At 54.1% G+C, this 1,023,600-nt stretch overlaps 311 protein-coding genes across 311 annotated transcripts; 153 read left to right on the forward strand and 158 right to left on the reverse strand.

Moving 5' to 3' along the window:
• Positions 1-4,739: 4,739 nt before the first annotated feature.
• PG985_005944 (uncharacterized protein) lies at positions 4,740-6,502 on the forward strand (the record flags this gene model as incomplete). The annotated part of the gene is given in 4 exon segments (XM_066825713.1): positions 4,740-5,502; positions 5,519-5,800; positions 5,826-5,894; positions 6,012-6,502. The coding sequence occupies 4 exon segments, from the start codon at positions 4,740-4,742 to the stop codon at positions 6,500-6,502; spliced, it is 1,605 nt and encodes a 534-aa protein (XP_066685320.1).
• A 3,704-nt stretch (positions 6,503-10,206) lies between these two features.
• PG985_005945 (uncharacterized protein) lies at positions 10,207-11,529 on the forward strand (the record flags this gene model as incomplete). Its single annotated transcript, XM_066825714.1, has 1 exon — positions 10,207-11,529. One exon carries the CDS (start codon positions 10,207-10,209, stop codon positions 11,527-11,529), a length of 1,323 nt encoding a protein of 440 aa, XP_066685321.1.
• A 1,001-nt stretch (positions 11,530-12,530) lies between these two features.
• PG985_005946 (sulfate permease) lies at positions 12,531-15,343 on the reverse strand (the record flags this gene model as incomplete). Its single annotated transcript, XM_066825715.1, has 4 exons — positions 12,531-13,281; positions 13,353-14,797; positions 14,860-15,005; positions 15,064-15,343. The coding sequence occupies 4 exons, from the start codon at positions 15,341-15,343 to the stop codon at positions 12,531-12,533; spliced, it is 2,622 nt and encodes an 873-aa protein (XP_066685322.1).
• Positions 15,344-18,808: 3,465 nt separating this feature from the next.
• Positions 18,809-20,395, forward strand: PG985_005947 (cell cycle arrest BUB2; the record flags this gene model as incomplete). Its single annotated transcript, XM_066825716.1, has 2 exons — positions 18,809-20,163; positions 20,272-20,395. 2 exons carry the CDS (start codon positions 18,809-18,811, stop codon positions 20,393-20,395), a joined length of 1,479 nt encoding a protein of 492 aa, XP_066685323.1.
• Positions 20,396-21,206: 811 nt separating this feature from the next.
• Positions 21,207-22,042, forward strand: PG985_005948 (uncharacterized protein; the record flags this gene model as incomplete). Its single annotated transcript, XM_066825717.1, has 3 exons — positions 21,207-21,398; positions 21,469-21,543; positions 21,593-22,042. 3 exons carry the CDS (start codon positions 21,207-21,209, stop codon positions 22,040-22,042), a joined length of 717 nt encoding a protein of 238 aa, XP_066685324.1.
• A 169-nt stretch (positions 22,043-22,211) lies between these two features.
• PG985_005949 (uncharacterized protein) lies at positions 22,212-23,785 on the reverse strand (the record flags this gene model as incomplete). Its single annotated transcript, XM_066825718.1, has 2 exons — positions 22,212-23,546; positions 23,606-23,785. 2 exons carry the CDS (start codon positions 23,783-23,785, stop codon positions 22,212-22,214), a joined length of 1,515 nt encoding a protein of 504 aa, XP_066685325.1.
• A 1,292-nt stretch (positions 23,786-25,077) lies between these two features.
• On the forward strand, positions 25,078-25,917 carry PG985_005950 (uncharacterized protein; the record flags this gene model as incomplete). Its single annotated transcript, XM_066825719.1, has 2 exons — positions 25,078-25,809; positions 25,870-25,917. The coding sequence occupies 2 exons, from the start codon at positions 25,078-25,080 to the stop codon at positions 25,915-25,917; spliced, it is 780 nt and encodes a 259-aa protein (XP_066685326.1).
• A 6,622-nt stretch (positions 25,918-32,539) lies between these two features.
• On the forward strand, positions 32,540-34,788 carry PG985_005951 (uncharacterized protein; the record flags this gene model as incomplete). Its single annotated transcript, XM_066825720.1, has 3 exons — positions 32,540-33,151; positions 33,345-33,570; positions 33,647-34,788. 3 exons carry the CDS (start codon positions 32,540-32,542, stop codon positions 34,786-34,788), a joined length of 1,980 nt encoding a protein of 659 aa, XP_066685327.1.
• Positions 34,789-36,103: 1,315 nt separating this feature from the next.
• PG985_005952 (ThiJ/PfpI family protein) lies at positions 36,104-37,309 on the forward strand (the record flags this gene model as incomplete). The annotated part of the gene is made up of 2 exons (XM_066825721.1): positions 36,104-36,704; positions 37,104-37,309. The coding sequence occupies 2 exons, from the start codon at positions 36,104-36,106 to the stop codon at positions 37,307-37,309; spliced, it is 807 nt and encodes a 268-aa protein (XP_066685328.1).
• Positions 37,310-39,038: 1,729 nt separating this feature from the next.
• Positions 39,039-40,701, forward strand: PG985_005953 (FK506-binding protein 4; the record flags this gene model as incomplete). Its single annotated transcript, XM_066825722.1, has 4 exons — positions 39,039-39,137; positions 39,252-39,704; positions 39,762-40,437; positions 40,496-40,701. The coding sequence occupies 4 exons, from the start codon at positions 39,039-39,041 to the stop codon at positions 40,699-40,701; spliced, it is 1,434 nt and encodes a 477-aa protein (XP_066685329.1).
• Positions 40,702-41,874: 1,173 nt separating this feature from the next.
• PG985_005954 (kinase domain-containing protein) lies at positions 41,875-42,905 on the forward strand (the record flags this gene model as incomplete). Its single annotated transcript, XM_066825723.1, has 2 exons — positions 41,875-41,886; positions 42,114-42,905. 2 exons carry the CDS (start codon positions 41,875-41,877, stop codon positions 42,903-42,905), a joined length of 804 nt encoding a protein of 267 aa, XP_066685330.1.
• Positions 42,906-43,367: 462 nt separating this feature from the next.
• On the forward strand, positions 43,368-44,600 carry PG985_005955 (kinase-like domain-containing protein; the record flags this gene model as incomplete). The annotated part of the gene is made up of 1 exon (XM_066825724.1): positions 43,368-44,600. One exon carries the CDS (start codon positions 43,368-43,370, stop codon positions 44,598-44,600), a length of 1,233 nt encoding a protein of 410 aa, XP_066685331.1.
• A 448-nt stretch (positions 44,601-45,048) lies between these two features.
• On the reverse strand, positions 45,049-46,872 carry PG985_005956 (DNase I-like protein; the record flags this gene model as incomplete). The annotated part of the gene is made up of 2 exons (XM_066825725.1): positions 45,049-46,347; positions 46,444-46,872. The coding sequence occupies 2 exons, from the start codon at positions 46,870-46,872 to the stop codon at positions 45,049-45,051; spliced, it is 1,728 nt and encodes a 575-aa protein (XP_066685332.1).
• A 946-nt stretch (positions 46,873-47,818) lies between these two features.
• On the forward strand, positions 47,819-49,544 carry PG985_005957 (WD repeat-containing protein; the record flags this gene model as incomplete). The annotated part of the gene is made up of 3 exons (XM_066825726.1): positions 47,819-48,021; positions 48,220-48,843; positions 48,956-49,544. 3 exons carry the CDS (start codon positions 47,819-47,821, stop codon positions 49,542-49,544), a joined length of 1,416 nt encoding a protein of 471 aa, XP_066685333.1.
• A 716-nt stretch (positions 49,545-50,260) lies between these two features.
• PG985_005958 (E3 ubiquitin-protein ligase ubr1) lies at positions 50,261-56,837 on the reverse strand (the record flags this gene model as incomplete). Its single annotated transcript, XM_066825727.1, has 2 exons — positions 50,261-50,521; positions 50,652-56,837. 2 exons carry the CDS (start codon positions 56,835-56,837, stop codon positions 50,261-50,263), a joined length of 6,447 nt encoding a protein of 2,148 aa, XP_066685334.1.
• Positions 56,838-57,884: 1,047 nt separating this feature from the next.
• On the reverse strand, positions 57,885-58,303 carry PG985_005959 (ubiquinol-cytochrome C reductase; the record flags this gene model as incomplete). The annotated part of the gene is made up of 4 exons (XM_066825728.1): positions 57,885-58,047; positions 58,101-58,166; positions 58,224-58,240; positions 58,301-58,303. 4 exons carry the CDS (start codon positions 58,301-58,303, stop codon positions 57,885-57,887), a joined length of 249 nt encoding a protein of 82 aa, XP_066685335.1.
• A 561-nt stretch (positions 58,304-58,864) lies between these two features.
• PG985_005960 (Partner of Y14 and mago) lies at positions 58,865-59,470 on the forward strand (the record flags this gene model as incomplete). The annotated part of the gene is made up of 1 exon (XM_066825729.1): positions 58,865-59,470. One exon carries the CDS (start codon positions 58,865-58,867, stop codon positions 59,468-59,470), a length of 606 nt encoding a protein of 201 aa, XP_066685336.1.
• Positions 59,471-60,404: 934 nt separating this feature from the next.
• PG985_005961 (uncharacterized protein) lies at positions 60,405-62,732 on the forward strand (the record flags this gene model as incomplete). Its single annotated transcript, XM_066825730.1, has 7 exons — positions 60,405-60,887; positions 60,948-61,145; positions 61,304-61,528; positions 61,585-61,679; positions 61,739-61,966; positions 62,013-62,501; positions 62,726-62,732. The coding sequence occupies 7 exons, from the start codon at positions 60,405-60,407 to the stop codon at positions 62,730-62,732; spliced, it is 1,725 nt and encodes a 574-aa protein (XP_066685337.1).
• A 576-nt stretch (positions 62,733-63,308) lies between these two features.
• On the forward strand, positions 63,309-64,250 carry PG985_005962 (uncharacterized protein; the record flags this gene model as incomplete). Its single annotated transcript, XM_066825731.1, has 4 exons — positions 63,309-63,672; positions 63,744-63,832; positions 63,890-64,072; positions 64,149-64,250. The coding sequence occupies 4 exons, from the start codon at positions 63,309-63,311 to the stop codon at positions 64,248-64,250; spliced, it is 738 nt and encodes a 245-aa protein (XP_066685338.1).
• Positions 64,251-64,508: 258 nt separating this feature from the next.
• PG985_005963 (inosine-uridine preferring nucleoside hydrolase) lies at positions 64,509-65,991 on the reverse strand (the record flags this gene model as incomplete). Its single annotated transcript, XM_066825732.1, has 3 exons — positions 64,509-64,857; positions 64,916-65,658; positions 65,944-65,991. 3 exons carry the CDS (start codon positions 65,989-65,991, stop codon positions 64,509-64,511), a joined length of 1,140 nt encoding a protein of 379 aa, XP_066685339.1.
• Positions 65,992-66,602: 611 nt separating this feature from the next.
• On the reverse strand, positions 66,603-68,284 carry PG985_005964 (uncharacterized protein; the record flags this gene model as incomplete). Its single annotated transcript, XM_066825733.1, has 2 exons — positions 66,603-68,100; positions 68,154-68,284. The coding sequence occupies 2 exons, from the start codon at positions 68,282-68,284 to the stop codon at positions 66,603-66,605; spliced, it is 1,629 nt and encodes a 542-aa protein (XP_066685340.1).
• A 742-nt stretch (positions 68,285-69,026) lies between these two features.
• Positions 69,027-72,670, forward strand: PG985_005965 (DNA repair protein rev1; the record flags this gene model as incomplete). Its single annotated transcript, XM_066825734.1, has 2 exons — positions 69,027-69,274; positions 69,331-72,670. The coding sequence occupies 2 exons, from the start codon at positions 69,027-69,029 to the stop codon at positions 72,668-72,670; spliced, it is 3,588 nt and encodes a 1,195-aa protein (XP_066685341.1).
• Positions 72,671-73,073: 403 nt separating this feature from the next.
• On the reverse strand, positions 73,074-73,634 carry PG985_005966 (WSC domain-containing protein; the record flags this gene model as incomplete). The annotated part of the gene is made up of 1 exon (XM_066825735.1): positions 73,074-73,634. The coding sequence occupies one exon, from the start codon at positions 73,632-73,634 to the stop codon at positions 73,074-73,076; it is 561 nt and encodes a 186-aa protein (XP_066685342.1).
• A 1,036-nt stretch (positions 73,635-74,670) lies between these two features.
• On the reverse strand, positions 74,671-77,073 carry PG985_005967 (uncharacterized protein; the record flags this gene model as incomplete). Its single annotated transcript, XM_066825736.1, has 1 exon — positions 74,671-77,073. One exon carries the CDS (start codon positions 77,071-77,073, stop codon positions 74,671-74,673), a length of 2,403 nt encoding a protein of 800 aa, XP_066685343.1.
• A 289-nt stretch (positions 77,074-77,362) lies between these two features.
• On the forward strand, positions 77,363-78,376 carry PG985_005968 (uncharacterized protein; the record flags this gene model as incomplete). Its single annotated transcript, XM_066825737.1, has 3 exons — positions 77,363-77,494; positions 77,554-77,637; positions 77,720-78,376. The coding sequence occupies exons 1-3, from the start codon at positions 77,468-77,470 to the stop codon at positions 78,374-78,376; spliced, it is 768 nt and encodes a 255-aa protein (XP_066685344.1). The 5' UTR covers positions 77,363-77,467.
• A 592-nt stretch (positions 78,377-78,968) lies between these two features.
• PG985_005969 (mitochondrial thiamine pyrophosphate carrier 1) lies at positions 78,969-80,117 on the reverse strand (the record flags this gene model as incomplete). Its single annotated transcript, XM_066825738.1, has 2 exons — positions 78,969-79,910; positions 80,085-80,117. 2 exons carry the CDS (start codon positions 80,115-80,117, stop codon positions 78,969-78,971), a joined length of 975 nt encoding a protein of 324 aa, XP_066685345.1.
• A 1,631-nt stretch (positions 80,118-81,748) lies between these two features.
• PG985_005970 (uncharacterized protein) lies at positions 81,749-82,906 on the forward strand (the record flags this gene model as incomplete). Its single annotated transcript, XM_066825739.1, has 1 exon — positions 81,749-82,906. One exon carries the CDS (start codon positions 81,749-81,751, stop codon positions 82,904-82,906), a length of 1,158 nt encoding a protein of 385 aa, XP_066685346.1.
• A 1,036-nt stretch (positions 82,907-83,942) lies between these two features.
• PG985_005971 (mitochondrial 37S ribosomal protein mS42) lies at positions 83,943-84,867 on the forward strand (the record flags this gene model as incomplete). The annotated part of the gene is made up of 2 exons (XM_066825740.1): positions 83,943-84,147; positions 84,218-84,867. The coding sequence occupies 2 exons, from the start codon at positions 83,943-83,945 to the stop codon at positions 84,865-84,867; spliced, it is 855 nt and encodes a 284-aa protein (XP_066685347.1).
• A 1,530-nt stretch (positions 84,868-86,397) lies between these two features.
• On the reverse strand, positions 86,398-89,057 carry PG985_005972 (PH domain-containing protein; the record flags this gene model as incomplete). Its single annotated transcript, XM_066825741.1, has 3 exons — positions 86,398-88,707; positions 88,770-88,985; positions 89,055-89,057. 3 exons carry the CDS (start codon positions 89,055-89,057, stop codon positions 86,398-86,400), a joined length of 2,529 nt encoding a protein of 842 aa, XP_066685348.1.
• A 6,988-nt stretch (positions 89,058-96,045) lies between these two features.
• PG985_005973 (Transcriptional regulatory protein pro1) lies at positions 96,046-98,193 on the forward strand (the record flags this gene model as incomplete). The annotated part of the gene is made up of 2 exons (XM_066825742.1): positions 96,046-96,166; positions 96,299-98,193. The coding sequence occupies 2 exons, from the start codon at positions 96,046-96,048 to the stop codon at positions 98,191-98,193; spliced, it is 2,016 nt and encodes a 671-aa protein (XP_066685349.1).
• Positions 98,194-101,036: 2,843 nt separating this feature from the next.
• PG985_005974 (uncharacterized protein) lies at positions 101,037-102,452 on the forward strand (the record flags this gene model as incomplete). The annotated part of the gene is made up of 1 exon (XM_066825743.1): positions 101,037-102,452. The coding sequence occupies one exon, from the start codon at positions 101,037-101,039 to the stop codon at positions 102,450-102,452; it is 1,416 nt and encodes a 471-aa protein (XP_066685350.1).
• Positions 102,453-103,059: 607 nt separating this feature from the next.
• On the reverse strand, positions 103,060-103,831 carry PG985_005975 (Shr3 amino acid permease chaperone; the record flags this gene model as incomplete). The annotated part of the gene is made up of 2 exons (XM_066825744.1): positions 103,060-103,643; positions 103,759-103,831. The coding sequence occupies 2 exons, from the start codon at positions 103,829-103,831 to the stop codon at positions 103,060-103,062; spliced, it is 657 nt and encodes a 218-aa protein (XP_066685351.1).
• Positions 103,832-105,248: 1,417 nt separating this feature from the next.
• Positions 105,249-106,277, forward strand: PG985_005976 (uncharacterized protein; the record flags this gene model as incomplete). Its single annotated transcript, XM_066825745.1, has 2 exons — positions 105,249-105,903; positions 105,976-106,277. 2 exons carry the CDS (start codon positions 105,249-105,251, stop codon positions 106,275-106,277), a joined length of 957 nt encoding a protein of 318 aa, XP_066685352.1.
• A 161-nt stretch (positions 106,278-106,438) lies between these two features.
• PG985_005977 (zinc metalloprotease) lies at positions 106,439-107,959 on the reverse strand (the record flags this gene model as incomplete). Its single annotated transcript, XM_066825746.1, has 1 exon — positions 106,439-107,959. One exon carries the CDS (start codon positions 107,957-107,959, stop codon positions 106,439-106,441), a length of 1,521 nt encoding a protein of 506 aa, XP_066685353.1.
• Positions 107,960-109,112: 1,153 nt separating this feature from the next.
• PG985_005978 (uncharacterized protein) lies at positions 109,113-111,093 on the reverse strand (the record flags this gene model as incomplete). Its single annotated transcript, XM_066825747.1, has 2 exons — positions 109,113-110,495; positions 110,554-111,093. 2 exons carry the CDS (start codon positions 111,091-111,093, stop codon positions 109,113-109,115), a joined length of 1,923 nt encoding a protein of 640 aa, XP_066685354.1.
• Positions 111,094-115,471: 4,378 nt separating this feature from the next.
• On the reverse strand, positions 115,472-117,977 carry PG985_005979 (uncharacterized protein; the record flags this gene model as incomplete). The annotated part of the gene is made up of 7 exons (XM_066825748.1): positions 115,472-115,667; positions 115,711-115,771; positions 115,877-116,036; positions 116,090-116,420; positions 116,464-117,134; positions 117,186-117,250; positions 117,338-117,977. 7 exons carry the CDS (start codon positions 117,975-117,977, stop codon positions 115,472-115,474), a joined length of 2,124 nt encoding a protein of 707 aa, XP_066685355.1.
• Positions 117,978-118,536: 559 nt separating this feature from the next.
• Positions 118,537-119,608, reverse strand: PG985_005980 (uncharacterized protein; the record flags this gene model as incomplete). The annotated part of the gene is made up of 3 exons (XM_066825749.1): positions 118,537-118,889; positions 118,961-119,297; positions 119,447-119,608. The coding sequence occupies 3 exons, from the start codon at positions 119,606-119,608 to the stop codon at positions 118,537-118,539; spliced, it is 852 nt and encodes a 283-aa protein (XP_066685356.1).
• Positions 119,609-133,001: 13,393 nt separating this feature from the next.
• PG985_005981 (cutinase G-box binding protein) lies at positions 133,002-134,908 on the forward strand (the record flags this gene model as incomplete). The annotated part of the gene is made up of 2 exons (XM_066825750.1): positions 133,002-133,560; positions 133,815-134,908. 2 exons carry the CDS (start codon positions 133,002-133,004, stop codon positions 134,906-134,908), a joined length of 1,653 nt encoding a protein of 550 aa, XP_066685357.1.
• Positions 134,909-137,101: 2,193 nt separating this feature from the next.
• Positions 137,102-139,783, forward strand: PG985_005982 (Diphthine--ammonia ligase; the record flags this gene model as incomplete). The annotated part of the gene is made up of 1 exon (XM_066825751.1): positions 137,102-139,783. One exon carries the CDS (start codon positions 137,102-137,104, stop codon positions 139,781-139,783), a length of 2,682 nt encoding a protein of 893 aa, XP_066685358.1.
• Positions 139,784-139,953: 170 nt separating this feature from the next.
• On the reverse strand, positions 139,954-142,176 carry PG985_005983 (triacylglycerol lipase; the record flags this gene model as incomplete). Its single annotated transcript, XM_066825752.1, is given in 6 exon segments — positions 139,954-140,199; positions 140,217-140,617; positions 140,720-141,143; positions 141,204-141,232; positions 141,332-141,908; positions 141,979-142,176. The coding sequence occupies 6 exon segments, from the start codon at positions 142,174-142,176 to the stop codon at positions 139,954-139,956; spliced, it is 1,875 nt and encodes a 624-aa protein (XP_066685359.1).
• Positions 142,177-143,669: 1,493 nt separating this feature from the next.
• Positions 143,670-145,851, reverse strand: PG985_005984 (tyrosine-protein phosphatase cdc14; the record flags this gene model as incomplete). Its single annotated transcript, XM_066825753.1, has 3 exons — positions 143,670-145,204; positions 145,265-145,588; positions 145,824-145,851. 3 exons carry the CDS (start codon positions 145,849-145,851, stop codon positions 143,670-143,672), a joined length of 1,887 nt encoding a protein of 628 aa, XP_066685360.1.
• Positions 145,852-147,014: 1,163 nt separating this feature from the next.
• Positions 147,015-147,419, forward strand: PG985_005985 (uncharacterized protein; the record flags this gene model as incomplete). Its single annotated transcript, XM_066825754.1, has 2 exons — positions 147,015-147,055; positions 147,125-147,419. 2 exons carry the CDS (start codon positions 147,015-147,017, stop codon positions 147,417-147,419), a joined length of 336 nt encoding a protein of 111 aa, XP_066685361.1.
• Positions 147,420-147,823: 404 nt separating this feature from the next.
• On the reverse strand, positions 147,824-148,861 carry PG985_005986 (heat shock 16; the record flags this gene model as incomplete). The annotated part of the gene is made up of 1 exon (XM_066825755.1): positions 147,824-148,861. The coding sequence occupies one exon, from the start codon at positions 148,859-148,861 to the stop codon at positions 147,824-147,826; it is 1,038 nt and encodes a 345-aa protein (XP_066685362.1).
• Positions 148,862-150,985: 2,124 nt separating this feature from the next.
• On the forward strand, positions 150,986-154,548 carry PG985_005987 (uncharacterized protein; the record flags this gene model as incomplete). Its single annotated transcript, XM_066825756.1, has 3 exons — positions 150,986-153,468; positions 153,540-154,228; positions 154,286-154,548. 3 exons carry the CDS (start codon positions 150,986-150,988, stop codon positions 154,546-154,548), a joined length of 3,435 nt encoding a protein of 1,144 aa, XP_066685363.1.
• An 890-nt stretch (positions 154,549-155,438) lies between these two features.
• PG985_005988 (eukaryotic phosphomannomutase) lies at positions 155,439-156,450 on the forward strand (the record flags this gene model as incomplete). The annotated part of the gene is made up of 3 exons (XM_066825757.1): positions 155,439-155,567; positions 155,668-156,122; positions 156,198-156,450. 3 exons carry the CDS (start codon positions 155,439-155,441, stop codon positions 156,448-156,450), a joined length of 837 nt encoding a protein of 278 aa, XP_066685364.1.
• Positions 156,451-156,984: 534 nt separating this feature from the next.
• On the reverse strand, positions 156,985-157,626 carry PG985_005989 (uncharacterized protein; the record flags this gene model as incomplete). Its single annotated transcript, XM_066825758.1, has 1 exon — positions 156,985-157,626. The coding sequence occupies one exon, from the start codon at positions 157,624-157,626 to the stop codon at positions 156,985-156,987; it is 642 nt and encodes a 213-aa protein (XP_066685365.1).
• An 873-nt stretch (positions 157,627-158,499) lies between these two features.
• Positions 158,500-161,497, reverse strand: PG985_005990 (uncharacterized protein; the record flags this gene model as incomplete). Its single annotated transcript, XM_066825759.1, has 2 exons — positions 158,500-158,830; positions 158,901-161,497. 2 exons carry the CDS (start codon positions 161,495-161,497, stop codon positions 158,500-158,502), a joined length of 2,928 nt encoding a protein of 975 aa, XP_066685366.1.
• Positions 161,498-163,187: 1,690 nt separating this feature from the next.
• PG985_005991 (condensin complex component cnd2) lies at positions 163,188-165,986 on the forward strand (the record flags this gene model as incomplete). Its single annotated transcript, XM_066825760.1, has 4 exons — positions 163,188-163,297; positions 163,362-163,977; positions 164,036-165,610; positions 165,711-165,986. 4 exons carry the CDS (start codon positions 163,188-163,190, stop codon positions 165,984-165,986), a joined length of 2,577 nt encoding a protein of 858 aa, XP_066685367.1.
• Positions 165,987-167,110: 1,124 nt separating this feature from the next.
• PG985_005992 (High mobility group protein B3) lies at positions 167,111-169,702 on the reverse strand (the record flags this gene model as incomplete). The annotated part of the gene is made up of 8 exons (XM_066825761.1): positions 167,111-167,968; positions 168,046-168,185; positions 168,242-168,469; positions 168,559-168,613; positions 168,688-168,861; positions 168,926-168,959; positions 169,021-169,212; positions 169,428-169,702. 8 exons carry the CDS (start codon positions 169,700-169,702, stop codon positions 167,111-167,113), a joined length of 1,956 nt encoding a protein of 651 aa, XP_066685368.1.
• A 4,170-nt stretch (positions 169,703-173,872) lies between these two features.
• On the forward strand, positions 173,873-174,948 carry PG985_005993 (uncharacterized protein; the record flags this gene model as incomplete). The annotated part of the gene is made up of 3 exons (XM_066825762.1): positions 173,873-173,971; positions 174,113-174,132; positions 174,780-174,948. 3 exons carry the CDS (start codon positions 173,873-173,875, stop codon positions 174,946-174,948), a joined length of 288 nt encoding a protein of 95 aa, XP_066685369.1.
• Positions 174,949-177,159: 2,211 nt separating this feature from the next.
• Positions 177,160-181,204, reverse strand: PG985_005994 (uncharacterized protein; the record flags this gene model as incomplete). The annotated part of the gene is made up of 4 exons (XM_066825763.1): positions 177,160-177,597; positions 177,663-178,205; positions 178,273-180,281; positions 180,352-181,204. 4 exons carry the CDS (start codon positions 181,202-181,204, stop codon positions 177,160-177,162), a joined length of 3,843 nt encoding a protein of 1,280 aa, XP_066685370.1.
• A 5,366-nt stretch (positions 181,205-186,570) lies between these two features.
• Positions 186,571-186,861, forward strand: PG985_005995 (uncharacterized protein; the record flags this gene model as incomplete). Its single annotated transcript, XM_066825764.1, has 1 exon — positions 186,571-186,861. One exon carries the CDS (start codon positions 186,571-186,573, stop codon positions 186,859-186,861), a length of 291 nt encoding a protein of 96 aa, XP_066685371.1.
• Positions 186,862-188,552: 1,691 nt separating this feature from the next.
• Positions 188,553-192,803, reverse strand: PG985_005996 (uncharacterized protein; the record flags this gene model as incomplete). The annotated part of the gene is made up of 3 exons (XM_066825765.1): positions 188,553-189,479; positions 189,542-190,123; positions 190,179-192,803. The coding sequence occupies 3 exons, from the start codon at positions 192,801-192,803 to the stop codon at positions 188,553-188,555; spliced, it is 4,134 nt and encodes a 1,377-aa protein (XP_066685372.1).
• Positions 192,804-196,054: 3,251 nt separating this feature from the next.
• Positions 196,055-199,660, forward strand: PG985_005997 (uncharacterized protein; the record flags this gene model as incomplete). The annotated part of the gene is made up of 7 exons (XM_066825766.1): positions 196,055-196,118; positions 196,181-196,314; positions 196,391-196,735; positions 196,792-196,858; positions 196,924-197,867; positions 197,893-198,281; positions 198,331-199,660. The coding sequence occupies 7 exons, from the start codon at positions 196,055-196,057 to the stop codon at positions 199,658-199,660; spliced, it is 3,273 nt and encodes a 1,090-aa protein (XP_066685373.1).
• An 8-nt stretch (positions 199,661-199,668) lies between these two features.
• PG985_005998 (uncharacterized protein) lies at positions 199,669-200,211 on the forward strand (the record flags this gene model as incomplete). Its single annotated transcript, XM_066825767.1, has 2 exons — positions 199,669-199,901; positions 200,184-200,211. 2 exons carry the CDS (start codon positions 199,669-199,671, stop codon positions 200,209-200,211), a joined length of 261 nt encoding a protein of 86 aa, XP_066685374.1.
• A 1,072-nt stretch (positions 200,212-201,283) lies between these two features.
• PG985_005999 (Non-specific serine/threonine protein kinase) lies at positions 201,284-203,504 on the reverse strand (the record flags this gene model as incomplete). Its single annotated transcript, XM_066825768.1, has 3 exons — positions 201,284-202,171; positions 202,226-203,392; positions 203,466-203,504. 3 exons carry the CDS (start codon positions 203,502-203,504, stop codon positions 201,284-201,286), a joined length of 2,094 nt encoding a protein of 697 aa, XP_066685375.1.
• A 2,359-nt stretch (positions 203,505-205,863) lies between these two features.
• PG985_006000 (uncharacterized protein) lies at positions 205,864-207,282 on the forward strand (the record flags this gene model as incomplete). The annotated part of the gene is made up of 1 exon (XM_066825769.1): positions 205,864-207,282. The coding sequence occupies one exon, from the start codon at positions 205,864-205,866 to the stop codon at positions 207,280-207,282; it is 1,419 nt and encodes a 472-aa protein (XP_066685376.1).
• A 523-nt stretch (positions 207,283-207,805) lies between these two features.
• On the forward strand, positions 207,806-209,418 carry PG985_006001 (NUDIX domain-containing protein; the record flags this gene model as incomplete). The annotated part of the gene is made up of 4 exons (XM_066825770.1): positions 207,806-208,027; positions 208,286-208,451; positions 208,538-208,588; positions 208,697-209,418. 4 exons carry the CDS (start codon positions 207,806-207,808, stop codon positions 209,416-209,418), a joined length of 1,161 nt encoding a protein of 386 aa, XP_066685377.1.
• Positions 209,419-209,766: 348 nt separating this feature from the next.
• PG985_006002 (ctr copper transporter) lies at positions 209,767-210,901 on the reverse strand (the record flags this gene model as incomplete). Its single annotated transcript, XM_066825771.1, has 4 exons — positions 209,767-209,884; positions 209,966-210,053; positions 210,458-210,641; positions 210,800-210,901. 4 exons carry the CDS (start codon positions 210,899-210,901, stop codon positions 209,767-209,769), a joined length of 492 nt encoding a protein of 163 aa, XP_066685378.1.
• Positions 210,902-212,192: 1,291 nt separating this feature from the next.
• On the forward strand, positions 212,193-212,944 carry PG985_006003 (3-hydroxyanthranilic acid dioxygenase; the record flags this gene model as incomplete). The annotated part of the gene is made up of 3 exons (XM_066825772.1): positions 212,193-212,224; positions 212,286-212,410; positions 212,484-212,944. 3 exons carry the CDS (start codon positions 212,193-212,195, stop codon positions 212,942-212,944), a joined length of 618 nt encoding a protein of 205 aa, XP_066685379.1.
• A 374-nt stretch (positions 212,945-213,318) lies between these two features.
• On the reverse strand, positions 213,319-216,294 carry PG985_006004 (uncharacterized protein; the record flags this gene model as incomplete). The annotated part of the gene is made up of 1 exon (XM_066825773.1): positions 213,319-216,294. One exon carries the CDS (start codon positions 216,292-216,294, stop codon positions 213,319-213,321), a length of 2,976 nt encoding a protein of 991 aa, XP_066685380.1.
• A 1,404-nt stretch (positions 216,295-217,698) lies between these two features.
• PG985_006005 (uncharacterized protein) lies at positions 217,699-218,952 on the reverse strand (the record flags this gene model as incomplete). Its single annotated transcript, XM_066825774.1, has 1 exon — positions 217,699-218,952. The coding sequence occupies one exon, from the start codon at positions 218,950-218,952 to the stop codon at positions 217,699-217,701; it is 1,254 nt and encodes a 417-aa protein (XP_066685381.1).
• A 770-nt stretch (positions 218,953-219,722) lies between these two features.
• On the forward strand, positions 219,723-220,666 carry PG985_006006 (uncharacterized protein; the record flags this gene model as incomplete). Its single annotated transcript, XM_066825775.1, has 3 exons — positions 219,723-219,857; positions 219,969-220,213; positions 220,510-220,666. 3 exons carry the CDS (start codon positions 219,723-219,725, stop codon positions 220,664-220,666), a joined length of 537 nt encoding a protein of 178 aa, XP_066685382.1.
• A 1,302-nt stretch (positions 220,667-221,968) lies between these two features.
• Positions 221,969-222,749, reverse strand: PG985_006007 (40S ribosomal protein uS19; the record flags this gene model as incomplete). Its single annotated transcript, XM_066825776.1, has 4 exons — positions 221,969-222,038; positions 222,109-222,405; positions 222,501-222,577; positions 222,729-222,749. 4 exons carry the CDS (start codon positions 222,747-222,749, stop codon positions 221,969-221,971), a joined length of 465 nt encoding a protein of 154 aa, XP_066685383.1.
• A 1,247-nt stretch (positions 222,750-223,996) lies between these two features.
• PG985_006008 (uncharacterized protein) lies at positions 223,997-226,342 on the reverse strand (the record flags this gene model as incomplete). The annotated part of the gene is made up of 1 exon (XM_066825777.1): positions 223,997-226,342. One exon carries the CDS (start codon positions 226,340-226,342, stop codon positions 223,997-223,999), a length of 2,346 nt encoding a protein of 781 aa, XP_066685384.1.
• Positions 226,343-236,054: 9,712 nt separating this feature from the next.
• Positions 236,055-237,401, forward strand: PG985_006009 (uncharacterized protein; the record flags this gene model as incomplete). Its single annotated transcript, XM_066825778.1, has 2 exons — positions 236,055-237,296; positions 237,357-237,401. The coding sequence occupies 2 exons, from the start codon at positions 236,055-236,057 to the stop codon at positions 237,399-237,401; spliced, it is 1,287 nt and encodes a 428-aa protein (XP_066685385.1).
• Positions 237,402-239,112: 1,711 nt separating this feature from the next.
• Positions 239,113-240,901, forward strand: PG985_006010 (uncharacterized protein; the record flags this gene model as incomplete). Its single annotated transcript, XM_066825779.1, has 2 exons — positions 239,113-239,350; positions 239,433-240,901. 2 exons carry the CDS (start codon positions 239,113-239,115, stop codon positions 240,899-240,901), a joined length of 1,707 nt encoding a protein of 568 aa, XP_066685386.1.
• A 433-nt stretch (positions 240,902-241,334) lies between these two features.
• On the reverse strand, positions 241,335-242,834 carry PG985_006011 (uncharacterized protein; the record flags this gene model as incomplete). Its single annotated transcript, XM_066825780.1, has 1 exon — positions 241,335-242,834. The coding sequence occupies one exon, from the start codon at positions 242,832-242,834 to the stop codon at positions 241,335-241,337; it is 1,500 nt and encodes a 499-aa protein (XP_066685387.1).
• Positions 242,835-244,427: 1,593 nt separating this feature from the next.
• PG985_006012 (PHD-finger domain-containing protein) lies at positions 244,428-245,789 on the forward strand (the record flags this gene model as incomplete). Its single annotated transcript, XM_066825781.1, has 1 exon — positions 244,428-245,789. The coding sequence occupies one exon, from the start codon at positions 244,428-244,430 to the stop codon at positions 245,787-245,789; it is 1,362 nt and encodes a 453-aa protein (XP_066685388.1).
• Positions 245,790-246,389: 600 nt separating this feature from the next.
• PG985_006013 (UTP--glucose-1-phosphate uridylyltransferase) lies at positions 246,390-248,567 on the reverse strand (the record flags this gene model as incomplete). The annotated part of the gene is made up of 3 exons (XM_066825782.1): positions 246,390-247,680; positions 247,753-247,925; positions 248,469-248,567. 3 exons carry the CDS (start codon positions 248,565-248,567, stop codon positions 246,390-246,392), a joined length of 1,563 nt encoding a protein of 520 aa, XP_066685389.1.
• A 3,262-nt stretch (positions 248,568-251,829) lies between these two features.
• PG985_006014 (uncharacterized protein) lies at positions 251,830-252,588 on the forward strand (the record flags this gene model as incomplete). The annotated part of the gene is made up of 2 exons (XM_066825783.1): positions 251,830-252,363; positions 252,451-252,588. The coding sequence occupies 2 exons, from the start codon at positions 251,830-251,832 to the stop codon at positions 252,586-252,588; spliced, it is 672 nt and encodes a 223-aa protein (XP_066685390.1).
• A 187-nt stretch (positions 252,589-252,775) lies between these two features.
• On the reverse strand, positions 252,776-253,840 carry PG985_006015 (uncharacterized protein; the record flags this gene model as incomplete). The annotated part of the gene is made up of 2 exons (XM_066825784.1): positions 252,776-252,982; positions 253,070-253,840. The coding sequence occupies 2 exons, from the start codon at positions 253,838-253,840 to the stop codon at positions 252,776-252,778; spliced, it is 978 nt and encodes a 325-aa protein (XP_066685391.1).
• Positions 253,841-254,284: 444 nt separating this feature from the next.
• Positions 254,285-254,985, reverse strand: PG985_006016 (acyl-CoA N-acyltransferase; the record flags this gene model as incomplete). The annotated part of the gene is made up of 2 exons (XM_066825785.1): positions 254,285-254,529; positions 254,601-254,985. 2 exons carry the CDS (start codon positions 254,983-254,985, stop codon positions 254,285-254,287), a joined length of 630 nt encoding a protein of 209 aa, XP_066685392.1.
• A 709-nt stretch (positions 254,986-255,694) lies between these two features.
• On the forward strand, positions 255,695-257,535 carry PG985_006017 (uncharacterized protein; the record flags this gene model as incomplete). Its single annotated transcript, XM_066825786.1, has 3 exons — positions 255,695-256,270; positions 256,364-256,553; positions 256,613-257,535. 3 exons carry the CDS (start codon positions 255,695-255,697, stop codon positions 257,533-257,535), a joined length of 1,689 nt encoding a protein of 562 aa, XP_066685393.1.
• A 293-nt stretch (positions 257,536-257,828) lies between these two features.
• Positions 257,829-259,291, reverse strand: PG985_006018 (uncharacterized protein; the record flags this gene model as incomplete). The annotated part of the gene is made up of 4 exons (XM_066825787.1): positions 257,829-257,871; positions 257,924-258,257; positions 258,314-258,735; positions 259,107-259,291. 4 exons carry the CDS (start codon positions 259,289-259,291, stop codon positions 257,829-257,831), a joined length of 984 nt encoding a protein of 327 aa, XP_066685394.1.
• Positions 259,292-260,107: 816 nt separating this feature from the next.
• On the forward strand, positions 260,108-262,300 carry PG985_006019 (RNA exonuclease; the record flags this gene model as incomplete). Its single annotated transcript, XM_066825788.1, has 1 exon — positions 260,108-262,300. One exon carries the CDS (start codon positions 260,108-260,110, stop codon positions 262,298-262,300), a length of 2,193 nt encoding a protein of 730 aa, XP_066685395.1.
• Positions 262,301-263,299: 999 nt separating this feature from the next.
• On the reverse strand, positions 263,300-265,321 carry PG985_006020 (Peroxisomal targeting signal receptor; the record flags this gene model as incomplete). Its single annotated transcript, XM_066825789.1, has 2 exons — positions 263,300-265,071; positions 265,120-265,321. The coding sequence occupies 2 exons, from the start codon at positions 265,319-265,321 to the stop codon at positions 263,300-263,302; spliced, it is 1,974 nt and encodes a 657-aa protein (XP_066685396.1).
• An 854-nt stretch (positions 265,322-266,175) lies between these two features.
• PG985_006021 (RNA recognition motif containing protein) lies at positions 266,176-267,482 on the reverse strand (the record flags this gene model as incomplete). The annotated part of the gene is made up of 3 exons (XM_066825790.1): positions 266,176-266,620; positions 266,691-267,045; positions 267,371-267,482. The coding sequence occupies 3 exons, from the start codon at positions 267,480-267,482 to the stop codon at positions 266,176-266,178; spliced, it is 912 nt and encodes a 303-aa protein (XP_066685397.1).
• Positions 267,483-268,587: 1,105 nt separating this feature from the next.
• On the reverse strand, positions 268,588-270,175 carry PG985_006022 (helix-loop-helix DNA-binding domain-containing protein; the record flags this gene model as incomplete). The annotated part of the gene is made up of 3 exons (XM_066825791.1): positions 268,588-268,946; positions 269,003-269,983; positions 270,055-270,175. The coding sequence occupies 3 exons, from the start codon at positions 270,173-270,175 to the stop codon at positions 268,588-268,590; spliced, it is 1,461 nt and encodes a 486-aa protein (XP_066685398.1).
• Positions 270,176-280,778: 10,603 nt separating this feature from the next.
• Positions 280,779-281,970, reverse strand: PG985_006023 (uncharacterized protein; the record flags this gene model as incomplete). The annotated part of the gene is made up of 2 exons (XM_066825792.1): positions 280,779-281,733; positions 281,804-281,970. 2 exons carry the CDS (start codon positions 281,968-281,970, stop codon positions 280,779-280,781), a joined length of 1,122 nt encoding a protein of 373 aa, XP_066685399.1.
• A 1,309-nt stretch (positions 281,971-283,279) lies between these two features.
• Positions 283,280-284,973, reverse strand: PG985_006024 (uncharacterized protein; the record flags this gene model as incomplete). Its single annotated transcript, XM_066825793.1, has 4 exons — positions 283,280-283,366; positions 283,445-283,518; positions 283,591-284,877; positions 284,949-284,973. The coding sequence occupies 4 exons, from the start codon at positions 284,971-284,973 to the stop codon at positions 283,280-283,282; spliced, it is 1,473 nt and encodes a 490-aa protein (XP_066685400.1).
• Positions 284,974-285,709: 736 nt separating this feature from the next.
• On the reverse strand, positions 285,710-287,420 carry PG985_006025 (uncharacterized protein; the record flags this gene model as incomplete). The annotated part of the gene is made up of 4 exons (XM_066825794.1): positions 285,710-286,690; positions 287,166-287,192; positions 287,240-287,346; positions 287,405-287,420. The coding sequence occupies 4 exons, from the start codon at positions 287,418-287,420 to the stop codon at positions 285,710-285,712; spliced, it is 1,131 nt and encodes a 376-aa protein (XP_066685401.1).
• A 1,951-nt stretch (positions 287,421-289,371) lies between these two features.
• PG985_006026 (uncharacterized protein) lies at positions 289,372-290,157 on the forward strand (the record flags this gene model as incomplete). The annotated part of the gene is made up of 1 exon (XM_066825795.1): positions 289,372-290,157. The coding sequence occupies one exon, from the start codon at positions 289,372-289,374 to the stop codon at positions 290,155-290,157; it is 786 nt and encodes a 261-aa protein (XP_066685402.1).
• Positions 290,158-290,928: 771 nt separating this feature from the next.
• Positions 290,929-293,061, reverse strand: PG985_006027 (Vacuolar membrane amino acid uptake transporter fnx2; the record flags this gene model as incomplete). Its single annotated transcript, XM_066825796.1, has 6 exons — positions 290,929-291,299; positions 291,407-292,262; positions 292,342-292,419; positions 292,486-292,552; positions 292,612-292,712; positions 292,795-293,061. The coding sequence occupies 6 exons, from the start codon at positions 293,059-293,061 to the stop codon at positions 290,929-290,931; spliced, it is 1,740 nt and encodes a 579-aa protein (XP_066685403.1).
• A 1,810-nt stretch (positions 293,062-294,871) lies between these two features.
• On the forward strand, positions 294,872-297,997 carry PG985_006028 (uncharacterized protein; the record flags this gene model as incomplete). Its single annotated transcript, XM_066825797.1, has 3 exons — positions 294,872-294,985; positions 295,606-297,731; positions 297,976-297,997. The coding sequence occupies 3 exons, from the start codon at positions 294,872-294,874 to the stop codon at positions 297,995-297,997; spliced, it is 2,262 nt and encodes a 753-aa protein (XP_066685404.1).
• An 863-nt stretch (positions 297,998-298,860) lies between these two features.
• On the forward strand, positions 298,861-300,585 carry PG985_006029 (uncharacterized protein; the record flags this gene model as incomplete). Its single annotated transcript, XM_066825798.1, has 1 exon — positions 298,861-300,585. One exon carries the CDS (start codon positions 298,861-298,863, stop codon positions 300,583-300,585), a length of 1,725 nt encoding a protein of 574 aa, XP_066685405.1.
• A 577-nt stretch (positions 300,586-301,162) lies between these two features.
• Positions 301,163-302,225, reverse strand: PG985_006030 (uncharacterized protein; the record flags this gene model as incomplete). The annotated part of the gene is made up of 2 exons (XM_066825799.1): positions 301,163-302,014; positions 302,064-302,225. 2 exons carry the CDS (start codon positions 302,223-302,225, stop codon positions 301,163-301,165), a joined length of 1,014 nt encoding a protein of 337 aa, XP_066685406.1.
• Positions 302,226-302,611: 386 nt separating this feature from the next.
• PG985_006031 (TBC1 domain family member 5) lies at positions 302,612-304,844 on the reverse strand (the record flags this gene model as incomplete). Its single annotated transcript, XM_066825800.1, has 4 exons — positions 302,612-303,846; positions 303,903-304,045; positions 304,098-304,570; positions 304,737-304,844. 4 exons carry the CDS (start codon positions 304,842-304,844, stop codon positions 302,612-302,614), a joined length of 1,959 nt encoding a protein of 652 aa, XP_066685407.1.
• A 1,064-nt stretch (positions 304,845-305,908) lies between these two features.
• PG985_006032 (uncharacterized protein) lies at positions 305,909-307,222 on the forward strand (the record flags this gene model as incomplete). The annotated part of the gene is made up of 2 exons (XM_066825801.1): positions 305,909-306,440; positions 306,525-307,222. 2 exons carry the CDS (start codon positions 305,909-305,911, stop codon positions 307,220-307,222), a joined length of 1,230 nt encoding a protein of 409 aa, XP_066685408.1.
• A 257-nt stretch (positions 307,223-307,479) lies between these two features.
• On the reverse strand, positions 307,480-308,430 carry PG985_006033 (GroES-like protein; the record flags this gene model as incomplete). The annotated part of the gene is made up of 2 exons (XM_066825802.1): positions 307,480-308,163; positions 308,416-308,430. 2 exons carry the CDS (start codon positions 308,428-308,430, stop codon positions 307,480-307,482), a joined length of 699 nt encoding a protein of 232 aa, XP_066685409.1.
• A 120-nt stretch (positions 308,431-308,550) lies between these two features.
• Positions 308,551-310,181, forward strand: PG985_006034 (uncharacterized protein; the record flags this gene model as incomplete). The annotated part of the gene is made up of 2 exons (XM_066825803.1): positions 308,551-310,045; positions 310,171-310,181. The coding sequence occupies 2 exons, from the start codon at positions 308,551-308,553 to the stop codon at positions 310,179-310,181; spliced, it is 1,506 nt and encodes a 501-aa protein (XP_066685410.1).
• Positions 310,182-316,690: 6,509 nt separating this feature from the next.
• Positions 316,691-317,484, reverse strand: PG985_006035 (60S ribosomal protein uL1; the record flags this gene model as incomplete). Its single annotated transcript, XM_066825804.1, has 3 exons — positions 316,691-317,125; positions 317,197-317,396; positions 317,466-317,484. 3 exons carry the CDS (start codon positions 317,482-317,484, stop codon positions 316,691-316,693), a joined length of 654 nt encoding a protein of 217 aa, XP_066685411.1.
• A 1,357-nt stretch (positions 317,485-318,841) lies between these two features.
• Positions 318,842-320,295, forward strand: PG985_006036 (uncharacterized protein; the record flags this gene model as incomplete). The annotated part of the gene is made up of 4 exons (XM_066825805.1): positions 318,842-319,108; positions 319,189-319,682; positions 319,778-320,083; positions 320,133-320,295. 4 exons carry the CDS (start codon positions 318,842-318,844, stop codon positions 320,293-320,295), a joined length of 1,230 nt encoding a protein of 409 aa, XP_066685412.1.
• A 188-nt stretch (positions 320,296-320,483) lies between these two features.
• Positions 320,484-321,071, reverse strand: PG985_006037 (uncharacterized protein; the record flags this gene model as incomplete). The annotated part of the gene is made up of 1 exon (XM_066825806.1): positions 320,484-321,071. One exon carries the CDS (start codon positions 321,069-321,071, stop codon positions 320,484-320,486), a length of 588 nt encoding a protein of 195 aa, XP_066685413.1.
• Positions 321,072-322,896: 1,825 nt separating this feature from the next.
• On the forward strand, positions 322,897-323,515 carry PG985_006038 (uncharacterized protein; the record flags this gene model as incomplete). Its single annotated transcript, XM_066825807.1, has 2 exons — positions 322,897-323,032; positions 323,148-323,515. The coding sequence occupies 2 exons, from the start codon at positions 322,897-322,899 to the stop codon at positions 323,513-323,515; spliced, it is 504 nt and encodes a 167-aa protein (XP_066685414.1).
• Positions 323,516-325,637: 2,122 nt separating this feature from the next.
• PG985_006039 (uncharacterized protein) lies at positions 325,638-327,600 on the forward strand (the record flags this gene model as incomplete). Its single annotated transcript, XM_066825808.1, has 5 exons — positions 325,638-325,838; positions 325,914-326,026; positions 326,120-326,302; positions 326,362-326,686; positions 326,770-327,600. The coding sequence occupies 5 exons, from the start codon at positions 325,638-325,640 to the stop codon at positions 327,598-327,600; spliced, it is 1,653 nt and encodes a 550-aa protein (XP_066685415.1).
• A 1,266-nt stretch (positions 327,601-328,866) lies between these two features.
• PG985_006040 (C2H2 transcription factor) lies at positions 328,867-330,750 on the reverse strand (the record flags this gene model as incomplete). Its single annotated transcript, XM_066825809.1, has 5 exons — positions 328,867-329,485; positions 329,543-329,773; positions 329,833-330,591; positions 330,664-330,697; positions 330,738-330,750. 5 exons carry the CDS (start codon positions 330,748-330,750, stop codon positions 328,867-328,869), a joined length of 1,656 nt encoding a protein of 551 aa, XP_066685416.1.
• A 1,396-nt stretch (positions 330,751-332,146) lies between these two features.
• On the forward strand, positions 332,147-333,187 carry PG985_006041 (uncharacterized protein; the record flags this gene model as incomplete). Its single annotated transcript, XM_066825810.1, has 2 exons — positions 332,147-332,155; positions 332,489-333,187. 2 exons carry the CDS (start codon positions 332,147-332,149, stop codon positions 333,185-333,187), a joined length of 708 nt encoding a protein of 235 aa, XP_066685417.1.
• Positions 333,188-333,625: 438 nt separating this feature from the next.
• PG985_006042 (uncharacterized protein) lies at positions 333,626-335,403 on the reverse strand (the record flags this gene model as incomplete). Its single annotated transcript, XM_066825811.1, has 6 exons — positions 333,626-334,361; positions 334,412-334,533; positions 334,592-334,811; positions 334,870-334,927; positions 334,995-335,211; positions 335,401-335,403. The coding sequence occupies 6 exons, from the start codon at positions 335,401-335,403 to the stop codon at positions 333,626-333,628; spliced, it is 1,356 nt and encodes a 451-aa protein (XP_066685418.1).
• Positions 335,404-338,924: 3,521 nt separating this feature from the next.
• On the forward strand, positions 338,925-340,130 carry PG985_006043 (uncharacterized protein; the record flags this gene model as incomplete). Its single annotated transcript, XM_066825812.1, has 3 exons — positions 338,925-338,998; positions 339,059-339,106; positions 339,176-340,130. The coding sequence occupies 3 exons, from the start codon at positions 338,925-338,927 to the stop codon at positions 340,128-340,130; spliced, it is 1,077 nt and encodes a 358-aa protein (XP_066685419.1).
• A 1,302-nt stretch (positions 340,131-341,432) lies between these two features.
• On the forward strand, positions 341,433-344,011 carry PG985_006044 (uncharacterized protein; the record flags this gene model as incomplete). The annotated part of the gene is made up of 4 exons (XM_066825813.1): positions 341,433-342,467; positions 342,543-343,070; positions 343,136-343,742; positions 343,854-344,011. 4 exons carry the CDS (start codon positions 341,433-341,435, stop codon positions 344,009-344,011), a joined length of 2,328 nt encoding a protein of 775 aa, XP_066685420.1.
• Positions 344,012-345,686: 1,675 nt separating this feature from the next.
• PG985_006045 (uncharacterized protein) lies at positions 345,687-346,577 on the forward strand (the record flags this gene model as incomplete). The annotated part of the gene is made up of 3 exons (XM_066825814.1): positions 345,687-346,200; positions 346,307-346,388; positions 346,469-346,577. The coding sequence occupies 3 exons, from the start codon at positions 345,687-345,689 to the stop codon at positions 346,575-346,577; spliced, it is 705 nt and encodes a 234-aa protein (XP_066685421.1).
• Positions 346,578-347,298: 721 nt separating this feature from the next.
• On the reverse strand, positions 347,299-350,049 carry PG985_006046 (uncharacterized protein; the record flags this gene model as incomplete). Its single annotated transcript, XM_066825815.1, has 3 exons — positions 347,299-349,266; positions 349,327-349,914; positions 349,996-350,049. The coding sequence occupies 3 exons, from the start codon at positions 350,047-350,049 to the stop codon at positions 347,299-347,301; spliced, it is 2,610 nt and encodes an 869-aa protein (XP_066685422.1).
• Positions 350,050-350,514: 465 nt separating this feature from the next.
• PG985_006047 (uncharacterized protein) lies at positions 350,515-351,039 on the reverse strand (the record flags this gene model as incomplete). Its single annotated transcript, XM_066825816.1, has 1 exon — positions 350,515-351,039. The coding sequence occupies one exon, from the start codon at positions 351,037-351,039 to the stop codon at positions 350,515-350,517; it is 525 nt and encodes a 174-aa protein (XP_066685423.1).
• A 2,522-nt stretch (positions 351,040-353,561) lies between these two features.
• Positions 353,562-355,413, forward strand: PG985_006048 (Dynactin p62 family protein; the record flags this gene model as incomplete). Its single annotated transcript, XM_066825817.1, has 2 exons — positions 353,562-353,872; positions 354,018-355,413. The coding sequence occupies 2 exons, from the start codon at positions 353,562-353,564 to the stop codon at positions 355,411-355,413; spliced, it is 1,707 nt and encodes a 568-aa protein (XP_066685424.1).
• Positions 355,414-355,919: 506 nt separating this feature from the next.
• On the reverse strand, positions 355,920-357,046 carry PG985_006049 (40S ribosomal protein eS7; the record flags this gene model as incomplete). The annotated part of the gene is made up of 3 exons (XM_066825818.1): positions 356,807-357,046; positions 356,345-356,427; positions 355,920-356,277 (listed from the first exon to the last, which is right to left on the reverse strand). Coding segments are annotated over exons 1-3 (600 nt in total), but the record flags the coding sequence as incomplete, so codon positions are not given.
• Positions 357,047-357,889: 843 nt separating this feature from the next.
• On the forward strand, positions 357,890-358,393 carry PG985_006050 (uncharacterized protein; the record flags this gene model as incomplete). The annotated part of the gene is made up of 1 exon (XM_066825819.1): positions 357,890-358,393. The coding sequence occupies one exon, from the start codon at positions 357,890-357,892 to the stop codon at positions 358,391-358,393; it is 504 nt and encodes a 167-aa protein (XP_066685426.1).
• Positions 358,394-359,238: 845 nt separating this feature from the next.
• On the forward strand, positions 359,239-360,482 carry PG985_006051 (oxidoreductase; the record flags this gene model as incomplete). Its single annotated transcript, XM_066825820.1, has 3 exons — positions 359,239-359,443; positions 359,535-359,763; positions 359,831-360,482. The coding sequence occupies 3 exons, from the start codon at positions 359,239-359,241 to the stop codon at positions 360,480-360,482; spliced, it is 1,086 nt and encodes a 361-aa protein (XP_066685427.1).
• An 864-nt stretch (positions 360,483-361,346) lies between these two features.
• On the reverse strand, positions 361,347-362,192 carry PG985_006052 (uncharacterized protein; the record flags this gene model as incomplete). Its single annotated transcript, XM_066825821.1, has 1 exon — positions 361,347-362,192. One exon carries the CDS (start codon positions 362,190-362,192, stop codon positions 361,347-361,349), a length of 846 nt encoding a protein of 281 aa, XP_066685428.1.
• Positions 362,193-362,811: 619 nt separating this feature from the next.
• PG985_006053 (uncharacterized protein) lies at positions 362,812-365,171 on the reverse strand (the record flags this gene model as incomplete). The annotated part of the gene is made up of 2 exons (XM_066825822.1): positions 362,812-365,018; positions 365,132-365,171. 2 exons carry the CDS (start codon positions 365,169-365,171, stop codon positions 362,812-362,814), a joined length of 2,247 nt encoding a protein of 748 aa, XP_066685429.1.
• A 1,975-nt stretch (positions 365,172-367,146) lies between these two features.
• PG985_006054 (glycosyltransferase family 69 protein) lies at positions 367,147-368,439 on the forward strand (the record flags this gene model as incomplete). Its single annotated transcript, XM_066825823.1, has 1 exon — positions 367,147-368,439. One exon carries the CDS (start codon positions 367,147-367,149, stop codon positions 368,437-368,439), a length of 1,293 nt encoding a protein of 430 aa, XP_066685430.1.
• A 3,065-nt stretch (positions 368,440-371,504) lies between these two features.
• Positions 371,505-373,754, forward strand: PG985_006055 (WD repeat domain-containing protein; the record flags this gene model as incomplete). The annotated part of the gene is made up of 2 exons (XM_066825824.1): positions 371,505-372,709; positions 372,761-373,754. 2 exons carry the CDS (start codon positions 371,505-371,507, stop codon positions 373,752-373,754), a joined length of 2,199 nt encoding a protein of 732 aa, XP_066685431.1.
• Positions 373,755-375,858: 2,104 nt separating this feature from the next.
• PG985_006056 (uncharacterized protein) lies at positions 375,859-376,780 on the reverse strand (the record flags this gene model as incomplete). The annotated part of the gene is made up of 3 exons (XM_066825825.1): positions 375,859-375,953; positions 376,155-376,241; positions 376,531-376,780. The coding sequence occupies 3 exons, from the start codon at positions 376,778-376,780 to the stop codon at positions 375,859-375,861; spliced, it is 432 nt and encodes a 143-aa protein (XP_066685432.1).
• Positions 376,781-378,491: 1,711 nt separating this feature from the next.
• On the forward strand, positions 378,492-380,924 carry PG985_006057 (uncharacterized protein; the record flags this gene model as incomplete). The annotated part of the gene is made up of 7 exons (XM_066825826.1): positions 378,492-378,659; positions 378,725-378,748; positions 378,812-378,859; positions 378,918-378,970; positions 379,052-379,623; positions 379,688-380,307; positions 380,385-380,924. 7 exons carry the CDS (start codon positions 378,492-378,494, stop codon positions 380,922-380,924), a joined length of 2,025 nt encoding a protein of 674 aa, XP_066685433.1.
• A 303-nt stretch (positions 380,925-381,227) lies between these two features.
• Positions 381,228-382,875, reverse strand: PG985_006058 (uncharacterized protein; the record flags this gene model as incomplete). The annotated part of the gene is made up of 2 exons (XM_066825827.1): positions 381,228-382,660; positions 382,740-382,875. The coding sequence occupies 2 exons, from the start codon at positions 382,873-382,875 to the stop codon at positions 381,228-381,230; spliced, it is 1,569 nt and encodes a 522-aa protein (XP_066685434.1).
• A 1,010-nt stretch (positions 382,876-383,885) lies between these two features.
• PG985_006059 (uncharacterized protein) lies at positions 383,886-389,456 on the reverse strand (the record flags this gene model as incomplete). Its single annotated transcript, XM_066825828.1, has 1 exon — positions 383,886-389,456. The coding sequence occupies one exon, from the start codon at positions 389,454-389,456 to the stop codon at positions 383,886-383,888; it is 5,571 nt and encodes a 1,856-aa protein (XP_066685435.1).
• Positions 389,457-391,834: 2,378 nt separating this feature from the next.
• Positions 391,835-393,622, forward strand: PG985_006060 (glutathione synthetase; the record flags this gene model as incomplete). Its single annotated transcript, XM_066825829.1, has 4 exons — positions 391,835-392,124; positions 392,183-392,252; positions 392,315-392,457; positions 392,512-393,622. 4 exons carry the CDS (start codon positions 391,835-391,837, stop codon positions 393,620-393,622), a joined length of 1,614 nt encoding a protein of 537 aa, XP_066685436.1.
• Positions 393,623-394,388: 766 nt separating this feature from the next.
• PG985_006061 (DnaJ-like protein subfamily C member 7-like protein) lies at positions 394,389-396,670 on the reverse strand (the record flags this gene model as incomplete). Its single annotated transcript, XM_066825830.1, has 3 exons — positions 394,389-394,629; positions 394,686-395,847; positions 395,935-396,670. 3 exons carry the CDS (start codon positions 396,668-396,670, stop codon positions 394,389-394,391), a joined length of 2,139 nt encoding a protein of 712 aa, XP_066685437.1.
• Positions 396,671-398,823: 2,153 nt separating this feature from the next.
• Positions 398,824-399,802, reverse strand: PG985_006062 (uncharacterized protein; the record flags this gene model as incomplete). Its single annotated transcript, XM_066825831.1, has 3 exons — positions 398,824-399,242; positions 399,303-399,700; positions 399,768-399,802. The coding sequence occupies 3 exons, from the start codon at positions 399,800-399,802 to the stop codon at positions 398,824-398,826; spliced, it is 852 nt and encodes a 283-aa protein (XP_066685438.1).
• A 1,860-nt stretch (positions 399,803-401,662) lies between these two features.
• On the forward strand, positions 401,663-404,294 carry PG985_006063 (uncharacterized protein; the record flags this gene model as incomplete). Its single annotated transcript, XM_066825832.1, has 3 exons — positions 401,663-402,514; positions 402,575-403,813; positions 403,875-404,294. The coding sequence occupies 3 exons, from the start codon at positions 401,663-401,665 to the stop codon at positions 404,292-404,294; spliced, it is 2,511 nt and encodes an 836-aa protein (XP_066685439.1).
• Positions 404,295-405,494: 1,200 nt separating this feature from the next.
• PG985_006064 (uncharacterized protein) lies at positions 405,495-406,065 on the forward strand (the record flags this gene model as incomplete). The annotated part of the gene is made up of 3 exons (XM_066825833.1): positions 405,495-405,590; positions 405,691-405,839; positions 405,906-406,065. The coding sequence occupies 3 exons, from the start codon at positions 405,495-405,497 to the stop codon at positions 406,063-406,065; spliced, it is 405 nt and encodes a 134-aa protein (XP_066685440.1).
• Positions 406,066-406,865: 800 nt separating this feature from the next.
• PG985_006065 (esterase) lies at positions 406,866-407,732 on the forward strand (the record flags this gene model as incomplete). The annotated part of the gene is made up of 1 exon (XM_066825834.1): positions 406,866-407,732. One exon carries the CDS (start codon positions 406,866-406,868, stop codon positions 407,730-407,732), a length of 867 nt encoding a protein of 288 aa, XP_066685441.1.
• Positions 407,733-408,381: 649 nt separating this feature from the next.
• On the reverse strand, positions 408,382-409,021 carry PG985_006066 (DNA-directed RNA polymerases I; the record flags this gene model as incomplete). The annotated part of the gene is made up of 2 exons (XM_066825835.1): positions 408,382-408,784; positions 408,978-409,021. The coding sequence occupies 2 exons, from the start codon at positions 409,019-409,021 to the stop codon at positions 408,382-408,384; spliced, it is 447 nt and encodes a 148-aa protein (XP_066685442.1).
• Positions 409,022-409,589: 568 nt separating this feature from the next.
• PG985_006067 (glycoside hydrolase) lies at positions 409,590-412,075 on the reverse strand (the record flags this gene model as incomplete). The annotated part of the gene is made up of 2 exons (XM_066825836.1): positions 409,590-410,719; positions 410,776-412,075. The coding sequence occupies 2 exons, from the start codon at positions 412,073-412,075 to the stop codon at positions 409,590-409,592; spliced, it is 2,430 nt and encodes an 809-aa protein (XP_066685443.1).
• A 627-nt stretch (positions 412,076-412,702) lies between these two features.
• Positions 412,703-414,600, forward strand: PG985_006068 (general alpha-glucoside permease; the record flags this gene model as incomplete). Its single annotated transcript, XM_066825837.1, has 3 exons — positions 412,703-413,359; positions 413,433-413,573; positions 413,671-414,600. The coding sequence occupies 3 exons, from the start codon at positions 412,703-412,705 to the stop codon at positions 414,598-414,600; spliced, it is 1,728 nt and encodes a 575-aa protein (XP_066685444.1).
• Positions 414,601-415,546: 946 nt separating this feature from the next.
• PG985_006069 (uncharacterized protein) lies at positions 415,547-417,343 on the forward strand (the record flags this gene model as incomplete). Its single annotated transcript, XM_066825838.1, has 1 exon — positions 415,547-417,343. One exon carries the CDS (start codon positions 415,547-415,549, stop codon positions 417,341-417,343), a length of 1,797 nt encoding a protein of 598 aa, XP_066685445.1.
• A 706-nt stretch (positions 417,344-418,049) lies between these two features.
• Positions 418,050-420,707, reverse strand: PG985_006070 (nuclease (SNase-like); the record flags this gene model as incomplete). The annotated part of the gene is made up of 1 exon (XM_066825839.1): positions 418,050-420,707. One exon carries the CDS (start codon positions 420,705-420,707, stop codon positions 418,050-418,052), a length of 2,658 nt encoding a protein of 885 aa, XP_066685446.1.
• A 1,525-nt stretch (positions 420,708-422,232) lies between these two features.
• PG985_006071 (superoxide dismutase) lies at positions 422,233-423,222 on the reverse strand (the record flags this gene model as incomplete). Its single annotated transcript, XM_066825840.1, has 5 exons — positions 422,233-422,273; positions 422,334-422,430; positions 422,494-422,645; positions 422,711-422,890; positions 423,198-423,222. 5 exons carry the CDS (start codon positions 423,220-423,222, stop codon positions 422,233-422,235), a joined length of 495 nt encoding a protein of 164 aa, XP_066685447.1.
• Positions 423,223-427,273: 4,051 nt separating this feature from the next.
• Positions 427,274-432,647, forward strand: PG985_006072 (CNH domain-containing protein; the record flags this gene model as incomplete). Its single annotated transcript, XM_066825841.1, has 3 exons — positions 427,274-430,894; positions 430,948-431,607; positions 431,673-432,647. The coding sequence occupies 3 exons, from the start codon at positions 427,274-427,276 to the stop codon at positions 432,645-432,647; spliced, it is 5,256 nt and encodes a 1,751-aa protein (XP_066685448.1).
• A 906-nt stretch (positions 432,648-433,553) lies between these two features.
• PG985_006073 (uncharacterized protein) lies at positions 433,554-434,735 on the forward strand (the record flags this gene model as incomplete). Its single annotated transcript, XM_066825842.1, has 1 exon — positions 433,554-434,735. One exon carries the CDS (start codon positions 433,554-433,556, stop codon positions 434,733-434,735), a length of 1,182 nt encoding a protein of 393 aa, XP_066685449.1.
• An 849-nt stretch (positions 434,736-435,584) lies between these two features.
• On the reverse strand, positions 435,585-440,136 carry PG985_006074 (uncharacterized protein; the record flags this gene model as incomplete). Its single annotated transcript, XM_066825843.1, has 3 exons — positions 435,585-439,363; positions 439,440-439,815; positions 439,876-440,136. 3 exons carry the CDS (start codon positions 440,134-440,136, stop codon positions 435,585-435,587), a joined length of 4,416 nt encoding a protein of 1,471 aa, XP_066685450.1.
• A 4,438-nt stretch (positions 440,137-444,574) lies between these two features.
• Positions 444,575-445,576, reverse strand: PG985_006075 (uncharacterized protein; the record flags this gene model as incomplete). The annotated part of the gene is made up of 2 exons (XM_066825844.1): positions 444,575-445,204; positions 445,271-445,576. The coding sequence occupies 2 exons, from the start codon at positions 445,574-445,576 to the stop codon at positions 444,575-444,577; spliced, it is 936 nt and encodes a 311-aa protein (XP_066685451.1).
• Positions 445,577-446,096: 520 nt separating this feature from the next.
• On the forward strand, positions 446,097-448,592 carry PG985_006076 (uncharacterized protein; the record flags this gene model as incomplete). The annotated part of the gene is made up of 4 exons (XM_066825845.1): positions 446,097-446,497; positions 446,555-446,707; positions 446,769-446,931; positions 447,075-448,592. The coding sequence occupies 4 exons, from the start codon at positions 446,097-446,099 to the stop codon at positions 448,590-448,592; spliced, it is 2,235 nt and encodes a 744-aa protein (XP_066685452.1).
• A 55-nt stretch (positions 448,593-448,647) lies between these two features.
• Positions 448,648-450,889, reverse strand: PG985_006077 (uncharacterized protein; the record flags this gene model as incomplete). Its single annotated transcript, XM_066825846.1, has 5 exons — positions 448,648-449,403; positions 449,463-449,496; positions 449,550-450,446; positions 450,532-450,641; positions 450,746-450,889. 5 exons carry the CDS (start codon positions 450,887-450,889, stop codon positions 448,648-448,650), a joined length of 1,941 nt encoding a protein of 646 aa, XP_066685453.1.
• Positions 450,890-451,448: 559 nt separating this feature from the next.
• Positions 451,449-452,376, forward strand: PG985_006078 (uncharacterized protein; the record flags this gene model as incomplete). Its single annotated transcript, XM_066825847.1, has 2 exons — positions 451,449-451,612; positions 451,683-452,376. The coding sequence occupies 2 exons, from the start codon at positions 451,449-451,451 to the stop codon at positions 452,374-452,376; spliced, it is 858 nt and encodes a 285-aa protein (XP_066685454.1).
• A 610-nt stretch (positions 452,377-452,986) lies between these two features.
• On the forward strand, positions 452,987-454,832 carry PG985_006079 (quinate permease; the record flags this gene model as incomplete). The annotated part of the gene is made up of 3 exons (XM_066825848.1): positions 452,987-453,119; positions 453,218-453,543; positions 453,645-454,832. The coding sequence occupies 3 exons, from the start codon at positions 452,987-452,989 to the stop codon at positions 454,830-454,832; spliced, it is 1,647 nt and encodes a 548-aa protein (XP_066685455.1).
• Positions 454,833-455,290: 458 nt separating this feature from the next.
• Positions 455,291-456,304, reverse strand: PG985_006080 (uncharacterized protein; the record flags this gene model as incomplete). The annotated part of the gene is made up of 1 exon (XM_066825849.1): positions 455,291-456,304. The coding sequence occupies one exon, from the start codon at positions 456,302-456,304 to the stop codon at positions 455,291-455,293; it is 1,014 nt and encodes a 337-aa protein (XP_066685456.1).
• Positions 456,305-456,871: 567 nt separating this feature from the next.
• Positions 456,872-457,846, forward strand: PG985_006081 (uncharacterized protein; the record flags this gene model as incomplete). The annotated part of the gene is made up of 1 exon (XM_066825850.1): positions 456,872-457,846. One exon carries the CDS (start codon positions 456,872-456,874, stop codon positions 457,844-457,846), a length of 975 nt encoding a protein of 324 aa, XP_066685457.1.
• A 678-nt stretch (positions 457,847-458,524) lies between these two features.
• On the forward strand, positions 458,525-460,157 carry PG985_006082 (transporter; the record flags this gene model as incomplete). Its single annotated transcript, XM_066825851.1, has 2 exons — positions 458,525-458,935; positions 458,997-460,157. The coding sequence occupies 2 exons, from the start codon at positions 458,525-458,527 to the stop codon at positions 460,155-460,157; spliced, it is 1,572 nt and encodes a 523-aa protein (XP_066685458.1).
• Positions 460,158-461,646: 1,489 nt separating this feature from the next.
• Positions 461,647-466,417, forward strand: PG985_006083 (WD repeat domain-containing protein mip1; the record flags this gene model as incomplete). The annotated part of the gene is made up of 4 exons (XM_066825852.1): positions 461,647-462,228; positions 462,503-463,003; positions 463,074-466,135; positions 466,192-466,417. 4 exons carry the CDS (start codon positions 461,647-461,649, stop codon positions 466,415-466,417), a joined length of 4,371 nt encoding a protein of 1,456 aa, XP_066685459.1.
• Positions 466,418-468,063: 1,646 nt separating this feature from the next.
• Positions 468,064-469,939, reverse strand: PG985_006084 (uncharacterized protein; the record flags this gene model as incomplete). The annotated part of the gene is made up of 4 exons (XM_066825853.1): positions 468,064-468,266; positions 468,425-468,558; positions 468,621-469,247; positions 469,305-469,939. The coding sequence occupies 4 exons, from the start codon at positions 469,937-469,939 to the stop codon at positions 468,064-468,066; spliced, it is 1,599 nt and encodes a 532-aa protein (XP_066685460.1).
• A 1,061-nt stretch (positions 469,940-471,000) lies between these two features.
• PG985_006085 (alkaline phosphatase) lies at positions 471,001-472,956 on the forward strand (the record flags this gene model as incomplete). Its single annotated transcript, XM_066825854.1, has 3 exons — positions 471,001-471,003; positions 471,156-472,323; positions 472,385-472,956. 3 exons carry the CDS (start codon positions 471,001-471,003, stop codon positions 472,954-472,956), a joined length of 1,743 nt encoding a protein of 580 aa, XP_066685461.1.
• A 1,473-nt stretch (positions 472,957-474,429) lies between these two features.
• On the forward strand, positions 474,430-475,020 carry PG985_006086 (uncharacterized protein; the record flags this gene model as incomplete). Its single annotated transcript, XM_066825855.1, has 2 exons — positions 474,430-474,682; positions 474,890-475,020. The coding sequence occupies 2 exons, from the start codon at positions 474,430-474,432 to the stop codon at positions 475,018-475,020; spliced, it is 384 nt and encodes a 127-aa protein (XP_066685462.1).
• A 995-nt stretch (positions 475,021-476,015) lies between these two features.
• PG985_006087 (uncharacterized protein) lies at positions 476,016-477,059 on the forward strand (the record flags this gene model as incomplete). Its single annotated transcript, XM_066825856.1, has 1 exon — positions 476,016-477,059. One exon carries the CDS (start codon positions 476,016-476,018, stop codon positions 477,057-477,059), a length of 1,044 nt encoding a protein of 347 aa, XP_066685463.1.
• A 990-nt stretch (positions 477,060-478,049) lies between these two features.
• PG985_006088 (uncharacterized protein) lies at positions 478,050-479,960 on the forward strand (the record flags this gene model as incomplete). The annotated part of the gene is made up of 1 exon (XM_066825857.1): positions 478,050-479,960. The coding sequence occupies one exon, from the start codon at positions 478,050-478,052 to the stop codon at positions 479,958-479,960; it is 1,911 nt and encodes a 636-aa protein (XP_066685464.1).
• Positions 479,961-482,135: 2,175 nt separating this feature from the next.
• On the forward strand, positions 482,136-483,176 carry PG985_006089 (uncharacterized protein; the record flags this gene model as incomplete). The annotated part of the gene is made up of 3 exons (XM_066825858.1): positions 482,136-482,234; positions 482,662-482,850; positions 482,928-483,176. The coding sequence occupies 3 exons, from the start codon at positions 482,136-482,138 to the stop codon at positions 483,174-483,176; spliced, it is 537 nt and encodes a 178-aa protein (XP_066685465.1).
• An 808-nt stretch (positions 483,177-483,984) lies between these two features.
• PG985_006090 (uncharacterized protein) lies at positions 483,985-485,853 on the forward strand (the record flags this gene model as incomplete). Its single annotated transcript, XM_066825859.1, has 2 exons — positions 483,985-484,555; positions 484,673-485,853. The coding sequence occupies 2 exons, from the start codon at positions 483,985-483,987 to the stop codon at positions 485,851-485,853; spliced, it is 1,752 nt and encodes a 583-aa protein (XP_066685466.1).
• A 400-nt stretch (positions 485,854-486,253) lies between these two features.
• On the forward strand, positions 486,254-487,759 carry PG985_006091 (uncharacterized protein; the record flags this gene model as incomplete). Its single annotated transcript, XM_066825860.1, has 1 exon — positions 486,254-487,759. The coding sequence occupies one exon, from the start codon at positions 486,254-486,256 to the stop codon at positions 487,757-487,759; it is 1,506 nt and encodes a 501-aa protein (XP_066685467.1).
• A 505-nt stretch (positions 487,760-488,264) lies between these two features.
• On the forward strand, positions 488,265-490,332 carry PG985_006092 (uncharacterized protein; the record flags this gene model as incomplete). The annotated part of the gene is made up of 5 exons (XM_066825861.1): positions 488,265-488,808; positions 488,914-489,434; positions 489,478-489,826; positions 489,950-490,047; positions 490,144-490,332. 5 exons carry the CDS (start codon positions 488,265-488,267, stop codon positions 490,330-490,332), a joined length of 1,701 nt encoding a protein of 566 aa, XP_066685468.1.
• Positions 490,333-490,598: 266 nt separating this feature from the next.
• Positions 490,599-491,408, reverse strand: PG985_006093 (uncharacterized protein; the record flags this gene model as incomplete). Its single annotated transcript, XM_066825862.1, has 1 exon — positions 490,599-491,408. One exon carries the CDS (start codon positions 491,406-491,408, stop codon positions 490,599-490,601), a length of 810 nt encoding a protein of 269 aa, XP_066685469.1.
• Positions 491,409-493,465: 2,057 nt separating this feature from the next.
• PG985_006094 (BNR/Asp-box repeat protein) lies at positions 493,466-494,617 on the forward strand (the record flags this gene model as incomplete). The annotated part of the gene is made up of 1 exon (XM_066825863.1): positions 493,466-494,617. One exon carries the CDS (start codon positions 493,466-493,468, stop codon positions 494,615-494,617), a length of 1,152 nt encoding a protein of 383 aa, XP_066685470.1.
• A 170-nt stretch (positions 494,618-494,787) lies between these two features.
• PG985_006095 (uncharacterized protein) lies at positions 494,788-495,835 on the reverse strand (the record flags this gene model as incomplete). The annotated part of the gene is made up of 5 exons (XM_066825864.1): positions 494,788-494,862; positions 494,918-495,103; positions 495,167-495,288; positions 495,345-495,452; positions 495,517-495,835. Coding segments are annotated over 5 exons (810 nt in total), but the record flags the coding sequence as incomplete, so codon positions are not given.
• Positions 495,836-498,402: 2,567 nt separating this feature from the next.
• On the forward strand, positions 498,403-498,675 carry PG985_006096 (uncharacterized protein; the record flags this gene model as incomplete). The annotated part of the gene is made up of 1 exon (XM_066825865.1): positions 498,403-498,675. The coding sequence occupies one exon, from the start codon at positions 498,403-498,405 to the stop codon at positions 498,673-498,675; it is 273 nt and encodes a 90-aa protein (XP_066685472.1).
• A 2,579-nt stretch (positions 498,676-501,254) lies between these two features.
• Positions 501,255-502,871, reverse strand: PG985_006097 (uncharacterized protein; the record flags this gene model as incomplete). The annotated part of the gene is made up of 1 exon (XM_066825866.1): positions 501,255-502,871. The coding sequence occupies one exon, from the start codon at positions 502,869-502,871 to the stop codon at positions 501,255-501,257; it is 1,617 nt and encodes a 538-aa protein (XP_066685473.1).
• A 4,597-nt stretch (positions 502,872-507,468) lies between these two features.
• Positions 507,469-508,582, reverse strand: PG985_006098 (uncharacterized protein; the record flags this gene model as incomplete). The annotated part of the gene is made up of 2 exons (XM_066825867.1): positions 507,469-508,024; positions 508,158-508,582. The coding sequence occupies 2 exons, from the start codon at positions 508,580-508,582 to the stop codon at positions 507,469-507,471; spliced, it is 981 nt and encodes a 326-aa protein (XP_066685474.1).
• Positions 508,583-510,471: 1,889 nt separating this feature from the next.
• PG985_006099 (uncharacterized protein) lies at positions 510,472-511,212 on the reverse strand (the record flags this gene model as incomplete). Its single annotated transcript, XM_066825868.1, has 2 exons — positions 510,472-511,074; positions 511,144-511,212. The coding sequence occupies 2 exons, from the start codon at positions 511,210-511,212 to the stop codon at positions 510,472-510,474; spliced, it is 672 nt and encodes a 223-aa protein (XP_066685475.1).
• A 509-nt stretch (positions 511,213-511,721) lies between these two features.
• On the reverse strand, positions 511,722-512,062 carry PG985_006100 (uncharacterized protein; the record flags this gene model as incomplete). Its single annotated transcript, XM_066825869.1, has 2 exons — positions 511,722-511,800; positions 511,863-512,062. 2 exons carry the CDS (start codon positions 512,060-512,062, stop codon positions 511,722-511,724), a joined length of 279 nt encoding a protein of 92 aa, XP_066685476.1.
• A 237-nt stretch (positions 512,063-512,299) lies between these two features.
• Positions 512,300-513,358, forward strand: PG985_006101 (uncharacterized protein; the record flags this gene model as incomplete). The annotated part of the gene is made up of 3 exons (XM_066825870.1): positions 512,300-512,339; positions 512,537-512,731; positions 512,913-513,358. The coding sequence occupies 3 exons, from the start codon at positions 512,300-512,302 to the stop codon at positions 513,356-513,358; spliced, it is 681 nt and encodes a 226-aa protein (XP_066685477.1).
• Positions 513,359-513,785: 427 nt separating this feature from the next.
• On the reverse strand, positions 513,786-515,113 carry PG985_006102 (uncharacterized protein; the record flags this gene model as incomplete). The annotated part of the gene is made up of 3 exons (XM_066825871.1): positions 513,786-513,904; positions 513,989-514,392; positions 514,446-515,113. 3 exons carry the CDS (start codon positions 515,111-515,113, stop codon positions 513,786-513,788), a joined length of 1,191 nt encoding a protein of 396 aa, XP_066685478.1.
• Positions 515,114-515,959: 846 nt separating this feature from the next.
• Positions 515,960-516,786, reverse strand: PG985_006103 (uncharacterized protein; the record flags this gene model as incomplete). Its single annotated transcript, XM_066825872.1, has 2 exons — positions 515,960-516,673; positions 516,745-516,786. The coding sequence occupies 2 exons, from the start codon at positions 516,784-516,786 to the stop codon at positions 515,960-515,962; spliced, it is 756 nt and encodes a 251-aa protein (XP_066685479.1).
• A 1,049-nt stretch (positions 516,787-517,835) lies between these two features.
• PG985_006104 (uncharacterized protein) lies at positions 517,836-519,050 on the forward strand (the record flags this gene model as incomplete). Its single annotated transcript, XM_066825873.1, has 2 exons — positions 517,836-518,435; positions 518,502-519,050. 2 exons carry the CDS (start codon positions 517,836-517,838, stop codon positions 519,048-519,050), a joined length of 1,149 nt encoding a protein of 382 aa, XP_066685480.1.
• A 654-nt stretch (positions 519,051-519,704) lies between these two features.
• On the forward strand, positions 519,705-520,370 carry PG985_006105 (plastocyanin-like domain-containing protein; the record flags this gene model as incomplete). Its single annotated transcript, XM_066825874.1, has 1 exon — positions 519,705-520,370. One exon carries the CDS (start codon positions 519,705-519,707, stop codon positions 520,368-520,370), a length of 666 nt encoding a protein of 221 aa, XP_066685481.1.
• Positions 520,371-520,934: 564 nt separating this feature from the next.
• PG985_006106 (uncharacterized protein) lies at positions 520,935-521,619 on the reverse strand (the record flags this gene model as incomplete). The annotated part of the gene is made up of 4 exons (XM_066825875.1): positions 520,935-521,203; positions 521,279-521,344; positions 521,398-521,496; positions 521,520-521,619. The coding sequence occupies 4 exons, from the start codon at positions 521,617-521,619 to the stop codon at positions 520,935-520,937; spliced, it is 534 nt and encodes a 177-aa protein (XP_066685482.1).
• A 1,304-nt stretch (positions 521,620-522,923) lies between these two features.
• On the reverse strand, positions 522,924-524,783 carry PG985_006107 (uncharacterized protein; the record flags this gene model as incomplete). Its single annotated transcript, XM_066825876.1, has 1 exon — positions 522,924-524,783. The coding sequence occupies one exon, from the start codon at positions 524,781-524,783 to the stop codon at positions 522,924-522,926; it is 1,860 nt and encodes a 619-aa protein (XP_066685483.1).
• A 1,134-nt stretch (positions 524,784-525,917) lies between these two features.
• Positions 525,918-528,289, reverse strand: PG985_006108 (swi-snf complex subunit; the record flags this gene model as incomplete). Its single annotated transcript, XM_066825877.1, has 2 exons — positions 525,918-526,235; positions 526,403-528,289. The coding sequence occupies 2 exons, from the start codon at positions 528,287-528,289 to the stop codon at positions 525,918-525,920; spliced, it is 2,205 nt and encodes a 734-aa protein (XP_066685484.1).
• A 1,741-nt stretch (positions 528,290-530,030) lies between these two features.
• On the forward strand, positions 530,031-531,612 carry PG985_006109 (Curved dna-binding protein (42 kDa protein); the record flags this gene model as incomplete). Its single annotated transcript, XM_066825878.1, has 4 exons — positions 530,031-530,064; positions 530,309-530,494; positions 530,581-531,381; positions 531,434-531,612. 4 exons carry the CDS (start codon positions 530,031-530,033, stop codon positions 531,610-531,612), a joined length of 1,200 nt encoding a protein of 399 aa, XP_066685485.1.
• Positions 531,613-532,906: 1,294 nt separating this feature from the next.
• PG985_006110 (uncharacterized protein) lies at positions 532,907-537,218 on the forward strand (the record flags this gene model as incomplete). The annotated part of the gene is made up of 7 exons (XM_066825879.1): positions 532,907-535,014; positions 535,299-535,377; positions 535,649-535,754; positions 535,806-536,179; positions 536,260-536,690; positions 536,759-536,915; positions 536,976-537,218. 7 exons carry the CDS (start codon positions 532,907-532,909, stop codon positions 537,216-537,218), a joined length of 3,498 nt encoding a protein of 1,165 aa, XP_066685486.1.
• A 1,847-nt stretch (positions 537,219-539,065) lies between these two features.
• PG985_006111 (Pumilio domain-containing protein) lies at positions 539,066-542,647 on the reverse strand (the record flags this gene model as incomplete). Its single annotated transcript, XM_066825880.1, has 1 exon — positions 539,066-542,647. The coding sequence occupies one exon, from the start codon at positions 542,645-542,647 to the stop codon at positions 539,066-539,068; it is 3,582 nt and encodes a 1,193-aa protein (XP_066685487.1).
• A 6,147-nt stretch (positions 542,648-548,794) lies between these two features.
• On the reverse strand, positions 548,795-549,883 carry PG985_006112 (uncharacterized protein; the record flags this gene model as incomplete). The annotated part of the gene is made up of 2 exons (XM_066825881.1): positions 548,795-549,661; positions 549,719-549,883. 2 exons carry the CDS (start codon positions 549,881-549,883, stop codon positions 548,795-548,797), a joined length of 1,032 nt encoding a protein of 343 aa, XP_066685488.1.
• Positions 549,884-550,916: 1,033 nt separating this feature from the next.
• On the reverse strand, positions 550,917-553,892 carry PG985_006113 (Pep3/Vps18/deep orange family-domain-containing protein; the record flags this gene model as incomplete). Its single annotated transcript, XM_066825882.1, has 2 exons — positions 550,917-551,001; positions 551,080-553,892. 2 exons carry the CDS (start codon positions 553,890-553,892, stop codon positions 550,917-550,919), a joined length of 2,898 nt encoding a protein of 965 aa, XP_066685489.1.
• Positions 553,893-554,778: 886 nt separating this feature from the next.
• Positions 554,779-556,268, reverse strand: PG985_006114 (uncharacterized protein; the record flags this gene model as incomplete). The annotated part of the gene is made up of 3 exons (XM_066825883.1): positions 554,779-555,413; positions 555,485-555,825; positions 555,895-556,268. 3 exons carry the CDS (start codon positions 556,266-556,268, stop codon positions 554,779-554,781), a joined length of 1,350 nt encoding a protein of 449 aa, XP_066685490.1.
• A 1,413-nt stretch (positions 556,269-557,681) lies between these two features.
• Positions 557,682-559,100, reverse strand: PG985_006115 (uncharacterized protein; the record flags this gene model as incomplete). Its single annotated transcript, XM_066825884.1, has 4 exons — positions 557,682-558,217; positions 558,276-558,811; positions 558,878-559,004; positions 559,070-559,100. The coding sequence occupies 4 exons, from the start codon at positions 559,098-559,100 to the stop codon at positions 557,682-557,684; spliced, it is 1,230 nt and encodes a 409-aa protein (XP_066685491.1).
• A 4,249-nt stretch (positions 559,101-563,349) lies between these two features.
• PG985_006116 (uncharacterized protein) lies at positions 563,350-564,638 on the forward strand (the record flags this gene model as incomplete). The annotated part of the gene is made up of 3 exons (XM_066825885.1): positions 563,350-564,279; positions 564,343-564,533; positions 564,587-564,638. 3 exons carry the CDS (start codon positions 563,350-563,352, stop codon positions 564,636-564,638), a joined length of 1,173 nt encoding a protein of 390 aa, XP_066685492.1.
• Positions 564,639-565,705: 1,067 nt separating this feature from the next.
• Positions 565,706-567,091, forward strand: PG985_006117 (uncharacterized protein; the record flags this gene model as incomplete). Its single annotated transcript, XM_066825886.1, has 2 exons — positions 565,706-566,927; positions 567,033-567,091. The coding sequence occupies 2 exons, from the start codon at positions 565,706-565,708 to the stop codon at positions 567,089-567,091; spliced, it is 1,281 nt and encodes a 426-aa protein (XP_066685493.1).
• A 308-nt stretch (positions 567,092-567,399) lies between these two features.
• On the reverse strand, positions 567,400-569,553 carry PG985_006118 (PX domain-containing protein; the record flags this gene model as incomplete). The annotated part of the gene is made up of 3 exons (XM_066825887.1): positions 567,400-567,495; positions 567,567-569,310; positions 569,444-569,553. 3 exons carry the CDS (start codon positions 569,551-569,553, stop codon positions 567,400-567,402), a joined length of 1,950 nt encoding a protein of 649 aa, XP_066685494.1.
• Positions 569,554-571,409: 1,856 nt separating this feature from the next.
• PG985_006119 (uncharacterized protein) lies at positions 571,410-572,905 on the reverse strand (the record flags this gene model as incomplete). Its single annotated transcript, XM_066825888.1, has 4 exons — positions 571,410-571,862; positions 571,942-572,576; positions 572,715-572,782; positions 572,877-572,905. The coding sequence occupies 4 exons, from the start codon at positions 572,903-572,905 to the stop codon at positions 571,410-571,412; spliced, it is 1,185 nt and encodes a 394-aa protein (XP_066685495.1).
• A 2,321-nt stretch (positions 572,906-575,226) lies between these two features.
• Positions 575,227-576,712, reverse strand: PG985_006120 (uncharacterized protein; the record flags this gene model as incomplete). The annotated part of the gene is made up of 2 exons (XM_066825889.1): positions 575,227-576,459; positions 576,518-576,712. The coding sequence occupies 2 exons, from the start codon at positions 576,710-576,712 to the stop codon at positions 575,227-575,229; spliced, it is 1,428 nt and encodes a 475-aa protein (XP_066685496.1).
• A 2,721-nt stretch (positions 576,713-579,433) lies between these two features.
• On the forward strand, positions 579,434-580,267 carry PG985_006121 (V-type ATPase; the record flags this gene model as incomplete). Its single annotated transcript, XM_066825890.1, has 5 exons — positions 579,434-579,459; positions 579,519-579,531; positions 579,605-579,738; positions 579,841-580,025; positions 580,113-580,267. The coding sequence occupies 5 exons, from the start codon at positions 579,434-579,436 to the stop codon at positions 580,265-580,267; spliced, it is 513 nt and encodes a 170-aa protein (XP_066685497.1).
• Positions 580,268-581,396: 1,129 nt separating this feature from the next.
• On the forward strand, positions 581,397-582,367 carry PG985_006122 (1-acyl-sn-glycerol-3-phosphate acyltransferase; the record flags this gene model as incomplete). Its single annotated transcript, XM_066825891.1, has 2 exons — positions 581,397-582,111; positions 582,174-582,367. 2 exons carry the CDS (start codon positions 581,397-581,399, stop codon positions 582,365-582,367), a joined length of 909 nt encoding a protein of 302 aa, XP_066685498.1.
• Positions 582,368-584,432: 2,065 nt separating this feature from the next.
• PG985_006123 (mold-specific protein MS95) lies at positions 584,433-585,461 on the forward strand (the record flags this gene model as incomplete). Its single annotated transcript, XM_066825892.1, has 2 exons — positions 584,433-584,465; positions 584,535-585,461. The coding sequence occupies 2 exons, from the start codon at positions 584,433-584,435 to the stop codon at positions 585,459-585,461; spliced, it is 960 nt and encodes a 319-aa protein (XP_066685499.1).
• Positions 585,462-585,952: 491 nt separating this feature from the next.
• Positions 585,953-588,106, reverse strand: PG985_006124 (uncharacterized protein; the record flags this gene model as incomplete). The annotated part of the gene is made up of 1 exon (XM_066825893.1): positions 585,953-588,106. One exon carries the CDS (start codon positions 588,104-588,106, stop codon positions 585,953-585,955), a length of 2,154 nt encoding a protein of 717 aa, XP_066685500.1.
• A 1,238-nt stretch (positions 588,107-589,344) lies between these two features.
• Positions 589,345-590,616, forward strand: PG985_006125 (AUR protein kinase; the record flags this gene model as incomplete). The annotated part of the gene is made up of 3 exons (XM_066825894.1): positions 589,345-589,440; positions 589,509-590,471; positions 590,539-590,616. The coding sequence occupies 3 exons, from the start codon at positions 589,345-589,347 to the stop codon at positions 590,614-590,616; spliced, it is 1,137 nt and encodes a 378-aa protein (XP_066685501.1).
• Positions 590,617-590,938: 322 nt separating this feature from the next.
• On the reverse strand, positions 590,939-591,876 carry PG985_006126 (peptidase M76 family-domain-containing protein; the record flags this gene model as incomplete). The annotated part of the gene is made up of 2 exons (XM_066825895.1): positions 590,939-591,166; positions 591,232-591,876. Coding segments are annotated over 2 exons (873 nt in total), but the record flags the coding sequence as incomplete, so codon positions are not given.
• A 649-nt stretch (positions 591,877-592,525) lies between these two features.
• Positions 592,526-594,008, forward strand: PG985_006127 (glutamate 5-kinase; the record flags this gene model as incomplete). The annotated part of the gene is made up of 4 exons (XM_066825896.1): positions 592,526-592,565; positions 592,668-592,966; positions 593,023-593,293; positions 593,347-594,008. The coding sequence occupies 4 exons, from the start codon at positions 592,526-592,528 to the stop codon at positions 594,006-594,008; spliced, it is 1,272 nt and encodes a 423-aa protein (XP_066685503.1).
• Positions 594,009-594,523: 515 nt separating this feature from the next.
• Positions 594,524-595,462, reverse strand: PG985_006128 (uncharacterized protein; the record flags this gene model as incomplete). The annotated part of the gene is made up of 5 exons (XM_066825897.1): positions 594,524-594,775; positions 594,858-594,889; positions 594,957-595,166; positions 595,244-595,361; positions 595,439-595,462. 5 exons carry the CDS (start codon positions 595,460-595,462, stop codon positions 594,524-594,526), a joined length of 636 nt encoding a protein of 211 aa, XP_066685504.1.
• Positions 595,463-595,785: 323 nt separating this feature from the next.
• PG985_006129 (nucleolar complex-associated protein) lies at positions 595,786-597,798 on the forward strand (the record flags this gene model as incomplete). The annotated part of the gene is made up of 1 exon (XM_066825898.1): positions 595,786-597,798. One exon carries the CDS (start codon positions 595,786-595,788, stop codon positions 597,796-597,798), a length of 2,013 nt encoding a protein of 670 aa, XP_066685505.1.
• Positions 597,799-598,575: 777 nt separating this feature from the next.
• Positions 598,576-602,073, reverse strand: PG985_006130 (uncharacterized protein; the record flags this gene model as incomplete). The annotated part of the gene is made up of 5 exons (XM_066825899.1): positions 598,576-598,773; positions 598,829-599,332; positions 601,231-601,777; positions 601,907-601,957; positions 602,018-602,073. The coding sequence occupies 5 exons, from the start codon at positions 602,071-602,073 to the stop codon at positions 598,576-598,578; spliced, it is 1,356 nt and encodes a 451-aa protein (XP_066685506.1).
• Positions 602,074-605,303: 3,230 nt separating this feature from the next.
• On the forward strand, positions 605,304-613,303 carry PG985_006131 (ubiquitin carboxyl-terminal hydrolase; the record flags this gene model as incomplete). The annotated part of the gene is made up of 6 exons (XM_066825900.1): positions 605,304-606,196; positions 606,248-608,963; positions 609,014-609,377; positions 609,435-613,025; positions 613,089-613,145; positions 613,206-613,303. The coding sequence occupies 6 exons, from the start codon at positions 605,304-605,306 to the stop codon at positions 613,301-613,303; spliced, it is 7,719 nt and encodes a 2,572-aa protein (XP_066685507.1).
• Positions 613,304-615,572: 2,269 nt separating this feature from the next.
• On the forward strand, positions 615,573-617,228 carry PG985_006132 (uncharacterized protein; the record flags this gene model as incomplete). Its single annotated transcript, XM_066825901.1, has 1 exon — positions 615,573-617,228. The coding sequence occupies one exon, from the start codon at positions 615,573-615,575 to the stop codon at positions 617,226-617,228; it is 1,656 nt and encodes a 551-aa protein (XP_066685508.1).
• A 527-nt stretch (positions 617,229-617,755) lies between these two features.
• On the reverse strand, positions 617,756-618,982 carry PG985_006133 (mitotic checkpoint regulator- MAD2B-interacting-domain-containing protein; the record flags this gene model as incomplete). Its single annotated transcript, XM_066825902.1, has 1 exon — positions 617,756-618,982. One exon carries the CDS (start codon positions 618,980-618,982, stop codon positions 617,756-617,758), a length of 1,227 nt encoding a protein of 408 aa, XP_066685509.1.
• Positions 618,983-619,756: 774 nt separating this feature from the next.
• On the forward strand, positions 619,757-622,327 carry PG985_006134 (SIN1-domain-containing protein; the record flags this gene model as incomplete). Its single annotated transcript, XM_066825903.1, has 3 exons — positions 619,757-619,779; positions 619,840-622,132; positions 622,205-622,327. The coding sequence occupies 3 exons, from the start codon at positions 619,757-619,759 to the stop codon at positions 622,325-622,327; spliced, it is 2,439 nt and encodes an 812-aa protein (XP_066685510.1).
• A 1,600-nt stretch (positions 622,328-623,927) lies between these two features.
• PG985_006135 (uncharacterized protein) lies at positions 623,928-624,639 on the forward strand (the record flags this gene model as incomplete). The annotated part of the gene is made up of 2 exons (XM_066825904.1): positions 623,928-623,978; positions 624,202-624,639. 2 exons carry the CDS (start codon positions 623,928-623,930, stop codon positions 624,637-624,639), a joined length of 489 nt encoding a protein of 162 aa, XP_066685511.1.
• Positions 624,640-625,175: 536 nt separating this feature from the next.
• On the reverse strand, positions 625,176-626,535 carry PG985_006136 (uncharacterized protein; the record flags this gene model as incomplete). The annotated part of the gene is made up of 5 exons (XM_066825905.1): positions 625,176-625,502; positions 625,606-625,704; positions 625,817-626,280; positions 626,348-626,408; positions 626,506-626,535. 5 exons carry the CDS (start codon positions 626,533-626,535, stop codon positions 625,176-625,178), a joined length of 981 nt encoding a protein of 326 aa, XP_066685512.1.
• Positions 626,536-627,181: 646 nt separating this feature from the next.
• Positions 627,182-628,615, reverse strand: PG985_006137 (uncharacterized protein; the record flags this gene model as incomplete). Its single annotated transcript, XM_066825906.1, has 5 exons — positions 627,182-627,417; positions 627,488-628,211; positions 628,314-628,385; positions 628,452-628,472; positions 628,565-628,615. The coding sequence occupies 5 exons, from the start codon at positions 628,613-628,615 to the stop codon at positions 627,182-627,184; spliced, it is 1,104 nt and encodes a 367-aa protein (XP_066685513.1).
• Positions 628,616-629,878: 1,263 nt separating this feature from the next.
• Positions 629,879-632,252, reverse strand: PG985_006138 (uncharacterized protein; the record flags this gene model as incomplete). Its single annotated transcript, XM_066825907.1, has 2 exons — positions 629,879-632,075; positions 632,245-632,252. The coding sequence occupies 2 exons, from the start codon at positions 632,250-632,252 to the stop codon at positions 629,879-629,881; spliced, it is 2,205 nt and encodes a 734-aa protein (XP_066685514.1).
• A 4,603-nt stretch (positions 632,253-636,855) lies between these two features.
• PG985_006139 (uncharacterized protein) lies at positions 636,856-638,484 on the reverse strand (the record flags this gene model as incomplete). Its single annotated transcript, XM_066825908.1, has 6 exons — positions 636,856-637,449; positions 637,505-637,805; positions 637,865-637,945; positions 638,060-638,187; positions 638,280-638,352; positions 638,414-638,484. 6 exons carry the CDS (start codon positions 638,482-638,484, stop codon positions 636,856-636,858), a joined length of 1,248 nt encoding a protein of 415 aa, XP_066685515.1.
• A 1,571-nt stretch (positions 638,485-640,055) lies between these two features.
• Positions 640,056-640,371, forward strand: PG985_006140 (uncharacterized protein; the record flags this gene model as incomplete). Its single annotated transcript, XM_066825909.1, has 2 exons — positions 640,056-640,182; positions 640,226-640,371. 2 exons carry the CDS (start codon positions 640,056-640,058, stop codon positions 640,369-640,371), a joined length of 273 nt encoding a protein of 90 aa, XP_066685516.1.
• A 5,834-nt stretch (positions 640,372-646,205) lies between these two features.
• PG985_006141 (uncharacterized protein) lies at positions 646,206-648,261 on the reverse strand (the record flags this gene model as incomplete). The annotated part of the gene is made up of 3 exons (XM_066825910.1): positions 646,206-646,466; positions 646,522-648,181; positions 648,239-648,261. The coding sequence occupies 3 exons, from the start codon at positions 648,259-648,261 to the stop codon at positions 646,206-646,208; spliced, it is 1,944 nt and encodes a 647-aa protein (XP_066685517.1).
• Positions 648,262-654,809: 6,548 nt separating this feature from the next.
• PG985_006142 (uncharacterized protein) lies at positions 654,810-655,556 on the reverse strand (the record flags this gene model as incomplete). The annotated part of the gene is made up of 1 exon (XM_066825911.1): positions 654,810-655,556. The coding sequence occupies one exon, from the start codon at positions 655,554-655,556 to the stop codon at positions 654,810-654,812; it is 747 nt and encodes a 248-aa protein (XP_066685518.1).
• Positions 655,557-656,232: 676 nt separating this feature from the next.
• PG985_006143 (uncharacterized protein) lies at positions 656,233-658,165 on the reverse strand (the record flags this gene model as incomplete). The annotated part of the gene is made up of 3 exons (XM_066825912.1): positions 656,233-656,622; positions 656,734-657,901; positions 658,026-658,165. The coding sequence occupies 3 exons, from the start codon at positions 658,163-658,165 to the stop codon at positions 656,233-656,235; spliced, it is 1,698 nt and encodes a 565-aa protein (XP_066685519.1).
• A 617-nt stretch (positions 658,166-658,782) lies between these two features.
• Positions 658,783-660,455, forward strand: PG985_006144 (Rad9-domain-containing protein; the record flags this gene model as incomplete). The annotated part of the gene is made up of 6 exons (XM_066825913.1): positions 658,783-658,896; positions 658,979-659,116; positions 659,187-659,334; positions 659,387-659,605; positions 659,656-660,233; positions 660,288-660,455. 6 exons carry the CDS (start codon positions 658,783-658,785, stop codon positions 660,453-660,455), a joined length of 1,365 nt encoding a protein of 454 aa, XP_066685520.1.
• A 146-nt stretch (positions 660,456-660,601) lies between these two features.
• On the reverse strand, positions 660,602-661,615 carry PG985_006145 (alpha-tubulin suppressor protein aats1; the record flags this gene model as incomplete). Its single annotated transcript, XM_066825914.1, has 1 exon — positions 660,602-661,615. One exon carries the CDS (start codon positions 661,613-661,615, stop codon positions 660,602-660,604), a length of 1,014 nt encoding a protein of 337 aa, XP_066685521.1.
• A 642-nt stretch (positions 661,616-662,257) lies between these two features.
• Positions 662,258-664,106, forward strand: PG985_006146 (uncharacterized protein; the record flags this gene model as incomplete). The annotated part of the gene is made up of 5 exons (XM_066825915.1): positions 662,258-662,373; positions 662,712-662,772; positions 662,829-662,940; positions 663,008-663,156; positions 663,219-664,106. The coding sequence occupies 5 exons, from the start codon at positions 662,258-662,260 to the stop codon at positions 664,104-664,106; spliced, it is 1,326 nt and encodes a 441-aa protein (XP_066685522.1).
• Positions 664,107-664,591: 485 nt separating this feature from the next.
• On the reverse strand, positions 664,592-665,355 carry PG985_006147 (uncharacterized protein; the record flags this gene model as incomplete). Its single annotated transcript, XM_066825916.1, has 4 exons — positions 664,592-664,679; positions 664,884-664,926; positions 665,014-665,193; positions 665,268-665,355. The coding sequence occupies 4 exons, from the start codon at positions 665,353-665,355 to the stop codon at positions 664,592-664,594; spliced, it is 399 nt and encodes a 132-aa protein (XP_066685523.1).
• Positions 665,356-666,713: 1,358 nt separating this feature from the next.
• PG985_006148 (uncharacterized protein) lies at positions 666,714-667,649 on the reverse strand (the record flags this gene model as incomplete). The annotated part of the gene is made up of 1 exon (XM_066825917.1): positions 666,714-667,649. The coding sequence occupies one exon, from the start codon at positions 667,647-667,649 to the stop codon at positions 666,714-666,716; it is 936 nt and encodes a 311-aa protein (XP_066685524.1).
• A 666-nt stretch (positions 667,650-668,315) lies between these two features.
• Positions 668,316-668,930, forward strand: PG985_006149 (uncharacterized protein; the record flags this gene model as incomplete). The annotated part of the gene is made up of 1 exon (XM_066825918.1): positions 668,316-668,930. One exon carries the CDS (start codon positions 668,316-668,318, stop codon positions 668,928-668,930), a length of 615 nt encoding a protein of 204 aa, XP_066685525.1.
• A 376-nt stretch (positions 668,931-669,306) lies between these two features.
• PG985_006150 (uncharacterized protein) lies at positions 669,307-670,023 on the reverse strand (the record flags this gene model as incomplete). The annotated part of the gene is made up of 2 exons (XM_066825919.1): positions 669,307-669,797; positions 669,957-670,023. 2 exons carry the CDS (start codon positions 670,021-670,023, stop codon positions 669,307-669,309), a joined length of 558 nt encoding a protein of 185 aa, XP_066685526.1.
• A 1,025-nt stretch (positions 670,024-671,048) lies between these two features.
• On the reverse strand, positions 671,049-672,961 carry PG985_006151 (uncharacterized protein; the record flags this gene model as incomplete). Its single annotated transcript, XM_066825920.1, has 4 exons — positions 671,049-671,625; positions 671,681-671,762; positions 671,816-672,520; positions 672,589-672,961. The coding sequence occupies 4 exons, from the start codon at positions 672,959-672,961 to the stop codon at positions 671,049-671,051; spliced, it is 1,737 nt and encodes a 578-aa protein (XP_066685527.1).
• A 2,306-nt stretch (positions 672,962-675,267) lies between these two features.
• Positions 675,268-676,972, forward strand: PG985_006152 (uncharacterized protein; the record flags this gene model as incomplete). The annotated part of the gene is made up of 4 exons (XM_066825921.1): positions 675,268-675,439; positions 675,502-675,879; positions 675,955-676,132; positions 676,219-676,972. 4 exons carry the CDS (start codon positions 675,268-675,270, stop codon positions 676,970-676,972), a joined length of 1,482 nt encoding a protein of 493 aa, XP_066685528.1.
• Positions 676,973-677,364: 392 nt separating this feature from the next.
• On the reverse strand, positions 677,365-678,291 carry PG985_006153 (uncharacterized protein; the record flags this gene model as incomplete). Its single annotated transcript, XM_066825922.1, has 1 exon — positions 677,365-678,291. The coding sequence occupies one exon, from the start codon at positions 678,289-678,291 to the stop codon at positions 677,365-677,367; it is 927 nt and encodes a 308-aa protein (XP_066685529.1).
• A 2,639-nt stretch (positions 678,292-680,930) lies between these two features.
• On the reverse strand, positions 680,931-682,447 carry PG985_006154 (uncharacterized protein; the record flags this gene model as incomplete). The annotated part of the gene is made up of 6 exons (XM_066825923.1): positions 680,931-681,071; positions 681,143-681,418; positions 681,469-681,581; positions 681,646-681,757; positions 681,815-682,074; positions 682,135-682,447. 6 exons carry the CDS (start codon positions 682,445-682,447, stop codon positions 680,931-680,933), a joined length of 1,215 nt encoding a protein of 404 aa, XP_066685530.1.
• Positions 682,448-683,440: 993 nt separating this feature from the next.
• PG985_006155 (Bccat5) lies at positions 683,441-685,142 on the reverse strand (the record flags this gene model as incomplete). Its single annotated transcript, XM_066825924.1, has 4 exons — positions 683,441-683,624; positions 683,687-684,480; positions 684,543-684,694; positions 684,776-685,142. 4 exons carry the CDS (start codon positions 685,140-685,142, stop codon positions 683,441-683,443), a joined length of 1,497 nt encoding a protein of 498 aa, XP_066685531.1.
• An 802-nt stretch (positions 685,143-685,944) lies between these two features.
• Positions 685,945-688,197, reverse strand: PG985_006156 (bifunctional catalase-peroxidase Cat2; the record flags this gene model as incomplete). The annotated part of the gene is made up of 1 exon (XM_066825925.1): positions 685,945-688,197. One exon carries the CDS (start codon positions 688,195-688,197, stop codon positions 685,945-685,947), a length of 2,253 nt encoding a protein of 750 aa, XP_066685532.1.
• Positions 688,198-691,816: 3,619 nt separating this feature from the next.
• Positions 691,817-693,601, reverse strand: PG985_006157 (uncharacterized protein; the record flags this gene model as incomplete). The annotated part of the gene is made up of 2 exons (XM_066825926.1): positions 691,817-693,347; positions 693,411-693,601. The coding sequence occupies 2 exons, from the start codon at positions 693,599-693,601 to the stop codon at positions 691,817-691,819; spliced, it is 1,722 nt and encodes a 573-aa protein (XP_066685533.1).
• A 1,076-nt stretch (positions 693,602-694,677) lies between these two features.
• PG985_006158 (uncharacterized protein) lies at positions 694,678-696,084 on the reverse strand (the record flags this gene model as incomplete). Its single annotated transcript, XM_066825927.1, is given in 3 exon segments — positions 694,678-694,809; positions 694,871-696,063; positions 696,075-696,084. 3 exon segments carry the CDS (start codon positions 696,082-696,084, stop codon positions 694,678-694,680), a joined length of 1,335 nt encoding a protein of 444 aa, XP_066685534.1.
• A 4,263-nt stretch (positions 696,085-700,347) lies between these two features.
• PG985_006159 (uncharacterized protein) lies at positions 700,348-701,841 on the forward strand (the record flags this gene model as incomplete). The annotated part of the gene is made up of 1 exon (XM_066825928.1): positions 700,348-701,841. One exon carries the CDS (start codon positions 700,348-700,350, stop codon positions 701,839-701,841), a length of 1,494 nt encoding a protein of 497 aa, XP_066685535.1.
• Positions 701,842-705,300: 3,459 nt separating this feature from the next.
• On the forward strand, positions 705,301-708,881 carry PG985_006160 (uncharacterized protein; the record flags this gene model as incomplete). Its single annotated transcript, XM_066825929.1, has 2 exons — positions 705,301-705,607; positions 705,676-708,881. 2 exons carry the CDS (start codon positions 705,301-705,303, stop codon positions 708,879-708,881), a joined length of 3,513 nt encoding a protein of 1,170 aa, XP_066685536.1.
• A 2,149-nt stretch (positions 708,882-711,030) lies between these two features.
• On the forward strand, positions 711,031-711,658 carry PG985_006161 (SCF complex subunit Skp1; the record flags this gene model as incomplete). Its single annotated transcript, XM_066825930.1, has 2 exons — positions 711,031-711,186; positions 711,311-711,658. 2 exons carry the CDS (start codon positions 711,031-711,033, stop codon positions 711,656-711,658), a joined length of 504 nt encoding a protein of 167 aa, XP_066685537.1.
• A 2,329-nt stretch (positions 711,659-713,987) lies between these two features.
• PG985_006162 (dual specificity protein kinase FUZ7) lies at positions 713,988-715,709 on the forward strand (the record flags this gene model as incomplete). The annotated part of the gene is made up of 4 exons (XM_066825931.1): positions 713,988-714,281; positions 714,344-714,501; positions 714,558-715,089; positions 715,149-715,709. The coding sequence occupies 4 exons, from the start codon at positions 713,988-713,990 to the stop codon at positions 715,707-715,709; spliced, it is 1,545 nt and encodes a 514-aa protein (XP_066685538.1).
• A 600-nt stretch (positions 715,710-716,309) lies between these two features.
• Positions 716,310-717,318, reverse strand: PG985_006163 (Histidinol phosphatase or a related phosphatase; the record flags this gene model as incomplete). The annotated part of the gene is made up of 2 exons (XM_066825932.1): positions 716,310-716,940; positions 717,200-717,318. The coding sequence occupies 2 exons, from the start codon at positions 717,316-717,318 to the stop codon at positions 716,310-716,312; spliced, it is 750 nt and encodes a 249-aa protein (XP_066685539.1).
• Positions 717,319-717,912: 594 nt separating this feature from the next.
• Positions 717,913-719,852, forward strand: PG985_006164 (myosin heavy chain; the record flags this gene model as incomplete). Its single annotated transcript, XM_066825933.1, has 3 exons — positions 717,913-717,963; positions 718,081-718,620; positions 718,713-719,852. The coding sequence occupies 3 exons, from the start codon at positions 717,913-717,915 to the stop codon at positions 719,850-719,852; spliced, it is 1,731 nt and encodes a 576-aa protein (XP_066685540.1).
• Positions 719,853-720,693: 841 nt separating this feature from the next.
• On the reverse strand, positions 720,694-726,138 carry PG985_006165 (Phospholipase; the record flags this gene model as incomplete). Its single annotated transcript, XM_066825934.1, has 1 exon — positions 720,694-726,138. One exon carries the CDS (start codon positions 726,136-726,138, stop codon positions 720,694-720,696), a length of 5,445 nt encoding a protein of 1,814 aa, XP_066685541.1.
• Positions 726,139-727,800: 1,662 nt separating this feature from the next.
• PG985_006166 (recombination protein rad52) lies at positions 727,801-729,535 on the forward strand (the record flags this gene model as incomplete). Its single annotated transcript, XM_066825935.1, has 3 exons — positions 727,801-727,808; positions 727,865-728,520; positions 728,577-729,535. The coding sequence occupies 3 exons, from the start codon at positions 727,801-727,803 to the stop codon at positions 729,533-729,535; spliced, it is 1,623 nt and encodes a 540-aa protein (XP_066685542.1).
• An 875-nt stretch (positions 729,536-730,410) lies between these two features.
• Positions 730,411-730,656, reverse strand: PG985_006167 (uncharacterized protein; the record flags this gene model as incomplete). The annotated part of the gene is made up of 1 exon (XM_066825936.1): positions 730,411-730,656. One exon carries the CDS (start codon positions 730,654-730,656, stop codon positions 730,411-730,413), a length of 246 nt encoding a protein of 81 aa, XP_066685543.1.
• Positions 730,657-732,629: 1,973 nt separating this feature from the next.
• On the forward strand, positions 732,630-733,050 carry PG985_006168 (uncharacterized protein; the record flags this gene model as incomplete). The annotated part of the gene is made up of 2 exons (XM_066825937.1): positions 732,630-732,694; positions 732,888-733,050. The coding sequence occupies 2 exons, from the start codon at positions 732,630-732,632 to the stop codon at positions 733,048-733,050; spliced, it is 228 nt and encodes a 75-aa protein (XP_066685544.1).
• Positions 733,051-733,755: 705 nt separating this feature from the next.
• On the reverse strand, positions 733,756-734,812 carry PG985_006169 (uncharacterized protein; the record flags this gene model as incomplete). Its single annotated transcript, XM_066825938.1, has 2 exons — positions 733,756-734,573; positions 734,644-734,812. 2 exons carry the CDS (start codon positions 734,810-734,812, stop codon positions 733,756-733,758), a joined length of 987 nt encoding a protein of 328 aa, XP_066685545.1.
• A 3,942-nt stretch (positions 734,813-738,754) lies between these two features.
• PG985_006170 (uncharacterized protein) lies at positions 738,755-739,981 on the forward strand (the record flags this gene model as incomplete). Its single annotated transcript, XM_066825939.1, has 3 exons — positions 738,755-739,153; positions 739,215-739,823; positions 739,883-739,981. The coding sequence occupies 3 exons, from the start codon at positions 738,755-738,757 to the stop codon at positions 739,979-739,981; spliced, it is 1,107 nt and encodes a 368-aa protein (XP_066685546.1).
• Positions 739,982-740,422: 441 nt separating this feature from the next.
• Positions 740,423-741,145, reverse strand: PG985_006171 (uncharacterized protein; the record flags this gene model as incomplete). The annotated part of the gene is made up of 1 exon (XM_066825940.1): positions 740,423-741,145. The coding sequence occupies one exon, from the start codon at positions 741,143-741,145 to the stop codon at positions 740,423-740,425; it is 723 nt and encodes a 240-aa protein (XP_066685547.1).
• Positions 741,146-742,062: 917 nt separating this feature from the next.
• PG985_006172 (uncharacterized protein) lies at positions 742,063-743,929 on the forward strand (the record flags this gene model as incomplete). The annotated part of the gene is made up of 2 exons (XM_066825941.1): positions 742,063-742,400; positions 742,468-743,929. The coding sequence occupies 2 exons, from the start codon at positions 742,063-742,065 to the stop codon at positions 743,927-743,929; spliced, it is 1,800 nt and encodes a 599-aa protein (XP_066685548.1).
• A 454-nt stretch (positions 743,930-744,383) lies between these two features.
• Positions 744,384-747,266, reverse strand: PG985_006173 (uncharacterized protein; the record flags this gene model as incomplete). The annotated part of the gene is made up of 8 exons (XM_066825942.1): positions 744,384-744,662; positions 744,794-745,383; positions 745,448-746,001; positions 746,106-746,254; positions 746,313-746,693; positions 746,757-746,804; positions 746,860-747,019; positions 747,082-747,266. 8 exons carry the CDS (start codon positions 747,264-747,266, stop codon positions 744,384-744,386), a joined length of 2,346 nt encoding a protein of 781 aa, XP_066685549.1.
• A 1,334-nt stretch (positions 747,267-748,600) lies between these two features.
• Positions 748,601-750,402, forward strand: PG985_006174 (uncharacterized protein; the record flags this gene model as incomplete). Its single annotated transcript, XM_066825943.1, has 4 exons — positions 748,601-748,883; positions 749,070-749,200; positions 749,258-749,279; positions 749,336-750,402. The coding sequence occupies 4 exons, from the start codon at positions 748,601-748,603 to the stop codon at positions 750,400-750,402; spliced, it is 1,503 nt and encodes a 500-aa protein (XP_066685550.1).
• A 1,250-nt stretch (positions 750,403-751,652) lies between these two features.
• On the forward strand, positions 751,653-752,352 carry PG985_006175 (Ubiquitin-conjugating enzyme/RWD-like protein; the record flags this gene model as incomplete). Its single annotated transcript, XM_066825944.1, has 4 exons — positions 751,653-751,687; positions 751,768-751,928; positions 751,993-752,016; positions 752,096-752,352. The coding sequence occupies 4 exons, from the start codon at positions 751,653-751,655 to the stop codon at positions 752,350-752,352; spliced, it is 477 nt and encodes a 158-aa protein (XP_066685551.1).
• A 1,405-nt stretch (positions 752,353-753,757) lies between these two features.
• Positions 753,758-755,592, forward strand: PG985_006176 (putative asparagine synthase; the record flags this gene model as incomplete). Its single annotated transcript, XM_066825945.1, has 4 exons — positions 753,758-754,984; positions 755,044-755,327; positions 755,379-755,483; positions 755,550-755,592. The coding sequence occupies 4 exons, from the start codon at positions 753,758-753,760 to the stop codon at positions 755,590-755,592; spliced, it is 1,659 nt and encodes a 552-aa protein (XP_066685552.1).
• Positions 755,593-756,701: 1,109 nt separating this feature from the next.
• On the forward strand, positions 756,702-760,056 carry PG985_006177 (rhodanese-like protein; the record flags this gene model as incomplete). The annotated part of the gene is made up of 4 exons (XM_066825946.1): positions 756,702-757,330; positions 757,395-757,424; positions 757,476-758,748; positions 758,803-760,056. 4 exons carry the CDS (start codon positions 756,702-756,704, stop codon positions 760,054-760,056), a joined length of 3,186 nt encoding a protein of 1,061 aa, XP_066685553.1.
• Positions 760,057-767,849: 7,793 nt separating this feature from the next.
• PG985_006178 (uncharacterized protein) lies at positions 767,850-768,161 on the reverse strand (the record flags this gene model as incomplete). The annotated part of the gene is made up of 1 exon (XM_066825947.1): positions 767,850-768,161. One exon carries the CDS (start codon positions 768,159-768,161, stop codon positions 767,850-767,852), a length of 312 nt encoding a protein of 103 aa, XP_066685554.1.
• A 7,951-nt stretch (positions 768,162-776,112) lies between these two features.
• On the forward strand, positions 776,113-777,506 carry PG985_006179 (uncharacterized protein; the record flags this gene model as incomplete). Its single annotated transcript, XM_066825948.1, has 3 exons — positions 776,113-776,253; positions 776,308-777,163; positions 777,241-777,506. 3 exons carry the CDS (start codon positions 776,113-776,115, stop codon positions 777,504-777,506), a joined length of 1,263 nt encoding a protein of 420 aa, XP_066685555.1.
• Positions 777,507-783,846: 6,340 nt separating this feature from the next.
• On the forward strand, positions 783,847-786,766 carry PG985_006180 (binuclear zinc transcription factor; the record flags this gene model as incomplete). Its single annotated transcript, XM_066825949.1, has 6 exons — positions 783,847-784,042; positions 784,111-784,432; positions 784,494-784,710; positions 784,772-784,952; positions 785,010-785,131; positions 785,189-786,766. Coding segments are annotated over 6 exons (2,616 nt in total), but the record flags the coding sequence as incomplete, so codon positions are not given.
• A 1,175-nt stretch (positions 786,767-787,941) lies between these two features.
• On the reverse strand, positions 787,942-789,846 carry PG985_006181 (uncharacterized protein; the record flags this gene model as incomplete). Its single annotated transcript, XM_066825950.1, has 1 exon — positions 787,942-789,846. One exon carries the CDS (start codon positions 789,844-789,846, stop codon positions 787,942-787,944), a length of 1,905 nt encoding a protein of 634 aa, XP_066685557.1.
• A 2,849-nt stretch (positions 789,847-792,695) lies between these two features.
• PG985_006182 (uncharacterized protein) lies at positions 792,696-793,796 on the reverse strand (the record flags this gene model as incomplete). The annotated part of the gene is made up of 5 exons (XM_066825951.1): positions 792,696-792,845; positions 792,899-793,015; positions 793,042-793,441; positions 793,491-793,572; positions 793,640-793,796. 5 exons carry the CDS (start codon positions 793,794-793,796, stop codon positions 792,696-792,698), a joined length of 906 nt encoding a protein of 301 aa, XP_066685558.1.
• An 862-nt stretch (positions 793,797-794,658) lies between these two features.
• On the forward strand, positions 794,659-795,385 carry PG985_006183 (uncharacterized protein; the record flags this gene model as incomplete). The annotated part of the gene is made up of 2 exons (XM_066825952.1): positions 794,659-794,779; positions 794,844-795,385. 2 exons carry the CDS (start codon positions 794,659-794,661, stop codon positions 795,383-795,385), a joined length of 663 nt encoding a protein of 220 aa, XP_066685559.1.
• PG985_006184 (uncharacterized protein) lies at positions 795,382-795,876 on the reverse strand (the record flags this gene model as incomplete). The annotated part of the gene is made up of 1 exon (XM_066825953.1): positions 795,382-795,876. One exon carries the CDS (start codon positions 795,874-795,876, stop codon positions 795,382-795,384), a length of 495 nt encoding a protein of 164 aa, XP_066685560.1.
• A 1,251-nt stretch (positions 795,877-797,127) lies between these two features.
• Positions 797,128-799,654, forward strand: PG985_006185 (uncharacterized protein; the record flags this gene model as incomplete). Its single annotated transcript, XM_066825954.1, has 2 exons — positions 797,128-799,518; positions 799,580-799,654. 2 exons carry the CDS (start codon positions 797,128-797,130, stop codon positions 799,652-799,654), a joined length of 2,466 nt encoding a protein of 821 aa, XP_066685561.1.
• A 1,189-nt stretch (positions 799,655-800,843) lies between these two features.
• PG985_006186 (Histone H4) lies at positions 800,844-801,409 on the forward strand (the record flags this gene model as incomplete). The annotated part of the gene is made up of 3 exons (XM_066825955.1): positions 800,844-800,853; positions 801,037-801,174; positions 801,246-801,409. The coding sequence occupies 3 exons, from the start codon at positions 800,844-800,846 to the stop codon at positions 801,407-801,409; spliced, it is 312 nt and encodes a 103-aa protein (XP_066685562.1).
• A 557-nt stretch (positions 801,410-801,966) lies between these two features.
• PG985_006187 (uncharacterized protein) lies at positions 801,967-802,552 on the reverse strand (the record flags this gene model as incomplete). Its single annotated transcript, XM_066825956.1, has 2 exons — positions 801,967-802,279; positions 802,368-802,552. 2 exons carry the CDS (start codon positions 802,550-802,552, stop codon positions 801,967-801,969), a joined length of 498 nt encoding a protein of 165 aa, XP_066685563.1.
• A 406-nt stretch (positions 802,553-802,958) lies between these two features.
• On the forward strand, positions 802,959-803,638 carry PG985_006188 (mitochondrial 54S ribosomal protein mL60; the record flags this gene model as incomplete). The annotated part of the gene is made up of 3 exons (XM_066825957.1): positions 802,959-803,008; positions 803,262-803,491; positions 803,586-803,638. The coding sequence occupies 3 exons, from the start codon at positions 802,959-802,961 to the stop codon at positions 803,636-803,638; spliced, it is 333 nt and encodes a 110-aa protein (XP_066685564.1).
• Positions 803,639-804,138: 500 nt separating this feature from the next.
• On the reverse strand, positions 804,139-804,972 carry PG985_006189 (RNA recognition domain-containing protein; the record flags this gene model as incomplete). The annotated part of the gene is made up of 3 exons (XM_066825958.1): positions 804,139-804,541; positions 804,652-804,791; positions 804,907-804,972. The coding sequence occupies 3 exons, from the start codon at positions 804,970-804,972 to the stop codon at positions 804,139-804,141; spliced, it is 609 nt and encodes a 202-aa protein (XP_066685565.1).
• A 705-nt stretch (positions 804,973-805,677) lies between these two features.
• Positions 805,678-808,418, forward strand: PG985_006190 (nucleoporin NUP82; the record flags this gene model as incomplete). Its single annotated transcript, XM_066825959.1, has 2 exons — positions 805,678-806,028; positions 806,085-808,418. 2 exons carry the CDS (start codon positions 805,678-805,680, stop codon positions 808,416-808,418), a joined length of 2,685 nt encoding a protein of 894 aa, XP_066685566.1.
• Positions 808,419-810,366: 1,948 nt separating this feature from the next.
• Positions 810,367-812,047, forward strand: PG985_006191 (uncharacterized protein; the record flags this gene model as incomplete). Its single annotated transcript, XM_066825960.1, has 2 exons — positions 810,367-810,421; positions 810,498-812,047. The coding sequence occupies 2 exons, from the start codon at positions 810,367-810,369 to the stop codon at positions 812,045-812,047; spliced, it is 1,605 nt and encodes a 534-aa protein (XP_066685567.1).
• Positions 812,048-813,388: 1,341 nt separating this feature from the next.
• PG985_006192 (uncharacterized protein) lies at positions 813,389-814,150 on the reverse strand (the record flags this gene model as incomplete). The annotated part of the gene is made up of 2 exons (XM_066825961.1): positions 813,389-813,817; positions 813,893-814,150. 2 exons carry the CDS (start codon positions 814,148-814,150, stop codon positions 813,389-813,391), a joined length of 687 nt encoding a protein of 228 aa, XP_066685568.1.
• Positions 814,151-815,138: 988 nt separating this feature from the next.
• PG985_006193 (uncharacterized protein) lies at positions 815,139-818,325 on the reverse strand (the record flags this gene model as incomplete). The annotated part of the gene is made up of 4 exons (XM_066825962.1): positions 815,139-815,347; positions 815,423-817,898; positions 817,968-818,154; positions 818,246-818,325. 4 exons carry the CDS (start codon positions 818,323-818,325, stop codon positions 815,139-815,141), a joined length of 2,952 nt encoding a protein of 983 aa, XP_066685569.1.
• A 1,638-nt stretch (positions 818,326-819,963) lies between these two features.
• On the reverse strand, positions 819,964-821,105 carry PG985_006194 (uncharacterized protein; the record flags this gene model as incomplete). Its single annotated transcript, XM_066825963.1, has 2 exons — positions 819,964-820,392; positions 820,488-821,105. The coding sequence occupies 2 exons, from the start codon at positions 821,103-821,105 to the stop codon at positions 819,964-819,966; spliced, it is 1,047 nt and encodes a 348-aa protein (XP_066685570.1).
• Positions 821,106-822,412: 1,307 nt separating this feature from the next.
• Positions 822,413-823,930, reverse strand: PG985_006195 (uncharacterized protein; the record flags this gene model as incomplete). Its single annotated transcript, XM_066825964.1, has 3 exons — positions 822,413-823,167; positions 823,232-823,621; positions 823,804-823,930. The coding sequence occupies 3 exons, from the start codon at positions 823,928-823,930 to the stop codon at positions 822,413-822,415; spliced, it is 1,272 nt and encodes a 423-aa protein (XP_066685571.1).
• Positions 823,931-824,564: 634 nt separating this feature from the next.
• PG985_006196 (uncharacterized protein) lies at positions 824,565-827,024 on the reverse strand (the record flags this gene model as incomplete). Its single annotated transcript, XM_066825965.1, has 3 exons — positions 824,565-825,776; positions 825,851-826,300; positions 826,884-827,024. 3 exons carry the CDS (start codon positions 827,022-827,024, stop codon positions 824,565-824,567), a joined length of 1,803 nt encoding a protein of 600 aa, XP_066685572.1.
• Positions 827,025-827,438: 414 nt separating this feature from the next.
• PG985_006197 (uncharacterized protein) lies at positions 827,439-828,695 on the reverse strand (the record flags this gene model as incomplete). The annotated part of the gene is made up of 2 exons (XM_066825966.1): positions 827,439-828,055; positions 828,128-828,695. 2 exons carry the CDS (start codon positions 828,693-828,695, stop codon positions 827,439-827,441), a joined length of 1,185 nt encoding a protein of 394 aa, XP_066685573.1.
• A 1,412-nt stretch (positions 828,696-830,107) lies between these two features.
• PG985_006198 (uncharacterized protein) lies at positions 830,108-831,313 on the forward strand (the record flags this gene model as incomplete). The annotated part of the gene is made up of 1 exon (XM_066825967.1): positions 830,108-831,313. One exon carries the CDS (start codon positions 830,108-830,110, stop codon positions 831,311-831,313), a length of 1,206 nt encoding a protein of 401 aa, XP_066685574.1.
• A 50-nt stretch (positions 831,314-831,363) lies between these two features.
• On the reverse strand, positions 831,364-832,048 carry PG985_006199 (uncharacterized protein; the record flags this gene model as incomplete). The annotated part of the gene is made up of 2 exons (XM_066825968.1): positions 831,364-831,530; positions 831,589-832,048. 2 exons carry the CDS (start codon positions 832,046-832,048, stop codon positions 831,364-831,366), a joined length of 627 nt encoding a protein of 208 aa, XP_066685575.1.
• Positions 832,049-832,564: 516 nt separating this feature from the next.
• On the forward strand, positions 832,565-838,936 carry PG985_006200 (separin; the record flags this gene model as incomplete). Its single annotated transcript, XM_066825969.1, has 1 exon — positions 832,565-838,936. One exon carries the CDS (start codon positions 832,565-832,567, stop codon positions 838,934-838,936), a length of 6,372 nt encoding a protein of 2,123 aa, XP_066685576.1.
• Positions 838,937-845,906: 6,970 nt separating this feature from the next.
• On the forward strand, positions 845,907-849,375 carry PG985_006201 (uncharacterized protein; the record flags this gene model as incomplete). Its single annotated transcript, XM_066825970.1, has 2 exons — positions 845,907-847,054; positions 847,107-849,375. The coding sequence occupies 2 exons, from the start codon at positions 845,907-845,909 to the stop codon at positions 849,373-849,375; spliced, it is 3,417 nt and encodes a 1,138-aa protein (XP_066685577.1).
• A 1,247-nt stretch (positions 849,376-850,622) lies between these two features.
• On the forward strand, positions 850,623-852,910 carry PG985_006202 (uncharacterized protein; the record flags this gene model as incomplete). The annotated part of the gene is made up of 6 exons (XM_066825971.1): positions 850,623-850,700; positions 850,756-850,895; positions 850,983-851,276; positions 851,339-851,773; positions 851,846-852,102; positions 852,171-852,910. 6 exons carry the CDS (start codon positions 850,623-850,625, stop codon positions 852,908-852,910), a joined length of 1,944 nt encoding a protein of 647 aa, XP_066685578.1.
• A 353-nt stretch (positions 852,911-853,263) lies between these two features.
• PG985_006203 (uncharacterized protein) lies at positions 853,264-853,840 on the reverse strand (the record flags this gene model as incomplete). Its single annotated transcript, XM_066825972.1, has 3 exons — positions 853,264-853,387; positions 853,491-853,681; positions 853,715-853,840. 3 exons carry the CDS (start codon positions 853,838-853,840, stop codon positions 853,264-853,266), a joined length of 441 nt encoding a protein of 146 aa, XP_066685579.1.
• A 487-nt stretch (positions 853,841-854,327) lies between these two features.
• Positions 854,328-855,503, forward strand: PG985_006204 (ebp domain-containing protein; the record flags this gene model as incomplete). The annotated part of the gene is made up of 4 exons (XM_066825973.1): positions 854,328-854,607; positions 854,767-854,903; positions 855,026-855,260; positions 855,364-855,503. 4 exons carry the CDS (start codon positions 854,328-854,330, stop codon positions 855,501-855,503), a joined length of 792 nt encoding a protein of 263 aa, XP_066685580.1.
• Positions 855,504-856,036: 533 nt separating this feature from the next.
• PG985_006205 (uncharacterized protein) lies at positions 856,037-856,907 on the reverse strand (the record flags this gene model as incomplete). Its single annotated transcript, XM_066825974.1, has 3 exons — positions 856,037-856,090; positions 856,164-856,734; positions 856,798-856,907. The coding sequence occupies 3 exons, from the start codon at positions 856,905-856,907 to the stop codon at positions 856,037-856,039; spliced, it is 735 nt and encodes a 244-aa protein (XP_066685581.1).
• A 436-nt stretch (positions 856,908-857,343) lies between these two features.
• On the forward strand, positions 857,344-858,344 carry PG985_006206 (3' exoribonuclease; the record flags this gene model as incomplete). The annotated part of the gene is made up of 2 exons (XM_066825975.1): positions 857,344-857,507; positions 857,603-858,344. 2 exons carry the CDS (start codon positions 857,344-857,346, stop codon positions 858,342-858,344), a joined length of 906 nt encoding a protein of 301 aa, XP_066685582.1.
• A 226-nt stretch (positions 858,345-858,570) lies between these two features.
• On the reverse strand, positions 858,571-859,514 carry PG985_006207 (uncharacterized protein; the record flags this gene model as incomplete). Its single annotated transcript, XM_066825976.1, has 2 exons — positions 858,571-859,316; positions 859,466-859,514. 2 exons carry the CDS (start codon positions 859,512-859,514, stop codon positions 858,571-858,573), a joined length of 795 nt encoding a protein of 264 aa, XP_066685583.1.
• Positions 859,515-860,551: 1,037 nt separating this feature from the next.
• On the forward strand, positions 860,552-862,327 carry PG985_006208 (uncharacterized protein; the record flags this gene model as incomplete). The annotated part of the gene is made up of 1 exon (XM_066825977.1): positions 860,552-862,327. One exon carries the CDS (start codon positions 860,552-860,554, stop codon positions 862,325-862,327), a length of 1,776 nt encoding a protein of 591 aa, XP_066685584.1.
• A 459-nt stretch (positions 862,328-862,786) lies between these two features.
• PG985_006209 (uncharacterized protein) lies at positions 862,787-864,566 on the forward strand (the record flags this gene model as incomplete). Its single annotated transcript, XM_066825978.1, has 3 exons — positions 862,787-862,818; positions 862,896-863,162; positions 863,219-864,566. 3 exons carry the CDS (start codon positions 862,787-862,789, stop codon positions 864,564-864,566), a joined length of 1,647 nt encoding a protein of 548 aa, XP_066685585.1.
• A 1,221-nt stretch (positions 864,567-865,787) lies between these two features.
• PG985_006210 (uncharacterized protein) lies at positions 865,788-867,055 on the reverse strand (the record flags this gene model as incomplete). Its single annotated transcript, XM_066825979.1, has 4 exons — positions 865,788-866,401; positions 866,467-866,653; positions 866,723-866,796; positions 866,887-867,055. 4 exons carry the CDS (start codon positions 867,053-867,055, stop codon positions 865,788-865,790), a joined length of 1,044 nt encoding a protein of 347 aa, XP_066685586.1.
• A 3,057-nt stretch (positions 867,056-870,112) lies between these two features.
• Positions 870,113-871,732, forward strand: PG985_006211 (uncharacterized protein; the record flags this gene model as incomplete). Its single annotated transcript, XM_066825980.1, has 1 exon — positions 870,113-871,732. One exon carries the CDS (start codon positions 870,113-870,115, stop codon positions 871,730-871,732), a length of 1,620 nt encoding a protein of 539 aa, XP_066685587.1.
• Positions 871,733-872,069: 337 nt separating this feature from the next.
• On the reverse strand, positions 872,070-873,111 carry PG985_006212 (NmrA-like family protein; the record flags this gene model as incomplete). Its single annotated transcript, XM_066825981.1, has 3 exons — positions 872,070-872,504; positions 872,593-873,009; positions 873,079-873,111. Coding segments are annotated over 3 exons (885 nt in total), but the record flags the coding sequence as incomplete, so codon positions are not given.
• A 1,887-nt stretch (positions 873,112-874,998) lies between these two features.
• PG985_006213 (uncharacterized protein) lies at positions 874,999-876,014 on the forward strand (the record flags this gene model as incomplete). The annotated part of the gene is made up of 2 exons (XM_066825982.1): positions 874,999-875,163; positions 875,232-876,014. The coding sequence occupies 2 exons, from the start codon at positions 874,999-875,001 to the stop codon at positions 876,012-876,014; spliced, it is 948 nt and encodes a 315-aa protein (XP_066685589.1).
• Positions 876,015-876,772: 758 nt separating this feature from the next.
• PG985_006214 (uncharacterized protein) lies at positions 876,773-877,734 on the reverse strand (the record flags this gene model as incomplete). The annotated part of the gene is made up of 3 exons (XM_066825983.1): positions 876,773-876,870; positions 876,930-877,365; positions 877,429-877,734. 3 exons carry the CDS (start codon positions 877,732-877,734, stop codon positions 876,773-876,775), a joined length of 840 nt encoding a protein of 279 aa, XP_066685590.1.
• Positions 877,735-878,963: 1,229 nt separating this feature from the next.
• On the reverse strand, positions 878,964-884,656 carry PG985_006215 (acyl-CoA ligase-like protein; the record flags this gene model as incomplete). The annotated part of the gene is made up of 4 exons (XM_066825984.1): positions 878,964-879,630; positions 879,686-884,296; positions 884,395-884,417; positions 884,597-884,656. The coding sequence occupies 4 exons, from the start codon at positions 884,654-884,656 to the stop codon at positions 878,964-878,966; spliced, it is 5,361 nt and encodes a 1,786-aa protein (XP_066685591.1).
• A 1,843-nt stretch (positions 884,657-886,499) lies between these two features.
• PG985_006216 (uncharacterized protein) lies at positions 886,500-889,022 on the forward strand (the record flags this gene model as incomplete). Its single annotated transcript, XM_066825985.1, has 1 exon — positions 886,500-889,022. The coding sequence occupies one exon, from the start codon at positions 886,500-886,502 to the stop codon at positions 889,020-889,022; it is 2,523 nt and encodes an 840-aa protein (XP_066685592.1).
• Positions 889,023-891,101: 2,079 nt separating this feature from the next.
• PG985_006217 (Cyclic-AMP phosphodiesterase- class-II) lies at positions 891,102-893,695 on the forward strand (the record flags this gene model as incomplete). Its single annotated transcript, XM_066825986.1, has 2 exons — positions 891,102-891,146; positions 892,205-893,695. The coding sequence occupies 2 exons, from the start codon at positions 891,102-891,104 to the stop codon at positions 893,693-893,695; spliced, it is 1,536 nt and encodes a 511-aa protein (XP_066685593.1).
• Positions 893,696-894,160: 465 nt separating this feature from the next.
• Positions 894,161-895,057, reverse strand: PG985_006218 (uncharacterized protein; the record flags this gene model as incomplete). Its single annotated transcript, XM_066825987.1, has 1 exon — positions 894,161-895,057. One exon carries the CDS (start codon positions 895,055-895,057, stop codon positions 894,161-894,163), a length of 897 nt encoding a protein of 298 aa, XP_066685594.1.
• Positions 895,058-895,910: 853 nt separating this feature from the next.
• PG985_006219 (uncharacterized protein) lies at positions 895,911-897,533 on the reverse strand (the record flags this gene model as incomplete). The annotated part of the gene is made up of 1 exon (XM_066825988.1): positions 895,911-897,533. The coding sequence occupies one exon, from the start codon at positions 897,531-897,533 to the stop codon at positions 895,911-895,913; it is 1,623 nt and encodes a 540-aa protein (XP_066685595.1).
• Positions 897,534-898,584: 1,051 nt separating this feature from the next.
• Positions 898,585-901,374, forward strand: PG985_006220 (uncharacterized protein; the record flags this gene model as incomplete). The annotated part of the gene is made up of 1 exon (XM_066825989.1): positions 898,585-901,374. The coding sequence occupies one exon, from the start codon at positions 898,585-898,587 to the stop codon at positions 901,372-901,374; it is 2,790 nt and encodes a 929-aa protein (XP_066685596.1).
• A 196-nt stretch (positions 901,375-901,570) lies between these two features.
• On the reverse strand, positions 901,571-902,926 carry PG985_006221 (uncharacterized protein; the record flags this gene model as incomplete). The annotated part of the gene is made up of 3 exons (XM_066825990.1): positions 901,571-901,924; positions 902,034-902,496; positions 902,556-902,926. The coding sequence occupies 3 exons, from the start codon at positions 902,924-902,926 to the stop codon at positions 901,571-901,573; spliced, it is 1,188 nt and encodes a 395-aa protein (XP_066685597.1).
• Positions 902,927-904,263: 1,337 nt separating this feature from the next.
• PG985_006222 (uncharacterized protein) lies at positions 904,264-906,555 on the reverse strand (the record flags this gene model as incomplete). The annotated part of the gene is made up of 1 exon (XM_066825991.1): positions 904,264-906,555. One exon carries the CDS (start codon positions 906,553-906,555, stop codon positions 904,264-904,266), a length of 2,292 nt encoding a protein of 763 aa, XP_066685598.1.
• Positions 906,556-907,474: 919 nt separating this feature from the next.
• Positions 907,475-909,993, reverse strand: PG985_006223 (Dual specificity protein kinase lkh1; the record flags this gene model as incomplete). The annotated part of the gene is made up of 5 exons (XM_066825992.1): positions 907,475-907,708; positions 907,768-907,855; positions 907,914-908,385; positions 908,440-908,787; positions 908,856-909,993. 5 exons carry the CDS (start codon positions 909,991-909,993, stop codon positions 907,475-907,477), a joined length of 2,280 nt encoding a protein of 759 aa, XP_066685599.1.
• A 5,651-nt stretch (positions 909,994-915,644) lies between these two features.
• Positions 915,645-917,330, reverse strand: PG985_006224 (Tricarboxylate/iron carrier; the record flags this gene model as incomplete). The annotated part of the gene is made up of 5 exons (XM_066825993.1): positions 915,645-916,334; positions 916,404-916,498; positions 916,565-916,698; positions 916,846-916,995; positions 917,254-917,330. 5 exons carry the CDS (start codon positions 917,328-917,330, stop codon positions 915,645-915,647), a joined length of 1,146 nt encoding a protein of 381 aa, XP_066685600.1.
• A 2,071-nt stretch (positions 917,331-919,401) lies between these two features.
• On the reverse strand, positions 919,402-921,552 carry PG985_006225 (uncharacterized protein; the record flags this gene model as incomplete). The annotated part of the gene is made up of 1 exon (XM_066825994.1): positions 919,402-921,552. One exon carries the CDS (start codon positions 921,550-921,552, stop codon positions 919,402-919,404), a length of 2,151 nt encoding a protein of 716 aa, XP_066685601.1.
• A 2,277-nt stretch (positions 921,553-923,829) lies between these two features.
• Positions 923,830-925,874, reverse strand: PG985_006226 (uncharacterized protein; the record flags this gene model as incomplete). The annotated part of the gene is made up of 5 exons (XM_066825995.1): positions 923,830-924,078; positions 924,130-924,255; positions 924,313-924,393; positions 924,454-924,631; positions 924,682-925,874. 5 exons carry the CDS (start codon positions 925,872-925,874, stop codon positions 923,830-923,832), a joined length of 1,827 nt encoding a protein of 608 aa, XP_066685602.1.
• Positions 925,875-927,426: 1,552 nt separating this feature from the next.
• PG985_006227 (uncharacterized protein) lies at positions 927,427-930,516 on the reverse strand (the record flags this gene model as incomplete). Its single annotated transcript, XM_066825996.1, has 7 exons — positions 927,427-928,215; positions 928,271-928,513; positions 928,577-929,240; positions 929,297-929,566; positions 929,622-929,699; positions 929,760-930,114; positions 930,195-930,516. The coding sequence occupies 7 exons, from the start codon at positions 930,514-930,516 to the stop codon at positions 927,427-927,429; spliced, it is 2,721 nt and encodes a 906-aa protein (XP_066685603.1).
• A 1,496-nt stretch (positions 930,517-932,012) lies between these two features.
• Positions 932,013-933,338, reverse strand: PG985_006228 (uncharacterized protein; the record flags this gene model as incomplete). The annotated part of the gene is made up of 5 exons (XM_066825997.1): positions 932,013-932,215; positions 932,278-932,647; positions 932,710-932,948; positions 933,069-933,142; positions 933,226-933,338. The coding sequence occupies 5 exons, from the start codon at positions 933,336-933,338 to the stop codon at positions 932,013-932,015; spliced, it is 999 nt and encodes a 332-aa protein (XP_066685604.1).
• Positions 933,339-934,059: 721 nt separating this feature from the next.
• On the forward strand, positions 934,060-937,488 carry PG985_006229 (uncharacterized protein; the record flags this gene model as incomplete). Its single annotated transcript, XM_066825998.1, has 4 exons — positions 934,060-934,476; positions 934,535-935,124; positions 935,192-936,716; positions 936,784-937,488. The coding sequence occupies 4 exons, from the start codon at positions 934,060-934,062 to the stop codon at positions 937,486-937,488; spliced, it is 3,237 nt and encodes a 1,078-aa protein (XP_066685605.1).
• Positions 937,489-938,271: 783 nt separating this feature from the next.
• Positions 938,272-939,208, forward strand: PG985_006230 (casein kinase II subunit beta-2; the record flags this gene model as incomplete). The annotated part of the gene is made up of 3 exons (XM_066825999.1): positions 938,272-938,331; positions 938,409-938,654; positions 938,744-939,208. 3 exons carry the CDS (start codon positions 938,272-938,274, stop codon positions 939,206-939,208), a joined length of 771 nt encoding a protein of 256 aa, XP_066685606.1.
• Positions 939,209-940,562: 1,354 nt separating this feature from the next.
• Positions 940,563-942,017, reverse strand: PG985_006231 (pap2 domain containing protein; the record flags this gene model as incomplete). Its single annotated transcript, XM_066826000.1, has 2 exons — positions 940,563-941,718; positions 941,827-942,017. The coding sequence occupies 2 exons, from the start codon at positions 942,015-942,017 to the stop codon at positions 940,563-940,565; spliced, it is 1,347 nt and encodes a 448-aa protein (XP_066685607.1).
• Positions 942,018-944,637: 2,620 nt separating this feature from the next.
• Positions 944,638-945,566, reverse strand: PG985_006232 (uncharacterized protein; the record flags this gene model as incomplete). Its single annotated transcript, XM_066826001.1, has 4 exons — positions 944,638-945,000; positions 945,073-945,232; positions 945,290-945,384; positions 945,492-945,566. 4 exons carry the CDS (start codon positions 945,564-945,566, stop codon positions 944,638-944,640), a joined length of 693 nt encoding a protein of 230 aa, XP_066685608.1.
• Positions 945,567-945,715: 149 nt separating this feature from the next.
• Positions 945,716-947,505, forward strand: PG985_006233 (carbohydrate esterase family 4 protein; the record flags this gene model as incomplete). The annotated part of the gene is made up of 5 exons (XM_066826002.1): positions 945,716-945,885; positions 945,958-946,134; positions 946,195-946,367; positions 946,450-947,357; positions 947,422-947,505. The coding sequence occupies 5 exons, from the start codon at positions 945,716-945,718 to the stop codon at positions 947,503-947,505; spliced, it is 1,512 nt and encodes a 503-aa protein (XP_066685609.1).
• Positions 947,506-948,215: 710 nt separating this feature from the next.
• Positions 948,216-949,100, reverse strand: PG985_006234 (Protein FMP32- mitochondrial; the record flags this gene model as incomplete). The annotated part of the gene is made up of 2 exons (XM_066826003.1): positions 948,216-948,645; positions 948,709-949,100. 2 exons carry the CDS (start codon positions 949,098-949,100, stop codon positions 948,216-948,218), a joined length of 822 nt encoding a protein of 273 aa, XP_066685610.1.
• A 752-nt stretch (positions 949,101-949,852) lies between these two features.
• PG985_006235 (Bli-4-like alcohol dehydrogenase) lies at positions 949,853-950,812 on the reverse strand (the record flags this gene model as incomplete). The annotated part of the gene is made up of 1 exon (XM_066826004.1): positions 949,853-950,812. One exon carries the CDS (start codon positions 950,810-950,812, stop codon positions 949,853-949,855), a length of 960 nt encoding a protein of 319 aa, XP_066685611.1.
• Positions 950,813-951,573: 761 nt separating this feature from the next.
• On the forward strand, positions 951,574-952,463 carry PG985_006236 (uncharacterized protein; the record flags this gene model as incomplete). Its single annotated transcript, XM_066826005.1, has 2 exons — positions 951,574-951,807; positions 952,032-952,463. 2 exons carry the CDS (start codon positions 951,574-951,576, stop codon positions 952,461-952,463), a joined length of 666 nt encoding a protein of 221 aa, XP_066685612.1.
• Positions 952,464-953,767: 1,304 nt separating this feature from the next.
• Positions 953,768-955,016, reverse strand: PG985_006237 (uncharacterized protein; the record flags this gene model as incomplete). The annotated part of the gene is made up of 2 exons (XM_066826006.1): positions 953,768-954,407; positions 954,514-955,016. Coding segments are annotated over 2 exons (1,143 nt in total), but the record flags the coding sequence as incomplete, so codon positions are not given.
• Positions 955,017-961,822: 6,806 nt separating this feature from the next.
• Positions 961,823-963,486, forward strand: PG985_006238 (uncharacterized protein; the record flags this gene model as incomplete). The annotated part of the gene is made up of 2 exons (XM_066826007.1): positions 961,823-962,121; positions 962,181-963,486. 2 exons carry the CDS (start codon positions 961,823-961,825, stop codon positions 963,484-963,486), a joined length of 1,605 nt encoding a protein of 534 aa, XP_066685614.1.
• Positions 963,487-966,886: 3,400 nt separating this feature from the next.
• Positions 966,887-969,921, reverse strand: PG985_006239 (uncharacterized protein; the record flags this gene model as incomplete). The annotated part of the gene is made up of 2 exons (XM_066826008.1): positions 966,887-967,139; positions 967,199-969,921. 2 exons carry the CDS (start codon positions 969,919-969,921, stop codon positions 966,887-966,889), a joined length of 2,976 nt encoding a protein of 991 aa, XP_066685615.1.
• A 2,190-nt stretch (positions 969,922-972,111) lies between these two features.
• Positions 972,112-973,449, forward strand: PG985_006240 (V-ATPase subunit C; the record flags this gene model as incomplete). The annotated part of the gene is made up of 4 exons (XM_066826009.1): positions 972,112-972,388; positions 972,448-972,542; positions 972,602-972,693; positions 972,753-973,449. 4 exons carry the CDS (start codon positions 972,112-972,114, stop codon positions 973,447-973,449), a joined length of 1,161 nt encoding a protein of 386 aa, XP_066685616.1.
• A 324-nt stretch (positions 973,450-973,773) lies between these two features.
• On the reverse strand, positions 973,774-974,826 carry PG985_006241 (adenylylsulfate kinase; the record flags this gene model as incomplete). The annotated part of the gene is made up of 3 exons (XM_066826010.1): positions 973,774-974,142; positions 974,375-974,627; positions 974,819-974,826. 3 exons carry the CDS (start codon positions 974,824-974,826, stop codon positions 973,774-973,776), a joined length of 630 nt encoding a protein of 209 aa, XP_066685617.1.
• Positions 974,827-975,321: 495 nt separating this feature from the next.
• On the reverse strand, positions 975,322-975,664 carry PG985_006242 (uncharacterized protein; the record flags this gene model as incomplete). Its single annotated transcript, XM_066826011.1, has 2 exons — positions 975,322-975,525; positions 975,647-975,664. 2 exons carry the CDS (start codon positions 975,662-975,664, stop codon positions 975,322-975,324), a joined length of 222 nt encoding a protein of 73 aa, XP_066685618.1.
• A 729-nt stretch (positions 975,665-976,393) lies between these two features.
• PG985_006243 (adenylyl-sulfate kinase) lies at positions 976,394-977,458 on the reverse strand (the record flags this gene model as incomplete). Its single annotated transcript, XM_066826012.1, has 3 exons — positions 976,394-976,423; positions 976,477-977,189; positions 977,338-977,458. 3 exons carry the CDS (start codon positions 977,456-977,458, stop codon positions 976,394-976,396), a joined length of 864 nt encoding a protein of 287 aa, XP_066685619.1.
• Positions 977,459-978,866: 1,408 nt separating this feature from the next.
• Positions 978,867-979,313, forward strand: PG985_006244 (uncharacterized protein; the record flags this gene model as incomplete). Its single annotated transcript, XM_066826013.1, has 1 exon — positions 978,867-979,313. One exon carries the CDS (start codon positions 978,867-978,869, stop codon positions 979,311-979,313), a length of 447 nt encoding a protein of 148 aa, XP_066685620.1.
• A 2,536-nt stretch (positions 979,314-981,849) lies between these two features.
• Positions 981,850-983,183, forward strand: PG985_006245 (Alpha/Beta hydrolase protein; the record flags this gene model as incomplete). Its single annotated transcript, XM_066826014.1, has 4 exons — positions 981,850-981,948; positions 982,008-982,088; positions 982,142-982,198; positions 982,416-983,183. The coding sequence occupies 4 exons, from the start codon at positions 981,850-981,852 to the stop codon at positions 983,181-983,183; spliced, it is 1,005 nt and encodes a 334-aa protein (XP_066685621.1).
• A 117-nt stretch (positions 983,184-983,300) lies between these two features.
• On the reverse strand, positions 983,301-985,088 carry PG985_006246 (uncharacterized protein; the record flags this gene model as incomplete). The annotated part of the gene is made up of 1 exon (XM_066826015.1): positions 983,301-985,088. One exon carries the CDS (start codon positions 985,086-985,088, stop codon positions 983,301-983,303), a length of 1,788 nt encoding a protein of 595 aa, XP_066685622.1.
• Positions 985,089-985,620: 532 nt separating this feature from the next.
• PG985_006247 (ribosome biogenesis protein MAK21) lies at positions 985,621-988,949 on the forward strand (the record flags this gene model as incomplete). The annotated part of the gene is made up of 3 exons (XM_066826016.1): positions 985,621-986,364; positions 986,432-987,576; positions 987,632-988,949. The coding sequence occupies 3 exons, from the start codon at positions 985,621-985,623 to the stop codon at positions 988,947-988,949; spliced, it is 3,207 nt and encodes a 1,068-aa protein (XP_066685623.1).
• A 1,412-nt stretch (positions 988,950-990,361) lies between these two features.
• Positions 990,362-995,613, forward strand: PG985_006248 (Clathrin heavy chain; the record flags this gene model as incomplete). Its single annotated transcript, XM_066826017.1, has 4 exons — positions 990,362-990,448; positions 990,534-990,905; positions 990,966-995,201; positions 995,251-995,613. The coding sequence occupies 4 exons, from the start codon at positions 990,362-990,364 to the stop codon at positions 995,611-995,613; spliced, it is 5,058 nt and encodes a 1,685-aa protein (XP_066685624.1).
• A 901-nt stretch (positions 995,614-996,514) lies between these two features.
• PG985_006249 (uncharacterized protein) lies at positions 996,515-997,310 on the forward strand (the record flags this gene model as incomplete). The annotated part of the gene is made up of 3 exons (XM_066826018.1): positions 996,515-996,587; positions 996,906-996,978; positions 997,049-997,310. 3 exons carry the CDS (start codon positions 996,515-996,517, stop codon positions 997,308-997,310), a joined length of 408 nt encoding a protein of 135 aa, XP_066685625.1.
• A 5,637-nt stretch (positions 997,311-1,002,947) lies between these two features.
• PG985_006250 (pyruvate carboxylase) lies at positions 1,002,948-1,006,818 on the forward strand (the record flags this gene model as incomplete). The annotated part of the gene is made up of 5 exons (XM_066826019.1): positions 1,002,948-1,003,215; positions 1,003,293-1,003,412; positions 1,003,483-1,003,544; positions 1,003,615-1,006,470; positions 1,006,525-1,006,818. 5 exons carry the CDS (start codon positions 1,002,948-1,002,950, stop codon positions 1,006,816-1,006,818), a joined length of 3,600 nt encoding a protein of 1,199 aa, XP_066685626.1.
• A 1,314-nt stretch (positions 1,006,819-1,008,132) lies between these two features.
• On the reverse strand, positions 1,008,133-1,009,048 carry PG985_006251 (small nuclear ribonucleoprotein B and B'; the record flags this gene model as incomplete). Its single annotated transcript, XM_066826020.1, has 5 exons — positions 1,008,133-1,008,269; positions 1,008,328-1,008,721; positions 1,008,782-1,008,853; positions 1,008,944-1,008,952; positions 1,009,025-1,009,048. 5 exons carry the CDS (start codon positions 1,009,046-1,009,048, stop codon positions 1,008,133-1,008,135), a joined length of 636 nt encoding a protein of 211 aa, XP_066685627.1.
• A 607-nt stretch (positions 1,009,049-1,009,655) lies between these two features.
• PG985_006252 (60S ribosomal protein uL5) lies at positions 1,009,656-1,010,273 on the forward strand (the record flags this gene model as incomplete). Its single annotated transcript, XM_066826021.1, has 2 exons — positions 1,009,656-1,009,794; positions 1,009,865-1,010,273. Coding segments are annotated over 2 exons (516 nt in total), but the record flags the coding sequence as incomplete, so codon positions are not given.
• A 1,282-nt stretch (positions 1,010,274-1,011,555) lies between these two features.
• Positions 1,011,556-1,014,472, forward strand: PG985_006253 (uncharacterized protein; the record flags this gene model as incomplete). Its single annotated transcript, XM_066826022.1, has 2 exons — positions 1,011,556-1,014,018; positions 1,014,173-1,014,472. 2 exons carry the CDS (start codon positions 1,011,556-1,011,558, stop codon positions 1,014,470-1,014,472), a joined length of 2,763 nt encoding a protein of 920 aa, XP_066685629.1.
• A 998-nt stretch (positions 1,014,473-1,015,470) lies between these two features.
• Positions 1,015,471-1,020,107, reverse strand: PG985_006254 (C2 domain-containing protein; the record flags this gene model as incomplete). Its single annotated transcript, XM_066826023.1, has 3 exons — positions 1,015,471-1,016,823; positions 1,016,880-1,019,843; positions 1,019,916-1,020,107. The coding sequence occupies 3 exons, from the start codon at positions 1,020,105-1,020,107 to the stop codon at positions 1,015,471-1,015,473; spliced, it is 4,509 nt and encodes a 1,502-aa protein (XP_066685630.1).
• Between the last annotated feature and the right edge of the window lie 3,493 nt (positions 1,020,108-1,023,600).

Below are 1,023,600 nucleotides of genomic sequence, written 5' to 3' on the forward strand. Positions count from 1 at the left end.
GGTCGGAGGCCATCATGAATAATGGGCTGCATCATGATTTGTCTGCATGCTGTCCACCTTGGCGTTTCGTCACCCCATCCAACGGCTTGGCACGATCCAGGCGACAAGAGACATGATGAGGCCCGTGTGGCCGGTCAAACTGCACCGAACATTGTGTCCCATACAGGAAAACCCACATGGGCGATCTTACCGAATCACCTTACGTGAGGAGACCCTTGTTGCTCTGGTTCGTGATTAGCTTCCACCCCCAAGCCTGGTTGACGAATCCAACAAAGCACGATGCAAGTTCGATACGATGCTTCCCCCACCAAAGAAGCCACATTCTGAAATGGTTACTACTACGGTAGAAATACCTTTCGTGGACCTCGCTTTGGCTCTCGAGTTGTATATTTTCTATCTGCTCCTCCATGTTTTGATATTGAGTTGTCCGTGGCCTGGGTAGGTAGGTATGTATATTGTAGTTCGGCTCTCTTGTCTAAAGGAAACCCAAAAATCAAAAAAAGAACATCGCAGGCCCCGGTGCTGGTGGAGTGAGTGCTACTTCACAAATAAAAATATCCGCAGCGTTCGGCAAAACTGGAAACCCTACTTTTGGGCTCGCCCGATGGGGCCGGTCCTGTGGTCAGACGGAGCTGGCAGCCGGACGCACGTGAGAAGTTGATACTCCAGAGGGTGAGATTATCCACCGCCCACCGATACGTCTGAAGGGTTCTGATCCGCACGCGTGACTCGCTATCTTCCCCTTGCTTCCTCGGAGGATGACCGACCGACCGCTCACGCGAGTTGGCCAGATTATTTCCGCTATCGAACTCTGCTGTTGTTCGTTGGTTAATGCTGGCGGCCGCGCCGGAAGTGGTTTATCCGTATCTGTTCCATCTGCGTTCGCGCAGCATGGCAACGGGAAAGCCCACAGACAGCTACTGCGGGCCGTCTGCATATCAACCAACGTCGAGCGCTGCAACCCAAGGGTGTCGTGGGCATACTCTCTGAAAGGGCATGGCCGGTACAGGGATTTCGCCGGTGGTCCATGTCAGACTTGTATGCAAAGTCGAATCTGGGGGGCCTGGTGTGACAGGTCGCCGCCACCGCAGCGACGCAAGCGGCAGTGGGGGCTCGGTGAGACTTGATGTATGCGCTGAGCGTACACAAATCCTGGTATTGAAGCTGGGAGCTCAGGTGTCTAGCGTATGTTGAATCGTCGTACAATTAGACTCGGCAAGGTTCGGAGCCGCAAATTTGCTAAGTTAGATCCCAGACATGTGTAAGGCTAGAAGCGGCTGGAACAGCTGGGCAGCTGCCCCCATTCACCGAATCCACAGTTAGCCCGAGAGCGAGATGGAGCCCCCACACCGCCGCGCCTGGTATCAGACAGAACATAAGCGTTCATGATCTGGGTTTCCTTCAGTCTGGCCTACATACATGTGTAATGCAATGAGAAATTCCTCCGCGGCAGATTACTGACAAGTGGACATCGCCCTCAGACCGGTGCAATGAATAACTACCGTTCGGAATCCCGATGTGCACATTTCAAAGCCCGCCCGCCTTAGCCGGGGATGTCACTGGCCTCGACCTGGAACGCTGTCAAGATGGCAAGCCCATAACTAGTGCTTAGAACAGCGGCTATGAGGGTCGCCCATTGTGCTGGTGGCCAGGAGACCCGGAATGGAATGACAGAATCATGACGATAAACTTTGGTACACCGACTTGACCGGTTTCGTCAAACCCGAGCTGTTGAGATGGAGCAGCATACTTTAGCATCAAGGACAGGAGTTGTCAGGTCGGCTAGCCACAGCATCGAGCCCCATTCTTCGCGAGAATGGGCGTATCGTTCTGCGCATGTGCCAGCCTGCCTACGGCGGAGACTGTCAGACTTGAACACCTTACCACCAGGAAACCAGTGTGGGTGCAGCTCTAAGGGTCACAGACTACATCTACATGCCAGCACGCTATGGGAAGAACCTCAAAAGCTGTCATGCCTTGCATCATCAACCTCAGCGCTCCGGATGGCTGCATCTTCGCAGCCAGAACACTTGACACAGGTGTTCGCCAAACCGCATGGCAGGAGGTGTTCATCGGGAGCTGACTAGAGTTGCCAACAGTGGGGAGAGCGGCAGCCTTGGAAACGGCATGTTGGAGGTCTTAAGGAGAGGAGAGAGTCTGCTTCTGTGTTCAGCCTGTTGTGTCCACGGTGCCTCAAAGGCCTCCGCTCTATGTGCTTTATCCCCAGGAGACCAAATGCATTCCTCCCCACCCCGAGCTCGGAACTCGGTAATTGAATCTCCTGAGCACACTACGCTGTGCAGCTATTTTCCCTCCAATAAGCCCGTGGGTGTGATATGAGGCCCGGGTTCTGTCCGACCCCCACCTACCGTCATGGATGTGCCCGCTCTATACCTATACCCCGCATACGTGTGCTTGGCTGCTCGCTTTAACCCCCCACACTGGACTATCGGCCACATCAAGTACGACCTGATACATATGTAAGTACATACACGCCCTCGCGTCTCCAGGAGCGTTAGTCCATCAACCGCTGTCGAGTGTACGCAGGTTCGGGCTGCCAACCTCCCTGCCGGGCTTTGGGGAGGCAGCGCTGCGCATTCCCGTAGTTGCAGCAATCTGCTCCACTTTCACTCACATACCCCCTCAGTTATCGGGCACGTCAACTAACGCATGTACGGCTGGATGTTGGATAGCCCGACAGACAAGGTACAGGATAGCTAGCAACTGAATAAGCCCGCACAGGTTGCTGGACAGAGGTTCACCACAGTACGCTGGAGTGTTCAATGACGTGGGAATTACATGGCAACTCGCGGTAGTGCAGGACGTCCCGAACACTTAAGGATGGTCCATAAGTTATATGTTTACTGGATCTCTTGGAAGGACGAACCGATCGATTCCTTTCTTCTACGTACGGACCGAACTTGAACTGATGATTTCACCTGAGACGAAAAGGGAGAGGATAGATGGTCCTTCTCATCCGTCCTCTGCAGACTCCGCAGCGTCGTAATGCAATGCCACATTGTCGGGGATCTGGACGGCACTACACGGACATGACACATCAATGATGGGTCATTGATAGGAGGAAAACGGGGTACGAGACCATGCGACAACAATACGATCAATCACGCACCCCAGACGACGGGTATGTCACGGCGTCCTCGCAGCTGAGGCAATCGTGCCAATGTCCAGCTTAAGAGAAGGCACCCGCTGCTGGGCCATCAGAAAAGCTTCCCTCGGATGGCCGCGCCGAGGGAGGAAGCAAACACCTTACCTACGATGATCGTTGACCGATGTAGCCAGAGCACGAAGCCAATGGCCCCCTATACGACCTCGTCAACCCTGCAAGGCTGTCCGCTCAGCCAGAGAACACAATCAGCTGGGAGACGTTGAAGGGGTAGATGTAGCCATCCACGATGCTACACCACTCGCTTGTTCCGTTGTTCGGCCTTGCCTAAATGCGCATCAGACGACGAACACACGAGATGCCAGCAAACAATCAATCAGGCAACGTCAACTTGGTGAAGCTCTGGCCTGGTCGAGCCGAGTGCCTGCCGCTTACGTACCTGGCCTACTCGCGAAGTAGGATACGTGCGTATGCATGCTCGACTTTGTGTATATGGATGTGTGAAGGTATGCACTAATGTATGAATGTGCAGTTACATACATCATCAATGTGATGTGGGCTGGGCGTGACTTGCTGCATTGATCAATCAGAATCAGGGCACAGGGGAAGCATGGCGGTTCGAGATTATGATATCTACATACTCCACGGAAAGGGCGGAACCCACTGCGTGGTGTCGCTTAGTGCTGCAGTGCTTTGGGGCGATGCTGTTCTCATGCTGTTCTCATTCTGCTCACCATCATCTGGGTGGCGTTTCTTTTTCTTGTCTTTCCTTTTCTTCCTTTCCATATTTCGTCCAATCAGCCAATCAACCGGTCAGCTCTCGAAATGCTTTTGTAGCAAACACAGTGGCTTGCATATCGGTGAGAGGAAGGCTCCACCAATGCGCGTGGGTTTCGAAACGGCATACTCTACGCGTCGCCTTCTGATTTGTCTTGGAAATCAAAGATTGCCTCCCCGTGTTGCTTGTTTGCTCATGTGCCCGATGTTGTCCTCCCCTTGCTGCTTGCTGCCCTTGCTCTTGCCGAAAATGTTCTTTTCTCCAGGCCCTTCTTTCCGTCGACAACCGACCAAAAAGCGGGGCCTCCACCGGTGAGCAACGAGAAATGCCATCTTGCCATTCACGCCATCGTCGCATCGAGCAAGCAGAAAACAGGCATAGCAAGCACGCATGCTCCGTACTCGGTTCTTGCCTGCATATCGTACGCCTCGAACCTTCTGTGACCAGCCGTCCGCCTGCCAAAATCAGATTGATTGGCATCCTCCGTTACTGCGGCAGACTGCCTGCTTTTGCTCTCACATCGCACAGCGGGACGGACTTACCTTGGGGTGTGCTGGCTTCGAGTAGCAGCAAGCAGCAGCAACAGCAGCAGCAGCAGCAGGTCAATCGCGAGGCACAAGTGGGAATGCTGCTTCCTTTTTCTGGGGCGTCCCCAAGCAAAAATAATCTCACCCGCAGTTGGGTTGCAGCAGACCGAGGTAAGGCTCATGATCATGTTGATCCAAAGTACAAACCACTTGGCTAACATCATCTGCCTACTTTATCTTGAGTGAGCCTACCTCTCCAGCGTGACACGAAGTCATATCAGTGCAGTGCATGGGTTATTAGCACTTCGACATGGATTTGACCCCCAAGGCCATCCAAGAGGTTGTACATCCAACCGTGGCCTTCTCACCGGAGCTTGAGGATGGGGCTCTCGACAGCGGTCATGATCCAGCTGAGCTTACGTGGGCCAACTCCCTCCTGAACCCGTGCAATCGGATAGATAGTCTCGATTACCCAAAGGATGTCCTCTGGCGAATCGACGGCTGCGCTGGCCTGGGGACCCAGTATTACGCCATCCCGCTGTTCATCGCTCCGATTCCTCCCATTCGGATGGACGTCTTCATCCCCGAGAGCCAGCCACCTCTGCTCCGCCATCAGCTTGACCTCAACCTGGCCTTCCATACGAAAGACTCGGAGAGACTGTCACGGCTCGCAATCACCAGGCACATAATCCGAACCTTACACCTGTGGGTCGCCACAGAGTTCAAGGACATCAGAGACCTTTGCGGATTCACCGAAGAACGCCGTTCGGCACCCGCCTGGTATTCGAAAACCTGTCACTGGACATCCGCCAGATCCATGTCAAGATCGGTCCAACCACTATCTGGAACGTCAACTGCTGAGCGTGCCGCAGCTGGCGGCGATATGGGGCAAGAGTTTAGGTTCCCGGACGAAGTCGACTTCTTCGATGTGGACGTGGTCAAGGTACTCCATGATAGCGTATGCCTCGCTCGTATCCAAGGACAGCTCTACATCTTCAAGGCTCTCACAAGCGGTGCCAAGTACCTCTATCACGAACTGAAGATATTGAGTAACAACACCGCCACACTCCAATGTGATCCCACGGCCAGTCCACATTGTTAAGAAGACCTGCCATTTCGGGGCGGAGAAAGCGATTGCCGGCTTCACCACAGTGTACCAGCCCAAGGGTAGTTTTCGGGACATCTTACCACAGGCCCGCATCCACGACCAACTGCATGCTGCCAAACAATTCAAGTGGTCCATACAGCTGACCACGGCCATCAAGCATCTACGAGACACGACTGGCACATACTATCCCGATCTCCGGCTTGACAATGTTGTTCTTTCGGCGAATGATGATATCATCATGGTTGATTTCGAGCAGCGAGGGGGTGTGGTGCGAGTTTGCCGCCCCAGAAGTGAACTCGGTCGAGTATGTCCGTCTTGTGGCCGTCCAGGAGCGCATCGCGGAAGATGTGCGTGAAAGTATTTGGACATCTTGAGTGAGTTGGTGTTGAACTACGGATGCCTCGATGACGATCAATACAAAACCCCGAGGATGGGTACAATCTCTCATGGGTTTGTTTCAGCCCAATTGAACAGAAGCTGCAGAGGTCTACATGCTGGGCAGAGTGCTCTGGTGCATCTTCGAAGGCGTTAGCGGCCCACAGAAAGCCGCCATATGGCAGTCGTACCGGCTAGAGTCCGATCTGGAGTTCCCCGAATACCCAGCGGACACCTCCAAGTTGCGAGACCTGATCGACCGCTGTACTCGGGGCCGGCGGGAAACCCTCAGTCGCATGGTACAGCGACAGGAAAGATTTGTGGTTCTCCGCAACCAGCCTGCGACGGAACAGACTCATGACGGAGTTCGGGCCGCCGCCCGCACGTTTTGGGAGGACGAGCTGCAGGTTGCAGAGGACTTCATCGCACTGAGATCAAGAGAGAAGGCGGGCGGTACGTGGAAGGACAACTACTATGACCGTCCTACCGGTCCGAGATCTTGGCCGAGCTGGAACGACTTCGAGAGAAGCTGTGCTGCTGAGAACAACGGCTCAACTGAACGATGGCAATTTATTGCCAGTGTAAAATAGTTTTATTTTATGTCGCTACCTTAAATTCCGAAGATCTTGTTACCTTATCTACCACCAGTGCCATTAACCAATACGATCAAGCTGGGCTGACAAGCAGCAACAACAAGCGCCAGTTCTGTCGGGCTCTTGTATCGACGGTTTGGGTTTACATGATGGCTTTCTTTGCTTTATGTGAACACGCAGGCTCATTTTCGGGACACATAACACACCTTCTACGTGTTCTATGTCTCGACGAGACCAGATGCTATGCCTTCTGCTCACAGTTTTACTTCCTCACTTTTCTCAGAGGGTGGCGCAGAAAGTACACGCGATTCACATGCTGAAGAGGCTCTCCTGAAGCATATCCCATTGTAGGCAGTCTCGTTTGAACACAGTATATGATCACTTCTTCCACATGCTGCGGGCCCTCACGTCCAGCGCGTGTTGTGGAACGAATGGCAGTAGATTGCGAGATGAGTAGCTGTCTCAGTATGTGCTTCTTGTGAGTCCTGTTAAAGCCGCCCCAAAGGAGGAGGTTCAACCACGAATCTCGCGGGTAAGACAACCTTCCCAATTTTCAATGCCATATTGACCTTCTACACCATACTCACTTATGCTCTGCAGTCTCTTTCCCCTCTCTTGCTGGGCTTTATCCGTTTCGGCTTGACAATTCAGTCGCTGAGCCCCCAATGGGCAATCTACATGTGTCCAAAGGTCAATATGACATCCGGCGCAGTCAGACCACTATTTCAAAAGGGCGGCTAGGAATCCGCCTACCTCGTAGCTGCGTACGGCTTCGGATATGTTGGAGTACTATACTCAAGCAAGCCAACCGAGTAAGTGTCTTCTGCATAGCTGAGCCACCCCTGGGAGCTTAATTTAGATTTCCTCCTACACGACTAGTGACTGACTATTTATCTGTTACGATTAAAAGTGTCTATAGTTGAGTCCGCCTTGGCGTGGAGAAGTTCTATGAGGGTGGCCGCCCTGGCCGGATCCTGGGGTCCCAAGCCTGGGGCCTGGCCAGATGGCCATCCGTCCCATATTTCAGACAAACAAGACTATCTGTCAGGTGGCCGCTTCGGGGGCCAAAAACATGGCATAACGTTGTTGGAACTCTGACCGCTTGACTCAGCTTTACAGCTCGGAGTTGTTGGTGCAGTCCCGACATCGCCTGCCTGGACTGCTGTGTTTGACGACCCCAGGGTAATGTAGTTGGTATTTCCACATCATGCATGCCTGTGCATGGCCGGTGATGACGCCAGATAAACCCCGAGTCTTTGATAATCTCCCGGCATGAATCTAGATCGTTCACCACCCTTCCTTCTATGGCCTTTGGCGCAACCATCAGAAGTTCGGTGTCTATCCCGGGAGTCACGGCCCAACATATGTAATTGACGTAGTCACAGGCGCTTAAACAATAACATGCCCAATGGTTTGATAGCAAATCAAACGTCAAGTGTAAGACCGAACCCCATGATGCATCGGCATGTCGACCTCGCTGTATAGCCAATCGGAAACGAGCGTTCTTGGCTGGTCGGGAGCGGACGGGGTTGTTGGCGAACTTGGTTCATCTCGTTATCAACAATCTGCAAGAGTTAGGAGGTTGAGAGGCACATATGCCTAGCTGTCCCTCTCTTCTGCTGTCTTATTAGTTGCAGGATCCCGTTCGGAGGGGTTGCCAGCGGGAGCCTGGCCCACAAGAGGTGCATAGGAGTTATACGCTCCTTTGGAGGTTTCAGCGAGACCCTCTTCATCGAGCTGTTCTGCCTATCCACTATTTCCAGAACGACGAGGATGTTGAGGAAAGCCAACTCTTCAGGTTCCTGATTGGAGAAGCAGAAGATGACCAGGGCTCAGCCTCACGCAGCAACCATGGCACAGACTTTGAGTGGCGGCAAGGATCGCCGAGGACCAGCAGATACACGTGTGGGTAGAAGATGTCATAGAAAGCCATCCAGGGAGGGAGGCAGGGGAGGCAGGCACATGTGAGCAGGACACAACAGGGAAAAAGGCAACAGCAGGGCCGGGCCGGAACCTCAGATGGAGCCTGTTCCGGGCTGGGGGAGAGAAGGTGTATAGTGTGGCTGCTACGTGGTCGCCCTGGGTCGGCTATCACGGACATATAGATGTACACTTCAGACGGGTTGGGTTGCTTTTCGTCCTGTAGGAGGAGCAACCGTAGCCCATTGCATATCTTAGAATGGAATGAAGAAACAATAGAATAGTGTCATGAGAACAGCATTAATGGTGGTAGCAGATGGGGATTTTGGCAAGAGGTGAGAAGAATGAGTATGCGGGCGATTGATGTGAAGTCATCCTATGTCGTCCTATCGCGCTTGTTCGACGACTAGCCGCGACGAGTGAGAGAGTAGTTGGGGTTTGGACCAACAGTTTCTAACATTTTAATGGTTCAGGTGGTGGAAGTGGTAGTGGTCGGTGACACGGCCGTTAGTCTACATCTTAAAGGGTACGGCTATTTTTATCAGGGCGGTACAAAAGCCGGGCAGAGAAACCACGCCTGAGCTGAAGTACCGAAGCGGGGTGGATTGGCTGGTGGGTGCTAGACACCAAAGTACATTAGGTATGTACTTAGGTACCTAATGAATGAACCTGCCTAAGATATTTTGATCCCTCTCTGTAGTAGTACAAAGCCGACACAACACAACACCGTGACTGCAATCTCGGAAAACCGTTGCCTGCCATGGTCCTCGCTCTCATTCTTGGAGGGCTCCAACATGTGTTATCTCCAACTCTCTCGTCATGCCACGAGCGTCCTGAGAATGGGATAGAAAGGGAGTAAAAGCCTCGCCCGGTCACTTTATGGGCCGCGCCAAATGGGGTAGGTCGGCCTCTTATGCGGCCAGGCCAGTGGCTTGGGGGGCCGAAAAACGACGGCCCTTCAGACGCAACGAGCGACAACTGCCTGCTCCCAGCCAAAAGTAGGCCGCATCCAGCGTGGCCCACGGCCTTTATACTGCTCATTCGAGGCCTCAGCAAGGCAGAAATGGGAGGGTTCCAGCAGAAACCCAGTAGGAATGCCGCGTTTAGTCGCTTACCCGCCAATCAGCATCGCCATGGCGAGGGCGCAGGGCGATGCAGCAAGACCCAAGGCTGCAGGGCTGCTGCAGGGCTGAAGCTCGACATGCTCCAAAGGGAAATTCGGCTTCAACGTCGTCACTTAGCCGGGTCGCCAACACCGGAGCTCGACTATTACTCCTGACTCCATCATCGCAACCTCACTAAACATGCCCTCAACAGCTACCGCCAGAATACAACCCTCGGGTTGACTCATTGGCTCTTCGCTCTTCTCCGGTGGTGCACGCGGGACTGCGAAGTCTCTGTTAGTCGGCCAAGATGCGTCTGGTCGATGCAGGCAGGCATTTGCAATGCCCTTCTCTTTCTCCATCAAGAGTCATAGCGGCATCCGAGGCATCGTCGAGATTGGTTCTTGCAGAATATGCATGCCCCCTTTAAGCCAACATGCACCAAGTGGTCCTGTGGTCCGGTCTTTGCACTCCATTCCCATGATATCAGGGGTCTCCCTATAACATCTGCCCAGTATGCTGCTCCCATCTTGCGGATATATATATATATATAGCACTTTGTGTGCCCACCCATATCGGCCAGACAGACTTCTATCCGAGACATCGAGCATCAAGCATTACTTCCTCATGACTCCACCATTGCCAACCGAACGCTTCAGTCAGCTTTCCATCGAGAGTATGCCGCCCACGACCCGAAGCCGGAGCCGCATGCAAGAGCCCGACGACTCGCCTGCAGCGTCCGAACCTGATTCAGAGGAACTCGGCTGCAATGCGAGTGGCATTTGCACCTTTCCCTCAAGGCTCACCTATTCTCTCGATGAACTGGACGAAGGCACGCAGGCTGAGGTCGCCTCAATCATGTTTCACGACCCTCCCAAATGCATCCTGCAGGAATGCGTAGCACGAGAAGAGGGCTTCATCGTCTTTCAAGTTGCCGAACTTGTGCAGCATTCTGTCCGGGCCATCCAGCCAGGGACCAAATGCGACTTTCCTCCTTGCAATTGTGAGGAGCATGCCCGGACCCAACGCCCGTGCCGCCATATGCTCTGGCTGTTTGATCAGATCACGAACCAACTGGTCCCGACACAGAGAACACCGCTCACTTTGACGAAGGGGGGCTATCCTAGCGAGCTAGGGAGTCTTTACGACAGGATTAACGAGTTTCACGCCGATATGATGGCGGAAGCTCTGCACTCACAAGAGCCGGTGGACACCGAAGATGACAACCGTACCAATCCCCATCGAGTCCAAGCCATAAGGGATATGATGGCTTCTCTCGATGCTTCTCCAGTTGACGAGTACCGCCCTGATCTCTTCGCCAATCCTACCAAAGGCAAGAGAGTCATCAAGGCAAGGGATTTGGAAGGCACCATCTTCCGCATGCTGCTTCGAAACGACTCCTTCTTCCAGTACTTCAGGTCATCTCTGAAGTATGACGAACTTCTCAGAAGCCCTCTAAAGAAGCTGCAGTGGCGCATGGAGACTGCAATCGCCAAATTCGACGCTTTTAGGTTGGCACCTGATCGACCTTCTCACGGCAGATTCAAGGATGCCCAGTGGTGTGCTGCACACCTTTCGGATGTTGACAGGCAGATCAAGTCCATCGTCTTGAATAAAGACCACCCCTACACCAATGCAGAATACTACGGAATCATCACTCTGCTGATCCACATGATCCAAGAGGTAATCAACCGCAACGACAACGTTCCCCGGGAGGTCAGGGCCCGACGAAACCTCTACTCTGTCCTGCTTGGTGACAAAGACCGTGATTTTATCACTGGAACCTTGAATGATATCCCGTCTGAGCACCTCTTCCCCTTCACGGCTGAGATCAACGGTATCATCGACACACTCGGCCAACTTGGTTACGGTGCACCAGCCACATACATTGGGAAGCTGCGCAAGATCATTACGCACGCCCGACACTCAAGTGCCCGTAGCCCCAGCGGCTCCAAGCGTCCATCGGGAGGACAGGATAGCAGAGCCAAGCGTATGAAGTAGGGGCTTTTCAAGAGCCGTCACTGAACCGCTGAACTGCCACTCGAGCGATACTCGACACCTCGAAGAGCTGGCTCTTGGCCGGGGGATATGGGGGGATATGGTTCACTTCATCTGTCGATATATTCGTCATTGTTTTGCTTCACCCTTTACTCATCTCATCACCGCTTTCAACTGTCTCTTAATGCCTTTTTTGTCGCTCTTTGGAAGCCTTCTGGAAGCCTTCCTTCATGTTTTCATCTCTTTACACCCGCACTCTGTATCACTGTACACTCAACACATCAAAAGCACATCAAGACCACATTGAACACTGGCTGTCCCAGTCAAAACTTCACAAAATCGAAATTCCCGAAGACTGTATTAGGAACCAAGGCGGCTAGGGCAACCTACTCTCTATATAGATTGAATCATTCACATGCTTTTGTATGAAACCTCAGAGGGCTGAAGCCCACATGGTCACACTTTGTCATTGTCGTCATCATTGCCACTATCATCAATGTCACGGGCATATCACATCGCATTGTAGAAAGCAACGATGCTCGTAACATTTCAAACTACAAATTGCGCGCGACTTCGCCAGTCGCAGGTATATCCATCCCAACCATCCCGCGTTTGGTTTCCAACCCATTCAATCTCTCGCACAATGTACAATTAAAGATGTGCCAAACCCAACCAGACACCTTGGAAGACCATCTGAGGTCGAGTTTCCCATCCCATGATCGATAACCATACACTCCGCGCCACGCCATGCCATGCTAACGATATATATATGTCATATACGAACGCACCAGTCCCCTCTTCTTATCAGGAAGGAGGGGAGGAATTACACTACCTGCCAGAAAGGTATTAAGCGATAAGCAAGTGTCCCACCATGGAACATGAGCACCTAGAACACGCCACCCATCTGGCAGACAGACATCTTCGAACGAAAAATAAAGCAAAAGAAAGCCGTAACTTCATCAAACGAAGAGGCAGCAGGCAACACGTGCGTGCTGGCCCTCCTCTTAGGCCGGCGGTGGTATCGTCGGCTGATCGGGCTGCTGGTGTGGCTGCGGCTGCTGCGGCACGGACGCCGAGGCCTGGCCGCCGCGCGCCTCGACGTTGGCAATGGCGCTCTGCAGCGCGCTCGTCAGGTCGATGTGGAAGAGCGGGCGGTTGAGACCGTGGATGGCGACGCGACGGGGCGTCTGGGGCGACAGGCCGCCGCTGCTGTGGCTGGTGCTGGCGCCCGCGTGCGGCAGCTTGACGATGTTGTTGTCGTCCGAGGCGCTGTCGTTGGGTAGGCTGCTCGTCTTGCCCGGCAGGGGCTCGGCCTCGCCGCGTTCGATCACATCGATGTCGTCGCCGCCGCCGCCGCCGCCGGCCTGCTTGGTGGACCGCCTTCGGTGCAGCGCCGAGATCTCCTTTTCGTTCTCGGCGCGCTCGGCCTGGGCGGCGGCCGACGATTCGCCGCCGATCTCGGCAACGCTGAAGATCGGTTGCCAGCGGTGGTGCAGGCCGTCGGCGCGCTCGGTCGGGTATCCGAAGCCGGCCGAGACGAGGGCGCGCTTGGTCCAGCGGTTGGTGATGCAGGCAATGTGCCAGTCGACCACCTCGGGCGTCGTGTACCGGTCCAGTTGGTTGCGTACGTCGATTAACTGTTGTACCGCCGTCACGTCTACGTTGTTCACTGAACTGAAATCGAGAATGACGGCCTTGAGCACCGGGAGATCGAGGTTTTCGACGTGGCCCTTCTTAGGACCCGGGTCGTTCCATCTGCGAAAGAAAGCATTGTTAGCATAAAGGATATCGATTAGGAATGGGGGCTATGGTTCAAGGCGACTTACGGCCTGTCTCCCGGACGGGCGAAGGTGTCCAACTGCGTCCGTCTGGTGTTGGCAAAGATGTGTGCGGTAAGATGCTCCAGGGTGTGGCCGGCATTCGGGTAGTTGAAACCTTCGGAAAAGCGGTAGATGAAGACACCAGGATGGGGGCTGGCGACATTCACCTCGGGGTTTGTGCCATCTCTGTGATCCACGGGGATGAAGACGTTTCGCGTAGGAGGAGACAGGCTTTTGTCCTTGTCAGCCTGGTCGAAGGTTCCATAGTCTCCGACAACCTTGCTGTCGTGGCCGATGATGTGGTCACCAAGAACGGAGTGGACCTGGACACGCCCGAGGAAGCGACCCTGCGTCCGCAACACGCGGAAGAGGTATACAGCAAAGGCGAAGGCGATGGTCGTGTAGATGCCCGTCTCAATGGTGGTGAAGACGGTGACGATCACACCGGTAAAGAAAATGATGACTTCCCAGGGCGACACGCGCCAGAACCTGTAGACAGTATTGGGCGGCGTGATGAGATCGCCAACAGCGTGGATGATGACAGCCGAAAGCGAGGCGGAGGGGATGTAGAAGAAGACAGCTGGGAGTGCGTAGATTGCCAGCAAGACGACGCAAGCTGTGATGACACCAGCAAAGGGCGTACGCACACCGGCCTTGGACTTGATGGCTGTGCGGCTGAAGGAGCCGGTGGCGGCGAATCCGCCCAGGAACGGGCCAATGCAGTTCGTAACCCCAATGGCCACCATTTCCTGCGAGGGGTTGATGGTGTAGTTGTTGACCCGGCCAAAGGATTTCGAGATGGCAATATGCTCGATAAGGAGTACGATGATGGCGGCCGGCAAGTCCGAGATGAATGATCCGATGATCTCGGCGTTGATCGTGGGCACCTTGGCGTGTTGGAAACCTCGCGGGACGACGCCCAAGATCTTGAACTTGGGGTTCTGTCGGTGGTGCATGTTGACAAGCCAGCTGATCATGGTGTACAGCAAGATGACGAAGACGGTGCGCAGTGTCGATATGAAAAACCACATCTTCTGACGGGAGGGGTTCTTCTTCGCCGCGGTATTGCACGCGATGCGAATTCCGTACAGCATGGCCAGTGCCGTCAGCCCCATGGCCGCATCGAGTTTCGTGCGGGGGAGGCCTTTCAGGGTATTGATGATGACCATGTAGGTTGCGTCTCTAGTCGAGAAGCCATCAATGCCCATCATGCCGGGAACCTGGCCAGCTGCGATGTTGATGGCGGATCCCGTCATGAAGGCAGCCAACGATACCAGGGGGATGATCTCGACGATCCAGCCCCAGCGAATCAGGCCTATGAAGAGCACCACGGCACCTGCGATGATGGCCAGAGCCTGTGCAATGACCCAGGGCTCATCCTTATACTGCGGAAACTTATCAATGGCACTGAGCACAACATTGCCGGATACAGTGGACATGACAGCAACGGGCTGTGAAGGGCGGTTAGTAAGATGGCCACTGATAAGAAGTTTGTGAGGGGTGTACTACTTACACCAATAGTGATATCCTTGGACGTTGCAAAGAACCAGTAGATCAGAACGCCCATGAACGAAGAGTACAGGCCGAATTCGACGGGGAGCTGCGCAAGTTTAGCATAGGCCATTCCCTGCGGAACGACGACAGCGCCGATCGTGATGCCTGGATTCGGGTCAGTTCCTCATGTTCTCCTGAATGCAACACCAAAGTGGGCACATACCTGCTACGAGATCGCCGATGAGCCATTGTACGTTGTAAAAGGGAATCCAGTAGAGGAAGGGGAAGAGCGACTTGATGTATGCGAGGACCTCGTCACCGGTGGGCACCAGCTCCGACAACCACTCTACAGACGTAGGCTGCTCTTCGACGAATGAGTCTGTTGTCTGAGTGGAGAATACCGACTCACCCCTGGTGACATCGTCTCGGGCGCTCTCGGGGGCGTCAAGCTTGATGCCCAGGACCTTGGCCAGGCCGTGGCCTATAGATGCGGCTGCAGGCATGATGAAGAACCCGGGGACCTGTGACACAGAAGGACACAGAGAAAGCACCTTGCTTCTGTCGGACGATAAAGGGAGATGCCGCGTGTCTTATGGTGTTGCAACACGCGAGGCCCCAGCCTGGAGCTGAGATGGATCTTTGGGGTATCCGGCCAGGGTTGGAGTGATGATGTCCCGATCTGGAATGAAATAGCTGAGCGACCCGGGTGTGTGGTCGATAGTGCCACGCGCGTGGCTTGGGGTTAGGGGGCAGAGAAGCTTGGTGAGCTTGTTTGAGATGCAGATGCGGTCGTTCGCTAATGACGCCGAGCTGAGCCGAGCTGAGGTATCAAGATGGGATGATAGCGGTAGGCTCGTTGCTTCTTCGGGTAAGAGTTGCCTAGACCTCGATGGATGCCCAAGAGGTGTGGAAGACGTGATGCGACCTTGTCGATGAGCACAGCAGTAGTGTGGAAGACGCAATAGCACGTGCTAATACAGAAGCTGAGAGAGACGAAGAGGTCGTGGCGGTTGGTCGGTTGATTGGTCGGTTGGATGTATCTGGCTATTGCCGTAACAGGAGCCTCTATCTAATAAGAAGGCAGTATCTGGGGCGTAGGACTGGCAGCGGCCGAGGCTTGAACAGAACCAACTTGCAAAGCGGAGAAAAGGGCGAAGGTATCTTGCGCGGGCGTTTGAAGGCCTTGATCTGAAGAAGTAGACAGAGTTTCCGAAGCTCACTAGTAAGCTTCTTATTAGTATTGTGGTTGTTATGGCCGACTACTGGGGCGGCCGGGAGAAGCTGAAGCTGATTGGCCCGTCACAACTAAGATCGAGGATCGCCACGACTTAACCAACTCAGAAAATGGAGGCTCCGGTCTGCCAGGCAAAAAGGCTGGGATGTCGGTGTCGTAAAAATAGGCCCGTTCTCGCTCCTGCTCTGGATGATATAGCTGAGGGGGAAATGTCCTCGGGGGGCCGTACGGGGTAGGGGATCACGACACTCCAAGGCTCTGCTGCAACCACGGCCTGCTCACTTTTTCCAGCTGCACACATATAAGTGTTTGTAAGCTTGTGCAGTACTTGTAGTATATCAGGTACCCCGTACCAAGAAGGGCGTTTCCACAGTTCGGTCTTACCCACCCTTGCAGGATTGAACAATGGATAAAATTAATGGTTCGTTGGGTGTCAGAGCCTGCCATTGCGCAATCGCATCCCCATGCAGTCCCAAGGGCCAAGGCTTAGTGGCTATCGTAGACCTTTCCCAAGACTGTAGTATATTTCTCATCAACCGAGAAACCTGCCATTGAACGGGCCTGCCCCATTAGAAAACGACGCACACCAAAGGGCAAAGACGTGTGATCGAGCAAGATAGTAATTGGTCGGGCTGGGCAGCCCGTTCAACCCCGTCCAGAAGCAGCCGACCGTCCCATGCCTCTGCCATGCCTACCGTACATGCCCCAGCTCCAGGGCCGACTTTTGTCAAGGGCAGGCATCGATATCCGAGGGAAGATGGATGGATCCCCTTGCCTCTCTAATGGGATGGATGGGGAACCCAACCAACTTTAGATGAGATCAGACCGTCGTCATGAATAGCGGTGCGAGAGATAAGTAAAGTCGGCCGCCAAACACTCGCTCGGGGGAACCAAATTCTAACGGCAGGCAGCTCTGCCTGCTCGGAAGGTTGTATACCCAGAGCTCCGAATTTCAGACCTTTGCCCTCTGTCTTTTTCCTTCTTCCTTCTTCTTTCTCTTTGCGTTCCTCGGAGCTTGTGTGCTCGAAAGTGGACAGCATCGATGATCGTCTGCAGACTCTGCCCTGGATACGGCAGGACATTACATGGTCGATTTCGGTACGTACTTACATACACTGACTGGCAGCTTTCCATCAAATGCTCCGGGGGATGGGACTGGAGGGGGCCAGCTCCAGCCTAGTTCGGCATCCGCCTTGGAGGCGAGGAGGGACAGGGCGGCAGCGGGTCCCCGTAAACTTGAGGTGGGAGGGTGGCACCTCAACGGGCGGGGTCACGGGCCATCTCCTGACCCAAGCGTGATGTCGCAAGAAAAATGCAAATGATGCCATCGACTAATACGTGGTACCAGCATGATACTATGCTCGGGCTATCATGTAGTGCGCCCCTTCGGCACAATTTCGACAACGCCTGTCGTGACGTACCGGAGCTGCCTCAGTCCCTTTTAGGTCCCCTTTAGAGTGTCCCAAGTGGATGGCTCGCCCAAGACTCCGCTGCCCATGGAGTCATGAGCGTATGAGACTAGGAAGCAAGTGGTTCGAAAGCATTGTGCGGCCACATCAGGCCAGAAGGTATTGGTACGTCCAGTCCGTTGTCGCCTAGCCTGCTCCTGGGTATGGATGCGACCTCGAGCAAGTACTGTACATACACACCTGCTGAGGCGATGGTGGTAGAAGGCATCCGGCAGACTGGGCACGCTGGCTGGGCAGACGGAGAGACGGCTGTGCTGCTGCGTGCGGTTGCTGTTGGCTGTCCTTGACTCTCTTGACAGTAAGATGCCCTCGCCCAAAAATCTCTACCCGCTCCACTCGCCTGCCAGTAGCCCCGGAGCTAGATGAGTAAGGCGATCTCTAAAACAGATCTGTACCCAAGCTGCCAGGCACGGCCGCCAGAGCCGTGAAAGAAATGCACTGGGCCATCTCGATTGCATTGCGGGCATATTTCATATTTGCCGGAGCCATCGTCCTTTACATATCTAGTTTTGTCGCTGCCTGTCCGTTGCTACTGTACGTTGGCCAGGAACAGAGGCTTCTGATTCGACAGACGCCTGGTGGTGGTCAATAAGATATGTACATTATGTACATACGGATACCTCTGACCTGCCCAACCCGGAATGAACCCTCTACATACTGTACCACGAGGCATGAACCAGAAGGAGGTGCCTGCGGGGCGCGCGGGCGCAGGCGCTTTCCCCTGACAAACCATCTTTGTCTTTCCATTGATTGATTGACGGGGGACAACGGACAAAACTACCTACATACAGAATCATGATTGACCGTTTTTTTTTTTTTTTTCTTATATCGCCAAACTCGTCGGGGAGCGGGCAAGTCGAGCTGGCCATGAGATGAAAGTTGCAGAAGTTGAGGTGAGCCAACACGAGAAAGCGCGTCTTTTTGAAGCCAGGTAATTTTAAAGAGAGGCAGGCAGAGAAGGCAGGCAAGAGAGCTGTTTAAGGCCCGTCCGTGTAAACACAACAAACTCCTAGCCGGCCAACCAGGTTGCTAGCTTCCAGCCTCCCACTTTCAAACAATACCATACGCTTTGCTTTGCTTTGCTCTGCTCTGCTTTGCGCCGAGAAAGTGACACGACACCGTAGATCAATTGAGGGCAACCAGCGACGACATGTCTTGAAATGACCAATGCCATCGTCCCCCACATTGGAATTGGAACAGGAACAGCATCACTATAAGCTGCGCCCCCCAAAGCCCGTCCCCCGCCTCGACTGCTCCCCTCCACGATGCCGAGCCCAACTCGCGATTCCTCCTCCTTCCCGACCCTGGCGCCGCATCTCGTCACTGAGATCAGCGCCCCACCATCGCCGCGCACCCATCGTGCTCTGCGCAAGCTGCAGTCGGCGCACAACCTCGGCGCCGCCGCGCGCACCACGGCGCAACCCTCCCTCATCTCCCAGCAGCGCCTGCTTCACCAGGAGCGCAATGCCTCCCCCACGCGCAGGCAACCCTCCACCCGATCTCCCCAGAGGAACCGCGCCAACAGCGATGCCGCCTCGCCCGGAAACCTCCAACCCGCCATGTCGCTCAATCGAAAGCGCTCCGCCCTGAGCAGGACCTCGGCCGCCGCCGATAACATGTCGCTCGAGCGCCTGATACGCGAGGGTCCCCCGGATGGCGACGTCAAGGGCGCCCTGGAGAGCACGCGACTGAAGGTGCTAGACCAGGGCATCAAGGCCGATACCGACGGCATGGTAAGAGACTACAATGGATTCGATTACTTTTATGCTAATCATCATGTCGCCAAACCACAGTCCTCGGTCCGCATATACGTCTGGCTCATACTGCTGGATGCCCCGGTCATGGGCACGGATGAGTATCTGTCGCTCATCCACCGCGGCGCCTCGCCTGCCTACTCCAAGATCCGCAACGACACCTTCCGAACCTTGACTACCGATCCCCTCTTCCGCCGGCGCGTCAGCGAGGCGAGCCTGATCCGGCTGCTCAATGCCATTGCCTGGAAGATGCACGACTCGCGCGAGGTGCGTCGGCCGGCCAGCAGCCGCCAATCGCTGCCGGCCACCGACAGCCGCCCCGGGAGCCGCCCCGGGAGCCGCCCCGGCAGTTCCCGTACCGACATCTCCATGACGTCGGCCTCTTCGCCGCTCGCCGGCGGTCGCACCAGCCGGTCCCGCGCCCTGACCCTGACCGACAGCTCCGAGACCAGCGTGGCCGAGTACTCATCGGGCACCTACGTGCAGGGCATGAACGTGCTGGCCGCGCCGTTTCTGTACGCCGCCCGCAGCGAGGCCGAGGCCTTTGTGGCCTTCGACCGCCTGCTCACCAAGGAGTGCCCCGCTTACATCCGCGGCGCCATGGTCGGCGTGCACAAGGGCCTCGCCCTCGTCGACAAGGTTCTCGCCATCGTCGACGCCCGCTTGCACATCTACCTCGTCTCCAAGGGCCTGTCGGCCGAGATCTACGCGTTCCCCTCGGTCCTCACGCTGTGTGCCTGCACGCCGCCGCTGCCAGAGGTGCTGCGACTGTGGGATTTCCTGTTCGCCTACGGGCCGCACCTCAACATTCTGTGCATCGTTGCCCAGCTCATCATGATGCGGAACGATCTGCTTGGTTCTAACAAGTAAGTGAATAATTACGGCGGGTTGCTGGTTGCTATCGCACACGGTGACTCGCCGCCCATCGGAAACACCGTAAAACAGGGGCCGAGCTAATACGTGGCCCATAACAGCCCCAACAAGCTTCTACGGTCATTCCCGTCCTTGCACGCGGACCAGATCAAACGGACCGCCTTGGCCATCGTCAAAATGATACCCGACGACATCTACGCCGAGATCGTGACCCACGCTCTATGAAGAGAGTCTACAAGTGCAAAGCTTGTGAGGCCTATGACTTGATGACGAAAAACAAAAAACAGAGACGAGAGCTCCGAGAAGGGGGACTCCAGCACACACACACACACACGATTACGAGGCAGGGGTACGTGGGCAATCAACGGAGGCAGTCAGTCTATAGTGTACAATATTGTGTTTTGCATTGCCGCCGGTTCACGTTCAAGGGGTGGATTTGCCACCCTAGGGAGGGGGGGTTAAAGGAAGGGAAGGGGATACGATGACACTAATGAATGACATGACGAGGCTTATGTATGTACCATGATTGATTAATGAAAAAGGGGGTGGGTAGGCTGGAACAACTGGGTACATATTAGATTCTCGGGCCATGTGTCTGTCTCCCTTATGAGTATTATACATGTATGGGTAGTCCTCAGCGCGGGCTTGTATCGGAAAACAAGGGATTCGAACACTATTGTTTTGAAGTGAAACATCTCCCCCCCCCCTCCAGGGACTGCATGTTCAAACATTGTGATATGACAGTACCATCGTGTCGAATTCCATTTGCCTGCTCCTCTCGTAGAAGAAATACGGCTGCACGGTGACACGTTTGGAGTATATATCATCATCGGTTGTCATTGTAATGTATGTTGTATATCACCATCTACCTCTATCAAGTTTGTTCTCTCTATGCTATTCTGTTGATCTATAACATCGCCTCCAAACCCGCGAACTTTTCTATCGTCAAGAAAACAACAACAAGACTAGGCTCTAAAATTCTTCGACCAAACAAGCAAAAATTTCCGTACCGAGTACCAATTCCCCTACAGCCACAATGCGTCTCTCGGCTATGTTCGTTGTGCAGTCCATCAGCGGCCTGGTGGCTGCCATGGAAAAATACGCGCCGCTGCCCAACGTCACTCTCCATCAAAGACAGGCGACGGGCTGCGAAGGGACGTACGGCGCGGGCGCACAGTTCTGCGGTGGAGCAAGCAGCAGATTCTGCTTCAAGCCCAATCTTGGCCAGGTCCGCCCCCGTCATTGGAACAGGCGACGACGCTCTTGTGGGAGACACCCATAACTGACATAGGCTGTAGACTTGCTGCCCCGACAACGGCTACTGCGACAAGGGCTTTTATTGTGCCCCAGTGGCCAAATATTGCTGCGCCGAGGTGAGATGAGTTTTCCAGTATCCGGGGGAGCACTGAGTTGCTAACGTAGCGATCCTGTACACAGGGCGAAGATCTGGTGACGTGTGCTCGCAACGCTGGCTTCGTACTTCCGGCTTCCTTGGCATGCTCGACGGCGGGGTATGCCAGCGCCGGCCTAACCACCGGGGTCACAGCGGTGACTCCGTCCTTGCCGCCGAGTCCTACCGATATCCCTCCCAACTTTGGCGTCGTGACCACGGCGGACGTGGCTAGCGTGCAGACAGTAGACGAACAGTCGGTGACGGCTCCTGAACCAAATGGGGGCGACGGGTTCACAGCGCCCACCACCATATTCGCCGGCACCAGTAACTTTGATGTACCAAGTGCCACCACGATCTCGAACGCCACCACCACTCCGTATATACAGGTATCCGCTGCAGGAAGACATGCAATGGCCAGGTTTGGAACCTCGGCTCTAGTGTGGATTTCTGTGGCGCTCGGGGTTCGAGTCGTGGCCTAAAGATATCCGCGGAGTCCGTGAAAACGCACCTTGCGATGCCACAATGTAAAACGATTGGATAATAGCAAAATAATGGATCTTTTAACCTGGACCCCATAATGCCCGAGCTTCGAGCAGCTCTCAACCAATTGGTATATATTTGTAATTTTCCGAATTCTGATTGCTCTTCTCAGTAAGCTGGGCATCCTTCTTGGGCCCGTTGAAAGGCACCCGCGAAGAAGTCTTGCATCGCGACGTAGTGGTAGAGAATGCCACCGAGTACGGCAACGTGCCATAGGTTGTGGGCATTTCCAAAGTAATCGAAAGCTCCGGGGCACCAGCGTTCTGGAACCTTGCTTGCGTAGATGCAAGCACCGAGAACGTATACGCTAAGGGACTTGACCAAGTTGGAGCCGGTATAGAACTCCCAAGCCCACTCGGGACCTCGGGTGAGGATGATTTGGAATACTGGGAGGAAACCAGTCGCACCAAGTCCAACGAAAAACCCGACGCGCAACCACGCCATGTCGGATCGGTTGAAGAAGGGGTGCCATGGCATGACAACACCCAGAATCCCAAGGGCGCCAGTAGCCACAATGTACGTCCAGCGACTGATCGGTTCACAGTAAAAGGCCGTATACTCCGTCGTCATGATCGAGGCCGCGATCAACAGGGCGATGCCTGTATAATCAACGCATGCGAATCGTTCGAGCAGTGTTTGGTCGGCCACGCAGTTCATCGTATGCCATATTGTACTGCAAACGAGGCACTTGCAAGCCGCAAAGAAGAAGATGGCCGCGATGAAGACGTCGGTATTGGAGCTGAGAGAGAAGTTGGGCGATGTTGGGTAGAAGTAGAAGGCGATGGCGAGGACCAAGACGAGGCCCAACGCGTGGGTCCAGATGTTGACGCTCTCGTTGGAAAAGTTGAACATGGAGCGAACACAGCCCAGCTTGGTTTCGCTGAAGCGATATCCCTTGAGGATGTGGGGGTTGACTCTCCAAGGAACGGGTAGTTCTTCGTATTTCAGAAGGCCGTGCCTTGCGCGGGCAACGGCGTGCTGCACATGCTCTTCCACGGACTCGGCGGCACGCTTTGCTCTTTCGATGCCTTCGTCTACCACGCCTCGCGCACGCTCGAGCCCCTCGTCGACAACGCGGCGACCCTCGTCCATCAGACTGCCCGCGGCCCCAGCAGCGTTGGCCAGTCCCTTGTCTCGGAACTTCAGCGCTCGTGTTTCGTAGTCGGTGAGCATGGCGTCCATTAGTTCGATGCCGACTTTGGCCTTCTCATTGACAGACTCGGCCGCTACCAGGGCTCCATGGTACCTGGCATCTAACGTTTCGACCATGACTTGCAGCCTCTTCCGTCCTGCGCCGATCACCTCTTCCGAGACCTGTGAACATCTTGCGCGTACTGTCTGTAAAGTCGCATATGCTCTTGATATGCTTCCGTCAAATGTGCCCTCTCCAAAACTTTCCAGATACTCCAGGCGTCTTTCCAGCTCCGACAGGAATAAGTCGACCTGGCGGCAGTCAGCACCTAAGCATTCCACAAGTTATACCACAACGCGGATCCACAAACCTTTAGTAGCAACCCCTCTTCGCCGTCCATGATGTGGTTGACTATCGATTTGCGCCTGGGAATAAAGAACGAGTGTCGTCTGCGTTGACGGGGCGCAATGTCGCCGGAGGGAAGGGCGGAAGATGTAGCCTCGGCTGGGTCCTCAGAAGCGCCTAAAGCGAAGGTCGATGTGCAGGCCATGGCTATGGCGGTGGGGGGAAATGTGAGATGCAGATCGAGAAGCACGGGAGATGGGGTGCAGCGGTCTATCTTATGTGTGTACCGAAGGGCCAAGGCGGGTTAACCGTCACTGCCACGGGCGGACAAGCCCAATACAGAGCGAGTATGCGGAGTTTGTATACGTCAATTCGTTGTGCCGTAGTGCCGATGGATTGGCGCCGGGGAATTTGTGCCGGTGGTGGTTGGTTGGTGACGTCTCGTGTGTGCAACGGGCCTTGGTGCTGCTTGCCAGAGGACCAATAAGACGAACGGGACAGGCGGGTGCTGGTCTTGTTCTGGCGTTGCGGGAGGATGTCAGGAGGAAAGAAAAGGAAAAGCCAAAAGCAACCACGGGGTCCAGTCGCCCTGATTCACATGCATAAGTAAGGCAAGGCAAATAATAACAAATCCAAGCACCACCTGCTGGGCATGAGAGGGCCAATTGGTTGGCGGGGGCAAACTATCTCAGTCTCTCAGTGTTTCGTAGTGGGGTCTCGGAGCTGTCGGATTCAAGCAGAGATTGGTGGTTCAAACTCAACAATTTCAATGCGGTGGGTGAGATGTCCTTTTTGCGGCAGCAACACCGAGTCTACAGGCACCTGCAGCAGTGGAAAAATAGTCCAGACAGCAGGCGCATGTGTACATGCTGATTTCTACATCACGGATATAGACCTATATGTAGATATATGAACGTCGGTCGGGATATCGGAGAAGCCTCAAGTGCAAGCCTCATTCCAAGCCAGAAGGATGGAAGCCAAATGCAAATGTCGACTCTTCAATTTGATTGATGTTCGAAATTGTCTAGTTCCTGGTACGGTTAGCGCTTAATGTGGAGACCCACTGTCCTTTGACCCCAACTGCGCTTTTGGGTAGTACCCCGGTCTATCAATACCTAAAAGACAGCACCAATCAGCAAACAGCCCCGCTCTCCACAGGCAAAAGTAAAGCTTAGTAACCAGCCGAATCACTCATGAGTGTCCGACGTTCAGTTGATGCTGGGAGCTGCATCGACACTCTACATCGGCGTTTTGGTTCATCTTAGCCGAAGGAAACACTTGCCGCTTCTCAATTTCGACTGCAACGCGACTTCCATGGTTCCCATCTGGAGAATAATCTTGTCGGTGCCCACGTCGAACATCTCCTGAATCCAACCACGGCAAACCGCCTTCACCGACGCCTCTTCCTCCGGGGGACAGCTTCTTACCAATTTCCTTCTACACGAACAGAGTACCGCCTTGCAACATCACACACGCACACACGCGCACTCAGGCGCAATGCCGACCGCCGATATGGTGACAGACCACAATCTGGTGTCGGTCCTTGACACGTCGCGTGACGCGCGCCAGCAAGCCCTCGCCCTCGTTGATCAAATCTCAGCGATTGGACCGCTTGAGAGTGCCTCTGCCGCAGACCAAGCCGAAATCTCAAAGCAGCAGAAGCTGCTAATCACCAGTCTCGCCCGGCTTCGGGGCTTGCACCGCTCCGCACAATTCAAAGGCCGGCACGTTAAGCAAGAGACGGCCGGTGCGCGTCAGGAAGTCGATCGTCTGCATCTCTCGCTACAAAATCTATATTACGAACAACGGCATCTGCAAGGGGAAATCGCGGCTTGCGAGTCGTATGAGTCAGTAGTCACCAAAGCTTCTACACTTATCCACCATTCGTCCACTGCGACGTCAAGCGACAATCCACCGCCGGGCAAAGTTGCCTATACCCTTGACGCTACTCAGCTTGCGCATGAGCTAATCCAGTTGCAAAACAGCCACACTTACCAGCAGCTCCCCCTAATACCCGTCGAAGAGTTTCTTGCGGCTAAGCCGGAGCATGCGAACGACGACGAAAATGCTTTGATGATTGCTCGGATCGAGCACGAACGCATCGAGCGCGAGACCCTAGAGCAAAAACGCATGGAGCTCCTGAAACGGAAGCAGAAGCTCATCGCCGACAATAAAAAGCGAAAAGATGACCTTGCTAACCTGGATAAGGAGCTCGAGAAATTCATTGACGTGCGTACCCTCACGATGGCCACTGGCTTTACTGTGTATTTGTGCTTACGGATTGTACAGGCGGCAAAACCCATACAGAAGCTCTTTGAAAAAAATATTTCATCATGAGTCTTCAGTTCTCACGACAAACCGTACAAAGGAAAGTCATTGCCTTACATTTGGCGAGCCGGATTCCAGGAAGACCATCGACGACTCTCCGGCTAAGCATCCTTGTATAACGATAAAATGCAGTGCTGTTATACGCACCAAAACCCATGGTTGCAACGATAGTCGGCACTGTAGCCATGCTCGGTAGAACGCGAAATTGGTCACTCGGTAGCAGAGCGTGCTCTCGCCCGGGTTTCGGGTGAAACTCATTGTTTGGTGCGACCATGGCCTATTTGAACACAGGAACAATCCACTTCCACAAGCAGGCACACCTGGCCCGTGTTTGTATTGCGAGTATGCCTTGCTCCCTGTTGGGAAGAGGGGCGGAATTCATGCCGGAAGGGTTTATGGGGTTTGTCTGGTGCAAGCTCGACGATGGTTTGACGGTGGATTATGGGGATGGATGCCGGTCTTTCGGTATCTATCCGTCACGCATCAAGCCATTTCTGGTAGGAGAGGAAGAGCTCCGGATCACTTGGCATACAGCCAAGAACCGAGAATCTCCGGAGCTACATTCAATGATGTTCGTACTCGACTCAGCCCTCGCTAGGTTCTTGAAAGGTCGGTGTGCACCAAGTGAGGGAGCGACGAGATATCGGCAGCTGGTGGTATCTGATAGTGCTTAGACGAGAGAATGGAAATGCCGGACGGTCACCAGGCTAGCAGCCACTCATTGGTGTTTTGAGGGGATCTTGGATCCGTCCAGCGCACAAGATGGAGTTGGCATATTTGCAATGACACACATGCCCATCACATGGATACCTGATTCGAGGTGGTGATGGGACGCTCTGATCAGTTGAATATGTATGTATGTCCTGCCCAGCAACCAAGTGCAAGATACGGTAAGTCCTGCTGATCCGACTCGAATAAGTCGAGCGGTGTCGAATGATTCGACCACGTGCTAAATACTGCCTCTGGATTTAGCGAGTCTTGAGGGAGAATCGTCATCGTACCTAACTCTGAAAAGGGATAGGAGCGTGTGGAGAGTCTTGGATCTAGTGCCCAGACATACAGCATGCTCCCAACCACGGCTAGTAGTACATATGACAATGTATGTAGGTATGTACGGTAATGTACAGACGCAACCGGCTGGTGGCTTTTGTCCTCATGCCATGTTCATGGCTAGGGAGATTTATTCATTCATTCCAGACGACACATGCCTCTTGGAGGGGATAGCTAGACGTACTGTACTGGCCGAATCGGGCAAGCCGTTAGATCAAGACTTACAAGCAGTGGCCCGGGTGCCGACCCGCCCGACGCTCTGAATACGACCCCAGGTGCCTTAGGCTGGTCATGCCAATCCGCCTCGCGCGCGCGCCGGGACGCATTGTCGGGAGGTAATGTCGAGCTGCCATCGGAATCTGCCTTAGCCACGATCTAGTCTTCTGATCTAGTCCCAGCGTCGACGGACGACGGACGAGAGGCCAGTCAGCCAGTCGAGCTAGAAACCTTGCGGGTAATGAAGGGTTGTCAGCGTGTTACCGAAAACAACAAGCTCTCATGTTTTCCCTCTCTACCGTTTGATTAGCCCCATCCAATTTGCAACCGAGGGAATTTTTGGGCGAATCAGATCCGCGGGTTAAGCACGATGGCGGATCGAATTTGGGGAGATGAAATTAGCTAGCACATCTCGTGGGTCGTGGGCATGCTGCAAACTGGGGTAAATGAAGGAGTGGAATGTTTTCCTTATTTCATTTATGATTTAGATAATAACAACATATTTTTTTTGTTCACGTCTGCCCGATTGCAGGATTCGCACAATCTTAGGACAAACTCGATGTTTTCCTCGGTCTCGGGCTCGGTTCTCCCTTGCTTATGAGGTAATGTAGCTAGTGCGCGCAAGGGAATCTGTCCTTATCCCCATAGTTCCCAGTGTCAGTCCCCTTTCCGTTCAATTCTTGTGGCTGGGTAACGTTGGCTGCCTCTTTTTTTTTTTCTTGTCCCTCTCCTCCTGGCAGTGTGACATGAATCAAACTAAACCCGCAGCATCTCTGACACACTGAGACCATTGGATATAGCGCAACGCAACGCAACATGCAGATCCCAAATCCCCAACATGAGTAGTGTCACTAAATCTAGGCAGACGAGTTATTCTTGGAGGAGGACGGAGTTTCTAGGAGTTCTTTTGCAGGCAGCCGTTTAGCAGAAGTGGGCACCTGGATCTTTTTTTTTTTTTTTTGACCCCCTCTCTCTCTCTCCATCATTATTCTTACTGGAATCCTTCTGCAGCATGCAGGGCGGATGCGATGCCATTACTGGTTGGTCTCGCGGCGTTCGTTGCCTTAGTATGTAGCGAAGTACGTCGAAGGAATCCCACAATACAAACCCCTAAAAATACCACACTCCACAGGTTTGGGCACTGCTCGCAGCGAGGCTCCTTTGACGTCTCCATAGCTATGCATTGTATATTGTATAGTGCCCAGTGTAATTGGAAAGGAGAAACGGCATAGCAAATATTCTGCCACCCCTTTGTTGATGATGCAGCTGTCCGATTGAAATCGGCCATTACGCGTGGACAGCAACGAAGTGCGGGACCTCGCAGTCGCAGATGGCCACAATGCAGGTGTGAGGTGCTGTGTGCCCCAGGACGTGTTGATCAAAGCACTGCCAAGCCGAATGCTTTTGTCGCAAAGCGATACCGACCCTCTGGCGAACCAAAAAGCGAAGCCCAATGATAGCCGCCAGCGAGCGGCGGTGGGATGGTGGACGGATGAGAACCCCAGGTGGCTAAGTCACCGCAAAGCCACTCCAAGAAGCTTGGCCGCTTGGCCTACGTCGGTCAGCCAGAGTTGCATGCATGTGTGATGTCGAAGTGCAGTAGTGAGATCCCACAACCCAATCCCATTGAATTCGAAAGGAGCAAGCAGTGGCACTGGGCATGGGATCCGTACCCACAGGGTCCTGAGTGGGCATGGCGGGCATGGCGGGCTCGCGGTGGGTGTGTGATACATGCACATAGTGCCAGCTTGGCATGTCGACATACTGTATCAACTGTCCACTATTCGACACGGTGAACCAAGACAGATAGCCATCGGCTATAGCAAACATTTGGATCGCCAAGCAGAACTACTACTATCGCGACGACTATATCGTTATTAGTCATGCTAGTTCCCACTAGACGACGCAAATCCATGGGAGCTATAGAATACCGAGATGGGCGCGCACTTGATAGTGCTCTAATAGTAATGCCGTGAGTGGAACATCCATGTGAAAGGAGTACATGGCGTACATGCATAACAAGGCTTCGAGGCCAAGCACTTGAGCGACCGTCGCGGCATGGAAACGCAGGCGAAGGCTGAATGAGATAAAGAGGACGACATGCTTGCAGGATATAATGATACCCTTTCCTCACTACTGAAATCGTGATGGACAATTTGAGAATAGGGCATACAGTAATGTAATGTAGGGACCCCCACTTGGCCCAAACGGCCCTTACTAAATACTATTAATGTCCGCTTGCATTGCATGCAGTTTGAAGGTAATGTGTTAATGTACATTAGATTGTGGGCTGGCCTAGAATTGGGCAATGAAACAGGCGGGCCAACGCGCACATGCACTCGTTCTCGCTGCATTGTCGCAGCCCTCCTTCATTACACCTTACAAGAAACGAGAGAGGGAACACAGGAGGAGCAACGAACAGACATCATCATCCAGCAGTAGCATCACATCACCCGATGGTCCGCAGCCGACACTGCTCAGCCTGCCAGCCTACATGGATACGGCTACCGGAGGGATTCTGGCGTTGTAACAATGACGGCAGTACGGATACACCTTCTGACAACGCCTGACAGGGCCAGTACGCAGCACCGGCATGGCAAGATTAGTAGACGGCCGGGCGCCGAGGAAGACGAGACAACTGTCAGAGCATGTCGACCGCGCACAACCTCGGCGTGGTGCCAGCATCTGGGGTGGTTGTCTCTGCTGATCATGGTTGATCTTGAACCTCGCAACATCTGTAAGTGGTGCTGAGGAGTGCGCCCCCCTCCCCTTACCTGTTCGCTTCAAAATAGAAGTCGCTTGCATATATGGCTTGGTGGTGGGTGGCTCATCCCTCCCTACACGCGAGCTTGCGCTTGCTAGGGGCACAGCCAAGTGCCAAGGATACTTGTCTGCCCGGCACCCTAAATTGGCCTGTCTGCCTTACGGCTCTCGTCAGCAAAAGGACAGGCTATCGTGACTGTTCCCTCTGGTTGATGACACTTGCTCTGGATTGCCACACTACGCGTACGTACGCAGTTGAGGCTATACCATTGATTCGGAGTGAGAGTGACCAGTTGGTGATGAGGTATGATCCCGCTTGCGTGCCACAACCGCATCGAGGCACCCTATCAATTGCGCTGGAGACCGAAAACGTCATACCGGCGCGTCAGCACACCGTAACCGAGCTGATGGCAAGCCAGTCAGCCAACAAAGGCGCGGAATCTGTAACCGCGGGGGTGAGGGGGGGCCATGTATGAAGTTGGGGCTGGTATCATATTGTCAGTTCACTCACAGGAGGCTGCAGCAACTCAGCAGCAGCAGCAACAGCAACAGCAACAGCAACAGCAGTTTTTCTTTAGTTGTCAGGAACCAAGCTTTGGTCGCCCAGTCTGAACTCCGTGATTGGCTGTCGCAGCAAGGGGGCGGAGGGCTCGTTCATTTCATTCCATCCATCTGCAGTCGCCAAACGACCCGACCGCGGATCCCGAAAACGACAAGAAACCTTATTACTGGGGAATTTCGCTTGCGGTGGCATGATGATACTTGTGCATGCTTCTGCTTTTGCTTCTGCTTTTGCTTCTGCTGCAAACACTTTCATTGTTCTTCATACGGCACGAAGCGGCCTTGGCCCCAAAAGATTGGATAAGTCAGTCTGTAGCAGGTAGGCTAAGGTTGTTTTAGGGGACGTCAATCACTGCCAGAAAACAAAACAGACGGGGCTCGGCCGCCCCCCATGTTCCAAATCACCTTAAGCACGCCCAAGTATGAATGCTGGCATAAACATACCTGATTGCTGTGTCCAGGCTGGTGCAAACAATACAGTGCGTGCATACTGTACAGTGTCATTTATTTAGCGTTTTAGTGAGATAGACCCCCCCCCTACCACCAACAGGCGGCTGTGGCACGCTAGAGAAATAAGCCAACACCTCTCCTCAACATCCCAGTTCGCTCAATGCTAATGCCAGCAGCAACAGCAGAATAGCAGCAAGCAGAAGCAGCGAAAGAGAGACCATATCACCCTGCCCATACCTGCCGCATGGCTATGGCAACCGTAGCAAAGTTTAAAAAAAAAAAAAAAAGAAGAAGAAGAAGAAGAAGAAGAAGAGTCCACCTCATCCTCCAAGTAAGTCCATGAATCAATCGTCTCAAGGGTGTCCCCTTTTCATCGTTTCCGTACGGCTTCGACTACAACTACAGCTAAACAACAACTAAAACTACCACCATACCCGACCGCCCTCCCCGACCGACAGAACAACAGCTAACCTCGGAGCGCGTGAGCAGGAAAAAAGAAGAAGAAAAACAGGGACCCCGTCTCCAGCTTATCCTTCATTCCCGTAATAATTATCCCCTTTTGGGCACCCCGTTCTGTCGTCTACATATTCAAATTTCCCTGTGCCCCCCCTGCTACGTTCCTAGCTGTGGAACCAGTAAGAACATCGATTGCAAGCAGAGTTACTCTCCACGACGGTACCTGCCAGTCAGCCCCCCCAATTTTAATTATTGCCTGCCTGCCTGCCTACCTACCTACCTACCTACCTACCGCGTGCGTGCTACTTGGCCCAATACCGCGCGCGACAGAGGGAGTGCAATTGAAGAATTAACTTCGACGCGCGTGTCAACCTGGAACTTGCAGGTGTTTCTCCAGAAAGGGAAGATATAGCGACGAAAACGAGAGGCGAGGTTGGAGCCGAGAACGCACGACTCAGACTCCAATTCCATCCATCATCAGTTTCCTATCCATCTCCAGCGGCCCGACAGACAAGACAGAAAAAGACGCCCGCGCCGCTTTGAAAAGCCTGCATAGTGCAGCCAGAGTGCAGAGTGCAGAGTGCAGAGAAGGACCGCAACCAACGAACACCGCCCGCTCCAGCCCAGACAAAAAATAGCCTGCACAAATATCCCCATCCCCTAAGAAACTAGCCTGGCGAGCCTGGGTCCTGCGCCCCGATTTCCTGCGTACTAAGAGCGAGTACATGCCTCCCCCTCTAGCCGCACTGGGATTGATCTGGATCTTGAACTGGGCCGCACCCTCGAGCAGTCGGTTTGTACCTACGAAACGGCGAATTACCACCCCTACCTCACATACAACCCACACCTTGTTTCCTCCCCGTCCCTATCATTTCCCGTACCAACTGCTCGATTTACTGCGCTCTCTCCCCTCCACATTCCATTTCTTTTCTCTCTCTCTATCTCCCGCTACTGCCTGTACTGTCTGTACTAGACCGTAGGTAATCAACACGCCGGCTTCCTCCTTCTGTGTGGTCTCTTCCGCTCCTTTTACCATTCCCTTGACCATCACCACAGCTTGTCGCGCGTCGAGCCTACCTACCTCGCAAACCCCTTCTGCCGGACACGCACAACGCCAACACCACATCTTGCCGCCATGACTATCTTCGGCTGGTGCACGCGGCGTGCAGGAGGGCTGGCTATGCTGGCTACCATCTCCCTGAGCTACTGGGTCATCACACGAGAAGCCGCGACGCCGGGTTTGGGCTACATCAAGTACTGGCAGTCGAGCTCGCTGGGCATCGCTGGCTCTTCTGTAGCCTCTGCTGACGCGGCCGCTGGTACCACGGGAGCCGGATTATGGACCGCCGTTTTCGCCTACTACTGCCTCTTCATCCACGTACTCGTCACCTGTTTCCCGATTCGCTCCTGCTGGTCCATCTTCGATCTCACCCGGAGCTTGAAGAAAATGGCGCGCAGCAAGGCTCTTCGGGACATCAAGATGTCCCACCATCGACGACGAGGCTCCTCTACATCGCTCTCTAGCTCCGAGACGTTGACCTCTTCCCGAGATGGATCCGCATTCTCCTCGAGCACTAGCAGCGAAGCTGGCGATTTCGAACTCGATATGTATACTGATGGCGATGTTACCGACACCGACAACGTCATCCACGCCATTGTTATCCCCAACTACAAGGAGGAAGTCGATATTTTACGGGAAACATTGGAAGTTCTTGCATCTCATCCCCAAGCACGATATACGTATGATGTAAGTTTACCTCCCAGCTGGTTCACGCAGCGCTGCACCTTCCTCACCATTAGCGACGACGACGACGACCGATAATACACGCTACTGTCTGCGACATACGCCGCAGAGGTGGGGGATAATCAATTGGAGTTGCTCTGGTCGCACAGGTGGCCGCATGAACGCAATTGGGCAATTGCTAATAAATCTGTGATAGGTCTACCTCGGCATGGAACAGCGCGAGCACAACGTCGAGCTCAAGGCCATGAACCTGATTCAAGAATTCGCCAAGAAGTTCCGCTCCATCGATTTCACGCTGCATCCTTCTGATATCCCCGGCGAGTCTCCTGGAAAGGGCAGCAACATGGCATGGGCTGCACGCAAACTCAGTGAAAAGTACCCCCTGGCTATGCGAAAGGATGTCATAGTGACAGGAATTGATGGTAAGACGACCCCCACGATGAGGAAAAACCACCCTGTTATCTCGAGGACGAACGACTAATATGGTTTGATAATTAGCCGACAGCCATTTGGCCTCGAACTATTTTGCTCTGCTCACAAGCATGCACTTGTCGCACCCGGAAACCGCCACCACAACCTTATACGCTGCTCCTATCATTTTCGACCGTAACGCGCACAACATCCCCGCCGTCGTCCGTGTTGGCGACATCCTCTGGGCTGGTGCCGGTATGTCTGGCTTGTACAGCGGTTCAACGATTGCTCCTCCTACATCTGTCTACTCCGTCCCGCTTCAGCTGGTCGATCGTGTTGGTGGTTGGGACAGCGATGCTGAGGCTATCGGCGAGGATCTGCACATGTACCTCAAGTGTTTCTTTGCGCTGAATGGCAACCTGACCGTCCGAACTGTGCTCAGCCCGGTGAGCCAAACTAATGTCAAGGGCGACGGGGGCGAGGGTGTTGGCGGAGTCTACAACGACGTGAAGGCACGATACAAGCAGGCCCTGCGCCACATGTGGGGTGCACTCGACTCCGGCTATGCCATCCGCAAATTCGCCGAGGTGTGGCAGGAGAGGAAGCACACTTCCAGAGCTTTCCGCCCGCTTCACATGACCATGAACGACCCCTCTGATGATTATATCCCCCAAATCGATGGCTTGAGCCCGGAACAGACCGTCGAGAGCGGCATCTTCTCCGATGTTACCACGGATACCCTGAAGGACCCCAACTGGGAGCGTATGCTCTACCTGGCCCACCGCATGTTCGAAGCCCATTTCCTGCCCGTGCAGATGACCATTCTGGTTATTGCATCCACTCTGTACACCTGGGTCACGGAAGGAAACTCCGACCCTCACGGACTTGCCTGGATCTTCGATATCTGCAATGTGCTGCGTACCCTTGGTTTCATGGAAGTCGCCTTAAATCTCTTCCTGTACGAAAGGTTCCATAAGGCCAACGTCACCAACCGTGAACGCGAGATGAACGAGGCCGGCATCGCCAAGGGCATGTGCTTCTCGCATCGCAAAGTCAGCCGGAATTTCGTCGACTATTTAATGGTTCCGCTGGTTGCGCCGTTATACGGCGCCATTCCCGGCGCCCAGGCACAAATCTGCCACTTTTGGACACAAGACCTGGTTTACACCGTGAGCAAGAAGGTGACGAGGCAAAGAGCCAAGTCGTTATCAGCCTCGGCCATGGTATAGCGGGGTTGTTCGATCGTGTTTTTGGGTTTGGGTGTATTTCTTGTCTAGGTCGAATTCAGGCAGAGAACTGTGACCATGACCTTTTTGTTTTTTTTTTTCCTTCTTTTCTTTATTCGATTCGCTGCACACCATTTGAAGACCGATCCCGGCGACGTTTAACTCGACCTTTATCGACAACGGCTCCGAGAAGAGTGTAAATAGAGGACATGATGTTGATATGCATGGCATGGCATCGGCATTGGCATTTCTAGATATGGGGGGGTAAACTTATCTGGGCCCTACGGAGTTCTCGGAGCAATTTGCAGGAAAAACGATGATTTCACATCGATCCTGCCGGCATTCGTTTTATACGGCACGAAGGAAGCGAGGCGCCACTGGCGAAACAATCGCACGGATCCATGAGCAACGAGCACGACCAGCTCGACGTAGTCATGCGTGTCCACACGGGCAAGGGGGCTAGCCCGGCAGAGTTCGAAGAGGTTGTGACGCGCTCGAATGGGCAAACACGTCATCGTCTTCGAACTAGCCCTATAATATCTAATACTTGTATAAGAGCAGGAATGCGACGGACAACACTGTTGGCGGCAGCATCGGGATGGATCCATCGAGTGTAATGGAGAGTCTCCCGACAAGTAGCGGAACTGAGGGTTGATCAAGCAAGACCCGGCTGTACAAAGATAAAGAATATCTTGTATCGTTCGAGAACTCGATCTTAGGCAGCCTTTGTGTACATATGCTAAGCTCGTCTCGAGTCGAATTGATAAGACATGAACAAACCACAATACGATGATACATGTTCAATATTCCAAAAGTGTGTGTGTCTCTCTCTGTGTGTGTGTGTGTGTGTGTGTGTGTGAAACCAGATGGATGGAGAAAAGATCAAAGTGAAAATTGTAACCAATAGAAGACTTTTCTGACCAAATCAGCAGGGACTGATAATTCCTTCGAAACGACGACGGTGTTCGCAGGGATCTTGATGTTTGCAGCGAGTAGAAGTGAAGGTGGCATAGCCCAACTCCGAGACTTCACGGAGTTACTATCCGAGCAGCCAATCATCTAACACCATTCCTAGATCCCCACCCCGAGTCACGCTCAAGGCCGAATGCAGCCGGTGATATGAAGCGCACCGTAAAGCTTCGATGCCAGTCTCGAGATATATATAAAACCAGTCTCGTCAACCTGGGAGTCTGATGTGGGCAAACACATTGCATCGCATCAACACTGTTAGTAATACCTACCAAAAGTTACCTCACGTCCTTTCTGTTAAAATTTGGCCTTCCCCTACATTCGCTCTTGGGAGCATATACAACCGATCATGGGCAAGAAGAATGCTGTCCGCATTGGAGTCTTTATACCCACCGAATGCCAACTCCTAGATGCGGCATGCGTCGATATCTTCGGCACCATTTCACACGAATACATGTCGCTGGTCGCGGGTCTCGTACCCCAGGCTGTGATTGACCTCGCGCCGTCGGTGAAGATTTCGTACATCTCCGGGGGGCCTGCCCGTATCACAGAGCCCACGGCCTCCTCGGAAAATGGGGCCGACACCGCCAGCAGCAGAGTGATACCCCTCACGTCGGGCATGAATATCCTGCAGACGCACCACTACGCCGAAGCGGCCGTGGCGCCCGGGCAGCTCGACATCGTGCTCGTGCCGGGGCCGGACCCCAGAACATCGGCTTTCGAGGCCGGCGCCATCGACTGGCTACGGCGCCAGGGCGAGGCCGAGACGACGGATATCCTGTCCGTCTGCACGGGCATCTTCGTTTGCGGCGAGGCGGGCCTACTCAGGGGCAGGACAGCGTGCGGGCCGCGCGGGCTGCAGGACAAGATTCGCGACAGGTTCGGGCCCGACGTCGTCTTGAAGGGTACGGAGCTTCGATGGGTTCAGGACGGCCGGTTTTGGTCGAGTGGTGAGTAGGCGCATCTATTCCCCTTTCATGCTTCCGTCGAAAGGTCGTTCCACCGCACAAAGCCCAAATCGAAACACAAATAAAAAGGTAGACCAGCTCCAGCCAGCATCAGTGGGAAAGCTTTCGGGGTTGACTCTCAGTAACAAGGGCCCGGGGTTGGTGGCTTATATGTGTTCAATGTTGGTGGCGGGCTTACAGGCTAGTGCCCGAGCCTTCCGGAATATCAGATGTTGAGGATCTTTTCCCTTGCTTCTCATTTGTCCACGAGGGCAGTTTTGGGGCCAAAATCTGCGAGCCTTTCCCTCCTTCTTCGCATTTCCCCAATGAACCAACGGAGTGATCAACCCGCTTTCAGATAGCTTGCTGACGACCCGGCCGTTTTTTTCTTGTGTGATGCAGGTGGCGTGACCAATGGGAACGACTTAGTAGCGGCTTATGCCCGGCAATCCAAGCACTTTCCCAGACCGGTCGTCGAGGTGGCCCTCGCCATGACAGACACCGGCGATCGAGCGCAGAGGTACAGCCAAGGTCAGGCGAGCTTCGTCTTGGGCATGGTACGCAACATCCTTGGTGCGGTCTTCCTGGGCTTCTGGCGTCGAAAGTGATGTTGAGGAAGGAGAGAGAGCGAGATAGAGAAAGAGAGTGTGATTTGGGGTAAACCGGAAACAAGTTGGGCATGTAAATGCGGTGTAAGCTTTGTTGGGGGCTGACGGCCGGAAATAGCATGACCTATAGGTTTCTCATGTATCCAATGCCATGATGATGGCTCGTTCACGTACCGCTTGCCGGTAGTTGCATGACGAATAGATTCACGATTGGAGATGCGGTGGGTTGTTGGTGGCGTGACCTACAGCACTAGACAGCCAACTCCTCACCTCGACAGACTTATACAAAAGAAAGCAGCGACCTATGGTGTAAACCAAAGAAAAAAGAAAAAAAGAGAAAAACGAAAAGAAAAGAAAAAAAAAAAAAAAAAAAGAAATTGCTTTAGGCCCTGTTCTGGTTTTGAAACAATAACTTCGCAGGGAAAATCGTATTAACAGCTGCGTACCCCGTCGATTCCCTCGTTGGCCCTCAGCTTATAACTGCCGGGCTCTCGATGCTTGTTTGTAGGATGTAAGGTTGTCCGGAGATCCGCAAATAAGGCCGAACTAGTCGTGATTTAAAAGCACCCGTCCACACGCCCATATATCAAATTCTACTCTAGAAAACATCAATTGAATTTGTCTACGAAACGTCCCTGCCATTTTTAGTTTTTATAGCTGTCAACGCTGGACTAATGAATTATGAAAAACACTAGCAAGACATTGATTGATTTATGCCAGCTTGCTCGCCCATTTGCAACTATCCCACTGTTAAGTGAAATGCTCACCACCGAGAACCGAGTACCACCGGATGCGCTCAGAGGGACGGTGTTCTATTCTATGACAAGATATCCTCAATAGTCAAGATCGCGCCTAAGAACTTTGTCCACATCAAGGGTCTATGGATAGGAATCTAATCTGGTCTGACCCGTTGAACTACAGAGAAACGTCAGATCAGGTCAACCTAGATTGATCAGATCAATTTTGGCAGGCTGAAAATACACGACGAGATGATCAGTTGCAAACGACATCCCACCTTAATTGCCAATTGCAGGCTATTGCCTACCTGCTGGGCGCCTGAGGTTGCACATGGTCCAATCATATGGCGGTGAGCAAACATTCCCGTCGGGATAGATAGAGCAGCAGCAAACACCACTGCAAAGGTTTCGCCTGTACCAGGTAGATACCTGCCTACCTACTTTCAAATCGATTTTTCTTAGAAAGCTCCGGCATAGAAGTTGCTAGTGCCAATGGAGGAGAAAATTTCTGTGATCGTATGTCTTGCCCGAGTCAGGGGTTTGAAGCTCATGTGTATGGAGGGTGATGGGAATGCGAATGCGCAAAGCTGACTGCCAGCCGCCTACCTTCTTGAACGTTTGCTACCTTATGTAATCTGGAGCAAGCAAACAATAATGGATGGACCCTGGACGAAGAAAAAAAAAAAAAAAAAAAAAAAGTCGTCACTGGTCACTGCGGTTACCACCTTGCGCCCAGCCCATCGATAAGACCCAGTTTATACGTGGGTCGAATTTTTTTTGGCAGAGCCTCGAAGATAGAAACCAAAAAAAAAAAAACCGACGAGGCTTCTGCTACCATACCTCTCCATCGTCTCATTGAACATCCTTCTTTTTTCCTCTCTTCCTCCCCCAATCGAGACAAGGAATTCCACCGACAAGATCATTCGCTTACAGCCTGCCTTTTCTATCTACCAATTAATTCTGTAACTGCAGCCTGTCAAGCTCTCTTCACAATGTCTGGAATGAAGACTGTTGCCCTCTATGGCCTGGAGGTTCCTCCGGGAAGCATCCTGATTCCCGCCATGATGGAGGACAGCTTCCCTGATGCTTCTGTAAGTCGACCCATCCTCCTCAATGCCCCCAAGAAGACATGCCCGGAAATGGCGGTTGCGCCCACTTGCGCCCGCTTGCAGTTGCGCAATCCAGTCGACTAACACGATACCTAGTTCCGCATCACCATGGCCGCTCTCGACCCCACCGAAGAGCCTGAGGCTGACGAGGATGGCAAGATCCCTTCCATCCCCCGCTCCACCCTCAAGATCGTTCGCCAGAGGTACCCCGACATGGAGGACGAGGTCGATGATGAATACCTTGAGTCGCTCGTCCGTGGCGGCTCTGACGATGATGAGGAAGACTCCGACGAGGAGGAAGAGGCCAACGGTGGCCCCAGCGACCCCTCCAAGTCTAAGAAGGCCAAGCAAGCTGCTGCCCTGAAGAAGCTTATTGCCGCCGCCCAGGAGGAGTCCGACGAGGAGATGGCCGACGCCAAGACCAACGGCAAGGCCAAGAAGGGCAAGCAGCCCGCCACCTCTGATGACGATGAGGACTCTGACGATGACGAGGATGACGAGGATCTCGACCTTGAGGAGAACGTCATCTGCACTCTCGACACTGAGCGCGTAAGTCATTGAACACGCCCGCGTCCCCCAAATGACCATGTGACTGACCATCAGCAGAACTACCAACAACCCCTTGACATCACCATCAGCCCCGAGGAGAAGGTCTTCTTCATCGTCCAGGGTACCCACACTGTCCACCTCACCGGTAACTACATCGTCGATGCTGATGACTTTGACTCGGATGAGGAGGATGAGGATGAGGATGAGTACGACGACTTCCCCGAGGAGCTGGAGGCCATGTACGGCGAGGGCTCCGACGAGTCAGAGGATGATGAGCTCGATGGTCTTGAGGACCCCCGCGTCATGGAGATCGATGACGACGAGGAGGCTCCCAAGCTGGTCGCCGCCGATTCCAAGAAGGGCAAGAAGCGAGCTGCCGATGAGGAGGCCGAGACTCTCGATTCCCTGATTGCCAAGTCGGATGCCAAGCTCAGCAAGAAGCAGCAGAAGAAGCTGAAGAACAACAAGGGCGACGCCGTCGAGGTTGAGGACAAGGCCGCCAAGGAGTCTCCCAAGGACGCCAAGAAGGTGCAGTTTGCCAAGAACCTCGAGCAGGGTCCCACCGGTCCCGCTGCTGAGAAGGAGAAGGATAACGGCCCCAAGCCTGGTATCAAGGTTGTCCAGGGCGTCACCATCGATGACCGCAAGATCGGTTCCGGTCGTGCCGTGAAGAAGGGCAACAAGGTCGGCGTTCGTTACATCGGCAAGCTCCAAGATGGCAAAGTCTTCGACTGTAAGTTTTCCCCGTTCGTTATGCATAACCGGCTTCATGATCGCTAACCCGCTTCTAGCCAACAAGAAGGGCAAGCCTTTCCAGTTCACTGCCGGCAGTGGCCAGGTCATCCGCGGCTGGGACGTTGGTGTCATGGGCATGTCGGTTGGTGGTGAGCGTCGCCTGACGATCCCTGCCAACCTTGCCTACGGCAGCAAGTCGCAGCCCGGTATCCCCGGCAACTCGACGTTGGTGTTCGATATTAAGCTGCTGGAGATCAAGTAGACTTGATGTTTCCAAAGCTTCTCGCGCGGTGTAAATACAATGGGTGCGGCGTTAATGATGTCAGCGTGCCCATTTCCTCGACGGATGCCCATCTGGGGCTGTACTCTATTCCATGGCGGCTGTCTCGATGGACAGCCGGATATCTGGGCGTCATAATTTCCTTGTCACTATTCACGATTTTCCTACCAACAAACCCTGCGCTGTGTTAAGGTCTCCGACCTGCGCGGGTCTGCGAGGATCCGGTCCCGAGGACACGGTAGGCAGACATTGTCACAAGGGATGACGAGCTCTGCATTGCATTAAAGGCGTATGAAAAGTTGCTTTTTGGGGTCTGGGTTTCTCTTACTCGTGCTTGGTATTTTCCTTGCCTTGTTTCCTCGGCTAGTGCAGATAGATTCAGACCAAGAATTAATCAATTACCTGCCGTGTAATATCGTTTCACATCTGTTTTCCCAATTGCAGTGTAGACAGTCTACCTAGGCTCAAATTTAAATGGTATCAAGTACTTGGGCATCTGACGTGAGTCGAGACTGCGTGCGCAGTGTCGGCTGGTCTCCTGGTGGACGGCTTTTGATGGCGGAGGGAGGAACGACCAAGAAACACTTGTACAAGCCTGGCACTGAAGGCAAGGACAACATTGAAGCGACTGCTTCCCTACATGGCATTGGCTTGCCCCTTGCATCCTTAGACGCCCTTGGCAACTAAGTCAAGTAGGAAGGTGCTGACTGGGACCCATTACTCCCAAATCGTGATATCTGAAATAAACCATGAGTAAGTAAGCATGATGCTCTCCCGCCCTTCTAATCAAACGAACATCCATCTTGCGATTCTCCGCTGCTACGGAGTCAGCAGGATTGCGGTTTTTTTCTTTATCAACGCCCATCTGTCATTTTATACAGTCGTTATTGTCAACAGTATTGTTCAGCCGCAACGCCTTAACTGCGTAGGCCGTCCCATGATCGACTGTAGCCATGAAACGCAACACTGCTGCGCTCAGCAGCCGCCCGCAAGTAGATTCGCAGGCAGTCGAATCCTCCTCGTCATTGTCTGCGACGGGCGAGCCACCCAGGAAGCTGCAACGGCAAGGCTCGAGGATCAGATCAGTTCTTCGCTCCCTGACAAACAGTGGTAAGTACCCGCCCGTCTTGCAATCAGGGTGCAAGGCCTAATCCAATGCCGCATCAGGTACTTCATGGCCTGAACGTGCCAGTCCTCAGCCCAATGCGCCGTCGCCAGTATTCGAAAAAAAGCCAACGTATGATCAAGACGATGGCCTGTTCAAGCGTCTTCCCTTTTCGGGGTTGCAGTCTCCGTTCAAGCCCACCGCCACCATCATCCACCGCAAACCTTCCAAACCAAGATGCTCTATTCGTTCTATGGACAGGCCCCAAGAACAAGATGTGCCACCGTAGTTCAGTGGCCTGGAGAATGGCCTCGGCACTGGCAACCCGGAATCGTCAATATCCAATAGCAACAGCAATAGCAACACAAACTCGAGTGGCAAATACTCAGGGCATCCCATTGAACCCACCGTCACGCCAGCAACCTCGTTAGACTCCAAGGTCTCGTCTCAGGACACCAACTCGGCAGAGAAGAAGCCCAAGGCTGCCAGTGTGCTTCGCCGCGAAGTTGTGCCCGAGCTTGGCTCCAGCCCAGACTCGACGTTGGAGCCAATCGAGGAGACTGCCCTGGATCAACTGTGCCCCACCGTCTTGACCGTCGAGAAGGCCTCGGCTGCCAAGATCTATCTGGAAACCTATTTCAATGAAACACTCGTAAGAAACAGCCCGAGATCCCTACGCCTTCAGCTCCTCGAGGCGGACCTTTGGAGCAGACGCGAGGAGCTCAGTCCGCCCGAGAAGAACTACCGGCATCGCTTGTTCTACAAACAAGAGACGGACCATTTGCGCGAGACACGGGTACTGAAAGCAAAGAGCACCGGTGTGATGAGAGGCTTACACAATGAGCTGGCTGATAATTATGACGTGGTGAAGATTCTGGGCAAAGGCAGCTTTGGTGTGGTCAGGCTGGTCAAGGAGAAGACTGGTAACGGTTTCACCAACCAAACCCCGGCAGACAAGAAGTCAGTCTATGCCATGAAGGTGATCCGGAAGTCTGCAATGCTGCGAACCAGCCAAGAGGGACACTTGAGGGCGGAAAGGGATTTCCTGGTTTCCTCAGAGGGCTCACGATGGTATGCATGAACCTCGAACAGCGGTACGACGATGAAATACACTAACATGGCAGCGTGTAGGATTGTGCCCCTGATCTCGAGCTTCCAAGATACTGCCAATCTGTATCTGGTCATGGAATACATGCCAGGGGGTGACTTCCTCGGTCTACTCATCCGCGAGAATGTGCTGAGTGAGCCAGTGGCCAAGTTCTTCATTGCCGAGATGATTCTTTGCATCGAAGAAGCACACTCTCTGAGTTGGATACACCGTGACATCAAACCGGACAACTTCCTCGTATCAGCTGCGGGCCACCTCAAGATTTCCGATTTTGGCCTCGCCTTCGACGGCCATTGGTCGCACGATACAAGCTACTATCACACACATCGCTACAGCCTTGTGCACAAGCTCGGCCTCACCATTGAGGGCGATGCCGTGGACCGGTCTGAAGGCTTCCAGGGCACGCTCAAATAGGCGCAGAACGTGGCCGAGGCAATGCGGAAGCATGAACGCAAGGTACCAGAAGATGGCTCCCCTGCTGCAGATCCGGAGGAGCCTCTTCTGAATTGGCGCAACCGTTATGGCAATCGACAGTCGGCTCGATCAGTCGTCGGGACGAGCCAGTACATGGCACCCGAAGTCATCCGTGAGGGCGAATACGACGCCAGATGTGATTGGTGGAGTCTCGGTATAATCCTATACGAATGCATCTACGGTCACACCCCTTTCCTGTCGGAAGAGGGCGGTCGTCAGGAGACGAAACGCAACATAGTCAACCACCAGAACACATTCGCCTTTCCGCCACGGCCAGTCGTGTCACGTCGCTGCATGGATCTGATGGCCAGCTTGATACGCGAAAAGGAGAATCGTCTCTGCTCAAAACGCTACCATACACGTGATGCTCAGCCAATTCCCGCCCAGCCTTTCCGTTCGTGTCGTCGTCAGCCGAATCGCGATCATGCTGGCCGGTCGGTCTACTCCCACGATGCCGAAGAAATCAAGGCACATAAATGGTTTCGCGGCATCCCCTGGGACAAACTGCATACGATACAACCGCCGTTTGTGCCAGAGATCTCTAGTCTTGAAGATACACATTATTTCGACGAAGAGGAGCCCATTTCGGACTGGTCGGAATCGCAGCCGGATACCGATTCTTACTCTTTCCCATCCGATGCTGGCCCCGGCATGGGGGATGGTACGGCACTCTCTGCCGCGCATGATCCTGCTCGTCTAATGCATGGATTGACTGCTAACTTGCCTATTCTACAACCTCCTGTAAACCCCATTGTCGCGAACCGGTATCCACGCCGGCTAGAGGCGGTGCAGAGACATTTGGCGGCGTACCCCAAGATGGTGCGCAACATGGTCATGCACTTCGTCGAGACGCCCTACGACTCAACACGGCTGAAGCGCATCGATCGAGAGATTGAGACGCTGACGGCGAACCCGCAGGAGGTGGAACAGCTCAAAAAAGTGGTGCGCACCTACGGGCGCAAGGAGAAGAAGAGACCGCGCGATCGGCTCCTGCGAGATCGGCACACGAAAGGCCTGGTGCTCGAGGTGCGGAAGCAGAGCGCATTTCTGGGCTACACCTGGAAGAGACGGGGCAACAATGTGCTCGGCGATGCTCAAGATGATGCCGTCGGTGGGATGGTGGGCGTCGTAGGGAGCTTGGAGCTGGGAGGTACGCCAGCGGCAGCCTGGCCACCGCGGCGAATCAGATTATAGAGAATGCGTGGGTGATGGCTTCAACAGGCTGGCGGCCCTCGCTCTGTGACGAGGAGATCTACAACGGGTGGGATGGTCGTGTTGTTGGTGCTGAGGGCGTTGAGGGATACGAATCCTTCTACTAAGCATCAGCCATTACCAACATTGGGTGGGTGCGTTGCTTTTGCTCGAGAATGGGAATTTGAGCACGAATGAAGGATGGACTTCATTGCCACTGTACAGTAGAAGCAAGTTCTGGGAGGAGGTAAACAGACTTAACGCCGTAATTATTACCTAGTCATTATTCATTAATTGAAGCCCCTATCCAGCCACCTATACCATATATTGGACTGCGTTTTCTCGCGCGACATGGTGTGGTATGTGCCTACAAACATGTATATCGTTTGCCGAAGAGTGTTGGGGCCATGTGGAGGTTTGAAAGGGAGAGAGTATGTTGGCCCTAGACCTCTCACACCCCCGACCAGCTCTTTTCTTCACGACCCTCCTTCTTCATGAAGCCGGCTCCTCCAGCACCCGACGCGTGGGCCTTGGCGTTGGTGATCTCCCATTCGAACTCCTTGAGGGCGCGCATCTCGGAGCCGACGAAGAGCAGGGCGATAAGCCCGTCGATGGTGCCGGCGACGAGGCCGAGGCTGCTCAGCAGCATCAGGATGAAGGCGACGTAGTTGTGGGGGCTGAACCAGACGCCGACGTAGCAGGCGAGGGCCACGCCCACCCAGGCGAAGAAGTGGTGGCCGCGCCAGCGGCGCTGGGACCGCTCGCGCGCCGCGTAGGTGTGGATGACGGCCAGAATCTCGTCGTAGGTCGAGGGCGGCAGCTGCGTGACGGGCTGGGCGGCATCGCGGAGCTGCGCCTCGTACGAGGTGACGAGCAGGTGGTCGCGCAGGGTCGTCGTGGACTTCTGCTGGGCGTGGCGGAGCGGGAGGTGCGAGTCGGATGCCGTCGGGGTCTGCAGGTAGATGCCGGCCGTGAGGAAGGCCTCGGGGATCTCAGTGGCGCGGGTTTCGGCCACGGAGGTCGCGTCGCCGCTGTCGACGGGTTTCAGGTGGTGGTCGCTGTTGGACTTGTCGGCGAGGCTGCTGTCGTTGTTGTTGGTGGAGGAGGACTTGGCCAGGGCGGCAGTGTTTTCCCGGGACAGGGGGTCGGAGCCGGGCGAGGGCTGGGAGGAGTAGTGCAGGACCAGCGTCGCCTCGACGGAGAAATGGTCGCTCAGGCTGCAGCCGAGGTCCGGGTGGCGCTGCAGCATGCCGACGCGGGCGTCCTTGACGACCCAGCCCCAGCCGGGGTTCTCGCCCTCGGCCGCGCCCGACGAGGCGAAGATGTAGTCGAGCCGCTGGCCCTTGGGGTCGGACGTGTCGGGGGCGACGACGACGTCGGCCGGGCGCTTCTGCTGCTTCTTGGGCCAGCGCCAGCTGTTGTAGGCGTTGTTGCTGGTGGCGCCGTTCTCGCGGACGTTGAACTCGGCCGTGGGGATGGGCTTGCGCCGGGCCCGCTCGGCGTCGTGTTCGGCGGACCCGAGCGACGAGTCTGGGTGCAGCACCCGCCACACGTCCCGTACGGGCGCGTGCGCCGTCAGGATGCGGTGCTGCAGCGAGAGCGGCACGTCGTTGAAATCCCCCAGGGCGACGACGAGGTGGCCCCGCGCGGCGGCCCCGCGGACGAGCTTGGCGAGCTCCCAGGCCTGGGAGAGGCGGTGCGCCGAGTAGGTGTCTACGCCTTTCTGGTGGTTTTCGTAGGCAGGATGGGTCTAGAAAGGAGACGGGTCAGCCTTTTCTTCTTCTTCTTCTTCTTCTTCCTCTTTTTCAATGCCGTTGTACGGAGTAAGTTGACTTGGATGGCTCACGTGAGTATTGAACACCTCGACCACCTCCTTGGGTCCTTTCCCATACCGGATCCGCGCACAGGCAACACCCTTGCCGACGAACCAGTCTCCGCGGAAGAAGGCGGTCGGTCGGCCGTTCAAGGGGTACCGAACCATGGAGCTCTCTTGTATGGGCCAGCGCGACAGGATAGCGAGGCCGCCGCCGAACGCGCCGCTATGGTAAAACTTCCCATAGGGCAGGATGAAGCGGGTGGCGCGGCGGATGGCCTGGTAGTCCTCCTGCGTCCAGCATTCCTGGAGGCCCACGATGTGCGGCGCCGGGTCCGAGGCGGCGAGGGCCTGGCCGATGGCGGCGAGGCGCGAGACGCGATCTTTCGACAGGTAGAGCAGTCCCCAGCAGTTTAGGGTGATGATGTTGAGCTCTGCAAGTTCAGAGGGGAGGGAGTCCATGACGGTGGGCGTGCGAGAAGTAGACCTCCGATGTGCGAGCGGGACGGTCCGGGGATACCGGGTTGGTGGTTGGAAGGGGGTTATTTTCTTCAATATTATCACGTGTAACACATGCAAGAAGGAAACAAGTCCAGACGGGACGGGTGGAAAAGGTATTTGAGACTACTTGAATGTATAGAAAGCCGTTGAACGACTTTGACAGCTCAGGGGACCAAGTCCAAAAATCCAGATCCAGGGATTGGGCCTTAAGATAGACAAACCGGCTGTTCATCTGGTCTACAATAAGGTTAGTTCCCAGGAGCATGGCTGCACGTCCGGAGATGAGGTTGTGACGGGACAGGGGGCCTCGTGGTGTCGACGTCAGGCATTGGCAGCAAGGATGCTGGATGCTGGATGCCTGCATGTTACGCATACCGAACGACCCTCTATTTTCCAAATGAACTCAGCGACCCCCACTAGGCTAAAGGTTAAGCGAAGCCACGCCGGAACTGTCGCTGAACAGCCTAGGAGCCTAGACAGCGCCCAAACGTGGGTCATTTCAGCCTTGTCCCCCCCCCCCAATTCTTATGTACAGCAGGCCCCCCAGTACCCAGACCCCCCAGCACGCACACGTACAGAAGTAGGTACGGTAACGGTGCTGGTCTCTACCAAATTGGAAGTTAATTGATTGATTCCATTAGCACATGCAGTGGGACAAGGCTGTGATCTTTGAGCTTCTGCTTCACCCAACATTTGCATTTCGACACAACAGAAGGGCGATTTGCTCGACCAAACCCAGCCAGAAAACCAAAATTGGGTTGACAACTGCTCCTAGTACCTCATTCTCCAAAACAATTCGAGGAACCAGCCGGGTTTGCCAATCCATTCCGGTCGCGATAGTCCTGGACCCTCTATCAACGCGAATATACACACAACAAGGGAGAGACGACCCAATCGAGTTGCGCACATGGCAGAGCCGGACACATCAGTGGCAGATGTGCCAGTAGCTGCCCCTCCTTCCAAGCGGCGCAAAGTCCACCAGGAAGATAGTGCAGAGTCCACCCCGCGATACGATACCCCCGACGTCAAGGATGGGCAGGACGACGACAAGGACTCGGACGACAAGGCCGCATTGCGCGTTTCGATACGGGAGCGACGGCCAGAGAGCCCGTCCGCCAGCAGGAGCCCCAGCCCGAAGCGTCGCGACGACAATTACTCTTCGAGCGACCACGACACATCGCGTAGTCGGTCCAGGTCCAGATCGAGGTCCAGATCGCGCTCTACTTCCCGGTCGCGCTCCGACTCTAGGTCGAGGTCCAGGTCGGAGTCCAGGCTGCGATCCAGATCACGGTCGAGGACGAGGACAAGGTCGCCCACCGTCTCGCGCTCCATCACTCGCTCACCCGTTTCCGGCGACCCAACGCCCTTTCGCACACCCGCCGCCGATGCCGACGTCGATGTAGCGTCCGAACCACCCCAGCCGCGGCAGCCCACGAAACCCAACTTCAAGCCCCGCCTCGTTCTTGGTGGCCACCGCAAACCTATATCCCAAGTGCGCATATCACCCGACGGGAGGTGGATCGCCTCGGCATCAGCAGACGGCACCATCAAGATATGGGAGGCCTCCACGGGAAGGCACATAGAGACACTAGTGGGACACATGGCCGGCGTGTCGGCGGTGGCGTGGTCGCCAGACTCCAAAACCCTGGCCTCGGGCTCCGACGACAAGGCCATTCGCTTCTGGGACAGAGTCACGGGGCAACCTGCAAGGTCGAGACCTTTGCTTGGACACCACAACTACGTCTACTGTCTAGCTTTCTCGCCCAAGGGCAACATCTTAGCAAGCGGAAGCTACGACGAGGCGGTGTTCCTGTGGGACGTGCGCGCTGGACGGTTGATGAGGAGTTTGCCGGCGCACAGCGACCCAGTCAGCGGCATCGATTTCAGTAGGGACGGGACCTTGGTGGTCAGTTGCAGCACGGATGGTTTGACGTAAGTTCTTGGCCCCTTTTCTCCCTTCATCCCCGGGCCCTTCACGAAAGAGGCGGAAGAAGAAGAAGAAGAAGAAGAATCTAGCTAACAACTGCCGCGCCCCTAAACATAGGCGGATATGGGACACGTCCACCGGCCAATGCCTTCGCACCATGGTTCACGAGGATAACCCGCCTGTGACATCGGTCTGCTTTGCCCCCAACGGTCGCTACCTCCTTGCTTTTAGCATGGACTCGTGCATACGCCTCTGGGACTACGTGAGCGGCCAAGTCAAGAAGACGTACCAGGGCCATACCAATGCCGGTTTCAGCATCGGCGGTACCTTTAGCGTGGTAGACGGGAAGGCCTACGTCACCACGGCCTCGGAGGACGGAGATATCGTACTCTGGGACATCAAAACCAAGCAAATCGTCCAGCGTATTGAGAAGGCGCACGACGGTGTCTGCTTCTGGGTCGATGTGCACGGCGATACCATGGTCAGCTGTGGGCAGGACGGCAAGATCAAGGTGTTTCGGCACCGCGGCCCCCTCGAGGAGAGCAGCAGCACGCCTGCCGTGGCTGCGAGCGACGACGTCCCCAACGGCACTGGGGTCGCGAGCGGCCTGGATGGGACCGATACCATGGACGTGGACCAAGAGGATCAGAGCCGGAGCATCTCACCCCTGAAGACGGATGCCGAGATAAAGAACGAAGAATCTTAAGACTTCACAAAAACAAGCCGGTTATATTGGCAGTCAGAGGCCGCCCATACCTCCATAAGTAGGACGTATCCACTGATCATGATAGTCTTTTGGGTAACTAATTAGGGGCATGAGGCCATCAATAGAATAACGGCTCACTAGCTCGAATCCTCCCCCTTGATCTCGATAATATCAAATCAAAGTTAGAAGCAAGCTGGTATTATCACCGATTAGAAGAGTGACGGTCGGTCTATTGAACCCAAGAGGAAGTTATCGGGAAAAACCCTCATTCCTCTGTAAATTGCGAGAAAGTGTAACATGATCTGTGTACCTAAACCCAAGACAAATTCAGTCGTGCGTACACTTACTTCCATTCCGGGACGCCATCCGACTCCAGGCATTAATGAATATATGCCACTGAGAACGAATGGAATCGGAGACATGCATCCCAAAGCATGACTTCTATGAAGTTCTATACGCAAGAAAAGGATATCAACGTCATCGCTTGCATTCCTCACGACGCCGCCGTATATATAAGCTATCTGGGTCAGCCCAGATCACGATCCCGTGCTCTCGACCGACATCGTCACCATGCTTCATTTCCGACAAAGCTCAAACAAGTCTTTCTCGTGCCCTAGAAGTTGCTGTTTACGACCTCTTGTTGGAATGCGTTGGATATGAACGCATAATCATTACTGCCCCGAGAAGGGAAATGAGAACAACGAAGGGGATCCTAGTTAAATCGTCTCCCAGCCGCCATTGTTAATATCCGCTTCGAGCTTACGACTAATAAAACTCGGTACGCCGTGGCCGAGCCACATGGCGCGGATCATGGAGTCGTAGCGGCGCTGGTTGAGGAAAAGCTGGCGGCCGTGGCGGAGGCCGACGTCCACCTCGCCGTACTTGTCTATGTAGGGTGCGTTGCTGAAACTACCGCTCTTGCGATGAAGGTAGAAGATGGCGCACTTGCGGATATTGATGAATATTCCCATGTTTCGCTGACACCTGTTTACGAACGGGGGTTAGCAGAGGAGCTTTTGGCCTGGCGACTCTAGTTGCACACGACTTCAGTGCTGGAGGGGGAGAGACAGGCTACTACTTACTTGAATAGCATGTGTTGCTGGGCACCCCTATCTTCTTAGATGGCTTGTCGCCCGGACCAGGTTCCTTGTAGTCCATTATGCAACACATGGTCTGCCCACAGAAGATGTCACCGCACATGAGGCAAACAATCGGGTCGGCAAGGTCTCTGCCCGTCTTGGGGCAACGGCGGCGAGCGCACTCTTCGATCAAGGTATCGAAGTTCTTGGGGAGTCCAATCAGCTCAAAGATGCCCGGATGACTGACCTGGGCCGAGGGTGGCAGGCGATGCGGGGCCTCGAGGCTGTTGTCGATCGGGTTGAGCGGTCGGAATGCAGTCTGGTGTTTGATCCAGCCTTGAGCAAGCCTTTCCATCTGCTTGGGCCAGCCGTAGTTGGCACCGAGAGGTGTCAGGGCTGTGCACATCTCGTCAAAGGATGGGAGACGCATCGCAGCTGTCAAACGCGAGAGCTCATCCAGCTCAGGGGCCGTGGGAACGTAGCTGTTGAGGTCCACCCCAAAGTTGACGTGGAGGAGGATGGCCGTCTTTCGTAGGAAGACGAGAGCATATCGCTGGACGAAGGCGTAGTAGTTGGACAAGTTGTCGAAAGTCGGCTGCTCAAAACCAGCATTGGGCAAATCGTCAGACAGCTCAGGGTCCTCGCAATTGCTGTTGATGCCAGCCAGGGTAACGGTGTGGCAAAAGTTGGCAAAGTTGTTCAGAGCTGTGTCTTCAGTTGATCGATTGCCCATGTGTTCGAGCCACTTGCCAATCGGGATATTGCGTGAGATGTTGTACACCACCTTGACAATCTCGGCGAAGTAGCACAGACGGATAAGGTCCGTGATGGCAATGTTGTGAGCAGCTGCGACACCAAAGACGCACTCACACATGAATATAAAGGGATCCTGGCTCAGCAAGGGCGGATAGTCCTTGGCGGGCTGCAGACTGTTCGACGAGTCCCTGCCAAAGTACTCGGATATGAAGAGCTGGCAGTGTTGCCTCTCGCTATCCTTTCGGAAGTCGGCCTCCATTTGGTTATCTCCCCCTTTACGAAGGCCACCGATGGAGATGTAGGATGAAGTCGTTTCCGACAGGATGCGTAGTTGTATCAATACTTGTTCGGGAATCTTCTCGATCAACGTCATTCCGTACTGGGCCTCGAGACCACGCTGCTGGATCTCGGTAGCAGAGATTGAATAGCCCACAGTGCGGGCCATCGCCCCCCCACCTACAAGCTCGTCATCCTTGTCTTCGCCATTCGGGCCTGTATATAGTTTGTTGTTTCGTAGAGTGTCTCGCAGGCGTCGGTAAGCAGACATAAGCTCCTTGTCGCCATTTTGAGCATCCGAGGGGCTTCCTGAACGTACGCTGGACTCTGGAGTCGCCGCAGAAGAAAATGCGTCGCTGAACGGGGTACTAACCGAGACAGATGGTGGGCGGCTTACATTCCATGAGTCCATGACCAACTGGGATGACCCCTCGACCAAGCTATCCGGCATGGCGGAACGAACATAGTCTGCGAAGGCATGCTGCAACGAGCCTCGAAGCCGCGGACCCATGTGAGAGATGATGCCCATGTGATAGTCAAGGAACGATGCAAACCCGTCCTGAGATTGCAACACGCCGGGATAAGACTCCTCCTTGCCATCCCAAGAAATCGGTAGGAACGCATTGCCCAGGGCTTTGCAAAGAGGACACACGAACTCCAAGCGCTCAAGAGATTCTGGATGGTGTCGTGCAATCTGGTGCACATGGCGACGTGCTGTCGCTTCAGTATACATTTCGAAGCAACTGAAGTGCATGATATGGCCGCAGGAAACAGCCACTGGACCAGGCCGAGAAAGGTTGGCGGGTACCCCTTTCCCGAGCCCCTGTTTCTCGGTAACAAACGTTTCTCCAGCGGCGTTGATCTTCTCAATGGTAACACGGTTCTCGTGGGCCAGACCGAATGGGCGTATCTCCTCCGCTGAGCGATCAAGATTCTCCGGGGTTTGGGCGGCCTCTCTCACGAAATCGGCATCTTGGAAATCGGTCTGTCGCAGAATGTGACTTTCCATAAACAGACCGAACGTGCCGTAGAGTCGACCATCATCTGTATCTTCCTGGCACAGAATACAGGTGCCACGGGGATACTTCCAAAAGTTCTTCCGCTCTTCGACCGTCTGCTCGTCACCCATATCGTCTAGGTCTTCATCGCCCCAGTCGATGTCTCCCTGCAGTTCGAGAAAGCTCTTTTGCTGTTGCTGGAACTGCGCCATAACCTTGGCTTGCCGATCCAACGCCGCCTTCTTCTTCTTCTCGCGCTCTTCTTCGGCGAAATGAGCACTGGCAGGTGATGCTGTATCGATCCTGTCAATGGGTATACCCAGACGGGTATAGGCGGTGTCGAAGTGAACAGGCAGCTTCTGCCTCATTCTCTTGAGTATGAGATTTATCTTGGGATGGCAGGCCTTGAGCTCTTCCTTGGCCGACAGCAGCTCGAGGAGAGAGACGATGGTCTTAGCCGCCGGGGCTTCAGGCATGAAGTTGCTTCGCCCCTGGCTTGTGAGAGCTCTGTAGACGAAAGAGTTCTCTGTGGATGCATTGTACTCGGCTGTCTTGTCTTCCGAAATGGCGATCAACACGAGGTGTAAGACCACCTGGACGAAGGTCTCTACTCGGGTGTAAGGAACTTTAGGCGTGAACTTTGGTGCGACAAGCGGATACAATAGTGAGTAGTACACGATTTGTGCAAACATGCCGGTGCCGGTGAAACTTGCCAGTTTGATGAACGCGCCGGACTCGATAGGTTGTAGATGCGGCTCATACACAACGTCTTCGACAGGCTTGTTGGTCTTCTTGGATATCCAGTTTCGATACGCAGCCTCGGACTCTTCTCGCTGGTTCTTGTTGTAATGGGCGATGTAGGGGTCGATGTTCTCGATGTATTGGGGCTTCAACTCAAATGTGCCATTATCTGACACTCCTTCCGGCGCCTTGAAGGTTGCCACTTCATCCAAGACCTGCTGGAAGTCCTCCTGCTCATGGAACTTGTCTGGGAGCTTTGTGCAGACCTCGTTGAAGGACAAGGGTTTGAAGCAGAGGACATGGGAGATGTCGCGGCGCATGGCCATTAGATGCATCTCACGTTCGTCTTGGGTGATGAGCGAGGTCCTGTCACTGAGTAGGACGATCAGGAGATGGATCATGTCCTCGATTACATCCAAGTGTTGCGTTTCGTCTTGCGCAGAAGAGCATTGTTCAAAGAACCCCTTGGCCCAGTTGTCCATGCCAAACCGATCGACAATGGATGCTAGAACCCTGCTTGGGTCGCAGATAACCAGTGCCGTTTGGAGGAGGAAGATGTCGCGGTGGTGGGTAACGTTGCGATGGAGGATATTACGATAGGTGATGGCTTGATGCCGTAGGCTTATGCCGTTGCGCACCCACATGCCCGCCTTGATCTGTGCAAGCCAAACGCATACTCGCAAGGGGTAATCGAAGGCGGCCATCAGATAGTCTTCGGGTCCGTACTCGCGCCTTGGTAAGGTCTTGCGGCCCATCGTCTTGGGCTTCATCTTGAGCTCCTGAGAGGTAAAGCTAAGCACCGAGGCAAGCTCTTGAGCAGACATGTTCTTGCCACACTCAATGAGCCACGATAGAGTGTAGTGAAGCGCGTGGTGAAAACTGATGGGCTGCTCTTCCACCACGAATTTGACAACGTCATATTTCGTAGACTCCCCTGCAAACTCGAAATCCGTAAGAGTCTTGAATCTGATCTCATCCTTGACCTCGGCTTGAGTGAAGCGAGCACGTTCTGCGCCAATTGAATTGACGACGACACTTTTAGCCGTGAGTCGTATAGCCCGCGGAATGCATTGCATGTCGTGATCAGGTATTTTACGGAAAGAATCTGCAAGCATTCTGCACAACTGGTTCATTTCTCGCGTCATTAGAGAGGCCCCAATCCAGCTGTCGGTTTCGTACTCGACGTGTTCACCAATCGCTCTAACATTCGGACAAATGCCCTGATGAAGTTTGACCAGGTCAAGGAACTGGAGTAGGTACCGCTCTTCTGTCCTCATTCGCTCTTGCACGTGTGGCGAACTGAATAAGTACCTCATGTCCACATAGAAATGATACATACGTCGGTTTGTGACCGACCCTGTGTCGAACCCAAGGACGGCACTCGATGATACATCCCACGGATGACCAACCTGCCTAGTGGTCAGGAAAGTATATAGAATGGCCATCAGAGTGGTGAGGAAATTGCCTCTTTCCACAACCTCGGCAGTGATGGATGGGGCAGTCAACATCTGTAGAGAGATGTTGATGATAGAGTGGTCTGGCTCGCGATCCCCAATAAGATAAAGCTGTGCCAAAGTCGTGTATAGAGCAGCAAACCGAAGTCCAAGGATGCGCTTGAACTCGGGGATAGTAACGACCGTCGATATGTAGAGAGCTCGCAAGTCGTTCCGGACCTTTTTCCACAGCCGCAAGTCGAACAAAATCAGCCAGTCCAGGCGAACCCTTTCAAAAACATCTTCATATGGCCGGCTTTCAACGTTTTCCAAGTATGCGGCTGGCGTCTCAACCCAATACCGTCCAGGCCTAGGTGGATCTACCTTGTCCGCCTTGGCGTGTCCAGGAGTCTTGGGCACCTCGAGATTTACCTTCGCGTACACCGTTGGTGCTATCAAGGGCTCGGCGGTATCTGAATCAGAAGGTGTTAAATCCCGATCTCTGGCGTTGCGCCTTGGCACCGGCGGCGGGGGCGGAGGCGGGGGGTATCCAGCAATTGTGGCTTCTTCTTCTTCAAGAGCTTCCCCTATAGGGCCTTGCCGCCAATCAGACATGTTGACATCTCCTGCGGCTCCTGCGCCAGCGTCTATCATCATGACGTCTCCGTCATCCTCATCGTCGCTGATATCATTATCTTCTTCGGCACTCGGCGGGGTCTGGCCATCGTCGTCGTCGTCGTCAGAATCATCAAGAAGGGCTGCCAGATTTCTCGGCATGGCCGTAATACCAACAGGCAAGGTGCCGGTCGCATCGGCGAAAGCCATCATTCTGGCACGGGTCACAAACAACCGCGCGGTTTCTCGCTGGTAGTGTTGGTACTCAATCTTCTCCTCGTCCTCGATGCCGATGTTGGTGAGACTTGCATGGTTGGCAGGGCTCCCTTTCCGCCACGGCATTAAAAGCTCCTCGCAAACAATCTGACGGAGGATACTCCCATCTCCCCCAACGGAGCAGCCGGCGATATCATTCAACCAGCTCACCATCGAACCACACATCTGTTCTCGGAAGGTATCCCTCGACGACCGGATTGTGACGGTAACTTTAATCTGCTCCAATATCCTAGCAACATCTAGAAGGTGCGAAATGTCAGGGTGGTATATGAGGATACTACGTCCCATGTTGTCTGTTTCGTGGGCTCTTTGATACCCATCGGCGGACGACATGCGGCAGGCCCTGGCCACCTGTTCCTGTACTTCCACAACAGTATGTTTTTCATCATTCCAGAGGATGACGGAGTATTCTCCCGGGGAATCGATATCGCCGCCGCAGTACGTGGAATTCAGTCGCGACATCTTCTCGTCCTGCTCGATCGAGGTCTTGGTCTTGGGCTGCCTGAGCTGCTCCGGCGCACATGAAACGACATCGCATATAAAGTCTATAGCTCTGGCGACCGTCATGCGAATGTTGTTCAGCAGAGGCTCGGGCAGGCCTGCTGCCTCTTTGCCCTTCCCTTTGGCCTGGCCTTCGCGTTCGGTGTGAATGGTACAATATAGCGGTCGCTTCCAGGCCTCGGGGTCACCACAATCACAGCAGCCGCTATTACCGGGGGATATGCTGATGCGAACCATGTGGCCCCTGTGATCTGTGGAATCAAAACACTTGCTGCAGAGGCAGCATGTTTCGTCGGCGCCGCAGGTCTTGCAGGAATAGGTGGCCTCGCCGGCGCGGAAGATGTGGCCGCATGCCTTGCCCCTGGCAGCTTCTGTATATTCGGCGCCTTCTATTGCGCCCTGGGCTTCGCTAAGCTTCAGACTGCCACTGCTGGGCAGCTTGCCGTCGGGAAACAGCAGGCGCATGTACTCGGGCTTGCCTCCAGCCATAGACCAGAAGAGGTTGGAGAGGAGATCGCGGGAGGCGGCATCGGTGTATCGGTAGACATGCCGCTTTGGCAGCTCTATCAGATGCTGACAGAGCTGCAGCTCTTGTGTAGACATATTAGCCGTGTCCATGGCTAGGGAGGGGACCTGGTAGGTCGCATGTGACGTCGGCAGCTGTGGATCTCGGGCTCAAGGTCAACAAATTCTTGATCCTTCTGATGGTATGTTTTCAAAGACAGTGCAGCGCACATAGGCTGATTGGCAACAATTAATTGCACGTTGTTGGCATCAAAGAAGGAGAAATGATGGGTAGGTGACGTGACGTCGGTATACGTGCTACTGAGTGTGGTGTTTAGCTTTCTGGTGGTTAGTGCTGGCACATTTGGGGGGGGTTCAGCTTGGATCAGGCCGTTCCAAAGCTTCAGTGTTGGTGGGGGTTTGCTGGGTTCCAATGCTGACGGGGGACGTTGAGCTATGGATATATGTACCCTCTTACATAAGGTGCTTCTTATCCATTGATGCATTTGTCATGCACTGCAAGCGACTCGATCAATTTTCCCGGATGATAAGTATATAATTATGAGGCCGTAATGTTTCATCGCAAACCTCGGTTTCATTTCTAATCAACAATGAACGACGGTCCTTGGCTACGTACCTCAGGCGGATATGACCCGGCACCGCCTTATCGATACCATAGATCAGCTACAGATGCCTCAAATTCAAACATGCACAAAGAGAAGGACCCGACAGCCAACATTCACAGCAGCGTCGGTCTCTTCTAGGTTGCCAGGAACGCGGAAGAAAACGAGGTTATTATTGGCCATGGAGCCGGTGATGTTCGCCATATCATGTGTCGCCATTTCCAGGTACTTGATGTCACCCACCACTTAATCACTATTATCTATTTGAGGATCGAGGTCGTAATTATACCTTACGGCAAATGACCAATCGGACTTCGTATAAGAGCTCAACGGAGTCTTAAACAGGCCCGGTAGAATTGGATATTATATCACAAATCGGGCTCGAAGCATGGTGTCCTCCCACACCCATCGTGTAGTAATTCAATGTTTGCGCAGAGGCGTGTCTTTGGTCGTTCTATAGGGTACAATTGTACAGATGGGGGCTGGATTGCGTCCTCCCGTGGTTGCTTCCCAGCTATCTTCGAACTCTTGCCTGCGTCTATTCGTCCTCAGCTTCCTGGACGTACTTGTGTCGGATGTCCTTCCATTGGCGCTGCGAACTGTCAGCCGGGTCTATTCTGAAATTGGATTGGGGGGCGGGTATGTCACTTACGCCTCGGTTCATGCTGTCCCAGACCTTGTCCGTGCCTTGGTTGTAGATCCTATTGTACCGTTAATTCCTGTTGCGACTCTTGCCGGCGCGCAAAATACGTACAGCTCGAAGCCGAAACCGGCAGCGAACACGGTTCCCAGCATCTGCCAGTTGCGGGCGAAGAGGGCGCTGCGAGTATACTGTTAGATTACGCCATCGTCGTGTTCGGGGAGTCGTTGGACGAACTTGTAGATGGGCTTGACCTGTTTGCGCGATTAGTCTTCTCTCGTCATGTAAGCGGATCTGGGCGCATGGGGCCGTACCATTTTGACTGATTTGCGTAGAATCGCACTCTGTTTCTGGAGAAGGGGTGGTCGTGTGGTCGGTAGGGTGTCAATGGCGACTCAATTGACTTGACTTGGTAGAGAGTGGAATCGTGGTTGAAGATGAGGCTCCGAGGACTCCTTCAATGGAATTTGGTCATGGGGATTGCTGACGTTTGATTGGTCAGAGCTTGCCGGCTCCACCCAGCCAGGCTTAAGCGGCTGGGCTTTTGGTAGCACGACAAATGCCCTCCAGCCCTTTCCGGACCGTACAGCTTGGGCAGTGAAATAAGGTGGGCTGCTTCAGTGCGTCTGTCTACCATTCACTTTGACGACCCCTCCAAGCCCTCAAGAGGGTCGACACGGCCTGGTTCCCTGGGAAGTACATAAAGAGCGATTCCTACGTGTATGGCGCATCTTTCAGTACCTAATTTGTGAAGAACTTTATTTGCTCTCTTCCTTTTATTTCTCCGATAACGATTTGCCAAATTATTTCACCCAATCTCGTTGGGGCAGCTCCGAAAAGCACCGTGGGAGCTTTACGTTGCCCTCGCCAACTTCACGATGCCTTCAGAACCTGCCAAACCTTCCACTTCGGGCATTGTTACCGACGAAGTCAGTGGCGTGCGCCAAATCCCCGAATCAGTCCGTGCGGACGGAAGCACTCGAAAAGCGATCAAAATCAAACCTGGGTACCGTCCTCCGGAGGATGTCGAACTCTACAAGAACCGCACCGCCGAGTCTTTTCGCAATCGCGGAAAGGGCGGCATTCCTGGCACAGAGGGACTAAAGGATCAAAAAGTCGAGCTGCCCTCGGCGGCAAGCAACAAGAATGCCAAGCGAAGGGAGGCGCGAAAAAAGGCCAAGACAACTGACGAACCCAACGACGCCGACAAAGCGAAGGATGCTGCCGAGAGCAAGCCAGAGGACGTCGATCCCGAGGTCGAGAAGGAGAAGAAAGCTCGTAACCTGAAGAAGAAACTGAAGCAGGCCAAGGACCTTCAGAACAAGAAGGAGGGAGGCGAGTCTCTTCTGCCCGAGCAAATTGCCAAGGTCATCAAGATCAACGAGCTTATACGCGAGCTCGAAGCGCTTGGCTTCGATGCCGATGGCGAGGCGAAGACCAAGGGCCAGGACGAAGGCGAGAAGCCGCAAGAGGAACAGGGATGAATCGCCTGTCCCCTGGTTACCACTTGACGTGTGAGGGCTACACGACGCAAGCTCTAGCCTGGATATCAGGCCTATGAGCTTGTAGTTTTGCCAGGACGCTAACGCCATCCTCAAATACCTGATATGCCACCATCTGATTGCGGCTCAAAAAGTCTGATCCAGACTTGTGGTCGTATAATTGAAGAACAGATTTCGCACGCGCATTCGACATACTGTTCTTGGCAAATCGAGACAATCGGCGGCATATCTCAATTCGCGAAGTGGTCACCACAGCCTATGCGTCAAGGGTGAGGCCGTTTTGAATGGTGGTGATAGCTGGATGGGTCCCGAATCGATGAAAGGGTGCATTGCCAACGAATGCTATGACAAATCGGATCAGCAGTGGGCTGTTCGTCATTCTGCAGGTCCAGCGGCACGACCCCTAGACCCCCTGGCTTGATATATATTTCATGCCCCGATAAAATCCGGCTTTTTGGAAAACGAGGTTCGAGACGGAAGAACTTGCTGGCAACTTTGGGTAGTGCGTAAAAAGAGTGTGCAGATATCTTCCTCGGTATTGGATGTTAATGAACCATATTCGGAATCATTTGATGGTAATCATGTAGCTGTAGCTAAATGCATAGACTGTACACAGCATCAAAGTTTGGTGACGTCCCAACATCAGGAATCGCGTTTCATCGCTGTCCCCTGGAAACACCCTTGCTTTTTGTTCATGTCAGGGCGCTTCTTGGTAGGCAGCACCAGCTGGTTGGGCAAAGTTTGGCAGGGTCGGCGCTTTGGGTTGGCGTTTATCTGGAGTTGATGCGGGGCGAGGATCAGTCGGACAACATCGCGGATACGCGTCCTGCGAGGCCTTACACGTCACAAATACGTCTTTTTGAGGACATCCCAACCGATTAATCAAAAATTTGTCATAAAAAATTTGTCTTCTACTATGTTCTCTCGGGTGAACGACCCTGCTATGCTCTCTCGGGTGCACGACCCGACTCGGGCCAGGCTGAGGAGAGACATCCGTGATGCAGTCGATGAGATCGGCTCTGTCGACAACTGCAACGTCTTCGCGACGATAGAAAAACCCGAAACTTGTACTTCACCTCCCGGACTGAGGCAGAGGCTTCGTGACGCGCTCGCGTTATGGTTCTCGATAGGTGCTGCCGGTGGGCTGGACACGAATACCGTGGTCTACGATTTCGGAGACTATAAAAGTGGCCAGGCACTTGCTCTAGGCGCGCTCTCGCCTGGTGGGGAGACGACTCAATTCCATTGTCTTCGGAACGTGGCTGAGGAGCTCAACTGTGAGGTTTTCCTCATAAAGCTGAAGAGGAAGGACACTGGCGCCCAAAACTACGGATATGATTACGGTGACATGCCTGAATATGAAGGATCCGAGGACGAGTCCGAGAACGAAAGCCCGCCAGTAAGTAAAACCGCCATGTCTTTAGGTCTAATAGACAAGCTAAGGTGTCATTCTCTACAGGATCATGGGGTGGGCTATAATATCACCGAAAGAACATGGACAGCAGAGGTACTGGTCGACTGGCGAAATGGTTTTAAATTTGACGACTATCCTCTCACGGGGGACGTCGTAGTCCAGGACGAGTTTGATATGGAGGAATACGATGACGATGTTGATGAAGAGATGGAGGACGTTTGGGAGGGGGGACCGCATGATCCTGTGAGCCAACCTTCCTAGCCATGGAATTACACCTTGGTCCATTCTGACATCAAGTGCTTCAGCAACGAGGCTTTAGTAGGTGGTTCACATCCACGGTGAGTAGCGCACATCGACCTCGGTTCCGGTTTATTGTCCAACTATGCTGACGGTTTCCCTAGGCCGCACTCATCGTATCGAAGGCCGCATTGCTTGAGTTCTTGTCCGAGCTGTCTTTCCATGACAACAGTAGCTCGTCCTGCTCGCAGCTGGTCAGTTATATGGCTGCCAAATGCCATGATCCGGAGCATGGCCAACGCCATCTCTATGACCTGTTTCGGCTCTGCTCGGAACTATCAAGCGGTCCTAATCAGCTACAGTCACTCGATGAAGCAACCATCATCGAGGTGCTCCAGTTATGTATCCGCCATAAACGCGCGCAGCTGTTCGATTTGATAAGCAGCAACATATCCATCACATTGTCGCCAGCTGGGTTTTTCCCTGGGCAGGCGAAAATCTTCGAAACGTGGAGATTCCGATAGGGGCGCTAATACCTGCGTAAGCCTGTCCGTCGTCTCAGCGATTACTGCTGCACTCGGTACTAACGATGATTGCAGCATCCGCCGTTCTCTCCCAAATACACATCGGTGTGGTGATTGGTACGCCTATATCGTTAGCCTCCGACCCTTGGACGACGGTGCTCCCCAAGAGCTGCGAGAATTCGCCCAGGCTGCTTTGAGTGAGGCGGCGCTTTTCTGCTCGCGCGGCGAGGTTTTTGAAGCAGACGGCGAGCTGCTTGTATCAATAGCCTACCGATACAAAGACTTTGCATGGTTATTGGACGAGTATGTTGACACCCACCAGCGCGTGTACAACAACTGACAATATTAGGATTGCCCCCATCGTACAGCAAAGAGCTGCAGATTTCGCCTTTGCTGCGGTTTTCTGCTGGGCACTCTACGATGCAGCGACACGGGGAGAGTTGCCGATGGACGAGTCCTTAGAGCTGTTACGGAGCTTGGTAGTCAACATACACGAGTCTTTTGATATCCTCCAGCTGGTCAGCGTTCCGGTTTACTGTGAAAGGGAAACACAGGCAGTCTACAATGGTACGCCTCTACCACCGCCACCTGTCTCATACGAGACTCTCATCAATACCATCAGACTCATGATCGCCATCAAGCCTGAGGACGATGTGCGAAAGTTTCTCGCCAAGATCACGGAACAGGTTAAACTCGTGGACTGGAGAGACTTCACCGAACTCTTTCTCCCATTCGTCAACGGCTTACTGGGGTTGGCTGAGTTGCATTCAGCGGATCTGAGAGACTCCCCCTACGCCAGCCTCGCTCGCGAAATCGTCATGGAATACTGGCAGCAGCAGTATGTCGGATTGGCGTCGCAGCCGCAGACACAAGCAGTCCATCATCTGAGTATAATGCTACTAAATTGTGGATGCCCCTTTTGCCTAGGAATACACGGGTTTTTCGTTCAGACCCCGAACCAACCACAAGCGCCCTTTATGACTGTCATATCCGACCGTGCAGGGCTAATGCACCTCAGCACAGTGATCAAGAAGTGTGCCGGCTTCTGCGACTATTCCATAGAGCATAATGGGTTACACTGCAAATGGTGGCTTATTAAGAGGGGCTTTCTGTCTCGGGAAGAGCAAAGCAGCCGCATACAATCCGGGCGAGCAGTCTTGGGCAAGATCAATCAGTTACAGTTATCGTTGATACTTGGTGAGCAGCGATATGAGCGCCTTATGGGGGTGCGAGCACCCTCGCTGGTTCCTTCGGTGGAAGTATTAACGCATGAGGCTCCGAGCCCATGCAATTTTCTCAGTCACGGACTCCCTTGACACCGAAACATTATAGTGCTCTAGGATCTCGACTATATAGGACATTCATGAATAAACCATGTTGGATATGCCATTGGGAGCCTGTAAGCCAAGCGCAAGGATCGCCATACCTCGGAAGGGTTCAAGCCTTCTTGGCAAAGCGAGACCGCACTCTCTCCACAAAACATCCGAAATCCCCCACCTCGGCCGGCACATGCCACCCGACGTGGATCTGCCTCCCTCTCTTGATCGCTTCGGCTGCTTCTACGGGATGAGCCACAAACTCGAGATTCTTTCCAACTACCTGTTCATTCTCTTCACTCTCTGCTGGGTTACTTGGTATCGGCAATATGGGTTCAACTTCCAAGACTCCTGGCTTGTTGTATGCTAGCAGCAAAATATCACGACCTGACATCCTCGACGTGAAGACCTTCTTTGAGTGGTATGATGAGGAGCACATACCCGAGTTGATTCAGACCAGCGGGTTCGATTCTGCCTTCCGGTTCATCGACCTCGACCCTGGCTCGAAATGGCCCTACCTGGCCGTCTACCCTACCAAGGACTTCTCCTTTTTCAAGTCAGATGAGTTCAAGGGCATGAAGTCGCTACAAAGTGATAAGTTACCAGGGACCGGTGCTGCTGCAGAAGTCATGGGCTCGGTGTCAAGGTTCGACCAGTTGGTCCAAGTCTACGACCCGACCAAGAAGGGACCCGGTAGGTTTGGCCCAGCAGCGGATTCCCTTGACAAAGAGTGTTAGCCATCAGGCGATGCTAACATCAGGAAGGGCACACCAAGTGCATCATCTCCGCACAGATGAAGTCCCTCTCCGGCCCCGCCGTCGAGGAGGACATTGACGCCTGGTACCGCGCAGAGGTAAGCGAAAACGCAGAGGCCAGTGGAAGTTGCCGCCCGCTCATGAACTGTTCACAGCACCTTCGGCTCATCGCCACATACGAGGGCTATCTCCGAACCACCAGGTACAAACTTGCCTTTTCTGCGCAACTCCCGCCCTCGGCGGAGGATGAGGCCAAGCCGCCTGTCTGGTTGGCGCTTCACGAGTTCGAGACCGAGACGGTGGACCTCGACAAGCTGCGCGAGCTGACGGCAACGGAGGTAAGTGCGAGGCCATGCGTAGTCTTGTTTATAAAGTGCACCAACCTACATATCTTGCTGACCACGATACATATAGTGGACTGACAAGATTCACGAGACGACCAAGGGTATTTACGTCATGTACAAGCTCGCTAAAGCTTTTGGCACCCAAGATCTGTTTCACGGGGTTGAGGTGTGATCCCACGTTGTCCACGTAGTAAGATATAGGCGGCCTAGCCCCGGACCTGCATCAAATGAAGAAGATCCAGCTCATATCATGTGGCTGGGTAGATGATCAATTTCCTGCATTATTACGATGCTACGTGACTGGCTGGCCATACTGCGTATTTGTCTTGATTGTGATTGTGGAAGAGCAGTAGATATCTATGCTAAATCTAGCTTGCGCCATTCTAGTCTTTCCCAAATTGCAACCCGCACTCTAGGTTAGGCGCCTCGCTCACTTGGAGCCGTTCAGAACCTTGGCATTCACCTCATCAGCCCTCTGCACGCACTCCTCGATGACCTTCCAAAACATGGCGATATCCAAGCCCCTCGGTATCCGCACGCCCTCCTTTCCAGGCTCGAGCAGGGTGGCGACCGTCTGGCCGGTCTTGGCCCCCTTGAGCGCGTCTTCCAGGCTGCCCTCGGTCTCCACCTTGACGTGGAACCGCTCCTGTCGTCGCTCGCCCGCCGCGCTCTTCGGGTCGAAGTCGTAAAAGGGAATTTCGTACTCGGTGCCGATCAGAGCGATGGCTACAGCCAGAGGATCATGCAGAGGCGGGCCTTCCACAATTCCAAACGCATCTCTGCTCTAGGGGTTAGTGCTGTCCATTGCATGAAAATTCCCTGGGCAGTAGAACGAACCTGTAGGTGCCGGCAAAGAAGTTCAGGAGCTCCACCAACATGACCCGGAGGTCCGTCTTGCCGCGGCCCTCCTTGACGGGCGCGTCGGGCCCGTACAGCAGCAGCTCGTTGACCTCCTGCGTCGCGAGCACGAGGTGGGTCAGGTCGAGGGGGATCAGGGTGGTCTTGGCGGCAAGGACGGGGTTCTCGAAGAGGGAGGCGGCGGCCTCGGGGTCGATGAGGATGTTGAACTCGGCCCAGGGCGTGTAGTTGCCGATGCGCTCCTTGCCGTCGACGCGGCCGAGCACGGCGGGCGTGAAGCCGCCGCCGAGGGAGCCGCCCATGATGCTGAGACCGCGGATGTGCGCGGCGAGGTCCGGGTGCCGCAGGAAGAGGGCGCCGATGTTGGTGAGTCCGCCCGTGGCCACCAGACACGCGGTCCCGGGCTCTGTCGCCCGCAGCGCCGCCGCCATGGCGTCGACGGCGTCGACGGAGCGGTCCGCGGCCGTCTGGGGGCGCGGCAGCAGCTCCGTGCCGTCGAGCCCGGACTCGCCGTGGATGTCGGTGGGCGCGTGGATGGGGGCGCGCTCGAGGGCGTGGGCCGCGCCCGGGTACACCGTCACCTCATGCTGCTTGCCGATGGCGGCGAGCACCGACAGGGCGTTGTTGGTGGTTTTGTCCAAGCTGGCGTTCCCGTGGACGGTGCTGATGTTCAGCAGCTTCAGGCCGGGATGGTATGCAGCTAGCAGAATGGCGAAGGTGTCCTGTTGGGCGGGTTAGCGAGCTGCCTGCGCCGCCGACTCATGCAACGGCCTGATCTTTTTGGCCACAAAAGAAGGTTTGGGCGGCTCGGCTGTCATGTCCCGTCATCTTGCCTTTGCCGAGGCCATCCCAAGTTTGGCTTCGCTTCAGATGGTATTAGGCGCGCTGGCATCTGCCGCCACAGCTTCTTCCGCCGATTCTACCCATTTCCCTCGGGCTCTCCTATGACCTCAAGAGACAATGCATATGTAGGTTGCTATGAGATACGAAAGGCTGAAGAGACTCACATCATGACCGGGATCACAGTCCAACCAGACCGGTACCGGAGCCGACATGTTCTGGGGTTATCTGCCAAGTACGTTACCCTAATATGAATGCAAATGACGTCCCGGTAGCTTCGCAGATGGACGAGTTTGGGATTTCAATGTTAGAGAGACTGCCGAGAGATGGGAGCGATTGTCTGTCTATTATGGCTGGCAACTTGTCCACATTTCCATCTGTATTACACCTCATAGTAGCAGCTGCGGGACCCAGCAAACCGTCGGAAGCCTTAGTGCGGGCCTGTCCGAGACCCCGATCAGGTTATCAGCACTGCCGATCAAGGAATCCCGGCGACACCGCTCCCTAGACAATATTGGTAACAGCATACAAAACTGGTTTGGAAAATGTATCATGATACATTGTGTGTTTTGTTAGTACTGAGACATTAAGAGGTTATCTACGACACGATAGGCATATTACTATGTACGTATACGCTGTGCAGTCAGTATTGTATGCTATTACCAGTGACAAATATGTCACGTTAGTCGACAGGGATGCATTAACATGTAGTCTCTATCTTGTAAAGTTAGTCGGCCATCGCAAGTCGTGAGCCCAGAGAGGGTGGTCAAGACAGATCCATAGACCCCATGTGTAACCAGCTCGGCCGAGGTGGTAGAAGCAAGAGTTACTTGCCAGCAGTCTTCCGTTGCTCCATCACTCGCATGACGTCGGCGACGTTGTTGGCATCTCCTTTTCGCTTTTTGCCTCCCCTCTTCCGCTTTGCCTTGCCATCGCCACCTCCCTTGCCGTCTTTGTCATCACCTTCATTCCCCCATTCTGACAGCTCGACCTTGGAATCGTCAAGGTCTGCCTCGTCCTCGAATCTACTCATTCCGAAGCCCATATCCATATCCTCGGCGTCGCGATCCACGTTTTGCAACATCTTGCGATGACGTTCTGCCTTGGCTCTAGCCTCTTCGTCGTCCTCATCTGAAGGCTTCGGTATCGCTTTGAGGGACGCTGCCCTCTTGAATGCAGCCGCAATCGCTGGGTCGGACATGGACGGCGCTTGAAGTGTCTCAGAAGAGACAAGCTTCGTCTTCGCGTCCTTGAAGTAGTTCCTTGGTTCGGATGTCGTAGCTGGAGGGGGAGGTGGAGGCATCGCAGCCCGATCTACTTGCTCCGATGGTGTTGCGCTGTCCTTGGTGATCTCCCCTTCGTCCTCGTCACTGCCTTCATCTGAATCGCCGCCGAGGCCGGCTAAGGGGTCGTAATCATCGCCCACGTCATCAAAGATGTCCACCTCCTTTTCGTCCTCTTCCTCAGGCTTCGGTCTGTAGATATCAGGTACTTCCATGCCCAGCGGTTTGGCGTCTTTATCAGGCATCATTGCCTCTCTTGCCTTGGCTTCAAGTTCGGCTTCCGCCTTGGCTTGATCCTGTGGTTGGATCTTGCGAATCTTGCGCTTCTCGTGTCCATCTTCATCCACCACGATCAGTACCTCCCTCTCCTTGCTGTCTCTCTCTATCCTGGACGAGCCTGGTGCAGGCTTGTTGCCAATCTTCTTGAACTTGTCCCCAAGGGCGGATTTGCTTTTGGCATTAGCGGCGTCTCTTGCTGCTTTGAGTTCAGCCAAGATCATGTCTCTTGTCCGCTTCTGTCCGGGTTTCAGCCCTCCTGTGGCAAAATGACCTTTCTTTGCCTCTTTCTCTCTTGCGATGGCTTCGATATTGGCAGACTCCAGCTCCTCAAACGCCTCGTCGACGTCTTCCGCCTCGGCAGCTTCTCCTTCTTTTTCTTCGTCTTCTTCGTTGTCGGAGTCTGGTTCGTTTTCGTTTCCCCCGTAGACATTCTCCCCTTTGCGAACTCGCTCCAGTAGTTTGAAATCCAAGCCTTTGACCAAGTGCGTGCTGGAAAGATCGCCGCCGGCAATCTCGAACCGTAGTCTGTCGAATGTCTCCTGGTCAATCTCCTCCTTTTTTAGAGACTCCTCCAGTGCCTTGATGCGCACAGCTCTGGAGTCTGCCTCTTCGTCCTCTCTCGCTTTCGTTCGGTCCACATAGCCAGCTGCGAGCTTGCTTCCTTTCGGGGCGGACGTTCTGTGCTTCTTTTGCGGCTTATCGGCTTGGTTCCTTTCCGCCAGTTGGCGCTGGAAATCGGTTCGGCTGAATCCTACAGAACGACTAATCAGAGGTTAGCATGTAGACCAAAAGAAGAGGATCGGGGTGTATCGCACGGTGTCATAGGAATGCTGGACTTCTGCCGCGAGCCGAGCGCAAGGGAGCGCGCCGGCGTGGATTCATTGTTGTCAGCGGTTGGTTTGGGGGTGTTCCCTCCGACAAGCCGCCTGAATTGCTCGTTGTTCATGGCGAATTATCGCAACCGGCGGAGATCGTCGGTGGAATCGGAAATGTAGAATGGCTTTGCGTGTCGAAGGGCTGGCTTCCTTCCCCCAGAAAATGACTTTGCGACAAATTTATTGACGTTTAAGTTGAAGATTTGGAAGCATGTAGGAAGCCATTCACTACCCATTACTTTATGGTGGGGGCCCTTCTGTAACTAAAGCACTATATTTAGGTAAACTAACTGACCGGCCATCAAAGCATGCCTGGGCAGAACATGTGCTCATAACGCATGGCCTATCTGAGTGCCCCAGGTTCCAGACGTACGTGAAAACGATAGCAATTTAGGACTGTCGCATTCTATTTCGAGATCCCCTTTCTTTCGGACCATGACTATTTTCATATTGGCAATGGCAAATTATGCGTAGCTCAAGCTCGTTGGGGTCACGGGATGACGTGTAAAGGTGATCGCGTCGACCCCCACCAGCTCTCCCTGCCTGGACGCGTTTCTAACTTACACCCCATCATTCATGCATTTGAAGCCATACCGAGTATCGCGAACATAAAGAAAGGCCCTGATTGGCATCTTGGCAATTTTCAAACGGTCTTTACTTGCCGTAAACTGCTTGATTGTCTCGTGAAATACAGAGCATCAATCGCGGAGCATACTCCTGCATCATGATACATTCCCCGGCCTTTTACAAGTGGCAAACTGGGCGTTTTCAACCTGCAACATTTCTGACTCACCGGAATTTTCGTTGGTGAAAATGGGCAGCCGTCTGGAGAAGAACTCGAACGCTGTGCGCAAGCGTATCCAAGGGCATACCTTTTCCGATGAAGGGGGCGAGGAATATGAGGCGAGCGCCTTCGGCGGATTCAACGACTATTTCCGTCGCAAGAAGATCAAGCTGCAGAATCTAGACTCGGAACTCCGGGCTTCCGCCAACGATAGTCCCCAAATATTCAAAGGTGTGGTCGCACATGTGACTGGCTATACTCAACCTCCTCTCCATATGTGAGTTGACCGAGACCATCGACCTTGTTGATGTCCAATCTGACTTACAATTCCAGCCTCCATCGTGAACTGGTTCAGCATGGTGCCGGCTTCTTGCAATATCTCGATTCCAAGACCATGGCCACTCACATTATCGCATCACATCTGCCGCCCAAAAAGATGGTAGAATTCAGCAAATACAGGATTGTCAGACCAGCCTGGGTCGTGGACTCTATCCAGGCTGGGAAGCTTCTACCGTGGTCAGACTATCGTGTTATTGAGGAGACCCCAAGACAGAAGACGCTGAAGTTCGACGGGACGAACCTCGCTACTCAGGCAAATACGCAGACATCACCACTGGCTGGCTACCGGGAGCAATCCAACAACAGCTACTACACCAGCCAACTAAAGGGTTTTGCCGAAAGTATAGATGGAGCCAATACTCACAACAGCTCACCGGCCCAACCTCACATACACACGCCTTCTAAGTACCAGGCTGTAGGCGCCCAAAAACCCCCTTCGGCACTTGCAAAGTCAGAAACCAAGAAAGACGAGTCCAGTATGCCGCAGTCTACTGATACCTCTGCCGAAGGAGACGAAATCAGTCTCGTGCAGCATCCCGATGCACAAGAGGATGCGACAATGCTAAATGCGGATGTTCCAACCACCGAGCAGGCGAAAAGTGCGCCTACTGAGATTTCGAATGAGATGACCTCCGAAGAGCACAATGCGGCATTACTTCAGGATCCGAGAATGCGAAAATCTTCGACTGCCAATCCGGATTTCATCAAGCAATACTATGCCGAAAGCCGTCTTCACCATTTGTCGACGTGGAAAGCCGAGTTGAAGTCGAGAATGCAGAAACTTGCATCTGAAAAGGGGCCCCAAGCGAAACCCCGGAAGAGATCCGCAGGCGCGCGGCGTTACATCATGCATGTCGACTTTGATAGTTTCTTCTGTGCCGTTTCCCTCAAAAGCGCACCCCACTTCGCCGACAAGCCCACTGTCGTTGCCCATGGCGCCGGCAATGGATCAGAAATTGCCAGTTGCAATTATCCAGCACGGAAATTTGGCGTGAAGAACGGCATGTGGATGAAGAAGGCCAGGGAGCTATGTCCCGAGTTGAATGTTCTGCCATACGACTTTCCAGCCTACGAAGAAGCAAGCCGCCTCTTCTATGAATCCATCCTCGAAGTTGGTGGTGTGGTCCAGAGTGTCAGTATCGATGAGGCGCTGATCGACGTAACTTCGGTAATACTAAAGGCAGCCGGCTCTAGTGGCGGAGGTGTAGACGAAGGGAGCATTTGGAGGGAGCAGGAGAAGGCAGATCAGATCGCACTGGATCTTCGTGGCCTGGTCAAGGAAAAGACCGGCTGTGCCGTTTCGGTTGGCATTGGCGGCAATATCCTCCTCGCTAAAGTGGCTTTGCGAAAAGCCAAGCCGGCAGGTCAATTCCAAATAAAACCTGAAGATGTACTTACCATTCTTGGGGAGCTCCAAGTCAACGATCTTCCAGGTGTTGCCTATAGCATTACGGGCAAGCTGGAAGAAATAGGGGTCAAACTTGTCAGCGATATCCGGCAGATTTCCAAAGAGCGTCTCACCGGAACCCTCGGCCCCAAAACCGGAGAGAAGCTTTGGGAGTATGCCCGTGGAATCGACCGGGCAGAAGTGGGTGACCAGCCTATCCGGAAATCAGTCTCGGCGGAGGTGAACTGGGGAATCAGATTCATCAACCAGGAGGAGGCTGAAGAGTTTGTGCTCAACCTATGCAAAGAGCTCGAGCGCCGCCTACTCAACGAACAGGTGAAGGGCAAACAACTTACTATAAAGATCATGAGGAGATCTGCCGACGCTCCGTTGGATCCGCCGAAACATCTTGGACATGGCAAGTGTGATACGTTCAACAAAAGCACCGTGTTTGGCGTCGCGACACACGATGCCCAGGTGCTCGGCAAGGAGGCGGTCATAATGCTGCGCTCCTTCAAATTCAGCGCCGGTGACCTTCGTGGTCTCGGCGTGCAGCTGACTAAACTAGAGCCCCTAAAGACGTCAGCAGCCGCGCCGGATGGTAGCCAGAAGCAACTCAATTTTGGCAATTATAGAGCATCGACAACTATAACGAAAACGACCTTGGACCCTATACAAGATGCCGGCAGTCCTGAAAAGCCCAAGGCGGCGCCTGGCCACGGCGGGCCAAACGACCCTATCATAGACGGACCCCTGACTCCCCGGAAACCCAAAGGAAATGCGGTACACCCAGCCTTTACTTTGGCGAAGGTCAGCGAGAAAGACGACAAGGCGAGGACCCCACTGAATATAGGGGGCACGCAATTCGTGATTCCCTCGAACCCCGACCCGGCCGTCCTGGCAGAACTCCCCAACGACATCCGCGCCCGTTTACTAGCTCAAGCCAGCCGATCCTCCGAAAGCAGGGAGCCGTCGCCCGCTCTAGGAAGGTCCAGGACCCAGAGCCCCGCCTTGTCGCCCGACGAAATTCCGCCTGGATTCGACCCCGAAGTTTTCAGTGCCCTGCCGGACGACGTGAAGATGGAGATCCTGGCCTCGTACAGACCGACACGAGCTGCGGGAGCGTCATCGCAAAGCCGCCTACCCCAGTCCCCGCGCAAAGACCGCCTCATTCAGCCCACAAAGAAGACGACCCCGACGAAGCGCGGCCGGCCGGCAGGGATGCCGTCGCTGCGCACCCGAGAGCGCCAGGCCGACGCGAACGCCAAGATCGTGCAGACCAACTTCCGATCCCTCAAGACCAACAGTGACAGTAACAGCAAAGATAACAATAACCATTCAGGTAACGGCGATGAAGGCGATGGTGCCACCGCCATCGAAGGGCCCGACATGACTGATGACGCCTCGTGGGAAGAGCTCGATCCCGAATTCCTGGCCGAGCTGCCCGAGGACGTGCGGAGAGAAGTCGTCGCCGAGCACCGGCGGATGAAGGCGCAGCGCGTCGGGCTGGACATCCGAGCCCTCGAGAACAACCGCAAGCGTCTCTTGGAGGAACTGGACGATGACGAGGAAGACTTGGTCCTCCCGGGCGGTCAGACCACGCTGAATTTTGGGCCGAAGCCCGCCAAGGTCGCCTTCACAAGCTCCGGGCTCACCACTGTAGCCGAGATCACGGATATGTTGAACGTCTGGTACGAGTCGACAGCTGCCGAGGGACCTCACCGTCATGATGCGGAGATGTTGGAGAAGTACCTGGCCAGAGTCGTGCTCGAGGAGCGTGCTTTGAACAAAGTTGTGAAGATTGTGAAATGGCTTGGCTACCTGAATGATGCAGACGTATCCAACAGCCCTGGCAAGACGGCTTGGAAGGCGGTGTTGCAGGGAGTGAAAGCCGCGGTGCAACAGGCAATGCATAGTGCCGGACGAGGCTCCTTGATGGGCATATGAAGCCCGCCACGTTGGACATCAAGGAGTGGTCTAGTTACGAGGTAGATTTATGAGCCACGAACATGATACCAGAGAAGAAAGAGGGTTCCGAGGTTATCCTTGAAAATTAAGATTCTAATTGAATCGTATCTGTATTCTATGGACCAATGCCCTAATTCTATGAGAGCGATGCTAGCCCATAGCCTCCTCTGTTCGGGTATCATTTTGTCTATAGCCGCCCAACGCCACGAGCTGACCAAACCCAGTTAAACACCTTCAAACACCATTCGCAAATCCATGAGAGAGAGAGAGCAGATATGATACGGCAACCCCAAGAGAATAGAGGGCGCCGGTACAGCATCATAACAGAGGTCAACGCCAAAGAAAACAGCAAATGAAACCAACCCTACTTCTTCCATGCCATTTACAAGGCGGCCAGGGAAAGAGCCATGCCTCTAGCAAACAAGATGGCCCAGATCACGCTAGCGGCCAAGGCGGCAGCCGAGCTCGTTGAAGACGTGGTCGAGGTGGGACTCCTGGTGGGAGTAGAGGAAGTGCTGCTTGCAGACGATGTGACGGTGCTGTTGTAGATGCTAAGTCTGAGGTTGCCACCACAGGACATGTTCTTGTTGGCAGGGCACGCCATGTCACAGTCGCTGTCGTTCCGCTTGGTGGACCGCAGGTTGATCTCGTTGCCGCACCAGCATTCGCGGGACCACTCGAGCCCGGCAAACTTGTACTTGTCGCAGAAGTCCAGGCACATGGGCACCGTCATGGAGTCAGGCTTGACGTCGGACTGGTCCTTAAGAGTACGACTGGTGGAGCCATTAAGCCCTTGCGTCTCCGAGAAGCAGCCGCCGTAGACATATTTGGAGCTGCCGTTGAAGATGGCAAGGTCCGACGCGACGGCAGTGGATGAGTAGAGGGCAAGCATCATGATGGTGACGAGGGAAATCGCCATGCGTGAAGTCTTCATGGCAGCCATGTTGATCAACGGGTAAGTTCAACAGTAAGTAAGCAGCTGTAGTAGTAGTGGAAGACCAGATGGAAAGGAAGAATAGACTAATGTGTGTCTTGGGAGCAATGCTGTGACGAAGTTGTGTGTTTCTGGTTTCCGTGATAAGCAAAACACTGGATGGATGTTGGATCAATGTAGAAGTGCAAAGTATGAAGAACTGGGAGAAGTTTGGAAGAAGGTCGTCGAGAATTTGACGCCCAAGAATCCCAACGAAGATAAAGACGTGCACTCGAGTCGACAGCGAAGGGACAGCAGAAGGAACGACAGTCAGCTTTGGGAAGGTGGAAATTGCGGGTGTCCTTGGCTGCCACCCGTTGAATTCTTATATGCTGGAGGAAAGAGTATGAGACCATTGACTTTTTTTTCGTCGGGTCGAGACGCTACACCTGCATTGCCGATTGGACTAAAGTCTTACCAATACTAATCAGCAACGGCACGCAGCTGCCGTCAAGTCAGGTACGGAATGGAGAACATGAAGGAAGTCACCAACCGATAGGGAGCTGACCCGGAACTGAGCCAAGAAGAAGGAAGACCTACAGTAGCTGATGCCTCGAGGCCCAAGATGGTCCGGTCTAGAAGCACGCTAGTAAAAGCTAACGAAAGCCGACTTTGTGGCCGATGCACTCCATCAGTCAACCGTCACCCGAGCACTTGGTAACTTCCAAAGATTCAAGCCAAACCTCTCTACACCTGAATAAAATGCTCAAGAGCTGACGTCAACGAACAGAACTCGCTGATTACCTCTGTATATGTAATCATTTGTGCCTGGGTATCACGGCTTCCCTTATTCTATGTACCCAACCGACCAAAGCTCCACGTCACATGCCACATGCTTCATACAGTCGTACTATTGATACAATCATTGGAGGCTTCAATCCACTCCTGATTCTTATGCAGTTGAGGATAATGATGACCATGCCCACGCAAGTCACCGTAATAACCTAGAATGCAGTGCCTACCTTGAGTAATGTTACCTTCCAATGTACAATATAGAGAAACATTACTAATTGTGGCGGTCATCCCGGATGCCCCAGCTGCCAACGAGCCTCATGGCTTTCTCGTCGCCATTGATTAGTCGCTCGTCCTGCAACGCGTCCGACAAGCATCGCCAGGGATCGCGACTTCCACCCCATTTCAGGAGGTTCTCCTTCAGTCGTTCACCGTTGGCTCTGTCCAGCGCACCGCCATTCTGCCCGGCCGAGAAGACCACCCTCCAGACGCGCTCCGAGAGGACTTGGTCGAAGAGGTAGCTGTAATAAGTGCTGCCGTAGCCAAACAAGTGCCCGAAGAACCCTTGCCACCGGGTCCCCTCTGCATCAGGAGGCAGCTTGCCGTAGGTGCGTTGCAAGCTATGATAGATCTCAGTGGAGTCGAAGCTGGCTCGGCCAGACCGTAATGCATGGTATTGTTGATCCAGCATGGCCATGATGATTTGGTTTTCTCTATCCGATGCCTCGAAGCGTTTCAGAACCTGCAGTCGCTCCGACACCAGTTCGTACGGCAAGGGCTCGTCGGTTTCGTAGTGCCGAGCAAACATTCGCAGAACCGTTGGGTCGGCGCAGAAGTGCTCCATCAAAGTCGACGGCAACTCGGCGAAATCGGTGGCACACCGGGTTCCCGCCACATTCTGGAGCGACGTGCGTGCGAGGACGGAGTGGATGGCGTGACCCATCTCGTGGAAGAGCGTCTCCATTTGGTAGTAGTGAAGGAGGGCCGGCTCGTTCTTCGACGACTGCTCATGGTGAAAATCGCATATTAATGCGATGGTCGGCAATTGCTTGACAGAACCCGCCTGTTTGGACACATGCATGCCGTCGTTCGCCTCTGTAATGGCCGCATCCGTTGATGCCTCCTCTCGCCTGTTGGAAATGGCCTGTGCTGCTTCGTGGATCTCTTGTTCCGAGATCTCCCGGGAGCAGCGCACGGTGAAATGGGCAGGATTGGGCGACTTGTCCGCTCGATAAAACAGATCACAGTATAGTACAGCGACATGGCCATCCGTATCCGAGACGACGTCTAGGCGTCTCACATCAGGGTGCCAGGTCTCGCCAGGCAACGTATCTCTGGGCACGAGCCTGATGCCATACAGGCGCGTAAACAGCCTCGAGAGGCCCTGCATGACCGTCCCAAGCGAGAAGTATGACGAAAGAATATCATTTCCGCGCCTCCGCGATCTCATGTCCCTTCTTATGCTCTCCATGTAGTAGTCCTTATCCCACGGCTGTAGGTCGATGGCACTGGAGGCGTGAACATTCTGCCGCTTGGCCTGCATGAGATCTGATATCTCCTGTTCGACCCTCGGGCCGTTGTGCTTCGCCAAGGCCAGCAAAAACTGATGGACAGACTCGGGGCTCTTGGCCATCATCCTATCCCGCAAAGCCAACTGCCCGTAGCTCTCAAAGCCCGATAGGTTAGCCAGCTCAGCTCTCAGCCTCAGCATGGCCTCGAGTATTTGGACTGATCGGCCTGAGGCGGTCCTGGTTGCAAAATAGATGGCTTTGCGGGTGTCTTCATCGTGGACACTGCGCAAAGCTACTGTCGCGGCGGGAGACAATGATGGTAGGTGCGTGGTGCCTCGGCGGGTGTAATCCTGAGCTATACGCGGATCCATGCCATGGAATTTGCTACTCGGAAGTACTATTCGGTCCTGCTCTGGGGTCATGTCTTCGACGAAGGCCGAGCCCAACTCACTGATTTGCTGTGATATCTCGACGAATCTATTGCGCGATCCCTCGGGCAGATGGATGGCTGATTTCATAAAGTCCTGCTGCAGAAGCTCGCCAACAGTTTTCTCCTCTTCGGTCCAGCTAGATACCACCTCCGGGTTGCCCAAAGCCGTCCCCAACTGCTCGCTCAAGCCGGTAGTGGTATTCAGCTGGTTCATATATTGGTATACCAGCGCCCAGGCCTGCGAGGCAGCCTCCTGGATTCGTCCATCTGGATGTGTCACCCGCACGAAGTCGGAGACATCCAACACTCTGCACAGCAGGTCGCTGAGCCGGTCCATGTCCCGAACCACTGATTTATACTCCTCGACCGTCGACGCCGCCAGGACCTTGTCGACCAGCTTTTGCGCTCGCTCTAATGTGTTGTTCGCAAATACGATGAAACCCTTGGGCGACGTAAGGTATTTGTTTCTGAAGAGGCCGACATTTTTGCCGGTTAACGCTCGGCTAGACGGCGGCTCGAACTCTTTGAAGGTCTGGGGCGAGTCGAAGAGCTGTCGCAATACGGAGTCGTCATATTTGGCACCCGGCTGCGCATGAAAAGCAGGCGTGTTTGCGGGATCGAGTCGCGCTGCACCAGCAGCTGCCCCAGCTAGACAGCGGCGTTGCTGGGGTCTGGGTGCTTGTTGGACTATGCATCTTGAACAGGCCCGCAGACCAGAACGGGAAGCTTTTAACATAGTGCTACGAATAAGAACGCAACATTGGGCACCTGCTTATAAGCCACCGAGAAGGTGGCACTCTAGGCAGGACGGGGGGGAATTGTACAGAGAGGAGCGACTCGGATTAGAAACTAGGTAGGCAGGCAGTATTTACAGAACGTGTCGTCGCAGTTTTGGATGTTGAATGGCAATCGAGGTATATCGAATGACGAGTTATCGGAGCCGTCTCTCTAATCGTCAATTTGGTGTGCAAGCAAGCAAAGCTCCAGAAAAAAAAGTTACCGAATCGGCTGTCTGGCCGGGATTAGCCGCCAAAAAAGACATCACTGGTGCCAAAGCTTGGAACTGACGTTTGACGACCATTTGAAGTTGACAAAAACCCACCTACTTTCACTACCAATTGAAGGGCATCATGGCTTCCAGAGTGCTGCTGCGACGGGTAAGATGCCAATTGGAATGCCTGTACTTCTGATCGATCTGCTAATAACCATGGTCCAGCGCGCTGCCGCTCCTTTAATGGCCACGGCTCTTGTCGGAGCTTCGCTAATTCCCTCGGTCGCACTGGCAGAAGCACCAGAGGAGGTACGACTTCCCCCATCCCCCCCTCGCCAGCAAGCAAGCAGTAAGCCCCGATGGGTGTACTCACAATCGTTGTTTTTCGTAGAACCGATCGAGAAAGCCCATCTACGATGACTACGAGGCCGCCACGCCGCTTCCCACTGTCTCTACACCTAAGCCATCGCCATTCTCCGATACGATCCCGCAGCACACATCCGAGCCCGAGGTCATCACGCGGCCCCATGGCCCGACGCCCACAGACCGGCTCGCCGAGCAAATAGGCAAGGCGCGGCTGTTTCTGTACCAGCAGGCGACGACGGCCGAGGACGCCGTCAACGCCGCCATGGACCGGGCCTTCCACCTGGAGAAGTCCTTCACCTCGACGGTCGCCTCCCTAGCGCCCCCGCGCGAGAGCGGCGAGAAGCTGATGCCGGGTCTCGTCTACGTCCTCGTGGCCGGCATGGCCGGCAGCATCGTGACGCGCAACCGCAACGTCGCCTTCCGCGCCGCCCTGCCGCTGGCCCTCGGCGTCGGCGCCGGCTGGCTCGTCATCCCCGTCACCATGAATAACGTGAGCGGCCTGCTCTGGACCTACGAGCAGCGCTTCCCCGTCGTCGCCCAGGCCCACCTCCAGGCCCGCGAGAGTATCAAGCGCACCTGGCACTCCGCCAAGATCCACTCGGATCTGTCCAAGCGCTACGTCGACGACAAGGTGATGACCGCCCGCGACACCGTCGAGGACTGGGTCAAGAAGGGCAAATAAGCCAAGCCAGAACCCAAGCTAAAAATGAGGAGAATCGAATGGGCATGAGTTGAGAGCACGCATATGCGTTGCTGGCAAAGATGGACCACAGACTATGCATTCCTTCGAAGGCAGACGAGGTGGAAAGACTGCATGCTATCCTACAAAAAGCAGCTTGTAAAGCCTGTATTATAATGAATAGACACAGCATTTTCTATGTTCAAGAAGGCATAAGGTATTCTGAAGATTACATGGCTTGTATAAAAGTGTGCCTTGATTTAAACAATTTTTTTGCCAGCCTTAATTTCACCAATATGGACGCCGATTTGCGAGCCAAACAGGCAACGTTGGACAGATGGCTTCGGGGTGAGATCGGTTTTGTGGATATATCGATATTACTAGTTCCCACTCATCGTAAGTTTGCAAGGAGCATCACCATCGGGATGAATTATGTCTTCAAGCTATCGAGGCTATTGTTTGTACACCATACCCCAACCTTTCTATGCCTCTATATTTTGGATTTACCCCCAAACTGAAGTATACAGCAGTACAAGGGCCCCTCTTGCACTTACGCCTCTCCATTTGAGCATGATGCACTTTATTTCGTTATTAATCACATTTTTTCTTCATGCTGATGTCCATTGTCGATCATGAGACGTAGAACTCGCTCATACGTCCACATGGTGACCGCACTTGCCGGTGCTGCCTTGATAAGGCCGACCGTCAAGCCTCGATACAACCCTCTGAAGCCCTCTCTGGCGACGATGGACCGCAAAGCCGCGACCATGCCGGACTCGTACTGTGGGATGTTCTTGTGTACGTAACGGACACGCGTTGGGCCCTGCACTTGAATCCGCTTCCGCACGAGGTCGAGGGGGAAAACGCCCGTCTTGGCCGCCACGCTGGCAACTACGCCGGCCGTAGCGTCGCCGCTGCTGAAGGGGAGGTCGAGATTTCCCAGAGGCCGTCGGAGCCCCTCGTACATGGCGAAGAAGAGGCCCATATACGGCACGATCTGCGCGATGCCCGGCCCGATGCCGCGGAAGAACCCCTTGATGCCCTCATCCCGCTGGATGTCACGGATCGCACGCCAAAGACCCGTGTAGACGCGCTCTGTGCCCTGGGCCGCGAACCGCGTGCGCAGCAGATCCAGCGGGTACGTAGTCGCGGTGGCGGCGGCGCCGGCCGCGGCCCCGGACACGAAGCTCTCGACGCCCTTGGGCAGAGTGTCCTCCCCGAAGGCGCGGTGCATCAGCATGGTGATGGAGCGGTACGAGGTGAATTGCACGGCGGCGTACGAGACGTACATGAGCTCGGCCGGGACGTTGCCCTTCCAGAGGCCCGGGACGCCCTCATGGCGCAGAATGTGGCGCAGGGTCGCGAGCGTGCCCTTGTAGATGGGCGAGCCGCTGGGCAGGCCCGAGTGCGAGAGCGGGTCGGAGAACGAGTGCGACTGGAGCTGCAGCCGGATCTTGACCACGTCCAGCGGCGCGATGACGAAGCGCGAGATCAGGCCTGCCGTGGCGCCGGCGGTCACGACTTGCCATCGGGTGCCCTATTTGTGTTATTTTTGGATAAGCTTAGGTTGAGGGAGATATCTAAAGGGCGAGAGGGAAGTATAAAGAAAATTCGGGGGGGAGAGAGAGAGACTAGTAGTTGGTGTCCCGTGTATCTATTTGCGATCTCTACGTTTGGGCTCGCAACTCTCTCCCCTAGCTTGCTGACTCACCTCATCTTGAAGACGTTGGCCGCTCTTCGACATACACCCACACGACTGTCCTTTCAACCCGGACGAGGGCGGACGGTGGCTGGTCGATGCTGTTGATCACGTTGACAAGTGCAGCAAAGCGTAAAGAAAGTTGATGTCGCAATGTCTTTCAACCGACTCGAACGCCGTCACGAGGTGGCTTTATTGGTACAGGTGGCCGAGATTGTTCTGGCTGCTGGAGTAGAATGAGATGGAAAACTCTCGACCGTGATCTAATTTAAGCGTGGCTGCTGATCACTGCAGTGAAGGGAATAAGGGCTTCTGATCTCGGACCTGACGCGCAGGCCTTGAGCAAAGCTTACTACCTGTTCGTCGTACATGCCGAATAAGCTAACAAGCAGCAATTTCTATCTGGCCACGGCGATATATTGAGTGCAGCATGTATGTGCCGCACTAGCAGCACATAGATCGATTGCTCTCTGCTCAATTCGGCACCGTTCGAACAAGTTCAGCGCAGCGCAGCGCAGTGTAGTGCAGCACGCCCATCGTCAATAAACTACCCCCCCCCCCAATCCATCCCTGCTCACCCTGAAAACTGCTACCTACCTCCTACGTGGTACGCTGTTTCGTCGGTCGACTGCCATCGATTGCTGGGGTAGTGACGTACCGTACTCAGGGATCCCCAGGGATCTATCCCCACGTAGTTTACGCACTGAATCTTCCAATCTCGAAGCTACCTAACTTTGTGCTATTTTGTCTTGTCCCCTCCAGCAATTGAATTTGGGTCCAGCAGCACGTCAAGGGAAGTGAAACGGTAACGGTAGGGGATATTATACCACCATGTACATAACTGACAGTACCTGACATCCATACAACCTTAGGTAGGTGCCATACCTATATAGTTCAGCCGCACGTGGAAGAATATCATCTCAGACCACCTGCAATTACCAGACTGTCTTGCAAAGCTCTGCTCTGTCTGTTAGGTAGGTAACCTAGGCACACATGCGAATGCGAACGACTTTGCACATGCAGTCATGTCGTTATATTTTAGTGAAGTGACATAAGACTGATCTCGGCCCTCCTTCCCCTGGATCTCTCTTCCCCTCTGGAACTTCGTCTTTCCTCGTCCCCGACCCCGATAGCCCCACCTCGACCTGCATGCTTCACTCACTGTACTAATACCTATTACTCCGCGTCTCTGAACGGAACCTAGCCACGCCCGTCAGCACTTCCACTCGCCCGAAGACAGGCCTCTTATTGGCTAGAGGGCACATCGGCGCTGCGGCACTGCCCACTTGCGCCCATACGCTGTCTGAATCGCTCCTAGTTTCCAGAACCCTGGGTATCTCTTCTGGACAGACGGGTCGCATTACTACTTTTGCATCGGCTCTATCCCCCTTCTTATATTCCAATCATTCTCGTCAAAGATCATTTTGCTCCTGTTCTCGAGAAATCCCCAAGTTGCCCGCAGGAACAAGCAACGTCACCATACGTCGCCTGAGAATCAGTAGTCAGGTGGCCCTCCATATTCGACTAAGGGTAGTTGCATGTGACATCAGGTCGACGCCTGGTTGCAAGTCGAGTCCGCAGAGACCATACTCGTTATAATCAACCCAGGCAACTGTCTGTCTCATTCTGGCCCACGACAGTTCTCTACTCCTTTTCCATCTTCAGTTTAGGCCAATATGGCAGAACCAGCCATTAAAAGCCCAGACCTGCGCGAGGTAGTTGGTCCTGTCTTACTCTCTCTTCCCCCGGCCGCCATCGCAACGCAGGTGTCAGAGAGCGTATTGCCCCTCTTAACACCCATTCTCAGACAGCGAGTGCAACTTCTGTCTCCGTCGAGTACTGAACCATGGATTCGCCTGCTCTGCTACGACCCCGCAAAGGCGGCTAAGCTGGCAGAGATTGCCAAGAGCGACCGGCTCGAGGCGCATCCTGTCAGCGGCGAGGTCGAGATTGACTGGGATTACGACGCCGAGACGCAGTACCGAAGGCTGGACGAGGAAACCCTCCAGGCGCTTGTTGCCCTTAAAGATATGGAGTTGGCGTTTCGACTCGTTTATTGCAGCGGCGACCCGACTAGCCAAGGCTGGAAAGTCGGTGAAGTTGGCGTCACCGATGCCCCTTCGCCCTTCTCCTCCTTCAACGGAGTCTCGAGTGTCGCAGAGGCAGATCGGCAGTTCAAGGAGTCGCACACAAAGAAGGACGTACCCGCACCCCAGACTCCACGCGCCGCACTTCAAGTCGCAGTACACGAAAATTACGATGACGACGACGATGATTACTGGGCCAGATACGATGCGACGCCAGCTCGTACACCAGCTGCCAAAGGGTCTCCCGCCCCCATGCCGATGCAAGCTGCGCAAAGCACGGTCCCGACGACCGACGAAGACGATTACTATGCTCAATACGATTCGGTGCAGCCGGCAATGGACGGCCATGACCCCGACGAAGAAGCGAACCTCCAAGAGTTGACACCGCCACCCAGCGCCTTACCTAAACCAATCCCGCAGCGACATAGCGGGTACAGCGACGAGGAGGTAGAGCTGAACGAGACCAATGGCGCCTGGACTCTTGCTGAACCCCCGAAATCACCATCGCTCACTTCAAGGGCCGTAGAGGATCCCAACCTCGTGCACCCACGACCCGAGTCTAGCGCGAGCTCCAACGGGTCGGTCGAGAAGCTCGAGGCGGCGGCAGAGAACTTTGGCGTCCAGCAGCACATCTCTCGCAGTGTGAAGAGCCTGTACATGCTGGGTCGGGCTTCGGGGATGGATCGCGAGGAATTCGAGCGGATTGTCAAAAGGGAACTGGAATTGCTTAAGGTAATGGAGGACTGATGATACCCGGTAAAGGGCTGAGAGCTGGATAAGTAGGCAGTGGTTGGTGGGGATATCCGGTACTGGTGGTATGGTTATTCGTTCTTGTACGTTTTTTGCATATCCTGGCGCAAGGGCATCAAATAGGGAAAGGTTACCATGGCAGTGAGGGAGTCAAGTCATTATCATCAAATATATATCTCTCTCTCCATCCGAACTCGTGATGAACTGATCACTTTTGAGATGTGCTGTAGGAATAGACATATGTATTGTTTGTAGAGGGTTCTTTTGCTACGAGTAAGCACGCTGTGTTGAATTGCACGCGTACGTTTCTCCTGTAGCCCGTTAGGTAAGGCATTCCCAACAAAAGCCAGGCCCTCCCTCCGCTGGTTCTCTCGCAATGCACTAATAGCAATAAGGCTTATGCCTGGTGCGAATCTGTTGGACAGGAGAGCCATAGCTTAGGTAGGTATGTACAAGGTGGTAGGTTCATTGGTGCTACGCCGCAAAGTACTTTAACCTATGCTATCATGTTTGCATGCCAGGCAACGTAATGTGATATTCAAACGTGTGCGGCTATATACAGTCAACTATCGTGCCCAACAGGAAGTATAGAGATTCGAATCGAGATTCCCATAGTGTTCCAAGCGATCTCAATCAAAGTATCACGGTCATTATACCTGGAGGAACAACTACACTGAAGCCACACGTTTTGCGATAGAATAGCTTCCCGACGGGGAACACCAGAGCCTACCGAGTCATAAAAGAAATCTCGAAATACATTATAGTTCAAGATGCATGATCAGACTTGGTGATTCGACCTCCTGTAAATGGATCAATTGACTGTCTTTGTCCAGTTGTGAAGGAGGAGCTACTTGAGCAATTGATGCGAGGCTCTAAGTTAGCTACAAGTACCAAAGTACCCCCGATTCGGTTTCGCGCAAGGGTCTCCGAATTGAAAAAAAGTGACATCGAGCTTCTTGAACTCAATACCCAGCGCTTGTAGATTGAAGGACGACACACCACCCTCCCCCCGCCGCCTCCCAACACCGACACAATGTTCAAGCCCAGAGTGCGGATACCTCGAGTGCGCATTGCGCAGCCTCAGCCGTTGCTGCCGCGGCGGTCACTTCACTCTGTGCCTACTCCGCAAATCAGCGCCGCCGTGGGCGTCCCGGGCTTCTTATCCAAGGATGGCTTCCACCTCGCCTACACCGACAACATGCAGCACTTGGTGGACAAGCTGAATGCCCTCATCGGAGGTAGGCCTCCCTGCGTCGTCATGCTGCCTCAATTAGCCCACTAAACGGTCGTGTTCTTTCTTCCTTATAGGTACCGAGATGGAGCAGAAATCCACGCTTCAGATCCTCCAGCAAACCGCCCGAGAGCCTTCTTTCGCCCCGACCTTCAACTACGCCTCCATGCTGCACAACAACGACTTCTTCTTCGGTGGCCTGAACTCGACGCCAAACGAGAAGCCCATGTCCGTGCGACTGCAGAAGGTCCTGGAGGACTCGTTCGGCTCCATCGAGACGCTGCAGCGGGAGATGCTCATCACGGCCTCGGCCATGTTCGGCCCCGGCTTCGTGTGGCTCGTCAAGGACGCCAAGGCGAGCAAGTACCGCGTGCTGGCCACCTACCTGGCGGGGTCTCCCTACAGCGCCGCCCACTGGCGCCGCCAGGGCCTCGACATGAACACGGTCGAGGGCCCGTCGTCGACGGAGAAGTCGGGGGCCGCCGAGGAGTACATTGCCCGCACGCAGCTCGGCGCCGGCGCCTCCAACGGCTCGCGCTGGAAGAAGACGGCGCCCGGCGGCATCGATGTCATCCCCCTGCTGTGCGTCAGCACCTGGGAGCACGTGTACCTCCGCGACTACGGCGTGGCCGGCAAGAGACAGTACCTCGAGAACTGGTGGAACGCCGTGGACTGGACCAAGGTTAGCGACCGCGCGCAGATCGAGAAACAGCAATACTCGTCGTAGGCTAGACTTCTCGGTGCGTTGTTGTCGTTGAGGCGAGAGGAAGCCAAATAAAAATTCAATTAAAGGGGAAAATAAATCTCTTCAGGAATGGATCTGGGCTGTAAGATACGATCCTGGTAACTAGCTACCTCGGTAGAGGTCTTGTGTTATAGATAAATATGTAACATGTGTATTATCTGGCAAATCTAGTTCAATGAAACCACCATGAGTTATGCAGACATGTACTGTACGGCGAAGCCGTCAGAAAGATCATGATGGAGATCTTTAATGGTTTTATTCATTCATTACTGGATGGAAATCGAATCGGTTATTATTTATCTGGGATTTAGGGAAGCTTCATACTCCGGGCAAATTTTTGTCAAGTAGTCAACGGTCTCTACACGAGTTTCAAGAGCATGTCTAGATAGAGAGCTATGCCTGTACGTAAACAGTAGGCGCCTTGTTTGAGACTGTACCCATTGTGGTATGCCTTAGATCATATTGGCTTATGAACAGCCGAGTTGTATTGATTGGCATCTTCTACAGCGCAAAGGTAGCAGTATCAGTAGCCTGAAGTCCTGCTCGGCCTACGCAGCCCGTTAAGTGTCTCATTATCTAAAATGAAGGAAGTTCTGTGGTTTTGGGCTCCAGCAATATCCTCCCGGGGCAAAAGCTCACGGCCATAATTTTGCGGAATCCGGCTTATTTCAAATACCCTGCTATCTAGGTAGAGAGACACTTGATGGTGTAGATAAGTGCTAGTTGCAGCGGAATATTCAGGTCTATCTGCCAAGGACGTTTCTTATATTCTGCCCAAAACGTTCATGTGCTGGCCTAATGGCCATCAAGGCTGGACAGGCTGGTCTACACGTAAGTTTGGCATTCTCTAGTTGACGTTAAGTTAAAAATATTGCTCAGTTGATCTCTTAACGGCTGGTATGAGGGAAGCATATTGGGTGGCATTGTGGTTTGGTTAGAATAAGAATCCCTTGTGTAGTAGGTAGTGTGCCATGTTCACTTTAGACATGCTAGAGGTATAGCTATAATTCCTATTATTCAGACTACGTAGGTACTACTTGTTGGTAATTATCGCTAGAAACGAGTGTAGTGCTTAAATTGCAGCGATGAAGAAATCAAGTTCATGGCTGGAAACAAAACGCACGTGTGTAGAATAAAATCAAGTTGAATTCGCTAAAATAAAAGCCCCAAGAATGCTTGCGCTTGCTTGCTTGTTCTGCCAGTATCGAAAAGCGAGTACTGGCTCAGAATGGTATCATATAATGTATGTAAATGTTTTGTGCTTTTGCCCAGCATCATGGTCATGCCCGGTACCAAAGCCGTAAATCAGACCGCAAAGGAAAAAGAAGAAGAAGAAACCTAGTCGGGTTGTGTGGTATAGTGCAAAAGCAGAGTTGAGAGAATGGATAAGAAAAAACAACCCCAAAACCCGCGATGAAATCAGATATCCGCCCATCGTTACGATCGTTCGTCACTGTAGCTCCTGTCTCCAGTTTCATCATCATCATCTCTCTCCCTCTCATCTCCCCCATCTCAGATCATGGCTCCGTTCACACTGATCTCAAACCCCTCTCCCTTCTGCTTCAGCGCTTTGGCGAGCATAAGCTCCCGCATCCAGTCGATGCGCTCGTCGCGGCTGCGCACGGCGAAGTGGTGGGTCTTGCCCGTCCCGTTGACGCCGTCAGCCAGAGCGGCGGCGGCGGAGCTGTTGCTCCCGAGGCTGCTCTCGCGCTTGTGCAGGCGCGCGGTGAGGGCCTCCTTGCCCTGGGGGATGAGCTGGAAGGCGAAGGCAGCAACGTCCTTGTTGTCCTTGCTGTCCTTGGAGCGCGAGATGCTCATGGCCTTGAAGGCGGCGTTGAGCTTGGAAGTGCTGGCCAGCGACGAGCAGGCGATGGCGTAGTCGTCGATGTCGATGTACTCGAGCGTGTTGGCCCGGCGTGTCTCGGCGTCCTTATGAATCGCCAGCCGCGTGCCCTTGAGCGTCGCGTAGTGGTCGTGCCACTCGTGTCGCAGCATCTTGGTCTTGCGCTTCCGCACGGGGCCCTGGTACGAGATGCCTTCGGCATCCCGGATCGCGGTCGGTTCCGGGCTGGTGGGGCCCAGCGGCGAAAGGGTGCGCTCGAAGGCGGAGCGCTGTTGGGGCGACCAGGGATACTGCGCACGGGGAGGGGCATGGAGTGGCTGCTGGGGACGAGAAGGGACTCTGGGAGGCGAATTCTGCGGGGACCTCGGCGAGCTCCTTGTCGGGCTGGTCTGTTGTGGTGGTTGGTGCTGTTGCTGTTGCTGATGCGGCATGGTGCGAGCAACGGGGGTCGCTGCGTTTTCCTCGAGAGGTGCCATGGTTTGAAAGGTGGATGGTCTACGAGATGCGCGCGAAAAGGTTCGGACGGGAACTGAAGGACCAGCCCTGTACGACATGTCGGGTGGGACTGACTGTGACGCATCTCGCGCGACCGGTCCTAACGGGACGGCTGTGACTGGGATATCCATCTCTGAGCAAGGGGTGCCGAATCGATAAGGAGCGACTGGTGTTTGCAGCTCAGGCGAAAGAGCCTCGGCCCTCTCCATGCGATATGGGGTGAATGATTGCTGGAGATGGGACGGTCCACGCTGCGATGCCCTCGACACCGTCTGCCTTCCGGGAATAGAAAGCTTGGGCAGGGTGCGAAGTCCCTCGTGTGGTGCTTGTGTACTGGAGTAGAGCTCAAATGGAGGGGTTGGGGGCACCTCGCCTTGGGAGGCATCGCCGCCCTCTTGGTGCTGGAAGTCCAAGAACTGCCGGACGTTGTCCTGGGGGTCTCGGGATTGGACGTTTCGGAGGGCTGCTTCCTGAAGGTACTGGAAGGGGCTGACTCCGGCGCCAGGTCCGAGGACATCGGACGATGCCACCACGGAAGGCACAGCGTCGGACATGGGCCGCAGAGCCTCGGTGGAAGAAGGCCGATTGAGGGCCTTTGCGATGGATGCGTTACCAGGGTCTCCGGCAACAAGAATGACTCCGCCGATATTGTCGGCGAAGGGGTGTTCCTTTTTGAACTCGTCGATCATGCGCTGCTGTTTCCTCCACGTCTTGCAAGCCTCGCCCTTGGAGCACTTGTGAGGCTTGGGGATGACTTGTTCGATGCCCACGATAGACACCGACTCGAGCGGTGAGATGATATCTTCGTGCGATGGCCTGTTCATGCGCCGCTTGCTATGTCCGCGGCTGGGCTTTGCTGCGGAATCGCATCGCTCGAGTCTTCTCCGTTCTTTCTTGGCCTCTCTGCTCTCCTCGTTCTCAATGGGCGTGGTTGGCCGAGAGCTCTTTTCCTGGATGCCCCGTAGCTGCGAGACATGGTGCCAGAGCTTCATCCTGATGCCAAGCGAGCCGATACCCAGCTCCTTCAGATCTTCCGATTTCAGTGTCATTAAGATCGCGCCCGTAATGTCGTTTTCGATGAACTTTTCTGCAATGTGCGGCTCAACGCCAGCATTGAGCATCCATTGTGCCACCTTCTCCGGCTGCCAGGACGCCAGGTTTTCCGTGTCCAGCTCTTCATGGGTAAACTGGAACGGGCTGCTACGCATCCGCGGCGGCAGCGGCTCCTGGGAGTAGTAGTGAAAGCGTGAATCCGCATCAAGGGGCTTGGGTGCCCTTGGCGTGATGGGTGAAAGAGAGAGCGCCTCCTCGTATTCAAAGGAATTGGACGACGTCGAGGATGCGCGGAACAGATGCGGGCCTCTAGGTCCCTCAACCGGCTTCAGCGGGTCGTATTCGATGGGATACGCCTCGCGAGTCCTGCTCGTCCTGGGCGTGTGTGCCTCCTCATAAGACGACAGTGTCGTCACACTTTGCTGACCCGACTGGAAAGAGGCGGGGGGTCAGTAAACAAAACCCCGAAACCCGAAAGAGCAGGTCTTCTTACAGAGTTCAGGCTGAGTCTGGGTGAGTTGTTTCCATCGTCTTCTTCATTCTCGCTGATTATATCATCGTCTTCGTCCCAGTCTGTGTCTACAATCTCGGTGGCTATTGAACTCGGCCTTGGCTCTGGGCCCTTTAGACCGAAGAAGGAATCGTGTAGGCGGGTTTTTTGTTGCATCTCCCGCCGCGATTGCTCGCTGGCCATGTAAGATTGTGTATACTTTGGGAGAATATCCGGTATCAGTAAAGAGAAGGCGGCGAGTCGCGATCCGGTCCTGGGTTCACTCACCATATTTGCTTGCTATAAACCCTGGGTGTTGCGCAGAGCGTACGCTTTTTTGGTATCAGGCCGTTGCCGGCTTTACTACTATGTTCTAGAATCGATGATATACGGGATAAGAAAAGACGAAAAGGAAACAAAAACCCGGGTATAGTCGAGAGATAGAGTGGACGTCGCAAAGAGAGGAAAGAGGGGCTTTGGGGAACACGGACGGCAAGTTGCGGATAGTATATGTATCAAACTGGGGGACTTTGGGCTTTGGGCTTTGAGCTTTACAGCGGTACGGTACACAGCAGCAGGCGACGAGGCACGCACAACAGCACGTTGCAATAACGTGGGAGGCAATGCTTTCAAGGTCGGATAATGGGACAATGTGATTTGTTTCCTCGCTGTGTCCCGAGAGCACAGTTCACAAGAAGACCATCTGCAGCACTGCATGGTACGACGAGGGGGCCAGTTTACTTGGGTGGTTCCAGGCGATCTGGCAGGGTTCCGGGCCTGAGCCAGCTCCTCATTCGCTAAGAATAGCATTGTCGAGCTTGCTACTCTGCGAGGAGCGAGAAGCGAGGAGCGAGTGTTGGGAAGAAGCAAACGGCCGCTAGATGCAGCGGCACTGGGCTCGCAAAGAGTGGCTGGTTGGTTGGCAAGTCGGGGAGCTCTATGGGGTGGAGGTGGTGCAGAAGCCTAGGCGCGCTGTGTGATTGGGCAGGTAGCACGGAATCACCCCAGAAATAGCCGTCTAAGCGCTTGGCCATGCCGACCAGGGTGCCTAGTCACGCACCCGTCCACTCGAAAGAGCAAAGACTTTCTGAAAGACTTCCAGACTCCCATTGCCTATCGTCCATGTGTGGCACTCGTAACCAGAGGGGCCTGCCTGTGGCTGTGGTGTGGACTACAAGTTGACGACGAATCCCCTCCCCCAGTAACCCAGTAACCCAGTAACCCCCAGCAAGTAAGGCGATCAGCTCCTCTCGCCAGATGCCGTTGGCCGACAGTGTCTTGATTCCGGCTCCTCCTCGCCCAGTGATACAGCTGGCTGTGAGTCACGAGACTTAGCGGTGAGGGCCCAAAACTTGAATCGTGAGCCTTGTTTTTTTTTTTTTTTTTTTTTTTTCTCCTTGCCTTTTTTGCCGGTGTCGACGATGGAGCCCCATAGAGGGACCGTTGAGGAGCGGGCCGTCCTGTTGTCTTCGACAGAGAAGCTGCTAAAAAAGCCTGTAGCTTGGGGTTAATGTCGGTCTCTGGGGAGTGATAGCACCGAATCCGAGTCTTAACGGGCCAACCAAGGCCACTCCATTTTCAGTAATTTTTTTTCTGTTCCTCATGTTAATCGAGAGCTAGAAGGGCAGGGGTCCAACCCAGCCCCCACCAATCATTTGGCAGGATGCACTTCTTGAGTGCTGACCGCATACATTTCTCAAAGGGGGGGGGGGCGACACAGCGCTACCTCTAGGGTTCGCTGCTATTGGCTCTTCCCCGTCGGTTTGCAAGCTAGTAGCATATGATCAGTGTGATCCTCGTTCCTCGCATCCTCTGCCTCGCATGATGCTACCCGTGACATCGGACTATGTAGCCACTCCCAGACCCCTACAGTATAGTAGTAGCCTCTGTAAGTGATAATGCTAGCTGAGGTGCTAGCTTTGCGAGCTACCACGGCCTGGTTCGGTCCGGCCTAGTCGTTCCTACTACTACTACTACTACTACTACTACTACTACTACATACTTAGCAGCGACGGTTTAAAGCAGAAGGATCATGAACGGGCCGTTAGCAACGGATCAGTTCTGTGCATTAGGGTTGTCGCGCGAAGCCCGTCAATGTGACTCTAGATGGAACTAGTCGTCGCAAAACGGACGAGGGGAATCTCATTTTCGGGGACCCTGTGAAAGTCTCTGCATACTTACTACGTACAGTCGTAGTCGTCGTCGTAGTGCCCCAAAAGTCCATATCTCGTTTTCCCATATCATGCAAGATTGACATGGAAATCCCTCAACGCTAAACGGTTCTATTGACAGGACTACTCGTCGTCTGATCTAGCAGAACAAGCTAAAGCACGAGTCCCTGTCTCCCTGTCCGAGTCGAGTTTGGCACTTTCGCAACTGCTACCTCGAGCCCTGCAAGAGACAAGATGTGATTCCCGCCTTGCATATTCAACCCCATTCCGCGCATTGATTGCTATTACATATACTGGAGGACGATAAGTGGTGGCAGTAGCAGGGTTTCGAGGCTGCTCGTCCGCCTCCGCTACCGACAGTACACCGACCGCGACTGGAGAAGGAATGATCTTACTGTATCGTAACCCGAACGTCATTATCCTTCACCGTCTGCTCTCCCCTTCCTTTTTCCTTACGGGGGAACGTCCGGGACCGATCTTAGCTGAGGACCAGTCACCGACTGTATCCGGCGGGCTGACGGGGTTCCCCTCAGCTCAGCTACGCCGGCCCAGGACACGTGAATATGGCCCTGATGCTTGGGATGGACTCGCGATGCCACATCTGTCTCTGTCTCACGCACCTAGATGAACTTAGACTCTCGGACTGCCTTCCCGCGCTCTGGCACTGTCTCGGCAGGGTGAGCCTACTGGCGGTCATGGTCTGGCCCCTGGCCTACCCGAATTACAGGCATTGCCCAATGGGATGCGAAGGGGCGAATGGCCCTATTCTAGGGCGAGGATTCCCTGCGAACGCGGACCCTCGAACTGCGCCGGACACAGCATGCTTTGTCCAATTTCCAATACAGGTCATGTTATGTGACTTCATTTAAAAAGAGTGATGGAATTCTCGCCGACTGCTTTAGCGGTCACCAATCGCAGAAGTCGTGACAAGAGTCGAACAATGCGCCGCAAGATAGATCCGTGATCAACAATGGCAAGCAGATGTATGGCATGAGCGGGTTGGGCACCCGCATAGCTTTAGGTACCGAAAGGTAGCATTCTTGCTTTCTACAACGTATCACCCACCTCTACTCGGCAACAATCTCCACTTGTCATTTGTGACCGAGCCAGGGTTTTCCTCCTGGGGGGGGGGGGGCCTGCAGGGACGGGGAGGTTGAGTGCTGCTCGGAAACACGGACCACAACAAGGATCCAGGCCAGCCCTGCTTATGATGATTTGCATCCTGCTGTCCTTGGTTCCCGGTCCGTCATCTGGACGGTGGGCTGCTCTGATTATCAACCTACCCAGGCAGCATGTGTGTGGTGGGATTCACACACCCATTCACTCACTCACCATAGTATGGTAGTGGGCATTGGGGTTGCTTGAGTTGCTTGGCCAACATGCCTGGCGTCGAACTCTGCTACTGCTATCGCTGTTGTCAAGATTGATACATTTCGGCCGGCCGTGTAGGAAACCATGGAAGCCGGACAGACTTGCCGAACCTCGTCTACCCGTCTCCCTTCCTCCTCGTGTGCTTTGCGCCACAGGTGGTATATCTGTATCCCTAGAGGCGGTCAACGAATGATTCACAAGCCGTTGTTGAGCACATGACCGGAGTGTCTTGACCAAAAATCGTGCATTGGACCTCATCAATGCAGAGGGCGCTGGCAAAGTACCGGGCTGTATTCGGCCGGTCAATACATGCAAGCTGCTGTAGGATGGCACGTAAGTACATGATGTTGTATAACGTACTACCGACCGATTTAGCCCAGGTTGCCATTGAGAGGGCCATAATTAGCCCACAATGATGACGGTAGGCTCGGGGGCTAATTAGCTGCAGACCAAGGTGTGGTTTCTTGCCGCCAAGCTTGCTCTGTCGAGTCGGTGTGGGTGTGAGTGTGTGTGCTGTGGTGGCCGAGATTATTAGCCCACATTGTATTGACGTTAAAGATTGGGAACCTGGGTTAAATTTAGAAAATGGTTGCTAATTTGCTCGCTTGGGGGCCAGCCGGCATATCAGGTGGGCAGCGAAGGGACTTTCTGAGCACTTGCCCGTCCTTGAGGCCCTGAGGTTGTACTCAGTCGTCTTGCATACGATGTGCCCTATCTCACCTGCATCAGTCACATTTCCACAGCAGCACAGGAAGCCAACGGAAAGAACAGCAAATATGGGGGGGATCGTCTTGAACCCTGGACAGGCAGGCAGAGACAAGGCAGGCCTGCGTGCTTGGCATACTGCATACAACGTACCTTGTCTGCCCACTGCTTGGTTTCTCCCTTGCTGCTTGCTGCTTGATGCCAAAGGCTTCTTCGCTCTCAACCTGCCCCCTCTCATTTTCGCTCGCTCTTCTCTGCCCATGGCTCTGGCTGTACCGCAGTACAACCGGTTTTCCACCAGGCCCCATCCCATGATTCCCATCCGTCTCCGCTCCCTACAGACAAGCTCCGCTCGAGCTCCAGGGGCTAGCCATCTGCACTAGCCGTGTCCTTCCCGTCTCTGCATTCAGATTCGTCCAAGTTTATCCCCAGCTGGCCCCAGCTCCCTTGCTCGTTCTTCTCTAGCTCCCGCCGGCGAGCCAATCTGAGCTCTCAAGTCGCTTCTTCATCACAGATGCTAATCGGTTGGTCCCGCCGAGGGCGCTAATGCACCTACCAATATCACACAACGTCGAATCAGCGACGCTACATGGCAAAGCCAGGGGACTGAGTAACAGAGGGGAAAGAGGGACAGAGGGAAAAAGGCAGCCACTCTGCCCTCTCCCCTCCCATCCCCATTCATTGTATGTACCACTGCGTATGTACGTTCTCGCTTCGGTGACAAGTCGTATTGACTCTACACGTACAGCACTGCATGTACCACGACCACGTTACATGCCTGATCTGATGGCCGAGCAGGGGATTGCAAGTAATCGTGGGCGAGAAATGACTGGCTGCTCCAGTAGCCAATACCGTCGCTGATTCTGCGCGACGGGGTGCTATTGGCCAAGCTAGCATGTTGCGCAGGGCCATTCCACAAAGTGCGCTGTGTGTGTGTTCCAGAGCCAGGAGCCACTGACCAGGCTCAACAAAACCCAGGTTCAGTCAGGCGTGAGAAAAGCAAGCTCGGCACGTGTTTGCCCGAAGTTTTTCTTTCCTAGGAACTTGGTTTTGCCGATGCATCCCACCTGCTGAAGGATGTCGTGAGCGATGATCAGCGCCTGGTTCCGTCCGCTCCACTTTCCCGACTTTGGGCGTGAATGAATTCTCGGAGAACCAGTGTGACAAGGCATCACGACATGTTAGCCGGAAACAGAAATCAACGCTAATATGTGGGACCTACAGTATAGCATGCAGCATACTACAGTACTTACTGCCTTACTACCTACTACCTACTACATACCAAGCAGAACCAAGCACCAAGCTACCTCCAGAGTGCGTGCTGGGAAAGAGTCTGACATGCAGCTTCGCGAGCACAGTCCAGGTCCGTGCTGTGGGCATACATACGCTGTGATCGGTGCAAGGGGTTTTTTACCCAGGATATGTAATGTATGTACATGGTACATAGCATCTGTATCTCGCCGAGCTCAGACTCCATGGTGGCACGCACACTTCCGAGAGACGGATGTGGGGTCGTCTACGAACGTACTCGTGGCTCTATTCGTGCCGCCGGCTGGGTGCTTGGCTTACGAACACCTTATGGCAGCTGCTAGGTAACTAGTCCCGGGCAAGCAAGAAGCTACGGTAGCTCCAAGACTCAAGCGTAACGGAGAGGACTTGACAGTTGAAGCGAGACATCCAAACCGCTTCGTGCTGTGGTAGTCACTTCGTGGCCGATATTTGCGCCCCCGCCCGGTATTTGGGATCAGCATCTACCCTTGTGTGCCTTTTCCAGTAAACCGAGAATTCCCTATGGGCTCCCTACTACTATGGGCCCCCGGCCTCTGCACTGCAAGAGCGGGCAGATGAAGGTCAGGTATCACTGGGGTAAGTGAGGTCAGGGCTTGCGAGTACACCTGCTGTATGTGCTCACTAACAAGCCTACAGGTGTTGCTTGGCTGTTGGTCGAATATGACATCCTGGGGACTGCATGATGCATCAACGGCCGGTCGAGCGGGCTGCCTTGCTCTAACGAGCGAGGTGGTCAGCCACAGAAAACCAAAGCTGGTCACTTTTACAGGTCTACATAGTTGCTCGACATCCTGGCAGACCCCCCTGCACCTATCCCTGTCTGTCCTTGCAGCAGCGTGCTTCCGTAGTGCCACCCACCCACGGTACAAAGACTTTGTCCGAGATGGATTGCTATTCTCAGCCGGGGTGGTTGGCTAGTGCACCCACACTATCTGCGGGTCCCATGGCATGGCTCTTGAAAGTCCAACCTCATTGGCACCTCTGGGCGCATACCTGGCTCATGTCACCTTGTCCTATCCCAGTTGGGTAGTCGACACTGACGGATGTGTATGCATGTGTTGCTAATTAGGCCTGCAGAATATTGGGCTAATTTGGGAATTAGTCCTTTTCGCTCAATGTGTCAAAAATAGAACAGGACTTGTGGTTCGTGATGCAAGCCGATGTGGTCAACGAAGACGAGGCCACGATATAAGTCTTCCACCGCCAGGCCGTCCAGTGTAGCTGATGAAGGAAGTGAAGAGCAGAAGATTCCAGTGTCGTCCCAATCCCGAAATCACCATCCTCCCTCTTCCCTCCGCCATCCCCCCCCCCTAATCCTCTCTCCATCACCAATACCTCTCAAACGTGAAAGGCAAGCTGGACTTGCTTGGATCCTGTCACTCATTCGACGAGGCATAATCTAATCTTTTTTTTACCCCCATTTTCATCACACTGGCTGGGCTTGCCCGCCTTCATTTCCACTCGAGATCTGCTCCGGGGCTTTTGGACAGCCGAACTAAGAAAACTTACCACGCAAAGAACTAAAAGAGGTCCCTGGAGAGTATCCTTACCACACTCCCTGGTTCGAATCTGGACCCCCCTGCTCGACTCGGCAAGAGGACCCCAACACCGAGGCCCCCACATCACACCTTCCAAGACGCAGGTACTTCTGTTCGTCCTGACTTATAATACAAATGTCATCTCTACCCCCCAACTCCAGAGAAGGCCTCATGAGAGGAGCAGCAACACCAGCAGGCGTCAACATGGCAGTCGCACAGCCAACCAAGACGAAGGCAACTTCAAAGACCTCTAACAACAACAACAACAACAACAACAATGCAACCCAAAAGGCAAAGACACAGATGCACCGCCGGTCAAGAACAGGTCCGTGTCTCTTTTCTCGTTTTTAACTTACACACCACATGGCTAGCTTCACTATACCGACTTATGAACAAGCCGGTGTAAGTGAACAGCCTGAGAATGCACATACGAGACTAACACATAGTCAATGAATAGGCTGCTACACTTGCAGATTACGGCGCAAGAAGTGTGACGAGGGCACGCCCATGTGCACGGCATGCAAACACCTCGGTCTCGTCTGCGAGTACAAGAGGCCCATGTGGTGGAGTAACAACGAGGCGCGAAGACAACACAAGGACGACATCAAGATGATCATCAAGCGGAAGAAGCTATCAGAGAAGGCCTCGCATGCCACTATCCAGACTTCCGTTAGCTCTCCGCCCGGTCTCTCCCATTCCCTTCCTACTTCGGCCACATTCTCCGATCCCTTGGACCGCACAAGATCGGCCTCAATCGATTCACACTTCTCCTTCAACTTCAACAGCCCTCCGAATATCTCGAATATCTCGGACTATGGCTCTTATACCCCTCAAATACACCAACATCCGGACATGATGTTCTCCATGTCGCCTTACGAGATTGACGTAAAGACGGAACGGCAAATGTTTGTCAATGACGTGCCAACCCTGCGGGAGTCAACCATCTCTACCTTCAGCACGTATCACACGCCGCCGCCTCCTGGGACGATCCTACCCTCTTACCCCCTGGGTGGCGAATGGACCGAGCAAATCTACCAAGAGCGGAGAGAATCACTCACGGAGGAGAACCTCAACCCAAATTTCTTTGACTTCTCCCACGGCTCTGCGACAAACAACGGCCAAGTAGACATCGAATTAGACGAGGGTGACCAGCGCTTGCTGGACCACTTCGTCCAGTTCGTCCTGCCCACCATCTTCCCCATCATCGAGACCAACCAGCACGGATCAGTAGGATCTGGTCTGATCCTGCCTGCGCTTCAAAACAACAAGGCATACCTCCACTGTTGCCTGATGGTTGCTGCGCAGCACTACAAGGCCACCGTGAACATCCAGTCGGATGACATTGACAACGACATCATGCGCCACCGACAAGCCACCATCATGGCGCTCTGCGCTGCCCTCAACCAGGACGAGAACCACCAGCAGATCCTCGAGGCGACCCTTGGTCTCATTTTCTTCCAGTGCAGCGTCGGGCGCTACGACGACGGTCTTCCCGACATCCCATGGCACCAGCACTTTGAGGCTGTCAAGTCTCTCGTCGCCAAGCTCGACCTGCCCCGCCTGGTTTCAGACCCCATTGAGCCGCTTGCCCAGACACCGTTCAACATGACCCTGACAGCATGGATCGACATCTTGGGAGCTACTATGCAAGGACGTGCGCCGACATTTGCGCACACCTACCGCGACAAGCACCTCTCCTCGACCAACTCTTCCCTTGGGCTTCGAGAGCTCATGGGCTGCGACGACCGAGTGATGTACCTCATCTCCGAGATTGCCTGCTTGGAGGCGCTCAAGCGCGACGGAATGGACGACATGACCCTCTGCCAGCACGTCTCGTCCCTTGGCGAGCAGATTAGCCTGACCGAAGTGGGCGACATCGAGCCCAAGATGGCCTTCAACGCCAACGGATCGCTGAGCCCCAGGCAACTGAGCCGCAACATCAGCAGCGCTTTCCGTTTGACTGCTCGAATCTACCTCTGCAGCTTGGTTCCCGGCTTCTCCCCCAGCCAGGCTAGCTGCGTCGGCTTGGTCGAGAAACTGACCAATGTCCTCCAACACATCCCCTCTGGCGCAGGCGGTTTTGACCGCAGCCTGGCATGGGTGTACTTGGTCGGCGGATCCGTCAGCCTTCCCAACTCGTCGTTCCGACAGCTCTTCGAGGAGCGCATCGCACAGATCGGGGATATTGTCAACTACGGCAGCTTTGGTGGCGTGACCACTCTCCTCCGGGACGTCTGGCATCAGGCAGACAGCTTTGCGGCCAGCCCCAGTGCGACCGGATCTACCGAAATCCCCTACATCTCCTGGAGAGATACCATGCAGATGAAGCAGTGGGACTACCTGCTGATCTAGCCGCGCCATCATCTCTATCTTCACAGCTGGGCTTGAAGGGGATAATGGGGCGACAGGGCCTGCACGCAACCCCTCTTCGGACGCCAAACCACCTTCCATTCTTTTTCACTACTTAATTACGACCTCTACAGCACTCTTAGAGAGAGGATGCCGCAAGGCACACTATGGGGATTCATCTATATGGAGCGACGACACTACGGACTGGGATCTTTTCCGTGAGCAGCTGAGCTGGGCGCTGTCACGATGGGCGGGAATAGTCATTGCTACGGGTTACGAGGAGACGGCCGATTTTCTCCACTTTGCTGTTCACGATCTCTCTTCCACACACACACACACACACACACACACACATACACACTTTGAGGATCGTTTATTCTCTCTACCTTTCACTCAAGATACCACGGCATTGCATTAGGGACAGGAGTTTTTTTGTGGGCTATATAGTCTAGCCATTTTCGGGAATCAAGAGCATATGGTCTGGATGAGGGCCCTGGTATATCTCTGTGGCCCCTAGGAAGGGGGTATTTTACTGAAGGGAAGCTCCGCTTCGATAGCTCCCGCTCTCTGCTATAGTAGAAGTATAGCAAATTTGAAGCTAGTCATCTCGTCGAGTTGCGACTCCGAGACGGAAAAATTATGTAATAACACTACAATATACCCAATTTTTCAAAAAAGATACCTAGCAACTTGACCACATCTCGACAAGCAATTGTGACTCATTTTTCCTTGGACGCCACCGATACGAGAGCCAAGGGTTCAGTTCAATTCGGTCCAGACCAGTTCAGTTGTATGTAGACTGGAGTCGCGACGGCCCGCCTCGGTGCATTTTTGATCGGGTCCGAACCCAGGGCAGAGAAGAGGGTGGCGGCGAATCAAGCCTCAGAAGTGGTGATTGCCGGGCAGGTGGAGGCCCAGGGTTATTCAGAGTCCAAGTCATGTGGTAACGCCAACGACGGATCCTCACTTGTGACTGTTAAAAAAAAAAAAATCCTGCTATGGTGAACCACTTACTTGCTTTCACGACGTCGAGATGGGAAGTCGGTGAGAGCCCAAGTGAGCGGTCGGGCAAGGTTAGGCGACGCTGATGATCACAAGCAGGCAGTGCAAGTGCTTGCCCGCCCGCCCGTGTGTGCGTCAAGGTATGGTGTGCCGTTTCGCTTCCCCACCGACCTGCCGATGTGTTACCTGCTTCGAGTTAGGTGAAGTAGGTACAGCCTGTGCCGTACCTCTATATGTAGGGAAGGCGGGCGATATTGATAGCTGTACCCCAGAGTTCGATCACGGGACGCATGAAATGGCTGAAGATTCTACGCCGCCGTCCTGCAGGTTTTTTGTGGCGGCGGTCTGCGTAGGTGTGCGATAGTGATCAATGCATCATTTTTCCCCCCCTCTCCCTTTCGCGCCTACATATGGATCAAAAAGTTTGCCAGATGGGAATGACGTCTTGTGGGTGGCCTCCGTAATCCCTGGCGAGCTTAAGTTAACACGATCCATCGCCCTATAGAGGCCTAATCTAGTGGGCAGTGAAAAGGTCGACACCGGCAAACCGGCTTGCCAGGCTCTTCGAGAAACCAAAGGCAATGGGCGGTGGGCGGTCTCACCTTGGGCCCGACGGGAACCGCAAGAATGGACCCCTTGGACAGGAATTGCTGTGCACAATATACCTGCATGTAGATTAAGCTGAGGGGAGGTATACGGCGGCATGCCTAATCCAGTCAGCCAGCAGCCAGTGCGGTTGAAGATTGAGGGCTAATTAGCCCAGGTCCAGTTCCCTGCTTGTTTAGGTAAGGCGGGAGGGTTCGACTAGAATGCTGCAAACGCTCCCAGCCAATCAACCAAAGCAGCTGGCGCCAATCTCGAAACACCTGCCTGGCCGCTGGATGGCCTCTCAACCACTACATCTCCCGACATCGTCTCTTGCCGCTGCGCGTGGGCGCTTCGCGATGGCCTCCCGTTCTGTACGTCGCCCATCTTTTCCCGACTCGGGCTGCCTCAGTCCAGTCGCACTGGTCTGCAAGAGCGCAAGTGACTGGGAAATGGGACCGACCTGCCGAGGCCATCCACAATCTGCACCTAGCTTGGCATGGGCGATGCAAAATCAAGAGATCCCGTCCCAGCCATTGGAGGGCGCCTCTGCCTTCTCTCCGTCTGCTTCTCGGATTTCTCTTTCGTTTCGTTGGACAAGAATAGCTCTCTGCTGCCCAAGTTCCAAGTCCATGTCCAAGTCTTACCCGAGTCACCTGAGTTGACGGAGCTTCATCGATGATTCAGCAAAACTGACCGGACAATGACGGGCCTGGGTCGAAACAAAGACGTCCCAAGATCACGCTCCGTCGTTCGACCTGGCCCTTCTCTCTCTCTATCTTGTGCCCTTGTCGTGACTTTGCAGGCTCCTTTCTTTGTCTTCCGTCTCTTTCTCTTACACCCTTGGACTCAAGAACAATCGCTTTTATGGTCTTGTCTAGCCGTGACTCGCCTGCTTGCCGTTGTTCCATAATATCTATACAACCCGTCACCCACTACCCCCTTGCTCTTTGAAGAAACCCCGAACCACCTACCCTTCCCCTTGTAGAAGAAAACCACAAAACCCTTTACTGCCATAAACCAGCCAGTTCTAACAACTTCGACTCGGACCTTACCGTCCTTGTGCTTCGCCAAGATATCTATACACCTTGTATCTCGGAACGGCCTCCAGTTTTCGAGGCCTTGAGCAGCTCCATTCTTCACCAGCATCCGCGGATCCGTGTTGAGCACACACATACAAACACAAATACGCACACATATAAAACTATATAAACATGAGAAGGATACGAGGTGTGCTGCAGGCCTGCTCGCTCGTAGCGATGCTCGGCATCGCTGCAACCAACGCCATGTCTATATCGCCGAATCCGATCTTCGAGAGAGCCGACACTTGCGGCAGCGGCAACTTGGCCAAGTGTACGCAAGCTGGGCTGCCGGGCAACTTTTGTTGCGATAAGCAGTCTACTTGTATCGCCTTGGCGGGACAAACCACAGTACTGTGCTGTCCCAGCGGCCCGGACGGTTGCAACGTCATTGCGCCCATCGTCTGCGACCTGAAGCTGCAGGATCCAGCTTCGAACCCAAATGCCCAAGTCAAGACGACAGTCCTTAATGGGAAGCTGCCGTCGTGCGGGAGCAACTGCTGCCCCTTTGGCTATTCGTGTGGGGACGATGGGAACTGCATCATGGATAAGGACCAGAGCAAGAAACCCCAGGGAGCAAAGCCGGCCCCGACATCGATAGGGGCGCCCAAGTCCCCCGTGCCCTCGCCCACGTCAAAGCCGCCCGCATCTGCGACTTCGGGTACCTCTCCGAGCACCATCGCCACAGCAGCGCCGGCATCTGGGACCAAGCCGGAAGCTCCTGGCACGTTTCCCACCGGCGCTGTGATCGGTGGAGTAATAGGAGGCATACTTGGCTTGAGCGCCATCATTGTCGGCTTTTTGTTCTATAGACGCCGTCAACAACAAAAAGGTGCCAGCGATAACAGAAGTATCGCATCTGGACGTAACACCAGCTCCTCGAATCACCGGAACTCGGAGTTCCATTGCAGAGGCCAGCCCCAATACCAGGGCCCTCGGGGCATCCACATCAGCAAACCTCTGGGCACGACGGTGCAGGGCCACCAATGGTACGACGAGTCCATCGCGCAAAACACTTTGAGCAACCGCTCTACGCCCATGTCGCAAGCCCAGGGGGCATTCCAGCCAACGCATCATCGCCAGGTGCCCCCGCACCCGAGCGAGAATCCGTTTATTTCCAGGAGCAGTACGGGGACGTGGGAGAGCGATGCCCGGAGCCGCCACATCTCGGCCGAGCCGCCGCCCCTGAAGCAAGGTAGCCGCGAGGTGTCACCAGACGGCATGTTGGCCCCGGGACGTGGGACAATCAACGTAGGATTGGACTTGCATAATGGAAACGGGAAGCGGATGAGCGACAACAGCTTCGAAGAACACGCGTTCGAGCATGGTATCGGGCAGTACTTGACGCACGGAAACACCTACGATAGGAGCAGCACCTCGCCGGCAGACAGGGACCTCGGCCGCGAGAGCCACTACCCTGATGAGTATGAGAACCAGATTCAGGAGGAGCAGCGGCCGCCGATGCCGCCACTGCCGCCACAGCATGCCAACAACTACAACGCCGGTAGAAACCTGACGGCGCCCGAATCCAGAGACGGGAAGCGACCGCAAACGACATGGGAGATTATCCAGCGCCAGGCGGGCGGCGGGAGTTGATTGAATAGTGAACATATAAAAGAGGAATTGGGAGACAGGAGCAATCCATCATCAGTATGGATGTTCGTTGCATTTGCATGGCGTTTGATTTTTGGGGGTAATCCCCCCCTCCTTTGGCCAAAGGAGTTGGGGATGGGAGTGCAAATTTATGATACCACTGGAAGCATGTAGGCGTTTGGTTGGGTTTACTCTTTTCTTGCACATGCCTTTGATGATGAGGTTGAGCGAGTATGGTCGGGATCAAGGGGCCAAATGCTGGGTATTTGTGTCCTCGACATTCGCTTGCTTGGCCCTGATCACTTATGTACATACAGCGTCAAGTATTTATTCACGCAGTGAGTATATAATTATATATCGTATACGACTTTACATTACTTATATGCAATCATCCCTCATCACTTGTCAACGTGCTAATCAACACAGTCGAAGACATGATTTCTCTTGATTAATTGTCGTAGATTTGATATACAAGGCATCTTATGGGGCAATAGTTAATCTACATCCAATATGGGCAATGCGAAAAACGCAATGATATGCCCCATTGCTGCCTAAATACCACGAAGGCCCGAGCCAGCGGCTATTCGAATCGTGTTTTTAACCACTCCCTCTACTGCTTCTTCTTGGACTGGGAGCCAGACGCCTTCTGCTGCTGTTGCTGCTGGACGGCGTCGGCCTTGTCGAGGCCCTCGCGCTCCTCGCGGTCCTTGCGCTCGGCATACCACTGGCCGGCCTGGAGGACGAGGATGCCGACGAGGACGAGGGCGAGGATGGTGTTGCTGGCGGCCATGACCTTGAGGGAGTCCTCGCGGCCGAGGATGACCTCGCCGGTGAGGGGCCCGTCGACGGTCTGGGCGAAGCCCTCCTCGTTCCAGATGCCGGCGCTGATGGTGCGCAGGCCCTTGACGATGTTGGCGATGTAGATGCCGACGCCAATGAGGTAGAGGACCAGGGAGGCGCCGTCGAAGAGCATGTTGGACTCGGAGGGCTTGAAGAGCTTGACGAAGAAGCCGAGGAAGCCGGTGCCGATGGCGATGTGCAGGATGCGCGCGATCAGGGGCGGCGACTGGTGCACAAACTTGAGGTGCACCTCGAGCTGGTCGAGGAAGGCCGCGGGGACGGGCTCAGAGGTCCATAGCAGCGGGAAGTCGTAGGGAAACTGGGAGAAGATGATGCCGAGGAAGAAGCAGGTCGCTGTTGGTGGTGGACACAACGAGGCGCACGGATTAGAGAACGGTACTAACGATCAGGTTCCATGGAAATGGGAGAGAGATGGATGGAAATTGCTATGCGGATTGATTATACTCACGCCCAATGATCAGAAAGGTCGCGAAGGAGCTCGACCCGCTGTGGGTGTCGGGCTTTGGCGTGTTGCCAGGCATGTCTGGAGGCAGTGGCGGCGGCGGCGGCGGCGGCGAGGAGGTCTGGGTTGAGATTTGGGGAAAGGAAGAAAATGGCCGGCCTATGATGTATTTGCGGGCGCGCCTTTTGCAGGGTTGCGCGAGGGGGGGGGGGGCTTTTGGGGCTGGAGTTTAGTTTGGAGGGTTCTGGTTCTGGCAAGGAAAGGCAAGGAAAGGCAAGGAAAAGCGCAAAAAGTCAAAAGTCTACCAACTGAAGATGACTTGATTAAGGCTGGCTAGGGCCTAAGGTTAGAGGAAATAGTTGCTCAGCAATTGGTTCTTCTGGAGATAAGAAGCCAAGATGCCAAGCCTAGAACCGTCAGATTGCTGTCTCCGCATCGTCCATCTTCTTTCTACTTTACCTCTCTCTCACTACTTGCCCAAGCCTGGCCGGTTTTCAGCTTCCCTCACGCTTATCAAGCTGGGGATGGGCAATCATTCCGATTGATCCTGCCGTACAGTCGGTCTGCACATGAATTACTAACAGCAGCAGTGGGGTCCAACCGAGGACTCTCCATGACTCGGCTGCTCGGGTTGAGCAAGACAACATATTGTGTAGAGAGTAATCTGCTACCACCGGATGCATGCATGCATGCGTGCATTCATCCAATTGGCAAAGCATCTTGTCTTGATATACTAGTAACTACATTGCTCTTGCATCTCTTTGGGTGGCACGATAGGTGTTATGCTGCTGAAGATTGCTGTGCACCATCACTTGCAAGCTTGACGATACTACAATGGGCAACATATGTATTATAACAACAAACTCCTGAGAGTGCAAACGACCTCGTGCTAAGTCAGCCAGCGTAAGCTGCTTGTTGCCAGTCTTGAGAGTCCAATACACCGTATGCTTGTGCAAGGGTTTATACCATAATACGGATAGTCTTCCACGTCCTTGTCGGCTGATTGGGATCCAAGACTCGTGTATAGTCGTGGGGAAGACCGAACAAGCGTGCCTGGCCTGCTTACAACCTGCGCCGAGGTCATACAAGATGCCGGTATCCCAATAGCACAACTACACGCAGCTTGCGCCAGTGGCCTCTCTCTCTCTCTCTCTCGCCGACCAGCTTGCAGGCCGAATAGATAATGGACGGGCTTGGTTTCTAGTGGTACAAACACTCGAGCACGACAATGAAGCTTCCAACCGCCCCGTCGCCCTGTGCACACTGCCTTTTTTTTTCCCCCCATGCACAAATAAGGTGACTCCCAAGTAAGGGTTTCTTGTCAATTGCTTGCCCTGCTTAAGCACCCAAAAGATCACCGGCTTGCGCGCAGACGTTCTCGGAATCAACACGCGCACGCACACGCACACGCACACGCACCAGAGAACACTAACAGAAATCCCCGGAAACCGAAAGCGCATACGCTCACGACTCTACGAGCGCCACCTCGAGTAAACATGAATGGCGCTCACCCGGCCACCGCCGGTATGGCACCCTATCTGGAGGGACTGCTCCGCAGTGCTACTGGAAGAGGACGCTATGTCTATCCTCTTGCACCGGGCCCGGGTCTCCGAAAAGGGGTCGTGAACCGCATCCTGTACTACAGGGGCTCCTTCAACCCGCCCCACGCCGGCCACCTCGCCTCCCTGAAGCACGTTGTCAAGCACTGCGGCGAGGACTACAACGTGGTCGCCATCGTGGTGGAGATGACCCATGACGAGGACCTCTGGCTCAAGTTCAGAGGGCAGCCCGACGCGTTGCTGCTCACCAGCCACCAGCGCCTGCTGTACTGGGAGGAGGCGCTTCTCCGCGACGCGGACCTGCGACATCGATGCTGGGGCATAGGCGGCTACGACTTTTGCGGCTGGAGATCCGGATTCGAGGGGCTGGTGCGCGAGAGTATGGCTAGGAGCGAGTTTGATGTCCGGGTCGTGCACTTGGCTGGCGGTGATTACATCCGCCCCGATGCGTACTCCATGGAACGCTTCCGCGGCCCGACTGACTACATCATATCAGACATCAGCAGACAAGTCGAGTTTCAGGATGCTCAGGAGCGGATGTTCACGCTTGCCGGTTGTGAGCCGTGGGAGAAAATCTTCGGAATCCACCAAGGTAAGGGGGAGAGAGGCTCGGCCCATCCTGATTTACATTAAATTCCAGTGGCTAACTTGGCGTCTCCCTCAGGGGCGGGGGTCTGGAGCTGTAGGAAGCGTGACCATCCGGCATATACAGTCCGCTTCGTCAGCGCCAAGGAGCCGATGAACCCCAACCCGAGCTCGACGGCCGTCCAACGGGCCATCAAGACCAGCAAGCCGGAGGCGCTCGACGAAAACCTCCGCCGCAGCGGTGCGCTCAGCCACCATCTCCTGGCGAAGCAGATTGGGGACAGGAAGGAGGAGAAGGAGACGAGGAAGAAGAGGGCCGCGGAATACGCAGCTTACGGCAACTCGATGATTTCTTACCTCTGTTCTATAAGAAACTGGTAGAATAGAAGAGATTCTTTCCCCGTTGATATAATGACATGGACTTCTTATAATAATTTAACAGGAATATTAACTTATCCTTTCTAGAAGAGCTATGGCTTGTTTGCGCTGTACATAATAGGGGTGACCTTTCTGCATAAACTATGGATGATACAGACAACCCCTCAGGAAACGGGGAAAGGCAGAACCGCGACGCCGCGCATACCATCCGGGCTCTTAGCCCGGACGCCGAAGATGACATTGTCCTTGCTCAGGTCGACGGTGACCTGGTTGACAAGCCCGACGTCCATGGCATGGGTCCAGAACGGCGCCGGGGTGGCGCGCCAGACGACCTCGTAGCTGCCCACGGCGCCGCCCTCGCCCTCGCCCTCGCCCTCGCCCTCGCCCTCGCCGGCGGCCGGCGGGTCCCAGTAGAAGGTGCTGTCGTTGCTGAGCTCGGTGGCGTTGACGCGGACGTTGCGCGGCGTGCCGGGGGACTGCGCCAGGCTCCAGAGGGCGGCGCCGTTGACGCGGGCGACGCGGGCGATGAAGTCGAAGTCGCAGAACTCGGGCAGGTCGCCGTATTGCTTGCCCGTGGCCGCGTCGACGCGGACGTCCTGGTGCTGGTGCGCAAAGTCCTCGTGGGGCTCGGTGAAGCGGGCGGCTGGGTAACCGGCCTCGAGGAAGGGCCGGTGGTCGCCGCCGCGCAGGTAGCGGTCGAGCCGGTACACGACCGACACGTTCATGCCCGTCGCCGCGTTCTCGGCCACCTCCTTGACCAGCCGCGCGAGGTTGCGCGCCGGCGTGTCGCTCTCGCCGCCGATGGTGAGCCGCTGCTCCCGCTTTGCCGCGTCCTCGACCGCCAGCGGCGGCAGGCCCTGCCCGAAGAGCCGGATCGTGTAGGGGTCTACGGTGCCGTCGTCGGCCTTGGACGAGCCCACGATGTCGTTGGTGAACATGCCCTCGACGTTGGCGCGGGGCGTGGCGTTGGCGTACGTCTGCGCCAGGAACTCGGCCCCGTAGAGGCCCTGCTCTTCCCCGGCGACGGCCACAAAGGCGATGCTCGCGCGCGGCCGGGGGTAGCCCGGCTGCGACATGATGCGCGCCAGCTCGAGCGAGATGGCGACGCCCGAGGCATCGTCGTCGGCCCCCGGCGCGTCCGACTCGTAGTCGAGCACGTCGGAAACCCGGCTGTCGTAGTGGCCCGACACGACGTACAGCCGCTCCGGCGACTCGGTGCCGTGCAGGGTAGCCACCACGTCGCTGATCCGGACCGGAAACAGGATGCGCTTACCGTCGGCGGGCTGATCGTACCCAACGACATCGACCGTAAGCCGCCCATCGCTGGCATCGGCGTACTTCCGGAACTCGGATGCAATCCAATCGCGGGCGGCCCCGATGCCGCGCGTGGTGCTGTTCTGGGTCGACAGCGTGTGCCGGGTGCCGAACGAGACGAGCTTCAGGATGCTGGCCTCGATATTGGCCGGGTCGACTTCAGCGAGCATCGACTGCAGCACCGGTGGCGGTGTCTGTGGGACATTGAGGCCTCCCACCGTAGTCGGGGGCCAGTTGACGGCTGCGCAAGTGAAGATTGACGGCGCCTCGCTCTCCCGATGAGTGAGGATGCTCAAAGGGTTCGGCGTAGTCCCGAGTGGCGTGGCCGCAGCGGCCGCCACCTGAGGAAAGAGGATGGCCTGGAGTCTCATCGTATCAAACTGACTCTTTGACCAATCGGCTAATACAAACAAGTACAGTTACACGCAAGTACTTTGGATAGATATCCTCGAATCAGTCGGCGGGAGATCTTCAGTGCTACCACTCGAAGCGGCCCATCAACTTTATAGTCATGGGCGTACATCTGGTACGTGATCGGATCAGACCCCTCAATCGCAACAGCATCATCGGTAATCTCGCTGCAGCAAACGCAACGCATCCCTTGCCTAGAAGGGCAGCACCGCCGCCATTGGCCAATCAGGAGGCGGCGGGAGCGTATCTGCCGGTGCGAATCTGCGGAGATCCGAGTGAAAGAGCCGCTGGGGGAAATGACGATTAGTGGAGGGGCGCTCGTCCTAATGAGGAAGCTGGGGTTGGCGGCAGGCGATAAATAACTTGGAGGCAGTAAGTAGTCATGGGGTCGGGTCGCTCTTGTCCTGAATCAGTATGCTCGAACCGGCCAAACCCGGGGTCTTTCTTGTACGTCGTCACGTCGGCCAAGAAGGCTCGGGAGGGAGAGAGGGAGAGAGTCATTGCGAAGTTTGGAGCAAGGACGTGCAATTGCGGCAACACGCACTATTAACATTCATTACCGATATCCACGGCGCCATCTTTTCTCCATTATTGCAGAATATCCATCGATCAACCCAACTCCTCATCAAGGGGTATCGGCCCTCTGGGGCATCTTTGCACTTGTAGTGCTTTCCAACAAAATAAAACCAAACCAAGGAAACAATAAATAGAAAACGAGTGTTGAAAAGGGGGAAGGAGGTCGTAATGTAACCCGTACTTTTCGCTTGTAATATATAATACACACAAGAACGGATCAAGAGAGCCCGAAACGCTCGACGAGCCAGCTGGCACTGCAATGCGAAAGACACGCAATGCTGTCGCTCTCTCTGTGTGCCTCGGGCAGCTGAAGGGGAATAATAGCGTTGTATCAGCGCATAGGTCTAGGCTCCGTCGTCCAATCGTCTGCGTAAATCTCGTATGAATGCGCCGAGAATCGAATCAGTCGCTCAAATAGCAGAATGTAGCTTGCAGGAGAAAGACGAAAACAAGTTCAGACGTTTGGCGCGGCTTGATCCCACCAGGGTCAAGGCTTCACTCGCCCTCGTGGTGGGGATCTCAGGCCAGGCCATGCAGTCATAAGTTCACCCCGGCTTCGGGGTGTTTCTTAGACGGCTTCACCGGCTTCTTCAGTGTAAGCTGGCTCAGGGACAGCGTCCGAGCAGCTCGTTTGCGGCGGCCGTCCGCTTCTTCCTCGGTCAATTCCTCGCCAAAGGCGCCGAACCCATGCTGGGAGTACTCTTCGTTGGGCGTCTTGAACGCTTCAGACCCGGAGAGCTCGTCATCCACGTTGGGAGTTTGGGCTTCTTCCTCATCGTCGTCATGCTCGAACGTAGAGTAGGCGGGGCCGTTCGCAGGACACCCTTTACTGCTGGCCCGCGACAGCAATCGCAGTTGCATGTTCAGTTTGTTCACTTGGGCCTCCAGCGCCTGCCGTGCTGAGCGCTCCGTCTCGATCATGGCCAGAAGGGTTGCGTAGTGGTCCGGAGTGAACTGACCAGAAAGGTCACGGCCAAGTGTGGGCAGACTAGTCGCCCCCCGAACTGTGGCCGTGGAGATGGGCCGGTTTGCAGGCGCGCTGGAGGTTGGTATAGAGCCGATAAAGGTGTTCTCGTCGCCGAACGAGTCGTTGGAGTCGCGGGAGACATTCTCACGGGCCTGGTTGGCGGCGGCGGCGGCGGCGGCGGAACTCGTGGTGTAGGCAGAGGAGTACGGCCTTAGGCCCGAGGGTGGGGCACGTTCGGGAACTTCGGGGTCCTCGTTGACGCCAGGGAGAAGCTGGAATAGCTGATAGACTAGTTTCTCCAACTTCTGGTTGCACGTTTCCAGATTCGCTATTCGCTCCTCGATGCTAACAGCCTGGGTGATCTTCATGCCGACGACGGTACCAAAATTAAAGGGTTGGGGTGGTGTCTTGGGATCGGATTTCGAGGGGGATTCCGGCGGGTTCGCAGACGAAAACCCAGTGTCTTCATTTGCATTGGACGAGGTCGGCGAAAGGAGGCCCTGGGTGTAGCTCTCCCTCCAATACCGGATCTCGTCGCTGCGCCGCCTCGGTAGCTGGCCGCCGTCATCCTGCAACTGCGACAGGCTTCTCGAGCGCCGGTGAAGCGTCAGGATGTCGCTCGTAATGGCACGGCCAATATTACTGGGGTCGTCGTCGGTAATGTCTTGATTGGCCCGGCCTTGAGCGCTAGCCGGCCGTGGGGACAAGCCCTGGAGATCTCCAAAATCTTTGCTCTTTGTATTGAAGAGTCGGCTCGTGGTGGTGGCCGCCCGCTTCCTGTACTTCATGGGTTCGGCCTGCAGAGAATTGCGCGCGCTCTCGATCGCAATCATGTCTTCGGGCCCGACCGAGTGCGATCGCAGAGCTCTGTCGAACTCGGTGATGGGCAGTGATGCCGATCGTTTCGGCTCGCCCTCCTTGGCCCTAGCTCCCCGGCTTAGAGACGACGGCTCCTAAGCGGGTTGTTGTTAGCCGGTGGATAGTGATAGCTCGCAGGCTACTTGGACTCACACTTCTTTGCAAGCCCGGCTCATCGGGGTGGTCCTCCTCGTGGTGTGCCTCCAGCGAGCCGCCATTGCTTGCGTTTTTCTTCTTCTTGCGACCGAACAACTTGCTGAAGGTCGAGCGCAAGGTCGACTTCTTCCGTTGTGGGGCATCGTGCTCTGCGTCTGTGTTATTGCTCACGCTCGAGTACCGCAACGTACTCGTCCGGGTGTTGCGCTGTCGCGCGGGGCTCCCCGAATTCTCCGAGGCTTGGCCCGTCCCTGGTTGGTTCCTGGAGGGTGTCCTCTCTTCGGGTGATACGCGGGCATGACCGGCTGTGCTCTGGCTGTCGACGACAGACCCGCGCTCCGGTGGCGGTGCCAGTCGATTTGGTCCTTCGGGACCCAAGGGCGTGACAAGCCCCGGTCCAGACTCACGGATAGGAAACTCGCCATCCTCGGCAGGGTCGGGGATCGGGATAGGTCCGGATATTTTGCCACGGATGTTCGACTGGCCTGGCTTGGGGCGACCAGCGCTGGACGGCGACTTCAAGAGGCCGCCTTTCATCCTGTTCCTCGGCAGATGGGTAGATAGACAAGTGAATGGGAGAGGCTTAACGCAACCTCGGGCGAGGGGATGTGAAGGGCCGTAGATAAGACAGATGACGTCCAGCTCGATCCATCATCAGTCCCAGCGATATAAGGCAGAGAAAAAATGAAGCGAGTGAGGGGAGCAAGACTGGCCGGTCCTTGCTAGTGGCTCTGACAGTTAATGCGATCCAGCCTGGTCTCCAGCATCCCACATCGCCAGCAATGCAGCTCCCGAGAACGATGGGCACGTATGGGCGTGCGAATCAAGAGCACTGCACGTCTAGTTGGTTGGCCATCCAGTGACGGAGACGAATGAAGCTTAAGAGGGCTCGGGTGGGCTTCTATGGATGGGGGATGGCACGGAATCAGCGATGGTTTATGGGACGAGCAAGTAGGGAAGAGCCCTGGGCCAGCGCATCACGTATCATAATGCATTTCTGTTACGGCAAGGAAGGGGGCGCGAGCGATGTCTGTCAACATGGATCCCAACCCATGAAACAATGCAACCAGACTGGCAGGTTCCGAGAGGTTAGAACCGCAATGGAGATGCGACCTGGATGTAGGAAAATAACTGGAACCAGGCCAGACAGACATGGCGCTCCCGGAGGTATGCAGGTAGGGTACATGGAATAGGTACCTAGGTATCATGATAATCCCATCTCATCCCATGTGCGCATGTATGTACAGATTCCACTCAGTCAAAGAAGAAGAAGAAGAAGAAGCTAGCAGGCTAGCTACGTGTAGGTTCGGACGAGCCAGGGACCCCTTTCGGTCCACTCTAGCGGGAGTGTCTAATCCTCTTCGCGACAGCTGGGAATTGGGGGATTCTACTGGCAGACTCGCCGTCTCCTCTTGATGAGTTGGTATGTATGTCGTGCCCGCCCGCGTGCCAATCTGGCCTATCCACGGTAGCGAGAGCGTACTGAGCTTGTTGCTTGGTGGAGAGCCGGCTACAGGACAGTGGGGCTTCGGTGGGCTGGTACTGGGCTTGAGGGCTTGTACTTACTTGGCACTTGGGCTTGGGGGGGAGGGGCTTACAGCTTGCAGGCGGCCAAGGTCTGTGTGTTGGGTAAGATTGCCTGTCAACAACCTGCAGGAACTGTAACAGGCTGACCCTTCGGGAGGAGAGACATTCTCCGGATTGGTCGTGCACGCCTGCGCTTGGCAAAGCAAATCATGGCATTACGAAGCCCGGCGCGCTTGGGAGCGAGCGTGGCCTTTCTGTGCGACAGATGTCTGGGAAGTTCAGCTTCGGAAATATCAGTGTTAGGAATGGAATATCAAGTAGACAGACGAAGGGGGGGCCGTGCGTGCCATGTGACAATAGCGCCCCCCATCAGGGGCTGCCGAGATGGGGGTTGCGCCAAAGCCAACAAATCTCCATCAGAATTTGGGCCGGATGCCGTTCGCTGGCTGCAAAGGCCGAATCGAATCCAACAGACAGGCGAGTCACAGGCGGCATGCCCGGCTCTTGGGTTACCCGATTATGAATCTCCGTGCATGCATACCTTAGGTAACTTACTGGCGCATATATACCACCCACTAGAAGGTGAGGTCGGTTAGAAGTCTCAAAGTCTCGATGCAACGGAGGGATGTGGGCAGAGAGACAAAAACCCAAACAGCAAAGTGCACCCTCACTGACCTCACTGACCTCACTGACTGACAGACAGTCACGGCACGTGTGGGCAGCGTCAACCCTAATTTAAAGAAAGTCCCTACTAACCCAGACAATAATTACCGCTAATATACGTTTTATTTTGCTGGTTCGGAAACGCGTCGATCTAAGACACATGAGCCAGAATAATGGGTTGTTTGGAGTTCTAGCCCCCTTGCCCCCGTGGAGGGCAACATACAATGTGTACAACTACCTAACCTACCCTCCGTGTTAGCCCGGGCAGAACGGAATGTGGTACGACTTATTGGGCGAGGTATTAGTAGGCCGGTCCACGACACGACGACACGACGACACGACTCAACTCGACTCGCGTGCGTATGTGCGTATGTGCGCCTGTGGCCGCCTGGATCGACTGGACTCGTCAACAATGCCATCACGCTTCATCTTGCCCATGCATGATTCATTCGGTTATTGCACTCGCCAGAATGTTTGTGTGGTTTATACGAGGCAGCCGGTCTAGCTACAGTACCTGAGTACCTGCTAATCCCGGGCCTAGCCTCCTCGATTACCACTAAGCGCTTATGCACATGTAGGCGCTCAGGACTACGAAGCAGCTACCTATACATAGAAGGCAGGTCGCCGGTGGCATTCTAGGCCACTTGTATGTGTATCTAGGCTGTTGAACTGGAGGGGTCGGGATTCTCAATACATATTTGGCTAAACAAAAGATATATCCGTATATCCATTTTTCGTCCTATTCATAGATACTGCATCAGTGACCTGCAACGCCGCTGCAGATGAATCCTTCGCCAAGCATCAAGACGTTGGGGGCTCTTAAGAATACGAATACATCATGCATCTCTGACTCTTGGTTCGTGCCCTTCAGTTGCGGCTGTGGCGGCGGGACGCACGCCAAATTGCACGCATATCTGACCTTTGGCACGCCAGTCAAACGGACATTGTCATAGCACCCTTGAAACTATTTTCTGTCGTTCCTCTGGCCGTCTATGCGTCAAACTCCAACCGCAGAGTGTACGTAGGTCAGTCGTGGCAGTAAGTAGTACCCGAAACCTCGGTATTAGGGCATCCACAGCATGAAAGTCACTGTGGATTTTTTCTAGTTTTTCTGATGGTTTTTCTTCATCCTTCTTTTTCTTCTTTACGTATCTTCTCTTCATCGTGTCCCGAAACCCTGGGCATGCGTAGAAGCCTGGTTTTTGGACAGCGGGAGCGCACGAAAACGTGTTTGATCAGCCGTTCTCCTCTTTCCTGAAATGGACACGGTCAAGAATCCCAAGAGATTCGCAACACGCCAGGGATTGCGCCTTCTGTTGCGTCCATTCGAGATCTTCTCCCGTCACCGATGTGTATCAGGGTCTAGGTAAACAGGGGAGACTTGTTTTATGTGACATAGGGCTCTTTTCAGCCCGCGGTCCACTCTGACTGGGGCCGTTCTGAGATGTCGGGTCAGTCTCTGTAATTAGCACGTATTACGCCGGATGCACATACCTACATACTCACACTATACTCTTCTCCTCCCCTCTCGACACAAGGACCGAGAGTGTTTTCTAACCTGCCTACGGTTTTACCCCGTGTGGCTGAGACCTACAGAAGCACGCATGTATTATGCACGACTCACACCGCACAGCGTCAACAACCAAAGCTCTTTGGCAAAAGAAAGAACGAGAGAGAAAAAAAAAAGGGAGGGAAGGGATCCCATAGGACAAACCGCTCCATCGCACTCTCTGTTGCGTCTGTCTCTTGTTACAGGCCCAGCACCAATCCGCGGCGACAAGACAGCAGCCGCCGCAGCAGATCCTGGGTCCAGCCTTCTGCAGTCATCCTGCGAAAGCTGCCGCTGGCACCCGATTCGGCCCCCAGGAACATACTGCAATCAATAGGGGGGCCGCTGCTGCCCTCCATGATGGAGAGGGGAAAAGGCAGGCTGCGTGTCCGCTAATGCAGTCTGGAAATGGAATGGCCTGGGGTATACCATCGTCGAGCAAGCAGCCAAGCGATGCAATGCCTGCCAGCATCCTCTCTATCTACATGGGGTTTTCGGAGGTATTCGTGCCTGCAAACGACGACCAGTTGCCAGCCGGCCACCCACGCACCAGATCTCGCCAGGTTTGGTTGCTTTTCCGCCGCCGCCGGTGGTCATGGTATTCCGTTTCGAGGTAGAGTGCAAGGTAGTAGGTAATCCTTCCCTACCTCTGTAGTCCCAACGGTTCGACCCCAGACGCCCCGCTCGTGCCATGGTAAGTAACTACCAACCTGAAACAGCATGGATTGCCGATTCCGTCATCATCTTTTATTGCCTGGTCCCCACGAGGATCTTCTTCCGCCAGCTAAGATTGGTGGTTGCCACATTCTCAGCCAGCCATTCCCTGGCTGGGGTAAGCGACCTTGCACGTTAGCGTATTAGTTCATTAACGCGCCGCCTGGGTATGTGCAACTACAGTATGATTGTCCAGAGTTTCGCGTGGCCCCAGTGGAGCGAAAAATCTACGAGCTGCATGATAGCACCAGCATGCTGGGTAATATGAGAGCACAAAAAAAACCTCCGATTCATGCAATTTTGTGGGTAGGGATGAGGGTGAGGGCGACACTGGATGAACATGTCCTCCAATCTGAAGCTCGGTGGGTTGCCTTGCATGAAAGGCTCACCGCACCCTCCGTCGGCTTCCTCGGTCGCGAATTACCACTAGCCCGCCGTCCTCCACCTACGAGTCTGAGTTTATCAGTATCCCAGCGAGGCGAGGTCTGGATACCGCAGGTCCGCGTTCTCCTCGAGCCACTCCATCCAGTTCTTGAGGAACTTGCTGCCTCTGGCAGCCAATGTGATGTGATCAGCAGCGAACGTAACATTTGTCTGTATGAAGGGGCCAGGGAAACAACCAAGAACTACATCAGGGCATATCCAGAGTAGCAAGCAGCTTGGAATTGTGTGATGAGCGGGCAAGAAATATAACGACTCACTTCTGAACGGTATCTGAGTCGCCGATGATGATAAGCGAGCGCTTTGGCCTTGTCATGGCAACTAAAACCTGGCATCAGCTTGCGTCCTTTTCGACTTGACTAATGAATGAGTGACTCGGGATCGGCAACCGAGGCAACTCCCCCGTCTGCGTCTAGGCCAACTTACCATTGAGGCGGCGCTTCTCGCCTAGGAAACCAACCTCACCCTCACTGTTGCTGCGGACCAGCGTGACGATGATGGCCTCTTTCTCACGGCCCTGGAACCCGTCTACGCTACCCAGCTCAATGCCCGGGAACTGGTCCTTCAGAGGTGCGAGTAGAGCGACCTGGATGAGACGTCAGTCATTGCCGCTCAATTAACAAAATACCGGGTACGCACTTGAGCGTTGTATGGCGTCACAACAGCAATATCCTCTGGCTTGACACCGGCATCGACGAGCTTCTGCACGTGCTGCTTGGCCAGCGCCGCTTCGTTTTCGTTGCTCTTGCTATCACCGAGGAGCGATTTGACACTGGACTTCCTTCCCGTGTCTTCTTCTTCGCTTTTCTCGGGATAGTCGCCACCCTGTGTGTCAATGAACACGACGGGCTCGTTCGTGTCTTCGGTGTCCTCAACACCGGGTAAGTCGTTTAGCAGGCGCCCTCTAACTCCATCTGCTGCTTCGAGCTTGCCATCGTAGAGTTCGTCTGAGGGGAAATCGCATGATTTTCTCGTGCATTCGATACTGTGTCGTAAGCATCCTCTTGATGGACGAGCCATGCAAAGATAGGAGCCTATCAAATAGGGTGGTTTCCAGATTCATGCCCTTGATGATCTTGTCGCCGTCTTTGACCACGACTTTCGTCTTGGAGTTGCTAGACTTGACTGTTGGAGGCAACTGCAGGTGATCTCCAGCACAGATGGCCTTCTTTGCTGCAAGCAGCGGCACCCAGCATTGGGCTTCGAGTGCTTGACTCGCTTCGTCAATGATAATGACATCGAATGATTCGTTCTTCAGCTGAAAGCCACCGGCTCCATGAAGAGTGGCGAGGACAACTTTGCTGCCTCTGATCAGATCGCTGACACACTGCCTTTCCCTAATCCGATACTCCTTTCGCAGATCCTTGAGATCAGCATAGATGGCCTTGCGTTCTCTTCCAGTCCGGGTCTTCTTGATGGATGCCTGCTTGGCATCCATCTCGGCACGCACGTCTTTGACAATTAGCCCTGCTTCCGAAGTTGTGGTCAATATGTCTAGAGAATGGTTTAACACCGACGGCAAGAGCCTGGCTGGGTGCCCAAGACGTAGTATGGGTAGTTTATGGGGCGACAGGCGCTCAACAATGTTGTCTACCGATATATTGGACGGCCCGCAAACCAGTATGCGCAGGTTTCTTTTGACCATCTGCAGGATGAGTTCGATGAGGGTGTGGGTCTTGCCCGTCTACAGTAGGTCAGCCGATGTATCTCAGCAGAAACCAACAGGGGCTCCTACTCCTGGCGGGCCATGGATCAAGGCTATCTCTTTCGAAGCCATGGCAAACCGAATAGCATCTTTCTCTGCGAAGGGGTCAGTACTCGAGTTTTCACACTGCAACGAAGGGCTCGGTGACGAAAATCCGAGCCTTCACTCCTCTTGTAGCTTACGTGAGTTGTTCAGTGTTGGGTCAATCCACTCGATGCCAGCACACTCTGGCCCGGAGGTTAGGCTTGACGGGATTGATGAAGGCGAAGACAGCCCAAACAGGACCCGGGTGAACATGGAGTATTCCGACTCGGTTTGCTTCTCAAGTTCTTTCATTGTCTGGTTCATCCGGCGATATGTGACATCGTCGGCCAACTTGACAATCCACAGCCTCCCCGAGAAAGAGACATCTTCCTTGTCCTCGTCTATGGCAATGGCCACGGCCTCTCTCTTGGTTTTGGTGACGACGCCACGTGCTCCCTTCTTTTCCAGCTCCTTGATCTCTCGTTTCTTGGCGCTGCCGGCCGGCAGCTCGGAGACAAGCACGATGTCACCGGTCCGTATGCCGTGCTCAGGTAGCTCGCCCGTAGTAGAAGTAGCACTGTCTGGGCCCAACTCGAGCACGGTCTTGCCGCCCAGGCCAGTACGCTGGGCCGAGACAACAAGGTTGGTGATAGCGAGTCCGGCACGCTGCAAGGCGGTGGGACTGGTGTTGTTTATCAGGCCGCTGTTTTCCTGAAGCTCACTCTGCAACTCGGCATCCAGAAGTGCAAGTTGCGTACTCGCAAAAGCCTGTATGTCAACTGGCTTGGCAGGCGCCATACTGTGCAGCCAATCTCAAATGACAGGTTTATGCTGTTACGGGTGCAGACTTCTCTAGGATCCAACGGTCTCGATGCGCTGATGTTGACTTTAAGCGCAGTGGTTCCGACCTACAAGATTTCGGAGCTCCTGCTGAGGAGCTCCGGCACAGCACGCTGGGTCCACCGCATTCAGCTAAAGTAGGTACCTACCTGCATGTAGGTTTAGAGGTAGGCACCTACTCAAGCAAAGAAGACACAAACCTCACAATGGTGAAGCCATGGATGATAAAGGCATGTGGCACGCGCGCGTCTCAGACACGACATTGATACGTACTTAGTCAGTATTGCATCTCCTCGTCCAACTAAGTAGGTCGGGTATGCGTTTGGGGCGTTAATTTAGGCCTATGGCGAATGACATCATTGCAGCCCCCATATCAGCCAGTCAAGCATTGATGTATCTTCAAGCTCTATGCATACTTACATTACATATGTGTAGCTGCATACGGCGTGATCCCCTTCTTGTTAAATTCTGCTATAGTCGTGTTTCTACCTCGGCTTGATCTATGCTTGATCGGCATTTATAGCTCTGGCCGTGAGCTTGTGGGATGAACAACCACCACTATAATGAGAGACACTACCATCAACGCCATGGCGATCAAAGACACGAGGACGATTGTTAGCCTCGCCGCTGGGAACTTCTTCTTCAGTATCCATTGCTGGCTTTGGAAGTATCTCTGGTAGCCTAACAGCAATATCAGGATACTGATTCCCAGGAATGTTGCGCCCAACGGCTTTCCTAACCGGCGAATGGTCTGCAAGGCCGCATCGTCGCCTTCAGCCAATGATACATTGAGCCGGAATAGCTGGGTGACGGCGATCCCGATGGAGGCAAATGCCAGACTGGTCCGCAGCCAGGCCAGAAAAGTACGTTCTGTTGATTACAACTAGATATTAGATGACGACGAACGGCAAGCGGTAGACAATATGTGGTTTGCAACAAACCTAAAGCTAGATGGTCCCGTGCGACGCTACCCTTGTTCTCGAGCTCGATAGACCAGATGTTCCTCCAGAAATATGCCCAGGAGTTTTCGTCTCGGTTGCCAGCCTCGCCTGGATTTGGCCGGGCGTGCCCATCCGTGTTCTGTGCCGGCGCCTGGGCTCGGGAGTTGGTCTTGTCGATCCTCGAGTTCGACTGGGTAGATTGGTAATTCTTCACATGCTTTCCCACGATGCCGGTCGTCTCGTCTGCGTTCTCGTCGTTGTTGTCGTGAGGGTAGAGTTGCGATTGCGACATGGTATTCGCGCGATGGATGCCGGTCTGGACTATCGATATTAGCCACTGGCTAACTACTTAACCTTCATGCCACGGTCGGTGTCTGGACGTGCGACGTGCCCGTCACATCGGAAACTTCAAGCCACCGGGATGCCACGCTATGGTTGAGTCGGAGAGTTTGATGGACGGGCACAAAGGGCCGCCGTAGTACGAACCTCGACAATCTCGTTGAGGCGTTCCTGAGTCGACTGCTGCCGCGACAGCCTGGGGGAACTGGTTGGCCTGTTTATTTTGCTGTTGTCTTGCGAGGAGGAGCGGTGCAAGATCGAGACGGGCGACGCCCTCGAGCTGCTTTGAGCAGCTTGGTGCTCGGCCATGTTAAGCCACTGCGGGTTGCAATATTGGGGCGCCCAAGCTGATCACGCCATAGCCCTGGAACGGCTACGTAGTTGAAAGAGGGCTCGGCGTTGAAGCTGGCTGATGCTTCACGTGCATATGATGTGCTGCAGAGCCCACCAATTGCCAAATTGAAGCTTGCGATGGTATCATTTACCAACGGGTGCGTGGGGGGGAGCTTGATCGTTCAAATCGGATTTGGCGAGTCGTCATACCGCACTTGCAGAAAAGGCACAGGGCCCTTTGAGCGCCAAGGTCGAGCGAAGTACCGAAGCCCCCGGCCCCACCAATGCTGCATGACTGGGATCTCTTAGCCCACGATGCACCTGATATACTCCCGTCGCTATGAGCAACTCAACGAGGTCTCACGATATTGTACTTACTCACCACCGTCCAAATTATCGCGTGGGTGTGTTCGAGTTGCTGTAATGTGTACCTGCTATCTGATTTCTCAATCACTGGTTGGTGATCGCCCAAGGCTTTTGGGATGGAAAATCCATCAATGTGTATCAATCTAGCAGGACATGTCCTGCTGTGCTGTTGTACTTGCGAAAATGACACAAACAAGGCTGATGACTCCAGTGGTATTCCAGCCGATCTTTTGCTATAGGAATTTCTTACCTGAGTGTTTCGTAAGGGGTAACTACCGGTTGTATTCACGTAAACGAAACCCCTGGATACTAGCGACCCGTAATTACATCACCCTTTCACCCGTATGCCTAACCAGCGGCTCTGAGTACCCAAGCGTTCTATAGAATCTGTCCCAAGCGTGTTCCCATCTCAACTCCTGACGTTGGTAGAGAAGTATGTATGGTAAAGGAGTTCGGAACCTAACCCGGGGTAGGCGATGACCAAGTGTTCGAGCGTTCTTGAGTCTACGTACGTACTGGCCGAGAGATGTACATATCTCTCGGCCTAATAAGCATTTACCCATCTAATATACAAGACATAACTACTGGAAATCTAAAGGACGGTCATCTGCGTTACATATTAAGCCCACAGCTGTGTCTCTACACGAAAGGTTGCCCCCAAAACTTCATAGTAAAGGGTCATCCTTTAGCAGCTCTACATCTGATAACTTGAATACTCCTTTTCATATCAACAATGGTACTTGAAGCCATAAGCAATCTATACTTGGCGGTATACGCATATATATAGTGGCGAGTTGTGGTGTTGAAGGTTACTGATCATGGCTGGCGAACAGTTTATTCAACGTCCATTAGTAGGTAGGAAATATAGCAGTACATAGCTACCTGCAAGCCTTGGGCATCAGCGTCTGATTCAGCTCTGGAGTGTTTGGTACGTGAGTAAATCAGTATGCAACAGACCTACTCATTGACCAATCCGAGTTTGTTGGACACAGGCCATGTCAGGCTGACGCTCATGACAGAGTGTAGGTTCAATAACTACCCGAAAGGGGGTATATCCCATAGACCGACATGTCGTTCGTACCCCACGGGATATATGTTATCTTGCTAGTAAGAAACTATTCGCAGTCCCGGATGCTCAAGTACAACTAAAGGAGCCTATCCATAGTTGTCGCGGTCGACATGGCTTTCGTTTTGATTACGAACGCCATATCCCCTCGTTTCTTTTCGCTTGCCATTTCTGCCCAACTCAGACCGGACCGAACACTGCAGTTATCCCGGAGCGTATGCTACCCTTCATCACAGTACTATAGCGCTGCTGTTGTTATAGGGGCCCCATGACTTGCCAGTAAGACTTAGACCTGCGTTGGACTTCATCCGGGCTACGGCCGGCTAGGATACAGCACACGTAACTCGCAAGCTGGACGGCCCTCAATTCGGACCTGCACAATCACTCTAGACCATATTAAAAGAGGCATGCCATAAACGCATAAGAGCAGGTGGATTTGCTGAAGGACGGAGGGCATTATTGCAGTACTACGACTACCTGGCACAACTTCGTGGGCGATGATGATCATCTTGTATTAGGTAGTCTTCATCCTCATGCGTCAAGCTACTCAAACCCAAGGCTCTATGCGAGCAACACAGCTCATCGGATACGAGAACCACCGCCCAGGAAGTGAGGTAATCACATGAAATTCCGTGGCTGACGTACAAATATGATATGATAAGCCTGCAACACCGAGAGACTTATAAGTGGGATGGATCTGTCATATAGATCTCATGCGACAGCTCAGCAACCATGAACCACCTACTCAAAGATCCGATGCATCGAGACTATGTCAAGCCTCACCTGGCGGGTTCATATAGCTTTCATGCACCTGGCAGTGACGCCCAAACGGGCGCCATGGGCATATCCGTTATGCAGACGGCGCAAGGTGCTACTCAAACAATGAATATTGGATCAGGTTACTTCTACTACTACGTAGCTACACCTATCTAGTCGTAGAGGCGGTGCCTAAACCCCAAATAAGCTGATGGGAATTCGGACGACATCAACGCACCCCCACGTCCGTACCAATAGCTCGGAGAGTATTCCATATTGACCGATATGAATTATTTGACAACAGACACCAGCAAGCGTACATCGTCACTGCGGACCTCCTGTGTTCAGCACTCCCAGACCTTCCAGACCAACCCAGCCTTGATGTTGTCAGCTCATGGGCTGGATGTACCTGGAAGATTTCGGTACCTCGTCCAGAGGTGTGAGACAAAAAAAAGACAAGCCTGACGACGTATCGGGAACCTCTCTGGTTTCACTTGTTGGCACAAAGCCAAAGCGCTGTCGCAGAACTGGACAGCATGTAGAGACGCCCTCCTAAAGACGCCAGACGTTCCTTTTCCTCTTACCTCTTACCCGCCATGTGCAAAACATCGATGCGAGAAATGATGCGTCACGACACCATCTTCGCCCCCATTGACGAGGGACTACCACCAAGACGAAAAGGCTGGGGGTAGAGTCGTTCTTTCGTCCGTGGCAGGCCTCTACACAATCACAGGCACGACAGCCAGTGGTGACAAGCTGACACTGAAATCAAGACGACAGCAGCATAATTGGCCTATCCTCGCTCCCAACGAAAAGGAAAGGCTTCAGAGGAGCGATTTGCATATTGCTTGTACGCTGATGTCATATCTGGGTTTTCCCAAGCTGACATGGCAGGCCCAATGAACATCAAAGTCAAGTAACTTTCGGTTCACAGATCTCACTCCTGCCGTAACAAGTACTCCTCATCTGCATGCTAAAACCACTTACTTAGTGAGATCTGATGCATCTCATCCGATTGAATCATGAAAAGAGGCCTACTGCTGCACTAATGTGGCCGTACAGTAGGTAGCCTCTCAGCTGCGATAAGCAATGCATACCTCCTGCCTCCTTACATCCAGCACCAACGCAGCTGAGAGGTTAAGAAAACCCCGCCCCCTCTGGCGCATAGTTGTCAACTTAGAGTGCTTAGACGAAGTAACGGGCGCGCCCGACAAGCTAAGCCGCGGCCAGCGGCGCCATACGAGCACATACTCGCTCATCCGTACGGTGCAAGAAGGCTCAGGCATTGGGTACTTAAGTATGCAGCTAGAACGACAAACAAACAATACCGACAGAAAACATCGAGATGGGCGAATCAAAGACCCGGGGCTTCGATCACCCCGCTGCAGCGATCCATGGTGGTGTGGTATGGAGGGATAGGCAGATGAGCATTGCCTAGTGACGTTCTCTTGTGCTTTCTCTCGATTGGCTTCCATCATGACATGCCCTCTGACGTCGATTTCCCCCATGCTCGGGCCATCCACGTTTGGTTGGCAATTAAGATTACCCAACATCACACCCATGGTATTGCTTCGATTAAGCCATGGCCATGGTTGCACTTCAGGGTGACTGGGCCATTGGCCGGCCTATGGTGGTACTGGATCGCACAGCAGCCAGTGGGAGGTGGCCGACCGGGAGCACATCACATCGTCATGGCCGCAGTGCAGTGCGGTGCAGTGCGCAGTGGCCGACGAGGCGCACCGACGCCCATGACCGACCAGCGTGATCAAATATGGCATCGAGTGTTTCCATCGCTACATTTCGCCTCTTGCATTTGCCAAGCGGCGCTGCACTCCGCATTCTGGCTAACCAGCGTTGCCAGAACCACCCCGATCGCTACGATACGTTACCTCCCTGCTTCCTGGCTGCCCTCGCTCCCTCGACAGCGAATGGGAGTGTGCATATGAGTCCGGGAGGCATCCCAAGCAAGCCGCAGTGTCGGTTCTGCACCCTGCACACTGTACATCTGTATTGCATCCGCGTCCAGGCTAATGTAATCCCAAATGCACTTTGCCACACCCCAACTGGCCAACCTGCCAACCACTGTGAGCGAAAGCCCAAGCAAGGTGCCAAGTGTTTGGTGCACAACTTGGGCCTACTGCAGGAACCAATGCCTCTCCGGGGCATCGATATTCATTACCTAGCAAACACAAACCAACCGAAAGCACTCTAGCCTCGGGGTCGTTCAGGTGGGAGCTACCGGTGAGAGGGATGCAAATGTACAGTAGAGCGAGGAAGGGAAAAATTCTCGCTACTAACAACCGGCACCGGTAGGCTGTTCCCGAGGCTCTGGTTCAAGCAAACTTATGCGAGATGAAGAATCGGCGGAGTCGCAGGCCATCAAATCAAGCCTGCGACGGCGACCAACCCCAAGTCCGGTCCCAGCAGGCCCAGCAAACATGCGCATAGTCTTTTCCTTCTTCGTCGTCTGGGTGCGCGTGCGCTGTTCTGTGTACTTGTATGGAGTAGAGCAGCGCTTGATTCAGCCAAATCGACCCGTCACCTGCATTAATTCCGAAAGAAAGAAAGAGGGGGATGGGGGAGGAGCTTATGGTAGCCAGCGGCCCCGAAAGCCGGCTACCCCAGAAGATCACCAAGAAAGGGTAGCGGGCTGGATGGTGTGTCTCATCGCTTGTCTTCCAGAATCCGCCATCGAACGCATGGCACATTTACCATATGAAACGGCGTGAGATGGATGAAATAGAGTGTGAGTTGGGACTGAAACATGGCGACTGTAACCCACCATTGCATAAAAAGGGTCGGGCGCGGTTTGATTGGGAGGTGATGCTGTGTGGCAGTGATGAAATGTGAACGAAGTGCCTCTCGATGGACTGTACTCTGACCACGGAATGCACGCTATGCCGCCATTGCCCTCGACTACTGCAGGTTTGTGCAGGCCGGGAACCATCGTCTCCCCCCCCCCCGAGGCTCCGTACCTGTTGATCTCAGCTCGGCACCTTTTCTGAAACAGAACGACGTGCAGAGACGGCTGACGCCTCTGTCTGCAGGTCTGGCATAGCGGGGTTTGATGATGGCCTATCCCAAAAGCATCTTGACCTTCCTTCTGCGGATAGGGTAGTAAGTACACGTAGTATCTGGGGGCAAGCCTATCACATGGCGTCAACGCCTCTTCCCAAGGCACCATATCCTGGCGTACGTGCCTACCTACTTCCAGTACTGGAACACGCACGCTGCCAGTTATTAGTGCCGTACCGAGCACTTTGTCCTGGCGTACAGTACTTGCGTGTTGCAGCTTCAGGGAGGTTCCCTGGAGGAGTCCAGAGATCTACAAAGTTAACTGGTACCATTTGGATGGGACGGACGAGATAACGTTGGGACCTGCAGATGTCGTCACATCACCAACTCAACTACAGAAGCCGATGAGGAGCGTAAAAAGCAATTAATCCACTAAGAAAGGAACCCTTCCACAGGCCGAAAGACCGTCCTTGATCCAAGCCATCAAGAGAACAAGAGACATGCTTGCGTGTAGGCGGAGTATCTAAAACACCCATCTACCACTCCCGCTCACCATCCCCCGCGCGGGGGGCATGACGGCCTCAGTTTGCGCATGCCCCTTCTGTGATGTAAGCCCATGAATATAAGATAGCGGGATGTGAAAAAAAGTCAATTGCAGTCTGTGACGTTACTTTCCTTTTTCCCACTTCTCCCTTGGACGGATTACGTAACTAGTCACTACGTCAAGTGTATGCATTGGGTACGCTGTATTCTCTTATCGTATTTGACGTATTGGAACTGCTTGTGGCATACGTAGTTGTAATTACCATCACGCAGATCGTTGATCATCCCCTCCATCTATCGTAGTGTCGTGGTAGCGTAAAGAAACCCGATGACGGAACGCGACCGCTCACAGACAATCTGTACGGTAACACTGGAAGATTGCCGGATCTTCTCACCACTACGACGTAATACTGTCAATGTATGTCACAGGCATGTAATCATTAATGGGTTTGGCCTCTTTGTGCTCGAGCGCGAGCCCTGAAAAAATGGCCTCGCCACTGTCAATTTGATGTTGGAATTCGTCTATGAGCAACGGGGTCCCTTGCATTTTATGACGATCGCCTGTGCGGTCCGTCACCGGCTCTCCATCTTGCGCAATGGCTAGATGGCTAGATGGCTAGCGAGGTAGCAATAGGGCAGACAGACTCACAGACGGGCCAGGTCAGGCCTAATAACCCAGGCATCCATTTAGGCCCCCAGGCAATACGTGCAGCGGCATCAATATGCAGAAAGCAGACGAATTGGCACACCGACAAGCCGACCACCTTTCACCTCTTGACGTCTGCTGCAGCATCCTAACGCAGTATCCATCGAGCTGCATTTGGCAGTAGTAGCGAAAAACAATAACAACAGTGGTTCGGCGTAGTCCGAGAGATCAAATTATCCGGTGAAGAGTTTTGCTCCGCCAGTCATGGGCATTCGCAGCCAAGCAGCCAAACATTGAAGGGTTTGGAGAAAGCGGTATGATACGCCCTATCCACCTGTTCGTGATCCCTCGCAAGCAACCTTGAGGGTGGTTTGCATTACATTACACTGGAGGTGTCCAATGGGACCCATCCGGGACAGCTCGCGAGCCAACGGCGCCCCTGCCAATGGGGCGCGCTGGCAGACAGGCGGGCAAAAAAGGCGGGCAGGCGGGCGAGCTGGCAGAGGCAGGCTGCAATGTGGGCGGGCGGTGTCTCGAGGCGGTCTTGGACGCGATGGCATTACTCAACCCATGAACTCGAGGCCCATCCAACGTTATCTGCGTCTCGGCACGTGTATCTCTCGACGTACGATGGGTGCAAGGTATAATGAAGCTGCTCAGGTGTCAAATTTGCCGTAACATTCGATATGCATGACCCGGTGGGGGTGTTATGGATGTACGGGGCTTCTAGAAGGTTTCAAAGCAGCAGCTGCTGGCCACTGGGAGTCGTCCCCGGCCCGGTGGGCCAGAAACACGACCCTGTCCAGAACCCATAGCAATATTGCTTGGCTGCCCACGGAACAATCGAAGCCTGCAAGTATTGCTTCCAAGGAATCTCCAGAACAATGTCACATGCCCGGCCAATGTAACCCGATGCAGGTGAGCCGGATCGCAGGTTGGCTTCAAATCGCTTCAACTCCGGATCGAGGCTCCTGGCAGTCCGTGTACAAGTAGACAGACACACCGGAAGGGCAACGGATAGCCCCCTCTCGCTGTTTCTGTTCCTGATCGCCAGGGTCCAGGCACAGGTCCAGGCACAGACACAGGTCCGGCCGGTCCAGGCACAAGTCCAGGAACCGTACCGTGGTAGTCGCTGTTGTAGTAGCAGCAGTAGAAGCGACAGCGGGTAACAGGGTAACTCGTTTGTTGACTTGGGCAGACCTGGGGACGAGCTTCTTTTCCACGGTTCAAATGCGGGCTCGTCGTCCGATGCTGGTTGACGTTTTTCGCCACTTGTTGGTGATTGTCGTATGTACAATCATAGACCGAAGAAACAGCTTCCGAATCTGGCCTACTGGGTGAAGGTATAGGCCCGAATTAAGTGAAAGCACCCTTGCTGGCGAAGGGTTCCAAGCCCATAAGTTTCTGGAGTTGTGTGACCGGTTTTGTCCGTGATTGGCCTAATATTTGCCGGAGAGAGATCTTCTGGAAGAATATCCCTACGCAGCCAGTGCGACAAGCGGGCCAGCAGGGCCCTGGCCTGCTCATTACAGGCCCTTGAATCAGGCCCCGTCGCCCTTGGTTCCCCGGCAGGCCGGACTGGTCGCCAAGACCTCGTTTTGATAATGGGGACTCATTAACGACTAGGGTCCGGCCTGACCTGTGGTGAATCTGGGGTTCGACGTGAGACTTGTCATCGCTTACAATTTTAGGTGGCGGGCAGATAGCTGCCCACGAGCGGGCCGCCGTGGTGTTCGTGACATTGTCGCTGAGATCTTGAGTGGACCGGACTATAGCTGCACGGGCAATCTGGCGTCGTTTGCTTACATTTGACAGCGTTGCACGTCTTTGCGGTGTAGGGTGCCGTTGCTGCTGTCGCCCATTGGCGCCCATGGCTTTCGACGACGGCAAATGAATATTAGATGGATGGACATAGATTTCACCCAATTTGGGCGCCGCGGAATAGTGTATTTCCCAGGATCTGGTAATCACCAGGCCGACTGACTAGAGGGGACCAACAGCCAGCAATCCGAGTATCGCACCGTCCTTTCTGTTCAGAGGCAGGACACAGACCCATTGCCCAATAGTACGTGGTAGTGGTGAGAAGCCATCTAACAAACAGGCTAGCGAGTCCCATCCTATGTATCCTCCTCACAGACGGCCGAAGTCGAGCAGAACGCGAGGGACGGAAAGTCTACCGGCCCTCCCCGTGCGACCGGCCACTGTGGATTCGAGCAGACACACCCGAAATGCGCGAATGTACCGAATGGATCAGGGTACAGAGCACCAGTACTACGAGTAGCGGCAGACGACAAGATACAGGGTCCGACAGGCCCCTGCTCATAGCATTAATGCTCTTGGGATTATCGCTGTAAATTTCTGCTAGCCCAGAGCCCAGTGAGCCCCCGGTCGGGTTCGTCCAGCGATCAGCTTTGCGTCTCTCCTCACGTGCAACAGCGTGCGTTGCCAACAAGTGCATGTGGTAGTCCTGCGACTACCAGCTAGCAGCTAGCTGCTTGTGCTTGGCTGCTGCTGCTAGAGCTACTGTACCTACTGCTGCCCGCTCCAACTCCAACTCCCCACAGTGAGCACACAATAGCGACTTCTGCACTATATAGTGAATGATCTTAGCCGAGCTTCATCCTCCAGGCGGCCCCAAGGGCGATCTGCACAAGTCCAGCCTTTCGGCTTCGGGGTCGGGGAACCGCTAGCACACCAGTAAGTAACGACTATCGAAGGGCCTGGACGACGATTAGGCTACCGTCGACGGTTTTTTCGCGACCTGTTCGCCCGATCGTTGTCCGTCAGCCCGTACCTTGCAGTAGTGAATCCCGTCCAGTCCCGTCCAATGATCAATCCATGCAAGCAACACACACCCAAAGTCGCCAGCGCCGTGGCATCGGTCCTGGTCTTGCCTGGTCTTGGGTGTGCTGCCAAAGGGCTTGCATGAAAACACGCGTTGATCATTCGTCGGGTGGTGTTACAAGACGACCCCATCCTCGGTGGGGGCCAAGATGCCGACCAAGATTTGTACACCAATACATTAGGATTGGATAGTTGGATAGTGGGCTGCCGGGGGTGCCTGTGTATAAGTGACGGGCCAACCAGAGAGGCACACCAGGCACTACGGCAATCTGGAAGAATAATGCCGGGTGCACAAAGAATACGGTAACGTAATGTAGTACCGCTCCAGAGACGAAACGAGGTGGACTGCTCGGCGAAACGAACCTGAAAGTATAATATTGATTAGTTGATATCATTGTGCATGCTATATCAGCCCGAGGAGGATTGTTTCATTTACATTGGCCGGGCCCTCTTCTAATGTCCAAGTCCTCATGCATAAAGCGGTCGAATCGTGCAGTAATAGGATGGTTTGAGATTAAGAGCAAGACGGGAGTAATGCGCATCGCCATCGATAGACTATTACCTGCCGTATGCCATGCTATAGGATGCCGAGAATAGCAACTGTCAATAGCAACTGCCAATATAGCAGCGGCTCACCTTGACCTTGATGCGTGGATGGAATGATGTATCCCTATATGATCGTGTTGGTGTCCGACAAACCGCCCGCCCGAGATTGGTGCAGCTGTCGGCAAAGATCGCACACGACCTCGTATTAGCAGGCTGTGCAACCATATACGAGAGACCGCAGCTCGCCGTGGCCGATGGGAAGGAAGGTTAGGCATTATTGCCTTTGGGGTGCGCAATCTGGACCGGTATGGACTACTGATCCGATGATTCATTTGGTTTCTACAGCCTGAAGCCCAAGAAAGGGAGGGGACGGGAAGCTTTGTCGTTGGAGATTGATGATCAAGGGTGGCGTTCAGCAGCGAAGCTTTTCTTTTCCGTCCTGGCGCTCCGTCTTTGGAGCAAAAGAAAAAGCCACCTGCCACTCATCACAGCAATCATCAGCATGACATGATGTCAGCTTCAGAAGGGCTTCGTTTTTTATCTGAAAAAGCCATGATAATCACGGATGTCCCAAGCGAGCGATTAAGCCAGTACTTCATGCCGGTACCCAAGAGGTAATCAATCTACACTGATGTCAAGTATGAAGTGGCTTTCGGTTCGTTATCCCCATCCCCATAAGCTCGCTAGTGGCACCGAAGGCGACATCCTCCAATTTACTCGTCTTTGCGCCCGCGATGCCATATCTGACAGCCCGTTGTCGAGAGAGTTTCTAAAAGTGATAGTCCCCAGAATAGTCACAGCACCTGGGCGTGACGGTTGAAGTCTGTGATGCGACCTCTGGCTGGTCCGCTGACAGTCTTGATGGACGGGTCGGCGAGATTGAGAATAGCAACTTTCTGCCCGCTCTTGGAGATGCAGCAGTCGGATATGTGTGTGCGTGTGCCTCGAGGGGAGGGAATCCATCCAGTAGTAGAGTGCTTGCATGCGCCGTTATGCAGCACCATTTCATTAGGGTGTGGGCTGACTGAGGATGCAACCAACCCATTGCCAACAATAGAAAAAACCCCCCGTCCTATCATCATCAGATTCATCCAAAGTAGCAGCCCTCTGCAGCCGGCGTCTTATTCCAGACTCCAATCAGCGGCGGCGTCAATTTGCCCTATTGAGCAGTCGTCACTACCCATCGGGCGGCACGCCCAATGAATGGTCCATTCATTGCCCATTACTTGCACATTACTTCCGGACCCTCCCTAGACCTACATACTTGCGTGCCACCCACCTCACCTGCTCGCTGGCTGCCTCGCCATGTCATATGTTTCCGGTTCGGCAGGCAGGCAATCCAGGCAGTCCAGCAACCATATGCGCATAATCAGCCAGATGGCTGGCTTACGGGCGCGATACTACTACTACCGCTCCCGTCCAGTCCGAGGGCTACATAGTAGATGCTATTTTGTCTGAAATGGTTTTTGCCTTTTCCACTTCCTCGTCTGATGTATACTTTTAGCATCAGCCATCGGATGCATTAACCATGGCAGAACAGGGCCCACCTGCCCAGCGCCATGTCATGCTTTAGGGCGATGCGTTAGAGGCAGAGAGGGAGCCTCTCTTTCTGTGCCAGCCAGCGCATGAGAAGAGATCGCCCACTGTTTCGCGTTCCCGGCCTTGTCTCTCTATGGTCACATTGGAATTGACTATCCGGTGGCTGCCAATCGCTAGAAACAAGCCCGCACCGGCGAGGGAGGGACCCCGTCCAATGGCAGCCAGCATCACACATATTTGGAGAGTCCAAAGTCTTGCTTGGGGTCCGAGGGTCGATGTATGTGTGTGTGTGTGAGAAAAGAATTTGTTCATATGTATGTAGGTATGTAGTATGTAGTAGGCATGTACATGCATTTGAAACGGAACGCCGTCGGCGCACCGTACCTGCATTCCTCTCGCGGCCAGCCAGTAATGTAGCCGTCTTGCACAGGCTGTTTGGTAGGCACAGAGTGCCGTCAGCACATAGCCAGCCTATCATATCTTTATGCCGCCACATTCTCTCTGTTCCATTCCCTGGGCACCGATTCGGCATGTGCCATGTACGGACGGGCACCTTCTGCACCTTGGGCACGCTTATTATGGATGCAGCAGGGTGACCGACCGTCCCATTACGACGACTCGTCAAGGCAATAGCATGGGCGGTATGGGAGGATTGGCAGAGTACCTGCCCAAGGTGGAATGAGATGCTGTTCTAAACAGGCCAAGCTGCAGATAGACTAATGCTGTTATCCTGCACAAATGGTCGTGTAGGTGGGTAATATTACTTATGTACAGACCACACATGCATGTCGTGTCGTGTCGTGTCAGTGTCGGTGTCGGTGTCGCGGTGGTCGAGGTTGGAGGGTTGGAGGGAGGGTGGAGGAACAGCATACTAAGACAAGACAAGGAGGGGGGGGGGGGGAAACGACGACGCGGCCAAGGAGGGACATTCCGAGTCTCGACAGAGATACATGCGCGTAGTATAGCACGAAAGTATAGGACGGGGTCCTCTTGTAGACTAAAAGAGGGGTTCCACCAGACCCAGACCACAGAGACAACAACACACGACGAGCCAAAGTATCGTCTGATGGGCGGTACTTGGCTACATTGGACCCATGTAGTGGTCCAATGCAACCTAACCTAACCTACACCCTCCCACTAAGCCCGACCAATGCTGGCCTGCTCTCTGGACAAGAGACAAGCTCGGGTGCCAGGAATAGCATTGCCTCTCCTGGGTGGCTTAGCGTCTCTTTTACACCCGTCCATCTTGGGTTCCACCATGATCACTAGTCTAGGTCGCTTTGGAGGGCCCTGGTAGAGGCAGGTTGTCAGTGGTTCCCAGCTTGTAAGTGAGACACAGATGTGTGGGTGCCGGCTGGGTCATGCCATCCAGTCTGTGCCTATCAACGGTTTTAATGGCGTTGATCTGCCTTTGCCCTCTCGTCTACTACATTATCTACCAAGGTCTCCCTTCGACACGCTCATTTATGGCTCCCAGCATATGATCGACAGATCGCGGATTTTCCTTCATAACCTATCGGTTCTGCGTTTCTTCTTGTGACTTGACTTTCTGGAAATCTTTCGAGTTCACTCGAGTATTCCTTCCCTTCATTTGATATACTATCAGCTGCCCTCTGCTATACTATACCCCCTCCGCCTCGTTCTCTCCCACCAACCACTACTACCACCCTAGGTATATCATATAATCTAGACGAGAGCAGCCCCGAGAGGTCAGCCATATGTACAACACCAACAACACCACGGTCACTCGACTCGACAACTTATAGACAGCCTTGGATCCCAATTTCAAGTCTGCCGTCCATTCCTTCCAACCTGGAACCGAAACACCATCATTAGGCCACTCGCCCAACACGATCAGAGCTGTATACTAAACCAATCATATCATACTTAATTGATAAACAAGAGAGAGAGAAAGAACGAGAGAAAGAGAACTATATATTGGACACGGACAGGACTCAGCCGGACCACACAAGACAGGTTGGTGAGCCTCGAGGCGTTGTTTGGACAAGGACCAGCAGGAGCTGATCTCATATGCCACAGAACACATGATGGACCCCAACATGATGGCTTCCCAGATGATGGGCCCTACACCGTTCTTCTACTACAACCCCGACATGACTGCAGAGAACCGCCAGCACGGTCACTTCAGCCAGCACCCCGGGATGCAACAACAGATGCAGATGTACCCAGTAGTACCGACGCTGCCTTCAACACCCATCTACTCGCGGCCCAACTCTTCGTGCTCGCAAGGTGGAGCGCCGACGCCTGTCTTCAAGTCGGTCACCTCTAACATGACGCCCGCCGCCTCGCCCCGTGCTGCTCCACACAAGCCGGCCATGTTCCTGCCGGGACACGCTGCCAAGCTTATGCTCGAGACGGAACTGATGTGCGAGGGAGATGGCATGTACTACCCGGCTACTCCGCCGCTGTCGTCTGCCGGCAGCAACATGGGCAGCCCCGGCGGCGGCGACATGTTGGCCACGCCGCTGAACCCCATGTTCTCTGGCCTGGATGGCTACGAGAACGCTAAGCCCGAGATTGAGAACCTTCCCGAGACGATCGAGGGTCTCGATTGGGCCAGCTGCGGATCCCCCCCATTGACACCAGGTTAGTATTCTTCTGATTGTTTCGCAACTTCTCATTTACTACTCTCGTTTTCCCCTCCGAAATTGCGGGCGTGGTTGAGCTGGCAACATGCAACTGCATTGATGTGGTGTAGTCGGTCTGGACAACAATCGGTCGATTTTGGGCTTGTACCTGCCGAGCCCCTCCCCTGCAATTCCAATTGATCGTTTGGGCCTGCGGGGCCCCCATCGCCAGGAAATTGAACTTTGGAGCTAACCTGGGACCTTTTTTTCCAGTCTACCTGCAATCCGCCCAACCCATCAGGAACATCTCGCTTAATTCGAGTGTCATCAGCGACCTCGTTTCCACGACATCGTGCCCTTCCCTGTCTCCCTCACCCACCCCCTACGCACCTTCGGATGCTTCAGAGCAAGACGTCGACTTCAGCATCGACCCGCGCAACCTGACTGTCGGCGGTGTTAGCCTGGCGCCTGAATTTTCTGCTCCCGCTGCCCTCGACGAATTCAGGGGTGACAGCCTCGTCAAGCCTGCCTCGGACACTTTTGAGTTTGACCCCCAAATCCACCACGGCCTGCCTACTTTTGACGATCTGTCGGATCTGGAGTCGGAGGAAGATTTTGTCAACGGCCTCGTCAACCTGGGCGATTCTTCGGAAATCAAGCGGTCGCGTTCGGCCACGTGCTCAACCACCTTCTCCTTGGGCGACGATTCCTTCTTGACCGAGACGAGCCTGTCGCCCGAGTCGGAGGATTTCCATTCCGCCAAGAAGCAGAGGACTTCCAAGAAGGACTCGCGCGCAACTGCACCCATGATGAATGTCGCCGCCAGCTCCTCGGATGCCGGCCAATCGGGCCAGCAGTCGTCTGGCAGCCACGATGCCAACCAGTCCAGCAACAACGCCAACGCCGCGAGCTCCGAGGCTGGCCAGGCCTCTGCCACCACCCCGCTGCCCGCCCCGCCTACCCGCCGTGGTCGCAAGCAGTCTTTGACCGAGGATCCTTCCAAGACGTTTGTGTGCGAGCTGTGCAACCGTCGCTTCCGGCGCCAAGAACACCTGAAGCGACACTACCGGTCGCTGCACACCCAGGACAAGCCCTTCGAGTGCCACGAATGTGGCAAGAAGTTCTCCCGAAGTGACAACCTCGCCCAGCACGCTCGCACCCACGGCAGCGGGGCCATCGTCATGAACCTTCTTGAGGATGGCGAGACGGGCCTGGACATGATGGCCCACAGCGATGCCGACTACCACAGCTTCGGCAAGGTGCTCTTCCAGGTCGCCGCCGACATCTCGGGCAGCGGCAGTGAGCTGTCGGGAGAGGATTCGCCCAGCGAAAGCCTGGACAAGAAGAAGCGCAAGCGCTCCGACTAAGTCTTCGCACATTTCAGCTGTATATGAATTTACACATGCCAAGAATCCGAGATTTATGGCATATGCCCCGACATGACATTCAACGACTTCTCTATCTCTCGACCCACCCCGCTAGCTTTACGCGGATCGGTCTTAGGGTCATACAGACTTCTGATCCCCGTACCAGAAGTCGCCCAACCAGGAACAACGGCATCTTACCTAGAGGATCGAAAAGTTACATCTGATTTTGCAGCATCGACTTGCCTTCTTGTATCAACTTTCACACAAGACTTTCACGGCCTTCATCACTTTGAGAGAGAGAGAGAGAGAGAGCGAGAGGAATACTCGGCAGTCTGGGAGCGATTTACGAGGGAAACAAAATTGGGGGTTTGCGGCGTACACTGGCGACATGATACACACTCTTGCGAATTGTTTGCGTGCTGGGGACGAGGCACTGCTTGCGCATATTTGGTCTTTTTTCTACGAATTTTTGTTGGCGGCTTTCCGCTCGTTACGCTCGTTGCGATGGCTACAAGCAGGCGGGATGGACAAGCCGCCCTCGGTATAGGAACCCTCTTTCGGCAAGGGGAATGAATGCAGCTCGCTGGGGGTAACTCTCTCACCTTTGGTGGTGGATTAAACTAGTTTCTTTGTCACGGCCTCGTCCACCGCGATTGCTTTTAAGCAAGTGTGCAGGCCACAAAGAAAGCTCTCTGCTAGTCTGCACAGATAGGAACAATCTAAACCGTCCGCTGCTGCCAAAACCATACTGTCTAAACTCTGCCATGCCGTGACGTGACCTGCCTGTATAATCTCTCACCATCTCATAGAACGCTCCTAGTCTTGTCTGTCTTGTGTGGAGGTCAATGCATGTAAGCTTGCATTGATGCATCATACAGTATGTACGTAGGTACGTAAAGTAAGGAAGCAATGTAGCCGACCTTCGTCCTCTCCCGTCCTCATCGGTTCCGGTACAACGGTTCATCTACAGTGGGCACCGCTATCTATCTACATGTAGCTCTACTACTGCTTACCTATCTAGGTGCAGGTACATAGTGAGTAATCCGCGCTCTCTTCTTCACTTTGCTACCTAACGATTGACCTAAGAGATGCCCATATGCCTACATGCATAGGTATGTATATAAGTTTACAGGAGATAGGTACATGCACTAGGTTGGCTCTCGCTTGACATGGATATTACCTAAGGTAGGTAGTCCCGTCTGTCTACCTACCTACCTACATTTCACCTAATTGTGCACGAGTAAGTGCCCCTCCCAAAGCGGTATCTGCCAGATCCGAGGCAATCTCTAATAAGCAGATCGTTCCCGGCAACTTTCTACTTTAGTTTCTGACTTTAGGCGACTCGAAACACCGGCGTTCCCAACGGAGCGGGATAGACCATCTCCAAGACTCCAATAAGCCCCGTGGGTCCTACCAGCTGCCAGCTAAGCAGGCGACGACAACTTGCCTTGCCCACCTGCCCGAGGTTCCGACTCGGGACGAATGATGTACGGGAGAGCGATTTATAGTACAGGTGTTCGCAGATGGGATGGGAATATTGGACGAGTCTAGATTGGCTGACGAACCCGTCGCCATCTGTAGTGATAGATAACCAACGTTCATGCTGTGTGGTGATCATGCCAGCTACGCAAGCACGTCATGTGAGTCTCTCAGCTATCTGGTCGTCCATTGATCCATCAATTGACCAAATTGCCGATTGATTCAAATTGATCTGTACTTGCCCAGCATGTACCATCAGCTAATCAACGACCTATCGAGACTAGGTAAGTAGGTCCCCGACTCTCCGACCGCAGACTTGCCTTATCCACCATTGAAGCTAAACAAGAAAACACCGGACGCAAGTCTACTGGCAAGTCGGGTCGTCGTCGTATGCAGTAACACGCATATCAACGCCAATCCTCCGCGAAGATCAGACGGATCCACGCATTTTGCGGGCAGCGCGCGGGAAAGTTTCTGTATTGTTTTTCCCTCAAACTCGTCGAGGAGCCAGTCACGGCACCGCAAAGTCGGGAAACACGCCCACAAACTTGCGTCCAAAGGTGTGGCATGACTCGCAAACCTCAACTTAAGCAAACAAACCCCCGCCTTTGGGGTTTCAGATGCTGACATCTTAGCCTGCGAGTCGACGACTAGCAGTAGGGCCTCGCAACACGACCACCTCGTGTCACTTTTCACTGTGCACTGTCCGGGATCATGGCGGTGGACGGACCCCTGAACGTCATCGCCCTGATATCCGGTGGGAAGGATAGCTTCTTCTCCATCCTGCACTGCTTGGCCAATGGCCACCGCGTCGTGGCTCTGGCCAATCTACACCCACCGGACCACCATCCCCACGCCAGCGCTACCACGCCGGCCAGCCATCCAGGTGCCACAAGGTGGTCTATATCCGACGCCCCGGCGCCCCTGGGCCCGAGCACGGACGCCGGGCATAGCCTCAGTCAGCATGACAGCGAGGGTGCCGACGAGACGGATCTGAACAGTTTTATGTACCAGACCGTCGGGCACCAGGTCGTGCCACTGTACGCCACTGCCACCGGCCTGCCGCTGTTCCGTCGAGCCATCACTGGCACTACTGTAGACCATGGCATCAGCTACCAGGACCCTGCCTTCTCATCCACTCCTCTTTCCAAGGCCGAGGGTCTTCAGGGACCACAGCAGCCCACGTCTGGCTCGGGCGCCGTTGTCGTAGACGAGACCGAGTCGCTTGTTCCCCTGTTGCGTTCTGTCATCGCGGCCCACCCGGAGGCCAATGCTGTCTGCACTGGCGCCATCCTGTCTACATACCAGCGGACACGCGTAGAGTCTGTGGCCCTGCGCCTAGGTCTTATCCCACTCGGCTATCTGTGGCAGTACCCCGTGTTGCCCCCGGCCCCGGCCACGGCCTCCGTCGAAGAAGATCCACACAGTCAGCCAGATGACGCGCAGCTCCTCCGCGAGATGGAGTCCGCGGGGCTGGAGGCGCGCATCGTTAAGGTTGCGAGCGCTGGATTAGACGAAGACTTTATATGGGAAAACGTGGCGAGTGAGAAAAGCATCCAGCGCGTCAAGCGCGTCTTGAGGAAGTTTGGTGGAGGCGGTCGTGGCTCTGAGCTCGGCGAAGGGGGTGAGTTCGAGACACTCGTAGTAGATGGCCCGCCAGTTCTCTTCAAGGGGCGCATCATCGTGCAAGACGACGATAGAAAAGTTGTTCGCGAGGGCGGCGGCAGTCTCTGGCTCAGCATCCGTAAAGCTTGTGTCGAGATGAAGCCACTGGGGCAATCCTCAGACGAGCAGGTTGTCGAGGAGCCTATTGTCTGCACCCCCGCGCTTCTTGACGCTAGGTTTGAGGCTATCCTCCAAACGCTACGCAATCATGGGCAGCAGCCAAGTGATGGGTTTGAAGAGGTGCCGCTGGCGCTTCTGCCGCAATCCTCAGGGGTTGTGGCTTCAAGCGTTCCTGAGCAATGGTGCCTCCTCGGTAGTAGCCAAGAAGCCAACATCGAGGGTCAGACGCAGAGACTGGTGGATACGGTTCATCAAAGGCTCCATGACAAGTCGCTTGCTGCTTCCGCCATCACAAACACCATCATCGTGCTCCGGCACATGTCAGACTTCCCCACAATCAACAAGCTTTACGGTGGGCTGTTTCGGGAGCCCAACCCGCCTGCGCGGGTCACTATTGCCAGTGGTGACTGTCTGCCCCATGGATGCGGCATAGCCATCTATCTGACGGTCCAACCTAGTTTAGGTTGGGATGACAGGCAGGGACTGCATGTTCAGTCCCGATCCTACTGGGCGCCTGCCAATATCGGACCCTACAGCCAGGCCATCGCTTTCCCCGTGCCATCACATGCTGGTGACAATATTGTAACGAGGCTGACGACCATCGCCGGCCAAATCCCGCTGGTTCCGGCCTCTATGGTGCTCCCTGTGTCCGGTGACTCGTCTGATGGCGATGACATGGACCTGCAGATTACCTTGGCACTCCAGCACCTTTGGCGAATCGGAACTGAGATGCAAGTCCAATGGTGGACTAGTGCTGTGGCATACTTTCCCAGGGCGCCATCGTCGGCGCACATGAAGCGCCAGGCGATCTTGGCTGCCCATGCCTGGGACGAGGCTCATATCTGGGGCCTTGCCACGGAGGTTTCGGACGACGACGACGAGACTGGTCCAGATCTTTGGGATCGCAAATTCAACCCACAGTACATGTCCCTGACCGGCAGCGGCGATGACGACGCCGCTTCGCCTAACCTACCCGACTGGGACTCGCTTACTAGCGCTTGCCTGGCTGACGACGTTAATGATGGCGGGGAGGCAGATGTCGCGCGATTGCGAAGGCGGTATATACCCTACATGTTCGCAGCCGAGGTGGACGAGCTGCCCCGGGCCGCAGGCATCGAGTGGCAAGCTCACCTGGGCCTGGCCAAGGTAGGTTCCGGTTCTGTCCACATCTTTGCACGCAGTACAGCAGGACGCGGCGAAGACCGCCGCCTGGAGCTCCATCACGTTGTAGTGAGGTCCCCCGCCGGAGGGGATATCTGCGTGCACACCACGGCGGCGCTTTTGCTTAACGAGGGAGATACGGATGGCACGCTACCATCGTCGCCTGCCGATTCAGGACTGGAGATCGACGCGATTTCGGCCGAGGTCAACGCGGACCTGGAGACATTGCTCGACAACACACACAGCGAGGCGGTCTCTCCCTCGTCGCCATATTTGACGTATACGGATGCCTCTCTTGTATCATCGCCGTTCACGAAAATGACAGATGCTACCCCCGCGTCAAGCGCATCGGCAGTCATACCTTGTTACAGTCTGTGGAATGCGCGAGGCTCCCGGTTGTCCATCGTGGCGCTGTTTCAGAGCCATTACAGCAAGGAAGTCGTGGAATGACGAGCCCGAAGACGAAGCTATATAGTCTATGATTTAGTGCAATAACTATTACAGTTCCCCTAGCAACGTTACTGGCGCATACACCCTCTATTATATGCCTGTCTCCCTCATAATTACTTGATTCTATCGTCGTCAACCTACGCTCGCTTTCCCGCATTCTCTCCTTCTCTCTACCGTTTCTGCCTCATGACCGGAGCCAGATCCTTCCACGCGTCGCACCTCGCGCGCTGTGCTTGCGGCGTGGTCTCCATCGCGGTCCTGCCCGTCTCGAGCAGGAGCCGGCGCTTGCCGGCGCCCCACTGGTCCCACGCGGGCGCCCCGGGGCTCCGGAGCGGATTGGGGTCGAGCGCGCGCACAAAGGAGAGCCAGTAGTCCATGACGAGCGGCACCATGGGCGCGTTGTAGGTGTAGTAGCTCTCGGGGGGCCCGGGACGTTGTCGGGCCCGAAGATGGCGAAGGACTCGAAGAGGTGCGGGACGCCGATGCCGAGGGCGGCGTTGACGGCGTCGGCAACGTTGTAGCGGTAGCCCCACACGCCCGGAGGAGGGATCTTTGTCGTATCGTTATTGTTGTTGTCGCCGCCCGAGGCGAGCGTGAGGTTGTGCTGTTGCACAAAGGCGCTCAGGACGTGGACCGAGGGGCAGATGAAGGTGGTCTCGCCGTACGCCATCTGCGCCGACGAGAACCAGGCGTTGTGGTTCGGCAGGGCGTCCATCAGGGGGTAGAGGTCCGTGATATTCTTGGCCACGTCGTCCTCGAGGAAGCGGTAGTTGTTCTGGAGGAAGGTCTGGATCTCTTCGGGCGACCCCGTGTTGGGGGCGAACACGGTTCCCTCTATTGTCAGATGGTGTCAGTGAGGGCGATATGGCAGAAATAGGAAAGTAAGGCAAGGCAAGGCAAGGCAAGAATACTGGCGTCAGGGGCAGAGACACTCACCATCATTGTCGTTCCCAAATATGATGGGCACGTTGATAAACTTGCCGTCCTCGAACATTTTGTAGGGCCGGTCTTGGAGCAGTTGTCCGTCGATGCAAGGGGTCCAGTAGAAGAGCGGCAGTGGCACCTCTGTCCGTCCCGGGAAAGGCGACGGGGCGTTGGCCGCCTGCAATGCCTTATCGTCTTTGTTTCGCAGGCACTTCATCGGGTCGGCCGCGTCCTGGCACTGCGTCTCATTGAGGACTCTGGAAAACTGCCATTCCAGCTCCGACACGTACGGCTGCGAGGGGAAGAACAGAGACTCGGCTATCCCGCCGTGGAATAGATGCTCGTCGGTGCCGCCGTTGGCAATGAGGTGGAGGGCGACGGAGCCCGCACCAGCCGAGCCGCCATGGATAACGACTTGATCTGGATCGCCACCGAACTATTTTTTATCACGCAGTCAGAATCGATCACAGCAACAACAGTGCGATGTCACACATACCTGGTCAATGTGTTTCTTGACCCATTTCACTGCGCGCACACCTCGGAATCAGTAAGCTGTTTTGGATGGACAGAGGGAACCAAAAGGGCTGTTCGGTCGGAACAAGACCGGACACCTTGCCGACTTACTCATCATGCGCTGGTCCAATAGTCCCGCGTTGAGATCGCCATTGGCCCGTACTTGTTCACCGGCCAGAAACCCCCACAAGCCGACCCTGTAGTTGAAGTTGACGAGCACGATGTTGCCCCCAGACCTCTGCACCACCTCGGACCCGTTCCAATTGGCATTGGCATTGACGGTGTATCCGCCCCCTTGAATGAACAGCCAGACCGGCAACTTGGAGTTGGTTGTGGCATTGGACGGCGCCCATATATTGGCGAACAGGCAGTCTTCCCCCTGGAAGTCGTTTGGGAGCGGCTGCGATATCCCCAGGCAGATCTTACCAAACTGTGCACACATCGAACTGGTCAGTATGGCCACATACATAGGTGCCAGGGCCAAGACTCGAAAGATATCACCTACCTGATCGGCGGGCTGGTCCCCCGAGTGCGCTACAGGCTCTTGAGGGGCCTTCCAGCGCAGGTCCCCGGTTGGCGGCGCTGCAAAGCGCACGCCTAGGAACTGGTTCACCCCATTGGGGAGATGCGAGCCCTGGTACTGCGCATAGCCCAGGTTGACGCGCGCTTTGCTAATGTCTGACGGCGTCTAGAAACGAAACAGGGATTGTCAGTACTCGAGTATGGCTGCTGCGCGGGAACACATATAATCTACTCACTTTCTGCTGCTCATCTCTTATCCTCGCGTCTCGGGCGTGCAGCAGCACGGGAACGAGCACGGCGACGAGCAGGATGACGACCACCAGTACCACGGCAGCAACGACGTAGGCGTGCCACTTGCGGAAACCTCGCTTCACCCTGCTCAAGATGGAGGATGGCTGGCCGTTCCCATCCTGCACTCCGGCGAGTTCTCCCATGCCGCGGCAGACTCACTCACGACTTTGATCGCCAAACTGTGCTAACTGTGCTCCTCCATGCATAAACAAAATACGAGTTTACCAGAAGAGCGACAAATTACTGCTAACAGCTGGGTGCTATAGCGCGGATTATACCGAGTTGATATCGGCTGGCCTGTAATGCGCATAGGCAGTTAGCAACCGGGTGAATGAGTATGCAGGCAGGGCGCCGCCCCATGGATAAATAAGTTTGTTTTTTCAAATGATTGCATACTTACTTACTCACTATACCTTCCTTTCTCGTGATGTATACCACTCAACTGACTTAAGCGGAGCTCGTGCTGCAGGCCAGTGAGACGGCCTTGAAACTGGCTCCTTGAATTTAAAATAGGAAACTCAGTTACGGTGGGAGCGATGCAGTATATGCGAGTAAGGAAGGAGGAATTGACGAATCAAGGCCGCACTGACTTGGGAATTGAGATGCCGCCCAGATCCAGTTACAAGGAACGCGTTTCGACCTTGTTACCCGCCTGTTTCCAAACAGGGCCAGTCCAGTAGTGGGCTGGTTCGTATGGTGTGAAGGAGCAGCCTACTCGATCATCCCATACTACTACAACTACTAGACGAAATTGCAGCTGAAAATCCCGAGAGGAATCCTAGGAGGCAAAAAAAAAAAAAAAAAAAAAGGGAGAGCGAGTACTGTCAGTAGTACGAATCCTTCCATTTGTCGTTGTTGGAGCTCATCGGTGTCGATCTTCCTTGCTGGCATGCTCATGCATCATTTGGGCGGCCCGTTTTTCTGGAATTGAAAATGGGGGCCTTGAACAGCTACTGCTACCACTACGGCTGCTAACCCAGTCGTTAGGTACTGCCTACAGTACCTACCTCACATGGATGGATGCATGTACGAGTACGATCAGCCAGATGTCGATCATATCGGGTGAATCTTTCGGCTGGCACTTCTATCTCAATCTTTGCTATTATTGGCGTACTCATTACCCCCGGTACTCCAAATGACCTTGAGTATATATAAGTCGTGTGGTTTGTATGCACATTTCCTATTGAACAACCATACTCCAAAACGGCTTGTCCTGATGAGCAGGCCACTCTACTCCTGCTCCTGCTCCTGCTCCTCGCTCGATGCTAGTCTCGACAGCTCTACTAATTAAACGGGTACACTGGAAAACGCCTAAATCAAATCCTATAAATGCAGCCAGGTGCCAGAACTCCTATACCAACAAGAGATATCGTCAAAACCACGTAACGTCCAGACACGGCGGACGTTCCCAGTTGGTCATCCGTCAGAAGGGAACATGACGTCCCAGTCTTTGATCATATGCCCAATGAAACGCCCATGCATGCAAAAGACCCGTCGTTATAGTCGTCATCATCATCAAGCAACGTCGCTGGAGCTGATGCCCCCCCGTGATTAAACAAGATCCATAAAGCAGAGGTGCGCCCACCAAGTCCTGAAATCACTTGGTCACACCCGCTTGCCTGCCGGTTCTGCAGTCCTACATGGCAGACACCTTTCGGGCCGGGCTCGATGTATTATTGTTGACGCTGCCTACGCGCCCACTAGTCTTGCGAACACCTGCAGCAGGGGGGTTTGATCCCGACGACCGGTTCGAGTCCGTCGACCGTTTGCCACGGACCTTGGTAAGGACGCCCGAGGCGCTTGCCGACCGTGTAGGGGATTGGGTAACGTGATCCAGGTTCTTGGGACGGGCGCTCCCAATGTTCTCGGCATCGTTGGAAGCATCGTTCACCACCTCGTAGACCGTAGTGGTTGTTGTGCTGTGGCTGACGGACCGTGACTTCTCGCTCCGACCTGGGGATTTGGACTGGGATGCCTTGCGGTGGCTGCGCATGCGCAGGTGGATCTCTTCTTCGGATTCAGCCCCGTTGGACTGCCGTTGAACCGAAAGTACTTCGGTCTCTTGCTTGGTCCCTTGCTCTTCCTCGACAGCCTGATTGATGGCGTTGCGTTGGTAAGGATGGTGACGATCGACCCGGCTCGTCTTGCGCGGCTGTCCGGGTGTGGGGGCTGGTAGATAGTCCTCCTGAACGCCAATGTTATTGCGCTCGTGGTCTACTTCGCTCAAAGGCGTGCGGCTGCTTGTCTTGTGCGGGGGAGTCGACGTGTTTCGGCTCATGTTTGTCTTCTGCATGGCCCGGCTGGGTGTAGTAGGGGGGACAGCATTCGCGGCCATTTCCTTGCGGAGCTTGCGCTCTATCCTCTCCTCGATCCACCACTCACGGAACACGCCCTGGTTGAGGTGCAGCCAGTGCTGCTGGGGGCCCACTACCATTCCAGGCCGCATGAAGCGCATGAAAGCAATGATCTCGTTGGCGGTGAATCCATGGCGGTAGATCAGGTAAGCGCCGATGAGACACCCAGTACGGCCAAGACCGGCCTTGCAGTGTACTGCGATGCCCTTCTTCTTCACGGTAATCGTCTCGTGGGCAAGCCGGATGAACTTGCGGACGGTGCTCAAAGGAGGGCACGTGCCATCTTCGAAGATCATGTCCAGGTGCTGGATGCCCAATGCCTCAAAGTACGATGGCGAGTAGAGAGGAGAGTTTAATCTCACCACTAAGCCAATGTTGCGCTCTGAAAAGTGCTTCAGGACATTCTTGAAAGGCTGAGGAAGAGTGGGGTGTGCGTCGACGGCAGCAAGGGTCTTGGGAAGAGCGTTCCAGGCCTCGGTGCCCTGGGGAACTGGCGCCACGGGGGTCTGCTGAGGCGAGGCGAAAGCCAAGAAGTGGGGGGTGACCCAGTTGAAGTCGCCATGCTCAACTCTCTCGAATCTCTCATATTCATCCAGATCAAAGTTGTCCAGCTGGCAACATGTTTCCTCCTTGGCCTTCCACACGCCGTAGACGACGTCCTGCACCGTGATGCCATAATCAGCCTGGCTGTAGCCAGCATCTCGGAAAGGCATCAATGGAGGTTCCACTTGGGCAATTGGGGCAAGTGCCAAGTGTGGCGGCCAGGACTGGATCAAGACCATGTAGCAAGCTAACAAGCAAGCTGCGTTTGCTCGGCCTAATTGAAGTGTTAGGAGGAAAACGTCTCAAGTGCCAATTCTCAATAACAATAACTTACTTCTCGGGTCAGCCCGACTCCAGAACACGATAGGTCTCGTTTGGTTTTCCTTTGCGCCGAGGACATCGTGGAATTGCAAGGCGAAGCGGTAGAGATGCCCAATATGGAATGGACCAAAGTCGTGATGGAAAGCATTGTAATACAGTTGGTCGTCTACTGTGAAGTAGCAAGGGGCCTCGCGCGCGGACTTGGAAGAAACGGCCGAGGGGCCATCGACTGCTCTAGAGGATCGTTTGCTGGGCGAGCCACGGGCCGGTGCTTCGGGGTACGGAAAGACGGTCTCGGCAGTCGGGGGGTGGACGTAGGACGCAAGGTACAGTCGGTCTAAAACCATCAGTATCGATATAGGGGAGTTGAGAATAGACTCATATCTAGGCTGAAACATGTTGTACAAGGGGGATGCGGTGACCGTGGCCCCGTGAACCTCCTTTGTTGTCACTCCTGAGGAATACAGGCAGGGCGGCGGATAAGGATGCGGATGGTGACAATAGGCTAAAGACGCACACCTTTGCTGTTCGGGGACGAAACGGGAAGGGGATTGTCGCGCAGAGGGACTCACCAGGAATATATTCTATGACTTGCCCCATGTTGGCATGCTTGGATGAAGGTGCCATCCCTCTGTGGGCGATTGGCGGCAGAAGGGATCTGGCGGTAGAATGGCAGCAACGATGCCGTTGCAGTAGAAGCTCGCGAAGACGGAGTCTGTGTTGATGCAGCTATGGCTCGGGTGTTTGGGCAAGCAGTGGCTACGGGGTTTGGCCGCAAATGGTGCAATGTTTTGACGAGTAAACAAGGCGGTGTCGCAACGTCATCCAGAGTAGTCGCAGGCAGGTGTCGCTAGTAATGTAATGTCGGATTGAAATACCAAAAGCGATATATCGAGGCCCAAAACAAAGATAGAAAGGGGGGACGGGTGAGTGAGTGACTGGTGCGGACAAGAGTTGTAGTGGTGATCAAGGTGAAGTAGATCGTGGGAGTGCTTTCCTAAGGAGGATGATTCTTTTATTATGAAAGCAATGTGTTGGTACACTCCGTCCCAAGTGGGTCTTTTTCTCTGCTACCGCAGCAACCAGTTAGGTGGGCTCAGTATGTGGGAGGCTCTTTCTCTCGCCCGCCCGCCTGCACGTTTGAGCGGCCCTCTGCCTCGACATGACAAGCAGGCAGGTAAACAAGCCCCTCGTTTAGGCTTAGCCTGCCACGATCCCAGATTGGCCGTAGCAGGTGTTCCAGATGCAGTTAGCACTCATTCAACTGCAAAGTCAGGCATCTTGCAATACAAGTACTTGCATTTGATTAATACAATACTGTCTGTCTACACGTATGGCATCTACTCTGAATTTAACGCTGTAGAACTTGCAGGTTGCGATACACGTAGATTTACTGTTCATTGCCCTCAGTTTAGATGATAGATAGTGAGGAAAACAGGGCAGTCAAGACCAGTGCTATCTAGACACGGTTCAAATGTACGGATTCAATGGATGCATGTGTTGTTATGATAACAGGTTATGTAGCTACCAGACCTACTGGCTCGTGCGCTGGAAATACTTGTTTCGATGGGCTTTGATTGGCTTCCGTCTCCCGTCAACTGCTCTCCTCCCCGCACCGCACTCTTTTGGGTTGGTACCACAGTACGTAGGTAAATTGAATCAACATGTCAGTCTTCCCCCACTATAGACTTTCTTTCAGTGACATTGTTTCCAATCATCCAATCGACGACAACTGGCCGCAAAAGAGGTCCGACACGATAAATATGGCTGCTGCTACGGAAACAGACCAGTTCCCCTGTGTCTTGTAGGTCGATCATGCCTGCTCTTGAATCGCGAAGCTTGTGTCGCCCTCTCTAACTACTCGCGTGCGCAGAACTGTCCGGGTGCCCTTTCCTACTGCCCGTCTCGCTTCCGTCGCCTTGCAGTCCCTCCAAGTCGACAAGGAACTGTCGCCCCTTGTACGCAGAACCTTTACTATCAGTCCGTCGGTCAGCGATGCGAATGTAGCTGGCGACCAGGAAAAGACCCTGCACGTAGAGTATCGCGCGACGACCAATAGAATGCTTCGTGTCGCCGTCAACTCCTTCATGGAGAGCTTGAACCTCGTCATCGAAGTTATGGAACACCTGGATGCAGATGTTCTAGCAGCGGAAGCCCACTCGAGCTGAGTTTCAACTCATCTCCAAATTTGATGGCTACTCTGTTGCCCAACACGCCTTGTTCTTCAATTGGGCAAGGCAAGGACCAAAAAGTGAGTATGGATTTAAGGCTCATGATGAGGGGCTCACGGGTGGGACTACAAGAATCACCGAGAGACAATGACGAACGACGAGCGTGTACATGGGATCAGCCAGATTCAAGACAAACTTTTTTTTCTTTTGCATTTTTTACCCCTCTTTCCATCTTTGTTGCTGCCTACCGATGAGACGTACAAGGTCATTAACATAAAATCCAAACTAGACCAAACAAAGGGCCAGAACTCCAGCGTATCCGGATATCGCGTACTGGACGCGCCCCCAATGCTCCCATTCCACGTCGAGCTTGTGGGCATCCGCCCAAGACTTCTTCTCCATTATTCCACGTCAACCTTGTGGATCTCCGTCCAAGTTTCTTTCTCCATCTTGGGTACCGTGATGATCAAGATGCCGTTGTCCATTCGAGCCGTGATGCCAAAAGCATCGATGTCTTCCTTTTCGTCGACCTCGGGAGGCGGGAGCTTTACACTACGCTCAAACATGCCAACCCGTCTCTCGCTGGAAGTTAGGCATTGAATAAATTCCTCGCTGCCAGGACGATAGACAACGCCGGCAACGTTGAGGAGACTGTTCTCTGCATCCCAGTTGACACCTACGTCTTCTTTGACAGCGCCGGGCAGGGAGATGTGGATGACGTAGGCCTTCTCGGTTGTGAATGTGTCCAGTGGTGGCACAAATGAGTCATCCTGCTGCCTTTGGTGCTCCTGTGGCATCTGGGAGCTGGCGCGAGCTTGCTCGACGTAATCCCTTACACCTTGTGCCAATGGGTGAGAAGAGAGGGCGTGCATGATGGGACGCACGTCAAACGGTCCGTCGTAGGCAAGAGGGTGCCCTCTTGGTCCGTGTCTTCCATGAGGACCGCCTCGACCGCCCCGGCCTCCTCGGCCGCAGTGGCCCATGCGGCCCCGTCGGATATGTGGATGACTGTGATGACGATGAGGCGGAGGCGGGTGGGGACCTCCGGGGGAGGGGCCATTCCGTTCCGCTGGAGAAACCCCTGGGGAGCCGCTCAGGGTTTCGGGCGATTCCTCGTTTTCGGCACCATGCCCGGCATGATGGCCATGAGATTGCTCGTCCTCGTCAGCCCGGTGGCCTCCTCCGCCGGGAGAATGAGCACGTCTGCCGTGATGCGGGTGGTTGAAGTTGGCCCCATCCCACAGCGGGCTGCCCCAAGGAGCCGCCCAGGGACCACCGTGAGCCCAGGGGCCTTCGAAGGGAAAACCCGACCCGAAGCCTTCCTGGGCGTGATCTACGCCAGTGCCAGGTCCACGTACGCGATGGGGGTCAAAGGCTTGGATGAAGTCCCAGAAGGCTTGGCCGTTGTTGGGATGGTGGCTGTTGCCGTTGTTTGCCATGTTTGCTGATTGCAGATATGAGAGGATGATGAAGATTGGTAATGATGAATGTTATGAGGTCGACTGGCAGTGGAAATCACGACCCCCACACACACTTATATACTCACTTCATTGCATATTCGAGGCAAACCACATTGCGTAGTGCCTCCAAGATTCGCGGACTACGAGACACCAGGTTGATGGCGATTACGAATGTCCGAAGAGTCGGACGTGTGTACGCAAGCGATATGGCCTCGAACACACCAGAAGACAGCAGAAACAGTAGGCAGGCAGGCAGGCCCTGGGTATATCGTAGTAAATACAGTAGTCATTGAGTCACCGAACGCATGCTTTGCCACGCGTCCTAGTTGCAATCTTAGACCATCCAACCATCTTGGGGTCAGGCGCTCTGTCGATTGGACAAGTCTAACGAAGGGGGTGTTTGGCCACAATGATGTGGCTTGAATGTGGGGCGAAAAAGGCGGCAGTTGGTTACGTCCTCCCTCCCCTTCGGATGCTGATAGCCTCCAGTGCCGGGTTAATGGTCATGCTCGCACATGGGTGCTCCCCGAAATATCGAATCAATCGGGCGCCGGGGGCTATCCCCTTGACCGCTGAGTACGGCTCAAACAGTGGAGACTCTGTTTTTTGAAGGGTGCATCCAATTAAACAGCGTGCATTCCTACCCCAAAATCTCAGCACACGCCGATTGCTGGTCTATGCCTCCAATCAGATATAACAGATCGTGTCAAGGGGATAACACACAATCATTGTCGCCATCGGTCTTTGGAAAAGTCCATGGGGGGCTGCGAAGGATGCAAGTCAGTCGCCCGTTCTTGTCCTCCCCAAAGGCCGAAGTCTGCTACACAGAATCGCTCACGCATTGATGTCGGACTGGATTGAGCTACAGATGCAGAGTCTCCCTGCTGCAGAAGTTCGTCAAATCATCCTGGCGGGGGTACCTGAAAGCTCACCAGCTTTAACCTAGCAAGCTGCTGCAAGCCCATGCAAGGCAGCTTCGACTCATGAACGAACTTCTAAACGGACAGTTTGATTTATGCTATACTGCTTTCCAGCTGCTTGGCACTCGACACATTCGAAGTACCCAGTCTTCGTTGGTCTGCACAACCAACTGTCTTCGATGGTATTCCGGGGTAAAGTCATGTATGTATGATTCCCGCCCACTATTGTCCCGACTGCATGTACGCAATGTTCCATTGGCTGTCGGATTGCGATGCTGTGGGTACGACACGATGCCCATGACAGAACGCTGGAGGGCCACCAACAGCAACTGCAACTGCAACAGCAACACGCGCGCTGGTGAGGTGAGCCAGGAGCTGCACAGTTTAATTTGCCTGCAAACTGGAGCAGCTGTCATGAGCAAGGCACATGCATTTTGCCGAGAAAGCCGTCTTCTCAAATCTCTGCTTTGCATTGGCGCTTGCATTTGGGAAATGCTTTCACCACCAAGGCCCATACCGTAAGCGCCCGTTGGCGGAGGACCAATCAGGCTGCATCTTGGCCACCCTGCCAAGGCCCCTTGGGGTCGAGCCAGCAGCTCTCCAGTGCGCGAGTGAAGAAGGATAACGGCAGTCCAGGATTTTGACGCCCGTCCTAATGACAGGCCCACCCGCTCTTGGGCTGTCTCTCCCTGTCCCTGTCCCTGTCCCGTTGCGCGGGATCGAAACTCAGTCGGTCACTGTGGGTAACTCCCCTCACCCAGATGGATTTGCTCCTGTCGCATCAAATTCGACCTGGACCAACCCGTTCAGCCCTGAGTCTTCCTTGGGCTCTCTTATTTACTTTGCTTACTTCTGTCCTGCAACCTGTTTCGTTTTTGCTTCGTTTCAGCCATCTATCTGTCTCGCACCTGCCTGCGACTTGCCCCCAAAGCTTCTGTTCACTTGAGCAGCAATTGCCGACCTCCCCTCCCCCTCAGTCAGCATCCTGCGGGACAACTAAGACGGGAGTCGTTCAACCCCACCACCACTAGGCCTCGATCAGGCCGGCCCAACTCAAAACCTCCAAGTACATGACTCCTCCTGTCGAGTATTCCTATAAATAACTTCCTTGTGCGTCACTCGCGCATACACAGCACAGCTGTAAGCTGGTTCGTGTGTCGCGTACCTGCGCAAGTGAGCCAAGATGGATCGTCATGGCCGCGGCGACGAGGAAATGTTCCTCAATAAGCCTTCCGACGATTGCGACAGTCCCACCATCGAGCCTCTGAAGATATTCAAGCCTCAGAGTCCCGTGCCTGCTGCCCAGAGGCCTCAGAACCGCTACAAATACCCGGCGCCTCCTTCTTCCCAGCCGAGCTTTCCGCTACCCCCAGGCGCATCCAGCTCGGCGGATCCCTTGCCGTACCCAGACGATGACGACGTCCGACCGAGCCAGCCGTTCAAGTCGTCCCGTCTTCCATACCCCGACGACGAGCCCCGGCCATCTACTGGACGAACCTATTCCAGCCCTACAAGCTCTGTCCACTCCGACAGACTCAACGATACCACCCCTCGCCTAGAAAAGAGTCCTGTCGAAAAGAGGGTTCCAGGCTTGGCAGAGAGAAGAGGCACTGCTCCCAAGCCTCTGCCAGGGGCGCTTAGCCCAACCAGCCCTGTTGACCAGGACGAGCTCTTTGCCAAACCTCTGGCCGCACAGCACAAGCCGGCTCCTTCTGTAGACAATTTCCCTGACTACCACAAGAAACCCTACTATCCTCCGCCTCGGGGAAGTTCAACGAGTCCTAGCAATAGCTCGAACCACAGTTCCAATAGCAATGCTCGTCCGCAACAGCCGGATGATGGTCTGCTGAAGATGCCTGGCGCAAATAGCGTGAACAGGTTTGCTTCCACGGCATCTACCTCAACAACTCGAGCCAACCGTGGATCGCCTCCTCCCCCTGAGACACCCATCATCGAGCCAGGTGTCGTGCCCGGCGGTGGCATCGAAGCCCGATATGCCGCATCCGGGATCTCGGGGACTGCTACGCTGAACAGTCTTCAAAGTGCTGCCGCAACGCAGCGGATGGCGCAGTACTCGCAACACCCAGCCACCCAGCAACAACAACAGCAACCAGCGCCGAACCGCCCCTGGACACCAACAGAGACCCCTGACCAACAGCCACATGGACCGCCTACGGTATACCAAGGCGCAAACCCCGTCTCCAGCACTGCGCTGCCGGCAAGCAGCAGCCAGCCTCGGCCTTCGACGTCTTCAAATGCGCCCGCACTGCAAGAGAGTGTGCTTGAACAGGACTTCCGAAGGATGCAGATGGCTGATCCACCGCCTGCTTATTCCAGTATAAACCCAGGTGGCGGCTCGCAATATCCCGCGGAGAAGCAACGCCCAGCAGCGCAGCCAGCTCCTGCTTCAACTTCTTCACCAGCTCAGAGTGCCCAGAGTGTGACTATCCCTGCAAAGAAGCAACAGGATCCAGCGGCCGCTGGACTTGCCTCTCCAGCTCTGCAACATCCAGGACATCCTGCTTTTGCAAACGACCCCCGACCAGAGAGCTCGGCAGCTGCCACACCGGCACCCCAGCAGCCCGTGCAATCCACCCCTTCCCCATTCCAAGGGCAAGGGCCAAGCTCGCCTCCTCCATTGCCTGAGGGCTGGATGGCCCATCTTGATCAAACTTCTGGTCAATATTACTACATCCATTTAGCGACGCAGGCAACGCAATGGGAGTTCCCCAAGGGGCCAAACCCGCTCAACCACGAGGCAGCACCTCTATCTCCTACAGCTTCAACCTATGGCAACCCGCTGGGCTCGCCCATGTTCGGGAAGCCGTCCCTCGCATCACCCATGTTCCCCCCGCATACCCCTGGTTATGCGGAAAGCATAATGAGCGTTGCTGCATCTGCTACGCCCAGTGCAGCTGGGTTCAGCGGACCTCCTCCCAGTGCAGGTGTGGACATGTACAGGGTACAGCCCACAAACGGTGTCTACTTTGGGCCATATCTGCGATATGTCAATATGGACGTAGAGAAAGGGACATGGTTGGGGAGCATTCTCATCGTCACGGATGGCCAACAGCCCCCGACTATCCACATACACTTGAGCGCCGACCTGTCGCCCAACCCGCGGCAGCTTGTCCCCCATTGTATTCACACCCACCAAAGGTGGCAGTTCTTCAAGTATGACATTGACCTACCAATGAATGATGGGCCTACCGAAAGGTGGACATATGCCGTGACGTCCCATTTGGGCTGCACTAGATACGAATTTGTTGTTGCTGGTAGACAGGAGACGAACTGGCGATTTGTGGCGCACTCGGGTAATGATTTCGCGGCGAGTACATCGCAGAATGAGCGCAGCAAATTGGGCGGCGTCGGCTTCATGTGGAAAGACGTGTTGCAAAAGAACGTCGACTGTGGCGGTTTCCACGTCCAACTAGGCCTCGGAGACCAGGTCTACGGCGATCGACTGTGGAAGGAAGTGCCTCTCCTGAAACAATGGCTGGCGATGCAAGGCAAAGAAAACCGGCGAGCCTCGCAATGGACAGCAAGGCATGAGGAAGATGTCAGCCATGCCTACTTTCATTTTTACACCAGTCACTTTGACCAGCCATTTTTGCGTGAGGCATGGGCCCAGATTCCTCACGTTTGCCAGATCGATGATCACGACATGTAAGTCAAACCCGCTTGCACTTGAAGTATGGACAGCGCACGATTGCAGAGCTGACCACGACGACGACCAGTTTTGACGGCTATGGTTCGTACCCGGACTATATGCAAAACTCGCAGATGTTCAAGAACATTGGTCGCATCGCGATCGACATGTATCTGCTGTTTCAGCACCATACCACTCTCGAGGTGTTGAGGAACGTCAGCCATGACCTAGATCTGTTTACCATCACAGGACAGGGATGGCACTTCGTCAAATACCTTGGGCCAGCGGTGGTCGTTGTCGGCGCCGACGTACGGTCCGAGCGATCTCAAAGCCGGGTCTTGGCTGGACCAACTTACCAGGGCCTCTTCCCCAAGGTAGCAATGTTGCCGCCTAGCGTACAGCACTGCCTCTGGATGGTGTCTGTCCCGCTGGTTTATCCCCGACTCGACACGGTGGAGAGCTTGGCCAACACTTTTGCCACTGGTAAGAAAGCAGTCAACACGACTTACAACGTACTCGGGAAGGTTACCAGCTCCGTTGCGGGCATCGTGGGCGGCAAAGACGTGGTGGCATCGGGTTTCAGCTCGGTCAAGAAGGCCGTTGGGAAGTCGGGGCTGATGGGCAACGTTGTCAACCAGTTCGGAGATCTGGATATCAGCGAGATTCTCAAGGACATGTGGACTCACGAGTCCAAAGACCTGGAGCGAACGTATCTGATCCGCACCCTCCAAGGGATTGCTCACCAGAAGGGCATCAGAATGACATTCCTATCAGGAGGTAAGCAGAACTACCCGGGCCTCAATTCTCTTTGTATGCGACTAACACGCGCGACAGATGTCAACTCGTGTGGAGCAGGGCTGGTGCATGACCCAACACACCCCAGCGACCACAAGACCATGTACCAGGTGATCACGTCGCCTATTGTGGCAGCGCCGGCGTCCAACTACATTCTCAAAATGCTGCACAGCAACAGGACTCACTACATACCGACCAACGGGAACAAGTCGTCGCCCAACGACGTCAGTGACACCAAGGAGGACATGATGGAGATCTTCCATACCGACGCGTCGGGGGCGCGCGGGAGCTCAAGAAGCTGATGGGGCGGCGGAACTACATTGCGTGTGTGGCATACGACCCAGAGGCGATCGCAGGCACACAGTATGCAGCCAGTATCGCCAACGGGCAGCAGCAGGGTCTTAGCAAGCTGAGCTTGGCCATCGACTTTATTGTGCAAGGCGACGGGGCATTTACTTCTCCGACGAAGTATGGGCCCGTCATTGTGCCCCATCTCGAGTTTGGGAGGTGAGACGGGGGTAGCAGCATGGGAGGCAGTGGGGGTGAGATCTATGGAAGCGAGTAAACAAGCGAGCGACCGCAAAGGATTTGAGCAGAGCCTTATCTGAACGTCTACATTTATGAAGTCCAGTCTACTACGAATTTTACTTAACCAATAGACACATTCATATTCACGATTGAGTAGAAATGCTTGCTATACACGATGCAGTTGTCATCTTGTTTGGCCATCTAGTGACCGACTCCCGCTGTTAATGGATGCACCTTACCTTACATACTTAAGGTAAGTATGTAATGTAAGTAGGCTGGACCCCTGCTGCCTTGCTGTCCTGGGCATGCACTAATAAATTACCCAGCTGGACCCCTCCAATCCAGGCCGATCTATTGACAGTGGGCGACAGGGATTAGGTAGCAGGAGGAGTACTAATAGGTAGTAGGTAGGTTCATGAGGGGCACTACTAACTAAGCTGCTAAGGTTACTTACTGCTTGCACTCACTAATTCCCCTCCCCCAATCTTTGAATTATTGACTGTCCAGCCTGAAAAAAGGCGGCCGGCAATTGACCGCCATGTAGGTGTCTTTTCATACTTCACCACCCCCTAAAGATTCTCAATAGCACGACGCTGAGGACTTTTGGCGGACTCACTGACTCTCCCTCCCACAGACTCACTCCAACTCCATCCACGCCGTCAACATGGCCAGCCACAATGCCACGTCGCTCGGCGCCCAGCCTACCGTCTCGTACCCTCCCCTCGAGGATCGTCCCATCAAGAACACCATTTGCTTGTTCGATGTTGACGGCACCCTGTCGCCCGCCCGCCTGGTAAGTTTCCCGCCGCCCGTCGCCTTCCCAAGGGTTGCACTGCCATTGCTATCTGTTTGGTCCAGCGCGCTGACTCTGCCCCTCGTCTCCCGTCCTCTAGTCGGCCTCGCCCGAGATCCTTGCCATGCTCGAGGCCCTGCGCCAGAAGTGCGCCATCGGCTTCGTAGGCGGCTCCAACCTGGTCAAGCAGCAGGAGCAGCTGGGCGCCCCCGGCCGGCCCGTGACGGCCATGTTCGACTTCTGCTTCGCCGAGAACGGCCTGACGGCCTACAAGTTGGGCGCCGAGCTGCCCTCCAACTGCTTCATCAAATGGATCGGTGAGGACCAGTACAAGGAGCTCGCCCGCTTCATCCTCCACTACATTGCCGACCTCGACATCCCCATCAAGCGCGGCACCTTTATCGAGTTCCGCAACGGCATGATCAACGTGAGCCCCATCGGCCGTAACGCCAGCAACCAGGAGCGCCTCGAGTACCAGGATTACGACCTGAAGCACAAGATCCGCGAGACCTTCGTCGAGAAGCTCCGGGAGAAGTTCGGCCACTTGGGTCTGAAGTGAGTTAAACCACTCTGCAATTTCGCAACACGTATGAGGAGGGCCCAGGCTAACGCGCATATTTACTCGTCCAGGTTCGCCATTGGTGGCCAGATCTCCTTCGACGTTTTCCCCGAGGGCTGGGACAAGACGTACTGCCTGAAGCACCTCGAGGAAGAGGCCCAGAAGCCCGGCGGCATCAGCTACACCAACGTGCACTTCTTTGGCGACAAGACGTTCGAGGGCGGAAACGACTACGAGATCTTCACTGATTCTCGGGTCATCGGCCACACTGTGGAGAACCCGGAGGATACGCTCAAGAAGATCAAGGAGATCTTCGACGTCTAAAAGACATCAATCTTTTTGGAGCGAGCGTGCCAAAGACGGGGGGGAGACAGACAATATTAGCCCGCGCCCCCCAATAATACTCGACTGTCAATAGATCAAGCGTGCCAAAATCTAGAGGGTTAGAACAAACAGAACAACAAGAAGAAAAATAGCGAACGCAATGCGAGATCAACCAAATTCGTCTTGGCCTTGGAATATGAGCAAGTCTTGCTTGATGGATTGATTGCCAAGCAAACTAAGTACCTAACTTAACGACGTACTTGAGTAGATAGGTAGTTAGGCAGTGACAGCATGTGAAAATCTCTATAACAACCCGAAACAGGACCTCCCAGCAGGAGGTACGAAGTGAAGAAGGAAAATTGCAAAATGATTGTGAGGGTTTGCCAAGCTTCTTGTCCCTTCTCGTCGCCCGCCGTCCCTTATTTCTACGGGTCATTCTATCGAGTTTCCCGCCCTCCCCAGCACTGGCAAGAGTTACAGTTCTATTTCGCAAGGGGCCAAGGTCACTCGCAAATCAGAAGTAGAGTAATTGCCCTAAGAGAAGTCGGCAGAATCTCCACCAAGCTCAGCGGCCGTGCTCCGGGTCACCGGCGGCTTGATGGCGGAAGCAGGAGCAGTAGTAGAAGCAGTATCAGTGGTGGCTAGCCCTTCTTTCTTCTGCTGCTGCGTGAGGAAGTGCCGGCCCTGCTCGACGGCCCCTTTGAGGGCCTCCTTCTCGGCGGCTTGGTGGAGGCCTCCCTGCAGCGCCGCCACGGCGCCCTGCTGCCCCTGGCCCTGGCGCTGCAGGTCTTGGACCTGCTTCAGGGTGTCGGCGCCGATGGCCTCTGCGCTCTTGTTCGGGTGCTGGGCCTGTTCGGCTCTGGCGGCCGCGCCGAGCTGGCTGCCGAACCGGCCCAGCTGCTGTTTGGACAGGTCGGCGGGAATGTGGAGACCGTCAACGCCAGAAGGCGTGCTGCTGTCTTTGCCGCCGGCCCCGAGGCTGCCCAGGGTCTGAGTGATAGTCTTTGCGGGATCCGGAACTTGCCCATCACCCTGCGCAGCGGCGACCGTGGTGGTACTCTTGGGGTCGTCGTTGTTGCTGTTGTTGTCTTTGCCGCTATGAGTGTTGGTCGGGTCCGAATTGCCGCTGCTGGCGTTCTTGACGGCCGAGCTGATCTGCTGCTTGACGAAGTCCATGGTAGCTGGGGTTGGCGATTAATGACGGTTGCAATATTCAGTGTTGATGGACTTCAGAGACGGCACGCTGGTTGTTGCGAGACCAGGGTGAAGACACAGGGAAGCAGAGAGGCAGAATGGAGTGTGTGAACGAGATGATTTCTTGGCCGCCTTCAGCTATTCCTGGACGGTCGGCGCAGGCGGAGGTATTTATACAGTCTGGAGATCCTCCAGTTTCCCCTCCAGACCTCACCTCGTCCTGCAGGTTCTGGCTTCGAGAACACCTCTTCTAAAGCTCAGCGGGAGACGTCGGTGTAGTAACGACCGATAATTGCTACCACTGCTAATTTGGCCATCGGTCGTACACAGCTTCAGCTGCCGTCGTGTGGAAGAATGCTAAGGCCATGGTAGAAGACATTGTGTGAAGTTCTCTGTGAGAGCTGCATCACGTTTGGGCGTACCGAAGCCCTGAGGCGGTGCGACGGGCCACATGGTTCTCGAACCTCCCGTACGAATCGACCATGCGATCCGAGGTGCCGGCCTGGCCGTCTAACTGACACTACACCCTCACGCCAGAGATTGCGTGTCTGAAACATGGTAGCCGGAGTTGCAGTCGCTCAAATGACGCGCGGGACGGCTGCCCCTTGGCTAGGCATCCGCGGACCAGCTGGGCAGGAAATGCGTCGCACGGAAACACAAGAGCACGCACAGCACGAGGCACCGAGCATTGCCAAGATGGGAGGAAGGGAATCGTTCATGTATTGGGTATCGAACAAATCAAAAACGCCGGTCTAGAAACTCCATCCCATGCCACACTCCTCTCGCCTCGCTCCGGATGATCTCGCTCAAGTTCTACACACACGACAAGAGACACACGCAGACATACACGCACCGCTAGGACTCGTCGCCCCAGAAGCCCGTCGTTTCAATCGCCAGGTTGGCGACGGTACTGACCGTCCACAACCCAATCAGGCCGAAGCCGATCTTCCTGGTCATGACCCACTTGTTCAACGGCACCACGATAAGAAGCACCAGAAGCGTGATCAGTAGCACCACCGCCGAGACCATCAAACTGGCGGTAACCTCGATGATGTAAGGCTTGTAATGAAGGGGCCGATCCGGATGCTTCTGGTGGTGGTGGTTGGCCGACTGGATCGTTTGATACGCTCCCCCGAGACCAATGCCGAGTAGGATGTTGAGCAGGGGGCCGCCGAAGCAGGCAGACCTATCAATCGTTAGTTGGTCGTCGTCATCGGACGGTAGCTGATTGGGGTGATGAATATGAGATGACTTACAGAGCCATGACCGGGTAGCCAAGGCGGGCAACAGTAATGTCGGCGACGAGATCTCCGACCGAGTTACCCACAGCAAAGACGGTCAGTCCCAGGATGGCCTCGGAGATGTCCAATATCACACCGATTGCCTTCAGCACCCCCACCACCTCTCCCGCAATGGTCGAGATCCAAGCCACGGCAATGATGAAGCCCATGTAGCAGAACAGGTGAATGAACTTGGGGCGCGTGTCATGTGAGGTGGTTGCCAGCAACAGTCCCAGTAGCACGAGGGAGAAGATGAGAGAGCCCAGAAGAGACTTCAATAGGACCCGACCGGGGTTCTCGAGATCTTCGGCCGCGTTCGCCCAAATGATGCACACGGCAAACATAGGACCCGTGAAGATTTGTAGGATGAGTAGCCAGCGGGTCCATCCACCCTCTTCGCTGTTCAATGACGAATCGTCTGGCCCGACATCGTTGTCGACCTTGTGGTGTGGCTCGTAGTGAGGTGATATGGCCCTTCTCGAGCCAGAGACGGTGCCGTAGTCAGGGGTAGCCAGTATGACCAAGGGGCCCGGGGACGGCTGGCGTGAAGCGCTCCGAGACCTTGTATGCCGTCTGTACCGCTGCCATTCCGTCTCAGACCCTATTGCGCCGGTAGGTTCGTACGACACAGGCGCTGGTGCGTTCCCGAGACCAGTGGTGGGCCGTTCCACATCGCTGGGGTCCGCGTCACCCTCCGTCACCTCACTTTCGACCACTGGCAGCGTTATGACCAAGAGGAAGATGCTGGGCACCGAGATCAAGCTGACAAACTTGTCCAGGATGGACTTGCTTCGCCAGCCCTGCAATGTCGGAAACATGGTGCTCATCAAAACACGCGGGGCCGGCAGAATCTCATAGGGCCACCAGCCCCCGAGCTTCTGATTGGTCTTTTTCACAAAGGCGGGAGAGAATGGATTTGGTTCCAAAATCGGGGGTGGAAGTACGAGCAGGGGCTCATGGGGGTTACTGGGTGACAATATCATGGGCGACTCTGTATAGTGAGGAAATGGCGACGTGGCTGGAGAAGAATGCTCGCTGGCTGGTGGGCTGGGGGCAGGAATGCGAAGCTGTAGGTCATGCGGCCTCATTCGAGGCGACACCGCATCAGGGTCTTGAACAGCAAGATGGCCAGTGGCATCGGTCTGCGGGGGAGCCAATTTGCCCCCTACAGTCCGCACCGAAGGACTGCGTGCGCCGTCCAGGCTCTTGGCGGGCTTGAGGGAAGCTTGAGTGAGGTCGGCATCCAACGTAGGCGGAACTGCCCCTGAGGAGCACGCACGCGCCCTCGCCGTGGCGTCTGGAGGCGCCAAGCCTGACGGCGTGTGTGCACCCCCATCGGCCCTGCCCATATTGTCACGAGCCGTGGCGCGAGCAAACATGGCCCAGTCGGTCGACTGACTCCTAGTAGAGATCGAAGGGCGTACGCTCTGCTCGTCCTCCAAATTGGACAGAGCTGACCTGAACTCGAGGGCTCCGATGAGACTTGGCCTGATGGGCGTGATGGTGGTAGTGGTGCGCCTGCCGCGAGGCCGCGAAACACGCATTTCAGCAGCCATCTCGGCAGCAATCTGGTGACCACGATTGCTGCTGTCATCTTCATCTTCATCAGGGCTATCGAGCCCAAGTCTGTGACCTGCTTCCAGCATTGCACTGTCAACAGAAGTAGGCTTGTTGGTAGGGCGTAGGCTGAAAGCACCGTCTGCGTACGGTTCCACGATTCGGGGGCTCTGGCCAGGGCCGGACCCGTTGTCCAGGAGGCCCTGGGTAGAGCCTGAACGTGACCTTCTGGCCGCTTTTCTTTTCACGACCGTGTGCCAGCCTACAACGACAATAACGTAGAATCCGTAAAACCCTATCATTGTGCAGCACTCCCACAGATGCAGGTGCCTGTCACGTAGGAAGCCGACGGTGAAGGCCACGGCAACAATGAAGAAGCAGATGTCGCGGACGAACGTCTTCTTGCTGACTTTGAACTCGCGTACCAGGGCCATGGAGCCAGCCACCACCGCCGTGATAAACCCAGCGGCGCCGATGAGCTCGCCAACCGCCATGCTCCCGCTGTTGGAGCTCATGGCCGCAAAGGTGCTGAAGACATCAGGAGAGCCGTTGCCGAACGCAAGGAAAGTGACGCCGGCCAGGCTTTCACTAAGGCCCAGGACGGTGGCGATGGTGCTCAGGTTCACACTGAAAAAGTCGCTTGCAGCGATGCCGATGGTGGTGAAGAGTAGGCCCAGCCAAAGGACCAGGACGACAAAGGCCACCGGCTGAACACGGCCCAGCGTGCAGTAGTAGAAGGAGAGATAGGAAATCAGACCGGCCTCGTCGTCCATACAGTTGCGGCGGACGAAGGCGCATTGATCGGGGGCGCGGTGGACGAGACGGCAGTCCTCGCCGGCGCGTTTGGACAGGCCTGGCGAGGCATGATGACGGGGTTGGGCGGAACCGCGCACAAAGAGGCTGTAGACAGCCAGAAGGGTGATGAGGAGGACGGTGATATAGAATGGGCGCGAAGTGCCCCTTGTAAACCTGGCCAACCGAGTGCCCTTTTCGGACACGACCCTGGACCTATGCATGGCGATGTGTGAGAAAGGTGTCTAGCAAGGTTGGTGGCGCGCCATAGGCGAGGCGAATCGAGCAGGATTGGCAGGATTGGGCAGGATCGAATTGATTAGATCAACTGGTGTAATCGGGATACGGTTATGGCTATGGTGGTGGTGATAAGGGGCATGACATCAGAGCAGGAGCATTGATAGGTCATCAGAAGCAGAAGATTGATCGAAAGATTCGAAAGCTGAGCGGGACGAGATGGGAGGAAAGTTTATTCAACAACAAAGCTGCAGGAACGTTATATCTTGAGACGAAGAAGACGCCGAATCAAGACCAGGCCGGAACAGAAGCAATCCAGTTGCAAATGATCGCTTATGATTCAGCTCCGATGCAAGCACACAAACAGGAGGGACTGACGACGCTGGACAAGCTTCTTTGGCTAAGTTGGGGATCCTTGGCATGGGCGACCTCCCGTTGAAACCCGTTTCGAGCGGTTTCCCTGCTTTCCACTTTAAACTAAGATTTCGATAGGCTGTCGTCCAGTCGGTAAGTCGATCGAGGTTTGAGGTGTGGGAGGTCATCTAGGTGGGGGGGAGGACGCTAAGGCACGATAGCATAGTTGGCAGGCGGGCAAATAGGCGGGCAGGTAAGCAGGCAAGCAGGCGGTATCTGTGGCGGTAGTCTCTGGCGGTATGTTAGGCTCGGACGGCAAGTCAATCCAGTCAGGCTTTCGGCTGGTACCGGAGTCGTCTGACCGGTCTTCTGACTCGGCGAGTCGGCAGGACGCCAGAGCCGGGAAAAGGCGGGGACGAAGCCGAGGCAATACCGCGCCTTAGCAGTCCTAGCAGGCAGTGCGGGCGAGCTGGGATTGGGAATTGAATTTGCATTCGCCTTTGCTGCGCATTCTGGAAGGTGGGAAGGGCATCCGTCCAACTGACAAGAGACTGATGGTCACAGACAGCTAAGCAGCCACACGGGCTGGTGCTTGTCCGTGTTGGTGCAGTGCCAGCAGCGCCCGGCAGGCCAACTTTTCAGGGCCACTACGACCAATCAAGCCGTAGCGTAGGCCTGGGACGCCACACGGTTGACACGTGTACCTGCGACGCTGCACGCAACACTGCGCTGCACTGTTTGTTATGCACTTGGCACATTGCCTACATACATAATGTAGCATAATAGGCAGAGTCTGTGGGTTCTGCTGTGGGCACACCTGCAATTATTCTGGGCAGCTGGGCAGTACCAGCAGTACGGACGGGAGAAGTACCAGGAGCAGCAGTACCAGCAGCAGTCGGGTGCAAACAGCAGCTTGCAGCCTGGATTCTGGCCTGGACAGTGGACAGGGAAGAGGGGTAGTTTGCAGGTTGCAGGGGCTCGGCCAAGGGGGGACGAACAAGTAAACAATCAAATCGGGCTTGGTTCAGACGTTGTTTACATACAGTAACACACACACACACTCTCTCTCTCTCTATCTCTGTCGCCCAATATCGCTGCCAAACAAAAGTCGCAGAGCAAGCAAGGAAAGAAATTGCCCGAAACAGGCCTGCATTTGGAGCAAAGTCGCGACGGAACGGTCGGACGGGGGCTCTTGCTTTACACACCCGCCTGCACCCACCACACACACATACAGATCCATCGGACTTTGATTGATTTTTGATTTTTCGTATTTGTACTTTTTTTCTGGCCCGCGGGGAGCAGCGCATTCTACGCATCGTCAATATGCCTCGCGTTGCCCAAGTGCCACGAGCAAACGCTGGTAGTAGGAATGCCTCTGGTTCCATGCAAGCATCACCTTTCAAACAATCCCCCGTCAAGCCAGCAGGTATCAAGTAAGTCTGCGTGCACACCCCCCGATTGAGCGGCGCACTTCTGCCTCTGCGACACGCCAGTAAGCTCACAACCATTGCACCCTGCCATCAGGATCCCCCTGAACGACGACAAGCAAGAGAAGAGAGGCCGGCTGCACTCGCGCCAAGCCCGTCACGAGAAACAGATCAACGAAATCAAAGCCGCCGCGTCGACCCCGGCGCGAAAGGGAAGTCGCAGGCTGGAGGACTCCGAGAATGCCACGCCGGCGTCCGACCCCCGGACGCCTCGGCGCGGCCAGGTCGAAGACGATGAGGTCCTCTACGTGGGCGGCACCGGTGTCACCCCTATGAAGCGTGTCCCCATCCTGGCCAACTTCGAGGAGTGGATGAAGATGGCAACCGACAATAAGATCAATGCCACCAATTCCTGGAACTTCGCCCTCATCGACTACTTCCACGACATGTCCCTCCTCAAGGAGGGCGACGGTGTCAATTTCCAGCGCGCCAGCTGCACGCTCGACGGATGTGTCAAGATTTATACCAGCAGAGTCGACAGCGTCGCAACAGAAACAGGGAAACTATTGAGTGGTCTTGCCGACAGCAACAACAAGAAGAAGGACAGGGACGAAGGTGACGGCGAGGAAAGCGAGGAGGAGGTGGACGAAGACGGCAACGTCATCAAGAAGAAGAAGCAGAAGCGGGTAAGCACTGCCGCCCACACATAGTCGCCCCATTGGCAATCACTGACTTGCGCGACAGCAACGATCTTCCGAGGCCACACTCGCGCCATCGTTTGCCTCTCTGCAATTGAAGAAGTTCGAGCTCGAATTTTCGGTGGACCCTCTGTTCAAGAAGGCGTCGGCGGACTTTGATGAGGGTGGCGCCAAGGGTCTCCTGCTCAACCATTTGATGATTGACGGACAGGGCCGAATTGTTTTCGACAGTAGTGATGATGCCAACGATGCATCGAAAGACAGCCTGAAGCCCCGGCGCAGAGAGGATGTCACAGCCGAAGAGGAGGAACTGGAGGAGGGAAACGAGCCTACCACCCTCACCGAGCACGAACCCGAACCAGAAGAAGATGTCGAAATCGACATTGGCGCCCTGGGCGCCAAGTTCTTCCCGGATCTGAACTTTTTGGACGGCCAGGATGTGTGCCCGTCACTCAAGAACTTTGACCTCGGCGACCCCTCCGGATCTCTCGACATCCCCTTTCTGCGCGCCGCCGAGGATTGGAAAAACCAGGAAGACGATGACGACGACGAGATGGGAGGGGTTGGCAACAAATCTGGCATGTTCATCGACGACGACAACCCGATGGGCTTTGACGATATGACAGCCATGGGTGGCTTTGACGTTGTTGCCTTTGGCGAGGGTGGCGAAGCGTGGGCGCGAGAAGCCGCGCTGGAGCCGCAAATGCGCCCCTATAGCGTTCCGTTCGAGGATGGCATGGAAGGCGGAGACGGCGTCGATGGTATGGACAATGAAAATGGCGACTATGTAATCTCCATGAACCATGGCAAGAATGGCGAAAAGATGCACGAGGACATCCTCAGCTACTTCGACCAAGCTCTGCAGAAGAACTGGGCAGGACCCGAGCATTGGAGGATCCGAAAAATCAAGGACGCCGGCAAGCCAGAATCTGCTACCCGCCAGCGCAAAGAAAAGGAGCCGTTTGAGATCGACTTCGCTTCGCCTCTTGACCCCAAACTAGGGGAGCAGATCTACACGGCAGCCAGTACGAACGCAGCTATATGCATGCCCAAGAAGGACTGGAAGTCCAAGACTCGGAATCTCCTCCCTGATGACAAACATTTCAACTCGAAGCAGCTGCTGAGCCTCTTCCTCAAGCCAAAGGCACGGATGAGAGGTGGCCGCCGCTTCGGCAGCAAGATTGGAATGTTTGGCAACGCCGGCCAGCAGGAACATGTGCCCGAGGGAGAGATGGATGAGGCATTCTGGGCAAACAAGGAACCGGCCAAGACTACTGGAGGGGATGACACGGCTCTGCCGCAAGGAGATTACGATGCGAACTTCTTTGACGATGAGATGCCCCTGCCCGGCGGCGGTCTGCTCGACGACGACGATGACCTGGAGTTTGCAGACGCCAGAGACCATTTCTCTCCTGGCGCCGAAGCACCTATGACTGAGAATGCAGGTTTCACCGCCATGCTGGATGGCGGTATGACCATGGGCGGGTTCGGGACACAGCTTGTCACTTCGACTCGTAGGCTACGACCAGACTATGTACAATACGCCAGAGTCGCCAAAAAGGTCGACGTGCGGCGACTCAAGGAGGAGCTCTGGACGGGTATGTCTCTGAAAGGACTAGAGGTAAGATTCTCCACCCCCCACCGCCTTCCCATCCCGTACTTGACTCGGTAGCCTTTTGGAGATGAAATACGAAGACATCAGCTGACACCATTGACACCAGGACCCGGACATTCCGGCACCGCCGTCGGATGCTGGCGAGGAAAGCGCAAGCGCACCGCCGGCCAAAGAAGAGCCGACGCTGAAGTTTACTAGCGTCATGAACGATCTCCAGGCGGTCTACTCCAAGCCGGTCATGGACGACATTTCGACCAGCTTCTGCTTCATCTGTCTGCTGCACTTGGCCAACGAGAAGGGCCTCGTGATTGAGAACACCCCCGAATTGATGGAGCTGGATATCCGAAGAGACCCCAACGCCGAAATCACGGGCGAGGCCTAAGACACTTTGGCCTTTCAAAACTACATGTATATAACTCCAGCTAGTAGGACTTTGTGTCGAGAGATGATGTGCATATGATTGAACGACGGAAACATCACGCCTGACCCTTAGCGACGGTGCCCGCCCCCTGAGATGTCAAGGCTGATTGGGTGCTCGTGGAGTCTGGGGTTCATCTTTGCCTGTCCTCGTTTATACGACTTCATGAGTTCTGCGATACACGAAACCCTGAATGACTATGGTTCTAATTGTCCGCCTTGCGCAAATCTGTCGGATTTTACCATGCTCATTCACCATAGGCCGAAGAACAAGTGAGGAGATCAAGTATGCCCAAGGTCGATATTCTGGGGGCTTTTTATTTTCACGGCGCCTAGTAGATAGAGATAGCAGATACTTCAAGGCACTGATCTACATACACATGTACATTCACACACTGTTCCTTCTAGTGTGTCCAGGAGCTTTCAGAGGCCCGCATTGTCTTCTTTATTACTCCAGTACCGATCAACCCTTCGCCGTCCAAAGAGAGGCAGGCGGCCCCATCAAATACCTTTCCCGTGCAAGAAAATGACAATGTTTGCCACACGCACCTCTACAACCAATAGGTGACATGATCTTGTGTAAGGTCGTCAAAGAGATCGCTTGTAGGTGGACGGATGGCGGGTTTTCCCCATGGGCCAAGATGATAAAATATACATCCAGACTGCTCGATTTAGCCGCAACGCCGTGTAAAGAAAACGCCCGAGATTAAGACCCGTGCTTGGTTTTTTGGTTCGCAATATGAAGGCATGCCAATGAGAATCCAGAAGAACGCCGGCCCTACATAGCTCCGGTATAGTAATACGCCTCCAAACTCCGATTCCTTGCTGCTAGTAACGGGTGTATTTGCTGCACAAATCTGACAATTTGTCATACTCGCAGGGCGCGAGGGGTATTAAAACAAGTGAAATGATAAAGTCTGCGACACTCGACCAAGGCTCATGCTCCCGCAAACGAGGTTTGCAGACTTATATAGGAGAAAGCAAGGGGCTGTGCGCATAGAAACCTAAGAGTTCGGATGTCTAGCAAGCAGATTTTCGCTTCGTAAAGCACCATGATGGAAATTGTGTGATATGAATCATCAAACGTCATTATAAGTTGCCTCGGCCCACAATGTCACTGGCCCGCAACAAGGCACTCATGCCATCAAGTCCAACATCGGCAGGGGCCGAGGGGTTCGACGCCATAGAAGTCGGCTGAGTCGTGGGAAGCGAAAGCGGAGGCTGGGATGCCATCAGAGGAGGGAGGTGGTTGAGTGGGCTGATGGGATAGGGAGCCATGTGCGGTTCGGCCTGGTTTGGCGACCTGCTGCTATTGGAATGTGATCGCCCGGCAGTGGGCAATTGCGAATGCGGTTGCATCTGCTGTGGTTGTTGTGGTGGTGGTGGTGGTGGTTGCTGTGGATGTTGTTGCTGACCAGGAGGACGGCCAGGGTGTTGATGCATGCTCACTGGTGTCCTTGCAGGTATCGATGTCTCGTAAGGAAGAGGGGTGGGAAGCTGGGTACTCGAGGGCATTTCAGGTTTCGATGATAGCAGTGCGTGGATAGGCAAAGATGCCTCACTTGGTGTTCGAGGTGTCGAATACGAGGCGAGTGAGGATATGCTTCCCGACGATGATTGGTCCTTGCGCAATGAGGGTGGCCGGGACCAGTAAGCCGAGCTACCAGAGCTGCTGGAGTGAGGAAGACTCGGGACGGAAAGGGGTGTGCTTGATTCCGGAGAAAGCGCGGCAGACGCCGGCACCGCCGCCGAAAGGGGTGGCAAAGTCGACACGGGCGCGTTTTCGGGTATCTGTTGGCTTTCCGGCATGGTGGATTGGCGGCGCGGATGCTTAGCGGCCGTCTCACGGACGCCAGGACTCGAGATACCACGCGGTCTGGGAACGGCCGACACTTCATCTGTTGGCGGGAGACCGAGTGGTGATTGCGACAGGTGATCAGGTGAATGCTGAAGAGTATGCGTGTTGAGAACGGGGGATATGCGGGCCTCCGATTGGGAGGCGATCGAACTCATCCGCTGCTTACGCGTTGGTGGTGGCTCACTCCCTGGCTGACTGTCCGAGCCACTCCCACCAGCCAAGCCGTTCGACCCCAGCGATATACTAGAGCTACTCCCCTATAGCCACTGTCCGCGTCCGTCTTGATCCTCTTCGAGGCGTCTTTATCTACGATAGGCGTTAGCAGTGGCGTAAAAAGCAGCAACGCCATGACTAAGACGAACCATGAGCTGCCTGCCGCTTGCGAAATTCCTGTAAGTAGTCACAGTAGGCCCGGTACTCGGGCGTCTTCTTGTATTCGGCCATTTCGCGGTTGTAGCGCTCCTTCGCCTCCTGTGCTTGCGTCTCAAACGGCTCCTTTTCGTTCCGGTCCAGATTTTGCCAATTTTCGCCAACGAGCTTTGCAATCTCGGTGAACGTCAGGTTTTGACCTTTCAAGTCATCACGCATTTCTATGTGCAGAGTTAGCGCCGTCGCCCAAGTTTCTATCCGCATCGCACATGTTTGTGGGATGCAAATGATGCCAGGTAACACGACGTACTATTGGAAAACAGGACGTAGGCCGAAGGTGGCCGCTCGGGAGCATGCTCATCAGTCTGAGAGCGATGTTAGTTTCAATTCTTGCTTTCTTTCGCGGAGTGCATGCCGCTCATCATGGATTTCAACGAACCTTTGGGTGCCGCCGGTATTTACGTTTTGTCGAGGTTGTGACATCTTTTGCGTCGGGCTGGACTGGCTTGTTGCCATTAGATGACGTATCCTCTATGCTGGTGCGCGTCGGGGACACAAGCGTTGTGACCGGTACTTGCTGCCCACGGTAGTTGGCAATGCGTCGCTGCAATTTCTTTTTGGGATGTAAGTGTCAAATGTCCCGATGATACGGATAGGGGGGTTTGATGGTTTCTTACCCTCCGGTGACCCAACTTTACGCCGAGCGCATCCCTTATTGATCAGTTAGCCATAAGCCCTGATCGCCGGCCAGAACCTCCAACCCAGCACTTACAGATCCGATTCGGTGATGTCCAAAATGGTCTCCCAAGTGTCGAAGCCCTGGTCAAGGAACGTGTCAAGGTAGTGAGAGATACCCAGCTCGCCAAAGATCTGCTCGAGTTGATTCATGTAGACGGTTTCAGCCGCGTAGGCCGGTAGTGATGTCGATGGCCCCAAGGTCCATGAACCACGACCAAGATATAATCTGCGGACGCGTCTCGGTAAACTCCCAGTCTAGTTCTGCCGAATGGATTCGCAGACTATGCCGACGCTCGATTTTTCCCGCCTATTCAGTCAAAAGCGGCTCCTTTTTGTTTTTGCTTTCCTTCGTTCTTTCTCTGTCGTCACTTCGTTTTCCCTGCTCGATCCCTGGGTACTCCTGTCTCGACGGGTCTAATAACCTGTTGATTGTTCCTATACAATGTGAAAGGGGGGCTTTCAGAGCGTTGGCTGGGGCCAAGGCGAGTGTTCAAGGATAGAAAGCCGGCAGTCGGATGTGCGAAAGGATCCAGTGGTCTGGGCAGCCGAAAGAAATAGGTGGTTTCGAGGGCGTAGATGGAATCGACGTGCGTGACGGAGTGAGGGAAAGGAACCCTAGGCGGATACGGCGCCGTCAACGTTCGGTGGTACAGCTGCTCGGATTGGTCGTCCGTGTTGGGAGGAAGGATGGGAAGATGGTAGACTGGACGTGGCATGAGGCAAACGAAATGGGAAAGTCGGCCGGACGAGAGAGGTCAATGGCAATGTTTAAGGGCAATCTGAAGAATTAGCATCATGGATGCAGAGCTGGCTCTTGAGCAACATTAAGTCATGGCGATCGGGATAGAAAATTCAGATCTCGATGCGAGGGAACACCAGGTGAGGATCGAAATACAGCAGGTCAAACGGACTTCTGGATTACGGCAGGGCAGGCCTGCGACTGCGACTACTTACTGGTACAGCAGGTACATGGCCGATGGCCAGGGCTAAAAGAGACGGCCTACAAGCAACGGAGCAGGTACCTACGTACCGACTTACAGTAACAGTAGGCACGCCTCGACAATGCTAAATGCCTTATCCACTTGGAGGGGGGGAGGGATTAGGCGCTAGGCGACTTGGGTTCTGTCGGTGCTTTGTGGGTTTAGGTAGGTAGGCAGGCAGGCAGGCAGGCAGGCAGAACAGGCCCGTAGGCTGGTAGGTTGGCAGGCATTTTCTCAATTCAATTGCAGCCGAAGCTAGTGATAAAATGATTGAAGTGCGTGCGTGCGTGCGAGAACCACCAAATTCCATGACCAACGATCCATTTGATGGACGGGCTTGTTGTATGCACGTCTGTGTAGCACCCAGGTAGCGCACAACTGGACTGCCCGCAGCAGGGGCAACCCGCTTCCCGCGACCTCGATGACAACCTACCTTGCGACCAGCGAGTAATGTAAAATGCACTGGGTCCTGCTACACCTATTTTGCCCTGTGTTATTGGCAATTGATGGCTCGTGAGAGACACATACATACGTACTTGCATAAGCATTTCCAATGGGGAGGATTAGTGGGGGACATGAGGTGCTGTGCCGCGGTCCTGCCCGAGTCCGGTTTCGTTACTCGGCCATTCATTGTTGACATGGCTGGGGTGTCAGGATCAGGAAGAAGGCGGCCGAAACGGCAGCCTTGCGTTGAAAACTGTACCACTCCCAGCCAACCTCCTATGAGGTCAGAGACGGCACGCTCAAGCTTGTTGACGAGTGCCTTGCCCACCAATAGGGTGAAACCTGCTAGGCTGTTGTCCTGCATGCAGCTCGCATAAAGGAAAGGAACCTGGGCCGGACCTGGGCCGGGTCTAAGTGGTAAACATCTCGACGGCAAAAATGCATGAGATGTGGTCAATATCATATCGATCGATGGGCATTGCTACTACGGAGCAAGCCTGACATGTACCTTTCGTTACGGTGGATGGAGGGGATCCGGGCCAGTCCAGTCAAGTCCAGTCCAGGGCACATGTACCACTACACTGCATTGGACTGTTAGCCTTCTTTTGGTGCCAGGCCGAACCGGTTGCCGGAACCCCCCAGAGCTGTCAACCGGTCTCTTCAACAATGGCATCTCGCATCTCGTTTCTGCTTTCGCATCGAGGTCCAAGGCTGGTCGTATGATGTAATGCGAGGGAGCGAGCATGGTTATTATTGTACGCGGCGGCAGACAGGCACTCTCCAATAGCCTTTTTGTCCAAAAGCCGGATCATACGACCGTGGGTGTGGTAGCGGATCGAGATCGTCGAGGTTAACCTTGCACGTACTTGTGTGTGTTGGGTTGGGGAAAAGGTGCAGCAGCCTCTACCTTCATCTCCTTTTTTTGCGTCGTCTGGGTCGCCTCTCGAAAGGGACCTGGTCGATGACAGCTGGGTAACTTAGCAAATGTTGGCCTCAGACTGCCGATGCGGTCCTGACATCTGTCCCTCGCAGGTTTATAAGAATGAGCTACCCTTCTACCTAGTAGCCGTGTGCCGTGATAACAGCCTATGTCAGTTCATCGAGATGGTGCTCGAGTCTCGCCTCGGCCATCTCGCACAGCCAACCGGCTAGTTTTTTGAGGTAGCTCGGGTTAGTCCTAGCCCTTGCGGTGACAGCCGCCAAGTCTTCCTACCCTGAGGAATGACGCTGCGTGGTTGCGCGCAAGTTGTGTTTGTTGTGCCTTTTTGATTGCCTAAGCCCGACTGCCAGATGCCCGGGTCTTCTGTCGGGCACTTGAGACGGTTCTTGATTGGCCTGGGCCTCTGGGAAGGAGAAAAATAAGGAGAATGGCAAATGGGTAGGCCCATTGGTTCGCCCGGGAGGTGGGTGGCCAGGTGTGGTGGCAGGTTGGAGCAGATCGACTATTGCTATGTGCGATCGATACTGCCACTGGTTTTCTTGCTTGTTTATGTATGTATTTCCCAAAAAAAAACCGTTTTCATCCCCACTCTTTCCGAGCCCGGGTAGGGAAGAGCAGGTTCCAAACATGGAACGCAGGTTCGACAGTACATACAGTTTGAACATCACCTTTCACGGCCCTTACCCCGTAAGATACAGTGCCATCGTGATTCCCGAAATTATGCATCGAGATGCTACCCAACCCAGGTTGGCTCGTTGGCTCTCACTCACTTTTCGCCCTCCCAGGTCTGAATCTCTTTTGGGCTGCGGCTAGCTTCCATTGATGTCCCTGTGAGTTGTGTGTCATGTAACTCCAAACCTTAGGTACTGTACATACCACTACCTGCTTACCCTCCTACATTGATCGATGCATTCACGTATCCGGCCAACATGGGAGTTAGGAGATCTCAGGTTCTTGTGTAGGTGTCTACAGTATGTGTGCAACGGAATGCTGGAAATGCCGTCTGTGCCGTACCGATGGGCCCGGAGCGTTTACGGAGAAGGCAAATGTCGATGCGGGATGCGGCTCGAGTCTAATCTCTCCTGCCTGGACGACGAGGGGTTGTTGATGCCAAACTCTGTTAATTGTCCTCCGTCATAAGCGCGACGGGTGTGGCTGCGACCTGGATCAAAAGGTGGTCCGGTGCTGACAAGCACGTGTCCCCCTGAGCGCACAACGAGCGACTGATGTTGGGCAGCCGGGTGCTGCTGGGTGACTGACTTACTGCATGGCTTGCTCCTGCTGGCGGGTTCGGCCGTGGTACTACTTACTTACTACCTGTACCTGACCATAACATCGTCGAGCCGTCTCGAAGCAGTCCATCCACGTCGGCGAATAAGGCCGACCAAAGGTCTGACCGAGTCAAGCCATCGTCATGGGATGCAAAATGGGGAGTATAGGCGAGACGCGCGCAGACTCAGTCAGCTGTCGCTCGTGTGGTGTGGAGCGGTATGGAGTAGTTGGATATCAATAGTCCAGCTAGGGGTCTGAGGATCATTTTATCTCAGAAGAAGGACCGTATGTAGTATGCCAGGTAGGCTGTGGCTCGGATGGTAGGCACGCCGTCCATGCCCATGCCATGCCATCAACCATGCCATGCCACACAGCCTAGACATAGACAGCCGGCGCGGAAAACATTCATCGTGACGGGCCAAGAAGTCACTGGCAGAAACTCGGATCGCATGAGGCAATGGTCAGGTTCAGAAATCCAATATAGGATCTGCATGCAAGAGAGACGGCCTAGTCTGACCGGTCATCCAGCGCAGGGGGCCAGGCTGCCAGACATTGATTGATGTGTTGAAACCCTGGGCATCCATTGCCTTCCAGTTAGTTTGACGCTCAACATCAGCATCAATACATACATCATGATGGCCCATCTGCCACGACGGCTCGATCGTGATAATGGCCTGCCAAGCCTCCGCTCGTACAGTACGGGCTTCCAAAGACCTATCTGCCTACACTGGAGGATCTGTTTATCTCACGTGCGCCTTCTCATTGCCGGTGTGCGGCGTGCGGCGTGGGCATACGAAAAAGGTAACCCCCACCACGGCCTGGAACACGCCTGGGTGTGACCTCTTTAGTTAGGCCAATCAACTACCTACAGTACTGTAACTGTTTGTCACCAAAAGCCCAGTTCGCCTAAACTACATCGGTCAAGTGCCTGCCCCCCAAAAATGGTCCAAAGAAGAGGCTGGACCACGACCGCGTTAGCAGCCTCGTGTGGGCGAAAAGCGACGATATCTCAGGTCACTTCCAAAGCCACCTCGCCCTTCAAGCTTCACGATCGCCGGGACTGCACTTTTTCGCATTTGCATGTCGCGCCAGCCGAGATTACAAAGCGCCTGGCAAATTCCACACACATCAATATACATACTGCCTGCAACACACCATCCATCCTATCAATCCTATCAATCCTAGGTACTCCGTACCCTACCTACTACCCCCCCCCCCCCTCTCGTCGCCCTTTACCCAAGACCACCACCATGGCCGGAACCGACGAGCAAGACTTCAACAAAAACACCGGCCCTTCAGATGGGTCCGCGCCTGTGGTGGCATCGTCGTCTCAGGCCGAAATGGCACAGGTGAGTGAGCAAGCAGCCCTGTCTGGCCCTGTCTGGAACATGCAAGCACGAACAGCCTGCCGAAAGGCGAACTACATACACCAGTTTATCCCCGCACTTTCACAGGAGCGCGCGGCTGACACGGGCCCTGGGCCGTTCTAGGCCTTCAAAGACCTCGCCAGGTACGTCTTTCGCCACCTCTCTCCCCTCTAAGCCATGCGGTTTCGCATCAAAATCCTCCCTCCTCCGCCCTACTGATTCCGACTTTCCCATGGCGTAAATACCATTGGCAGAGTGCGTCTCCGAAACACCCATGCGGACTGCTGCATCCATGCAATTTAACCTATACCTGCCCTGTACATATCGTTCGTACCAAGAGCCAAAGCCCGAGTCGAACCACTGCCCTGCCCTGCCCTCCACTCATACGACTACTCATACTCATTGCCACGCTTCTGAGCTTCCTGGTGCCGGCTGGGGTCTAGATCGCTGGCGATGCATGTTCTCCTGGGCCCGGTCTTTGGCATGGCCAGAGAACCGTCTCACACCCCAAGAATGCCGTCCAATGCTTGATGGGATTCTGCAGATTGTGCAGCCCTCGGACTTGGGCCAGAGCCAATGGGGCCGGGATGGCTTCCGGTGACAAAGTTCAAGCCCTCCGCCAGTGCGGACAGGTGTACTGCATCAGGTGGCGTAGCCCGGGCTTAGGTCACCATGGCATTCTAGATTCCCGCATTCCCCCGGTCGCAATCTGGCATGCCGCCATGCCCTCGCGAACATGCCATTCTTGCAAACGCCACTTTTGGGGGTAGCTGGCTAATTTGGCACACAGGGGCGAGCAGCAGGCTGCCGCCATGGAGGCAAACCTTACGAAGCTGGAGGACAAACTTGACGAGCTACTAGCCCAGTTCGAGACCACTGCAGCAGCCGGGTCACCTGACCTGGATAAAGTTGGCAGCAATGCTGATGAAAGCCAAGAAGAAAAGAAAAATGAGACCTAGGATCAAGGAACGCTGACAGACATGGTCTTGCCTTGCCGTACTACGTATGTATGTCTTGTATGTCTTGGTATCGCCTTTGGCCTAGGCTCTATCCAGAACCCAGCCGAGTTGTTAAGGTATTGGCTGCATACCTGATTCATCTTTTATCAGATTGCAGCGGCAGGAGAAACAGGATGCACTTGAAATAGAAATGGACCAGGCTGCATCCTTTATGCGAGGCTCTGGTTCCGCGTCGAGTTATTAGGTAATATACGCAGCGAATTGCAACAACCGGATGATCGAGATGAAGTATGATTCTGATCCAGTGCGCGGCCACGTGCCGGCCTTACTGGGCTCTTGACATCAATTGGGCATCACCTGGATGTTGCAGGGTTGCTCTTTGGCCTTGGTCTTCACAGCTGTGCCACCAGGGCCCCCTTTGGCATGGGCACGTGGTAGGCTCGTATATCCGCGAAGGGCTCGCATTGCTGGATCGGTACGGCGGGCCATGACCACTTTGATGCACTGCTGTCAAGGTTGGTAGATACAGCGCGTCTCCTTGGGCGTTTACATCTACCGCGTCATCCAGGCAGGGAACGGCACTGGACAGCCTCTCTGCGTAGCTAACTACCCGCCAGGCACATTGCCTAGATAGACCTAGTGCATGGTCCGGGGCAACACGATCAAGGGGCAATAGCCGGGCTTTCTTGTCTTGTCATCAAGCCCCGAGATCGAACCGCCCTTCCGGGACCTCCAGGCCGTGGGGTTAGGTCGCAACCCCCCTTTCTCCCTCTCTACTGAGCTGGGGCGGGTGAAGGGCGGCGAGGCAAGCCAGACAGGGGGCTACCTGTTCCCCCTGTTTATTCTTCTCACACGGATACGATACCTGATTTCTTGGCCGTGGGTCCTTCGGCGGAAGTCAACGGGGCACGGCCGGGTGTTGGGCCGAAGCCCTGCCGTCTCGAGTGAGGCGGACTAGTACCGGATTTGGTTATGTTTTTTTTTTTTCCCCTCTACTTTTTTTTTCCGGCAGTTGGGAAGGAGACACATGCCCAACGACATGTATGGGATCGGCTGCTTCCGTCTAACCACGATATCCCCCATCAGAGGGATGGGCCAGCGTAAACCGCGAAGAGTACTTAACTATCCAATCTGTGAATTTTGACCTTGATCCCAGTGACGGTGAAAGCCGATGAGTGCGGGAATATGAATGGTAGTAATCAGATACCAAACATATCACTTTACCTGTATGTGGCCTCCGTTTATACTATGCTGCTCGACCCCTGGCCATATGACCACTCGAAAAGGGTGCGTCCACCTTGTATCCCGAGACGGCCTGGCTTACCTGCCATGAGCTTCGGACTCCGTGAAGTCTATTAGTAGAGCAGGGTGATATAATTGGCATGCACCACGGTATCGTCGCGGAAGGACAGGTAGATCTAGGTTTGATCATCCAGGCGGATCACGAGCGCCACTCTCATCATTCAATATATATATGAATAAACTCCGTGCCCCGTATGGGCCTCATCATCATCCCAACAGGCCTGGCTTAAAGAGCTGATTTAGTCTCGGTAAACCCTCCCATGTATTGGTAGTCGCTGGTGACTACGTCCTTCGCAAAGCAATCCAAACATGCAGCTAGAACTGCGCAAAGCAGCATGTGATCCTACGCCTTTCCAGTTCAAGTCCTGGGTAAATGCAGCAACGGACTCCACCGTCCTGCCAATATCATAAGGATGGCCGACAGACAGACCGAAGCCGCCTATTGAAATACCGTCCCGAGTGAATAAACGCCAAAGAGAGTCTCAAACAAGTAACTGCTGCGTCTGGTTGATCCTGTTCGCACCCATCCAGGCTGTACTTAATCTCGACAAACCCTATCATATACTAATGCATAGCCTCCAAGGGCAACCGTGCTTCTTCATAAAACCTTTCCATCCAAAAGTCCTGAAACGAGAGTAATAAAAAAACATAAAACGAGGAATATTTCGTAACGCAGACCGTGATAGAGAAATCGCCGCAATGCATGGGATGTGACGGGCAGAGGGTATCAAGCTGACTGATGCTGAATACATGCGAGAAAGACAGATTGGCTAACTCGGACAGCGGGTGGTATAGTAGTACTTTGGGTTTCTTCTTTCTTTTCTTTTTCTTTCCAAATTGGAACCGGGCATTCGACAACAATCAGTTGCTATGAGCGCGTAATAGATGCTAAACGACCGCAATGCAACGTTAGTTAGTTGCTAAACAGGTTTCAGAAAGACTCGCATTACGTGCCCTTGCTAGTGGATCATCCTGATCTGCTGTCACCAGAGTCGGGCTGGTGATAGCACCCAGCGGCTCTGTCGAGGTGATAGCTCGAGGCTCCAGACTCGGCCGGGGCACGCTTCCCCCGTTCTGGAGATTGTGGTTGCCCTGTTCAGTCGAACGCGCTAACTCACGTTCTCGGTTCTTCTCCAGCAAGGCCCCCCCAAGCGTGGCACATTTCAGGATCGTCTGGATCAGATGGTTTTGCTGCAGCGGCTTCGATAGGTACTCGTCCATCTGTGCCTGTATACACTTTTCGCGGTCACCCATCATGGCGTGCGCCGTCAAGGCGATAATGGGCGTCCGTTGGGCGCCGAGGCTCCGTTCGTATTCTCGAATCTTGCCCGTCGCTTCAAATCCTCCCTGCAAGTATCATTCGTTAGTCAAAGGGGGGTCCAGGGGTTACACACGGGGTGGGCAAGTCGAACCATTATGGGCATCTGCACATCCATCAGAATCACGTCGAACTTCTTCTCCTTCACCTTCTCGACGGCCTCGAGGCCGTTTCCGACCACTGTCACCACATGGTGGTATTTCTCCAGGATTTTGACGGCGAGCCGCTGGTTGACGCGGTTGTCTTCGGCAAGGAGAATCTCAAACGACCTCGTGTTGTCTGCAAGCGACGGCGTGGCTCGGTTCTCCAGTGCCGGCACCATACCGTTCCCGAGATCGATAGGCTTGCAAGGTGTCGTCATGTAGGACGTGATACCCAGGTCCAAGCACGATTTCAGGCTGACGTGGACCACGGGGGCCAAGAGGACAATCGGAAGGTATTTGAAGTCATCAATGGCTCGCAGGCGTCGAGCCGTCTCGATCGAGTCGACAATGATGACATCGTAGGGCGGCTCGTCCGATCCAAGATCTCGGGCTAGGGCCTTCTTGGGTGACGACCACAGGGACCAAGCCGAGGCTCTGGAGGATAGAGACGATTTCTTTCCCGAAGCGGGTCCGTCCTCTGTCGACAAAGAGCACTTGGTGCTCCTTGTATGGCTTCAACTGCTTTTCGATCATGGACAGGTCGCCATTCGCGAGCTTAACGACGCACGTGAAGTAGAACGAGCTTCCCTTGCCGAACTCACTCTGGACCCAGACATCACCGCCCATGAGGCTGACCAGCCTCTTGGAGATGGAGAGACCCAGGCCAGTACCACCAAATTTCCGCGTCATCGAGCCGTCTGCTTGCTGGAACGTGTCAAAGATGAGATCCAGCTTGTCCTGCGGGATTCCTATTCCCGTATCGGAGACGACAAACTCGAGCGCGTACTCGTTGGGGTGCTTGACCGTCGCGTTTTCAGCCTTGCTAATAGTAAGACTGACCTCGCCGTGCTCGGTGAACTTGATGGCGTTGCCGACAAGGTTGAGGATGATTTGGCGTAGACGGAAGGAATCGCCCACGACATAATCCGGCACCGAGTGGTCCACGCGGTAGGTGAGATCCAGGAACTTTTCGTTGGCCTTCACGGCAAGCGTCTTGAGGGCATTGAACACGGTTCCTCGCAGCGTATACGGAATCTCCTCGATCACCATGCGCCTGGCCTCAATCTTGGACAAGTCCAGAATGTCGTCAATGATGGTCAACAGACTGTTAGCCAAATTGTTCACAATGTTCAGCATTTCCCTCTGATATTGCGTCAGGTCCGTATCCAGTGTCAGCTGCGTCATGCCGATGATGCCGTTCATGGGTGTTCGAATCTCATGCGACATATTGGCCAGGAACTCCGACTTGGTCTTATTCGCCTGTTCAGCAGCCTCTCTCGCTTGGGTGTTTCGCTGAATACTGTCGCGGAGGTTGTACACCATCTGGTTGATTTTTCGCTTCAGCTCGTCCATTTCGCCCGAGGCCTCCACATCGACTAATTTGGTGAAGTTCCCATCCGTAGCAGCATTAGTGATATCGCCGAATGCTCTCACTTGTGTGGTCAAGTTGGTGGCCATGGTGTTCACGTCGGTTGTGATTTCTTTCCATCTTCCTTTTAGGCCGCCAACGTCTGCTTGGCCGCCCATCTTGCCGTCGACTCCTACGTCCTTGGCGACTCGTTGGACTTCGTTGCAGAAAATGGATAATCTGTCAACCATGTTGTTTATAGTCTCCTTTAGTACCGCGACTTCACCCTTCGCCGGAACGCGGATCTTTTGGCTCATATCTCCATCGGCGATGGCTTGCGTCACCATCGAGATACCTCGTACCTGGGTTGTGAGGTTCGAGGCCATCGTGTTGACATTCTCGGTGAGGTCCTTCCACTTTCCTTCAACGTCGTCGACACGCGCCTGGCCACCGAGAGTGCCGTCTGTGCCTACCTCCCTGGCCACTTTGCTGACCTCGAAAGCAAATGTACTTAGACGGTCCACCATGGAGTTGATGGTGTTTTTCAGATCTAAAATCTCGCCCCTGACCTCAACGCCAATCTTCTTAGTGAGGTCGCCTTTAGCCACGGCTGTTGTGACCTTGGAGATCTCTCGCACTTGGGTGGTCAAGTTCATGGCCATGCCGTTGACATTGTCGGTGAGGTCACGCCAGGTGCCTTGTACGTCATTAACGATAGCCTGGCCTCCCAGTCGCCCCTCTGTACCGACCTCTTTGGCAATCTTGGTGACTTCGGATGCAAATTGCTGAAGCTGGCCCACCATGGAGTTGATGGTGGACTTGAGCTCGAAGATTTCACCCTTGCACTCGGCCTGGACCTTCTGCGTCAGGTCACCTCGCGCGACCGCTGTTGTGACCTTGGCTATATCTCGGACTTGGGTGGTGAGGTTGTCGGCCATAGCATTGACGTTGACGGTCAGCTCGTTCCACATGCCTTGTACTCCCATTACGTCTGCTTGGCCCCCAAGCATTCCTTCAGTTCCGACATCGCGCGCCACACGACTGACTTCCGACGCAAAAGTGCGTAGTTGGTCCACCATGGTGTTGATAGTTTGTTGGAGTTGTAGGATCTCGCCCTTGGCCGGTCTTTCGATTTTCTTGGTAAGATCACCATGCGCGACCGCTGTCGTTACAGAAGCGATCTCGCGCACCTGATCGGTGAGATTCTGGGCCATCACGTTCACTAGCAGGACATTGTTAGCTTATCATAGCCGACACAACACCCAAATGAGAACAGTGCTACCACTACTTACCGTTGTCAGTAAGTTCTTTCCAGGTACCATCGACGCCTTCGATCATGGCTTGGCCACCCAGCATGCCGTCAGTGCCGACCTCGCGGGCGACCCTGGACACTTCGCTCGAGAAGACTTGTAGCTGATCCATCATGGTGTTTATCGTTCGCTTAAAAGTCGTGATCTCTGGGTCCATTTCCACCGAATTCATCCGCACTCTTTTACTCAGATCACCATGGGCTACAGCCGTGGTGATCTCGCCAATCTCTCGCAAAGCCTTCTGGAAAGCCTCGTTGGCCTTTTGGTGTTTCCATAGTTCGCGTTCCAGAGTGGCGACACGCTCCTCTTCCAGGAGGCGGAGCGCCTTCTCCTGCAGAGCCTTTTGTTCGATCAGCTGAGCATTAACGTTGGTCAACTCCTGGCGCTGGTTGTCGAGGAGCTTGGACTGGTCGTCGATATGTTCACGTAATCCCTCCAGAGCTTCGTCAGTCAGCGACACATAGGCCTTTGGGGGCCGATCTTCAGTGCCAACATGGCGAATACTTGGGATCGGTGATAACTTAGATCGCATGAGAGACTTGCCGGTAATGGACCTGGGCGAGGATGTCTCTTCACTGAAAAGAGGCTCGACCGTTGTTTCATTGGGTGTGGCCGGGAAGACGGGCGCGTTGGCCATGCTGGCCTTAGCCTCGAGGTGTTGGACCCTGGCAGCGAGCGCCGCCAGTTCCCGCTCGAGGGCATCCTTGGCTGGGCTGGTCGGGCCCGGAAGTTTTGTCGACGAGGAGGGAGTCACGGTGATGGGTTCTTTGGGGTCGCCGGCAGCTATCGTCTTGACTATGGCAGCAGCCGCTGCCAAAGCCGATTCGTCGGCCATAATTCTCATGACACAGATACTCGGCGGTGGGCAAGGTTGTTTCGTTTTGAATTAGATTTTTTGGGGCAGTAGGTAAGGAGCGAATAATCAGGCCTAGCAAAGGCACAAATGATGTCGTAAATCACCAATTCATTGGCAACTGGATCTCGCGAGAAGGTGTAAAGAAAAGCTTCCTTTCGCAGAGACAACCGGAAGAGAATGTTTTTGGCGAGTCCTTATCTCGTGAGGTCGATTTTCATGCCCGGTCCCAGCGATGCGGTCGTTAAAGCGGTCGGCGAAGGGCTAGCACCAGCGGATAGCCAAGGTGGGTGGTAACTGGAAAACGACAATGGGATTTCCCGTGAAAGGATGTGTCGGGGGGCGGCCGTGGACAGAAAGGCGACCGCTCTTGTTTTTGTGTCTTTGGGTCCAATTCGGTATTAACGAGATGCGATGACAGCAAAAGATGGATGAGTTGCAGCTGAGGTTGCCAGACGGTTGTGATAGTTTTGATAGTTAAGGGATAGGATGGGAACTTGAAAGTGGAGGTGCTGAGATTCGGGTCGGGATCCCAGATAACTCGAGTTAGGAGCTTGTGTGCCGCAACTGTGATAGTGCGTGCGTGCGTGCGTGTCTCTCCGTCTCTCCCTCTTTCTCTCGCTCTCTCTGTGTGTGTGCGTGTGTGTGGTTGTGTGGTTGTGTGTGTGTGTGTGTGTGTGTGCAGCTGTGGTTGTGCGTGTGTGGAGGGAGGAGAGCAAAGGAGAAAGAGAGAGTACAGTGTACTTCAGATATTGCCGTCGAGTGCAAAAGGTGGGTGGTTCTCTGCAGTTATTTGGTGGCTGCTCCCAGAGGCCCAGAGAAGATAAGGCCTAAAAAGAACAGGGTTAAATCAACAAAGCGGAACAGCAGAATAGGCCAGGCTACATAAACATAAAATACATATGTAGGTACTTCCTTTCAGCAGGCGGCCAGTACAAGAGAGGAGGGCGAGAAAAGGGCAGACCGTACGGTCAAAACCTGTAGCCAACAAGGGTGGCCCGCGGTAGCATGGACATTGCAATGGCATGTCTTTCTGGTACCGCTTTTGCCATTGCCAAAGGGGGGTTTGTGCTCCCCCAAATATGGACCCCGAACTGCCTAGGAGCCTAGCCGCTATCCCAGGATCTTTAGAATCTGGGATGTCCCTCGTCCGCTTGGCTTCATGGAGTGGTGGTGGTGGTACTGCCCAATGACCCTGACTCTCTTGTCTCGCCTGCCCCCCCCCCCCCCAGCATGCGCCCAGCATGGGCGATTGCAGCAAGCAGGCAGGCAGGCCGGCCAGGCAAAGCGGGCAGGCATACCCTACATAAACGGCGGGAAGTCAAAAACACCACCAGGCTTGTCTGCTTGTCTTGTTCTGTCAATTGGATTAAGTTAGATGGGTTGAACTACTTGTCACAACCTAAAACGTCTGATGTCGGTGGGAAGCTGCGTGCGTGCATAGATGCATATCTTCCTTGCATAGTACTCACAGTGCAGCGTAAGTCTCCGTCTCCGTCGCCGCCGCCCCTCCCCCAATGCATGTGAAGTCGAAGTGAGTTGATTTCAAGATTTGCGTTGGTGCTGTGCTCGCTGAATGGCACGGTATGCCACAGCGCGAGAACTCGTTAGTGGGTGTCGCTCGACCACAGTCCAGGCTAGCTCAGGCCTAAACTAGGTGCGAGGGTGCCTCATTGGAGTGTGTGGGCATTCCGATGCGTTGCTACTGTACGCACCCGAGTCACTACTGTATTTGAGGCTAGCCTTGAGCGCTTTCCCTTCTTCTCCTGATGCCATCGCATGGTTTTTCTGTTGTCTGCCTATGCTCGTACATCCGTCTATCATATCATATAATCTCTGTGGCCGATTGCTCGATTGGCTGAATGCCTCATGGATGCGTGCCATCTGTAGCCGTCCTCGTTAAACCAACAGGTTTCCTCGACCTGCCAGCTTCCCCTCCTCCTCGCCCCATCCCCCACCCCCCAGAATGACCCTTTTCACGAAAGCAAGAAAAAACACATCTCAATAACCTACCGGAGGCTTCACCATGGAGGTTGAGATCGGCGAGAGGCCGAAACGGCTCAGCCGCTAGGGTAGTACAGCTTTCAATAAATAGCAATGCCATTTGTACTAGCTATCCCATTTCAAGTGGTCTACCGTCACCAACAGCCGCAGCTGCGCATGCTGTCTTGGTGCTTGTGGTTGGTTTCAATGTAGTGTATTTTCCTTCTCTCCCCCCCAATTCTTCACTCTTTTTCTGGTTCAATCCTTCTCTCCCTCTCAAACAACGTCCTTCTCCTCGTTTTGCTCCCGCCCGGCAGGCCTACGCACACGCACACGCACACATCATCGTCAGGAAGACGACCAAGATTGCTTTTTGGGTGCAGACAGCTCGACCAGTCAGTAGGCCGCTTCGGAATCTTATGGCCGTTATGTGGGTCGACGGTTCCAGTCGCTGCAGGAAGAAAGTTGCTGGCTCGTGGCATCTTTGGCTGTCCAATGTTGTGTTCCACTCAGCGCATCTCGGCAAAGTCTAGTTCGCTGTCAGCGACCCCATTTCGATGGAATACCCCATAATTCCCATTGGAGTTGAGTGCCAGCCAGAATGCGTCTGGTGCATTGCCATGGTGTGTGTGTGTGTCTCTATTAGGCGAGCGGTGCTGTTGCATTCATTGCAGTGAATATACCTCTCAATCAGGTGTAATGGAGCAGAGTCATCTGCTACGCCGTACTCGTGTTAGAAAGTTGCACAATTCCGGGGCATGGTTCGGTGTAATGATTTGACATGTCTGCAGCCGGCCGCCCTGTGGGGCGTCGGACGTCGAGGCCGCGCGGGTGTCTTTTGACGATAGGTACACTTCCCTCACTTGACGGGAATACTTGTGCAAAACCCGGCAGCACCAGAAACGAGAAACAGCTTGAAAAAGTTCTGTTCCCCCCCTGGTAGTTTGCTGTTAATATGGTTGGACATCACATTGGCAAGCCACCTCCACAGGCCAAGACCCGCTTTCCTCTTATGGGTAAGCCGGCCCCATCAGCTTGTACCGTGCGATGTACACCTACCACCGCCCGTCCCTGCACATGTAGGTATGGACAGTGGTTTCTTTTTTCTATGCTTTTGGGCAATTAAGGCAGCTGGACAGGTTCGGTAGATTGTGCGTGCTTTTGCGGAAGGAAATCGATCTTGTTTGGGCTCGATGTAGGTCATACTGATCTTCCAGCTTCAATAATGCGTTTGTTCGCGGGTCATAACTGAAATAATGTGCATTCAGCCAAACACGCCGGGCGTTTAATGCCGTCCATAAAACAAGAAAAAACAAAAAAAGTTCACGTTTTATTTACTCTGCATACCTGCCTACCACCTACGTGCATATTTGACCCCTGGTCTCCAGCTACCTACTAGCTTAGCGGGCAATCCTGACTCCTGTGCAATAGTCCGAATATTCGGGTAGAGACACTGTGCAAAGTCAATGGCAGTGGTCATTGGCGGGGGTCTAAGACATGATACGAGTCTGCTTTGAATGAGAATTGTGCCGTTGTGAAGGCGTGCGTACCTGAGCATTGCACTTTTTGCATTACGCCCACCCCCTTGCCGCTTAACCGATTCGCAATGGCTGGCCGCTGGTGGGCACGGAAGCGAAAATTCGGTCTTGGTGAGCCACCATTCGCCTTTTTCAGCATCCGGCGCTGGCTTCATGGCGGCAGCAGGTATGGTTTGTGTCTGGCGTCGATTCTTCATGATGTCGCTGCCCAAATGGCGAGAAGGCCGACAGGCTGATGCATATCCCAAAGAGAATGTGGTCTCCAAAGGGAAGTGGGAAAGGGGGGGGGACAGCCTGTGGCGAAAGCAGCCGCCCAATCCATCCATCGAGCCATTCAGCAATTTAGACCGTTGATCGACATGATTAAACAGTCATGGATGCTCCGGTCATTCCCAAACATGTACTCCTTTTTTTTCTTGTCGTCTCTCCCAGCTGTCGATCTATCTGGTCCTGCAGGAGATATCTGGCCAGCGTTTTGGACCATCGATTGTATTACAACCTCAAAGTTGTTTCATCTCAACAGACAGATCTGTTCCCCTAGCCCTTCAATCTCACAAACTATCGCGACCCCAAGACCCTGAATCTGGGACCCCTCCACATGACGTCATCGTGCATGCGTAAGCAGCTGGTCTGTGGCCTCGTTCCAGCAACCAGCAATGATCCCAATATAACCCAGTCCACCACATATATATATACCATAGCTATACTACTATACAATGTGTATACTATATTACACGACTCTATACTCTAGGGAAACAATACAAGATTTCCTGGTTTGCTGATCTCGAAGCAGACAAGCCAAACTGTCTTGTTGCTGAGGCTGAGTTGAGAGACCGACGTGCGGCGGATGGACAACAAAACAGCGCGGGCGCTTCCTGCTTCCCATCCATCTGCCATTACCCATCCCAGTCCATCTCAGCCGGTCTCACATTGCTCTTGTTCTACAGTACCTACCTCCATACTATCCATATGCCGGAAGGATGCTGGTGGCAGGTGACAGGGTCCATAAAAGCCGAAAACTTCGCTGAACTCGTTCTGGAAAGACCCTTATGAAACAGGCAGAAAATGGCCCAAAGTGAACGCAATGCGGGTCTTTTTGCTTGCACAAGACTCGCGCCGGACCTGAACCTAAGAGCTTAGCGGTCAGCTATTATTGCCCGCCAGCCCAGCCCACGACACGTCTAATGGATCTCGCACCTCGGTCCGTCTCTGGAGACGCGAGAGACCTTGTTTCTGTTGACCAACACGACGACCCTTGATCTATCTTCATTTGTTAGCAGAAGCTATGTAGTTTGTAGTTCTACGTGTGTGTATGTTACTAGCATCCCATCTATGTACCGCCATCCGCAGCCCGTCAACGGCGGCAACGGGCGGCCTCTCACTAAGCCGGAATTAGAGGCAGAGAGGTCCCGGAAGCCCGGATTCTGCCATCTCGAATTTCCGAAAAGAAACCTATGTATGCTTCAGGTCCCAAAAACCGCCTCGTGCCTTGTCCGGCGAAATCCTCGCGGCCGAGGAGAGGTGATCCCTGGTCCCCCATCGCTCGCGATCTGAGCCAAGAGATTTGTCATATCCTCTTTTCTTTTTTTTTCTTTCCCTTTTTTTTCCTTTTTTTTTTCTTTTTCAACCCCCCCCCATGAATCTAACGGCCACTCCATTGTTTCACCGGCCGCGCCGTGGGAGAGACACATACTACAAGGTAGGTAGTAGTAGTAGTAGCCCAAAGGGGATCGCAGACCGCCAAATTGTGGTCTGGTGGTGTAAACTCAACCCAAAGGCCCGCTTCTTCTGTGAACAAGGAGCCCGCAGCTGGAGCTTTTGCCCGCCATGCCGCTCGGGGCGGACGCAGCGCATGATGTAGAGGTGGCTCGCTCTCAGCTCCAGGTGACAGTCAGTATCCGTCACGGCGGCTGCGGCCAAGGCACAGACAGGGCAAGCAAGCAAGCAAGCAGCAGCAGCAGCAGCAGCAGCGTGCTCAAATGCCGATCGGGGTACACGCATACAAACACACTCACATACGCACGCCGGCCGGCCAGTGTTTCAGGCCGTCAACGAGTAAACCGCAAATGGCGATTCATCGACGCTCTGTTCACGTGGTTAACATGGGAAAAGCCGTGATTCGACTGGCTTTTGCCGACAGTTAGAGGCTAGTTTGGTAAGCTGGGCACTGCACTGGGGGGGTCGTTGCCGTCCACCACAACCCCTGCAACTCATCCCATCTTTTCCTGTCCCTCCTACTGTACCTTCTCCCCCTCGAGCGTTTTCTGGGTCTCTGTCGATTTCCCAATCTCGAGATGGCAGTCGAGAACCAGTCGAGGCCCAACAGACACGCTCTCACATCCCTACCTGTAACAACTCGTGGGCGGGATGCGACCGTATGATGCCCCCCCCCCTCAAGGACAAGGCGGGCAAGGCGAACAGCAAGCTCGTGTGCCTCGTGCCTGGTGTTACCCGGGTCGTTGCACATATGCCCCTCGGCCTTAGCAGGAGCTTCAATGTGCAAAGACTCGGGCAAGCAGGTCGAACCGGGCAGGCCGGAATACAAGCTATGTACAACATAATGCAAGTTATATATCTTCACTAGGTATGCACAAGTCTATACCCCAGGATTGCGTACGGCGGTGGCGGCTCTTCAGGTCTGCAATATAGAATCCCAGCATGAACTGTGCAACTATCAACTGCTTATTAGCACGTGGCCCAGACGTGTAAGGGACGAGGCCAAAACATTCCGAGTAGGGATAGCATGGGATAGCCTTCAAACAAGAGTCCCCAGCTGCCGGGTCCAGTTTTGAAAATCTCTTCGCCACAGTCCCTCTAATCAGCCACCTCATGGTTGTCCCTGGCACACCGTTGGACTTTGCTATGCGGAGTGAGCGAATCGCGATGCTACCGAACATTATTCATGCAGGAGCGTTGTTTGGCGCACAGGGCGTAGGGCGGGACGATGTTTTTGGCCTGGTCGAAATCTCTGTCCCACCGTAATCTTTCCTCATCTACACGACCATGCAGAATTAGCCTTTTGCATGTTTGAATAACGAACAATTCTACTACTACTATGTAGGGCCCAAGTCACCGCAGGGGAATTGATTCAGCTTGACATCGGCACATCCCAACCCCCCGACCTGATACAGACTAGACGTACTTGTACGCGTACAGATGGCCGGGTTTTTTGTTGCCTCGGGAGGATTCACGTGAAGTATACGGATAGAGAGAGGGTTCGGGTGTTTCCAAGCTTGTTTGATGGTGAACGGGTTGGATTAATTATGAAAAGGCCCATATGAAATCGCAGTCAACCAAAAATGCCTTGCCATCACGAGGGTATAGGATAACGACAAAATGATGACGGCGCCCGAATGGACCACCTTAGAAATAGCCGCATGGCGAAAAGGAATCACTAACGCCGATACGCTTCAAGCTCCCACGCACCTCGGTTCTCACATCCGCTCCCCTAATGCGCCACCACGTGAACATTCTGCGGTTTGACAAGGGGCTGGTGCTCCGGTGTAACGTAACAAACAGCTCGAAGCTTCCCATTCCTAGTGTCTCCGTCGTTTCCCATGTGACATAATATCGTGTTCGAACAAGGCGAGCCGGCTTCATGCCTGCTTGCCTAACTGTCTCCCCAAATCCCGCCAGGGCTGGGTAAGCATGTCCCGGTCTGTCTGCGCGCAACATCAGGTTTGGAGAGCCGTCCCCGAGTCATGCTCCCGCCGAGCCTGCCACCCCATCGGGCTTCCAACTCCCTCTGCGCACCGTCCTAAAGGGTATGCAGCTCGCCACAACTGTCTTGTGTCGTGGGGAGGGAGGTTTCATCTTCTCGGTACACCGCCACGGCCGAAGCCCCCGCTGCCGCCACTGTTCCAACCTTGTGCCACACTCTGTTTCCAGATCATCTGCGCGGCGTTCTGCGCTTGCAGGCGCTCCTTCTGGCGATGCCGGTGTTTCAGGTAGTCTGCAGCCTCGGGACGCATACGCAGAATCCGGAGGATCATATCGTCACTGGGGTCTGCCTGCGCTTCTTTGCGCTTCTCCTCCTTGGCCCGCCGCATCGTGCCAAGGTTGCGACTCATCATGATGCTCTTGCCACGACGGATTGTTCCCATCGAGGCAAAGGCTGGGCCTGCGCCCACACCCATGCTGCCAAAAGACGCAGGAGCAGAGAGGCGGTTCGGATTCGAGGTGAGCTCTTGTTGCATGGCCTGTTGTTGGCGCTGGGCCGTGGCCGCCGCCATACGTTCCGATGTGTGGATCAGCTGGTCCGTCTGTTCAAAGTAGAAGAAGTTCAGCGAGGCGAGCTCGTGATACTTAGGCGACTTGAGGACTTCGGCAGGCACGCCGAGAACCTCGCCGTCTTCATCTCTTGCATTGAAGAACTCGAAGAGCAACCCGAGCCACTTGTACACCACCTCGCATTCCCGCTCACTCAGGGGCTTTTGGCTGGAGGGCTTATCAGACAGGGGAGGCACAAGAAGCGATTCAATCGCCATCAGGACCTCTTTCCAAAGCCGCGTCATGACGGCGACCATGGTGGCTTCTGTAAGCGTCTGCTTCATGATAGCGAAATTGTCGTTGAAGTAGGTGAAAAGCGATTGCAGTGCATTCTCGATATCAGCACTGGTGATGGTCGGCACGCGAGATTGTCGCTTAAAGAAGATCTGCGCCGACTGCATGATGTTCCTGCCCAGAAGGTTCCGGAGGTTCTCGTGGGACAACGTTGCATTGATGTGCGCCGTAAGCTTGAGGTTATGTTAGCACGTGTTGCCATAGATTATGAGGGTGGTTTGTTTTGTTTCCGTACCTTGTCCGTGATTCCCCGAACCATGTCTCGCTCTGCCCGTTTGAGGAGTCTGAAGGCTTTGCCAAAATAGAACTGGATGTCGTCTCGCTCGCCCTCCATGCTGACACGAAGCAGCATACGACCCTGTGTATCAAGTTCGAGCCAGAATTCTCGCGGGAGGTAGTCACTGAAATGGATCGGATCAAGTTTCAAGGATGTGCGCCCAACGAAGTCGTGGTCCCCGAAAGTATCGTAGTCCCAGATTGTTGCAACGACATTGAGGGGACCAGTAACGGTGATATCGACCGACTCGTCCCACCTGGGATTCAGGTTCCTCATGACGACGCGGGTCTTGGCTAGACGCTTTTGATACTCGTCTCCAAGGACCACATATGGATCACTAGTGCCATTCGGGTCACAGGCTTTCAAGTCTTCGGCTTCAACGATCTTGATCGTAAACACGTACTTGTTCGGCCGCTTGACTTGCTTTCTAGGCCCGTCGGCCTTCTCTAACACAGCAGCGCAAGCGTCGACATTCATGGACTTCTCCAGTTTGTCCAGTTCCTGCATGGCATATTCCACGTTGTTGAGTTTGACAAGAGACTATCGATATGTCAATAAGAGGGTTCATTTATGTGGCCTGGGTCGCTCGACTCACCTGGGAATAGAATTGGAATGGCTCGAACTTGTCTTTCGTGTTCCACGCATCCTTTGCGTATTTCATGAATTTGCCCTGGGTCGTCTGTGCAGCCTCGGAATCTGCCTCCTCGGTCGTCCTCGGAGTATTCATTTCTTTAATAAACTCACTGTCTACGATCTCGCAGTATTTGCATATACCATTGGCGAAGATTCGAGAGAGAGAAGTCATGAAACGCGCATGGTGGACATCGTTGTCCCAGCCCAGCTGGAATATCTGGTCTGCAGTCTGGTTGAAGCTTCTGAACATATCGATAATCGAGTTACTGTGCCGGTCGGAATCTAGGGTTATGTGGCCCTCTCCATGTGACCGGACTTGAAAAGTGTCGAGCTTGATCGCTTCGGTGACGATTTGATCTGTCAAGCGCTCGGCGTTTTCGATCCATCGCCATACAAAGCCGACAAGAACCTCTTCGATGTCGAAGGAGAAGGGCTTATCCGGCAGAGATGAGTGGTGGATCTGGCGTATCTCACAAAGTTCCCGGTAAAGCGCGAACCCATCATCGGACCCAAACTCGACGCCTTGGGCTTGTGCGACCTCGATGATTTGGATGATACATGACTCCGCATCTTGTTCAAAGGACGGGAACATGGTTTCCACGAGACATGTCAGAGGGTTTACCCCCATAATCTCTGGATTCGACCGGTACCGTTTCTTGATCCTCTCGCATAGTTTGACCACACTTTTGCCCAGCTGGACGACGTGATTGAAGTCCCAATCCTCTTTCTGCACCGGAAGCACATTCTCGAGGAACCCGCGGTACACCGCTGCAGCTTTGGCTTGCAGGCCCTCCCGCAACGTGTTTGAGTAGTTCTCGTCTTCCTCGGGACGGGTGGAGAAGCTGGGGTCAGACTTGATGTGGTTGTCAAGTACGTGCAAGGCTGGACCGATCGAAGGCGGTTTTGTATCGTAGCAGTTCATGAAAGTGTCGTACAGTTCGCGGAGGAGTGCCTCGTGGAGGGAGCTCAGAGTATGCTGATACACAGCAAAGTCGTGCAGTGTCCATTTGCTCCTGTCTATGGTTGCTAGACTTTCATTGAACAGGTAAATGTGAGGAGGCTTCTTGGGTTCGGGCGGTGGCTCTTTTACCATTTCAAACGCATTGTCCAAATCTATCACATTGAAGAGCGTGTCTAGGAATCTGCCGGCTGCCACCTCCAGGAAGACGACCAAGCGCGTGAACTGGGGAATCCGCCATTGCACACACAGCTCTGTCAAGAGGTCCATGGATACAACCGAAAAAGGACCAGGCTGCTCCGAATCCTCGCCATGCACAGCGTCAAACTCCATGGCATATTTGGCTATGGTCTTGAAGAAGGCACGAGGTTCTGGCGGAATGAAGGTGTAGTGTGCCTCATCAACACTTCTGATGCTGCTGGTATCATCCAAGGTCATGGAGCCAAGGTTGAGCTGGTCAAGGCTATACTCGGAGTTGGGGCTCGACAAGACTCTGCCAATGTCAGAATAGGTTTGGTCCTCGGCGTAAGACGAGCCTGGGCTAGAAGGTAAGGGCTTTTCCACCGCCGCAAAATAAGTGGAAGTTCTATTCAACTTTGGATTAGCTGTAAGGATGTCCATCATCATCTGGGACAGATGAGGAGCCTCTGCCCTTTTCCATTCTTGATAAGCCTCGTCAACATCAAAGTCTCTACTCTGCAGCGCCCCATCCATACCGGAGTTCATGCGATGTTGGTAGGATTTGAGATCTTTGAGCGCAGCTTCTTCGGTCCAGTTGGGCTTTTGAGCATCAATATGCCCCTGAACATCTGAGTTGGAGACGCCGAATATCATGGCGACTGCTTGAACCATCGGCATATCTTTTACATCGTAGCTTAGTGGGACCGTGACTTCGACTGTTGTGCCCCCATTTTGTCCAGTGTCAATGAAAAGATTCTGGTCGTTCGTGAGGAGCTTGTTCTCTAGAGTCTTGAGGCGGGTCATGAGTTCAGGCTTGTCTCGGTCGCTTCCCATATCTCTCAAGATGTTGCTCACGAGCCGTACGAACATGGCCAGGTGCCTATCCACGAGGGTCTTCCAATGGTCGTCACCTGGCTTGTCTGTCGGGGCGGCGCGGCATGCCTTGGTCGCAGAGGAGTAGAATATCAAGATGAGAGGCTCCAGCTTTCGTTCCTTGTCTATGCTCTTTCGGAAGCTTTGGTCGGTGAAGGCAGTGTAGGCCTCGCCAAATGTCCTCTTGAGGGCCGAGTCATTGTATCCTGGAGCTCGCTCGGTTCCCATAAGCACACCCGTCAACCGCTTCTCCAGTGGACTGCGAAAGCCGTGGGGCAGCTTCACGCTTCCTGAATTCCCGGGTAGGAACTCCTTGACGAGGTCCGTAACGGTAGATGTGGTCCGTTGGTGCTGATGCTTCGGTGCAGGCACGAACTGCTTTCGTTTCGCCTTTGGCTGGAGAAGGTAGTGCAGGTAGGCAACCCTCAGCGCATACGTATAGGCGTCATCGTGGCTCACGGTGAGCTGTCGGGCGCTCGAGCTGGTCCGGCTGCGTCTGTCGCCTCTCTCGCCCCTCTGTACGCTATCGAGACGGCGATTGAGCAGCTGGAACGACTTCCTCGATCCCTGCGACATGGTAGCGAAGGGCTACAAGCCGGGCGACGTGTCGTGTTGCGTGCGCCAGGAGTCGGTCAACTAGGTGGCGATGGTGTAGACGATCATCACAGACCGAGCGACCTCGATACAATCAAGATTTCGGTTCGATGTTGCTGGCGGTGGCGGCAATGGTGGGAGGTAGGAAGGCACAAGGCAGTGTGTGGCCAAGCAGAAAAGAGCAAGCAGGACGGGTTCAATGGATGGACGACGTTCTTGTTGACCTGGCCTGTATCTCGGGCGGGTTTGGGTTTCGGGCAAGCAAGCGCTGGGACTCGGGAAGGTTAGGTTTAGATTTGGAACAACGTCATTGCCCAAGTCGACGCATGATACGATGAGAGAAGAACGAGGGGCTGGTTTGGGGCCAGGAAAGGAAATGCCGCCTGAAGCAAAGTGCCCCTGACGCTATCCGGTGTGTACCTACTTTACACATACCTGAAATAGATTGATTGATTGATTGAATTTGTCCCTTAGGTACGGCTAGCCCCTAAACTTACAACCTGCACGCTAACCTTGGGAGGTAGCGAGCGCCAGGTTTGCCTCCAGCGGCCACCTCCAAGTAGCTCGTACTGACTGTAGGGATCTGTTGGGTCGCCTGGTTCATGTCAAGTCGGTGAGTTGGGCAACCTCCCACTTGTTAGTGTAGTGGTACATCGTGCCCAAGAGCAATTGAATCATGAGCTTTGTCAGATCGATCAATGCTGGTGATCCAGAGTAATCTCCCAGGTCCCCAATCTAAAAATGCGCAGGGCAATACATGATACGAAAAAATACGGAAGGCAAGTAAACAAACAAGCGCCGTCATTGTCACTGCCAACCAAATTGGGATGGATCTACGAACCAGACCTGAACAGTTGCTACATGTAATTAATTACTACTCCCCACCCCATAGCGTGCTCACACTTTTGGTTGCGAACCTACTTGTACACCCGTGACAGCGACGTGACAGCTGGAGACTGGGTTCGGCACGCGCCGCCATGGTTGTGCTTTGGATAGGTATGCTTCGCTAGGTATGCGTCAGGATAACACGACGAGGACGAGGTCAGAAGCGAACACCGTATTCGCTCCACGTGCAAGTAGGGCGGTCATGGAATCCGGTCGCCGAGCAAGCTAAGTGAGCTAAGCGCTGCGAGAAGTGGGATTTCTCTTCTTTCCCTCTAAAATGTCCTACTTGAATCTATTTGTAGCACATGAGATACAGCATGTACCCCACTGCCCACCGCAAGGGTGCCTCAGGGTAGAACACTAGCCGTCTACATACTGTAGCCGTGATGTGTGAAGCACATAGGCTACCATAGAACCACTAATAACCAGGCCACTATATACTTAAGTATGTGTAGTCGCAGGCGATTTTTCCGACCTCAGGTAGGTATGCAGATTGAACAAGAACAAGGCCATGCCTGGGGATCTCGACCGCTCGTCAGATGCTGCTGAAGTCGAGTAACGTCCCTGCAGGATCAGGTAGCATGGTAGGCGCTCAGCCTGATTTGACTGAATAGCTTCACGTTTGTGGGCGTGTAAGTGCAAGTAGGCACCTACAACATAGAATCCGGGCGGTTATAGGCTGTAAGTATATACATCTCCTTAGAGATAGCAATGCTGTGGAACCGCTTGCTTATCTGCCAATTACATGAAGATAGGCCATGGGTCGAGGACATATACTGGCAAGCGTATAGTATTACACAATCAAGGAAAAGAAATACTCTAATCTTCATCCCAACTGTCTACCTACAACACCAACCCGCGAAACTGCCCTTGTGCACGTTATTGCTGTAAATTGATAACCTATTTACATGCTGCTTTGAGGCATCGGCCATGAGTGGCAAGGTAAGTGGCGTATTACGCCATGCATTCGTATTCAGGCTACGACAGACAATAGGCGCAGGAGGAAAACGGCCTTCAACAGGGGCATTGATTGTACACCTACACTCGGTATCGAATAGTGCGCCAACAGCTGACAGATATACGCGCACGCTAACTTGCCTATATTCGGTGTCGCGTCCTATTGCCCGGAAGGAGCCATGTATTTAACCGCATTCCATAAAGGCCGCGCCATTCACAGAGTAAGTGACCGGCCGGCCAAGAGAGCACTGGTTTGAGAGTTGACCTTGATCTGTAAATGTAAAGCTGCTTGCAGCATCTTTAGAAGACCGCACATGGCAAACAACTTTGATAAGATGGATCAAGTATACCTAAGGTCGTGTCCTTCAGGTAGGTAATGAGCGAATAATCAATACCTATGTATGTAATCACCAGCCCTCAAAACCAATGTCTATAATGTTCTAGATCGGACGAGGAAGCGCATCATCTAGAAATGCAGTATGCCTCTCTCTATTCCTGCCGCTGCCTAGAGCCAAGTTAGACCCGTGTTATTCGCGTCGATTAGGTAGGCAGGCAGGCAGGTATGTATGCCGTGCATGTAGCCATGCTCGACATGTACCTAGCAATGGCATATAACAGGCCTTACCCAGCTTAAGCCGCGCCTGGTTGGCTTGAATGTTAGCTGCCCACCAGGCCTTCTAGATACCTATCTGTGCTGGTATGAATCAGTCAATCAAGCAATCAGCCAACCAAGCAACATAGCCAGCATCTTCCCCTCCGAATTCTTTTGCTTGCAGGCCGGATGCATCCACGAGCTTGAAGATCAGGAGTTGTGCTTGCTTCATACTCGGCTAGGTTTAGGTTCATTGCAGGGTGCCCAGTCCTCTCCTCTTGATCCTCTATCGAAGTGGCCCTTCCCAGTTCGCAATTATTAGAAACAACAACCCCGCCAGCCCCCGTCGCATTCTACTTTTTGGAGCAGCAGATTGGCCGGCCGACGTAGTAGCCCCCCCTCTGTCGCATATCTTGCACTTGCAGTATACCGGGCGGCTGCTGCTGCTGCTGCTACGACAACTACCACAGCCCTGCATACCATACCTCATATCCGTCTCCAGTCCGGCCAAACACCAAGCACGCCTGCATCCATTGATTGCACCGCCTACCTTGCTGTATCTGCTGCGGTATGATTTGCTTACAAGCTGCGATCCCCTCGACATCCCCAGCATTGAATTGACCCGTCCCTGGCCATTCAGCTCCCGCCTTTGCATTCCTGTTTGGCCATCGAAACCCCCCCAAGCCCGGACTAAGAAGAACAAGAACGAATACCAGTATCGTTTTGGCGCGCGCCCTCCCGACTCTGAACACAACGACGTGACTTGCGGCCGACTTTCTGGCCGCAGCCTTCTGCAAACATGGGCGTTGTCAGTAGCCGACCCGACGATGGCGCCGCCATCTACCTCAAAGACCAGAATCGATGTGAGTGCGCAGACTGCACTGCATATATGTATGCGCCGTGGCCACTAATCCTCCTGCCGCAGTATCGATATCTTCCCTAGTCATATCCAACCCTCGGAAGCGCTCCGCCGTCACCGTCGTCCCTAATGCTTTCCCAGCGACTCGAGCCACAGCAACACGAGCGCCCGGCGATACTAGTTCTGTAGAGTTTGTGCAGGTTCGTTGCAGATGCTCCTCCAACCTGTCGGCGGAAATGGGCGTCGTTGCAGCAAGTCTGACTGCGTTTAAACTAGGACAACGAACCTTCTGCGACCCCCAACTTCCTACTGAAGCTCAGCAACGAGGACGAGCTCGTCTTCCAATTCACTTTCATCGTACGGCAAGAAGCCAGCGCTAGCCCGACGCATACGAGTATCAACGGCCTTACCTACGTCTATGCATCCACCGCAAGGGAGGTGGAGAACCTGGTCACCAGGGAGTTCCATGCAGACCCCAACTTACACAAGAACTCCAATGTCGAGCTGGTAGGGGACTTCAGTACCGGCGGTAGTTCCTCCGTAAGCTTCGAGTGGTCCTGGAGATGGAAGCCACCGCGGCCCATCGAGGATAGGGGAGGCGGCTGGAGGAATACTTGCAGTGTATGTTCCATCATTTCCCAGGGCAGCACAGATGCCGGTTGTTGACATGTCTGTAGTTTGTCGAGTACGACCCGAGAGCCCACAAGCTCGTGACGCTTGCGAGCTTCTCGTTTTGGGTTGCAAGTAAGCATCTGCCTCGACTCGCAACTAAATCTCTGCCTGCGAAACTAACCAAACAACAGATACAGGCTTCACTCCCAGCCATCCAAGCTCACCATCTCCAGTCTTTCAGCTAGCCGTTCCTCCTAAGATTCGCGTCGCCTCGTCCCAGTCGGTTGATTCCCGCATTAGTGAGCAGGATGAACCCGGGTCACCCCTGAATTTGCATTATGACCTCTCTCCTGCTGTACCAACCATCTCACAGTCCACCTACCAATCCGTTAAGGTTGATGTGGCTTGCCCTAGGCCCGGCGACGACATGACTGCGGGCGACGACGGCCCAGTCTTCCGCGCTACGATGAAAGCGCTCGAGCAAAAGACGGGCAATATGCGCGCACAGATGAAGAAGGTGCTGAAGAAGGCAGACCATGCCTATGTGGCCCAGATCGAAGCCAACGATGCATTCATGAGCTTCATTGACGCGTTGCGAGAAGCCTCCTCAACTAATGCCAATGCTGTCCAGCCGGCGCTGAATCACTACTTTGATCACATTGCCAAGGAAATCGTATCATACGAGCGGCAAAACGCAATAAACTTACAAAAGATCATCGTGGAGCCCGTAAGTAGGCTGTACACCTACGACATCAAACAAGCAGAAAGCAAGAAGCGCGACTTTGAGGAAGAGAGTAAAGATTACTACAACTACCTGTCACGTTATCTAGGCCAGCGACAGGACTCGGTCAAAACGAAGAAGTTGGCGGATAGCGACACAAAGTACCAAACAAAACGGCGCAACTTCGAGCTGAAACGTTTCGACTATTCCTCTTTCATGCAGGACCTGCATGGCGGGCGCAAGGAACAGGAAGTCCTATCTCATTTGACAAGATATGCCGATGCTCAGGCGAGGGGCTTCTTGAATACGGCAAAGAAGATAGATGGCCTGCTGCCCCAGTTGGAGGCTCTCTCGAGTGAGGTGCAGGAAGCCGACAAGGAGTTCCAGTACCAACGAAGAGAGAGAGGAGGAGAAACGACGGTTCTTGGAGAAGAGCAACCTCCAGTATAACGAACCGGAGGGGGTCATCTCTGCCTCGAGCATCGGTGTAGTAAACGCCCTAACCAATGGCGTGGTAGCCAGCTCGGAGGGAGACCTGGGTCGTGCTGATAGCACAGGTTCGCAATTGCGGGCTGTGCCAACCGGCAATTCGGGCTCGGCCACGGCAGGTAGCGACTTGTCACGCTCACCCGGCAGCCTCAACCAGTCGGCCGGGAGCCCAGCGCAGAATGCTAAGTTCAAAGGGATTCGCGATCTTGAGGAACGGGACCTTAGCCTGGTAGCCATTGCTGAGAAGAACTCGGCACAACGCAAAGAGGGCCTCCTATGGGCTCTGAACCGGCCTGGAAGTCATGTTGACCCTAGGGCATTAACTAAGCAGCAAGGATGGCACAAGTGAGTATTGTGGTACCCGAGGAAACGATGACTCGGCTAACTTTTTCAGGTTCTGGGTAGTACTGGACCAGGGCAAACTGTCCGAGTACAGTAACTGGAAACAGAAGCTTGACCTTCACATGGACCCCATCGATTTGCGTATGGCGTCCGTCCGGGAAGCGAGGAATGCGGAACGTAGATTCTGCTTCGAAGTCATCACCCCGCAATATAAGCGTGTTTACCAGGCTACCTCGGATGAAGATATGAACAGCTGGATCGTGGCTATCAACAACGCCTTGCAGAGCGCGGTGGAGGGACATGGGCTTAGAGAGAAGCCGTCCACGGCATCTTCGGCTAGCGACACTCCGAGCCTAAAGCGAGACATCGGGTCGATCCTTACCGGCAAAAGCATCAGTCTGAACCATGGACATAGCCAGAGCGTAAACAGTTCGGGAGCGCCCTCTCGCCGCACGACGGTTGGGGCTCGGCCAGGTCTCAGCCAACGGCCTTCGAGCAGTGCATATGACGAAAGCCCCGATAAACTGCTCCAATCGCTTCGCGACAACGACCAAGGCAATTGCTGGTGTGCAGATTGCGGCAGTGGCTCCAAGGTGGAATGGGTTTCCATCAACCTGGCCATTATCCTGTGTATCGAATGCAGTGGCATCCACCGGTCGCTTGGAACCCATATCAGCAAAGTCCGGTCTTTGACCCTCGACATCACCTCGTTCACGCCCGATATCATCGAATTATTAATGTTGGTAGGAAATCGAGTCTCCAACATGGTGTGGGAATCCCGACTGGAGCCCCAAGTCAGGCCGGGGCCCCAGGCGACCCGCGAGCAACGCCTGAAGTTCATTACGGCAAAGTACGTGGACAGGGCGTTTGTTGAGCCCATTTCGGCCACTCTGTCGAGGTATCCTTCGCCCGACGAGACCCTACTTGCAGCGATTAAGCGTAGCGAGATCCAGCAAGTTATATACGCCTTGGCTCTGAAAGCGAACCCAAACGTGCTGGATAAGTCACGGGGCACCCATCCCGTCTTCCTCGCCCTCGCCGCTGCCGATCCGGCATCGCCTTCACCGACAACGCCAAGTGCCGAGACACGACCCGAGTCCAGCATACAAAGAGTGCCCTTCCCGATTGCCGAGATGCTGGTTCAGAATGGAGCCGAGATACCGAGTGCCATGCCTGCCATCCCTCTCAGCCGCAGCGCGCAGCTCTATATAGAGCAGAAGAGAGGTCGCGCGGCCGCCATCGAGGCCACGGGCCAATCTACGGGCAGCTCGAGCCTTAGCCCCAGCCCCAGCGAGCGACTCCCGCAGCGCGATAAGGACCGTCTGCAGAAGCGCATCAGTGCCGGAGGCCGTCTGGCTAGATCTCCTATAGCCGAGCGATAGAGACAGCTATGGCCATATGCTACCGACTCCAGCACAAAACTGACCTCGTCACTACCGCCGTCGCCATCGCCATCGCCGTCGCCGTCGTCGCCGGCGAGCAAGTGGCTGTATTGTGCGAAATCGTTTACTGGGTCCTTTGGCTCTGCGAGCCCCTCGGAGCGAAGCAGGCGACGATCCCGCCTATCTGCTCCCTCGCTGCCCAACTCGTGCGCGGCGACGCTCAGTGCTCTCTGTTTTCGCGGTACGCAATCTACAGCGCAGTTCTCACACATTCCAATGTCTCCTTGTGCCGTCGACTCTCTTGCAAGCCCGGATGCACGTTATCACACTGGCCCTTGACGAACCGACGGACGAGCCAAGGCGATGCCTGCATTTGGTCTTAAAGCTGGTCGTTTTACAAGGGAAGTCCTTTGGTAGCCATTTACGGGTTCCTCTGCCCACGTCGACTGACTACCCATTACCACTTCGTCGACCTCCCCTTGCGAGGCATTATATGAAGTCGCATGTCACAAAGCGATAACAGGAAGAGATCATCATGTCCTATACCATAGCTTGGTGCCAGCTACGAAGAACTGAACTGTTATTCGGATAGAGACTTCTGGGTTTTATCATTTCGGGGGAGGCATGTTTTTAGGCTATATACCAATCAGGTTTACGAGTGGAATCCGTAGGCAGTAGTGGGCAACAGACGGCCTCCTCACCCCTTTTTTTGTTTTCTTTTCTTCTTGTTCTTTTTACTGATGACAACCGATATCCATGGTGAGGAGGAGACGAAAGGGGCGCGTCTTCTCTAAAAAAAAAATTATATGTTACGATGCAAAGCTACAACACCGAACACCCCTACGAAAGAAGGGAAAGAGGCAGAAACAGAGGGCTGGGAAAGGGAAAGGCGATACATTATATGGAACGGAGGGAAAGGGGCCCCCCTTCGAGTGGAAGGAGAAGTGGGATGGCGCAGACAGAGGCGAAAGAAAGCCTCTGGGTGGACTGAAGACTCGCGACAGTGGCTGGGTTCTTCGATATCTCCACGTCTTGACCGGCGAGACAGTTAGCTGCCCAGTGTATGGATAGGATAGTAATGGTAATGCCCACGTGTATGATGCCAAGGACCAACAAATAAAAGATATTCTAGTCTCATGTTCGGCTATTTACATACTTAAACAACCCTGTACCGACCCATATGCACTGTCCAAGTGACTCTTTACTGTCCTAGCCATGCGGTTGCCGTCCGTGAATGTCGTAGAGCATCATCATAATATGGATGCAAATCCATTCCATAACTAGTTCGAATAATAGAAGGCCACCCAACAGATGATACCGCTTAATTTATATGCTCCCACTGGAGTCGAATGGGCCAGTATAAGTCGTTTCTGGGAAGTGATTCTGGCTCCATGTAGCCGTCGGCAGCCAATCCATCTTAGGAGTACATACATGTAAGGAGCAAAGCCATAAACTGGTTGCGCCCCCGATATCGCAGGCCGGAACCACCATTTGCATCATATAAACCACTTTTGAAACCGATATAACGCCAGTCCTAAGCCGAAGGTGAAGATAAATCAACCGGGGGGGGATATATACATAAAGACTTGCAGTAGTTGGAAGTATTCGAATAAATAGCAAGGCTTATTTGCCGCTTGCTTTCGCTTTGCCTTTGCCCTTCACTTTGGCATCTTCTTTAGCATCGCCTTTGGCGGCTTTGCCATTGACGGCGGCGGCGGCTTCTTCTTTGGTATAGTAGCTCTCGCCATCGGTACCAAATAGCTCCTGGTCACCCTTACCTCCCATTTCCATGAACTCACGAGCATCGCGTTTGTCTGCCGGCCGCGCTTCCATGGGGGTGACGTTTGTCGGGCTGCTGGAGTGTTGGTTCTTGGAATAGACCTTGAGTGGCGTGTCCTTTTTCTGCTTGGGACCGAGGGGCACCTCATGCGCTACTGTCACGGAATTAATCGAGGAGAGCAGTGTTCGTTCGCGGGCCATGCCGCGACGTTTGACATCGAGACCACAGATGCCAGCAACCAGTCCATCTGTGCTGTCATTCACACCGGGCATTTGCTGGGTGATCCAAGGGTGGGCCAGACACTGGTCAACGGTGTACCGCTTTTCCGGCTCCACGACCAACATCGAATCAATCAGATCCAGGGCTGGGTCACCGACCGAGTCCCAGTACGGAGAAGGGTAGTCGAACCTGCCACTTCTGATCTGTTGCGACAAGGTGTAGGGAAAGTCTCGCGAGTACAACTCGTCCGAAAAGGGCGGGAATCCACACAGGCAGATGTACAGGACAACCCCCAATGACCAGACGTCGACAGCTTTCGTATACTTCCTGTGCTTGCCCTCGGCAAGAATTTCTGGCGCGACATAGCTGGGAGTGCCGCAGAGAGTAGTCGTGAAGGACTCCTCTCCGATGATCTTGGCCAAGCCAAAATCAGCCAGTTTGACATGGACTTCCTTGTCCACGACAAGGATGTTCTCCGGCTTGATATCTCGGTGCACAATGTTGCGATCGTGCTATTTCCTTATCAGTACAACCGCCATGATACAATGTTAATATAAGGGGCTTACCAGATACTTGATGCCTTGAAACAGTTGAATGAAAAGCTTGCGGCACTCGTCCTCCGTCAACTTCTGCTTCATGACAATGTGGTTGAACAGTTCTCCTTCCGGGGCCAGTTCCAACACGAGATAGACAGCGTTCCTCTCGTTGAAGGTATCCTTCAGGCATAGGACATTGGGATGGCTGACGCCCATGAGTACGGCGATCTCCTGTTGAAGTCCATCTGTCTTGGACCGCTCCTCCATGCCGGGCTGCTTGGTGAAGATTTTGACGGCATACCTAGTGCCGCTCGACTTCTCGACACACAGGAAGACCTCGGCAAAGTGCCCCTTGCCCAGCCGCTCAAGAAGCGTGTATTGCTGTAGGAAACGGCTGGACATGCGGCTGCGCGGGTACTTGAATATGAAGCGCGTCTTGTCATTGACGGCGATTTCGTCTGAATCATGGAGCTCCCTCCGCTGGTTGCGGCCCACCAAATCCTCATTCACAAATGTGCCATTGCTGGAGAGATCTTCCAGGACCGCAACAGCATCGCTGCCCTTGTTCTCCGTGAAGATCAGCGTATGGCGATTGGAGACTATAGGCTCGTTGACCACGATGTCGCATTCCTGGTGGCGGCCAATCAGGTAGCCGCCAGCCGGGATACCCTTGGACTTTTCTTTCTCGTACGACTCCTCCTGCTCTAGAGCCCGGTTTTCGTTGTCCTCCTTGACCTTTGGGGCTGCGCTGACAGCATCGGGCAGCGGGCAGGAGGCTCTCTTGCGCAGGACCACACACCTGCCATACTGGGTGTCTAGAGGGAAGAGGTATCCCCAAACGCCCTCTTTCACTTCGTCTTCGACTTCGTCAGACAGAGCAGCCTGCTGGTCGATGAGTTGCGAAGGGAAAGCCTGGGTGTCGTGCGGGGGAGACGAAAAGCCCTGGTTTTGCGAGTACGTCTCTTCGGGCGAACGCTGTGCTATTTGGCTGGGCGGGCCACCAGGAGGCGGCGGTGTTGCGGTTCTTTCTTTTGTTGCCTCGTTGGAGCTGTTGTTGTCGCCAAGCGCCGTCACAGGAGACGGGAGCTGCTGTTGGTTCTTGGTGACGGGCGTCTTGAGATGCTCGCCATTGCCATTGTGCGATATCCGCTCGGACCTACGCGGCTTCTTGGAATCAGAAGTTTCGACGGGAGAGTCCTGCACCATGGTCGGGTTAGTTTTCGCGTTGTTGCTGGCCGGAGACGATCTGCAGAGCACATGTACCACTTACCCGGACACGCTTCAATTGGCTTTTCTCTCGCGGAGCCATGATGCGAGCTCGTTGGTGTGCGGGTGCGGCGGCAGAAGGGGCCAAGATGGGATGCTGGTGCCTACCACACAGGGCAGACTTGAGTCAACCGGTGTCGACTGGGGCGTGTAATTGATTATATACGACGGGGTGACCCGCTCTGGAGGGGATGCAGAAGCTGGAACGGGGATGATTCAGAGCCTGTTGGTATCAAATGTAATGTCAGGAAGAAGCTGACAGGCGGTTATTGCTGTTGGGAGGGAGGTTGCGTGCGTTCAGGATCTGTCGGTCGATGGGATAGGTTGGTTGGTCTAGCTCAACCTAGAGGCCGAGCATTGGAGCTTATTTGAGAAACAGACTGGGGGACCCTGAAAAGCAACTTGTAACATTGACTCTTGGGGATCTCGGGATGGGTATTGGCCAACAGTGTGCCGGAGATAGAGGCAGAGAGAATAACAGAGACGATGATGTGAAGTGATAGGTTCTAGAGCTGGGTCCAGTCGGTTCAGCACCCTGCATGTGCATACGTCCTATGTTGTGGTTGGAAGTATCAGGACTAGTTTAATGGTGATAGTATGCGGTACAGGATGGATCAAGTGGCCGGGCGTGGTCGAGTCGGCAGGACGGGCAGGACGGGTCACTTGTACGAGCGACAGATAGTGGAGAGCGAATGGCCAGTCATCGCTCGAGTGGCCTGACCACTGATCAGAGACCCAAACCCAGGAACTGGCAGGGCTGATTCGACCGATGATCAGTGGCTTCCAGTGGTCACTGCTCCCTGATGCTTGCTTCCCGTATCTCTCTGTAACTACGAGTCGACGACACAACCGGAGGTAACATGGGACGTCAAGGATACGATGGCCTTTCCGTCTTGAAACCATCCATGATCCATCCCTGATCAGCCATCTCCATCCAAGATGGCCAGGTCCGCCGGACGTGCAGAGCCATCAGATGACGTCGCTCGTGCTCGGTGCGCTTTGGGACCTCGATCGGGATGGCCAGCACCCTTCCACTTTTCTGTCTGCCTTTTTTTTCCTCGATGAATTACTTGCCTAGCTTCGTCGCCTTACGTAGGAGCGTAGAACGCGAAGAACCACAAGAACCACCACGCACCACGAATACCTACTAGTTACTCCACCTGCCATCCATGACGATGGCGGCCACAGCAGTGCAAGCAGCAAATTGCAGCCAGCTTGCCAGGAGCCGGGCAGGCGCAGTTCTACTAAAAAAAAAATGACATGTTGATGGCTACGCGTAGATGTCTGCGTGCACTTAACCTAACGAGGTAAACATGATTGCGCCCCACCCCACAGGCGACCAGCCCAGCCCAGCCCAGCTGAGACGGGCATGGGAACAAACATCCATTGACTATGACTCCCTTCCAGAGATACCTCGCTGGTACGACTCATCACGAGCCCTGATGATGAAGAATCCAGATCCCCTCTCCCCTTCAGTATGAAAGATTGCGACTGCACATTTATTTCTTGCAAAGTCATTCTGGGACTTCGGCTCTCTATCTCATCCCTCGTCTGAATTGGTTGCTGGATGAAAGGGCCACCCGGTGATGCATCTTGTGACTACGATAGGTAAATTGGTGCTCGCGGGCAATGTCAGCCTCTCCCGTGATTAGGTAGTGTCCTTACGAGAGCATACTCCGCCCGCGAGATAAACCCATTTTGATGCAGTGACCTAGGTAGAATAAGTATCCAAGCTAGTGAAATAAACCGAGGGCTTGCATACATATAATTATATAAGTATGTGCATAACTGCCAGGGGATTCAAGCAACGAACGTACCCTACAGCTGGCAGGCTGGTTCGGCAGATGCACCAAATATAGCTGAGCTTAGAGGGTTGGGGTTGGTTCACGTAAGGATTGTTTGTTCCTGATTCCGTTTGCGGCTTTGTGGAATGTGTAAGTGGCCAAACCGCCTAAACCACGAGCCTCTTCAGAGAGCTACGTATATAGCACTTGCATTTTCAGACACCGACTATTGCCATGCATAGTGAATCGCAATAGTATACTATATAACTGTTTGTTTCGAGTACAGCCTGCTATAACGGCTTGTGTTTTCATGTCTTGTATGTTCAAATTTGAGGGGACGGTGTGATGCCCGACTGTCATGCTTGAAGGCTTGATCCCATCCCGTCTCCGTGACTAGCTCTCCGCCTTTGATATTTTGCCTTTGTCCAGGTATAATGATTCTTTTGACTCTTGACTCTTAACTATGCCGGAAGCATGTCGAACATTCATCAGTCTTTGTGGGTTACGAAGCGCCACCGCCTCCGACGGTGCAAGGCATCGGCATCGCCCAGGATATCATGTCGACAACTGTTATCCCAGCGCAGCACTACACTGCGAGCGCACAATAGCTGAAGTGACATGGAACGTCGAGTCGGGGAGCAGAGACCGTCAAACGAAGACCATGGCCCAGGTCAAAGGCAACAGGGCCAGCATCACCCTGGGGCAGCCCTGCCCCCCGAGGACATTACCAACTATGCAACCAGGCCGTTACCGCAGGTTCCTATTCCGCGGCCGTCATCAAGCTCATCCTCGAACTACGAGCAAGCAAACGACGCCTCACGGGACCCCTCCCCAGCGCCGTCTCGAGAAGGAACCGTACTCGATGTTGACTACTCGAGGATGGTCGAAGAATGTGGCGGCACTCCGGATGGGTTCGCACGACAACAGTATCCCAGGCCGGATCAGAAGAATTGGTCTACGAGAAAGGACGTACCCCTAACAATTAACACAGACTACGATGGCCGCAATGGCTACGGGCTGGTCAGCCCCGTCTCGCCTTCCACCCCCACACAGTCCTATAAGCTACACGTCGTGTCACCTCATTACCTTCCCCGAACGCCGGGCGGGAGTGTGGACATGCCAGAGCTGATCGACTCCTACAACCACAGCCCGCGTCGAGGAAAAGGCGACCACGCTGCTGCAGACGGAGCTTTCGGGGCCAGAGACGACCGCATGACAGTCCATGTTGCCCTGCGCCAGTCCAGTGACGCGTACGACGCCAGGCAAACTCGGGAATCGCAGACGTACCAGGTTCCGTCGAGCCTGCGGGTGCCCAAACAGCCGCCGGACAACAGGCCAGCCCACAGGCGCAGCGACCCAGGAAGCCCGTCGCCAAGGGATCCATCGATTGCACATGATACCGCCCAAGGATTTCCGCATCAAAGCCACCCCCTTCGGCCAGGGCAGCAGATAGGGGTCCCCGTTCTCCGGGCACGAAGCCACGAAGACCGAAGAATCCAAGCCGATGCCTCCGGACGACCACCCCCTTCGAATCTCAGTAGTAGCCAGCCAAGATTGGCAGGCGAACCAACCCCGCCGCAGAGCAGTAGACCCCCGGCTGCGAGGGAGAAGAAGATCTCATTTGCAGGTCCAAGAGTGAACAGCTACTTGAACCGAGCCAGGGCAAGCAAGCAGACGCCGCCGCCGCCTCCTCCACCTCCGCTGAAGCTGGTCAATAATCGCACAACGGAAGGGCACATGAAGACGCCATTCCCAGTCAGCTCTTTCGACTCGGACGAATCGGACGACGACGGGGGCGAAAAGAAGGGACGGAAGTTCCCAAGCCTGTCGGCCCTGGTAAGCCAGAACCTCCACAAGCCCAGGACCGAGGGCGGCCACCGAGGGTTGGGAGGGCTCGTGTCGCGAGTAACACACCGCTTTTCGACCGAAGATCCGAGGAGGGACAAAAGGAGCAACGCGGCCGAGCAGGACAGGTACCTACAGGCCGCCCGAGCAGTTCGGCAGCCTCCTCCGGGCGACGAGCATAATTGGATATAAGCCGGTGCTCTTTCGCGCTGTGCCTTTGCCGGAAAGCGGGAGTATACATGCCTATGATCTTGTTGCCTTTGGTGCCAGCATTGGCATTGTCAAATAAGCCGGTCTCCCATGGCGCAAAACAATATAATAACATAAAGTTTGCTGCTACTCCCATTGAATGTCCGAAGCCACATGCGTGCAAAGTGCGGGCCGAGCGTCCCTTGTGGGATACCAGATACCTACCTACAGTACCTTGGATACCCCGCGGTCTAAGGCCTTAAGCCGCTGCTCCACGTTTCCAGATTTGGTCACTGCATACAGTATCCATCCCCAATCTTCACCTGCACTTACGTACCTACCATCTATACTTACCATACCTACCCGGCAAGGTACCTAAAACGTTGAAAGTAGGCTCTAGGCTCCCTCTGTGTACCTAGGTATGACGATGTATGCCGGCTGAAGCAAAGCACACGCAAGATACATTACCTGACCGGAATTATCAGATCTCCCCTCTTCCTCTCACCTTCTTCCCCCTTCGTATATCATGAACACCACCACCACCACCACCACCTCTGCCGATCCACCTCCGCTACCGGTCAATAGCAGCAGCAACGGCCTCCAGACCGAAACTTCCGCCAACCCCACCAACCATTCCGGGCCCGACGTTGATATCATCCAGCGAGCGCTCGACCTCGACCTCACTTCTTACGAGGCGGCGCATTATTGGGATGCGTCGACCATGGCACCGCTCAACGAAGCCTCGGCGGTCAGTATAATCTAAATCACATCCACGGTTTCATTTCCACTCCCCCGCATACCCTTCTCGTTACGCTTTCGTTGCTTGCCCAATATTCGTGGTCTGGCGAAACCCCGGCGGTGGTGGTGCCTGCATTTTCTCTCCCATCATTCTTGCGCGAGCGAACGGGCGAAAGAATCGCACAAGCGCAACAAGAGAGAGCGGATTGTAAAAAAAGGGGAAGACACATCTGCAGACAAGGGACAAAAAATGCTGAGGAGCTCCAAGGCCGCGATCGCGCGCTTACGCGCTTACCGACCACCTCCGTTCCCGACATGGGACCGGCTGCCCGTGAGCCGGCGGGCCGCGGTGCTGATATTGTTGTTTGCCGACCGCCGCGGGGACTTGCGGGTAGTCATCACGATGCGGGCGGCGAGCTTGCGCAACTTTTCGGGTATGGCCAACACACTCCCGGGCCTTCCCCTTTCGAGCGAGAAACTGCGGCAAAACAAAAGCTAATCGCGAGTGGTGGACGCACAGGACACGCAGCGTTCCCTGGAGGCAAGGCAGACTCGGTGGAAGAGACACCATGTACGCGATCCCTTCTGTTCTCTTTCCCCAGCAGGGCCTCACTCAGCACAGACGAGAAGCAAAGAAAGAGTTCTAGAAGCTGATCATAACCCGCCCCATGACCAACAGACCAAATAGCCCGGCGCGAAGCATGGGAAGAGATCGGGCTCCCGCTCGATGACGCCAAGATCCCCAAACCCTTCCACATCGAGCCGCTCTGCCAGCTGCCCTGCAGCCTCGCCAAGACGGAGCTGGCGGTGCGACCCTGCGTGGCCTTCCTGCACGCGGACAACGTCCCCGGCAAGCCGAGCCTCGTGGTCGACGAGAGCATGATCCCTCAGCTCAACGCCAAGGAGGTCGCCGCCGTCTTCTCGGGGCCGTTCCACAACTTCCTCAAGCAGCGCGACGAGCGCCGCGTCGCCTGCGCAGGCGGAGAGGAAGAGGAGAAAGAGGCGGAGGAGGAGGAGCTCCCCTTCCCCGACGGCGACTGGTACGACGGCCGCTGGACCGAGTGGCATGCCGAGCCCTGGCGCATCCACAACTTCTACGTGCCCATCAACAACCAGCGCGTCACGAAGCCGCCGGCGCGGGACGGCGGCCAGGCGGCGCTCGCCGACGAGCTCGAGGAGGACGAGGTGCAGCGGTTCCTGGTCTGGGGCCTGACGGGCCGCATGCTCGTGGACGCGGCGCGCATCGCCTACGCCGAGGAGCCCGAGTTCGAGCACAACGACCACTACGGGGACGAGGCCATCATTGCGCGGCTCGAGGCCGGGGGCATGCTGCTCGAGAAGAAGCGGCGCGAGGTCGGGCTCGACGCCGTCAAAGAGGACCCCAAGGATGCTAAGATGTAGTGCAGGATATAATCTTGGTCGTGCGATTCGATTTGAAATAAGTAGCTTGCGCGCGGCTGAAAGAGCACTTAGAAGGCATTGTTTATTTATAGATATGGAGTTTTATATTTCCTCTGGCGGCCAATTCCAACTGCACTATTCATAGAAATATCCTGCATGCCGGCAACACCCCTTGCAGATCGCCCTGGCCTTTCCAAGGCAGATTGGGGCGCCAAGTATGTATTTCCTCCCCCTATCACTGCTAAATCACGCGTTTCTGTCGATCTTGCCACTCTACGAATGCAGATCTCATGCCACGTCTTACCCTCTTTTACTCTATCGCTACTTTCAAATTTGATATATGATTCTTTAGTGGCATGCAGTCTCCTTGGTAGCACATGTCGACTTGCCAAACACGAGGTACCCAGCAAAAGCCCCGACGGCGACGGCCACCATGACCCAGCCGTTGTACGTCATGAACAGCAGCCTGGATATTGGGGTTAGCCAGATGTGCGCGCAGCCCGTCTTGCGCAGCGGGCAGCAGCAGCAATAGCAATAGCAAACTCACATGATCATAAATGCGTAAAAGGTCTGGACGGCGTATAGGGCGGCTTTGACAACATGCGAGCGCTTCTCGACGGAGACCTGGCGGTGTCCTGTGGACCAAAGGAACGGCGTGGACTCAGTAACTTGTTCTTCGGCTTCATTCCGCAAAACAACCATGGTAGATTAGAATCAAGTTCTATCATGTTCGCCCACGGACAGTTTTCTTTTTTCCGGTGGGGAGAGAGGAAAGAACGTGTCTGTGTGTACGGATCGTGCGCATGCAATGTGTGTGTCTTCTCTCTCTTTCCTTTTCTCGTCTCTCCGCAAGGAAGGCCAAGAACAGAGGAAAAGAGGGCAAAGCTGCAAGGACGAAACGCTCCGTGAAGTGGCAGTTTCTAGGCTGAGGGAGTGGCATGAAAGGGGTATGGGATATATGGGGCTCAACTACCACCCAACAGTAGCGCGCCTTTGGGGTTGCATGTAGATAGGTGTAGTAGGGGTTTGGGGGACTCACTCGGAAGACCATCTGCCCTCCGCGCGGCCGAGGCTTCGTACCGCCGGATGAAATCACGTAAAGCCTCGTAGCCGGCGCAGATCAGGACGACCCCCAGCAGGGAGAATATGAGCGAGACGGGCCCGCGGACATGCCACTGCTTGAAGACGATGCAGAGGTTGTTGGTATCCCAGGTAAACAGCATCTAGTAAAGCGAGCTCAAGAGTCAGCCCGCGGCCCGGCCCCTTGCGCACTGGTATGGACAGCGTATCACGGAAGCAAGCAAGCATGCATGCCAAAGCTACGGGAGCCCCTTATGCGCACGTTGGAGGAAGTTGCAAGTCACAGCAGCAGCCCACTCACGTTCATGTTGCACATATCGTCCATTCCGCCGCCGCCGCCGCCGCCGCCGTGACCCATGTCGCCGTGACCCATGCCACCGTGGTCCATATGAGAGTGGTCCATCTTTTTGTATCTTCAAAGGGCTTCAAGCCGCGTTGTTTCGATCGTGCGAGTGGTGCGCAGGGGATAAAGTACAGCGTCTGTCGAGGGACGGGTCGGTTATGAGGCGAATAGAGAGTGTGGGTGTCCGTCGTCGAGAGCAGGAATGAGGCGCTTCTTATAAAGCTGTCTTGTTCGGGTCCCTCGTTACACGGCACACGCTGCTACGTTGTTGTGTCGGCGGATTGGCTGGGAGGAGGTACAGTACATGCAGGTGTAAGTTGGAAGAGAGATAGATATCAATCAATATTATTGGATGAACATGGCAGGCGCAACCTTCGAGTGCGCAGGTAAGGGAAATGGCGCGCCCGGATGCGTTTTAGCTTGCTTCTACAAACCCGCGCAAATGTGCTCAAATGCGACCACTGGCGACTAATGGCGAATGGCGCGGGTGGGAAGTGGGCGTCCACCTGCCACCGTTGGGAAAAGGTTACGTGAGCTCGGTCGCAGCGCGTGGCATGTTTCGGGTCGATTTCATGCCATAAATCAACCACTCCGGCTGGCATATTGGCCTATTGGCCTGTCCTAGCTGGAGCCTGGCAAGCCTGGGAGGTTCCCTCCAACGCCTCCAGTCGGCTAGCTGCCGGTCGTCTCAAGCCAGGGATCTCCAAACCAAAGCCTCCGTCCGTTCGAGAGGTAAGTACCTGCCTCCTCGTGTCTGTCGAGGTGCTACTCACTTTCACCACATGCACCGGCAAGATCGCTTCATCACGTCGATTCGGCATGAAAAGAATGAGCAAGTTTTACTGCCGTATGCTTTCAACTAAACCGTATATCTTTTCGATATCTACACACAAGGCCCGAGATAATATGAAGCGTACGGAGTATTGATTTCCACTTTATGCCGCCTGTATATGGTGGGGAAGCGGGCAGTGGGGGTACATAGACCTCGTTTACTACTACAGTAGTGAGTGGTGCGGCAACTCGCGGCTCGCGGATAGCGTCGACAGTGACGGACAACTGGTTGCTTATACATCGGAAGTATGAACGAACGGCCTTCTTGCTTCATATCCCAGTGATCAACCGGCCAGCTCCATCAGACCCTATCATCAGCACTGCAGCGTCTTCGAGGCTGGAAGCAAAGCAACATATCCAAGGCTCAAATATCAACCGCTTGAAGCGCCAACTGGGTAAGTGTCACTCGCTCCCCACGTCACACGACTCCGAGTCCCTGACTCGTACTAGAAGCTCCCCCGCCTGTACTGACCCAGCGGGAAGTAGCACAGCAACCAAGATCCAAACGATATCAACCACCATGCTTCCCGTACCAGTGAACCTGCCCAAATGGTGAGTGGCGCGAGCACCTTTCCGGATCGACAAATGAGAATCTGCTCACGCTCCGCCCCAGGCTGGAGGAGAACTCCCATCTCCTGAAGCCGCCCGTGAACAATTACTGCGTTTACAGCAATGGCTTCACCACCATGGCAAGTATCCCCCTCCACGCCCCGCCTCCCTTCTTGGGTGTTAGAAGAAGTATTATATAAGATGGGCAAATCAGGTGTAAAGGAGGAATGCAATCTCATACTCTTCCTACCACAGATCGTAGGCGGTCCCAACGCGCGGACCGACTACCACATCAACGAGACGCCCGAGTGGTTCTACCAGTACCGAGGCGCCATGCTGCTCAAGGTCGTGGACCCGGAGACGGGCGCCTTCAAGGACGTCGTCATCCGCGAGGGCGACATGTTCCTGCTGCCGGCCAACACGCCCCACAACCCCGTGCGCTTTGCCAACACGGTGGGTATCGTGCTCGAGCAGCACCGGCCCGAGGCCAGCCTCGACCGCATGCGCTGGTACTGCCAGGCCGATGCGGCCGACGGCTCCGGCGGCGACTGTGGCGCCATCGTCCACGAAGCGGCCTTCCACTGCACCGACCTCGGCACCCAGATCAAGGCCGCAATCGAGGAGTTCATGGCCAGCGAGGAGAAGCGCCGGTGTTCCAAGTGTGGCGCCCTGGCCGACTCGGTACCCAAGGCCGGCTCGATCCAGGATCCCAACCTGGCCTAGAATATGGACAAAGGGACCAACTGGGGGTGTATCATGCTTTGAACGACGAGTTCTGTTCTTTACTTGCATCTTCAAACACAGCACTGGAGGCATGTACACTGAGTGATTCGTTATGTTCCATTATATTTAAGGGTGTAAGTAGTATGTATGAATGCCAATATCGCTGTCTCCCCTAATGTCACAACACTTCAGATGGAGAGGTCCTTATCCAGGAATGAAAGCCCCTTGCTTCGTCGTCTTCTTCTTTTCCCAACCCCCTTTTCAAGTCCCCTGAAAAAATCAAAACGCCAGGCTATGCGTAGTAGTAACACTTCATTCCCGCCGATTGACCAATATCAATCGAGTAATGCAAATCGGTATTCATCCTCCGTTAATCAATTCAACTGCTGCTCCTTGGTCCGCTGCGCAGATTTCTTCCCCTGCCAGTTGACCCACTCGCACTTGCAGCCGCCCGTGCCTCCGTCCACGCCGCCGAGCGAGGGGTCGGGGTTCTGCGTCAGGGGGTTGACGAGCGTGCCCCCGAAGCCCGGGTCGACGAGGATGAGCTTGCTGTCCGTCCGGTTGATGCGCGACTGCTGGTCCACGCCGTAGTAGAAGGTTGTCTTGCGGACCGGGCTGCCGCCGTGCAGGTCCTCGAGGATCGTCACGGGGTACGGCATGGTGCCCGGCCGGGCGTGCACCGTGGTACCCTCCTTGCCGGGGGCCGTGCCGTTGCCGATCAGCCGCGAGCTGTTGCCCATGCGCGTCCACATCTGCACCACGAAGCGCACCTCGGTCCAGGTCACGAGGAAGCGCGCGTCGACCAGACGGGCGCCGCCGGCTCGGTCCGTCGGCGTCGTCTCGGCGTTGTTGAACAGGTATATCGTCTTGTTGAAGTGCGTGTAGAAGCCGTAGTGCTCCGTCGGCAGGCCACGGTCGAACAGGCGCAGCGGCTGCTGCGTCGCCAGCGGGTACAGGCGCGCTTTGGCGCCCGTGCCGTCCGGGTTCGTCTCAGGTGGCGGCAGGATGCTGGTCAAGTTCCAACCCGAGGCGCCGTTGGGAGGCACCGTGTCGAGGCCGTGGTTGCTGCTGTCCGAGTCTTGCGTCGACTTGGAACCCACGGTCGCATCGAGGGACGGCAGCAGGCTGATGTAGAAGGGAGTTGGCTCGCCGGCTTTGTTGTCTGATTGGATCTCGTCGGTCGAGTTTCCCAGGAACGATGCTTCCCGGAGCGATGGCGGGGCCGGGTTCGGGCTGAAGCCAGGCTCGTGTGTGCCGGCGTCTTGCTGGTTTATTAGATCATCGTTCGCTTGCTGGGGTCCTTGGTTACTGTTGCCTTTCCACAACTGTCGGCTGCTGTTATCGTACTGGATCTGGAAGATGAACTCGGGGACCTCGGAAGGGTTGGGATTTCGAGGGTCCTGCTGATCCTTGGGCACCGCACAGCTCCAGGCAGTCGACGCAGTCAGCTCCACGCAGCCGTCGGTGACGACCGGTGTGTCGGGCCCCGACACAGTCAGCACACCAGTTGGCATGGGCGGGAAGTCGGTCAGGTTGAGCCAGATTGACTGCTCTGGGCCAGACGGTGAATGCTTGCGAGTCAGAACCACGACCAAGACAACAATGAGGATGATGACGGCGATAAGGCCGCCACAGATGCCCATGTAGACCCTGCGCCGCTGTCTACCCTCACGTCCCGTACGGCCGAAGCATCCACCATCTGGCATGCAGCCGCGGCCCCTCCAGAATCCACCGACCCGCCTGGCGACGACATCTTCCTTTTCATGGCGCCTCCTGTTGCGCTCGGCCTTGTGTCGCGTACCAGGTGCGTTTTGGAACTGGTCGCCAGGTACGAAGGAGCCAACAGGGCGGTCGGGAAGCACGGCTGCTGGAACCATGCGTGGTGTGACCGGGATCTCGGACATATTAATCGCCCCCTGCGAAGACATAGTGCCCGGAATACCTGGCGAAATCGGGCCGGGAGAGGGAATGGGCTGCGGGCTGTAGTAGCCCTGAGGTGGTAGTATCGGGCCATATTTCACCTGCTTGGTAGTGTTCGGGGGCGGAGAATATGGGGGCGGCTGATCCGCTGCGACCTGGTTCTCTTCGAGAAGGATTCTGGCCTTTTCTGAATGGGTTTCTGGGCGGTTGGAAGGGCCGGCTTCTGTCGGGGTTTGCGACTGCAGGCTTTGTACGCTTTGTGCCGTGTTCTGCTGCCCTAGCAAGGCCGGGTGCAAGGCCGCATTGTTAGCAGCCCCCGTGGCGGCTGCTTGCTGCTTCTTTTCGTCGACTCCTTGCCACCACTCCTGAGGCTGGGGAGAACTCGCCAACGGGCTTGGGCCGGTGGCTTGCGGTCGGAATGGGTTGGATTGGTGGTAAGGAGTGCCGACGTGGTCCCACCAGCCGCTCACCTGTGTGTCGGCGCTCTGGGGTGTTGCCGCTACAGTCCTGGGTTTGAAAGACTTGCGAACCCCCATCGGACTGCCGTCTTCCTCGAATAATGTGCAAGGTGTTCCGCTGTCCTCGTCGTCGGGGTCGGTATGCGCTTGCGGCTGGGTCTGCTGGAAGCGTAGAGTTGCCGGGAGGGCAGGAACTGGGGGTACATTGGCATTACTATCGTTGGGATTCAGGCCAAAGTGGGAATATTGTGAGTATACACTAGAAGCTGCGCGAGTGCCGGAATACGGCGACTCGCTGGCCTCAGTGTCGGGGGACCATACGGAACGCAGCTGCTCTGGCGACATGACGGTGCCGTTGTTGGCCTTCTTGGACGTGGCCTGGTTGATGTAGTTCCGCATATCAATGGGTGTTTCCACGAGAGCCGTCTGGGGGCTGACTTCGTGCGAAGACAAGTCGCCTTCGGGCACAGCAATGCCGATGACGATGGGCCGTGCTACGGGCGAGAGATCGGTTTCGGTACCGCGGCTGTTGGTGGCCTTCTTGGCCGATTTGTTGTTGTTGTTGCTGCTCTTTTGGCTTGCGGGCTTGGGTTTGAGCCAGGCGAAGCTTCCGATGGAGGCGGAGTTGGGGGAGCCCTCGAGTGCTCGGAGTGCGGCCGAGTCCTGGAATCTGGTGGTGTTGGTCTGTTTTTTGGATGTAGTAGACCGACGGAATTTGGACATATCCGTAACTAAGGTGATGCCAGCCTCTGCGTTCTGGGCCTTCTGGCGACGCCTTGACTTTAAGCGTTCGAGCTGCCTCTTGGTGCCTCTGAAACCATTGTCTCCTCCTGTGTTTGTCAAAGAGTCTCCTTCTTTGTCCAAGTCGGTCACTGGCTCTTCATCTTCCCAGGCTTCCCAGTCTTCCCGGTCCGTATCGTTGCTGGGGGTGGGACCCCGCGACGGTACTGTTGTTGATTTGGTGGTATCCATTTTGGGTTGTGGTACGGTATGGTATGTACGCCTTGTTTGCGCGATCTCGAGAAGTTCGACAAAGTAAAAAAACAGTGCTATCCTCAGTGAACCCGCAATGAGGAAATAATTGTGGAATAAATTAGGGAGTTCAAACTGGAAACACACAGAATGGATACTTGAATAGAACGGCCTCGAAGGGATATGGTCAAGTCAACGAGTGTGTAAGTAGGGTGGTGGTGATGAATGTACAGGGCGGGTGATTATTGATGGTTCAGAAACAGAGAGCCATTCATAGATTGACTGGTCTCAATAGATGCGTGGAAAGACAGGGGAAACACGTTGAGGACAATAGGATAGATAGATGCCGGAGAAGAAATCGGGGAAAAGTCACAATGACATTGTGAATTCAAGAGTTTCATTGGGCCATGTGGCAGCAATAAAGAGTCTGGGGGGGAGGCATGAACAACCACATCAACAAGCAATGAATGGTATACACCGTTACCCGACGCCAAGGTAGCCAGACTAGCCATGACTCCTGCAGCTCGAGGCGCTCTCGTCGCTTAACCCAGGCCAGCTCGCCGTCTGACTGGCTACTCGAGCATCGCGCCTCGAGCCGGGGGGTAGCAAGGGAGCGGGTGCCATGTCGTGTATCTATCTGCAGGATCCAAGAGCCGCATAGAGGCTGAAACTCGAAACTCGGGCTCTCAGTGGTGTGTTGCTGCATATGAGCCCGTATGAAATAGCCGCCGTTGTCGTTGCTTTTGGGCCCCTCATTGGTGGAAGTCGGCCAGCGCCAAGCAGCACCACACATCTCATTACATCTGATTGGATCTGGGCCTCTGCCATCGCGGCTGCACACCCCCGACCCGCCCTTTTTACTCGCCCGGGCTAAAATTCCTTCCTGTACGCTATGCGGCTAGGCTCACGCAGGCCACCAATTGCTGGTGAACCATACGCACAAGGGAGCTATACCCCCCTCTACTGCAGGGCCCGCCTTGGCGCTGCCAGTAGGTCGCATCCGCGGCCAACCGATCTGGAAGAAATGCTGCAAACAAGGCAAGTCGAGAACATTCTCGCACAACAACATCCAAGAGGCACGTGTTGGCGCGTTGACGTGTTGGTCGCCCGTCCATGAGGCCACGGATACATCCTCTCACGCCATCCGGTTACAGTTAAAGCCGCATCATGTCGTCGTACGCTGTAAGCTGCCTTTTACCGTGGCACAGAGACAGCCTGAATCCAAGTGTAACACGTCTGATCACCTGGGGGGAGGGGTGCATTGGGGGCTAAATGTATATAACTCGTTCCAAGTCAAGTCACCCAGATGCATAAGAAACGAATGGTTCATTGCTGTATCATCACATTGGGTATATCTATATCAAACGCTTAGTAAATCGAAAAACAAAAACCCCTGTGTGCCTTTTACAGCTCATTGTGGGTGGGCGCCCCTCCGCCGGGCTGCAACATCGAATACAGTTCCTGAGCCCATGTATCTTGCGGCCTGTCCTTGATGATACGTCCCAGGTAGAGAACCCAGCAGCTGTCGTCGAACTCACGGCCCTCGGTGTCGCAAACGTACACCTGGGTCGTGAATCGGGGCGGCCAGACACCCGTCTTGGCCCCAACGTTCTCGTCCAGGAAGTTGTCCATGACGATTCTGGCCACTCTGGCGCGTGCTGGTTCCCACTCGGGCCCCTTGGTCATCAAGATGCGGAGGAAGTCCTCCATTCCCTTGTTGTCGAGAAACTCGCTGCGAATCTTATCGGATTTCAGGAGCTTCCCGACCACAGCGAGCAGGGCGCGCATCCAGGTGGCCTCGTTGGCAGCGTCGGCGGAGCCCTGCTCTGCCCGAGGCTTGAGTTGGCCGTAGAAGGCATCCTTAAGAGATTGCTCGCCCGAACTGGCCTGCCCGCCCATCAAAGAGTCCCATACCGTCTCGACATCCTTCAGCGCCGGGGGGTTGTTCTGCAAAGCCGAAGCGAGAGTGGTTGCCGCCAGAAAGTCTCGGCGGTCCGCATACGGGCGCTTCGTCACTTCTTCGGTATCTCGCTTGGTGAGGAGATGGAAGAGAGCCCTTAGGATATCTTCGTCTCCGGCGATCTGTTGTCCGTAGTACATATCGTGAGAGAAGTCTTCCAGCTCGGCAAGGGCGTCCTCCAGGACAGACGAGTCAGCGGAGAATGCTGCGTTTCCATGCAATTTGACCGACTCCAAAGCTTGGAAGAAGCCGGGTTCCTTTTCCTTGGGCTCTTTGACAACGCCGACAGGCTCATAAACGGGCGCGCCTGAGGGGATGTTCGGCTTCGCCTCTGAAAGGTCTGGGTCTACGACCATGACAGCCTGCTCCACAGGGAGGCCCTCGAGCGCAACATCTTCTGCCCCCGGCACATTCAGCTTTGCCTCCTTCTCGCCAGTCCAAATGTTCATTCGGACGTGGAGCCCGGACGGAAGATCCTGGTCATCGTGTACAAGTTGAAACTCGTCAGTTGGCGAGAAAACTTTGGGATAACATTCGGCCGGGTTGTTAGTATGACATATCAGGTCACCTTCCGCAGACGGAGAAGCAGAAGCCGGTGCCGGTGGGGATGACACTGTGGCGATGGAGGAAACCACAAATGATAATAGGAGGAATGCAATGCTAAGTCGAATGACGGACCGCATCCGTAGGGAGGCCATATTGTCCGAAGAGGGTGGAGGTTTGGGGCTTATAGCGAATGCAAGTGTATTGGAGGTGGAATCATGGATCCAAGTTCAGATGCCCGGGCTCGTTTTTGTAGTGGTTAGTGGCGACAGGACAGTTTGCAAAGTGGAACAGGCCACGAAAGCCGAACACATAAACCTCTGAAATTACTCGGATAACTCGATGGACAGAACACAGGTTGATGCCTAGAGCGCCTAAATGCATTCGTTATAGTAATTTCGAAATCTAGAGGCTTCCAATGGGTTCAATTCTGCTCTCAGGCACGGCCTAACCTGAAGACGTACCTAATCCTGAACACAGACAGGGCTTTATCTAAACCTGCCAGCCTGCACCAGCTCAATCAATGCAAGGACTCGAGAGTACATTGACAGCACGCTAGACAGGAACAATGCAGTGCTTCTCTTTAATTTTATGAGTAACAATGATGCCTAGTAGAAACCGGGACGATACGTATGTAGCCGGTATAATGGACCTCACAGCAAGGAAGATAGATCTCTTGAAGTGTCCTGTGTCCCCATTCTGTCTGCTGTACTTCAATGTTGTAAGTTGCTACCTAAGTTAAGGCTGAGCTCCGACCCGACCGCGAGATCCCCACACCTTCGCTGCCTGCCTCTGATTGGCCGCCCGGCTTAGTGCCTCAATCCAAACATCACTTGCGCATTCCCCGACAGAAGCAGTGAGAGAGCTCTCATACTCGAAAAGTCAAGAAACGTCAATTGACACCATCACCCCGATTTCGACCACCATGCAGGCCCTCAGGCAAAGAGCGGCTTGCGCCGCTCGACAAACGCGCCCAGCTTCGGCCATCCGGAACGCCCGCGGCTACGCCTCTGGCCACGACCACCACCACGCCGCACCTGAAGTCAAGGAAGGCCTCGGCGTACGTCTCTCCCTATCTCCCTCCCTTCTCTTGCCCAGAGAGGAGCCAATGGGGGGAAGCGTCAGTCGATCAATTGATCAATCAGCTAAGCTAATGCCCGGGTGGCAACAGGCCTCTTTCTACGTCTTCGCCGGCCTCCTCCCCACGGCCGCAATCTTCTACACCATCTCGCGGCCGGGCGCCGACGGCGAGCCGTCCACGATCTCTCAGTACCTGAACCAGTTTGAGGCCCTCAACAAGGACCATGTGGTACGCAACGCATTGCGCACCGACGCCCTCGAGCGGGCCGCTCACGACAAGCACCTCTTCTTGAATGCCGGACCTAAGAGCCCGCATGTCGAGCTCAAGACTCCCGAGTAGGTTTTCACCGGTTCCCACGCGATTCTTTCTCCCCAGTTGCGGCAGGGCAATGCGTATGCATCTAGAAGGGGGTGGGTGGGTGGATGGGTGCAGGTTGTGCAGGTCGTAAGCCCAGGGAAGAGGGAGAGGCCGAGACCGAGAGATATGAGAATCTGGACGGACACGGATCTCTCCCGCGGCCTGGAGAGAACGCCTCGGGGAAAACGAGGCACTCCCATGTCGTCATGCCATCTCTCCCGGAGAATATAGTCCTGGGACAAATCAGCCTTGCTAACATGAGACTCGATGACAGGCTCCTGAACTCTGGATCACCATGGAACGTCCCCGCTGGCCACTACGCCAACCTCGACCAAGTGACAGAGCACTACCGGCAGGCGCATCTCGCGGACGAGGAGCGCAAGGCCAAGAAATTGGCCGCGAAGGCAGCCGCCGCCCAAGCCGAGGCTTAGTACAATCAATAGAGCGAAGTTGGGAGAGAGAGGGGAGGTAGACAAGACGAAGAAGAGAGCATGTCTCGATGGGCCAGCCTGCCTTTGTGTGTGTACTATAAACTCGTACATAGAAGCTGGGGAAACGGGGAATCCAACACACCAACAATTCCTTATATGCGAGACCAAGCATTCAACTATGTATACATGGACTTAGGTCCGTGGACCATAGAGAACTGGGTGATATGGCATAGGGGATGCATCCTGTTCACTCGCTTAACTGTCCAGCAGTTACCGACATGACAGCCCCCCGGAGCGAAACGTCTATGCTGGCACCCGCGGAGAGCGCACTGCCATGACACTGGCCTAGGATTGTTACGAAGTGATGTTTCTCTGACGGCACTGACTAAAGGTATCTATTGACTTCAACGCTCTGGCTCGGGTTTTCGCGTAAGGCAGCCGACCTCCTATAATCACAAACGGGGATTGCCCAGAACTCTGTCAATAAAGGGTATGGGGTCTGACCAATTTGTTGCAGGTACAGGTAATATGATGTGGGAGGGTATATATACGAAAAAAACGACTACGCGGCAATTCAAAATTATAGGCCATGCCCTTGGGAAGATCATCGATGCTGCCACTGAGGGATTGCTATCGTGTTAAACTGTACAATTCCGTCTAGTCAACTACAGGTATTGGTCATAGGAGCAGTTCGGGGTAACACAGTCCAGAATATGCAACTCCGTAGTAATGTGGGCGGGAACCGACAGCAAGGCAGCAAACCATTGACCAGTGAAGCAAATACGTCTACGACCGAACTTAAGCCACACGGAGGCCAATTTTAATAAAGGGTCTTGTGGATTCAGCGCCTATCTTGTTGGTGGGATACTATGCATGTACTTTAGTTATTGATCAGTATTAAATGGTGCTGTAGCAGTTGCGAGAAGAGTGACATAATCGTCAAATAGGGTATTTCAGTGTACACACAAACGGATCAACGAGGAAGCAAAGGGCCACCGGCGTTGGTAGCAGAACCGGTCTATGCATTTCTGACTGATTTTAATTCATTTTGCCATCGTTTCATTTGGGAGTACGAGCTAATATAGCGACGCCCATTGAGGTGGCATATCAAACCACGTTGATGGACCCAGATCGACAGTTTTTTGTCAGAGAAAGCGTTCCATGAAGTTTAATTCATCTATCATGACGCATGTGACATCGTGTGGTGTAGGCCGGTTTTCCTTTCCTACCACACTACCAAGCAAGAACCAATCCATTCGCCTTTTCCATGAATGCAAGGACCCCCAAATAATCCGTAATTGCCTACTTGAGAGGAATGAAACGAGAAGAGTGGGTGGCACCGATACCGGGACGACCGTGCTTGACGGGGTGGCTGCGGCAGTTGTTAGTTATCTTGAGTCACGTCCATCGCGCGTTGCGGGAGGGCGAGGAGGGGAACATACTATGAGATAGAGAATTCAGCCAGGTAGTGGCCGACCATCTCAGGTCGGATCTCGACCTGGTTGAACTCCTTTCCGGAGTAGATACCGATCACGCTGCCAATCATCTCGGGGACGACAATCATGTCACGCAGATGCGTCTTGACGAGGTCGGGCTTCTCGTTGGGCTTGGCCTCCTGCTTGGCCTTGCGCAGCTTCTTGATCAGACCCATGGGCTTGCGCTTGAGACCGCGGTTGATTCGGCGGCGGGCACGGGCGTGGACGACATCACGGAGCTGTTCGGAGTCGAGGTCCAGGAGACTGTGGAAATTCCATGTTAGTATTCGCTTCGTCTTGGTCTCATGGTGGTGCTGGTCGGGCAACTGGTGGTTGAATATCTCGGGGGGTTCACATACGCATCAAGGTCGATGCCTCGGTAAGAGAACTTGCGGAACTGTCTCTTCTTCTTGAGCTCGGCGGCCTCCTCAGCGTTCTATATTCAGAAAAGCCTTGTCAGTCCATCGTTGTCCAGCGATCTGTCAATTCTTTTTGAATCGATTGATAGCCCATGCGCTCTCCCCCGAAGCACATCAGCGTGGGCGCGGGGGAAAAGAGCAGGGCGGATATTCTGTTGAAGCACGTACGTAATCGGGATCGTCAGCCATGGTTGCGGTGATTGAGTGTTGCAGGAAATTCGCTTGTCGATGGAGGTTGGTCGAGGAGCGAATTCAAGGGAGGTTGTTGGATTCTGGTGTCGAGGTCCTATCGATCAAAATTGATGGAGCGGAACGAGCTGCTACCACAAGAACACACAGCCTAGACTGGAACGAGCCGCCAACAATTTTTCCCGTAGGGTTTTGTGCCCTTTTCCTTTTGGGCTGGGGAATGTGGTCATTCAGTGGTGGATTGGGGGGCCTACAGCCCCACACCCTGTGGGCCAAATCTGTCCAATGGGGGTTCCGGAAGAACTTCGGGCTGCTGACATAAGTAAAGCTGTTCCATCCATTTTCTCAGGATTTGGATCTGTGTGCACCACCACCCAACACAGGTCGTCTACTGTATGTGCAATGTGCACCATATAGCAAGCACCCCACTGCTCACACCTGCTAGCCTGCCCTGGCACTTGCATCAATACTCCTACTTATGGTATTGAATGATAGCATATCTCTATGGCCTGGTTGCATTTCAAAACATTTACAGTACATTATATAACTTATTTAATATAATTCGGTATTTTTATTTTATTTTCTTTAGGTTATGCTTATGTATAAGATATTAGAACTCTTAAGTCGACTTTGAGCCACTTCAGGGGTACGTATATGCAGTCAACACGCGGGCGACTGTCTAGACCTGAGTACGTAACAATCCCCATTAATTATCACCGAAACGGACATATGTATGAGGGTCAATGTCAGTATTAGGAGCGAGTGCGTTGAACCTCTTTTGTCCTGCCACGAGGCAATCTATCTGCAGCCTATATAATACAGGAGGCCGGCGCTGCTAATGTTGTCGTGAGAACTTTGAACTGTAATAATATTTGTCCCCACGCCGTTCGAAACGCGGCGCGGAGATGACACCGTAAGCCATGCGATACGGGTCTTGAAATAGCAAATAGCGAAAGACCAAGAGTAAATGCGAACCCGCCCAAATTCAAGAAATCAACTTTTGGGGGAATAAAGGTGATTACATCACAACCACCGTAACCCCTGAACGCCTCCTCCACGGTGCTGCCGGATTCCAAACCAGTCAATAGGAACAAACGATGGCAAAGAATTGAAACCCTGCCCCCGATCCGATGCACAATACAGCTAGAAATACCGCTAACGCGACACCAAAACACAATCATAACCGTGCAAGACCTTCGTCAAGGCGGAAGCTTGCTGCCACGAAGCTGAGCCAGGAACATCCTCGGTCAGATGATAGCCTCAGGAGCAGCTGCTTCCTCCTTCATCTCCAGTTGCTTCCTCAAGGACGCTACCTCGTCCATAAGATGCGCATAGTCTTCTTTGTGATTTTTCTCCGACTGCTCCAGTAGGCTGACTCGCGTATTGGTCTCGGTGAGCCTTTCTTCCAGGCTATGAATATATGCCCAGATCCCTTGATCGGTGGCAAAGATGTTGTTGCTGGAACTATCACCGCTGCCGCCATTTTGGCTTGGAGCAGTAGACGACGGAGGTTGGGCACCTGCAGCAATGTTGGCCTGCCCAGCTGCCGCAGAGGCAGCCTGTGCCGAAGAAATAGCGCCAGGAGCACCGGCTTGGCCAGCTGCCACGTATTGACCGTCGCTAGAAGGAAACCCAGAAACTGAGACGAGTTGAGCAACTAGAGCTTCAGGGTAGGACGGTAGAGACGACGAACCTGATGAAGTCTGACGGTCTGCCTGGTGGCGGCCAAACTGTTGTTGCTGGAATTGCGTCGTTAGGCTGGGGGAGCGCTGGCGCGCAACACTGCCATCATGTGGCTGAAGACCGGGGCTTAGCGGTTTCGGGCTTTCCGTCATGCCGCTTTGCCCGTACATAGAGTTCGGGCCACTCGAAGGAATCGAGGATATGCTTGCGTTGGCAGCGTGTGGCGCATTCGAGCCACGCTCCACGTTGGGCGGATACAGTCGCCCGGTAGAAGTACCTGGAGGGGGGTATGTTGGTAAATGATGCATAGCGTCTGGGGATACGGCTTCTTTACCTTGAACGTGTGGAGCCTTTATGCCAGACATGCTCAAGCGCCGACGCTCCTCCTCTGTCATATCGGCCTCATTGGGGGTTTCATAGACTACACCTGTCATGCTAGAATCATCCACATCAAGATGGCTGTAATCCTCAGTCTCGAAACCAAGGCTGCCTCGACGACTGACACAGCCACCGGGACCCTTACTATGGCGTGCCAAAGCATCGCCACGTGCAAACTTGCGGTCGCATTTGGGGCACACGTGCGGCTTCTCACCCGTGTGAAGTTTACCGTGACGCTTCAGATCGTGTAATCGACGGAAGCGCATCTGACAAGTTGGACAGACGAAAGGTTTCTCTTGGCTGTGCGTCAACAAGTGGCTCTTGAGGTTGTGATGGCGGGTAAACTCGGTTTCGCAATAGGGGCACTTGTGTTTCTTGGAATTCGGCGACTTGGGACCACCGGGCTGACCGGGCGTCATGGGCATGCTCATAGTGCGTGGAGGAGCAGGCATCGCTGATGGGGGCACCATGCCAGGATACGACAAGGACGTAGGATTTGACTTGTCCTCCATCTGAGCCTGGGGTTGCGGCGCATAACCAGCCCGGTCGCCTCGTCCATCGATGTCCATGGGCCCTGGGCTCGCAGTCACGTGGGCTGGGTTGCTGCCCAGGGCTGCCAAGTTTGTCGCGTGCTCGGCAGCAACATCGCCTCTGTGCTCCATGTGCTCTACCTGCTCCACATGCTCGGGGTGCTCAGTATGCTCCGCATGCTCGGAATGCTCTACGTGCTCCGGGTGTCCCATATGGTCTGCAGACTCCGTATGCATCATGTGCTCTGTGTGCTCTGTGTGTTCCGAGTGCTCTGTGTGTTCCGAGTGCTCTGTGTGTTCCGAGTGCTCTGTGTGCTCTGTGTGCTTTGTGTGTTCCGAGTGCTCCGGGTGTTCCGGGTGCCCCAAGTGCTCCATGTGCTCTACGTGATCGACTTGATCTGCGTGTTCCGCGAGCTCTGAAGGCTCGTGGTGTCCGGTGTGATCTGGAAGCCCATGGTGCTCCGCATGGTCCTGTTGCACAACATGCTCCTGTTGGTCCATCTCGCCTTCTGTTTGAGGCGGAATTGCATCGGCACCTTCATGTTCGATTATCTGTTCGTCAGGATGCGCATCATTGGTGACAGGCGCGTCCTGCGGCCGGCTCATGGCCAGCGCGGTAGCAGACATGAGCTCGGATTGCACCCTGTAGGCGGGGTTTTCGCTGGCACCCGAGACCTGTTGTCGGTACTCTTCCTCACGTCTTCGTTTCTCGTCTTCGAGGGCGGCAGCGCCGGTCAAAGGGGCTGGAGAGTGCCTGGAAGTCAGGCCAACCAGTCTGGCAGCTTTGGAGGGCGACAGGTCCGAGCCAAGGTGCGAGGTGAAGACGGACGAGGGCGACGTGGGCGTGGTTTCCCTGGCGCGCTTCAAGGAAGCTGTCGCGCGAGTCGCGTCAGCCTGCAGCGACTCGACGGAGAAAGGGTCGTGTTGGATGGCGGGTTCGGAGATGGTAGAAGCAGGAAGCGGCGGTGCTTCGGTCGCGACGGGACCCTTCTCCGACGCCATATGAGCTTGGAGGGGCTTTTGCACGCAGACGAGGAAGAGGCGATTGAGATCCTACAATTAAATCGCCAGCGACGACGTGACAAAGTCCTGTTCAGTGCTCCGGCGCATCAATGAAGCATCGTCGACCCTGGATAAGACAAGGCTGGAAGCGTGTGGCTGGAGAGGGTGGCTTTGTAAATGAGGTTGATGGTGGACAGAATAGTGGTGAGCCACGGCCCAAGGTAGAGACTGGTGGGTAGTTTCAGGTGGGAAACGGGTGGAAAAGGAGGGCAATGGGTTGGAAAGGCCTTGGAAGCAGTGGCGGTCGAGTTAATCAAGTTCGAAAGGACAGTCTAGAGTGAGGAAAACAAGCAGTATCTAATCGGTGTTGCCTTCAACGACCATGGGTGGTGAATGACGAGAGTGACGGGAACTGAGCCGCAGAAGGAACAGAGTGTGGTTGAGCAGGAAAAAAGTGCTTGGGGTGGGAAAGACAGGTGTGGTGGTGCAACGCAAAGGCAAAGGGCGACCCTGACTGGCCGGTCCTCTTTTTTTTTTCTTGGTGCTGGGCAAGCTGGGACTGCTGGGGTCCGTCCTCTGCTTTGGGTCAGGTCGGGCAAGCAGCGTCAGACTGGGAAGACTAAGACTGGCGGGAGGGTCTGACGGGTCCCAGGATGTGAAGGTGACTGGAGATGGGGGAACATGAACCAGGACGAGGCCAAGAAGTACCTGTCACTACCTACTGTACCTCCTCTCCTAGGACCTTAGGTAGGTATTGAGTTGAGGCGAAGGCCGGCCGCTTCGTGGCGTTCGCTTACTTTTTTTTTTCGGTCTGTCCTGGCGGCCTGCCAACGAATTCCTTCCTGATGTATCAATCAGCATGTACAAAGTGATGAGTGTCTCTATTCTTCCCATCCGTCATTGATTCCCGTTATCAATCAAATGATCTTTAGACGAGCGCGCCCAGATCATGTATAGCCAGTCAGTCAGTTTCAATTTCTATCAATCTATCTCAGTTGCCTCAACCGACCGACCAGTAACCAATCTGGGCGGTTTCTGATGTTATGTCCAGAGAGAGCGAAACGAAACTGGAGAGGCAGAGCGTTTGCCAAGTAAAATGATGCCCTGCCAAACTTTGGCATCGAAAGTGGATAGATCAAATTCAATAGCGTGGCTGCCTCTTTCTCGATGCTGCGAAACAGAAAGGTACATCTCTCCGTCGCCCGTTACACACCCCCCGGATGCACGCAACCAGCTGGGAAGTGGAATCAAATTCATCAATCGACCAGGGTTGCAGAGGTACTTGCATCCTCACCACCCCTGCCCACTTCCACGGCCCCAAGGACACGGCTTCGTTCGTTTCACGTACCTAACCTTACATACGTCAACGACGAGGTCTCCTCCCTCGCTTCTCTGTTTGTAGGGCTGTATCTGTAACAGCAACAAACTACCAATATAATCAAATCGGTGGTCGACCGGGGCAAGCGATTGGCATATATCAACATTGAAATCACGCTTACCTGCACCCAGCAACCCCTGGTAGCAGGTGGCAGTTGCCAGACCGAGACTGCGGCGGCAAGTGTTGGGGCAAGATGTTGGCCATGGCTTCTGATCGTTGGTGTTGTCGTTGGCGTTGATCGCAATACTGGTCGCCGCTGATGGCTTAGTGAATGATTGCTATTCATGGGAGGTATCGATTCCCAACTGGCTCAGTCAACTACTACATTATGGCAATGTATGCATTCCGTAAACCAACAAGAGAGGCGCGTTTTTAAGCCAGCCCAGCACTGACGTAGCAAGGTTGGAATGCGAGGATCGACGGCATCTCCTTGGAAGCTAATCGCAATGGCCCAGCAGAATGGTGCATACATCAATGTACATGTATGTAGATACTTGGTGCATAGGTACGTAGTATATCTGCAAGGTGGGCTCAACTATGCACGGAAAAAGAGAGCTGATGTGGGAAGTGGCTGTGTGTGTGTGTGTGTGTTGCTGTTGCTGTCTCTCCTAGAACTTGAACTTGTCAAGTGGTGAAACCAGGCCTAGAATGATGCGATATTCACCGTACAAGTTACATCGCAATAGCCGAGTGGCCGAAGAGGAACTACGGGGAGATGGTCTGCTCTACCCCATGCTTCAGAGGAAAAGATGAGAGTGGCTGATAGCCATCGCCAATGACATCTTCAAGGTTGATCGGCTCGTGGGTGGCAGCCCTTGGGCTTAAACCGTCGACGGTGTTAGGGTAGCCTCGTGGCCGCTGTATGACACGGAACGCTCCAATCATAATATACGATACTACCTTTGGTAGTAGAAAGGTAGCTGTACATCCCTCCTCCCCAGCTCTGTACCATCATCTCCGTCGGTATTGTTGTGGGTGTCTGTTAGGTCAGCAGATCACGTCGATTCTGAAGTTGGCCATCTAGGTAGTCCGCCGGGTGTGCCCCCATAACACATTGACATATGTATTGCTGACTGAGCCCAATGACGGGCCGGACAATTCATCAATGGGCACTTTTCGACCGTCGATCATCTTCCCGGCCAGAAGCAGGTGCCCTGGGCTTAGATACTGATGTCGGCGATGATGCTCGATAGACTCGACTGGTATCGGCCACAAGAGACTCCGACCGACCGCCGAGGCATCGCTGTCGTTTCTGCTGCCGTTGTTTCTTGCTGCTCGGCTGCACGCCTTGAAATGAGGTTACGGAATACCCGATAGAAGTTGTCTGTCCCCGGCTGCATACCTAAGGAGGTAGGCAGGCAGCTAATAAACTTTGGTGACATCCGGTTTTTGTGCCATGGGGTGAGCGCGGACGATGGCTTGTCATGCATGGCGCTATTTTGGCCCCAAGCACTTCACAAGCCACCGTTAACCCAAACCAATCAAAGGCACCGTTGGATTACCCGTCACCCCTGGCCTGCCCGCATGTATGTATGTACCTACATACCTACCTAGGCTTGTAACCCAAGCAGCAAGCCGCCTCCCCCCGCTGACGTAGAGGGACTGCCAGTCGGTGCGGTCATGTCGCTGCTTGCTGCACACAATCAATCGCCGTGGTAGGATACCTGAGAAGCATCGCATTCTCGTCTCAGGCGATAGGACCGGATCGGACACGAGCGAGGAGTGATCCCTTTTCTCTTCAAAGCATCGACTCGATGGAATCGTGCGCGCCCGACAAGGATGATCATGCTGATGAGGTCGTCGGACAGTGGTGTGATATGCGTCGTCCCGCGCCATCTCGATCGGCCTCTTTTTTTTTTCTCGTATGTAAAGCTTCCACCATGTGCCGAATGCAGGCCCCAGGATCCAGTGCAGGCAGAGGAGGAGGGGGGGGAGGCCCCATCCATGGCCGTTCAGGAGCTGTAGCGCCGCCGGTGTCTTCCTCCCGAGGACATTCCAAATGCGTCCAAAGCCCTTCTTTAGTTCTTACCACGGACCCCAACAGGGCAGGTTGCTCCGCATTCGAGTTCTGCATCGGGATTCCGTATCTACCAGTATGCTCGACAGGGAAGAAATGCCGCTTTGCACCAGCCACCGCTATCAATCTGATCGGCAGCTGTCCCGCCAAGTGTACTACTTATTACCTACTGCCGGGCAAGGCCTACATAATACGGTACATACATACCAACATCAATGTCACTTACAGATTTGTGGATGTGGCCCTCGAAGTGTGCAAAATGCAATTTCACCGGACGTCACCGGACTGACTCGCAGATGACCGGGCCCTCACGAGACGAGGCCCGAGGCGCATGTTTACCGCATGCTCATTCGATATCGAGATGGCCCGATTCAGCTCAAAAGGAAAACCGGCCGAGCAAAGGTCGTCTTATTGTGCCACACGAGGCCAGAGGCTGAGCTCCGCCCAATGCAAAGCCACACTCCCACACTGCCCGGTGCCCACCGGCTAGGTAGCTGGCTACCTAGTACATCATATCGACATGTACATCGCGCATCTTGCTAAGGGGCAGGGGGGCGCTACAGGCTACATCATCAGAGGTCGATGGAGCAGATGAATTGATGCGCATGGTCTGTTTGGGTTGCCAAGAACGACTAGGCACGTACCATATACGTAGTTAATGGGGATTTTGGTTGCTTACCTACATATGCAGAGGGCGATAGCTATCTGCCTGTTCGCCTTTGGCATGACGGGATCGATGCAGGTTCGTCATCATTGCTGCGTCCCGGAGAGCCAACAGCCACCCAGCGTACGCAGCCCGCTTTAACGTCGGATCGAAATGCCCGAGAATCACTGTCTCAGCTGGCTAAGCAGGTCGACCGCTCGCTGCATGCTGCCAACAATTTGGCCTGGAATAAGTGATGAGGGCGTGATCGACTCCTGCAGCCCATACACAGCCAGCCACCTTGCCTGCTTGTCCTACACTCGAGGCTGATGATATGACAGGACCACCCGCTCCGTGGCATAAGAGTTTTATCACAGAGCGGATCAAGTATCCGGCGAATGCGGCGCACTCCAATTTATATGTGGCCGTGGCTTCAAGAAAGGCATCGTCGGAATCATGCCCTTGGGAGCGCAGTGGTCGGTCGTGTAATTTCTTGAGTCTTGTTTGATACACACGTATTCGAGGGAGATTCTCCCTTTCGTCCCTACGAAGCGTAGACGCCCAAATCCCACTCTGACTGCTCTTTGTATGTCCCAAGAGTTCTTACGAGTCGCAGTATAAGCTATATACCAACAGATGGCTATCAGTGGTTAGCCCTGTTCGGGTTCAGCTACACCATGGAATACTGCACAATGCGTCGCCTTGTGAAAACGGGACATTTCTCCTGTAGGCTACCTATGAAACTAAATTATGAGGTATGCATCTGTTTCTCCTGGAACACCGACCGAGCGACTTGCTGGATCTATCAACTCAAGTCTCTCCAGTGGCACTTTCACACAAAACGTATCAACGTTCAATAGGGGCAAAAGCTGGGCTTTGGACTGCCACCATCAAATAGGAGGTGTTTCTCTCAGCTGACAGTGCACCGGGACGATGACCACCAGCAACTGGACGTTGTGTCTCCCAGAGTTGTTCTTGTGTCGTCAACGTCTTCGGCTTTCCGCGACTAACACATCTTATGGCTCGACTCTGTTCCTTGCTGGCCCCTTCGGCGCCGAGAGCCACACTCTGTTCAGCTCCCATTCCTACATTCTTGCGCATCACTGAAATTGCGGCAGTTAGGATGTAATGCGGCATCCAGCAGTGACGATGTCATCGCCAAGACCAGGCAACGTGCACTCCGGGTGAACCGCACTACCGCCGCCCTTTGCTGGAGTTTGACAAGAGACGATGGACTTTGCTGTTTGTAGCATGGGATCTTAGCTGCAAATACGCATATAAAATTTGCCAGTTTTCATGAACAGTGAACATATCATATCATTCTTATGATAGTATATTTGGCAATGGCTTCCCAGGTGTGCCAGTAAGCTGGACAGGCGCATTCTCGTTCGAGCATGGCATGACCGTGATACCAACTGCATCGTCATCGTCATCCGTTAGAGGTTTATGCAATTAATTGCCCACGCGTCTCGGCACGTCTCTGGACCACCACGTTACCTTACGGACCCTGCATACCTAGAACGCTGGGCTATGTATATCCTGCTCAGTGCCACCCAGATATCGCGAACCCGCGACAGACGCACCCCGTTTCCAGTTGACGTGCATGGTGTTGATGAACCAAGACAGGAACAACATCCTCCGGTTACGATGACCAAAGCCACTTGGAGGATCCACGCACGGGGGCTGTCCAGTGTTCGTTAGAAAGATTGCTGCTTGTGGCGTACGGTCCGTGTCGCTTCACCAGGCCATCCGATACCATAGTGTTGTTCCTTTGAGATGCAGGGCGCCTTGCGTCCTGGATAACACTGGCAGTCCGCCTGCGATGTGATCAAACAATACTTCGACGTTGTTACAACCAAGCTAGCTGCAGGATGGCTGGAGCAACAATGTAGTGTAACTTTCCGAGTCACTGGGATAGTGTGCAGTCATGTATAGCATACCGACGGCCGGTAAGTTCCTGGCCTAGCTGCCAATACCATCAGCATAGACTCGTGATATGCAACGCCCAAGAAACACAGTCATGATGATAGAAGGAGATTGACCCAAGGCTATTGCTTATAATTACCAAGGAAGGAGACACCCACACAGGTTTTGATAACTACTGTCCCAAATGGCAGAAGGAACTGAAGTCATTGCCGGTGAAATATCGATGGTGGTCGTCGTGCCAGTCGGGTGCCACCCCAGCCGGTGGCAAGTGGCGTGTCTACGATAGCCCTCGAAGATGTATCTGCTAGCAGACGCACCTGCGTATCATGAAATCTACAGCGGGCTCAAAAGCACGAGTATATCATGGCAGCCTTGGTCGAGGATACCTATCTACAGTTCGAGGTAGGTAGACCTGTGGTTGAACATCAAGTGAAAGCGTTGATGGTATCCGAGACTAGCAACGACTTTGCCGGCATGACCGACTGCTCCAGCCCGGGGGTACCCGGGTTGATAGGACGAAACGGCAAGGTATCGATGGTAATCTTAAGTCATGGCGCAGCCTACGGCGTCTTCAGGTCGGATTGAGGATCTTGATGCATGTGTTTGTTTCCCCGAGTCATAGGGGGCTGGTTACCGACTACCATGTGCGAACTCGGCAACAACCGAGCATCAACTGGTCAAGATCGTAGATCGAAGATTGCAAGCCCCAAGATAGGTTGCCAGTTGAGCCTCGGGGCTTCGTGTGTTTGTTTATGTGGGTTGTGGGTAAGAAGACTTCTGCGTGAACCACACACCATCGGACTTATGTAATGCATTTGATATTCTAAGATGGGAGATGTGGGACTTGGCAGTCTGCCTTGACGGCACGTACGCATGAAAGTCGAGACGGGGATTCGGCCAAGTTTTGACCAGGAGTTCTCCGCAAAACCGTAACATTCAACGGTCGACGATCAGCGATGGCACCTGGTCTAGGAGCACGTGGCGGCGAGTGCCCCTTTATCTATCGGTTTCTACTTGTACATAGCATGGAGGACCGGCCCCAGGCCGCGCCCTACTTTTCAAGGCAAGAATGATACATAGGAGCGAGCATTTCTGCCTAGCAAGCATGGCGATAGGGTAAAATGAAGCTGACGTTGCCTTGGCCGGATCGGCTGAGGACTGGCTATGCACCGGTAGACGTGTGGCTTCACTCTCACCACCATGGGATCATGTCGACTGTGGAGAACAATTTGAAACATCGACGCTAAAGCAAGGAAACATTTCTGGCATGGCGGGCGCATGAACATGCATGCTCCTGTGTCAAGCCCTTGACATTGGAGTCTTGACCGCCCGACGAAGCTGTCGGTACATGCTCAGTGCATGCTGAATAAGTAAGGTCGGTCATTTTCCAGTACCACCCGTCAGACAGGATATCCATTGATGAAACAGACGGTTTAATCGGGTCGACTCCTGTACTGCTAGTATGATCATCGCCACCGTTCACCGTCCACAGTCCACTGCTGGGGAGACAGCAACTCTGACCCGCCGTCCGCGGGAAACGCACGCCTGCTTAAATAAAATACCTCTGACCACGGCATCCACAAGTTGCAGGCGGCTGGAACGAAAGAGAAATGATGCCATACCACGACCGGAATCTGGAATGAGAGTGATAGGGATAATTCCAACCTAGAAACAACCAATGCCAATCAAATGCCTCTGCAGCAAAAAGGGGCATGTACAAGTATTGATGGGCCGTTTTTTTTCTTCTTCTCCTTCTTATCAACGGCCAAGTTAGATCTGGAATCCGGATGCCAAGGCCCAAGGCAAGGCTGCTGGCTGCATGGTGGTAGCTTCGGGGTGTCGGCCGGGATTCTTCTCAACTTGGAGCCATCGCCTGTTCTATTATAAAATAGTTGGTATAATTGATAGTACGGCCTCTGACGGGCTGCTTGGCTTGTCCGTATGTGAGAGGTGAAGGAGACTACTCATTGGCTAGAGCGCGCCAGAAGCGCCCACGGCGGTAGCTATCTTCAATTGGTCGGGCGACAATTTCGTCTGGAGTACCTACTGATCAGAGGTTGCGGGCAGCGCTCGGATGCTGGCTACCAAACAGCACGAGCAATTGCATCAATGGCCTGCCCGCCGCGACCGTGGCAGGTGGCTTTTGCTTCGATAAGCCGTTCGTTGACTTATCATGTGCCGTGACGATCTTCCATCAGCCAAAGGATTGCCGATCGCCAGAAAGGCACATGGCACACTCGCACACAGGTGGTGGGCTCGTGGGACGGAAACTGGAACTGGACAGGGATCTGGACTGGGCTCAGTCCACTGAACAAGGTGATGGATGGATGGGCAACTCCATTGCTCCTCTCGATTCCGATCAGCGCGGATGGTGTGCGTGTGCGGGTAATTATTCAGATTGAAATGAGTCTCCCCCCTGAAGCCCTGGGCCGCGCCTTGGGTAGCTTGGGGTAATTTCGCCAGCGTCCCGTTTAGGAAAGCTCTGGAACCAGGCCACAACCGATGGCGCCCCGTTTCCTGAGGCCCTGCAGGCCCTGGCCTTCTAGAGACGGTTGCTGTTCCTGCAGTAGCGCGCCATGCCATGCCGTGCCACCATGCCGCATCCTGCGTCCATGCCAATCATACCAATACTTGTACCCAAACAACATGCGTTCCTGCTCGCCCACCCATGCATGCTTCCCTTCGGCTTCCCTTTGGACGACACGCTGCTGCTGTCGCTTGCTTGTAAATGCACAATTTCCTCGTCGTTGGATTATGAGCCCAGGTGTAACGCCGGGATGCCAACTGCACCAATAACGACATGATAGAAATTGTGAAGCCCCCCCCCCCTATGTACTTACGTCTCCATGTACCTGAATCCATAGCACTGTAACGCGAGCCCACCTCCAATCCCCGGGGCCAGCCAGATGAGATACGCTATGTACCTAGATGCGCGCACTGGCAGACCGGCGTTGGCATCCATCTGATGGAGTCTTTGATTAGTGGTCGCTAAGGTCGAAGCAAGGGTTGGCAGCAGAAAGAGGTAGGACCAAGGGCCAGGTACGGAGTACTGCAAGCCAAGTACTACCGGTACAGGAAACTAGTAGCCCGCTTCCATGTTAGCACTACCTCCGTGGTAGCATGGTATGGTAACCTTAGACCTGCTGCTGCTGCTGCTGCTGCTGCTGCCATTCCCCATGCCAGAGACTACTAGACTATGCTGCCAGCCAGCCATCCCACCTCCTCTCCCTCTCTCCGCTTCCCTTCATCCTCCCTCACGCTCGTTTCTACCTTATTCGCAGCATCGTGTGCGTCGATCTTGTCCAGCCAACTGAGAGTCTCTTGACCTCTACCACATTCTTTTGGAATCCAGTCACTCGTTCTATCGCAGAATAAGCAAACACATCAACAATCAACAGCTCTAAAGCCTAATCGCGCGCAAACTCAATAATCCGTCGCATCCACTCCGTCGGTATAGCTGCTAGTCCAGGTGAGTTTGGACACGCATATCCTGATAGCCTGTACTGCTGCCCCTTCCTGCCGTGCCTCGACTCGCGAGCAACAACGAACAGACTTTCTTGTGACTGCTTTGTTCTTTATTGGTCTCTTCCAAAAGAGATCGACTATGCGACCCGCCACCCTTGCTATGATGGACCGACTAACCGTGCCGCCAGAATCAAACGACCTACACGGTTATTGTTATAAATACTCTTCTTGACTGTACGACCTCAGCTTTGCCATTACTAGCAAAGTCGCCAATACAGTCGCCATGAAGACTACTATCCTCAACCTCGCCCTCGCGGCGACCCTGGCTTCCGCTCAGCCTCACAATCACGGCCACGGCCGCTTCCACCACAAGCGGGGTGCTGCTTCTCCTGTCGAGAATGTCGCCAAGCGCGGTGATGTCGTTACTACTGTCGTAGCCGCCACCGAGACCGCTTATGTCATGGGAGATAAGGTCGTCACCCCCGAGGAGGCCAAGGCCGGCATTGACAAGGGTCTCTTCATTGTTGTTGGAGAGAGCACCCCTACTTTCACCCCTCCTCCTCCGCCCTCGCCCACGCCTACGACTGAGAGGAAGATTGCCGCCCAGTTCTTCCAGAAGCCCGAGGCCACCACCACCTCTACTCCCGAGCCCACCCCGACTTCTGCGACCCCGACGCCGGCCAAGTCTAGCAGCAGCAGCGGTGGCAGCTTCTCCGGCCAAGCTACTGGCCTGGATGCCGACTTCCCCGACGGAGAGCTTCCCTGCGAGTGGGAGTCTGTGGCCAAGTATGGCGCCGTGGCTATTCCCTGGGCCGGAATCAAGGGGTTCACTGCCGTTCAGAAGGTCCCTACTTTCCAGTTTGGCATGAAGATTGCCAACATCATCACCGCCATCAAGGGTGAAGGTTGCGAGGACGACGCCTTTTGCTCCTACGCCTGCCCCGCCGGATATGTCAAGACTCAGTGGCCCGCCGAGCAGGGTCTTACTGGTCAATCTGTGGGCGGCCTTCACTGCCTCAACGGAAAGCTCCACTTGACGCGACCCGAGAAGAAGACCCTGTGCGAGGAGAACGCTTCCTCTATCACGATCAAGAACACGCTTGGCGAGGGAGTTGCCACGTGCCGTACTGACTACCCTGGAACGGAGAACATGATCGTTCCTGCTTGGGCCGGCGCTGGCTCAACCGCCCGGCTGGCCAACGTCAAGTCCAGCAACTACTACACCTGGGAGGGCAAGGACACCACGCTGCAGTACTACATTAACCCCAAGGGTGTTGCTGTGGAGGATGCCTGCGTTTGGAACAGCACTACCAACCCTCTTTCCGCTGGTAACTGGGCGCCCACCAACCTTGGTATCGGCGAGTCTCGCAGTGGCCAGACCTACTTGTCCATCTTCCCCAACAAGCCTACTTCGGATGCCCTGTTGGACTTCAACATCAGGATCACCGGAGATGTGGCCGATAAGTGCGTGCTGGAGGATGGCAAGTACTACAAGAATGGCGTCGAAGACCCCCTGGGCTGCACCGTAAGTCTATCTGGATCCTATAACCTATGCTGAAATAGCTATATGCTAACGAAAACATAGACCTCTTACAGTTCAGGCGCCAATGTCGTGGTTGAATACTACTAGAAGGATCTGCGGGAGATTCTGGTGGGAAATATATGAACGCTTTTCGCGTTACCTTTTCGGTTCTATATTTGACTTCTAATCAATATCTATTGACGTCTACCGCACGCGTCGACGCCACGTTACGAAGCCGGCTACGATGAGAACGGCATGGCGGACCTGGTCACTAATGCGAAGTAATGTCTATAGGAGGGGGCAAGAAGAATGCTCTCGGTATTGTACGAGGGGTTTGACGAAGATTACGGTGTCCTCGGTACGATTTGAAGCTGGGCGAAGGAGAGGACTCGCCCGACGGGAGGTGCGGTGGGCTACCAAATGTGGACGGGGAAGAAGGTCAAGATACACTGCAATCCGAGTCTGATTTCTTTTGTCGGCTGCGTTGAGTGGAAGGTGAGGGGTTGCCTTGGCTCTAATTGTGTGTTGCAGATCAGGGCCTTTCGAAGAAGCTATTTGTTGTATATCTGCGGTTGAAGAAGACTGATTTCCCCCCTTGGCCTAGACAAGACCCATTCTCCGATGCACGTGTCTCTCTCTGTGTGTGACCTTTGGCATCTGTGCGAGGGCGACTATGTTGTGGAAGGGATTGCACTGTAGCACACCCGTCAAATTGCAGGTGAACGGAACCTACGTTGGATTGGTCTGGTCCGGGTACCCAAGGATCTGACACCAGGCCGGGATGAATCAATCAATCAATTTGATTTGGCAATGCTTGCTGCAGGTGATCCAACGCCATTGGACAGGCGGCAGGACGCGTCTGGTACGACTGCGACATGCTAATCCCAACCAACCAGTCAACCTTATACGACCAATCCGGTCTGTCATGTGGCCTGCAGATGGTTTCGCAGGTTGTATTTCGATTACCCAATTTTTCTTTCACCCTCTTGCCTCGTTGGGCTCCCTGCCGCATTGTGCATTGTGCATTGCATCGGCATGGGTCGATTTTTTTCTTTACCCCACGCCTCCGGTGGCTGCCCTGGAGCTGCACCTCCGTCTCGGCAGTCAGTCAAGCGGACGAAGAAGAAAGAGCAAAGTAGGTAGCAGTGGAAGATCAATCGGTGGTCTGTGGCCGGCGTCGGGGGAGGGTGCGTTGTCTGAAGAAAGTTCTCACCGGAATTGGAACCTTCAGGAAAGCCAACCAACACCCCTCGTTTTATCTCATATTTAAGGTTGTTTGTACTTTTTCCATCTCTAAAGACAGACTTTCAGAAGGATTGACAGCCATTGATCGTCTGTTTCCAGCTCTCTCACTCGGCAGGCTGTCAGCTTCCTTCCCCAGTTACTTTGCACGCCACGCCGTCGTTGATCTGGCAGGCCCTGCAGACCCTAGACGACCGGACGAACTACTAGGTTACTGGTGGTGCCAAAAGCAAGCAAGCAACGCCTCTCCCGATCCCAAGCGCTTGAATCATACCAACACGTGAGATCCTCTCACGTCACTGGCAAACCAGGTAACTAATCAGCTGAAGCCTACCCCGCCAGCGCTAGCCTACCCACCCAGCGATCCCTTTAGCTCTCCCCAGCTCTCTTCTCTTGGCGTTGGTATAAGTCACGGCGGTTTGGGTGGTTTTGGCTGTTCAGGTGAGTGAGTGGCGTAGGCGAGCAAGCGATCCGGCTTCTTCTACTCTAGGCCAGCGTATCACGCGTGCAATTTTTTTAATTTTAATTTTTCCTACGTGCCCCCTTTTCCCCATTGCGACAGGGAAAAGAAGTCGGCATGTCTCTGAACCGAGTCGCATCTCTCGAGACCTTCCTCAGCGTCTCGGCCGATGATGACAGACCGGTGCGGCCCCGGCCTCGACGGGATTCCGCCTCGTCCTATGCGGCGTCGTTGAGAGCCAGGAAGCTGAGCTTCAACCCCCTGCCGGAGGCGTGGGACCCGGCGTTCGTCCACGACGACGACATACCGAACCCAGCCGTTGGCGCCTTCGAGGTGCCACAGTGGAGGCGCATTTGTAAGTACCTTAAAATCCCAGTCAGCCCATGGCGCAGTACCAACATATGTACAAGCTGACGACTAACTGTAACGTCTCATAGTACAAGTAGTCGTGACAGTGATATACTGTCTCTTTGCTGCCGGCGTGGTATTTGGGTACGCGGCTTTGAAGCCCGTCTTGAAACGCGAAGGTGCCTACCATGATGTGTGCGACGGCGTCGACACCTGCATCGAGATTAGGCTGAACCTCATGTTCACCACGGCGGCCGTGGCCACCAACGTGGCTGCGTTGCCCGTTGGCGCTATTTTGGACCACTTCGGCCCCAGAGTGAGTGGCTGTCTGGGAGCCATGTTCCTGAGTCTTGGAGCCGTGGTCCTGTCGTTTGCCAAGAGGCTGCCCTTTGATGGTTTCTTACTCGGCTACCTACTTCTTGCCCTCGGCGGCCCCTTTACCTATATATCTTCTTTCCAGCTGTCTAACGCCTTCCCGCGCCACTCGGGGTTTATCCTGGCTCTGCTCACCGGCGCGTTTGATGCTTCCAGTGCCTTGTTCCTCGTGTACCGCATCATCTTTGAGCAGACGGGCGGCTCATTTGGCCATGACAAGTTCTTCCTTTTCTACCTGGTTGTCCCTGTTGTGATTGTCGTCTTGCAGTTCACAATATTGCCCGCACAGTCTTACAAGACTGTGGGCGAGATGATTGAGGCCATCGAGGGGCCCGATCCCGAGGAGCTCTATGTCCCCGATGAGAGTGCCATAGACGACCAGGTGGACGAGGAGACGGCGCTCCTCCGCGAAGAGCACCGCGAGCACCGCGAGGTTGTGGTCCACGAGATCGAGGAGCTCCTGGGCTCGATGCCCCAGGCCGACAAGCAGGCCCACCGCGAGGGGGTCAAGAAGGAGCGCAGCGGCGTCTGGGGCGTCATGCACGGCGTCAGCGCCTGGGCCCAGATCTGGTCGCTCTGGTTCTGGCTCATCTGCCTCTTCACCGTGGTGCAGATGACGCGCATCAACTATTTCGTCGCGACCATCCGCCCTCAGTACGAGGCCATCCTCCACTCGCTGCCCAAGGCCGTCGAGATCAACCATTTCTTCGACTTCGCCCTACCCATCGGCGGCATCCTCTCCATCCCTTTCATCGGCGGCATCCTCGACCACACCCGCACCGTCACCGTCCTCGCCACCCTCGTCTCCGTCGCCACCACCATCGGCGTCCTCGGCGTCCTGCCCTACGCCTGGGCCGCCTACGCCAATATCGTGCTCTTCGTCCTCTACCGCCCCTTTTACTACACCGCCGTCTCCGACTACAGCGCAAAGGTCTTCGGCTTCCGCACCTTCGGCACCGTCTACGGCACCATCATCTGCCTCTCGGGCCTCTTCAACTTTGTTCAGAGCGGCCTCGACTTCCTGTTCCACGAGACCTTCCGCGGCGACCCCGTGCCCGTCAACGTCATGCTCCTGCTGCTGGGGCTCGTCATCGGAACCGCCCTCGTCGTCTTCGTCTGGTGGAAGGCCCGGATGATGCAGAAGAAGGCTCTGGCGGCAGGGGAGAGAATGGGCAGGGCTTGAGTTGCGTGTCTCTCTCGTAAAGCATACATGGCATTTACATGCATATCCTGATCAGCCAAAATTGATTCTTAGGTGTCCGGGTAGGATGGTTTATTGGATAATCACATAGCGTATGATACTATAAACGAAACATTTACAGTATTGTCTATTTCTTTGTGTCTTTCATGCAACGTTGAGTTCTAGACTTTTGAATTTGGCTCATCTCGCCATAGTGGACAGTGGAAGCTATTCTGACATTTCCAAACGAAACGGTTGGGAAAGGTCCAACCATGCACAATTACATATACAAATCCAATGCTGCCTGTATCCCACTGTTTCTTCTCCCCTTATACGATGAATGTCGAGGCGTACACCACCCTGTCCAAACCGCCCAACTCTGAAACCTTCCGCTGCCCAAAGAAAGCCAAGACTTGCAACCACGGTCCGCTGCAGACTACATCTCCATGGGCACACCCATGGCCTCCTCTCTTAATTTCCGCGCATTATCGTCGTGGAGCTCGGCTTCTTCCTTAAGACGCTGCTCGACCTCGTCGCGGATGGGGCCGAGGTCGGGCGGGATGACCTGGTACTGGACCGAGGGTGCGTGGCTGACGAAGCGGAGCTGCTCGGTGATGTGTTGTACGATGTCCTGCAACTTCTTCTGGGGGTTCCGGTTCTGGCGCGGCTCCCCTAGAATCTGCTCAATGGTGGGCAGCAGGGTCTCCTGGCGGAAGCGCTCGCGCCAGGGCGTGTGCTCGGGGATCTGAGTCGGGATGTTCTTGTGCTGGTTGATGGCGACGGCCGTCTCGTAGGCCCAGGCGCGGGCCACGTTGCGTGGCGTGTATCCACCGCCGCCGAACATGATCATCGGGATACCGAGCTTCTTGCAGAACTCAACGCATGACGAGTGACCCTCGACCAGCAGGTTGAACTTGCCTAGACGGTCACCGGCCAGCGAGTCGGCGCCGCACTGAAGGGCGATGGCGCTGGGTCGGAACTTCTCTACACACCTAGAGATGATGCTTTCGAAAAGCCAAGCGTACTGCTCATCCGTGATGCCGTCGTTGAGGGGGACGTTGAGGGCATGGTGCGCACCGGGATTGTGCTCGCTTCTAGGGCCGTTGTCGTCCAGGGCTCCCGTGCCGGGGAAAAATGTGTTCGGGTCGTATTTGTGAAATGATACCGTCATGACTCTGTCCGTGGATAGGAATGCTTCCTCGACACCGTCGCCGTGATGGACGTCTATGTCAATGTATAAAACGCGGGGGTAAACGCGTAAGAGTTGCAGGATAGCAAGGACAATGTCGTTGATATAACAAAAGCCCGAAGCCTCGGACTTTTTGGCGTGATGCAGTCCACCGCCCCAGGCGATGGCTATGTCGGCTTGTTTGGAACATATCTTCCGGGCCGCATCCAGCGAGGAACCTGCTGACATGGAGCAGTAGTCGTACAGGCCCTCGAACAGCGGGCAATCACTGCCTCCCAGGTTGAACTTGAGATCTGGGTGCATGTTATCCACGTCCAGGGGTGTGGGCTGAGGGGCTACGGTGGCCAGGAAGTCGACATAGTCGTCGGTGTGAAAGTTGGTCAACTCCTCGTAGGTGGCGGTACGTGCCGTGTAGTTGTCCATGGCGAAATTCATGCCGTAGGAGGTGACGAGGCTCTTGGTCAGAGTCAGACGCCAGGGCTTCATGGGATGCGTCTGGCCGAAGTGATGGCGCTCCATGTTGGGGTTGTAGTGGAAGGTGACATTGTAGCCTTTGGGTTTTGTGATGCCATACTCGTGGGCCATGCGCTTCACCTTGCTAAAGTAGTGGGCATTTTCAAAGTCGCCGGGCCGGTCCAGGGGCTTGTTCAGAGTTTCCACGATGGGCTCATCTGCGTCGACATTGTGCGGCAGATAGTTTGGCTTAGGCACGCGGAACCTGTATGGCGATGCGGGATCGGGCTCCATGGCGGGAGCTGTCCCACTCACTCAGACCGGGGATGGAGGTAAGAGGAAGACCCAAGGTGATGGGCGCGCCAGCCTAGAATGTGAAACCCCAAATACGGTGGCCCGGTGGATAACCCCCAAGCCGTACAGATGATATACTAGTAGAATGTAGACGAAGAAGGCGATACCAGTGCCGCCACAGAAGACAGGATCCGGAGGTGGTGGCTGGTACACTCTCTCGGCTGGCGTGCAAGGGTGTTTGCGTCTCTGTGTGAGTGAGTGAGAGCAAGCGTGCCGAAAAGTGAGCTTGAGCGACGTGACTGGTATATTTGCAGGCTGATGTTCTAGTCAGTCCATCCGAGTCGCGATGAAGGTAATGTATGTATCAACGGCTACCTATTGATTGCAATCAATAATGGATCAATGTTTGCTTAGGCACCTCCCAGCAGAGAGCGCAAGTTGTTGCCGTCCTTCATGAAATTGAAGAAAGCTACGGAGTACTGGCTGGCAGGAGCAAATCTGAATTACATAAGACGCTTCGAATTCATCCAGCGCATGCAGGCCCCACCCAACTGGCTTACCCACACCCGACTAGAGACTACAGTCTGGTAGTACCTAGAGACAGAGCTGAGAGCCTAGGTACCCCAGCTAATCAGACTTCAACTGATGACTGTGCCTGCAGCCTACAGTTACAGCCTACAGCAGCAGCAGCAGCAGCTTGTCGATTGGATCAGTTGAATCGATTGATGGAGGATCGTCCATTTTGTCTGTAGTACCACACGAGGAGCACACAGCACACAGCAGGTAGGTTCCAATAGCATTAGCGCATGGAACCAATCCCGAATTTCCTACCGGTCTTCTTTCTTTTTGCTCTCTTTTTCTCACTTATCAATTCTCCAATCCTCAACCCGTCAACTCCACTCTCGAATCGCATCTTCGCCGCGCCCCATCCCTCACTAAAAGACTACGGCTGATTGCGCAGGCCAAACATCACACCACACCGTTTTACTCTTCGCCCTGTTCCTGGTCCGCCCTGGTCACCTCACCTCACCTTCGGCCCCAACGCGGAACGATCCTTGCGAAAAATTGATCCTCTCTCTTCTTCTTCTCCTTCTTTTTTCTTCTACGCTCTCTTTCGCTGTCTTTCGCCTCAACCCTCTCGCGTCTGTTCGCCAACCAAAACCCCGGGGGCCTCGAAGGTGAGCCATAACTGCTCATACGTTGTCGTCTCGTTCTTTGCCTTGTTGCCTTCGTTTGGTCCAGTGCCGTACCCGCTTGCCTCCTATGCTATGCCATCGTATACGCCCATGTAGACGTCTATGTGCATGTGCAGTACCCAGTCCGGCCATTGCACAGTAGCACTACATACACTACATACATATACACCTGCGGCGCATCCTCTCGCTTCCTGAACTACCAACCCATCTGTACTCGTGCCCGTCCATAATCCTCCTCAGCTCGGCCAAAGAAGACAAAAGACATCGCGCTTAGCTGAGGACGCATCTGGCGCGAGGGACAAGCCGGACTCGCTTCCCATGCTCTTTGTTCTTGTTGCATACGAGCCCATACATATTGCTTTCAGCGACCCTGCCGGATAGGTCCAGGTTAACAGCAATGCCTAGAGACGACCTCTCGATCGACTTCGTCCACAAGATGGCCCCTTCGGTCGAGGCCCAAGACCCGGCCGTCATCCTCGACGACTGGGTCCATCGCACCTCCAACCTACACGAAGAAATCCGCTTTCTGCAGGACGAGATACAGGACAAGGACCGAGTCTACCACGAGTGCGTCAAGAACATCGAGGAGAGCGACAACAAAATCCAGAAATTCATCCGCTCCCACTCCAGCGCCCAGCCGAACCCTCGCGAGGACCTGCTACGCGGCATGATACGAGACAACTACGTCAAGGCCGACAAGCTGGCAAGCGAGAAGATCACTTTGGCAAGTAAGCTACAAAATCTGATGGACAAGCACCTGCGCCATCTCGACGGTCAAATTAAGCTGTTGTACGACCGCGGCGAGCCGGGGTTCACGGATCCTGACGAGGTGCCGTCACTACTACGTCCGAGTGCGGCGAATCACAGCATCCCGAACACCAGATTCCCTTCTACCGCCGCCGCACAGCCTTTGAACCCGAACACAAATGGTGGAACGGCCGCCGGGTCACGAGCGCCGAATCCACAAGTGCGAACGACTCAGTTGCAAGCACACGGCTCGAGTTCGGCCCCAGCCACGCCTGCCGCAAGCATCATTCTTAATAGGAAAGAGCGTGAGATGTCCGCTGGTCCGGGAAGCGGTGTCCCTAAGAGGGGACCCAGGACGAACAGCGGTCTCGGAAGTCTTCCTTCGGCGTCGAGCGGGTTGGCGCGGCATTCGTCCCTAGGACCTGGAACGCCCAAGGCTGGCACACCAGGAGCAGCGAGCAGAGCCGGCAGCATGGGACCCAAGGGGGCACATAAGGCAGGTGTGCGGAAGGGCACACCCAGCGGCGCGGCCGGGCGTAAGAAGCCCGCCAACGCCAAATCGGGCCTCAACCGCGTCAAGCAGGCGGGGCGCTCTAAGGGATCGCCCACCTCGACGGCGGATAGCGAACTGTCCGATGCCGATTCGGTGCAAAGCTCGCGTGGCGGCGCCTCCAGGGCCGGCAGCGGCACGCCGGCGCCCGCATCGGCCAGCACCACGCACGCGCCCAACAAGCGCACGAAACACGCGTCAGCAGACGCCGATGGGGACGAGGAGATGGCGGACCACGAGAGTGGCGACGAAGAGGCCAGCGGCTCGGATGACGACGAGGACGACGAGGGCAAGAAATACTGTCTGTGCCAGCACGTGTCGTACGGCGACATGGTGGCTTGTGACAACCCCGACTGCCCCTACGAATGGTTCCATTGGACCTGCGTCGGCCTCAAGAGCGAGCCTCAGGGACGCTGGTTCTGCCCGGAATGCACCGAGTCTTTGCGTAAGAAGGGAAAGTGAAGTGTGATTCCAGGCTCAGGCATGGGCGCACCATGATAGCAGCTACATAGCTAGGACCGAGCCCGTTGTGTATATACATCATGTATGAATTACGAAGAACAAGATACCCCCCAGCTGATAATTCCATTGCTTGCAGAATTGCATCCAAACCATCCACTACGGCAGGGCAATTAGTCAGTGCATGTATTATTGACGAATCTCGTGAATAAATCGATTTGTACTAATGAGTATCCATGTGTCACGCTTTACAAAACAAGCCCTTGCGACTTCAGTGTCACATCTATCCGGTAGACATGTCACGTGAGGTAAGCAGTAAAAGTCTCGGGAATCATTGTATACAGGATGTAGCCTATTGCTATTACAACTCTTAGGTGGTTATCGTCTATTTGATTCGAGAGCCACGCGAAAACGGCTATTCAGCTCAGCTTTCCTTGGGGAAAAAATGGACACCATGCCAGCCGCTCTATGATGTGACCTTTCGCTTGGGGCAACAGCTCATCCCTGGGCGCAGTGTGATTGCATGACTTCATTATTAAAATGCCAGTAATGGTCGAGAACAGGTGAGAAACGCGAGAAAACCCAAAATTAGCCGCCGAGCGTTTAATGCTCGAGCAGGCGCAGACTACCCTGAACAACCACGTTCTCGAGGATGGATCCCGGAGGAATGTCGATCGTCGAGCCCTCGGTTGCCACAATGATGACGGTACCCTTCAGGACGACACCACGGCCCAAGTTGACATTACCAGTGATGGTGAGGTGGTCGAGTTCGACAATCTTGGGGATGGAGGCGATGCGCTTCTGGAAGTCGGACACCTTCTTGAAATCACCACCGAGCTTGATCAGGGGCGCGTCACCAAAGCGGCTGGCGCTCATTTGCAACTGGCCGTGCTTCAGGGCGTACAAATCCGACTTGACGAGCATGAGATCGGAGCACGTCTTGACGGGCAGGAAACGACGACGGGGAACGTTGACTCCGTGGGCGTTGCGGAAATGGCGGATGGCAGCACCGACGGCGGTCTCGAGCTGAATGACGGAAATGTCGGACTCGCCCTTCTTGTCGCCGGGAATGGTCTTGCCGTTGGGGATGATTTCCATCTCGAGCTCATCGTTCTCGACGACACGCTTAATGGCCTTGACGTTCATCCAGATGTTGTTGGTGTTGAAGTACTTGAACTTCTTGATCGACTTGAACTCGTTGACATGCTCCTTGGGAACCTGGGCAATCTCGAGCAGGCGGACAGAGCCCTCGTAGTCGATGATGGTACCACCCTTGACATCGGCCTTGGTCTTGTTGGTCAACTCCATGACGTACTCGGACTCGGACTCGATCATGTGCTGCAGGATACGCAGATCAACGACGGCACCCAGGTTGTCAACGTTGGACAGGAAGATGATCTCGATACCACGCTCAATGAGCTTCTCAAGGACACCCGAGTTGTAAAGGGACTCGAAGACGTCACCGTGGCCAGGGGGGTACCAGTCAGAGACGGCAGAGTCGAAGCTCTTGGGGGCAGGCAGGAGCGAGTCCTTGAGGATTCGGGGGTACCGAGACTGGTTGAAGGTCATGATGTCGACGTTGTGGCCCTCGTACTTCTTGATGATGGCAGCGGTGTCATCGTTGGTGTTGAACGAGTTCATCAGGATGAAGGGGACGTTGGTGTCGTAAGTTCGGTTCAGGTACTCGACCTGGCGGACGGAAAGATCCAAGAAGGACATGCCATCACGGACCTCGATGACGGACTTGGGGCCGACACAACCCATGGAGGTACCAAGACCACCGTTGAGCTTGAGGACGGCGAGCTTGTTCAGGAAGTTGACCGACTCGGAGTTGGCAAGATCCTCATAGTCGACGACCTGGCCCTGGGCAGGGGGGGCAATGCGATCCCAGTCACTGTTGATTCAAACACATTATCAGCAGCTGACTCTCGCTGAACTAAAGGGTGAGTAGGATATTTATACGTACACGGCGTTGCCCTTGGACTTCTCGTTCAAGTAGCGGCGGAAGAGCGAGAAGAAGTTGTCCATCTCGGTCTCGAAGAGCTTCTTCTCCTCGGGGTCCTTGACGGTCTCGGCAAGCTCCGTCAGGGAGTTGCGCATTTGCGCGGCGGCGATGTTGGTCGAGGCATTCTCGAAAGCCTTGCAACCAATGTCAGTATCTCTGCGGGACATTTTTTCTTTTTTCCCCTTCGGAAAATCGCCAGCAATTCTGAGTAGGGAAGCCACAGGGTAATGAAAGAGATGCGGTGTGGTTTGCGACGGAGAAAGAGGTCTAGCGTCGAAACAGCACAACAATGGTGATTTGTGCCTGGGTTAAGTGTAATTTAATGGGCAAGTCGAGGTATGTGAATGGTGTATACAGCTTAAGGCTGGATGTGGTTTATGAAGATTGAATGGTGCAAATAGGCGGATTGTCCAACTTGAACTGAGGCAGGGAAGAACCGATCGTGAGCAGGCTAGGAGCAAGGAGCACGAGTTTCCTTCCCCATGTTGCCCAGGGAAACAGTGCAGCTGGGCCACGGTCCAGCAGTCCATAGTGCCTGGATCGTCGAGCTGTTCTCCTCAAGGCAGTTGCAGCCAGCTTAAGGCAGCAAGGGAACGAACGAACGAACGACTGGAGATATGGGAGGTACGTAGGGGCCTTCGAGGGGGGAGAATCCAACCCAATTGTAGTGAACTTACCATGTGTGATCGAGTCTTGCCGTGGTGACGGCCACCGGCTTCGTCGCCGTTGCCGGGCTTCAGGTGCGAAGGCAGCGCGCTCTTGATAGCAGACGCCATTGTGATGTAGTGGTTGGAGGAGAGTATATAGAGACGAGTGAGTCCCTGGGTGATGATAGCCTCTATGGGATTGCCAGACAGGTCAGTTAAAGGGGGAGGTCGACAGAGAGTGAGGAAGGTACGAACGGGTCCGGAGTCGAGTTGGCGCAAGTTTTTGGCTTTTTGTTGTACAGGACGACGTCGGTCAAGGCCAGACAGGGATGCGGTAGATGGCGGGGTAGAAAAGAGGGCACACCCAAGCTTTAGGATTAGGAGCTTTCTTCCTGGTCCGTTGTTCGTCGCGTCTTCTTCTGTCGGTGCCCAGTCGTCAGTGCTGCTATTTCATCCTGAGACCTGGAGGGGGGCAGGGGGCTCTTATTAGAACAGCTTGACGTAATTTGGCGGCAAACAGCAAGCAACCCCCATGCGGGCAGCAGACACCACCAATAAGAAGCACCCGCCCAAGCATCTCGTTGTCTGAAGTCTTGCATCCATCAATCGATCTTCCAGTCTGGCCCTCAACAAGCGGGCGGACGTGTGTACCGTACACACACGCACACACACACACACACACAACGCATAAGGAGGGGAAGGGAGCGACACAGCAGGCCTGCGCTTGCACCTGCTTGCGCACTTGCAGCACACCACCACCCGAAATAAGAGGAGAAAGCATCCAATAGCTAGGCCACTCACTCACCTTCTGAATCGTTCGACCACAAGCGGCCCAGCTATAGGGCGATGATGAAATCTGTAGATTCGGCACTGCGGGATGATGGAAAGGGAGGAAACAGAGAGACTGCAGAAGCGACCAGATAGATTGACATATTCCTCGATACTTGTCGCTTCACCGGGCAGACCTTTAAGTACTCTAGCCTCTCCTTCAACCTCATGGTAGCCGCCATCTGTTCATGCTACTAAACTTACATTGCCTCAAAGTCACAAGTGCTACAGGTCGGTCGGTACCTCTCTTCTCTCATCGATTGATCAATCTACCTCATGCAACCCCCCTCTGCCGTTGCTCCTGGAGACTATTGACACCTCATACTGCCTCATACGGATGCCCATCAGGCCGTCGTACCTGACAACCTGACCTGAACATGATCGGGCCAAATTTCCCTTCCTTGGAAGAGTCCAGATTTCACGGGAAAAAAAACGCCTTTAAGGTGGAATGCGCCTGATAACCTGCCAAAGAAGGAGGAAGCTGTCGAATAGGCCCCGGCCCATTGCGACTTGTGGCGTACCGCTGGCAGGGGTGCCTAGACCGCCATCGGCAGACTGTGCGTTTTTAGAGCCTGGGCCAAATAAGTCTCATCTCTGACCACTGGTTTGTTGGTGGGACGGATGGATGCAGAGATGTCAATAATGCCCGGAACTGTTGTTGCGTATAGACGTAGCAGGATTAGCCAGGTGGAGGATCGGAGGAGATCGCTTGCATCCCGCCTGCTTTCTCACCTGCTTCTAGGACCTGCTAGGACCCCGCAGGTACTTCTACTTACAGACTTAGTTGTCCTCGTTGAACAGAGTGTCAACATGCACGCTGCCATATCGAAGAGCGAATGGCAGCTGGTGGCGGCAGCATGCAATAAACATCCGGTATTGCACAGTGGAATCATCTCGGATGCGACATTTCTGCACCTGATTTGCATGTTCTGGCCTGTACGTGCGAATAGTGAGTGGTATGAAGTACCTACGAGCTCTATTGAACTCGCATCTCATTAAGAGATCGGCAAATTAAACCCCTCCCTAACCAACCCCCCCCTCTTGAGATGGCCACAAGGGTAAGGGATCCCGGCTCTCTCTGCCACCCTGATTCATATGCCATATCTGTCTGTATCTGTATTTCGCATCCGTCTTTGCGGCATTCAAATAGAAAGCCCGCCAGTCGGCGGGAACTTGTGAGGCTGACGGCGCCTGTCATTTGGAAGTTCCGACAGGAAGCTTGGTTGGGCCCCACCAAATAATACAACTCGGGTGGCTTCCATCTAATGAAAGCATACGTGGGCATCGTGAACGAGTCCACCCCAGTACAACACAGCAGCCCCTGGCTAACCTAGATAGATGGGTTGGCAAAACCAAGTCACCCACCGCCGAATCGTCGAAACGTGAACAGAGGATCCATGTTGAGGCTCAAGCTGGACGTTTAGGGTCAATACTTTAGTACCTACCCGGAGAAAAGGCCGAGCCCCTGCGCCTCCTGTTGAACGAGGCAGATGTTCTGCTGTGTCATCTCATGGTTTGCCTGCCTGTCTGCCTGCTCAGCCAGCCGTGTCTCTTTATCGTTCTGCACCCCTGGATTTGGTCGCGTTCAGCCGCAGCAAATAGACAGCAAGAAGCACTGCCACGTGCACTCGATATGGCATTAGAACCACCTTCTTTTCTCTCTCTCTTTCTCAACGTTCCGGGATGGGTGGGCAAGACAGTTTCTGACTCGCAACTTCAATGCACAATATTGTCTTGCTGCTCCAAGGGGCTTAATCTGATTTTTGCCAGTGATTTGATCTGAACGTTTTTTTTTTTTTTTTTTCTGTTTTTTTTTTTTTTTTTTTTTTTTTTTTTTTTTTTTTTTCTCAACATGATTTGAAAAATGCGGATGGAGCTAAAACGCACTTATTATTAGCTACTCCTGTGAAGTATCCCCTTGAGTGCGAATGCGCTGCTTGCACCAAAAAAAGCCGTACTGTACGGACAAGGGATATTCTAGTACGATCGGAGTGACGTTTGAAACGTTGATCTAGCTCGGTGTGGTATGTAATTGGTTAAATAAGCCCGGTTCTGGTACGCACGGTCTTGTTAATCATTTTCTGAAAGTATTGTACGGCAAGCAGCGTATTCGCACTTAAGGGGATATCTTGAGCTGTTCAATGCTTGCTGCAAGCCGCCCCCCTAATGGACAGCGGCCTATAATGTATGGACATATGGACCCCCACTGTCTGCAGCAGGCATATTGTGGCTTGATGGCTGATGATAGTGCGGCTGACTCGCCAGTCAATGGGCACCTGCAGCATTTGGGATTGAAGTGATGATTGTCAATACCTAAAATGGCGAGAGCAACCAACTGAGACAATCCCAATCCAAAGTAGGTATGCAGCAGTCCGTTCAACTCAATACATGAATATCACCCCCTAATTGGCCATTCTGATCGGAACGTAGATCGGAATTTTTAAGGCAATTTGGAAACAAGAAAAAGAGAAAAGTGAGGTTATATTGAGATCCCCAAGTCTATATACCAGCGCATTTCTTCAACACAGCACCCCCGCCCACAATACTGGAAGCCACGCCCAACATGGGGAGCACAGACAGCCCGCTGCCGTACTGGCAGGTCAACGTCCCGGAGGCGGAGCGCGAGCGCGAGTGCCCCGAATTCCTGCGCGACCTGAGCGCCAAGGACCGGGGCATCATCGGCACGCCAGACGACCAGTACCACACCCTGACCTGGCCCGAGGTGCGGGACATTGTGGCAACCAACCGGCTGGACCGCTTCCAGCGCGTGCCGTCCGAGCTGCGGCGCTACCTGGCCTACAACTGGCAGCTGCGGCGCGAGCACGGCAGCGTCATGAACTTCGTCCTGAACCAGCGGCTGCGGTGGACCATGCCCATCGCCCCCAAAGGCAGGCCGTTCGAGTACCCCGAAGACGACATCAAGACGCTCTGGAACGACTGGCCCTACGGCCTCGACGAGCGCATCGTCCACATCGTTGTCTGGACAAAGTTCGACCTCGAGGAGGACCCGCAGACCTTGGATCTCACTGATGCGGCGAGGGAAGACATTAACGACTACGTAGACAAAGTTTTCGGGTCACGTCTGCCACAAGAGAACGTAAGTTGTGCAGCTGTCTGTTTGTCTCTTATTGCATGCCTGTAACTTCATATCTGTCTATCTATGCCGCTGACTGTTACGGAACAGTACATATGGTTCAAGAACTGGAGCTCCTTGAAGTCCGTCCACGCTGTAGAGCACTTCCACGTCATGCTCTTTGATCCCGATCCGGCTTTCATCGACGAGATAACCCACGGAGATGTTCCCTTGTGCCGCAAAGTCTGATTGCTCCCGGCCTCCGTTTTACTTGCTTCGGGTTGTTACAAATTGGGCAGCTAGACAGACGTATAGGCTAGATCAGACTTGGGCTCACCATAGAATCCGCGAGAAGCTTGATAGACCGATAGTGACCCTATTGAGATATCTGCTTTACCCCTTTGTAAATGTACAGACAAGTAGCGAGCGTAGATTCTCAGGGCAAGGCGCCTCCTGCTTTGATTTCGACCGCCGGGCATTCAGCGAACGGTATTGCAATGGGCTTGGCAAGACTGATCTTGACTTGCCAGCCTCGCTCGCGGGCCGTCTTGGGCTCGTCGGCAATCTTGAACTCGTCGAGTATCTTGTTGGCCAATAGCGACCCTAGCGCCTCAAGCGTCTCAAAGGAAGAACCCTCCATGGTCTAGATATTTCGGTAGGGATCAGTTAGTTACATCCTTTCTCCTATCTTCTCCAAGACGAGCCAGATGAAAGAGAAAAGAAAACTTACCTCGAAAACCAACTTCTCCACCTCGGGGGGGATATCGCGCGTCGTGTCAAGCCGGTCAATCTCGACGTCGGCCACGACCATCTGCTTGGCCTGGCGCTCGTTGGCGTTGACGCCAATCAGCGTGGGGATGTGCAGGCCGTGGATGCGGAGGGAGCGGGCGTACGACTGCAACGGGTTGGTCTTCTCCTCGCTGAGACCCGTCTTGAAGCAGGCCGTGACGGTGAGCGCGACGCCCGCGCCCAGCAGCGACGCCTTGGGCAGCTCCACCGTCAGCGTCAGCGACCGCAGCTTGCCGGCGTCGAGAAAGGGAACCTGGTCCAGCGGCAGGGCCCGCCGGCTGCCGTCGACGACGCGGCCCGTCAGCCCGACCCAGAGCATCTCGAAGGCGTCGGCGGCGCTGGGGCCCTCGCCAGCGTCCGCCTTGCGCGCGACGTCGGGGTCGGTGGGCGGCTGCGCCCGCGCCGAGAGCTGGTCCAGGCCCTCGCGCAGCCGCTTGCTCAGGTTGCCGTAGTGGGCCGTGTCGCCCGACGAGACGTTGTCGCCGGCGGCGGCGGCGCGGAACGGCTGCTGGAAGGAGACCTCGGTCGACAGCAGCGCCGGCTGCGCCTTGTTGGCCCGGCCCCAGGCGTCGCGGCCCACGGGCAGCGTCCCCTGCAGGTTATGCACTCGGACCACGGCGAGGGGCTCCCCCGCGCCGGCGGCGACTTGCCAGTTGGTCAGCAGCGGCGCCGGAGGATCGGCACTTTGCTGTTGGAATTGAGCTGGCTCCATGGTGATCCAATTCTTGAGCGATGATAGCATTTGCGGAGTACTAGGTTCGAACGGCCTTATCGAGGGTCTCAGGCGTCGTCAGGCGGATGACGTCAGTTGATTCGGAAAGACGAGATGAGAGCGCCGGCTAAGGAACCCGCGCCAAACAAGCAGATAGATACCTTAAGTACTTAAAATATCCAGGTATTGGTGTCGAGAATTGATAAACGGAATTCACATGCAAGGAAGTGGATGCTGAAATATATAAGGCCCAAGTAGGTTTGATGTTTGTATCGATCGGACCGCTACCGCCTCAGCCCCACCAAGTCCCAGGCAAGGTTACAGCTACATATGTACAGCTCACACTCCAGTCGATATGAACGGAATACAGCATTCGGTCGTGCCACTATTTGTCACTTGCCTTCCAGTGATTCCAGTGACGCGTCGCCAGCCGAATAATCAGACCTATCGGGGATGCCACATCATGTTCCAGATCTTGTGCATGTCCTTTGCGCCCCATTGGCTGAGATCGGTTTCCAGCAACTCGATGTCTTCGAATCCGTTCTTCAGATACAAACTGTGGCCGTCCACAGAGGCCTCTAGGTATGCAGGTAAGCTCAGCTCTTGGGCCTGCTCCAGGGCCCATTGGATTAGCATGGTTCCTGCTCCCCGGCCTTGCTGCGTCGGATGCGTCTGCAGCATATGCAAGTCTTTTTGATGTCAGCATATATTCTATAGGTAACTACTGTCACTCTGTAAGAAATCTTGAGTGACCGCTTACACACATGGGGCTTATCACCCACGACTCGAGCTCTTTGGGCCATCATGCCTCCCCACAGCTTCTCGCAGGCCTCGATGTTGCTACCGGCACCGAACACCCGGGGGGCCAGCTCCGGCGGCTCCATGTGGACGTGCACCTTGGCCCAGGCGATCATCTGCTCATGCTCGTCGCCCTCGATCTCCGTATCGATGACCTTGACGTGTCGCGCCGTCTTGTCTTCCTCCAAGGTCTTGATGAAATACTCGGACCGCATCTGCTTGGCTTCCTCGGGGAACGGGCCGGGAAAGAGGAAGGGCGTGAAGGGATTAGGGGCGTATGCAAGCTTCTCAATCTCCAGCCCACGAGGGAGATCCGCCATTGTAAACTCTCGAAGTTCAAGCGGCATCTTGATGTCGTTGTCTTTTGATTGTGTGTCTCGGCCGAGATGTAAAGACTAACTAGCCAATGTACACTCCCACCCGCACAAGCTGTTCATGCCGTCTGGTATATTTATACATTGATATATTTATTTCCTCTGCTTTGGTCTCAAGTGACACAAGCTTGGCGAGCGCTAGCTCTTCTGTCAGAAATTGGTGCCAGGCTGGATGAGTCACCCCGATCATCATGCAATCCTGCCGTGTTGGGGTAGTTGGGTTTCTACATGTACTTATACTGAAGTATACGAAGCTAGCCAGCGGTGTTGTGACAATGAAGACGAGCATTCACTTCATTGGAACTTTTCGAAAGAAAAAGAGACCTGCATCCCAGAATGAAGCAAGGCAGAAATTTGCCTCCCCATGCTGATGTTGATCAATGTCGTAGCAAAATCCGATGCATCTATCCGGTCGTTCGGTTTGTGGTTCTCCCCGAAAACAGGCGGGGCATAAAATTGCACCTACCCATCAACTCATGGGCTTCGGCGTTAGGTTCATGATAGATGCAACTTTCATCTAATGGCGTCGAAAGGTAGGATTAATGGAAATCGAGCCAACTGACAGCCGCACGCCATTATTTGAGAGACAAGATCAGCACCGAGGCGTAGCCAAAGGGTTCCGGATTCTGCACATCCAACCACTGCCACCCCACTTCATATCCCTCCACCATCTCCGGGCAACATGCCCACCATCCCGTCCACCCTAGCCCTTCACGGCACGCCGTCCTCCCCCGGCGGCCGTCACCTCCGCGCCGGCCAGTCCTTCAAGCCGGGTGACGCGATCGCCTACTTCACAGAGCCCTGCATCGCCATCCCCGACGCGCCCACCCAGGCCGAGGTATGCAACTCCTGCCTTCTCCCGTCCTCCAGCGCGCCCCGGCTCTGCACCGGCTGCAAGACCATCGCCTACTGCAGCATCCCCTGCCAGAAGGCCGACTGGGCCCGCGTGCACAAGGAGGAATGCAAAGTGTTCCGGCGCGTCCAGGCCGCGGCCCAGGGCCAGCCGCTGCCCACGCCCGTGCGTGCGCTGGTGCAGATGCTGCTCCTGGCCGACAAGATGGAGTCTTCGACGGGGCTGAGGCTGGAGAGCCACGTCGAGGATTTCCGCCAGCATGCTGCTGGGGGCCCAGTGCCCGAGGAGCGGCTGGAGGGACCGTCGTGGCGGGATCTGGAGCTGCAGGCCATGGGTGCTGTGCATTATCTTGGCCGCGAGGCCAGCCTTCACAATATAGCGAACGCCCTAGAAGCGGCGTGTAAGGTATGTACATGCGTTGTGATCACTGGGCTTCCGGGATAGGAAGACAGAGGGAAGCTGTGGAGTTTCTTTGGCTAAGCGAGCCTCGCCCTTCAGCTACAAGTCAACTCGTTCAGCCGTCTCGATCCTGATGCTGGACAGACTGGCTTGTATATGCACCCGGGCCTGGCCATGGTGAACCACTCATGCACACCAAGCGCATTTGTGCAGTTTATCGGACGCAAGGCTGTGCTCCGAGCGTATCGATCCATGCAGGAAGACGAGGAAGTCACAATTTCCTATATTGGTAAGTCGCTCGGAGTCATACACCCACGTTGCTTATTTATGTTGATATGCGTACCACAGCCTGCGAATCTCACCGAAGCCACCGACAAAAGACCTTGAAAGAGCGATACCACTTTCAGTGCAATTGTCCTCGGTGCAAGGACGATCTAGACGTATACGAGGTCGGCCAAGCCTATCCTCACCTGGACCTCAACCGCCTCACTCTGACACCTGACCCGAATCTATACCGCAACCCTTCGACAAGCGGATCTCTTAGGTCCGACGTAGCGCTGCAGCGCGTGGTTGACGAAACCTTCTTGGAATGTTCCCAACCCCTGACGGGTATGGACTTTGCCGAGCGTGCGAAGCTCCTGGGACACCGGTGGGAGAAGTGTGCGCCGCTCCGCAAAGCCAAGCTCTACGCCATCGAGCCGCTGCCCCGAACGCTGTCCGAGGCTAGTATATACTTCACGGAGCTCGGGAGGTTCTCGCACTCCCTGGCCATCTCCTGCTTCCTGGCCCTCAACTGCGACCCCTTCCAGTATCCCGTGCCTTTTCACCCCTTCAGGGTGAAAGGGATGATGGCCGTAGGGAGACTCATCAGTAATACGGGGCAAGGCTACGCTACGGGCACCGCCAGCCAGGGCAGCACAGCCGGGCAAACCCTGGAGGCCAGACTCAAGCAGGTATTCGAAGCCACCGACTCGATTACCGTGGCGCAGGCAGCCCTGATGATGGGTGTCTGGTGGGGACCGAAGGCGCACTCGGAGGAATGGCAGCCCTACCAGGAAGCCATCGAGGTGCTGAAGGACGTGGAGACGCTCCCTGGCCGTGCCGACGAGAAGAAGATGTTGAGTCTCTGGTCGAAGGGTGGACAGGATCTCGAGGCCCAGTTGTTCTTCGAGCATGCTATCCTGAAGCCAGTTCAAGAGCTTGCCAGTCTTGCTTTGGACATCATGGACACAGAGTTTGGTGGCCAGCAGTCTCTTGTGAGGAGAAGCTAGCCTAGTTTTCTGGGACTTTGAACAAAATCATTCACGACCCCAAACGTGAAGGAAAACTACATAAATCAGTCTCACCGTCGCCTTGGTAGTATTTACAATGTTCACAGCCCAAGGCAGATTAAAGATATTTCGCTGTTTGATTTGAGCTAACAGATATTCTATCAACACCTGTGCCCATCACCTCCTTCCATTACTCTATAGTGTTCGGCAAAATCTAATATCCGACTCCATAATGAATGTCGGGGAAGTCTGCTGATGTTAACTTCTTAGTAGGCTCTCCTGATGTACTAGTATTAGGCCATACTGTTCTCACCAATTTGCCAGGTGGCTGGATTCCTTTTACAGGCTCGTAATCCTATGCCTACCATATTACCTGCTTTATACTCACAGGCCAGCTCCCTCTGTAGGACCCGAATTTGCATCCAAGCGCTGAACTCTGCTCTTCAGCAGCTTTGATTCCATCTTTAATGTCTCGACTTGGCTAATCCGGTTGCCAAATTTTGCAACACTATCGATGAGGATGTCCAGCTCTTCACGATATGATATATTGTTGTGCGACGTTTGGCTTGTTGCATAGTCCCGGGCGGCTGTGACATTCCGCAACTGTGTGACCTCCATCCGTAACAGGTTGACTTCTCTGGCGTAGCTGTCTTCCGAAAGGGCATTTTCCCGCGGCGGGCGTTCGTGGTCTCCAAGCTGACTTCTGAGGGCTTGGAGCCCCCCTGGGCTCTGGTCAGTTCGTCCCTGACACTGTCCATCTCCTGGGATAAAAGTTCACTGGCGGAACTCAAGCGGTTATCGAGATCCTGCTGTACTGCCGATATTGCACTCATCGAAGACGCCAGGTGTTCCCTCAGCGCTGCGATATCTGATATGCTGCCGGCGGATTGCTGGTTCTCTTTGACTGTATCTCTAAGTGAAGAGACTTCGGCCGTTAGGTCGGATAGGTCATCACCATGGTTGTCTTGTCTTTCTCGTAGACTACCGAGGCCAGCCTTCAGAGTCGCAATGTCACTACCAATGCGCACCACGGCTTTGTTGAGGTATGACTCAAGTTGGCGCCCGGCGATGCCGAGCATTTGGATCTCTCTCCCCCGGGCATCCACATCGTTGCGTAGGGCACTCCAGCTTCCCTGACCGGCCGCCGTGCCATCATCACCAGGGGAGTTTCCCTGATACGATCCTCTGGAACCCCGTGGGCTATCATTGGGTACATTGCAGTTGCTCCTTCGAGTAGTTGTCTTCAGTCTTAATGTCCTTTGGATATGGAGTCTCACCTGGCTGCCTGTATCTGCAGCGCAGGTGCTGATGGATGTGAGATGCAACATCAACTGATCCCTATTGATTGTTAGACGATGAGCGGAGAGAAGCAAACCGGTCCAACCTGAATTGAGAAATAAAGGGGTCTTAAAGGCCACACAAGCCCTTACATTTGGAGGATATGGTCTAAAGGAGTTCCCAGGCACCTGAGGCCAACAACCGCATTGCAACGACGGCAGGCGACGTCCTGAAGATTACTAGATCCGTTAGGTGAGCTTGAAAGGCATTTGCTTTCGGGTCAGCACTCATACCAGTCATCCACCAGCGTTGCTGGTTCGCCGTTCCGAATAGCACTAACACCGACAACGTCCAAATCTCGGTTTGTGTCTGGGAAAACAACAGGGCTGATATGGTTTTTGCCAATCTGCACCCATGCGTTCACAGCTTTCCCCAAAGCTGCTTCGCATCTCTTACAGGTCAGAGTGACAAGATCCATGATATGGGCTTCTGAAGGATGATAATTATTGCCCTTCGTGAGCAACGTGGGTTGCAGAATGGAATACGGGCAAAGATATATCTACCGGAGCGTGAGGGAGATGCAACTGGAGTGATGTTTGGGCTTAGGTTGCCTCGCTAGGATGCCTCACAATTATCTCAAGGTAGGCTTACTGCACGTGGGAGTCTCTGCTGGAAGCAACGTCTCAATCAAGGGAAGCGGTTTCCATCCATGATCCTGAAAGCCAGGCAGTCGTCCATGGATTGACTAAATACCAGACGCATTTTCCGGACGAGTGACTTGGATTGTTCTATTTCCCCCTTTCCTTTTCAAATATCCTGGCTGAACCATCAGTGAAATTTCCTAGCAATCACTGCGAATGACAGCTTATGTGATCCGTGGGTGCATAGAACTTTTGCACCTGATTCATTTATTGATTGAAGAGAATTATCAATCATAGGTACATGTAGGATAGGAACCTTCAATCGGAGTTCTACCAGAAGCAAGATGTACGTAGACCCAGTACGATAAGCAACGAGCCGCTGTAAGTTAGCGCGATACAGCTGTTCTAGCGCTCTCCCCGCTGCCCACTCCTCGAGAGATACGCAGTTGTCGCTGGCTACGCTTGGCCTAGGCAGGTAGCTAGTCCCTAGAGGTAATCCCTGTTCTGGGATCCGGTCCAATATAATTCTTTGCCCGGACCGCAAAACTCCATCATCTTTTTTTGTATGCTCTGAAAGCCAATTCCGAGCATCGCAATCATTGTCGCGCGCCCCTTGCCGCCGACTTCCTTGCGGCATACGGTCACTGCCCATCATGGACGCTACCACTGCCGCTGAGGATATCGCGAATGCCCTTGCGATCGTGCAGGAGGCTGTCGCGAACAACCCCGATGCTGCTGTCGTCAACGGCAGTGTCGCACGTGCCGGCGACGCTTCGTCCGCCACCTTGTCCGGAACCATCGAGGCCGACCTGAAGCCCCAGACTGCCGTGGCTGCCACGGTCCCCGAACCCAACGGTCTCAAACGTGCCAAGCCCCACGACGAAAGCGTCGACGGCGACGACGAAGGCTGGCAGCTGGTGCAGAAGAAGACCCGGCCTTCCAAGAAACCAAAGAAGATTCCGAGATCCGACTCCTCCAACTACCCATCCATCAAGTTCAACTACAATGCCAAGCTGCAAGCCAAAGTCTCCCTCGAGCAGCTGCGCAATTTGATTCTTTACATTTTCGCCGACGGCGTGGCACCCCAATGGGTATCCGTCTCCCAGAGACCCCAGTTTCGCAAAATCGTCACCCTCATGGTGCCCGGTCTGGAAGAGGCCATGTTCAGACGGAATGTGGACTTTGCTACGTACAACGACAAGGACGCGGACGGTTCCGATGACAGGCCTCGTGCCATCACCTCCCCGGACGACTACTACCCCCGCTTGCTAAAGAAGGACGAGCTGCCGGAGATACTGCAGCCCTTTGCCGACATGTTTGAACACCTGTGGCCTTTGAAGACTCCCGGGAACGAGAAGTACGGCAACCTGCGCTCCCCGCTGGGCACCATGCTCACTGCGCCCATGGAGAAATCGCCCGAGGAGAAGGCGAAGAAAGGTGTGCAACCGGCCAAGGAACCGAGCAATTGGAAAGACGACAGGACCAGAATCACCGAGTTCCTGGCCATGCCCGAGGACTTTGTACCTAACGGCTACACCCTGCACCCGGCTCTTATCAATGACGAGGAGCGCCGGAAAGAGTACCAGGACCAGCCGGGCTGGGTCCATACCCGAGTGCAGGATCTGTCCGAAGGCGACGTTCCGGAGTCGGAGATTGAGCAAGGGTCTATCACTGCTGGTCGCGAGGTGATTGCTCTAGACTGCGAGATGTGTATGACTGGGGAGCACGAGTTCTCGCTGACCAGGATAAGTCTTGTGGATTGGAGCGGAAACGTCGTTTTGGACGAGCTGGTCAAGCCGGCCAAGCCTATCGTCGACTACGTCACGAGATTCTCGGGTATCACCAAAGAGATGATTGATCCCGTCACCACAACTCTGCAAGACATACAAAATAAGCTACTGGATATCTTGCACCCCCGGACGATCCTCGTGGGCCACTCCCTCGAGTCCGATCTCAAGGCCTTGCAAATCACCCACCCCTTCATCGTGGACACCTCCCTCCTTTACCCCCACAACCGAGGCCCCCCGTTGAAGAACAGCCTCAAGTTCCTCTGCCAGCGTTTCCTTAAGCGGGAGATTCAAAAAGGTGGCGCCGCGGGCCACGACTCGATCGAGGACGCCAAGGCCTGCCTCGACCTGGTGAAGCAGAAGTGCGAGAAGGGCAAGTCTTGGGGCAACCACGATCACCAGGGCGAAAACCTCTTCCGCCGCCTCAACCGATCCGGCACTAACTACAAAGCCAACGGCGGCGCCAATGCTACGGGCGGCGTGAAAACGGGCAAGTCATCGACCATGATCGACTGGGGTGACCCGATGAAGGGCGCGGGAGCCGCCGCCACATATCGCATTGGGTGCAAATCGGACGAAGAGGTCGTGGCCGGCGTCCTCCGCGCCGTGCAGGGCGACCCGGTGGCGGAAGAAATTCCCTTTGGCGGCACCGACTTTGTTTTTGCGCGCTTCCGCGAGTTGGAAGCCATGCAAGGCTGGTGGAATACCAACAGAACAGCCGGCGCCGATGGCGTCGCTCCTCCCAGCAACTTCCTCGCGCCTCCGTTAGATGACGAAGCATCGTCCCTGGCCAATGCCCTGCAGGGCCTCACTACACGAATCAAGCAGGTCTACGACAGCTTACCACCCTGTACCGCCTTCTTTGTTTTCAGCGGCAGCGGCGACCCCCGCGAGATGAGCCGGCTGCAGACGATGCACAGCCAGTTCAAGCGGGAATACAACACTCCCGGCAGCAAGTGGGACGAGCTGAGTGTCAAGTGGACCGATGTCGAGGATCAGGCCCTCAAGAAAGCCGTAGGTAACGCACGGAATGGAATCGGCTTTATCGGTGTCAAATGAGGGAGGACTACATTACCACTATACTACTACTGCTACACCCACGTATATCTCAGATATATGACTCCCCCATCACCTACCTCCTTTACATGGCGCCAACCCGAGACACTGTTCTCTTTGCCAGAAAAGGCCACAAGTGCTACTCCCGGGGGGGAAGCCAGGAGGTTCATACTCCAAAGCATTGATGGTTTTTGCTCTCCACGGAATATACGGTGGATTTTTGTGCACAAACAAACAAGTACAACTGAAATGCGAATGGATGGCCTCGGCTGATGGCATCTTCGGGGTGCGTGCATACCTAATATATACCACGTTCTCGTTTGCATGTGGTGCAGAGAGGTGGGAAAAGCAAACCAATAAGGGATTTTTGATGATACCCCGTGTGTTTATAATACTGCTGTTGTCCTGGATGACGGACAAAGTGGAAAGAGGGAAGATAGCTCCAGTGCCTGATTAACTGTGAAATCGATCAAGCAAGCAATCCAAACAAGACTCGCATGAATCATGCCTGCTGTGTGTACTGCTCAAGTCTATAACCCGTTTGAAAGTATTGGTATCTAGTTGTACCCCCCCCCCCCAATTGTGTGAATACCTCGTTGTTATTATAGGGTCCTCGTCACCGTGCTCGCAAATATACTGGTCCATTTTCGTCTCCTATTCAGGGCATCTCTGTCACTTGGGGTCGCATGTCGGCCAACTCCATGAGCAGCATCACATTGGTAGTGGTAATGCGATGTCCCAGAGATGAAAAAGTGATATACTACAATGAGTGAACGCCTGTTAATGCTGGATTTTGCTTCGGGTTACCTTTCCGTGAGGCCTTTCTCCCCCCAAGCCCCCCGCCCCCATCCTCAAACCGAACTGGACCAATCTGATTTCAAAACACGCTCCTATAGACCATCAATCATGTAACCTCGTCAACTCTCAGCAGAACTTTCCCCCCTTCGATGCACTGTATCAAATTGTTCTGCCACGAACCGGGCGATTCCCAGACTGGTCCTACTAGAAGTCGATATCCCCGCGGAAAACTGACGGGTCCATACCGGCCACGACCTTTTCAGCCAGGTCGCGGCGGTTCATTTGAGTAAAGACGCGGCGCAGGGTATCGTAGAGGTTGGTGGATCGGTTCTGGGTCGTCATGGCATCGAGCTGCGAGTCCGAGACTCCGCCTCCCAAAATCTCGCGGGCCTTCTCACGACCTTCCTTCTCGACGCTCTTGTGCATCTCGAGGGCAGACAGAAGATGACCGGCGGCCTCTTCATGGCAGCCCATGTTGATGCAGCTGACTCCCAGGTTGTAGCGGGCGCGCACAAAGTTGGGCCGCAATGTGAGCGCCTTCTCGTACGCTGCAATGGCGTCCTCGCTCTTGCCCGAGTTTGCTAGTGTGGCGCCCAGTCGGTTCCAGAGCAGGTGCACCTGCGAGCGCTGGTTCGAAGCTCCTTGCTCGGCCGACGCGAGGGCGGCGCTGAAGCAGTCGACGGCTTTGGTGTACTCCTCGGCCCCGTAAAAGAGGACGCCCAGCCCGACCTGAACATCCGGGTCCATACGCTCGCCGCCCGGACTGAGATTAGCTGCTCTGATGAACAGTTTGGTGATCTTGTCGTGTAGGATTTGGCGATCGGTAAAGCCGAGGTCCGTTGCCTGCGACAGGTCGGCTGGGGAGATGATGGAAGGGTACTTGACCGAGAGCCAACGCTCGAGGGTTCGATAAGCCGTACTGTCGAACCCCTCGTTGGTGTACGAAACGGCCAAGGTCATGAGAGCCGCCAGGTTGCTCGGGTCGATCCTCTTGGCCTGCTCGAGAGCACGGATAGCTGCGGTTTCCTTCTCGTTCTGCGCCTGTGCAGTGCCCAGCTGTACCCAGGCTTCCACATGGGACGGGTCTTTCTGGGCGGCGGCCTCGAACGCCAAAGCAGCCAAGGACAGATTGCCACCCTCGTCTATTATGCGCATACCCTCGTCGAAGGGGTTCGACATGTCTTTGAAGAGGTTGTCCTCCTCGAAAAGATAGCTCTCAATCTGTGGGTCACCCACGAGCCGGCTGCTGTCGCCCCAACCATTGGCGAAGTTTCGTTGCCAGTCCTCTTCGTTGAATTTGCTGACCCACTCGTCTTCATCGAGGTCCTCCTTGGCCTGGGCCTTCTCGGCCTGGATGCCCTTCCAAATGGACTCGAAGTCCCCAAACTCGTTGGTCTCCGACTCCAATATCCGTTCGTCCATCTGGTTAAGTTCGGCCTCGATGCCCTTGTTCTGTTCCTCTTCCTCCCTCACCCTCTGATCCTCGAGGGCGATTTGCGCAAACTGTTCCTCCCACTGGTTGTCGTCGAGCTCAACAAGCTTCCCCTTTCCCTTTGCGTCTTGCATGGCGTGCTGGGGTTGGGGCTGTTGGAACTGTGGACCGTATGCGCCCTGCATGCCGTATGCCGAGCTCATGCCGCCCATCATGCCCATGCCGCCCATGCCCATGCCCATGGGCCGCTGGTAGCCCCCCATAGACTGCTGCGGCATGGGGCTCGATCTCGACGAGTTGGCCTGTTGCATCATGTGTTGAAACTTGGTGTAATCTTCGGGGCCGAAGTGGGTGCCCTGCGGCACCTTAAAGGCCGACTCCATGGCGGCTTGGGGATTCTGCTGGAACTCGTTGGCCCACGCCGGCGACGTCGAGTTGGCTCTCAGGTGGACGCCCTGTGCCGGATGGCTAGGCGGATCTGGTTCATGCCCTCGAGGGGCATGTCGGGCAGTCGGCCATTCTGCTGCAGGAAGCCGTTCATCATCTAGCCATTTGTCAGCACACGGTGATGGCCACGGTCATGTTATGGTACGGGCCAAAGCCCGCGGAATCGCCCCTACCTCGTCCTGGGGCGCATGGTTGGGAGCGCTCCGAAAGCCGCCCATGCTCCCCTGAGGCCCGCCATTGACGAGCCTGTCGCGCTGCAAGCTCTTGTCGTCCTGGGTATGTTTCGCGAACTGGCTGAGCGGGTTGCCGGCCGTCGAGCATTCGGCTCCGCCACCGAGGAAAGACATGGTGGAATTGCGGCTGGGCGTGGCAGCGCGCTGTGGGAAGATGGAATTCGAGAGATGGCGTAATATGCGGGGAAATAAGACCTAGGTGGAGGATGAAGACGTCGGCGGTGGTGTTGGGGGAGGGGAAGAGAGAAGAATCCTAGGACAAAGAACACCAACGGCCGAGCTGAGTAAATGGAGAATCAGATGTTTGGTTTGAGCAGTCTGTCGCCCGCACTTAATGTTTGATTTGCCGATGCGATGCGATGGCAAGTACGTAAACCATTGTACTTTTAGGTGGGGTTTTGGGGGGGTCCCTGCCGAGGGACGACGGACGTGTCGGCTACTGACTTGTTCATTGTTAGCCGCCTAGGTTGCCTTTGGCACGCTTTCGTCTTCCCCAGGGTCCCTGCCAAGACCATCAACGGAATATAGACGTGTTTACCTCCTGGGAGCCTACGAGGTGGGTACATCCATACGGTGAGTAGGAGATCATCCATGCCGGGCAACCAAGCATTTATTGCATAGGTAGTAGAGGGAGGACGTGATACATTTCATTCGTGGAGCACCTTTACCGGCGCTCCCTGATTACCATCTATCGTATTTTACACACTGGCTATTGTTATTACATGTACAGGTTATGCATAACCCCAAGAGGGTTCGAGTCGTGACCCGGTCCATTTTCCGGGACCATTCATGACTGCCCCTATGCAGAACCAAAAGTGGCACTGCACCGGTATCTATCTTCTTGTAGCCTCTATACAAGGAGGCCCAGGCTCTAAGAGCCAAGTGTCATGTGCAGTCGTAGTTTGTTCCCGAGGCTATCCTCCTCCTCCAACCTGTCGCGTCAACATCGCTTCCGTTACGCCCCAAATCTAATCCCGCCTGGTGCGGCCCTGGTTCTCGCGGATTTCGGAGAAGTCGACACGCAGGGTGCGGCCACCCAGCTGCATCTGAGAGATCTTCTCGTGGGCCTTGGTGGCGCTCTCGACATCAGCAAAGTCGGCATGGGCGAAACCACGCGGCCAGCCAGTGTTACGGTCGACGGCAACGCGGACATCGACGACGTTGTCGAGATCCCGGAACAGTTTGTTCAGGTCAGCATCCGAAGTCTCGTAGGGGATGTTGCCAATGTACAGCGCCCGGGTAGGGTCCGTCTTGCGGATGGGCCTGGAAGGGCCTCTGGAAGAGCTGGAGCCACCCTCGGTGCTGGATCTCCGAATCTCGACTCGGATGCGGCGGCCGTGCCAGAAGGACTGGTTGCACTCCTCAACGGCGTTCTGGGCAGCCTCGTCCCCGGCGAAAGTAACGAAGCCAAAGCTGACGAGGGAAGTGGTAGTTAGCATCACAGCTCTACACGGGGCATGTACGTGGTGGGTGTGTGGCATACCCTCTGCTCCTGCCGGTCTGATCGCGGCTGATCATGATGTCCTGGATTTCGCCGAACTTGCTGAAAGCTTCGCGCAGGTGGTTCTCGCCAGCGTCCCACGTCATGTTGCTGATATAGATGGCGTTCTGCTTGGGGGCGGGGCTGTTCTGCTCCTCGCTTGCCTGAGCAAGCTTGGTGGCCTCGTCGACGATGACTTGCTCGTCATCGGCCCGGCGCATAGATTGCGAGAAGTAACGGGTCATGGGCGCAATGGCAGGTCGGACCGAGGCTCTGCTGGCCTGCATGGCCAGAGAGCTGAGCTGCAGTCTCGAGGTGTTGGCGGCAGCCAGCGAGGTAGAGCTGGCGGCCCTGAAGGCTGCGCGACGAACAGCATGCCTGCCAAAATGGGTGGATGGTTAGCATGGAAGCGCATTTACGTAGCAAGGGGGGCGGGGGCAACTTACATCTTGAGAAACTGGTAGAGACGAATTGGGAACAAATCTGGTTGATAGTGGCAGATGCAGATACCGACAGATACAGGCAAAAAGTTTGATGATGAGAATAGAGAGTAAGTACCTAGCGTGCTGGTTGGAAAAAAAATTTAGCTGACAAGCAATTGGCCGCAATCAAGACCGGAATGAGATCTCTGATTGGCTTGAGTGCATAAGTCAGGTGTATTAAGTATGGCCGTACCTACATACCTACATGGTCAATGGTCGCACTTTTCCCACGGCAGCAGGCCAGCGTCCCATAAAAAAGGCCTCTCGTCCAGTTAGAGCCCGCCTCTGCCGCATGGAAGCTCTCAACGTCCATGGTGACACAAACAAAAGGTTAGTAGGGATGGACATGCATCGTATCATATGCGTTTCTCTTGAAGGCTTTCTTGTTCTGTCTTTTGCTAGAAGGCAAAGCCTAAGTAAACAGCTTCTCACAATAAGCGTTGCTGTCATTACGCCCACTAAGTAAGACCACCATCTTCCGAGTAAGTCGGTTAGCATCCATCACATACCTACTTTAGAGCCAAAGAACCAGCATCCTATCTTGTAGAGCGCAGCCGCGTCACGTTCAGACGACTAGGCACAAGAGGGAGAGGAAGAGACATACGAGTCTTGCCTGTATAGTGGCGCATACTGTAGACAATGCGGCTTCTCATATATGCCCAGCACGATCTTACCCCGACCACCTTCCTCGCAGGCGTCAGTCAGCACCAATCCCGCCATGTGGGTAGGTATTCCCATGGCAATGACCGCAATTATATACACGCCCTCAGCTGGATTCCCTCTGCTCTCATCCCGCCAAAAACAACAAGGGCTTGGAGAAGCCCCATTGGGTTTTCGAACGATCTCGGCCCAAGCATAGTGGGTATATACACATAGATACATACACGCAGATACACACACTGCCCGAAACGGGGACTCTTCATCGAGTCTTGATAGCCCCTGCTGAGCTCTCAAGCCGCTTGAGCCGCTCGCTTCAGACAGACGCTGGTTGGTTCGCTGCCCAGCCCTCGACAAGGCCGAGTCTTCGCAACCAGTAGCAGTCCGGACCCCCACGGTGCGCCATCACGGCGCCCTGATCCGCTCGTAAAGCACCTCGACATGCAGATTCCCCGACTCCTGTAAGATTGTAAATTGTAACAAAAACCCATCGCTCCGGTTAGCCCACCTCCATTACCGCTAATCAAATCAAATCAACCGCAAACCCCTCCGGATCCGAGATGCGACCCTATTTCAGTTCTTTGAAATTCTGCCCCGGCCCTTTTTTTATCATGTTGTGCAAACTGCACCAATGAAGAGGTGGTAGAACAGTAGGCGACATCCTGTCGTTACTGCGAGTTTGGGCGGATGTATGCGCCGCAAGGTATCAAAAACAAATGAGTACAACAAATATAGCAGACAGAATGCGGCCCTAGACTCGCTTAGAAGCGACCAGTCTCGGGTCGAAACCCGTTTGGCCGCTGACCTTCATACTGAACGCCAGTCATGGAGTCCGGTCCGTTCGGCATGGCGTTACTGAGTGTGCGTAGAGGCGGTAGCTCTGGTCGCGAAGCCGTGTACTGTGCCTGCTGTGCATAAGGATCGGCCGGAGGCGGTTGTGACGGCACAGCGTGACTCGCCGGGCCTTGCCCGTTCTGTCCACTCGCTGCCCGTAGCTGCCCATTCTCGTGCCGTAACTGCTCAAGTTCTCGACGTAGCATCTCAGACTCTTGTGCAGAATTCTGGTAATGAGCCGTCAACTGTTTCAAGTGGTCTTGCTGCCGCTGATGCTCCGCGATTGCTGGACAAATGTAAGCCATCTGGAAAGCAGGAATGGTCCCGGGACTGACTACATACCTTTGGTCAAAATTTCCCATTTGGAAGCCTTCGACCCGCGCTCTTGGGGCATTAGATCCCGGAGCTGTTCGAACAGCTCCTTCATTTCGGTGCGACGCTTGCGCTCCGCAAGTTTGTGACTGACGCGCAACTCTGGAGTACGACTGTACGGCTGGGCACCAGAATGCGGACTGGACTCTTCACTCTGGAGGTCTGAAAGCTGCTTATGCTGGAGAGAATGGTGATGTACCGCAGGGAAATCGGCCGACGCAGTCGACAAGCGCTGCGAGAAGTCGTTGCCAATTCCATCCTCCAGGCGTCGCTGTCCGGGAGGAAGCCGGGATTCAGTAGTGAATTGGCTGCTGGCAATGGATTCTGCGATACTGCTGCGCCGTGAGTCATGGAAGGATACAGAGGGCATCCGCTGAATCTCTTCTTCCGGGAAAGCCCAGGCCTGGCCCTTGGTAGGCTCGGCCGCTCTTGCAATGTTGCTTGTCGCAGGCCCAGTAATGGCTGGCGCCGTCCGGATCTTGGGGTGAACTTCGGGGGGGTTGCGGTCGGCACTCGGTTGATAGCCATTGGAAATCCGGTGCATAGACAGGTTATCTAGACCTGCCCGAGGATTGCGCTGCTGTGCCAAGCTCCCTTGTATCGAAGTGGTTGACTGGTTGTGGCTGGCATAAGGCGAGTTGCCCAGTTTCATGTCCCCGAAGCCTTGGTTGATCCTGCTGTCGACACTTTCGCGGCGCGAGTCGGGGGCTCCATTCAGCAGAAGCGATGCGCCATTCACCTCGAGCGACTGAGGACGGGTGAAGTTTGCGCTGGCTGGCGTTGTCGGCGAGACCATTGAAGTAATGCTCATGCTGCCAACAGGCGAGTGCAATGGCTGAGGCATCATGTTGGTGGTGGTCGGAGAAGGGGTCTTTTCGGTCGAATGATAGCCCGTAGATGTTGACGAGGGACTCAGGACGTTGATTCCAACTCCCGAGGCGGTGGACGTGTCTAAATATAGTGTAAGAAATACAGTTGCATACAGCTGCATGCGCCCCCATCGTCCCAATGGATTTACATACGCTTACTCGAGGCATCGGTGCATGAGAAATAGGCAGAGTCGCGGTTCTCTTCTGGGTTGAGAACACCAGCCAGCCCCGCGGGCAGCTTCTGGGACGCGGGCCTTTGCTGTTCGTTGGCCATGTCGTCGGCAAAGCAGGCCAAGGGTTTCGGCACTTTAATCAGGATAGTGAATGCAGAGTTGAAAACCGTACAGCCGGGTGCAGGAGTCGGCGGAAAAAATACTTCAGCGCCACGCAAAGTATGATTTGGTGGTAGTACGTGCTTCCAGTCGGCGGCGTTTTCGCATGACCCGATCGAGGCAGAGAGGGGACAATTAGACTGCGATACTGCTGGACATTGGATGCAGTCTCCTCCCAGGTTGCATGTGCTCTACAGGCCACAACTAGACAACGACGACGACAGCCTCAACCAGCGTGGAAGAGACAGAACAGGAAAAAGGATACGGTTGTGGTGGCGGCGGCAGCAGCAGTGCTTGGTGACGACGGTCGGATCTTTCACGTCTGGCTACTTATTATGGGACTTGGATATGAATGTGTTCGAGGATTGGACTTGGGACTTGGACGGGAGGGTACACAAACAACGAGTTACACTCGGAAACCCAGTCTTGTAATGGGGACGGGGGGGGGGGGGGAGCAACGTTAAAAGAGGTTGAGGATAGCAGCGTGCCTAATGCCAATTCTGTGCGCCCCGGTTTCCCTTGTACTTGGAACTTTGGGACAAGACTTTGAGGGAGCGGAAGGGTAGGGCGGGGGATCCCAGATCAGATCAGAATAGAAAAGGCAAATGAGCGAGAGAGGGAGTAAGTACTAAGAAAGTGACGGGGTCTTTAGCAAGGAAACCGTCGTCCAAACCGAGGCGAGGATGACCTGGGAAGGGAAGCTAGACCTATGTTTGAACACCCCCAGAAAAACCGCGCGACTCGACTTGGGTTGGGGTGTGCGGAAACGGCTGGTCACCACCAGGAGGGATGGATGGATCAAGATGGATGTCAGTCGACCGCCGTCGACAAGGGTACTTGTCCCAGCAGTCCACACATCCAAACGAACAAAAGGGAAGGTTCTTCTTCCTAATCTTCACTATTGATATGTATGTGCAGCTTGCTTGCTCAAGAAAGTTATGCCGGAGGAGCAGAGACCTCGAGGGGAGAGAGAGAGAGCGAGAGAGAGAGAAAGAGAGGGAGTGAGTGCGTGACTTGGTGAGAGAGCTGGAGGGAGAGGGAGAGATGGACATTGGACTAGGAGGAGGTAGGTACATTGTGCGATGAAGTGAGAATGTACCTACCTACCTACTTACCTACTTACTTCAATCCCCAATCCATGGAAGCTGACGGCCCATGACAGCCACCTGGCCCTTTGATGCATCTGCTTTCACGTATTTACTTATGTAGGTACATACCTACCTCATGTGTAGAAAGTGCGGAAATGTGCTTGTGCTTGGTTGTGCTCAGCTTACAGCAGATCAATATATATAAGGCCAGTGTCAATATCACAGGTCGCACGCCTGCCGCATTGGGTGCGTGTAGACGAGCCAGCATGGAACCCAGGACGCTGCATCTTCTGCGCGAGGTTTTGGAGTCTGGCACACTACCGAACTACTTCCCTTTGCTGAAGGAAGCCGTCGCATGGCTTCAGGGTCAATTTAAACAAAATGGACCGAAAAGGATACCTGGCTAGTGGGTATGGTGTTCTGCCGGGCCCAGGATTGCCCCCTAGCGCAGGCTAATGCATCCAATCAGCCTGGCGGTACGGCCAGAAAGTACGGGTACTTCAGGCATGCAGTGTTGCGGGCGAACGTGAACGAGGCGCCATCTTGCTTGTTCGTTTTTTCCCTCGTGGCGGCGCAACTACTCGCTCGACTCTCCCTCTTAGCCCGAGATTCCCACGAGCAGCCCCTGTCCGTTGACTTTGCGCACGCGTGTGCGGAGCCCCACCCTCCTACCACCACCACCACTAGTACACCAAGTACATATTTCACAGCCCCCCCTTGCACAATACTCTAGGTAGATATACCTAGTCTCTGTTCATGGTTTTCCATGAGGTAAGGTGAGTGATGGTGCGTACCACGAATAGTAGTGGGAGGGATAGGTAAGGTATGTAGATATCCTCCAGGCAGGTAGGTAGAATCGAAATACGATACAGTGTGTATGCTGGTGCTGGTGTACTGCTTACTGCTTCCATACCATGCTGCATCAATGTATGTCAGACCTATTCGACCATTCTGTGCAGTAAGTGTACATGCCTAAGATACCTCACACTCAAAAGTCCCAGGCACCAGGAGTGGGAAGCCTTCATCTGAAACCCTCTTCGACAGAAAAACAAATGACAAAGAGTCAGAGAAAACAACATCTTGGCCAGCTGGGCTGGCTGGGCATCCTCATTGCCACAAATAACTATCTGGGTATTAGGAAACAGCTCAGTCAGCTGCTCTTGTATATTTGTCGGTCCCAGCCGTCCAGGCTGCTACCTGAAGGAGAAGTGACCGACACATTTCGTGAATGGTCCAGGTACTCAGGTGCCGTTGTACGTGGTCTGTATGTAGGTCTGCATGTAGTGCACACGTGGGAGAAGGCCCTCCTGAGTCTGCGGCGCTGACAGATAGACCTGACATGACATGACACTTCGAACGAAGCAAGGACGCTTGTCAAGGAACTACGAGTGATGCAGTGTCCTTTTCTGCCCGGGCTCCTCATCCATGAGTCCTTGGATTTCTCCCTCGACGGTGAGCGGCAAACTGGACGATATTGAGTGGCCCAGCACTTGGTGGCATGGGTCTTGCGATACAAAGCAGATAACCTTCCCTCTCCCGATCCATCAATGGGCTGACAGGCTTTTGCTGAGCCCCAGGGTCTCACATCTTGCATTTGGTGGGGAGAAGGTAGGAGTTCGTGAGCAAGAAGGAGTCGCTATCGCCGGGCATAGCCTCGGCGCGACTGTCTGGTCTGGGGCATGTTTGTGCCAGTGTCCCTCCATGCTGCGGCAGCGTCGCTCCTTACTCCTCGCTCCTATAAGACCCGGCATTCTTTTTTATTTTATTTTCTGGTTTGGAATACAGCAGGTATCAAATCCAAGTTGCAGGCTATTTACGGGTGGGCATACATGTAAGCAGATAATAAGTTTGCCTACTTGCTGACACTAAGTGATAGGGACTTCATAAGTGGGTCTCGTGGCCGACAGATATCCCTCGGCTCGACGGGAGTTAATTTTTAATTCTTAAAGCCCTTCTCTTCCTTATTACTGTATCTCAATATTCCTTAGCTTTGGGGAGGAGGGCCGGCGACTCCAGATCTCAAGCGTGCATGAACAAAAGCGCAACCTCTAACGGGGCGGGTGGGCGAGTCGTTTATTTCTTTTTCCGCCGGCCGATCATACAAACATACAAGAAAAGAAGGTTTTATCCCTCGCTCATTCCCGTCCCCTCAAAACTACATGTACGTGCAAGGGCAGCCAGTCTAGGCTTACGGAGAGACCGTTCGGTAGGTTCGTCTATTGCTTGCTTCCTTCCGAGGCCAAAACCATGTGGGAGAAGCCGCGTATGTCATCATAGTAAGTACATGAGTGCAGTAGTCTATTCTGGTCCGAGTTGCTTTGCAACCGCGACAACAATAACGGGATGATTCCTGGAGGAATGCACTCGCCTACATATTGCTTCGTGGAAAGGGTGGGCGGCTGACCCAGACCCAATTGCTGGATTGATTGCTGCATTTGCGCACACGAGAGACAGTGCGATAAACCCGGCCGAATAAGGGATACAGTACATAGCCATACCGGATAGACGATACCTATAACCTAAACTGCCAACCAGCTTGCAGGCGATGGGGGCCCGGGGCCCAAGTGGGATCTTCCCGCGCGAGCCACGTGAGAATCGACCTCGTGCTGCCATGTGCTACTTTGGCCGTAATGTGTAGGTACAGTAGCACTACTATTTTGACCTGAAGGGCAACAGGGCCCCTCTAGCGCTACGCTCGTTTTGTTACCGGGACTGCAAGAAGCATCTTACCGTACATGGGCTTGCTGTCGCTGGGTGGAGCGAGGTACGTAGTTTTATGGGCAGACAGTTTGGCTGACCCAATGCAACCACAACCTCTCAGCCAGCCTGCACTTTGCGGGCACTGGGTGAAGGGTGACTGGAGACTGGCAACTGGGTGACTGGGCAGAGCTCTCGGGGAGGGTACCACGGTACGTTCTCACACACTAGTTCGGCATCCTATTCCTTTGGGACAAGCGAGAGTAACCGGGATAGGGATCTCGCCCGTCCCCTCATCAGAGCCCTTGTGGGAAACGCCAGCGACGATCTCTTGTCTGTCCCGTCAGTCCTGGATTGTTTGCATCAACCCATGGCCGGCCGCCGCAACGATGCCATGCTACGTTGTACGGGCGACATGACCCGTTTGTTGCTTCTTCCTCTCGATTTGACCCCCTTAACACCGAGCAGTAGGCAGTCTTATGATTACCACTTTGCGCCTTGTGCTGGAAAGCGATCATCATTCAGTCACCCGAGACAGCGCATCAAATCGCGAACCTATGCTCCAGCTTTCAGGTAACGGTTCGAGTCAGTGTGGTGGATCAATCGATTCTGCCCGGTTGTTTATTGGGAGCTTATTAGCCCTCTCGGCTCCGTCTTAGTGCATATGGATTCTGGGCAGCAGTGGGGGAGAGAATCGGGGCAGCGCAACCACGGAATGGGTTTGCAGTTTGCTGAGACCAGACTGTTCCACCCATCTTGACAACCGGCGGGTGTGTACATGATCCGCGGGCTTCTGCGCCGCCCGACGATGCTACCTCCTCGGCGAAGACTTGTGCCCGTCAGGCTCATTACCGAAGGAAGCATGGGCAGGCACAGCTTAGGCCCAGAACACATGCTGTTACGGACCTTTCCTGTCAAGGATACATACCTACATACCTACATGTACATACTAAAGCACGGGAGGTGGTATCTCGTTAAATGACCCGCGTGTACCTGCTTGGCGCCCACGCGGTTACTGGCAGACTCCACTCCACTGTGCCGTCGCTGATGTGATGCTGCGTCGCGTTTAACAGAGATTTGCTGTTGTCCTCGTCACTGCGACGTCGGTCGATTAGCCGGAAAGGTAAGTAGGCATGCCGTGTTATTGTGCACAATTGCCCATGAAGGTTAAAGGTTAACGAAAGTACGGAGTACGGATGCTCGTGCATACATTACATTGGTGTATGTGGTTTACGGCTCTTATATTACCTATACGTAGTGGTTCTTTTTTTTTTTTTTTTTCAACTCCTCTTTGGCCTTTACCCTCTCTTGTCTTATGTACGGGCCTTGAACCAACCACCGGAGGGGGGGATGAGGCCTCTGGCTCCTGGCACGCCATTGACGGGATTACACCAGGCTCTATGCATATGCCCCCGGCAGTATTGATTTTCAGCGAATATGGTATCTTCTTGGGGTTGCACAAGCACGGGTAACCGATCAGTGCTAAAGATCTACGCATCTGGGATATCAACAGGCACGTTCACTGTAGCATGCTGGCCAAGTTGCCTGCTGTTGAACGGACCGAAGCGGGATCGAAATCCAGGCAATCTTAGCCGGCGTAGGAAAGATGGCCCTCGCTCAGATCCCCTCGTAGTATTCTGATTTACCGAAAGCGTGCCTCAATACAAGCAGCTCGAACTTGGGAAATGATCTCCCGCGACTGGTGATGTTTACTCGTCAGCTGTGGTCAGAATTTAGGGACCAACGGGGGGAAACAATAGCATCTGAGCTCCAGTTACAATGTAGAGTCTGCGCCGTGATGGGTTTCTGGTCCCCCACGCACCACAAACATAACCATGCCATGTACGCCCGATTCCCTCTTTTCATCAAACCGCCACGGCTGAGGGCATCATCACTGGCTGCAAGTGCCGAGCATGCCCATCTCATAAGTGGAAATAGATGCATGCAGTGAGATTAGCTAGTCTAGGCAGCCTGTCTAGGCAGCCTGTCTGCGGTAGTAGGTCTGGTTCCTTGGCTTGGGGGGTAAGTGTGCATCAGTCGGACCATAGGGTAGATCCCGTCCCCGTCACCGTCCCCGTCCGTTCCCTCCCCTCCCCTCCCTGCCTCCTCCACTCGGCGTCTGCAAATACAGCAAGTAGAGGGTATTGGCCAGTCTTCATCTGCATATATTACATTGCATGCTTATGTGCATGCATGCCTTATGACAAGGCACATATCGAGGTATTGTGACAGGCATGGCACAGCCGAATCTAATCGAACCGAACGAACATGCAACCTTACAGTATAATGTTGGGCCGGGCGGGCCAGGAAGGATTATCGTAATCGATTATCAACGGGCGACAGTTATCCCAACCGGAATATGTGCTTCACACGTTCCGGCAGTGTATCCTGGTCGAGTTTTTTTTCTCCAGTTTGCCTCCCAGGGGAACACGTCGTGACTGCCCGTGTGTCCTGTGTCCTACCAATCGTTCGTTGGTTTGTCTGTATGTACGTCTGTAAGTGGCATAAATTAGTTGCATTTGTGTATGCATTGTGTGGGGAGGGGATCTAGGAAGCAAACAAACCTTCGATAACCGACATTAAAGCCAGCCTTTCGTGTTTTGTTTCTTTTCGATGTGCTTTTTGGGCCTCGTTTTCCTTGTCTCTCTCTCTCTCTCGCCGGGCTGTTCTAATTTCGTCCTACAGGGCTTACATGGTATGTATTCTTGGTACCCCAAGAAGGTACATACTGTGACACACGGGGATCAGCATTGCGAGCGCTAACCGCCTGCTTTCTCGGCCAAATGCAAATCTTGGTATGGAGCTTGAGATCTCGGAGGCGGCTTTTGGGGCGTTGGGGCCCTGCGCCAATGCAGCAAGTAAGGAAAGCCCCAATAATGATCTGGTGGATGGGACGGACGGGAACGAACGTTCACGCCGGTCAGCACGATGTGAAGGAAGAACCGCTTCTGTTCCGTACATAAGCGTCCGCCACAACCTATAATATTCTTGGCGCAGGCCTGCTGGTTGCGCAAACGTCACTCTCGTACACGCCCTCGTCGACAAACGGTGAGAATTCCCCCGCAAAACCTTACATAGGGTGGTGGTTGGCCTGGAGGGTTAATCATTCGTGGAACGGGCATGTATGCACATGCACCTCCACGACGGCTGCCCTTCCCGGATCTAGATTAAGTATATAGGACCGCCACAACTGGTTAGGATTGTATGTATAGGTCCCCAAGATCATCACCTACCTACTTCCATACAATTATGGCGAGACTCGGCAGCTACTATGAGATCTGCTCCTTGCGATCCCTGGATTGGTGATCTCGCTGTGGTGACACAGGCAGAAAGAAGCAAGCAGCAAGCAGATACAGCAGTGCGCCGCAGATCCACAGGCTCCCTTCCCGCGATGCTGCATGGACCCCAACGATGGCTCCCGGTGAGATGTGATAGTTGACACGTCTGATCCACTAGATAGGCACAGCAGCAAAAAAGGAACTAGACATCGAGATAGAGGAACAGGAATAGGAACAGGAACAGACCCGACGGCAAACTTGTTGGCCGCCCAGCCGTTTGGGTCGTCTGATCTGATAATTGTTGCCAGATGCACCGTCCCAACCTTATCTGGCGTCTCAAGTTCACCCACCAGCCGCGAGCGTACCACCTACGTGCACGAAAGCCACGTATTCCGTCATTGGCTGCTGCGCAATACTGAGGCTTCAGACCATTGCCGCCGCATAGCCGGGATCTCCTTGTTACGCGCCGTCATCGACAAAAAGAGAAGCGGTAACAGTTGAGATGTCACAAAATCAAAAGAAGAAAGTGGGAATTGCCCGTCACAAGCTGGCAAGGTCCACTCGGCTGACTACGACCACGATCTAGGTTATCTCGTGGACACTCGTGACCCCTGGCGGCTGCTAAGTAGCAGATGCGGAGGGCAGGGCGCCCGGCCGGCCTACGAGCATTGGCAGTATAGAGTCCCCGCTGTAGTACGGAGTAGTCCTTGGCGGCAGACTGCTGCTCTTGCTGCTGCTGCTGCTGCTGCTGCTGCTGCTGCTGCTGCTGCTTATGGGGGTAGTGGGCATTGCTGGGGCAATATAGGGCATAGGCAATCCACATCTTGACATCCCCTTTCCTCCTCTCAGCAACCAACTATTCATCCGAGTATCTTTGCTTGCGCCGAAAGACAGCCATATCCCAGCCCAAGAAGCCAAAGTATCCACAACACCTATACGGACAGGGTGGACCCCCGTTCACGATACTACGTAAGTATTTGTGGTCGATCCGAGAGTAAGAAACGGCCATGTCGCAGAAACGGCTTATCTGTGAACGATTTGTCAGATTACATGGAGGTCATTGGCAGCACCAGATGGAGGAGAAGGAGAAGAAGGAATTTGGTCGACTTGCACGTGTGAGCTACGTGGGTTCATAGGGAGCCTCGATGTGATGCATGAGGATGCTAGCTTGACAGGTGCCACCCACGGTGTTTCACCACCTCCCACTCTCAGTAGCCAATCGCACAGGATGGACAAGAAGTCTTCATTGGGTGAATGACTGGGTGCGTGAGCACTTGCACTCGGGGGACGTGTATGATCTGGTGTGTGCATGTGGTGCTTGCTATGCAGCAGTCCCGATCAAGGGATGAAAAGCCTCCAATCTCGGAACTTGCCCTGATATGTGATAGTCGTCGTGACAATGCATGCTACCGATCGTGGAATCGTGCTTGCTGCACGCTGCCATGCAGTCCTGAAATGAAGCAAAGGGAGGAGAGATGGAAGGAAGGAAGGGGGTATCACCAAGGAGGTTTTCACCTGCAATCGCCGAGCTCGTCCTACCCCCGGTTGAGACGATTCTGCAAGAGGACGGGGCACAAACAAGCGTGGCGAGGAGAGAGAGTATTTCACAAGAGGCAGGCAGCCGGGACTCCATACCCCGGAAATCCCTCGATGGGGGTCGCTACATAGATCTGGCCCCAACCTTTCCCTAGACCGAGATGAGATCTAGCCACACGGGAGCGCTCCCGAGAAAAGGAGGATGTCGTGCAATCCGTCTTATCCTTCCCTCTCGACGCCGATGCCAGTGCCAGGCCCAAGGCATGGAAAGTGACACGGCGGCTACTTGCATCGTCCGACGTTCATCTTCCCACGTTTCTGGGTTGCAAGCCAGCCCCAAGAACTAGAAGGAAAAAAAGGAAAAAAGAAAAAGTAGTTCCATGGTGACAAACAGCCAGGGTCTTTTCTCCCTTCACTCTGTGTGCGTGTCTGAGACACCGCCAGAGGCGAGATGTCTCGGCTCTACTGTCACACAGTAGTAAGGACGCCTGCCTGAGCCCGCCGCAGGATCCCGCCGCCGAGGGTGAAATCTAGTAAAAGTGATTAGATATGTATGAAGTTCTCTCCTTCCGCTATAGTGGTGCCCCGGCCCCTTTCTACTTGCAGGCGGGTGATTCGCTTACTTCAGTTTATTGATGTGGCTGCTTTCACGCTGTGCGCCTCTCTGATCAGGTGTCTTTCTCGATACTGGTTTACCTACATACCCGACACTTGGCCTCGCCTGGGCCTGCCGGGCTCCGGATACGGTAGGGTCGGTGAGCGCGAGCGGCATTGCAATGACTGCAGAGGACGGTTCCAAACTGGTCGGATATTGGGGCTAGGTAGAGAGAGGCGGGGGTTACGAACCGGTGTATATGTATACCTACACAATGTATACATGTATAGGTATAAGGATGGGGTCGGTTCACCCCGGTTGCCGTTAGACCCCGCATCTCTGCGACCCTCCCTACTTCACGGGATGTGATCCCGCAGCAGCTAATGAGGACATTGGGGCCTGGGGGCCGTAGGCTTACCCGCCCGGAGTTGTAAGCCCCAGTAAGCTGAGATACCCGCGATCCTCTCAATGGATGGAAAGCCATAGGCCTATTGTACTGATTGGCCATACACCCAGAGCAAGAGGGGTTCGTATTCTGTAAGCAGATGCGTGAGTGTTTGTAATGACTATGGGGACGTCATGGCCACCCTCGGGCTCGTCTGCCCGAATATGGCAATCTGCCTGAGATGACACCGCAACTTACCTCCTATAACGAGGTCGCCCCTTCGATTATTGTCTAGGCTGACCATCGAAGTGGCAATAAATTTAGACCGAGCGTGTTGACAGTTCCCCATCCCTGATGCCAGATTCTTTGGATGTCAGGTGGCAAACATGCAGGAGCTGGGTCCATAGGAAACATCGAGGCTACCTTCATGTCAGCGTTGCATCGGTGCTGAGGCTGGTGGTTTCATCGACATTTGTTTTGTGGTATAGGTGGTGGTAAAAGCAAAAGCGCTTAACCACCCCTGAAAGATGGCCGTCACGAGCTGGCCCCAGCGGTCATTCCAAGATGCCGAAGCGGATAAGGAACTTGCATTAGGTTTGCAGATAGGTAGCATACAAGGTTGCAATTATCCTTCAGAGATATTGGTATGTACCACTGTCCCTACCAAGCTCGGCATAACACGGCCAAAGTATCCATGACCTTCGTCCCCCATGTCAACCATGATGCCCTGGCTAATGTATCATGAAAAACACATTACAGCCCTCTCGCTCGGACTACCCTTAACAACCTGATACTTTGCGTGATCGGATGGGACATGTATCCCAAAATAGCCTTCTACGTCGTATTCGCTGGCTAAAACGACATATAAGATGAAACCTATACACGCGGTAAAATCTGTGATACATAGGCTCTTCTCGTTCTTCTGCCCGTCCGTCCATCCATAACTCTCAAGCTGCCATGGAATTTTTAGTTGCTGGAGCAAGGGACTGAGGCATTCAGCGCCTTCGCAACAGCCGCTCCGACTGGCATGGTTACGGAGGCGTTGTGAGCCGACAGGGCGGTCGCCAGCCACGGAATGGACTGGCCGTCGTTCTCAACGGTCTTGCCTGAGAGCTCGAATGTCAGATCACCTTGGGGTGATTCGCAGACGGGCTTCTTGCCCAGAGCTGTCAGGACAGGTATCTGGGCGATGTCGGCCCAGATAAAGAAATCATTGTTCCCGGGGCGCATAGCCAGGTTCTGGATGTACGCGGTGCCAACGTTCGCGCCGCCGTCGAGGTAATTATTCCATGTGGTATTGCCCTGTCGGTAGAGAAGAGACACGACGTCAGTGCCCGCATAACAGCAAACAGGGTCATGTGTACTTACGAGCTCGAAAGTGAAGACAGTGGGATTGGGGATATGGGCTGTGCCGTTGAAGTTGTTAAAATTGCCCATCCTGACATTGATGTTCGACACACTCAGTCCCGCAAATCCGTTGAAGGCCTTCAGCTCCACGTCCTTGCGAAATGTGACGGGGTAGTCCCGGGCGATGCCGCTGACACGGATCTGGGTATCGCCCTCGACGCGGACATGGACCGATACCTGGCTCAACAGTGCCTCGTTGAAGGCGACGAGCGAGTTTGTATCCTCCACCGCCACCTTCTGGCTGACGTTGACAACGACCTGGGCAGACGATGACATTTCGGGGAACTGGAATTTGGCGAAAGCCACAGGTGCCGCACCGTCTTTGTTGGGCAGCAGGGACATGGTGCCGTCAAACCCCCGGATAGTGGCATGGACGCTGCTGTCAGCAAGAATAGTCGAGTCAATGGCCATGTTGAACGAATCCTTTTCAACCTGCGAGATTACCACAGAGTCGATTTTGAGGCTGGCGCTGTCGAGCCTGGACTGAGCCATCTTTGGGACAGCAACGAGGAGCCTGAGTAAGCTGTGTTTTAGTACAAGGTCTCTTCCTCAACTCATCGGCCCCCCTTTGCCTTCCTACTTACACGCATGGCACCACAATCACCACAATCACCACCAGCAGGACCAGATATACCCACCAAAACCTCTTGCAGTGACCTTTGCCCCCCTCCGACTTCTGTCCAGCTGGGCCAGCTTCGGGCTCCGATCCCTTGCGAGAGTCGTGGTGAGATACCTCGACCTTGTCCGACATTGTTATGACTTTGCTCTACTAGGAGACAAACGTGCCGCTCAAGGCTGATATACTCGAGTTGAATAGGTTGTGCAGCTTCTGGTCTCGTTCAGTTGCAGGCCAGTTAATGTACTAGGCGCACAATGTCAAACCGCTGACATGCCCTGCAGATAGCCTGGCGATGACGACAGTAATAGATGGTATGATGTCGAGGGAGATCGAGAGAGAGAGAGAGAGAGAGAGAGAGAGAGAGAGACAAAAGAGAGGAAGTTGTGACGAATGCGAACATCAGATGGATGCGAGATGCCGGGTATTATTCTCCAAGATAGAGAATGGCCAGGACCGGGAAACGGGTGGGCAGATCGGAAGCATGGCCCTCACGCATCTCGCAAGGCGTCGTCTAATCTTGCTAGTCGTGGTCACTTTTTACGAGCCATTCGTTGGATTGTGTAGCGAGCCTTTAGAACGCATGGCTATCTGTACCTCCTACGGTATGGCAACGAAAATCAAGATAGCCCCTGCCGCCTGCCCGTTCCTAGATGCAATGCGAGGGTGCGACTGCCGCTTGTTTTCCGGAGCACCAGGGTGGCTGCCCAATCACAACGGAGCATCTAAGAAGGAGAGATGGGCTAGAGATCACAGAGATCCTCTCTACATGCCTTCCAGGGGTTCGACGGCCAATCTGTCGGTTGCGGTAGGAGCACATGAAAATTTGAGTTTAATTGGTGTCAGGTGCATTATGTACAAATGGGCAAGTGGCAGGCACATACCAAATGAAAAGAGAAGGCCTGCAGGTGGACCGTAACGACAACAAAACTTGGTTTCTTCCTATCGAAGACCGTGGTGGCCCAGGGCAGGCTATGTACCTGGTAGAGACGCCTCATGTAGCAAGTGCCCAGCAAGGCCATTGCAAGACTCGAGGCTTGTCTCCCCGCGCAATTTCAGTGGTTTGTGGAGGTGAACCCAATTAGAACAGCAGCCTTTCTACTGCACGGATCTGGACATGCATCCGCCCTTCTCGATCCAACACAAGGACTACCCCCCTTTTCAAGATCTGCCACTTTAGTATGGTCAGATCCTCCAGTCCACTTCTAGATTAAGCCTCATGATACGACGACGCCAAACCAAACCAAGCTTCTTCTAGACTGCCCCGGCTGCTTATGGCTGATTTAGGACAACCTCTCAACAGCTCGGGGCATTGCACACCGAATGTTTTGCTTCCCCTTCCTGCAAAATTTGTTCAAAAAAGAGGTTGGGCTTGCTGTGAGCAGGCCAAGCCAACTAAAATGTTTACTATTAATAGTATCATATTCTGTGAGGCTGTGTATTTCTATAGCTTGGATTTCGTCCAAAGCCCCATCTTGTCCAACCCTGCGGCGCCATCGTAGATGTCTTTCTCCACCATTCTGGTGTTGATCTACAGTCGTTCGTCGGGTTAGCAGGTGTTCCAAGTATACAGTCTCGTTAGGCTCAAGGCAAAAAGAGAAATACTCACATGTTGAGGACCAAGCGCGGATATGTCCTTTGCTCCCAAGAGCTTCATGCACGTCTCCATCTCGGCCTTGAGAACTGTTGTCGATACACAAGTGTCAGTACACAAAAAATACAGAGGCGGTGCAGCATTTCGTTTCCCCAACTTACTCTCGAATACGCGCTCCACGCCAGCTTGGCCGCCGGCACCCAGTCCGAAAAGAGCAGCCCTACCAATGCCCACTGCCTTGGCCCCCAGACACAGCGCCTTCACAATGTCAGTCCCGCGCTTGATGCCCCCGTCCACCCACACTTCGATCTTGTTGAGCACTTCCGGGCAGTACTTCCGGATTTCGAGCAGCGTGTGGATGGCCGGTGGTGCCGTGTCCAGTGCGCGGCCTCCGTGGTTGGAGAGGATGACGGCCTTCACCTGGGGAGCGTATTGCGCGGCCAAGTAGGCGTCCTCGTGTGTCTGGATGCCCTTTAGCACAATCGGCAGGTCCGTATGTTTCGCCAGCCAAGGCAGTGTGACTTTCCATGTAAGATCCGCGGCAGTACCCCAGAAAAGTTGCTGCCCAACTCCGCCACCGCCCGGTCGGCTAGGTTCGCCTCCCGTCTTTGCCGCTGCTGCAACTGGGGCGGTGTTGACGAAGCTGGACTTCTCATCCAGCTCGCGCTTCCCGGGGACAGGAGCGTCCAGCGTCAAGCAGATGAGCTTGAACTTGTCTGACATCTTGTTGATCCGGTCCAGCATGGCCTCGCTCTTGGCCCGGTCATTCTGGACATAGAGCTGCCAGCCAAACATCTGCCCTGGGCTGGCGTCGGAGACGATCTGCTCCGGGGTCATTGAGGCGTTGTTCGAGATGATCTGCAGCGCGCCGAACTTGCTGGCGGCCCGCGCAATGCCTTGCTCACCATCAGGGTGGCCTAGCCTCGCCATTGCGGCCGGGGCAACAAACAGCGGCAGGCCTACCTTGGTGCCGAGCAAAGTAGTGGAAGAGTCGCACGACGTGCAGTCGACGAAAACCCTGGGCCTCAAGAGAATGTTACGATAAACTAGGCCGTTGTTGGATTTGGACCAAGTGTCATCGCTGGATGAGTAGTAGTAGGCCCAGGCCCTCCTCGACATCTTCTTTGTGGCCAGTTCTTCGATTTCATTGAGGTTCAGCAGACTCTCCAGTGGAGGGTCTACGTCGTCCTTCCTCTCCTCCTTGGCCGCCGGTTTTGTCGGGTTGACCAACGTCTGAGGGTCGATCTTGCCCAGCTTGGCCTCTGGCTTCAAATTGTCCTCCAACGTCCCAGGGGGGTGGATAGGGTCATATTCTTCCGTGGCATCTCTGCCAGCCAGTTGCAAAATGACCTTGGAGCCTCCCGGATGCGAGGACAAGAAGTCGGTCACGTCGTAGACGTGACCATACAAGACAACCCAACAGCTGTCGGGCGATGTGTGCTTGGCCACTAGAACCCGGTTAGACGACGTGTCATGTATCTCTCCTAATACTCGTTACACGGAATGTTTCGAGACTTACCTTCCTCAGCATTGAAAGTCTTCATCTTGGCGGGCGGTTCTTGATGAGGATCAAAGGAGACGCCATTGGTGTACACGAGTGGCGCCCTTTTAGAGAGCCGGGTGGGACCTTCGGCTAGCATTAACCCGCAACAACAAACCGGGGTATCCATCGTACCCCATGATCATTGCGGGCACTTCACCGATCACTTGGCTCGCGCTTCTCGGAACCAAATGCACACTTCGTGTCGTCTAGGAAGTTCACGTATATTTCTTAATCTACCTTCCGTATATCCTCGAATCTGAAATCTTATTCTGCTTTAATTCTTAGAAAAAAAAAAGGCGATTTATCGAAGTCCGGAAAGAGCTCTTTAAGCCCGCATTTTATTCCGAGGAGTATGAGGAGCGCGAGTTGGTAGGAAGGAATTGATAATACCTGGCTAGAATGGGTATCACAGCAATTGAACTGCCCGGAAGTCTAATGGAGCGCGATTCTGATTCATTCGAAAATGATCTCTCGAGTGGCCAGGGTGCCAGATTATCGCGGCGAACCCCGACTATGCTAAAGTGTCGACAACCACTACACTACAACAAAACGCATTAACCTTGGATGTCACCCATTCAGGAGCGATACTCAAAGTGCCACGGTGCAAATGATTTCTTGCGGGCGAGCCCAATCACTTCCTGCTTCTTCCATGCCCCCCAAAATGCCCTTTCCATGACAGACAAATGCCCATAGGATCGTCCACCGAGCCTCAAATGAAGACAGCCCTAGGATCGGGTCTACTTCTCTAGGCCAGTTGGCTGGATGGGTGAAGAGGGCGTCGAGGGCTCAGGGACAGCACCATTGTCTCCCCTCTGCATCTTTTGGATGCTGGACGGAGGTAAGATCGGAGGCGGGATGGGGGTTGTGGATTTCCCAATCCACTTGGGGTAGCGACGCCGCTTCCTTTTCATTCCCGAACTTGCTGGCTGGGGATCATCTTCCTTCTGAGGAGTATCATTATGTCCCTCGGCGCCTTTGGGTGTAGAAGGACGCGGGGCGTAGCTCGTAAAGGACAGAGGTGCGACAGGACCTGGGGCTCTGATGCATGTGCGCCCACGGCCGAGTTCTGGTTCATTGGTTCTCGGTGGCAGGATGGGAACAGGAGATGTCGTCGGTGCTGTGAAAGAAGATCTGCGCGCGAGGCTTAGCCATTTTTCTTGGACTGCTTCCTCGGCGGGGGTCGATGGCTGCTTCTTAAGCACCGACGTGGACGGATGTGAAGAGTCATTTCCGCTGTCCTGCCCAGAGTCGGAGACATCTGTTGATTCCGAGCCCGAAGTTGTGCTAGCTTCAGGTTCGGTTGCCGAGGCATCTTGAATTCGCTCCAGATCCTGGAGATAAGACTGGGCTACCGAAAGAAAGGCCTGCAGGGACCTGGAATCTACTCGGAGTGACTTGCTTGGAATTGCGTGATTCGCTCCTTCAAGATGCTCGTCCAACAAGTGCAGGTGCTTCCGACATCGCTTCTCCCAGTGCCTCTGCTTTTTTGAATCACTGCTGTCGGGAGGGAGGACGCTTCTCAGTTTATCTCCTCTGCTGATTAGGTCTTGCATCGTCCGCTTTAGGTTGCCATAGTCCGGGCTTGAGCTGCCCCGGGACGCCTTGGCTTGCTCTTCATTGTCGCTCGCCACGTCGTGCTTTGGTTGCTTCTTCAACCGCTTCTTCGGCCGCTCTCGCGTGTTGGGTTTATTTGATCGCTTCTTGGTCGCAGCTCCATCCTAGGAAACTGCACGCCTTTCTGCGCCCTTGGTAGATCCTCGCTTTCGCTTCCCCATCCTGCTCAGACTAGCCTTGGGTGGTGATGGAGGAGGTGGTTCACCCCAGTTGGTTAAGTGATCTTGCTGAGAAGTGGACGTAGACTGCTAAAAAAAAAAAAAAAAAAAGTGCAGCAGCAAAGATTAATAGCCACATTCGCCTGATTTTGGTAGTTCAAGGCCGAAGGCGGATTGGCTCATCCACGAAAAGTGCGTGAACTGCAAGTAAAATAGTGAACCTCACTACCTAGGTACACAGGGCTCAGGGCTTCCCATCACGTTGCTTTCACTGTGCTCCTACCTTAGGTGCGTTGGGATCAGTTTTGACCTGGTGCATGTACCTAAGTACTTCTTCTGCACCTTCCCTAAGTGCTCAAGGTCCTGGCACTGGTTTAACAGCTCGTGTTTTCTCCAAGAATGGAACTTCAGGCATACGTACACGCTGACTATCTCTATAGGGGAGTTTCTATACAGAAAAAGAAGTGAGGTTATGTGTGATATCTATATTCTGACGGAGACCGCTAAAGCACCAGACACTGGTCTGGAGTATGCGATGGCGCATCTAGGCCGGAGTTCGTACTCCTCAGGTGCTAGAATAATAGTCGGGTCGGACATTAGCCCTGTCGGGCACTAGGCACTAATCGTAGGATGCTACCTAAACAAATCCATCTCAGAAACATGTGGAAGGCTCCATCATGGGCACACCAGAAGGCACACCGCCGCTGCCGCCATCACCCAAGCTATTACTAGAGATCGACGGGACGGAGTGAGCAGTTTGAGCGGGCTTGGCGGGAAGCTTCGGTAGCAGCCGGCTCGCGGTCCGAAGTAGTGGCAGAGATAAGCAGGAAAATGACGGAATAGCCCCGTGTGCTGTTTTGTTGCCTCCCTCTTTCGTTCTCCAATCTCCGGACCTGGGTTCCTGAAGCAATTCGAGGCATATGAAATTCACCATTGGGGATGATTCGGTCCGCTAACAGGGTGTGATAATCTCATTACATTAGAGTTGTTTCTAGAAGCAGGATCATCTAGTAAACCTTGAAACTGAATTCGATTGGTTTCCATCGCCATTCTCTTCCACGCCTACAGAATGGCTAATGACGTGAACTCTGCGGAGGTCCACGGCTGGACCCTGCAGCTTAGAATGCTCCGACAAATTCCTCGCCGCCAGCAACCAACGACCGAAGGGGGGTTGGGTGGGTTGCATGCAGTGTCCCCCACGCCCGCGCTCGACGGACGGACAGAGACCGTATGTAATCTTGAGTCTCCTGATGCTGAGGACTTCTAGCTATTGTTTTGGGGACTCATTACGGTATAATCTACCGAAGTCTTGCACGAGTAATTTGGAGCTTGAATCTCTACCAGAGCTGGAAAATTTGTATCATTGGCAAACGTTCACATAATGAAGGAGGACAAAGGAACGTGGAGCATGGCCCGATTCGGCCAAGGGCGCAGTCGAACTGTTGAAGCTTAAAACTACGTGTAGCCACCTAGCCCAGTATGAGGTAATATGCCATTTTTAGCAGGTAGGTATGATCCCAATGTTTCGACTTCGTACGATTCTAGGCGAATGGGTGTATTGCGGCCGGTTACTCATCAAACCTACCGACTAGGTACTACAAATTCACCGAGTCCGTCCTTCAATGTGCCTTCTTCCATCGCGGGCTCCTCAAGCCAGCCCATGTGCATATGCAAGTAAGTATCTGTCCATGCAGATAGTTTCAAAAAAGCCGGGAACCGGACCAAGGTGGGCAAGGATATTTGAACTTCAAAGTCCGCCTCCCGCCTCCAGTCAGTTCTTCTGCATGGTCCACTCGGTGACCCGTTCGCGTAGCTAATGTGATATGTACTTTTGACTTACTTCCAACAGACAGCTTAAGCCCGCCCACGCTTCATTGATATCGCCTCGACCGCCATACCATCACAATCGTCATTCTGCTGATTACACAGGCCCTGGCCCCACCGACACCGATTGCATCGACTCTGTTGTCTGTCTTGCTACTTCGGCTGTATCGCGCGTGTGGTGCGACGGCCTGCCCCGGACAGCTTACAGGGTACTCCGTACACGCCATACCATACCATACATGCAGGGAGCTTGTATGTGCTGTGCTGACTGACACACGTTAAGTAGGTATGCAAGTACATGCCTCCTAATCTACGTACGGTACGGCATTAGGTAGAGTAACACCCGACTCGATCTGATCAATCAACAATCTCTCCTGTCGCTGTATCCCGCCCGCCGTTATCGATAATCGCCGTCGTGGGTCTTGCAGTGTCGCAAGGAAGATAGCTCCAAATTATTACCGCTCACCCCACCATCGTCACCACCGCCAGGCAATATCTCCCCAGCTCAAACGGCCGATCGAGACTCCATTACTCTCTGCCTATTCTCCTTGTCACAGCCCAGCACCCAGAACCTGGACTTGTTTAAAGAGGTCCCACGATACTTGCAAAAAGTCTGCGCATACCTGGCTGCCCACTACTCGCATTGGTGGAGCTTCCTGTCCCTTAAAATTCCCGCCCGCCCACGAAAGACCAAAGGCAAAAATAAATAAACCATCTACCTACCGCCCATCGTCAAACTTACCTGCCCACCTACGCCCACCATCACTGCGCTCAACATACACACCCACCTCACACCCAGCACCATGCCCGGCAAACAACCCAGCCTATTCGCTTTCCCCGGCCTGGACGAGCTGGCACCAGCCCTGCGCTCTTATGTCATATCCTGCCAGAACGCCGGCTTGACTCGCCACGGTGCCTTCAAGGTTGGTGTTTCCGGTGGCTCCCTGCCCAAGGTGCTCGCCAAGGCCCTGCTAGCACCCGCCACCTCCGACGAAGACAAAGTCCAATTCGACAAGTGGGAGATCTTTTTCGCCGACGAGCGCGCCGTGCCGCTGGATCACGAAGACAGCAACTACTGTTTACTAAAGAAGGAACTGCTCGACAAGATCCCCGCCAACCTGGGCCAACCTACCGTCCATCCTATCGATACGGAGCACCTGAACGACACTCAGGAGTTGGCCGACCAGTATGAGCAGCTGCTCGTCCGCTCCTTCGCGAGCCGCGACTCGGTCAAGCTGCCCATCTTCGACCTGCTCCTCCTGGGCAGCGGACCCGACGGCCACACATGCAGCCTGTTCCCCGGCCACCCGCTTCTCCGTGAGACGAGCGCCTGGGTCGCGCCAATTGAGGACTCGCCTAAGCCGCCGCCGAAGCGAATTACCCTGACGCTGCCAGTTGTCACACACTCGGTAAAGGTCGCATTCGTCGCCACGGGTGGCGGCAAGAAGGAAGTCATGAAGGAGATTTTTGAGCAAGGCAACGGTCTGCCCTGCGCATTGGTAAACGAGGCCACCGGAGAGCGCTGCAGCTGGTTCGTCGACAACCCGGCCGTAGAGGGCGTCAGCTACCCTCGACGTGGATTCATGTGAATCCATCGAAGCGCTCTCTAGTTTGTGTTACAGAACACTCGCCGCGTCTTGGCAAATGGTGCTTCTTATTGTTGCATATCAGCATCACGGCGGTTCCATTCGGTCGTTGACGGGATACATCCTCTGGGGGGTAGTGCAGATACCCGTGTCGAGGTCGACGCACCTGCATCGGAGCAAAATCTCACTGTTGGAATTGCTCTGGGTTGACTAAGCTCGAGCTTCATAGTGTTGCTCGCGATAGTTGGCTTTCACACCCCCCGGTTCATGGATCCTAGACTTTCTTTTGGTTTTCCTCGGTCGAAGATCACAGGGGACTGTGATCTTTACTTTAGACGGCAAATCAGGACGCATTCGGCAATGGCCTGAACTGATTGGTTTTACTTAGCATCTACGGAGACGTTGGCATGGCCTTATGAGATTATGATAGAAATAAAAGAAAGCTTCAGCCCATTGTATGGTGCCGCAAGTGGAACGCACTGAAATGAGCATCGCAGCGGTCGACAAAACCCGGTTGCTTTTTTCTGATGTGAGATGCTGGAGGGGCTCCCCTTTTATTTGAATGACATGATGCATCGTATCGACTAATATAGGTCGGCGATTCTACATGTAGCTCTAAAACCACAAGTGTTCAATAGAGATATACTTCGATGGCGGGAGGCCGAATAGAAGCCGCCCCTTTAGAATAACAACAAGAAGTAACGCTGCACGATAACCATAATGCACGGCACGGCGGTTCCCTTTTCCACGGGACTGGCAGATTTACTTCTGCCCTCACCGGTCCAGTTTCTTCTCGCGAATAAAAGAGGTAGAGACGAGGCACAGGCACGCCAGCAGGGCGATAGGCAGGAACGCCCACGCGGTCGCTACGGCGTAGCAGTCGCGGACGGTCGTGGCGACGGGGGGTGGCAGGGTCCAGATGTAGTCGAGGCTCTGGCGCACGTGGGCCTCGATCTCGGCGGCGCGGCCGCCATCGCGCAGCCGTGCCGCCAGCTCCGTGCGCAGGACCTGCTGCAGCACCGCCGTCGACAGGCTGATGCCGAGGGTGGTGCCGAGCGAGCGGAAGAGGTAGGAGCAGGCCACGGCCATGGCCATGTCCTCGGGGGCGCAGTTGGCGATGATGGCGATGAGGGTCGTGGTGATGGCTGCGGCGCGGGAAGGATTCTTGTTAGTATGGACAGACATACATGTCGTTACTCTATCTCTTTGGCGAGCGTCTTGGAGAAAAAGGAGAGGGCTGAGAACAACTCACAAATACTTGCTCCCAACATCATGAACGCCATGCCGATAACGACGCCGACCACGGATTTGGTCGGAGTACCCACGAAAAGGACCAAGGGTATGATACTGAGAAGCAGGATGGTGAACCCCGTGAGCGTCAGCCCATAGTACTTGCCCGTCTTCCTCATCACGAGCCCGCCGCCGAGCGAGCCCACCAGCCCCAGCACGGTGCTGGGGACGAACATGAGGCCGGACTGCGTGGCCGTGAGGGCCATGGCCGCCTGGTAGAACATGGCGATGAAGAAGAAGACGCCCATCTGGGCCGCGACGCCGAAGAAGTTGGACCCGTACGCGGCCAGCAGCGGCGGGTGCAGGATGACATGGCCGGGCGCGAAAGGGTCCGTCGCGACCTTGACCTCGATCAGGACGAAGACGGCGAAGAGGACGGGCGTCAGCGCGAGCGGCACCACGGTGACGGGCCGGCCCCACCCCTCGTTGGCGCCGTTGTCGAGGCCGAAGAGCAGGACGAAGGCGGCGGCAGACAGGGCGAAGGCGCCCAGGAAGTCAATGCGCCGGAGCTTCTGCCGCCAGTGCTGGCTCGCCTCGTCCGCCTCGTCCGGCGCGGGCCGCGACGGCAGCACGGTGAACACGGCGGCCCACGCCAGGATCGCGATGGGGAACTGGCCCGCGAAGGCCGAGCGCCAGCCGATCGAGTCGGCCAGGAGCCCGCCGATGGGGCCACCCGAGGCGATGCCCGCCCCGAAGACGATATTGATGTAGCCTTGCCACATGCCGCGATCCCGCAGCGACACTAGGTCGGTCACTAGGATCGACACGACGGCGTTCATGCCGCCGCCGCCCATACCCGCCACCCCGCGGGCGATGCACTGCAGCGCACTCGGTCAGCTACTTGATCTTGGCCTTTATGTTATGCACAGCACATAGAGCAGGCCAGCGCCGACTTACTAGTTGCACTATATCTTGAGCGAGGCCGCAGCCCAGACAGCCAATCCCGAAGACTGAGTAAGCGAAGAGTAGGCATTCCTGTAAGTTTCAATGGTGAGCACAAGGTCTGAAATCACGTATAAAAGGGGTCAGGGTATTGATCACCTTTCGGCCGAAGATGTCACTTAGACGGCCGTAAAGGGGCTGGAACGTGGTGAGAGTGAGGAAATACCTGTCTCACGGGTCAGTATCTCGCCCCGAACACCCCTTTCCATCGTTTATTGCACTTACGAGGTTGCGATCCAGCTTGTATTGTTCAAAGCATTCAAGTCACTGCCCATCTTGCCGTACGTCGCAATTGTAAGGGTTTGGTCCATGGCCACAAGAAACAACTAACAGTATTCATTGGTCTTGGGTTAGGTTTCTTTCCCCTGTGTTGGTAATATTTGGACTGCAGTCCGATCGTCAACTTACGCCAATCGCCAGGGCCGGAAGCAGCTGGGCCATGTTCACTTTGATCTTCGGCTCGTCGTCACGGATGCCATTGGCATCGCCGCCGTTGGTCGGCGCCGGGTCCGCAGTATCGCGGCTAAAGGTGCCATGGCTGCCGTTGGTTTTGGAGACGCAGGCTGCTGGTGTCGCATCGCCCTGCTCAGGAGGAGCGGCGGGGCCTAGCAACGGCGCGGTCTCGGACGCTGTGTCGGTGACACCCCGTGAAACAACCTCTTCTTCAACCGCCATAATGTGTTTTCCGGTATGTGACGCTACTACAGGATGCGAACCAACAAGCAGGTCGGACGGTGTCGATGGCAAATACTAGGCAGGTACTACTGGCCGGCTGCTACGTGCTCTTCGTGGCAATTGGCGAGATCCTCACCCCTCGAGAGATTTCATCCCTTGGGGGCATATGAGCGATTTCGGGCCAAGTCGCACAGGTCCGACGCCGGGTGTAGCATCGATATGTTTCCCCGCCACAGCGCGCATCATTGATAACGGCTGCACGCGGGCCAGCCGCCGACGGGAACCTTGCCAGTGCAGTCAATCATGCTGTGGTTGCTATAGTTCCTAAATATACATACCTATACCTCACCGTCTTTTAACACAGAGGTATACGAAGCTGTATTCGCTCGCAATATCGGTCCAAGGTGAGACGACTATACTTTTCTGCTGGGTGAGACTCACCTCTGGCGGAGCCTCTTCGATGATTGGACGGACGGTATACGGGCCAGTCGCATTGTGTGCAAAAGTGCAGACTGCCCAACTTTTCCATCCTATCTATCCCTGTCCTCGTCCCGTTCCATCCGAAGAAGAAGAAGAAAACAAAGCCAAATATGTACATCCTGGCTCATTACAGGGCTTGTCAACTGAACTTTGTGTATGTGTATATTGCATTTAGAAATTCCAAATTCATTAATTGTGTACATGTCTGAACGTCCGATGACCACGGCCTGTTCATTTACTGGCTACATCTTAGGTAGCACACGCCGGCCAGTATATGACTGAGGCGCTCGATCGGAGTTGGAGCCAAATTTGACCAGTACCTATAGGTATCACATGTACGTAGCACTGCCTGCATGCGTCGATGCCCACATGGTGATTTCCGATCGTGCCGGTTCGTCGCATTGGTAAGCACGCCAGCTCCCATTGCCAGTGCGTCTCCCGCTTCCCCACCGATTGCGGGATCGTACCAACTGGAGTGGTATATCGTATATGTACTTTTGTATCAAGAAGAAAGAATGGGAAAAGGAAAAGGGCAAGAGAACAGAGTATAGATTCCCATCATGGGAACTAGAAAGCTTCCAAGAAGCTTCGCGGCGTTCCATGAGAGAAAAGAGTGATCAGAACGAAACAACGGTTCATACACTAGCCAACGCCCGGCTCGGAATTCGCAACCACATACCTTTTCGTAGAGCCCCAGGTGGAGCGGAAAACGTTGATTGCATGATATAGCCCACAACTGGCCAGGTTTCGCATCGGACCCAGTGGGCTTTGGCTTACTACATATCGCCATGTTGCTTAGCACCCAGGGCTGCTTCCCAGGGAGCCAGGCCAGTAGGCCAGGCCGCCCGGGTCTGCCTGCATCATCGAGGCTGGACAAGCTTGACATATGGATTGACAAAAATAGGCGGGGACAGGGTCCTGGTTGGAGTTTGGAACGCGCACTCCGTCTAGTCGAGCCGCGACAGCTTACAGAATCTTGGCAGTCGTGGGCCAGCCATTGGCGGGCAGGGTCTGATGATCCCCAGCATCTTCGCTTCAGAGCAAACCAGCCAAGCGTGCCAGCTCGTCAAAAGTGACGATGCATTGTCACATTGGCCGCCCCCTGTCAACGTGCAATCGCAATTGCCCCCTTCTCGGCCCTACGCTAGCAGGGCCAGAAAGCCTTGAAGCAGGCCTACTCAGACGCCTACTGGCCGACACAACTACAGACCCTGGGTGTGGCTGGCGCCCCCTTCTCACCCCCTCCTTGCCGACGACCGTTATTGTTGTTGTCTCATTCCAGCAGCCTGGAAAGACTGATAATAATAAGATCCATCTCCTTCCCGTTACAATGCGAAAATATCTGCAAACTCTGAGAGGGTATATTTACGAAAACTTCTGCATACAAAACCACAAGGGGAAGAAGAACAATATATCAAACATTCTACATGACTCGGAGGTGGACGTATGACAGTACCTGTATATTCTCCGCATACTACATGTAGTCCTGGCTTGACGCGACTCTCTCCCTGTCAGGCTCAATTTAAACTTTGCCGTCGGTCGCGTCTCTCGAGATATTCTAGGGTTGTTTCAGATCGTCTAGGGGGTGGGAGCTTTGACTGGCCCGGAATTGCTTCTGATGACGGACCCGGGAACTATTCACCTTGTACGTGTATTCGCATATCTCGCAGGGCTCCGGATCCCTGTTGCAGTGAGCACGATTCTCCACCACTCCTCCCACTTAACGATCCAGTTCTGCCCAGTCGTCACCGGTACCTGCATTAGCCCGCGCAGAACGGGCTCCCTCCAAAGGAAAAGCTGGACACTTCTGGGCCGTGGCAAGCAGGGTTCTGGCGGCCGCGGGTGTATGAGGACGTGAACATCCAACACACCGGCTACTTTATTTATTCTTTACAGCGGGACCTGTGCTACCTATGAGCCTATCCTCGCCATCTATCTTCCTTCCTGCGGAGAAGACATTGCAGGATCAGCATGAACATCTAAGGGCCGGACTGGGAACTACGCAACCAACTTCGCCTCCTTCATGCCTGTCTACTTCAGACGAACGCTCTATAATGGATACAGCTTCGCTCCAGACCCCTAGAACGGGGCGCTCTCGCTTCTCCAAAGCACTGCCAGCCCCTCCCCCCCGGTCTGCCCGACGCCGGCTTAAATATATCAAACACAGCATCACCACCACCACCACCACCACCACCACCGCCAGGCCCCTTCAAAATCCCTCGCAAGCCACCGTCGTTATCGCATATCCCTTCACCCACAGCAGCTTTCCCTCCCCGAAAGAGCAGTGTTGGTGCCCGGCTCAACCTGACACAGGTCGTCACCCCTCCATTGCCGGCGCTTCCGCCTCTGCAGAAGGAACTTCCAACTACCCCCAAGAAGATGAACGCCATTCCCAGGAAGGCCGTTGGCCAGCCGCCGGCAGCAGTATCCGCAACGGCATCAGTAGCAGCGCCGGAGCTTGCGCCGCAGGGGAAGGATGCGTCTACTCCCAGGAAACTGAAACGCATGTCGTCCATCTCGAGTATACTGTCTGCATACTCCAGCGCATCCAACATCTCACAGGACTCTGCGCACAGGTCGTCCCAGGGCAGTATCGCAACAAAGGACAGTGAACCGTCTCTCTCACCTGAACGTGATGCGGTTGATCCTAGGGCCAAGCTCTTTGAGACTCTGGGCGACTATTCGGGAAACCCCCATGCAGACGAGCTCCCCAACGCCAACAGCCAAACGGAAAATGGGCAGCAACAATCAGGGCCGCCTGTCCCGGCCAAGGACACAAAGAGAGCGGGTAGCCCTACTCTGGGGCTACCGGCCAACCCCCGGGGCGGGCTGCCGGCGACCCCTCGGTCTGCAAAAGCTATAAATGGGGAAACTGTATCATCGTCAACCACACCGGCCCCCGCAAATCTGCGCAATACCTCACCGTTGACTGCACCTGCGACTCCTGAGACTGCCTCTCCGCCGCCAAGATCTAGCAAATTGGAGACAATATCGCCAGCCACGCCGGCGCCCGCCAACGCACGTGCGACCCCTCCATTGACAACGCCCCACGACCCGGAAGCCGCATCGTCATCCCCGTCCGCACCGGCCAACGGTACCCAGCCACTGTGGCAACGCCGAGCATCCAAATCAGATGCCAGCATAAAGGTCCCAGACCTCACCCTGACCGTTAGTCACGGATCGACCGGTACAACCTCGTTAACTTCACAACCGCTCAACGGGCCACCTGTGCCTTCTAAGACTGAATCACCCTTGCCTCTCAAGTCATCGTCAGGCCTGCCCGGACGCAATATCCGCCCAGCCCCACCGCCTCCAACCAAAGCACCCGCATCCAAGGACCTTGACAAAGAAGAAGAGATGAAGAAACTCGCAGCTTCTGTGAGGGCTGTCGCCAAGTGGGGAAGCGGCTCCGGGTCACCTAAGCAGGAAGAGAATAAGGCGCCCACACCCGGCCCGGCCGCCGGCTCAAGCCCGAGTATTGCACCTGCGCGTGATGGAAACATGCAGAAAGGGGCAGTTGTAGAGAAGAGGAGCCAGGATTTCGTGTCACCCCTGTCATCGCCCGAGGTTCACCCTTCGTCCCAACGTGGCCAGCAAGGAGCCTCCCAGGCGGCCACCGGACATCCGAGCACTGCGCAAAACTCTGATGGCCGAGACCAGCCCAGCCAGCCCCAAATGCCCCGCGATGGACAGTCCATGCCACGCCAACGAGGTGACATGTCTCGTTCCAACGAGCAACAGTCGATGAAGTCTCCTATACACCAGCGATCGCACGAGCAACTCGAGCAGCAGCAGCAGCAGCAGCCCCAAGCGCTCGCGAGCCAGAAGTCCAACTCGAGCCTAGACGAGGCCTCGCCCACCGCTTCTACTCTCGGGGGTCGCCGCCTCCTCGCCCCCAATGGAGCCCCCGCGCCTCGCACGCGTCCCTCTCTCAGCATGGTGGGCGAGGAGGTCTCCTTTACCGAGCCCACGCCGCTCACCGACGGCCAGCAGACGGAGCTGACGAACGCCATCATGCTGTTCCGCCGCCACGACCGGCCCGTCGCGGACGAGTACCCCGTCCTCAACGCGCCGCCCCTGCGGCCTTGCCACCTCCAGTGCCTCGGCGACCACCAGGGCTTCATCCGCACCAAGAACGCGGTGCACTCCATCGCGTGCGCCACCTGCCACGCCGAGGACCGGGAGCCGCGGTACGTCTGCACCACCTGCTCCGTGCGGGTGTGCCTGCGCTGCCGGGACCTGCTGGAGAAGCACAAGGACACGGCCGTGGTGCTGGACCTGATCCAAGGAGGTGGTCAGGCGGCGGGGGCGGCGGGGGCGGCATAGGAAGGGATAAAATGTACCATGAACGAGGGCGTTTTTCAAAGGACAAAGGATACCATTGCCATATTTTTTACTTTCATATTCTAATGGAGCAAACTTGACCATGACCAGAACAGACTGGGTTCTCTGCTAAGTGAACACAGTTCCACGGCGATTCTTGCCAAAAGTTCACAGAGATGAAACACAACCGTGACTAGAGAATGTGACGTATACTATGCCGAGCGGACTCGGGGTAGGAGGGCGAGACAACGAGATGTTCATAGCGGAGTCGGGAATCGTCATGGCTCACGCCGTGTCTCTGTAGGCCCAAAGGTAGGAACAGGTATATCATAGCCATTGACAGTAAGGTCTCCAACTTCAGTGCTTTGGATCCTTCTGCATGTCTGAGCTGTACCGTTCGCAACTACCGCTTCTGTATGCAGTCTGAGTTGGCCTGCTGGTTACATTTCACACATTACATCCACAGAGTGAGTCCCTTGTATCCTACGAATGCTAGATCATCCCATCCATACTTGATATGCCGCGTTTATAAGCTAGGTACCTAGTGATTCCAGAAATCGATATTTTATTCAAACTATGTACATCAATTAGTTCTCCATCCGCGGTACTGATTGTGAGGCTCAAGCGTACTGCAAATACCTCAGGATTTCTGCTCTGATGCCTACCTATGCGCTTACAGTTGACCGCTATATTAGAGCTAACGTTCAGGGCGGTCGGTCCCTAAAGCGTGCTGCTTTTAGTGCATCCTTACAGTAGTTGTCAGCCCCTCCTCAAGGCCCGGCACTTCGGTGGGGTAACACCGGCCTCCCGCGTAAAGTACATGTCACCCAAGCTATGGGGCCTGCCAGATCGACAGAGCAGCAAGGGCCCTGGCATCAATTGATCTGGGCTTATTAGGTAGGTAGATTTCCACATTTGCACTTCAAGGTCTTGGGGGCACGCCATCTATCGGCTTCCTTTCTCCATGTCGACCTCACCAGCCTCTAGCTGTTCACGATGTCGTCGACCTCGGGTCTGAGTCGGACTCGATCACTCCGCAAGCCTGCCACCAGCAGTGCCGGCAGCACGAACCAAAAGGAAAACAGCAAGTTGGCGCCGCCCCCGTCCTCCAATGACGCCGGAAAAGCATCGCCGAGCCGCCTGCCACAGGTCAAGCCTCTGACACGGTCCGCAACTACCACTGCCTCTACTACTGCAAGCGCCCGAGCCCGGGCAACAAACCCGACGAGGTCTTCCACGGCATCAACTGCAGCACCAGCAGCATCATCATCATCGTCATCAACAACAATAACAACAAGCAGGCCGCCATTATCCGGCATCCTCCCCGGCAGAAATGGCCTAGCCACGACGAGACGGGCGAGCCCGACCACGGCCGAGAACACAGCAGCGGCGGCGAGGCCTTTGGGGAGGACGCCCACGGCACGTCATGCACCTTCCGCGTCGGCAAACATAAGAAGTGTCAGCAGAGAATCGGCGGCCCCGACCCAAAGGCCATCGAGCTCTGGCGGCGTCTCGTCCACATCCACTACGATTTCGAGATCCAAAACGCTTGGGCACTCGCGGGCCAAGTCTACAGCAACCGGTCTCACCGCCGCCACCACCCTCAAACCGCCAAGCTCTCGAGTCTCGAATGCTGCCCCGTCTACCGTCTCTACGAAACCGACAACTCGCTCCCAGACACTGCAGGCACGCGGCGCGACCCACCGGGCCTCTGCCTCGACATCTGCTGCCACTGCAACAGCAGCTACGGCTTTACCTGCTGCCGCCCAGAGTCGCCCGGCCTTCAACACCAATCAGCAACACTTCTCGCCGCTCAAGTCGCAAGCGCCTAAGCCCCTCACCTCGACCTTCCTGGCGCCGCCCTCGCCCTCGAAGCTTCCTTCCAATGTCGCCATCTCAGCCGAAACGGCACGCCTGCAGACGGAGCTGCTGCAGCTGTCGCTCCTGCACCGCGACGCCGGGCACACGGCGGCCGAGTGGCACGAAAGTGCGCAGCGCAAGCTGGGCGCCCGGTTCGCCGAGCTGGTCCGGGCCGAGCAGGCGCTGGGCGGGCGCGAGCGCGACGGGGTCGAAGCGCGCAACGCGGCGGTGCTGGTGCGGTGGGGCGCCGCCCGCGCTAGCACCCAGGTCGTCGGCGGGCTCGAGGAGAAGGTCCAGATGCTGGACCAGGTCGTCAACGGCGTCTGGCGGTTCGGCGAGCCCGGCGGGCGCTACGCCCGGGTCGTCGAGGAGTTCGAGGACTGGGCCGGCCGCTTGCAGGGTATCATGGAGGCGCGCCGCAAGGGGGATCTCAACTCGCTGCTGGGCAGCGGCGTGGATGATGGCGACGACAAGGGCGGCGAAGAGGTGCTCTTCATTGGCGATCTGGAGAACCGCTGGCGGGACGAGTGCCCGGGCCTCGTGCGGAAGCTGGAGGAGTGGCGTCGTATACTGCGTCATCTCGGCCCGGCCCCTGATGATAATGCTACTACTACCACAACTACGACGGAAGAAGGAGGGGAGGTTGGCGGCCAAAAGTCGAGTCTGGCCAAGATCCTCGAGGGCTGCACGAGCATGGTGGACGACATGCTGGCCGAACTAGCCCTGATGGAGCAGATGGTGCGCGAGGCGGTCCGGGCCGAGGACGACTGGATCGAGGCCATGAATAAGGAGCTGAACCTCGGCAACGAGAAGGATGCCCCAGGGGATAGATCGGCGCCGCTTTGGAAGATGGTCGTATGAAATTGAAACGAACCAGCACGATGGGCAGGTAGCCCCCCTGCCTGCCAGAGATATACCCACGTTCTTGCCTTGTCGTTTTTTAGAGTCTCTGGTTTGTATGCAGCAATCACATCTGTCAGTCACAATGTGGTGGTGGTGGTACTTCAAGGTTACCATAGGATGTGTCATAGAAAAGCGTGTCTTGCACTTTGCTGATTGAGGGGGTTTCTATCTGCTACGAAGGAGTCGGCTATATAGGTGTTTCAAAAGCGTGAACTACTGTGTATAGAAAGGATTGTTCCCTTGATTCTGGAATATATTGAGTATAGGCACTGTATCTAAGTGCTAGCACTTAATCCGAGAAATGACATCTTCAGTTGCAGACAATTGTCGCCGAGTTCCCTTGGTTTATCAGCCACAAGTCCTTTGTTCAATAGCAGATCAGCAGCGTGGCGGCCTAGAACGGTAGCGCAGGCAGAGTAGGTTCAAGCGTCCGATGGCATCCCCTTCGTATACTCTAGTCGCGCTAGGTCCAGTGACTATCGTCATCGCCAGTATCGAGGCGGAGACAAGAGCCCGGGTGACAGTACCATCCGGGTTACTCTTTGAGCCAAGCAGACGGCACGTAGCATCCCATCTTCGATGACGGCAAGGGCTTGGGACGGGCGATCCAGTGGAGGCCTTCGTCCGCAGCGGCGTGATGGTGCTGTATGCGGGCATATCGGCGATAGTCGTTCAGGAGATCGATGTCATCACCGAGCGACTCATAATCCATACTTAACATGCGGACGTCGTCCACCCAGATTCGGTCCCCCGAGACTTCGGGCCACCATCTGGGGTTTGGCCACAGTGATAGTTGGCGCAGAGACTCGAACCAAAAGAGCAACATGGCGGTGTCGGGGGTCCTGATCACTTCTTCGAGGTCGGTCTGGATGTCACGGTAGTCGTTCTCGCCGTCGCTGTCGAAGTCCAGGTCGTCCGCGCGGATCCCGACGTAGTCCAGCGCCACGCGTTGGAACGACGAGATGACCTTCCGGAAGTGACGGAATTCTTCCGGGCGCCGGAGGAACTGCCTAGCTATCCGGGCGTCGCGGAAATTAGTACCGAGCCGCTGGTCCGGGCCGTCCTCGGTGGGGTGCAGTGAGCTGTAATCGGGCATGCTTGCAATAACGAGGATGTCGGTGGCGGGGTTGCAGCGTACCTGACGACTTCTGCGGGGGCTACGACGAGCAATGAATCGGGGGCCTCCGTACTCCCAAACGCGGAGGCTCTCGGGGTACGCGCGGGTGACGATGTCGCGAGACTCGCGGCATGCTGAGCCCAGCGATCGGAGTAGCAACCCTGAAATCCCAGAAACGACATCCTCTTCCGGCTCTTCGTCGTCCATGGCCAAGGCAAAAAAGCCGTCAGCCATACATACGCCAATACGGCTTGGCTGTCCCTCGGTGTACTGGGGGCAACGGATGTGGCAGTTACAGAATTTCTCACCCACTTGTAACACATGAGTGCATGGTCGAGTGCGTGCGGTGGTGGATGGCGAGCCGAAGGGCACGGTCGAAGTCGGGCAGGGCCTCGAGCCATATCTTGTTTCTAAGTTCTGGAGGAAGATTGGGGAATCTCAGGAAGGCTGCCGCGGGTTTCAATAGTGGCGATGTGTCCATGATTGCAGCCCGTGACCCCGTATGTGTATGCGCTGGCGATTGATCCTTCCTCGTCTCCTCCTTCTGTGCTGCTCGGGGGGAAGCTTCTACAATGTAGTTTGTCGCGGTAGCCATCTATCGCTCGGCTGCGGGGCCAGGCTATCTGGACTAAGATCACATGCTTTTGATTTTTTTTTTTAGGGGTTTCAGGGGAGGCTACGCATTTAACCTTTCTTCTGGCCATCCCGGGCCATCGGGCAATGATCATATTGCCTACCCTATGTGCCCAAACGCATGATAAGTGAAGGGCATTTCAAAGGAAAACAAGCAATCACAATGCTTTTACCACAGTACGAGAACGTTGAATCCTGGGACGACGAAGCCATGGTTAAAAGGGGTACTCTAGACTATTTCCCCTTTCGTATCGGCTCCAAGCCAAACAGATCTTCCGAAAGTACAGCGTTCCCACTGGCATCCAGTGGCACCTCGCCAAATAGGAAAGCAGTTCTCTCTCGGGTTGCATTGGCAGACGGACGCTTACGATGGTTGCCCGAGGGAGACGCTGTCGAGGGTGAGTTCTTTGGCTTCTGCGACCCAAAAACCTCTGGTTTGGAGGATGCCGATTGGTCTGGCTCGAGCATCCAAGAGAATGAGGATTGTGCTAAAGATGAGCGCGTAGGAATAGGTGCCGGTGGCCGCGGGAGCACGGTAGCTTGGGTAGGTGTTGCTGCTCTAGAGGTTGAAGATAGGGGGTCAGTGTCCATAGCATCGGAATGGCCGTTATTGCTCGTGGTTTCTTTCGTGGGAGATACAGATGTGCGGCTAGGGATGTGGGGGGCGTCTTTGGGCGTTGGGGAATCAAGAGCCATCTCGGGTGCGCTGATGACCATTGCTGCGACCGCATCACTTGGAGGATCTGGCGATTGTGGATTGGCCTCAGGCCCGGGATGACTTGGTGCCGGAGGGAAATATTCGTCCTCTGGCAGCGCTATAGTCGAATCCTCCAAGTAGATTTTCACAAACTGAACTTTGGCGGCCGCTATTTCCAAGGCTTCTGATTGCTTCTGCTTGTCATCGGAATCCGATGTTGCCAATGTCTTCAGCGTAGTGATGGTCTCATCCAACAGCGACGCTAGATGCTTGTTTCTCTGGTCCATGGTGGCCACGGCTTGCATGGCTGTATTGTTAGGCCCAGGCTCAGCAAAAAGTTCGCGGCTTGCTTTCATCGTTGTCTTAGCTTCGCTGACATTGCGGCGTATCTCGCCGAGGGCATCCCGCACGGCCTGATTAATGCCGAGCTTTTCGCCCCTTTCGAGGACGCCCTTGGCCGCACCCTGAAACAAGGCCTCTACACCACCTTGCTGCTGGATAAAGCGTTGAGGGGAGAGAGGTGATCGCAATCCTAGGGCGTTTTGTCTCAAGCCTAAGCCTAAAGATCTTGGCGTGCTGGGTTGTGAGGGAGCCTTGGGTGAGTCTGGTAGTTTACCAGTGTACTTCAAAATGAGTGCTGAGCCTCCGGCAGGAGTAAGATGGTTCTTGAGATATACCGCGTCATCTATGAATGTATGCGGTCCATAGGGACCCTCGGGTGGTGGATACTTCAATAGGAGCTGCAGAGCGACAGAGTAGTCGGCCTCGATGACTACATGATACGAGTTAGTGCATCTAACATTGCTACGTATGGGGTGGTAGACTCACGATCCCAGCGAATCCTGACCATCATGGCAGTACAAACCAGATCTATGAGCTGCAAAGATGGATCAACGGCGAAAAGGGTATCCCAAAGCACGAGCATCTGGTCAAAAGGAAATTCACGGCTGAAGAGCAGTCGGATCCACCGGCTGGAGAGAGGTTAGATAACCCGACGTCGAGGAGGGATTGCCATTAACCCACATAAGGAAGATCTGAGGCAGGATCTCGATAGCCTTCAGGTGATTCGACAGGTCAGGGTCGACTTTATACAACAAGACTTCGTGGATGTACTGGCTCTTTTCAACGATGCTCGACTGCCCCCCTTGTGCCTCGTCAGCGACTTCGTAGAATGCCTTTGCCTGGTCCATGACTCTGGAGAACAGGGCAAAGGCGTCATGCTCGGCGAAGGAAGCATCCAGCATCTCAATCATAGTCAAGTCTGCTTGGCCTTCAAAGGCTGTCTCGGCTGGATTAATGGCGTCTCGTTCGACGACGAAGAGAATAGGCGCGAGGAGCTCGTGCATCCCCTGACGATAACCACCAACGCCAGGGTTCAGCTTGCAGTAAATGAAGAGCACATCCAGAATCATGGCCTGTATACGGGCTTCATGGTAGAACGGCTCATCTGGTAGGCGCTGCACATCCTGCAAGATCTCGGCCCGCAGACCCTCGTCCTGCCTCAACGTGTTCCATGGTGACTAGCAAAGCATTAGCATGCATAGTTCTGGGTATGCGTTCGGTGACCTTAGTCCAAGACTATCTGTCACATGACTTACATCGGGGTCGTCGGCCAAAGGGTCAGTATTGACAGAGGCCAAGTGCTCGGGATGGTTGATATACTTTAGGAAATGGTCTCTCAACGACGCGTAGGTGCTTCTCGACTCCAGAAGCGCGTGGGTCCAGCTGGTGGTATCGGAGCCATGGCCGAGCAAGAAGGTTTTCCAGCATATTGATCTGCAGCCGGAGATGCAGGGGCTGCCGGGGCCATTGAACTTGACAGCGCGTTGTAAGTCGGCCAGGCTAGAATGCCTCACGGTTTCTTGCCATCGTTCTCTGAGAAGTAAAAAGTGCACAGGTCAGTCAGACATTCGACTCTCGGCTAATGTAAGTAATCACAGCATGCATGGGCAGTCTCACGTCGACTCAGCCAGAGATCGCATCCTGATGAGATGAGGCCAATCTCCCCTCAGGGAAGTCCGGATGAGGCGAGGTGATGGGGCCGGGATACTTGCGCTGAGTCGCAGTGCTGTGTCAAGTGTACCTGCAGATGACTTAAGACGTTGATGCGCCGAAGTCTAATGCGGCTGTACAGATAAGGTATCGACTTTATCTAGCCTGAGGCTGCTTGCACTCAACTTAGACCAATTGCGACTGCGAGCTGAGGACGGACGGAAAGCCGCCAACTGCGGGGCAGATGGCAGCCAGACGGCAGCGCTGTTGCCGGCACATGACGTACCTTGACTGCAACCGCTCCATCCAGAACGGCGAAAACAAGACGCGCGGGCATTTTCCGTGCATCGCATCGACTTACCCCGGACTGTATGTCCCCGATCAATCAAGGCAGATAAGGATAATGCTAAGCTCCTCCTAAGGTACGATCTGCTGCCTCGGCAAATCATGTCCCATCGACTTAGCTAAGTGCATAGCCGATTTGTCATCAAGGGTAAGCTTGCAGAGGGCCAGAGAGGGTCAGAGAGGGTCAGAGAGGAGAGAGATACATCCCAACACCGAGTGCCCCGAATCTGGGGCCCTTCGGAGTTATCGTGATGGTCCACTTGTATGCAATGCCGGATCAATCTGACCTGGCTACAAATGGGCGACATTTATAGTATACACCACTAGTTACCACGTCCCGTCTTCGCTGCTTTGAATCCGAGGGAGGGAAAAAAAAAAACTTACTTATTGCTATTTGCCCTCTGCATACATCATCGCTTTAGAGTAAAAGTGTTTTGTTGGATTTCTTAGAAATTATTTTCGTCTGTCTTCAAAGACGTCATCGGTGAGATAACACGATGACAGCGCCGACCCCGGACCTGCCGAACCTCGCCGCCGACGACTCGATGTTGTCTCGCAAGTTCGGCCGCGAGACGGCCAACTATTTCTCTGGCAGCCCTCTGAACCGCGTTTCGTTCTTGCGGGCCGAGCATGGCTTCTTGGCGTCAGCCTTTTCACACCCCACGGCCTCATTCCTGCCCATGAACAACCTGTCGCCCGCGGTCAAGGACGCGTCCAACCTCGGCTTTGTCACCAAGGCGGATATCGAGCCCCTGACCGGGGCCGAACCCTTCCGGCAAACGGAGGAGGAATGGGTCAAGAGCTTCAACTCGGACATCATCTCCCCCGTCATCCTGTTCTTGGGTCTGGACGAGAAGAAGCCCACGGGATTCGAGTACAAGGACTTCAAGGGTGCCCCGTACTTCGCTATTGATGTGACCCCGAAGGACAGCCTCGCCGAAAAGGCGAACAGTGTCATCGAGGCGGTGAAGGCCAAGGGATTAGACTTCTCCAAGTCGGCTAGGATGATGTCATTGACTGCACCAGAAGGTGAGTGAGAAGAGAGCATCGGACGAAGGAGGGACACGATAGGGAAAATTTTGAGGCTGACTATTTTCCCCCTGCTTCTCACAGCCGCCATATACGCACAAGCGCGGGCCCTGCTGGACTGGAACGCGCGGAACCCCTTCTGCGCCGGTTGCGGGGGCCGCACACTTTCCGTGAACAGCGGGCACAAGCGAAGATGCCCTCCGACGGACTATGCAGGGGTTGCCGAGGGTAACCCTCCCAAGGAGCGAGGCGACTGCCCGACGCGGCACGGCGTCTCGAACCTCTGCTTCCCGCGGACCGACCCGACCATCATCGTGGCCGTCGTGTCCGCCGACGGGACCAAGCTCCTGCTCGGACGGAACAAGCGTTTCCCGCCGGACTGGTACAGCACCCTGGCCGGCTTCCTGGAGCCTGGCGAGTCGATCGAGGAGGCGGTCCGCCGCGAGGTGTGGGAGGAGAGCGGCGTGACGGCGGGCCGGGTGGTCCTCCACAGCTCGCAGCCGTGGCCGTACCCGGCGAACCTGATGATTGGCGCCATTGCCCAGGCCACGCCCGACGGCGAGACGATCGACTTGGGTAACGACCCGGAGTTGGAGGACGCCAAGTGGTTCACCATGGAAGAAGTCAGGGACGCTCTGACGACCGGCGTCAGCGACTTGGGTGGCCCGGCTCCCTCTACCTACAAGGAGGGAGGTTTGAGACTGCCCCCCCAAACGGCTATTGCCAACCGGTTGATTGATTCGGTATGTGGCGGATACCTCGCAGCTGTATCCAAGATGTGAGAGGAGGGATAGTTGCCATAGACTAAATGGGCGTTATCACTGATGGGGTAGATGTTGATGATTGGCACATTGCACATGTTCCGGAAGGCTGGGACTCATCAGGGTTGTTCAAGCAAGAGGAGCATAGGTAGATACTCGATAGACATCACCGACTGTATACGGGCTCAACATGGACGCGGGTTACGATAGTGCAATTGAACGTGAAGTGGCCTGGGGAACCAAGTACTGTCGGATTATGTGTCCACGAAACTGCCATCTCAGATCAGGCCCTCTTTCTCTAGCCGTGCTAACTCCTCCGCCTCATTCTGCTTCTCTTCAGCCGTCATGTCAGATTCCCCGTCGACTGCTGTCCACCAGCGGCCCTGTCCATCCGCGGTAGGTAATTCCAAATTGTCGTCACTATCGTTGTCTTCGATGAAGTCCTCGAACCCCATGTTTGCAATCGCCAGGTTGTTGAACATGCACGTGGCTCGGTTCCAAGGCATACGCACGCGGTTATAGTCATGCACGCCAGACCAGCGAGTCTCCAAGTCCCCCGACGGTTTCTCCTCGTAGCTGCGAATGCGTTCCGCCAAGATACAAGTCTTGTCTCTGAGCCCTTCGTCGTCTATGACGAGATACAGGGTCCGGTCAAGGGCATGGCCGTCCAAGGCCCAGGTGGCCTGTACGAACGTCTCGATGGTCGATAGGCTCGCGCCCGCCCACGCGTTCGAGACAGGTGGGCGAAGGTCTGGCTTGGTGAAGGGTGACTCCGCCCCTTCACCAAGGCCCAGAGCCTTGAGATCTTCGATTTGGTCTGACAAGACGAGCTTGAGGGAGGGAAAATAGCCAGGGTAGGAGTGCAGATGCACGAGCGCCCGGTTCAGTTGTTTATGACTGCTGAACCCTCTGGTATATTCTTCCTTGTTGAGTAGGATAAAGAGTATGTAGGCAGCTGTAGGCTGTAGGATTAGGTAGCATTAGGTAGTATTGCAGATAGAGCCTATATTAGGTAGGCACTTTCCGCAGCAGAAGATGAATATACCAGGCTTCCTATTCATCTTCATCTGGTTATGAGCCCTCTGACGTAACCCTTGCACCCGCAAAAGTTGCAACAATTTACGAAGATCGCGATAGGTCACAGGCCCCGACAAGTAAACAGACAGCTTCGACAAGCAAACAGACAGCTTCGATAAGCAAACAGACATATTCACCACAAACCCAGCCATCACAGATACGTCCATCCATCACAGATTCATCTAGCCATCACAGATTCATCCAGTCACCACAGATTCATCCAGCCATCACAGCTATCACAGATTCATCCAGCCGTCACAGGCACACCCATTATGGACGACCATAAAGTCGACCAAATGGCCTCCGTGCGAGGTCATAAACTCACAGATTCCTCGACATATTTTGATTGGCGACGCTTCTTCGACCCAACCGCCAAGATCCTCGACATCTGGGGAGTGTTCACCGGAGAGACCCCCATCCTCCCGGAACCGACCGAGGAAGACTGTCTTGTTTATCAGGACGGGCGACGCAACAACAACCCCCAAGTCGATCAACAGAGAACACAGTTTAAACTGGAGTTCGCGTACAAACGATGGGAGGCCAACAGAGCCAAGGTCAAGCTTGCCCGGCTGCTCGTACAAGCCTCTACTTCTGACATTGTCTATCGGGAGATAGAGGATACGCTCCTGCAGTCCCCTAGAGACGCTGTGGCTAAGCTGAAATCACAGTACGGCATATCAAACGACCGGGCCCAGACCCAACTTATGAACGAAGTAACCCAGCTCAAGATCTGGCGTTGTGAGAACGCCACTGACTACATTACTCGACACAAGGCACTTCGCAACGATCTCGTACGGGCCGGCTACACCAAAACCGACACTCAGTTTGTAACTGATATGATCATGGGCCTCGGACGAGACTATGCCGAATTCCGACGAAGATGGGAATGGGACACGGACAGGACTCCCAACGATCCTCCCAATGTCGAATTCTTCTGCACACGACTCAGAGCAGAGGAGGCTCAAGTGGCTGCCGACAAGAAGAACAAGTCCAAAAAACCGGACGATAAGAAGTCGGACGACAAGAAGACAGACAAGAAGGAAAGAAGATGCTCCTACCCTGACTGTCCGAACCCGAAAGGACACAATGAAGAGGATTGCTGGACAAAGTACCCTGAGAAGAAACCTAAGGGATTAAAACAGGAAACCAACAACACCACACCCAAGGAAGGAGGTCGCCGTATCGCTGCTCTAAGCCTGACCCACCCAGAGAATTTCTCTCAGGCATTGCTGGCAGCCTCCAGCAAACACTCGGGTGATTATGATGCAGACCCCCCAACTCATTGGGCACCTCAGCTGATCAACAAACTCCCTTGCTACGATGTCCCCAACATGTCGGATCTGTCCAAAATGCTCACTGACAAGCTTCACAAACTGAGATGCGCAGTAGAGAACGGTGACAATCCCGAACTCGCCTTCACGGTACAACTACTCCAGAGAATGCCAATCTGCGGTAAAACCCTTCGCCTCATTGAGAAAGTATACCTGAAGACCGACTCCTCACCCCCGCACATTGAACTGACCAACATGTCCAAAGACTACAACCCCACTTGGGGCCAAGCAAGTTTCGTGATCGATCGTCACGGAGCTACCATGACAGCCAAAGATCCATTGCTGAAGATTGCAGCCCATATTGCTGATACCTTGAACCCGTCCAAACAGCAGGACGAACCATCTACACCCACCCACCAGCCACACACCAACAATACCGAACATGATGCTGATGACTCTATCTGGGGAAATGCAACATTCGTGACCGATCGCCATGGTGTCACCAGAATTGTTGATCACCTCACTAACACTCCTCTCTCCAAACTTGACGTGAATCCGGCTTTCTATCAAGGTACACTGTCCCGCCCCGCAACAAAAGCTCCAAACGCTGACTTCTCACAGCCCCGATCTGATGCGAATCAGGGGGAGGATGAGCAGGAAGGAAGGACTTCTGGGAGGCAAATGGGACATGTATTTTTAGACAGAGCATCAGATTGCGAGAAGAAGAGGACTCTGGCAATGATTGCAGCAGAAAGAAGAGGTCAGATTGACTCTCAGACCTGGCTCGTCGATAGCGGAGCCAGCATACCACTTACAAACAATAAAAAGTGGTTCACAACATTCACAGAATTCCAGTACACCATTGACACCGCAAACTCAGAAGCATCACTGAAGATTCTCGGAGGTGGTACTGCTGAAATACCCATGATTGGAGAACAGGGGGAGCAGAACACGCTTGCACTATCGGAAGTAGCGTACGCACCAGCAGCTCAATGCAACCTTGTCTCCATGTCACAACTAGCCACCAAAGCCGGGGTGCATGGCGTTTGGAACCAGAACGAAATCACCATGATCTCTGAGGACGGGTATCTCTTTGGGAAAGCCACCCAAGTGGGAGGACTGTACCACCTACATGTTGCTGGCGAAACCATGGGAAGAGTTGAGAGACCTCTCGCGGCAGCGGTCGACCTGCAACATGACGTTTGGGTATGGCACCGCAAACTTGGACACATAGGCCTGTCCAGTCTTCGAAAACTTCTCAAGCTGAGCACGGGATGTCCACTCACAGACAAACAGGTCAAGACCTTCCTGAAGACTGTATGTCCCATCTGTGCCACCACCAAAGCAGTCGTCAAGGTACCGAGAGAACCTGCAAGGCGCCGAGCAACAGAATTTGGCCAGCTGATTCATGTCGATTCCTGGGGGCCGTATCCCATCAGGGGCTATGACAACTCAAGATATGCCCTGTTCATGATCGACGACAAGACAAGATGGACAGAAGTAACTCTCTATGCTGAAAAAGCGGAAGTGCATAACGTTTTCAGAAAAATGCACAACAACATCGAGCGACAATTCAACGTCAAGATCAGAGCATACAGAATGGACGGAGAATTCCAGCAAGGCGACACCGCAAGACTTATCGAGGAAAACCACATCAGGATGGAACCAACCGCCCCATATCAACACTACATGAACGGAGTCGCAGAAAGGAACATGAGGACAAACAGAGACATTGCCAACCCCATGATGGCAGAACCAGAAATCGTCAACAAATATATCCTCATATTCACTGAGAAATCCGCCGAGAAGCTACGAAACTCCACCATACCAGAAAAACTCTGGCCAGAATCCCTGAAACATGCCGTCTGGCATAAGAACAGATCACCCACCAGAGCTCTGAAGAATGACACACCTTGGAACGCTGTTCACGGACAAAAACCAGACCTCTCACAAGAACACGTCTTCGCAAGTCGCGTCTGGATCACCCTACCTCCGGAGAAAGGACGAAACGTGCTCCCGAAGCTGCACGGACAACGAGGATGGATGGGCTACTTCGTCGGTTTTGAGACAGAAGCAGTGATGAGAATCTTCTCCGAGGAAAAACATCGTGTTTTTCGAGTGGGAGTAGGTCGTGTGGAAGAAGATCAAGGCCTTGATGATCAGCACGATGAACCTTCCATTAACGATCGCCAACCACTCCCTGACGACCTCGTTCCTGACGAGCACATTTCCACAACCTCGTCCGAAGAAGAAGACATCGAAGGATACAATAGCCCTAGTCACGACACAGACATATACGATGCGACACCTCCAAGGGCTCACAGTCCAGCTGGGAACCCAAACAGCGCGCAAGACGACGACCTCATAGATCAGGATGACGGGTTCATGGATCAGAATGATGACTTCATGGATCAAGATGATGACCTCGTGGACCAAGACGATGAGATGGAAGACAACGTACAGCCAAGACCAAAGACCCCAGAAACTGAGTCCACGACATCACACGACACTCATGATTCTGATGCAGACGATGAATCTGAAGAAGCTCAGAGATCTCCTGTTCGATCACGATTCTTCGCTATGGCAAAAAGAAAGCATGATCAGACAAAGTCCAAATACTTTGGCGATGACTCACCAGAATCCGAGGATGAGAATACCCAGACTGAGAAAAGACGGGTACGATGGACGACTGAGGAAACTCAGAAGGTTCGAGAAATGATGAGCAACAACATTCCTCAAAAACAAATGAGGGAACATCTTCCAGGAAGAAGCTACAGGTCCATAACACAGAAGATTCTGAACCTGAAAACCAACATCAGCGACGAGGAAGGATATGTGACGGATCAAGACAAATGCACCCACTGCCTCACCAACCGAGGAAGGTGCCGAAGGAAACCAGGGAAACCACGATGCCTGTATTGCCAAAAAAGAAGACTGATATGCGCAAAACCCGGAGATGGTACACTTAAACCTGAAAGACACGAAAGAGAAGCCGTTCAGCATCTGCCCCCCGAGAAACGCTGTCGTCACTGCAACGCTAGAGGGAGAACAAGGTGCAACGGAGAAAACCCATGCCAATTCTGCAAAAAAGATGGAACACAGTGCATCACGCAGGAAAAAGTCGATAGTCCAAAGTGCACACACTGCGAGAGAAGAACCGCCTTCTGCGACAGAAATACCCCATGTGGTAGGTGTGCTGAAGGACTACATCACTGCACCTATGTGACAGAAGGAGGCTTTGCCAAGAAAAGCTACAGTTCACATATTCCCGAAGGAAAGAAAAATAGCAGAATGGCAAAAACTGTCATGGAAAGCGACAGTGAATGCGAACGTTGTCTCTTGAAACACCGCGACTGCGAAAAAGGGAAAACCATGCTGGCAATGTGTCAAAAACCAACAAGCATGCTCATGGAACCACCCAGGAGGGTGGAAGGAATCATACACAACCCAGCCCTATCGACTGGATGACGAACAAGATATTCAACTGAAGGACAATTATGAAGAATTCTTGTACAAGATACCTGCTGGGAAGCCCACTAAATCGTCAACAACCCAATATTCTGAGAGGAAATCACCAGAATGGCAAACCAACGACGACATAGCAGAGTTTCAGAACAACACTTCAATGAAGGATAACCTATTCCATGGACCCAACAAATCCTTCACCTCACAATACACGGCAATGATGGTTCTGGCAATACCCAAGTATGCACAAGAACCTGCAGGATATACGCAGGCCATGAAGACACCTCAAGCTCCTGAATGGCAGAAGGCAGTGAGCGCCGAGAACCAGAGTCTTGTAGACAACCACGTCTACGATGTCATACGAAGGAAAGATGTGCCTTCTGACCGGAGGATTCTCACCGGGAGGTATGTCCTCAAGATCAAAACACTGTTCGATTCAGACACCAGGAACTACAACCACAAGTTCAAGGCCAGGCTCGTGGCCAGAGGATTTCAGCAAGAAGAAGGAATCGACTACGAAGAGACATTCGCCACTGTCGTCAAGTCATCCTCCTACAAAATCCTCATGGCATTGGCAGGCGCCCTCGGCCTCAAAGTCTATCTGATGGACGTCAAAACAGCCTTTCTGAATGGCGATCTCGATGTGGAACTCTATATGAAACCACCACCGGGAATGGGCATCGAAGGAAACATGGTCCTCAAGCTCCGCAAGGCCCTGTATGGCCTCAAACAGTCTCCAAGACAGTGGTACGCGAAGCTATCACAGACACTGAAAGAGCTCAATTTCCGGGTCTCCGCATACGATCCATGCGTCTTCATCCACAATGAAAAACTCTTGATCGTGGGAATTTGGGTGGACGACCTCACAATCTATGCTCTGGACGAAAGTGTGGCCAACGAGTTCAGACGACAGATGTGCGACAAGTTCAAAATGACTGACGAAGGATTATGCACATATTATCTTGGCATGAACGTCGTTCAAAATGAAAAAGGCATATTCCTACACCAAAAGCGATATGCAGAAGACATCTTGGAGAAATATGGTCTGACACAACTGCCAATTGAAAACATGCCAATGGACCCGAAAACCCAACTCACTATGAGTAAAGGGAACGCCGAACCTGCATTCAAGGAGAGGTATCAATCAATGGTGGGGTCATTGATGTGGCTATCAAATCAGACCAGACCAGACATGGCATACGCAGTCAACATGGTCGGAAGATTCAACGCCAATCCCGATCAGTCGCATATGGATGCAGTGACACACATCTTTGCATACCTTCGTGGCACCACAGGCCTAGGCATCCATTACAAACGACAGAGGACAAGTCAACTTGACATTGAATGCTTCTGTGATGCAGACTTTGCGAGCTGCCTCGAGACACGAAAGTCTACCACAGGTTTCACCTTCAAGATAGCAGAAGCCCCAGTGTCATGGGCATCGAGAAGACAAAAACACAATGCTACGGCAACCATGGACGCAGAATACTATGCTGCAGCAGACACTGTCAAAGAGGCAATGTGGATTCGATGGTTCATCAACGATCTTGGAGTACCTGGCTTTGCACCAGACCATGTTACAATCCAAATTGACAACAATGCAGCTCTTCGACTCACCAAGAATCCTGAAATGCATCAAAGAGCCAAGCACATTGACATCAAGCATCACTTCATCAGAGAACGGGTCATGGAAATTGGAGACATTCAGACAAAGAGAATCCCAACCAAGGATAATCTGGCAGACATCATGACCAAACCACTGCCACGAGACGTTTTTCAACACATGACCCGAAGACTCGGAATGATCAACGTATCGAAAGTTGAGACAGCAAGTCTGTGATACAGATATATCAGAGGTTTCATTCAGTCAGGGGGAGAGTTGTTTATGACTGCTGAACCCTCTGGTATATTCTTCCTTGTTGAGTAGGATAAAGAGTATGTAGGCAGCTGTAGGCTGTAGGATTAGGTAGCATTAGGTAGTATTGCAGATAGAGCCTATATTAGGTAGGCACTTTCCGCAGCAGAAGATGAATATACCAGGCTTCCTATTCATCTTCATCTGGTTCATGGCTTTCGTGTCTGCACTGGGTGCGGTAATGAAGAGGACGCCTGCCATAGCTCTAGAAAATAATCAATGGCAATGATGATGAACAGATGACTGGGAACCGATAAGGCCATTCTGTTCCTTGCTTACCTGTACCTTTATAGAGGCATGTGTTTCGCCTGTCATTGCAGCACTTAGGTGCTGTTGCCTAAGCTAGGTGGTAGCATATAAGTTGTTTTTGCAGATCTTCAAGTGCTCTGGAGCGTAGTGTACGACCTTACAGGGTAATGTTTAACTTCCCCTTCCATGTATCTTTCTGAAGGTAACAGACTTAAACTAACCCTTGAGGGGTAGGTTAGTCCAGAATCCATGATTGGATACATGTTATATTTTAGCTAGGCAGGTAGTTATTAAGGCGCGACCAAATACCATGTACTTTACAGTAATTGACGCTACCATCGAGCACAGCACAAGGATGTAGGCAATGATGACCTGCCAGTGGAAGATGCCCCGACCTGAGTTGTCTCTATCTCCAGGTAGCTTAGGCACGCTGACCCAGCCGCCAGCCACTAAAATGCCACAGCATGTCGCCCACCACAGCTGCCGCGTGCCCTGGCCGCCCTAGCCGGCTGATTGGCGGGTGCCCCACCCAGCTGCCTCTGCGCGAGAATAAATACTTGCCTTCCTTCCCTCTTCTCTGACTTCTCTTTTCCTTTCCTTCTTTATCATCAGTGGAGGTTAGACTAATTACCGTCATGTAATTAATTTAATTTTTCATTTGAGGCTCCGCTATGCGGCTTGCTGAGGGTTGATTTTATTCTCTATAATTTTCCTTCCGTTCCCGGCCTCATCAATTGAAGGAGACGCTCTTCCTAATCAGCCGCCGACTCCAGCTCTTCCTGGTTCGCGACTGTGGGGTGTCTGCGACATTTCATTACATAGAATACTTTCTAATAGGTGAGGATTGGCGAGACCTTGGCTCTAACTGTCGTGGTCATCAAATGCCGTAGTAAAAAACCATCGCTCTCGCGCGCAAGTAGGCTGTCACGCCTGGCACGCGTCGCCCGTTTTGCTTAATTGCTTGCTTGGTTACGACTTGCGGCGTGGCCAGTTCTTCGGGTTCGTAAAGGTTGACTCGAAGAATCCCGTGATGTTCGACCTGGCAATACTTGCTTCTGCGCGTGCTGCCTCGAACTGTTAGAACTGAAATCACCATGCTTCTGTTCTTTCTATCTTGGAAAACTACGGTCATGTTTTGAGCATTCTCATAGGGTCTTCAGTGTTGCCAATGGCTGTCGACATATCCAGACTGGAGCATTGGACGTGAGGTGTGAATGAAGTGATCCATTCGTTTTCTGCAATACAAATCCATCGTCAAAACATGCGGAATTTTCATTGTTGTCTGCTACCGGGTTGTAAGATTTCCACTCGCAAGTCTGGTATACAATCACGCATAAAATTCGCATTTGATCAGGTTAACAAGAACATGCAATTATTTGTGTGGCAAGGAGGTTCGTGTTGTCATTGGCTGTCTATCTTATCTAGAACTGAATCCGATTCGACGGACGTGCTGTTTGTATACAGCGTCTTCAACATGGCAATATTACTTCCTCCTACGACCCAGTGACATGCTTAGTACAGGCGGCGGGGAGGAGACATGGAAGCCTTGATGACCAGGCTTCCAACGTTCTGCCAGCCCTTCTTCAGCAGAGAGACGAGGTAGTTGATGGCCAACATGATGTTGGAGATCAGCTCCTCGGTCTCCATGCCGACGTTGCCGACGGCGACACCCATGCAGAGGACCTTCTTCAGCTGGAACTTGACGGTGGACTTGACCTCGGTGATCTTGCCGCTCAGGTCATCGGAGTGCGAGACGGGAGTGGGGAACTTGCCAGCCTTGGACAGACCGGGACCCAAGAGACGGGGGATCTGCTTGATCAGGGCCTCGGAGGCGATGAAGGCATCGTACTTGCGGGCAAGCTTCTTGATGAGCTTCTTGTTCTTGTTCAGCTTCTTCAAGTCATCGGCGGACATGGCGTCGACACCACCGTGCTTGGCACGATCGATCTGTTCGTGGCAACTATTGTCAGCATCCGCGCCTCCGGCAGTCGGTCTCTTCTAGTCTCGGGCTTGCTTACATCGTGCTGGTCACCGAGAATGCAGATGGCCATGTTGGGGCGGGGAACGCTGGGCAGCTTGACGGTGCCAGAGAAACGCTTATCACGCTGGGGGTCGTAGTTCTTCAGACCGATCTGGAGCTCGACGGTCTCCAAGAAGTTGCGCTTCTTCTCATTGTTGGAATAGTCCAGGAGCTCCTGAACGTGCGTACGCACTCCGGCTGAAGGTGACAAACATGTTAGAAACCGATGACATGATATTCAGTTATCTAGAGGATGCGACTGCTTACCGACTGTGATCTTAGACATCTTGACAGTCTTCCAGTAGATTCAATCTAATGGTGAGGAATACTGCGTTCGCGATGGTTGATGGATGGGGATGGACAAATTTTGGAGGGGAAATCCAGTCGAACTTTTTTGGATTTGTTAAGTCCTGGCAATAATTTCGGGTGGCGCTTGTGGGAGTGGGTGGGGTTTGGCAAGCCTCACTGCGGGGCGGTGTATCTCAGCTGTGGCTCAGGTCAATCTGATTGGCCGTACTCCGTACCTAGGTACCTTCGACAATTGACTCAGGCGCTGGTCCATTCAATGTTGCATGTGATCATCTACCTACAGAGGTCTGTATCAAATATATACCTGAATCTGCATTTAATAAGCAATGTCAAAGACGTCTCTAGCTTTTGCTAGGTGGCCCAGAACATGATTTGTCCCCAGCTGGTCTTAGTCTGATATCCATTAGCATGCGTTGCCTAGTCGGATATGGCGTGGTTTCGGCTGCTGTAGGATGATGAGGCTATCACAGGTTACAATACATAATGATGTATAAGACATGCTCGGCAACCATTTGGAACATGCGAGGTCATGTCGAGATATTCAAGCAGCCGGAAGTATCTCAACTCGCACCCCTCAAAATTGAATATATATTCTTTTTATTTTCATAAGAATCCTCGAATTAAACTGTGTACCATATTCTATTTCTTCTAAAACTGAAGTATATCTTATTAGCTTAGATTCGGTGGTTTCTATTATTGAATTACGAAGTACACAGAGTTGAAGGTGTGCGTATTTTATCCCGAGAGGCGCAAGCCCGAGTTGTTGTTGCGGATGATCTGGTTCTGTTTCAGTATACCACCCCGCAGCTGTTTGGAACTGGGATTGGACCCCTTTGATCCTATACCGAGTATGCACATTATTACAACCTGACTGATGACCCAATCGCTGACTACCAATTTATGGACATGGCACGTTTCTGTTTTCATCAATGCCGAATGCTATCATGCCACAAGTGGTTCAGTAATGAACCGTCTGATAAGTAAGCATCGCCGTGACGAAACAGATTGGGTATACAAGAGCTACTGCCGGTTCAGGTTCGATGGGCGAATGGTGTTAGAATATGCCTCCTTTCTAAGGGCTGGTATCTAATGCCAAATGACGCCTTACTCAGACCTTGTAAAACGATGGATATATAGCTTGCATTAGGAGGGGGAGGGGGGACCCAAGAAGTACTGCGGATGACGCAATTGGAGACGACAATTGCTCATCTCGTATCCCCTATGTATAACCTAAACAGCTGGCAAGGGAAATCTTCAAGCTTTCAGGATACAACATTCGCGAAGTACAGTTGAAGAAAAAAGAGGTGGCTGTTCGTCTCATTCGATCGATCACCATGTCCACCATTACCACCACCGTGACTGATACCACGCCGGCCGCCCCTGCTCCACCGGGCCAGCCGGACATCGTCTACGCTCCGGATTACCAGAAATGGCAAGCCCGGGCCGCACGGCGCCTGGCTTCTGAGGCTCTGTCCAAGACGGTTCCCGAGGGCTTCCCCAACCAGCTGTCGGGCGATCTCGTGTGGGAGGGAGACAAGCTGGCCGAAACGTATGACTGGACCTACATGCTGAACGAGGATCAACTGGCCGAGATCGACCGGGCCGCTCAGCACTTTAAATGTTTGATTCCCCTCACTAAGTACAAATAGGTAATACATATTTACTAATGAGCTACACCTAGCCTTGGGCCTATCCTTGGGCCACCTCTCGCCCGAGACATTCCCCCTACCCACCCTCCACGCGGAGCTGCGGCGCCTATCCCCGGGAGCTGCACACAGGCCACGGTTTCTTCGTGCTCCGGGGCCTGCGGGTCGACGACTACACGCGCGAGGAGAACGCCATCATCTACGCGGGCGTCTCGTCGCACATCGCGGCGCAGCGCGGGCGGCAGGACCACAAGTTCGACGGCCAGCCCGCCGACGTCGTCCTCACCCACATCAAGGATCTCCGGGGCGAGAAGATGGCGGCGGGGGGCGCCATCGGCAGCCCGGCCTACACGACGGACAAGCAGGTCTTCCACACGGACTCGGGCGACATCGTCTCGCTGTTCGCGCTCGCGACGGCGGCGGCGGGCGGGGCGAGCAAGCTGGCGAGCACCTGGCGCGTCTACAACGAGATTGCGCGCACCCGGCCCGACCTGATCCATGTGCTGAGCAAGGACTGGGATTACGAAGTGTAAGTTTGGCCCGATCTGTTCTTATACCGTTTTATGGCCCCTTTTCCTTGTAACCCAAGGTCTTGTCTGACGAGAACTGTAAATCCCCCCCCAGTTTCGAGAAAGCAGATAGACAGTGGACGGAGAGGCCACTGATGTTCCATGCGGAAGCGACGGAGTCCCGGCCCGAGCGCATCGCCCTCCAATACGCTCGCCGCTACTTCGTCGGGTTCGGGGCGCTGCCGCGCTGCCCCGGCATCCCGCCCATCAGCGAGGCGCAGGCCGAGGCTCTGGACACGCTGCACTTCCTCGGGGACAGATTCTGCGTCAACACGAATTTCCAGAAGGGCGATATGCAGTATGTCAACAACCTGGCCGTGTTTCATGCCCGAGACGGGTTCACGGATAGCTTCGAACAGGAGTGAGTACTTGGGCAACCGTGACATATGACATGCGCTGACAGAGCTTAGGCGACACCTTCTTCGCCTCTGGCTCCGCGATCCGGAGAATGCATGGGAGACCCCAGAGGTATTGAGGCCTAGGTGGGCACAGCTGTACGAGGGCATTACCCCGGAAAGCCAAGTCTTTCCTCTTGAGCCCTACATCCGCAGCGCCGGCCACAAGGGTCGATAAAGAAAGTCACCAAGAATGGGATGGACACCAATTGCATAGTCTCAGAATAGCGAACTTTTGCCTATGTGCATAATTAAATTGTACATCATATCATGTGACTTATACCCGGGGTTTCGAGGCCCGCGAAACCATTCTGGTGGCCAATCCAAACCGTCGTGACCCCTCCCATAGGAAGAACAATGAACCATCTAGGCGTCGGCGGGAATGCCGACCTTGGCGACGATCTCGCGCGCCTCGGGGCCGAAGTCGAAGGGCTGGCCGCCGGCGAGGGCGCGGGCCTTGGGATCCGTCTCGTTCTCGAGGATGATCTTCTGGGCCATGAAGCCGCGGGTCCAGGCGTCGCTGACCATGGCCTTGGCCTGGGTCTCGGGCAGCTTGGGGAAGGGGACCTCGGTCTTGTTCTCGTCGCCGTCCTTCTTGTCCCACATGGTGCTGGTGGCCGGGTCCCACTCCCAGGTCCAGGCGTAGGCCGGGTCGGCGTAGGCCCAGGGGTTGCCGAGGGCGCGGCAGCGGCGCGAGGCCCCCTTGGGCAGGAAGGGGATCACGTGCTTGATGTACGTCTTCTCGACAAAGTCGGTGACGAAAAAGAGGCCCGGGTGCGTGTCCGCGGCCGGCTTGGCGTACTCGGCCGTCGGGGTCCCGTCGAACTTGTACTGTGGGTTCGTGTAGAGGGCCCGGAGCAGGGCGGAATAGTTGCAGCCTAGCTCGTAGGCCTCGGCCGGGGTGGGGTGGGTGATGGGCTTGGAGGAGGCCATGTTGCCCGACGATGACGACATTTGGAATGGAATCGGCGGTACAGTATGAGATGGGGAGAGAGCTTTTGATCAGACGGCTAGTCGCTATTGTAGACTTGTTGCGTCGAAATGGAGGATGAGGGGACGAATACTTACTTTAAGGCAACACAGGGCCCGCCTCCCCGCCCCTGGTCCCCCTCCCCCTCACCGGTCTGCCGGTCTCTATGAAGCATTTAAAGCTTGAGGTCTGAGCAAGTCAGAATTGCTTTTGTAATTGTGGGACCCAATGGCGATGTTGATCCCGTCATCCCACCTTTTGACATCACAATTGCCTTTGCGATCCAGAAACCTGCCGAATTCGGTACCTAGTCCAAATGGCTGCTATTCTCCCCAAGGCGCAGACTGCGGATGAGTTGGTTGGAAGGAGTCCGAGGGGACACTGTCAATCGTCAACTGTCTACATGCCATGCGACCAGCGAATCTCCACTGGCATACGTGTAGCGATCGTGGAACAACCAACGATCTTAGGGTAGATCGTTACCGCTATTAGGCTCACCAGCATTGATTGTTACTGCGTAACAGAACAGCATGACCACTGTTGGCCTGCTGGTTCACCACGTGCATCCGAAGAGAACCGGCGAAACGGGTCGGATCCCGGATACATCTCTGTCCTCTGCTATTCCGTGCTATACTCCCCAATCCATTTGTTCTGCCATCATGGGGAGCAGTTTACCCATCACTGTCGTCTCTAGCATCGTCGTCGTTGTCCAGCTTACGAGTCGACGTCCCCAACCGAGTGCCCCGGAGACGAGTGCTTCTTCACGTTTACCCACTTGGGAGGCCACGGGAAATTTTGCTTGGCCCCATCCCAAGTCAAGAGCCAAATAAACAGGTGTCATCTTCAAGGTCTTATGGTCTTGTGGTTTAGTGGTATAATTCTCGCTTAGGGCACATCCTGAGCATCATGCGAGAGGTCCCGGGGTAAGTGACCAAATCCCCTGAACAGTTGGGGTCTGAATGATTACTAACAATACGCAGTTCGATCCCCGGCAAGACCCCAACATAATTTTTTTGCTTTTTTTTGCTTTTTTTTTTTCTTCTCGTATGCGTCATGGGCACTTTTGCTTTTGATTACCCCTCAGTTTCCTCGCTTATTCATAGACGATGCCTTTGTGAAGGGTGAGAACGCAATGTTGTGCCTGGGCCCTGCGACGTCTGACTGTCTATGCAAGTGGTAGTGTCCTGTAAGGATAATACGCCGTATGATGATGCATGACGCTCTCATACCCGGTCCTTCTTAACTTACATAGGCTAACGAGCCGTGCCAGAGTCAACACGTGCTTACTATACTGTGTCGCTATGTCCGGGGACTATGGTTCGTAACCCATACGTTCTCCTGCAGTTTAGGTGTGGATGCGTATAAGGTGAACGTTACATATGTCAGGTAGTCGCAGGGCGTCCAATTTGAGCTCCTAAACTAGCAGAGCGAATGCAAGATGCTATTTTTGGGTCAATATCGAGATGCATGTGCTAGAGATGCGGCTGTATGTGGTGTAGTGGGCCAGCTGTATTAGCCGCGAAAGAATGCACCACTCGGAACGAGCCGCCACTCGATAATCACTCGGTAAACATGCAGATGTAATAGCGTCCTGCAGTCGGGGCGATATGGGATCATCGTGACCAGATTCAGTAAGTAATCTAGCTCATAGGGCTTACTATACTAACAAGACTGCAGATCATGATCATATCCAGGCCGAGTATAAATATGTGCTATCGCCTCGGAAAGGATGCTTTCAGATCATATTCAACATAGTCACATATTTACGAAGTGTCACGATTGTTATCACACCCTTGAAGTTCAACAAACATGCTTTTCCCGGTGGTCTTGACGCTCGCAGCATCCTGCTCGGCCTGGTCCGTCCCTAGAAAGGTTGACGAAGCGAGACAGGCACTTCTCATCCCTTATGTCTACAGCTTCTCGCCCAGCGGACGACCGGGTCCTGGTAATTCACCATACTGCCAACTTACTTGTGAGAGAGCCCTGCCCTGCCCCGCCCCGCCCCTTTCCCTTCAATCCTCGAGATCCGAGAGCTGACCATGGTACACCGGTACAAAAAGTCAACGTAACCGACGCAGCCACCAGCGACGAGACCCAATGCCAGGTTCAGTACGGTCCCTGTGCGTGGAGCGGCGAGCGGCCGCCCGAGGTGCCCAAGCCGGATGCGCCCAGCCCAGCGAAGTGCCAGAACGAAGATTTCACGTTCTGGTTCAGCAAGTTCGACTCGATGCGAAATTTTAGTCTGGAGATCACCCACATCTATCACGACAAAGACAGCGGATCGGATGTCGTGCACATAGGCGATAGCGGGTGGATCAACGCCGATCTCACCCGGGATAGAGGATACTCTTTTGTCTGTGGGGGTAGTGGTGTTTGCAGCATGAGTTTCCGTAACCAGACGGATCCCCTCGTGGCCAGTTTCGCATGAAGTAGTAGGGAACTTCGTTTGTTATGGTGGTAGTTGAAAATGACTGCAGGGACTGTTATTCGATGGTGAAGACCGCCGCCCGGCGTGTCCACCGCAGGGGCGGAGGCAGAGGTTTAGTTCCATCAGAATAAAAGTTGTCCAATTCATGATACCAATGCATCTGGTGGAACTCGTTGTCGCCTACAGCGGCGGTCTTGGCCAAGTAAAGTCTCACAAGAAGCTGTGGTGGCTTAGGCGTATGATGCTCACTGCTAATAAGACACCATCTGGACAAGCAGTGCCGCGAGGCAGAACCGCGAGGGTGGAAAGAGATTTGTGTGAAGATCACACACCCGGATACGCTCCCAGACCACATGAGGATTCGAGGGGCGATTGCAGAAGAATGGAACCTCTCAGTAGCATATCATGGCTCTCTTTTCTCAGCCTTTGGCAGCGTCACCTGCAGCCGGGGTTACTCGAGCCGAGTGGGAAGTGGGCAGCGGGATGCAGATGACGAAGAGCCCTCGCGACGTCCGATGCCCGACAAGCAGCATTCCGACTGGCCCATATTTCGTCCGTCATCAACACGAGTCGTCCCACCCCAATGGTTAGGCTGGAGACTTCTTGGCGTTCTGGACATATCTGGCAACTGGAGGCAGATAAATGGCCTTTGAGAGGGCGGGCTCCAGTCGTGTCACGGCTCGGAACTTACAATCGTCGTTGGGCGTGACCCTTTTGATCACCCCTCGATTGGGGGCGACATGGCGGATTGGCGGGGAATACGGAGCGAGATCCTAGTTGACGATCAAGCAAAAGCAGTGATGGCAAATGCTACCTCACGGACACTCAGACGTCAGCTCGCCTGACAGAACATGTTTGCCCTAGAAAATAGCCTTAACAGGGTCTGCTTATAGCAAGGGCGGCTCGGAGTCAGTGCTGTGCAGATCCCCAGCAGTGGTCCGAGACCGTCGTCACTGGCCGCCGATTGTGTGTTTCTCTGTCACCCACCCCGGCTCCGAGCACCATGTAGATTACCTATGTAGTCTCCTCGGCTGATGACGAATGTTGTCGCTGACCGTCGGGAGAGCCACACGTAGATACATAGGTATGGCCCGGTACAACGACCGTGATCGAGAAAAAGAGGGACAGAAGGAGAGAAAAGAAGGAGGAGGGGATGGATGCATGGGGCCATGACACGAGAGGGTGGTTGCCATCTATCGGCGCTGGCCTTCTATATCCTAGGTGCCTCGTTGCAGTGGGGATATGTAAGTAGAGTAGTGCCGGCAGTGCTCACTTGATACATCCGTGCGCCCCCACGACCACAGAAGAGGATGAAGGGATTCGGATTTGGATTTCGAGAAGATGTTCTGAAGCCTGACACTTGTTGTTTGCTCCTACCTAGCGTTGTTCCCAAGTCAATGCCTTGAGAGGGTACCATTCGGGGAGAAAAAGGTTGAAACGCGCCCCACCACGGCTTGGGGCAACGGAGTCTGGGCAATTGCAGGGATATGTCATTGTTCAGTAGCCAATCGCAACCAAGACGGCTGGGCCTCATCCACCCACCAACAAGACCCCGACCAGCCGACACCCACGAGGCGAGGTGGGAATAAAACATCATGCTCACCATATCGCATTCTAGGGGAGTAGGGGCAGCTACAGCCACCAAAATACCCGCCTCCCGTCAACGAGCCGATCCCAGCTCGTTACACAGGACAATCCCGGTGTTGCAGCGATGACTACATCGGATTGTTTTGAAACCTGTGAGCCGCCTGCCCACTCCATCATGGACGATGGACGATGGACGATGGACGATGGACACGGCAACGCATCACATACCTAGGTATGTAGGTATACACTTACTTATATGGCGTCGGCTGCCCGACTGGCCAGATGATCTACCTTGTTTTGGTATCGCCATTTCTTGCCGATCTATCTACGAGTCAAGTGCATGCTTGCCCATCCGTTCAGCTCGCCCGCTCATCATCAACCTGATTCAATATCCAATCAGCCATCCAATACATATAGTCATCTGCAGCTGGCATTGTAGCCGTCATCTATACAACCCTAGGCGACTCTAGGCAACTCTATCGTCGCTGCTCCATGGGGCTCTAGCTCATGTGAATCCAATACTGCTTTGCTCAGCATGATCATACCGCCTCCGTCCGTCATCGCGAGCTGGCCCAAACCCAACTATGCCGACCCAGAGTCACAAGGGCCCGCCGGTGTTGGCGTCGGAAGCACCCTCATAGTACTCGTCACCATCACTCTGCTTCTGCGCCTATATACTCGCCGGTGGATTTCCAAGGGGTTCGGTCTCGACGACATCCTCATCGTCTGTGCATATGTACGAAATCCTACTCAAGGCATGGAGGCCATGCTTGCATATGCATCCGGGTATAGTTTGCTAACCGCTGTACAGGTTCCTGCGTTGGCATTCACAATCACCGGGCTCGTTGGTGAGCGCAAGTTGGGTTGGGGAAGACATATTTGGGATGTTCCTCCGGCGGACACCGCCACGTCGCTCAAGACCAGGTACGTACCGCATTCTACGGGACAGTTGCCAGACCTTGAGATGCATATATCTACAAGTACATGGGCATACACCATACTAACCTTTGATGGCAGTCTTGCGACGTTGATACTCTTTGACGCAGCTACTAGTCTGACGAAGCTGTCCATGCTGGCTATGCTGTACAAGCTGACCAGCGCCTCGGCGGACAGGAAGATGAACATAGTCATAATGGCACTGGCAGCCCTGATCAGCGTGAACGCATTCATCTTCGTGATCGTGGAAGTTTTTCAGTGCAGGTAGGTCCAGGCATCGCTACGCCTGATACACGTCGTCCGGCTGGCTAATACCGTGCAAGACCATTATCAGACTACTGGACACCAACCGCTGGCCACGAGAATTGTATCGACGAGGCGGCGCACCTGGAAGCTGCTGGTATCATCAACACCGTAAGCGACTTCATACTGGTGTTCCTGCCGATCCGGACCGTGGTGGGTTTGAAGCTCCCGCGGAAGCAACGAATCATTGTTCTCCTTCTTTTCAGCGCCGGCTTCTTAGCTTGCATCGCGGGCGTCTTCCGGGTTTACTTTACCGCCATCTCGGTCAACGACCCCAACTTTGACCGGACTTGGAACTCGTGGGCCAACTGGATAGCGAGCGTGGCCGAGCTCAGCCTGGGAATTGTAAGTGGCGCCTGAAAAATCACGTGTGGCTCATGAGCTCCTTTTAGTCAACATGGTACTAACCTCGAACCTACCCCTCGAAGATCTGCGCCTCCGTCCCAGCCATCAAGCCCTTCTTTGCTTACTATTTGCCTGTCGTCATCGAAACCACCCGACGACGTTCAGGCAGGCGGACAGCATCCATCGCCAAGGAAGAACCCCAACCCCAGGGTTCCGCTTCGCGATGGTCGTATGACGACAAGGCCGCGCCATTACCCGCTCGACTCATTCCTGCGTTCATCAAGCAGCACAGGCGCGGTGCCTCCCTCCAGGAGACCAAACCCGAGCACGAGGACGAGCTTCGACTGCTCCCCACCTTCAACAGCAACCGGCAGCCCTACCAGCAGCACAAGCGCAGTACATCTCTCCAGAACACCCCTTCATCCCCCAAAGCCCAGCCGCTTTCCACGGCGTTCGGACATAGGCGCGGCACCTCTCTTCAAGACACCAACTCCCGACCAAGCCTTGGTGACGAGCCCAAGACACCGGTGGATGTCAACAAGCCGCTGCCCAGCATTCGACGCAGCCAGGCCCTCGCTGAGAGACACATTGGTTATCCCACCCCATGCCCAACGACGGACATCCCAGCCCCGCTCCGACCCGCCGCGTACGGCGCGACGAGAGAGGCCATGGTGCCTCCGCCTCTGGTGCTTCGAAGGGAGGGTGATGGCCCGGCCTCTACTGCCACGGCGGCCACCGTCTCTCGAAATCCCACAGTGCCAAACACACCATCCCAACAGCAGCGGGACGGCGTCCGCTTCAGTGGGGAGGAGACGCGTCTGAGTTCGGGGCCGCGTGAAGACCGGACCACGGTGGTGATCATGTTCAAGGGCGACGAGGTGCCACAACAAGCACCGCCGGTTCCGTCGATATGAACCATGGGCCGTGAATAGATGCGCCACTGCTGCATATGCTTTCTTCCTCTTTATATTTGAAATCTATACACCCTCCATAGCGACGTAATTTCTTGCATTTCTTTGTTTATCACGGCTATGCCGACTTATATCCAAGGCGGAGTTCAAAGGAAAGGGAAGGGTGTTGTCTGGAAACATGGAGGGACTGAACGGTTAGATCTCTCCAAGCGTATAATGAATGAACGATGATAATAATAAGCAAGGCATGAACCATAATAGCATATTAAGCGATCTGTTCAGTGAAACAAGGGTCGAAGTCCAGCCGTACCTGGGGGCAAGCCTCGTGAGCGTGAGGTCGAAGCAATTGTTAGGTAGTAATGAACTTGTATGCTAAGTGGACTTAATCGTAGATTCGACATGGAAGGACAGAAGCAATTGTTAATGTGAAAGAGGATAGGCGATGTCGAAGTTGTTCAGAGTGCGTAGCGGAGAGCGAGGCGGCCAAGGAAGGATACGATTTGTGAACGATGTTTTCTTTTTTCTTTGGAAATTCTTTCCTCTATTGCTGCTTTTTTTTTTTCTCTCTCTCTTCGTCTTTTCTTTCTCTTCTCCTCTGGGGACCTGTTCCCAGTTGTTCCTCCTCAAGCGATAAAACAATGTCGACAGTTAACGATGACGGAATATCATAATCCGAACTACTAAATCAAAACAAAAAATCCACCCAAAAATTGCAATCTGAAATAACAAGCATGAGAAAACGACTGGTAGCTCCTCTCAAACCACCTCGCAATCTCAACATCCGTACTCGAGCATATACTCCAGCAGTGAGCCTCAAGCTTGCATAGCTTGGCTAATCCTCTCCAGCCACGGTTGTGGCATTCCGGCATGTCGCTCTTCCTGGCGACGGTGCATCCACTCATTCCGTCCAACCGACACCAGCTCTTACAAGCTGATGTCGACGTCCTTGGCGTGCCTTTCCGGCGCATCAGATCCTAGGAAAACTCCGCTCCTTGGCTCGGTAATCCTGGCAGATGGCCTAATTCCATGGATTCTATTCCGGTCGGCGAAGCGTAGCCTGGGCGGCAACACTGGCCTGTCCACTGCGGCTTACGCGCTATAGAGCATGCGGGAGATCCGCGAGGCTCAAGAATGGATTCAGAGGGAAATGTGCACTTGCAAATCCATGAGTATCGGTAAATGAAAAACTTGTATATTCAAGCTGCTACAACGAACGTAAGCGCATATTTTATCAGAGTCGGAAGAAGAGTGTCAACATACGTTTTTCATTTAGCCAGAGTGGTGGTGGTAGGCTCGTCGGTGGGACTCCCGAGACTTCTTCAGCTTGCGGGAGATCTTCTCCATGTTGCTGAAGTGCTCTCCGGCCTCACTGGTTTGGTCCAGCAACTCAAAGGCAACTGGGTTGTCGTAACGCTGAAGGTACTCCTGGAGGGCAGAGCGGTGCTCGTACCATTGCTCAATCAGAGGTTGCTCGGCAGCTCGGGCAGCAGCAGCAGCGTCGTCAGCGGCGGAGGTCTTGGAGACGGGCTTCCGGCCGTGGCTTGACAACTCGGTGGAATCCTTGCTCTTACGCTTACGGCCCTTGGTCGAGTGGGATGCGGATCCCCGACCAGAGGTAGAAGACGGGGCTCCAGAGCTCAGGGACTGTCCGTTGTCGTTGTGAACCCGTCGCATGTGGTCTCTCAGGTTCCAGTTTCGGGGAAATCCGCAGCCAGGGACGGCGCGGTCACATCCTTCGTAGGTGCAAAGGTAGGGCTTGTCTCCATGGCCATGCATGGCGTGGGCCTCACGCTCATGTCGAAGGAGGCAGGCGGTAGAGGAGAAGCGGGCGTTCTCGCACGAATCGACCTTGCATCGGTATGGCTTCAGGTGGGAGTCCACAAATTTGCTGAAATATGGGTTAAAGAGATGATACCAAAAGAAACGAAAGCCAGGGAGAACTTACTCGTAGTTGCACTTGAGCTTCTCGGCCTTGTGGTTGCAGGATGAGTTACCCTCCCAGGGGCAGTGGAAAAGGCCATCGGCCTTGGGCATGGCATTCTTGTAAAGGGGGTGATCCCGGGCAGAAGACTCACCGTCGCCACTGGAACGACGAGTGAATGCAGGGGGCAAGAAAGAATTGTCCATGAGGTCAGTGCCATAGGAATCCTCGGAGCCGATAAGTCCACGGTGTAGGCTGTTGTCCGCAACTATTAGAAATCTGCCGCTTGCTTGTTTCATCCATTTTATACATACCTTGGAGATTGTCCGTCCATGACAGGAGAAGATGTGCCAGCCTGGGGCGATGTGCCAATAGGGCCGCTGTTCCATTCCTCGGGGATTCCGGGAGAAGACACCCGCGACTCACTGAGTGATGACGCCCACGAAGAGTTGGGAGAGTTACCGTTCAGACTCGCATCGAAGTCCAACTGCATGTGTGTAGGATCCATGTGTTGCTGGGGCATTCCTGTGGCAATCACCTCCGGGGAATAAGGCAGTCCATCACTGGTCATCCCGACTCCCATGGGCAGAGAAGGATAGTACATCTGAGAGGTCACCGAGTGGGCATCCGAATCAAGCAGGTATGCCTCCGAGTGCCCGTTACCTGAAATGTCATAGCTTGACATGTATGATCCTTGTGACACGCCGGACAGGATAGTCGGGCGGTGCTTCTGTTGTGAAGCTGCCTTCAGCGTTCTGTGCTTGTGGCTGTGGCTGCCGGCAGAGCTCCGCGAGCTGATGCGACGCATGGGCTCCGAAACAACCGCGGGGGCTTCCTCAGCGGCAATCCATTTACTTGAAATGTCATCCACGACATCAATGTGATCCTGTCCATTTCCTCTGGGAGTAATGTGGCCGAAAGAGAAAGGGAAGTCCTCGGCATCTCCGTGGAAGTTCTGTGTACCTTCTGCTGTTGTCGTGTCCCATACTGAACCGTTCAGGTCAGATGGTACTGTTTGAGAATAAAGAAAAGGTCCGCTGGTAAAGTTTCCATGGGAGAATGTGCTGTAGTCACTAAAGGGTTGGTGGTTAGTGTGTGCTGTTTCCCACTACCCATGGCAGAACTGTATACGCCAAACATCATACAAAAGAAAGATCAGCAGCTGGTACAACTTTGTTCCTGTGGTGAGAATGTGGTTAGTTTACGCGTTCCTACGTACGAACGAGGGCCATGTTGCACAAACCAAGCTGTTGTAATGCATCGCTAGTGATCCGTCATCACCAACGATGCCATGTTCCAATAGTGGGACAATCCTTGAGAATATTCCGTGGGAGCAGGCTGCTCCAAATCGAGAAAAACAAGAGTAAAAGAAAAGAAGATCCATAGTCCGGTGAAAATGTCCATTGGCGAAGTGTCCAGCGTGGAAGAAAAACAGGAAGCAAAACAAGCAGCATACGCAAGGGCCGAATTTGGGTCGATGATGTCCATTCATGGGTTCGAGTAGCAACAGAAAATGTCGACAGTGAGGCTCCGAGACTCATCCAGGCGGTAGAACAGCTGATTGATCCACGTCATGGCGACGGTTGTGATGAATTTGGGTAAGAGAGTGTAGTCCAGAAAGCATCCTAGGCAGGTTGGTCGTCATCCTGAGGGAATGCTGTTGGGTCTCCTGTCATGGTTGATTCGAAAATGTCCACTGGCGGTCAAAACAAGGGCCTAAAACAATGTTGGTGTGAAGAAACGCGATGACCTCTGGCAGCGAGGAGTCCTGATTGAGAAATGAATCCGGTCACAAAGTCCAGGTTCGAAGGGTATTGGGCCACTGTCATCCGGGTGTAAAGATTCCTTGGGTCGCATTCCAGAAATGTTTGTCCTTGTCCATTCGGGTCCATACAGAAAGAAAAAATCCATGGAATTGTCAAGCTTCTAAATTCTTGTCACATAAAACTGTCGTGGGCGATACTCACCGTAGAGACGACGGGGTCTCTGGTGTTTTGCTTTTTTTTTTTGATCCGCTCTGAGAAGACGATGGCTATCTTGACACAGAGATTGATGTTTCCTGGGAAATACGATCCTGAATCCGGGGCGATCCTGTTTGTGGTCTCCATGGTATCCTTTGTCCGGGCAATTGTAGTAGTAATGTCCTCTGGGTTTGAAATGTCCTCGGTTGAAAACCAAGCGCTTGCTGGTGGTCGATTGAACAGAAAGGAAAGAAACATGACTTTTCGCGCAACATGAATTCGTAGTAAACATATCATAGCCAACCCCGGTAATGAATAGAAAGCATTGCAATATACCTCGCGGGAGTGTGGACAGAGTCCATATCTAGAGATGAGCCGTAACCGGGCATTCTCTCCTGGTGAGAAACAACAGTGGCAGTCATTTGAAGCCTGGCAGCAATCCTGTGGTATGTTCCTCGAGACTGGAATCCTTGTGGGATGCAGTGAAAGGGCTCTCTGACGAGAGAGGCCGTGATCCTTGGGGTAGCAGAGCTGTTGTTGACTAGGCGTCGCACAGTGATGATCCTGGGAGATACACTCAAGTGTTGTGATGGAGTGGCTTGAGTGTAGGTAGTAGGAAGCTGTTGTGTAATTCTAGAAGAAGTGGCGACAGTTGGGAGTTGATAAGATGGTGACGGTGAGTTGGGTCGTCTCGGGCAGAAATGATCTTCAGGCTGAAAGAAGAAGTGGGAAAATTGTGGTGAGAAGGAGGGAAGTTGGGCATTCATCAGGTAACTGGGCAGCGGGCGGGTTATATGGCACACGAAATTCATGGGCTGGGCAGAAACCGGGGGCCTGTCCTTGTTTGATGTGATGAGAACCCCGCTTCATTTCCCTGGTCGTGATGGACTCATTCGCTGACGACGGCAGACCGCTGCTTGTCGACCAACACCCGCCAAGGCTCCTTCTCCTCACCATTGGCCCATCGTGTGGTCTTCAATTTGGCCGTCACACTGGTCGCATGCCTTAGAGCTCTGCGCTGGCCCTCGGTGCTGCACTTGCGATAGGCTGGCATGGCGCGACTTGTCAGACGTTGCGTCCGACTGGCCGGCGGCCATGGTTGACGAGAGGTGAGGAGGGTCTCATGAGTGCTGAGGTGGAGCTGGGCAACGAGGCCCCTAGCCTATCAAGCACGGAGCACCGGGCTCGCAATGTGACAAAGGGCGACGGGCTGCAGATGGGCGATGCAACGACAACGCACTGGCACCGACAGGCCAGGAAACCACGAAAAACACAGCACCCTCCCCCTCCTGTAAAGCCATCACGGCGCATCAATTTTATTTTTCCATCCATCCCTTCGCTCGTTGACAGCACAGCAGATGCGATAGCATCACTCACGAGCGTTGGCAATGTGACAGAATATAATCCCTCATCGAAGCCGGGCGTCCTCGACCACAGGTATGGCAGCCGAGCTTGCAAGCCTTCTTCAGCCATGTATGCGTGCGTTGCGCTTCTTGGTACGAAAGAGTGTGGCTGCAGCTGTAGTCCAGAAAGTGGGTGGTGCCAAGTGGGGAAGTCAGGACGCAAGCGCGAGTACGCAGCAGGCTCCAAGGCTCGTCGCGGTCGGACCTTCCCTCACGACGCCAATGGCATCCGCAACAACCGGCATCTGCCATCAACACTGGTGACTGGCTTGTCAAATGTTCATCCAAATTTCATCACGGCATAAAATCCATGGCGGTGAAATGCGTAGAACCGACTAAGGATAGTAGTGAGTCAATGCAGAATTTTCCGGTGGGTTTCTTCCCCTCACGATCTGAAGGTTGGGACGCTTTCCATATACGGATTCCACTTTCGTAGGGCCAGGCTACGAGCTGGAGGGGCTAAGCATCAGCCGCTTGACGATACTTCGCTGTTATATGCCTCTGGTGATATACGAGTTCCCTAGATCATGTTATCCATCTTCCAGGTCCTCTTTGCCCGTGTGCCGAGCAAGTGGCTCCCGAAGTCCTACGAGACCAGAAGCAAGAAGGCTGGCTGGCTGGAGCTGCATCACCGATCCTCTTCTGGCCTCTAGCGCCATGGGTCTCGAAGCGCTGCAAAGTACTGCAGGCGGGCATCATATGATGCATTGATGGGTAACAATTACGAATTAGCAATTGGATGTTCACCAACCTACAAGCTGGGGATCGATCGGGCTAAAACCCATTATATCCTTAACGCCGCCACAAGACACGCCCGATCGACTCCTGTCCGCCCTCCATGTCGCTTCCTGCCACAGCGCCTTGATTTCGGCTTCTCCGTCAAAGTCATTCTGCCAGGCGAATAGCCTCAGTACTGACTTGGCCCCTTCCCATGTCTTGATCCCCAGCACCTGGTTTGCCGAAACAATCTTGGCCATATATACATCCTTGACCGCCTGCATCTGCTCACTCTCGAGGCTGGACGCTACTCGGGCGACAGAGACGGCACAGGCGCCGAACATGACCGTCCAGAACCATAGGGGTTGCGAATACTGGCCTTTTTGCATAATCTCCTCGGTACGGCACACATCGGCGATCAGTTGTTCAATGAACCAGTTGAGAACAAATGAGTCAACCCGCTCCTCGCGAAGGATAATGTAGAGGTAGAAGTAGCAGGCAATGAAGCCGGATCTGCTACAATCGACTGAGCGCAGTGGCGCAATCATCCCCCTGTCGTTCGCCTCGGGGTGTGGTGAGCGCCGTCCTAGAATCTCCGACAAAGGCTCGGCGGTATCGTCTGCCCCGCTCAGTGTAGCGATGCTATATATCGGCCGTAGGGCGACTCGAAGCAACGATATAATCATCGATTGGTGGATGTAGTCGGTCCTGCTGATATCAAGGATGTCCCAGATAGGTCGGCTGGAGACGCAGCGGGCAGCCCTACAAGTTTGTTAGTCGAGCCAACAAGTGACGTTGCGCATCGAACGTACATCAGAATCATACGCTGGAGCAACCCTGTGGTCTGTGGCGCGCCAGATCTATCTCGTATCTCCTTTATCCTGGCGAGGCCCTGGAGGTGTGATGCTACGGCGTCGATTGTACCCAGCGAATTCTACGTGCAGTCAGTATCATCCATACGCACAGCAATCATTTTCCCGGGTGAGGTGTACCTCTACTAGAGCAAGACTTGCCACGGCGGCAACGGTGCCATCGTTCACAGCCATCTCTGGGTCTGCTAACTGCTCCTTGACGAAACGCACAGCTTGGAGCTTATGGTATAAGTAAGGTATCCTGAACTGCTCTCCGTCGCCGGTGGTCCAGGCCCATTGTAAGGTTGTCATGAGCAGGGCTCCATGGAGGAAGCCAGGATGGGAGAGAGCCCTGTGGACACTAAGATTCTATGTTAGTAACGCTGGAGTTGTTGGTCTAGGGGTTGGAATTCGCTCACACAAACGAGTTTTGGTCTCTTTGTACGGGCGTGTTGTAATAAAACTTGGTATTCATAACTTCAGGTGACCTGTAGTTAGTATCGAATGGTAACTCTTTCGCCGGCTACCTTTGCTGACAACTTACAAAGTTGGAATAAAGATCTCGACTTATACGGCATGTTGATGCCGGTGCCGGCAAAGGGATCCTTAGGGGTAGCATCGTGCAAGCCAAGGTAGCTCAGAGCATCCTCAGGCTCTTGCGACCCATCATGAGAGCTGCTGCCGTTGCAAGAAGGCGTACAAGTTGGGGTTTCCACATAACCGCATTCACCACCGTGCCGTAGACAATATGTGCTGTGCCGCTGTTAGTAGGAGGATCAGTCAAGGAAGTGGGCGATGGAGCGATTCTAGGGTGCCATGCCACCGGAACCGAGCATCGATGGATCGGGCCCCAGATATGCATCCATCGTATGCGTATTTGCGTATACGCATGGGTGCATCACCAATTCCCAATCGACGGGAGTTGGAGTAACATAAATTGGACCACATACCATAATGGTTTTCTTTCGTCGCAACGAATGTGTTTCTGTTTGCACACGAAACAGCCTACAAAAGGCCCGCGCATTGTGCCCGTCGCCACGGCGGGCGCCTCGAGCAACGCGCGACTCTGTCAGTGCCTATACCCAATACCCGCAGCGATCGGATGCAGGCACTACTCACCGTTCCGGGACCTCCTATGGAACTTGCGCTGCCTTTGCCGCTGAGAAGCAGTAGTCTGGTCGTACATGGTGAGTGAGGATATCGGAAATTGCTTTTGCTATAGGGTTGGCCTTTGCCCAGGAGACTGGAAAACTTCTGCTGGTATCTGCTTTGAACTCCCCGCTTCCATTATATCTCGAGTTGCCCCCTCAAGGCACCCGCATTTCTCAAGAAACCAGGGCATAAAATGAGATGCATCGAACAGGTGTGGCAGCACCCAGAATGGAACCCAGAATGACCGGCCAAGGCTAGTCATCTTTCCCGCATCAACAAAAGAAGCATCGCCACTTCGCGACGTCAGACTGGCGGGCATAGATAATCTCCAAGACCCTAGCATCAAAGTACCCTGCGTTGACTGTAGCCAATAACCAATTGAAAGGTGTGGCCCGGAACTCGCTACAGAAGCCAATCCGCGTAGAAATTCATGGTGAACTGCAACCTTGTACCCGCTTGTTCTTGTTCAGGGGTTACAGATTGAGCATTCTAGTCCCCCAATTTCGCTAGCAATTGCGGTAGAGATTGAGAGCGCCGAGCACCCAGATTTGGATTAGAGATGCGTGATTGGTCAGCTTTACGACGAAGATGTCGATAATCAGCCCTATAAACATGCAGGAGACTTGGGGGGGGGGGGTCACATCTAGGCAAGGTGGACGAGTAACGATGAAACCAATCTACTTTATTTTCCAATTACTAAATATAATAGGTAAGTTACTAAATATAATAGGTAAGTTAAGGCGCTCCTCACGGTTCCCGGTCAGTGCATGTTTTAAAGCTAATCGCGTTTAGGTAAGCTTAGATATAATAATTGTTATAAAGCGAATCCGAATTAGGTATAGTCGTATCGTAAATACTATTTCTTCCACACGTTACGGAGCGTTAAAACTTTAGCCTGACACCACGTATAGGCCCAGGAGTACAAATGCGCAGCGGGGATTATATTGAGAGAGAGCTGACATGGGAAAAGAATGATAAGCATCCAGACATTGATTTCGTAATACAATTAGAAACACTGTGGCTTGCTGGGCCTCCAGGCAGCCGAATTGAATGGAAGCTAGCCAAACTCGCCCCGGCAGCTGAAATAGTGTGCAATTTTAGGTGTGTACTTACCTTCTTAGTAGGTAGGTAGGAGGGAAGCGGGTAAGAATCTGACGGGCACCTTTGTGTATCCACGTGGAAAGAAACGTTGGAGTCAGCTTCTTAGATTACTAATTATTATCCGATCGTGGGGTGGCTCCCAACGTCCATACATAAGGTATGTATGTATGTATGTCCGGCTTGAGCCTCTTAGAGGCAGGCTCCTCCTGTTGTTCATGGCTGACTCGATGACTTTCATTGGCATATGTTTACGACGAACCCGGCAAGTCCAGAGTCTAGAGAGTTACTGTATGGTCAGCAAGTACTGCTTTGGGACGGGGATATTCCAGTCAGAACTGTATGCAGCATGGCCTGTCCTTTACTGCACGTCGAGGCGGGTCCGCCGGGCTTCGGCGCTGTCGGCGGCTTACTGCTCGCTCGTAGCTCTGTAGCTCGTACCTCTCGTAGAAGGCTGGCAAGCTGCACCCGAGGCATTGAGCTAATTCATACCTGGCTGCCTGGTGCTACCTAAGGTCGGCCGCCCAATTTCCGTTTACTGTTCTGACCAAGCAATCCATCACACAGTGACGCGACCGGAGTTTACCACAATGCATGCTAGGTATCTACTTAGACATATGCTCGGCTCTGTCTGTGTCTAGGTGTTGTTTATATATTTCATCTCTGGTCAAATTCGCATGTTCCTTCCCTAGAATATTATTAGATGACTTGCTTTCGCATCTTCTGTGTTATTTAGGTCGGTTACTCGCCCCCTCGTTTTCCGGTGCATGCTCTTCGAGGGAGGTCCTACCAACCCACTACCACACCACCCCATACCCCTCACACTGGAACACTACATATTCATATTGATTACTGTAATAGCAAAACTTGCTGGGCTTGAGATCCCCCCTCTCTTTAGACAGACGATCTCTTCCGGCGAGGCTGCCATCTACGTACATCTCTCACAATAGCTCTCTCACGCTCACTGGGGGCGCGACCATTGAATGCATGCACCCGAGAACCTAAATTTATGCCCTTCATCACCCCTCTTTCTTGGCCAGACCTGCTGTATTCCTCTTCTCGACCCGCCCGGTTTCCTGGGTCTCTTTGTGCGAGCAAGATGTCGATGGTGAGATTGGCCCAAGTTGGGCGTGTGTCCTTGTGCAACCCCCCCCTTGTTGGTGGTTTGGTTTTTTTTTGTGCCCAACTGTTTTGTTTTGACACCGCTCATTCGCTGGCCAGGCTGTCCCTGCTCTTGCCGTGTCTAGCCAACCCACTGCTGTATCGTGCCTTTTGGCCCAAACCGGCTCGGGGCTGCCCAATCGCTGCCTTATCGTCTTCGCAACACGGTGATGGGCGACAATTGTCTCCGCAAACTCGGGATGGCACAGTCCCCAAGCAGCATAGTTCCAGACTGATGTTGCAACACGTCCCGGGATGCACCTGGTAATAATGCCAGCAACACTTTATGGTCTGCATAGTCTTCCTTCTTTTCGGGGCGCATTGCCCAGCGTAGATTCGCTCCCATTCTAGGCGCGCTTCTGCTGCCAGATGCCTGCCAGCACTGAATCTTCTAGTCGCCGAGACGCAATCGGGCTGCACGTCACCTGGCCAGAAGTCCCATTGCGCTCCAGTTCAGGGCAACGATCATCCTAGCCTGCGCTGCTCGCTTGCTCTGCTACTGACCTGGATACATCCAGTATCAGAGTGGCGAAATCATGGCATCCTCGGTGCATTGAATCCACGCTGCGGCCGCGAACATAAAGCGCCAGCGTCTCGAAGAAATTTCTTTATAATATATCCGACCCCAGACCGAGCTTGTCCACTGCCGGAAAGGACACTCTGCTGGACCTGACTGTCGAGTAAAGTCTAGTGACGCTCAACGTTCATCTTCTTACAGCCCCCAAAGGACAACTTACCAGGAAGTGTGTTGGTGATATCCCCAAGGATTGTTCGTCCACCTGGAGTCACGATACCTCACCGCTATAGGATATATACCAGTATACCCCGGATAAAGGCACTATTCGACCGTGGATCCCCAGGTCTTCTGGACGTTCTAGCACGGATTTTTTGTCCCATTGTTATTTTTTCTTCTCGTCAGAGGGAAGCTCCAGGACCTAGCTTCCCGTCCAAGAGGAGTACTTCTTCAGCCCATCTGTAGAGGTACATCTTGATGCCATTCTACCTCTCGGACTAGGTTTCGAGGTGGCACTTTTTTTTTTGAATTACAGGACTCGTTAAAGGAATGGCCAGAGCAGACGTGCTGTACCAGACAATGTCGAACGGATTTCGAACGGATCTATGGAATTCCTCCCGCAGGTGCGACCAGAAAGCATTGCCTATTGGAGTACATCACGTATCAAGACTAACCGGTTCAAGCGTTGTCTATGATGACCCTTATATGAATGGTGGCTACCACAGATCGAGGTAAGGCTCTCGGCAGAGACAACCCTCCATCGCTACTTGGACTGCAGGAAGTAACCGTGCATCTTGAAGTGTCTCTTATCCTCCCGGAACAGGCTCTTCGTATGGCGTACCTGCAGCTGTCAGTACAGCTGGCCCAATCGGACGCATCGAGCCTGCATATTCATCGTCACCAACCTACAACCCGCGGCCGATATCCGCGACCTATAGTAACTCAACCGCAACCTTCGGATCGTATGGCGGCCCAAGCCCCCCAGGGTGGGAGGCCGGAGGCAGTTATTCGCCACACGACTCCCTTGACGATCTTGTTGTGTCCCCCAATGGCCTAGATGGCGACATGGGAAGCGCGGCGGTCGGCTCCTCGTCGAGGAACAGCGCAAAGGGGCGCCCCCAGCGGCGACCTTCCAACCGCGACGAGTTTGACGGGCCTCACCAGTTTTTGAAGCGACCGCACCCCGAGTACATCGCATCGCAGGAGCGAGAGCTGCCCCATCTCCCTACGCACCTCCTCGTGCAGGAGCAAGACCACATTCTTACACAGGTCAACGATCGCCTGTCCCAGTGTGCTTTTGACTTTGTCGCAAAGTATCAGTTTCCGATCCCCTTGACACAGGATGTTCGGCCTGTGGAGCGACCTTCGGACCGTAAGTTGTGCTGTGGATGCGCCGTGTTTGCTCAATTGTTGCAGAAGCTGACGGTAGACTGTGTAGGTGAATGGACCGAATGGGTCTATCTTCTGAAGAGACTGGCGACCAAGCGGAGAATACCCGCCAGAGTTCTATACAACGGGCAAATCAAGCAGTTTGTGACCATTTTGGAAAACTCACTAGAGATGAGGCACGCAGCGAAGCACCAGTCGCGCCCTCTGAAAGACGACCGGAACATCTTGCAACTGATCAGCGCAGGCATCCAGGTCGCCAAGATCCTCAAAGACGCCGCGGCCATGGACTTTTTGGACCACCTTTACGTTTCTACCCAACGTCAGATTGACGAGCGAAGTGCCGCGGCTCACGCTCGGTTTCGCTAAACAAACAGGGCACATGGGCACCCAGAACCATGAGAGGTGCTTCTCATGACACCACAAACGTTACTACGATTCACGCATATGAAGAATTATGATATTATTCACGGACTTCAAAAACACACACCCAACGCAACGGGGCGTGACGAATCATAGATGTGCGCAATGCATATCCGATGGATGGATGGATGGAAGGAAGGAAGGAAGGAGGGAGGGAGGGATGGGGTTGGGCGTTTGGAACGAAGCTTTGACGACTTTTTTTTATTACACTGTTCATGTTTCTCGCCCTCTTTTCGAGCGGTTGTTTTCGTTTGGTTGAATGAAGCGCTTATCCCAAGGACAGAAGCCAGGATTAGGACGGAACAGTATATGGAAACCAGCACAAGGAGTTGCCCAGGCGCAACTCGAGGATTTGCTACGGCGTGGGCTGGAGGCGCAGCCAATTGCCCTCATCGAGTATCTCTCTTGGCTATATGACTACTTGCATAGCCAGCTGGAACGAGATCATTAACAGGTAGTAAATGTATAACATCTTGTTTGTGAAACTGCACACCCACTATTCTCCTACCTGCTCGCTATATGTGATGCGGTGCTGCTATATAAGTACCCAAAGTAGACCTGCATACAGGTTGGTAAAGTAGGTATATAGCCCACCAGAACTCTTGGGAGTTATGTAGGCCTATCATTAAGCCAGAAGGAGCACGTGCTTGACTCGGTCTACTCACATGAGATGTCGGTAAAGAGATGACGGCTCTGGTGACACGCATCATTGAATGGCAGGGCGGGACAGGTACAAAGTACCTTGGTGTTTGGACGATCGACCGAATCCCGAAGGGGCTTAGCTGGCACTGCCGCCCGCAACGTCGGTGATCTCTTCGAGTCAAGCGCATTCTGCTCTCAGGAACCCTTAAAGATGAACAGGCCCGCGTCCTCCCCATGCTCTGGAAATCAGATTGTGTACAATAGAATGTTCTGAATATCAATGTTTTGTAGAGTTCTGATCGCGGCAGTCCACATCATCTAGTATATTATATACGACACTCTGGCCTCGTTGAAGGCTGTCCAGGCTACGTGAAAGCCATCAATTTGATTCGCCTCCATCGCGCACAGCGATCCTCGCGAATCGAGCACAGCCATAGATTACGTCTACGCCAGCCGCTAGAACCCTCAAGCCCCTCGCATCTGGTAAGAACAGAAAGAGGAAGATTAGAAGATAACGGCAGACTTGCATTTGGATAACACATCCGTTTCGTGGAGAGCAAGGTTTCCTGTCTTCTTCTGCGCCCACTCCACCAGGCCAGCTGAATCATGGCTTCGGTCGCATCTGCATCGCCGTCCGGGAGCAGCTTCCAGCACCCCGACTCGGCGGACGAGGCAGAATCATGGCAGTATATTGAGTCGAACCCTGGATCCGTTGCTTTCTTCCCCAGCCCCGCCAGCGGTAGTCTGAACAGCTGGGGTCTGGTGGGCTTCCCGGACCAGCTCGAGCACTCCTCGCCTGGGCCCGCCGCCGTCTCGCCGCTCCAGCTGAATGACCACCACCAGCAACCGCCACAACAGCAGCAGCAGCAGCAGCAGCAGCAGCAACAAGTATATTCCGACTCATATACTGACCAGGCCAATGCTTCAATGTTAGCATCCGCAGGCATGGAAGGGCAGTTCCTGACGGGCCTGCCGAGCGACGCTCAGCTGGCCGCGGCAGGCCAGGATTTCATGTTCAATGACCAGTACAACCCCGACTTCGACCTGTCGCCTCCCTTCTACAATGCCTTTCCGAGCAGCATGGGGAATATGGCAGACTTGAACTCGCTAGAAGACATAGGAGGCATGGAAATGTCTCAGCAGCAGCAGCAGCAGCAGCAGCCCATCGACCTGGGTATACCCCCGCAGTTTCGCAACAACAGCGACGTGCCGCCATGGGACCCGACCAACTTGAAGAACAGCAATGAAACCCCCTTCGCCATGTCCGGGCTCAACGCCTCGCCGGGAGCCTCGAGCTGCTCGCCCCAGACCTCGCCTGTTCCAAGCAGCAGTTCACAGCTATCACTGAGCCCGCGTTGGACAGATGTCAAAGCAGAACCGGCCGGCAAAGCCCCGTTTCGAAGAATAAAAGGGGCCGGTAAGATCGAGAAGAAGAAACCCGAGCCGGTGAACAAGTTCGTCATCATGACTCCTAATCTCATCCACGCCTCGGCCGGAAAGCCGAACCCCTATGAGTGTTTCGACGCCATGCGGACGACGGCGAGAGGGAGAAAGGGGCCGTTAGCAAACGACACCAAGGAGAGCGCTCTTCAAGTGAGGAGGCTAGGGGCCTGCTTCTGTTGTCACAGTCGAAAAGTGAAGGTACGAGCTCTTCAACACGATCCGTCCCGAGAAAGCTTAGGGCATCGCTAACCGGTCCCTCGTGTATGATAACAGTGCGACAAGGAACGGCCTTGCAAGAACTGCAAGAAGCTCACGCACCAGCTACCCCAGATCGTATGCTGGCAATTCCAGGACTTCCTCCCAGTCCTGTTTCCCGACTTCATCCGCAGCCACTTCAAAAAGGACCAGATGGCCAAGTTCATCAGCGAAAACGTCGAAGGTTTCACCGTAGGCGGCGGGGAAAAGACATGCACTGTCGAGCTCTTCTCCGGCCACCGCTTTCAGTCGACCCTCACCCTTCGGGCCTCGTTCTTTACGGCAAAGAGCCCCGAGGTCCTGCAGCATTGGCACATGAACGCCGGCGTGAACTCGTTCGAGCTGGAGTCGAGGGGCGCCGTGCCCATCGGGATAGATCTCGACAACACAGCGGTCCGCGAGGATGTCAGGCGGAAAGCAAGAGACTACGTCCATTCTCTCATCTTCGATCCTCAATACGCCGAGCAGGTCACGGACTCGGTCCGCCACACGGAACTGCCGCGAAAGATCCTCAGGGCCGTCCAGATATACGGCCAGCGATCCGATGTGAGTACCATCTGGGCAGCGCAGCCCACAGTTTTTTGATGGTGACACTGACGCGAAGTTCCTAGTCCACCATCGTCAAGAAGGCCCTGTCCATCTACGCCATGCATTACGTCCTGACACGGCATCTCTGCATTACGCACGCCTCCCTGGCGGCGCTCCAAAGCACCAACCTGGTGCCCCGCAACATCCCCTGGGTGACGCCGCGGCTGCTCAACCGGCAGGTCAAGGCGATGCTGGACGAGCACTTGCTCAAGGAGGTGACGGCGCTGTTCGAGGGCTTCTCCAAGTCGCTCAAGCCCAAGTCGCGGGTCGGGTGGGCGCCCTGCCTGGCGGCGTTCCTGGTGCTCTGCCTCTTCATGGAATCGGTCGAGACGGCGGCCGACGTCTTTGTCGTGTCGCAGAACGAGGTCGACCTGCGCAACCGCGCGGTGCCGGGCACGCCGCTGTCCTTCCAGCGCGCCTTTGCCCGTGCCATCTGCCGCGAGATCGACAACATGCCCTTCAAGCAGTTCGCCTACCAGTTCCACCAGATCTACCAGACGCACTCGCGCGACGCGTCCACCAAGCCCTTCAACCCGCTCCTGGACGACAGCTTCGCCGAGCTGGGCGAGCTGGATGCCGCGTCGCTGGAGCTGGTGACGACCTTGAGGGAGTTGCTTCAGGGTGATTCATGTGAGTTGTCTTACCTCTCCTTTCTGGTGCTTGTGTGGACCACACACACACACACACACACACACACACACGCATATGCAGAGCTGACTGGTTCCATTCGAACCACTACAGACTACGAGCTGGATTTCCTTGTGGCAGACCCCGAGTTGCCAAACGTGGAGAGCCATCCGTACCCCCGCAACGTCTCGATTAATTACACGGGGCGGCTGGTGTCGAGGTTTCTGCTCTCCTTTCTGGACGAGAAGTACTTGTTCGATGGCCAGTACTAGGTAGTAGCGAACATCATGCTGTACCGATGTCTTATGAGTGAATGTCCATTTATATAAGCGGATGATTTGTATGTTACGAGACATGACGAGACATGTATGCACAATGGCGCAAGGCGCAGCTGTAACAGGAGTAGGATCAATCTTTTTAATGACATTATATGAATTGATTTCACACCATTGCTAACGTTCTATCTATGTGTTGAGATGTATGTCCGAGATTAGTCCCGTTACCGCACTTTGATATCTACGGCAGCAGGGTGGAATGGACCGGCTGTCTAGGCCGTGGTGTTTTTCTTCCACTTGAACGATAACCTGTAAAACAGAAGTTTTGACACTCCAGCGCACTAAGAGTCGCGGAGGTAGGCATTTTGTGGGTTTGGTTTGGTCTTTGTGCGCATCTTATCCAGATAAGAATACTCGATCAAAGCACGAGGAGCCATGATATAAGATAGTAAAGAAAATAAGAAATATGTATACAACCAGATATTGGAAGTGTGCAGATACTTCACCTTGGTAAAACATACAAGAGCCATCCATGTGGTATCCTTCAACTGCACTCTTGACACCGTCGAGGCATCGAGGAGGGTTGACCTGGGCGCTGTATGGTTTTTGGGTGTTGAGAAAAATAGGTTGGAGGAGAGAGGCTCCTGGCGGGAAAAAGTTTGTAGATAAAAGAAAACCCAGCTGGATAAAGTCACATGACTGTGCAATTTGGCGGGGCTGGGGGGGCCAACCCAGACAAAACTCGGCAGCATGGCCGCGATGCCTCTTTTTCTCTTCCTTTTCTTCCTTACACTTTCCGCAAGATTAATCAATCAGTCTCGAGGTATTCACTCGATTCAGTTCATATTTGCTTGCCAGAAAAACTCGTGATCGCCGCCACTTTTAACACTTGCGCGACGTTCCCTCCTCGGAGGTGTTGCGCAATGGTGGGACCCGTACATCCTCTCTCATCCTCGTTTCTTGAATGTATAGCGACCTGAACAGCTCTTGACTCGACCGAGCTGAGGGATGCCCAGGCATGAATTGAATCTGCGCTGTACCCTTATACTACTTCAAGGGGCAGCCGACTGTTTGGTCAAATCTGGATAAGGTTGGTATTTGCTGACTTGAGCCAGGGCTGGATAAAGTTGGTTATCACTAGTCAGGCTTCAAAGGTGGTAATTCATTAGATAGATGCAACGGTGGCCAGCTTTGCACAAGATGTACCTGAGCAAAATACAGAGCCTAGTAGTACATACATACTTAGGTACGCTGAATATCGTCTGCCGCGTTCTAATCTCGGATGGGAGAGAGCCCGGACACAAACTGACGGGCGCAAAGAAGAACCCTTGTCTCACTATGGTTTCCTCCTAGCTACCCTGTCGCCAGAACGGCGCCCCCCGCATTCGAGTGTCTGCCCACCTTCCTGCTGGGGCGATTCGAATGTAACTGGAGGAGAGCTTCTTCGTCCTACTTCGAGCGAGTGGCAAGCGGGCGGCGCGTCGTCCTTGTTCCTGGTTCGTTTGGAGAATCGGTATTCTTTCTCTTTTCACACTTTCCTCGGCGTCTGCTTAATGCATTGATTGCCTTTCGCCCTTGTTCTTCCACGTTATCGACCAAAGCGTTCGGACCTCTGCTACTCTCGAAACCCGAGTTGCGCGCGCCCACCACCAAAAAGTACTTAAGCCGAACCATGGTGACCACCCGCTCTGGCGCTGCCGCCGCTACACAACCATCCAGTACCTCCTCCTCCTCGACCATGGCACCCTCTACGACCAACCCCGTCGGCGCCGCCGGGGTCCGCTGGCTGCACGCCCCGGACCGCACGACCATGTTCTGGTTCGCCGTGTCGCTGCCGCTCGTCATCTGGGACAGCGTGTACGTGCTGGGGCGCCCGCACACGATGGAGGGCGGCGCGCTCTTCTGGCCGCTCTACGTGCCCTACAAGCTGTACGGCGAGGTCGACCACGTCTACGGCTGGAAATCGTACCACGCCCGCAACGGCTTCACCGCCGCCCAGGGCTCCCTCAACGTCCTCGAGACCGCCATGTACCTCGCCTACCTCTGGCTCTGGCTCACCCGCGCCCGCGACGTCGCCGTCGCCGGCCGCGGCGCTACCAAGGCCCTGACCGGCCGGCCCGCCGCCATCGCCGTCTTGTTGGCCTTCACCGCCGCCGTCATGACCGTTAGCAAAACGGTGCTCTACTGTACGTTTTGCTGCTTTGGCCTTTTCCGCGGAAAAGGGGGAATTGGGGGAAAAAAAAGGACACGAGGTCGTTTGTTGTATGGTGCTTTGCTGACTCTGGTGCGTAGGGCTAAACGAGTACTATTCGGGCTTTGACAATATTGGCCACAACTCAATCCAAGACCTGATTCCTCTTTGGATTATCCCCAAGTAAGTCCAGTAGTTTCCTATGCCCCGTGACTGGGCGCGTCGTATTCTTGGGGCTAACAAGGGCTTCTCCCGTTTTCCAGTGGGGCGTGGCTCATTTTCCCGTCCTACATGATCTATGTGATGGGAAGTGAAATCATTGAGGGGCTGACGGCGGCGTCAACCGGAGGCGCTGGCATTAAGTCTGACTGAGGATGCAGATGCTGGAAAAGGGATACCCACGGACTGCATGGCATATGTGTGCAATACCCTCTCATGCAGGCTTCCTGGGGGACATTAATGTGTGTAATTACTCTCATCACTGCACGATGATTCGACGTTTCCGGCGAAAGTATATGAACGAAAGTCGTTTGTTCTAAGCTTCTATCCAATCGTAGCCACGTCACTTTTAGTAATTGTTGGTACAATCTGAGGAAGCAGCCTCCACGTGATCCGATCCGCATCGAAGCTGAGCGAGAACATCCGCCAGGCATGAGATACCCTGAACTCAGTGGATGTTGGTCACGCTTCCCCCCGGCATCAGTTCGTCTAGATGAGTTCACCTCCTCGAACGCCCCGCCATAACGAGTGTAAAAAGAAAGAAAGAGAAAAGGAAAGAAGAAGAAAAAGAGCACTCTAGGTGTATTAATTACTAAGCGAGTAAGGTTTGGGTATCAAGATATAGATGTGTAATAGGAATAATAACTGTAGTGTATAAGTGTGTAAGTGTTTGAAGTGGTTGAAGTGTGCAATATAGCCCGGCATACTTTCTTCCAATGGGCCTGCCTGATCTATTTGCTCCCCCTTTCAACCTGGTGAAGAAGTTTATCTCCTTCTTTTTTTTTTCTTGTTTGGTTTGGCTTTTATCGCCTTTGCAACCGAGAACGAGCGTCATGATCATGAAGGGTCAAACCCGAGATGGCGGGCACAATTGTCAAGGCTTGGGTTCAGTCAGCCCGCCGAGGCCATACATGTCCCACTCCGGGAGGATGTCATCACCGGTGCCGCTCGGAAACCCAAGCCTCGAGGCACGCACTTCCATGAGGGCCTTGATGTCATCCCACACAGTGGGGCTGGATGGTACAGGCGTCTGCAGGACATCATTGTCATTGGAGGAAGCAGCAGTGACGGTCGCAGAAGCAGTACCAGCGGTCGTGGTGATGGTAGCATCTGACTCCCCCGTGGTTTCCAGTAGAGGCCGCGGGCGCGAGGCACGAAGGATCGCATCGGCTTCCTCTCTGGACGTCTTCCGGATCTGGAGGGGCAGCGGCTCCATGGACTTGCGGTAGCCGTGGTGGACACTTTGCGATCGCTGCTTCGGGAAGCCGGACGGCCTCGCTGGCATCTGCAGATGGCGGCGCAGGCGAGGTGGCGACTTGGCGCATATGGTCGCGGACCGCGGCGGGGGGCTGACGGCGTCGAAGTTTTCTGCATCGATCCGTGACCGAGCTGGGACGCAAATGCTGCTTCGCCGGCTAGCCCACGAAAAGTGGCTATTATTCGCTGGCGGCAAAGTAGGGGTCATGGGCATGGGGCTCTCCACACACGATGAGTCGACGATCGAGGTGCCCTTTGTCGAGGTCGTCCCATGCTCCGAGTTGGTCCCGTCATTCGATCCGCCAGTCTCGGAGGCCGTGGATGACGACCGCGTGGTATACGAGTCTGACCCAACTTCCACTGGGGTCACTGGCTGTGATGCAAATTCGACGCCGTTTGTACCGTTGCCATAGCCGTGAACGACGATTTCGTGGTACTGAGCCGACTTGCGGTTGGTTTGCGGTGATGCGGCCTCAGCCTGAGACCCTTTGAAAAGTCCTAGAGAGCGACGTTTCTCTCGCAGGCTCTTCGTGAGGGATGATCTCTTTGTTGGCGTCCTAGGGTTGCTGATAACGAGTTTGGTGTCTGAAGCATTTCTTTGGCGATTTAAGGTGAAATAGTCGATGTCTGGCTTGATCTCCGCCCGCACATCGGGGCTTCCTGGAGTCGGAGGAGGTGTCTGATACCCCGAGAAAGCACTCCAGCGTAAGGTCGAGATGGACGGGTTGCGCGTGATTTCGGTCAGCTGTTTCTGGAAGTTGGGGTGCACTGGTAGCTCATCTTTCCAGGGCGGGATATTGGTGGTCGAGATGCAGAGATGATACGGAGTGTCAGCTGCGTCCTTGATTTCTGGCGGCGGCTGCATCACCTGCCGGAGACACTGGTGGACGGTATACACCAGTATCCATCGTACTTTCCGGGCGTCTACAGGACTCAGATTCTCCAACCGGTCGGCCTTCAAGGGATTGTATATCGAGTCTTCCTCGAATTTTCGATATGCCCGCACCAAGTCGTTTTCGAGCAAGCTCATTTTACCTTGATTGGTGGCTTTGAGTAGAGCAACGTGGGTGTTTGCCTTTTGGGTGGCCCCAGGCTTGGTATAAATGCCGAACCATGAAGTCCTCTTTGATATAGTGGTTGGTTGAAGCTGGGGCAAAAGAGGGAATGGCTTCGACAGTGTCGTGAACCGGTAGCGTGTATCGAATGCCTGCACGCTTTGCAAGGTACAGATCCCTCCTTGTGACACGATAGGAACGCCCTGGGTAGAGTCTAGATCCTCGTTGACAAGGTATCGATAAAGTGCCTTGAAGTCGCGGCTCATGACGCGAAACACGTCCAGTTCAAATACCGTGGTCCGGGGGTCGATCGATGGCGGTGGGTAGTACCCAAACTTGGTAGCATACACCCCTTGGAGAAGCGTTCGGAATCGTTCGAGATGTGCTCGTGCGCCCGGGTTCAGCCCGAGGTGGGCTTCGGAGAGCTCATCCTGGAGAAATGTCTTCAGCATGCTTCCCATCTGCCCAAGCCTCAACTCCATTTCCACCTTGGCACGTCTAATCAAACGCCGTGTGACTGACGACACGAGCTATAGGAGGTGGTGTTAGTAGAGTTGCTGGCAGCTCGTATCGTAGAGGCAGGGACTTACCTGATACTCGGGCCCGAGAAACAACTGGTCGCTCATGCCACAGCAGTGGGCAAAGGCATTGATGTACAAATCTCGGATCTGGAGGACCTCGGCAAGGTGTAATATGGCCAGCGCGTGGGATGGCTGGCTCTTTAGATACAGATAGCCTTCTTCGTCCATATAGCTCATGAGGTCCGAGAGATTGTCCACATCGGGGTTGCGGAACAGGTGCATCGTTTCAGCGAGGGTGATGAGTGCACTGCCCAAGTGCTCTCCTACCAGAGAGCGTCTGAAGAGGAAGGCAAAGAAGTTCCTCGTTGCGAGGTGAAACCGGTAGGCCTGGCTCTTGTCCAAACCCGGGGGAGCAGGGATGTAGAGCTCTGTCCGGTACTGCCTGTGCCGCGAATGCCGTGTGCTATACTCACGACCTGACGAGGTAGAAGCCGATGGTTCGACCACATCTTGGCAGATGTACTTTTCAACCAGCGGATAGCAGTCGGCCTTAAGCAAAGTGGCGAATGGGATTTTGAATGCCGGCCCTCTCTGTGACTGGCCTCTGCCGTAGAGATGCACGTAGCAGTCGCCCTCCCGATACCACAGCTCCGGGTCCTAAGCCATTTGTAAGTATACGTAGGTATATATGTGTATGGTGAGCCTGCCCAGAAACCGGCCGGCTGAGTAGTTGCTTACCCTTCGAATACTGTCCCAGGAGGAGCTCGAGCGTGCTGCACCATCCCATCTCATGACTGTTGGGTTGGTGGAGATGTGAGCCGTGGCATGCTTGTCCGACTTCTTCGACTTCCACCCCCGTAGACGTTGAGAGACTCCATTGTATAGTGACGGATCTCGCTGCAACGACATGTCCTTTGATGGTTGTGATGCCCAAAGATGCCACAGCAAGAGTGAAGCAAGCGGCCGAGAGCGCGCCGTTGGCGGTTCTTCAGTGTTTATCTGACAGCGTAGATCTCAGCAGCCACCCCAAGGTTCAGTCCGAAAGCAGTTGATCGAAGGCTAAGTCCCAAGGAATGCAGGTCGACGATGGCCCAATGGGCTTGGCCAACAGCACTCGGCAGGGATTCTTTTTCAGCGGCGAGGTTCACTGCATCTGCCGGCCACCGACTGGCTAGAACAAGTTAACGAGCTGGGAGCCTCATTGGATTTGAGTTCTCCAGGAGTAAGAGGGTGAGTCAAAACAGATCAGTTTAGACGTCAGGTCGTGTTTACAGAGACTCCACCCCCAAACTCTGGACGAGGCAGTACCTGGCCTGTCGGCAGGGAGCCTGGGCCAGATATAGCGAACCAGACGTCGGCAGCACTAACAACAAATAACACAGGGATACTGATCCCCGCCGCGCTCGCTATGAAGGCGTTAGCAAAGCGAGGGCTGGGTCGTCTCAACTCCTCGACGACGGAGAACCATGGTGCCGGGCAGGCGCTCTCGCCAATGAGAGGGAGCAGGCAGTCGACGGTATCACCGATATCGAGCTGGGTGGTGGTGGATTGGGCCGGGCTGGGACTAGGCGTGAGTTGCTGGCCAGGCGTCTCGCACGCCACGGACTCTAGCTGCAGGCGGCGATCCCTGTTAGACCCTGTACGGGTCTTCGAGATAGTTTCCCCTCGAGCTCCAGAGGTCCATGGGCTGTCCAAGCTACGCAAAGAATCAGACGCATTAGTCTTTAGCGTGGTCGATAGTCCGGGCTTGCGCTGAAATCGCAGCTGAAAGCCCTGAGCCATCGTGCGGTAACTAAGACGTGTGTTCCAGGCCAGGAAACTCTATGCATTGTTGTTCAAATCTTCATATACGGGCGAACTCGAACTCGTGAAAAATAGGACCCCAGGGCCCCAGGACCCTCAAAAACCCCTGTTGCCTGATCCTGAGCCTCGAGGATGCTCTGACATGTTTGTTTTTTTGTTTTTTTTTTCTTCTTCTTCTTCTTCCGATGGCACTTCTTTGGTGTGGCGGTGGGTGGAGAAAAGCGTATTGCTGTATAATGAGTGCAAGCAAGTGCGGTGCTATCTTCGGTTCCCGGAGTGATCAACATTCCATTCGATTAATGCAGTACGGTAATGTACATGGCCTTGCGATGCAGGCCTCGGCCGATTGAAAGCATGCTCGGCCAATCAGAACGTAGGGTCACGTTCGAATCGAGAATCTCGCATGGTAAGCTTGGCACTTGATTAGCACCTACCTACCCGACTTAGGTACATGTAGATAGTGGATTCCTGGTCTTTTTGGTTGTTGTTGGAAGCCTGCTGCTCCATGTCTGGCATAGCTTCCCTCACGTCATATTACAGTGCTATGATTCCTTGCTGTGACTATCCCTTTCCACGGTACCTACTGTGTATGCAGCTATGTCTACCAAGCAGCCAAGTCGGCGACGGCATATTTAGCCTGCGCCATTGTAAGGAGTAGGACCGCCGCTTGGGATTGTCGTGTTTGCGATGCATGCCGGAACCATGCCAAGTAACAGAACAGGTGCGGTATGAGGACGCAGTGCTGCTGTGACACGCAATGGTGAGCCAGCCACCGATCCCGTGCGGTCGTCAGCATCTTGCTTGATGTGGTGTGCAGAAAGGAAGGGGCCGCGATGACTCGTCTAGAGATGGCGACGGTGGCAGCTGGAGGAGGAGGAAGCGGAAACCAGCCCTCTGGATCTAGGTGCACGTTTCATCTGTGAGGATCTTGGGGCATGTCATACATCATGGCTTGGACCACTTCTGGCAAACTCAGACTACCTACCTATGCACTCGCTACTTGGTGAACCTCAACCACATTGCCCCAGATTCAGTTGGTCCTAACATATCTGAACGTGTATCAGTTAGAACGGAGTGTCGGCGTCGACACGCCTCCTAAGAATTTCACTGCTTGGTAAGTGCCGTTGTTCCCGCATGATCTCGCCACCGAGCCACACCCTCGCGGCAGTACTCGCGGTGTCTTGTGATAGGATCGGCGGACGCAGTGCCACCTGCTGGCTCAGAACGGAGATCCGGGCATTGACCCACGACGACATGAGTTGAGGACTTAAGGCTCATCATGAGCAGTGTACTCGTTGATGGTGGGAGGAGAGAAAGATAATGTCTTTAATACCCTTTGGTCCCTGATGCTTCTCATGTGTAAGGTGATAAAAGCGAAAAAGCCTTATGTAGGTTCGTTTGCTGAGAAGAAGAACTGTACTTCAACTGAGTAAGTACCTACTCCGTACTTTATCCCACAACCCCCAATCAAGGCACACACCGACTGAGCACCAAGTCAACCCTACCCAGCTACTTTCTTACTAGCATCTTGAAGACAGTGTGTATGGAGATGTCGCGGAGGAGGAAAAAGCAGGAAAGACATCCCGAACCAGCCTTATGCTGTCTTGATTAGCGTACCGGCAGGTCGGATCTGGTTGGTCGTTGCTAGCGCTACGTATGTACATAGAGCGGGACATCGCAATGTACTGCGCAGTGGTTGTGAAATTTGATAGTGAAGGAACATTGCTTCCCGACTGCCACTCTCGGGGATCAGTATCTCGTTTTGGACGTTCTAGGTCGCTTTGGGTTAATGGTAGATGAGGCTGTTGAAAGTTTCTTCTAGGGCGAACGCCCTTTTCAGTAGTGCCTTGGGTAGGTACAGTATGAAGGGATCTACTTCGCTACAGCACTTATTCATCTTAAATGGCACGCTGGGTGTTTTGTTAGACCCCGCCGCCGCCGGGCCTTCGGGCCTTAGCCTGTAGTGGAGAATTTGATCAATTGATCTTGCAGCACGTCCGCGATTGCTAGGTACCTAAACTGCCACTGTCACTGCCATAGCTTCTACGCCCGCACGTGATTTCTTAGCATGGGCAACAACGCACATGCAATGCAATTGGATGAGCCTCCAACATAAGCAACAATGATATCCTGCCCGGCGGAGAAAATGTGTACAATAAGGAACTCGAAACCAAGTTGATTTCGAGAATAAGGTGTAATGGTCGGCAAACAATACCTACGAGAAGCCGAAAGTCCCTCCATTTTATCCAGCCGGGAAGGTAAGGTAAATGTAGGTAGCGGGAGCTGCGTGCTTTGCATGTACCTACCTACCTAAGCTTCCAATTCCCAGTTCTGCCCGCCCGTAGCGTACATGAAGATCAACCTTCACTCTGCATACCCTGAAGCCAGTCCGCAACCTTACGCCCGTTCCCGCCTCGCTGCCATGTAGCAGCATTAGTTTTGGCAAATCCATTGAAGCTCTCCATTGCCTTTGCTTGCTACATGACATGACATCAGATCCAATGGCGTCTTTTGCACCCTACACGTACATTCAGTGTCCCTGCTTCGACCTGTCCAACCAAACGCGCCAGTCCGACGGCTCGCCCTCCCCCACCTCCCAGAGCCAGTCCGACGATGACGACGAAGAGCGCGCCTTCGATCCGCGCTCCCCGCGCTCCAACTACAGCTTATACCCCCTCGAATACCTGCTCTACTGTGTCGATTGCCACCAGATACGTTGTCCCCGCTGTGTCTCGGAGGAGCTAGTCACCATCTACTGCCCGAGCTGTCTCTTCGAAGTCGGCAGCAGCAGCGTCAAGACCGAGGGCAACAGGTGAGTCTGTCAACGTCCGCCATAATCGCCTGCATGGCGCACTGCATTGTGCTTGAAGTCTAGTGACCACCGCGTCGCACTACGCACCTACCTACCTCTTATGCCGTGCCAGTGTGCCCGATACTGACGCGTTTCCGACTCGCAGGTGTACGCGCAGTTGTTTCCAATGCCCCATCTGCGTCGGCCCTCTGGCCGTCCAATCTCTCGAGTCCGCGCCCGAAGCCTCGCTGTTGTCGGCCGATAATTCAGCCGCATCTGGTCCCACAGGTCCTTGGGCGCTGACTTGCTCATACTGCACCTGGAGTTCCACGGAAGTCGGTATCAAATTCGACAAGCCACAGGGCATCTTTGCTCAGCTGTCCAAGCTTCGCAATGGCAGCAACACCGGCGCTGATGTCTCTCTGACATCGGGCGACGTTTCTCCCACCAAGAGGGATATGAATATACCCGAACCAGAGTCTACGAGGGCGCGTTTTTCCGCCTTGCGGACCTTTTACCAATCACAGCTTGCTAGCTCGAGCACGGGATCTTCCATGGCGGGAAGCATGGGGGATTACGGATTCGGTTCCCCAGCCGCTCTGACGCGCATTATGAGCATATATTCAGGCAGTTCGTCGAAGCCAAAGAACAAGGCGTCCGTCATGCGGGAGGCAGATGTCCCCAACGAAGGGTTTCGTACGAGTAATCTCGACGAGTCGCAGTCCATATCGAAGCTTCGGGCTGGGGGTTATGATGGAACGGTGACGATGGAGCAGACTGCCTCGCAAGTAGAGGAAGGCGCTCATTTCGCAGACGAGCTGTGGCCGGTGGCATCCCTGCTCCGCACGAAGCGAGCCAAGCGGTGTCCCGCCTGCCGCCACATTCTCAGCAAGCCCGAGGCTAAAGTGAGCAACACGAGATGGCGGATTCGGCTCGTGGCAGGCAACCACATCCCTTCTGTCACCATCAAGCCTTTGCCTACGCCCGGCCTGCCAACTCCGTCTGCGCTTGCACCGCTGAAGCCCGCGCAATTCCTCCTGACGTTCAAGAACCCCATGTTCGACAGCATCAAGGTCACGCTCGCCACGCCCTCCACGACGCCAGGCAGATTCGCGTCCAAGGTGACCGTCCTGTGCCCGCAATTCACCGTCGGGGCCAACTCGGACGACTACGACTTGAACGAGGTGCTCAAGGCCGAGGACCGGGACCAGCGGGACCGGCGGCGGGAGGACGACGGATCCCACCAGGTCGAGGCGGGCAAGGTCTTTGAGCGCGGCCGGAACTGGGTCAGCATCGTCGTCGAGGTGATCCCCGCCTCCCTCCAGATCCAGCCCACGCCGTCGCTGCTGCGGAAAGAAGGCGAACCCGAAGCGGATCTAGCCCCGCTGAGAGAGGACGAGGATGTCCTCGAGATACCCATGTTTGTGCGGCTCGAGTGGGAGAGCGAGCCCTCGCAGGACCAGGTCGGCGTTGCGCCCAGCGGCAAGGAGAAGGACGCCAAGGAGAAGAGGGAGTTGGCTTACTGGAGTGTCCTTGGCATTGGTCGGATCAGCCGCGAGTAGGCAGGGCAGGGGAAGGAAAGCAATGTTACAAAGCCATTTTACGAGATACCCCTTATAAGAAAAGAACTTGGTCATAGATAACTATTGTAATTTGGATGTTGATCCTTTAAACCTTGCTCGCGAAGTTGGATGGCGCAGACTGACCGGTTGCATGTGACCCCGGACACCCAGAGAAGGGGAACCCCTGAATTAGTCATGTGCAGGTCAACTTAATTCGAGATACAACGATTTCACACTGACGATTAAAGGAAAAGCAAGTAGTTGGCATGTCATCAAAGAACCGAGCTTGTCATTAACCTCATGTGGAATGTATCAAGCTATCTAGACGCCATAACCCTTTTTGTGTGATCCGAATGTGGCCTGCCAGGAGGGAATCCCAAACCTTTCCGTCCATGCTTCTACCGGGAAAGCAAATGCAGGAAATTTCAGAACGACCACATTATCGTAATCATTGCATCCCTTCATCGTTCAACCCCATCTCCGGTCCTCCGTTTAACCCTAGTACTCGGGGGCACCGGACTGGGGAACTCGAAGGTGACACCACGACCCGTAAGGCGGCGGTAGACCTCGGAGTAGGTGTCCAGACGGTAGTCAACGCCACCACGCTCCTTCTCGTCAAGGACGACCTTGAGAACCTTGCTGCCGTCCTCCTTGGTGCGGAGACGCTTGCCGACAATCTCGACGGGGTAGACGAGATCGGTCAGGATGGCATCGTGGACAGCAGTCAGAGTTCGCGAACGGGGGCGCTTCTGGGTCTGGGTGTTGCGAGAGCGGGCAGAGCGCTTGGGGCGGGGCAAGATGCGGCGCGAAGCGAGGATCAGGACGTGGCGGTCAGAGAACTTCTTCTCGAGCTCACGGGTGAGACTGAACAGCATAATTAGTACAATTGCCGACCAGGGAGCCAATGGCGGAGAGATTGTGGCGAACTTACCGCTGCTGGACGCGGTGGAAGCCCTGCAGAAGAGGAACGGGGACAAAGATGGCAATAGCCTTCTTGCCGTGGCCGACTTCGATCTAATTTGAGACCCAAAGTCAGCAGGCGAGCTCCAGGATATACACGTAATGTGCTTCCTTGGACCGCTTCCCGTCCTATTCCCATTATTTTGCAAAACAGCTGCTGCATGTATTGTACGTGTGTTGTCTACGAAGATTGCTTCCTCCCATCGTTCGGCTCGACTTTTCCTTCATTCAATCCGTCCGTGATCGAGCGATGTCCAAGCGAGCCGAGATCGACCAGAGTCGGCAAGAGCAGGAAATGTGCGCGCGCAGAGGCCGGCAACAGATCATGCTCAGGCGTCGTTCGCACGTTTGTAGCAGGCAGTGTGTCGAGAAGGAATAGGTACAGATCGCGGTCTGAGAGAAAGTAACATCGCAGGTCAATGATTTAGCTCACCTCACGGGCAGAGACGAACTGCAGAGGTCGGAGAGCGACCTTGAGGTCGGCAGTGTTTGTCTCGAGATCGTAGAGAGCACCAGCAATGCTGGTCTCCAGCTCGGAGGGGTTTTGCCGCGAAGGGCTGTTGGGGGCGATCTTGTTCAGAGAGGCAGACATGCTGGGCGACGGTGTGAAGGGAATTGTCGACAGGAATTCGGACTGTTTCTCGATGGGCGGCACGAAGTAGAAAAGTCCTTGACTGGATCGCGAATTTTGGGGTACAAGCCTGCGACTGCAATTCCACAAATTCTGGCAGGGCAAGCAAAAATTCCCAAAACGAAAGTGTGGGAGAGAGCGTTTGGGGGGGGAGGGTTTTGCCGGGGTTGAGCCTTGAAGCCCCACCTTTTCGCCCGCCTTCCCGATTCGGCAACTTTTCATCTAACAACCTTAGAATGAGATGAGCCTCAAGACTGTCTGTGACCTACACTTTTAGATACATGCTCAAAAGCATTCAATATTCGATTGAATAGGTAAACAAAAACATGTTTGGCCTGATTCTTATTAAGCAAACCACTCGTACATATGTAGTTACATTTTCATTCGATTACAGATGCTTGATCCGGTGTTATACTCCTGAAGCTGCCCCGTGGGATCCGTCTCTACTTCCAAAAATAGATGTAGACAAGATTTAAATCCAACAATGGAAGGTCTAGTCCTCCTGTGCAATCAAGACGAGATCATTTATTGCATACATCACTCGCTTATTGAGGCTCGGTTAGTTTGTAGAACGAGGTGTAAAGTGGCTGCGAAGAGATTAAATGGTGGAGGACGGATAGACTGGCCGATACAGGTATGAGCGTTGGTTGGGGTCGTTACGGAGCAGCCTTGATGGGTCTGTCGCCATCCAATGAAATCACCGGCGACATCCCAAGACTCTCCCTGGCATCAAGGTCCCAGCTGTTTTATCCAACAAACATCGGACGACCAGTTAAAAAGTGCAACGACATAGCACGAACAAACCATTACAGTGAATCCTGCCTAGTTTGTTGTCAGGTCCCTATCATTTCAAGTCTCCCTTGCAGCACACGCTAGGTATACGCCATGGCGAGAACCAAGGCCACCGCGGCTTTTAAGCTACCACTGCCATATCGACTCTTCTTCATGGTGGTTGAGCCCATCTCAGCGCTCGTGGGCGCCTACTACGCACACTTTCGCCAAGCCGACTACCTGGCGCTGTCGCACGCGCCCACGGCACCGCCAGGAGACGCCATCCCCGTTGGCACCTCGATCGTGCTGTCCCAGCTCGCCAACCTCTACCTGCTGTTCGCCCTGAACGAGGCCCTGGTCCTGCGCGCCACCTCGGACCTGTTCGTCTGGAAGACGGTGCTCTTCGTCCTGCTGCTGGCCGACCTGGGCCACCTGTACTCGGTCTCCTCGCTGGGGCCCCGGATCTACTGGGACGTGGCGTCCTGGAACGCCATCGACTGGGGCAATGTCCCGTTCGTCTACCTCGGGGCTTCGCTGCGCCTGGCCTTCTTGCTCGGCGTGGGCATTGGTAGTGGCCGCCCGGTGAAGACCGCGACGGCTGCCAAGAAGAGTGCTTGAGCCTGCGCGCCCCCTAGAGTTTGGACTCATGCGCCACTCAAAACGGTGAAGCTGTGTATGGCCAAGGGCACAGCTTTAGCTACTATACTTCCTGAGGCTATTTGCTGGCAGAAGGTCCTTAAGGCTTGGCAAAGGTGTCTATTAATCTGGCATGGGCCAGGGCTAGACGCTTAACCTATATCAGGAGAGCTACAACAAACACTCTGGGATTCTTAACATCAGGCATACCTTTACGAATCGAGCCAAAGCTTGTAGATAAGTGTACATAATGACATCCGGAATCCTCCCATTTAGAGGGACAACACCCCATGCCATCCATTTAATTCTTTTGTCTCTCCCGACTGCTGCAGAATTAATCCGGTGAACGCCAAGACTTCGTGTAGGCAATGCCGATGGCAGCGCTTGAGTGGTGGAATTATCGGCAGCATTTGTCCGACGCATCGTCTACCCGCGCCCGCAACCCAGCAGTCGGGTTATCTAAGATGTATGGAGACTGGGGAAGTGAGTATGGAGTCATCCCGCATTTGCTGGGATCTGTGAGCCCATCCAAGGCCATTGGCTCTGCTCATTGGCCCGGCCGGTTGATATCGCGACGGGGTGAAGTTGGAGAAACCCCTCGTGCCCCTCGTTTGCTTCGAGCAGCTCTGTAGGGGGGCAAGAACACATGATGGTGGGGTTACTACTCCTGGATCGCATAACTAATGTCTAACCTGATGTTCCTCCTCCTCCTCCTCATAAGGTTGTTGTCATACCCGCATTCTCGCGTAATTTGTTCTCTGCAGCTTCCTTCCACTTCGACAAAGAAAGAGGATTGAGCAGTTCCACACAATCTCCTCGTTGCTACGATGGCCAAGTACGACAAGTATGTTGGCTTCCAGGTCAACTCGCCCGACACCTATAAGTCATTCCACAAACAGGAGTTTGATGTGAAGCCCTTTGGGGACAACGACGTCGAGGTCAAGATCGAGGCATGTGGCGTATGCAGTTCCGACGTCCACACCATCTCTGGTGGCTGGGGTGATCAAAAATTCCCCTTGGCTGTTGGCCACGGTAAGCAGCGTCCTTCTGGTATCCCTCTGGCTCTTATATGGCCGTTCCTTTCTAGCATGAACGCCACTGACTTTCCGCTCCCGTGGTAAAGAGATCGTGGGTCGAGTGCTTCGTGTCGGCCCCAAGGTGACGCTCGCCAAGGAGGGAATGAGGGTCGGCGTTGGCGCTCAGTCGTGGTCCTGCTTGGAGTGCAGACAGTGCAAGAACGACAACGAGACGTACTGCCCCAAGCAGATGGACACTTACGGTGCCGTTTGGCCCAATACGGGCATCGTCACCCAGGGTGGCTACTCGTCCCACGTCCGCACACACGAGTACTGGTACGCACACTACACGAGCTTGGCTCTGCTTGAGACAAGATGAACACTGACAGAGATTCGGGAACAGGACCTACCCCATCCCAGACGCGATCCCGAGCGCCAGCGCTGCGCCCATGCTCTGCGCCGGTATCACGACCTACTCCCCGCTCGTGCGCAACGGCTGCGGGCCGGGCAAGAAGGTGGCTATCGTGGGCCTCGGTGGCCTGGGCCATTTCGGCGTGCTCTGGGCCAAGGCACTGGGGGCCGAGACCTGGGTGATCTCGCGGTCGCACAGCAAGGAGGCCGACGCCAAGAAAATGGGGGCCGATGGCTTCCTCGCGACGCAGGACCAGGGCTGGAACGATGCGCACAAGATGACGTTCGACCTCATCGTCAGCACGGCCAACAGCTTCGGCGACGGGTTCGACATGGGCGCCTACCTGGCGCTGCTCGACGTCCACGGCAAGTGGATCTCGGTCGGCCTGCCCGAGGAGGCCACGCTGCAGATCAAGCCCCAGGACTTCATGGCCAACGGCTGCCTCATCGGCGCCTCCCACCTCGGCAGCCGCCGCGAGATGCTCGACATGCTCAAGCTGGCCGCGGACAAGAAGATTGACTCCTGGGTCGAGTCCGTCCCCATCAGCGCCGAGAACTTGGCCAAGACCATCGAGAGGCTCGAGAAGAACGACGTTCGATACCGGTTCACAATGGTCGACTACGACAAGGCGTTTGGAGCCTAAGTTTATCTACGTAAATAGGACCAACTCAAGATCAGTCATCACCCATAACGTTACAAACATCCGCTATTCAGTATAGGAGACATATCAAAACTGAACTGATTAGCACGTATATGCATTTGTTGCCACCCAGGGGTTCTCCATGCTGGGCCGAGATGAGACATAGCGATAACCCAAGAAGTATGTTGTCAACTACCTTACGTAGTTAAAGCCCACGTAGAGAGACAACCCCTTATGTGCTATCATTGCCAGTTCCCAGTATTTTACAAAAGCCCTACCAATGGCTGAGCTACCTGCCGTGATGGTCTCATGCAGAACGTTATTGGGATGGACCAGGTCTCAGCTCTTCTGCAAGGACGAAGGTGCCATACTAAGGGGGATTGATGGGCTAGGTGGTAGCATACTACACGCCACATTACAATAATTTAAACATATGGGACGAAAAGCAAACATGAACGAAAGTCATGCCCATTCATTGTTGCTGCGACAAGTACAGCCTAGATGTACCAAATAGGAGGACCACTGCACGAGAAAATGTGCACTTGTCACTGGTCAATTACCAGCCGAAAAAATCAAATAAAAATAAAAACATAAAACAAAATCCAAACCTCCGCCGTGAATATCCAATTGTGTTGAATGTAATGAAGCAAATTATGAGCCAGGAATATCCAAGTAGTCCCCGCCCTGGAAAACGATTTGTCACTGAACCGACATCGTGGTACCGTCTCCTGCCGCAATATCCTATAGCTTTCCTGGTATTGCCGGAACTAGAAAAATGCTAACTGGCCATTGCTGCTGGAGGTAAAGCATGTCGTGGGCGCCGAATCTACCTCGGGCACCCCTTAGCCAGCACCGCTGACCCTAGATCTAAGCAGAGGAAGGGCGTGAAGTCAACTCCATAACCACTGGCTGTTTGTGCTTACTCGGCAGTCCAGGCCGAGGGCGTGGTTGGTTGGGCCAAGGCTGTGGATTCGGTGGCGGCGGACCAGCGTGCTCGTCCCAAGCGGACATTTTGAGATGGTTGCCACAAAGCACACACTCGGCAGCAGGAGTCTGCTCCGCCGCCTGCCCACCCTTCAGCTCCGCGTCCGGAGGAGCGGATGTTGCAGCCACCCAGGCCGTTGCCGATGAGCATGCACCAGATGATGAGGACGACGGGGCCGACCCGGCGTCAGGAGGGTCCTGTACCGACGAGGTGGGCTGTGGAGACGTGCGCCGCGGAGAACGAAGAGGCTCCGATGCATCGGTAGTAGGCGGGTAGTTACCGGATCCCTCTTGCTCCTCCTGCTCCTCTGGCACCACGATGAAGACGTGGCCGTTGGAGTCTATGGGGCAAGAGTAGGGCGAAGGGATGCTCTTGGGTGGCACCTTGGGCACCATGACGACGACATGCCCTTTGGGAATACAAGGGTCGGGCCTTGATGCAGGAGGCCCGCTCCTGGGAGGCCCCGTGAAGGTATAGGTAAGACAAGGACCCTTACAATTGGTCCGGTCGTGAGGGCAAGGCGAGTGGGAGCCTGGACTCGACTTGGGGTGATAGTCATCAGACTCAGTAAACGACTCCTCCCGAGCCAGTGCACGGCCATCAACTGGTCTTGTTGGGGGGTGTTTCCAGAGGCCGGTAAGGCCATCGCACATGCTCTCGAAGGACGCCTCCATATATTCAGGGACGACGGAGATGTAAACGCCGGGGCTTATCTTGCGAAGCGACATCTTTGTGATGGTTGGTAAAGTCAAGTTTGATTTAGTACTTCTGCCTAGGCTTTCTGGTCTGAAGAGCTGGAATGGCCTCCGAGAAAGAGGACGGGATGAAATGCTTTATACCCCTTTACGTATGTGGAGAGGGGGGCTTTCGTACTGTCCTGTCACGAGTAGTCATAGCCGCCAGAATGATTACCTCTGACTCTATGTGACTTGCACTGTGCCGGAACACTGCCAGCCCGTATGCTTTCACCTACCCGGTTCAACAAACACATCGCTGGGAGCCAACGTGGTCTCCGGCTCTCCTCGCTTGCGAAACGGCATGTGGAGGGTAATGTTCAAATTGCACGCTATATTGGAGAAACACAGCACCATTTTCAGCTATACCATAAGTCTGTAGAGAAGAAGATCTACATGGATATGAAAGTAACAGTTCACCCAATATCCGGCCCAAACAAATAGCCAGTAACCGCATTCTCTAAACGCCAAACTCCAGTCGTATTACCCATAAGAGCTCTTGGATGCTGTATTGCATTAGACCCCATTTCAACCGAAGGGCGTTGAGCGGGACCAGAAAGCTGTTCGCCGAAGTATTCGGGTTCCCATCTAGTTGCAGGCTTGGGTGAACTCATCACCAAGCCCATAAGACCTTGTGGTGCAACACCCTTGCGCCTAACCTCTCATGCTCAAACGGCGTGATCCAGCTGTCGTTGGCCGGTAGCTTAGCAAATACACTGGCACCTTTCCAGGTGACGACTTGCTCGTCCATATCACGGGCGCTGCGGGAGACCAGGATCCGATCAAACAGGTCCGGGCGGCGGGCCTTCAGCTTGTCCTCGAGCGTTTGCGTGAAGGCGGGAGTCTTGGAACCACCACCGATCACCATGATGGAGCCAAGGTAGTCACGCAGCTTCTTGTCGTCACCCTTGGCAGCATTCTGAATCGACGTAAGGATAGCAATGTCGAGAGGTGCGACAGGCAGCACAGCATCACGCTCAATAGCCAGCGTCTTGGCACTGCGGGCTGTCGAGTCGACAAACATGCCCGGTGGCGGTGGGGCGGGCGACAGACCGTTACGCGCGCCGTTGACACCGTTGGCACCTGGGGCGCCACTGGGTGCCGGTGACGCCGTACCGTTGGTGTTAGCGGAGAAGAGGAATGGGGCGGGCGCAGGAGTCGAGGTGCCTTCCGGGCCTGGCGAGGGAGCGTTGGATCCCATGGGCGTGCCGTTCTCGCGAGATAAAAAGTTAAAGGGCTGGGACTTCTCTTTCATAGGAGTAGCAAGATTCGGGTCCGAGGCAGAGGCAGAGGTCTGGAGTCCGTTGGCACTGGAAGCCACCGAGGGCTGAACCAAGGCCAGGATGGCGAGCTGAGCTGCTGATTGCGGGTCATCAGGCACATCGACATCGTAGGAGTTGTATGAGCGATCCATCAGCGTCCGGCGGCCACGCAGCTTGGTGCTGTTGTCGAAGATGTTGGGCTCATAGAAACCCATGGGTGCGAGGATGACCTCGTCGTAGGTCTTGAACTGGAATTTATGGGTCGGCTGGTTCGGAGCCCGCAAGTGGAACTGGTACAGCTGGACGGATATGTCTGCTTGCTGCATGGTGCAGTGCTTGATCTTGAGCTCCTCGGCCAGAAGGAAGTCGTATCGCCGGCGCAGATTGATGTCCTGGTAGGGAAAGTTGTCGTAGAGCATCATTCTAATGAATGTGTCCGTCACATCGAAACCGCCGTACTTCATGTTGATCCTCGAGTCTTCCACCATAAGTCCGTCTTCAACGCAAGCAATGGATGTCTTTTGCGCGCCGACATCCACGACACAAGCTTGTGTGTAGCCAGCACCAAATGCGGCAGCCATGCTCTCCTGGATGAAGCAGACCTTATTGAACTCGAACCAGGACATGCAGGACTTCAGCACCTGCTCCACATAACGCTTGTCGTACAGGTCCGGAATGACGAAGACGCAGCTGTAATTCCTCCAGCTACTGCTCTTGGTCAAGCCAAGCTCCTGCCGGATTGCCCGATCTAACAGGGTTTCGAAATCATCGCAGAGATGCTCTGCCGTCGTGTATTCATCCTCGTTGAGCCACCCGTAGTGCATGGGCCACCAGACCTTGAATTTGGGGTTGGAGTCGTCGGGCACTCGTAGCGCAGCCTGGCCGATGAAGCAGGACGCGACGGAGTTGGGGTCTTCGAGGTTCTCGAGGTCGGTCCATTCGACCTGCAAGGGATCGTTGTGCGTTGGGATCTTCTCGGCCTCCGTCCGACGGTTGTAGTTCACCACCAGCTCCTTGGAGTTGGGCAAGACCTTGCGCTTGTTGGCGCGCATGTCGACCTTGAGCTCATTGCTCATCTTCTGGAACTTCTTGGACCACTCTTCTCCGTATTGCTCCTCAGGGGTCTTCCCCTCGAACTTGCGACGCGGCAGGGCCTCGTACATCTCGGATTCCGTCTGCGGGAACTTGGTAGCAAGGGCTGTCGGTATGGTCTTGGGAAGCGCATCGCTGGCAAAGCCTATGCGCAGGTTCTGGCTGCCCGGGTGTATGACGATGATCTTGGACGGGTCCAACTGGCCATCGGCGGTCGCGGTGGCGTCCTCGGCCCCTTGGAGATCAGGTATGGGCAACGGCACCTCAGCATGGCCGTTCCGGGCGAGCGCTCGATCGCGATCTTTGGCGGTCTGGACCAGACGGTCTCGTGTTGCTTCTGCCGTGGGACGCAGGGCTAGGATCTGGTCATCCCGCTTCATGTAGTCGGTATAGTAGTTCTTCTGGTTAATGGCAGGCACATCAGGCCAGTTGGTCTGCTTCATGCCATTATCGGTTCTTTCGAGCCCTGGACGGTAGGGAGACGCGTCAGCAGCCATTGCGCAGGAGGGCGGAAGCCTGGGACCATCGCGTAGCGACAGCGAAGATGGCGATGGACGGGATTTGATGAATGGGACTTACCTTCCCGAAGGAGGACGCGCTCGCTAACTTTGCCGACCATGGTTGCAGAAGGATTCGATTGTGCGACGTCCACGGAGGAAAAATGGTTACAACATTACCACCCAAGGTTTTGAGCGACCTGACGTTTATTTTCAGGTTGAGGCCACTCCAAACATTCCGCGCCTTGCATTGTTCGAGCTTCATCAGACTGCGCCAATCCACTTGCACGCCCCAGACCGACCCAATCGATAAGCGTAGCTGACTAGAAGGTTGGGGGATGCACTGGCCCCCCCTGCGATTCAACTGTCATTTGATTGCTTGGTTGCTTTGCCCGTTTTAGTCACCTCACTTGTCATGACGCTCTTCAATCTTCATTTTGTCCACCTCGGACTCACTTCAAGTTACGTACCCAAATCTGCAACTATAGCTACATTTACGATGCATTCATTCTTGAAGAAGGGGCGCAGAGTGCTCAGTTCTATCAATTTATATACAAGTATATCCCGTATTCCGAATTACCTCGCCAGGTCATGCATTCCATCATCTTGGAGATGATCACCTCTTGCTCATCTATTGAACCCGGCTGGAAGCTCTATGGGCGGGCGTCGTGGCTGGTCTGCTTGAAGCTCACTGGGCGATAACCAGCTGGCCATCTGCTTGTTATCTGTCTCAACCCGTCTTGGCTCAGGTATTGTGGCCACAGCCGGGGCGGATGGCCGTCTTCGGCGCCTGTGTTTCAATATCAACCACAGCGCAGCTACTCCCGCCCCTACCAGCAGTGCAAGCCCTCCCACAACCCCGCCCACTATGGCACCCGTGTTGTTGGTGCCTCTTGCACTGCTGCTGCTTCTGTCTGCTGTGTCCGTTGTGTTTTCTGCGCCCTGGGTCTCTGCCGTTGTCTGCGAGGCTGATGGTGGAGATGTATTAACCAGTAATGTAGAGCTCGGTAGTTGTGTTGCTGGAGTAGCCAAGCTCGTCGCCGATGTTTCTAGACCTGTAGTTGGTGTCGGGGAAGCTGAAGAGGTCGCGACGACTGCTTTGGGCGATATCATATAATGGGCCGTGTTGGCCTCGGGTCCGCAGTGGTAATACTCGTACGTTTGGTCCAGACCAACAGTGAGCATCGCCATGGAGCAGAACCGTGACTGGGGATCTGAAGGTGTGCTATAAAATTCTCGCGTCAAACCATGATTCTGTTGGCAGTATGACCCCTACCTATAGTTCCTCTGGTTCACACATGAAAGGGGGCATACCATGTCCACGTGGTAATAGCTGCGTTATTACTCAGGCTGCCACAACCATCTGTGCATGTGTTTGTATCGAAGCAGTATCCGCCAAGGCCACAGTCCGACACTGCAATGACGGTGGTTGGGCAAAATCCCCAAAGTCCACGGGATGCGTCAATTCGGCAACCATATCCTGACGGGGCTAACCAAGACTTAGACGGATTCCCGTCGAGATAACCACATGTCGAAAGGACGCTTGTAGCTTCTCGGGGAGCTACAGTGATAGCGGACATGTTCGCAACTCGGTGGCGATTTAAACAGGAGTAAATATGAATGTTCACAGTATTACACCAAGTGGTCAGCCGCAAGAGGACCTCAAGCCATTGCTACAGTGCACCACTCAAGGCTACATAAAGGGGCATCGACATCTGTTCGATTCACTACTTACTCCCATCCGTACTTGCTATATATAAGAAGAGGCCATCGCGGCTAATTCTAATTTCTTCCGCTTAGCAAGGAGCAGAAGATGCAGGAGCCCCCAAAGATGTTGGTTCGAGGTTTTAATGATCTGACCAATAGCAGATTGTCGGGGTGCAAATTGGCCAATTGACGACATGGGGCTCTGTGACATAGGGTCGCAGGCGCCTATACCGGCTACCTGGGACCATGAGGAGTAAGCGCCGGCTCAAATGACTTTTATGAAGCAACCGACGTCTGTTCATGAACGGAAGCGTACTTAAGGCACTTTTGACCGATTGATTCCATTCTTGAGCGACTATACACCCCAGAGTAGCGTACCATTCATGAACGATGACTGCTATGATGCGAAAGTCGTCGAACGTTGCCTGTGGCCTTACTTTCCTAGCCCTTGTGCTATGTCTTTTGCACCGTCCACGAGGCGATTTCTCACCTTCTGTCCTCGATGATCCCAATATAAAAGTTGAAAACGCTGCAAGCACCGAATCAGCAGAACCAAAGGTGCTTTCGCAGGTTGAAACCACAGCCTATGTCTTGTCTATTCTTGACCCGAAAGACACGCACTTTCCTAGACTACAGTGCCCACCGCCAGATTCAAAGAGATATAAATACCTGAAGAACAGCAGGCTTACTCGAAAACCGAAGATTCAGTATCACTTTGCTCTAGACTTACGGCAGTGCCTGAAACTGTTGCCTCAGCTTCTGGGAAGCGTGGTGGAGGCCATCCGGTTCTTGGGCCCGGAACAATGCGCCTTGTCCATCGTCGAGGGAAACTCCGAAGATGGGACTCCAGAAGTACTAGCGGTTCTGCAAAGGGAGCTGGGGAAACTCATGGGGGACCGTCTGCGTATCATTCTAGGTGACAACATCGACCCTATCTCTTTAGGTTCGCCAGGAGGGGCACGGTTCAGCCGGCTCGCGGAACTGCGCAATATGGCCCTCCAACCGCTGGTGCAGCACACAGAGCGGTATGCAGAGGACGCCACGGTCATCTTCCTCAACGACGTTGCCATCTGCACAGAGGATATTCTGGAGCTGGTGCACCAGCGACGCTCCCTGCATGCCGACATGACGTGTGCGATGGATTGGATGCTGGGGGACGATGGGCGATCCCTTTTCTACGACTCGTACATCGCCCGTGCCGCAAACGGCGACCTCTTCTTCGACATCCCGCCGGAGACCGGGAGCTTCAGTCACGGGGTGGACGACCTGTTCTGGAACGAGCCAGTCGCCCGGGCCCTGTTCGAGGCGCACCTACCGTTCCAGGTCTTCTCGTGCTGGAACGGCGCCGTGACGTTCGCGGCCAAGCCGGTCGTGGAGCGCAAGCTGGCTTTTCGCGTGTCGCGAGAGGATCTGGGCGAGTGCTACGGTGGCGAGCCGCAGCACTTCTGCAAAGACATGGCGTTCCAGGGATACGGCAAGATCGCGGTGGTGCCCAGCGTCAACCTGGAATACTCGGTCGAAAAGGGGGAGATGTTAAAGAAAGCCAAAGGGTTCGCGTCTTCGCTAGTCGAAGCCAATAGCGCAAAGGAGAGCATCAGCTGGCAGCCGCCACCTGATCAGGTCAAGTGCATGCCGACTTTCGACAACCAGTACTGGAGACCCTGGAATGATACCTTGGTATAATGCAGGTGATCTTATAGACGAGAAACGGTAGATGGCATTTCTACAGATAGTTGCTTCCATTTTGTAGCCCCATAAGAACCATGTGTCTATCCTATGGCAAATGAAAACATAGGCCGGAATCACCTTGGTGCTTTTCAACACCATCATATATGCTACAGCATTCACTGTTGTAAGACCAACGAGCTGAACGGTGATGATGATTTGACCGTGTGTACGCGTGACCCGAGTGATAACGGGCGCCTGTCAGCAGTGTCATTAAGCAGAGGCTTGACCTACTTGATTGGGGAAACCGTTATAAATAGCGGTCTCTGGAGCGACCGGGTCACCCACCCACCAACCTCGAGTTGCTGTGTGTCAATTTGGTGATGCACTGACAAACTTATCAGTCGGTCGTGTGACGACGAACAATGGCTGGAGCTTGAAGGTGGTGGTGTCGTTTTCTGACGCTAACTGATGCAATAGCCCAAAAGACAACGGCTGGCAATAAATTTTGCGCCTGCCTGCTTGGATGTGCCTACCTATGCAGTGGGCAGGAGATCACGGCTGGTAGAGAAACGTCGAGCGTGGAAGCATGCAAAGGCTCGAATGGCAGTATAAGTATATGTATACTAATTCATATAAACGTTCGATCGCATGGCAGGGATTGCTTGGACATGCAAAGGAAAACTCGGTAGACCTGCGATTGGATGGCTGGTGGAGATGGTGAGAATGCAGCCACCCAGCCAGTTGGATCCTGCGCTGGACCCCCTGTCTGGGCGCTGGGGCTGGTGGCTGGCTCGCTGGCTCGGGTAGTACGATTTCGCGGTGGTGGAATGCATCCGCCCGTATTGCGGTCTGCGGTTTGTAAGGGGGGTTTAAAATGTCTTGCATGCAGCAGCCCACAAGCAGCGCTGCAGGTGGTAGGGAGCGAATACGTATGTTGAACAGACCAGACATTCCTGCGAAGGCCGGAAAAGTTCCGAAAGTCTGAGAGGAATTGCTCTGTCCTGCATACATTCGAGGTTTGAGCTTCTAACCTTACATGAGTCAGTACTACCGGACCTTTGCCTGGGGACCTCAGGTACTTACTGGGCCGGGTTTTGTCTGGCCGGAAGATCTTCTATCATTCATTAGTGGCGCCCGTAGCCTCGGCTCCCCTGGTCCTGATGGCTGGATTTTGCAACACGGTACCTGGTAGAGTGAAGAACGCATTTTTCTTTTGCCGCGCAAGAGTTCCCGGGGCAGTGCCCGGGGCCATTATGTATGGGACGAGCAACGAAAGGAATCTGCGGTGAGCCGGAGTATAAGAATGCACGGGACAGCTGACCGCAAGGTGTTTTGGGCCTATCAGATCGGCAGGCCTGGTTGGGTTGGTTGGCGAGGGATGCGCCGGGATGGGTATGTTCTGTACAGGTATGAGATCATCACCGAGTTACCTAGGGAATGGCAGAATGGGGGCAAGCAGCAAGGGTGCTGGACAGGGGTTCTTGAACAGAACAGGGGTCTCTCTCTCTCTCTCTCCTCGCGAAAGCAGCATTCCGCTTGCGGTGGTCGGGTGCCATCAATATTTACTTTATTTTCTGGATCGAAATCCTGGCCGCTGGGAATTGCACTACATGTCAGCAGTTGGGCCAGCCTGCCAGCGTCTCATTCATCAATTTATTCATTTACTCTCCCGTGTCTCGCTCCGCTCCACTGGGACTGCCACTCACCACTCTTCTCTTGTCTTTCGTCTGCGATATTGCATGCCTCTCATGTATGATTAATCGCTTGACCAGATTTTTGATCCTTTTTTTTTTTTTTTTTTTTTTCTCTCAGCATCCCGTTTAGGTCCTTTCATTCCGCCCGCTCATATGTCGCCCTGTCGCTTATCTGAAGCTGCTTGTTGCCGTCAGATCTAAAATCTTATCACAAAGACTTACGAACGTCTTCTCCTACTTACTGTACGGGCCTCGGGCAACCCGCCGATTCTTTTTGCTTGTCCGTTCCACAGTCATCCATCATTGCTAAATGCCTTGACTCAAGAGCCATACTTTTGTATCCTCTTGAATCGCTCGTCTCTCGCTCTCTCCGTTACCACCTCGTCCCACTCTTCACCGCCTCGCCGACCAATCCCATTTGCCCAACTTCTTGCATGCAAGCCCTTCCCAACCTTCGGCGTTAAGTCAGTTTAGTGCAGGAACCAACCTTACTAGACGCCATAGCCGGAAACTCTGGCAGAGAGTCCACCAGCGGACCGCCCAATCCTCTCGCTGCTGTCCCTTTTCAAACCCCCCGCCTGGACCCTGAACCAGCGCGCAGGCGAGCCGAGTCGAGCGACCCTTCTGAGTCCATTGTTGCGTGGTTGGAGCGCCTTTTCGATTTCCTGTGGAACAGTGGAACTTCGTATACCCACTGCAACACGATTGCATGTGCGAATCGTCCCCATTGTACTCCGTACTATACATGATATATTTCCCCAGTCCCCAATTGTCCCTCTAGCCGGTGTCCCTGGTCTTTCTAGTCTTTCTAGCTCTTGCCCCTTGCTAATTGCACTGGCGCATCTCGGTATGTACCTATCTCATATCTACTTACAAATGTCCTCCCTTGCCGTTACCGGTCTCCCCAAGACGCCACCGGCGCCGTCAGGCTTGTCTGTGGAGAAAGAAGAAAAAAAGTGTTTTGATACACGACTCGCTCTGTCAACGCCTGTTATAGAACTGCCACTCACTGGCGTTTGGATGGGAGACCGAAGACGGTTGTGTAGATCCGCCTGTTCTTTTTTTGGGCGTTACCCGTTCCTCACTCGCCCTTAGATACTAGATCCTGCGTTGCTGACTAGCTAGCCACAGCCACTGTTACAGATTCCACGCCTTGATCTTGCCATCGTTTTGTATCGCAAAAGGGGTTTCGGTCGTTTATAAACCTCTCCGTCTCCCGATCACTACCCACGCTCACTACGCACCAGCGATTACAAGAGGCCGATCACTTGACCCCAACCCTGACCAGAACGTCATACTGAACACCCACCAGAGTCGATTCGCGGCCGAGCGCATAAGCAAGCTCTAGTGGCCATTGCGCCTTCAACGCGTCAAAACACCGGCGCAATGCCGAGTACAACAACACCTGCGGAGCGGGCGTGCCCCTCTCCAACATCTGCCGCCGTCTATCTCCACGACGTGCCTTCTACATCAAGTGCCAGCGCCTTTTCTTACGACACAGGAGCAGACGGAATGGAGAAGGAAGGAGCGACAGACCACTGCCGACCGACCACGGCCAACCCTTTTCGACGCAAGCAGAGTCTCTCCTCGGCTGTAACATGGCGTCGACGTCCGAAATCGTTAATGCTGAGCTTTGAGGGCGAGGTCGATGGCAACGGCGAAGACATAATCCCGAATGATGTACGGATCCAGGCGATCCAAGAGGCGGGCCCAAGCATGGTGGATTTCGAACCGGGACACAAGCCAGGCACATCACTCAAGGGAAGGATACGTCGGGCATCAATGAGCCTTGTCAAAGGTATCGTACAGCGCCGCGACCGCCGCTCGTCAGAACCCAGCAACGTCTTTCTCGATTTCCAGGACGAACAGCAACCACGCCCAACAACGTCTCACTCGGCGTGGCACAAGTTGCGTCAAGCTACCAGTTTCCGGCACCCGAGATCCAACAGCCGAGGAAACCTGGAGACCATCTATTCGCCTTTGGAGTCCCATTTCTCGAGTGTTCCCATACCTGGCCGCGGCCTTGAGCCCCCTATCATCCCTCGTCATACCGGTGCTGCTGCTAAGGCCTCTGCTGCCCTTCAAAACGAGTATTTGGCTTTTGCGCGCCAGCACGAGGATCCCTGGGGCGAACAGCCTCAGAATGACCGCGAAAGTGGCATCGGCATCAATATGGGCTCTTCCACCGAGCTTGGCCTGAGCCACGAAGCTGTGGCCCAGGATCCCTCCATCTGTAGGGTCGACTTCATTTCTCGATTGCCTTCAGAACTCGCCATCCAGGTTCTGTCGTATCTGGGTGCAACGCACCTCGCTGCCGCATCGAGAGTCTCTAGGACTTGGGGCGAAATCGTGAACGACCAACAGATTTGGCGCGATTCTTTCCTGAGGGAGAAAACCAACACCTTTGCCACCGGTGCTCCGGTTCCGGCTGGTATGGGTTTGGGTGTGCCACGAGTCCAGCCGGGTAATGACTGGCAGAAGATCTATCGGGCCAAGCATGAGTTGGAGAAGAAGTGGAAGGAGGGTAACAAAGCCCGCCCTGTCTACCTCAATGGGCACTTCGACAGCATTTACTGCCTTCAGTTCGATGAGTAGGTTTTGCAAAAGTACAGTACCGAGTTCCTTGACTAACACGTTTGTAGATCCAAGATTATCACCGGCTCCCGGGACAAGACGATTCGCATCTGGGACATGCGTACTTTTGAGTGCCGGCTCGTGATTGGGCCTCCGGAGGTGGTCAACGATACCTCGATTCTGTTTGATGCGAATGGCAGGCCAACTCATTATACATCCGGACCGGATGCCGAGAGGGCCCACGAGTCCTTTCCGGCAACTGTGTCGTTCCCAGTTCACCACAAGGCATCCATCCTATGCATGCAGTACGATGATGGTATTCTAGTCACGGGCTCGTCTGACGGCACCTGCATTATGTACAATATCAAGTCGGGCTACCGTCCGGTCCGCCGCCTTGAGCACCATACAGCCGCTGTGCTGGATTTGGCGTTTGACGACAAGCATATTGTCACTTGTTCCAAGGACATTACTATTTGTATCTGGGATCGTCACACTGGCGCGTTGCTGAAACAGCTCAAGGGCCATACTGGACCGGTCAACGCCGTACAACTGCGTGGCAACACGATAGTCTCGTGCTCCGGCGACTTCCGCGTCAAGATGTGGAACATTGACAGTGGTAAGGTGATCCGGGAATTTTCGGGCCACACCAAAGGACTTGCATGCAGCCAGTTCTCGGAAGATGGGCGGTACATCGCGTCCGCCGGCAGCGACAAGGTTATCCGCATCTGGGATGCCAACACGGGAGAGTGCATCCGTGAGATGCAGGCGCACGAGAGCCTGGTCAGAAGCTTGCACATCGACAGCATCAGTGGTCGTCTGATCAGTGGCAGCTACGATACCGACATGAAGGTGTTTGACATGGAGTCTGGCGACCAGCTCTTGGACTTCCCACGCTGGCACGCAAGCTGGGTTCTGAGCGCCAAGAGTGACTACCGCCGCATCGTCAGCACGGGCCAGGACCCCAAGATCCTGATCATGGACTTTGGCGCGGATGTGAAGGATGTGAATCTTCTGGAAAGCGTGCCTACGGAGGATGTGGCGAAAGGGGCAGGCTTCATCTGAGTAATGCTTCCTTTCGAGCTTCCCACTGCGTTGCTTTCATTGGGCAGCTCTGCCCGTTGATTTCACGGTTTCGATTTATCTTTTCACCTCGTTTACATTTGACTTTTGTCTGCTCTGTCCTCCAACGGACTGGCAGCCCTTCGCATTGCATGGTATAGCGGGATTTGGAGCATGAAGGTTGAGGTTTCAACAATTCCGAGGGAGAGGGGCCTTCGCGCCCCTTAGTACCGAGGACGACTCGTACATCTGTTCTATAGCCGGACTGGCTATGGGCCATGGATAGAGGAGTTTGCGAAGTGCTGGGGCGTTCTTGTTCTTTGCATGGAGCATTGCCAAGCGTTTCTCTTTTTTCCCCCGGGAATCTGTAATATCGAATGCATATAGATCTATTGATGCACCATAGACCCCGGTTTTCCCGCAGAGCCATCAAATTACAATGTTTTATGGCCGGTGCATACACTGACAGACCAACTCTTCGAGCCGCACCGGGCATTGTCGCGAATCACATTTTAGATGTAGTGATGATAATACTGGATGCGATATGCCCCTGGAGGGCCTTGCCATATGCCAAGGCCAAGTGATCTTCGCGATCGATCATCTACCGCTGTGATAAGGCAAAATCTCAGGCCCAAGCCCTACTTACTCGGCATTGCAGTAGAGTCAGCATTGATATCGTCAGAGCAGAAAACGCTGGATTCCAGAAGACGGGAAAGACTGAGGTCTTATTTGCGATCTGACACCATCTTCGATCCCCTGGATCGCGAGGTACGTTTTCAAGAGTGGGGCCAGGTTCTGGACGAACGAAAATATCAGATGTGCTCGGATGGGTGAAAGTCCACGCCGTCGGGAACATGGTACTCGCGGAGGTAACAGTATAGACTGAGGTATACGTTTTCCCCACTCTGAAAGGTGTAGTTCGCATTGGACCAAGGGGATATTAACCTTATAATTTGCCGCGAGTCGCAGAAACTTCTTATCAGTCCACAGTTCCAAGCGGCCGCTCATGAGAGCCATTGCATTGCTTACACAGACGCTGGCCGTCCGAATGGACCCTTGATTTTGCAGCCGTGACAGCCTCCGTGCTAGGGTAAGCTTTTTTGGCATTGCCATTAATAAAACCCTTCCTTGCCTATTGCAGGTGTTGGCCCCGAAAGAATATATGGCGTGTATTATGTTTTTCCACTTGGATAAGAGAGGTTCGGGCGGGGAAAGAGGCATTCTATTTCCGTCGAAAATACTGTGCTACTCATCTGATGTTCCGCCCTGCTAGAGGCCGTCCTCTAATTCCCGACAGTCCCTTGGTATCTTCACAATAGAGCCTCTGAACCCGATCGTCCCGGTGCGAGCACCCCGTGCCGAGACTGGTGATTACCCGTTCATTGAAGCGCGTGTAGACTAGATTTGCTTGTTTTTCTTTTCTTTCATCGGCTGTCGGCTCGAATGCGGCCCAAGATATGCCAGAACGGTCTCGAACTCATCTTTTATTTTCCTCCAAAGAAAAAAGAAAAACGGCGACGCCAAGGGGTAGTCATCCCTAAGATCCCGCTGCCAGGATGACCAATATCGGACGGGTCCAATATTACAGCAAATTCCAAGCCTGATGTAAGCCAGCCGTTGAAGCCTCGAACATCAAGGGCTCAGGCCTCAATGTGAGCAACAAGTCATGAATAGGCATTTGAACGTCATCAACGATAGTAAACTGTGGACCGAGCTTGAGCTTGTCGATAACATTTTTGAATTCGGCCAGCGTCCACCACGCACTCTTTGACGCCCCTGATCAGGAAATCACGTCCAGCCCGCAAGCGCTGAGACCGACCGCTTGCTATTCCGGGCTTTAGATCAGTCGTCAGCATCCGCGTCAGATGGCAGAAGTTGGGCGGTGGAACATTCTCCGAAGAAATTCGTCCCGCCGTCTGGCAAAAAAGACAGGGCGAGAGCTCTGGGCATGTCAATGATGGGACGGATTTGCTTGTCCGAGGGCGGATTTGGAGAACATTGGGACTTACTCGCTCAACACCATGAACTGTGCCTTTGGACTTCTGTTTCTCTCTTCGGCGTGGAACGAGCTCGGGTCCTCATGCAATATACGATCGTGCCAATGCTATCACAAGAGAACGGCGACTGAAGAAGCAATGGACGATCGAAGATCTCGGTGGCAGTAAGAGCGAAGGGCCTTGGCGATGAAGACGAGGACCTTGCCTGTCGTTCACGAGTATATTAACCCAAGAGATTCCTCGTTTATTTACCTGTTTCTTTTGCTCCTGCTTATCATCAGCACAAGATCATATCCAGTGTAATCAATTTACCTTGCCCAGACTTCTCAGCCCCCTCAACCAACAAAATGCAGAACATTCTCGCAGTCATTCTTCTCACCATTGCCGCCCTAGAGGGCGCCCTTACCGCGCCCCTCGCAGATGCCAATGCGGTTGACGTTAGCACCAACGAGAAGTTCCCAGAGTCCGCTGCCTTTGACGTCGCCGAGGAAGTCTATGGTGAGTCCCTTTAGACTATCCAAATTCACATACTCCCTCTGGAAGACCGGCTAACTTTGAGTCACAGCTCGGGATGTTGCCGAAGATGACGAGAACAAGAACTGTACGTCACTTTCTGATGAACCTTCATGCCCACCCTCCCCTCTTCCACACTGACACAGCTCATTGCCATGTGTGACATCATCTAAACATGAGTAGTGAGCCCACGACAAGGCTCGGCTCCGGATGCCGGGTTCCCAGGTGAGTGATATAGGAAGAGCTGCCCATTCTCAACCGCTTTTTACCTGTACGGAACTTGACGATAATGGCTGACCCCAACGGCTTTCCATAGATATCCCGAACGCTCCGGGCCCCCTGGCCGACCCAACCCCCTTGGACACGGCTCCAGAAATGTCCGAGGAGCCATCCGCTGTAGGACCCAGATCCCTCGACGACATCGAGGAGAGAGACCTCGCCGAGGAGGAGGAACAGTTGGAGGCCCGCGACCTTGACACGGAGGATACCGGTGGCCTCGAGAAGAGAGTAAGCAACCATGCCCAATACATGCCGCCTTGATGATGTTCTCTGACATGATTCGAAATAGCAACGCCGCGGAGGTGAGTTTGCGACCTGAGGAGATGGTACGCTCCATGACAACAGAATACTGACGACGGGTGATGTAGGACGCAGAGGCGGCAATCGCCGAGGAGGTACGCTTCGCTTTGACCTGGGTTGCTTTGTATACAGAGGAATACTGACAATGAATATTACAGGACGCCGCGGTGGTAACCGCCGAGGAGGTAGGTTTATTCTCCCTGAGAGGATCACTTCATAACAGAAACATACTGATGCCGAATACCACTAGGTCGTCGTGGTGGTGAGTCAGCAGCTCAAGGCGGAGTTGTATCATCATCGAGGAATACTGACGCTGAGCTTCATAGGTCGCCGAGGTGGTCGCCGAGGCGGTAACCGTGGTGGTAACCGCGGTGGTAAGATACTCCCATTACCCTTTGACTTCAGGCTCTCTCCAGGAGTCTAGTACTGACAAGCACCCCACAGGTCGCAACCGAAACTACTAAGGCAAGGCCGAGACAGGGGATGGCAGTGATAACGGGTACGACTGCCGAAGTCGGGTGAGATATCCCTACGATGAGACGATGTTTGCGGCACAGATCCAACTGACCGAGTACCAGGCGCGGCAGAGTTGCAATTGATGGGTGGGCCATGGCTTCCTTGCGAGACCAGTCGCTTGTGGGCAAAAGAAAAAGAAAAAAAAAAAAAAACGAAAGCGGAAGGCACTGGCTCGAACCCGAAAATGTGGGCGAATCGTTGGTGCTTGTCGTCTGTCCTTCATGTACGATATTGGGAAACTTGAGTGACTGTGTGTGTTTGGTTTCAGTCGTTTGACCGGTGGACGGTATTTCAACTGTACGAATATGGGTATGAACAGTTTGTCGCCTCTCTTCTTACAATACAAAACATTATTCGCCCAGTTTCATGAAGTCAGGATGCATGCCACCGACTGCAATCGCTCGTGTGAAGTTCAAGATACACCCATCGGAAAACCTCGTTCTCGTCGTGCTTCTAGCTCGCGCTTGTTGCTTCTGTGGCTTCAGGACTCGAGGACTCACCGACCGTACCTGCCTGATGCTGCGAGACCAATATGACAGGCGAGGATGCAATGGCGAGGGACCTGTTGATGGGCAGGCATGTACTTAGTGTAAGTAGGCAACTGCGGAAGCACCTTACGACATCAGAGTTCTTTCCTTTTCCTCTAGTGCTGATGCACCGAAAGGAATACGATAAGCTCGGACTAGTCCCCCCTAACCAAGAAGATGAAGGTTCCAGCTTAAGGTATGTGCGATGCTTTTGTATCAAAAGGAAGCTTTACTATGCCACAAACACCATGCCAGCCACGGCCCGCAGGTGTACCGTAAATAGGTGGGTGAGTGGCTTGTGCTGCTCAGCTTGAAAGATTGCCCGTCTTTGAGTTTGCCCATGTGTTGCTGGGCGGCCACCGCCTCCGCCTAGCTTCAACTGTACGTAAAATTAGCAGGCGGCTGGGCCTGGATCCCTGGCTTGTCAGGAGATATCACCAACGTTTGGATGACTAGGCGTCCGAGTCGAGATCTAGGTAATCGGAAGCCACCATTTCCAGCATCCACGTATACCGTATATAACATGGTGGCCCCCTTTCCCCAGCCGGCGATGGCACCTACAAAGTGCACCGTTGACGCGCCCTCCCATTTGCATTGTCATTGTCATCATGGCTGGTGATTCCGACCTCGACTATGCCGGCGAGCGCATCCGGCTCATCAGCACACGTATCCAGGATCATCGCAAGCCTTCGGCCCACGAAACCGGCCATGATCACCAAGGTCACGCGGCTACAGTGAGCACGGCGTCGGATCTGGACGTGCCAGCGTTCATCAAGGCAAGTGAAGCTCTAGAGGTTGCAGGTAGTATTGGAATGGACATTTGCTTACGGTCGACATACAGAGCCATGCCGCATCCAACTTTGAGGTACGCAGGTGTCTCCCTCACATATTAGCGACGTTCTTGGTCTCGGCTCTAATCCGACTCTAGCTGTTCTACGACCTGTGGTTTGTCGCGAACCTCAACGTATTTGCAAGTGTAAGTCAGACAATGTCCCCTGCAACTGTGGCCCTCAACTCGAGACTCACTAGGTCAGATTCATGGTATCATAGACGGCGCAACTTTGCGGTCCTTCATCGGTTTCATCTTGTAAGCCTGGCTAGACATAGTCTACTGCCCACTATCAGCTGGCACAAGATATATAAGATACAGAAGCTGATTGGCCAACAGCCTTCTTTGGACGACCTGGCTCATGACCAGCATATACGATGTCCGGTTCACCTCGGAGAGCATCCTCGAGCGGTGCTGCAGGGGCGCCCACCTCGGCGTCATGACCGGATTCGCCGTCATCGCGACCAGCTTCAACCCGGAGAAGCAGATCGCGTCCGTCTATCGCGCCATGTCCTTCTTCCTCGCCGTCTCGCGCTTCGTGCTGGCCCTACAGTACGCCCTGTCGGCCTGGCAGGTCCGCAAGTTCAAGCACGGCAGGCGCCCGCTGTTCGCCACCTCGGCCTTCCACTTGGCTGCCGCCATCGCCTACATCGTCATTGCCTTCCGCTACGAGGTGGGCAAGAACAGCCGGGGCTACATCGCGTGGTACGTCATCAGCTTGGTCGAGACGGCGCTACATCTTGGCTGTTCGCAGTTCTCACCCGTCCTGACTTTCATCGGATCCCACTTTGGCGAGCGCTTCAACTTGCTTACCCTCATCGTCATGGGCGAAGGCGTGATCATCTTGGCCAAGAACATCACGCTGGTCGTAAAGGATACGTACTTGAAGGATGCCACTATGACCGTGTGGAGTAAGTTGTAACCCCTATTCACGCCCCCCTGAGATGAGCACGGAAGCTGACGTGGGCCCCAAAGGTCCTGCCCTGATTGGCATTGTGACCTCTGCGACGGCGCTGATCTACATCATCTTCCAGCTTTACTTTGACTGGATGCACGGAGAGGACGAGTCCATGTCCACAAGACACCAGGTCTGGTGGGCGGGCCTGCACCTCCCCTTCCACATTGCCATGCTTTTGCTCGTCGAGGGAACCAACCAGTTCATCAGCTGGTGGCGCATATCCGAGTCCATCGACATAGCCTCCAAAAAGCTCTTGGACCTCAGCGACGTGGCTACGACATCCGAGGCTGTCGCCAACGCCCTGAGCCAACGGGTCCTGGCCTGGCTCGACAGAAACCCGCCACTAGATATTCTCGACTCGTATAGGGAAGTCAATACGACGCTGGATAGTATACGGGCATTGCCCGACAGCTTCTGGACCAATGATACCATAGCTGATACTGATCCCACCATGATAGAATGGGTCGACGACGTTACCGAGCTATTCCTCACCATGGTCAGCGGTATTTTCAACAACTTCGACATCGAGGCGCCAGAGGAAACGAAAAGCGATGCCAAGGTCGCTGCTCGCGACTCCAGTGGCGTGCTACCCCAATCCGAGATGTTGGACGCCGTTGCTACACAATTTCGGCTTGTGGTAAGTCAGACATGCATGATTGTAGTTGCAATCATTCGATTTCGTATCTCCCACCGACCACTGACGGCCATACATAGTTCATCTATGCGTTTCTCAGCGCCGGCATCGTTCTCTTGTTCCTGACCATCATGCACATCATATCGAAGCAACGGGGATGGACGCCCTTTAACCTCTTCCGTACCTTCATCTGCATTGCCCTCGCCCTCGGCCTAGCCCTCACCACCCTTGTTGCCACCAACGAAGACGCCGTCGATACCTTCATGGGCAGCCCCTGGATGCTGCCGATCATCACCCTCAGCTACTTCACCGCGCTGGTTATCACCCACCTGCCGCACCCTCGCAGATTCGGCTTGGGAAACTTTGGGCGTGGCGCGTATAAGGAGGTCCTTGAGCCGCAGCATGCCAGCGACGAGGTGCCACTCAAGCACGTGACGACCCAGATCATCATCACGCGTCCCAGCCGCGATTTCGATCCGTACGAAGGCAGGACTGGGGTCTTCATGTCCGCAGAGGCTGGCATGACAAGCCCCGGCTATAATGCTACTTTCGATACATCCAGATCCAACTATCATGAACTACAGAGTCAACCAAATGGTCCTGCGCCGGGGTTCATATAGGCGCCAGTGAGGGTTGGGACTCAGGTATAGATGACGAGCAGAAAAAGGACGAAGGGTGGAGCGTAGGGACGTCCAGCAGCAAGGTTTGTAAAGTACTGTGCACACATTAGGAGGCCTTAATCGCGTAATGAGAAGACGTAATGTACAATCATACCATCTCTTAAACAGCAGGGTGAATATGAAACGTAATACATTGGTATGCATCTTATATACAAGCTACCCCTGAACTACATGAGCTACCGCTATTTGAGCGCCATTCAGAAGTTCAAGCACGTGGTACTTCCGCGAGTACGCTTTGATACCTTAGAAAGACTTCCAGTCGACCGACTGTTCCCACGCGTACGCTGCTTTGAGTACGGTCATTTCATCCCAAAACCTCCCCACGATCTGCATGCTAGTCGGCACCATGACACTGGGATCCGCCTCGGAAGGCACGAAGCCAATCGGCACGGCCAACGCCGGGTGGCCGGTCCCGTTGAAGCTGGCCGTGTTCTCGGTCATGCCGCGCCCCGCGTCCATGTGCGCGACAGGGCCGGCGTCGGCGGGCGGCAGCGGAAACGAGGCGCGCAGCGTCGTGGGCAGGAGCAGCACATCGTACCGCTCCAGCGCTGCGTCGTAGTCGTCCCGCAGGCGCCGGGTGAGGTTCACGGCCTTGCCGTACGCGAGCGGGTACTGGGACCAGCCGAGCTCGCCCGCCAGCAGGCCCTCGTGGCTGAAGGCGCTCATCTTGCCCAGGGCCGCCTGCGTGTACGGCAGGTTCTTGCGGGCGGCCAGGTCCGTCAGCATCACCTGGCGCCGCCCCGTCGCCCGGCCCAGCATCCCCATGTGGTTGCCCATCTTGCTCAGGACCGAGTAGATGAGGCGCGACGTGGCGTGCATGGGCACCGACACCTCCTCCACTGACGCGGCGCCGAGCTTCTCCGAGAACACCTCGGCGGCCGCCAGGAACTTGGCCTTGACGGCGTCGTTCATGGCGGCGCCTTCGAGGCCCTCCTTCAATATCCCTATGCGCAACCCCTTGGCACCGTCGACCCCGCTGGCTCTTAGCTCATCCGCGTACCGAGGTACCTGGCCCGGAAAGGGGCACCCAGCACCCTGGCGGTCGTCGAGCCCGTCCGCGCCGGCCAGGACCTCGAGCAACGTCGCGCATTCGAGGCAGGTGCGGGTCATGGGCCCCACGAAGTCGACGCTCGCGTCGTTGCTCGCAATACCGGTGTAGGGCACAAGACCAAAGGTGGGTTTGAAGCCATAAAGCCCGCACATGGCGGCCGGGATGCGCACGCTGCCGCCCTGGTCGCAGCCGATGCCGAGGTCCACGGCGCCCGAGGCTACGAGCGCCGCCGTGCCCGAGCTGCTGCCGCCCGCCGAGTAGCCCCGGGCGTAGGGGTTGTGGACGGGGCCCGTCGCCGCCGTCACCGACACGGCGCCGCGCGACAGGTTCTCGCACACGGCTTTGCCCGCGATCCGCCCCCCGGCCTCGAGCACGCGCGTCGCGACGGTGGCGTCCGTCTGCGGCGTCCAGCCCTGGAAGGACTCGGTCCCCAGCAGGCAGGGGACCTGGGCCAACGCGATGTTGTCCTTGAGACACACCGTCTTGCCCTTCAGCGCAGCCGAGGACGGGCTGGCGTGTGCGCACTCGCACCGCCACGCCCAAGCATTCAAAGGATTGTTCACTCCTTCTGGGAAGTGGACGTTGAGCCTGGGCGCGAGGTTGAAATCAGGTGATGGCTGGTAATCTTTTAGATAAGAGGCAATCATGTAGTTAGTCATAAAGAATAAAGAAAAACGATCAAGGGAGATGCTGGGCCAGAATACCATCCATTGCCGAGACCACCTCAAAGGTCTGTCGTGCTCTTTCGAGTAACACGGTAAAGTCATCTACATCTTGCCCGGGTATTTCATAGCCAACTGCCGTCGCGACTTCTTCTACGTCTTCTCTAGTTGCCGGCATGCTTCTAGCCGATGATCTTGCAGTCCAAAGCGAATGGGAATAAAGACAATAATGACCAGGTTGCTTACATCAACAATTCAACGATTGCATCTGATCATCAACAAACAGCATGCCAATTGTCGGAGCTTTACCGTGCACATCCGACTGCTATGTTCGGAGTACATCCGACCCGATCCTGAACACCCCACAAGGTACAGACTACAGACAGCCATCTCCATCGCGGCACGCATCTTACCCTAACAGGCAACTCTTACAGCAAGCATCATCACTCTTAAGGAAACCAATATTTTTGTCTTTGCAAGTCTTCGCATTTTCTAACCCTGGGAGGGAGCTTCTAGCCACACCCCGGATCTTGCGTCTAAAGCAATGTCTACCAGTCTTTGCTGCCCTCTCCTGACAACCAAGGCAATATCTTTATGCTTGCTGTCGTGTTTCATTTCCGTCATCTGTATGTGAGCGAAAATGCTTCACGGGTATCTCAAAAAACGCTCTTTTGCCGCCTTGCGAAGCAAACGCCAAACCAATGCAAAGTAGAAACCGAAAACATCCTGCGCTCGCTGCATGACACAACCCTCATGCCTTCCACTTGCCAACTTCCACAAGGTAACACCGAGCAGAGTCGTCACAACCTTTGTTGGGCATGCATGCCCAACAGACATAAAGTCCGCAAAAGAAACCGAAAGACAAGGGAGGGATTGTGGCATCACTGAAAGGGGTTTTTGGCGTTACGCTTTCGGGGTGCCGAGGATGACCCGTCTTTCTGGGAGCCTGTCACCGTCTTAGCCCACGACGGCAGTCTGCTGCTGCCCTGTCCCTTGATTTGCGCCCTGAACTCTTCGAGCGCGATCTGATCATTTCGCCGGTGCATATTTGCAGGTTGACTGCTGGGTGGGAAAAAAGGCCGCCCCTGCCCAGGATGGATCTAGTGATTGTGTGTCAGATTAGCAAGTGCCGAAAGGAGTCGCTGCCTTCAGACTGTGTATATTGTAGACCCGTAATGCAGGTCCGATTTACTTGGTCGTAGAAGTAGCAAACATGAAAGTTGAATGGGGGTTTCCTACTGTGCTGATGTTATTGTGACGGTGAGTGGAAATTTCCTGCTCCCAAGAAGCCTGGGACAGGCTTTTCCAGGCATCTCGCTTAGCCACGATCTCACTGGCTTCCATCTGAGCGAGCTTGGTAGGTGTCAACAAGCCAGCAACTACGGCCTCGACGAATCTCGGCTCAGCTGACGAGTCCATAACCGCCCACTTTGCCTCGCGGACACCCTGTATCTGTCTCTGGTGTTGCTGTTGTTCAAATGCCGCAGCAACTTCATGAGCTACTGCCCGACGTCTCTCGATATCGGCACCCGGACCTTTCGCTAAAAAGATTCTGCCAAGCTCGTTCTTAAAAGCCGGGAGATTGTCCCAATAGCTGTTTGCCTGCCTCAGCTGCGTGGTGGCACCGGGAACAGGCGCGACAGAACCACCTCCTGGCACTTGCTGCACAGTCGGGGTCGGTGGATTGGGTGAAGCCGGCTGGTACATCGACTGACTGAGGGGTGCCATTGTCTGGGATGTTCCATTCACTGTAAAGCTTCGGCTAGAGGTGGCAACTGCAGGAGCGGTGCTTCGTATACCACCAATAAGAGCCTGAGATGGGTTCGCCCCCAAGAAGCCTGGTTGCGGAGTACCTGGAACGGCAAACATGTTGAGGTGCTGCGGCCGTGCAGTAGCAGCAGCTAAAGACTCTGCAACGCCGTTACTGGTGGGCAAAGGCTGGCCCTGTCGTGCGCGGAAGTCATTGATCAAACGTTGCGCTTCCATTTCTTCTTCTTGCGCCAGGACCTCTTCTTCGAGGGCTTCTTCCTCGAAGGCATCCGTCATCACGATCGATTTGACCTCCGAGCCCAGTTCCGAGTTAAGTATACCATCCAGTATGGCATCCTTGCCTAGATGCTCCATCACTTCTCCAGGCTCCGGGTCGCTTGGCATGTTGAACAGCTCGGCCAGCCGTTGTGCTTTGGGGATCGGCTTCTGGTCGTCAACAACGCGTTGAGCCAGTTGCATCTTGAAGATTTGCCTATGATGCAGTTTCATGTCAACAGTCCCACCGCAAAGGAGGCGGTAAACGAAGACGGGCTTGGTCTGGCCGATTCGAAACGCTCTGCCTATGGCCTGCTGCTCTTGTTGCGGATTCCACTTTGAATCCATAATCACAACCCGATTTGCTCCTGTGATGTTCAGTCCCATCCCTCCTGCCGTTGTTGAGATCAAGAACACCTCAAAATTCGACTCCACTGCGTTGAAATCTCGCACCATACCCGGGCGTTTGCTGGTTTGCGTTTTCCCATCGAGCCGTAGATAATGACAGCGTCTGCTATATAACTTCTTCTCCAAATAGTCCATCGTTTTCATGGAATGGGAGAACACCAGCACTTTGTCGCCTTTATCCTTGCTCTCATCGAGAATTTTGTTGAGAAGCAGCATCTTTGACGAATAGGAAGCCTCGTTCAAGTCCCCATTAGGCATTATCTGTAGCAACTCGCTTACCAGCACAGGGGGTAAGTTGACTTTTTCTGTACCGTCGCATTGTGGATAACCTTTGTCTTTCTGCTCCCTTAGTAAAGCCCTGAACGCACCTGGGTGGTTGCAAAGCACGGTCAGAGTAGTGGCACTAGCAAGCAGCGTTGAAGTACTGTTGTCACCTGTCCGGTTGAACTTGATATAAGCCTCGTAGAGTGCACGCTGGAGTTTGGTCAGCGGGACACTGATGACGAACTCCATCTTCGGCGGGACGTCGTGATGCAAAACTGCGATGGTTCTTCGATGCACCTTTGGCGCAACCGTTTCCTTGAGGGCACGCAGTTTCGTCAGTGCCTTTCTCTTTTGGGCACGGGTGCTGTCCACAGATAGACCCTCTTCAATCGGTGTCGCATAGTCGTGGTCGAATTCTTTCTTGCTGGAAAGATAGCCAGGGCAGACCCAATTCAGCATTGAGTAGTAATCCTTGACCTTGTTCGCCAACGGGGAGCCGGTTAAAGCAATGCGTGTCCTGGTTCTGAACTTGATGGCCGCGTGGTGTAATTGAGAAGCCTCGTTCTTCATCATGTGAGCCTCATCAGCTACTACAATGTTGGCCTCGTCGAACAAGTGACCCGCCAGCTTAGGGCTTTGCGCGCAATTCTTGAATAGAGTATAACCTATGACCAGGATTCCGCCGTACTTGGCCCAGTCGACAATCTGGTCCTGTCGATCTTGAGGGGATGTATCAGCATCAATCTTGTACAGATTCTCCGACTCATTCCCGAGTATCGGATGCCCATCTGGTATCCAAATCAGAAGCTCGTCAGTCCAGTTGTTTACAAGTCCAGGCGGCGAAAGGATCAGTGTTCTGGATTCTTTCAGCTCATCCGGAATCTGGTTGGAAATCGACGGATCGTCAGATGCGGCTGCATCTGCAATCGTGACCAACAGAGTGATGATCTGCATCGTTTTGCCTAGGCCCATGGTGTGTGCTAGGAGACAGCCTTGGCGGCTCTGAGAGTCCGCCACCAACTGGTTCCACATGAAACGAACTCCTTCGATCTGGTGCTTCTTAATACGGCTCGCAATATTATTAGGAACGTAGATGAAGCCCTGGTCGTCTTCCTTACTCTCATTGATGAGAAGGTGCGAGTTTTGACTAGCCTCTGAGTGTCCTTGGGCGGCAAGTTTGGCACGGAGCAACTCTCGCCGTTTCGCTTGCTCCTTGACACGAGCTTTGTCGCTGTCTCGTAGATTCTGGGCAGCCCGATCCCTTTGAATCGGTTTACGCTTCTTGGATGGAGACACATCGGGTTCCTCCTCGGGTTCCTCCTCGGTATCGACATTGCTGTCATCCGAAATTACCTCTGGCTGCTCTAGCAGTTGGGTAGCAGGTGCTTCACCTTCTGGCTTTGTGCTTGCAGGGCGGCTAACCGGCGTGGACGATGGCGTATTGTTACCGGCTGATCGTTTAATTTGCTTAACCAGCTTGCAGTAAAAATCCATAAACTTTCGGAAGTGCTGTGTTTTGCGGGCCAAGTTCAATTTTGCTTCTTCCGTCACTTGCCAGTACTTCCTCGGGTTTGGTGCGTGTCCGTCGGTGTATAGGTCGAATAGCATCGCCATGTAGCAGGACACATAGTAGTGTTTTTCGTTTTTAGATTGGCCGTTACCCTTCTTTTCGCCCTTGGAGTCGAATGGAGGACTAGTCCATTGATGACCAAGGTGAGGAATAATGTAATCTTTCCAGAGGTCTAGACCACCATCTTGTGCTTCCTTATAAAGTTTACAGATGCCGAAAATCGATTCTCGGTATTCATGCGGAAGCTCAACCAGTTTGTTCTTCACCAGCTGACCGTAAGGGTTTCGAGGCGCAGGCGAGAATCCGGGAGATTCTTTAATGGATTTCCGGGCTAGAGACATCTGAAGGCTGGAAACCGGTTGGGACGATTGACTTTGGCGCTTGATACTTGGTAATTTCTTTTCTGGAGTAGTCAGATCCACATAACCCAGAGGGTATGAGGAACGTCGGGGCGTCGGCGTTTCAGGGGGGTTTGGTGCTGCTGGTCGCGAGGGTGCAGGTGAAAGATTCACCTGAGTAAGGTCTGTGACTTCATCCAGAGCGTGGTCGTTGCGAGTATGATTACCCAGCACGTCAAAGAGGGACGGTGTCGAGCGGCTGGGTTCATCCACATGACCATCGCCTGCGACCTCTGCCATCAGGTCATCTTCAGCTTCAGGCTCTTTGTCACCTCTTGGGGGAGTTGATCCTGGGTTGCCAGAGGTAACAAAACCGGCACCCACCGGCTCAGAACCTTGGACGCCTAGGTCGTTACCAACTCCTCCATCTTCACTGTCTACCTCCATGTCATCCGCTGAGGGCACCTCTTGCGAAAGAGGCGCGGAACTATGTTCGTCTTCAACAATGAAGTCATCGTCGGAGTCGCTCATGAGTAGGTCCCCTTCGTCTCCGTTGATTGTGGGTCGAGGCCTTTGTTCGCGCTTCTTGGCGGGCTTCCGAGTAATGTTGGAAACTCTCTTGGGTTCTGACGGTGACTTAATAACCTTGAGTTTCCATTGTGCCGCTTGCAGATCTAGCACAGTGGGTTCAAAATTCCCCAGACAGGACTTGACATCAGTCTTATTGCGCCACTCCTGATTGTTCACCTCCGCACGGAATTTGGCGAGGCGTTTTTGTAGATAGTCAACGTTTTGCTGAGCCATGTCGCGAGCCCATTTCAGACCATAGCGTCGGGCGATGTTCCACTCAGTATTTGCACGACGCTCTAGCTTGGGCAGTTTGCGCTCAGTCCAGTTTGCGATATAACCGTTGATGCCTTCATCAAGAACCATGTTGACATCATTTGATGACAGCGCCGTGCTCGATGCTGCCATGGCCTCGCATTCTCTCTGCTCAGCCTCGATCTCCGCCCATGTGTCCGAGTCGTATTCCTCATCGCTATCAGACTCCCCAAGAAGAGGTAGTACTTCGCCATGATCGGGGTTGTCAGCTCCAAAAACAGTATCAGTTTTCGCAGGTCGGCGGCTGGCTTCAGGGTCCGGCAAAGGGGAAAGGTTTTGGCGTCGACGTTCACGTTGGGCTTGTCGATGGGTCTTTTGTCGGACTTGTCGTTTGTAAAGTTGATTGACTTGCCGGCGCCGACCAGCAGGGACCTGTGCCCGAAATGCAAACGTTGTATCCGCGTCGGTCAAGGGACCAGAGTCGAAATCCACGACATCGACACGTGTAAGAGAATATTTACCAAGATACCAAGACTCATCGGAGGTACTTTGCCCGCTTGCAGATACGTTTGTCGCAGTGGTATCAAGAATGGGTGCCTCAAGAAAAGGGTTATCCCGGAGCTTGCCTTTGCGCATCAACTGCTCGATAACAGTATCCGCCTGAGTAGGTATAGCTTGGCTGGCCAGCCCCAGGATTTGGCTGGAAACCTGTAAAGGCTCAATCCTTCTCTTCTTGCGACTCAATGCATTGTTGGCTGGTATGCTCTTAGGAAGACCGTTTTCCTTGGGACCATCATGATCTAGGATGGTAGTCGCTGCGGCTGTCGACTCTTCGGTCGCAAGAATTGGTGCTTGGACAGGCTCCACGTTCGACTTGGCATGATGTTCCAAAGCTTGCGACATCCGCTCTGCCTGAAGCTTTCGTTTTCTGGTTTCAATGTCTTCCAGCTCGTCGTCGTTGTCCGACATATTCACATCCGCATCCTTAGTCTCGCCCTCGCTCTCGCCGTCATCTTGATCACGCTCGAGTAAATACTTCTTGTATTTACGACTGTGACGCCGAAATTGCGAAATGGCATCCCTCAAGGTGCTCTTGTGCTTGTTCGCTTTGAGGCCAAGATCCTTGAAGAAGCACTCGTCATCTGCGTCCTTGAGGAGACTGATACCATTTATCAGGTTATCCCTTAGCGCATTCTCGAGACGGGTAGGGTCTGGCAAAATTGGAGGGTCCTCAAACGGTTTCCATGATCGTCCGCCAGTGCATAGTTCCTTCACAACTCGATCGGTGTCCCAATCCCAGGGATCAATGCCCCGGCCTGCTGAGGGCGCCATTGCTTCGATCCAACAGTGTGCAGTAGACACCTGCCAAACAGGTACTTGCGCCCAGCCTAACAAATATTCAGTTCAGTAAGCTCTGTATGTGTCAAATGTTGGTGCTGGAGGAAGGATGATGACCAGCGTGACAGAGCAGCTGGGAAATAAGGAAGGTGGGGGTATGTATATTCCAGATGGGAGATTCGTACGGTGACTGCAAAGCGCCAATGAAGTCCAGAATGCGCCCCTCCCATGCAGCGACTGTATCCCACTCTCAAATGCTAGTAGATGGTGCCGCCTACCTTTTTTTGGTAAAAAATAAGTACGGCTGCCTGGGGCATCACATACACCCTGGGGCTCCAAGATCAGGACGATGCAGGTGAGAGTGGGCAGTGGAGGCCAGAACTGTGGTGCTGAAGATGCTCAGATGGTATCGGAAGCAGAACCCGATCCGAACGGCCTTGAACAAGTAGAGTCGGCGCAAAGGCTTGGTGGAAACGGGAAACTTGTGTTATGCTGTGGTATCTGTCACCCGCTCTGGTCCTGGAAATGTTCTGTTCCAGAGGATGTAGGCATACAGAGGTGGAGAGGACGGAGGATTGCGTGAATGTTTCCCGGAACAAAAGACAGGAAAATGGCATTGAAGCAATCGTTGAGTTTGGGGAACAATCGCCGATCAGGGGGGTTCGTGAATGCAGCGGTCGAATCGAATCGTTGGGTGCTTTCGAATCGTGGGTGGTTGGAACAACAGAGATGAGGTCGTGATTTATCTGGTTGTGAATTTCGACAGGTTCATTGTGCGCGAAGGCGGACAATACATTGTAAGGCAGTGAATACAATTGTTGCTCCGACCCGATTGTTGCCCATTTTCGAAGTGAACAATGGGTGAGGCCTCGAAACAAAATGGGTTCGGCAGACTGCGGTAGGTGAACCACACGGGCTGATAGCTCAGTTCATGGGATATCCATCGGAGGATTGAAACCAACAATATACGCGCCTGCGAATAAGGTGAGGCGCGACTTCCTTAGGACCAAGACACGGACTTGGGGTCGAACCGCGCTAAGGATGTTGCAGTTAGCGCTTTAGTGGTGGGAAGAACCTGAGCTGACCAGTGAGCAGTGCTGAGTAGTAGTACCAGTACCGGTACCAGGTAGCAGGGATCTTAGCAGTGCGCCGAGCTTGGATGAAGTGGGGGTGGGGCAAGGCCGCTGCTTTTTGATTGTTTGATTCATCAATTCACCGGCGGGTGGTAACTTCCTCCTCATCTACCTGCTTCCATGTGAGACAAGACAAGCACGAGACATGTGGTAAAACTAACAGGAAGCCGTTGGTGGCCGAGAACTCCTACATATGCACTTCTATTCAATGCCCAGTATTGTGAAACGCTGCAACTGAAGATATTTGATTGATCTGCTTTACTGAGCTTGATTCCTTTCTTCCTGTCCACGTCCTGTACTACCACGAACCCCACATAGATTCTATTTAAAAGCACAGCTACAGTGACCTACCATTCGTATGCGACCCAACTTCATTTTTATACTAAAAATCGCTAAAATTTAACCTTTTTAAAAATTTATATTAAATTTAATTTAAAAGATAAGAAAGTAAGAATAAAATTCTTTTAATATAATTTAATAGTTATATTATATTAAAATTTTAAAATTTAAAAAATTTATTTATAATATAATAATTAAAAGAATAAAAATAATTTTAATTTTTTTATATTCTTATATAAATTAGGATAATTTAAGAAAATTCTATATAAGAAATTTCTTTTTTAAAAAAATATCCTTTTTATAATATTTTTTAAAAATTTAATATTAAAAGTTAAAATCTTAAAATTTAAATCTTTTAATAAAAAAGAAAGTATTAAAATTCTTTATATAATTTTATATTCTATAGTTAACTTGCTATAACTTTATAAAAATAGAATAAAATAGCTTTTTTTACGAGCATTTTAAGGTTAGGTCGTATACGGATGGTAGGTGTCTATAGGTTCAATGTGCATTGTATAGCATGCCGTGGAAACCTTCCGTCATCGCGGTAGTCAGGCGGGGTTACTAATAAAACAAATTCGCATTCATCTCATGAGAAATCCATCCCATTAATAAGCCACTCCGAAAACCGCCGTATTCTTTCCTAGAGCTAGAAAATTATAGAGCGTGAATATTCTACGCCTGTGCTCTGAAATAGCAATTGCTTCACCCAGGGCCCCCGGTTTCTCTTTTTAAGAAAATTTCATGTGGGCAAGTGCTAGTTAGGTGACATCATTCGCTGTTATCCCTACCGTCCTCAGAGGATAGGTAGATATTTGTGGCTAGCCCATTGATTTATATATCTACAAACTCAACACTTTATACAGTCTTGGGACCAGTCTACTCAAGATGCCTTCAACCATGCCTGCCGTTTACCCGCCTGACCTCACGACCTCCGAGGGCGAGAGGTTGGTCGAGGTGGTCAAGGACTGGGCCGCTGCCCACGGGCTTTCCGTTCGACCGCCACCAACCGTCGTGTCGGCCGAGACCGACCCCGTCGGTATCCTGTCGACGGCAGTGCCGGTGACGCTCTTCCCCAGCCCCTTCCCGCAGGTCTGCTTCGACCAGGGCAAGGTGGCCCAGAAGGCCTACAATGAGCTGTATGCCGCAATCAGCCAGGACGAGGACTTCCTGGCCCAGATCGTCAAAGAGTAGGCGCGCTAAATCCAGAGAAGCGGGTTTGAAAACAACACTAACAGCGACGTTCAGTATTGGCGATAGTGATGACTTCATCACAGAGCTGTGGAAGGTTCACCTGAGAGTTAAGGAGGAGGGATATGTCCAGGCAAGCAGCATGATACGTCTCACCAGCCCGAACAGTCTATACTGACAGGATCCTAGCATATGTCGCTTGGTCTATTCCGCTCGGATTACATGGTTCACCAAAGCACGCCTGAAGCAGATCCCCAGGTCAAGCAAGTCGAGTTCAACACCATAGCCTCTTCGTTTGGAGGACTTTCTTCGCAAACCTCGGCGCTCCACAAGTATGAGACTCTACCTTCTTCACCCAGCGGGCAGCCGAAGTAACCGGATTCTAGGTACCTTGCTGTAAACGAGTACGCACTACTGGAGCAGCCGATCTCTCAGGGGCAACTGACCCTCCCGACCAACCTGTGCACACGAGGTCTTGCTGCCGGAATCAAGCAGGCCTTCATCGCTTATGGCCAGCCGGCCACCGCCCACTCCAAGTGTGTCCTCTTCTTGGTTCAGGATGGCGAGCGCAACGTCTTCGACCAGCGCCACCTCGAGTACGAGGTCCAGTCGCCCCCTAGTACCATTCCCGTGTTCCGGCTGGCCTACTCCGACATAAAACAACACACCCAACTTGCCGAGGGCGGCGGCCGGCAGCTTCTGTATAGCCCGCCCCAGCTCCCGAAGCACACCTTCGAGGTCGCCGTTGTATATATGCGCAGCGGCTACGGCCCCAGTGACTACCCGGACGCCTCGGCTTGGGACGCCCGCTACCACATCGAGCGGTCCGCCGCCATCAAGTGTCCCAGCGTCCTGACCCAAGTGGCCGGTACCAAAAAGGTCCAACAAGTTCTCGCGACGCCTGCGGACGAGTCCTCAACCGGGCCCTCAATCCTTAGCCGCTTCATCAGCTCCGACGACGACCGCAACATCCGGCGCCCCCACCACACCGACGACACCATCGCCGCGCTCCAGCGCACCTTCACCAACATCTACCCGCTGGACTCTAGCCCCGCGGGCAAGAAGGCGCGCGCCATCGCCCTCAACGAGGAGCAATGCCAGTCGTACGTACTGAAGCCGCAGCGCGAGGGTGGTGGCAACAACATCTACCGCTCGGCCATCCCGGGATTCCTCAAGTCCATCCCCGAGGCCCACTGGGATGCGTACATCCTCATGGAACTCATTACACCGCCCCCTGTGCGCAACACGATCCTGCGCCTGGGTAAGCTGGAACAAGGCGGCGTTATTTGCGAACTCGGAATCTATGGTACTTGTCTCTGGGATCAGCGCGAAAAGCAGGGCCATGGCATTGTCATGAACGAGCAGGCTGGGTATTTGCTAAGGACCAAGGGCGACAAGAGCGAAGAGGGTGGTGTCGCAGCGGGCTTCGGTTGTATGGACAGCTGTGCGCTCGTGAGCACCGAGTTTGCTAAGAAAAGCGCCGAAAGACATGAATAGGTACCCGTGCTTGTAGATTATTCACTGCGACCACAAGGGCTTGCAAGGTTGGTTTTATGCATAATTAGATAGGAATGACAATGCATGAAAGAAATACTTGCTTCTTCACCAGAGTTCGAGTGTGGCAGTCACATGTGAAGAAAAACCAAGGTGCCTTGTGAAATAGTTTGTCTATTCGCTGAGTGGTGCAGGCAATGTTTTGCCCTTCAAGTTCTCCAAGGTGATATTCTCACGGAAAATGGAGACGAGCAGGCTGTCTATCTACGTTCTTCATGATCAGAATGCATCTCTTTCCCTTAAACCGCAAAAACGCCGCTCAGATGGTCCAGTTCATGTCAAGGGGTTCGAAAGGAAAAATTCATGCGAAGATGACGACGAATCGACCCTTGACTTCATTCGTTCGTCTCTTCCCTTCCGACCTTCACCGGTCTCTTGAATCCTGAAACTCCCATTGTCCTCTTTACCAGACCGATGAGGATCCACGTATAATGCCCAAAACCCTTGTACAGCTGTACAGCACACCCAACAGCACGACCATGACACTTACAAGCTCACGCGGGAGGAGAACGACGGCAGCAACAACAACAACGCCCCATCGACGTAGACGAGCAATGTGATGGTCGAAATTAGCATCACGAGACCTCGTATCATCGGGTGCGCTCTTGTGCCCGTATTCCCATTGACGATCACCTTCCCAGTCTGACGTTTCCCAGTCGTCAGACTGGCTTTCATCGGCAGTATCGTCATCTTCCTCGGGCTGGGGTTGTCAGCCAAATTGGAAGCCTCCGGGGAAGCCACCAGGTCGGCGACCACCACCAGCTGAGAAGCGGGCGCCTCCAAAGCCCTCTCCGCCTCCAAAGCCGCCTCCACCGTTCATCATGCTGAAGAGGATCTCGGGGTCAATGCCACCCATGCCTCCGCCCATGCCTCCTCCCATGCCGCCGCCGCCGGAGAACATGTCGGAGGGGTCAACCAGATCTTCACCGCTGTCATAGCGAGCACGTTTTCTAGACATACAATTAGCACCCAATACATCACATCTTGGTAGTTCTCGAGAACTTACTGAGGGTCGCTCAAGGTTTCGTAGGCTTCACCTATATCCTTGAAGCGCTCGGCTGCGGCGTCGTCTCCGGGGTTCTTGTCAGGATGGTGGACAATAGCCAGCTTGCGGTAAGCCTTCTTGATCTGGACATCATCGGCACTCTTCTCAACATTGAGGATCTTGTAGTAGTCCTTGCGTTGGCTCTTCTTGAGCTCAAGCTCTGCCTTGCGGACCTCCTTGGGAATGGTTCTGTCCTCGGGATCCATCTCTTGAAGGGACTTCCACTCGCGGACAGCATCCTCCCATCGTTCAGCTTGGCCCAAAGCATTCGCCTTTGTCTTGCGTGCCTTCATGTATTGGGGATCGAGGCTAACGGCTTTGTCGCAGTCTGCGACGGCCTCGTTATATTGCTTCAGCTTCAATCGGCAAAGCGCCCGGTTCTGCAGAAGCTTGGCGTTTGTACCACGGTTGGTAGGGTCCACCTCCAAGGCTGACGAGTATTTGTCAAAGGCAGCCTGCCACCGGCCAGCCTTGTAGTCGGTGTTGCCTTCTTCCTTCATGCGGTCAAGCTTCTGCACGGTCCGGAGCCACTTAACGGCATCACGGAAGTCTGGGTCACAACTGAGGGCCTTGCGGAAATGTTGGATGGCCTTGTCATTGTCGCCCTGGCAATACAAAGCACGTCCACGCAGTACCAATGCTTCGGGATCTTGACTGTTGAACCTGAGGAGGGACATGGCTACGTTCTGAGCCTCGCCGAGGGAGTTGATGCCGCCGATCTTGAGATGGGCTGCACCTCTCATCAGCTGCCACTTGCGCGGCTTCATCGATCCGACGCCTAACAGCTTTTCGGCTTGATCCAAGGCATGCAGCACCATGGAGCCAGAGGTGCCGTTGTGTAGAGCATCTTGGGCAGCCTTGACGTGCAACGACATTTCCTTGGCAGCGGCCATATCCTTGGCCGAGGCAGGCGGTTGAATGCGGCTGAAGGTTGTCAAGGCCTCTTCAGGTCGTCCTAAGCTGGTATAGATTCGAGCAAGCCGAAGCAGGAACTTGGGGTTGTTTGGTTCACGGTCAACAGCCCGCAGACAATCATCGAGGGCAGCTTCATATTGCCCGTTGGACATGTAAGCCGCGGCACGGTTGCTCAAGAACGTTGCCGAATCCGGAATTAATTCCACGGCTACAAGGGGAAAATGTCAGTCAAAATTCTGTCTTGTAAGCGAAGGGGCAGGGCAGTGCTGAAAAATTTCAGCAGGCTGTAGCATACCTCTGGAGTACTGTATGATGGCATTTCGATAATCCCTCTCCTTGAAGAACTTGTTGCCCGCAACCTTGTACGACTCAGCCTCGTCCGCTGTGGTGGGCACAGGACTGGAGGGGTTAGAGCGATGAGGTGGGGGAGCCGGACCCTCGTCATTTGTGGGCTCCTTGGTTCCGTTGGTGTTTGTGGGAATGCTTATGGGAACGGTGACCTTCTTTTTCGGAGGAGGCTGAGGCTTCGCCGGAGGTGAAGATGGAGGGGCGGCCGAGGCCTCTCGGTCAACGTCCATTTTGTCGAAAGAACTGCGGTCGCTCATGGCGGATAAGGCTGACAAGCGCTTGTACTCGTCGGGATGCAGATTGAGAGGATGTGTGTTGGGGTCAATCTTGTTTCGCCGCGATGAGGACGAAGAGCTACCGAACGAACGGGAGCTGCGAGACCTTGAAGACGAGTGGTGTGCAGCGTGTCCAGTGTGACCAGTATGTCCAGTGTGTGCAGCAGCAGCGGCGGCAGAAGTAGCAGCAGAAGAAGAAGAATCCCTTTGCTGCGTGGGCGGCGAAGCGGGTCGAACGGGCTTTCGTCCGACGGGTCTTGCTTGAGGGGCAGTCTTGATGGGCGACGTAGAGGCAGACCGAGAGCGATTGGCGTGTGGACTGCGATTCTCGTCGTTTTCCCCGGTCGCGTGCTGCTTGGTGGGCGAAGGAGAAGCAGAGGGTTTCTTGGACGAAAAAAGACCCTTCATTTGGAGGAGGGAATAGAAGATTCTATACGTTACTTTATTAAAGCCGATTCCAAAAAAAAGTTCCCACACCACCTCGAATGGCAGGGCCAGGGACTCGGTTCTGTCCGCCCTAAGCACCTCCCCAAACTTTTTGGAGCCTTTTTGCAGGTGATTGATTGTATGTATCCTTAACTTGCCGCCAAAGGAAAAGCCCCGATCAGGAAAAACTGCACGGGAATGTGTGTTGTATGCCGGCTCATGCAAGCTTGCCTTCTTCTTGCTCTTTTTGTTTTTCTGCTTCGGAGCCCGGTTTTTAATTCTGTGTCGCGAGTGGATGCTGTCCAGTGTTCACCGCAATGCGCGCAGGTACAAACGGTCGCCTCTCTGAAAGCGCAGCGCTTGACTCAGCTGCAGGTCTGACGTCTTTAGGGAGTTAGGCTGCTGGGCGGCTGCTGGCTGCTGGAGGCAACTATAACACGAGTCGATATATCGCCCGTCTTCTTGTTTTAGCACAGAACGCAACGCGCCTAATGCGATTTTAGAGCCGACTCGAAAATAGACACCAGTCAAGGTAGCAGGCGTTCCCGGCGTAGTGCAGGACAGTGACAACGTAGCCGCAGGGAGCTATGGCCTGAGACTGGAATGTACTAAGGTGAGGAAAGCCACTACTCGAGGGTTGGGTTGGGTACGGGCCAGAGGCTTGGGGGTGGTGGAAGGTGAGTTGAGACAAGGTGTGCGCAGTACGGTATGATTTTGAACTTCTGTCGAAGGCCAAAAAGAATGAGAGATTCGAGAGAGTCCAGAGTGAACTTGAGAGAGGGACGAGCTTGCTGAAGATTGGTTTTAAAATGCGACAGGACGGGCAACAAGCCGCCCGCTCATAACATGACCTATGTATTTCTATCCAGCAGCCCAGGCGGACCATTGATGAGCTCGATTTATCAGCCTAGCACAGCCAAACCCCCCGGCCGATTGCACAAATTCCGTCGTGGTATGCCACTTTGTTCTCTGGTTCCTGACGGGATAAAAAAATCCTCGTCGCCAATCCGTCTCCTCTCCCCAGCCTGTCAATTTTTTTTTGTGAAATTGGAGAAGCGAGGGCCACTCAAGTGCAGGATACCTTTGCCCCTGGCTATACCGTGGCCATGATGTGTGGTATAGAGTACTCCAGAACAGGCCCCCCACATTCACAGACGCCGCCCAACGTTACCACAGGAAAAGAGTGGTTCATGGGCCAATAGCCATAGCCAAGCTCGGCATTGTTTACCTCCAGATGCCACCCACGGCGCATAGCCGTCGTCTCAGTGGCCAATAGCTGAAGTGTTTGCAGATAAAAATGAAGAGGTTGAACTCGGGGGTTGCTCTTGATCATTACCTCTATGGGTCACGGGCAGGCTCGGATATGGGGCAGAAGATGTGCTCGCGTTTCCCTGAAGCGCTCCCAGGCTCCCAGGCTCCTGCTGGCTGGCTGGGACAGGCATCCCTGTCCGCCCGCTTTGAACATCAATAAGTTTTCATAACGGTCACTATCATACTGCACTACGGAGTATCAGTCAGGGGTATGTAAAGGAAAGGCCCTGCAAAACCCAGGCACGTCCCGGCAGGCTTCCAGCGCCAACCCAGCAAGCCATATCGCTGATTCTCGAAGCTTCTGTGGGGGCTCGACCTCGAAACCAAGACAAGGCTGAATGCTGCCGCAGTCGGAGGCTGGAACGGCTGTAACATATAAAATGGATTCGACATGGGTTCATGTTACCCGAGTGCACTTGGCGTCAATACGTCATCGCTTTTCCTACAGCAACACCTGAATGCATTCTTTTGATATTCTAACATAATGACAGCTTCCCAGCAATAACGACCATTTCTATGTCGAATTGCTCCGTCTAGTCACCCTGTGAAAGTCAATATGCAAGCCGTCGAGTGCTGAATTATTATATACTCTATTGTTTGTCTCGGCTGTTATCTCCCATCCCTCCCTTTCAGTTAAAGTCATGTCTGATTGATACACGTTCTACCAATCCATGTGCAGGTTGATCCTTTAGAATGTATAACATGATCAAGGGCAAGTTGCTGGGTGAGATTCAGATATGTGCATGGCCTCATGAATTCAATTTCATATTCTTCATAACCGAATAAAGCCAAATGCTCCCTCGCCTTCATGTATCTCGTGTGAGCTATGGACTTTCGGAGCCTTCGTGAGAAGTAGCCTCCGAGTTATTATTGCCTCCAACAATAGAGTTGACAAACTCCTGATATTTGAACACCTCGCCCCTTTTCCCCAGCCCACCTACCATAGTCTTGCTGAACGCCCTCCGTCCACTGAAACCAGCCATGATCTTGTCCACTTCTGCCGCGGAAAGAGCCCGCTCGCCCGGCTCGGGGGCTGTGTTTAGCAAAGCGTCCCGCAGTTCCGCCAGATCTACCTGGCCACTATCATCTTCGTCAAATGCCGAGAATGCCGACATCAGCTCCGCACTTGGGGACATTGAAGAAAGCCCAGTTGCCAGGCTATTTAGAAAGGCAGCGAGTGTCATCGTTTGGGGTCCGCCTGGTGGGAAGTATTGCGAGATGTCGGACGAACTTGAAGAAAGGCCTACATGGGAGGTATCAGTTCTGGGGAGACTTACACGTGCGTATGAAGGCAGCGGCTTACCTAGCTGATTCAGCATGTCGACTACGTCTTCCCTATTGACAACTCCGTCGCTGTCTCTATCCAGAATCTGGAAGCCGTCCCTGAGAGTCCGTACCTGCGCAGGTTGAAGTTGTGACAAGGCATTGCCGTGTGTAGAGCGTGATGTCAGTTGCGGTCGGGCAGTTAATGGCGCTGTTGAGGCATGGGAATTCGATGACATGTCGTTGGTCTGTGTATGCGACAGTGACTTTCTAATTTCGGACAGATCTGCTGCGGCGGATGCGCTCGCAAATCGCGAGGGTGTTGGCATGCTACCGATCCTGGTGGCAGAGCCGGGGGGTGTTGACTGTCGTAAAGTCGATGGTGATGAAGGGGATTCGGGTCTGCGGAAGGGAGAGCCTCTAGTGGCGCCGCCGAAGCTGAGAGGCGAAGGTTTATAACCAGTTGCCTAAAGTCGTCGATGTCAGTTGGGTATATTCTGCACACAAGTAGCTCCACTTGACGATGCCAATGTTTACCATTGTTAAATTGGAGAAGGTTGATGGATGCAGCTAAAGGCCTTGACTTTTATGCAGAAGCAACGTGCAAGTGGCCAAGATGTCGATGCTGATGTCGAATGTATCGATGGATTCTGCACCGGCTCGATCTCGCTTGAGTAGGTAGGTTGTTTACAAAGATGCTCGAAAGCAAACGGGACAACGTTGAAGGGCGTGTAACGCCAAGGACACTCAGAAACCAGAGTCCAGTGGCGATTCAGAGCTTAGGTAGGCACTGCAAAAGACTGCAAAAGACTGCAAAAGACTGCAATTTTCAATGTCAATTTTAACGATCAAATCGATACAACCTGGGCAGCATCCAATTCGGCGAAGTCGCTATAGTACCTTTCCCATTGATGACATTGCGAGCCAGATTCAAAGACTGGCCAGCGGTCAACAAGGCCACTGGCTTGACCGGGCAACCAAGCTTGGGGGGCTTGGGGGGAAGAATCCTGGTAGGTGACACCAAAAGGAACTGACCATAACGCTAGCATCGAATTGCACAGGCCGCCAGTCGGCTTCTAATTCCGGGGGGGGGGGACGTACCTGACTTACAAGCTTTAAAGTGCACTTGCATCAATAGCCTGAGAAATTGTGGTTTGCTATTCTCTTCAGGTTACTGTAGGTGAGGCTTGTAATTCGACTTAGATTTGACGTAGCTTGTGCCCAACGAGCCAACTAGAACTGGCCGTCCCAATCCTGCGGGCGGGTTCCCGGTTTCAGGGTCCTCTTGTCCCACCAGGCACACCAGGCACAGCGGGCTATCTCCATGTATGAACGAACATGCCCCCCTCCCCCATACATCGCAGCGGGATGTAGGTATGTGATATCCCCAGTCCTCAGCAGCTTACGACGAATCAAAGGTTTGTCCCCAAGGCACCATATGCAGTTGGGATACACCGAAGGCTTATCGAAATTTGCCCATCCAAAGACCACTCACCCGCTGCCGGCGTGTGTTATCTAAATGTACGGACCTGGTCTTTCCTATACAAAGCCTACTCCGTACAACTATCCCTACATAGACCGTATCGGAACACATCAGACGCGGTATTAGACTAAGTGATATTTGGACACGAAGTATTGACCAAGTATTCCTTGTATGAAGAGATGGACATCAGCGCCAGCTCAAACACCAACTCCAGTAGCCAAACGCTAGACTGGAGGAACTAGACTCTCTGTTTTGGAGTAGGCATGCTGGCATTGAATACTTTAATACATGCCTACATGTCCTTAAAGACGACGCCCGCACTTCATCCAGTCCACGACTGATTGTACATACGGTAGTGCTCGTCTCACCTTCTCCAACCGAGCCATTTCTTCATTCCGAGATCTTCACTTACGGGGAACCGATGGGCGTGTTGGGTACCGCTCTTCAACAGCTTTCGGGTGTCTTAAAAGCCGCCAAACTGTTACTTCGGCTCCACGAATGGCAGGGGGCTTCTCGTCGATCAATTTCCAAACCCCCTTTTATTTTGCCCGCCCCCATCGAATTCCAAGCCACCTCCCGAACTATCGGGCAAGGTGAGGAAGCAGAGCAGAGCATTCAGGAGAGCGCAGCATTCTTTGTCACGCGACGCAGACCTTGGCATTGGCATTGCGGCAGTCGATCAATTGAACCCGAGAGAGTTCAGCAAAGGCACGACTAGCCCAGAGCTTACAGCAAGCCCTCGCGCATTCCCACGCACCAGCAACTGCAGCCAGACCTCCATACTGCTACTACCTTACGTTTAGGTACAGACGCCCCAACGCACGCACGTACGCACGCACGCACGAGCTCACGTTTGCCGGTTCCACCCACAAAGCATCCGGCAACGAGAGGGGCTTGTTGGGCATATTGGAACGACTATGACTTCAATCCATGGCTCCTTGCCTCATCTCACGCGGACCACAACGAATCAGTCATACTCGAATGGTCCTCCCGGCGCGGCGAACCCGCGCGCATCTCTCTCGTCTTTTCCCTCCTCGCGCTCCACCTCGCAGATGTCGCACAGCTCGAGACCCTCCCGGTCACCACAGCCGCCCATCCCGGCCGATACCGACCGCACGTCCGATCCAAGCTCCAAGTCCACCAAAACATCGTCGGTCGGCAGTCGCACCGGCGCCTCCTCGCAGCATTCCTCGCTCTCAGCCCCGAAGCGCTACAATCCCGACGCCCAATCGCCCAGGCGGCTCCGGTCGCAATATCCGCGCGGCTCAATCGACAACCATGTCGAATATATCCTGGTGGCGTCCTTCGACATTGACCGTGGCCCAGTGATGGAACATCAGTATCCCGTGGCCATCACCGGAGACGAGCACATGCTGGCCGAGCTCATGCTGCCGGACCAGGCACACGTGCGGAACCAGGACTGGACCATATTCTTTCTACACAAAGACACGAGTCAAGAGGAAGATGAGGAAGACGCCAAGGCAAAGGCAGAAAGGCGCAGGAGGCGAAAGCGCAGAAGAGACCGGGCAGCTGGACTGATCCCCGATGATGACGAAGAACCCGACGAGGACAGCGAAGACGATGAAGATGATGAAGACGACGACTGGGACGAGGAATCGACCGACAGCGAGCCCGAAGGCGGAGAGGGGCCGCCCTTAATCTACGTTCTCAATCTGGTGAACACGAAGCAGGACAAGACAGTAAAGAGAGGTGCGGTGGTGAAGGCGATGGCTATATGTACACGGCATCCCTTCCTGCACATCTACAAGGTATGGCACCCCTCCACTTGTCGATACGCATTTCTGCTTGCCTTTACTGACCTGGAACAGCCTCTGCTGCTACTTGCCCTCGAGGAATACTTCAAATCTCCTGTGCCTGAAACTCTGGCGATGCTTTACGATGCTGTTAATAATATGGATCTCTCGTTGATGCCAAAACTGAGTTTACTTGAGAGGCATCTCTTACTTGCGAGCGACAACAAAGACCTGTTCGTGGAGAAGTTTGCCCAGATGATTGAGATTCGCATGGCCGAGGACAAGAAGGAACTCAGCCAGCCAATTGAAGCAAGTAAGAGTCCGCCCAAGGCGCAGGCGCACGAGATATCTCGAGCAGGGACCAGAGCACACCTGCAGAGCTCGGCCGGGTATTCGATTCCACGAGACACTCATGAATTCGAGAGCAAAGTGCTGTACAAGGGGATACCCATTCCTGTCAAAGTGCCCACTGCGGTCATGCCCGAGACCGTGGGCGACTTTTCCCTCATCAAGCTGATTCAGACCTTCTCGGACCCTCATTCCAAATCTCCCCTGCCATTTCCGGTGCACCCTCATTTGACAACTAATGGTCCAAGTACGCATCCCGTCATCGTATTAGCCAATGCGCTTCTTACACAAAAGCGAATCATCTTCCTGGGTCACAACATGCCGTCTGGAGATGTGGCCGAGGCAGTGCTTGCCGCCTGTGCTTTGGCCTCAGGTGGCCTCTTGCGCGGGTTTACAAGGCATGCCTTCCCCTACACGGACCTGACCAAGATCGATGACCTTCTGAAGGTGCCAGGGTTCATTGCTGGCGTGACGAACCCGACATTCGAGAATCATCCCGAATGGTGGGATCTTTTGTGTGATATCCCGAGCGGACGCATGAAGATCAGCAGCAAGATCGAGAACACACCCATCACGGAGGGATTGATTTACTTCCAACAACAGAATCCGTCGTTTGCCAATTTATTAGGTGGGTCTAGCGCGAGTGCTGCCACCGACCTGACTGGCGATATGGTTTTCATGGGTGATATCTTGAAGAGCATCGCAACGAGACGCGGCGAACGAGCCATTAGAGCAAAATGGCGAGACTGGGTGCTCAAATTCACACGCATCGCTGCGGCCTTTGAAGAGAACGTATATGGGGCCAGCGCTTTGTATATCGGCGGTGACGAGTTTGAACATGTCGCAGGAGCTGGGGGCCATGGCTACGTGTGGGCGGACGATACGGCTAAGCAAAAGGAGCTGGCGGGCAATGTCTGCCGGATCGAGGGCTGGAGAAATACCCGGAGCTACTACAGCTACATCCAGGTGAGTACCAGAAAGCCACTCCTGTTTCTTGGGAGAACAAATCAGCTGACCTTGGTTGTAGGACCTCGCCCAAGTATACACCGTCAGACCTCTGAAAGGCCTCGACTTGCATCACATGCATGACCGCCTGAGGACACAAAAGCTAAACCCCACACAGAGCCGGGAGATTTACCTAGCATTTGCGAAGTATGTTCATTCCTACGACGAGATCTGCCTACTCCTCACGGTAGCACCCGAATCGCACGCCGGTCTGTTCTACCTTGCGCTGGGCCTCTTCCACAAGGACAGGGACGTGAGAGTCAAGACCTCACATCTCCTTGAGCGGGTCGGCGACCACATGGGAGGACAGCACTGGTGGCGCGGGCTCAGCCGGTTCGAGAAACTGGCGTTCCATCGCATCAAGCGGGAAGCGGAAGCAGAAATGAAGGCCAAGCTTGAGAAAGAGGGTGTGGCCCCCGAAGTCGAGAAGCGAGTCAGCTAGAGAAGCCATGCCGGGCAAACGATATTCTTATTGGAAAAGGGGGAGGTAGACTCTTGGCGGGATCCTTATTAGACGTCCCCATGCTTTCAGTTCTAGTATTCCACAGAGCGAGGATGCCTGCATGCGAGCGAGCTATTTATCAATCTGCATCGCTCTTCCTGTTACCTACGATGGAGAGCACACGCCAACATAAGTATATATATACTCGAGAGCCAATTTCATATAGAGATACCCATTATCTCGGTCTGACTATCGGGCCGTCCACAGTGCTCTAACCACCCGCTGGGCAGTCCCGGTCAAATTTCTAGCCAGTAAGCTTACATACATTAGGTACTTACGTAGGTGGTTCAGACCGGAGGATGGCCTACTCAGCTGGCAGACCGTCCGCGCTTTGCCATTGGACGGGACGCATGCTAAGGCCTGCGGTTAATGCTTAGTCTACCTGCACATTGACGACAGCTCATGTTTCGCTCCGGATTGTTCAATGTCAGTAGGAAGCCCCAGGTCAAGCGGGAAGCATCTAACCTCGCGGGAACAGACCTATTATGGGCATAAGTTTCGTCTCGATAAGGGGACAAAGCAAGAATCGGTGTGGCCAGGCTCAGTCGTGCCTACGACGTATGTAGATCTTTTTGTCAGTCAGCAGAGGTATCACATATATGTATGTAGGTACATATATTTGATAGAGTTGGACTTGATTGCGGCTGGACCGGCTTTCTTTGAAAGGAGGGGCTGAGCTTTCGATGCGGTCAGCACTAGGTAATACGAAGGCGTATTCTGGGAGCTAGACAGGTGAGCCCGTTGAGGGAAGATGGCAAGCAGGCAAGAGGCTGGAGATGATCGACTGGCTCGATTTGTATATAAGGCGTCTGCCCGGATGCGATGCAATTGCAGTTTGCTGTGAAACAAGATTTCTTCGTTTCCGGGAAGCAGCTTCCCTTCCGACCCCAGTGAACAAACATCCCCTGCCCCCTTGCAAACCAAATTTGACAGTTGCGGAGAAGTCATCGCATCCCTGCCAGATAATTTCTTGAGCGAAAGTTCTATAAAGACTTCAAAATCGCCCCGAGTGCAAGTGACGACATCTTCCTCTCTGCCCTCGTCCAATAGCCGTACTCAGCAGTTCACCTACATAGGTACCTTGCCCACCTGCAGTCACCAAGCCCAGTTGCACTCAAGAGCCAAGTCAAAGCCGCAGCCATGCAGTTCCGCACGACAATCACCGCTCTTATCGCTGCTGCCTCTGTCTCGTCAGCGGCCCCGACGCAGCAGCTTGCCAAGAGAGAGCTTGGAGGTGTATGTTTGCTTCCGCGCCTTGAAAGACACACTCTCCCCCTGTTTTTCTGCGCACCTTTGGGGTATAAACACCAAATTTGCTCATCGGTTGGTTGTATAGGTTCTGATCTGCCAAGGAGTCAACGCGACAGGTCCATGTCATTACGAGGTGTACTCGCTGCAAGACTGCCACGACCTGCCCGCGAACCTGTCGGGCAACGCAGCCACCTTTGCGCCGGACGGTGACAGCTTCTACTGCTACCCACGAGTGTAAGCTCTGCTGCCTCCTAATCCTGTTTCCGGAGAGATGGGAATACTGATATATCCCCTCTACAGTGGTCACTGTTCGGACATCTGCACCAGCCCAACAGGCTGCACGTTTGGTGCCGTCAACTTCTCGTCGCCTGTCAAGTACGATTTGACATCGATACAGTGGAACACTCTTATCGAGTCGTTCACCTGCTACGAGAACTCGACATCTACGGCCACATCGTAAAGATCGACACAGGAGAGAAGGAGAAGTTAATTTCGCATGGACGGGGAATGAGCTAATACTGATGATAATGAACCCCTGCTATAGGACCGAGTAATTATTGGGGGCGGGAGGGAAAGGAACAACTACCGGGAGGTTCACTTATGCGATTGGCATTGCCGCATTGGCGCAGGTGTCGGGGGTGGCTCGGCATTTCGGGCTCCATTGAGGATGACGCCAGTGCAGTTGGAGCTTGGGATGAAGAACGCGGGGAGCTTAGGTACAGTGCTCCTGTACGGCCTACAGTCGACAGCTGCCCATGACACCCAGCAGCAGCTCAAGACCTTTCCGTCGCAGAATAAGCAGCTGGAATGAATAATGAATTACATAATTAATCTACAGTAGGTATGCATGCTTCAAACGAAACATATCTGCCTACCTAACATTTGTTTGCGTTGACGTCAGAATCAGCGATTGGCCGTTTCAGTACCGCTTGGGTTCGGTCGATATTTATTCACCGGGCGGTGGGGTTAACGTCTCCAAAGACAGTCAGGTTTAGCGGTCATGGCGGGGTTGCCAACACTTATCTACGACACCACTGGAGTGAGTAAACAGGATGTGTAAGTATTTGTCGCCGGCAGAAGTCGAGAGCCGCAATTCCTCCAACCATTGGGGTAACAAATAAGATCAATCCATACCAGGCTCAAGTTTACTGGACGTAGTGTCAACTTCAACCTTTCTCTTATTGTATGTCATTCACACGACTATTTACTGCTTGCACATCCGCTACGACTACTACCATCACCAAAAGAGCGTTCTTCAGGATGGCTTCGACATTCGAGACCAAGGCGACCATCGCAACCTTTGGCGGCAAGCTGCTCAAGCTGTCCCACAAGTCCAATGCCACCCAGACGCCCATGGACGTGAACCTCTACCTCCCGCCCGCCTCCAACGACCGAAAGGTGCCCGTCCTCATCTTCCTCTCGGGCCTGACCTGCACTCCCAACAACTGCTCCGAGAAGGGCTTCTTCCACGCCGCCGCCAGCAAGGCCGGCATGGCCGTGCTGTACCCGGACACGTCGCCGCGGGGCGCGGACCTGCCGGGCGAGAAGGACAGCTGGGACTTTGGCGAGGGCGCCGGCTTCTACATCAACGCCACGGCCGAGCCCTGGAAGAAGCACTACAACATGGAGACGTACGTCACCAAGGAGCTGCCCGAGGCCGTCTTCGGCGCCTTTGGCGACAAGCTCGACCAGTCCCGCGTGTCCATCACCGGCCACAGCATGGGCGGCCACGGCGCCCTCACCCTGTTCCTCAAGAACCCGGGCATGTACCGCAGCGTCAGCGCGCTGGCGCCCATCTGCAACCCGAGCCAGTGCCCCTGGGGCGAGAAGGCGTTCGGCGGCTACTTTGGCGGGGACAAGTCCCTGTGGGCCGGCAGCGACGCCACGGAGCTGGTCCGGTCCCGGCTCCAAAGCGGCGCCAAGCTGCCCTGTCTCATCGACGTCGGCACCGGCGACAACTTCTACAACCAGAAGCAGCTGCTGCCCGAGAACTTCGAGAAGGCCGTCAAGGAGGCGGGCGTCGAGGGCGTCGAGGTGCGCTACCAGCCCGACTACGACCACTCGTACTTCTTCATCTCGAGCTTCGCGGAAGACCACGTCCAGCACGCCGCGAAATACCTGCTGTAGGGGCTGTGTGGCCTCTCTCCATAGCACTTCAAAGATAACATGAAAGAAATCAAATCATCCAATTAAAAATTTACATCTATGACTGCTGTTTTACAGGACTTCGAGTTGGTATATTACGTAGCTTACGACGCCCGCACTACGGGTACTCTATTGTCGCCGCCAATTAAAGCAACGACTAGTTTTAGTAACAGCAGATTATATAGGCCTAGCTTGACGGGAGCCATCTGACCATGGTGGAGATGGTTGGTAAGGGGCACCCAGAAGTTATACCGCCTACATGGCCGTCTCGAGTCAACAAACAGAGGATCATGGGTGGGATGTGAATTTGGTATATTCCTGGAAAGCAGCCAAACAACGCCTCGCTAAAACACCGTTTTTCTTTTTCTTTCTTCTCTATTCCCTATGCCACCGTAGAATGTTTGAGCAGGCCAAGGTGCTCTAAGTGTAGCGATTCCTCAACAGCGGCTGAAACTTGTAGCTTGAACCAGATCGAGTTTACTGGAGCAGCTCCTCGCAGGTCCAGTCCTCGTAGCTAAGGCAGAATAGTCAGCACTGAAGAAAAAGGAATTGGGAAAAGCCTCCAGTACACCCAGCACACGGAGGGATCCTCAAGAAGACTGTTGGGATAGAAGGAGGGGCAAAAGACATACTATCCATCCGGCATGTACCGGCGCACTATGAGAGGGATCTTCTTCTCACGCAACTCCTTAATCGCGATCTGAAGGGGATCCGTCTCACCCTCGAGGTCGACAAGGACGGGGGCGTTCATGCTGATCTGCAGGGCGCGGGTGCCGAGGATGCGCGCCTTCTCGTACTTGGTCATGTAGGGGGTGGTGGTGCGTTCCTCGGTGGGGATCTTCTTGTCCTTGTGCGCGAGCCTGGCCTCGCCGGCCTTCTTGCCTCGGGCCTGCGCCGCAGCCGCCGAAGGGTCGCCGCCGATCACGACGTTCTCCTCCTCCTCGGCGCCCCGGCGTCCGTAGTCCTCGTCCTCGGGCACCTCGGCGTCGAACTCCTCGACGGGCTCCTCGTCATCGTCGAACATGGGCTCATCGCTGTTGTTGAGGGAAGCGGTCAGTGACTCGGTCGATGCGAAACAAGCAAAGGGGAGTTCCAGAAGACCAAGACGCAAGAGGGCTTCCCGCTTCCTCGTGCGCGGCGGGCGCAATCGAGCGGAAGGGCAGGTGGCGCGATGGCCTGCAGCCACAGAGGCCATTCAGTAAAGGCAGAGAGGGCAATAAGACTTACCCACGGACGGGATCGTCCCGATCATCGTCGCCAAAGTCGGACATCTTGCTTCAGGTGAAGTTGGAAGAAAGCTTGCTGATGTCGTGCAAAACTCGAGAAGAGGGTAGACTTGAGCGCGTCCGTGTGGGTGGGCGCAGCGCAGAAAGGCAGACTATTTTTACTGGTGAGGCGGCTTGGGGAAATGCAAAATTTAAGCTGCAAGGCTGACGATCCGAATGGACGAAGAAAGTTCCAATTACCGCTTTGGCTTTGGCATGGCGTTTTTTTTTCTGCTTGCGTCGAGTAGTAGCGCGTCGGATTTCTTTGCAGGGTCCTGGTGGCTTAGCTCAAGCTTGCTGTGGCGGTGGCTGTAACTTTTTGCAATTGACCCCTTTCTTTATAAGTTTGTATGGACGTATTGAGCAACGATTGCTTAAAGTATAAATTTTTAATAATTTATATTAACTAGAACTCTCTGCTTTTTAATAAAATAATTACATTTATATAGCTTAATAATCCTAATTAATGTGTATAAATATAGTTATAATTTTATATATAATTGCAGTTTAGCCTGTTATTTAGCTATTTTAATGCAATCGAGATAGCATGTATTTATTGAGGCCACACTTGATCCTAGGACCGGCTGTCCGCAACCAAATACTCTGTGACAGCCAAGCGCAGGTCTTCATCAATATCCAGCGTCTGGAGCTGCCCCAGCTTGTCCATCGCCTGTGACTTCTTTGCTGACACGACATCCCACACAGCGTCTTTCACCTCGTAGTCGTTCTGAGCCGCGTTCAAGATGGGCTCGATCAGAGACACTGGGTCATTTATCGCTAACTGGGGATTCGGGCCCAGCTCTACGACGACCTGGGACTCGGCGGGTACGTCGGAAATGCTGACCGTATTCCCGCCGTTGAAGGGCCGCGTGTAGTCTTCCGTTAGAGACGCGGATATCACCATCACCCGCAGGGACATATCCTTCACCGTTTTGAGCCCAGGAAACCGGAAAGACCAGCCACGGGTTCTGTCTGTTGTCTTTGAGCCCTTGGACTCGGAGGTCGCTCCCACATGGACCCTGCCAGTAGACTGCGTGAAGTTGATGGGCGTCCTGCTCCATTCCTGGACTTGGCCCAAGCCGTCACTCCTCGCCGTAGAATCCTCTTCGTCCTCTATGAGCTCGAAATAGCCATCGGCGCCAACGGCTATAACGACCTCGAACGCATCAAGGTTTCCGCCGCCGTTCTTTGGGATCTCATTCTGGTCCAAAGGCACAATGGAGCCTTCTTTCAACAATACGGGATACTGCTCCAAGGGGCGACTGAGCCACAGCTCTCGGTCCCCATCATACACAACACCACTAAAATAATCGACATAACGCCCTGGTGGTAGCCACGCTTTGACTTTCCCCAATCCTAGGCTACCATTCTGGGGCGTTGTGATAGGGACCACAATCATCTGGCTTCCGAAGTAGTACTGGTTGGGTACCTTATACGCAGCATCTACGTAAGGATATTCCCAGTACATCGGCTGGATGAGTGGCTCGCCTTGCACTGCGGCCCTAAAGTTCATTGTGTGGAGGTAAGGGATCATTCTGTGTCGCAAACGCATGAATTTGGTCACGACCTCTCTCGGTACAGGCGGTAACTTCCATGCCTCCTTTGCCACCCACAAGCTCTTGCTGGAATGCAGTCGCATGATAGGCGAGAAGACGCCATACTGTGTCCAGCGGGTCAGGAGGTCATAGTCCTTTACACCGTTCACTTGGGTTATCTAATGTTAGCTTGCGTTGCTTTATTGATGGATATGGTTCACTTACTGTGCCCTCCAATGTCATGACTCCACCATCCGTAGCCAATATTGGATGCCATATTCGTAAACTCAGGTTGGAAATCCAGACTAGCCCAGGTCACCACCGAATCGCCGGAGAAACCGATGGGATACCTGTGACTGCCGGGCCCAGCGTAGCGAGAAAAGATGAGCGGGCGCCCTTTCTGCCTCCTGGCGTTGTGCAGGAAATGGTAGTGATTCAATACCCAGAGTGGATCGACGCCCATGAGGGAGAACTCTCCCTGCTGCCAGTCCACCCAGATGAAATCGGTACCGTCCTTCTCCAAGGAACTAATGACAATGTCCATGTATGCGGCCAAGTATTTGCGGTTCGTGATCTCGAACGGTACCGGGTCCTTGTTTGATGTGTCGTGCCCCACAGCCTGGGCGACTTCTTTATACAAGTCCTCGTAGCTATGAATTCCATCTGCTGGGTGGTCGTTCAAGGTGACCTTGAGACCTCGCTTGTGCAGCTCGGTCAGGAAGGCTGGGGGATCAGGGAACAGCTTTTTGTTCCACGTATACCCAGTCCAACCCGTCATGCCAGCGTCGGTGATTCGTGGGTCGTCCACCAAGTGCCAATCCATGTCGATGACGGCGGTGGAGAGCGGTATCCCGATGTCGTGGAATTTGTCCATGAGGGTCAGATACGACTCTGCCGTATACTCGTAATACCGCGACCACCAATTGCCCAACGCCCAGCGCGGCAGCACGGGAGGCGACCCGGAAATCGCATAGAGCCCCTTGACGGCCTCCCGGAAATCGTGACCGTATGCAAACAGGTACCCATCGACACGTCCCTGACCAGCACGCCGGGGCGCTACGAAGCCGTCCTCCTCGAACAGCATAGACGTCGAGTCGTCGATGACAGAGAACCCTTTCTGCGACACCACGCCAGGCTCGACCTCTATCCTGCCATTCACGCCATCGAGCGTCCGGGTCGTGCCACCCTCGGTTTCCTCGTCCTTTCCATACCGCCAAGTGCTGCGTGTGTGGTTGGCCACGATCGCGAACAGACCGTGTGGGCTGAACTCCTGCTTGTTGTACGTGAGGTGGAAGCGCGCCGTGATGATCTCGAGCAGGTCCTCGGTGTCTTTGATTCGGTGATCCGGGACCTGGACATTGCCCGAGTTGCTGCTGTTGCGTGTCGCGGCAAACGCAGATGGCCGGTCCTCAAAGACGCCGTCCGGTGCCCACTCGTACCGCAGAAGGCCGTCTGTCAGGAGCGTGAATCGGTATTTGGCACCGTCCCGCCCGCCGATTATACGCGAGTCTGCTTGCGTTGCCATGGTGCGTGTGAGCTAGTACCCTTGTGTAGAAGCTATTGGCCTTCCCCGTGTCAAACCTGCCCGGAACTTGTGATAGCTCTGTACAACTTTACACTGCGAGTCCTTGGGTTCGAATGTCACAAAATCCCCCACTCCCTGCTCCCCTTACCCTGCACTGCCCTACGTCGTACATGTAAGCTTTCCCCGCATCTTCCCCCGCAGTCCTTTTCTGGGCAATATCGGGATCTGCTCGCCAATGGGAACAAAGCAATTATCGACGAGCAAAGAAATATCCTGTAGGTGCTTAGTTCTCTGCCGAGCTTGCATCCCTGCATAAGTACCTACCCAATCCAATGCTACGTAGTACTGGTACACGGAAGATGTCATGGGGCTTCACAGAGGTGAATCTTATTGGTAGCGATGGCGACCGTGCCATTGCAAAGCTTAACGGCAAGGCCGATACCATTTGATGCATGCAACCGGTTGCTTACACATTACCTACCTTTTGGCGAGCAGAAGCCATTTGCTTGGTGCGACTTGAGAATGACGGGTCGGGCATTCCAGAGGGAGGGATATTTCCCTTGTTTCTCAAGCCATCGTAAAACTGTTGGTTGTGTGTAACATATAACACTCTAGAACAGAAACACGATGGCGAACGAGCCCAAAGCCCTGGCGGAACACGATGAGAGAGGCACGGCCACTGTAGCTCCGGCGGCTGGAGCTGTCCGCTTGGACGACAAGGTGCTGGCCAAAATGGCCGCGGGCATCAGCAACTTTGACGATATAACCCATGATGCGCACGCGGCCACCAACTACGAGCACGACATGACGCTGCGGGAAGCTCTGACGCTGTACCCCAAGGCTATCGCCTTCTCCATGATCCTTTCGGTGTCGCTCGTTATGGAAGGCTACGACACGGCGCTGCTGGGCGGCTTCTTCGCGTACCCGGCGTTCCGCAAGAAGTTCGGCGAGCCCGTCCACAGCGGCTCCGGCACCTACCAGCTCACGGCATCGTGGCAGTCCGGTCTCCAGGCCATGGTCCAGGTCGGCGAGATCGTCGGTCTGTACCTGGCCGGCACCTTGGCCGAGAAGTACGGTTACAGGAAGACCCTGCTCGGCAGCTTGGTCTTCATGATCCTCGTCATCTTCATCATGTTCTTTGCGCAGAATATCAGTATGCTGATGGCTGGAGAGTTCCTTTGCGGGCTGCCCTGGGGGGCATGGCAGACATTGACTACGACGTATGCCGCCGAGATAGCGCCAATAGCTCTTCGCCCCTATTTGACTACTTTCGTCAATATGTGTGTAAGTCTGTCCAGACGCCAAGAACAGGATGGAGCGGCCGTTTCCGGGGCACGGGTTGCTGAACTCCAAGTAGTGGGCAATAGGCCAGCTAGTCTCGCAGGGCGTTCTGCGTGGCCTCCTGTACAGACAAGACGACTGGGGCTGGCGCATCCCGTACGCAATTCAGTGGGCTTGGCCTCTTCCGATAATCACCGGAGTCCTGTTGGCACCTGAGGTAAGTGGAGAGCACCGCTAGGCATCGAAATTCCTGGCCAGCTGCTGCGCGGTCCTGTAACCTAATGTAGTATGCCCTGTCTAACAACAGATTACAGTCTCCATGGTGGTTGGTAAGGAACGGCCGTGTCGAAGAAGCGAAGAAAGTGCTGCAATCTTTGGTATCGGCAAAGAACAGCAACTATAGTGTCGATCGGAACGTGGCCATGATGATATATACGGATGCACAAGAGCGAGCGGTAGCACAGGGTACCTCCTATCTGGACTGCTTTAAGGGGGTTGACCTTCGTCGTACCGAGATTACCTGCTGTACCTGGCTGATCCAGATCGGATGCGGCATCTGGTTTGGAGGCAACGCCACGTACTTCCTGGAGCAAGCCGGCTTTGACAACGAGCAATCATTCAATTTTGGCCTTGGGCAGAATGCCATCAATGTCTTCGGGACCATCTGCTCATGGTGGGTGATGCAGCTGGTTGGGCGCCGCTCGCTGTACCTCTCGGGCCTCGTCATCATGTTCGTCCTCCTCCTTGCCGTCGGCTTCATGGGGATCCCGGAGCCATCCGACGCCATTGCTTACGGCTCGGGGACTCTGCTCATGCTGTTCACGCTGACCTTCGGCGTCACGGTCGGCCCCGTCTGTTACTGTCTCGTCTCGGAGATGCCATCGACCCGGCTTAGGATCAAGACGGTGGCGCTCGCTCGCAATGCCTACAATGTCATGAGCATAGCTGCCAACTTCTTGAACAATCCCATACTCAACCCGCTGGCGTGGAATCTGCGCGGCAAGGGTGGATTTATTTGGTGTGGCTTTTGTCTGGTTTCCTTCACGTGGGCTTATTACAGGCTACCAGAGCCCCGAGGACTAAGTGCAGGCGAGATGGACGTCCTATTCCAGCAGAAGGTGCCGGCTCGTCAGTTCACCAAAGTGAAGGCCGATCCGTTCCGTTCTGTCAATCTTGAGATCGAACAGGTTGAGCCCCTGGAAGCCCCTAGTAAATCAAGGGTGACGGGAAGAACCGAGGTGTAATGGTGTCCTCGGATGCGACACCCTTCGACAGATGGATGGCATAGTGTTTTTAGTATTTATTCGTCGTTGTCTCCAATCACCTAACAATGAAGTCACAAATGATCTACCCAATGCACGTACATGTAAGTTGACTCTTCTCGATATGACGACTAAGTGGTATGCACCGGCCAGCAACCGGCCCCTGTTGGTGCCATCCCTTTCTTTCTATAATCGGCAATGCGAAGTTGGCAATGATTGGATAAGCCTCTATGCACTGGGAGTATGTATGTCTGTATGTATGTATGTACACTTAACTGTATTGATGCTTATGCTGTCAAGGGTCAATTAGCTGCCCAATACCATGTTAGTATCGATTCTAAATGCCAATGCCAAGCTGGAATTACACAAACTTGACTTCCCGTCAATGAAACTGTCAATATAACTTTGGTACGCTTATGGATACACCTTCTCTCATTACGTACATGAATATCTCTCTTTGCTTACCTACCTATACCCAACCAGAGTCATGCAGGTAGGTAGTTACTTAATTAATTGTGATTGCATGCAAATTGTCTTTTTCTCACCGGCAGTGAAACCTGATTGGCTTACTTCAATTGAGGAAACTGCAAGGAACCTCGGCGCACAATTGCGTAGCGGCCGCTGAAGAAAAAATCGAATCAAAATGGAAGTCGAACTTTTTTTAACCCCTGCCACCGATAAGATCCCTGCCCCACCAAAAATTTGCTTATCCGAACTTTTTTTTTGAGCCGCCCGCTTTCCCTCAATCCCAATAAGTTTGGAGGGACGAAGATCCGGTCAGTACTGGCTTGCATGCGAATCGCTCCCAGTTCTTCACCTGCCATTGTCACAAACCTCCCCCGAGGCTGCTCATACTGTTGCACCCGATCTCTGCTTGTCGCCTCATGTCCGGCTGCCAACTGTCCCCGTCGAGTTCACTACCGTCATTATGAAGAGACTCGCTGATGTCGCCGACCTCGACGAGGAGGACTATCAGCCACCCACCAAGAGGGGTCGAGTCACCACGCCCTCTACTACCGGCACCGACCATCATGACGGGTCCATGTTCGATGGCGAATCCGACTACATGGACGAAAACGGTTCCATCCATGCCGCCGCCACCCCCATGACGTCCTTCTCTGGCGCGTCACCGCCTGCCCGCAAATTCCCCTCCGACTACAAGACCATCAAGTGCACCTGGCCCGGCTGCACAAAGTCCTTCAATAGGCCTGCAAGACTCACGGCTCACATGAGGTCTCATAACAACGAGCGCCCCTTTGCCTGCCCGTACGAAGACTGCGACAAGGACTATATCGAAGAGAAACACTTGAAGCAGCATATCAAGGGAACCCACACCAAGGAACGCGACTTTACCTGCACTGAACCCGAATGCGGCAAGAGCTTCACCACCTCGACCCGTCTCAAGCGCCACCAAGCCGTCCACTTGGGCCAAGAAAAATTCCGCTGTCGCGACTTTCCGCCGTGTAATCTCTCATTCCGCAAGCGAGAGACTCTGGAGCGGCATATCCGTTCTGATCACGAGAACAAGCCAGCGTTCGCCTGTACCGAGATCCATGCTGAGACTGGACAGCCATGCGCGGCAGCCTTCGATACCTCCAACGCCTTGAAGAGACACACTGAACGGGAACATGGCGAGCCGCGCTTCTGGTGCGAGGAGTGTGGGAACAAGGAGGGTGGAGTCGATATCGGCTTTCCCACGATGGACCTCCTGCAAAGACACATGCAAACTTCCCACATAGGTTGCCTCTTCTGCGACCGCGTCTTCACGTCGAGAGAGAACCTGGACGCCCATGTCGAACTGGATCATACTAAGCGCTCCAAAGGAGGCAGAAAGGGCCAGGGTTCCGTCCCCTGCCCTCATCCCGGTTGTGGAAAAACCTTCTCCAAGAAGTCGAACCTGACAACACACTACAACAGCATCCATTTGGGCAAGCGCTGGATCTGCGGCGAGGTTGATTTCCCAAAGGTCGAATGGAACAAATTGAACGCATGCGGGCAGGGGTTCGTGACCAAAGGCAATCTCCTTGAGCACGTAACTCACGTACATCTTCGTGTTCCTCGACCCCCAACCAAGAAGGCAGTCTCCAAGAAGCCCAATGACATGGTGGGCATGCTGGCGGGACACTCTGCGACGACAAGATATACCATCCCTTGTTCTGTGATCGGCTGCAGCTTCAAGTTCGCCTCGCAAGGCGATCTTCAAACGCACTTACACATGGAGCACGGCAAGTCGGGCATTCGCACACCAAGCGAAGCCGATTCGGGTGCCTTCTCATTCACTGGATTCAGTGGTACTTCTACGCCGGCTTTGTCTATCTCGGAGGAGCAGCCGCTTGCTGGCCAATTCCCCGTTGTCACAACGTCGCAGTCCATTCCGAGTCTGCCTGCTACCACCGGACAACAACACTCACCTGTACACCACCCCGTTGCCACGGCGCCCCAGTTTGACGCTTCACTTCCTGTCACAGCTGAGCACCATTTCGGCACCGATTTCCCTGTTGGTTCGGACTCGCAGTTCAGCCACCCGTCTATGAACACGGAACATTTGCCCGCCCACGCGAACGGCTATTGGCATCAGCCATCGCCTCATGCCGGCAACCACTTTGATCCCCCAGTGTTCACAGCGCAGCAGCCAGACGAACAGTGGCAGCACGATGAAGTCGAGATGCGGCAGCTCATCGGGTACACCGAACTTGATGGCTTCATCGACCCGGCTCTGAGGTAATTGCTTCGAGGCAGCATGCCAGAGCGGGTAGCCCTAGTTCTTGCAACAGTCGACAATGCTGATGACCCTGGCATGAAGGGAAATAGGGGGTAAAAGAAAACCGGCGCTTTGGGGCGAGATACTGGGCGGGCGAAGCGGGCTTGAGGTGGGGCCGCAGCTATGATCTGGATGTTTTTGCGATGCGTTTTTACGACATTATGATACCCTTTGCTTTTCTTTTACTTCTTCATCTGAGCGCATCTATAGAAAGGACGAGAAACTGAGATAAATGTGAAGAGGAGCTGGCCGGAACATCGCCACAAAGTGTATTTTTATGTAGTTCCGTGGGTCGGTCGAGACGTTGTTGAGTTCCGGAACTACAATTGCCTTGACTTGCGAATATAGTTGATGAAAGACAGCCGATCCGTTGCCTATGAATCGTCTTCTGTCAGTGACGTTTGCTAGCGTGGTACACCTACACATACCAAGTAGGCAAAGACCACAGTAAATACAGTATAGAACGAATCTGCTGCACGCGTATGGATGGATGATAGATCTTGCATTTGTAATGCTATATACATACATTTCCCACCCTTTGGCTATGCAGAAAGGTTTGCTTTTACGTCTCCCCACCTCCAATGTGATTTTCTGTTTTTTTACGACGTGGTTCACGATTATGTCTAGGAGAATCCACCCGGGCTCTTCGTGGCTAGGTATTATCACCTGCTTAATCTTCAGTGATATCGCCGTACTCCCACATGCCCATTCTTTCTTGCTTTGCTTGGGATTCAACCTCGCGGAGCTTGCTGAGAATCTCGACGCTGGTCGGGCCCCTTTCCCAGTTCTTCAGCTTCTTGGGAATCATGGCATGACCATTGGCGACGACCTCCTTGTTGATCGAGTCGGTGAATGTGCCCTTGCCAGATGACTTGGATTCGAACAGCGTGATGTAGCTCAAGCCTTCCTTGGTGTCCACGAAGTCGAAGCTCGCCACAAGGGTCTTACCATCAGTGACGTCGGCGATGAAGTCAAGGGCATCACGGAAATAATCAGGTGCGGTGGGGAGCTGGATGTATGACAGGACAGCATCGACTGCCTGAGCCTTCAGCTTCTGGGTCGTGAACTGGGGTTGGTTGAGAGGACGCAAGTTTGACCAGGAAATCTTCTCCGAGTTGCCGTAATCGATGTAGACAACTTCGGCAACCTTTGCTGTGCGGTCGTTGGATCGGATCTTGGCACGGTACCACTGGCCATCGGCCGAGAATTTGGCAGACACAAAGTCGCCAGCCTTGGGCGGGTTTTCGAGCGGCTTGCTGTTCTTGGAGTCCAAATGGAACTTGTTGAATTCGTTCATCATGATCTCAAGAGCCGAGGTACCCTTGCCGATCTCCTGGATCTTCAGCTTGCCGTTTCCATCGATGTTGGTCACGACAACCTCGCGGTAGTCGGCAGGCTTCTTGTCAGTTGCCGTAGCTGACTCGTTAGCAGTCTCCACGGGGGCCTCTGCCTCGTCATCCTCATCTTGCGAAGGGTCCCAGTCTTTCCACATGCCGAGCCGAGCTTCCTTAGCGCGCTTCTCGGCAGCATTGAGCTCGTTCGAGTTTCCGGCCTTCTCAGCCGAGTATTGATGAACTGATGCAAACCCTTCCTCAACCAGGACCTTTGCAAAGCTCTCTCGGTTGATGTACAGGTCTCCGATGAAACCACCGACCTTGTCAATGTCGTGAATGTCGATCTCAACATCGCGTTGGTTGCATCGTCGGTTGGCCAGGTCAAGAGCCTCCTGACCGAATGGCTCGCCCTTTTCTTGAGGCAGTCGAGGGGCTCTGGGAGCACGCACGCCAGCAAGCACCATGGTAATCTTGACGCCTTCGCGGGGGATCAGAACAGTGAATCTTGATCCGGCCTTGCAGAAGTCGACGATACCAGGGACCTTCTTTTGGCGCTGCAGAGTCGAGAGCTGGATCTTGGCTTTCTGAACCGACTCGGACGCGTCCATGTAGTTCCTGACCTTGGGCGCCTTTCCGGACCACATGCCCTTCTTCGCCTCCTTTGCGGTTTCCTGTGCGGCAAGAAGCTCGTCGTAGTTCTGAGCCCTGTCGGTGTCATCCTTGCGGTGGCGGATAACAGAGCAATAACCCTCCTGCACCAATTGGAGGTTCACATTCTTCCCCTTCTCGGTAACGGTGGCAACATCCCGGGCTTCGAACCCCTCGCTAGCAGGCCTATGGCCATCGATGCTGACCTTCACGTGCTTGCCAATGATACGTTTTCGTAGCCATTCCTTGGCTTCGTCTCTGAAGGGGCCTTCAGAAGGCTCCTTCGCACGAGGCCCGCGAACGCTGCTCAAGCTGACCTGCTTCTCCTCCCCCGTCTTGGTTCGCACTATTATCATGTCGGCACCAATGACCTTGGACACAATCATGTCAGAAGTGCTGCCCTCGGTCTCTTTGACCGTGCTGTTCTTATGCAATCGCAGCTTGCCAATCTGGGCTTTCTTTTCGGCGGCACGGAGGGGCGCCATCTTCTCACCGAGCATTGTCGAGTGGAAATCGTTGCATCGTGCCAAGCCATCAGCCAGCAAGAACTCGGCGATACTTCCACGAGGGTGCAGAACGTGACCGACTAGTTGACCTTGGGGGCTGACTCCGACCATAACGATCTTGACATCGCGCTGCAGAAGTCTCGTCTCGACATATCCACGGGCCTCGTTGCCGTATTCCTCGGCAGCCTGGGTCATACCTGTTGATGGTGTGGTTCTCTCTGTGGCGGGAGTACGGATACCGGCAACCAGAGTCATGAGTTGAAGATGCTTCTTGTCATCTAACATCAGGCGGCAAAGGAGACGATCGCCGCTGAGCACCCGCTCAACAATGGCAGGGACTGTCTTGCCCTTCCACTGGTTGAAGAAATCGGGGGTACCGAGGTCGTTTTGGACCGCAATGACACCGCCGGTACCGGCATGTAAGCCCTTGCCGGCGTCCCTCGCCTGTGACTCCAGGCTGCGCAGAGTCTCTAGTCGGTCCAGAATGTCTTCCGATTCCTCCTTGCGGCCTGCGTCCTCTCGGACCTTGACCCAACCGGCCTTCACAAGGTCATCGGGCAGCTGGGTGCCGTCTTGAAGCTCGACGGTGCCGTACTCCCTACCAGAAGGAACGGAGTAGAGAATCGTGCACTTGGCTGGCTTGCCGAGAATGAGCGCACGGAGGTACTCTCGAGACTGGAAAGCGAAGGGCTCGTCGCCTTCCTTTCTCAAGTGAGGAGCATTGACGTAGGCCAACGACAGAGTACGCTCCAGAGTTGGGTTGTTTGTCGAAGTCAGGACCAGGGTGTCACCGCTGAGTAGCGACTTCACATGCGCCATAAAAGTCTTAGGAGCCGCCATGTTGAAGCTTGCCGAGGTGATGACGTTCCACTATAACAGGTAGAGATGGAAGGTATAGTGGCTGGGCCCCTGCAGGTGTTAGTACTTGCCCGAGACATGGATGTAATAGGGTCGACACAGCTACGAGTAGCAATGTAGCTTGGGGGTGTGGGTGGGTTCAACATTGGGTTTAGGCAAGGAGATGAAATGGACGAAAATTGTAAGGGCGTATCTTCGTGACGATGGAACCAATGGATCCAGAACGACCTCATATGCCCCAGACCTGGGTAAGGCTACAATGCTGAAAGAGGGCCCGACAGCATGCACCCAGCATTGTACTCCAATGCTGGGGCCTGGAGGTGTTGCAAGCAGCTTGCTTTGGATATGATTGGAGAGAGTAGGATGGCACAAGGGGGACGAGCTCATGTCGAGCAACCCGTGCAACCTACTGCACACTGCACCATGGTATTCTCCCGGGTACTTTAGGTAGGTATAGGTAAGGAATGTAGTGGGCTATGTCAAGATCGAATCCCGAAGGAGCGGATATGCTTGTCGGAATTAAAGGTGAAGCTGGCGGTCACTGGCACGAACCGTGGTCCCAAGCTTCCCTCGATTCTTCCAACAAGGATGTAGAGGCCAAAGAACGGGGACGATAGACTTACAATTGCACGCAGCTGTACAGTAGACGAGGAGGTACAGCAGGTAGGGCTGGGGGTAAAGTTGGGGTGATTTTGTAATTGAGCTCAAAAAAGCCGAAGTCTCATAGACAGAAGAGAATGGGCAGACGGTGAAGTCTCGATAGGTTGGGATGCTTGCTCGGTCTTGGTGTGGTTGCTCGAATTGATGTCGTGTGCTTTAGAGCTTTTGTGGGGCGAAGATAATAAGGGTCCCTGGGCCGAAACAGGCAATGGCTTATGTAATGAGGGGTAGACCACACGTAGCCGCTGATCTGGATCCTTGGGGTAAGGTCTAGTATGTAGAGAGGGAGCTGACAGAGTAGTGGATCAGCAAGTAGGTACAGGTTGCGAAGAGGAAAGAAGGGCATGCAGTCAATTGGGGCGGGGTTTATATACAGATGCCAGGCGATGATGATGTATTCATTCACTGCTCTGTCTATTCAATTGTTTGAATCGAAAAGGGATGAACTGAAGTGTGAAGTATAAAGTGTGGGTGAATTACTACAAGTATATACTCACCATACCAGACATTCCAGGCTCCCAACTTCGAGCTTTATCACCATCTAAGTACTTCAGGTGCCTCGCGTTCATTGAGGTGTAGGAAAACTGCTAGTACTACCGGCTGGCGTGTTCATATACATTTCAAGACAGGCATTGAAAGAACCTTAGTGATTGCTTGATTTGTGAATGTTGTCATTTTAAGCCTATGTAAGCAAGCCTCGGTCCAGAAAATGGCCCGTTACTATCAACCTGTTAAGACAGGAAGGTCCAGTTGAACACGACGACACGCGACGACACCATGACGAGACATACGAGGTCAGTCTGCCACTGTTGTTCCAAATCGTAGTTGATAGCAGTGTAGGAATTGCTTAGAAGATGCCTTCCTGAGCGGATGCAATGCCGATGACACCTAGATAGCGTTAGTTAGATTATGCGATACAAACAGATTGTGGCCGATCCCGAAACTTACCGCAAGCTGGGCGGGGACCAGCGTTACCAGTCTTGAGGGACTCCTCGTTGCCACCCTTGCCGAGGTCATCGGTGCCGCCGTGCACAACGACAGTGCGCTAGAATGTGTCAGCAACTTCGGTGTGTCTATGCTGATATTGGAGTTATAGGATTTTTCTTACGCCAATGACGGAGTGAGGGCCGATCAGCTTGATAAGCTTGTCCTTGACGGTGCCCTTGGCGTTGCCGTTGCCATCGACAGTGATGTTTCCGAGGTCACCGACGTGACGCTTCTCGTCGCTGGGGGCGCCGTGGGTCTGGCCGTGGGGGTTGACTGTAGTCATCGTGTCAGAAGTGGTCAAACCGGGAGCCATTGGGTGTCCTTGTCAGAAGACATACAGTGAGGGCCAGCAGAGGTGCAGCCGTTGGTGTTATCGCCGAAGGCGTGGATGTGCATGCCACGCTGAGCGTCGGCGTCTTGTCCGGAAATATCCCAGGAGATCTCGGTCTCGGCGTCCTCCGACTTCTGGCGGAACCAGACGGTGCCGGCGACCTTTCCGTCACCACGGACCTTAGCAACTGCAGGAAGCGACACTCAGTTAGCTGCTGACTCGTCACGCGAAAGGCAATGCATGGTTTCATCGGCAATGATTTCGAGGGCACAGGGATGCTGCATCATGATGAACCAAACAGAGTCCCCAAATGGCTGGATTGGATCGGCCGACTGATCCATCAAGGTGGTTGCACACTCTGGTAACAGTCCATCAAGGTCCTGGGCTACGAGATAATTCGTGTGCAATGTTACCCGTAGAGGCCCCGAAAACCCGGAAAGCGGGGATGATGACGGCAGAAGCTGGGGAAAGAGGTATCTAGCACATGAACTCACCTGCCCAAACGCCGTCAGATGCCATTGTGATTGAGATGAGGATTGATGATTTTCGGTTGTGTTGTGAAGTTGACGAGTATACTCAGATGGGAGGAACTGATTGGAAAGGAGGAGTAGAAAGGTTTGGAAGATGTAGAAGAGAGAGGAGGGGTCCCGCTTGGTCAATGAAGTAAATACATGTACCTCCTGTACGTGTAGCATAGGTACGGTAAGGTAAGATCCATCCATCCAAGCTATTTCCGCTCTCCTTCCTCGGAACCCGATTTGCTACAAGCGGCGGCACATCTACATACAGTAGTGATGGAGGGGCTACAGTAAGTGGCAGCCCCCCCAAACCCCCACTTCGGTCTGCTCGATTTGGGTTGCTACCAGACCAAACGCATATCGTCATAGCAACTTTCTGTCATGCATGTGGATTGCGGGTGGCTGACAAATGATTAATGCAAAATTTCACCACATAAGTAGACTGTGAACAAGTTGTGACACTGTAGAAGAAGCATGTAACACACAGCACAGCTATCAATGGCGCATACCTATGCAGATATATGCTGTGAGGCAAGTCCCAACATATAGTAGTATATGCCGTCGCGGGCTGCTGTTTCGACAGCAAGAGGCTTCTAGACTTCAATCGGCGTGAAGCTTAATGCTTCTCTGGCATCTGGAGCTCGGGATGACGCTACTGCTAGGGTGTGTGTTGTTATCTATTTTAGTAAGGTGCATGTGCTTTTGGCCATGGAGAAATGCCAGACTCTCGGGTTTGTGCCGACTGTGAACAAGTTGCAACAGCGGGAGCTCTCTGCTATGAAGAAATCAAAGGCATCGTTCTGTTGCTGGTTGCTCGAGTCCCAGTGCAATATCACATGCTTATTAACAACATTAGGCCTGCTCTGGGCCAGTATTATCCCGGTTGTGTTGGAAATAGCCATTCGTTTATGGCCGCACCGGTGGTTTGCTTCATCGCATCAGATCATCCGGGACTTATGTTTAAATCCGAGCCGGCGAGCCGATCTGGTAGCAGTGGGTTGTGGCTTGAAGGCTTGAAAGGCTTGAAGCAGGGCAGTGCAAGTATACATTCTATTCTGGTTTGTACTATAGCCCGCTCCCATAGGATTCCATGAACCATTTGATGCTATATTTGTATCTATGTACTCTTACCTGATGACACGTGTGCTACCAACACCGCCCGAGATACCATTGAAAGAATACATGTATGTTAGGTACACATCAATTGGACTTGTCAGAGGAAGGGTTATGCCAAGCCCGGAGACCCAATGGCTACACTGTACAGATGACGACTCACTTGCTCACCAAGAACACCCCTATGTTTCAGCTGCAATCGGACTATACAAGCCCTGATGGTGTTTTACTTTGCGAGACTCCTGATCAACAATGTATGAGAATTTCTAGCCGACCGAGCCCCTGGTAGTAACGTCGAAGACCACGTCCAAGTTTGACTCTGGCCAGAAGAGTCCGAAAGGCGAGTGAATCAGATCTCCCGCTTGTTTGCCTGAGAATCCCTTGGCGTACAAAAATGCAAGGAGGCCGAAAATCGTCGCCTTACACAATTTGGTATATACCTGCCTCCTATGAGTACAGTAGTGAACTACATGTAGCTTAAGTCTACCTTGCAAAAAGACGAATTTTATTCGTGATGAGGTCGCAAAATGGACCAAGTTGATGGTTCTCTCGGTACTGATTTGGTTGATTATGTACATAACCTCTACCGTCAACCGTATGTACGGAGGTGAGAGAGCTTTCTCGGACATTCTCCATATGCCAGGAGGTGATCATAACCTAGTCTGACAGGCCAGGATCTTGCCCAGAGCCCAGAATGCCACATTGCAGTGACAACAGCCAATCCCTCGCGGTTCATGTCGTTGATTGCTTGATCTGCATTGCTACAATCCCGAAACGGTTCAAATGAGTTACCAAACAAGCAGCTCAATACCTGGAGATGGTTGCCAGCAACAATGAGATGAGCTCAGGAACCATGGGCCTGCTACTGGCATGTGCGTTTAGATCATCGACTTTACTTTTGCTTTGGACTTTGAGACCTTTTCCTTCTAGCAGCTGCAAGACTAGCGATGAGGTCAGCTAAATTTGCAGCTTACAAGGAAAGCCGCAGTAGCTACATACGTGATGTGTGCACCTAATGCATGTATGTGGGTGCGTAGTTAGATGGCACAAGTGAGGCCGGCAGGGTTGGGTGAGGGTGCAACCAGGAATTGATACTTCAATACATGTAACAACTTGATTGCCTACATGTAAGTGAAGAACCACCGTCATCCTGCCCTGATGATTTCCAAGTTCCAGTCCCAGCAGTGCTGTACCACTATCCAACAGCCCAAAAGAAAAGAAACCACAAGGAGACCAATGATCTCTTCGCATTGAAACAAACACCACAGGGATTCCTGCGGTGGAGTGCAACACCGTTGAAAATTCGCCGCATTTTGTAGATGGCAAGATGGATGAGCCTAGCAATGCCTACTTTGTGTTTGTCCTGTCGGGATTCGGGTGGCTTAGGGCTGGCTGGCTGGTGCTAGGGAGGCATAGCGGGGGGGCCTTGGGAAACCCAGCTCGTGCTCTGCTTGCTGACCTGAACAGCTCTCTGACCTATGCGTCGAATGGACATCAATCTTTGATGGGAGCCCTCATCATGGATGGATGGGACATCAGACGGTGCTGGTACTTTTCGCATCGCCCAACCTTAGGCAAGCAGCAAGTTGTTGAAGCAAAGTCCTAGATCCCACTACTACTGTAGCTAGTGGGACTCGGACTCAAACCAATCCACTGCCATGGATTCAATCCAAACACCCACCCAGGACCCTTCAAAGTCGTGGCAGACGCTGGGGACTGGGATATCCGTGGATCGTCGGGCCACTGTTGTGCCGTGCTAGCCACCCGGACTATACCTACCTGCGGTTCATTGGGAGTGTGTCAGCCAGGCACCCAGGCCGGCCAGGTCAACAATTCTGGCCAAGCAAGTATTGAGGAGAGCAGGTCTACACGTACATACTTGTCAGAAGAAGCCCGGCAAACCCCAGGTTGGCAGATGTTGTTACATGCAGGGTAGCTGCTTAGAAGCTGGGCAGACCAAGGGCAGGCCACACACAAGAAAGCAGTCGTTCAGCCCAACTCGATTAGTTACCTACTTCCCAACACTACCTAACAGACCTATGCACGCGGACAAGAAGTAGAAAATGGCAATGTTGCTCCTCGTTTTCCTGTGGTGATAATCCAGACCCTACCTACATCAATTTGACCTGCCCTGCCCTGCTGCCGACCCGACACCTAAAGCGAAGCGCAACGGGCATATTGGCGGACGAAGATTCCATTTAATCACACCTTATTAATCCACTTATCCCGCCTAATAGCATTCTTCGTCCCATGGAACCTTAGATCAACCTGTGACCGATCCATACCCTCTGTTGCAGCCTCGATAGGCCCTCCGTTTACACCCGCCGGCCTTTTGGACCCCACGATTCGACTCGACTTGCTGCAGTCATCACCACCACCACGACCACCACCACCACCACCACCACCTGCTCAATCCGACGTCGCGCCCGAATCCAGACCTGGATACCGACGAGCTGCGCTGTCCGGGAGGACTATCGGTGACGCATCGCTACACCTATATTCTTTTCTCGGGCCAACATTTGGAGCACCGTGTGCTGTGTTTATGCACGCCAGCAACTCACCTAGTGCGGGGCGACAAGATTGCCAACGGTCAGGTCAGAGCCGAGTAGTCGTGCGCTGCTGCAACCAAACAAACAACCTGCTACCTATCTGGTAACTGCCTCTTCCCGAGGCTGCTTGCTATTGGCAACAAGACTCTGCGATTTCGGATCAATGCGACACGGCCGACAGCCTTAGAATCGACCTGTTTACGAGACCCAACACGCCACTCGAGTCCCAAACGTGACCATACGAAGGAAGTGAAAGGATCACCGCGACCAGGCGTCCTGCATCATTACCTTGTCCATTGAGTCTTTCTTCGACCGGCGCGCCGCTGCGCGGCTTTTGTTCTTGTCTTAGTTACCGAGCCAAAGCATTCCAGAAAGTCTTGGCTGAAAGCAATGTCTTTCCGAGGGGAACGCCGGTACGGCCATGTGCCCCCGGTCCAGTATCCTGTCGCAAACCAGGCGGCTTCAGATCAAGCGCCGCTCCCACTTCGACGCCAAAGTTTCAACAGCGGAGACGACTCGGCTCCATTCGAGACGAGGGTCGCAACACGCCAGAGCTACCTGCCTCCGGTGAACACGAGAGGACTGGATGCAGACAATGAGCTCTTCATAACAAGCCCGACAGCAGCGAGCCGACCGGATTATGGCGCAGCCGCCAGCGTTGCCATGTCCGGATACCAGCACCAATACGCAGCCCAGACACCACCAACTCCTTCGACGTATAACCCGCAGGCCTTTGTTGGACGTTCGCAATCGCAGAGCGTTTCGTACCATCCTCCCCCAGCATCGGCAACTCAGTACAGACCTCAAAGTGCCCATCCCTACAGCCCGACGACGACCACGCCAGCCTACGCACCGCAACCGTACAACCCTGCCGCTTATACACCATCCGTCTCGTCACCGCCTCCTCCTCCTCCCCCGCAGAGACAGTCAACCTATGCTGGATATACGAATTATGCGGGCCAGGGCTATGGATCCCCCTCCTCGGTTGTGAGTCAGCCGCCGTACTGGCAGGCGCAACCGACCTATGCTGCACCTACGGCCTCTGCCCAGGGGACAACCACACCGACCTACCAGAACATGTACAACACAGCATCTGCCAACACCTACGATACTTCATATTCGCAGTACCCGGCACAAGCCACTTACGCCGATAGTACCAGCCCGCCCGCGATGGCATCGTATACCCCCGGCACTCCCTCACAAGCTCCTTACCCGACTCATTCACAGATTCCTGTCGGACCTAACTACTCAGCCAGTGACCCTCACTCGTTCTTGGATCGCCCCTCGAGGTCGAATTCTCAAGCCTCGCTCCTCCCCTCTCCGCCCATACAGCAAGGCCAATCGTCGCCTGGTCTGCAGAGGCACCCTACCAACGCGCCTCTGCCAAGTCGACCCATCGACGAAGCATCGGGGAATGCGGCCTGGGGCACAAATGGCCATTACTCCCGTCATGACTCGACGGATCGTATTACCCAGGAGGATATCATGCAAGACATCGAGGCCGAACTTCGAGGCAGCCCTTCCCAGAGACATCGACCCAGTCCCGTGGATCAACGCGGCGAAGGCGCACTTCTTGAAGATGACTTGCGAGAACTACGCCGGTTGACTTCTACAGCGAGTTATCACTCTACAGCGACTACTGTCAATAGCACTGATGATGCGTCGGGTGTTAATCGTTATTCCTCGAATGCGTCAACGTTGAACCGAAACCGTTCCTCAAACCCATACACTATTCAAGAAGGTGGCGACGACGACGGCGACGAGAGCGACCCGGAGGCTGCCGCGGGCTTATTAGCCATGCAACAAGCCGAAGAGGACGATCGTCGTTTAAGCTCAGGTGTGGCGTTTCCATACTTCAGCCAGCCCGAGGTCGCACTCCCGCAACTTCCCAATCTTGCAGAGGAGCCAAGTAGCGATAGCGACTACGCGACCCAAGGCCAAGACATTGGGCTCTATGGTGGCGGTTATGCAGGCCACCTGGCGTATGACGATAATCCTCAAGATGGCGAGCCTGGCTACGCGAATGACCAGTCCCTCCCGACGCCCCGAATTAACCATGCATCGCAAAGGAGCCACGAGAGCAACAAGTTTCCCGCTTTTGAGCAGGCTGAAACAGACTACGGCGGCACTGGTGGGTTGCAGCAACCTTCTGCGCATCGCCTGAGCTTCGATGAGGGCGACGAGCGTGTGTCCCTCCACTCGCGGCAAAGCGGTAGTGAGTCGCCATACAAGGAAGACTACCCAGATATGTTTTATCATCCTGGTCTCTCAAACAGGCCATTGCCAGCTATTCCTGCGGGCTCGGATAGCAGTTCGATGCTTTCGATTCAGTCTCCCAACCGGTCCAACCACCAACACGGCTACTCGCTCAGCGTCGATGCTCGTCCCTATTCCGGAACTGACGCACAATATGGCCAGAACGTTCAACAGTTGCAAGTCGAGCGGTCTATATCGTTGTCGAGTCACAGCACGTCACCTCAGGTTCAACCTCCGGCTAGATCCAGAACGGATGCTGAAAATCACAACCGACGACTGAACAACGTTCGACAGCAGCAACTCGCGGCCCAACAGGGGCTACCGTATGAGGGTTACGACACTGCGACGCCAACTTCCGTCGACTACGACGTCATTACGCTGCCAAGTGGTAGACGAAAGAAGTTTGTTCCCGAGAAGTTGACGGTTCTGGATACGCAGACCTGCACCGAACCGTGGGCCCTAACTGGTATATCAAAGTGGATTCGCGAAGTGGCCGAAGGTGAACCCGACCTGAAGAGAAAGACGGTCGAGGACGGGCTCGTGCGGTTATTCTGTCTGAAGGTCCCAACCATGAACGTTGCAAATGCCGAAACACTCAGTGCCAGTGTGGTCGATCGGATGATGGAAGCGGGCATCTTAATCCCTGAAGAAGAGTGGCTCAAATTCGGCCAGGGCACTCTCACCGGTGTCCTCTGGCAGCTAACTGGCCTCGGCTGTTACACGCCTAAGCTCCACGAGTTTGATTCTGAGGAAGAGACGCACATTGTCACTTCCCGTTGCTACTCGTACCACTGCGGCCGTACTCTGAAGAAAGCCAACTTGGACGACATCTTCTCCGAAGGCGCCAAGAAGGTCGACTGGGCAACATATTACCACATGACCCCTGAGAGTATCGAAGGCAAACACAAGAAAGAAATCGAGCGACAAAATGTGCTACATGAGCTTGTCACGGGCGAGGAGGAATACATGGACCAACTTGACGTGCTCCGTATGCTGTACCGGGATCAACTCGTCTCATCGCAGCCCCGCATTATCGCGGAGGGCAGAATCGACAAATTCGTCAATGCTGTGTTCGGCAAGGTGGATGGTATCATGCAAGTCAACAGGGAATATCTCCTAGCCCAGCTCAAGTATCGACAGAAAGAACAAGGGCCTTGGATCGTGGGATACAGCGACATCTTCCGAGAATGGATCCGGAAGGCCAGGTCGGCGTATGTCGAATACGCGTCTGCGTACCCTTACGCCCAATACTTGATCAGGAAAGAGTCGGACCGCAATTACATGTTTAGGCAATTTTTGGATACGAATCGCCAGAATCCGCGCTCGCGAAGACTAGACTGGGTCACTTTCTTAAAAGCTCCGATTACTCGACTGCAAAGATACAACCTCCTGCTCGGCACCAGTTTGAAGAACATGCTAGGCGAAAGCGAGGAGAAGAGCAATGTCGCCAGAGCCATGGACGAGATCAAAGCGGTCGGCATGGAAGCTGACGCAAAGGTCGATGAAATGCAGAAGAAGGTGACAATGATTGAACTGAACGCCATGCTCGTCCTGCGACCTGGCTTCCATGCTGATCTGAACCTCGACCATCTTGGCCGACAGCTCATCTTCCAAGGCGAAGTCCAGCGCATGGGCTCCAAAGGAGTGCGCTGGGTCGACACGCACGCTCTGCTCTTCGATCACTACCTGATTCTCTCCAAGCGTGTAACGTCGAAGGACGGACGCGGCGACCAGAAGTACGACGTTTCCAAAGAAGTAAGTCTGCCCAACACGGCTGCTAGAAGCCCACAGATGCTAATACGACGCAGCCGATCCCAATGCCCCTGCTGTTCCTCGAGAGCAGTCACGATGAGCCCATTTCGAAGCAAAAGGGCCTCGCAACGCCGCTGACACGATCGACGAATTCGTCATCGGACATAAAACTCAACAAAGTGGCATCCAACAGCGATCGTCCCGACCTCCATCATACTGCAACTACTACGTCCATTGCCTCGTCGACTACCGCGAGACTCGGGCCCGGGGCGGCCGCAGACGACAGGACCCTTTACCCCTTCAGAGTCAAGCACCTGGGTCACGACGTTTACACGCTGTATGTCACTTCTGCGAAGAGTCGCTCAGACTGGTGTGACAAGATCATCGAGGCCAAGACCAGACACGCGAAGGCATTGCACGCCCAGAATGCCGAGCCCTTCCGTTTGCGGGTCATGGCCGACAGTGCTTTTGCGTATGACGCAGTTTCGGGCATCGGAAAGTACGCTGGCGGTGTTCACATCCGTGGCACGCCTCTGGACCGGGCGATACGTGAACTCGAATTGACTTTCGGACCTGGTCGCGGCCCCCCGCCCATCTCGCGGGCCGCTGTCCACTGCGCAACGGGATTCTGGGCGTATGGCCGGAACATGGTGGCGATCGGCACCGATGTGGGCGTCTGTGTTACAGAGGCTGGGGACCCAAGGAGCTGGTCAAAGGTAAAGTGACAATCTGAAGCCACGAGAGCGGGCGATGAATATGCTAACTAATGCCTTCATTGCAGACCGCCTCGATATCTAGGGTCACGCAAATTGCCGTGCTCGAGGAATTCTCCGTCGTTCTCGTCTTGGCGGACCGCAACTTGATATCGTACCCGCTGGACGTGATAGCACCGCCTTCCAACTTCCCGGCGCCAGCCAACGACAACACGCGGCGTTCCCCGCAACGGCTGGCCAAGGACGTATCGTTCTTTGCAACCGCCCGTATGAAGGACCGGATGCTGGTTTTCTACAAAAAGAAGGAGGGCCTCCACAGCACGTTCAAGGTGCTGGAGCCCGTCTTCCAGAAGTCGAGCGAGAAGAAGTCGCGTCTGTTTGGCGGCCGCAAGGCTGGGGGCTCTACCGAGTCGTTCCGAGACTACGACGATTTCTACCTCCCGACCGAATGCTATTCGCTCAACATCTTCAACAACTACATTGCCATCTCGACGGCCAAGGGGTTCGAACTCATGACGCTGGACAAGAAGGTGCCCATGAGCATCCCCGACGTCAAGCAGCCCGCCATTGCCAACATTGCGAGTCGCATCCGAGACCAGCGGCCCCTGGGCATGTTCCGGCTCAACGACCAAGAGTACATCCTGGCCTTTGAGGACTGTGCCGTGTACATTGACAAGCACGGCGACGTCAGCCGCAGTGTCATTATGGAGTATAGTGGGAAGCAGAAGCGAGCTAAGGGCGCTACCATGTTTGGCCAATACCTCGTCCTGTTCAATGAAGACTACATTGAGGTGCGGAATGCCGAGAATGGGCGGTTGCGGCAAATCATTGCTGGCCGCGACGTACGGGTGCTCGACTACGGCGTGCGGGGTCCCACGGGGGGCTTCTACCACACAGCCGCCAACGGGTACACGCCGCAAGGGGCTCCCGACAACGGGGTGGAATCCAAGGGCACGGTCAAGATCTGCATGGCCCACCCCGAGGTCCCAGGCCAGCAGATCATACTGGAGATGCTTCTCAACAACGGGCACGCAGAGAAATGAGTCACGATGCTGACGACGACGATGAACAAGATGTGACGGCTTAGATGAGGCCACGACGGATAGAGCATGCATGCTGTTGTTGTCGTATCAGGGGAAGGCGGGGTTTGGGTATAGGAAATGCTTGTAGGGACCGAGTGGGGTAGATGCTTCGAATGCCATGACTGCCGGGAGGAATGACCAGACACGATGGGCTTTTTTTTCTTCTTTTTTTCTTCATCATGTTTGTCTCCTTTCTATTCTTCGTGGATATCCGGCCCTACTGGCCACAATCGGTTTCTGTTAGGCTGCTCCGTGGTAGATGACCTTGAAGGCTGTTGACACGAGCATATAGAGCTGCCTACGGCAGACGGAGAAAGAGGGAGAGAAGAGGGCATTTTCCGGGTTACAGGGCGAGGCGACGGCTGCTCGTCGGGCGTACAGGGAGTTGTGATTTCTCGCATCTGGGATGTCGTGAGGACATGACTGCGATAAGGCCGTCCCTTCCCTGTCTACTTACTACTCCCTATATACCATTTATCGAGTACCGTTACTTGTTTTTGTGTCAATAAAACACGTCTGGTCTCTGGACTGCAGCGCAAGGCCATGCATTGTCCTTCCCAAGCTTCCCGTGCTCGTCTATTCGAAATAATGTCTTGTGCATTTCGTTAGTTTACGAAGAGGTGAGCGAGTAAGTACATATCCGAATATATGTATACTTCTGGTATTAAACGAGAGACCCCACCCCCACCACCCAGCAGGTGGTCGGTCCACTGTCTCCTTACCTGCGTCCTACCCTTGAACCGACTATCTGAACTTGTCGTGTCGTGTTTATAGCAGCCCGGCTTTCTTTGTCTCAAGTAGCATATTCACCCCGTGATTTGGTTTAGACAACGAGTTCAAGGCAGCAGCACCAATTTCAAACCAGCCATGGCGAATATCCTGTCTTCGCTATTGCAGTTCCTCCCCCTCGTGGCCCCACTCTCCTCTTCATCCTCGGCTGTGTCCTCGTCACGCGCCGTCACCGCCCTAACCCAACCCTCTCCGGGATTGCCCATGATCATCAACACCTGGGGCGGTCCCTTTACCGTCGCCACCGACGCCGCCTATGAATCCCTCCTGGCCGCCTCCTCTTCTTCTGATTCTTCCAACAAGACCGCCGCGCTCGACGCCGTGCAGCGTGGCTGCGCCGCCTGCGAGGCCGCGCAGTGCGACGGCAGCGTGGGCTTCGGCGGCTCGCCCGACGAGGCCTGCGAGACGACGCTCGACGCGCTGCTGATGGACGGCGCCACGCTCAACACGGGCGCCGTGGCCGCACTGCGCCGGGTCCGCGACGCTATTGGGGTCGCCCGCGCCGTCCTCGACCACACCGAGCACAGTCTGCTGGCCGGCGACCTCGCCACGGCCTTTGCCGTCCAGAACGGCTTCGTCGAGGAGGACAGCATCGGCACCGCCGCGTCGGCGCGCGCCTGCCGCGAGTGGCGCGACCGCGACCGCTGCCAGCCCAACTACCGGCGGGATGTGACGCCCGACCCGCGGACGGCGTGCGGGCCGTATGCGCCGGTCTCTGCGCCTGCGGTAGCGACGACGGGCGGGGCGAATGAGGACGACGAAGTAAAGGAGGCACAAACGGATGTTGAAAAGAAGAGATACCAAGCAAGCCACGACACCATCTCCATGATCGCCCTCGACAGCGCCGGCGGCATGGCGGCCGGCACCTCGACCAACGGGGCGTCGCACAAGATCCCCGGGCGCGTCGGGGACGGCCCCATCGCGGGCAGCGGGTCGTACGTGGACGGCGAGGTGGGCGGGTGCGGCGCGACGGGCGACGGCGACGTCATGATGCGATTTCTGCCATGCTATCAGGCCGTCGAGAGCATGCGGCGGGGGATGACGCCCGGCGAGGCGGCCGAGGACGCCGTGCGCCGCATGACGCGCCGGTACCCGGAGGTGGCAGCGGGCCTCGTCGTCGTCAACGCCAAAGGCGAGCACGCCGGGGCCGCCTCGGGCTGGACATTCACCTATGCCTTCCGCGGCGGCGGCATGGGGGCTACGCAGGTCGTCACGGTGTCGCCCCTCGACGGCGCCGAGAACGCCGTTGATGAGATATAAGGGTGGTGCTGAGAGCGTTCGCAGAAAGATAGGGCGTACATAATCAAGGTCACACGCACAGTAAAGGGAGAAAGGCAACAGTCACATTCAAGATGGCTAGATTCTTGACCAAACAAATATCATCATTGAACTATCCTTCATCTCCAGTGTCAAAAAGTTCGATTTCCCACCGTAGACCACGAGCGAAAAGAGTCGGTGCCGTCCGGAGCATCTTCGCCAGGACTCTCCATCTCCATTGATGGATTGTGCGGCCCGTGGCTTGTCATGAACACCATATATGTATTGTACATTAGCTTTTATGAATTTCATGCCTCCAACCACGTCAGGCCCGTGAAGAGAATTGTATATGCACATGAAGAAGAGAGAAAAGGGGGGAAATAGTAAAAATAGGAGAGACAAAAAGGGGCCACCCCGAAAACTCCAGTGGGGAAAAAGAAAAACACATAAACGAAGCCTTAGGCGGTCGTACGTTCATCTTCTTCGGGGATATCTGCTCGAATCAAGTAGAGAATCTCGCTCGTACATGCCGCACCGATCGATCCCAAGGACCAAAGAAACGGCATGTTGTCGTAAAATGGTGCCCGAGGGGGGGAAAGCAAGAACCTCGCCGTCGATGGAGAGGGCGTCAAGTATCGTCATGATTGCTGCAATGTATCAAAAAGTATGCAGGTGTCGTGCGTCGTATACATACAAGCTCGTCGTCTTGCACACATGGCATTGCTTCTTCGACTTGTACAACAAAAGCCAAGTGGATTATTGCAATCTCGAAATCTTCAAAAAAACAAAAACAAGAAAACAATGGGATGCCTCCCCAAAATCGTCGTCGTTCAATATGCGTGTCCCGTCTTCTTAAGAGGCGTGGCTTGTGCCGTTGGTGCCTTCCTGCTCTTCCGTGTCGAGACGCTTGCGCCAATCCGCCAGACTGGCACTGAGGCCGAGGCCGACCTCGTCGCTCTTCTTGGCTGGCGTTGTCTCAAAGTCGAATGCGTTGGACAGGCGGTAGTTCTCGTTGGTCGCCTCCCACTTGGACCGCAATTGGTCAAGCTCGTCGGCCAGGTTATCGAGAGCTGCGCTGTTTCGGGCATCGCCAAGTCCACCGTACAAGCTCTCAGCCTCGGAGCTCTCCTGGCGGGAGTGGCCCAGCCCATTGAGGTTCGGAGTGTCCATGGGAACCTGGCGGCTTCGCCGGCGGTAGTTGTCCACCGAGTTCTCGACCTGGTCCAGCAGTAAGCCGACCTTATGCTCGGCATCCAGTGCACGCTTCTCGAGCTGTGCATAATCCTGCTGTATCTGCTCGAGATCCTTCTCCTTGCTCGTCAATCGTTCAACACTCTCTTCGGTCGTCTTCTTGGCCCTGTCGCGTTCCTGTTTGGTGCCTTCGAGTTCCCTGCGCACCTCCATGAGCTGCTGCTCAAGCTGTGCCGAGGACTGCCTGACTTGGCCTTCCAGTTGCTGGATCTTGGCTTCCAAGGCCGCACGCTGTGAATCCCAGTCGCCTGAGCCTGACCGTGAGGTTGCCTGGCCCTCCAACGCTCTTTCCTCAAGCTCGATGTTCTCCGTCTTGAGGCGGGCGTTCTCCGTCTTGAATTTCGAAAGCTCCTCCTTCATGCGCTTCAGCATCTTCTCGGTCCCCTTCACATAGTGAACAGCCGACTGATAATCACTCTCCAGCTGCTGCACCCGCTCGCGATATGCTGTTTCGGCTTGCTGTGACTGGATCTCGAAGTTCTGCTTCGTCTCCTCGTGAGCAGCCTTGGCTTCGGCTAATTGCTGTTCCAGGCCTCTGCTCGTCGGCGAGTTGTTCCGCGAGCTGAAGTTCTGTGCTCGGGCTACACCGGTGGGGCTGAGGCCTCGTTCGGCAAGGATATCCTTAAGGGTGCTGTACTGTACCGTCATCGCGTTTGTTTCGAGCTGTTGGTTGGCCAGCTGGTGCTTCAGATCAGAGTTGAGAGCTTGCAAGGACTGCGTGTCCCGCATAGCAGCCTGAAGCTGTCTGCGGATGGTGACGCCTTCCCTGCTGGATTGCTCCTGGTAAGCCTCTAGGCCGGCAATGCGCTCCTCGGCAGTACGAAGCTTGTCGGAAGCCGTGTTGGCCTCCTGCTGGTACTTCCGAACCAGATTGTTAGCCGCATTGACCTGCCCTTGAAGAGCGATGATGCGATCCGAGTCAGCCTGCTTCGACTTTGCACCGTCCTGCGAAACCTTGTCCAGTCCAGAGATGACCGCTTCGCGATGCACCTTAGCCTCGGCTGCATGCCGCTCCGCAAGCTCCTCAGCGTCACGCAGTCGCTGGGTGATGGCCGCCAGCTCGCCTGTGCGAGCTTCGTGCTCAGCCTTGAGTGTGGTGAGTCTCGTCTCGAGCGTGGCGCGGGTTGCGCGCTCTTCTTCAAGCTTCTTCTCGAAATGGTTCCTCATATCGGCAGACGCTGTAAGCGCCTCTCGCAAGGAGTCGAGTGTGGATCCACCTTCCTTGTCGCTGCTGGGAGCATCCTCGTACTTGGACTGCAAATCACTATGTTCAACGCGCAGCATTTCCATGGCCGCGACGGCTTCAGCTGCCGTGGTAGCTTGTTCTCGCGCCTCGCGTTGAGCATTGTGCAGTTCTGCCCGAAGGCTTCCCACCTCGAGCGAGGTTTGCTGCTTGTACGCCTCGAGATCTGCCATGCGCTTTTGCGCTGCGCCCGCAGTCTCGTCAGCAAGCTGCCTGGCTCTTCTTTCGGCTTCGAGGTCCGAGGTGCATCGTTCGAGTTTGTTCTGCAGTCCCTTTTGAAGGTCCAGGGCTGCCGCAAACTTGCGGCTAATTTCAGCAGTTCGGTCACGCGAGTCCACGTCGCGTTCTTGGTCCAGCTGTGGTGTACTGGCCGTACTGCCCGCTCCAGCCGCCACTCTTGCCTTTGCATAAACTGCTTCTTGTATAGCAGCATCACGCTGTCGCTCGGCCTCGGCGATCTGCTTAGCAGCGAGAATGGCTTGTTTGTCGACCGAGTTCTGGACGTTCGCAAGTTCCTGCTTCATCGCCAAAAGCGCCTCTATGAGCGGCCGATCCTCTTCATCAAAGGTCTCGGCTCCACGCTTTTCAAGAGTCGGGCTCATTGGGGTATTTGGGACGTAGCCGGACTTCCGAGCAAGCTCAAGCTCGGAAGCATACCAGGCATTGCGATTCCTCGTAACATCAAGCTCTTTCAGTAGGGCAACCGTCTGGGAATTCCTGCCGGACGAGCCTCTCCTACTCAAAGGATTGCTGGTCTGACGCGTCGGCGGCGGAGGCGATGATGGCCTGGGTGCGGCCACGGGTGCCGGTGTAGGTGCAGGCGCAGGTGCGGATGAGGGTGCGGTGTTAGCGGCGTTCCTGATGGTGGGTTCAGTGCTGCTATCTACTGAGCCCTGGCCACGTGTTTGGCGAGTGCTGCCCGACCTGGTTCTACTATGCTCGGAGACCGCAGTGCCAGGCTTGGGAGCTGGGCGACCTGGTGGTTGGTTTGGAGTACGCCGGCCAGTAGAGGCGACTTGACTCTCTTCAGGGATGACTTCACGGGATATGGGTGATCCCGTCTGGCTGCTGGGTGACCCAGCAGCAGCTCTCCCTACCTCTCGCTCGATACGTTCGATGGACGCGTTCCTAGCACGGCCACCAGATGATGTGGTGTTGACAGTGGGCCGAGGAGGTTGACCTTGTGGAGGGGGGCCTTGCGGAGGTCCTCGTTCAGGGGGTCCAGCAGCCCTCGGCAGTTTGGATGATGCCGCATTAGCTGCTGCCGCTGCCGTCATAGGTCCCATCGGTTGAGCTCCGTTAGGGCCTCTGGTTGTTGGACTCCCGGGGCCGTTGTCACGTGCGCGTCTTTCGATAGAAACCTCGCGTGATGTCGGAAGTCGCGCAACGGCCTGCGGTGTTTCGCTGCCGCTAGGCCGTCGTGCTTGCTGCATCTTCTGCGTGTTGGATTGTATCTGGGCGTCGTTCGGGTAGCGGATTTTGGTGGTATCGAGCACATAGATAAAACTAAGATCGTTCACAGCAGTCATCGTTGAACTCGGCTCGCCTCCAACGACGACTATGCCCTTACCCACGGTTGTCATGCTATGACCAGATCGGGGTGACGGTGAAGGGCCCATGTTTTGGAATGTATACCATCGCCGAGACGCAATGCGGAAAGCCGCCAAGTCGCCCAGATCAGCACCCTCCTCGGTCCGACCTCCGAATACATACATCACATCGTCGACCAACGCCGCTGCATGTCCTTCGCGGGGGACAGGGATGTATCCGATACAGTCTAACTGAGTCCACTGGTTGACTGCGGGATCGTAGCACCAGACATCGTTGAACCATTGGAACCCATTTGTACCACCGAACAGGTACAGCTTGTCGTTGTAGGTCACCATCGAGTGGTTTGTCCTGGCAGGCGGAACCTTGCCCTTGGACGGTGCAGTGTCCGTATTTTCGATGAGCACTTCCCAGCGGTTGTTGGGGGCTTGTAGTTGATTCAGGTCGAAAGCGGCGAGATCATTCATGAAGTAGCCCTCAACCTGACCACCGAAAATATAGATTTTCGATCCAAGGATATTCAAGGAGTGGCCATAACGACCAGTAGGCCTGGGCCCTGCCGGCAAAGCCCTTGACCATTGTCTCGTTGCTTTTGCATATTGTTAGCCTGATTCGACAGTCTGAACCCCTGAGGACTTGAGGATGTATGTAGCATGGGAACCTACAGGTGTTGAGAAGATAGAGAGTCTCGTCCAGGAGGTCCGTTTCATCGACCTTGGTGTCTCCGCCATACACGATAAAAGCATTTCCGACTAGAAGAGATGCGTGTCCCACTCGAGGACCTGGGCCCTCGGCTGTTGTCGCCAGAGGGTAGCATGACAGGCTGCCCCCAGCTTCTATCAGCCACAGGTCACCCTTGACCGTAGAACTATTGATCAGACCGCCCATCACATAGATGTCGCCTTCCTTGGAAGACACGGAATTGACAGCGGCGCCATATCGAGGGAAGGGACTCGGTATCGAGGAGGTGAAATTCATCCGCCGTTGGGACCAGGGATATAGCGATGCATTATTGCTGGGCGACGAGGGCGAATTGCGGAACTGGGAGAGTTAGTCTGAGAAGCATAGGCCAAAGGCGACTACTGGGCAAGGGGTTATTACAGGTAAATCGCTGCTGGATTGTTGCGACGGGGGCGGCGATGTCTGCTGCTGTTCGGCGGCAGCGCGACGAGCAGCATACTTTTCGGGATCCTGCAATGGACTGCCTTCGTTGTCGATCGAATTCAAGCTCCCCGTCGGGGTAGATCGCGCGGCCTTGTCATCTCTAGCTACACGGCCGGCGGCCGAAGAGGCTGACGGCGGCCCATCTCGACTTTGAGGTGCTCTGTCCTGACTCTTCTTGGACTTAAATAGAAATGCCATGGCGAGTCAGAGGCAGGGCCTCCCAAGGCAACCGCTGACCTAGTGATTGACAGACCGGTAGACTGCCGTGTATTTGAGAATTTGGGATAATTGCGACAGGAGGCAGGTCGACGAGAATTCGAATGCGGGAGGCCCGAGTAAATTGGAGGTGCGGTGGTGGGCGTTGGGATCGCAAAGGCTCAGTCGGTGCCCCAAAAAGGATCAAACTTCTCACGACTCGAGGCCAACTTGATGATGGGCGCAAGAAACAAAGAAAAGATGCGAGGAGGTTGAACCGTCGTCGCGAGGTGGGTCGGGTGTCGAGATGGCTGGGAATTTCATTGAGGTTGGCTCATCAGTCGACCCTGGCCCCCCATAAAAAAAGGTGCTGGAGCAACAGGAGAGAGGGAGACGAGGGATACTAGCAAGTGGTTGTGCTTTTTGGGGGGGGGGGGGTTACTTGAAAAAGTAGACAGACAGGGTGGGTGGGTGATGAAGATGGCGAGCAAGGCGTCCTCTAGTCGTTTGGCCGAAACAGGGAGTTAGTTGCAAAGGTCAGTTGGTCGATCGGTCACTTTGGTGTCAACTCATTACTTGCGTGCAAGCAGGTATGTCGTAGCAATGGGGTCCTTTTTTTTTTTTTCCATACGCTTTCCCTTGATATATCCGAATGTGTTCGGAATGAAAGATCAGACGAAGCAAGAGGATAAAAAAAGATGACGGGTTGGCTGCCGCTCCGCAGAGGAAGGAGGACTGCTCGAACAGGTAAAAGTAGATTTCAGAAACAAACCTGCCCAGGCCAACGGATAGTAGGGGTGACCGACAGACAGTGAGTTGAGTGGTGGTGGTAGGCCGTACGCTGTGGATGATTTGCGATTGCGCTGCTGCGGCAGTACGACCCGGGTCGAAACGGGGAGGTTTAGTGTCTTCCGTAGTGACCTCCTCCCAATATCCTCACTTCCTGCAATTCAGGTATGAACGCGGACGTGCACGTTATTATGTGGGTAGATTGCCTACACCCCCCAACATCCAAAATGGAGCTTTCATATACACCACCGACACCACCAAATGCCACTACGACCAGCACCACCCTCCTGGATCTAATCACTACCTACCTGGCTTAAATTTCTTCTTTTTGTTCTTTTCCGTTGCGAGTGCGAACGGGCCCTCTGGCAATGACGATCTGCGCCTGCTCGGTCGAATCGTTGGTTTTTTCCAGAAGCACCGCGGCCAGACAACGCAGCACCCCAGTGAGCAGGGAGAAATCTCTATACGGAGAGATGCCAGGGTGTTGACATGATGCAATCTTACCTTACTTGTCGCCGTTGGTTGTATGCTGTTGTTATTTGACGTTATTACTGTTACATACATGTCATGTATGTACCAAATACGTATTTAAACGTAGCCAGGTCCTTCTTGCCTTTTGCTCTTCAGTCTTTTTTCGCTGCCGCCCCCTTTGGATCAATGGACAAGTCTCAAGGAGAGATGGCTTTGGGTGGTAAACAGACAGGACGGGAGATGAGCGAATGGTTCATGAGGCTTGACAGCTCGCGATCTTCATCTTCCAGTCAATCACCACCGACATGAGTAATGGGAAATTTTGGCAACGAAGGTTCACCCTTGGACCTTCAGGGCAAGCGCCAGGTGGCTTCCAGGGGTGCTTCCCTTAGAGCGCATTAGTCCTGTAAGGCACCCTGGTCGGCTAATAGGAAGGAAGGTCACTTTCAGGCACATACCGTACCCCCAGGCCAGGCCAGCAAAAGAGTGGAGTGGAGAGCAAATGGGGGCTGCAACTCTGTGATGCACAACACTGCCGGCGGGCGACCAGCCGACCAGCATGTGTGTGGTGTGTGTGTGTGTGTGTGTGTGTGCTCCCATTTACCCCCTTCATCAAATCCATCCATCCATCCAGCTACTACTACGGGAAAGTGGAGTATTTGGTCGGCTTTCTCTTGTAACGAACACATATCTACCTAAGCACATATCTTCCCGTTGTTCTCGCAATGGCTTAGGTAGAGAGGGAAAAGGGGTTGTGCCTGATGTAGGTATGATTATGGCAGTATCTTGATAGAAACTGTGTTTCTATATAAAGCATATGGTCATGTGGTCATCATTCCAAAGTATGTTCGGCAAGTACATGCAGGCAGACAAGACACCAGCATATCTGACTGTGCTCACTCAGTTGCGCTGGGTAGTGGATACACGTGTATATGTAGGTCGTTGTCGTAGGTCAGTATGCATCTGCCGTCTCATCGACCTCGTTCAAGACCAGGTACATGCAACTGCTGCTGCAGGTCATTTACCTACCTAGGTAAGTGGTGATTTGAGCAAAGCAACAATTGATTCCAGGCAGTGAGGCGGCTCATGGCCAATTGTGGCTGTCTAAAGTCGCTTGCGGGCTACATGTACCTAGCAATTGACCTGGGCAGCCAGCCAGGTGACGAGAAAGCTAATCTGACATTTGTGAAACCAGGTGTCTGCCAGAACACATTGGCAAGATTGGACTGTGCAGAATGACTGTGCAGCTTGCGAAACCGTCCATGGCTGCTATGACCGCGCAGAAGAGAAGGCGATCTGCAAAGAACATTAGAACATCATGCAGGTCTGTCTGTAGGTGTCAACTGTTTCTGCCAGCTCATGTGTGTGTGTGTAGGTATGTTTTAGGCCGCCCAAAAAGCAAAGGGGCAGTCCTGCAAGCCCCTGAATTGATAGATAACGTGGCCCTCCGGATTTCATAATAGGTACAGTAAGAGAGGTAAGAAGCAGGTGCCAGATGGGCGTACTACCACTAGAACCCACCGGGTAAAGCAGCATATGCAGGAACACAGCAGAAACGATGGGAGACCCGAACATGGGATTGATTGTCCATACTAGTAATATATATTATATTAAGGGCCCGTACGGGAATAATTTCTTATTAATAATAAAAGATAATTAATATAGGAATAGTTCGAGATTTACGTATTTAAGTTTATTATAATTTAATTAAATATATAAATAATTAATATTTAAAAGACGGGTAATAGTAGTTATTATTAAGCTATATACGCTACGCGTACGCTATACTACCGTTAGCTATACTTAAAATATATTCGAACTTTCGTCGTTAATCCGGTTAATAGTTTATATAGTAAGTTTTAACCTAGCCGAACGAGAAACTTTCGCGAAACGGAAACTTACTCGTTAATAAATATAAAATTTTACCGAAAGTTATAAGTTAAAAAAAAAGAGAAAAAAAGGATATCGCTATTTAATAAAATATTTTACGAAAGAGATAAAAAAGATACCAATATTCTACGATGCCTATTATATTTAAAGTAAGTTTAAACTATTTATAGTCTTAAACGACTAGAGTTTTTAATTAATAATACTTATTACTAAAACCGATAAAAGGCCGTATTAAAAATCTAAGTTTCGAATTAAGTACGATTCGAAATATCCTCTTTTATTTTAACTTTATCGAAAATAAGGCTAATTATAATACGTTATATAACGTTTTAAACGGAACCGTATCGAAAAAGAAAACGGCGAAAAAAATCCTTAAAATTTAAAAAAAGCTTCGGAAAAAATAAGTTTAAAGCTAATTAATAAAGGTTATAATAAACGGGAGGTATACGGGCAGACGAAAAGGCGGTACGTTATAAACTTATTTAATAGAAGGAGGGGGGAATAATTATATGTATATATAATACAGGCCTTTTAGCGTCATACTAAAGGACGGTCCATACCAGTAATGCCGTGGACGTGTATGCTATTGATACGTACTCGGCAGACGGTTCACATTAATCGTCGCACGAATTAGGACTCGATCGAACTTGCGACCATGACTAGGAGAATTTGGCCATGCACCAGCACGCGCCAGCCAAAGCATCCGTCAGCTGATGACGCCGTTTTTCCACGACCCGGGAAGTTGTGTTGCGCCCATCGGCTCGTTTCAAAAAGTCGATCTCCGACTATCCCCCGCCAATCAACAACACAAACTCAGCCTTGCTTTGGCCTTCTCGTATTATCTGGTCTGTCCGGGTATTACCTACCACTACTTGCGGAGCTGGGAGCCTCCACCTCAAGCCATGCATTTGGTCTCTCCACTCGAGACTTATTGGTCTTGGTGAGAGATTCCCATTGCATCTACCTATATCAAGGATTGGCTAATTCTAGTCCGTACAGGCGAGAGATCTTACTAGTAGACCCAGCACATCAGACTCTTTCTACCTACCATGCACGCACGCCAGCGCTTGCGGGGTCCTAAGACAGTCATAACCTAGTCTGGCCATCCGAGATGATGGCTTGGCCCGGCCCGCGCTTGTGATCTAATACGGCGCAGGACGTTGGCCAAAGCATCCCCGACGAACAATTCTATAGACCTTCTTCAAACATGCTTCTGCCATGCCGACGCAGATGCAAGCCAGCCCCTGCGCTAGGCTCGCTGTTCGTTTGGAGAAAAGCTGCAGGGCCTCGCTCATGATTCAGGCGCGCTTAGACGTGGTGCTGGCACCGCTCCACGGCAATGCCACTCTACTTTCTGCACATTGCCCTCCAAGCTGTCCGTAATATACAGCGTCTTGTGCTCGTGCCCGCCGAAGCAACAATTGGTCAAGTTGATGCCCTCCGTCCCACTCACGATCCGAGCCTTGGGGAGGCCGTTGGCGTCCACCACGAAGACCGATCCCAGACTCGGGTGGCAGATGAACAAGTTTCCCTCTTCGTCCAGGGCCAGCCCGTCCGGCCCGGCGTTGCCAAAAGACTGGAAGAAGACGCCTGCTTTCGTTGTCGTGCCATTTGCGTGCAGCGGCAGGCGCCAGACCTGGTTCGACCTCGTCATGGCCACGAATAAGAACTTCTCGTCCAGAGAGAGGACTAGACCGTTGGGTGAAATGCCGTTGTCGACAAGTGTGTCAAGCCTCCCGTCGGGTGAAAGCCGATATACCTTTCCTGTTTGGTCGGTCATGCCAGTCTGCCCCTGATCCGTAAAGTACAGGCTGCCCTGCGAATCTACCACCAAGTCGTTTGGGCCCTTGAAGCGCTCAAGATTCTTCCGCGTGAGATGCGGTTTAATCGCTCCCGTCGCCGGATCAAATGAGAGAATGCCCTTGACGAAAATGACAGTGTCAGCTCTGCCCTAATACATGTGGATATCACTCGGCGCAAGGAATACCTGCTTATAGTCGGCCACGAGGAGCTTCCCGTCTGCGGTGCCGACAAGACCGTTTGGTTCACCATCCCATTTGCAGCTCACAGTGACGTTCTTGTCCGAGTCAATGCGCAAGATTCGTCCGTATGGAATGTCGACCACGTACAGATTCCCGTCGGAGTCGACCACAGGTCCCTCCAGGAAGATATGTTGGAATTTACGGGCAAAGCCACCCCTCCAATCGGACTCTTGGTCCACGCATCGTAGGTCCTCTGGTATTCGCACGTACAGCTCAGCTGTGATGACAGGAGGCACTGGGTAGAAATTCATGACGCCCTACAAGTTTTGATCAGATCGCCTAGACTACACCACATGTTCTCATTTGTTTCTCATTTATATATACTCAATGCTTCAAAGTCAATTGCAGCGGACCGGAACCGCCCGGCCTTTGCTACCAGGTCCCAGAACTCTCGGCACTTTCCACGACACTGAGTCCGCCAGGATTACGGTAAGCTACACAGATCACGAAACAAAAACATTGGACGAAGTAGCGCTGCGGGGTCCCCGCCTTCTAATCGGACCATGCCCGACCTCCAATCGTGAAAACACCAATCAGCCTACATACTTATATTCTCCACAAAGACTACACGGGCGGCGTCCGATTGCTGTATGTATGCACTTCGCGCGCGCAGACAAGCAGACAAGCTGGACTCTTCGGGCATTCTTGTCAAGGTGGCCAAGTGTGTGCTTGCAGATACCCCTCGAGACATATTCTGACGCTGTTGGTGCAGCTACTGTTTCGCTCCGTGTTGCTTGTCAGCAACATGCGTGAGTGGTTTATACGCCCAGGATGCCGGAGGAAGGCAGCAAGCACGCCCTCCTGCCCGCATGCCAGCGTTGCAAGCTGAGAAAGATCAAATGTGACCGCCAGGCCCCCAAGTGCTCGAGCTGCACCAAGTCCAAGGCTGCCTGTATCATTATTGATCCCGTGACCTCGGAGCGATACCCCCGGGACTTTATCCACCGGCTCGAACTGCGCGAGCAAGACCTGCAAGCAAAGGCCGCGGTCGCTGTCGCTGTCGCTGCCAGGGTGACACCGGTATCCGAAAGTGGCGCTGCTGGTGGCAGCGCCGGTAGATCCAACACGGAAGAGCCGGGACTGATCGCCACCGCCGAGCGGACGCCGAGCAACCAGGCTCTAGATTCGCCAGCAGCGTCTCGTGGCTTTGTTGGCGATGGAAGCGGGTTAAGGTAAGTAGCAATGCCACGCTCATAGATGCAGTATACTGATACTGCCTTCTTCAAAAGCTTCTTGCGCTTCATCTTCCATGATTCACGATGGCGCGTTTATGAGCCGCAGATAATGCAGCTTTTGGCTGAGAGGCCCCAAATTCCAGAACTGACGATCTCCTGCAACCCCCAACCAACGCTCCAAGAGGCTACCGCTCTGCTGGATAACTAGTAAGCATTGGCTGTCTCATCGTCAGAGAGTACGGACAAATCTGACGTCAGTGAAATCAAGCTTTGCGCGATTCCATATCCACCATAGTTTCCTGCTTCGCCAAGATGTCCTGGGCATATTCGGCCGCGTCTACAATCGGGCACCCCCGCAACCGCCTTCAGCCCAAGATTATTTCCGACTCTTCATGGTATTTTCAATCAGCGCTGTTACACGCTATCGAAGGGTAAGTATTTCTTCTTGTGCTCGCAGTTCTGCCTCCGGCTGCTCCCGAGGTATACATGGGACGACTTAGTGTTCATCCAGGTTTCACTCGGCGCGAGTTCGACATGCTTCTATTGTTCTTGTCGTAGGCTAACAAATGCACAGGGAGACAGCTCTGAGCATCCTTATGGCTACTACCTGGCTGCCCAGGAGTACGTAGGCAACATCCCGCTCATTGGCAATGCAGATGCTATCCAGAATCTTCTTTTGGTATGCGGATTCGGCATGTACCACCACATCGGCACATCCCTCTGGGAGATATCCCAGTTTTGTATGCGGCAGTGCGTTGAGCAGAACCTTCATGCCCGGCCCCGGCCCGGGAACGATCTGCTCAAGGAACAACACCAGCGCCGCATTTTCTGGGAGTGCTACATTTCCGATCGCTATTCCTCTGGTGTCCTCGGCAGGCCATTTGCCATACCGGAAAATGACATCAGCGTCGAGCTGCCTGTAGACGCAGCGGACGAGACGATTACGGATTCCATGGCGACAGGGCTTGCTTTGTCGGATGTAGCCCTGAATGCCGATGGGAGGCCGACAGAGCTCTCCGTCTTCGTCTTTTGCATACGCCTCCGGCGAATCACCTCGCGGATCCACTCGGCATTCTATAGCAGCCGTGGCCTCAGTCCTGTCGATGGTGGTACGATCCCCTCTTTGCAGGTGTCGTCAGGCCACGTCTACGTGCTGCTCTACCAGTTCCTGGGCGAACTCGAAACATGGCGACAGGCCGCGCCCTCTTTCCCGGAGCCCCGGTCGCTCTACGAGCGAACCGAGTGGTACGACTTCCTCCTCGAGAAGGATAAGCTGCTCCTCGTGCGCGGCGCCATCCACACCGCGCCCCGCCGCCACCATGATCAGCCGCCCGAGGACCTGCTCGGCATGTGCCTCGGATGCGCGACGCGCATCATTGAACTGTACGACAGCATGGCGCGCAACCGCTACATCACCTGGACGCGCGGCTACTTCCAGGTCATCTTTGCCGCAGGCCTCTCCATCATCTACTGCGTCTCGCTGGGCCTGCACCACCGAGGCGACGACGCGGCCGCGACCAAGACGAGGCGGACGCTGCAGCTTTGCAACGAGATTTTGATCGCGTTCAAGGAGGAGATGCCGGATTCCGGACGGTTTGCTGTCGTCTTTGGCATCCTCAAGGATCACTTCCTGAGGGACCCGGGCTCCTCGTTAGCCGGGACTCATCCTGGGGCGGCGGGATACCAACAACCTGGTGGGCCAACGCATGCGAATAATAATCATATCAGCAATTTGCAACATGTTCTGGCAGACGGCGACGAGACGACTACCAAGACTACCACCAACGATTCATCCATGGCCATAGATGCCATGTCCCGGATGGAAACGGATGTATCAGGCTGGCACCAGCAGCAACATCAGCAAGGAGGCGATGGGTGTTTTATGATGCCGACTGGCCATCATATGTTTGACCCCATAAGGACGGATAATATGGCGTATGGCGAAGGAACCGCGTTCGCACCAGACAACGATCTTCTTGGGGCATGGCCAACTTTGACAGACGAGATGATGGAACACCTCGAGGCTGACCTGGGGGAGTTTGCTTGGGGTACTCAGGGAATGGAAGGGTTTGCTTGGGATAATCTGTATTAAGCTATATACATACAAGGTTCTAACATCGCTATATACCAAGATCATTATAGTTCTTTCAGCTAGAGATACGCGAACTAGGCGTGCTGATGCGGAGAGAATATATCAAGTCCTGAACTCGTCTGGGAATGGGAATCTCGGATGACTCGATCCGGCGCTCGAGGCTCAGCCAGTCGGCATGGGTGTGACGGCTTCCCGTAGCGAGACATACTACCAGTTGCTCGAGTATCTCTCGAAGACAACGCACCGATGAAAACTTCTCGGATACGGTGACCAGTAGGCGCAGGCATTTCTGCGAGACCGTTAAGTTGGGTTGATTCGCCCCCGCCTTTTTCCCAAAGAGCGGATTGCAGAGCAGCTCGACCCCTATGCGAAAGACGAGAAGTCCATCGCAGCCCATGAAGGCGCAGCTCTTCTGTGTTTCGGGGTTCTGATCTAGTATTTCAAGAAATCCTGCGAACTGCTCCTCAGTGTATTCCACCACCATGGCCGTCTCGGTACCGCTCTGGGCTGGTGTCAGATGGGACACGATCTCCAGGAGGGTCCGGCAGCAGAACCGAGAACAGAGGTTGTCGAGCATCCACGAGCCGTTGTCGAAACCGGTCGAGTATCTCGGCATGGTTTCCCTAAAATGCCGGAGATTGATGAAATGAAAAAGGGCGCCCTTGACGGGTTTCTGCTGCGCATCACGGAGTAGTCTCGCGCATTGGACAACGCTGCGGTGGAATATGTCGAATTCGTCGCTGGAGTCGCTGCTTTGGGACGGTGGCTGATGGGGGAGATTCTTAGCATCAACTGGTGTGGCATATGGATACTTCAGAGACACCAGGTTAAGTAAGCACATACCATAGTCGTAATGTCTTCATCTCGTACAAAGAATGGCCGGTCCAGAGAGGCACTGATGAGTCTTTTCTAGTGTTAGAAATGGGGTTTAGTCCAGCCATGGAAGATAAAACTTACGTGTCGAAAACATAAAGACACCAAAAGGCGCGACTGCAGCCCCTTTTCTCTTCGTCGTCGGATTGAGCATCACTCACTCGAATGCGATGCATTCCTGCTGACACACAACGAGATAGGGCCAGGCCCAGCAAGTGCCAGGTCGAGCCGCCGAGGGATGTGAACAGGGAGAAGAGCGCAGTTGCGATCAGGCATTGCACCGTTTCCAGCTCCCCGGCAGACTCGTCCACCCGTGGGATGTGCTGATGCGCTGCGAGGGCCAGGGCCGTAGCAAAGGTCTCCAGGTGTCGCCAATCGGGACTGAGGAGAATCCCAGTCGCCACGGCGACATAAACGCGAACGACTCGGCCCGGGGAGTCTGCCAGAAGTGCGTCAAAGGCCCCCGGGTCCGCCTGGCTGATAGTTGCGTACTCCTCCACCAACTGGTTCCTCTCGACAAAGGGGAAACATTGCACAGAGATATCAAGATATGCATTGAAAGGGTTCTTAGTCTCTATGCTGTTCAGCTGTAGACCCTGCCGCAGCAAAGTGCGGTGAAAGTCGCCAAGGGCCCCATTCGCCGCAGGATTCGGGGCGTCTGACCGGGACAAGTTGCCGGCGGCCACGCCCGTCGCGGACCGGAACAGAGTCTCAAAGGAGAGGAAAGGGCGCGGCCTGGGAAGAGACGACTGCTCTCCGGTGAACTCGGCCATGGCGGCGAGGGAAAGAGACCCCATTTCATTTTGAATCGAGTCCCTGCAACCGACCGCGCGCGACCCCGAAGACCGAGAGGCCCTCCGTTCCGAGCCAGCCCTGGCATCGGAGGCAGGGCTGGTGCTCTCATCGCGGCTTTGCTGTGGTGATGCCTGCCCCGCCTGGGCCTCCAATAACTGGACTCTGCGTTTGAGCGCCTCGATGTAGCTTCAGACCTCTGTACTTAGCGATCTAGCACTTACGGGGGAAAAAAGGACGGGGCTTGGCGTGATTGCGCGTATCTTGCACGTACCTTAGTTGGGATGCAGGGTCAGATGGGTCGACGACGAGTCCATGCCGGCGCTCGAAACAGGTAGCCGAGACCAATTGGCACTGCTGGCACATGGGCCTGCGGCGGTCGCACTAATCGGATCGTCAGTATACATACTTGGGTAAGGACAGGCATAGTCTTGGGACATGCTCTCGGCTGTGGTGCATGTGTGGTAGTGGGTAGCGGGCGATATTACCTTCTGCTTCCGTCGCCAGCAACGCTCGCACGCCTGCGACATGAGATTTGCCATGATTTCGCCTGCACAAAATCGGCAAAGAAAGACGACGACGCGGGCCAGGACCGACGATGCGTAGGTCAACGTCCGCTGCGAGGTGGCCATGGTCGGTATGAGGTCCCACTAGCATCGTCCAGGAGTGTGGGGTTCTTTGGAGACCCCAGAGTCCCCCCTCCCCCCTCTGCCCCTTCCCCCCATGGGGGCAACCTTGATTGGGATTGATTCCCTCCTCCATCGGGGCATGTCCGACGGTTTCGCCATGCACTCGCCCCACACTCCACACTCGACGAGGCTCTCGGTCAGCAACCCTGGCCCAATCCCACTCTCAGCGCCTTCATTCCAACCGCAGAAATGTCCGTTCTTCCGTCTCTGCGAGATTGCAGCGCATTGGTGCCGCCCGGCGCACGTCGGCCCTTGTTGGAAACGCCGCGTGTGTTCCACCCCCGACGGGAGACACCGGAACATCGCTGCTGGCACTGTCGCCTTCCCATGGAATATAAATGAGTCTATAGATCGGTGGCCTATGAGGGAGTTGATGAATGAGAGAAACCAGCTCTATATCCCCATCTACACCATACATAACTTGCCCCATCATCAGGGCGTTGTTTACCACCAATCTATTCGTCTGCCGATCTTGTTATCCATTATACCTCCATCAGCAAAAATGGCTGTAGAGTTACGAAACACCATCAAGGAGAAGATGGAGCGGGGTGAGGTGGCTTACACACTGAGTGTCAAGACCGTCCGCACCGTAGAGATCTCCATGATGGCCAAGACAGCCGGGTTCGACGGCATCCTCATCGATATGGAACATTCTTCTTTCGACTTGTAAGCCGCACCCCAATACATCTCCACGTTCATGTCCACCAAGCACGTCAACTAACCCATAAACAAACAGGGACACTACCGGCCAGATCTGTATGTCGGCACTGTATGCCGGCATCGCCCCCATCGTCCGCGCACCCAGCAAAGACTCCTTCTTTGTCTCCCGCATACTCGATGGCGGCGCCTTAGGTGTCATTGTGCCTCATATCAGGAGTGTTCAGGATGCCAAGGATGTGGTAGCCGCAGCCAAGTTCCAGCCGGTGGGCTGTCGCTCTTCGACGAATGGATTGCCGCACTTCCAGTTCCGCTCCATTCCCGCCAAGGTGTCCAACCCCGTGTGCAACGCCTCGACTCTGGTCATCCCCATGATTGAGACCCTCGAGGCCCTGGAGCTGGTGGACGAGATCGCCGCCGTGGACGGGGTCGACTCCCTGCTGATCGGCACCAATGACCTGACGGCCGAGATGGGCATCCCGGGCGACTACGAGAACCCCCGCCTCACCGAGGCGTACGAGCGCACCATTGCCGCCTGCAACAAGGTGGGCAAGTGGGTTGGCGTCGGCGGGCTCCACGCTCGCCTGGACCTGGTGGAAAAGTTCTGCGGCATGGGTGCAAGATGGGTCATGGCGGCCACGGACGGCCCCCTGCTTCTCGCGGGAGCAAGCAAGAGAGGCTCCGAGATGGCCCAGCTGAGCGCCAGGGTCACGGGGGCGACGAATGGGAACGGGATCAAGAATGGAAATGGTGTCACGAACGGAAGCCACTAGATTACATGCTATGATACCCCTAAGTACTTGAATAAGGAGAAGAATGATACCGCACCAATGCCAAAACATTGACTGGCCATTGCTTTAGACTTAATAGCATAGTGTACATGTAAATATTGGGTAGAAACTTGTTTCAAACATTCGGTATAGTATCACCGACCTGTAATGCCGACACCGCCAACGGCTTCTCTCGCCAGAGCCAAACAGTGGACTAGGTGCTCATACAGGTTACAACCACCATGCTCGAAGCTAAGCGCTGAGCTTGAGGGCGGGATGCCTCCGAAGCTGCCGCCCTCGTCAGTCGCGGACATGCGCCGCGGCCCACTCAACTCTTCACGCTACCCCAGAGTCCTAGGCATCTTGCCGACCATGCACCAACCCCACAAACCAAGGACGGGGCTAAGACGAAGTACCCAGATCGACCAGAGTCTCGGTACCAGCTTCACCTGAGCAAGAAAAGCATGGTAGCTCTGGGCACTATATGAAGCCTCTGGGCGCCTCCAAGAGCCCCCAACAGAGACCTGATATCTCTATAAGCTTGTGCAGTCAGTCAAGCTGCCAAGGTATACCAAGACTGACAAGCTTTTGGTCTTTTGAACTCATTGTCAACATGGGCAACACCAACGTGATCAAAGCCACCAAGGCTGCGATCAAGGACTGTCCTCGTGAGATATTCAACTTTTATCTGATAGCATGTGTTTGCATCTGGAGTTTCTCGGGTGTAGCCAAGGGCTTTGATGAAGGTATGTCCTGGATTCTTTACCACTCACTGACTTATTTCTTTCTTCTCTACCTCAACTAGACCCAAGATGCCTTGCTAACCATCTGCACGAATGAAAAGGCAACATCGCTTCCATTGTTGTGATGCCGTCATTCAAGAAGAGGTTCGGCCTGGACCACCTGAGCGAAAAGGAATATGCCAACACCAAGGGTTGGATCGTCGCGATTGCTACCGCTGGCGCCGTTTTTGGCTGTCTCGCCTGCATATATATGACTCAACGCCTGGGACGGAAATTCACCTTTCAAATCCTCACAATGTTCTACATTGCTGGTGTTCTTGGCCAGACTTTCTCAGGTGGCAACCTCGCGGCGCTATATGCCTCTCGAGTGATTACGGGCATGGGCATTGGTGCGACGACTGTAATTCCTTCAGTCTACATTGCCGAGGTACGTCAAGCTCAGACAGACTTGGTTTCAGAGCTACTCCTCGTCCTCGGATGCCTTTGGCTTTGGCTTTGCCTTTGCTAATACACTCTTTGCATGCATAGATTGCCCCTCAGTCCATCAGGGGCCTCTTGACTGTTCAATATGCCTGCTGTCAACAACTAGGGGTCGTCTTCGGCTTCTTCATCAACTACGGGGTGACAAAGAGCTTTGCCGGTACGCAGAAGCAGTGGATGCTACCCACCGCCCTGCAGCTCGTCCCTGCAGTGATCTGGCTCGTCGGATGCACCTTGACGCCTGAGACCCCACGATTCCTTCTGGCCCAGAACAAGCGCACGGAAGCGCTCTCGACTCTGGTCAAGTTCCGACGGCTTCCAGCGGACCATCCGTACGTGAAGACCGAGTTCGGCAACATGGAACACCAGTTGAACCTGGAGCTTGAAGTCAAGTCTGGCAGCAGTTTCTTCGACCTGGTCAAGGAGACCTTTGGCAATGTCGAGAACCGCCGCCGCTTCTTCCTCATGTTCTTCTGCCACATCTTCGGTCAGTGGTCGGGGGCGAACGGCATCACGCAATACAGTCCCACGATCCTGGGCTATCTCGGCATCTCCAACACGGAGACGAGCTTCCTGGCGACTGGCATCTACGCCATTGTCAAATTCGTCTCGGTGCTGCTCTTCTCGCTGTTCATGATCGACTTCATCGGCCGCCGGCGCTCGCTCATGACGGGCATTTCGCTGCAGATCCTCACGCTCGCCTACATCGGCGCCTACCTGGGCGCCACCAACGGGTGGAGCGCGGAGCGGATCGAGAGCACCCCCTCGGCGCTGGCGGCCAGCCGGATGGCCATCGTGGCCATCTACTTCCACGCCATCGCCTGGAGCATCGGGTGGTTCTCGATCCCGTACCTGGTGTCGGCGGAGATCTTTCCGCTGCGGATCCGGTCGCTCAACGTGGCCGTCGGCATGGCGGTCCACTGGGCCAACTACTTTGGCTGCTCGCGGGCCATGCCCTCGCTGCTCGTGGGCACGAACCGCTACGGCGCCTTCGTCTTCTTCTGCAGCGTCTGCGTCGTCTCGCTGGGCTACGTCTTCTTCGCCATGCCCGAGACGGCCGGCCGCTCGCTCGAGAGCATGGACAAGCTGTTCGAGCAGCCGTGGTACAAGGTCCACAAGATTGCGTACCCCAAGGTGGAAGACCTGAAGCAGGACCTCCGCACGCAGAAGGAGATCGAGCTGGACGAGGAGAAGGCGGACGAGCCTGGCGCAGGGCGTGCCAAACACGTAGAATAAGTCACCTGTACCGGCATGGGGCAATGTTAAGTAAGATGCCGCGATCAAGATGACGGCTTTTGCGCCATAATACAATTCTATGACATTGCCCAACTCATATCATGGAAACGATATAGTCCCCATAGTCACGTCTTCGGATTGAATCTATTGGGCAGTTTGCTTGACGAATCCTAGTTGCGATGTTGCTAAAATTGATGTACGTAGTATGCTAAGTACGAGTTTACATACATCATGATCCACCCTGACTCTCTCACAAAAGACGGCCAGACGGCGTTACTGTCCAAGTGGATCGGTTTAAAAACAACGGGCAATGTCCGATGTGGGGAGTCCAGGGGTACTGGGTACTACACAATATATGTATAGAGGCCCCGCTTCCCCGCGAGAGCCGTCTCTAGAAACGACCCACCTTACTGCTAAGGAACCGCGATCGACCATGACCCAATCAGCAACACTTTCCATCATTCAAAGATGTGTGCTGGATTAAGGATGAGCATGTTGTTCCACTCTTCTTCGGAAAGCCGCGACTTCAGCGCCCGCAACTCCCCCGCCGTGTCAACCGGCAATGGAGGCGACGGCGTCTCGCCTGCCTGACTGCTATCGACATGGGGCCAGTCACTACCCCAAACTATGCCAGCAGGGGCGCTCGCCGCCAACTGTTGTACCACCGTCTGCATGCGGCGGATGTCGTCCGGGGCCCGACGGTGCAGGGCGCCGATCTTGACGCTGACTCTGCCCGCGGCTAAGAGGCCCAGAAAGGTCTCAAACTCGGGCGACGACACGTCTTCGGGGGTCGCGCTGCCGTTGTGGTCCGCGATGATGCGCACGCCGCGCAGCTGCTCGTCGTGCAGCAGGAACTCGGCCGCCGCCGCCCACATGCGCAGCGAGAGCTGAGCCGAGAGGCTCCAGCCGTACCGCGCGACGCCCTCGAGCCGCGCCGCCCGCCGGAACTGCTCCTGCACCCACGTCGCGTTCTCGCCCTGGCCGCCGTAGGAGCCGTGGATGCGGATCGACCGGACGCCCGCCGCGTGGAAACGGGCGAAGTCGCCCGGCCCCAGCAGATTCTCCAGCGCCCGGCCGGGCTCCGGGTCGGCGAAGATGGTGCCCCGGAAGAGCTTCTCGGGGTACTGGGCGCGGCCCTCGTTGAGGTTGTCGAGGAGGTTCTCGGGGCCGTCTTCGATGCTGGCTTGGACCATCATGATCCGGTCCGCGTAGGTGTCCTCGACTAGCGCGCTCAGCGGTGCGGCTTCGGGCGTGTAGGGACGGCTTGGTTTGAACGGGTGCTTGGCCGGGTTGAAGCAGTGGACGTGGGAGTCCCACGAGTGTAATGGGGTGATCCTCTCGGCCATTCTTGCGGTAAAGGTCAAGGCTTCTGTAGGCTCTTCTGAGATAGTTGCGGCAGCCCCTGAAATGTGCGATACCATGGATAACGCAAAGGCGCAGGCATAGCGGAACACGACTGGCGAGGAATGCATCACGTTTCCTTCTTAGAGCCGCGAAGGTCCGAGAATGATCGGTAATATCCCTGGGAAAGCATAAGCGGCGATGGCCCATGATTTCTTTCCAGTCACGAAGTCCCATCCCTGTACAATGCCAAGATCAATACGCGCGAGGTTGGCATCCCCCCGCACTCCTGAAGCACCCCGTGGGCTGTGGGGTAGGTGGGGATGAATAAGTATGTGGACGGAGGATGTCCGATATGCCTCCAACCTGAACGTGTTCCCCGCCGCAACGAGGGACCTGCTGCAGGCTACCTCGATGATCTTCGATTCTGGGGTCACCTCCAACGCCGGCGTATCGGACGGTGACGGCATTCGTCATCCGTCAACAGGCATTGATTGACCGGAAGCTATCCGAGGCTGGTCCCCGAGTAGTCCGAGGAAGAGAACTTTGGTGTCTACATTTAACTCGGGCATTCTCGTGATGGAACCTGCTAACTAACAAATGCACCTGGACAATCAAACAGTTTATCCCCTATCTAGACCTCCTGCTGTTCAAGCGACGGCTGCTTTGCACATTTCACCCTTCTGAAATTTTTCATGATGGCACCCATGATGAATGATCATGAGGTAGGGGCGGCTGCCGGTAAAGACAAGCCGACAATATACGTCATCGACTCCTTCCACCCCAAAGCTATCGAGCATGCGAGGACATTATTCAATGTGGTTCTGAACACAGATAAGGAGTTCACCGGCTGGCAACAAAAGGCCAAAGCCATTTTAATACGGAGTTCTTACATGAGAGCCGATGACATCGCAAAATGCCCGAACCTGATAGCAATTGGCAAGCACGGCGTCGGCATTGACAAGATCGACAAGGAGGCCTGCGATGCCCGCGGCATCAGGATCCTCAACACCCCTGGCGCCAACGCCCAAGCCGTAGCCGAGATAGTCGTCGCCCTCGCCATGGCGGTAGCGCGCAACATCCCGTCCATCTACGCGCGGCAGCTGACCCAGCCGGTGCCCAAGGAGACGTGCACGGGGCAGACGCTGTTCGGCAAGACCATCGGCATCATCGGCATGGGCAACATCGGGCGCAAGGTGGCGCAGATGCTGCAGGGCGGTTTCGCGGCCAACATCGTCGCCTACGACCCCTACCTGCCGGCCGGCGCCTGGCCCGACATTCCGCACCGCCGCGTGCCGGCGTACCGAGACCTGCTGGCCGACGCCGACGTCCTGACGCTGCACGTGCCCCTGACGGACGAGACGCGCGGCATGATTTCGTACGCCGAGTTGAGTGTCATGAAGCGCACCGCCATCGTCGTCAACGCGGCGCGCGGCGGCATCGTGGACGAGGCCGACCTGCGCCGCGCGCTCGAGGAGGGGCTCATCTGGGGCGCCGGACTCGACGCCCACGAGCAGGAGCCGCCGACGGCCGAGCGCTACGGGGCGCTCTGGCGGCTGCCCAATGTCGTCAGCACGCCGCATATTGGCGCGGCGACCGACGATGCGCAGCTCATGTCGGCATTGGGGGCGGTCGATAACACGTATGAGTACCTGAAGAGTCTGGAGACGTAGATTTTGATTTACATTTTATTTTATACAGTATTTGATACTACAATGTGTACGTACAAAGTAATCAACAGTATTCATCAGCCAACACACAACATGCACTCGGCATAAGGTCGGCATCTTGTAATACTCTAATAATGCTGCTTGGACTTCAGGTGCCTTCGTAAAACACGTGCCCTGGGTGGTATTGCACGACGTAGTCATTTCAAGTCCTACCCATGGGATGCTGGGCTGTTGCTCGGACCGTGTCGATTTGGAAGGGCAATGATTCATAGACAAAATACTTATCCTTACCTATCGAGCAAAAGCTGTCTTCCACATGATTTCCCCGCAAACGGGCGACATGCGGCATGACAGGGAAGAGCTTCGGGCATTGTCCGATTCTCACCCCCCTGACGGCACTAGGGAGTGCTCATGAGCTCGTCGCCGCACCATCACTGCTTCATGCGGAGAAACGGCTCGATGCCGTACTACCAGGATACCGTTACATGCGGGGAATTGTCATGGGTCTGGTGCTTGTTTGTCTGGATCAATATATCAAGAGGTCTTGGCCCCCGGAGCCAAGAGGTGCTTAAATATTGCTTGGTAGTAGATCCATTCTCGTGGCACCCGTAACTTCATATCTCACGACCAGCAGAGGTTCATTGTTCAACAAGCAGACGTTGGTTTGCTGTCTTGCCTATCATGTCGACGCAAAATCACGACCTGTCTAATGACCTAGATTTCAAGATCGATGCCAGCCATGTCGAGACCGAGGTTGGCCTGGCCGGCACCGCCGCGCCCTTGAGGAGCGCTGATCCCAGAAACTTCATGGAAACTTACCGATCCTATGCTCCCGAGTTCGCCAGGGATACGGAGAGGAGATTGGTCCGCAAGATCGACTCCCGTCTGATGCCCTTCGTTGTCATCATCTATCTGTTTAACTACCTCGACCGGAACTCCATTACCCAGGCTCGATTATACGGGCTGCAGGAGGACACACATGTCCAAGGCGCCATGTACCAGACGGCTATCAGCATCTTCTCCGCCGGGTACATCTTCATGCAGCTGCCCAGTACGCTCATGATGAGCAAGTTCCAGCCTCATCTATTCTTGGTGGGTCGTAGCAATTCGGAACGAAGGAAATGCCATACTCTTGCTAACGAGCTGCTTCTAGCCTGGAGTCATCGTGATATGGGCAATTGTGAGTGGCTGCACCGCGGCCACGTCTAGCGCTGCCGGGCTCCTCACTGTTCGTTTCTTTCTTGGGTTGGTCGAAGCCCCCTTCTTCCCTGGCGCCATCTACTACCTCAGCTGTTGGTACACCAAGAAGGAGCTGGGCGTGCGCATGGCCCTGCTCGTCTGTGGCCTGCTGCTGTCCAACTCCTTTGCAGGGCTTATCTCTGCTGGCATCCTCTCCGGGATGGCCGGCGTGGGCAATCTCGCCGCATGGAGGTGGCTGTTCATCCTGGAGGGGTTAGCCACGGTAGTTGTCGGGGTCACTGGATACTTCGTCATCCCGGACTACCCGGGTACCACAAAGTGGCTCACCGAGGAAGAGAAAGTCGTGGCTCAGGGTCGTCTAGCTGCAGATGCCGGCAACGAAGACGGCACGGGCGAGGACGAGGTTACCATCTGGCAGGGTATCGCGTGGGCTCTCAAGGACTGTCGGGTTTGGCTCTTTGCGTGCCTCCAGATGGCCACGACGGCGTCCATCTCCTACTCCCACTTCTTCCCGACCCTGATCCAGCAGATCGGTTTCAAGAACAGCACCACGGTCCTCCTGCTGACCGCGCCTCCCTACCTGTTTTCGTTCTTCTGGGCCATAGGGTTCGCATTCGATGCGGACAGGCGGCAAAAGCGATCGCCGCACGCCATCATCTCCGGCGCCGTGGCCATGGCGGCGACGGTGTGCCTTATCGCGCTGGGTGAGCAGAGGTGGGCGCGGTATGCGCTCACATTCTTCGTCTGCGCCGGTACGTTCGGCATCTACTCGACGACCTACACGTGGCTGTCCTCAACCATCGTCCAGCCGCGGGTCAAGCGCGCCGCGGCCATCGGCATCGCCAACACGTGCGCCAACGTCGCCTCGCTCTTCGCCAACTACTTCTGGCTGGACAAGTACGAGCCCTACTTCCGCGAGTCGTGGGCTTGTCTCCTGGCCTTCCAGGCCTTGGGCATGGCATGCATCCTGACGCTGCGGTACATGATGAAGCGGCGGAATGTACACTTTGAAAGGCTGGCTGCTCAAATCAGCCCGAGCGATGCGGCAGCTATGGGTCGCATCACGGAGGAGGAGCAGAGGGCTGTTGCGAACGGGTACCGTTATATCATATAGCTTAGCTTTAGTCAGCAGCTCGAGTTTGGAAGCTCACTGGAAAGCCCAAACTTTAGTTTTCTGTTGCAAGCAACGTTGAATCTGCTCAAGCTGGTGATACTGGCTCAGCCGTGCATCTTGGAATTACATCGAGACGCCCACCTGCTTCATGAGCCAATAAGCGCCGCCCGTTGCATAGACGATGCTCTTATTGTAGGATGACGTTGACATGGCATGGCACGGCACGGCGTGGCCGCGAACTCTTAGTTGCTTCTGCTCGTGGCCTGGCACCTGGGTTGAGACAAGACCTCGAAATGTCTCATTGCTATCCACACTTTCCCCAGATTTCGAACTCAATTCGCTGGCAGCTCGGATGTGATGCCTGCGGCTGAGACCATCTGATGCATACGGCTCATTCTTCTCACGTAGGGCCGAAGATGCTGCGAGGCACTATGCATGAAGGTGTCATGTTTCTCACAATGCCATAGTATTTTTGCAGCTCATCATCAACGCACCCGAGAGGTATGCAAATAAAGCAAGAGGTACTCGCTCCATCGATAGAATCATTGATGGATCCGCTGGCTGACCTCCACAGCGCTGGAAAAACGCGACTGACACCTGAACTGTCAGCGGACGCTTGGCCATTAGCGCTACTTGACTCAACTAAACAAATAACCTTGTCAGGCCTACCTTGAACCGAAGGTGGATCTCACCCCAGAATGCGAAGGCCCTCGACATCATCTACCTACCTGATGTGGTTGTGTATCATTGATTGGGATTGCAGACGATACATACCGCTCATTGCCTGGTATAAATTACTCGCCTGATCCTTTCGCTCCTGATGTGGCCTGCCCCATTTGTTTCCTGGTTATCAGAATGTGCCCATAAGAATGTTGAGTGGGACTGTCACTGCCAGAACAACAGATACCCAGGTCAGCATCTGTGATCGGCTTGTGACTTATGCAGCTGTGGTGCTGGCAGCGCGTCTGTCTGGTAGGTACTTGTCCTACCCATGCAATGAAGCCAATTGCTCAGGAGGATATAATATGTATCTTGAAACCACGTACATGCAACCAGATAACCGTCAGAAATGACTTCGAAGATCGAGAATGGTGATGAGAGTGATAATAATTGTTCAAGTTGTTGGGTGCGGGGCAAACAATCCATTTGAAGCCTGAGTTGCAGCATAAGCTGCTTAAAGTTAATTGAGCATCCATCGGCCATCAATTGACATGCTCTTCGCACGGCCCTCGCCAGCAGAGCTGCCTGGCTCGGTCCAACCGCGCCTAAGGAAAGAGTGACGGGTATGTCAGCGGCCCGCCTTGCAGAGCGAAAGAGAGAGAAAGAGTAATAGAGCCCAGCGCCTACTTGCTACTCAATACATATCAGCAACCGCCAACTGATTATCTCTATCTGGCACCAGCAGAATCGCCTTTTCGAGGGACTTCTCTAAAGCATCGCCGATGCTGTGCCATGTGCATCGATATTCATCATTGCAGTAATATGCATTATGTCTGCCGTCGCACATAATGGGAGGGGATTAGACCACCATCAGCTTCAGCTCCATCACCAACCTCCAGCGACATCCGCCAATCCTCAATCCTCTTCTTCACACCAAAGCCGACGCGTTTCCAGCTCGGGCGCTTCTGCTTCTAGAGTCGCACGCTTTGGGCCTACTCCAGTGGCATACCGGGCAAACCAGAGCACCTCTGCCGCCATGCCATCGCATCCGGGGTCGAGCAGCAGCGCATTTGCGCAATACCACCAACAGCCGCCGCCGTCGCGGGGCTCCGATATAGTGAACGGGCAGACCAATGGCGCCTATGACGACGACACAGACCAGGATGGCGACCGCCGACCTTCCAGCGCCCCGGGAAACAAGCCCCGAGTCTCAATCGCTACATCGTTCGATGATTCCGACCGCGAGACGCCGAGACGCCGGCCGAAGCCTCCCCTGCTGCGCTCCAAAAGTGAGCACTTTCCTCGGCATGAAGAGGCGGATCTGTCGGACGACGAGGTGTACGAATGGAGCGCGCGCCATGGTTTCGAAGACCATTATCAGTCGGAAGATATTATCTCCCAGCTAGCAAATGTAAGTTGTTGCTCGCGTCTACGCATGAATCCATGAGCAATGGTGGTGTCCGAGGGCGGCATCCGTGTCGAAGGAAAAGATAGGTGCTTTGTGTGATTGTGACGTTCTGTCCAGGATACACCATCTCGTGGGAGCCTGGACTTGGGTCTCCGCCCGAGCTGAGCTGTCTTGGGCTTTGTCAATGCAGCAGCAGTCCAGCACCAGTCACATCCTACCTACCCAAGAGCACTTGCTGCAAGAACCGACATTGGATATACTGACATGTTCTGGACAGAACTGGTACATGTACTACACCGACAAACGCCACGAAACCACTGGTCACCCAAAATCACCGGACTACACCATTGAAGACTGGCGCATGCGGGATCGCCTCAAGACTGTGTCCGCTGCCCTTGCAGTCTGTCTGAACATAGGAGTCGAGCCACCAGACCAGCTAAGGACCAATCCTGGTGCGAAACTAGAAGCATGGACGGATCCTTACGGCCAGAAGGCGCTCGAGAACATCGGCAAGGCCCTGCAAAATCAGTACGAGAACATATCGGTGCGCACGAGATACAAGCAATACCTGGATCCTTCGGTGGAAGAAACAAAGAAGTTCTGCATATCCTTAAGGAGGAACGCCAAGGATGAGCGTGTCCTCCTGCACTACAACGGACATGGCGTGCCCAAACCTACCAGCTCTGGAGAGATCTGGGTGTTCAACAAGAACTATACTCAGTACATCCCGGTGTCTCTCTACGACCTACAGCACTGGCTCCAGGCCCCAACCATCTTTGTATGGGATTGCTCCGAGGCTGGCAACATATTAACTAATTATCATCGTTTCGTCGAGAAACACGAGGAAGAGGGAGGAGACGGCGGCCGCGGCAGATCCAAGCTACGAGAAGGTCAAGTTCCGCTCGTACCTGCATCTGGCCGCTTGCGCCGCCAAAGAGAACCTGCCGACTAATCCTAAACTGCCTGCCGATCTGTTCACTGCCTGCTTGACTACCCCCATAGAAATGGCACTGTGGTATTTTGTTCTACAAAACCCATTGAAGACGCACCTCACTCCAGAACGAGCCAAGAAGTTGCCTGGCCGCCTTCAAGAGAGGCGGACACCGCTTGGCGAGCTCAACTGGATCTTCACTGCCATTACCGATACGATAGCATGGACTTCTTTGCCCCGGCACTTATTCCGCAAGTTCTTCAGACAAGATCTAATGGTGGCAGCATTATTTCGCAATTTCATTCTGGCCCAGCGTATTATGATGGTATACGGGTGCCATCCACAGTCATATCCTGAACTGCCTGATACACACCAGCACCCTCTCTGGGAGAGCTGGGATCTCGCCGTCGATCTCGCACTGGCTCAGCTGCCGATGCTGGAACGAAAAGAACATGAAGGAATCGAGTTTGAATATCAGAGCTCGACCTTCTTCACCGAACAACTCACGGCCTTTGAAGTATATATTGCCAGGGGTAATGCAAACGCACAGAACCCGCCGGAGCAACTGCCGGTGGTGCTTCAAGTCCTTCTAAGTCAACAGCATCGGGTACGGGCTCTTATCCTCTTAAGCAGATTCTTGGACCTGGGCCCTTGGGCTGTCCAGCTTGCACTTAGCATCGGTATCTTCCCGTATGTGCTCAAACTGCTTCAGTCAGCCGCGAATGAGTTGAAGCCTGTCATGGTCTACATTTGGACCAGAATACTGGCTGTGGACATCTCGTGTCAGCCCGACCTCATCAAAGATAGTGGCTACGGCTACTTCTCGGCGATCATGAGACCGTCGGAAGGCCTTGTCGTTGCCAACGACGAACACAAGGCGATGTGCGCTTTCATCTTGGCGATGCTTTGCAAAGGATACAGGCCTGGGCAAGTGGTTTGCAATCAGAGCAATAACTCCGAAAAGCCTGAAATCATGTCCTCGTGTTTGGCGCACCTTGGAAACGAGGAGAATCCACTTCTGAGGCAATGGGCTTGCCTTTGCGTCAGTCAATTATGGCAAGACTTCCCGGAGGCGAAATGGAGAGGCATAAGAGAAAATGCGCCCCTGAAATTGTCAACCTTGACCAAGGACCCTTGCTGTGAGGTCCGAGCCTCAGTCGTTCACGCCTTGACAACCTTTTTGGGCATTCCAGACTTGACCGACGAGGTTGCTCGCATTGAGGAGTCCATTGCCTGGACCCTGCTGGATATGGCGAATGATGGAAGTCCTCTCGTCCGCAAAGAGTTGGTGGTGTTCCTCTCTCACTTTGTACCTCGGTATGACAGCAAGTTCATTGTTGCTGCCTACGAGCAACTGATGGAGGAGAAAGAATATCTCGTCCATCCACCTCAGAACGAGGGTATGGATTACAAGCTAGGACTTCACTATGCAAGACAGGAGAACCGCAATGCCGACGGCAGTATCAAGCCGGCAGTCCAGGGATTCTCTCACAACACGGTTTTCGCAGCTTGCTGGAAGCACGTCCTGATACTTGCCGTGGACCCTCACCCAGAGGTTCAAAGAGATGCCACTATCATCGTGGATTACGTCCACCAGGCCTTACTCGACTCTCCTGTCAGTGTTCATGCCAAGAACCTCATGGACGACATCCAAAGGCGAGTGCGGGGTCCAAGAGGCCAAGGTCACAAAAAGCAGGCATCCAGTTCAAGAAATAGCATGATGCACACAAACCCTTCGGATATATCAGCCCCCGAGCCTTCGCCTGGTCTCTTGAAGCGTACGGCCAGTCTCCTGTTCTCGGGCATTTGGGGCGGGGAAGATAGGCCCTACCCGTCCGCGCCCTTGCAGTCTCCTGGTTTGGTCCGCAGTGGCTCCCAGAAGTTCCGTAGTGCTGCCGAGTGGATAGCACCCCAAGAGCAGAATGACCCTTCAACGATAGCGAGCCACTACCATGTGACGGACGAGCCTGTTTCCGGTGGGTTTGAAGAGCGCAGCGTGAAAGAGCTGCCGACTCTGCCATTGAAGAGTACGCTCCTGGACTGGTCTATTGAATATTTCCGCGAGCCGCAGATGAAACCAACTGAGGCAGAAGAACCCGGAAGTACCGAATACAACGAGCGCCTTTGGAGGAGATCTCGGAACGAGAACATCCTCCGAGAAACTCAGCCGCAGAAACACTATGCTGGCACTCACAAGTGGAACAACCAGCTCGCCATTATGAACAATGGCGCTCAGCCAGCAAAGATGACCTTCCATCAATTCGAAGATCACCTCGCCGTCGCCGATGATGGTAATACCGTCAACATCTGGGACTGGAAGAAACAGCACCGAATTGGCCGCTTTTCCAATGGAAACCCGGAAGGCTCCAAGATCAGCGATATGAAGTTCATCAATGAGGACGATACGGCCTTCTTGATGACCGGTTCCTCGGACGGTGTTATTCGTATTTACCGTCACTACGACTCGGAGAAGACCGAGCTTGCAGCCTCCTGGAGAGCCCTCACACACATGGTCCCCAGCAACGTCAACTCGGGCATGGTGTTCGACTGGCAACAGGTTACCGGTAAGGTGCTCGTGGCTGGCGATGTCCGTGTCATCCGGGTATGGGCAGCGGCATATGAAACATGCATTGCGGACATCCCGGCACGATCGGGCTCGTGTGTCACGTCCATCACTTCCGACCAAATGACTGGCAACGTGTTCGTCGCTGGTTTTGGCGACGGTGCCGTACGCGTCTTCGACACAAGACTGAAGTCGCAGGAGTCAATGGTCAAGAAGTGGAAAGACGATTCAGACAGGCAGTGGATCAAGAGTGTGCACATGCAGCGCGGTGGCCAGCGTGAGCTGCTCACAGCCAGTCGCAATGGCAAAGTCAAGCTTTGGGACATTCGGATGGACGCACCTCTCAAGGTTGTGCAGACGACAAGAGATACCCTTCGCACAGCAAGCACCCACGAGCACCTGCCTGTGTTCTCTGTGTAAGTAGACGATGCCCCCCTGCCCGTGACTCATACTGGTACTAACCATTCTTCAGCGGTACTTCTGCCCATTGCGTCAAGGTTTTCAACTTCGACGGAAACGAGCTGTCTCGCATGGAGCCCTACTCGAGCTTCTTGCAACAGAGCCGAGGCGCGCCGATCTCCACGACCGCATTCCATCCCCATCGCATGATCCTGGGTTGTGCCGCACGGGGCGACCACCACATCAATCTGTTCACGTGCGCCCAAGAGACACCTCAGGCGTATCTCAACTCCCTCTAGGATCACCTATGATCCTCCACCCGGATACGAATTAAGAGATATAATCAATACTTGCTGCCGACGCAGTCGCATTGTTGGGCAAGAGCAGAACTTCCAGGGCCCTCTCACTGCTGGCGTTTGAGCATTTTCCCGGGTAGTTTATTGACGTCATGAGGGGCTTATTGAAACGTGTATATTGAACCGTTCGGAGTTCAGGATTGTCTTTGTTCGTGTATTTGGTTGATTAGTAGACCACGGCGGTCTGATGGCCCAAAGGATTGGGTCAATCGTGTTTTTGGTGTTCTTCCGGGGGGGCTATGGTTTTGCATCCCGAGAATAACCGAGATTTCTAGAGCTGAAGACAAGAACTCCTATACCAGCGTAATATTTTATAATGAGAAACCATAATAAGCGCGCATTACGAAGCTTTGGCTATGTATCTTTGGTGCCAAGTATTAGTCCAAGGGCCAAAATAATGCTCTCCTGCGTGTCTACCCTTTTCTTTCCATCATAGGCAAGAGAAGGCCAGGATGGTTTGGCGGGCCATCTGCTGCACCCCTTGAAGCTCTTCCTGTAGTCACCGGAAGTATACGCCAAATTCGCTTCTATCATTTTCTACAAGCGAGGAACCGGTCACCACTACCATTGCTAACTATTTGCTTTGCTTTCTGGTATTCTCTTCAATACCTGGGGGTGTGGGTTGGGGCAAGTCGCACTCAAAGTTATATTAGCATGCAGGCCCAAATAGGGGGTCCGTACATGCCCCTGGAGATAGCACGGTTGGACCTGAAGATCCGCCACGTAACTCATTCTGCGGATGGCATCCTTCTTTCGAGTGTAGTGTATTGACTCGAGCATGGTATCTAGGTACGCTGGAACTACAGTCGCCTAGGCGATTCTCGCTTATTTGCAAGCGTACGCGGCTCTGGACGGTTGTAGACAGAAATACCAAAGAAAAGTCGTTAGCTCGTTGAGGCAGATGGAATGAGGTAATCAGGGCACATGGCATTATAAAGTCAAATGTGGAATGGCCATAGCCATTTCAGAAGGGCACGACAAGGGGAGAGAGGCAAACATGACTTCAAGCCAAGGCGAAGCTGGAGCAGCGTCTGTACCTGGGCTACACTATAGTAAGCACTATATATAGATCGAAGTCAAATTAAGCTTGCACACAAGGTTGAGACTAGGAAGATGAGGCTTGATGCAGATCGGCGTGAGGATACATAATTAAACGAACTTTAAAATTTATTCGGGCTATACTAATAACCGTAATAGTCTGACTATAGCAAGTCCGAATATTGGGAGCATTGGAAGTGGAATAAGGCATGTAAGATACGTAGAGATAATCATAATAGTTTAAACACCTACGAGAATAAATACAGGTAGGTATTCTTATTAAACTATAGGGACGCATTTGCATATAATTTAGTGGCTCCTAACTTTACATAATAAAAGTATGGAGATGGCCTTAAGTATGGTTGAAGAGAATAAAGCATCGACTGCTCTTTCCCGGAGTAACAAGGGGGGAGAAACTTGATACAACCAAAATTACACTCGCTCCTCGCCTTCAACATGCATTATGCGTCTGCGAGTCGCCATGTAAGTCGAGTATGGTCATTGGTGCCGCCCTTGGCAGTTTAGGTATCCACCTCCCCAGGTGTCCGATACTAAGTTACACATGCATCGGGCTTGCCTGCAATGCCAAAAGTTAGAAAGCTACTTACAGGCCAGCCATTGGCCGAACTGTACTCATTCAAAGTAGTAGTCCCATGGAGGACTTCGTATCTGGCCATGTCACCAGCAGACCCGGTTTGGTTCTTGATCATCTGGGCAATCGTCTCCCCAATCTCGCGGCCCTCAAACCAGGCACCTGTCGATCATGGACGTCAGTTTTGTTTCTCCGGAAAACCATATACGTGCCTCAAGGGTAACGAGTATTAAGACTGCAGACTGCAGCATTTAAACTTCGAATAACCCAAACAAGTTGACGGAAAGGGGAAGGAGGGATGGGCTTCTCAGATCGCGTACCCTGTAAGAAGCCATAATATTGCGCCGACATGGCCTCGCCAGCAAAATACAATCTGCCGATATTGGCACGGAGGTTCTGATGCTTTTCCAGTGTCATGCCTACCGGCCAGTTGGAATAGGAGCCAAAGGCCATTCTTGGCGGTATAAAGTTAGTGCTGTGGTCATACGACTTTGAAAAGGCAAGGGGTCAACCAACTCTTCAGTACTCCACCGTGGGTAGTAAAACGCCACTGGTTCCGGGACTTGTTTGTCTGGGAACATCGACCGCAACACCGCGAGACCCTCATCTTTTGTCGTTTCGTCTGGCTGCTGCTCCACCCTGTAGGCTTCATTTTCGACCACCGTGACGAAAATGATGTTAGAGCCCTCCAAGAATCCCGGGCCGGTAAGCGACTGCCATGCGGGATAGTAACCGCGGACTTTTGGATCTGCATACAGGAAATATTGCGTGTTCGGGTCCCAGAAGGTCTCGTTGAACTGGTAGAAAATCTTGGTATAGGTACCCATCTGGAACTGATCGATGGCCTCGCGCTTCCAACGCGGCAATGGAGGATCGAAAGTGACCGCATCGTTCTGTAGCACCCCGACAGAGAAAGTCGAAATGGCGTAATCTGCCTGTATGCAACCGTCGTGTGTCTTGACCATGACTCCCTGGTCTGAATAAGTCAAGGACTCGACGGTGGTGTTGAGCATAAGGCGCGTATCGTTTGCCCCCAGGAACGTCTGGCTCTCGCCAATGATGAATGCATTGTATCCTCTCTGATCCCAGACATAGTTGTTATCTTCAGAGAATTGGTAGAACGTCAGGTTGTATCCTGTGATTCTGGAAGTTTTACGTTAGCTGGGACTTAGCCAGACCATGGACGAGACAATAGCCGACCCGTAGAGAAACCCGCTGTCCTCGGGGGTCTGCGCGGTTTCCAAATCCCATGCCCACCACTCTGCTGCCTGCATTCGCATGTCTTTCTTCGGTTTCCAACCCGCCGTGCTCAAGCCAGCTCGGAAACTGGTATCCTGGAGGTTATCGGTGAGGATATATCCGGCGTCCTGCTCCGCGACGCCGTACACCTTCTCGTAGGCGGCAAGTACCCCAGTGTAGTCATTGTAGCCTTTCTCGTCGTAGGTGAGAATCGAGCTTTCATTGGAATACGTATTGTTGAGTCCGTATCTCTTAGCCAAAGTCCAGATGGGGTTCTCGGGTCCTCCTTCGGATACCAGACCCTGGACCCAGTTGGCACCGAGTTCCACTGTGTATGGCGCCTTGGTCTCGGGATTGACGCCGAACTGCGTGTGGCGGACACGGCCTCCGATGTAATCATTTCTCTCGACAATAAGGAAGTCGCCCATGGAGGCATTGGACAGCGCCTGTGCTGCTGTAATGCCAGCGACTCCGGCACCCAGGATGGCCACTTTGGTCTTCCGACATTCGCCATCACGGGGAATAGCAGCACACCCTGCAGGCTGGAAGAGCTGGGCCAGAGAGGAAAGAAGTGTGGCATGGAGGGCCCAATGCATATTGGCCAGGCTTCAGAACTGTGGTGTAAAGTATGGTGGCAATGCGACAGCGAATGAAATGGCGATTGTCTCAGACAACAACAGCAGACGCAAGCAGCAGCCACGAAGTGCCGCAGTCTTTCATCTACTTGTAACCAGACCTCTTGAGCGCACTACATTATGTGAGGGGGGTTGATGGCCACAATCTGGTTTATCTATCCCCGTCTTCACTCTCCTCGAGTCGACGAATCGATCTTTCCCAGTGCCAAGGTCACATTGCGTCGTAGCTTCCGTCTGTGGGAGGGTATTGGGCACTTCCTGACTTGTTGGGGAAGCTGCAGCTGCAGCTCATTACCTACTTGGGTTTGAGGAGATGGGACGGTGACTGGAGGTTGCACCGGCTGAGATAAAGATTGTGACGACCAATCACTTGGACTCGGGTTACAGCCCATCCATGGAAATAGCAGCGCGGTTTTAAGCACGCGACATCGAGGAGCCGAGTCGGCCGACAATGCAGTATTGCCAATTTTAGATGCTTTGTCCTCCAACGTGCATGATTTCCGCACGAACATCCATTCAAGTCCGGGCACACAAAGCCAAAAGATTCATTGCCTCAGAAGATCGCAACGGTATTCCGAGATCGCTCCAATCCGTCGAGTAAGTAGATACTACGTAGCATTTGTACGTCTGGTCGCAGTGCCTAACATGGAGATCGATAAGAAGGTGTAGATAGGTATGTAGCGTTGCAGGTGGAGAATAGTTCGATTAGCAAGGATGCGATAAGACCGTTATGCAGGGACCCGTGAGATCAGGTATCCAATCGATAAGCACTTTCAGGGACCATGTGCAGCCCGCATACTCGCTAAGACGGTAGCGATACCGAGGTATGCATATAAGCAGACTCGTAAGCCGCAGACCGACCCCGTACACGTCATAGTCTGGGTCAGGCGCGCCCCGTTCTTAGAGTTGCCTTAGCCCGGAGCTTGTGACACTCTTGCGCCTGGGCGTCTCGCGCCCATGACTTCCTCGGCAAAGCTGCACTGTTGACAGTGTGGTGAGGAAGAACATAGTTTCATCACAAAATGGTAAGCCTTTTTGAGTTTTCGGTCGGGAAGCAGGCTTCCAACGCACTATACTATCCCCTTTTTCTGTTTCATCCATGCTTAGGGCTGTAAACGATGGCCAACGACAGGCCGGCGATACGCGAGCAGAGAGTTGCTAACCCCTTGTGCCCCAGGCTTCAGCGACGACTCCTCTTCTGGCGGACGACCGCCGTGACTCGGCTGCCGACTCTGAAGACAATGCGCTACGAGATAGAGCTTCATCGAACCGAACAGGCCCAGCATGGGTTCCCCGACTCCGCGAGGTCCTGCTCTTCGCATGGGCCCTCCTGGCTACAGCTGGCGTGCTCATCATGGCAGTTTGGATGTCCCATAAGTCGCAGACTGGCCACTCAAAGCCAAGCGGCAAGCGCAACTTGATCTTCATGGTTTCCGATGGTATGGGACCTGCATCTTTGTCTATGACAAGATCATTCCGCCAATACACTGAAGGGTTGGAACACGGCGACACCTTAACCCTGGACAAGCACTTCTGGGGAAGCAGCCGAACGCGGAGCGCAAGCTCCTTCATCACAGACAGCGCCGCTGGGGCTACAGCCTTCAGCTGTGCGCAGAAGAGCTACAACGGGGCCATCTCCATGTTGCCCGACCACACTCCATGCGGCACTGTCCTGGAAGCTGCCAAGAGGGCTGGTTACATGACCGGTCTCGTTGTCACTACTGATATCACGGATGCTACTCCTGCATGTTTCAGCAGCCATGTTGATATGCGCACGCAAAATGACGAGATCGCTTTGCAGCAGATCGGAGACGGGGCGCTCGAGAGAGTCGTGGATCTTATGTTTGGTGGCGGAAGGTGCCATTTCTTACCCAACACGACCCATGGCAGCTGCAGAGCCGATGACGTTGACGTGGTCAACATGGCGAAAGAGAAGTACGGCTGGACCTACACTGACAATCGCGCTGGCTTTGATGAGCTGTGGGAGGGGCGTCTCGAAGTCCCTCTGCCCATGTTGGGACTGTTCGCTTCTACCGATGTTCCGTTTGAGCTTGACCGCCGCAACATGAACGATGTCTATCCCAGCCTGAGCGAGATGGCCACGACCGCTTTGAGGGCACTCGAAAAGGCCACTCAAGACAGCGACCAGGGCTTCTTCCTCATGATCGAGGGGAGCAGAATCGACCACGCTGGCCATTACAACGACCCAGCAGCCCAGGTACACGAAGTCCTCGAGTACGACAAGACTTTTCAGGCTGTTTTGGACTTCATAGACAAGTCCAAGACGGAGAGCGTACTGGTCGCGACGAGTGACCACGAGACTGGTGGTTTGTCTGTTGCCAAGCGTACGTCTACCGGCTCTTTTTGTTCCCCTGCGTAACCCAATGACGACTGACAATTTATTAGAACTCCGATCTGAATACCCCGAATACCTATGGTATCCCGGTGTCCTTGCCAACGCCTCATCATCTACCGAGTATCTTGCCTCCAAGCTCTACAAACACATTGCATCCACTGCCAAGAATGGGACTTCGAAGAAGGAACTCAAGGCCTACATCAACGATGAGCTTGTGAAGGCGGGCTTGGGTGTCCATGACGCAACTGATGCGGAATTGGCGGAGATTGTCAGCACCCCGGCGAAAGCTCAAGACCTGTTCGCAAAGATCATCAGTCAACGTGCTGAGATCGGCTGGAGTTCCCATGGCCACTCTGCTGTCGACGTCAACATCTACAGCTCAGGTGGTTCCGGAACAGACGCCATTCGTGGCAATGTTGAGAATACCGAGGTAGGCGATTTTCTTCGTGACTATATCGGTGTTGATGTGGAGGCTGTCACAAAGGAACTCCGAAAGAAATATCAGAGAAGGTCAAAGAAATCGGCATTGAAACTAGATGCTACTGTTGATTCAAGCAGCAGCGAGGATCATTGGGCTGCTCACGAGGACTTGATAATGCGGCAAGTAGATGGCACTTACTGAGTCATAACCCGGAGTCATTATTTCGGATGTTTGGCAGGCAGTATCATGATGGGACATTTACAATTGCATTGACTCTCATACAGTCACTGGGTGGTTTGGGCTTTCACCGAAGCAACAAATAACTATACCCCTTTTCATAGGTCCATCCAAGCGAAACAGGAGCACATGTTTTAGAAGGGCAAGCAGATTGTACATTGCCAGGTTTTTTGCCCAAATTTTGAACAGTCCGATAGCAAACATTGACCAATCTAACTGTTTGACGGATTTATGTGATGGCACTTGGCGTCTGATACACAGTTGTGCCACTCCGGGTTAGATCTGAGATCGCGCAGCTCCGATTTGATTGCTGGTCCCCTTTCCGACCCCGGCTCCGGATGGCTGGCAGACTGTTTTAATCCCAGACATTGGATGGTATGTTGGTAGAATCATCAAATGTATACAAACCCCCTGTAGACAAAAGAAGGCCTAGAGCCATCAAATTGGAATATCAATACGCAACAACATTTGGTATCGAAGAGCAGGTGCATCCTCAACTTTGCAAGCAGATGGAAAACCCAATACGTGCCTGGGGCCTCTCGGCTATATGCTGTACTTTCTTTCTGGTTTATTTGAGTTTCCGAGTCTGCAAACATGACATTGACGAGAAGGGTGAGTTATCCAGGAGACAACAAGTTTGCTGTGTCCAAGTGGGCTTCCCTTTGCATTTGGTCGTAAGTTGCTTGGGTTCTGGGCAAGCTACATGCCATACTGCATTTACCAACTGCAAAGAAACTTGCAGACTCAATTCATTGTTGTCTTCAAGGAGTGTTTCTCGATGGGTTACGGCCTCTATATTACCCGATGCTGTCATCGTGGCTACAGTACTTTGTCCTGCCACCCTCATCGAGCATCTTGTCTTGTGTGGACGAATACCCCCTCGTTTCTGGGCTTCACAACCCCTTCACCATTACGATTAAACCAGGCACATCCTGTTCCTACGACCTGCAGGATCGTCAGGTTGCTGGTTCCCTTCTTCACGTAATACGCGGGCTTACCAAGGGATATACCAATCGCCTCTCCGAGTTCTCAAGCCGAAGCATCTAATTTGATATTGGAACGGCCTAAAGAGGTGTTTAGGTGACAGTACTGCCTGAGCTTGTCCAAGATAAACCGAACCAGCTTTACCCCCGAGAGCTAGCTGCGCAGGGGATCTTACGGGGCCTAATGTCACGAAAATCTGTCTGTTTACCATCGTGACCTAAGCTTCGGCCTACAAACGCTGCGCCCTTTTCACTTCTGGTTTTCCCCAACACGCAGCCTTCACGACCGCACCATTTTATTCCCATCGTTACCACATGACCTGTCGTGGTGCGAGGAACACAAACAAGATTCACTTGGAGATTCCTTCGCCTCTCACCGGAGCTCATTACTGTAATTTTGTCCACCACAAGCAAACCAGACACCCGCACCGCTCACCACGGAAATCTCGCCAACATGTGCTTCTACGTCATCCAGATCACCATGTGCGGCCACTGGAATAATGGGTTCTATGCTGGCCCTAGCTGTCAGAAATTTCTGGATGAGCTGAACCGCATCAACCATCCCCAGGCCTGGAACTGCGCCGGCAACCCCAATGCCGAGGCTACCCTACCCTTCAACTGGCCGGAGCGTTGCGAGCCCAACTACTGGAACACTGTCCAGTCCTTCATCTGGTGCGGCTGGGAGTGCCGCAACACCCATGACCCCTGTGAGTATTAAGGCTTTTCTTCCCTTTTCTGCCCCCTTATATAAGATAGAACAACGGAAAGCTTGGGAGACAGATGCCGTTCATGTTCATTTTGGCTCCCTTTGGCCAATTTATTGGCCAGACCTAGCATCCAGTTTGATGTCTCAAACTTTGCCCCTTTCGGCGACATGGATGTACCAGGATATTTACTAACAAGACTTGTCACAGGGGGTCTGAAGGAGTACAACCTCTTCCCGAACAATGTCACACAGTGGCATGGCCCGAAGGAGCCAATGGGCGAAGCAACTGCCACTTATGGCGAACCCCGTCTCGGCGTTGGCTGGCGAGATGAGGCCTAAGCCCAAGCGAGGAGGACACCACATATGGGGGCTTTGAAGAGGGTCAACACTGGCACAAAGAGTTCCGGCTTTACGACCTTGACCTTTTGCTTTTCTACTTAGTTAGAAAAGCCTACGATGGAGGTTTGTTTCGGCGTCACAACGAGTTGAACACCTACTTTGAGGATCAAGCAGACAGATCATGGCGTTAGAAAAGACCTGGATACCATGGTCTTAGTTGGCAGTAGAGAATGAAAGCCGATCGATAGCAAAGACAACACAGGCCATCACCCATCTTTTGTCCCCGATTAACAAGCAATCTCAGGTGTACCGGCTTGTAATGTGAATTGTGTGTTTCCAGAGGGGTTTTTGAGATGTTCACTCGGGTAGACATTTGGTTGTTGGCAACCGCACTTCAGGGTTACCATTGTGCATAAGTAGGTCTACTTCCGTCAGGACATTTTGTAAATCGCAAATATTGCTTCTTGGTATAATCTTGCCTTGCAACATGCCTGGTTTTGGAAGCATTATAACCTAGGACATTCATGGACTAGCATTGGGATGCTATTTGATGACAGCATCTGAAGATCCAATCAGCATCGATTCGTTTCCTTCGGCTAATGACATATCACATCATAAGTACGTATCCAGGCATGACCAACGGGAGTAGCATAAAACATATAGCAGATGCAATCATGTTCGATATTGAGCTTCCCAAGTTGGTATGCAATTCATCTCACCGAAGTCAGCACGCCCAGACTCTGAAATGCAATGCCAAGCTGCAGCCTGACCACGGTAACCAAATGGCCGCCAATCCGAGAGACATTGGGCGCTGCAATGAAACCTTCAACGGGAAAACGGGCCTTGAACCCGGGCTACATGCCGTTTTTACAATCTGGAACGGGTAATATATATAGCTCTCAAAATGCCCGGGAAGCATGGCATTCAACGAGAACACGGGATCCCCGTTTCTTGCACATCTGACCTAGTACAGCTATCCCGATTCAGCATTTGCAATGCGGATTCTCTACAATGTTTACACCTTCCTCACCTTGGCAACCGCAGCTGCCGCATCCGGCTCTGGTTGTGGCGCTGCGCCTCCTATTCCGCTAGGCCAGCGGCGCAACGCCACCTTGTCGTCGGCGGACCCGGCCATCGACGGCCGCACCTTCATGTACTGGCTCCCGTCCTCCTACAACCCCGACAAGCCGAATCCCCTGATCCTCTCCTTCCACGGGGGCGGCGTCAACGGCGACAGACAGGCCGACCAAGACTTCTTCGCCGACGCCGCCTTCAACACGGACCACATCGTCGTCTACCCGCAAGGCCTGCTCTTCGAATCCTGCGATGTCGTGCCTCCCACCACCGTTTGGCAGGGTCTCCGCCTCCTGCCCAAGTATTGGGACGACGTAGCCTTCGTGCTCGAGGTGCTCGACTTTCTGGAGCGGGAGCTCTTGTGCATCGACTCCGCGCGGGTCTACGCCACGGGCAAATCCATGGGCGGTGGCATGATCGACATCCTGGCTTGCGACGAACGCAGCTCGGGGCGCATCGCCGCCATCGTGCCAGTTGCCGCCGCCTTCTGGGCGAACGCGGACCCGCGGCTGTGCGCTGGCTCGGCAGCAGTGCTGGTACCCGTCCCCGCCTGCCCCGGCAAGCGCGAGTGCCCGGTCCCCGTCATGGCATTCCACGGCCTCAACGACACGACGGCGCCGTTCAATGGCGGGCCTATCGTTGGTATGGACTGCGTCCCGCCGATCGAGCGCTGGGTCGAGGCGTGGGCGATGCGGGACGGCCTGGACCCGTCGAGCCCGACGCTCGAGAAGCTGCCCAGCGGGGACAACGCCACGGTGTACCGGTACGGGGGAGACGGCGGCGATAAGGAGGGAGAGGAGGGGCTCGTCACGTTCGTCATGACCGGCGACCACGCCAACCACGACTGGCCGACCACGGTCGACTACGGCGGCACGTCCAGGGTCCTCGAGCCGGGGCAGGGGCCTACCAACTTCAACGGGACGAGCATGATGATGGATTTCTTCCGGAAGTACAAGACGCCGTAAGTCACATTTCCTGTTGCCCTCGCATTGCGTCTCAGGCTGCTAATCCGTCGCTAGGACCACTGGACTGTGCGACATTTACAGAGAGTAGGAACCTCTTGGAAAGATCTGGAGACGGCACCAATTTACGATGGCTCTATGTATCTATGTAGGTTTACAAACCATTGTGTAGCTGTCGGGTTGTCAATGGAAATCCGTGCCGTCAAGTTGAAAATAATACGAATCGATCAAAACACGTAGAAAGATCGTCGATCGTTGTCGCCCTTTTGTTCCAAACGCAACTACTGACTACTTCCAAGGACCCGGTTACGAGGTCGGTGTCGATCCTCTCTGCATGGTCCCGCAACTTAGGATCAGCCAGTCCATGATCTATGAATGCTTCCTGACTGCCAGTTTTCGAGCAACGTCTCCAGCCTAAAGAACCGCGACGATTATACCTGCTACGACTGAGTAGACCAATGGAAAGAGTATCAGGAAACTGCCATTGCTGTTTGGGTCGCGATATATACAATTTCACAATACGGATACTGCCCACTCGAATCTATTTTGGGCTGACAGGTGTAATAGCGGGGGCCTGGAGGAGTTACTACGGGGTTCGTTGCTGCGAACCACTCACTCCAAGTGGGTTGGCGTGCAGAACGGCACGCTGGCACGGGCCAGAGAGCGTGTGAAGTCGCCCAATTGTTTCGATACGAGCTCGTCGCCAAAACCAATTCAAGACCCCTAAATTTGCTTTTCGCGACAGTAGGGCCGACTCAATTCAATCCCCAAATGCCCCTGATTATTTCCAGGCCGTAATAAGTAGGTGCTACTCGAGTATTGGCCGGTCAATCAACACATCGATCCCAACCCGCATTCTTGGCTGTCCCTTAGCACAAACGTTAGTCGATCGCCAATCCAGCAAGTACAAGTCTCAATTGCCCAGACTCTTGGCGTCCCCTCCAACATCCGAACCTTGTCGAGGCCACGAGGCAGAGCGACCGACGTAGCGCCATGTCGCACTCCTCGTCCGAGGAGACGGCCGCCAACGAGCCCTTCCCCAACGTCACGGATCTTCCCGTGCCATCTCCAGGCACCACCCAAACCGCCGCGAGCGCGCCCACCCCGACGAGGCCTCCTCCGACCATCACCACCACCTCGGCATCCACGTCCGCGAGACCACAAGTCCACTATGACCTCAACATTGACACCGACCTGCCGCCTTCGTCATCCCACTTGTCGCCGCCACCCTTTTCGTCTGGCACGGCTTCGGGCCTAGCCCGGTCCGACTCCGAACTGTCGCGCATGGGCGTGAAGAGGAGGTTTACTAGATCCAACACCTTTCGCACCGTCAAGGAGTTCGAGGAGGGATGGCACCCGGGGGCCGAGCCCGGTCTGGATACGTCCAAACCGGATGGCGGCCAGGGTGCCGTGCCAGAGTTGCATTCCGAGTGCCAAATAACCATCGTGGACTTCTCGCCGGATGACATCATGATTCATGAGCTCGACAACCAGCAAATGATCGATTTCATCGACTTGCCGCAACCGAGCTGGGTCAAGTGCCGATGGATCAACGTCAACGGCATCAGCTGGGACGTCATCCAGTCGCTTGGCAATCACAAAGGGCTCCATAGACTGGCTATCGAGGATTTGATGAATCCTCATAATCGTACCAAAGCCGACTGGTATGCCACGCATGCCTTCATGATCATGACCTGCCAAAAGCTCGTCCGAGTCATCGACGACGACGATAGCAGCGATGACGAAGAAGACGACGGCCACGAGCTACAGCGCGTCAAGAGCAACTCGTCGTGGAAAGATATGAAAAGAGGGCTGAAGCAGTGGTGGCATACAGTGCGCCAAGATGACTACGACTCCGCCAACAACAACATCTCGCTGGAAAAGGGAGGAGGCCCGAGGCCGCTGGGAGATACGTCACGGAGCGTCCGCCAGACCACCGGACTATCAGATGTCTTCAACCCAAACACTCTTTGCACCCTGCAACGCTACCACGCCTCCTCCAACGATGCGCGTACGGACTACATGGAACGGCACAGTGCCCTGGTGGCGCGCGGGCTCGCCGTCATGGCAGAGCAAGTATCCTTGTTCATCACCTCCGATAATACTGTCATTGCCTTCTTCGAGCAGTCGGCCGACGATGTCGAGAAACCCATCCTTGCGCGTCTCTCCAGTCCCGACACTATCTTGCGACAGTCATGTGACGCGTCGATGGTGGGACAAGCCATCATCGATGCTATCATCGACATGGCTATCCCCGTGGCCGCATGCTATGCTGATGTGGTAGGCGATCTCGAGTTGGACGTCTTGACCAAACCCAGCATCAAGCATACTCGGGATCTGTACATAATAACATCCGAGATCAACAAGATGGCCAGCTTCGTCAACCCCATCGCATCACTTATCTCGGCATTGCGCGATCACAAAACCCTGCTCCCGGAAGAGATTGCCATACAAGAACTGCAAAACCCTGGGCGAGGTGTTATCATTACGCCGATGACATACACCTATCTTGGCGACGTGTACGATCACTGTGTACTCATCACGGACAACCTGAACCAGATTCGCAAGTCTGCCGATGACATGATCGACCTCATCTTTAACACGATATCGGCCAATCAGAACGAGTCGATGAAGCAGCTCACAGTGGTCTCCGTTATCTTCCTCCCGCTCACCTTCTTGAGCGGGTACTTTGGACAGAACTTCGAGGACTTCCCAGAGCTGCATCATAGCCCGCTCTTCTTCTGGAAGATCGCCATACCCGTGTGTGTCTTCATCATCATACTGCTCATGCGCGAGATGATCTGGCAGTGGCTCGTGCGCTTCACGCAACGGAGGCAGATCGTTAGTGTGAGGAAGAGGAAGCGGAGAGCGAGAAGGCCTAGCAACGTCGACAAACGCCGCTGATTATAGTCATCCTGGGTGAGGCTTGGACTCCTGACGTAGCAGAGTTGGCCGTCGCGGTGCGCGTCATAGAAAGTATCATCAGAACAGTAGTTTCAGCTGGTGGTAGACAAGATTGCAGATTGTAATTGCATGCTTATCACATATCAGTTGAGGTAAGTATGCTTTGGCCACAACCAGAACTGCTTCGCTACAAGGGACTACCCGAACACAGGGAAGCCAAAAGTCGTCCATCTGCTATATATTAAGTAGGTGAGTTCCCGGAGTTCAAAACATCAAATATTACGGTATCAGGAGCCTCGCCGCATGTGGCTCAGGCAATGGAATCAGGAACTATATCAGTCCATACTAGTTAATGTAGTAATTACTTGAATATTAGAGTACAACTACCTAATAGATGACCATGATACTCCTCTGCCCATGCGGCTGTCTGATATTGTATACCAACACGATCTTTGCATGTCCTCTCAAGAGTGATTCTGAAAATACTAGTATCTCTCCTGATTTGTCATGTTACTTAGTAGACTGAGACCTCGAATTAAAGTACAGCCCGGAGCTCTGTGACCTAGCCCAGACCTTTCGTAAAATGAATGCAGCGAAAGGGGCATGAGTAAGGTAGCTAACATGGGGGCAAGTGGGATAAGCATGGCCAGGCCAGACTTGATTGTAACGACAGCAGGGTAAACCCCCGCGTTATATTTTTTTACCACTCGTCAGGTCTCGGACTCCTAAACCGACTGCTCCGTTCACCCCAGTCATCCCGACCACCCTAGACATCTCAGTGCTTATTTTGTTGTCAGTTATCCCAATGTCACAAGTTACCAAACTACAACCAACTGCTATAAACCGTTGCACCTTTAGCCTGGGACCGGAAACCAAAGTGGCATGAGATGGTACGTAGCCATTCTATCCCACAAGGAATACCAGCACAGTCGTCTGTCCATCCGATGACCTGGGTTTCGAATTTCGAGGGCTGCTGGGCTAACGGCAGCTTGATGGGTTTCCATATCTTTCAAGACCAGCGCATAAATGACTTGTTGCCAAGGGAAAGGAATGAGTCCCGCCAATAGGTAGTCCATGCGGTTGTCAAAAGCAGTGGTGGATGGCCAAAGCCCCATTGATGCGTCAGTGGCCAACCAAAAGAATGGCTTATCCACAATCTTGATTCGATACAATTGATCGAGATGTTTGATACAAATCCACTGATGTTATACTCGACGCACGGTCCTCCTGACCTAGAAATAGATATAGTTGCCGCCCACCCCGTATACTCATGTGATCTAAACCCAGGCGCAAGATATCAAGACGAGGCATCTTAGCCTCCAACGGACCTCTTTGTCCCTCTCATTGTAGTCATTCAATTTGGCAGGTTCTTGTCTAGATTGTGAACCCAGCTCGGTGAATTATTGAATTATGCAAACTTGTCTGTTTTTGGCGCCTGCCTGCATGAAGTGAGTACAGTACAACGTCGGCGATCAGTTTGTAGAAACTTATTGTTCTGGTACCAAGCACGATAGTCTGGCCGGAGCATTCTTTCGACAGAGGCAAACACCAGTGATTCCCACGTCAAAATTTAAGTTACAAAGTTGCGTGCTCCTTCCACACGCCGTTCAGTCATATCCTCGCAAGTTGACCCCTACCTGTCTGGGGTAATATTATCCGCACAAAGGCGCTTTCCCACATCTTACACTTTTCCATCCTCAAACCAAGTCACCTCGGAAACTCAGCAGTCTATTATTTCCATCCCGGCTTGGGCAAAAGTAGCATCAGCCCCTTTCGGCGTTTATTTTATCTGCCTCAACGTAGGAACAAATACCGGCGGCTCCTTCCGGAGTCCCCTCGGAGTCCTTCCGGAGTCTTATAAAGGCAAGACTTGCAGCAGCCCCTTTCGGTGTTCAGCCTTCCGGCGTTCATTCTATCTGTCTCAACGTGGGAGCAGTACCGGCGGCTCTTTCCGGTGTCATTCCGGAGTCCTTCCGGAGCCTTGTAAAGGCCGAACTTGCAGCAGCCCCTTTCGGCGTCCTACAAACCACCTCTGCCCGAAGTATCCGATCTCGCCCGAAATACCCAGCCTCGTCCGGAATAGCAACCATCGCCTCGAACATTTCCTCTCATCCCGAATAATCACTCGGTCCCCAAACTTTCGTCATCTTTTCTTGGCCTCTGTCCTATTTCGAAATGCCAAGACGTCCTGGTCCCGAACAGCGTCCCTTGGGGGCACGTGAGTTCGAGGTCTTGGGATATGCTTTCCTATGCGTCAAACGGGATTTCCCTGCGGTAAGGCATCTTCTTTTATCTATATTCGCATTGCATCGATGAGCGCAAGTGCCCGGCGCTGGTCATGGGATACCTAGCCAGCTCCGAGCTATGGATGTCTGCTGCAATATCCTTAGAGGTGGCAATGTAGTTGCTGTGATATGTGCTTTTTCTTATCACTTTCTTCGGCGAAGAAACTGCAATCGTGAGCAGTTAGTATTGCTTTCTTCACATTTCTTCGGCGAGATTGCGATAATAGGTAGTTGAAATCGCTTTCTTCGCCTTTCTTCGCCTTTCTTTGGCTATCCTCGCCGAAACGAGATTAAAATAGCAAAGAAGCAGTCGCGAAGTGATTCCGTTCTACCTTTTCTTGCCTTGGCCAGCTCTTTGCTAGATTTCTTTATTGCTTTTATTTACCTGGCTATATACTGACATTATTGCCTCACAGGTGGACTGCCGCTTGCTTGCCAGCTTGGCCGGATTCCGGTCTGCCCACGAGACAGTAACCTACTGGACCGCCTTAAAGAGGAAGGTCAAGGGATTCCGGTCCATACGGAAACTTGACGACTTCACCTTCCGCGAGGTTCAAGTTGCCGGCTACGCCTGGCAATGCATCCCCGCCTATCGCATTCCCAAGGTTAGTGTCCCATGGACCGTCTCACACTCTCCAAGATACCAGTTTACCTGGACATGGATTAACTTTATTTTCAACAGGTCAAGGCGAAGCGATTGGTCGAGCTCGGCCTATACGACACCACCGAAGTGGCCACTGAGGCCTGGGGCCTTATTGTCAAAAAGCTCCATGTCATGGAGGAGAACGACGACTCCGATTCCGACCCCGAGCCTGCTGCGCCTGCTGCGCCTGTGGCCCGCCGGAAGCGCAACACCTACCAAGAGGGGGATGGTGAAGCTGGAGGTTCTGCCGCCAAGCGTCGCCGCACCAGCCGTCAGAATGGTGCTTGAACGGGAGCAGAGGCAGTGGTTTCTCGTTGTGGTGGACGAGAATGATAATGGACGTTGAATTGACACAGTTTCTACTGGAAAGAGATCGAGATACGGTGGGCTGTTTAGCCAAGCGTCTGGGGCTAGCAGCCGAGATGCCGTGGAAACGTTAACGGTGTAGACAGGCCACCCCTGAGCCAGCTAAGAAGCCCATTGGCCGAGACGGTCTAGTGCGCCGTTAATGCAGGTCCAAGTCTGGCTGGATGCCGATATTGCATGACATCAATTTCAACCTCCGCAAATGCAACGCTACCGTTTCCAACTTTTCCTTGATTCTTGGTGTCTCGTCTCTCTGTCTGGCTGATGCGATTGAGCGAGAGAGCGCGGCCACCCTAAATTGAGGGGCCGCCCGTTCGTCCCCGTTCAAGATGGATTGGTTAAAGACGTACGATCGATCTTCACGTCGTTCTCGTAACATTCTTTGCAAAACGCGGTCTGCAATGGGTGGTTGATTGATTGATTGATTGATTGACTTAACTTGCAATGCATCTTTTTTGGTTGACAATCGCAGCTGCCGGCCTGTCTGGCGCGGCACCGACTCTAGAATGCTCAGATGATGAATGCTTTCGTGGTAGGCACATCCTTGACCTGCTCCAATTGAGCTTCTAGGCTAATCAACTCTAAAAAGCGGTCGCTGATGTCTCGCCGCGCATCCGATCTTCGGATTGCCAGAGCCTCTTTGAGGTCACAGTAACGCCAGCAACCAGGTAAGAGTCTTGAGGAGACGAATTATGACCGACTGTACTGAAACACAGGATATAGCACGGTAATGCGAACTGTGGTGGTTCAGACCACTGGCACCACGACCAAGACTATCCTGTCAACAGACAAGATCACCGCAACCGCAGCGCCTTCTAAGCGATGGCAGGATCAGCGAGACGCCGCGGGCGCCCTACTGCGTCGGTCTGAGCTTCCTCACCAGACGACATCAACGTCTCCGCCGCAGAAAACACCAGACTATGCCGCCCCTTGTGGTTCGGCCAAGGCGTTGTCGTCCGTCTGCTCCTGCATGGGCTACGAGCATGCCACGCTTACGGTGCCAGCACCGGAGACCACGAAGACTACCACGCTGCATGAGGCAGAAACCGCCACAGCCTTCAAGACCGTCAAGACACAGCAGAGGTTTTCTGGCTCCCTCAACGGCACATCGGCTCTCTTTCGTAACTCAACGGCAGCACGGTTTGGCAACTCGACAGCCAAGGCAGGAAACTTTACGTTCTCAGGAGGCGCATCACGTTCCGCCTCTACTCCAGGCTCGAGCTTGTTGACAAGTCTGAGCGACTCTGCCCAAGCTTTTGCTTCGTCGGCAATGCCGGGGCAGACTAGGACATCGGAGACGGGTCCGTCGAGAGCATTGGCAACGTCAGACATAAGCATAACGACTGACAGTGCTATGGGCTCTAGCAGGAGGCCGTTGCCGGCATCTCCCTCCACCTCTCAACTTCCCCCAGACACAGGCTCGAAGACAGCCATGAGCATCACCAGCAAGGCCGCGACCCCGAAGGATGTACCAGCTTCTGCTCCGCTCTTTGCCAACAGCACAACTGCCAGGTTGAACACAACTATGCCGCAGACGTCCGTGAGCCTTGCGGGCAGCCACCATTTTGTAAATACCACAAAGCCAACGGTGGTTCTCGGCACCTCGAGCACGGCGCCGTTCTCGAATTCGTCGACAAGTGTGTCGGTTTTCCAAGCGACAAGTACGGCCGCAAAGTCCAACGCGACATCAGCGCCGTTTCTGAACGCCACCACACCAGCTCCTTTCTTGAATACAACCAGCTTGCCATTGGCTAGTTCGACTCTGCCACACTTTGTGAATTCCACCGCTCCAGGGACCCTCGCCAACTCAACGGGCATGTCATCTTTCAATGCGACGAGGCCCCCGTTTGCCCTTGCCAACGCCACCACTTCAGCACAATTCCTGAATTCTACAGTCGCTCCCTTGTCCAACAACACGCTGTTGCCTTTCGCCAATGCGACGAAGCCAGCGCCGTTTCTCAACTCCACGGGCACTCCGCCGTTCAACGCCACGCGCCCGCCATTTCTCAACTCGACAGGCTTTCCTCGGTTCAACACCACGCGCCCACCGTATGCCAACGCCACCAGTTTCCGGGCATTGAATGCTACATCTGTACGATTTAGCAACACAAGCGCGCCTACAGCAACACCGACTTCTATGACATGTGGAGAGACGGCATCTCCCTTCATGCTTAAAGTCTCTCAGCCATCTGGGCATTTCGATGGCTGGTTCGCCAAAGTCCTTGCCAACACCATCATGTTCACGTCGTCCGCGAACCACTCCAGCAAGTTCAGTGTGGAGTCATCTGGCTATCTCTGTGCTGTTGGGTACGCAGGAGAGGACGGCAACCCCGCGATTGCCATCGTCGAGGACAAGAAGGGCCTCACAGGCAGTGCGGTATACTTGATTGATCAAAAGCGAATGGAGGATCTCAAGAGACAGGGCTACGGCCCCCTAGACTGCGCTGTGAACGGAGACTTGGCATGCCAAGGAGGTCAGGAACTCAGCAACTGGGTGGGATGTGGGTTGGGCCTTGATATGAGCAGTGACGCAGGAGAGAACGTCGTGGTGGATGGCTGGAACTGCACGTCAGTGGCACTGTCGGCAATCTACGAATAGTCAACATAAACAATTATTCCAAGCCCCCTTCCTGGCTACCAAGAAATCTGCCCAGGCCATACCTCCTTACTTTTCCAGGATCTTGGAAGGCATGGACTCCTGGTGATTAGTCAGATACCCCACTGCCAAATCGCCGGCGCTTGACGCGTAACCCGTGATCCTGTTGGGTTCATGCGCGTCAACTCCCCTGGCTGTCAACTATGCGCATGCCATCTGCCATAATCATTAAATTTTCAAGGTCCGCTACATATCTACCTGACTCACTGTCTCGAGTACCAACGCATCAAGCAAGAGTTTCACTCCAATTGCTCGAAAACACGAGGTTGCTGAGCGTCACACCCAAAAGGTGATAGCGTAAACTTAGTTGCGTCCGATGTCTGGGGGTTACGGATTGGGAGGGATGGAAGAACACAACACCGCCGTCGCCGCGATCGCGGCACGGGTTCGCACTTTCGCCGAGAGACAGGAGAAGTTCCGGGTCTACCACGGCTCCACCAATAGCACCCGCAAGTCGGACCGCCGCGCCGACAACACCGTCGACACCAGCGGGCTGAACCATGTGCTGCAGGTCGACGACGCGCGCAAGACGGCCCTCGTCGAGCCCAACGTGCCCATGGACGCCCTCGTCGCCGCCACCTTCGCGCCGCGGGAGCAGCGCCGCCTGCTGCCCCTCGTCGTCATGGAGTTCCCCAACATCACCGTCGGCGGCGGCTTTTCCGGCAGCTCCGGCGAGAGCAGCTCCTTCCGACACGGGCCCTTCGATTCCACCATCAACTGGGTCGAGATCGTGTTGCCGAGCGGCGACGTCGTCCGGGCCGCGCAGACAGGCGAGCACGCCGATCTGTTCTGGGGCGCCGCGTCTGGGTTCGGCACCTTCGGCGTCGTCACGCTGCTCGAGGTGCAGCTGCGCGACGCGACCGACTTGGTCGAGCTGACGTACCAGCCGTTCACTAGTCTGGTCGTGGCGTCGGCGTTCATGGAGAAGCAGGTACGAGAGCCCGCCATCGACTTCATCGATGCCATCGCGTTCTCGCCCAAGTCGACGATTGTCTGTCTGGGACGTTTAGTGGAAGAGGTGCCAGAAACCGGATCGAACCGCCCCTCGCAGTTTACCCGGCGCGGCGATCCTTGGTTCTATCTCCACGTCGAGCAGAAGACGAAGAGCGCCAGAGAGCCGATAGTCGATTACATACCGTTGGTCGACTACTTGTTCAGATATGACCGAGGGGGTTTCTGGGTGGCCAAGTACGCCTACCGCTATTTCTTCACGCCTTTCAACCGCATCACTCGGTTTGTCCTCAATCGCTATATGCACACTAAGGTCATGTATCACGCACTTCACCAGAGCCGGCTTGCCGATGACTACATCGTCCAGGATGTAGGTGTTCCCTTTGACCAGGTGGGTGCGCTGCATCAGTGGCTCGAGGATGAGCTGCCGACGTACCCGCTGTGGCTCTGCCCGCTGCGGGTGCGCCGCGACGGGCCGCCCGAGGAGACACGACACGGCCTGCACGCCGAGTTCGCCGACCCGGGCACGCCCGAGTACCTGATGAACTTCGGGGTCTGGCGGCCGGGCTCCCTGGACCACGGCGAGTTCGTCGAGCAGAACCGCGGGCTCGAGTGCAAGGTGCAGGAGCTCGGCGGCAAGAAGTGGCTCTACGCGCACGCCTACTACACCGAGGACGAGTTCTGGCGGTCGTATGATCGGGACTCCTACGACGCCCTCCGCGCCAAGTACACGGCCACCTACCTCCCCAGCGTCTACGACAAGGTCAAGGTCGACGACGCGAAGGGGAAGGGGGAGCCCAAGCCGCTGGGTGGCGTGCGCCCTTTCCAAGGGCTATATGGCGTATACAAGGCATGGCGAGGCGGCGAGTACCTTATGCCCTCCAAGAAGCCTAAATAGATCGCCGGCATGAGAAGTCGTTATTTCGCGGGGCCATGTCTCAGGGCCTCTTGTGTATTTCAAGTCCGCTTGGAGGGACGTGGATGATGGGGTTCAAGCCCATGTCGCAATACCCTGTTTCTATTAAGTAGACATCACTGTAATTACCATAGTGGCCCAATATTGCCTGCCTTGTGTCGGAAAAGCACGCCATCAGACTATACCTACACGGAATGGCTCAATGGCGTCATGCTGTTGAATGTCTACTGGTTAAAACTTATGCATCGATCTGCAAGCGTTCCCCGCATGCAACAAAGTCACAGGCGGGGCATAAAATCTGATATACTTACTAATGTACCTACTGCCTTACCCATCGTCCTCGTGCGCTACCACGGATCGCTTCATTTCATGTTGAAATCGAATTCTTTGAGACAGTAGTGGACGAATCGGATTTATGGCAAACATTGTCGGGTATTACTAACCAACTGTTGGCCAAACAAGAAGTCGGAAGCCGTCATACAGCATGATGACGGTACCCACTGAGCCGGGTGTAGCATCAGCACGCAATCATGGTGTAGAGTTGAGCCTGCGCGATAGCTTTGACTTGGAAAGCCACCATTCTTTTCAGGAGAGCGCAGATGAGGCGGCCCAGACCCTCTTGGGGCCGTCGGAGCCAAGCCTGGGCGACGACGGTGATGACGCCCATGCCCACCACCACCGCTGGACGCCGCCGCGCAACTTCGTCTGGATCCAGGTCGCCATCATGTCCAACGTCTTCCTGTACGGCTTCGACGGCACCATCACCGCCGCGACCTACGCCGTCATCAGTTCCTCCTTCGGCGCCACCAATACGGCCTCTTGGCTCACCACCTCATATCTCGTCACCAGCACCGCCTTCCAGCCGCTCTACGGCCGCGTCTCGGACCTCTTTGGCCGTCGCCTCTGTTTCTTCTTCGCCACCGTCACCTTCGCCCTCGGCTGTCTCGGCTGCGGCCTCGCGGGCGATATTGTCACGCTGAACTGCATGAGGGCGCTGGCGGGGCTGGGAGGCGGCGGGCTCATGACGATGGGTGAGTAGCACTCTCTTTCTAACTCACCCAGAGCCCTTATCCTCGTCTTTAATTGGGTTGCTTCATCCGACCGACCGGATAGACGTGCTAACTCCATTTCTTCAGCTACGATCATAAACTCGGACATGATCCCCTTTCAGAAGAGGGGAATGTATCAAGCCCTCCAAAATGGCGTCACGGGCTTCGGCTACATTTGTGGCGCATCGCTCGGTGGTGCCATTGCCGACACCATCGGCTGGCGCTGGTGCTTCATCCTGCAGGTGCCCATCTCGGTGTTCGCCTTTGTCGTCGGCTGGCTGGCCGTCGAGGACCCCAAGGTGAACTTGGTCATAGGCTCGAAGACGCTCAAGGAGACGTGGCACGTCGTGGACTTCTCGGGCGCCCTGCTCCTGGTCACGGCGGTGTCGGTGCAGCTCGTCGGCCTGAGCCTGGGCGGCAACGAGCTGCCCTGGAGCAGCCCCTGGGTCATCGGTGCTCTCCTGGGGAGCCTCGCTCTGTTTGCCCTCTTCATCAGGGTGGAGAAACGTACCAAGGCGATCCCCATGATTCCGCTGCGGATGCTCAATAGCCGACTGCCAATCCTAATACAGGTCTCCAACGTCTGTGCCGGCGCCTCGGCGTTCGCGGTAAGCTGTTTCGACCGAGACCATTCCTAAAGCCTGAAGATAGAGAAATGCTGACGAGCGCGCGCGCCAGTTCCTGTTTGTCCTCCCGCTGTTTTTCCAAGTCGTCCTACTCGACTCGGCTACCCAAACCGGAATGCGACTCATGATACCCTCCCTGGCCGTGCCCATCGGTGGGTTGATCGCGGGGATCGTCATGTCCCGATGGGGCAGGCTCCTTACCCTGGTCCGCGTTGGTGCAATCCTCATGGCCGTTGGGAACGGCCTTGTCGCATCCCTCAAGTTCGAGGACTCGTACTGGAAGTACTTCGTTTACATATTCCCTGCCAATTTTGGCCAAGGCATTATCTTCCCGGGAATCCTCTTCACCGCTCTAGCTACGTTCGAACACTCCGGTAAGTCCGCTCTTAACCACCAGTAGACGAATAGCATCAATAAATACCCTTTCTTTTCTGACCTTGCACACATATAGACCACGCCGTATCTGCCTCGACCGTCTACCTCATCCGGTCCCTAAGGGACCGTTTGGGGCGTATCGATCACCTCCGCCATCATCCAGACGACGCTCAGCGTCCGGCTTCCCGAAGCTCTTAGCGACATACCCAACAAATGGACAGTACGACCCTTTCATACTTCTTCCTTTTGCTACTCTCCACCTTTGATGTAATCGTGGAGTAATGCGCAGCTGACCTAATGACCCAACCCAAAATAGGTAATCGACGATGTGAGACACTCGGTTGACGCTCTCCTGCGTCTGCCGCCAGACGTGCAGCTAAAGGCACGCCATGTCTACTACCTAGGTTTGCACTACTCCTTTGCCGCCTCGTCTGCGTGTGCCCTGATCGCGCTCTGCACTGCACTAGCTGCACGCGAGAAAGGTCTTCGGAAAACCAGCTCCTGAATTTGGTGACGAGTCAAGGCTGAACTGGGCTCTCTTATTGGCCATAGACCGAGTTGAGTTAGACGAGTGCACAGATCGAGTGGAAACATCAGATACGGAAAGAATAGATGGTGTAGAGCAACTTGGATTTTCCCTTGCCGGTACGCCTTACTTGATGTAGCCTCACGGTTGCCAAAACATTAGCATACTTCTCATATCGAGCCATAAGCTACCTGTGTAGGACCATGCCGCCCTAGGAACAGGCTCGAGGAACAACCCATCTCATTCTATACCTCGGAACCCTCATCATAATACTCTTGGTATTGCCGGTATTCCCCACCGATCAACTCAATCGCGACGTCAGTCGCATTCAGCCACCCATCCTCCTCTACATCTTCCAAGGTAGCGACATCGAATCGATGGCCAACCCATTCTCCATAGCTGCCGATGTCTGTGAGGCCAGATGAGTCGTTGGTGAACTGTGTCTGGACAAAAATGGCTTGGCCGAGGTGGTATCCGCAGGCGGCAAGGTCTTCTTCCACGACATATTCTTTGGCTGTAAGATTGCGAAGAACGAGTTTTGCCGAGGTAGGGGGGAAGGCAGCAGGAATCTCGGCCATGAGGAGCTTAAGGAGCCGCTTGGCCAACTCAAGGCTTCCATGTTCCCGGCCCGCCATGTCTTGGCCTGCGCCCTCGTGGCCCTCGTTGGCTTGGTCCTCAGCCTCTTGGTCCTCGATCTTTTGGCCATCATCCTCCTGATCTATACCTTGAGTCCAGACACCCACCCAGAGGTCTTCGTTGCCAAAAAGCTGCTTATTCTCGGGCTTCCGGGCCCATTCGTACAGGAGATTCCAATACTTATTGTCTTTGTCGCCGCTCATTCGACTAATCTCATCGTCTGTTGCACTCTGTTCGACTTCCTGAGGCATGCCCCGAGCATAGTCTCCTACCATGATGAGACGATGACCGGACCATGGCGCAGCAGCTCGAATCATCATACCATGGATCTTGGGTGCAAGTAGGCGGAAGAAGTAACTGCAGGCCATAGCGAGGCAGATGACGTCCATCTGCTGCTCCAGCTCGGGATCGAAGTCCATCGGTGGGTATATCAGATCCATCATATCCACGCCGGCAGAGTCGCCTAGGTCAGGTTTTTTGACAGCCACATCGTCTGCGACTGCATCTCGACAGATCAATTCCACAATTTGATCGATGATCTCCTGAGGAAGGCCAAGGAGACTGGCTTTGACACTGTGTTGTAACTGGGTTTAGACTGGATAGCCTCCAGTGGTCTGAGAGATGGAGAGGGTTACCTTGATCTCTTGGAAGCAGCAATAGCGTTGCTGTCAAATGTGACAGGAGTCCATTTGGGCCGTTTGAGGAGGTTCACCAGAACCGGGCCAGGGAGGAACGGAGGAAATTTCATATTGCTGATCTGGCCAATATCCTCGCGCCTGTCAATGTCGACGAGTCTCCAGTACTGTCCCATGATGTGCTCAGTGACGTGTTTGGTTCTGCAAAGAAATGAGAGGCTGGCAAAGACAGAAATGTTGCAGAAGTAGGACACCTGTAAGTGCAAAGAAAGGGTGCAAGAATGGCCTTTGTCTATACTTATGTGAAGCAAAACCCCCACCTTGCAGCTGCCAATGTAAACAATCATTGGAAGTGTAGCTTTGTACCGTGGCTGCCTACGTTTAGTCCTCTCGTCGTCCAATAATTAAGCCCGCGGTACGGAGGTAACTCTCAAGTACCCAAGTTCATGCGAGATATCATTTTCTGGCAGAATGCGTGAAGTGGTACATTATGTACCATCTTTTGTTAGGTAATTCGGGCACAACCACTCGTCACTGCCAACAACTTTATCCACAACAAAACAAACCGCGTTCTATGTACGCAGTGATCTGTATTTTTCGCTGGAATACGAAAAATGCTAGAACGCTGGCGCCATAATGTCTTCCTCCAATGTAAAGGCTTGAGATCCAGGGTCGCCGTTGATGCCAAACCTGGCACAAGTCCCCGCCAGCATCCAAAGTTCCCTTGATGGCCTGCAAAACCCATCGTTGATACATCAATGGTGACGAATCGACTACCGAGGGACACATCATTGGTACCCGAAGTCTTCGAAGTCTTCGGAGTATGATAAGTCAGCATATCTCAGAAGTTTCTCAGGATGGAGCAAAGAATAGCTACTTCGAATCCGCCACTATTATGCCATAAACTGCCCAGGGGACATAGGTGAGTGCGCATCATTGGCAAGATATAAGCACCACAAGACGACTCATACATTGGGTAGCCCCGACGTGATAGATACAGTATCATCAACACTGCTATGTATGGCATCAGTGATACCGCTGGTTCGAAGTCTTCTTGGGCTACTGGGGGAAGGCTGTGAACTTGACCGAAATCAGACGCGGTATCAATCACGCTTGCATCCCAAACCTCCGACTGCTGTTTGTCGCCTGTGTTCCGGAGCAAAGCCAGAACTTGGCACTCTGCAGTTACCCTGCCTAACGAGACTCTAGGCGACGGCCACACAATGAACTCTGTGGACATAAGTGTAGAGAACCCATCTGGCGGGCAGCATGAACGAATGGAAACATTCCATAGATGATACTAATGTATAAGCTCGGTTCTCTCACTTCTCTCACAAGCCCACGGCCCCCAGCCGGGACGTCATACCTCGGCGTCGGGAGAGTCCATGACAAGGTCCAGATATTGGTTCCTGTGCACATGATGCTTCTGGATACGACATCACTCCACTGTGGAGTTGACAGCCTCTGCCCCTGGGCCATCGCCGTCGATAGGCGCGCATAACACCTTACCCCAATTTTCCCCACGAACCGGGCTCGGGGTAACTAATCTGGGGGAAGCGGCACTGTTGACCCCTGTCTGCCGGGACGAGAGCTTCAGGCCACCTCAGCCGATTGATTCTTGTGATTGGTGGAGTTGACCGCCAGCCAAGCGTGAGATGAGGGGAGGTTGGGCTTGGGCTTGGGCTTGGGTTCTGGAAAAGAAAGAAGAGGAACTCCAGCTGATTCCATATTGTAGGTAATAGCATTGGACTATTGGGGGTAAGGGTATATAAAGAGTGCATATGGCAGCGTGACGGGCAATCTTCATCCCACTGCAGATCCAGCATCTCTGTTTTGGCAAGATGGTCCGCTCCCTGCTCTGGCCCCTCGCGGCCCTCTCTCTCGTCTCGTCCTTTGCGGGCGCAGCTCCCACAGAGCTCACCAACGTCACCATCTTCACGCCGCCGTCCGACTACACCGACCCGCGGGTCCTGTATGCCCGCGCCGTGCAGCTGCCCAACAACGACCTGCTCGCGACGTGGGAGAACTACAGCCCGGAGCCGCCGCCGGTGTACTTCCCCATCTACCGCTCGACCGACAGCGGCGCCACCTGGGCCGAGATCGCGCGGGTCCAGGACGCGGCCCTCGGCGTCGGGCTGCGCTACCAGCCGCAGCTGTACGTGCTGCCCGAGCCCGTGGGCGACTTCGCCGCGGGCACGCTGCTGCTCGCGGGCTCCGCCATCCCCACGGGCCTCTCGAGCACCATGCTGGAGCTCTACGCGTCGTCCGACTCGGGCTTGACCTGGGAGTTCGTCAGCCACGTCGCGGGCGGCGGGCGCGCCGTGCCCGACAACGGCCTCACGCCCGTCTGGGAGCCGTTCCTGCTGGCGCGCGAGGGCCGCCTCATCTACTACTACTCGGACCAGCGCGACAACGCGACGTACGGGCAGAAGCTCGTCCACCAGACCTCGTCGGACCTGCGCGTCTGGGACGACGCCGCCGCCGCCGCCCCTCTAGTCGACGACGTGGCCTACCCGACCTACACGGACCGCCCCGGCATGCCGACGGTGGCGTTGCTGCCCAACGGCCAGTACATATACGTCTACGAGTACGGCGGCGGGCCCAACCCCACGACGACGGACGGATCGTACACGTTCCCCGTCTTCTACCGTCTGTCGGCCGATCCCGAGGCCTTCGGGCAGGCGGAGCACCATCCCCTCGTCACGACGGGCGGCGACGTGCCGACGGGGTCCCCGTACGTGGTCTGGACTCCGGCCGGCGGCGAGGACGGCACCATCATCGTTTCGTCGGGCTGCTGCTCCGAGGTCTACATGAACCGAGCCCTCGGCGCCGAAGACGCGTGGGAGAAGGTGGCCACGCCGGCTGGCAGCTCTTACACGCGGTCGTTGATGGTGTTCCAGGAGGACCCAAGCTACGTCTTGATTGCCGGGGCTGGGAAGCTGCCCCCAAGCACGACCAACTCTGTGCAAATCAGCGTCATCAAGGTCCAATGAGGTTTCCTCGACAAGTCCAGATACTCAATCCCGTGGTCAAATAAAATACCAATCTATTCTCTAATGATGTTATCCCCAAAACGCCTCTGCAGTGTTATTGTCACTGCCGCTATATCCCCGAACTCCTTGCAGTGTTGACAAGCCGGATTGTGGCCAGCCATAGGTTACGAGATCCACGTCCTATTATTGACTGCATTCTTCTCCAAGTACGAGTACACCTCGCCGTAGTCCTTGCACACGTGTTTCTGCAGACTTAGGGTCAGTGTGTGTCTTTGTCAGATGTCCAAGGGGGTTACTCACCGCATCCCAGCCGTCACTGCCGTCGAATCCCTCGGGGAAGGTTGTCTGTTCGCCCTCTAGTGCGACATCGCCGGAGCACATGATAGCTTGCCGCAAGTAGTCGAAGCAGTGGTTCATGTGCCATGTCTCCATCAGAATCTGGGTGTTGTTCGAGGTGATGGCAGCATACGTCTCTGCGATGGCATACTGTTGTTCACTTGAGTTAGTAGTTGCTTGCTGCTGATGCATCAGGATGCCAATATCACTTACGAGACAGTGCAGCTGGTGTGTCATTGACGTCGTGACGACAAAGTCGTCGCCATAGCCAATCAGCGGCTTGGGCAGATCGTCGTATTTCGCCGAGTTGTTGATTTTGAGATAGCCCAATCCCGCTGCGAGTTGATTAGTTCCCGGGACATGGACGACAGTACAGACAGGGTGCACTCACGGGGTACCAAGTCGAGCCACTTCTGCTTGGTCTTTTCGGTGAAGAACTCGGATGTGTTGTCGGGCATGTAGAGTGGATCAGGACTGAACGTCTTGATCTGTTGGGTGACTGAAGTATGGGGCGAGCTTCAGTCAGTCTTCATCCCCGTCATATACTTGGGCATGCAACTTACATCGCGGTGCGAATCCTGTCAAGTCCCCTGTTCCCTCGAAGCGGTGTTCCGAGGACTGATTATTGCCGGCGCCTGTGCCCGAGCCGGTGCCGCCTCGGTGGTGCCGCTCCACAAGCAGGCCAATGACGGCGAGGACCAGCACTATGTCCAACAACCAGCGGTAAGGTTGCACTTGCAGCGCCGCGAGGGCTCTTTCGCGGCGAGGCCGGGGCTGCTGCAGGTAGTCCTTATCGAACACGTCCAAATCGGAGAGCACATCGTCGTTGTCGTCCGCACGCAGACTGTCGTACTGCTTGTTTTCCCGCTGGTTCTTTGCCATGTTGTCTTTCCGTTTTGTCAATACCTCTCTCGTCCAGCATGCCAATCCAATGAGGGGTGTATGATATACGCAGCAGCAGGCTGTGGGTGCACTGCGAAGACATCTTGCATCGGCATTTGAAGGCGCTTGTAGGGGATTAGAGTGACAAGTATGGTGGAGCCCGCGATCCTTGTTCTGACGCTCAGGCGCCTCCTGCGACGTTTCGGGTCAGGGGCCGCCATCGTGAAACTCCGAAACGCGAAACGCTTGGCAAGGCAGCACCATCTATTGGCGGCGATTGGGAAAAAGGATATAACAGGACGATATGACTCTCTTCGCGGATTGAATCTCGACCGTTTCTAACACCATATGGGACGAGCTTCAGATTAGCAGGTGGCTTGAAGGTGGTCGCAATCCACGTTTCTGCTCGGCCTGCTGCTCGTAATGGGATCAATCGACATGACAAATATTTGACCCCCTGAAATCTCTGGCGTGCCAAATAAGACAACATCGTCCAATGATTCCGGAGAGTGGCATGGCTATGAGCTGAGATAGTCGACTCCCGGAGATCCCAGTCATCCACCACCGTGCTCACATCTTGACATAATTATTTGCAATTGAAACGCTTAACGCGCCTTTCTGGCCATCGTCTTGGGAGAACGGTCACGCCACCTTGAAAAGCAACAGAACCTTATGTCATTGACGCGGTTTTTGTTTTTGCCGCTCTTACTATTCTTCACAGCATCACATCTTCGAATCGACACTCGAACAGGTGCATGTTGGCAAAGACAGTAATATAGGGTGCTTACCGATTATATACTTTTATGTGTACTGTATATATGGGACTTAAGATGGTCAGCCGTATCTCTGTTCTGGTAAACCGCCGTGGTGGGTGTAGTACGGTATATCAAGTAGCCAAATGTTTGTGCTGTTCCAATCCTATGTGCAAAACGCCAAATTCAATGAAGAATTAGCGATAAAGGGTCTGCTTGTCAGCTTATCATGTGCAATGTATACAGCTCAAGCGAACCAAGGTTAGGAGGCAAGGCAAGTTGCTAAAACGTATGGCATTTACTAAAAGGGCATCCCGAATAAAGCTCATACCTTGTGCCATGGACAAAAGCCAACAGAGCAATGATTCGATATTGCTATTTCGAGAGCCAGCTATAAATAGAAAGAAGAGAAAAGTAAGATCCTATCTACCCCTGAAATAGGGGGAGTGTCCAGTATACCCTCCACCAATAGGACCAGCTCTAGGTGTTTCCAGAGCTCCTACTGGTTTGTCCATTGCTTTGGCAACCGCCTCTACCTCGATATCCGATATACAGTCATCACTTCCCGACTCTCCAAGAAATGTTCAGTTTCCTACACAGCCAATATCACCTAAAGGATAAAACGGGTGCTGGTTTCGAAAAGCACCTTCGGCCGGTTTTTATCAGAAATATAAATTAACGGTTGTCCATTAGACACTCTCTTCGTCCTTTTCATTGAACATCCAACGGTCCAACATTTTCATTGATGTATAAAGACCATCAGAAACGGTGAGCTAGACAAAGAAGTTTGATATCCAGATGGTCGCCCTCCCAGGGCAGCAATATCCTCTGGTTTCCCGCCTGGGGCTGGAAGAATGGTAGCGTTACACTTTTTGTAGAAGCCTGCTTTTATCATTGCATATCCAGCCATTAGTGACTTTGAGCAAATTTCCAAGAGCCGCCAGCGTGGCCATCTTCAATATTCACTTTGCTTCACATTTTCTAGCCCTGATACTTGCAATGACCGAGGGCTGGACTAGCTATAGTTGAACCTTAACACCATTAGTTGAAATACACAATTCAACTTTACTCACTGTCCCCTAGCTGTGATTGCTCCAGTGGTGTCCATCAGGGATATCTGCCTTCACTAGCAACAGTCTGCAAAAGAATTGCCTTGGCAGCTCCTGTCTCCAGTAGCTTTAATGTCACTAAAGACCGCCTTCGATAATAATTTCTATCTCCTTGCACAGAACAATCGCTAGCAGATCGATTATCTAGGCTCAACACCGAAAGATGCCGGATAACCGGCATCCTGTTATATATTCACACACGTTCCCCTGACACAGCATTGACGGGGGCTGACAATCGCCATAATTGAAATAATCGATTATTGACTCAGTGCGATTCAGTAAACCATTCAGTAAATGTATAAATTCAAGTCACCTTTCCCAGTACGTCATGTGGAATTCTTCACCTTCACACCTTCACACCACTTCCTACCACCACGCCATTCCCTATCATATAAGATGCACTCTGGCCACGCTTCACCCGGAGGTGTCTTTCTCCCTTGACATTTTCTCTAAAAGTCAACACCAGACAATTATCGTGACACTGTCTGACCCCCAAAGGCCTAGTGATGCCACCAAACACCCACTACGAAGCTATCTCACTGGCATAAGTACTGGTTATCCGACTGCTTATTCGAGTGGTTATTCCAGTTAAAGCTTGGTTACTCGAGCGGTTATCCGAGCGGTTATTCCAGCGGTTATTCCAGCGGTTATCCGAGACAGGTCAGTCCGTTGTGTTGAGCAGTCACCCTTCGGTCACTAACGAATAATGTCACTACATCGCAGCGAGCCGAGCTACACCACACGCGTACACGAAGTCCGAGAGCAAGATCCTCTGCCCACCATGCCCCTAAGCAAGAAGGCGCACGAGGTCGCCGATGGCATCATCCTGGGCATCGCCATCGGCGCCCTCGCCGTGGCTGCAGTCTGGTGCCTCGTGCTCGGCGCCAAGAGGTGGCAAGACCCGAGCAGCGCGGCGCTGTCGCCACAGAACCTGAACTTGCTGGACTTGCGGGCGCTGCAGGGGAGGATGCTGGCGTAGACCTCGACGAGAGGGAGGAACAGGGAGGGGAGGAGTTGGAGATCGCTGTCGTCGTCGTCGTCGTCGTCGATACGTGGAAGTAAGACGACGAGCACATATACGCGGAAGCAGAAGGCTGGACGAGCTGGTAACAATCACGATACCAAATAGCTGGTTTCTTATACGAACATTGCTAAGTTAAATCACTTTTTGTTGAAACGATGCTGGTTGAACCTCGTTACTTGTGAATATCGCCAGTCGACAACCTAAGTTCTACACGTAGAGCAATATCATGTGAAAAGGAGGAGCTCCCCGGGGCTTTGTGGATGCTTGACCGTATGTATTCATTACGAAAATACAGATCAACAACGCATAGACCAAAGGTTGTATTGCGGGCGACAGCAGCTGAACGAACACTTTGTAAGCATAGCCGCCTGGCTTGAGGCTGTGCCTCAGGCAGGCTGTTAGTACCATCGTATGGCAGGCGTTTATCTCTCCACCGGAGGCCTCGTGCACGAAATGGGCCATAGTGCTTGAGAACGGGTCTGTCCTGACGACCGCTCGTCGACAGAGTAGATAACAGTTGGGTGCCAGTCAGGTGGCAGGAGGGCTAGCCAGCAAGTGCACAACGCTGGCTACTGTATGCAAGTAGAGTGGTTTGGACAGTATCGCTCGAAATGTCGCGCCAACAGGGTGCAAATACATGTGGTCCTGCCTGTCATCAAGCCAGTCAGGGTCAGGATGGGTTGGAGAAAGCAGAGGGTGGAGGGATTAGGGCTGAGCCTACACGCCGGGTGTGTGTGCATGCGAAGACTGAACCTCACTGCTCACCTCTAGGTAATCTGCCCTACCCTTGCTGGTTGGTACAGTAATGGACCTCGGACGTCGCTTGTATGCAACATGTAGGCATGTAGATGTGTTATGCATGCCTGTACACCGCCAATTGGCCTTCTCTATTGGTCCTGATCGACAATTCCCATCCACGAAAAAAATACGTGGTCGTGATGAAGATCCCAACCGCATCCTGGTATAGCGCGGGCATGGTTGGGCACTGACGCAGGGACTCGATCAAGAAGCGATTGAGTTAAGCACCTCGAGGTAGCTGCTTGAGGACTAAATGTGGATAAACTAACAGGACCCTGAGGTCGCTATTCTATGCACCGAGCAGGCCAGTCTGCAATGCGATTCTCCCAAAATGCCATCCCGCCTATCATACTAACTTAGCTGCTCGCCGTGGCCGGCCAAAGCGGAAAACCGAAAATGGGATAACCATAAAAATAAAATAAACAATAGACACGTGTCTTCGCTCTAATGCTGACCCCGACGCCCAGCCATGCATGCTAACGCTCCCTCTTGCTGGAAATGAATATCTTGTGCACCTGGAATCAATAACACCTTCCCAATGCACCCTCATGCCCGAAACCAGAAACACCGAGAGGCTCCACATACGCTGTAAGCAAGGGAAAAATAAACAAAAAAGTAGTTGTGGCCGTAGAATACAGAGAGGGCGTGCAGCAAAAGTCTGGAGCTAATTGCATGTGCTGTGAGGGGTATATGGCGGCAAAATAGGAGTCGTGAGTACAAGCAGCATTTGCGCTGTCATGAATACATGGGGAGATGGAGGGCAAAAAAAGGAAGGAAAAAAGAAAAGGACGCTTGTACGCGTGGTGTGGGAACCCAACGACTGCTGGTTGGGGAACGCCATGTGGATATAGCGTGGAATGCGGCTTGCGTTATGCGTCGCAAAACCTCACCAAGCTTGCAAGCCAGGCAGGCCCAGGCTATGGAGACTCTCTCACATGCCTGACAGTAGTCGCAGTCTTCGTCGTCGTCGTCCAGCCCAAGCCTCTTGAAACGCGCAGCGCAACCTCCACTTACTCAATGCCAACCGCCACGTCGTGTTTTGGCAGGATAACACCCATCGAAGGAGACAGGCGGCGAGGATTGATTGGTGTCTTGTGCTGGTCGTTCTAGCTGGATTCGTCCGTTCCTCACACCGAGACCGATCCACCCGCAGGCAGTTGACAGGCCTGGTTGCATCGCGACCTCGGAACTTCGCGCAGTCCAGCCTCGTCGGAGAAAGTTCTTCTAGAAAGCTGCCGATATCCACCTGCCCGGTTCATGTTCGCCGGCAGAGTGGGGCCTTCTGTAGGCAATCATAACTTTCTTTGTTATGGAGGCCACGATCTCGGGACTTGCCAGGTTCCGCCCCACGGGTTACTGACGAAAGGGGCGGGTCGCGCCTGTCCTTGCTGCTTGCCGTTTTTCGCTGAGCGCCCTGGTTTTTGGTTGTGTAATGGAATGCCGCAGACCCGTCGGGTGCAAACTTTTCTTTTCCGCTCCGAGGTTTGGCTCCCATGCCAGTTTCACCGACACGATAATTCCACCCCTGTTCGGACCACAGTGGCCGGTTTGACATGGCAGCCCTAGGCGCTCTCTCTGCCCCGCAACAGGAGCAGAACCCTTATTCTTTGGGCTATGCGGCGCAAGGAAGTGCATGGGAGAAAAAAAATAGGGTCGCGGGCGCTCGAATCCAAGCCTCGAAAGCGCTGTAGTTGGTAGTAATGGTATCGGGAAAAAGGACGAAGCCTTGGCTAATTTCAGAGGCTGTCCTGCGTAATAGGAATCCATCTAACGGGGACTCCGTCGGAGCCAATATCGTAGACCTTTGAGTTGAGTTGGCGGGGTGGCAACAGCCAGCGTGCATGTCCTTCTCGCTGATCATCCAGCTTGCCGCGTTTGCGCATTAAGTGTTCCATAACCGCAATGCGGATGAAGTCGGAGTTTTCGCGGATCTCTCGCTGCCGTGGCCCTGGGGGAAGAGAAGATGTTGAAACTGCCTTGGACGATTCTGGCGGTGACGAAACAGCTCCACGATTGGCTGATTGCGAAGAGCTTCTGGAACGTTGCACCTTGTAAGTCTGCATCTGGATCGAAGCAGTGTAGCTGCGCGTCGACGTGGCACCTCCTGTCCGGACCTCGAGCCTAGCGCTGCTGGTAGGATTGAGATAGCGACGCATCGCCTCGGTCGGCTCGTCCTCCAAGACGGGCGGCCGTTTCTCGTCCGTGAATGGCACAGTGGGATCGACGGTCAGAAGTGATCGCACCAGTAAATCCTCGGGTGGGATTGATGATGATGTAAATTGAGAGATAGATTTGGCGGCAGATCGCAAAACTCGAATCGATGCCGTCAAGTTTGACTTGAGAGCCGTCTTGAAAGGTAAGAAGACAGTGTTTTGCTGTTTGTCCGAGCGAGCTGGTAACGGATCAAATACCCGGAACTCCACCTGGTCGGCATCGGCGGTAGACTTGGAAGACAGAGGGTGGTCCGGCTCTTCGCCCGGCGGAGAGGGTAATGGTTCAAGAGACCTGCGCGGTTGGCGAAACCTTTTGCTTCTGGGTGTGATCGGGCTGTCAAACGAAGGCATTGTGCCAGTACCCACAGAATCGCCTAGCGACGGCAGGCTTTCGAACGAACCTGGCCGTGATGATAGAGTGGATGTGAAAACACTGTCGGAAATCGACGCGTCCTCCTCCCCGAGCTCGTCCGGGGGGCTCAGCAGCACATCTAATGGACTCCGGCCAAAGGGGGACATGCTGGAGGGCGTGAAGCAAAGTTCCTGGCTCAGGTCTTTTTCCGACACTTGGGATCGAGGAACGATGGAGTCGACCGTCATGCGCGCTTCTTTGCGCTGACGCTGCTTCATACTTCCACGCCTGTTAGGCGGCGGTATATTAGTCCCAGCCAAGATCGCGGCGACAGAAGGCGGTACGGCATCCGGCGATCGCATTTCCCGCCCTCTAGACCCTGTGCTCGACGACCGCCGGCCTGGCTGGCCATGATATCGAGATTTCATGTTGTGCTTGTTGACGGCTTCTGTCTTTGACTTGACGGGTATCTGCACCGCACTCGTAGGCGTCATTGGACGTGCTGTCGCATTGGCTGTCGATGTCGACTTCGGGAGGCTGCGACTCGGCGAAGCAGCCCTGCTATCCGGCTCCTTGCGCTTGCTCATTTTCTCGGTCGTATATCCAGACTGCGAGGATATGGGGGATGGTGGGTTAGAGTTGTCTTTTGTTGTTGATGTTGATGAAGCATCTCTTCGCTGAAGGAATGCAAAGCGTGGCTTGTAGGGTGTTGGCGTTGGTGATGAGGTGGGAGAAAGAGGAAGTTGGGACTGGCGGGAGTAGAAGAAGGACTTTGGTGTCATCATCATCCTAGTCTCGGTGATTGGAAGGCGGGTTCAACGGCCGTTCTTCCCAGAAGCCTTAGTAGTAGTATCGCTGTCGGGTATCCGTAACCTGAGGGCTGGGACTCGCTGCTGCACAAGGGTTCTGCGGGGCATGCTAACGCCGCAAGGCACAGTTGGATACAAGACCAATGCCAATTCCAGCAGTCTCGACCGGTTGTCGGTATTAGTACACGCGAGTACCAAATTTTGGAACCAGTCAATTGAGTCGTGATCGTGTGCCGCAGGCACAGGGGTGGGTGATTTCAGTACGTAATGGCGCCCGCGCTGGATGCAGGACCCGTACAGGAATGATGTCGGTCGGGTGTGCGTCGATCTGTAATGTAACCAGGCGACCAAAAAAAAAAAAAAGGAACACGGAAGGGTATTTCGCAGGTTGCGCTCGATGATAGTAAAATGATAAAGATGCCCGGCTGAAAGAGAACGCCTTTGTCTTCCGGGTCGTGTAGAGCTTATGAGTGCCGATTCATCAGCAGGAATCCTTATCTCTCTGCTGTACCCTGAGACGGCGAACCTCGGAGGAGATGGGACTAAAGGTAGCCTAAGCCCTTCGCGCGGATGCAACGCTATCGGAGTACGGAGTATACCTTCCAGGCCCAGTGCCAGTTATCTTTTAATCAGGATATGGGACGAGGCTATAGTGAGAACCTCCCGACACAGGAGGAGCAAGTGGCAAGCAGAACTGGCAATACTGGGAAGCAGGACAAATAATAGGTAAGAATAGGTAGGGAAGCCAGACAGTCGAGGGAGAGAAGCGTAAGAAGTATCAATGTAAAGCAACCTATCTAGCGTAACAACAGTCAAGTCACACATGCCCCCGCTGGGTTAGATAGTTCGAATAATAGATCCCTGCACCCGTCGAATCCGTTGACATTGATGTTTGGTTTCCCAAAGGCTGTGCTTTGGTGCTTGGTGCTTGGGCAGGTAACACATCAGCCAACAGCCCTGGGAGGGGGGGCCAGTAGGGGGGGGGGGGGCTTGGCTCCTTGGGCTGGCGGTGTCCAGTGTCTGCCTGTGTCGGCAGCAAGGTATGTCATTCGAAGTACATGAGCTGGGACTGGGATATGCCGCCGGCCTGCCTGATCAGGAGGTGGGATCAAATTCTTAATAAGGGTCCAGCTGGGGACGTACCTTGGTTCACTTGCATACCGTATTGTGGGGGCCCAGTCGTTGCTTGTTTTCCAGCATCATTGTGAGGGTATCTGCAATCGGTACATAGGTACACCCTGAATGACATACTACATGCAAATCAATCAATCAAATTCAATTTGATGTTTGGATAAGGACACTTACAGTATTCAGCATAAGGGCTGCCCGACCCGACCTTGTTTGCGCAATCAAGTGATGACAGGTATCCTACGACATTGATGGTGGTCGGGCTGGGACCCCAGAAAATGTGCGCCCATCTCATCTCATGGCTCTCTACCAATGAACAAATGCAGTCGAAGATAAGGTAAAGTTTCTAGGCAGTACCCGCAAACTCTCGGATCTTCAGCTCAGTTGACTAGCAGGTTGGTCGAGCGAGCCTGGCTGCCTGGTTCATCGCCAATTCATTGGACTGAAGAGGCGGCGTCGCCGCCTCCGTTGTCAGAAACACTGCATGACATAAGTGCAAAGTATGATAAGTCAAGTCGCCATTGGGCTCTTGGGTTTCTCGCTATCATTGAACGGATAACGCAGGCCAAACTCCCAAACTGACCCATCACATCACTACCTCCAGCTATCTCAAATAAAAATAATAGGATGAATCCAATGCATGCGTCGCTTTCTTCTGAAACCATTGCAGCTGCAGCTGCAGTCTTCGGCGGTGACATGCTATTACATTTCTTCAGGCTCAGTGGACGTACTTACCTACTCCGTACTCCATGGATCTTTTTTCTTTACAAACAGAACCACACTTATTCATTCAGCCAACTCACCGTGCAGATGATTGGACGTCATCCCGTACAATTGGCACCTACAAGAGCAGAACCCAGGATCTTTCAAGATTGATGATAAGTACCTACTCCGTAATGTTGACTCATACAGGCACGAAGACCCTGTGGCTACTGACCACACCGGGTTGGCCCGCTGGGCCCAATTTCCCGAGGATTACTGTGAACCGCACATCGTGGGCAGCACTATCAAGTGAAACTCGGGAGTTCTTGTCAGCCCCGAAACTACAATCGAGCTTCGCATTGTATCCAACCTTGCTCGGGTTTCTCTTGCACCACTCATAATATAAGAAGCGATTTCTGTATATGTATGCGTTCGTGCCCTAGTAGGTAAAAGCATGCTCCAGTGCCGGGCCCATGGGTTTCCATCATCCGGGCCCATCCTGTCTGCTGATTGACCGCAATGTTCAACCGGAAAAGGATCGCACACACACACTCCCGTCCTGCTCCTCAGACGGCAGATCTGAGTGTCGCCCGGTGGAATAAAGTGCATGTACCCACATGGAGGCCCTCGGCTGCTCGGTGGCCGCCCTCGGCGCCCCATTACAGAGCACCAACATCGCGGAGTCCTTCATTCTGTCCATTGCTATAGCTACGCCACGGCCGATCTCACTATATCGTGCGGGCTTGAGCTTGGCGGGTAACCTTCAGTGCTGAACCGAACTTGCACTACTACTAGCTGCCCTTGGCAGATACCCAACACCACTATCCAAGAATGCCTCTATTCAATACAGTAAACTGCCAGACTGTCAGCTTCGATAGCATGGTGCTTCGCGTCATGGGCCTTGCTTGATTGGAGAAGACTATGCGCCTTAGGCCAGCGATGACAAGTAGTAGTGGTTCGGTAGGTAGTCGTAAAACCAGGAGTATGTAACGAACGACTTCACGCCCAACGGCCGACCCCAGTCACCCCACACTACACTCTGGAGGGCGTCCATGCGCAGAGCCGTAAGAGAGAAAGGTTCCCTTATCGCCCTCTCGTGATTGGCTCCTTCTTGCTCGGTTCCCTTCCCCGCGAACTGTCTTAGCACCGAGCTGTCGAGGAATAGGAATGGGCAAGTAGGTAGTCATACACCCACCATCAATCACCTCGTCCACCTCGTCCACCCTCCACCAGCGTGCAACACGTGTGTCTCCAAGGGGAGGCCGTCAGTGATGGCATTTGACGAACGACATGTGAGCCAGACAATGACTTGGTGACGAATGAAGGAAAGGGACACGCGGGGGGTGGAGGATGGGGGAATGGTGTGCGAGACTGTCCGAGGTCCCCGGGGCTGCATCCTTATCTATTTGTGCGACAGCATAAACCTCCAAGGCACCTGAACCCAATCAGACTTTCCATATTTATCGTCGGCAAGTCGATCTTCGCACAGAAGCAAGCACCCACAGTACGATCATCCGCAACGTAGGACAGTAATAAGTGAACACCACATATCAACATCCCCGACGAACTGCTTTCGCGGGGTAAAACGAGGCGTGGACCGGAATCAAGCCCGCCCGCTGCCCAACCGAACATTATAGACATGCGCTAGAGTTAGGGGTCACCCGTGTGGTGCATTTCCACCTGCTACAGTACTACAAGTAGCCTCCGATGCGGGCGGCAGGAGGATGACGCCGTTTGTCACTGGCTCTGGCGGGCTGCCAGCGCACTTCCGCGGAACGGGATCAAGAAGAATACTGAGAGTACAAAATCAGCCTCTCGAACTGTCTCCAGTTTTCCCCTTAACACCAGCTAAGTGCATCCATCAATTCCAAGCTATCAAGTACGAGATATGGCTTGGATAGATCCTATCGCCGGGGATCTAATGTGAGCAAGTATGGCGAGAGCTTCGGGTTTATGGGAAAAGAAGCAAGATGAAACTCTGATAAACCATCTACCGACCGACCGGCAAACACCCCGACGTTCCTTTTGACTTCAATTACTTGCGGGCATTGTCAACAAACCAAGGCACGGCATCCTGACGTTGCGCCAACGGGGTGGACAGGACGGGAAGAAAAGTACCTAGAGAGCATAGGTCCTTGCTTGATACATGACATGTGCACCGAGTCAGGTACCGCCAACACCTGACATGCAATCCCTGGAACTGGAACCAACGTGCCATTTGCGCAGAACCGCAGCGCAGAACCACAAGCCGGTCCTCTTTGCCCTAGGAGAATGAAGTCATACTGAGCGAGCTGTTGGAGGAAACCTGATTGCTCCTCTGTCCTAGTCTCGATGTAGTCCAGCGCTACTGGGTGGGTGTCTAATACATAGGTAGAGGATTGCCGGCACTATCAGCTGTATGGCTATAGAGCTTAAACATCACATTCCTACACGAGGTACAATAGCAATTGTAACTCTTCCGACGAAACTAGGAGCCTCTGTTTTAGATAGCAGCTGTCAAGTTGGAAAACTAGCCCTTCGTTTCATACGGTATTGTGATCGCAAGGCAAAGCGGGCCATCGAGATTGGACAAAAGAAATCAAGAACACCGGTACGCCTACCACATGATACCTAAACCGCCCGTCCGTGCAATGAATGACCACCGGGAAAGAAAAGAAGAACTGGGAAGCTCATTGCTATGCCGCAAACGAAAACCTACTGACAGATAGCAGTGGCTCCGTCCTAGCTATACCCAGATGCCTCCACGTTAGACCCATGCCTCTTTCCTAGCGCCATTCTCTAGGCCGATGTTGACGACTTCCTTGTCAAGGTGGTGAACTTCCTTCCCTCCTTCTTCTGCGTCGTCGTCGGCGTCCGCCATGGGGGTCGGCGGGCGGTACTGCGCCACAAAGTCGGTCCGCGTGACGTCTCCGCGCACCGGCAGGATGGGGCTTTCGTCGTCGCTGCGCCGGGACGACGACGCCGCGCTCCGCAGCCGGCCGATGCGCGCGGCTGCACCGGCGCCGAGGACCATCTTGTCGGTTGCGGCCGAGACCGCCCTCGTGTCGCGGCGCTCACTCTGCTGTCTCGTAACCGCCGTCGTCCCGCTTATTCCCCTCCCCGAGTGTGAGTAGGAGGAGGAAGAAGGGAACCATGCGCGCAAAAGGGGGCGCAGGGCCGGCGCCGAGGCCGTGATGATGGAGAGGTTGGCCTCGATGGCGATGATGACGAAGGAGATGTTGGACGCTGGGTCTGGCTGGTCGAGCACCACGTAGAGGCCCCGGACCAGAAGCACAAGGCGGGAGATGCCTACCAAGGTCGTGCTGTTGGCAGTATGTGAGCGTGTGTTTAAGCAAGCATGGAACGAATGGATCGTTGGCAAGGCAGACAGACAGGCCAGGCAGGCAGGTACCAGATACCAACTCGAGGCAAAAAGGGGGCGGGGCCGTGACTTACAAGAATCCCAATAGAAATATCAATATCAAGGCGATCTTCGTTCTCCTGGGGATCTGCAGCCCGATGAAGATGTGCAAAGGTAGGCCGAGTATCAACAGGTCCAATACGATATTGATGGCACTCGCAGTGACGAGCAGTATCCGCCGGTCCACGCAGAACCCTTCCAACTGCGGCTTCCATGCCTTCTGGGGGGGGAAGCACTGGAATACGATGGCGAAGAAGATGGCGGCCAGGCTGCCCAGGTTGAGGGTGTTGACCCAGATGATGAAGCGTCGCACTCCGGGTTTCTGTCCGAAGAGTCGGAGCAGAAGGACAAGTAAGGAGGACTTGACGAGAGCCAGTATGGGATTGTACATTATCTGGACAACGTAGTTCCACAAAGCCCCCTGCGTTCGGTCGCGCAAGGGTATGTCTATGGCGCCCATGCCGATGAGGTTCGTTACTATGGCTTTCGGGAGGATGCATGTCAGTACCAAGAGACCATAAAGGGCCCGATGGGCTGTTCGGCATACTAACACTCATAGCTCGCAACGGCCTCCACGATGGCCAACGCCTACGCTGACGGATAAGAGACTGGACACCAGAGGTCATATGTAATGAGTTCGTACCATTGCTGCACACATTAATCCGTCATCTGCTCATGGCTGTCAGCCCGCTCAGTCCTAACCATAAGAATGTTGCAAGTCTGGTGACTTACCGAGGCTGAACTGCCGCGTCGAAAGTCTCCCGGCAACCCTCACAGAAACTACCACGAGGGCCAGCGCTGGAAATGTGATGACTACCACTATCGCAGTATTCTGGTGTTCCATTCGGGGACTTGCTGCCGGATTCACCAGTGCACCGAAATCGGGATAAGCTCCCACCGAGTCGTCAACCGAGGACATTGCGAAAACAAAGATCGATTGGTTAGGCAATGCCTGCACTTCGGACGGAAGATAGAACCAGGGATGTAGTATTCGTGTGATTATATCGAAGAAGTAAGCGATTCATCAGTATGGTAGTCTGGTATATAGGAGTCGCTGGGCGGGCGGGATCGAGACATTGATATGAGCACAGGGAAAACGAGAATAGCAACCCTCCCGAGATATCTTCTCCGTATGATATGTTTTGAACCTCTCCCAAATCTCGACAGCAGGAACTGATTCTCGTCGTAGCAGATGTCGCCACAGACTTCATGGCAATTCATAGATGACACCATGGAATTCAGCCTCCTGTCCCGCAGGTGTCAATTCTGGAAGATCGCCGCCGGATCGAACATACATGCCTTTCTCAACATGCAGATGCAAGCAGATATTGGATGAACCAAACACCGCGACCAGGTTGCCCCTTAACCTTCTGACAAGTGCAAGGATTCTGGAACGATCCTGAGCAAGTCGGTAACGTGGGAGTAACAAGTTACATGCTATGTTGGCTAATCTCTCCCGTCGTTGGCCCCCTCCTAGAATGGATACTCTTGATAGCTTTTCCCTGAGACTTGCCATGGAGGCCGGCCCAGCATACAAAATCTGGGGCCTGATGGAACTGTCACGATTGGACTTGGGATTGACGGTACGCAAGCCTAGAGCCTGGTAACGGCTCCAGGGAGGCCCAGTCCAGGCCACGAACCTCAGCCTTGGAAACCCCACAGCGGTTCGAATGTAATGTTTGATTTGGCAGATGAGAGTCATCTAGTGACCGTGGATCAAACAAGAGACCACGGCAGAAATGATGAAGAATATCATGCAATCCATTCTGGTAAAGGACTGTCTGGTTCGATTGGTAGATCGGGTGACTTGCGAGATGGATTCTGCCATCTCCCTAGCTGGGCAACAGGGGTTGCGCAAACTGTAGGGCTCGAGATGGCTTCCCGTGCATTTCGCCGGGAGAAAATCTTCGACGGAGCAGTTTTGATATTCGTTGCCTGGGGTGTCAATGGAAAAATGCGGCTCAATCGGTCAGTGTTTTGCGCACCGCCTCCCGTCCGGGCGAAAAGTGGCAGGCTACTGCATTGATGCAGGTCGATCATTCGTCTCAACTCGCGGGGGTTAAAAGTCACAGAATGTTCGACACGTTAATGCTGTAGGCACGCGTGCAATCAGCCTTTTCGCTACTACTTCATTCCGACTTGGCCAGTTGTGTCACAATCCAAATAGGTTTTCATCTTGTCCAAAGCGGCATGCGATGCCAGCTTCCTTCCCGTCTCAACCTCTACGTGTACGCCTACAAACGTCAAGGAGGAACATTACATCGCGCGAACATTAGATAAAACAAAGTGAGTGGAGAGTTAGTAATCTATAGTGCAAGGTTATGCCGTGTCTATATCATTGCTCCAGATTTACTCAGCATCTTCAGCGCCTTCAGTATCTTCTTGGGAGTCCTTGTCGTCGTCCGCGGCTGACAAAATGTTGATGCCTGCAGCTCCACCGACCGAGGTACTTCCATCAGACCCCTTTGTGATGCCGAGGTCACCTCCCACGTTCTTGGTGTTGCCATTCTTATCCACGATGATGCCCAGGTTGTCCTTGAACTGCTCCCCTTCCTTGACGGCAGTGACGTCTTCAGCGCTGCCACTTTTGCCCTTTGCAGGAGCAGCAACCTCTCCCTTGGCTGGCTGTGCTTTTTCCCCGCCGGAGAGGATGCCGCCAAGAGAAAGGCCACCTCCAGCACTTGCAGTACCATTGGCTCTTTGGCGAGCTCCCTCGAGCGTAGCCAAGTTCTCAGCGGTCTGGTTTCTTGCTGCACCTCCTGCCTGGCCCTTATTCGCACCTGCCTTCTTCTCCTTTCCGCCCGAACCGCCCAGTGTAAGACCGCCGGCGCCTCCGATCTGGATTCCACGGTTCTCAACTTCGACCTGGCGCTTGGCGAGTGGAGGGGCCTTATAGGCCTTGGCAAGAGCAGAAGACAGAACCATGATATTGGCATGAGCCGCAGGAGAACCCTATTCAGCATTCGTTAGTTGACCCATCCGAGAAACGCAAGCTGGGGAAGCCAAGGTATATATACTTACGGTGAAGGTGATTTTTTCACATATAGTTGTGGAGGCAGCCGCAACGACAACAGCGAGGATGACACGCATAATGACAGGTATTAGAGAGAGAAGCCTGCTTCTCTCAACTCTCAACAGTTGATATTAGAAGTTACTACGGAAGAAAGACGGCGAAGATAAAAATAAATTTAGTATAATGAATAGCTGTAGAAATATAGTAACTACAGATGCCTCGCACAGCGCTGAAGGAAAGACGAGAATTATAATAGAAAGGATATACCGCAATAGTAACGCTCCTTGGGTGAGCGAGGGCGAAGCAGCACATTAGTATGAGATAGATAGGATGCGTGTCAACCCTTGCGAGCATCGTGAACCTTCGTGTACAAGCCATAGACAACAATCCCGCAGGCCTGTCACCGGAAGCCGTGCGACCGTACGGGGTAGCAATAAGCGATGCTGAAAATAAGCCGTGGCCCTGCTGTTCCTGGTGTTTGGAAACGGTTCTCCAGATGCTGAGTGGCCTTCTCCAGATCCACTGACGGCCTACGATGGCAGAGGAAACTCCTTGGCGTTACAGGTGACTGATTGATCTGACCGAGTCAGCTGGGGCAGGCAATGCCGACGGCAAAAACTTCTCGAGAACCCCAAAGGCCTAGATCCTCGTATCCAAGCGTAGACCTGCCTGGTGTTCCCGAAGCCTTCAGAAAATAGACTTTCCCTGTATCTCTTCATCTGCCTACCATAAACGCTTGGCTTGCTTCAACAGAGCGGGAACGGCTTCGAGCCAAGCCTCGGAAAACAGGATAATGCCTATTCTACCGTCACGTTGGCCCTCAGGACGAAGCAGCGATGAGTAAAAGGCTGCTAGCTTGGGTCTCAAAGGAGCGAAGATGAAGAAAACAATAAACAAGCTGGGGAGGAGTGGTTTCCTGACGTGCATCTTGACTACCTAGGTCTGTATTCATCACCAGCTCGCCATTAATAATCTGTCAGCTCTTGCATGACGATCTTGGCCAATCCCAGCTACTAAGCATGCTACGCTACGGTCGGCAATCGCTCCCTCGAGCGCTCTCGTTGCATAGGCCTGATAGGTTCAACCCTGCAGGTACCCGCCGCCTATCGACCCCCCGGCACGTCACGTCAAACGCGCTGACCAAACCACTGGCCAAACCGTCCCATGTCCCACCCCCAACAATCCCCAACCAATCCTGGCAATAGTACCGAACAGTTGGAATCTCAACACAGCAGCCCGATTTTTCTTTCACATGCGCGCCGATCAGACGAAAGGAAGGGATCCTTGATTGAGTTACCTGTCGCCAGTCTGAATTGCTAGAACTGAATCCTTTACCCTCTGCGTCTCGTCGGTACTGTCACAAGAAAAATGGCCAAAGAAGTTGCAACGCCTCCTCCCAAGAGGTCCTCCTCCCCATCAAGACCGGCTACCTGATCCTCTACAATGCCGTGTCCGCCATTCTCTGGGCCACCGTCCTCGGCCGCACCGTCGGCGCCAACTTGATTAGAGGACCGGCTTTTGTCTACGTTTCGACCGGCGACTTCGTGCTGTGGACGCAGACCCTCATGATCATGGATGTGCTGCACGGGCTGTTTGGTAAGTCGATTTGCAAATCGCTCCCATACTCTTCCTCCTTCCGGCAGCCTTGGCCGAGCTGTGGCCCCTAACCCCGGCCAATGCTTCTGGCCAGAGCTCTCACCCCATGATGCTACGTCACAGTTCAGTTCTCTGTTCAGTTCAGACTGGCTAACCTCTGTGTGACCACGTGTGTGTCTAGGCATCGTTCGAACCGACCCCGTCACCGCCGCCGCCCAAGTCGCGTCCCGCTACGTCGCCGTCTGGGGGGTCCAGTACCCGTTCCCGGCGCTCTGCGCCTCGCCCGTCTACTCGACGATGCTGTTCGCCTGGTCGGTGACCGAGGTGATCCGCTACACGTACCTGGCGGTGAAGCTAGGCGGCTACGAGCCCGCCGCCTTCACCTGGGTCCGCTACAGCTCCTACCTCGTCCTGTACCCGCTGGGCATCACGAGCGAGATGATCCAGATGTGGCGCGCGCTCGGCCCCGCGGGCCACAAGTTCGGCCCCCTCTACCAGCTGTTCCTCGGCGTCTCCCTGTTCGTCATCTGGCCCATCGGCGCGTACGTGCTCATCGGCCACATGAACAAGCAGCGCCGCAAGGTCCTCGCTGCTCAGAAGTCGGAGAACATCCGGGCTACGCAGTAGTATCGCCCGGCTTCGGGTCTCTCCATTGTATAGTTGTTATGCAAAACACGGGCGGGATGTAGAAATGGACGGTAACTATGGGCCAAGAGTGGGTGGTGCTTAGCTTGCCTATTGTGTACCAAGGGATATACATATACTAGAAACGGGGGAACGGTGGCTTGATAATGGTGTTGGCGGATAAGGGATGCATGAGACATGACATCAATATTGGGAAGGGCAAAACACAAAATACCGGGTATTGGCAAATACGATAGAGAGGACGACCTGTGGTAATGCGTATGGTATAAAGCCTATATAAATATACAAGAGCAGTGCCCGATAGAAGGGCTGGCAATCCAGTAGATGTTTCATACAGGACTGCCTGCAATGTTCGGCATCATTCTCTGGGTATCAACTGGTCAATGGAAAAGCGCCTGCGTCCCCTCCCCTATTCTAATTCCCTGCTGCTGGTCTCGTACCAGTCATTCTTGGCCCACTTGACGATTATATTCTTGGCGTCATCCGAGAGCTGCGTGTAGCCAGGATTCACTTTCGGTTCGAACATGGCTATCAAGTATCGTTAGTAATTTGTCGAGTATAGCCGCCGGGAAGGGAGGTATGATCAGATGTATATAAGTGTGCAGTGCTTACCCATGTGCGCCGAGATTTCGTCTGTGGCCTGGTCGTTGACCGCCTCTCGCCAGTCACCCGCCGCCTGCCGCGTCGGCAAGTTGCAGAACGTCCGGTCCTTGCCCACGACGAGGCCGACCGTGCTGACCTGCTTGGAGCTGGCCCCCTTTCCGAGCCGGGTGTACAGGTTGGCGAAGCCGAGGTCGAGCTCCTGGGTCAGCTGGACCATCTTGCGGACGCGCGTTTTCATCTCCTCGCCCTTGGCCAGGCAGCCCACGAACTCGAGGTGGCTCCCGACCCAACCCCAGCCCGACGAGATCTGCTCGCGGTTCACGTAGGCAGCAGCGCCGCCGGCCACCACGGCCCCCGCCGCGCCGGCATACATGGCCATCTTGCCCCAGTTGCCCCAGCCGCCGGCTGCGTTGCTGCCTCCTTGCTGTTTCTTGTCTTGCCCCGGCGGGGCTTCGAGGGCGGCGACGGGTTGCTGCGCCGGCTTTTGCCGCGAGGCGTCCTCTGCGGCTTTGGTTCCGCCCACAGCGACGTCAGGCCGCTCAGCTGCGTGAGCGCCGACGCCGCGGTCTGGTAGTGGTTTTCGGCCTTATGCGCTACGACGCCCGGTGCGATGCCGAGGTAGGGCGTGTCGAAGGCGAGGACACCTTGAACGTACGGGAACATCATGGCGTTGAAGCCGCTCTCCGAAGACGAGGACACACCTGCTTTCGCATCGGACTCTCCCTCGACGTCATCTTTGTAGTCGCTGCTGCCGTCTTTCGCAGTCGTCTTTGTCTCGTGGTGCACGGGCTGGTCGCTGGTCAGGGCGATTGGGGTCTCGGCGGCGACGATGCCGCCCATGGAGTGGCCGATGAGGACGGTGCGGACGCCCGGGTCGACGGTGGGGCTCGGGGTGCCGGCGGCGACCTCGAGGTCGATGACCTTGTTCAGCAGCCAGTCGCGGAAGCGGGCGACGCACTCGTGCAGGTCGCCGCGCGTCTCGAACTTGGGATAGACGAGGGTGCGGATCTCGACCTTGGGCAGTTCGGCGCTCAGCAGCGCGGCGAGGTGCTCGGTGAACTCGCCGGCGGTGCCAAAGGTGTCCTCGCCGCCCTGGAAGCCGTGGATGAAGCACAGCAGCAGAGTCTTCTTCATCTTCCTATTCGTCGTCGTCGTAGAAGGTCGCTTCCGAAGTTCTAGCAGTCGTATCCATTGGGAGGGAAACAAAAGCACATGATGTCCAAGATGGCAGATTGGTTTGGCAGAAAGTCAGTCGAAATGTACTTGTGGCTGTCTGTCGTCGTTAAGGCCTGTGACGTCTGCTTGGTCGCTGACAGGTGGGGTCCCAAGGCCCCTCCGCCGCATCATTTAGTGGATAGCCCGCTAAGCGTCCAGGGGCCGACAATGCTAGTGTAAGTACTTATCATTCCGAATGCTAGGTACATACGTAAATGATACATCACATTAATGGGCTTTACAGATTCACTCATCTTGAGAGACGACGTAACGAGACAACAATTGCAAATACTTTGCTTCGCTGAATGGTGTTAGTACAATATCTGTCTCATGAAACGCACTATGAACTGTCTTGACTAGGTTTCCTTTCACAACAGCATATCTTCGTGGAAGCATACGACACACCCATGATGATGACATGCCGAGCTTGAGAATGCTCAATAGGTTGCCGCCAGTCTCTGAACCAAATAATCGCCACTGCTGATGCCCGCATACTTCTTTTCCGTCTCAGTCGCATAGGTTCCCGGTATTGCTTCGATGTAGCTCTTGTAATTCGGGTTGCAAAAGTATCTGTTTGTTGAGGTTTAGCAAAAAAAAAACTCACTTTAGGTGCATGTTGTTCCCATTCCCAGGATAGGCAGGCAACTCACGCGATGCTATACCGGGCCGGGTATATATCTCCGTCACCACTCGGGGGCTCGACGACTCGGTGAATTGTGCTCTTGATGGTATCGTTGCTCCATCTCGCCAGGAGATCGCCTGCGTTCACCACGCAGGTGTCCTCGATGGGGTGGCGTCCACAAACACGCCGGTCGGGCTTTTGACCTGCAGCCCGCCCCGCTGGTCCTGGAAGAGCAGCGTGATGCTGCCGTAGTCGCTGTGCGCGCCGGCGCGGACCTGGCCCGGGTTGATCTTGAAGACGTCCTTTCGGACCTCGGGGTAGTGAAGCAGGCGCAGCGTGTTGTCGCCCACGTCGGTGAAGCCGTCGAAGAACTTCTCGTCCAGGTCCATGGCCACGGCGATGGCCCTCATCACCTCGATGTGCATCTCCTTGCACTTGTCGTGGAAATCCAGCATGGTGGACTTGAAGTCGACGAGCTCGCCGGTCTCCTCGGGCCAGTGGTTGGGGTGGCCCGGCTCGCCCTCGCGGCCGATCTCCAGCGACTCCTTGATGTCGGGGTTGCCCTCCCGCAGCTTCTTGACATCGTTGATGTCCGTCAGCTGGGTCGTCTTCTCGCGACCGGGCGCGGAATAGCCCCGGTTCGCTTCCGGGGTGGTCCAGCAGTGCTTCATCTTCTCCTCCGTCGGCAGGCGGAAGTACTTGGCCGAGGTCGCAAAGACTTGCTTCCGTGTCTCGGGGCTGATGGGGAGACCCTTCAGGTAGATGAATCCTGCCGTTTGGAATCCATGGAGAATGGCATTGGCCGTCTCCTTTCGTTGCTCGGGGTTTCCGTTCAGGAACGCCGAGAAGTCGATGAGCTGACGGGGGTGATTAGGAGTTGCATCACATCAACTGACTGTGGCAGATGTGTAATCTTATGTATACTTACTGGGATGACGAGTCCTTCGCTTTTGACGGCCGCAGATTCCATTTCGATGTATTCTCTGTATGTGAGTTGGAGGGCACCAAGACAGTTTTGTCCTTTCACGTCAAGGTTATACGATTGGCTCTGGATTTATATGGAAATCCTCTCTTCCGGATGTTGCTCGGCTTTAGAACCGAGTAATGTTAGTCGTAGATGATCAGATCAGACCGGATGGACGGGCAGATAAGGCCTTGAAAGGTTTAGGGTGGGCATTCGGCTGCGTCCGACACTTGGATAGGCAAGAGCACACAGGACCTAGATCATTCCGTACCCCTCTGTGGCTCTGTCTGCATGGGATCTTACCACTGTAGATTACTGCAACACAGGCGATAGGATTTGCATGACTTGGTTGGTTACTGTTGCTTTTTGTGCATCTACATGCAGTAGGAAAGAGCAGCCCAAACATCGCCAGAGGGCCTAGGGATCGCTCCGACGGGTGAGGAACACACACTTACCAAGTGCCTCATTTTTGGCCCGAAACCTTATGGTGGAGGTAGTCAAACTCAGAACACCTTGATGCTACGGAAACCGGTCAATATAGTGCTGCACATGTGAAGCCTTCCCTGTTCGCCTGTGTATAGGCAAGTAGTCGTACGTGCCACCCACTTACTCGTTGTACATGTAAGATAAAGCCACTCTCCCCTCCTGCAGATAAGGTCGGGGTAGGTCTCGAGAGTTGCGGGGCATACGTCTTGGGTGAATGTGGGGTTGACTATGCCGACAAGGAGGCGGCCCAGGGTACGGTTCCTCCAGCCATGCGATAACCGCCGGCGGTAGTACTCATGACTATGCGGCTTCTGTCAACTATCTCGAGTCCAAGATAATGAATGGCGGTGCATTGCTCCTGGCTCTGATCCTACTCGAATAGGAGGCGTCCGGTGCAGTCTCCACACTCTCTCTATAACTCATCTACTTGGAGACAAAGTTACCTCGGCCTATACTACCTACCCACTACCTACCTTATGCATCCTACCAACTCATCAAACTCTATATACGACTGAAACGTTTTGGTCACCGAGACTATTCGCAATATCGTAACAAAGCGAATCCAGAAGATGGCCTCCTCCGGATCCCGCGTTGTGGACATCCACACGCACATGTACCCCCCAGCCTACGTCCAACTGCTGGAGTCGAGGCAGACCATCCCCCTAATCCGCCGGTTCGCCGGTGCCAAGGATCCACGCTACATCATCTTGCCCGCCGAGGCAGAGTCCCTGGAGAAGATCAGCCAGGCGGGAGCGGCCGCGAGCACTGCCCAGCTGCCGGGGCGGCCGGTCACCTCGCACTACTCGTCGCTGCAGCAGAAGATTCACTTCATGGACACGCACAAGATCGACATCTCGGTCATCTCGTTGGCGAACCCCTGGCTTGACTTCGTGGCCGAGGCCGAGGCCGCCGAGACGGCCAGGTCCGTCAACCGCGAGTTTGAGTCCATGTGCCTCGAGCACCCGGGCCGCCTCTTCTTTTTCGCCACGCTGCCTCTCAGTGCCCCGACGGAGGAGCTCCTGACGGCCATCGACTTCGTCCAGGAGCTCAAGCACTGCCGCGGCGTCATTCTGGGCACCTCGGGATTGGGGAAGGGGCTTGATGATCCGAGGCTGATACCTGTCTTCAAAGCGCTTGCGAAGAACGGTCTCATGATATTCCTGCATCCGGTGAGCCTGTTGTTGAAATGTCCTCTACCTAGTCAAGTATCCTGCATTGCTAACTGGTGCGTCTAGCATTACGGTCTTCCAAGCGAAGTATGGGGACCTCGGGCGACGGAAGAGTATGGGCACGTGTTGCCTCTCGCCCTCGGCTTCCCGCTCGAGACGACAATCGCGGTGGCGCGCATGTACCTCGCCGGGGTATTCGACGAAGTGCCGGGCCTCCGGATGCTCCTGGCCCACAGCGGCGGCACCCTGCCGTTCCTGGCCGGGAGGATCGAGAGCTGCATCGTGCACGACGGCCACCTGGTGCGGGAAGGCAAGGCCGGGCCGACGCGGAGGACGGTGTGGCAGGTGCTGAAGGAGCAGATCTACCTCGACGCCGTCATCTACTCCGAGGTCGGGCTCAAGGCGGCCATCGACGCGAGCGGCGTCGACAGGCTGATGTTCGGGACCGACCACCCCTTCTTCCCGCCCCTCACGAGCGACGAGCAGGGCGAGTGGGAGAGCATGACGTGGAACAAGGCGGCGGTGGACAAGGCGCTTGGGGAGGGCAGCCAAGGCGCCCTGGCCGTCATGGGCGGCAATGCTATCGAAGTGTTGCGACTGAAGGAGGACGCCTAGAACATCTAATGCCAATTGGTGATTGGACAGAATACTCGCAAACGTCGCCAGGACTCACAGTAAGCAATCTGATGTCAGCACTCGACAAATAGACTGCAACACACATGCAAGTGTTTGCTGTCATCCATGCCAGGGGCAGTGGCAGTGCTTGGGGGCCTCGTTCAGTACGGCCCGTAAGCGCAGGTGCATGCATAGCCACGACAAGCTGCAAGGAACCGCAAACTAAGCACGCGTGTTTCTTCTCGGCAACTGGTGTTTCCGGGAGGCTCTCGTCGTTTGTATCTTTCGTCTATTTGTTTCGAAACATCTGCCAGCTCAATTTAGTACGGATGTGATGCTATTCCGAATCGCCAAGGCGCCCATTCTCGAGGCGGCCGACGAGCCAACGACGAATTGCCTGGAAACTTGGAATGATGTTCACTCTTCACGTTGCAAGTTGGAGGAGGCCTGTAGGACGGATGGGTATAAGTTCAGTCAAGTCGCGAGGTTGGGGAGTCAGTTGAGCATTAAGCAACAGTATCATAAAAGCACAGAAACAAACACCATTCAGTTCACTCTACGATTGTATTATTCATCTTGCTCAACTACCCCTTTGAACAAGTCCTATCTCTCGAACCTATCAGCTCTTCATTCCCTCGAGATACCACCATAATCATGTTCACCACTACTCCATCCGTCACGGCGGCCCTCGCCATCTTGGCCTCCGGGGCCTTCTGCATGCCCACAGGCACAACCTGTGACAAGCCAGCCCGTGTCGCCGCGCCGCCCACCGGCGTGACGCACATTGTCGTCGCGGGCGCCAACGGGCAGCTGCGGTTCGAGCCCGAGAGCGTCATCGCCGCCGTCGGCGACATCGTCGAGTTCCGATTCCACCCCAAGAACCACAGCGTGGCGCAGTCGTCTTTCGCAGAACCCTGCGCACCTCTGGCAGCGGCAGCAGTCCTACCTCCGTCGCCGCTGCCTGCTGCCAACGGCACCGGCCACTACCCCCTTTACTCCCGCCGCGGAAGCAGCGCGACTGTTGCTGATAACAACAGCCCCTTCTTCGCCGGCTTCGACTTCGCGACCGCGGAGGGGCCCTGGGCACACGCCTTCCAAGTCCTCGTCCAGGACACCAAGCCCGTCTGGCTCTACTGCCCGCAACCCATGGGCGCTCACTGCACCAACGGCATGAGCGGCGTCATCAACGAGCCCCGTGACGGCCCCAACACTCTCGCGGCGTACAGGCAGGCGGCCAAGGGCAAGATGACGATCGTGCCGCCCAGGGTGCAAGGCGGGAAGAAAGTCGCAAAGGCGGGGGAGACCAAGCCTATGGCTTAGCTATTGTGGGCTTAGATGGGAGGTACGCTGCCGAGGTATACGTAGACATAGCATGAATGTGGGAGTTTGTCCTTTCCTCGTTTGGAGGTGTCGATCAGCACATTTCGTGAACCCAGCGCCGCTGACTGGCCCAATGTACACCTGTGTAATTACTTACACCAGATCAACTTGGCAAAGATTGCATGGAAGTGATGAAGTCTACCCACCAAGACATCACCCGAGGAGTAAATAATGCCTTGAGGGAGATGGAGGAGCGAGTTACTGGGCATGGAAAAACCCGATTCGCCCCTTACAATATAGCACCTGGTCGCTCAAAAACGTATTTCAGTTTCTCAAAAAATAAGCTAAACGAGTCTCGGTATTTTTGAGTGAAAAGACTCGATGCAGCGATTCATACGCGAAAACCACGTTCGTTCCCTGATCCCCGTGCGTTCCATCGCTACCTGCCATCGTTTCCGCCCGACCATGTAACAAAGGTCAATTATGACCTCGCAAGAACGGTCCCGAAGACAGAGCCACGGCTAGTCCCGTTGGTCTAGGCCCAGCGTGAAGCTGAGAGGCCCTTCAAGCCATTCTTCGCCATGTAAACCTTCTGCTCCTCTCTGTACGTCTTGTCGAAAGTGAATTCGACAAGGGCCCGCCGCCAAGAACATTGCACTTGTCGGCGGGGAGAGGAGTCGAGACGATGGCCTCGCGGGCTCCAAAGGCTGTGTCGACCAACACCTTCTCAGAGGTATCGCGGGCGACGGTTGACTCGAGAAGAGTGGCCGATGGGTGAGCGTCAGCCTGGTCCGTAGACTCCGTCTTCTCGACAGGCTCGAGTGTTGTCAGGGCTGTTGAAGATCTGATGTCAGCTTTGGACTCTCATGGGCTGTGGACATTGAGTCCAGTAGGCGGCCTGGACTTACACTTGATCTTGAACCATTGAGGGAATCCCACCTCCCGCCATTCCTTCAACTCCTGTCCATCCTTGGCTGTGTGGTAAAGTTAGTAAGACTTACCAAGGGGATGAAAAAATACTACCTACCTTCCATATTGGGACAGCCGGCTGCCATCCAGGCCTCGTGCTCGATTCTGTTCTTCTCTATTGGTACATTAGGATACACCTGTCCCAGGCCACTGTTGTCTGTGTGCAGTCAGTCAACTCACCATCGACAGCCTGCTTTAGCTGCTCCGGTTCTTTCATCCCGTGTTGCAGTTGAGCAACAAGTGCCTCAATGGTGGCATAATTGGAAGCAGCTGTATCCATGGTGCTGTTCGGCTGTTATCCTAACGAACTGGAGCCGATGTAGACCAAACTTGGCGAAGCGAGACAAAGTGGAATACCAATTATTCGAGTAGCCGCAACAGCGGTTGCTATAGTGGTTATTCCGGTGGTGATCCCAGATCTCTAGATGGGAGAATGTGGTGTTGGGTGTCTGTGGAATAATAGAAGAGGAAGAAAACCAGAGGGGATGGTGTGGTATTTATGCCAGTCGGGTAGGTAGCAAGAGCCGCTGGTGAATGCAAAGGTTACTAGACTTTGGTAACCAAAGGCCAATATGATTCAATATGAGCGAGCGTGTAAGTGAATGTATCAGCATTGGTCAACGCAGTGCTTTCACTCGATGTTGCGTGGCCATCTAAGTCACGCGTACGGAACGTTCACGGAACCGTCACCTCGATTCGACGGGCAGTGATGGTCAATGAATGGTGGAGTAAAGAGGTGATATGCTGCGTGCCAGATCGAGAACTGGCACCTCGCTTACAGAGATCGCCGAAGAATCTTGATAAACCGCCGAAGAAAATACCGTGATGATGCGGTATTGCTTGTAGAAAAAGAAGCCAGTATCCAGGTATTGTCCTTCTTACTAGGTAAAAGAGCCAGTGCAACAAATGGCTTAAGGAACAATCGTCGGGGCAGTCGAAACGAGGCGATTATCACCTATCTACCTAGTTTCAGTAGGAGGTGGTTCTACTCAGAGTTTATTAGTTGATGGGCTATAGAGAGTGAACTGTACAGAACAACCGATTGTGGTATGGCTAACCAGCAATATTACAGTAGGAAATAACATCTATACACTCCGAAAGGTGCACCGTGAATAAACGGTCGCGTATATGTGAAGATAATCACACCACTAGTAATTCAATTTGTCATAACCGTTGCAACGTGACATGGTAGCTACTCATGAACCAGGAGCAGAAAGAGTTGAGTCCGAGTTGAAGAGACGATTGTCTATATCATACTGCGATTGACCCATTTACAATAACAACGCCGGAAAAGAGGCTGTCCTGTTAGAGACAAAAGAACACAGACAACATCTGTGAGATAGCTGACAGTTGTTGTTCAAGGAAAGAGCATCACCTCAACGGATCATCAGGGGAGAAAGGGTATTTCAAATACCAGTCGCAAGTTGGAAGGGCGAACATAGCAGGACGGGTGACAAAGAAAAACAGGCCAACTTTAGCAGTGTAAGGTAGCTTTCACACCCAGAAAAAACTTGTTTGGGACCCGAGATATACTAATAACAACGTTGTACTCTATTTGAGGCTATTCTAAAATCTACCCAAAATCTACTTCTTCCAAGCCCAGTTTGCCAGTGCCCGCGTCAGTTTCACCATCGGCACATCCACCGCCCGGCAGAACACGTCGGCGACCCAGAACAGCACGAACGTGTTCACCAGCGTACCCCAGAGTGCCGACTCCATGTAAGCAGACCAGGACTGCTGCAGCACCGTATCCGCCACGTCGTCGAGCCCAGTCTTGCGCAGGCCGAGGGCCGCCTCCTCGGCGCCCAGCCACGCGGCCCAGGCGAGGTTCAGGAAGCGCGTGCCGACTGTGTGGATCACGCTGCCGTGGGCGAGATACAGCGCGTAGGAGATTCTGCCGAGGTACTGGGAAAAGGCCGTGGTGAAGGGGCGCTGTAGCAGAGGCTGTCTGCCAGTATCGAAAGAGCCCGAGGGTTCTGGCACAGTCACTGGCAGAGTGGGAATGTGTGGTGTGCCGACAGTACCTGCTTTGCTGTCATTACCGCGCAGAGGAAGAGGTGGCGAGTACATGAGTGCGAGGATGAAAAGGACAGAGCCCACAGAGATCCAAAACCACTGCGTCTGTTCCTCGCCGTCTTCGTAAAACGCGGGCACAGAGATCGAGAGGGTCCGGAAACCCGGAGACTTGTGGCCACCGGTTTCTGGGTAGCTCAGGAGGTGCAATGCAAGGAAGAATGTAGTCAGTGTCGCGACGTGCCTGACTACATTCAGCGAACGTCTCCATCTACTACGTGTAGTTGTAGTGACTGCATCCCCGGACTGCCTGCTATCCCCTCTGGGAGGCAAAACAATAGAGAATTCGGCCAGTAAGAGCCCCGAGCAGAACAGCGCCATATCAAGATCCCCGAGCTGGGCCAGCCAGCACGCGAAGCCAAAGGTCACGCTCATGTGCAACCAGCGCTTGGCCTTCATAAAGGCCAGGAGCAGAAGGAACACCAGCAGAGACCCCTTAAACTCCACGGGTATCGTCCATAGATGCCCATTGTATGGCGGACTGTACAAGTTGACCCGGCCGTCGATGTTGCGGAACGGGTTAACCAACTTCACAGTATGGACCCACCAGTGTTGGAACTGCCTACTTAAGGTGCTCCCGCGAGGCGGCCCTCCGGAGCCGGTTGGATCCTTCTGGAAGACGCCATCGTAGCGCACCAGCGCCAGGTTGACAAGCGTCGCCACGACGATGGGCAGGTACAGGCGGAGGGGCCGGCGGAACAGCGAGCCGGCGAGCGAGTCGAGGGCTCGGTCGAGCTGCCCCCGGTGGATCAGGGTGAGCGTCTTGACGGCGATGACGTAGCCCGAGACGACGAAGAAGACGGTCACGCTCGCGCGGCCCGAGTGCAGCGCCCGCACGACGGGGCGCTGGAGGAAGAGGTCCGTCCCCGGGTGCGCGTCGTCGTCGGCACCGCCGCTGCCGCCGCTACTGCTGCTGTGCCAGCCCCGGCGCAGGAACGGGAACCACAGATAGCCCCAGTGGAACACGTAGACGATGAGGGCGGCGACGCCGCGCACCCCGTCCAGGTAGGCCGTCGGGCTGAGAGGCCGTTCGGCTGCCGCTGACGTCCTGACACCGCCCGGGGAGCGCCTGTGGGCATTGCAGACGCGTCGTGTAAGCGAAGTGATGAAAGAAGGGACGAGGAGGGCAAGCAGGGAGATGGCGCAAGGCAGGACGAGCCGTAGCAGTCTTTGCATCGCCGGCGAGAAACCCCAGAGTCGCGTATAGCCGGCCCACGTCCTCGAGCTACGCCGGGGCCGTTTCTTCTCGGACAGCAGACTCGAGCTCAGCCCGTCTTCCCCTTCATCAGTGCCATCCGACATGGAGCACCGGGGGTCTACTAAAGGCCCGCTCGCTCCGACGTCTGCAAACTCGGACCGGGCCTCTGTCATGATGTTGATGATGGTAATGGTAGAGGGAAATCAGAGAATAACGGTATGCATGTTGTTGTTGTTGTGCCTCTTGCCCTCCGTCTGTCTGTTGGTATTTCACTCATGCCTAGAGTACTCGGTTGGAATGCTACCAATAGTTTCAGCCGTTGAAGGGTGTCAGCCCAGGGATCACATAATAAGCCCACATTCCCAGGGGCAGATGACAGGGTCTTGCAACGCGGCACAAACGTCGCATTCCACACTTGTGCTTGGGTCATGGAGACCTAAAAACCCAACTAGGGTCCAGTCGCTGCAGGCCATCTTCCATCAAAACCTTTTGACACGCATTCAGACAACAGTCTCCTTGCGACGTGCAGAGAGGTAGGTATCGTGTAAATAAATGGTGAATGGATGCAGGTTTGGGTGGGGCAAATCTGCGTGGGGTGGGTGGACAAGTGGGAAGGAAGTTGAGCACACACAACATATTCAGCCCACTGATCTCCGTATAGCGGCAGGGACCAGGGACCTGGCCAATAGTTATTTATTGCGTTGCTCGATCCATGTGGGCACGGTAGACACCTTCTATACTATCGACGGGCATTAGGCAAAAACCCCCTCTCTGGTTCTCGTGCTCCATCCATACAGTCCGTACTTATATCAATATTTACCCAAGGAGTGTTGGTCTGATCAGAGATCCAACACAAGCCTCGCAGCGCAATGTAAGTTTTGAGATGGTATAAACAAACACCAAAATATACCCCTATGGCCTATCCTCTGCAGCCGCTTCCCTTCCTTTCCCTGATTGTGAAACGCCCGGAACCTCTGCTTTGTAGTCGAGAAGGTCTCCCTCCCCTTTCGCACCAATGATAACTCCGACCACGCAACTGGTCCCCAATTTGCTGTGAATGGCTCTCCTCTCCGTCCATCTTGTTTATGCATTCCGCCGCCAGAATTCGAGTCTCGCAGGACTCGTCATCGCAACGTTACTGGCCAAAGGCAGTTCAAGCCTTCGCGCATTTGTATTATGTACAATCCAAACATCTCCAAGGTAATACACGCTACATGTTATCTGTGACACCCCTAACAGTCCTCCACCCTAATAGAATCGCTGGAATATACGTCCCGGGCAGGCTAAAGTAGACCCTTCCCCACGAATCAAGTGCCTTTCGCCAACCGAGCCTCGACCTTTTCGCGGTGAGACCGGTTTTTGAGGTGGACCAGGAAGTTCTCTGCTGACATATCCGGACCGGGCGTATAAAGCTTGCCGGGGCAGTCCAAACATCGTATCCGCGGGAGGAAGAAGAAACGAACGTTGGGGGGGATGGCAGCGCCTGGCTGTGGCATGGGAGCAGGGCTGTCCGTGTTGCTGTCTACAGCGCTGTAGCGCATGGTCCCTTCAAAGGAGTCGTTGGCGTACGTGTCCGTTTCTTTGAATTTTTGAAGAGCATCTGTGAGCCACCCTGGTGGCGGGGGCTTGGAGGGAGTGTGAGCAACCAGTGAAAGTAAAAGGTACAATGGACTCGGAAGGGAATGTTACAGGGGGGGGTATATCATAGGTCATACATGTTAGACCGATAAGGGAAGAGGGGAGGATGGCTATGGGGAGGAGGGTGAGGGGGCCAGGGGGCAAAATGTCTTACTGGATGGGGTTGGGCACCACCGGGTGCTGGCGGGGGAGGAGCAGCAACACGACCAATCTGACCAGGTGGTGCACTTCCAGGGGTTTTGGCCACTGCAGCCGCAGTAGCCACATGTGACGAGTTCGGTGTCGACGGAGGCGGCATCGAAGTCCGCTGAGATACACTCGGGGCTCTGGCGTGTGATTGTGACGGGGTTTGGGAACCTGCAAGGGATGCCTGCCTCGTCTTCATCTCTCGGAAGAACCTCTTGAGCTTATCCTTGCCGACTTTCAGAGTCACCCAGTAGTGTTGCGGTTCTTCGGTGCCCTCGCGCGTTAGTTCACGCCCAAACTTCCTAGATACACGGGTCTCGTGGTGATGTATCGTGGCCTCAGGTGTCTCTGAGCGACCAAGGTTTGCCATGCGTTGCTGGGCAGCAGATGCGGCTCCACGCATACCGCGGGTTCTAGCCGTACCGGCCAATTGCGAAGCCGCAGGGGAGTCGGGAGAAGAATCCTCACTAGAGTCAGAATCCGAGATTTCCCCTTCGCGCGCACCTGGACGTTTACGCCCGGTGCCCGGAGCACCGGCAACCTTCTTGTAGAGCCTGCTGTCCTCCACGTCTGTCACGGCCCCTGGTAAGGTAGAGGAGACAACCAAAGTGCGTATCGTCCTTTGCCTCTCTTTCAGGTCGGGCAGAGACGGACCACCTCTGCGGTTGACCGAGCGTTTCTGCCTTCGCTGCTCCCTTTGGAAGATGACCTCATTCCTCTCGAGCTCGGCCTCGCTGAGTTCGTACAGGTACGGTGCAAACTCCTTAGCTTGCTGCTGCGGCCTGAAGACGGTTGGGAGAGGCGAAGGTAAGAAGGCAGCAACTAGGTCGGCGTCCTCTATAGGCCGACCATCGAATGGATGTCCAATAATGTACAAGCTGCGCGTGAATAGCTGACTCTGCTCCCGGATGCAATGCGCAATCGCCGTGGCAAACTCCCCACTAAGAGAAAGCTCCTTGGCCATGCTGGCAGCGAATTCCTCGGGAGAGTTCATTGGGTTGTTGATTTCCCACTCGAACTGATCCATCAAAGTATGTGCGCCAATCGTAATGTTCAGTTTGATCAATATCCGCATCTCGTCGTTCTTCCAGGCCGAGTACGGCAACTCGGGATCCAGCGCATCCTCGTCAGAGAAGACGAAGGGGAAGAAGTCATTCAGCTGCTCGTGCATTTGCTGCAGAACCTGTTCGTAAACGGGCTGCGCAGCCGGGGGCTTCAGTCCCATGTCTTCGACCAACTGCATGGCAAAGAGCTCGGGGGCGGCCAATCGCTCGTGGAGGTTCCAGGTGAAGGTGTCGCGCAACCTGATCTTGTCCCAATCCACGTCCAAACGTACAGGTACGAGCTCTTCGTGCTGTTCTGCTTGTTGCTTCATATCCTTTCGCTTCCATTTGAATGCCGGCGTGGTGCGGGTGCCGGGACGGGGTTTCTGCGAGGGGTATAGCACCCTCGAGGTGCTACCAATCTCTGTTCTTCCATTGCCATAGCCGCTGTAGCCTTCGCCATAAAGTCGACTGGGAGTGAACCATGCGCGATAGGTGTCCCTCACGAGTTTGTAGTCGCCAATCATGTTCTTCACATGCTTGATGTGTTTGGTTTGCTTTTCGATATCAGTAACCATGGCAGCGGCATGTACATGGTCCTTTGCGATGATATTCGATATGGTGTAGTCGTTGAACCAGTCCTTGTCGCGAACTGGCACCGCCGCGGTGTTTTCCGACTCGGGCGCATCGGGTCTGTCTTTTGGTGTTGAGGTAGCCGAATGCTCTGATTTGCCTGTTGATGCTGATGATGGAGCTGCGGTCGAACCCGCGGGCGCATTGAATGCCGCTCCGGAGTCCTGTTTGGTGGCCATGCTGTAGTCGGTGGATGGATGGGACTGCTACATATGCCTAGCCGCCTCCAAGACCCAACCGCGCCTCAACTACGTGGCACGACAGCAGAAGTTGATGCGGACTTTGATTTGACGCGTTGGAAGGGCGGATGGAGACAGGTAAAGGCGTTGCGGGCGTGAAGTTGGGAAGCGCGACTTCGAGAAATCCGCTTTTGCTCAGCGAGGTCAACTTGTCGCGATTGGGATTGGGATTGGAGACAGACGCTACTTGAACTTTTGGGGAGAGGTTTCGGCTGGCTGGCGCAAAGGAGTAGCGGCGACAAATCAAACACTAGGTTAGAGCTGACCTCAGCCTGGCCTAGGGGGGAAGAACGCGACCGCGAAGAGACAAGACCGACCTCAAGCTAGAGGGTACTTGTTTGTTGGCGGAATCACGGCCTTGATGATATGTACAGCAAAGGGGTCCGTGCATCTTCGTACCGCTGGCTGTCTGGACTGACAACTGCTCTCCAGCGAAGGCAACTTCGGTTATACCTAGCTTGCACTCAACACCAAATGACCGACTATAATAATATGCTATATGTGCTCGACATACCTATCCCGTCATAAGAGAAGGCGTTTCTTCTTCTTCTTCAGACACCCGCTATCAAGGAAAAGCACGCAAGCTTTCAAAGTTGGAGATCTCAGTACGTCCGGGGCCTTGCTCTCGATAATAGCTACATCTCTACCTATGTAGGTAGGATATGCAAGTATGTGAGTGAAGCAACAAAACTCCATATCAACGCTGTGCTCTCGCCGTGAAGACGTATGAACAACGAGATCTTGAAATCAGCATTGGTGGATAAAACCTCTTGTCGATAACAGCAGCTTCTCCTCCAAAAAACCCAATTGACCCGCCAAGGTCGTATCCGTGCTTACCAGCGCAGACAGCTTTGTTTAGGTACGTTGAGAGCTCAGCTTTTTCAGGCCAGGTCTGGAGTCATACCCAGCACAGCTTGTAAAGGGGACAGAAACGGTCGTTGAGCTGGAGCAGCCTAAAGATATCCATTCCTACTTGGAATCTAGCAAATACTCTGGCTTGGATCAGGTATCGGGAGACTAATAAACTCTTGGAGAGGATGTGAATGACGTCTGTGGAAGCGCATGGAGAAACTTTTTCCACACAACACAAGATGTGCTAAAGTGAAAGAGAGGGAGAAACCAATGTTGGCCAAGATGCCGTTTTGTCGGTCATATGCATCAGTAGATCTGTAGATATGATCTTCTCGCACTGAGAAATGCAAGAACAATTATACAAGGCTGGTGGTGTCCGAGGCAGAGGCTCGAGGTAGTAAGTGTAGCTATCTACTACCTAGAAACTGGAGGTGAGGTCGAGCATTTGCTCTAGTGCCTCAAGCTACACAATGTACTTACGTATGTGTATGCCCGTTCAGTCCCTAATGATGGATGTTAGGTAATTGCGAGACAATTTGTTCATGCAAGCTTTATTACCGCATGTCGTCACCAGTAGCATCTCTCCATCAATAGTGTCTTTTTTGCAGAGCTGCACGTCGGAAGGCAAGGCGAGCAAGGTACATCCGGAGCAGGTACTCTGGGGACCTCGTTGTTTCGCACAAAGATGGACCCCGCAGCTTAGGGAAATGCAAGGAAAAGATTCAAAACCCTCCTTCCTGGCACGGGCATACCACGACAAACATCACCTACTCTTTTCCTGTCTTAGAGATACGATCCTCACACTACAAATCCCCCCAAATCAGAAACAATGGCCGACAACAAGGACAACAAGGAGGAAGTCGGTTCGTGCATCCCCCCCTCCTTCCAACATTCCCTTGTTTCCTCCCCACTTTGCGCTGTTCACTTGCTGTGCAAATTACTGGAAACTGCTGCAGCTGGTCGCGAACTACCCCGCCATAGGTCCTCGGCCGGCCATTCCCCCCTTCACCCCCTTCAACCTTGAGCTACCTCAAGATGAACACACATCGAGATTCAAAATATGCAGTAACGCGCGCGCGAGAAAGAGACTGACATAAAATCACTCAGACTACTCGTTGAACAACCCGGCCACGGTCGACAAGTACAAGACAGCTGGCGCCATCTCCGAGAAGGTGCTTGCTGAGGTCTCCAAGCTTTGCGTCGCCGGCGAGAAGATCGTTACTATTTGCGAGAAGGGTGACAAGCTCCTTGCCGATGAGGTCGCCAAGGTCTATGCCAAGTTGAAGAACAAGGGTTAGTTGGGAATCGCATTCTCCGCCTATGTCGGAATTACCTGCAGTCTGGGCTGGCAGTTCTAACTCTAACCCCCGTATTCACAGGTTTCGCCCACCCTACCACCGTCTCGCCCAGTTCGTTTGTGACACCTTACACTCCCCTCACCTCCGACGAGGCCGAGTCCCAAGTTGAGCTTAAGGAGGGCGAGCATGTCAAGATTCAGCTGGGTGCTCAGATCGATGGCTTTGGCACCATTGTCTGCGACACCATCGTGGTGGGTGCCAAGGAGGTTGTAGAAGGCCGAGCTGCCGATCTGGTTCTGGCTACTCACTACGCCAACGAACTGCTCCTGCGCTTGATGCTGCCTCCTGGAGTCCTTGCTTCCGGCACGGACGAGGAGAAGGCCAAGGCTGCTGCCACCAAGGCCCCGACACAGGCCCGCATCACACAACTATTGGAGAAGATCGCCAAGACCTACGAGTGCAACTTGGTAGAGAGCACTACCTCGTGGATCTTCGACCGCAATGATATCGAGGGCAAGAAGAAGATCGTCATTGCACCCGGTGAGGGCAGCAAGGGCGATGGCACCCCTGAGGTCAGCGAGGTGTGGGGTGTTGAGATGGGCATGAGTCTCGGCAGTGGAAAGGTCAAGAACATGGAGCAGAGGCCGACATTGCACCGCCTTATCAACGAGAATGGCCAGGCCAAGCGATCCACCTCCAAGAAGCTGCTTTACGACGTCAAGAAGTCGTACCACAACTTCCCCTTCAGCATGAGGCAGCTGGAGAGCGAGCGTGATGCTAAGCTGGGCGTCCTCGAGTGTGTCCGAAACGGCATGCTCCGCCAATACGAGGTTGTGGGTGACAAGGAGGGTGCTGCCGTTGCCAGACTTCTGACCACTATCCGTAAGTTTACATACAGATGACACTTTGGGACAATTGCTAAACGATATGCCAGTTATCACAAAGAACGGCGTCACCAAGCTGAGCGCTGCCCCGGCTCTGGACGTGAGCAAGTTCAAGACGGATAAGAAGATCGAGGACGAAGAGGTCTTGAAGATTCTGGAGCAACCGTTGGCCAGAAACAAGGGCAAGCCTAAGAACAAGAAGAAGCCCGCCAAGAAGAGCGACGAGTAAACGTGCTCAAAAGGTGGCCGTTCATGAGAGAGGCATGCAGCTACGAGAAGTCGAGACAGACGGCAAAGCTGGTGGGCTATAGGAACCAAGTATGCACATTGACGAAGCAGATAACTGGGGAAATGACGAGAGGCAAGCAGTCATTGTCATGCTCTCTCTCGCCTTGTTTATGGGAGCTATTGCAGTCCCACAAGCTTCTTAGGTTGTCAGTGGAGCCGAAAGGTTCTGGGTTGCTATGTGACCTAGTTCCACCTCGAAAGCAAGCTGTACTCGATTAAGCTACCAAAATGAAAGTCTTTTTTATGCCAAGTGGAAAATCCAAGTGCCCTTGTTGAGGATAGTCTGTCGTCTGCTCTGTTATGTTGGTAAAGTGGTAAGTAGTCGCACAGGAGAATTCCTTTGAGAAAGCCAGAAGGAGCCAACGATCCGTTGGTGCTCGAGTAGAGTGCAATACAAAGTAAAGTGATGAAATAAAGCCCGTTTTTCCGGCTCAGGGGTCATGGACATTCCGCACCCCTCAAAACCCCCCAAGGTCGCAGGGTGGGAGCCCTCGCAGAGGCAAAAAAAACCCCCCCCCGAGGTCGAGTTGAGGTTTTCAAAAAATGGCAAAGGACATTCTGGTTAGCTCATTCTGGGCAATATGCAAGCATCATATCAACATGACTACGGATGATGGCATGATCAGGTGCCATCGAGCTCGTTTAAGGCAGCCTCTGGAGGAGTCACGCGTAGTTGCCCCGTCCGCCGACTTGGGCACACTCACACTGAGAGAGCTGGAGAGAGCCGGTTAAGGGGGCATGTCAAAAGCCACGGTCGCTAAGCTGCCCGGAAATCAAAACTCGGGTATAGCGGAGACAATTGATTGCAGCGATATGGACTTTCCAATTGTATTGTGTAGATGACATGATTTTGGTGGTGAATTGGATGGGAAATGCGTGAAGGTTGTGAGAAGGGGGTCCTGTTGCTGGTGGCCACGGGAGCGCGCCCTGGCCTTTGCCGGGGGCTTCGGAGCATTTTTTGGAAGTGAGAGAGAGCATTCTCCTTCTTTTCCCCCATCCCCCCCAATTCAAACCACCACGAACAATCGCGTCTGCGGATCAATCAAACGCGCGCCCTTTTCGACCTCGACAGACGCATCCAAATCTCTGCATTGTAAGTAATCCCGGCCGATTGTCTCGAGAACGCGAACTGATTGTGCGTGCAGCCACCGATTATTCGAGAGCAGCCTGTCGCGAAGTTCTGGCTTGGGGCAGCAGCAATAGGGGCGCCGAGCGGCTGCGCTCCTGAAAACAAAATGGCACCCACCACTTCCACCACCAAGCCCAGCGCTCGCACTTCATCGCGCTTTTCGAGCCCTCTCCACCTCTCGAGCTCTCCTTCCGGCCACAATAAGGGCGTGTCGACTGAGGGTCAGAGAAGTTTTATGCGGTCCTGGCTGGAGCCTCCGGTGGAACAAAAACCTTCATTTGCACAACAGGGTCTGATGCGCGGCGGCGTTCTCGAAGGCATGGCTCCCTTGGGTACTCTTCCCAAGTCCAACATGCTGAAGAAGCCTTCGGCATCTGCAGAAGGTACGCCGGCACCGACGGTCAAGAGGATTGTGTTGAAAAAATCCACCAAGGCCGCAACCCCAGTGGAGGAGAGTAGCGCAATTCCACAACTGCCGCCTGTGATGGCTGCACCAGATGCCGAAATGGCGCTGGAATCGCTGGAGCCTACGCGCTCGTCACCTACTCAGCCAATTTTCCCAGCTACGGGCTTGGATGACTCGGATGATGGCGATTATCGTCCCAACACGTCGCGCACCCGGCGTTCTTCCATGCATTCCCATCACAACAAGAAATCAGCCAAACGCCATTCTCGCCCTGGCAGAAAAAGCTCTGCACGTGGCCCCAGCCCTGCACCCTCCCCATCTGTGCAACAACCTGAACCTGAACCTGAACCTGAACCTGATACTACTACTGAGCCTCCCTTGCCGGCACCTCAAGTCGAGTTCCAACCACCGCCTGCACTACTTGGTCGCGCGCCCATCGACAAGGCCTTTGCTGACAAGGTGGTCGAGGCTGCAGTGGATGAGGCATTGCATCACTTTCGCTACCCGACAGCCTGGGCACTGCGGACTCTCTACGATGAATTGGGAGACAAAGAGCCCTGCTTTGTTCACATGATCGAGGACATTTATCATCAAAGGGCCGACATTGACACCATCAACGAGTTCAACAAGCTGGTACGCGACAGCAAAACGCGTGGTAGACGCGATAACGAGGCTTGCAATTATTTCATTCCGCCCGACAATCGCACCACTCCTCACAAACCCAAGGCAGCACCCTACCACGATCTTCTCATTATGGATTTTACGCCCGTCAAGCAGGAAACAAGCCACGACGCAGATGGCCACATCAACAAGAAGGCCAAGCTGGAGCTGGACGAGCCCTTGGCGGCTGGCACGGCTGGCAGAGTCCGCCGCAGCAGCAGTGGCAGTGGTGGCAGTGGCAATCGCAATGGCAGCAGAGGCCGAAGTGGCAGCAGCAGCCGACCGGTCAGCAAGCTGAATCTGAATGGCGCTAGTGGATTGAATGGGGCAGCACCCGGGCGCGTTAATGGAATCACCACCATCCAGAAGCAATCGCCCACAAAGCATGGCGCGTCCAAGCATTCGCCCTCGAAGCATTCGCCTTCCAAGGGCAAAAAGCACCGTCGCTCCAGCTCGGTCAGCAGCGACTCGTCTCTCAGTGAAGTCCCCGATGATGAGCCTGAAGATTACGAAGAATTCCAGAAGAGGCTGGAAGATGAGATTTCCCGGCCAAGTACCGCCGAGCCAAATCATGCGCCAAAACCGGGAGACCTGGACCAGCCAATCAGCGATGAGAAGACAAAACCCACGTCTAAAAAGGCGCCCAAACCTGATGGCTCCCGGCACACAGCATCTCAACAACTGCATCCACAAGACCAGGAGATGGCCGCTGCTGCTGTCGTCACCAACGGCGCGTCACATCAGCAACACAGCCATCGTGCAAGTACCCCACTGAAATTCCCCAGCAAGTACGGTGAAGTCAGCATTCAGGACCAGCTTACCCTGCGCAAGCACGAGGCCAAGGCCGACACTCGTAGTCTTACTGAGGAGTCTTCGGCCCCCAGCTTCACCCGCAAGCCCCTTGATGAGGATCTGGCAGCAGAGGACGCGCTGGCGCAGGCTCCCACAGGACAGCCCCGTTCTCTCAGGACGCCGGCTGCCAACCTGAGGGCCACGAGGGCGTCGAGGCGTAACAATGATGATGCGGAAAGCTCACCTATCGCGCCCGATATGGATGTCGCGTCCACCAGGGGCTCTCGAGCTGCTACACCCTCTAACAACTTGCGTTCGAACAAGAAGCAAAAGACGGGCTTACGAGTCAAGACATCGTGAGTATTTTTATTTCCATCCTTATCTAAAACAAACACGCGCACGCACACACGCACACACAGTTTGCTACTTCGACAGTGACTGTAATAACGGGGGAATGAGCTGTACCGACGACCTCTTTGTTTTTGGAACACGTTGTCACGAGAGTGAAGTGTCATCGTGGCACAAAGCAGCACCGTTGGCCCCAACCATGGCAAAGTCGTCGAATTCTGGGAGATACACGCTGCTCTTGTCAGCTCTACCATCGTTATAAACTACGTTTGCTAATAATCGTGTCGCGCAGGCCTATGAAACGCAAGGGAACCGCAGCAGGTGTGCCTAGAGAAGCTCCTGTGAACAGTGGCCCTTCATTCAACGACAAGGTAAGAAGCTGTCCCAGAACCCGTCCCCTTTTACTGGCTTTTGGGCGCAGAGGCCTTTCCTAAATGCCTCTGGCGATGGCACCCGACACTTTTTGACGATGAAACTGGGTGTTTCGGCTTGTTATGGGACGGTCGGGTTTTTTCGTGTTGTGCTACGTGTCAAGGTGCAGAGGCGCACGGTGGCGAAGGAGCCCGGGGGTGCCACCCGCTTTTGCCGAAGTCTGAGCGATCCCCATGTCAACCAGCCCATGCTGACTAGTTTTTCCAACAGGATCGGACTTCCAGTAATGACGATACGTGCTATACCTGTGGCGGCAACGGAGAAGTCATCTGCTGCGATGGTATGCCCATCCCCTCTTCTTTCCCCAAAAACTGTAGTGTGTCCAGGCTAACCATGCGAAAAGGCTGCAACTACTCCTTCCAGTAAGTAAACCGATTGCTGGCTGCTCCAGCACAGCAAGCAAGCAAGCAAGCTGCAAGAGTTGATGATCGATCACATGCAAACACTGTATGTACTATGCGGCCAAAAGCTAACACGATGCGAACTAGCCCCCTGTGCGTCGACCCTCCTCTGCACGAAGATGACATCCCTCACATCGAGGACTTCTACTGCCACGAGTGTCAGCACGTCTATTTCCGGTCCCAATTTACGGGAAACCGAGGTGCATTTGGCTCGCTCTTGGATAAGCTGGACAAAACCAACTCCCGTGCCTTTGGCTTGCCTCAGGACATTCGCGACTACTTCGAGAATGTCCGAACGGGACCCGACGGCGAGTACGAAGAACTGCCGGCCGGTAAACCTGTTAAGTATGCAACCAACTGCCCTTTCCCCAATACTGGTTGCTTGCTTGCTGACATGTCTCCTGTAGGGTGAATAAGAAGGGATACGATGAGCCTTTTGACTTTTACAAAGTCCGCGATGCTGAGGGCAATGCTGTCTTGTGTCACCAGTGCAACAAAGGTGCTTCCGACAGCAGAGCCATTATTCCGTGTTCAGCCCCCAACTGCGGACTTCAGTTCCACTTGGAGTGTCTTGACCCCCCGATGACTATTCCCCCGGTGCTGCGAACCTGGCAGTGCCCTTGTCATGCTGACAGGCCTCCTCTCGCCAGTCTGGCCCCCGCACACCGATACCGCAAGGTCAAGTCGGCCCCGATCATTGAGCAGGCCTACACCCGTGGCATGACCAACAACGGTTTCATTGAGATTGAGGAGGATGACGATGAGGAAGAGGATGACTTCAAAAGCCGCTACGACTACGGCCGGGTCTACCGCTTGTCCGAAAAGGGTATCAAGCGGGATTTCGTCTCGACGTAAGAGGACCCTGACCACCTTACAACTTGTCTATTGATTGTGTGGAAAGAGGCTAACAGTGCTACAGAGTCCGCAACAAGCGTTCTCAGGCGCGTCGTGCGAAGACCATGGCACCAGCCGGAGCCAATCGTCTTCACAGCGTGGAGGAACAACAAGCGGCTCTGAATCTCTCACAGCTGGCTCAAAGTACCGACGGCATAGGGCAGTTGGTCAATGCCATGGTGGTAAGCTTACCTGCCTCCCACTTTTGGCATGCATTCCGTACTAATACTGAACCATTACAGAGCGAAGCTAGCCCCGATGTCGTCGCTTTGATGGCCCAAGGCGATGCCTCTCGCATAGCCAGCGCCAACCTGAGCAGCGTCGACGTTAAAGCGCTCGAGGTCATGCTCGCCCAGGTTGATGCCTTGAAGAAAAACATCGCCAAGACGCTCGAAACCACTCGGGCTGGTGCTGTCCGTTCGGAGCCGGAGGTGTCCAAAAATACCCAAAACAACGGCACGGAGGACTCGATGCAGTTGGACTAGGCTCGGCCCAGTCGGTCACTCATAAGACCTCCTTTTCCCCAAGGACAAGAAGTGTACAATATCGTTCATTGATGAAAGCGTCCAGCTTTCCGGTGAAAACAGGTACTCGTTGTTCTCGAGTCGACAGGTCCCATACAAAACGGATTTGGACGAAACATTCATAGAAGGAGATGGTGTCTATACCGCTTACGCAGTTCTCCTTGGTTGTATGATATTGGTTGTGAAAAAGGCGCGGCGCCCCCAGGGAGAGCGAGCAGTCGAGCGAGCGTGGGTGGACTTGGCCTGGTCGATCCGCAGGGCCCTATCTCACCTTCCTACCCATTTTCCTATTCTGCCTACTTCAGGGCTCATTCTCTCCCACATAACGCCCCGGTTCATGATCCATGCATTTGCACATTTCCTGCCTGCGATCTACGAAACGGCCTCTTGAGCTCATTGCTCTTCGGGGGAGTGTTTCCCCAACAGTTTTTCATCATGTGGTATACCTTTTCCCCCTTCCTTGGTCGATCATCGTCATCTTCTCCCTGATGGAGCTGGATAAGAGCGCATGAGACATGCTTCATGAAAGCTAGTGTGTTAAGACTGGATGGAAAGGCAGACCGAAAATACGAGAGAGAAAAGGGAAAAGCAAGCAAGCGAGTAAGCAAAAGGCGCAACAAATCGAATGTGCCGCGTAATTTTTCGTTTGTCTCGCAGACGATTTTCGCCTCGGCTGGTCACTCAACCCATCCCGCAGTCTTCGTTTGCAACCAAATTATTCCCGCCTTCGACATCTGTTGATGGGGCGTACGTGGAAGTGTGGGCTGCAGACAAAGGAGGGACGGAGAGAAGGCGTAGCGAAAACAGCGAGATTCCCCCGTGAGAGCGAAATGAGCGAAGCGGCGCGAGATACAATATGCTCACAACTAGGTAGATACGAAGCGAGAATAAATAGTATTCTTCTGGAAATTTTGAAAGTCCCTTGATATGTATATGCATGTATAAGTGGGTGCTTTTCCCTGTGTCGTAATTCACAGAATTGGGGAGGCCTGCAGCATCTGTCTCTAAGCCACATGATAAAGCCTACTTGCGGAATAGGCAGACGTATGACAGACAGCTCTAGGGCAATCAACAGGATTGTTTGGTGCCTCGAGAAGCGGAAGACGCATGTGTCTGGTCATAAACATTGATTCTTCCTATTTCAATTGCGCTCTAACCATACTACACATACAACTACTACTGTTTTTAAGAGGTGTGCCTCCTGAAGAGCCCCCCCCCCCGCTCCCCAGAGATAAGGACCAAACTGTTCGTTCGGGTCTTGTGCTAACTTTGTAGACAGCATCTACAGCAACTCTCCGCCTGCCTGTTTGACCTCCCATGATTTGTATTCTTTTTGCCCCTCCGCCTCTTGCCCAGAAACAGCCTCTCCCTGTGTGCTAGCTTCGTTTTGAACTCTTCTCGGTTCCTCTAGCGCGCGGCCGAGGATGTGAAATGAAGTCTAGATACAAGAACGTTGAAATGTCATATAAGTTGGGATCCTCAGTGAGGCCCCACGCTCTACAAAAGCAACACAAAGTACGAGGCGAAGCAAAGGCTAGAATCCAGAAGAAAAACGAGCAAGAAGAAAAGTTGTGCCTAGGTGGTCGCCTGCCCTCCACAGCGTGATAGAAGAATCGTAACCGTGCATCAAACCGTGATCCGTGAACCGATCAATAAAAAAAGAGCCCCTTTTGCAAGCGACCATGCCACACCATCAACGCCCGTATCCTCATAGACGTCAAGCGAATCGTAATCACCACCTCTTGGATACCCAAGAAAGCACATGCAGGATGAGCTCATCTCTGCAAAATGGCGTCAGCATCCTTGGTTTAGGGCTGAGGAGATCTGCGCGCACGGGGTTGACCTACGCGTCCTCGTCTAGTGTTGACGGGTTGCTCTTGCTGCTGCATGTAGGGCATGCCGCCGTAGCCGTAGCCTCCCATGCCGCCCATGGGCATGTTGAACCCCGGGGGTGCGAACCCGGCAGGGGCACCGGGTGGCTGGATCGGGCTCCCGTTGGGCATCGGCTGGTTGCGGTACTGATCGACAGCAGGACCGGGCGCGTTATACCCTCCGAAACCAGCCTGCATGGTGGGCGGGAAGAAGTTGTTCATGGGCTGGGAACCGCGTTGGAGCATGTTCTGCTGGTACTGCAGCTGCTGCATGTTGGGCACCATGGCCGGGTTGTTGCCGTTGTACATGGGTCCCTGCTGACCATATGGCGGGAAAGGAGGCATGGCCGGCTCAACACTCTCACTTCTAGGGACAGCGAAGCCGCCCATATCGTAGTTGCCAGCAGCGCTTGCAGGATTCAGGGGATTCAAGTACTGGCCCCCGAACTGAGCGTTCTGTTGCGCAGCGGCAGCATTGGCCTGGGCATGTGCTGCTGCTTGGGCCTGTGCTTGGGCCTGGGCCTGGGCTTGGGCTTGGGCTTGTCGTGACGCAGGTCGCTGGCGCTCACTGGGGGCGTTGTTGGCCGAGTGATCCCGAGAGGAGCTGCCACCGCCGTTGCGTGTAGACAGACCAACCTCGTCCATAAGGCGCTTGTAGCCTTGGTTGGGCTGGGCCTTGATGCGCACCAGGACATTCTTGACGTTCTCCACAACCTGGCTCCTGATGCTCTCGTCGAAGAAGGGGGTGGTCAAGACCTTAAAGATCAGCGTCGCACCACATGCGTGATCGCTCAAGATAGCTTCCAGGACCTGGTCCTTAGGGGTGAAGAACAGAGCCTTCAGGATGGTGTCTCGCGCATCCGACTCGGCCTTCTGGTTGATGACCTTCAAGACGGTAAGATATGCAACCTTGTGCGTGCACAGGTGGATCAAGTAAGGAACAAGCTGCGGTGCAAGGACACTGCGCCGCTGGGGGAACGTGCAGGTGTCGAGGAACCAGGTGAGGAGCAAAGCACCGTTGGCATTGGTGGCCAGCTGGACACTGTGCAGTGCGATGGCAGCCGCCAACATCCGCTGCTGATCTTTGCTGGCGTGATGGCTCTCGAGGCAAGCTCGCATAGCACGAGCACCGTACCGGCCTTGGGCGACTTCCCACATCCTGCTTAGCATCGTCTCGAAGATGAAATCGTTGAACGGCGTGCCGAATTTCAGGCATCCTTGCAAGACGTAGTTGCCGTACTGGTCCAAGAAGAGCGGGATGGTGTACGCGCGGATGTTCTCGACGATCAACTTCATCTGGTGGGGGGTCTTGCAGACATCAATGATCTTTTGCGCGGCCCAAGTACCATTCTTGTGCACGCCAATCTCTGCCATGTGAGGGGCGATCTCTCCCAGCATCGAGTCCCGAACCTCGTCCGAGCAGTGCTCAAACAGCTTCTGTACCACCGTGTTTCCAAGGTAGTCCGACGCGAGCTCAGCGATCTCGGGCAACATGTCAAGGGCAATCGTCTCGATCTCCTGCTGTGAAAGACTTTGGTTGTCGATACGCTTGCGGATGTCTCGCAGCTTCGGGGCATCATGTACTCGAGTGTGGGTTGGCTCTCGGACTGGGGGGATCTCATCGATGAAGGTTGTGAACTGGATAGCAGAGTTCAGGGTATGGGAGATGCGGAAGGAATCCTCTTCCGTGGCTCCAAACGACTTGACAATCTGCAGGATATCACCCGTCATCTCGTGCAGCGGAGGAATGGTGGGTGTCGTATTGGCCGGGGATGCCGTCGAAGTGCCATCTGCAGCAGTGGCTGTGGCACCCGCTGCACCTGCCTCTTGGCCAGCAGCAAACGGATCTGGGCTGGGCGAAGGGAAAACACCATCATGGCCAGGAGTGTTTGAAGCTGAGGGCGGCTTGGCAAAGTTGATGCGGATGGGACCGGCGCCCGGGAAGATCTCTTTGCCGTTCATGCTCGCTTTCGCGTTCATTGCACTGTCCATTCGCTCGAAGTTTACGAAACCGCAGTTCTTATGGGTCAAAACTCGAGCCGACAGGATGGGGCCATACTGTTTGAACATCTCCGTCAAAGTCGACGTGGTAGTCGAGGTAGGGATGCTGCCCAGCCACAAGGCACTTGTGGGGCCCTCGAGGCCGGCTTCTTCGGCCGTCAGGAGACCATTGTTGCGGCTGCTGGATCTTCCCAGACTCATACCAGCAACGGCATTCGGGAGGTCATCAAACTCCTTCTCGTCGGGTAATCTGATCTCGGCCGACGTCATAGAGTTATCGAGTCGCGAGGGTTGAGGGAAGAAGTTACGCATGCCCCCTCTGGAGCCGGCACCAGTCAGATCCAATACGCCAGCAGTGCGCGCTCGCGGGCGGGTGATTGTCTGTCTGGCAAATGCCTGTAGCCCCTGGACGGCGAGGTTGTGGCTGTGAATGGCAGCATTCGTGGCAGCGAGCTGGTCCTGGAGCAAAGCAGCATATTGACTCTCGGCGCCAATCGCATCATCGTAGTCATCCTCTTCCTCCTCGGCGTACTTGTCCTTGTTGTTCACCGAGTAGGAACGGAACCGACTGGACTGCTTGGTGAAATCCGCGAGACCGGGAAGGTACGAGGGGGCAGCCAGCTGTGCCCGGGCCGGCTGAGGCGTCTCTGCGAGACCCAGATAATCAAGGGTTCGCATATGAACATCATTGTCTCCAGGTCCCTCTTTCGAGAAAGCCGACTGCGCGGGCGAGCTCGGGCCGTTGGAGCCTACACTCGCGATACTAGCGAGAGTGTTGCCTCGATCGCGGCCTGTCGGGTTCCAACTGCTGAAAATGGAAGGTCCGAAGGGGGAGCTAGTTCCAGGAAGGGCGGGGGCGTAAGGGCTACGTTGAGGCATAGACCCAGCACGCAGTCTCGACAAAAGGTTGGATGACCGCGAGGGGTCGGCGGCTGGAGGCTCTGCCAAGCCTGGCGAGGGCGTTTTGTTGAAGGGGCTCTGAGAGGGCGTGGGGCGCGTAGACTGTGAGTTCAAGGTAGGAATGCTCAGCAGACCGTTGCCAATGGGCGCGCCGGGGAATCGTGAAGGCACAGTGCCAGCACGCGCCCTTCTCCCCGTCGATGGCAGACTATCGGGGGTAGGTAGCTGGGCGAAGTCGGGAAAGCCGTCGGTGGGTGACTCGGGAATGTTTTCACGGAGGGGAGTCGAGTTTCCGCTGGTAGGTGGACCACCCCAGGGGTTGAGAGGCAAACCCTCCTGCGCCTGGATCTCTCTTGCTCGCTTGGAGTACAGCCTGGACGAGCCAGAACCTGACTGATCGTGAAGTGGGGAGCCTGCCCCCGATCGCGTAGTACCTGCCATTTTGCTGGAGGGGTTCAGAGATCCAGACATGCCGAATGGAGATCGGACAGCCGGCGTGGTGTCAATAGGAGAGTGTGAAGACGTGTTGGTGGTCGTAGGAGAGGTCGAACGGCCTTGACTGGTGGCGTTCAGAGGTGGGAAGCCAAGAGTCATATGTTCAGATCTAGCACTTGACATTATCGATTATTCATCCGACCCTTCGTTACAGGATAAAAGCGGCCTTGTATAGAGGTTGGCTGCTCTCTGTGGATGGGCAGTATTGGTTGAATATTAACCCAGTGTCGTACTACTGGTGACAGACTGGGTCGAAGAAAAGGTCGTATCGACTAGTTGGGTCAATTGTCAAACTGGCTGACGACGACGGAAGTCTGGTATATCTTGCAAAAGACGCCGTTCTAGGCACGTCTGGATGTATCGGCGGCGATTGGTGCGACTCGAGCGGGACGCTTATTATGTCGTCACCCGTGGGGTTGTATATTGGCAAGATGTGTCCAAAGGAGTGAAGCTGTCGAAGGTAGTAAACCCCAGGAGCCGAACAAGATAAATAAGTGTTCTCTGGTCTGGGTTTATTACAATTGACGACTGATCAGGACGCTGTCTAGAGGTCAACTGATCTCGCGTGGGCCGTTTGGGCGATGCTGTCTTCAAAAATTGGAAGCAGCCGAGGGGGCGATTGAAATCGAACTTGCCCGTCGTCGAATGATGCAAGGAGTGTCGATGCCAGAGATTGGGGAGTGTATTGGAAGCGTCGGGATGCGGTGAGGGCAGAGATGCTTCGAACAGAGACAGATTGGTGCGATGGAGGTGTCGAGGTCGATTTCTCGCTCGGGTCAGGTCCGGTATAGTTGTCTTGTCTGTGTATTGTCTTTTCTTCTGTCTGTCTTTTTTTTTCTCCTCCGTGTCCTCTCACGATTCCAATTCGAGTCTCGAGCTCTTCTTTTTTTTTCCTCCAAGCAGGGAAACTTGGTGGTGCCAGTGCTCCGCCCCAAATTCGGTCGATCAACAGTCGTTCTGAAACTCAACCCAACTTAAACTCCCTAGACCTGATCCGAACCTGTGCAAGCAAGCAGGAAGCAGGCGAAAACTATGGAAGCTGAAGAAAAGGATGGTAAAAGTTTAAAGAAGAAAGGAAGTAAGTGTAGTAGTTGTCGTCCAGACAGATAGGTAGGTGTTAGGCGGAGCTAAGAAAGACCCAAGAACCGATCGATCAAATATACAGGCCACATTAGTTGATCTCCAGTCGTTTCGTGTGATGGAATCCCCAAAGGTATGTATCAGAAGGCACAAGAACAGAGCCCGGGGGTGGAAGAGATTAAAGAAGAGGGCAGGGGAAGGGGGGGAAAGGGGGGGTTGTGTCGTTTTGTGGGATTGGGAACAAGTGGTGAAATGGAGCAGGAGTCAAGTTAAAGGCTGGCGAGAAGCAGGAAGAAAAAAAATAGAGGGTTGATTAGATGGCTGGTTTAGGCTTGCTTTGCTTTGCTGTGCTGTGCCTGTAAGGTGCCAGGAGGTAGGTCAAGTTGTGGATAGATTCGACCAAATCCACATCACACACACACACACACACACACACACACACACACACAGACAGGCAGACAGGCCAGACAGTCCTGTCCTGGACCTGCACAACCTCGAACTTGCCTGCAGCAAGCAGCAAGCAGCAAGCAGCACATTAGCAAGCCAGCAGGGCCAGGCCAGCACTTGACTTGACTGGGCCGACCCGACAAATCATGGAATTGATCGACCTACCAGACCTACCAATAGTAGTGGATGGATGTACGTACTCCTCTACTTTTAGTTCCGAGTACCACCTACCTACGTCTTACCCGGGCCCCTACACGTACAGCGCAAAGAGGCAGGGCAAGCAAGGCAAAAGACGAGAGCAGCTTGAGCTCTGTCTCTTTCCCTCTCTCACTAACAAAAAGGCCAAATGACCTTTTCTCTCTTGTCAAGCCGGTAGGTACATACCACGGTGTACCTATTTCGGGGGTGGTCTGCCCAGTCGAATCTGTGACTAGGAGGGGGCGGCTTGAGGACATGATGCGAGCAAGGAACAGAGGAGGAGGAACCTGAGAAAAAAAATAGGCTAGGGTGGGGCCCATAAGTCAGTGGCTATTAGGCCAACTTGGGGCCCGGTTAGCCCAGTTTGGGGGGTTAGAAGTAACGGGCACTGGCGTTTGAGCCTGGTCCAATTCGGCTATGTATGAAACCCGACGGAATCAAGCAACGCGCCTTTAGGGGGCCTCGCCAATCAATTCCAGCATCAGACACGGCACGTACGTAAAGGCCAGTCCTTGGGCAAGCTGATCGCTATCACTTGCGGGGCCTGATCCTTTGTTATGTCAAGTGAGGTACGAGAAGTTCGTCACATACGTTGCGACCCATTTTGATAGAGAGCTTTTTTTTTTTTTTTTTTTTTTTTTTTTTTTGGTTGGCCCTCTTCCTTCCCCCGCCCTGGCGGTCAGGCACACAGAGAAAAGAGGGGAAGTGAGGTAGTGACCGATGGGGGAGGACACCTTAAGGGGGTTAGGTACGTCGGAGTCGTCGTGCGCTATAGGGGCTCCCGAAGTGTAGTCAGGTAGTCAGGGCTGGCATAGTGCATTGAATTGGTGTACTTAATGTGACTGAACCTTAGCTAGAGGCTCACGACAAGTACGAGCCCAGGGCGGGGCCTATCACGTTGGCTTAGATTGATTAAGGCGGTCGTAAGCCCTGCGCGCTACATGCGCACCTTCGTCTTAGCTACAGGACGACATGGGATGGCACATGCGCTTGGAGATGGAATTAAAAAAATGCCAGGCTTGCCATGTCCGTATGGCGGTATGTGTATGCGTATGCAGGTACCGCGACTTTGCGCTGGTCTCTAGGTATCAAAGGTAGTTCAGAATCTGTCACGAGAGATCGATCTGTGTCAATGTTCATTTATAGAATCGCGAGGCTCCGCTTCCAGTTATAAGAACCCACTTCGTGAGGTCATGGCTCTGGTATCTTGTTTATTCGCGATCAGCCCCCGTGAGGTTCCCGATAAGGTGGTCAACTTGGCTCTGCCCCCTCAACCAATGTTAAGGTTTTGGACAACAAGGGGCCATATGTCACTTGTCTCGGTTCAAGCTGTCAACGCTCGCTAGATAGGTAAGTGCAGACTTCAAATGCCATGTAACCTACGGTGGGAGAACAGACATATGTAGCCAGAGTTTAGGCCCATTAATAGCTCATCTGTCACGGAAAGGCTGTTTGTTGATGAAGAGTCGGGGACGCTAGGAATCCTGTAGATCTCCGCCCCCTATTGCCTTGCTCCCCAGATGGCATCAGCCCGAGGCGAATAAAGTTGCTGGATGGTGGAGGACGAAGCCTGGTCAAGGCAGGTACGTAGCAGTCATCTCACGTGTCCCCGATGGTAAAAAGGGGATGGCATCCTGCAAAGTTGGAAACGTCAAAGTTTACCCGCCAAAGCCACCTTGGTTGGTACATTGATAGATAATCTGCAAGAAGATGAATGCTACACGGCCTCGAGCATTCTACATGTACGATAGATATCTCATCGGCAGCGGAGCAACTTGCTGGACAGAAGCCGCTCCATCCTGCCATCTCCCTTGCCCTACGCACACGGTCCAGGATTCTCCATACATATCTCGGATCCCAATCCGTAATTAACCACCACAGAACTGACCTCATGTTGTCGACTGTCGGCTACCAACTACCACTTGCAGGCGCCTGTGTCCACTTAATGTGTAATCTACAGCCACGGATCACTGCATCTGTGTGAGACATGTTCACCATCCATCACTCTGGTCGCCCCTCAAGGCAGCACAGCACAGTGAGTGCGGCCACTCGTGCGCAGTGCAGTCGTTAGCCCACCCGTCTACACATCTGTCAAAGCAATGTAGCGTCTGAGTAAGACTCAGGGGTAGGAGGGTAGGAGGTGAGAAGGGGGCGGCCGTGTTCCCTATCGTAGGGTGTTTTAGCTTCTTCTGGTGATTTGCATTTGCTGCGGGTTGGGGTGGAAACGATGCTTCTCGAAGACTGCCGAGAATCGACTAGCCAATCCGATGGGGTCCAGGGGGGGAGGGGGAGGGTTTGGTTTGGGGTTTGCAAAGTAGTATGTAGTAGGTAGTATCCTCGATCCATTTTGATATCCCCGCAACAACCGTGTATCAGGGGAGTCCAAACCCGTCCAACAGCCCAAGGGAAATCTCCGACGGCAACATCAGATATCTTGTTGTTGTTGTGGTTGTTGGAGCTAATGTAAGGAGGAGACCTGCGCTTGTGGGTGGACGGGCGAGCGCGCGCGCGTTATTCAGTTCAAATGGCCAGATGACGAGTCAGACAGAAGAAGGCGATCCGAAGACATCACATCACATTGCGACGACTGCTGCCAGCTTCAACTTCGCGCCCGCCAACCAAAAATCTGGCCAGCATGGAAGATGCCTCGTTAGGACTAGACCCCAGCCCCCCGTCAGCGCGTTAAGATGCGTGCTATGATTAATGCGAGGATGGGCTCTCGGCTTGCCGCCGACCAATTGCGGACTAGGGAGTGCTTAGACTAAAATCTGAAACGTCGTCTCAACTTTCCGTAGAGGGGGGGGGAGGCTGAATTTACTTACTTACGCTGCAGGGCCGAGGTGTGGGTGACGCAATAACATGTCCGATATCTCGTCGTTGTATGTATCCGGCCGAGGTACGGAAATAGGACCAATCGCCCCCAACCGCCATGCCGGGCCCCCTGGCCGCGTATCGTGGATTTTGAATTCGAAGGCCATCTTCTCCTGATAGCCAATAGAGCCAGCAAGTCCATTTGCCAAAAGTATCACAGTAGTAGTAGTAGTAGTAGTCCGGTGGGAACCTAAAGCAAATGAATAGCAACGGGCCACGACTAATCAGAGCTGCTGCTGCGAGACCCGATATGGCCCCCCTTCCCATTTCCAGCGAATTGCTTTTCCCCCTTCGTCAGACACACAGCCTCACCCGTCGTCGGCTCGTTTCAAAATCGACCTGGCCAGAGTGATCTGCAAAGGACCCCCTCCAGCGTGGCTTAAACCGACAGCAAGTTCATGCAGGGGGGTCCGGTCAGGCCAGGTCAGGTCAGGTCAGCACTTGGCTGCTTTGGTTAAGTAGTAAAATAGGTAGGTGGTCAAATAGGGCGATTGCTTCACAGCAAAGCAGCGACAACACCACCACCAATCAACCAGCATCGGTAGGTGATCCTACCGCCCCGCAAGAGATCTAAAAATACCATATTGCTCACGACACGCATATATACGCATGGTCACAATCCTCTGAACCAAAATGATTATATGTATGCTGCCCTATACATACTACACTACTTACTATATCCGTGACTGTCACGGTAAATGCCATCTCGTCGCCAAGTCATCCAAGTGCCTCACGTCGCACTTGCGTGCCGGGGGCGAGACACTTCCAGTCCATTCGACGTTGCGTGCGCCGGGCTCATCCTTGCTTTCTCCTGTCCAATCGCCTGTAACACGGCAGGAAATCCGGGGAGTCCCCCTCCCGGCTCACTTGCACCTCTCTATTGCTACTATAGGTTAAGTCGGCCGCGCACACGCTTATAGTCTCTATACGCTATAATATGTAGGGCTTATATAGCTACCTCCCTCCAACAGTCCAACGGACAGTATAGTCAGGGTAGCCTGCGCGGCGGAGACGCCATATACTTAACTTCAGACCAGTGCTGAGCAGATATCGCATGTCCATTCCCGTCGGTGTTGGGACGAGAATTGCTTTTTTGGCGACAATCCGGTGCCGTCCGTACCAAGCAAGAGTATCATCGTGATTCCAAATCAAAAGGGGGGGAAAGAGAAACAACGGGACTTTGCTTTGGCACGGCTGTTGCTGCCGCTGCTGCATGGATCCCGACGCGATGAGCACTCTACCACTCTCTAGCCCGTGTCGCATCTTCGTTCACCCGTACTGATTCGTTGCTTGACGCCCACGTGCGACGACGAACTTTTCGGTAAGGCCAATTAGCCATCCCAAGCTCGCTCGCTCGCCGGCTTCTCCTGCTTCTCTCTTGTCCGAGTCAGGTCCTGACGATCCTCGTTCGACGGCTTGGCTTCAGAACTCCGAGCCGTTCGTTTTTTGTTTTTTGTTTTTTGGTACCCACCCCCGGCATACCGTAGAACGTACGTGCTAGGCGTACTTTTAGAGATTACAGTAGAGATCTCACATTATATCAGGTGCGACAATGTTACGTTTGTGTAGCTTCTTTTTGCTGTCTTTCTTTCGTTCTTTTGTTTCTATTGTGGTTCTTCCAAAACGCTGAATACACGAAGGTCTGTAAATAAAACACTGTTTCTCTTCTTCCTCTTAATCCGTGAAGAACGCCGCTCCCGTAATCATGCCGATCTCGGGGCAGTACCTCAGGATCTCGTCCTTCTTCTCCTTGTTGAAGCGCATGGGCTGGTGGTAGCCGAGGGGCCGCTCGCCGTAGATGGTCTCGACGGCAAAACGGCGGGCGGTGCCGACGTCAGGCAGGTGGACCGCGGGGCTGCCGTCCTCGCGCGGCGGGAGCTCTCGCAGCTTCTTGTAGAACCACTGGTCCTCGTAGGGCGGCACCATGTCGTCCTGGAAGCTGTATCGGTCCAGCACCTCCAACATCAGGGCCCGGTTTCGAATCGAGAGCCCGCCGTTGTAGCCGGCGCCCCACTGCTCGCCAATGGGCGCCCCAACCAGGTCGTACTCGAGGAAGTCGTCCGCCCGGGCCTCGGACGCACTGCAGATGATGCTGTCGCTCTGGAACATCATGACCTTAGCGTACGGCGCCAGGTCCTCCCAAAGCCATCGCCCCGTCAGGAAGAGCGAGACCGAGTGGTGCGTCTCGAAGGTGAACTCGGGCGGCAGGTGCCGGATGGTGATGTGCCCCTCAGCCACCGCACGGGAGAAGGGGGCGGACTTGTTGAGCGCCTCCGACGTGGTGGGGACTGTATAGAAGATCATGGGCCACTCCGGCCCCAGCACTGAGTGGAAATGCAGCATCGTCGGGACCAGGTTCTGCAGGGGGCGGTTCTCGACGATGATGGCAACTCTGTCTGTATGCTTCTTTGTCACCCTGGCCAGTGCCTCCTCTGCTTTCTTCCTCCTCGTGGCGTCGTCCGGGATGCTCTCGCCCCAGGTGACATTATACGCTGTCTGGTTCGCCAACCGAACCACACTGTAGTCATATGACTCGTAGCCCTGGACCGAGATGCAGTGTTAGTAGTTTCGACCAGGGCCCGGGTGAGTAAACCTTACATGTGAGCGGGATAGGCCGGCAACTATCCAGAACACCAGCAATAGACACGTGGCTTTCAGCACCGCCGGTTTGGTGACGGCGATGGATGTCCACGACAGCGACTGGCCGCCGTGGCCATGGTGAGTAAGGAGTGTCGGCGACTTCGGACCAGTGCCAACATACATAGTACAGAGAAGTATTCGGTATCAAACTGAGGAGGGCCAGGGAAAGCAGATATCTAGGAGTTGAGCGAGTATGGCTGGAAAGGAATCAGGATAGCAAAACAATCGACGAGTTGGAAGCTAGACCAGAGAGGAAAAGATAACGAGGCCAGACACGATCCGAACAATAGGAAACATAAACCATCTCGTGGATTGCGAGCCGCGGATGGGGAGGCACCGACACATAAAAGAGAAACGAGAAGGGCTCGTCTCAGGGTGGTTCTCTTGCTGTTTCTGGCACCTCCATCTCCCGACATTCCCATTTGTGACATCTCCATCGTCAGGAGTTCCATGCCATGGCCACCAGCTCCATAAGCGTATTAGTGGGCAGCACAGAAGGGGCCGTGTTGGCCGAAATCACATCACAGATCTAGCTATCTCTCGAGCCAAGAAAGATAAGCTCAGATTCCTATTGCAAGGGGCCACAAGAAGGAGCCCGCTGCCGAGGGAGATGTAGCCGCCACGGGTATACCGTCGCGCCGGAGCCCATTGCCGCACTGCTTCAGGTTGCTCCATTCCACATGGGAAATTTGGACGAGTTCTGTCGTTGCATGCTTTTCACCAGAAGAGGGGGCAGCAAATAAAATGAGGTTAGATAAGAGGCAAGTCGAGAAATTGTAAGGGAACGTCGGGTCTAAGACACGGTCTTGGCCAGATCTGATGCCCGAGGGCCCTTCGCTCGTGTCATTTTTCAAGGTTCATCAGACAGGCACGTTGTATTTCGAGATGTCTCACGTCCGTTACCTCCTCCGCTAATGAGCAGGGGTTCGAGAGAGTCTGCGGCGGACAAGCCCACAATTATGATTGGGTATCTGTTTCTGCCCTGCCGAATGCCGCATAGCGGGCCATACTGCCAGAGCTGCGCCTCCAGGTTTCTTTTTGTAGCGGTAGGTGTATGTATGTAGGTATGTATGCATGCCACCATCATATGTACAGTTACAGTTACGTAGGAGTAAATAGTAAATCACCCTTGGAAGACCCTTCATACCTCTAAACCTCACAGCGCCCACTCGTTCTTGTTGTCGTTGGGGCCAACGAAGGGCTCATCAATCCGCTTGATGGCGTACTCACTACATAGGATGCTGCGAGAATGGTTAGCAAAAAGAGTTGGGTACACATCGTCACATAATTGAAAGTCAGGGGTCGGCTCAGTAACTCACCAGGCAGACGCAACCAGTGCATCAAGCTCTGCGACCATAGCATCCTTCTCGGCGCCATTAACAAGGCCTTTGCTGATCTTCACCTGGCACTCCCGGATGCGCTTGCTCTTACCGACACCAGCTTGCTCCAGGACTTTCCGGCCTAGACAATCCGAGTGGAAGGCGTGCTGGCACGGAAACACGAAGAACTGCCGGCTTAGGAGCGGCAGGCTGCAGACATAGCACTTCTCCCCCGGTTCGACAATAGCATAGCGGTGATCAAGCGCGGCAATGTCTACCTTGATGTTCGCTGCTGTCTGTGAACTTTCGTCCATCTCTTTCTTGAGTCCGTCAATGTTACGACTGTAGTCCTCGAGTGCGTTGCAAATCTCCTCTTTGAAGTCGTCGATGACGACAAAGTCCGGGAAGAACGGAATCAGGTCCTCGATCTTGAGCAGATCACAACGCTTGAGAAACTCGATCGCCGGCTTCATGCCGCTAGACTGCGAGATTACCTTCTTTGCTACCGCGAGCCAGAGCTTCTTTCGTAAGGCCGGATTCCACATGGGGCGATCGGCAATGTCCGATGCATTGTCAATATCGTCGTGCGATAGTGCCAAGTCAACTGCTTGCACATATTGACCCATGTTGGTGTATATATGAACACACGACAAGGTGCGCTTGTGCTGGATGCAAAGACGAAGGGCAAAGTCTGGGTCAAACCCTGGCTCATCTCCCTGTGCTTTGAGATACTCGAGTAGTTTCGACTCATCTTTACTCGGGTGAGAGGCGTAGATGGAGATGACGGTGTTGTGGACTGCGGCATCAGTTGAGTTGAGCTGATTGATTACGTAGAGTAGGTAGCGGACAGCCTGGTTGTGTGCGAGTGGCCCTGAAAAGTTCTGGTTATAATCCAGAAGCGCCGGGATGATCTTGCGGGTTTGCAGATCAGGGTGTCTCATCAGAACCTCAACCAGATCATGGCCTACGTGGGCCATTAAGACACTACTGTATCTGTAGAAGACTTCCGGATCCGTCTGCTTCTTAAGAACATCCAGGGCATCGGTCCAACGCTCCCGCTGAATCCAGTACGACAGGACATAGTTATAGTCATTGACCGCGTTCGCATAGAAAAGGAGCTCGTCCTCGCGAGCATGACTACTAATCATGTCATATACAGTCTTGCGATCCAGATCCGACTTGTGTCTGTTGACAAATTCGTGAAACTCGTCTCGTACAGAGGAAAGTTGCTCTCGAGATTGGTCGGTATTAAGATTCTCAACCAGCTCCGCCTCAGTCTTAATGGTATCTTCAAGAGTATTCAGCTTGGCCATGAAGATCTCGACAAGCCATGCAGCAATCATCATTCTCTGCATGGTCGATGTCTTCTTGTAAGTGTTGAGTTTTGTGACCAAGTACTTTCGAAGGGCGTCATTCTGCTGATTGTCGATGAACGTCAGAGCAACCTCCTCGAATGGCTTGCTGCTCTTTCCGTACACGCCAGCCGCCTCCACGAACAGGCCTTTGGAGGCCAAGTAGTCTCCCGAGGCGATGGCCACTGCATCTTTCTGCGCCAGCGTGCCGGCATGTTGCAGAGCGAGGTCGAAGTTCTGCCTTTCCAACATTATCCGCCAAATATCTCGGGCCTCGTCGCGGACCACGACCTCGAAGATTTCCTGCGCGGTGAACAGCCAGAATGTGTTCTTCTGCTGGTCGACATAAAGACCTAGAGCCCTTTGACCTTGTTCGAGGATCATTTGGTCGTACACGGTAGAGCCCGTCAGCCGGTTGTTGGCCACGACGCGCCGCCCAACGAGGCTGACCATATGCCACTGTGTCAGTATGGCTGCTTCGATGTGCTCCGCCGAGGCCCTCTTGGACGAGACGATTTGGGATCTAGGCAGCAGCTTGGACTCGGCAAGGATTTTGTTGCCGAGTTCAGGGGCTGCAGGTACGGTCAAGAGCTTGCCGTGGTATATACCGTGCGACGAAAGCCACGCGAACGCCCGATCCGGCGCCACATCATCGTATGACTTGACGTCGGGCGAGTCGGGCGTCACGGCCAACGCCGAAGGAGCGGCAGTCGGGCTCCGGGACAGCTCGTGGATGACGGGCTGCTCCGCGTCGAATAGCTTTGTATAGATGGAACCGCTGCCCTCATGGTGGCCCCGGCCGACTCTGCCGACCAGATGGAACAGGCGAGTCTGTGTGCTGATGACAACCCTCCTGATGTCAGACTTGCCGCCCAGGTTGTCCACCCACAACCCAGTGACCGGGCCGTCGGGCAGCTTTTGCAAGACTTTGAGGTATTTCTCTTCCTTACGATAGAACTCATTCGTGCTCTCAATGAAGGTCTCGTATATGTTTCCGTCCGACGCCCCCAGCAGGATCTCGCGTGTAGAGGCGGTCGGAAGCGAGGGATTCCATGCTATCGACTCAATTGAGACGCCGCGTAACCGGCCCAGGGGTCTGGGCTGGCGCGACTGGGAATGCAGGTAGTAGTTGTCGCCTAGCGAGGTGCATATGAGTAGGTGGGAGGCGGTCGGGTCGAGGAACATGCGGCGGATGACGCCCACCTCGGAGGGCTTCTTGGGAAGGTCGATATCGTCGATGTCCTCGGGTCGGTTGAGGTCGATGCGCAGGATACGGCCGTTGGACAGGGCCAGCACCAGCACGTTGTTGGCGACCTGGGCTGCGACGAAGTCGGCGGCGATGGAAAATTGGAGTTGGACCCTCTCGACCTCGAAGATGGGCAGACCACCCTCGCCGGTCAACTCGGAGAGCATGCCGCTGCCATCGGGGGCAGCGAAGCCATTTGATCCGTCCAGCGCCATTGCTGCTTCACCTGCTCATGTTGCAAGCCGCAAGTAAACCAAAGCAGCGCCGTGGCTGCTGGGCAATCAAAATGCACTGAGAAGACGGGGTACTCAATCGATTTCGCGTTGCACTAGATTGTTGTCCCGGGATCGCTTGGAGGTAAACCGCAGCCTTGCAGCTTGCTATGTCGGGGGGACGGAGCTAGAGGAGTGTCGGTGACGTGCCCTTACTTACCTGGAGCTCCAACCCAACCAGCAAAGTAGTTAAGTACCTAAGCACCTAACCCCAGCACCCTGGGCAGTAGCTAACAGCGTGCTAAGGTCGGCTGTAAGAGGTACGTACAACAACCATCATCCCGTTCTAACGTTGCTTTTGATTCCTGATCAGATTGAGCACCATCGGCGTTATGTCTTCCAATTGGATAATCGGTTTATCCATCTACATACCCAATGCAGTCATGTTCGAGATCATTCACAAAGTAAGTATGCATTGAGCATAGAATGATTAGACTTGAGCGGGTATTTTGGGTGTAGTATGCTCGGTTATCTTAGCTAATTACATATATGTATAGGTAGGTATATATTGGAAGTAAAAGGTGCAGGTGTATATAGTTGGTATTCCGAAACAATCGTTCCTCATGAGCTCTCAACATCTTCCCTCTCTATACAAGAAGCTGCATGGATTTTCCAAAAAGACCAAAGCAATAAGGTACAAGAAGCATAGAGACTCCCTTTCGATCGACTCAATATATCGTTCAATGCCAGCCAACTGAGGTAGATGGCTTTGCGGCATGCCCTAGACAGCCCAATGAAGCAGTCCAGAATTTGGTTTCTTTGGTAGACCTTGATAGCAGTTTGTGGAAGCGCAGAGCACAAGCTCACGTCTGCTGCGGGCCATGTAGGCTCATTCTCTCGGTTGAACCTCTTCATCCACCTCTAACGTCTGCGACTCGGGACGGGCGGTCCAAGGGCTCGGCCGCGGCGTAGTCTCGGGTTTCCGAGCCGTGATCACCCTGATTTTGATAATAAACCCTTTAGCTTTTTCGTAGTTGTAGATGATGGAAAGCATCTCGCTCCGTATCACCTCCGACACCCTTCTGACTTCCTCGGGCATCCAGCCCATGTGCCTCGTGAGAAGCCTCATGCTGGTGGGCTCGATCCCCTCGGTCACGCTGTGGAGGCACAGGTAGCCAGTGGACATTTCGCGGGGGCTCAACGGCAGGGCGTGATCGGTGACTCTGATATCGACGAAACCGGCATCGTATAGCAGCCTCGGTTCCAGGTGCGCAACGTTCCGCGGCCTCCCAGATAGGAGGGAACCCTGGAGGACATCCCTGGCAGCCCTGTGAATGACTGATGATGGCTCGAAGTTGGAAAAGAAGTTGCCGAAACCATCGTACTCGTTCAGATCGAGCACTTCAATCCAGCCACCTGGTTTGGTGACCCGGAACGCTTGTTTGTAGACGGCGGACCAGTCTCTGAACGCTCCCACCATGTTCCGAAAATGCACCAGGTCATAATGGTCATTGGGTCGTTCCCCTGTCTGTGTCAGTGGTCGGAATCCAGAACCTCATGGTAGGTTTGGGGGCCCCAAAAGACGGGATACTCACAATGCATCTCGGCATCGTCTATCTCAAAGAACACGTTGGGATGGACCGATTTCGGGAACACGTTGGCGATGTCGATCCCGGTCACCTCGCAATCCTTATACAAATCGGCCATGTCCTCGACCCATTCCCCCGTACCAGCGCCAACATCCAATATGTGGGTCGGATCGTCGAGGGGCGCGGTCGTGAGCTCCCCGTCGAACATGCCCATGTAGACGGTATGCAACAGCAGGAGTCTTTCCTGTTCGGCGGGGTCGTTGGGCATGTAATACTCCCCGCAATAGCGCCGCCCGTTCTCCCAGACGTAGTCGATATCCGCCGAGGCGATGGAGCGGGTAGAGTTTCTTGAACGACGGCTTTTCAGTCATGCGCTTGGGTGAGCGAGCGGGCCATTTCAAAAAATATTTACTCACAGCGTCGCGCCATCCTCGTTGTCTCCGTCCTCGTGTTCGTGGAATGTCCGTCTCCCCCCATGATATATGGAATACGCAGGGAAAGCTGCTGGCGCCTGGAGCGAAAGCAGGTCTATTGGCAGCCCGTACTCGGATGTCTGTTCGGCATCATTGTCGTCTTCTGCTAAGCTTCGAACCAGCTCGTGCGCTTGGGAGCTGGCCGCGCCGCTGCTTAAAAAGTCGCTCGACTCGTCTTCGGACGTTATGCTGCCCCCTTCCAGATCCGGCAGATCACCATGGCCGTTGCCTGGGGCATCTTCGGTGTCGGTGTTAATGCAATCGATAATATCTACGTGCGGCGGAGCGGCTTCTCCAGGTGTCCCTTGCGATTCCATGCCTAACACTGTTGCGCGCTCTTGGGCACTACCTGCTTCTTCTGTATTTCCTCCTCTTCCCCATGACAATCGACTTGGGGTGTCCGGAACTTTTGTCGGGCGCCGGTGTGATTGGGTTGTGGTGAGTCCGGGGTAGAGTACCCAAGATAAGTAAGTAGGTAGGTAGCGCAACGTGGACGAGGTTGCGAAGACGGGCAAAAAGTGGACGAATCTTTGGCGTTTGCTAAGCCATTTTCAAAGAAAGAAGAACAGTCAGGCGCAGGGACATACTTGGAACCCTACCAATATTTGGATGCTTGTTATTTTTTCTCTCTGTCTCTGAACGGGACAGCATGGAGAACGGGATTAGATCGGTGCCACCCACATCTGGTCTGGTTGCCGTTAGCCAAGACTATCTGGGTTGGTAGCCAGGAACATTGAACCAATCTACATGCTGAGCCGGACAAGGTGTAGGTCAATAAGCGTGCCAGGGAGCCGGGCCCTATCGGCATGTGTTCGATATACTCCACCACACGACCCAAATCGCTATGGTTCCCTGTCGTCTCCGTACTGGTCTCCGTACCTGTGTGTGCCTATATACGGCTCCTCATTACCAAGCCATGCCAGTTTTCTGTCCGGAATCCTTCAGTTACGCGCGGGGTTCCAGACCTGATATCCAGCGGAACCGCACAATTTTCCCAGGCCACGGAACGCCCACCCATCCCTGTTGGATGTCTACATCTAAGTAACCTTAAGTGCTGTGCCGCTCCCTCCCTAGGTACATATCGCGCTGCTGCTGTCTTGGGCCAGGCTTGCTTGGGTGAAATCGCCCCGGCGAGCGGGGAAGCGATCCTGCAGCTGAGCTGGTTCAGTTGGGCTGCTATGTTTGAGAAGACCCGAGTCAATCGATCGGTCCTTGACCAGGCCCGTGACTCAGATCCCGGCACGTGGCATATGATTCTCCTATTCATAACCTCACTAGCAAATGCATCGGCCAGGCATCCAATAAGATGCATGCACTTCTCCTAAACTGGCATGCTGCGACGTTGCGATCAATGGGAAGTTCCATGGCGAGTGAGTTTCCACCCTACACAAGGGTGGGCCTTTCTCGCTTTCAGCTCACCAGGGGACTGATTGGACGTGTTGATATCTTGAAGCCATCCGTCATACCATTTACGTCCGCAGTTCACAATTAGTCGGAGTGCTCGTTGTTTTCAAGGATCATGTTGCGAGGGATATCTAATTTCTTTTCTTTCTTTCTGTAGGTCATGCAGCCGTCTGTAGCGCGAGATCTAGATGCTACCAACCGGATCGTTGCGGACGGACGAAGCCTCCACGGCCTATAGGGCGCCCTCTAACTCCTGGCTACATACCACAAATGCAACGCCAAATAATACTACACGCTTGAAAATACATCAAGCAGCCATGAGACTTCTATGAGAGAACCTCCTCGACCTTTCTCTTCTTCGCCGACTGGGGCTCATCGCAGATCTCCTCCTTGTCGGAAACCACCTCGGTCTCGACAACAATCGGGAACGGGCTCAGAACCTTGCTGATGTCACCCCACCATTGCTCGCCAAATCGCCTGTACCAGTCCACCGTGATCTTGAGACCTTCGGCAAATGGTGTTTTCTGGTCCCACCCAAGCTGGCGGAGCTTGGTGCCGTCAACCGCGTATCGGTGGTCGTTGAATGGGCGATCATGTGTGTATTTGACCCATTTGTCAAACTCGGCCTTATCCTCAGAGGCAATGCCCAACTCTTTCAAGAGCATTCCACAGAGCTGGATGTTGGAAATCTCATCGTAGGAGCCGACATTGTAGATGTGGCCCAGCGTACCCTTGTGAAGGATGGTGTCAAACGCATCTGCTGCATCTCCGGCGAAGAGATACCTTCGTGTGGGCGAGCCATCACCATGCAGGACCGTGGGCCGTTTGCGGTTCAGCAAGCAGGTGAACTTGGGGATGATCTCTGCCATCAATTTAGCAAGGTCGTCTTCCAGGCGTGCACATGGGCTGCAGCAACTTACTCTCGGGAAATTGGTGGGGCCCGTATACGTTGTTGCTCCGTACAATGATGACGGGAAGCTTGAAGCTCTTCATGTACGAGTTGACCAGCATCTCGGCGGCCGCCTTGCTGGCCGCGTAGGGGTTGGTCGGTGCTAGGATACTTGTCTCCAAGAGGTCGTCGTCGTCATCCTTCACCTCACCATACACCTCATCAGTGGATATGTGAATGAATCTCTTAATGCCGATCTTCTTGGCGCTCTCAAGCATGACGTGGGTGCCATAGACATTGGTGTGAGTGAAGCCATAGGAGTTGCCGAAGCTCAGATCAACATGAGATTGTGCTGCAAAGTGGAACACGGTGTCGATGTTGTGGCGCTCCATGCAATCCAAAACCTCCGAAGGGTTTGTGATGTCACCATGGTAGAAGGTGAAGTTCCGCTTGTCATTGAGCATGCGGGTGTTGTTCAGCGACGAGCAGTAGTCCAGCTTGTCGAACGAGACAATGTTGTAGGCATGGGGGTACGTCAGAGTAAGGTGACGGACAAGCCAGCAAGCACTGTTTCCCGGGTCAACTCGGTTGCACTAAAGGATGCGGTGCGTTGCTACAGGCCAAACCACTTACATAAAACCGGCGCCGCCGGTGATCATAATGTTCTTGGTATCCGAAAGGGGCTCGAACTTGGTGCTGCCTGTAAGAACAGGCGCGTCCTTCCAGACACCATAGTCCTCGAAGAATTGCCGCCCATTGGCTGAGGGGTCAGGCGGGTGGTTAGCGAGAGCTCAAAGGACAACAAGCACCGACTGGAAAGCTTACCGGTTTGCCCGTTACTCTGACTGCCAGTCATCTTGTGTGGGTGTTTGTGCCAAGGAAAATCGAGTCCTGAAAAGCTTTGCGAGAATGAGAAGCCGTGCTGAAAAGAAAGGAAGCCAAGCTTTGAGAAGGGGTGAGGGTGGGCGGTGTCTAAAACTATGGTTGGCAATGCGAAGAAGGGAAGGAAATATCGTGGTTGAAAAGGGCCCCTCAATTCCGCCGCGGACAGATATCCCAATGCCAAGCTGCTGCTGATCAAGGGAGTGAATACAACTCCCCGGTGAGGGCGGTGTCTTATTACTGGTGGTTATGCCTAGTAATATTCACTGAAAGTATCCATCCCCACTACAAGCGGTGGGTGCCGGGAATGCTTGGGTGCATAGGTAATCTGTGATGATACGACGGCATCAGAGAGGAGAAAAAGCTGTCTTACCGGCTGGTTTTGGCTGAGCCCTGCGAGCAACAAGGGTTGTTGTAACTGGAAGGGATGGATGTCTGGTCTGGTCTGGTACGAGCGAGGTCAGACTACCTCACGGGGTGCGGTGCGCTGGAAGTTGGTATTCTTAGTAAGAAGTCCAAGATAAGCATGCCCCCTTAGGTAATTTGCGGTTGTAGGATATGGGAAAGGAGGTCAGGATGACAGGCATGAACGGGTCTTTCTTTTTGTCTCGACTCACCTCGCGCAAAGGTTCCTTTTTTTCGGCTGGAGGTTTGGCGTTGTTGCGCAGCAATTGCAATTGCATACAGCAACGGCTGGAGGGGGGAGGATTTGACGACGCGCTAGGGTGGACCCCGGATTGTGCAGGTAGCAACAGGCGTGCAGCTAGGAACTTTGATTGATAGTAGCAGCGGTAGATGCAGTTGTTTATAGACACTAGATTGAGTTGAGGTAGGTCAGACTTATCACCTAGACACGGGAGATTGGGAAATGAGTGAGGTAGGTAGGCATAGGTAGGCTACCTATTATGTGTTGTGTTCACTTGCTGAGTCAGGAACAGCAACCCCTGCCCCGACCATTGAATATGTACCAGGCAAAGTCAGCGGCAGCAACGTTGTACGAACACACGCAGTCTCGAATGGGAAACGGCAAGCACCATCTTTCATCCTTCAGCTGTCGCACAGCAAAAAGCAGGCAACAGGCCTGATTTTGCAATTTTACTTGTCGATTCCCACACAAGGAAGGTATTGCCCCGGCCGCCCTGGGAAACCCCTCTGGCTCTCTGGACCTGTTGGCAGAACTTTGAGGCCAACTCGAGCCAGCCACCCCACACGGGTGAGTGAAAAGACCCTACAAGAGTATGAAGTCCGTCCGCGGCGTGGATAGATGAACTGATGGTCGAAACCCGTCTGGCCTGTTCGCAATTCCATAACAGTCTAATTTGGTAAGCCTCGTAAGTATGCGGTACTAGACTCCTAGAGCGTGCGTAGGTAATAAGGTATAGCCGGGCAAGTCTCCAATGTCTCCATCCTGCCATCTCGCAGACACGAGAGGGACGCTACTGGGCTGCTAGTACCACCGGCTACGACCGATTGATGCATCGGCTATCGATACATATGCCCCGAAAGGTCCTACATTGATCTCTAGTGTGTTTAGGCTACCTCATGTTCATACCACCACCTGTGCCCCTGTGTTCTGCCCTGTGCCCCTTTGTTGCATCACCCTGTATAGTGATCCTCTCTTCGACGGTGTCTAGGGCTTGGAGAGTCGCATTGATCGACTCTTGAAGCGAAGGAAGACATGTTGATGTCTTGGCTGCGATGCAGTACCCGCCGATTAGCTTGGCAGGGGGGCTCAGAGACAGAGACATTCACCATGCCAAGCCCAGCTGGTGATATGTGATGCTACGTGGGGGTAGGCGACTCGGACAAGCGGTGCCGACATCTATGGGGCTCTGCCTTCTAAGTACACCATACGGGAAGGGTGCCGCGCAGAGGGCACCGGAGGGTAGGAGGGGCAGTTTGGGAGATCTCGAAGAGCATGTTGGAGGGTATAGTTTATCTGAATCTAAAGTGGGCGAGAAAGAAAAGATGCGAAACGTGCATGGACTAACTGACGGTGGTTACTCGATAGAGCTCAGCTACCTCATACGGCCCAAACCTGCGAATTGTTGAAAACACGGTGCTTCCCGGAGCGTTGTAGTAGTATCAATCGGACATCAGCTCGTGTAATCCATATTTTCAGCTCTGACGTGAGAGGCTCTATAGTAAGCTACGCGGTACAGCCCACGAGGTGAGATGAAAGTATGCTGTACATACATGCGGTGGGCATATTTTGCCTTGGTCGCAAATTGGGGGGAGCGTGTATCGTATTACTGCCAAGATAGCCTTGTTCCCATGACCCCATCACCGCTCCCGACACGAGACTCGTGTTTTGGTCTGGCTATCTGGTGGTTTGGTTTCTATCATTTTCCCAGATCAAAACGTGCTGTAACTCTGGGTCATTCCACAAAATACTAATCTCCACGACTGGTGCTTCGGGAGGCTCGGGTTCTACGACCGCAGGGTTTGCGCAAAGCAGTCCTCGCAGTGCAGTCGCTAACGCCATGCTGCGACTTGCAACACAGATACCCATCTTTCACGTCTTCGTGAAGATGATGTTGGACATGCAGCTTAGATGCTGCACCGCCCAACGTGGGTGCACCAGTACGCGCTAGCACCAGAAGTGTCTGGTGTGAACCTTGAGAGGCTGTACCAATACTCTACAGTTAAGTACGCGCACCTACTATAATAGGCTACTGCTACTGCCACCACTAGCGACCCGGGCATGCGTATGTGCATGTACGCACGTACTGTATATGCCTACCTGACGCAATACCTACCACCAACAACCAATTGGAAGCCCATAGACGGGCGCAGTTGGTCTCGGGAGGTGATGACAGACGAGGCAAGGCAAGGTGTGTACGATTCTCACCTCATTAAACTATTAATAACCGTGAGTCGTTCGGCAGGATTTAGGCCAATACCCCACGTTCTTGAATGTACTGTAGGTGTGTATCTTAGGTAGTTGTTGCACGCAGATAGAGACCACACGGTCTTCAATGTTGAATCCTACCCAGCCAGGAAGCGCTAGAGTACTTGGATAAACAAGATTGAGTCTACAATACCTATGGGACGTTCATACCAAACACTGGCAGCCTGGCCTGGCCTGGCCTTCAATATTGCGATTTTCGGCAAGCCACATGCCATGCCAGCTGCATGTGCATTGCATGTATGGCCTGCAGAAAAGTACCTACTTACTCATGGGTAGCAAGTATCAATCATCATTGATTGATGTAATGCTATAATTGATTCAAGTGCCCGCCTGCATTGGAAGCCAAGAAGCCCAACATGAGGAAGCTCCTTTGGTAGCCAGCAGTTCTCCTTCCTCCCCCTTGCCCACTTTATCTCCAGCTCCAGTCTTGTGCTCCAGTCTAAGCAGTCTCTGGAAACGTTTCTTGACACAGCCTGCTTGCCAGATCCTCCGCAGTGTCGTTTCTGCCGTGCCGTTTAAGCCGTTCACCTTTAGTTCCTCCAGGCTACGATCGCCTGTTCGCTGCCCAGGCGAAGCGCAACATCCCGGGGGGCGGGCCAGAGAAGAAATCGAAGCGTGCTTCCAGATGCAACCCGCTCCTGTCGACTCCACCAGTTAAGGCCAGGCACCAGATTGAGACAACCAGCGACGAACCCTGCAGAAGCCGCCCTCCACTCCCTACCACTCGCACTCAGCTTGCATTCATTCGTAGTACAAGTAGGCCGAACAAGCACATCGCGAACCAAACATCGAGAGCCAACCAGACCGGGAGGACATTCGGAAATTTGATTACTCGTAATCGCAATTAACTACTCTCCCCTCGCATTCCTTGCTGCCCACTCCACCCCATCCCGTCCTATCTATCCCATCCTTAAACAGGCCAACTGATCCTCGCTGTCTTCGCTGGCGGCACGGCACATCACTTCTTTTTTAACTCCATTTCGCTTCCATCCATCCTGTGCTGTCGCCCACACCCTGTCGCCCGTCACGTCACGTCACCCAGACTCCATCCGCCTACGACCAAAGACCAGACCAGACCCGGCCATACCATACTGTCAGCCTAGTGCATCACTTCATCTGGGGAGGCCCTTGAACTTCCGAAATCCTAAATCCGTACATAGCTCCCACACACCAAACCCGACAACCTGGAACTTCAGCGCGCGGCCCGCCGAGTCAGCTAGCTGCCACCACTTCAGAACAGCCATAATTTCGTTTTCTCTTTCCCTTCTGTCTCACTTCAGCCTGCAACAGCATCATTAAACGGCAACCCATCATGGCACCCGGCAACGCCCACACCGCCGGGCCGGCATCTGTCGCTTCGTTGTCGACCGAAGGGGAGAACGAAAAGTACAGCAGCTTTGATGGAGGCGATCAAGATCGCATTTCTCAGCACACCGCTGTAGACGACGCCGAAGCTCAGAACACCCGGGAAAACGACGGCCTGCTGGGCAAAAATGAGGACGACGGCCAGCAAATGCACTCACAGCCCCCAGAGGCGCCGTCCAAGAAGAGCGGCGGCATGACCACGGCCATAATATGGATGGTGGTGAATACTCTGGCCACCATTGGCATCGTCTTCACCAACAAGGCCATCTTCTCCGATCCCTCCCTGAAGCTCGTGCAACTCAGCTTCGCTGCATTCCACTTCTTCATCACCTTTCTCACGTTGTTTATCCTGTCGCGGCCGCAGCTGGCCTTTTTCGCGCCGCGCAGGACCACCATACGCGAGATCCTGCCCCTCTGTGTCGCCATGGCATTGAACGTCATCCTGCCAAACCTGTCTCTGGCATTCTCCAGCGTCACTTTTTACCAGGTCGCGCGCATCATGCTGACTCCTACGGTCGCACTGATGAACTTTGTGCTCTACAAGGCCACTCTGCCTCGCAACGCCATTCTGGCCCTCATTCCCGCGTGCTTGGGCGTGGGCATGGTCTCGTACTACGACTCGCTTCCAACAAAGGATGCCAATGTGAAGACCACGTCTGGTCTGGGTGTCATCTTTGCATTCTGTGGCATTTTCGCATCGTCCTTGTATACCGTCTGGATCTCGAGCTATCACCGAAAGCTGCAAATGACAAGCATGCAGCTGCTCTTCAACCAGGCTCCGGTATCTGCCTTCCTGTTGCTCTACGTCATCCCCTTTGTCGACACCTTCCCCACCTGGACAGAAGTGCCGGTCAGCCGGTGGGTCATGATATTAATGGTAAATCAGCCCCCCTTTGAAATCGCGCCCCTGATGTACACACATGGCTAACGAGTAATCCAGTCCGGCGCCTTTGCGTCTCTGATCAACATCTCCCAATTCTTTATTATTGCGAAGACCGGTCCAGTGTCTAGCACCGTTGTTGGGCACCTCAAGACTTGCACGATTGTCGCGCTCGGCTGGGCTACTTCTGGGCGTGGGGTCGGCGACATGTCGGTCATAGGTGTCATGGTTGCCGTAGGAGGCATCGTTGCGTAAGTAGTTCCGCTCTACAGGCATCTCGAATCACCAGACTAACACTATCCAGGTACTCGATCGTGATGCTCCAGCATAAGGCCAACGGAGGCGGTAAAGCCTAAAACGGGAAGGGAACGGGGTTTGCTTTTTTGGACGTGACACGGAGTTTGAGGAAGGGTTCGGAGCATAGCGACCTATACTGCATTTTGAGGATCAAAATCCATACATGTATGGTGCGCAGAGATGTATAACAGTCACTTGGGCGTTTGGGTCATTACAGCGACAAGGTTCTAGAAGTACCCTGACAGGCGACAAAAGAGAAGAGGTCTGCCCAACTACAGGAGAGGGCCGTGACTCTAGGCTCGCAGGCTTGGCCTGGCCTGGCATGGTGGGCGTTTGGTCTGTCCAACAAAGGGTTCATCCCGAAATTTTCATTATCCAAAAGATTCCACAAACCCTGGGTTTCAGATCATTACGATTCCCATGATCTCGCGGCGGGTGCTCCCCAACGTGACCCGCAAAAGACTGAGCGGAGCTGGCTGGCGGGGTGAGCCGCCGTAGATAATACTACATGGTCGTTTTACTTACTTCCCCGTGCCAGGAGGTATCCGAGCTCGCTGGGTGGTGCCAAGGGCTGGGTCATGTCAGATTCGACTCCTAGCCTTTAGTCGAGACGACCCACGACTCTCCTCTACACAGCCTCGTGTCGCGGGATACTACTTACTCTGTATCTCCCTTGAGCCCCCTGCAAACGGGGATCGTTAGATGTGCCGTTATAGGACTGCCAAGCAAGCGTGGGACCACATACTCGCCCAGCCTAGGCCATGTATCTCGGGATGCTCAACGAACGACTTCCGTGATGTCTCTTTGAGGAATGGAATATGACATTACTTCACTAAGAAGGGGGTTTGGATGTGAAGCCTGCACGATCTTCTTCTATACATTCCGAAGCTTGCTCGGAATGCTTTTCCATAATTCGACGTCTTAGAGACATCAGTTTCAACTAATAACCACCAAATATTATCGCGTATCCCTTCGCCAGCTGTCGATCCCTTCGCCCCTTGTTTCGTCGCCAGCTACCTCGGTCGTCAAACATTGTCCACCTGTAAATCCGCCGCCGAGAAGCGAATCACCTCAACGCACTTTTCTCCCCAAGGCCTAGTCTGTTCGTACTCTACTGGAACCATAGATGGCGGTATACTCACTCTTGTCTTCGCCGCCCAGGCCGCTCCTGGCAAGACACGCGACGAGGTGTGGGCTCGTCGGTGCCATCTGCGCGCTCGTGCTCATCTTGATACCGGCGCTGACCCTATACGGCAACACCTACTACTCCACCATCGCGGCGGCGAGCCGTCCAGCATCTTCCACGGTGAAGATAATATCAGACCATCGTTATCACGGAGCCGGCAGCAGTGGTGGCGATGATGATAATGCCAGCAGTAGTGCCCTTTCTACGGCGTCGTCGGCGAACGCAGATCCGGACACACAACCACCACCGCTACGAGATGAGTACGTAGCCATCTGCCTCGCCGTCCGGGACCAAGGCCCGGACCTGCCCGAGTTCCTGCAGCACCACTACTACAACATCGGCGTCCGGCGCTTCTACGTCATGGACGATGGGTCGCGGCCGCCGCTGTCGTCGCTCGGGGCCGACGGCGCGTACGGCGTGCCCGCCGAGGCGCTGACGTTTGTCTACTACGACGAGTCGGCGCGCGTCCACGACATGCAGCACAAGATCTACAACGACTGCGTCCACGTCTGGGGCGCCAACCACACCTGGATGGCCTTCATCGACGCCGACGAGTTCCTCGACGTCCTGGGGGCCTCACCGCCGCCACCGCCGCTTCCCGCCAAGCCGGCATCGTCGTCGCTGCTGTCTTCCCTTTGGCCTTTTTCTTCTTCCTCGTCAAAGCAAATCGGCAGCACTGGTAGTAGCAGCAGCACCCGGAACGGAACCACCAAAGCAAACAACGAAAAGGAAACCCTCGAATCCATCCTCCGCGAGCTAGAGCCCCTCCCGCACGTCGGTGCCCTGGGCGTCAACTGGCAGATGCACACCTCCAACGGGCGCCTGACGCGCGCCGAGTCGGTGCGGGCGGCGTACACGGAGTGCATCTACGACGACCCGGCGCACCGGGGCGAGGGCTCGGACAACAAGCACATCAAGTCCATCGTGCGGGTGCGCGACTACGAGCGGCCCATCAACCCGCACAAGTTCGCCCTGACGCCGCCGCAGCAGGTCACATTGGGCGAGCACGGCGACGCCGTCGCGCACTTTGCCTTCCGGCAGCCCATCACGCGCGACCGCCTCAGCCTGCACCACTACGCCGTCAAGAGCCGGCAGGAGTACGAGGAGAAGGTCATGCGGAGCAACGCCATGAGCGCGCCCAAGGACGAGGGATTCTGGAACCGTAAGTTGTATATATGGCGGACGAAGAAAAGAAGGAGGGGGGAATCCCTGCCCCTATCATCTGAGTGAACAATGAAAGTCGCGACTAACCACCTCCTGTCTGCAGATGTCGAACATGATCTACCCCACGTAGAATGCAAGGACATGTTACGCTGGATACAATGAGCACTGCTTAGATATCCTTGCCTTCGATTTGAAAGAGTAAGAAAACAAGCAGTAAAAACTGTACGATACTCGTTGTATGAATTAAACAAAACCCCGTGAGCGTCAAGAGCATCATCATAATAGACAGGGTATGATCAAGTGTATTAAACATCCTCCTCCTTGGGAGGATATACAGTACTATAACACATCAGTGTAATGCGCATCTCTAAAACGCCATGTCCGTAAGGGCGCCTATCAACCCGACTTTGGTCGTGCTAGAATGACCTATTCGTTAGTGCGACCATCGAGCGAGTCCCTGCACATGGTATTCAGGTTTCCTCGATCTTTTGGATCTCGGCCTTGGCTTCCTCCCAGGCCTCTTTGTTCTTCCGTGCCCATTCGATCTGGCTTTTCGCATACGCAAGCTGTACGAAATTCGTTAGACTAGACCGACACACGCATATCGGATTGGACAAGAATGCAGGTCAAAACTCACCATGTACCGTCGCAGATCCTCTTCTTTCTCCCCTTGGAATCTCTTGAGATCCTTCAAGATGCTTCCACTCGCGTCTTTCACGTCCTGGGCAGCAGCAACCTGGGCCTGCTCGAGGTGCTCAATGCTCTCATGAGTCTTCCCCATGGTATCACGCCTGGTCCGCTCAGGATCCACATCCACCACACCTTGCACAGCATGTCGGATTGGACCAAAGATCTTGTTAGTAATGGAGTTGCCACTGGGCATTTTCTTGTGGCTCGGCGGTGAACGCTCAGGGGCTCCGACTCGTGCCGAAGGCGCCGAGGAGAAATCGCCGTGCGTAGGGGGGAAGTCGGAATCGATGGAAGCCGTGTCCTCGCCACTGCTCTCTCTATGATGCTGTTGCGTGGAGTTCTCCCTCATACTCGACGATCTTCGGGGTGGCTGGTGCTGTTGTTGTGCGCTACCAATCTGCTGGCTGCTGCTGAGATACTGCTCAATCCTCCGGGCTTCGGCCTCGCTTCGTTCAAGTTGCTCGAGGAGCTGGCGCTTTTTTATGAGTTCATCATTGGTCATCTCCTGTTGCACTCTCTTCAGGGTCCGATATCGAAGAACGTTCCGGATAACGCCGGCAAATTGAGCGTTCTCGCGCATGGGCTCGGCGAAGCTGGCACCCAAGGAACCGGCCAGCTCTTCTGTCGCAATGTACGACGAGTCGGCAGCCTGGCCAACACGCTCGATAGCGGCAGCCAGCGAAGGGTCCTGCTCCGAAAGGGCGAAAGCGTTGTACTTGGCGCCCAGATCGGACATGTCTCCAGACAGTGCCGTCAAGTGACTCAGTGTGCGACGGTTGACCTTTTCCATCGAGCCCATTAGGAGATGCTCCATGTCCTTGATCGACGACTCGAAGCCATTGAAGTAAGGGTCCAGCTCCTGTTCGCTGAGGCTATGGGTATCAGGTGGGAATCGCTGGAGGATCTGAGGCCCGGTCGTGGCGCTAGGGCTGTCAAAGGTCGCGGGAGGGCCAGAGGCCGATGCGCCCTTCAGCTTAGAGGAAGTAGCCGGAATCGGAAGATGAGAGTGCGCCTCGGTTGGGTTGGCAGTGTCCAGCGGGGGCGCCTTGAGAATAGACTTGGGAACAGAGGCTACGGGATGGCTTTGGAGGACTTCGTTCCAGCTAACATTAGGATCCAGGAATCTCCACCAGACACCATCGCTCAGTACGTCGTCCATCTTCCGGCAGCGATTGAGGAATACCGCCAACATGCGCTTTCTCAAGTCGATTATCTGTTGGTCTTGCTTGGCATTGGTCGGGTTTGCGGCGTAGTCTGCCATGGTGTGTTTCTCGGGTATCGGGGGGATGATGAGCGTGGGGTGAAGCCTAGTGAGTGCATCCCGCAGTGAGGCGAACTCGGAGTATCGGCGGCGAACCTCGAGGTCGCCAGTACGGATCGTGTAGACAATATATCGACCGCCGCTTTCCGCGCTCTTGCCGGCATCTGTAATCATGATGGGAAGCTCGGGGTTCTCGTAGATGATCTGCTCGATGCGACTGCTGTATCCACCAGGCTTGCGCCGGGGAACCTGAGCCCGTGCCTGCGCGGCATACTCGTCGTCACTATCGGCATCGCTTACTTCCTGGCCATACGATCGCGGAGGGGGCGGTGCCTCCTCACTGGTAGTGGAGGGTGTCTGGGGCTCGGTGAAGCGTGGGTTGACTGCAAAGAACCATTCAAGATCAGCTTCATTCGGGGGCGAGGGAGGGCTGTCCAGAGGAATGTCATCCCACTGGACCCCGGCCTGGGAGTCGTTCTTGAGGTCGGACATGACGGATAGAGGGACGCATCAGGCAACGAAGGTGGTGCAGCTGCCTTCCAAGTAATGCCACAAATATGGACTTACAATCGCGAGAGCTTGGGGAGGCAGCATTGATAGAAGACGAGGTCACCGAATCCCGCCGGTCAAAGCTTGTCCCATATGGGTTGTTGTCCTCCTCGTCGTTCCACATCTTGACCTTGTTGCTGCGCAGCGTGCAGACAAACAATGCGATTGGTGAGTCGACAATCAATGACAGTCCGCAGCGTGACTCGGTGTTTTTATTGTGACTATCGGGTTGATGCTCGTTGCAATTGCTCTGGGCAAGAATCGCAGATTCAAGAGCGACGGCGACGGCGACGGCGACGGCGACAATCTCAACAACGATACTCAGCAATCAGGCCTCAGACCTCAGACCGCAGGCGAAGTAAGGTGGGGGGGAGGAGATGGCTGTGAGCGACGAATGATTGTGTCGCCTAACACGGAGCTTCACGAATCTAGTGAAAGCAATGCCTTGTTGTCATTGTCTTCGTGGGCGACAGCGGACTATACGGTAGAAGGATAGCTGGGGTTTCAATGCAGAAGGGAATATAGCGTGCGACAACAAAGGTGTAGATGCTCGTGGAGGGATCAGCCTGCACACAACAGGAAACCAGGTGCCTTGACTGAGGGCCGCCTAGGTCCAGTCAGTTACTTAACCTAGCCTTGGAAAGCAAGCGCCTGCTAAACTGATCGAGACCGATGACGAAGCACTGTCAGGTCCGTGCTTTTGCTTTGCTTGGAGGAGGAATAGCTACCAACCAGGCACCGCGCTTGCCCTTGTCGCCTAACCTTAACGGTGCTGGCGGGACTTGGGCCAAGATCTGCGGTGCGGGACACACTGAAAGATGGGGAGGGGGAAGTGGGTGAACAAGAAAGATACCTATTCCATTTGCTAAGTTTCTGGAATACTCCAAGTACAATATACCCATGTATTGTATGTAAATCGGCGTCCAAGATAAACAAGTATCGACTCTGTGGACACAGTATGTCGACAAAAGCTTTAATTCAAGAGAGACCGCCTGCGAATGACAGGTGATGAATCGATTCCAAGAGGGCAGGCGTTCCCTAACGCCACACATCACTGCCATGATACGCACCAACCAGGAGCGCTGCAAAGTAACCACGAAGCTGAGCGCACTTCGAGCCAGAGCGCCAACTACAAATGCATAGAGGTCAGCAATGGCCTCTGCTTTCAATATATACTTTGATGCGGCCTCAAGCAGTTATTGGCACTGCAATAATGAGACTCTTGTACTGCCACACCCAGACTTTAGAGGGGTTTCTGGAAGAACCCCCCTAATATGCTAACCTTAAACCTGTCGCATGTGCAGGAAACATAAGAACGCCACCTTCCAACTCTTGCCCAATGAAGCTGTTCAGCATGAGATCAGAAAGGGCTGGTACAAGATCCAGAACTCGTGCGAGCAGGCCCTCAGGGACGGCTTGGACTACCTGTGGGCTGACGCACTCTGCCTTGACAAGTCTTCTTCGTCCGAGCTGTCCGAGTTTGTCATCTCCAGGTTCAAATGGTGCTGCGATTCGGCTATGTGCCATGCCTATCTCAACGATGTTCTCCTAGACGGTAGAGGCTTTGGGAAGAGCCGTTGCTTTTCTCGCGGTTGGGCCCGTAAGCAATTAGATCTTGCTTGGCACCTTTGCCCAAAAGCCATGTTGGTGATAAGACAGGAGAGAGATCAGCAAGTAGTCACTGAAACTCCAGTTCCCACATACCAGCAAAAGATGACCTGGAAGTGGTATGTGGTCAACACCTCTTCTGCGCAGATATTCATCTACGAAAAGCCTAGATAGTAGTGCCCGGTTGTCGTCGTCGTCGTCAACACAGTCACCAATGATTCTTGCATCCTAGAATGCATATTACTCATAAGCTGCAAGTCGTATGGGCGGGCATGTCTCATGATTATCTAACTCCTATAAAACCCTGCGTGTTCTCTAGGAATTGAATTAGTGTATACTTCCTTTAAACTCTGTCCTCATCCGCAAGCCTCATTAACTGTCTCTTTCGGCAGGAACAGCCTTTTCCACCGTAATGGTAGACGTTTCTTTCAGGCCACTTGATCGCCGCCCCGTCTCTATATCATGTATCTCGTACCCCTGATCCACCTCGTCCGAGTCTGGTAGGCTAGAATACCCGCCCCAGGGAGCAGCGAGCATCTTACGAAGCCGGTTCATCATGCTGGACTCGTTGTCTGACATGGCTCCAGGTTTGAGGGACTCGACATTTCCAGAGCTGCCCTTGACCCACGATTTGCAGATCTCGAAGTGGGCGTTGGCTGTGTCGGGTCCCAGCGAGTAGTAGAACATGCCCACGAGCGCGATGCTATACCCGCAGGCTTGCATCAGCGTCACTGGGGCACCCCAGATGAGCATCGATGCCACCACGAGCAGGATGGCCTTCAAGATGCCCGTCAGGTTCATGGCCAGAGCCGATGTTTTCCCGATCTATAGTGTTCAGTCAGTTCCGTGTTACTCCCATTGAATTCTAGGTCAAGTTGGTTCTCCAAGCACGCTCTCAACTTACCAAGAAAACGCTTGCTACGTTGAGCATGAAAGCTATGAGACTGTTCAAGCCCAGTGCCGGCACTCCCACTCTTTCCAGGTCCGCCCAGTCGAAACGCGGCACCTCGGTGAACAATGCCACGATGCCGTTCAGCATGGCGCACACGGGGGCGTAGTAGTATAGCCCGACCAGTGGATCCATGCGAGCGCCGTCGCCCGCTTCGCGCTTCAGCAGCACCTCGATCAGCAGAAGCCGCGTGCTCTCGGCCAAGGTCCCGCCCAGCGCAAACATGAAGCCGAGCCAGTCGAACTGCGCCTCTCCCAAGGAGCTGATGAGCACCCCAAACACAATCACTAGCACGTTGTAAAAGACCGTCATTTGGGGGCTGCTGATGCCCATGCCCCAAGAAATGAGCAGCGTCGTGGCCGGGGCAAACGCTTTGAGCATCTGGAGGAATGATACCGAGAGGAAGAGGTAGGACAGATTAGAGAAGACCAGTGATGCAGTGTACAGCATGCCGATCGGTAGAATGGCGCGCAGATAGATGCGGCCCGTGAGGGGGAAAGTGTGCCTCGAGTTGAGCAGCGGCGTGAGGCGGGCTACCAGTTGTGTTAAGGCAGTTGCTGTTATAAGATGCAACGTCGTAAGAATGATGGCTATGTGTTGTTGTTAGTGCTGGGGTCTAAGGCAATGAATGCCACGAATGTACGATTCATTGAGTGATATACTTACGGTAACCTATCCTCTGGTTAGTTTGAATACTTGTATGAACTGTACACATGAATCCAACTTACGAAACCCGGCTGTGTCAAGTAGCCATTTGTTGAAGATGATAGTGAGGTTACTGAAGAGAATCCAACTCCTGCACGCGATGTTAGCGTCCGTCTGGTGGTGGCCGTCGACTCCTGGTCATGTTTCTCGTAGAAACTCGCCATCTGGCGAACGGAGAGACTTACGCAACATAGAAAGCTGGGTGAAGCTGCATAATCTTGTTGTCCCATGTGGCAGGGGCCGGGAGGCTCACATCCCGAGGAGATTGCATCTCCGAAATGCTTCCGTAGGTCTGTCACGGAGGACTATATCCGACTATTACACGCAAGTCAGCCATCTGGATGCCTTCAACAACGAGGTGCGGGCGCTTCTCCAACCAGCAAGCACGGCGGGTATCCTAGTTGATACAGGTGCGCGCACCATGGATTCCAGCATCCTCACAACCAGTCAGCCAGTCACTTCTATACGTACTTTTCAAACGATGGTCGGTAGCAGCCAATGCCCCTCACCAGCAACCAATCGAGGAGAAACACCCGTCAATACAACACCCTTCGGTGTAGTACGAGGGTCTATGTCTCGATGCAAGTCGTCAACTCTGGAGCTGCCGCGGGAAATATGCTCGTAGCTAAGTATGGAAGCCAAGAAGCAGGCCCGCACTGGGGGCAGCAGTTCCTTAAGGATGTGCCAGGAGCAAGATCTGAAAAAAGAGGGTGCGGAGGAATAGGCTCGTGATGCCGATAGTCGAGGTGGTGAGATTGGTCAAATAGATATACGGATCATAAGCGAGTAACAAGAAGGGCAAGCAACCATCTCAGTTCCCGTGCAGATGGTATACCGTCAAAGCAAGTCACACACACACACACACACACAACCTGGGAAGGCGCAGGGAGGTTGCTGGGCACCAGTAGTCTTCTCCTGCTTTTTTTTCTTCTCTTTCTTTTCTTCTTCGGTTCACTCTCAATCCAGACTGGAAACAGTTCGCGCTTGCTCTTGAAATGTGTAAAGGGATGGGGGTCAATGTATCCTCCCAGACCTAGAAAGAGATAGCAGAAGGAGAGACACGAGGTCTCACTTTTTCTATTCCACCTTGAGGCACGGCGCTGTGCGGCGAAGAAGGGTCCCCTGGCAGCCTGGCTGGTGCCAATGCATTGCCCCCCCCCATAATAAAATAGGACCCTTGAATGCCTTAGTAAAGCAACCTAACCTAACAACCACCAAAACAGGCACCAACTGCCAACAAGCTGAAGGCCCATCTCCACCCTGTCAAACTCGGAACACGGGCGTGGGTATCCTCGACCAACGGGGACCACTTAAGGATGGTAAAAGCTACACCTCTGTACCCGATATCCGTAAGTTTGTAGGAATAATGAAAGGAACGAACGAAGGCGCCCAATGTCATGACGGGGCTAGTACCAACTAACTGTCTCCCCTGAGGAACGTTTTAGGAGCTTGGGGCAAGCGGTGGCTGTGAGTCTAGTCGCATCATTGGATCAAATCCTCCCTTGAGCCAGCCCAGTCGAGTCGGGTTGGGAATGCTGGCTGGGCTTGGGGCGCACCGCCTCTACGCCTACTAGCCCGACTTGGCGAGGTCTTGTTCCCAATCCATCGCCGTGGCGGAGCGACGACGAAATTGCATCGTGCCTCGATGGCATTTGTGCTCGGCACGAATGCACTTATTGCTGCCGGCTACCCGTTATTGATCTGGGGAAGCGGAGACAATGTCCGAGTAGACCCTAAGGGGCATCGACTATTGAGACGATCCTGATTTGGCGAGATATTGGATCCCAAGATATACGAACAAGAGCCTTTCCCGACTGGCATGTAGGGATCTGCGTAGGCTATGTATATATATACTGTAGAGAGAGACATATATATATATATATATATATATATATATAGGTATGCCAAGGTTCATCCGCGACGCTCGTAATGCCAATACTCACAACCTCTCGAAGCCTACCCATGGTCCCAAGCCAGCTTGACCCGGTGCAAGGGCGCTGATTGTATATATAGATTTCATCAAGATGACGGAATGGTAATAAGAAAGGCCATTAGGGGGTGGAAATGATTGACTATGTATTTAGCTTTCCAAACATTTTCAACCTCTATCTGTCTACCGCGGTGAGCATGCTTCGCTTCGCCACGGGTACCCCACCTCGCCTGTCCACGGGGATGAAGGACAAGCAACAAAGAAATGAACACATTAGGCATAAATCGCTCGCCTGGCCCCTCATCAAGGGCCGGCGGCCATAGGTAACTTGGTACCAGCTCTTATGCGAATGTATATGTATATGTATTCCACACCAAAATTTCCGGAATTAGGAGTGTCTCGACCAACTCGTCCCGACCCAAACCGGTGAACGCCATGCGATGCTAGTGTAGATGAAAAAAAGAGCACGGGGTAGGGGAATCGACCAATCAAATATGCAACGACAACGAACAGGATTACCAAATCCGCCAACCTGGTGAATGCGATGGGAATGCAAATGCAATGGCTATGTCTTTTCTAAAAGATCAAGTCTCTTCTCATGGCGGTTATACCAGACTCAGGGCACCCAGGCCGAGCGAGAACAGCAGGCCCAGCACCGCCGCCGATGGGACCGAGGGGCCCGCAGCGGCGTTCTTTTCCCGCCCGAGGCCGCCGGCCGAGTTGGTGGCTGAGATGCCCGAGGTGGCGGCCACGGGGCTTTGCACCATGGTGGCACCCGGCACCGAAGACGCGCCGGTCCCGATCTCCTCCACGTCCGAGTCGGTCGCGTTGAAGTTGGTCGGAGCCAGCGAGATCTGGTTGTTGGCGAGGTCGTAGACTACATAGGCTGATCGGAGGAAGGTGTCACCGAGCACGTTGGTACCGGCGCCGGCCGGGGCAATGCCGAACAGGCACGCCGGCACGCCGTTGGAGAAGGTCGGGCGCTTGCCGCTCGTCGTAATGAGGTCCAGCACCAGCTCGTCCATGCCGACGCGGATCGTAGGCGACGAGAAGGTGAAGTCGATGGTGGTCTTGTTCTTGGCCACGGCGCACGGCACGTAGGCCGCGCCCTCGCTAGGGTCGTACTGGGCGCCGACGGCCCGGTAGATGTCGTCCACCATGGTGTCCGGCAGGTACGTGAGCGAAGAGCCCGAATCAAGGAGGACAGCGAGGGCTTGGTTGTTGGCAACCATACTGCCGCCCATTCCGAGACTGGTCATGGTGATCAAGAATTCGGAGAAGACGCCCCCATTGGCCTGGATCGGAAGAGTCTGCAGTTGGCCTTCGTACTTCGCTTTATCGACACCGCCGAAGAGGATGCTGCCGGTACTCGCGTCGAGGTCGTTAAGCCACAGGCTGTAGGCGCTGGACTGGATCTGGCCTTCGGCTACCAGTTTTGCCGGGAGGTTTTGGTAGGGGTCCATGTTCGCTCGGCCGACCTGCACCTCGTTGACGGGATAACCGATACCCAGGATGCCCTGTGCGGAACTGCTCTTATACCCGATACCAAACTGCAGACTCTTGACCGACGTCTGTCCAATAGTTACTGTGTCCGAGACATAGTCTCCAGCCGCCCCGGATCCATCCACATAGGAAATGTTGAAATAGCTGCCGATGTACTTGTAAGTGGATGACGAATTCGCATTGTAGCTCCCGGCGAATGTGCATGGCTTCGACGATTGTAAGCAAAGGCTAGAGCCCGGCGTGTTCACCCATAGATCGCTGCTCCCAGTGTCGACATGGAACCTCAGACTCTGTGGTGGTGTCCCTATTGTGCCATTGGCGAAGTATAATGTTTCCTTTGATCATCAGGTTAGCGGCTTAGGGGGTGGATAGCTTGCACACTAGCGAACGTACCTCGTTGTCCAAGGTTGCCCGCGTTGTACCCCTTCTCCGTAACCGGTCCCGCTGCATCGGATTCGAGACCTTTCTCCTCTGCATGTCCATGCCGACAACCTTGGGCTGAGTTGTTTTCCTCTGCGGCACGGAGAGTGCTTGTGTCGATGTGCATAGCAAGCCAGCCATGAGGCCGGCGGCGACTGATACCTTCATCTTGGTTCGAGATAGATCGATCGTCCCTCTTTTTTTTTTTTTTTTTTTTTAATTTTAGGTCGTCCAATAGCGACTCTTGAATTTTCTCCAAATATTACTCTGATCCAGGGTCCCGCCGGTGTGAGCTTCGAGACGAATGTGGAAAAAAGAAAAGAAAAGAAATATAAAGAGTATTAAATCTAGTTATCGGGATGACAACATCGATCCGGCTGGCCCGAGTGATGATTCTTTTCCTTCTATTTGCGTAGAGAGATCAACGGCCGAGCCCCGAGCGACACGTAAGGCCGGTGTGAGGAATAGAATCGTAAAGTCGTGACGCGGCCTGCCGAGCTAAGGAAAGGAATAGAGAGTGGCGGGAGCTTAACCAGAGCAAGAGCAAAGGGGAAAAAAAGAGGAAAAGAGAGAACCAGCCGCCGGTAAGCCTTGTGATAATGAGCAGCTTCCCGATGCGGAAGAGGAAGAAGAGAAAAGTTAGTTAGGAAACAGAATTGGTATTGTGACGACTAGAATGAAGAGGCAAAAAGAGAGCTCAGAGCCTGTCTACCTGCTTGCATGAGTAGAGTTCAGTTGAACATCCATGGGGGGCCTGCGGTTACAGATGTGCGGCCCCAAAATAGCAGAAACAAACAGCATGGGACGCCAAGTAACTCTGGAGTATTGCGTAACCGGCTTGGACAGAGCTGCCAAGTCCCCAAGACCTCACAACTCAGCGACTTTGCTTGCCATGCAACCAACCATGCTCTGCGCACCCCATACGGCGAGGAGGGCGGTCTAAGCTAACATTGGGGTACGGTCGTATTCTAGTTCTCTTGGCTGAGGCTCAGGATCTTCAGGCCTTGGGCCTTGACAGCATGCCACGGGATTCTCCTGACAGCGATAACCCCGGTTTCGAGTCCCGAGACTCAGACCGAAGCCACCCAGCGATATGCGCCGCGCGTCAGAACGCTTGTCCGCACACTTGTGCAGAAGCCGCATAGTCAGTTTGTTGGCACATGGCATTCACAGCACACTCGAGACTCGCTCGCTACTGAAGCAGAGGGGGAGCCAAGGTGGGTAGGGCGACGATACATTGATGGCCGGCGGGCTGGGTCTCTTGATACATGGCTTTTGCAGCGTGCATGGCAGCCCTAAATGAATTATGGTCCTACGGCCAGTAGATCGTGGAGGCATTCAGCCAACGACCTGACGTTTGAGATGGCAGTGCAGGCAGGCCTGACAGGAACGACCTGCTCCCGAAAGAGGACAAACCGGTCTGAAACGTTTCATGTCCGGGCTGCGGAGTCCGTCTCTTGGCGCGCTGGGCCAGAAACATCGGATGGCGCCTTTTCCAGGGGACCAGGAGAGGAGCCCAGGCCAGAACCCAGGCCTCGAAGGTCCACTGCTTGTGCTTGCTGTGACTGCTAGTTACCTTGGGTGGTATGTTACTTAGTGTCGTAAATTGGATAAAAAGTAGCGATTGGCGCGCCGACACGACTACGACTCTCATCAATGTAGGTTGCTGCTCCTACAGCGTCATCAACCTGCCACATTGGATTGCGGATTGCACGGTTGTCAGCCACAGACCTACAGATCGGATGCTCGGCGCCGAAACGGTGGTTAAGTTGGCCGAGGCGCGCGCTTGTCAATCTGTCAATCAGTGTCAATGAACGGTCCTTCTAAGAATAGCACCACGTCCATGATTTCCAATGCCCATCGTACATACTACATACCTAGGCATGTCGTAGTCATCACTCTTGACGAACGAGCTGGGCGTATACCCAAGCGACTCGGTGGATATACGACTGCATCTACCTGGCTGAGATGGCCCTTGCCCAGATCCTTAGGCGAGTCGCATCTGGGCCAGGGCTGTGGCGTGCAGGCATCTCGATATTGGCATGTTCCAGGTGATTTAAGGTGTCAGATGCACTAGCGCTGGGCGCAGAAGCCTCCCAGTCCTAGTCGCCGAATCTGGGGAGTGGATCTCCCGTGAATCCAAGGATCCGGGTCGAAAGGCATTTTAGGTTTGACATTCGATACCTTAACCTTACAAATCCGATAAGAAGGATGGCCTGTAATCGTATTGTGTTACTCGTATAGTTCGTAGGCTCCTATATGTAAATCCTATACAGCCGGCACGCCATCCATCCCGTCGTAACGACTACGTCAGCGCAGAGCCTCCCTCCAGCATTCGGGTTCTTTGCACCATCTCAAGCCGGGCCTCCGCGATCATCGGCGGGCTTTCACCTGACTAAGAATTGCTATTAGCCAACAGGCAGCTGGCTGCGCTGCCTTTATGTAGGTACTCATATCTGCGTCTATATAGATTGCCGACTTTTTCTTTCTCCCTCCCGTAGTCGTCTCCAATTCTCTCTACCTGTGGCCAAGACATGCAAACGTCGTATAGGTCTCGCCTAGATCAAGAATATTGTATGGCACCCCGTTGAAAGCCACTCACATGCAGGATTATACGTCTGCCTGGAGACTTGCGTCACGCTGGCAGCCATAACAGACGCCCTGCTATTCCATCAACCAATCGAGTTGCCAGTGAACGCCAGCACGCATGGCACGATAACGAACAAGCGGAGCTGGAGAGTACATCCTGTTCGCGTTGAGAGGTACAGTCGGATTGCATCGTATATATAAATAAGGTGTTATAGTACTCAAGCAGTTCCCCATTATCTCGTCCCGAGGCTAGTCTTCCTTCATAAGTCGGCATTGATATTCAGATCTCGCACCACTAACATGGCAAACTATAACCCTGATCGTTGGTGAGCATGCTGTATGGTTTCTTAGCTAGATATGAGCGCAACTGACTGGTAGGTTGCAGCCCGGCATATGCCGTACGTCAAGCGATCCCCAGTCTCCTGGGCACATCATATATACAGCAGAGCAACTGACGAGGTGACCCATCAGTCATTCTTCGGCGGAATGGGATGCGCCGCAGCCATTGTGTTCACCGTTTTCGGTGCATCGTATGGGACAGCCAAGTCTAGCGGTGCCATCTTCTCGTCGGGCATCCTCCGGCCTGAACGAGTGATGCAAAACACGTCAGTCTTCCCATCCAGCTGCATGCATAGTACGGGCAATGAGGCATCTCGTGGGCATGAGGAAATGGAGAGAGAGAATGCCCATTGACATACCCCCTATAGTCTCTGCGCCATCATGGCCCAGATCCTGTCCATTTACGGCCTCGTCGTGAGCGTCATCATCTCGGGCGACCTGAGCGAGATGATGTCGCTACACAAGGGCTTCATGCAGCTCGGCGCGGGCATAAGCGTGGGCCTTAGTGGCCTGGCTGCAGGTTTCGCCATTGGCATCGTGGGTGATGCCGGCGGTAAGTCCCTCCCTACCATTGCCTGTCTCTCTCAACTGGAGGCGCTTGGAGAAGCTAACCAGGAGACTCCATGGTGGCTTTGAATAGTGCGAGCCAGTTCTCAACAGCCGCGCCTTTATGTTGGCATGGTGCTTATCTTGATCTTTGCCGAGGTCCTGGGGCTTTATGGAGTCATTGTGTCCATCTTGATGCTCACCAGGGCCGGAGAGGGGGGGGGACCGAGTGCCTATATTGAACAGTGACTTTCGAGCGCCACTTGGGAAATCGTCTTGCTATACCAAGACAAGATGTTGATGGGAAAGTATGTAGGTGCTGAAGTGAACCAAGCTAAAGATCCCAAGAGGTGCTTCTAGCGCTTTATCGGGTGCTAGGCTTGGGAGGGATGTGGCTTGACAGAAGTAATCCAGTGATCTCCCGCATTGCCCGCGTGAGACCGAAGTCTATTCGATATGTCACTTGAGAAACCTGCGTAGCTCCAAGGATCGAAGCTGTCAAGTGATGCCACTCGCTGGGGTATCACCCAACCTGCGTTTTGCATCCCTTCAAGTACAGGAAAGCAAGATCAGATGCTTGCTTGCGACGAATGAATTTGGTGGCCTGCGGCTCGGTATCATTTGCTGGGGGCATCACATGCTTCTTCCATACGAAGCGGATCTGGTATGTATGTAGTTACACTGCAACCCCGGCTAGGTACATCTGTATTGTTGGTGGTGTGTGGTGATCACGGCTCAGTACATCAATAGGTAGAGCGCCATGGCTAATCAAAATTGAAGCAGTTTTTGATTAACTCGACCTGGTCTTGAACCCCCCAACAAATCAAGTGCCGCCGCGGTGTCGGTGAGTGAACATGGGAACATCCGACGACCGATGCCACCAGCCAGCTTTTTAGGTAGAGCTTTGGTTTAGTCCGGAATTGGGAGACGACTGTACCACGAGTTGAGCAGAGAGAAACTTAGCGGGCTCCTTTTTCTCTTTGCTCGTTCTCTTCATGCGCATATACTTCGCTTTTTTTTTTTTTTTTTTCGGTTGTTGTGTTGTGTGGCTGACTTGGATGGATGGATGATTCACCCAGCCTGTGTCTGAATCTGACAAGCTCCCTAAGGTAGGCGATAAACTAAAGCCCCTCTTCGTCCCTACTTGTCACAATTTGGCCAGTCTCCAATCAAACCACCGTAAAACTACTCAGCTGCCCGGAGCCCAACAAACCTTCAGCAAGCCTCCCGACGGCTACGCAGGGAGAAAAAAAAAATAAGTCCAGGTGTGCGCTAACTCGCCCGCACTCACGCCCTGCCGCAAACGGTTCATCTGAAGAAACAAGAGAAAAAATATATCGAAAAGAGTTTCCCGCCGCCGACCGACAGCCCTTCCGACATGTCGTTCCTACTATACTTTGCCTACTTCGTGGCAGGCCAGGTCGCCCTCACCCTGGCCCTCTATATGTTGTCCTTCCTCGTGCCCAAGGCGGCCTTTGCCGCCCGCTCTCTCGCCGCCTACATGGCCCTGGTCGTCACGGCGTCCTGCGGCGTCTTCATCTCCATCGCCATGCGCATAGCGGGCTGTGGGCAGAGTGCGCAGTGGGCCACCGGCCGCGTCTTCAAGTTCTTCATGTCCGCCGCGACCGGCATCACGTTCGAGATCGACGACCCCGACAAACACCTCGACACCGTGCGACCGGCCGTCTTCGTCGGCAACCACCAGACCGAGCTGGACGTGCTCATGCTGGGCTGCATGTTCCCCAAATACTGCGCCGTCACGGCCAAGAAGTCGCTGAAGAGCTGGCCCTTCCTGGGCTGGTTCATGACCCTCAGCGGCACCGTCTTCATCGATCGTAAGAACACGAGCGATGCCCGCGCCGCCATGGCCAAGGCCGCAACCGAGATGAAGCAGCTCAAGCAGAGTGTGTACATGTTCCCCGAGGGCACGCGCAGCTACTCCAAGGAGCCTACGCTGCTTCCCTTCAAGAAAGGCGCATTCCATCTGGCTGTCCAGGCCGGTGTGCCTATCGTCCCCGTCGTGGTCGCCAATTACTCGCACGTGCTCTACGTCAAGAGCTTCATCTTCAACGCGGGCAAGGTCCCCGTCAAGGGTAAGTCGACTAACAGAAGACGCACATACCTACATGGCCTGTAAACTGACCAGCTTGACTAGTCCTGGACCCTATTCCTACCACCGGCCTGACCTCTGCCGACGTTGACGAGTTGACCCGCTCCACCAGAGAGGTGATGTTGAAGGAGCTGGTCACGCTCTCTTCCAAGGCGCAAAGAAGACCCATGGCAGTACCAGCGTCCAACGGTGGCGACGGAGTGGTTAAGGCCAGCGGCGCCGAAGCTACCATCTCATGATCCCCAGGAGACACGAATGTTATGGGGGCCTGGGAAAAAAACGAGCATTTCCAGCCAAGCCCAAGGCTTGGTCGAACAAGATTCCCCATGATCTCGCAGCGACCGTGCTGGGAGACTTCCTTTTTTTGACTACAGTATTGCGCATGCATTTGATACCCGTAGACTATTTCCTTGGGGAGGGGGTGTTAAGGACTACAGACCGCCTTTCTGTTGGCGCGGAGGCGGCCCGGCTCCTTGGTTAAGTTCTTGGCATTGCCTCAATCGCTGAAGGTCTGATTACTGCATTGCATACGGAATAAGAGTCGGAAGCGACTGCGCGAGACGATACGACACAGCATAAGAGTGGGAAAAATGCCGAGGATGCTCTTAGAGCGCTGAGTTCATGCTCATGCCAGCGGCGACACAACAAAGCACGACACGGCTGAAATATATACATACATACTTATGGATCCGCAAGTCTTTGTTGCGGCACCCTCTGATGGCTTCCGCAGCAGCATGAAGCCTCCAAAGAATAGAGCATAGATTGCAATTATATTACAAACACCATCAAACCATCTATCCATTCCGACGGCCAAGGTGCTTGGCAGTGGGAAGATTGAATGATTGGTCTGGTCCTTGCTACTGTAGTGGTACATGTGCCCCATCGAAGCATTGCTGATTGCCCCTCCTTTACGGTCTGACCCCTGTGCGATCTACATGTAGTGTAGATATGCCTTGACGTAAGCGGGGTAAGACAGAGGTAAAGAAATAGTAGTAGGTAGCTCCAGGCTGCCAGGTGCCACACCTAACACCCCTTCATCGTCGACCTACATCTACATTACTGTACATACCTACCTCCCTACAGTACCTCCCTACTGCTACGTGAGAGGTGACAACAGGGATGATGGTTCTAGAATTCTTGGCCTGGGCAGCATTAGTCCTGCCCATTAAGCTTTACCGACGAAGCTGTGGTTTTAGAGGCCGCCAATCCAATCGACGGCTGCAATTCCTACCAGCTTCCCAATTCCAGCTAAGTTTTTCCTCTTGATCACACCAATTATCTTTGCCCAGCTGCGACACATCACGATCATGGATGACGCCACAGGTCTGTCTGTCCATCTCTCTGGCATTAGCTTCTGAATGCTCTCAAGAGAGAAAGAGAGGGATGGTCTCTCTCTCGGCTTGGTTTTCACCAAAACCGGTACATTGCTTGGGTTGAGAGAAGCAAGCAAGAGGGTTAAGCCAATGCTACTTCCTGCACGTGCGGACATGGCCCTTCTGCCAATCGGTTGAGCCCTTACTAGTCGATACCGGTGATACTACATACCATCGGGCTTTGGCAATGGTAGTTGTACAGTAGATCCTACCGCTTGTCAACGTGCCACAAGCCACTGCGTGCGTCCTTGTTCTAGCAGGGGTTCAAGAGACATGCCAGCTCAGAGCTAACCTAAGCTTTTGAACTTGTGTCGGCTTGGAACAGTGAGGGGGGCGGGGATGGTCGGCCATATGTAAGCCATGACGAGATCGCAGCCCGCCCAGCCCGTTCTGTGCAAGCCGAAGCTCTGTACTTCCCCTCAGAGTATATTCTCATAGCACCGCTAGTCCTCCTTGATGTCTCACAGCTGCAGAAACATGGCATATTAGGCGTACGAAGGGTCTGCGTACACGGTCAACGGGACTTATGATGACGACCCCTTCTACATAGGCGGTATGTCCTGCCTACGTACAGGCCTAACCAGCCCGCTCACTCACTGCGCCTGGAATCAGAAACATATTGCCCAGCTCTGGGTGTGTTCGCGTATGTCCAAGTAGAGAAAGAGGCCTCGTTTAGCCGGAGGGGGGACGGGTAGGTCCAGTGACGTCGTCTTTTCGTTCGACGGCGGCCCCCCCTCCATTGTCCAGGGGGCGCGGGAGGCAGCTCAGTTAGTTGGCAAGCTGGAGCTTGGTGCTGCTACAGTATGATATATAAACCACCCTGCTCTCGTCTCCTGTTTGCATCAGAGTGTAGAACTCATCAGTATCTGCTTCCCAACACGCTTGTATACAACCTATGCAAACCTAAAAGTTCAACAGCAGTGACTTCATCATGTCTTACAACGACAACGGCAACGATAGCTACGTGGGTCACCATAATACCATCCCACCCATAACTACTATTTCTTATATGGGCAACTGACATTGTACACAGGGTGCGGGTGGAAACTCATATGGTGCCACAGGCGGCTCCAGCGACAACTACGGCTCCTCGGGCCGCGACAACAACGACATGTATGGCCCCTCTACCACTGGCACCACCGGCCGCCGGGACGAGGACAACTCCTACGGATCCAGCACTACCCGTTCGCAGGACCCTTACGGCTCATCGGCCGGCAACATTGGCTCCGATAGCTACGGCAGCTCCGGGCGCCGCGGCAACGACGACACGTACGGCTCTTCCACCACCGGCATGGGGTCCAGCACCGGTACCGGTGGAGGCTATGGCTCTAGCCGCCGCGACGACAATGATGACACCTACGGATCATCCACCACCACCGGCTCTGGCATTGGCGGCCGCCGCGGTGACGATGACTACAGCAGCGGTAACACCTACGGCTCGTCCACGACCACGGCCGGGGGCGGCGCCACTGGTGGCTTCAACTCTTCCCGCCGCAACGAAGGCGACGACACCTACGGCTCGTCCACCACAACAACTTCCGGAAGTGGAGGCTACGGCTCGTCCGGCCGAAACGACAACCAAGACAGCGGTTTCGGCTCAAGCGGCACGACACGCCGCAACAACGAGTTCGGCGACGACAACACCTACGGCGGCAACACGAGCACCTCCACGACCACAGGCGACGCCTACGGTTCCCGCACCTCCGGCCGTCGCGACGATGACAACACCTACGGCTCTTCCACTACAGGCATTGGCTCTGGCATCGGCGCCGGCGTTGGCGCCGGCACCAGTGGTGGCTACGGCTCCAGCAGTCATCGCGATGACAACGACAACAAGGGCGACAGCGGCCTCGGGAGAGCCATGCAAAAGGCCGGCGAGACCCTCCACATTGGCGGCCTCGAGCAGAAGGGCCGTGCGAAGCGTGAGGATGCCGGCTACGACAACAGCAACGACTACTAGGCGTTTATTGCCCCTTTTTCTCGCCTTGAATTCTTAGCTCGAGGCGAAAAAGAGGGAGCCATATTGTAAGGAGGAAATGACCTTCGTTTCGGAACTAGTTAATACCTGCTTCCATCCATGCTTGGTTCAGTCCTTCATTGGCTGGGATGGATAGTGCGGGTGTTTGTCTGCTAGCAGTAGTCTGCGGCCTCTCATTGGAAACTGTACTACGTATCAATTTGATTTCAGCAGTCGGGTTTCCAATCGAATAGGTGTATCGGAGATACTCCCCCAAAAATATAATGATTATTTATGATTCTTCAGTCAGTATGTTATACCCTTCAGATTTGTGAGCAGCCTTGCTTTTAAGTGGCCACTGTACATCCAGTGATACCACACGCCAGGAGGTCCTTCTGTGAACTGAATATTTACTTTGTATTGCGATTGCTATTCCTGAATCAAGTCTATTTTGTCACATGCCAATATGGGCAGCCCTTCTAGGGGTCTTATAATTATAATCGTATCCTCCCATCGTTTCCGCCGCCACCGAACCACCTCCTGACATCTAGATTATTACTATTACTGCCACTGCCAGTGCCGCTGGCACCAACACCGCTGCTGCTTCCGGCCTGCGTGCCCTCTTCATCCCCGCCGAGCCACTTGGGCTTCTTGATACCATCGCCAATCTCCTGGAACCACTTGGGCGTATCAATGGTATCGATGGTATTCTTCATGCGGTGGCCCAGCGACGTAAAGAAGTTATCGTCCTCAGCCTCCCCGTCGTTGTTGGCGGCCCGCGACCGCGACTGCGATGCCGCCGCCCTGCTGGTTTGCGGGGTCACATTGTCCCGGTATGAGGATGGAGAAGTGGCGAAGGGGGTCTGGGGGGTGCCCTCGCGCCGCGCCGCGGGGACCGAGAGGATCGGCGTCGACCTCGCGGCCGAGCCGCCGATGATGGCTTCGCGTCGCGAGAGCGAGGTCCCGTTGAGTTCGCGCTCGATGAGCGCGCGGCCTTCACGCCAAGAGCCCGTGCCGTAGCCCGAATCGTTGTCCTCCTCGTCGATGAGATCCACGTCGAAGCCGACCATGCGCTTGACCTTGCCGTACAGCCCGAAAAGAGTCGCGCACACGGGAAGGAGGACCAAGATGGGGAAGAGATTGTCGAACCATTCACCGAGGGGCGTGAAGTCAATGAGCTGGCCTAGGAATTTGTAGAATCGCGTCTTCATAAACACCTCGGGCGACAGGAAGGTCATAAAGTTGTAGGATAGGGGCACACTAAGCCTCGCGACGTAGCTTGCATACCAGAAACCAGATTCGTAGCTGGTGTTACGTCGCACCAAGGCACGCCCTCTCCAGACCCTGACTTCTGTCATCGAGGTCAAGGCTGCCGCGCACATGTACAAGATCCAAAGAGCGGCGATGACTTGGCCAGCAAAACCCACCTGCCCCTTTTCGCCAGTCCAGTGATGGACTACGCTGAGCCGGATGACCGACAAACTGGGCAATGCTGTCCTGACCATCTCGGACCAGATAATGCAAGCGGATGCCAAGGCCAGAAAGCCTGCAAACAGGACCCGAAGTGCCGGCAGGACATTGAAGTGATAGAGATACCGTGTATATGGGCTTAGAATAGTGGTCCTCTCGAGGAATGAAGAGCCTGGTGTCGCGCTGCCGAAGTCAAGTTTCTTGGATGCGGCAGAATCCAGGATTGCCTGCGTCCTCGAGGCATCCAGGAGGAGAAGGTTCCATTCGTCGACGTAGCGAGACCTGGTATGGCGCGCTCGGTCGAGTTGGCGTGTCAAGTCTGCCATATACTTCTCGGTAATGACGGTGGGCAGAATGCGACTCTCGGTTCCGATCCGCGGCGCAGAGCTGCCGGGTCGCGACTCGGGCACATTGCACATATCGGCCAATTCCTCGATCCATTCCTGGAAATTCCGAGCCGTGCCCGTCTTGCGCTTGCTCAACTCGGACACCTGGACCTCCAACTCTTCCAAGTTCATGATTGCGTCCTCCATCCTTTCGTACAGCTTGGGCGCGTGCGACTGTAGTCTCCGCAATCTGCCGCTGATGCTTGCGTTCTGGAGTAGTTTTCGCGGTATCGTCACGAGTCCGTGGCCCATCAAGTAAATGGCGAGAAACAAACCCCAGCAGTAGGCGAGCGCCATGACCACGCCCTTTAGGGCCCCCAGGTGGAAGCCGTATTTGATGAAGTAGTATACCAGGCCGAGGATGCCGGATCCAAGGACAATGGCTTGGTACTGTGCGTTCTGGCGCAAGGAGTACATGACGCGGTCTTTTGGTTCTCGGTACCCGGCGTCGGAGTATTCGGCAAGGATGGGCAGGATGAACCAGGTGAGCGCAAAGGTCAGCCAGTAGGTTATCCTCCAGGAAACCAGCAGCAGGCGTGGCGGGAACCATATGCCGCGAGCGGCTACATCATCGGTCGCGGCGCTCGAGGCGAGATCGATGGGGACGAGCAGGACGATGAAGGCCGGCAGCCAGAGGGCGAAAAAGATGGGGACGAGGACGTAGGCGGGCGTCGCGCGGAGCGGCAGATAATATCGCAGAATGAGGAGGACGATAAAGGAGAGGACGAGCAGGGCAATGGCAGCAAAGACCTCGGAGCCCACGGCAGATGCTGCACTCAATGCAGAGGCCATCGTGAACAACAGTCGTGAGAGGATAGATGCGCCCCCATGCAGAATGTCGATTTGCTGGTAAGGATGGTTGTCGGTATCACGACGAAGCAAAACAATTAGTAAAACATGGGAGAGAGATGTTTGGTAAGTTTGCTGGTAATGCGCAATATGATCAATTGATTCAATGTTGCTACCTCGAAAATTAGAAAGGGAGGGATTGCGTGGCTTTGAACGAGGCAATCAGGATATGTAACGGAGAGATGGTTGAGCAAGTAAGTCCGGACGGACGATCACAACTTCGAACCTTGTGATACTCGTGGCGCAACGGACGGGCCCCCTGCCACTTCTTCATCTTGCAAACCTTGGAAGTCTGACGTACGCTCCAGCCCACTGCCCATTGCCAACCGGGGCGGTTAGGCGGGTAGTGAGTGGCACACGGCCGAGCCGCAAACTAGAAGGCTCCCCGGCAGTAGCCCGACTTTGTGCATCCCTACCTCCCCTACCTGCACATGCAAGGTGGGTGGACTTACTCATGTTCTACGAACAGCACTAGAACTGTAACAAAACTTCCACCAACACTTATGCCTTGCTTGAAGCCTATTCAAGTCCGTTGCTGTTTCAATCCCTTTAATGTGCGGGTTATCAGCTTCAGCCTTCATGTATCGAGGCTTTCCGCCCAACCCTTTCACGATTCATTCACTTGGACTAGGGCGGTGTCGTCTTCACATTGGATAAGATGGGTTTTGCATGTATTGATGGATTGCATAGAACCCGACCGTTGGAGTTTACTGGCTCTCTTTGGTGTCAAATGGACAAGATTCCCACTTGACTTGTTGCTTGTCTCGTACGAAGGCGCATAGATATGATCAATGCAATGAAAGCGAAGTACAATTAATTACCCAAGGGTCTGTGAGTTGTCGATAATGCATCGGTTGTTTGTGCATCTTTTGCTTTGGTGGAAGATTGCCAACCTGCAGGTGTTCGACTTTGGGTGGTTTTGGTGGACGGAGCACGAGCTGGTTGCCCGGCGACCGAGACTGGGGCCGAGTCTCAGCTCCTCAAAAACAAAGTGGGCTTTCTCACCCCTTCCTCAAAAAGGTGACTACCATCCGCACTCTGATTTGTTTCCCCACGAAAAGCACACAAACAGACATTCGACTCTTTTTTAACCATCCGCGGCTTTTGGCTATCGGCCTTCATCATCATCATCATCGACTTTCCAGTCCCAGCAACAGACACACCGGACCAAGACGAGGACCATGGCAACCAAAACTCTAGAGGCCCAGTTCGGGCGCATGTCGGTAAATGATGAAAACAGCAACTCAGGCGATGGCACCAAGCTGTACAAGTCCAAGGTATGCATCCTCCACCACGCTGCTTTACTGTCGAGGCCCAGCCATGTTGACCTCTTGATTTATCGTAGGCTGGCACCTCAAACACACAGTTGGCACACAGTTCCAGCAGGCCAGGCCTCTACAAGGTCGCTTTGCAATCCCAGAGCGGCAACACCATCACCTCCGTCACTCTCCCCTCCCAAGCAGCGCAACGAAAGGGCTCGCAACCACCTTCCCCCACACGAAAGCCCCTGCCTAGTTCAAGCTCAAGGACATCCGACGAGTCTCAAGCTGAGCGCAAGTCTGTTGTGCTCGTCGAGCAGCCCACCATCAAGCAGTTTCACCTGGGGATGTTCGAGATTGGTCGTCCGTTGGGCAAGGGCAAGTTCGGCCGCGTCTATCTGGCTCGCGAGCGCTCAAACGGCTTCATCTGTGCTTTGAAGGTACTGCACAAGAATGAGTTGCAGCAAGGTCGTGTAGAGAAGCAGGTGCGCCGCGAGATCGAGATCCAGAGCAACCTGCGCCACCCCAACGTCCTTCAGCTGTACGGCCACTTCCACGACAGCAAGCGTGTCTTTCTGATCCTGGAGTTTGCTGGCAAGGGTGAACTTTACAAGCATCTCCGCAAGGAGAACCGGTTCCCCGAGTGGAAGGCCGCCCAGTACGTCGCACAGATGGCCAGCGCTCTGCGGTATCTGCACCGCAAGCACGTCATCCACAGGGATATCAAGCCGGAGAACATCCTGGTGGGCATCCACGGCGAGCTGAAGCTCTCGGATTTCGGCTGGAGTGTGCACGCACCCAACAACCGACGCCAGACCATGTGCGGCACGCTGGACTACCTGCCCCCGGAGATGATCAAGCCCGGCGGCTCCGATAACTTTTACAACGAGAAGGTTGACCTGTGGTCGCTTGGTGTGCTGGCATATGAGTTCTTGGTTGGAGAGGCGCCGTTTGAGGACACACCTGTTATGACACAACGGAGGATTGCCAGGGCCGACATGACGATTCCTTCGTTCGTGAGCCCCGAGGCACGAGACATGATCAAGAAGGTAAATCTAACACGAATACTTTTCTTACTGTTTGCCATGGGCCTTGTGCTAATTCGACGACATTTAGCTCCTCGTTCTTGACCCTGATAAGAGAATACCCTTGACCAGGTCCAGCAACATCCTTGGATTCTCAAGCACTGTGTGAAGGGCGAGCGAGCTGCAAACCGTGAGAAGTCCAAGTCTGGATCTGGATCTGGATCTGGATCAAGCCAATGATCTGGATTAATGAAGTAATGAAACGCATCGATTGTAATATAATTTAGGAGCAGGCGTTCAGGATAGGGGGCGTTCAATCTGGCCATGGGAAATCTTGCATTAAGGAGAGGGAAGTGCTGGTATTCAGATTCCTTTTTAAATACAGACATACAATATCTATTGTATCCTTAACTCCAGGCTCCGCCGATGATGTTGTACAAACTGCCCCCCCCAAGGATTCGATGGGAATCGTGTACTGGCCAAACCCATTATTACCTGTATACCTCATCGAATGGCCGGGTGTCTGAAAAGCATGAATCCCATACTTGATTCACGGCTTTCACGGCTTGCACATCGTCCTTACACCTCGGTCTTGCCAAAACAGAGGCTACGGCTCTCTGGCGTACGCAATCTTGGAACTGCTGTGTCAACGTCCAGTTTCCTCGGGTGAAGGATTCTCTTGTCCACCGGCATTCACCACTCAACATGGACGCTCGAATCTGATATGACAAGGCTTATTAGTACAACGAACAGCGAACGGGTATCTACCGCTTGAAGAACGTACCTCTGTGCAAGCTGCGTGCTTCAGGTCCTTGTCGCCGCGCCAGTCCATCTTCCAGCGCAGGTGGTCCCAGGCGTGGACCATCTCGTGGGCCAGGGTGTCCTCGAGGTGGCTCCGGTTGCGGACCTCGTTGGCGCAGATGAGGATGCCGTGGTCGGGGCTGAAGCCGCCGCTCTGGCGGTGGACCTCGCCGTCCTCGGTGAGGCGGGCGGGGCAGCGGCGGCAGATGACGTTGTCGCGGTCGAGGCGGCCGTTGAGGGCCTCGACCTTCTCGCGCAGGAAGCGCACCGTCGGCGAGTGCTGCAGCGCAAAGTCCCGGTACTCCTCGCAGCGCTGGCAGTCGGCCGCCTCGTTGGCCGCCGTCCGCGACTCCCGGTAGTGGAACTGGCCCTCGGGCGTCACCTGCCCCGCCAGGATCTTGAAGTAGTTCACCCACCACTTGGTCTGCGGGTCGAAGCCCGTGCGCGCCGGGTCGTTCTTGACGATCGGGGGGAGGTCGGTCGGCGAGGCGGCGGTGGTAGCCGTGGCACTACTACTACTGGCCGCTTCGGACACGGCGCCCGGCGATTGTGTCGGCGCCATTGTTTTTGGGAGGCAGGGCGCAATTGGTTTCTGTTGGGTTGCTTGGGCGAAAGCAATGCCTTCTTTCCTACTCCAGGTTCGACTAATAGAGACCGGGCGGGGTGTGACAGTATTCGGAGACGGGATGAGCCCGATTTAGTTCGTCTTCAGTGTGGTATTGACGTAGATCGTAAATAGTAGATCTTGAAAGCGATAAGATTCTACATAGATATCTGACCTCGGCTGGGTTTCCATGGATCCTTAGCTTGGGTGCTCCAAGTACATCGGTACTTACTAGGCGGTGAGAATTATGCAGGTCCAGCGATTGGTAGACTAGGTAGAGCAGCCTGTTAAATCAATCATACCATCGACATTCTGCCATCAACTGATGCTGGGCAGGCTCGCTTTCTGGGGCGCTCTTCCTTGACCGACTTCGGCAAGTCCAATGGGAATGTTTGCCGCCGAGTGGAAATCTGCCGGTCGACTTTTGGGAGGTATTACTTACGCAGATTTGCCGACTGTGGTGGACCTTCCATAACCAAAGCACTTCTGCACGCCTTGCCAAGTCACACGATGGCCGCCCCAGCGGGCGACAATGCGCCCTGTGAGTCTTGTCTTTCTGCATGCTCGTACATAGCAATGCATGAACTATTCTCTGGGTCTTTCCATCGTTGCCGTCTTTCCTCTTTCCTATCCTTCGTCTTTGGGCCAGTTTGACTAATTCAGATTTGCCAACATGAAAGCCGCCAAGTCACTTACGGTCGTCATTAAACTCGGTAAGTGACGGTTCCCTCAACGAGACCAGGGTGAATTGTCCTGTATATAGTGGGGCACGTCGTACGGGAACGCTTCTGACAACAGGTTGGTCTGTTCTATAGGAACTAGCTCTATAGTCGACGAGAAGACTCATGAGCCCTTGCTTCCCATCTTGACCCTCATCGTCTCGACGGCCGTAAGGCTTCGTAAAGATGGACACAAAGTCGTCATTGTATCATCCGGCGCCATCGGCGTTGGCCTGCAACGGATGGACCGGGACAAGCGTCCAAAGCACCTACACGAGCTGCAGGCCCTGGCGGCTATCGGCCAGTGTCGCCTGATGAGCCTGTGGGACAGCTTCTTTGGCCACTACCGGCAACCCATCGCCCAGATTCTCTTGACCAGGAATGATATCGCCGATGTACGTTGACCTCAGACACGTGGGCCTGCACCAAGGTACTAATACCCGACGGGCAGCGAACGAGATATCTCAACGCGCAAAACACCATGGTGGGACTTCTGGACATGGGCGTGATCCCCATTGTGAACGAAAACGACACACTGGCTGTTGCCGAGATCAAGTTCGGCGACAATGACACACTCTCTGCCATCACCGCCGGCATGGTTCATGCCGACTTCCTCTTCTTGATGACAGATGTCGACTGCCTATATGACAAGAACCCGCGGACGAACCCAGACGCCAAGGCTATCGAGGTTGTCGAGGATATCAGTAGCGTCCAAGCAGACGGTAGGTTATCCTCATTAAACCACTCGAAGTTTTAGTGCTAACAAGGAGCCCAGTTTCGAGCGCTGGGTCGTCCCTTGGGACTGGCGGCATGGCAACAAAGATAGTTGCTGCTAAGCTCGCAACTTCGGCTGGCGTCATGACGGTCATCACTCGCTCCTCTAGTCCCGGCAACATTACCCAGATTGTCCGTCATGTGCAGAATACCAGTAGATCCTCCCAGCTAGCTGAGGATTCGCCGTCTGAGTTCACGGGGTCTCCGTCAGTCGAGGACGACGTCAAGGTCCCATTACACACTCGATTCCTTCCTTCCCCCCAGCCCGTTCGAGATCGGTACTTTTGGCTTCTACACGGCCTCGCACCCCACGGTACTCTCTATATTGATGCTGGTGCGCACCGAGCCCTGGCCCATAAAGCAGGACTCCTGCCCGTCGGCGTACTCGATGTCGAAGGCTCCTTCGCCTCACACGAATCAGTTCGTGTAGTCGTCGTAGAGCGCAACTCGGAGCCTGGGCCCGATGGAAAACCATGGTGCGGCACTCCCCAGGAAGTCGGCCGGGCGCTGGTCAACTACGCTGCCAGTGAGATCCAACGGATCAAAGGGCGCCGAAGCAAGGAGATACAGAGCATACTCGACTACGCGGATAGCGATTATGTGGCAGACAGGGACAATGTCAGCCTCTTCCAACGCGAGAGCCGGCCTGTAACCCCAACATAGCACATATAGCGGAGCATGATGTGAAACCAAACTTGCGGCCGTTTTTCAAAACTGGCGTTACGGGATTGTTGGTATGGACGGTTGAAAAAGAGGGTCGGATATACGAGGTAGGTTTTTAGGTTGATACAAGCATAGATAGAGCCTCTTTTTGGACCTAGCGACACCGAGCCGGTTACAGCGTATAGATATTAGTATCCACTCGCATAGAGTATTGTCAAAACAATCCATTGACCCATTTTCACGTTGTGGTCCCTTTCTCACATGTATGGTGCTGTTTGGGCGAGAGGTTGACGAAGGGTTGCTGAAATTTGGCTGCCTTTGAGCCTCTTCGTGCTAAATAAACGACTAAAGAAGACCAATGACGCAGGATATCGCAGCCATGACCAAACCATGGCTGATATGATTTTGCCTCCAAAACACCGTAACTCCGCTGATCGATGCAGATAAGTGCGAGAGCGCTTCCTCCCCCTCCCCCTTTTTGTCTGATAGCCATCCATCGGCGCCTCCTTGCCATTCTAACCAGAAGAGAACAGAGAGTCCTCGTCACGCAGGTACTCGCCAGCATCTGCTTGTCGGAAGACCACCATGCCGGTGGGGGCTAAACGTCTCGCCTCGGCGGTGGATCGGGCCGTCACGCCGAAGCCCAGCGGCCGGTCGTCCATGCTGAAGACGACGATTCCGGTGTGCTCTGGCGTATCCTCGGTCCATCGGCCGACGTGCGCCTTGACAATGTTACCGCCGTAGAGGAAGGGCATCTCGCCGGAAGGCTGCAGAGAAAGCTGGTGTTAGCTCTCTGAGGTAGTATTGATGCCCATGGCCAGGAGTTCAGGGGGGGGGCTCGGGACGTACCTTGATCCAGATCTTGTAGCGGGAGTGCTCGGCTGTGCATCCATAGTTGTTTAGTATAACATTCGAAAAGGCCGTCCTGAGATTATGGGGAGGGCATACCCAAGATTGGCAGTGCGGTGATGTGAAGCTTGAACTTCCCCGTCTTGGTCATCTTTCCTAAGCAAGTGCCCAAGCTCAGCAGATTCTCGCGAGCTACCGTAGTAGCCAGGTTGGCCATTGAAAGCAGGACATAGTAGACACCTATTCGCAGAGCGATTTCGACGACGTTAGCGATTGCAAATTGCAGAGAGCGCATCGGACTGGGCAGTACTGCGCATCGCGCGACAGAGCGCGTCGTAGGGAGAGGAACGGGCGCCCGCCAGTCGCAAGGGTGTAGAGAGTCTTACGGTCTTTTTGCACTCGGAAAACATATCGGTCGGCGTTGGGCGAGTTGTCAATGGGCGCAATGAGGTTCTTCAAGCTGTTGCCGCATATCGACGCAAGCTTCGCGAAGACCGTCTGGGTCTGTCGAGTTAAGGGCAGAAGAAACCTTGGTCAGCCAGCTGTTCTGCAGGCGCAGGGCGAGTGGAAATCGGGCCTACCTCTTCTTCTGTAAGGGGACGCATTTTGACAAAGAGTATACCGTGGGAGCTATATGACTTTTCAATCACCTAGAAGCGCGGGGCGGGATAGTCGACGGTTGCTCAGGTGTATTGCTATTGTACTTTGTAGCATCCTCCAGAACTTTTTCTTATCGAAGGCTGCGCTAAGAGATCTTATCTCGCCTTGGCGTCGCTTGAGTGGCCGGACAGGGATTAAGAGAGTGGGGCTGCCGCGGAAAAGAAGGACCCTGGGCTCAATTCTCTGGAAATTTTATGTTCATCTTCTTGGTCAGCCAACTTGGAGCAAAACGACTTATATACCAGCAAACCAGATGTCGTTCACAAACATGGCCTCCAGACCGGCGAAAAAGCGGAAGCTCACTCCTCCCCCGTCAGATGAGGATGACAGGTCCAGCGCCAAGGCGCAAAAGGCCTTCTTCAAGAATGCCGCCAGTTGGGACCTGGAGCAGGACTATGAGACGAAAGCCCGGAAAGCCCAGGCCAAGGTGAAGGAGAGCACACGGCTACCCATCAAGCTTGCCGATGGTCGGTTGCAGCACATGCAGGACACGCAAGATGATGCGGGCTCAGTCGCAAGCGACGAGGACTGGTTAGACGCCTCCGATGCAAGCGGCGTGGAGGAGGAAGAGGAGGAGGAGCCGGAGGCGCCAAAGATCCCGGTAGCTCAACAGATTCGGGAGGCCAAGGAGGAGTTAGCAAAGATTGCCATGCTGGTCCAAGAAGACCCAGAGGACAACGCCGGTGCCTTCAAAGCCTTGGCCAAGGTTGGACAGTCACGTGTTCCCGCCATACAGAAGCTCGCCATGGCCACCCAGCTTTCGGTCTACAAGGATGTCATTCCTGGCTACAGGATAAGACCGCAAACAGAGGACGGTCCGAAGGAGCTGATATCAAAGGGGGTTCGGACTCTTAGGAGCTACGAACAGGCCATGGTTGCGGGATACCAGGGCTTCATCAAGGAGCTCACCAAACAAGCGAAACTAGGCCGGGGTGAAGCCCCCGCAAAGGGCCAGACTGTTGCGAATGTCGCCATAACTTGCGCATGCACCTTACTGAACAGCGTGCCCCACTTCAACTTCCGAACCGACTTGGTCAAGATCCTGGTGGGCAAGCTGAGCACGAGGAGGGTGGACAACGATTTCGAGAAGTGTGCCGCCAGTCTCATCAAGCTGTTTGAGGACGATGAGGAAGGCCGTCCCGCCATGGAAGCCGTAGGGCTGCTCTCCAAGATGATGAGGGCCAGAGACTACCAGGTTGATGAAATTGTCCTGAACTTATTCCTCCATCTGCGGCTTCTCTCCGAATTCTCTGGCAAAGCCTCAACAGACCATGTTGACCACGCCGATGGACCGAGACCCAAGAAGTTCAAGAACAAGAAGGACGTTCGCAGCAAAAAGCAGAAGAAGTTGGACAAGGAGCAGAAGGCGCTACAGAAGGACATGGACCAAGCCGATGCCATCGTGAGCCATGAAGAACGGGAGCGTATGCAAAGCGAGACACTCAAGCTCGTCTTTGCCTCCTATTTCCGCATCTTGAAGGCCAGAGTAGCGCACTTGATGGGTGCCACCCTCGAGGGATTGGCAAAATACGCGCACCTGATCAACCAAGATTTCTTCGGTGATCTTCTGGAGGCGCTGAAAGATTTGATCCGGAGTGCGGATGCCGCAGAGAATGGCGAGGATGACGAGGAAGATTTCGAGGCGAACCCCCGCAACACAGCCCGCGAGTCCCTGCTTTGCACCGTGACCGCCTTCGCGCTGCTCGCAGGCCAGGACGCGCACAACTCCCGTGGCGATCTGCATCTCGATCTCTCCTTCTTCACAGCCCACCTCTACAAGGCCCTTCTCCAACTCTCGACACACCCCGACCTGGAGCTCGGCGCCAAGTCCCTGCATCTCCCGGACCCAGACGCACCATCCACGGCAGCGCCCAAGTCCCGCAACAAGATCAATCTCCAGACCACGACCGTCCTGCTCATCCGCTCCCTGACCTCCATCCTCCTCCCGCCCTGGAACATCCGCTCCGTACCGCCCCTGCGCCTCGCCGCCTTCACCAAGCAGCTCATGTCGGCCTCCCTGCACATGCCCGAGAAGTCGGCACAAGCCGTCCTGGCCCTGTTGGCCGACGTGGGCGGCACGCACGGCCGCAAGGTTGCCGCGCTCTGGGATACTGAGGAGAGGAAGGGCGACGGCGTCTTCAACCCCCTCAGCGAGAGCGTCGAGAGCTCCAACCCTTTTGCCACTACGGTGTGGGAGGGCGAGATCCTGAGGCGGCACTATTGTCCCAAGGTGCGCGAGGGCGTCAAGATTGTCGAGAAAGCTGTGCTTAAAGAGCGTTAATGTTTGGCGGTGGCGGTGAAGGTGGCGGTGACTAGATGATGAGCGGATAGACACAGACGTTAGGAGATGGTCTAATCCATGTCCAAGACGATGTAGATAGCACAATGATCATCCTACCAAATCAATACAGGCTGCTGCATGCATTAGCCGCAATACTACACATAGCATCATGCAAGTGAGATGCCATGAGCGCCATAGCTAGGAAGAACATGGTCATTTTCGTATATGTTTAGCATTCCTATCTACATATCGAGGGTTCCTCTCGATCTCAATTTTGGTGTCCTGCCTGGCCAGGCACAAAACATGCTCGCTCTATAGAAACAGGCAAATAGGCCGACGTTCTGCCAAACTAAGGCAATGAAACTTCGTGCAATCATTTTCGTTCCCATCCGTTGGTGTTCAGAAACAATATCTCTGTAATATACAGCCTTCCCTGGCACTCGCCATCGATGCCACCGACTGCAGCAGCAGCATGCTGCGTCGAAACTCCACGCATAGTGAGACAGGAACAGCTGACAGATGAACAACCTGCTGTCGACAAAGTGGGAATTGTGATGATATCTTCCTCAGCGGCGATACTCGGAACGTGGGCTGCATGCTAGCAACGCCAAGCCGAACAATATAAAAGTACAAGAAATAAAACAAAGTGTAGTGTAGTGTCGCAGGCGATCAGATCAGCCTAAGACTGCCGTGAGACAGCAAGGCAGGTAGCCAAGTGGTTGACGAGAAGCCAACCTCTCGATCCAACAACCAAGTGTGAATGGTTCGTGGGCCGCTTTATGCATAGCGAGAAGAGCCTAAACCACCATGTTTGGTGATGCTGTTGTTGGACTGCAGTGAGTCGGGTCGGGTTGGTTGTTCCTCGATGGTTTGCATTCTGTTGCTGGGGGGTTGGGCAATACCATCAGCAGGTGCTTTGGTAGAGGCCGGGCTTCTGTAACGGGCCAGTGACCATGTCTTTTCGGTTCGCCAATACTACAGATTCCGCGTCAGCATGGGCACGATTAGTGTGATTGGGGTATGTACTTACAGGACGATTGTTAGGCGTAGGACTTCCAGGACTCTTGGCATCAGAAACGGGATCGGAAGATGCCCATCGAGACTCGCCAATACCGCCGTGGCGACGCAGAGGCTTTATACCTTCCTCGGTATGTCCGTCCAGGTCAATCATCTCAACGTCCGAAGTGTTGGATATGCCGCGAATGTGGCTCGAGGAATTTGATCCGGTGCCAATATGAGGAGGGGGGCCAACTCCAAATCCATTGGCCGCGGTCAGGATGAACCGATCACTATGCTGAGCGGGCTGGGAGGCATTCGAAGCTTGCAAGCCTTGGCTAGCAAGACCGTTCGTACCATTCGTGCCAGTGGCAACAGCAGCAACAGGGGCATCACCATTGCCGTTAGCCTTAGAAACTGGAAGCACAATAAATGCTGCCTTGCTGGCGTCATTGGTGTCATTGGCGTAGCGACTACTTCCGAGTCCGCCATGCTTCGGACCCTGGGCAGCAACCGACAACTGTCCGCCTTCAACAGTCTGGCCGTTTCCGTTAGTGACAGTAGTACTGGCGGAACTGCTGTCACCAGGCAGGGCAGGGAAGGACACAGTGGAAGGTGCTTCAGTGCTAGCACCGGCATAGCGACTATTGCCCAGCCCACCATGCGGCTTGCTAGAAGGACCGGTCACATGAGGCAAGCTAGGCGGCGACTGCTGATGGGTGGGAGTTCTCATTGCATCACCATTAGAGCGTGCTGCAGTGGCAGCCGTCTTGATGGGGTCATTGCCGGAGCGATGGGCGCCTTCTCTATGAGGCTGCACATTGTTCAAGAATGTAGTCGGAGCAGGCTGGGAGACGCGGGGCGTTCTAGATGATCCATATGAGGTCAAGCCTGAGGTTTGAAGTGGCTGAGGAGCATTTCGGGCATGAGTGTATGAGCTTCCACCACGCTGGTCATGTGGCGATGCAAGTGAGCCGGATCGAGAGGCTGGAGTGACGTGTTGGCGAGATCCATCGCGCACGGGACCAGATGTGTAGGAACCTGGTCCTGATCTGTAGCCATTTGAACCACTATCCGGGCCACAGCGGGGGATATTGTTCGAACCTGAACGGCCACCCCTGTTACCGTGCCTTGGAGTGTGTTGCGAGGAAGCGAAGGAAGCTCGAAGCTCCTTGGCAGCCGCAAGCTGTTCAGGAGAGAAAGGCATGGCCACTGGAAACGAATGCTCACGTCAAGTAAGACAATCGTCTGCCCATCTGCGTCAGTTTGTAATCGGGGAATTGGTGTGGAAATGTGTGTGTGATGCGACACCTCGAGATCCAGGCATCTCGGTTAGAATACGAGAAATGATGGAGCAACTCACCTGGAAGCGTGTCCGTCGGTATTGGCACAAGTGCAGATCGAGTCAACAAGCAGGATGTTCTCTCACATACCACAACTGTATGTTCCAAGAAGGCATCATCAGCATCATAAAGGTTGCACTTGACGGTAGGTAGGGTTTGCACGATAACCGTGGGAAATGGCAAAAAATTCGGGACAACTTACCACGACGAGGAGGCCTGAACGTAGCGCTTCCTGAGTATCAGTGATGGGTCGGTAGACTTTGCTGGGAGCAATCGCCTTGGATAGAATCAGAATCTTATCCGCAAGTTCCCTCAACTGTAAGTGCAATACCAAGTGCAGATGCAGGTGGAGGTGCAGATTCAGTTGATATTATTGAGGATGGATGAGGATGAGGTGGAGCTTGAAGGACAAGATGAGACCAGACTTGTTATGTTCCATCAGACCATCAATGATGTGTGGGGATGGATCGAGCAGTTGGTCAAGTACCTAACACAAGAGAAGTGACTCCAAATGGTGTAGGGTGTACTGTAAGTGGGAGGGAAAGAGCGACCTTCAACTCGTCGCCGAACAGTATGTAAGTGGCAACAGCGGTTGGGTAGCGCCTTAAGAGGTGCCATAGGCGGCTCTCCTTCCCACCACAAGCGTACAGCTGAGCTTATCGCCTTAAATCGATATTCTAGATCGGGATCCTTAAGCACAAAGCATCAGGTGGGGATAGGCAAGCACCTCCTAAATACATGGCCAGGTTTGTGTATCAAAACCCCCATGAAGCCCTTCCATTTGTTTGTATGTATGGCACTGGCAGGCCAATATAGGGGCTGGAGAGCCCGCCACAAAGATGGCTCGGAAGGAGCCCTTGCGACATAGCCCCTCTGTAGAGCATCTCGCCCAAGTGACATAACCGACGGCTCTCATCCAAGCTGGGTACCCCTAAATGAAGCTTGATGTAAAAGACTGACTCCTCGTATATACAGGCCTTCGCAACGTCGCTGTCGCTGGGGAGCTATAAACAGGAATCCGCAAATCCTGCCCATTCTTTCAGCCCTGTTCCCGACTTCGAAATACACTGGGCTTCGGCTTTTTTCGATCTACCGTCTCGACAGTCTTGATCCTCGTGTCCTTGTAGCCGCCGCTCACGGCTTCCCTCAGCCACGCAACATCGATGACCGGCACTCGCTTTTGGACGAAGTCAATGAGAGCCTTGGAGTTCGGGGCATCCCCTGTAACTCCAATGCAGGATACGCGGGGAATCCCAAGCGCCGAAGTCAGACGCTGTTCGCAAGATTTTGAAAACCCCACGAGTCTGATGGGTGATTGCAGGGGACGCAAACCAGATGCAGCAGCCACCATCTGGGGGAGGTGGCTATTGATGCCGCTTGGTTGGCCAGAACGAGCTACGAAGATAACAGAATATTGCCGAAACGACTCTGTAGTGTCGTGGCTCGTGGTTGATGGCTTCTGCAGACCCCGCGTGACAGTCGTCAGACCAATATCAACGTACTGCCTAATTGCAGGCGCTTCAGGGTTCATTGAGCCATTTTCAGTCGAATCTGTTACATGGCGCTTCCGTTTCTTGATACGTTTCCCTTTGGACGTTGGGGTATGATGTCTCCGGAAGTTGCCCAAAGGGGAGAGGAAGCTAGATGCTGCCGTCAGCACCATCGAATTACAACAAGTCGAACCAGGTACATGAACAGAGAGAGGCCTGGCAGGCTGCTGGCCGCAGTGTTCTGACAGAAAGTCCCCTTCCTTTGGAATACTGGCTTACTTGCATAGAAGCTCCAAGATAGCATCTTGGTCATCGGTTGGGATTTCTGGCCTAGAGAAGCAAGATGTTAGTACTCGTGTACTGGGCTGCGGTCACCAGGGGAAGACATACCATGAGGACGCAGAATATGGGGTATCGAGTTGGTACAGAAGCTTCTTCTTCTCCATCCTGGCAATCATGCAAGGGCAACAGTACTAGGCTGAGAGCATACGTTGCCTAGGACTTGAACGTGATGGCTAAAGAGCCAAGCTCTGCAGTCAAGATCCCGTGCTGATGTTGATACAAAAGCAGCAATGCTTGAAGATATGCTATGAGCAGTCGCTGGCCACAATCGGTTGGCAAGGATGGAATCAATGTATGCTGTCTTTTGAAGGCAACCCTTTGTCATGTCCACCACCTGCAGCAACTGATGGATGATCCACCTGACGTGCAGATTCAAGATGGAATTATTCAATCCATCCTGGCTAAAAGTGGCATGTATGAGGTATCTAGAAACAGCATCTGGCACGTGCACCTGGCACGTGCGCTGGTGCTTTATCATTCATAGCGCTAGACTCTATGTAGTTAGCGTCATCGAGAATAAGCATTCATGTCTCCCTCTGTCTCTCTACTTGGCAGCAGACTCGGGTCCTACGTGTTGGTAACGTGCTTGTTGTGGGAATTCACCTCAGTGCCTCTATTAACTGTGCAAGGAGATACAACATACGCCAGGAGTTTCTGAGCAAATGGCAGTATAATGACATCTCTGATCACTGTATATGAAGGATGTAGTGCATGTGTAGTCAACCCCCTCACATTTGCATACTATTGATAGACCGAGTTGAATCTATAGGTGGTGGTTTAACATATCTAGTTTTATATTAAAAGGCCTAGAACATTACTATACTTAGCGCTATAAGTAAGAAAATAGCTATCCTTATAATACTTTTAATATATAAAGTAGCTTTTTAAAAGAGCTTTAGTAAAACGATTTAAACTAATAATCTTTATATAATATTTAATATTTAAAAAAAGGTAATGTATTTTTATTTATTATATAATCTTATAAGTAGTATTTATAAACCTTAAGTTATAATATTCTTTAATTATTTAACTTTAATATTTATTAAATAATAAGTAGATAATTAATATATATATATATATATATATATATATATATTAAATAAAGTTAAGATTTAATAAAATAAATAGAAATACTTTAAGCGTTAATTTATATTAACATCGATTTAATATATATATATATATATATTAATTATCTTTTATTAAATTAACTTTAAATAAAATTTTTAAAAAAGTGGATTTTAATAATATATAAAGCCTACCTTTATTAATAGATATAATATTTAATATATATATTAATAATAATATATATTTTTTAATTGCTTAATTCGTTTTTAATAACGGTAATATATAAACAGATAATAGATATAGCTTCTAAAAATATGCGATAACAGGGGTTTGAAACAGGGGTTACCGGCCCCTTGTTTTCTCCAGTTTTGGTACATTTCCCTATGAAATTTAAAGTTCCAACGGGCTAGCTGCCCATCCAGTCCACCCCTCCAGTCGACCTACTAGCCACATCCACTAGCCACATTACCAGCCACCTACCGGACCAGCCTCTCAGGGGCCAATTTAATGCCTTTTTCCTACTAGAGCTAGCCCCACTTTAAGTCACGTGCGAGCCCCTAAGTGCATATGTTGGAGAAAACGCATAAAATATCGTTGCCCGAGTCTTATCTATTAACAGGGGTAGGCCCTGTAGTATGTTCAACAAGGTATCCATTGGGTGGTGGACAGGCTGACGCGCTCGTATCTGGACCGGGCCAGAGACGCGTACAGTGGGCGAAAAGTACTTCCACACCTAACCTATGCACAAAGGGTACCTACTGCTGTCTAGTTTTTCCCAAGGTCCCATACCTATTGATTAGATTGATCTGGTATGTAGGAGGCACATAACCTCTATCAGTGATGCATGTGTAAAAAGACCACCCACACGTGCTTCCAGTCATCGAGTTGAAGCTCAAGCTTCAATAGGTACCTGGGTCAAGAACCTGCACGTTTGTAAGACCCAAAAGGCCAGGGTGGGTCCCCCGCAGTTCATCTTTCTCTCTGTCTACCTACCTACCTACCTAACCTACCGTGTTGGTGCACATCTCAAGCTTCTGTTGCAGCTGCCTTGCCTACAGTATCCAACAACGTTGGATGGACATGGAACCGAACTAACTCTCTACATGTATGATCGATTTAGGTACTTCCTAAACCCGCTCACCCACCCACTCAGTCACATTTCTCCTGTCACTCTCCCTCGAGGACTGCTTGCATCCCAGGCATTGCCTTGGCTGGATTTTGTGCTGTTCAGTCACCCGTGCGTTGATCTACCAGACAACTCTTCCACCTAGCAGATCTCTCCATAGACGAGAACGATTGACCTTTCTACTCTGCTCTGATACTACACTACCAACCTCAACCTCAGCTTGGATATGACATCTGTTTCCCTCCCCCGTCACCCAGGTATTTTTCGACGATACCATAAGGCTGCCGGTGCCTGCAGGAAGCCTCCCTACTGTTAGGGGCCGTATCCATCACAAGCTCTCCTGTACATCCTGTCTGCCTACAAGGCTGGACTGCTGTCAACGGTATGTCAAATCTGGTTTTCCACTTTCTCTTTTTGTGCCTTAAGATCCATTCCATGGTCATCTTTCTCCTGTCGAGCCTTTTATTGCATTTATTTCTGCTCTCTAAAGCCTGATTGATTGGAGCAAGTCTTTGCTTCACGTCCACTTCACGAGGTACCTACCTACATCATTGTGGGCGGCAAAGAGGCTCCGTTGCTCGCTAAGCAGTTGGATGCCTGCGTTTATGCCTGCGACTTCCGTCCTTCCCCCCACCATACAGCCACTAAGCTCGCCCCTCCCCCGCTCCTAGCGTGACGTGAGCCAAACCCATTGCTGCCAAAAGTCGAGCTGTCCCTCAAAGTTACCAGCAGTGATATCCACCGATCATCAAGAGCTCCTACCCATGTCCATCCCGATGCTATCTGCCTTATCCGCTACTTCCTTGCACTAGCCTCCATGTAAGGTATTCGACTGAGGATTCGCATTCGTGGTTGACCTTGGGGGAGAGCCAAGCTTGTCATAACACATCCTCGAACCCTTGTGGCCTGGGACTGAGCTAGTTCTTTTTTTCTTCTTCCTTTCCTTCTCAGTCCCGTGCTGGACTTGCTCTCTGTTATCCCACCTGATTCGCGTCCCCTTGTCCAACATTCTCCCCCACGCGTGCATTCCAACCCACATGCTGATACAGACGAAGCCTGCAAGCCGCCGAGCCATCTCGCGCGAACGCCCCAAGCTCGGAGAGACGTACCTGGAGCTCCTTCATTTGCGTTTGCACCAACCAGATGGACCTGGATTCGAGAGCCTCGGCCGACTCGACAGATCGTGCTGTCTCCTCTGAGCCTTGCTCGACACGCCCCAATCCCTTCGGCGACAGCGATATTTCGGCCCGGAAGCGTCGTCGAACCTCCCGTACCGGATCACGCAGTAGATCTGTCGAGTCCTCGCTCTCGCGTGTGGGCATGCCCGACGAATCCGCCATCATGCGAGTTGACACACCCGAGCCTATCGCACCCAGCACCCCTCCGTCACAATCACGGGGTGTAATCAGCGAACCTCACTCTAGCAAGGTCACAATCAACTTGCGGAACACCGAAGGTCATGTCCCGGTCCCTTCGTCACCCGAATCCCCTTCGACTGCCCGAATAAGAAAAGATTGTGTCAAGCCCAGCGTTGAAGCTTCCGAAATGGACATGGGCCCTGCACCCCAAGGGGCTACAAGCAATCTTGGAGATATAGATGAAGAAGACTCGGATGATTCAGAGGTGCAAATCGTTGCTGTCAGCAATGCCAGAAAGAGCAGCCGCGACGAGATGAGTTTCACAAACCTACCTACATCTATCTTCCCAGCCGAGCCCCACGACGCCTTGGACATGGACCTCCTTATGTTTTCATTTCCATACCATTCCGCAGATGAGAGCTGCTATGATACTGTCGCTAGGCTTGTTCAGTTCCTGCAGCAACGTAGGTCGTCACAGTGTCAATACACTGGCGTCCAGAAGCTGATCGATCCAGAAAACGTGCAATTCGAGGAAGTGCTAGGTAGTCTGAAAGGTTGGTTTGACCAGTACCTGATTGCTGCAAGAAGCGCACCTACAGCAGTTGTTCAATCTTTCGGCGAGAACAAAGCGTTCTGGGCAAATTTGCCTGAGCTGTTCTACATATTCTTTGGCAGAAGGTATGCTCCTTATCCCTTATTGCTTATGTATACCAGCTCACGATTCTATAGACACGCCCTTCCAAAACCCCGAGACCTGAGAGAGCTCACTCGAAGTGTTTTCCTGCAACTAGCACAGATTACGGCCTTCTTCCTCATCCATGACTGCCGGGCTTTGGAGGCTGCTTCTCACGATGACGAAGCAAGTGAGCCAGACATGATGTCTGCATCCTACCTTCCTTGCCTTGCCATTGTCGGTCGACACGAAGAGCAGAATGGGCAATTCATGGAAAATACACCAGAGATATCGGCAATGCTTGAACTTTTCCACAGATGTTCCGGCGGAGCAATGTCGAAACTCAACGAGGTAGCTAGTTTACATCTGAACTTGCTGCCACGGTTCCCGAGAAGAACGATGGATAATCTCCTGAACATCGCCAATCTTGCAGACACTATCTTACAGGATATCTCTTACCCGGCTGAGTACCGACAAATCTCTCCGGAGGCGCGGTACACGCGGGCTCAGTCAGATCTGGTTTTAGGTCATCGGCTGTTCAATACAGTATCCGATGCAGTGCGTATCGTGATTGATAAATGCTTGAACCACTTCGCTCATGATACCGCGAACGGCTTGATACCCCATCTCACCACAATACTGCGGCTCAGTCTACACGGAGAGCACAAAGAGGCCATGGAGCTCGTGCGGGAACATCAGAAGGAGCATCCGGAAATTGCGCTGAACTTCGCAATTGATACGATATCCCATGAATGGCGATACGGCGTGCTTGTGAAGCTTATCAGATCCCGCCAAATGCAGTTGAGGGTGGCCGCTGTCACAATGCTGTCCCAGGACCTTGTCAGCTCCTGGAGAAAGACCAGCGACGCTCACGATGAGGGGGGCCAGGGTCTGGAATACTTGCGCTACTTCGCAAAGTATCTGGTCAACACGGGGCTGATCGACTACATCTTAGGGCCCACTTGCCATCCAGAGATCACACAGGAAAGTTCCAACATCATAGGATTCTTGGTTGTCACCATCACGTTTACAGCTGCACAAGCAAACCTCTTCTGGGATACAGTAACTTCTACTCAGGACCCTCGTGTGGCTGAGGCACTTGTGCGTATGTTGGCAAGGATCACAACACTCATGGTGCCTGAGCAACAAAGCATGATGTGGCAGCATATGCAAAATCTGCCCCTGGAAGCCATGACCCCCTACATGAGAGACCTTTGCGATGCGATGATAAAGGCTCCCACGAACAAACAACAGCCGAGTCCTTCGTTGGCCCCCATGACGACTTTGCATTTCAACTTTATACTCAGGCTGATGCGGGAGTCGTCCGTATTGGATTCCCAGGGCTCCATAGCTTTTCCGGAGGTTCAGCACTTTGCTATGATGAAATTCAAGGAACTACTTCATCATTTCATGCCCCCCAATGTCCGGCAGGCACTTATCTCTGACTGCATTACCGACATAGCGTCAAAGTCGCCAACAACATCTGGCAGCCTTTCGGCTTTGTCGATGCTGATTCACAAAGCACAAGCGCAGAATTTGGCGATGCTCATCGCTGAACATGACTTTGCTCGACTCATCATTGACGAGCTTGAAGCGACAATTTCCCGCGCCCGAGACATTGGTAATGTCATGGTATATGCAAACACACTGGAAGGTAATAGCATCAATAACGCGCGTCGGGACCTCATCTGCTCACTTATACTTAACCATGGATCTTCAATCACCTCTGTCGACGGTCGGCGACTCTGGGACCTATTAGTAGGTACAGGGGCCGTGTGCCATGAAGACAGACGTGCTGCTTGGCACAGTCTGAATGCTCTCCGGAAGCATCCGCACCAGGAGCAGAATCAATATCTGATCTCATGTCTCCATGAGTACCTACCCACTCTCCCGCCGTCGTGTTATTGCGAAGGCGCACTGGAATTTGTTCGCTATAGCCTCCTAAGCCTAGTGAATGATCCAAACGGCGCTGTTTTTGACGAAGAAGGTCAGTTGGAGACGGACATTGTCGAGCTCATCTGGCATATTATCTTGACAGCGCCAAGCCAGAGCATCGAGAAAGATGCCATTCAGACGCTTGTGAATGAAGTTTATGTGGAAGGCAGTTTGATCATGTCTTTCCCTCTTCATCGAGCTCGTAAAGCGCACTTTGGCCTTGTGAACCGGTGCCTAGATCAGCTGGCAGCGGCCGCACGAGCACTTCAGGCGTTCAACAATAGTCCATCGAACCGAGACGATGGATCAATGATCACTGAGGATGCAGAGAACCAGCAGAAGGAACAAGAGCTGAAGTTTGTCAGATCCCTTCTCGTGTTGCGCACCTTCCAAAAGACTCTACAGAGTAAAGCACACTTTGCTGCCCCGGATCTGAGATCTCTCATGCTCCAAGCGCCTGGCACCATGGAAGGAGAGTCAGCTGGACTCAAATACCAATCCTTTGATGGACATGTACACACAGAGGTCAAGCCCCTCAGTATAGGAAGGCAGAACACTGCAGCGTCCTTGCTTGCAAGTCTTAGAGAAGAGACGGGTTTTGACAACTATCGTATTTTTTACCGAGGGGCACCGCTTGCACCTACTGAAGAGCAGATCTGCAAATCGCTGGATGAACTTGGTGTCCATGATGGACTCATTCTCGTCAAGAAGGAAACAGGCGCGGTGCTCTCTCCCGTCAGAATCAAGCCCGGAGCATCACCTCTGGAGATTGAAATCATGAGCCATTTCAAGCAGTTGTGGGAATATTTGAGCATGGAGGAAGAACTGGCTCAGGAGGTACTGTGATCAAGCCAACATTATGGGCCTTAAGCTAACATGGTCATTAGATATACGCGTTCCTCGTGAAATTACCGGCAGACGAATCTTTTCTACAGGCATTCGAAGATGGCACGGCAACTTCCGAGGACATATTCCCACTTGGCCAGCCGTTCAAGTGCCTTTATGCGATACATGCCCTCCGCGAGTATCTGAGCACACGTCGACTTAAGGCTCAGGTATCGCAGGTAAGCGAACCGGATACTGACGCCCATAAACGGGTGGTACTTGACCAGAGTGAAGCTCTCATTAAGGCGGCTTCATTAGTTGTCACGGCCATCTGCAACAAGGAAGTCATTGGGCAATGTGCGAATGAGGCTATTCGTATAATGCTTAGTCTGCACTTGGTTGACAATCTCGTCCAACTTCTAAAAGGTCAGTCGTATCACGCTGGGTTGCGACTTTGGCAGTGCTCTGCTAACGTTATTTTAGAATCTGGCACTGCTCCTTCCGTTGTTGATTATCTTACCCCGGCTCTTTTGGAGCGCCTGCTGGAAATCTTGCGTTTCGCTACCGCTGTATCATCGACCCAGAACAGCATAGAGTTGATCAACAGGAGTCTGGAGGCTCTGCTTGAATGTTGTATCAAGAGCAATTCGTTCTGGGATACATTCAAGAGCAGTCGTACTGCGAAAGAAGCCTTACAGAATCTTCTTGTTGACGATGACAGGCCATATGTGAGGAAGGGGGTCGTGAAGCTTATGAGTGCCAAGATCTTCTACAACCATAGCCCACCCGGAACGCCTGCTTTGGCCTTTGCCGAGTTCTTCTGGCCAATCGCTTTTGAACTGCTACCACGCGCTGTCGGAGATTCGGAAAAGAGCGAAGAAGTATTCAGCCTCGCCATTGTCCTTATCAAGAAGTTAGGCGACGCAGAATCGGCCGTGCTAGACTTAGGGCACTGTCTTTTTCAATGCGGCGACCTCCTACTTCAACACAACAGCGTTGAGGATATTTCTCATCCTGAGCGTATCGATGTAATCTCTCATGGGCTGCTTTCTATTCTGAGCCACGGAGGTCGACACTTGCGTGCCAGGAATGTGCCCTTGCAGCTCCCTCAAAACTTTCTCAAGGTTGCTTTCCGTAAGCATCTGTTCCCCGAGGAGAATGAAGAAGGACCACTCGTCCCAGAGGTCTTGTTGAATCCTTCTTCAAGAAACATGCTGTGCGACATTCTTAGCAATCTGGCCCGTGAAACGCCCGGCCAATTGAGGGCTCTCCTCCGCAGTCTCGAAGGGCTGACAAAGTATTGCCCTGATCAACCTGATGATCCATACAGATATGAACTGCCTCCCCTTTTCGACCGGGCCAAGGCCATCCGTTCATCTAGCGGATACCCAGGACTGCGAAATCTCTCCAACACGTGTTATCTGAACTCTTTATTCACTCAGCTGTTCATGAACACCGGGTTTCGCCGCTTTATGCTCGAGAGACCCATTATGGACACAGAGACACATCACCTTCTTAGTGAGACGCAGGTCCTATTCGCCAATATGCAGGGGAGCATCCGCAGATTTGTTGACCCCCAGTCCTGCGTGTCGTCAATTATGACGTACGAGGAAACCCCTATCGATATTCACAATCAAATGGACGTTGATGAGTTCTACAATCTTCTCTTTGACCGGTGGGAGGCGCAACTGCCGACGGAGAGGGCCAAAAAAACACTGAAGTCGATCTACGGGGGCCAACTTGTCCAGCAAGTCAAGTCGAAAGAATGCGAACATGTCTCCGAACGTATGGAGCCTTTCTCAGCCATCCAATGTGACATCAAAGGCAAGTCTGGGCTAGAGGCAAGTCTTCAGGCATATGTCGATGGTGAGATCATGGAAGGTGATAACAAATACAAATGCGAAACTTGTGATCGGCATGTGGATGCGGTCAAGCGGGCCTGTCTCAAGGACATACCGGATAACCTCATCTTCCACCTGAAGAGGTTCGATTTTAACCTGAGGACTCTTCAGCGAAGCAAAATCAACGACTACTTTCCATTCCCGAGCAAGATAGATATGCAACCCTATACTATCGAGCATCTCAGCAATCCTTCGGACAATGCCGAGCCCGACACTTTTGAATTGGTTGGTGTTCTGGTTCACTCGGGCACTGCTGAATCTGGCCACTACTACTCGTATATTCGAGAGCGGCCCAGCACCAATGCCTCACCCTGGGTGGAGTTCAACGATGACTCGGTGACCACGTGGGACCCTTCGTCGATGGCTGGCATGTGCTTTGGCGGCCAGGACTATCCTCGTTCACACTACGACAATGGACACGTGTATGAGAAAGTTTACAGTGCCTACATGCTGTTCTATCAGAGATCCTCTTCGCTCAGACGGCAACAGGCTGAGCTGCTCGCTTCCGGCATTCCAGGTCCCCTCAAGTTTGCCCTGCCCTCTGACCTTGACCTTGCCATCAAGGAAGAAAATTGGGCCATCATACACAGGCATTGTACCAACGATCCTACGCACATTCCTTTTGTCGTGAAGGTCCTTGCCAACGCGTGGGAGGGTGAATGCGCCGAAGATCATATGATCCAGGACAGTGCTATCAAAGTTGCACTTGGTCATCTAGACCAAGTGGTCTCACGTGCCAAGGAAACGCCCGATTTCGACGCCCTTTATCACGTCCTAGTAAGCGTCTGCAGGAAATGCCCTCGGTGCTGCGCCATGGTTTTCAAGTACTTTGAGGCGCGACCCGAAGCTCTTCGTAATTTGATACAGCGGAACGCCGACCCGGCAATAAGACACCAGGTCGGAAGCTTGTTCATCTTTGTACTGAGCACCATCAGAACTCGCTATCCCCTTGAATATGGCGTTTCGGAAGCGGATGGTACGGCACCAGGCCGAACGAAACTGGCAGGCCCCCCTTTGGTCATGTCTGCCGGTGGCCTGTTCCTTCGGCTTTGGGAGACTTTTCATAGTGCAATCCGCGCCTGGCCTGAGTTCTTTGGAGTCATGGAAGATTTTGCGCAGCTTGGACGACCCGAGGCGGCCGTGCTCCTGCAAGCTGACTTTCTTGAAAAGCTCATCTTGATTATTGCGGCCGATGCCAATGCCGGCCTGGAGGACGTTCCGATGCAATACTCGCGTCTTGTTACTGTGGTCAACAGGCGAATGGCCACCAAGCCTCCCAATTACGAGAATGTCATCGCCTTGATCGACACGTTGATGGGTGTCATGGACAGCCCGATTACCCGTGCATCGACTATACCGGAGAACAGCGGCGAACGCTTGGCTATGTCGCTTAGAGAGCAGAACATTCCATATACTGCCAGAGAAATCAACCGGCTTCACGCATCTTGGCCCGGCCTTCCAGCTGCGGTTTTCATTGATAAGCTGATACAGATTGACCAGAACGCGGTCGCAACCGACAGCATCATCGGCCGCCTGATGGAACTGAACGAGTCGATGGACGATAAAGTGCTTGACACATTACGCTATCGCATCACTGGCCAGATGGTCTCGCACGCTGTGGCTCCCTACCTACGCATGGCGGTGCTGTATGTCCAGACCAGCAACAATCCGGCAGGTGTCGAGACCCTCATCAGTCATGTAAATTCGCAGGCCATGGCGCTCCATAACGTTGCCGAGGGCCTGAACTTTCTCGACTTCTTCAAGGAAACATTTGATAGTTCCCGGGTGTCGCAGAAGAGCCTGGACGATGTGGAGCTCCAGGGATTACGCAATCTGCCATGCTGGGCTCCTGGTCTGATTGGGTCGGTTGACCGCGCTGTGGCATACTCAACCGAGGTGTTCCTACACGATGTCGTATTTTCCCATGGCTCATCACCCAACTTTGGTGACGAGGACGGCGGTGCTATTCGGTCCCAGGCTGTTGCCCGGGCCGGTGCTGAGATAGCGATCGAGTGCCTGGTATACCTCCGAGATACCTATGTGGCTCGAGGGGTTCAGGCACCCCGAGATCCAGTCGGACGTTTAGAGGCGGTCATCACTGCTGCCGAAGGCTATTTCAATGGGAATCTTGGTGTTGATGACCTGAAAGAGCAGTATCAGGAGCTCAGACAAGGTGAGTGAGGCGAGTGCAAAGTAGCAAGCATGGGTGCAGAAGCTAATTGTCGTTATGTGCTAGAGGTTCTAGAGCCAGTGAGACGCCTCACGGTCGATGAGATCGAGGAGGATGGATCTGGTATGTGGAGCGATTCCTCTTCCTCGGCCACCTTAGACGAGTTGAGCTGATTAAATGAAGACTGGGACAACTCCATCGCCTCGTCGGAACAAATGGATAGTCTGGCCGACCTTAGCATGCAGGCCATGGGCGAACTTCAGGACGCGGAGATGCAATGATGATGACGCCCCAACTACGAAGGAGACCTCAAGAGGCATGATTCTTGGGCTTATGAATAATGACGGACGCAGGCGGCTGCGTGATACTCTCCCGTGCTTTCTTCTTTGGTTCTTTCCTTTTTCCCCCCAGCGATTCGACATGGCCCCGACCACGATGTCTGGATGGCTGGAATGCATAGCACAGGAGTGTTTGGCGTCTCAAGGCAGGGAACGACGATTACGCCCTCATGGATTCACTATGGTTCATTAAGCAGGTTTTAGAGGGCCATGGCATGGGTGGCCGTTTGTACGAGTGATGTTGGTTGCATAGAATGTCAAGGGGGCGTCAGACTCGCACCGAGCAGGCCCGATATTTCGCTGGAAGAGGAAAGGGGCAAAAACGGTGGCCGTTTTGGTGGCGAGCCTAGAGACAATAGCAGCTCCTACGTGGCATACAGATTTTCTTTGCATGAATGACCAAAACATCAATCGCCAAATGATTATTATTAGATGTGACAAACTAGAAGCAGCATGCCAGCTTGAGGATTGATGATCGGGGCGCTTAGATGAGGAGAATGGCAATGTGAATGTTGTCGGGGTGGGGGGGGAGAGGACGTGATTGACCTCGAGCTAATTTTATCTACTCGATATACATACTCGGATGCAGGTAGAAGGGGACGACGCAGTCCATAGGGAAGGAACGGAGAAGTTATATATTGGGAGGAGGCAGACATTGTCACAATCACTTGCCCACTTAGTCACATTAGCTTGTGGTGGTGGGTGGTGGGTGATGAAGAGCGGGCAGCCAATCACCAGGCACATACATGGGTTTATTAGTAGGCAGATCTTGGATCTCTGTCCATCATGGCTGGCACCTGGCAGGGGTCGGGAGTTATTTTTGGAAGATGGGGCATTCCACGTTCTATTTTAAGTGCGCTAACCGCCGGGCGAGCCTGCTAAAGATACCAAATACCACCTAAACCTGCCACTACCTAGACCAGAGCAGCAGTGCGGGGTGAATTGAACATTGAAGCATCACACACACAACAGGAGAAGACAAGTTGTGATGTCAGCGGATCCAAGCATGCTCTGTGCCAAACAAATGCGTCCGGCCAATTGATTAAGTCCAGCCCACGGAATCACCAATACCGCGAGTCAGGCCCGGCCAAAGATGGAGCAGGTCATTAAGCTGAGGCTAATTCATCAGCCCTAAGGCTGGGCTGAAACCGTCAAAAACGTATGTCGGATTCGACTTGATCGGATGACATTTGCAATCATGCAGCAGCCATGGGATGGGCATATGTAAGAAAGGGGAACGCAAGAGATCCAAGGGGATCCCTTTGAAAGGAGATCGACCGCTAAAGACGAAAACAGACAAAAATCTAAAAACAGTGTGATGGATGATCGTCGACCGACCGCCCTGACCTGACCATTACCCCTGCTTGCACCTGCAGCCTGCATGCAGCATGGAGGGGGAGGGCAAGGGCGAGGGCGAGGGCGAGGGCGAGGGAGAGGATGTTCCTCCTCTCGTGGTCGGTCGCAGTCATCACACGTTTACTGGCCTCTAGGTTGCAGCATACCGTAAAAAATAATCTGAAACTTAGCGTCCATGGCCAACCCCTGCCCATCACTCGCATCTTGGTTCGACATGGCATGGCACCATCAATCCTATCAGAGTGGCTGTTCCGTTTCGACATGGCCCAAGATAGAAAACTCGCAGAAGCCCGACAGAGCCTTCGCCCCGCGAACCACGTACATCATTCGCAACTGCACGCGGCCCTTGGCTGTTTCATCCTCGCTACCCATCCTCTGGCCTAGAACGGACTTCCCTTTTCGTCAGCAGCTGGGAAACAAACACGCCAAGTCCGATCTACTATTCTTGCCTAGCCGCTTACAACCTCGCTCGCCAACCCATCCCATCCCGGGATAGCAGCCGGGGAATACTAGCTGGCTTACTGCCCTTCCCAGTCAGCAATCTACTTGCTGCTTGTTTCATGTTTCCAACTCTATCTTCCGTTCTCAGATACATCAATAACACCACTTCTGCTCCTCACCGCTGACTCAACCGTCACCTCGATCGACCCCATCATCTATATCTGCTGTTGCTCCCCAACGCCAACTTGAATCCAGAGAAGCCTCTTCCCCGAACCACTTCGCCCATTCACTTCTTTAATTCAATCTTTTTGGCCTGGTGCCATCATCGTATAGTCTAATTCCGACTCCCCAACGTACTCCAGACACAGCTATTGTCAATCCGTAATCAGCCCGGCGATTGGCTTCTCTGGCAACCATGTCACTGCTCAAGCAGCGAATCTCGTCGCCCCTTGAGGCAGGCACTTCTCTTCTCGACTCGGAGAGCATCCCCCTCTACTTCACCGACGCTCTCGAATATATTTCGAAGCGACTGGCCCGCAAAGCTCTGCATGTTACTCTGATTGTGGTGCGTAAGGAGTATCAGGTTCCATCGTCGTGTGCAACACCCACCTCGTCGTCAACATCCAGCCCGACGTCTTTTGAATTTACCATGCCTAGCTCGCCATCGCGCTTTGCCTCGCCAGTGGCGGGCTTGCGCCAGCTGGTCCGGCGTGGCACAAACAGCTCCCTTGCATCGGTCTCGTCTGCCGCGTCCGTCGACTCGGGTTATGGCAGCACTGCCTCATCCACCTACTCCTCGCCTTCGACCCGCAAATGGCCAGCTACCCCTTGCACACCCATGACGCCACACACGCCCTCCTCGGTCACGACAGCAACATCGACCGCGTCAAACGCCTCAGCTGGTGGGCCCAATCACCTGGGCATCCGCCTCATACACGCAACGCCACCGTCTGCTAGGGATGAAAAGATACTGCGCGCCATCTTCTACAAGGCGGAGCGCAAGTATCGCGCCGGGACGGGCTGGCTGCCGCCCGCTACCACGGCAACTGCGTGTGGGCTGAGCGGCGACCTGATCCGGCGTTCGCTCTTGCAGAACGAGGTGCTCTTCTCCGCCGAGGGCCTGACTCTCCTGGGTCTGGACCGTCTGTATACATTCAAGGCTGCATTGTCGGCGTACGCGCGGACGACGCTGCCTGCATCCTCACTCACCAAGCCGCTGATTATGCCTGCCGACCGCATGATGGAAGATGCCGTGGACAAGCTACGGCGGCTCGTTCTGGCCAACGGTGGGCGCCCCATAACCAAGGCCGATTTGCATCGTCGTTATGACTGGATAGGCGTCAGCGCCAGCGCACTAAGCGACGTTGAGCGCATGTACCGACGGGCTTATGGTGGCTGCGACCGGGTCGGCGCTTTCGAGGTCACGGCTGAGGATGTCGGCAGAGTGTTACTGGACCTCGCTCCTCCTTCCCCTCCTTCGCACACCCTGTACCTCCCTTCTGCCGCTCAAGACGTACCCATTGTGAAGATCGGGACACCGCCGAGTCCGAAAGGGCCGGTTCTCAAGCTGCAGACCAAATTTGACGACAATAAACCTGCGCTGGCGTCTGTCCACCAGAGTAATGTGAAACAGTACGCAAAGGGGGAGGAGGCGCCCAAGCCACGAAAACAGTCCCGGCAAGAAGAGGGGGACTTCATGGATCTTGAGATCACGCTGGACGGTCTGGACATCACCAGCGGTTGCGCCGAAGAGGAAGAGGAAGACGGCGATCTGACCGCGCGGCCGTTCACGACTGGGCGGCCTTTCTGGAACAGCGTCGCCGCCGCCGAGGCGTCGTCATCAATCGACGAGATGATGATGATGGCATCACAGACACATCTCAGCCCCTTGGTGACCGCCGACAACCACAGATACTCCCGGTTTTCCGTGTCGTCGGCGTCGGGGCACGAGGGACCTCTGACACCCAACGGGTACGACGACATCTCGCCCATCACGAGAGGGGAGTGGGGATTCCTCTTCGCCGGCGACGGATGGAGCCAACCTCGTCAAGGGGCTGTAGAGACCTTTTAGTGAGAAAGGAGATGACCCGTCAAAGAAACCCGATGATAGAAAAGAGAAACCCCCAAGACACGAGAAAGGCTTCGCGAGAAGCTGCAACGTTTGTATGATGCATGCATGAAACGATTAGAATGAGGCGTTCGGGGGCAGCCATGGAATTATAATGGGTATTTTGTTTTTCTCTTCTTCTTCTACTACTTCTTGTATCATAGTTTTCATCTGCCGCTCGATTGCAGCGGAGTAGATAGACACAGTTGGGTATCCAGCGTCGTCTTGACTTTTATAGACGTTCTTCTTCTTCATGATCTCGTCGCTATTGCTCGCCGTGGTCTTTTTCTTGTGAATGTCGCTAGATACACAATGCGTCGGAACAGCGTGATGCTGCTGCTGCTGCTACTTATTTACATAATTTTGCTTGGAGTAACGGATTCCGTGACCACTCACCTTTCTAGAGGGTAGCCGTACAGTACTTGATGATGTTGATGGGATGGGCACATTCATACCCAGCGATAAGAGAGAACGGTCTCGCATACGAATTACTACCTCCAGCCGTACCGCGACCCGGCCTCGCGCTGGTTGCTCTTGCCCTTGGCGAAGCTCTCCTCGAGCGCTTCGCGCTGGTTGTGGACCTGGGTGACGAGCTGGCGCAGGCTGTGCTTGCCGGGCGCGATGGCGCGGACGGGGTTGAAGGTCTGCTGCTCGCCCGACGCGCGCAGCTCCTCGTTGTGCGCGTACTCCTTGTCTGTGTTGAAGTCGATGATGCGCGACGATGACGCCGCGGACGACACGTCCGGCGCGCCGCCGCGCCCGAAAAGCTCCCGCCGCGCGGCCTTGGAGAGGTTCATGCCCGCGGCGAGGCTGTCGAGCGAGGCTGATGACGATGTCGTCGCCGCTGCCGCCGCGGGGGGATACGCAGAAGCGCCGCCGTTCTGTGCGTCGTACGCTGCGAAGGCCGCTGCTGAGTCTGTCTCAGCCTGCTCCTCGGGGGTGGTGAACATGGGTTCGTAGGCGCCGGTGCTGGGCGCCGCATCGGCGGGTTCGTCCTGCGCGATGGAGAATAGTGACACCTTCTTCTTTTTCTTCGGGGGCTCGGCTGACTCGGGCGCGGGTTGCGACTCTGCCTGTGACGGCGTTTCCGACGCCAAGCCGGCTTTCGCGGCCGCCGTGGTCGTTGTCGATTTTGCGGTTGTGCTGTTCTTCTTCTTCACGGGTCTCCTCGATACCGACAGAGGTTTGAACATCATGGGCTTCCCAACCAACTTGACTTCGTCTGCCGGCTTCTGCCCGGCTGGTATCGTAGGCTGTGCCTGTTGCTGTGACGTAGATCTGTCGCCATCGTCGCCGACGTCGTCGTTCAGGTCGGTGCTCCTGCTGAAACCGGGCGCAGCGCCGGTCTTGAGGTTGACGCCGGGGCGGCGCGGCGCGGTCTTCGCCGCGCTGCTCGCGACAGCGGCGGCGGCTTTGCCGGCGTTCTTGGGCGGCGGTAGGAATGAGGCGAAACCGCTGAAGGCGCCGCCGCCTGTCTTGGCTCGCTTCACGGGCGGCTCATCGCCGTTGTTGTCTGTAGGGTTTGATTCGTCCGACTTGGAGGCGCCCGGCAGGCTGACCACGATCTTGCGTGGGTTGGAGCGATCGACTACTTTCTGTACAGGCTGCTTCGCGGTAGTAGTTGTCTGGGGCGGCACCGTTGTTGAAGCGGAAGGAGGCGTCGGCTTCGTTGCTGTTTCGGAATCCGAGTCGGAGTCGGAGTAGTCGACTAGAGCCATCGCGAGAGCGTCTGTTTCGGATTTGCTGCAGAAGAGCGAAGAGTCCGTGGCCAAGATAGATTGTGACGATGACGGCTAAGAGGTATGGACCAAAAAAAGGTTGGGTTCATGAGGCTCCAAGCACCAAGCTCTCAAAGTTGGAGTGCATATAGTGTGGGGAAGGTGCCATGCAGTGATCCCTGGAGAGACCACTAAAGAGCACTAAAATGGTGGGCGTTTCTCAGCCTAGGGGAGGTACGTAGCCCAGTGAGTGCGGGACAACTCGAGAATCGTCAGTCGCCCAAAGATGCTGAAACTCCAATCGTAGAGAATCACCTCCGTACGGCTGCTTCTCTTTTGAAGGCTATAGGAACAGCGCGACAGGCCCGCGACCGGCTGCGCGGACCTCAATTTTAAGTTGCTATCTTCTGCTACATCGTACTTTCCTTTATTTCAAACTTTGTAGCTTGGTCTAGAAGGCGAAGGCAAGCGCGTTGGGGCTTTGGGTTCAGGACCTCGACACTCTTTGACGATCGAATTGCACTGCCTAACCCTCCAACAACACTCCTGCACCGCGCTGCACCGACTCTTCTCAGCTCTTTGACATCGAAATCGGTCGATAAAACTAACACCGAGATCGTACTCGGCTGAAGCCAAGTCATCACGTCCTCTGTGCGGCTAGATTTGCTTTGCCAAAGTTGGGACTGGTCCAAGGGCCGTGACACTCACTCTCCCTGACGACGGAAGCAACGTCCATCGCACACCTTCTCTGCAACGGCATTGAGCCCTTCCAAAATGTCGCTCATTCAAATCGAAGAGTATGGTTCCTTTTCTGTCTGGGACAAGATCTGATCACTAATAGTACATCTCTGCTCTAGTTTGGTTTCCTACCAGCTGCGGACCAGCTACCTTAGCGAGGTTGCCGACGGCGTTGGCGAACGACTCATTACCCTCAACGATGGCTTCCTAAATACCGCTCCTTTCAAAGCCGCTGGATGGCGCTCGAACCCGGCTCACATCAAACGGACCCATTCTCCCGATATCCCGACTGCGATTGCGTCCGAGTACTTCCAAGCCGCCCCGCGCGCCATAGGCCTTACCCTCGAAGATGAAGCCGAGGAGGGAGGCATGCTGACGGGAGTCGGGGGCGGAACCCCTGGTCCTGGCGCTGCTACGCGTCGGCGGAGGGAACGGCGGAGGGAGCAGATGGAAGAAGACGACAGCAGCGACCTCAGCGACGAGAGCGACGACGAGTCGGATCAGCGGGCGGCTCAGCAGATAAGGTTTGCAAAGATGCCCGTCCGGAACCGCTCCGGCTCCTCCCCAATTCAGGCATCCAACTTGAGGCAGGCTACTACCATGTCTTCCCCAAGAGCTGCCCCCGGCGCTCGGCGAGGGTCCCAATCGGCGCTCGAGACGGTAAAGGAGAGGCACAGGCGTGACACCGTGACGAGCAGCGATGTGTCGTCAGAAAACGAGTTCGACGCTTCGGGCTTCCACAAGCAGAGGGAGGCATCAAGAGCCGCTGCACGAGCTGCTAGACTGCAGGCCAAGGTCTCAGCAGACCCTATTCAACCCGCCAGGCGGGTAGAAAGCGATCTTCTCGCCGAAGAGGAGGATTCGGACATGTCTGATGGATCATCTGCTTTCGCCGAGAGTGTCGATTCAGCCTCCATACTCGCCGATGTGGAAGACCCCGTGGTAAATACTTCCCCTGGGCAGCAGGTGGTGGGCACCCCGCCGAAGCAGCTCATGCGCCAGTCTACCGTACGAAAGCCCCCTACCCAGCCGACAGCTCAGTCGTTAGAAGCTCTTCCACCCCCGAGGCCACTGAGTATCATCCGGCCGTTAAGCATGATACAGCCGCGAAGCCTGCTTGCGGATGCCTTCAAAGCGAAGAAGACGAAGCCCGCCATGCCCTTCGAGAAGTTTGCTACTTTATCCGGCCAAGGTGATCCGGATCCGTTCCATCTGCGCATATACGTCCCGTCTTGCAAGACGCCCTCGAAGCCTTTCGAGGTACTGATTCGGAAGAACATCCTGGAAGAAGATGGCTCGTTCAGACCCGTGACAGTGGCTGAATTGATAGGTCTCAGTCTTTGGAGGTATCACGAAGAGAAGCTCGAACCTCCTATACCCAGCGACAAGATGAGTGTCAATTGGTGGACATTACGTATGGTGGATGGAGATGAGGTCGATGATGACTTCCCACCCCTGGAAAGGAAGAAGCTTCTCAATGCATTTACTACGGCGAACAACCGAGCAGGAAGGTCCAGGTCCAACTCCAAAGTCCACGACGATTTCGGGCTGGTGCTGGCATCAGAAGAGGAGTTTGAAGAGAACCAGGAGATGACGCCACAGTATGATCAACAGGAAACAGCCGAAGAGGCCGAGGAGGAAGAGCCAACCCCTAAAAGCACGCCCCAGGTTCAGTCTACTGAGCTTCTGCCAGCTGAGCCTCGGCCTAACCCTATCATCAACACGACATATCGGCATGATTCGGCGGACAAGCCGACGCCGCCTACCCTCTCGGTCACGCCTACCGTTAGGGGCGAGAAGAGGTTCCTACGGATACACATCTTCTCACAGGATGCTGCTCCTGGCCAGATGCTTACTCTAGAAGTGACGACTGAGAGATATTTAGCTGAAGTTCTCGACGAGGTTTGTCTGAAGAGACGCCTAGACAAGAACACGCACGTTCTGAAACTGCCTGGCTCGGGTGCTGTGGTTATGCTGGACCGCACAGTCTCGTCCATCGGGAATGTGATAGACTTGGAGCTACACCGGCGGCGGTTTGCTACGGATGGTCTCACCCTTACGGGGTCTCCCAGTGGCTCTTCCCCCAAGGTTCACGTGTGGGACAATGCCATTGCACCGCAGAAGAAAAAGAAGGACAAGGTTGCGACACCTCACCCTCTGGCACAGGAAAGCATGATGCTGGACGAAGCTGGCAGCGGTACTATTAATTACAAGAAATACATTGTCTGGCGGAAGCAGGCCATGCGGTTCGTTGGTCTCAACGAGCGGATACTGAGGATCGATGGTGAATACGTCACCATCCAGCCTTCCTCTGGGGGCAAGGTGACCCGAGAAGGTGGCAAAACCACCACTGTGCATTTCAGCAACGTCGTTGGGTGCAGTGTGTCACGCAGGCACCCGACGAACTTCAAGGTGAGCCGAATTTGCCGCGACTAGCTGCATGCTGAGCGTGAGCTAACCATACTTGTTTCTTTCTCCCAACAGCTGCTTGTGTTTAAAGAAGACGTGAGCAAACGATACGATTTCGAGGCGAAAAGCCTCGATGAAGCGGCGGAAATTGTTCGCGAGCTGAAAAAGGGTGTCGCTCCCTACAACAAAGATATTTAGAGGAGCCGGGTGGGCGTACGAAGCAGGCTGGAGAGGAATCTTGTACGTCGAGTACCTAGTGTGTTTCAAGACGCAGTTTGCGGGCGTCCCACGAGTGAGGTTGGCGGCGTGGATCGAGGCTACGCACAGCTTGCGGCAGTAGAGTCAGATGGCACACGTACAATCCAGACACAATGCATGCTTGCGACCTGGACGGACGTGATAGGTCCAGGGAGGCGTGGGGGGCATGCTAGACAAATCGCCCATGAATAGCAACAACCGATGCAGGCAAGAGTCACTTCAAGAAATTAGCTACTTACGCAATACCGGTTCACAGACGAACCCAGCCAAACTGGACCAGACCAGATGAGCCACATTGGCCCATGGTCATGCATCCGGCCGGGTCTATGCAGCAACCCAAGATGAGCAGAAGAGCAGCAGTGGTAAGTGGTAGCAGCAGTTCATCATTTTGGCAACGGGCAACGGGCAACGGGCCGGTCATTTCCCCTTTATTGGTAGACATGAATCAGGCAAATAAATCGACGTGGAAAGTCGGAGAGAAGAAGAATGCCCAAGTGCCTAGGCGGCTGGAGCCTTCAGCCATATTATTACGAGCCAGACTAAAGCCAGAGAATGAAACAAAACGTCGTTACACGCGAGGAGCAAGCCACTGAATGGGATTACGTCGATGACATGTGCAACATATGCAGACAAGCAGCAACCACATTGATTGTAGCAAACGAAGGGAGACACGCGGGTGGTTGCAGGAGGCGAGAAAGCCTTGGCCTACTTGGATAGGGGGGGCGAGAGCCCGTTGGTAGTGAAGAGTCGGTGATGTTGGTAACTTCTTTTTCTCCTTGGGGCTTCGATGCGTTCCAGGTTGTTGAAGTGAAGGGCGAGTGGACGAAAGGTATATGAATCGATATCTGTCAGTACCTACCTACCTTACACTGCAGTATGGGTAGATGGGCAGGTGATATAAGACAGCATCTCCCCAGGGCAGCTGCCTCTCGGCATCAGGGCCACTTCATGTTGACACCATTGGAAGTACACCGTCCAGGTTACATGGTTGAAGTACTTCCAGTTGGATACCTATTGAATTGATTGATCCATCCTCACGCGTAGTGACTTCACTTGTACCCAATCTGATTAATCTATTCGTTGCCCCGGGTTCCCAGTTTTTTATTAATGCAGGCTTTGGGCCGTCGCTTCCCTACATTCAATTTCCAGATCAGCTCCAGTTCAGTTGTGGGTGACAACAACAAACGCTGAAGCATTTTAGTCACCACCACCCGCCTCGTCACCACAACCCACGCCAAACCACCTGAACAAACCCTTCAAAACCCGCCCACCCAACCAACCTTTTTTTCCCTTTCCTACTTGACCTCTCACCAAAGGAAATAAACCCAAACCATCTCACCCTCCTACTTGACTCCTACTTCTGCATCAGTCAACAACATCTTCTCATTCTCAAGAGTTACCCTTGCCGTCTCTACATCCCTAGGACCTAGGACTGCATCCCTTACCTTTGACAGCAACAACAGCATCCCACAACCCCAACGCGCAATATCGCAACACTCCATTTCTACCACAACCGTTCATCTCTACACTCGTGTTCAAGATGCAGTTCTTCAAGGTCACCATCATCGCCTGCCTGGCTGCTGTCGGCATGGTAAGTTCTGTCTATCTCTATCACACATATTATACACAAGACCTCCTCGGGCTGTCCAAAGGGACTGGCAATTTTGTTCTCTGGATTTCATCATCGTCATGTCGCTTCTTCTTCTTCTTTTCTTTTTTTTTCGATTTTCTTTTCGTGTTACCCTTTCTCTTCTCAACCCAGCATCATGTCCTTTGCGAAGCCCGCAGTCATTGACCACAAGCTTTTACCTTAGGCTACCGTCAAGCTTGACGAGGATTGCGGCTGCAGTACTACCGTCACCGAGTACATCACTGCCACTGGCACCATTCCCGGTCCCTATGGCCAGTCCAGCAGCACTGCCACTGTCACTGCCACGCCTGGTGTCACTACGACCACTGCCACGCCTGGTGTCGGTTCGCCTACTTCTGGCACCCCCGTCCTCCCTGGTTCCACTACCTCCGAGACTGGCGCAGTCGGTACTACTGACACGGCTGCTACTGCTACTGGTACCGAGACTCCTGGCAGCTCTGGCACTGACACCGACACCGGCAGCCCCAGCTCTACCGAAACTAGCCCTCCGGCCACTTCGAGCCCCGCGGCCCCCTCTTCTGGAGCCGCCGCTCGTTTCACTGGCGTCATGGGCATCGCTGCCGCTCTCGGTGCTGCTGCCGCTGTCATTGCCAATATTTGAACAACACTTTGGTACAGCACACTCGTCTCTCACCTGGTTTTTACCTGGTCGTTACCACCCTGTGAATAGCAAGACGAGGGTGCGAGGAGCTGCCCAATGCGTTGGTTTCTCTGGTAACATGGCTCCGTCACTGGAGGAACATTCACGAAAGGGGAATACTGGGAATCCGAAATGGCGTTGTTGCTATGAGGTTGCCACAGCATGAATGATGCCATGATAATTATTGCATGGCCGGTATGGATCACATTGGACTTGAGAGTTTCTTATAGGACGGAAACAGGCCTCAGGTAGTAGCCCTAATAATGCATCACTTGTCACTGGGAGTTGCCTCTTTGTACACAGTTTGTTTCTTGGCTTGGTTCTGGTATTCCTGTGTCTCAGGATACTTCAGTAGCAAACTACATAAGATAATATGAACGGTTCTCGTGCCGCATTCGTACCTTGACTTCACATAAGCTATTGACAAACCAACGATCTCTGACCGTGCACAAGGCCCAAATTGCAATCTCTTTGTCTTTATCGCAATCCTAGCTAGGTCACAACTTCGCCTTTGCCGGTGCTGCGCTGTTGATGCGCGTCCCCTCGTCATCCTGCTCTTCCACCGTCAGGTCCGGCAGCCGCTTCGGCATGATGCGCCGTGGAGCCGAGCCCGGCACCAAGGCGAACCGGGAGAAGTCGGTCACGCGGCCGCCGGAGTCGGAGCGTAAAAAGTCCTCGTCGAGCGCTAGCAGGCCGTTGACCGCGGCCACGGGCGCGTGGAGGACGGCTAAGACGGCGTCGCTAAAGATGGTGGGTTTGCGCAAGTCTCGCGCCGTGGAGGGGTCGGTCCGCTGGAGTTTCTGGGTGGCTGCGGACTCGATGGCCTGTTTTTTAGATTGGCTTCGTAAGCAAGTTGGGGTTCGGGTGAATTGACGTTGAATGGTTCGAGGAACTGCCCATCTATTACGGACAATAAGGAACGCATACCACGGCGGGCCAGAGGCTGGTGATGGACATGTTTTTCAGACCTTGGCGCTCAAAGTCCATGGCGAGGCCTTTGGTCAGGACGCTCATTCCTACTTTCCCCTGCATGATGGCCATGTCAGCAGGTGCTCGGTGGACGCTGTTGTTCCTTTCTCTCTGTAACGTATGGGGTGTGGTTCTGGATGGGGGCTCTTGCATATTCATTCGTACATACCATTGCATATCCCATCTTGCCCCGGAAGAACCGGCTGTAGATGGGCGGGCTGACGACGACGATGCGCCCGCCTCCCCCCTCTTGCTCGCCCTGTTTCTTCTCCTTGAGGTGCGGCAGCGCGGCCTGGACGGCGGCGTAGAGGCCCTCGACGTTGACCTGCTGCATGAGCCGGAACCGCTTCAGGGGCGTGTCCTCGACCGACGCCCACCAGACGGCGCCCGCGTTGTAGACCAGCGCGTCGAGGCGGCCGTACGCCTCGACGGTCCGGCTCACGAGCGCCGCGACCGACGCCGGGTCGCGCACGTCGACGGGCAGGGCCGTGGCTTCCCCGCCGGCCTCCTGGATTTCTCGCGCCACCGTGTTGATGGTGGAGTCTGGCGAGTTGGGGTCTGGGGGGAAGGGGGTGGAGGAGGCGGCAGGGTTTTTGTTGTTGTTGTCTGCCGTGGACTTTGCTGCCACGACGACTGGAAATGGTATTGTAGTTGAATATGGTTGGTTTCAAATTCGATGATCTGGGGACGGGCTGCTTACCGGCATAGCCATTCTTGGCCAAGTCTATGGCGATCTGCCGGCCAATCCCTCTCGAGGCTCCCTACCGCAACATAACAGAGGCGGGGGTCAGCGATATCGACACGCCAGCCTGTGCGAGAGAGTGTGTGTGAGATAGGTTAAGGGTCGAGATAACTTACAACCACGAGTGCCACTTTTTGCGTGCCCATCATTGCCCTGTGATTATTCATGGAGTTTCTTATCGTGGCTCGAAAGAGATAGGTGAAACTCAACCACAAGTAGAGAAGATCATACAATTAAATATATCTACCTATGTGTGCCGCGTGGCTCTCGGCGTGTTGTTGTCTGCTCCTGTCCCGTTGTTTGATCAGTAATCCAGTGTCAAGATGACGCTCAGGAGCAGTCCGAGTAAAGTGGGAACGAGCCGAGGCAGATGCAACCTTTAGCCCGTCTAGAGGAATGTTATGCATATAGCCACTCTAGACTGGCACGATAGGTATACTTTGGGCTCTGCTAATAATTAACACGGGTAATTTTCTTAACTCTTCGCCAAATAATGCCACACAATGCATGCATTGAGAATTTTACTTGAATTTCGTTTTGTTGTTTAAGAGGAGGCGTATCTAGTAACACCCTGACTGCACTGAGCGCATTGCCCAGTGGTACAGCCTCTTGGTCGCCTGTTTAAATTCTACCGCGCAGGTTGCAGCCCTGGTTTTGAAAACATTGCAGAGTATTGGAACCAAGTCCAGCCCATGATCGGACAGATTTTTGCCTTTGCCTAGATGGCACCATAAATCACGCTTTTGAGACCCGGCCCCCCCAATAACACAGGATTTTTGATGTGATGGGAAATTAGTCCTTGAGAAGCTTAACCAGCTCGGCAACGATGGCGTCACCCGTTTCCTTGGTACCGGCCGAGCCGCCGAGGTCCTTTGTCCGGATACCGCCATCCACCACGTTCTTGACGGCCTGCTCAATGGCGGAAGCCTCCTGGGGCAAGCCAAGCGAGTATCGGCACATCATGGCAACGGACAAGATGGTGCCGATGGGGTTCACAATACCCTGGCCCGAGATGTCGGGGGCAGAACCTGGAGGGATCATATGGTCAGTTGAGTTGGCTAGACTAGAACCGAGATGGGACAGAAGAAGAAAGCTTACCGTGAATCGGCTCGTAAATACCGTTACACCGGCTCTTGCCGTCGGGGATGCCACTCAAACTGGCACTGGGCGACAGGCCGATGCTACCGGGGATGGCGCTCGCCTCGTCGCTGATGATGTCGCCAAACAGGTTGCTGGTGACGACGATGCCGTTGAGCGAGCGGGGGTTCTTGACCATGAGCAGGGCGGCGCTGTCGATGAGCTGGTGGTTGACGGTGAGCTGGGGGAACTCCTTGGCCATGACCTCGGTGACCGTCTTGCGCCAGAGGCGGCTGGTGGCCATGACGTTGGCCTTGTCGAGGGACCAGACGGGGGCCGGGGGGTCGCGGGCCAGCGCGAGGTGGGCGGCCAGGCGGGTGACGCGCTCGACCTCGGCGCGCGAGTAGGGCTCCGTGTCCATGGCCTTGCCGTCACCGTCGTCCTCCTTGCGGTCGCCAAAGTAGATACCGCCCGTCAGCTCGCGCACAATGGTGAAGTCGGTGCCGCGGCAGACGTCGGCCTTGAGCGGCGAGTAGTCCACCAGAGCGTCCGAGGCGAAGCTGCACGGCCGCAGGTTGCCGTATGTTCCCATCTCCTTGCGCAGGCGCAAGAGACCCTGCTCCGGCCTGACGGTGCCCGTTCCCCATTTGGGCCCGCCAATGGCGCCCAACAGGACGGCGTCGGCGTTCTTGGCCGCAGTGAGAGCCTCATCAGTCAGGGGCGAGCCGGTTGCGTCGATGGAGCACTGGAGGTTCGGTTCGGTTAGTATCGGAAAGAATCGGCACAAGGATGGGAGATGGGAGGTGGGGGGTGGGGGGAGGGGTTTATAAAGGGAGTAAATACGTACGCCTCCCAGAAGATGATCTTGTAAGTTGAACTTGCCAGCCGATGGGCTGTGCGACTCCAGTGCCTGGAGGACCTGCAGAGAAGAGGGCAATTAGTCTTTGCCAGCGCATCTTGTCGGATTGCTTGAGTTGGTGGTTACCTTGACAGCCTCGGCTACGACCTGATTTTTGTTTGCGGTGTTAGTGTGACCCGACCCTGGAAAATACAGCAAAGCGACAATGACGACAGCAACGGGAGCTTTCTCTCTCTCACCTCTGGGCCGCAGTGGTCGCCACCGAATACCACAATGTTGTGCGTTGTCATGATGGAGAGATTGACACCTTCAGGAGAAGAATCTGGAACAAGTTGAATTGTCTTTGGGGGGAAAAAAAAAGTCTACCAAGTTGGAAAGTGCAGAGAAAACAATAATATTAGGTTGGAGATAGGAGCAAGTAGCTTGAAGCTTCCTGCGCAGGTTAAGCCGGAGCTTGCTACCGAATTTCGGAGCACAAAATGTGCCCCACGATCGGTTTTGGGATGCGAAATAACCCCACGCTGCCGACGATCGGATGCGAAGTTGGTCGATTTGCATCACTCGAGGTACTTATACCAAAGTACCCAACTTCCTCACGTCTGGTGGGATCCATGCTGGACGTCATGCAATGAAATGATGCATCAAAACATATGATTTCATGTTACTTCATCTCGATTAGGACTTATCAAGGCTTCTTGTTGGGTTGACTACTAGGTTACCTACATACAGGCACGGCTAGTTTCCTCTACACGTGTTGTGTCATGGTCATTGCCGGGATGGATAGCTACCATTTATGCTCTTCATGAAACATAATAGCCAGCCAAACTAAGTAGTAACAAGCCTCGTGTCCATCTGTCGTTTCATGCCTCCCAAGTATCCATAGATTTACAAGAATAGGTCTCGGGTTGCCTGCAGGCATAGCGTGTACGTATAACCTTGCTAGTCATATATTCCAGCGGAAGCAAACCTTCCTTTCTCTACGGTACCTCCTCTCACCATGCTAGATAGAGTATATTGATAGTATTCACAATGGGGATCTTCATCACAAAAGCTGCCGACAGGGATTTTATAAGGTACATCATCGTATTTCGTTTCTCATTGACATGTATCATTATCAGTTAGCAGATTAGGTAGATGGGGTATCATATGTTGGTCGCGTGCCCTCTAATCCAGTAGTAGTTACCCATCCAAATAACAAATCCAGGCTGTGTAAATACGTCTATAGGCAATTACTATGCTGAGGTTGAGACTTTTTTTTGAGGGCGGTTCCCCCTCATCAGGAGCTTCGTCGGGCGGTGATATTCTGGCTCAAATCAATATCACCTGAACGATCTGAATGACTTGTGAGCCAGTGGCGACGTGAGCGACACCCGCCCCGGCCCTCCAGTGCCTCGGTTGCCTGTGTCGCGTGTACGAGCCGCCCGAGCATTCGGCGTATTGGCACAGAAGCCGCAGATATAGACGCTAGGCATTGTTCTGCGGGATATGTTGATGCACTTGCCATGAAGCCACATATCGCAAGACTCGCTGTATATTGTTAGCCTTGTTTCTCATCACCACGGAGGATCCGGAACGCACCATTGGACCATGAAGCCGTCACTGCTGGGTATGCTTTCGCCACTTTTGCAGAGGCATCGGACTGTGCGACCATGACTGGATGACGGCGTAGGCAGGCTAACCTCACTAAGCGAGGCTCGAGATAACGAGGATGAGGCACTGTGGGACACACTTGACGCCACACGTTGGCCCTTCTTCATCGAGGCACGCTTTTGTCGTGTTTCAAGAACTTTGCGGAGTTCGCTGGCAGCGTCACCTTGGCGTCCTTCGGGCTCATTAAGCAGCGTTTCTGCATCGCTTTCGCCATCGTTTTGCGTCGGGGCTGGCTCGTTGTTGTATATCCCAAGGCTGCCGGCACTCTTTTCGCTGACGCTTCGCTGAGTTGAGTGAAAGGGGTGTACAGTCGAGGGCTTCTTGGGGTCTGGAAGTGCAAACGAAGCATTCCTGCTCGGGATAATGATAGGTTCGTCGTCAGTAGAGGAGTCACTATCCTCAGACGAAGCCCAGCTGTTACTTCCGATTCTGGTAGGTTTATGATGCTTCCTTGTGGCTCTAGGGGTAACGTCCTCCTCATCGTTATCGTCGTTGCTGCCGTCCACTATCACGGTCGTCTCGGCGCGAGCATGTCCGCGAGAATCTATGGTGAACTTCACCGATGTCCTAGTCTTTGCGGCTGGGCTTTCAGGGATGGAGCACAGGCTAGACAATCTGTGGTGGTTCTTCAGCGGAGAGGTCCTCCCGTTTGGCCGCAAGCTTCTCGAGTCGGGGCCAGACTCTTTATGCGGCAACGGGCGGATGGCAGGCGCCAGAGTAGGAAGGGTTGCGGTTTTACCGGCTGGCTTCTTTCCTCGGCTCTCACTGAAGCTCCGCGACAATCCGGGGCGGGCTCCTGATTTGCCGATGGTACCTGCCGGCCTGAGAGCCCGCTTTCCTCCCGATGTTTCCTTTGTGGTTGCCGACCGTCTCAAGTTTGCTGGAGGCTGGAATTCTGTCGGGGACTGCAAGGGCTGTGGCGGCATTGGCGGCTGAAGTAACGGCAGTTGGGCCATTGGGTCGAATGCAGCAGGCTCCATATGGGAAGACGGCGGCCTGGAGAATAGGAGGCCAGGATCTACACCGCCGTTGTGGCCTACCATGCTGAACGGATCATCCGTTGCCTGAGTGAAAGAAGTACCAAGCATGTTGGTGTCCTGGTCATTAGTATTATGGGTTTGCGCCGCCGGCTTTGGCGCCAGAGCCCGTTCCTTCTTTTGCGGTTGGACGTTTGCTTGGCTCTGGCTTGAGGCCTGATTGTGGTTCTGCGGTGGAGCAATGCCAGACTCCTGGAACATCTCGTTTGCCTGGCTCCAATCGTCGGAGCTCATGGGACGGTGCAGGCTCTGGAACATGTCGGCGCCGGATGCGGAGAAGTCGAGCTCCATGCCACTCATGCTCGGATCCGCTTCCCAAAATAGGCGGGAGTCAGCGTAGAGAGGGGCCGTGGCGGGCGCGGACAACGGATAGCCAAACATGTCGGTCGGCGTGGTGGCAAAGTTGGGCATGTTGTTGTTGTTGTTGTTATGCTGCTGCTGCTGCTGCGGTGTGCCGGCCACAAAGTCATATCCATATCCTTGGTCATTCTGCATCTTGTTCGTTTGCAACTTGGGAGCAAGCTTCCTTCCCCCCTTCCGCCTGGATGGCGGCGGGGTCGCTGTCTGAGCCTGTGTTTCCTGCAAGGCCCCACCCAGGCGAACCTTCTTATACGAAGGCTCTTGGGTATCGGACAACTGCTCGCTCTCTAGGTGGCCGTGTCCGATTGCCAAAGGCCCCGGGGAGGACTGAAGTCGCCTGGCGGGGTCGACCGGCGGTAAAGATAGGCTCGGGTTCGGAGAAAAGTGATTGACATGGGATGCTATTTCGACGGCGAGATTCTCGGCAGAGAGTGGCCGTTTGTGGCCTGCAACCTGATGACAGGGCGTCGTGACCGAGAGGTCGGCAAATGGAGCCTGTGCACCACCTCTTAGGTTGCCGGGCGTGGTGGCATTGAAGACGGAATAGTCTTCGGCGAACCGAGGGGTCCAATTCGATGACGACGAAACTTCGGCTTCGAAGGAAGGCTGGCTGGTCTTGGGTGTTTCAAAGACCGAGCTTGGGAAAATGACAGTCGTCGGCGTTTGTCTCGGACTGGGAGGTTGAGCGTTTGGATTACCAAAGCTGTGTGTCCGAAAGTGTGTGTGTTAGCACTAACAACAATAACTCAATCAACAGGCGCTGGCAGGCGAGAAAAGAGAGGCTGGAAACGGAGCCAGGGAGTGACTTGCCTGGGCCTGGACGGGTCTCCACTCATAGCAAGACTTATTGGGTGACTCAATACGCTGCTGACAAGCTCATAGCACATAACTCATTCAGGATAATAAATTTTTTTTTTTTTTTTTCTTTTTTGGCTTCGCTCCCGTAATCGTTGTCTTTCCGAAGCCCGAAATCTTTTGTCGCAGATTTGCAAATACCCCGAATTCCTGAAGGGTGGTGTGTGTGGTAGATAGTAAAAATGGCGGTTGTTTGTGGTGTGTGTGTGTGTGTGTGTGTACGGCAAAGACAGTTGATAGACACAAGTGACAATAGTAGGGAGTGGGAAATACACCCAAAGACAGGCGCAATAAGACCCGACGTTTTGGGATATGTTGTATAAGTATGTAGGTATGTAGGATCGCGGTGCTGCTGCTGCTGCTGTTGGTCGAAGAAGGCATCCAAGAGATGCCAGAGATAGCCACTGTTTCTTCAAGATATGGGATTCTGCACTTATACCAAAAAGGCTGTTCCGCGAGTGAGAGAAAGAGCGTCTGAGAGCCGTCTGTCTCTGTAAAGCCGCGAGAAGAGTCCAAAATGAGCGACTGGTGGTGGGAGTTAATATTGATCAGATACACTGGGAGGGAACTTAAAGGTCAGTTAGCGGTTCCTGTCTTCATTGAATGGTACATGTCCTTTCAGGAGGCGTAAATGCTAACCGGCCAGTTCAGAAAAAAAAGGAAGAATCATCAGATCTCATTAGTACCTAACGCAATAGCTTGTTTCCCTCCTTCTCGCTTTTTTTCTTTCTTTTTGGGCCAGAGCCGCTTCACGCAGAGCTGTGTCGTCAGAAGGTCGGCGCCCACCAGCCAATGGCTGTTAGTCGCGAGGAAAGAAACGTTAACGTTGGACGGTTGCGAGGGCTAATGTCTTCCGGCAGCTCTTCCTTTGGACCCGCCTAGTCCTGGATCCCCACGGAAAGGTTGGGGTTTGTAGAGCTGATCTGCTGCAGGGAAGGCCGAATCAATATGCGCAGGGCGAGTGCGCTGCTTTGCTTTTCTCCTCTCTCTCAGAGGAGGGGTAGTCGTAGAAGTAGGTCGGCGATGGCTGGGCTTGACAGATACATTCTTTGGAGGGGCAGAAGACGGGAAGATGGAATCAGTCGGAGAGAGGTGTGTGCATAAGGCTGCGAGACAGGCAGGCAGACAGCACTCTTTAGATCAACGAGAGACAAGATGACATCCCAACCTGGACAGGCGGGCGCGTAGAGCAGAGAGGTAAGGTCAATTAACCCATGCAATGCAATGCAGTTCAACATTGCTGTTCACAGCCAGCAGCATTGAAACCACAAGGTAGGTAAGTAGGTACGTATCCGTATCTTGGTATCTACCTCCCGGCTTGACTATACTCCCTCCTTTCCCCCCGGCACACCAGGGTATCCTATCTCCAATCTAGCCCAACTTGCTTATGAAGACGTTGCTGCTTGCAACGAAAAGGACTTCGTCCTAGAGGATCCATCGGCATCGTCAGGGCCGTCTTTTGGCCTATCACATAGGGCGATCTACCGGCACTGTGGACTGCGGACCTCGGGGATTCTCTAGGTACTAGTCCGCCCGTTACGAGCCAGCAGTGGAAACCGCTCCAATCCTACTATGTACCAGGCAGACGGGTGGTGGGTGGTGGGTGGGAGCTGCTACGCTTACATTCCACTTACAGGGAGGGTCTCGTCTTTGCGCCAAGCCATTGGCAGGAATTCGTTTTGGCCATTGGAGAGAGGGGCCCCGAACATACCACTACATGACATGGCTGCAGCAGCAAATGAGAAGAGCCGATCCATCGACAGGCAATGGAACGTTCGGTTCTCTGCTGCGGTGACATAATGGCCGACCCCCATCCACCCTAATCAAGCGCTGCCAATGCAACATTAACTCTGCATTTGATATAGGCAAGTCACAACGTACGGAGTAACAAATTGAGCGAATGCGTATACCCAATGCAATGACTCAAACCGACATACGACGGGCACCCCCCACTGATCCAGGAACAAGCAGGACTAAGATGTCCTGTTGCCAACTAAAACTACCTAATGTAAGGCCGATGCTCTAGTCTGCTCGGGTGTCCAGTGAGAGGCCGCGGTTGGGCAAAAGTCACCGCAGTCAATCCCGAGAAACCGGGAACGACTGAGCGGATTAGAGGGCTCTTCTCCAGTCTAGGCCGAGGCAGCAAGGTTCCAAGATGGTATCTTTGGTCGCGGAAAGCGCTGGGATGCGGGCAAATGCGGATTAGTGTGCTCGGTATTTTAGCTTCTCTTCTCTTCCTAGGTTGTCGCCTATAGGTAGAAGAAATCGTATGTTGGCGAGTATAGCAACGGCCCATTGTTACCTTAGGAGAAGCGCTGGTAGGTATCTTGGATGGGGCAGCCCCTTTTTGCAAGCGGCCATGACACAATGGTGTTAAGGAATTGCAATTTCACCGGGCGCGCAGGCTGTCTTGAATCTTGACCTTCTTTTACCAGCGAATAGGTGCTGCGTCAATCGCTAGTTGGCTGCACCATCTGATGGAGGAGGCAATGCAGGACGACTTGCAGGCCAAGTTGTGTGTACTACTAGAACCAAGCCGCGAAGTCTTGATTGATCGATCGTACCTACATCACAGCTGCAGCTACGTACATAAAGCCGGAGCTGATCCCTCCCTTGGGGCCGCTTTCGCGCCAGTCGCAGTCCAGTCCCGCATGCTGCATGCGGCGATTTTTTCGACTATTTTTTTTTTCTGCCTCAACAAGCGCTGGTGTGCTGCGAGCGAGTGGTTCTCGTCCGCTTCCCTGCGCCCAATCTTCTCCTGCATACCTACCTACGAAATAACCACTTTCCGACGACGATGCATGTAGCAGGCAGTGCTTGCGTTGCGCAGGAACAGGAACCGGGACTACTTACCAACTTTACCTGCTATGGAACCCGCGATCCTCGACTTACGCAATACAACATGAGTCAACACCAGCTAAACGGGGGCATATCGCAATCTCCAAGTTTGTCGAAGTTGCACGATATTCCCTCTTTAAGCTTTGTCTTGGGCAGGACAGATGCACGTACCATACGATAAACATGTATGTCTGATAACATGCGTCGTCCCTCGACGCTGGTCGCTGACTGGGTATACGAGAAGGTAAAGACGCCTTCAACTGGTCCACCAACTTTGCTCTTGGGGTGCAGCTCTGGACACGCAACCTGGAAGCTTCATCAGACCGTTTTCCGTAGGTACTTAGGCAGGCGTATGGTGAGCGGTTGAGGTTGTATTCTTCCTGTCCCCAATACAGACAGCGACCATTTGGTGACTTTGTGCTACACGGCCGACGACATTCACAGAAACGCAACGTTGTCGGCGCCCAGGGAAGTGACGTCGATCTGGGGTGACTTACGGTGGTCGGCGGCCCCTGGTGCCTGGTCTGGTCTTCTTCTTTTCTTTTCTTCTTCTCCAGTCATCTCAGCCCGCAGCCGCCCCCTGCAGCGGCGTTCGTCCAGCCGTGTTCTTTGGTGCTTCCCGGCTATTTGCATGCAATAGCAGCGCAATCCTGGGTCAATCTAATTTCGGATGTTCTCCTAGGGGGGGGGGGGGGGGGGCCACCAGCTTGCATCGACAAAAACGAGGTATCTGGTTGCGCTGTCTTGGATCTTAAAACTGACCGCCTTTACTGAATTACAATGCCGTGTGTGCCAGAAGAAAGAAGCAGGTCCAGCTTGGGCTGTGCAAAACGGGCGACAGATGGGACATGACAAGTACGTGAGAACATTAGAAAAGGGGGTTTGCGAAATGGCTGAGAAAGCAGTCGACTGATGGGATCGATTGGCTGTGGGGCACTGGGACTTTCAATTGGTAAAGGCCATTGGCCACTGTAACCTTGTTGGAGGCAGCATGGGGGTTGCAGTGTCAACTGCACTCCGTACATCAATCAAATTTACTTCCCCGTCTGAGCTCACCATTGGCCCCGGTCCGTGTCCAGGGGGGTCCTGGGCCCACCTGCAGCGTCCCCAATAGGTTCTATTAAACCTCCGCATTCTTCAGTTGCCGCTTGGTTCTTGGGAGAAGATGGTGAGGCCGACTAACATTGCAAGATGTAGGAGAAGCTGGTGCTGCCACCAATATGGCTTCCAATTAAAGTAGACGTGAGTAAACGGTTTTTCTTTCTGGATTAATCAGCCACGGACGGATGTCGAACTGATGGCGGTATCTGGCTCTTCCCACTGCATCGGCGTCTGGTCCTTCAACTACGAGACCGCCATGGCGTCTTCTGGCATCAGGGGCGGGACCTAAATACGAACCAGCCCACCTTCGAAGCCACAGTACCTACATACATTTATGATGTGATCTGGTAGCCGGATCAGCCTTGACCGGTCGAGCACCATCTCCGAACCGCAATCAACCAGTTCGGCGAAGGCTGGCTGGCGTGGATCATGAGATCGCATGAATCTAGGAAATTGCATTGCCGTATAGGGATGTACTGACTGACAGTGTTGTTGCAGGGCCACTCCCATCAAGGTGCGGCCGGGCAATCCCCCGACAGAGCCACCACATCAACTCACACGGCTCCGAGCGTCTTTCTAGAAGTAAACTGGCGTAACTCTAATCTGTCTGTCTGGTCACAAAAGTTTCAAGATGATCATAGGAATTTGTTTGGCTAAATTATTATACAAAATATCTAAGGAGCTATGCTCTAGTATTTAGAACACACCGTCGTCACGCCCGGTGTCGATGTCGACCTGTCGGAGTCCGACTCGGATGACGCCTTCTTGCCGTCGCTCTTGACAATTTCGTGTATGCTACTGAACCCGGCCGACGTCGGTGTCGACGCCGAGGCAAAGGACACGTTCCCGTGGTTGTCCGTCGGCTTGCCGTCACTGTCGCCGACGCGCTCCGTCTTGATGGAGACCTCGTGCTGCTGGTAGATCTTGAGCGGGATAGGCAGGTCGAGGCCGTCGTCGTGGAATATCTGCTCCTGGCTCTCGGAGCGTGTGATGATTCGGCGCTCGGTGCTCGAAAGATGGCTGCGGCCGTTGCCGTAGCCGGACCGAGCGAAACGGGAGTTCGCAGCCTCGCTCGTGCGGGCACCCGAGGACTTGCCATGGAAGGAGCGGAGGTTGAAGACACGGCGGCACAGGGTCCAGGTCGAAGGAAGGTTGGTGACAATGATGGCGGTCGATGATTCCCGCACGTACCAAAACGTCCACGCGGAGCCGAAGGGCTGGTTGAAACTGTAGTACTTGTTCAAGACTGCGGCAAGTATCTGTAGATCGCGAATGGTCAACATCTGTCGACAGAGCGTCTCTGGGGGTTTAAAGGTCCGCGGATGCCCGGTGACTTACAGTGAATGTCCCTAAAGCGAACACCCCGCAGAGAATGGCCTTCTTCTTGATGGGCAATTGGGCCTGTAACAACACAGGCATGGGGATCATAATGATCATCACATCCGACGTGATGTTAAGGACTGCGTTGGTGATCAAGTGGTTGGTGGCAGCCGAGCATTGGGTGTTATCCGGTGGTACGGCCCAGTACTGGTTGAATGGACGACACCAGACTCCGAAATAGAGTATTTCCATTATAACAAATCCTAGACCCGCGTACACAGCCACGATCTTTACGGCAAGGTTCTGCTTCAAACTCATTCTGTTTGAACAATACGTCAGTAGAAGCATCAAGTGGTGGCAAGGACAGGAGGTACTGACGTCAGACGGCTATACATGATCAAGAGGCACGCCTTCATTAACCATATGGTGACAATTTGCATCTGCTCCACAACGAGGACCCTTCATAGACAAAGTTAGTACGCATGCATAGAGATGAAAAGCATCGAGCAACGGATATGGTGTATCGTGTCGTGAGCCTCTATCAGAAGACAAGGGCGATAGGGACTTCCATACATTTTCGAGCCATATTCTCTCTCGGCAATGCTTGCGGATGTGAGAGGCGCAGGATCAGTCGGATCGATGAGGTTACTACTGGTGTTTGCAACGATATTGATAGCCGCTATGAGTATGGTATCCGTCACCTGGGAATATGTCAGTTCAGGTCGAGGCGCCTTGCACGTAGGTAGGTAGGTGTCAAAGCAAAGTAGACGGGGCATTTTGGAGGGTTCCTTACCATGGCCAAGAGCATGAGGCCATCGTCAACCTGGAGCTTTCTGAACGAGCCGTGTAGGTCTCGCCTCGAAACACTGCAAACGCTCAAGGTTAGCCGACTCCTCGGTGGCAGAAGATATGGCAAACCCAACTCACATTCGAACGATGACGATGAGCCACGTAAAGGCATACCAGGTCCAGGACTCAGCCGTCAGTGCGGTCAACATGACTGCTGATGGGTTGTCGGTTACTCGTTGCCTGCTTCCTGCTTCCAAGTTCCTTTTCCCTGGCTGATTAGCCGATCCGAGCGAGGCCGGAGAGTTCTGGTCGGCGGGCGAAGATCATCAGATGTACACAATAAGCTGTATGTGTTGGACGTCCAGGTTCTCGGGAGAGGGAAGGGACCCGGCCGGTATGTATAAAGTATGGAATCCCGGATAGCTGGGCTCAGCGTCCGAGTGGGAGCGCAGGGTGATAGATCATAGATAAGCTCAGACATGTGGGACTAACGTGGGAAATGGAAACGTCAGTCGAGTCGGGTCTGGGCCTTTGACTATATCCAGGCCGGACATAATCCAGCAAAGAGCAGTTTCCGGGTCCGCTATCTTGATGAAGAGTAGCTGCGGGTTGACGCATGGCGCCTGAAAGTTTGTCCCGAATGGGATCATCCTCATCTGGTGTCCAGCTTCCGATTTGGCCATGCTCTCTGACTGGCAGATAGGACGGACTGACTGGCCAGTAAGCCCGCACCACTCAGCACATCTGATACTATACCTGGAATGGGCATCAGGGGGCACTCCACACTGGCAGCAACTAACCGGCTCGCCGAGCGGCCAGCGGCCTTGGTAGATACCGTGCCATCATGCAAGCGGATCGTCTCTAACGGCATAGAGTCTAGCAGACGTCGAGCTGAGGTATGTTTCCCGGGCCTGAGGCCGGGATTGGAGAAGCGTCGAGATGGGGGAGGGACCCGTGGGAGATGCCCTCTAGCGGCACCCAATGGGAAGTCCAGGTCCATTGGAAAGCCGGTTTGATCTTCAGGGGGTCCGATTTTGGGGTATGTACTGTAGTAGTAGTAGTGCAAGTTCTGGTGGTACTGTATGTAGGAGCAGAGATGTTGAAGTTAGTGCACAAATTCGTCAACCCTCCCCCAGAATAAAGTTTACTGGGGTCCGTTTTGTTGCAAGGGGGGGGTCGGGGGAGTCGGGGGAGTCTGAGCGGATGGCTCACCCAACACCCCCAGACTTTCAGCCTGCGCTGTCTCCACGACACACATCCCTATTTTGTTTACCGAACACTGGAATATAGGCATCACTATGTTGGTCAATTTTCATGCATGCCTGCCCTGTAAGGGTCTGCAACCTACAGGCGACCGGGCAGCTGGTCGCACATGAGTCTCAGGTGCTGCTGCATTGAGATAACTGACAGCAGAGGTCCATCAATGGATCATCTCACACAATTGATGTGAGCGAGAATGTACTTGATGTACCTAAGGTAAGGTACCATACAATACCTACTGTACGTGTAGGTAGGCAGGCAGCAACCCATTGCGGGACGCCGATGGATGATTTGCGCTGTCAGCTCCGAGATGACTCCGGGGGGCAGGACTGGTAGCGCACGCGAAAACGGGGCCACTAACGTTGGTCGGCGGAGAACATTACTCGCTTGTCCCTACAAGTACATAGCTGCCCCCCGTGGCCAAGGTGTTTCCTCTGACTGAGATGTGCTCGCTTCACCTACTTACTACAGTTAAGATGAAGATTTGAAGGCGCAGGGAAGGCCTGGTAGTATAACCACCATGCCGACCGATAGCGCCTACCAAACGGGCAAGTCCAGCAGCAGCTTGAAAGCGCACCGCTTGGCGGTCGAATATTGCAAGGAAACAAGCATACCAGAGGGGGCGGAGCTGGCAGCTGGAGTGGTTTGTACGGGTTCCGGGTGGAAATGCACTGCAATTATGACGCCAAGCGATGTTTCTGGGTCTCAATGCTGCCGAAACGACCGCGCACGAGACCTACTCGAGCCTCCATGTCATCGTGTCCAGCGCTCGTGTCAAGAAGGGTCACAGGCCTGGGCAGAACTGGGGCCGGCCAGGAGTGGACCCCGACTCTTGAGAGCTAAAGCTGCCCAAGTCAATGGGAATCCCCACCGTTGATTGTCCGGCAAGACCGTTGACGAGTAAGGAGGAGCAGGATGTTGGGCCGTACAGCCCGTGGCGGGAAAAATAAGACCAGCAGGCTATCTGATCGATAGTCATGGGTGGGAGAAAATGGTATCACTAGCAGACACAACGGTCCGAATACACGTACAGTAGTTACCCTAGTTAACAGATAAGACTCGGGCAGCCAAAATTTATGCGTTATCTGGCAAATATACACTAAGGGGCATAAGTGGGGCCAGCTCCGGGCCAGAAAAAGCACCAAATCGAGGGCCTGGAAGGGCTGGTCCGGTAGGTATAGCTGGTAGTATAGCTGGTGGGTCGACTGGAGGGATGGATAGGCTAGGTGGTAAGCCCGCTAGAACCTTAAATTCTATAAGAAAATACATTAAAAGTGGAAGAAACAGGGGGCCGGTGACCCTTATTCCGAACCCCTATTATCGTATATTTTTAAAAATTATATTTATTATTTATTTATATATTAACGTTATTAAAAACGAGTTAAGTAGTTAAAAAATATCTTTTAAATAATATATATATATTAAATAATATATTTATTAATTAAGATAACTATTATATATATTTTTATAAAGATAAAAGAAACTAGGGCTTTTTTATTATAACCCTTAATTACTCACCTAAGATTAAAGCTAGTAAAAAACCGGTTTTTTATTAAAAAACTAACTTTATAAAATATTAAAAGAATTAGGATAAAATTAAAAAACCGGTTTTTTAAAATTACTTAACTTATATTAACTTATTTATTTTCTTAAAACATTAATTTTCTTATTAAATAATAATAGATTTTAAAAACGTGTAAAAGCGTATAAGTTATTATATTTTAAAGCTTTTATTAAACGATTAAATAATACTTTAATATTATATTATTAATATTAAATAAAGTAAAAGAGGCTAACGCGAGTTATATTTAATATTATAATTAATAAAACATTAACGTTAAAAATATTATTACTTTTAAGTTTATAATATTTAACTTAATTAACCTTAGTTTACTTAGAAATTATACTTATTTTAACGTAAAAAAAAGGATTTTCCGGGTAAGTATAAACTTAAATACGGACTTAAATATAGACTTAATTTCTATTTTAAAATACTATAATTTTTTGCTGGGTTTTTAAAGAAACCAAAAAACCGGTTTTTTATTTTACCAGCCCTACCCAAGACCTTGGGGTCATACGGGGCTCTCTACTGGAGTAGCCACCACGAGCCCACTCGCTCACAATGATGCAACGGCCTACAGATGTGGTTCCTTATGACTATGCATGCCTCGATGTTATCGCTGCCCGGCCGGCACATCGGTAAACATCTGCCGCGGGCGGCAACCAGGAGTCCGCTGCACCTCCTTTGAGGCTCTGTCCTAGCAACTTGGAATTGGCCACCAAGGCCGGCCGTTCTAGGAGCATGCCTCAGTCAGCCACCTACAGCCATCTCGGAATGGTGTGGTGCGCCAGCCACTCGGATCCAAGACCACACAGCCAGCAATGTCGAATTGTATTTGGCGCCAAGCCGGGAGAAGGTTGCAACGACTTCCTATGCACCCTAGCTGTTGTTGATGGCCGGCTGCACACCCGATGGGCTATTCACTGTTATCGATTCTGGTATGGGCCGCGGCAGGACTAGAGAGCTGGGCATTCCTTCGACGGATGGCGCCATAGCACTAGAACTGCTCTCTAATCTACGTCCCCTGCCATCGTTTGCATGGGTAGACTGGAACGGGACGACTACTCTAGCCTCGGGCCAATGCAGCGCACGGAATTGGACCTATCCAGAACCCATAGACTTCTCGATTTACTTTCGAAATATCAATATCGGACGATCATGGTTCGACTACTCACTTTATCGGACCCTGATAGTCCATATGGCGTGGTTGCACCAGGCTCAAGTATACTGGTGGTCTTTCCCATTCAACTTCTCAACCCGATGCTGCCCGAGTCTCGCTGGACACCAGAGTTCCATTTTAGGGATTCTGTTGCTGTACAGCCTGTCCGGTATTGATATCGATGCAGTTAGAGAGCGAGGGGGTCACTGTACGACCGCCAAGATGACGCCTCCAAGGCCGATCGAGTGGAACTGGACACCTGAAAGAGACACGACGCAGCTTGAAGCATATCCCCCGGGTCCATCGTCTATAACTCCTCGTGTAGGAGCACTCAACGGAGGGGAGCACAGAGGCATCCTATGTCCCTTCCTGCGGTCAGAAAACCCGGTTCCTGGGAATTGGAAATATGATTGGCATAGACGACGTTGAAATCATATCGTCTCTCTCTTCGGAGAAGCAAGATAACGATTCAGGGAGGCGTTCAGAGTAGCCAGCTAGTGGTCAATAGTGTAGGGGAGGGACCTCGACCCAGGAGTCTGGAAAAGCCCAGTGACATTTCCTCTAGTAACCGCAAAGGGAACTGGAAGCCGGCGCCGCTGCCGCCACCTAAGAAGGTAGCGTCTCGGTGCCGAGCTGGAGATAAACATGGGCCCATGCCACTCCCCATGCGTGGTTACTGCGCTCGCTGTCCTATCCTTCATTGCCAGCTAACGCTTCTTACCTCCCTCACCACCGACCGACCTGCTGAGCTGAACACCGCGCTCCGGTGCTATGTCGACATGGTGAGAGCTGGCCAAGAACCATCCCGCAGTGCCTCTGTTGGACCTGTGACAGAGCAACCCATTTGACCCCTGCTTTCATTGCCAACATCGACCGCAGCATTGAGTCGTGCCACGGAGAGAAAGAGATAGGCGGTCATGGTGTCGATATATACCCACGCTTAGGTCCAGACCTCACGAATGTGGCAAAGCATAGCGTCAAAATACCCCTTTGTTACTCTGGCTTTTTTCAAGGTAGCCCGGATCTGGCTGTACAAGATCAAATGCGAGAGAGCAGCAACATGCAAGCCCACGCCATGTAAGTATGTGTGGCATACCTGATAATTTCTCTATGCCCACCAGACCCTACATGCAATGTCAGTCGCTTACCATGTCCGGTATCAATAGCCCCCGGATTGCATACCGACAACGGATGAGAGATAGTGGACAGACAGGACTTATGCAGGACTTGCGTTGGGCTGCTTGATCTCGAGAGGCAAAAGCTATCGTCTCCACCAGCTCGGGCGATCCAACGGATGTGCCCAATGGTATGCATGTGCGTAGCCGCCGTTCATGCGCAATTGCTCATCACTCGGGACGAACCACAGCAGCACGGGGCGATCGATACGTATATCTTGCTATTAGGGGCATCACGCCAGGATTCCCGGCGCGCGATGGGCACGCGTTCGTCGTACTGCTGAAAAGGTAGTACAGCCACTGCTTGCATGCTTGGCGCCCGGCCTATAGGGCTGCATGCCTGACTGGTATTTGGTACGGTGGCAATGGGCGCCAGTACTTTCCGGGTGTTCATCCGGTATTTTCACGTTCATGCCATTGCGCGTTTGCTAATGACCGCCTGCACAATGCCGACGGCCTCATTTAAAGCAAGCAGACTATATCGCTGCATCCAACGTGCCATCGCCCTCCAGATCAAGGAGGAATGGGGACATGACATATTGCAGGCGCAGGTGGTCCGGACAAGCAAAGCATCGGGGTTGCATCTCGGAGGTGTGGAAGGGGAAGATGGACATGTACACATACATGTACATACGAGTAAGTATATTGTACAACATCATTTGCAACATTTTTTCTTTCGGCTCCCTTTCCTCTTTTCGTTGGACGATATAAAATAATTTTTCCACCCCTAAAGTACTTTATATATCCGTATATATATATATATATATATATATATATATATATCTTTTCGCTAAGCCACGGACGTCTGGTGCAAGGTACCGGATTAGAGTTGCATTGGACGGGTCTGCGTTTCTTGTCATTCATGCATTACATCAGATACGGCAGAAACAACCAGCCGGGAAAAAAGGTGGGATGACGGAACATTCCAAAACGTCCCACGCCCCTCAGACCTCCCCTCCCCCAAAAGCCCCTGGGGCACAGTCATGGACCTGTCCAACCCGACTTGGGGTAGTGAGCCTGGCACCCAAAGTCCACGGGTCGTATACTCAGGTGAAGAAGAGGGGAGGGGAGGAAGGCATGTTGAGAAAACGTTTGCCACGGAAGGAAACCCAGGCTAAAACAGCAGCCATATAAAAGCTCTGGTCGAAAGTCGAAGAGGGGAAAGGAAAGAAGGAGGGGGGGGAAAACACTACACCCGCACCCTTGAATTATTGTTCGCGAGTATACTCCATTTCGCACCCTTGCCGAAGTACCTACAGGCCTTTTTTCCGGTAGGCAGTACATCGAGCAGCCCAGTTGAAACATATACAATCGTACAATACTACGTCGATAGCTAGGAAAATTATGCATCACCGGGGGTTCAGACGGAACTGGCGTGACTACGGCTGGTAACAAGCACGCATAAGAGACTTATTCAAGGGCCCCGGGCAGATCATATTCGCGAACAATAATTCAAGGGTGCGGGTGTATAAAAAAACTGACATGTTGCGGATCTCGGGAGTTTCTTGTTTCGGAGTTTTTGCTGAGGGTCTCTCCCAACTCCTTATCATCGTGACTGAATGATCTGCGCGAGGATCCGAGACCGGGAGTCGAGTCGATACGAAGACATCGGCTCCCTCCCTGGCACACGTACCGCGGTGTTCCGCACAGTAAACTCCTGACGCTGGGGAGCAGCTGACGAGACACGCTCACACGGCAACAGCGGCGGGGCTGCGCACCAAGTCGTTGATCAGGAGAATATAGGAAGCGGCATAGTCAGGATACGGAACAAAGCATGCAGTCAGACAGACAGACACATGTGCAAAAAGACGCGAGAAAAGTGTTTGGAGAACTGATAATTCATTCATCGTGATCAAAGTCAGGCCAAGCTGCTTGACACGGCAAATTGTGCTTAAACCCATCGTTTGTCCCATTCCCATGCTGATCCGTCCCAGTCAGTCCTCAGCAGACCCAGTCTGGGGCTGTTTCATGTCAACCTTTCTTCGTTCCATCGCCAGCGCGGTTTCTCGTGGCGTCAATGACGGGCAGCAGAGAGAGCCCGCCGTTGTTTTTTCCTCCTCTTCCTCCCCCTCTTATTTTCCCATCCGCCAGCGTTTCCCCCCAAATCATCAAAAGGGGTATCAGGTATTTAACTATCTACGATTAAGAGAGAGAAAAACGTTTGCGCGCTGTGCGTATATGAACAAGCGAAGAAGAAACGATCCAGAGTATAAGGAAAAAAAGAGAACATGTAGGAAAACGGGGGAAAGAGCTCAGAAGCATTTGCGGTTGTGATGTGTGATTTGTTGAATTTTTCTTCGAAGGTGGCGCGGCCTAATAGTCATCATAGTGAAGCCGGCCACGTATTAGACATTCCTCCTCTTCCTCTTCCTCCTTGGGCCCCAATGCCGGTCCCAGTCCGCGACTTCTCCGTGGAGAAGGTCGCCATCCGCCAGGGGGTTTTGCAAACAATTCGCCATGGTATCGTGTCCAACCCGTCCCGGTTCGTGTGTTCGCATATGTGTGAGAGATAAACAAAGTAGAGTTTTGTAGGAGATGGAATATGGTGTTGCTTTGGGAGAGATGGGCGCGACAGGAAACTACCGAAGGTGGTCCTCGTACGGCCAACGCAGCCCTCGAAAATGCCAGTCTATAGTTTCCTTCCCAGGGTCATGATATCGTTGAAGTAACTTCAAAGGAAAAAGGACTTCGTGACGCATCTAATTTGCGATAACGTAAATAGAAAAGAGAAGAATGTGCCAAGAGATTGCGGCCGTGTGTGATCCAGGGGTTCGCCTAGATCATATTCGACATATCATCAAGCGGTGTAGCTGGTTGCATCATCGGCGTCGAGTGCTGCATGCTCATGGGCACCGAAGTAGGCGGCATGGGCGTCGGCGTCTCTACACCGGAAGCGTTGTTGGCTGGTGTATGTGGCGTCTTCGGCGTTTGAGGCTCCACCTTGGGCTTCGCCATTTGCGATGCCGCAAGCGCTCGCGAGTGGCTGCTTTCGCGCCTTCGCTTCGGGGCATCCTTGATCTTGGGATGAGTGTGGCACTGTCCTCTTTGTCAGTGGCAGTTCAGTCTGCAAGGGGATGTTGGAAGCGCTTACCTTGTACGCGTGGCGGAACCACGTTGTGCCCTTCTTCTTGCTGCTAACCAATGCGATCCAATCATTGCAGCTACCGCAAAGGCCTTCCCAGACATCAGGATTGCCATCCATCCGTCGGGTCTCGTGGGGCTCCTGGAACGGGCTGCCCGTGGCGGCGCTGATGCCGTGGGTGAAGCTCTTGTCGTACCAGAAGGCAGAGTTCTTGAGCACCAACCAGCGGCCGGGCTTGCAGATGCCACACCATCCTTCACGCTTGTTGCCGTGGCCACGGACCCATCTGGGTGTGTAGAGGTCACCTTCGAACCGGAGCTCTTGCTCGTGGGGAACCAGGTCCGGGTCCTCGGGGTTCATGTCCTCCGGGGGAGGAGGAATCTGCTCCTCGTTGAGAGAGGCGTACAGATCCGGTGGGTCCGAGAGATCAGTGTAGTGGCCATGGAGCGAGTGAGGATCGGCGTTGCTCTGGAGCATCCTGAACAGGCCATGAGAAAGCAGCGGCGGCGGGTTCTCAAAGACGTGCGCGTCAGGGTGGAAATGCTGCGAGGGAAGCTGAGAGGGCAGTTGAGAGGGAAGGAGCATGCTGTTGCGGTAGGCCGGAGGAGGTCCGTGAGACATGAGGAAAGGATGTTGCTGCACGGCCTGGAGGTTGCCAAAGTTCAGAGGCAGCGGCGGGTTCGAAATGGTGGGAGAAGAATGCCTGGAAGAGGCACGATGACCGAAAGGATCGTGTGTGTGCTGGTAGACAAACGGCGACGGGCGTCGGTTAGGAGTCGTGCCGTAGGAACCAGTCGACCACCTCTTGTTTCGCGCACTGCTGTCAACGCTATACGGCGCAGATCGTACGGTGCCAGGGCGCGGCGAAGGCGAAGCGCCACGGCCACGGCTCTGGGTTCGAACCAGCTCGGAGCGGCTCTGGGGGGTCATGCGCGGCGACGCCACGGGAGAGAGTTGTGTGGACGACATGAGCGAGTTCCTGTTGGAGGTCGGCGGGTAGTCGGATGTGAACGAGGGCGCCTCCGACATGGCGGCGGAGAACTCCTCGTAGGATGGCATGTCAGACATAGCACCCGACGTCGACATGGTGAAGGAGGAGCCGGACATGCGTCGTTGCCCAAAGCCATGCTCGAAACCCATGTTCTCGTTCTCCATTTGCTGCCCAGCGTACCGCAGGTCGAGGATCGGGATGGCATCATCCGAGGTGTAAGCCTGGCCGATCATGTCTGTGTCGAGGCTGTGGACGTCTATGTTGTCCTCGCACGTCTTCATTCCCCAGGGGTTGTGCTCCATGGTGGTCATGGGGTAGAACTCCTGTTGATGCATCGATACCGGACGGGACATGGTTTCGCTTGGAGTGCTCTGCATATCCAAGCCCGAAGGGTCCCAAGCCTGTATGGTGTTGAAGCCTTCTGCAGAGCAGTATGAGAAACCCTCATGAATTGTCGCGGGCCGAGGCTTCATGCCTTGTGTGGTGGGCGTTGCCCAAGCGCCGGCCGGCGTGCCCATCCCCTCGGTTGTGACTGGCATCTCGTTCCCGCTCATTGTCATGATCGGGGGTGGAGTGGGTATGTGGGCTTCTCTCCTGCTAGGGGTGTATGTGAACGCAGGTTGATGTATTTGCTGCTGCTGTTGTTGTTGTTGTTGCTGCTGCTGTTGTTGCTGTAGCCTATAGGATTGTGAGTTCTAATGAAAGGGCCAGCAGTATATTTCAGGATGAGCATACAGATGAGAATGACTGGAGTCCATGGTCAAGCCGGACCAGGGAGGGCAGCGTGACTTAAGCTATTGCACAATGGACGCTGAGACAGGAGGGAGTTAGCATTGATCTGGCTGGATACCATGCCTAGAACCCTCCGATACCAGAATAAACAGGCGTGGATCCGCCAGGCCCACGTAGTCCAGACGAGTCATGGGCATAGTTGACTTACAAGGTAATAATAGCATGAGCTATGATCCGAGTTTGAAAACCCTTTGTCAATCTCCGGTAGGGATATCTGGTATAATCGCGATGTGGCGAGTTGACGTAAAAGAGCGCGGCGGGCAGATCTGGGCCTCGACGATATAGCAGTAGTAGTAGCTGCGTGGACGGCAGAAGTGAGCGTGGGTATATGCTGTCGTTTGTGTGTTGAGTTGTGTTGTGTTGTGTGTAAGTGAGAGTTTCGTCTGTTAAGGGGCGGCCTCAGTATCAAGCATAGGCTGCTTGTATAAAAGAGTGTAGTGAGTTGTCCGGGAAGGAGAAACTCGTTTGGTTCGAAGAGGTCTTGCAAAACAACAGACAGTCTGGCGCGTCCAGGTGGGAAAAGAGAACCAGCTCTCAGTGTTATAGACCGGAGGGGTTTAATAAAGTCAGTCTGTCGCGATGGAGAACAGGGAAGAAAGGAGCGACTAGCAGCTTGGATAGTGTCGGCGGCATACGAGGGGTGGACAAGGCGAAAGAGGAGCAAGAGGCAGGATACATGAGGGGCAGTGCAGGACCCCCGGTGATATAAAAGAAAGTACAGAGCTCGAATAGGCATCATCCATGGTCTAGTGTGATAACCCAGTACGGTATGCTGGGTCTCGTTCGGAACGTCGGTAGGAGCTAAGCCGGCGTCCTTGATACAAACTTGGCCCTGGCCAGCCGACTCCAGAGGGGAGTCTGGTGTACGAGAACAGGCTTGGCTCGCTCGAAAAGGGCCAGACTGGATAACATGGGCCAGGGGCATATGCAAGGATTTGCACGACAGGGGCCACTCGGTAGGTTACATCTCTCCGTCGATGATGTGTCGAAAGAACAAGATGGTATGGGGTAAGCCGCCAGGTACAGAGCACTGCGTAGTCCCGAAGCGGTTAGGGGGCTAATATAATGGCCGGCCCTGCCCCAGTTTAAGAGACGAACATGGGTCGATGTCCTCTTCGGGACAATCGCTACATGGAGCCCTAACCACTGGTCGCAAACGGCCCTAGGAGAATAACATGATTTGAATACAGATAGGCCATCTCAGATATCATCGCCCTGCCTGCTCGAGGCCGGCACTAGCGCAACAGGGCAATGGCGCAACGAAAGCGAGAGGAAACGGATTCTCGCGAGAACCGCCGGTGGGCAGCCGACCCATCCCTTCTCGACGTTTCTGGGTGGAGTCAGAGATCCGAGGAAGTGGCTTGTCTCATATCTTACCCAGCTTCTCTTTCTCTTCCTTTCGCTCGCTCGCTCGCTTCTCGGCGAGAGGTGACAGGACGGGACGAGCGAGCAGAAACCAGATCAAGACGAAGACCACTTGGTCGGGAGGGGGGTGGAGCGGGGGACCACGCAACTCTATGACGGAAGCAGCGGGCTCGTGAGGTCCGAAAATAGCAAGTCCAGAGCAATTTTTCTTCTTCTTTGCTTCTGGTTTCTTGATTACTTCTGCACACAGCCTCGAGGCCCGAGGGCCAGCTGGACAAGGTGGTCGGTGTCGTATGACACGGCCACGACACAAGATATCGGCCGGATAAGTCGATCTGAAGAGGGGGACAGGTTTCTTGTGCGGATAGCATGTAGCAACTCGACGGGGACCTAGCCTGAACCGGCCTGGCTGGGCAGGGGCTGAAGTGCCAGGCGAGTGCCGTCGACGAGGTTACGGTATCAACAGACTGCCCGTTTGAGCCGCACGACGGAGACTGCATACTCGTTGGGTTGGGCAGCGTAGTACTAGGGGGAACCTCGCAAAGAGGTACAGCCGCAGTCCTGACGTAGGGGCGGTCATATCCGAGCCAGCGAAAAGGAAGTCCCGACTGTGTGCTCGAGTATATTAAATCAGGCTACTTTTCTTGCACGCACGCAGCTTGGAATAAAAGTAAGTGCTTGCTAATCAGCGGGGACAGCCGGGCACTGGCTGGAATTACAGGAATCAGAATCACAGACGATCCGGGATACTGGATGGATGGATGGACAAGAGAATGTCGGACGGCGGCCTGGCCTGGCTGGTCGAATCCAATTTGCTTTCGTTTGCAGACACTCGCTCTCCCATTCAACCGTCGTTTATGGAACAAGAACAAAGAAGAAAAAAAAAAAGACTGTGAAGATGCTGGTGCAGCGAAATTTCCTAAAGTCGTGGTTGACAGGTTACCTAGCCGAATTAGGACTAGAGGGCCAGAGCCGGCAGGGATGGCCGAGTTTCAGGATCGGGCTCTGAGACACGCGGTGGAACCCCTGCGTCCATCTCCCAGCCAGTCAGCCCATTTGCATCGTGAACCCCACAACTCAACCTCAAACGCGTCGTCGTCGTCGTCTTGTGCTTCTTCTCCTTCTTCGCGCCTTCTTCTTCTTCTTTCTTCGCTCGCCCCTGGGCCGTCCTCCGTCCTCGCTTCTGCCCAATCCAATGGATAAAGATCAAGCAACTACACTACTACTGAGGAGTCTAGCGCGGGATCCGCACTTTAACTGCAGCACATATAGCCCCCATACCTGGAACGGTAGACCCCGATGCTGTCCACTAATACGCCGGCCTGCTAGCTGCTTGCTTCGACTCCAACAAAGTCTCCTCTCTCTCCTACTGTGCGCAATGTGTGCGTGCCGCAGGGCAAGAAAGGAAGAGAAGAAAAAAAGTCAAACAGCAAGAAACATAACTAATAATAAATGTAATAGCAGAGCTCTGTTATACCCTCCTATACCTCTGCGATTCGTCAACCGATGCTGCCAATGAGACCGTGAAGCCAGGGTACCGTTCTGTAATATTCAAAGTCAAAGTCAAAAATTCCACCGAGGCGTGCTGCAAGCTGCCTGCGTTTTCGAATTCGAAGCCACTATGCCCAGGTGCTACCAACTAGCCACTCCGCCCTTTGATCCCTCGTTTATCTCCAGCTCTTGGGCGTCGCTAAACCTCTTAGCCACCCCTTGGGAAAGACGCTATGGCGCCGTGGTGTAGGGTAGGTGGGCTGCTTCCAGTTGCGTCAGCGCCCGATGTGCCAGCTGAACCGGCTAAAATCCACCGCGGCCGTGCTTTCTGTGCGTCTATGCTCGAGAATAACCAAGTTTGCGATTGATAATATGGATCGGATAAGGCTTTCGCATACTCTAAAGCTCGACGGACTTTGCCAGACGTGCGATTGGTGCATCCACACGACGGCATCGCGCTGTTCTACCTCGACTGCTAGCCGTGTCTAGTCTTCTAGTGTGTGCACACTTCAGCAGCCGATGCACACAATGCTACGCTACGTGCTCTGGGATAGAGTGGAAAAGTGAGGCAGGGATACGGTCCAGAACGTTTGACCATAATCCTTGCCCGCCCGAGATGCCTAGCAGCAGCGCAACAGACGGGACCAAGAGACGAAAAAGACCTGGACCAACAGTTGCAGCAGTTGCAGGTGGCAGTAGGGTCCATGTCAGACATGGTTTGGCGCCAGACACAGCGATCCATGATCACCATCCCATCTGGCCCACCCGGTCAACACAACAGATGGCTCTCGGGTTGGCAACTGCCCAAGGCAGAGGAACATCGCTTGATCTTGTAGGTGCTAGCTAGCCTCGCTTTGCCCAGAAAATGTTCCCTCGAGGGGTGGAATGTGGGATTCAGAAGAAAGAGGGAGAGAAAAAACACACGAAAAGTTATGGGACGTTTGGTTTGGGCTCCTCGGAAACCGGATAAAACGTCGTTAGAGAAGTCCAGTCAGTCCCTGGCGCCAAGTTGCACTGTACAGTCCTGTTGCTGCCGTTGCCACTGGCGAGTGCTACGGTGCCGCCCCCGTGCTGTTCGTTTTAAGCTTCTTCGACTGTGCACTGCGCGATACTACCGTATCATCGAGCCTGTAAAAATGGAAAAAGAAAGAAAAAGTTGACAGCCGCATCTTACCACCCTGTTTCAGTCACCATCGAAGCGAACCCGTCCCAGCCTTCCGCTTGGCTGGCAGGTCCCCATGGCGCAGCTTCGAGGTGATTGCGTTTCTGCAGAGGCCAGTCCTGCGGAATCTCTTGACGAACGAGTCGCCGCCTTGGTCTCCCCAACGCGATTCAATTGGGCCTTTGTTATCTGCCTACCCTGCCACCGGCAGTGGATGGTGTTGGCGTGCTCTACTTGTATCTGCCGTGCGAGGATATCCTGTGCGAGCCAGAGCCAGCTGTCAGTCTTTGCCACTGATCTGGGTGGGTTGGCCCTGGTCGCGATCCGACTCCGACTATAAGAGGCGGCTGTTAAGAGGATCGAGCTCGAGGGGAAGGGGGGGTCGTTAGCGGCACACGAGCCTATTCGCTGTCTGTCTGTCTGGCCGCCTATCGATAATGGGTGACACCCGTGCTTTTTGCATGCACTGTAATATAAGATGCGAGATATTAATAGCCGGCTTCCTGACTCTGTAGTCTGGGCAGTATCTGCACAGGCTAAGGAAGGTTCGAGCGAGGATGGCTTCCTGCAGTCACAAACGATCATCCGATGTGCTGGTAAAGGGCTGAAATTGGGCAGATATTACCATGTTATGCATCCCGTCACCTTTGGCTCAACTGGGTATGTGAGTCGCGCTGTGTGGTTGCTTCCGCCAACTCCCGCGTCGTGGTGGGAGTGGCGCCCCGGACGCTGACATATCGATCGCATTGTGCGTACCTGCAGCAGCTGGTCTCATCAGCCGCCCGAGGCCCCCGAATGAATCCTCCAGGCCTCCCTCCCGTCATCTCATTCTCCTGCCAGACACATAGATGGCCATTTCGGTTGTCCAGATCCCAGCTGCCAACCGCTTAGGTCACCCGGACGAGCAGCAAGGAGTGCGAGAAACCCTAGTCACAAGTTGCAGGCAGCAAGCTCGCAAGCTACCGTCCTCACCGTCCAACAGTGCCCCCCCCCCCCCATGTTACGAATCCAGAAGTCAAATATAGTAATCCTTGCGTAGTATACTGAGATATAGTACCTAGACTACCGAGGCCACCTGCCGCCTTAGGAAGTGCCGGACGCGTCCACCTGTCGCTCCACTGGGGCAGTACATTACTTGCAGTGAGTGACGCCAGAGCCGGGCGGTCTCAGATACATACATCAATCGACGGCTACTACCAACACAGAGGGACTGCACGAGTCAAGCCCGCGGGCGCTTGCCTGCTCAAAACAGAAAGGCTCGGGGCGTGCAGTCGTTGACTCCGTTAGGTCGCGCAGTCGCTGGCGGCTTTGGCTTAGTGCGACGGAGCTGGGAGCTTGGTGGCTTTTCCTGTCCGTCGGTTCGAAACTTCGATGAGTTGTTCTGTGGGGGCTGCTAGAGCCTAGAGGGAACAGAAGTGCAACGGCCCCGGCTGATTGTGCTGGTGTTGTACCGTCTGGGAACCGGGGGGAGTGCAGTAGGGAGTGGGCACGGCACAGCCCAAGGCGACCGTCTTGCAGCTCCCCGACAGGGCAGGCTGCCCACGCATGAAGTTTGCTGACGTTTTGGGAAATTATCGCAATGCTCTCGTGCGTGACCGGCATGGTCCCCATCATCTTAAGACGATATCCTTATGGAGATCTCCGACCAATGACGACGCTATCCCAGCTGCCCAGCCCGTGCCCCGGGGTCCCCTCGGAAGATCCTATCATGCATCGCCCGCCTTCCTTCCCCCAATACCACCAGGACCACTTATTGCTGCTGCGAAGAAAAAAAAAACAAAGGAACTGCGAAAAGGAACTTGGTCAATCAATATATCAACTTTTTTTTTTTTTTTAGATGCCTGGAGAGGCACCGAAACAGGAAGCACTGCCCAGTTTCCTATACAAATCAAGGAACTCCCATCGGGAGCAATTGACGAAAACGGAAGAAGAAAGCAGCAGGGCCTTGGCAGTTCATAATCTACATACTCTACTATTAGCTGGCCCTGTGCTATTATGCCTATGCGATGCTTGCAGGCTGAACCCACTCCAAGTTCCAGCGAGAGAGCATGCCTCCTCCTGTTTGTTAGATCTAGGTGGGACATTGTTCGGGTCGTTTTATCTCGGATCGATCTGTTTGATATTTAGCTGGTTCATAAATAGCCTCAAGAGCTAGGTAGAGTGCCCACGTCTCTGGCAAAGGTGCCGCCTCTCGGCAAGCCAACGATGAGCGGGACAAATGCTATAATAACTTATGCTGCTGGCACTATAGTCGAAGGAAAGGGAGGCCTTTGGGATGAACATGCCTCTTTCCCATATTCAGGACATTCGGCCGAACTGGAGGTGTGGTCCCTGTGTGGTCCCGCTGCGGCGAAGTCGCCAGATCGACCACGGACGAAACACACCCTACGGGCTGGATGAACATTGCAATTTGTGTGAACATAGCCGACTCCATAACAGACCACATCACGCCAGGCCTATGCGTCCATCGGGGCCCTCGCGGCTCTAGTAGAAGCTCTAGTCCTTGTTGATGCGCTTCCAGACCTCGCCCTCCACGGCTGCCAGCTTTTCTCCTGCTCCTGCGGCCCATTTCTTGGCTGCACCCCATACGCCCTCTTCCTCCGTGCCATCCAGCTGCCGGCGATCGGCCGACTCGTTCCGGGCTATAGCCTGACTCTGGTATTGGTCCAGCCCCGCAGCATTAACGTTCTGGTGGTATCCCGGTGGGTGGTCCAGACTGCTCTGGCCGCCCTGACCGACGATTCCGGTTGGCGCCTGCGCGTAGGCCGATGATGGTGCAAAGGCCGTGGCAGTTCCCAGTTGTTGTGCTGGGTATGCCATGGTGGGTGGCGGGATCGCCATCTGGTGCGGATATGACGCTGACGCAGCCTGCGAGGTTGTGGGTGGTGGTGGTGGGACATATTTCTCGCCCGCCTTTGGAGGGGGCGGCAGATGGCTCGTCGCCCCCGCCAGCGTCGGAGCTGCACCAGGCTGGGGAGCCGGAGGTCCCTGGGTTCTGACTGGCTGGGTAGGCGTGGCCTGCAAAGGTGGTGCTTGCACTTGGGATGTCATGGTCTGGACTGGAAGAGACGGGACTGCTCCCGGTTGTGCCTGGGGGTATGACGATTGAGTCGTCGTCGCCGCCGTGGCTGCTGGGGCCGTCTCTTTGTTGCTCCCGGATGCATCGGGCGCTGCAGTCTGGGGCGTGACACCCTCAGGCTTCTTAGCAACCGGGCTATTTGTGTAGACGGGGATAGGTGCCATGATTGATGGTAGCAGCCGCTGTTGTTGAGAGGAAGTAAGCCAAGCCAAGCCGGAGTACCTGAGCTCAAATGTGCGGCACCAAAGCAAATGTGATGAACACGAAAGCTACTATGTCAATCAGCTAGTAACAGCTATCAATTTGATGCTGCAATGCCGTAGAGATTGAATGGTGATGATTAATAGTGAGTTGATGGATATCTGGCCGGTCTTCTGCTTTGCTGTTGTTGTCGGGTGGCTGGCTACCTGAAGTGAGGGAAAGCAGTGGCGACGTCATCAGAGTCACCTGACAAAGAAATATTGCATTCAATAAATCAGTCGTTTCAGTACAACCTCGGCACTATGTTCTGTACTAAAATAGCACAAACGGAAGCTACATGTAATCCAGTTGAAGTTCGTATATACGCTATATCCAGAGGTAGCGACCGTTAATGTGCATGTATTCTCATCAGAGTGCAGGGATATTCACGTGGTCCTGATTCCAAGTATTCTGGAACTAATAGTGCTATTGATTCGACATGTCCATATGGGAGCAAACTGCACTGGTATTGGTGCGTCCAGTTTCGGGATAGGATACAGGAGATCGTTTGTTCTACTGTCTAAATAAAAGGCTGGTGCAGATCGTACGCCTTGGCCCTCTCGTTAGAATATCTGCTGGATCTAGACCATGACTACGCTTCTAGTCTGAATCACCCGTAAAGTCGCTCTCGTGCGGCTCGTCGGGATCTCGGTCATAGTTGATACTCATGATCCCTTCCAGAACCGTGCTGAAATATTCAGATAGCCAGACTTGCTGCTCGTCGCTCAGCTTGAGCCCGCCGGACTGCATCAAGATCTCAACCCGCACACCCCGATGCTGGCCTGGGTGTGCGCCAAGCTGCAAGGCAAAGTCCTTCAACCCTTCGAAGGTGAAGTAGGATGTAGCATTTATGTCGAGATATTTCAGGTAGGAAAGACCAACCAACGTGTCAAGAATCGTATCGTCCATGTTCTCTCCCCCGAATTTGAGGTCGACGAGAGCGGGAAGGGCTTTGACGAACTGGCGGATCTCGTTCTGCTGTACAAAGGACTATTTGTTCACGAGATTAGCACCTTCAACAACACTAGATGCTCAGACGCCGATATTCGGTTTCGACAAGAAGGTCGGGTGCCCTTATTTGCAGCGAGATACGAAACATACCTGTATCAAGTTTAACGTTTTGAGTCCGCGCAGAGTGCATATAACACCGGCCAGGGGCGTGGTATCGTCGACCACCAATCCGTCCATGCTGCCATCCTGGTTGCCGAGTGTGAGCGTCTCTAACGAAGTCTGATGACCAAGAGCTTCCCAGGTACTCGTGTCTTCCTCCATGCCCTGCGAAGCGAAATTCTGCAGCGAAAGGGAATTGAGCTTGATGTCGTCTGTAAGAAGCACGTCTTTCACTATAAGCAGAGAGTCCCTGACGAACGAAAAGGTCAAGGAAGTGAGACTCTTGCAACTCTGTATCCAATTCGTGATCTCTTTCAGAAGACCTTCGCTAAAGGTGCGCAGGTCGATTTGATCATACCGATAATTCTCAATGCTCAAGCTCTCCAGGTATCTACAGCCGGGAAGCATGTTGAGACACCTCATAGCTTCTGCCGATAGACTGCTAAGATTGAGATGGCGCAGTGTCTCGGCGTGTGCGTTCAAAGCGGTGAGGGACTTTTCGCTTAAACCATTCATGCTCATGACCTCGAACCGTTTCAAGCTGTTGGGCTTAAGGGTTTGGAGGAAAACTGCCATGTCCTCGTCTGCGGTTGGTTTGCTGAAAGACAGGCAAGTGAGCTCGGAGAAATTGGGACAGCACTCATGGATCGCGCTGGCTGCCTCAACCCCAAGTGCAGACCCATCTTGAATCCTTAAGGATGTTAGAGTACCAAGTCTTGCGACCCAGCTCGGTAGCAGGTCAACTGGGATGTAGTTGCTTTCGACATGTGCCAAGGCAACAGACTTCTCGACCTCGTCCGCGACGTCCTTGATATACTTGGTGATGGCATCGCCGCATTTCAAGATGGTCTTCTGGGAGTCAACATTACCAATCAGCTTCCTCCTGGAAAGCTTTCTGGTTGGTTGATCCTCGCGAAGAACGAGAAATGCGTCCATACCGACCTCAACATCGAACAGCCACCGGAGGGCATCTTCATCTCGGTTATCGTTGATCTCATCAAGCAATTGCCCATAGTTACTCAATGACAAAGTGCGAACAAAGGCGCAGTATGGGTAGGCGGTCTGGCCCAGGCTGGAACGAATCAACGACCTCCACAAGACTGCCCAGCTTTTTCTGTTGAAGTATTGGCCTGTAAATACAGGAGACCATTCATAAATGCTGAATTGTCCAGGTCAGCAGTCTTTCAAGCCGTGTTGTTACTCCGATCCTTATCTGGTTTCCCGAGGACACAATCATCCAAGTAAGGCGCTCGCTCACGTGCGAAAAAAAGATAGATGCGTACCTATATAGCTGCTCCAACGCGACGCTGGCGGTTCTGCGGCTGACGAGGGAGAGCTGGAGCAGGGTTACATGGTCATGTCGAAAGGCAAGCTCCTCGCACAGCAGCAGAATGATATCTTGCGGAAGCGCTGAAGGTGCCATGTTGCTTGGAGCTGAGGTTTGATCCCAGGAAGAATCGGCGTAGCAGCTGAATCACAAACACCACATGCAGAGTAAAAAGATGAAAGAGTAATGCAGCATGTCCTACATGACCAACCCGTGGACGTTTGAAGCCTTATGTAGACCTGTGCTACCGACGTGTACCCCAGCCGAGTGATGCTGGCTATGAGCAGGTACATCTTGGCTCTAGTTGATGTCATCGCTGGCCTATTACTGCATACGTACTGTGTGGGTCCCCTGAGTACCGCCCGAAGAAGAGCTATATTGTGTTTAAACAAGCTACTGCACAGTATCCATACCGTACCCCGCGACGCGTACTTTCCGTCCATTCAAAGCGCGTTCCAACCATCGAAGCCTGCCCAGCTAAAGCGTTTGGGTGTTAAGGCAACCACCACTTGTAAAGGTTGCAGCTGCCTTCTCCTACTGCTATTGGTCAATTGCAGGAACTAAGTGCTAGAATCGATAGACTTGGAACAATTACATAAACCAAGAAGGATGTGGTAACACCGAGAGGCAACACATAATTCGGCGTGTTCATATATTACAGCACAGCTCACCACACACGTGAGAAACATTCAAGTTTGACATCGGCGGCTACGATGGTGTTGCTGCGATTTACATTGAGCGAGGAAGGTGTCAACGCACTTCGTGATGCTCTGGCTTGCCTGAACAAGTTCAGTGACGAGGTCTCACTCGAGGCCAAGCGGGACAAGGTGTGTCTGATCAAGAGTCACATATATATCTACTGAGCCTCAGAAGCTGACTCGGTGACTCGGTGACCCGGGGCTTTCCCAGTTGGTTTTCACTGCCCTCAATTCATCCAAGTCTGCGTACGCCGCCTTTTCTTTCGCGACGAACAGATTCTTCTCAAAATACCAGTATGAAGGCGTAGCTCAAAACCGAGAGAAATTCTTCTGCAAGCTCTACAACAGGGTAAGATAAGTCTATTTTCCACCACTAAACAAGCACTCTTGTACAAGTCCAGCTCTAAAAGTATATCCAGGCCTTGTTGTCCTTGTTCCGCGCTCGTACCGGAGACCCCCTGCACGATCCCGAGAAGGGTGGCAGTGCCATTGAGAGATGCGATGTCGCAATTGAAGACGAAGCCGGAAAGAAAAGCAGGTTCATCGTCAAGATCGCTTGCAGGAATGGTGAGATTTGCTGCGGTGACTCGCCATATGCACTGGCTTACATCGTCCTTAGGAATGACGACAAAGTACCGGTTGCCGTTCGAAGTGAGCCCGCCTGTTCATGCCAAATTTGATAAGGATGAAGCTCTCCATTCATGGTCGATTTCGTCTAGAACGTTACGACAGCTTATGGATCACTTCGGGCCCGGCATAGAATATTTAGATATTCATTCCGACGACGACTCAACGGTCAACTTCACCTGTTTCACCGAGAAAGTGGCCAGTGGCAATGGTAAGTCTCCAAAACCTCATCCCGATACATCCTGCTCATACTGTCAACAGAAGTTTTGAAGAAGCCGCTGCACACGTCCATCGCCGTCGAGAAGGATGAGTTTGACAGTTTCGATGTTACCGAAGACAAGTTGCATATTGTTGTCAGCGTCAAAGACTTCCGTGCCATCACGCAGCATGCAGCATTTCTTGGGAGCGACGTATCCGCCCAGTACTCTATGCCGTCGCGTCCAATGCAGATACGCTATGATGGTGATGGTGTCAAATGCGAATACCTTCTTATGACAGTCGGAGAGCGAGGAGCTCCGGGACAGCGAGCGAAGAAGACGCGAACAGATGCAAGGCCTGCACCCCAAGCCCAACAACTCGAGGCTGCTGCTAGTAGGGTGACCTCCAATGCACCTACACCTGCTCCTCGGCCAACACCCGCAGCAAGACGTGAGCCAATGCCGTCATTGCGGCCGACGGCGCCCCGCCAAAGCCAACGGCCTCCTCCTGCCACTCTTGATCATGATTCTCTCTTCGTCCCCCAAGATGACGACTATCAGTGGGAGCCAGTTAGGATGAACGAAGACGAGGACGAAGAAGAAGGAGATGCTAGACTTGAGTGGGATGCTAGTGACCGACCCGTAAGTGCTGACAATACCCCCAATGTTTGTTGGACTGTCCACTGACATCCTCAGAATCCGTCTGCAATCAAAATGAGCTCGGTAATGGCCAACCAAGCGGCGCAACGCAGCGGCTCCGGCCCTGACAACCGCATCGAGCACGAGCAGGGCCAGGCCTTGTCGTATATTGAACCAACTCAGCGTCTTTCACAAGCTCGGCAATTTGGTCTGTTCAATGACTGAGCCATGTAAATGCCTTATTGATTTATTCTCAAACATCTGCTTGCTATATGGGATTCCTGTCTGGCCAAGACCGGCCGCCGTAGTCCCCCTTGCCCGACCATCTGGGCAATCAGCGGTGCAATGGTTGTGGAGGATCATTCTTAACCTCAGAGGTGCAAACCCTCTGCGTGTATGTAGATCCAGCTAGTTGCGCAGCCTGCGCCAATCGCTGCAATCTGAGAGTCTTCGGGAAGAAAATCGCCTGAAGCAATGACATTCCATCGCCCCTTGACAACCCCGGATGGGCCATCTGTTTGTGGTCCACAGTTCCCGTGTTCTCCCCAGCCCCAAGATATAACCTCGTTGGTATCAGTTACTGCTACAGCGTGCTCGCTCCCTGCAACGAATTTCGTGATTTTGGGTAAGTTTGGTGGTGGTAGCTGACCGTGCTCGTCACGTCCCCAAGCAGTCAGACTACCATCTTCCCCAAGGACGAAGATGTCGCCCCAGCTTCCATCCACCGTCTTCCACTGAGGTGTTGCTGATGGTGCCTTTGATTTTAAACCCCATTTATCTGGCCCTAGCACTAGAACTCTTCCTTCTGTAGATTCCCCGAAGAGACAAGTGGTGTATCGTCCGCACACAGCATTAACGACTTGGAAGTCAACGCCACTACTATCTCCGATCTTACATGGAGCAAAGTTGATTATTGGAGTCGGTGGTGCTCCGTCATCAAGCACGACTGCTTGGCCCAGTTGACCTTTTCTGCCGTTGCCCCACCCATATACGTCGCCATTATCCAGCACAGCAACGACATGTGCCATGCCGCTTGCAAGATGCATGACCTCGGTGCCTTCAGGTGGAAAGTCGGGTATCAGCTTGGGCTCCACGATTCCTCTGACCTCGAATCCCAGCTGCCCTTGCTCGCCGGTTCCGCAGCTATACACTTTGCGGGCCTTTCCCTGCTCGTCTCTCACCACGCAGGTAGTGCTGTCCCACGTGCAGGCGATGTGCGCGATAGGCCCGAGAGTCTCCGACTTGGCGAGGATGAGCTGCTCAAACTGGGCATTGTCCGCCGTCGATATCGTGGTGACCCCACAGGCTCCCTTGGACGAGTCGCCGCTCCAGTACGCCCTGCCGGACTCGGCGAGAATGATTGTGTGGTTCCCGCCGGCGGCCATTTTGACGATGGGGTCCGAGGGCGGCTCACAGTGGAAGAGGACCGGCTTCGGCACCGATACGTCCTCTTTGTGCCCAATGCCTAACTGCCCCGACCCGTTGGAGCCGAGAGCAAACAAACCAGCCATGCTGCTAGAGGCCGAAGTTGCGTACTGAATTGATGGCGATAGTAGAGGGCCCTGGACACGAGGGTTCCAAACGTGTTTCTGTGACGGACAATTCACTAATTGCCCAAATACACAAGAATACAATGTATCAAATGAATAGACCCGAATGGGGGACAGCTATTGATGTAAGAGGTACCTGGGTTGAGGTACCTGTGAGATAACGGAGCTGGATGCCGCAGTTCTTCCGATTTCTCGAGCCCCACCCAACCGGGAGTCCCGCCCAAGCTAGAAATTTCGACCTTCAAAAGGCTTGGAATTTTTCTTTTCATTCTACAATCTTTACCCTCTCCTTCTCATTCCTCCTTCTCAAACACTTCTCAACAGTGCCCGCCTTTGACACACAAGTGAGGCTGCGGCGCTCTAGAAGAATGTGAAATTCGATGCTTCAATCAAGAACTTGATTCCGACATTGTTGCATACGCTTCGGCGACCTGTTCGCACAATAACCAGCAGCTTCCCTCAACATCGTCTGAAATAATGGCGACCACCAAAGCTGAGGCGCCGTCAGACATGGCAGGCTTCACCGTGGGAATCATTGGCATGGGCGACATGGGAAAGATGTATGCTCGGAGGCTCAGTGACGCTGGCTGGAGGTAACGCTCACCCTATCTGGTGATTTCCTGTATTCAGCGCAGCGGAAGGACCTCCGAGGAGCAAAATTGGTAAGCCTACACATCTCTTTCTTTTCCCTTTCCTCCCCTTCATTGCAATGATGACTTGAGTGCATTTGGCTCGAGCATTGTCGACAGCTGGGCGGATCAGCCATTCTGGCCCCGTCAAGTTGTTGGCTTTCCATGATGTAAATTCTCAGCTACCTTAATTTTTTCTTGTCTGAATGCAAAAAAAACCCCCAACTTCTACTAGGAATACTCTTCTGGCTCTCTTGCTAACGCGTATTCTCCTGCAGGCTAATCATACTATCATCGACCAGAGTTGTTGCATGCGATAGAGAAGAGTTTTTCGAGGCATTGAAGGAAGAGTTTGCCAGCAGGGTACATTATCCAATAGTAATAATATCATCTCAGAACCATGCTGAGAGACTGTCCAGAACAACGTCCAAATCCTTCGTAATGGCCATCTCGTGTCCCGAACTAGCGACTACATAATTTACAGCGTAGAGGCTGCTGCCATTGACCGTGTCGTCGCCCAATACGGCCCATGTAAGACAAGACACCTCGTACTGTTTCGGTTTATTACGCGGCCCATCCTGAGTAATGACATGACCAGCTACGAAACTCGGTGCCATTGTCGGCGGCCAGACCTCTTGTAAGGACCCCGAGATTAAGGCTTTCGAGGCCCACCTACCGGACGACGTCGACATCGTATCCTGCCATTCGCTTCATGGCCCACGTGTCGATCCTCGGGATCAACCGCTAGTATGTGACAAACCCTGCATATCGCGTACTGTGTGCGTAGCTGAGCGAGGGCATCTCAACAGGTCATCATCAAACATCGTTGCTCGCCGGCCTCTGCCCAAAAGGTCGAAGCCATCCTTAGCTGCCTCAAGAGCAAGATTGTCTACCTGACTGCCCACGAGCATGACCGCATCACGGCCGACACGCAGGCTGTCACGCACGCCGCCTTTCTGTCCATGGGCAAGGCCTGGCACGCGTCGCAGGAGTTCCCCTGGGAGGGTGCCCGGTACGTCGGCGGCATCGAGAACGTCAAGATCAACCTCATGCTGCGCATCTACAGCCAGAAGTGGCACGTCTACGCCGGCCTCGCCATCCTCAACCCTGAGGCGCGCAAGCAGATTGCCCAGTACGCCGAGAGCACCACGGACCTGTACAAGCTGATGCTGGGCGGCCACCACAAGGAGCTGCAGGAGCGGGTCTACAACGCGCGCGACCGCGTCTTCGGACGCGCCGGCGAGGTGCGCTGGGAGGCTGAGCCGCTGCTGCGTGACGAGGTGCTGGACCAGTTCAGCCTTGGCAAGATGCCCGAGTCGCTGCTGCCCAACAACCACCTGTCGCTGCTGGCCATGGTGGACTGCTGGTCGGCGCTGGGCATCGTGCCCTACGACCACATGATCTGCTCGACGCCCCTCTTCCGCCTCTGGCTCGGCGTCACCGAGACCCTCTTCCGCAACGAGCAGCGCCTCGACGAGGCCATCCGCGTCGCCATCGAGGACAACACCTTCCGCAGCGACGACCTCGAGTTCACCTTCGCCGCCCGCGGCTGGGCCGAGTGCGTCTCCCTCGGTCACTTCGAGACGTGGCGCGAGCGCTTCCAGGCCACGGCCGCCTTCTTCGAGCCCCGCATCGCCGAGGCCATGGAGGTCGGCAACGCCATGGTCAAGGCTGTCTTGGAGAGCACGAAGAAATAAGAGGGGGGTTTGCTACTGAGGACTGCTACGTGGCTATTGTAATACTCATTATGATACACGATGGCATGTGAGAGAAAATAGGATCGAGGCCATACGGCTTGTCTTCAGTCAGGACTGACTGGCTATCTGCGCAACAATACAAAAGCTCATAGTTTGCTGTCGCACAATCGATCTTCACATTCTTGTTCGAGTTATTTACATACGAGGGGAACCGGGAGAAGAAGAACAAGCCGCGAACCGAAAAGGAGTGTGCATGTACGCAAGTAAAGAAGCAAATTCCATCTTGATCCTCAATTTCGGGGCGCCACGGACGACGGTAAGAAATGATTTGCCTGATTGTCTCTCCCTGAACCAACTCCCCTGTGATCCAAACCTGCTCCTCTCCACGACCGCCCACACTCGTAGGCTACACTTGCCGATTGCGGGACGAGGTCTGTCCTTTCGGGGCTTCAAAGTCTGTCCGTAATACCAAATCAATGGCATTTTTAGAAGCGCTTTCCAGTTGGAACGACCGGGGCGCCCGTGGGGGTGGCCTTGCCCGTAGGGACAACAGGCGGGGGTGCGCTGGCCTTGCTGCATGGTTGTTTCGTGGTGTCAGCATTTAGTAGTGGTGATAAGTTGATGGTAGGTGGTGAAATAGATGGGAGATCAACTAACCCAGTTGGTGTCGGTCCCTTGCCCTTCCCGGTCGGTGGTGGCGGAGGAGCTGATCCCTTTCTATAGTATCATCATAAGTTATTCCGTGTCTCTCTATGAGGCGGCTTTGTGGAGGCTCACCCTGTTGGTGCCTGTCTCTTCTCCAAAGTGGTCTTGCCCTTGCCTGTAGAAATCCAAGTCGGCTGCTGTTAGACGGTGTACAAATGGATATGAAGAGGTAGACTGGAGCTCAGATGGTCACTATGCTTACCGGTAGGAGTGACTTTGCCCTTGCCTGTTGGGAAACCTTTGCCTTTGCCCGTCGGGAAGCCCTTTCCCTTGCCTGTTGGGACCACAACAGGCGGCAAAGAGAGCGTGGGCAGAGAAAGCGTAGGCAGAGAAAGTGTGGGCAGAGAAAGCGTGGGCAAAGGAACTACGGGGACCACAGGCGCTTTGACGACAGGGTATAGTTAGTTGGGAGCAATAGTCGGGTCTGGCACATGGGGTCTGGCGGTAGCTACTCACGTGTAGTAGGGTCGTCTGCGGCGGCCGGCACAGCCAGACCGACCTGGACCAGAGAACCTGCGAGCAGGACGTGAAGGAGACGAGTCATGGTTGCTGAGATGTGTAGGAGTGTCTTGGGAAAGGGGGTATATTCTTGCAGGACTTAGGGAAGAGGCGTCTGGATAACAACATCAGAAGTGTCGATTCGACGGGTGATGATACGCGTCTTATATAGTCAATGATGTTTTTCTTTCTTCTTGTGTATATCTGAACGTTGACCCCTCCGGAGGCATAGACTGCTAGCCATTGCGGGATAACCAAGAACCCCCTGTTTAGTCATATAATGACCTTGCAGTGCAACACGAAAAGGGAATATCGATGTCGACTTCAGTCTCTCGAGAGGGACGAACATGGGCCTGGGTCGGGGGCAATTTGGAGATGTGGAAGCTTGTCCGACAGCCGAATCAGGTTATGGCGAGTCTTGACTCTAGTGTTCTTGTTCTGGCGGAATGTGTCTTCCCATCGAACCTGGTTCGTGGTCCAATCATTGGCTCTCCTGGCCGCGGGACATGTCAGTCCGCCGTGACCCAAAGCCTGCATGAGTATTGGAAGGGATCTTGATTGATCTAAAATAACGATCGGTCGACATGTAGATGCTTGGCATGGGGGTTGCACCTCTTTGGCTGGACGAGTGGGCTGTGTGATATAAGTAGTACATGTTTACCGGTATGATGCCCGAGTCTTGTCGGTACAGGTGCCTGGCGTATACCCTGCATCATCCAGAAGGGTACATTGGTCATAGGGCTAATTTTCCGAAATGCCGTAGAGTGTTCCCCCCCTGGATATGTAACCAGGAACCGAGCCAAACACACATCGGCGGGGCCCTGCACCGGGTCTGGGGTAGAGTGTCCGGCAGCCGGGGGAGTGTCTAAGTCCACTAATCGCAGCACCGAGACTGGGCATGATGCAAGGAAGAAGACATCCTCAACCCCCGCTTGGGTGCTCCAGATGGCCATGGCGCGATGACTTCCGGCCCTTTGCCAAGTACAGAAAAGCCACTCCATCTATATCTTGCATCTGCATGCACGCATTGATTGACGCCACCGGCACTGCAATGTACTGCGCATACTACATGGACGTGTTTGCTCCAAGATATTTGTCGCAATTTCAGGCTATATATCTCAAAACGCCAAAAGATCGACAATGATTATTGACCTGGCTGCCCCAGCTATTTATACAATTTTCCGCCATGCATAGGGCAAATCATCTTTCCGCGGTGGGAAGCCACGTCCTGACATGGCCATACATACCCATACCGTTGTCTCTGCCTGGTACACATCGTTTTTCCATGTACCTCGACCTGTCCCTACTCGGGGGCCTAAAACGAAACACGATGGGCCGGCAGAACGCATCGGCTAGCGGTGCCCCTCCCTCTCTCTCTTTCTCTCTTTCTCTCTTTGTGCAGCTCTACTTGCCCCGGAAGGCGCTCTTCTGCGCGAGCCACTGCTCCATCGTCATCAGGTCAGGGTGCTCCTTGCGCAGCTCCGGGATGTCCGCCCGGTAGCCGTCGGTGGCGAACCAGCCAATCATGAGGCGGAGCTCCGAGACCATGTAGGTGAGGAGGCTGCCCATGAACCAGAAGGTGACGGGGGTGGCGTGGCCGGTCGCGTTGAGGAAGGAGCTGTCCATCTGCTCAAAGGTGAGCTCGTCGCCGGCCAGCCCGACGGCGCGGTGATTCCACTTGGCCGGGTCGCTGAAGGCCTTGGCTGCGAAGACGCCAATGTCGTGCACCGCCACCCACTGGTTGGCCTTGTCCGTCTTGAGGTGGTTGCGCAGGGCTGCCATGAAGACCTTGGTCGGGAACTCGGGCTTCAGGTTGTCCATGAAGGCCACGGGCCGGAGGATCGTCCAGCCCATCTTCTCGCCCTGCTTGCCCGGCGAGCTGACGTCGCGCAGGTACCGCTCGATCCGGTACTTGCTCTGGAAGTGCAGGATCGGCGTCGGGTTCTCCCACGACGCCTCGTCGCCCCCGCGCTCCACGCTGCTGTAGACGAGGTGCTTGACGCCGTTCCGGATGGCCTCGTCCACGACTGCCTTGCCCTGGGCCACCTCGCTCTCGAGCGTGGCGCCCTGGTCCAGCGAGACCTGGACCAGGTAGACTCCCCAGATGGGCTCCGAGTGCACTCGCTTCGCCTCCTGGAAGAGCGCGGGAACATTGTCGAGGTTGCCCTGGACAAGCTTGATGGAGCTGGACTTGTCCGCCAGCTTCTTGGCACCCGCACTCTTGGTGTCACGCGTGACTGCGAGGATGGTGAGGTTGGACTGCTTGAGGGCCAGAAGGGCATCGACTACGGCACCACCCTGCCTGCCCGTGGCGCCAGTTACTAAAATGGGTTGAGACATGACGAGGTGCGGCTGATGGTAGTGACAGGAAGACAAGAGGAATTGGGGAATTGCACAAGAGAATGCGACCACCCACGCGGCCCCCTTGGCGAGAGCTACTGGGCAGGATATTAAGAAGAACCCCGTACACTCTGGCCCGTCTTCCGCGAGCGTGTGATGATGATGACGATGATGCTGCTGCTCATCGGACTGGACTTGGAGAAGGTCCCTGGCTGCACGCACTTGGATTAATCAATAGAGTCTCAGGCCGGCTGAACTCTAACCTGCGGAATGGGCTCAGTTGATTCAGAGCGACGATCCCGCCGCTTTGGTCACACGGCCCGGACCTATAGTCTCCCTTTCCTTTTTGCGCAAGCTTACCGTATTAGGGTTATGCGGGCGGATCACGACATCCAAGACGTACGACGTCCGACAAGCCAGGCCCTAATATATGAAGCTCGGCCCTCAGATCCTCATCCTGCCCGAAGGCGAAGGGCAAAGGCCATCATCATGCCAGGCTAGTGTGAGGAAAAGGAAGAAGGAAATCCTGCAGCGGCGTCAGCAACAGTAACAGCGCAAAAAGCACTAGCCATCCCTTCCTTCCACTTAGTCGTTCCCTCTTCCTATTCGTACCATCCCTCAAACTATAACGCCGCCCAAGCCATCTTACAATTACGTATCCTCACCATGGAGAACCCCACCTCATCCTTCACGCCGCCGTCGCAGCGCATCAAGACGGTCCACGACCTGCTGGACGGCTACCGCAGCCTGTCGGTGTCGACGCTGCTGGCGCCACTGGCCGAGGACTTCCGGCACCGGGCGCTGCCGGCGAGCCTGGAGATGCCGGAGCGGGACCGGGCGGCGTTTGCGCAGCACGCGGCGGGCGTCTTCGGCCTGTTCGACGCCTTCGAGATGGTGCCGCAGTCGGTGCACGAGGACGCCGCCACCAACGTCGTCGTCGTGCACGCCCTCATGAAGGGCGTCATGAAGATGAAGCAGCTCGACTGGCGCAACGAGTGCATCCTGCTCATCCGCCTGTCCGACGACGGCGCCTGCGTCCGCGAGATCGCCGAGTTCGTCGACAGCGCAAAGGCCGTCGAGATGCGCCGCAAGCACGCCCCGGGCGTCTTTGGGAAGGCGGGCGGCGCCTTGGCCGGTGTGCGCCTCTCCACGCTGGTCGCGGGCTTCAGCCAGATCGTCGTCGTCTGCGCCACCTACCACGCCGTCAGCTTGGGATTTTCGTGGTGGTTCAACTCGGGGTCGACTTCCGGCTCGGCCACCCCATCGTCTTCAAGGAAATAAATATTAGTGCCGCTATCGTCATATTTCAATTCTTAGTTAATATATTGACTCTTGAGTATATTGGGCCACACAGGAAGCGCAAGTATGTTTGATAGAACTAAAATCGAGCGTACAGCGATCAATAAGTAGCTGACTTTGTACTTGTACTTGACAATTCACTGAAAACTAGGTGAAACTAAAGACCTTCTAGTAAACAACCTCAATATATAATAACACTATTAGTACACTGTACAATTTCCCTTCCACCTCACAAGCGATATTTTGTCCCAAGTGTTTCCAATCTCTCCCCTGGACCATTTTCCTGGCCACTCAAAATATAGGGACCCCTTCCCAGCCCGACCTTGCCATCACGTTCTTGGACCCCAGCGCGCAGCATCTAAATGCCGACCGTCTTGAGCGTCTGCCACAGTGCCAAGCTGCCGGCGACGACGGGGGTGACGAGGCGGACGGTGTTGTAGCTGATCCAGTTGCGGGCGTAGCTCTCGGCGAGCCGGGCCTCGGCCTTGCCGTGCGTCTTGGTCTTGTCGTCGGTGGCCGAGAGGGCGTCGATCTTCTCGTTGATGGGCTGCATGTTGACGGCCGAGTGGACGACGGTGACGAGGTGGCAGGCGGCCGCCACGGCGTACCAGCGCCAGTCGCCCAGGCGCGTGGTCCCCGGCAGCGCCGCCCGCGCCGCCCACGCCGTGTATCCGTACCCGAAGATGCCCAGCGTGCTGATGGGCCGGAAGAAGACGTTGCCCACGGCCCAGAAGACGGGCCACTGGCGCCCCAGCAGGCGCGCGCGCTCCGCGTGGCCCGGCGCCGACGGCTTGGGGAAGTCGACCAGGAGGGCCGGCACCCCCATGAAGGACTGCGTGATGGCGTTGCCTGGGTGGTGAGGGAAGCCCCCGATTGGTTAGCAAAATTCAGACTGCTACCGAGGCTTTCTACACCACTACACTGTCTTCTATGCTGCATGGCACTTTGATAAGGAAATGATGTCAACTGCATCTTTCTATCCTTCTCTCCCCTCTCCCTTGAACTCACCGAACAAGATGTACGAGAACGCTATCGTCGTGCCGACGACGGCTTCAGGGGATACAATGGCTGTCATGATGTCGAAAGAAAGCCTATGCGTGACGTGATGCGAGCAACCGAAAGTAAGCAAGGAGTGGTGATGCTTCACAGGCGTGACAAAGGGTGGGAGGAAACAATGCAGCAGCAGAAGACTGCAGTACACTCGAAAGCCTTTTTTTGCTTTTCTTTTCTTTCCTCTCGACTCGCTATCTTCTGGCCCCGGCTTCCGAGCTCCACGACCTGCAGAGCAAAAGAAAAGCATATATATGTCGGCGGTAAGGCCCGCCGTTCCCCCCCTACCCCCAAAAGACGATCGATCATTGGCCGGGTGGCTAAGGCCTCGCGCTGTGCGACCGGCAAGACTCAGCGCGTCCCAAAGGGAAAGAGAGGCGAGACATCACGCAACGAGCAGAATCTCCGATTAAGCGGGAGAGTCGCACGAGATAATTCCACTCTGGTGTCTCTGGGCGCCTGTGGGGATTGGCAGAGCGGCCGGTGGCGCGCCCCCTTACGGAGCGCCGATGGGGGGCCATGCAGATCTCCCTGAGACATTCAGAGTCATGATTGTCTGCACGCGAACTCTATTCTCGTCTTCCAGGTCTCAGTACCACGCCGTGTTCCGCGTACCTTGCAGCTTCAGCGTCATCCAATCTCTTAACCATGTCAATAAACTGCGCATTTCGTTATCTGGAGTTAGAGAAGAGCAAGAGCATCGCCTTAGCAGTAGCAGACATTGATATGGACGATAGAGATGGTGATAACGATTGAATTTGATATGTATCTACTGTAAATAACGGGGGAGGGTATGCTTCTAGGTCTCCTTCATATGGTGTGTACCGAGCGATAACCAAAGTGTACTGTGCTGAAACAAAAGATCGTATAAAATTTCCTCGCCATCCAATCCTCCGCCCAGCTCCCTGACGCCGCCGATTTTCCGTGCATAATAACAATAATAACAGTAACAACGATTGAGTGTAAGGACTTAGGGATTACATTTAGGGTGGGGTGTGGGTATACAATGACTTCCGCTAGTGTCGAAAAGGGGGATGAGGACGACTAAAATTAACAGCCCGTCGGGATCTCCATCGTTCTGATCCAGTGCGAAACCTTGCCGGTGCCTCGCTCATCAGACACCCTGATCACGGGGATCACCTTCGCATCCGTGGCGGCCGCCGCAAGCTTGGTGTCCAGGTGCACCTGAGGGGCTTGGGCCGCCGTCCGCGAGGCGAAGTCGGCCCGCAGCCGCAGGTCATGAGCCTCCGACTCCTGCCACTGGCGGAGAGCCTGTTGCTTGCGCTCCTCGCTGCGGGGCTCGAAGGCCATCTGGAAGGGATCGGGCTTGATGATGAGGAGCGAGTTGGACTTGTCCAGCGGCACTGGCAGCTCTTGGCCAGTGAGCGGGTCGACCTTAGGCTTAAGGTTGAAACACCACATGAGGGCTCCGCAAGCAATGACCAGTTCATCTTGAGTCAAAGTCATGCCAAGGCACTGACGCAGCCCCCAGCCAAATGAGCTCAGTCCCTTGATGGTGGGAAACTGCGTCAGAGGCTCTTGGTAGGTGGGCCAACCCGGTTGCAGCCAGCGTTCTGGCCGGAAGTTGTCTGGATCGGGGTACTTGGCAGGGTTGCGCAGGAACGCCCTGAGACCTGTTGTTAGACTAGAAGCAGAAGGGGCGGTAGTCATGGGAGTCTCACCAGTCGAGGGGCAATATACGCGTGCCCTTGGGAATAAAGTACCCCATGTACATGTCGTCAGCTTCGGTCTCGTGAGCAACACCTATCGTGATGTGAGCATAGTCTTCCAATGGGCTTTGACCTGGCATCTCCTACCTGTAGGGACATTAGGCTTCCAGCGCATAGTCTCCTTGATACAAGCTCGAAGAACAGGTAACCTGGGAGTATCGTCGAGAACCGGGGGGCGTGCTCCGCACACCTCATCGATCTCCTGCTGTATGGCCGCTTGCCACTTGGGGTGGTGGACCATGGCGACCAGGAAGTAAGACAGAGGACCAGCCACCGTAAAGATTCCCACAAGAGCTATCATGCCAATCGCCGTGGCAGCTTCGCGGTCCCCCGAGAGCCTCGCCGACTTCTCGGATTGCTCCAGGTACTGCCGTGTCCAGCAGGCTCGCTGTTGGCCCCTTGCCATGTTGTTGCGAACAGTGTTCAGGCGTTCCAGCCACCAGTCCAGTTGCTCGTCGTGGCGCTTGATTTCTGCCTTCTTCCAAGGGTTGATGAAGAGCGGTAGGTGCCATAGTGGTGTTAGGACGTTGGTGATCGGACCAGCCGGAGACATCTGTGTCAATAGGCCCCATGCACTGGGCGTGCAGTATTCACTGAGGCTCGGGTCATCCCAGGTGAGCTTGCACATCACCTTGGCAGCCATGTCCTCGAGGGAGAAGCCGAAGCCGTCCGGGTTCTCAATGAGCCTGGCCATCCAGCGCTTCGCCTCATGAACCATGACGCCGTGGTACTGAGCTTGGCTGGCTTCGGTGAGGTAAGAGTGTGTGAGCTTGCGCTGGCGTGCCCAGAATTCTGCAGTTAATTGGTGTCAGTTGTGGCTCCTGAGCCTCGGCTGGGGGTGTTGCCGTTGGCAGACTGACCATTCTTTCCCATCAGCGGCAGATACTCTCTCTTGGAGTCGAAGAGGGACTTGACCGAAGGCCTATCGGAGTTGTACTTGGCTCGCTTGACCAGCAGCTCCTCTGCAATCTTCTCCTCCGAGACGATGAGGAACTTGGCGCCAAGCATTTCCGTCATGTAGAAGCCGCGGTCCTTGGCATACATGTCGGACCATTCCTTGAACTTGAGCCACATGAACTGGATAGGCAGATCGTGGATGCGGCCGATGAAGGGCATCTGCCGGGGCCCAATGGGCAGCCTGGCATCGTTGAGTTCCAGGTAAGACTTGACGGTCTTGTAGATGGCAAAGCCCACGAGGGCTGCGCCGAGCGCTAGGATGGTGAGCAGCTGCATCGTCGTCCAGGAAACAGGGTTGCTTGCTTGGTTGGTGTTGGAGGGGTGAGGACGAGCGCGTAGAGAAACCACGGGACCGACTGGTGATGCCAGGCGGGCGTAATGGTGTTATAGGGGTGGTCAGTTAAGGTTGACAGGTCCTCTGGATGGACTGGTGTAATCGTTGGGCGGCTACTCGGAATCCTGTATGACAGCTAGACTCGAAAGCTACATGGTAGTTGCAGGCCTTTGCAGCAGTGGCAAGTCGGACTGTCAGATCGAGGGCCGTTCTATCCAGATCGAGGGCTCCCAGGGCTCCTAGATGCGTGCAGGAGGCGAGACAGAGTTTACGTGATCCTGCGTGAGGTTCTTATTGCTAGGCAGAGGAGGCGACATGACAGTTCTCCTCAAACCTGGGATATAGTATGATGTGGTTCGAAGACGAGATTCACTTTGGTTTTTTAAGATTTGGCCAGGCAAGAAAGAGCAGCCCAGACCACTGGACCACTGGTTGGGAGGGCTGACAGTTGGAAATTCCGACTCTCTCGGGACACGTCCATGGGGGACCAGCTATCAAGATCCGGCTCTCGCGTCGTAATCTGCTCCGCACCCTCGATTGACGGCTGATGTGAGCCATGAGGCGGGATGGCCTGCCGTACATCCGTGCGACAAATCCCAGGTCGGCGAAGGTGGTGGCCGTGGGCGTGGGCGTGGGCGTGGGCCGTAAAAAAAAAGTCCAGCAAGCACGCAGCTGCGGTAGAGAGGGAAGGGGGAGCCACTGCATCTGTTGAGACTGGCGGCGGGATTCTAGCACGCCAACCTTGTCTCGGTCTTGGTTTCGGAGGCGGTCACACTGATACAGAAGCTTAGCCTGGGCTCTCGTTCACAAGTTGCACTCAGAAGCGGGTGACACCCTTGCTGAACGCATGCAGGTTTGATAGCACCGAAGAACAAGCATCTCAGGATCATGACGTTGGAGAACGGGGGAGCGATCAGCTCATCCCGTCCCACGGTATCTGAGTTCTCTTCTTCCATCCCCCCACCTGGTCATCGTTTTCTGCCAAGACATAGACATGGCTCATCTCCATTCGTGGGAGACGTGATGACGCCTGTATACCTATCCAAGATGGAAGGAGTCCGAAAACGTATTCTCATGGGGGTTGAGGATCGGGGATTGGGATTGCTCCAACGACGCCGTTGCTCGCCTCAAGTTGTGTCCTTATTCGCTAATGTGGTCAGGCTGACGTACATCGATAATCTGAGTTGCCTGCTGAGGTACCTTTCTGCATGATGTAGTAGTATTTGATGTATACGTACCGCTGTGGCATTATACGGTAGGTACATATCATATCATATCATCAATTGATCAATCTCACCCCCCATCGCCAGAGAGCGGGACGACGGCATGAGATCCGCCAATAGATCAGACAGGGACCAGGGACCTCCCAGTGTGCCTGTAATCGATGTTTGCTTTTTTGACCCCTTGTTCTTTCCTTTACCTAGGTGAGTGAGATGTACTGTAGGTAGTAGTAGTAGTAGTAGTAAGAGCCAGCTGCACCTACCGCCTGCACATACTACTACATTGATCAATGATTCCATCCAATTGATGTACTACTATGTACATTCATGCTTCGCTAGAAGCTTCCTGTGGTTCCACCGGCGGGACGGCACTCGGGGGATTTGACGTCTTCTGAGACATCGGAGTCGGTCCAGTCTCGCCTCAGCCAATCACGACGGGACAATTCAGACTTTCGTAGACTTTTCGTAAAGAAAAAGAGAGCCCATAATGAACGGCCCGTCCCCAAAGGCTTATTTATTACCCTCCTGGGATGCCGCTCCTGGATTGGGGGGGGGGGGAAGCGTTTGCAGCGATCGGCCTGGACTTTCTCGCTTGGGATTTTGGGATTTCGGGACCCCCCCTTAGACTCCTTTCGCATCGACCCCCAAGTCTCAGATTTCCGAGGGAAACAGCGCTGAGTGGCCGCCCCCCTCTTCCCCCTACTCATCCATCCATCCTTCCCTCCACCCCACTAACTTCAGCTGGTGAGCACATGTAATGAGTAATGCTGGACCTGCAACCTCAGAAAGTCCGTGGCCCACCCACGCAACCAGACTACCGGGCTATGGGCACATCATCGACTGATGGCCGTGGGCCTGCGAAGGGGGAAGGCCGTCTTGTAGCCTTGCTATATACAATGGCTCCGGGCAGGCAGAGAGCATTGCGGCCCGGGATAATTATTTTGTACTCCCTCAACCCATGTTCATAGCTTGCAACTCAACTCCATCTCCCAGTCCTCCATCCATAAATTCAGTGATTTTGCCACACCATGGGTTCTATCGGAGTCAACGAGTCGAGGCCTGTAGGGTCGTACCCTCCCTCCGGCATAGACGTCCTTATCGTAGGCACTGGTCTTGCCGGCCTCACAGCCTCTATCGAGTGCGTACGAAAAGGCCACAATGTGCGAGTTCTCGAGCGCAATGCCACAATCAACACCGCAGGTAAGTCATGCCAGCCATTCACCAGCAGGGCGTCTGTATAGCATACTGATGGCTTCTCCCAGGTGACATGTACTTCATGGGCCTCAGCGCCACCAAGTTCTTCAAGCACTGGCCCGAGATGTCGGCCGAGTTTGACGAGATCTCTCTGCACAACGCGTGGATCGAGACCTTCAAGCACAGCGGCGAGCAGATGATCGCGCCGCTCCTCGTGTCGGACCGCCTGCGCGACGCCGGTCTCGATCCGGACACGCCGCCAGGCACCTTCCAAATGCGGCCCCTCGTCTACAAGATGTTTGTCAACCAGGTCGAGCGCCTCGGCGTCGAGGTGCAATTCGGCAAGCGCGTCGTCGACTACTTCGAGGACGCCGAGAAGGGCAGGGCCGGCGTGGTCACGGACCAGGGGGAGCGCTACGAGGCGGACATCGTTATTGCTGCCGACGGTAAGAGACCACAAATTAAACGCCGTTCCCTAAACTCAAAGTCGAAACTGAAACTGACCTTTGTCCGATTTCAAGGTGTCGGCTCCAAGAGCCAGAAGCTGGTCGGTGGCCAAGTCCGGGCCATGAGCTCCGGACGCGCCATGTGGCGTGCCGCCTTCCCCCGGGAGCACATCCTGAAGCACCCCGAAGTGCGCGAGTTCTTCAGGATGGCGGGGCCCAATGAAGACCAGCCCATTATCCGGACCTGGCTCGGGTATGTGACCTCCCCTTCCCCTGCCATACCATTTCCGACCGCTCGTGTATCGCCGGCTGACCACATGATGACGACGATACGCACAGCCCCGGCACCTACGCCATGACCCTCTCGCGCGCCGACACCATGATCTGGATCATGAACCACGACGTGACGGGGTCCGAGGAGGAGAACTGGAACCACACCGTCGAGGCCGACGAGGTCCTGACCAACATGGACAAGGGCGTGGGCCCGCAGCCCTGGGCCCCCATCTTCAAGGAGCTCATCAAGCTGACGCCCAAGGAGACCATCATCAACTTCGAGCTCTTCTGGCGCAACCCGCAGCCGTCGTGGATGTCCCCCGGCGGCCGCGTCGTCGAGATCGGCGACGCCGCCCACTCCTTCCTGCCCGCCTCGGGCAACGGCGCCACCCAGGCCATCGAGGACGCCATCTCCATCGCCTCGTGTCTGCAGATGTGCGGCGGCCCGGCCAACGTCGCCGAGGCCGTGCGCGCCCACGTCCGCTTCCGCTTCGTCCGCAACTCGTGCGCCCAGAAGCTCGGCTTCTCCAACGCCGAGCTCCTCCAGGACACCGACTGGTCCAAGGTCAAGCTCGACCCCCGCAAGGCCCAGCCCAAGCTGCCCAGCTGGGTCTGGGGCCACGACCCGGAGATCTACGCACACGAGCATTACGCTCAGTGCGTCGCCAGCATCCGCGCCGGCGTTCCCTTCGACAAGGACGACAGCTTCCCGCCCAACTACCCCCCGGGCTACAAGTACGAGCCCTGGAGCATCGAGGCCATCATGGACGACGTCCGCGCCGGGCGTCCTGTCCAGCTCGGCTCCGGCAACTGGGACTAAAGCCTCTTCTCTTGTCGTCTCGCTATTCGGGTTATTGTTCACGGCAAAGGGCAGCATTCATCGGGGTTGGTTGCGTAAAGATAGATAGGTAGATAAACCATTTGGAGTGTAGCAATATTTTGAATTAGTCTCCTGTTTCGATGCGGGTATCGTACTCCTCAGCCCAACGCTTGCTGTTCGCTTGCTACATGTCAAGGAAATTGTGCTGCTAGAATAATATATAATGTATAACAAAAATCAAATTGCGCAGGTCCTCTCTGTTCCGAACCCGGACTATATATCGCATCCACGCGGGGAAAATATGTACAAGTACAGAATCAGTATGCCTGGCCGTCAAGGCTCCCGTAGGAGCAAACACATTCATAGTATACACTCGAAGGTGGGGAAATCCATTATGCCAGGACTATGACGGTGGTCGTCGGGCTTATCGAGACTTGAGGAATCGGCTGGCCGGCGGCTGGCGCAGATGGGGCAGGAACATTGGCCTTGGCCGAAGTGGCCGGGACAGCGCCTGCACGACTCGTCGGCGCGGGTGCAGCTCCGTTGCCAGGGTTCAGTGTAACGGTGCCCGAGGGACCGATGGAGACCTGGATAGGTTTGGCCCCAGCAGGGGCAGACGGGGCTGGTGCAGCGGGAGCCGACGCAGCCGGGGCGGACGAAGCCGGGGCCTTGGCCTTAGCTGAAGTGGTCGGGGCGGCAGCCTTGCTGGAGCAGGCACTGCTAGTTGGTGCAGGTGCCGGAGCCGCCCCGGCTCCGTTGCCAGGGTTCAAAACCACGGTGGTCGTAGGGTTGATCGATACCTGAGGAATGCCACCGGCGGCGCCTCCAGCTGGTGCTGATGCCGCAGGGGCCTTGGCTTGGGTGGTCGACGCCACTTTGCTGGTCGGGGCGGCAGCGCCGTTTCCGGGGTTCATCACCACTGTCGTCGTCGGGTTGATCGATACCTGCGGGATGGTTCCGGCTCCTCCAGCTCCTCCAGCCGGGGCGGAAGGCGCCGCGCCGACTGTCACAAAGATGGTAGTCGTGGACGAGAAGCTGGGTTCCGCAAGTTGCGACGCGCTCGCGGTGACGTAGACGAGTTCGGTCTTGGTAACGGTATCGGGTGCGGCATTGCGCTTCGAATTCGGGTTGGCAGCAGTGACGGTCACAGTCACGGGACTGCACACCGAAGATGCTCCGGTTGGCGCCGCATCGCGTCGTTGCGCCTCCTCAAAGGCAGCCTGGTTGAGATCGGCCACGGCTCTTGGCAAAGAAGAGACTGGGCCGGCGGCCACAATAGTGGACATGACAGCCAAAGCTGTAGCGTACTTGGCGACCATCTTGATTAGACTGTGGAGGCTAACGAGCAATAAAAGAGCGAGCGAACGAGCGACCGGAGGATTCGATAAACGTGGCGAGTAATGGATGTTTGGATAAAAGAGCGGATAGAATCGAAGCTATACAGCAAATACACGGGTATTTCTGCTGCACAACGGTGTCAAAGGGGGGGTCAAAAGAATGAATAATCCCGCTCAGCAGGCTTGTGAAGAAGCGAGAAAGAGGGGAGTAGAAAGGAAGCTATTCCTAGAGAAATAGGAACGCGTTGAAGACGGGAGGCGATTTAGCGATACACGACCAAAAACATCTCGAGAAGGGAAGAATAGGAACGGGAGTCTCTCTCTTGAGGCTCTGGCACACACCCGGCACATCGGTATAAGTGGAAGAGGCTCAAACGCCAGAGGCCTGTCCGCCAAGACGCCAGCGACTCCAGCGACTCCTGAGCGTCCAGAGTAGGCGATGGCCAGGGCAGAAGCCAGGGTTGCAGGGACTGCGGGCCTGCAGGTACTGCACTGCACGGCGCTGGGATTGGCTCTCGGGGCCTCGGGAATGCCAGGGGCTGTGTCCCTCTCTTTCGGCAGGGACAAGTTACAACGACGGATGGTACATACATGTAAGTATGTAGTAACTGGGCCAGAGCACGTTTCGTTCTTTAGCCCGGCCTCTTCTGCACCACGAAACACATACCTACATAGTCGGTCGGCTGATTGTACCTCTGTCCTACGGTGCTTGAGGTGCACCAGCGCGACGATTCGAATACGGGCCTAGGAGATGCAGCCCAAAGGTGGTAGCAGGAGGGGGGTGAATTTTGCGGTGGTGTTTTGTTTTAGGACGCTGGTCCAACCGCTGGGGAGAGGTTCTGAAACGGGGCTCGTCTCAAAAGGCCGGTGATTAGTGGAGGAGAGGGCCGAGGAGCCAATGGCGCCAGTGGCACCCTGCCTAGCCTGCCAGCGCCCAGAGCAGTACCCAGAGCAGAACAAGAGGGCCACCCAAGTACCCAAGTTGCAACCCGCCAAAACCCAAGACGAGATAGACTCGAGATAGAGAGCAAAAGTTTCAAAGTTTCGTCCGACGTAGATGAACTTGTTCTTTTGGCCTGGTCGGATCTGCGACCATCTACACAGGGGATCGCGATCGTTCGGCTTCCTTCCTGAGCATTATTCCAACAGGCACGCATCACGGTGGTTCAGCGGATGTGAGAGGGAGAAGATCGCTGAAATGCTTAGCCCTCGTGCTAACTCAAATGGTCCCCAGAATTCGACTCTTTGCGGGTCTTTCGGGATATTCTGGCCTATGCTTTAACGCCAATGCTCACCTTTTAGAAATTAATTAGATTAAACAGTCATGCTTCCTCTTCCATCATCGTGGCAAAGCAGGATCTGATCCAAAATGAATACCACCTGGCAGGACCGGCAAATTACAAGTCGGCGGGGAGGATGCGCAGACCAAATTGACTGATTCTTGATCGTAGCCTGCAAGAGGTCATAATTACCTGCGCATGTGGTTCATTAGGTTCATTGGACAAGACCTGTCACATCGTCAACGGACGGCCTTGCAAGCCGCCGCCAAGAACTGGCGAATAAGATAGCTCCATCCTTACGCGCGACAGATTCCTTTGACGCGCCACTGTTGGATCCGGGGGCCGGGGGCGGCGTCTAAGAACGGACACGGTCCCGCGCCACTTCCTCCAAAGACCGCGCGGATGAGATCAAAATATGTACACCATCTACCTACCATCCATCTACCGCCTATCTGATCTACATATAGATAGATACCCATTATCCGACTGCCACGTCTTCGAAGCGGCCGCAGCTGCTATATGCTTATTTGCACCTCCGTTCCGACCTCAGAAAGTGGCTGACTGTATTACCGTGCACCTGCCCGAGTCATTGCAGCTCGCCTCTCTCCCTTATCCATGCGCAGGCTCTGCCAGTGGCTACCTACCTACCTATAAGATGTAGGCAACCAGGCACGGGAGTGGACCAGCCAGCGTGTAAAACCACTCAACCCGCTCGAACTGCCTCTCCGGCTCCGTCTATTAGACATAAAGCTAATCTGGACGATGCTTTGGTCCGGTATCTACTGTAGTCCCGCACAGGAGGTTGAATACTTATGGCCAACATGCCGGGAAAACCTCTGACCGGACGAGCTCTCTCATTGCGACAAGCGACAAGTCTGCGTAGTAAGTACCTATACGCTGGGGATACGGTTATTGAGGTCAGGGTCTAGGTATACCGTGCCCCTGAAATCTGGACCCTCCCCGGAAGCAGTGGTGAGTGGGGGACTGGAGCATCAACGTCGCGCACCCCCCACAACACTCAGGATGCGGTTTTGAGCCGCCTCTTCGCTTATACATGTACGTTACTGTCGTTAATGTCGTCAATGTCGTTACTGTCGGCAAGCCGCGTTCCGAGGTCAAGTTACCACGAGGAGCTCACCGACCGGTATTCAATGTCACCACGGCAAATCTATCCATTAACCCTGCAGTATGTATGATTCTACTCAAAACCCGCGACGGGAACAATACGTTGCCGACGGCAGTAGAGACCACGATTTCATGCCAGACGTAGATATGTCTGGTCATGAGCAGTGAGACCCTCCTTGGACTCACTCCTAGCTTGTGGCCGACGGATCCCGCCTCTCAAATAGACGGGATCAAATACTGCATGCCCTGCCAGATCTCAATGCTGCTTGGCCGGATCTGGTCTGCCGGCAGAACAAATGAGCTGCCCCTAAGTTCGATTGCCCATGCATATGTGGTTCCGGCGACTTCTGTCATGTACTGTGATAGGTATGGTCAGATACTCCCTTTTCTAGCAAATGCAGTGTCGGGAAAGACGCGGCATCACTTACGTCTGTGCTGCCTCCCGTCGCCGCATAGAGAGTCGAGCAGATTGGGCCATAGGTGAATCTCTTCCCATAAGGCTTAGCAATGGCGGACTGCAAACCACCGGCCAAAGACTCCTGTTTGGCATCATTGGAGGCCCTCTTAGAGCAGGTATAGCCGTACGGGAGAAGGATGTACTGGCCATACGAGTGGAAATCAATATAGAGCCTGATCCCCTTGCCAGCTGCGAGCTTGTCGGTAAAAGCCTTGAGCACCTTGACCTCGGGCGTGTCGCCAGCAGCCTGGCCTTTGTAGTCCTCGGCGAGGGGTTGGTTGAGGCGCCGCCGGAAACTTCCCACTTGTAGGGCCAGTTCCGGTTGATGTCAGTGCCCTTGGCCGAGGTGCCAGATCGAGGCATTCGGTTCTTCCGCCAGAGTCTGTCACCGCTTTGGGTGTAGGTGAATCCTGTTGCTAGTAAGAAGCGAGTTCTGCTAGATTGCAAACACAACCTGCACCAGATCCTACTCACCATCGGGATTGACGACGGGGAAGAAGTAAAAGTCGTACGAGTCCAAGAAGCCCTTGATCGTGGCGTTGTTGCCATACCCCGAGACAAGTTGGTAGGCGAAATATTCCACCACCTAGTCGCCGGTCAACGGGTCTGAAACGCGCGGTTGTTCGCTTCCCACTATGCTTACCATGGTGGCAATCCACTCACGGGCGTGGACGGTGCCGTGGATATAGACTGCCGGCTTCGAGCCGCTACCACCGCTCCCCCAGAGGTGAAGACCAGTTATCTGGCGTCCCTCGTACGAAGCTCCAATCTCGAGGATCTCGGAGTTCTGCGGAAGAGCCGACTGCAGGTCTTTGAGGAAGCTCAGGTGATCGCTGTAGGAGTGATAGCTGTTGAACCACGAATCACTGGGGAGAGCATCGGCGGTGACCTCCTTCGCGAAAGCTATGTGGAAACCCGTCAACACCTCCTTGGGCTAGGTCTGGGAACGCATGCTACACTCACAGCTGTAGCTGACCAAGGGACCCTCGGCGGCGATAGAAGCGCCGAGGTCCTCGTCCAGGACGTCGCTGGGCAGGCTCATAGCTTCGAGGGCAGCGACATCGCCGGGCGCGACGGCAACATCCATGTAGTCGGCATGGCTGCGCAGCTCGAGCGTCTGAGCCAAGCTGGCAATCTTGCTCTTCAGTGACGGGAGTCCCTCTGTGGCGTTGAGACGGTAGATCTTGAATCCATCGTAAACGGCTCGTTCCGGGAGAGGGGCGACAGCCGTTGAAGCCAGAGAGGCCGCAACTAAGATCGCCTCGAGAAATTTCATGGTGGTCTAATACTGGTCAAGCTGAGTGGGAGTGGGACCTGAGATGTAAGACCAAGTTGGGCGGAAATCTGGGAGGACTGGCAATTAAGTACTCATTAGCATATTGATCGATGTTGTGGGGAGAGTGGCTAGGAAGGCTTTTGTTGTGATCTCTACAAGGTTCATAAAGATCGACCCCGATATCACCACGGAAGGTACACCCTGGTCAAGCAGGAACCAACGAATGTAACATAAAATGGGCAGGTCCAGACAGGCAATACTTAACAAACGAAATGGCAATCGGCATCCGCTTGGCTTCCAGTTCTGGCAGGACTTTCTCTGTCTCATCAAAGTGGTTGGTTGGCCATGACGTGATTAGATTAAGTAGAGTGAAGACGCATGTGCTATCGCAAATACCACCTCCCTTAGTTGTTTGCCCTCTCGGTTTTAGGTATCAATACAACTACCAGTGAGTGCAACAGCTCACAATCTCGAATGCATCAACCGCGATGCAAGGCCCCGTCGACTCGCCCCCTCGTTTGCCGGCAAAGGAGGGGGGCCGAGGGAGGTGACTCGCTGGTTGCCCCTTGACCTGCCAATTCGGGCATTCATCTAGACCCTGGGCCTGATCATTGTTGGGGTATCGTTGTCTTGGCTGCAACTCTACGCTAAGTAGCTTCCTAGCCGAGAAGTAGCTCCGTTGGTACCAATAAACTTGTTCAAGTCGTTGGTTGTTGATTATAGGGGCCCGGTCTGGTAGCATATGTTGGTCTATATGGCCTGCGCATATGCATTGTAGACCACCAGACTTGGCATGGCAAGTGGTCAGTTTCTGACAACAACGTCGAATTTTTGGAAGCATTAATTTTTCCACTTTGATATTATTGCGGGCATATCCAAGAATACAAATTGTTATTGAACATGCTATATTATCATACGAGTCATAAGTGCATTCGAGACGCACACTCTGCTAAGCAGAGCCTGTTGGAAAGCTCTCCTCACCCTGCGGTCTGACTACAATTTGGGCACGCTCTTCTCCGTGGCAGATTCGATAGCAGCTCCAAGCTCGGAGTTGACGTGCGAGAACATTTCATAGGTGCGGCGGCGGGTATCAACATGGGCGTTGCACAAGTGTCCGGCGACGTTGTTGATGTAGTTCTCCTGCTGGCCGGGGGTTCTCCCAAGAACCTTCCACAGCCTGAAAACCCGGTTAGATACGTTGTTCAGTCACATAACGGCCGATATTGGAATGGAACTTACCCGTTCGCCTGTTCATAGTCGTGGGGTTGCATATCATCAAAGAGGGCGTTGACGGCCTCGCCCGCCCACTTCTCGTGGGGATTAGTCGGCCTGATGGGCTTGTACGTCAGGGGCCGGTAGCTGCTCGGGTAGTTGGGGTTGGCGCCGTAGTTGCCATTGACAGACATGGCGCCGTCACGCTGATACGGGTTGAATGCTTTCAGGGGGGCATTGACGGGGATCTGCTGGTAGTTGACGCCGAGGCGGTGTCGGTGCGTGTCAGGGTACGAGAAGAGGCGGGACTGGAGGACGGGGTCGGCCGACGGCTCCACGCCCGGTACCAGGTGGCTCGGCGCGAAAGCAACCTGCTCGATCTCGGCGAAGTAGTTCTCGACGTTTCGGTTGAGCGTCATCTTGCCGAACCGTCGCAGAGGGACCTCGCCCTGCGGCCACACCTTGGTGAGGTCAAAGATATTCCACCTGAACTTCTCGGCTTGCTCGGGGGTCAAGACCTGGACGTATACGGTCCAGCTGGGGTGCTCACCCCGCTGGATGGCCTCGAAGAGATCCTGGGTCGAGAAGTCCGGGTTTTCGGAAGCCAATTTGCCGGCCTCCTCGTTAGTCAAGGTCTTGCTGCCCTGGTCCGTCTTCAAGTGGATTTGGACATAGACAAAAGAACCATCCGGCTTGACGAACTTGTGGGTGTGTCCGCTGTAGCCGTTCATGAACCGATAGGAATAGGGAGTACCTCGGTCAGAAAATAAATGCATGACCTGGTGAATGGACTCGGGGTGGGTGCTGAGGTAGTCCCAGAACTAGTGGGAGAGCCCTGTTAGCGGCATGTGCTGAGTGAGTGAACAGCTGATGAGGCACTCACCATGGTAGCATCCTTGAGGTTGGTCTGGGGGTTGCGCTTCTGCGTGTGGATGAACAGTGGAAAGTTGGTCGGGTCACGCAGGAAGAAGACCGGCGTGTTGTTGTATACCCAATCCCAATTGCCCTCCTGGGTATAGAACTTGACTGAGAAGCCTGCAATGTCGCCCATTAGCTTCCTTGTCATCGTGACCCGAGCCAGCTAGGCTCGCAGCAGGTCGATAACCATGTGCATACCTCTGGGATCCCGTGCGCTGTCGGGCGAACCCTTCTCGCCGCCGACGGTCGAGAACCGCGCAATGCAAGGTGTCTTCTTGCCGACGCCCGTCAACATGTCGACAGAGCAGATATCACTGATATCGTCTGTAACCTCAAACTCGCCATAAGCGCCTGCACCCTTGGCGTGAACCACGCGCTCGGGGATACGCTCTCGGTCGAAATGGGCCAGAAGATCAATCAAGTGGAAGTCCTGCAGCAACAGCGGCCCCTGCGTGCCGACCCGTTGCCACTTGCTTGGGTTCTCGACCGGGCATCCATTGGAGGCCGTGTAGACCGGCTTCTCGTCATACTTGAAAGTAGAAGCGGGCGCACTGTTAGCAGCCATGATGTTGATCTCTTCTTGTCTTGTGCTTAGGTAGGTAGGTAGGTAGGTAGGTGGGTGGCAGCGCGAGTATTCGAGTTACAAAGATGGTCTCAATACATGTAGTTGCTCCGTTGACGGAAGTCTTTCAAACCCCCCCAAATCAACGGCTAAATAATCAATAAGCAACTACCGGTACACCACTGAAGTCATGGGACACCACTTAACATATGTTGCCCCTCTTTCTTAGGTAACCCTGGTGGCTGGGCTCTCCGGGTGGGTTGGTGGGGTATGGGGTATGATATCAGGGGCCAGGGTCGTGAACCAATCACAGATATGGTATTTGCAAATTACTGCTGGATCAACTCGAAGAGGCTTAGGATACTGGGTCTGGCACCTTACCTATGTAGTAGCACTCGGGTTTTTGCGAATGCCCTCTGTAGTCCGGTTCCTGTCAAAACTGAAATACACGCCAGTTTTTCGCTATGCAGTCTTATACCTTGAGCACCCCCACTAAGCAGCAGCTATCAAAAAGCTTTACATTGATACATGTAAGGTAGCTTTTTACTTGCGGAAATAATCCCGGCAGGCAATAGGTAAACTCCAACACTCACGACGGCAGACGACGACGACAAATTATTACTCAAGTGTGAAGTTGATTCGAACTACACATACTAGTATGAGGTAGATATTCAGCTCCTACAAGGTTTAGGCAATCGACTATCAATAAGGGGGAGCACTCAATGGAAAATCCCACAGCTCGTAGCAATCAACCTGACAGTTTGAAATGGCCAATCTGGGGTGATACGTATTCAACCAACTTCGCTTATTTCTTCAAGTCAAAGCGATCGAGGTTCATGACCTTGTCCCAAGCTGCCACAAAGTCCTTCACAAACTTCTCGCTTCCGTCGGAGCTTCCGTAGATCTCGGCAAGGGCGCGGAGCTCGGCGTGCGACCCAAACACGAGGTCAGCCCGCGTACCAGTCCACTTCTTCTGTCCAGACTTGCGGTCGATGCCCTCGTAGATTTCCTTGTCGCTTCCCGACGCCTTCCAGGCAGTGTTTGTGTCGAGCAGATTGACAAAGAAGTCGTTGGTCAGCTGACCAGGTCGGTTGGTGAAGACACCATGAGCCGATCCATCGTAGTTGGTGTTCAGGGCTCGCATACCACCGACAAGCACCGTCATTTCAGGGGCAGTCAGAGTGAGGAGGTTGGCCCTGTCGACCAAGAACTCCTCAGTTCGGACACGGGCAATGGACTTTCCGTAGTTGCGGAACCCATCTGCTTGCGGCTTCAGGTGGCCTACCGAATCAACATCTGTCTGCTCCTGTGAGGCATCCATACGACCAGGCGTGAACGGGACCTTGATGCTGCGGCCAGCGTCCTGTGCCGCCTTCTCTACGGCGGCACCGCCTGCCAGCACGATCAAGTCGGCGAGGGAGATCTTCTTGCCGCTGCCGTTGAATTTACTTTGCACGCCTTCCAGCGCTTTAAGTACCTCGGACAATACTTGGGGATTGTTTACGTCCCAGTTGCGCTGAGGCTCGAGCCGGATGCGGGCGCCATTCGCACCTCCGCGCTTGTCGCTTCCGCGGAATGTAGAAGCCGATGCCCATGCAGTGGAAACGAACTTGGACGGCTCGACACCTGTGGCAAGGACTTCTTTCTTGAGGGCGTCGACGTCATCCGCGTCGACGAGCGGGTGGTCGACAGCCGGGATGGGGTCTTGCCAGATCAAGTCCTCTGAGGGGATTTCGGGCCCAAGGTATCGGCTACGCGGGCCCAAGTCTCGGTGCAGAAGCTTGAACCACGCGCGGGTGAAAACGTCGTGCAGCTGGTCGGGGTTCTCGTAGAATCGACGAGAGATCTTCTCGTAGGCTGGGTCGTAGCGGAGCGACAGGTCCGTGGTGAGCATGGTCGGCTTGATTTTCTTGGAAGAGTCGAAAGCATGAGGAACGACATCATCAGCGTTCTTCGCGACCCACTGGTTAGCACCAGCTGGGCTCTTGGTAAGCTCCCATTCATTCTCGAACAGACTCGTGAAGTAGCCATTGCCCCATTTCGTGGGAGTGGTGGTCCACGTCACCTCGAGGCCACTGGTAATGGTATCAGCACCCTTTCCAGAGTTGTAGCCGTTGGCCCAACCGAGGCCTTGTTGCTCGATGGGGGCGTCCTCGGGCTCCTTGCCGACGTTGTCCGAGCTGGCAGCACCGTGGGTCTTGCCGAACGTGTGGCCACCGGCGATGAGCGCCACTGTTTCCTCGTCATCCATAGCCATGCGGGCAAACGTGGTTCGGATGTCATGGGCGGCGGCAATGGGGTCTGGGTTGCCATCAGGTCCCTCGGGGTTCACGTAGATGAGACCCATATGAGCGGCCGCCAGCGGCTCCTCAAGCTGACGAGGCTCGGAATGTGAATTCGCCTGGCCCCCCTTTTTCGTGGATTCGTCGCCATCGACGACACCGGAGCCTTCGACGCCCTTGACGCCGTTGGCGTAGCGGGTCTCGTTGCCCAGCCACGTCATCTCCCGACCCCAGTAGACCGACTCATCGGCCTCGAAGGTGTCGGGGCGGCCACCGGCAAAGCCGAAGGTCTTGCAGCCCATGGACTCGAGGGCGACGTTGCCGGTCAAAAGCATGAGGTCAGCCCAAGAGATCTTGTTGCCGTACTTCTGCTTGATGGGCCACAGCAATCGGCGGGCCTTGTCCAGACTGACGTTGTCAGGCCAGCTGTTGAGGGGCGCGAAGCGCTGCTGGCCGTGGCCACCACCGCCTCGGCCATCAAAGACACGATAGGTTCCGGCGCTGTGCCATGCCATGCGGATGAAGAGACCGCCGTAGTGGCCAAAGTCGGCAGGCCACCAGTCCTGCGAGTCGGTCATGAGGGCGTGCAGGTCCTTCTTGACAGCATTGTAGTCCAAGCTCTTGAATGCTTCGGCATAGTCGAAGTCGGTGCCCAAGGGATCGGACTTGGAGGTGTTCTGGCGGAGGATGTTGAGCTTGAGTTGCTCGGGCCACCAATCGCGGTTCTTGGTGCCGCCGCCGCCAACGTTGCTCTTAATGGGGCACTGGCCAGACATGGTTTTGGAGGAGTATAGCTTGATCGAATGGATGGGTTTGTGTAGGGGGCGAACCTGTGGGTGAGGTAGGCGATGGGAAGGGAGGATTGCGGAGAGAAGGGGGAGGGAGGGGAAGCGAGATGGGCAGGCGACGGGGGGCCGGGACTAAATACATCTGGATGATTCTACAGCACCAGGGCTCTCAAGCTCAGTCCAGTCCAGTGACTCCAGTCCAGTCCAGTCGGGGTCGGGGTTTGTGGCCGAAACAGCTAAAGAATACCGTTTCTGGCCAGAAAAGGAGTGTATCAAGTATGTACAAGTCGGGTAGGTAGTTGCGGGGTTGGGTCCAACAGTTCAATGTTGCAGGGCAAACATTAAGTGGCACGGTGACTGACTACCTGCAACCTCCTTACGAGTACATGCAAGCGATGAGTCTGTGAGTGGCGGGATGCGGACGCGGGTTGATTCACTCTTATCACTAGGACCGTTTCGATACGCGGGGTAGATGCTGGCCTTGTTCTTGTTCGTCTTTACGCTTTCGGTCAATTGGGCGAGTAAGGTTCGAGCTATTGCATGTGTACTGTACCACGTACTTGCTTGCGGCCAGGATGTTTGGTACTGTAGATTCTCGTGGCAGTGTTCCGGCTGTCCATTGACCTGAGAATTGTCAAATGGCGTCCCCCGAGGTGATGTATGATAAAAGCTAGGCTGCCATTCAGTGTATATGATACTCAGCAATGTTGTGTGCTTACATTGATACATGCTGAGATCCGTCTGATACCTGCGACGAATCGAACAAGGCCCCCAAGACCCGATGTGTCAATGGTCATTTCTTGGGGGTGGGTGGCCGGCCGTTTGCCATTACTATCTGTCGCCGAGCAAAGCTTCCATCAATATCCCGAGCATCATGGAAGGGAGCTCTGGTCTAAAAAGCACTTACTGGTACAGTACTAGTAGAGCTGGCTGATATGGGGGAACACCAGGATGAACGGTGGGGTTTCCTAAACCCAGCCAATAGGAATTACGGCAATGCAAGCTCATCTCCAGGCCCTCCACCCGGGTCCATCGACCCCGCGGGATCTCTGGAATCAATCACACCTCTTATTGGCAGTGTGGGGCCCCGATGAGATGCTATGTACATGTCCCGCTCCAAGCACTGGAGGGTCGCTGGTCGGCCTCGGCTCCCACGGAAAAACCCCTTTGCTCTCACAACCAGAATGACCTGTGGCCAAGCCTCAGCATCAATGACTATATGACTTCTGTATAGAAATCCCACAATTTGAAGAGCTAGGTCCCGCTAGTTGCTGGGTCCTGAATCATCAAAAGGCCCGTCGCTCAAGACTTCCAATGCCCGAGTGAAGTCCCTGACTGATCACCATCCACAGTGCCGCCCGCGTTGTACCGCAGTGGCAGTCGACTGATTCGTATGCAGCGCATGCAGCTTACGGCAGCTGTTTCGGCTGGTTTCACCAACCCGACTGTTGACGACTCGCCGCTGTGTCGTCAACGAGGATACTGAGAGAGGCAGAGGCGCACAACAGGCGAACTGACAAATCCATTATGCAGCCACCACCTGGCACCTTGGAGCAGCGCCAAGCACCAGCAACTTTTCCCGCCGGTTTACGGCTGCTTGAAGACCAGCCAATCGGCATCTATCCCCTTGATTGCCAAATACCGCATTAGTTGTGGGGCGATTCTATACTTCAACTTATGTTGTTACCTGCGCGCGTCACAAGTCCTCGACGGCGTGAACTCTCACCATCCGATCATATCTGATATTCTGATTTGAGCGGAAGCTGGTCCCACAACTAATGCGGTATTTGGCAATCAAGGGGATACGTTTGTCACATTGGCTGCTTCGTACATCTTGCCCTCCATCGATGATTCCCGAGAATCGGCCGCACAGAGACCCCCCTTCAGAAGCCCCCTTCCCCAAAAAGGCGTCCCGCTGGGTTGAGTTCTGGAGGGGCAACCGATCCCTTACCCACTCCTCCCGCAACCTGGAGAACCATCCGCTTCTCTCCACATGTCGCCCAAGTGGGCCTCGCCATCATTGGCCCTCAATGCCATCCACCATCCCTTGCCATGGCAATGGCCGAAAGGAAGCGTGTACCAGTAAGTTGGTGTCTATGAGGGAACCAACGACGCAAGCAGCTCTGACAGATGCCGAACTTCGTTGGTTTCGCCTTCTGCCAAGTCAAATTGGAAAGTTTTCCATACTATGCGATTGGCTTCCGGCACTTAGAACCATTCGTGGTACATAGGCTATACGAAAAGGCCGTTCTTTTGGCATACTTGCCGACTTAACTAGTCCATACATCAGATGTTTGGAAATATGCCACTCTGAGCCTCTGAACTCCGACGGTGACATATCGGGCTTAGTCCGAACCGGCGTTAACAGTTGCAGGTCTTCAAGGAGAAAAGGTTTCAACCCTTTCTTCTTTTTTTTTTTTTTGTTTTTTTTTTTTTCCGACCGACAAAGTTGTTAAGTTGATATGATCTTTGAGGTGATTGTTCGTATGAATAGCCCTATGTTTATCCCGTCTTGGTTATCCCTACGATGAGATAATCTGAGAGGTGAGATGCAATACCCCTTATCAAGGGTAGCCAGATCAAAACAAGTACGGAAATTTGTTCGTTTGGATACCGCGGTGGCAGAAGCAACAAGCAAGATCCGAATAAATCAAGACATCGTCTTGTTGCGCTAGTGGTCCTCGTTAAAGTAGTTTCCTTGAAGGCTTTTGGTCATGGCGCCGTAGGGTCCCCCGTCGATCTGCATCATCCTCGAGTGACCGCTGATAAGCATCACTGGAGTTGGACTCGTAGTTGAGTTTTACACGGGACTTCTTGGTCTTTGGCATACGCGGCATCTAAGTGTAGGATGAGTTTTTTCGAGGCGTTTCGACAAAACGTTCGTCCTTAGCTCATGCAGGCAACTTCCGCTGCTCACTTGATTGGCTTCTGTACGGCTTGTACTTTAGGCCTATATTATGAACACAGGTCAGGCAGTGGCCGAGGAGTGTATACACTATGTAGCTGCTGGATGTCAGCATCCGTGGCACACACCGCCGTCATGATACCATGCCCATGGTATCTTCGGCATACAGACCAGAAACCCCTTTCCGTTTCATACGTTCCCTACTCCGGACCATCCACACCCAGCCTCGAGAGTAGTTAGGGTCCGCGGGCGTGTCTACGCGGCGGGAGCATTGCGGCGAAGAAACATGGCAACCCGTTCCCCCACGCAAGAAGACTGTATCTGGATGATAATCGTAATTTTGACAGGGTGATACAGTGTATGGATATCCATTTCAGCTTCGGGGCAACTGTGGAAGTTGTGGCATTTGCTTGTAGATAGCATGTGAAGAAACCCCGGGTCCTGGTAACGACTCGATAGGGGGCGAGTTCATAATAGGGGCTTCTACAAGATCCTCTGAGCTCCCATAAGCTGTCTCGTAAACAGTCCTAGCTCACAAACCACACTTTGAGCCGCAAAAAACTATTTCTAGAGTATTTCTCGAGTCTGAGTAGATATTCATACTTATACTGATCTAAAGCTACTTAGTGATATTCCTTCCCTCCGCCAAGCACGTTTGCATCATGAGAACTCGGGTAACATTTTGACCCAAGGGGACCCCAATCAAGTCGCGCCCCTAGAAAACAATTTCCTCAACTCCACCTGCAGACTGCTCCTTCTCTTTGTAGACTTCAGCTGCCTCCCACCACTGGGGCTCAGAGTACCTTCTCGACCGCCGCCGTCTCCTTGAATATCGAGCACCTGCCCCCGGATCATGTGGTCGAACACCTCCCTCTCCACCCTCCTCGCCCTTTTCCGGCCCGCGACGCCGATGCTCGGGCTGCTGTCCGTGACGTCTCTGGTATCGGGGCTCCGGGACCTGGTGGCCGTGGTCGGCCGGTAGAGGGTCAGGTACTCCTTGCTCTGCGGCGGCGGCGTGCGGGATCGACCCACGATGCGCTGAAGGCCCGATAGGACGGCCTCGGCGAGCGGTGAGGACGAGCGGTGCAGCAAACTTCCGATGGGGGTCCGGGAGCGGCTGCCGCTGCGTGGGCTGCCTTCTCTGTCGTTGCTACCAATGCCCGGCTCGGAGCTTGGAGTCGGGGTTCGTCTAGACGGGGGTGGCACTCGATAATCAACGGCGGTGGTGGGCCCGTTGAAATCATAATACCTGGCACTAGCACGCGTTCGATATGTCTGCGATGGGAGGTACGCATCTTTTTCCTGACCGTGGGCAGTTTTTTGTTGGGGATGATATACATAGGGTACTCCCTCAGATACTGTTTGTGCTACCACGCGAGAGGATGGACGCTTCAGGGGTGGGGAAGTTACGAAGGAGGTGTTGTGTACCGGTACCGTAACAGATATCTGGGGTATGTCTTGATCCATCGGGCCCCGGGCCCTACTTCCTGAAATACGGGGAGACCGTGGATGTGAGCGCCGAGGCGGAGTTCGATGTCGAGGCGGAGACGGGGTCGTGGGACAGACTGTTTTAGGTGGCTCGGGCGGGGTGAGGTCTTCGGCAGGCGCTGACGTGACGTCCCGGAAGTGGTCGTCCAATATGGATACCGGACGGGGCTCTGCCTGGCGTGGCGCACGATGCTGGGGAGACGATCGCTGCATCCACTTTGGGATGGGCTTGGTCGGACTCGGCTTGAAGGCCGGCTCGCCCATCGGATCGAGGATCGAGATGTAAATGGTCGAGTCAAGTGGCACGACACAGTCGCCCCTGTCGCTGTCGGCCGATCCGCCAGACGCAGCACCGTCGGCCGCATGGATTCTCTGGGAACGTGGCCGCGTGCGAGTACTGCCGAGCTCCTCGGAGACTCGAGCCATCTTGCTGGGCACCCTTTTGATCTGCCCTGTCGCCGAGCGGCTGATTGTGCCCTCTTTCCTCTCCCACCTCTTCCGGTTCAGCCCTCCGTCGATCTTGTCCGTCCGCCGCAGCGCCTTTTGCACGACCGTCTTGTGGTCGAGCGAGTCCATCTCGACATCGACGACGCAATTGGCGCAGAGCGGGACGTCCAGGATCTCCTTGGCTCTGAAGTGCTCGACGTCCCAAATATCCCACCCCTCCTCCCCATCGCCACCGTCGTCACCATCGTCGTCGAGCAGGAACAGCTCCTCGACCCGCGTGCCCTGGGTGACCCGCCGGCTCCCGCACAAGAGGCATCCGTAGCAAGCGCGGTGCCAGAAGCACTACCCGAGGCTGACGCACTCGTCGCCGCGGCACACGATCTCGCCGCACACCCAGCAGATGGCGAGGTCGATGATGGCGTTGTAGCACGCCTCGCAAGTAAGGCGGGCGGCGCGGCCCAGGACATGAGGCGGTCCCCGCGATAGGTGCCAGCAGAAGGTGCAAGTGAAGAGGTGGGGGTGTGGAGGATTGCTTCTGCGGGACTGCGGCATTATCTTATTGCATACCAGAGACAACCACGAGGACGGCGTGCTCGTTGCCGGAGGGGGGCAGGGTAGTGGCTGATAGAGACCGGGAGAGGAGGTCTTGGGCACCCTCCAAGGGAGTTCCTCTCAACTCAAAGCGAAAGGAGAGGGAAAGAAACCAAACGAGGGTGATTAATGCGGCCCACGGCAATAGGTTACCTTATGGCAAACCCGAAGTGATGGGAGAACGAATGTAGATAATACGGGATGCAATCTGTCGTTGCAACTTCGATGTTATGAATGCAAACTCTTATATGAATGTAATACAAGTGATAATGAGATCGTCTTTAGGTATAGGTTAGGTATAACAAGGTGGAAAGGGGCGGCGGGTAAATGGAGTAAGTATTCAGAAGCCACGAACGTTTCGACTCATCTGGGCAGGAACTTCCAGGCCACGCCAGCACTCGCTACATTAAGGAGCTCCTTACGCTTGCAAACATGAAGGAGGCACCTGTTTGAACTTACCCAGGTACACGATTTCTCATCGCAGAATTTACACATGGTAAGCGCAGCGAGATACCCTGTGAAGCCATGCCCGCATGCATAGGTAAGTAACGTCGAAGCGCGATCCAAAGAAGGCGTGTTTTGTCTTGTTGTTTTCGATTTCTGTCTCTTTTCATCGCTGAGAACATTGCTATGCTGTTGCCATCTATCTCTAGCTCCAGTGCCAATTGGTGCAATTGCCTTGAATCGTGCAAAGATTGGACCAAAAAATAAAATAAAAAATAAAGCTGAATCGTCTTTCTCGTAAGAACGAACCCAATGCCATGACACGCTGCTCTACCCCTAAAAATGAAGCAAGGAAAACCGAAGACGCCTCGCCATGCGCATATGCAGCACTGCGGTACTGCCGATAACAAGAAAATCAGATTGATTAGGACCTTTTCGAAAAGATCGGTCGATAGGTTACATGACCCATGGAGGTGAAGGTAGGGGTATCATCATGAATCGTACAAATGTAGTATGATAGTAGGTGGCATTAAAACAAGTAGAAGAACAGAGAAGAAAGAAGTCAGACGTGAGGGTTGGGTTGTGACGAGTCATCACGGCTGCATGTCGCCTATATGCTCAGCTGTGACGGCTGGTTCTGGTTCAGCCGGCAAACCAGACCGCGAATTAGGCTGACTGACAGTGACAGCAGGAGCGATTTCTGGGTCTGGGATTTGGATGTCAAGCTGATCAAGGAGGTTAGTGTCGGACGCAAACACGCATCGGGCGTAGAGTATCGCAACTTACATTCATGTACCCAGTTCTCCGCAAAGGGACAATCTTGGGTGCTATAGCTGAATCCTCGGTGCCAGCAGCCTTTTCCATCTCAGTGTTCCATTTCTCAATCCACATTTCTAGGGTCTTGAGTCTAGATTTGGTGTAGGTCAGACCCAGGTCGTCCCAGATCCAGCCAGTCACCAAACCCATAAAACCATCGACAATGTTACGCCAGTAATACGGATTGAAGATGGGCACCAATTCGTGATTCAGCTTCTCAATGACACGGCGGAATTCCTGTTCCGAGATGCCGGCAGGGTCCAGTATTTCGGGGTATAAATTCGAGAAGGTAGGAGCGAGGTCGCCTTCCACTAGCCAGTCCCTCTTAATCCGAATTACACGCGTGGCGGCATATTCGGGAGAATCCATAGGGACGTGAGGATTCAGATGAGGATAGCAAGGATGTTGTGGCCCCCATTCCTCTCCCATGTCGGGCTGATCAGGGTCGCCCATGATGGACGAGTCGGTTGAAGAAATGGGCGATCCAAGGCCATCAGGCAACGAAGCTCTATCATGGCTCAAGCGCGGGGCCAACGAATCTGGACCTCGCTCCATATCTTTGGAGAATGAGCGTTCCGCTTCCACTATGTCTGATGGCGCCATGGTCGCTTTTCCTTTCCCTTTATCAGGCTTGCGAGGGTCTTCCTGTCTAACCAAACCGAAACTGATGGCTCGGGCCCGTGATGTTACGCTTTGGCCGCGCTTCCGAAGCCCGCTGACCTTGGTCTTGCTGTCTCTTCGGGGAGGCTGGTATGAAGGGCCAGCCTCGGCTTCTTCGACAGGTGGCGAATGTAGTCGAGCTTTTCCGTCGTAAGAATGGCGTAGGGACGTGGGCAGGCTGATGCGATGGTCGCCACTGGCCCGTCCTTCAATTTGAAGGCTAGTACGTGTCGCAGCGGAATGCTTGTTCTGTCTTTGTTCTGATAGAGAGAGCAGCGGATAATCGCCTGCGCCTGTGCCGATGGGGTCTCTCGGGTCCGCAGTCTCGTCTATGACGGGATGGGCAAGTGGAACGTTTGGGGGCGGTGGGGTTGAGGCGCGACGTCTTCGTGATGATTGCGTTTGCGGCGGTGATCTCGGAGTGGAATTGGTGGGATTCCACAGACGTGCAGCAGCCGGCCGGCCGATGAGGCGTTGCTGATGAACAGGCTGAGTTGATGATTCTGCAGTGTACGAGATAGCATGCAGAATGTTATTATCGGGACGAAAGGGTGTCCTTGCCAATAAATTTCTACGCGGCGGTTGGCGTGGACGGGCTTGGTCGGTGATTACAGGTTGGTGTTGCTCGGTGAAAGCAGTATTGATTGTTTCAGAAGGTGGTGGTTCAGATTTGTTGGCGTCGCGACGTGATTGTTGATGTTGCTTCCGGACATCTAGGGCGGGCGGTGACAAACTCGTTGATGGAAGGTCAGCGTGTGAAGCCGTTTGGAGAAGCTAGTCGCAGCGGCCGAACGGGCGGCCAAGTGAGAAATGAGGCGAGCACGGCGGCGCTTGTGCTGGCGGGCGTACCGAAGATGGGGATTGGTTTTACACAATTGATGGAATGAGGGTGTCGCGGATAAATCTTGCCCGGCAATTGGGTTGGGCAAGTTGTCGGGGAAAACACAAGGGTGACCGCTGGGGGCCAGGCGGCTGCTGTCTGGGCGGTGAGCCGATATTGGGACGGAATGCGAATGGTGTCGGCGCAAAACCAGCGCTGTCGGTGTTGAGATCAGGTTGTAGGCCTGGAACTGGGCACGGGTTTGAGAGCAAATCGCTCGTCGTTGACCCGGCGGTCCTGGTTGGATGGTGGATTGAGGAGGTGTTGTAATAGTAGAGCCGGCAGTCAGGGGTCGCGAGATGCTCCTGCACCTGCTAGCCAAATGCAGCATAATGTTTAAGCACTGGGAAATTACCTTAGTCGCTTCCACGACCCAGAGAGGACCACTGCTTGATTTTGCCCTTCTCTTTTACCTAATCCATAAGGTTCGCTCAGAAACCCGGTGGATATGTGATGGCCAATAAGTAATCAATCAGTGAGTCAATATATCGTCAGCGATATGCAAGTAGGCGTTTGAAGGGCACGATTGTGTGAGTCGCCCGTTGGTTGGGGTGTTTTTTTTTCTTCGTTCTTCTTTTTTGCTCTCTTCGAGTATTCGGCGGCCTGGCTGGGTGTCCACAGTTTCAATCCAACAAGTCGGCTGCCGGCTATGCCTTCGCGATAGGGCTATCGGCTTTTCCAGCCTCACTAACAAGCACTACCGACTAGAGGACTAGGTAGGTAGAATACTTAATAAGTGAGACCAAGAAGAACCCCGTTGGCGTCGGTGGTGTGTTTGAATCTTCAACTCTCCTCCCAGTCGTGTGCAGGAGTCAAGGATGGGTGGCCTGATACACGTGCGTCACCCGGCCAGAGTCGCCTTTCTCCTCCAGCGGATGAGCGTTTTCAGAGTGACACCGGGCCAGGCGTTTGCTGTTGTTGGACTGCGATGGTAGTTGCCTCATATGTAGTCAATAGGCATATGGCCGAGAGGGAGGGTCTTTTCAGCTCTGCGCACACGTCTCGTATAAGTAGGCCCTTGTGTCTCCTTCAACCAAGATTCGCCGACCTAAGACATCATTCTCAAGCCCGAAAAATGCCAACAGAAACAGGGCTTTAAATTACCTATTTATTGACCCGTGGCAAGAATGTCCCCTACCTTCTTTCGTTTCGACGGTCGTTTACGCACGCTCGGCTCAGCTGAAGCGCCCAACCGTGAGGTGGCCAGGGGTTGGTCCCTGTCCACTCCCATGTTTGAGTAGCAGCAGCAGCAGCCTGAAGGTGGATCGATATCAAGAGAGGATCTTCTTTCTTACAAGTCAAGTGCGCTACAGACCTCAGGCACCACCCAAGAGACCCGAGTAAGTGGTTGGGGGAGATGCGACTGGGCTAGGAACCACGGAACGAGTCGCATCCATCCATCCATCCACCTCCACCTGCAAGGTACGTTTCTCGATGCCTTACCTAAGCTTGCATACCCGTGTCCTTTGTCGTCATCCGTTGATTAACTGATGGGTTCACGAATCTCTAGGTCACTGCGACCAAATACCATTTTCGTCAAGTCAACCACATCTCTTATGAGCTCACGTACGGAGTATAGGTAAGTAGGTTAGGTAGTCTTTACCATTGCTGTGGAATAGGGGGCAGGCAGTTGTGGTCGGAGTGGCAGCCAGAAGAAACTTTGTCTAATCTGTGCCTGCTTGTTTATTAGCAAGCTGTTTGATGGTAAGTTACCCGCTTTCGGTCATCTCCTACGCCTCATCGTGTCTGTGCATCAACTCGCATAAAACAGGTAATCCAGGAAACCCGTCCATCGCAAGCCATTGCTACCGTTTCAGTAGTATACCCACTGCGTGCCGCTCTGTCCCTTTCCGTACGTGTATGTATTGCTGGCCGAGGTGGGTGAAGGTGCTACGGGTTTGACGGGCAGCACTTGTGTCCTCGTGGCTGATTGAAAAAACATGTATATCCTACACACGGCATGAATCATGCCCGGCACCAGTCAATGCCGTGCGAATACTCTCGCGTGAGGTAAAGCGCGACGGCCCTGGCTTTTGCCATCGGTATGATCATGTACTCAGTCTTCTGTTGGAAATAGTAATGACGTGTCTGGCCAGAGGAATCCTGTAAATGGGGGTTGAGCCTCAGCAATTTTATTTGCAATTGTCTCGGCTGTCTCGTTGTGTGGGTCACGGGGTTTGGCCATTGACGCTTGCAGGGCTTGAAGGCTTGAACACTATGTATTAACCGTCTGGTTCATCTGATCTTGCGAACGATTGAGGCTGAGTACTTTGTGGTCTCCTTGGGGCTTCTCCTCTCGTGCACACCGGCGTGAAGCTTCAATTGGAGGATACCTTGAGTACATGTAGTCTTTGGTACTTGTCGACCCGTTGCCCCTGTCCAACGTGCCCTGTTTCTCTTGATCCAGTCTGTCTGTCAAACTTAGATATGTACTTACTTGAATAGCAAGCAAGTAGTCTGGTCCTTGGTTTGCACAGGCTTACTGTGTCTGGAGCATATTAAAGACGCCCTCTGTCACCGCGAGGCGCGGTAGGCGTCATGCATCCATGAGTTCCAACGTCTCCGAGCCATTGATATTTGTAGGCAGTGATTACATAGTTAAAAACGGGGTGCACAAACACATATCCAGAAAGCGTTGTTTGGAGAGGTGGTTGCAGCTGTGCATTCCGCCCAGCGGCGTCGAGGCAACATTGACTGTTCGGACGAGCCCATGCTGAACTGGTCTGTTTGGTCAAGATGGACAATTCAGATGCGGCTAGCCAATGCCATACATAAGTGGCAGAATTGTAGAATATACCGCTGAACCAAAAACCGACGGCCGACTGATGTATCAATCGGTATATTATGGTCTATGTCTCGTCAGGACCAACAAGAACCCGACAATTTGGCTCTCTGGCGATACATACATGTAGTAGTATACCTACAGGCATGCCCACTGGGAATTGCCAGCCAGGGAGGGCAGATTAACTTGGGCCTCGGCTGAGAGGTTGACAAGCAATTTATCCCCCCTTTGCCAGTAACGTTTTCTGGGGGCGTCCCCGCTACAGCTCTCCGGCCCTGCCTGTCATTATGCTGGTGGCTTGTGGGTGGATAGTGGGTTCGATCAGTTGGGGGGGGGGGGGATGGGGGAGGAGCCATGGATCTGAGGGCCATATATGTAGATCAGTGCATTAATTATATATCATCAAATGAATATAAACATGTATCCTTGTGGATCTGGTATTCTTCTCGCGACCTGTTGGAAGATGCTACCTAATTCAAAGTATCAATCGATCAATGATGGATGTCAATAGTGCCCCCGGACCCAGGCCCGTTAGGTAAGGCATGTCTCTGGTTCGTGCCCCTCTATTACGCCTGGTACCGGTAGTTTGTACTTTCTTTCTTACATCAATACGTAATGTTTCGGGCATTGGCTCGAGGTAGCACTCTCTGGTGGTATCAATTGATCAACTTAGGCACGGCATGTGTGTGACTACCTACACGTAGCAGTACGAGAATGAAGATTTCTTAGTCCGAAGGGAGGCAGGTAGCCCATTGTCCTAGTCTTGTTGGTGGCAGCTGAGGACCGACTTGGGCAACAGCTAAACTCTCTCAACTGTCTCTTTCCGCCTCCCGTCCCCGACATTTCGACCATTCTTGCCAAAAAGCCTCCTGTACAGGAAAGAGGAAGAGGAAAGCTACTTCTTACGCCATCTTATCTGGCAGAGAGTCCAGTCCCGCTCATTCTTCTCGGCTGGGTTTTGGAGCCGACCTCTGACCTCCTACATATATGCCACTTTAATCTCCCGACTCGACCGCATTGTTACTACATCCGTATGCGTCGTACAACTTCAACCCCTTCAGCCTGCCTTTCCTCATCGCGCCGGCCCATCTCACACTTTGCTGTGGGTCGGGCAACCAACCCGCTATGCGCTCGTGCGGTTTGTTCTTCACGTCGGCCATGGCAGATGACAACGCGTCAACGCCTGCACCTGCACACGCTGCAGGGCACCCACCGCACTCCCCGGGCAACGCGCCACCTGGTTATGGCATGAGACGTGCTGTAACGGTTGACGATCCTCCTCACTTACGTCGCCGCCCGACTCTGAACAGCCCTTTGACAGACCCCTTTGCCGACGTTCGCCGGCGTAGCTCGAACTTTTCCGATTTCAGCCTAAACGATGCTAGACATTCATTCGGCCACAACGATGAAGATGTATGGACTCCAGACAAGGAGAAGAAGCAATCAGCCGAGCGGGCTCGGTATGCTACAATACCGCTTGTTCTGGCGCTGTTGCCTGCTGTGGGGGGTATACTCTTCCAGGACGGAAGTGCTTTTCTAACCGACGTCATACTCCTGGGTCTTGCTGCTATATTCCTGCATTGGTCGGTCACCCAGCCCTGGGACTGGTATCATGCTGCGCAGGAAATACGGCTATTGAGGGATGCGACTATGGCCGAACATGTGTTTGAGTCTGACACCGAGGTCGAACCTTCCGTGACGGGCTCTGCTACAACGGCTTTAGAGAATGTCCCGGAGGAAGATGAGAAGGAAGGGGAAACGGTCGAAGACCAATCTACGAGCCCAGAAGAGACGCAGTGGAAATCGCGTCAAGACTCTGCTTCACGGGAATTGCACACCCACGAAGTACTTGCACTGACCGGGTGTTTCGTCTTCCCACTGTTGGGGGCCTTACTTTTGCATGCTATTCGGTGCCAGTTGACGCGGGGATCAGAAGGTCTTGTTTCCGACTATAACTTGTGCATCTTCTTGATCGCCGCCGAGGTTCGCCCCGTGAGCCATCTGATCAAGCTACTCCAGAACCGTACTCTACGCATGCAACGACTGGTTGGCTCAAATCCTTATTTGACAAAGACGCTGCGTGATCAACAGATCGAAGACCTTTACGGACGACTCGATGAGCTCGAATCTCGTGCTGCAGCCGCAGCAGCGGAGATGTCATCGGCTGCCAGTGTGCACAGTGATACTTCTGACAACAACCGGGCCGTGGAGGCCATGGTTGCACGCTGCATGAGGGACAACACACAACCAGAACTGGATGCCTTGAACCGCGCTGTCCGCCGATACGAAAAGAAGCTGGCGCTCCTTGCCAATGCAACGGACCGCCGCGTGGAGTACCTCGAGCATAAGATGAACGATGCTTTGGCCCTCGCCGCGGTTGCAGCCAAGCACAGTGCAGCCCAGGTGGACTTGGGCCATTGGCTAGCCGAGAGAATGGTCGCTATTCTCGCGCTCCCATTGCAGACCGCGATAGCAGTATGCGGGGCTCCCTTTCGGGCGTGGTCGACGTTGTTCGGGCGGAAAGGTCGAGCCGCTGCCGATAAGCCTCATAGGACGGCGCGAAGGCCTGGTTCAGCAAAGGTCAACGGCGATCACGGATCCGGCAGACCTAGAAGATGAAACGGTGCTCGTGAGCCAATTTTGTCACTGTCAGGCAACTTGCTTTGTATGAGGCGTAACGGGGGTATGGCTTTCAAGGGATATTTGATACCAGGCAAGCAGCCATAAATACCGGTGGGAAACCAGAACTTACGGAGTAGCAACTAGGAATGATATACAGGACGGCGCCCGTGTTGGTATTTGGTGATAAAATATACGCACGCAGGGTTTCGTTTCAATTCCACTTTGACACGGTCAAGGCAATGAGCACATCATGGTCACATTGTTTTCAAGCCCAGCGTAAGGTGGTAGGACAAGTAACAGCTGGAGATAGGGGTTACCAGGGATAGGGAAGTAAGAATATTATAATCTACAACAAACAGGAAAATATTGGTTTTTGTTTCATGTGCGACTCATGCAAACACATTCTAACTACCTATACACAAAAGCTTGACTCGTTTTTACTATAGGCGTAACGGGCAGTGCTACCTACACCACTCTTACCTCAAGTATCCATAGTAGATCAGGTAATACTTATGGGCTTTGGCAGCTAAAGGAGTATCTATTTACCTCGGAGGGGCCCGAAATTTGGAGGCTATTCAATGAATCTAACCGACGGATACTATACCGCGGTCATTCAGGTTTTCTCTTTTTATATTCCGCGCGAGTTATACTGGCGAGCTGCCCTGGTGAGGAGCAGGGATCCACGATAGCTCAGGTACCTTCGGTATTTAATTTGCCAAGCCTTTTAAGGCGCGGGTCCAGCTTTGGACCAACCCAAGATGGCAGACCAAGGAGACCCATGATGCGATTCCGGGATGCGCTTCAACCTTTCCATCCCAGGTTTTCTCCACCCCCAATGTAGGAAATTGCATCCCATCCACTCTTCCGCTACCAGGAAAAAAAAAACGTGCCGAGTCCACTTGGTATCATCCTGTACCTAGATTTCTCCCGAGCGGTTTCCGGGTTCCAAAGAGGTAGTTTATGTAGTTACGTTACGTCACGTAGGTGGTGTGACCTTTTGCTCCGATACGAAAAAGAGGGCCCGGAGGTCCTTGCAACGATTTCAAGACAGCAGTTTTGGAGTGGTGGAGTTGAGATGGATAGAACAAAGCTGTCAGTCTAAATTCAGCCTCCCTTGCTTCTCGAATCTTTCCGCACGGCCGGGCCAGGAGAAAGGGAGGAGGACAAGTCCCAGGCGGACGAGACTGTGTGCCGTCTGAATGTCCGACCAAGAAGAGCGAGCTGGCCGTCTCGAGATCCAGCCCCGATGCGTGCATTTGTAGTGGCAGATCTCCAGCTCAACAGGTTGCCGTGAACGGCTGATGTATTGGCTGAGCTGTGGATGCACCGCGTCGTCCTGCTGCCGTAACGCCCGAGAAACATGTACTATTGGTGTGACAGCAGGATTCTTTATTGCTGATTTTCCTCCCCTCTCGCCCAAAATCCTCCCCACCCCCCTCGCTGCAGGTGATCCCGAGGCTGCCAGCTGCAGAGGCGGCCGAAGCGACATTCGGCGACTGCCCATCTGACCCAATCACGCCGTGGCGGGGCATCGGCTTGATCGCCTAGGCCGCCCACCCCTGGCGTTGGCCTCTGCACCTGGATGGAGCTGCAATTTCGTCTTCGGAATCTTGACGCCAGAGGTCTGCGCAAAGTTCTCTCCCAAACACGACCGTGACGCTGTCACTATAATTGGACTATGAAGCCTCTTTCACGGGAAAAAGAACCGGAAACGGAAACTTTCAGTGTTCCCAATAGTTTGTTATTCCGCCATTGGCTCCCATCCTGGGCATCCTGGACCACTCGACAGTGTGTGCTGGCCAACACCCCCAAGCCGTGCAGTGCCACGAGTGCAACGCCTTGATTGATCCTGGGAGCGAAAGCGGAAAGCGACATAAACCCAGTCAGTCAGTCAGTCAGTCAGAGTGATGTTCGTTTGACACGTCTGAGCAGGGGTTGGTTAGTAACAAGTATTGATGTGCGTTTGCTGTCGATACATGCATCCCATCGAGCCCATCCTACATGACCAACATACATTGATAGTAACCTACATACATACCTTCTTGCAGGGCCCCGCTGCGAAGTGACACGACACGACAGGAATACCTACTCCAACCCGTGATGGTGCCATCAGGGACAAGTTCTGCCAGCCCTTCAGATGGTAGCGGTCCGCACGTTGCTTCTTTTCCCAGAACAAGTCACTGCGCAGATCCCTTCTGAATATCCCCAGCCATGGTATGCAGCCACAAGGTACATTCTGGACAGCCAGCAACCAGTTAGCTACGGCTGGAGATAGGTACATTGAGTTGACTGGTTGACTCGTCACGACTGGACAGTTATCCCCCGACGGCATCCCAAACCCTAATTGACCTGGGCATCATATAGTTCGAACGTGCGACGGTGTTTTCTTGGGAAAGCTTCAATATATCGTCCGCCAGCCAGCGGCGTTTGCACATGGAAGGGAGGAGGGGCCTCTCAATTGACGTTGGGCGCAAGGTACCAGCATGGTGCGTGGTGCATGGGGGTGGAGGGGCGCAAGAGGGCTTACGCACTAGCAAGGTGGGATGGGTTTGCCTAGCTTGCCTAGCCAGCCCGAAGCGGACCCAGACTTCAACCCTGGTAAGAAAGCAAATTTGGATCACGCCTCTTGTCGAATCGTCGCACTTCTCGTCGGTCGCTGCCAATCTCCCACAGGTGAGCGAGGGGAATAGGCGCTTCTGATCGGGTGTTTCTGGTTGTCAGCCATCGCTCGGCATGGCCAAAACCAGCCAGCCCTTCCAAGTGGAGTAACGATATACTACCGAGATGAGCGGCGTGGTCATGGCACGGTACCTACATCAGATGGACTACTTGTCGATAACAGGCATGAGTCCAACCCACGACTGGCCTGCGACCCGGGTTGACAGCCGATGTTGAGTTTTCCCTCCTTCTCTTCCTCCCGGTCGTGAATGTCACCAAATACCCGTCCTCTCGTCATCTTTACATGTTCAAGCTGCTCGCATGAAAGCAGGCCCCCACTGCCCTGTCCTGACGGCCCATGCGTGATATTGGACTTGGCTATAACTCGTTTGATCTACCACTACCTTGTGCGGCCCTGCCACAACATACGTTATCCCCGGGCTGTCCTCCGGCTCTTGTCGTGAACACTGCCCAGCAACATCCTTGCCACAAGTACACATATTTCCTTGTTCAGCTCGAGCCGGCCTGACGGATTCGAGCCCCCCACCCACCACCCGGGCTTCTTAAGAACCTGCCGCCCGGAGTTTCCAGACCCTAAAGGTCTGCTTGGAAGTCCCAGTGGCTTGTCAGGGTACACTCGCGCCAATATCTCTCATGCCAATGATGCCTTGTGACAGCTCTTGAAAGTCGACAACTGGGTTACAAGAGGAGACAACGCTGCGTCCTAGGTGACTTAGACCTGGAAGGCCCCATCGCAGCCACACCTCCCTATCCGCAAGCAAGCAAGAGGTTGCCATAATGCTATCCGGAAATATACGATCATGGATGGTGGTGTGCTTGGTGGTGTTGTCGAATGCAGTGACGGTACAAGGCTTGGGTCCTCTTCGAAGACAGGACACTACGGCCGTGGCCACGACAGGGCCGCCGGCAGGAGAGGCACCCACCAGCACCGCACCGCCAGCAAACTCGGAAACGACGAAGGATACATCAATTACCACGACCCGGCCCACAGACGTTCCACACTCTACGGTGGTGTCATCTCCCACAGCCGCCCCTTCGGCGCTGAATGGCAACATCACACCTAGCAATTCGACAGTTGATAACGGTTAGCTGCCCAGCTTCTCGAGCTCATGGCGTTCTGTGTTGAAGGAATTACTGACAACTCGTTTGCAGCAACGGTTCCGGCTGGCGAGCTTCCCCTGACACCAGTCGTAACTCCAGGATGGGGGGTTGCTGGCGCTATTCTCATTGTGACAGGCGTTGTATACACCTTGATCGGCATCAAAAACAACTGCCTACACGCCTTCGGCTCAGCGGCCTACCTGTCAAGTTTATGCACTACGGTTCTGATTGTTTACGTCATGGTCCTTCCCGTCAGTAACGCGGTACAAGGCGCTTACGTGGTCGCGGTTGTATGTACGGGACTTCTACTTGGCGGCGGCGCAATCGTGTTCAGGGATCTGACAGAAAGCTTGGGCTGCTTGCTCGGCGGTTTCTGCTTCAGTATGTGGTTGCTATCGCTTCATGACGGCGGTCTGTTGCAGGATAATACCACCGGCAAGGTCATCTTCATCATTGCCTTCACGCTGGCAGGCTTTGCGTTGTACTTCAGCCAGTACACCCGGGCGTATGGTCTGATGGCTCTGATGTCATTTGCCGGCGCCACTGTGATAGTCCTGGGCATCGACTGTTTCAGTCGAGCAGGATTAAAGGAATTTTGGGCATGGATCTGGGATCTCAACTCCAGTCTATTTCCGCTCGGAGCCACTACGTATCCAATCACTAGAGGCATGCGCGTCGAGCTTGCGCTAACTGTCATATTCTGCGGCATTGGAATGATATCGCAGCTCCGGTTGTGGAAAGTAATCCAGGAGCGGCGCACCAAGCGAGCTGAAGCCCGCGCGGAAGCTCGCAAACAAATGGACGAGGAAGAAGCAAACCTCGGCCGCCAGGTGGAGGCCGAAAACGCTCGAGAGAGACGGGAATGGGAGGCTACCTACGGTCAACGGAACCTGACGAGCCCCAGCATCTCGCAAGATTCCGGTGTTGGGGACGTGGGCGAGAAACCCGGCCGGATCGATGATTCTATCAACAAGGAGACGCCGGGTGAAACCGTTATTGAATTGGTCGAACTACCGGTATCTTCTCCGACACCGCCGCCAAAACCGGCCGCGAATGGGCTAGTCACAGCCGACCAAAAAGATGAGAGCAATGTCACGGTACGAGTGGCGCAAGATGATAGCCCTGTCGGTGATGATAGCTTGCCGGCAATGCCGGAGCCTGCTCAGCTTCACGGCGAAGGAAATATCAACGAATCTGCTCGACCTATTTCACAGTTGACAGCCGTCACGGAGAAGACAGTTGTTAAATCATCCGCGCCCGAGATTATCCCTCTTCCATTCCAGATTCCGGAAGAGGCGGACCGAGATAGTGGCGATGAAGATGATCGATCTTCTTTCGCTACGTTTGCTGACGAAGACCGGTCTGTCAATTTCAGCAAAAGAGACTCCCGAGGTTCCTTGGGCAATCGTTTGTCTGTTGAGTCAGGATATCTACTTCGCAAGCTGTCGCACCGATCGATTAGATCGTCCCTTTCCAAGAGAAGATCTGGAGCTCTGTCTCCATCACCATTGTCACCCACCGGGGGCGAAAGCCAAGAAGACCTCGTCACACAATCACCGGATGCTGATGAAGAGGGTACTGGGTCAGTCATTGCAACCGTTGACGGGATGAGCGTCAATGATGAGAAGGCAGAAGACGATGATGACGACGATCGAATAACCGTTAAAGGGGCAGGTTTATTACCGTCCATCGAAGTAAGCAATGGTTTGCTGGGCACTCCGCCAACTATTGCCAGAAAACGCGCGGTCCGCAAAATTGATAGCACCAATAAATCTCTGCGTCCCGAATCTACAGCAGAGACAGTTGCGACCGATATCCTGAACCCGTCGGTCATGGATGAGACTGTTGGTGTCAGGTCAACTCGAAACAGCGCAGCTGATACTGCCACTGGAAACGACAAGACGAAGGACGTCACCACGGAGACTCAGGATGCATTTGCTACCCCGAAGAGAGTATCTTCAGCGGCACCTTCGACGGATTCCACGCCTAATAGTTTGACGAAAGACCGCTTGCCGTCGAGCCTTTCGCGCGTGGCCAAATCCTATCGAACCAACGAGTGGGCAAAGCATCTGGCTCTGGCAGATGCCCCCGACCCGGATGAACTAAAAGTAGACGTGCTGCCAAGCCCGATGCAGGCTACAGTTGGCGAAGAGGCTGCCGCTCCAGTCGATGTCCAAGGCCTGCAACAGACTCCTGCGAATGCCGCCCTGCCGCCCGCGGTAATGCCGATGCCTAGCGCAACTTCCGAAGCGGCCCCTATGGCCCGATCCAACTCTCGAGTCTCGATTAGCTCTGCTTTGACGACCGCACAAGAAACAAGCATCCGCCCGAGCCATAGCTTCAAGAGACAATCGTTCAACCAGACGAACCGATTGTCAACGGATGTGGGTATGGTCCAACCCATCCCCGAGGAGGAAGCCAGTGGCGAGCTTCAAGCGGGTCCACGTCAGTCGGCATCGCCGGTGGGATCAAACAAGGTCTCGCCTGCGTCCTCTAGGCGAGTATCGATGGAGCAAACTGGCGACACTCGACAGCCTATACCGGGAGTCGTCTCCTACTCCAGCCCTCAGACGCTGCTTGGGATGCGCGAGGTCCTCCTCCGAAGCAGATCCCAGGTCGATATGGTGCCGGAAAACCCAGGATACCCGACTCAAACACCTAGTGACGCTGGTTCAGTCGGTCACTTGCCCATACAAGATGCCGACGATCTTCCCTTGAGCCAAAGGAAACAGCTCATGCGTCAACAGAGCTTGCAATACGCGGCGTCTCCGATTGATTCAAAGCAAAGTCCGATGCAACTTCCCGTACGAGGGGCCTCGCGCTTATCGTCCGCTCCGGCTGCGGCGATACCGTTCGACTCGCACCAGCCCCAGAGGTACTCGACCTTGCCATCCCAATCGGCACGTGAAGCCCAAATGCAAAATTTCCGTCAATCCGTAGCGCAGGACCTACGGGCCGGTACGCCAATAATCACAACTGGCGCGAATGGAAGCCAGACTCTCTTGGCCTCATCTTCGAACCCGCTCGTCTCAGGCGCGGGTATGCTAAACCGTGATGGCGCAGCTCGGCAAAGCATTGAGCAGGGACGCTTCAAGCTTCTGTCGCAAAAGGAGCAAGAGGCGCAGCGCAAACAGATGTCACTCTACGAGAAAGAGCGCGCGGAACGCATCTTCGAAGAGCGCATGCGCCGAGGCGACTTGATGGATGCACACCGGGACGCTTTACGAAGGATGCAGAGCTCTGTTAGAGACTCCTAGATTCTCCAGAAGAGAACTCGAAAAACAAAATTGAAGAAAAAAACGAAGAGGATTTTTTTAAAAAAAAATCTAAAAAAAATCGAGATGAACAAATGAGTTTGACGAGCTGTGAAGAGCTTTGATCAACGACGTACACGACATGAATGGACGTGTTTCTTTTTTTTTACCATCCCCACACATCCTCTTTTTTCCCTTTTCATTACTACGGATGGATGGCTCTTGGCTAAAGACGGATTGGGGAGAATATTCAGAGATACCCTTCTTTCTTCGCTTCCTTTCTCATTATTATTATCGTTATCATTTCCACCTTCCAGCACTGGATTGGAATTTGCTTCGTGCATTCTTTACCAGTCACCATTGGACCACGTTACGTTAACATGGTCGCCCCCTCGTCGCCTCGCCCTTGCGGTTTCTCTAGATATGGATGATACCCGTTGCGGCTTCATAGTGCAGACTTTGATATTGCAACGCCCTTGCATATTGTTTATTGTTCTTGAACCTTTCCCTCCTTCCTTCCTTCCTTTACATAATGGACATTGGCGCATGGATGCCAGACATGATCTGTGGACATCATGGAGTTGTGATTGATCACAAGGGGAAGCAAAAAAATCCGGAATCAGTTGGTTTCTATATGTTACAAACCTGTCATTTACATTAACATGGCTGCTTTACACATGTACCTACATAGATAGGCGTTATTAGCCCAGGTGCATGAAGCGCCTCTTGTGCTTAGGAGTATGTAGGAAAACGCCAAATATGGACAAAGCATTGATGCAAGCAAACATTCAATGTTCCAATTTTTGAGTAGTCACATTAGAGTCTCTTGTTTGTTCGCATCCGTGCCGAAACCCTTGCGGTCTTGTAAGTTTGTGTTGTGCCTGATATGACTGATATATCTACAGGCTACTCTCTCCAGGGACCTCAACGGATAAAACAAAAGAAAAAAGGGCAACTGATATTGGTGACCTGGCTGTATGTACAGTAAGGAAAACCTCCAAAGGTTCTTCTTCTATGGTCTTTGGTGTTCCAGGGTTGCGATATCCACCAATTTTGCTCGTCATTGCAGCGAACCAACCAACCTTGCTACGCCACACACTTACTTACTGTATGGGCGCATCATGGCATGGCAGGAAATGTGCTCCCTATGTGCTTCAAAGTAATGGAACGTATCAAGTGATCTATGTATTGATGCAGGATAGGTACATTGATGTTTCCGAATGTGCGCGCACTTGCAAGTAAACGTGAAAGTCGAAGGGGAAGGAGTCATACCGGCTCTGTACCTACCTAAACGATCTCCACCAATGGACCCTTGGGCTTTGTGGCCTGCTGCTGTAGCCTGTAATGGGAGAATCCCCCCGCAAAGCACCTAGGCATCAGCGCACTAAATTTGGAATGGCTAGATGGGTTTCTGGTTAAGTGGCGCGGCTTCCCACAGGGATCATTGTTCACGGCCTGGCCACTGACCCGCTCCCCTACGTCCATAGCTGCCTTCCACTGTACTGGCCCATCACCAGTGACTTCAATGACTGCCTAGCACCTAAGTAAGTAGAGCTAAAAGCAGAGAGCTTGATCGCTCAATTCAATGTATCGAGCCCAACCAACAAAAAGCCGCCGGTCTTCCTCCAGTCTGACCTTGATCCTTCCGCCTCTTTGTCTGACCATCAATTCATAACACTTCCTTTGGTTCTATCCAACAACGAACACCTGCATCTCTACCTGACCTCGTTCGCCGAAAGGACAACAAAAAACCGACTTTGATTGACTGGCACCTGCTGCAAGTGTAAGTTCAACCTGCTCCATTGTGACCCAAACTGCGACTAGCTCATTGTTCTCCATTGCCTGCACCACAACAACACCTTTCTCCCATTCCCTGGAAGGCTGACGGCTTCCCAACTACTTATTTGCACCACTCACCCCACCCAACCTACAAACACTTGCCAAATCAAATCCCAACCCACCAACATCTACCATTGTTTCTCTTCTGACAACATCCCAATAAATCCAGAACGACCAGACTCATCTGCGACAAATCTTTACCCACAACAACCCAGCATTTGGCCATTGGTACAACATCACCAACTGGCTACTACAACCGCAACTCATCACGATATCCAGCAATCGTACATTTACACACGTCACAACCGTCAAAATGGCCGCTACCGAAGGTACCACCATTCGCCTCCAGTCCAACGACAACCAGATTATCATAGTGGACAAGGCTGTCGCTGAGCGCTCTCTGTTGATCAAGAACATGCTGGAGGATCTTGGTGAAGCTGCTGTTACCGAGACCATCCCCATCCCTAACGTAAGTACCTACCCAATCCTACATTGCATCATTTCGCCTCGGCTGCGTCTCGAATGCCGTTTTTGTATTCTTTTTTTTTTCTTCTTCTTTCTTTCTGAACCGTACTGACATAATCGTACCATAGGTTACCGAGCCCGTTCTGAACAAGGTGATCGAGTGGTGCCAGCATCACCGCGGCGATCCCCCTGCCACCAACGAGGAAGAGTCTGATACCCGCAAGCGAACCACCGAGATTGAGGAGTGGGATCAGAAGTTCATGCAGGTCGACCAAGAGATGCTCTTTGAGATCATTCTCGCATCCAACTACCTGGACATCAAGCCCCTGCTTGATGTCGGCTGCAAGACCGTGGCCAACATGATCAAGGGCAAGTCTCCCGAGGAGATCCGCAAGACATTCAACATCACCAACGACTTCACGCCGGAGGAGGAGGAACAGATCCGCCGTGAGAACGAGTGGGCCGAGGACCGTTAAATGTTGCTTCGCCTTTACCGGCATGCATGCTTGGCGTTCTCTTCCTGGTTCTGCTTGTAACGACTCTGATGATTGGGGCGTGGTGATGGTTTGATATGGTTCTGGGTACAAGGCCATATACATTAGCACTGAAAACGCTGCGAAAGGGTGACAGTATGGACAACCTTGGTCTTGGGTTCTCCTGATATCCCAACGTCGCCCAAAGAATGACTGCCTTATGATGACCTGATGGCAGAGGTCCATAGTAATAGAGACTACTTTTACTGAAGCCACCGCATGCTGTTCTCTCTCTTTCTCTCTCTCTGACCCTGGGAGCTTGTGAACCCTATGGTATCTGTGCAGAGAGTGCTCAATGCCTTGTTCAATAATTCAGGTACTTGATGTTAGCCTTGGTGGTTCTTGAAGGCGATGAAGGCCACAGTGACCTTTGACGAACAACTGTAAGCGAGGTAGGAACTGGCATTGCCAATGCAAGTGCAGCCGAGCAGCCGCGCAGGGCTCCATCATGGCTGTCTGATCTTGGACCTCAACTATCGGGGCTTGAAATTTGAATTTTGTAAATATTGAATAGTATTTTCGTTATTTACTATCGTTTCAAATAATAAAGATTATATATTGGCACGATGAGTCAGCAATTAGAAGGGGCGGCTGCAAGAGCGTGAAGCAGGTCATTCGTTATCATCGACCCCTTGATCTGAGGCACCATACGTTAGCGGCGCAAGTCAGACTGCAAATGGACGGGAGGCAAATGCAATATATGATCGGCAGCTTCAATAACGCAGACCCGGGTCCTCTCGGCTCCGTCCCTGACTGGCTGGGACGAGGAGGAGGGAGGGCATTTTGGACCACTTCGTGTGACAGAAGCCCACCTCTCATGTCACGTTTATAAACGCTTTGAAGGTTAGGGGTTTCAAGTGGCAGTATCAGAGCAAATGACAAAAAGCTTAGGTTGGCATGTTATGTGTTATCGGAGCATAGGTACGGATACTGTACTCGTAAGTGTTGCGGGGGTCTAACTCTCCTGGATGGAAGGGCATCGTCATATTCAGGGGGTGGTTTTCTCTGTAAGTGCAAGCAAAGGTGCGGTGCATCTTCAGTCGGTCGTAGACGAAGTCGAGAAGTCGTGCAACCAGCAGCCCAAACCATTGAAAGCCTGCTTGGGGCTAATGCGCTTGTGCTTTGACTGTAACAGAACAGCAGCAGACGCCATTGATTGATGGTTCTTTGTCCCAAGTGGAAGCAGAGCGAAGGGGAAAACATTGAACATCTGATCTTATTCCCCCTGTCTCGCTCCCTCTCGCAATATCTGCATCTCGTGGCACTGCCTACTTGGGGGTGTATTCCGACAATCTCCCCTAGGCGAAACTACCTACATAACTGCAGCAAAGCTTCACCATCATCATCGTTCAAGCTTGGGCGCATACCTAACGTTTGTCCCCCTCCCCCTCCCCCCTCCACTGCCCGACCAGCCAGCAGCTGCCCCTTGCCCTGTACGTGTACTTCAAAGGCACGGCTCCTTGCCGCGCATCAGTGTATGTACCTGCACGCTTAGCTTGAGTCTTGAGTGTGACATATACCCTTCACGCTGGATTCCCATTGGATTCCTATTGATTGACTGATTGATTTTGGTCTCGTTTCGAGAGGAAAAGACCCCGACTCGCTTAGGCGCTTCCAGACCGACTGGCAGGCCCCTCCCAGCTCCTGAAAGGCCCCCACCACCAACGGTGAGAGGGTGAGAAAGCTCGCACAGTCGCCGGCTTTCTTGGACATTACTGGCCTAGCCCACCCATCCAAGCCCACCCAGCACCCGCGTGTGTGGATTGTGTGTGTTACAGCAGGGAAAAGGAAGCAGCAGCCATTTGCCATCATCGAACAAGCACAACAACACCAATAACAACCCTCCCTACTGCCATTCTTCAAAAATCGGGCAGCAGCTCCTCTTGCAGCATATCCCACACATTGCTGCTGGACCCAAGCCCTCTGGATTGCTGGTACGGATACTCCTCCATCTCTACCTACTTTTGCCCGCAACTCTCAACTCCAGTCCCGCGGGGTAACATCGTCCGTTCGTCTTAGGTACGAGACAATTCCCTATCGCGCCCAACGTGTCGCCTAATCGAAGCGCCCCCCCCCCCCGGCCTGTCAACGGGACAGACACAGGTTGGCCATCTGCCGCCCATCGCTCCAGCCCTGCTCTCGAAATAGCTGCATGATCGCATAGAGGCTCTCAGGGCTTTTCTGCCGCGAATACCACGCTTTACCCGTCTTCTGGTCCGGTCTCATTACTTACCCGAATCACCTGCTATCGCCCGTCGCCACTCCGCCCGACATGGCCGATCCATTTGCCCCGCGCTCCATGAAGCGCAAGAACGTCAAGGGTCTCGCCCTTACGCCCGCCGCCCCCAAAGCCTCGCCATCCAGTAATAACGACAACGCCGGGGGCTGGGGCGCAGGCGGCTCCAGGCATGAAGATGGCAACGAAGCCCAGCTGGAGATTGGCATCGAGTTCAACTTGGACCTGAGACAGGAAGATCTCGAGATAATAAAGGAGCTCGGCTCAGGCAATGGAGGTACCGTCAGCAAGATCAAGCATCTGCCCACGGGAACAACCATGGCCCGCAAGGTCTGCATCCCATCCAAGATCCGCCCAAGTTGAAGACAGGTCGCTGATATCATGATTCACAGATTATCCATGTGGAGGCCAAGAAGGAAATGAGGAAGCGAATCGTGCGCGAGCTCCAAATCATGCACAGCTGCAATTCCGAATACATCGTCAACTTTTACGGAGCATTCCTGAACGAGCACAACGATGTGATCATGTGCATGGAGTACATGGACGTTGGGTAAGTCATGCATAGAAAGCTGCATATCTGTGGCGAAGCTAATGGGTTGGCCACAGATCTCTCGACCGTGTATCTCGTGTCTTCGGCCCCGTACGAGTCGATGTACTGGGCAAGATCGCAGAGGCAACCCTGGGCGGCCTGACATACCTCTACGAGAAGCACCATATCATGCATCGCGATATCAAGCCGTCCAACATCTTGGTCAACTCTCGGGGCTCCATCAAGCTATGCGATTTTGGCGTGTCTGGAGAACTGATTAACTCGATCGCGGACACTTTCGTCGGCACCTCGACTTACATGGCACCCGAGAGAATCCAGGGCGAGAGATACACGGTCAAGTCCGATGTCTGGAGTTTCGGCCTGTCCATCATGGAGCTGGCTATCGGCAAGTTCCCTTTTGCTGCCAGTGAGCAGCTGTCCGATGGCGACGGAGCACCAGCTGGTATCTTGGACCTCCTGCAGCAGATTGTCCACGAGCCCGCACCTAAGCTTCCCAAGAGCGATGCATTCCCGGCCATCCTCGAGGACATGATCCAGAGGTGTTTGTCCAAAGTACCTGACGAACGGCCGACCCCGCAGGAACTCTTTGTAAGATACCCATCATGTAAGCGCATGGGAAGAAATGCTTTACTAATATATATTTTCAGGAGCGCGATCCGTTTGTCCAGGCGGCCAAGCGCACGCCTGTCGACTTGCGGGCCTGGGCTGTCGGGCTCATGGAGAAGGACAACCGGAAATCCCACTTGGCACCGCAGCTCTCGCCGACATCACAAGACCTGTTGCGCCACAGCGACTCGCCAACTTACCAGGGTGATGGTGGCTACACGCCTACATCCGGAGAGATCCCTATTGCGGGGGCCATTTCATCGCCACGGGAAGCAGCCAGTCACTCGCAGAACCGGTCACCAACGCGCAACGGAATGGGTAGCCTCGGGCGTGCAGGTGGTGCAGCAGCCCATCCTGGTTTAGGCCAGCGATCGGCCACGGCCACATCCGTACCACGGGTGGGAACCCCTGACAAGAACTTGCCGGCTAGCGCGAGCCAAGCAACTTTCACACTGCCCGTGAGATCTGGCCCAGGAGGGCCAATGCCTCCCCCGCCGCGGAAAGAGACGCCCGACGAGTTGAGGAAAGACAGCCGACGACAGGCTGCTTTCCTCCCCCCATCAAACGGTGGTTACGGCAGCGCGGGATACCCGCCAAAGTAGCTTACTCTATGAATCAGAACGCAATTTGTTGGTCCTAATAACCACCCGATTTGCGCCCTCCCTCGTCGCGGGTACCTTTGTCTCTTCGGCAGAGGCGATTCATTGGCAAGCTGGACCGTTCGAGGGCAGTGATCGCATGATAGGTATGTCCCAAGTATTCATGCTATGGGACCACATTGACTGTAAACCACGACGTCGAGGGAGGTCTAAAATGAAGGCCTAGCCAGAGCCGTTCAAAGGGGTTCCAGCCAGGGATGGTTGATCGTGAGTCAATATGGGCATCATGTTATATGAAATGGGGAGCACGTTGAGACCAGCATATCTTTTTGTAGACATCCAAAAAAACCCCCCCCCCCCAGCGATGAACAGAGCATGTCGCGAGAGATACGGTTACATGCATGTTACGATGTGCCCAGTGGACCTGTGTTTTTGAGAGGCTTATTTCGCCCCGAATTTTTGCGTTGACCCAACACCATCCCGGGTTATATAGTGGTGAGCTGAGACCCGATGGTGCCTGGGAGCCCTATTAGATGCAAACCCGAACGAGTCCAGTATCCATGGCCGTCACTGTGTCGGGTTCACATGGTTATCAGGGGTTTCTCAATTTTCTGTTATGTGGCGGCCAGCGAAGCCCCTTTCTAGCAGATGTACTAATTCATCCAACTTGGTAATGACCATATCCGTATGTGCGTGTTCTGACAGGTGCTCGTTTGCCTTGTTGACCAGCAACACGGTTGCCGCTCCCGCCTTTCGGCCTGCCGTCATATCGTCGATGCTGTCGCCGACCATGATGAGCCCGCTCGCATCCGCTACTTGGTTGGCGCCATCTTCTTCGGGGTTAGCGGCGGCGGACTGGACGAGGCCCCAGCTCCGGGCGATGAAGAGGATGCCGGCGGGGTCCGGCTTGGGGGGACGGAACTCGCGGGTGATGACGGGGTGGAAGACGGAGCCCGGAAGGAACTTGGTCAGCAGGTGGTTGACGGGGGCGTCGAAGTTGCGGGTGCAGATGGCCTTGGGGACGCCGCGGCGGTCGAGGTAGGCCATGAGCTCGGCGAGCCCCGGCTGCGGCGTCTGGCGGGCCATTTCGCGGCGCTCGATGGCCCGGATGGACTCCATGGCCTCATCCTGCGCCGCGGGCGGGGACAGCGAGTAGACGTGCTCCAGGATGTCGACCGACTTGGGGATCCCGAGGACGCTGCGCATCTCGCCGAACATGTGGTTCTGGGGCTCGCTGGCGAGGGAGAGTGTTAGTCAATGTCGGCTGCCCTGAGTATAATACTAGACGACAACACCCATGCGCCAGCCGCATTTATGCCATGGGTGGTTGGTCAGGACGGATTTCTTCCTGTCGTGCACGGCACGTGAAGCTGAGATTGGACTTATACCGCTCCGTCGGGTAGTCTTGGCAAGCAAACAGGCAAGGGTCATGATGTAACCAGGATCAAGCGAGGGGGTGGGGAAGTATGAAGACATAACACAATTAGACGTACCACAAAGTGCCATCGACATCGAAGACGACGCCTTTTAGTTTGGGCAAGTTGCTCATCTGGTCGGCTGCTATTCCCTGCTGCAGGGGAGCGAACCGTCTCGGGCTCGCATGTTGTGCCATAGTGCTGATCAACCTGCGCATAGAGGCGGACGTGCGGTGGTTATGGATGATGCTATTCTGGCGCAGTTGTGCTTGGCAAACGCCGTTTTCCTTGGGCTTCTCAGTTGCTTATGACTTGGATCATATCCTCTTCAATTGTGTCGAGGTAGGTTCAAGTTTGGACACTCAAGATCAAGAAGTCATGGTGATTGAAGTACCTAAAGTATTGAATCAACGTGAGTGGTGGAGGCTGGTGTGGCTAATGCGGCACAGAGCCTATCTTCCATTACCTATACTCGCGCCTAAAGTGATTGGTCCACTGATCATGTACTTTGGTACCTGGATTAGGTACCTCAACTAGGTTAGCTGATTAGGTAGCTGTGGCCATGCTGGCACCAGCGCCTGCTGCTGCATTAGTGGTCCAGGTACTCCGTAATACGTAAGATATCGCAGCTTCCATCAATTGGATGAATGTTCCACCTCTAGCTAACAGCTAACTCGACATCAGCAAGTCAATTGCCCCCATTCCTCCAACCACAATTGATCAAGCCTGAGCACCGGCACTGTAACCATTCCCGTCGCATTCTCAAGGCCCCCCGATTCGCGACATACACTATGGCCGACGACTCTGAGAAGGCCGAGAAGCTGGCCGCCGCTAAGAAGAGGGTATGTAAGATGATATGCACTGCATGCTTATGCTTGCACTGTCTGTGTTGTAGTTTTGTGCTTGTCTACCTTGGTGCATAAACCGCCCTGGCTAACGATTGCAACCACATCTACCAGGTCGAGGCATTGAAGAAGAAGAACGCCAAGAAGGGCGGCTCATCCAAGAAGGACAAGAAGGAAAAGGACGAAACCGCCCCCGCCTCCGCCGCCCACGACGAGGCCGAGGCCGAAACCCCAGCCGAGGATGCCGCTGCGGCCGACGAGCCCGAGGATAAGAAGAAGATCTCCATCCCGGCCATCAAGGACCTCAAGATCGAGGACAAGGCAGTCACTGGCGGCGACGAAGGGATCCCAGATGTGACGTCACCCTCCGTCCAGTCCAAGATGCGGTCCGCCTCCTTCAAGGCTGGCGGGCCGCTCTCCCCGGGCTTCCCCTTCACCACCCCCGACGGCGAGGTAGCAAGCGCTGCTGATATCTATCGGAAACAGGTTGCGCGCATCGAGGATCTAGAGAAAGAAAACAAGCGACTCGCCAAAGAGGCGGCCGACGCCGAGAAGAGATGGCAGAAGGCCGAGAACGAACTGGACGATCTGCGCGAGTCCGGCGGCGACGAGAACAAGGCCGCCGCCGGCGCCGAGGGAGAGGTTGAGAAGCTAGTACGTATCCTTCAACACATACACGTTCTCGACCTACCGCGTGGCAAAGGCCACCCTGCACTTGGCTTGTACTAACACACAACGCGCTGCAGCAAGCAGAAATCGCCTCGCTCCAACGCCAGAATGACCAGTTGCAATCAGCTGCCACTCGCCGAGGCCACGGCTCATCCCCCTCCGTTGCAGCATCCTCACCACCCGCTGCCGAGCTCCAAGCCCAGCTCGACTCCAAGGCTGCCACGATCGAGAACATGGAGCTGGAACTCTCGCGCCTCCGTGCACAAGCCGCCCGCCAGGAAGCCTCTGGGGGCACAGACAAGGACCAGATCGTCGCATTGGAAGAAAAGCTGGCGCGCGCTGAGCAGGCCGCCTCCAAGGCCACCCGCGAGCTCGTGGACCTGAAGCGAAACCTTGAACGCACGACCGAGAAAGCCGTGCGCGAGGGCAGCAGCCGGACCAGCGCCGAGACCCGTGTCAAGACGCTCGAGCAGGAGAACAGCACCCTGAACGACTCCCTCACAGAGCTCCAGAAGAAGCACGACGCCCTGGAGAAGAAGGTCCAGGCTCTCGGCAATCTGCACAAGGAGAACGACAGCCGGACCCAGGCCCTGCGACGCGAGAAGGAGGCTGCCGAGAAGGAAACGGCCGAACTCAAGTCCAAGGTCGAGAGGCTCGAGGCCGAAAACACCAAGCTCCGCAAGAAGGACGCGGCCGAGGGCGGGGGCGATGATGACGGCATTGACGAGCTCGAGAATGAGGAGCGCCAACGACTTGAGAAGAAAATCCGGGACCTTGAAGCCGAGATCTACGACTTGCGTCGCGGCATCTGGCACCAACGCCGACGAGACATGGAAACAGGCGCCGAGGGTGATGAAGCCTCGCCCGGCGGCGACTTTACCAACATCGACCTCTCAGGACCTTTATCCCCGACGAGCGCGGCGCGCAAGGCGTCCGGTCGGGGAACGGGTCTGGGCGACTTGTTCACGAGCGGGCTCAACGCACTCACGGGAGCGGCGGAGAAGGGGGCCGGCGACGACGAAGGTCTCCTGGAGGACGACGACTTCGAGTTTGACGAGGACGCGTTCCGCCGCGCCCACGAGGAGGATGCTAAGAAGCGCCTGGAGCGCATCAAAGAGATCAAACGCGGCCTCACGAGCTGGGAGGGCTGGCGGTTGGACTTGGTGGATACGCGGAGGGGCGGTGGTTACGGCGTTGGCGAGGTTTTCGAGATCTAGCCAGGGTCCTTATAGATGTGTCGGCTATAGCGGGACGGGTATTCCGGTTATTGAAGGCTTATGAAGAGGTCAACAGAGCAGTATACGTTATGATGAGAATATTGCCAGTAAGAATTGGTATAGATCCGCAATGGTCACTTGGCTTCCTGGATTCCGACTGTGATTTGTTCAAGTCTCGGTGACGAAGCTCCAGATATCCGTGCCTAAGTGGTCAGGGGACTAGTAACATGTAAACGAAAACACGCGGGGTGAGCCGGGCAATGATGCGATGAATCGTATTTCAATCAGATGATTAAATAGGAGTAACCTATATATACAGAGTGAAAGCCACCTAAACAAGTATAACACGCTTGGCCCGGACCCGGGGGGGGGGGGGGCAAGCAATGAAAGCAACCACAGCCTGTTGTCTATGTGTGAATTTTGATAACCATTATACCATGCAATCCCACTCCACCCATGCGAGCTTAGAAAGGAGAAGAAAGGGAGCAGAAATCTACCACTAGTGGCCTCGCTCCTATATATTAAACAGCATATGTATGTTCTGACCATCCTGTCCTCCGGGTGGCAGTTTTCCGTGTGTGATATGCCACGCCATTGTCATCACGTAGGCATATGGAAATGACCAAGGAGCCCCAGGCGTCTGTCTGCCTGTAAACTTGTGATTAAGCGTCGATGTAAGTGCGCCGAGCTTTGCAACAAGCGCTTGCGTCAAGTATTGTATGTAGTGTAATAATAACAACCAGAATCCAAGATTTAGTCACTGCGCAAGTAAGTTGGTTAGCATGCTGCACATCAAATAAGACCCCTGGGGCGGGACAGAAACAGGGGCAATTGGGACTTACTAAATCTCCTTGGGCGCCAGCAGATCGGCTTGATAGAGCCAATGGTCGCCCTTCTCTTCGCTCTCGAGCCAGTCGTAGGGAAACTGGACGAGATGGCCCTGGACCAGGTTGCACAGGTTCTCGGCCTCGTCCACGCCGAGGACTTCGTACGGGAAGACGGGACCCCGCCGGCTGCCCTTGGTAGTGGCGCGGCGGCGGCGGCGCGTTGAGCCCGTCGCTGTCATGGGCGGGTGCGTCGAGCCCGTTGCCGTCATGGGCGGGTTGCCGCCGCCCGAAGACGAAGGCGGCTTGTCGGCAGAGGAGAAAGTGGTGCGTCGGTCGCGCGTCTTTTGCGTCTGCGTTGCGTTGTCGACCGCCACGCCTTCGAAAGCGGGGAAGGGTATCTCTCCCGCAGGCTGGATGGGAGACGGGGGCTCGGCCGTCGCCGGTCTTGCGTTCAGGTTGTCCGGGTTGAAGCTAATCTTGGGGATCCCAGGCTGTTCTGCGTCTCGGGATTCGGATGAAGTGGCTTTTTCGTTGAGGGCAGCATCTCCGGCAATCGAGGGCACGTCCACGTGTGGCTCGGCTCTGTGTTGGTTTTCGGTCTTTTCAGACAAGTCGGCACCACCAGCTTGTCCGTTCGGTCCCTTAGCTTCAGGCTTTGCGCCCTTCTTTTCGCCAGTCATGCTCTCATGGAAGCGGGTGGCATAATCTTCGAAATCCTGGTAATCTTTCCATGTGGTGACTTCGCTGTCTGGCATACACCTAAACACCCGACGGTAAAGCTTGGTGTTGTTACCAGCCACGCGGTTCCACACGTCATCCCAGAACGCCGGATCCAATGGATCAAGCATGCAATCCTTATCGATGACAGCGGCTTGTATGTCTGCTGCAAGCGGGTTGATTTTATCCGAAGGGCCGCCGATGTCTGTGTCGTTCGTTACTGGCAGGTTCGGGAGTTGGGTCAGTCGCGGCAAGCCGAGCTCAGCTGTCGATTGGCGGCGGAAGTCGGGAGGCGGCAGCTGGTCGTTACTCTTGACGTTATTCTGCTCGACAGATTCTCGACTTGATGCGTGGGTGGTCGTGGTAGTTAAATTGTGTTGGGGGTTGAGCAGGACCTCGTGGCCGTTCATGATAGCAGTGTCTCGGAGTCTATCCAGACCCTGCTCTTTGGCTGCCTTCCAGTGGTCAGTGTCAGTTCCTTCCAGAGCGGCATCGAGTCTGTCTTTCTTCTGAGCTTCTGCTTGCGATCGCCGTTTGGCTTCCGATGATGAGCTTGAAGACGATGTAAACCCGGGATCTTCGGTCGCTGTGGCGTCGTGGTTAAAGCTGGTCCCCTGCGACGGCGCGGGACGGAGTTGTGTGTTACTCGAGCTGGGACCCGCGGCAGGGACATCATCCTGCTCGTCTTCGTTTATACCATAAATCTGATCCATCTCGGATTCATACATGGCGTCGTTTTCGGCTTCCGCAGCTCGCTCGTTCTCCGTGATCTCGTCGACCGGCAGGCCGAGATGTTCACGCATGAGGCGCACACGAAGAGAGTGGGCATACCTGCCGACTTCGTACGGTTGGCCGGCCATGGTCGACCAGAAGGTCTCCGTGTCCCGGACAACGGCCGCAAGCTCCGAGTCTCTGTTGCCCAGCATCGAACGTTCGTTGATGTTGGCAGAGCCAATGAGGACGACCCTGTCATCTACGATGAGAGTCTTGGCGTGGATATAGAGCTGCTCCGTCACCAGATGGGTGTTCCTCAGCTTCCCCCATTGTCTCAGGCTGTAGAACTGGATATATTCCTCAGGCTCGATTCCAGCTTCGCGCAGGCGGCCGAATATCGAGTTAGGACCTCGGCAGATGCTGCGGTACTGGAATTGCATAATCAACCGCACACTACTTCCTGAGTCTTGGGCCACCGTATTCTGGAAACCAGGCATAAGAGGGATCATGATACATGCCTGCCAATCCTCGCCGCGTTCGTGGGCCTTGATGATACGTTCAACAAGTGCGTCGCCGATTCGGTTGTGTACCTTGGTGCCCAGAGTCTCCGTGCTTGTGATGAAGAACTGGTTCTCCATGTATACAAAGTGATCGGAGCGTTCGATCAGCTCAACATACGCATTTTGAATGCTATGTTCAACAAGGTCCTTCGGATAACCCAACGACCAGTCTCCAGCAGACCTTAGGATTTGGACCTCACATGTCCCGGTAAGCCCCAGCTGCTCAAGATCGGCATGGTTGGTATCCGGCGGCGGAAGGAGAAACGGAATGGGTCGCGTCGGCTTTCGCTCCCGACGGAGGTAATTCCATCGCTGGATAAAGTGCCGGGTCAGGTCGCGCGCAGGCTGGCCGACAATCTGCATGGCAATATCGTGCCAGGGCATTCTCGGGGTCCGGCTTCGGTCGTACATCTCCTCGTACGGCTCGTTGAGCTTGAAGAAATCGAGCACACGAGGATTCGAGTAGTCCTTGCCAGGGTACATCTGGCAGTGCTCGGAATCCTTGGGGATTTCCGAGTTGGGTTCGAACCCGGTCGGGCGATCATCGGTCAATGGGTGCTGCGGGCTGTCCCAACGCCCGAAGCAAAGATCAATGCCACCTAGGAAAGCAACATCGTGGTCGACGATGCAGAGCTTCTCGTGATGGGCGTAAAAGAACTGGTTCTTCTTCAGCTGGTTCGGAGATCTCTGTACCATGATGTTGGAGTGAAGATGCAGAAGAGAAGACTTGGTGTACTCTGAGTCGATAGGGATGGCCTGCTCAACGTTTCTGTAGACGATAACGAAGATCTTGACGCCTTCTTGGGCCTTTCTCTGGAGTAATCTGTCCAGTCGCCACTTATGACTGATAGCAGCCGGCCGTCGCATGTATAACTCGGGGCTGAGCCACCAGTCGTGGATATAGATGACATCCTGTGCCATGCTGATGGCACGCGATAGATTCCACATGTAATCACGGCCGTCGACCAACCATTGAGCAAACACCCCGGTTCGAACTGGCGCAAAACTGTCAAACCTCTGGTGTTCATGCCATGGCGTGTTCCTCAGCATCTCATTGACGGATTGGTCGAACTGCTGCATGAGATGGCCGTTGCGCGAAAACAACTTAATTTTGCGTTCCGAAGTATAGATCTTTACCGAATGATGATTGCCCGAGACATCCTCATCTTCAGCAGCCTCGTCGTCGTCTTCGTCGTTGGGGGCCGGCCCTTCCTTCTCTTTGCCCTTTTGCTTGGACTTTCCTTTGAGCGCCTTCAACTTATTCCGTTTCGCCACAATCCTGAATCGGGGGTCAACAAGATAAACATCGTAAATGTTCATGTTCGAGGGGGACTCGACTACGACAATATAGTTCTGCCGCACGAGAAACCATTTGCGAGTGTGCCGCGCGATAACTTTCGACGGAGTAAGGACTCTCCGAAAATCAATGCCTTTAGACGATTGGATATGAAGATAGCACTCCTTGCCATGGTACGTTCCCTCGGCGGCAAGGCGAACTCCCAATGCGGACAATTCAAGGAACCGGCACAGGCGGTTGCTGTCAGCTCGGAACATCAACCAGTGGACCATGTCTTGCAGGTACTTCTCCAGCAACGCACGTTGCCGGTCCACGAATCTCTGTCTTTTTAGCGCGGCTTCCATCGCGGCTTTCTGGGGATTCAAGTTGGACCCCTCAAGCCCTTCTGCGACGCTGGACGACTGACGTCTACCCAGAAGGCCCATGCGTGACTTCCTTCTCCTTGCCGTTGCGGGCCGATCTGCCTCGCTTGCTGTTCCTTCCGCAGCCGTCATCTCTCCTGCGGTAGCTTCAGCGGCGGTCTCATCACCCCGCATTTCTGGGGGCTTGTCGTCATCTTCAGAGTCATCGGCTCCGCGAGCGCCTCGAAGGTATGGGAATGCCGAGTACGGGAAATGCGGTTGCTTCGGCTTCTTGCGCAAGGTCGCAGTCTGTAGATATTGGTTATTCAGCGAGAGCTTGTAGCGCGCATGGAGATTGATAATGTCGGTGATCGAGCGTTCCACAGTCCATGTCATTCGGCTGGGGCCGCTGCCATACTCCAGGGCGAACGTGAAAATCGAATGCCGTTCACGGCTGTTATCGTCTTTGTCGCTCTTGTCAGGTTTGCTGTCCAAGACCCTGATCTTAACCTGTTCAAGCAGCACTGGTATGCGCTTGTTGCCGTGCTCGTCTCGTTGCAACATACTAGCGAACATGACAACAGCTGGAGTTACGGCTCTGAGCTCAGCCATTAATTCGGCCGATTTGTGTAAATCGAACTGCTCCGCCTTCTTCTTGCCGCCAAGCAGTTTAAAAGTATTTTTCACTTGCTTCCAGCGATGAACTCCAAAGGTGGTAGCTCTATCAGCCCCGAACAGCGGTCTGCGAGGGCTCATCGCATCGCCCTCGGAAACGCCTCCTCCACCTCCACCAAACATCTCGGATATCTTACGTCTATGCATGCGAGCAGCCCGTGGGCTATCTGGTTCTTCGCCGGCAGTGTCATATCGTGGATTCCCGACCCACGAGGTACCACGGCCCCATGTCCTTCGGTGTGTGCCGGTCAAATGATCACGACCTTCTCCCTCGGAAAGACCTCCCCGATGTTCAGTGGCGTCAGGCATGGTAGATCGCCTCACCATGGTCCTAAACCTACTGGGCCCAGGCGAGTCGATCTCATTGGCAATCCGAGGCGTATTCTGTGTCGATCTAAGTTCAAGATTCTTGAGTCGCCGGCGCATCCTCTTGCGGCGGGTTGCCTTTGTTGCCTGCTGTTCGGCCCCTTCGCCGTCTCCGTCGTCGCCGCTCTCTTCCACGTCTGCATCGCTACCTTCTTCGTCCAAAGTATCGGGAATGCGGTTCGGTCGAGTTGCGACAGGAGAGCTGGCCGTCGAAGGTAACCCGGCATCAGATGGCCCAGCTCCAGGCGATTTAGGGCCTGGCGTTCCTCCGGTTGCAGCCAAGGATTTCAATTTCAACATGAATCGTTCACTGCGAGAGCGCCCAAACGCATCGGTCGAGTCCCCAGAATCCTGTCGGACGTGTCCAAATTCAGGTGGCGCTTCGAGCACCTCATCGTCTCTCGCAAACTGCACACTGCGTCGCCCGGAGGCCACGCCATCAGGTGCGGATCCATCAAGCTGTGCCTGTAGGCTCGAAGCCGCCTGGCGGTTTGCCCTAGGAATTCCCGACGGAGAAGCAGCAGTCGAGCTATTATGGGGCGACGGGATTTCATGCGGCAATCCGCCATTCAAGTAATCGGGCGCTTCATCAAAGACCCGGCCGGAGGTCGACGCCACCAGCCCGTTGCCCAAAGGGAGAAACTCACGATCGGGCGAGCTTGTCCCAGGAGGGCCACTGAATGCTCGTGCTATCGGAGGGCGGCGAGAGCTGTCAGGGGTTGAGATCGCGTCCATCGGCGTTCTCGACATGGGGGAAACCGAGTCGTCTCGTTCGGTAGGGGGGTTCATAGTCGGGAAATTTGGAGGGCTGAAGGGTGCTTTGGTCGGTTGATCGGTTCCCATTCAACGTCTCCCTAATACTACGTTGAGGAGTTGGCCGACCAATGCTGGAATATAACCCGTTGCTTCAAGACTTAGTTATCAGCAACTGCATCCCGGAATAGAGTATGGACCTGGAATTCGTCGGGCGAGTGAGGGCGAGCGCAGCTGGTCGGGTCGGAGCACAGGAGTGACTATTTGGCTTCAAGACCATTGGCTTCGGCGTACTTTAGAACGGAGGCCGTCTCATCAAAAGATGTTACAGCGGGAGGGAGTGTGGTCAAGAAACAAACAGCTCGCGCGCGCGGCCAGTTGCTGGATTGCTGCTGCAGATGCTGCCAACAAGACGTAACGAGGAAAAGAGAGGAAGGAGTAGTCCGACGTCGACAATTGGCACGTTTGAAGCACGTGGGGTAGGTATAAGAATGATAGTTGGGAATTATTTGGCAGCCGAATAATGAAGCGCTATCATGTCATTCCGGGTTCACTCACCATCCCTTTTCCAGATTCCACTTCTTGTTGCACGTCTGTACTTGTAGCTGCTGCTGGGTCATGGGTCCAGGTCCAACCTGCAAATGCGTTAGTGCTACCAGGCCTACAACAGCAACAGCACCACCGCTGCATCTCACAATCCGATGAGATCAGCTAGTGTGGTTCCACACTAACGTTAAAGACCACAGGGGGCCAATGGGGACCCAACACCCCCTTCAGCAGGCAGGGTGCCCTTAATTAGCTATGGGGCGTCCCGTTGGCCCTCATGGCTGGCAGCTGGCTCCAGGGCGTGTGGCTATGGGTGCAGACAAGGGTGCCACATGCGAGTTGAGTCTGGTATTTGCAAATCATGGTGATCTCTTGGAGCCTTTTTGAGTTACATTACAACTTCCCTTATGCTGCGATGTTGCATTGTAGACGGGCAATGCCTCTCTCATTTCTCGCCATATAATTACTGTACCATGTTGAAGTCGAATACGTGCCTCGAGGATGTAGGCAGTGGTTCAATGGATCAATGGATCTCTTGTACGTTCAATGTTGTGGTTTATACCAGAGGTTGACTGCCACATGTACACTACCTAATGTACAGCATATCAACATATCCAGTTGAGGGATGTAAATGCAGGCAGGTGGGCCAAACCCAAAGCCTTCAGGGTCGTAGCTTCCACTTAACATTACACTGACTGCACCACGAACAGACATCTGACTGATGCGATGAATCTTTCCAGCATGTACTGAAGCTATTTTTTTACTGTGATGGTCAATAATTTATATTTATTTGTGGTCTGAGTCTTATTTCGTTTTGTTTTCGTTTTCGTTTTTCGGTATTCCATTTAGTAGACGGTTGAAGTTGTTGAAATGTGTACCTGTAGTAGGTAGGTACCTAAAGTGATTCGCTGCCAGCTGAAATCAATCAATTGGATGGCCCATGCTTGGATGTCATGTGACTGACGTGACTGCCTAATGGGCATGGCAGACGACGTCGCGTCCCACTACTTCCTTGAACGCGTCACAGCCGGAATATCGCCAGTTTACCTTCACGTTTTCGCAACAAACACAAACCAGAGAGGACATCTGCACTTCTAGGAGCATTGGCGCTTGTGGAATTGTCAATGCTAGTTCACCAGTGAGAGCTTCATCATGCCTGCGTAAGATGATTTCCATGACGCCACTGCACACACAAGATTGCTAACATGGCCAACAGTCCGGGTGACCAGCATAACGTGGCTGCCAACCCCTTTGCGGAGGCAAAACCGCGCATCTCGGAGTATACAGCAACTGAGATTGCCACGCTCCAGTCCAGGCTTGAGAAGCAGCTTGGGCCTGAGTACCTCTCGGCCCGCAGTGGGCCATCTGGGCAGAAGGTTCATTACATCGCGGCTGAAAAATGCATCGCGCTCGCAAACGAAGTCTTTGGCTTTAACGGATGGTCCTCTAGCATTCAGAACATCCAAGTCGACTTCGTCGATGAGAACCCGCAGACCCTCAAGATATCTCTTGGCCTGTCTGTTGTAATCCGGGTGACACTGCGAGATGGCACTTACCACGAGGATATCGGTTACGGCCATATCGAGAACTGCAAGGGCAAGGCGGCAGCGTTCGAGAAGGCAAAAAAGGAAGGTACAACAGATGCTCTGAAGAGAGCCCTGAGAAACTTCGGAAACGTGCTCGGCAACTGCATCTACGACAAGGACTACCTGGCTAAGGTGACCAAAATGAAGGTCGGCGCAACAAAGTTCAATGAGGACAATCTGCATCGGCACCCTGATTTCGCCAAGAAGGAGATTATCGTGAAGAGAGAGGGCGGCGGTGCTGCTGAAAAGGGCCGGGCCAATCCTGCACCCCAGGCGGCACAAACTGGTGGGTTGGACTCTGACGACTTTGACTGGGTAGATACTGATGTCTTGGACCTGTAGATCCGACGGACCCGCTTGACGATGACTTTGGGGACTTTGACATGGCAGATTTTGGGGTGACGGAAGACGGCCACCCAGACGAAGTAGTTCTACCTACGTCACACGGCATCAATGATAAGCCCCAGGCACCTTCATCTGGCCCTAATAGCGATCAGAGCAAGGCCTCTACGAATAGCATAGCCGGCCCGGTGAAGCCCATGCAGCCTCCTGCAAGAGCAGCCCAGGGACGCCCGGGTCAAAATGGTCCACCTCCCCGACCACAACCCCAGACGCCCAACCAGGCTCCGCAGCGTCCAGGCCCAACTTTCAATGGGCGGCCAAATCCCCAAATGCACGGAAAGCCCATGCCGGCCAATGGAAGTGCCGCTCAAGGTCACGTAGCACCCGCCCAGCAAGCTTCGTCGAATGCTAGAATAAATACGCCTCCTCCAGCCAACGCGGAGCCCACGGGCCCTGTCGGCTTCTTCTCCGCCCGTTCAGTCAATCAATTACCGGAAGACGCCCCGCCCGGAACAGCCAGCGTGGCGCCGGATAAAGCCAAGGTCTTCAATCCTCATGCAGAGAGCCCTTCGATTCGAAAGACGCCAGGCATTGATCACAAGTCATCCAAGCCGGTTGCCAAGGACATCAAACATGTACCTCCGATGAAGAGAGACGAGGAGCCTCCGGTAAAAGCCAACCCTGCGAGTGGTGCGGTCCATGGTTTTGGTCCGGGTCAGGGCTTGGGAAGGCCTGCAGGTCCAGGACAAGCGATGAATGCATCGCTGGCCGGCACTCGCCAGATCGGTGCCCCTGGCGGAGGGATGAGCCCCATGGGCAATAGGGGTCAGTTCAGGCCACTGAGTGTGAAGCGGCCTGCAGCCGACGGCGCAGGCCGACCGGCGTTGAACGAAGTCTCTACCAACAACAGCGTCAATGCTGCTGCTGCAGCAGAGGCAAAGAGGCAGAAGACGGGCTGAGCGACTGCCGGCCAAAAAGCTCTACTGGACATCACGAAAGCGCCAGCTCACATCATGATGCCTGGCGTCTGGAACGGTTATTAATTTACGAGAACTTGCATTGCTAGGGGCGCAAGGCGTTTGATGACTCAGAAAGGACTCTGTGGGAGTTGATCAGTGGCTTTTGTACATATAGCTAGACTTTACGGAGTATACTGGCAGCAATCTGGTAATACACCGGTGGCATTGTTTCGATGAACCCAACGAATCAGTAGCACGTCTCATGTGATGTTGCGATGTGCGTCTTGCGTGATAATTGAATTGACTAACTGCAAAATGCTACGTTCAACCTGGGGTATAGACACCTAACTCCATCAAACCAACCCAGCATTGCCAGGTGGTGTACCGAAACGCCAGTCATTAGCCGCAAAAATGCAATGCGATGCGGCACGGTGCTAAAGCCCGTATCCTAACAGCGACTCCTGAAATGCCTGCCGTTGCCTCTGATAGCCGCGTGTATGTGTGCTGACTCATAGCCTCCTGGTCTGCCTCCTGCCCAGTAGAGGCCGCTAGGGGTCACTATGCAGCAACGACCGGTTTGGACACAAGCTCCCTCCCGACTGTTCTCTTTCTTGGTTTCGTACGTGTGTGCGGCAATGAGCAAAGGATCGTCGCTTACAATAGTAAGGTGTGATTGCATTACGCGATTGCGTGATTGGGAGGCAACCCACATTGCGTCATGCTGTAGTGGTTGTAGCGAATATCCTATTTCCCAGCCGTTTTTGTGTGTGATGATATACTCCTCCTGCGCGAAGCTCAAGCTAAATTGACGAGAAAGGGAGAGAGGCGATAGAGGCCCCCCCTTTTTCTCTCTCTCTCTCTCTCTCTCTCTTCTCTTAGCGGTTGCCCCAGCGCCAGCTGGAGGCTGAAGAGGACCGCGACATGGGAGAGGAGGGGGACGACATGGAGTCGCTGCGGTCGCTGTCCATGGAGCGCTTCTCGGGCGACGGGGAGCGTCGCGACGGCAACGTCATGGTCGTTGTCGCGGTCGAGGACTCGGGCACGGGGCCCTGTCGCGCTTGGCGCCAGGATGTGGTGATTTGTTTGCACAGATGCGCGGACATTGTGTATGTGGGCGACATGGCGGCGGTAGTGGTGTTTTGGTGGTGGGGGTTGTAAGTTGTACGTAGTAACAGTAATAGAACAAATCGTACGATGTTTCGAAAGGTGGTGGGTGTCCAGCGTAGGGGTTCTTTGCTGCCTTTTCGTTTCTCTCTCTGTAGTCAAGCCGAAGCGAAGGGTAGGTTGGATTTGTGGAATGTGAGAAACGTGAAACGAACTTGTTCGGGTTCGTGACGAGAAGAAATACTGGCCGCAAGGTAAAAAAAGTAAAAGACGGGATCAGGAGAAGAAGGTGGAAGAGAGGGATCGACGCTTTTAGCAGTCGTATGTCGTGTAAGTCAAATCGCAGGTAACCAGGCGTTGCTAGGACTAAATGACAGAAAGAATGGGGAGTCGGGTGAGTTTTATTCCTACCACGTACGACGGATAGACACTACTTGCCGGGCGCCTATTTGCTCCTGGGGCCTTGCTGGCAAACCGGGACCGTCATTTGCTGCATACGCCTTGGTTGATTGCGAGTTATGATCATGCCCTGGCTTTCCCAAAGAAAGGTACCAGTACTGGCAACAGCACGTCTTCGGGTGCGCCCCGCCCTTCGCTCGGAGGGCTCTCCAGGGATTCAGGGATCCAGGGATCCAGGCATGACCGACGGGGGGGAGAGCTTGGGGCCAATGGGACGCCTCGCAATGGTGCTGACACTGGCAAGCAATGCCAAATGCGGCAGTGCAGCGCATTCCGCCGGATTGTATCGTACGACGTTTTGGCTGGCCGGAATGGAGACAGTGGGTGGGTGCCGGCATTGTGGCCTCACCGTGGCCCCATTTCCCTCCTTTGGGCATTCCCAACTCTGCCTGGACCCGAAGGTACGGTGTGGACTGTGGACTGTGGACGGCCTGGGCGAACGCGTTATTAGCCTGTTCAAGGAGCAGACAAAGCAAAGGGTCTGGTGCAGGCTGGCACTGCTGCTTGGCCCCACCGAATCCGTCCGTCTGGTCTGTCGTCGGCAGATGTTGCTCCCGGCTTGCCTTGCCATCAGATGAGGTGGTAGACGATTTAAAAAAAAAGAAGAAAGCACAGCATGGCAATATCCGGGGTCGATGGATGATGACATCGGCTAGAATTGCCTGCTAAAACTTCAAGTACCGGTACTTTTGCGTTGATTTCATGCACGTGTCTCTGGATGCAAAGTCTAGATGCTGGGCAAAGTTCAGCCCTGTTTCGGGTCGGTTCGGCTCGACTAGGAGTCTATTCCTGCGGTATCCTTCGGGGAATTGGCATGGAGCCCGCGGGATTGGCCCACTGCCCGATTTACTCGACACGATCAACATCCATTGATTGATGATCCGGCAGCCCATTTTGATTGTTATTGAACAACAAATGGTTCTGTTTCATGACTGGCTGACTGGCTAAGTCCATGTGGCCTTCGAAAGCTTGTCTGGGAGAGGAACCAGAAAGACCCTGGTTTCGACATATGATCACCAGGTGATCCCCAGCAAATTCGCTGTCTGCTGTCATAAACGTCGACCGGCAATGCCATCGTGTATCAACAACTAACTCAACATGACAGATGGGCACCCGCTCCTCATGGGAATGGTCGCGTGCCATCGTCCCAGCACCATGGACTTGGGCATCGTGCAATCAGGGTCGAGTTTGGCTTGATTCGGCCGCCCCGCCCATCTGCGGGAACGTCGTGTGCCGAATCAACACTCGGCTGCCATCCGGCCTCCCGCTCTCTACCAACAAACAGATGCTGGAGCGATACCCACAAGGCGAGCACGGCTACGGCTTGTTTATGCTTAAGTTGGTGGCAGGCCTTGCGCCGGCTCTTTCCCCCCACCAGGTGTCTTCGCCGCATTGCGACGGCTGCTACGACCAGGCTGCCATCGCATAAACATTGAACCAAATAAGAAGACACTGTCGACAGGGGACAACCAACGCCCTGTGGGGTAAGTGCGGAAAGGGTCCGGGGCACTCGTCCTAAAGATAAGTAATAATGTCCGCAAGCTCCTTGAACTCAGCCAGGCGCCTGGGTGTCCTCGTCCCTAATGTGACGGCACGGTCAATTCATTATGTCCTTGTTCAGTACTACCGCAAACTCCGGCACTAGCCGCCGCCCCATCCTCAACTTCGGCAGCTTGAGCTGTTGCGTTCGAATCGGTACCGCTCCGAGATATAGGCATATAGTAGTCCTGCCTACCTGATACTGACGGCCTCCCCCTAGTCGACTCAAGTTGCTTGATATCTGTTCTAGTAATGGCGTGAGCTACTCACCAGCAGACGCCAGCAATGTCTTGTTCCGAATCAGCGCGCCGCGGCAGGACTCCGAGAGCGTGGCCACCAGCGCCGCGAGCTTCTCCTTGGCATGCGTGCTGATCCCGCTGGCGACCAGAAGACTTGATCATCTCATCCTGTAGCACGTGCCGAAGGCGGATTCATTCGGTCCTCTACTCCCAGCCTCTGCTTGTTTCAAACTGCAACACCTTTCTTTGGTTAATCAAGTGTATTAGAATCGCCCATAGCTCAATACTATATGAGATATATGGGACCAATAAGTGGGTATATGTTGAACCCCTATGTGATAGCGTGGAGCCTTCTAGCGTCGCCACCCGATCTATATAAGACCGCCAAACCGGCTTAGCTACGTGCTGTCGTACTTCCCGCTACGCTTCCAACCCCCAAAAAGAACACAATCAACATCGGCGAGAACGTCAAAAAGAGACGGTCAGGTCTGCCTGGGGCTCGAACCCAGAATCTCCTGATTAGAAGGGAATCTCTTGAAGAGTCGAATCGTAGTCAGACGCCTTACCATTGGGCCAACAGACCGTGGAGTTGATCAGTGATGATGATGACAGCTTCACGTGATTTAATGTCACGAATGGTGTTTAACTCGCTTTGTATTAAGGGCAGACACGATTTGTACTGGAGCGACTGAGCGTGGGTCAACGAAATGCTGCTGGCAAAAGCTCTTGGTCGTTGACGACCAAAGAGGGAGTTGGGGAAAATAAGCTTGGGAAAACCAGGTGCCAGGCCCCCTAGGTATCTACTAGTGAAGTAATTCTCCTGGCTCCTTTTTGTATCAACCATAAGCCGGGGGGGGACATGTCAGGCTTGATCGCCTACTATGTCTCTCCTGGCAACTCGGATACGTGCTCCCTCTTTGTAGCCCCCCGTGTCGGCAGCTCGGATCGCGTGGTAGGATCACCAGACAACTCGGGTTTGTCCCACATCCCTGCGTCGAGCTCAGGGGATACGGTGTTCGTCCGGACGGTCGTGAGCTCCGGAGACGCCTGCTGTGCTCGATCGGGGTCTCCGGCGTTCCCGGGATCTGGGGACACCGTCTGTGGCCTACCCTCTTGAGGTTGTTGTTGTTGCTGCTGCGGCTGATGCTGCGGTTGCGTTTCGTATTGTGGCGGTGCCGCCGTCTTCTTCTGGCGCCGCAGCCTGTACACCATGAAGGCTATGATGGCCAGCAGGATGGCACCGCCAACTCCGACTCCGACACCGACCCCGATTTGGGCCGAGTGACTGAGGCCAGAGGAACCACCCGAAGACCCTTCCGAGGTGGGTCCGGGGATCGAGGCAGATGCCGATGCTGTACCGCTTGAACTGGAGGAAGTATCGCCCGCTCCACGGGTGGGGAGCGCTGTTGGGTTGAAGGAGATGCTGCCCATGACAGTTTGTGGCAGGCTGGCAATCTCGTCGAAGCTTGACTTGCCATTCGGGTTCCGGATTAAGGGGGCCGTAGATGTGCAATCACAGTCTTCTTTCTGGATGGCAGTTACGTTGGGATGTTTGGCGCATCCGCTCCATATATCAATGTTGGGAGAGTCGCATCTCGCCATCGCAACCCATTGTTGGTTTGGGTAGCCGTTCTTCTGGATGCACTTGGAGGAGCTGAACGAAGGATCCGTACATCCGGCAACGTAAGTCACGATGGCTAAGACGCTTGTGTGAGTAAGTGCAAGGGCGTCAAAGCCATGGTCTAGGGATCAACATCCTCTGCTTACTTGTGTTGTCCCAGCATGTATTGCTCGAAAGGCAGTAATCCCCCTCGTAGCAGCACGCTTGCGGCCCATTCTCGACAGCGTTGCCGCAGGGGATGAAATGTCTGTCGGCGATCTGGCCACGCCCGAAGTAGCATGTGCCGTTCGACACGTATAAGTCGCCGTCGCTCATCTTGAGGATAGTCTAGCTTCACAACGGTAGTAGACTGGTCCGTATGGAAATGGGGAGAAATGTGGAAAGGCCTTGGGGGGCAAAGGGCCGCCGTGGGACCGCCCCGGAAGAAAAGGCAGAAACCCAAGCTGGTGCCACCGGCCGACATCTTGTATGTCAGATACCAGAACGGCAAGATCTGCAGAATATATCGAAATACTCCGTCATGCCCAGTCCCAAGGGTGGTTCGGCATGTGCTCGATAGCAAACGAGGCCGTCTGGGGAGTTCCCATCCTCGACAGACTATTTGTCTTACAACCTTAGTCCTGCAGTAGCTCACCCTCAAGACGACGTTATAAGTAAGCCGTAACAAGCCAATCACGAGCATTCTGCGTAGTGGACGTCTCACAGCAGGAAGCGGCCCGTAGCACAGTATCTCATTTGGGTGGTAGATCATCGGGGTGCAGAGCCGAACTTCGATGACGCTCCGGGTTCATGGAATGCCACCTACCCCAAAGGGAAAGAGGCTTTGTATGGCAGGATAACCAACGTCCAACGTCCAAATACCACGGCCGGGGACAACCATACCAACCCAGGCTTGATGGTAGAGGAGCGACTGTATCGGCGCGAGAAATCACGCTGAACACTTGCAGTGTTGGAGCTATGCGCAGTTGCTGAACGACCCCCTAATGAAAGCGAGATGGGGTAGAGGCGCAACGGTATAGACGGGTGAACTGAGACATAGAGGTTGACATCTGGGTTGCTGACCCCGCATCGAGCTGATTGTGTGATAGGATTACTGATAGGATTGCATCCCTTGCCTTACGGAGATGGTGGTGTTAGCCAAACCCAACAGAAGGCCTCCAATGATGGAGCGCAGATCTATGCAGCTTGCTGTCCAAACAAATATTGGAAATGATTGTCCCGTCTTGGCCAGTTGAACGAAGCCAGCTTGGCCTCGGCTGGGTGATCTGAGACGGAGATAAGACCGGGATATCATGGCATACATGTCAGCAGGCACTGCAGGATATCAATTACAGAAGACGCATTCAGTGTGTGTGTAAAGCCGGGAAGTGATTGGAGCGGGATATGCAATAGGGGGCCTATCTCATGGTGAAAATGGAATTGAAGCAGCACGGTGGGGCAATGGGGAGCGACAATAACAGTTATACGGTTTAGCGATGAAGGGTGACAATTGGAAAGCGGGATAAGTTGGAGCTGACAAAGACGACCATCACAGGCGCTGGCATTCAAAGGTGCGATCGTCGTCAGGTCATTGCCTCATCACCTATTCTCGGATGGTGTTCGAAGCTCGATTTCTCCGGCCCAGACATCCGCCAACAAGACCCAAATGCCACGATTGAATTCTCTGTCGGATGTCGGACCTACACCGGGACCTGCCGCCGCAGCCGGTCGAGCTGCGGTACGGCCAATTTGTCGCCGCGGCTCACGAAGCCATCAAGTCCCACCACCTCCATAACCAGCCACGCAAGATACCAGATGCGATGAAGAATCGAGCCGGATGAGACAAGCAGCAACGGCGATTACGTTCAAGAAGAAGGCGGCACAGAGGAAACTGATGGGAAGTGGAGATTGAAAGGATTTGCTTCTCCATAACAAGTAGGCTGGCTTTAGGATGACTATGATGCTGGTTCCGTGTCGAGCGACGTCCGCAATGTGTCGTTTTCTCGTCCAAGATGGTGGGCGTATGTTCGATCTCGTCATCGACCATGAAGCAGCTCACATCGCCTGGTCAGTTACCTGTATATATAAATCGATAGAACAATCCATGAATCTCAACAAGCGCTATAGATGCAGTTCGAGATGGAGGTCCAACGCCTTATCAGGCTTAATCCGCAACTCAGCACCGGCAATAGATCAGATCAGATCGATTAGATAGAGGCGGCCCGGCCGGATCTCGGCTAGGCCTCCACCGTTGATTATAGCACGCCTTCAGTGGTCTGTTTGTGTCGCACTTCCCAGATCACCACTACCACATTTCCAAGCCAATATAAGACTAATCAGGAGCTGTACAGGAACAAGCTCAAGAGCTTTGGAGATCGCCACCTCTTGCTGAGTGCAGCAGAATAAACTGGTGAAGAGAAGAGGAAGTTATCTCGTAGGGGGGAGAGGAAGATTACTTGGAGGTCAAGCGACTGGTCCCACGTTATGGACGCTCAACAACGTTCTCCCTACCGTGGCTTGGGGAGCACACGTGGACATTGGAGAATGCTGATTGCCATGCTTCTTGGGTAGGGTGTACAGTAGGACGGGTTGGGTAACCCCAGTGGAAGCAGCAGCTGCCGGCAGTAATGATAGGGGGGGGGGGAGTCACCATGCAAGTACGTACATATAGAGAAGAAGAAAAATGCACGCTGGGGAGTGGGCCTACGAGAGGATGACGGCGGGAGGGAGAAGGTGAGACACTTACCGCACTGGCTTCGTTGATGGGCTGGATGATAAGGTATCAATTATTGTCGAGTCTGTTGCTGCAATGCTGTAAGCGGTTGTTGCTCCCCTATAGGAGAACACCCAGTCGGGATCTGATATCAGCTACGTTCGTCCTCCCCGGCCACTCTTGTGCTTGGTGATGCTTTCGCAGCTCGAAACCAGAAGGCCGAGCGGATGCATGCACCGGTCCTGAGATGGATCCCTGTATGACAGAGCCGGCGGATGAGTGGCGATTGGGGCCCGGAGATGGCTCGAGGCTAGGTACCGGGGTATACCGGGCGAGTATTTCTCTGATACGACCCAATATTTCCTTTCAGTATGCCCGCGGATAACATAGCACAACCCCAATTTGCAACCCTTTGATCCATGCTCAACTTGAATGGCTGTGTCTGTCAATTGCCTTTCAAGCGCGTCATTGTTGTTTGTATAACAGGCAACCTCTTCACGGACACCAGTATCGTGGAAAGTCTCGTAAGCTTGACGCTGTGGGGGTTCGGTCTCGGCTTAGACGACGAGCTTCAAGCAGCAGTTTGCGAGTGTCTGGTAATGACATGAGACCAGACTAAAGAAGTCCCGACCGACGAGGGACTGGGAGTACCACCATTTGGAATTGTAGCTCGGCCAAATGAGCATTATTACAGAAAGGCCAAGGGCGTTGAGTTCCTGATCGCGTACTGTACGGAGTCCAGTAGTGGAAAGCAGTGATTCCACACGTAGGAGATAGCTAGCATAGTATAAACTGTTTATGGAGTCGTAGAGAGCCAGCTGGAGCATTGAAGCACACTTGAATAATCTATTAAAGGGGGGGGGCGGCTGCTTACTGACTTGACGACCATTGATAGAATGCTGCATAAGCTACATAAGCCCCAAAAACGGAACTTCGACCATCCCTAGGGCACGCGCCCCCATGGCCTAATGGTAAGTTTACAAGAATGAGCCAATGCATTTCCTAAGAAAAGAACGCTAACGTTCGAATCGCAGGTTAAGGCGCCGTTCTTATACATCTTTGAGCAATTAAATGTGTATGAAGACATGCGGAGATTGCGAGTTCGAGTCTCGCTGGGAGCATCCATTTTTATGCTTTTGCTTTTTGAGAAAGTCTTCCCCTCTGTAGGTAGGTTGTCTTTTTTTTTTTTTTTTTTCCCCTCGCATTTTCTCCTCCCTCTCTTCTTGGACGCTTCCTACTACGCAACTAAGTTGGTGGTCATAGCAATTGCGTGTTGCCAGGCAGGAAATCATTCACTTGCGCCATGCTGATTGCTAAAAGCTCCCCCGGAACGATGGACGCTTGAGCCGATTGAGAGCCTCGGGATGTACCCCGCCAATCCTCCAACTACCGGAGAGGCCTGCACTGCTGGGGGTTTAGCTGCCAGACCACTCTAGCTACCCCATTTCTCCTAAACAAGCTCATTACTCGAGATACTGTTCGACCAGCAAGCGCCCTGACAGCTGCAGGAAACCCAGTCCTTACATCATACTTCGATACCAATTATTTCGTATCGCTACAACGACATGCCCGAAAGTCATGATGGCCCCGCGAACGGGGAGAGTGCCACGAAACCCGATATCGCGACACCCGCCGAGCATGTGACAGAGGCCGCGCCGGCATCGACAGCAGCCCCGACGACAACAGTCGACCCCGGCGACCCGGATGAAGACGACTTGGATGACTTGGACGACATGCTAGAAGAGTTCTCGGCTGCCAAAATCGACCCTAAGAAGACTGGCGCATCGGCACCTGGCGCGGCGAAGGCTGCGACGAACCCGACAACAACAGCCAAATCAGTACCAACCGTCCCCACATTAGCTGGCGATGTGCCGGGCGCAGACCTGGACGATTTCTCCGAAGACGAATTTCAGAAGCAGTTACAAGCCGGCATGGTAGAGTTGATGGGCGACCTGGACAAGAATGTAGGCGGGCGATCAACCCCCGTACCGAACTTACGTGACGACTGGTACTAACAAAGCACAGCCCGAGATGCAGGCCCAGTTCGAGACCATATTCAAGGAGCTAGGCGCAGCCGCTGCAGTGGACGGCGAGACACCGCCCGCGCCGGCAGCCGCGGCAACCTCGTCGTCGTCTGCCCCCAAGCAGCCCGCCGGCGGCAGCAGCGCCCCGAAGAGCGCCGACAAGATCGCGGCCGACCTCAGCGCCGACGCGACATTCCAGGAGACCATCCGACGCACCATGGCGCGCATGCAGGAGTCGGGCGACCAGGCCACGGCCGCCGCCGCCGCCGAGGGGTCCGAGGAGGACTTCATGGCCGAGATGCTCAAGGCCATGAAGGATATGCCGGGTGGCGGCACCGGCGAGGGGTCCGAGGAGGAGTTCAGCAAGATGCTGATGGGCATGATGGAGCAGCTGACCAACAAGGAGATCCTGTACGAGCCGATGAAGGAGCTCAGCGACAAGTACCCAGGCTGGCTCGAGAAGAACCGCGCGGGGCTCAGCGCGGACGACAAGACCAAGTACGAGGAGCAGTGCCGGCTGGTGCGGGAGATGGTGCAGAAGTTCGAGGAGCCCACGTACAAGGACGAGAACGTGGCGGATCGCGAGTACATTGTGGAGCGCATGCAAAAGGTAAAAATCCTTAATCCGATGAGTGACGTATTGCACACCATGCTGACTTGCAAAAACAGATGCAATCAAGTGGCTCACCGCCGGCTGACCTGGTGGGCGACATGCCCTCGGCTAAGGAGGTTCTCGACATGCCGGACGAATCATGTGCGCCCCAGTGATCCAAGGGCAAGCAGCAGCGATTGAGACACACTACGGCACCTGTTTCATGCGACCAGGCCGAATAATGATACCATGTCCATGATTATTCACAACACTATGCTTTTTGTTTGTGCAGAGACCATTGACAGTGAGGAGACGTACAGGGGCCTCAAGATGCCATTCTACGAGTGCAGATACGTATCCAAGTCCATGGGTCCATCATGCATGCATGCAATATGAATTACCACCACCGTCCTTGAAATTCCACCGCCAAAGGGGGCTTTGACATAACCTGACCTAAAGCGAAGCTGTATTCCATATCCCTCCAAAATCGCCTCCTCCAACCGGCCCAACCGAGAATGCCATACAGAAATCGAAGTCCGAAACGCCGGCCAATGCCTCCTCCCTCGTAGGGTATCAAACAGAACTTTGTACACACATGTTTACAGTCAACCTCTCCTTTATGACATATCCATATCCCCTGATGAGGCGAAATCATGTGGAGTGCCGTCTTCTTGTTCTCGATGGGAGAGTAAGTCCATAAATATATTGTCATAATCCTCGTCGTCAGACATGAAGGGTGAGTTGGGCCTTGGCGGTGCCCTTTGTTGCAATTGAGTGGAAAGAGCCTCGGCTTCGTACATGGACAGCATCGCATCCTCATCTTGTTCCATAGCGTCGAGCATCATGTCGTCGAGGTCATCTCCTTGGGGCGTGGAGTTGCCCGTCACCATGGCAGCTTCCCTGGGAATTTCCTTATCGATCTCGTCGTCAAACACGAAGCCGTCAATGTCGGACTCCTTCTGCTGCCTCCGCCGGCGGTCAAGGATCGACCACTCAAGCTTAAGGACCTCCTGGTCGCCACCGCGGCGCTCCCACTGCCGGTCGTCCTGGCGCTGGCGTACGTTCTTGAGAAACAGGCTCCGCCGGCTCTCCTGGGCGTTCTCGCGGCTCTGCCGGAGCGGGTTCGGCTTGGCGGGCCGCGACGCGTACTTGAAGAGCTTCGGGGCGGGAATGGGCGAGGATCCGAACTGGAAGTTGCACCGGTTGGAGTCGCGCGGGGAGAGGGGCGCGGGCGGGGAGGACTGTGAGGAGGAAGCCCGGATGGGCGAAGAGGAGAGTGGCGAGGATACGCTGGGCTTGTATGGTGAGGTGAAGTCGAAGGAGACGGTGGGAGGTGGCATGGTTGCCAACATGGTGTTTTCTTCTCGCTGAAGCCAATGAAATGATCCAAATACAAGAATCTGAAGAAGACAAAATCCGGGCTTGTAGTTATGCAAAATCGTGGTCGTTGGTGTAGTTGGTGGAAGACAACTCCGACTGAAAGGACGGTGATGAGGAAGAGACGGGATATGTAGCGTAGGCTCTCTTTGAGCTTAATTGATTTCTAATGGATGAGTCGCGGGTCACGCGTCGGGATACCTCCCTCCTACAAATACACAGATAAAGAGAGCTGCTCGGGACTAGGGTCCATCCTCGAGAGCGCGAACTGCCCCACCACGCGTTATCCCTGCACGTGGAAGGTGATCAATGATCTGATTCGGGACCAAAAAGAGCATCTACGTGATTAGTCCGAAAGCAGACTAGCCCACCTCTTCCCTTTTCCCCTGTTGCCTGTCACCGCCTATCCATGTCGATGAGGCCTGCTAAAGAAGAACGAACAAGCCACATGCCACAGTTCATGTTCGCAGTGCAGAGTGCAGTTGCAGCAAGATGCAGCTGATAGGTACCTGCCAGTCATGATCGATCCCCTGTAACCCCCCTGTTTTTCCCGAACAACAACGGCAGCAACTGGAGCCCCTATGACGGCGCCGCCGTTTTCTGATTTTATTTTTTTCTGGAGTTTCGGCACCCCAACGAAAAGAACATACTGGCAGTATCACCTTCGCCTTCGATGCTGCTGGTTTCCACTTTTACTCTTACAATTTGCTCCTTTAACAATAAGAATATTCTATTCTTCTCTTCTTGGTTCCGGTAGAGACGAGCCCTGTGTTTTATGGTAATGCGTTTATGTTTATGACTGGCGATTCCGTAATTTAACCCCGTTAAATACGTCCCTTATTGTAATGCCTCAACGGCGCCTTTCGCTCCCCTTGCAATTATGAGGGCCCCCCCTTCGACGATCAATGCGCTGAGCCGCTTCGCAGCCCCCAACAGTGCTCGATGGACCTGCTCGACCTGTCGCAACCAGCTGCTGCCTCGGGCCAGCTCTGCACCGCGCTCATACAGTAGACAATACTCCTCCGGCTCGGGCTATTCCGCCGGAGGCAACAGGCGCAACCCCCGGAATGGAAGAGCAAAGGCAAGCCTCTGGGCCGCTACCGCTACGGGCACTGCCGGCGTCGGCGCCCTGGCTTTTACCGACGACATCAAGCATGGATATGAAGCCACAGAAAGAGCAGGCAGAGTAGCATCCACCTTGTTCATCTGTATTAACGAGTGAGTTGTTCCCTCGCTTGCTTGCCATGCTGAAGCAGGCACCAAACTAACTGTTCCTGCTTCGCAGCTATCGAACGACCCTCAAGAACCGCGATGCCCTTAACGACGAAGACGAGAAAAGTATGATACTGAGCGAATGCCATAAGAGATGCTCCAGGAGAACGTTTAAAGTACTGGAGAAGAATGGAGGCATATTCATCAAGCTGGGCCAGCACCTGAGTGCCATGACCTATCTGCTGCCAGTCGAATGGACCGACACGTTTATACCCTTGCAGGACAGGTGCCCTGTCTCCTCGTTTGAGTCGATCGCCAAGATGTTCAGAGACGACACTGGCGAAGATCTGGAGGACTACTTCTCCGAGTTCTCTCGGGAACCCATAGGCGCAGCTTCGTTGGCGCAGGTGCATCTGGCTACCATAAAGGAGACCGGCCAGAAGGTCGCCGTCAAGGTGCAACATCCGACTTTGGCTCAGTGGGCCCCTCTAGACACGAGCCTCACCAAGTTTACGTTCTCGACGCTGAAGAAGTGGTTCCCCGAATACGACCTCGAGTGGCTGGCGTCCGAGATGGAGGTATCTTTGCCCCAGGAGTTAGACTTTCAACTGGAGGCGACCAATGCTATGAAGACCAAGCAGCATTTCGCCAACATATCTGGGTTGCCCCTGGTGATTCCCCAAGTCATCTGGGCCAAGAGGCGTATACTCGTCATGGCGAACGAGTCTGGACGTCGGCTCGACGATCTGGAGTACATGGACGCAAATGGAATCGACCGAGACGAGGTTTCAGCAACCTTGGCGCGCATCTTCAACGAAATGATTTTTGGTAAAAATGCGCCTCTGCACTGCGATCCTCACGGAGGCAATATCGCGATCCGCAAGACGTCTCGTCGGGGTCCTGGCGGTGCTAATTTCGAGGTGGTTCTGTATGACCACGGTCTGTACCGCGACATTCCCGAGGTTCTGCGGCGCAACTACGCCAAGATGTGGTTGGCCGTCATCGATGGCGATATGGACCGCATGAAGCACTACGCGCACGAAGTAGCCGGGATTACCGAGGAGCAGTTCCCCTTGTTTGCCAGTGCCATTACTGGTCGCGACTACAGCGTCATTTCGTCGTCCATCATGAAGCCCCGGTCCACAGGGGAGAAGAAAACAATGGGCGATGCTTTACAGGAGGGTCTCCTCACCGATTTGGTCCAACTTCTGGGCCAGGTTCCCCGAATCATGCTGCTCATCCTCAAGACGAACGACTTGACGCGAAGCCTGGATGAGAACTTGCAAACCCGCCAGGGCCCCCTGCGCAACTTCATGATCCTGGCGCGGTACTGCGCCCGCACCGTGCTGGAGGAGCAGATCGACCAGATCTGGGAACACAACGGCAGTCTACTGTGGCCTAGCAACGCCCTTCGATTCCTGGCAGCCTACGTGGGCTTTTTACGGGTAGAGCTCAAGTTGGAAGTGTTTGAGATGTGGCTGGCGCTCAAGAGAGTAGTGGGCATCCAAACAAACTTTGGAGCAGCTGTATTGTAAGCGTTTGTCCGGGTAACAAACTTCCTCTCTCGGCCCAGGCAGCGTTGTCTAGACACTTATAATAGATACCTCATAGATTTGATGTTGGAATTGCATTGGACGTCAGCGGCGGGCGAGGCTTTGCGCGACAGGAAGCTGCATTTTAATAGACGTTTAATTATTACACAATCCATATGTTTATTAAGCAGCGTGGTGCTGCAAAGGTCAGGAAGATTGCGGCTCTCATGAACCCCCCTTTTTCCTTCATATGTGCCGAAGAGGCCCAGACAATCCGATCTTTTTAACAACCCGAAACAGCAAAATAACTCCATTCCCAAATCATGCCCCCACCCTGTTTTTGTTGTGTTTTCTCGTATCTCGATTTTGTCGTTTTGAACACCCCTTCCTGCTCTCTCCCTCCCTTCCTCCCTCTCGCTGTCGCACATGCCACACCTCATTCACCCCCTACTCTCTACTAACCCGTCGTCGAGTTGTTCAGCGCGGCGGCCGCGGCGGCCCCTGCCGACGAAGCCGAGACCCTCGTGGTCGTCGTGAGGTTCAGTCCGGCCGGCGCTTGGATGGCGATGGTGTCTCCGCTGGTGGCCGCGGTGCTGTTGGTGGTCAGGGTCGGGCCCTTGAGCGGTGCCTTGTAGACGGGGAATTCCTCGACGGAGGCGGCCTGCTCCACGTCCTGCGCCTGGACCTGGATCTTGAGGCTGGGGACTTTGGGGTTCGAGACGATGGTGCCGTTGGCCTGTTGTTTTGTGCGTTCGTGGGGCGCAGGTTAGCAAGGGGAAGCGTCTGTTTGGATCTATGCATTTGTGGATATACATATTCAAGGGAAACGACGGGGATGGGGAGCGTGGGGGAGGTGTTACGACGTACCATTCTGATGGTGGCCTGGAGCAGGGAGGTGAGCTTTGCGATGGCGGTGGGGCCGTTGTCGTTATCAATCTCATCTGTCAGGCCCAGCTTGTCGATGGCGCGCTTCAGCGGGATCCGGCTATGCGTCAGGCCGGTGGAGGGCATGGACAGGACCGTCATCTGACCAGCGGTTTGAGAGCCTAGGGCAAAGACGATGCTGCATGGGAGAGGCAGGTCTGACCTCTCCACCTGCACGGCGAGCGCGTACAAGGTGACGGTGGCGTTACCCGTGCTCGTGGCGTTGACGGCGACAGGCTGGACAGGCTGGACAGGCTGGACAGTCGTGTTGAGGGACGACGGGTTTTCGGTCGGGTAAGTGGCCTCGTAGCTTGTGGCGGCGGCGTTGTTGACGACCGAGGGGGCCGACACGACGTCCTTCTTCTCGCAGCCTCGGCGGCGCAGCTTACCTTGTCCCTCGGTGACGGCACCGGCAGAGGTGCTTCGCTTTCCGCGCCATCCCCGCGGTCCGCCTTTCGCGGCGGGGGGGTCCCCGTGGGCCGCCTTTGGCTGTGGGTGGGCTGGGGGGAGCGGCAGGGACGGCAGGTGGGGCGCTTGGGGGACCCGGCTGCCACTGGTTCCATCCTCCCCACGGCCAGCCCCAGCCCCAGCCCCAACCGCCGTTGCCGCCTCCGTTGCCACCTCCGTTGCCGCCGCCGCTGTTGACGGCCGAGGTGGTGGGCTGCGTTGCGGTGGTGGCTGCTGTCGTGGGCTGTTGGGCGAGGGTTGTGGCCGCCTGGTTCGCTGGGCTCGACGCCGCTTGCTGCTGCGCGGTCGTGGTCGGCTGGACGGATGCGGCGGTGGGGCCGGCGGGTGATACCGACGAGGCCGACGATGGTGACGCTGGGTTCCCGGCCAGCGACCCGTCGCCGTACAGGATGTTGACGGCGCGGATGACCGAGGTGCGCAGCTGGTCCTTGCTGACGGACCAGTCGTTGCTGATCTCGGGGTACGTGTAGCCGAAGTTGCGGGTCGTGGCCGCCGTCTTTCCCGTGTGGAAGCTGTTGGCGTCCTTGTAGAAGGGCTTGAGGGGGGTGTCGGCTGTGATGCTGGACCCGGCCGCCGTGGCGAACAGGCCGCTGGTTCGATACGACCCCGTCATGAAGGTGTTGTTGTAGTTGATGGCCTGCCACAGCGCCACGAGGCGGTCGACTTGGCAGTGGTGCAGCCAGCTGCAGTGTTTGGTAAGATTGCCGTCAGCTCAAGTGAGTCAACCACCCCGCGGGTTATACTCGAGGCTTAGAGAGAGAGCGGAAAATAGACCATAGTTACTCACAAGATGGGGTCGAAGGCAGAGTAGTCGAGCGAGCTCATGATGGCGTACATGCTGTTGTGGATATCGTTATGGGGGTCCTCGAAACTCGTGCCTGCCGAACCGGTCGAGGCCATGGTGTTGAAGTCCTTGACCGAGGACATGACGAGATACTGGAACGAGGTCAGAGTGGGTTTGGGGGCTTCCAGCAATCAATAACGTGTAACTTACAACTTGGTCCTTCAGGGGGCTCGGGTCGGTGCTCAGCTGCTGGTTCACGATGTTGAGCTGGTCAACGCCCTGGTTGTTCGGCTGGCGGGTGGTCTCGGGCCAGCCCCAGCAGTTGTAGTCGGTGCTGGTGGGGAAATAGTTGTTGGCGTGGTTGAGCGGGAACTTTTGCCACTTGTAGCTGTACAGGGGGTTCTTGATGGTGGTCTGTCCATTCGGTCCGTTGACGGTGATGGTGGTCGTGGAAGCCGACGCCGGAAGCTGGGGACTGGCGGCCCAGTCCCAGTAGGGCATTCTCCATTGCTCCGCAGCAGATTGGTAGGTCGCGGCATTGCTTCCGGTATACTGCGCCGCGATCTTGGTCACGTAGGTCCCAAGAACTTGCTGTTGCACTTGTCAGTGATCGCTTGCTCTGGCCCGTATAGTGGCGTTTTGTGGTGTGCTTACTTCGTATGCGGAAACGTAGGGTCGGTGCCACGCTGGAAACATGATCTCCTAGAAACATGGTTAGAGAGCACCCGGCCCTTGGAAGCAGACTCTGTCAACGTACACCGTGGGGGCAATAACCTCCGCCGCTACCTCCAGGGACGGCGTTCACGCCGCTGAAAGGCACATAAGGCCGGCCATGGACACCTGCAATGCCAAAGTATGACAGTTGGTCACTCTCCGAAGCGGACTGGAACGCCTGCAGCCCGAGGATAAATAGATCCCTAAGGTAGATTTCATTAGATATGTATGGGCTGCTGGTTCTGGTGCAGTCGATCGTACTAACCATTGCGGACCGGCACTGGCCGAGAGAGTATTGACGTTCTGTCTGACAGGTCTCTGGCCTGTGGCCGTGTTGACCCCGGTGGTACGGCCAGTCACAATGAACTGGCTGGTTTGGCCCGAAACCGTTGATGCCGAGAGCGATAGCACAACGGTCACCAGCCTAAGGCAATTGCTAAGCGGAGGCATGATGATGCCCGGTGTCAAGGGAGAGAAAGCAGCACCAGAACGGCGAGACTTGACAAGAAGTAGTGATCGACTGATTGTAGCTCAAATGAGTGTGGTTTCCAAATCACAGAAAAGATAGCAAGAAAGAGTGGGATGGGTGTAAAGACCGTGAGACTGCTGGTTGCTGGTGGTTGCTATCTTCTCGAAGCAATCATCATGCCGGGTTTTGAGATATATACATATCCAGGCATGCCCATGGATGGTGTCCCGCGTCCGCGGACAAATGCGAATGGACAAATTTGCTCTAGAGAAGTCTCATTCCCGCTATGACTTGGGCGGCGAAATGACACCGGAGGTGATCGCCAGTTGAACGGTGGCAGTGATTGTTAGCTTAGGCTCGCTATGAGCCGAGTGAGCCGACATCGCGGCCCCTATCAACATAGGGATGCCCAGAAAGGAGACCTCTTCAGGGGGTCGCCCAGAACTCACCACCAGCGTCGTCAAGATGAAATGTCGTCAGTGGCAGGTGCAGCACAAACCCAAACTAAAAAAGGGGTTCTCAGCGGTGGCGCACGCTTGCTTGGTAGCCCGGCTCCTCAGCGACGTCAAGGGGTCAAACCGTCAGCTCTAGTCTAAATCATCCAGGTCCCTAAACGAGGCGACTAGATATTGCATTCCGTCTTTTCGCCGCAACACGGTCCGCCCCCCTGGAATTGGGAAAAGCTTGTTAGTCATTTCATGAAGGCTACGGCGAAACGCTGGGCCTGGCGGCTTACCACTCGCCAAGCCTGTCATTGCTGTCTCAGAAGCTTGATGGAGATTACAACCAAAGCCTCGCTTGCTTAGCTGCACACGGAGAGTGGTAGGTATTGTCTGAAGGGTAGTGTCCTACCCTGAAATCTCCACCTCCACCAATCGCTTCTGTCAACTATGCGCATGTGCAGCCTGGCAAGAACGAGTAGCCTTTTTTTTGAGATCGCAAAGGGGGTTAAACTCGTTGCGCAGTCAGCTTCGGTTCCAGTCATCTTTTGCCCCTATCATTTCGCCTGTGCCCCTAGGTGAGAGCCCCTGGTCGGAGATTGAGCGGCAACAGGTACTCAGTTCAGGCGACATCGATACACCCGGGTCCTGTAGCGCCTTGCCGACTTATATAAGGGTTCGCTTCTCGGGCCTTGTGTTTCTGCTTCTTCTCATCATCATCTGCATCTGGTTTTGTGTTGATCTCCCTGATTTCTCATCTGGTTTCCTGGTTTCCGCTGTGACCTTCTATTCTTTTCTTGCTCACATTTCGCTCGTCACTCGTTCACAAAAGCAAACATCGATTTTTCACAGTCCCTCACTTGAAACAAGTCACGATGCGTAACAACGCTGTTTACCTCTTCGCTCTCGTCCTCGGACCAATCGTCGTTTCGGCGACGCCGGTGCCGGGTGGTTATGGATATGGCGGCGGATACGGAGGCGGCGGCTCGCCGGGTGGTGCAGCTCCTGGAGGTGCAGCTCCCGGTGGCCCGGGAGGCCATGCTGGCCCTGGAGGTCCGGGGAGCCCTGGTGGTCCGGGGAGCCCTGCTGGTCCGGGTGGCCCCGGTGGTCCCGGCGGTCCGGGTGGCCATGCTGGTCCTGGCGCCCCTGCTGGTCCCGGTGGTCCTGCTGGCCCCGGTGCCGCTGCTGGTAAGCAAACAGCTTTCGGTGTTTCTCTGTTCCTTATTGAGACATGTTGTTTGTTCCTGAAAGGATGACACTGACGCGGAGAGTCGGTAGGCCCCGGAGGCAATCAGGGGGTCAACTGCGGATACCCTTCGAACGCCCATCTCACTATCTGTGGAGGAAGTGGTACGCCTTCCGGCCCTGGTAATGCTGGTGTACCGAGCACGAGCACTACCACGAGCGGCGGCTCCAACCCTTGTGCATCCATTGGAACCGGCCCTGGTGGAGCTGGCATGGGCGGGCCCAACGGCGTAAGTCGCCTTGAACACCCCCCAGATTCGGTTGACTAGCTGCTGACTCACTGACAGATTTGTGTCAACTGCGACTACCGTAAGTTGAGACGGGAGGGACTATTGGAACATCGCTGACAAATCTCTCTATTATAGCCAGCAACAGTGGCCAGATCGCCTGCCAGAGCGGAAATAAGGGATGGCAGCCCAACTGCAATTTGCCCATGAATGCAGGCCAGGCCGTTTGTGGCGGCGTCACCAAGAGCCAATCTTCGCCGACTGGCTCGTCATCTTCAGGAACCTGCGGAAACGTCAACCCGTGTTCTAGCATTGGAACAGGTCCGGGGATCGGTGGCCCTGGCGCCCCGGGCAGTTCGCTGACTGGGCCGAATGGCATCTGCGTCAACTGCGACTATCCGTCCAATCGCGGCCAATGGGCGTGCCAGAATGGGTACAAGAGCTGGCAGCCCAACTGCAACATGGCCGAGCACAAGAACCTCGCAGCCTGCGGCGGCTCCTGCCCCTCAACTCCTACGCCGACACTCATCCCTGCCACTTTCACAAGCTTGTCCCCTGTGCCCACTCAAGCTGTCAATTGCAAGTTGCCAATGAATGCGGGCCAGCCTGCGTGCGCGTGTACCCTGCCGATGAACTCTGGCCTTCCTTGGTGTAAGCCAACCACGCCCAAGGTTGTTACGACCCCCTCGACTAGCACGGTCACCATGACACCTACACCGACGCCGACGCCGACGCCGACTTCGACGCCGACGCCGACTTCGACGCCGACGCCCGCTGAGACCTCCGAGACGACCCAAACGACTGCGAACAGCTCCCCAGAAACCGCGCCGGCCTCCTCGTCCCCAACCCCTGTGACCCCTGAGTCAGCCCCTGGAACCTCCCCCACAACGCCCTCGGGAACCTCCCCCGAGACCGCCACCAGTGCTGAGTCGTACGCAACTCCCACTCCCGAGGCACCACAGTCGGTCCCCGCGAACATCCCCTCGCCCGTCCCCACGACAGCCCCTGCGTCAACACAAGGCAGCTCTCCCGTGGCCAGCACCCCTGCCTCTTCCCCCGGGCAAAGCTACGGCAATGGCAATGGCAACAACAATGACAACGGCTTCGGATATGGCTATGAGAATGGCTATGAGAATGGCTATGGTTATGAGCATAACAACCGCCACAACAACGGCAACAACTTCAACTTCAACAACTGGTACTAAAGCAACGACGCAAGTGGAAGCTAATTACCAGTCCAAGAACGGTGCAGGCAAACGAAGGGATAGAAGGTGGGGAGGGGTTCATTTGATTTCAAGGGGATGGGTTGAGAAAGTTTGAAAACAACAAGAAAAGCTGGGGCGATTTGTCGTTTTTGTCATTGGGGCAACGGTGCTGCCTGTATGGGGTTGGGTATGGTAACGCGGCGTTTTCGTGATTTCCTGTATTGGTGAGGGGACTGCGATGATTACTTCAATGATGTACAATAACATTGGTTGACTGGGTAGGCTGGAGATCTACTTGAATACACCCTCTTTGCCCAAATCCTTTCCGAAGCTCTTGCATCTACTGCCGTGCCTGGACGAGGCGTCATTGCTACTGTGAGTTGTAGCGCGGCTTTGCAAGCACATCGGAATAGAATCGTGACATGCTTTTACAGTGTTTTGTCAGACGGGACCGGACACTTACATGTATATGTATGTAGCATGAACTACTGACTGCACATAGAACAGTTATTCCAATGTTTGTTCACTGCTATCGTTTCTCTGCTGCATGTGAGAGCGAGGTGAAGGATGAAGTTATGGAAGGAGTGGGGGAGCCCCTCCAGAGGACAACTCAACAGGCACTGTTAACGCCGAAAGTTAGGTACCTACCTAGGTACATACTGATATATGCAGAGCACAATGGAGGGGTTTTGAAGATATGCAGGAGACTGGTTGCTGGATTTCTGTTGCATTCCCTTCAATTCACAATTGGATTGTTAGATACCTAGGTTGGCAAAGCACACATCACTTGCTGAATAGCAGTTGATTGTACAATCCTACTTAGCATTAAAGAGAGGTTTGGCACAGTACTGGCTGTTTGAAAAAACGTCCATCTTGACTTCCTCCAGTCTGCCTGCAGGCTACCTCTCTTCAATTAGGCCTCTGCAAAGGTCTTTTGGTTAATTATTTCCATTGAATCAATCAATCAATTACGACAGCACCTGCCACCCATCCAGCACTGCTTCTCACCTCTCATCAATAAAGGAAGCATCAACGCTGTCCAGCATCCGCTCACCTTCATTCTCACTTCGCACTGGGCCACAAGGCTTACATAACCCACCTGCCTGCCAACCTTCCACCTTACACAAGCCAAGCCCGCCCACTTATTTGCCCAGCCTAACTGCTTGTCTCTATTCGCAACCTTACTTCATACCCTCTATTTTCTGCAGATCTCGGGTCTTTGCGACAACTTCACCCACACAACTGCAACCATGGCCTTGTGTCAGATGCGTCTCCAGGAGGAGAGGTATGTTCTCCTTGGCCATTCGAAATATCCCCGGTGATTACAAACGCGGCTTCGCAGTCACTAACATGGCAGTACGTTAGAAAGCAGTGGCGGAAGGATCACCCGTTCGGCTTTTGGGCCCGACCCCTCAAGAACAAGGATGGAGTCATGGACTTGAAGGTCTGGGAGTGCGGTATTCCTGGCAAGGACAAGACACTATGGGAGGGCGGTCTCTTCAAGATGACCATGACGTTTCCCGAAGGTAGGCTGCAGAAAAACGTGTCGACACTTGCAAAATCCCTTGCTGATATGCGGCGCACTTTCAGAGTACCCGACCAAGCCTCCTAAGTGTAAGTCGACTCCCTTCACCGCCAGTCATTTGCTGGTGCCCTGGCAAGAACAATGTACTGATGAGAACTTGTGATGCAGGCAAGTTTATACCTCCGCTCTTTCACCCGAACGTCTATCCTTCAGGCACAGTATGCTTGTCCATACTCAATGAGGAAGAGGGCTGGAAGCCTGCAATTACGGTGAAGCAGATTGCACTCGGCGTCCAAGATCTCCTCGACAACCCGAACCCTGAGAGCCCCGCCCAAGCCGAAGCCTACAATCTATTTAAAAAGGATCGGGTCGAGTACGAGCGACGAGTGCGTCGTGTGGTCAAGGAGAATGCTCCGGGTTCTTAGAGATAAACGGATACTCTGAACGTGTGTTCAGGACCCGGATCCGAGAGCATGAAAAAATGAAGAAGGGAGACATGAATTTCGCGACGCGGATACTGGAATGGCGTTTTAGGATGCGATACCAAATGTGATGCATTATTTGCTTTTGACTCGGGAGTTTCTCTGCTGAAATTCTACAAGGGAAGGGGGTTTGACGCACGCATCTTACCTTTGGTCAGCGATGAAGGAGGGCGTCTGGCATAGATCAAGTTTCGCTAGCGTCACCAAGATATTCTCACAATGGTTATGACTTTCACCTCATATTTGCACCTCTGCTCTGCTCGGCTCGGCCGCCCCGCGCTCGTCACGTACGTACCTGAAGAAAGTGGAGTTGCCTGCTTGTTAGCGTCGCGGTACTGCCAAAGCCAGTTCAGCGGGAAACCAGCATTGAACATTGAATGTATAAAAGGTGACTGTCATATTAGGTCCTTATCAAGACGGGTTTAGGTAATTCGTGGCTTGGCTTGGCTCGTGGTTTTCGACTAAAGTATGCAGGATGATAAGTGAACCTGGGCAGGCCGATTTCGGCGTTAGAAGCCACAAGCCGCTGAGTCGGAGCTACCAGTGTGATTCTGAAGCTGGGTGGTAAACCTGGTAAATCTGGTAACTGCCCGGCTGGCAGACTGGTCTGCTAGACTAATACGGGACCAGGATGGCCAGGGGAAGTATCCAGCCGTTACAGGAAGACGGGAAGACTCACCTGCAGCGAGAAACGGCTTTAGATTCTGGAAAATGACTCTTGGCCTTATCAGCCAGACCGGCTGCGTGCCTTGAGTCCGGGTCTGGTCGCGTGGGGCCTGGCTCTACTTATTGTTAGGCTCTTGCAATCTCTCTGCGAGTAAAAGATCCAGGCCAATTCACAGCTTTCGCTCGTCAAAGACTCATACGTTTTCTTTCTCGACAACTTTATTCCTCTTGGGCAGAACAGAATATACACTCTTGACCCTCACGAACCCGCAACCTAGCCAAAATGTGTGGCATTTTTGCGTGTCATAGGTAAGCGCAACCAAACCGCAAATTCCCGTTCAGTCACATGGAAGGAGGGGCAATCCCAATCCCCTATGAATTCCATCATCGCACGACGACCCCGCCAAATAATTATTTTATTATGCGAACGCCTGCTAATAGACGATTTCCTTGCGCGCAGTCACCCCGACGTGCAGAAGTTCAAGCCGACGGCTCTGCGACTTGCGAAGCAGTAAGCGATCCTGTTCCGGTGCTCTGGATTTCCAATTGACCCCGTCGTTTGCAGAATCCGGCACAGAGGCCCCGATTGGAGTGGAAGCGTTATCTGCAACAACACAAGTATGACCGGTCCTCCTCTTCCGCAAGGATTCGTACTGATCCGTCTCGACCGCAGTCCTTTGCCATGAACGTCTTAGCATTGTTGGCGTTGGTAAATTGTTTCTTCCCTTCCTATTATCACGTATGCCCAGCTCACAAATGGCTACCAGAGTCTGGCGCACAGCCCCTGACCAACGAAGACGATTCCATCGTTCTCGCCGTCAACGGCGAAATCTACAACCACAGATTGATCCGAAAGAACTTGAAGACCCCCTATCACTTCAAGACAACCTCGGACTGCGAAGTCATCATTCCCTTGTACTTGGAGTATGGCCTGGACGCGCCTAAATACTTGGACGGCATGTTCTCGTTCGTCCTGTACGACAAAAAGCTTGACCGTACCATCGCTGCACGAGACCCGATCGGTATCACTACCTTCTACCAAGGCTGGTCTTCAGAGCAGAAGTACTCGACTTATTTCGCCTCTGAGCTGAAATGTCTCCATTCGGTATGCGACAAGATTCGCTCCTTCCCCCCAGGCCACGTCTTCGACACCAAGACGGGCGAGACTACTCGTTATTTCCAGCCCACGTGGTGGGATGGTTCCAAGGTCCCCGAGACACCCCTGGACCTCAAGGCCATCCGGGAGAGTTTGGAAAAGTCTGTGCGGAAACGACTCATGGCTGAAGTCCCCTACGGTGTTTTGCTCTCCGGTGGCTTGGACTCCAGCTTGGTTGCCTCTATTGCGCAACGCGAGACGAACCGACTGAAGAAGCTGGCTCTGGCTGCCAATGGCAACGCGGAGACAGAGGAGGACCCTGATAAGGGTGAGGGGCTGGTCGGAATCGACAACGACAACGAGTTGACGACACAGACATTCTTGCCCCAGCTCAACTCCTTTTCCATCGGCCTTCCCGGCTCGCCCGACAACGAGGCGGCAATCAAGGCGGCCAAGTACCTGGGTACCAAGCACCACGTCATGACGTTCACCATCGAGGACGGCCTTAACGCACTTTCGGATGTCATCTTGCATCTTGAGACGTATGATGTGACGACTATCCGCGCCTCGACGCCCATGTACCTGCTGTCGAGGAAGATCAAGGCTATGGGCATCAAGATGGTGCTCAGTGGCGAGGGAAGTGACGAGATCTTTGGCGGATACCTGTACTTCCACGCTGCGCCGGAAAAGAAGGCCTTCCACGAGGAAACCGTTCGTCGCGTCAAGAACCTCCACCTTGCGGACTGTCTTCGAGCCAACAAGTCAACGTCGGCTTGGGGCCTGGAGGCCCGTGTTCCCTTCCTTGACAAGGAGGTAGGTCTCCTTACTTTTCATCTTCCACTTTACCTGATTGCCCGCTAACATTGCCGCAGTTCCTCGAGCTCAGCATGAACATCGACCCCCAGGAGAAGATGATCACGAAGGAGCGCATAGAAAAGTACATCTTGCGAAAGGCGTTTGACACTTCCGACGAGCCCGAGACCGAACCCTACCTGCCCGACGAGATCCTTTGGAGGCAAAAGGAGCAGTTCTCGGATGGTGTGGGCTACGGCTGGATCGATGCCCTGAAGGACAACGCCGAGCTGCATGTGACGGACGAGATGATGAAGAACCCCAAGCCCGAGTGGGGCAACGACATCCCCGATACCAAGGAGGCGTAAGTCATGCCCATTTGGCTCCGCGCGAATAATACTAATCGGAGATGCAGGTACTGGTACCGATGCATGTTTGACGAGCATTTCCCTCCTCACTGTGCGGAGACGGTCATGCGATGGACGCCGACGTGGTCGAAGCAGTCCGACCCCAGTGGACGGTAAGTGAATTAGTTCCGAGGCTAACCTTGATGCGAGTACACGTGAGACTAATACCGGTATTCCAGAGCCATCTCTACGCACAACGACAAGTACGCTTCCACCGAATAATTTCTGCAACTCAGCTGTAGAGTCGGTTGGAGACGATGTTGCATGCGACGCTGTGCCTACCATCGGTGGGCAAGCTGTCAAGGCGGATTAAAAACAAATCCCAAGCCTTGAGCGTATGATAGGTGTTAACCAGCCCGCCCCCCTTTTCAGTTGGGGGGTTTTCTCGGATCATGACCATAGAAAATTGTAATGATTGGAGTTCTCGGGGTGCTTCGAGGAAAAGAAAAAAGGTACTGGGCAAAGAAACAAGTGTTGCAAAAGGCGGACAATCTAGATAATATGAGCAGCTTGCAGAACTGCACTTCCCAATCATATCGGCGTGTGTTCTGCCGCATTATACATTGATGCTCTTGTAGATGAGTTGTGTGATGTCAGGAAATACTTGGTGGTACTTTCAAGCCCTGTGGCAGGCAGGCAGAGAGTGTGGCGGCCTTGAAAGGAGCTCTGTCTTCAATTTGATGCCTGGGGTCTAGAACCAATTCCAGCTCTGTCCCATCTTGCGGACCAATCAGACGGATTATGCTTTTGCAGCGAATCAGAAGGCGGCGGAAAGGCAGCGGCAGCGGATCGTTGCTGCAGGCAGGCAGCAGGGCTGTCACTGACTGCCATCCCAACCCAATTGGCAGTGCCGCCAAATTTACTTGACCGACGACCCCCAGCCGCTAAACCCGATTCTGCGACCGAGGGGTTGTCATCGCGAAAAGTCACCGGCGGTATGGTCGCATTCACAGCCCCAATTGGGCCTGCTCGGTCTCTCGAGCCCTCGCCCAGAAATAGATTCGTGGACCTCCGTCTGCCAGTGAAGTGAAAGCTGCACCTGACCAAAAGTTTGGTTAAATTGACATGACTTGATATTCCTCCTCTTCCTCTTCCTCTTTCCGAGGCGAAGGCGCGAAGACAACCAGAGAGCTATTGGCCTCCGATAAGAATGCGACAAGGCTCCATCACGGACGGCGAAATGAAGTAAACAGCGACACCATTGCGATAGCATCGCTCGTCCCGGCTACCCCTTTAACGCTTGTTGGCCTTGGAAAGACTGCACACAATAATACCTACCTACCTACCCTCTTTTTCTACCTGATCGACCCGGCTACGGCTTGTCCGCCATCATGGGTGACCAACCGCCATACGTGACGCTGAGGACGAGGAGGCCCGCGGATGGGAATAGTATGAGTAGCGGGGATTCTGCCGTACGTGGTGAAGTCATGCATAGTGTTCAACGTCGGAATCGATCAGCCCCACTCACCTCTGCTCAGTATGGCTCGAGTGTTGGAGACGACAGGACGCCGTCGGCGACGCACGACATCAGTCGCGTCAGCTACCATGTCAAGCATCTGTCCGACTTTGCGAAATCGCTCGAGGACGTGCGTACTTCCTTGCCCTTGGCTCTGTCCCGTCGCCGTGTGCTAACCATGGGCGAACCTCCACAGTCTGCGGCGCGAGCGTTCCCGAACCGCGGCCGGTCGCAGAGATACAAGAAGGTGCAGGCGCTGCTCCTCCACTGGAGATCCGACGACCTGTTTGTTCTGCCTGAACTCGAAGACCTCGAGCAGTGTCTTCGGGAGGACTACAGCTTCGACACGGACACGTTTGCGATCCCGTCCGACAACTCCCACTTGGAACTCATGATGAGGGTAGGCTCCATGATCAAAGAGCACGAGTCTACTGACACCTTGTTCATCATATACTACGGGGGCCATGCTCGGATAGACGACTCTCGGCAGAGCACGTGGTGCGCGTAAGTCGCTACCGAAGATACGCTTGTCTTTTGAACCGTTTACTCATCTGCTACCGCAACACAGGGCTCGAAACCCGGACTCACCATGGCTACAGTGCGTTCATGCCTCCATACCGCTGTTTCTCGGCCGCTAACCAGGTGACAGATGGTCTGCTATCCAAACGCTATTAGAGCGATCGTTATCTGATGTACTCATCTTACTGGACTGTTGTGCTGGGGCTGCCAGTGCGACGTTTCCTAACGGCAACAGCACTACCGAGACGATATCAGCCAGTAGCTGGGATGCCATTGCGCCCGACCCAGGGAGATACAGTTTCACAAACGCCCTGATCGAAGTGTTGCAAGAGTGGAAGCACAGGACTTACTCTGCAGCCATGCTGCATGCCGAGGTACTGGCGCGGCTAAAGCATCCTCGACCGATCATGCTGAACGGCAAGCACTTTGAAGCCCGGTCGACGCCGGTCCATTTCATGATGACGTCGAACCACAAAGCCCCCAGTATTGAGATGTGCCGCATCGTCGGCGACGAGATGCGGCCCCCTTCACCTCCCCAAGAACTCGACGTGGAAGCATCAACGCCCACCGGGAGATCTGGCGGCCCGCAGGAGCTCTTGCCACCAGAGCCGACGGAGGACATTCCCCACGTCATGATCTCTCTCGCTCTCGAAGATAATCAGAGCCTAGATATCAACGCGTGGGAGAGCTGGCTTGCGGCGTTTCCGGCCATTGCCAAGTATGTCAAGGTGCAAGGCATCTTCAAGAGCCATTCCACACTCATGTTACTGTCCTTGCCGGTGATGGTTTGGGATCTTCTACCGGAGAACCTAGCGACCAACTTTATTGCTTTCATACGGTCGAATAACCTAGCAGTTCCCAAGGCAGGAGTATCTCACAGTGTCGAGACAGAAATACAAATGCCTGGATCAGAGGCAGATTCTGGCTCAATCTTTTCAGGGACCACGATGATGACTGGGGCTCGCAAACAAGACAGCGTTCTGCCTCGAGATGTTGTCGGACAAATACCGCAGGAGACGAGAACCGCTGCGTCCAGCAGAGCAACGAGTTCATTAACTGGGAGCTCACTGTTCCCGTCAAGCTCGTCGGCATCCCAAGGCCCATCCCGTAAGGAGTGGCGACCCAGCCCCTTTGGTCCTCCAGGCCGGCATTCTACAGCACCGGCGTCAACACTGCCAAGGACCACATCCAGCGACGCCATTACAAGGACCATGATACTCAACCAAGCTCGGAGCTCACGAAAGACGTACATAACGTCGGGTGATAACATCCCCGACCGTCCGCGCCTCGCTCCGCATGTAGAGGGTCGTTTGGAGAATTACTTCCAAGAAGACCCGGCTCCCACGGTCGCCGTCAAAGAGTTCCTGGCATCAAACTTGGGCATTGAGACGACAGATATCGATGTAAGCACGCACGCACAATAGATTGTAGGTTGATGTCTGCTGACCATTCTACAGATTTGGTTCTACCACCGCCGTGAGCAGCAGCAAGTGGCACTAAGGTTGCAAAATTTGAGCATAGATAGCCAACGACGAAACCAGACAAGCGATGGCATCCACATGATACTGCCTGGGCATCTGAACCAGCTGCTCGAGACCTTGCTGCCGAATCAAATGCTCATTATCGACCTCCGGGCTCCGACCGAATATCAACGGTCACACATTCACGGGGCCATCAACTTCCGCGTACCCGCCTCCTTCGTCCAGCGAGCAAGCTTTGACATGATCGAGAAGGCGATTGTCGACGATGCCAGCCGAGACACTTTCCGTCGATGGGCCGAGTTCAAGTGCGTCGTCTTCTACGACAGGCACATTGAATTCGCATGGGAGTGTCCCACGGCGGACGCTCTGATTCAACGTTTCAAGGCTCAGGGGTGGAGCGGGCATGGCTTCATACCAAAGGGGCATTACCGTGAGTTTTCGGCCTCGTTTGACAAACACATCGGAGGCTCAAGGATGAGCGCCAATGCAAGCAAGTATTTACAGAGCTTGAGTGAACGGTCGATGGAGAAGCAGGTTTGTTCTATCGGCCACCCGTATTCATACTACTCTCAAACTGATATTTCATTTTCACAGAAGGATAACCACCAAGACTACTGTGACTGGTTAAGACTGGTCAGGGACGACGACCGAGCCGCGTCTACAGAGCTGGTGCCCGCCGTGAAAGCTGAGCGGGCGGAAGCCATGGTACAACACCAGAAGGATATGGAGGACGAGTTTGAGAGACGTCTGCCCTCTCTGTACAGGAAGGCCCTGGAGCTCGGAGTGAAGACGCTAGAAAACCAGCCGGTCGACAACTGGGAGCGTAAAGCGCCCCTGGTTGAGCACCTCTCTCGAGGCCTGGAGAAGATGCAGGAGGCCGGTGGCGGGCCACGACCGCCTAGCAGCGGAGACGCCAGACACGGTTTACCGAGCTACCCCGAGAAGAGCCGGGATGCGCACTTTACTGCCGACGATTACGATGTGATCGACGCAGATCACGAACATCTACCGAGTGACGGGGCGTATCAGCCAAAGGCGACGTCTACGGGAGTGGATAAGGCACCCTCTTATTCGTCTGGCGACCCAGCGGGATCACCGGCGATACGCAACAGAAAAAGGGGACTTCGACAGGCGGACGGGGGAGGAATCTCTTCAAGATGTTACGAAGCACGCGATGAGGGGAGGATGAACATGGCCAGGATGGCGGGAAGGCGCGTACTGACCGACTGACTGACTGGCTGGCTGACTGACTGACTCGAACGAGCTAGCAAGGGAAGCAAAGTTCTGACTGACGGTTGTCATGTAAGATGAATGTTTGAATGGGCAAGGTCCGGTCCACGATGAGGAAAGGGGATTGGGGCGGCAAAAGGGCCTGACCATGGGCGGGGATTAACATTTGTCAGGTACCCGCATCTGCATCGCCTCGTCTTGTTGCTGCCTGTCCCACGATGAAGGACGACACGACGCAAGATTTGCCGGAAGGGGTCGAACTAGCCGGCAATGGCGTTGCGATTCATCTGGTGTTGACATGTGGTTTGTTTAGGGGACCTGCTAGTCTCGAGTCTACAGCTCTTGTTGCTCTCCCTCCTGCTTGTCACGTTTAGAGTTTGGCACTGGCAATGTTTCGGGTATCGTCCCAAGAAGTAGGACCAAGAAGCTGTCCGAGGGGGGCTTAGCCAGCACCCTGGAAAAGGACGGGACGACGAAATGTGGTTCAGCCGAGCAGTCTGATTGGCCAGGGGAGGCTTGTCAATCTTGTATACTCACGTTGAACGGCCTATTAGTATATCAACCGTCGGCGGTGACGGCGGCGGCAGGCATGATTTGAGATATTCCAAACCAAGGGCCTACCAAGTACATGAACCAAAGGACCAGGCAGCCACGCGCGTAGGGGAAGACCAGGGATCGATCTGGCGCTGCCCGCCAGCTCGGCTTCCTGGGAATTCCCGGGATTGCCTGGGACTGGGCTGCTTCCACCGCTGCGTGTGATCACGGGGTTCGTCCTATGTGGGATATAGCATAGAAGATTGTCTGGGTGAGGCCTACATACGAGCCGGCTTACGGCAATTCATATTTGTCATTCGCGATAGATAATCCCGGCCAGCAAACGGTCTTCATTTTCCCCGGTTTTCTTTTCCCCTTACTCGCCTGGGGCAATGACACTCGACGCTGACAAGCCGGGCAAGACTGTCGAATGCGCCCTTGACATGTTTTGCCCAGGTCGTTCCTTCCCGGGGCCATGTGTGAATCAAGCCGTCAAACGCAGTGCCGCCTCCTCCTGGATTGTGGCTTGTCATGTCACAGAAGTTGTTCTCACACACACACGCTTCCCTTGCCGCTTCCATGACCCCTGCTGGCAGGCCGGTTTTATTCCCTCTTTTTTTCCCTCCCCCGTTTTGCAACGAACAAAACTGACACACAACCGCAAGACAAAACGCGGCCTGGCGTGGCGAAGCACGCAAACTAAGTGTCATCCGTCACGTTTTATCCATAATTTTAAGCTTAACCACTGCGGGAAGAAAGAGAGAGAGACATGGGAGAAAAAGAAAAGGGCCATTGTTTTTTGGTGTCAAAAGAGAACATACGAGGCAACTACTTGCTACGTACTGAGCCGTGCCGGGTGCGTGCGGATGCGGATGCGGATGTTGGATTACCTACCAGCCAGAGACGATAGTTATTAAGATATCGTCGAACACATATCGATCGAAATCCAGTGACCGCTTGGGCCTGCACAAGTACATGAGGCCGAGCCATGCCAATCCGTTTTATGGATGCTCTATATCAAGATACCCATGCAATATCGCGTAGGAATAACAAAACCCTTGTACGTGGGGGCAGATCATCAAGGCGGTTCATCACTTCTTCTCCGTCTTCGTCTTCGTCTTCTTCTTCCTCGTCTTCTTTATGCGTTGGGGGGGGGAGCTCCCATGGGAAGACCCCGGGATTTCCAGACCAAGCCCAGCAGGAGGTAGGAGGTGGGAATTTCAGAAAAAGGAAAGGCAGCGAGAAGGGAGGTAGGTGGGAACGGATGTACAGTAGGTATGTAAATCGCATGGTGAACCACGCCCGTCCGCCCGCGAGCCGCCTGCCGGAAACGGGCAAGCGACGGGGTTTCAAGCCAGGGGACAGACACACTGACCATACCTTAGGTAGATAATCTGCAAGATGAAGGGCCGGCCGTCGATCATTCACAATCCCTCCCTAGGTATTATTCCCCGTTCTCCTCCACCCCCTCTATTCCGAAATGACAGCCGGCCAGTACCATATTGCGCCTATGCAGTAAATGCACACGTACACACACGCACATATACTCCGCCCTCCCTCCCGCTTATGCGCCATCTAACTGACAAGCCCCGTGCTAACCTCGGAGGCTCGGAGGGGGGGTTGCTGCTGGTTCATAGTAAGCCTCGGAGAAGGTAACTCAAGTAGGGTCTGCTAAGGAAGAAGAAGGCGATCTAGCAAGCAACTACTGCGTCGTCGTGGTAGTAGCAGTAGTAGTAGTATAATATAGATAGAGATATATATAATCATTGAAAGACAGAGGAGGGCGAGATGCAAGCGCTTATGTATATGCATGTAGCATGCAAGTTCGATGGGTTCTAGTTATGCACAAAGGCTGCAGCATTCGATAGTTGACCACTCACTACCCTGGATTCGGCATAATCCCATCCTACTATACTACATAACGTATACAAAAGGACGGCGCTGGTGGACGCGGACGGGGGAGGGGGTGCCGCTAGACCGGGTGGCAGTCCCGTTGCCATTCCCTTGTTTTGACTCCCTGCTTCGCCCGCTTGCACACGCCCTTCCCACCACCCCCGCCCGCGCCCCGATTTCCGATCTTGACAGTTTGATTGTCAATCGATACAGGATCCGTTCTAGAAGATCACAACACCATCGAAGGGGGTGGTGGCATGGTGCGAGAAACAGGCGGCGGGATTTCCACACGAAGGAATCGACCAGAACAATCGTGCATTCTTACTAAATTTACCAAATGATCTGTGCCCCGGGAATAACAGAAAAAGAACAAGATGCATCACCCAACTGGTAAGTAATGGTACATACATAGTAGGCTTATTCATGCATGAGGAACGAAAGACAAGCAGGAGGCAGAAGGAAGGGAGAAAAGGCGAGAGTGTGGTCGCTTTAGCAAGATGCTGGTTCCTTTCGTGACACCCGGCCTGACTCGGGAAGTCAGCCCGTCCTGTGGTGAGACGATTTCCGGGCAGCACAGCCTCAACGGCGTCATGATCCGTCATCAACATGATACTGGGCGCTGGGCCACGAAAAGGAATAAAATAAAGCAAGAACCGGGCGCACCTACCAACTACCAACCGGGGTGTGTGGTTGTAGCGCAGGATAATGCAGCCCGCTCTCGCTTCGCTTGTCATGCTGAGAAGTGACAGCCAGAAGCAAATAAATGCAAAGAAAAGTGAGGGTCGAGGGAAAAGGGCTGGCCGGGAAAGAAATACTTAATTAGTTAGGGGGGGATAAAAAGAAACGAAAGGGGGCCAATGACGGGCGTGGAAAGGACCCGAGGAAACAAAACGAGTGCTAAAATCGACTATATCGTACGGGTCAGGGAAAACGAAAAAAGAAAGTGATGACGATTCATTAGATATTCGACTCGCATCACACGTGTCCCGACGAGCGGCCTGACAAGGGCCCAAAAGCAATCTTAACCCCATAGGGCAACTTATTCGCGGCATTGGAGGACTCGGCCATCGCAGCGTCGCACCCAAGGGAACCTTCCCCACCGGGACCGCAGCATGTCAAATAATACCTTACTTACCTAGGCGGGAGGATCTGATCTTGGGTTTTGGGGGGGGGGGGGGTCGTGTACTTAATCCTAGGTATGTAATCGCAGTTACATAACAGACGGGCAGTCAGGAAGAGGAATGCAATTCAGCAAGTAACAAGGGTCCCATGACGGGCGAACCGAACGGTGGGCTGTTTGTTACCCACTGCCCACGCGTTCTGGTTTTTGGTGGCAGGCGGGTGACAAAAATCAGGCCCCTGCCAATGGGCCAAACGGAAGTACTCTCTTCAACCTGCCTTTATTTTAACGAGCTCTAATAACTGCATCCAATGCCGGAAAAAATCGTAAAAAATATTAATATAAATAAATTTTAATAAGAGACTTTACTTAAGTTTTTTACTTATTTTTCTGCTCCTAAATGGTACTGCTATACGGCGTTGAAGTAGTTGATTAATTTGGCGATGGGCTGATTTTTGTCACCCGCCTGGGTGGCCCCTCCTCTCTCTTTAATCCTCCGTAACCCCGTAAAACCGGAAAACCACCAGAAACCACCAGCACCCAGTACACCCCCCCTTTTCTCCCACTCCTTTGTCGTGATGCGATTCGGCCAGCCAGCGTTGCAGGCAATGTGACGTGCCGGGGTGCCTGGCACTTCGGCTGGTAATGTACGTATGTACAGTGGAGGGCCGGAGCAGCAGGGCATTCGTGTCGCACGTATATAGCAGTACTTTTAGACTCCCTAGCCTCCTCCTGGACAATCAATGAGCTTTGACAGCCCGCCGCTTGGACCTTTATCGGAGATCTTGACAACTGACGGTTCCCATCCAGTACCGTCCGTACCTCTGCACCAGCAAGTACCTACAGGGCCGCCGACCACACACAGCACTGGCCGCCGACTGCCTGCCGGAAGTCGTTATTAAAGCCCCTTCCTCCTCCGCCCCAGCCCAGCAGCCAGGGCCGGTTGATCAGCAAAGATCCTGCCATCTGGCCTTGGCGACAACTCCGACTCAATCTGCGTTTCCAAAAACATGCCTGCATGCCACACATTGTTGCCGTCGTGATGGAGCACCATGAAGCCTCGAGGGATGCCCCCCGTTTCCTGCCCCGTCGCCGCCCCGAGTCATTTGGCAGCATGGAGGACTGGCAACTTCAGTCATGTCAATACATACTGGCTGGCCGTGACAGTGGCACACCTACTACATACACCTTCCAAGGAAATACCGAGTTGTGTGCCTGGGTTTTGCCGACGAGCTGCCAAATCTGAGCAGGGAACCGCTTTTGTTATAGGCAGGGGCCTATACTCTTATACCCTCACCCACCACCAACCCGGTAGCTGATATGGCCTGTCGTTCGGCACGACAACAGAGCAACGACAAGATCCCCAGGAAGAAAAATAGAATAAAATAAAACCGCCTTACTTATCCTCGGCTCGCAAGAGCCATGCATTCTAGGAACATGCACCGGCAGCCGTGGCGCATCATCGCCATTGATCATGGCGACGACACATGTCTGTTTGCCAGCTGGCGCAAGCAAGGGATATGACACCGGTCACGAGTTCTAAAAAAAAAAAAAAAAGTCCGGTACATAGTCCGTAGAGGGCAAGAGGGCAAACAAATTCAACCCACCACCACCCGACCCTTTCTTTATCCGCTTACCTGGCATAGCGCCGAAGTAGTATGTAGTTGATGGAGAACACACAAACGCACGCACGCACGCACGCACCCCTCCCTTCCTGTTTGGCCGTCAAAATACCCCGCTGATGCCGCTGCTGGTGTGGCATAGTATGCACGATATTTGACAACCGCCGTCAGTCGTTTTCGACCCTGCAACCTGGCGTGGGAAGGGCACCGATTGATCAGCCTGACTCGCCCCTGGCCTGCTGGTTCGGGGAACAAACAGACCCGCGCACTAACAGCTGCGCTTCGGTCCAATCTTCGGGTTTGTAAACCGGAACAAGGACTTGCGCATACCCTGGATTGGCTGGCGCTCCCACGACACTGATTCGCGCCCAGGGCAGGTGGGCTTGGCAGGGAACGCAAACTGACTGGCAGGCTGACTGGCGGGGTTGGCTGCACGGAAGGAGCCATGATGGCGAACCGGGCCTGCCTGGGTGGCCTGCATCGACCGCTCGAATCACGACGTACATGTTTTCATGCACGCTACAGCAGCCTCAGATCTCTCCGAACACTTCCCAGAGATCAAATGTTACGAGTCGCATCCGTGCCAAGTACGGATGCAGTAGAATAAAACACATGTCATGCGACGAATAAGAAAAAGCAAGGAGTAGCTTTTACCATCACGAGGTGTTGCAAAGAGGCATGGCGCTGCTATGCAGGTAGCGATGCATGTCTGTCTCTAGGCCCGTCTAGCGGCCGTTGCAAAAGGACCGGCGCTCCTACCGAGCAGGAGGGAATGGAAAGAAAAAGAAAGCAGAGAGGCAAAAATAAGCAAAGCGAGGAAAGGGGGAACGGCCAGCTTAACCGAAGCCACTGGCTGGCCGCTCGATACGTACCGTCATGCTAACGCCATATTACATGCCATATTGCAGCCAAGATATCATCACCCACGCCACCAAATGCCTGGGGGACTGTCCGTTTTGTTTGATGTCGTGTCGTGTCGTTGTCATTGGTTTTTCTTACAAGTAGGCAAATCGGCAGTCTGCTGTCACACCGGTACAGTCTGGCTTGGCTGGTGCTGGTGCTGGTGTTTCCAAAAATTTCTGAACCCCGTAGACATGTTCGGACGGATCTAGGCTCCTGGTTGGCTGGAGTCCGCATCTGCTGCTAGGACAGACGACTGACAAGTTTTTATGCTACCATGCACAGCCTATGCATACGGCTCGGTCCCAAGACATTGTTGACGGCTGACGTGATGGTGCCACACTGCGAGGAAATCAATCTGGTAGTCAGTCATATTCCATCTCTCTCTGATTAGATCTATCGGGCCAGAATACCTGACATATCTCGGGTACTTGCCTTTGGGGGGGGGGGGCATCGAACAGCCCCGCTCGACGACGCAAGACTCTGCCGCCTATGCTGCCTGCATGGTTTGTGTGGTTGGGAACTTCTTCCTTCAGCTGGTGGTAGATGGGGTGCAATACTGGATATCATCCCGCAAGCAGCCGCGAGTGTGCATGCCCGGATGGCCATATCAGGATGCACGCAGCAACATGGGGAAATGGGCCGGGAGTCCAAATCGGCTGTCGAATATGTAATGTGGCCCTGGTATGGTAATGATACGATGCGGCGTATACTTGCGTACTGCCGGGCTCGAATCAGGGCCTTTATCCTCGACGATCCCTGCAACGATGGGACTTACCAAGTCATGCCAGACGCCGTGTTTGCGGATCGGGTCTCTCTTACAGGCTCTTGGGTTCCGGGTCGACCTGCGAGATTGGCGATGTGCGTGCGGTGTCAATCAATCACTTACTGCCCTGCCTATACATTTGGTTGAATGCTTGTGTTCCCACACCCTGTCTGGAAGTAAGGAGCTGGCGAGCTGGCGAGCTGGCTGGCTGGCTGGGCTGGGCCAGAGCCCGTATTGGCACGGCTCCTCAATTTCCAGATCGCCCACTGCAGGGGTTGATGGTAGCATTGACGAGTACCGGATTAATAATACGTAGATTACCCCATTGCGACCTTGAATGGCTGCGTCATCGTGTTGGACGAGCAGCTCGACCGCGAAGAAGGGCCATCCTACGTATCTTTGTTTTCTTGCCTTGTCTGCCCGTGGTTGATGGCTACACCGCATCGTGGGCAGAGACAAAGCTGTGGTCAGTAACGGCCATGCAGTGAAGAGCCCCTTGAAGAATGATTCGCGGATGAACGAGACGAGGACCGAGGGTAAAGAGGGCCCATTCCACAGCCCCGGGGGAGAGCAAGCAAACACAAGGCAGGAGCCCTTCCATCCGAAACGAGCTGAAAGAGAGAGAAGGAGCGCGATACATAGCTGTCGGCGGACGGTTCCAGACAAACCCAATCTATGCTTACCAGTTGTTGAGCCGTGGGCCGAGTCGGATCCGACGATGAAATTGGAAGGCAGAAACAAGATCTGTCGTGCCAGCCTAGCTTGCATGGCGAGCGACTTCCGGCTAATTGCCAGGACAGCCACAGTGGGCAGAGGCAGGCAGGCAGACAGGCAAAAGTGGCCTAAGGCAGGGCAAAGCAAAGCAAGGCGGACGTTGGATTCTTGTTAATCCCGCCCGCTAGGTCAGAGCTAGGTTACCAGCGTAGCAGTCGAGGCTTCGAGTGCGCGAAAGATGATGCTAAAGGGGGGGAGGCAAGCCACGACTTTCCCGCTTTGAGGAATTGTCGCGAATGGCTGGGTGGTAGGTGCGCCCTCCAATGTCCACAGGCCGACAGGGTTCCGGGCCCAAGAAGGTGGATGCAGGAGCAGTCTGCCAGTCTCCCAGTACAGGGCGGCCAGGGGCCCACCGTGATTGGAGGGAGGCGGATCTTACTTGGCTGAGGCCATGTGCGTGGATCTGACCGATGCGATGGATGGCAGCGGCAGCGGCTCGGGAACCCTCCTCTAGCGCATCGCGCACGCGCCTTGGGCCGATGGGGGCTCGTGCCATCGAGGGCGGACCTTTAATTACCTCGTCCTCCTCCTCCGTCTCCTTCTTACTCACTGTACGGTGGTATTATTGATTGTTTGGATGCTTGCTGTCAATATATCGGTAGGTGACTATAGGCGTATACAGGAACGAATCGGGTTCATATTGCGACGATGCCAATATGCCTCGCTAGGTCTTGCCTGCTGTCGCGCCCGGTCCTCGGCTCCCGCCGTCTGCAAAATATGTGAGCCACAATACCACCTCTGCTGTAGAGTCGTATCCGTCGATGCTGCCTCCATCGATTGGAAGCAAGTGGAGGTTGGGGGTTGCAGGTTGTTCTGTAAAGCCCCCCCTGCGGTCCATATCGGTACTGTACTGTCGTAGTCTCGATGACAGGGAATCAAACAGAGCCGGTAGCAAGTGACAAATAACCAAAACATTGGGTGGGTGGTAGCGCATATGCAGCATGTCCAAAATATGTGGGAGGGGAGGGACGAACAAGAACAATCAAGGGAGAGGAGCTGCCTGCTGTGACGTGACGGGTTTGCTGGCGTGTTCCCATTCATGGCAGCGGTGAAAGGCGTCGACAGCAAGTACCAGATCACTAGGTACGTTCGAGAACAGCTCCTCACCCTCACCCCGAGCCCATCGCGTGCCCGGCAAATTGGATGTTGATGCCGAGCCATTTACGCCATCGGCAAAGGGAGAGATCGCCTCGCAGGGGAACCGGTGGGTCGGTAACAGCCTGGCTAACTGTCCCCTATTTGATCTGGATGCGTTCAATTGATTGATTGGACACGTTACCTCCAATATCCGTCCCAAGATGTAGGTTATGTAGGTAGTTAAGGCAGAAACTATGGATGTGCATTGATTGATGCACACGCCAACGTGCCTTATAGTAAAGGGCCCTTTTAATTTGGAGTTACGTGAAAGGTAATACGACCGACCACACCGCCTGCCAAGACTCGGAGCCGATCAAAGATCGAAACAATGGTGAATCGCAAGTCAGTCAACCTGTACATTAGGTATGTAGGCAGGCCACGATGATTTTCGGGTGATGGATTTCGGGCTTTGGAGGAGGACGTTGTGTTTGTACACGCTGCGTAGCATTATGTTCGGTGAGCCGAGGTACCTGAAACACACGGTGCATACCTCCAGCCTCCAGTGCTGGGTAGAGGCTCCCAGACTCCCAGACTCCCAGTGAGTCCTACCACAGATACATATGTACCTCACCTTTGTACGCCCAGCAAATCACGCCGCAGTGGTTCCCTTCCGTTTGGTTTAGGCAACTCTGGTTCGACGTGATCTGCAGCTACTCCATCTACGGATGGCCCCTATACATCACGCGGAAGTACGGGTTCGCTCCTGCCCCAAGGAAAATTGCCCCGACGGAAAGTACCGGTACTCACGACAGGCCAGTTGAGCTCAGTGCTGGAGCTGGGCCGGTGTAGTGGGAGGACTTGCCAGGGTTCGGGACCACCACCGTGCCGTAGCTTACATGCGATATAAACAAGTAAGAATCGATAACGCCACCGTGTGTCGCCTTCCAAAAGGAAGCTGACGGGAAAGAATTGGTGCCTATCGAACGTTGAAGTGGCTTTGAGACATGCATTTCTGTGGAAAGTTTGCAGTTGCATCTAGACAGACGCCCGGGACTTGTCCGATGACACCGGTGTGGTGGATGGAAATGGAAATCCATCCATTTGATCCGTTTCCCTCTTCCACCGAACTACTTGTCCCTGCCACTACTTACCGCCCTCGATGGCCGCGGGAAGATTGGATGGCTTGAAATGGAACAACGGCTAGATCCCTCATGGAACCCCCCACTCGTCACTGGACCCAAATTCAAGATGTGGCACGTTATAGAAAACGTGCTTAGGTATTTAGTTGGCTGGCTGGCTGGCCGGTCGGCTGGTTGGCTTAGCGGCCGAGTCATGCTATAAAAAGATCTAGGCATCCGGACGGCTGTCCTTCCAAGTGTCATTCTGGTGGCCCAGGCGTTGGCGGGCTGGAATGAGGAAATGACTTGCAGGACAAACAAACACATTCGCCTGTCTACCTACATTACCTGATCACCGACAGCACCTCAAAAGCACGTCTTCGGAAAAGTTTGCCAACGTGAAAAAATGGATGTTGCAATCCGTGAGCTGACAAGGTACATGACATTAAGTGGCATTGTAGAGAAACACAGGCAGTGTTGGTTTGATACGTACTTCGTTTTGTATCCGAGCGTTGAGATGTTGCTCCCATGAAAAAGTGAAGAAGAGCCGCCTGGCTGACTCGGGACAAGTTGGGAGGGCCTGATTCTGTCCCCAGCCGGGTGGTATGCGAACGACGCACTGCCATCTCGCACAACTATAATTCCAGATGATCGGAGATGATCGACTAGTCAACCCACCGAGATACAGCAGGCCAAAACAACCACTGTTTCCTGCTCTGGGCTTGCACTGGGTCATGACCTGTCGTCGTACCTGAAAAATAAGACAGTGCCTGACATCGCTTTGACAGCAGTTGCGGGACCTTCATCATCCTGTAAGTATGGGATTCCAGACCGTCAGGCACGTGCTTCATCTTCGCTCCCCCATCCGTTCCCGCCGGAGGCGCATTGACGGTTAGACGTTAGACTTCCGTCGAGAAAGAAAGGTGGTTCTAGTGGTAATGAATGACAGATGACTTTTGCATCCAATCGCAAGCCTCGCTGCCCTCCGCGGTGCCTGTTCTAATCGGACGATTTTTCCAGGGCTAATAAGCTAATCGGACCTGATCTGCGGCATCTGCCATCCAACATCCAAGCAGAGCAGCGTAGCCCCCCGAACCAGATGCATGATACTGCGATGGAACGCCGGTCCGATGATCGATGATCGCTATCCGTTGCTGCCATGCCGGCCGCCTCTGCCCCCCCCCCCAAAAAAAAAATGTTGGGCCAAGCTACGGTGTTTGTTCCAAAAACTAAACCTCGTAAAAAACGTGGTTCTTACATGAGTAGGCGTGCTGACGAAGATAACGTATATGATTAACGGACGAGCCTCTTTCGTTGGAACGTTCCATGGGCTGGCTGTCCTATCCCTACGACCGCTACAAACGTCAAACCGTCAAACGATACCGCCCATGGCGCTTTGTCTTGCCTGTCGGTCCTCGCGGCAGCCTCACAGTAAGGCGGGCAGCTAACAATTTAAGCAGCGCTGGCCTAATCTACCTGTAGTACGGAGTACCAGTATGATGGGCTTTTTGCATTGACTTGCCTACTTAGGTTGCTATTCTCCTCGGCTTCATCCATCACCCAGCCATGCGCAGTCTAGAAACGGAGCTGCGCTCGCCTTGGGCTGGGCACGGCATGCCACCAATGGAGAAAAAGGAAAAAAAAAGGGATTTCGGAAGTATTTATAAACATAGCATTAAAGACAAGAACCTGCAGGCGGTTGGTAGTACCGTAGAATCATGACTCAAAATGCAAACGACGGGACAGGCAAAAGTCAATTGATCGTCAAGCTGCCCGCTGTCACGGAGTGGTTTCTACACTCGCACCTATCAAATTCGACCAGGAGGGATTTAACGCCTGCAGCTGTTGAGCCTGCCGCCGGTATGCTGATGAGGTGAAAATGTGCATGGTTGTTTTTCTTGTCGAGGTAGACCCTGAATTTGGTCTGATGCTGCAACGCTCTGTTCGGTTTGGATGCATCGACAAACTCATTTACTGCTGGCCTAGCCTTGTGTAGTAAGAAGTAATGGCCGGCTAGTGAGGCTAGAAGCCGCCCTGAAACATGGTAAACGGCAGGGGCATCACCGAAACGTCACCCTCCGTCAGACTACAGCAATTCGCAGCTTGGGGATATGTAGGAACGGCCTACCAGACGCGCGCGCGGGCTGTGATGGATGCATCCCCATGGTAAGTGGTGAAGAAGATCTCATGGATGGAGGAAACGGGCAGAATACCGTGGCGACGCATTAATGCTTCGGGGCAATCATGTCTTGAATCTTGGGCCGTAGAATAACCCGTGTGACGCGTGAGCTATAAGTTTTTCTGCTTGGTCACAAAGAAGCTTCTTGCTTGTCCGATCCCTCCATCCCCTGACTTGTTAATGTTCATGGCAGGCCTGACGTAGTTGCAGGCATCTGTCGCCCTCGCCTCGGATTCTCGAAATGACCAACCGAGACTGGCGCGCCTTTGGCGGCTGGTGACTGGTCAGTGGCGGAAGTTGCCATTATTTCCCGTCTGCGTCTGCTATGATGTACACCTATAGCCGCAGGCTTCTTAGCGTCCATCGGCCGGTGGTAGAGCCGAAACAGGCCACCGTCTCATTCGGTACCTAGTCTCGTAGTCACTACCTAGATGGAATGGAAGCGTTGTAATAACACTCACGTTATATACATTAATGTATCCAGAGCGAAAAGAAGTGGTGGCAGTCTCTAGGTCGGGTGTGTCAGGTGTTCAATTTCCGGTGCAAACCGCCAGGTATATGGATGCAAATGCGAATAACGACAACCCGGCCCAAGGCATCAATGAAGCCGCCATGTATGGATACATGTATGTAGCGAGGCCGGCTTGCTGGGTCACCAATATGCGCCGGGGTACGCCCAGATCTCAAATCCGAGGTGATTAATCACGTCAAAGACGATCATCCAGTCTGCAGCCGCCAGTGGGAAGGTGTTTGCCCTTTGCTGTCTTCCCCGTGCTCGCTGCTGCGACGCCGGGGAACAAAAACCGCCAGTGTGTGTGTGTGTGTGTGTGTGTGTGTGTGTGTGTGTGTGTGTGTGTGTGTGTGTGTGTGTGTGTGTGTGTGTGTGTGTGTGTGTGCATGTGTGGGTGCGTGCCGTCTTCAGGCAGAGACACCATCCAACTAGCTCGTCTGCAGCCTCTGAGACATTATGGTATGTTCTTGGTGTTGAAGAACAAGATTTGTTAGTGTAGATTCGGCACCACATGGTGATCCTCCTGCCGGCCGTGCAATGCAACCGTAGTGACCTCCCAACAACAACAACAATAACAATAACAGCGGCCGTCAACATTAATAGCAGCCCTTTTGAGGCAAACTCTCGCTGCACCTCCCCTACGAGGCACGGAGGCACGCACGCAGGCCATGTTAGGTTGGCTCATAACGTCTTCTCCCGAGTCTATTTCTCGGGTAGCAGATGAACCAACAATGCCATCGCTGCCACCCACCCACCCACTCACAGCCCGCTGAAAGAGGAAATTGATTTGCCTTTCTGGAGCTGGTACCAATTGTTCGGTACTTGGTGTGGTGAGTGTGGTGAGTCTGGGAGAGAGGGAATGTGTGTGTGTGTGTGTGTGTTGTGTGTGATGTCCAACTCTCTTGGCCTATGTATGTATGCATGCATGTTATTAATGTACTTGGCCTAGCTATCCCTATCGATCGCTTCGCTTCGCTTTGCATCATCACCGAGGACGCTGGCAAAACCAAACCTTCTTGTTGGGTTCGGCAGCCTGCAGTGAGTTGGAATTCCTTTGTTCAATCGGGCTGTCGGTCCCGTAAGGATGGATTGCTTTTCACGCACGCATATCCCTACGTCCCCAGTACTGTCTTCTGTACTGTCCAGCCCAGGCGAGTAATAATATAGTCCGTCAGTCAGGCAGTCCGCGACCCTTGAATTGGTGCAACGGGAATAACACACAGATGCACACAGCATGATGGGACTATGCATTGCTCTGCTGCTGCTACTTACCTCTCTGCTCACGCCTGACTAGCCCTTTTGCACCTGACTTGGCCGTCAAATGGCCAACGACCGTGCCGTAGTATTCTCAAAGTAACCTACCGCTTTGGGGCATGCCTTCGTCGTACCCCAATCAGTCCTACCGTATTCTCTTAGAAAATTCGACGTTCGCACCACTTTTATCTCAGCCATAGCAGAGCTCTTATTGGCCAGAACACCTCGCTTCTCGGATTTATTGGGTATGATCACCTTTTGGCTCGTTACCCCACGAAAGTTGACCAATCAGTGCTTCCAAATAAAAGTGGTACGAACGTCGAATTTTCTGAGAGAATACGGTAGTCGTCGATACTGTCGGGAGAGGCTAGAACAGGTACAGGCGCACGCACACCACCGACCGCTGCTCAATTATGTACATACTCGATTGATGGCTGCATCGAAGTGCCTGCCTCCCACTACGATTCGAGTCTTAAGCAGTCTAAGCATGTAGGAGAAAAGACGCATGCACCTCACACCCACTTCGCTAGCCAGCCCACAAATGCGCTGACTAGGGTCGACCCCGGTAACTTCATCCTTCCATCGGGCAATTTCATCTGGACATCTGGATCAGAACAAGAACGGTCGCGGTCCGGGGTCCTGCACCCCTGCTGGTGCATACTACACTTCTCTAGCGGCCCTTCGTGTCACTTCGTCCACTTCCATGGATGCTGGCTTAGGTACCGTACCTACCCTACTTCCACTACTACCACGATCAGCCAGCTAGCTAGGTAGCGTCCGCTCCTTGCCCTGCCTGTGCTGTGCTCACTGTTCAGTGTGCTGTTTGGTGTCTGGCGGTTCGGTTTTTTTCTTCTTCTTTTCTTTCTTTCTTTCCAGTGCTGTCTTCACACCCCCCAGGCCGACACGCCCCCGTACCCACCTCACTTTCCACCCTCTTGTCTCTTGTCTCTCACCCACTTTGCCCACCTGCCGCTCGCTCTCTTACTGTAGGTACCTTACCCTGACCCAGGACCTCGATTCGGGCCCCATAACCATGTCCACGCTTGGGTATCTCGACTGCCCTAGCATATGCCTGGCAAGTCTCAACAGTCCGGTTGTCGTTGTCCACACAAAGGGAACGCCACAGGCATCAGGGGCCTTCGTGTGTGGGGATGCAGTTATTCATTGGCAGAGTACTTGCTCTGCTCGCCCTCACGCACCACGCTCTCTCCCCCATCTCTTTCATCTGGAAGTACAGTAGCAGCAGGCAGCGGATCATCACTGTCGTCCCCTAGGAAGTCCTTACTCTCTCTCCCCCCTTCTGAGCTTCAGTGTCATCCTTGTCCCATGGCTCGCATGGTCAGGCTCTTTACGGTTTAGTTCCTCCCCCGTCAAAACCGTCTCTCCACACCCGGAAGGGGGCTTTCTTTCCCAACTCCAACATTGAAAAGCCATCCCAAGCCTCTACTACTCGTCCAAGACGCCTCTTCGTTTCCGTTCACCTCAACCGTTCCTTGCCCAGATTCTAGCTGGTCACCTTTTACCGGACTCGTCTGAGGCTGTCTTTGTGTCAGTTCGTCTTGAGACTAGAAAATATTAAAATTTGGATCTCGAGCGTTGCTTGTTCCTTCCGTCTTCGAACTCTCTGTCATTGCCTATTTGGGGGGCATCATCTGTGCGTCTGCTTGTTGATCCACAACATCGAGACCATCTCCAGAGGTCACAGCTCCTCTCGTTTTACAAAAAGACGCTCGTCTGCAACCGGTCCAGCCGTTGGTGTTTGCTTATGCTTCACCCTCTTTGGAACATCCTCTCATATACCGGTCTCTTTGCTTGGTTTATCGACAACAAGGGCATCTCATTCGTTTTCGAAGCCCTTCGGCAACCATATACACCAACACCCGAGTACATCTTGTTTCTGCTCGACACTCTCTTTCAGCTCAACATTGTTTGCCCGTCTTGGATAGGGCAACAACCACGCAAACTCGACACTGCATCACATCCACCACCTCGCTTGGTCTCTGTCCGTTCTGCATTCAGAATCAGTCGATGAACTAAACGCCGGGTCATCCAAGTCCACTACACCCTTCGGTACTTTCACCACTCGAGAGGCCTCTTCCGCCGGTTCAGGTTTGAGGTAAGAACCCCTTTGTCACCCAGGCGCCCATATCATGTCTCGGCCCATCCAGTCCACCCGTACTCACCTTGGTAATAGGCATCGAGAGCCAGCCAGCCTTTCGGACTCTTTTGACTATTTAGGGGCATGGAATATACCCCACGACGGCTTCCAGAGATACATAACTTGGATACCTCGCCAACCACTTGCAAAATGTCTACTCTCACTATGCCCGCCCCTCAACAGCACACCGGTTTTCATCGTGAGTTCGCGTGGCAGGAGACTCGCTCGTCCGAGCCTGTTCATCAGTCCAGGAACAACATGGAGAAGATCGCCTTGCCCTCTATTCGCCAGGTATGTTACACCTTCCCTGCTCGACGGGATAGTGCACACTAACAAGTACCCCAGGCTTTCCCCGAGCTCCAACTACGAGTTCAGCACGATGGGGCTGCGAGAACACCATCGTCCACAACCTCGCCTGTGGCTGGCCCGGCCGGCACCATGACGCCGCCAGAATACGTACATTCCCCCAACTGCAGCAGCAAGAGGCGAAGGCTTTCTTTTGAAGATGACAGAGAGGGTGAGCGGGCCAGTCAAGTTCCCCGGCTCTACACCAACCCGGGGGCACCCATGGTGATGCATCAGTCTCCTCCATCCCGTTCGATCCCGCGGCCTGCACAAGATTCATGGCCTTCATCAAACAGGACGAGCCCGTATCTGCCCTCTGGAGCACTCCCCTCGATGCAAACGCCAGCACCTATGGAGGTGCGGGAGCGAATCGAAGCGCGCCCAACACTCCCGAGCCTGCCACGCATGGAATTTGAGCGGCGCTCGGCTCCGATGCACAGGGTTTGCAGCCAGTCTGGAGAGGAGTATATGCAGGAGTCCATGAGACCCCGAGTCAGCCACCCCAGTGGGCCCTCGATGGAGGCGCCGGCTCCCGTATACAGGGCACCGAGTTACAGCTACGGCGGTTACCATCCGTCCAGAGTACAGTCATTGTCGGTTGGATCCATACACCCTTTTGACAGGGCGCCTTATTCGGCAGCGGCGGCGTACGGTCATCACTTCCAGGACTCGTTCATGAGGATGGGCGACTACGGAATGGGAATGGGCGGGGACAACAAACAACGCAAACGCCGCGGGAATTTGCCCAAGGAAACAACCGACAAGCTGCGTGCCTGGTTCGTGGCACACTTGCACCACCCGTACCCGACCGAGGACGAGAAACAAAGCCTGATGCGTCGGACTGGATTGCAAATGAGTAAGCCGACTTCCTCCTTCCCCCCGAACTGGGTTTTCGACGGCTAGAAACTAACGTATTCTCTTCTCCCCCCTTAGACCAAATCTCCAACTGGTTCATCAATGCGCGTCGCCGCCAACTGCCTACGATGATCAACAACGCCCGTGCCGAATCAGATGCCATGTCTGGTCGAGGCGGTGATGGCAAAGTGCTGCCGTCCACTGAGAGGGCCGACTACGACCACAACGCTAAGCGCAACAGCGTCCCACTAAGCGAAGGCGAAGCTAGTAACTTTGACGATGTCGAGTTAGATGGCATGGCCCGTCGAAGAGGCTCGAGCCATTTCAAGCGGGGCAGCATCTGATGGCCTCGCCTCGCCAACGACGACTACTTTTTGTCTTCTACGACATGTATTACTACACCACACTTTATATTCTTTAGATGTCGACGACGAGAACGCACTCGCACATGTCGACCTGATGCCGGCAACGAACCGACGACTGTTATGTCTGGCTATATTCAGCTATATGTTTATTTATTTTCCCTTTTTGTCTTTATATCGGCGACGGATCAACAGTGTATACGCAACCATCAAACGGGGTGGGCTAAAACAGGATGGGACATATACATCCAACGGCAGGGGATGGGGAGTAGAAGGGCGTTACCGCTCACAGCGCAGGATTGGGAGGGGTGTATTGTTTTAGAGGAAATCAGCATTGACGGCAGCCAGCGGGCGAGTTCCCAGCTACGAAGCGAAGCCAGGACTTAGTCGTAGTAGTATTATACCCATAAACGGTTCAATTGATTAAATTGGAAGTCATTCGAAAAACATGCCTGTTGCCAAAATCACATCGTTGAGTGGCAATAATGCCCCTTGTCCGCCTCTGGATCCCGAATCATGAACACAGAGCTGTCCTCTTCGCCCGCAGAAGCCGGCTTGATGATACTGATCTGCATTCGAGACTGCGCTTGGTGACTGCTACTACCCAACCTAACATTGGCCCGAAGCCATCACCGAGTTCTGTACGCCAAGATCCAATTGGTGCGTCATAGGTATGTAAGCAAGCAAGCAGCTCGATGAGCAGTTCCCGGTGATGGCCAGGGTCCCATATCTGGGGTGGCATTTTCCCTGACGGATCGAGCGCTACTGCAGCTGTCGCAATAAGATTTGCGAGATTGGGTTTCTCCCATACATGATTGACCTGTCTTGGAACTATCAGTCCCAATGGAGAAAGCAGGGAGAGACAGGCAGGTCAGGACAAGACAGGCAACATATTACTCGCAGGGACAAAGCACCAGGGCAAGCTTTCGCCTCTGGCCCATCGCACAGACAAGATAGACAGACTGAAGAACAGGCCACTGCAAGGTACGAACGGGCCCAGCAGGTGGTGTTGTCGAAGAAGAAGCCTTATCGCAGGAGAAGCGAACCGAGTTGCTCGTGCTGTTGCCCCCTGCCCGTGTAAGCATTTTCGGTTGTTATTACCAGAATCTGAATGCGATTTACGTACATGCCCAGTCGCAAACACAACGGTTATCGATACCAGCGAATCCCGATCCGGCTTTCAGCCCAGTCCGTAAATCCTCCGTCCGTTGTTTTTTCTTCGGACAAAAATGGGTTGGGTTGATTGTGCTAGTGCCGTCCAGCCATTTAGACTTCCAAGGGTCTCACTTCCCATCCTCGAATGGAGAGCTCTAGAGGTCGACGACAAGCCCAGTCGGGGTGTGTCAGGTGTCGGTTGGAACGGTGACGGAGAGATGGCCTCCTCCCCAATCCCCAAAGAGTGCCAATCTTGGCGTTCTTGCTTGGTCGTTCGTGGCTGTCTTAGCCTTTCGGCCTGTCCAAACTCTGCTGCTCTGACTGCAGGTCACTCACCGGGTCTCACACGCCTCTTGGGGCTGATCTAATGCACCACCGTTTACGGGTTGCGTTACCGCTGAGGGAGGCTGGGAGGGTGGTCATGGTCACTCAGTCATTCAGTCACTCAGATGTCTCCTTACTGACTTACATAACGCTACGCTACTCATCCAGGCATGTACTTGGTCACCCTCGAAAGTTTCGGGAGAGTGAGAGAGAGAGAAGGGATGTCCATCAGCTGATTCTCGACAGCGGGCAGACACCGGGAGCATGTGTGTCTGTGTGTATACATGCCGTCAACCCGAAAGAGGTGAGACCATCAGGTACAGGGTCAGGTGGTGTTGGTGGCTCTCTGTTCTACCTTGCTACTAGAGCAGGGGGGAGGTATGTATGTATCGGCCATGGCTACGAAGCTCCCCCTTGTTGTTGTTGAAAATCCCTGGCGTTGACTGCTCTTCACATGTGTGTGTGCAGGTGGGAGTGCGATGCTAATTGAATTTATGCCCGGTATGTATTACTGAACTTTTTTAACTACACTGCAGTCTCATTCACTCTTTTGGGAGGTTGACGGTTATGCATACATGTATGCACATGCGCAAGTAGAACATAGATCCTTCTCACTCCTCTCCTTGGCCGGGAGGAGGGTTAAGGGAGGGTTTCACGGCAATATGACGTTGGAAAGGGTACCTAAGGAGGCCGTCCCGGAGGCAGCTGTCAAGGGAATTGTGGTGATAGATGGATGTCTCGGTTTGACAAATGTGTCACGCACCCACGCACCCACTCAACCTAAATGGCTTCTCGCCCAGCTCGAGGTCCAAGCAGAAGCGGCAGCAGCACCATCACGGCGATAAGAGTGCTGCTAATGCTAACTCATTCCAGGAGGGGGGGGGGGGTGTTCTTAAGAGGTTTGACTTTGCTCATGTCGTCCGCTCGCTGAACCAGTCAGTCCACACCCCATCATCTGGTTCCATCCGTTTTCAGCAACATCAGCAAGCTCCTCGCCTCGGGGGAAGCATACGGCTCGGCCTTCCTGGCGGAGCCGTATACGAAAGTATAATGGGGGGTAAGGGCAAGGGGGGAAGGGGGCCAGGATCATTAACTCCCCACCCACCTTTTGGGCTTCTGCATATCGAGCTGCAGCTGTATAGTAGTGGTAAGGAAGTGCGTGCTGTACATCTGAGTCTGGATTGTCCAACAGACTGCTGCTGCTGCTGCTGCAACTGGGGCTTGCCATGTCGCTAGATGATTGGCTCTGGCGGTGAAACCTTGTACGACAGCTCGGAACGTATCCCGAACTTTGCACGTTCGGTGAGTTCAGGCCAACAAGTTCGCGAGTTATCCCAACGTTGATCGGCTTTGGGACGGCAGTGACATGAAGTCAGTCTAGCCCGGTCATCTCCCACAACATGGTTGCTCCTTGCCGGGCAATTAGCACGCGCACTCCCGAGAGATGAATCGGTGGCACGATGGGGGCTGACTTCTCACATATGTATGTAGGAAGTCCAATCTCTCTCGTCTCAAGGGGGGGCCCGCAGGAGACGCACTACCACGATATCTATGTTACTTCCTAGGGGGGAGAGAGAAACGAGCTCATCTGTATGGGGCTCGGGTATCTTTACTGTCTTCGATGCATACGGCGCCGATACGACGTAGGGTAGCAATGCCGCTTGAGCCCTGGGCGTGATGTGCCAGATGGTGCGCAGGGCTCTTTCACTAACCCCGACCGGACAGCAAACGCCTCATCTGAGAAGCAGGCATGGCCCTTGGACTCGAGGGCCAGCCCCCAACCAGGGCCCCGATCCGGAAAGGGAATGGGAGCCAGCCGGCTGTCCCCTGAAGTACGACCCTGTTGAATGACACACGCCTAGAAAGAGAGAAAGGGAAAAAACTCCCAAAACTTCATCCTTGACAAGAGTAGACAGGGGAAGGGAGACCCGCCCGGACGATGATCGCTCAGAAATCATCGTATACTAATAGGTAGAGCCGCCTTCGATCCAACCCCGTCAACCCTGCCGGGAGCCACCACAGTGACAAGGGCTAAAATCCGATCCCGCAGGACCCTGTCGGCGTTTCTTCTCGTCCGGCGTGAAACGCAATGGGGAGCAAAAGATGAACGATGATTTGAATAACTCTATCGCCCCTAGAGTCTAGGCCTCTGGGCGAAGAGTACCGGTCGATGGACCTCTCCTACGCCCGTAATCCCAAGCCCCCGTCCCCTCACCTGTCACTCCCTCCTTCCTGCGGCTTGAAACGGATAGGTGCTAGCCATGGGCGGGAATGCACAGCCTACAGCCACACTTAGGTGCAGCAGGAACCATGTCGGCGTTGCAACGCCAACCCGGTCTTTTCTTTTACTGCAGTTTGATGTTTGCTGCCGTCCCCAACGTGATTATCCCCGGCTGCGCAAGTGGGTACGTACGTACTGTATGGTATGTATTCTGATTTGTGATAGGAATGGAATGGATACACTCACTACACTCGAGATTCGGCGGGCCCCAGTTATAGAGACAAAGAGGGAGAGAGCGAGAGAGACCACGCAGAGGCAGGCAGGAGGGGTTCGAGTGTGGAGTACAATGGTAGTGAAGTGGAAAACTGTCGATGCTTTCTTCTCCCAATGTGCCAGGGCGGTGCCTGCACGAACTGGAAGGGCTCGAGTGGCATCATCCGGGTTGGCTTGAATAGGGATCGACATCCATTGTGTACTGTACTTGGTAATGCTTGCTTTCAGTGCTGCTCTTTCTTCGCTGCCGAGGCTGCTGCTCGCTCGGCAGGAGACAGGCTATCTTCACTCAACCGACCAGCAGCTTGTGGCTGTACAGCACAAGTAAGTAGGTAAGTATATACGGTTACCTAATTGGAGTATATCGGACCTGCCAGCTAAAACATAGTGTGTCTGCTGGCGTATCGGCGGTATCCTCGGTGACGTTGACCCCTGCTCAGCCTAGGCCCGTAGTCCAAGAGCGAGAGAGGAGGGAGAGGAGGAGGCGAACCAACAAAGTCGTGACAGTTTCACCAACAGGCAACCCCCGGCCGTTGGATCAATTCCATTTGAAGTCCAAGTCCCGAACGGAGTGGCAGGCTGCCGAACGTGGAGGTCTGTGGCTTCGGCATGTCCTCGCAGATTTGGGAGGAAAAGACGGAAGGGACAGGATGGCAGGATGGGATGGCCCCTGATGGTTGATGGCCACCAAGTCTAAAGCAGACCAGCCCACCCCGGTCTCTCGCTCGGGACTGGTTCCCCGTCTGGGTCAATTCGAGTCTCGGGCGATGGAGAAGGCCCCCAGCGAAAGCAACGGATAACCTTGTCAGCAATACAGTAGTATCGATTGAAATTCTCCGAGAGTGACAGGTAAGAGAGATCATGTACCGTTTTCTTTTTTCTTTGTTCTCTCTCTCTCTCTCTCTCTCTCTTCCTCTTTGAGAGATATACGCATACACCCACCCTTTTTTTTTTGTATTCTAATCCAGGCCAAGCTGCCACATAAGGACGGGACTTTGTACCCATCTACCTTGTACCTAGCCACCTCCCATCTACTAATACCTACATGTACCTAATAAACAACCACACTACTGTACCTAAGCAGAACCCCATCCATCAATTCTGCTGCAGGTCATACATACTTTGCCTTTCTCTGCCTCCAAGCATGCTTAATTACTCCGCTCGCGTCCACTTGGATTGGGCTGGCACGACTTTGGACGATCATTGGCCGGCCCGACGTGGGATGCGTAATCTACACACGACGTACTACCAGATATAGCGCGTGCGTCACCAACGGTGTGCCGACAGGGCAGGGACTACTAGGCAGGCCATGAGCAATTGGCATGGGACGGAGCACAATGATCGCCATCCGATGGGAACTCGCAGTACATACATACCGCTGTATGGGCCGTTTAAATATACCCACCAATTCAGTCAATCAACCAATTCCACTTGGAATGAGAGAGAAAAAAAAACAAAAAAAGTGACATTTATTAAACCCAACTGCCAACTGCGCTGCACCCCCACTGCCAGACTACTACTAACAAAAGTCCCCCGGCAGCGGCCCTGAAACCCACTAGGCTGCCTGTTCATCATCACGGCTCGAGCTCACTGCTTACTGTGCCAGTCGAAGTTGTTATGTAGTATCTTCATGCTGGTCACGGTAGTTCTGGACGGCATTGGCATTAATGGACTTGCAAGGCCAAGAGGTCTGACGCTGACAAGCACGCGACCAGACCAGACACGGAGAGAGACTGGTGAGCCGCTGAGAGTAGTAGTAGACTTTTGTCAGGGGGACCAATCAATCAACAAGCAAGCTCGGTTGCCTTTTCCGATTGAACATCTGCACAGATTGCATACCTACCTTATCGTGATTAGTGGCTTCACGATTGGTTCTCGATAGTTCCTGACATACATAATGTAGGAATTAGAGATGGACGTCAGTAGCTAATATTACCTAGTAGTAAGGTAGCCGGCTGACAGCGAAGCGGCTCTTAACCCATCAAGCCGTCATCGATGCTTATCAGGTTATCAGATGCTCGGCCTTCGGGCCAAAATCAGGCCGTCTGAGCCTCTCAATTGTCCGAGCCTAGTTATGTAAGCAGCGCAAACCGTCCAGGAGACGACAGTTGTTGCCTAAGAGAGTAAGCCGGTAAAATGCTGTTGAGGATGAGAATGACACTGTCAGTTTCTGCGTGTGTGCTTTTGTGTGTGTGTGTGAGATCTGGCTCTTGTAAATTTCAACCTTTTTCGCCGCCCTTTCCCCGTGTGCTCGTCGGTCTGGGGCTGGGTGCGTATACCTATCGTATCGCACCTTCCAACAACCTGTGTAACACGCCTTACTAAGCGATGCCCCCACCAATCGTAGTTGGGGACGACACCCCAGAAGAGCAAACAACAGAGGCTCTGGCTTGCGTCACCTGCCGTGCGCGCAAGCTCAAGTGCAACCGTGTCAAGCCGGCCTGCTCTCGTTGTGTAAGAGTAAAAGGGGAGTGTGTCTACCCCGAATCGAGGAGGAAACCCGCCTTCAAGCGCCGCAATGTTAAGGAGCTAGAAGCTCGGCTGGGTAGGTGGTCCCCCCCTAATCAGTATAGCTTCTACTCGATAGCGCCTGACAAAGATATGTGTATATAGCCCAGGTTGAGATCCTGCTCAAGGAAGTTGGTAGTGAAAAGACATCAGCCCCGGAGACGGAGGAGACAGTTGACGAGACCAATGTCGAGTTTAGTTTCCCTGAAGCAGCACCACCACTACAGTCCGACGATGTCTTTTTCCAGGGGCTGGACTATGATGTCCCCCCTGCTTCTGCAACAGGAGAGACATCCAACATGTACTCTTTCAACTTCTCTGCGGAACCCTCTACTGGATTCGGCACCACTGGCGACTTCTTCGGCGGCGAACTCCTTGACCTAGGCATTTCTGAGCCAACTCCGCCGTACGAGGTCATGGAAGAGCTGTGAGTGCACTCGTTGTCTAGCATCATAATGATTGCGTCCAACTCACCGATCTGTTCGTAGTCACCAGACCTTCTTTCAGCGCCAGTCGGAAACCATACCCATCATCAATCAGCAGCGGTACTTGCAAGAGTTCTACTCGCCTCCTCACATGAAGCCACCCATGTGTTTGCAGTACGCCATCTGGGCCATTGCGGCTATCGAGAACAAGAAGTACAGTGCTTCGCGCGATGTCTTTTACCAACGCGCAAGACAGTATGCCGAGGCCGACGAGATGAAGGTTGGTCATGCTAGGTTGCCGGTACTCCAATTGCTCTATCTCTATGCTGAACTTTGACTAGGGGCAAGGGGAGCATTTCCTCACCGTGAGACATGCTCAGGCATGGTCTTGTATCGCCGTGTGCGAGGCAAAGACCATGATGTTCGCGAGAGCTGCCATGAGCACTGCTCGCGCGGTCCGACTCTCGGCCATGATGGGACTGCAACGACTTGACTGTGCGCCCGGCGAAATGCCGCCAACAAGTGAGTACTTCTTGTGACCTGCTTAAGCACGTCGGAGATGGCTAACTTTGGTAACAGTCCCCCCACCAAAGGATTGGACAGAACTGGAGGAGAGAAGACGCACCCTGTGGGGAATCTTTTGTCTCGATAGCCATTGCAGTATATCGACCGGGTGGGCTACCCTTATAGATCCAAGCGAGGTTAGTTGAATTAAGCAGAGTTAGAGTGGCTGTGTTTCCGAGCTAACGTACATACAGGTGACTACTCATCTTCCATGCTCCGAAGCAGCCTTCCGTAGCGGCGAAGAGGCGAAAGGCTGCACGCTCAACGAAGCCCTCAAAGGGTATCCGTATAGTAGCTTTGCCAGTTCCGTCGTCATCTGCCACTTCTTCAACGAGATCCTCAAGCACGTCCACCGGCCGCGGCCGGACGACTTCCCCGAAAACTACGAATTTGGAAGATACTGGACAAGGCACCGCGAGCTTGACAACACCCTCTCAAGCGCATTCATGTTCCTCCCCGAGTGCTTCCGGCTTCCCGACCACTTCCAAGATCGTACCGCCATCCATATCAATCTCAATCTGCATGCATCCATCATCTGCCTGCACCATGCGGCCATCGACAAGGTCGATAAGCACAAGCTCCCAAACCACCTCAAGAAGGCCAGTCAGACGCGGCTTCTCACCGCCGCCCAGGAGATCATCAATATCATGAGAACGATTGGTTCTACAGCATCGCACCCCAAAACACCCCTTACCGCTCTAGCTTTGTACTCTGCAGCATCCGTATACATATACCACTTCAAAGAAGCAGGGGCCTCCGGAATGCTAGATAACCTCGACTATATCATCTCGACAATGTCTACCCTATCTCGAGACCATTTCATAACCCGCGCATTCCTCAAGCAGGTGTTATCCGACATCGAATGCAACGATCTCCAAAGCTACGTGAAGGTCCCAAAGATGGACTACTTGCCCTCTCATTTTGCCAATGGGGATTGCAACATCCCCCTGTTGGTTCGTTCTTCCATCTCACGGCACGGCGCGACGCCGCCGGTTACTGGACAGATACCGCCCAGACAGCCATCGGCGGAGATGAAGGCGAATGGCCCCAGCATGCCGGGCGATTGCGGTGTCGCTTGTCTCACTGGTGGCGTCAAGGACACGGCGGCCCGTGATGCTACCCGGTTAAGCCCGGGCGACCTTCATGCAAGCAATAAGCGGAAACGCCCAGCTTCCGACAGATCACCCCTCGAGGGAACAGCATCGGACTTGGACGACGGCAGTCCGCTATGGGCCCAGAGTGGGTCGTTCGGATACTCCGACTCCCTCTCGTCCAAGTCCACGCCGCCCGAGTCTGACTGGTACAGTGCAGCCGCCGCCGCCGCCGCCGCCACTGAAAACTGCCGGCCTCAGGATCTCAGCCTCGAAAACCCTGGTCTACGGGGCAATGCCCAATCGAATTATCCGATGCCGTCACTCCCGCACCGGACGAACTCGCCAGCGGGGTCGGGGTCTACACGGGCTGCACCTTCTTCCTCAGTCGAAGTAAGCGGCGGCGGAGCGATCCAGGGTCCTACGATTATCGGAAGCCGCGGGCGGCTGAATACGCTCAGCACCGCGGGGCCGGGACACGGGTCATCAACCCTGCCAGGAGGTATCTCAGCGTGGGAGATGGCAGACCGTTGCATGAGCTCGCAGTTCCAGAGCGGGATGGCCCCTGGCGCCGCGCCGGATGTCAGTTCGTGGAACTTCTTAGGAGGCATGTCCTCAGACCAGATCGACTGGGGTTCGGGGACAGGTGTCGCTGCTGACACGGCGAATGTCACGGACTAGAAAAGCAAAAAGGGGAGTGGGCTGGTTTTCCCTTGCGATTTATATGCATGAATGAGCGTGGCGTTCTAGGGCGGGAGAAAACACTGGAGGACTGGTAGGAAAACATAGTCGAGGCAAGTAAGTAGCACATCATGACGGCAAATCTCGGTTTATAATCATTATATCATCGCTTCTTGTATTATATATAAACGCCCGTGCCTCTCTCTTCATGGACAGGCTGGGTCGGTACCTGCGGGGCCCCTTCTTAAAAGGGGAGAACGAAACAACGCTTCTCAGTCATAATGCTACACATTTTTTGAGAGGCACCAGCTTGAACAGTGATACCTATTCGAAAGAACCAATCCTTAGCACGTTGATAGCCCAACTGGACCCCTTTCAATTCCCCAAACGCAGGTTGTCAAATTTGATATCTGGAGGTGCAGAACAGGTGCCGGACATTTCCCAGATGGCTGAACATTGTTTCGAGTGTTCACATGAGTCCATGACAGATATATCGACGCCCTCTCACACGCACATCACAACATCACTTGATTCACCAAATTAGACCGGCCATTTCAACCTTGCCCACCCCCTTTCGACATTCGATAAACACTGGATGGTTCAGGCAAGCATTGGACAGCAACTGCGCACGGAATGATGCGATCTCAATTATGTATTACGAATTAATCGTGATCAACGGAAGCGGGGCACAAGTCATGTGCGGGTGTTTCGACACCTCGTTTCCGTGGGAACAATGTCCGGATCCAGGGGAAGAACACAAGGCCCAACCGAAAGGATACAAGTAATCACGCTTTTCGAACCCCCCCGAGGCGCTTTGTGTGACAGAGAGATGCTACAATCCAATGTTCATAGCCTCAATACCGTCGGAATGATGGCCCATTCCCGCATGAGCCTGCCTGGGACATTCGCCTTGGCTTGTCAAAGACCACCACCATAATCACGGTTTGCTTTGATCGTGAGGATGGTCGTCGGTTGGTTAGTGTGGGTCCAATTCGCCCGAGTCCCGCCTGTTGACCTAGCCCGCAATGAAGAACGAGGTCCCGGTCTGCCGTTAAACCCATTCAGAGAGCAATTACAATGCAAACTCCTCCGGCATCAACCAATATTAAGCAGTTGGATGACGCAAATATTATACAGCTCTCCGTATTATGAGCAACGCCTTAAAAAGCAGACAGTCAAGTTGACCTGCCGGATTTCGCATCTACCGAGCCTTCGTAGGCCTCGATCAGGTCTTCCATCATGAGCCGCTCGCTGAAACTTTTTGGGGTTCCGCTGAACTGTCCACGGATCGGTCGATAGCTGGATGATTCATCCAGTCCGCTGCGCCCGTCGACACTGCCAACAAACGATTGCATGTTCCCTAGATCCGACGCCCTCCGGATCACATCGCTGTCTTTGACGCTAGACATGCTGAACGGGCGCCCTCGGAAAGAACCTATCGAGGCTCCCGAGGTGCGAGATGGCGTAGAAGCTTGTGCGGGGATGGCGCTCGGCTTCTGTATGGATACTGCAGGGGACGTTGCAAACTGCGTGACTGGCGACTCGTCGCTCTCGGGTTCTTCTACCAAGGACAGTTCCTGACCATTGACTTCCCCCTGCTCTTCCTCGTCAATGTATTTCTTCGGCTCCTTCGCATTCCCGTTCCGTTTTGACTTGGATGTCGGTTCAGTCTCATCGGAATCCCAGTCGAACATGTCTTCTTCATCTTCCGCTGGGCCATCGCTGTTGCGGTGGAGCACCAATGGCTCACTTCCCGCAGTCTCCTTCAGGGTGATTGTTGGATTTGGTGTCCTCGGGATGGTTCCTGAAAGTGGAGATGATGACTCGAGTGGGGAGAACTTCTTCCTACCCTTGAACGAGCTCAAGGCAGGCATCGCCAGTACATCGTCATCTTCTTCGTCAGTCTCGTCCTCATTTTCTGCACCCTTCTCTCCCGGGTTACCCCCCTTGTCGTCAAGCTTAATCAGGTCGGCGTGCTCGCCAGTTCCGCCGGAGGTTGCAGGTGCATGTTGAGGTTTTGCGGGTCTTGGTTTTAGACCCCCCATGACCAACCCATCGTCGTCATCGTCCGCATCTTGCGGATCACCAACCACAGCCCATTGAGAAGTGTCTTCGTTGGACGTCCTTGCCAAGGCCTTCAGCCGGTCTGTGCTGGAGACTTTCTTTGGCAGACTCGGAGGCGAGCTTCCTAGCAGACTGATGCTATCCTCATCTTCCTCGACAATGGTGCCCGACTTATGCGCCTCATCGCCGAATTCCGGATTTCCCAGCGGGGACGGCAAGTGCTCGACAAGTCGAGGTGAGGTGGGCGGCGACATTGTAGGCAAAACCTCGCCCCCTTCGACCTCGAACCGCACACGCCGTGGGCTTTGCGTCTTGGAGGTGGACGAACTTGAGGAGCGGCGGAGAGCACTCCTGCGGTTCCTCACAGAGCTATCGTCAGATGCATTTGAAGAAACAGTGTCCTGGGTAGGGCGCCGACTAGGTGTCGGTCGAGTGGCAATCGCCGCAGCCAACGAGGGAATCGAGTTCTGCTCGGCCTTGGTGGGCGACGGTACTGTCGCAGGCTGCTGAGGTTGAGGGCTTGGCGACACGGCAGGTGGTGAAGTGGGTGGCGGCAGAGTGTCTCGGCCGTTCTTGTCCTCGGCGCCCAGCAAAGTCAGGTAGCTGGGGGTGAAGAGCCCGTGGAACTCGCGCTCCCGTGCATGAGGGCTTCTGGGACTCTCATCTGCGGCAGGGGTGCCGGATGTGTGCGGCAGGACGGGTGGCGGGGAGCCCTTGTTGCGCTTCGAACGGTCGGTGGTGGCCGTGGTCTTTGCGTCGTGAGGGCGGCAGGTGGTGGTGTTGTTCTTGATGGGATTGGCCTGGTCCAAGGCAGGACTGATGGCCGGGTAGTTGTGAAGGGAGTCTCTTATCGCACGCTCGACCTGGACCGAGACATGATCTGTCGCATTCTCCAGCAGGGTGCGCGAGTAGCGCTGGAATTCGGTGGCCATTTCCTGGCGGTGGCCCTGGACCTTTTGCTCGAGGTCGCCGAGCTTCTGGAGGAGGTCAGAGGCAATGGTAGTGGCATCGTCCATTGTCAATCCTTCTCTTTTTGTGCTTGGGTTGTCTGGGATGCTGGTCATATGTACGGCCGGATCTTATTCTGGGCGACCTCTCAACTACACTCTGCTTGCAAAAAAAGTGGCGCGCACACAGTCCAGCCAACCTGGGAACCTAAGCCAGCAACAACAAGAGCCTATTCCCTAGCGGGGTTTGCCTTTTACCCTACAAAGGTCGAAAACAGACACCAGTGGACAAAGGAGGAGCCAAACCCATCGAGCATCACGGGCGAATTAACGTTGGGGCAGCAGTAAAGTAAGTACTTGATGCATGCACAACACACCACTCACGCACACACGACTTTGACGTCTAGACCTCGTTCAAAAGAATTGGAGAAAATGTGGGTGTGGGCTGGTCTACTTAGCACTTAGGTTCAAGGTGGTGTGCTGTTGTGCCAAAGCGGGATCGGAGCGGGGAGTGCCAGAATGGCCTGGGTCCTGGTACGAGTGTGGCAGGTATGTATGTAGGTACATTGATGTATCAATCAGACACCACTGCCTGTTGAAGACAGGAGAGAGAGACTGAGAGAGAAAGACTCGGAGCAGAAGGGCTAGGGAGAGAGAAGAGGAGGGGGGAACACCAAAAAACGGTGCAGGCGCGTGATCACGATGGGACTCCAGAAGACTGGACTGGCAGACAGCATTGCTGGATTGCTAGGGTGCATCCTTGCGGTCATCTCGAACCAGGAATCCGGTGAATCGGTGAATCGGTCATTGAGTGATAGCGCCCATGTCGTACAGTTGCATTTGGAGGAGCATTGGTTCTGCATTGGGGGCCGGGGCCCGGTTGCGATCGGGATCATCGAAGCTTGTGGCCTTCCAGAACCTGGAAACCCCTTGCCTCCGCCCCCCTCCAACTCGCAACCTGCCAATCTTTGACAGCTTCTAGAACTACGGCCTGCTAGGAAATGATATGTAAGACAGACAGCGCGATGGATGTTGCTGATCTCTGTCCCTGGCACTGGGGGTGGATGTCTCGGGTACTCTGTTGGTGGCAACAGGCGAAAAAAAGGTGGTGTGCTGAGATTATGTAGGGTACAGGCTGGGTGGGGCCCGATAGCCTAGTCAGATGCGATGCGATACTCGCTCCAATCCACCTGCACCTTTCATACATATGTAGGTATATAAACGATCTCTTTGCATTCGGCCATTGGTAGATCGTCGAGAACTTTGAGGCTCATCCATGGTACAATGGACCTACCTACCTTTTGACACAAGGCCAGCCAGTGGCGAGTGCAGGTGGTGTCGACCACCCTCCAGGCCGTTTATCCGATACCTCATTATGTACTTACGTATGTAGTACCTTGTGCACTGCTACCTAAGCCACTGCTAGGTGCATGTAGCAGCCACTGATCAGGGGCCGGATAAATATGCACTGCATCTCACATCCATTACATACCACACCGGCCTCCAGCTAAGAGCCAGCCGGTGACCCAGCTAGTAAACACCAAAAACACATACTCGGGTGCCACGAGGTCGATGACTATCTCTACCACCACTGTATCCACGCACATACACGCCATCAGTAAGCAAGTAGCGACAACTCTATCGACTTCTACCACTGCGCTTGGCGAGTAATGCGTCGAAATAGGGGACCCAGTGCAGCCACTATCTAGACCCGCGGGTGAACATGCCCAGCGTGTGCCAAATCAACGTGATCTTGGCCACTGCTGACGCATTGGCGTAACAGCTTTGTTGACCAAACGTCGTCACCAACGTCGTAGCCGGTCTTGCTACCCCTTTCACATCTCGGCTGCAAGGGCGGGTGGTTGATCTACATGTACTTGCCGCTCCTTCCTCGACAACTAGCAAGATGTCCGTCTTTCCCCCGCGGCACTGCATGGTATTATCGGCTCCCTATTCGAGCCGCAAACTCCTCATTGGCTTGCCAAGATGGCCACAGTCAGTTGTCAAGGTTGCCCTCGTGGGCCAGACAATCAACCTCCCGTAAGACATGTTGCATATACCCGTTGGGTTTGGCAACACAATCTCATGTGTATATACATAGGTAGTCATTGACAGCCCCGGTAGCATAACCTTGAGCTAAGATGCAAAAGAGTCGAGTTGATGTAGAAAAGGGGCACTGATAAAAGTCTTATCGAAGCTTATCGCTTTGACTTGGGGTAATACTTCAGTAATCGTCAGCTATCAATATCTAAGTGCAGACTTCCATAAAGCCACCCCCAAAATCGGAACGCTCGCCAGCATCTTTTGTCTATCCGGTATCTCAAGTGAGCCTTCGGGTGAATATCTTGTTCGTCAGCTCGGGTCGAAGCGGACCCTCACGCCTGGCGGTGGGGAAGGCACCTAACCCAGACCTGCCCTGCCTAGGAGATGTTCGAGTCATTTTGATATGGTTCCGCTGTGCATAGAGATGAGGGGATTTCACCACGTGCAACCAAATGTTTGCTATCCCAACCTCTATTGATTTAGACTAGTTACTTTCCAGGTCTAGGAAGTTCAAGTCACGCTTTACCATGAAGCACACAACTCCATGACGAACGGGCTCCCGATATTCACGTAGGATCGCGCATAAAGTAATGGCAGCTCATTGGCGTACTTGGCCATATGCCTACAACACGGATATGGGGTTCATTTGTCAGACTGTGACTTCATATTAGACAGCAATTGTATTATTTATCCCTTTACATATACATGATTCTGTAAATCTGATCGCCCATTTGGACCCTTAGCCACAAACACAAACAGTGCAACGGCCAGATCAGGTGACCAGTTGCGCAGATGCTCAGCTCATGGGTCAATATGTTCGCTGAAACACATTGTATAGTTATTACTCATCAGTAGGAGCTGTGGGACCTGACTTTCTAAAAGGCAAAGACCTGGTCGTCGAGCTTGCTGACAGGGCGAGCCTTTTCGTAGCCGAGACTCTGGCTGGCCTTCTTCAAGCCGCTGACCATAGGCGGGGGACCGCAAAGCAGCAGCTTGACATCAGGGGCAGCCTTGGGCAACCATTTCTGTGATATGTTAGTTTTCTGTTGTTGTAAGCGCACAGCACCCGTTCACTCACCTCGAGCATTTCGGCAGTGACAAACCCGACACCACCGGCCCAGTCCTGAGGGGGCTTGTCCAGCACGTAGTGAACCCGGAAGCCGCTGTCCTCCTTGGCTAGCGTGTCCAGGTCCCCCTCAAGAGAATATCCTGTTCCGTGACGTTTGCATAGATCAAGTCGACCTGGGTCTTGTCGCCGGCAGGTCGGCCTCGGATAATAGCTCGGATGACCTGGAGCATCGGAGTGATACCAGTGCCACCGGCAACCATGCCAAAGTGGCGGACCATGTTGGGGGTGTAGACAAAGGCACCCTTGGGGCCGCGCATGCGGATCGTCTGCCCGACAGCAAGCGAAGCCATGTACTTGGAGATGTTTCCGGTCGGGTAGGACTTAATCAGGAAGTCAACATAGCCAGGCTGGTGGTCGCCCGAGATGGGAGTATAAGAACGGACGATCTCCTTGCTGCTGCCGTCTTCCTGAGCAATGTTGGCGCCGATCGAGATGTGCTGGCCGATGGGCAGCCCGATGATCGAGTTGGCAGCGGGGAGTTTGAATCGGTAGCTGTCCTTGGTTAGAACCACTTGATATGCTGCGGGGCAATATTACTGACATGGCGACGTTGTGAGATACGATCGTCTTCTCCTTCAGCTCGAACTCCTGGAAGGTGTCGGGCTTGAGGACCTTCTTAGGCTCTGCGCGACAGTTAGTTCAAATCCGAGGGTGTAAAATTGTAGCAATCGCAGTAGCAGTGGCACATACGCTGATCAACGAATTTCCATGCGCCCAGGGCAATGGCCAGGAGAATCGCGTAGGGCACCCATTCCCTTTTCACAATGAAGGTGCCGAACACCAACAATCCTGCAGGGATGTAGATGCCATTGATGTTACGGCTCGAGACCAACGATTCGTCGCTCATCTTGAAAACACCGGTGCCGATTGGCCGTGATAATTTTTTCCTGGGGATTTGAAAAGGACAGAAGATGCTGAAATGCAAGTCCGGACGAGCGTGCGCAGTATTTCGCACCGACAAGACGGACGACCCTGGATCATGAGGATGGATTACAATGGGACAGCCACGATGGAATTCCTCCACAGTCTGCCAGGAAAAAAGGCCGAAATGCAATCTGTTGAGCAAAGAGCAAGAGCAAAGCTCCGGTGTGGAGACCCGAGTGGGCACTTGATCAATCTGCCAGCCACAAGTTGACAACCAGCCTACCCAGGCAGCCAGGAGCCCAGCCGCCCGGTGGGATGGAAGCTTTTCGTGGCGGCCAAACCTATTGCCGAGACGAGACGGCAGGCACAGGAACGCCAGTCGCCAATGGGATAAAATGTCGGATTAGAGTTTAGCGTGGTTGAGGCCCTAACCGGCCAACCCAGCAATTTGAACTGCCTGCTGCCCTTGAGCCTGAGCTGAGATCAATCCAAGGAGGGGCACAGGCGGCATTCTGCCCACCATCGGCTTTCTATAGTGGGCGATCCGCAGCACCGAACTTCGGGGACTAGTGACTAGTGCTACCTGCACCACATCAGGTCATCCCAACCGCCGGCAGGCTCACTAAAGGCCAGGTCAACCCGTTCCCGTTGACGAACTCTGGAGGAGTCTGCTTGATGTGAGACGGGAGTCTATCTGAAAGCTAACTACTGCCGCTCTTTTCCAACGTACCCAGATCTCGGATTTACCACGGCCTTCGGGAACCCTGGAGGACCCCACCCCCACCACCTGCCAAGCAATACCTTATCCGGAGCTGCTTGAGAGCGTGGAGTGGCTGACCTACGATATGGGCACCGTGCCAGTACAGGATGCGCCCTTCCCACTCACCGAGGTCGACAGGTGGATCCTCTCGTTGACCGACGAGGAGTATACGTATCATGACTGGGAGGACATGAAGAAAGTCATTGGTAAATATCGCAGAACTCGCCTGGGTCTCGTGGGCTGCTTGCTGATGCCCTGATGCCCGTGTAGGAGAAAACAACTTGTCTGTATTGAAGCGGAAGCCTTCTGACTTGAGAAAGTACATGGCCTGGACGCAAGAAACAAAAGCTCGATACGGCTCCATGACCAATTTCCTTCTGGAGAACCGTCTACCCAAGGCCTGGGGGCCGCCTCCGTTCGCCTCTGCATCGGACGTCCCTTTCCATGACCCCTCTGACTATCGGGTTCTGCTCAATGACTGGCCCTATGGTCTGACCCCCGACATCTCACACATTGTTGTCTGGTCCAGGACTCTGATCGCTACCGACCCCAAAACAGGAGACATGACGCCCGAAAGCCGCGAGACAGTAGAAAACTTCGTAAAGAGGTACTTCGTGCGTCGACTTGGGCCGGGAGGTGAGAGCCGCGTGCTTTGGTTCAAGAATTGGGTTGCGCTCCAGAGCGTCAGATCATTGGAGCATATCCATGTCATGGTCAAGGATGTTGATAAGGAGGTTCTGGAGGAATGGACCAAAGAACCGAGTCGTCATGGACCGACAGAAGGTGGCATAGGAGAACCAAAGCAGACCTAAGCGGCGCGTCTTTGCTTCCTGTTGCCCGCTGCGGGTACCGCATCCGGCTGCTGCTGCTGTTGCTGTTGCATGCCAGACGCCATTCCACGCGCAGCTCCAAGAAGGCTGTAGCCCTTGATGACAGCAAAGATAGGCACCGCCAACCACAGTAGCCAGCCCCAGTTGCCAACGAAAATGACAGACACTATGGCCCCCCACGTGACCCAGATTACATCAAACATGTACTCGGTGAGCCCAGGTGCAGAGAGATCCTCGCCGGCCGATTTAAGTGCCTTGGTGGTGGGATCAAACTTGGGGCGGCCGGTCTTCTCAACGACATACTCGCAGATGAAGCTGGGTATGGACAGTAGGATATAGGGGAGAAGAGCCCGTCGCCTGAAGATGATGTTGGCCAGGACGAACAAGGAGTGGACGATCAGAGTCCCCAGATGCAAGTTCTTTAGTGTATCAGCATTGGCCTTGGCAATGTGTTTCCGCGCCTTTTGTGCCATGACTGTGGTCTCGACAGCGACGTTGCTTCAGGACTTGGCGCTGTCTGTAAGGTTTGGTGGGCCAGATTGAGAACAAGGTAAAAAGAAGGGTTCTCGATCGAGAGGAGTGAAAAGTGCTGTGTTAGGTGTTGGTGACTCGCAAACAGGTATTAGGGGAGCCACAGATGCCGCCGTCTATGCTCTTCGCATACATAAATTATAGTAGGTAGGTGGTCGAATTATCAATTGATTCGAGAAAGCTCGACGTGGCTCAACGGGCTCAACTAAAGTAGTCGATATGGGTTAGCAGTGAGAAATGCCAGTCAGCCAGTGGCGTAAAATCTGCAAAGTGGGCCCTTCTCCTGTCAAGGTTACAGTACCAGTTACCGTGCTAGGCGCCCCGGCGCTTCTTGTTGCTATGCCACGGGCCTCTGGGCGACGGAGGAGCCTTCCCAAGACCTGCAGGGCGGGCCTCTTAAAACCGGCCTTTTGGGGCGCAACCCAGCCAATGAAAGAGCCGCTGCAGTGGCTAACCACAACATCGCGAACCTTGAGAAAGAACCAGGTAACCTAAAGTAACCCAAGAAAACGCCTTGTCATCATTCGCCTTCAACAATCCCGACTTTCCACCACCACCACCACCATATCACGGGGAAGGCGGTCTGGGTTTTTGGAAGTGATTCGAGAAGCATAGGATTGACCGTGCCTGAGGTATCTCCTATTCTATCTGCAGCACGCCCCTTTCGTTTCTTTATATCCTCCCCCCTCGTAGCTTGTACCGAAAAGGTACATGCCGACATGTGTCGACCTCCGCGAGCTTAACCCGACTCCCGTTCCGCTCTCATGGGCCCAACCTCGCCGCGCCGCCTCTTCAAATTCACGTCGGCTTGACCTCAAACCAGGTGCACCCACGCGGCTGCCACGCCCACTTCACAGGCCTCTCCACACGATCTTGTATTCCACGGCCAAGCTGCATTCGGATTCTCGCCCTTCTCCTGAACCCGGCCACACACAATTGACTACTACGTTAATCCTTAATAATACCACCAAACGCGACCTTTGCCTTCAAGCGCTTCGGCGTCTCGCTCGATTTCTACGGCCACTGAACAGTTTTGCGTCCGTCTTATGCTACTGAGACTCGAAAGAGCTGGAATCCATCTCCACAAAGAACGAGCTTGCTCTTGTCATTGTCGCATGTTTGTTGAAAGGACGTACCCCATGGCCTTCAGCAGATAGGACCAGCCTCGAGATTACGGGAAAGAGCTTCCGACTATGGCTCCTACAAGCACGGCCATTAGTGGCCAGCTCCGGCAGCTGGTATATTACCACCTGGACAACTATTCGTACGACAATGCGCTATTCTATGCCGAACGACTGACTGCACACGATCCACGCTCGAGCGAATCCGTTTATCTGCTAGCCCTTAGCCACTTTCGTCTCGGCGATTACCGGACAGCATGCGAATACAGCAAAGCTGTGGCTTATAGGGGTAGCCACCTTGGCTGCGCCTTCGTCTTTGCCCAGGCATGTCTGATACTAGAGCGCTACAAGGACGGCATCACCGCCCTGGAGAAGTCCAGGGGGCTTTGGACACACAAGACAAGTTTCGGGAGGCATACGGCTACGAGTCGTGCCCCGCACCCGGATGCGGCTACTGTTTTCAGTCTGCTCGGGAAGCTCTATCGACTATATGACGATAAAAAGAAAGCAATCATATGTTTCGAGGAGTCGTTGAAAGCGAACCCCTTCATGTGGGACGCTTTTACCGCACTCTGTGACATGGGGATTAACGTGCGGACGCAGAACATCTTCAAGCTGAACGATACGTTGCTTCAGGGCTTCGAAAACGACCTGCCTGCGGGCATCATATCCGATGGTGGCTTTGTGAACCCTATGGATCCGGTTGCCAAGAAATCCTCTTTACGGACCGCGATATATGAGAACGCGGACCCCTTCGATGCGCATCGTGCGGCAGCCGGAAATGAAATGTTCTCGAGTAACAACCTTTCTTCATTCGACGCGGCAGAAAACGAGTTCATGGCGAAGATCAATGCAGCGCGCTCTAGGATGGCGTCCGGCTCTCTTCGTATACCGGATGGTCTTGAGACCCCACCCACGAATAACCAGGATCATACAAATGTCCCGCGGCTAGGCTTGGCCCAAGAACCTGCCTATGGCGCGCCAAAGAAGACCAGAAATGTTCAAGCCGCTGAAACCTTGGACATACCACCCAAGGTGAGCTACCGCCTAGGATCGAGAAGGAATCAGAGGCCCCAAGACAAGGCTCAGGATGAGTTGCTTCCGGAATCAGACCCGGTTACGTCAAGACCACCAATAACGACAGCACCGGGCTTTGAAAGGAAGAGAACAGTATCTGGGCACCCGGTCCAACCGAGGCAACAGTCGGAAGAACCAGGTGCACCACCAAGACGGAGCACGAGAATCAACATGTTCCGTGGCGGCAACTCGAAGGCCAACTCTGGGGCTGCCACTGTTGGAGCGGCGGCTACGCGCGAACTGAAGAAGGCTAGACCCCCTATTTCCAGAATCATGCGGCCGACAACATCCAGCGGTACAAGCGTCGGTCGAGCCGTCAGTGGTAATCGGAAGCCGATGGATGATAATGGCATGGACGTGGATCATGCCGAGGCTCCCAGGATCAAAGAACCACCACCGCAAGCTCCTTTGGTGAAGCCAGCGGAACCAGAACCTGTAAAGGTTGAGGAAACCCTGAAATATTTATTGGATTTGCTGAAGAAATTCGGCACTGGATATTTCGCCCTATCTCAGTTCCAATGCTCAGAGTCGATAATTGCATTCAACTCGCTACCCAGAGTGCACCAGGAAACGCCATGGGTATTGTCGCAGATGGGCCGTGCGTACTATGAGCAGGCAAACTATGGCGAAGCAGAGAAGCAGTATAGGAGACTGCGGATCCTAGCGCCAACACGGTTGGAGGATATGGAAGTATATTCGACGATCCTGTGGTTTCTCAAGCGGGAAACCGACCTTTGCTTCCTTGCCCACGACCTGGTTGACTCCTCATGGCACTCGCCCCAGGCGTGGTGTGCGCTCGGCAACGCCTGGTCGCTAGCAAGGGACCACGAGCAAGCCTTACGATGCTTCAAGCGGGCAACTCAGTTGAACCCCTCGTTTGCCTACGCATTCACGCTTCAAGGCCATGAACACGTTGCAAACGAAGAGTACGAGAAGGCGCTTACGGCATATCGCCAGGCTATCTCGGCTGATCGTCGACACTATAACGCCTACTACGGTATTGGCCGTGTATACGAGAAGCTCGGCAACTACGACAAGGCGTACACGCACTTCCACACTGCATCTGTCATCAATCCTACCAACGCTGTCTTGATTTGTTGCATTGGCAACGTGCTGGAAAGGCAACGGCAAACAGTGCAGGCTCTGCAATATTTCAGCAAGGCCACGGAACTGGCGCCCAGCGCCGCCCAGACTCGGTACAAGAAGGCACGCGCTCTTCTGGCCTTGAACCAGCTCGACGCGGCCCAGAAAGAACTGGAGATATTGAAGCACCTTGCCCCAGACGAAGCCACGGTTCACTTCTTGTTGGGCAAATTGTACAAATCGTTGAACGACAAGGGTCAAGCCGTTCGACATTTCACAATTGCACTGAATTTAGATCCAAAGGTATGTCCCAAATTCGCAGCCGCGCGTTGTTGATACTTCCCAGCTAACATATTACCTACAGGCAAGCCAGCAAATTAAAGAGGCTATTGAGAGTTTAGAGGAGGAGGATAGTTATGAAGACTCGATGATGGCATGAATGCATACATGAAAAAGCAAGCCGGTGTTTTCAAGCGTTCAGCCACAGCGACATAGATTGGCTGTGATGCATTGGCGAAGAGGTGTGATTACGGATAGTGAATTTCAATACATCTGGGGCACGACGCAACGAGTTAGGATTACTTGGTTGCAAGGCATGCATGGGTTATCATCACAGCATGGCATTGGCGTTCAGGAGAACAGAGGGTCGAGGCGGCTTAGGGGACATGATTTTGGTGTCTTCCAACGAAGGGATTTGGCACTGCTGCGGCAGGGGCGGTTGTTGGTTTTTCTGTATAGGTAGCCATCATGCATAGGGTTTCGACGCGCGTGTACTATAGGATAGAGATCGAGGTCCGGAAAAATCCGTCTGTTTTGACAACACTTGAGCGAGTAATTGCCTGCCACGGTTTCCCCGGATATTCCGTCTACTGTGTTGTCCTGGGAATGTAGTGCCAAATGCCTCAGTTCGTTGTGCTGTGAGTTTGGAGCGCGAATCCGCCGGGAATAAAGGAGCCGCTACGGGGCATGGGTGCCTGCGAGGAAAAAGAGGTCCCCACAAACAAAAAGCCTCTAAGCCGAGAAGAATACCTGGTCATGATACAGATTTACAAGAAAAACAGCATGACCAAATTCAATGGCTGCTGAACGCCTCCAGGCAAACAATTGCAGCTGTGAGCCTTGTTTTGCAAGGCAAGGGAGAACAAGGCGAGAGCTGACGGGAGCACGGGCCTGATCCGTCGACGCGACAGGTAATGCACTACAAATAGGAAAGCGGGTCCCGAACTGATCTTGGGGGGAGCTACCTACCTAGTCAATGCAACAGCGAAAACCACCACCCAAAGTCCCAGGCACATCCGGGCCTTGTAAGCGCCCCGGAATTCGTCGAGAAAATCAACCCAACCCAAAGCGTTTCCGTACCGAATTAATTAATGATTTAATTCCTTACCGCAACGCAACTGCCCCAAATCAGCCAGATCCCCACCCCACTTTACTGATTGCAATCAGCTCACCACCACATATAAGCCAACCCACCTGCCCACCAATCTCTTTTTCCCCTACTCTCACTTTTCCGAAAGACTCCATTCCCGATCCATCAACATCCATCAACACAACCTCCTTGACCATCGCGTCATCCAGCATATTTCATCACCAAACACCCTCACAAACACCACTACCCCTCATTCAAGATGACTGGACGTAAGTGCACCCTTCTGTTTCCCCTCCCTCCATGTTGGCGCCTGGTCGTGGCTGCGGTTCGCTTGCGATGTTGGCATCCCCGCCACACACCGCGACGCGTCTCCACTCTACACCAGACACGCTTGACACATGGGGGATTACCATTAATCATCACGTTCGTGTACTAATACCAATCTTCAATAGGCGGCAAGGGCGGCAAGGGCCTCGGAAAGGGCGGTGCCAAGCGTCACCGAAAGATCTTGCGTGACAACATCCAGGGTATCACCAAGCCCGCCATCCGTCGTCTCGCACGTCGTGGCGGTGTCAAGCGTATCTCTGCCAGTATGTTCCCCTGCTATTGAGCACTTGACCCATTGCCAAGGTACACTTTACTAACGCGTTCCTTCCTACAGTGATCTACGAGGAGACTCGCGGTGTCCTCAAGTCCTTCCTCGAGGGCGTCATTCGCGACGCTGTTACGTACACTGAGCACGCCAAGCGCAAGACTGTCACCTCTCTCGATGTCGTCTACGCTCTGAAGCGACAGGGCCGCACCCTGTACGGTTTCGGCGGTTAAGCGTCTCCTACTTCACCATCTGCCTGGAACATCTTGTCTGTTATTTTATGGACGACTTTCGGGCTTGTTGCATGCTGCAATAGCGGTACCAGCAGCACTATTTGCGTTTGGGTTACAGGGAATGGCATGATACACTCTGAATTCTTGTTGGCGTTGGCGGTTACTACCATGGACATGGACCTTGCGATGAATTCCCGACTTTAGGCATCTGAAGAACAGATGAGCCTTGTTGTTGCAGCTATATCGTACGCTGAATACACTTGAGAGCATTGCGAAAGCTCTGCTTTGATGATCAACTCTTGACTTGCTGCCGCCTTTTGTGATTATGAACGTGATGGCTTTGCATAATGGTTTCCTGTTCCTCGCTCTAGAGGCCAGCTGGCAACCCCGTATGAACGAACCATGCAAATTATCCTGGCATCCATGATGTGACATGGTCCTACATATGTGTCCGGATTCCTTTAGCAATGCGCATTGGTATTTCGAATTGCAACCACCCAACGCCGTAACACCGATCCTTCTTCTCGTTTATTTGCAGTATCTATTCGGGCCCTTTCTTACAAGTACTTCCTTCCCGCAGCAGCGACTCGCTGTCGGAACACAGGACTACGCACCTCCATGTTGACACGGTAAAATGGGTTCATGATGGTCTTGACCCAGTTCTCGTACACCTCGACGAAGAAGTTGCGGACGGCTTCCTCGGTTTGCGGGCTCGTGGGGTTTGCCGCGATGGATGTGGAGGAGCGCGACGAGGCGGCGGCCGCCGAGTTGGGAGTCGTTGGTTGGTGAAGCAGGAGGAACTTGATGTTGCCGGCGGTTATGTAGCAAGATACGTAGTTGTTGAAGAACTTGTCGACGTGTTTGAGATACCTGTCAAATATCACGTAGGTAAGTCTCGAGTATGCTACAGGCTATGCTCAACGAGCCCTGGTTGGAGTGGAAGGCGCCGGCAACATACATCTGTCCTGTGCCCCATTGCACTTCCTCTACAATGTCCAGACTGCTGTGCAGGATGAACTGGTTCATATGCCGCGCCGCCTCGTTGAAGCGCGACATGCCGTCGCCGCCCTGCTTCGAGGTGCCGAACTCATGCTCGAACAGCGGGTTGTCCTGGGTCCCGACGATGGCGAAGTAGTACGACATCGTCTCCTGGGTTAACGGAGTCAGAAGAGAGGGAGAGAAACTGAGAGATGATATAACCCGACAGGCAAGCAAAATGATTCAGAGGCGCCCTCGTCTCAGCCGCTCTTCTTCGTGGGCGATCTAGGAGGTAGCTCTGCGACAATCAATCAATCAGTCAGTCTACCCTACCTACATACCACTGCGGGCGCAACAGCATCTGGCAGTCTGGCACTGCGCGGTACGTTGCGGTGCGGTGGCCGATGTGGGGCCTGTAGCGGGCTCTCTCCCAGCTTTACAGTAATGCAGGGATGTCGGGGGGTGTGGCTCGTGCCGATTTGAGGGAGAGCTGCGAACTTTTTGACGAGACCTCTCCAATCCGTCATAGCACACCGCAGCGCCAGCGTACAGCCAACCCAACCCACGCACCATGTTCGGCGCTTTTCGATTCACGAATCCCTTGTCGGGAGGTCTCCTATGGTACGTTGCACTCAGCTGTCCCGGGAGCAATCCATTGCGCAGGCCTAGAGAAGAGGGAGCGAGCGCTTCAGAGGCAGCGCCACGACAGGGCTGCGAATCTCATCCACCCACACAACCCGCCCCGACTATCCAACGGATGATGGGGAGGGGAGAGGCCCGCGATACTACGAAATCAACTAGAATAGAAGGCAATCAGTTAGGCGCATTGTACTACAGAATAGCTGACCATTGGCGTTTGTTCCAAACATCGCAGGAAGACTCCCTGGCGACTGTCGCGCTTCCAGAAGACCCGGCAACGAAGGCGGCTCCGGGCCGTCGACTCGGTCGTCGCGACCCTCGACGCCGCGCTCGCCAAGCAGGGCCAGACGCTCACCGCCCTCGAGACGTGGAAGGATACAATGCCCACCGAGGCCGAGATGCTGCCCAAGGACAAGTACACCATCTTCGATCGCAAGGAGAAGCGATACCGGAAGGGCATTCACAGTACGTTGCCTTCTCTCTCTTTCTTTTACGCCACTTCCGCGAAACCGTCGTTATACGAGAGAGCCAAGAATACTGACGGAGAATCTGCCTACAGAGTTGCCTAAGTGGACCAGAGTATCGCAGCGATTGAACCCTCCGGGATACTAAGCGTAGTAACTTGGGGTTGACGACGAGGAATAGGTTGTTTCGAGAGGGGTGAAGGCGATTGAACAAAGACGCAGAGGAATCAGCATGGAGGCCAAGAGGGATCTACCAAGGCGTTTGGGCGAATTTGTACATTACTGTAACTCCATCTTCAAGCTTCTGTGATGCAAGCTTGTGGATGTATGTATACCAATAGCAAGACAGGCAAAGGGTAACGAAATAACTTCAATTATGGCACATAATACCGCCGAGCAAACGAGATGCTTGTTCCATGCCTGAGTAGACGCCTGCTTTACTCGCTAGGCCCTGTAACTACTCACAAGGCATAGCTGTCGACCTCCTGAAACAGAAGCCTGCTTGTTGTACATCGAGGGGGTTTCAGCAAAAACTGGTCGGCGTCTGAAGTAGCTGATCAAGGAACACCGACCCATAAGGGTATATCCTATCGTACACTGCAACCTATGCCAAACTCCTCCCGCGCTGTGCAGAATGCAGCCACTGTCTCAACGCAAGCGTCCGTAGTCCTCGCGCATCTCCTGCTCGCCGTCGCGGTTCTTCTCCGCCTCGCGAAGGCGCTCCGTCTGCTGGATGGCGCGGCCGAGCCCGCCGCGGCCCTCGTCGAAGTCGTCGCGGTACTCGTCGCGGACCTGGCCGCCAGACTTGCCGCGGCCGTACTGGCGGCCCTCCTCGAAGCCCGGGTCCAGGTCGGTGCGGATGATGCGCTCGTCCAGCTTGGTGCCGCCGACGTACTTCAGGCAGTCCAGGGCGTCCTGGTGCGTGTAGTACTCGACGAAGCAGAAGCCGCACGGCGTCTTGTTGAACCGGTCCAAGCCCATGATCAGCCGCTTGATCTCCCCGCACTTGGAGAAGAGGTCGTAGACCTGCTCTTCCGTTGTGTAGAACGAGCTGGAGAGGGTGGTTAGTTAGGCACTCACTCGGATTATCTTGGTCGCTTTACTGGCTTGTAAAGGGGAAAGGGAAGGGGAGAGAACGAGAAGATGAAACAAATTGCTTACAGATTACCGACGTAGAGAGTTGTGGCATTTTTCAGAGGATCCTCAGGCGCCTCTTCAGGTTGCTGGTTGTTGGCCATCTCTGTGTCGCCATCCTTCTCATCGCGGTTGTGGCGATCATTCCTTCTGCCCTTTTTATTGTTCTGCAACTCTGTTTGTCAGTCTCACTTCTTCTGGGCCCAACAGCCTGCATCCGGCCTGCCAACTCCCGCCTGCCCTTGCCCATAATGACGAAAGGGCGTATCCGATGGAACTCACCCGGTTCAGATAGTACGCGCTGGGCCTGTCCAGCCGCTCAACTGTGTTCCTGAATCCGCCTCGCATTTTGACCCACACCGCACTTTGTGTTTGATGGTTGTTAAGAGGAAAAGGTGAGACAGAAAACGGAAGATGAAAAAAAAATAAAAAATAAAGATGGGTATGACAATCGAGTTATGAGAGAGGCTGAGATGCAGATGTGAAGCTGTCAATCAATTGATGAAGTATATCGCATGAGGCTCAACTCAGCCTGGTGGTACCGCTTTTTTTTTTGGCTGGAGAACAGTTGAACTCCCTACTTCTCAAGTACATACTTATAGCTTAGGCCTGTAAGCTCAGCAGCAGACGCGGTCGCGTGGCTGGAGCTCTTTTGCTGGTCCGGCAAAGTAAAGTACAAGCCCGACCTTGTACAGATAGCTCTTGCATGCACGTACCCAAACAAAAAGTTCTAGCGTACCTAGCTAGCTCCCGACAGGGATCTTCAGGCGGATTGACTGGAGAGCTGGCGCCCAAAAATTCCCAGATGCGTCCAGCTTGCATCGTCGCTGTTGCTGGCTCGTTGCTAGGCCTTTCTTTTTACTTTCCGCTTCACCGATTAACCAACACCCCCCAACTACATACTCCATTACCTTGACTGGACAGCCTACCTGCAAACACTTGGCTCCCAACCACTATCGATAGAGGCGGCTCCATCACGCACGACGTCAAATCGCGAAATGTTCACTCGATAATCTGCCTTGAGGACAAACCTACATTTACCCAATCAGGAACATGCCCAAGGTGAAAGCTTACACGCCGGCCTGGCTGTCGCGACCTTCTCCAGGCCACCGGGTCTTCGCCCCTGCAGCTGGCGAGCCCAGACCTTCTCCCTACTCCTCCGCCTCGAAGTCCGACATCAGCAAGACTGGCCCGCGCCGTGTTATCGCTCAGTCCGGCTCTCAGGTTTTCGTCGCTGTTGGCAAGGAGATCAGATGGGTCGACCTCATTGAGGTCAAGGAGAAATGGCAAGAGAAGGACGTGAGAGGCCGGACCGATTTCCGAATCAAGCGCGAAGACCCCAATGGCCTCGACACGAATGAGCTGCTCGATGCCGCGGAGAAAGAAGACTACGTCGGCTTCAGGGTGAGCATAGCGCCCTTGCCGTTCATGTTCTCTATCACGTAGCTAACCTCTACAAGACCCTCACAGTCAACGTCGCAGCCGAAATCCGACAGCTCGTCATCTCTCCCCATGAGGACTACTTGGCTGTCTTGACTACACATACAGTTCGCATCATCGCCGTGCCAGACTTATCCCACCTGACGTCACCCACGAATGAGATTATCAAGCCCAAGTCGTGGACTCTCGGACCTACGACGCACGTCTTCGATCGTTCTGCTGTTGCCTCGGCGCTGTGGCATCCTTTGGGGGTCAACGGCTCCGCTCTAGTAACAGTCACTACTGATGCTGTTGTGAGAGTGTGGGAATTGTCCCCCAGCGATCGCTGGTCCTTCGACAAATCTACTCTGACTATCGACCTGAAGAAACTTGCCGATGGTACATCCCTGGACCAGAACTTTGCACCTTCAAACGATGCTTCCGGCAGGAATTTCTCAGCCGACTCGTTCGAAATGGATGTGGCCTCGGCCGCGTTCGCAAGCCGAGGCTCGGGAGGGTGGTCTGCCATGACCTTGTGGGTGGCAATGGGGCAGGGAGATGTCTATGCTATTTGCCCCTTACTGCCATCTCGATGGGCGCCTCCGCCTACCTTGATTCCCTCGCTCTCAGTCGGCATTGTCGGCAATCTCGCAGCCATCGAGGATGACCCGGACGTATCCCCCGCGGCCAAACTGCTAGCGCAGCAGCAGCTTGACTGGATGTCCGACCTGGATAACCAGGAACCTGTCGAGGTTGACGGCCCTCTTGGGGAGCCCCCTGCCGAAGTTTACTCCAGGCCATCGCGCCCTGGTGTTGTACCCAAATTGCAGGGTCCATTCGATTTGGAACTTAGTGTGGACGCCGAAGATGATATGGATATAGAGCTCACGGATATTTTCGTCATTGGCCAGAAGCTTGACACGGACGAGTTGATGATGGGGGAAGAAGATGACCTGGAAGTCGACGATATCGACCAAGAGGGTTTATCACTCAACGTCATATGCCTCCTTTCGTCAAGTGGGCAACTGCGAATATGCCTTGATTTGGAGGGAGTCCAGGCCAAATGGTTGCCCCCAAAGAACAGATTAAGGGAGATTACAAGGTCTTCGGAAGACGAAGATGACTGCTCCCTGCTTACATTCCAGACTCTTGACACCCTGAAGAGTATGGAAATGACAACCGACGGGTGGCCCATGTTCAGCCCGGATGTAACTTCACGTTACGCCTTCTACGTCACCCACCCAACAAGTATCACATATTTATCGCTTTCTCCCTGGGTTTTCCGGCTCGAAAGCGAGTTGCGAGGCGAGTCGCAAAGCGGGTTGGACTTCAGGATGGATGTGCTCGTCCGAGGGCAAACCTCAACTCGTGAGAGGCTTTACACAAGTCCCAACCAGGGCGACGACTATTTGCCATTAACAGCGGCAGTGGCCATTCGGGATCCTGATCTGGGCTACTTCATATTATCTGCGACCCCTTTCGAACCGCTCACTGTCGTGTTCGAGACCCCTGAGGACGAGTTTGAGGCGGTTCGGTCTGTTTCGCCCAAGGTCCACCAGGAGGTTGATGTAAAGCCTTTGGACTTCTACGAGCCTCGCCCGACTTTCCAGCCTTCTCACATATTTGAGAGAAATTCGGCGCTTCCGGAGCTACTCGAAAAGCTTCGCACTAGTCGGCACAAGGCGATTGTTAGCCAGGAGGTGCGCCTGTCTCCTGTGACATTGCAAGTCTTTACGGATGTTCACCAGCTCCTGAGCGAGGAGACACATGGGCTGGGCGCTGCGACATCCGAACTGTTCCGTCGTCTGGAGAGCCTGCAGCACGAGTTGAGGCAGCAAATCACCAAGGCGCACGAGGTCAAGGCGAGAGTCGAGGCAATCACGGGCGATGACCAAGCAGGAGACGGGACCTCTGAATCGAGCAAAACGTCTGTTGAACGGCGCCTGGAAGCAGCCAAGCACAGGAGTGGCGAACTCAACCAAAGACTCGAGAGGATGAGGAAGACGGTCAGCAAGGGGACCACTCGCGAGCTTAGCGACAAGGAGAGGGCCTGGGTCAATGAGGTAAACGCCCTGGACGCTAGTCTGTATGGGTCGGATGCACCCACGGCAGATGGGCCGGCTCGCTTGAAGCACCTCGGCAAGAGGTATGATGAGGCGAAGGCGCTCAGGGATGATTTGGTTCCCAAGGCAGAAAAGATTGCCAAGCCGGGAGATGACAGGGAGGACGGTTCAGCCGCATCCACTCCGGACCTTCGAATACCGTCTGAGCTCCGAAAAGCGAAGCTGAAGCAGGTACAAGGGCTACTCGAACGCGAGTCGGCTCTGGTCGATGCCGTCAAGTCGAGGTTAGAGAAAATGTCGGTGACGGGCTAATTGGCGCGGAGAAAAGAGGGAGGTTACGCCAGCTCGTACCAAGCAAACATGTGCTGTAACAATGAGTGTAATAGTGACGATATTATGAGTTGGGGTAGAACGTTGTTGGTTTTGCGTACTTCGACACAAACAATTCTTCCAGACCCAGTTGATCTGTGAGGCTCTCAAGCCATGGGCGAGTCAATGTCAGAACCATTGGATAACCTCGAGCTGATTTGCTGAGACAAAGTATAAAACCAGTACCAGTAAGGATAGGGGGAGTTCATGTCGAGCAAAAGCGAGATGTTGCAGGCGGCAAGTGTCTTGTCGATCACTTGCTTATGCCGCGTCCTTTATAGTTGCAACGATATGCAGGCAGAGCGGGATTGGGCATCATATGGCGATCAGCCGCGGAAACGTGGCAGTCTGGGCCCGGCCATGGGCATCCAATAATGTCAGACAGGCATGCAGCCTTGCGTTGGCCGAGTCTGGGGTGGCACACCCACCAAGTTGGTGGACGAAGGCGAAGGAAGAGATGGCGTCGCGAACGTGGTGGATGAAGCTTGAATGCCTTTGACGAGAGCCGGCCCATCCAGGCAGCAGGGGAGAGCAATTGGCTTGCTTTCCCCGTTTGCGATGAGCCAGCAGTCAGTCATTGCGCACGTATATAAACCTGGCTGGCCCCTTTCCCTCTTGCCAGCGAGCTTGCGGATTCCGTCCAACTGTTTTCCTCCAAGATACCAAATTTCTTGGGGCGTCTGGGGCCATACGTCCTGCAAGCAGGCAGCCTGACCTGGGAGCAAACCCTTCGATCGTCCGCCATGTTACCCCAAGCATGCCCCCATTGGTCAATTCCACGGACTCCATCCCTACGATTCGATACACTAATAGCTCCCGCCTCACTTTTTTGGGGCCCGGCAGTCGATATTCTTTTTTCCTTTTGCCTTCCCATCTGTCCATTGATGCCATGCGGTCTCGAAGTCAAAGCAGGCCAGGTGACGAGATCTTTTCCAACCTCGCTACAGCTGCCTTGCTAGGTATAACTTCCCAATGTTAAGTTGCCACTCCGATTGAAGCTGGTGCAGATGTCTTGTCTTGGGCATCTGGCAACCATCTCAAGGATCAAGGTTCGGGACGATAAAACCTCGATGGCCTCTCGACGGCGACTGTTGCCTTGGGAATGGCGAATCTGGGCGATACGAGGTGATGCCCAGTACCGTCTATCGGGGTGCCTGATACGGCAGTGTAACGTTTGTGTGCTTCTGTCATACCCTCCCTATCTTGATGTCCAGACCCCTCGACGGAGAAGTGCGAGGGTCGTACCCAACCAAGGCACGGGCACATACAGGTGGTTGTCGGTCATGGACGGTCTGGACTGAGAGTACTTGCGATACCTCTTATCAACCATGCTTAGCGCCCAAGTGGCATGCGGCAACACACTGGTTCCATAAGTATGCCAGGTCTCTTACAGCCTCGCTACAGCTGCTTGCTATTATATAAGGTAAGTAGATATAGCCTGCCAATGTCAAGTGTCCACTCTTATTCAATGGGGCATATGTCTTGTCTTGGGCATGTAGCAACCATACCTCCAGGTTCAAGGTTCGAAACGACAAATCGATGACCTCTACTGAGACTGTCGCCCTGGGAATGGTGATGGGCGATACGGGCTAATGTCCTTGGGGTACCTAATGCGAGTGCAACCTTCAAGGTCTGTCGTACCTTTCTACCTATCCAACCAAAGCACAGGCATACGTCTTATCAAATATGCTTGGCACCCAAGTGGCTGGTATGCGGCAATGCACAGGCTGTGTAAGTATGTATATCTTTCTATGTATATAAGGATGCCAGCCGCCGCCAAAAGTGTCTCCCATCCAACATCCCAATTCACCCGACATTGTTCATGTTGCTCGTCCCGGCCGTTTCCCTGCCTCACCAGTTTCTCCCTCGTCACTGTTATCCTGCTCAAGCCATGGCACCTACCGATTTGCAGATGGTGCTTGTTGACTATAGGGGCCAAATTATTGGTATGTTCTTAGTCCCCTCCAAGGCATGTTGTTGAGTCTCCAACAGACTGACTGATTTCTGGTGAGCTGCTTCCAGAGAACTGCGAGTTCCTCACGACTAAAGATGAATTCATCTCCATCATCACGGCCAAAGAGCCAACGGGCAAGATCAAGGCCATTGCCGTCCGCACTACCAAGAACAGCGAGAGACGAGAGCCCCTGATCGCGTCGGATGGCTTCGCTACGGTGCAAGAAGCCATTGAAGCACTGCATGCCAAGTCGTCGGAGGCCGTGCAGCTCTACATCATGACCAATGGCTACGCAGAGCCTCGCGATCTCGACGAGGCGAAAGACGAGAATAAGCTGGATGACGACGAGGACGAGGACGAGGACGACGACGACGACGACGACAATGCGTCGGTCGTGTCGAGCGACTCGGCGGCGTCCACCAACGCCCCGTCTGTGTGGAGTGCGACGTCGGACACTGCAGCTGAGGTGACCACCCCTGCTCAGACGACCTCAGGCCACTCCCGAGGAAGCCGGCCACCTCCTCCCCCTTCAGCCTTCAAAAGCCTCAAGAAAGGCAAGGCGGCCAATGGCCGCAAGGCTCGCAAAGCCGACCCCACTGCCGCTGCCGCTGCTCCTGCTCCTGCTCCTGCTCCTGCCCGGAAACCTCGCGAGGATGAGTATTACAGTGAAGATGACGACGAACGACCTCCTCGCGTAAGAATCGTCCACCATCCTGCGAGGCAAACGGCCCCCCGTTCAATGGGGGCTGGACGCCCCGCCCCTCGCCAACCACCCCCGCCGCCAGCCTGGGTCGCCGGACCTGGCGGACCTGGCGGACCCCTCCAACCTCCACCTCCATTCCGGGGTGGTGCTGGTGGTAGTGGTGGACACCCGATGCATGGTTTTGGCTTCGTCTCGCAGCCGGGTCTTTCTTCTCCCCCTAACATGGGCCCTCACCCTCAATATGTCCCACCGTCGCAATCCAACATGGCACACCACGGTCCAGCATTCTCAGGCCAACCGCCACCACCGCCACCACCTCCACCTCCAGCAGGGGCGGCACCACCACCGCCTCACATGGGCGGGAACGGCGGAGGCGGACATGGACATGCTCGGGCCATGCAATTCGCGCAGCACCAGCAAGCCATCTTGGCCAACAACAACAACAACAACATCCACTCCAACAACGCGCCGCCGCCGCCGCCGCCGCCGTTTCTCAAGCTGCACGACGTCCGCCTCACCATCACCTGGCTCCACCACTCCTCTGCCCGCATCCTCGAGACAGTGCGCCCCTCGCTGCGTGCCCTGCAGGACGCCGCCCTCGCCTACATCCGCAGCAACCCCCACGCCTTCGAGAACGTGACGGCCGCCGATATGGCCATCTCGCCGCCTCCTCCCTCCCAGGCGCCCCTGAGGCCGGGAGCGGTGCCGCCGCCGCCTCCTGCCCCCCAGGCCATCATGACGACGGGCGTCTGGGCTCTGCGGGCCGTCGTCAAGCGGGCCTGGTTCGGCGACGAGAGCTGGGACCTCGCGAGCTACCGGGGCGGCGACGATCTCACCAGGCTCTTCGCCTCGCTGGGCCAGGGTACCGTCCCGCGGCTCGAGGTCGAGGTCGACTACCCGCGTCCACAAGCGTAAGCGTGGGGGTTGGAGGGCACACAATGCACGCATGCTGCATACCGTTCGCGTTTCGCCTGTGTCTTTCCCGCCGACATTTCCCGGCTTTGTCCTTGGTTCATCTTCGTCCATCCCGTTTCTAGATTGGTGCTGTTTCTCCTTGTTGCTTTCATGGGCGTCATGCGGGTTGGAAGTCAGCACATTACATGGGAGTGGGGGTGGGAGTTTGAGGCCAATGGCATAATGGGCTTTCGATTTTTTTTGGTCAGCTATTCTGCTTGTAAGCAGGCTGCATGATGCGATGACTTTTTTCTCCTCATTCATTCGAAGTGACGCTTGTTCTTGTGGCTGCATAACTAATCTGCCGAGACCTGGTTTCATATATTTCTTACAGATGCCGGGCCCCAAATCCGGCTTTTTAGCAAATCTTGATTTTGGACTACCGGTACTATTGGAGGCCACGGGATGAGGAGGGAGAATGCGATCGAATCGTATTCCTCTCGTCTTCTCAACATGGCTTGCATACGAACGGTGTCAAATTTGGGGGCGGTGAGGTTGAGTGAGGCTGAAATATCACACCGATGTTGCCATCTCTGGCTTCGATACCGTCATTCGGCTCTTTGCAGACAAATCCTTGCTTGATCTATGTACAGTATGCACAGAGTGCTTTCGGGTTCAACTATCCATGTCCAAGCTCTGCAGTTCCAATTGGCCAGTCACGCTTAAGGAAACTACCAGCGCACCTTCCTTCTCGAGGTGGCATGCTAGAACATCGCTCTTGCCGCGCCAATATCTCAGCGACATGTCGAGGCCGTTCGCCTCACTGATTCGGACTGCTTAGATTGCATGCCGCTGCATCCGGAGCATCTGCATTCCACGCCCCTCGGTTCGTATCGTATCCTATGTATGCAACTGTCTGTCTTAGACAAGCGCGAGTCACCTGCCTCGCTCCAACCGGGCGACAGTCATGTAACATTCGTCCGAATATCGAGCTTCGCTGCCGTCTCCAAAGCAGAAAGAAAAGAAATGCACTCGGGATCAAGTGCGTACGTACGCTTGCTCAGCTTGCTTGCTTACTTGTCCCCAAACGCAGGACCGTCCGGTATTACTTTCTCTCCGAACCCTCATAGGTCGGGCCCCAGGGCTGGTAGTTGGAGCGGGTACTCATACTGCCAGTTGGCCGCTGCGCGGAACGCCAAGGGGGTGTTGGCCCCTGAGATGGCATCGCACCCCTGGCTCCCCAAGCGGCACTCATGTCTGCAAGATGAGGAGGCATGTGACCCCAACCAGGCGGCTGCGTCGTGTTCGGATTTCCCCGTACTGGGGTCGGGGTCGGGGGCGGGTAATCGGCTACTTGCGTTGTTAGTGAGCATGACCCCCAGTGGTAGTTGTCGTTGCAAATTCCTTACCATAACCGGGCGTACGATTCGCAACATCGCGCGTCAGCAGTACATTGCCTTGCATCCTTGTGAATTGCGACGCCGTGCTGGCCCCCTCATCCATTCGACCGTCAGTTTGCTCCTTATCAAACACCCGGGCGTCACTCTGGGCTACCTCGCTTCTCATGTTCGGAGTCCAACGGTCAATCTGAGTGCCATCAGCAGCTGTGGGTTGGGCTCCTCCATCGAGCGAGCCCTGTTTGGCCTGTTTGGCCTCTCTGTCCTGTCTAGCTTGCACGACTTCCTCCTTGCGGCCTTCCTGCCACTCAGCCAGGGTGCCATCGAAGCCCAAGTTGCGTTCAAAGACGCGTCGTTGGGTCCTTGTGATGCGAGAATGACCTTGACGCTCGATCTATCTCAAAAAGCCCAGTCAGCGGAGGCTGGACGGTGGCAGCAAGGGAAACACGAAACACGAAACAGGACTTACAAAAGCAAGAGCACCCTTCTTTTCCGTCTCGATACGCCCCAGGAGTTCCTCGATGTCTTCGATGTCGATATCGTCCTTGTAGCTGCCGCTTCCGTTGAGTATCGTATTGAGTTTGGTTGCGAAGCTCAGAGATCCCTTGAGGTGAGCACCCTTGCACACCAGCGCGCAGACGACCTGCATCTCGTACGGGTTCCAGTAGCGACGATCATCGCTGGGGTCATGGTCGCCATCATTGCCTCGTGACGGGGGGGAGGCCATGATGCGTGTTGGGCACGCGCGACAGAAAAAAGGCAATCAGTGAGTGTTCAGTTGGATAGACTTGGCACCATCAGCAAAACGCTCGCTACCACAAACAGCAGAGCGATGTTGCGCCGGCTTCTCATCCAAGCTTGGGCTTGGGCAATGTGTGTGTTGAGGAGATGGCTTGAACTACCTCGCTGTTAACTGGGCTGAGCTGAGTTCATGCGTGGATGGCCAAGTTGGGCAGGGTATGTATGCCCCCTCTGATCGGCTGTCAATCATCCAATCGATACCGATAAATAGAAGAATGAGAGGTAAAGATGCTTCCAAGTTGGTAACTGTGTTTCTGTTTTTGCAGTGGTGTTGCGGTTGGGTAGGTAGGTACTTCGTTTTATAAGCTCCCTCCACGTTGAACTCACCTTCTTTTCACAAGCCCTCCAGCTCCTGGCGACGAGGGAGAGAACGAGTCACAGGTGCTTCCTTCCTACTGAGCAAGACATGACAATTATGTGGCATCTGTATAACCTCTCTTAACTCTAGCTGGATCCCAATTATGGTGCTATCAACTACATGAATACAGGTACCTACATATTGGTATCCAGGGGCATGGAAAGAGCAGCACGCAGCCAGTTGGTATTTGTGTGTGGCGAAACCAGTACAGATATGTGTATATATAGATATTCACGGACCAGACTTCACGTAGGCCATCGTTGCCCGCTGTAATCCAGTTCTTTTCGGCCCAACATCAACATGCCTTTGCGGATGGAGAACTATCCTGTTCTGCTCGACCGCCACTCTATAGTCCTGACAACGCCGCCCAGATGCCACAGTGATCCTGCTTATGCCATCACCCCTCCCCCTGGTCCCCTTTCCCGAGCCAGTCCGCTCGAGGCCCATCGTTTCCAAGTCTAATAAATGCCCTGGGTCCGGTATTGAAAGGTATCATAACTGAATTCGACACATTAGTATATGCATTCGAGGTAAGAAGGGAGGGCAATTAGGACACTCACAGTCGTGTGTAGTAACTACCCAATGACTTTCCGATCAAGTCCGTCTCCACAAAGTTTTCTGCCTCTTCGGCACTGAGGTGTAGCTGGAAGCGTTGCCTCAGCGTGTTGGTGACATGCGCAATGCCTACCGCAAAGCAGGGCATTTTCGAGTCGCGGCCCATCATGCTCACGAGATCGATGATTTTGTCCGCAGAACGACGTAACGCTGCATCCTCATGGTCAGTACAATGAAGGCCCCTTCGCTGGCTGGTCGGCCGTGTTCTTTGTCTCGCAAACTTACCTTGGAACGCTTGCTTGCACAGTTTCTTGAAATCGTCAAAGTCCTCCGAACCAACACCACCCAGCACTTCAACATATTCATGAGTCAACTTGAAAGGGGCTGCTTCGAACCCGACGGATCCCGGAGAGTTGGACAACATGAAACCAAAGTCGATGTGGATGATGTGGCCCTCGTTGTCGACGAGCACGTTGCCGTTGTGCCGATCCTTCAGCTGGATAACGTAGGAGATGACACTGTAGGCGGCCAAGGACCGCTTGAACGCATCGACGGCTGCCTTGTGGGGTTCGCTATCTACAGGCCCAAAGGTCTTCACAAAATGGTCCTTGAGCGTCGCTATGCGCCGTCGTGGGTTCGCCCCGGAATCGATGGTGGCCAAGGTCAAGCTTCGCTTCAGAGAATGCAACGACACACCATTGGTAATAGTCTCGACCAGGCCCGAGGATTCGCCAGTGACTAATATTCGCATAAGTTTAACCCATACCGGAGTCCCCGCTTCGGCCCAGATCTTGTCACAGACCTGGATCAGCTGACAAGCAAATGCCTCTTGTCGAAGATCTGCCCCTGTCTTGACGATGACGCTCACCAGATCCCAGCTCTTCATCCACCCGTAGGGTGACGACTTGCGAATGCGCTCTTTCTTCTGCTGCCAGGCCTCGCCGAAGACCGCGGCGCTAGGGTCATCCCGATCGCCCTTCCGCTGAACCCCTCCCGTCATGGCATCGTTCTCCATCCGCGCCTGGCCCGCGTTTTCTAGCAAGGCTGGCTCCAAGTCAGGCTCGGGTTCGGGTTCGGGGTTCTCGGCGGCAGCAGCAGCAACCGCGTTCGCAGCGCTTGCCCGTGCAATGATCATATCGAAAGTCGGACCCTGGCTGTCTTCCACGTCGAAGTTCTGTTCCTCGAGGCTCTGCATGCTCGCAATGATCTTAGCTCGGATCGCAGCAACCTCGGTACGGGGCCGTTTGCCGCTGGTGGCCTCCAGCTGAGCCAGCATCTGCGACGCGGTCCGCATGTGTGTGGCTAACGCGGAGAAATCCGGCTGATCCGCCGAATTGGTGCGCGGGTTGGTGATTGTCATTCTCCTCAGAGTTCCCGAAATCCCCGGGCTGCTAGATCGCGAGGTAGAAGTAACCGAGGTTCTGGGCGTGGCTGTCATGTCTGACATATTAGAAATAGTGGTAGTGCTGCTAGGCAAACGCACTGGGTGTGCTGGAAGCTTGCCGTTCTTCTTGTTCGCCGAGTCATCATCGAAGGGTTTCAGCATGGGCGAGCTACCAAGGTCACCGGAGGTAGGCTCGAAGACGCTGTCGACGATCGGATTAGTTGCGTCCCCTGCGCGCCCGGTTGCTGACAGCCTGGGGGCCTCGCTCAAATCAAAAAGACGCTTCCGGGTACCCTGCTCGGCCAAGAGCGTGGCGATCAGTCTCTGGTTGTCGGCAGATTCGGGATCAAAGGTGAAATCGTCACGCAGTATCTCCACCATCAACAAGAACGGAACCTTCTCCGCACTGTTCAGCACCGTAGCCTCCGACGGGTTCACCCGCACGATTCGGTGATGACGACTTCTCGAAGGCGAACCGTCGACCAGCGTAGGAGGGCATATCACTGGAATGTCCAATTCGGCGGGCAGATCTCTCGCGATGAGCGCCAACTCCGCGCGCAGGGCGCTGAGACGCGCCTGTTTGGGGACAATGACGAGGCGATTCGAGATGTCTTCGAGCGCGGTTAGGAAAGCTGTCTGGCAGCGGAAGTAGTTCTGGCGTAGAAGTCGAGCCTTTTGTATTGATGTCATCTCCGACTGGTTCAGGAGGGTCTTGACATGGTGAGAATGCCTACGTGAGAGGTTATCACCGGGGCGGGGGAAGACCGCAGACATTGGTGTCGCTGGTTGCGTGATTCGGCCCGGAGTGCGTATGTCGGGCAGCGGAAGAGAGGACGAGCTCAAGCGCGCGTCGAGGAGCTTGCTGTCGATATAGGCCGGTTTGCGCGCGCTCTTGCTATCCGGCACATCTTTCGGTGACGAGCCGGCCGACGACGTGCGTGTCACTGCTGCAGGCGGCGACTTGGGTTCTGTCGGCGATCGAAGGTCGTCGGGGAACGACGAACTCGTGGACCGGTTCCCCTTGTGGTGTCTCGAAGACTTCGATGTGCCGACGGTCACAGTTTGGCTTCTCGTTGGTTTAGGCGTCTGGCTTGTTTCCGAGATGACGTCGCCATCCGGCTGAGCCCTCCTCGCTTGCGCAACAGCTAGGGGGCCGGCCCATTGCGGCAGCAGAGGCACTCCTATGCTCGCTAGCACAAAGCTTGCCAGGACCGTGACGGGGAGGATGTTCTCTTTAATCTTTTCCTGCCTCACCGTGTCCGAGTGGCCGAACACGATATGTTGCACCTTGTTGTACACCCTCCGGCAGGTCCTGAAGGCTTGTGCTTGGGGCGTCGAGGCGAGGTCGTGCAAGTACGTTTGAAACAGCCAAAATGTCTACAAATCGTCTCAGTATTCCCGTTCGTTCGTTTTTCTTGCCGTTAAGACACGGATGGAGTATCAAACCAGTAGAGCGGCAGTGACCGATTCCTCGCACAGGTCCAGCAGGAACTCTTCCAAGGCCATAGACTCATTGTCGACGCTGATTATAAGGTGGCATAGCTGTGGGAGGAAGAACTCGATGTCCTCGTAGGGGAACTGGCGCAGCTTGGAGCACAGGACATAATGGATGCCAACGTGGTCTGCGTAACGTCTAGAAGAGGGCGGAAGACGGGTGGTGAGAATCGGCGAGCCTGGTAGAGAGCAGTTCGGGGGGGTCGGGATTCGCCAAGGGGGCTACTCACGAGAGATAGGAGACGGAGAGGAAGGGGTTCTGGTTGAAGACGTCGCTCTCGAGGAATCGCTGCAGTAGCTTCCACGACATAGCGAATTGTCGTCACCGCGCACGCACAGCCGCTGGGTTAGGAGAATGGGTCAGGGAGCGGGACGAGCGGCCTCATCGGATTTGTGCATTTAACCTGGGATAGAGCTCTGTCATGTCATGGCCCATGGAGAGGCAGAGGCGAGGGCGAAATTGTTCTTTTATGAATCGGGGAAATTGAGGTTGAATTGGCCTCTTCTGGTCCATTAGAGTCGAGGGATTGGTCCAAATGAATCTGTCCACCAACCTGTCCCGGTCCAGGTCCAGCACAGGTCCAGCACAGGGCCAGGGGTGGGCTGTCCGTCCGTCGTGCCCCTTCCCAAGTCTGCCACCTAAGTAACAACTAAGCAAAAGTGCATCCGCCGATGGGCAAATCAATTGCGCTGCTGCTAACGGCTACTCGGCGTTGCGGGTCTTGCTTCATGCGTACCTGCTTGCTGCTGCTGCTACTTGCTGCTGCTGCTGCTGCTGCTACCGCTACCTGATGTACATTACCTAACCGTAGATAGTTAATGAGCGACCGTACCTAGGACTCCTACTCTTCCTTAAGTAATCAATTCAATTCCTCGGCCCTTCCTTGCCCACTTCGAACTCTCCAGCCCGCCAAGCCAACCGATGATTCGACCTAAGCCGTGTCTTGATCAATAATTTACCTGGCAATTGCCGGTGTCTGCACGCGCCATGTAACAAGTCTCGAAAGAATTACGCAGAAAGGTACATAATGTAACGAACGACCTGCCATCCATCAATAGCTTGTTTTCAAGACAGACGTGTACAAAGATTGTGCATACGTCCCCGAGCATGCTTCGACAAAATCGATAGCCAAAATAGCTGAGTGGCGTTTCGGCAGTTTCTTGGTGAGGTACTTACCAACCGACTTGACATTTGCAGGCATGGGCATCATACAATACCAAGTACTCCGTATTCTCTCGCGGTACATATGGATCGCATGCTTACTGCACAGGTGCATGTGGTAGTTCTGATCGACTACCTACATGAAACAGAAACCACAGCACAGCACATTTGGGCGGATTCTGGAAGATATATATCGCCAACGGCATTATCTCGGACTGAGAAGCAAGAATTACATGTGTACCTACTTGCAGTCGTCGTAAACCTTGTTTTCATGGAAAGCAGAGCATTTCAGGTGTTAAATATGAATGTATATGGGTCAGGGTCTCCCCATCTGACCACGATAGAATGGATACGCCGGTGAAACAGCGGGATGTGCTGTTGCGTCAAATGGCCGAAATGGTCCTGTTCTTGGACACGGTACATCATGGCCGCTCGCTGCATCGCCGACAAATCAAAAACACACAAGCAACAGTCAAGGACCAGAGTCATGGGGGTAGTAGTTTGACGACCTTGAGCACGGTCGTTCATATTGGATTCGTAATCAACCAGCCGATAACTCTCTTCAGAGGGCATGCTATGTGGAAGTGCAGAATGCCACAAGTCAATTTTCGAGCAACAATACGCCCTGGGAATCCTCTAACGCCGGGGGTGTATGCTTAACCTATCTGAACGCCACCAGGCGACCCGACCATCGCCTCATAATTCATACCATACGGACCGTAACCTCGTGAAGACGCAAGAAATGACAAGAGTAGAGTAGGGGAGAGGTGGTGCGACCCCCGTCCACTACGATTCCGACTTCTTCTTGCGGCCGCCCCTCCGCTTCTTGGGCTGCGGCTCAACCTCTTCTTCGCTCTCCGTCTCGGCCTTGGCTTTGCCAGCCCGCGACGTGTCCTCCTTCTCGCTGACCTTGGACACAATGTCTCGCAGGAAGTCCCACTCGTTATTCGAGTCTATAGCCTGCTTGAGCATCTGAGCCGAGATTCTCTTCGAGTTTCTCTCCTTGGCGACGTCGGCACTCTTGGTGACGATCTGGACCATGAAGAGCTCCAAGGCTTTGCCGACGGCAATGGGCGTCTGCTGAGCGACCTTTCCAACCTCTTCGTCGGCTTGCATGATGCGCTTGATGCGCGCTGTGGGGAACTTCGTCTTGACGGGGACGGGGTGATCTCCGCCTCCTCCTTCATCTGAGAAGCCTTGCGGGGTGGCATGGCACTGACGGGTTCCGACTCAGCCGGAAACTCGTGCTTGATTGGTGGCCGCGACGCAGGCGAGGGTGACGCAAGATTCGGTGCTGGCGCAGCGGTTACAGATGCAGATGCAGGTGCGGGCGTAGATGCTGGCGCAGGCGCGGGCGCGGGCGCGGGCGCAGGCGGCGGCGGCGGCGGTTGGTACTGGGTCGCGTTGTGGTTTCCTGAGTACGCAGGCGGAAAGTAGGGTTGCTGTGGATGGCTGCTTGGTGCCTGTTGTTGTTGGTGTTGTTGGTGGTGGTACTGCGCCTGGGGTTGGGGCTGCAACTGCAACTGCAACTGCTGCTGAGGAGAGTATGGCTGCGGGGGGTAGAAGGATTGCTGCAGCGCGGCGTAGGACGAGGGCGGTGTTTGTCGTGGCTGCTGATGCTGCTGTGGATGTTGATGTTGGGGGTGTTGGGGGTGTTGATGTAGGCCGTAGTGGTGCGTTTGCTGCTGAGCAGCAGGCGAAGAATGTTGTGGTGGTTGCGGAGGAGGATAGTTCTGCGGAAAGCTTTGGTGGGGCTGCAGAGTCCTTAAGTGTGGCTGCTGCATCGGCGAGCTGGAGATGTAGTCAGGGATGCCGGAATTCGCGTAGGTTGGAAGTGCGACCGGCTCTGGCCCACCCGCGAAAAAAGAAGAGAGGTCAGGACTCCTGGGTGCATAGGAGGCTCCTTCGTTGTCGGCTCCGGTTGACATGCTTCTAGAAGGAAGAGGAAAATCGATTTTGAGTTGCGAATGCCCTCCAAAGAGTGGACGGATTGATTGGACGGATGGATGGCTGAGTAATAACAGACAATTCAGTCGGTCGGTCGATTATGACTGAATGAGGGGCTGGCGCGGGCAGAGGCGAGGCAGAGAGGCAGGCAGGCAGAGAGGCAGGCAGAGCTTGGTGCTTGGTGCTTGGTGCTTGGTGCTTGGTGTGCTTGCACTGCACGGTCACATACACTTTCTGGCTCTCTCGGAGTCGCAATGGGGTCGGGTCGAGCTGGGCTGAGAGTGGGATTTAAATACTGAATGGTCAGGGGTCATAACGAACCTTGAGTCCTTAGCGGAGAGTGCGTGCAGGGGTCCCCCTACTCAGTAACCCAACTCGCTATTTGCTCAGCATAGCCACCTTTTTTCTCTCTCTCTACCTGTTTGCCCATCGTCTTTCTTTTCTTCAACGAGGCTACTGCAGATCCCGTCACCATTGGACGCGCCCCCAGTTCCTGCACACATACAGGTGTCACTACGAGTATTGTCCACCTTCATCTTCATCCTCCTCAACGGTGTCATCCATCTTCTTCTACCATAAAACGATCATGTTTCGTGACAATCCGGATCATGCATCCACCCCGCCCAAAACAGCGTCTACCGTTCATCTGGACCGAACCGCACCACAGGGCGGCCGGCCTACTGATGCGGTACCTTTCACGTTGCAAATGATACCTAGCTGACTGTGACTCGCGCTCACCTGAAGAGGGAAGAAAAAACCACCCCAATAATATGGCAACGCCAAGGACTCGTCGAATGGATCTATTCGCGGTAGGAACTGGAACCACTCGCGGCTGAAGCTAGCACAACCCCATTCATTGCCCGCATATCGTCACTTTCGCCTTGACCGACAATGGAGGTGAGTATACGCCGGCAGATGGCAACGTCAAACACCCTCAAGCGAGAGATGTATCTTTGCCCGTCATTTATGTATGTTTCACCAGTCTTTGGAGTAAGCACTTCTGGCACGGAGGCATCGCCTATCCTATAGGTACCGTTTCGGAGGGGTGTCATGGGTGATGATAATCAATCAGAGCTTTTTATAACGGAGACCTGCCATCGAGGCAGAGCGCGAAGCCGCCTGCATCTGCTCTCGGGTTTCGCCTCTGCCTCGTGGTCGCTGAAGGTTTACTTGATCTAATCTGACATGGCACGGGGATTCGCATTGCCTGCCTAGGCTGCCTGCCAACATTGAACTCTATCTAATATCTACATACACCTCATCCCCCCTCCCCCTCCCTCGTTCTTATTCATACCCTGATGTTCTCTTTAATCTGTTCGACCAAGGCCTTCAGCCCTTTCTGGCGATTTGTTGCCGACGTGCACAGAAACAGAGAGGCTACAGGCCATGCGTGGATTCCTGCCTCCTCTGCGCGGCTGCTCGCTTTGACTCCATGCGTCTCCCAGAAGTTTACCAGGCCTTCAATCTCCGGGGCGAATACTTCCTCGGTACCGTAGGCCACGTAGATGCCTCCCGCAGGGCAGGCTCTTTTCCACCACTGCGCATCTCTGCAGTTACCTGGTGAAATCAGTGGGTCGTCTGGCTCGACCTTGCTGTTTGCGTAGTCGAGCGCAAACTGGTGCAGCGTTTCTTCGTCGAGATAGTCGCTCGACGTGTTTCGGTGCTTGGGGGATATCAACGTGGTCCAGGGCGAGATAAAGGCGGCCATACGTGGTCGTTCCTGGCGCCAGTCACCCGTCTCGTTCAACTGGCTGTTTGCGTCATGTTTCATATTGGCCCGGTGCAGTAACAAACTCAGCATGATGGTCGCACCCGCTGAGTCACCGCTCACACAGACCTTGGCCGGATCCCGTACTATTGACAGGACGTGCTGATACCCCGCAATGGCCTGGTGCAGCTGCGTGGGAAACGAATCATCGGGGACCAAGGTGTATTGCAGCGCGAATATGGCAGGATTCCGATAGCCACTCTGGGCAAGTAACGCCACCCACGTGAGGAGGAACTCGAGATAGAAATAGGGAGACCCCATAGAAAACCCGCCGCCTATATGCATGGACTTTGTGAGCGAGCCAAGTTGGACCTTGGAATGGTGATCGACCCTACTCACCATGGGCGTAATAAACACAGACATCCACTGGCCTGGTCGGATCCTTGATCAACCACACACCCCGGCACCTGTCCTGTATCACCGTCAGCATTCGTGAAAGACTCCCGCTAGTCTCGGGGAAATCGAGGGTGGCCCTTACATCCTCATACTCGTGCCAGTGTATCGGGGACCTAACGATGCCATGGCGAAGCATCCTGAATCTCAAAAACGGCAAGGCGACCTGCCTGGAGAAGAAGACTCGTCCGACCTTGGGAGGGATGTTGGCGAATGCATAGCGCACGCAACGAACCACGAAATCCTCAAATGGGGCGGCTCCCTGCACAAATGGGGACTGCTGGCTGCGACTTGCGAAGTAGCGCTCGTGGATGAAGCTTACGGGCAGCTTGTATACTTGGGACTCATTAGTTACGACTGCTGTTTGTAAAAGCCCCCAAATAGGAATACCATTAATATCTACCCTATTTCTTTACATGTTTTTCTTTTTCTTTTTCTCGTTTTTGTAGTATATCTTCATAGTTGAGTGTATGGAAAACAGGCAGGAGATGAGTAGCAAAAGCATTCCTTGCACTTACCGAGAAAGGGAAGGCATTGCAGCACAACTCCCAGTGTCTCAATAGGTCCGACGTGGATGAGCAGCTGGGGCGCGAGGAACACGCAAAAGATTATACAGTCAAGGTACGAGACGGGGCCCAGGATCATGTTGGCGGCAGTGATGGCGGTGACTCCTCCCCCATGAACAATGTATAGTCGGGCTGTTGTTCTCTCATTGACAGATCTTTTATGATATCAGTTGGAATGTAGGCCGGATGGTCTAGGAATCCAATTGGCAGGTGAGACGGAATTGAGGACCTTGAAGGTTACAGAGCGCTTTAGGCCGTTTAAACCAGACTAATCCGCTAATGACGTCGAAGACATGGGTTGATGGGATGTTTTGTTTTTATGCAGACTACATACTCCGTACCGCCGCCCCAAATTTGGCTTTCGACTGGAAACGATATATGTTTCCCGAGTCGATAAGATTCAAAACAACATGGCAATACCCGAGTTGTTTGACAGACACATCCTCCACGAGAACAAGCATTGATGGTAGACAGGCAAATAGTCATTAGACGGATATAACAATAAACCAACCTATACCTGTGTATTGATCTAAAAATCCCATTCTGGAAGACTCTATAATCTCTACTTGCCGTGGAGCCGATTCTGATTCTCTTATCCGTAACCAATTTCATCAGGAATGAGCGACTGACTCTAAAGCCCTATCCCTCTAAATGAGCAAAACATCAAGTCGTAAACACATCTCCTCTGTCTTCTTCTTCTTCCCGCGCCTGGGTTAGTTGTGGGCCACCTCGAGGATCTCCTGCTCCATCTTCTCGAACGAGCCGACGACGTTGCCGTACTGCTGGAAGATGCCGTCGCGGTAGCCGTCGTCGACCTTCTGGATGGCGCCCTCCTCCTGCCAGCGCTGCGAGATGAGCTCGTCGAAGGTCTCGCGGTCGGTCCGGCGCTCGAGCGCCCACACCGCCTTGTACGCGCCGCCGAGCGCGCACGCGTTGCCGCCGACGTCGAGCTTGTAGACGCCGTCGACGCCGCCCAGCACGTCGCCCAGCACCCGCGCGATGGCCGGGTTGAGCGAGCCGCCGCCCACGAGGTAGATGCGGCGCGGCTGGGCGGGCAGGCTGGACCCCGGCGGGCTGCCCAGCAGGCTGTGTGAGCGCAGGCGCATCGAGAGGGCCTGCGACTCGACAATGACGCGGGCGTCCGTCTCTGTGTCCCACTCCTGCGCCTTCTGCAGGTCGGACCCGTCCTCCGCCTTGGTCGTGTACCGCCAAGTCCCGGCCTTGATGTTGGGCACAATCTCCGGAAGCGGGAAGTACAGTCCCAGCTTGGCCCGGTCGCCCTCGGCCCGCACGTCCAGCGGCGGGGTGGCCAGGACCGACTTGTTGAAGTTGGCCCAGGGGTCTGCGCCGTCGGGCTTGGGAAGTCTGTCGCGCACCTTCTCGCGCGCAAGGCCGCCGTTCTTGTAGCAAAGCATGAACATGTACTGGCCTGGGTTGCAGGGGTGGTTCATGAAGTGGTACGACGGATGAGGCTTGTAGGTATGCGTGATCATGAGGAACGTAGACGACGTGCCCAGCGAGACGATGGCGTCCATTGGCCGGAGCGGCAGGGCCAGAATAGTGGCCGGGTTGTCGCCCGTGAAGGGTACGACCTGGCAGTCGGGACTGAAGCCATACTTGTCGACAAAGTACTGGCTGATGGCGCCCATACTGCCGCCGCCATCCAGGCGCACATCGCCCAGCTTCTTCCGCAGATCCGGAATGCCATCTTTGCCGCCCGCGCAGAGCTCGAGAAGCTCCTCGCTCCACTTGGCATTGCTGATGTCCCACAAATTCATGCCAGTGACGTCACTGATGTCCATAGGAGCGATGGCACCCAGGAACACTGAAGCCAAGAACGACGACACCAGCGAGATGCGGGCAGTCTTTTGGTAGACTTCGGGCCGTCTCCTGCGCATTCTCATGATTTGTGTGCCCGTGAAGCGCTAGAAAGAATATAGTCAGCATCGAGACGCCATGAAAAAAGCGAATGGACCGATGAGGGCTTAGTCTGGCGTACGTGATGTGCTGCACTTCCTGTGACGTCTGCCAGCTTCTGCTTGGAACCCAAGTGCTGGTCGTAGAAGTCGCACTCGGCCTGGGTGCTATGATCCTGCCAATTGGGCCCAAACTCGTAGGCGAATGCGTCCTTCAGCTGCTCCTGCAACGAACCCTTGTCTTTGCTGAGCGCTTTCAACCCGGGGTCTCCGGGAGCGGCCCAGAAGACGCTGCCGTGCTGCTGGCACGAGCCGCTGATGCCCTTGATGTCGGCGACGGGGCACTTCTTCTCCACGAGCCGCGAGAGCACCAGGTCGACGGCCTCGAGCCACATGGCCACGGGCGCAAACACCTCACCCTCCTCCTCGTTGGTCTTCACGCCCTTGGTGATGCCATACTTGGGCCCAAAGTCGGCGTCGAAGTCGACCTTGGCCTCCGAGACGACCTTGAGGTCAGAGGGAGACCACAATGGCTGCAGATCGGGCGGTGAGTTATGAGCGTCATGGGGGCGGATAGGAGGGAGACATGATGGGGGTTTTACTTACCCTTGAGCTGCTGGGTCGAAAGGTCGAACCCTATGTACAAGGGGCCAGAGCTCATCTTGTCTATGTGTGTATGCGTTGGGTTGAAGCCAACTGAAAAAAGCACCGATTGTATGAGTGTTTGAGTATTTAGGTGTACAGATGCGGTCAGGCTTATTGTTATCACTCTATCTGACCCAAGCAAGCAGTTACACACAAGGAAACAGAAAGCACAAGTGAACAGCCAAGAGACGTTTTAAGTAAGGGGATGATTGCCAAAAAGAACCGATACCTCGTGAGCTGAAGGAAAACGAAGGATAAATGCAAACCACGAAAGAAAATGGTGCCACAACCGTCAGAGCGAGGTGGCTCTTCACGATGCGTTCCCGGAGTCTCTTGATGCAAGCTTGACGCGGGGTCCCCACTATGAGATCAGACCGTGGCCACTGTCGAGGCAGGTTTTGGTGGGGGAGGGCCTTTGGCCTTTCGGACCACCAGCCTTCCATCTGCACCTCTGCTGTAGCCTTGCAGTACCTCATTCAGCCTAAATGGCTGCATCGATCGATTGGTCTGGATCCTGGTACGAACGGACCTGGTACTGGGTTCCTTACTTGCTGCCTGCGACCTGTCACCCGTTAATAGGTTGACGGTGAAGCCACCTGTGTTACCGCACATGATCAAGGTATATTCCGAGCAAGTCCTTCGACGAAGGCCACCACAGAGTATTTCAGACTAGGTAGGTATTTACAAATTCTTGCGCATAGCTGGGGTTGGTCAAGCAGTATTCCAGAATCGATTGATTTGATCTATCACTGTAACTAGTAAAAGTCCACGGCGTCTCTTCGCCCGGATGCAAAATGGTGTATCCCTGCCTCTCAACGCCTCCTGATGCTGCAATTCCACCTTCTCGAGGTGGTAGAATACATGGAATACGACTTCTCAGATCCGTCTTGTTTTAGAGCAGGATCTTGTGGTATCATAGCTTTTTGCCCTCTTCCAAAGTGTGGTCAGGTATCCATCACTAACCTAGAACGCCGTATAAACGAAGAAAATAGGGTGAACCAAAGAGGTCATGCACCAATGACCCCTTTACTGGTTCTTGTGCTGGTGTCCGTGTCCGTTGCCATCATCGTGATTGTGCTCCTCCTCGGGCTCCGGGCTGGATTTCGGGCTCACGTCGCCGGGGATAAACTCATCGAATTTGGGGAGAGCCACGGTTTCCTTGGGTACAAAACGGACCCGCACTTTACGGACACCACGAACCTTGCCGCCCACGCGGGTTCTGACCTTCTCCTCGACGTCCCGAACGTGCTCAACGGTCCAGTCGTTGGGTACGGCGATCTCAAGGTCGACGAGGTAGTTTTGTCCGGACTTGGTTCCAGTTACTTCACGAAGTTCCACGACGTGACCCTCGGGCACATCGGCAAGCGCATTACGGGCATGCTTTCCAACAGAGGCTTTGATCTCATCATCTATGCTGCGATCGGCGAGCTCCATCACAGAAGAGACTGTGTTCTCCGCACCTGCCTTGATCACCATGATCGAGATCAGGAGGCCACCGACAGGGTCCAACCAAGCTGCATTCTGTACAAGGTTGGCACCAAGGATGACGGCGAGCGTGACGATGCCGGTAAGACTGTCGACCCGATGGTGGACGGCGTTGGATGCCAGAACCGAGGATTTGCGCTCGCGTGCAACTTTCATAGCTGGGGTCGTCAGTCAGTAGCTGCTTCTGCACGGTGATTCATGCTCGATTAGAGGCGCTGCAGCCAACTTACTTGCGTGGTACAGCCATTCCTTCACTGCCACAGTGCCTGCGGCGAGCCAGGCAGCATGAAGGCTTGGTACGGCGTCGCTGCCATGGCCATGTCCATGACTGTGGCCGTGGCTATGTGCATGCGCCATCATCTCCGACGCGGCCGCCGGGTCGAGGAAGAAGTGACTGTAGAGTGACAAGATGCTGCCCCAGAACATCCACATGCCACCGGCCAGGAGCATGCCAGATACGCCCAGAGAACCCAAGCTCTCGATCTTGCCAAATCCGACAGGGAACTTATCGGTCGGCGGTCGGATGCTCCAGGAGATGGTAGCGAGGGTGAGGATGTCGGATGCCAGGTCGGTAACACTGTGGAAGGCATCGGCGACCATTGCTTTCGAGTTGAACATGTAGCCACCTACGCCCTTGGCCACGGCCATGCCCAGGTTGGAAAAGAGACCAATTCGGGTGATGCGCACGCCGGCGTCATTCTTGTTCTTGGAAGTGAGGTAGACGTTATCGTGGTGATGGTGGTGCCCGTGGCCGTGGCCATGGCCGCTGTGGCCTCGAGTCTGGGTGAGAGCTGCCATGGCTGGAAATGAACGGAGGATGACGCGACGGGTGTGCGTGTGCGACGGTTGCTGCAGCAGGGGATTGGCGGTGGGCGGTTTGGATGGCGACTCAATGGAAGCCGACGAGGTCTGCAGAGCGCGGGAAGAAAGGGACTTGTTATGGCGATGTGTCCTCAAGTGGTCATGATGTAAGGATTGTGTTGTCAAGGAAGGTGAGGGAGCTGGTAGAAAGCCACTCGCATTCGCGCTCCAACAAGCTGTCAGGCGGCGGCTGCAGCTATTACTGCTACTTGGCCCAAGCCTCAGGGCTGCTCGACTCGACATTGCGGAGTCGGCAACCTCAGTCGGCTCAGGGGCAAAGGAGGAGGGCCTGGGACATTAAAAAGAGAGTGCACTGCCGATTTAGCCTTTTTACTTCTCGGGGAGGCGGAGGATAGGTAGGAGGATGTGCAGACTCGTCAACCGGTTCCGTGATCATGCTTGTGCGCGGTGTGTGTAGGTGACGGCCACTCCCTTCTCTGCAGGTATTAAAAGCAAAGGTGTGTATCAAATCTGGAACACGCCGATTTGCGGATCCTTGAACCTGGAAGTCGACGCAACACCGACAAGCTTGAGATGGGAATCAGGCCACGCACTAGGTATCTCGCCTGCCCGGCTTAGCTTGTCGGGATGCTGGCTCGAAGGACCTGTGAGCTCGGCCGATATCGAAGCGGCTCTTCACAACGCGATCCATTTTCCGAGGTAATCGAGGTAATCGGGTCTGCAAACCAGAATAGTAGTACTCAGTGCAACTGACGATTGCGCAACCGGACAATCGTACATGCATCGTACCTGGCACCCTTATACTGGATCAGGACTAACTCCGGCTCAGAAGGTCATTCGGAGCTCTGCGCACCTCGATCCTGCTTGGCGGTTCATTTACAATACGCATCATCTAACCTAATGGTATACTTACCATAGAACTAACCCCAGTCACCAGTTATTCAGTTACCAGCTGTTGCACTTGGGTACCTAGGTGCTAGGTTTTGTGCTCTATTGCTTATTTTCAGGGCAATACTACCGTAAACACCTGCAATCCTTTGTCAACTTGCTGTTTGCTGTCAGAGCCCTACCTGCTACCGGTCTTATCCCTGAAAGCCAGTGCTGGGCTGGGAGGCAGCGGGGCTACTAGCTTTGAAGCTCTTGGCTCCCAGCGCCCCCAGTGTACCACAGCAGGACCGTCCAAACATAAGTAAGAGGCAAATCCTAGATGGCGCTAGGAAGTAATAAGTCTTACTTACCTCTGAAGTAGTGACGACTTACATTTTATGCCATGTCATCAAATTCGACTTGCACCATATCTGCACTATATCAAGTATATCCGGCTGTGTCTCTTTGCTAGAAGTAGCCCCAAGACTGGAAAGAACTAATCATTTGACCTCACAAGTCCAATGCTGCGCAAACCATACATGAGGATCCCGTATACGGACGTGCTAGCCGCACCGACGATTACGCCCTCGAGTGCAAACACGCTCTCAGGTGCAGTAGCAGCACTGCAGGAGTTCCTTACGGCGCCATCACCAAAGGGGATACCGGCTTCAACGTTGGTGCTCACTGGGGCTGGCCTGTCCGTTGCCAGCGGACTTGCCGATTATCGAGGGACGAACGGGACATATCGGGTGAACAAGAGCTACCGTCCCATTTACTATTCTGAGTTCCTGCAGAATCACGAAGCTAGAAAACGGTACTGGGCTCGAAGTTTTCTGGGATGGACATCATTACACAAGGCCAGACCCAACTCGGGGCATTTCGCTATCAAGCAGCTTGGAGATCTGGGACTGGTCCACAGTGTCATTACTCAGAATGTGGACTCGTTCCATCCCAAAGCCCATCCCTCCCTGCCCACTATAGAGCTACATGGCTATCTAAGATCGTTGGTCTGTGTATCATGCCACGAGGAACTGCCACGCGATGCATTCCAGGAAGATTTGGCAAGACTCAACCCAGCCTGGACTGAATTCTTGCAGGAGATCACCGCATCAGGGGCATTGGACACTGAAAACCCAGAGGAGCGCCGCCGCCGGGGAATGAGAACGAACCCCGACGGTGATGTGTATTTACCCGATGCCCCATACACCACGTTCAGATACCCAGCCTGCCCCCGATGCCTGGCCCATCCGCCGCCTTCGCCAGAGGGCGGCCGCGCCACCGTCGAGGTAGATAGTGATGGTGCGTGGAGGGCACCCAGCACCGCCGGCATTTTGAAACCAGCCGTAACAATGTTCGGTGAGAATATTCGACCCCCGACAAAGATCGAGGCGGAGAAGACGCTCGAGGAAGCCACCAAGCTCCTCGTCCTCGGAACATCACTGGCGACTTATTCAGCTTGGAGGCTCGCCAAGCACGCCAAGGACAGGGGAATCCCAATTGCCATCGCCAACCTAGGAGGAGTGAGGGGCGAAGATGCGTTTTTCAAAGACCTCGAACCCAACCATGATGGGACTCGAGGCGCAAGGGTGGAGATGTCGACGGATGCGTTGCTGCCCGCCCTGGTTAAACAACTGCAGGCATCCACGAGCATACACCATGCGGTGGAGCATCACAGCCACAAGGCGGAAGAGCATGGCGCTTCCGTATTCAAAGACATGATGTCGTGATACTTCTGTAACTATATTCATGTACATAGATAGAGGGGTATGCGTGTGCACTAGAAGAAGCCAGAGTAACTCGTGGGCTTTTTGCCCGTTTTCACGATGGCGGTATCTGGTGGCGCTATAGTGTCGCTTTTAGATGTTGACTTGGAGCTTGACTGCTGGGGTTTCTCGTTCTTCTTCAAGTTCCGTGCGACTTCGTCCTTTTCGAGCTCTTTCAGAACTGCAGGTCTGTCAGCGACTATAGCGCAACTGGCTTGGACAATGTGAGTGCAACAAACCTTCCTCCCATTCTTTTTCGCGCTCGGCATCGCCAGTTCCCAATGCCTTTTCCACGTCAACGTCTTCTCCCTTTTGTAGCTTCTCTATTACTTCTCGTAGAACACCGATGCGGGTTTCGGCTCGTCTCGTGAATGTGTTGAAGTCTCTTCTCAGCGCAATCATCTGGATCGACATGGACCCGATGAATAGGAACATGATGATGAAGAAGGTGGCCGGGTTCCATTCTTTCGATCTGGGTTTCTTCGGTACACCCCAGTCCACTGTCGGCTCCTTGCGACGGCGGAAAGGTTTCGGGACCAGCGACTTCCAAAAGGACGGCTGGGCGATCGTCGGGGCAGAGGAGCCGATATTGTGCACGAAGCGATGATGTACCGGACGTATCGCTCGGAGTGGTGAGCCTCCCACGCCCATCGAGCCCTTCAAGAGGCGCGAGCCAGCCCGGTTAATTGCTCCCTCCATGGAGCCTTGGACTTTGAAATCTGGTCTGAGGAGACTTGCCGGCAAATATTTCAGAGGCGCAATGTATGACCCGAGGGGCCGTCTAGAGCATGAGGTGGAGTTACGTCTTTGGGCGGTACTTGCAATTGAGATTGATAAATCTTTAAATGCGCACGCTATAAGGTTGACAGTCTAAACCCAATCTGCCATGCAGCATTGACAGTGGATCCACCCGCGGCCGGCGGTTGCTGTGCCTACGCGGCCTATCTCGATTGGGTAAGCTGGCCCACATTGACGCCTTCCCCGATGCAGATCCATCGTTGATTTGTTGTATCGTGAATCGTTTTGCTGTTTGTATGTAGACCGTTCTTCTGTACACACTCACCTACCTAGACTAATATTCGAATTGCTAATAGAAGCTTTGCTTGCGCTCGTGTCTGAATTTCCTTTCCGACCGACTGGACATCCCGACACTCACATTTTAGCACATGACGACATGATTAGGAGTCTAGTCCTACAAATCTCATCAAACCTTACATGGCTTCCTTAACTACCCAAGCCGACGCCATCCGAAGCGCCATCACGTCTGTTCAGACCTGCACGCCGACCATATCTGCGACACTCAAGGAACTGCTTCAAGGGACGGATCCGGAGGTTGCTGAACCCAAAGCCGCAAAGGGCAGGACAAGAGCAGCCCCGCCCAGCAAGAGCAAGCCCGCAGCTGCTGCAAAGAAAACATGTCGCGCAACGAAGCAGGACGACGAGAGGAATAATGACGCCCTTCCGCCGAAGGAAAAGGCGCTCCTCGCCACACAAGTCATCAATGCGACCCTCAAAGCATTGGGAGATGCCGCCAAGAGCTCCCCCGCATCCGTCGCGAACACGCGAACAGCTGCCCCTGTGCAGGCGACCAAGGCCGAGCCTCGAAAGGGCCTGCGACGCTCCAGCTCCATGCCAATGACACCACTACAGCCTCGAACACTCAACCGCGTCTCGACATCACCAACCGCCGCGAAATCATGCCGGCCGCAGACTGCCGTACCAGCAGCCTCCAGCGGGTGTCTAGCGATGGTCGAGTGCACCAGGGCAGCGTTCGCAACATTGCGGACTCTTTCCACCTCCGGAAACATCACGTTGCCTGAACTTCAGATCGAATCCGGCATGTCATCGTTCGTAAACAGACTGATAGCTCTTAGTCTTTTCGAGTACGCGGTGAAGGAACTCCGATTGCTCAAGCGACGACTAGAGGCTGTTATCTCCAAGGGCAACAGCAAGAAGGCGAAGGCGCCGGTAGCGGCCGAGGCGACGACAGCTGCGAAGACTCTTTCAGATTTGTTCGACTATCCGGCGTTCGACGCGAGCGCCCCTGTGGCCCAGCTGGTTGTCACATCTCAGCTTCAAGCCCTACGTGTATTATACGGCCTGAAGAAGTCTTCATACTTGGACTCGGCACTGCCTTTTCTTCGGCCTACACATCAGTCCTCGCCATTGATTTTGCTGATACCCAGCCCAAACGACACACCACAAAACCGCCTCAAAAGCGCCAGGCAGCTCGAGAGTCTGGCTCAGAGCCTGCTGTCACTTACACCAAGCGTCTCAGCTAACGATGACGGCGTAGCGCTTGAGCCACGACTCAGCCCTTCTCCCGAAACGTCGCTGGAGGTTCAATCAATTGCTTTAAAGGCCAGGTTGCATTCGTGGGGCTTATCTGGTCACAAGGGGGATCTCGACAAGGAGCTCTTATCTCCATTGTCACGATGCCTAGCTGCATTCAACAGAAGGAGCCAAGGCGAAGCCTCTTCGAAGTGCGCTGCCGCCAATTCAGCATTCGAGCAGGTCTGGCAGATGTTTGAGGCAATGGGGTTGCGGACTTCAGAGTCATCAAGGTCATTGATGGCAGCAATTTACCAGTCGCTTGGAACCCTGTCCCGTGAAGCCGGCAACATCAAGGATGCCATCAAATGGATTGTCAAGTTGCGAAACTTGACAAATACTAAAGACGACTCAGCCGCCAGATGTCATGCTGTGACTGCTCAGCTGCTTGCGTTGTCCCTGAAGCAGACCTCCGAGGCGGATGAGAGCATGATTACAGAGGTTGTGGATGGGTTACAGGGCTCGTTGAGTGGCAGCACATCAGACCTGGACGACCTTTTGACTAGCATATGTCAAGTACGGAAGGCTGCTGTGGGCATTGTACTTGGTGCGGGACGGTCGAGCGCGAAACCGAACCCGACACGATCATCACTCGAAACATTACTCCTTCAGCTCCCTCAATTTACCTTGAGGTGGCTAGGCAAACCACCTGCCTCCGGGGGGCCAACAAAGGACTTCCTCCGGTTCGAACAACGACGGCAACTCCTTTCTAAATATATTCACCACGTGCTGGACTCGGTCTTGATGCTGGTAAAGGCACTCCTGGAAGAAGACAATATGGCTTGGGATCTTATGGATTCCATATTCCAAGAGTGCCTGGCACTTCTAGAGAACATGGGCGACTTGTCCGTTCTCGGGGGCAATCCATCTGCTTCATACCACGTCAAAATATCGCATTTTTACTACCAACAACACATTCTATTGCGAAAGAAAGCATCCAACCCAAAGGACGCCTTGCGCGCATTGCGACGTTCCATCGATGCTGTGAAGCAACAGCCCGAATTAGAACAGACCAAGGCTCAGCTCCTAGCGAAGCAGGAGCGTCTTGCTGAGCTCTGCAGGTCGTCAGGGAGAAAAGACGACGCAGCCGACGCTCTCCGATCTATCAGGGATTCCATCGTTCGTGAAGATATTGTGACACAGATTACATCGGCGTTGGCTTCAAGCCCACCTATGGCGGCCTGGCAGATGAACGGAAAGACGCAGTCGTTATCCAGGACAGTGTGCACTCTAGCAAAGGTCGACCCCAAGCCTTGCGACTGGACATGGCTTTTAACCGGAAGCGACAAGACAACGGCCCTTGAACATGATTTTTACTTCATATATTCGACTGACGCCAAATTGCGCAAATATCTCGAATTTGGAGAGCCACTGGTTGAGAATTTGTTGCAGTCATATCCTTCTGGTGCTTTTCCGATCAGGAGGCTGCGAACGCTGATCCAGCTCCTTACGGTCCACATCGAATCCCATGACTCCATACAGACCTGGGTTGAGGAGGCCAAGACCCTGTCGAAGAGTCTGCAAATCGGAAAGCTCGGTGAAGATACTGGGCTGGCTCGCTATATTCCACATGTGAAGTCTTTAATCACGTGTCTTGCGGCGTTGTTTGAGCCTGAGGTTGACTGGAAACCTGTGCAAGAAGCTGTCGGTTTCTGGAGCCCAATACTGACAAACATTAAATCATCGGAGGACCTCTACAGCCATGTCGATAACCCAGCCCAGCTGCTCACGATCCTCCAGTCGCTTTCTGATTTCGCAAGAATGAGAGGCATGGACTCACTCCTTGAGTCCATTCTGGAGTTGTTATCTACAGTATCCAAGCTTCAATCACAGAATGACCCTGCGTGCCTGGTCGCCCAAAACACCGCTTTGTGCCTACAGTATCTTACTGTAGGGCACTCTACGAAAGCTGAGACTGTTCTGGGCATGAGCCAAGTATGGCTCTCAAGCCCAGATATACCTCATGAGACCGCTGCAAATTTCCACCTCTGCTCAGCTGAGTACCAAATGGCAACAGGAAACTACGAAAAAGCAGAAAGGCATTTGGCTGATGCCCATGCGTCAGGAGTTGCCTCCATGTCTGAAAAGTCTCCCCGCAGCAGCAGGGCTACAAGAAAATTATCCATTGCATATGCATCTTTCCTGCAAGCCATGCTCGTTTTGGAGCGTGGCAACCCTGACGAGGCACTTCGCTATGCGAAGAACGCCGTTCGTATCTTATACCACGACTGGGCAAAGCTCGAAACAATGAAGGGCTCAGCTGGGATTCAGGGTGACGAGCCATCGCAGGTTGAGGCGTCTGAAGATGACAGCAGCTTCAACTCCTCGGTCTCAAGTGCGTCGGACGCCGTGCGCGCTCGAACCGGGCCTGAGTTCTGGGCTATGGTGTATCCTTTATTCCGCTTTGTGCTGCGCCTGTCTTCGGTCTACGCCCATATTGGAATGTTCCAGGAGACAATGTACTATGGTGAACAGGCCTTGAAGATTGCAAGAAGTACTAACTCCGCCAACTATATCATGCAGTCCCAGGCTTGGCTAGCGGCAATCCATATGAAGGCCGGAGCGACTGAGAAAGCCCTCGAGTTGGCATCAGAGATCAAGACTTCACTGGTTAAGCTGGAGCCTAACTACTCAACAGTCAAATTAGCCTGCCAGCTGAGCCAAATCTACCGTGATATGGCGGACTACGCTGCGGAATCAGAGTTACTTGATCAAGCCGAGGCGATGATTGCCAGACTGGACAAGCAAGAAGCGAGCGGAGGAGTAGACTTGGATAAGCAGATGGCCAAGCTCACTATTAAAGACAAAGCACCTCCCAAGGCGACACGGTTACCAAGATCGAGGGTCACCAAGCCAGTCAGCAAGGCCGCAACAAAGAGAAAGACTGCCGCCACCGCCGCCAAGGTTTTGACTGAGTTGAAACCAATGCCTGTTATAGAGGACAAACAACTCGTCTTCATGCGTGCCTCCATTCTTCAGCAACGGTCAGCTGCACTGCTCCGCGAAAGAGAATGGAAAGCGGCAGTTGAGGCCTTGCAGACCGCCGGCGGATTACCTCGTTTGTCTGCCGACATCACCCAAGACTCCCTCTTCATGGCTGTTGCGCTCATCGGCCAGAGTCTAGAGTTGATGGGGAAAGACTCGGTCTTCTCTGCCGTCTTAGACTCGACGCTGTCATTTCCGACCGTGGCGGGCTCTGCCAGGGACAAAGCATCAGCTGAGAAGACCCCATCGAAGAAGAGCTCCCCACCACGTAAAGGGCGTGCACCCCAGCAGGAAGGGCCTCCATTCCTCGAAACTCTACGACAGGCCCGCGATCATCTTCTTGACGCCCATTCCGCTGCGGTCATGAATGGGGACGGAGTACTTGTACAACGTGTGGCGACCTTGCTTCAGAACACCTTCATCCTCTTATCCACGACGAACCACTCGAAGGTCTCTGGATCGAGTCATCCTGCCTACGCGACATGCTCCGTCGAAATGGCGCGCAACCTGGTTTGGCGCCGTGAGCGAAAGACCTTGCAACTTGACTCCAACAAAGGGGCTAAATTGGAGTGGCCCATGCCGGTGGAGGCGTTGGAGTCCAGGCGCTCCAGCCTGTCTCTGACGGTCGACATGAATCGCTTCCAAAGGGAGTACATTGACATCATCCCCAGCTCATGGAACGTCGTCTCTGTGTCCCTGAGTGACAACAAACACGACCTGTGCATCACGAAGTTGCAAGCCGGCCACAGCCCTTTCGCTATCCGATTGCCCCTGGAACGAGCCATGTCTAGGGATGCCGACACTGAAGTCTTCAACTTTGAGCAAGGCCGAGCTGAGCTCCTCGACATCATCGGCATTGCTAACCGCACTTGCCATGACGCCAGGGACATGAGCGCTAAGGGTGCCAAATCTGCTTGGTGGACCGAGCGCGAGTCTCTTGACGAGCGAATGAAGGACATGCTGGAGAACATTGAGCACACCTGGCTTGGTGGCTTTAAAGGCGTCTTCTCGCAACACCACCGCCGGTCCGAGCTGCTTGCAAAGTTTCAAAAGAGCTTCCAGAACATACTTGACAACAACCTGCCATCCAGAAGGCAGGTTCGTGGCAGACGCACAAAGGCAGCTTCGGCACCCAAGGTTTCCCTTGACCCCCGAATCCTAGATCTTTTCATCGGGTTAGGCGATGCCACCATGCCAGACTGCGATTTCGACGAGCCCCTGACAGATCTCCTGTACTTTGTGGTGGACATTCTTCAATTTCACGGCGAACGTAATGCCTATGATGAAATCGATTTCGACAGGGTGGCAATCGAAATTACCGATGCCTTACGTTCGTATCATACCGCAGCCAAGAGCAGCAAGGACAGCCAAGAGCAAAGCCATACAATCTTGGTTCTCGACAAGTCTCTTCACATTGTTCCCTGGGAGTCACTGCCCTGCATGCAAGGCGTAGCTGTGTCCCGGGTGCCTTCACTGGCCTGCCTCCGCCGTTCCATTCTCGAACAGCGTGCCTCTCAGGAGTCTGAAGTCTCGTCCTCTGAGGGCACAGAGCAGTCAACAGAGCAGCTCCATGAAGGCCACCACATCTCACGCAAGTCGGGCACTTACATCTTAAACCCGGGCGCCGACCTCAAGAACACGCAGTCAGTCTTCGGCCGGCCGCTGTCCGGTCTCCCACTTAGCTGGTCGGCGATTGAGGCACGCGCCCCAACCGAGTCCGAGTTCGAGTCCGCCTTGACCAAGTCGGACCTGCTGCTCTACTTCGGCCACGGCTCGGGCGCGCAGTACATCCGCGGCCGCACGATCCGTAAGATGGAGAAGTGCCGCGCCGTGGCGCTGCTCATGGGCTGCTCGTCGGCATCGCTTACTGCGCCGGGCGACTTCGAGCCCCACGGCCCGGTCTGGAACTACATGCTCGCCGGCAGCCCCGCGGTTGTGGGTACGCTGTGGGATGTGACGGATCGTGACATCGATCGGTACGCGGGCCGGCTTTTCGAGGAGTGGGGGCTATTCTCCCGCGGTACGTTCTTGGAGGAGGAGGGCAACAAGAAGAGCAGGAGTGCCGGGAGCCAGAAGGGCAAGAAGAAGGGCAAGGCGGCGGTGGCAGCAGCATCTTCGTCGTCGTCGGATCGAGGAGATGACGAGGGTGCGCGCAACGGGCCAACGAGTCTCGTGGAGGCGGTCGCTAAGGCGAGGGATGCCTGCAAGTTCCGGTACCTGACTGCCGCGGCGGTCTGTGTCTACGGCATCCCGGTCTATGTTGGCAAATGAGTGGAAGGGTGCGTGTGTTGTTTTTGGTATCGAAGACAGGGGGTTGGGTTGCTATAAGATGATAGAGTTATGTGAGCATTGCGAGGGCGTTTTAGTGTTTGGTTTAGGGAATTAGAACTTGTTCTTGTCGGATTTCCGGTGCATAGCTTGATACCCCTTTCGCTTCAGTCTTTCGTTGCAGGAGAGAAAGGTTTCAAAATAGAAGAGAGTTCACGTTCTACATGATTTGATGGTGTTTACTCGGTTTGCGTTGAAGATGTGGTAACGTACCGTTGGGCACTACAAGGCCAGTCCAATTGTTTCCTGGCCTTCGATCAAGTGCAAAATCGATAGGCTGTCATGGCACTGGAAACTCGCTGGTCTTCTTGCGAGAAGAAAACAAGACTCAGCCCCTGGGGGTTCATGTGAAAGCAATAGCATCTATAAAATATAGATACTAGCCCAAAAAGAAATTATATGAATCCGTCGGATGTGTTAGCCGGGACTTGATTCAGCTTGCTCTTCCCTGATTCAAATTCACTTGGCCAGCCATTTTGTGTGGGCCGATTATCATTTCGTTCAGGGCGGGTTTCCACGATGGCCAAGTATGCACGATATGTGACTTGACATATGACGATGACTGAAATGCCCGGTAATTGCCAAATCCAGGCAGGCATTGGCTATTTCGGTTTGCAGATTACTTCTTCCACGATTCTCTCAGCGGAATCCCGAGGCATGAATCTCATCCTCCAGACACGCGCCCCCTTTCCCAGCCTACCTATCTCTTTTCCAAGGGCAGACAGGGACCCATCTAGCAGCAACAGGAGGGACTTTTGGTGTTACTTTGGGCGATCGCAGTCCCACGCAACACTGCCTGGGGGACCAGAGCTATGGATGTGATAAGTCACAGGCCAGGCGAGCAGAAGAAGAAACAGACTAGCAAAGACTTGCGAGTGCGATCTCTCGTCTTTGTGCTCTCTCATCTGCTGTGCGGCCCTCGTCGACCCCAGAGCACGCTATCTCCGTCTCACCGCCCATCTGGGATGACCGATCATCATCCTGATGCCTTACAAGCATACGAAAATAGAGCGATGGACTATGTATCTAGGCGGGGAGTGTGAGAGTATGTGTGTGAAAGGCAAGAGACACGGAGAAAGGGAGAGGGAGGGGAAGATACTACTAGAGGAGCATAGAAAAAAGAAGAAGAACGTTGTCCGCAGCGGCTTCACACGAACTATGGTACGTTGTCTCTTGTCCACTCCTCGCCTGGTTATCGCAGGGAGAAGTCGGCGTATGACAGAGATCTCCTCGCGCAAAATCGTCATGATCTTGTATCGTAGAACATACAGTAGTATATTGACCCTGTAGTATGCCGGGCTGGTCCTCGTCCACATTTAGATCTTGTAGCTCTAGGGGTTGCTCGGCGTGGGTCTACAGTATTACGTAGGTTAGGCTGCACAGATGAAGGGTGAAAGAAAGACATAATTAGCTTGTGGACAGCCAGCCTTAGGACCACAAGACGAGCCCCCTGCTGGTTTCCCTCCAGAACTAGGCGCCAGTAGTCATCTGTCGTCTCTTCATGTCAGAAACGTACATAGCTGCTTTCCTAATAAGGGCAGACAATAGAGTGTCCTCGGCCCACGACCAAAAGGAGACACAAGATACAAGCCACAGCAGAACCCACTTGTTTTGCGTACAAGTACATTAAATAAGTACTTGCCTCTTAGGTAGGTATGCATGCAGAGCCTGCCCTATATAGCAAGTCGCCTTATTATGGTCGGTCCATGCAAAGCTTGGCTATTCCAAGGACGGCCTTTTTGCTGGGGACTCCGGAGGGCTCAGTCCAATTTGGATCGGCGGCAGAATAGGGCGTTAGATAGCACCGTGGCACAAACGACAACTGTTTCGGGGAATTTCCCATGGATCGAACCTGTCTGCTCTCCGCAAGCTCGCTTCCTGAACGGACCGAGTGGAGACCAATGTCTCGGCCACTTGCGTGCGTGGCTGTCTGTCTGTCTGTATGTAAGCCTACTGGTAGGTATATCTTTGTTTTTGTTTTTTTGTCCCTTCTTCTCTTCCATCCACTCTAGGTACTAGCAGGTAGTGGACGGCTAATGGTGGTCCGCTGGTCAATGTATTTCCCCATCCATATGCCGTGTTACGTATTACTACAATAGCACAAGCGTAGCTCGCTTCGATCCGGCCAAAGGCAACAAAGAGCACGTTTTGGCGGCGGTCCCCCTGTTCAGAGCCAGAGTCAGAGCCCATATCAGGCTTACCAGCCACTTGGGCGAGGATTATGGGGAAAGGAGTCATGCCGTGAAATCTGAAGTTGCACAAGTCACAATGCAGGGACGGTGACGGGTTGGCGATGAACAAGAAGTTGGCAAGGCCCCTGGTTCTGCGTTTAAGCAATTTTTCCCTTCCTAATTTGTGTGTCTGCTGCATGACAGGGGAGAAGAAGGGTGGCCTGGAGGGTAGGGGAGGAACAGGGACCGAGTCTGCTGCTGCAATGTTGACAGACCGGGTTTCCTAATGCATGATGGCCTCACTCCATGTACGAATCCGATCTAGTTGGCGGCTAGGAAGAAGCTTAGTAGGGGGTTCTCGCGCCTACGGATGCAACAGTTCTTTTCCTGGGGTTAATCAAGCGGCAAGCAGGCAGGTTAGGTAGGTACATTTATGTAGGTAGGGTATGGTTTAGCCACTGGAATCTAGACGGAGATCCGAGACAGTGCTTGGGCTGGCAATTGTTCTTCTGACGGTTGTTACTGCCTAGGTTGGGCAGGTGTATCGCCTTCTAGAAGAGAGAAGAGGGAGAGGGAGAGGGAGAGGGAGAGGGAGAGAGAGAGAGAGAGAGAGAGAGAGAGAAAGAGGAACACGGAAATCATGCAAACGTCTTTGTACGCTAAGCCACTTATCGACGTAAGAGGTGTTGCTATGTATTGTCACCGTATGCGAACCGAACGAAATGTTCCGTTGCACCCATCCTCTAGAGGTAGGGTAGGCCTGGTGTGAGGTATGCTGGCTGACAACAGCAACAGCGGTCGGTGCCTGACCTGAGACAAGACGTTGGGACTTGTACTCGGATAACACGACAGTCTACTTGTACTTAGAGGTTGCAATGCCATTATTGATTTGCACTCACTCTCGGCTTTTCTTTGGACAGCAGCAGCAGCAGCAGCAGCAGCAAGCCCACTTAACTCGGCTTTTATCGAGTCGCCGGCCAACCAGGATACTGCTTGCCGAAGGACATGGCTCTTCTCAGCAGTGATCATCCCGTCTCAACCCTCCTTTCACTTCTGCTTTCACCACCGCCTTTGCTCTACCACTATCAAATCTTACCAGTGCATATACATGCAATCCTGTTGAAAACAGGCCCAGATCCATGCTCCTGTCCATGCCCATACCCATATCCATGCATTCGACTAATCACAAGGTTGCTATTAGACAACTACTTAACGTCAACAAGAGCTGGGTACAGATATTACATATCAATAAATGCAGTAGTCCAGAAGGGGGTCGGGGGTTCGATACTAGGTTACCGCGATGTAATGTCCGAGAACTGTATTTCCTTGCCAACCAGCCAGCCTGCCACCCTGCTTGCATACACATTCATCGTATATAATATACAAAAAGCACCGCATGGAAGATGAGGAAAATATGAACGCGTCCTGCATGTCTGGTAGGTGAAGCATGGCAGCATGGCCTCCCCCTTCCCCGCCACTTTTGCTGTGGAGGGTGTTGGATGGTGTGTACTACATGTATGTAATAAACCATGCATTGCAATGACAGGTTGGTGTGCATCGGCCAGAAAAACGCCCGAGAATGCTCGAGGCCTGTTTCCAGGGCTTCCGTTCAATTCTACTAGGATTGCAGCTTCCAATGTTCGTAGAAACCATACATTGGCCATTTAGCCCTTTCGAGGCGATCGCCCGCATGATCGCTGCACCCTGTATCTTGGCTGATGAAGCAGTTGGCAATACCCATCAGCCCAGGTATGTACTGTAGCATTTCCATCGGCTCAACACTCACGCTGCCCGTGGTTGTTAGTTTTCTTCCCTACCTCTCCTTGCCGTCGACCAAGTAAATTTATACATATAGCGAGGTGCCAGAGCGGGCGCAACATCATACCTTACCTAACATCATCAACAGGAACTATTCAACATTGAAGGATGTACCTACATACTTTCCAGCCTGACCTGTACTTCAATACATGTCAAATGTGCATCGATTGAATGCAGTATCATTTCTACAGCCGACCGTTGTCTTCTCTCTTTTTGTCTTGATGTACTATTCTGATGTCATGTCAGCAGCAACGAGTGATTTCCCCCCGCCGCTCAATGGTTCAATGGTTCCCCTCGACTCCACACAGCCGATCAGGTCTTTTGTTGCATTCATTGTTCCTACCCCGGACCTTCAAGCTCCACCTCCCGGTTCTTTGTATCTGCTCAATGTTCATGTGCACATCTCATGCCTACCCCCGACCGAGAGATATAGATTGACGAACGCGGGCTCGGCGCTGGCCTGGCCTGGCCTGGCACGTCTTTAGCAAAAGGCATCTCAGGTGCAGCTGGCAAACAGCACGACACAACGAGGCAACAGATTACGGCACAGGTGCGGTACCATCGTGATCACCAGTTCTTCTTCTTGCTGTGTACATATTGCCCATCCGGAACATGCGGCCGCGTCTTGGTTCGCTACTTTGGTGCATTACTTGCAGGTACCTACCTAGCTTCCGCCGTTTGGTTTCGATGCAATATGTCCGGGATCGACAACAGCCGGCGAGGAATATGCGAACATGCCTGCCCAGTTTTCCTACACGTTACTTTAATCTAGAATGCGGTAGGTAGTAGTTCTGGTAGTGTAGTAGGCCACTTGGACACACGCGACATTGCAGAGCACCGCAACGCCTCATATACTACCGGGGCCATCACGAGTTGCAGCTGAGATGGCTAAGGTGGTGGTGCACTACTACCTGCCAACGAGATACAGATGCAATGCAAGAGTCGATCGTCCACATACACATACCTACATTCGGCCCGGCTATTCTTCGTTGTATGGAAGAGACCAAGCCTGATGGAAGTAAGACCGCCCTACTCCTGGCGTGACGTGACCTGTCGCGATTCATTCCGAAATCCAGCCTGGTGCTATCTGACGGCCGTGTATGGTAACCATGGCGCCTTCATCCGAACAAGAAGATTTCCTCGCTGGGCCCTAACCGCATCGCAGCCTTTTCACAAGCAGTAGCCGCCGCGCCCGAGTACACCTTGTCTGTGGTCGCAACTGCAGAATATATTAGTTCAACAAGCATGTTAGGCAGGTAGACTGGTGAGGTTCGTATATATGGGTAGTATGGGCCTATCATGGGCGAGAGTTCCCTTTTTAAACTACAGCTTCTTCCTAGGACCGGCCACTTTTAAACGCCCTTTGACTGTATTGTCGGGCTTTGACAAGTGAGATCTACATCGGTGGCATGGCCTGCCACGGGATGGATGTACGACTACGAGCTACGAGTAAGGGCCTTACCTCCAAGCTGGCATCCATGAAGGTTTCCTACCCGACTCTACCATCTAGCTCTATCTGGAATGGCCCGGGTTAATAATGGATGACATACAACCTTCTTCAAACCTTCCCCTCCTGGCGGATCTCTCAGGCTTCGTAGTTCAGCCGGTTCTGGGGAAGGGGAAGCAGGGCGGCGGCGCAGAAAAGCATTTGGTCGGTCGGATGAGAGATGTCGAATTAGCGTGCCCTTGCTACAGTACCTCCCCGCCTCGGATATTTCCTGGCGATCCAACGCCTGCCATGTAAGCGGGTACATTGCGGCTTGTACATATCTCAATCCCCGACCTCATGTGGCGGGTCTCTAAGCGGGAAGGTTCGGATACACTATATAGGTATACTTGGACACTTACATGCAAATATATCGAGCAAATGTGTGATGTGTGAGCAATTGCAGCAGCGACTCACATTGCCTGCCTCGCCTCAATTGATACTTACCACGCATCCTCCTTCCCCAGGTCGCCCAGTCGCTGTTACCCCAGGTCTGTCTTGTCTTGCATTGACGTCCTGGGCTTCCGAGACATTGTTAGGCGCTGTGTCTACCCAAGTATGGTGAATCCTGAGGCCCTGTCACGGTTGGGCCTGCAGTATACTAAACCATCATCACGTGGTGCCGTCTTGTTCCAATTCGACGATCTGGACCGTCATCTTTTGCTGCTTCCAAACAGGCTAGGTTAGGTATGTAGGTTAGAGAGGGACGACTTGCTGGATGGATCAATCTGAATGGGGCAGTCAACACACACAGTCTGCACTCTGAGTGGACTTACGGCTCACTACACTCGATTGGGCCGGGCAGCCGGCCTTGTTCTTCTGCTTCCTCCTCCTTCTCCTCCACCACCAACTCATCCCCCATCCTCCCATCAACCCTCCCCCCCTGCCACCTACCGCCTCTTTGCTTCCCCACAAAAGCCAACCCGCCGAAAACGCATCCCATCTCGCGTGGAGTGGATTCGCTGTCGTATGCAGGGATCAGAAACGCCATTGAGCCGGGGGTCACCCCCGTCAAATTGCCAACCTTCTGAAGCCGCCATCAGCAGCGATCGTCGCGAAACCCCCCCAAAACCTTAAACAGTACTTCACCTCACTTCCAATTCATACATGTTTGCTGTCTTTGCCCTACGAAAGAAATCTCGTTGTTTCATGTCATGAGACTCATTCTGAACGCCCCCGACGACGCTGTGGCTTCTGGCATCGCTTCCTGGACAGCCCGAGTAGTCTTCACCACCCCCAGCTGAGACAATTAGGACCACGTGGGGCGTAGAAGATTCCCCAGGACCTTTTCACTGGGGACTCGAAGGCATTACTACATACCACTCTGTGACGCACGCGAGCCTCGACCCAGGAATTCCTCGCGCCGTCGAATCTTGGGCCGGCTGTTGCGCCGCCGCCGATATCTGCTCCTCTTTGGACTTTACCTCTCGGTTCAGCAATGTCACCCAGCCAGTCCCAGGCACATAATCGCTCATTATCCACAGCCAGGCCCGATGCCTCTCAAGCTTCCGCTGAGTCCGTGAGCCCGGCCGCTCAGACCGGCTCAGCCGATATGAATGAGTTCTCCATCCACTCAACACGCGATGGCCTGCCGGGCAACGCCGCATCGCACGGTTTGTTGGAAGCCCCTGACTTCCAGGGGTTTTCTTTTTCCTACCAGGAGTTGCCCGAAGGGGCTCAGATGATGGGACTCGACGACCACGCCACAGACCTTTTTGGGCCATCGGGCGGGGAAGAGGCTCTGGCATCGATGGGCGACGGCAAAGACTCGATCGCATCTGGTGCGCCCAGTGCAAACTTCGCCACTACTGGACAATCAGAGAGGCGGCAAAGCCATGATGTATCTGAAGATGAAAGCCCGGGTGGCACTCATGCGGGGGTCAACTCCAACTCCTTGGAAGATGACATGTCGGACGAATTCGGTCTGTCCGCTGGTGCCCCGGGCGACGGGACGGACCTTGGGCGAAAGGATAGCAAGTCGGACATTACGCCAGCCTGGAGCGAGCTAAAAACAAAAGCAGGAAAGGAACGGAAGCGGCTGCCGCTGGCTTGCATCGCATGCCGGCGGAAGAAAATCCGATGCTCTGGCGAGAAGCCAGCTTGCAAGCATTGCATCCGGTCTCGCATTCCGTGTGTGTACAAAGTCACGACGCGCAAGGCCGCTCCGCGGACCGACTACATGACCATGTTGGACAAGCGACTGAAGCGGATGGAAGACCGGATCATTAAAATCGTACCAAAGTCGGAGCAAGACACGGCCGCCGCTAATGTCACACGCGCGAACCTCAAGCCCGGCATCATCGGTGCGTTGTCTTCCGGGAAGCAAGTCAAGAAGCGCGGTGCGGACGAGGCGTTCGGCACCGGCTTGGACCACTGGTCTAGGACATCATCCAAAGCAAATGCGGAGGATTCTAGACCGGCTTCTTTACAGGTGCAGGAACGAGAGGACGGCAAGCTTCTGACGGAGGGGCGTGAAGCATTGCCACCCATGAACATACGCGAACATCTAGCCGAGGTCTTCTTCGAGAATATCTATGGTCAAGTCTATCACCTGCTCCACAAACCCAGCTACATGAGAAAACTAAAGTATGTCATTCACGGCCTCCAAAACTGTGGTGGTTGGCTAATCCGCCTCTAGGGCCGACATACTCCCCCCAGTCTTGGTGCTCTCTGTTTGCGCCATCTCTGCTCGCTTCTCGACGCACCCCATGTTTGCGGCTATCCCAAACTTTCTGCGCGGCGAAGAATGGGCAGCCCACGCTAGAGACATCGTCACGAGGCGATATGAATGGCCCAACATCACCGTTTTGACGTGTCTGCTCATACTAGGTCTGCATGAATTTGGCACTTGCCACGGAGGGCGGAGCTGGTCTCTAGGCGGCCAGGCAATCCGGATGGCCTTCGCCCTTCAGCTGCACAAGGACTTGGAATTCGACCCCACGCGGTCCAACCCGAACGCACAGCTCAGCTTCATCGACCGGGAGGTCAGGCGGAGGACTATGTGGGCGTGCTTTCTCATGGACCGGTTCAACTCGTCAGGAACCGACCGTCCCATGTTCATCAGGGAGGAGACAGTGAAGATCCAACTGCCGATCAAGGAAAAACTATTTCAACTAGATATGCCAGGGCCTACCGAAGATCTAGATGGCGAAGTACCACATCCTGTGCCCGTTGACGAGGGACAGTTGTCCAGCCCGAAAGACAACATGGGCGTGGCTGCTTACATGATCCGAACCATCTCTTTATGGGGGAAAATCATCAGCTTCCTGAATCAGGGAGGCAAAGACATCGATAACCACACCATGTGGGAGCCCGATTCGGACTACACGAAAATGCTCAAGCAAGCCGAGGATTTTGCCGGGGCTCTGCCAGACGGGCTCAAGTACACGGCTGAAAACCTACGTTTGCATGATACCGAAGGCATGGCAAACCAGTTCCTCTTTCTTCATATATCGATACAACAGAACATCCTCTTCATGAATCGCTTTGCCGTGTCATCACCCGCGGGACTATCAAATGTCGACGTACCAAAAACCTTTATAACAAAGGCAGGGGCCAAAGCCTTTGGTGCTGCCAACAAAATATCCGACTTGCTTAGAGACGCCGAGTCATTTTTCATTGCTGCACCCTTTGTGGGATACTGCGCCTTCCTGTCCAGCACAGTACACATATTCGGCATCTTCTCCGGAAATGTGGCAGTCGAGCAGTCGGCCAAGAAGAACCTGGCGACCAACGTCAGATTTCTGGGGAAGATGAAACGGTATTGGGGCATGTTTCATTTCATGTCGGAAAACCTTCGCGAACAGTACCGTGTCTGCGCGGATGCTCACCGGCAGGGGACGCCTGCGGCGGAGAACGCCACTGCCTCGCCCATATTCCAGTACGGTGACTGGTTCGACCGGTACCCGCATGGTGTATCATCGTCCGACTTCCTCGATCCTGCTGGGGTCAAGAAGAAGGAATCCGGCGATGACGCGGTGCTCGAGCAGAAACCAGAGACCTATACCGTCGAAGAGTTATTCGCCCAGCTCTCCCCGCCACAAAGCGCCGAGACCCGAGAGGGCGCCCCCAGTGGCGTACAAAGCCGACCTCCTATGCCAAAGAGGAAATCGGTTGCCAATATCAGCACCCGAAAGGCCGGGATGCCACCGCGTGGCGGATCGCAGCATCTCGAGCCGTTACTTACCGATCTAAACCCAAACAACCTTCCCGAGCACGTCCAGCAGAGGTTACACCACCAGCGCCAGCAATATGCCGCTCGCTTGAGTAACCAGCAACGTAAGTCCCTCACCCCCATCGCTTGCCGCGGCAAGATCGAGGCTGACCTCGAATTCGCAGGAAACGCAGCTGCTGGGAACGTGTCAGCATATCATGCTCTGTCGCCCATCAGCCCGATCGGCGCTGGTCATGGGCATGGGCACGGGCATGGACACCCTCACTTCGCTGTTGCTGCTGCTGCCGCGCATGGTCATCATGGCCACGGCCACCCGGGCATATATAACCACGATCTGGTCTCGCTCGGTTTAGCAAACAATTCAACGAGCATGATGCCACACCTCGACCGGCAACTCGTCTTCGGGGCTTACGGTGGGATAGATCCAACGACTATTAGCGGGCAGGAAGCCATGATAAACTGGGATGCACTGGCTGGTACGAACCACCATGCCGGAGGGAGTAACGGAGCTGGTGTCGGTGGTGCGAGCGAGGGCGGACCTACCGGGATGCCGTCGAGCTACCATTCGGAACCATCGTCTGCCTGGTTTATGCCGTTCAACATGGAAGCGCCAGAACTCGGGCAGGATGTTGCGGCAGGTATGGCGAGTATGGAGGGCTTTGGCGGTATGTTTAGCCCCGGCGGGATGACGCCAGGTAGTGGCCTAGGACTGCGAAGGAACAGCCACAGGTGACGGGCGCATCACTCGGCTGACGGGGAGGCAGACGGATGCTCCAGGGGAGGAGTTGGTGCTTCTTGTTCATATAGGTATAGGTCAGGTCAACATGGCGATAATCCTCGCATGTTTTGGTGGAATGCAAGGCGTTCTGTATGGCATGTTGAAGGGAGAGCACAACATCCACGTTGGTATACTTTGTTGTACATATGAGGCTTCCACTGGGGGTCGTTGATCAAGATATCCACGGGAGACCAGCCTTCCGATGACCGGTATGCTGAACCGGCAAGTAAGCAAAATGAAGAATAACGAAAGGGATTGAAAGAGAAGAAAAGCAGAAACAAGTGCGCTAGTGTACGAAATCTACTCGGAATATAGAAGATATAGTTGCTGGAGCAAAAGGTTGGGAGGGAGACTGCATGTAGGTACATATAGCAAAGCCCACCAAACCAACCCCTCCAGCGATGTCAGCCTACAGTACGGAGTACTTAAACAATCCATTATGAAGGGCAAATACGGGCGGCAGTCGCGCGACTGCCAAAATACAGAAGTGCAACGAGCATCGTATGATGGTGGCATGATGGGGTCCAATCTTGTGTGCGATTCACCCGGCACTAATACGACATAGGACAGCATCTGTTGCCTTTGAAGAAGCATCCGAATTGCAGATGAAGCTTCACCTGGGATGGCGAGCTATATCGCATACACATACTAGGTAGCTGGCCACCTTGTTTTTCGAGTTCAATGAGCAGTCGACTAATCGTGTGTACACAATATTTTCAAGAATAGCACGGGAAGTTAGTCGGAGGCGCCTGCCCGCCCGCGACTATCTGATTAGGAGCAGTATAGACTTCTCGACTATACGGCCTTAATTACATTACTGTATCGAGTCTGGAATCATATGCATCTATATGCACCCGCATGCGATGATTACAGATTGACGAGCAAAAGATTGCAGATTGCGTCGAGATTGGCACGCCTCGGTACGTAAGTAGGCCCAAAGGTTAAATAAAGACTGCCAGACGAGGTGTGCAGTTATATCCCTTAACTCCGTTTTCGCTAGCCGTTGTCGGCTCCGAAAGATGGCCGAAGAATATAGCCCGTCCCGCCCATCATCACCATGTGACTGTAACCGCAATGCCCCAATCTCCTCGATTTGAGTGCTATGTTATGCTGTTTCTGTGCGATGCCCCGCGTGTCAAACGAATGCCCGCTCCGTCGTCCGTCCGGTCTGAAGGAAGCACACCAACTATCGGCCACCCACCATGTCCGAGGCTGTAGCCGCGCCGACGCCAAGCCGCATCAAACGAAACAGCGCCTGCACTTCCTGCCGTGACGCAAAAGTAAGTACCTAAGTATACATCACGTATTTCGTGACTGGGGCTACCTAGCCTCCAGCTGGGTTCAAGGGTAATGCGGCTTACAGCGTTACTCGCCCGTGATAGGTTCGGTGCAATCCTGGCAATCAGCCAGGCCTGCGATGCCAGCGTTGCAGCAAACTGGGATTGGAATGTGTCGTGGATAGAACGCACAAGAGAGTCAGCAGGCGCAAGTGAGTAGAGTAGTGTATAGAAAGCCATACTCTGTACTCGAACATTAGCCTGATGCCGGCCATCCTCTCGCAGCAAGATCGACGAGCTTGTCCAGGAAATCCGGACCATCAAGCAGACCGTCGGATCCAGCCATCATCCCCCTGCCACCGCCCCTTTTCCCAACGATGTCCCCTTACCACCACCGGTAGTCACCTCGCCAGCTGCAATCGGAGCTTCGTTGTCAGACAAGAGTACCGCCTCCGTGCTACCCGCCACGACGACCCCGGCAACGACGCTCGTCGACGATGTCCCCACTGAACCAAGTCTTCCTAGAGCTCTCGGCTCGCAACCCTTTTCTGGTGAAGATATCGATTACTACTTTAAGATGTAGGTGCAACTTTCCATACCAAATTTCCTTTTGGTCGCGCACAGCTCACGCCATCTCCCAGGTACTTTGAGCATTTCCACCCGTATATGCCCATCGTGAGGCATCGGGATCCGAACAAATGCTACGAGTCGGGGCCTGTCCTGTTTTGGACAATCATTCTCGTGGCTTGCCGGCGTTACGCCAAGAACGCCCAGGTCCTACCTTTTCTGGTAGATGCGATGCGGCGAGAGCTGTTCTCCGTCCTGTCCAGCTTGCCGATCAACATGCAGACCATCAATGCTATGGTTCTCGTCTGCACCTGGGCCTTTCCGGACGTGCGATTCGTCAATGACCCGACCTGCATGTTCACCGGCGTCATCATGAATGCCTCGCTTCTGTTAGGCTTACAAGCCGGAAAGGGGTCGAACCCGGCATTCATTTTCGGGGGCTTCCAAGGCAACTTCACAAATGAGGAAGCACATTATACGTGGGCAGGCTATAACATCGTGGCGCAGAGGTACGATATCGCAGTAACCCAACCGCAATACATGAGCATCTTGACAAATGGATCGCTAAATACTCTGCTTAGGGCCGCACACTACATGGGCCTGCCATCGCTCGGCAGCCTTTTCAACCAGACGGTGCAGAACGTCATTGACGGCCGCACGCCGTTCCGTGTCCCCTCGTCTTTCCGCGTGCTCTTGGATTGCCAGAAATTCGCCCATCGCGTGAGCAAAACTATTTCTGCGTACCTGGAGGAATCCGAGGGAGTTTCTTCTTACATCGTACAACAACTCGAAGACGATTTCGCCAACACCCGCGGACTCATATGTTCGGAACGAGCTGGTAGGTTTTCGTAGCAAAGACCAGAAGCCACTGACGGAGTATTATCCCCCACTAATCACCAGCTACAGATGACATGGACAAACTCAACGCCCTCCTGGTGCAACTGGAGATCCAGACATATTATCTAACGCCCTTACCGGGCTACAACCCCGAGTCCTTGAAACGCAACATCTTGCGGGCATACACCACATCACAGGCTGTGCTACGTGATGCCCTCAGCTTAGACGAGCGTGTTGGCTACCTGAAACACATGCCTCATTTTGCCTTACGATCCTTACTGTCGGCCATGTGCATCATATACAAGGTGTTCCGGTCTTCTTACAAGGAGACCCTGGACAAGCAGGCAGCCGAGCGCAGCGCCGCCAACTGCATGGAGGTGTGCCGCCGCTCGGTCGTCCAGGAAGGCGACCTCGGGGCTCGGCTCGCCATGCTCTTCGAGTCCTTCTGGAGCGTGGCCCAGACCACGGCCGTCTGGCACGTCGAGCCCACGGTCACTGCCGGGACCCTGCGCATGGGAGCGGGCGTGTGCTTCGACTGCCTGAAGCTCTGGAAGGGCGACATGGAGACGATGAGGCCGCGGACTGCGCAGCCACCCAATGCCGAGGGAGGCGGAGGCGGCCCCGGTGGGGGCGATAATGTCGGCAATGTACTACCCGGGGCAGGAACGACAGGCCCGGCAACATTGGGCGCTGGGAGCGTGGCGGCGCCCGGGCCCGACCCTCTGGCGAATATCGATTGGTCGTTCATGGACGAGTTCGATTGGAACTTCGAGCCGAACCTACTGGCACCTATGGGTCTGGGATCATGATGTTGTGCGGGGGGGGGGGGCGTATCGGGTGGTCCGAACATGAAGGCATGCCCGCAGAACTGAGTTTAACTGCACCCAAGATTCCAGAATACCTACCAATACTAGGCAACCCAACACTTGCATGTTCATAGGGTTCATAGAGCTCAATGACACCTACTTCCCATGACCGGGTCGGTATGGCCTAGCGGTAGTATCTATTATGTTGTTACACTTAAAGGCAAGAGGGTTCAACTCCCCCTGCGGTCACTCTTTTTCCACTACAGGTTTTTTTTTATTATTCCCGTTGCTTCACAAACGTGTATAATCATCACCCCTTTTTTCAATCGGGCCCTGATCACCACAGGACTGCCGTCTCAAGTCCATTTCCTCTCACAACTTCCTACCCACTGGCCCCAACCGGCGACCTTCCCAACGACGGCATCGGCGACCTGCTCTCTCGTTGCCTTTGCCTTCAGCAAACCAGCCTCGAGCGGTGCGCTCAGTGCCACAACGAAATAGAAATATATTTTTCTCTCCAGCGTGAGGTTTTCTCTTGTTTAGCTCAATTTCGCAGACATGAGAGTGGTCTCGGGACTTACACCGATGGGGTCCGTGGTTCAGCAGCGGCCTCGGGGGTATGTACGGCACTCCGCGGCGGGTGACGCCGTAATGGAATCCGCCCTTCAGCAGGGCCTGCCCGTCATCCTGTATGTCGAAGTCTGCTGCCTCGACGCTGGTTTTCGCCACGGGGATGCCTCCAAAGACACTGGTGCGATGTGCCGAGCCGCGCCCCTGAAGTCAGCAGCGTGCCTCGACTTGAATTACTACAGCAGCTTGCTTACCCGTGAGCAATAGGCGTGGGCAGCGGCGCGTCCGGATCCTCGCTGACGAGCAGTCGTGCTTGAAGTTCTGGAACAGCCACGAGAGCGATACTTCTAAAAGTGCTGTCATTGTAGTGGGTGGTTGTGGAGGGAGGGAGGGAGGGAGGGAGTCTTGGCTTGGCTTGGCTTGGCTTGGTTTGGCTTGGTGGTATAGGAGGATTGTGATGAATGTTGATGGGTCCCGATTTCAGGGCGGATTTGGTGAAATAAGGGAAATAGAGAGTTGAAGACGAGCAGATATAGCTAGCTCACGACCAATAGAAGCAGGTTGGTGATGGCTGCCCGGGTTCTGCTTATCATTTACATACCTAGCCGGAGCCGATTCGGCGAAAGTGCAAGTGGGACACCCGCAAAGCGACCAAAGCACGGGTATTCATTCCTACCACTGGCAACTGGTTACCTCAAGCTGTTAGCTCTCATCCATCCCTTTGCAGCATCGCTCCCGTCACGGCCACCTCACAGCAGACGCCACGTCTTGAATGGGCTGAATCAATCCATTATTGGAAAATTGCACTGCGAGACCTACTTACCTTAGGTACATAACCCGCCCGGAGAAAATGCCAATTGCAGACTGGATTGGGGCCTGGGGCGGCCTTCGCGACGGAAATCTCGCCAGGACGGGCGCCACCAAGGAGCCACCGCCGCCGGTGCATCCCTATTACCCCCTGGGCGTCGCCATCCCCGGCTATGAAGCCAACCGCGCCACCGTCCCGATGCTGCTGGCGTCGCTGGGCGGGATGCTGGCCAGCGTCATGCTGCTCATGGGCACCCTCGCGCTGCGCGTGAACCCGTCCTTGACCAAATCGAAGCTGGCCGTGTTCTGCTGGTTCGTACTGTGTAAGTAGCCGGTCCTATCTGGATGAAGTTGCATATTGCTAACTCAACCATACGAAATCCAGGCGGTTCTCTGCATTGCTTCTTTGAAGGTAGGATAGGAAACACGCTCTCTTTCTAGGACTCTGTCGAGACGGAAGCTTATTTTTGTCTGGCACATAGGCTACTTCGTCTTCAACCATGCCACCGTGGCATCGTCTCAGAACCTCTTCGCGCAGCTTTGGAAGGAATACGCCCTCTCGGATTCCCGGTACTTGACCTCCGACCCTTTCATGCTCAGCGTCGAGAGCATCACCGTTGTAGGTTCTTCTTCTACTACTACTACTTCTTCTTCCCTCACCTCCCGTGAAAAATGATGATAGCATACTGCCCAACCACATGAGCAACAAGCTGACAACGGCCCGCCACCAAACCCCAAAAGTTCCTCTGGGGCCCCCTCTCTTTCGCCTGCGCGGCCAGCATTGTCCTGGACAGCCACCTCCGCCATCCGCTCCAGATCATCATGTGCATGGCCCACCTGTACGGCGTGGCTCTGTACTATTCTACCAGCCTCGTCGAGACGCACTTCACCGGCCTCGCCCACAGCCGGCCCGAGTTCCTGTACTTTTGGGTCTACTATGTTGGCTTCAACCTGCCCTGGGCCATCGTGCCTGCCTGTAAGTTATATCTTCTGACTGGGTCATCTACTTGGTCGGATGCATTCCCTTGGCTTTAGTATGCACGCAGGCTGACGTTTTGCCACCATCTTCTTCCTTCTAGTCTTGCTATTTGACAGTGTCAAGACGCTAAGAAGGAAGCTCCGGAGCCTCGAAACCATCGGGGCAGGTCTCGCTGGGTTTCAGACACACACCCCGCTCAACAGTGCCAAAATCACGAGCGAGACAAAGAAGGGCCAATAGGGGTAGATTGATGTTCAAGTCTGACTATATCGTATGTCGAATTACAAACGATATATACTTGTCTACCTACCTATGTAGAAATAGAGCGATGGATGACTGCCTTGGAATTCGCTCTTCGTAATTGAATAAATATTGCGAAAAAGATGGTCATATATTGGTTCACATTGGACCGCAGAATTACGGTGGCTTTGAGGCCAAAAGATTAGAGAGACAATGAGAGAAGATAAAAAAAAAAAAAAAAAAAAACCAAGAGTTTTGAGTGGATCATTTGCAAAAGTAAATGTCCAGAGGCGGGGGTATCTCTGAACAGATGTTGAACGCTGTAGGTCCGCCTGGGGCTCGAACCCAGAATCTCCTGATTCGTAGTCAGACGCCTTACCATTGGGCCAACGGACCTGTTTTGCTTATGGAAATTGTAGCGTTATGAGCTGCTGAATGTCGTCGCTGAATGGTCACCACCAGGGATTTAGAATGCGCAATCATCAGGTGTTCATTCTATTTGGGTATCTCTAAGTAATGCGCAACGGAGCGTCTCAGCGGACGTATTTGCCCATGAAACGCTTGTGGAAGTCAGACCGCAGCAGATCCTGTCAATATGTCAGTCTTTTGTTTTTCTTCATTCAATTCAAAAAGGAGAGTATGGTGATGGGCTGTACTTACGTTGACAAACTCCTTCTTCTTGCCCTTGTCCTCGGTTCCGCGCGCTTGGTTCTTGAAGACCACGTCGTCATTCCACCGCCGCTTCATGTTGAAGTTCTGCTTGTTCAGCAGGGGGTTGCCCAGCGCAATGTCCCGCTCCCGCTCCTCCTCCTCGGCGGCGGCGCGCTCGGCCTCCTCCTTCTCGCGCCTCTCGGCCTTCTCCCGTCGGATCTTCTCCAGCTCGCGCTGCAGCTCCGCCTCGTCGTCGTCGCTGTCCTCCTCGTCGCTGTCGTCGTCATCGTCGCCATCGTCCTCCTCGCTGTCGTCGGCGTCTATGTCGCGCGACTCTTCCAGTATGCGCCGCCGTTTGGCTTCGGGGTCCTCGTTGCTGTCGTCGCCGCCGCCGCCGCCGCCGGATGTGAGCGCCAAGGGGCGCTTGGTGCCGTTGGCGGCTGCGATCTCCTCGGACTCGGACGAGGGCGCGGGGAGGGCACCGCCGTTGGCCTTGGCGAAGTGAGCAGCCTCGGCGGCCAGGAGTTCGGCGCGCAGGTCGCGGACTTCGTGGTCAGCATCGCCGCCTTGTCCGGGTTGTCTATAGCGACTGTGAGTAATCCGATGTGGCGTAGAAACGAGAGGCAAGCCGACAATGACCTACCGGTATTTCAACTGGGTGTGTGCAGGGAGGAGGCGTTGATGGTACGCAGGGCCGCGCAGGGCCTCCTTGCCGCGGGCAGGATCGAAGGTAGGTCTGTGGGCGGTAGTCATGGTGGCTTTGGTGACTTTGTCTCGTGTTGTGTGATGCTATTTAGTACGTATTGCCGGTGTTAGGAGTATGCTCCCGCTGGTGTTGTCGTGGTTGTTTGAAGCAGTACGAGAGAGGGAGCGAGAGTTAGTGGTCGGTGTCATCAACATCCAAAACCACCGACTTTTTGGCAGGGGACCGCGCCCGATGCTGCTGGACAGGGAGTAAACGCGGAAGCTACCTGGAATTGGTAGAACTGGGACGCTAAGATAGGATTTTGATGCCCCACCACCGCAGCTAGCAAACCACTAAACCAGCTGAGAATTACTGCATGTGCATTGGTTACTTTGCATCCCACCTGTAAACTTCGCTAAGCCGTTGTTCTTTTTTTCTGTCTACCTGCCTGCTCCGAATGCGACGAGGAAGGAGAGGCTCTATCCTTTCCCCCCACCATTGATCATGCCGCGCGAGGCCGAACCTTCCCAGAATGAGAAAGACTTCATCTTGAAGGCTGTCCGAGAGGGCCAGCGTCTCGATGGGCGCGCCCTCGACCAGTTCCGCCAGCTTGATCTCAAGTTTGGTGACCAGTATGGAGTCGCAGACGTCACCCTAGGCAAGACCCGGTATGCTGTTCTTTCCCCCCCCCCCCTCCCTTCTGATGTCGAGATGCACTGCAGAAGAGAGAAAATGGTAGCAGCTAATTATAACATGGCTCTAGGATTCTGGCCAAGGTCACTGCAGAAGTTACGGTCCCGTACACAGACCGGCCGTTTGATGGCATCTTCACCATCGCCACCGAGCTCAGCCCCATGGCCTCGCCCGCTTTCGAGGTCAACCGCCCGACAGAGACCGAAGTGTTATTGTCGAGACTGTTAGAGAAGACCGTGCGCCGTTCGAATGCCCTGGACACCGAATCTCTGTGCCTAGTGGCAGGGCAAAAGTGCTGGTCCATCAGAGTGGACCTGCACGTCCTGTCCCACGACGGCAACTTGATCGATGCCTCGTGCCTGGCGGTTGTTGCAGCCCTGCGCCACTTTCGCAAACCCGACACGAGCATGGAGGGCGCAACCCTGACCGTCTACACCCCGGCGGAGAGGGAGCCCGTCCCTCTGAGCTGGCTGCACTCGCCTTTCTGCATCACCTTCAGCTTTTTCGGGGCCGTACAAGTCGGAGAAGACGGCGCGGAGAAGGACATCTGGCTTCTGGATACTACACTTTTGGAGGAGCAGCTGCGCGTCAGCAGTTGCACCATCAGCATGAACAAGCATGGGGAGATCTGCCAGGTCGCCAAGCCCGGTGGTGCGCCGGTCGAGGCTATGACGGTCGTGCAATGTTCCACCCTGGCTCTCCAGAAAGTCAAGGACTTCTCGGACTTTGTGGACCAAAAGCTGGCTGAGGACTCGAAGCACAGGAATAAGGGCGGGCTTCTGGCAGAGCTGTCTGCCGATAACGCAAGGTAGAAACCATGCTCTTGTATTATAAAAGGCGTCCAAAAAATAGACCAATGATACCCACCACCTCGAGGATACCCCTTGAGTCGCTGCTATATGATGGTTCCGCAGGCCTGCGTAAACCGTTTCCCCGTGACCTAACGCCGTCTGCATGCCGCTTGAGAAACGCCAACCCAGAGAAAAGACCCTCCCTTCCCGACACACATTAAGTAAAAGAACTCTACCGTTTTTCGTCTTATCGCATGACGGGTGGCCTTGACTCCTTGTTCCACTTCACCCTGCTCCGCACCCAGTCGACGGCCTCGCTGACTCCGGTTCCGGTCAAGGCACTCACGGGCAGCACGCGGGAGTCGCGGATGGAGCTCGCCTTCTCGCCCTCGAACACCTTCTTGACGAGCCCTTCCTTGATCCGGACCACCTCGACGCAGTCCTCGCGATCCTGCTTGTTGGCCAGGATCAGGAGCGGCACGCCCTCGGTCTCGCTGTGTTGTAGGACATCCTCCAGCACCAGGCGGCACTCGTCCAGTCGGCCCAGGTGTTTGCTGCCGCTGCTCACGTGGCCGTGGGCGCGGCTGCTGGAGGAGCGTCGGTCGCTGCGGGTGCCGGCGGTGGCGGCCGAGCTCGCGTCGTCGTCTCTGCTGCCGCGGGGGCCGCCGCCGTCTTGACCCTCGTCCTCGTCCTCCTCGTCCTCCTCGCCGGGCAGCAGCAGGCCGTCGCCAATGTCGGTGCTGTCGATGATGAAGACGATGGCGTGGCACGAGGCGTAGTAGCTCTGCCACAGGCGGCGCAGGGACAGCTGGCCGCCGACGTCCCAGATCTTGAGGTACATGTCCGGCAGCGTGAGGGTGCTCACGTTCTGCCCCACCGTCGGCACCGTCCGCAGCTTCGGGTCCGGGCGCTCGGGCAGGAAGAGCGACTTGGCCTGCTCGTGGAAGGTCGTCTTGCCCGCATTGTCCAGGCCCAGGAGGATTACCGAGTACTCTGTTGTTTTCGCGTGGTGAGCAAATCGTCAGTTGGCTGCTGCGGAGGTGGGGGAGGGAGACGGAGGCAGAGAGTATGTGAGGGAAGGGAAGGCAATGAGCGTCGCGTGGGTCGATGCCACCTATGCACAATGAATATGCAGCACTTACCTTCTTTGCTCGTCGCGAGCCGGTACAGGCCCTTGGCTAGATGGTACATGGTAGAATTAAAAAAAAAGTCTCCCGGTTGGCAGACTTTCCTCCCGCGTAGGTAGTGTCTTGGTGGTTGGGATGGATCGTTCTAAAAAAGAAGCATTCAACGGGCTCGCTCCCCAGACGTTTTGCGACAACAGTGGGTGCAAAGTACGCAATCCCAATTAATGTTTCCATGTGGTTCATTTGCGCAAGGAATGTTTTGAAACACTTGCGGCCGTCCACTTTAGCGGGACACTTTCGGTAACCTGGGGTTCAATTCGGCCCCCTGGAATTCCTGTAATTGGCTTGGCTTCTAGACTACAGGGGCGGTTTACAGCAGTCAGTGTACTGGAGAATGCAACGCCTGTAGTGAGATTAGGTCTGCGATGATCAACAACGGTTACGTCTCGTCTCAGCCCTTTAAATGTTGACGACAGATTTGATAGTGCACCACTTCTACATTGCAACCTTGACTCATTGCTTCCCTGCCAATTTGAGTCTGTCCTGCAAGAGAAGTTGGGCCTGGCCGTAGAAAAAAGTACTCAGTGGTTTGGTTGGCAGACTTGCAACACACAAGGCGAACAACAAGACAGTTTGCACAGCCTGTGGCTGTGCCATTGAAGCCCATTTGCGAGCTGAGCAGATCGAGGGCTGAATAGACCGTAGCAATCTTAGGCAGCACCGGCGGCTCTTGGCCGTCAAGTTTGCCAAATCCGGCAAGAGCGTATTCTGGATCCCGCCTACATACGTAACTCGCCGGGTAGCTTAACGGCTGACATCAAGAACTGGCCATGATGAGGCGACATAGTATAGTGTACTTGGTATGTCCTATTTGGGTAACACGCCCATGCATCTGATTGGTCCCCGTACGCTCCATAGTCCTATACTAAACGTCACCGGCTTGCATAGCCATGTATAATCCATTTGCATGCAAAGCTTTCTACATCTGCACTGCCAAATATAAAAAGCAGATGCTTCCATCGGGGTTGGAAGTGTCGATATGTGACACCAAGCAGCACATTCTCCCCGGCGCACTACCCCAGTACCTAACACTTTTCCATCATGCTTGCCTCCTATTGCAAGACTGCGGCACTCGCTTCACTATGCCTACCTGGTGTGTCTGCCAGGTTCCTAGGACCCATGGACCCGGCACCTGTGGAAATAAGCAGCAAAGACAGCATAGTACGAGCCACCTGGGAGAATATTACCTCAAGATTTGACCAGCACTTCAGCGGCAACGAGCATTCCACACTCCTTGCTGGCTTGAACAAGCACACCTTTTCCCTTGGTGTATTTTCTACACACGACACGGAGGCAGCTGCAAGCCTCCAGTACCATCACACCGGCCCTGATGTCAAGAACGCCTCGAACGGGGTGAACACGGTCAACGGGGACAGCATCTACCGCGTTGCCAGCCTGAGCAAGCTCTTCACGGTCTTTGCCGGCTTGATCGAGCTCAAGCCTCAAGACTGGAACTTGCCCCTGGCTGAGATCTTCCCCGAGATTGCCGAACTACCCACCGATGGCCCTATCCGCCATGTGGACTGGCACGCGGTCACCCCGCTCGGCCTCGCTTCACAAATCTCTGGGGTTCCTCGAGATGGGAAGCCCTTTGACACAGGCGATTTGTGGTATACACTGTTGGGCCTCACCGGAGAGCCGCCAGTTGATCCTGCAACATTGGGGTTTCCCCCCCTGAGCATTGAAGAGGTCGAGGCATCAGTGCCCTGCAAAGGTTACAACTGTTCCGGAGTGGACTATATCAAGGGGCTACAGGGCCCAACCTTTCTGCCCTGGCAGACACCAGGCTATGCGGACACGGGCTTTATCTTGCTGGGGCAGGCCATAGCCCGGCTTACCAACATGACGATTGAGGAATACTATCGAAAGGCCGTCCTGGATCCGCTGGGCATGTCAAAGACTACTGCCATAACCCCGACCGAGCAGGGCTTCCCAGGGTATGTAGTGGTGGCACCCCTTGAAGGCTTTGCCGTCCAGGGGGGTATCACAAGTGCATCTGGGGGCGTATTCTCGACGACGAACGACCTGGCCAAACTGGGTGTCGGCATTCTCAACTCGACGCTGTTGCCGGCCGACCAGACTCGCAAGTGGATGAAGCCCTCGACCTTCACAGCGCACCCGGACTTTGCACAAGGCATGGGCTGGGAGATCTACCGGTACACTCACCGAGACACTGGCCATGTAACGGACTTGTATACCAAGCTCGGTGACGCCGGAAGCTACTCGAGCTACCTGGTCCTGATGCCCGACTACGACGTGGGCTTCAGCGTCATCCAGGCCAGCGGGATCGCGGACGCGGCCGCCCGCAGCGCCGCCACGCAACTCCTCGCGGACATCGTCAGCGAGGCGATCCTGCCTGCGCTCCAGAACCAGGCCGCCGTCGAATCCAAACGCAACTTCGCGGGGACTTACACGGACGGCCAGAACTCGTCGCTCGTCCTGGCTTACAACGAGACGGCCAGCAACGGGGCCGGCTTGACCCTTGTCTCGCTCACCAGCGGGGGTCACGACATGATGGCGCAAGTAACCGCTCAACTTGGCGGTGCTCAGCTGGTCTTGCAACCTGCCATTGCTGCCTCGGGGCCGGCGAGGCAGTTGTCTTTCCAGGCCACGCCCGTCGTGGACCCGGCCGCAGAAGGCGCGGCAACTGGCCTCTTTTCCAAGCAGTTTGCCGTCAACTCGGACTGGATCATCAACAATGTCGCTACATATGGCGGGCAAGGACTGGGGACCTTCATCTTCGATGTTTCCGCCCAAGGAGAGGCGACGGCGGTTACCCCAGCATTCCTCCGCAAAGCCTACCGGAGACAGGATTGATTGTTGGTGCCGGATTGGAGGCAGGGAGGGACGTCTTATTTTTACCACCAGCCAAAACACATTCAGTGCTGCCTTGTATTCTTTTTTGTATTGTAGGAAGCCGAACGAAGACAAACGGTTTACATTGATGTATTGCATATTACCCTGCCAGCGGCTGATTGCATGTGTAAATTGGATTGTTGCCCAGGCCCGAGAGCCTGTAGGTCTTGTCTGCCTGCCGCCTCCCTCACGTCATGACGCATTAGGTTGGTTCGCGCTTCGGCTAGCTAGCTCCCACGCGCCCTGCATCTCCGACGTACTTGCACGCTTACTGGTGATTACATGGCAGCAGCATCATCGCACGAACCTGGATAAGATTCGGATCGCTGCCTTCCTGGTTTACTCAATCAACCCTCGATAGATTAAAACCGAGAAAGCATTCTCACTACACATTCAGCATTGTTGGGGAATGATTCAGAGATGGCGCCCGTTCCGAATCTTTACCCGCCGAGGTACGTTTGTCTTCACATGCACACTCACTCGCATTCTCACGCCGATGCTAACGGACATTTCTTGGGTGGGTTTGTAGCTATGTGCCGTTGGGCGTGGCCGGCGCTCACTTGAGCCTGGTCGTCTACTTGTCTTACGCTGTCGGCTCCAGTCTGTACACATCATACAAGTCGCAGTCCCCGTCGCAGCATACGCGACAGCGCCTGTCGAGACGAGTAAAGTTGGCGCCCGTATTCGTTGGGCTCGCTGCCGCCGCGCTGTCCCTGGCCGCATACTCGGCTGTCCGATATGCCGCTCTGTCTTACAGGGCCTGGGCCGACCACAGAGGATATGCGCTGCCTCAACGGTACGTCCACTTCCACATCAAACAGGTCGTTTCCTTCCTGCTAACGTCACGCCCAGATGGTTCGGTGACGGGGGTCTTGTTCCAGACACCACCAGGAATTCGACCGAGCTGTACGTCGCGCACTGGTTGAGTGACACTCCAGTCTACTTCGATGCAATCGAGATCATCGCCGAGAAAGCACGGCGCTTCTGGTGGGGACAGCAGATTGATCTGGCCACTGTCGCTTGGAGCATGCTGTTGGCCATCGAAGGGCGCCGGAGACGAATCCCCTTGCTGCCGGCCTTCATGGCGCTCGCGCACTTGGTGAACCTGTCATATGCCCAAAACCTCTTCTACCTGGCTCTGTTGCTTACGCCAGCCCCCATCCCGTCCGGAGAGGGTCGCCTGGAGCTCCCTGTGGCCCCTGTCCCTGCTTCGCTTTGGACAAGATTGCACAACGCCTTCTTCCCCCCGAAGCCCAACAACTGGTGCCCTCACCCGGCCGTCTTTCTGGCTGGCCTGGCAGTGAACCTTGCTGCTATCGGACTGCTCCCCCATGCGGCCGAAACGCCTTCGTTCGTGAAAGTGGTCATGTTCTCCCGGGTGGCCACCTTCTTGCCTCTGCTCCTGCCGAAAGTGGTGCCCGTAAGCTGGGGTACAGTCCACCCGCACCCTCACGACGCATATAGCTCGTTCACGACTCTGTTCCGATTCCTCTCTGCGGCCAGCTTCTTTCTCCACGCGAAGGCTACCTGGTATGGGTTGAGTTATAATTTACCGAACTCCCATTACCACCGCCACAGCCGCTTTCTTCCCTGGGACGTCGAAGAACGATCTACCTGGGAGCGTAGCACCACCGCCCTGGGCAAAGTTATCGGCTCCATTTCCGATCACCCGGTCGTCGCGGCCGTCGGCTGGGACGCTTTGATCTGTGTTGCGAGCCTGGGGGTCTGGGCCGCGGTTCGTGCCACGGACGTCCAGGCCATCATCAAATCCGCCGTGCCTTACTACGGCACCGACATCGCCGGAGCGCTGCCGTCCTCCAAGGAGGACGCTTCGGAAAAGAAGATCAAGACCGAGCCCAGAGACGACGAAAGCCCGGAACCAGAGCCCTACATGGCGCGGAAGGGAAGCGGCCGGGCCAAGGGCAGGTTGGCGAGCATTGCGAGCTCCAGTGGCGCCAGCGAGGATATTGCAGCGTCGTCCACGCCGCGCCAGAGAGGCCGCGCCAACAGGCAGCTCGCGGAAGAAGAGATGGCCTACGAGCCGACCGCTAAAGAGGCGCGAGAGGTCGCCGAGGGGGACATCTTGCCTCCCGAAGAGCTTGACTGGGAGAGCGCCTCGCTCTCCTGGGGGCTTGCTGCCCTTGGTGGGCTGGGTTGCGCTTGCGCCGGTGTCTTTGGCGGCGAGAGCATCTCCCGATAGAACGTGTTTGCGTCAAATGATTGGGTTGCACGAGTGAGTATACGCATGGGCTGGAAAAGGGGGACACCTTTGTCAGAGAGGGAAAACAGGGGTTTCTGGACGTGCATGCTATGGTCAGACTGGTTCTCTCCGCCCTTGAAGGCTGCTTTCGTTTTCGGTATTTGACAATGGATCATGGAGTTTCTCTCATTCCTTCTGGGAGCTAGTGTGTGTTTTTATGCTTCCGTTCCCTTTACATTGTCCGATGCCCAGTGCTTTATCTGTTCCTAGCAGTCGACGACTTGGGCACTGTCGCACAATAGAGGTTCGATGGGAATATGCAGGCGACCCTAGGCATTCTTCTGTCCGGTATATCCAATTGTACCCTTCTGCGGAACGGCAGCAGTCAGTGACAGGAATGTCCCGCGAACCTAAAATCCCAAAGAAGTAATATCTAGAGAGATGCTAGACAGTGTCCAAGTAATGAATGTTACAGACGTCGAATACGTATTTCGCGATTTTAATGCTGATGGCCTGGTATCGCTTGGTTCGAGCAGCCTGGACCGCACTCGAAAGGACGACCGCTCAACCTAACAATGCGGATTTTTCCATGCGAAAAGAGCCGCCAGATCTCGGGTGTCAGATACGCCTACTTTTGAGCAACGTTAAGACGACACATGGCTAAGAGACACGCGAAGAAGATTGCGAGATAGAGACGATACTTATTCCCGACGTCGAGCATCAAATGATGGGATATCAACATAGAGAATCCCATTCTTCGGGAGCCTATTTACATAGGCCCCTCGCTGCCGCGAACCCGAGTCTCGGGTCGGAGCAAAACTAGTAAAACATATAGGATGAACTTAATCCCCGAAAACGAGCATAACTCGCGGGGTTCGCATCTCAAAATATGTACATGCGATGGTTGCGGTGGTCTTCGGTGACCGCCGCTTAGTATGCAGTATATGCACTTCCCCATGGTGTTCTTGGAAATGCCTAGTCAGGCAGGCCCCTTTCCAATTAGCCTTGATGGTAGGCCTCCACCAATGTCATGAAATAAAATCCCGGTGGTAAAACAACGACCCCCAACGCCTTGCGATGAAACCCAAGCACCCGTAATCAATATCGTGCCCAATTGTGCGACCGTGGGCATTCCGTCCGTATCCGATTCCTTAGCCCAGCCGTGCCCAATAATACACGCAGTCCTTGCGTTATCCTTCTAAATCCAAAATCGTCCTGCGTTTATAACCACTCGCGGGCCTCTTGTTTGTGTTGTTGTCCCGGTAACGACGTAACGGAATCCTGCGGCCTCCAGTATCGGTCTTCTGACATGGGGCTCTCGTTCCTCGTAATTGTCGGGGCATATGTGGGCTTCGCGTGATGCTGGTAAACCAAGGGGATCGAGCCATCGTTCGATTCGGCGTCATCGGCCACGTGTCCCTCTGCTTGTCTCTTCCTCTTCATCTGCTCTGCTCGGAGTGCAGCCTTGGCCGTCCTCATCCGCTTGTAAATGATAACGCCGACGACAATAGTGACGGCAAAAGTAACGCCGAGCACAGCGTTCTGCACCTGGGAACCTTCCTTCTCAGCGACGAGCAAGACACCCAGGTAGACAAGAATGATCTGCTTGGGTAGGGTTAAGAAGGTGGCCACGGCGAAGTGCCAGAACTTGACGTCGCAGGTGGCGAACACCGCGGTGGAAAAGTGCGAGGGGATGATGGAAAATCGAATCCAAAATACAATCCAGAATCCACCATCTCGTGTTAGCCGGGCAAGAGAGGCGTAGTTCAGATTAGTCCTTTCCATCTTGATGGCCTTTTGGCGCAGCAACGACTTGAACGCAAACCAGGTGCCGACTGCAAGCAATTGGGTGTCAGTAGATCCGGTAATGAGAAGCTGGGGCAAGGGGGCGGTGGCATACCTTCTCCCAAGAACGTGCCCGCCGCAACGAGGCCGAAACCGATCCACAGACCATAGACCACACCACACAGAAGCGCGACGACTTCATGTCCAAACAACGGAGGGAAAGAGATGATGATGAGAATGACAATGGGTATGAGCCAGCCTGCTGGTAGATCACGGACTTTTTCCGAGAAGGGCCTCAGGATCTGTGGTCGGAGATGTCAGTCACTAGTCTTGGTAGCGTGATAGCACAGCACCGTTGGTTGATCACTAACCTCGACGACTTGGTCATGATAGATAACCAGCAGACCTGTAAGTACTCCCACGATGACCATAAGGATATGCCACGCTGTTGGTTTTCGTCCAAGTTAGCTTAATTCAGCAAAAACCAAAGTCATAGACGATCGGCCAAAGAAGAAGGGGTAGGGGGGTAGCGTACGTAGATATTTGGGACTCAGAAAGAATCTCTTCCAATCAAAGGGCCTGAAGTCATATTCGGTGTCTGCCGGTGCGCCGCCGTGTTGTGATTGCGGAGGAGCGCTGCCCATCTCGAGATCCGGTCGTTGTTGCGTCTCCGGTTTGGTTTGCTGCACGGCAGGTTCCTGCATAATGGCCGGTTTGGGGAAGTAGAGGCACTGTAATAGTAGGACGGGTAATAGTGTAGTTTGTGTGTAGTGTAGAGGTGGTATGTATATATGTACAACAAAGAAAAACCAATAGAAAAATACGGCACCACTCTCAACACACAACTACAAGAAACGAAAACAATGAACGAACAGGTCGGGACAGGACAGGACGGGAACAAACAAGGACCCCAAAGGATATTATCATTGAACGAGTTGAGTTGGTGACGATGCGACGGCGAGAAATGAATGAATGAATGGAAGAAAGGTTGAAACCAGTCGGTTTGACAGTCGGCGGGGGGTGTTTGTGGGTAGGTTCGCCAGGGTTCCTTTCTTTGTCTGACCGGGGGGGGGGGGGCCGTAAAGAGGTAGTAGGTACAGTAGTAGCTACATAGTGCCAAGGGCGTGGTGCGTAGCCAGAGCCTGCCAATCCTGCACAGGCTTGTTGCTTGGTAGGCGCATCTTGAGACTGCGACGATCTACACGCGTTTCAATAGCCCCTTAATCCCATCCAAATCCATGCAGCTTCCCACAGCACAGCCTTCCCACTCGCTAATACGGCGTGTACCAGCTTCGCGACATGGATGATGGCACAAGGACAGAGCCCACGAGCGGCCCGTGGGGCGGCGACGCCTTGATTTCGGGCAAGTCGAGTTGAAGGACCACCAGCTAATAACTGATCAGATTAAGCATTTGTCATGGCTTTCGTGGATGGATGGCAATTCCCATCTTGCCCGCTGCCCGCTGCCCGCTGCCCGCTGCCCGCTGCCGATGGAAAAAGGGTCTCTCTCTCTTTTTTTTTTTTTTTAATGGCACCATTTATCCACGACCGATCCAAACTTCTAAAGTTAGCAGGGCAGATTCGACCTAGCCACCAATCTTACAAGGTACCTACGTACATACATGTCAGTAAACTACTGCTCATAGCCCTGGAGATGGAGCACTTAACTATATCCAATTGATTGATTGAAGGCGAAGCGCCAGACGTGTAGCACAGCAAACCAAGCGCCGCTGTCTTCTTACACATGTGGTGTGGCTGAGCGAGCGGGCGTGTGTCGTCTCGCACTACCTGCCCGCACTAGGCGTGTAGTACATATCTATTTAATGCGACATGTCCCTAGCTTAGCGGCCTCGTAGGGCCCCAGCAGACTGCCCAACGCCCCCCTTCAGCGGCACGTAAGCCCTGTAAGGGAGGAGGCTAGCGTCCAAGTGTAACGCTCCGTCCTAGGCGCGCTTACTGACACCTCGTCGTGCCTGCTTCAAGCATTCAAAATAAAGACGGGGCTTTGACTTACTGCGATCCTCTTCGTGCACATGTCAGACAATGTTGGGTATCGCAACCGATAGGCAGGCCAAGTTACATCGGCCGTACGGGAAGCCGGTTTCCCTCTTCGCCTTCGTTGGCCATTCTTCATACGCTGCATTGAGGCTGACCTCATCCTTTTGAAGATCTTGCTGCCAAGCAATTACCCAGGGACCGGCAGTGGGACGCTGAGATCCGTCGGCCGGCATTCGTCAGCCAGTGAATGCCGATCACTGGGGTAGGGCGGACCTGATGTCAATTGGGATCATTATTGAATGGCAAAATCGAACCTAGCGGCATGTGATAAAATACTTGGCGTACAAGTAGACGTGAGTTGACCTCATCGATCCAATTGGTCCAATTGGGACTCTTGACAACAGAACAGCCAACAGCCACCACGGCCAATTGACGCGGCAAGCAGTAAACAAGCAACCAAGTACATAATGTATGTTATGTACTTACGGGCATGCCACCTGAAACAACCCAGAGGGTAGGATTTTATGCTCGCACCACCAACAACACTCACGGCTCGACGGGAAGGTCTACACCAAACCGGTTCGTCTTTATACCAGCCTGGACCTTGTATCGGTGATCCTAGATCGACCGGTAGCTGGCTATTGCTTGCAAAGTCTCGATCCTTTTAGGCCCGCCTCGACCTCGAACCCGGCTGCCAGCCCTCCGTCTTGGGCCCTGCATCAGTCAAGATATCGATACCACCGTACGGCTTTCCCGGAACGACAGGCGCCCGGATCTCCTTTACCATTTACTCCTCCATTCGACTCATCTCCTGCCATACCTTCTCTCGACCGAAAAATAGGCTTTCTTCTCGAACCCGAGCCGCCTAAGTTGGGTAGAGGGCGCGACAATGCACCCATTGGTCAATGGGCTGGTTGCTCAGACTTATTAGGCCGTGTTTTGCTGTCACCAAGAACCTACTCGCTTTTAGGTTATTTGATCATTGTCACTTTACTTTTGTTCGGGCCGTGCCATGTTTATCTGCATGAGTCTCTCGACCAAGTGCGACATTCCCACGCCGTTCTCTGGCCTTTGCTCGAAGCGTATGCTGGGATGGCTGTCTCACTAGTGAGGGCATGCTCATCTAACAGCACATTAACACCATATAAATGGGATGAACTGCTTCTCCGTGGCTTCCGACCGGAGAACCTCGGGCGGCCCGTTGACCCAATGCATAGCAGTGCATATGCCAGGTGATTTAGAATGTTCTGCTTGGCGGAGAGTAAGATGGTGCAGCTTCCAGAGTCGGGCGTGCTCTCCAGGAAGGCAGGTTGCCTCTGTTTGATTTGCATGACAAACTCATATTTGGCCCTCTTCCTATTTGCTAACACGATTGCAGGCTTGCCCGATACTTTAGGCTGCTCAAAAGCTAGGCACTTCCGAGTGTCGCGCAGCTGTGTCGAGTCCAGTTGCATATCATCTCTCATGTCTTTCAAGCCGATGGTCCTGTTGGGTTGGACGGTTTCGGACCCGACAAAGCCAACAATGATGTTATCGTTCAGGCCCCGATAATGAACAGTATGCTCCCATAGAATGGGGCTCGCTCGAATCCGGCCCAGGTCACCATTCCTTTGTCCAATTATGGCCTGCTGCTCTTCTGATTGAAGGCGAATGAAGGCGAGGATGCCACAGCTCGGGCGACGAGGCGGCAAAGTTACTAGATGGGATATACAGAGCTCGACCTCGCAACCGCATCGCCGAACCAGTTATATAGGGACAGTAATATGGAAGACACTCCGAGTGACAGTGTCTCGGAAGAGAAGGCCGATCCCCTGACAGATGAGCTTCGGCCGCCGCCGTTCCCCTTCAGCCTCGAAAGCACCTGGTTCCTCGCTACAGCCTGGGTGCTGCTGGGCGTCACCAATGGATATGTCCAGCTCGGGTTGGAGTCGTATCTTGGCCTCGGCGCTATCCTGCTCAAGACTCTTGCTACTGCGATCTGCGCCGTGGTCGCTACCTTTTTCTACGATGGCGCCCTCACCCTTGTGAACGAATACCGGATATGGGTAAACCGTGATGTCGAGCTCAGGCTCGCGTCGCTCGTGGCACGGCACTGGCGCATTGAGATCAACGAAGATACAACCCTCGAGGACCAAAAGGCGGCTCTTATGCAAGATGGCACTCTGCAAGTGCCTCGAACGGTCTTCAGCGCTACGAGCGAGCTTGCGACTCTGGCTGTCAATTGTGCCCTGCTGCTTGCTTACCACGTACTGGCTTACTACATATCCTTCTGGCACCTGCTATCCGGGTTGACGTGGGTGCTGCGGACGTACCTGGGGTTGCCCCACGTTCTAATCAACGCATCCGTCCTCGTCGGTTTGCCCATCTGTGGACCCTGGGTAGCCGACACGAGCTTGGGACGCTTGCTTCGCCTGTGGGACATCTACGATCGGATACAGCTGGGGATCGTCATCTGTTTCAGAGCTCCCTTAGCGCTCCTGAAAGTATATCCGTCACCGGATATTATCCAGCAGCTTGTATGGCTGACAATCTCTGGCATGCTGACCGTGATGTCCTGGGCGCTTCCGACATCTATCCTGGTGCCCTTGGCTGACCAAGGTGTGGACAAACTAGTGAGATGCGTTGATGCCACTCACAGAAACAGCAACGCCCTCTTCTCGCCCGAGTCCGACCGCTCCTGGTCAAGCGCAGGGCAGCTGGGCGCCCAGGTCGGGTTGCAGCTCTGCTTGGCTGCTCTATGCTTTCTTGCCGTCCTCACATTCCATTACCTTTGCCAAGAACAGCTCATCGTCAAACAGGGCGAACTTGAGCGGGGTGAAATCGAGCTCCGCGACATAGCCGACGACGAACGCTGTTTGGCAGCCTATTGGCGAGCAATAGCGCTGCATTTGATATCGTTCACCGCGTATCAAATATTTGAGGCTCTCGTATCTGCGTTTGAGCTCCGGCCTCTGCTCCATCTCAGAGCACCGCCGGCTTTGAGCTCGTGGCGTGCGCTGCGCTCGTTACGCCACGACCTGGCCCTGACTGCTTTTCGCGTCGGGCTTCGCGGGCTCGTGTCGCTGGGTACCGCTTTGTGCATTTACGCCATCCACTACATCCTGCGCCAAGGCGCTTGGCTACTTATCCGCATCATGGCTTCGATGGTGGCGTTCGGGGATGCCGTCTTGTGGTATAGCAGGCTCACGCAGGATACTGTAGTCTCCCTTAGGGACCATGTTTTGTTCATGGCGAGACAGGACTTCAAGGTGAAGGATAAGGTTCTCTTGGCCGAAGGGCTGATGAATGCTCTATTTGACATCAAGGCCCCGCTGGTTATCGTACCGCCGAACTTTGCGATCAAGGCATTTGATCCCGAGGTTTGGGCTGGCCAGTTGTTGTAGCTTTTCCCCCTATATAGGCGGCAGTGGCTTTTGTTATCATGTGTATATAGAGAATCTACCATTGCACTATTATGTTTGCGTCTTAAGAAGCCCTCGGTGTTTAAGGTATAAGTGCGAAATAAGTATATTTGTATGAATTCATCAGATGGGCAGGGAAAAACGCCCTGTTGTACATCGAGTTGACGGAATGTTGCTAAATACTGCATGCAGTTGGTCCACATACTTCGTAGTATTTTCTAAGGCAACTGCGAGCCGTGCAAACCAGGAGCCACGATGGTTGAAAGGGGATGTAAGTGCTATCAGTTTCCACTTTGCTCCCTGCAGCTTATGACGTACCACTAGCCAGGAAAGCTCTGAGGGTAGCCCGGACATCCTCCCTCTCGAGGCCGAGGAGCTCGTTGGCGGGATCCTTGAAGGCCTGGCCCGCCCCGTCGCTGAACAGCAAGACGTGGAGGAAGTCCCCGAAGGCGGAGTAGTCCCCCCTGGCCATCTTGTCGTTCCCGATCTCGTCGAACTTGGCCGAGGCCACCTGGACCGTCTTCCACTCGTCCCCGCCTTCCCGGAGGACCTCGAGCAGCTGATTCTGGGTCGTGACGGCGCCCGAGACGTTGAGGTACTGGTTGGCGGTCTTGTCAGGCGACGACAGGACGGCGACCACGGCCTGGGCGACGAAGCGGAGCGTCGCCACGTCGAAGGGCTCGTTCCCGGAGTCGACGATGGTGGCCGTCTTGGTCTTGAAGTCGAGGCCAAAGCCAAAGCCCTTTTTGATTACCTAACGATATCCAAAAATCATGGTTAATTGGTCTTGCGTCATTCGGACTACGAGCAGCTGCAAAACAGCTACGGAAGAGAGGACGTACGTCAAAGAAGAAGCTGTTGGAGATGCCCGTCCACGTCAGGCCGGGGTTCTCCCTGCTCTTCTGCTGGAGGTAGTCCACCAGCTTGATCTTGGACTGAAGCATGGCGCGGAGCCCCGGGTGCGGCACGGTGCGCGTGTTGATGCCGAACTCGCTCGGGATGATGCGCCGGACGCCCGCGGCGATGGCGGCGTCGATGAACGGGTACTGCTCGCCCGTCGCCGTGGTGGCGATGACGGAGACGAGGGCGTCCTGGCCGGCGAGCGCCGCCCGGAGCGCTTCCGGCGAGCCGTAGTCGACCTTCTTGAGGTCCACGCCGGCCGGCGGCGTCGAGGGCGAGCCCGCCCGGCTGAGGGCCGTGACGTGGAACCCGGCCTCCTGCAGCGCCTTCACGAGGGGCACGCCCAGGGTGCCCGAGGCCTTTGGACGCGGATGCGGTTAGCTGTGTTGTTTATTGGCAGGTCAGTATCGTACGATATGGGGACTTACCCCGACTACCGTGACATTCTTAATGGCGGTCATTTTCGGCGATAAGGAGGGGGGCTCTGCTTGAAAATGGGGAAACCTATGGGTTACGGAATGGCCCACAGTCCAAAAATATCAACAACTCTGACTCGGGCTGTGTAGTTGCCCTTATTCCTCGAATCTTACGGTGTTGCGAGCCTCATGTACTCGTCACGATGTTTAGTTCATAGGTCTTGGAGGTAGAGCAAGGTTCTCATCCATGAAATGAAATCTCTCTGCCGGCTGCCCTCCGCAATCGAGTGCCGAGCGGGGCTGTGAGGTTGCAGCCCACATCGCGTCATTCTTGGGGGAGATCCTGTCTTATCAGGACTCCTTGATGTTATGCGTGTAGAAGATGTTCCGGGATCAGAAGGTATGATTACCTGCTAGGGATTATTCTGGATACTTGCATCCGTGAAATCATAGTTAGAGTAATGGGTGGGAGTGCCCGGTGGCCAAACCCAGTCATGCCAAGACTTCATACATGTAAGTGTCTATGATCGCCTATAGCAAGCAGCGACTTAGACTCTGATGGCTACTGTGCGTGCATCGAGTGCCACCATGCTCAACTTAAAGCTACCCCTGAACAACAAATTTCAAAACATATCGTTTGGGCGCTCACCACACGTGTAGCGGTAGATCGATGGGGGTGTGCTTTATGGAGAACCGGCTCTTCTCGTCCAGCTACTCGTGCTTCTCGGCCGCGAATACCCGTCCAACTGGATCATCTGGGTCCCTCTCTTCACGGCCTTCTTGCAGTACCCTCGGTGGCTCAAGTTGTAGAGCGGCTTAGGGTTGCCCCTTTCATTCCTGGGTGGCTTGAGCATGTTCGCCTACAAAAGGGGCCTCCCAGTCTGCCTAGAAAGACAATAGAGAAACCAGCCGTTTCTTTCTTTGTTTCCTCTTCAGTACTATTGGTGTTGGTTGGTAGCTGAATTCAAAAAAAAGAAGCAAGGGTTTCCTCCGGGACCTGAACTGCAGCTGAGCCTGTGTGGCATCCTGGCGTCCTCTGAAAGATCAGCCCAAGTTCTGGACCCCCTTCATTACCTGCATGTATCGCATGACCTAGGGGTTCGTGTAGACGCCATGCTGCGGCAAGCCTGTGTCGCTTGACTGGTCCGGTCCATTGATAGGGGAGGCCAGCGGATGACGGCGACGGTGTCTCGTATATCTATAGATACTCTTGACCAATGTGAGTCATCCTGGCCATTACTAATGCACGTCGAAAGCTTTTTCTTTTCTTTTTTTTCTTCAGCAGCCAACGTCCATTGGCGAGGTTCGAATAAGCGAGAGCCTTCGCAGCAAATACGCCCGGCCCTGCCCAAAAGGAAGAACCCCGACGGCGCCAATTCCGCGACTTCCCAATGTAAAGCGCCACGCCAATGTGCGACTGGCCCAATAGCGAGATGAGGGTCGGACAAGGGGAGTCGATAGCGCGGAAATGTGGCATCAGGCAGGTCTTCAGCCCTTCCCGTTCTGGGCTGCGGCTGAGGGCTGGGCAGGCAGCTGAGTGGAGCTCGGTATACCGCTGTCTACTCCTCTTCCGCGCTTGCCCTGGCTCTGCTGCTTTGGAGGCTTGGTGAATACGATGTGTTGCAGTGAGAACCAGCACAGGGACGAAGCTGCAGTACATGTAGGCGCACTGGCCCGCGATGTCGGAAGGAAGGGGTGAGGGGACGGACGAACGGCTGAGGGGAAAGAGTATGACCAGCTGAATCCGGTCTTAAATACTGCGACGCGCACTCTCCTGAGAACCCTCTCTGGGTGACCCATTGAAATCTGTATATAGATAAACCATCCTTAGGTGTGTCACTCCGGGCGGTTTGTCACTTACAGCGACCCCAATTACAACCGCATTATACTATACCCTGAGCCCCATCTCAACCCATCAAACCGACCGATACCATGGACGTCCGAGCCAGGAAGCATGGCTATGAAATCATACCCACACCAGTCTGGGTGCTGGTGGTCCGCATATTCCAGATCATCCTCTCTGTCCTTGCCATCGGCATCGCAGGCTGGTGGATCCACGGCTTGTATTTGGACCCCCTTGGCTTCGTTATCGCCTGTGTATGTCCCTCATTCATCCTCCGCCTTCCCCTCCACCACCCACTAACTCTCGACCGTACGGACGACAGTGCGTCTTCACCTGGATCGTCTCGCTCTACAACATCCTGTCCGAGAAGGCGGCCGGGTGCCGCTCGGGCTATAACACGTGGGCGGCCCTGTCGCTCGACGGCCTGCTGATCATCTTCTGGCTGGCGGCCATGGGCGCGACGGCGAGCGCGCGCGCCTCGTTCAAGTACAGCGTCGTCGCCTCGTGCACGAGCGACGGCAGCGCCATCAACAGCGGCCAGTGCGACGTGCTGCGCCGCCGCTACACGGACACGGTGGGCATCGCCTCATATGCGGCCCTCGACGTGCTGAGCGGCCTCGCCGGCGTCTGCGCCCTCGTCATGCTGCTCTTCGTCGCCTCCTTCGCCTACGTCTGCCACTTCTTCCGCCTGTCGTACACGGCGGCCAACGCCGTGCCCGACCCCGAAAAGCACAACGGCGCCGGCGGTGGCGTCCCGACGGCTGGTGCCCCGGCCTACCCCATGAACTCGGGGACGGAGATGACTCCCCAGGCGCCCGCGCCCCAGCAAGGTGCCCCCTATGGATCGCAGCCGCAGCCGCAATACCAATACCAAGCTCAACAGCAGCAGCAGCAGCAGCAGCAGCAGAGTCCAGCGACACACCAAAACCCGAACTTGGGGTATGCACAGCCAACACAGCCAGCACAAGGAGCCGCGTACAGTCCAAACCAGACGCCCAACCCTTATATACAGCAGCAAAACATACATACTCCAGTGCAGTCTGTGCAGTCGCCGGGACAGGTTGGCCAGCAGCAATTCGCTTACGGACAGGGGCCAAGCCAGTAAGTACATTGGATCGTTGGTCCAAGAGGGAAGTTGATCGAGTGGGATGATAATAACCGGGAAAATGGGAGAAGTCTTCTTTTCCACGTAACTAGAACTTAGTAAGGGGTTTTGCTTTTCGCAAGGCCGAATCTTAGCAAGGGTGTCTAGCTGTCTCGGGCGGTATCTTTTATTTGAAGTCGTATTAGATACGTATTGTATCGAATCCTATAATGCGTCACAAACAAGCCGTCGTGGGATGCCTGAGCTGAATTGGCATCTAGGAAGTTGTATCTTGTCCAGCAGCTTGCCTCTTGGTGTTTAGTTCACCCTGCCCATCCGTTTCCCTCACTTAGCCAGGGGATCGCGGTGATTCATCGTGACCGTCGTTCGTGACACGACTCTTTGACGAAGCCCTTCCAGGCCCATGCATCTGTCTCCGTGAAACGGTGATGCTTGACAATCGGGTTCTCCAACCGGTGCTGCACCCTTCTCCGAACACTCGACTTTGCACTCTCATCTCGTCAGTTGCGAAGCTTCTCGCAAGTTAGGCTGTGGACTATAGTTTGTTGGTCCTGGGTGGCATCCCTCCCACCCTAAGCGATTTGGCCAATATACACTGCTAAAAAAAAAAAAAAAAAAAAAGAAGAACCTGGTAGTTCCAGGTGCTTTTGTCTCCGCCACACCACTATGCCTGAGCTCAGAATATAATACATAGCCCCTATCCGCATGGAATCGAGACGTAGCTATAAAGCTTGGTATCCAGCAAAGTCGCAACAATCTTAGATTTGGCTGTGCCGAGGTCGTTTGCGCCCGCTTCCTGGTGCGGGGTGCAACTTGGACTGGCTTTCGCGCTTGAGTTTCTCGTCCAGCACACGAGCTGTTGGGTGTTAGTAACAAGTTACAGATAGGGGGAAGGGGGAGAGCAGGCAGACGTACTAAGAACATCGTATCCGAACTGGGGGTACTCCAAGCAGAGAGAGCGGAACTCGCCCTCGGCCTCGGACCGCAGAGTGTGGCTGCGCGTCGCCCAGAAATTGGCAACAGGGGCGCGGATCGATGTGTCGTCCTTGTTGGTGTAGGCGTAGACGTAGCGAGCATAGGCGATCTCGCCCTTGGCTGTGGAGTTGACGCAGTGAATCTTGCTTGTGGCAAGGCTCTTGAGCTTCTCCACGCCAAATTTCTCAGCCAGCGTATATACGCGGGCGTGCTTCAACAGCTGATCGCCCGACTCGTCGACAGCGGGCAAGGCCGGATCGGTCTCGAGAATACGCTGCCCCGGCAGCTTCTTGGGGAAGTAGTCTCCTGTGTAAAGATATTCGAGAAAGCAGCCAACCGCGTCGGTTTCATCGCCAACGAGTTCGATCTGGCGCGGCTATGACACATGAACGGTCAGCTTGTTGGGACCAGCAGCCTCAATGGGGCGGGTGCGACCTACACTTCCATCATCACTGAAGGCGGCGCAGGCCTCGGCAAAATAGGGGCTCTGAACAAGAAGAGCTTGATGTGCGGTAAGAATGGTTTCGCTGCCGCCGCTGCCAACGATCATGGTAACGACAGGACTGGTAAGATAACTGATGAAACTTGGGCGCGGCTCCACGTCACCGCCTTCAGCATAAGGCAATTCGCTGCCGTTCGCGTTGTCGCCGCCCTCCTCTCCTTCTCCTTCGGCCATTTCTACGTCGGCGACGGGCGCAGCAGGCTGCTCTTCGGCAGGGACATCTTCGGTGAACTCGGAGGCCATGGTGTTTCTGCGGAATCAGTCGGGTAGATGGGGTTCAATGGATCAAAACACGGGCGCAAATGCGCTAATGGGTACTGCAAGTGAGGAAATTGGGTTGAAAGAGCGAATATTGACGAAATCTCTGTCACAATGGTCGTGACTGCGGAATTCGCCCGAGGAAAGTCAATGCGATGGATGGCGATGATGATGCAGGCCAATGGAGGAGGCTGGTAATTTGTTTGGAACCGTCGGAAACTTCCAACGACGTTGCTGGGACTGGTACTGTAGCTAGCCAGCTAGCTACCTGCTAAGCTGGCTCCAGGACGGAAGATTAAACTACATAGTCAACCCTCCCATACAGCTTAATACAGCAAAATGACAATTATATTAATTAAACTCGACAATAAAAATAGATAGAATTTAGAAAAAATGATATTTAAATAGAGAATCCAATTACGAGTAGGACTATTTTTTTTAGACTTTTTCTAATTAGAAAATGTATCGATTCTATGTACATAAAATGTAGGCTGCACCACTTGGAGGGTTGACTGGTTTAATTTTCCGACCGGGAGGCTGGGGAGCTGGCTGGAGCTGGAGCTGGAGCTGGTAGCTGCCGCCTGTAATCCGTAACCCGTCAACCGCCCTGCCGCCTGTACGAACATGAACCACCTGAAGGAATACGTACTACTACATGCAGGTAGGTGGGGAGAAGCCGGCAGGCTATGCCTATCTAGACTCTAGTGCAGGAACTGGACTGCAGGGAAATCGTGCACGGAAGACAGGCTATCCCTTCTTCGGAAAAGCCGTCACAACTGTAGCTGCCTTGCGCGCAAGGCAGAAAGATCAATACGGGCATCGTCAACACTTCATGTTTGGGGAGACTACTGGTTCGGCCAAGGGGATGAGTGCGACCGCCCGAGAAGTTCCCTCATGTAGAGAGGAAGCTTATACAGCAAATAGCCACTTGCCTCGGTCCGCCAGTATGCATGCATGCAATCAGGGGGTTCATGCCGAAGAGTGCTAGAGTCTATTTGTTGTATACTTAAGTGCTACTCTGTTTTATTCTGTCCGATTAAGGCCAAGAATAGCGACCTTTCAAAGCCAGCTATGCCCAGATGTCCCCCCAATCCAACTCCGGTACCCGACATCCTTGACTCTTCGTCGATTTTTGAGGGCAAAAATAAGTAAGAAAGACTCAAACGCTCACTCCAAGAAAATGCCGCTTGCCTAACAGCCCTAGGACCTAGAACCTAGGACTGACCGGCCAGGTTGAAATGCATGATGGCATCCCTGGACCAATCATCGTCTTCAACCCCCTGGCCTTCGGCAGGGCCCGCCATTTCCGTTTCGCGCCCGTCTACGCTGGGCAGCCGAATCTGGGGCGTGCTTGCTGGTTGATCATAGCCTTGCCCGCCTGGCGCGGCCGCTCTCGTATCGATGGGGGGCAGGGTACTGACCGGCCTGCTGCTCTTAGCTGACATTTCCACCGGTGGCAATTCGGCCATTTTGTTGATCTGGTGGTCGAACTCTTCCTGCTCCAAAATCTGCGGAGCGTGCTCCATGTTTCTCAGTGAGCTTGCTCCAGGGATGCCGGAGCTCCTGAAGCTCCCGACACTAGCGCGATGCGCTTCGACTTGGGCGTCGTTCAACAGCCCCGATTCGTCCCCGTCTCGGATATTGAACTGCGCGACAGTCCGCATTTTGCGTGTCACCCAGCCGGCAAGAATCTTGCCGCGCTGCTTCTCCGCGAGTCGGCTGCGGGGGAAGTCACCCTTGTTCACAAAAGCGACAATGTCAACAATGATCTGGTGCTCGCCGAGGATAGCGTTGACAATGACTGGTACAATCGATGCCAGGTACGCCTTGCGGGACACTTCAACCAAAACCACCACGAGGCCACCGGCCTGGAAAACAGCGCTGTTTCAGAGTCAGTAAGCACGGTTTAGCCGGATTTTCGTACGACGTCACTTACCAGCCGCTAGGGACGATGTTGCGATGGCACCGCTCCACCGATGCCTCTATGTCCATTGGGAAATGGCTGAGGCCGTTGATCTCAAACGTTTCGCCGATGTTGCCAAGCACAAATAGCACTTGCATGTCAACCTGCGCACCGCCAGGTCCAATAGGCCGACTGACGCTATGCAGGAAGCCGAGATCACCAGTGCGTACATAACTGATGTTAGGGTCGCCGTCAATGGTACGCCCATCGAAGCGTTCAGCGTCGAATGCATCTCTAGAGCCATAAAACGACTTGACGCAAGCTTCGGAATCGACCCAAATCTCCCCATACTCGCCGTCGTGACAGAGCAGCCGACTTTCGGGGTTGACGATGGCAATCTGCGTCGACACGGGCACCATGCCGGAATCCTGAACAAGAAGTGCCTTTGGGTCACTCTCTGGATCCACAGGCATAACCAAGCCCCTCCGCAACGCTTGCTGGTCAAGCCACAGCTCGATTGGCTCGATGCACATGTAAGATCGGGAGGCGATCATGGGATTGAGCACATGCGAGTAGACGGTATTGATAGCCGTTCGATCGAGCCCGGTGGCTGCGAAATGAAGCCGCACTTTTTGGAACACGTCGACGCGTGGACGTCCATCCGCATAAATCATCATGTTCTTTAGTTCGTGCATCGTAAAGCCCTTGCCAGGCATCACATTCATGGCATGGTCCAGCATTTGGGGAGTGGCATACGTGTCCTTGATCTTATACCTGCTGAGCGTCAAGAAGAGCGAGATGGGATTCTGGGCGAATTCGACAGGGGACAGCAGATACGTCGGGGTGCCAATATAAATGCCCATGAGGCATGAATGGATGAAGCCTAAGCCAGTGGTGCTTCTGACGCATCCAAGAACCGGCCGCGAACTAGTCATCTGACACGTCTCCTTTTGGACTTTGCACATGCCTAGTATTGTGTCATGACCAAGTTGGACAGCTATTCGGCGTTGGTCAGGCGTCCAATATGTCCATATGATGGCAGGGTAGCCGTGCTGGATCCAGGCTGGGTCCATTGTGATACCAAGGTCGCGAAGGCCGTTGTTCTGTTTCGGCGGCTTCGACGTGTTGTAGACGCTCGGCACGGAGATCTTGAGAACTTGTGCAGACTGCTTGATGTGCTGCGTAATAGGTTTTGTCTTGAGTAGATGGTCGACTTCTTGATTGACCAAGACAGCTTTGACGCCATAGTCAGCAATCAAGTGCAAGAATGCTGGCACATCCTCGTTGAGGCGTCGCTCGTCCATGGGGGCAGCAGGGATGACGACTGCGCCTAGATTGAGGCACGCATGGACTGCAAATACAAAATCCTCGGAGTGGGTGTACATCAGGATGACGTGATCTCGAGAGCGAATCTTCACCTTGTTGCGAAGATACATGGCAACAGCCGCTACTCGAGTGTCAAACTTTCTCCAAGTAATCCCTTTGCCCTCTTTCCCTCGCCCGTCGATGGTGCACAATGCAAGCTCCTCAGGCTGCCTTGCTACCCGCCACTGGATAAGATCTGTAATGCACGAGAAATTGTTCAGGGGCGTTGATGTCCTGTCGTCAATAACAACTTCCCGTCTGTCGATACCAGAGTATTGCTTGTCTGCAGGGCCCAGTATGTCCTCTCTGGAATCCGAGGCAATGTGTGACCAAATTCCGCCCATGGGATCGACTCCGACAGGCAGGTTGAGCACGGCATGCTCAACGCCGAACTTGACATGGACACAGGGCAGGTTGCCAAGATCAAACTCCTTCCGGCATAGCATGTTACCGATCTCCCTACGACCGTTCTTCACCACGCGCGGAAGCGAGTTGGGCGCCGTGATCATGACGCAATACACTCTCAAGTGGTGTTCCTGCATCAAGACATCCATGCACTTCTCAGATATGGAATCCAACAATGCGGTGTCCAGCTGCCTAGGCGGGCCACCGGATGTTGTGGGGGCTGTGGATGCCGACGTCGACTCCAATACCACAATCGGCAGATGCTCGTCGTTCACATAGACGTCGAAAGCAGAGCAGTCGTAGACTTGTTTCGAGAGGTTCCGGAGGATGCTCACAACCAGATGTTGTACAAAGAAGTAGCGGTGTTCTGCGACTTCGTGACCATGTTCGACCCATTCCACCTTCTGCCTGATGCGATCCTCGTACAGGCCGAGTACAAAGATTTTACCTTCAATGACGGTTCCAAGGAGGCCGGTTCTCAGGAATTCGGGTTCTACCGGTGTCGGTGTTGGGTCGCCGGGCTCAAACTTGTACGGGCGTGCATGGAAGATCTGCTCCGTGTGCTTTGGCAAAGCCCAGAAACCACCGGAGAGGGAAGGAGAATCTACCCAAATCTCGCCGACAGAATGAGGAGAAGCCAGCAGTCCAGTCTCGGGGTCCACGACACAAAGCGTAGCATCGGGAATAGGGTATCCGAATGCGCCTACGCGCACGGTACCTGGCTCTGTCGACGCCTTTTTCCTCGCTTCATCCCCGATAGCAACGACAACCACTTCGTTTGTCTTCAGGGCTTCCCGGTCAAGGAGAGCCTCGCCAAGCTCATTCTTAGCAACCTGTTCCTTTGTTGTAGTGGTGCCCCCGCCGAGAAGACTACCAAACCCGTTTGATGGTGCAGACTTCTCTTCCTCCTTCTCCTTTTCCTCGTCTCGGTCTGTATCGCTTGCAGATTCATCGCTCAGTTCGAGCTTCAGTGGGCAGCCCATGCGTTCCTCTCCGCCGAGCCAGTCTCTTGTGCTGATGACCATGCCGCCATGCTCGGGCAGACACAGCATTGGCGCCACAACCTCTCTGGCACGAGCATTGCGCAGCGGTCGTAGCCAACGATCGGCCAATACTTCGTGGAACTCGCTGTCGACGGTAAGCGTGTCTATGAGACAGAGCTTTACCGATTGGAAATTCGGCTCCATGCCCTTCTTGAAGTTTCGTGTGGTCATCGGATCTTGCTGATAGTTGAAGGCGGCCAATCTGAGACCTGGGTAGTCTGCGACCATTAAGGTCGCTTTGTACTTGGTGATGAGATGCGCGTAGAGTCCAGGGACACTAACAGCCTTGCTTTCTAGCCACACCGTTGTATGGCCACTGTAGACATTGAGCAGAACGCCGATGATCATGCCTATACCTTGACGGGGGTCCAAGTACGACAGTAAGATCTCGCTGCTTGCACCACCACCAATAAGTCGCCCGTTTTTGTCTCGCAAAGCACGATTGAACGTATCTCCGGGTCCATTATTTGGCACAGCAGATGTTATAGCGCTCATGCATGCCATCTGGTGCATGATGGTGCGATGGCTTAGAACCACGCCCCGAAGGTCTCCGGTAGGCGCTCGAGAGAATTCGATGTACGCGAGATCAGGGACGGACAAGGGGGGGACATCGTCCTTCTTTTTAGGATGGTAGCTGCCAAACTCGTTGGTCTTCCACCATTCGACCCCCTTGGGCCAGTTAAGCTTCTGAGTGGTGATGTCCCGTTGAAAGGCTTTTAGGTTGTTGTCAGTGGTGAGCGCAAGATGCGCTTGTGTAGATGTTAATATAAGATTTAACTTTTGATAATCCTGCAAGTCGTTGATGGGCACAGCAACGACACCGGCAATGAAGCAGCCCAACAAGGCTATCGCAAAGTCGATGACTTCAGAATCACGATATATAAGCGCAACTCGGTCCCCACGATACAGCGAACTCTTATCGCGGATGACCTGAGCAACCTTCTCCGCGCGGGAGGCCAGTTTATCCCAGGTGATGGAGGCTATTTCTTTGCCTTTGGCATCTAGGACCCAGTACGCCGGTAACTTCGCGGTTGTTCTACCGCGGTGCCGCAGAACAGCGGCGATGTTGTCAAATGCAGACATGGCAGTGCCCTCGTCATGGGGATCGTGTATCGCAAAAGGCACTTCACGCGGTTCCAGAGGAAGCATGTATTGTAGCGCTTCAGGGGGCGGCAAATCGTTCGCGGTAAGCATCGGAGGGGCCATGGCAGCTGTCGGGGAAAAGGCATCGCTAGAAGAATATCTTTGCGCGCCTCCGCCATACTCAGCCCCAGGTGTCTGGTCGCTGGCCTGCTGGCCGGTAAAGTCTGAGAAGTATCCTTGGGAGTCCATCATGGTCCCGGTCCTACTATCATATTGATTGGGCGGCGGCTGCTGGCCGTAACCACCTTGGAACTCGGGTCGGAAGGCGTAGTCCCCAGATACCATAGTTCCTGAACGGGTCGGAGGATCGGAGCCCATTGTGTAGGACGGGCCAGCGTTGAGAAACAACGAATCGCGGGCCGACAGGTCGGGCCGGTGCTCTGCCAGAGGGCCGCCTGGCCTCATCAGGCCAGCGGGATGGTCGTAGCCAAAAGAGTGGCTGGAGGCAGGAGGGCCTGATGACTGCGGTCGCCAATCTGCGTTCGGGATATGACTCGGTGGCGCATAGGGAGCGGCTTGCTCGGGGGTATGGGAGCTCAGGGCAGCCAGTGCGGCACCGCGATGCCCATCGCTCGAAACATAGACATCATCGTCGGGCGAGTGTATTCTTAAGCCGCCTGTCGCTTTTGCCAGTTCTTCTCCTGGGACCATAAACTGTGAAAGGAGTTGTGTGCGACGTTTTTGGAATCTGGAGTAGTTTCGAAAAGTTAGACTGGTCAAGTGAGGCCCAGACAGCCAGCCTGCGATTTTGCGAGGTGGCGGCCTAGACCATGTCGGCGGACGTACCCTTTCTCGGTGATATCTCCCTCCTACACAATGACGGAGCATGTCAGCAACACATCACGCTTCGGTTGCATCGTGTTGCGGCTGGAGCCATTGATTTGAGGGGGATGGCATGGCGGCCTTGGACCTTACCCCGCTAAGTGCCGCGGGAAAAGCAAAGCGGCGCCGGCGAGAGACAATACAGTATAGAAAAAGAAGTGCTTACCTCGAACTCCCTCTCGAGCTCATCGAGCTTCGCCTGTAGGTTGGGATCGAATTGCGCCATGGTGTTGCGCGTGTGCGTTCCACAAGCAGCGCGCGCCGGTGTAGGTAGAGTTGATGGTGGATTTTGGTGGACCTAAGAATTCGTCCAAAGGGTTGCGGCGGCGCTGTGACGTAGTGGGTGATGGGCTCAAGTCAATTGAGGGAGAGAGCCAGTAGCAAGCAGCAGCAGCGGCGGCGGCGGCGGCGGCAGCAGCAGCGTTGGTCTCACACGACAGCGCAGCAGACGTCAGGTAGCAAAGGGTATCATAATAAGATGCAGGCAGCACTGCTGGTAGTCCTGGCCAAGAATGGATTATGGATTACTTGCTGGTAGGAAGGAATCAGGTCAATGGCGGGCCACATGGACTTATTCCCGCGCCGATCGATAGAGTAATAGCAATCAATGAATGGACCATGGACCTCGCCGAGAGAGAGAAACAGAGGGAGAAGAGAGAGGGATACGGTAGGTACAGCTAGTGCCGGCGAGTTGGGAATCAGCCTGTCAGGGGACGAAAGAGAAAGAGAGACCCAATGGATAACGTAGCCTAAGCCCGATGGGTACTATGGCTTTGGGCGGAACGGCGGCTGCAGCAATTTGATTGGGCGGTTGCATGTACGGCACCTCGTGTTCGACAGCGGAAAACCGGCTGGCTGCACCAGCAGTTCCCTACCATACCATACCATTTGATGCAATATCTCCAGATCGCAGAAGGTGAAAACGAGACATTGGGGTCGCAGTTGGGACAGGCTACATGCATGATGTACATCATAGGTAGCCCAGATTGATCAAAATACGCAGTCCTCTCTGGGGCATCAACAATCGTCCTTCTCCCTCAAAAGACACCCACGGATGGATGTTTGCTTGAATCGTACTATAAGCCACGGACGGAGCTCTACACACCTCCGCATGCATCCAGATTTTGGACCCTGTTGATAAGATTGAGGTGGGATGCTGCTCTCAGGAGTGAGTCGGAAGCTCTGGAACAAGCACAGACCCATTCCATGCATTTTTCTCTTCTTGCACTCCGCCCAGAAGCTGGATACCATTGACCAATTTGAAAGGGGCAGGCAGGGTAAGTACATGTACACATGACAAATATGGTTGCCTTCCACGATGCTCATGCTCGATTCAGAGTCATGAGGCATGGCTATAAATCCCAGATTCAAGAAGCTCAGAAAAGTTTTCCGCTTCGAATGATGAACGTAACACTCCTCACAGACTTATTGTTTCTTGGGAACTCTTGAATGAAACAAAGCATTGTGCTCCTCGACTAGTAATGGTTCCCGAAGCCTGCCTTATAACAGTCATGCAGGCTCCCTGATTTTACGTCCTCGCCCGGTTGGCTTCTATGTTTCTGGAGTACTAATCCAAACGCCAGGCCTCTGTCACATTCAAATAGTTCACAGGACTCGTCAACGTGCGTGAACAACGGCTGCCAATGCCGGAGCCCTTTCAACCCCCCTGTTCTCGGGCCGGGGTACAGGGCAATACTTGAGGACAGGACTCAGTCGAGCAAACAAAGAACCTTGGCTAGACCACTCAACGATTTTTTTGTTCTTGATCTGTCCCATTGACCTGCCCAATGAAAGCTCTTGTTTGAGAGCTGTCAGATTGTGACAGGCTCCATTGTGGTTACTGAACAATTGCCATGTAGTGTGCTTGTTACAAAGACAGTATAAGAAATGCCACTCGGCCGGTCAGATATATGGGAGGTATCGGATGACGGGTACATCAAGCCAACAAATACATTGCTTTGTCAGTCGCCGGCAAGACGAGAGATCCGATCATCACAGCGGGACTCTCTTTTCTCGTTGAAAGTGACTGATGCAGCAGCAGACTGGCGTCATTAGGGAACCACAGCGCCATGGCCGGCTATTCTGACGACTCCCTGCCCACCATGGAGGGTATCCTCGGCCAAGGTCAAGACCCTTTTGAAGGGTTGGATTTCGACAATTATCAGCCCGAGGAGCCGAACTTCGAGCCGAGCTTTGAGCCGAGCTTCGAGAGCCAACCGACTCCCGAGGTGAAGGTTAAAAGTCGAGAAGAAGACTTCTGCATCGACCATATTTCTTTTATCGATGAGCCGGAGCCGGAGTTCTCGATCGACTCCACCCCAAGTGCGTATGTTGGGCCGCAGCAGTTTGGTACCGGAGAGCCGTACCAAGATACGTCTATCTATGGAGATGGGATGGATTTTCACTTTCAGTCGCAGGAGCCTCAAGGCTACGACGAACTGGGCCCGTTCGCCGAACAAGATCTCGAGCAGATGAGCGTCGGTGACATGTTCATGGAAACCTCGGATGTCCACAACAACAACTTCAGTATAACTCACCAAAGTCAAAGTTTTCCTTTGACTGTGGACACCACGATGGCTGCTGCGTATGATGGGGACTGTCCTTACGATTCTGACGACTCGATGCCCCTCAGCGGGCAGCTTCCAACAGATAGTCCGTTGAATAGTCCGATTACCACGGTCCAGGTCAACGACGGACAGCCGCACACCATTCAACGCCGCGGCAGCACGCCGCTCATCGCCCATGGCAAAATCAAGCGTACTACGCGTCGGAACCAGGGCGAGCATACGGACCCAGAAACATTATCGGCCAACTATTACGGGAAACCACCGCCGCAAAAGCTACCGTGGGGCCCTATGCAGAAGAATGGCAAGCCGCTGTTCTCGTATAACCGGCAAGGCGAAGTTTGCAAAGGTAGGCCGCTTACCATCAAGGAGATGCGTATGTATTTGTTTGACCCTTCGGATAGCCAAGAGCAACGCGCGAACTGGGTCAACAGAATCCCCGAACCCGGCGAGCGGCGCAGGCAGAATGCAGTGCGTTCGGGCTTGACGCTGTGGATAGGGTGGACCCCGGCGCAAGTGAGCGGTCGATACCCCAGCAGCGACTCGAACAAGTGTAAGTTCCTTGACTGTGCGCTTGACAGTCGCACTATCAAAACAGGAGACCCTCGAGTCATCTTTGACGAGAGGCACAATGTCACGGGAGCAAACATCAATCCGTTCTGGAATGCCGCATATTGCCATTTGTATTGTTTTGAGAAACATTTCAACCTAGTCCAGCTTCTCTCGACGATTGATCTCCGCCTAGATGATCGGATTTTCCAAAAGGAAGAGCAAAACTTATCGGTCCTCAAGCCCGATGAATACGAGGCAGGTAGGAGATGGTTCGAGGATTGCTGGCCGGCCCATCGCGAGTGGTATATCCGTCACTATCAGCCCGCAAAGGTGATCCGCGACGAAGCGAGGAAATCGCCAGGCCGAACAGTTCCTGCTCCAGCGGTAGAGCGAGTGCGGCTCTGGGACAAGTCCCTAACGTCGAGAATAATGGAAAGATCCCTTGAACTCGAGTCTCGGGCGAAGGCCCAACAACGGAAGAAACGCCGGGAGGTCAAGAAAGACTCGTGTGATAGGGATATCCATCGCGGTGATCTCGATCTCGCCAATAAGGCCAGGCATATCGCAAACCAGGCTAGAAACCAGCGAGTCAAGTCGCATAACCAAGGCGATGATTTCCAAAAGGAACCCCCTAAGGTAGGGCAAACATGGAACGATTTTCAGCTCCAACGGAAACAAAACCAACTGCAGCAGTGGAACAAGTCCTATCCTCATAAGACCAAACCTCAGCAGCCACTGAGGTTAGTCCGCTCTCCACCCCGTCACGAATATGTATGCCTCAGCTCATCCCCGACGCTTTCAGCCAAAAGGCCGCGTCCGATTGAGTCAGGGCCTGCGCCAGGCGAGGACTCGCGTCCCATCAAACGACAGCGTCAGACACCACCACCTGACCCGCCTCGGGTTGGTCGATCTATCAATGACGTGGCCATCATCAATGAGCACCCGTTGAACCTTTGGGTATCGGAGACAGGTCCGGGTTCCAATGTGTTGAATATGGGGCACATGCAGGTAGGCAACTCCTATGTTTCACCCTACGCAGACCAACCTGCGGATGACATGCCACTATACCCGGTCCAGGGCCAATACCTGCCAGAGTTCGCTTTCCCGCCACATGATCAGCCACAGGTGACAGGAGCAAGTCCAGTGGATGCGGATTATCGGGCGAACCTCTGTCATGGGCTGCCCCCCGACGACCCTGCATCTCAAGACGAGGGCGTGCATATCAAAGGAGGGGAACCCTCACTTGATTCTATGGGTCATGTGTTCAATGCGGTATGTGCCGATGATCACACACAGGTGAAGTTGAAGGTTCAGGAAGATGTTGACATCTTCGAATTTACCAAACGTGACACTCCACCAACGTCCCCGGGAGCCCTGTCATCAACGAGCAAACGTAAACGTTGCGATGACGGCGATGAAGAAGAAAGCAATGTCCAAACTGGAATTAAGAGGCGTTGTAGTGAATCCTCGAGGTAGGTAGACATTGCGGGCATAGGAGGTAGGTGTGTTTCCTGTTTTGTTACGTAGGCATTGTTTCTCTGTTTTACAGTTTACTCGGAAAGTTGTTTGCTTATTTTTATCCTCGATACCTTGACTAGTCCAAGAAGAGAGAGTCAAAGAAGAAAAAAAGATAACACATATTATTAAAAACCTCGTAGCTGTAGCTAACGTGACAGGAGTAGTATTTAAACAAAAGGAGTCGCCAGCTACCCTGGCTGCTGGAAAATAGGTAACCTACAGCTCGCACCTACCGTGCTAAATGAATGTCGACAGTGCTAAGCCTTAAGGGATCTACCCGCCACTAGGTAAAAATAAAGCGCTCACCCCACCGAGCCACAAAAGCTGTCAGGTACGAGATAGAGACAAAAATAAGGTTTTCCCCCACTAACGGTCGATCAATTAATTATTATTGATTTGAAGTTGTCTACATCCCAAGTAAACACTAGGCAACTCCATACACGTAAAGAAATGCCAGAGGCGTGCAAGTCGTCCCCTGTAATTCTTTTGCAGTAGATGAGCTACTGGTTCGTAGTAGTTTACGCCGAGAAGACATAAGAGCAAAGTTTACCTATATGTAAATATATGTAGTTAATATATTGAGTAACTACATGTATGTAAGAAAGCGCCAACCTCTTGCTCAAACCCAACCCTGTGTCTAGGATACAGTCCGTATCAACATAACGGCGAAACTGTACACATACTTACACTCATGGCTATGTAGGCAAATCGCTACCTGTACTGCCAATAGAAATGGCATGGAGGCCATGCCTTGACATATCATCCTCACTAACATCAGACCCAAGATAGGCGTGGCTGACACGGACATGAAAAGGAAAGAAGCACACATTTACGACTACATTCTTTCAAAGCATACCCACTACCGCCAGCTTTTGGTTAACTACATACATAATGCATACGCCATGCCATTTGTCTATTCCCGGCTTCCAGTGGGCTCGACTTGATTTGCACTGGCAAGATGGGCAAGCACGTTCAAACTCAGGTAAGCAGACTTGTTGGTGTTGTCGACGGCTAGCAGGAGTGCCTAGTGCCTCTAACCCGGCGACGCTCTGCTGGAGGCAGCGTCTGGACTCTGGACAACGGAAACCAAGATAGAGATGGCGGTGGTAGATTCAAAAAAATATGGTTTAGACACGAAGGCAAGATCTTCGGACAAAGACAGAACAGCATCGAGTGAGGGAAGTCGATATGCAGCTCAACACGGAAAGAATCCGATAGGGCAGTCCACTGTAGCATTGTACGGTAGCATTTCAGCACTGCACAGAATGTGTGCCTGCATGGCCCTGCTACGTCGTACAGCGGGATCTTGTACCGTATCTGTGCTATCTGTATGTACTCCACAGCAGCCGCAGGCCTAGACGTGGGGCGCATTCCTAAGCTCAGTCCCAAAAGGCCCAAGAATGCAGCGGCAAGCCCGAGAAGCCTCAGCTACACAAAGAAAACGAACTCGACAGCACAAGCTGACGGCAGACTCCTTGCAGAGCTGAGTGGCCAATCCAGCCAGCCAGCCATCGATGATGTCGTAATGCACCAACTTGATGGACATGTATATGAGTATGTACATGCATACCTCCAGTCTCTCTAACTTACCTACTGAGCACAATCGGGGGATACCACCTGCCCTGGTAGCCCTGCCTGCATTGGCTTTTCCGTCTAGTAAGAGTTCGCTTGGAGGGGCGCGCAACACCCTTTTGTGTGCTTCAAATGCCACGTCCCAATTCTTTAAACAAACATACCTGATGACAAGAACTTTACAGCATCCCGTGCAGCAAAGGGAGAAAGGGACCCAATTCCCAAGGGAACCTTGGAAAAGAGGAAGATCACGTGTAAGCAACTCCGCCTGGCTTGAACCTCCGACCAGCCCAAGACGGACGGACCTAAAGCGAAAGCGGGCTGGGCTCAGTTTGCTTGCACCAACGCGTGCGTAAGACCAGCTGCTCATTAGTACATTAGTAGAGCTTGACACACACTCCCCCCAAAACCCACCCCCAGCCGGGCCCGAAGTTCTTTGAGAAAGCTTGCGCGAACCTCATCAAGATGGATGAGGAGGAAAAGGGCTCGGCCCTGCAAGTTGTCATACTGGTAAGCGACTTTTTCCCTCTTTCATCCCATTCCATTCCATTCCCCTCCGTTTGCTCCCCCGTTTCCGCCCTCGTGTTTGTTTCATTGCGCAGCGCGCGCCCGTCGTCGACCCGGCGCCGTCAATGCAGTCGCAAGTCTCGCCCAAGGCCCTTACCGAACGGACGTCATGGCCCAGTCAGTCAGTCAGTCAGCCAGCCAGTCCACCATTGAGGGCAATACACGCGTACGCGCCGTCAGCTTTTGCTCGCGTCGAACTTCCGACAAGAGAACAGTCAACCGTCTAGAAAATGCTTCTATATGATAAAGCCGCATGGACCAGTTGTTGTTTGGGTACGGGTACGGGTGCATTGCAATTGCATGCATCCATCGTATTCATCAGATCAGAGGAGGTCTTGTCAAAGCATGCTCCCGCCCGGCCACACAAGAAGCTTGTTGCGCAATGGCGCATACATGACTTGTACATCCGTGGCGCCACTTGGTGGTGTGGGGGACCCTCGATGGAGTCGCCCTCAGATCGGGCCGGCCGAGCCAGATGCGCAAAGGCCTGCATTCCTGTTACTTGTTGGCGAAAAAGAAATAAAGGGGGAAAGAAAAAAGATGCTGGTCTGGCGAGACGAAGGCCATTGTTGGGGGGCCGGCTTTAAGATCTCGAGGGGATGGGACGTGTGTGGTAACGAGTGGAATGATAGTCGAGTAACCGTGCCACAGGGGGCGGGCCACCCAAACAAGCGAGCCAGGTCTTTGGGACGTGTCACGTGCACGCCCCTGTGATGGCCTCATCCCCTTGTCTTTCCATCAGCAAAGGCGGCAAAGGCGGCAAAGGCTGCTCGGGCTTATATATGGCGGGAAGGGCCTGGTGACGTCACAGGCCATGGCTGCGGCCTCTGGTCAGCAAGTGTCGCCTCCCGAGGCCCAATTATCCTTTGCATATGCGCTGTGTTGCTGGCGCTGTTCCATTGGCCCCCCGGGGCTATTCCCGAGACAGCCCAACTCTACTACAACACTGTACGGCTTACTATACGAGACATGTTTACTGACAACCATCTTCCTGTCTCTAGGGCTCCGGCGGCGGTCCGCAAGAGAACAACGTCACTGCTCTCCTGGTACGATCAACCCATGCTGGATGGGCCAGAGGGTCGGTAGTAGCGCTTGATGCTGGTGTCCACCTATCGGCTATAACCCGCATACTCGAAGACACGCAGCCGGAAGGCCTGGGAACACGCATCGAGCTGCCGCATAAACTCCAGGCTGGACCCTTTGCCGGATTGGAGGTGAAATCGAAATCTCCTTCGGCAAACGCCGCCCACATTACAAGGCAGCTCATCGATACCTACCTCCTCACGCACCCCCATCTGGACCACATATGCGGCTTTGTCATCAACACGGCTGGCCTCCCCGGTTCACGCCCCAAACGGGTAGCCGGTCTCCCTTCGACAATATCCGCCCTGAAGACACATATTTTCAATAATGTAATCTGGCCCAACCTCTCGGATGAGAACAACGGTGCGGGGCTTATCACCTACATGCGGCTCGTCGAGGGAGGCAGCCCGGCGCTCGGGGAAGGTGAAGGCAAAGGCTACCTCGAGATCTCAGATGGACTGGCCGTCAAGGTATTCGGCGTTAGCCACGGCCATTGCATCGAGCGACACAGCCACCGTGGTTCAGCATCGTCATCCCGACTTAACAGCACCGATGTGAGCATGATGTCTCCACGGGGCGTCCCCGGCAGTAACGCGGCTTCGGGTCCCTCTGCGCTCTTCCGCTCGACCAGCATGACTAGGATGTCCGGCAGTCAAGAACGGGAATCAATGTGTGTATACGACTCGAGCGCTTACTTCATCCGCGACGAACACACGGGGCGTCAGGTCTTGATCTTCGGCGACGTGGAACCAGACAGTATATCCCTGTCCCCTCGGAATTCCGTGATCTGGCAGGAGGCGGCGCCCAAGATCGTCAATGGGCAGCTAGCGGCCATTTTCATCGAATGCAGCTATGATGACAGCCAGACGAACGACCGGCTTTTCGGCCACCTGTGCCCCCGCTTCATCATCGAGGAGCTGCGGGCCTTAGTCAGCGAGGTCGAGCATGCACGCCAAGTCTCCTCCCGACTTGAGACGAATAAGAAACGCAAAAGGGACCTGGAGGAAGCACTGGGGCGTTCACCAAAGGTGGTGGCCCGCTCGACTGGCGACGACCAACCAGTCTCGCCCAAGTCGACGAGACCCTCTCCCAATGGTGCACCAATGGTACCAGGCCCTGGCTCTTTCCCAGACGAACATCCGCAGGTGGACTCTCCGCACATTGCCACACCAACCGCGGAGTTGAGCCTCAAAGATCTCGACCCGGTCATGAAGGCTGCGACGCCGCACGTTCCTAGCTCGCATCCGTTGAAGGGACTGAAGATCGTCATCATTCATGTCAAGGACAACTTTAGTGACGGAGAGTCGACCGGAGAGATCATCTTGAGCGAGCTTCTGGAGTACGAGAGGGAGGTTCAACTCGGCTGCGAGTTTGTCATTTCCAAATCAGGACAGAGTTTCAAATTTTGAAGACTTGTTGCTGGCGTGTTCGGGGGGCTTTTTCTTTTCATTTCAGGATGGGCCAATCTAATAGGCATCCTTCCGCCCTGTACGACTGGATGATATGGATCAAGGGGAGTTGTCGTTCTCGTGTCTTGCGCTATATGCACGCCCTGGTACTACTATACCTGGCCTGGGCCATGGAGTTCTGGCTGTTGTGGAATAATCGAGTCGGTTTGTTTGGTCTCGTCGGTGGCGTTAAGATGTGCATGAATGGTTCAGGTAGATAGCACGGTACACTGGCTCAAAGCCTTGTTTGTCAATTTCAGGAGAACGCTTGAGAGGAACAGACTCTATATTTGTGTTTGTCGTCTGAACAAAACCCACGCTCATATATGCCTTCCCTCTCCAGTTCGCATGCCATGAAGTCTAGTAGTAGTAGTCTACTTAGCCCGCGAAGTACCCAGTCTAAAGAGGTCTTTTCATGATGTCTCTCTACGCAGAGTTGTTGCTGTTGCCCTTCAACTTCTCATAACCCTCGAGCCCTCCAAGGTCCTTCTCGAAGATGGGCCGCGGTATCTCGAGCCCTTCGGTCAAGCGACCGTAGGTGATGCCGCCCAGCCTGCTCATGGGGCGCAGGACCTCGGGCGCCACGAGGTTGCGCTCCTCGTTGATGGCGTCCTCGCGGGCCCAGAAGCGGACGCCCTCGAGGACGACGAGGACGCCCGTCTTCTTGCCGGGGGTGGCGCGGCTCTCGAACTCGCGGGCGCTCTCGAGCTTGCACTCGACGCTGAAGACGGCCTCGCCGACGCGGGCGGCCTTGACCTCGTGGCAGTCGGCGACGGGGGTGAGGCCGCTGACGTCCCACTCGCTGGCGCCGTAGGGGGCGTCGACGCTGGCGGCGTTGGCGGCCTCGACAAAGTGCTCCGAGATGATGTTGATGACGCACTCCTTGCTCTCGACCAGGTTCTTGAGCGTGTCCTTGGGCCGCTCCAGGTTGCCCGCGAAGCCCAGCACGAACAGCGGCGGGTCGTGGTTCACCATGTTGAAGTAGCTAAAGGGCGCCAGGTTGGTGGCCGACCCGTCCGGCGACCGCGTCGACACGAAGCCGATGGGCCGCGGCACGATGCTGCTGATCAGCAGCTTGTAGTTGAAGGGCGCCGGCCGCCCGGGCTCGTACGGGTCGATGGCCACATGCTTCTTGGCGGCGGCCTCGCCGGCGTGCAGCTTGTTGGCGCCGCCGCCGAACTGCCAAGACGGGTCGGCCGTCTTGGTGTAGCGGAAGGCGGCCGACGTGTCCCAGTCCGGCCGCGAATCCTCTACCTTCTTGAAGTCCGGGTGAGGGTTCCGCTTGATCAGCTTCTCCGACTCGGTGGAGATGGAGCCCGACATATTTCTTCTGGCGAGGATGAATTGAGGGGGGAGGATGTGCTGAACGATGGAGGAAGGCGGGTAGAGGGAGTTTGGTAATGGGAGTAGAAACAGTCTCGATGTTGTTTAAAGTCACTCGAGTAAACACGCCAGGTCTTAACAAAGGCATCCCACGAGACGGAATGGATACAACAGTGCGGAGTGAGTGGCAGAAGCTGAGTCAGCTTTTATTCATGAGCACACTGCTGGCATGGAAGTTATGGAGGTTCGTTACAAATTCCCGCTGTAAGTGGTTCCGCACTGGACGCCGTCATCGTCCAGACCCCGCCATCGGTTTCCGCTCGGCAATGGCTGGGCCTAGGTAATTGGCCGCAATTCCGTCCATATATTGGCGGTTATAACCGGGGACGGGCGATCTTGGGGACGAGCAAGAAGAACATGCTTGGTTTCGACCAAGTGTCCAGGGATGAGATCTTTCTCTCGGTCTTATCCCGCCATACGACCTGTTCTCATTTCTCAATTCCCTGGTTCGGTTTCGCAGGGTTTTCTGCTTTGCTGGTGTAATTCGCTATCTCTGCCTATTATCTATTATTGGGTGTGCTTCAGCAGCCAATGGGATAAGCCGTCGGATCCTAATCCGTCCGGCCACAATTGACGTCAATGTGTGCATGTAGGTAGATACATTGCGTCTGCTATGAGCATTTCAATTGCGTCAACTCTGCACAATTGTCGTTCGGCCGCAGTAATTTCTATCTATCTAAGTGTTGTACCAACACACACATACACACACTGCTAAGTATACAAATGGCGGAGGCTCAATGCTGGCTGTCTTGATATGTCTACCGGGCCAGGCGGGTCCTCGATATCTCCAACTTTATAGGCGAGATTTCAATACTGCAGGCTCCCCATTCAGAAGTTGCCAGATATGGAGTCCCTCCTCCCACCGATTATCGGTCCACACGTCTGTTCTTCCGTCGTTTCTCAGCCGTCTTGCCTCCTTGACTCCCTCCGTGCCCCATTCTACGTCATCCCCACGGACGAATGCTGCGAGAGCCTCGTTCCACGGCTTCAAGATTCGCTTGTCCTCCTTCGTCAAGCCAGGGTACCAGAACCAGATTGCCATATCGGTCGCATGCGTCACGCCCCATTCCGGGGGGTAGCCGCAGCAATCAGCTCGCCACTCGATCCGGTATCGTAAAAGGTCTTTTCCGGGCTGCAGACCGTGGTCTACCAAGGCTCTATGGAATCCGCGTTCCAAGCAGTGGACCTGTAGGTTGGCATAGGCATGCCCGAAAAAGTCTTGCCAGTCCTTCATACCTGAAGGCAGCGTCCTGGACGGTCCGCAGTAGTCCTCCAGCAGCTTCGAAACTGCGACTTCGGGGTAATCTGCACAGAGGCGGGCGTGCACACCCTCGAATGAGTTATGTGCTGTCCTCCATTGACGATAGAGGTTGTGCTCGTCCCGACATTCGCCATTCATCAGCTTCATTCCTCGTTTCTTCATGCGGCGGACGAAATCGCCCGAGTTGATATGGGCTATCGTTTTTCGAGAGATGAAGGAGTCGTCTGTGGTTGCGCGGAACTCAGTAATGCTCATGTCCTTCTGGGCATCAATGAGCACCTTGGCGGGTGTCTCGCGCAGGCGCTTCAGCTTCTCCTCGCCCGTTAGACTCAAAGGGACGCCGAGGACAGCAAGCAGTTCATCAAATTGCTTTTGCTGCTCAACGATGCCTTTTGCTTGAACTCCTGGCCCATTGCTCCACATAATGACGCGCTTGATGACAGCTTTGTCGTCAGGCACGAAGTAGAGCTCATGCGCAAGTTGCTGGAAGGTGCTGTGGGAGCCGGCTGAGTAGCCACCGACAGTAATATTACTGGGATCGCCACCAAATGCCCGAATGCTAGAGTGTGTCCATTCCAGGGCTAAGCGTTGGTCCCAGAAGCCCATGTTACCGGCCGCATGACCATCGCGAGCAGCTTCATTGTGTAGATCGGCGCTGGCAATGAAGCCGAAAACGTTGAGACGATATGCCGGTTGCACAATGATACATCGCAAGGCGGAATCATCTAATAAATGCGCGATGGACTCGGGTGACATGTTGGGGTTTCCCCATTGCAAAAAGCCTCCATGAATATAGAAAAAGACAGGCCATCCATTCTTGGGGGCCGTGCCTGCTGGGATGTAGATGTTGAGATGCAGGCAGTCCTCGTTCCAATTCTCTTCATTGCGCGAGTTACCCCAGGCCGGCTGTGGACAAACAGCACAGCCGCCTGTGAAATTTCCTGGATTGGCTTTCGTTCCATATTTGTAATGGAGTGGAAGAGGTCTAGGACGTCTGAACCTGAAAGAGCCAAGAGGCGGTAAGGCGTACGGGATGCCGCCAAAGTACTGACCAACGGGCTTTGACTTTTTAGATAGAACAAGACCGGTGACAGAGCCCAGCTGCTGGGTATTAAGTGTGAAAGGAGCAGTGGTATATTTCGTTTTGGAGTCCATGTTGCCGTGAAACCCGTGATCTGTACGGAACAGGTATTGGTCGGTCGAACTAAGAAGAGCAAGATTGAGAAAGAGAAGGAGAGAGGGAGAGAGAGATAAAGATAGGAGTGTCTTAATAAAGCACTTGCTTGACACTGCAACCCCGCCGAGCCGCTGCCGGCAGATAAAAACGGCCGACCGTCTCAAACCCCATGGCATGGCCCGTAAAAGAACCCATGTCTAGTAGTAGGGCCATAGCGTGCGATGGCGGTGTTGATAACATGAGCGAAACTTTGAGTATTTCTGAGATTTGTCCGTTCTCCTTTCCTCCCACAGTTATCTACATGATCACTCCAAAGAGAATTGGCTGGCAGAAGCCGGTGCCAAGAGTAGAGTGTACAGCTGATATGTGATTAGGGGCCCCGTACGACATCCTTTCTCATGTATAATGTGTAGTAAATGGACTTGTGGCATCACCTTGTTCAATCCGACGTGGTTCTATTAGTCTTGTATACCAAGCTGGGAGCTGTCGGGTTGCCTACCGAGGTTCAACTTGGCCTCCCTTGCATGAAAGCTTCAGCTGTGAGTATCACTCAATGTAAGTAAGTACGTGCTTACGGAGTACCTACATGTAGGTGGCATGTCTTGAAACGGGCGGGCTGGGGTGTCCCCCACGTTACAAGCATCTAGCGCAGCTTCAGATGGAGCTAGCCACTAGCGGGGCAGGGCCGTTGATAAGATAAGAGATTATAGATTTTAGTGCTGATACTGGTTCGCCGATAGAGTCATCTCATGCAGCATCTCGAAGAAGCTTGATCCGTGGGGCTGCAGCTTTGCGAGCCTACTCTTACTTGGGTTGGTCATTAGTTGCTTCTGTTTCTCACTGCCTTGGAAGAATGCGCAACGAGCCTTCATGAAGATTTCTCCCACGATCGAAAAGGCGCTGAAGAGGACTCCAGCGCTACACCCGCGTGTCAAAGGCAAGCCCTTATTTCCCAACCCATCCACCCTCCAGAAAACCCGACGGGCGCCTTCCCAGCCACGGAAACGGCATCGTGAAACCGGCGGCCCCATGTCCGCCCAGAGGCCCTTTCTTCCACCCAGGCATCGCTTCCAATCCAATCAGAAGTCAACTTTCGAGGGTACTCAAATCCCCGACGGTCTCTTGGAAGCGAAGAAGGGAACGACTCTCAAGATCCTCCCAGTCCCTCCAGCTTCGCGCATTGGGAAGAGGCAACCGTTTTTCTATCTCTTGAACGTCCCCGAAAGAGACCTCGAGGCCGAGAAGAAAGACGAGGCCGAGAAGCGAGCACGAGCATTCGGAACCAAGATGTTGAACTGGATTCAGATCATTACCACTCCTACTGCAGATACACCCGGCACATGCCTGGTTCTTCACTTCGACGACCGGCGCTATGTATTCGGCAACATCTCGGAGGGCACACAACGTGCCATGGTGCAGCGCAAGATCGCCTTGAACAAGACAGAAGATGTCTTCCTTACCGGACCTGTGGATTGGCACGGTGCTGGCGGCTTGCTGGGCATGGTCCTCACACTCGCCGATGTTATTGCCAGCTCGAGAGAGCACCTGGGCGCGCAAAACGCCGAGCGACAGCGCAAGGGCAAAGCTGCCGCCACCGACAAGCTTTTGTCGAGGTTGAACATACACGGAGGACGAAACCTTTCCCAGTTCTTGGCTACTGCGCGGCGGTTCATTTTCCGGAAAGGCTTGCCGCTCAACCCACACGAGGTTCGCAATGACCCGCGCACATCCAGCCAGGGCTCCAACGAACCCGACTGGGAAGACACAAATATCAAGGTCTGGTATGTGCCATTAGAGCTCACGGACAAGGCTCCCGTTGATGCGACTCGGAAGCGCAGCGCCGAGGGCACGCCAACATCGGACACTGTGGACGGTAGCAGCACCGAAGAAGAAGACTTCCAGGCCACTCAAAGCGTCGTAACTCAGATGTTCAACTCTGAGTGGCGAATGGACGCTCTGGTCGAGACCACTTTGCACGAGGCTAAGCTCCCGGCAAAGCTATTTGTGCGCGACGGGAATGGCCACATTCAGGTCTACGAAGGACCCTTGCCCGGCAGGGACGGAGACGTTCCGAATATCCCAGTTTTGGTCCGTCAACCATGGCCAGCCGCAATGGTACCGGCTCTCCCCCACACCCAACCAGCGCGCCAATCAATATGCTACATTGTTAAAAACCATGACCGCCGGGGCAAATTCGATCCCAAGAAGGCTGCACAGTTTGACATACAGAAGAAAGACTACAGCAGTCTGACCAGGGGTGAAAGTGTCACCGCCAAGGACGGTAGTGTGGTCACCCCGGAAATGGTCTTGGGAGACACTGTTCTCGGAAAGGGCTTCGCCGTCGTGGACATACCCGACGTTTCCTACATCGAACCCCTGGTCAACCGGCCAGAATGGTCGAATGCAGAAATCATGGACAATGTCTGTGTGATGTTCTGGTTGCTTGGACCTGACGTTGCTACCGACTCCCGCCTGCAAAGCTTCATGAAAGATCATCCCAAGATCCGCCATACTGTCTGCTCAGGGGACACTGCACCAAACATGCTTGCCTTGGAGTCTGTGGCGACACAGGCGTATAAACTGCATAGCATCGATCCGGAAAGGTTTCCCTTGCCATATCACAGCAACGTACAGACGCTTCACGGCCATCCGGTCAACGATTCACCTGATGGGTATGAGGCTGGCCGAACTGGCAAAATGATACAATTTTCGCCCCAGTTCCTGCACCAGGACGACAAAATCGTGGGATTCCCGGACCTTCAAAAACTGGCGGGGAGCGAGCCTCAGTTTCCCGAGGTCGCTGCTTTAGCCAACAAAGCAAGAGAGCGATTACAGGATACCGATTTTCTAGCGAAGATCGAGAAGGTGGAATCCGACATACCAAATCGCGATGCTGAGGTCATCACTCTCGGGACAGGATCTGCGTTGCCTTCGAAGTATCGCAACGTGTCTGCAACCCTTGTAAAGGTACCTGGGTACGGCAACTACTTGTTCGATGCCGGTGAGAACACGATGGGCCAACTCCGGCGAGTGTTCGGAAAGGAGCTGCCTACGGTGCTACGGGACCTCAAGGCGGTGTGGATTAGCCACCTGCATGCCGACCACCACCTGGGAACCGCCGGTGTGATCGGGGCGTGGAACAAGGAGACGAGCAAATCTAACCCCTCGGCCACGTTGCATGTGGCATCGCATATGCACATGCTGGACTGGCTCCGCGAATATGCTCAAGTGGAAGATTTCGGCTACAATCGCCTGACCTTCACCGAGTTCAGGAACTACGATGCGGTCACTCGAATCTCCAACCCTCGCATCTTCAGTGCTGAAGAAACTCGAAGCCATGGCATTGAGCGCATTGATGCCTGCTTTGTTGACCATTGCCAAGGGGCTTTGGCGACAGTGTTTACTTGGCCTTCGGGTTTGAAGATTGCCTACTCGGGTGATTGTCGGCCCAGCGACAGTTTCGTCAAGATTGGCCAAGGCGTTACCTTGTTGATTCACGAGAGCACGTTCGACGACGAGCTTCAAGGCGACGCCGTCGCCAAGAAACACTCCACCATGTCGGAAGCCATCGATGTGGGCCGCAGGATGGGTGCGAGACGTATCCTTCTCACCCACTTCTCCCAGCGGTACCAGAAGGTGCCGATAATTGAGGAGAACCTGGAGGTCAAGCCCGACGCAGATGGCCCAGAGAAGGTCAAGCGTGACGAAATCATCCTGGTGGCCTTCGACTACATGCGTGTCAAGCTCGGAGAGTTCAGGAAAGCGCAGGCCTTCCTTCCAGCTATACAGAAACTGTTCGATGATGTGACAGAGCAATAGACATACATGGGTATATATCACCCAACCCTGTGAATAAAGATTCCCCAACTCTTGTTATATTGGCAGACAGACCTGTTCGTGAAATGTGATGGTCTTTTGGAGTTTGTCTATGGAGAGTTGTAGGCATCTAAGGGGCAATTCTGGCTATATATGGTAAGAGCAGTATATTTTCCTCATCCCCCAACCTTCCCCCTTTCTACTCGTCGAACAAGGCGTAGTTGGGACCGTTGCCCTCGCCCTCGCCCACCGTGGCCCAGCCGACGACGCCGACCAGCTCGCCGGAGCCGACGTCGCGCTCGAAGACGACGACGCGGTTGTCGTCCTGTAGCGCCGAGGCGACGAGGGTGCCGGCCTTGTTGATGTTGAAGCCGCGCGGGTTGCGGCCACCGGCGGCCGCCGTCTGCACGTGCGCCAGCGCCCCCGTCGACCGGTCGATCTTGAAGGTGATGAGCGGGTCCGAGGGGACGGCGGTGCTGTTGCGCGGGTCGAGGTTGGGCATCATCAGCGAGTTCTCGCCCCGCGACGAGGCGATGACGAAGCGCTGGTCGGGCTGTTTGGTCGCAGGTGTGGTCAGTACGCGTGAGCGACACGATGTATATGTATAAACGAAAGAGAAACTAGCGCTTGATAGGCGAAGTGAAATAACAATGTGCACTTACAGAAATCTTCAGCTCCGCGGCCTTGGTGCCGGCCGGGACGCTGCCGCCGGGGCCGTGGCTGCTGAAGTCGAAGAGGCGGGTCATCTTGAGCGCGCCCGGGGCATAGGTGACCTTGTAGCCGCTGATGGTGTTGCTGAGCTCGTTGAGGACGTAGAAGAAGGTGTTGGGGCCGGCGGTGGCGAAGACGCCGTGGCGCGGGCCCGAGCCCGGGAGCGCCACGACAGGGTCGATCTCGGTCCACGCGATGGAGCCCTTCTGGAGCGCGTAGACGCGGAGCAGGTCGGCGCCCAGGTCCGGGACCACCATGAACCGCTTAGTAGGGTCGATGATGGTGTGGTGCAGGTGCGGCACGTCCTGGCGGTCCGGGACGGGGCCGGGGCCGGCCATGGTGTACGTCTCGTTCTGGGACAAGGCCAGGTTCGACGTATCCTTGACGTCGAAGGAGCTGAAGGTCGAGGTGTCGCTAGCAAGAGGAGACGCCTCGTTAGTAGATGCGTATGGCCGCCAAAAGGGAAAACTTACTAATGAGCGATGGCCAAGCCATTGTTGTTCGGTCCGTACAGCGTGGCGCTGACGGGGCTCTTGAGAATGGGCAAGACGTCAAGAGCCTTGAGCGTCGAGTCCTCGTTGACTTTGTACGAGGTCAACGAGCCTTGGCCACCCCAACCCTCGTTCAGGCAGTAGAGGGTCGACTTCCCCTTGTCCAGCGTCATCCATGTCGGCTCGGATCCGCAGTCGAGCGACTTGGAGGTAACGGTCAGCCCCTGGTGCGCGAGATCCAGAGTGTAGAGCGCGTGGTCGTTGTACGAGGTGGCCCAGAGCTTGACACCTGCGGCGGGGGCTGCCACCAGCAGCAGGGACAGAAGCCCTTTGGGAGTGACGTCTGTCAACATAATGGCCACGAAGAAGCGAATCTACTCTACACGGGCTTGCTTTGCTACTGAAGAAGACGGGCTGGCTGGGCTGGCTGACCAGTGGCGGTATGGGTTCGGAACGCCATTGGCAAGGGTATTTATTCATCTACGGCAATGTCTTACTCGGCTTTCGACGTGTTGCAGATCGCCCCAATCGTGACAGCAAAACAGACGGGGTGGTGGTGTGTTCATCCGCCGGCTGGAGGTTCCGAGCCAGTTATTTCCTGATTGGGTCACCTGCGAGGAATGCTTGGGTCATGCCGTGCATGGTGGCTCGCCCTTTGTTCCACGAGTCAGTGTCTTGCCTTTGCCCACATGAACGGAGTGGTCAGCGCACGAATCGATCAGCATATCTTACGGATGAGCAGCCGGGGGAGCACAAACAACAAGCCAACAGGCGACAAGGTGTGGTGCCATGGATTGTGTGGGATTCAATGGACGAACACGGCTTTCCGCTATACATGGCTCTCTGCCGTTTTCTCCAACCCCCCCCATTGGACATGTTATACAAGGAAAACCGGGTCGGGACCACGTCGGTCTGGAACAGACGGGAAGCAGTTCCTACGAGCACCCGGGAATATGCTGGCGAGCGAGTCTGCATACTCCCCCGCACGATCGTGGCAGATTTGGGGAAACAGGGGCCCCGAATTTCTTCATCGCCCAGGGGTTTCACCTTGGCAAAAGCGGTAGGCGAGACCAATGAGAAGCACGCACACCCAATCCGGCTGCGGAGCATACCGAATCATGGTCCTTTTCTGCAAAACGACCGACAGACACCAGGGATGTTCATCAACCTCTTACCCGTTTCCTCCGGTGCTCCCCCCACACCTCCCAGAACACCTCCCATCCGTCTTAGTAAGAGGTCTTTTACTGATAAATCACCAAGTCAATGCTGTAACGACCTAATCTCGGTCAACCAGCGCTGGGAAAGGTACGGACGGGTGCCCTGGTAGGTGGAAAACTCCACTCGTGAAACCAACTCGTGAAATCTTCATGACACGCAATAGAAATAGGAGGCCAGGGCTTTTTGCTGTGTTACTGCTGGTTCTTGAATAACTACGTAATAAGCCTAGCTGGTGAGAGACTCGTTCTCGGCAGTTAGCAAATTGTATCAAGTGTGCAACTTCAGAATGAGGTCAACAAGACCAATCAGTATCGACCATGATGATACCTCAAGGGGTCTGTGCATGCTTTGCATTAATATTTTGGTATTGCCAGTTTTGCCTCTGCTACGCCTACCTCCATGCCCACCCACCCGTTGTTGTATTCGAAATCACTCTACCAGATTATGTGAACTGTGCGAGTCCAACCCGACCCTACGTGCCACGCCCGCCTCGCGAATCCCCTTTCTGCATGACCTGCGACCAGGTCGTGGCGTTGCTCTTGCTCCTGTCCTTGTAAGGGGCCGCGACGCAAGAGGCCGAATCCTCGGCCAGCAAGTCCGGGTCGGCGCGGCGGCTGAGCGAGAGGTCCCGGCGCAACTTCATCAGCTCGTCCTGGTCCATCTGCTGCCGATGCTGCGGGTTCGCCGAATCCTGGTGGCCGCGACCACGCCGCGTCCGGGTGCTCCCCTGTCGGAGGAACGGATTCTGGCCGGGGTCGACCGCCTTCTTCTGTGCGAGGTAGCGCTTGTTGGCGGTGCGGGTTTGGTAGTTGGCGTCGTGGCTGGGATCCACCGCGGTGAACTCCGAGTCCGGGTACAACAGCTCGCGACGGTCGAACAGGGGCGGACGGTCCGATTGCCTCTCGATGGAGGTGCTGAAATCATGCTCGGACTGTGTCCACGGGTTCTTGAACTTCCTCTCGGTTGGTGTCAGACTGCCTTCGGTCGTGAGGGGGGACACGGGCCGGTACTCGTCCGGGTCCAGACTTGTTGGCACTGTTGTTGTTGGCGAACCGATCATCGTCGACGCTGCACTTGATGGCCTGGGTGTTGTTGTGTCGGCATAGAAAGAAGACGCGGCCCTCTGGCCGAAACGCGACGGCACTCGGGGCACCGGCGGGGCGTTGGTGGCGGGCACACCCCGAGGCAGCTCGGTCTGAACGGTCAGGTCAGTCCACTCCGATTTGACCTTACTCTGTCGCCTGTCTACTCGGCCCATAGCCGTCGATGGCTCGGCGCCGCTAGATTTGGTCCAGCCGGCGCGGACCGGCTGGTAGTCTTCTTCCGGAATTCTGCCCTTTCGCAAAGGCTGTGGTACCGCCGACTTGACGCTGAAATAGCTTTTAGCTTGGCCCTTGGGGTGATTTTTGACTTGGCTTTCCTCCTGGCGAATCGCTGGATGTATGTCCTCGGGGTCGAGATCGCTGCCGCTGGTCTCTTGAAGGCACTGGATATACCATTGCGAAACCTTCCGGTGGCTGCTATGCGCGCTGTAGCCGGCTCCTCGATCCTCGGGGTCCTGATCAAGGTCGTTTACGGTCTCGTCTTCGTGCTCGTAGCTGTCGTCATAGAAGCTGCCTACCGTCGGATATCGGTTCGGATCCTCCTCGTCCCTGTAATCCCCCGTCAAAGGCATGGGGTACCGGGGGCCCTGCCCCTGCTCCTCTTCCTCCTCCTCGCCAGTATCGTAGTATGCACCATCGATGTCAGCAGGCGAGAGCGCGGGCTTGAAGGCGGCCATGTTGGCCATATTGGCAATACTGTCATCCCGGTAGACACTCTGCCGCGTCTCGGACTCCCGATAGAGCCTCCTCTGTTCCGAAGCCGTCGCGTGGTCCACGTTGATCCTGGGCGCGGCGTTGGCGTGGCGCGACTGGCGCTTACCCCTAGTACCGCGGCCGTCCGCTTCCCTGCCTCCGCTCTCGCGCTTCCGACGCTCCCGCCTCTTCCGCTTCTCCGTCGCCTGGTAGTCCCGCCAGAACGAGCGGATCTCGAGGTGAGCCGGGCGCATTTCGGTCAGGAGCTCGTCGATCCATCGCCGAATAGTCCGCTCCTCGTCGCCCCTCATCTGCCGGATCCAGCTGTCGACGAACCGCAGGAGGCGCGGCTTGTACCTCCTCCGCGCGTCGCCGGCGCGCAAGTCCTCCTGCCGCAGAGTCAGGGCAGTGAACAGATCGGCCAGGCAGCGGCCGTTGGCACCGACGGCAGCCAGGATACAGGCCTCGCATTTGCTCACGACCCGGACGAAGCGGCTATCGTGGGGGGCGCAACCGAACATGCGATGGAAGTGCTCCTTGCTCATGAAGTAGGCCGTGACGGATTCGAGCCTCGTGAGCCACGAAGCCATGACGGAGCCTTTATGCGGCCATCGCCGGAGGCATTCCACGTGCTCGCCGATCTCGAGGCAGAGCAGCCAGAAGCACTCGCGTATAAGAAAGGGGTTGAGCCGCTCGTGGCAACCGCAGAGGACCGCCCTCTCAGGCAGCGGGCGGGCCAAGTCCAACTCGCCAAGCACCTTGCGGGCATTGAACGAGAGGCGCTTGACCTGCCGCAACAGACGGCTCTTTGGCTCCAGCAGCATCTCGGGCAAGCGCTCCACCTTGTCTTGCTGACGAGAGAGCCATTTCTGCGAAGGAACGGCGATACCATAGTTCGGCCGGCGCGAGAGAAGATTGGTCAGAGCATCGATCTCATCGTCCGTAAGTTTCCTCAGCGGAACTTCCATGGCGTACGGCCCCTGCCTCGCTGACTGCCGCAGGCTATCTCTGATGGGTTGCTTTTGAATTGGTAGATTATACGGGCTTATAGCTACTGTACCTGACAGCAGCAATATGCAGTTACGATGTCTTCAAATATGGAAAAAGGCCGACCCCTGTAACCAGGGGGCCGCAGCATGCTATTTGTACAGATTCGACCTGACTCTTTGTCTGCAGTGAAGGATCAAATAGGCCCGCCACCTACCATTGGGAGAGAGCTTTGATCGGGCAGGCCCACGAACGTCAGTGCTTGTGCTTTGTTGGGCTTCTTTCGCATTCCATTGCCTCCCCGATGCCATCTTGCTAACAAGGGCATTGTTCCAAGCATGCGTTTGTCGTCGGATGTGCCTGGACACAAAGCATGACGCACAAGGATACGATCCTGTAAGAAGCAGTAGTAGCCAAAGACCCGAGGTAACCAAGAGGGAAGAGAAACCTCTAAGAACTTACAATAGTCATACGTCATAGCGGGATTCAATGTGCTGGACACATCCATCGTATAGGTATCGAATGCTGCGTATGGGGGCCAGGATAGGGAGGGAAGTGGCATATTAGGTGGCAGTCAACTCAGCGAAGTGAGGATGGCCTGCATTTCCATTAAACCAGGGATATCTCCCAATGCAATCCTATATACTGTCGAAGTATCGCAACACTCTCTGCGCCACGGTCGAGTGGGATTGTCTTCTCTATGCAGATACTTCCAATGCCATGCCATGTTGTTGCACCGCCTCCAAAGCAACCACTTCAACGCCTATCCCTCTCAAAAAAAAGTTAAAAAAAAGCATTCATGAAAAGCCTCGCGGAGAAAATATGACTAGACATGTGCATCGTAAGTATCGCTGCCCACCGTGGTATCAATGCTGCTAGTTTGCCCTTGCTTTCCAATATCTATGAAAGACTCAGGGGCGGTGCTCGGGAGTGAGCATACTCCGGGTCGGCCCTCAGGCGCTCCAGCCTGATCTTGGCCGCCTCCGTGCCGTCGTCGGCAATGGCTGGTTCTTTGAACCACGGATGGTCAAGCGCTTGCCGTGCTGTAATGCGCTTTGCCGGATCATACACAAAGATCTTTTCAAGCAGATCCAGGAACGACCTCAAAAAGGGATTGTGCGAGGGTATAATGTCCTAGAGAACCATTAGCGACTTTCACATGTCCGACTTTCACACGCTTGCATTCAACCTACATATAGACGCTTCATGTTCTTGACAAATCTCCGCGAGGCACGGGTTGTATCCGCAGTGGGGTAGTCGAGCTTCAGCCGTTTGAAATATCTGGGATCCGTTAGCCAACCGGTCATTTCCGTGAAAGAGGATTGCCATCAGGACGTACTTGGCTGCGGCGTTGCCGCTCGAGCTGCTAGAGCGGTTGCTCATTTTCGTAACCTGCTGTGCGAGGTGCTGATCGACTCGCTTGTCACAAACATTCTCCATCATTGCCAGGTGCTCGAGATTATCGTGCGTCTGGAACAAAGCATCGCCTGTGAAAAACTCGACAAGAATGCAACCGATACTCCAGATATCACAGGGAAAAGACCATCCAAGACCCAAGATGATCTCAGGGGCGCGGTAATGGCGAGTGGAGACCACGGACGAGTGGTACTCGTCCTCGAAAGTTGCTGAGCCAAAATCGATCAGTCTGATCTCCGTATCGAGCAGAACCTTGCGCTGGTTGGCCTGTCTAGGAGTTCCAGATGAAGACGAAGGTATTCTGCGGTTATACGTGAACGTCTGATAGGCGTTGTCACACAGAAGAATGTTTTCAGGCTTCAGATCGGTGTGGATGAGGTTGAGGTCATGGAGGACTGGGGGATAGTTAGCATACGATAACATTTCATCAAGCTGGGTATGCCACTTACAAGCCACGCTCGTCAACAGCTGACGGGCAAAACTCTGGATTTGACTGTTGGGGAACGGGACGAAGTTGTTACTCTTGAGGAAGTCGAAGACACTAGAGCCAAGCAGATCCATGACGATGCAGATGTGGCCTCGGAAATCGAAACAATCTCGCAGATGAATGCATCGATTCCGGTTTTCCTCATCATTCGCCTTCAGAGTCTGCAGTACTCGCAGTTCGATCCGAGAGGCATCTCGATACTTCTGGACGGACCGGATGATCTTGATGGCAACCAGCTTGTTCCGTTTCCTGTCGCGAGCCTGGACCACCTTGCCAAAGGTTCCTTGGCCAAGTAGTTTGTTGATTTGGTCTGGTTACCTATTAGTTTTCATACCGGACAGAAAAGATAAGGCTCTAGGGATCTAGAATGCAACATACATTGTTGGGTGATGTCAGCATCGGGCACCACGATGTAGTGGCCGTCTTCATCGTCGACTTTCACATTGGAGTAACGCTTTCTGGGTGTCAGTAAGGTGCTTCCGAATCGATTGGGAGCGGCGGGTCTCACATCTGTGACCACTCGAACGGCTACTTCAGCCGACTTCTTAATTGGTTTCTGGGGAGGCCTGTAGCTGATGTACGCATCGCCCAGGGCCTCGAGGTCTCTGCGTTTGGCCTCTTGGGCGTGTTGTTGACGCGTTCGTTTCCGTTTTTGCCCGGTGGCCGAAGCCTGTTCATAGTCGTATTGGCCATTGGAAGAGAGGGAGGCGAGTGACGTGGGTGCAGTAGTGTTCTGCGCCGAGGTAGTTCGATCGGTCGAGGAAGTGGCACTATTGGGAGTAGCAATGTGCGATCCGTTGACGATTCGGCCACCGTTCACATAGCCGTCTTCCTTTCTCCTCTTCTTGGCCACGTGCCGAGTACTAACACCAGTATCCGACCCAACTATGGTGCCGTTTGTGTTGTAGGTTGTTGTAGAGTAATTGGAGGAGAGGTTGTCCTTGATATCGCCGTCAGGTTCGGGGGTATCATCAATGACGATGACTTCCTTGGGCACCCCGTTCTTATAGAACTCGGTCCAGTCGGGACCTTTGGATCGCCTCCGCTTCCGCGCAGCGTTCTGGCTCGAAGATGGCATGGACATGTTGTCGAGGTTTGCGTCAGATCGTGGAGTTGACGCCGACTCCGAGTCTGTTCCGTGATACTCGTGGGTCAATCTAGACGCCGGTGCTCCTGTGGAAGCTACCGAGGCCGCGGCTCCATTGGCTGACCGTCTATGCGACGGCTGCTGAGGGCCACTGATGTAGGTTGAGTACGAAGCGGTAGACGCAGGGGCGTGACGACTGGACGTGCTGGAGCTGGATATCGTTGAGGTCGGCGGCGGGATGCCAGAGGGAGAAGGAAGAACGTGAGATGCCGGGATCGTTGAGGGTACTGCGGCGGCGTTTCGGTAGGAAGCAGAGTGTACGGGACTCTGCAGCTGCGGGTATGGCGGGTAATGGGCGTGGTGATGGGAGTGGTGATGACGATAATGATGGGGAGGAATGGTGGCCGTGGCAGTAGTCGGCGTTGACATTGTTGTGGAATAACAACAGGCGGCGCCTTTTGCAAGGACACTCGACTGATGAGGGTCCTCGGTTGTGGTGATATGAAAGAGAAGATTGAGGGAGTGTGTTTCGAAAGGGCCGCAGTTAGCAGGTGCCCACTCGAAATGGATGATGTCTGCCCTCTACGTCCTACTCCGCTACCAACTGTGGGAGTGCAGTAATGTATTGCCGCTGCGACTCTCTTACTTTCAAAGCGCAGCGCCAGTACCAAAGGTCAAGTTGGGGGCGCTGGGGCAGCCTTTTTCCGGGTCGGACGTCGGCAGGGTCTGCTTGCCTGTCTGACCTGACTGGCTGACGTTCCACTGGAATGGATGGGGTCGAGTCTCAGTGGCTGCGAAGAGAGAACAGGGAAAAAATAATAATAACAAAACGACCAGGTGCTGGGTGGCACAGTTGCAGGGCCGCCAGCAGTTGTGATTTCAGGGCACTGGTAGCGCCGAACAACCACTAACCTTAGCGTTAAGGCTTGAGTCTGTAGCAGACTGTGTCGCTAAGCAGTTGCAGGTAACCCAAGCTTTAGGTAGGTAGGTGCTGGTATGGCATATGTCGGATTACGGCGATGATTGTTTAGAGCCAAAAGATACCAGGGTTTCTTTCGCGAGAAAGAACTGTATGCTTCTGCAATAAGTGTACCGGCCAGCTTGAAGTTGATATGTGACCTCAAGGCTGTTTTTGCTGGTAGGACTACGTGCCCTTCCTCGATGGTGCGCGGCAGAGAATATGGACGTGTAGACAGGCTGGTGTGGATGCTCCTTCGTCGCGAAGAATTGAATATTCTGAGTTCCGAGCTTGAATAATCTGCAAGATATGGCAATTCTGCGAGATGGAAGCCGTGATTGTTATGCAATTGTCGTTGAATTGGACTGGTCGGTGGTTTGTGGTTGAGGAAGTCGTGCGTGCACTGCAGTGAGTGAGGTTGAACCGGCGCGGTACAGTGCAGTCAGTCAGTCAGTGCCTCCACGAAGTTGCCCTTATCGTAAGTGCATTACGTCGGGGAGGAAGTGCGATGGTATGTGTGAGGGAGAGCCAGCTGGGTCGGGGAGGGAATAGTTGCAAGTCCACCGAGTTCGCTCTGGCAGAGATGGGAGAGAATGAGTCGAGTTGGAAGTGAAGATTCGACAGCGAGGAGGAGGGGCGTAGCGCGTGTTGTGCGGTCTTCCCCTTCACGCCGGCTTTGTCGTCAAACTAGAACGAGTTGGCCTGTGATGTCGGGTCGGCAGGCCTGGTAACATTGATGGTGGCAGCATGATGTCTGGGTCTGGGTCTCGAATTGTACGGTAAGTAGAAGCTGCACGGCACTGTACGCTTCGCAGCACGCAGATGGGTGATGATGGCACCCACCAACCCCAAATGCTTACTGGGTGGGGCGCTGGCGTCGCTTCACGCTGTTCGCTCTGGTGCGTTCCGCCGCCAGACTGCTGTTCGTCTGATTAACGTTGCTTTCACACGTTCCGTCTATTGAAAATGTCTATTAATGGGTATCTCGACCCTCTATGCCTTGGGCACTGTGTTTTTGCAAGAAGCCCTTTCCTGTATATGACATTCCTTAAGTGAATTTGGGTGTCTGCTCATCCACAGCCCAAGGTACATAAGACAGACTTACACCAGCCTCGGGAGGGCAGGACTTTGTCAGTGAGGGAATGCCACCGTGCTCAGAACCTTGGTCGTGTCGAAGAAAGCTGCCCACAATACAACGCCTCCGCCGATGTTCAAGCTTACATGATGTAGTTATATATAAAGTGCGTATAATGATGAACTTTAAATGACTTATACAATGTCGGTAGAAGCATGTCCATCAAAAGAACAGGTGTTGGATGCTGCCTGCTATCGCCGATGCTGGAAATTCCGGGTAAACCAACAACAGTATCTGCGATATCAAATCTGTTGGAGACAAGCCTGAGATGCAAACGATATGCTCCGTAACCTACATGCCTGTCCTATCGAGACTAGGTGCATTTTGTGTCCGTTTCTTGAAATCAGAAAAGTCCCTTTGAACAACAGTCTACCTGGCACGGTCCTCGGAATTCGTTATTCTCGGGTTAGCTCTCTGCAGCAAGTGGCCTGCCTGCCTTATTGGTATCGGTAGTGACCATTAAACGGCACCTATCGGAGCATGCCTGCCAGGGTTGCGTTATCATGGCAACAGAACCCGGCCATTTTCTTTTGACTTGCTCCTGTAGTCCGGAACCGACCATGGATGGTCTGTAGAAGTACCTGTATGTAGGTAAGGTAGGTATGCAAGCCTGCGTGCTTTGCCATTTCGCTACCTCTGGCGAGAGAGGGGTTTTGTTTGCGTTCGTTGCTGCAGTCCGTTTCTATGACAATCCAGCATTGCCTTCACACCAAAGCACTGCAGTGGTCAAGGTGGCCGGCCCTACAGCAAGATTAATAAAAGAGTGTCAGGTCAGAGAGACCAAGGGTCACGGACAACATATTATTCTTGTGCATTCTAAGTACCTTTTGGCATGCTTCTTCTCACGCAAGGTACAAATGTTCATACATCCATACTTACATGTAGGTAACCTAGTCGTAGGTACTGTATCCCAGCTGCTGTTGGCTCTCCAGGGTAAGCACCACTTCCTTTCAACCCAAGGCTGGTTGGGAAACTACTCGAAGGATCTGACAACTGTTGTTCCCTTGGGCTTTCTTCTTCTAGAAACAAAAATGCCCTCGCTCCATTCGGGCAAAGTTTACGGTTTGTTCCTCGCGAATGCACGAGAGCCCCCCTCTCCCCCTCCCTCTTCGCTCAGCCAAAGCGCCTGACGACCCTTTTGCGATGACCTGGTTGGCCAGCGACGAACGACCGACCCCCCTACAGCAGGATATCACACTCACACTCATTCCCTAGGTTAAGGCATGGCAGCATGGCAACGGTCTGCTGCTCGCTCTTGGCCCCTTGTGGAATATAACTCGCTCGCCCAAGAGACAGCAGTGGCAACCTACGTGAGTCGAGGAAAGGGAACAAACAAGCAGAACAAGTCTTGGCAGGCCGGCCTACAGTACCTGGGCATCCATCGCCAGTGGCTTGACATCGCCTATGCAGGTCTCGCAGTAGTGCCACGGCCGCTGCGCGGGACCCTGGCCTGGGACGTGAAAGTGACTGGCTGGCTGTCATTGCTGAGTTGGTGTGTGCCGCAGAAACAGCCATTTTTGCTCTGCAGGGTGGTTTGGTGATCAGTGAGGTTTAGACGGGTCCCCCATAAGCCATCTGGAAGCTGACTCGGGATTCCTCATTCCTCAGAAGTAAACGCACACATCCAAGTGAGTGCGGAGTCCGTGAGGCCTGCGGTGCTGGGCTATGTACGTACGCGCTTTCGTAACGAGACTAGTGAGCCCCTAGCAAGCAAGCATTGCTGCCCACTGACTGGAACCTTTTGGGGGAGGGGAGGCTTCAAGATCCTAGATCTTACACTTTCGACTCTAGATCTGCCAGCCAGAAATACCTCAGTGAGGTATGTGAGTAATACTTAGTTGTCTCCTCTCTACTTCTCCTCTTCTTCTTTCAGCTTTCAATTCTGACTTGGCTGGCTATTCATTGAATGATCAATAACGGTACAGGCAGGGTCTTGCGTGTCTAAGACGACACTGCTATGCCTGATTTGATAGAGACGGGCACAGTTGAGGCATCCATCCACCCACATATGTGCTCCCTGGCTTGAGTACAGCCTTTTCGATAGCCAGGCCGCCCTCGCTCGTCGGCCAGTCGTCCAACCTTAATGGCAGTGTACTGGTATCGAGCAAGGGAGTAAGGCGGAATTTAGACACAGCCAATGCTTCCGGTGCGACGCAGGATGACATGACCATGAATTCCCTCCCCTCCCCTCTCCCCTCTCCCCTCTCGACGGTGGCAATTCTCTCTCATTTGAGGATGGTGGGCGGCTCTCTTCCGTCGCGGATGGTCTGCTCGGGTGCTCTCTGTAAGCACTACACTGATATCTACATACCTAGCCTACTTGCCTACCTACTTTGCTTGATCATGTAAGGTGATACGCATCTTTCGTAGGCGGTCTACGCAGATGGTCGCATACGTCAATCCAGTAAGGTACAGTACTAATAGAAAGAATGGCACCTTTTCGGCCATTTACCCGTGCAACAATCGCCTCTTGCTGCAGCGACTCATCCCATCCCGTCTCATCTCGTCCAGCCAGTCACCCTTTCCCCGCCGTTTGCCCTGCGAAGGCTGATCCACATGGCGTAGGAGCCCATCACCACGTTTCTGGCTCCGAGCGCAGCCAACGTCGTAAATTGATGGAGCCCGGTTTGGGGGGGGGGGGTTGGTTTTTGTCAGCGGACCCTGTTTTCCCTCGCAACAGGTGTGCCAGGGTGCCGGGTACAGTAGATTTTAGATTAAAATACAGCGTCATCTCGGATTGTTTCTGCTCGGAGGGAAATCTTAAGAGGAAATTTCCCGCCCTGCAATTGCGAAATTCGACAATGCCCTTCACGCGGAGATAACGCGTTATATCATCATTTCGCCCATTTGCAACAAACCTAGCGTAAGGGGTTCCGACGTCGTGAAGATGGGTTTCTTCATCTGCTGCGAGCACAGCTGGCCGTCTAAGGTCGTAGGTGAAAAGGGCCCAGGAGCCCGTGAGCCTACCACCTACTCCTCCCGTCCCGATCATCGCAGTGGTAAAGCAAGCGGGCTGGGCTAGTGCTGCCCTGTTTCTCGGCACGTACAACAATACAGTGCGGTACAGTACAACCAAAAGTCGATCGCAGTGCATGTCCAGAAAGTCTACACAAATCTTATCTTATACTCCTACTCATCATCATGAGAGCCATCTCACGTAGTTGCATTTCTGAGTGGCACAAAGCATCTGGTATAAACTTGCCGTGGCTCCTCGATTTAGAAACGTCAGACGCAAGCCAGCCCCAAACAGGAGGCTGTCTGTCGTTTGATCTCGACACCCTCCGTATCAAAAAGCGGATGGGTGAGACGGGAAAACTGGATGGGGCCTCAGCTCCCAGCTCCTTCCTTTTCCTCACGGACTCTTGTTCAATTGAAACACGAGGCTTCGTTCGCCGCGCAGGTCCTGCCGGCCTTGGTAGGACGTGTGACTTGCGACAGACAAATTCTTACTTAAACTGTTTGGAAAGTAAGGCGGCGAGACGGACTCAGCTCCTCTTATCGTACGAGTGAAGTCTGTTTCCCTGGCCAGTGGTGAGTGGCCCTCATGGTTAATGGGACGCGGGTCAGAGTCGCCACTTTACTCGGGACGGAACCTGGGGCGCCCCGGGTTTAAGGGTTCAAGTGATGCGCGTTTCACCTCATCTCGAACCGGATCGACGGGTGGAAGACGGCCTTGGACGGGTCCTGTCGATCTGGGATGCGTTTACCGAAACCAAACAAACGTCCGTGGATTCAGATTGTGCTTTCCGCCCTTCGCGCTCATCACTAAAGTAGGCAAGAATGCAAGAACATGCGCCGCCGTGAAGGGGGGGAAAGAAAATTCGAATTCTACGCAAGTCTCGCAATGGAATCTCTAGAAAATCATCAGAGGAAATAGTAACTCGCAGGACCCCCGGCTCCCAACGCCACTTGATGCAGGTAGTTTGAGAATGCAGCCCACCCCTTCTCCATGGGAGAGAGGGGTTTCTGGGAAAACTCCCAATCAGATCAGATACCTCTGTTAAACACGACCATGCCTCCCTCTCCGCCCTTGCCGTGAAACTCCTCCTCGAGACTACTGGCGCTGATGCGCTGCCTCGTGGGGAAGGCGGCCAGCGCAAACGGCAGCGCAAGGTAGCTCATACCCAGAATCAGGGCCAAGTTGACAGGAGTCGTGTACCGCGGGTTCTTCTTCAGCCAGTCCGTCTTTTGCAGCCGCACGAGAACCAGCGGCGGCACGACCATGATCGGGCTGCTGTTGAGCACGCGGCTCAGCGCCGTCTCACTGACCGCCAGCGTGGCCGCCTTCTTGCTCCTTCCCAGGCTGGCAACGTCGTTCTCGGCCTTGCCCTCGGCTGCCAGCTTCGCCTTGTCCTTCTCCGACAGCACGGGGAACACGTCGATACCGGTGCGCATCTCTTCGCCGCGCATGAGGAACACATTCAGGAAACCAGCAGATGCGACAGCGGCAAAGGGGACAAGTCGGCCGAGGACTGTACGAGTGGCAGGCGATACCCGCTTGAGGCGGGGGACAATTGCGTTGAGGCCCACGGCCACGGAACAGGAGGCGCCAACAGCAAGGAAGTAGGACTGTGCGATCTTTCCGTACGAAAGAGGGGTGGATTTGTTGGCGTTGGCATTGTTGATGGCGACGTTCAAAGACTGGTTAGCGACTTGCCACCCTATCGTTCCCGCCGTCTGTCATGGAGTTGGATCGTTAGCATATCTGCTCCCTAGCTGGATCCGAAGGTATCGGTCTCTGCTTACCTGAAGACCAGGGGTCAGCATACCTGCCGTGACCACCAGGTTAGACAATGCGAAGCAGGACATGCGGAATGGCAAGAGAACTGGCTCGCCAGTATCTGTAGAGTATAAGGTCAGCGCTCAGCGCCTTGAGGGTATTGGTCGTTTTCAGTCGTTCTCCGTACCGGGATGGAGCGTGGCGTCCACAATCTTCTTTGCCTTCCACAGTTCCGGAGTCATGCTCTGGATTTCGCCTTGCTTGTATGCGACCACCAGCTTCTTCGCCTGCTCGAGGCCACTCTTGCCGGCAAGTAGGGTCCTGTAAACATCATTCCAACGGATTAGCAACACGCCTCCATAACAACGTGATAGGCCCGGGGCCTTTTCGGTAGAGTATCCAATAAGCTGTGTTCGTTGGGGCTTTCCAAATCCCTCTCTCGTGGCCTGGCAGTTCTTCCCGACTTACCTGGGATCTGTGATGCCAGCCGTCTGCTTGACACGGCCCCAGTATGTGCTGAGATCATGCTGCGACTCGGGCAGCTCGCGGTTGCCGGGGGAGAGAGGACGACATGTTGTCTTGGCCGTTCCAAATACCCGGAACTTTGTAGTGTGTCGTCTGCAAGTAAGCGCAGAGATGAAGGGGGAAATGAATTAACGAATGCGACAGACAGGCGGTCGAACAACACCCCAGGCCGGTAACGAATGCTGCGCGACTCTTTGCGACGACGTCGTGCCTCTTGACTGACTGTGTGCAAGCAAGGGCATAATTTGTTTCCCTGTGGTGGGCGGCGGGCGGCCCGAGATCGGGGACCGCGCTATCTTAAAAAAAGCCGCCCCGCTATCGCTATCGCAGATCGCGGATCACTGCACTCACTCTAGTAGCACTTGCGCCATGATCCTTGCTGGATGCCACGAGACAGGAAGGTTAAGTAACGTGCGTTGAAGAAACATTGGATGTATGTAGTCGAGACAGGAGAGACAGCATCTGCACACGTTTGCAGTTGCATCAATTTTGATGATTGACAGTCTTCTATTTTGCGCCGATTTGTTCAAACTGTCCTAGTTGTATCCCTGATCCCAAGAACGTTTCCAGTGATATTCTCTTGGCTGGCGTACAGGACTGATGCCCCTACAGTAGTTCAAACCTTCCCAGCCATGGACTATAACAAGCCGGGGCCCAGACTAGAACAAGACTATAGCGACTACTATAGCCGGGGAGGAGAGGGAAAAGGAGGGGGACACAGAGAATAAGAACATAACGGAGAGAAACGGCTCACAAACAGCAATTAGTGTAGTTTTGAACTGACGGGCCTGCTGTACTCTTGTAAAGGACCGCAGATGCGAGGACCGGCCAGGAATCATTTCTTTTCGTGTGGTGTGATGGATTATCGGGACATCTCGGTTTTATAAGGCCTCAGATCAGTTGTCCTTTGGCATCTTCTGTTCCCAAAAATAGAGAGGTATGGCGGTGAAGACGACGAGGCGCGAAAGTAAGAAGCAAGATGATGTCACTTGGTGACCCTGCCTCTCACCTGATTAACTGCGACGGCCCAACACACGAGGGAATTCCGTCGGTTCGCGGATGATGGATTAGTGGTGTTATTAACACGGGATCAACGTATTATTGCTGCCGACCTGATGGTGGTGCCTGCCACGTATGGAGGAGAAAAGCGGGCGAATCTCACCCTAAACCCGTCATTTCTCTTTCGACGGCCGATTTATGCCTGGAGGGACTTGGCAATATCACAAAGGGTACAAACGAAGATATAGATGCAAAACAGATCCGCAATAATCTATAATAACCTGTGTGACGAAAGGTGCTAACTTTGAATTTGAATAAGGAGATTCGTGGCGTTCATATCGTGATTCCTAAATCTCGTGGCATCTTCCCAACATCAAACGCTCGGTCTTCTGCTACTCCCAGCCTCCCCGCCTTCAACCTTCATGTCATCATCCTGCAGCGGCGCCCAGTCTCCACGCCGCCCACAATCGCCGATACGATGTCCTTTCTCTAGTGGTAGTAACAAAAAAAAAAAGTCTGAAACCAATACCCATCCAACACATCATCCGTCATTTCCCTATATCCAGGCCAGATAATCCCCAGGAAAGACGAGCTTCACCGCCCAACCACCATCATGCAAGTCAGTGTGTACTTGCTACATGCATGTCGTGCTCCGTTTTCCACGGCTTCCGGTCCCAACCGCAAAGCCTCCCCATGTGGAACAAACGCCCATTCGTCTCAACCCTTGTCTCGGCTCGCGGTATGATAGGTTCGATTCTCGGACAACGTTGCTTGTCGCTCGGGGGCATTATGCACCTCCGTTGATCGACCAGCTCCCACAATGATGACACCTGCAGTGGTAGTGTGAACACGCACATATATAAATACCGGGGGTCCCGTTGCGCTTTAGTGAGCGTTGTTGCTTTCTTTCTTCTGTCAACCCATTCCCCGCGGCGCCAGGATGCTGCATCCCGCTAGGTGATACAGCACCATTGCCGCATCAGGAGAATGGGTTTACGCACGTCCATAGAACTGACCCCGGTAATCGTAGAGGTCCATACAAAACTGCAGAAGTCATCATCGTAAGGATCTGGCCGAAACCAATGGAGACAACAGCCCGTCCCCGCCACCTTTTTAGTGGTCATGGTGGCGTCTGCGGCGCCCGTCTGTCACAAAATAAGTAAGATCAGTTGAGGTTGCTCAGGTACACATATGAATTTTTGATGCTGGTTGGGGTAGTTAGAAGCAAAAAGAAGCATTTTATTTTCAAGTAGGTTAGAAGCAGTCAGCACAAGACACTGGCAGACTTTCGGCTGCCGAAACTCAAGCCACGGGTTCCAACATGAACCCAGTAACAAACGCCAGCCCAAGGATGGTTTCTAGCGCCATCTTCGTCAAATGTCGTAAAGTCGTGATATATCCCGATAGCTCTTCCATCTGTAAGGGAAGCTAGTCAAGGAATGGAAAGGCGGGCAGTAAATGGTGGGTGTAGGGCTGTAGGACAAGAAGGCATGCAGCTCCTCAGTATCTCCTATCGTAGCCGACAGGAGGCGCGGGGAGAGTGGCCGAGTACGGATTCCCGTCAGAATAGCGGGGGCCGTAGTCGTCGTCGTACCGGCTCTCGCGCGGAGAAGCTGGCGAACGCCAATCGTCGTCCCTGGACCTCCCATGGTAAGACTCATTGGCCCGCTTGAGCCGCTCCATGCGTCGCTCGTGTCGTCTTTGTTTCTCTTGGTTCCATTCCTTAACCTGGTGGTTCTGCTCGCGAGCCTCTTTCATTTCGGAAATGGCTCCCTTGATACCCATGGCTGCGATGCCGACGGATGCGGCATCTTGCATGATGGCCTTGGACTTGAGTTTCTTGGCTTCCATGGGAGTGAGTCTCCCTTCCTTGACCGCCTTGTGTCTTGCATTGCGCTTCTCCATACTCGTATAGACACCATGTGCTGCGTGGATCGTTGCCACAGTGGCTAATCCCGTGGTTATCATTTGCTTACCTCTCATCTTCTTCGCTTGCTTCTCGTCATCCTCCGAGTCGCCCAGATCACTGCTCGAGACCGAGCCGGACCTGCCACCCCGTGTATGCGATCGAGACCTGCTGCGGCGTCTGGCAGTAGATCTGTCATCCTCGTAGTAGTCGTCCGGACCTCTTCCTCCCCTCATGTATCCCCTAGAGGTATAGTCGTCCTCGTAGGGGTCGACGCTCCGCCTCCGGCTCTTCCGGGATCGTGTGTCATCGTAGTCGTCCCTATCTTCAGCGGGTCCGCTTCCAAGGCCGAGCTTGGCCAGACTGCGGCGCGCACCGTCCACAACGCTTCGGCTGCGGCTACGGCGTCTGTCCCGCGAGCCAGCCCGACTGTCATAACGACTGTCGAATGAATCGACGCTACCACGGCGACCCCGGGAACGAGAATCCCGGGAACGAGAGTCATCTCCCTTGTCTAGCAGCTTTTTGGCACCCAGGGCACCGAGACCGGCAGTAGCGAGAGCTGCGAGGCCATTGCCGCCGCCACCACCGCCATCGGAGCGGGCGCGCGACCGGGATCGGCTCCGACCTGTCTTTCTGTCCTCCTCGATATCCTTCCGGGAGCCGTTCAGAACTCGGTTGCCAACAAGACCACCAATGACCGATTCGATGAGGTGGCGCTTGCTGTCCGACTCGGGGTTGTGAGCAGCGTCGATGGTGGCAGCACCAGCAGCAGCAGTGACGACGCGCTTCATCTTCTCTCCCTTCCAGCCACCAGGCTCCCGGGCAACCCGGAAAGCTTCAGCGGCGCCTGCGACGAGGGAGGCTTTGGCGGCTTTCTGCATGCGACCGGCAGCGTCATTCCTTGACTTGCCCGAGTCCATACTACCCCGGCGGCTCCTTCCCTCTGAGCGGCGGTCATCCTTGTCGCTACCTCCGCCCGTCAGGGCTTTGATGGCGCTACCCAGGCCGGCCGCAGAAAGTGCATTCTCGAGGAAGGACTTGTTGCCTTTGCGGCTCCGGACATCCTCCTCGTCGTCCGAATAGTACTCGGCAACGCGCCCGTCGCGGCCTTTGTGGACGACATAGGTCGATTTCTTCTCGTCCTTTGCGGCGTATTTGTTGTAGACGTCAGCACCTTGATAGCCGGCAAGTGCGCCAGCTGCTCCTAGCGCAGCTGTCGCAGCCAGGTTGCGGTCGACGACCTCGTGGCCCTCCTCTTGGGCCTCGCGGCGGTCCCATACCTCCTTGGCGCCAGCAGCAAGAACACCGCCCACGACGGCGGCGATAATCTTCTCCTGCTTGTTGAGGACGCGCTTGCGGGTCCGCTCCTCCTCCTCGTAGTAAACGCTTCCAGCCTTCCTGGAGCCACGGTGACCGCCTCGGGCTGCGCGGCTATCGTAGCGAGGGTCGTAGTAGTCATCATAGTAGCCTGGCTCTGCCGAGCGGGCGCGGCGGACGTCCCGCGAGCCAGAATAGCCGGGAGGCGGGAAGTCCCGTCGGACTTCCTCGATAGAGAGGTCGCTGTCCTCGCGCCCCCGTGGGACGAGGTCGGTACGGCTAGAAGGATTGACTCTCAAGTACGTCTCTTGTGTGTCGACGTAGCGTGGCTCTCTGCCATCGCGGCGTTCTTCGCGCCGCTCTTCCTGGTAGTATCGCCTGGTATGGCCCCGCGATGGGGGGTCATAGGGGTCGTAAGCCGACATGATCTACGCCTTTCTCTGCTGTTGTCTATGAGCGGGGCAGAAGACAGGCGCAAGTTGTGTGTGTATGAAGATGTAATGTGTTGAACCGTATAATCGGTCAGTCTGAGGGGTAAAGCGACAAAGTTGATGAAGAGAGTAAGCTCAGTGAGTGAGCATAGAAGGAGGTGGGTGTTGCGGTGAAGCGGGGCAGGCAGACAGGTAAGTAGGTAGCTGAGCCTGGGAGGCAATGTAATGGTGTCTCAGCAGCCAAAGCAGGGAAAACTGGATATAGTCGCTGCCTTATGACTGGGGCGGATGACGTAAAGTAGAAGAAGTGTCGCTCGCTGATGTCGAGTCGCAACAACTCGATGGGAACGTATGCTTTTGTCTCGCAGATAGTTTGCGACAAGCTTTTCTGGGTCAAACAGCGAACTGGGCAGAGAGAGAACCGAAGTGATTTCGAAGAAAATGCAACAATGGGGGGTGGGTGGGTGTTTGGATGTTTGTGTAGGGTGGGCAGGATGCTGATGAAATGTCCCTGGAGGGGAGGGGGGGCAAGACCACCTGAACTAGATTGATGCATCTACAGTCTACAGAACAGGGAAATAAAATGTCGCTAGGACAGGGACGGGTAGGAATGGGTAGCGGCAGGGCAGCAGGTTGCAGGGTCTCTCTGTGTGTGTCTGAACAGCAGACCTTGTCTCAACACCCAAGAACTATTCGTCCTTATTGGGCTGGCGCATGGGAGCCAAAAGGCACTAGGCCGACTAGCAGGCCTGGCCGCGTCCTGGAAAGATGGCTGTGGCAGAGGGTTTGGAGGGGCAGACACTGTCCGTCGTGACATGGAAGATGGCTTGAGGCTGGGCACCTACAGTATGTATGACTGACCTGCCATTGACCCAATGACATTGCCCAGCGGGGGGTCTTGTTTGCTGCAGAACATTCTTTTCAAGTAAGATGTATGGAGTAGTCTCCGTATATGCGGAGCATGTATCTCGCTGGGAGGCTGGCCATCACCACGAGGCTCTCTCTGCTGTCAATTGCACTGTTTGCCCGCCGTTATGCTTGTTCATCGTTCTACATGCGCCCGACCGATGGGGGATGCGCGAGGCCGTCTATCAAACTCTATCCAGGATCGAGCGTATTGTCAAACATGCAAACAAAACTCGGGTTCCAGAGGACGAGGCCGCTTTGTTCTCGTTCGTTCGTTCGTTCCTTCGTTGGTTGGTTTGCCCGCCCGCTAGATGACGTACGTCGTGCCCGGTGGCAGTGCTGCGTCAACCGATGGGGAGGCTGGGCAGACTTCTCTCGTACAGCACACCTTGCAGGTAGTAGCCCTTTCTAGACTCACCTAGAGCGACTAATCACATTACTCTCGAAGTAACTAAATGAGGCAAAACGGAGATGGCCGGAGGCGGTGCGACGATTCTCTTGAGCTTTCAGTGCCTGACCAACTGACCTACTGTTTGGCGAAGAACTACAGTCAAGCCAAGCCCCAAGGTTCCCCCCGCCTCCGCCGCCCGAAGGCTGGAAGGTTTCTCGAAGCCCCATTGATCTCAGGCCCATGTTCAACGGATGATGTCATGCTATAACATGACAGGCTTAATCACTAACATGCCTCTCGACTCATTCGGGCAATTGACTTCTCCATCTATCGTGCACGCTCATTCACTTGGAACCGTCTGTTCAGAGGTGACTGACTGTCTTATTGATAAGCGTGTCGAGAAGCAACATTGAAGGTATAGATAGAGGCTGGGCCATGGTATACAATATACACATACATACCACGACATGGTGTCCAGCACAGCTCAAACGTGATCCCTGAATTGGAACATTGCGGGGTACTATCAACTGATCACTCACCGTTGAAAGAGCTCAACGCTTCCCGTCTAGGATCACAGCTGAGGTGAGGGGTGTTATATTATCTTCGATAGATACAGCTTCTTTCTACCCTTTGCGCAAACATTTATTATGCTAGACAATTTCCAGAAACGAACAACAGCAGTCCGCAACTCCGTCCCATGATCGCTGTAGTGAAAAAACTCCAACCCCCCTTATTTTCCAATTTTTTATATAGCGTCAACCTCACATATTCGTACTTCTCAACAGCCCGGCACTCCATCTTCTATATACCCAAGGTAATATACTCTAGTGCCTCCCTAGGGCCAATCCCCAATAACCTACCTCGTTCTCGACTCATCTTACAGGGCTACACCCAAACAACGGCTGGATATCAATAAAACCGACTGCGGCCTCAACATGCCCCGGCCTACAGGACATTTTCATCCTGGGGGACTTTTAGCTTTCCCCATTGGCCAGGCGATTGTTCATGAAGAGATCAAATGTCTCAAGGTATAGCTCGCTAGAGCTTGTCGTCGCCATGATATGGGGATTCCGCTCTAGAGCTTCCACCCACATGTGCCACCGTGTCCCCGGCATAGGATCGCTCCAATGCCGATGCTGGCTGAGCATACGCGGCAAGCGTAGGACGAAGGGTGCAAAGTGAATGTCGACCAAGCAGAGATCGGCACCGAGGAAATACGGCCCCTATATAACGTAAGCATTTGCAAGTGAGAGGACTCCTGGCTACATCCGTACCCTCTCGTCAGCGGCCTGCACCAGCGCCCTGATCTCGATCTGCAAGCGGTCTATGCCTTCAGACTGCTTAGATGTATCCGTCGCTCGGAGAAGGTTGAAGTACGAAGGGACGATCTTGCCATTGATCTGGATGATGTTAGATCGTTGAAACTGGGGGACAGGCTCTCCAATGTATTAACTCACATAGTCTATCCACAACCTACAATTTGCCTTCAGTCGTGGATCTGTCGGAAGGAGAGGCACATGGCAGTCACGGTCCTCGAGCTGTATTGTAATCATCAGGTACAGGACATTTCAACCACCTTCCCTGGGACATGAACTTACATATTCAAGAATAACAGCACTCTCACCACTGGCCCAGTCACCTTCGCGTATAGCAGGAACCATGCCACGGGGATTTGCCTCCAACAAGTGAGTAGGTCGCTTGAACGGGTCAGTCTCAAAATACTGGTATTGCATTCCTTTGACCTCCAGAGCAATCCAGACTCTTTGCGAAAAGGGGCTACGCAACCAGTCAGCCCAATGCAATCAACAGCATATCATCAAACGTACCAAAAACACGCAGCATAGAGCTTTAGCTCGTGGTCCTTTGAATGCTTTTTGGCCGTCAACTGGGCCGCACCAGTGGCCTTCCTCTGCGTAGGCTTCTGGATTTTCTTGGCCTCCTTCTCCTGCGCTTGCATGAAACGCTGCACGGTAGACTTCTTGATCTCGTCGCTTTTTGCCAATGAATGCTTATGAGGGCCGGCCACACCATCTTGTTTGCCATTGCCTCCATTTCCATTGACCCTTTGGATCGTCCAGAACTTGTCGCCTACCAGAGGGGCCTGGGTTCCGTCAATAGTCATGCCGTCGTCAAGCTGTATGGTGGCACCAGCAAAGTACTCGGTGATTTTGATCTTGACGTCGCATAGATCTCTCTCGCGCGCATTGCGCTTCCTCTTCTTCTTGGACGGATCATCCGACTTGGGCGTGCCTGGCGGCCGCCCTTTCATGCGGCAATCCCAGTAGTGTGATATAAAGGGTTTGCGCTTATACTTCTGCGTCGACCGATGGGAATAAACATTATCAATGTGAGGGAAATACGTCTCGAATTCATCGTTGGTCAAAATGATCATATCGTCCACGTGGAACAGTTTCTCCCGCCACATCTCAAGATTCGGCGGATCGGGCACGATTCGATTGACCAGCTGACCGTGGGGTCGGTTTTCTAGGTTCTCGGGGGTCTGCGAAGAGGACGAAGCGATCCCTGGCCCAAGATAGTCCTCCTCTTGTTGTAGTTGGGCAATAAGGCCCGGAGTCAGGAGATTGAAGGGGCCCTGGCTGACATGGATGCCATGGTTTGTTGGCGGGGGTTGACTCGAAGGCGGTAGTGGCGGAGGTGGTGGTGGAGGAGGGGGGGCAACCGTGACAGGCACGGGAGAGGCACTCAGCGCATGGTGATGCTGCTGGTGAAGTTGCTGCGGCGGGGGTGGCGGGGGCTGCTGTTGCTGCGGGCCACGTTGGAGGATGGGCACAGTAGTTGCTGTCTGTAGACGCTGGAGATGCGCATGGGGGTGGCCATGGTCGAGGTAGAAGGACGGATCGGGACCGTCTAGTACGAGGCCTATATCGGTGTTCGATGGTAGAGTCGGCAAGGGGAAGTGCGGCGGTGGCGGCTCGTTGGGCGGTTGCGGGGGTGGGGAAGCGCCATGGTGGTGGTGTTGGTGGTGGTGATGGGCGATGTGCGCATGTTGGTGCTGCATGGGCGGCCCATGATAGTGTTGCTGTTGCTGCTGCTGCTGCTGTTGCTGTTGCTGTTGCTGTTGCTGTTGCTGTTGCTGTTGCTGTTGCTGTTGCTGCTGCTGTTGTGGCTGTTGTTGTTGTTGCTGATGGTGATGATGATGCTGATGGGGTTCGAGATCAGGCAGTCCATGATGGAGCGAGTGGGCGACAAGAGGATGCGGGGTTGCGAAAGTGGTTGACGAAGGGTCCATATCCATATTGCAAGCTCAAGAGACAACTATTGCGCTGATCCTACTGCTGATAACCGCTGTTTACACCATCTCGCAGCGGAGGGCGAGCTGTCGACACCAGTCCATTCTTCCTTGATTATGCAGCAGTGAGTTCTTGTCTGGGTTGTTTTTTTGCCGAGAGTACACGCAGAGAGAAGAGGTGGATGGATATAGTATTGCTGGGCACCTAGCGGCCAAGATGTGACAAAATAGAAGCTTCAGATTATAGGATTGAGTATTAAGAGGTATGTAAAGTGGTAGGAAGCTAGCAGAAGGTGAGCGCGGGGCCGACGATGTCAGTATACCGAGGCGATCCAGGGGGGGAGGGGACGGCCTGGAGAACTCTCGCGAGAACAACAAATGCGACTCTCCTGGGTATCGCGAAAAAGAAAGCCCCGCGTGATGCGTAGGGTATGTGGTGTAGTAGCGTAGCGTAGCGCAGCCTGTGAGCCTGTGTGGGTGAAATAGTACATATTGGGGAAACAAATCCGATAGCGCACTTGCATTTGGGCGCCGATCCCTGCAAGGATTATTGGGCAAGACAGGTCTTGACAAGTCAATCGTAGCGGCTCTCTGGCGTGTCGGGATTTTGGACGAGGGAGGGCCCGGAGGAGGGGGCCAAGGGGCCCAGTCCCGGCCTTATCGATAGGCGCCCAGCAGCCCAGGACAGCCTAGGACGGCCCAGGACAGCCCAGTAGCCCGGCCAAAGGCGGCTCCTCGTAAGATCGCCCGCGAATCACACAGGCCTGTTGCCTGCCCGAGCTGGGGACTCCACGGTGAGCGAGCCAGAACCTAGAACCCTGAAGATCTCGGTTGACCCCCACGGCCACGGCCTGCATCCATGTCTCGGTCGCAACATGGCAGGTACCGCATACTACGATACAATATGTACGGCCTTTGCTGCCTCCCGCTCAACCGGCGTGAACAGCTGCAAGACAGGGGGCGTGTACTTAGGTGCAACAATATGCATGTGCGACACCTCATCTCGGGCGTCGACGTAGAGTGGGTATCAATGCCTTATTCCGGGGCTTATCCATACATGATATAATCTACAACGTACCGCCAGCAAGCCAAAGTGTCTTCGAGCCGCCAATTCGCGTATCCCAGCTCCCAAATCCCCTGAAAACTCCAGTCGCTATACCCAGGCCATACACAGTATGTATCTCATCCACTAATAACAGAACGAGAGAGAGAGAGGGTGCTAGATTGCGCCGTATACCAAAATTCCAAACCTCCTTGCCCAGCAACGCTCATCTAGGTAGGGGCTAGACATATGTGTAGATAACATCCACGTACATCTTCTCTAGGTCCCGCTGTCCCATCCCAAGTCCATAGCATCCATCGGTGGCATATTCATCAGATTTCGAAGGACACCCTCCGCCACAGGTGTCATCTCTGGCGGGTCCTGTGCTTGGTCCCAGCCATTTGGCATCGTGAAGTCGTTGCCCGTCATTTCCGGGATAATGAATCCACGACCCGGCGTCATCCCCGGCTCGGCTCCCGTCAAGTCGAATCCGCTTGACGCCGAGAAAAAGGCCGTAGCAGCGGCGTCCATTTCGGACTGTGTCCCCATCCGGTCCCGAGGGCTAGCGTCGAAAGAAGTCCTGCCAGAGCCCGTCACATGCGCCGAGCTACTATTAGGCTGCTCGGAGGCGCCACTTGAATTGGGCGTCGGCCGGCTTGACAAGCTGTCTGTATGAGGCGAGGCCGACATTTCATGCGAACTGGTATTCTGGCTTCCAGCGAACCCGTTTGTCTTCAAAGGACTGCCGCCCATGGTGTATCCAGCATGAAGGGACATTCCCGGCAATGTTATATCTTCATTATTGCGCCTTCCTGAGCCCGGTCCTCGGCTCGGCATTGAATCCCATGGTGACATATCATAGGCATCGTTGGTTCTCCCACTTGTTGCTGCGTTCTGGCCCTCTGGATCAACAACTCCTATTTGACACGAAGAGCCCCCAGAGTCACCTTTAGCACCAGGAAAGCTGGGATCGGCGTTGTATGGGTTCGATCTCATGCCGGATTTCTCAAACTGTTGGTTTATCCGCGCATGGTCCTTCAGCTTGGCTTTTACTTGAGATGTCATAGGCTAATTCAGGTCAGTTAACTGCCCATAACAATTCACCCCTTTTCTCCCCACGTACCGAGTCGCTGGCCCGAGGGAAGGCAGATTTTAGCATTGGTATTCTTGCGCCAAGTGCTTCCAAGTCGACGTCAAGCTGCACAAGGAAAGACTCGGTCAAAGGATTCTTGCGTTTGAGTGCGTTCATAGCAGCCAGGAGGAATCTCAACGAGTCCGCTACCTGACTATCGTCTGGTCGGCTCTTCAAATACTGAACAAACACACGGGCAGCAACGTATAGACAAAACGAGAGGAACGGGTTCATCTGTGAAGTGGTTGTCAATGGATGCCCATTTCAGTCTGATCATGCTCCTCTGGGGGCACTTACCACAGAAAGGTCCATATGGGAGACCATTCTCATGATGCTTGCAATCTCATTTGCGGCCGTGATGCACCGCACCTTGCTTTCGGAGCTTACCGACGTCGGCAGTTTGTGTTTGTCTGCTTTGAAAATGGCTGCTTGGTGCAGGCATATTGTCGAAGTGTGAATGTTCATGTTAGTAAATATGATATTGGGGTTGCTAAGCCCTGTCGGGAGCTTGAGCGAGTTGGGGAGGCACAAGGATGTATTCAGGAGAATATTATCCATGTTCCTATGCCGTTTCCAAAATTCGCCATTATGGTCGTGGTCACGATCGTTGGGATCAGGCCGGTGCAGATGGACCAGGTTCCGGCCAAAGAGACTAGCCATGAGAACAACACTGGAAAACGGCTGGAGCTTTGCCGCCCCGGCCGGTGTCATGGACTCGGTCAGGGTCGACGTCTTTTCGGGGCGGCTCATTTCGAATGCATCCTCTGAAGCAGGCAGATCTGTCATGATGTCCCTTTCATCGAAGGTCATGGGCCACCCGGTACCGATGCTGGCATAACGATCTTGGCAGAAGGCCATCCAGAACGTTCTTCGCCTCTCCTCCCTTTCGGTCCAATCTCGAGGAGGTGGCAGACACTGTTTGACATCTAAGCCTGAACCATCCAGTCGATGTAACCCGATCCTTGAAGGGTGTTAGCTCCAGTGCCTGTCAGTCTCAAGGGGGGGCTGAATACGCACATCTGACTTAGCCGCGCAGCAGATCCGGTGCTCATCCAAGCCCTGGGGAAATACATCATCTTGAATTCGTATGAAGCGAGTAAGATGTGGGTCTGCGCATGAGCGACTGAGATCATGTGTTCACCGTAGCCTTTGATGTAGTCGGCTTCGACGTATTTCCGAGCTCTTTGATAGAACAAGTCCATCATGCCCGCATACTTCTCGGCCACGGAACATGCCAAAGTCCACATTGCGTATCGCAGCGCGACAGGGGGGCGTTGGTTCGGAGCTCTAGCACAAGGTTAGACACCCACAGCAGTCGCTGGGCGCTCACGCAAAGACTCACAAGTTCATTGCTGCCAGATATCTATACTTATGCATCATGGGCAAAGACGGGTGGACTTTGTCGAAGTAGATTTGATGCCTGGAAACCCCATGTCAGAAGGGGTCAAGGATCACTCCAAGCTCGCCTTGGTATACTTACAGCTCATCTATGGTTTCTTGCGGTGGAAGAGGTTCCTCTAACCCAAGCCCAATCATTTCCCAAGTAAAACTTGGGTCCAGGTTCATCCCCATGGGCATTGCGGTGTTGAAATTGAAGTCGTCGCCAGTCCCGGGCTGTGGGGAATCGCCGTTGAAGTGCCACCGGTCCATGTCATTGTCACTGGCAATCGCAATGGTTGGGTTCCCTATATTGAGGTTTGCCGATGTGACAGGGGGCTGAATCCGGGGCTCGACGGGGTTGGAGGACGTTTTTGAAGACTCCTTGGGCGCAGCGGCGGTGTTACTGGGACTGGCCGACGACGAGTCAGGCGTGTGCAGCAGCGATTCGACCATTTCTAGATTTGTAGCAGTATATGGTTAACATGGCATCCGCCAACAACGACCGTATCTAGGATGCCGGACGGGCGTCGCTCACTTAGCCGCTCTTCTAAGGCTTTCACGTAGCCTCTCTTCGGGCCACTCTTCCTCCGCACCTCATCATAGGCGCATGTATGTCCCAGGCGTGTACAGGTGCTACAGCTCGGCTTGACTCCGTCGCATTTCAGCTTTCGTTTGCGGCATATCATGCAGGCCAGTCTTTTTGGCTTGGGGACACTCAGGTTGGCGGTCGTTGTGCCGGTCGGTTGAGCAGTATTATCGCCATTGCCTTCCGTGGCAGGGCTCTGGTCGCTCCCGTTACCCTCTTCGTCCCTGGACGCCGACCGATCAAGCGAATCGGTAGGTATGGATGAAGCCATGGCTACTGTCTGCGCGCTTTCCCAGAGCGCGGGCGTCGTATGCCCAAAAGTGCGACAGACCAGCTGCTGGGTTGATCGGTGAATACGTGGGCTGACAAATGTTCCGCCACTGGGGTCGTTGTCGGCCTTCAATCGAGGCGACTTAGTCTCGGTGTCACTTGGTCGTCTGGAGGGCAACGCGGAGCCCCGTGGTTCCTGAGAAACGTCTTTGAGATATCGCGTAATAGAGTCAATATCTTTCACTAATGACAGTCGTTAGTACGTTCGGAAGAACGTGGTGCTGAACACTTCGTTCTTCCGAAGCTGACTGCTATCGTAGAGGGCACAGTAATACGCAAGGGGCTTTAGCGCAGGATAGCAGACCCAGTTAGTTGGTCCCTAGTAGATGGGGTTCGGGGCAGTTAGGGGAGACAGGCATGCGTGATAGCGGGGTTTTGGGGGGATGGTAGTAGGGCTGAAGCTGAAGTTGGCCCAGAGGCAGTCGGAAGCTGAAATTTGAGTCGAACCTAACCCGAACTCTCGGGGCATTACAAAACTCAGAACTCAATCATAATGGTATGTCAAGTATGTATGTAAGGTTACGTATATGCGTTGATAATATATACGAGAGTCTAGTATAGGGATGCGAGGCAGCAGCAGCAGCAGCATCAATTGATGCGAATGTACGAATCATCAATGTATGGATTCCGACTGTCTGCAGGCTAGGTTCATGTTGCCAGGATATGATAAGTATGTAGCAGGCAGCGACCATCTAGGCTGGCCAGGAAGTACGTGGCATCAACACCCTCAATCACCACATGAAGATACCTCAATTGGAGCTAGAACGTGATGCTGCTAATGAATAGCAGGGGCCATCAATTATGAATTGAGCCTTGTTCACGGAAATAGATCCGAGATGATGTACATACATGTATAATATCGTAGCATAATGTCTGGACCAAAGAACTGCACCTGCGAGACCCGCAAACCTCATCTCAAGGCTTGCTGGCCAAGTTGCACACATTCAAACCACTACACAGGGCTGCTGGAACTTCTAGGCAGCCTCTCATTACCTCAGCAACCAAACTACCCGGAGACTTCGAAGTATCATGCATTGGAAGGATCAAGACTCGGCTTGAAGTTACCCCGCGCTGACAGGCATCAAGCCCCTTATGCGTTCTAGCTATGGGTTTGTTTGCTCCCCTATCCTATAGGGTCTACTATAATAAATGCCCTTATAACGACGAAGAATCTAAAGAGGCCATGCCCTCATCACTCATATTACTCGCTTTCATCCAGAGTTTTTCCGGGATTGGTGTTATCTTATCATCACCAAAGCGCAGCCTTGTGCGTACTGTGAGTGGCAGTATCGCTCTGTTCGAAACATGATCGAAGCAGTACTCCTATCCGAAAGGGTGGTGGTGGTACCGCACCTTGAGACCGCGTATGCGTATCTGGCAGTCCATCTATATATACCAGAGACACCGTGTGGTTCGGTGCCGGGATGAATACATCTCTTATTTCGCCCCTGCACTGATGATGCGAAGGATACCGAGGTCGCTGTAGGCGAGAGCATACCTATTTGGGGCCCAGGCAACGACTGGACACGGCGAGGCAGTCTTGAATGTGAACAAGTGCTCGCCTGTCTCCGCATATGTGAACTCTAGCCCATTGCCTTCGTCACTTCCACCGACGATGTAGTTGCCATCAAAGGAGAAGCCTGTTTACATGGTGAGTAACAGAACCGACTATGAGAGGTACGACTCGACGAGAGAGACTTACTGATTGTTCGAACAGGACCAACCATCTTAGTGATAGTCCTTTCGCAATTCCACTCGTCCGTATCCCACAGGGAGATGAGCGAATCTGTCCCTCCTGTCGCCAAACACCGGTTGAAAGGGTGTAACTCTGCAGAGATGCATGAGGATGTATGCCCACTCAGCATAAATTCTGCCTCGGCCTCGGGCTTGTAGTCGTAGCGGAATGCTGGTTCAAAACTTGGGAAATCGAGGATCCTAATGCGGCCTTCGCCAGTGGTAGCATATATCCTCTTTCCGCTCCAACAGAACACTACCTGGTTGGTCGGTATGCTCTGCTGGTGGGAAGAAACTGGCGTGCTTTTCGTTGGGGAGAGCACGAACAGGTTGTCCGCCTGGCGATGTTTGTTGTTAGCTCGACATGGCCCGACGTTGGTGAAGGCGGGCTCGCATTTACCTTGTTGCCCACAATAAGGTGTTCGCCATCAGGTGCCCAAGCCAGGGTGAAGGCCTCGCCGAGCCCCTTTACTTCATTTACGAGGGCCTTAGTCTTGACATCCCAAAACTTGACCGTACCGTCACTGCTGACGCTGCAGAGTTCAAGCTCCTTGACAGGGTTGAAGGCTACCTTTTCGATAGAGGCAGTATGACCCTTCAGCTCAGTCGACTGCCGCACATTGGGCTTGTCAACATTCCCTAAGGTTCAGTTGCCAAATTAGCTGCCTGTAGGTTTTGATGTGTCCCAGTAGGACAAACGGCGAGCGTGATGACGAATCATCAACAAACAGCCGTACATTGACGACATAAGAAACGTACAAACGCGGAGGGTCTTGTCGGCACATCCTGTCGCAACCCAAGTACCCAGAGGATTCCATGCTATGGAACGCAAGCTGTAGGTTCCATGTCAGTATTTAAGACGGGCCCGGCATCTGCCCACAGGGGGTGTGTAAAATTGCGAGTAGCAAGAACGTACTTGTGAAGGCCTCTGGCCGCATTGGTATCGTTGTAGGTTGTGGGTTTCAGATTCGGAAAGACCGACTTGAACTTCTCGGGCGGAACAGATACCTTGGGCTGTATGCGCGCCATATTTGGTGAATGTCCGGCGCGTGAGAGATGGATGAGATGGCTTCCAGTGCAGTAGTTCTGCCGCGTCCACGCGACTTGAGGTATCCAGGTTCCCCACCACTACCGGAGCATGCCTGACTTCTACAAGGACGTTTGGGAGTTTGTAGCGCTGGCGAATGGCATCAATTTCTTCTTCTCGTGCAAGGAATTGCCAGTCTTTCCTGCTCGATGCTTCTGATTTCTGAAAGCATCAATCGCATCTGATGCAAACTGTTAGGTAAATACATAACCTGGCATAATCACAAGCTGAAGCTCGGGCGCGAAGGCGATATGTGGGGTGTGGTGTATTCAATTACCAGGCATTTGCTGGATATCACTTTACCAGGTGTACTTGGAGTACTGATTGGGTAATTGAAAGCTCCCGTCCACCTAAGAAGAGGTACCTAAGCTCCAGTGGCAGGCGTACCTTATGTACAGTGGGCTGCAGCGGACTGCACTGCAGCTAGGTACAGCCCACGTCCATAGCGGTCTACCTACAACATTACATACCTCGACTCTGGGGCCTCGTTCCGATCTGCCATTGCCAGTCTATACAAATTCCTCTGTGCCATGCTGATATCGCCTCAACACAATTGAAATGTACTAGTGAGCTGCAGACCGCTAGCCTCCTGCTTCATACCTCCGCGATAATCTGGTTGGCATGCGGCAACGCTGATGCGGCCCCAATTGGCTTTCAGAAGCCATGTACTGGCCCGTAGGAACGCCTCGGATCTATGCAACAAGCACCAACCCAGCTCCGGCGCATTCGAACGTCCTCCTCTCGCACGATGGCCTCGACCCGGTCGTCAACTCGGATAGTCGCTCCCTACTGAGTGTAGACTCGGCTCTTTCCAAACCCACCGACGACGGGAGCCAGAGCGATGCGACGTCCGACGCACCTGCTTCTATAAACCAGCCTCCCCCGACACCCTTTACCCCAAGGACACCCGCCGTCAACTCGGTCGAGCACGACGTCTTCCATGAATCTTCGGCCCCTTATTCCCAGGATGCGTCTCTGTCCATCCCGTCGGGCGAGCCGGTGCTTGCGTTGAGGGTGTCAAAGACCGGTCATCTGTTCGCCGTCATAACCGAAACGACTATAACAATGTGGCAGACCAAGGTAGGCATTGGCTCTTGAAAGACAATACGCTTCGTCAGGCTGACTCGCCCTGCTCCAGCCGACTGTTATTCTCGCTGTGGTTGTACGCTCTGCGGCCTCGTTGAGGTCCTATGGCACCAATGTGGCCATCTTGTTGCGCCCCGACTCGGCCATATTCGTTGTGCGCACCAGTTCCGACTTCCTCATCACGTACTCGCTGGCAACTGATACCGAGTCCCGCATCCTGAAACCGCACTTCGCCGACCACACCAATATTGTCAGGCGGCGCCAGAGCCACTTTGGAGGTCCGGGCAATTCCGCCCCTGATCAGATCTTATTGGGGCCCGGCGAGGGAGCAGGTGTCCGCGACATGAGTGTACGCTTCAGGAGAGTCATCAAAGTGGATGCCGGCATTGAGTGCGCAATAGCTCTCGAGGATGAGCTGGTAGTCGCGACGAGAAAACCTGCGGCCGTCCAGTGTATACGCTGGACCCCAGACAAGACGGGAAACCAAACTAGCACCGAGATTCTTAGTCGTATGACTTGGGTCGAGAAGAAGACCTCCGTCAAAGAGATAACGCATGACCGACCAATGAATCTCTCCACGTGGGTAACCAGCGACGGCAGAGCTTATGCTGTACAGCGCAACAACGCGGCGCAGGCGTCTCAGTCAAAAGACAATGGCGAGGTGGATCCAAAGAAACTATTCAAGGGCTATTGCTTCCATACACCACAGGGGGGAGGCCGATGGCGCGGTCAAGGCCATTATCAACGCCAGATTCTCGCTCATTGCCGTCGGGTGTGTTGACGGGAGCATTCGCGTCTATTCAGTAAGAGACTACGCCGGTAACATACCAGCCTCTCACGTCCACAATAACCCCGTGTCGACCAGAACATCAGGTAGCTTAACAGTCCTAAGCTATACCCCAGACGGATACTGCCTATTTGCAGGCTACGAAAACGGCTGGGCATGCTGGAGTGTGTTTGGAAAACCCACCAGCCAGAGTTTTGGTGCCATTCCGTCTGTGACATCCGCTAACAACGAGGAGTGGCTGAATGGGGTCACCGACGCCTCGTGGATTGGAGGTGCTTGTGAAATGCTTCTGGTTAGTCGACGAAGCGACTCTATATGGCTGCTGGAGATGGCCAGAAGCGCAGTGACCGGTTGTTATAGCCCTCCCAATCTATTCCGGACTGTTCTGCAGACATCTTCTAGTGTTATGGTTTACAGGGGCTACGACCTCCCGGATCTGACTAGTATATCTGCTGAGCCGTTTCTATGGCACACGGCGCGAGTGCCCGAGAACTACCTATTGAATCAGTGGCCAATCAAGTGCACAGTGGTCTCGTCTGATGGTCGATATGTAGCCGTGGCGGGTCGGCGTGGCCTAGCACATTACAGTATCAACAGCGGCAGGTGGAAGACCTTCTCCAACGAGGCAGCGGAGAATGAGTTCCAGGTAAGGGGCGGGATGTGCTGGTATCAGCACATCCTCGTTGCCGCCGTCGAGGCCAACAACCGGTCGTACGAGCTGCGTCTTTACTCGAGAGAGGCGGCACTGGAGAGCTCCACCGTCATGTTCACGCAAAAGATGCCGGCTCCCATCGTCCTGATCACACCTTCAGGCGAAGACTCTCTTCTGGTCTACACTTATGACAACCAACTCTATCATTTCGTGTTTGCCCCAGTCGGCGGTGCGGTCCGTCCTATACAAGTCGGGCAGATTGCCTTCCACGGAATTGTCCGATCTCCGGCCAGGGTCCGGGGCCTCAGTTGGATCCTACCCGAGACCCAGCTCTTAGACGGAGACCCTTCGCAAGACGTGTCCGTAGCGTCGGTGCTATTTCTAGTCGATGGCAAGCTTGTCCTGCTTCAGCCGTCACTCAACAACGACGGCCATCTCAAATACGACATGCGTGTGATATCGCAAAGCGTCGAATACTACATCAGCATGAAAGATCAGATGGCCGTCCATCTGCTGAACCATGCCAGCACACATTTTCCGGCGGAGACGGAAGACGGCGGGCTTCGCAACTCGTTATGGGTGTTTGAGGGGAACGAACTGAAGGTCTGGCCAGAAGTGCAAGAAGTGTTGCGGGCAGCCACCGACGCTACACAAGACCTCCCACCCACCGTGTCGATGCCAATGGATTTCTATCCTCTATCTACGTTGCTCTCGAAGGGCATCGTGCTCGGGGTCGAGCCTGATCTGGTGCAGAGAAGAGACGTGAACTTCTCATACTTCCGCTTCTCCATCCGGGTAAGTCGCGTGTGGCCTTTACCCAATCTCGCAGTGTTGTGTTGTGCTGCGTTGCTGACATATGTAGACTCACCTCTTCCTCCCCGAAATACTGCGCTTCCAACTCGCCGGCAAGAACTTGACGGCAGCTCTCAAGCTGGCGCGAGCCTACCAGGACTTGGAATACTTTGCCCACGCGCTCGAGATATTGCTGCATCACGTGCTTGACGAGGAGGTCGATTCGGCACCAGCACCCGACGCGGCAGTGCTACCGCGTGTTCTGTCGTTGCTCTCGCATTTCCGACAATATCACGACATTGTGGTTCAGTGCACACGCAAGACGGAGGTGCGGTCGTGGCGGACGCTGTTCGCTTACCTTCCGCCGCCACAAGAACTGTTCGAGGAATCACTACAGCAAGGGTCGCTCAAGACGGCAGGCGGCTACCTCCTGATTCTGCACACGTTCGACGAGCTGGCAGCGGCGTCGGAGCAGTCGGTGCGGCTGTTCTCTCGGGCGATCCGGGAAGAGGACTGGGAGCTCTGCAAGGAGCTGGCCCGGTTCCTGGCCGCGCTGGACGAGAGCGGAGAGACGCTGCGGGAGGCGATGAACCTGGTGAACATGAGAGTCCGGGCAAACAGCGAGGACATGGACATCATGACGAGACTAGAAGTGCCCACGCACAGGCTCACCCTCAACGGCAGCAGCGTGGACTCTCGACGGGATTCGGGCTCCGACATGCAGTCGACGAGCGATGCGAGTGGGAGCAGCATAGGAACAGCGAGTAATTCGTAATGAATCAATAGAAATGTTCGTCTAGTTAAATATGTCATTCAACCAACGACTAATTACCTTGTAATTAACATTGTGTAGGTTGGGGTTGCCAGTGCTAGATCTATAAACCGATGTACTAATTAAAAAGCGGCTCCCTTTTTCCCGCCAGTTCTAGGTAGTCCCTCTGCAAAACCCCACTGAAAGCGCGCGCCCACACTGCACGCTTCCAGTAAGCAGCCCAAATCGCCCCCCGTACCGTGTCAACTTTAGGACTGCTGTAGGGATCCAGTTTCCAGAGGAGACGCCCGCCCGTGCAGAGTCCAGTCCACTGAGTCCAGTCCAGCCCGGCGATTTGCCCATCTCGACCACTCAATCAATCCGATTAATCAACCAGTCAACCACCCCGCCATTTTTCCATCTGAGTTATCCCAACTCTGCCGCCTCGCCTTGCCTCGCCTTTGCGCTCGCCCTTGCCTTGCCTTGCCTTGCCTTGCCTTCTTCTCCGTCTCTTGTCCTCCTGGGTTGGGTTGGGTTGCCTGGCATACAAACTCCTCAAGACGGTGCCACTTTGCAGGAAAAAAACCCAGCAAAAGCCTGACCACGTTCTTATTCGGTTGTCTTTGCCTGTTACGTGATGGTTGCGCATTGGGATATCTGATACCAAAAACTCTATCCTCTCTTCCCTCTTCCCGCTTCCCGCTCCAGCTCCAGCTCCCTTCCTCCGCCTGTCGCCCAGGCATAAAATAGAAAACAGTTCTTTCCAGCAACCCATATATAAGTCGCCGGCGCTGCCCAACGCTGCCCATGATGGACGAGTTTGCATCCGAGTCTGACAGTGACTACACCAGCTACTGGCGCGACTGGGTACGTTGGCCCTGCCCTGCCCTGCCCTGCCCCTCCACCCGACTACGCGAAACCCCAATGCTAATGGCCCTCTGCAGTTCATCTCCTCGCGCGGCAACGAGTACTTCTGCGAGATCGACGAGGACTATCTGACGGACCGCTTCAACCTGACGGGCCTCAACACCGAGGTCCAGTACTATCAATATGCTCTAGACTTAATCACCGACGTCTTCGACCTCGACTGCGACGATGACATGCGAGAGACCATTGAGAAGTCGGCTCGCCACCTGTACGGCCTCATCCACGCACGTTATGTTGTTACGACTAGAGGTCTAGCCAAGATGGTATGCCACCAACGACTCCCCATCCCCCATTCCCGTCGTCCTGATTCCAAGCTCCGCATTGGTGCTAATATATGCACGCCTCCATCTAGCTCGATAAGTACAAGAAGGCCGACTTTGGCAAGTGTCCTCGCGTCTTCTGCCACTCTCACCCCTTATTACCCATGGGCCAGACCGATGTGCCCAACCAGAAACCCGTCAAGCTCTACTGCGTGCGCTGCGAGGATGTCTACAACCCCAAGTCCTCGCGCCACGCCGCCATTGACGGCGCCTACTTTGGCACCTCCTTCCACAACATCATGTTCCAGGTCTACCCGGCCCTGGTCCCGCCCAAGAGCTCCGAGCGCTACATACCCCGCGTCTACGGCTTCCGCGTCCACTCGTCGGCCGCCCTGATCCGCTGGCAGAACATCCAACGGACCGATATGCTGCGGCGGTTACGGAAGCTCGAGGTTGAGAGCGGGTTCAAGGGCGACCAGGGCGACGAAGACCTCGACGACGAGGACGAGGACGAGGACGACATCGATGTCGAGGGTGACACCAACGTCGTCGGTTAGGATCACGCTCGGCGTAGGAGGAAGAGAAACCGCGACGACGCTGGATCAGCCCTGAGGGGAGAGGTCGACGAAACTGGACTTCCGTGAGACCCGACGCCTCTCTTTTCTCCGACTGGCCGTTGCGTTTCAAGAGGGGGAGGTCGGAGGCGGCGAGCGACAGGCTGCTCCGCCTACGGCTTTTGCACATCCCGGCGTTTCCAGAGAAAGGTTGGCTTGTTTCTGCGATGGCGTTTATTTTGAGTGATTCCCCAAGTCTCACGCTGTGCTCCGGTGAGCATCTCATAGGAGCTAATGGTATTATGAAACTTTCTAGAATGGGTTCGTCCGTAGCGAAAAACAGGAGGGGGCACGCGCGCGTGTGTGTGAACTCTTGAAGATGCTCGATCTGGCCAGCTTTGGCGGCAAGAGCAAAGCGCAGTGCCACGTTAAGCGTGGGCGTGGACAGGCGACCGGACGGACGGACTCATATCGATCGCTCTATGCTAAGTCTTGTTACCCCTTGAAATAAAGAAAGACGTGAAATAATTCTATGGGTTGTGCTCCTTTTTGAAACCCAAATCCGACGGTCGTAGATTGCGGGAGAGGCGGCTGTCACTCCTATAGAATTAGACATATATGCACGTATCCATGCCCCTATAATGGATAGGATACTTGCATGTTTCGTACCGACCGATATCAACCAAGTCTGGATCCGAAATATGACTATCCAATGGGGTGGGTTCCGGTGACCGCGTACTTGTCTGTTTATGTAAGCATGTTCAAACCGGAGAGACCCAGAGATTGAAGGTGGCCGGCAGCTGTAACAGGAGGCCTTGCAAACGGCATGTGAGATCGTGGTAGTAACTGTCTGCCTCCCTCTCTTCCCCTGCTCAAAACGTCATGGTAAGTAAGTAGACACCTTGCGTTAATAAACTTTACTTGATACTGTGGAGGTCACTTTGTTCAAAATCCAAAAGTTGCAGGATTTGCTATGTTTTTGTCCTGTTAGAGTAGTGGCATTGCCTTCTATTCGTACCTAGTAACTTCTACAATCGTACTCTGTCGTCCGGCATCATGCCGCTTGTGGCCAAAGCTGCTTCCGTCGACAGGCAGCTATGCAAGAAGAGGAACAATCACTCTGCACTGGCGAGGCAGCGCACCTGAAGAGATGACCCAACGGCTACGGGCATCCAATCCCCTCCCTTAGCATACACACTTTCTGCGAATCCCTCACTGGTCAAGATCCAAGAGCAAAGACGCCACCCATGCCTATAGCAAAAGAAAAACCCTCTGTAACGCCATTGCATACACTTCGTGTTTTCCCAGACTCAACAAAATCTGCTCATGCATCCAACGCCGGTCCCAGAAAAGGGTCTTAAAAGGCCTGGCCTTGTAACGACGGATGATCTCCGTCTCTATGCCCGCCGAGAGCCGAGCTGCTTCCGACACGATCGTTCTGCACGTCGTACTCGGGCTTCCTGTTGCGCACGCCCATTTCGATATCGGTGGGCGCATGGCCGAAGCCTTCGTCCTCATCCCCGGCCTTGTTCAAGTCCTTCTTTTCGGTGGCATAGCTGTACGAGCCGATACCGGCCCAGAACGCCTTGTCGTGACTACGAGGCGCCCAAGCCCAGCCGGCTCCACGAGCGATGGGGAGATGGTAGTATCGGAACGCGAACCAGGCCGTAATAGTGCCGATGATGAAGCCAAAGAGGATATCAAAGCCGTGGTGGCGGAAATCAAACCAGCGGGAGCTGGCAATGAAGATGGCCAGGAAAAACGGAATAAGGGTGATGGCCAGCAGATAGATAGGCGGTGCCGCGGCCTGGCGGCGAACCGCAGAGACAGCTTTGGTATGAGTAGCAAGCTGCCTGGCCGTGACTGGATCGTTCGGGTTACCAAGCTCCTCGTTGCCATTCGAACCGGTGAGGCGCATGGCCTCGTCGGCATTGCCACGGTTGGTGGCGAGGCGGGACGGGAACGACGACACGGCGGTGGCGGTAGCCTCGTCGGGATAACCCCCTGACGCCAGGAAGGGAATCGTAACCGAGAACTTGCTGGCCAGGAAGAAGGAAGTGTAAATCAGACCAGCTGCGGCCGAGCTTGAATGTCCCGAGGGATAGCTTCGGAACCCATCTTCGAGAAGTTTCACATCGGGATTCTTGCAGATGTCGGCGGACACGAGCTGTCCAGAGCTGTTCCGGCCGGCTACACCCCCTATCAAATACTTTGCAAGGTTCTCAAGGTCTGGCTTGCACCGGCTCAGTAGATCTGGTCGGGGTTTCCCAAAGAGGTTCTTCATGCCACTGGTGATGAACCAGGCGCCGGTGAGCGACAGCGCCAGGCCGAGCCATCCCGTATGGAGCTCCCACAGCTTGCGCTTCCAGATGAGAGATTTGGGTGTCCCCTTGGGGACGGTATTGCCCGGAACAAAAACCAGGGCTACGAAAAGAATGATAACAATGGGAATAACGGCATTGCAGATCAAGAGAAGCTTCGAGTCAACCGTCTCTTTCACGGTAAAGGGAAATCTACATCTGCAGTCAGCACTCTGTCCGGGCCGGCGGTGGGTCAAGCGAAGTAGTAAGGTAACGGCAGAAGACGGGAAGGGGGAACAAGGCTAGATAGATAAGACTGACGATATATTGGGGTCATCCAAGCTGAAGGGCCTCCTATTCGGCGTGATGTTGCCCAAGACGAAGCCAACAGCATCGGCGGCGATTAAGACGATCCAGTCCGTCGCATAAGAGGCGATCAGGACCCAGGTGACGTGGTGCTTCTTGCGGCCAGTCGTGTTCATCCGGGCAGTAGGACCGCTCAAGTCAGACATCTTGCGGTAGGCTTGATAGGTTGGAAAGGTCAGAAAAGACTGTGGCCTTGTTTTGGGTGGTGTTTGAGGGTAAGAGTAGTCCTCTTGCATTCTCTACGGTTGGCAGGAATGGACGGTCTAGAACTTTGGCCACCTGACAGCACCCAAAGAAAGACAGCCCCAGGAAACGGCAATCAAACTATAAGTCGAGAAAGTCAAAGTGCCCGTTCGACAAAGGCGCGACCTGACGTTTTGACACACGAGCACGAACGAGGGCAGGGGGAGCCGACGGGTGCAATTATATGTAGCAGAGAAAGCGACTAGTAGTTCCCGAGTTGGTCGCTCCAGGCCTTAGCGTTCCGTAAAAGAATCGAACATAGACAGGAAAGAGAAATCGCAAAGCAGTTAGAGCACTGTTATGCTGGGGTACATGTATGTAGTTTAGGTAGGTCCAAGGTTCGTTCAATGGTGGTCGTTGGCCCTCCCGAATCCCTCGACCGGGGCAAAAACAGACGCCTAAGCGGAGCCCGAGTAGCCCGCCCTTTGGTTGGTGGTGGGAGCGTGGGAGCGTGGGAGCCCTGGCACCTGGCTTGGCTCGGCTTGGCGGTATAAGCCGGCTTGCGCAATTTCTCTGGGCGGTGCAGGCGCAGAAGAGCAAGAAGAGCAAGAAGAGCAAGAAGAGCAGAAGGGCAGAAGGATCACCAGCTAAAAGAAATGACGGGCAAGGAAGCTCTGCTCTCGAGAAGACTTTTAAGGTTTGCTCATGACAAGTGTGCAGGAAAAGGTGAAGAAGGTACGGAGTAGGCAGAAAAGGGAGGGCGGCAATTGGGCAACAGGAGGGCCCCAGGGCCCCTCGCTGAGACGCTGAGACTGATACAGTTAAGGGTCTCGTGCCAGCCAGTTGCGGGCGTGGATCAGCCCCCTAATGAGCCCTTGGCACACGTCCAAGGATACGCTACAAGCGCCGTCAAAGGCTCAGCCACTATGGCGGTTACGTGTACAGTAGACCTAAACACCACCAGGCAAAATAGTGCAACGAACCGATGCGCAATCAGACTCGCATGCAAGCATCTATGTATATGTATGTAGTACAATGCCATGCAGTCAATAATGGATGGATAAGAACGACTGCGCATCCCATCACATCAGAGCAACGATCTGGGCAGCCTCCAGCCTGGGCAGATGGGCAAATGGGCGCGCGCTTTCCCCGTCAATGTGATGAGTGATGAGCTGTCAATCAAATAAGTACATGTAGGTAGGTACCCGTAAAATTAGGTAGGTAGAGATCCGCCTTGCCGACCTCCTTCGGCAGACATGCCGCGCACTTTCTAACTTACAGCACCCGAGTTCCGGTCAAAGCGACTTTGTCTCCTCTGTTGCAGTGAGCAGGTTACAGAGTGTAGCCGGTTTCTGAGACCTTTCCAGGCTTTTCAGGGTCTTTTTCTGCTTGGAGGTGCCACCAGCAGGGCGGAGCAATTTTCATGCCCCCAAATTGGCCCAAAAGGACCCAAAGGAACAAGCCGTCAGACTCGAGGGAGATCCGAATTGCCCGCGCAGCAAGAACGGAAGGGTCACATTGAACAAGGTGATAATAAAAAGGTGGCAAGGCGGCCCAGGTTGCACTTTCACCGTCTTGATACATGCTTAAATATAAGTCAAATGCAAGTATAGGTAGGACCGGCTGGGGGCTGAAGAGGCAAAGGAGGTTGTTTCTATATCAGATGCTGAGCCGAGCCGGGGCTGATTCGTGCTTTCGAGCTGATTTCATTAATCTTCAAGATGGCGCGGTTAGGCGGCCATTTGCCGGCTGCTTGGCGCGGTCCAGCTGCAAAGCAAAAGGGAGCTTCTTTTTTGGGGGGGGGCGTTGTTTCAGATTGGAATATCCACCGTTCGCCGATTCTTATTATTAGCCATCGCATCATCTCATCACAGCAGAATGGTCTGAAGTCTGAAGAATCGCGATGCCCCCCCGGATCTTCGACCTCTAATCCTGCTTACTAGGTACAGATACTTAGGTAGACGAGCTGCTCAACCAAACATGGCAGATGAAGCCGGCCTGGCAGGGGTCAAGCGATTGAGTGGATTACTGTGCCCTTTTCCCCAGACGATCAGTCTCTTTTTGCTCCGCGATCGCTGCACCGTTTCTGTGGTCGCCGTCTCAGGTGGGATTTCTTCCAAACACTCGCCCGCCCGGAGAGTCTAGGCCTACCCAACAGCTGCCGAGGGTCCGTTCCTCTAGGGGATCGCCCCCCGGCCAGATGTTAGTTGATAAGTATGGAGGGGTGCGGGTCTCGTGAATTCTCCGGCCGCGCTACCATCATTTGAATCTGTGAAGATGTCGAGAAGCGCCTCCGGTTCGCATCGGGCTCGTCCCATTATCCCATTCTGCTTGCTCAATATCAATATGTAGATAAGTTCAGTGGACCAGCGGTCGGGACCGTCGCTAGTGTAGCTCAGCAGCGACCGTCGTTTCGCTGTAGGAGATTCTCGTTCTTGATATCAGGCTATGCAGGTACCCGATGGACTATCCCCCCCCCCATTCCCGGGCTAAACCATTCTCCGTGCTGGATATTGATTATTGAGTAACGAACGTCTTTACGCAGTCTGCAATTCTGAGCTCAGATTACACCCCTCCAATCTCCTAGCTTATTCCCATGTACGTGTGTCGATCGTAACTGCAAGCCAGCATGGGCTTTCGGTTGATACGAGGATAGGCCGCAGGCTTGGCGATGTAAAAATAAAGGCAGCTGCTCACAAACTGACAGCGAGCCCCCCCGGCACCGATGAGTTGTTCTTTCGGAATTAGGACGGGGAGGGCATCATACGTTTTGTTTGCGCTCGCTGCTAGCTGGATTGCAACAATAGCAGCAGTGAGGAGAAGAAGGAAGCAGACCTCGTGTGCTGGCACTCCTTGCGCGCATACACGGTAAAATCCTGTAGTCTTGAACTCTTGGACTCTTGGGCTCTGCGGCACACCAATAGCAATCCCACGATGCTCGGCTGCCTGAACCCCATCCAACTAGCAGTTAGCTGCCGCGCTGGGTTTTGCTTCTTTCCAAGCATCGAGTCCACCCACCATCTTTCTCCTTTGGGTAATCATCTCGAGGCCTGCATGGGTAATGGGCCCTTCGTGTTGTTGGGAGCGGTCCATCGTTTCGGAACATGCGAGTTCGTTGGTGGTCAGACTTGCTTTTCCCAGCTGCATGGCACGCAAAATCATCGGATGCCAAGGCCGCCTATATGACATAGTCGCATACATTCGCCGTCATGGCAGTATCATGGGTCCTACACACCGTCCTGAACTCCCACCCTGGTCTGCGTTTTCGCGGTGGCGGACGGGGGTTCTTCTCGTTAGTGTTGTTGTTGTTGTCGTCGTCGAGATCTGCGGCTGAGAAATGTGGTAGTATCCTGGGCTAGATCCTTGTGATACTCGTCAGACAACCCGGTCCAAGGGGGCAGATGGGGAGATCTTGGCTTGATATTATTGCAGCTTACTATTATGTCGCTCTCCTTCAGGCCCAGTTGGGCCGTCGAGTTGCCGTCGAGCTGCCGTCGAGCTGCTGCATACATAATGGGCGGCATGTCGCCCGTCAGCGTTCTCAGATCCTTCTCTTCGCATCCGCATCCGCATCCGCCCCTTGCTCGCGGCACTACACTCGTTTACCGACGCCCAGATTAGGTCATCCATCACTTTCGTTAAAGAAGGATCTCTATTCAAGATGCGGGCTTCTTCGATCCTGTCGTACGCCCTCGCAAGCAGTGTCGTTGCTGCTTCTGCCTCTTCCCGTCTCCAGCTCAAGCGGGATGTTTCTCCTGATATGACATGCGGAAACACCGAAGCCGGGTCCAAGGGGTATACGTGCCCCGACAACCTGTGCTGTTCATCACAGTCAGTCACGGCTATACCAGAATTCATACATATATACATATAAAGGGGTATCCGCTGACCTATTTGCTTTAGTGGATGGTGTGGTAGCACCAACGACTACTGCGGTGCCGATGTGGGCTGCCAACCCCAATTCGGCACCTGCGCAGCCGGCACTGGTGATGGCGGCAACTCGGGCTCAGACTCGGGACGCTGTGGTCCCAATAACGGAAACGCTGTCTGTAGCTCTACCGAGTGCTGTTCGGCCGAGGGGTGAGTGTGCTGGGCGCACCAGTCACTTTCGAAATATAACCTGCTGACAACCGTTGCCAGCTACTGCGGTACCACCCCTGAGCACTGCAAGGCTCCCGACTGCCTATTCGAGTTCGGACCGGCTTGTGATGCCAATAAAGTACCTTCCGGCACCAACACGACCACCCTGCCGAGATCCAAGCTTGGCAACGTTGCCTACGGAGGTGCTGGTATCTATAGCTGTGAGAAGACAGGTATGTTGGAACTTTTCGTACCTGCTTCAGCCACTTGTACTCGGATCGCCGGTATACTAACAGACGGTTTTTTTTTATGCAGGCACCGTGGCTCTGACCTACGATGACGGCCCCAGCGGCTACACCAACGACCTGCTCGACCTGCTCGCCAAGTACAACGCCAAGGCGACCTTCTTCATGACGGGCGTCAACAACAACAAGGGCCAGATCGACGACCCGGCGACGCCCTTCCCCGCCGTCATCAAGCGCCAGCACGCCGACGGCCACCAGATCGCCTCGCACACGTGGTCGCACGCGGACCTGTCCGTCATCACCTCGGCGCAGCGCCGGGACGAGATGGTCAAGCTCGAGATGGCGGTCCGCAACATCCTCGGCTTCGTGCCCACCTACATGCGGCCCCCCTACTCGTCGTGCACGGCCGAGAGCGGCTGCGAGCGCGACATGGAGCAGCTCGGCTACCACGTCGTCTACTTCGACCTCGACACCCAGGACTACCTGCACACCGCGGCCGACCAGATCCAGACCTCCAAGGACATCGTCAGCCAGTTCTTCGCCGGCCAGCAGAGCGCCGCCTTCGACGCCCTGTCCATCGGCCACGACATCCACTTCCAGACCGTCTACAACCTGACCGAGTTCATGCTGCAGACCGTCTCGCAGCAGGGCTATAAGTTCGTCACCGTCGGCGAGTGCCTCAACGACCCCGTCGAGAACTGGTACCGCACCGACGCCTCCGCCCCGGCCCCGGCCTCGTCAGCCCCTGTCAAGGTGCCGGTTGTGTCCTCCACCATCTCCGTTGCTGTCCAGGTTAGCAGCACCCTCAGCAGCAGCGCCACGCGCGCGGCTACTGCTACCACTCCCACGACATCAGCAGGAGCCCCCCTCCTCCTCCTCCTCCTCCCCCTGCTGGGCCTTCCGGCGGACCTGCGCCTCCTAAGCCCAACACCCCGGCTCCCGGCCCGCCCCCGCCGCCCAAGGCCAAGACGCCCCGAGGTACCTCGCTCTTCCATCCCTAGTGTGCGCCCAGGTCTAACGAGCGTGATCAGAAATGATACAGGAATGGATTGACCAACTCAAGTCGAGGTTCCCAGGAATGAAGGACAAGCTGGGCGATCTTAGCAACTACTGGCGTGGTCACTAGTATCATAATAACAATACACAACACAGGGGTTGTATGTGAGATGGGGTGGGGGGGATAATACGTGCTTCGCCAACATACGGAGGTGAAGCTCTCGAATGAGACGTACATATGCCGGATACTTTGGGATCCAACGCTCGGATATGCATAGATATACTTAATAAGAGACAGGCTGTATCATTACGATATGTTCGCGACTACTGACAACACTGTATAAATGATTGTGACTTTAACAATAATACTTCAGCCTATGTAAAGGCGTCGGCCAAACAAATTTGTACGTATTACCTATAAGGGTATCTGGTTAATGAACCGCGTGTTTTAGCCGCGTTGCTCGATTTAGAGACCCTCCTATCACTTGCCTCCGGGCCAAATCAATAGACAGATGCAACCTAACTGCATGGAGTCGACTTATATATACACTGGAGCTGGCTGCACGCTGCCCATGCCTCGCTCGTTTGCATAGCCTACCGTGAGCCTACTTGCCCTACTTTGCCCAGTAGAACATCTTTTTTAACATGAAATGAATTTGATGGTATGTAGTGAAGATAGAATAGAAACGTTTGATACATTTGTATGCTTGATCGGGCTCTCTGATTTACCTCCCGATTGGGGTCTAGGGATTGGATACAGCTCTTCAAAAAAAAAAAAAAAAAAAAAAAAAAAAACACGCATGGCTACTATCAAGGTAGTAGTCCTCTTTAATACCCATTTTACATGAGGAGTCTCCAGGCACCGAGAAGCAGAGCAGCGAAACCGGTGCATACACCCATGAGCCACTGCAACGTCTGGAACTTGACCTGTTCCAGCTTCTCCCGCAGGGTCGCGACCTCCTGCTCGATCTTGGTTTCCGTCTCCTTGATCTTCAGCTCCTGGTTCGCGGCCTCCTCCCGTATGCGCCCCTTTTCCAGGTTGAGGTCTAGTCGCACAGACGCTTGCGTGCGGCCGATCTCGTCGCGCAATCGGCTGTTGAGCTTGGTGATGTCGTTGGTGAGTCGCTCGTGCTCCACGCGCGTCGTGCTCGACTCGGTGCTGTCCGCCGAGAGCAGCTCGGAGCGCAGCTTGGCAAAGTCGACTTTTTGGGTGTAGGTCGCCTTGGCCGCGTCTTCGCGAAGGACCATGGTTCGGGTCAGGTTTTGTATGCTGGTGAGGTGTTAACTGACAGCTGCTCTCAGAAATAGCGATATCGGCCAAACGAAAACGAACCTCTCCTCAATGACGTCGTTCAAGACCTTCATCATCGCCGCCGACTGGTCCTCAGTGAAGCCCTCGCTCTGCAACCGTTGTACAAACTTCAAGGTATCGAAGTGATGATCGCGCATCCTTGGTGTCGTCGAGTGGAACGACCGTCGGAGCGCCGGGTTCCGTAGAATAGACGAGGGGCGCTGAGGTTGCGACCTCGTTCCCGTGTGAAGAGCCCGCCAGCTTGCCGTGGAGCCTGACGCATGGTCGGGCTGGAAAGAGGCGGTTTGGGTCTGTTGCGACAGTATAATGCTCGATTTAAAGCCCCTGAAGGTCGTGGCAGGTCCCTGCCAGCTAAGACGAGGCAATAAGAACCTCGGAAGCGATTGCGCCGCATGTATAGTAGTGTTTGCCATGGCTGAATTGGGGCGAAGGAACGATGGGTTAGTATAACAAAAGGGAACAAGACGATCTGAAGAAGATGCGGTAAATGAATGGTATGGAACGTGGACTCGGATGTATCTTGGATGTGATGTGGCCGGCGATGGTATGGCGCACGTGGCTAGTCTCGAACTGTTCCTAGGTTAGGTACTTTATTTGAGGTCTTCCGCCATCGGCAGGAAATTGTCCCCGCACGGGCCCCTTTATACCTACTGAAAGGTACAGAGAACGTCGACGACCAAGACGACCACAAAAATTGGAAGTCTCCAACTGAGGTCGTTGGATAAGCCACACCAATGACTGGCAAAAATGACAAAAGTTTATGTCCTGGGGGAGACTCGAACTCTCGACCTTTGGATATCTGAATTTCTAATTCAGTCATATTGACATATGAGACCAACGCTCTAACCAACTGAGCCACCAAGACGTGTTTTGCTTGTTGTTGTGAATGTCGTTCGTATCTGAAACCACATCACTGTCATTTTCTGCTTCCTCATCCCAAGTTTTGTGTACAAGTGTAAGCTATGCAGGTCTGCACCCCTTACGCAGCTTAGTATATACTATCGTCGTATTCTTCTTGTTGGGTATAGCACCAATCGATAAAACCCACAATAACACGACACCTGTAAGGAGCAATGCAATGGCTAGGACAATACTATGAAAGTGAAGGGAACGTTGCCGACTGCAGTCGGCCTTTACAAAACCAATCCCCATGACTTCATGGCAACTATACTTCGAACCGCGCAAGCTCCGCCTCCGTCCACTCCCACAGGCGCCTCGCAAAGTCGTCATCTTTGGCGACGGCGCTCTGTGTGCCGCCCTTGCCAACACCAGTATAATACTCGCCGCTCACGACGTCCCTGGAGACGGACGCCCAAAGTTGGTTCTTCGCCCCGTGGTCTGGCGTTTGGAAAAACGGCGTATACGAAAGGACTGTCATGATCTTGATTTGCACGGCCAGGCTCAGGTAGGAATCCGCCATCGAGTGCGCCAGGTTCGTCGTCACCATCCCCGGGTGCACGGCCGCGGCCGTGATCTGCGGAAATCGCTTCGCCAGCTCGCGCGCAAAGAGCACGTTGGCGAGCTTGCTGACGCCGTAGCGCCTCACGCTAGAGACGTTCATCGTCTCGCTCTTGAGCAGGTCCAGGTCGAGGCCGACTTTCGGCAGGGCGAGCTTGTGCCCTTCCGAGCTCATGACGACGACGCGGACGTCGGGCTTGTCGTCGAGCTCGGCCGTCTTCAGGAGCAGGGGGAGCAGCAGCTTGGTGAGTAGCGCGTGGCCCACGTGGTTCGTGCCGAACTGCAACTCGTAGCCGTCGGCGGTGAGGCCGGGCGGGTTGCACATGACCCCCGCGTTCAGCATCAGGATGTCTAGGCGCGGCGACTCTGCGCGCAGCCGCTGCGCCGCCTTCTGCACCGTGGCCAGCGAGGCGAGGTTGAGCTCCAGGAACTCGATCGGCGTCTCGCCGCCGCCGCCGCCGCCGTGCCCCAGCTCCTCCTGGATCTCGGCGATGGCGGCCTTTGCTTTCTCGGCGTTGCGGGCGGCGAGCCAGATCTTGGCGGGTCCATGCCGCGCGTAGTGCTTGACACAGGCTTTCCCAAGACCTATGTTGGCGCCGGTGACACAGATCACCTTGCCTTTGAGATCGGGGAGGTCTCTTCCTGGGGCAAACGTTGGGCTGGGCATGTTGTATTATCTGCCGGGTCCGCTTGTTGGGTGTTGTCTGCGACCTTGGGTGTATGCAGCCGATCAGGATACCACCAGTAAGCAATCAAATGCTCCAACGAACAGGACCTCCGGGCATTTGTAGAAGCGATGGCTGTTGGGTAGCACGGCAAGATACCATTTTGCCAAGCGCCTGCATTTCAATAACGAGAAGAGAAATTGTATTTGGCTATTATTGACTCCTTGCTTCCCGAGGCTGCAGTCTTATTACGCACCCTCCCACAACTCATGTCGGCTTCGCTGGAATGAAGCATCATTTGCCGGGCCCTCCGTATCTACTTTACCTGCAGGGGAGAGCTGGCCTAATTTTAGTCAAAGTCAATGGGCTAAAAGCTGGGGGGCCTGGGGATCCGGGGTTGGTGGACCCCGTAGCTGCCCGTTCCCACATCAACGATCGATTATATTGCGCGTGCTTCTGATGCTTAATTGCTGCGTTGTCGGTCGGAAACATCACTTGCGGCTTCTTAAGGCCTCGGCTCTAGCATAGATCATTACGGCAGAGTGAAGGCGCATGTGTATGTAGAGATGGCGCAGTCACTTTGACCATGAGTACATTGCCGTTGATAAGATAAGACAGCAGTGCTTGGGCCATAGCTCACCTTTTTAGTTGCGTAACCCGAGACGTCACAATCGTTCGTCCGCCTTCCTCGAGCATTGAAGTACAACAAAAACCAACACGCCACCTCGACGTCCTGAAAGGCTCACCGCGACTCATTGCCATTATGTACAGCCCTACGCCACCTCCCCCGATACCGCCGCCGAAACCTAGCAGCCATGACGCCAGCCGCCTGGGTACCCCCGCCACATCCCAGTCCCCGCGTCCACCGCCGATACCAGACATGTTGGACGGGAGAGGGAGAACTGCCGTCACAGACTCGGCAGGCCTGATACCTGCTGCGCGTCAGGCTCAACCTCCGGAGGAAATCCAAGACCCGGGAGAGCAGTGGTTACCAAGGGTGCTGCAAGACAAATCGTGAGTCCTGTCCTATTTTGACGCCGTTGCGAAGACAACTCTCTATTCTTGTACTTTACACATGATGCTAACAGTTCATCTTACCTCGCAACTACAGCAAACAAGACCTGGCCGATATCCTCTCCGACCCAAACATCCTAAACGCCCTCACGCACGCGCCCGAAACGGGGCACCCCTCCCCTCCTGGCCTCGCACGCCGGTCTGCAGTCGGCCCTGACGGAAAACCTGACGCTCGCGGCGCACCTCGTCGACCTCGAGACGCGCGTGTCGCAGCAGCGCACGCAGGCGCAGGCGCAACTGCTATCCACCCACGCTCTGGAGCGACAGTGGCGGCAGAAGCAGGCCGAGATGGACGCGGCGCTGTCGTCGTTCGCGCCCGCGGCCCTGTACGGCCGTCTGACCCAGGCGCTGTCGGAGCAGGAGCAGATCTGCGACGCGCTCGAGGAGAGCTTCCTGGACGGCGGGCGCGGGGCCCCGCCACCGTCGCTGTCGTATGACGACGACGCGGCGGGCGGCCTGGCGACGGAGCGCGAGGTGCTGGACTGGGTGCGCCGGTACCGCGAGGCCAGGAAGCTGTACTACCTGCGGCAGGAGCGCAAGGAGAGGTGGAACGAGCGCCGCGTTGGTGGGTGGAGGTGAAGAGTCCTCCTCCACCGGCCATTCTACGGGTGATATAGCTACAGTGATGTTACTTTCTACGTTGCGCTATGGCTTTGATTGGATTGCCGGGACTGGCGGCACAGTCCGCGAGGGGGGCTGCAAATGGAGCGCCAGCAGCGCCCGTGTCAGGTCCTCATTGCTTTATTAAATGTGAGATGATGCGCGAGCCTCATCGGATGATACCATACCCAAGCATGAGCGATCCCAACAAATCTCGACGTGTTGGTGGTGGTCGCTGTGCGACAGTAAGATGCGCCGTTGCAAGGCCGGTTTCATTTTGACGCACATGAGTAGCCGTATCAGGCCACGCCGGAGGTTTGGTTCGTCAGATCGGTGCATGATGCAGCAAAAAAAAAAAAAAAAGTTGATTAATAACCAGTGATGACTGCCAACACATACGCACCTCCTTTTCCACGCCAGCCGACAGCCCACAGCCTTGTCCTATTCGAAATTACTCGTTGTGTACATCCATACCAGGGCGTCATTGTGTTGCGATATCCTGCACACCCTGCACCCAATGCCTGCGTGCTGTAGTCGGTCCGATATCAACGCTGTGCGTATGTACCCAACGCTCACTGTGTGCTGCCCCCCAATCCAAGCTTTCCTTATTATGTTCTGCGATGCAGAACATCAACCTCCCGAAGAGGGCGGCAGTCCAGGCTCGCCGGGAACTACGCGTGTGCTTCCGGACGGCCCCGCAAGGAAGGGATTTGCGCGTTGCGGATGACTATTGCCCGTTTTGTCGTGCTACGCAGAGATCGCGTACGAGCCCCATCGTCTCCCATCTGGCCAGGCATCTGGTGCCCGTCTCGGCAGCAGGCCGATGCTTCCGCGGTGTGATGATGGAAGCCAGCGTTGCATTTCAGTATTAGATGTAATTGGAAGAATTACGTGCCACATATTTTCGAGCTTCATGACTTTTGTTCAAACCACACCGGTCCGTGACAAACCACAATAGGCATGTATTACAGCAGGGCCGTCGTCGTCTGAAGCCAAATGGTTCTCGTTATAATTTCTTTTCCCTGATGGTTACCCACCGACTTGCTTGCTTTACAAAGTCGCCTGCTATCACATTATAGCAGCAATTGCAGTGCAGTCCAAACCCACATCGGCGATGGTCGGGGCGGCCTGCTGTAGCGCAACTATATCGCGGGCCACCAAGGCACCGGTTTTGCCTCTCTTCACACCAGACACCAAAACTGGTGCCTTCAAATCATCTGGCACTCTACATTCGGTGCCTTGTTTCATCTCTGCCTTTTCTTTGTTTAACAGTATCAACCTGTTCATAAAAAGCTGAAGGGGCTCTTCTTCATATCCGGACTCCGAGGGCTCATCGGTAGCATGAATAGCTCGTCCTCCGTATCCTGGGCCTTGGCAACGTCAGGTTTGTCACCGCTGACCATGGCGTCCAATGAATTGACTGTACCGGGCGCGTGGCCAGCCGTAGCCCCCATTTTGGCCATCCCGGCGGCAAAGGCCGTTGTCGACGGGATTGCAATATCCGAAGTGTCGGGAGACAGCGAATATAAATGATGCTGTTGAGGACCTGTTGAGGACGGTGGTGAGCAAATTTCGAGCAGATCTCCCCCCCCTCTCTCTTTCTCTTTCTCTTTCTCTTCCTCTACTCTCCTCTCTCTCAACTTACCAGGGTTTGAGGCGGTAAAATCGGATGCGTTCGTAACCAGCTTGAGGCCCCGCAACTTCTCGCCGAGCCGGCCTGCTACCGGCGATCTTGGGCTTTGTGGAGTAGGCGGGATATGCCTCATGTCTGGAGGCTGTCCAGCAGCATCCGGGTTCGGGAGCCCAAAATGCTCAGCAATCCAGTCCCTCTCTTGCACCGCCATTACCAATGCTATGCCTTCGCTATTGTTCCCCATTTCGCGGCGGATTTCATCTTGTAACTGAGACATGCGCTTTTTGGCCCTGCATATTGTGAGTCAAGGTCAGTGTTGAGCATTTCAGGCAGTGCCGGCCAATCGGGCGACCACTTGCTGTCCTCTTGTGATTTCAGGCTCTGGGTCGTACGAACCAGATTGTATGCAGAACACCCCTTTTCCCTACATCTTTTCTCGTATCCACACCGAGTGCCGGAGTGTATATCGCGGGCATCGGTTTGGTGCTAAGTACACATCCACTCCGGGAGTGCGATATTTGTATCACGGGCGGCACAGTTATGTCGGAAGGTATTAAGAAGTAGACCCGTTGCGTTTCGCTCCCGTCTCTTTCGCTTTGAGCGGGGATCCTCGTCGTTTTGCCTTCCCACGAAACCTCCCAGCCCTCCTGCTCGCCACGCAAGGGAGCATCCGGCTTGCCCGTTGCGCCTGCTGCCGGATTCCACTCGACCAGAAGTATTTTTGTTCCCTCGTTGCCCCTCCCCGTCTCGAACTCGAAGCGGGCCAGGGCATCTGGGGACGAGGGTGTTGCCGGAGAGTCTACAGGGCCCGCATCCGCTGCGGGGACGTCGGGCTCGGGGACGTCGATCGTTGGAGCCGCCATATTGTGCTGGCTGGCTGGCCTGATGGTAGGTAGTCTTTCTAAAGGACGGGAGTGGTTACGGCAAGCCAACCTAACCCCCCAAGGTTACTCTGTGAGGGACGGACCCAACCACTTTAGCCGCGAAGCTCGGGTTAATGTAATCCTGGGAGACTAAAAAAGGTACTGGCTAAGCTGAGTGAAAACAAGCAGCACACAATCACCCAATGCGCCTGGTGGTGCGTGGGATTGATCAGCTGTGGCGCGGGTCGGACACCTATAGGATCTGTTGGAGATAAAAGCCCAGCACAAAAAGGCGTTTGATGTGCGCCTGCAAACCCGCAAACACCGGTGACCAGATGTCCCGGAGTATCGCGTTGACGAGCAAACTCTACCTGTCGATCAAACAGATCTGATGAGGCCGTTGGCAAACAGTAGTCGTGGGGCGAACGTGGCCACACAAGAGATCACAAGAAGGAGAGGGAGAGGCAGGGGGAGCAAGGGCAGGAGCAAGTAGGCGCAAGTGGATGAGAGAGACAAAAGGCAAGAATAGGTTGCCTACGAGGCTAAGAAGCTATGATGGCTGACGGCATTACTTGGTTCTGCGAAGAAGAGGAACCCTGCCGGATGTCGATGATAATTTGTGTTTCCTCGGAAGAACCGCCCACGCAGCAACGATATGCGGCGGGGGTGGAGGAGCAGCAACGAGAAAGTCCATTTATTTGACTTGTCGTGGGCATGATTTTCCTGGCCCAAAAAGGAACCCTTGACATCTTGGCGGGCGATGATTACGGTACGGCCAAGGAACAAGTTCGAGATGAGTAATACCGTCTCCTCTCCGCGCCGCAAGGTTGCGGTGTGCGGTGTGGTTGTCTAAGAATACCATGTAACTCCAAGGTACCGTTCTTTGTCTTTGGTCGGACACAGCAGTTCCCAAATAGTCACAGTCGAATGAGCTGTCGGCGACGAGACAGGCCCTGCCTCTGAGAGGAAGAGATGGAGAGAGAGAGAGAGAGAGAGAGAGAGAGAGCTAGAAGCTACCTTGCTATTAATAGAATGCCTAAGCACATCCACGCGCAATGGCGGCACCAAAAACTTGTGGACCCGTCGACTGAGAAGGAGCGAAGCTGGGGTGGAGTTCCCACGCGAGAATGAGGGGTCCTGATCCCGTACAAGTCGAACGGATGACTGGCGTCGATCTCCAACCAAACTGTCGGCGACAGACAGACAGCGTCCCAGAAAAGGACGCTCTTCCCCCCCCCTTCCTTTCCCTGGCATACATGCACACACACAGACACACGTACGCATACACACACACACCCCTAAGGGCTTCTCCAAGTGTATCACACGTGTATAAATAAGAATTAATCGGGATTTTTTTTTTTTTTCCAAAGTGCATATTGACGAACCAAAAACCAAAGAAAAGAAACCAATGCTGTCGAGTGAAGTTTTTGCATGGTGGTGATGGTGGTGTCGGTCGGTCGGGAGAGCAGAGCATCCGTTATTATTAGATTTGTATGTGCGACATGATGCTTAGCTAAGCCAGCACTCTTATTACCTACATGTACATACCTAGGTACCAGCTGTTCCTGTCCTCTGCCCTGCAAAGACCGACTGGGCTACATGTATAGCTCGACTTCAGTCGATGCACACAAGGCGGTCCATTACTGCGAGTGCGGGCCGCCGCGGAGGTCGGTCGTTGTTGGATTTTGTAGGTTAGGTATGGAGTGAGATTCCATGTGCTACTGTAGCCCTATGGTCAGTGGTGTCTACTTAAGACAATACCGGAGTAGGGCGCACTTCCCCCAGACAGCGAATCCTTTCTTCTTATGGACGGGTGGACGGACTATTAATTGTCGTCAATGTTTTGAAACATGGCACAGTAGATCTCTCTAGTAGTAGTAGAGATTTGCATACGTCATGGGGCCTCCATCCCTACCTGCTTCGGCATTCGATTGCATCGCATCGCTTCAGTCTAATTACCCCTCCAAGTCCCAAGGAGTTTGTGACAACGAGCCGAGCCAGCCGAGAGTGCAGATATTCGACCTTGCTGGGCAGTGGAAGGGAGAGAGTATGGCATGGGCACCGAGGGACACATAAAGCATTCCCCGTCGCTCATCCCGGTTTCCGAGTAACAGGGTGAGATACCGACAACGGAGGGGCGGTCGGAGCTCGCCTGGAGGGATAACACATACTTCCCAGGGAAATAAGCATGAGACCTGGCAGAGATCCGGAAAGCCAACTCGGGCCTAGAATGGGCGAATCTGGTTTTATCTATCTGGGACGGCGCCCTTGCGCCCTACAGCTGTAGCCTTATTAGGTAACAGCCATGCAGGAAGGCGAGTGGCATACAGTGACAACGAGTTCCCCAGATTTGGCAATTGCCTGGCCGGTATCTTACGGAACGTCGAGAGGGGAAGAAGGGAGTTCTAGCGACTAGTAGTGCGACCCCCCACATACAGAAGAACCCAGTAAGGGGCAGGGAGGCGGTTCCGGTCCGAAGCCTTCAACCCAGGACGGTTTCCGTGCCGGATGGGCTTCTTCACACGGAGTGGCTGGCTGATACGTACCCTGCGAGTAGCAGTAGGAAGCAATATCAGTATAGGGTGGTCCTGAAGGAACGACATCAATCCCAGGAAGAAGAAAAAGGCTCGAGTATGTGTTGAGATCAGAAGGTAGAATGGCTCGAGATGATCTGATATGCAAAACAAAACCCTCATGGAATGCTGGAATGCTGGAATGCTGGAATGCTGGAATGCTGGAATGCTGGAATGCTGGAAGCGAGATGCCGATCCCTTCCAACTCGGAGCTACGCTGTTGGGCGTGCATGGTTGTCTTATTCCACGTCGATAGACTTGTACATGACGTGATGCGAAAACAAAGCAGACTCAATATTCGGTAGCACCTCGCTGTCCACCTTGATGGAGATGGTGACGATGGGGCAAACAGAGAACAAGCATAGTCGTCACTGATGGAGACTATATGCTGGTGATACTCACAGTATATACCGATATGGAAATTGGTCGATAGCCCACAGCTTCCGACGAACGGAGATCTGCTTGTGGTCCAGCATCGGTCGTATCGCGCCCTCTGTCTAGTACTCATACTCTGTTTCTGTGTGATGGATGATAAGGAGAGGGCGATGACAGGGTTGTATAAGAGCGCCAATGAGACAAGCCGGAGTCAGTCTTAGCAATTTGCGAGAACGACCGGAGAAGGGCCGGTAAGAAATCGGTGGGACGACCCCCCCTCTGTCTTTGCTGCGTCGCGGGGACTCCATCTCTTCTTGGTCGCACGCACTGTCTGCCAAGGACCAGAACCCTCTTCCCGCTTTCCCGGAGTCAAGTGATGAAGGGCGAGCCATGCAATCGGTCCGCGGCAGCTTCTAAGAGGGTATGTAGTCACGATAGTTTCGTGGACACGGAAATTATGCCGAATTCAAACTTTCACATCGGCCAGATTATGTACAAGTAGCCATTTCTCTTCAATCCAAGGGCGCGATCTGCATGGCCATTTTCACCTGACCTGGACCTACTACGTTGAGTACGTACGCTCGTGGAGATATTGACAACACCTTCGCGCACTAGTTGCGGCTCCCATCGCCTTGTCGCCATCGCATCGTAAGCTTTCCGAGAAGCTTCGCTATCCCTCGGGATTCCCTAGTGCTCCAATCCCGCGGCGCGCTGAGACAGTGGGCATGCTAGCCACGAGAGAAGTGCCGAGTCGCAGTGCAGATCGTTTAGTCGTAGTCGTCTTTGCGCGGCGTGCGAGAGTATGTACTCAGCAATCAGAACCCATCGGGTTACTGTCGTGACTTTTGAGTGTTGCCAATGCGTCTGTGGGAACGTTTCTTTTGCGATGATCCAAACTTGCGCGGTGTTGAGGAGCAAGACTCAGTCAAGCGGTTTGTTGCGTGTGATGCCTGTTTGACGCTGCACACCGATCTGCGAATCTGCCCTGCCCTCAAACTCAGGCGGCCATGGCCCGGCAGGAGCTTAAAGGAGACACTTTCGGCAAGGAAGCCATGGCGTGGTTTGGGCCAAACATGCTCCCGCCCAAGCCAATCGAACGCAGCCGAGTCAGACTGCCGGCTAAATGCAGACGCGAGCTCTAGACCAGGCCACAGAAGCAGGCACAGGGCCTCTCAGCAGGGCCAGATGGCGAGCGGGCGGCTCTTTTGGCTGCTGACGGCCCTGGATTGCCAGCAAGATGTCGAGGCGGTGCTACATTTTGATTTTTCTCAAGATAACTATAGCTTACCCATCGAGGGTGTGACCAAGATACTGTCGCCAAGCGCACACAGCTTGACAGCCTAGCCGTGCCTATCTCTTGTGTATCTGTGTGTCATACGGAGGTGGACTGCCGCCAGTGCGTGATAACCGTCTTTGATAAGGGTTCTTCTGAGGGTTCTACGGGCCGACTCGCATGGGCTTGACGACGACAATGACAAGTGACGAAGGGCTCCGCCAGTGGGGGACAGTAGACAGTCGATAGGCGTCTGTGTTTCATAGCAAAATCGTACGAAGGGACGTCATGTTTTGGGCAAACTGGCTGATTCACGCAGGGCTAAAGCCGTAGCACGCTGCTGATGGAAGGGATGTACTGCCTTCTAGGCTGGTATCAAGCTCTGTTGAAGGGCTTTCCAGGCGGGATGATCACTCGCTCGGGCGTGCTGTTGCACTCCACTATTTGACCGGCCAAACCGCCGTAAGTAGCGCTCCGTGGACCCAGGCGTGACCACCGTCGGCCACTGGAGGTGGTAGCTGGTTACGTTTCTTTCGACTTGCCCACGAGAATAGCCCCGAGGCGGCAAACAAGAGCGACAAAGGAAAGAAAAAAAAAAAAAAAAATCAGTTGGAGTGGATTTCTGCCGTGGGACCTGCTGTAGTGTACGACACACCACCCATTCTAGAGTTTGGCATGCAAGAATCGAGCCGACGTGGTTGACGAACAAGAGGCGCACCTTGATAACATCCATCAATCAGTCCGCTACACTGATGTGAGTGTGTAACTAACCTGGGGCTTGTGTAAGCCGGGCCAGCCAGGCGTGAGCCCCTCAGCAGCAAGTGCTGCAGTAGCCGCAAACTTTACAGGCTGGAGACTCCTTCCTTCCTTCCTACCTAGGTAAGTCACAGGTGTACAACGCAGCACCACTTGCAAACCAAAACACAAGAATTGATGGGAATTGATGCCTGGTGGTATCGAGAGTCTATCACGATTCAACGTGTCAACTCTGTCTGTGTGTGTGCAAGTGTCATACAGGACGGTTACTATAGAGAGGTACGTACAGCAAGCATTGGACTACGGTAGGTGAAGTAGTAATGTGATAGCCATATGACTTACGAAGATGGATGTGAGGTATCGTATGTGCATCAATAACACCTCAAAGGGTAGCACATTCAGCAAACACACACACAGTGCAGTACGTGTTTGCAACTGCACCAGTTGCCAGTATTGGGCATAGGTAGAGAGAGAGAACCTTACCCATCGGCACCTGGCTGCACGTCGTCGTTGTTTGCCCCCCGGGCAGCCAGGGCCCCAAGGGATCAAAGATTGATGTACCTACGCCTAAGAGAAAAAGCGAGAGAGTTGAAGATGAAAGTTCAGACCAGCAGAGACAGACTGCTTGTCCGTCCAGCGGGCCACACGCGGCGGTACCCACTGCTTGGCAAGCTTTGGCTTGGTAGCATTATGGTGAAATGTCGGCCAAAAGAGAAAGAATAGAAAGAAAAGAACTTCTCCACGCTCCGTACCTCCCCGTCCGTCAACGTCTCCTCGCCTTTTCGCCGCGTCCTTGGGCGAGCCTGCACGTCCTGCCATCTGCTTCTTTTCCCAGACGCCCCAGAATCTCCACCCGGGCTTCCACACACACCCCTCCACCCCTTCCCCATTACCCATTACTCGGCCTCTTTTCCCATTCCGACCCCCAGTCCCTCGTCTCTTTTCTCCAGTTCCAAGAGATCCCCAAGACCTGCCCTTCTGAGAGCCGGCCCAGTCCAGACAGACTAGAAGAATACCTACTACTTTTGCCGACTGGGCTCTTTTCCTACGTCGCCCGGTTTCAATTCCCTCCCTCCCCTCTTGAGTCCGACACTCTATATTCTTTGTTGGTCCCGACACCCTTTCGTTCCCTGCCCAGCTCAGCTTTGGTTGGGTACTTGCCGGCTCATTAGCGAATTCCATCATTACCACCAATACTACGTGGCGGGCTCATCCCAATTAAAGGATTCCCATTCGCAACTCGCAACCCGCAGCCCGTCCCCCTGTGCACTCAACCTCCTCTCCGTGCGACACAGCCTAACGCTTCCGACGCCCTTTTACTCGACCGACCTCTTGACGGACGGCCCATAACGAGTTGGCTCTATCGCAAGGCGCCATCGTGCTCTGGACGGTTCGACGACTTCCCGAACGCCGGCGTAGGATTTGCTCGCATTCCTCGCTTCACGCCGAGACCCGACTAAAGAGAACCATTCTGGCCCTGGAGCACACCATATTAACAGCAGGAGAAGCGACGGTGGAACTGGCGCCCTTGGAGTGCAGGTTGGACCGATTGGAGACTTACAACGTCGTGTTTCTGTCAAACATTTCACATCCCCGCCCGTCCATTCGCTACCGATCGCAGCTCGTTCGTTTCGCGGCGATTCAGCAGTCTACCTGAAGTATCCTACCGCCGTCTCCGACCGAGTACTCGATGTCCCAATATGCTTAATTCGCGACCGACAACTGTCGCCCGTACCAGGTTCATTCCTTTGGCTTTCCCTGCCTTGTAGAGGACTAGCGAGTACTCAGTGCCTGCCTGTCCTCCGCGACGCATTGAAGTCCCTACACCATTGATAAACGATTGTTGTCACGGCCCATCCTCCGCCATGGATCCTCCTCACGTAACCGAGTTCGCTTCCCAGCGATACTTCGACAAGCTCAAGCAGCTTGCCGAGGCGAAAGACCGGCAGCCGCCGAATGCAACCCATCTGGACGGTTCGGTGGCTAGCTCAACCTCGACTTTCATCCTCCCCATTGGGGCCTCCAAGTTACCGGAGCAGACCGACGCCGAAGTTCTGAAGGCCGCGGATAAGAGACGTCTTCCTTTCAAGTTCCGACTACCACTACGAAACTCAACCGAGCACGATCAGCGCCGCCTGTCTACGGAAAATGCCCATAAGCAGAGGTTTGTGGGATCCCATGTCAATTTGGGTTCATTGCTGTATGCTAACGTGTGCTTACTAGAGCGGCCTTTGACCAGCTTTTCCTGGCACTCCCTAACGAGTTGAAGATTCAGATCGTTGCGTCTTTACCATTATCAGATATTTTAAATCTCCGACTAGCGTCTCGTTCGTGGCACGCCATGGTTACCCTGAACGAGTTGCCGATTGTTCGTTATCACCTAAAACACCATATCCCGGCTTATGCGACACGACTGTACCCAGTGCCGGAGGACAGAGCGGCCGTGAACATCCATTATCTCTGTGGAATATGGCATCGACTGCATGTTGCGGCAAAGCTGGCTTTCCTGATTTGCGAGTGGATCACGAAGGAGCTGTTTCTCAGAAGGACCGAAGAGCAGCGGCGAGACTTCTCTGTCCAGCGAGAGCGTATGCGGCGACGCTTAATACCTCTGCTGTTCACTCTGTTCCATTTCTTTGAGACATATCGAACTCTCCACCTTCAATACATTGAAGAACATGGCCATGGACTCACGAAGGAGCCTTACACGGTGAACCCTATCGAGGCCAAGATCATGAGCATGTATGACGACAAAACTCTGCTGCATGTCCACCAAGTGTTTCCCATGGTAGTGTCGTCATTCTGCCGGAGGCTACGACCCCCTTCTTATGTTGGTCGTGTCGAAGGAGCGTTGCGCGGTTACATGCACGGGAAGCCCAGTGACGAAATTTACGTGACGGCGTTGTGTGTCGGTGGCCTTCGGCAGTGCGAGCGTTTCTGGGAGATCAAAGGTTACAATTCACGAAGGGGCACTGTCGACGCCTGGTACAACTCGGTCGCCAAAAGCCCAGCGATGAAGACCCCTGTCGAGCCAGCCGGCAAACCACGTCGAGGACTGTTGAGTTTGAGCCGCAAGAAATCGGCTTACAACATCAAGGACGCTTCCAGCACGGGGGCCGAGGCGTTGCCACCTCTTCCGGATACTCGGGCCCGTCGTACATCCGATGCGGCTCGACGGCCGACTGACACTGTGCCACCGCTTCCCAGTGCGACAATGGTGGAAAGCCTGGTTTTCGACACCAGCATGTCAGCTGGGATGCCGATGGGCCCCTTGTCACGCGAGCAACTCAAGCTTATCATACCGGATCTCCCCGTTTTGCAGCAACTATGGATGCAGACTGCCGAAGCTCTCATTCTGGATCGCCGGATTGTGGAGCGACCGCAAGACATCAAGAGGAATGCCGCAGTGATGCTGGACCTCATTCAAGAGGATGGCGCAGCGATACAGGACGAGTGGTGGTATGGTCGAATAGCACCCGAATCTGTCTGCCCACCCCTGGAATCGATTGATGAAGACCCTATCGAATAATTGCCATGGATACGATTCCATCTCTTGGCACGAATATACCCCTAACACTGTTGCCTCTTTTCTTACGCAACGTCACCTACTAAACATCATCATCATCTCTATCTCTCTATCTCTATCTCTATCTCTATCTCTATCTCTCTTGTTTATTTTATACCCACGAGAAGTCATTGGCATTTGCAGGCGTTCCGGTCAAGAGAGGCTTAGGTCGGAAAGCAAGGCGGCCCTAGAAGCGGCGGCGTCCACATCGGAGTTTTTATTTTCTTTGTGTTATGGATGGGACAGATGGTCAAAATCGGGACTCTTTCGACACCATTTTCGTTTTGAATCTGTCCAAGCAGCGTACTCTAATGTATGCATAGGCGCGGCGCCATGGGGAAGGGCTCTTGGCCGGGTTGAGGCGACCCCGGGAAAGGGGGGTTGGAAGTACCAGATAACCTAGATGATACCAATACGAAGCAAAGGCACCACCGCCTTGGTGTGCCTCACTCGTATACTCCAACTTACACTCTTGCACGACTGCCATCAACCTTGGTCACGTGATGTGAATGACTATTCTGTTTGATTGATCACCGGCTTCGAATTCGCGGTGAGCTATAGTGTCGGATCTCGATCATAGCACTCAGTTACTGCCGGCTGACGACAAGCACCTCCACGAGGTGGTATTGACCCCATCTGGTTCGCCCAAGAGTCGTCCGATGGATTACCTACATATATCCACTACCCACTTGGATATATGGAGAATCTCAAGACCAAGGTCGTAGCAGGCCAGCTTTCCCATGGGGTCAAGGGCCCCACCGGAACCACTGTCGGAAAGCAGAGCGTCGCTCGCGCCCTCTTTCTTGTTTCTGTCCTGTCACACACATCAACCCAACTCCATATTCGGCCCGTTGCCCACCCATCATCTCATCAGCACACAGATTTCTCACCCACCACCACCCCGTGATCTGGATTCTTTCCGTCTTTTTCCCTTTCGTGGAGAGGGCTATGTAGTAGTGTCGGGGTTTCCGCCGTCGCCTCGTGCCTCGTGTCGGCGCACTGTACCGTCTACGGTCTCCGACGGTCAACCCGGCGGTGCGGTCGGTCGCCTTCTTCTCTTTTCGCTTGTTGGATTATTTTCTTTCCCTCTTCCTTCCCAGCGGTGGTTGTGGTGAAATCAATCGGAGGCTGGCCCGGCGGACCACCAAAATCCAAGTAATAAAAGAAGGTCGGGCGACTTACATGTATTTATCTATACATGTAGAAGAGGGGGGGGGGGGTTGGGGTCAAGGTCGACGATGCCATAATAGGAAATAATATCTTGCCCACACAGCCCGTCTTGCCTGTCATGTTTTCATAAGTACTTGTCTCTCCAGTCCTTATCTGACGTGGCCTGCCGAAATGGCACAACCTGGTCTTTGCAATCGTTGCGGCTGTTAGATTCTTCGATAAGCGAAACGTGATCGGCGAGGAAAATACAACGCGCCTGTTCAAGTATCTGCTTGGACTGCACCTAGACTAACAGACTGGTTCATGCTGTTTTCGTTTTGCCCATTAGCCTCCATCAGCTATGAAGTTTTTTCCTCTCTCGGGTATAGCTTCTACTCTGGCATCGCTTGGGGTTAATAAGCTAACGACTTACAGCCGATTCGGCAAAAGTGAAACTGTGGAGTCTAGCTCGCGTGTCTCTTTCCACGGCGTCGGAATGGATCTCGATAGCGTGACACCATATGCTAGTTAGCAGGGGGTGAAGAAGGGGCCCCGAGAAGCCAAAGCAGGAGAGGAAAACCCCCCCCAAGCAGGGAAATATTACTAGAGCCTCACCGGTCGGTTTCTGGCCAAACTCTAATCACCGTCCAACTAACTATGTGTCTAACGACTTCGCATTAGTATGCATGTACGTAACAATCTATTGATAGCATGGCGGGAGTGGGAGTGGGAAAACAAGAAATAACAAGTGGAAAAAGACATAACCGCTCTCCCTCGCATTGCTTCTGCACGCAAGTAAAAGGGGGCGCTGTAGAGCAGAAGAACAACAACAAAACACACACCGTCTTGTCATGTGCGCGCATAATTTGTCATTTATCCATCTACCTAAGCATTCTACAGAAAGAAGAAACAACGTGGCCATCACGGCGACGATGACGAAGATGATGAGATCTGGTGGGGATGGCCTAGGCCTGGAAGACAGCCAGCCTTTCTCCAGATGTCACAGCTTTACCCGGGGGGTAGAAGCATAAAAACGTGCCAGCCAACGTTGAAGGGAAAAGAAGAACAAGGAGAGAAGTTGGAGACAAGGAAACGAACCCCTCGGGGGAGAGCGAGCCGCCGCCCGTGACAGCGAAAAGGAAGCAAGAAGAAGTTCGAATCGAAGAGAGGGAAGAAGGATTAGGACCCTCTAGTAGTCCTGCCTTAAGTGGGTATTTGGCCGATATAACCCCGTATCAACTAACTCTACGGCGGATAGGCGACGAACGACTAGTCTCGGTTTCAAGGCACCATCCTATGGGAAGCGCAGGAACCAGGTCCCGGGGTTCTCGAGTAATTCATGAGCCTCGGCCCTGGGGCTTTCAATGACTCGAATCAAGACTGAGAGGGAGAGAGAGGAGACATGTCAAGGTCCTGGGGAAGTCAATCTCGTGACTGTCACCTATTTACCGACTCAACTTGACCCCCACGATGTTACCCTGATATCTAGAGGCGCGTAGACGGCGACGCGTACTAACAAGAAAAACAAAAAGGCGGGTCGGCGTCGTTCCTGGGCCTCCACTCACAGCATGATGCAGCGGAAGAAGGCTAATTGCACAACTTCCTGCCTCATTGATGGTTGTTCGAGCGCGCACTTTCAAGGAGCCGAATCGGAAGCCGGGGTGGAAAAAGCCTGCCTATACTCAAGATCGCTCACTATGCCTATAAATACACGGGGGGCGGGATAAAAAGGAAAAAGTAAAAGATGTGGAATCGGCGGCAATGCAGTGGTATATTCAAGCCCCATCCCCTCGCTCTGCTCTGCCCCTAGCCCATGTTCACTTCTCACATCAGGCTCCTGTGTGCCGTCTGCAATGAACAAGAAGTCGCAAGGAGAATAGTCGCAAGCAGCAGGCATCGTAAATGGGGAAAAATGTATGGGCCGATGTTTGCTCAAATATTCCATTTATTCATCCGTCGTAGCGCAGTGAAGACCTGCAAGTAGGTGTAGGAATCCAGCTGCGTCTGGAATTACGTCGAAACTGCCACAGAATCCCCCCAAATCGCCGCTCAAGAGAGGAAAACCAAAAAAGTTAAAGCAAACGCCATTCATGATTCGTGGCTCCAAGACTAGACAATAACAGAAAAAGAGGCTCCGCAAAGTAATGAAGAAAAAAGGCCCCAGGCAAAAATGCGGACATAATCAAGAAAAAACATGGTTTTCGTCATCACATCGTCAAGACCACCGGTTTCGGTAGCCCGTGTTTATACCGCTTTTGTTTAAGCCGCTGGTGTCGTACCCGCCGTTCGTCATGGCACTGTTTGGGTAAGAAGTCGCCCCTGAGCCACTGTTGGTGCGTTGGACACTGCTGCCCAGAGCATACGCCCCTCCGCCGCCCATGCTCATGCTGTTATGAGCCGTGCTCGAGTCCAGCGCTTGCATGTCGAACAAGCTCTGGTCCGAAAAGGAGGGGAAGGAGGCCACGCCACTATGTGAGCTTGCGGGTGTTGGCCGCGATGTCCCGAAGTGTGGTGACTGCGTCGAAACTCCATGTGCAGCATTGCTGGCTGCTCGGTATGGGTTTTCCATGGATGACGCAGAAGTGGTTCGTCGTGGGGCATATGAAGCATTTGGGTGGACGGAACTGATGGATGGTGAGGCCCGGAACGAGTTTTCCGCCCCATCAAGGGCGAGTTGTTCTGCGTCCCAAACTGCGGGGAATGGGTTACATGGGACACGAGCGTAGTCCCTGGAGAGTTGGTCGTCATGCTGTGTTGTTGGCGCGGGTTCGATGAGTACGCGCCTTGTTGTACTGTTGTGTAAGAGGGGCTCTGGTTTTGACTATAGTAATTTGGTGCGTTGGAAGCTGCCCGCGCGCTCTGTTGCGAAGGCATCGTGGTCGTCATTTGCGGTGGCTTGGAGATCTGTGATGGCGTGGGCGACACCGTTTGCTGCTGCTGGCGCTGCTGCATCTGTTGCATCTGCGGGTGATTGCTGCTGCTGCTCTGAGCGCTTTGCTGCCGATTTTGCATAGAGGCAGTGAACTGTTCATAATGCGCCGCCAAGCCTTCAGCTGGTGCAGCAGGGATAGAATGCCTACTGGTGGCTGCTGTATGTTGTTGCTGATTTTGCTGCTGCTGCTGTTGTTGCTGCTGTTGTTGCTGCTGCTGCTGTTGTTGCTGCTGCTGCTGTTGCTGTTGATGGTGGTGCTGCTGTGGCCTCTGCTGGTGATTGCTATACGCTTGGTAGTTTGGCTCGTTGCGAGCCTGGAGGGTACTCATGTGGTCGTAGTCGGTTTCGAGAGACTTCTCCATAGGCTGGCTTGGCATTACCGTGGAATGCTGTGACGTCTGCTGTGGCAAGTTCGGAGAAGCAACTGTAGAAGCCATTGCATGTGCTACGTTCTCTGTAGATGCGGCCGCTGTTGCTGCCGCCCCTGCGCTTTGTCGCTTCGCCGCTGCGGAATTCGATTTTCGAGCACGCTTCGCCGGCGGACCGGGCGGGCCAGGCGTTACGCTAGATTCCGCCGACATATTCTGCTGCCTGGTCACCCCCAAGATTGCATCAACTGCCGCAATCTCCGGCTGTTGAGGTGGGAATGATGACTGAGATGTCGTGTCAAGCGTACTGTTCCCGTTGGTGATTGCCTCGACCCCTTTATTGGGTTGACGTTTCCGTTTGGCACCAGAAATGGTCGACGCCTTCACTTGGGGTGTAATTGGCTGTCCTTCTTGGGACGGAGCAGCATCCTGAGCTGCATTCTGAGGGGGCGGCAGCTTGCGCTTATTTTTATTCCCCCCACCGTTCACTTGACTGGGCGCAACTGTACCTGCATGGGGAGTGGGTAGAGTAGGCGGTGGGATATACGAGGTGCTGGTCTGCGGTGCAGGAACGGGGGTTTGCTGTAGGGTTTTGGATGCTTGGGTTGACGAATTAGCTGCCGCATTATTCTTCCCCTTGGTCCCTTTGGACCGCCCTGTACCACTTTTGCTCGGGGTCGAGCTCACGGCCTCCATGCCAGGCACGGGCTGAGAATCACTAGGTCCAGTTGTGGATTGCGTTTGCTGCGGCGTATCCTGAGAGCCCGCTGCTTTGGGCCGGTTTTTGGACCCTTTCGGCCGGCCTCTCCTTTTAGCAGATGACCCGGGATCCCCAGTCTCGCTGTTGATAGATGTGAATCCAGCCGCGGGGGTCACATTGTCCGCCCTGATGTCAGAAACACGCGGCGGCGTCAGGAGATCAAATACTCTCCTCTCGACATTGTCCACATCTGGATCAGCTCCCACCGCCTCGTCGTCCACGTCGACCCAGCTCTCATCATGGGCTGCCGGCAGTTCGCTCATCTCTTGCTGCGCGGGTTGCGAAGCCGGCGCAACCGTAGCCGCTTGGCCGTTTGGCTTGGAGCCTTTCTTCAGGCCCTTGTCTCTCCGGACCTTGGTCGCCTTGCTGCCCTTCGGGCGGCCTCTTGGGCGTCTTGCTGGAGCAGCTGGCGCAGCCGGGGCAGGGGGCCTCTGAGGCCGGCTGAGGTCTGGGAAAATCTCGGAAATCCAGCCGACAAAAAGGTTGCCAGCACCGTTAGCCTCGCCACTTTCGGGAAATTTCCCATCGGCAGGGGGGGGTGCATCAGGGATACCACCAAAGAATGCCAATGCTTTGCAAACCTGGTCAACAACAGTTGCGTGCGGCAGGCTGCGAATCAGGGTGAGTAGGCGGGCCTGCTCTGCCTTGACTTCTGACGCAGAAAGGGCCTGGTGTGGCTCCGGGGCCGGCGTTGGGGTGGTTGCTGATGCAGGGGCGGCTGGTGCAGCAGGAGCAGCAGTGTCCGGGTCGGTAGGAGTTTTGGCCGGGCGCGGGCGCGCATAGTTGGCCCGTCGGTGGTGGGATACATAATGGGGTGTTTCGGCGAGCTTCGCCTGCAGGGCGGTGCTTTCGCTATTCCGCTTCGCCGCTTCGTACCTTGCCTGGCTCTCGTTGCGATTTGAAAGTTCCATGTGCATTACGTTGAAGTTGCCCTTCATAAAGTCTGTCTTGCCCTTCAGTTTGCTGGGAATCGGGTTTCGCACACGGCCGTCCGAGTGAGCGCCATTGTAGGCTCGGTTGTCTATTCGAAGTCCCGAATGGCCGACGATGGGGGCATCGGAGGCCGACTCATTCGGGGCAGCCGCGGCGATGTCGGCTTGGCTATCAGTACTGACAGACGAGGAAGCGGGAACGGGTATCTGTTGATGAGAATCTAGGGCTGGTGACGCATTACTCGCGGCAGTGGCCATTTGATCCAGCAGCCGCGATCATGGCCGTAGAGGCAAATCCCGGCTATAAGTCCCCAGCTGTAGGGCGTATATGTGTAATGCTGCCAATCTCTTCTCTTGGCGTGCACCAATTCCGGTCCTGGGAGCTGGACGTTCTGCCGCAAATACGTGTCCCCACGTCTCTATCGGAACATGTTTCGTTCGATTGGTCCTACGCTTGTTCATATACTGCTCTGGCCCGGCTCTCGAGGTCGTAGTGTTGGGATTATGTGTAGGTCTATGTTCGCGTCGCAATATTCGAGTTTGAATGGCGTAATGAGCAGGTTAAGTAGCGATACGTCCAATTAGTGCGACCTACTGCCTCGAACGCCAAAAGCGCTGGAGTGCAATTCCGGTCAATATTAAGAAAACTCCAGGGGCGCTCGCTGCGTATGTGCTCGATATCAACGGTCGTGGAAGACGCGATGGACGATGAGGGCGGGACAGATGACACGACTACTGTTGGTGGTGGACAGAGGATTGGAGGATATCGGATGATGGCTACGGCGAAGTGATGGAGAAGATCTTGTGCAACGCCCACGATGGGAAGGGGAGGGGGGAATCGAGGGCGGGCTCAGCTCCTTGGAAAACGGGATCAATGATTGAATCCTGGGATCAGGTTCACCACGAATGACCAGCTCGGTTGCTCGCTGAGCTAGCTAGAGTTGACTTAGTTGGTCGGCAGTAGGCATGGATGGATCGATGTAGGTGGTATGTAGCAGTATCCGGGATTCGTTCGAGGTGGTCTTCAATCACTGCTGGCTGGCCTCCCATTGCTTTCCAGTCCCAAAGTGCAAAGTGCCAGTCCAACCAACCCTTCCTTTTGGGCAGAGAGTCACCGTAAGATGCTAATTTTGGCCTAGTGTGGCTCAATCAATGATCGGCAACACGAGCAACACTGGCAAGAAGTCGGGTGGCTGGCGTAATTCATCAGTTCAAGGCTCAAGCCCGTAACTTCGCTGATACATGCAGCGTGTACATCATGTAACTAGACTTTGGACGCCCCGGATACCCCTAATCCACCATCGGGTCTTGAAATGGTCCAATTCGGTGGGCTGGCACATTATGTAGGTACCTCGAGGGGTTCTGGCCCAGAGCAGGACGGACAACATTTTTTTGAACTTCGAGGCCATTGGGTTTCGCGAGGTCGGACCGGCAGGCAGGAAGGGTTCTGAATCCGAATGCCTGCATACTTAGGTAGGGACTCGATGACCAAGTTGACCGGGTCATGTCAGTTTCCACTTGGCTTTCATCCTCAGAGGTCACAGGTCAATGGTTCACTCGGCACTGATGATCTCTTACGATTTTGTTTCGCACCATTTCCGATGCCACTCTCAGGTACCGACCGTCATGCTCGTAACTCCATCTGTTCTGTCCAGCTGGAAAGATCGCAACGCTCTTCAGGTACCTACTTACCTTACCTCTCCTTGCTGAAACATGCAGTTGTTTGTGCGCAACCGCATCAATCAATCTGAGCTACATACAAGGGTGTTTCGGTATGTACATGTAGGTACATAGTTACCTATGCTATGCAGCCAGGCAAAGTTTGCAGCCGCATTCAGACAAATGGGCATTCTAAATACCGAGTATGTGCATTGCGTATAGCGAGCGGTAAAGTCAAACAAAGAGTGCATAGAGCGACTCATTCAGCAGTCGTAGATCGGATACATGATCAATGCTGGTGTGATCGTGGGGTAGCATGTGCCTTTGCATCGACTCCCTGGCCTAGGAATTATTCTAGACGAGCTTAGGCCGTCCCCCGCCTATCAGAGTACTGATCAGAGCACCTACCCAGCGCCTACCCTTTTAGTGGGCCTTACTGCTCTCTCACCCAGCCTGCCACCTGCCTTATCCGACCTCAACCTTAGGTACTGACTGCACTAGGTCCAATAACGTCAACCTCCATCAAACGCCCTGACACACATAGAGCTTGCAGCTACCTCTCAACCTGCCGCTTCACCAACGATCCCTCCCTCTTCGCCCCGGCTGCACTCCCTGATATTGGATAGCATCGCTCTGTTCCGGATCTGCAGGCCAGTCAGACTTGCGTCATTTGGTTGCTTGCGTCTTGCGCCGGAACACCAAGCCTCCTGCTGAGCGGTTATCCCGCCTAACAGCTCGGCACAGCATCGCTACCACCGCCAATATATTTCCAACGCCCCCGACGCCAAGATGAAATACTGCCTGGTGTCTGTTCCCATCGACGCCGTCGACTCTTCCGACGAGCCCATCGACGCACTCAAAGGCATCATAGGCGATAACGGAACCGTCCTCCCCTTCGCCGTCCCAGACTTCAAGATTGGAACCCTGGATGCCCTAGTCCAGCAGGCTGACGACCTCGGTAAGCTCGAGGCCAACTGCGAAGGTCTTGTAGCCAAGGTTGCCGACTCTCTCAAATCGCTGCTCGACGACCAGGACAAAGTCGACGAGCAGAAGCTTGTCAACGACAGTATGCGTGCACCCCTTCCTACCGAATAGCTAGGCTAGCCGTACTCATAAACACCGCAGAACCTACCGACAACTACCTACGCACATTCAACTGGAACAAGGTCCGGTATCGAGCAGACAAGCCTATCGCCGAGCTGATCGACACACTTCAAAAGGTAACAAGGACGCATACTGTCCTCTATGGTTTGCCGCAGCTGACTCGTGTCTACCGCAGGAGCTTGTCACTGTCGACAACGACGTTAAGGGGAAGCTTAACCAGTATAACCAAGTCAAGACGAACTTCGCTGCACTACAGAGAAAACAGACGTAAGCCTCCGGCCGTATTTTGCGACCCATACTGTTGCCGTGCGCTAAATTAGATATAGGGGCAATCTCACGACCAAATCCCTCACGCCCATCGTCAACCCCTCGTTACTCATCCAAGACTCCGAATACCTGGAAACCCACCTCATTGTGGTACCCTCCAACCTGAAGAAGGACTTTTTGAAAGGCTACGAGGGGCTCTCGCCTATGGTCGTGCCTAGGTCAGCCACAAAAGTCGCTGAAGACGAGGAGTTCGTACTGTTCACGGCGACAACGTTTAAGAAGCATAGTGCCGAGTTTCTGCAGAAATGTCGAGAGAACAAGTGGACCCCGCGCCAATACAAATATGTGGAGGGCGGCAAGGAGGAGGAGCAGAAGGAGTTCGACCGCGTCGCGAGAGAAGAGAAGAAGGTTTGGGGCGAAGCGCTGCGACTCAGTCGGACTGGGTGGAGCGAGAGCGTCATGATCTGGGCGCACGTTTTAACACTGCGGGTATTCGTTGAGACTGTGTTACGGTACGGACTGCCGCTCCATTTTGTGTCTGCTTTGGTTGTCACGAACCCGAAGCTCGCCAAGAAGGTCAAGTCCAACATGGACTCGGCATTCTCACATCTAGGCGGCAATGCAGTCGGCCGTGACAAGAAGGGGAGGATCACCAAGGACGATGCGGCATTGACGTCCGAGATGGCGGCAGCAGGTCTGGGTGGCGGCGAGAGCAACGAGTACACGGCCTACGTGTTCTACGAGTTTGAACTATAAAGCTCTTCTAAAGGCCCCCTTGAGGAAATTGTCATCTTCGAAGCGGCACGACTCGTATTGTTAGGCGACGAACGGGATGTAGTATCATTACGCAAATCAAGCAGGCGCCAGATTGAATGAAAGTTATCTTTCGCAGTGTGACTCTAGAGAAAAGGGGGGGTCAGGGGCAGTGCTTAAGTGATGACTAGGCGTACCCGGTGACTACGCAGCACAGAGGGATTGCATGACTGCCATTCGTTTTTCGACATTTTGCACGGGCGCTACAGGTCGAGTTCATGGAAGTTGTGTATGTTTTATCACATCCTATCTATTGTTGACAGGTCTCTATTTCTTGAGCTCGACGAGGCCCTTAGCCTGCAGCCACTCGACGATCTGGGCGACACACTCCTCAACGCTGTTCTCGTGGGTCTTGATGACGATTTCGGGGCTGTCGGGCGCCTCGTAGGGGGCGCTGATGCCGGTGAAGTCCTTGATCTCGCCGGCGCGGGCCTTCTTGTACAAGCCCTTGGGGTCGCGCTGCTCGGCCACGGAAATGGGCACGTCAACGTAGACCTCGATGAAGGGGATGGCCTCGTCGGTGCTGCCGGCGGCCGCGGTCGCGTGCAGCTCCCGCGCCGTCTGGCGGTCCGCCTTGTAGGGCGAGATGAAGGACGTCAGGGCGATGCAAGAGGAGTCGGCGAAGAGCTTGGCGACCTGTTCATAGGGGGCAAGTTGGTTAGTCTCTGCTTAGGCGTTGAGGATGACCGAACCTGTTTCTTCTCTCCCTCGACTATGCCTTGTGTGCATCTGCCCAAACCTATCGCTTCCTTGTAGTTTCTATTCTTCACGTATGCAGAATGAAATTCTATTTTATACTCCTTGTATCGGCACAACGCAGCGCACGACTACAGTAGAGATTTGGGCGGGCAAGAGCGAAAATACGTACCTCGGCGATACGACGAATGTTCTCATTGCGGTCCTTCTCGCTGAAGCCCAGGTCCTTGTTGAGGCCGAAACGCACGTTGTCGCCGTCGAGGCGGTACGAGGCGAGGCCCAGGTGCAGCAGGTGCTGCTCGAGGGCGGTCGCGACGGTGGACTTGCCCGAGGCGGAGAGGCCGGTGAACCAGATGGTCATGCCCTTCTGGCCGCGGAACTCATTGCGCTCCTTGCGCGAGAGCGACGGGTGCCATGTGATGTTGCTGTGTTACGGGGGGCCGCTGCGTTAGCTTTTTTTTGCTTTTCAGACCTTCGCGGCGATCCGATATTGGAGGGGTAGGTCGATAGACAGATATAAGCATCGATGGATGATGGATGGTGGGGTTATAGAAATGTCTTGGAGGGGCAATAGAGTAATGCTCTACTGCCTACCAAGGGGGAGTATTATACTCACGTTGCCATTTTTGTGTTTAGTTAAATTTCGACCGATTTTGTCAACTGAGAATAGAAAATGAAGGAGGAGCGTTTGAAAGTTGGTATTACTTTTCCAAGAAAACACCTCATGTCCGGCACCTCTCTCTACCCCCCAAAGTGCCGTTTCCCGCAAGAGTCTTACCAAATGCAATGGAGAATATCCATATCCAGATTTCCGGTTCCGCACCGGAACTGCAACTAGGTACACTAACAAGCCTTGGGCTATGACGTGATTTGCGTGAACCCGTGGGGGGGGGGGCTTCTGTGAGTACCTAATTGACGCGCCGCCATTCAAGCCAAAACGGGCGATTTGATCTGACTCTCCCGAGTATACTACCACTTCACTTGGTGAAATCAATATCGATTGGACCGACTATGGCTATCACTACCATGCATCGAGTACTGAAGCACCTCGTACCAGTTTCTGAGTTTGGCTGCCACACTCCTTCATGAACACAAGCCCTCGCTCATATTCCGGTGGCCTTACTTCTTCTGCACGGCATCTCCGTCGCCGCCACGGTTGTCGTTGAACCAACCGAACCGGCGCATCGTCCTCTTGAACCTGGCCTTCTTGAACGCTTTCTTGTCCTTGTTCACGGGCTTAACGTACCAACCGCCTTCATGCCTCGCAAAGCCGGGCGGTGGTTCCCGCAGCTGCCATTGCGGTTTGCGAGAGGAGGAGGAGCGCTAGAGACAAGGAGTTCGATCAGCAAATTTGACCGACTTCTGTTTTGTTTTTGGTTCTTTTTTTCCCCCTTCCTTCCATAGATCTCGCGCACATCAGGGCCGAACAGAAGAAGGGACTTACACCGAAGAACCACACCATACTGCCCACAAGCTGGGCGTGACCATACGTAGGTGTATACAAATTAAGAAAGGCGAGTCTTGTATCATAGGCAATGCGCAATAAAAAGAAGTATACAGTTAGATTGTAGGTCGGCGATAGTATACTGACGGGTGGAATGAGGCCGAGTCAGGTGACCACAACAACATTGATGTGAATAGAATGCCTCAGGGTGGGTTTCGAGGCTTCTACGGTATTAATATTCTTGGCAACCGAGCAGCGGGCAATACGTATACGGCGTAGAAGATCTCTGATTTTGGGCCCGACCCGCCGAATACAGTAAGCTGGGGCGCAGTCCGCTCAGCTGTCAATTTCCAAATCTATCATATTGTACAAAATGGCGTGAGGAACACAGTAGTGTGCATCCAATGTCACGAGCACCGTGGGACGCTCGCTATACTCGAATCGATGGGCTTGAATCTACAATCGGACAGTAATCAACACCGTTTTCTTGCGTGGCTTGGGTCACGCTCTCTCTCTACGTATCTTAGCCATGCAGATGATCCAGACAATTTTTGTTTTCTTATTTATCAACGCTAAATCGAACAACTAGTTCGAATTGTGTCTCGAAGAGGCCTGTATGGCTGGCTTGGGGCAGGGTGCTTTGTCCTGACTCGCCCATCGAGTAAGTCCAAGTAGTGTACACTTCAGTTTATATACAAATCTCATCGCTTTGTAGCTAAAACATAAGGCCTTGTTGTTTAATGCTGTTTATTCGACAGGCATAACATTCGCCATCATCTGTGGTCCGCAGTTAGTATAGTAATTTCGACAAGATTCAGGTGTTCACTCACAGCAGCCTGTTTGGGGCTGATGAAGAGTCCCGTGGCCTCTGCAAGCACGACGGGTGTCTCTCCCTCGCCGACTAACGTCTCAATCCGGCCTTCAACCCAGGCTTTGCGGCCCTCGACCTTGGTCGTGGTACCCCTCAAGACAACATATGTGCCTGCGGGAGTAGGCGCCCGGTAGTTGATGTTCAGGTTGGCCGTCATCGCGACACCGTGAGGCAGGGCGCCGAAGCAGCAGCGGGCCAGTCCCTCGTCCAGCATGGTGGCCAAAAAGCCACCATGGACAATCTTGGGGTGCCCGCACAGCTCCGAACCCAGATACGAGACGGAAACGATAGACTTGCCGCCAGCCTCGACCCAGGCAAAAGGGGGAACCACGACCTTGCCGGGACCGCGTAAAGTGCCAGCCGTCAGGTTGTTGACTCGGAAGGGTTCCGGTATCTTCAAATGCGGTCGCGACTCGGAAAACTCGGCCTTGGTCCGCATCTCCCGCGTTAACCAGTGGTTCGTTATATATTCCTCGACCTCAATCTCCTGTTGGTCCTCCGGCGTGAACATAAGGAGCGTTTCCGCATCCGTAGCGGGCTTGAGGATCCCATTGAGGGCCGGCAGCGCAGGAGCGGCAGTCATGGCGAAACCGAGGGAGGTAAAGACGGCACCAAGCGCCACAAAGTTGACTGTTCTTCGGAGTAGCGAGGGTCTGGCGGGTGCTGCAGCGGCTATATAATCGCAAACGATTGTAAGCAAATGGAGACTGCAAGCGAAAATGCAGTTTCGAAGGTACGATAATATAGTTAAGTATGGAACTAGCTCGGCCAGAAAAACTGGTATTGTGACCAGGGAAGATGCGTGGGTGAAATAACGTACCGGACTGGGAGTATGTTCTCGTAATCTGTGCCTGGAGAAGCGGCCTAGGTGTACTTATGATGCGCCGTGCCGGCGCAGAGAAAGGAGAGCGAGCCGCTAGGGCAGTGCATCGGATTCGCATGGCGTCCATCTCTGGTGTGCTGGGTTGCCCGCGGAAGGGTCCCGAGGTTGACGATGTGGAGGGTTTTTTTCTTCGATGCGCTCCGGAGATTATCTGTCGAACAGCACGGAGCAGGGATTGTAGATGGGCAACGTGGTAGACCGCTGGACTGGGTCCTCCCAGGCGCCTAGTAAAGCAGGGGCTAGAACAACTTGGTGCGTGGCTTTCCCAACGATTTCGGCACCAGATTCCCTCGCATGACACGCAGGGACGCTATTGTAGAAGCATCCAGCACTGGAAGATCCGAAGGGGATCCAGAGCAGGAAGATGCCGAGGCATAGTCGGTGACTGTCGGTGGGACGTTCGTCCGGCGGTCCGATAGCTCAGGTCAGATTGAGTCAAGAGTATCAAACAGATCAATGGATTTTATAAGCCGGACCGGGGTACATGTCATCGATATTCGTGCCTACCAGGTAGGTATTCCCTTGATCTGAGGCTAGCAGGCTTGCAGGATCTATTTACCTAGATATCTCGCGCTGCATGTCACCAAACAGTCGGGTTCGGTACATGCATCAGTTGCTTCCCACTGCACTGCCACTAGCGGGCCAGGTCAGGCGGTGATACACGTACAACCGCACAACGACAGGCCGCAAGCCATCTCCTCAAGAATAGGTAAGCAGCTCTACAGAACATTATTCCAGTAGTGTTCGTTCATTATTGTTGTAATCTGGACTAAGTGTAATAATTAAAATAGGTGCTGTTAATAGAGAAAGTACGATTTATTCCAAAGGCCCCTTGGCCGTTGACAGATGAAATCTTGGAAGGGAGATGCCTACCTAAGGTACCAGTAAGGGACGGTTCCCACTCTACGTCATTTAAGGGTCGCACCCAAACTAGTGGAGAGCAACAGACAAGACCGCTGATTGCTCTTGGTGAATGCCCCAATGTCCCCCAAGTGCCAGGGACTTCGTTTCGCATCAATTGATGATCTATCCTGCTTGGGTCTGGCCAGAAACCCAAAACAAAACGTGGTCGTACTACTGGTAGTACTGTACGTGGCAGCAGAAATGAATATTCCCGATTCGCAGACGGGCAAGCCAATGATCTACTACTACCCCAAGCCCTGACGAACCCCTCACTGACTACACGCTCCTCAAACCTGCTTGCACTGCAACTTCATACGACGGTTACGCATCTTGCTGGCATCATAGTCATGCTGTGTAACCCTTGCTGTTGATCCCGCCTTGTGACAGAGGTCGTATATATATCTACACACCTAAGCAATTGGGTCGGGATATCTTGCCCAAACAACCATTTCGTTTCCCTACTGTCCACCTTTCATACTACCTCACAATCATCGTGCCAATCGATCTTGCTGCCCTATTACTTACACGCCATCCAAACCAAGACCCCTCCACCTCTGATAGCAATGGCCTCCGCTGATACGGCTAAGCTCGGCGAAGCTCATGCGCCTAAAGAGGCTTCCAGAAGTGCCTTTCTGGAATTCGAGCAGGATCTGAAGCACCTTCTCATCCACGAACGCAGAGACAAAGCCAAGCACGAACTGCCGTACTTCGAGACCATCGCTCACCTTTCTGACCACGATCTAACATCTTTTACGGTTGATGATTTTGTGTCGGTTCGCCACGCAGAGGTCGCCTATGGGCATATTTTGTTCGGCAAGCTACGCATTCCCACCATGCCCGAGACTGGCCCATGCTATATTCACTTCAGAGCCTTCGAACCAGGCCCAGAAGAGGGCAAGACGGCGGAAATACACTCGATCCACACCATCCGGGCGGAATTGCCAGACGGAGGCTTTTCCTACAAAGCCGTATTCACCAAGGACGACCCTCTGGAGTGGTTTGATACTTAGGAAGGCCGGCGAAAATATGGGCCGACAAGGCTGGTGGCGCACTCCGCAGAATTTTCCCAGCAGTTGCAAACTCGACGTGGTTTTAGAACAAGCAGCGATGGTCACTTTTTAGGTTATGTAGTTTGCGGTCAGCTATATAGCAAACAAACATCTCCTCCAGGCAGGTGTTCTAACAAGCATGGTGATGCAGTAATGTGGTATGTACGTTCAATCATTGCGACCCTTCCCACCTCACAGAGAAGCGCCGCACCCAAGATTGTGCGTTGGGAGTTATTCTTCATTTCTTCGAGAACTTTCAATGGTCGTGGGCCGCTCCTAGATAGCAGCTACCTCGCATCAAATATTTTGTTGCTCGCGAATGTGAATTTTTTGCGTTGTTCATTTATAATATGGAAAGAAAGGAAAAGGAAGGAACTCTACAGGAGATGCGCGAGACTTTTATTTACCCAGTTCAGCCACTTTGCCTTTTTTTTTTGGCGGGGCTGTGGCTTCAATGAGCTTCGGGAGCTGGGTGCTTCAAGCGGCTTGGTTGGCTACAAGGCTCAGCTCCAAGCACAGTCAATTGTGGCCGTACCCACCCAGCCCGTTCAAGTTCCCGTGTCCCACCTGCTGCCTGCCACCGTCCATCCACCCGCTCCGTTTCCTTGACGTTGACCGCAAGGCCCGAAACTCGCATGCTGTCTTCCATGCCATTGCCGCTCATGACCCTGTCAATTCAATTGTCCTAAAGAAGAGGAGAGAGGCTTCGAAGTATCCAGCTTGCACTCGTTGACCCAAGTTTGGTCTCTGACATCTGACCCGTGAGGACCATTGATTCCATATGTATCCCACATCCAGTTGCATAGACAAGTACACCCACCAGTTGGCTTCAATGCTCAGATCCTTCTTGGGGTGGCAGGGCGAAATGCCGCTCGAGTTGGTCTATTATTCATATCTGCTGGAGATGCTGGACATATATCGATCAACTGGCTATTTGTTGAACATGCCATTGCGATAATGACCGTCTCAAATGAGACATCGGCATCTGTGTCTTGTCAGGACCAACATTATCCTAAATCCCCTTAGCCACACCCGCTCATGAACCAGTTCGCGGAGGCGATGACCTCCAAGCACCAGCGACTATCTCATTGGTACTCAGAGAGCAGTCGCCCTCCTCTACTTCTTCTATGCAATCAGACAGGCCAAATTTCGAAGTGAACTTGGTTACAGTGTCCTAGCTACTCCTTCCTAAGTATTGGTTACATCCATATTTAGCTTCTCGCCATCGCCTTTGCGACGTAACCCAAAGACTTATTCGATAGGTACATTCGGCCGTAACGGTTTCTTCCTCTACGCTCATTGGGATCGAATCTCTTCTGTTCTGGCCGTTATTGAGCTGTGGTCTCGTTATCTTCAGTATCAACTTAGTCAATGCCCCCTGTACAGGGGTCCAGTTGGAGTATGGGAACCTTGTTTGTCCATGTCGCGCCTTTATACTGTTGCGTTAATGGCGATTTCTCATATCATAAGCCAGTGTTTATATAAGTTTGGCAATTAACCCTAAATATAACATGGGCCCCTTACTCAGTCCGGGACCATGAACTGCATATTACCTGCAGCCTTTGGGGATTCCAGTGACCCCCCCTTATCTCTCTTGGCATCGGAGCGCCGATGCCGCTAGAGCTGCATGAGGCAAGATAGGGTCAAAAAAGAAGGAATGTATGGACGATGTGCCTATATTAAGCTAGGCCTAGGTTACGTTGCATTCATTGAGTAGACCCGGATCCCGATCCCAAATTGAGATTATGTCTGGGTGGAACTCCTCTTCAATACACTGGCTCAGTCAAGCATCGGTCCATCTGCTACTCGACATATTGGCTGGCTGATCTGAAACTATAGCCCGTTTGCCAATATCCAGATGCAACATGAAGAGCTTGCTCCCTTATCTCCTACTTCGGTTGCCTTCGATAATCCGAGCAGCTCCAACAGTTGCTGTACTCAACGGAACCTACGAAGGGCTCTACCTGCCCGAGTTCCAGCAGGATGTGTTTCTGGGAATTCCCTACGCACAGGATACTGGCGGGTCTAATCGCTTTCGTGTGCCCCAGTCTCTGAATGACACTTGGGCTGGGACTCGCCCGGCAAAGCAGTATGGGCATGCATGCCCGGATGAGAATGTGAGCTCTGACGGTGTCCACGGCATGGGCGAGGATTGCTTGAGCATCAACATCGTGCGGCCAATCGGGGTGAATGACAGTTCAAAACTACCAATCATGCTTTGGATACACGGTGGAAGGTACGTGCAATTGAGCTTTTTGGCCAGGCCTGGTTCAGGGGATCAAGCAAAGGCTGACTTGAGTGTGCCTCTACCATCGACAGCTACCAGGTCGGAACAACTGGCCTCGCCACTTACAATCTAACCTTCTTGGTGCAGAGATCAGTCGAGATTGGCATGCCTATCATCGGCACCAGTATTAATTACCGGAAAGGTGGATGGGGGAATTTCTACTCTCGTGAGATACAGGGGGCCGGTCAGACTAACCTATCACTCCGAGATATGCGTAAGGCGCTTGCTTGGATCCAGGAGAACGTGGAGGCCTTCGGTGGCGACCCCAACAACGTCACGATATGGGGAGAGTCGTCGGGCTCCTTCGCTGTTGTATGAGTGACCCTAGCATGAATATGAGGAGCCGAACCGCTGATGTGCGAATATAGGGCCAGCTGTTGATGACTTATGGGGGACGTACAGACGGCTTGTTTCACCGATCGATACAAGAGAGTGGCTCTGCGGCAACAGTACGTGGCTATACTCGTATTCGCGTAAGCCACAATGCTAATCGTGTCGACAGGCTTGGTACAACGGGTCTGATTGGTACCAACCCATCTACGACAAGATTGTGAGCCAGGTAAACTGCAGTGATGTTCCTGATACCTTGGCTTGTTTAAGAACTGTCGACTACAATACTCTTTACCCCTTTATGGCATCGTCGAAAGTGGACGGGCCTGGGTTTTATCCCACTGTGGTGAGTCAAAGTGATGAGATTCAGTAAAGCCCCCTGAACACTGGATTTTGTCTGCCCAGTTGAGATAAGGGGCATTGACTCAAAATGCGGATGAACGTAGGACGGCGACATCATACCCAACTACCCGACCGAACTCCTCCATTCCGGCCGCTTCGCCCACGTCCCGCACCTCTACGGGACCAACTCGGATGAGGGCACAGACAACGCGCCCCGGGGGCCCATCAACACCGATGCTGACCTACGCGACTACCTGACGCACGGCGAGGGCTTCGGCTTCCCGGTACCGGCCGTTGCGCGCATCATGGAGCTGTACCCGGACGACCCGGCGCAGGGTATCCCGCTCGACACGGGCGCCGAGCGCTTCGCCGACGTAGGCGGCTGGCAGTACAAGCGGGCCGCGGCCATCGTGGGCGACGTGTTCTACCACGCGCCGCGGCTCGACGATGCGCGGCACTACGCACGGCACTCGCCCGATACCTACATCTACCGCTTCAACACGCGCGGATACGTTGGCGGCAGTGATACGGCTGGCGGCGGCGGCGACGGAGGAAGCCTCGCGCCCGCCTACAAGGGCGTATCGCACCACACCGAGGTCGCCTTCGTGTTCGGCAACCCCACGTACGTCGGGCCTTGGCCCGAGTACAGGGCCCTGAGCGAGCAGATGCAGGACCAGTGGATCCGGTTCGCACACCATGGAAACCCCAATGGCGAGGGGCTGCCCGTGTGGCCGCGGTATGGGGATAGAGATAAGGGGCTGAATCTAGTACTGCAGACTCAGGGGCAGGGCGGATCGTATGTGGAGGAGGATACGTACAGGTTGGCTGGCAGAGAGTATCTCACACAATGGGCCCGCAGACGTCACGTATGAGGAGTTAGACGCTTGCCGTTGTGCCGCAACGAAAAGAAGTGTTTCGAGCGTAACGCTGGAGCATGAAAGGGCATATAATATTTTACATGTCATGATACATAAGTACATTGGGGTATACTAGAGTTGCGATAACAGATTGTTGATATACACGGGCAGTGCATCGAACGCCACATCCTCCTTAACCTTCAGCCTCCTGCATTGAACCTCGCACATCCTGTCCGAGAGCCACTTGCGGCCAAGCAAGACGATCACGGGGTGGCCCACGGTGTCTGCATCCTTCATCTTCCAGGGGAAAGACTCCGCCCTGTCGTCGAGGACGACGTCGATTTGCTGCTGTGCATCGACGAGTCTGTCGTAGATCTGGTTTGCATCTTCGTCCTCGACGCCCCGGCCAGGGATGACGACAACCTCGAAGGGTGCGATCGCGCGCGGCCAGTTAAGACCCTTCTCGTCGGCTAGGTGGTTTGCCACTGCGCCGATGATTCGCGAGACGCCGATACCGTGGCAGCCCATCTGCAAGGGGGCCATGACGTTTTCGCGCATCTGCACGTTTGCTCCGAGGGGTTTCGAGTAACGAGTGCCGAGGTGGAAGGTATGGCCCAGCTCGACAGCCTTTTCTGCCTTCAGTTTGCCCGATTCGCAGTGAGCGCAGTCGTCGCCATCTCGGATACGGAGGGCATTGATGGGCTGACCTCCCTCATTGCGGGAGACTACTTCGTTCTTGAGAGATCCGACAGTGAGATTGGAGCCGGCTGGGAACATTTGCGGGTGGGAACCCCCTTTTATAGCCTCGGTGATGGACGGGCTCATTCTTCTGTCGATGACATTGATGAGCTTAAGCACCTTCTTGGATGACGCAGACTGTGGTGTCGAGTCCTGAGTCCAGAAGGCTATCGAGTCGGCCATGCTAGAATCTAGCTCCGGCACGACTGATTTGATTGCATGTGTGTTGATGTCAGACTCAGATAGCCCAGGTAAGTTGGGATACCAGACGTTAAGTAGGAAAGTGCGGTCTTTGGATACACCTCGCCATACCCGCGCTTTACCGGCACTTTGTTCTTGTGAGGGGGGCTTTGCAACGGCAAGTTCCTCATTTGCCACGTAAGAGCAACTGTTGCAGCTGATTACCATGTCCTCGCCCATCGACGAAGGCAGGTGGTACTCATGGCTCAGGTCGCCGCCAATATCACCCGAGCTGGCCTCAGCTACCACGTACGGAATCTTGAGCTCGTCAAAGAGTCGAGAGTATGCGGCCCGAACCTTTTCGTACGACTCCAGCGCGGCTTCTACACTAGCGTCGAAGGTGTAGAGGTCCTTCATGACGAACTCCCTTGAGCGAAGAACACCTTGGCGCGGCCGCAGCTCATCCCGGTACTTACGACCGATCTGGTAGAGACGGAGCGGTAGATTCTTGTAAGAGGTGACGAGCTTTGAGACCAGAGTTGTGATTTCCTCTTCATGAGTAGGGGCTAGCAACAATGGTGTGTCCTTCCTGTCGGTAAGACGGAACAGTTCTGGGCCATATGCATCCAATCGCTTTGTCCTCTCCCAGAGAGCCTGGGACGAAAGGGAGGAGAGGGCCACTTTGGAGGCGCCAACCGAGAGCATGTGTTTGTCTATCAGCTTTTCGAGCTTCTCCTGCACTCTCAGGCCGAGTGGAAGCATGTGGAAGACGCCGGGATGAGACTGCCGCAAATAGCCAGCCCGGACCAGCTTCGAATGCCCATCCTCCTGGTCAGCCTGTGTAAGACCGCCTGTGGGCAGCCATGTCCTTGACAGGCATGCTCTCTGACGGGCTAGTGTACTGGCCTGGGAAATGCTGGCCCTGAAGCGAGGTTGCTGTGACCGTTTTAGGGAGCCTCGAGTCAAAGCTGCCACCTGAGGTGAACATGCTTGTAACATCATGTCATTACCCAACACACCAGTCGGGCAAAAAAGAATAAAAAAAAAAGAGGTCAGGGATTATTCAAGCTACCAAGACTGACGAGACGTAGACTACAACGTTAATTGCATTCACAAAGAACGAATTAAAACACAACATGTGCTCCCATCCGATTCAAGCGCAGGACCCCATCGAATTGAGCTTCGTCTTGAAAATGAGCACCATTAGTATAGACATAGCCTTGCATAGCTAGTGGATAAGAAGTGGAACGACCGAGCTTTGCGCAATCTCTGTGATTGGTCACACTTATCACCCATTTCTCCCACTATCGTCAGCCTTGCATTGCCCCGCAATAATTTTTCTTAATTCTTTTGACGGTACCTTCTTGAACTTGGGATAACTGACAAGTCCCGAGTCCCATTTCCCGAATTTTAACAGGGACTGAATTCCTTTTGATTCTATAAACTTCAACTTCCTTCGTTTGTATTTTGGCCCTGGGAACCCATACCATATCCCGGATCGAATGCGACTTGCTCGGCCTCGCACGAATTGACAATGTCCGCCTTCACTGATGCGGCGCTGTCGAGCTTGACGGCCAAGATCGACAAGAAGCTTTCCGAGCAGAAATCTGGGAACAACCCCAAGCCTGCAGACAATTCAAAGTCAGCGGGCAAGCCCAAGCCGGTGGGCAAGCCCAAGCCGGCGGGCAAGCCGAAACCGGCAGATAAGCCAAAATCGACAGACAAGCCCAAGTCGACAGACAAGCCCAAGCCGGCGGCGGATAAGCCCAAGCCGTCTCAGCCTGCGCAGCCACAAGGCAATCTGAAGAGAAAACGACCAGAAGACAAGTCGGAACAGGCGAGCAACAAGAAAGACAGAAAAGACCACTCTTCAAAGCCGTCTGGAAAGCCAAACAAACCGAGCAAGAATGAGCAAAATGGCAAACCACCAACCCTGAAGAAGGGGCAAGGTCCCAATGCTCTCCTCGACGAAATCATGGCGTTAGGAGGAGACGAGAACGACCTAGACCTTGTTGGAGATGTTGACTCCGAGGATGAGACCTACGGCGACCAGAAGGCCGGAGACAAGGCCCTCCAAGCTGAGTTAGCTAAGTTCGCTTCAGGGCTTGGGTTCGAGAAGGTGCAGCCCGAGGAGGCTGCTGAGGAAGAAGAGGAAGAGGAGGAAGAAGAGGAGGAAGCCTCCCAAGAAGATGACGAATGGGAAGAAGAGGAAGAAGAAGAGGCAGAGGAGAAGCCCAAGAGCAAAGACGAGCTGGCACTGAAGGCGAAGCGGAAGACGGTCAGTAAGCCTCCCCGTACGTAATTGTAACCACGAGGACTTCTCTCTGACATTATACTCTTGACAGATCTTCGAAGCTAGAGCCGATTGGCATGCTACAGAGCTGAGGGAATTGCCCGAGCCCAAATCTGACGATGTCGCCCCTTTCCTTTCCGCCCTCAACAGTCTCAAGACTTACGCAGCTTCACTTCTGGAGGAAGACATTGCCGCCTACAGCAAAACACTGTCCGCGTCTTCCTCGCATAAATTCATGTCTACTATTATGTCCTCCGGTACCATTTCCGATAAAACATCGGCATTGACTTTGGCCATCCAAGAATCCCCTGTTCACAGCACCAAGCTCCTGGAGAATCTGATGGGTCTCGCCGCTAAGCGCAGCCGTGGACAAGCTCTGGCAGCAGCGGCAGCCCTTGTTGATTTACTCGGCCCTGGAAATATCCTGCCACCCAACCGTCGCTTGCGCCCATTCACGACTCAAACTGGCCTCATCGGGACCCTGCAAAGGTTCAACACGAAAACCTGGTCATCGAATCAACCGTTGCCTGGAAAGATCAATAAGGAGCATCTGATATACTGGGCGTTCGAGGACTGGCTCAAGGACGCCTACTTCAAGATCATCCAGACCCTTGAAACCTGGTGCGACGATGAGGTTGAATACTCACGTGTCAGATCGATTGACATGGTGTACGCCCTGTTGAAAGAAAAGCCGGAGCAAGAGGCCAATTTGCTCAGGTTGTTAGTCAACAAGCTCGGAGATCGGGAGAGGAAGATTGCTTCCAGAGCGTCGTATCTGCTCTTGCAGTTGGTCAACCTTCATCCTGGCATGAAGGCTGTGGTGATTCATTCCGTGGAGCAAGAGATCATCTTCAAGCCCGGCCAAAGCGTTCGTGCCAAATACTATGCAGTCAACACCCTGAACCAGACTATTCTTAGCAGCAAAGAACCTCAAATCGCGGACTCGCTGCTAAAGATTTACTTTGGCATGTTCGTTTCTCTACTCAAGACTGGAGCGCTCGCCGAGGTCGACTTCTCGGCCACGTCGAAAGTGGAGAAGAAGAAGAAGAAGCAGCGACGGTCTTCCGCCCCCCCTAAGGAATCCGAGAAAGATGACAACGTTGGCCAGGGTGAGCGAGAGGCTGCGGAGAAGCTCGTCTCCGCCATTTTGACCGGTATCAACCGCGCAGTGCCCTTCTCGGAAACAGACTCCTCTACGTAAGTTTGGCCCTCATCTGATATCATTCATATTTTTCAACTAACCAAAATACAGCCTTGAATCGCATCTGGACACATTGTTCAGAATCACCCACTCGTCCAACTTCAACACGAGCATACAAGCTTTGATGTTGATCCAACAGCTTGTTGCTACTAAGCATCTTGCCACCGAGAGGTTCTACCGAACTCTATATGAATCGCTTCTGGATCATCGCCTCGCGACGTCTTCGAAGCAGGCACTCTATCTTAACCTGCTGTACCGCAGTCTAAAGGCAGACGTGGATGTGCGCCGAGTAAAGGCCTTCGTCAAGAGAATGCTTCAGATTTTACATCTGCAGCAACCCTCCTTCGTCTGTGGTATTCTGTACCTGACCATGGAGCTCTACGGAGTTTTCCCTGGCCTTAAGACTCTGCTTGTCGACCCAGAGGAGCACGATGACGTCCCCGATGCCTCTCCAGAGGAAGACGCAGTGACCGATGGGTTGAACTCCGCGCTTCCCAAGGATTCGTATGACGGGCGTAAACGGAACCCGGAGTACAGCAATGCTCACCTCAGCTGTCTCTGGGAACTGATTCCTTTCCTGAACCATTACCATCCTTCAGTCGATGTTTATGCCAAGAGTCTCCTGAATGGCTTGAAGCCGGCGCAGAAGCCTGATTTAGCCAACCACACGCTAATCCATTTCCTCGACAAGTTTGTGTACCGTAACGCGAAGGCTTCAGATGGCATGAAGGGCAATTCGCTCATGCAGCCTGTGGCCGCCACTGGACAAGGTCACATCTTGCTCTCGGGCAAGCCATCCAACAAGGCCACGTCATTGAACTCGGCAAGCTTCTGGAACAAGAAGGCTGGCGATGTTGCGGTCGAAGATGTGTTCTTCCACGAATACTTCAACCAGATCGGCAAGCCAGCTCAAGCCGAGCGTGCCAAGAAGGCCAAGGTGAGCGCTGAGGATGGCGCCGAGGCTGATGAGTCTGGTGAGGAAGAGGAGATCTGGAACGCTCTTACAGCGTCGCGACCCGATGTAGAAGGCGATGATGACGAGAGTGATGTGGGATCTGATTTCGCGGACTTGATGAGTCTCGATGGCTCTGATGAGGAAGCTGGTGGCGATGCGGAGGAGGACGAGGATGCGGACGGAATGTCCGAAGGTAGCGCGCCGGACTTCTCGGATGTGTCATCACTTGGTTTCAGTGACGAGGACGATGATGAGGAAGAAGGCGGCGCAGCCGTCGCAGACGACAAGGACGATGAGAAGAAACCCCTGTCTGAGCGCACAAAGAGGAAGAAGATGCTCAGAAGCCTCCCAACATTCGCGACTGCCGACGACTATGCGGCAATGCTGGCCGAGGAAGATGAAGGACAATATTAGTCGACATGTGGTCTACCTGATACGTAGCCTGCCTATGTACTTACTCAAGGATTAATTTTTGTCGTTGTACGTGGCTGAAGGTAAAAAAGGAGGAAGCGCCGGGTGGATTGCTTCTCCAACAATAGACAAAATATCTACAAAACACATGGCAAATTGATTGTTGTTTATCCGTACATGCCATGCCACAATTGATACCTACCTACAGTTTAACACCAATACCCAGACTAGAAGGTGTGGATCTCGTGAGAACTACATGTAGGTATACTGAGAGAGTTAGTTCACCTTGTCATCGGGATCCTACCCATTCATTGAGGTTATTTAGTAGACAATAGGTAGCTGAAGTTCGGCTATCTCTCTTGATGTCTATATCTCGGAGTCGAGATCAGGGGGGGGCTTCAAGATGGCAGTTATTAGCAACATATGGAGAGCTGAACGCCTCCTGTCGTATGCAGCATGTACCTGCATTGACCCAATCTATCAATCCAATTAGTGCTAGAATAAACAGCCGGGGGGGGCAGGAGGCCTGATATATGAGGCCTACCACGCTAAGCCATGCTTGCCCAATTCAATTGCAGCCTGGCGGTTGATGGAACCTTCCTCCCTCCACGCAAAGAAGAATTGGAAAACCAGGGGAGCTACGACTCTCCTATGCAACGCAAGCCAAGGACCTGTTATTGGCCCGAGCGCCGCCAAATCACTGCAATACGATACGTAGGTACTTTAAAGGACCCATGCACTGCTGTGTGCGCCCCACAGAAATTCATCCCAGTATCCAATTGAGCTCGACTTGAGTTGCTCTGCTGCTTGGCTGCTGGCGACGCTACTGCCCGGCTGCTGCTGCTACTGCTGCTGCTGCTTGATTGATGGAGAGGTCCTTGCGAACAGGTAAGCGTAATGCCTCTCCTAAACTGAGCGAACATCTAGGAAAAAGGATCGCACCCTTCGTTTGCCTATTATTCCCACATCAACACAATCTCCTTCTATCTTCTCTCCCCCTTCCCTCTTCTCCCCCCACCAACACACAAATACCACTCTATCTTCGCCCTTTCATCAGGCATTGTACAGTACTCTCATCGCGATTGCCGGGCCTCGCATCTCAGTGGTTATTTTCCCTGAGGTTCTAGAGCGCGTGCTTCTCTCACGGTCTTTCTTTGCCTTGACTTGCACCTGATGTAGACTTGGATCTACACTTCCGCACACTACATAATCACCACGGTCCCTGGAGGGTTCTCTTTACCTTTTTCCCGCGCCTAATCCGATCCTTTCTTCCCCAGTGGAACGCGATCCCTACAACCTCGAAAACACGACCGAGAAGCTGCACCGAGCTTGCCAACTCGCCAAGCTGTCCTCAGATCCCCCTGCGATCGGCCCAATTCGACCAAACATAACAGCTTTCCATGTGAACAGCAACCATGGCGCCCCTTCCCATTAAGTTCACAGAGCTGTTGATGCTCAACACAGTCGGTGTCGACACGACCAGCATAAGCTTCAACTCTTGCGTACGTGGCCCATTTATCTTTGCGTAGCCGCCCTATGTGTTCGCCTCGGGCCGTACATCGTTTTGCTGACACTACCCAACCACAGACATTAGAGTCCGACTACTTTATCTGCATACGAGAGAAGAAGAGCGAGGCAGCACAACCAGAAGTCGTCATTGTCGATCTCAAGCAGGGCAACAATGTCACCCGGCGCCCCATCAAGGCCGACAGTGCCATCATGCACTGGACCAAGCAGATCATCGCCTTGCGTGCGCAGTCCAGAACGTTGCAAATCTTCGACCTGGAGAAGAAGCAAAAGTTGAAGTCGGCTACCATGAACGAAGATGTCGTCTTCTGGAAATGGATCAGCGAGTCGACGCTCGGCTTGGTAACAGACACGGCCGTCTTCCACTGGGATATCTACGATGCTACCCAAGCAGCGCCTGTCGAGGTCTTCAAGCGGAATGCCAACATGAATGTATGCGCGCCACATTCGCCAATCAATTGCCGTGAACCATGTGCTGACCAAACTTACTAGGGCTGCCAAATCATCAACTACCGAATTAATAGCGACGGGAAGTGGATGGCAGTTGTCGGTATCTCCCAGCAACAAGGCCGCGTCGTTGGTAGCCTCCAGCTTTACTCCAAGGATCGAGGCATCAGCCAGGCCATTGAGGGTCATGCCGCCAGCTTCGGCACGGTTCGACTCGAGGGTGCACCCGCTGATACCAAGGTGTTCACTTTCGCTGTCAGGACCGCCACAGGCGCCAAGCTGCACATCGTCGAGATTGACAAGCCCGACGCGAACCCTGCTTTCCAGAAGAAGGCCGTCGACATTTACTTCCCCCCCGAAGCAACAAACGATTTCCCGGTTGCCATGCAAGTCTCTCAGAAGTATGGCGTTATCTACATGGTCACCAAGTATGGTTTCATCCATCTGTATGATCTTGAGACGGGCGCTACCATCTTCATGAACCGTATCTCGAGCGAGACCATCTTCACCACCTGCTCCGATTCCGAATCGGCCGGTATTGTTGGCATTAACCGAAAGGGCCAGGTTCTGGCAGTTGCTGTTGATGAAAACAACATGGTCCAGTATCTTTTGCAAAATCCCGCTAATACTGAGATGGCAATCAAGATGGCCTCTAGGGCTGGTCTTCCTGGCGCTGATCAGCTCTATGGCCAGCAGTTCGACTCGCTCTTCCAGCGAGGCGATTACGCGGGTGCCGCCAAGGTTGCTGCGAACTCGCCGCGAGGCTTCCTCCGCACACCCGACACGATCAACCGGTTCAAGAACCTCCCCCAGGAGCCGGGAAAGATGTCGTATATTCTCCAGTACTTCGGAATGCTTCTCGACAAGACGACCCCCCTGAACGAGTTCGAGACGTTGGAGCTCGCTGTTCCCGTGCTTCAGCAGGGCCGCAAGCATCTCTTGGAGAAGTGGCTCAAGGAGGGCAAGCTGGATTTCTCGGAGAAGCTTGGTGATCTGATTAGACCTCATGATGTCAACATGGCTCTGGCAGTGTACCTGAAGGGCAATGCTCCCCACAAGGTTGTCGCTGCGTTCGCCGAGACTGGTCAATTCGAGAAGATCCTGCCCTATGTCAGCCAGACCGGATACCAGCCTGACTGGATCAGCCTGCTCAACCACATTGTCCGCGTCAACTCTGAGAAGGGCGCCGAGTTTGCCAGCTCTCTAGTCAACAACGAGGGCGGTTCCCTCGTTGACATCGAGCGCGTTGTCGATGTCTTCCAATCCCAGAACATGATCCAGCAGGCAACCGCCTTCTTGCTCGATGTCCTCAAGGATAACAGAGCTGACCAGGGACACCTCCAGACCAGATTACTGGAGATGAATCTGACCCAGGCCCCTCAGGTTGCAGACGCTATTCTGAGCAACCAGATGTTCACTCAATTCGACAAGTCGAGAATTGCCACACTCTGCGAACAACAAGGGCTTTATCAAAAGGCGCTGGAGCTCTACGAGGACCCGGCTGCCGTGAAGCGCGTCATTGTCAACATTGCTGGCACGCCAAACTTCAACATCGATTGGTTGGTCAACTTTTTCGGCCAGATGTCCGTTGAGCAGTCTCTCGATTGCCTCGATGCCATGATGAAGACGAACATCCGCCAGAATCTCCAGTCTGTGGTCCAGATTGCAACCAAGTACTCGGACCTTTTGGGTCCTAGCCACTTGATCGATCTGTTCGAGAAATACAAGACCTTCGAGGGCTTGTTCTACTATCTCGGCAGTGTCGTTAATATGTCGGAAGATCCTGATGTTCACTTCAAGTACATCGAGGCTGCTACTAAGATGGGTCAATCTGGCGAGGTTGAGAGAATCTGCCGCGACAGCCAGCACTACAACCCTGAGAAGGTCAAGAACTTCCTGAAGGAGGCGCGCCTGCCCGAACAACTCCCATTGATCATCGTGTGCGACCGCTTCGACTTTGTCCATGACTTGGTGCTCTATCTGTACCAGAACCAGCAGTTCCAGTCCATCGAGACATATGTCCAGCGCGTTAACCCTAGCAGGACGCCCCAGGTTATTGGCGGTCTTCTGGACGTGGATTGCGATGAGTCCGTCATCAAGGGACTTCTGAGCTCTGTCGACCCGACCGTCATCCCTATCGATGTGCTGGTGTCCGAGGTCGAAAGCCGCAACAGACTCAAGCTGCTGCTTCCGTTCCTCGAGGCCACACTGGCTGCTGGCAACCAACAACAGGCTGTATTCAACGCTCTTGCAAAGATTTACATCGACTCCAACAACAACCCCGAGAAGTTCTTGAAGGAGAACGACCAGTATGACACGCTCAGCGTGGGCAAGTACTGCGAGAAGCGTGACCCCAACTTGGCGTACATCGCCTACCAGAAGGGCCAGAACGATCTGGAGCTGGTCAACATTACCAACGAGAACTCGATGTACCGAGCCCAGGCACGATATCTGCTTGAGCGAAGCGATCGCGAACTGTGGATGTTTGTGCTCAGTGAGAACAACATTCACCGTCGTTCAGTGATCGACCAGGTAGTGGCTACCGCTGTGCCTGAGTGCACCGATCCCGCCAAGGTCTCGGAAGCCGTCGCTTCTTTCTTGGCTGCCGATCTTCCCTCCGAGCTCATTGAGCTTCTGGAGAAGATCATGCTTGAGCCTTCACCCTTCAACGACAACCCGAGTCTGCAGAACCTGCTCATCTTGACTGCTGCTCGTGCTGACAAGGGCCGAGTCGCTGATTACATCCAGCGTCTCGATGCCTACGATCCCGAGGAGTGTGCCCAGCTCTGCATCAACGTTGGCCTTCATGAGGAGGCGTTTGAGATTTACAAGAAGGCCGGCAACCCGACCCTGGCTGTTGCTGTCCTCGTTGAGCACGTTGTTAGCATTGACCGTGCTAGTGCTTTCGCCGAAGACGTTGACCTGCCCGAAGTGTGGAGCAAGGTCGGTAAGGCGCAATTGGATGGCCTGCGGGTCACTGATGCCATCGAGTCGTACATCAAGGCCGGCGATCCTCGCAACTATGAAGAGGTCATCGAGGTTGGAACCCATGCTGGCAAGGATGAGGACTTGGTCAAATTCTTGCGCATGGCCCGCAAGACGATGAGAGAGCCTGCCATCGATACTGCGTTGGCCTTCTGCTTTGCCCGGCTTGAGCAGCTCGGCGAGCTCGAGGACTTCCTTCGAGGCACTAACGTTGCCAACATCGAAGAATCTGGTGACAAGGCATCGAACGAGGGCTTCCACCAAGCAGCCAAGATCTTCTACACCAGCATCTCTAACTGGGCTAAACTTGCCACTACCCTCGTCCACCTTGAGGATTACCAGGCTGCTGTAGAATGCGCGCGCAAGGCCAACAACATCCGAGTGTGGCGTGAGGTACACGGCGCTTGCGTCAACAAGAAGGAATTCCGCCTGGCAAAGATCTGTGGTCTCAACCTGATTGTGGACGCCGAGCAACTGCAAACCCTCGTCAAGCAGTACGAGCACGAAGGCTACTTTGATGAGCTCATCGACCTGCTCGAGCAAGGCCTTGGCTTGGAGCGCGCTCACATGGGCATGTTCACCGAACTTGGCATTGCCCTTTCCCGTTATCACCCCGAGAGGCTCATGGAGCACATCAAGCTCTTCTGGAGCCGAATGAACCTGCCCAAGCTGATCCGTGCCTGCGAGGAAGCCAACTTGTGGCCGGAGTTGGTCTTCTGCTACTACCACTATGACGAATTCGACAATGCCGCTTTGGCCGTCATGGAGCGCGCCGAGAACTCTTGGGAGCACCAGCAATTCAAGGATATCGTCGTCAAGGTTGCCAACCTGGAGATCTATTACCGGGCCATCAACTTCTACCTGGAGCAGCACCCGTCTCTCATCACCGATCTCCTCCAGGCCTTGACTCCTCGTATTGATGTCAACAGAGTCGTCAAGATGTTCCAAAAATCCGACAACCTGCCGTTGATCAAGCCCTTCCTCCTGAATGTGCAGACGCAAAACAAGCGTACAGTCAACGATGCTATCAACGACCTGCTGATCGAGGAGGAGGACTACAAGACCCTGAGAGACTCGGTTGAGAACTACGACAACTACGACGCCACAGATCTGGCTAGACGCCTGGAGAAGCACGACCTTGTCTTCTTCCGTCAAATTGCCGCTAACATCTACCGCAAGACGAAGAGATGGGAGAAATCGATTGCTCTCTCGAAGCAAGACAAGCTTTTCAAGGATGCCATCGAGACGGCTGCCATTTCTGGCAAGTCTGAGGTGGTCGAGGAGCTCCTCCGCTACGTAAGTCACCTTGATTTTTCTTCCCTGGATTCTGCTAACATGATTACAGTTCGTCGACATTGGCAGCAAGGAGTGCTATGTGGGCATGCTTTACGCGTGTTATGACCTGATTCGCCCCGATCTTGTGTTGGAACTGTCGTGGCGTCATGGTCTCACCGACTTCGCCATGCCCTACATGATCAACATGCTCTGCCAACAGACCAAGGAGCTCGCTACTCTGAGGGCGGACAACGAGGCCCGCAAGGCCAAGGACCAGGCACAGGAGAAGGACGAGAGTGAAGCCCCGATCCTTGGAGGCGGCCGTCTCATGATTACGGCCGGCCCTGGTGGCGCTGCCGGAGGCCGCGGATCTCCTGCCATGTTCGGACAGACCAACGGATTCGCGCCTCAGCCCACGGGCTTCGGGTTTTAGTTAGCACCGGTGCCTTTAGTACCAGTGGTAGGCGTGCCGACGCAAGTACACCTAATGCCCCTGTACCCTCGAGCCAACCCATCACCGCCACCACCGTATATGGACCCGACACGTCTCGAGGGGCTTCAGCATGGACAAGCACCACCATACTATAATCCAGGATGGAAGATTACGCAGTAAAGAAAAGTGCTTTCTTGAGACATTAGGGTTATATGCCAGAGAGTGGATAGAACACGCCCAGGGGAAGACGTTGTTCAGATCTACCATCAGGCAGGGGAGCGTTTGGGAAACATTTTCAGGCCCCTGTTACTCCAAAGTGTGTGACATGTTTTATGGTTTTGAGGCACGACCTGCACTTGAGCAACAGGACTGTATGATAGTAAAATATGGAGTCATCTATTTTTTTCGTGCGAACTATTTCTTGACCTTGCTTGCCACGTTGTGCGCCGTGAAGGAAACTAGACTGATCCTAGATACCTAAATACATTAGGTATGGCATACGTACGTAGTCGTAGCTTTTGCCCATTCCGAGAGTCGTATAGATCCAACCTTGGGCGATTGGTGCCGGGTTGGTCATACACTGCCTATGTACATACATTGATATGCAATTTACCATGACGTAGGATGAGCAAGCTGATAAGAAGATATACTAAATCCGGGGGAGAGAATCAATGGATTACGACACGTGACTGTTTTTGAAGTCGGGCCCCCAAAATTCTGCAGTCTGAAGGAAGCGCAAAGCCAAGACTGGCCAGCCAGGATCGGAGCAAACGGCGCCATTAGTTGGGGAAATTCAATTGAAAGATCGTGCAGCAACTTTTCAGTTCACTTCCCGCGCATACGACCTCGACTTCGACCCGACCTCATACCACCCCCCAACACCCGGCATCACCAATTCACAATGGCCGCCTTCTTCAAAGCCGTCAATGCCAAGATCCGGTCTAACCCGACCGTGAGCTACTTCTGCTCGACCCGTACGTGACCATCCATCTACCGATATCTTTGTTATCCGGTCTTCGCTACGTCTAAGTCCGACGGTGACGACAAAACACGGGAGAGACGGGGCGGTCCTGCAACAACATTCTATATGCATTGGTGTCCTGGGCATGCATGCAAGATGTTTGATGATGCTAGCTGGGCAGTCTCAAGCTGTTGTCTGGCGGGAACGCCCCAGCATCGCAGGCCGGAACCGGAGTTTTGGGTTGTGGTCTCGTCGTGTGTTCTGATATTATTACTGCCTGGGAGCAACCTACGTATATTGTGTACGGTTTATTGACTATTGTGCGCAACAGATTTCTGGGGCCCGGTGTCTAACTTCGGCATTCCCGTGGCCGCCGTCATGGACACGCAGAAGTCCCCCGATCTGTAAGCACCACCTGAGCTGACGAGAGACACGTGGAGATAGAGCTCTTCCCAGCTAACATGCCACTTCCAGGATCTCGGGCCAGATGACCGCCGCTCTCTGCATCTACTCGGCGACCTTCATGCGCTACTCCCTCGCCGTCTCGCCCAAGAACTACCTCCTCTTCGCGTGCCACTTCATCAACGAGGGCTCTCAGCTCACCCAAGGCTACCGCTACCTCTCATGGCACAACTGGGGTGGCAAGGAGAAGGCCCAAGCCCAGGGCGCCGTGGAGGAGGCCAAGGCCAAGGTTGCTGCCGTTGGCGACAAGGTCAAGGATGCCGTCTCCAAATAGACGACCCGACCAGGCTGGAAGAACTGCGTGCGCTCTACACAAGACACACGAGGAAGATGGTAATCAATGGGCGAAGGTCAATACTGAAATCGGCATGGCGACGAACAATATAAAGAGGGAGTTCTCCCCCATAATGTTGTTGGCCCTTCCCAAGACGGGTGGCTGCAGATGATATAGAGCTGCAGAGTATCGATCAAGGAAGATAGATTCTGACCAACGGGGCGGGCAGCGGGCGGCTTTGTGGTCCTGTACATCACTGTTCTATGAGCGACATCAATAAGTACCTACCTTGTTGGAATCCAGGTTGCTTCTCTCTGCCGGCAAATGACAATGCATCGCTGCGCCGAAGGATCTTATCCATCGAGGTACTTGTTCTTGGCGAGATGAAAACCCGTTCTGGCAGGACGAATGCATATCGCGCACCTCGGGGCTCCTTGGGGGAGTGCTCCAGGACATGTGCCGATAACCTCATTCGTGGACATCAGAAGGCCGGCAGTCCAAACATATGTAGCCAAGTGGTGCTCCTCGGTCATTTTCTGGATCCTTCCCCACGATGGTGCCGTAACGTAATCTAAGGAGTTAGAAGGAAGCTATGCATGGCCGTGTTGTATGCAGTGGTTGCCGGGCGCGGTCTGTGTGAGCGATTTGACTATACCTTGTAATGCTGGATCCTCACTTTTGGTGCAGTATAGGAGAGGAGGTATGGACAGTTCCGTCGCATTGATGTTTCGGGGCCGGCCAAGAGAAAAAGGCCCCCACTCCTCTATCTCTGTCATTGAAATGAAGCAAAATAGATCTCTGGGCGCGTTTCTGGGCGCATCTCACCCTGGAAGATGTATGCGCATCTTATCCTAAAAATGGGAATTTGATAGGCAAGTACGCTCATCAGTGTCTTCATCCGGTATTGGTAGGCCGGGGCAAGGGGGGTAAAGAATTGAACTAGTTGACGCTGCTGATGCATGAGATGTGAAGACGGAGCCCGGGGGAGATACTACGAGTCCGTCCCTAATAAGAGGTGAGCAGGAGGAGGAGGTACGCAGATGCATAGGAGGGAGAAAACCCCTCGCGTTGCAGTCAATCTGCTGACGTTTCATTCAGTATTCCTTTTGTCTCCTTCTTTCTTTTTCTTACTCTTCTGCTGCTGCTGGCAGGTTCCAGGGCGCTTGCTTGTAAGTGAACAGATAAGAATGGCCTCCCTCGTCTTGGCCATGTTGGTTAGCCATGGCATAGTAACGTTGAAATCACGGAAAAGGCGAGTCGTGTGTCGGTCAAAAAGCACTGGCCAACCTTGGCGGCACCTGTAGAGCATGCCAAGACCCAACGAGCGTATTCCCACTCACCTCCGGCAGATCAGAAACAAAGCAAATCAGAAGCTTGGGTACTGCCGAATCAACAATCTATTTTCCCTCCAGAGGCGTTCTTGGCTTTGCAGCCAAGACCTCTTGCCGACACACGTGTGTGGGTGTGGTTCGGATCAGACACTTTAGAAAAGGAAATGCTGTACCGGTATGCAGATACGTACCGATGCAGAAGGGGCTTCAAGGGAAAGTTGGGATTTTTACTTTTGGGTTGCAGGCTGGGAAGGGCATACCCGTCTTCCGCATGTCCGATGATACTTAGCTGGGCCGAGGACGAGCGCCTATAGGCTATAGCCCATCTGGACTGGTGGTCATCCTGCAGATGCACATCTAGATAGGCACCCAATCTGGTTATTTCCAACCAGGGATCTGCATAGCCATCTGCATCCTCAACATAGTGAGCCGGCCTGAACGGATGTATGCAGTGTCATCAGCACGTCGACAGTTGATGTTCGTTTGCGTCGTGAAGAGACCAGTTGTTGGACAGTATCTTTTTTACGTGTCTGAGACCTTGTGCCCCCGCCGGCTCGGAGACCGATGGTTGTCATGTTGGTGAGCGAAAGCTCCATGATCGGAACTTCCCTTGAGCCGTAGCCGGCGCTATTCAATCACTTACACAGTACTGTCCTCATCAGCCTTACTAGACTGGTTCCGCCGCCCGAGCCCCGAAGTCGGGCCTAAACACCGTCGGTCTTGAGGACTGGTGCGCCGTGAAGTAACAGTCACCACCATCGAACCATCTATGTACGATACAACAGCTGTGTCGAGGCGCCTAGAGTCGGCCAAGCGGACAGACGGGTGTTGGTGGTCAGATGGGCGAGCAGAAAATTCTAACACAGATTGTTGACATGTTGTCCCATTACTACATCGATCTGATTGTGCAAGATAGAGAGGAGGGGAGCGGGCCACGGCTGGATGCATTGGGAGATGCTTGGCAGAGGATACGCCGCGGCTTGCCAAGGTGAGAGTCGAGTTTCGAGCCGCTCGAATGATGAAGCAGGCTCCTCCTACGTGTAGTTTGCCGATGCCACTGAGATGGATCCATCCAGCACGAAGGTTTTTAAATAGCGCAGAAACAGGGCCTGGATAGAAAGAAACAAACGACCGCCCAGCGCACATGGAAACGCGCCCCCCACACTGTTGCGTTTTACCCTCCCAGCAGCCATCGGCAGTGGAGGGGAGGGAGCTGGGAGCCTCGCGTAGCTGTCAGTTCTTGCTGGCACCAAACGACGTGCAAATATAGGGTAGCATGGGCGGGCTGGACGATTTGATACGTACACCGCCGGAGAGGTCAGCCATGTAGGATCGACAGGTGAATGAAGCCCTGGTCCGTTTTCTGATCCGTTCTGCCCACTACCGAAACAGGCCCATGGCTACGGCATCGCTCGCTTGATATCCGCGGGATTCAGGGTCGAATAAGGCCATGCAGAAGGCCATGGGCCCCGTGACCATGGATGAGTCAAGCTCGAGGTTCTTTTTTTTTTTTTTTCTATTAAGCGCCTATCCCTGGTTGTGGTAGGGGGTACGTACTGGGAGTATAGGCCAGGTAGGTTAGGTTAAGTAGTATCCGAAGGTATCCGCTTCGTCGACCAGGAACACGATCGCCCGCCAAGAAAGTTAGCTATGCCGAGGGCTGGCTCTTGGCTTGTTTAACAACATAGTCTTGGCTGCCACTGGTTTGTGTTTCCTCGGCTGAATACAAGCTGGCCCCCGTCAAGGGCTTTTTTCATCACGGTCGCAGGTGACGGTCCTTACTGCGTGGTAGAGCAATGCATTGGTGGAAAGAAAGGACGTCGACATGCATGCTGCTCAGCCATGAGCCAGGCCAGGCTCCTGGTCAAAGAGGGCCGTATCATGTCTGTTTGCCTTGCTGCCGTGTTTATTAGTCAAGTTGCACGGCAGAGCAGCTCGACCCCTCCACGGGGCGCGAGGACGAGACCCGGTGTGGTGGATGGTTTCGATGAGCTACTAACCAAAGCCCCCGTAGCAGCGAAAGGTAGACCGAGTCTAGTGCGATAGGCCGTCCGAAGCGGAGTGTGGGATTAGTTGCACATAATAGACTCTCGTCACTCAGACATAAAAGCAACTACAACGTTTATCAGGACCTCGGCTGATTGGCCGGAAAATAGACAGCAAAGTCAATCGCGGATACCAAGGGACTGGTAGATTCTCCATATTATTCTTATTGCCTACCTGAGGCCTGGGTGCAGCAGCAGCATGACGCGACCGCAGGCTCCGTTGCTAGGCCCTAGGTACATACATACATTATGTATAAAACATACCTACTACTACATCAATACTCATAGGCACGTTGAAAAGACGAGTCTGGGCGACTGGGGCGACTGGATGGAGTTACGCACTGTCCGCCGCATCCAGCCAGACCAAGACCTCCCATGACGAAATAGAGTTTCTCAACTGTGTTTCCCTCCGAGCAGACCCCCGAGGACGACAGGCAAACCATTTTGAACAAGCAGGGGCCGGAGAGATGCCAGGGGAGCCACCGGAATGGCTGGAGTTGCCAATGATCGGCTATGCGGTGCGGCGGTCGTTCTAGCGCCTGGGAGAATGCTGATGATCTTGGGTTATGGAGCTCGGCGTACTATCATCGTGTGTGCAAAACAATACGTTATTGCTTCCGTATCTGAAATATTTCACCATTCACTATGCCATTCCTTATCCAAGGTTCTGCTACTCCGAGGCCTAGGTCGGTCTTCCAGTTGCAAGCTGACGACGGGGATGGGAGACAGAACAACCCCGCCAAAGCATACTCAGGCCCGGAGACCCACCACAGCAAGAATTGAGCAATGAGAGGCCCGGATAAGGGCAGGTCGAGGGTTGTGAAACCCCGCCATCTCGAAGCTTGGACAGGGTTTGCTGCCGTAGCTATTTGACAGAACCGACAGCTCGAGGTTTAAGGCAAGCTCTGTAATCCCTCACCAAATCTGGTACTACCAGGCTAGCCAAAGATATAAAGTCAATAAAAGTCAATTCGCCGAGCATGTGTAGTAGTAGGTACGGATGCTGGATGCCATCTACATCAACGTATTCAAACCTGGCCTTTCCGCCGTTCGCTAAATCGGCGTTTGGAAGCAGCCATTGATCCCCACGTGCTTTTCGTAGCTACCAATGTAGACCGCGTACGTATGGTTCCAATGAGGGGCAATTCTGAAGCAGCCATATATAGCGGTGGAGCTCCGTCACGGGGAAGAAACAACTTCATCGTAGGAAGTTGCTATTTCTGTACGGTCGACGCCTACCTGGGGTTCCAAGTGTGGAGAGCAGGACAGCTGAGCTACAGCAGCAACTACCGCCTACAGCTGATGGCGAGAGAGAGACACCAGATGCAGCATGTTTCCCTGGATGTTTGCGCAACTGTGTCAAGCAGGGGTGGGAAGAGCCAGCAAAAAAAGAGGGAGCTCGCAACCAAAGTCCCACCGAGCCATCCCCCATGCCCCCCATGCATGGCCACGCGCATGCCTCACATTTGCTATGTTTGGTTATGTGTATGTGTGTCTATGTGTGTCTGTAGGTTATCTAAGGTAGGAGGTGTATAGTCAGGACTCAGCAGGTGGGAAACAGCCCAGGGTACCCTACGTGCCTGCATGGGTCCATCTGCTCGTACTGTATTCAAGTGCAGAAGAGGGGACGGCGGGGGAGGAGGGTGACTCTGCTCGATGCAACTAGTACCGCCCTAGCTGTTAAGATTATAAGATCCCCTTCCCCCCTCCCCCCAAGCTGTTCCTCGTTCGTTCTTCTCTTGCCTAATCAACTCGGGTCTTTCTTGCGTAATAGTCCCAAAAGATAAGAGACGACCGACCGCTTCCTTCCTTCCGTGGACGACCAGGAAAGAAGAAATTACCCTCCGTCTTTTGGTGAGACAGCAACACCGCCCCGAGGAAGACAAGGAAGGACTTGCGTGACCCCACGTCCCTTCCCTCCTTGGCGCAGCAACTACACACCCTGACTAGCTAGTGCTCTCGGCCATTCATCTCTACACAAACCACATAACGTCAGCGACGCTCTGACTGACACACCCCCACCAACAACAAATCCTACGGCTGGCCGTTGAGACCTCAACAACAAGACGCCTTAGGTATTTCACTCTCTGTTCCTCTAACCTATCTATTTCTTTTCCCACTCAGCCCGTTCTTGGAGGGTCTGTCTGTCTGTTCACGGTTCTCCACCCTCCTACTCGGGCTCTGCCTTCTGACTTCTTCTTCCCTAAGTTGTTCGCTCGCTTTCCTCCAGCCTCATCCAAACCACGCCTTTGGAAGACAAGATGGCGGAACTCCCGGACCTCAAGGACCTGAAGCCCACTGGCACTGAAGGCGCCGTCGACGATGATGTCTTCGAGGAGGGCATGGCGCCTAAGGAGGCCCAGACGGTACACCACATTCGTGCCAACAGCTCCATCATGCAGCTGAAGAAGCTGTTGGTGGCCAACCGAGGCGAAATCCCCATTCGTATCTTCCGAACAGCCCACGAGCTGTCCCTTCACACAATTGCAGTCTTCAGTTATGAAGACAGACTGAGCATGCATCGGCAAAGTAAGTGTTGCGGCCAGACTAACTAACTCACTAACCGCATGCCAGCGGGACGGCGCTAATTGTTATCTTTTACGCAGAGGCCGACGAAGCCTACGTCATTGGCAAGCGCGGGCAGTACACCCCGGTCGGTGCTTATCTGGCCGGCGACGAGATCATCAAGATCGCTCTGGAGCATGGTGCCCAAATGATTCACCCGGGTAAGTAGCCTGCGATTACCTAGGCAGCTGTCTGCTCCTTTTGTGATATACTGCTGACTTTTGACCCGAGGTTATGGCTTCTTATCCGAGAACGCCGAGTTTGCCCGCAATGTCGAGAAGAACGGTTTGATCGTAAGTTTGGGGAAACCCTACTTCTTTTCCCTGGCTGGGCACTACTGATTGGCTCGCTTGCGTCCTATAGTTCGTCGGACCTTCTCCCGATGTCATTGACTCCCTCGGCGACAAGGTTTCGGCACGAACACTGGCTATCAGGGCCAATGTTCCCGTTGTCCCGGGTACCCCCGGTGCTGTGGGCACCTTTGAGGAGGTTAAGAGCTTCACTGACGAATATGGCTTCCCCATTATCATCAAGGCCGCTTACGGCGGTGGTGGTCGTGGTATGCGAGTGGTGCGCGATCAGGCAAGTCTGAAGGAGTCGTTCGAGCGAGCCACATCCGAGGCAAAGTCTTCCTTCGGCAACGGCACAGTCTTTGTGGAACGTTTCCTGGACAAGCCCAAGCACATTGAGGTCCAGCTCCTCGGAGATAACCACGGTAATATTGTGCATCTGTTCGAGCGTGATTGCTCGGTTCAACGTCGCCACCAAAAAGTCGTTGAAATTGCACCGGCCAAGGACCTCCCGGCTGCAACCCGCGACGCCATCTTGAACGATGCTGTCAAGCTGGCCAAGTCAGTCAACTACCGAAATGCCGGTACAGCCGAGTTCTTGGTCGACCAGCAAAACCGCTACTACTTCATTGAGATCAACCCTCGTATCCAGGTCGAGCACACAATCACCGAGGAGATCACCGGTATCGATATCGTTGCCGCTCAGATCCAGATTGCCGCTGGCGCCACACTCCAACAACTTGGATTGACCCAAGACAGGATCTCCACCCGAGGTTTCGCGATCCAGTGCCGTATCACGACAGAAGATCCCGCGAAGCAGTTCCAGCCTGACACTGGAAAGATTGAAGTATACAGGTCCGCTGGCGGTAACGGAGTCCGTCTTGATGGTGGCAACGGATTTGCCGGTGCCGTCATCACCCCCTACTACGACTCTATGTTGGTCAAGTGCACATGCTTGGGTTCTACCTACGAGATCGCCCGCCGGAAGATCCTTCGTGCTCTCGTTGAATTCCGTATTCGTGGCGTCAAGACCAACATCCCCTTCCTTGCGTCTCTACTTACCCACCCTACCTTCATCGACGGCAATTGCTGGACCACATTCATCGACGATACCCCACAGCTGTTCGATCTCATTGGCAGCCAGAACCGAGCCCAGAAGCTGTTGGCATACCTCGGCGACCTCGCCGTCAATGGAAGCAGCATCGCGGGTCAAGTTGGCGAGCCCAAGCTCAAGAGTGATATCATCATCCCTGAGCTTTTCAACGACGACGGCTCGAAGCTTGATGTCTCCCAGCCTTGCCAGAAGGGTTGGAGAAACATTCTCCAGGAGCAAGGACCGAAGGCGTTTGCTAAGGCTGTACGCGAGTACAAGGGCACTCTTCTGATGGACACAACTTGGCGTGATGCTCACCAGTCGCTCTTGGCTACCCGTGTGCGAACTGTTGATTTGCTCGGCATTGCCAAGGAGACCAGCCATGCTCTGTCAAACTTGTACAGTTTGGAGTGCTGGGGTGGCGCCACCTTTGATGTCGCCATGCGCTTCCTCTACGAAGACCCTTGGGACCGACTTCGAAAGATGCGAAAGCTCGTACCCAACATTCCCTTCCAGATGCTGCTCCGTGGAGCCAACGGTGTTGCATACGCCTCGCTGCCTGACAACGCTATCGACCACTTCGTCAAGCAAGCCAAGGACAACGGTGTCGATATCTTCCGAGTATTCGATGCTTTGAATGACGTTGATCAAATTGAGGTTGGAGCTAAGGCCGTCAGAAAAGCTGGAGGAGTCTTGGAGGCAACAATTTGCGTGAGCGGCGATATGCTGAACCCCAAGAAGAAGTACAACCTCGAATACTACATGGGCCTTGCAGAGAAACTGGTCAACATGGACATCGATGTTCTTGGCATCAAAGACATGGCAGGGTGCTTGAAGCCTCATGCCGCGACTCTTCTCATCGGCTCCCTCCGCAAGAAGTACCCAGATCTTCCCATTCATGTCCACACTCACGACTCTGCTGGCACGGGAGTTGCAAGTATGGTGGCCTGTAGTCAAGCGGGCGCCGATGTCGTGGACGCCGCCACGGACAGCCTGAGCGGCATGACTTCCCAGCCCAGCATCAACGCCATTATTGCATCTTTGCAGGGAAGTGACTTCGAATCTGGTCTCAACCCTGCCCATGTTCGAGCTCTCGACGCCTACTGGGCTCAGCTGCGCCTTCTCTACTCACCATTTGAGGCGCACCTTGCCGGTCCTGACCCAGAGGTCTACGAACACGAAATTCCTGGCGGTCAACTCACCAACATGATGTTCCAGGCTCAGCAGCTTGGACTTGGTTCCCAGTGGGCCGAGACCAAGAAGGCTTACGAGCATGCCAACGACCTCTTGGGCGATATTGTCAAGGTCACGCCTACCTCCAAGGTTGTTGGAGATCTTGCCCAGTTTATGGTCTCCAACAAGCTGTCTTCCCAAGATGTTATTGATCGTGCAGAAGAGCTTGACTTCCCTGGCTCTGTTCTCGAGTTCCTCGAGGGTATGATGGGCCAGCCCTACGGCGGATTCCCCGAACCTCTTCGCTCCAAGGCCCTCCGCAACCGCCGCAAGTTCGACAAGCGTCCCGGTCTCTACCTCGACCCCGTTGACTTCAAGAAGGTTCGCACCGAGATTGGCCAGAAGTGGGGTAGCGTGACGGAGTGTGATTTGGCTTCCTACATAATGTACCCCGAGGTCTTTGACGATTACAAGAAGTTCATCCAGAAGTATGGCGATCTTTCTGTTCTCCCCACCAAGTACTTCCTCACTGCTCCCCGGATCGGCGAGGAGTTCCATGTCGAACTCGAGAAGGGCAAGGTCCTGATCCTCAAGCTCCTTGCTGTCGGACCCTTGTCAGAGAACACTGGCCAGAGGGAGGTGTTCTATGAAGTGAACGGAGAGGTAAGTCGCCCTATGTCTTAGGCTTGATGGTTAGATACTAATACGGTTATCTAGGTGAGACAAGTGTCAGTGATTGACAACAAGTCCAGCGTCGAGAACGTCGCTCGACCCAAGGTTGATGCCAGTGACAGCAGCCAAGTGGGGGCGCCTATGGCTGGCGTATTGGTGGAACTCCGTGTCCATGAAGGCTCTGATGTCAAGAAGGGCGATCCGATCGCGGTTCTGTCTGCCATGAAGATGGAGATGGTTATCTCCTCTCCCCACAACGGCAAAGTCAGCGGCCTCCAGGTCAAGGAGGGTGATAGCGTGGATGGCAGCGACCTCGTGTGCAAGATCGCGAAGGCTTGAGGAGTTTGACGAATTATGCCCTTTGATTTCATACTTATTACTACTAGCCTACCTTGTGAACAAGAAAAGTAGATATTACTTCAGGGTCACTCGATGCAATAGTCCGTGATTACTCTCATCTCTGCCTAGTTGATGTACCAGTCAGTAGTTGCTTTGGCAACACCAAACGTATCTCCATCAGCCTGCATTTTCTCTTTTGTTCTCACCAGTCCCGTCTCCAGACCCCATGCTACTTACTATATAGTTTCCCACCAATAACTTTCAACTTGATGGACATTTCAGAGTAGCAACAGCAAGATACAACGTCGCACAACTGGGGGGAGCAGGGTGCTTTCCGAGCTCATTTTGGGGAGACCTTCCCGCGCTCGATCCAATGTCCGACTTCGTGAACTTCTCTATCCATACTTTCCAAATGAAAATATTTCACGCCATTTATTGAAGCTACGATATTATATATTTCGGGTGTTCTAGGCGATGGATTCAGGGGTATTATTAAATATTGGGTTAGAAAAGTTTTATACGATAGATTTAAGGATAGTATAAATATTAAGTTTAAAATATTTTTTAAATCGTTCTTTCTCTTTTTATAAATTTTCTTATAAAGTTTAAACTCATTCTATTCTTCTTTTTATTTAAATATTAATTACTAAAAATTAATACTATTTTCTTTTTTATACGAACGTTATACGATCTTTTTATAGATATACCGTATATTACCCCCTTTCGACCCGACTTCCAGGGGCTCTATTAACTCTGAGAATCGGGAAAGTCTCTGAGTTTTGCGCGCTGTCCTGAGACAGCCTTTTGGACAGCGTCCAACCGGCATTGCTATGCTCACATCACGCGCTAAACAGAGGACACCCCGGATCTTATATTGGTTCTCCAATGCTGACCAGCTTCAAGTCATCATTTTCCAGGCCAAAGATAGCCCTGGAACCATGAACTTGGAGGCATCAGTTCTGAGTCTGGTCAACAAGGGCATGGAAATACAGGTGGCTCCGAGTCTCTGGCGTTAGCTAGCTAGTTAGGCGGTTAGAGGAAGTGGTAGGTTGGTATGTATGCGACGAGAATATGGCTAACGTTGCTTTACAATTAGTCGAAGGCTCGTCTTTTGGATGGAACGTTAAGACATGTTGTGATATCATTTCATTCATTTGGTAGCTGAGAACTAATCCCAGCATGAGGGTGGCGCATCAATGATGCAGCTGGATACACTTTTCTTCGTACCTGCAACCTAAACGCCGGTGGTATCTGTTTGTCCATCATAACAGGACCAATTCAACTCTTTGCAGTAGCGAACTTCCCGCGTCACATCTATCGTCGTCCGGGGGGGTTGAAACCTGGCGGGGGAGCACCCGCACCGCCAGGGAAGCCAGGGGGCGGCTGGAAGCCAGTATTCGGGGGGAACCCAGCGGGAGGGAAGCCACCAGGGGGGAAGCCAGGAGCCGGAGCTATGTATTGTTAGTCACTTTCCGAATCAGGGTTAGCAGTGCAGGGGAATTGACTTACGGCCGCCTCTGCCCGGACCAAAACCGGGAGCACCAGGGAATTGAGGGGGGAATGCAGGCGCGCCACCACCAACGCCGGCGGCAGGTCCTGCGAGAGATGTAGGGGCAGCACCTCGGCCAGCGGGACGCGCTACGCCTGGGCCTGAAGTAAGAGCGGTAGGGAGGCTGGTTGCAGCAGTCTTTCCGAGACGTGTGCTGGGATCGGCGGGGGGTGCAGACTCGACCGACAGCGAGACGATCTGGGCGCCTCGCACGATGGTCAGACCAAGTGTGCGCTTCTCTTCCGACTCGATGGTTTGTGTTGCTGAGCCGGATGCGCCAGGGGCCGCAGGCTTGTTCTGCTTTCGCTTCACGCGACGGAATTCTTCGGTATCGGCGAGGACGAGGTTCATGTGCTATAGCCCTGGTCAGTGGGTTTTCTGAGAGCGGCGTGTTGGGAATTGGAGAAGAGGTACCTTGTCGAAAGCAAGCATCTGTCCAGTCATTTGGCGGCCGTCCATCAACGTGACTCTCATCCGGTAGTTGATCTGCAACACTTGTCAGTATGGGTCGTAGGACACTGGGTGCGCAAAGACGCGTCGCAAAACGCGTATTCGGTCCTGCGAGAGGGTACGTACGTAGCCGGCCTAGAATAGCATGTCTGGTCAGCCTGTGATGTCAACGTCGAAGCCTTGAAGCGGTGGAGGGGAGCAGCTCACCATCTTGCCCTGTTTGTTCGACATGTTTGCGAAGAGTTGCCCTGGGGGACTTCTCTAGCTTTTCAAAAAATTGATATGGGTGGTTTGCGAAGCCGTATTTGACTTCTGCGAGATCTCGGACTGCGATGGCAGGCACTTGGAGAGATCGCGACTTTGGTTGGTATGAAGAAGCCGAGATAAAATATTGGGACAAGACGAGGCCAGGCACACGACGGGCAAGTTAAGCTCCAAGCAAGCAAGGCTGAAGAAGGGACCGCTTGCAATTGGCCAAGTCTTTTGCCCAAAGCTCCAGCTTGGAGCTCCCGGTTAAGCTAACCCTCTTAGGATTAGTGTGTATGACTCGTCACCCACCACTGGTCCCAGCTTCATCAGCCCACTAAAAGCCACTTGGGTTGAGCCACAGGGCAGAGAAGCCCTCCTTCCCCCCCAAAATTTCGCTGGATCCAGAAAGTGCAGCTTTTCGATCTTTGGAACTTTTCGTTAAGGCCGACCGACCGGACAGACAGCACCGCAAGACATCACATCACCAGAACCACCGCTCGTCAACCACTAACACCACAGCCAAAATGGTACGTACATGCCAATTGGAACTTGCCAGTCGAATCGGGATGCTAATCCATGATTTTTGCAGTCTGAGAAGGCCCAGAACCCCATGCGCGAGCTTCGCATCCAGAAGCTCGTCCTCAACATCTCCGTTGGCGAGTCTGGTGATAGACTCACTCGTGCCGCCAAGGTTCTCGAGCAGCTGAGCGGTCAGACCCCTGTCTACAGTAGGTTTCCCCATTGCGCCTTTGGCATTTTCCCCCCGCCCTTCACACGTTGACCGTTTTCTCCCTCTAGGCAAGGCCCGCTACACCGTCCGAACCTTCGGTATCCGACGTAACGAGAAGATCGCTGTCCACGTCACCGTCCGTGGCCCCAAGGCCGAGGAGATTCTCGAGCGTGGCCTCAAGGTCAAGGAGTACGAGCTGCGCAAGCGCAACTTCAGCGAGACCGGCAACTTCGGTTTCGGTATCTCCGAGCACATCGATCTCGGTATCAAGTACGACCCCGCGATCGGTATCTACGGCATGGACTTCTACTGCTGCATGACCCGCCCTGGTGAGCGCGTCACCCGCCGCCGCCGCTGCAAGAGCAGAATCGGTGCCTCTCACCGCATCAACCGCGACGAGACCGTCAAGTGGTTCAAGTCTCGCTTCGATGGTATTGTCCGATAAATCATTCGCCCCTAGCATGGGAGATGGATGACGAACAAGAAAGAAAAAATGATTGAACGCGGAGGCTCATTATGGCGTTGGCTGGATTTGGGACACTATTGCATTCTCGTGTACATCGCGATCTATCGACGAGTTTATCTCGTCAACCCAGCAGACTTTAATCAAGTCAGCACCGGCCTCAGAGACCGACCGGCATCATGCCGGCTTCCCTACATAATTCTTTCTCCGTTCGTGCATCAATTGACAATCTTGTGACCCTGGCTCCTTGGAGGTTCTCAATCTTCTCTTCTATGTTTATGTAATTGCGTGGCCGCCACCTGCTGATGTGCATATCCATCCAGTAAACGACGGTATTGGTCGAGGGTGGGTTACAAGCTACCTTGAAATTCATGGAATGCCCGAGGATGGAATAGCATCTGCTCATATCGATTCATACCTATGTGAATACAGATATCATCAATACAAGTAAGTACATAAGTACATATCAATTGAAGGTTTCAAATGGTCAATATGGACCTTCAAGTGCTTGATTGGATTACAGGAACTTTGTGCCAAGTTATGTCCCCACTTCGTGATCAATTGTTGTAAGTTGGAAGGAGCGAATTCGAGGTACGCAGTTGCCCGGACAGATGCAATACAATACAACCACTTTCAGCACTCCAGGCCTGGCACCTTCCTTTTGTTTATTTGTTGTATCTGGTCGGTTGCTCAAATTTCAGCTGGCAATTGCGCCAACACTGCTTCCTGTTATCCCACCGTCCATCTAGAGTACTCCCGCTAAATTCCCAATAATCAACATTCCCTCACTTGTGATTCTACGGATGAGGTCTCGTCACGAATTCAGCCCAACCCCTTGCATTTCCACTCGTTGTATGAAGGTATCCGCTTGTCAATCAAAACCACCATTGCACCATCGGAACCAGTGCTCTGCCTAAAGAGCAAGAACTGGCCTTAGGGTCCCCTTGTGCGGCGTAAACGGTTCATCTTGCGGATGAAAGTCCAAACAGGTTGCACATACGACGGGTCTGTCGACACCTTCTGACGCCGAAGGAGTCTGGATTATCAACATACGTTTGGGTTTGCAGTACGACAAGGCTGCCCACGATATCTCGTTTCACGCACCACGGCGGATTTGGGTTTTGTAACTGCAATACCGTTTCTCCTCTCATTGAGTCTGTAAGTTATCTTTGATCAGAATCGTCCGTTTTGATCGACGGCCACACTGGGTAGAGGTGTTCATTACTTCTGTCGAAAAACATATTGGCTGACTAACCATTTCCCTAGGTTTGGATCGTGAATTCCTGTCGTCACAAGATGCCTGGTGCTAAAATGAAGTCCGAAATGCGGCCGGATGGGCTTCTCGGCTCCCAGAGCAAGGTCGCAGTAAATAGTAGCCGGGCAAGCAGCGCTATGTCAGAAGAAGACGCCATTGCTGGCTATGATGCATCTCAAAACACAGCATGGCATCCTTCAAGTTCTCGGAGCGCCTCTGCTAGGCCCAACGCGAACAGGACCAGCAACCAACTCCCCACAGAATATCCGCCACATGAAGATGATTCCTCGGATAATGAAGGGACTTCGCCCGCACCTGGTAAGCTGCTGAGCGTCTCAGGTCGGGGTTATGAACAAGACCAAGCCTCGGTACATGCAAGTGAGTCGGATGTACACGATGACCCGGTCGGGTCCGAAGAACTGGAGTTCAATGAGACAGGCGAGGATGTTGATGATTCGAAGAGCGAAGAGTCGATCAAGAGTTTTGGCGACGAAGAATATACCCCGTCGCAGCGGTTGGCTGGCCCCCGATCCGAGAGCTTCCAGAAGGCGCAGCGAGTTTCTACCCGCAGTGCGAAGCAGAAACCAGTACGGACAGGCAATCCCCGCAGTTCCAAAGGCCGTGATCATTCAGCCGAAGGAGGGGATTCAGAGGAATCAGATACTGTGCATGCTACACCGGTAGGCAAAGCGGGTGTAGCTCGAGGAAAACAACAAAAAGCGCTATCGCAGAGGATTGCCAAGGCTGCATCAGTTGAACATTTCGTCAATGACAGGCCGACCAAGCAGATGCAACAGCATGAGGAACAGGGCACGAGAGCCCTACCTTTTAAAAGGAGGATTGCGAAGAAACCCTTCACACCGGGTAACGAGGATTCTGCAAGCAAGACTTCACTGAGCAAGGCACATGCAAAAGATTCGGCTTCCACATATTCAGACACCGGCACCAAAGGCAAGAATACCGCAGAGGTTCGGTCTCGCGCGACTCCACAGAAGGGGGTGGACGCTACCACTTCGCCTACTCTCTACGAGGTTGAGGGCTCTTCAGAGCCTGACGACAAACGAAATCTTTCAGCTGATCCCCCACGCAAAAGATCTGATCCAAGAGCAAAAAGTCAAGATGCGCGAAAGCTTTCTCAACGCCAGCGCTCTGCTTCAGGCTCCAGAGCAGCAAATCCCCGGAATGGCAAGTCGACCATGAAAGGTACACAGAAGAAATCGTTCGATGATGATATCATAGACGACGATGGCCCTTCTTTGTCACTCAGCATATCAGCAACCAAACCAAACTCCAAGAAGAGAAGAAGCTCCCCGCAGAGCTATGGGCCACGATTCAAAAAACCAAAAAACCCAGTGGTCGAATTCTCTTTCGAGGATGGAGGAGGTACTATTGCACAGTCCAGTCCCAGCGAACGTCCAGACTCTAGACGGTGTTCTCCGGATCCAAACGAGGCGGCCCCTATAGAGATTTCATCGGACGCGCCAAGCTCGGAGGTGGCAGAGCAGGACTTGCAACCTAACGGTTCCAATAACACCGACTATCCTGCTGGGCAACAAAAGCTTCAGTTGACGATTCACGATTCGTCTGCCATCAACAGACCTGGTGCTTCCCCAAACAAGAAACCAAAGACAGTCAGTACGTCATCCTATACAGTGCGGCCATCTCCCCTGGATCAAGTAAATGCTTCATCAAATTCCGACAATGACAACATTATGGGATTCGCAGATGACGATGCTGTCAAGAATGATTCAACATCATCTTCAGTTGGAACCAAGGTCCAGAGAGCAGGAGCCAATAAGGAGGTGGCACTTTCACAACAGGAGCAAACGCGAAATTGGAACAGCAGAAATTCAACTCCGATGAAGACGAGAACTACCAAGTTCTCTGTACCAGTATCAAAGAACATCGCCTCGAACGACCCCTTTACTGGTCCCCGAGACCCCGTGAAAGATAAGGGGTCTATAAATCAACATCCACCGCCGCAATCCGCAGGTCAACGCATAACATATGACCCACAACCTCAGGAGGCAGCCACAGCCCCCATGATTGAACCTCATCCTTTCACTGGTACCAATACCGGAGTCAGCAGGCTGGGTCCATTAGATACCCGGCCCGGAGCTTCTTGGCCAAAACCGATGCCGCCAGCAAACTACCAACCGAGGGTTTCCCAAGAGACTTATCGGTATTATGAGAAGCCTTGGGAGCAACACCCACAGCCACAGTCACAGCGTGACGGCTTCAGTGTGCAACATGCCCAAGCACGGTACGCGCAGCCAAGCCCAGAACAAGACTTCACGGCTCGGTTGAATCCAAAGACCCTTGAATTTAACCAGAAGCTTGCAGCTATGCCATCACTTCGTCATGGAAACCCTCACAGGCAGACTTTCGTGGTTTCGCCGCCTGGGCAAGGGAGCTCTCTTGATCTCAACATCACATCAAAAGGGCCTCAGCTTGACCATCAAACCAGACAGGAAGCTTACGTTGACGGAGCCAATGCTGATCGTGTACAAAAAGTACACCCCGCAGAAATTCACAGAAACCGATGTGATGACCTTATATATGGCGCCAGTGAAGGGGTAGCAGCCATGTTGCACGACATTGTCACGGCAAGTTATACGTATTAATCTGATGTGACAACTTCTGATTCTTCTTCTACAGGTGATCCATCGTCGACTTTCCCCAAAGCAAGCCATCATCAATAATGTCGTCCGAGAATATGATCGTGGCAGTAGCAGGATTACTGCAACACTTCTGAAGCGCCAACAAGACGAATTCAACCCAGCGGTCAGCAAGTTCCATGGCAGCTTTCAAACCATCTCGAAGACATTCGCAAGAGCCTCTCAGGGTGTGAAAGAAGGCGCAAAGAGTTCTACCATAAAGTCAGAAGCGCTCTCAAACAAGTTCAACGAGAGGAACCAACATATGTGCAAACTTCGTGAAGTCATTCGACAGAATTGAACCGAATAAGGCAGATTTTGAACCCACGGATTCTGTTAACTACCCAATGCTTGTTAACCGCGCGTTTCACGGGCATTGAAGACTTGCGAATGATTGCTTTGGTATATCATATTCATATATCCTTCGAAGCGGGGCTGTGGTATCATCTTGGACCACAAGAAAAAGAACAAGAATGAACAATGGGGCAAAGGAGGAGCGGTTTCGAGAGTTGTAAGCAGGTTGTTCATTCATTGCTATGAGGCTGGTTGGGGGGGATGTATCAAGACTACATGGTAAAATCATCAACTTGCTTTGTTGGCGAACAGTTACGGATATGTACCCTGTAATCTCCATGCAGCTGCACACGCACTGCACTACTAGTACATGACACTAATAGATTCTGCCAACTTTACTCTCTGGAATCCGAGGTATACCTTGGGATGGCAGCGTTCATGACTACTGTTGACTGCCCTTTCCCTATATACGATGGCTGGCGTTTAAGAGATGCCGCACCCCTGAATATCAATTTTTACTAACCCAAAGTACGGCTCGCGGTGGCAGGGGCAGTATTCATGTGGTGCTCCTTTTGGGCTTACAAGTTTGTGAATCTCGATCATGCATGATGTTGCTACCCGAAAAGTGATATGATGAGGATGTATTATAAGTCACTTCCGCCAGAGTAAAGTAGCGAAGGCATCGAAGCAGCAGCTACACAGGGGACTCGTATCATGAAGAAAGAAAATCAAACCGGGCCAGAAAAAGAATCAAAAAAAAAAAAAAAAAAAAAAAAAAAGCAGTACAAGAGACAAGCCGTTAGAACTCCGCCCATCCATGCTCCCCCCTGCCAATCCGTTCATATTCCTTTTGGGCCCAACTCCCGGCGCTGATTAGAATAATCGTGTTCTCGCTAGTTACTTATTAATCGAGTCCGTTTGACTTGACCATGTCCTGTCAATCTGCTTCCTGCGGGCCGCGTCCCCGGGCAGCCTCAGACTGTTGGGAGATCCACGCTGGCGGAACTAGCTGGGCGTGGTCTCGCGGGTGGGTTTGGTGTCCTTCTTGGAGAGGAAGCTGCGCCTCATGGCGTTGCCGCTGCGCGGGCTGTCGCTGCTCGTCGTGGGCCGGTTGTTCTCCACGAACGAGCTCTTGATGACGACGGCGCCCGTCCCGACCTTGATCTCCTTCTCGCCGCCCGACTGCGTGTCGTCGACAAAGTACAGCGTCTCGCCCAGGTCGTCGTCGCTGCCAAAGGTGTGGTGGCCCTTGACCTCGAGGCGGAACTGCGTGTCGGCAGTGCACGTGTGCTTGAACGTCTCGTCGTACTGGATCTGACTGCTAGCTGACTTCTCATGCTTGGTCTTGCCAATGACCTTCTCCTTAGGTGCCAGCTGACGAACCAGCACGTAAGCATCCGCCGATGGCGGGAAGCCGTTGGCCGAGACGATGGTGAAGGTAGCTGTGCCTGCTCCAGCGGCGCCCGGCGCCATGCTATGCACCGACACGCCACCCATGCTGGTAGTACGGTGATGGTGGCCGCCGTTGGAAGCGCCATGCGAGGAAGACGGCGGAGTCTCGGGCGACTCGGCACCATCAAGGAGAGGCCCCGTAGATCGCCTCAGGCCCGGAGCAGGCGCAGGCGCATCCCCATTGGTTACAATGGATGGGACGTCGGGGTTAGCGGGCGGCATCAGAGTCCCGTTGGCGTCGTCATCGCCCTTCTTTCCACGGAATCCCCGTCGGAGGAACGAAGCACCCTTGCCGACACCGTGTCCAACAACACCAGCAACCGCGGCGCCACCCTTGATGGGAGCACCTGCCACTCCGGTCACAATCCTGCCGGGCGCTCCGAAGGTGCCCGAGAAGGTGCCCGTTCCCATGCGTGTACGTGTGACATAGTCGGGGCGGAAAAGCAGCCGGATGCGAATGGAGCCCGACTTTCCATCAAGGAGGAGCTTCATCTCCTTTGCTTTGAAGGGGTCAAGTTGCTCCAGGTTGATGTCTGCTCCGCCCAGGAAGTCGGGCTTGTCTGCGAAGTCGTAGTCGTATACATTGACATGGAACTTGGCAGCAGTACGAGACGGCACAGCCACTTCGAAGAACTCGTTCCAGACCGGATCAAGCGTCTTCTTCTGTGTCTTGGTCTTGTAGATGTCTTGACCGTTGAGCTCGAATCGGGCGTAAGGGTCACTCTTGCCGTTGGAATCGGCAGCTGGCAGCCCAGCCGCGTCGAGGACGTCGACGCGGAGGTTGCCCATGTTGTTGATACTTTCGCTGGGGTCGAGTTCCATCTGTACGGGAATGTACTTCAGGCTGACCTTGACCCAAGTTCCTCTGTTCTCGTCATCCTTGAACTTCAAAACTGTAGGGTTGTTCTGGTATGCATTAGCAACGGCGCAAAAGAGCATACGTGGGCTGTCATGCAACTTACCAGGCATTGCTTGAGAGTATCCAGGGTGTTGCCGGTGAGGCGAGCAATGGTATGGTCCTCGTCACGCTCTTCGCCGGGCTTCTCCTTCTTTTCTCGGACCTTGAGCGTTAATCTGGAGAAGTCGAGCTCGCGAATGAAGCAATCACCAATCTCGTCAAACTTGTGCGACTTGTGCTTCGCTGACCCAGACACGTACGAGGGGAACAGCATGTCGTCGACATTGACCTCGACATGGGAGCCACTCTTGGGCATTTCGGCCTCCATGAAGTGGAAGATGAGGAAACCGGACTCGTGCTTGAGCAGTTCCTCGGGCGTGAGCCGGATCTTCGGGGCTTGCCGGGGCGCATCGCGGCGATCAGAGAAGGTTGGAGATGTTGGCGTAATCGGCGGCATGCCTGGTGACAGGGGTGCGCCTTGGCCATTTGTCGGTTTCCTCTCCAGCGACGAGATCTTGCCAGCATCCGCGGAGCGAGTGAGTTCGAGCGAGCCCTTCGTTTCCTCGGCTGCAGCCGCTTCCTCCTCTTCCTCCTCATCCTCGGGATCGGCGATGTTCAAGCAAGGATAGAACGATGCCGTGTAGCTAAGGACACCTTTAGCAATGCCCTTTCCGTGCAAGCGGAGGCCGTCCTCAAGCAGGGGTTTCCGGTCGTTGACAAGGTATTCGCCATTTTCATCCTGCTCGATGTAATCGCTCGCCAAAAGCTCAATGAGCCCCAGACTGCGATCCTTGCCCATTTTCTCGGCGTCCATGACCTCCAAAGCAAGGCGATCCCGCGACGAGTGCATGGGGACGTAGACGACCTCGTCAAACTCGGGGCTGAGCGTGTTGCGATGCGTCACAGTCCGTCCCTTTTCAATACCTGACAGTACCACGCGAACATAGGGATCCGATTTACCCATAGTCTCGAAGTTCCGAAGCTCGCGAGCGTGCTTGAAGTGCAGGCGCATGACACCAATCGGTGTTTGGTAACCGCCCGTGCCGACCAAGTCGCCTGTCATGGCAACAGGCTTCCATTGCGCAGTAACCTTGATACGTCCAGAGCTTACGTTCGACAGGTTGTACCAGTCCTTGCCCTGCTCCATCATCTCAAGCAGATCTTCCAGCTTGATTTGGTAAGTACCGACAAGCTGGTCACCAGCAAGTTCTCGGTCGTCCTTGATCGCGATTCCCAATTTCGCATTCTTCCTGTCGGAGATGAGGATCTCCTTGTAGCCGTCGTCCCAAATCGGGTTGTTGGTGCGCTTGAGCTTCTTGGTGTGGTGAATCTCCTTGCCGTTGAGCAGCAGAGCAGCATAGGGGTTCAGGAGGCCGACCATGCTCTTGCTGGCGTCAAGATCCTTGGCTTGGTGCAGCGTGAAGCGGAGGATACCAGTGTTCGTCTCAGGGGGCGGCTCCACCTTGCCGTCAGGCAAGGTAGTTTCCTCCAGGACGGGGAAGAAGCGAACATCGGCCGAGACGACACCACGGGCCTTCCCGTTGGACATGACCTCGAGGCGCTCGTTCTCGAATACATTTAATTCCTCCAGTTGGTCCAGCTGGAAAGACGCGATTCCAAGCTCCTTGTCCTTTCGGATCTCATTATAGTCGAAAATCTCCAGATCGAGACTGTCATGGAACGAACTAATAATGACATACTTTGTTTCGTTCCAACGAGGGTTGGAAGTATCTTTGATGGTCTTCGTCCGGGCGAGCTCTCCACGCCGGCTCAGCGAGACAACGACGTATGGGTCTACCGTACCAGCAAAGTTGTCGGGGTTCTTCAGGCCTTGTGCGCCATGCAGCGTGATCGCAACGACACCGATTGCTTGGTCGACCGGGGTTCCAGCCAGCATCTTGGCGACTTCGATGGGGAAGACGTTGGGGTGGTACATCATCGGCTGCAGGTTCCCGTGAATCTGTTCCAGGATAAAGCTCTCCAGACCCGGGATGAAGTTGATATCAAAACCAAACGTCTCTCCACCCAAAGGCTTGCACACGTAGTCAATCTCGGGCCGTCCCATGAAGCACATCTCGATCTTTTCGACGTGGGGGAAAGGAAACTGCAGCTTGAGCTTGAGGCGCATGATGCCGGAGAAGGCCATATCCTCAACAATCACATCGAGGCCCTTGCTGATCATGGCCTTTCCAACTCGGATTTCCAAGACAACCTTGGGGTTGACCTTGTTCTTGATCTGCTTCGCTGTCATGTCAGCGGTATCGTTGGGCGTAAAGCTAAACTTCCAGTCCATGACAACCATGTCGTCCTCGGCTTGCAGAGTCTTGACGTGCTCCATACGAGGAGGCTTGGAGCCCAAGGTGAATGTTTTCAGCTTCAGGCTGTCGAGAAAGGCCGGAGTTGCCGAGCTCAAGACTTGGTCGACCGAGTTGATGATGGTCTCCGCAAGCACTGGCTGGTAGATGGGCCAGAACTTGAGCATGAAAGCATTGATCCATTCTAAGGACTCGACGTCCATATCCGTCTTCTTCATAAGGGCCATCTCCCTCGTCACGTCGTCTCGGAAATTGCGGCGAACTCTTCGAATGGACGTGCGGTAGTACGTCGAGCAGACCGCCATCACGATGAAGACCCAGGACAAACCGCCTCCTAGGACGGCCACCAACCAGGATGCGAGGCAGGCGAAGATGATGACGCCAGCATTGTGGTACCAGTCTCCGTACATGGTGGCGGGAATCTTGCCCTCCAGCCACGTCTGGTGGTCGAGCAGACTCTCGCCCGTCATGGGGCTCTCGTGGGGCCAGCCGTACCGCTGCTGCCATCCTACTCGGGCAGCAATGTCCTCGGGCCTCTCTTCGTCGTGTGTGTCATCTGTGAAAGGGTTCCCCTCCTTGTCTTTCGGGACGTCGATGGCGCCGGCTCGGGAGGGCGAGGGGAGTTCGTAATCGGCTTTGTTTCCGTCGTCGGCGTCCGTGACTACAGCCACGGCCTTGTGTTTTCGATGAGGACGCAGCTCGTCCGGCACGGCCTGCAGGCGGAAAAGCAGGGAGTCAGTATAATGCGTTCAGCGGTCGCGACATGGGGGGCCGGGAAGACTCACAGCTTTCGCCTGGCGCCGCTTCTCCTCCGGGCTGGCATCTGGGTCGAAGGTGAAAGCAGCTACCCCGGCATTCTTGCTCTCTTCCACCATCTTTTTCTGGGCATCGTCGGCGTCAACGCTCGAGTCTGGGTTGCCAGCCGCCTCGATGGCGCCCTGCTGCTTGAGCTCGGCGGCGGATTGTTCGGTCGCCATTGTCGCGACGATGAACTTGTGCAAGCAGAAAGCGCTGCGCAGGCACCTGTACTGTTATTGGGAAAACCACTGGATCGAGCGGGATTGGAAAGCAGGACGTGGCTCAAGCCATATACTGGGAGTTGGCTCTTATAAGCTTGGGTAGTGTAGAGCTAGTGGTAAGCTTATTTCGGTATGCTGCGAGGCGTCTACGAATCGCCCTTGGGCCGTCCTATTTGAAGGCCAATGGGTGTATTCACCGTGACAGTAGCTGAAAAGGCTCTTCTTGCAGTCATTCAAAAAGAGCAGAAGAGTTGTCGACGGTATGCAACAAGTTGCGCAGGTTGGTGACCCCCAGCAGCTTTGGCGGGACAGCGCGTTGAGAAGGGGTGGCAGAAGTAGAGGCGAGGCGAGGAAAGGTAGAAGAAGAGGGGCTGGGTAAAGGAGAGGCGTAGAGGTTGGCGATAGCTGCAGAAGTAGTGGAAGAGTCAAACCAGAAAAGAAAGAAAAAACAAGTTCCACGAGTCAATGGGAGACGGTTTCGAAATGGACAACACAGCTTGGCTTGGCTTGCTGGTGGTAAGCGACCCGAAGCTGTCCTTTTCCAAGATCCAAGGCAGCACGACACACAGCCCCCCCGGGGCCAATTGCAATTACACGGGACGAGGTACCCAAGTAGCACGCAACGCAACGCAACACCAGACCAGACCAGCAGTGCACTGCACAGCACTGTACGTGCACTTGCACTTGCATTGCGCTGCACAGGGCGGCACAAATCCAACTCATTCCAACCTAGCAGCACCACACAGAGGTCTCGGCTACCTCATTGGGAAGTGCCCAGATTCAGATCGTGGGCTCCAAGCCCCCAACTACGTAATGAGTGCCGGGGGGGGGTGAAGTGTGGACTTGTACGTGCGTGCGTCCTGCAGCTCTCTTTCAGCAGTGGGACCGCTGAAAATACTCCCTCAAATTCCAGTGCGCGCGCAGCAGCTTCACTTGCTAGTTTCCGCCCAAAGACCTATTTTGCGCCAATCACCGCGGCAGACGGACACCAGACAGGCCATATCTCCAGGGGCCAATGTACATATCGACTGAAGCTAGGTACTGTAGTGGGCTAGGCGGGCTAGTACCGAATACTTGCTTCTTTCTGTCCAGTATTGTGGACTGACTAGGCACAAACAGACGATCCGATGGCCATCAAGCAGCAAGAACGAGGCAAGTCCCGACCCAACAGCTTGGTCCAGGTATAAGCAAGCATGCCGTGGCCCATTCAATTCTTGCTGGGTACAAATCTATGTAGTAATGTGGCAGTTCTAGGTTCACCTATTTCCCCCCTTCTCACGACTTCCAAGGAAACTGGCACAAACAGACAACATGGCGACACGCTGCAGCACCGTGGTGCCCCATCGCCAATGCCACGCGAAGGCGTCATTGGCACCCCGTCCAGGGTATCAGGGTATTGGCATCCATGAGCCCACGTCCGCCGGCGGGCTCGACTCGATGGCAATGACAATCATCACATGGAATGATTTATCGAAAAGAAAAAGGTTGGTTCTATTAGGTTGGATTCAGCATGTAACCTTGCGGGTTCGCGTACCTGAGCTGCGGAGGGCCCGGCTGATTACGCACCCAACCAACGCCCGGCACGCGGCACTTGGAGACATTCCAAACTTACGACTCTTATCCGCTTGCTTCGGGGCCTGTGGATCGGCGGAAAGTGATCCAATTTCAACCTGCTGGAAGAAGAGGATCTGAGCCAAATCTAAACCTAGCCAGAAACACTAATACTACCAGCCGATCGTTGCCCCTCAAATATACCTCGCAGATGTACATCTGAATAGGTATATATATATATATGTATATCACTCCTTTTCCTCCTTTTTCTGTTGATTTTTTCTTCTTGTTTTTGCTTCTTCGGTCGCTTTTTGCAGGCTCAATGATTAGCAAAGGATCCCTGCCGCACATTTTCTGTCTTCTGGACGGGACTTCCCTTCTCTCTGCGCTACCGGTCAACTAACTCGACTTGTACATCACATCACATCGCGTCGCATAATGCAGTTGAGAAACTCGGCTGAACATTCAGCATTCTTACACCTGCATGCGAGATGGGATGACGGCTCGGCAGACGACTTGCTGCTTCTGTCACTAGGCTGCCTCTCCTTGGTCGGCTCCACAGGCAAATTAAGACTGGCAGCGCCGGTCCCGAGGGACCCAACTGGCGTCCAACTAGACCTGCACTACGCATTCCCCCGCCGGCGATCGGGATCCATTAGTATACAAGTGTAGCCCAGCATCCGTCCCGAGCGTCTCAGGGTCAGACTGTCTAGTAGTATGTGCCACTCACAGGCTCTCGCTCGCTCAAGGGCGTGGCTGGTAAAAATCCATGGGTTCGCGAGGGAATAACCTCGTCCGACACGTGCGTCCGTCCAGAGAATTGCTAGTGGTAGAACCCTAAATCAAAGGCACTGCCTCGGTGGATCTCCAGGCTGCTTAAAGGAGACTTTATCGGGGGTCGTCTGCAGCACCCATTATCCCAAGATAACTCCGTCAGCTCGCGAGACGCTCCCTTTGCTGTGTAGCATACTGAACAACAGCCCGCTCAGCTGGCACGCTGCAGATTGAGCGAGCACGAACCTATTCCATTGATGGGAGCCGGCACCGCTTTCCGAAAAGAACCATCGTTGTCTCACCGCCATGGCGTTCGGGCGTTCGTAGAGCTCTGGTCAATAACCCTACAGGCTGCTGCTGTGAATGGAATATATCGTATCCCTCGCTCGTAAATAGTGCCTATCGTGTTTCAATAGAGCATCTGCGATGCTGCGATTGAGGGCCGGGGAAAGACCATGTGGCTGTCAAAGCTCCCATAGCTATTGGAAAGCTAGTATGTCACGCTTTTGTTCTACCATCCCAGCTAGTGTTTGTTTTCCGAGCTAGAGCTTTTAGCCTTGCCGTATAACTACATAGCCAGAAGGGTGTTGCAAAGAGGGTGGTCACGTGAGGATCGAGAGGATATAGTCGGATAACACAATTCGAGAATATATCTTCTTCCTGTCTGTTGTACATCACAAGCCAACTTTATCCCGCTATGTCATCGCCACAAAGCATTGGAGGGATTTTGGCATCTGACAATACACATAGCAACAATTTCGAGTCTCTTGAAAAGATACCTCAGGGGTGACCCGCAGGCAACATATTCCCAAAAGGCCTTCTTGGGAGCCAGATAGTATTAGCATTAAAATAAGGTGGCAGATCGAACAACCACCTGAAAATTTCCAATATTACCATTCAAATGGAACTCTTAGTTTCGAACCCGTTTGGTTCTGAGATGAAGTTTTTCTTTTTCTTTTCTTCTTCTTTGCCCGTCCACACTGCCAAACCCCTGAACCATATTGAAGAATGCTTTTCACTGGTCTTCCTTGACAACGCATGTTCGCCGGCAGCAATGTCAAGCCGTTTAGGTTGAACATTACCAGATGGTAGTCAATGAGAATGATCTAATCCCTGATATTATCTC

This window comes from Apiospora marii (genome assembly GCF_038362585.1).
Source record: "Apiospora marii strain CBS 49790 chromosome Unknown utg000004l_segment0_segment0, whole genome shotgun sequence".
NCBI classification, from domain to species: Eukaryota; Fungi; Ascomycota; class Sordariomycetes; order Amphisphaeriales; family Apiosporaceae; genus Apiospora; species Apiospora marii.